The sequence below is a fragment of the Corvus hawaiiensis genome, chromosome 3, assembly GCF_020740725.1.
Source record: "Corvus hawaiiensis isolate bCorHaw1 chromosome 3, bCorHaw1.pri.cur, whole genome shotgun sequence".
Taxonomy (NCBI): domain Eukaryota; kingdom Metazoa; phylum Chordata; class Aves; order Passeriformes; family Corvidae; genus Corvus; species Corvus hawaiiensis.
The window spans coordinates 53,370,329-54,523,761 of NC_063215.1; the positions used below are offsets into that span (position 1 = coordinate 53,370,329).

Genomic DNA, 1,153,433 nt, shown 5'->3' on the forward strand with positions numbered 1-1,153,433 from the left:
AAATTAGGCTCCAAGACTGAAGATATTTTATTCACCTCATAAAATAAATAAAGTAATTTTGTAGGGTTATGATCTATAGAGTATCCCAGCAACAATTCCAAATTCAGGGATTTATTTTTCCTGTTTCTGCTTTAAATAAAACCACTATGAAAAATAGCCTGCTTTAGGATAAGGTTTTTGAAAAATAGCCTGCTTTAGGATAAGGTTTTTTGTCTGGACATCATCCTTGTTCATTCAAACTTAGCCCATCCTTCAAAGGGAATGAGGTGTGATGATACTACTTTTTTTGCATAAGGTGCCAGGCACACATTAATCACCACAAGTATTTAACACTTCACCTAGAAGTGTTCCTTTATTTAGTTTCCATGAATAGCAACAAACTCCCAAGATACATAATTAGGAAGTATATGCAGTCTTAAAAATCCTTACTTTCCTGTGTCCTTTGATATATTTGTGTTTTCCAGAAAGATCCACTTTAAGAAACAAATTGCAAAACACCAAATTGCAAAAAGTAAAAAGAAGTCCCCAGTGACCTTGTCAATAACCTTTTCAGATGCCTACAGATGAGGCTTGAAGAGGTGATGGAGAGGGGGAGGAATGGCATGCAAATAGGCTTTGATTCATTTATGAACCACAGTTTGGGCAAATATGATTGAAATGGGGGACAAATAGTGCTAAATATATGTTTATGCAGCAGAGTATTCCATAATGCAATAAGAAAATACACAGCTCAGAAAAGCACCAAGATTTCTACAAGTTTCTCCCCACAGCTTTATAAGTTCCCCCTATAGTATTTATGTTGATATATTTTGAACTGAGCTATACAGCTCAGTAATCAGCACTCTCATTTTTAGGCACAGGCACAGAACTATGCATGTTTGATGCCTATTATGGGAAACAATGATGGCTGCATCAGCAAGATCTCTCAGGATCTGAGGGACAGACTCAGGACGTCTGGACTGCAGGGGCTCAGGAGCCCATGATATCTTTACAGATATATTCAGCAGTAAGTTTCCAGCTGTATTGGCATTTAAAAGAAATTCCTGCCTGCTCCTTTCTGAAGGTTGGGTGGAGGATGTCTAACCTCCTTTGTCATGTTAAAAGGACCTGTTAATAACTTAGTAATTGAAGTTGTCGATATATTAAACCTGAGCCCAGAACACGTGTGCTGGGGCCGCACTCAACAAAGGACACACTATGGAAACTTGTTCAGGGCTGGCAAACCACTTTTCATTTGCTCTAAAGAAGCTTTTATCAAAGAGAAAAAAGTTTTGGGTCTTCTCTCTTTTTTTTCTCCTCTCCCTACCTCCTTGTAATCCTTTGAAAGGAGCAGCAGGCTGAACATATGTGCTCCATGCAAGGAAAGAGGGGGCAGAGCTGTCGCTAATCTGGCACTAATGTGCCTCTTCTAATTTTCCAGCACAACACCATCAGGAAGACACAGATTACAGGCAGTCTGTGGAGAGGGCCACAGGACTCCAGAGAGGTTGGCTATACAGTTCTGGTCCAGATAACTAAGCTTGTGTAAATGGGGCATGTGTACATTAGGAGTAGAACATACACAGAAGAACAATACATGCACCATGGAATTTGCAGTTTGTGATAATTTAATTTCATCTTTGGAATAAAGAAGTGAGTGAATGAACATAGCTTCTAGGATTTTGAAAATATGTCTAACAATAAGATTACTCCTCCTTTGTTTTAGATGTTTTTGTCATCTTTCAATGCTGCTTGAATTGAGCTCTTTATTCAGTTCTTTCTTTGAAATAGCATAAAATAACTGTAACTTGAAATAGTTATAGACTAAAATCTATACATTGCAGACCATATCTATCTATAGGCTTATAACAGTTATAGAATAAATATTAATTTGACTATATATGGTAGATCTTTTTATTCTGAAGAAGATGCTAAATAAGACTTATCCATAAGTAACTTCTTCCAAATAAAGTTATTTCTAGAAAGGAGGGAAGAAATAAGGTGTGTAAAAAGCACCTGGCAAAACAACTGATGAAAGGAAATTCAACTGAGTTAACCATCTGCACTGACCAAATTAACAAAAAAAAAAAAAAAAGAAAAAAAAAAAAGAAGAAAAAAAAAAGATGAGAGATACAAGAAAGATTCAGACCATCTCTCATGTTGCAGATGGTTGACTGGATGAAGCTCTGGGGTTTTAGCTATCACTTTTACAGAGCACAGAAAGCAAGTTTCACACTCATGTGCTCATAAACCTTACTTTATCCCATTACGTTCACATATTTATGAAATGATTCGTTCAGAATTGCTTAATTGGCCCCTATTAAAGACTTGGCATTCTTCAGGCCTTCTTTGCAAGGTTCTTTTACTCTATTACACAGAGTGGTTTATGATACTGATTTAATTAATTTTGAGAACTCTGAATTTTAATTGGCTCAATATAATCTATTTATGTTCCCACCTCCCTGCCTTTTTAATACTATAAATTCTGTAGAATATTTTAACTAATTAAAGTTTGATTAGTTAAGATTTATAATGAGAAAGACTAGTAATGATTGTTGAAAAATTAGCATCTTCATTATACTTTGTGTGGTTTTAGCAAGTTCTATATTTTATTATGTTCTTACCTTTTTCTTTTAAAGATGTAGGATTCTTTCCTTCCTTTTCTTTAGTGTGCTCTGTAAAAAATAATTTATTAATCTTCAAGCCAGAGTGTTAAATGGTTAACATCTAATGTCTCTAGGATAATGACTGAATGAATAATTGGTGGTTTCTGACACAAGATAGCAATTAAATGTGTAGCACAAAACTCATTTTCAGTTTTAGTATGCTCACAGAGTGAAACCATAAATTTTCTTAAATTTGGTGAAAGGACAAAGATCACTCAAAACTTATTTCACTTTGCAGCTTGTAATAAATGTTAACAAGTGTTCCTAAATTCTGAGTTTATTCGTCTAAGTTTTCATAACAAGGGTTACCAGGGCTCTCTTTGCACTCCTAATTCAGGTAATGACAATTAAGTTTCATAGTAAATTTACTGAAATAGTATTATGGTTATAAATTCCTAACTAAATCATATTTTAAAAAACAAAATGGCAATGCATTCCAAGATTTTTTTTTGATGCACATAGATCTTAGAGTTATATACAAATTTGTCCTGCCATGTTACCTTTATCTTTTGTGGCAGCTGGAGGTTTCAATTCTTTCTCTTTTCCAGGATCTGTAAAAGAATTAGTCACACCAATAAAATGACAGACAGAAACCACAACTGAGTGAAAGGATGAGATTTAACCATAGGGGAGAATGAAGCATATAGATCAAGAGAATAAAACTATATATTGGAAAAAATGGCTAAAAATTGAGTTATTGGGAGATTTGTATAGAATTCACTGGTTTTCATTCAGAAAATTCAGTCCACAAAATGTGTTTAATAGATTTAACTGTGAGACCTATAAAATTTGCAAACTTCAACTTAATACGAGACAAGGACAGTTTTTCAGTGTTCCTAACCAGAAAGGTCAAAACTGATGCTTCGCCAAATTTGACTCGTTGGACCTGACTGTGACCTACTTCTTTCATCTGGGATTGCCCATTCTTGCTGAGCAAGGCCAAGGGTCTTCTTTTTGGATCTATTCTTTTCTAAAGGCCAGATGCTGATCAAAGTGAGTGAGCAACATAGCAGTGACAAATAGGTGGGCAAAGAGTTGCTTTTATTCTGCCTGCAGACATGTAGATAAGATGGCTGGGCCACACCAGCCTTGGTGAATACTCTCAAGGAAGAGTAGTCCCCTGAGAAAGGCATAAGAAGTGAGTTGCACCAGACAGAATACCAGAATTCTATTTCAGACAAAATCATTATTCTGGACTGATGAAAGGTCTCCAAATCTTTCCACCAAAAAAATAAAAAGGCAAGTAAGACTGTCCCAAAACAGTCTATTCAAAAGATCAGAGACTTGGATTTTGACTTCTTACATTTTAAGCAAGTATTTTAGCCATTTGACTGCTGGTTAAACTGTTTTACACGTGTCATCTGAGAAATGCTAAAAATACTAGGTTCTCCATCACACATGAAGAAAAAATTCCTTCTGTTGAAAAACTTGGCAGCAATTCAGAGCCAGAAGATATTAAAACTGTTAGAAGACCCTTTTGGTTTCTACACATAGAATAAGAAGTCAACACTCTTGATGAAGAGTTTGTGTTTAGGAGATGGAAGTTGTGTTTAGGAGATAGATATGAAACTTATATAAGCTACAATGAGTAGTTTTTAGTGATAATTGTTTACTGCCTTAGTGACCCACAGTTAACAACTTCTCTTTCATTATAAAAGCATGGACCATGTCCAATTTATCATGATATCAATAAAGCTTCTTGTTCATGGTTTAGTATTTGTCTCTGACTAAGACAAATTGAGATCCTAGGGAATCTGAATTGAAACAATCCAGAAATAATAATTTTTATTTATGGTAGAAATAGCCATCAAGTGGAAAAACTTAATTTGTGGTTGACATTGAAAGTTGTCTTCTGTTGGGACTGATCTCAAAAGATAAATCTTTCATTATTTTTCTCCTTCTACATTATGTTTCTAAAAAGGTGATAGTAGATACATCCATACAATATAACTTTTAAAGGAGAAGACTTGGAAAAAAAAACTGTTGAACAAGGTCAAAAATGCAATTTTATTCAAATAAAGCTGTCTCTTCTATTACTCACTACACCTCAGACATCTGGTTCAGAAGCTACTCCTGCTCTCCTGCTTTGATCTTCATGTTTTGTACTCACCAATTTATTTTTCAGTCACTTACTTTCAAAGTGAGAAAACACACAATTTACTGCAGATATCTGTGAGGCATATTCAGTGGACATATTCAGACTTATTTGTAGTCCTAATAAGAAATCAATGTCAATTTTTAAATATTAAGTTAATCACAGAAGACTGTGAGGACAGAAATAAAACTCAGTGGGAAGACTGAAAACCTTTTTCTTCTGTGCTTATGAATAATGAAAAATTCCCAAGAAATTTCATGTTCAGTGCAATAGTGTCTACAAAAAAAACAAAGACACTTGAAGACAGAGCTTCAGCCAAAATAAGTCATTTAATGCGTGACATAAAGCCTTTATTTTCAGAAGCCTGCCTGTAAGAAATTATAGCTGTTGTTCACCTCCATTATTAAGAATATAGTTACCCAAACTGTTGTGGAAGATATTAGTTTAATGAGTAAAACTCTAGCTTACTTCCTTGTTTCATCTTTGGTTTATCTGAAGAAAGAGAAGGGGAGGGAAACAAAAGTAAAAAGAGAAAAGAAAAAGAAAATGTTAGAATATGTGTTCACATAGGAAATTATTTTTAATACAATCAACAAATGAAAATTTATTTAAATGCATATTGTCTCTAAGTGCTAAATATATCTTGAACCTCCACTGTTTCTGGACAGGTTATGTGAATAAAGTTCATGGTTCCCACCTATTCCCTTGCATATGTGCAAAAAGAGCATAAAATCCCCTAGTCTGATATGATCTTCTTTAACCGATGGCAAGCCTCCTTTCTTAGTACTATTGGATACCACCAGAAAGAAATTTTACCTTTTTATAATCTCTTTTAAATATTAATTCTCAGAGGCAGGCATTAACTTCCTGGCAACCATCTGACATCTGCTCATGACATTTTTCAAACAAAGACGTCAAAGAGTTAAAGCTATGTGCCTTCTTCCTCACCTTTTAACAGTTAAAAATGTTATCTGTAATTTGGCTTTACAACAATAAAAGATGTTTCTACAACCTTTTAGCCCAGATGTAGGGATATGAGGTCAAAGCTGCAATAATTACTAAAACTTTTGTTTGAAACAATGAAGTTATGTCCTGGTTGCTAAGCAAATCCAGCCTCCAACACCTCAGATTTTCCTGCAAGTCTCATACTGTTTTTCTTAGGTTGTAAATCCCAGTTTTGACCAGGACTGAATCCCTCTACTTTTTGAAATGCATCCTGATGCAAAGTACTCTTTTGTGAGTAATATAAGTACATGGTAATACTCAATAAGCATATTGAAAGTTTTTTTGGCTTGTTTGTCTTTGAGTGATCAATGTGTTCGCAGCAGTTCCATACATATAGGGTGCAGAGACGAGAAGCTGAGGCAATTGCTATGTGAAAGTGTGTGTGCTCACTTCTGTGCATCGGAGGAACTGAGCTGCCAGTGCTGGGAAGTTGCTGCAGAAATAGTTGTGACAGACATTACATGTTTCTCTTATTCCTTTGACTTGGAAAGATTAGATAGTGTTGGCATGGGGGGACAGTGCTGCTGCTGCTGACTGCTGTCATGGGAAACAGTTTGCCCCCCTTTTGGGCTCCTTAGGTATCACAACTTGTGGTTTAGAAAACTCTGCTCCATGCCAACCATGTGAAACCATAGTTTGTACTGCTCAGTCTGTTCTCTTTATGGCACAGTTAAAATGTTTGGCAGATAAAATCCCATCTAATGGTGGTACATTGTAGAAAGGACAGATCTTACAGCAACCACACACCTCATTGCTGTATGAGACAGCCAAGCAGAGGGGAAGCAGCGCAGATGTCTGGAGAAGCACTTATGTGGCAATGGAAAATTATGCGGAGATACCCAGCCGAACAATGACTGAAATCTAGGCCAAGGCCCACCTAATTATAACGTTTTCCATGACAACTACCAAGCAGCTGACAGCTGCTGCAGGGTGTTTGTGCTGGCTTGAGTAATGCTGAGTAAAGCTGAAGCTGAGAAACTCGAGAAAATAAGGGATAATAACTCAACTGACCAAAGCTACCTCAGTAAACGTCTTACACCTTATTCTAAAGGTTACTGGCAAGTTCATCATCAGGGCTCTAACTGACAATTTGAGCATGACTAAATACAAAAATCACCTTGGTAGGCTGCTAGGATGTGTATCATATAAAGAAAGCCTGAGCTGATAAACTTTGGGTATTTAGAACCCCTTTTTTTACTTTGCTTCCTACCATACTAACCTAAAAAAGAATGGATTGCTTTTAACAAGTATAAAAGAAGCAAGTATGCAGGATATAATGCTGAAGTTGTTAATAACAAGAAGAAGAAGAACAAGAAGAGGAAGGAGAAATCTAAATGTATTTAATAGGAAAAAATACATCTTTAGACGGTTTAAGGCATCGACCCTTCTCTTTTTATGTTTGCACAGTGGCTTGAGTTTTGTTTCGACCTTGGTGTAGACTGTCCTTTGGTATTTCTGCTCTGGTTGTCTTGGGATACTGGATGTAGACTTAGTGTCCCTCTGACCTATGTGCCATCAACATGTGGCCCTTGCAGTCTTTCTTCTGGTCTTCCCACTCGGACATTCCCACTCATGCCTTATCCATACCATTCCTAAACTTTTTGCGAAAAATTTCAACAAGGCCTGGTATCAAAGGGTTTTGAGTTTCTCTGCAGTGGACCTTTGTGACTCTTCATGGGGCTGAGGTTTCATCTGGGACAAGAAGGGCATCTCAGCTGACTTCAGGGAGCCTCTGCCCCTTTTCCTGATTGCAAGTTACTCTCAGACTGAGTAGCAAAGGCTGACTCTTGTCCAGGCTAGGGGGGCAGGAAGCCTCATCAGTGGGACACAAAGTTCCAGCATAGAACATTTAAGCTGAAGTGGGCAGCTGTCTACCTGAAGCTTTTTGTCGGGGTGGCAGTTTTGTGGAAGTGGGACAAAGCCAGTTTTATAATGGAAATTCCCTGTTGCTCTGACAAATACAGCAAAGCTCTGAAAAAATACTGGTGAATGAATGGATTTAAAGATTGCTGTCATCTGGCTCTCTGAATCTGAGGTTATTTTTTTCTGTGCCATTGTCTTTTAAGAGAGATAACACCAACATGTTTTGTTTTCTTTTTACCTTGCACTGCTGCCTTCTTTGCTTTTCCTTCTTTTTTTTCCAGTCCTGCTGCAAGTAAAAGATAAGGTTTAAGTAAGACTTCTAGTCAGAAGTGTTTTTACATCAGAAAAAGCTCTTCTTAAGTGCTTACATATTATTTTGAGTCAAAAGATTTCAATTTTGCAACCATGAGATTTCCCCCCCCCCACCAAGATAAGAATACATAATAGTTATTTTTTATTTGTCTGAAAAAAAAGTGTTTTTTTTCTTTCAGAAAATAAATAGTAGATCTGGTCTAGCAGAAGGTGGGGCTGCCCAGTGCAGGGGGCTTGGAACTTGATGATCTTCAGGTCCCTTCTAACCCAAACCATTCAATGATTCTGAGGTGTCAGGTGAAAGAGGGGTTAAACTGCTGCCCATATTTTGTAGGGGGGAAGAGAGCAAAGCAAGCAGGCCTTTACCTTGCCCAGCCATCTGAGGGTTACCCAAGCAAGCATGGTTTTCTGCTTGCACCAGCAGAAACCTCCACTCTGCACCCCTTACACAGCAAAATACTGCCCCATATTCTCAGTTTTAAGCATGTGGTTATTCTCAGTGAGGGTAGCAGGCCACAGATGGACTGTATGTTACGACATCTAATTCAGTCCTTCTGAATAGTGAGATTTCTGCAGTCAAGCGAGAAGTGTGAATTGGACCACTTGTGCAGCAGGGCTGCTTAAACTTTACTGACACCAGGGGAGGCAGCTGTAACAGCCCAGGTCAGGATGCATGGACATATCCAATTACTTATTCACAAAATTTGCAACCACAGCTCCTAAATTCATTTACACATCTTGGGAGACAAGGGCTGGAGATCATTTGTTCAAGGCTCCACATTAAGGATTAAATTATCTACGAAGAGGTGGTGCAGGAAGGGGTACTATTAGATTTTGCTCACATAAATATGGGTATCTTTTATAGTTTATGACAATTTACTCTGCAGGTTTGGTGATTATATCTTTAGGACAACCTTTATATTTCTTATCTAATTGAATTATTTGAGGTTAAATCTTGTAAATCTATAAACGTATATGTTTAGCTGTAAACGACACTTCCAACACTTCACTTCTGTGAAATCAAGCTTTTGTAGCCACATTTTATAACTATTAGGCTAAATAAGAAGCTTTGCTTTAATTTAAAAGGCTATCCTGTTATAGTGTTTGGGACAAAAAATGTGTCATTAAGAAAATCAGCTTCCCTGTCATTGTCTTGTTTGAAAGTAGTGTAAAGAACAATCAGCATAAGTGGCAGGATGTAAAGTGGACAGTGAAAATTAATTTACATCTGGTGTTTATAGAAAATGTCTTTGCAGCTCTTCAGAGTCATTAGCACATATAACAACCTCTCAACTTGTTATTTCAACATGTCATTTTATTACAACAAATCACAGTTGAAAATGAAGAGTTTGGCTTTTAGAGACAAAGTAAATTCTGAGGACCATGTTCTGTTATCATTATTTATGCTGAGAAGGTCAGGGAATTCAAAGGACCTATGAAGTTGCCTCCATGTGTGCTCAGTGCTTTCCTGCTGCCTGGACTGCAACTCTGGTCCCAGGGGCAGCACCAGGACATCCCTTCAAGAGCATTCTGAAGCTACTGGGCACGATGGCTCAAGCAGATCAGCTCAGTTAATAAACTATGGCCCGTCTGCAATGTCTGCTGGTGGGCTGGGGGCTAAAGGAATGATCTTCTGCTCCCAGATTCCCTGAATCTGAGATTCAGTGAAATGTCAGGCATGGATAGATGAACTGCTTCACATTGAGTGGGATGAACCCACTCACAGGCATCAATCACTCCCTTGTGATGTGAGCAGGTGTTTTTGAGCAAGCTCCATGTAAACAGTGAAATATGGCACTTCTGCCCCTCAGTTACCTCAGGGAACTTATTTTATTGAAGATAATCTTCAATTTTCCTGAAAGTCAAGTCTAGGCTGAAAGGATGTCTGATTTGATCCTCAAAGAAAAAAGTGAATATTCCATTTCTATCCAAGTACCTAATTTTTTGTTGGTGTTCATGGACACAGAGAATGTCAAAGAGGGCCAAAGACCCTTAATATTTATTGTAGCCCTCTGCTATTAACGTCCATGTTACCTGGGCCCAGATCAGCTGTACTACTTATACTAACCATGAGCTAGACACAGAAAGCCAAGATTAATCTGAGCACAGAGCCCTGCCACTGAGCAAATCAGTATCATGGTGCTTCTAAAATGCTTACTGAAGTGGGCAATATCTTGAAGAATAAGCTGATTCTAATATGGAAATAAAGATATGAAAAGGGGAACCAGAAACCTGTCCCATATGCATTCCAAAATACATTTTTAGCATGCAAAGCTGCAAAAACAGCTATGACAAGAGTTAAATGAGTTATTGAGAACTATTGTTTTCTCCAAAGAATACTTCTCCTTTTTAGCTAAAATGAAAGCAGTTTTGGTTTGTAAAATTTCTGAAAACCAGAATACTAATGGAATAAAAGTATTTTTTTCTGGATACTGAACTGCAGGCTAGAAGAACAATACTGCTTCCTGAGAAAATCAGGTGTTTATTCATCAAATTTTTGTGGTGGTGGTAGACCACGAATGTGGTTATCACGAAGGAATCATCCATCCTCGAGGAACGTCAAGGCTGCTATAACAGCCATTACTACTAACAGTGTTCTGGCTATCAGTGCATTCAGTAATGACACAACAGTTCCATGAGTGAGTGCTTGTAAAGGAGAAGTTGCTGAGACAGAACAGAGCTTCAGTAACTTTTGGGAACTGCCAAGTAACATCAGCTAGACATGGCAGACGGGTATCTGGAAGGACAAACGGAACAGTCCATTATTCCCTTTGCTTTTTCAGAAGTGAGGCATGAGCTATTTTGGTGATGCTGAAGGTCTTTTATCATCAAGGTAATAGTTGTCACTTTGAAAGTCTGTAGGAATAGGAAGCCCGTCCACCTAGAGTCAGTGTTTGGAATAAGGCTCAGAAGGTTTAGTTGTCTCTGCTTCTGTCAGAACAGAGAGAAGTTTTCTGAGCAGGTCAAGATGTCATTGGGCATTTTCAAAGGTCTTGCCGCTTCTGAATGGCAGCCTGAAAGATGATCTCTTTGTGAAAAATGGTCCTGTTCCAGGTATTCCCTATTTGAAAAGCTCATCTGTCATCCAAGTGACTTAAGTAACATGAGTGTTGTAATGTACTATAATTTTCTCCTCTGCAGAATGGCAGGTGTTAAAAAAAGAAAAAAAAGAAGAAATACAAGCCCCCTTTCCCAAACCAAACCCACAAAAACACCTGCATGAAACAATACAAAATAAAATAAATACACATGAAGTAAAATCATGTATAAAAACCTGTGGATCCCTGATTCATATTTTCAGTTAAATATACTTTCAAAAAATAGATTAAATAAATGAAGTCATACACCCACATATATTTTGTAATTTCTCAGGAAAATTCTTGACAGCTTGGCATAATGTAGACCAAATGTGCAATTTATTTTATAATTGTTTCTCTGATTCCATCATAAGCTCTTAGGAATCAAATGAGAGACAATTCAGCAGATATTGTTTTATGTTGAAAGTGGCCAGGAGAGCAATTCATCAGTCAAATATTTCTGCAGTCTCAATAGTTGTAGGCTACAATCAAATTTGTCAGAATATTTTTATCCCAAAAGAGTCAGGTTGCATAACTAGCATCCACATCAGAAATATGCATTCTAAAATGTCACTGATTTTAAAGCTATTTTGAGTTATTTGCTCAGTGTGATGGAAGAATGAAAGAAATCATTCTCACTGGAAATAAAAAACATTTCACTCATTGAACCCTGAGGTCAGAGGCTCCTCATTGTGACATCAAAAACATTAAGAAATCATTAACCTAAGAAGTGTATGTCATGGTTTAGGAATTCTTCTGTTGTATGGAGAAAAGAAAAATTTTCATGCTGTAGTGACTTGTGAGAAAATGCAAGAAAGCTCCATATGAGTTTGATAGCCCATAAGAAGTACAGGCTAGTGGGAATGGCCCACACCTCCTTCTATGCCAGCAGATTAATATTTTTTTAATTACCAAAGAAGAGACTTTCCTCAAAAGCCTCGTTTTTTTTCAGAACAAAATTGTTTGCCTTCCATGACTATGCTTAAAAAATTTTAAAAATGAGAAAATAAACAAATTTATAGCAACAATGTAGAACAAACAATGGGTTTAAAAGCAATTATTTTCTTCAGACTTAGTGAAAGTTTAAACACTGCTAAACTACTACTATTAAACACTACTAGAATTTGTCTATGTCACAAAAAAATATAGAAGACAGTAACAGCATTCCTTTGTGATTCTTACTAAGTGGCAAAAGGAACAGCTGTAACATTTTAATATAAATATGATTTTTCCCCTGGAGTACAGGCGATGTTTGAGTTTCAAAATTAGCAACATAAAGTTAAATTTAGATGTTTTGCTAACAAGAAATTTTTAAGATATCAACAATTACCCCAGGGCTAAAATCAGCTCATTTTTACTTAATGAAGAATAAAACAAAGATGTCATTTACTTACATACTGGGGGGCAATTTCAGGTTCAATATTAGGTTGATCCTATGGTAAAACTAAAATGGCCGAGGCCAAAACCTTCAGTTGTGAAACTGCTCTTTTGACAACAGAAATAACAGAAATATTCCTGTACCGTATAATGGAAACCCACAGTTTCTATTTATCCTTAATTAACTGAACTTCCCAGATTTTTTTTCCCATTTGCCTGAAAGGGAGTGCTTACAAAAGTATGGTGGCCATCGACATGAATAGTCATGGTCTGAGAGTGAACGGCAGTGTGTAACTTGACATTCCGTTTTCCATTTTTGTTTAGGCTACAACTGAAATCTGTAATGTTCTTGAGGGCAATTTGGAGCTAGTATCTTACATTGTACCTCTGTAAAAACCAGACACTGATGGGAAACAAGTAAATATTTGCTTTATTTGCTCAGCTTGAATTCATGTCCTTGATGTTTCTCACCAGTCCAAATTCCCTGTGCCTTGTGGAAAGGAGAAAACTTTGGAGCAAACATTGATGCTCTCACACCTCCTGCCTTTTGCCATGGACAGTTCATGTATGAAAGGTAGGCAAAATCTGTTTCACTGAACCTCCCTGCAAAATTCCCTCGACTCCTTAAAGAAAACCTGTTCAATCACTGGGTTTGTGCAGCAGTTAGACTGGCAAAAAGATAAATATTACTTTGTGTCATGTCTCTGTAGAAGATTGGCTACTTCTCCTTTCTGACTGTCACACAAGGCTTATGGCTTGAGCTAGGGGTAGAAATTGAATTTCATATGGTTGGGGAATTACAGTTAGTCTATGAAAAATTTGAGGGAAAGACACCTGCTTTGAGATGCTGCAAGGAAGAAGCCGTTATAATTGAAAAGGCTGTTTGTTTTAAATAAGTCATACCTGTTAAAAGCTTTTTTCACAAGAAGCTTTTTTTCATTACAGTAAAGTTAACAGCAGCGTTCTTCCATTTCAGTTTTAAAAACAAATCAAATTACTCACCTTTTGACTTTGGAGTTTCCACAGATGCTGTAAAAGAAAAGAAAACATTCACAGAAATAAACTGCATGAATGACTAAAGAAATTAAAATTAATCCTAACACCTCCTCCTTTGGTAAATATGCTACCTATCTATGCAGAGCAGTTCATTTTTTATGTAGAGAAAAACTGACACACACATATGTTGCTTGTTTAGATAGTCTCATGGCAGACAAGTAATTAACTTGCAGATTAAAAGCAGTGGAGAGCAAGGTCAATAGATAAGTTATATAAGGACCTTCAGTAGCTCTGCTATTTTCTAGTATGAGGACAAGAAAAGGAGTAAAATTGGTTCTAGAATGGGCATATATTAAACATAGGTGGAAGGTAATATAGAAATATTCTTTTAAAAATTTCAGTGATTTTCAGAAGCTAGGAATTTTTTCTCTTTTTTTTTTTTTTTGAGTTTATTGAAACTTCTAGTATTGATGCAGAGGAGGATCCAGTACTAAAAGTCTTCCTTAATATAAGTTTTCTCTTAATTAATCTTTCTTAATTTCTTTACTACTCTTCATAATTGCATTAACTAACTGCAAATTAATTGAACTACCACATTTCTCTTTTTTCATTATTCACACCTTCACTCTGAAGCACTGTGACAGGCTTTTATGCTATAGAAAAGGACAGATTCATTTTTCTATAAAATGACTATCTACTGTAGGTATTTCTTGCTCTGAATTGCTATCTGAGAAAATAGAGTCATCTGATGAATGAGTCATCATGCTTGGCTGTAAAAGGAGAAAATCTTTATACTTTCCCAAATTTGGATAAACTGGGGAAGTGGATACCACTCGAGAATAAGAGCGCCTTGCTACAACAATAAAATGCATGGGTGCTTGGCATAAAAAAAAAATTAAATAGCTTACTTTTTTTCCCTACCCTCCACACTCTGAACCTTGCATTTTGTGTTTGTTTCTCCATCCATTTACCGTAACTTTCTTTGAAAAGACAAACCTTTTAAAAGCTGAAATACAGAATTCTCACTCTCTTGTTCTTCTCAACATTTAATTAGATCTCAGTTCCAGAAGACCGAATGGTTGCTCCACATCCATTCAAGTGCTTAAATAACTTTAATTAAACCAGCAAAATTATATTCATGGCTTTATTTTTTTTATCCCTTTACCTAACCTGTCTCAACTGAGAATCAAATCAGATAAATGAGACTCTAAAACTTACAGTTTTTTGCAGGACTTACCATGTACTTTTGATTCTTTCTTTATTGCTTTGGCTGTAAACACAAAAACAAACAAACAAAAAAAAATCAAATATTGGCTTCAGACATGAATTAATTTAAAATATTAAGATAGCTTAAAAGTAAGATAAAAAGGGCAGAATATTCGCCAGATTCCATTCTTTTTTATTTTTTCTGTGGTTCTGAAAAATTAAAAAAAAAGTAAAATATACATTTCTTTTCTTGTAATGCTTTGTTTGATTTCCTTGGACAATCATTTTTCATGTTACTCTTAGCCACATGTGATGTGGTACATTCCTATGGACTCTCCTCTGCTTTCCAGCATGTCAAAATAAAGCCTTTGTAGTTGCAATCAGTCTCTTCAGTGTTTTTCACACAAGATAAACAGGGTCAGAGTAGCTGTTAATAAGGGAAAGCAAAGGATTTGTCTTTTATAATGAGGTGCTAAAAGGAAACCATAGAAACAGTGTAGGTTAAAATAGCTGCAGTTTTGCTTCAGGGTGGTTTCAGTGGAGGCCTGCAACCCAACCATATGTGCCACAGGACACCTGTGGTCCTTGTCTTTCTTCATTGGAGAGATGGGACAATAAGCAGAGCATCTAGCCCAACCACTGCTTCTCTACAGGCACGGGGAAAGGAAGAGGATCCTGGCCTCTTTTACAGGAGTGTGGAAGAAACGACTGCTCACTGGAGCTCACCACCAGAACAGGATCTGGAACCTGAAGCTGAAAAGCTTCATCCACCTAAACTCTGTACCCTCTAGCAATCCACGGCTGGGATTTACAACTTATTAATGGTAGTTTCTGTAACACTTTCTGTGCTTCAAGAATGTGCTTTAACACCCCCACACAGAAGGAGCAGGGCAGCCTGCAACAGATAGAGACTGAACAACACCTACCAGCCAGTGCTGACATTCAATGTAGCAAAAAAAATAGTTAAGCTTTTTCTGTCTGCAGATGCTTTTAAACAGCATGTGAAAAGGCTGTGCTGTGCAAGTTTGGATCCACACAGGAACATTTCCTAAATTCAAGAGTATCTGAGCTGACTGATCACAAGATATATCATAAAATCATCAAATCATAGAACATCCAGAGTTGGAGGGGATATTATTGAGTTCTAACTTGGGATATTCTATGATTCTGTGATTCACAAGGATCATTGAGTCCAGCTCCTGGCTCTTCACAGAATAACCTCAAGAGTCACACCATGTGCCTGAGAGCATTGTCCACGTGCTTCTTGAACTCTTGTCAGGCTTGGTGCTGTGACCACTTCCCAGGGGAGCCTGTTCCAGTGCCCAATCCCCCCCTGGGTGAAGGACCTTTTCCTTTTTTCTAACTTAAACCTCCCCTGACACAGCTTCAGGCCATTCCCTCAGGTCCTGTCACTGTCACCAGAGAGAAGACATCAGTGTCCACTACTCTGCTTCCCTTCATGAGGATGTTGAAGCTTGCAATGAGGTCTACCCACAGTCTCCTCTTCTCCAGGCAGAACAAACCAAGTAATTCCATCCACTCCTCATATGGCTTCTCCACTAGACACTTCACTACCTTCACAGTCCTCCTCTGGATGCTCCCTAATAACTTCATATCCTTGTACTGTGGTGCTCGAAAATGCGCAGAGGACTCAAGGTGAATATTTTTAAATACATGCTTATTGCTTACCAATATCCGATGACTGTATTTTCTCCAGGCTTATTATAGGCTATATTTGTATTAAAGCTGTGATATAGAGTTGAGCAACATTAATGTTTAAACAGTTTCCACTCTAGAATCAAGATATATTCAAAGTGATTCTGAATGTGGTATCCTCACAAAAAGCAACCTAATTCACAAATGTGACCTATCATTCAACTGAATAAGAAAAAGGAAACAAGAAATGCCAACATAAAATTAAGTATGTTTATCAACAACATTAAAATGAATAATATGTCCATTAAATATTAATTAATAATCAATGCTAATACTGACTGCACAGTGGGCAAATAAAAGATATATACTTCATGCAGAGCTATGAAAATAATTTGTTTTCAAAAGGACCAACTGATCTTAAATATGAAAACCCCACAATTGTTAAGTTTGAAACAAAATATGTCATTATTCCATACTCCCACCTCGAACAAGCTTATATCAAACAATCAGTTTCCATTCTATCTGAAATAAAATACTCCTTTTTGTCTGAGTTTTCACATCTCTCTGAAGAGCCATCTTATATATATTTCAAAGAAAAACATAGTTTTCAAAATACAGCTTTACACCAAGTTCTCAAAACAAAGTTATTTTTCTTTCTTTTTTCCCAAAAATATTTTTGGAATTTTATCATAACTTCAAAAACATATCTTTCAGCCAAAATGTACACTTCAAAGCATCACGATTAATTGGCTGAAATCATGGACCTAGTTTTAATATAGTTATATAAAGCACATTTTAATGTATTGATTATATAACATATATTTAAAACATTGTAGACTCTTTAAAGACACATTGTATATGAGAAATGAAATTTTAGTGGAATTGTTCATGGAGCAGGTTTGTGTCATCAAAAAAATGAGTCATGGTTGTGATCTTCCCAGCAATATGAAAAAGTGATAGAAATAGAGAGCAAGTTGGCATTTATTGCCTGAATAAAAGCATTTTCTTGATGGCATCCTACCTTGGGTTGCAATTCTAGTCCAGGTCAAGGAGGAAAAATATAGCAAAAACTGAGAGGACAAAGTTTGGGACTCAGTGGTTTGGGACTCAGTGGTTTGGGGGAAACATTGGCTGCCTCAATGCTCTTAATCATAACAGCAGCTGCAGCTTTGGTTTTGTGTAGCCCAAGTGCTCTTCAGACTATCCACTTTCATGCAGATATTTTAGGACTCATTCTGGAAATTATGATTTCGATTGGTACTGTGGGGGTTTGTGTTTTACTATTGCTCAGGACATCTTCCTGGAAACTAAAGGAAATGTAATTCTGTCTTCAGTGGTTCTGAGGCAATTATTTTTCTCTCTCATTCTAAGATCTCTCAGCTCTCAGGAGATCAGGAAACAGTATGATTCTAACAACACTCAGCAAATGTTTTGGCAAAGTATAAAATAATCCATTTATTTAGCTTTAATTCACAATTTTTTTTGAAAACTGCAAACATTAGGGAAGGCCTATAGAGCTTCTTTCGTTACAGTTTTATTTCCAGAAGCATATGAAACATGATCCTTCCCATGAGAAAATTTATAAAAATTAATAACATAGAATTTGACATCAAGCATTTCTGGGAAATCTGACATGATATGAGAGTTCAGGTAATTCAAGTCCTGATATTTGAATGGAACAAACTGAAAACTTTCATTGCACAAACTTCAGACCTAGCTCTTTCCTGTTAGCCACAAGTTATCACTGCTTGATCTCAATGTCTTATTCAGTACTTTTTTCTGTAGTTTCAAGTAGTTAGTATGACACATGAAAGGATATTGCCAGCTGTAAACACATTAGACATTTGCAGCGGCATTTGTCATTATTTTTATATTTAACCAGTTTTGCATGTGTATGAGACTGTACAGCATGCTTTTATTCAGGGAAGTTTTGCTGGTAATATATTATTTTTCTACCATGCAAGGAATTGAGATTTGATTTATTTTGACATTTTATCATGTTTATTTGCTCTGATGCTTTAAACAAATGGATTTTCTTTTTTATGAAAACTGGCAAAGTTATGTATAATATGCCCATAAAACCATACAAATGTGTTTTTTGCTTCATTAATAGTGACATACTCCTAGGCAATCCAGAGTAGGTGGGAGACAGAAGAGAACCTGAATCTGCCTCTATAGTTCTTCCCTAAACCATGTCTTTCCCTAAGGTACAAAGGGTTCTGAAAAGCATCTAGGCTGGCAAATTTGTGGTGTATTTTAATCTTTACCACCAGAATAGACAGTCACAAAATGTGACCCTCTGTCATCCAACAAGAGAGAGGAATTAATTTCCTGTTACGATTTTTATAGGTATGTGCACACGTGTATGAGTGTGTGTGTGCACCTGTTATCTCCTAATTCAGATAGAGCATTCATGTCCAAGCATGGTTCAGGAAAATAAAAATTGTGTTGGGAATGACACAGGTTGGAAAAGTTTAAATAAATGGCATTTCAAGTGGATATGCTGTTGTGTGGGATGCACCACATGTTAATTAACCAACACCATTTTGTTTGCACTCAGTGGCTGCATAAAAATGGTGTTTTCTGTATTGCTGTTTATCTTTTACCACAAATATTTCAGTGAAGCCTACTGTTTTCATATTCTATGCAGTGTCTTAAATACTTAAATCCTTAGCAGAAAATTATCTTGGTCTTACAGTTTTGTAATCTTGGTTTTATAAGCTCTATGCCTGTCATTTCCCTTCTCAGAACTTCATATTGTGTTGCTTAATTAAAACCAAATGAGACAGAGTGGTAAAGCTCTCCAAGATATTCTTTCATTAAGAATATTGCGAACATAAGCATTTAGATAAAGAGAAGATCCCTCTAGTCCCTTCTGCTGAAGGGAAATGTTGCAATATGGGTTCAGTCACGCTGTTACACCTGAGATAATCCACATGAGAAAGTCTTGCATCAAACTAGATTTTTCCTGTTCTCCTGCTCCCAAGGAGTATGTGTTTGGCTATATTTCACCACTATTCCTACTTTCTGGATCATTGTAGAGAACCTCACTGCCATTTTACACTTTGATTTATAAAGATAATGAAGTGTAAAAATACATTTCTTTCTGGAATAAGAACACACCAAGGAAACCTCTTACATCGTGAAATCATGCCACACATATGCACTCCTCTATATATGATCATCTTTTGAGGAGGGCAACAAACAGTTTTCCTAATGGATTTTTGTGAAGAAAAGGAAAGCAGGTTACAGTTCTGTGTATCAGTATCTTTGTTTGAAATCTGCTACCCTGTTGGGAAATACCTGAGAAAAATTTTGTGCAATGAAAAGAAAGAATAGCCTGGATGACAGGCAAATGCTTTCAGTTCCATGTATTTAGTCTATGGCTTTTCTACACAGGCAGAAAGCATCAAAAGTGGCAGTGGGATCAAAACTGTACATTGTAAATTTTAGCTGTAATATAATCATATATGTTATAAAAAACTCTAATCCACAGCACTTCTCCCATGAAAATCAAGTGACATTTTCATAATGATCACAATGAACAGGATGGGGCCCATTTATTCCCATTATAGCAAAGTGAACTTGGTACCACTTCCAAAACATTAATGCCTGGAAATGTAACAATATCCATAGTGTATGTGATAGTCTGGATTCAAAAAAGCTTAAGCATGCCCTTGAATGCTTTGCTGACTCAAGATGGAGTTAAAGATATGTTAAATCCTTGTTGAAATTGGGCCCAATTCTAGCCAAAAATGCACTTAAATCACGAAACAAGTTCAGGGCTATGAAAATTTGTCAGCCTCAGAACAAAGCACCTTAAAATGCCTTTTCTGTAAAGAGTGGACACTTCTATAATCCTTTGAGCTCTGATTTTTTAATAGCCCTTAACTTGACCTCTTTTATTTTCATTATTGTTACCTTCATGTGTGAAAAAAACCACTTTTGTAGTTAACTTGCTCCCCCTGCCTTGCTCTTAAAGTAGTGCTGTCTTTGTGTTAGCAATACAAAAGTACTTTCATGTGTAGCGAATATCTGGTAATAAAAAAAGAAACAAGACTGCATTTATGGTACAAGTGTCTTCACAGACACTGTGATTGGAAAGGAAGTATTGGAAATTATTTTAACTCGATATTATCCTGAAACAGAGAATACGCTAAGGAAAGTATAAAGGCAAAATAATGTGCCAAGCTATGAGACTGGACATTTCAACCTCCTAGCAAAAGTAGTAAAAATGTCATGGATTTTAGGCCATTTACTCAAAAACATTTTAAAAAATTGGTGAATAAAAACTGGATTTCAGATTAGAAAACTTAGTGTAAAAATAAGCTATTTCATGCTCTATTTAAATAAATCCGATATGTAAACAATTCATGTCTTTAAAGTAAAATCTTCTAACATCACAAAATTCTTCCCCTTTCAGGACATCATCTATTGTGAAATAAGTCAAGAATTCATTTTTCCTTTCCCATTCAGAGTTAGATAATGACTCATCTTACATAATCCTGTGGACAATTTAAGACATCCTGTTCTGTAATATTTTCTCAGACTTCAACGGGGATGAAAATGTCAGCGGGTTGAAATGAGTTGTGGAATACATCTCCATCCACATAACAGATTCCTGCAGATATTAAGTGGCTGAGTGATGGACTACTGCAACAGCAACAAGGTTTTAGCTGCTGAAGATACAGTGCATTCCTGGCACACCAGGAGCAGAGTCAGGTCTGAGGCTTCAACAAAGCCTAGTGGAAGCACCCTAGGACAAACAGGTGAAGATCAAGAACCAGTTTCTCCTGTCTTTTGGATTTTTGCTGGGGACTGAGATCAGATAATTTCCAGATATTGTGCAAAAACAGGCAAGCGTGGAACCATCCCATTGAAACCAGAAAGAAAATTACTAACTCAGAGAAGATATGATATTTAACTTCCCAAAGAGCTGAGGAGGGACAGAGGAAGAATTATGCTAAGATGGACTGCAAAGAAAACCTTGGTGATTCAGAAGGACTACGGAATGATCCTGGATCTAAATACAAGGACCCTGAGCAGCAGTATTAACACAGGTAGGGCTTCATTATTTTATTTACTGCTGCATAAACACCTGCTTCACCTGAGTGAAGATTTATTTTGTACAAAAATAAACTGCATAGCTTGTCCTTATGCATTCAGTAAGTTACCTCTAACATTTGTCCCCAAAGAGTTAGACTGTAAACTTGGAATATAAGCCCTGAGAATGGCTGTGCTTATGTTCTGAAAAAGTCTGAGGGAGTTAACTTCAGAGAATGGAAAATTGAACTGTCTACTCCAGCTACCAGAACAATTTTCTTGGTAACATATGTATGGCAGAAATACATGCAGAGATGCTCTCACCAGGTTCAGTGGCTGCTTATAAAGAGAAATTTCAGGGCACATAGAGTCACTCAGACATAAGATCCTGAAGAAATTGCAGGATGGCAAACTTTACTATGTCCATACACAGTGAGCAAGAGAGGCTCCTTTTCCTGTTTCCAAAGGTACTTACAGGGGGTGTGTAACATAAACTTCACCTTGAGTTTTGAATTCTCTCCTCTTGGACTGACTACACAAGAAGATATATGACTACACATACCTACACAAGATGAGAATACATAGTTTGATAGATGATGCAGAGGGTGTGAGGCTGTTGATGCCTTGAAGTGGCTACCTGAAAATAGAGACTAGACAAGATTAAGAGAATAAAAGCATGTATTTATTTGAAGGGCCTTCAAAGGTACACCCTGGGCAGTCAAAAGCCTCCAAGGGGCTCCACCCAAGATGGACACTGGGTCACAGGTTTTTCCACACTTTTGTAAGTTTGGTTCATTTGCATATCGGGGTTAATTCTCCAATTATAATTTCAAGTAGTGATGTAATTACCCCAAGTTTGATCCCCCTGTCCAGAGGCTAAATGTACATATTTCAAGGCCTGGGACAAAAAGGTGTCCTTGAGTTCAGGCCCAGAGAGGGTTTGTTGTGTCTAACCAGAATGGGAGAACAGTAGCTAACAGTCTATATGAAGTTTCATACTAGGCAATACAGGATCTGAAAAATATAAAAGCTAAAACCTAAGGTATCACTGTGAGTAAAATACATCCCTGATGTGTGACTTGGGACCTGAGTCTGAGAAACCTGACAAACAATCCATGATAAGTTTGCCTGTTCCACGTGTTGCTAAATCATTCAATAGACATGCTGAATTTTATTCTGTAGCAGGTATATGGTTATAGCTTTCTTTCTATGTACTTGTGTCCTACAGGGGATAATTAAAAGACAACCAACAAGCCAGCTCCTTGATAAACTTTTTCCACCTTTTGAAGTATACCTACTGTCCCATAGACTTTTGGGTTTATTTCCTTTTTATGTAGAGTAAAACTGGTTATACCTTATGGTAATAGCTTTCCTGATGCCATTTTAGTTACAATCATTTATCTTGAACTAAGAATTAAAATAACTTCCCTGCTACGTAAGTACTGCCCATTACCAGTAACACCTGCAGTTCTTCTGCATTAGGCAGAATGATCTGAACCTATACAATCCATCCTCTAACCAAGTTCTTCAGTATAGCCTCCATTCTAATATTCTGTACTTACCCCATGAACCCATTTCTTATATAATTTCCTACATAATGTCTTCTTCCTGCTTCCTACAAACAGTGGAAAGATTGGTGGCATAATAAAGTAATAATAATTCTAGCACCACTGGCAGTCAGTTTGGGAGATTGGATGCAGCTGACATCTGAGCACTTATAAATAGCTATTGTCTGTCATACTTATTTTATTCTTTCTGCATCCAGACTAAATTTTCTTGATTTTCAAGGGGGAAATTGTGCTCAAAAAGAGTTTCTGTTGTGAACCCAAAGCAAGCAATGAATATGATTTTTTTGTTTTTTGCATGTGTGTGGAGAGGAAGATGGGGAAAATTAGGCAATAAAACCCAGTAATTAGGCAGTTAAGTGACAGTACAAAATCCGTTAAACATACTGTAAAATTAAATTAAAAATTTCAAGACCATTCCAGGGAAATTCTAAGTAGCAATTAGGATTTAATTTTTGAAGTGTTGGAAAGAGTTAGGATTGATTTTTAATTCAGAAAAAATATCATAGGAAAGCACTGTCACTGGTACTTAGAGAAGGTGCAGGAGTCTTGCCTATGAAATGAGGCCATCTCCTGAGAGGGACTCACAGATGAGCTGTTCTCATCCCTCTCCCTCACTAAGAGAGTGCATGAGGTCAGTGGCACTGAGGCTCCTTGCTGCCTGCCAGGGAACACAATGACCCTCCTGCTAATTTAGCTGGAAACACTCTCTGCATGGTTTGAGCCTGTGCTCCCTTCCCTGTCCTGCACCGCCACACGCTTGCTTTTCCCACAGTGACAAAACAAACCCAGCAAATTTACTAAACCGAGGTGTGATGACTCTGCCCCACCGAGAGCTGGAATACTCATCCAGCAGAATTACCTACAGCTGCAGGGCATGATAAAGATTGAGGTGTGAGGCTCCAAAGCGATGGGGATGAGATGGAGTTTTCCATGTCAGCTATCTGTCCTGATAAAGGATGTCAGGATGAGGCAGCTGACCACCTACATCCCGGCTCTAAGAAACCCTTCAGAGAGAGCCTGCTGGGCCCAGCACACTTGGGGTGCCTGAGGAATTCCTGTGAAAGAAACCTGTGCCACTCCTCAGGGAAAAAGGACAGACTGATATTTTGTAAGGGTAGGTCACTCTCAGACCCATCCTGCTGACACAGCTGGGGAGACAATGTACTGTGCAGAAAAAAGAGGACATGGCAGCAGGATTTGGGATGGGGACAACATAAAGCAGGGTAACTGAGGAAGACAAGTAACAAAATATCTTCAACTCTGATTTTTCCCTATAGAACAGTATCACTTGCATATAGCTATGAAACTATTCTGCTTTACAGCCAAATACTTGTGGTCTCAAGCCCAGTTTCTGATGACTGTCAGAGAGGTGATTTTTTCCAGTTAGAGAAAACTGGAAATGTTTGAAAATGTCCACTTTCAAAATTAAGTAATGCAAATTTTTTGAGGCTGGTTTCCTAGAGCAGCTGTCAGCTTGCAGATCCAGAAGTTCTCATAGACTTCCAAACTCCACTTTCTTTGCTTTCTCTGTATACACATACATATATGGAGATAAAAATAGTGCATGTGGAATTAGGCAGGGATTTCTTAACCAGTGACATTAAGATCAGGAACATATGTGATGTAGACGCACTGTAAGATGACCAGCTGTGCTCTCAGTCTGCTCAGTCTGTTAAGAGGAGTAAACCTTCAGCTTTAGGCATTCTTGGTACAGGTTGTGATGTAACAAGATATGTGGAAGAAAATTAAATATGAAATTGGGTAATGTATTTAATTTACTGTGCTAATAGGCAACAGTCTACTTATGATGTTGCCAAACAAGCACATTTAATATTTTGTTATGGTGAGTTATTTTGGTGGTAAATTAATTTTCAGAAAACTGAAGGGGAAGTGAAAATGTAGAACTCAAAGCCTACTGCTCTTTATAGTTTTTAAGGCAAACTAGATATTTAGAAAAGTGTCAGAACAGACAAACTTATTTTATTTTTCCATAAGAAGCCATGCCAGTTTTCCCCCTTTCTTTATGTTAAGCAGATGACTGTCATCGTCATTCTTGCCAACAAGGAGACTCATTGGAATATTTTTCAAACATGAACACAAATATTGGATGCAAGCAGGTGGAATGAATTAATTATAAGCATATGGTTCTAACACAACGATTTCTACAGTGTACTGTTGAGACTTCTAAGGGTCTCGCCATACAACACACTTTGGCAACAAAGCTGCTTTAAGAAATTATCAGTGACATGAATATAAATGTGTGTGGAGCCAGACTTACTGAAATGATGGAAACTGAACACCCTGCCACACACACAAACATTCCTAGGACAGCTTTCAGCTGTAAGCCATGGCAATGGTGTGGTTTACACTGTTCCCCCAGTTGTGTTAGCAGGTGTCAGACAAAGACAGCAGGCAGGGATGGGGAGCACTGGTGGGGAAATGGTGCTTCCTAGGCCAGTTTCACACAGTGCATTGTACAGCCACACAATGTGTGTTGTAATAGCCCACATCCACTGTGATTCCAGGCTACAAGTCCTTCTGTGGCAGAGACAACTGAAGGTGTTCCTGGCTTGCCCTGATCCTTGACCAATTCCCAATCACCTCTACTGATGCAAGTTATCATTCCCTTTTTCAGTGGAGGAGCACTCTGAGATAGACTGTTGAAACAGTCTGAATTAGAGAAAGATATCCAGAAAACAATCTTTAAAAAAAAGGAAATAAAAAGATCCCAGATCCATAGAGGGAGATCAGCTGGAGGCAAGAAGCAGCAGAGGAAGTGTGGGCTGGCCAGTCCTGGGATACCAGCACCAGGCACAGGTCAATAGCACATAGTCTGGTGCAGCAGTGGCTATCCTGCTTTAGACTAGAATAATATTATGGTTTTACACTTGCCACATTTTCATATGGGAATTCCTGAGGGGTTTTTCATAGTTAATATAAAATGCAGTCAAACTATAAATATAATGACTATTCAGGTTGTTATTAATTATATTGGGTTTTATTTAATTAAGCAGAAATGAGATGTGGCATTTTTGAAGATGGCTGTGAAGCAGATGAGACCATAAATAAATAAAAGTTTTTAGATTTTTACAACTCAATCTAAATTCAGATAGGAATTTATGCCATTATTTATTTTAAAATGTTTGCTTGTCTTTTCAGTGCATATTTACGATTAGCTAAGACCTTCATTTTGATGACATACTGTGAGAGCAGCACTTTGAAATATCAGATCCCCTTCTCAAAGGGCTCGAATACAACTTCACATGGAAATTAATTTCTGTATATATTGCTTTTAACATCAGTCTTTGCATTCAGATTAATTTTTTTGACCTCAAGCTCCGCAGAATGGCCCAATATGGCACCTCATAGATGCCATGAGAGGACAAGAAGGAAACATAACGTTAGAATTCAGTGCTAAATACTTTTTTCTTAGCAAATATTTCACATACGAATTATCACAATGATTTAGAGCAAAACAGACAAAAAACCACCCCGACAACTAACATAAACCACTGGCTTTTGTGCAATCCAGCAGATGGTGCTATGATGCAATAAACTGGTTCAAAAGAACAAGAAATATACTGCATGCAAACATTTTTCTCCTTTACCTGGTGCTGCTGCTTTTTTGATGGCTGGATTGGCTGCAGGAGCTTTCGCTGGCTCTTAAAAAAAAAAAAAAATTAAACCATTCATTACAAAGCATTATATCTTAAAAACCCCACAGAAATCTGAGAAAAGGCTTCCAGTGAAGAAGCCTGTAACAATTTTTTTAACTGAAGAGTTAAAGAGACTGCCCAAAGGGAGAAGAGCTGAGTTGTCTTCAATAAACTCAAAGGCAACAAGAGAATAACCAGCTGAAGGGCTAGTAAACTATGGTTGTTTGGCACTGAATCACTTCTTTCAGCTTTTTCTGCTTAGTAATTCAGTATCTGTTGGCAAAGCAGAGGAAAGGAGGCATGCAGGGCTTCCAGCATGGCCTTGCCCCTCAGGCAGCAGTTGTGTGCTGGGCGCCTTTACATTTGATCTTGCAGCTATGGGAGAAGCAAGTCCTGAACCAGCTTCTGTTAGGTGTTGAGGATTCAGGCTGGCAAATTTGCTAGTGGTACTTCAGGGGATCCCTCAGCAATTCAGAATGGCATCCTTTCCCCTAATCTGAAACTGGCCCTGGTTAGAAAAGGTGAAATTGGGCTGCTTTTGCAAAGTGCATCCACAGATGTGGCTATACCAGGAATCTCTCTCCATCCTGAAGAATGGAGGACCATGAGGAGAACATCTTCATGTTTGATCCTGCAACCAAAAGAGCAAATGCTGTATTCTCCTAGAGGAGAAACACTCCCTCTTAGGCCATTAACTGTAGGTCTGTTCTTGGTCTTTTCATGAAGCACTTGCATTATACTCTGTTTGTTAGTAGAAGCTGTCCTTGCAGAATGAAGGTCCAAATGATGAATGGTATGTGCATCCCCAAGTGAATTCGGGAAATCTCAGACACAAATAGAAGAACCTAAGTAGCCTACTAGATTTATTTACTCTTTACTAGTATTTACTTAATCTCTTTTATCCGCAGGAACTACCAAAACAGACTGTACTTAAATCACAATAATTTAACAAATATCCATAAGCTAAACTCCACCAATGGTCATAAAGAATTTTTTCTATCAACTAGAAGGCCCTTTAAATTAAAATTCACATTCCATATCTTGAGAGGGAATAACTAATCATTTTAAGCACAAGCTGAATTACAGAATGCCAAAAAATGTTAGTTAATCCTTCACATCTGTCACTGTATTATTACAATGAAAATGAACATGGCTAAATCAGGAATGTAATTTTGAATCCTTCCCCTCCAGTCTTTTGAGAAGTTCATAAAAGATGCATCAGTTTGTCTTGTGAAACAGAATGGAAACAAAATATAGTTTGCATGTGTGGGATTGCTTTATTTCCATCCATTTAAAAGCCCACAGCAGATAATTATATCCTGACTTATTATCGTAGAATTGTAATTATTTGGGGTGCTCGCCCCTCCTTCAGGGAAATTTGTAGAAGACCTTGAAGAAGTATTTACTTAGTATTACTTTTTTGCCTGTTTTTGCAGAAGTAAGAGATCCAACATGCGTGTTCCAGAAGTGTCAAATGGACTTAATACAAAATTGCAGGACTCTTTCATTTATCCCCTTCTGAGCTCTCAGCTAGAGCATGCTTGACAGTGAAACTTTTTTTTACTTTTTTTTCATAACATCTGTGAAAATGAACTGTTAGAATTCTTTTTGTTCTACAAAGATTTTGATTTTAAATATTTAATTTCTGAGCAACTACAATAATTTTGAGAAAAAATAAAATTAAGGATATGTTTGACTAAAAATTTCTGTAATTTCTGTAATTTTTGTATAACTTTTCAGTAGCATTGAAACAAAAGTGCCCAAAGTTTAAGCTGCCTTTTGCAAGAATACTGTTTTCAGTTTGTAATACACAAATTATTTAAGTGCTAATGATTCTGCACCTTAACATGAACTACTTTCACTCTGCAGATTTCACTCTGCAGATTACTCTCATGTGGTGGAGCTGGGAAGTTTTACTGTGACAGCTGCTGGGGAATTCTCCCATGAAAGGAATCATAGAATGGTTTTTGTCGAAGGGGGCCTTAAAGGTCATCTCTTTCCAACCTCCCTGCCAGGCAGGGAAAACTTCCATGAGACTTAAAGTTGCTTAAAGTTCCATCCAGCCTGGTCTTGAACACTTCCAGGGATGGGACATCCACAGTTGTCTGGGCAACCTGTTCCAGTGCCTCACCACCCTCACAGTAAAGAATTTCTTCCTAATATCCAATCTAAACCTACTTTCAATTTAAAGCCATTATCCCTTGTCCTGTCATTGCATACCCTTGTGAGAAATACCTCTCCAGCTCTCCTGTAGGACCACTTTAGGCACTGGAAGGTTGCTCTGAGGAATTAGGTGTCCAAATTAATAGGTCCTTTAAGACATACTTGAAAACGGACACTTATATCACTAGCAGGATATTATTTGTAGAGTAAGTCTATGAAAAAATTTGTTAGATATTTCTGCAAAATTTGCATAAGAACCCAATGTATAAGGTTTTTTTCATTGCCAAAATAAATCTTTTAATAAATTGGTGCAAAACTGAGGATGGCAGAAGATTGTTCTGTCATACAAGTCATGAAAGTTCGTACAGGGAGATGGGAGGAAGTGCACTCTTTAATTGTGAATCTGAATCAGATTTCAAGGCCCCATATTTTTCCTAATTTTTCCTGTATACTGTACTTTCAGAACAGAATGTTGAGCAGATGAAGTCTTATCAAAGAAACTGTCTTACTGTCCTTACTGTGTTGAGGCATTGACACTTGTAAATTTGTAGAAAAGGAAGATGTAGGTGTCCCTTTTTAACCATGCTATGTTCTCAGAGCATTTTTTGGCTATATTTTCAGAAGAGCAAAACTCCCAACTCTCTTCAGCCCCAGAAGTGTCTCTGTTGGAATCAGAGGTACCTAGACAGGCAGAGCCCTTGTTTTGCATTTGTGAAGATAAATTTGGGGTTTCTCAGCATGTTGAACTCTGAGTCTTCCCAACCTTTTTATGAAAATTACTGCCACTGAGATCACATTCAGCTGAGACCTCAATTTGACATTTCCTCCCCTATGAAACCTTTGTTTTTGAAGACAGTGATAGGAAAGAGGAGAAGGAAAAACTGTCAGTCACAAAGAGGAGTGTGCAATTAGAAGTAGGATAAGAATGGATTTAGAAAGTAGGAGGCAGCTGAAGTCTAAACATGTCATTTTTCAATTATAAACGGTGTAGCTACTCTCTTCTTTGTATTTTCAACAACTCAATAACTATTATTTTTGGATTAATGAAATGCACTTTTTGAAACTGTATGGCATATTAAAGAGATAGTAGTTTCTTACTTTTGAGTTCTTTGGACACGGCAGCTTCTTTTTTATCTGTAAGAGAAAAAAACCCAAACACACGTATAAAAAAATAGGAAGGATAAAGGTAGACAGAAAATTTCAGCATGTGCTTTAGAGATGAAACAGCTTATTTGCTGTAAAGTGCATTGGAATGATACAGATTCATTTCACTTCTGTTTGTTTCATGGTACAGTGGAACTAATTTAACCCTAAGTGTAAACACAGGAAAGCCTGTGTGACCCTGAACACTCTTGTTTAATTTTGGTCTGGTAATAGATGAGGTTTGGCGTGTGATTGAGTTACCATGGCTTATATGTAATAGCTGAGCTATGGTTGCTCACCATGTGCACATTGTCAGGCTGCAGAAACACAAGGGAGGATGTGCCAGCAGCCTAAGTACGGGGACGTAATGAAAGCCACCCTCTTCCTGCAATTATTGACAATCATACAGGCCTAGTTTGGTCAATTTTCCACCTAACACCTTTTGAACCTGGAAAAACTCAGTCCTACATATGGTCCATATAGGCAAAATCTGTCCCTGGTTGACTTGAATAAAATTGAAATGACTTAGCTGTATCAACATGCAGCATGGCCAAGCAATCTACCAGGAAGGCTTAACTAGGCTGTTCACTCTCACCTTCACTTAAGGTGAGATTTTTTGCAACTTTTTTGTAGGACTTTTTTTTCTGATGGCTGAGAGATCTGGAATCTTTACTAAGGTGATATAAGTGTGCAGAAATACTCAGGGATGGCTCCTGTCTCCGTTATAATTCTTGGTGCTGTTCTACCTCAGGGCTTTTAACTGGGTACAAAAATCACCCATTTTTAGAAACATATTTGGTGCCTCATATGGCTTTTTCATTAGTCTCACCTGTACAACCAAGAAAATATTCATGGGGATCCTGTGAGACAGGAGCAAATGGATGCATAGAGTAGTGGTAGAAGGTACTCCCCCGGATGGTTATGAGGAAATTAACATCCTCCCTAATAAGCTATAATGTGCCTGTAATACAGGCAGGATAAGGCTTATGTCCACAACATATATGAATGATAAATGAATTGTGCTCTTAAACGCTGATACAAGAAATACTTCAGGGCAGAAGCTGTCAAATTAAGTTGCTTGCAAACCCAAGACTATGCCATTACTGCTTATAATACAAAGGTGCTTCTGTTTCTGTTGCTTTCTAAATTGCTGTGGAGAAGCTGATATAAGGTAATGCAAATGACTGCCAAGTAGTCTAATAAAAAAATCTTGAAAAATTCGGAAGAAAATATATTTCTACTTGGGTGATATGCTGCTCTGAACTGAAGTATTTCTGGGTTAATCCTCTGCTTCCACTAACTCTCTGTGAAAGCATGTTCTGCAGGCATTACTTCAAAGTATGATAATTACCACATTTAGATGAAATTAATCATGAAGCAGCTTGCAGCCATGTTATCTGGCTAAGGAGCCTATTGAAGCCTTCAAGAAGTGCCTATTAGTTGCCAGATATGGAAATTTTTAAAGGTATACATTGCAGCGATATGAATCATTTATCACAATAATCTCCTATTGCTGGAGGTTATAAAAAAAAATAAATTGACAGCATCATTTACAATAACCGACTGGATCTAAATAAAGACCCCAAGTTCTTTATTTCCTTTTTTATATAAGTTGCCATTTATTAGGGCAACATACTTTCATGTATTTTAAACCCATAATTTATTTTGAAAGAATCAATGTGTTTTCCCATCATCTGAAATATATAACATATAGTAAATAGCTGGACAATATTTCCAGTAAGAAAATCTTATAATTTGGGGGATTTTTCTGTATTTTTTTTGTTGTTTTTAAAGTGCAGAAAATATACTAATAATTTATTCCAATAGCACATATTAATATGAAAATAAATAGCTTTAGGATATTCTTTAAAGCCAAGGTGTCTCGCATTGGATTTCTAAAGCCATATTTATCCAGCTGGGCTGGAGTGATTTACAGAAAACTGTCCAGAGGAGGTTGTGTAGGACCTTGAACCATAGAAGTACCTTTGAAAATATGCAGCATTTACATCTACACATTTCAATGAAATAAATTACCTAGTTGCAAAGAAATGAACAACTAGTAGATCTTACAGAAGGAGGGAAAACTGATCAGGACTTCTGAAGTCCCCAAATATGGTTACCTGCTGTAAGGCACAATTAACACATAACTTATCAACTCAAAGGAAAACAACACCAAAAATGAATTGGCCAGTTAATTATGTTAGTGCAATTTGAGACAATGGGAAATTTGTCTCATTCTTTTTTGCTTTGCACAGGTCTAAGGTTTCACTTTTAAACTATGGGAGTGTGTTTGTGAACATAGCCTATATGAAGTCAGGTTTTAATATTCATTATGTCTTTTTCTTAAATACAACAGCAATATGCACTGTTGTTTCTTTGTGGGTATGTTAGTTAAGAAGAGGAATTTCCAAAAAAAATTTCTTCAGAAAGTTTTTAAGACATGTTTGATATCTAGGTCTTCTTAAAGGGCTCCTGTAAACCACCCAAATACTGTGCAATTCAAAGATTTGGGTACTTCTGACAACCCTATCCATCACCTTTTCTTGAAAAAACCTGTAACACACTTTAAAAGGCTAAGCTGATGAAATAATTCATCATTTGTGGAGCACTGTGAAGCACCCTTTTCTTTTTAACAGTTATTCTCCAGAGGTATTTGAAGACAATTGTATTCTGGTCTATATTCTCAAAAGGTAAACATGTTTGTACAAGCTCTCCTCAGGTGAATGAACAGGTTTTTCTTTTATTGACTCTTGTGAAAGACTAAAGTACAGTAATACTTAAAAAATTATTTTAGTAAAAACCACCAAATATTTAAACAAATATGATCTGACTTTGTTCTTATCTCTACAGGCTAGAATGATCAATTTTGAATTCAAACTAGGAATGGGCATTTGGCAGCCAGCACAGCTGTATCTCAGTAGAATAGCAAAGAAATATAGTAGAACAGTATTTTATTTTTTGCCTCTTTTTAGCACATAGCTTGATCTTTTCCTCAGGCCTCCATCAGCATTCTTTTGAAGTAAACTACCAGTACACAGTAACTACAAATGACATCTGAACTACACACGGGGCAAGAAAAAAAAAATCCCTCTAAGCTTATATAGTGCCTTTCATGGCAGTGAGTCCCTAGGAGGTTGGTAATAAGCTATTAGACAAGGATGCCCCAGTGCTCTGGTACAGAGTTTGGTTGTTTGAGTTTAAACAAACTTCCAAAATGGAATATTTCAAACAATGTTCTGAAGTGAATTCCAGATCTGGTGTTCACAAAACTTTTACACCTTTGTAACAATGGATTTATAATACAGTGCACATTGTACATTTCAGAACAGGAGATCTTCAGCAGCTCCATCCAACCTACAATTTTGATAACTAAAAGGAAGTTCTGTGAAAAAAATGGATTTCAAATTGTACTCTCTTGAAAGGCTTCTCTGTGCCTTTTTTCCCAGAAATCTCTCTCTCAAACATACATGAAGGTATTAAAAATTTTTAAAGTATAATTCAGATCAATTAATATTTCAGAAATAGTATATTAATAGCTTGGATAATTATGCAGCATGTTAAAATACCTAGCTAAACCCCCTCTTATTATTAGAAACATTATTGTATATGTCATATCTTAACCTTTCTATCTGGAAGCTTACCAAAGAACATGATGGCAATATCAGATTTGAAAACAGAAACTAATTTCAACATCAGTGGGCAACCACAGTGTCCAACTTGAATAGTAGCTAATATCCTAATCAAACATGGTGTAACCCGACAGATTCCTCTACGGCTGATCTGGACTAAGTACCAGGATCCTGGAGGATTACTAGAGGCCTCTGGAAGATATGATTCACTGAATCAAAAACTAAAGAAAAAACTAAAATGTTAAGCAGTTACTAAAGGAGGAATTCTCACCCGAAACCTCAGCTAACACTTTCTACTTTCTCTGGTTTTACCTGATGATCACATACTAGAATGGATGTAATCAAACCCCTCTGATTGGCTAATGGTCTACACATACCCACAGAAAATAGGTTGTGTGATGAAAATGCCTCACACAACGTGACCATTCTCCAAGCAGAATGTTCCTAATGAGACTCACAGAAAGCTTGCCTCATTTCTTGGTTCTCACTGTTTATTTTGGCATAGCTATTCAATTCATCTTGTGATAAAAAGTGGGAGAATAGAAAGAGAAGAGGGCAGAAAAATGAACAGAAACTTCAAGAATCAGAAAGAACTGTGTAGAAAATACAAATAATATTTTCCAGTGCTTTGAAGTCAGAACTGTGTTGGTTTTTCAGAACTAAAACCAAAAACTCCTGGCTGTTATTACCGACCAAAGCACAATCAGTCGAGTGCATGCTTTGGGAGCTTGGCGCCGGCTTTGCAAGTACAATGCAATAGGAGAGCTTTCACGACACTGCACCTTACAAGTATGACAGGTAAGGTTCCCTTTGCTGCCCTGAACAAGGGCTGACTGGAAATAAAAATGGTAGCAGGTGGCATCTGATGGCTGAGAACTTCCATCATGTGAATAGAAAACACAATTAAAGTCGCCTAGAGACCAGTCTCACTACAGTCTGCTCCCAAGCTAGCAGACATACCAGAACTTTGAAACAATTTATTAAGTGGCACGATTTGCAGCTAATGTGATTTACAGTGGTAAAAGAGGAACACACTCCAGAGAGCTGAGGATTTTTCAAAACGAACTGCTGTTGAGCATATAGTAACTACACAAGGATTTTCAAACTTCCTATTAAAATATACTGTGGTTTAACATTTCTTTTTTTTCATTTACTTGGAGATCTTAAAACTATTTTCTGCAACACAGTATTAATTTCAACCAATATTCCAACAATTCTGAGAAGTGTTCAACCCTGACATGTTTTTAAGAATGTCTTACTCAGTTGCTTTTTAATTTATATTATTTTTGATAATTTTTCACTTATTACATGGCATTATTGAAGTAATTTTTACCTTACTACATATAAAAGCTTTTGGGAGTATGTTTTTATTTTGATTTCGGTCACTTCTGAAACAGCAGGTACCTACATATAGGGGCGTTTTATCAGAATATCTACCCATTCTGTTGTAATGTTTCCATTTTACAATAAAGATTTTTAAAATTCCATACAATATAGAAATAAAGAAATAATATTTCTTCTTCTTAGTGGACTTAAAATCCAGGAAGCCTCTGTCAACACTGCTCATACTAATTAATTAAATTTTTAACATGCCCAAGCCACTAAAATTTGACAGCATAAAAGAGCTGTTTAGAAATATTTCTCCCACATGCAAAGTTCTGTGTTTGGACCAACACTTGATTTTGTTCCCTGTCTTAATCACTGAGCATGGTATTGTCATATGCTTTGTGACAACTACTGACAAAAACTCTTCTTGCCTTTCCGAAACAACATTTCTTGGTGAGCATGAGAAAGGCATCTCACTGCACCAACGAGGCTGAAGTTGTGCACAAGGGAAAGTAAGGTGCAGTGCCACTACCGCTTCACAGCTGTTCCTGACCCATTTCATGACAACTCCCTGACCAGAGTTTAACTATCTTGCTTTGAGAATAATGGGAGTAACAGGGAAATTTATTGGCAGAGGCCAGTAAGCCTTGAATCCCAGACTGCAGGTTTTGCATTTATATGTTTTGCCTGTAGAGATTTCCCCATGCAAAATGAAGGGAAACTGCAGATGATGTTATTATAACTGGGTAAAATGGGTAGATGCAGAGCTTCTGGATCTTAAAACCAAATTTCTTCAAGCACCATGAGACTGAACTATAATATAGAACTTTTAAAATGTACTGATAGCCGATGTGGCATGTAAAGGCGTTTGTATAAGGTAGGGCAATGAAAAAAGAGTTAGGTAACTAACATTTCTCTCTTGTTGATTACAATAGAAAATTGGTGATAGTACTCTTAAATTTAGACAGATCATATTCCAGTGAAGCAGGTAAAACATGCAAACCTTTTCATCCATTCTCTGTGAAGGGTGCCTTCTCACCTCACCATTGTCTCTATTTCCTGTCCACTTCCAGTAGCAGGCTTTTTGATAGTTTATAAATTTCTTTGATGTCTCCAAGTCCCTTCTGATCACCAACCCTTGCAGGTGCTTCCCCTCTGCAGTAAGCGTCTCCTTGAACCATCAGGTCTATCACCATTTGCAAAGCAGCACCATTATTCTGTGCAGCCAGTGAGTGCCTGCAAACCCTGATCACCAGAGCATCAGAAGCAGATAGCAACCTAAAGCTCCCAGAGCTTTCCAGAAAGTGTTTTGGCAATGGACATGGATGAAATACTAAATGTTACCTCAAACAGATTTCCCAAGATCATTAAAAAGGTTCACTCAATAGGGCAAAAACTAAAGCAAGTAGAGGAAGGATGTGAGCAGACAAGTGATTCAATTACAGTAAGAAAAAGCCTATTCTTGGGGAATGGCCTATTTCAAGTGTAATAGTGGTTCATGGTTCCACTAATTGGTGATTTCTCCTTTCTACTTTGTAATTGCTGGAATGGATTCAGTCTCTCCTACTGCAGAGCAGGCAGAAACTTATTAATGTTAAATACATGCTCACGCATGAACAGTATCCTGGTTTGTATCAGAAATCCTGTGGCCAGAGAGACTAGGGCAGTGACCATCTCCCTGTACTCGGCACTGGTGAGGCTGCACCTCAAATTGTCTCACCAGTTTTGGGCCCCTTGCTTCTAAGAAATCATTGAGGGACTGGAGTGAGTCCAAAGAAGGGCAATGGAGTGGGTGATGGGACTGACCCACAAGCCCTATGAGGAGCAGCTGAGGGAGTTGGGGTTGTTTAACCTTGAGAAAAGGAGGCTCTAGGGAGAACTTATGACTCTCTCTACAACTACCTGAAAGGAAGTAGTAGTGAGATGGGGATTGGCCTCTTCTCCCAGGTAACAAGCAGTAGGACAAGAGGAAATGGCCTCAAGTTGTGCCAGAGGATGTTTATATTGGATATTAGGGAAAATTTCTTTGCAGAAAGGGTGCTCAAGCATTGGAAGAGGCTGCCCAGGGAAATGGTTAAGTCATCATCCCTGGAGGTATTTAAAGTGTATGTATGTCACTTGGAGACATGGTTTAGTGGTGGACTTGGCAGCGATGGGTTTAAGCTTGGACTCAATAAGCTTAAAGGTCTTTTACAGCCTAAAAGGTTCTATGCTCCTATATTACCTTCTGTGTTCATCAGGTATGGTTTAAAAAAGCAAATCTCAGGAGCCTGATATGAGATTACAGTCATCCACACACAGGAAACTGTAAGTGCAGCTAATTACAGAAACTGATGTCATTTAGGGAAAAGGTAATGGTATTTTATGTAGCAAATGTGAGTAAAAACATTAGTCCCTAAAACTTAGAAATCAAGTATTTTCCTGGAGTTTTCTGTCATTTGAATTAGTGTAAATATTATGAGAGATGAAAATTTTCTTCAGCATTTTTTATCTTTCTTTGAAACACCTTGGGGATACACTCTAAACTTTTCTTAATAAATCTCAGCACCGATACTTCTTGAATTATTCAGAAGAGAATTTTGGGTTAGAATAGGCTTTGTTAAGTGCATGTAAGCTATGCATCCTTGTGATATCATTTTTTGTACTTTTCAACATATTTGCATTTCTTTCTATCTGTTGGATAGATAGATAGATAGATAGATAGATAGATAGATGTACAGATGGTATCTATAGACATTATCACTAGGAAGAAGATATTTTCATATTTCTGAACACAGATGCAGTCAACATTCTCACTCTGTGAGAAGGGAGATCTTAAGTAATGGAGTGTCCATCTATTCATCTTTATAAGTGACACACTAATTACACTCCTGTAAGTGAGGCAGAATCTATGACAAAGCAACTTCATGCAGAACATACTGCAATCAAGATAAAAATCAATGCTTTTATAACTGCAGTTGTGTATGGCTCTTCCATTAAAGAACATTTGCCTATTCTATTTTCCTAATCATTCAATAATATTTTATCTGACTTAGTCTCTCAGAGTTACATGTAGCAAACCCCAAAATTATCTCTGCTTCTTGAAAAACAGATCAGGAGAACACACAAGGCCATTGGAAACATTTACTGAAAGGTTAAACAATCATAACTAAAAGTGAAGTGTAAAGGATTATATTTTAAGTCAGAAATACCTCTGATCTATGAACCTTTCTAGGGGAAAGACACACAAGAGACTGAAGTATACTTCTAATTCAGTGACATGCATGTCTTTATCTAATATGTGCTCATCAAAACTTAGTAAAAGCTTTTAAAGCTTCATTTGAAAGTCAAGAGAAAAAATACTTTTTCTTTTTAAGTGTAAAGCAAAAGAAAAGAAAGACAATCATCCTGATCTCAGACTCTGAAGAGTCCTCCTGACTTTAACTGTGAGTCAAGCCAAGAACTTGTCTATTTAGCAACAGCAGAAATTAGCACTGCATAGCTATGTCATTTCAACCTGCTGGATGTATCTGTGCATGGACATTTAATATAGAATAATTATCCCAAATATCAGACCTGCTGACTCAGATACACATCTTATTTTGAGGGCATAGAACAGTTTTCCTTCATTAAAGAGATTAATTTTGCATTGTTTGAGGCATAGGCATATTCTAATCCTGTTATTTCTGGGTGTGACTGGAAAAATAAACATTACATTAATCCCCAGACCAGCATAAAGAGGGTTGAAGAAATAAATTAGATTCTTTAATTAAAACTATGCCACCCAGCTGCTTGCACAGCGCAGGTAGTTCTTTCTACATATCTGAAAGTCCAAAGGCAAACTGTTTGTTTAGTTGCCTGTGTGGACTTTAGATTATTTATCACCTTCAAGCTTGATTATTTCTAGTATCACATCTCCCCCAAAAGTTCTTTATTAGATTGACAATACAGTGTCAGAAGATGTTGTCTGTCAGACACAAAATTACTCCTATGTTTCACTCGAGGAAGGTTCTCTTGCCAACTCATCAAAAAGTAAGTGGTAGTGCAAACCCCAGCCTCCTCCCTTTTATCTGTATTTGTTAAAGGGTTGGCATTACTAATTCTTTACCAACAAGATCTTACCAGCATCATTCACCATTTGCCTCTCTCATATCTCTCCCTACTTTGTGCAGTCCAAGATGGAAAAGAACAAACACAAAACACCAGATCTGGACTGAACAATAATCAGCATTGACTTGAAAGCATTCAAGCCCCAATAGTCAGCAAAAGGGCCGCTGAAAGATGGTCTTTAGTCTGCTACTATCATTTCATGGACAGGGCAGGTGCTGCAGACAGTGAATATCACCTTCTTCTGTGCTAGAGATTTCTTTGTACAACACATGGAGGGAGGCATGGGAAGTAAATAAAAAGATTCCCAGTATGGAAATGACAGGGGAAAATACTATTGCAACTCCCCGGATGGAAGGTGGTCAACATACCCGACCTCCCCCACACAATACAGTCTGAGGGGGACTAAACAGATGGTGGAGTGGAGTGGAGACACTGCAGCCAGATTCTATCAAACCCTTGCAGAGGAGGGAACTTGGTTGATAAGCCACACAAGAGCTGAAAACCAAGAGTGATAAAGGAAGAGGACCTTCCGTTGTGTCAGCCACTGTGGTAAAATCACTTTCTTCAGACAGATGCATGTCCCAATCCCAAGATTATCTCAGATGCTATACTGGGATACCCACCACCAAGGTACCACCACCCCTCACTGAGTAAGATGTATGACTAAACTCACTTGAGCTCCACCTGAAAGTAAATAAATAGGACAAAAGTAAATTAAGAATTGGAAGAAGTTAGGGAAGACCATCATAACTTCTGGGATCAGTCGATGGGCTGAACCTCTCTTCTCCCCCGTAGGGATGCCTATTGGGTAAGAGCTGTACTCAATGTATGCTGAATGATTATCTCTTTAGTATATTGCTTTGAATACATTTTTGCAGTCAGACACTATCACTGGAAATCCTTGAACCTTGAACCTGTCACAATTTTATTAATAGAGTGTTATTCTGTGAACTGTTAATGTGAGTCCTTAATGGGTGCTAGCTGTCACTGGCAGAGGTAATAATGTGCATATCCGGGTGGGGGTCTCTCTGTTTGGCGTGTGACCCTGAAAAAGTCAGTCAAAGCACCCTCTGATCTGGCAAAATGTTCAGTAAAGGGTCCCCATAATGGGACACTGACAGACTGATTGGACACAAGGATCTCAGTTTTCCTGGGGCACCAACAGACTAATCAAACATTAAGTGTTTAAGAAAATCTCCCTTTTTCACATGACAGTGGACAAGGATGGGAAAGGAGATGCAGTTTCTTCTAAAGCCGATTCATAATAAAGGAAAGAGGAGATGAGGATTCCACTTCAGAGCCACCACATCAATTGCAATGGAGAGTCATTCTTAGGCTGAGTCAGTTCTTATTCTAAGGTGAAGAACAGAAAAGGGGAGAGCAGGAAAAACTTATTTTTAACTCTTTCTCTCTTTGCATTTCATCTATTTTCTAGCCCTTGAACACTGAAACCTAACCATGTCCTGGAATGGCACAAGTGTTTGCTTGTGAAAAGCTGAAAATCTCTTTCAATAGGTAATATGGCACAGAAACACCATGGTACTTTGCAGCCTCAGTACTTTCTAACAAAAGCAGAGGAGGTGTTTCGGAGCTCAGTTCTCACAGAAAATCAGTGGGAGTTGTGTGCCTGGCCTTCTGTGACGTGTTTGTATATCCACCAGGTGACATGCTGCATCTTTAGGCACGCTTTGAAACCATGTTGTCAATCACTGATGATGACGGAGCGTAGAATTCAAAGTCCACTGAGCACTTTGAAGTTTCAGTGTAGGACATATCTGAACTGCCTTTTGTTGTCTTTCAGGAGCAGACTCCCTTAACAAGTCATATGGAGACCATGGGAATTGCCTTTCTGCTGTGTTTGCATCTCTACTCTGCCAGATTTTTTTGCCTTCTCCCTCACTGTGATCCTGTTTTATTTCTTCTGTTTTTATCTGTTTGGGGAGATACAATTTGATATTTACTAAATAGCCATATCTGTCTTGAGGATTTCTGGAAATGTCAATTAGGAAAGCAGGCTTTTCTATTTTCCATGGAAGACTAAATACTTAGAGGATGACTGCCAGTCATGTGTCCAGCTTAAAAAGGCTTATAAAAGTAATGCAGAAAGGAATTTCTCTTTTTGCAATGAACCTGCAAGGCAGTTGTCTCCAGCTGTATTCCTGCATTGACTCTTCACTACATTCTCTTTTAGCTTATTATGTATCTCTCTGAGGCTATATCACATGATGCTCAAGGCTAGAATGCACCATCAGGCTATCTAGTTTGACATTTTGTTGTCAGAGGCTCCTATATTTCAGCTGGGCACCTTTTCAGCTGATGTGTATTTTTCATTAAGTAAACAATCATCTTCTGCAGACACCAGGGAAAGCAATATCCACCCTGTGCTGTGGTAGTTTATCACTCTTAGTGTTAAGAACATGTACCTCATTTTCAGTCTGGATTCGGTTAGCTTCAGATCCCAGTCATTCATTCTTGTTTATCTGTCCCTACTATGTTAAAGGGAGCTATTGTAGATCTTTTTTTTTTTTTCTGCAAAGGTACTTAGTATCCACAATAACAAAACCACCTCTTACTGAAGAGATAAATAGAATACTTTATTCTTCTATGTAAAAAAAAAAAAAAAAAAAAAAAAATCCTTTCTTTGTAAATAACCTAAGTGACTTTTTTTGGTTCTTTTTCCAGTTTGGACATGCAACTTCCTGTCTCTTCAGTGCCTTACAGACAGATGATGTGTGGCCCTGGTCAGTGTCCCCTGTTACAAGGTTTATAATTTCATGTCTGTATGAAAAAGTATCAACCTCCATTTTCCATTCACCTTGTCAGTTTTAAAGCTACCTTCCAAATGTAAATGTAAGTGGCAATATAACATGAGGCAGTAGGGAATTGAACCCTGAGGTTAGAAAGACTATATTTGGGTGTCACAAGAGAACGTAAATCTGAGTAATGGGATAAAATTAAGCAAGGGAAAATTTAGGCAGACTGGAATGAAATACTTCTTAACTGTGAGATCTATGAGGCTGTAGAATAATCTTCTGTGAGAATTGATGGAGGCCTAGTTACTTCAGACATTTAGAACTAAACTGGTCAAAGCACTCGAAGATATTCTGTAAAGAATTATCCTGCATTGCCAGAAGGAAGGATTAGATGACCTAGTAGGTCATTTCCATCTCCACTTTCTGTGATTTTGTTGTACAAAACCCCACAAACAGGAAATTGTTATCAAAGTCAAGAGATGCTCCTAGACCCTTTTTTTGTAAGAGAAAAAAGAGTAAATTACATCACTTGCCGGTAACTGCAGAAATCCTAATCCAACATTTCTGTGGGTTAGTAAACACTACCAGTGCTGATGGCTACATGCATAGTTTGCGAAAGCAGAAGCATCTACTAATGAAAAAATGCCAGGAAACTGCAAATGAATTATGAAAAGGATCCAGGAGAAGAGCAGTAGAAAAGGAAAAATCAAAATGGGCTCGACATGCATAATAGGGTCATGAGCAAATTATTAGTTAGGAATGGATTGGCCTGTACTAGAGGAGATGAAACCTGAAGCGGCAGTCATCCATCAGGGAAAACTAGGTGGTTTTTATAGGCTTTGGTGTATGGGCATTGATTCATATAATGATATTATCAATTGGAATCATAATTAAAATGAAATCAGAGCCAGGGACTTTGCTAAGAGTTGTACAAACCCACAACAAGCCAAACCTCTGCAGAAATGTATAAGTGGATGAACAGTCTAGCAGAGAAAGCTGCCAAAGGAATATTGGTAAGAAACACCCTAGAGAAGGATCACACAGTTCTAAGGTCCTTAAGCTCCTCCTTTGTTTTATGTGTCTGCTTTAACATGGTTTGTTCCTAAAACTGCTCTCAACTCATAACACACTGTGTTTCCTTAATTATTGCTCTTATACATTCGTCTGCATGAGGAATCACAAAGCAACTCATTGCTTATTATTTCCGTTGCTTAATTTTTACATTTGTTTCTTCTCTTAATCTTTCTAGATCTATCTGCAAATAAACACGACCTATAGGTTCCTGTTCTGGGTTCGGCTGGGACAGAGAAGGTAGTTTTCTTCATAGCAGCCTGTATGATGCTCTGGTTTGGATTTGTTACTCAGACATTGTCAACAAACCAGAGTTTTGGCTATTGCTGAACAGTGCTTGCACAGCTTTAGAGCTTTCTCTTTTTCCCACTCTGTCTACCCCTACTGGCTGCTGGAAAAAGGTTGGGAGAGGACACAGCTGGGACAGCTGAACCAAATCAGCCAGATATGTATTCCGTACCATATAATGCCATGCTTAGCAATAAAAATTGAGAGTAAGGAAGACCAAGGGAAGGGTGTCCTCTGCTTCAACTGGCTGAGCATTTGTCTGCTTGGCAGGATGGTGAGCGATTACATCAGTCGTTTTTCTCCTCTTTATTTTATTTAAGCTTTGTCTCAACCCATGAGTTTTCTCACTTTTGCTCTTGCTGTTCTCCTCCCTGCTGTGTTGATAGGGAGGAATGAATGAGTGGCTGTGTGGGTGTTTAGCAGCTGTCCAGGGCCAACTCAATATAATGGCTTTTCATCATTAAAAAAAAAAAGGTAGAAGACCAGTCAGATGGGGTTCTACCACTCAAAACTCCTACATTCTACTTATTGTAGCGGCCATTCTGAAAACAGGTCTTGTCAATCCAAAATGCATCATAACACTTATATGTGCACTCCAGTTCCTAAGTGATTCAGTTTTTACCTTTTACTCACACTTTGTCTAATAAGCCACAAGAAAATTTGTGAATAAACGTGTTTCATTTTCTGTATGTGACTTACCTCTTTCAAAATACCTTAGGCTCTCTTGTTCTGGATTCACAATTCCATTTTTTCTTGTAAGCAGCCTAAATTGTGACAGCCTCTGCATCTCACTGGCTGTTGCAGATCTTACACTGTGGCCTCCTCCAAAAACACACATCACACATCATCCTTCCGTCTGCTGACATCTGTCGTGTGGTGTCTCTCACATAAGGGAACATGAGACACACCACAGTGTCCAAGCTGGGCTGCTTAAAGCTGTCAGACACTCAGCTGGAAATACACTCCTGGCAGTGGGCAGGGCAGAGTGAGGAGTTTCAAACCCTGCTCTTGAGAGGCAACAGAGGTGTCTTCCTACAAATGTGTGCAAGTACAGCACATTTGCTCATCAGAAAAAAATGAGGATCGACATTTGTATCCTCAATGAAACATTCAATCCATTGCAGTTAGATCAGCCCAAAGCTTTTCAGGCAGTGCAGTATGCATCTTCTTCTCTAGATCAGTGGGTTAGCCAAGAATGTTTTTTTCCTGATTATAACTTATGTCATAAGGTGTATTTTAATTTTTACTTCTCTGTCAGTACTGAAAGTATTTACATTGCAAAATTATTCTGAGAATAGTGTCACATTTAGATGACATTCTAACATATTTTAGACATGAAAGCAATAGGATAAGCAGCATGGGGAGGTAAGTAGTAGGTTCATCATTACTTCAGCAAACTCTTTTTAAATAGGTACATTTGAAATCAAACAACAAAAAACCCTCAGGCATATGGATTGAAAGAAAAAGATAAATTGCCACCAGGTGTCAGTAGTGGTTCTTTTATGGTAATAGAAGGCTTAATATCAAGACTGAAAAGGTAGACGCTGACGCCAAGTCACAAAATTAAATGCATTTTTAAATTGTTGTTCAGACCAGGAATTTAAAAATGATCGAAGGAATTTCTCTTCCTGCCTGTATAGAGGACAATAACAAAAAATATACTATTGGTGTATAAATTTGTCTTTTCCCTTCATTTCCTGTAAAATCATTGTGGGTTTGTTTTCAAATTACAAGGACTGTCCTTTAAAGAAAATATATCTGTGGTCAACCCATGCAAAAAGTTGCTGGGAGCTGGTCAGTCATGTTCGCTCTTGTCTGATCACCTCCACTCTGCTCTACCTACTACTAACATTCTTCCTCCAAGGTATGATTAAAGACAGATTTTCTTGCTGTCTTGATCTCACTGGGTAACGGAGTAGCAAGAAAAACCTGGTTATCCCAGTTCTGTGGCGGTCTTAAGGTACTGTTTTAAACTTTTATATCCAAGATTAACTTTTAGTTTGCTTTTTTCATGACTGCAGAGCGACTTCACGTGGTTGTTACAGTGAGATAATTAAAATGCACCTCAGCGTCTGTAACTTTAAGCCCCCAGAGACTTTTCCTATTCAGGAGACAAAGATTTACTGTGGTATCTAAAGAGAGACATCACCACTCCCCTCTCCTGCTAACACTGCCTGAAACATACGACACGGTATCATGCATCAGAGATATATCGTTGCCATATTAATATGTTTATCAACAATCTGGATGAAAGGATCAAGTACCCCTCAGTCAATTTGTGGACAATACCAAGTTGGGCAGGAGTGTTGATCTGCTGGAGGGCAGGAAAGTTCTGCAGAGGGATTTAGGTAGGCTGGATTGATGGGTGAAGGCCAACTGTATGAAGTTTAACAACACAGAGTGCCAGGCCCTGCACCTGGGTCAAAACAGCCCCATGCAGTGCTACAGGCTGTTGGAAGAGTGGCTGGAAAACTGACTGGCAGAAAAGCATGTGGGGATATTGGTTGACAGCCAGCTGAACATGAGCCAGCAGTGTGGCCAGGGGACTAGGGAAACGATTGTCCCTCTGTACTCGGCATTGCTGAGGCCATACCTTGAAACCTCTGTTCAGCTTTGGGCCCCTCACTTCAAGGAAGTCGTTGAGGTACTGGAGTGTGTCCAGAGAAGAGAGACAGAGCTGGTGAAGGGTCTAGAGCACAAACCTAACGAGGAGTGGCTGAGGGAGCTGGGGTTGTTTAGCTTGGAGAAGAGGAGGCTCAGGGAAGACCTTATTGCGCTCTGCAAGTACCAATAAGGAAATTGCAGTGAGGCAAGTGTTGGTCTCCCAGATATCAGATAATAGGACAGGAGAGAATGGCCTCAAGCTGTGCCAGGGGAGGTTTCGATTGGATATTGTGAAAAATTTCTTCACTGAAAAGGGGGTCAAACCCTGGAGCTGGCTGCCCAGGGAAATGGTTGAGTCGCCAGCTCTGAAGGTATTTAAAAGATATTCAAATGTGTAGGGATATCATTTAGTGGTATGTGCAAGCACTGCAAGCTAATTCCTTTATTTATGGAGCAGCCCCAATGCTCCTTTGTAGGGGCCCGTACGCTCTGTTGGGAACATGCCTATACCAACACGACAGAATGGAAGGGATCGTGCTTCCTGATCTGGGACAAGTAGATCTGCGCACCAGAACGGCTCAAGGAGGTACTTAAGTGTGGTGGTATTAAAACATTTGTCACTGAGGTCAGAACTGAGGGATTCTTGAACACAGGTCCAGCTGATAAGACTTTATGATTTTAGCAGAACTATTTTCTTCCTAGACATCAGCTGCATTGTCTGATGTCTCTGGTTTATCACTAGGGAAATAGTGAAAGTGTACAAAAATTTGGGATCTTTAATCCAGCTAGCATTGGTTTAGCTTTCAGAAGATATGTATAAGCAGAAGATATTTAGCTTTCAGAAGATATGTATAAGCAGAAGATAACTATGTGGACAACTGACCTGGATTACATGTCTCTACCTGAATTTCCCTGTATGGAAAGTGGAGAAAAAGACACTGACTACCTTTCTAAAGCAGTTATAAGATTTGTTATCAAAAAAATCCAGGAATAACAGGAAGATCAATAATGACAGTTGAAACAGAATTTCAGGTAGGAAATAGTGTCATGATCCAGGCTGATATTTTTATTGCTTTATAAACTCATTTTACCTATGTGATTTGTTCTGAGAACCAAAACAAAGTGAGAAAGGAGTTTGCAACAATCAAGGACAAAGTCTGGTGTGAATATCATTTCTAGGAAAGCTGATACAAGAAGGAGCAGAGAAGCTCCAGACTCTGGGAAAGGGATGATCAGGAAAAAAAATCTGCATGCAAATGATGAGTGCCTGAAAGCACCAATCTCTGTGTATTAATTTTCATGGAGGGTTGGACACCAAAGATTTAACAGAGAAGGTCCCTTTTCTCAGTCAGATTGCAGACTGGAGCCCCCTGGGCTGATGCATCCCAAGCACCAGGACAACCTTTGGGAGAGCCTGGCAAAGGCTTATATCTGCTGAGGTGTAGCAAGCCCCTTAATGGGGATTTGGAGATGCAGCTCCTTCTTTATCCAGAGTAGCACTGCCTAGATTGCTGTAAAAGGTTTTGAAGTCTGCCTATACCAGACCCTTGTGTCTGATGATTATGTTTGTTTAAGATAGACCTCTGAATTTGTAACAATGGAATTATCTATTTTTCAGGACAATTAACACAATGCTTTTGTACAAGCTGAAGGTCACAGGATTAATGTGGTTTTATCTACAATGCACTTTTAAAAGCTAATTAAGAATCATTCAGTTTGCTCTGTACTGAAGACTGAGAACATTTCATATTAGATGAGTCTTGATCCTCTGCAGCAGCAGAAAGAGAGGAGGGGAGAGAGAGAGAGAGAAAAATGGAGGGAGAGAGAATTGGAGAAAGAGTGAGCTGGCATGCAAATAAACAGATATATCACAGGGATGCACTTAATGAAGAGCAATAAAAAATCCTCCATTCTGGTAACAGTAGAGATAAAATTGTCTCTTGGACCAAAGGACCAATCTGAAATATTAATCTGCAAATATATTCAGTATTTGCAATTACAAGCATTCCTTGTTAGAGCAAAAAAGATGGAGAGTAATATAGAGATGTGCTTCTCTCAGAACATTATTTTAGAGATGCTTGTACTGCTTAGTGCTTACAGAGCATCTCCTCCTCTCTCAAGTCTGACAGCCTGTACATAACACCATTCCTCTATGGGCAATGCCTGGTTAATGGGCCTCCAGCTGGAGGTGAGTCTATTGGGAGAAAGTATGCAAGGGTGTGGACCAGAGCTGGGGCTTGGGTGCCAGGAGGACCTTGGAGCAGAAGGAGCTGCTCAGTGGTATGGGGATGGTTGTGGGTGGCAGTGAGAAGCCAGCTTGCCCTGAAAACACCCCAGCTTCATGGATTGCAAAGGTCAGGGGAAGCAAAATGAGACAAAATCAGAGACATTCAGAGGTAATGCAAGAGTTTGAAAATCAGGCAAGGAGTTTATTTTCAATGCAGTGGCCTCTGCCTAGCCTTTTAAAGGGAAAAAGTAAGAAAATTAGAAGCTGTTCTTTTCTTTTGGATGCTTATCTAGTCTGCTGATTCAAATGCTCAGAGGTTGATTTTCTGTGTCTGTTCAAATTATGTAAACACTATCAGACATCAAGGTGCCTCATTTCAAAACTGGGCTATGCACTACTATTCTGTTGATCAAATATGGCAATTATTTCAGGGATAACAATAGGTGCTGCCAATCAAAGGTAGAAAGTGCACATGCATTCAAAGAGCAAGCTGAAAGAGGAATAACAGCAATATGTGTAGCTAGAATATACTATGGTTTACCATCCTCTCACACAAAGGCTAGTAAACTCCAAAAATGCAGTAACTTACAGAGCTAATAAAAGGGACAGAAATGTGCAGATATTTCGGTGTGTCTAATTTGTGTCTTTCTAGCATTGGTGGGATGACTCACTGGATTTAGCAACTGCTTGTGAAGATGAACATATTAATAACTTTATACTGCAGCTCTGCCATAAAATGTAATCTTTTACAATTCTGTATTCTCAAGTGAAATACAAGCTTAGAACCAGAATAAAATTACAAAAGATATTTGAAATGTAAGCTTATGTTCTTTTTAAATCTGTGTTTATACATTAAAATAAGCAACTTAACTAGAAAAGAATATTTCCTTTCATCCCCATCCCTTCCCCAGTGTGTACAACTCCCTACTACAAAAGACATATTTAAATATGGGGCTACCAGGATAGTTGTCCGAGGTAATCTGTGTATTTGCATATTTTGGCAAACATAAATTGCCATTTTTCTTCCCATCCTTAAATGCTTGAATAGGAAAGCTTATGCAGACCACATATGATTCAGTGGCAAAGAAACCAGTTGCTTACTGAAATTTGCATCTGTAACCCACAATATTAGTAAACAATGGGATATAGATCCTTTCAGCTTTTGATAACATTCAACAGATTTAAATAATTAGAAAACAGAGCACAAGGTTTGCCTTGAGGACATAGTAAATATAGCCCTGAATATTTACATCCTGTTTTGAACCTTTCTCCGTGGCTTTAGGCATTACACTAATCTACAGAAAGGTTAATCTGAGTACCTGAGGGCTTGTAGAAGGTTATATAGAAAGTGAAAGATAAAGCATCAATTGGAATCAGTGTTTCTAGGTATTCAGATGGTGACCAACCACTAGACTGAGCATTTTGTTTCTCCTTGATTTTATTGAGACAGGCTGTGTTACTTACTGGAGACACTTTTGCATTTCTGCATTAAACATACTTGCAAATATACTTGAAATAATGGGGAAGAAAAATTACAACATTTTTAGTGTAGATAAAACCCAATTGTTAATTTCTAATCTTATTGAAATATTTATAATTTTATGCATGGAACTATCAATTAGGTTTAGGATATTCCCTAACTTTAACTTTTAAAAAAAATCCTTTTCTGGGCATGAATAAAAATTCAGGAAGAAAACCATCTATTTTCTCCCACATTTAGTGATTTGATAAGGTGATGTTTCTATTTATTACTAAAAATGATCTGTATTTGTAAAATAATTAATGGAAAAATATATGCTCTCCACTCAGTCTTTGCCATATAGCCTTTGAAATTAGTTATGCTCTTGATAGATTTAGTGTATGAGTGAAAGCAGTGCTTCTAATGTAAAAGTCCCAAGTTCATAGAACAGAAAATTACACGTATGATATACACAGATATGAATATACAGATATGAATATAATATAATATAATATAATATAATAATATAAAAAATTCCGAGATATAGATCTAGATATAAATATACTGTGATACATCTGTATCTATCTATCGATATCTCCACTTGGATTCTTAAATAATAATGAACTACATGCACCCTTATCTCTAATACTTAAAACTTGAAAGTGCTTACACTAAATAGTGAAATATCACTGCAAAGAAAATCAGAGTTCAATTTCTTACCTGCTTTTTTAATTTCAGGGACAGCTGTCTTCTCATGAGATTTCTCCTTTTTTCCTGTTTTTTCTAAGATTTAATTAAAGAGAGTAATTTGATATGCTGGAACTCTGAATCATACACTCAAATATGCAGTCAACCAAGTCCTGGTGGGCACATACTGAAAAAAATGTGACTTATTTAGGAGTTCAGATTATTCCTTATAGCACTTGCACCCAACTAGCCACAGAGGAATCAGCTGAAAATGAAAATTAATCAGTATGCATCAACTATGGATGATTTGGACCCTTAATAATTCATCAAAAGTTGGGCAAGAATCATCAGTGCATGAATGTGGCACCTTTTAACTTAAGTTCCAGTAGCAATGAGATCATTAAAAAATAATGGATGACTTAAATATTTTGCATGAAGCAACACCTCAGTGGATTTTAGATGCTTTCTGGGAATGAATGATCAAAATATTATTTAGATGGATATGATGACTTTGCAGTTTGGTCACTGTAAGTTTCAATTGTGATTCTATAAAATAAATAGATCTACCCCACCTTCAGAAACTGATATACCATGAATTGAGTGATATCTTCCATGAGTTTTGTGTATTGCAGTATAACTATGTCCTGTTATATATGGACTCCATTAAATTATTTAAAAAGCCCATAGAAGGCCACCAAACAGGACATTTAATTTGTCAGAAAATGAGTTTAGAAAATATTGGATACCGAATACAGTAGACATTAGATACTGAAGAAGTGGAAACATGCAAATAGTGACTAAGCAACTAAGGACAATACAGCTGTAAGCACAGGATTAACCTAACAGAAAACAATGGGAAATGAGCCAGAGTGTGAGTAAAAGCTGAATGAGGCCACTAAGAAATGCTTCCAAACCATACCTTTCATCTTAGTTTCAGTCGTAATCTTCTTTTCATCACTCTTTTTCTTCTCCTCTTTTCTCTCTAAAAATAGAAATTTAAGTTCAGCTGGCTACTTTTACATAGAAACACACAAACAAACATGTATGTAAGTATGTATGTATGTATATATTTGGGGTGGGGAATCCACTATCTGCAATATGTTCAAGATTTGATAGGATGGTCACTTATTACCAGCAGCTCAGAAATACAGCATAGTACTCAGAGAGTGAATGTGGTGCTAAGGATAAAACTGGAACAAGCCTGCACACCAGATTATTACTTAAGTACTCATTCAAGAAATTATGCCTATCAACCTGGTGTAATTAAGAGTTTTTGTGGTGACTCAATAGCCATGCACCATTCTGCTTCTTTTGTAAAACCTGATTGAATGACAGCAATACTTAATGTGGTGCCTTGGAACAAGAGTAGAATGCCATGAAAAGCCTGCAGATACAATATACCTTCATAACACTTTTTATGAATTGAATCTTTGAAGCTGTCATTACAGGACTTCTGTTATTCATGGGGAGTTGTTGTTAAAGCATCAGCTACAAAACAACATGAAATCATTTCAAAAGCATCTGCCTCTATTTTGGCAATTATTTGGGCAATAGCAGAAATAAGGAGAATATTTTTTTCTTTTTTAAAGCAAGCTACAATAATTAAATTACTTATTTAATGAGTGTTTTGAATGAGAAAATTGAGAGTTCAATAGAGGATATGAGAAAGTTGTAATTTTTACTTTTCCTTTTTTTGATGGGGAAGAATACAAGAGTACAAGAATAGCTAATCTAAGCGCTTTTTTAATCGCTCATCCAGGAAAAGCCAAATTTGTTACCTTCAGTTTGTGCTGCATGGCTTTGGGTATTGATATAATTAGTGGAACTATAGTTTTCTTTTTGTGATCTTTTACTGGTACAAATGTGGATAAGAAACCAAGTTTTATTATCTTACAGAAGATAGAACCATAAGCACTTAAGCAAGAGTCTTTTCTTTAACTGAAACATATTTAAGGTATAGGAATATTTTCAAATCCAAGAAGCAAATATACTCCTGTCCCTTGCATAAAACTAACATGAAGATGAAGGAAAAATAAAAAACCCAAACTTACTTTTCCCTTCTCTAGGTACCACAATAGACTTTTCTTCTGCATGGAAAAATAAGTACAAACAGGGGAAAAAAAATTAAAATTCGTACAGCATTTTACCTAAACCAAAAGAAATATGCATGTTTAATTTTTGAAAAATTGAAAAATTGCTGGGTTTTAGAGTACCTGAATTCCATCGTCTGTCCATGTTGATTTCACAAATAGAGTTATTTTGCCTATCATGGAGGCAATGTATTTATCAATATTCAGCATCTCCTCAAATGATACTCCTGCTGATTTTCTGATAATTGGTTTTAGCATTAAGCATAATGTAGATGTACTCCACTTCTTTCTTTTTTTAAACAGATTTGTTCAATATATTTCCCTTGTTATTGTCTTCACTTGCATTCTACAGAATGTTTCTCTCAGAGTTTTGTGTGCTTAATTCTTCCTGCTGAAACCCTGAGCACAGTACACTCCAAGCTACAAATTTCTTTATGTTGTGAGCGTGCTTTGTGATACTCAGGTTTCTTAGGTATATGTAGAGCATCAGAGTAGTGCTCATCCTCCACTAACTTGTTTGGAGTTTAATATTCTTGTATACTTTAAAATTCTTGTTATCCTCTCTCTCTCTCTGATACACTGCTCCAGACACTTTTCTAGGGACTGTGGATGTCTCCTCAAAATGGAAGTCTCTTCAGCTTCAGATTTCACACAGGTGTTCCACAGTTCTACTTTCCAGTGCCACTTATGACTTTCCAGTGGATTATTTCCACATGTAATGTAGATTTCCACTAATTTCTAATATGTGGTTTAATTATTTGCTTACTCTGCCTGAATTAACCAAGACTGTTAAACATACCAAGTGGTCAGTTACTGACAGAAAACAGCTTCCTTCTGTCTTCCTTCCATGAGCCTTTACTTGTAGTAACTAGAAGCTGAAGTGCTGCTGGTACTTCTGTAATATCCATTTCTTTGCTGAGTGCCTCAGTTCCGGTGAGTTAAATTGATTTTTTTGCTTTCTTACATTTCTGGTTCTAGGTGATGTAGAAGAATAATTTTTAAGCCCAAGGTCCTTACAAGATTCTCTTTAATCCTAGAGCATTTCTGCCTTTGAACTTGTAGCATTTTGCATGCCTCTGGGGCTCAGAAAAAACACATGAAATCTGCCTTAAGTTGCATAGCAAGGTTTGGAGCCATATGTGTCTTGAAAGCCACAAGCCGAGGCATGGAGCTTTGAGAAGTGAAGTTTCGTATGAAAGATGTACAGGAAGTAGCAGGAACTTTTACTGCCAATAACCCAAGCAAAGATGATGGCATCCCTGGCTGCAGACTCTTCATTGCCAACTGTGGCCCCTATTTCCCAATTACCCTGCCTAGTGCAAGATAAACCCTCTTGGTCAAGTCTGAGAAAAACAGTCACTGAGCTTCCATTCACATCTCAGCTGCATCTGGCCCAATTGTTGCCCCTCACAGCTACAACTGAGAGAAATTTGTGTAAATGAGAACGATGGGCTTGGTAAAGGGGTATTATGGAAAGAGCAATTTCTGACTTAAGGAAGTAATCCCATTTCTTGAATAAATTTATTTCCTCAATTTGAGCAGCTCACATTTAGAATGTTGCATATTAAATGTATGTTTAACCCCAGCAAAACTTGTAATTTCTGAAGCAGTAAATGTAGTGGGCTTTCTGCAGATATATACACAGCTAAACTAAGAGGCAGAGCAAATAATTAAATAGGAGCTTAAGCAGGTTTTTTTGCACTGTAAAATATGAACCCCATCTGTTAATTGAAAGCACTTATTTTTTTAGTTAGGAACAGTTACAGAACTACAAAAGGCCGTGGATCAACTGCATAAAGAGGCATCATAATATGCACAAATTGTGGGTTACACATGGAAACACAAAGTGCTTTTGATGATTCAGTGTTGACCACAATATGAAAATCAAGCACAATTAACTATTGAACAAGCTATTGTTATTGCTACTCTTTCTTGATAATGTAATTAACAGTATTTTTTCACCAGTAACACTAGTCCTGAGCCACATTTCATGAACAGTGTAAGACATACGAGTACAGAAAACCCCACCTTTTAAATCCCTAAATATATTTACAAGAATGAAATATGGATATATGCAGCTGGAACAGTACATGACAGAATCAGTCAGCAGGGCAAACAATGGACTTTTCATTTAGTCAAGTTTTTTATCTGTAGACTCTATACAGAAGTTGAACTTTATGTAGTGTGAGAAGGAGTCTAGTGAGCATGAGAATTGTGAATTAAAGCAGTGATGTACTACTGAATGGGACATTCAGGTAAAAAACTATTCCTGAGTGAAAAATAAAAAGCAGCAGCATAGAATAATTTTCTTGGGAGGTGGCTGGATTGAAGAGAACAGCCCTTGAAGCAAAGAAACCTCTGAGATGGAATTGTTTTTTAATAAGGGGTGAAGGACTGAGAATGGTGGAAATCCAAGTAAGATTCAACAAAGACCAAGAAAGGGGTGTTTCAATCTGAATTTCCTTTACCCATTTTGACAATGTCTTCATGTTATTCTCATTGGAGGGCAGCTAATTCTTGGACAATGGTGGGAGGGGAGATAACAGAAACATGCTAACAATGCAGCACTTGAAATCAGGCCTGGTAAGACCAGTGTGCTACTCTGCCAGTGCTGAGTGGAATCTAAATTTAGGGATGCACATGAGTTACGGGGCATACTGTCACAGGAATGCTGCACAGGAACTGGAAGAAGAAGGTGCTCTAAGAGTTTCTTTACCATATTGCTCCAGATGGTTCATGTGATTATGGAAAGTCTGATTCTGGAAGGAATTGTCAGCTCAACCCATCCCCTCTGAGAAACTGAGGTAAGCAGGGAAGCAAAAGAGAGCCACAGACTCTTTCTGGTGGAGCGGCATGCATGTAACAAACACTAACTAGTGGGACTGAATGCCAGAAGTTTGGAGATGTTTTGGTTCACATAAGCTTTCTAAAGTTCAAATACTTATACAAGGCTTATCTGCATTTATCTGAAACCCTATTGTCAGGAAATCTCAGGAAGAAAGCTCCTGTGAGAAACTTCAGATGTTGCCTGACTTAATGAAATACTGCAACAGCTTTTCTTGCCTAGAGATTCTTGTCCTGGCAGAACTAAGGAGAGGCAGAGATATGTGTATACCCACTGACACACAAAACAAAACAAAACAAACATTAATCTAGCTTTTCCTGAGAAACCATAATTCAAACTGAACACAGACTTCATTCCAGATAGATCTTCATTTTTCTCCAAGCAGCTCTGCACAACTTATGCTGTCACTGGCATAATTTTAAAAGGCCATTAAAAAAAACCCCCAAACTGTATTTTTAAAATTTTATTTACTTATTAATTTTGAAGGGATTACATTTCATCTTTGTTTTACTTGGTGACTGAAAGCCTTTCCCTGCTGATCTGAGTAAAAATTTTGCTGTTGATTTCAGTGGGAGTTGGATATTCTTTAAAATATTAAAATAATATTTTGCATTTCAGTTTTTGATGATATTGTTTTTCTTTGCCCGTTGCTTAGAGTGAAGCCTGACAAAGACTGGTCAGTTGCACTTTTGATTCTAAACAATTTAGCACCCATTCACAAAATACGGTCCCCTTAGGGTTACAAAGCTTTTGAAGAAATGAAAAAACAATGCAAGGAGATATTTCTGCTTAGTTTAGGATGCCATGGAAACTCATACTTTTAAGATTAAATCTAAATTTCAAGTGAAGATTGACCGTAGCTGTCTCTTTGAAAGAAATCTGTTTCTGCGGTAAGATAGTCCTTGTTGGTCTGGTTATTTTCTCTATGAGAAATAATTCTATCTTGATTCAGCCAAGATACTGAAAGGCCAAGAAAGATCAAAGAAACCCAAATAGTATTAATCTAAAGTTCCAAATGTTCTTAGAATTGCTTCTTTTCACACACAAACACATATACATGCACGCACACATGCACACACATGCTCTCTGCAACTTACAGGTGAATGCTTAGGCCAAAATGAAGTGCATTTTTTTGCAAAGCTCTGTTTAAGTGACACCACCTTTTTCCTTGCAGAATAATGAAATACAATTTGTTTTCATATTGGGCAAGTGAAAGACTATTGGGGCACCTAGATCATTGGAGATATAGCACACCCTGAAGTCCTAGGCAATCTCTCCGGCTCGACTTTACTTTTTGAAATTGGTTTACTGTTTTCAAATCCCAATCTGAAACACTATTTGGAAGCTGTGAAGATTGCTTATGGAGATATTTTTGAGGTCTGCAGAATCTGTGCAATAGAAATATCATGCTTGAAATTCCGAATGCTTTCATGTGACCTACATAAGTGTTTCTTATTTCTTCCTGTAGTGATTGTAGGCTCCTTTTTCATGGCTCTATTGCATCAAGCACCAGAACTCCTTGTTAATAGCATGGGCCATATGTTGCTCTCACTAAACAGCACAGTGCAGAGCAAAGGAATAAAAATACAAGTGCAATGAAGCCAGAGTACACACACCAAGGAGAAAAAGACAGACCAGCTTCCATAACAAGACCAGCAACAGAAACGCCACTGGACAATGGCCAATGGCAAATATGACGCAAATATGATTATGATGAATACTTAAATTCCCAGGGGAGCACTGAGTTCTTATGGTACAACCTTTACTAGTGAGAGCCAAATCAACACAGGTAAGGCAGCTTGACTAGCCTTCTCCCTCCTTGTTACTGGCATTCCTACTAGACAACAGGAATCAACTTCATCACCAATTGTGTTACCAGTGCTGGGAAGGGTTTGGCTGGTGCTTTTTATGAGGCATGCTTTTGAGCAAGAATGTCTGAACTTAAATAATGGGATGATGAGGTTATGCAGGCTATTCTTTGTAAAAGTTTCCTCTTTCTTTCCAAAGAAACATGGAAGCTCTGCCTTTGAAAGCCCAGAGAATCTTAATCCAAGTAAGTATTTTCCATTTGCAGCAACAGTATTTTGCACTTGCAACATAGGCAAAACGTTATTGCTTTTCTGTAATTTTTAAAAAGCACTATGAAAAGTTAAAATAATCTTCAGAGCTATTTGTTTGCGTTTTATTGGGTAGACTTTGGTGAATATTTATTCAAATGCATACTCTCATATTCTAAATTGTATTATTATTATAAATTATGAGAAAATATAATAATATGTCTAATCAAAATATACGTATCTTTATGCATATTTTTTTCTTACACTCTAGTAAGCTTTTCGTTAATGTCTGTTTAACATTTTTGTATTTTATGATAGAATAAAAGTAGCACAGAAGAGCCTCATGTCATTAAGGAAAATGTCAAGGTCTTTCTGAAACAGTGAAGATTTAGGGTTTTTTCATCGTTGCTAAATCATTAGAATTTACTGCTTAAATGTCTAATTTAAATCATTAAATAGCTCACTTTGAAACCCTGTTCATATTATTTCAAAGGTTTTACTGTCTTCAGTACAGACTCATGGAGATATAAGGCCCGTATTTCTCAAAAAACCTTGTCATGTTGTATACAGCAATGCTTTAAAGCTAACTATTAACTAGCTTTTAACTAGGTCTATTAACCTAGATTAAACCCAACCCACTGTATTATGATATTTCTAATAGGAATATTTTTCTTTTTTTCTGCTTTTATTCTCCCTTGGATTAAAATTTATCAGAAAAATGGATTTTCATCCACAATTCATGTCAGTATTATTAAGGAGTTTCTAAATTCGGAGTAAATTTTCAATATTGTGCCTTTTTTAAAGGGTTTCTGTTGTATCTTGAATCATAGTCTCTCACTGGAAGGATTTTTTTAAGGGTAATTGATTCTACAGTATAGAAGAAAAACTGAGGTTTTTTATAGAACAATCTGTGTACAGAAGGGAAGGCAGACATTGACAGACTGTACAGAAGCAGATTGATTTGTACAAGATTTATACACTGCTGTACATCAAGGGAGCTTTGTCAAAACTTGTATTGACTTTAGTAATTTAGATATTCTTGGTTATATCCCCTAATGTTATATTCATGAAGAGATGTATAGACTAGAAATTCTTCTTGAGACAGTCAGATAGTGTACATTCTATATAGAAACATAGATGCAGTTGCCAATTTAGCCTCCGCAGGAGTTTTGGGGGAAGTTAAACACATTTCACAGCAACTCACTTTATTGTATTCTGCAAAATTTGTAATTAGAGGATTCAGTGACCTAGATAAAATACTTTTTTTCCTCATAGATCCTCTGAAGATGTTGTAGAGATTTTTTTTTTCCTCTTTTTTTTTTTGCCTCATTTAATGTCAAAGATACCATCAAGATGGCAAGGACCAGCCAGTATACTTCAGTCAAGGAAGGGGGGTATGTCAGAGCTTGTCACAATTCATCAACAGATCAGAATTGTTATGGTGATGACTCTTCCATGGTAAATGCTCTCCCACTCAAAGATACAGGAACAGATTTCTAGGACAATATAACTTGGAAAATCATATTCAGATGCAAAGCTGTTCAAATGTTTTTGTGATAACAGTACTCTTCAAAGTGGTAAAAAGCCTATGTCTCTTTGAGATCTTATATGACATGCATTAAGATTCCTTCCACCAGGAGAAGGATTTTGATACAGGCTTCTCACAAAGGTGCTGTGTTCTTGTAAGAAGGCAAAGACATGCTATTCTGGAACAATTAACATGAAGCTTAACTGATAACTAGCTAAGCCTCTGATCTTAGTTTTGACACTTGTTTAACTGCAGCGTCTTCCTGAGTTACCCTGACATGTCAGGCAACATGGGAGGACTATTAGAAAGGAAAGACCTTTTCCTGTGAATGTGGAAATGGAGGAAGGTTAAAGCTGTGTGAGCTGAGCAAAAAAATCAAGACCTAAGAGAGAGAATCACAGAGAATCAGTGTACACTGCAGAGAAGTTTTGGGATGTCAGTGAATAACAAAATACAAGAAATTCAGGGTTAAAAGAGGTGTGAAGACTACAACCAAGAAAGAAGAAGGATATTAAAGTCAAAGTTCAGATAGCCATGGAGAACTGATCTGTTCAAATTACTGGCGACAACAGTATCCTGACATGGCAGCTTCAGTGTCAGACAATCTGAGAGCACTGCTTCCAAGTACTTGTGAAAGCTCCAGAAAAAGATAAGATAAAGAATTTAAAATTAGTTCTTTTACTTAGTAGTTTACCAAACAAGGTTTCCAAGTTTGAAATACAAGTAGATGTTTTATATCAATGTCTTTGTCTTCAAAAATTCCTTTATGCTTGTTCACTGTCCTTTTCTTCTTGTTCACTGTTACAGGATCCTATATTTTGTTTTATTATTCTCTTCTGTTGGTGATCTGAAAATTCAAACTCTTCATTGAAGTTTGAAGGTAAGATCTTTGAAAAGAGCCAACCAACCATGAAATAGGAGAGGAATCATCTGTTCTTTTTCTTTCTGACCAGATGAGTACAAAGCATTTTGCTTTTTGACAAGGAGATAGCTGAAAATTTCAACTCATACACACACTTCAATGCAATTTATTGAGTACTATTAGAATATAGTGTACAAATTGGGGCTGTCTTAAATAATCACCCCTTTTCCAACAGATTTACACTGGAGCTGAACAAAGGAAAAATGGCAATGACAATGAAAGAAAGTTTGAGATTTAGTACATAAGAACAATATGCTTGTTTTCTAAGGCCTCAAGAATTCAGCAGAGCATAATTTCTACAGGGCACTGGATAACATCCAGGAAAAGCATTCTATTTGAAGGTATCAAATAATCTAAAAATTTTAGAGATATGTGGCACATACACACCACTCTTTCCACCTTATCAGAAAACAAGAATGGTCCAAGATTACCTAAGGCAGCAGTGGCAAAATAGAATGATACTGAAAACATGTCAATCTAGAAAAAGAGTAAGATCCTTTCAGCCCTCACCAGCTGCATGATTATGTATATAATGTCTGAATATCACTGAGTTGCAAAGCCTAGGGTGTAAGTAAATTGGTTTCATACATTTTCTGCGTGATAAATGTTCTGTTACTTCCTACACTTTTACCATTTTAAAAAAAAGCTAGTTTCTTCTGTCAAAGGTGGAGCCAGTCTTTGATGTTATATAAAGTATATTTTTCAATTTAAAAATGCTTCTATTTGTTCTCTATGCTGACAACTTATGATACTATCTTCAACTATATTTATTAGAAGAATCTTTTGTTTCAATCTGTTCCTTCTCCTGATCAGTGATATTTAGTGATGTACCAGTCATAAAGGTACCTAAACACTAAGAAGTCACATGCAGATGTCTCTTCAGCTATTTCAAAGACTTAAATTTGTCTGCCTACTCCTCTTTTTCCCTTCTGACATTGTGCCAAATATTCTCATAAATTACTTTTTTTCTTTCCCCTATGTCTGAAATAAAGCTTCAGGGTTTACGGTTCCTCAAGGCACTGTGGCATATTTTCTCATATATGGAAAACACAGAATAGCACAACAAAACAGCTTTTCACAGTAATGTTTTACAAGTAATTCTGCCTTCTTAATTTCCTCCAAATCTCTTGTGTGAAAGGTATTGTATCCTAGTGACTGGCCTTGAGCCTTAAAGGGAATTTAGTTATATGGTTCTGAGCAGATAATTTCCCCCCAATTTGTTTGCCAAATGGGTGTCTAATTTACATTCCCAATTACCTGAATTGCATGCATAAATGAGCTAATGAAACACACAAATGTGTAACTGGTCATAAATAGTCATTTCTATGTGCAATTGCAGTAATTGTATGCTCCTCATGATTTTGAAAATCAAGAACTAATGTTAATTTGATGCTAGTTCATCTTGTATAACAGTTATATTTAAAGATTAAGTTTATCACTCAGCAAATGTGGCAGCCTTGTTCTATTATGTCTTTTTTCCATTATGGTTAATTGACGGATAACAGAGTTTAACACTGAAGGGACTTCTTCCTGCTGATAAGCAGGGTTCAAACATTTTCCTAAAATAAGCAGGACTGCAAATCTATTTATGTACTATACTGAGTCACAATAACCACAATTTTATACTCCTTTAAACAATGCATTTAAAAAGAAAAATTCATTTGAGGTAACAAGATTTTGGGGAAAGAGATAATAAGTCACATAACTATTTTTATCCACATGTTCTGATTCACAATAATCACATTACAGAAATATTTAATTAATGTAACACTTTGTTTCAGTCATGGGTCCGGCCAAAACCTGGGTCTCATTTTCTGTTTTCAAATGCAGGAAATCTTGTTACTTATTCTGCTGCCACCCAATCTGTTTTTCTCTTAGACTGCAATTGCTTTCTGGATAACATAAAACTAAGAGCTCTATGAGAGAGATTAACAAGTGCCATGGTGCAACTGAAGGTCTCAAGTATCATATGAGCACTACTACATAATTTTACAAAAGAACTCAGGTGGTTTGTACTATTAAATTGTATGATGCAAAGACCAAGAATGTATATTGCAGTAGTAGTTCTAAGTCATTGGACATAGTTAATTTTAAAATTAAAATGCTTACTTCAACCACTTTACTGTAATGATTAGAATATAAACAATATAATTCAATTTCAGGGATTATGTTTTAATCTTCTGAAGGTAAGATCTGACTTTGTATTTCTCTTTCAGCGGTTTTAACAATAGCAACAGGGTTGATAAATGCAGAGCCAGAAATTATTGCAAATAATGCACAGAAACATTACTGAATAACAATAGGTGAAAGACTAATCCAAAGTATATTAAGAGGATAATGTTGATTATGTTTATAGTTAGATAGCAAGTTATGGCTGAATGCCATTCAAAGCATTTTACAGATTAGGCCTCAATCCTGTAATCTGTTTCACTCAGGAAATCCCCCAAGCCATCTGTGAGACTACTATAAGGAACATTTAGGTCCTGTCATGTGTATGTCAGTGTGTCATTCCTGTCCCAGGCCTAGTAATGTGATCACTTTTTTAATATATATTATATTTACCAAAAAAAACCCCAAAAAATCCATTAGAACAGACAGTCAAGTTAATGAGTAGAAGCCAATAAAGGCGATAAAACTCAAACTTACCTTCAATAGCTGCTGGTTTCTTTCTTGGACTGTGTTCCAGAAGAAGACGAGGTGGTACCAATTCCTTATGTCCTGCACCTAAGTATACAGGTTAAGAAGCATAGAAAACGGATTCACCAACAGGCTGAGCAGTTTCACTGGGAGCCTGAGCTCCCTTCAAAATTTCTCATGTTAAAAATATTACACTGTGCATAAAAGAAAATATCTTTCAGATACCACAAGAAGGAAATATATTTCTCAACAAATAGAGTAATTTATTTTTAAGAGTCACATTTGAAATCAATGAAGTCCAAGTAACTCAAATATATGCTGAAATGCTACAGTTCTCTTTTTCTTCCTTAGACTCAAAAGAGAATAATACTCTGATAATAAGGTTACATATTCATGATGCCTCTTCTACAACAAAGTCTTATTTTCTTCTGTCAAACAAATGATCTTTAGTTGCTCCCTCAAGTCCACTTATTATGAACTCCTGGAAACACCAGTAAAAATTATGATGTTTCTCATCCTTAAGGATTATTCTTAATTAGCCAATACTAACCAGGTCATGCATTGTAAACACTGATGAGGTTCTGATTCCAGCTGCTGACTGAAACACCTCTGCTCTCTCAGTGTGTTCAACTGGGACTTTCTGTACTGTTTTAGCCTATGTGCAGATACCATACTTTGTAAAAAACATTTTTCATTTCATTTCTCCAAAGATTCACAAATATATTTAATGTACTCTTATGTTACTTATGCTTATTTTCTAGTTTATGACATATTTACAGTCTCCTTATTTCCTTTTAAGTTATTTCACTGACATTTAGTCTCAGTAATTATCCTGTCATTGTCATTTGGAAAGTGCAATTTTTTGTGACCTGAGAAATAAAATTAAGTAGTTATGTACACTATTGATTCAGTCCTATGCACCAGCATACATTCACTGCACCAGAGTCCACATGCAAACAGACTGTTAAATCTCAGCTCCAGCTTCACATCAGAAACTCAAAGGCATGCCTCATGCTTGGTGATAGGCTCAGAAGAGAAATTAAGATTTTGTTGGACCTTGGAAACTGCAGCATCTTACTTACCCCTCTCATTTTGCAAAGGTGTGTATACTCATGGGGAATGCATGAGAAAAACATCATCTTGAAGATAGCAGTGGGATTTGAGTATCGTGGTCTTAATGTTATTGCATCTCATCAGCATATGTACAATTGCAGGCACGTAATTTGGAAGCATGTGGTTCAGTTCATCCAATAATTTGTATAAAATATCACACACACAGCTGCTCAAACTTGACGTGTGCCTGAGCCACTGATAAAATATTAACACATTGATAAAACCAATGTATTGAAAGTGCTTTGCAACAAATAGTAATAATTTTACATTTTCCACATATTTCCTGTCTTGGCAATAAACCCAAGTGCATATTTATCAATCTCATCACAGAATAACTATAGCCTTAAAATGAATGTTAGGCAAACTTCAGGAATCAAGATGTTTAGCCATGATTTTCCAAACACTTTATGTCTAAAAAAAAAATAATCTTGAAGTTGAAAACTGAACTAATGAGCTGCTGATTACCTTTGCTGCCAGCCAGAATAGAAAAGTTAAATTCATAACCTCTGTCAACATATGGAAACTTCATAGATTGAATTTCTAGTTCAGAATGAAGCAAAAATCAACATAACAATTGATGAAGAACAGGTATTCTTCTACATTTGATCAAAGTCCTAGACTAAAGATTAGTTATTTATTTTTCCATTTCTTTTTTTTTCTTTCCAAAAGGAAAAAAAAAAGTGATAATTTTTATAACTTGGATTAATTGTTTTGTGTGAAAGAGGATAAAGGGCAGTGGCTCAGAATGTTGAGTAGATGAATAATGAAGAAGGATAGTCAATAATTTGGGCTACAGTGTGGCATCTACAGTATGAGACAATGATCTAACTCCTCTAGGTCAAATTGTAGGCTGCCCCCATTATCTTCCTGTTCTTTGCTGTGGCAGCAGTTTTCTAATGATTGCACCAGTGTGCTCATAATGCCAGTATGATACCACTTATTGCTAATGACTTGTCAAGTTCTATTTTATAGCTTTACAAGTTTTAAGCAAATCATTTATTTCATGCAAATTGACCACATGATCCAATATGAGAGTGTTTTAAGCCAGAAAAGCTTAAGCTTCACAGATCAAAAACTTTCCCTTAGGCCAAAATGCTTGTTCTGAGCAGGTTCCCATGCACTCTGATAAAAGGCTTCTTTAATGTTTCCATGTCTTATTAAACGTCTCTTTATTCACTTTGATGGGAATGCAAAGGACAGTAGATGAATAAATATTTTATCCATTCTTTTGATGAAATATGTTAAAGGGGATATCCTAAGTTAAATTTCTTTTCCTTTTTCTCTCCTCTTTAAATTATAAAGCACAAGTGGTTTTCTGTAGTACAGACAACTGATAAATAGAAATGAGGAATTGGCTTCAACAGATCAGACCATTAGGATTAATGATATCTACTATCTTGACTCTAGCAGTGGCCAGTTGGACACATATACATGATGTAAATGAGAGGAAGGCAGGATGTTTTTAATGCTCCCAGTGGACAATCAGATTAGACCATGAATCACGAGAAGTTATTATCCTGATTACCACTATTATTACTGGACATACACTTATCTCACAGCTTTGAAAGTGCTCTATAAAAAACACTGCATGTTATTTGCTTCTCATTTCAAATGTAGCCTTCATTTTTCTATTATGAGATAAACCACTAAGATTCATTTAAGGTGCTTTTTTTTAAAAAAAATATTATTTGGATTTCTCCAAAAGATGTAATTGCAAGCACAAGAATGTGCATGCATTTCTATGCCAATCTGTCCCTAAAGTTGATCCACAACATTTTCATGTGTAACCTGTCCATGCAGTTGTGCTATAGGTATCTCCTTCATATATATTGTAAACAGCTGACAACAAATTACATCTGACGAAAACTGAAAGAGTGAAATATTTTGGATTTAAGATCATGGGAATGCTCTCACCAGGAGAAAAAGTGTCACATTAAGACATGAGTACCTTCCTCCACTGCCTGAGAGGAAAGAAATAGGCTGCAAGGATGAGTAGAAGGTTTAGGACCCTAACTAGGTACCATGAATTCTTCATTGGAAATCAGGTACAGTCCTCAAGCTCTGGGAAACTTCTGTCATCAGTGTTTATTAAATTGCTTGAGATGTCTTGAAGAAATTAATTCTGACATGGTTTATTGATATTTTAGATTCTTTTATTGCATGATAAGGAATACAAGACAAACTTTAATTACCTTACTTTCCTCAATCTAGGAAATGTCTTTCTATACGTGTCAAAAATGTTCATGTTTGCATATTGTGCATAAATTGATTTCTTATGAGAATATCAAATTATGCGAGTTTTCTTTATTCCCTGATCTTCTGAATTCAATTTGTCTGCAGTGGCCTTAATAAAGTGTCTAAATATATCTTTGTAGACAAAAAGATAAAATACTTGTAAAATTATTATTACTATTATTATTATTATTATTATTCAGGCATTTCAGACTGGTGAATATTCCAATTGGGTATGGAGAGAAATAATGCCATCACAGAGTGCAACATGTGGAAATACCATTCCTGTGACTGTTCATTTCCTCATATCCATATACCAGTTACTTGAACAGCAGGAATCCTATGGTACAACAGCACCAACACTTTGTTAAAGTCTCTCAGTGCAGCAAAATGTCTTCAGATAAATCTCATTCTGCTCAGATGTGACATCATTCTCTAGTGATAGTAAAAATAACTCAAATAAAGTAAGTGGCCTTTCAGAGTAATTTGTTATGAAAAGTAAATTCCAAGCAAATGTTTAATGAATGTTGGAACAAGACATGGATCAGCAGAATGAGGCAAGACTGCCAAATATGCTTTTAGAGGACTGAAAACATAATGGAGTCCAGCCATTTTGCCCAGGCTTCCAGTTTTGATGGTAAGTTTCTACAAGTTAAAGGTGAGTCTCTTCCCAGCTTTCAGTCATTACTCTCCAGACATTAGGCTGTGACCGTTCTGGGGAAGGGTTTCTTTGCTTGCTACGTGTGCATGAAAAACCTTGAGCAAACTGTTTTTCGTTAAGAAAGAACAGCTGAGGATCAAGAGGTGAGATTGTGTAACTGTACTGTACAATGCAAATGCTCTTTTTCTGGGATGCATTACTTAAATAAAATACTGATGCCCCATATAGGTATTCTTTCCTGAGGAACACACTGTGACAACAAGGATTTCATGCACACTGGCAAATAAATGGTTCCTGGGAACATTACTGGGCTCTGGAATTCAGACATACATATTCTGCAACATATTTTTGGATAGCCTCTGACAACTCTGACTTGTGTCAAGCAGCAGTGTTGCAAAAAAATTCATTAGCTCCGTTCAGGAATTGGCAGGGGCCAGTGACCACCCCCAATAGATAGCTGAGATACAGTCAGCCCATTTTGAGCTCGAAGAAGTGTACTGGATGTGGATGTCTCTATGAGAAAAAAAATCACCTTCAGAGAGAGAGCAGATGAGTTGAGTTTGATTTAGTAATCTAGATGTGGCCACAAGTCTTAACAGTGAGAACAAAATTATGTCAGATGGGAAAAAATAGTCTAAACAGGGTTTTAATGACCTATTTGGAACTGAATTTTTGACAGGGGAAGATGGAATTAATGGATAGTAAAATGAGGTTTTTATGAAAGTATATTTTAGTAGCCAACATATATTTAAGTTTTTAAATTGCTCTCAGGATGTGGCTCTTTATTAAATGGTTAATTGCCCAACATAGAGTGAAACTCTGATTTTGCATAAGGTTGATGATATTACTTAAGAAAAACCTATGCTACAATATATGCAGTGATTACCAGTAGCAATGCAATCTTTTAAATTTTAGCATTATGTCACACTGACTGTCAGCCAGTTTCTTTCACGATGCATAAGAAGAAAAGGAGAGATTACAAGGATAATGCCAAATCTATCTATGTTCCACTATATGCATGTATTTAAAATCCATTAACAATATCGCAAATAATTCTGGAACTCTATATAGAGTCTAATTTATGAGTAAAACACATTATTGTGAGATGTTCCCTCAACGCACAGGCAATGAAACCAGGCCTGTACAAATAACTTAACACCCTTGGGAGGCTGTACATTGACTAAGCTGAAAACAAGGACCAGTAGGTTAAAAGTGAGGGTGTAGGAAGGAAGGATGCAGATTGGTATTCTAAATGCTCTTTTGAAAGGGAGTAAGGGGAAGGATTAAATTTCTCATCTCAAGGCACCAAACAAAAAGTAGCAGCAACTTGATAGCCTTCTATTTTTAATACATAGAGGTTTGAATTCACCCTTTGTATTTGATGATAGATTCCTGCATATGTTTTTACGTCGTAATAATATAATACATGCTATATATATGTGCAGGCATGAGCATATAAATATGTATTGATATTTGTTTAGAATGAATCGTAGAAAGGTTAGGGTTGGAAGGGACCTTGAAGATCATTCTAATTGCTGCCACGGTTTAGTGATGTTTCTGAACAGAAAATTCTTGATTTGGTAATTAAACAGGTGTGAGAACCATTGGTACAGACTCCTGGAGGTTGTATGAAAATCAGTTGCTGTTTTTTCACTCAGACACCAAATCCAATTAAAATCACAGCTGGGAATTTGTTTGATATATTTTTTCTTTTCCTGTGGTTTGTATCTCATACAATGTAAGTGTGCATAACAAGTGTACAAATGACGCAGGCAAAAGAGGCGTGGGTAGAGCTATAGGTGTTTTTTTTGTTTGTTTGTTTGGTTTTTTTAACTTAAAGTGGATGCTATGGGTCCAGAAATGCATGCAAAGTATTTTAGCTGCATGGCATGACAGAGCTTGCAGTTTAATCTATTTACAAAAATATATCTGTTGAGAACTCCTTTACAAATATTTTTACCACAAAATCCTTCTTTAGTTCAATCTACATCTGTGAAAACAGATATATTTTTATGTTCAGGAGACTGAAGTCATTAAGGAGTTAAGAGTTAAGTATTAACAGTTTTTTCATTATACATTAAGTAAGAAGTCACACAGCCTTTCCTGACATTAAAATAAAATTGAATTGAAAAAATTGAAAATTGAATTTGCTGCCTCCACTTCCTCCCATTATTTGTCATGGGCAGTTAGCAGGTAAAAAAAAACCTACATGTTATGTTTAGAAATATCGAAAGCTAGATCTCAAAGAATTGAGTACAAGGACAGTGAAAATTATTGGTTATTGTGTGGTAATGAGGGGTTATTATAGTTATTGCTGCATAGTGGAGTACAAAAGGACTGTAAAGGCAGATTATAAAATGGAAAGATATATTCAGTCTTTCTCTCTCTCTCTCCAAATAACTTTTAATAAACTGGAATCATATACAGTGACCCCTAGCATAATTAACATGAATATCAGGAGTTGGTATAGATACTTTTTATTTCACAGTATGAAGTATCCAATTAAAACAGAAGAGAAAACACTGCAACTAAATACTTTCAGCCAACAATTAAACAGAATGGAGGGGACTTATAAGCTTTTATGATGAAAATTAATAGATACTGACTATGCCATGTGAGCACTGCTCAGTAATTTATGTTCTTTGTTTGGTTCTTCTGTACATATCACTGTTTCAACCATCCTTAGTCCAACTACATCTAAGAAACATTCAGTGCTCAGGTCAGAAAAGCTGAAAGTGATTGCTGCAGGGATGCTAATACTTTATATTGTCTTCAAGAAAGAGGGCATATGCCAGTTTTTGCAATTTAAAAACAGCCTAAATGGATAAAAACAAATTACAGATACTATAATGCCTCACAATTACAGATATTTGTGGATAATGAATATGTTTAGTATAGTAATCACTGGAATTCAAACTAAATCCAAGTCTGTTCTCAAGCCTCAAAGTTTTTCATATCTCTGTCTTTTTGCTAGAATGAGAAAAACAAGAAATTAATGATTATGTTACCTGTCTTGTCTATACTTATGTCTCGGTTTTGGAGACAAAATCTCAGGAGGAAACACTCCAGAATGAGTGTCTCCTCCGAAGGGAAAAGGGCCTCCCCTTTTCCTCCATCAATGAGACAAATGGGTCACAAGTGAGAGTGGGAAAAAGAAACCAAACTATTTATTAACACAAACAAAACAGGGTAGAACAGGATAAAAAAACCCCTCAAAATACAACAAATTCCCAGACAGGGAACAGACACTCAGGCTCGGACCAGCCGGGACCACCCCATGGGCTCTCTGGACCAGCAAGGAGGGAAGGGAGGCAGTGAGGCAAGGGCAAGGAAAGGGAAAAGAAGAGCAAGAAAAAGCCAACAGAACCTTTTCCCAGCTAGCTGGAACACAAAGGAAACCCAAAGATCAACACAGCGCTCCCAGCACACTCCCTCTGAGCCCTGCTGAGCCCCCCAGAGCCCCCTTGGGCTGAGCCGTTCAGCCGCCCCCTCGGGTCCCGTGGCCCCGGTCCTGCCCCTGGGTCCATCCTAAAGAAACAGCGTCCTTGGGCATTGAGGGGATGGTTAAGGAATAAAGCGGCTTCATAACATCACCCCAGGACAACCTGACAATCACCTAAGACAGTGAATCCATAGCCATACTTCAGAAGTTAGAATTTCAATAATGCAGTCTGAAGCTAGAGGGAAAAGAACTGAGAGGTTTTATTAGATCAAATATCAGAGTAAGGCCCAAAAGTGCAGAGGTGTTGGCTCCTAACTCCTATTTACTCACTCCCACTGAAATCACTGTGAGCTAAGTGCCATGGCTGCAATTATGAGAAACACTGGAACAAAAAACCTGTAATACTGGAGACAATGGTTATTTTAAACCAATAATGCTTTGGGAACTTCTGATTCTTCTTTCCCTTTAGTTTTGCCAGGGAAGATCCTCTATCCTTTAAAGAGGTTATTTTTAGGACAAAGGGTCCTGGGATTCACTGTCATGAGTTCTAACCCTTGTGCTCAAAGCATCCTCCATGATTTTTGGGGAAATGACTTAACTTACCATGTCTTTCCATCGAATCTATAAATGGATCTAACAGAAATTTAAAATAAATAAAAATTGAAAGTTGTGAGCATACAGCAACTAAAAATTCCAAATCCTAAATTCTATGAAAGTGGACGCTCTAAAGGCTGAGCTTTTGTTGTGATGCTAAAATTGTTTGGGTTTCTTTCGTTTGAATCATTTGGATAGGGAATATCTTCCACATTTATTCAAGAAAATTATTTCCCTCTCCATTTCTTCTTTTCCCCTTTCACTCACTCCCAAAATACTATAGCAATTGGCATTCATTTTTTTCCAGGTGGCACCACAGTTTCCTTGATTGAGTCAACAGCTGCTCCTGATAATATCATTTGAGGTCTCATAGAAAACTTGTCATTTCAAGTCTTCATTTGAACAAAATTCTTGCTTGCACATTTGCAGTATACTTCTTGAATGTCTGTAGGCTCTCTCACTACCAGACATTTAAAAGTTAACTTTCAGACAGTTATGTCTAGATAAGTCACCCGAGGGATCCATTTATAGTCAATGGAGAGAAATTGGTACCTTCAAAGGGTGATTCATCTTTCCTATTTTAGGCGTCTCTCTTAGGATGAAATTGTCCTCTGGAGGCCTCCATTTCATAGCATTGGCTATAAAGACAGCTAAAGGTTAAAGTTGGGCAATTAAATTTTGGGTATCTAAGTGAGGTGCAATGAATTGCAAACATTTTGTTTTGTGGTTCCTCATGAAGATGATGCTTCATGCCATCAAAATATTCCAGGACTAAAAAAAGCCATGCATGATTTTTCACCCTGTAAATACTGTCTTGTAACAGAGTGCTCCTCAAACCCCCAACAATTATATTAGTAAATCTCACATAGAGAAAGGATTTTGTTTTAAAGCCTAACTAAAAAAACCCAACAAAACAAAACAAAACAACAACAACAACAACAAAAAACCCCTGAAAAGCTCCAAAAAACCCAAGAAAACTCAAAACCAAATCCAAAAACCGAAAAAAAAACCCCACTGTTTAGGTATTATGTGTGTGGGCATTGAACACCTTTTGAAATCTATGTTATTTACTTTGTCAGATAATTCTGGATGTATTGAAGGACAAAGTGAAACAATAGGAAGGCAGGTGAATTGTCAGAGGAAGGAATAGAGGTCCCTGATGGAGAAAAAATAAAGTGATCTTGACTCGTTATAGATATATGTCATAAGGTACATATCTTTTTGTCAGAGCAGATACATGCAGAAAGCAAGCTGACATCAAAAGAAAGATGCACCTGAAGAGAGAAAGGTGAAAGGAGTGGATCTGCCACAGCTTATAGTCCCAGTGGCTGTAAATAGGATGCTAAGTAGGTGGGCATAAAACAAGAGAGCGTGTGTTGCTTAGGCCAAAGCTGAACACTCTTCTGTCTGCTGCATTTCATGTTCTCAGAGCAGAAGAGGTGAGTAATTATTGCTAAGCTGAAATGTTTCATGATGGAATGTATCTTGTCAAAGTACCTGTAGATCCTTTCCATACTCTTTTTATCTATGTGATATGGTGAACTGGTACCATTACTGTTGTTAAAAGAGAACCTCATCATTTTCCAGCAGGGACAGCATAGAATTCTATATTGGGATGAGAAGGGTAACTTCTCCTAGTTCCACAATAGAGATATAGGGTTTTTCTTTTTAATGAAAAATTCAGGAGAAAACTGGAAGCCCTTCAGAACATGTTTTTTCCTTCTTCATGTTGTTTCAGTGTATTCAGCATCAGGAGGTGTTTAAAGGCACATTGTATAGATGTCAGCTATTTTCCTTTTCATTAAAGTTGAGAGAGATTCAATATATGGTGATTAACTTCCCTGAGAATTTTCAGAATTATATTCTAAAGGTAACAGATTCATTAGCTCACTTAAAATTTTAGAGTTATATAACGTGGGACTAGAAAACTGACTGAAGGAGAAGGTTGTGGGTTATCATGTCTCATGAAAGACAAATGTTTACTTGCAACCCGCGTAAGACTCCTGCTATACTAAAATGGTTGGCATTTAAGATGCTGGCCATCTTGTTTAGCTTGAGCAACTCTGTGATGGAGCCTTGACTCCAACTTACTCTGACAGCCTCCCTATATTCATTCCAAGTGGCCTGCTTCCACCTCCTGTGTATTTCCTGCTTACACTTGAGTAATGACAAGAGTTCCTTGTTCATCCATGCAAGTCTCTTGCCCTCTCTGATTTCTTGTTCATTGGGGTGCATCATTCCTGAGCCTAGAGGAAGTGATCCTTGAATATCAACCAGCTCTCTTAGACACCTCTTCCCACAGGACCTGTTCCTATGGGATTCTTCCAAGAAGATCCCTAAAGAGGCTAAGTTAGCTGTCCTGAAGTCCATGTTTGCAATCTTACTCACTGCCCTGTTTCTCCTTGCCCAATGCTGCACTCCACAATCTCATGGTCACTGCAGACAAGATGGCCCCCAACCTTCACATCTCTAACAAGGCCTTCCCTGTTTGTCACTATGAGGTCAACCAGCACAACATTCCTTGTGGGATCCTCCACTACCTGTTTGTGCCTTGTTGTTTTACTTCTCCAGCTATCAGGGTAGTTACATTCCCCCACAAGAACCTGTGCCTGTGACTTTGAGGCTGCTTCAAGCTGCCTGTAGAATGCTTCCATTTTTAAACCTACCTGATGTAACATCAATATCTATTGTAATAATTCTATCTATTGTAATGATTCTGGAAATCAATTATGAGTCATTAAATGTAATAACTATTTTACAAAGTCACTTGTTAAACTTGTTTTTACCTTTTAAACAGGAAACAATTTGTTTACTATTAGCTGTTTAGGAGGATTTTTGGCATTTAACTTTTGCCTTTATTTTCTAAATAGCTTACTTTTCAAAACTAAAGTATTTGAGTCTTTTGATGATCCTCCATTGAAATCACCCTTCTTTTTGAAACTTGTTTACTGAACTATGTGAAATGCTTATAATACTAAATAATAGTAATAAAACATAATGCAAGTATGAGAGTAATTTCACTAATCTCTCTGTCTTCACAGCTTAAATTGGTTTGTTTCCATTAAAACCAAAGATTTAGACTAATTTACATCAGCAAAAGTTGTGACTTTCTCTTGTATCACATAATTTTGACCCTCAGAGTGCCTTGCAGTGAACTGTCAAAGAAAGACATACATTCTCTTCTGCAGAAGCAGAATAACACACATTCCCTTTGTAGCTGTTTCCAAGAGAGGGAGTAATTTGAATTTTTTTTGGCAAAGTTACAATAAAGTGCCATAAGAGTGTTGACAGAGGCAGCTTCATGTGCCAGCATCTGGCTCTGACTCACAGTGGGATGATATAAACTGGGAATAATGGATAGTTGTTTTGCCTCTGTGGGATGGTGTCAGGATTGTATACTGATAACATCCCCATTGAGAGATCAATGTCATTTCAGCATTTGACGAAATAGACACAGTTTTTGGGGTGAGAGAGGGGGGTCATAGACAAGAATCTTGTTAAAATTAGATCAGATATCTTCTCATATTTTCTCATAGCTGAATAGAAGTTTAAAGAAGCAATATTTAACTCCAAATGTAGATAATGTTTATTGTAAGAATTGCACAGTAATAAATTAGTTAGAAAATTTCAATAACTAAAACTTAATTTTCAGTTCCTCATACATGTATTTAAAATTACTCTTCATCAATTCTTTCCTTTCAGACTCTGAAAAGTATTCAAAACTGTTCCAGGGTATTACTAGAGAAATACTAGAGAAATATTTCTGTTGTTCAATCATCTCCATTTATGTCATCCACAGAAACAAATGGGTTGGCAAGTGTTTCCTCATGTGAACAGCTTTTTGATGGACAATTAACTGTCAACTCTGAAGAAGAATCCAGATAAATCTTTTCCAATCTTGGGCTACAATATTTCCCTCAGCAGGCAGTAAAAAAGTAAAAAGTTTAAAAAGTAAAACTGGAAAAATCTCAAAGCCTCCCATTATTTTTCTTTAGTATTTCACTTAAAAAAATATCTGGCTTGCTTGTTTTCTACCACTGGGGACAGGGCTACTGAGTAGCTAGCACCAGAAAGCATCTCTCCATAGGAAAAAGATTATATTCTTTAGCATTTTCTCTCAAATGTGAAAGCCTATAACTCAGTTGACAGTTTTTCATGCTGAATTTCTCCAAAGAGCAAGCTATTAATAAGCTACTTTCTTATTTATTATTACTGCTTTTTTTCCTTTTTCTAATTGCACTTCATCAAACATATCCCCAGTGAGACTACACCAAAATTGTCTCCATGTAAATGTAATGTAACAAGCTGAAAAGTTGCTCCCTGCCATTGAGATATCCACAACACATCCTAGTCTTTAATCAAGTAGGAGTGACACTTAAAAATAGTTCAAGAGCCTAAAGCGTTTTGCTATCTGAACAGCCGAGGGCAAGTATTTAGTTCCAGTACTACAGCCCACCCATGGCAAACACAGGCATTTTTACTTTCAAAATTAGATTCTATTGCTCTAGGGGGTTTTTTGCAGCAATATAGTCCCTGATCTTTCAATATTGATGTACCTTTATACCAGTATCTCCTTATTTGTTTGATATTAAATGGCAAGTATCATACTGACAGACTTGATATTCTCTTGCCGTATTGTGTAATAACAATAATCCCTTCTCTTTGACAGAATATTTCTTGACAATGGAGAAGAGATAAGCCTTGGAAGAAAATTGTAGACATGAAGGATTTTCAGTCTACAATTTCCAGGACCAGGCAGTCTGTAAGATTCCCCATGGACACTCATCACAATTTGCCTTAATTTCTTGACTCTTCATGTTTGTCACAGTGTGGTGTTCTTTTGGGGGTTTTTTGGTTTTTTTTCATGAGCATATGTGCAAAAGGTGAGGCTTCAATGACTTTTTAATGAGAAGGTGGGATGACTGTTTTACCCTGTAAGATACTCTCTTGAGATGTACACATGCCAGAAATCCTGGTGAACTTCTCCAAGGCAAATATTTTTTCAACAGTATAAGATAAGCAAAATTGTCTACATCACATTGGATTTGGGACCCTGACATGGAAATACACAATAAACATATAAGGGTACATTGATAAAAGGAACTGATATGGCCACATTCCTTTGCAATCTAGCTGTATTGGAAGTGGTATAAGCTCCATAGGGCAATTGTGTGCTTCAGTGCTAAGGTTTTAGAAAGTCTAAATTGTGAATAATACCACATCTGTGCTCCCACTGTCTTTGTTGCCAATTAGGCAACTGTAAAGACCATCCAGTAGTAAGTCGGGTGTACTGTGAAATGCAAGTGGTTTAACCAAAATCAGAACAGAGTAAATCTATGCATGCAAAATAAACTTCTCAGTGATTAAAAAGAACACAAAATCAGATCATGAGTAGACAACATGCCGGTGAGAAAAAGAAAGGTGCATTTTATGACTAAATACCCAAGACATGCTTATCACTCTTAATTCAGCATGCACAACCCCATGCTGAGGTGCCATAAAGAAAGACAGACAGGCAAGAATCCAATTTCAGTATCTGCGAAACAATAAAGGCATTTCATCAGAACAGCTCCTTGATCTGCCAGAGTAGTGGCTGGCAAGCATAGCAGGGAAAGTAGGGGAACAGTGGGGAAACAGGCTTATGACACAGGGGGAATAAAATAGAGTAGATCCAGTTAACTTAGAGAATCATGTGCTCCATGCTAAAAGAGTGACCAATTAGTGCCCCTGAAATCCATCCACATGGGTGAGGATTTCAAACTCTCTAACATAAAAAAAGTAGTTATGAAAACAAATTTAAACTTTCTACTAAAATAGAACCCTTTCTCCTACCTATAAAAAATAAAACTATGAATAAGAACATTAGAAATACTACTCAGAATAAAATACAGGAATAGCAAACAAATTATCAAATGCATTGAATAAATTATATCCATGAAACTACATAAGTCGGTGGTCTTCTGCATCAAAAATGCTATCTTGGACTTCAGAAATGCCAATAGAAAAATAAGGGTAGCAGTCAGAACTAATGTTCTTAATAAACAAGCTTTCCTCCTTAAGTTTTAATCTTTATAAGGAAAACTTGGAAAATTAATCCTGAAAAAAATGCATATTAATTCTTCATTTACAGGCAGACAAAAGGAGTACAAGGCAATTTGGACAGAGTGATTTGTTAATACTGAGACAGTACTGCCTTGGCTGAGCAACTGTAGTCCAGGGACAAATAAGACCAGAAAATCTATGAAAGGGGGTTCAGCAGCTCCTCTGAGAAATTTTCACTTATCACAAGCATGCAACACAGAAGGTAAAAAATATTTTTAAGGTCCATTTCTCAAGAGATAAAATCATAAAGCAATTTTTTATACTGTATGCAGTAGGCCTCAAGTGCTGCACATATAAATATCTCAGTAGAACCCAAATGGTCACTGTTGCAGTCATGATATTCATGGGAAGGACTACTGGATTAGAAAATATGAGTTTGTGACTAAAATTCCACTATTATCTGTTGTAAAGGGCTGAGAACCTCAAATACTTATCTTTCATAAAAAGTAAAATAGAAGTCTTAGAAGTTATTTGATATTGATACAATTATTGTGACTTACAGGAGAACATGCATCAAATTTGTCAGTATCAAGGACAAATACTAACCAGCGAAACAAAAAAAAAAGCTAATGCTGCATGAAACAGCTTAGCAAAAATTCTTCCTTATATGACTTCCCTGAATTCCCTGTGTACATTTCATTCATTTTTTATAGCTAAGAATGCAGTGTCATGATTAAACTTTGAGCAAGTGAAAAACATTTCAACTTCATTTGTTAAAATCAACACAATAGCGTTAACTGACCTCTAATGGATGGGTGTGACTGAAAAAGTGCATTAATTGATATATTTTAAAAATTATATTTTTTAATGAAAGCTAAGGAACTGAGCTTTACTTTTAATGTTAATTTTTGAGCACTATAAAATGCTATATTAAGTGAGCTACTTTTCTGTAAATTCTTGCTTAAAATTTACAAAAAAATAAAACAATCTAATCTTAGGAGTAATGTACATGATTTTTTTTTATAATAGAAATATTGCAAAAATACTTTGAAAGAAAAAATGCTGAATGATATTATTATTATTAACATTATAAATCCATATATTTTAAGGAATCAGAAATTCATGTTTGATACCATTAGCCATAGAAAATTCCAATATGTCTATGTGAAGGAATTTTCTATGACAAAAAATATTTCTTTTCTCCTTCACAAATGGAATATTGAGATTGATAGAAATTATTCCTTTTTTGAAAGAATTGCAGTGTCAAGGTGAATGTAATTAAATTCCTCAGCTGATTTGCACTCAGAACCCATTGTTTGGACAAAGTTCTTTACCATAAAATATATAGACAGATAAAAGGATAAAATATACCAGATTTTAAAGCTAATTGGATACTAGGGTTATTAAGGGGTGTTTTCCCCACTTTTATCTATTCAGTAAAATGAATTACAGTAATACTTCTGTTCACAAAAGGACAGTGTAAAATGAGCACTGTGCCTGAAAAAGACATTAACAAACTAACTGAGCACTGTTTGGTTGCACTCTCCTCAATGATTTCCATAAATCAAGGCTGATCATACCTGACCTCTACCTTGCTTCTCAGAAACAGTCTGGATGCTTCAGCATTGCCTTTCACAGACAGTGAAAGGCAATGGGTTGGCTAAAAAGACAGTGGGTTGACTAAAGCTTGGGGTTCTTTTTCTCTCCCACAAAAATGTGTCTGGCTTCAGCACAACAACCCTCTGCAGCATTTAACTTCAGGTGTCAACAAGTGACTTGCCAGGTCAAAAAGCAGTTGCTTTACAGGTGGAGCCCCAGGTGGACTTTGAGAGAAGTTAAGGGGCAGTCCTTCTCCATTTCACCAACAGTTTAGATTATTTAAGATGCTTTATGATTTATATCCTCTTTTTGGGGCCTAAACCTGTCACCCTAGTTTTTCATTCACCTGTAAGGCCATCTGATCACCCAATGTACATTTAATGTCCTTCAGCTCTTTAACCTCTGATTTCTTACCACAAGTAAGTACCACATAGCATACTAATATGACACAAGACAAACACTGGAAGGGAAAAGTCATGTCTTTTATCTTCTGAAATTCAAGTTGCTACAGGCTTCCCTCTCTATCTCACTGCTCCCCTTCATGGTTTTCCCAGTTTCCTTGTAGCCGGAAAAGTGAAAACCGATAAAAACCAGATCTTCTCTTCCTACAGCATGTCTGCTCTGCCTCAGGAGAGTGTCAAACAGGCCAGGGAGCCTTTCTCACTGCTGCTTGTAAATGTTGGGAGAACTGTAAAAAAGATCTTGAAGATCTCCATGAAAGTATTTCTCATGTGATTTGTTGATGGTACAGCTGTGTAAATCCAGAAACTAGGTCATTCACATTGGTACAGGGTGTTATTTTCAAAATCAAAACATGACTGAAGGTCTCTGGAAGGTTTGGCTAATCATTTCCCCCTTTGAGCCTAAACCAGTCCCTCTGTTTCTAACTGGCTGTCTTTAAAACCCTAGAGGTGATACAGTATTTTGTTCCCTTTTAATGGAACCCGCTACCTCTCCATGTCACTCTTTGAGAACAAGCCACACAAACCCTCTCCCTTAAGAATCCCAAGTTTGATCATTTTCCCTCCACAAAAATCTGTGTCCTCCATCTCCCCTTTCTTTCTCAGATAGATCCTTAGGATTTCCCAGCTCTGTCTGAACCTGGTCATGTCAAGAGAGGATGTAAGCCACAAGGCAGAGATAATAAAAAACACAACCAATTCAGAGGTGTACCAGTGGAGAGCTTGTTGAGCAAATAACTGAATAAACAAAGCTTGTAAGGCTTAGTGTGTCCTTAAATATTCTCTCCTTGACGCTTGTCATTAATATTGTTGCTTCTCATTCCTAGGATTATGTCCTCTCTACGGTATGTCTAGACTTCAGCAGGAAGAATATTTATTAAATAAGGTCAGGGTAGACTGACTTAATATTATGAGATGATGCTCGGTCATCATCAGTAGCTCTATCTTCCTTTTTTTCATGAGGAATTAAGTGTCTGTGTTAGAACAGATTAGCATGGAGATGTGGGAAGATAGAGGATAAAGCACAGAAGTGATGGATCAGGTAAAGTATTTTATATACCAACAGCAATGGAAGTTCTATTTTTGAAGCATTTTGGAGTTAAGCCTTGATATTTGTGGGGAAAAAAACCCAATAAAACAAATAATAAGCTATTGACAATAAGCTCCTTCCTCTTGCATCTCAGCCAAAAGAAGCACAGAAACTTTTAGCAATTTCTACAGCCTTCCATTAACTCTTCTTTTAACATAACCTTGATTTTAATTCATGCATTGTAGACAGAAAATTAGAAGCTTTATTAAAACAGCCATTAGCTCTTATGCTTTATTAAAACTATTTGCACACTCTTTGTTGCTCTTGTGAGACCTTTCAATAATAAACCCCACACTTTTAATACATAAAGGAGCAAAAACTCTCAGGGAAACAGAAGAATATTAGAACAGAGTTCAATGATATAGGAAAGTACCTGGATAAAAATCCCCTTGCGCAAACATGTCAATCACATAGCGACAGAATGCATATTGATCTAACAGAGCAAAAAGGAAAAGAAGAGCAATGAAGAAAGTAAACTTAGAATGTCATTTGTATTTAACAGTGAAGATAAAGTTTGGCAGTGCAAAGACATCTCAGTAGCCTTTTCATAAGTAGAGTTACTTACTATATATTTGTGTTTTTTCCCTGACCTTCAAGTGATTCACATGTTCAGAAAGTGAAAATTTGTTGTCCAGATCTAATTCAAAACCGCTAGCCACGGACTGCAGATCTTCCAGCATCCCAGAGCTACCAACTCTTTTTCTGGGCCGGCTTTGCTTGACATATATCCTAACCACGTGCACAAGTACTGTGCAAACTGCTGCCTGACCACCGGTCTCATACACTTTTCCTTATCCTTGAAGATCAATTTCACAGACAGCTGATAGAAAATTTTTAAAAAAGGTTTTGTATCACGGTATTTTGTTAAAATGGTTTTAACTGTATAATAAATATATACATTTAGTTAATGGGAATATAAAGAGAACTCTGTACTTACACTCCTATAGCAATGAGATTTTCCACAGAATTTTATTGATTCACTACAGAATTATTTTTCAAACATTAATCTTAACAAATATATACGTATATATTAGATCTGTGTGTATATATATATATATATATATATTTTTTAAAACTACACTATTTAGAAATTAAGGCTTCTGAATCTAAATGAAACTGACTCCAGTAGTCTTGATTATCTATTGATTTCTCCAATACATAAGCAGAGCTGGGGAGCTTAATAAAAATTTCTAACATTAAGAATGGTGAGGAAAACTTACCAGTTGTAACTGAGCACAAAAGAATTTCAGTATTGCTGGACTCTTTAGTTGGTCAGGAAAAAATAGCCCCAGTGGACTCTAAGCTTTAAAAGCTAATGTTGATGTCTAAATGCCAGCTCTGGTTAGCTAAGTCAGTTCTCAATTGTCCTTGAGTGAAACATATTCATCCATCTGTCTGAGATCCTTCTAGCACAGCTCCTACAATGCAGAAGTTACATCTCTTCCTCTCTCCACCTCCTCTGGCATCTCTGTCCTACTCACTTACAAAGCCACTTGCTTTCCCCATTGCCAACTCCAAAATAAAATTATACCGGCTTTGGAATAATTGACGTTTTTAAAATGGCATTGCTGTTACATTTAAATGCAACATGTTATTCCCAAGTATGTAACACTCATTATATCATTTTCTTCCATACAGAGTTCACAGCTGCATCAGTATCAGTCGATGCTGAGGCATTTCTGTGACTGCTGTTCTGTTATGTTGACTGCTACAGCAGTCCTTGGATGGACAACTGCAGCTTTCAAGTCATTATTTCCTATGCAGATGTAGAAATTAGGAAAAGGTTTACCAGCTCAACAAATATCCAAATACATTTTCTAGTTGATAGAAGCCTAGGCAGCTATTTTGTGCCAATGTGATGGCAAGGGTAATACTAGTCAGTATTGTAGAGCTTGGGGCAAAACTTTCAGCATGTACACAGGGCTATGCTTGTAAACATTGCTGTTAAAACCTCTAATGAATATTCATAATAGTTTTTACTTTCATATCTAGGAATTCAAATTTATCACTCTGGCTGACTCCAGCTTTGCATTCCATCCTTAAGGCTACAATATCTGCCCTAAGTCTATATGATAATTCTAAAAAAAAAAAAAGTAACAGCATGTGTGTGAGAAAACATGCAGAGATCTGTACTCTTAAGCCCACCCAAAGCTACTGAAGCCAGCAGAGTGTTTGCAGTGACTTCGAAACAGTTGCAATAGGGCCTTAGTGGGTACTAATAAATCAAATTGAGCAACACCAATTGTTTAGCCCAGAAAGCAAGTTTCAGGGCACAGGTCTTGCCCAAAAAGCTGTTTTTCTGAGTTCTCTTTTGCCAAAACAAGCTGCCTTCATCCTTGCTGCCTGTTGGGAAAATTCCCTGGACCACTTGGGGCATTGTACAGAAGACTGCAGGAGGATATGGGACAAAACTATGGCAGGGGAAGATACACTGTATGGACAATGCCGAGACAGAGCACAAGCCTGTGCTGGTTCTCTTTGAGTTATGATATAGACATAGCCTGAGGTCCTAGAATCACACCATTTCACTGATATTAAAATAATCTATTCTTTAAACATAGTAGTATAGACCAGAAATAAAACAGACTGGGTTGTTGATTTTTTCTTTTTCTGTTGTTGTGGGGTTTTGTTGTGGGTTTATTTTATTTTGTTTTGTGGAAATGAAATTTGAATAAACTTTTGAAAAAAGCCTTGCTCTTGATTGTCTCTGAGAAAGAAGATTTTGTATTAATTTTCTCCTCATAGTGTTTCTTTAGAAATTCAACCCAAAAACCTGGGATTTATAAAACAAATTGAAGGCAGAATGTGAATCTCTGAATAACAAAAATATCATTTCTATATAACATAGCAAGGTGCACTATATCATCCAATTTAAGTTCATAGGAATGCTACCAATCAGTAAAGATTGAAATCTAAGGAATTTTAAATGAATATGATTTTTCAAGTACCTCTTCATGGCTAAAAATCCATTTTAATTTAAACTCTCTTATTGAAAGGAGAATTTCACATTTTAGTTTTCACCTATAACTCTGTAATGGAGGCACAAATATTCATATAAGTACAATAAATCATGTCAAAGTTTGGGACAGATTCTTAATGGTAAAAATACCCATAGATGTTTCTGTTGTTTGGCTTCATGTGATTTACCCAGGGACATGACCTATCTTTTTTAATTTTAATTTCAGTACTAAATGATGAAACAGCAGGGAAATCACAACAACTCCTCTGTCATCACTGCTATATTTTTTACATTGTTTCAGATAAGCTGGCAGAACTACTCCCTTGAGCAAGTAAAAGTAAAGATTGAAGGATCAGGAAATCTCTGCAAAACTGCATTGAAATTATGTTCACCTTGGGTCACAATGGGACTGAAATATAAAAGTGAATTTTTTAGGCTATCTAGCTGGGTAGCAGTGGCTTATGGTGGAAAAAGGAAGCACAAGAGCAGGAAATGCAGCTGTCACTGGATGTGTGTAGCCCTGTCTCCAGTGATAAGGGCAGCTGAAGAGGCTCCTTCCTTTCTCCACTCCAGCTGCTTATTCTCATTTTCACCTGCTGGGATTCTGTGCACAGTCCCTGGGGTCACTCTCTAAAGCAGACTTAGAAAGTGATCTGTTAATATTTGATGTCAAGATGGATCATTTTGATAATATTTATTAGCTAAAGTTGGTGGTGGGAACCCCACAAAAACCAAACCAACAAACAAAAACCACCACTACTCTCTTCAGTCTCGGTAATCTTTGATCCCTACTTAAAATATTTTGTTGTCAGGGATCAAGGTGCCTCATCTGCACACCATTTCTTTTTGAGAGCTTTATCCTCAACAGTATAGAGTGGATCCACTGTGCACTGAAAATCTGCCAGAACAAAAAATTGAAAGAGAATTTCACCTTCCAAGCAAACTGAACAAATTGCTGAACTTTCTCCTTGGTCACAGCAATCAGCGTGATAGATGCTGCTTTGATTCCATGCCTCAAAGGTCCCAATACTTCAAGTAAAAGACAAAATTAACTAGAATACAAATAAACTTTAAAACATACTAGTTCAGCACACTATGCATGTCAGAAAGTGGGCTATGTCTCACAGTTTTCTAGAAAAGCGTAATTTAGGCAACTCCTAAGGGGTCCAGAGTGATGGTTATGAAAGTGAGAGAATCTGCTCAGGCAGACTCAGATATTGAGGCAGAGACAGCTTCTTTGATGTTCAGGCACAACGATTTATCTGTGGTTAACAGTTGAAAGGATCAGATAGGTGCACTATGCAACACTGAGCTGCCTGTGTCAATGTCAGAATAATCCCGTGGCTGCAGTGTGGCAGTTCATACAGAAAGCCAGTCCCTGCTGCCTTCATATCAAATTGTACTTAGTGCCATGGAAATGCCACAGGGAAATCAGGGAACCAGTCTGTGCAACCCAGCAGTAGAAGAGCCCAGGCTTACTCTGACAAAGGAGAGCACATAGTTAACACCTTGTTAACTATATGGTGTTGATGCACATTGATTCTTTGTTTTATCACTTAATTTCTTCCTTTCATGAGAGTAATAACATTTCTTTCCTTTTTAGGAGAAATTTGGAAGCTGTTCACATTAAATTACATCAGCAGGTGTGTCACTACATTGTACAATACCTGACAACCTGACAGTGCCTCATACAATATGATGTTAGATAAATTGTTACATTGCCTTTACTCTGTCACTATTTTCTTTATGGTTACAGAGGAAATATGCAGATGTAGGAACAAACCAAAATTCAGAATAGGTCACTGGACAGTCCGAATTTTCAAAAATAACTATGCTCACAATCTACTACCTTCGATGCCACTGAACAAATCCATGAATTCTCAGACCTATCTGAAGAAAAATTGGTCCTTGGTACAGAAGGATTTAAATTACAATGAATCTTTAGCCATGAAAAACTTCTAGAACCTTCAGATTATATACATTAAAGTTATTTAATTTTCTGTAATCTCATCCTAGCAGTGTGAGGTTCATGTGGAGTTTATTTGCAATCCACTTTTGTTTTTCATGGGTGGACTTTGGTCCTTGACAGATTTAACTCCATTCTCTCTCTTTCTTCCCTACTACCTTTTTAGGATCTTCATCTGTTTCCTCCTCATTTTGTTTACCTTTCTTGTCCGATTTAGTTACAGTCTGAAGAGCTTTCTCCTCCTTAACTTTCGTTTTGGCCTTTATTAGCCCAGTTTCTGTTGGTTTTGTCTCTGCCTGCTTGACCTTCTCTGCCATCTTTGCTTCTCCTTTTCCATCCTTCACTTCCTTTTTAACTTTTGCTTCCACTTTAGTGCTCTTTACTTTCTTCTCCTCTGCAGGTAATAAAGAAAAAGCTGTCAGTGTCATTCCTTCCCCCCCTCATAATACTCAGTGCCATTTATTTTATATTGTGCTATTAATAATGAGCATTTCTTCATTATTAACAGCTTGGTAATGACGAAAACTACAATCCCCTCAAAGCAGGCAGAATTAAACAGAAGTATGAGATCCAAACAGGTTTTATCTTCAGTGCTATACCACGTACTTGGCTGATACTAAATATAATAGAATATGCCAAATAATATTAAGCGTAATGACAATATGATAGTTTTTATGGTATAAACTAGGGAGAAGGATGTTGGTCATTAAGCAAACAAATATGGGAGGTACTTCCAGGTAAAATCTGAGCAAGTTTAGACTTCAGAGACCAGAGTTAAACTCTGTTGTAAGCTGGAAAAATAGTGTGTGGCTAATTTTAAGGATTGCTTTCATGCACTGATTCTAGGTCTCAGTCCAAGATGTTTTGAGTTCTTGAGTCTGACTCTACACCAGTTCTCCCAGCTGAAAGTGTATGAGACCAATTCATGAGATGCCCCTCAGCAGAGTGAGGAGGCTTCCAAGGAGAATTACCAAACTGTAAATATCAGTAGCTGAAGCCACACAGAGCTTGGTGAGACCTGGAGTATTCTTTCTGGTTTTGTGTGTCAGCAACTTTTTCTCACCTGAGCCATGGATGCTGGCAGTACGTGTGTTTCTAGTTGTCTCCAGTGGAAAATCCAATAGTAGTATAAAGTACCACTGCATATGTTTTAAACTAATCTGTTCAGTGTGATGTTCATACTTCTGTTTTCTTCATAGATCTAAACGTCTCCTTCCTTGAGGTAGAACTTGCATGCTATCAAATTTAAGGTTTCTGTAAGGCTCTAGGCTTCAATTTCTATTAAATCACTGAGCTGACTAAACTGATTTTATCAATATGTAAACTGGAATATCTAACTATTGCAAACCAGAATTCAGGTATTTATGTATGAGCTTAACTACTCCCAAACACAGCCATGGTATGGCCAGATATTGCTGGCTAGTGGAGAATTAATTTCCTTAACTAGTTATAGTGAAAATGTATGTCAGATCACTTGCAGGTAAGCTTACTTGTTTTTCATGGAAGTGGTGGTTTGTACTTTCATTCTCGATTTGAAATTTCAACAGATTTTAAAAGGGATTAAGCATAGAATTAACCCCTGGATGTTCTAGAGACATTTTAATTCTGATTAAAGATTACTTTCATTTTAGTTTCATGTAGCTGGTTTTTCATGCACATTTATCTTCTTGAATAAAGTTTATGCATTTCAATATTGACTCAGTTTAAAAAAATGTAGTATAGATAAGTAAATACCTTTGGGAGGAGGTTTCTTTTCAGCTTTTTCATGTCTTTCAGGTACATCTTTTTGACTTACTAGAAATAAGAACAACTGTATATTAGGGAAAAAACTCACAAAGAACAAGAAAATATTGCCAAAACACAACATCATCACTGAAAATTTCACATTTCCTTACAATTCAGGTTTTTCAGTTTTCAAAATTCTTGTTCTCAGGTTCACATAGTGGAATATAAAACTCCTAAATATCTGTTGAGACTCCCTTACCAGAAGACAAGTGAGTCACACAGATCTGAAGCTTTCTAGGGAATATTTTTACTGCATATTCCAGATGTCACAAACTTGCTCATGCCGAGTTCTGAGCAGACACGGACTTGGCCTTGTGCTCCAGACAACAGGAAGCCCTGTGTCTGTGTTTGTCTTACAGAAAGGTGTTTTTCTTAGCTTGGGCTCATTGTCTACAAAAACAGCCATAAGTCTGGAGCTCACTTCAGAGCCCATCTCAAGTGAGCTTATGTCTGCACAAGATACACTGTGTAAACACACACATGACTATGTTCCAGAAAGGCTGTTAAAATTTTATGCAGACCTCTATCTTTGCACCTCCTGGTCACCATCCAGACAGATTGCCAGAACAAACCAGCCTTGAGAGTTAATTACACTTCTTTCAACTGATAACTACAGAATAACAACATCCTCTCTAACTGAATTCCATCCTGGAATTCTTGCCTGTATGAACCATGACTGATATTTAGACATGGTTTTTGTTTTTTTAAATATAGTTGTTTTCAGATGATGTGTTTAAAAACCACTCATATCACTGAGGCTTTCTGGAGCCTTTAACAGAGTGCAGAATTACCTTGAGACTTTGTAATGAGCACAGAGAAGACCTGCTGACTGTATGGGAAGTAGCTAGACAATTTTCAGTATGCCCATTCCCCGAAGCTGACCAGGACCTGAACATTCTCATTTCCTAGGAACTGCAAGTGGTTGAAATAACCCCTCAGCACTGCTGGTAGCTAATCCAGTTTAGAGCAGACCCCTGAGAAAAGAGAGGTGATCCTGGCAATGGAAAGTTCAGCAGCACACTGCTGGCAGAAATGCACCTTTGGACATGCTGAGGACAAGTGCACTGATGCCCTGAGTCCACCCATAGGGACTCATGGTAGGGAAACAACCCAAGAGAGAGCAGCATGGCTGTGTCACACTGCAGCCACAAATCTCTGCAGCTACAGGTGTCCAAATTCTTCATAAAATTTTCCAGCCAGTGACTGGAGCCATGGCTGCTATTAAACACATTAACGCTCTAAGTGATTATTTGGTTAGCTAGCAGAAGATAAATGGGTAAAGAGGCTGGCTGCTTGTTAGGACTATCTCAGTGATTCTTGGAAGTTATTTGCTTTTCAAATCAACACAGACACTGTGGGCATTTATTTTCTCTGGATTACTTCGGCATGATTTCATTTCATGAAAAAAATCCCACAGTTTCAATCTATACACTGAAAGCAGAAAAATATGAACATTATCCCTTTAAAAGAGAGACTGGACAATGGCTACCCTTCAAAGTCTTTAAGGCTATAAGTCTTCATTCTGCTTTCTTTCTTTCTTCACTTCTACTTTCTGTTTTACATTTCTCCTTAGAGTATGGTCAAGTCAAAAAAAGGGTGATTTGTACATTTGCATCTATATTGTCTGAACATATTCAAATTAAATCTAGTTAATTCATGCATCTCAACATCATGAGTTTAATCTCAATACCACAATAAATTGGTACTAAGATACCAATAATATTTCTTCAAGATATAACCGAATAAAATGAAGAGACAAAGACTGAAACTGAACTTCATTACAGAAATATCTGCCATGGAGAAATATCTAACCTCAGATAAAAACATTCAAATGCCAAGTAATAATAAATGTTAGTCTTTAAAAAATGGCATAATAAGGCAAGGTGATTGGATTTTTAAATCTCCCTGTCCAAACCATAACCAAAGATGGAATTATCAGTCAAAAGAATGGTGAAAATCACTCCTTACACACCCATGATATGGCTTCAGAATGTATATGATTATTATTAGATATGTAAATCTTAACCAAAGCCACTTCTGCCATGGAGGACAGTGCAAATCATATACTGAAATTAAAATGTTATTGAAAATAATAAAAGCAACAGAATGAAATCTATTTTTGGATATGATGGAAGACCCAGACTGAGAGACAGTAAACACTCTGGAATTAGTCTGCATCAGGTTGAAAACTAATACACAAGAGAAAACCTTCTTTGCAGGCAAATTACTGAATCCCTTTGCGGAGGACAAGGCATCAAGGAATGTAAATAAAATAGGCATAGGCTTAGTTCTTTAGCTATGTAAGAATGATTTATAATAAACTCCCTGCATCAAAACAAGAGATTAAAGCAAAAAAAAATATGCTGGGCAAGACTTCACTCAGGGGCTAATCAAGACCTGCTCAAGCAAAAGTGACAACACTCAAAAAATGTACAGCATGAACTAGAAGAGCTTTGTACTTTAAATACTTATCTCCACACTCTCCCAAACTATACAAGCACTTAAATTGTACAACTGTTAATGATGATCTGCAGTACCTTTAGATGGAGATTTCTTTTCTTGTTTTTCTGGCTTTTCAGGTTTCTCTTTGGGAATAGCTAAAAATAAAACCAATAATCTTAATGGTCATTACAAAAAAGAGAAATGTTGCATTTAATTGAGAAAAAGGAGAAAAAGGAGAAAAAGGATCAAGAAACACGAGTATGCACCATGGTTATCCATGCAAAGAACAAGGAAGGATGATTCAGCTGCTGCTGTTTGTTGTTGACACCAAAACATGGGGTTGGAACTTTCAAAAACTCATCTGCCATCACTGAGGTCTTTGTCATTGGCTGGAGGAGCACCAGCCTGTCTAGCTCTGCTGTAATCCTATGAAAGAGGGTAATTGAGAACAGTCAAACTTATTTATATTGTTTACTGGTTATTTTTAAAAAATATTTTTATATACTCTAATTTATTGATTTATTTTGGTTTATTGTTTTTTAGCTTTCTTTTTTATTACTTTGGTTAATTTCTGAAGGATTTTCTGAACTCCACAGAACAACTAACAGTTTTTCCAGCTATGAATGATTAAGCACTATAATTAATTACAAATCTAATTGCAATGACATTATAACTAATGCATTTTAGGGCTTTTTGTTTGCTTTTAATTTCCACCTTACAAATTGAAATTAACTACTCTGTAGTTACTAGATTTCTGGCTCAGGTTTCAGAATACACCCGAGTTGTATGAGAGTCGCTGAGTGGGGGGTAGTCCAGAATATTCTCGTGTGTGGGCTCTGATTTGATAATATTTGTGATTAAAGTTTGCACAGTAACTTGTCCACGGATGTGCAGAACTGATATTTCCATGCGCTCATGTGCCCTGAGGTGGCCTGCAGGAACCATGTGTGTGCAAATACTCAGTTCTCTATTTGAGTACGGCATATGAGATTATTCTAGGAACACAAAAATATACGCATGAGCGAGTTGGTGTCTAAAAAGAAAGTAAGAATTGGGGAGGATAAAACATACCTATTTATTGCAAGTAACTATTGAAAAACTAGTCCTGGCCTACTCAGTGGCTCTGCAATGGCCCTATGCAGTACTCTATTTAAAATGGTTTTTTTTTTCTACATGGCCTGTCTGATTACCTATGTTTATAGGCTGTCAGGTGCTTTTTTCTTGGATGACTATAGTCTCTTAGCAACCATACTTATTGCAAGTGTTGGAAATAGTCAATGATGATCATGAGATTATACTAATCCAGAGTATAAAATATATTATCTCCCTTCCTCAGAAAAAAAACCAACAGCAAACATACAGAAGGAATACAAAATGCTGCTTAGTGTGTAAGTCTGCAAACCTTTATATGATCTTATTATTTTTATTCATAACATTTTATAACTCTTTTTCTCCAATCAAGGATATATGTAAATGGAAATTGAGTAGAGAATTATCTTTGGGGTATGGCCCAATATAAAATAAATTCTGACATTAAATAATTACCTGCATGCCTTTCCTTTTTTTCAGGTTTTTCTTGTCTTTCCAGTTTGTCTTTATTTGTCACTAGAAAAGAAGGAAAGCGTTATATATATCCAAAAAAGAAAAAAAAAAAAGTGGAAAAAATTAAGAATCCAAAACAATTTCACTGAGATAAGCCTTAGTATATTAAGTGGCAGAGTGTGTTGCTCCTGAGCTGCCCTGTGCATATTTTTACAGTGTACATCATACTACATGGGTGTGAGCAGCCAACTCTGGCTAACAAGTTACTGCCATGGTAACATGCCTCAGCTGTTTGCTGCATAACATCATCTCTTGCAACTGTCTGTCAATTCCACAAGAGAGATTTTCAGAAAACTGTTGAGCACTAAGACACAGCTCACAGTAAATGCTGCTGCCTGTGATACAAAGAGGACTTCACCTTGGCCACCCCATAGTCTGTCACACACAGGTCGTAAAAACCCTGGAATCAATCTCGGAGCATAAGAGAATCACATGTGCAAATGATACATTTGCCACTTGCCAGCTGGCTTGAAATGGATAACCAGTAATGGATATGGATAGCTAGTAATGGATACAGATAGCTAGTAATGGACACTGGCTGAGATCAGTCCCTGGCAATGACAATCTCAAAACCATAATTGGGTGCCCAGTATGCACAAGGTAAAACTAACATTATGACAGTGGAAACTGCATTATGCTATCCACTCATTCACATTTTCCACTCCCTTTTCTTAAGATTTTACACTACAATTTTCCAGAAAATGAAAAATAAGCATGTGGGTTTTAGAGCACTTCAGAAAACACAGCTGTGAAAATGCAAGCCTAGCTTAAGTCTAAATACTGAGGAGATTTCATCCAAGTTTAGCAAAACTCCTTTTGTCTAACATGAGGAGATAAGGAATTCCTTTTACAGTACCATGAATTCCATATCTAACTGGATGCAAAAGAAGAGTGGTAGAGAATATTCAGACTTCCACATTTTTAAGCAGTATAGTGATGAAATACCTGAGAATATGCCTGACATCCCTGACTGAGACACTGCTAAGTGACTGAGACACTTCCAATTATTCTCTGTGTCATTAAATAACTTTCCTAAACTTCATCCCAGAAGCTGATTATAAATTAGAACAGAATGCTATTTATACCCTCCATTGTCTCAATCTTGAAAAGGGAATGTATTTAACATAGAATATAAACAGTTAAAATACAGGGATGCAGTCTCTGGAGTCTCCCAGTCACACTACAATGAAACAGGCTTTAGAAAGACACACATCCATAGTCATATTTTTGAAATTTAATGTACAGTGTGAAAGTAATGTTTACTAGTACTGTGAATACAGAGAATCTCTATACACAGCAGTGCTTCCGTAGCAGTTTTGGCAATAGTTCACTAAACAAAACCAATAGTGCACTTCAAGAAAAAATACCATTAGGTAGACAGAATATTAATGGGATTTATGGCAAGCTAAGGCAGTATAATAGTGATTTTTTTTCACTGGATATGTGAGTTTGGCTGGGATAATTTTTTTCCAGTTCTAAGAAACTTAATAAAACATTAAATATTGTTCTCCTATGAAATCAAGTTGAAGAGTTCCCCAAGTTTTCCAGGAACAGAAATCTTTAACAGAAGTCTTAAAGACTTAAAGACAATTCTTATTTTAATGTGGGACATTATGGTCTTTGCTCTGCCATTTTTCCAAATCTCAGAAAAAATTTCCCCTGTTATCACAATTCTCTTTTCTACTAAAAAATATTCATTCTAACAGACCCTCAATTTATATGCCTGCCATTAACTTCTAAAATCAGTCTTGTTTTACTCATTTTGAATTACTTGGAAATGGAAAAGCTCCAGAGACCATTAGAAAGGCCTAGTTGAGCACAGCTTTTGAGAGATGCACATTCACTTGCATTCTTGGCCTGAATAAGTTTGCTGTGGCTGAATATTTGGTCTTTCCTTTTCTTTTTTTAGTGATTTATTGTGATCACTGGCCTGTTTGTTCTTCCAGAATGTGTTTCTTCCTGCAGCCCAAGACTTTATTAACCATAATTTAGTGCAAAGGACATGTTCTCAGAGGAATTAAAGTGTTTTGACTAGTAGGTGAGCTGCACCAAAATTCCATTTTGCTAAAATAACCTCACAAAAGGCAAACTAGATGGTGGCTCTTGTAACCCAGAGTTAACTCATGAGTCGTAGGTGGAGACTAAGCAGTATCCTGATTCTGACTCCCACAACAGATCTGTAATTTGTTGCTGGCATCCACCACCAGGATATTGTTAAATTCTCTCTAAACGTCTCCCCAGTGTCTCTGCAATGAATCTGGAGATATTTCTTTTTTTTTTTTAAAGCAGGTTTCCAACACAGAATGTCTACAGGGACCATTTCCAGTATGTTATAATTTACTCATTACATTTTGGTCAGAAGTATTCTCAAGGACAAACAATATGCTTGGATTTATTCAAAAAGAATAAAAAAATCACCCATTTGTGCTCTGGGTGTCTTTTACATAAGTTAATAGTACAGTAAAGACTTATTAATTAATCTTTGAATATAATTTCAGCTTTTCTGTACAGTGATGAATTCAAAATTTTTTTAAATCCTCATTCTCCTTCCAGCTGGCTTTCACAACACTTCCTCCATCCTTAAACATAATTGGGATCTACAAGAACAGTCTAAGTGTCAATAGATTAGACTATTTTGAATCACTGATAAAAAGACAAAGAATATCAAAAGCTGAATACATACCCTTTAGGGGTTCCTTCTTCTCAATTTTTTCTTGTTTTTCAGGTTTGTCTCTGTGAATTGCTACAAATAAACAAATAAATAAACCCCAGCTCACAATAAATATGAAATCTAGATATATTAAGCATACTTATTATCTCATGAAAGTGATCAAGGAAAAGCATTTGTAAACCCAAATAATGGATTTTATCTCTGAGTCACAGGTATGTGATGATGTATAGACCTTCTTAATGTCAATATTTAATTCCAGGTCCAAGAAAAATATTTTCCAAGAATAAGCCTTCAGATATTAGACTATATTTTTTCTGAAAGAAGTGATTATTCAGCAACCTTAATCTAATCTGCCTTATCTCTTCTGGTCCCATTACACAAGCACCCTGACTCTAAGATTTCTGACCGAGGAAATTATTTTCAGCCCTTGACAGCATTGCATTCTATTCTTAACAAAAATCGGCCAGCATATTGCTTTCTATGCTACTTTTTCTTTATTTTTAGCTGTTACTTCCGTCACAGGATGGATTAACAAGAAAATATCTCTTTTAATCAGAGTGTAACCTCAGGAAGAGCAGCTGTTCAAGACACAACCAACTCTACGTCCTGCAAGAGGCAGGCAAACATGACTCCTTATGGGCTCTATTGCCCACCCAGCTCTCAGACCATGTTATGAAGTGGTTCAATCCCACAAAATAATGATTTTAACCTTAGTAAACCTATGCTACTATAAGATTAGCATTTTGTAAATTCAGGGAAAAATTATTTTCTTTTCAGTGCCCAGGTTTCTGGGAACAAGTGAACAAAATTCTGATTAGAAGATGGTGAGCTTTATACACCAGCACATTATGCTTTTGTATCCATTCATTTCACCAGCTTTGCAGCTAATGTCATTTCACAAAAGTACAAGCATTTTTTGTTGGCTGAGTGTTTCCACATTAAAAAGCATGTCGTAGTCATTAAGAAAAAAACATTCAGAACATTCAATATATTCATTATGCCTTATATGTGTTTGCATTATCAAAAATTCATTTTCAGTCATAACAAAAAAATTATTGCTGATAACGAACAGCAGTACAGTCCAAAAAGACTGAAGAGAGATATTTCAAAGTCTTTAAAGACTGTGTATAGCAAATTTTCACTAAAAAAACCTGGGCTGTGAAGAATGCACCAGCACCAGCAATGTATTATTCAATGAATTACAGACTGCAACTCATTCAAATGCTTTAGGGCATGTAGGAGCATACCAAGAAAAAACCATTCTCCAAACTGAGTATTTTTTGCAGAAATTGTAGCATGCTTTTACGTCTTACATTTGTATTAGCAGATGCTGGCTCTTTGCAAAACACTTTTGTCAGTTTTGTCTGGGCTAACAGCACAGTTTTGCAAACAACAGCTCTGTGATGGTCAATGTGAGTGACACATGAGCTTCTGCACATTCAGACAAAAGCTCTTGTAGCCTCTCTGCCAAAGAATACAGCTGAACTATGCAGAACAGACTAGTAATCAGAAAGCTTGTTCTTATCCACAGGACATATTACTTGTGTAAGAGAGACTGTTGTAGGGTTTTAAAAATTTATTGAAGTTTTTCCATAGCATTCCCTTGTTTCATAATTTGGGAGAAAAACCCACACACAACAAAACCCCAACAAACAAATAAACAAAAAACAATAACAAAAAAACCCCAAAATAAAACAAAACAAACAACCTCTCCACACAAACAACAAACCCATAAAATGAGCCTTGAACAAGACTAACTAGACTGAACGTCAACAGGCCTGAAAGTGGACAGAAAAATCTAATTTAAGTTGGTTTCACATCCTCAAAATGGTACAAATAGCAAAAATGCAAAGAAATATTAATATTTGTGTGGACTACAACTTAAAAAATGAAGAAGGGATCAGTTGTCCCCTTCTCGAGAAATAAAAGTAACTTGATGTGTCTGGGCAGAGAGCCTGGAATGTGGATAAGCAGAGACCAGGCTGGCATAAGCATAAGCTATTTTTCTCTTCCCAATTATAGGCTGAAGGTGATCTCTGGCTAAGGCTTTGAGAGCCTTATCCTGTGTGTTGATATCTCCATAGCCTCAGAGGTTGCTAATCTCAGATTGTAATGTTTATCATTACCTCTTATGGGCACTGCCAGAGCTATGGCTTCCCTTACTTGGGAAGGGCAGGTGCTGCCAAAAATTAAAGTGTTCATGTTTCAGGGCTATGATCACTGGCCATTTTTGACTCTTCAATCACAAGACCAACAAAATCCACTGAAGCTTTTGATCTGATAAATTTAAATCTGATATTTCTTAATGTATTAACTCTCCCCTGAATTTTTTTTGTGTTCGATTTCATATGTAGTCATAAAAGCTCTGTCATAGAAAATACATTACTGTCTACAGATCTTTTCCACATTTTGTCACTTGGTTATCATTTTCTTTGTAAAGGGCTTAATACATGATCTTTTTCAAGCCCACAATGCTAGGTACAAGCATTAGGTTTTAGAATTAGCTAGGCTGGACATACTGCCATGTTTCTGTGAAACAAATTAGAGCTGATAGGATTTTCTTTTCCATATTTAAAAAAAACCCACCACCAAAACAACAAGAAAAAAGCACAAGTATATAAAAAAGTTTTTTTAAGGATGCTTACTTACATACTCTTTAACTGAAAAATGCTGAAACTAAAACTGTTCATTCAACTTGAATTCAACCATTTTATTAGCTTTATGACACATTTTGTAATTAAAATATTTCCTCTTTTGTTACTTTTGCTACTAGGATGCTTGTGTCATCCATAAGAAAAAAATAATAACTAGAATTTAATAAACCAAGTAGATGTACAGCAATTGTGGAAGCTAAAATTTTTCCACAAATTAAAATAAATTTTCTTGGACTTCCTTGCAAATACCAAAAAGCCATAAGCTCAAAATGAACTGTTATTAGCATTGGAAAAAAGAATATAGCACCCCAACCTAATTTTCTCTAACCTAGATTTTGGAAATTGCTGAAACATTTTTGCATGTCTTTGAATGAAAATTCAGCCTGAGGCAAAAAGATGAACATGGGAAATCTCATCCTAAGTGACTGGAGTGTGATAAATTTATAAATAATCTAAAATAGAAACTTATAATGGAAAATTTGAAGGTAATTTAACAACACATTCCAAACTTAATATTGCTATCTACTTCACAGAAAAATAAAAACAAGAAGTGTAGCATATATGTGAGAGGATTTTCCAAATTTCAAACATCATAGTAGATTTTATTTGCATCACATTGAGGACATAGTGAAGTGGGATGTGATTTAGGTTTTCTCCGATAAAGTTCTCCAAGGACATTCCACACCCAAAACCAGAAAGTGCAAAAAGAGGAGATGGAGTAAGACACTGCTTCCATACCTAAGAGAAGTAAAAATAGTTTCAAGCTGAGTAAGTCTTAAGTCTGCTGCTTATTATAAAGCCAGGTGATGAGTGCAGTAAGCATGAAGCAAAGATTGCTCGCTCCAGCTAACAGACTAAGTGCTTGTCTACAGAGCAGCACTCTCAGGAAAGTTAAGATAAATGAACTAATACAATGAAGTTAGAGGGCATTAGTCAGAGAGCATTAAATCTCTGTGTCAATGCTTTCATTCAGAAGTAAAGTAACTTTAGATGGCTAAAACTTAATACTTCTTGGAGGAACACTGGAAAAAAAGGGGGTTGTCTGGAGAGGGACATAGACTCCGAGGTCCAAATACATAATTTAAGGAAACGATTGCTGTGTTGCCATCTGTATCGTGTTCTCCAGTTTAAAGTTAATGGAGGCATATTTGTAGCTATACCTTGAGAAATCAGGCTAGACAGTCCCTGTGTCAGAAATTTGCCTTGTAATTTGCTAACTGGGTGAAATTTTGTGGGTTTCTAGCATATTATGGATTTGTATGGTCTAGCTCTATCTATCTATTTAGCTGTCTCAAATACTTTGTCTTCCCACTACAAAAAATTAAATTATGGGAACACATTAAATTTGTCCTTATGATCTCATAATTTATCCATGTGGTAAAATACAGATAGCTTTATTCTGTGGTGTTTAATACCTGCATTATCGGTACAGCCCTGTTAACAAGTTGATATGCTATGCATAGTAAATTAAATAGTTTTGAAGGGCCTGGCCTCTATTTGTCAAATCAGGCTGAATTCAAAGATAGTTTCTGAAAAAATACCTGGAACAGCAAGTGTCAGTTCAGAAGCACACAACTATCTGTCCAAAAATCACTGTGATTTAATATATGTCTGCTGGGGTAAGTAGCATTATATTGTTTTCTTCCATACCTCACTCACTCCAACAGCAATGTATTAGTGAAGCAATTTTAGGGAAAGCCGCACAGTAAAACAACTTCTCCCATTCCTTCTCAATGCCTGTTTTAATTAGAGCTATTTCCCAGAAGCGCAGGACAATTCATTTCACTGGTAAGATCAATTTTCCAGAAAAATCAGAAACTGCCATTGCACCTTCCATTAGACAGAGCTTCTGTACTTACATGTACTTTTATCTCAATACTTTTTATTATTGTTCTTACTTTTTGCCTAAAATAATGTGTAGTTAACTCTTATTGGTAGTAATAGTAATAACAATTATATCACCTATTCCTTAAACAGGCTCCAGCAGCACGTCAGAGTCCTGCACATTCCACACAGTATCACAAAATGACAGAATCTCAGCACAGTTGCCCCAGGCCAAGACAGCCCCATGCCTCATCCTGTCCCAGCCAGACAACTGCTCCAGCCCTGGCCATTGCAGTGGCCCCACACTGAACTTGCCCCAGTTAATGGATGGCTTTCCTGAACTGAGAGGCCCAGAACTCAACACAGTATCAAGATGTGGTCTCAGGAGCGCTGAGTACAAGGGGATAATCAATCCATCATGCCTCTGCTGGCTGATCAAGCTCCTGATCATATAGTCCAGGTGCCACTGCACTTATGAAATGACTAATACCTCAAATACCAAATTGGAAAGACCCTACTCTGTAGTGAATTTGTGCTTATGTGTACACGTTATCATGAAATAATTTGATTTCAGGGCTCTTAAGCATGACCAACGGCTTTGTGAAATTATTTCTCAGAGTATTTCTTCTTTCTGGGATTAAATTGACTACAGTAATTGAAATAGACATTATTGCTAGTAGTTTATCAAAATATTTAATTAAAAGCAAATTTTAGGGCACCAGTTTCCCTGGCTCTCAATACTGTTTGAATCTTTTAATTTCAGCCTCTTCCATCTGGGATTTTTATTCATTATAACTATTCCACATATTTCAGTTCAATCTTTCAAAAATGAGGCTTATGGATTGAACTCCCTTGTAAATTGTGGGACTTGTACTCAGAGGATTTGACTATTCGAAAAAATATAATTAAATTAATTTTAAAACTCTAATGTTCCCGTATGTTTGGGCAGAGGACAGAAATGTTTTTTCCATTGTTTGCTGCTATTAGAGACATTCATTTTACTTTTGGATTTTTCCTATTAAAAATAAAAGACTGTATTTGTACCTATTTACTGAAGGTACTTTAGGAGGTAACAGTAAAATTCCCTAAAGATTCATGCCTTTATCACACTGTAGACTGAGGCCAGAGGAATGTTTTCTTGTAATTGTTCCTCCTATGTACAAGTTGCATTGTTGGGACTAAACATGAAAGCAAAATATAGAAAAAAAATTTGGTTTATGCTTCAGTAATTGATTGTATAGCTGGAGTCTGCTTTAGCAGGCACCTGAATAATGTGACTTAACAAATGACACCTGAACACATTCCTTTTTTTTTTTTTTCTGGCATCTTATAATTTCTTTGTAATAATTTTTGCAATGTTAATATTCTTCTGTATAAAGAAATGCACTTTTGTATAGATGAAATGGTACAAGAGAGGCTATTTTGGTCAAGATTGCAACATCATTTGTGTTTTTAGATTACTTTACTTGAAAAGACCTTAGGTGGGATCCTTGCTAATGGATCTGAGCTCATTATTGCCTGGCTTGCCCATTGGTAGCCTAAAAAATTCATTTTGATGCAACATGATTTATTAAGTAGTCAGGAAACAGTTCTAGGCAGTCCAGATGACCCTGATTAGCACAGAACTGGAGGTGTAAAATAATATAAAAACATTTTATAAAGATATAAAATGCTATAAAAAGACACTAAGAATATATATATAAATTAATACAATTGCATGAGGGAGGGTGTATGTGTATACATACTATTTTAATAAGCTTCCTTCTTGCTTCCTCCTGCCATTATCAAGCCAAGCGCCGGTGCATCAGAGGAATGCTCATCAAGTTTTACGTGGCCTAGCCTTTATGGAGGAGCTCTGTTAGGCAAAAAACCTGCCAATATCACAGGAAACACCTTCGTTTTTATGACCTCTGAAAACCAGTCCAAACCAGTTCCTCTGTGGATTTTTCAAAAATGCCAGTTATAGGAGATTAAACAGCCTGAAAAAGAGTAGGCTCTTAAAATGGAAGTTTTTCTTATCTCTGATACACACCTGGCTCACTCTTAGCTATGACTTCCTAACTTGGATGACACCCACTGGCCTATAAATTTGCTTTCTTCCTTGCCCAACACACTTCATGCCTCTTGCACCAGAGGAAGTTCATCAACACTCAACTTTCTTGTAACTTTGCTAGAAAAAAGATTTCCTGAAAAGTTTGAGCAGGAGAATCTTATTATGAATGTGCATTTTCAGTCTAGCCACACAAGCATAAAATTACATTTGTTGTGTTAATGCTGAGGTATACATGAATTTTTGATCATTTGCAGTCTGTGCCAACTGATCTTTGAATGCTTCTATGATACAACAGCGGTGATATATGTAGTTAACACAGACACTGTATATTACACAAATATATGTAGGCAAACAGACAAAAAAAGAGTTACCCTTCGCTGGTGTTCGTTTTTCAGGTCTCTCCGTCTTCTGTTTCTGAATTTCTGAAAAAAATTGCAATGCAGATTTATCAATATTAAAATAATTTTCACATATAAAACTATCAGATGCATTCTCATAATAAAAAAAAAAAAAAAGTGCTTAAAATATCATGGCAGTGCCATGGCTTTATCACCTGCATATCAGTGTTATCTACAATATAGCTCAATTTTATATGTATACACAGATATATATGGATAAAAATCACAACATTAAGTGTCCTTAATAATTATTCTGTTTTTAATTGAGCCACACAGCTACTTTTAAAGGCAAGAATAGGTTTTGTTAATCTGTAATAGCTATACAGCAGCGTGTGTTGGTCATGAATCAGAAAAACGTACTTTTACTAAACATTTTTTTTGCATGTATCTTGAGTTGTTTTCCAAGACTAGTATTTTATATTTTCCAAATTACCTTTGGAAGGAAAAAATGGGTTTTTTTACTACATTTTCTAAAATTTTTGAAGCTCACATACTGAATTGGTATCTCCAACACACAAAAAAAAGTATGCTCAATGCTCTATACAAACTACAGAGATAGAAGTTCCCAGGTTAGAAATCACTGCCTTGGAGAATGACTCATTTTGACCATGCTGTATACCAAAAACTGAGAACTGCCTTCTTAGAGGAGGAAGTGGTACAGTATTTATCTGCCCTTGTTATGCCATTCCTTTTAAACAAAATTTTTCAGCTGTAATATTGATATTAAATTACTGCTATATACCTCCATATAACTCTTTTTTCTACTGTCCTTATTGTGTCAAAGCCAGGATAATATTGAAAATGCAAAATGTTGAATTTTTTGAAAAAGCAAACCAGAATTAAAGCTTGCATAGCTCTCTTTGCACACAGCTGTAGAAATTTAAAGGGCATTTATTACAAATGCAATATTGACTGTGCAATAAAGTCATTAAGACTTTAAAGAGTGCCTGGTTTATTGTATTGTGCACATATTTCCTGCAGTAGGAAACTGGTCTAAAATACTGGATCAAATTTGTTTTTGACAAAAGCAAATGCAAATCTCACTAGACTCTGTAGGAGCTGTCTCCTTGTATTTCAGTGTTACCTGTAGTCTGCAGGGTCTAAATAACAAGAACACTGACCCCAAAATTAATCCAACTGAGAAAAAGTTATGCATATTACATTTCAACTCTAAGAAGCCACTCTAATGCCTTTGAAGACAACTGAAATATTTCACTTACAACCTTAGTTATTTTCTCAGGTTTTAACAGGATACACATTGCCAAAGAAATCCAGTAGGAGAAGGAATTTTCTCTCCCCAAATATTTGCATAAGTCCTTGAAAATAATGCAGAACATTTTATTGGACAGTATTTCATATTTGAAATAATTTTTATGTGTGGTTTGCAAAAAACATAACTATTCCATGACATCACCCTATGTTGTGTTCAGATAGAGAGAATATTTGTTCTGAGATAAAGAGCAACAAAGGCTAAATTACGTATCACTGTTAGCCACTAATGTATGGAGACATAACTAAGATAATTATATTATGTCATTAAGCTAAAAAGGGTTTTTATTCAGTTTTCATCTTGTTCTGTTCAGCCTGGGTGTGCAGTTCATTTATTGTTCTATAAACCTCAAAGGCTGAGAATAGAAGAAATATACTGTACTGATTTACTGTATTTCAGCTGAGCCTGGATTACTTTTCTTTCAAATATGTGAGGATATTTTATTTCTATCAACTGAGAGAATTCTGTTGCTGGATTTTCAAACTTTACCCACTTGTTTTCCTTAAATGGATGCATGGTCTAGTTTAGGTAGCAAAGTTTAGGTAGTGGTAGGAATGCTGCAAGACAGGAACAGATGGAGGATTGCTCCCTAATTCTGGGCACATCTGAGTAGTTCTCCATGCCAGTGTTCCAGCCTGCCTCCAAACACTGACTCAGGGAACTTAAAGAAAGCTGAGTCACTTCCTCTGCATTGCAACATACAGTGGAGACATTTCTCACTGAATTCAAGAGGTCACCCTACATACAGAGATGAATATGAATAACTCATATTCTTCAGGCAGAGTCATTTACACAGATACATATTCCTTGCTTATTTTAATATGCTTCAGCTGTGCTGTGTTTCTATCATCTATTTCGTGTCTCACAACAGAAAATAGGCCTATTTTTCTTGAAAAAATAAGTATAAAATAAGAATAAACCTTTGTTCTTTCAAAAAAAAAAAAAAAGGCTTTAAAATTACTATTTAGGGAATTTAGTGCTAGTTTGACCACAAATGACTCTAGAGCTGGTTATCTAAACCAGGCTCACACTGTACCAGAACTGTAGTTTGCTTCACACAAATATTACAGTAAGGTGCACAGAAATATACTTTTTAGAGAGCCACGCTGAGAAACTCATCTGAGTTTCTGTTACAGTTAGGATACCACACATTACAAAGAAACATACACAAATTCCTAGAAGTGAAATACATCTTCATAATACACAAGTGTGTGCATATATGCTTTTATATACTGCAAAAGTGTCCCATCATTAGGGTCTCTTCACAAACTCCCCATTACAGTCTGAACCATCATAAAAATTGCAGCCTAGAACACATCAATTCTGTTCAATTACAACCCATATTTTCCCAGTATAAATAAATCTAGTCTCAGTATAAGCTAATCTGGAACAATTTACAAATCAGAAAATAGTAGCTATTTGCAAACTTCAAAGTATTTAAAATCAGGAAACACATTAGATTATTGGAGATTTGTTGTTGTTTTCTGAGAGTTCTGATACTCTCTGCTTCATCTTTTATGACAAATAGCTTTAATTTTCTAGTAATCACATCATATCTTATTGCTGGGTTGAAAAAGTGGTTGTAATATCATAGAAGACTTACATGGCCAGTTTAAGGCATGTAATTTATCTCTATCAATGTGGCACATTGTTAATAAATCCTAAATATTATGAATTCATGTTTAGAAAAATGACAGAATCAAGCAGCAGCAAGGATGATCTTTGTCACCACAGCAACCATTTCGATTCTTTATGAGATGACAGCACGGTTTATAAAATTATTGTAAGGGAGTATTTATTTTAAAAACTGTACTTCATTGTTTATTTCCTTAAAATATTAGGCAGACAAGAAAAATTATCGTTCTCCTTGTGTTGCTTGGGTTTCAAATAGGTAAGTATTTCCTTAAATATGGATACTGCTTGATGCTAATTTCTCTAGACCTCAGGTCTTGTGCAGATATACAGAACATGCAGGGTGATTATTTTAAATAACTCCAAAAAGGAAAGCTAAGAATCTTCTCACTGACCATTTCAAGATGCTGAAAGGAGACACACTCAACTCTATTGCTGTCAGGCTGATATATCTGTGTCCTGTTGACCCAAAGCAGACCTTCACAGTCAGCTGAAGATCAGTATTGCAGGCAGCTTTACTGGAAATCCCTGCTGAACAGCACAGTCTGGGCGGCAGCTTCCCCACCTCTCACCCAGCTAATTTTCATTAACAGCACTTGACAGTATCTAACAACAGCACAGCACTCCAGCTCCAGGAAGATCAAGATGGGAGAAAATAATTACAGTCCCTTGAATCTGTGTGAACTAGTGGGTCAGCACTGCGCAGGTTTACATCAGTGTGAATGAAGAGTACAGCCCTTCATGCTAGGGCATGAGGAGATTCTCCTGGTTCCCTTCTTTGTCTGCCTTTGTGTTTCTGATTTTGATTTTTTGCTATGTCGTTTTTTATAATATAGTAAAATGGATAGCATTATTCTCAGCTATTTTAATTTTATTGTGCTATAATAGCTTTGATCAGCCTCAGCCTACATGAATTACTTTAGGTACCACATGGTTTTATAACACGATATAAATACCCCATCTCCGTAACACAGGAGTTCAAACTTTGAGGGATGCATTTCTTCTCTTACTGGGAAAGCACAGCCTTGCATCTTGCTTCATTAGAGGATAAAATGGTGAGTAGCATTCTGGCACTGTTAAAACACCTGCTACACCTTACCCTCCACTGAGTTTCCATCTTACAGATGAAATATACGTTTAAATAAAATCCCAAAAACTATATTAAAAATGTCAATGATATCAGATACAAAGTAGAAAAAAAAAGGGGTTCTTATTTGGAACACAAATATGCTTTACCTAAGGTAACCCAGAAAATGAGCAAGAGAACTGGGCATTTATCTCTGGACCTGACGTTCGACATTACCCTCCATGCTTAAAGCCATCCTGTTTCCACTTAAATACTGCAGTGAAGATAGAATGTAGTTTTAATATATCTAGTGTTTTAAAGGTATAATTAAGCAGATGGACTTTTGTATGAAATGGGAATCGATTTTTTTCCTAACAAATTTTACCAGTTAGTCATCTTTTTTATAATCTGTTACAGGTAACACAGCAATATACGCCATCAGCGCTTTAACATTCTTTCTCTTACAAATATCTAAGCATGAAAAGGAAAATTAGTCTAATTCAGAGCCAGTGGTTAATAATTTGCTTTTGAGCAGTTAAAACCCTTACAGCTATTGTCAGCAATTTAATGGGGCTATATCCTTGCTAGTTTATCAAGACTACTTGGTAGAAGGAAGCTGATTATCCTGAAGAGTTGGTAGAAATAGATATTGATGGCAAGGCAAGAATGAGTGGTGTAAAGAGCCTTAGAAGATGAGAGAGATGTCATTTCTAATGTGCTTTTAGATGCTGTCTGTGTGAAGAATTGTAGTCAACTCTCTTGCTGTTAGTATCCTCAGGAGAAATTTTCAATTGTGCAGCTGATGTCTATTTTTAATCTAGATAGTACCAGCTGGTGAGGGTAACAGTTATCCTTGCGGGGCTAGGAGGAGAAGAAGGGAAGCTGTGCATTAGAGCAACTTCTATCTAACTACTAATACATCACGTAGCTGTATACTCTACAGGCAAAAAAACCCACAGCAAAACCAAAACCACCTTGTAACAGGGAAAAAAAGAACAGGAACAAAAAAATAGAAAGCAGGAAATATTTAATTGGGCAATTAAATTGGTGTATTGTGCCCATATCTGGGAACCAAAGACAATGTAACAGAAGGCCTTAAATACCAGTGTTGGAAAATTCAGTGTTGGAAAGTGAATTCAGTGTTGGAAAGTCTGAGTGACACGTATGACTTATTCAGGTGACTTCCCTACCAGCTCGCCAGTAGCACAGTCTTATCCCCAGTGTTTTCTTAGATCTCACTCTGTTCTGGGGATTCGTAGCAACTTCAGGCTGGGGTACATAACTTTTCCTGAAGTCTTGTGTCGTGAGATCTTTCCTGAAAATGCAACAGGGCACAAATTGTTCTTATCAATGAAAATACTGAACAGTTTTTGTGCTCATCCACTACATGAGGAAACAGGCCACAGTGCCTGTTAAATATTATTTCAGAATTGTTTATCCACCTCTTTGGAAATTACAAGTTAGAGTGAGAATAAAGGTTTCTTCTTTCTATTCTTTTTTTTTCTTTCATATTTCAAAGGAGAGGAAAGGAAAGGAAAGGTTATGTACCATGTCAAGTTCCATTTGCTTTGTTAAACTGAGGATTTCCTTTCCTTTCCTTTCCTTTCCTTTCCTTTCCTTTCCTTTCCTTTCCTTTCCTTTCCTTTCCTTTCCTTTCCTTTCCTTTCCTTTCCTTTCCTTTCCTTTCCTTTCCTTTCCTTTCCTTTCCTTTCCTTTCCTTTCCTTTCCTTTCCTTTCCTTTCCTTTCCTTTCCTTTCCTTTCCTTTCCTTTCCTTTCCTTTCCTTTCCTTTCCTTTCCTTTCCTTTCCTTTCCTTTCCTTTCCTTTCCTTTCCCTTTATTTGTTCTATTATGATTATTTTGAGTCTTGTTTTCCCCTACTAATGTTTCCATTTGAAACAGAAAAGCAATATCTTATCAGAAAGCTTTTTAGGGAAAGGGAGGTACTTGCAATTATCTGACTAATTGTCCTGTGAGCAGCACTGGCATCCTTCAGGAAGACCATACGCAGACTTTTTTATGGTGGAATTTTAATGACTGGTCTTTTGAAAGAATTAAAAGTGAAAGGTATTAAAAGTTTTCAATGCTAAACATTTTTTACATAAAGTTTTATTCTTAATGTATAAAAATATGTTACATCTGTGTTTTTCATTTCCAGCCAATAGTCCTGTACCTTGGTTCTAAAATCTAAAATGAATGCTACTTGCACTTTGACCAAAATCAAAACCCAAAAGACAGACAACCTCTTTAGTCAAAAATATCATAGATAGAGCCACATGATGAAAACCAGATTTTATTTTCCTTCAGTGGAACATGAAATTGTCTTGACATGCTTCTCCTTATGGATGCCAATCTGCAAAGATGTTACCGGCTCAGTATTAAATGATATTTTTCATAGCAAATTTTATCATTCTGCCTTTAATTAAGTGTAATTTCCTATAGAAAAAAGTGTAGGAAAGGCTTGTAGACATCTTAGAGCAAAATTATATATACAATTATATCTAAAATCTCTAATCTTGACTAACATCAAAGAAATATTTTCCCATACAAATATATTTAATTGTTGTTTGCTTGGAGTTTTTGTTTCTTTGTTTGTTTGTGAAAGGAGTTAAAAATACAGTAAAAAGGAATCACAGACTCAGTTACCTTACCAAGATTTCAAAAACACTAACTCTGCAGATTCTACCTTACTGTATTAGTCTGTAAATAGTCATTCCTTCCCATTCCTTCCATCACCGGGGCACAAATTAAGATTTCCACAAAGATTACATGGATAGCTTCACTTAAGGTTTTCCCTGATGTAAGAGGATAACTTAAACAGCTGCAAACCCCTCCTCCACTTCTGTCCAGGGTCCCTACTAGCCTTGTTGCCCAAAGTTCTCTCTCTCTCTCTTTTAAAATATAGTTGGTAAGTTTGGATTGAAAAGTTTCAGCTCAAGTTGAAACCAAATCACCATTCTGAAAAAGGCTAAAGAACTATAATTGAACATCTCTGTTCCCTGGTGGTATATTATCTTTTTTCATCTGGGTAATATGGAAAATATTTTCTTTCTGTTATAAAATGCTATTTTATGGTGGATATGCTATTACTGTATTGATCAATGTAAGTAAAACCAGATGAAATTGTTAAAAGAACATTAATAACAGAAATGGATGCCACAAAAATGAAAAATGAAAAAAAAAAGCATATCTGGAAAAGCAGTTTAACATCTCAGAATTGAACCAATCAATGATTTCTATCTTTTAACACAGGGTGTACTTTACACAAAGATATGCAAAATGCTTTACGGTAAAGTGCAGCCTGGGGAGACAGCAAAAGCCTTTTAGTGAGATCTTTAATAGCAACTCGGATACAGAGAAGGGAGCATCACCGTACAGCAACATAAAAGCAACTGAATTCAGAAGACAGTATCAGTACAAATAGGTATATACTTTAGGGATGAATGAAACTGCATAATTATTTTTAGGACATATGTATGACAACTAGACTGGTAACGCAGTTTTCAGGTTTCATTTATGGTATTCTGAATTTACTTTCTCTAGTTCATTTCCAATCTGTCTGTAGCCTTGGGTTCACAAGAAATCGTAGATGGATTACAGCCATGCAAACACTGTATCTCTTCACAGGGAAAAATGCTTGGAGTATGGAGAATTCTTTTGGGAAATTATTGCTGTATTTTTAACAGTTCTGATATACTTCCGGAGGTATTCACACTGGTCACTCTAGGGCAGCAATAAGGACTTCTTTCCCATCCACTGGGTGAGCTGGACTTTTTGTCTGATCATACATTCTTAGGTGCTTAAATAGATAAAAACAATCTGACACACGTTATAAATAGTAGGACTAACAAATATTTGTCAGTATGCTTTTCCCTACTTTGCCTGGATACTGAAAACAGTTCTTTTTAGACTTGTACAGGCTATCATATCAAAACTACTTTCAAATCCAAATTAGCAAACCCCCTGCCCTCTCTAAGCAGGTTGTTCCTTCTTGTTCCCTTTCCCAGGAAAAGATGTAGTATATGTTCCTTTGATCACCACATCAAAAAGTGATGTAGGAAATTGTCTGCTCTGAGAACCTTTCCTTTTCAGAGCACCTTGTTTGTGAGCACAGATCAATACTCAGGTCTGAACAAGCCAATAGATTCTGCTGAAAAAATTTTGACAAGCCTAACCTTGGGTTGGAGAAGGAGTTAATAGGAGTGGGTGTGTGGAGTCAGGTGTGGGGCAGCTGCACCTTGGCCAGAGCTGCCGAGGGTGAGTCAGTGTAACTGACCACACCCTCAGAAGCTGACATGTCTTTTAGGACCATGATGTGTCTTCAGCATATTAATAACCAGCCTAATACTCTGGCAATGATATGCTCATTTGAACTGAAGACAGATGGATAAGGTGCTTTGCCAAAAAGTTCATTTGTTTTTCACAAAATTTCTTGTGAACTTTAACAGAAATTCATATTCTGTGTTGGCTTTTTGTCGTAATCCATGCTTTTTTAAATTGCATTTTCCTAAGAAAAAACTCAAAGCCCCATTTTTCTGTCTCAAAGACAGGCTAACTTACAGAAAATTTGAGACCCATCTCTACCAAAAGGAAATGTTTCTTTTGATTGTTGGTAAGAATAATTTTATGCCAATAATAAAACTTCTTGGTAATAGAGAGATGGATAACTGTCATGATGGTGCTTTATTTCTTACTCTGCTTTTTAAGTGAATAGTATTTATTGAAATTAAAATTACTTTCAGTTTAATAATTACCTTTTTAGGCATGGTTGTCAATGCTGAAGTGTCTGCACTTCCTTATTATTTACAGATCTTTATTTCTAATTTTCTGATTTCTCAGCTCTTTTCCAAACTTACAACTGAGTCCAGTAGTGTCCACAAAAAAAAACAACAAACAAACAAAACCCCCCCACTATCTTTTTTATAGCAACCATTTTTAGTAAAAACATACAAGCATACAGTTGTCAAATAATTGAATGTGTGCCTAAAGGTGAAACTAACCCTGAAAAAATGAACAAGATTATCCTTCATAATTGTAGAAAGAAATGAAACCAAAAGCAAATTAAGTCTGAAAAAAAGAATTAAACTTCTCTATGTCTTTTGTGAAAATGCCTTATAGTTTTTTTATGTTGAGAATATGCATTGTTAAAGACTGCAAAGTCCCTTCCAGAACAACCTTTTACTATGTCCACTGAAGAATACTGCTTTTCCAGACAATATTAAATGCTCATTCTTTTCCAATTATTGAAGATAAATATTCATTATAAGACTTGGACTGTCAAAAATAATTGCAATAGAAAAAGGTGCTTGAGAGATATTTTCATATATTCTAAAGAATTCTGAAACTGATATTAATCCCATTGCCTGTGGAAGCCCATTGTCATTACCTGTACTTCTATTACTTTTGCTTTTAATTTACATCTCTAGGAAAGAGACTTTTGCTTTCTTTGGGATTATAATTATGATTAGACTTTTCTTTTTTCATGGCTAGACAACGTCCTTGTCACTCCCCTTCAATTTTTTCCAACATGCAATTGTATTGTGGTACCAGCAATCCTGGTTTTTTCAGTTACTATATTCCATCATAAAGCAAGTTTTGTGCAAACATTTTAGCATTCATGAAAGCTGCTAGCCAGCAAAGCAAAAGAGTGAAGCCTTGTCCATACACTAAAAATAGACATGGAGATTTTTCAAAAATTCTCATTGTCTTCATGAATGCCACAATAACTGTGGGTTAGATCCAATACAAATACTTAAATATCAGACACAGCAACCATAGTGCACATTTCAAGAGTGAAATTTGAGAGAGGTTTTCCATATAAATGTGAAAAATATCAATCTGTTCATCTTCTGGAGACAGCAGTAGTATACTGTACAATCTCACTGGGTGGTTTTTTTCTTGTTTAAAATGTTCAAATGCCGGTGTCTCCTAAAGAAAGATCCTTCATAAAGCTATAGATAAAATTGCTGCTCAGAGTGGAAGGGATTTTGAAGAAGAAATGATCCTCTACAGGTAAGCAGAGAACACTCCATAACCAAAAAATTTAGTTCTAATTTCATGGATCAAACTAAAATTTTGATACCCCAAAATCTCCATATCTAGTTGTATAGATGGTCCTCTTCTGGGTCCAGTCCTAACAGCAGCAATATGGTAAAAATCACCAATGTAGTGTCTTGTTTGGTTTAGAAAGTTTTCTTCTGGAAGTTTTATTTATGGACAGTGTAAATGACAGCACAAAAAAGTTAAGAAAAGCTACTCAGAGAGATCTTCACCTCATGCTCAGGGGAACAGATTGTGATGTTTGTGAGAGTGTTTCCTGCGGGAGCTCACCTGAGCCCTTGGCTCACCTCCCAGGGCTTTGCCTTCTGTGCTCCTGAGCTTTAGCACCAGGAGGGAATTTCACTGTGCCTAAGCAGAAAAGCTGTTCACTAGACTGCACCACAGAGCTCTCAGAAAACTTCTCTTTAGCCTTAGACCCCGGCAATTAAGCTCTTTGATGTTTATACAGTTTTACAAGAAGTCTGTAGAGAGACAGGAAAAGCCCTGAGGGGCTGAGAGATGCCTGTCACTGACACATGCAGTACTCTGCACTGGCATTTCCAAGGGACTGGTGGCTTCAGGCCACATATGTTGTATTTCTGTAGCCCAGTAAAAAAGTGACAAAATCAAGTATAGGAAAGGCCAGATCCTGGCTGCCAGGATGAAATGGAGACCTCCAGTCACCTGGACATGGTAAGTTATTTGAGGATGTTGCTATGTGAAAGCTGATGGCAGTACTCAGAAAGGGGTACTATCTTCAGCAGTTCCAGTCAAGGGACAGTGTTTTGCAGGGAGACAAGGAAGAGAATGTTTATCCTCTAAAGGACAGAGGGAGAATCTTGACCTGAATCCTGAATCCCAAAAGTGAAAAAGCCCACTCAAAATTTTCACCTCTGTGTGGCTGTGTTACCTTGTAAGATACCAGATCTGGAGAAATCACCAGCTCTTTGTCCATTTCCTTCATACCAAAGATAGAAGACCCTCTCAAGATTCATCTCCAGAGCCAGGCTGTGAGCTTTGAATAGTGAGGAAAACATTCCAAGCCAGCAGTTAGATACATCGGCTCCTTGGATGGAGGACTTTTAGATCCAAACAATATCATCACTTCCAACTGCTTATAATTTAAGCAGCTTTCAGCTGCTTCAGCTATATGACTTCTGTGAATTCTATTTCTACAACTTTGTGTCCCAATGCAATGGGTAAGGCCTGTGTCACTGATTTCCAGAGAAGCAGGGATTGCAATTCTGAGCATGCTGCTGTCCATAGTGTTTTTATGGATTGTGCCTTCCTAGCCATGAAGTAGCAACACTTTCAGCCTGGCCCCTACACTGGCCCATGGTGAGAAGACACATTCCACCCACATTCATCCTTGCCAGCAATGTGATACAGCTTCAGATTCTGTGCACCCTCTGTAAAATTAAAAATGCATCTGTCTCTATTGGAAAAGAGACAGGGTGATTCTGAAGGTTTTACAGTTCTTACAGACAAAGTAAAGAGATGGAATTTTTTCGTATACTGTCTGTAAATTTTCCTAACATGAGGAATCATCCATCAGGCTGATCTTCAAGCCTATTAATTCCTTGGATGCCAGATTGAGACTGACAAAATGTTTCATTACTTAGAAGCCTGATCCAGTTCCAGTTAACTTCAGAGAAAACTGGTTTGTAATCTCAGAAGCAACTGGGGTGATAGATTCTTCAATATGGGCATTTACCTCTTGAGAATTTGATGGATACCAAATTCAGTTCACAGAAGGCTGGTTACACATCCTACTATTCTCGAGTTTTGCTCAATATGGAGGAAAAAACCACCCTATTTTTGAAAAGCTTTACATTCTATCACCAGTAACTCCAACCTTCTAATACATTTTCACTTTGATTTAATAGAAGTTGAACTTAAGTATTATGTTTCAGTATAACAATTTCAATATCTATAAAGGTTATAATATAAATCCTATTTCCTTCCCTTGTCTGCTTTAAAAATTCAATGATAACTAAGTAATTTTTTCAGAAGATTACGAAGCAGTCCTTATTTTAGGGTCCTGTGTTGGCTCACAGTAAAATGCTTGACAGTACCTCATCATTATTTCTCACTAAATATACTTTCCATGTTATTATTCCTGAACTTTAATTCTATCCAGACATACATATAACTAATTCCTTGGCATTAACAGGAGTCCTACAAGCATGACAAGGATATAAATAATATTTCTGTTAATTCTATTTTTTAATGAAAAAATTTCAGATTTTCTCAGTAATGGTGGAAGAGTAAAGAATTCTCACAGAGCAGCAAACAGCTCAGTAAGTATTATTACTTGAGTTTTGCATTTAATAAGTTTGTTAGAGCACAACTGATAAGGTTAGTAGACTGCCATGTAACTATTGACAGAATTTATATCACGGGTACACCAGCTAATTCTTAAAATGACTAAAAAATATTTTCCCTCTATAGTTAAGAAACTGACCAACCTTTTTTCAGGGAAGGTTCCATTTCACCTAAACCAAGAGAAAAAAACAGATATCAGAGAAAAGATATCATTAAAAAAAAAAACAAAAACAAACCCACATTTTTTTCATGCTGTCTTCTTTTAATTTCAAAAAATAATTTTTCTTCTTTATATGCTAAATGCCAAGCATCTGTTCTGAGATTTTGGATTTTTCATCAAGAATCTCTCTTGCCATAGAGTTTTGGGTAGATAAATTCAAGATGCAGTAGTAACTAAGGAAACATCCAAATCTCTATTTGTGCTTCTGAATAATAACTTGTGTCTACAATTTACAATTTGCTTTACTTTATGCATGTTTCCATGTTTTAAGAAAAGGCTCACTGGTTTTGTTTTAATTCCAAATGATAAAACAGATATGCAGTTTAGCAAGATTGTAAATCTAGCAATGATTCTAGTGAAACCCAAGGCAAAAAATAATCCATTTCAGTGTAACTACAAGCGCTTGATTGCTACAATATGTTATTCCACCTCCATGTAGGACACAGAATTTGAAGGAGTGAGCCTGAATGACTGGCTAGTGTGAAGCCTCAGCTGCACTGACTACAGCACAGAATGGGCAGGGTGCTCACATGCACTTAGTTTTTATGATATAGTGCAGTAAGATGCCTTACTGCCTATTCACACTTCTGTGAATATTATTATTATTTATTAATTAATAAATAATTAATTATCAATTAATTTATTAATGAAATTCCACTTGGGCCAAAGGCTGTTAGGACTGAGTTTTCCAAACCTGGTGAACATCAGATCTCAAATTTTTGTCTGTCAGGTATTTTATGATTTTCCTACTGCCATTAACACTTACACACTCGAGTGTTTGAAAGTTTGCACGTGCTTTGGGAGCTATGAAATGCTAAAAATGCACACTGATAAAATTTTACCAATCTCTCTGTGTTTCATCTTTTCTGTTTGTCAACCTTATGAGAGACTGGCGTTCTTCTAGTTGTAAATCATATCTCAGAATAGGATGCCCAATTCACGGACTCACATGTAGCAGCCTATCTATTAGCATTCATGTATGGTGCTAATATAAAAAGCTCATGCATATATTAAAAGATAAACATTTGATAATATCTCAAGTTTCTGAACAAATGAGTAGAAGTCAGTTTCAGTACATGTCTCTTTTTAATTATATTCTGGTGTAGCCAAATAGAATATAAAATAAACTACCGTGAAATGAAGATGTCACTCCTACACTCATCGCTTGTCAGAATGACCAATATGATGTGACACGATGATGCACTACTGACTGTGAGCAGTCTCTGCTCATACTGGGGAACTAGGTTTTATTTTTTGCTTTGTTTTGGTTTTTTGTTTAACAGAAGGAGAGTTATTTCCAAAATCAAAATATTAGTAATTTACTTTCATTTATCAGATGATGTCAGATGAAGAATGATATCATAATGGCAGAACCATAATTTCTAGTAAACTGAATTGTTTGCAATATGCCATCCAAAATCCCGTTAGTTCAGTAGAAATGCTATTTTTTTTTTGTTTGTTTCAATATACTGCCCTGTCATCAATATGTCAAATAAAAAAAGTTTTGAGTTTCTTGATGTATCTTTTATATTTTTCAGGGTTCTTTAGATTCTTGCTGATTAAAAGAAAATAGTTATTTCCATTCTCTGAAGCAATATTCTGATGCATACTTTGATTGTGGCTTTGAAATCATATATAAATTAGTGCTCTTTTCTTCAAGATGTCCTAATGGTAATATTTGATTCTGACAGCTTTTCTGTAATAGTACCTTAAACATGAGATGAAAGCTAACAAGGAGGCCAATTTACTGATTGGAATAGCCAGTGGATGCTTTATTAGCAACAATGTTCACTTATCATTTTGTTTGACATTCTTGTCTGTGAGGTTAAAAGCTGAATAAGCCAACCTAATGCGTGTAAAACAGCAGTTAGAGCAGTTACAGAAGTCTTTATGTTACAAATACCTTCATCACTGTCATCATCATCACTCCATACGATGTCAGACAGTAAAGAAAAAAAGCCATAAATCCAATCAGAGGACTCTTCCAGTGTCTCATGAATGATTCTCAGTGGTTCTGTGCTGAGCTTGTGAACAGATCTTCCTGAGTGCAGAGTTTAAAACAAAAGCAGTTTGAAAAAAAACCCAAAACAAACAACTCCTGCAGTAATAGAAGTTAATCTTCATTTTATACAGGACAAATTATACTACCTCTTTTAGCAGAAACAAGGATTGTGAGTGTTAATTTTTATTATTCAATGATTTGAGGACAGCTCTCCTTCCTGTGCAAGACTGGTATAAACTGTATCTTACTGCATTTGCTGTTCATAGAGTGATCAAGGATCCAGTGTATAATTTGGTCTGATGTTGTGTTCCAAGTTCTGCATCTCCTTCTGAGGATGGTTGGGTAAAATATAAGTATAGATTACATTCTAATATTCATCATTTTAGATAATCTCTTCCTTTCAGCCCAGCTTTTAAATCTGATTCAGGTCCCCTAACTCCTGATGCCTCTCTAGGTTTCAGTGCCATCAGTGTCTCATTCATGTCATATCTCCCCCCTGAGCTCCCTCCTTTACACAAGTCCTGGCTGAGGAAATTGCTGAGCTCTGGATTAACTACACAGGCAGGTCATGTCATGGCTATGGAGCACATACATAGGATGGGAAAAAGAAAGCTGTGCCCACTCAGGCCAAAATTAACCTGGGTTCAGAATAAACAGGGATGCAAATCCAGATAGCGGCACACGGACAGCTACTTTCAGACACACACTCCCAAGATTCTGGTTCTTCTCTTATGACTTTTCTAGAGTTTCTTTGACAAACAACATCTGCATACTTAACTTGTTCTGGTCTTACTGCCCCTGTAGGCAAGCAAACTGGAAAACAAGGAAGCTGTGAAGTCCTCCACCTTCCTGGAAACTCTGATGGAAGTAAGGCTTTCGCTCCCCACTGCATCCACACCCAGGCAGTGCAGCCATCAGTGGGTAATACTACTATTCCTTTAAAGGCTTTTCCAGTTGGGATTTCACCAGATTTCTCTGTACCTGGCACACCACTTCAGAGTGACTTTCCAGCCTCTGACAGACTTTTTCTTCTGATGATTCTGCACAGCCATTTTCTATTTTCTTGTACGCTGTACCAGATAGTGCTTAGGAAAGAGGGACAACCTTCATTCAGTCTATGTTACTGCCCACTGTACTTGAAATGGCAGATTGACTCATTGCCTGGTCTGTGTGAAACTTTTCTACAAATATGAGCAACCTATGAAAGTAGACCACAAGTATGATTTGGACTTTTGGCCTAGTCTTGCTCCTAGGAGTTTCAATAGAAATACGTACACTGAATTTAACAGTGTCAAGGTGGGAACCATACCTGTGTTTCACATTTTTCTCTAGGTAAATATTTTAGTAAGAAGCTAAAGACAAGTCTCTTCAGAACTACTTCTGACTGCAGTGTTCTGACTCACAAGCCAAATCTTAGCATTAATCAGAAACAGTCTCACATGGACTTGCAGGCTACAAAGACAGGCAAGGTGCAGGCTTAAAGGAACTTTTTTCAGTGACAGCAGTATGAATATTATTTTCTAAAAGTGTTATAATGAAATTTAGAGATAACTTTATTTGAAGTATAAATGTATGGTTTGTTTTATTTCTAATTAATTATTCTGAAATACAAAAGACCAGGCCGACTTTCTCTTAGTTTACACCTGCTTGTTGATAATGCAGACCAAAGAAATATTGTAGTTAATATTTTATGAGTATTGTATTATATGGGTATATGCTACTGAACAATCAGACACATCAAATAAACTAAAGGTGTGACATGATGCAATGACCTAATTGCAAAGAAATTAATTTAGTGTATTACTGTGCACACTGTTTTATTCAGAAAGATTGAGTAGTAAACCAGCAAATATTTACTTTTTTTAGCATGACAGTTATTTGTTGCACTGTCTTCATGCATTGAGATGTAGAGATTTAATTTTTTTCAAGTGATTTGCCACAAATACTCTTCTCAAACATTAACCAGGAGAATGAATACCTATATTTAGGCTCTTAAAAAGTAAGTCTGTGACCTGACCCCTGATGCCATTTGCCCTTTATTCTAATCTAGAGGTGCTAAGGAGTCGAAGTAGACTAATAGAATGAAAATGGCCAGAGGTGTCTTAGCATAATCAAGGTTTTGATTCACAAGCAGGGATGGTTTAACTTTGGACAGCTGCCTCGACTTTCACTGTGGCTATCCACCCTCATTTTACCCACTGGTTGCTTAGGGAGGGCTCAGTTGCTTTTACAGCCACAGGCTTTTACAGCTGCAGGGGCTACAGCTGTAAGCTAAACAAGAACTGGTATCAATTTATTTTAATACACTGGTCTATCAGCTAGCAGTTCAAGAACTGCTTCTGCTTCACAGGCAGCAGAGCTGTCCCCTCTGGGCAGGCAAAGGAAATGCTCAGAGAAGTGCAAGATCAAGAGCAGAGGAAATTATTCCAACCACCCCAAGGCAAGCCATCTTTGCTGATGAATCAGTCTTCAACATCATATCCTGGTTTTTAATTCATAATATCTTTATACCACACTATGAAAAGCGATTAGAAATTACAAGTGTCCAGAGGCAAAATTCTCCAGTCATGCCTATGCTAACAGGCCCAAGTTGCAAATCCTGTTTAACACAGAAAGCTTAGAAAAATCAGTTTGGTGCTGTGTAGAGGACACTTGCCTGGTATTTGCAAAATGAAGTTTTGTATTCAAACAGGTACTGTGAGCTCACTTAAGGTTTAATGCAAGTGGCACAGACCTGGAAAATTATGTCTTGAGCAGAGATCTTTTGTTTAATTTCTGTTGCATTTCCAACATTTTTTTAAACTAGTGCTAATAGTAATGATGTGTCCTAGAATTCTTAAGAACACCACACCATGTAATGCTGAAGTGACAATTATGACTGATTAAATCCATGTTTTCAGTTCTCCCAACAACTTTGATAACACCAGGTTCTACGAGGTCCCTAGTAGAATGAAATACACTAGAAACAAAGGAAATGACACAATTCTTGTAGTAACAAGTACAGAGAAACTTTCAATTTACCTCACACACATGCAAAGAAAGACAACAATTTCCAGAAGATCTGCATACTCTTGCTTCAAGAGTGAAGCTGAAAGAATGTAGATTTTCATTAAAAAGTTTGAGCTTGATATTTTTTTATTTAGAGATGTCCAGCAATGGAACAGTGTGATAAGATTTTTTACAATCATCTTGTAGTCAATATATTCATCTTCTCAATTCTTAGGCAACCTTAGAACACCAATTATTTTAAAAGTAAGCTCACAATACATTTCTTTTGCTAACATATGGTGTGTAATATAGAATTTGTAACTAATCTACAGCTATAATTAATATTATTATAGATTGATATAATTGATCTAAACTATAATTAATATGTGATATATCACATAAAATCAATTGCTCTGGAAATAGTGGCAGCAGGATCTTGAATTTAAACTGCAAAGAGCCTTTATCAATACCGAGTATTTCTCAGACACAGACTAGTGAACTTCTAACTTTTGCCAAACTTTTAAATAGGGGTTGAACCAATTAGATAAAATAGTAAGCAATTATTAAATGTCTGTTGAAGGAGGGGAAAGGAACTAAATGGTTACTGAGGAGGTTAAATTCAGACATGAACATACAACTAATATTGAAGAATTTTGTTGACACTATGCAACTACATTTAATCACAGCTTAAGTTCAGCTTATCCTGTTTAGGGAAATGTACCTGAAAAGGTACGGAATCCCTGATGGTTTATAAACTCCCTCAAAAGCCAGTCCAGAAAGACATATTGTGACCTTCAGAAGGCAAGTGTCTCGCTTTCCTCTGAAATCTCTTTTAGGGTTACATGAATTAATTTCCAAAGGTGCCCACTCCTTTCCGTTGACTAGAAATGAAGTCTGAAAAGTTAGTGTGGACATGTCACCTTATTTTCATATTATTGAGATATGTGACATGGATCCTGCTTGTGATGCTATTTCAGATTTAAATCCTTCTTGTTATTGTACACTTTGGCTACGCACTTAAATTTGTAACTCTACATCCATAATTAATTCCAGGTCAATACCACTATTCACCTTGATAAATTACTTACATTCCAGAACAGCACTGATTCCACAAAAATGCTTTGCTAGAACATTGTGTTTGTCATAGTCTTTTATTTGGTACAGCATAAGAGATGTTTTTCAGACCAGTAAAAGTTCATCTTTACTTGTGCTGGCATGTTCACTGCTATGAGAATAGTAACAGTTTTGTTGTTTTGTTTTCAGTGGAAACATCAGAACTCCAGAACCTTCTGGAAAATGCTGAAATTTGGAAGAGTTAAAGCTGACAGAGGAAGAATTCCAGTCAAATTGAAGGAATTTGTATACCACCTTTCAAAGAAAACTTGAGGCGAACTCAATTGAATTTGATTGGAGAATGTTTGTTAGCTGTTAGAGATATCTGGAAGCTTGTTTGGATTTTCTGTACTAAACATATGCAAATATCTTTTAAATAATTATTCAAGAAACAGTTTCAGATATGTTGTAGGTATTAAATACTTCTAAAAACTCCCTATGTAATTTGAAGCAGGACATCAAGTGCTACAATTCTTTGCAGCTCTCTAACATTATTGTTACAGAAAGAGTAATTTGATTAAAAATGCGAGAACAAAAATTTTGAACAACTAATTTCTTAATTTCTGAATTCTCCCTGGCTCACAATTTTAATTCCAAATGATTTTAAAATCAAATTTATCACCTTAATGGTAATTAATAACTCACAATTAACACAGCTCCTTGAAACCAGCCAATGACAGTCTTCTCAAATTCTGCAATTGGCATTAGCTATGTTCTTGGGATCGAAGGTAATTTTCGTAAAGCAACAAAGTATTTTTTGAACAAAAAAGCCCTTTTTTTTCATCAGGACTCATAATGGGTACTTTAACAGTAGTTTCTGCAAAAAAGAATTGAGTAATCACATCGTATGATTTGCTGTAGCCTCTCAAGCAAATTTGGTTATGCTTAATAGTCTGTGTCATTTATTCCTGTGAAGTGCACAACAAAAAGTGACTGATTGATTTATCTGTGCAAATAACTTCAGTCATTATTCGAGTCTTAATAACTCTGCCAGAAATGTAGTTTCCAATCAATCTTTTTTGCTTGTCAAATGGTGAGATGTATATTCAGAATCCAACCTATGTTAAGGTGGCTTTTTTTTAATGGATCACAGCAAATTAGTTAATAATTGTTGGATTTTCATCAATTACATATTTTGACTCCAGTGAATTGAATGCAATTAAGTTACAAATGATGGTAATTATCTGGTGCAAAGATTGATCTATGAGATATAAACTACTTCATTGATACTGACAAGGTACAGCTGACGAAGATGGAGAATTTCTGTTGTGTTTGATAAAATACAAAAGCCTAACACTAGCTTGTGGTAATAAAACATATCCTAATCTAGTAAAATATTATATTATGAATATAGAGACCTATATTTTAATTTGAAAGTTTATATATTTGTAAGTTTCTTTCTTTCTTCTCCATGATTCTTTGAAGAGTAGCATCTAAGGTATTAAACTCAATATACACTTCAAGTGTCCTATTATTAACATTCCAGTTTATCAACATAGCTGTCCTTAGGTCTTACCTTTCTGTTTCATAGACTAACGTTTTTATCAAGCTTATAGCTCTAAGCCATAAACAGGTAAAACTCTAGTTGGTATCACTGAATTATTAGTATAAAAATATAAATTTAATTTTTAATTATATTACATATAAAAACGGTCCAAAAAAGTGTAGAGTCAGCTTTCTCAGTAATTTCCATTTTATAAGTATGTATATTGTAAATATGAAGACTTCAGCCTTCATCTGTCTCTTTCTAATATCAGCCTTAGATAATTATATTGAGGTCAAGTTCATAGAGAAAACCCCACCTGAAAGTGGATAAAGAAGCAGTTATAACTAGAATCCACTTGCCAAAATTTAGAAAGAAATTCACAAACTCTCACAAAGTAATCAAATAATTTCAGGTCCATTTGATATAGCCCTACATGTCGACAGGAGTGTATGTTTAGGATGGGCTTTAGTAGTTTATATTACTTGATTTGATATCAGCTGGAACATTTTGATTTGATAGTTCAGACCCTCATTAGGTGGTGTTTTCTGAAACACATAGGCATTTTATCTAAAACAATTTGAAACTTTATTTTTTTCTCATTCTATGGGTTCAGTTTTCTGACTAAGAACACAGATCTTCAGCTTGAAAAGCTGATAAATAAATGTACAACAGCATTTTTAAAGGGCGTTTAAGGCGTAAAATTAGTACCTCAGCTTGACATCAATTCCTGGGAATCTCCTGGCTGGGGGCATCTCTTAGCTGTCAGATCTATCTCAAGCATGATGTGAAAATGAGAAGTAGGCTGTAGCAAGCCCCAGCTAGGCAGAGTTGGGGTTAGCTGAGAAGCAGTGCAGCCGTGTCCTGGCCTCTGCTCATGCCCATGCTTTGTTATCATCCACACACGTATTCAGAACACTGCAGGCAGAAGGTCTTTACCAGGTGGTAAACAGGGATCATCACAATGTTGTGAATAGGTGGCTATACCTGATGGCAACGGAATGAACCCCAGAAAGGCCAGTAAAAAAAAGGAAGAAACACCATTAGCAATAATGAACATTCCCATCTGTCTCTTGGCTAAAGGAAGCACTTAAGGAGTGAAGTGAGGAGTTTAATCTCTGTGGGGCTGCTGTTATGAAGCAGAAATTGGAGTTCATTAAAAAGAGAAACAATATGCTATAGGTGTGAGATAACACAGTATGAATCACAGCAATGTAAAAACGTGGTCAAATAAAGCACAGTATTTTCACAAGTCACAAAAAAATTCTATTGCTGAAAAGGATATATAGGTGATTCTAGTTGAGTTACTTCAATTTCTTCAACAGCAAATAACCAAAGAATTGCATCACTGCAATTGTTACTGAAATGAATTATTGGTTTGATTTGTTTGTTTAAAATTAGAAATTTCACAGGTATCATTATGCACTGGAAATTCGCTTTGTGTTTTGTGTCTCATGAAACACATTTAAGTATGAATTCTCTTCTTAGATCCTTCCCTGTTCATTGAGACAGTTTCTGAAATTTCATATTCTCAACTTCATGACCTCCCAAAGTTTGATCTATCAAAATTTATCATCTTTTATATGCTGGACCTTTGGGGATGAAAGCAGCACTTGCAATACTGCAATAGTTCATAGATTGTCATTCTTTTCAGTATAAACTCATTTTCTAGGAGTTTATAAATCAGATATGAGATCTGCTGCAGATTGAAACATGGGAAACCAGATGTCATCTGAGCAGCCCTTCTTTAAACTGGAATTGGGTTCAAATCCCTTTAATGGATTTTATCATGGAAGAGAGAAAAAATGTTTTGTAGGTTTTAGGTACATTACTTAAAGTTTCATATAATTCAATTAAGAATTTCATTAAGAACTTTGAAATAGATAAGCTGTTTAATCATGCTTTGACTTACCATTTAAAATACAGTAAAAAATGTATTTCAGAAGACTATAACACTGTTTTGATAAATTCCAGGGTAGGAGGTTTTTTTAGGGCTTTGCATGTTTGAAAAAGAGAAAAAATTATTTGTTCCATTAAGTTTGCTGATGGTTTAAACTAATCCAGAAGTTAATTCTTTTTCCTGACTAAATGCAAATGTATTGTCAGTTTTAACACTGGCGGATATATTGTCATAAAACAAAGGAGTAAAAATAAGTACACTCTTCTTTTTGCAGTTCTTAAAACTTTCTAGTGAGCATTAGCCTAACAGGGTGACTACAGTGAGATGACATTGCAGGGGAAAAATGTGTATTTCTTATAATTATTATATACTACCCAAGGCCAGGAAAAATCTATCCATGACTGCATGACAGTAACAGAAATGACCACAAGTTCAGCCAGGGAAATGGTGACTTCAAACTGTGTTATTCAGAAGTTAGTATGGGAGACCCCACAATATTTGGCCAGATGTTTTGGATCAACATAAAAAGATTAAAATAATAATTAAAGAAAGCATCTGACTGGATGAGAGCTCCGTGCCTTCATGTCCTCTTAACTCCCCATTCCTAAAGGCATTACCTCCACAAAGATCCCACTCAAAGAGCCCACTCTTTTTCTCTATTTTTTTCACTTATGAAAACAAAATAGCAAGCTCATTCTGCTAAACATGTCTCTCTGTGTTTTCTATATTTTCACTTATATTATTTTGTAGATAATTTTGTGTTTCATAGATTTGGTGAGGTTTCATTAGGTTTGATTTAGTCTGGCCTTTAAGTGACTGGCTAAATCACTGTCAATTTACTCTGAATATTGAACACTCTGGATCTGAAATTAGGGTGGTGTTAATTAGCTGTAATTGGTCACAGAGATGGCAGGGAATTTTGAACGCTCTATTAGCCCATTAGCAAATATGGATTCCTGGGCAATCAATCTTTAGGACTAAAATAATCTTAAATTATTGAGTTGCATTTACCAATTAAAATATATAATCCAGTTATGTGTACAAGAAATGCATGAAATACATTCATGAATTATGAAGCCAATTAAAAAGGTGTGTTTTCTAACACAAAGGATGGTAGTAATGAACTGTTGCAAAGCAGACATAAAACTGAAATTAATTTTTTCTTCATTTCTGAAAATATTGAAAATACGTGAGATCCTTCAATGTGGCATGCTACTTATTCCATATTCATCCACACTACGTACTGCATGAGATTTATAGTTTCTTCTCTCAAGCTTTTGTAATGCATGTCACCTTCATACCACGTTAGAAATATTTCAGTCATGTTCATAGTTGTACAATATGTTATGATAGGAATGCAAGCTTTCATTTCGTTCCTCAAAGGAATGAGCATAATACACTAAAGCACAACACTGCAAAATTTAATTTCCTCCTTCTGGGTAGATAGAACAGGGGTGAAAGTTTTAGCACTGATCTAATTCTTGTCTCGTGCTTTCCTCGAAATCCACTGCTAAAGCAAAAGCTGATTTGCAGATTCAATCCCTGTTCTAACTTCTGAACAAATTGACACCCAAGAGGCAAAGCTTTACACATGCAACCTGTGACATGGGGTCCTCCTGCTATGATATATTTTATATCATAACCAGCACCTCCTGAGTAATACAGAGTACTTCAGAATTTACAGCCATCATGTCCTGGATGTGTAAAATTACACAAAATTGTATCTTAAATTGTTCTATGAGTGGAGCTTGAGTTCATGTAATCTAACTTCACTTACCTAAACCCTAAGAGTTTTGCTCCCTCAGCCTCCCTCAGTTCTGTAAGCTATAATGCTGAATAAAGAGGGCCAGCAAAAAAGTAATTTACCACATCTGCTTTAGGATGAAACTAAACACTTCTTTTTCATAGTTATTGGGCAAATGTCATCTTATATAAATTGTCAACATTTCACTAACTTGAAGTTTACTTCTAAAAGAATGTGAAACCATAGTAATCAAGAAGCAAAATCCATGGGTTGGCACTCTAATCACAGAAGGTGGTGTGAAGTTCATACTGATAAGTTAAAAGAATACATAGCAGCTAAAATATGTGTACTGATACTTTATGTCTTTTGGAATTATTTGCCTTTCAGATGATAAGAATAAAACCATTAGTTATTGAAAGAAAACAGTTCTCAGGTTCAAGTTTAAAATACTCAGCTCATGTGTAGTGTTTTTACTGAGCTGCATGAATCTCTGTGTACTCTGGGCAGCTCATAACCTAGGGGATTGCACTTCCTGTATTTTCCAGAGGTTAACAGCTCTGTAGTGTAATCAGGGGGAACAAATCCATGTCTATTCCTCAGCCACACAGTTCCCAGGCTGTTTTACTAGGTCAGCCTGCTCCTGCTTTCTGCTGCAGTCACTGCTGCGCAGTGCAGTCACTGCCACAGCTCTGCTATGCAGGCGGTCATTTCTGGCACAGAAACATAGTGAAAGTCCCTGGTGGGTGCCCATAGATCAGAATCCTCTGTCAGCTTTGTAACTGCCCTTCAAAAATCTGCAGGCTGCTCCTCGGTCACCCTCCCGTCTCCTCTAGGCTGAGTTCAGCTCTCTCAGCCCACCTCATTCACATGCTATGCACACTTTCTGAACTTGAACTTCATGGAACTTCAGGTAGAGAAATGGGAAAGAAATTGAATGCACTGGCTTATGAAAGGCAAGTGTTATTTGAGGAAAGATACACCGAATTTTCTGTATTTTATGGATTTAAGAAGTATGCAGCTGAATATAATTTTACTGGCATCTTTCATTTGCATTTGAAAACTAGGAAATTAATTTTAATCATGCTTGCAAAACTAAATTTACAGCCCAGAAAATAACTATTCACTCTTTTTATGCAGGTCTGGTTTTTCAAAGAACAATGTCAAACCCAAGACAAAAAATTACTAGGTTTTAGATTTAAGGAATCACTTAGAAATATGCTCAAAATCCTACTTTCTCTATGAAAAGAAGGCATTACTTTCACTGGAGAAAAAGAGCCAAACTGTCCAAAAGTGAAAATCATTCTTGTATCAGTAATGCCAGCTAGGTGATTTTATGTGAAATCTTCAGCTACTTCCATGGAATTTTTATAGATCAATGGGTTTAACTTGAAAAAATCAGTAGGGAATCAGGAGTTGAAACCCAAGGGTTATGATAACACCTGTGTAAATATTGTTATATTTATGTAAATACAGAAAAAAGTCTAATATACCCTGGTTTAAAGAAGTACAGCAGTTCCTTCTCTTAATGTTTGACCATTGAGACCTCCTTTGAATGCCAGCTCAGTTAATCACTTAGGAACAGGAATATTGCTGGGAAGGAAAAAAAACAAACTCATGGACTCAAAATACTAAAGTACCATCTCTCAGAGACCTCCACAAAATAAAACTCACCCTGCAGATTAAATTTTACATTGTTTTATTTCTATATCCTGGTCTGAAAATGCCAGTTTCCATCAACATTTGCGAGATTTCAGCTCATTTAACCAATACAATATGAACAGAATTCCATCTGCTTAGAAAGTTTCCTTCAGAGTCCAGTGCAAATACAGATTCTTATTGCTTAACATTACCCTGACTTGTTTATTGAGCATGTGTGACCTGACAGCTAGATCAGAAATTTCTTAGTTTAAGAGTTTAGTCTGAATTATGCCCTGGTTCTTGACTGTTCATTGAAAACATGTTAAGAACTTGATTAACTGGTTGATTGATTGATTGATTAATATTTAGTATGGGAAACTAAAGTTGAATATGATAGTTTCTCTTTCTTAGTTTGTATTTTTGTTGTAGCATCAAATGTTTCGTGTCCAAATTAAACCTGATCCATATTTTGAAAGGATCTCTCAAAAATAACTTTATGGTTTCCTGGGACTCCAGTGATGTCCTTCTGAAAACAAAGACAGATGAGAAAAATATTTAAGAAAGTTTTGTGGTACATTTGCTCCACATTTCAAGCTCTGTGACATCTATTGATCCAGGATTGCTTGGTTTCTTTCAAGATCTATATATGTTTCAAAAGCTTTCCAAGTAAATCTTGAATTCAATATTGATATATAGCAGGACAAAAAAAAAAAATCTACGAATTTATCAGTAAACTAATAAAGTCCAGGAAATCTACTCCAAAACATCAGCTCAATTTCTTTTGAATTAAAAGGAGTCCGAATTTCAATTCTTAGTTAATTATTGTGACAGATGCAATAACTTAAGAGATGGAGTTCTCATTTAAGAAAAACAAGGAGCCACAAACAATAATTTGTTTTCTGCTTCACATACATGTTTTACAATAGTTAATGGCTGTTTGCCTCACAAGTTTTACTACTGAAGGCTTGCTGAACACTACATACCCTTTACACAGCAGTTAATTTATTTTTCATTGTATATCATTGCCAGATAAAAGGTATAAATATTCTAGTCCTTCCTATTCCCTGCTCCTTTTTTTTCTGAATCACCGTCTTTGTACCACCCACTTCATCTGTGCCCTCAGTAATCACTATGTTCCCCAAAGCTTGATTTTGTTCATTTATCTAGCCAAGTCTTAAACTAGGCTAGAGTTATTGCCTTATTGAAGACAAGGGTGTGTCTTAGCTAATATTAAGAATCTGGTCCTCTGCACTTAATGGTTTTTGAAGATCAGTTTTAGGGTTAGCATGTTCTTCTGCATTTTTTGGTCATTGAAATGTGTAAACAGATATCAGAATATTCAAGGCAACTATTAATGACTTTATATTTCTGAAAATATGAATTAATACTAATTTTATTTTTCTAGAAAAAAAATTTATATAGAAACTGCAAAACAGAAATCTGACCTTACATGCTCATATACATTTTACGTTACTGTCAACACACTCATTCTGCAGGATGAGGATGGGCTGCAAAATGGAGAGACTTAAATGATAAAGATATATGAAGTGTAAACTAATATGTTCTGACATTTCTCACAGCATCTTTTCTCCTAGTAAACTCAGCAGAGACCCTATACTGTCCCCAGGGAGGTGAGACACAGGCATAATTACATAATAGACACAGCTTAATAATTTTTTAAATTTGAGTATACAAGGTGTCAAACAGAATATGCTGAATTTTACCTGCTAAGGCTTTGTAATCCACCAAGTCAAACATTACAATAGCTACTGCTGACCAGGTAACAATCAGAGCAACAACAAGAAGCCATGCTGCTGGTGAGCTGAACGTAGTCACAAGGTCTTCTGTCACTGATTTCTTGCCCACTTTCATGGATGACGAAGGAACAGATCCGTTCTTACCGTCTATTATTGTCGTGGTTGTAGACATGTGTCCTATACAAACAGACAAAACAGAGGAAAACAGTGTAACAACTTGGAGCTTAGAACCAAGAACATGAATGCTGTTTTGAAATTGTTTTGTAGTCAGTATGTTTAAAATAAATATAAATGTTGTATTACTAAAAAAAGGTTCTTGCACTTTCTGGAAGAAATAGTCACAACCAGCCTTTTTGATTATAATATGACATTTTTTAGTTTGCCACAAATAGCTACAGGCCTAGGAGAGTGATTGATGAAAGCATAAAACATTATTACCCTCCAAAGGATTGTCTTGTTACGGGCCGTAGGCCAGATTCTCAGGTGATGTGATTAAGTGAACTTCCATTGACTTTAATGGAGCTAATGCATCTACGCCACTTGAGGTTTGGCTGGAATTCTGCTGTCAAGGACATGTATCAGTAGCAATAGAAATATATACACTTCATTTCATCTAACAGAAACACAAATGATTTCCATGTTCAGGAACCTTAAAAGTTGTAAATAAGATCGTAGCTGATTTTTAAATACCTTTGTTTGTGGAATTTTTCACTTAATGAAAAAATTGCCTAAGAAACAAGAGTTAAAATGACAAAGCAGACTTGATTCCAGAAAGCATAGGTTTGGTACTAAAAAGCTGGTAGGAAGGTGAGTGCTACTTAGCTAAGTGAGCAGCTGACACACATTAACTGTGTAATGGACAGTAACAATAGTGACTTAACCTGCTTCTTCCTGAGGTATTAAAAATGCTAATTTTGGACACAAACCAAAACAGTGGTAACTGAAACCTAACCATACTTGAAAAGTCTCAAATTAACCTTCTTCATAAAAGACATTTTATAACCTAAACAACCTAGGAAGGTATTTTTTATTTTCCATTATGTACAATAACAATGGTAAAAGTATTCCTAACAGCACAGTTCAAACTATTAGAAGGCCACAGTATCTCCACTTAGTTTACAACATCTACTTGTATGCTACAGTTAAAATATTCAAAGATATATTACATGTGGTTTTGGTCTGGTTGTTGAAACCAACTTTCCTAAATTAATTTCAGTGATTTAAGGGACCCTTACCCACACAGACATCTAAAATTTCAAGGAATCAGGTGACACCTGGTTTGCACAGATCTTTGCTTTTCGCTTATCTTCTGTCACAATTGATACAACCTGTAAAACTGATATTTTCTGTGACAGAGTTGCTCTAAAGTAAGCAGATTTAATTTCACTTTTGACATGGAAAATGACAAATAGACACTCAGAAACTATGGCTGGAGCTAAGGTACAGGCTGTTGAAGACTTTTCAACCTTTGCCATCACATCACGTATTTAGACTCTCTTTGAGAATCACAACATTTATATTCTTAAAGAAATAAAAGAAGAAATTATAAGATCCTTAATATTACCTATACATACATATATTTTTCTGTTCCTATTTTACCCAAACAAATCTTCCAGTCCTTATGCTAATGAATACTAGTTTTGTTCCTTTTTTGTAGAATGTTAACACAATATCCTAGAGTGATACTGAAATGGCCCTTTATGTATCTGACAAAATCGTATAGAATTGAGAATGACAATTTTGGTGGAATATGTTCCCTAATCTTATTCTGTCATATCTGTTGAGTTTTCAAATTCATACCCCAATCTGTTCTAGAATTCTTTTATTTTATTATGAAGTGCATTGTATTAATATGTAGTTGCCTTAGCTTTGCCTTTTAAGTTTGCTTCTGCACAAGGATCCTGGTGCTGATCAGAGCCTTGATTCAAGTCCTGGAAAACTACTCTGTTACACAGCAGTGTTGTAAGAGCAAAACAAGATTGGCATATTATATGGGTTTTGTTACTTATTTGAAATTTAGTATTATTTATAGAATATTTATTCTCCTTATAAATAATGTCTATCCTCTAGGATAGAACATATACAATTTTCAAAAAATGTTATAAAACCATCACTGTTTCCATTTATCCAAACAAAAAAATTTTAGATCAAACATTTCACAGCAGGAAGAAAAATCTGCCAAGTGACAGCTAACAATAAAGATCAGCTTCCTAAGTCAAATTCAAAATCAATAGCATTTTGTTATCCTACTGCATACAGGATACAAGTAATTTGTGCATGTACCAGGTCATAAATGACATATTATGCATTTTTTCCTCTTGGGGATATCAGTCAGAGTTTATGATGTGTAAGACAGAATAGAAAGGTACTGTCTCATCTTGACAAATCTGATTAGTACCACAGCATGTCTTCAAGGACATCCTAGTGGCAGATATTTGCAGTTATAATACAAGCAATTAAAGCTCTATGTGAGTATACAGATACAGACTTATACTTGCCAGTCAAAGGATCATTCCTCTAGGTCTGTTGCTATGTAAAAATAGTTCCTTCCTATTTAGTACACCTAACTTTTCATACTCAGACCACCATGTGTCTTTGGTGAAGGAAATAGTAACCAATGACTTATCAGAGCAATGCAACAGAGACAAAGCTCAAGTATGCAAGGTGATCTATGGCAAGATTTTGGCTGTTGATGTAGTCAAGTCAGATTTCCCCTTAAAAACTCAGGATGTTATACAATAAAATCACTGTCATTGCATTCATTAAAGTGTGAGTGAACAGCTATTGATTCAAATTTGACTGGAAGTCAAGCTAGGAATATACTGTTATACTGCTGGAGGTTCCTGATACAGGTGCTTGCAGTGCAATTCAGGGGCCTAAGAAAGATCTCCAGTGTTGTTTTAAATGCTTTACATTATCAAAGACATCCTCACGGGACTGTCAGGCAAAATCTGCAGGACAGTAATGATGGAACTGCCTAAAAAAAAAACAATCAGGTGGAATGTCCTAAAGCAAATAGAAATTAGATTTTTCTGTCCCTAGATACCTATATTAACAAAATTGGCTGGAGGATTTTATCTGAAGACTCCTGAGAAAGACATTGTTTGCTGCTACATAATCTCATGTAGGGTGGATTGTATATTGATACCACCACCATTTCATGACTTCAAAAAGAAGAGGAAATAAATGATTGCCCTCTCTCTACAAGCATTCTATTGTTGTAGTACCCAAGGTGTTATCCTCATGCTTTTCTCTGCCTGTTTCTTGCTTCAAGATGTCTAGGTGCTCTGTTCATTCTTGTGTATCTCCTACCAGTGCTAACTTTCTCCCCAAACTGTCAGTGATGATATTTACAGAGCTAGACAACAGAGAAAAAGGGGATGTAGGTACCATGTTTCCATCACTTCAGCCAGGAATGATTCTTCTTTTCTCAGAAAAGTGCCAAAGTTAGGCAGAGCTCCTGCCCAAGAGGTCAGTGTGGCTTCAGGTGCCCAGTAGGAGAATGAGAAAGACAGGAATTTTTGTTGTTTTGAAATCACCCAATGGAGCCTATTGAGTTCTACATTTACAATTAGCAGAGGTCATTCAGTAGCAGGTTAAAATCAGATTGCTGAATTTTTCTAGGTATTCTTTCCATGCATATAATAAACATTTTCTCTCTCAAGACAAATTTCAGCGTCCATATTACAGCCAGTCTGAATCCAAGTAAGTTTCCTTTTGATGAGAACTGCAGTAGATCAGGAGATTCATGAGTGGATCAGTTGTCCCTGCTTTGGGAGAGACAACATCCATCACAGGAGTGGAAGTTGCAGCTGAAGGCTGCTACAGTTTCAGCCATCCAATTTTTTTAATCCACTGCCACATGTCTGCTAGAGCCTCTTGGTACTTTGGGTTGTGATTGCTATTGATTTTCAATGAGGATAGGAACTTTAAAAAGTTATATATACATTTCTATAAAAAGATTACTTCAGGGATATATACCTCTGACTGCACATCACAATTTCTCATGCACATGGGACTACCCCGACAGGTCACAAATGTCACCTTTACATCAACAGATTGATTTGCTAAATTCTAAACAGCTAAAACTCTGAGATTCTTACTATTTCTCTGGTTTCAGAGTTGTCACTTAGAATACAGTCTGAAGACCCATAAGGTCTCGTAAGCATAAATAAACCTTGACAATTGGTGACAACTTTGAGGAGAACACCGTGTAACTTTCAGAGTCCAAAGTGAGCTTGTAGTCCTGGCAGCTTCAGTAAAATACTCTTCATATTTGTGGGCTGAGGCATAATCTCCTTAAGGCTTAATAAGCATAGGAGTCCATGGTTAAGGATGGATACTTGATTTTACATTTCATCTGCTATACCTTCTACTACTCTGGTAGAAAAATGAAACAAAACAAAACAAAGCCTCCAAAGCCAATAAATAAACCTATTCCGTTCAGACTCATTCAGGTTTAAAAGAGTAATTTTCTGTATTTATGTTACTTCATAAGTATTTTATGTATAACAACCATATTCTGCCAATAGGACAAAAATATTAGGTAAAATATTTAATGTGCAATGCCTTTTTATGGCTAGGCATATTAAAAGCAGAGGGCTAGTCATGATACTAAAAAAAGGGGTTGTTCACTTTTAAATAATAATATTGTTGCTAGGGCAATGCAGTTGGGATATGAGAAACCTCAGCACAGTCTGCTCTAAATGAGAGAGCTGGCAGATTTTGACTTGTCTGTTCTACTCCCCAGATGAGCACTCCAATAAGTAGGCTATAGAGTATTCTGGATTCAGGTCGTTAATGGCTCCTGTTTGACCTATTCCACTTCACTTGGAATATTTAAATACTAATTAAGGAAGCAGAAAAGAGAAAAAAATGGCTGTGTAAATCGACAGTGTATGTTAAGCACCAGCTCAAGCCTTGGGCTTTAACCTGGTGACCTTATCAATCCACCACTGTTGCAACGAGGCAGGCAGGAGTCTCAGCCTACAGTAAGGAGGGTACCTCAGGGAGAAGAGGACAAGGGATTAGAACCCTTCAGTGAAGAATTGGGCAATGGATATAAGATAATCTGCTGCATGTTTTTCAAGCTCAGCGCATCACCCTTAGTGAGTCCACAGACCCGCAGGCATCACAATAGTAATTCTTTCCCCATGTGGGGAAAATGATTTCTACCAAAAGAAAGGATTACACCTACACCTGTTGTTCAGGTGATACTTATGCCTTACTTATGACATCCTCCTGTTTTAATGTCTGCAAGGGTCTCCCTTGGCTTATACGAACAGAAAGGAAAAGACAGAATTAATTATGTGGTTAATAATTAGTATCTTAGAATAAAATATTATTAATAATATTTTTTCCTGAAGTGACCTAATGACTTTTTTCATGTATTTGTCTTGTTTATATATTTATGTGAAAAAAAATGCTGAAAAGAGAGAAGGACCCTCAGGACCCACCGTATGCACTGAACAGAGAGCCTCTATCATCTTATCCGGCTAGCACCAGGCGCCAAAAATGCAGATACAGGACAACAAGCAACAGAGTGCGGAATATTTCAGAGGAGAAAAAGCAAGATCACTGCAGCTCGTCAAAACCTTTTAGTCTTCTCCAAATACTGCTAAAATGTGCAATTACAGTGGATATAAAACCATTTTCTGTGGAAGAACTGTAGACCTGGTAAACTTCAGTAAGTTAGAAACTTAGCTAGATCCACTACCATGGATCAGGATTTCTATTGGACATACATGGAAACATACAGGCAAGACTCTCTCTAACACAGAGAAGGAGATAGAACAGGGAAAGACAACTTACACAGGCAAATTCAGCTTATCTTTGAAAGCTCGTCTCCCTCACTGTTATCTGCAACAGACTGTGAGTAGGACAAGGATCTACAGTACAGCCCAAAAATATGTGGTGGGCACCTAGTGTAGGTCTTCTACAAGAAGCTTCTGCAAGCTTTTGAGCAGAAATGTGACAATTTTAAGAAAAGCCACTTTATTTAGAGATGCAGCATAAATCTTCTCTTGAGATGACTGACATTCAGCAATTTCTTCTCTTTTGTATCGAATTATATCCCCGTACATATGAATGAATGAATGCCACTGGAATAACTAAATGGAAAAAATAAATAAATGGAGTTTCACAACTGATACCAAAATTTACACACTTTTAAATTCATCACACAATGTACTGAAGTGTTGCTTTACTGTTTATATAATTAAAGTGCAAAGAGAAAAACCTCTCAACACGTATCATGTGTATATTCACAAACTTCTCAGACTTTAAGGTAGTCTTTCTGAAGACTAGAGGCTTAGAAAGCTGTGCCTGGGACTGCATATGAGAGAACATATGCAGTTTTATTGGTGACTGATAGTTATAAAAATGTAATATTCTTTATGAAATGTGGAAAACAGGGCTAGAGATTATGCAGAAACTAATTCTACGTGACAAAAGACATAGAATAGAGACTATGGAATATGGAGCGGATGGTGTATGAAAATTAGCTGAATGATTGGATTCAGAAAAGGCACTTATAATTATTATGGTGGTTGGTGCTGTGTACTTTTTTAATTTCCTTTTCTGTTATTATATCTGTATTGGTTTTATTTTTGATCAATACAGAACATCTGATAATTTAAAGAAGTAGATAGTATTAATCTTTTTATTCATTGTCCAAGAAATTATGTACACCAATCTTTTCGTTTCATCGATTTCAATAAGCAGCTTTTAGAAGAAAAGATACTTTCTATCAAGCCATTTCATTATTAGTCCAAAGAAACTGTGTACTTCATACAGGATTAGTAACTAATACTAATAGCACTACTACTTCTAAATACTACAGGGTGAAATCTAGAAACTATTAATGTTGTATGTTAACATGTTGTAGCTTTGCTAACCCATGACACATGTGATATATATTTTGGAATTGCAATAATTGAGATTTCTTAGGGTACTGTGGTGGGTTGACCCTGGCTGGATGCCAGGTGTTCACCAAAGCTGTATTACTCCTCTCCTTGCCTGGACAGGGGAGAGAATATATAATAAAATGCTTGTGGTTGAGATAAGAACAGGGAGAAATCAGGCACCATTAACCATCATAGGCAAAACAGACCGGACTTAGGGAAATTAGCTGGATCAATCAGAACAGGTAATTAGAAATAGAATCTAAATCTTTCAACCCCTGTCTTAAATTCACTTCAAATTTTTTCTATCTCCTCCCTGGAGCAGTGCAGGGGTACAGGGAATGGGGGTTGCAGTTAGTTCATTACATGCTGTATCTGCCGCATTTTTTCCTCAGGGGGAGGACTCCTCACACTCTTCCCCTGCTCCAGCACAGAGACTCTCCCCTAGGACACAGTCCTCCGTGAACTTATCTAACTAGAGGCCTTCCTGTGGCTGTAGTTCTTCACAAACTGCTCCAATGTGGGTCCCTTCTGTGGGGTGCAGTCCTTCAGGAAAAGGCTGCTCTAGCATTGATTCCCCAGAGAGTCAAATTACTGCCAGGAGCCCCCTCCTGCGTGGGCTTCTCATGGGGTCACAGCCTCCTGTGTGCACTCAACTTCTCTGCTGTGGAGTCCTCCAGGGGCTGCAGGTGAATATTTGCTCCTCTGTAGGACTGAAGGGAGCCAGCCATGGGCTGCACCATAGGCTGCAGGTGTCTGGAGCACCTTCTCCTTCACTGATCTTGAGCTCTGCAGAGCTGTTCCCCTCACTTGCTCTCTCTCCTCTCTCGGGTTGAAGGTTTTTTTATTTCTCCCCTTTCTAAATATTTTATCTCAGATGTGCTACTCTCATCATGATGGAATCAGCCTTTTCCAGTGATGGGTCCATCTTGGGGCCATCAGATATTGCCTCTGTCAAACGGGGGAAGCTTCTGGCAGCTTTGCTCAGGAACCACCCCTGTAGCCTCCCCCACTACCAAAATATTTCCATGCAAACCTAGTACAGATACAATATGGTACTACCATATGCTCTGTGGAAAAAAGGTAAAATATCTCTGAAGAAAGTAGTTTAAGTAATATCAGTTAGAAACTTCCATAGCTGTATGATAAGAAAATTACTTTCCGGTGATGTACGGCCAGGTTGCAGGAGCGACTGGGCAACTACCAGTAAGGAAAAAGACTTTTCAATATGAAGATACAATCTCTGACTCAGGAATTTTCTTTATTTCATATCCCTGAATGCTGAGCAAGTATGTTGGTAGGGTAGAATCTAAGCATTTAATGCTTGAACTTAAAACTTTTTCTTCAACCAGTAGCTGCTGAAAAAGACAAGATACTTTCAAATCTTCATTTTTTCACCTGCTAAAATAATTTGAACACATGTATCTGATTTTTTTTCCTGTGGACAGCTACAAAGATTGCCTTAGAAACGCTTTTGTGTATAGAAAAGATTGGTTGTACCTCATGTAAGAAGTTGGCATACGTGGTTAACTCCTTGCCATGCAGAGTCAAATGATGGATTTGGACCTTTGCTGTACAAAAGGAGTCAGAATCCCCTGAGGGCAACCTGGACTTTGCTTCCCTCCTGATCAAGGAGAGAAATTCAAGCAGTAGCAATTGGGGATGGTTTGTCTAGAAAATCTCAGAGAATGGAATGGGGTAGTAGGGAAGAAAGTCTGGGAAGCACAGCTGGGAAAATCAATTTGCTCTAGCAACCAGTGTAACTGATAAAAAGATCATCAGAAGATTTTGAAAAGGAACAAGTGTATGTAACTGCAAAAAGGTCTCTTTGCTCCAATCAGATTTCCCCTGTGGAAAAGAAAATTACTTTTTCAGGAATGCATCACTGAGACCTGTTGAAGAAATATTAATAATAGCTATTGCTTGTTCTGGAATAGGCCAAGGTATGAAATGTAGAATTAGATAAATTACATATGAAGAATCTACCTATTTGTACAGATGTCTTGAAGCAATCTGAGAACTTCAAGGAGGGGAAGTGAAAACCAGTTTCAGCCAGACCTAAATTACACTGTGCTTTAAAATACAGCCAGCAGTAAAATAAGTTAACTCCCTCTCAGCTGATATACTTCTAACCTTTGGCTTCAGAGGGCCTGGTCAGGTCAGCAGATATCTGAAGGATTTAGGTGCCCACATCCCACTGAAAGTTCATGTGAGATGAACCCCAAATCACTTGAAAAGTTGAACTTCAGAGATTTGGAGCTGAATTTTCATGTTCCCTTACATGTTTGAATTTCATATTCTAGTAGAGCACTGGTTGACACTTCAAATTAAGCAGAAGAAATCTTGTCTCATAACTTAGCAAGGAAGTGTAAAAATGTCTTCACTCCAAAATTGCTTATAAAGAACTCTAGGCTGATATGAACTTTAACCTTCTGCTCTGTGGGATTTTTTTCCTGTGTGCATAAGCAATTCAGCAAGTTTTTACATTATTCTGATTATTTAAATACCTGAGACACAGAAGGCATTAGTAGTAGTTAAAAGATCTTCTGTGCTGTTAGTCTTATATGACTGATTTTACTCTGAACCTATCTGCAATAATTCACACCTGAAATTATTTTAAAAATAATAGTAAGGGATGACCTAAGGACAAGGTTTCAAAGATGACAGGTTTTATTGGGAAATTTTACAGATCATTTTGCTTACAACTATATCACTTTTTGTAGTAATTCCTTGAGAATTTAGCAGACCACAGAAGTGAAGAATAATAAAAATAGGATAAATTATTTTATAAAATCGAAACTGGAGGATGTGCAGTTGATAAGAACATGGGAAATGTCATTTACTGCAGTTTAAACTAGATACTAAGATACGGCAAAGGGACACTGAGTTGCTTTCTTTCCAAAAGGCAGCAGACTTCACCTTTTCATGTTCTGAAAGTTAGAAATTTACATTTTTCTCTTTGAAGTATCTCTTCAGTTTGATATGTTTTTTACATTGTCTTAGAAATATGTTTTTTTAAAAAATCAAACTTTTAATTTCCATCTTCTCAGTATGCAGATGAGATAAGAATGCAACTGAATTCTGAACACTCAATCTTAAACTACCAGCAGCCTGAAAAATCCATTTTTTGTTTGGTTCCACATATGAATTTTTTTATTGATTGTTAGTAATATCTTCCCTTCTTTGGAAATAAATTGGTGCTCTGAAACAGTAAATGGTTTTACCTTCCTGTTCATCTTAGCAATCTGACATTTCAGAAAGAGATGCCAAAGGGATATTTAGACACACTTCTGAGTTGATCTAAGCTGAGAGGTACATCTTATCTTTTAAAATGTCAAAATGAAAGTTGGAGAAAAACAACTGCCATTTATCTCCAAGTAGCAGTGGACCTTCTGAAGCAAGAGCACTGGATGCAGTCCCCTTTTTAATAGTTTTTGAAAACTCAACTCTACACATCCTTGAAATATTCAGAAGGGATTAGAAAAAGACCATTGACTTATTTTTTATTGTAGAAAAAAAAATAATCTGTTCTCATCTGTAAAATGATGATAGTCCTAATAAATATTGAAAGTTACTAGAATAAATTGTAGGTTACACACACACCTATCTTCACTCTGAACAAGTCTACCAGTACAAAGAAACTCTGTAAAGACAATTCCAGATCTGTGCTTCCTCTGATGGAACTACTATTTTCTCACAAATAAGTGTATTGAGGAATGGTTAATAAGATTATTTGCTTGATTTCTTTTATTCCAAGCTAACTTGACCATGAAGGTTGGACCAACTTTATATGTCTTAATGGACTCACATGCACAGACTCTGAAAACCAAAGTAGTTCTAACAATAATTTGCTATACTCTCTGCAGGTTATGGTACAAGCAGTGTCTCCTGTTGCAAGTCTGACAACTCTTCCATATGGAGCCACCCAGGCACTACAGCACTCAAATATGGAGCTCACCACATGCACAGTTTGAACGCATATACTCCTAAGTCACATTGAAGAAATTTGGTCACAGGTGATTTACCAGACACAGAACATGAAGGTATTTTTAGCAAACAGAAATTGCAATACTGAATTATGCAGTACATATATATTTATTGGAAAAATTTTGTTAAAAATTGGAACAAAAAATTCTCATCTGACAGTAGGGGAAAACTAAAATAAGTGCCTGTGGCAAGTTAGTCATCTATGTCACTGTTATATTTCACCTGTAAATGGCAATTTGCAACTACATTATGGGTCATGCTGTGTGTGAGAGAGAAAACTGAAAGCAAGCTGCTAAAGAAAACTGTTATGTGGCTTACAAAATAGTATAACCAATTTCCCAAGAGACAGTAGTTAGCTGTAGCGAACAGATGAACCAAGGTCTATCTTCTGTCAAGAGAGTTATTTTCTAATAAATATGAGAGTACTCCATCTGTATGCTTAAATAATAGCTAAAGGCAAGACCACTTCTATATAGGCACCTAAGATAATAGGGAAATGAGGTTTTCTGAAACCTGCTTCTAAAGTTATGTTCCTATCGAAATGTAAACTCAAAATTCTTTCTGATATGCTCCTTGCATTCAGTGTGTGTTCCAATAAGAAAAGAATTCTAGGAAGCAGTGGCAATCATTATAGAAATGGTTCATCTGAAGGCTTTGGTTTTGGGTTGGGTTATTTTTTTTCTTTTCTTCTGTTTTTGGTGTGAAAGAATCTTTTAGAAAATATCTTTTCAGTTTTAGGTCACAAGAGGGATCTTGAACTGACACGGATGAATAGAATTCAGTGTTTAGATAAAAACCAATGGTGTGTTTCATCATTTTCTTTTTGCAATAACAATCCCTAAAATCATAACTTGAAGTTTAACCTTGATCGACTAAATTAACAATTTCATTCATCTCTAATCTTCATTTGGAAAAAGGCATGATCTCTAAGGGCAGCTGAGACATGTAGGCTATGCTGTCACAGTGAGAACAGTTGATCTTTGTTGAGGGTTCATATTCACAACACACCTGTCATCTAAAATGTACTCTGAAATTATCAAGAGCTGAGAAATCTTTACACTATTTTACAAAGATTTCTTTAATAGAATATTATGCCAGATCATCACATCTTAGAAGAAAACTTTATTTCAAATCAATATTAGGTAATCTGGAAAAATTGGAGGGTTTTGAGACTATTGAGACTCATTCCTGAACCAGCTACCATAATTTAGCCATATCTTAATCCATTTTGCTCAGGATTACACCCTGGCCAAGTTTTGGAATGTGTGAAAACCTTTTCAATCTAAATTTGATGAGAAAAGATCACTACATAGTATTCATGTACAGGTACGGAGCCCTAGGTATCTTTTCTCTTTTACTTGTTATGCAGATATTTTTGTGGAACCTCATGTACACACTGAAAAAAAAAAAAAGAAGATTTAGGATTCTTTGAAGGTTACCTGAGGAAAAAACAAAATTCCCTCAATAACTGTAGCCATTCTCTTCATCCTTCCTCCTGCCAGCCCAAATCAATCAACACCTGTCTGCAGAACAAGGTCATGACTACTTTTCAGAAATTGTGAGCAACACCTGAATTTTACCCACAAACAAATTAACAATAAATGAGCCTATTAATGAGTCTGTCTTGTACCCATACCTAAGTCCAGAGAATATCTAATACTGCTAATTTTCACACTGTTACATTCTGAACAAAAGAAAACCCAGAAAGAGTTCCTTAGAAACATAATGAATAGCCTAAAGATTGGTTTAGGGACTCATGCTTCTGTGACCTGAATATCAGGTCCAAAGTCCTCCTCATTTATTATGAGGGGCTAGAGATAACCAACAATTTAAATCTTCCTAATACACCTCTTCAGATTTCTGCAGAGTAGGTGAGGTGTAATAATAAAGATCTCAACAGACCACACAAATATGAGATTCGGGTCTCTAATTTATCCCAGTGATAAATGCAAGAAGTGAATATCTTGCTACATTATCTAGCTTGAGAAATTGAGCCAATTTTTGTAATAATTTCTAGAAATATTCCTCATTAGGAAGTGAGATATTCATGTGGCATATAAAATAAAACTTGAAATTATGGGCAAATCTGGATTAAAATCTATGCACAAGGAAGTACAGTTCCATACCTCTCCACTACTACTTAGCAAAAGAAACTATGGAATGCAAATTCACCTTTTGAGTATTTGCTATGATGTATATGGAAAATCTGCTGAATTATAAAATTTTAAAAAATAGCTTTTTCTCGATGTCTTTGAAAATGAAAAAATTTATCCATATAAAAGATATAATACCAAGGAAGATGTTTATAATATAGGATTTAGGCCTCAGGAAAGGAAAAAAGAGCTTAGATCCATGGTTTAGTTGTTAAGTGACTCAGAGAAGTGACACCTTAATTCTGAAAAATATTCACATGAAAGTTTTACTTGTAGGCTAACAGTCCTTTAAACATATTCAGTGGCAGATAAAGTAAAAATATTCCCTAAATTAAATGATTCCTAAAGCAGAATATGATTTATTGTAAAAATCTATCTGTATAGATTTTGTCTAAGATATTTCTTTACCCTACTTACATTAAGCTTCTAAACACATAACCCAAACCAGGAAGAATACATTAAGTATAAGCTTATGTCTTTGTAATATATGTGAATTAAAAATTATTCTCTACTGAGAGACATATTTGTAAAATTATCTTAATATAAGTTTCCAAATTCTAGAAAAGAAATTAAAACTACACACTTTTGGGCAGAGCATAGAATCAGAGAATCCTTTAGGTTGGAAAAGACCTTTAAGATCATCCAGAGCCCAATTGTTAACTCCAAGTGCTGCCAGGGCCATCACTAGACCATGTCCCTCACGTTTTAAAGACTTCCAGTGATGGTGACTCCACCATTTCTCTGGGCAACCTGTTCCAGTGCTTAACCACCCTTTTCATGACAAAATGTTTTCCTAATACCCAACCTAAACCTCATCTGGCAGAGCTTGAGGCAGTTTCCTCTTGTCCCATTGCTTATTACTTGGGAGAAGAGACTGAACCCCACCTGGATACAGTCTCCTTTCAGGTGGTTGTAGAGAGCAATAAGGTCTCCCCTGAGCCTCCTTTCTCCAGGCTGAATAATCCCAGTTCCCTCAGCTCCTCATAAGACTCTAAACTCTTTAGCAGCACAGAACGTTGCAAATTTATCATTAATTTTAATTTACTCTCATGGCTTTTTTCTAGTCAGCGTTAGCATAAAAATGAAACAAAATTGTTGAAATGTCCGAGTTGCTCTTTCTGGGGAACTCTCTGCCCTATGTATGGATGGGGAATCCATTTCCTTACATTTTTGGAATGTGAATATTCCTGGACTTCATAGCCTCTCTCATTTCCTGTGTCTGCTTTATAACATTGGACATAAGGTTCAGCATAATTTGGCAGTGGAACATTAATTAACATGTAAGCAGACTTCAGCAGAGCAGACCTCAAAACTCAGTGATGCATCTTAGAACAGATGAAAACCTTTCCACTATTTTAAGGAGATGATCAGTCCCAAAAGCTTTCATAATATTAAAGCTTTGCCTCAGTACCGTTCAAAAGATTTTATTTCAAGTTTAAAAAAAGCCACTATCTTGAGGTGGGCCCTCGATGTTATTATTGCTAACTGGAACAGAAAGTGAGCTACATCAAGGAAAAATTTTGACCTGGTTGGAATGATAGCTTCCTTATTACCTCCCATGGATTCTAAATCAACTAATCTTTGGCATCTGCTGTAAACATGTATAAAGTCATCACAAAACCATTCAGCTATCCTTCACAAGCTGTAACACCTCCCCACATTCTCAGTAGAGCAGATCCATACAGCTCCAATATTCCTAGCCCACAGTAACAGCAGGTGCTGCAAAGTTTCCACCCAGCATGAGCGCCTTGCATGAGCATCAGACACTTGCAGGACCTCTGTAATGTTCCTGGCATCTTGCCTCGACCTTTGTTATTTTGCACTTTGATCTCTGACTGTTGGTGGGATAGGAAAAGACAAGAACAAAGTTGCATACCTATGCTTGAAGTTCAGCCATGAAAAGGATGTTTATGCATGTTTGTCCTAATTTTGTCCCAATGTTTTCCATCCAACAGAAAAACTCTTTTATTTCATATCAACGAAATGGAGATGATAGCTGGCATTGTTTTCCAGACAACCTGTCTGGTGTTCAGAAGTTTTCTAATGATGCTCAAACAGGTCCATATAAACACAATGTTCTCTTATTTATTAAATATTGACATAGTCTCTGGTCACATTCAAAGTGTACAATTGTGTTTTGTGTATTTTTATAGATCTTCAAATCTGGATTTTTTTGCCCCATGTCTTCTAATATATATCCTCCATCTGATGCCTTGATGGGGCTACCTAAAAACAGGGGCTAGACAAAATTAAGAGGATAAGGGTGGGTATATTTATTGAAGGGCCTTCAGATACACTTTGGACAGTCAGAGCCTCAGGGGCTACACCCAAAAACGGATGACCGGTCACGAGTTTTTCATACTTTTATAAGTTTGGTGCATTTGCATAGCAGGGGTTAATCCTCCAATTACAACTTTAGGTAATGAAGTTGTTTACTCTAAGTTTGTTCCCCCCGATCCACTTTTGTTTACATATTTCGGGGCCTGAGACAGTAAGGTATCCTTGAAGTTCAGGCCCAAAGAAGAATTGTTTTGTCTGACCAAAATGGGAGAACAGTAGCTAGCAGTCTATATGGAGTTTTAGAGTTACACACTAAAGCATTGCAGAATTACAAATATATGAAAAATATAAAAACTAAAATCCTAAGGCATCACCTCCAGTTCACACTCTGATGAAGGGCCATTTTATTTTCACTCTGAAGAAAAGAAGCAATGGGAATCTCCTAACTTCTGGCTCACTGCTCCTCTACACTGAACATAATGCAGGCTTCCCATGAGTGTAGTTGTTTGTCTTCAGCCATTTTCTTAGGGTTTTAATACACATTCAGCATATGTATAACATTTCTTGAATATTTCCTTCTTGGATTCTAAGAATACAGACACTACTGCTACTTTTTCATTCCAGGAAACTTTCAAGCAATTGTCTGATATTTCTTTAGTATTAATAGAGCAGTTTCAACTCATAACTTTGCCAGTATAATGAAAAGACATAGAGATGTCCTCTGCAGATGTAGAAGTTGATAGTCCTTTCTAAATTTTTAATAAAGCTTTTGAGAGTTACTTAGTTATCCTGCCTACATGTTTGCAAGATTTTGCTGGCTGTTATATTCTAGTCAAAGGCCTATTCATCATCTAACCTTTCTTTATTAATTTCCTTTTCTATTATATCAATAGAGTGCTGCTTCAGCTGTAATTATGTAAGTGCTAATAAATAAAAAATGCATACTTTCACATCTATTGAAAATGAACACTTACTTTACAGTCAATATTTCATCCTTACAGCTTACATTTACTATATTCTTATGGTCATCTAACTGATAATCTTTCACTCACTAATACAATTTATGGCCCCAAAACTATAATACATTCACAATGCTATTAAACTATTATGGTGGAAGACAAGAACAGACACAAAATATATCTAATATAATTGAATGATTAATAGTGAATAACATTCATAACATTAAGTAGAGGAAGGCCATAAGATATTGTACTACACTTGCTATTTTTGTTTTGTTGGGTTTTTGTTCAGTTTTTTGTTTGTTTGTTTTGGTTGGTTGGTTGGTTAGTTTTTTGGGGGTTTTTTGTCATTTGTTTGTTTAAGGTAGTGCTTTATTTAGACTTTAGGACAAGTGTCATATAGGAATTGTGAAATCAGCTGTATAGGATGATACTCTTAAAGAACGCTACCTACATACTGCACAGCATTCCCTGCACTCCTCAGGACCTGAACAGGAAGGGTACTTCTGACAGGTAAGTGGAGAAAAGCTGAAGTGTCTTTATGATTCTTATATCATTGGAAACTGTGACAAAAGGTTTGTCTGAGACAAGACTTAAATAAGACATCAGTCTGATATACAGCTAGGCCTTACCAACAGTCCAGATCAACAGTTCATTTCTATTCAACTTGCTGATCAGGGCAGGAGGAGTATCAGTTTTTAAGGGACATCCATGAGATATAAGAGAGAGTTGGAACATTTTCCTTGACACCAAATAGGCAGGCTAGTTAGATTTTCTTCATTCCATTTCCAGAAATGTTCAGACCTAGAGCACTACAGGCTGAGAGAGTCACTTTGGTATTTATTCCTCAGAGGGTGCTATTCCCTGGTAATCCACTACACAAATGAACACAGAAGACCACCAGCCATCAAGGGCTTGTTAAAGTCCCATGATCAAGTGTTGAAAATGTTGATAACAAGTCTGTACGAGAAAGTGTAAGATCTATTTGTCATGGAAAAATATTGTCAAGATTTGCATCATGCACTGTGTATTTCTGTCCAAACTGATACTTCAATTCACATCACCTTTAGTTAGGAGCTACTTCTTTTGCAGAAGGAGGTATAGGTTATAAAGAGTTAGAGTGCTGAAGCATTTGCAGATTCATATAGTGGAAATTTTGGCAGGCAGATTTTATACAGAATAAATTCTGATGATACCTTCAGAAGCATACAAGCCATGAAAATAGTATTTGTACAAGACATCCACAGAAAATTAATAGTCTATATGTTTGGATGTTCATATTATTCATATCTATGTCCAGAAAAATTGTTCATTGAATTCTGGTTATAAAATCAATGAAGAATAAAATAATTTATTATTTCTTTATCTTCCCTTTTAAATGCCCTGGCATTCAAGCAAGTTGGAAAGCCAAAACAAAAGTTATGTTTCTTTAAACAAAGTAAATCAGAAAAGTACTGAACATTAACAAAGGACTAGAAAAATGTGCTTTTTCACATAGAATATGTAGTCTTCTTTTTCTGATGAGACACCACTACAGTTCTAGTTCTTTTCAAAACGATTGAAAATACACTCTTCAATGACTGTGAGAATAAAAGGTAACATTTCTATATTTAATGCGGCAGGAAACCTTGATTCTTCCAATAAAATAATGAAAAGCATGAAAGAAGTACAAAGATTGAAAGCAAACATAGATAGTCTTGACTGTGCTTGAAAACAGCTGAATCTTTTCCAAAACCAAATTCAGAGATTTAGCAAATTTCATGCAGACAGCATTCATTAAAGGCCTAAATAAGTGCATCTACTTTTTGAAGACTTAGAATTGTATAATTAGACAAAGTGAAATTATTCTCTACAAAAACCTAAAAGACAACAAGGATTTTGTTGTTAGTAGTAGCAATAATGGCTATTTCAAAGTCATTGACTGGAAATATTCAATGAGTCCACAAATGTAAAAGAGTTTACAGTAAGCACAAAAAGGGGAATAAAAATAGGACTGAGACAGGGAAAATCTTTGAATCTTGTCTTCAAGAATAGGAGTGTAGAGAATGCACTCTGTGAACGCTGAAAATATTAGCTGAATTTTCATTCCCACTGACTTGAACCAGTTCTGTCTATGGGAAGGTGGATCTCACTTGTATATTCCTTAGACACAACTGAAAAAAAAGGTTTTTTCATGATGAAACTAGTGAGACAACTGTTATATTAAAATAGACTTTAAAAATTACACAGAGGTTTCTGAAGTTTACAGTATGCTTCTACAACCTAAACTTTAAGACAGGGTGACATTCTTCTGTGAAGTCCATTTAGCCTGAAGATTTTAATACCTTCATTTCTCTGTCTGCAGAATACACAGCATATTCTGGTTTAAAGTGCATTAATGTTGTAGCTGATGTTTGATTTATACTTACATAAGTAAAGCACACTCTAAAAGAGAAGGTGCTTTGGCACTGCTTGCATTCAAAGATGAGAACAGAGGAGAAAGAGGAACACTGTGTACAACCAGGACTTCACAGGCTTTTGTAAACACTCCATTTTTTTAGCACACTTTATAAATTTTCTTTATTTTGATGCCTACTCTTGTGCAAAAAAAGAAACTTTTTTTTTTTTCTGGTTGGTTGGTTGGTTGGGTTTTTTTGCAGATTGGAGATTGATTTCAGTTACATAGCAAACTACAAGCAGTCCACCAGGTAACTGAGAAAATGAGTAGTTAAGGTGGGAAGAAAATCCAGAGAATTTTTTAAGGACTTACAAGCTTTTATTTCACCATTTCTTTCTAATCTTTAACACAAGGCTGTAATATTATTCATAAATAGTTTTTATGTCCTGTATGCCCACAAGACCAGGAATTCAGGCTTCTGCAGAATTTTTTTGCAGACATTGCAGGACAAGAGGAAAGATCTCCCTTCCTGCTTATTTTCATAAACATAGGAAAATGGGGAGATGTGGAATTGGCTAAAAATTAGATTTCTGGGCTAGAAAACAGACACATAATAGCATTATAAAATGCTTTTTTGTTCTTAGTTTAATAGTTTCACCTGAAGAACAGCTGCTTCCTCCAGTGGGACAAGACTGACACTGGAATTACTCCAATGCAACCGATGCACATCTATTTTCAAAAGAAGATATAATTCATACCTGCCTACCTGGGCATTTTCAGGGGAAGATGGAGCATCTGGAAGTTAAAATTGTATTCACATTTGAGAAATGCCAAGAATATGTAAACAGCTTGATGAAAGAATAGAGAGGAAAGTGGCAGAGTCTGCAGATACAAGGAATCAATGATTACAACTTCATGGTATTTGCAAATAAATATGCTGCATTCACAGCTCAGAGTGCCCCAGTACCATTGAGAGAACAATGGACAGGGTTAGCTGAAATTTTACATAAAGTTTGCAGTATCTCAGACAAATTTCTGCTGTGTTGAAAAATTATTTCTGAACATGAAGAGTTCTGATACTTGAGAATAAACTCAAAAGCACTGTAAGTACAAGAACTAAGAAGTACTGTTGCTGCCTGTTCTGCTTGAAATAGCACTGATTTGAGGCAGCAGAACTAAGAATTTAATAGACAGGATGATTAATGGGAGTACAAAAGGTGGGGAAAGTGAGGCATGAAGGTGTGTTGGAGGGGTGTGTGCCTATTGAGAGTACAGGCTCAGCTGCCCTTTTTGTTGCACCTGGGGACATGGGATCACTGCAGCCATCTAGCACTGGCAGGAGAGACATCCCACTGCAAATGGCTCTGGCAGGGAGTAGTGAGGAATCTCATAGGCCCCGAAGGCCACCAGATGTGGCCATTTCTGGGAGAATGAAGAGTGCAGTAATCACTTTTCTTCTTTGTGTTACTCACGTGAAAAACCCAGTCATCAGACGGAAATGTAAAACATGGCTTATGTATCGGAACAGCACAAGTAAGCACTAAAAATACTCTCCAGAATTTAATTACAAAATCACAGAATCATTTAGTGTTAAGATCTCTGAGATGATCAAGTTCAAACTTTGAGTGATCACCACCTTGCCAGCTAGACCACAGCACTGGGTGCCGTGTCCAGTTGTTTCTTAAACACCTCCAGGGATAGACTCCACCACCTCCCTGGACAGTCCATTCCAATGTATTACAACCATTTCCATGAAGTAATTCTCCTGGTATCCAACCTGTACCTCCCCTGGTGCAGCTGGAGGCTATGTCCTCTTGTCCTGTCACTGGGAGAAGAGGCTGACCCCCATCTCATTACAACCTCCTTTCAGCAATAAGTTCTCCCCAGAGCCCCCTTTTCTCCAGGCAAGTGAGGGTGCTTTTGGACAGTTGTATAGTTTAATATTCACTTTACTAGAACACTGAAGCTTAAAATTATTACCAAAAATACTTTGTTCTCTAAAATATTAAGGAAATCAAAGAATCTTTAAAAGTTTAAATTATTTTAGGGTTCTAGTGTAGAGACTGTTTCCAGCTGCATGAAGCAAAGTCATTAGACCCATGTAGCCCTGACCTAGACACTACCAGAGGGAAAAAAAATAGATCCAGTTCCACTTTATAGCTCTCAGCCATCACAGATGTGGCTTTATTTCTGATCTATACTTAGAAAGACACACTGAAGAGTGGATAGCAACATTGTTGTAAAACTTAGTTTTATGACTGACTTTCCCTTTTGTGAAACTGCCCTTAGCATTCACAGTGCGAAATGTATTCACCTGTCCTGACTGATGAACGAAATGATGGCAAATATATTCATAAAAGGAATTCTCCACTAATTAGTTTTTACTCATCATCGTTTTTTCTGTATAGTTAAAATTATCTTAATTCATTAACTCTGGCAAAATTGCTCATTTCCCTTCCCAATGCACTAATATCTGCATATACACATATTAATTCACATTTAATTTTAAGTGTGTGCTGAAACCTCATCAATACTTTTAGCTAACCTTTCCAATCTTCCCCAAAATTTCATTCTCATATATTTGTAGTTGTTTTCCACAAAATTTCCGAAGTTCCCTTCTTTCCAGAGTAACAGTGACCTAGCAAAGTTTCCTTGTCATCATTCCTACATGACCTCTGTATAAAGAAAACAACAACAAATTACTGGACACTTCTGGTTCAATAGGAACTTTCAGGCAAAATACAGTCAAGTTGTACTACAAAATCTATGGATATCTCCCTTGTGATAAATGAAAGGAATAGGCATAGAGCTGTGTCTTTGGGCAGAGGGACAGACTGCACTTATTTCTGGAAGGGGAAGGAAGAGAGAGAATAAGTTGGGAGAGTTTTCACTGCTACTGATCTGGAAACTCGTCACTTCATCTGGTTTGCTAACAGCAGAGTAGAACATTACATTTTCCAGACCATTTCAGGTGGTTTCTATGTAATCAATACAAAATTACAATGTTAGAACAAGAGATGCATTTTAGGATAAATGTATCTCACACAGACTAATTCTGCTTGAGCATCTGATAATGAGGCTACTCTTGCTGGGAAAAAAAGATGCTTCTATTTAGTTCTAAGTTGACATTCCTCTTACTAAAGTAAAGCAAAAATTTTATGAAACATATTTACAGATTTAAAAAAAAAAGAGAGAAAAAAAGAGAAGGGTTTTTTGCCCTTCCATTTTTGAATCAGCAGGAAACCTTTTGCTCTCAGAACTCACTTTCTTCTGCAAAATAACATCTTCATCAACTTTACAGGTTGCAAGATAAATTTAGAGTAGAATATCAGTGGTTCTGCTCCAACTCATAGGGTACAGTCAGCCATCTAATCACGTAGCTGTTCCATTCAACCTCTACCACAGATCTTTTGAATAATAGTGTTATACTAACACTCCTGGTAAAAAACCAATCAACCAAACAAAAAACAACAAACCAAATCAACAGTAAATATATAAAAGGGTGAGTCTAACTTTGGATGCCTCCCTGCAAAATGATCACATTTTTACTATCATGAATGCAGATACAAAAAAAATTCTAGGAAGAAGAGAGTTCTAATATTTTTCTTAGAAAAAGCAATTGAAATTATACTAAGTTTATGTTTCAATTACAGTTTAAATATTGGGATTATAAAATTATTAAATATATAAATATATAAATATATATTAAGTATATAACCTAAACTGTATCATATACATGGGTTATCACATCTTTGGGGTGTTAAGTTGTATCCTACACCAGTTGTGTTCATGTACTACAGCTGACTTCAGTAAGAGTTGAATGAATAGGTCTGAAGTCAAAATTGAGGTCCTAGCTGCTACAGAGGAAAAGGTCAATGCAAAATAAGGGCCTTAATATTTGAATAGATGTATTAAATTATGCCTCTAAAAACAGTTACCAAAAACTATATTTATGGTAATTGTGTCAATTGTGAATAGCCTCTCAGCAAAGACTGAAACAAGATTTAGCCTTCCTGACATGCATAGAGAACCACAACTTAAATCTACATAATGGAATATAGGAAAAAATTGAGTTCATTTACATACCAAAGGAGGCTACAAAGGCTTAGATTCATTGTGCCTTTGACAAATTGACTCCAGGCAAAGGTACAGAGATACTTTTGAAGTTGTGAGAACATAAGCACATACAGGGAGTAGCAGGTCTTTACTCATTACATATTTGTAAAGGATTTTTTAAAACTATCTTTGAAGAGAGAAAGAGGAGACTTCTCCAGTGAGGAAGTTTTTTTGTGCCTGGTATTTAATACTTTCCTTTCTTATGGTAAATGCCTTTGCATGGCACCAAGCAGAACTTTTAGACCAGATACAGGTTCATACTGTGCTTTTGGACTTATTCTAAAAGAAGGTCAAATCTGCCCCGGGACTCAAGTGAGGCTTATTCAAGACTTAAAGCCACAGCTTTTTCGTTCTGATTTCTAAGGACAAAGCTCAGCACTGACTATGATTTTGAGCAACTGAACTGATTTGAGTGAAAGTATAACACAGGTGAGTTTTAGCATATGGACCGTTTGGGAAAAAAAAAAGGAAAAAAGAAAAAATCAGTACCTCCTACAGTTTTTTTTTTCTATTCAGCCTCCTCTACATTGCATGATCATGTTTTGTTAGCTCATCTCCTTTACTCAAAATATAATGAGTCTAAAGAATAATGTAGCTGCTTATGTCGTGCTTTATCATATTCTTCTCATTAGCTTTTGTGTTTAGAGGAGGTGGATAAAAAAGTATCAGAGGCTACGAAGGAGAGAACGTGGGACAGAACAAGATCTGTCATCAGTGTCATCTGATAGTATTTCTGCTACCTGTTGGTGTCACTATCTCTACTGTTGGTCAAAGATTTGGTAGCCATGTACTTGCTTCGCAATTCCCGAAACAGACTTATATAAATCAACTGTGCTGTAGGCACATATTAGGAAAAAAAGCAGAAGCTAAATCTTGCTGGTCCCTTTTGACCACATACAGCTTAAACACACTTTCACTCAGGAATCTAAAGTCTGAATGGTCTGTTCCAATGCACTAAAGCTAGATATACCATATAAAGGCACAGGGATAAGGCTAAAATATTAAATAATCATATTTTCTGATAAAAATGTTTAAAGCTGACAAAAGAACATGGCAGTGGGATAATAAGGATAAGAAGCACAGCTAGTTGTCCATAGCTTTAAGTTAAGTCTTTAGATGCAGCGACTTTACATCTTACTTATCTTTCTTATCTACTCCATGTACTGTTTTCCCAGTCTGATCTGTCAATGCAAAGCAGCAAGGATATGAAGCCTGCCTGTCTCTGCAAGTTCTCTTTGACCATACCTTTGGTTTGGTTTTAAAGCAATAAAAAACTGTGTTCATCTTTTACACCTCTCTGAAGACATTTCATTATTAAATCTCAACATGTCTCCTTTTTAAGACCCACTAAAATGAGGCTGCAGTGTGGGAGTATAGGCTGGGAATATAATTTTTGATGCTTTTTGAATCTTAAACTAAAGTTTTCTGTAAATGTCATTTAAAAAAACACTCTTTAAAATTAAAAAAGAATTTAGGAAAGCCCTGTGCTAAGGACCACACTTTCACAATACTACAATTTTACATTACTATTTATAGAAATCACATTTCTTTAAACAAAAAAATCTATGATCAATACATTACAGTTGTGAAAAAGGTTAAAGAAATCACTGAATTGTTGAAAACCACTGTCTAAGCAGATGCAATCAAATTAAGGTAGACTTTTTCTGAGAGTATAATCAGTCTGCAAATGCAAAGAATGTGTTCTTAATGTCAATTTATTTTACTATTTGAACTCAATTATGATTTTAATTTGTATCAAGGAGTAATAAGGATTTAAAAAAAAAAAAAATTAGAAAATATGCTTTCTTTCCCTAACTTTTGAATAAACATTGTATGAAAGAAAATGAGTTCTATCAATTATATATTCTTGTAGGATGCAGTCGCCAGGACCTAAATTAGAAATAGTATTATATTTGTTTAATAAACCATTTAACTTATCAAAACAACTTATATTTAAAATTGACTTTTTCTATTTAACCAGTAAGTAAATGTACATATATAAACAATTTTTAAATGCTGTGTTTGTACCATTTTAATTGAATTCCAATTTCCATCTTAAGGAAGCTTGACAGAAACCACAAGTAAAAAAGAAATCGTTATCTAGCAAAAGAGAAATGCACCATTTACCATTCTCTATTATTTAAAACCAAAATATTCCCCCAACATGAAAAGACTAAGAATCTGGATAAATGGCTCCTAAAATATAGAATATGTTATTACACAGATATTTAGGTTATCTTTCTCTCTAAAAGGCACAAATTCAGTGAGAAGGGCTGCATTCTGTTACCATGTTAGGGTCTTTTGGAAAAAAGAATGATAGATGACATATGTAAAAAACTTGAAAATTGATGTTTTGAAATCCAGGTTTCTTGCTTGTTGATTTAAATAATGATTAAAATCAATGACCTAAAAGTCTTTTCAATCATTTTGATTTAAAGCAATTCACTCTCTACTACTGTAATAAGATTTAAGTTGGTAAAATGAGTAGTTTCCACTAGTTCAATCTTTTTAAACAGAGAAGAAACCAGTGAATATCAGCATCAGAAAGAAAGGAAAAAGTTTTTCATTTCCGTAAATGGATGACCCTCTTCAAATAGGGTAACTCTGGTTTGTTTCTCTCTCCTCAGTATGTCCTGAACTGAAACTAGACCTGTATCATGAAACTTTTTAAAGTAAAACGGTTTCTGCTTTCCAGAACCAAGAAGTAAGAGCAGAGTGAATCTGCCTCTTACTCAGTATTTATATTGTAGGCAATGGGTAAAACTACTCAAAATATTTCTAGACTAGATTTTTTTTCAAGGTTTAGGTCCCCGAAGAAGTAGCTTGGGACTTCTGAGAATGTAAGTAGTAGTACAGATTTCACTTTTAAATTAGTGGTAACTGATCTCCCCAATGACTTGAAAACACTAGAAGATTTTAAACACATTTCTTTTTATATAAGTAACCTTAAAATATGTTCTAAATACTTAAGACCTGAAGGTTCTTTAAAAAAAAAGTGAATAAATGTTCAGACCTACAGGCCAGCTGTTTGCCCACAAGTAAACAGGAGATAACTTTATACACACACTTTAACCTGTCATGGACTAACAACAAGACACATTAGCTTAGCCCTCTGGTTTATAGGCTTTAAGTCTTTCTACTGTCCAGACCTAGGACCCTGACTTTCTAAGGGGCTACATAAGGTAATGAATGATATGTAAGAGTTTCCCGTACCAACTGAGTGTGCGTAAATACTGTATCAGCTTTGAGTAGCATTGTCCACAAATTCTTAAACCTGAAAGCCAAGCTAATCAATTTGGCCTCATGCTTGCCTCAACAGGCTATGAGAAAGCACCAAGGCTAAAAGCAAACTAACCAGCACAGTTCTCCAGACCCACAGTAACAGGGGAATACAATTTTTAAGGAATTTTGGTAAGAATTTGGAGCTTCTGTTCCCCACAAAGACTTTTTTGCAGGCAGACCTGGGTTTTCTGACTTTCTTGTCTTTGTGTAATTAAGCTGCTTATTTTACCTGGTTGTTCTGTCCTTAAAAATATAATGCTAAAATTGTTGCATTCTCCTTATCCTGCTGTAATAGGTGTACTATCTTCTTCTTCGTCAACACTGAAGCCAGAAAAAGGAGACATCTTTTCATTTTGAAAATTTGCTAGATGCAAATGGATTCTGTGGAAACCTTCTAATTCCAAGCATAAACAGCAGTCTGGCTGAAGGGTAGGAAACACCTCCTATGCCTTTAGCCATGAAAATGAATCATCTAATCTAATTTATTCATCTAGGCCCCTTTTGGAGTCAGCACAACTGGCACCTCTAGCAGCAACTCATGAATTACCATAAGAAGCAGTTATTTTCCTCTTGCCTCTAGTGTGCCTTCATTAAACTTTTCACCAACTGGATAATACTGTTAGCTTCTGACCACCACACTTGTGAAATAATTGGGATTTAACCCTCTGGCTCTTGTATGTTATTTCTCATATATTAGTAGTTTCTTGTCTGTTAATCTTCAAGCATACAGGCAACATTTTCTTGCCTTTTGAAATGGTTTATACCTTAAAACTTTTCATAGTTATCCAATAGCCTGAGAAAAGGGCTGAAATGCAGAAGCTAATTTTGATTTTGTCACTGACAGGCTGTGTGTAGCCTTGGGGCTAGCCTGTCTCCTTGCAGCCTGCTCCCAGACAGAGGAAATATGTAGTTGCACAGCTCTCAGCAGCAAAATAAGGACCAAACTGTGACTCATTGTCACATTTCTATTTGACTCTTGCTTCTCTCTTGCTCCACTGGGGAAATAAGCTGTGGCAGACAAACAGCTGGCACAGAAACCTTGTCTTTCTCCTCTCCTCGCCTCCCTGGATTAAATCGGTGCAGTCTCCAGAGCACTGCAGCAAGCAGAGATGAGTCTCTGTTCATTCTTCCCTGGATGGGAGGACAAAGTGTCAGGGGATGGCCATCAACCTTGCACTGTGCTCTGCAGGAGAATGGACTAGAAAGGACCAGCTATAGGGCTGGAGCTATTATGCACATACAGATTAAGGTGTACATTGGTAGAAGCCATTTCTCAGAGGTGTCAGACTTTTTCTGTATGTATTTCAGTGGTGGCAGCTCCAACTACATCTGCCCTTGAGTCCAGTCCAATCCCTGTGTTCATAAACACAGGGAAGTATCATAGTTAGAGATACACGGCTTTCTAGACAATGCCTTAAGTAGACCAGAGTAAAGATCCTGGCCACTACAAGAATATTCAGTAACTGCTTGAATGTAATAATAACAAGAACAGTAATTAGTAATCACTGTAATAATACTACTAATATTAATATTAGATCCTCAGAGTATTGCAAAGACAGGGTACTTAGTCTCTGTACTGCGTCTCTGTACTTTTTTTTTATAGAGTTTTAAGGACTTCCACTTTTTAATAGTACATTTCTGTGATCGCAATGACATGCAATCTGAGAATGCTGAAGATAATCCTCTGGAATCTTCTCCTAAATACTTGACAGCTAGAGACATAGGTCCTGCCAGCTTTCTAAGGACATTTATAAATTGCTGTCTTCAGAGATCTCATTTTATCTTTCACACTGTACATTTTACCAGTATTTCTACAACTAACAATTTGTAGCTGTGTAAAAGAATAAGTAGCACTTGTGGGTTTTGGTGTAAGTAGACAGGGCAGGGTCATTGTTCATTTGCTACATTTTAAAGTAACTTAGTCTAATTGTCATTATCATGATGGTGACGTGAAAGAGCCCCCCAATTCCCCTGCTCATCTGAATAGATCATTGTCCTGACACAGGCTGTCAGAAAGAGATACCCTGAGATGTGCACCAGCACACCCTGCCAGGGCTGTGCCATCTCTCTAAATGAGCACCCACACTGGCCATGACAGTGCTGAAGCCTGCATTGCTGCTGTGCCCGGCTCTCTGATGTGTCAGCATGGTACCCCAAAAGGCAAGGAGCCTGAGAGTGTGGCTGTGCGACTAACAGCGGGAAAAAAAGGGTTATGAATACCTATTGCAAGGAGTAAGTGGTTTAGTTCTAACAAAGTCCTGAAGAGCCCAGCAAATCATGGGCTGGGGGGAGTTATATGGAAAAAAAAATTTAAAAAAAATTGTTTGAAGTAACACATGTTCGAATAGTTTTTTGTTTATCCAAACTATATGCTGCTGAAGTTCATATCTAAATTTTCAGATTGTGAGCGCAAGTACTAGCCCCAGAGGAAAATAAACTGCACTGAAACATTAGCTCCAGGCTGAATTCTTACTTTTTTGCCATAAATAAAATTTCCATCTTGTGGATACAGAATTTAAAAATCAGTCAATCAACATAAGTGCATTCCAAGTACATGAAAATAAAATAAAACTAAGCCAAACATAACTAAACAAAACTAATTATATAGTTTATTTCCCTGTCATGTGTAAGGTCAGCTTACTGGGGACCTGATGCCCCTTGTCATCTAAGTCTATGCTTCCCACAAAAAACCCCACAGAAGACACACACTGTTACAGCTAAGGAACTCCCATAAAAACACTATAAAAGCACAATGGAAACATTTTCAGACTCATTGTTTTCTGTCATTCTAGGGTCTTTTATTTTCTTTCTTTAATAAACTAAATGACTGAAAAGTCATTTCCAGACTGATTGAAAATTGCTATTTTTCTATAAATTTTTGATTTAAAATCTCACTAATTTGGTTGTTTCAAAGATTTCCCTGATAACAGCTAGAAAATAACCAATGTTTCCAACAAACCTAGTTAAGAACATCTGAACAAACCAGTGTTAGTGCTTGGGTTAGGGCTGTCAGGCCTTAACCACCTGCTTTGGCAGATCTAAATTATAGATCTGTTCAACTGCTGATTAAAAAATCACATTGCCTCCCTGCTGTGGCTAACCAGACATCAAGCAAGGATCGTACTGCTTGACTTCGTCCTAACATCAACCCTTAAAAAGGAAGGGGATCACTTTCTAATAACACTTAATGCAGATCCTCTTAAAAGTATGGACAATAAAAAATGGAAGATTAAAACTACGTCTTTCATGCACTAAAACACCACATAATCCTGAGAAGCAGAATAAATATAACACTCAGTAGACTGTTTAAAAGCATTTTTTTTGTATTTTTGTAATTATTAAAGTTTTGTGGTTATTAAATTCGGGTAAACACTGGAAAGAAAAAGTTGGAGTGAATTTCAACTAAAATATTCAGTATTAAAGAGAGTTGAATTTTAAATATACCCCCCCTCTGACTTCAGATGATAAAATATTGTTATGCATATAAAATATTATTTAAATATGAATGGTCAGGAAATATTAAAGTACCTGAAACATTCATATTTAGAATATGCATTTATTGGTTAATACAATTGCCTTTCATTCTTGCAGGCCAAGATCTGGCATATTTATTTCAGCACAATTTTCACTCACTCCTTTAGAAATCTACCTGAATAAGGATTGCAGAGGGTTTTTTTACCTTTTGCTCTTCATGTACAGTTCACAAATACTCTGTGCACCCTATGGAAAAATCAGGGCCAACAAATTAAGCTATTCTGACTCTTGCAAATCTCTGATTATAAGGAGCTACCAAAGCTTTTTCTAAGCAAAGTCTTGAGAGTAGAACACCCTGAATTTCCGACATTCTCCTCTTGTATCACTCTAATGGAGCTGCCTAAAAAATGGTGTTCTGCAACTGAAACGAAGGTTATTTTTAGAGGTGTACAGAGAACTTGCTTCAGTAACTGGTAAAAACTCAGGCTACAGGAGTGGAAAAAAAAAAAAAAGAAAAACCAGGAAAGAAAATTAAAAAGGATTCCAGAAAACAAAATTAAATGACCCTGGAGTGAAAACATTTGCTAAGAATAACAAATCATTTTGACATGCCAGTTCAATCATACTGTTAAAGCACATATCATTTTTGGTTAATTATATTTGAAAAGAGTTACTGTACCTTCTGCTGTTATCTCGGCCATGATGATGGTAAGAGATACTCTGTTTAAAAGGTCAAGATTTACTGTGGCAGCTTAGATAGTACTTCTGGGTTGCTGACACTTGCAGGAGCTGCAGAATGAGAAGGAGGGAGGTCCTCTGCTTTGTGTAATTGTGTTCCTTCTTCTTTTGCACCCCCTGAAATGTCTGTTTCCTCTGCAGAATCCTGGCCTCCCAGAGCAACCCAAGGCCTTCCAGAGGCAACACTTAAAGCTCAGTCTAAAGTATCAGCTTCTAACAAAAATAGCCATGCCTCAGAGCGAGCCTTCAGAATGTTTCCTAGTATCCTCAGAACCATGCATACTACAAATAAAAAGTAAAAAGACACAGCTCTAAACAGGACAGGAATGCATGGAAAGGCAACAAAAATCAAAAAACTGGGAAAGAACTGTTCAACGCTCCCACAGCCTTGCTAGCATAATTGCAGTTCTTTGGGGGGTATGTCAGGAAACATGAAATATAGAGTTCAAAGTAACCTTATCCATCCCAGTACAACTTTATTCTTAGCACACTCAGTGCTTAGCACATTCTTCCTGGCCTTATATGGCTTGGGGAGGGTCCTATGAAGCTCACCGCTGACTAAGGGGGAGGGTAAATTTAGGTGATTTTCTCCACTTAGACTCTTAGTCGCAGTTCAGAACCAATTAAGATACTAATTTAAACCTATGAAATTGGTTTGGACATTTTTTGGTCCTCTTCTGATTTGCTGCAATTATCACTCATACCTGTGAAGTTCATTTAAGTATTACAGAACACTGATAAAAATTTAAATAATAATACTCTATATTATCTAGATATCTGAAGGTAATATGCAAAAAAATATTAAGTAGATCAGATTTGTTTTTCTAGGTCTGATTCATGGAAATATTTAAGTAGCTCAAAAACACTATGATTTTTAAAAAGATTTTATAAGACTGAAAAGAAGCAGGTTTTTAAAAGGAATGAAAAGGAGGTAAAATATTAACAATTTAAACAAGAATAATTATTTAAAAACCTGAGTAATCTTTTCATTACACTACTTGCAACTTTGCAGCTATGGAATTATGTATGTGGTCTATAGCTTGAAAATGAAATTAGCAAAAAAGTGCCCTCAAGCCAGCATACCTCTACGTAAATGTCATCGTCACATGAAATCAGAAACCATCTCAAACAGCTCTTGCTAGTGAACCTATAGTCACCTTGTCTCTGCTACGTGAGTTGGCATTTACACTTCTCATCTTCCCCCCAGGAGACATAAGCACCTGGCTCTGTGGCAAAGTGTGGGGAAAGGAATCTATTTATCCAATGCACAAGATGCAGAAGCAAAGGTTCATTGAACAACAAAATCACCACCAGGATTTTTCTCTTCCCTCTACTCTTAACACACTTCAAACCTGCCACATGTATGAAAATGTTAGCTTTTTCCAGCCAAAGCTTGCAATCAGTGCTTGATCCCTGTTCTTCTTTAGCTCTACTGACCAAATCTTTTGCACTGACAAGTTTTGATTACTTGATGCTAAGTACTCAATCCCTTTCTGATCATCCCTCCAGCCCTCTGTTTGCTCCTTTAGCCTGTTCTTCAGTAGATCCTCCTCACCAAGGCTGATAAAGAGATTTTAGATAAAACCTTATTTCTTCAAAAATACTCTTTCATGAATACCAAAATGGTCCAAGGAGTCACATTCACATATCAACAAAACAGCCACCCAGAAAAGGTCAGTGGTTAGTAAAGGATGATAGAAGGAGTGATACTAAGGCAAATCCCTTGTTCTTCTTAATTATTTCTCTTCTGCTGAAGCAGTTCCATTTTACATGAACAGTTAAATATTTGGGGTCACCTATGTTTTGACAGCTTTACTATTTGCTTGAGATGTGAGAGAGATCATCTGAATACCCAAAGCACAGAGCTAATCAATCCTGCAAAGTCAAGATTTCACTTTTATTCCTATTCAAATTGAATAAAAGAGTAAAGTCGTAGTTTGGGAATGTGGGGAGAGAGAAATGGGGAAAAATTCACGTCTGAATATTTTCTTGTTTTATGGAGCAAGATCCTGAGATTGTAGACTATACCCAGACATAGGTTTTTGTACAACTAGCTGCATGTGTATGATTGTCTGTCCCTTGCCACTTTACATTTCAGCTACTACCACATGCCCTCTTTCCTCCATGCCTTATTTCCTTGCTACTATTTATGCTTACCTTCAATCATGGGCTGTTATTCTGAAACCAAAATATAAGAGCAGAAGAGGTGAGAGAATCCAACTGGAAACCAATTTGCCACAACATCAGCCCAGTGGCCAGAAAGAGAAGTGGTTGGTACCCTCTGCATCTCTTGTATGCACAAAATAGTCATTCTGGGAAGCAGGCTAAAGATGTCATACACACCAATATCTTACATCTGTAAGTGTGGCTTTAGGCAACTGTATTGGAAATTACACAGTTGCTCCCTTTAAGGAGGAAAAACTCAAGGGATCTGGGTGTCATATTTACCAGAGACAATCACAGCCTTGGTGAAAATACACAGAAATAAAATAAATCAAGTTATGTGTATGTGCATAAACATTTAATCTGACAAACAAACATTGCCATCTGGAAATTGTAAAGAATGTCATATTAATTCCTTAGGAGTCTAAGCAAGGGAAAATCTGAAAAATTTTTTTAGGGCAAGTTAGAAGTTTTGTCAAAATCTGAAATTCAGCTCCTGACTCAGTTTAGGAGTTTCTTTTAAATTAATCTGTGAAATTCAGTATGCAGCAAGTCAGTGAAAAATCTATACAACTCTTCATGCAACAAAGTTAACATTTTTTCCTGGCCTAGTTCATATGTTGAAAAATGCATTTTATTGGGAGCTTTTCCTGTCTAACCTGACCAGGAATGTTCTTTTGTAAGATGTCCTTTCTCTCTCTTTGCCCCTCAAACAACTAGGATACTGAAAATTCTAGAACTACTTTGGTTCTTGGAAGTGATATCTAAGCTTGGATGTGCACAAGTTTTCCATATTTTCTTCTGATTATGCCTGGGGCACGATGAGAAAATGCTCTTGCTTCAAGTTAACAATAGATATTCCCTTTCTGCTCACAGGGGTTACGTGGTAAATGAACTGTCCTGGGATCAGTTCCCATATTCGGTGTTGATGGAGGGAAGTGTAGAAGCAGCTACACGCTCACACCATATTCCTCAGATACACAAGTCTGTTTCAGACAAAATAAAATGACAGTTCTCTTTGCTCTATAACTGTCTAGATAGGGAAAAAGTACCAATCTTAGGAAGAGAGGAGAAGGACATACTATATGCTGCTACTAATGTCTGCATATTGATCTCAGTTAATGTATATTTCACTGAGAATCCTAACTGATGAAACAAAATAAAGTAATTTTTTGAGCAACATTTTAAGGAAAATGTCAAATGTTTACTATTTGTCAAATTCTAATGCAAACTCCTGCGTATTGGTAAAAAGTTTGGTTGTTCATATAATCAAAGTAGGAATATAGAAATACTTTATGAGCTCATTTCTGGATTGTCTTGATGATATTATTAAAAAGGGAATTGGGAGAGAACAGTTCATATCGAATTATGAGGTAATGAGAGGAGAGACTTTGATGCTGATATAAGGAAGTATTGGAGGAATTGAGTATAACTGTCATTCAACAAGAAAATGAAGAACAACATTTGATTTGTCTGCTAACATATTACTGATGTATTTTCAGAGTTCAGTCCTACTGAGGATCAAACTATGCATGAGAAAAGGGTTTTGTATCCCATTGCATGCTCAGCAGCACAGCAGGCTCAAGAAAAGGAAACTTTAACTCTGATACACCCGATGATGTCCCCGGAGCAGATGGGAATATGTTGTTATCAGAAACACCCAGTAATCAACTGATAAGAACTAAATAGATGATGAAAGCATAATGCCAAGGAGAGGGCGAATGGTACTGAATCTAGTAAACAATAAAGACATATGCAGAAGCAAATATATGATGAGTGAAGTCTGTCGGCTGAGCTTTCATGTGCATATGAAGCCAGTTTCCTCTGAAACAGACTTTTTAGGCTTTTGTTTAGGAATACTGTTACTTATAGATGAGATTTTCATTCAACCCCAGTAGTAATACTGTGTTTTCCAGTATGAATAGGAGCACACATTCTGGTGCCTCTGAAGTCCTGATCAGTCAAAGATGTAGTTGTGACTTTCTATGGACCATTAGACAACTCTCAAGTAATTTTTTTCCATTTGTGATTGATATTCCATAATTAACAGTTGCAAGATTTTTGGAATTGACATGACCAAAATATAGCCATATTCTGGATATTCTAAAGCACACTCAAAATATAAAACTAAGCAAGACCTCAGTATCACATCTGATCTAGGTTAAATCTTGGCATATGTATGTCTAACCATTCTCATAAATCCATCCGCATCATTTTTCAATTACAGAATTGCAGTCATATTGCTTTTAAACAAGTTTTTAGGAGACAGTAGGTTGAAGTCCATAGTAGATCTGTCCTACATTTAATGTGAACTACTGACAGACAGATAAGGAGTTCTGTCCCTGTAGGCAGACTGCTCTGGATGCAAATCAGCCTCTGCCTGGGGATGGCTGACAAGCACACTGGGGTCACATCACCTTGGCACTCTGAGTTCATTAAAGGACATTTCCAAAACTATATGATAGAAACACAGCAGGTATGAAAGAAAATATCTATGATACTGACTATTCTGCTTTACTATGGACAATATCCCTATTAGTCACTGTACCTCAAAACTGTTGAAGTAGCCTCAGTCTGGGTGTGTGAATAACAAACATTTTCTAACATCCAAGAAAGTCAACTGATTATAAAACTACTTCCAGGAAGCAAGAACATCCTACTTATTCTTCTTGCAAGCTGGCCAAATAGACAGTCTGTGGAAGGAAATTAGCCTAAAGCAGCCCCCTTTCTTAAAAGAGTCAGGGGGTTTCAGTGTTCTCAGCTTTAACTCTACTGAGTATAACTATAAGCTAGGTTCAGGGAGGGCATTTATTGCAGCATGCCAAGGTAGACTGCATTTGAATGACCTTTACAGCTCCATGCTGCATGCTTCTCCTTTTCCTTTGATTATTCTTGTTATTCTTAATGACTATTGTTTTAATACCACCTATGTGGCTTTACTTTCACATCTAGAAAATTACTCAGAAGCTATTTCAAAGACGAGTTCTATGTGAAAAAGGAATATCTGGAGCTGGCCCTTTTTAAGAAGCAAGGAGAAAAAGTACACTGTAATTGTCTATTTCTTCAGGACAACCTGTATCCAAGCTTGACCGTGTATGGAACATGGCAAGTTGCCAAACAATTACTGGAGATGGGAATTGGCCCTGTCACAACATTAATTACTCCTGTCAAATACTGATTGAGAACTGTTCAAATATACCAAAGTACTTGGTGTTGGGTCAAAAATGTCCTTTTTGAAGCAAGGTGACTTCTGTTCCCATGACTTTACTTGAGAACAAAAATTTTCTAAAAGAATTCACTGATTTAAAAAAAAAAATATTTGAAACAAAGTTTCTATGCTGCAAGAACAAGACTCAGAAATATATCACAGAAAAATAGGTAGACAAAGAGCAAAACTTTTCCTAAACTTCAAATTTCAAACCCAGCTCCAAATTTCTACTAATACATATTAAATTTGTTTTCAGATCTTAGCCTTATGAAAAGCTCCAATAGAAATCACCATATAATGGTTTGGTTTTTTTCCAGATATGACCATAGTCAAGCACATTGACAAAAACAGATGGAGAGAAAGACTACTTTGAACAAAAGACTGATGTGAAAAGACAAGGCAAATGTATGTTTTCATGCCGAGTACTTGGGGAAAAAATATGGGGTAGAACTAGGTATCACATTACTTCAGTAATGTGAACCCTTTTTGGGATGCTTTAAACTATCTGCTCAGCATGACCTTCACAAACAAGAGGAAATCTCTTCATTTTAATAGCTTATTCTTCTTCTTGGTATGTCACATTATGTACCACATGTTCTTAGACACTCAGGCTAGACTGGACTTCCCCTAGTCACATTACCAAAGGATTTGCCTTGTAAGTAAACCCAGCCAAACTGTCAGGAGGCCCATCTGGATTTTGGCACCTTCACAGCTTTTCTGAGAGCAGACACTCAGTATCTAGGCATAGTGAATTAAAAGCCATTTTCAAGTGAAGCACTTTTTGTCCTGGACATATCTGTGTGTGTGATACAGCTGCAGCTCTAAGAGCAGTTTTCCTGACAGTTTGTGTCTCCTGTGTTTTGTGTTTGTTTGGGGTTTTTTGAACATCAGGGTTTTCTGCTACTCCCAGGTCACTGTTGCCCGGGGACATTAGGACCTGCTTGAGTTGTGCATTTCCACTGATATGACAGATATCAGCTCCTGGCAGAGGATAAATCATTTCATAACTCCTCAAATACAAAAGCCTCTAGATTAATTAACTCTTTATGTACCACAGTCACCCATCCAGCAATACACAAACGTACGACTCAAGCTGCTCAAGAAAAAATCGAATCTGCCATTTGTCACAAATATTCAGAGAGAGATACAGAACAAAGGAGAAAAATATAAAGCAGAAAAGTATTTCAGCAATTATCATCCATAAGAAAGAAATTACATGAAAGAAACCAGATTTATGGAAAAAAAGTCTGTTTCTACAACAGCTATAATTTTTCTTTGTGTTGCCTCTATCTTTCTCCTACATTCTAGTCACAGTCTTGGACAGATCAAAGCTAGAATTGCAGATGAAGAACCCACTTTATTATTATTATTATTATTATCACTATTTAAAAAGAAAATCTAATCTGGGAGCTTTTTCATTGGCAATTTAGCTTCTTTACAGAGTAGAAGACATGAATTAGTAAATTCAACCTTGTCAGTGCTGACAGCTGCAACTGCAGTGAAAAAAGGATGTCTAAAAATTAAAGGATCTTTTAAAAGGAAAAAAATTTGAGCATTATTGTCTTTACAACTCATCATAGCACGTATATATTAATTTTCCTTCAATAGTACATCACCATTTGTCACTGTCAATCAATTTAGATTCCTGTCCAAGCTCCAACATATGTCCATAGTCAACTTCTTAATGCAAACCATAAAGAATATTTCTCTGCAAAGCATTTACTGAAAAGAATTGCTACGCCTTTCTTTCTCCTCTCCAGTCACCCTGAAAGAGCAGAACACAAATAGACCAAGTGTAGAGGACTACAATGATCCTTAAGGGACAGTTATACCTTTGCTTTTTCCAAATTCCCATTTTAAATGAAAATAAAAGTATTACCCCAGAGGCACAAAGTAGAAGATCCTCAGCTGCGTCCCCAGAGCTCAGAAGGCAAGGCAAGGACATTGGGGACTTTTGGAAGCTCCCGGCTGCATTCCCAGGGCCTGAGGAAAGTGTGCAGCGCTGGTACAACTGGCACAAGCCGCAGCTGCCAAGGAGCTGTTGGCAGGTGTTCCCTGTGGGGCCAAGGGGCCGTGCAGCCAGATCCAGCAGGGCAGCACGTCGAGCTGTTGTGCAACCGTAAAACAGTCCAGACTAGGACACAAATGTTTTCTGGAGGATGTGGCCTCTAGTTTAAAGGTTTGTGCTTGTCATCATTTTGTAGGTCTTGGAAGTAATTATAACCACGCTTGTAGTTTTTAAATTCATAGGCAGCCTGTGAAGTGGACATTTGACTATAAAATCCAATTTTATATGTCTTGAACTTAAAGATTTTCCTCTCTGGTCACTCCTACTTCTTGTCCTTTCCTGAGCTACCTGGAAAGTTCAAGTTTTGCTCAAGTTCATGTCAGGAGAAAGGTTTTGTGAAGAAAATGTAGCCTGGATATTTGGATTCTGCTTCACCTAACAATGCTGCCTTATGACGAACAAGGAAAAAACATGTTTCGTGTTACTTAGGTAACAGATAATTGAGAAAGGGGTCTTGATTTTCTTGTTTTGTGGTGTTGTGCATTTTTTTCCCTAAGAGAGGGAAGGTAGCTAGGCTTTTACTCAATCTCTGAGGAAGGCAGGTATAACAATACTTCTATTTGCCACATTTCAGAGTAATGACAAAAAAGTGTTATCTGTTCTACAAATAAGAATCAGAGCATGACAGCTGAGTGGAGAAAACATTTGGTTCAGCTGCAGAAATAACAAAGGCCACACGACATCAGATACACAAACCCAGGACTGAAAGTACAATCAACCAGAACACGCAGTTTTCGCACATCACCAAACTTGACCTAATGTTCAAAATCAAGTTTGTGACTCATATACAGCAAAGAGGTGCCTGACAGAAATGTGGGTTCTGCACAGCCCTGGGGGAGGTCACACAGAGGCAGAAGACTGCAAGTAGTGAGTGGTTCATGCCACAAGCACAGTTATGGTCCCAGCTCCCTCTGCTACCTGACTTGACAAACCTGGTCTGTAAATGATACCATCCCACTTCCTTACACCATTTGTCAAATGAGTCCTTCTTACTCCCATTCTCCCCACCAGTAAATTTCTTTTTTTAGTTAAAAACCACACAAATTTTCATTTGTTACAGTAGTGCCCTGACAGCAACTGGCAAGCACTGCAGGCAGACTAAATCTTAATGGTCTTTTTAAACCACTCAGAGTAATGTTTCTAGTTTTCCATTCCATACTAACACCAGTGGACTTGAATAGAAATTTACTCTTGATCTTTTCCTCCTAAAAAACTGACACATCAGAAAGAGGAAAAAAGCTCTTTTACACTGTCTGAGTATACAATGTCTATCAACCCTTTTACTGGAATCAAAAAGTGTGGAGGATCAAACACTTAAAGCTGGTGGTCCTGAAGTAAATTCATGTCTTTTATTGTCTGGGTGTTTTTTGAGAGGTTAATTTAAACACACCTGTCACTCTTAAGCACAAAGCAGTTGGAGTATATTAATATTCTGCTGAATTATTTAAAAGATATGACTAATGCTTCATGTACCATAAGACTGTTATCTTCAAAAATAACATCTGTGTCAGTCATTGCTGAGCGGTTAAGATTTCATCACCAGCATTTGTCAGTGTTTCTGAGTCCTTAGTGTGAAGGATTCTGCCATGTTTCCTGCCAGCTCTCCTGCGCCTTCAGGTGTAAAACCCAACCTGCAGACTCCTTCATATTGTCTATTTTAATTAGGGATGAATAAGAGTAAAATTTGGAGTCTCTTTCCTGAGCAAAATCTCATAAACTCTGATAAACTAAGGACTGTGGAGTAGATATGTTAGACAGTCTGGTGTGATATAAGTGTTCCTTCAAGAAAGTAGAACTTGATCCTACAATTTTTTTCCTGAGTCCTGAGAAAGAGCAATATTATCGAATGCAATAGCTCAGGGAACTGAACCAAATACGATCTACTAACTAAAAGAGAGTTCTCACAGACCTGTGGCAGTGGTATTGTGTCCTCATACGTATAAAACAGAGTCTTCAGCTGCACACCAGAAATGAATCATCACTGAGAAGAAAAAAGAGCAAGCATTAAAAAGCATGAAAAGGAAATTTTAGTACTTTAATTTATGGCACAAAGTACCTTTCTCCCATGGTATGTGTCTGATATCAGATGAAGAACATTTGGCTGTGCAAGTTATTTCTGATAATTATCTGACTGAAGGAGTTCACAAAGGAGTTTCTGCATTCTGCTGTTTCTAAATTGAACAGCACCAGCACATCAAACTGTGAACACCTTTGAAAGTGTAGCTGTCTCAGTGATCCATCACACAGAAATCGTGTGTGAAGTACAGAAACATTTCTAGGAAAGTTCCTTTGCTGCTACATTGTGGACAGAAGAAGCTTTTTGTTACTTGTTGATCATGCATTTTAGTAGAGGTTCTGGCATCAAAGAACCTCTTTCTCACCCAACTCAATCAATTAAAGGCCAGTATTCAGAGTTTTCAAAGATCTCAGTTAGAGCAAGTAAGAACTGTGGGAAATTCAAAAACGAAATGTGGATTATGTACTTTATTGCTTGTACATTTGCATCGCATACACAATCATTAATTGTAAACATAAGTATTTAATTGAAAGCATGCATATGCTATGATTATACTAAAAGACAAATTTACTAAGTTATTGGAAGTTTTACAGTCACTTGATCAGTTGTCTTTCATCAAAAGTACAGCATACCTGAAAATTTCAGTCACGTTATGGAAGCAATGTGAAAGAATGAATGAAGAATGAATGAATGAATGAATGAATAGCAGCCACACATTTTAAGGGTCTAGTCCTTTATTATTTGCTATTCTCAATGAAGAGGACATACAATATCTGTTACATTTCTTTAGAAACCTTTTGGTCCACTTTTATTTATTTTTAAAATAATCTTGTGATACACTTCACAGAAATGAAACTTTATTTCCATAACTGAGAGTATCAAGATACTGTCTCTCAGATTTTAGTTTGTTTTGTACTTCTTTGGAGTACTACAGATATACTGTACAGAATCCTGTATGACATGAATTGAGTTTTATCTCGTAGTCTCACACAGTAGTAGCAGCTTATCTCATTGTAGTTACAGGTAAACCCCAAGACAAAATACTGGAAACTTTTAGGACTCAAAGGGTTCCAGCAGGGGTCCACATGTAAAGTTATAGAGAGCCCCAGCTTGAACAGTAGCAGTGTTGTGGTACCTGTGTCTAAACATGCTTGAATGCAAGGGTCTACTGCTACAGGAAGGGCTGGGAGAGGCACAGAGAACTGGTTGTCCAGCTTTTTAGACTTGTGCTAACCTTCACAAGAGCAAGCATTCAACATAAATATGCCATTGGGACACTAAAAAGATATGGGTACTTCAAATAATTTACAAACTAAAAGTTCTGATCCAAATGCATACCCATGCCCTGCTCGTGAGAACTGTTTTCTGCCAAATTTTCAAATTGGACAGCAATTTATGTCTACAACTCTAAAGAAAAGGTCAAGTGCCTCATTTGAATGTATCTCTCTCAGTTGCTACAATTTTTGCATTTCCATTAGCATTATTTCAGTTGTGCCACGGGCAACTAAAATGAAACATTAAGACGTGAAATCTAAATGATTATTTAACAAACTTGTGCAAGAATCTGGAACCCAGTGTAACAAGTAAACCCTGTGATTGACTACTGTGTCTGTTGTTCAACATCAAAATAATATAGGGAGTATTCATCTGTCACTATTAAAAAGAAATAAAGCAGAACTATTAAAATGTACACTCAGCATGAGAATTTTAAATACTTTGACACATTTTTGTAAAAAATTCCCACACTTAAATGCTATTTTTCAAATTATTAACATTGATTAATTCACCAGTAAAAAGATTATTTGCATAATTTTTAAGATATATAATTAACAGAGAGATTTGTATGAACACTTTAGTCTTGGAAGTGTTTTTAAAGGGTCTCCTTTCAGGTCAAGCTGCTATTTTTACAGTCACAACCATCAGGGCAAAATTAAATACATACACCTTACTCTTTATACTGTTCATACTTATGTTACACAGAGAATAAGAGTGTGTTTTGAGTGTGTTCAGAAGGAGCCACTGGTGATAGAAGTACTATGCCTCAGCCTTCTGACAGCCACACAATGCAGTGTCATTGAGGTGGAGGGATTCTAGTGGCAATTGCAGTTTTACTCGTTGTTACAGCAGATAATGGCTTCTCACACCTTATGACTTCAGAGACAATTCCCAGCATTTTGTCCCTGTAAAATTCAGAAAAAAAAGAACCAAACTGCATGAAAGGGTATGCTTAGACCGTGTGAATGCCAAAATTCAAAATCAAAAGGACATGATATACCAGTATATGCAAGAGACAAAGAAAATTCAGAATTTGAAGTTTTCTGTGTTATCCACACATCCCCTTTAAGAGAGTCTAGGGTTGTCCCTAGATATCCATTGTGATCCCAGTGGGCCAAAGCAAGCCTGTAACAAGAAAATCCCCTCACTTTTTTTGCTTATCGTGTCTTTGGTTGCTGTGCAATTAATACATTAATTTTGCAAAGAGAGAAGAATTTCCTAACAAAAAAAGGGAGCAAATCTAACACATGAATTCAGCACAGTGTAAAAACATACTGTCTGACCATACCTGCCAAGGAAATACCAAAAAAACAGAAATAAAAAATTGATATTTGATGTGAGCAGACTTGTGGTTTTCTTCTGCTGTTAGAAAAAGAATTCTTCAGCCAAAATGTCAGCTCACTGGTCAGATTGTATCAATACATTGCAGCTATTTTACAGATCAATATCTACTTTACATTCCCTTCTTGGCAAATTTTAAAACCGTCACCACATTTTGGAGAGTCAGAAACTCTACTATCACTGAACTTGATGACTTGTCAGCTGAAGGATTTGCCTTTTTATCGCAAAACCAGGCACACACATACTTGATTGTAAAGAATTCCTTTAAAAGTTATTTATAAAATGACAGCCTTTTTCTCTCTCATTTCCCTCTGGAAAACCTTGCATTCACAAATTTGATCTTCTGTCTTCCAGATTTTCAAACATCTCCTGAATCTTTACAATGTCAGATTGATTCTGTCATTGAGTTTGAGATGAAGTTAGTCCCTTCTTGATAGCCTCATTTCACTATTCCATCTGAAAGTCGTTATTAAAAATCCCTTAAATTTATCATTTATTCCTTTAGTTTTAGAAATCATCTGCCACAAAAGAAGCACTGGAACAAAATATTCCCCTGGTATTTCTCACACATCTACTGTCATTTGACAGTACACTGCCAGGAAACACAGCCATTCTGCCCTACACACCACCCGCTCTGTCTGTTCCCATCAGGTTTTTCCCTTACTCACCTTGGAGCACCAGTCCCACCAGTGACAATCGACCCCAGTGAAGACTATCAGACTGCTGTCATTTTGATCCCCATTGCTCCAGTGAAAGCTCTCTACCACCACAACCATTCCATTCCTTAGCTCTGTGGAAATGAGGTGGATACATGGGCTGATGAATAGCAATGGATTGCTTTGTCTTGCAAGGACCACCAGAAATAAGCTGTACAATTGCCATGTTGTAGTTGCTTAGACTGGAGATGATCACCACAACACAAAATATCTCCAAGTCTATCAGTAGTTAGACTAAGCTAACTTTTTCTTGGAGCAGACAAAATTAATTAGTTTAACGCAGTTCATTCAGTCTCTACCAGCAAAATCCTGCTGTGGCCACTGGCCAGAAAAAGGCAGCACTTGCAACAGGCTTTTTCTCCCCTTGTGAGTCTCCAGGTACTGTTTCTAACCGCGTGGAGCCTTCACCTGTCACTGCAGGCAGGGGGTTTTTGTTACTTTAATACACTGTATCAGGGAACTTAGAAGCAACTACTGACAAACAGCTTCCCTCTGGATGACCCCAGCACCACATAAGGAGCTGACAGCTCCGCCAAAATGTCTTTATAGTTATGGTATCATCACATAGTGCCAGTAGCTTCTTTGGTGACTGCAGAATCTCCAGTAACTGTTGGAGATGTAAGGCTGAATATAAGCACCAGCCAAAACCAAAACCCTCTACATACCTTTTGCCTTGATTTCAAGGTTCGTCTCTTTTTTGCAAAAGAAAATTATGGAGCTGATAATCACATCCATCCTTTGAGACCTTCACTGTCTCTGCACACCTACCTGCTTCCAGCTGACCTGGCAGCTTGCCTAATTTATGAGACAGTTGCATCAGTGTTTCCACTCTTTTCATTTTAGGGATTCCACTCACTCAACTCAGTTCTCCCTGCCAAATCTCCTTAAGGATCAAAATTCAGGTGCAAGATATGGACATCTCTGTATTTCAAATTTGAGCCTAAAGTGGAGACTAAAAACAAAATAAAGGACAAAGTCAGCAATTAAATCAAAATTTACTGAAGAAGGGAAGATTTATTATTCTAAAAGGAGCATTGGAGCACTGATGGTCAGTGGTGGGTAGTAGCAAAAAATTCCATGGAAAAGCTATATTACAACACCACTAATTGGATGTACAAAGCTATGCTGGTTTTCTATGGCAAAAACTTAAATACAGTCTAGTTACAAAATAATATAACAGTGCATATCAGGACCAAAGGGACCTGTGAATCTACTTCTACCCTCACTCTAAGGAGCTGAAATGTACTAGGTTTTAACTTTATTGAGAATGAGCAGTGCTGTTAATTTACCCATGTCACACTTCATTGCAGTCTAACACTGGTTTAGAAAGACAGAAAAAGTTTTCATGAGAATTTTGATAAATAGAAATATTCTCTTCAGAAACAGTCCTGTGATTTTGTCCTTCATTTAAACCTTCTCTCAGGACTAAAGACTCTTACATGTAGTTTACTGCTGATTCAAATTATCTTTGTGGCTCAGAGCATATTTAAGGTGCCTCTAATATTGACAAGGTTCCTTTTTTAAGTTGTATTAATTATTTTGGTAGTTTGTCTATTACTGAAATCACAGAAGATTTCAACTTGACATGCATTTCTTTGCACCAAAATATAATGAGTTCATGAATCAATTTACTTCTGTTGTATTTATTCCTAAAATAATATATAATATCTCTCTCTCTCTCTCTTTGCTTTAAATATGGATGGACCACTTGGCTGAAAACTGTCTTGGGGTATCTGAGAACTGAATAAAAACTAAATCATAGGATTCTCCTCCTACTTACTATCCACATTTATATGATGTATATAGTTCTATGTATTCTTTTTATTGTAACTATTGCTGCAACTAAAACAGAAATTAAAAGTTACATGAAATGACAAGGAAAGTTTGAAAGCAAAGGACTGGTTTTTAGCAGTTTCTTGTCAGGTCTCTATTGAACAGCTCAGACCTAAACACTCTAAAGGGATTTAAAGTTTAGAGACCTTTGTATTGCTCCTAACCTAAATTCAGAAAGACAGTGCTTAGTGTTTCAGTGAAAAGGTGGATTTCAATACCCTGCAACAAAATCCTTATTTCTATATCTGACCTCTCAGGGAATATGAGAGAAGTAGCAGTGGGAACAGACAGTGGAAGCCCGCAGAAAGAAAGCAAATAAATACAATTTCTTAAAAATTATTGAAGTCAGATTGTCATAAAATGAAGTTTTAGAACGCAGTGGGAGACATCAACAGGAAATTTAATAACAGGGAGCAAAGGGAATTAATTTTGGAGGTAAGTTGCTATATCCTCCATCTGCACTGCCATTAGACAAAACCATTTTAAAGTTTTCTACTACAGACAGCCCAGTCCCAGAGGTTCAGTGAACACTGTCTAGGAAAGAGCACTTGACAGGGTCAGTAAAAGGTGAAGGGTTTACAGTGCCTGAAATATAGTAAGAATGTCTGAATGTCACTTCTAAAATCAATCCTTTTGCCTGCTGAATTAGACTGTAGTTTTTATTCCACTGGTGATTTCTTCTGATTTTTTTTCTAGTAGCATATGATAACAGCTTGAGTGAGAAGAAATTAATTTCTCATGTGTTAGTGACAACCAGATGTTCAGTCCTAGACAGGTAGAAGAAAGAAAAGCAATGGCAGATATGAAAAAAGAGATCTCCTTAGAACTTCAAGCACTCTGATTCCTCTTGTTCTGCAAAAGTATACCTATTCCATGTAGACACTTTTATCATGTATCAGGCAAAAAGAATAGGAAATACCTTATGTCACATTCACTAAAATGTATTAGAAATGCATTTGAGCGTGGCGACTTTGAAAGAGTGATTGCTTTTTGAGTAGGCAAGCACAAGAGGTATAAAATACAGAATTCTTGCTATCTGTTTCTTACAAATATTATCAAAATGGCATTTTTTTGCACAGATAATGGTTGATCTATAATTTTTTTTTTATAACTATAGCTTCAATTATATAAGAACTTTGACCTTATAACTCAAAGAAAAGGTCTAAATAAAAGGTAAAACATGAAAACCAAGAATGAGTATTTTGTCATGAATAAGCCAAGTATATCTACTAGGTCTTTTCAGTGCTCCAAACTGAGAATATGTCAGTACTGAACTTTTCTGCCATGATCAAAGTTTTACACATTTTTCATTTGCTGCTCAAGACTAGAATGATGTAGATATGTTGGTATCTTAAGTGTCTGTATTCACTCTCACTAGATAACAGATTGTATTGCTCACTATTTCTTCTCCCTGCCAACCCATTCCACAGTGTGCTGGTACAAAGAGTTTGTTTGTGGAGATGGAGTTTTGCCAAAGTGGTCATTAATGGCCATCATCATCTGCTCACTATCCTATACACAGTCTAGAGAGAGAGAGGAAAGGATTTCCTACCCCCTCTCACAGCTATGCAGCACAGCCAGTGACTAAGCCCTTTTTTAAAAATCAGCCTCTATTAGACATGTTAAAGATTCTCAGTGAATGGGAAATCTGGGAAAAAACAAGAATTAGTCACTCTATTTCTCATTTTTGAGCCATGGTAGGAAAAATTGTAACTTAGAGTGGTAATTCTCAAGTAGAAAGGTCAGTACTATGGAACAATGGGAGGCAGCTTGATACTGAGGGGTCCTTGGCAACCCCATAACAGAAGGAAACTGCTCAGTTTTATAAGATTGGTGTTCCCTGACTTTCCATTTGGAATCAGGATCAGAATCCAGGGAGTGCTACAGGAGCTTCAGAAGGGAAGATTTCTCTCCTCAGCAGTTACTATGCATTGTAAAAGGACTAGTTTATGTAAAGTCTTTCCAAATATGGAATTAATGATTGAATACCCAATTCTGAAGATGACTAAAAATCCATATTGAGATGCCTAGCAAGTCTATTTCCAGTTGCATTCTAATTTGGAGATTTGTAATAGCTAATAATAACACCCTGAATACCTTTGACACTCCTATAAGATACCCCAAAATTGTGCTTTGCCCACTTCCAGTGGACCCCACCATGGGCACTGGGATAGACCAGATCAATCACATGCCTGCCACTCTCCATCTGTCCCTGTCTCCAAAATACCTCAAGACTGCTGCAAAGTATGTAAAAAGCCTTCCTGTTTCTCTTTTCCTCAGTTTCTGAGTCACAGGAATTGTCCTTAGCCTGGACCTGGACTTTTCATAGCCCTTATACATCACTAACCTCAGTCTTTATCTCAAAATTGTGGAATCAAAGTGGAGGTAAGCTCATATCAAATAGCCAAGATTTAATTTTCTTCTCTATAGTTTTTTTTTTTTTTTTTCATTTAATACATAAATGAAATAACATTCACAGAGTGGAATATGTCATTTTTTTCAACACTTCTTATATTTGATTACTATAGAGTTATTTTCTATATATTCGATGATCAATCAGCATTATATAAAGGCAAATAAAATACCAGAGAAAATCAATATAAATCTTGAAAAGATACAAAAATATCTAAATAATAATACATAAAATAAAATGAAAAATAACTTTTAGAAAACTTTGTTTAATTTAAAAAGACAAAAAAAAAGGAAAAAATATTAATCAATCACATGCAACAGGGAGTTTGATTATCACATGATGATAATTCCTCCAGGCCCTTATAGCAGTATTCAATCCAAGCTATAAATAGCATCACAGTAAATGCTAATGGCTGAGTTACACATTCATTTTCCATGTCATCACTGTGGAGATCTTAAGGGATGCATTCTGGACAATGTCCATCGTGCCTGTCTTGCAAAATGAGCAGAATTCCAGATAGGAATCTAAGCAATAGATTTAGAGAGGAAAAACATTCCTAATTTTTTTTACAAACCTTGAAATAGAAAGAGTTATTATGGAAAATCTCACACCTTCTTTCATATACAGAGTATAAAAATATATTTTCACCTCTGAATAATGTCTATGAGAATACCAGAATGCTAATAATAGTCATCAAATTTCCATTAGTGTTTATATTTTGTACCCAAATTACAGATCATTGTGTGGCAGATGGAAAGAATACAGATTAAAAATGTGTTAACAGTAACCCACTACGCTGTCTACAAGCTTTGGGAATTCTTGAATCGAGACAAAATCACAAGCTTTTAATCAAATTATAAAAACTGATAGGAATAGGTAAAGGTTATTAATAGCTGAAGGAAATAGGAAACATTTGCCATCAAATAAGCAGATTTCAGAGAGGGTTCTGTATACAAACTCCATTTTAATAGTTTTCACCAGTGTATATTTTCACCCTCAAATTCAAATTAATTTAAATAACAAGGTAAGGCAGACATAAATACATTCTGGGAAGGCATCATTACAAACTGAAATTCCTTAGAGGCACAGCATACCATGTGTGATCAAACGTGACATATTAATGTAGAGTCTCAGTAGATTTCAGAGGTAATGTTTGACAGGGTCCAGTGGTCCTGTTATAATTTTTCAACTTGCACCTCAGGCATGGAGATGTGAAAGGTAGCCCCACTTAGCTGCTTGAAGTTCCTTCTTTCAGCAAAGATGCCAGAAGAGACTACTTCTTCCTGTTCTAAAATTATAATTAGGTCCAGAATAAAAGTCCACTCAGAACAAAAGTCCACCCAGAAAAAATGCTCCCACATAGCTGTTGCAACTGATGAAGACACCTTTTAGGAGCTGGCCTCTGGTGATCCTTGTAGGTCCCTTCCAACTCAGCATATTCCATGACTTATGATTTTCATAATCCCTGTCAACATATAACACTCAATGTTTATGATTAACAAAAAATACAGTATAGAAAGTATGCAAACTTTGGCCATGATTTATATATCTCTTATAGGTTGTTCTTTCTTTGTGGTTCTCAGAGCTCTGTGTCATGAAATAACATTATTGCTGCTATTTCCAGGCATAAGCAACAAAACCACAGAGAGAAAAATATATTTACCAAGATCATCAATTACTCAACAACATAATTTGCAGTGCAAACCCGGTTTCTTTGGTCTCAAATCTCCACACTGTTTCTAATTATCTTTTTTATTATCTCTATACTCTTCAAGAAACACATAATACGACTACTCTATCATCTATGGCTCAAATTATCCAATAAAAACTACATACATTTGCTGTTTTGCTGTAGTGTAAAGCTTGTCATAGGATCAAATCTGCTAAAAACCATTTCTGTTTCTGTTTTTTATTAAAATACATGCTTATTTTCTGTGGTAAGTTTTACAGAAAAGCAATTCAAAAATATTCAGAAAATAATTTAAAATAATCACAGGGAAAACATAATTTCCTGTTGCAAAGACATCCACTTATCTTCAGATATTCTTTTTCTATTCTTATGCCAGATGTTAATTTGGCTCGCACGCCCTTGCATGCAGCCCTATTGCAACTTTAATCAAGTGATTAAGAGAGCTGTTATTTCATTAGTACATCCTTTTACTGATCATTGTGACACACTAGTTATAGACAAAATGAGTACCAGAGGCTTGTTTCAAAAACTGTATATTGTCATTTCCACTGCCACAACAATTTTTTCGCCTTTCAATCTGCAAGAATGTAATTGTACTAAACAATCTGAACTAGCAACACTTCCATCTCTGTCTAAAAGGTGCTTAATTCCAGAGCAATGAAGTTTTGTTTTGTCTAGAAAGAAAGAAAGAAAGAAAGAAAGAAAGAAAGAAAAAGAAAGAAAGGAGAAAAGTAAAGAGGAAGGACAAAAACATGCAAAGGGGTATTTTATTTTATTTTATTTTTATTTTTAAAGGCCTCTTGACATGAGGGAAATACTTGTTATTAATAATCAGCCAGATGCCTCCTCCACCACTTATGGTAAAATTGATCTAACTACTTTAAAAAAGCCCCATTCTACAGTTTTCATTTTCCTGCATTTGCTGACTACTTTATGCAAATCACTGAAGGTAATAGATATGAGGAACTGAATACTTTTTTGCAATGGATTCCAGTAAGAAATGGATTTCATAATGCAATTGGTGCTATTAATAGTCAGAATTAAAGTATTTTTATTACCAAACACTTTTTTTTGAGCTATGAGTGAAAAATACCAGCTGCTTCCAATAAAACAAAAATTAATTATACAAAACCTAATCCTTTAGCGAATGACATATACCTCCAATTTTTAAAATTCAGAAGTATGTAAAATCCATCTCATCTTCCCAGACACCTTCAGCTTTATACTATACCAACATAGTTCAGTATATAATGATAGAAGCCATTTAGGTATTCACATACAGTCATGATTTTGGCATTTTGGAGCATACTGACCAAGAGTTTGGGTCTCATCAGCCCCACAGGTGACCTTTGTGTCCTCCTCAAGGACCACCTCACAGACAGCGACTCTCAGTTTCCCAGGGTGGATCTGCGATTATTCCACTGCTGTCATCTACAGAAATCAGATTCATGACAATGAAAGGGTGGCCAATATTAATCCTTAAAAGATGTGTTCAAGGAAGAAATTTTAGTAGCTGAAAATAAAAGCTTTTTTTGATTCTCGTACAATCAGCTACACAGCTCAGAGACTGGTGAAAAAAAAGACTGAGTTTTCTGTCCAAAATTGGATATGATCTAATCTAAGGAGTATGTCAAGTTTCTTCAAGAGAGAAGCAGACCTTTTAATTTTGAATCAGCTTGGGGGCCTAAATGAACAGACCAATCTTTCCCCCCAATCTTTCCCCAACTCAAATTTGTAAGATAAATGGATTTGTAAATAGTTGTTCATTACACCAAGAAAAGATAGCTTTCGGGATTGCTATAAAAGAAGCATTTGACATCTACTATTACAGTCTAATTGCTGCACATTCACAATGCCATAAAAGTGTGAAAGGGTATGCTGTTACTTTTTACTGGCAAGTGTGTTGTGATGTAAAATGTGTAGAAGCACAGGGGATGAAAGAGTTATAGTGAAATTCAACAACTGTAGCATTACATGTAAGCTTTGAGGAAAACAGAAACATGCAACTCTGTTACTGACAGGTAATCAAAGTACTGGCTACCTTTCACAATTGCTGTAAAAAGGGATTTTTTATAAAGATTTGGGGTTTTTTAAAGTATAATATGTACTTCTTCTTTAAAGATTACACAAATAACCAGTGAGAAGCCAGAAGAACAAAAAGCATTAACAAAAATCATATTCAGTCTCTTGTTAACCCTCGTGCCTCCAAAAAACTGGAGGATAGCCCTGCATTTTATTATAGGTTTCATCAGTAGATTCAGATCCAGAGCTGTGATTAAGACCTGAAAATCCTAGGCTGAAACTGAAAGATGCACTTCAGTAGCAAATATGTAGCAATTATCATGAAATTAAGTTCATTCCACATTTTAGCTAATCACCATGGAAACCTATATTCATTGGCGCCTAATTGGAAATGTTCCCGACCTGGAAAATACTGTAGGCTTAAGACTGCATAATTTCTTATTTAAGTAATTGTACCATTCTTCTGTGTTTGTGACAGTACACCCTGACAATTTTGGCAATAACCCCAGAGAAAAATATTTTTCTGAGAAGCCTGCTTCTGCAAGTATTTTTCACACTAGTGGGACTTCTGCCCTAGAAGGTTGCTTCATCAAGACGCTTCTACTGTTTGTGACATTAATACCTGAATACCCAGTCACAGGTATTATAGAAGGCTGCCATCCTAGTAACTCCAAACTGAAAAGTTACAAAAATAATGATGAAGGTTGTGTCCTTCTGTCTGAAAGAAAACTGTGGTGTTGCGAAAGCGTTAGGAAAACTCATGCAGAAAAATGTTCTTCAGGGATTATTTAGCCTGCCATAAACAGTACACTACTAGAGAGGAAGGAGTAATTACAGGCTGGAAAAAATACCCTGTGTAAAGGAACTTTTAGCTAAGAGTCATGCCACTAGACTGAACTCAAGACTTTTGCTACATTACAGAGGTACTGGTGTCAGAACTAGATGTTTGTAAATCAGTTCTGGTTCAACTTCAAGCACACTGTTAGATTACCATGCAAATGCTTCCCAAAATGCTGACAAAAGCATTTTATAAATGCATTCCTTTCATCCATTACTATCTTCAAGAAGTAAAAATCTTTGTTAAGCAGTTAAAAAAGGCCACAAAGTATTTCAAATTATTGGAAGTAGTTCCTGTTGTCCTTCGTCCCTGAAACTCACACAAAATACACAAAGAGCAGGGGAATATCCAGATCCACCCTTATATGTATTTATACCATTTTTGCTAAAGAGAACATTTACATGTAAGTTCCATGCAGTCTATTATAACAGTAATTGGTATTAATCTGTACAAACTGATAGCACTAGTTTGTTGGCATGGCATTAACTCCTAGAGTCTAATTTTTCTCAGCGGGGTGCTACTTCTTTCTAAACTCTGTTTTCTGCTAGAAAATTAATTAAATGATGAGTCAGAAAAACATATTCCTCAAAATTACAAAACTGAAATGAACTGTGATTGTGTATAAAAGCCACGATCTTCAGATGGAGCACAATATATTTATCTGTTTTTCAAAAGTGTTCAACTAAATAAATTAAGAAATACACAATTCTTTTTCATTTTCATGGGGCTAAGATTTGGTCTTGCTATTGGCAGGTAGTGTGTGGCAAAGACATTGGTTTGGATTTTCTCTGTGTGCAATCAGCTTTCTGGATTTAACCTCCCCTGTCAGTGGGGGGCAAGGAGAAGTAATGCAATATTTCAGCATTTAGTGAAGGCTTTTTTGGACCAGCTACAACAAAGGTGTGGAAGTGTAAAAAGCTTACCTTTACTCTTTCTATTCTTCAGCTCCTGGTTTGGACTTAGCCTCTGGCTCTCATCACATACATCCTACTCATTGCCTTCTGTATTTCATGTTCATGAGCTGCTGAGTATGTACTCCTATCTTTGCTGTGCACACTGCTTGCCCCAAAGATTCTCAGTATCATCAGGTTATTTGCAGTACGTATTTAATTCTCTCTTTTTCTTACAGTGAAAATTGCCTCAAGTTCATGTTCAGACTTTGGTGGTTTTGCCTACTGGTGTTGCTGCTGCCTCAGGTTAGTTATGGCCAAGTCCTGGGTATCCAAGTCCCTGATATGCAGTGCAGCCTCTTCAGTGCTAAAAGGTGCTGCCCCAAGCTGCTGCCATCCTTTCTTCCTTCCACTAATGACTGCAACATCCTGCTGTCACTCTTAGCCTGCTTTTTTCCCCTATCCCCTTTCTCAAGGAATAATCAGCAAATAATCCCATTTGAATTTTCTGCAGTGACTCTGTGAGCATGAGATGACAAAATGGGGAGCACATTTTCCTATTAGGACCGGGGTTCAGCATTGTCATATGAGAGGTTAATGTTCTTTTTCCAAGAAATGGTCGTTGCAATGCCCATTGCACTGCACTCTCTAGCTTGTCTGCTAAATTTGAGTTTTCATCAGGGTTTGGCTGCCTCAGTAGCTAGAAGACCAAATATTTCTTACTTGTTCTTTCGGACAAGCAGCTTCCTATTGGATGTTAAAAATCTTACATTTAAGATGAGTTTAAGAGATTTAAGTGCTTTATGCATCTGTTACACTGACTTTAAAACCTTCCAGGCCTTTTAAACATGACATCATGGCCTGGCACATTAATTTTTCTGGCATTGAGAAAACCTTTAAATTTTGTTTTAACAATCCCTTAAGTTTGAGTTTTGATACACCTGATAATTGAAGTTTGGGAGCATAAGTCTTCTCTCATGAATAACCAGTCTTCAGAACACTAAATGTATTCATTCACTTCATTAATGTATCTATCTCTGAGTAGAGCTCCTTTTCTCCTGAAAATGTTTGGCAAACTTTGAAGTTTTCTGTTATCCTAACACTTAAGAGCATTCAGAGTGTTGATAGCTTTCTCCCCAAGTCTTCTTATTGTCCTCAAATGAGCCATTTTACTCCTGTAAATACTTATGTGATGAATAAATGCACATTTAATGCAGTTACGTTACAAAATGAGCATTTTATGAGTTCATGGTTTGAATTCTTGTTCTCTATAATCAATTCTCATAAATGGAACTCCAGAAAGTAAATTAGAGCACATATATGTTAATTCTGATTGCTCTCTTAATGTTTACATGACTGTCAGTATCTTCCTCTTTCTATGCTTACCGTGTTGCTCTGTTAAGATGGCAAAGGGATTGCAAAGTGATAGCTGGGAAATAAGGGGTTTTTTGCACTTCAGCTGTGCAGAAAATGAATGCAAGAAATTAAAATTAGAATTCATGAAATCAAAAAGCAAAAAAAATTCACTTCACATAAAAATAAAAATAAATATTTATTATCAGTTATGTTCCTTGTTAACAGCAGGGTGATAGACTTTGTTTTGTTAATTCATATAGAAGACAAGTAAATAAAGGGCTGGTTTTAAAAAGTATTTCTGGTTGTCAACTCTTTCCCAGAAAAGCAATGATTGAGAGCCTCTCCCATGAGGTATGAGAAAGATTTTCAGTGATTTAAACAGTAAAGAGCAGACTGGGATAAACAGGGATAATACAGGAAGTTTTCAATTTTCATGTCCTATGTAATACAACAATTTGCACCAAGTACTTTAATATTCATCTAACTGTGGACAAAATGACCAGATCGCCTCTCTTATTTTAAAAGACATCAGAAATACTCAGGTTACATCATGTACCATCTTGGAATTTCTTTCCCCTTGGAATAAGTTGAGCAAGAACTTGTTTTGGAGACCCTGTTGTTCTGCTGGGAGCAGCTTCTAGAGCTTATCTGCAGATGGGAAGGCTTCGCATTGAAATGTAACTTTTTGAGACTAAATGCACCATTAAAAAAACAGTGAAAGGTTAATTGAGCCACAAATAATACTTATGAAAGGAAACAGTTCCATGTGTTCCACAGTATATCCTTCTTTATGCATTCTTCTGGTGTTTAATCTTTCTGAGTGTTTTGGTTTAGGAATGGTGTTCCCAATTTAGTGTTCCCACTGAAATTTTCCAAACCGTGTGCCATTCTCTCATTACTCCCTCACTCTCTCCCTGAGGCTGCTGGAGAGAAGAATTGAAGGCACAAAAGGTAGAGGTTATGGGTTGAGATAAGAATATTTTACTGGAAACAGTAGTGAAACAATAACCAAGCAGCAACAGCAACAACATTAATGCAAGGGTGTACAAGAAAAGTACAGAATTCTCCTTGCAAATATTCTGCCACTTAATCAATTGTTCAGGGGTGTACTTCCAAAACACTGGAGCAGAATAATCCTTTGAAAACTGGCCCCTTTTCTCCCAACTTTCATGACACTCATGGCTATCCACCCTCAGGGCAGATCTCTGAATTACCTTCCTGGATGTCTCTGTCTTGAATCTAAACATGATGTTGACTGTACTGACTCTAAACCTGGTCCAGACCATATTTAGAATATGTAGCAAACATAGCAACAACAGCATGCTTTCCTTAACATGCAAAGGAAATTCAGAATTCTCAAAAGCTGCTGTAACAGGTCTGAAGAAGAAAAAGGGTGGGAAAAGCTGGGGAAAACCATCTTCCCCTGTTCTCTCCATAGACTGGGTATGGTTATTAATGATCTCCCAAAGGTAGCGACCGAGGTAAGAGTAGGAGAGCAGCACTGAATACACATCCCAAATGATCCTCATTGGCCTTGGTGTTCTCATGTCATGAGCAGATATGACACAGTACAGCAACAAAGCAATCCTGATCCCTCTCCCTGCTCTGAAGAAGAGCACAGCTTTGGACACATGTTGCATATATGGAAATATATACAGGGTTATGTACCACAGCCATGTGACCAATGTCTCTGGTCGTAACACAACAAATGGTTAGATCAAATATTTTTCCAACCCACTCTGGGCACATCTGTTGTTATCTAAACCCTTCATGCCTCACACTGGATGCCAAATGAGGTTGTCATGGTTTAGGACTGGTGTTCCCAACTCAGTGTTCTCACTAAACACTCCAAACCATGCGCAGTTTGCTCACTCCCCCCTCTCCCTCCTTTTCTTCCTGTGTTGGGATGGAGAGGACAATTGAAGGCACAAAAGGTAAAGGTCATGGGCTGAGATAAGAACAATTTACTGGAAACAGCAATGAAATGAGAAAGGAATACTAACAGCAATATTAATGAAAGTGTGTACAAGAAAAGAAAAGTGAATGATTCACGTGCGAAAGAAAGCTCACCACGTGAGAATCTGCAATACCTGAACCACTGCCACACTACCCCCAAAAGAGAGTAATAACATGAGGTGACAATGAATAACTTCTGTGTCCTGGCTACTGCAAAAATTAACCCTGTCTTGTCCAGAACCAGGACACTGAGAATAACTGAGCTTGATTTATATTAGAAACGTGTCTTCAAATAATGAAACTTCCCTAAAATCACCATTTTATCTCCAGAAATCGGTTCTGGAGATAAAAAGTTGATGTGTGAACAAAACACATGTGCATCTAGCTAAGGTAAACACTTTCTTCTATGGTGGACAAAGAAATGCAGACAGAGGGATTGAAATCACTGTATTTTTTTAAAAGAGGAATTAATTTTAAATCTAACAAGGAAGAGATAAGGGAAGAGACATATTAATAGAATTCTGAAAGCAGAGAGGGGATTGCAATTTGAAAATCTTAAAATACCCATTTTATACGGTTAATTTATATCCATCCTGTTATTAAAGTCATTTAATGGCTTTCTATTTTTTTCCTAAAAATGTGTTTAGGAGCTTGGACAGTACAATGAAAAATGTTAATAGAAAACCTAGAAAGATATGGTGGTGCTGCATTAATTCAGATGGAATAGGTTGTCTGGGCTTTACAAAGTTGTTCTTATAACACTTGTTTTATACCATGAACATCTAAGTAAAGTTTAGTATTTGAGTGTCATGATAATAAACACTATCCAAAATCTTTTCAACTTTTATTAAATATACAGAAATAAACAGAGAAAACAGTTAAACTTTATGACATATAAGGGACTAAACAAGGCTCATTTTAAGCAACATTGTTCCTATTACTCTCTTATTTTGCTCTAAAGCTTTTAGAAAGAGACTTCTTATATCATAGCTTCTGGATGTTAATAGCTGTTCATTTGGGATAGAGAAAAAAAAAGAAGAGCAGCTTAAAATGAGGTTGTTGTTGTGGTCTGTGTCCTTCAGAACAAAAGAGGATAAACAGAAACAAAGGGAAGATAAAAAGAGCAGTAAAAAAAAAAGGAAAATGCAGATTTTTTTTCTGAGCTTCACTTTTGAATTATAGACTAGATTTAGATTATAAGTGCTTTTTAACCTATGATGAAGGGCATGTTCTCTTTTTGGCTAATCTCCTTTTGACTATTCCTACTTTGGACTTTTATAATCCAGGGCAAGACTCAAGGCCTGCACTAAGGCTTCCTTTCCCTAGTTGTTTTTGGCAAGGTGTCTGAGGATATGTAAGTTTATTTGCCCATAATGAGAAGAGGTCGTCCAGTGCCCTGGACAGAGGTCATGCAGTTCTAATCCACCCTTCAGAAAGCTGATGTGAACCTTCTGTAATAGGAAGGCTCCTCAAAATCATTAGCACACTTGGATACACAGAGAGCTGAGAGGTTGCCTTAGCTAATCCACAGTGCTCATCCCCCCACCAGAGAGATGTCCTTTTCTGTTCACAGCTGTGCTGCCTGAAGAAGTTCCTTCTGTCAGCCAGACAAGGATGAAGTATTTACTCACTAGACAGCCTCTGTGTGGGGTTGATAAAAACTCCATCAGCAGCAGGATATTTCTTCAGCAGCCTCTATGAGGTGAAGCTGTGGTTGGCAAAACGAGGCTCTTTTTAATATAGAAGACCAAAAGAAAATGGAAGAAAAAAAAAAAGCAGCAGAAGAAAATGGAGATAAAAAAGCATGTGAGGAAAGAGTTGGTAGTATTAGTGCTTTAGCTCGTACTATGAAGTAGCATTTTCACTTAGCTGTCTCCATCTGGCCTGGTATACTCAGGGCACTTTTCACAACTTATTCTGAAAGTTTTGGGTGTTCCAATGGAACCCCAAATAACTTGAGTGTGGGGCCCTGGGGAGCAGATCTCACTTCTTTCAGTAAAGAAACTTGGTATGTTGGTGGGAATATCCTGTCCTCTCAGTTTTTTTAAATCTACTAACTGCAGTAATTTTTTGTCCCACACTCATCAGACCCATGTGTGTCAGACACAAATTTAGCACTGTTCTTTGAGGACAGTTTTGTTTGTACTTTGTTTGTTTCTGGGTTTTGGTTGGGTTTTGTTTGTTTGTTTTGAGGAAAAGAACAGCTTGACACAGTATAATACCGGCTTAATCTCTGTATGAGATGAACTCAGAAAGCCACAGAGTTTGAGTAAACCAATTGTAATAATTGCACTGACAAGTCAAACCCATTATTGAAGAACCTGTGTTGAAGATAATGCCTTTAAATGTAATGAGGTTAAATACTTCTGAGAAGATGAATCCTTTTGTCATATGACATGACTTGGGAAGAAAATGTCAATCCACATTATGTTCCATGGCTGTAACATTATTCTTCACAGACTCAAACATGTGCAAGTGAGCTATTTCAGAAGTTGCATAATAGTGATCTTTTTACCCCTGAGATTATTGCAAATGTCTATCATTAAGGCAGCTACAGCCAGACAGGCAGTGTCAATCAAAGTCTGTGAGGCATTTTACAAATTAGTTCCTACTGATATATAAAGACACATGAATTAAAAGCTGGAGATGGAGTCATTTGTAACTGTAACAGCAAAGTTCCCAATTAGCCTATTTATCTACTTTTATTGTATATGCTATGTGTATGCCATGCATATATTATTACTCAATGCATTTTAATTAAATAACACAAATGCTGGAAGGAGTGACAAAGAGCTAACATTAAATCAGCAGTTTTTAAGTTGTTTAAATCTACTGTAGGTATGGAGGTAGGAGGAGAATAGCATTTCTTACTTTATTCTTAAGTTCATTTTGCCTTAGTCACTTAGTTCACATTTCTTCACACACACACAGAGAGTTAAGTTATAACCAAAGCCTTTCTGATGATACTTTGGGGCTATATTTGGTGATTAAAATAAATTCTTGGACAGAGAAAATCCAGAGCAGAGATATCTATCTCACTCCTGTAGACTAGTTTAAATCTCATGATGATAATTAATTTGCTCCCACATTTTACCAGAGAAGCTGAAATAAGAAGCTGATCCACACTTTTCAAACAGTTCCTTGTGGTTACTGTTGGAGTAAATCTAGCTGAAAGTATACTCTTTTCAGGTGTGTTGGTGTACCCCAAAATGCAAGGTCAATTTCCTCTTCAGGGTATTTGACAGTGGACAATGGAGCTGAAGAGAAGGTGCAATGACATTCTCACAACTGTACTGCAGCATTTCTCTATTCCCTGTCTAGGCATCTCCCAAAGCATAAACAACAACTCAGCAGCTGGCTGATAAGCTGCAAGAACAGAAAAATTGATGCTGTGTCAGGAGCTGCTTTGCTCTAGTTAGATTAGGAGAAACTATTTTAATTGTTCTTTATTTCTCTAGATTTTAAGTAGTGAAGTATCTTAATTTATCGCAATTTCTAAAATGTATCTCTTTCATGTATAATTTCTCTATCAGAACAGTAATCCTATGAAGATTATGGTAGAGTTATTTTCATGTTACATGCTGATTTTTGCATATCAGGTCTTAAGTATTTTAGACATTGATTTGTCATTTGTTTGGCCTCTTGTACTCGGAGAATATGATAGTTCCATTAATTAACTCTTAGATGTTTATTCATTTTAAAGTGACATAATACCACAAGAATAAGATGATTTTTCAAGGAACAAGAATAAAGAAAAATAGAAGGAAATTACACATTTCACATAACTATATCAAGTAGTTACACAAATCTTCTAGAGTATGGAAGAATAATCACAAGTAAAAGAAGGAATTTTTAGAAATATTCTTTTTTAGACGACTTCTATTCCAAAGCTTCTTGCCACATATTGTGTTTCAAATATTTAAAAACAGTCAATGGATTTACACATTAAAGTCCCTCTGGAAGTGCCTTTGAAAGTTCCCCCTAGGAAAAGAGCCTGGAAGGAATTTTGTGCAAGGAGTAATTAGGAGCTACGGTGTACCTGCAAGCTGAGCAAATGCAGAATAACACCATCTGTGTAACGACTCTCATTCTGCATAGGAAAATGTCACCTTTCTTCACTTATTAATCTGATTGCCCTCATTCCACACTTTACCTTCCCCTGTGTATTCTCCATCTACAGAGAGAAAACTTGGATTCAAATGATTGCATTGGTTTTCCTTTTAAAGAAATTCCATTTAACCAGAATTAAGGTATTTACTAACTCTTCATGAACTGACATTACTTTTTTCATTGTAACGTCCTGCTAATGGTTCTTGACATAAAGCTGAATATTATACAAACATGGTGGAACACAGGTGCTATAGCACACAGATTGACCAGAAAAGGTAGAAATAAAGGCAGGTAAGAGAGGAATCACAGAGATTTATAAAGCCATGGGACACTACAGAGCAATAAGTAGAACAAAAAGAGACAAAAGAATCAATATCAGTCAAACTCTCTTGGGAAGGTGCTTTAAAATGTTTTACAGGTGTGATCTACCATCACTCTAGAAACTCTGTACTGTTATTGAAATAAGGGCAAACTTCCTGAAAGACTTTACAGGAGATCTTTCTTTTCCAGATATAAATTAAGAATAAATGCCACTAAAATCAAGAGTCTGAGAAGAGAGTTAATTGTTCTCTCACAGGGTAAATACAAAAAAGGAGTAAAAGTGATTTACAATGAAGGACAGAACCGACGTAAAACAAATGAGTGTACATTGGTGAGGAATTAATTCAGGCTGGAATTTAGAAGCTATCTAGCCACCTTGAGAGCTGGGTTCCAAAAGGCTCAGCATGTGACCCAGAAAAAAAATCCATTTTATGCTGGGATATGAGAAATTTATGATGGCAGTTGCATGGCAGCTTCATATCCTGGGAAGTGATTTGAAAGTGGGAAAAAACAAACCAAACCAAACCCAAACCCCTCCTGTCAACTGTTCGGTTGACCTGCTACATATCATTATATACTTAAACTTTAGGCAGCAATTATCTTCTCACTATACATTTGGACATGGCAAAGGAGAGTCTGAATCAAATACAGCTCACATGGTAGAAATAATAACAGAATAACATTGAGGTTTAAAGAGAGCTATTTAGGGAAAAAATTAGATTATGATAGTGTCTGCCATAGAAAATTTCAGTAAATATATCAGAGCCTCGTGAGTTCAGAATCAGTGAGATAAGGGTCAATTAGGACCACACTTACTAGGTAGAAATGACCCAAGTGTGTAATTTCTGAAATTGGGAAAATTAGGGAAAACATGGGAAGCAGCTTTTTGGAAAAAATGAGAACTTAGAGTTCACTCAAGCCAAACATTTTCTCTCCTTTTTCCTTTTTTTTTTTTTTTCCCCTAAGCAAAATAGTGCAGTTCAACTTCTTTCTTTGCAAGCATCAAATTATCCTAGATGTTGCTCAAGATCAGATTTACATAAAAACATTGGTGCAGCAGAATTTATTAGAGCCAAATAACAAGAACCACATAAAAGAAATATCTCTTTGAAAATTAACACTGTTGTGTGCCTTTACTATTTATTTTATGAATTCAATGCCTTTGATTCATTTAGAAGGAAGAGGTTACTATCCTGTGACTATGTCCTGTTTGATTCGTATTATCTCTTAATTAAATTAATATATGCTGTACCACGGACACTTGAAAAGGAATTGATTGGTAAAGCAGGGCTTTACCATATATCATAGATATAAACATTCCAGTCATCTTGATGTAATTCAGAGATCTTTGCTAAAACTATGAAAGGAAGATTAAAAGGAATACCCTGCAAGTGTAAAGTTTTGGTGGTCCTGTTTCCAGACTCAAATATATGGGCAAAGTTTCCATTTATATAAAGCAAAAATAAGTAAATGAATAAGAACTGCCTCAGAACATGATACCACACATGGTTGGGGACAGTTTCTTCTTTGGAGTCATGAACCTGAATTTTCATAGTGGGCATTTGACTTAAATTCATTGATACCTTTGAAATATTCAGCACCACTGTCTCTGAGATAGATGTACTTGATGAAAACTAATAATAATGTACATTGCTCTTTAACAGCAGACCTTCCAGAACAATGACATGGAGAGTCACTTCTTTGAAAATTTTTATTCCTCTCTTCCCAAGGCATATTTGAGTTGTCTGAAAATCAGTGACAAAACTGTTCAATTACACTGAGAATCTGAGGGAAAACAAGTGTTTTTCTCCATAGGTAGAGGTTTCCCTCAAGAACTGGTAATGTAATATTAAATGAAGAATTGTCATGACATGTTCTTTGACTGGTATTTAAAATTATACTATTGTCCTCAGCATCAACTCAGACTTTTACTATAAGCAATGCTTAGGAATCAAAGTCAGTATTTGAACACTTTTCATTTTCACTGAAGTGGACATTAATCACATGGATTCCTGAGGCATACTTGTCATTTATAAGCTTTTCTGATGTCTTCTACACAGCCTGGATAATAATCTTAACCAGACCCCATATTCAGACCCTTGCAAGACTGGATCTAGAAGCACAACAGAAGACTATTACTGCTAAATTATACTATCAGGTGATATCCTTGTAATGAGAATAAAAACACAGTTTCCTCGTAGACGGGTATTGTGACTTCAGTCATGTTGAAGATACAGAATTTTCTTTTCATATCAACTGTCTTAACATAGCCAAATGTATATTTCTGAAGTTTAAGATTTTACTGAATGGCTCAACTGGCTTTATAGTACCGGAAAAAAAAAATCCATGGAATTACTTATATATTGTGGAATTGTCTCCCAATACAGGAAGAGATTGGTTGATATAGCTGCTGCCTGTGAAAGCAGCTGACTTCTTCAGCATCTGATTACTGTAATATATTAAGTGGCAATATCCAATCACTAGAATTAAAAATAAAAAAAAAAAAAGAAAATTAAAATAAAGAATTAATAGGCAGCATTAAGGAAAGCATTATATGTTTGAATATTCTGTCTCTATATTCCTCTTTTTGTAATTTTTCAGCTACTGGGCTCAGCCAGACATACTTTATAGGACTTGATAGACAAATTGTCCCAGTATTTTAAATTCTATGCTCCTACTTCTGATAAATTCAGGTTGATGCCATGACATTTACTATAATGTGTAAGCAGAAGTAGCATGATTCATTCATATCTATTCCTCTCAGCAGTTACTTTCTTTTTTTACTGTGAAACTGGAAGAAAAAAAGGAAAATTAGGGATTATCTGGATTCAGGGCTACTATATTCTTAATATTGAAACAAATTATTCACTACTGGCATCAACCTCTCTCTTAAGTAACTTTTGCATACTGTCCTAAGACAAGTTTTCTTCATGGATTTCATGGATCAAAGAAGCAACTGCAAACAAAAAAAGAAATAAGTATATAAAAATAAACTTTAATTCAAAATGCACTTAGACAAAGATGATTGTCCCTGTTTTTCCCCCTGTTCCAGAACTAAAACAAACAGAAGATGCTTTGTTTCTTTGGTGCACAAGTCATTATTTATGCTTTTGTGATGTCAACTTGCTCTACTGTTACAAGAATTTTCATGTTCAGCTACAAAGACAGAATCAGTTGTTTTCAAGGCTAAAGCTGCAACTGGAGAAGTTCCAACTCATTATCTACATTTACGTTCTATTCTGTCCGGAAAAGTATTTTAATAAATTTCAGGCTTTGCTGTGTTTCTTTTGAAGTCAAAAAGTTTTTGCAATTGGATTAATTATGAAAAAAGCATCCTTATAGTTTTTTCAGGGATGAGTCAAAGTCACAGGATCGTAGAATCACAGAATAGCCCAGGCTGGAGGGGACCTCAAAGACCATCAGGTCCAGCCTTCCATGGAAAAGGGAGAGGAAGCTCAGCTATGACTCACTGTCTATATTTTACATATTTTATTTTATTTTATTTTATTTTAAAACTAAAATGTCACAACATCCAGAAAAGATCTGCAGTCTTGCAGAGGATGGATGGTTATGGACATAAGAGTGATATTCTCTCAGAGAAATATCTTTTATGCACATGTTCTTCTCAGACTTCTTACATTTGAAGTGCAATCCAGCAGCCAGTAAATGTATGTAGGAGCTCTTTTGTAAGACACAAGGTGAAATTCTGTTTCTCTTAATCATCAGGTATCACCCTTCCGAAGTAAAGAACCTGACTACTAATTCTGCTTTGAAATGGAAAACTTGGAGGGCAGAAGATTTCACCACTTAAAAGAACAAGGTATACTGATATCAGTTATCTTAGAATTCAGATGGCTCTCTTGCTGCAAAGGTTGTACTAAATATAGAAATGGTTTTGAGCTGAGGATGAAAACCAAAAAAAATCTGCAGAAAACTGTGGTCTAGAAAAGGCTTTTTGCTTGTGAAACTTCTCACATATTAGAAATAGATGCTTAATTAAGGCCAAATTCCACTAATTTACAGGAATCCTTGTTAGACCAAAGCCTCGTGATTTAGGAGAACAATAGTTGCCAGATTTGGCTGATTTGTACTGTGAGTCAGAAAGAACAAAAAAAGAAATATTATTCCTTTTTTTCCACTGTCACTCTCACACTATCTTTCCCTCCCAGCTTAAGAGCATTAGCTCAAGAAGCAGAGAAAGAAAAGGAAAGCAAGCATTCATCTAAAACAAATATGATGGTTTTTTTGGCCAAAAAGACAGGTTAATATTTTTGGCAACTTGCATTTTTCCCTCTGCAGCTGGAATTCAGCAGCTCATAGCTGTCTGCCAAAGCAGATGCATAATCTAGGCCACTGCCTCACAACAGCTTTTGTGAGTGTTTTTAAAAGAAGCACTTTCTAGATAAATACTGTGAGAATCTTAGAATTAGAGAGTTTGAATAAAAATGACAGAATTCTCTTGTCCAAGTTGGAGCTGAGGAAACAGCTGGTTGCAGAATTTAGGTATGGAGATAGTTTTTCTCATTTCTAATAAATACACATTATTATTTCCTGCCTAACTACCCATAAAATAAAAATCAGTCTGGTAGTTCTAATGCTGAGGATGCTGTATTGATGAAATCAAGCATTTTTTATAGTATTCTATTAATATGAATGCAATCATCATGTTATCTTGAATATGAGAAAGATTAAATCACCATAAAGTTTTCTTGTTCCCAGTCCTAAGTCTTTTTCAGGTAGAGTATTGGCTTAATAGCTTTCTTTTCAAATAGATTTACAGTGTAGACATGATACTTTCCACTTCCCTTTTTGATTTTCTATTTGTTCCCTCTCTTTCTCTCTCTCCATACGTACACATGCATGCATATATATCTACCTATTGAAGAAAATACTGAGAAATGTCCTTCTATTTTTGAACTGGGTGGAAATGAGTGTTTTGCATTGAGGATTTGGAGACTGTTACTTAGCTGTCTCCTGTGAAAGCACTTACACTAGTATTTCTGGTAAACCAAAAACATTAAACTCGTCAGTTTCAGCAATGTTCTATCAGAATCCAGTAGTTTTACGGAGCTCATAAAGATCTCCTTCAAATCAGGAAAATTTTATGGACTTGTAATCTCTTGCACACAATTAAAACATTTCTGAATTTTGTTCTCCACCTCTGGAGGCCATCTTTTCTCAAAACACGAGCAGCTTTAGAGAAGGCAGTTCAGGGCAAGGTTTCACAGCCTTGCTGGGAAACCCATTCCAGTGTTTGATTGCACTCAGTCTGGTGTTGCTCTTCCTGTTACCTATTGAGAATTTCCCCTGCTGTAACTTGTGGCTGTTGTCCTTTCACTGCTGACTTCCAAGAACATTCTGGCTCCTTTGTTTTCAGCACACCCTCATTAGATGTTGAAAGACTGCAGTAAGAATCCCATTCAGAACACAGATCTCTCAACCCCTCATGTGTCACGTGCTCCAGTCTTTAATCATCACAGTGGTTCTCAGCTGAATTTACTCCAATTAGTCAATGTCGTTTTGCAGCAGTGGCAGTGTTGGAAAACCCATGGTGAAAGAAAGCCCCTGTGGGTGGATGTCACAAGTCTACTGCTTCTTACTCTTCCACAAGCTGTATGCCAGCCATCCTTCTGTGTGTTCCAGCTAATGGGATGTATTTTTAAATAGAAATATTTCAGGTCTAGAAGTAGTCTGCCCTCTGCATAGTGCAGTTCCCAAGCTGATAATTTTTCCTGGCACCAAAACAACTAAGGATGTTGACACAGATAGGTCCAACCAGAACCTTATTAGTCTCAGAGTGTCTGCAAAACAGTGAAGGTGGTTAGAGCTTCCTAATTAGAGCTGGTTTCTTATGGAGTAGCTTTTTTTTTTTTTACTCTATTAATTCCCAGGCTTCTGGAGAAATGGTTACAGAAGTTGTATGAGCTGATCAGTCATGCCAAACATCACTCATTCTCCATTAGGTCAGTTCAGGTGCATTTATACCACAGATGGTGAATCTCTGATTTCTGCACTGTCCAATAGTCATTTTCTGTAGACACGTGGATTCACATACAGTTAATCTAGATGTAAAAAATCCACCAATGCTAAAAGAACTCCTGGTCTAAACCACAGAATTACTTCTTTGCGGCCATTAATGGTGATAAGAAGGACATTAGATGTGAATTAAACATGACCTCTGTACCATCTGATGCAAGGAAGACCTTGGCATCTACTTTGTTGTGCTTTTCATGCTAAATATTTATTCTGTTTAAACATGATGTGTGGAATGACAATGATGTTTTATTCTAAAACAGGCAGTATTGTCTAAAAGCTTCCCTAATTAATCACTATTTTTGACATGAATTGTGGAAAAAGATCAGTATGCTTTAATGCGATATTGTCTCAGAAAAAAAGATAGTTAAACACACATACTCCTACATCATGAATAAAGGCATAAAAAGGAGAGGAGAGGAGAGGAGAGGAGAGGAGAGGAGAGGAGAGGAGAGGAGAGGAGAGGAGAGGAGAGGAGAGGAGAGGAGAGGAGAGGAGAGGAGAGGAGAGGAGAGGAGAGGAGAGGAGAGGAGAGGAGAGGAGAGGAGAGGAGAGGAGAGGAGAGGAGAGGAGAGGAGAGGAGAGGAGAGGAGAGGAGAGGATTTTTGCTCACTAATTTGTAATCACCAAGGTTATCAGGGAAGAAGTCAGAAAGTCTTGAGCATGTATTTGGTAAATCTTAACTATGTATAACAATTTCTTGGCCAAATTCATGGCTGTATTCATCAAGATCCTTTCTCAAGAAGTATTTTAATGAACATACTGTAGTTAACATTGTTTTAAGATGCAAAGAAAAACAAATACAATGAACCAGAGTGGGAAGCGTTTAATGTTTTTATATTCCTGCCATGAAGACAGATGTGCTCCATTTGTACTGCCCGACACATGTATCCCTAAAGCAACAGCCACATGAGGTCACTGTTGCTCATACATGAGTCATAAACTCGAATCCCAAAATTTTTAGTTGACTGAAACCAAAATGTGTGACTGAAAAATAAAGTTGGTTGTATTATACGTTAACAAAAATCTGTGTTTCAAACTCTGCAAAGAGGATTTATTAACATGGGAAATATTAAATACAAAAATTAAATGCATAAAATACAGGATATACATTAATAGTTTCTTTGCATTTGAAAACAGTTAAAAATTTTCCTATAATGGCTGAAAAGAGCATGGGCATTATTCTACTATGTTTTCTGGAGCTTCCTCTGTAGTAGTTATTCAGCTGTGCTGGCATAATAGCATCAAAAGAGTTTCAAGAGACTTAGAACTTCGTAATTATTTAATTACTTATCTTTCATGAGAAATTCGGGCTTTTTTCTGCTTTTACATGTAAAGTTTATCGTCTTCAGAAGCATGGAACTGCAAAAAGTTTCAATATCACAAGCAATGTGAGATGTTCTGGCATTAGACAAGCAAGCTATTAGACAAACATTGTTACAGCAAACCTGTGGACTGAACTGCAGTGCAAAGCCATCCTAGCTCTGAACTTGCTTACAAGTTTTTTGTCAATTCTTAAAATATATTATACCTATTATGCTGATAGACTTTCTCTGAATGATTCATCCATTCATGTGATTATATCAGCATACATTATCATAATAGCTTCTCTTAAAAGATTACATAGCATATATGATGTATTCAGTGTTATGAGATTTCAGAGTACATTTCTTTTTTGTTGAATTCTTGTCATAAAAGAATAAAGTGTCATATTCACCAGTGCTATATAGTCATGAAATTAAAAACCTTATCACGATCAAAATCATCAAGAGAATAGAACAGAAATAGCAATCAAAAATGTCAGCTGAATTTGAAGAACTGCATAATTAAAATCTTACTCCCCAAACTGATTCAAAGTCACATTTGTATGCTGAGATTCTTTCAGGGAGGTGGGTTTTTTATACTGGTGTATTTATCATCATGCATTTAGATGCAAAAGCATGATTTGTTCTACTAATAAAAAAAAGATAACTTTAAAAGTTGATTCGTTTTTGCAACATCTTTTATCAAACTACTATGCATATTAACTTCCACATTTGAGCATTAAAACCCCTCACTACATAATGTAATAAAAGACTGCTTTAATAGAACATTAACACAGTAACAAACCCCCAGATATGTGCTCAACAATTCTTGCATTTATTTCTTCATCCGTAAGCAGGTGAGTAAATAAAATTCCTCATATGCAATTATTTCATACCTTTGGATCCCCATATGGGATTTTAGAGACCACAGAGAAAACTTAGACATTAAAGGTATTCATTTTCAGCAAAAGAACAACAAAATAATGAATCTTAGAGGACAGAGCCTGTATAAAAAAATGGGTGGAAAAGTGGGTCAGTGCAGGACATTAACCCCAGTTTCTATTGTCACTATGTAGCCTTAAAACTGAAAAAAAAAAAAAAAAATTGTTCTCATAATTAAATAACCATTAGCTTAAACTGTACAGCTGATATGACTACACATAATATGACCTCCATGTTTATAGAAACAAAACATAGTATAATTACAAAATATAATTAACTACACTAATTAAGCTATAAAATAACAATAACTCTCAGTAAGCATATGACTACAATTTGCTGCTTAACCAAATTAATTTATGACTGTAAAGGAAGGCTAAAAGAACTAGATGCGGGAGTGAAAGAGTTCATCCAGCCTCAGAAGTCAACTAAATTTTGAAAATCTGTCAGAATAACTGGTGACTAATCCGTAGCAGCAGCATGTGCAGCAGATGGTTGTTCAGCGGTGGAAATGGGTGTGAGCGTGCATGGCTGCAAACACCATTTCCATAGCTGGTGGCCCTTCTGCGATCTGAAAGGACAAGAAGAGTTTTATCTCAAGATTTGTTAGCAGGATCCACAAAACAAATGTTCAGCCAGCACTGCTCTTAAAAAGGAGTGAGATAATTACCCACAGAAATGCTTGATTGATAGGGAAGCAATGACTGGGTGTTTTCACTTGCAGAGAACAATATATAAAATTGCTTGATAGTGCCATCAGGCAGGGAGAGAGAAACCTCTTTCACTCCCTAGACTCAGATCACTATCATAGAACAAACGAATGCTTTTACTTTGGCTCTTATGACCAAATAGATCTTGATACGTTGTACTAAAAATTGTCATAACATATCTGACCTTTTAAACCATACCAGCTGTCTATTGTTGTACAAGATAAATATATGAGAGTTATTTTCACGAACAAGTCATATGACAAAAAATTCAGCTTAATGTTTCTTAGTTGTTTATTGCCTAGTGAGTTCTTTCCTTCTTTTGCTATTTTCTTCTAATAGAGTATTTCTTCCTAAGCAAGCAAATGAAAAGACCTCCTGTTACCTTTCCTTTACTCAGTTATCAAAATCCTTACTGAAATAATTTATCACAGTGTTAGGAGCATATTTTTTGAGTGGAATCCCTTCAAGATATTGGCAACACATCACTGGATTCCCCAGGAAAGAAAAAAATCTTCTTTACTAGAAATATATATTATTGCACCAACTACTATTCCACCTAAAAACTCAACTACCCAGGGGACTACTTTTCATCATTGAGTGTAAGTGCCCAATGTGTCACTCCAGCAGATGATGATGGGGCAGGTGGAGGGCTCTTATCTTCATTTATTTCAAGTGAGTTTTAATTTATTCTCCAGCTATTCTTTCACTTCTCTCCCTTGCCTTTATAACCCACTCCATCAGGGTTTCTGGCAAGTCAGTGAAGAAGAGAGAGGATAACATATTTTTGTGTGAGTCATATGCTGGTAATAGTCTGAGCTATTTTACTGTCTAAAGTAACATTACTCTTTCATCTCACAGGTAGTTTTACTACTGCTGGTTAAAGGTTTAAAGGAACGTATGGCCAGTCTATTTCAGGGGCAGCTGACACACAGTCAGAAAATGCATTGGGGAAATTTTAGATCAGTGAGGTTCTGATATCATTTAGAAGCAGCAAGCAAAAAAATCCTTTCACCACAACCCTGTGACCTCAAATGCAGCTTTTTTTTTAATGTATCTCTATAGCTTGTGACTTATAAGATCAATTTGGTAGCATTCTTCAGAAAATCTTTTCAGATTTCCCCCTTTTATTTGTTCAAGATTACATTTATAAGAAAAAAGTTAGCATAGTTGGTGTAACCCATAACTCCTTTATATGAATCCAATAATTTAAACATATGTATTATATATTTTCCTTCCTTCCAAATTTGTCATCCATCCACAGAGATGTAAAGATCACTGCTGACATACACAAGTCAGAATGTGAAGTCATTCAGAAGTCTATCAGGATGTAATAGTAATAATAACAATAATAATATCATCATAATTATAATCATAATTAAGCTTGTGTACAATATTAATAAGAAGTAAACAGTTTATTCCAACTGTTGCGCAGATTTTTGAAGAGCTTACTCTCTGTGCAGAAGTTTCTTCTTCCAAACCATGGAATCCAAGATTGAGAGCCACAAAAGGTACCACCTCTCTGACCACCAATCATCACCATATCCACGACTTGTACATGTCTTTTCTTGGAGCAAATTTTTTAATCTCCATCTTACCAAAATCCTGGAGATACGTAATATGCGATTACTCATCATCAAGGCATTTTTGTAATCCATTTTTACTTGGGAAATGTGTGTGTGCACACTTTTTATTTTTTGTATGTATAAACAGGGTCACAGAATAATTTAGATTGGGAGAGATTTCTGGAGGTCAGCTTGTCCAGCCTCCCTTGCTCAGGGCAGATATACATTCACTAATTAGTCTGGAAATAGCAAATTATTTATTTATATTAGCATCCGGACAGCTATGAAAAAGAAACACTTTAATGAGAAAATAATCTAGTACCTTGCAATTTTATACATTAACGAACACCACTTCTCAGTTACCTTTATATATACGTTTCTCTTTACACAGATATATATACCCACACACACCCCACATATAAAGATAGAATCATAGAAGTTGGAAAGATAAAGAAAAGAATGTATAAATATGCATAAATATATATATATATAAAAGAAACTGCATTTGTTAAAAAAAAATATGAAACATTCTAAAATAATACTCTTTTCCTCATGAAATTAGGGCAAATCCACAGAGCCTACTAAGAAAGATAAAAAGGGTCAGAAAACTGCTTGTCTTTTACTTAGACCAACCTTTTCAAACAGAAGTATCATATAATGGAGCCTGGATACAAGATGTGACATTTTGAGAACACATCAGTTGCCCCTCAGTGCATTCTGTATGAGTTTAACAAGTCAAGGCTAACCTAGGTGACAACTAATTAAGACACTACTAATGAGGCTGTAAAAATTGGTGTCCTTAGAGATTTCTGATTACTGACCTCTATTGCTCTTTGGTCATTATATGGGGAGAAATGTCCCTGAGTGAAAGCTTGAACCTTTCAAGTAGATTTTCCAGAGCATAGCTTTCTGTGGTAAATAGAAAACAAATGTAGTTAATCATGCAGATATCAGCAAAACATGGTACATTATGTCTCTGTGTTCATGCAGACAGAAAATGTGTCTAATGTAGATGTTTAGATTTACAATAGCTTAATAGAACCAATATTTGGCATATTCAAATACCAAACTACAAATGTGCTGTCACTCTGAAAGCTTTCATATGGTTGCAATTTTCAAATTAGCAAACTGAAAGTTATCTGAAAGGCAACATATTGTTATACTCTAATGGGGCATTATGTCATAACTTATTTAGTTATCTGCTCCAGCTTAAAATCAATTTATCCAGATTTTTGGCTCAGGATCCCCACAGGGTTTTTACAATTTGGCTACGCCTTTCTCAAGAAGTAGACATTTTCTTCTGGGCTATATTACAGGAGCATGTATGCCACAGGACCTGGCAATACATCTGAGGAAATGTGACCTGTATAGGTGTTTTTCTCCTGTACTTATCACCCCCAGTACAACAACAGTGTAATGTAAAGACTCCCTTGTCATAGTATATCCTTGCATACAGGAAAGCAACAAGACTGATCTGAGCCTATTCAGAGAGAAAATATCTGATCTCAGCACACAGGGAGAAGCTGAGTGAGGCCAGATTGCAGCCAATTGACCTGAAAGGAAAACATCCAAACTCCTGTATTAGTTCCATTGACGCTCTACTGACTGAAAGGAATTTACATTCGTGCTAATTTTCCTGTGCTTTTTCTCCAGACATTTTATTTTCCTAGTTTAAAGCAGAGAACATGAAAAAGGTTGCCTTCTTTATCCCATGTTCATAACCCTAACTCAGAAATGTTGTTTTCTCAGATTCAGGCACCTTTCTCAACTTTAATTTCCCACGATGTAAATGTCTATATAGAGAACCATTTTTTTAAAAAAACCCCCAGGCTTTATTGTCAAAGGAAACAAATCTGTGTAGTCAACACAGAGTTTACTTGAGAAGGAAATGCATCTGTTGTTTCTCTTCATTGTTATTACCAAAGCTCTGCTGACTACAGAGATACTGCATGATGATTTTTCAGATGATTTCTAGAATTACTTCAATTTGTTTAATAATAATACCATCGCTCAGTGTAGTCACAGCTGGAAAAAAAATGTTGAAAACATGATCTTGTTCCTTCGACTTATCTCTGAAGGGCTGTTTCTTTTAAGACCTTTTACTCCTACATATCCAAGTGACTTTCAGAATTCATTTTGATCTTCATTTACAAAATCAGAGTATACACAATTGAGGAGGTAAAGTTCTAATCCATGAAATTCAGAGATAACCACAGCTGGAATACTAGACTCAATTTCATTTTTGAGTTTTACACTGAGTCTACTGCTATCTGTTGAAAGATTGGCATCTGTGTGCACACCCACTGGATTAGGTTCCAGATATTTAGATTCTTTTACAATTTTGGGGATAAACAAATGAATTCTGAGTTAAATTGGGCATTTATACCAGTCAGATTTTTCAGTGCTGCTGAATGATTTGGGTGTCCGTGTTTTCTATGTGCTGCGACTTTCCTTGGTGACTTTTTTTCAAAGCTGCTAAAAACTTTAAAAGATTTTCTCAGACCTACCTTAATTTTTTTTTTTTTTTTTGCAATACAGTCATCATATAGAGATGTCTGGGATTAGTCATTTGAAGTAGTGCCAGAAGAGGACTAATTATGTCCCTGTTAACGCATGCCCTTTTACATTTGTCAAGCAAATATTTTTTTCCCTTCAAATTGCAGTGCACTGTCTCCTAGATCATGATTATGCCATTTATTCCCCTTATTCTAAGATTTTATTTTCGAAAGAAAAACAAAAAGATTTATCTCTGATTCACTAAGGGTCGTCTCAGTAACCTTAGCTGTATATAGGTAACCTTTTCCATTCATGTTTATATGACTTTTCTCTTATAAAATCATCATATCATTTTATATCTCTTTCTTTGTTTTAAAAGTAATTATATCATACCTATTAAGAAAAAATAAAACACAACTGTGATTATATTCAAGTTATTTTCATATTTTTTAGGTAGGGTTTGTGGTCCCTAATGTAAAATTGTAGTTGAAATCCAGCACAGTTCTCAGGATAGAGTTGGAGATTTAGACCTCTCTGCTCCCAGGACTGTATATTTAATAATACTAGGATAAAATAAACCAAAAGCATTTGGAGCAGGAACCAGAAGCTTGAAGTATCCCAGCTAAGGACTCTTTTCTTTTCGGTGGTGTGTTATAGCTGGTTTTCCCCTTTCTCCCATATCTTTACCGAATGTCCCATTTTCACCGTGAACATGAGGAACACCTTACTACTGTGGTTTAACTGGTGATTACAAGAGTTTCCTTGACAACAGAGCAGTGTGTATCTGCTTCTCCAGATTAGTCTCACAAGACCTAGTAGCTACCAGCAAAAGTATGAAATTATGTGATTAACAGAGGTGAAAAAGTTTATTTAGCCAGGAATACAAGAGACATGTAATCACATTTTCCTTATTGGCTCACGCTTTATAAGAGAATGATGGCAAACTATGCCTTCCTAAATGAAATTCATAAAAGACTAATTGCAGACGGACATTTTTTGATTGTTTGCTTCCATTTTCATATACCAACTGAAGACTGTGAGGAAATGGCTATTTGCAAGATTTCAGATAATCCACTATTTGTAGTATTTCCTGTTGATTTTTTATTTGTATGAAAGATCTAAGGAACTGCCACTTATGACTATATCATGTGATTTGTACAGAAACTGCCTCTTTCAGATATTTTACTGAGGCTCTTTTTGAAGCTATCAGTGCTCTACTCTTGGAGGTTGGGCACTGAAAATGAAAGACCTTGATTAGTAGCCCAGGTTGTTCCCTCTGGTTACCAACATTAACACAAAACAGACCTGCAAAATCTTCAGATAATAAGATTGAAGCAAGACTTATCAGTGTGCTGTCTCACCTAAACTTGCAACTCCCTAAAGCCATCATAAATACACAGGCATGACTTAATGACTTCTCTGGGGTGCATCTCTGCTGTCTCCTGCTGCACAGCATGTCGAGGCCTGAGGCCTGCAGCATGCTGGTTGGTATTGCTTGGAATGCATCAGAGATCCCATCTGGGAAGTGCACTCATTTCTTTTGCAGAGAAACTGGAGCATGTGTGGAAGTGTGGGGAGGAGAAGAAAAGTTTGGTGAAGAGGCAGTGCATGGCCTTCTCTTGTCCCATCAGGGTAACCTGATGCATCTGTGCTTGGGCTTTGCTTTCTATAAATCAGGACTCCAAGCCTGAGTCATAATGCAGCATTCATGACTCATACCTCATCTTTCATTGCTTTCTGCAAATGGAAGCCCTTAAGCTTTTAAATAGATACTTCAAGATTGACCTGAGAATTAAAATCTTGGAAGGCCCATATGCATCCTTTGTTACATTGGTGTTGTGTATTGTATCATGCTGCTTGCTATTGTTTTCCTTTCCTACATTAAATCTTTTCATCTTATCTAACTGTAAGTATCACACAAAATGCACTTTTATTTACTCTGCCAACAAATAGAATGCAAATATTTCCCAGCTTGGCACACAGAGCATGTGTCACATCCTGTGACCATATAACAGCAGCACACTACATGTAAACAGGAAGATAAAATTCCTTGGCAATGTATCAGTCATCACGTAACACCTCTCTCTCAAGACAGAGTAACATAAAATTGCTTAATAATCACCTTCCAATTAATAAGCCATACTTAAAAGTTCTCTATTAAGATATAATGTAATTCTCCACAATTTTCTCATCATGACTCAAGGAAACATCTGAGAATTTTGTGAAAAGAGGTTTTGGTCTATTTGAACAGGAGTATGTTTCACTAATAGCTCTCAGCATCCACTGATGAAGGAAGTTTACAGAAGCAATCAAAAGAAGATTCCAGTGCCTTTTTGTTGACTTTGACCCAATCTGTTGGAAGCATAAAAATTCCTGTTCAAGACTGCAGTTTTTGGAAAATACAGGCAACTGGGTGTACTATGGGCTAATTTTCTGAGATGTTAGAAGTGTTCACATTGCTTGTGTTAGCATATGAATAGAAGGAACACTTTTAAAGATAAATATAATGTTTATAGACATTTATATGTCAGGTCAAATGGAAAAATTATTCTCTTTTATTGAGAGATAATGATTACTTCTTATGACTAAATTTTATAGTGCTGCATTATTTACAAAGCTTTGAGCAGACATTAAAATAGTCATTACCAAGGCGAGGATTCTCCTTTCATTCTGTCGCTGTTCTTTCACATAAAAGAACATATTGCAAATGTAAACACACTTTGAGCTGAATATTTACAGTATTTTTAACACTCTTTCTGGCATCTTCCTGGCACATGACTAGCTGTGATATAAAAAAAATGTTTTTGCAACAATTGTTTTATGTGCTTTTTAGTGAGATTTTCTTAAGATACATGTGCTGTCAGAATGCACATACACAATATATTTATGCTTTGTTGACCACCCAGATTTAAGATATACGAGCTGGATACAGGAAAATGGATGCAGTCAATCTCAAATGTCTATGCATCTCAGCTCTGCCAACTGAAGAAATCCAGGTAGCTTTCTAATACTTACAGCTTGACTGTTCTGTGTTTCTGTTCTCTCACCTGTATTTATTTACTCCATTTGTATGGACAAGAAGGAAAAAAAGAATTATACAAAGGCTGTTATTACAGGCAGGATTAGGATTTTCAATACAGACAACAAACAGGTGAGGTACACCTTTGAAGCCCAGACATCCCATGAATAGCTCCCAAAGACAGTGTGTTTTCTGAGATGCAATTTTATACTCATTTTTCTCTGCAGCCCTAGAATCCATATGTGGAACAGGCTAACAGCAAATGTTAGCCTATAAAACCAAGAAGGCACTTTTCCCCTCTGCTGGTTGCTCATCTGATCTAATAAAAAAGCCTGTGAACCAAGGAAAACCAGATGCTAGATGCTATCTCCGTGCAGCTGCGGACGGGTTAGCCCAGAAACCGAACTCGTGCCCACCACCAGTGCAGAGTTACTTTCTGCTTCCTGGCACATGAAGGCAAAACTCTTAATCAGAAGTTTCAGTTGGCTGCCATGGTGTTAGAAATTTTGTGGGCCTACATGAAAAGAATAATCAAAACCAAAAAGGTTGAGCTCCACACATCTGTAAAATGTAAAAAAGGCCTTACCCCTTTGCAAAAGACACAGCCCACAGGGGAGCAGATTATTGCTGTGCAATTGATGTACCCATAAGCCAATTGCATGCTGTGTGTGGTGGCTGTACAGAGATATGAGGGAGGGAAGGAGAGCCTATGGTCTTACGGGCTGACTGTGCTTCTGGTGAGGAACAGCTCTTATGTTGACCGAGATGGCAACTGCCATATGTATGCTGTAAAAAGATCACCTTGAGTGAATCATCCAAAAGAAATGCATCAAGGATAGATAAAGCAGACAAATGTGGAGAAAAATAAATTCAACTCATACAGGCTGGTGTTAAAAAAAAAAAAAAAGAAAACTCTGATCATATTCCTTTTTTTGTGATGATTTGCATTATCCCAGTCAGCTCTATCCACTCCTAGAATCTTGTTTGATGAAATGAAAATCGCTTTAGTAATATAGTTTGCAGAGGGCATGGAGAACAAGATTGTTTATTCTTATGTTATAACTTTATTATTCTGCATATTTGCAGGAGAAGTTGCTTACTGCAAGAAGAAAAATGAAGCTTTATAGCTTGGGTATTGACTTCAATATTTGGGGTTTTTTTCACTTACATTTCATTTCCTATCTCATTTTTAGATAATTAAAAAGAAAGCTACAAATAGAATCAAGTTGAATATTCACTTGTAATAGGGAACTTTGGCAATGTCAAAACCTGCATGACTGAAGTATCTTCATTTCTTGATTTTTTTCAATGTTTTTTGATCAAATTGCTATAATCAACAAACAGCAGAAGTGGGAAGAATATCCAGTATCTCTGAGTCTTCCTTTCTTTTACCCTGTAGACAGATGTTGAATGTACAGCTTATGTGATTTTTCCCTCCAGTGCTGTTCAAGACAAAATCAGACTACTGTGACTAATGTTTTGAGAGTAAAGAAAAACAAATAAGTGGGAAAGAAAGCCCCAAGACTAGCCAAAAAAAATCAGTTTGAGAGTTTCCTACTGGAATTATCTGCAAATGAACCTCAGAGTTCTTAAGAAAGCTTGGGATATGGAAGGGATTTTCGCAAGTGAAGAAAGAACTTCAGTGAAGCAAAGAAAGCTTGGTCATGGAAGCAAGACCTACAGGCAGTGAGGCCAAAGAGAAAGTGAGTCAATGTGTAAGCAAGGAACAGTGTCAGGCAGTAAAACAACCAAAGAAAATGTGCTGAAGAAAGAACAAAGAGGAACAGCAATAAAATGTGATTGGAGACTACAGTTTTACTATGGATGATTTATTTATGTGAAATCTTCCTAACATGTACTAAAAGATTACTCCAGGCTGGTTAAACCTTCTTAGGCAAAATAATCCTGAGAAATAGACTGAAGGGGAGATTTATTTTGGCCTTTTACTGAATATAATGGCAGAAACGGTACTGAACTCTTACCCTCAGAAATAAACAGTCTTTTACATTGTTTACCATCTTCTTCACTATCATCTGCTGCTCTATTTCTTCAGGGTCAATGAAAATGAAAAAAGCTTTTGCATTGTTTCCAAAGAACTGTAGGAAAATGCTAGCAAAATTAGTATTTTCTCAGAAGTCTTCAAGCCAAAGTTAGTCTACCTTTGTGTGCTTCTAGAACAGGTGAATGGGTTAGTAATACTCGATAGCTGTCTGGAGGGATGGATAGGAAACACGTGGGAGGTACATATGTATTGTTAGGTGAGGGCATGTATTGAAATGTACCACGTGAACTTCAATACCAAACAAGAAACAAAACGCATATATTTTCCTAAACACAGAAATAGAGATGAGTGTTTTGCATCCACAGTGCAAATAAAATAGGGAGGTTTTGCCCAGAGACGAAGGTAAAGAAACACTCTGGACCATCAGGAAAAGACACATGGAGAAGGAAGCAAAAACAAATCTTAAATAAAAAGATAAAAAACATAGGGAAAAGTATAGGAACAACAACAATAAAACCCTGGATCTGGTGGCTGCAGGAATTGATAAACCCTTCTTATTCAAATCTAACCTCAAGGCAGAACATGAAAAATTTGTAACAGCATTAATTGCAAGAAAACTGAGAGAGCTGACATCTGCCATGGCTAAAGAAAAAACCGAAATTAAATCCCTTTGAAATACTCAATGAGTTTAAGAGCAATTGAAAAATTCTGCAATAAATCTTAACATGATACACAAAATAGGAGCTTAAAGAACACAGTTCTTTAATGGCCTAGCCCATTTAATGTCATTTCTTAAATGCCCAAATGTATTAAACATTTTGTGATACAGTTAAAGGCCCAATCTCTCTCCTGAAGAATTCAATTTATATTTAAAGCACAGCTTAGGGAAGAAAAAGTATTTCATAAAAAGAATTGGAATTGGTAGTTGCAGGCTACACTGTTCAGGTAGTTGCTTGTTAAGCTTACATATGTCTCAGTGGTATGTGAAACCTGTATTTCATGCTGGAAAAAATATATCAGAGATTAATTTTAAATAAAGGTTTAAAGAAGGAGAAGCTAATGAAATGTGTGTGAGAGAACAAAATAAATCCTAAATTTCTAGTAATAATCAGATAATATTACTTCTAAATAATCAGATTGGTGGACACTTCAGGAGCCTGTTAGTAAAAAGAAAAAAAAAAAATAATTAAAACCAAAGCTTAAACTAGCTTCACAAACCTTAACTAGGTCTCTGATAGTTGGGTGATAGCAGGGAAGAAGTTTATTTCACAGTTTTATGATGTGATGATAAGTTTGTTACAGCTTCTTGCACCAAAAGATGTAATTCTTGTCCTGAGGAGGTGTTTGACCTAAACTTCCTTTATTTCACTTTGGCAGAAAAAGAAAATAAATCTGAAAAAGAAACTCAACCCCACAAAAAAAAAAAAAAAAATGAAACCCCCCAAACTAATCTAAAACTGTTTGGGAGTTATTATTACAACTTAACTAACATACATTCAGTGGTCTGAAAGGTTAATAATTTTCCAACATGTATCTCTTTTTAGCACAATAACATCTTGCACTATCATCTCCACATATTACATCTATCTCAAATCTCTGTATCAGCTGTATAGTTGAAGAAAATCACCATTCATGAAAAATAAATGGAAAGGATCATCTTCAAGTAAATATAAACTAGTTTGCTGTTATCTGAGTGCTGAGACACAAAATGTGACACTTCTATTTGATAAATGTTTTAAGCCAGTCAGCAAAACTTTATCCATTAAAGTCCTTTCCCTACTCTTTGTGAGTTGTGTTAATCCCAGAGCTGGAAGCTGTTCCTGTGCTGTTTGTCACAGCTTTCCAGGCACAAGAAAGCAGCATGAGAGAGACCTCTTTGCCTGTCTTCCCCGTCAACAGTGCTGAGGATTTCTGCCTAAGAGCCAGATGGACCTGAAAATTCAGATGGTCACCCCTGCTTTCCCCCAGCACAGAAGGGTCCTGTGTGGAGAAGTAAAGGTATTTCTCCTGCATCTGTGTCTTTGACCAGAGAACTTTCAGCAGCCAACCATGCCACAGCAGGGCTGGGGCAAGGACTACCAGGGACCCAACTCCCACCTGCAAGCTTGCTGTCCAGCAGATTTCCCCAACACCCCAGCCTGCACAGAGGAGGGCTTTTGGAAACCTGAATCTCCTCACAGCTCTGATTTACAGCTAATTCCATGCAGAGTTGTACAGTATCTCTCAGAAGGTGGTCCATCATGGCGGATGCCTTAGTGAGAGGGAAAAACAGGAACTTTTTTCACTGATCTTACTACTAGTAGAAACAAAATGGGAAATTATACCTGAAGCCTTGTAATTGAATGTGAATCATGGCATAAGAAGATGCCTGATTCTGGAGAAATTCATGCTGCCTATCTTTGGCAGCACTCTGCACTTGCTGTTGTAAATTCACTTTCTGCCTCTTGACGTGCATTGCATTGGGGGCTTCCCCTGCACATTCTACCTGGCAGCAAGGCACCAGAGTCCTTTCACAAATGTCTGAAGATGACAAACTAATAACAAGAGGGGATGATGGAGAGATGAGGAGAAGAGAACCATCAAATTTAGCAAAAAATGAAGACAGAGCAAAATTAATCAAAAATCCAAAGGATATGAGGAAGAAAAAAAAATCTTTAATTGCCTATATGGCAAGGCTAGGAGCCTTTTTAGTAAACAAGAGCTGGAATGGCTCATTTATGAGCATGAATTTGTCCTCGTTGGCATTACTGAGACTTGATTGGGTGATCTGCATGACTGGAATACTGAAATCACTGGCTGTAATCTATTTAGGAAAGAGGAAGTTGGGAGAAAGAGTGCAAAAAGACACTTCATGTCAAAAATGGCTCTTTCCAAGTGCTGACAGTGTAGAAGTGACAAATATTGGAAGTTTTGGGGTGGGTATTTAACTGGCAAAGTACAAAGTAGCAGCTGGGAATGACTGCAAGTTACCATATCACAGAAGGAAGCCCTGGGCTCAGGTGAGTATCTGTCTATACTGTAGGAGGACTAAATGGCTGTGTAATCAGAGGGACTTCAGCCTGAGTGACATATGCTGAAGAAATTCTACTGCCAATGTTAACATTCTTCTAGAATCTCAAAGTTATAGGTAAAAATTTCTAACATATTACTGGGAAAAATAATGGTTATATTAATACAAATTCTTAGATTTGCTGTTTGCACAGAAAACAAAGCTCAGTCAGCACTGATCCTGTATTGTTTTCAATGGGTTGATTTCAGTGAGTTGATAGTAATTAAGAACCAAATTAAAAGGAAGGGGGGGAAATAGTATCACAACATAATGAGCATATATTGAAGTAGGAACCAGAGAAAATAGATAAAGGAAACAAAAGTAAAATACACAATCATTTAATAATAGACCTCACCAGATTCAAGTAAATCAAGATTAATCAATTACAAAATTGAAAAGGCAATAAGACCTGCCATGGCTGCTAAGGTCAATAAGAAGAGATATTATTTGGGCTTTTAAAAAGGATATTAAAAGCAAATAAAAGTGAAGAACAATATCGGTTTTGCACTAGCAGATGCAAAATGCAGAATAAAGAATAATAATGCAGACAAACCATATGTGCTCAGTGCATAGCCTCATTCTCTGTTTAGGAGAGGAGAAAGTAGAAATTTTATCATAAGGTAAGGCTGAAGTACTTTCCATTCCAGTGGTCACTCCAGAGAATTAAAAAGCAGTTAATAACAGGACACATTTCCAAATAAAAAGATCCAGGTAATTTTCATGGAGAATTTTTAGAAAAATTTGGTAAAGAAATAGTCTGGACCATTAATGTTGATTCTCAATAAGGATCGGAGCACCAGAAAAGCCCTAGTGAAAAGGAGGAAAGCCAATGTTGTGCCAATATTTTAAAAGGCAATATTTTAAATGAGATGACCTGGACAATTATATACCTGTCAGTCTAACATTGAACTGAAGCAAAATGATGACACAGTTGATATAAAACTCACTTAATAAAGAATTAAAGGAGGATAATTAATGCTGATCAACATGAGTTTATGGAAAATGGATCTTATCAAGCTAACTTGATGGCTTTTATTGATAAGATTACAAGTTTGAATGATGATAGTAGCCATGTTCGTTCAAAAAGTTCAGGCTTTTTGAGCTCATTTTGATGACCATTTAATTAGGAAAACTAGAAGGATGAAAAGTCAACATAGAGCATATTAAGTTAGTAAAAAAGGTAGCTAATGAAACGTCTCAAATTAGAACTTTAAATGGAAAACAACCTCTGAGTATATCAATAGCACCTTGTACTATCTACCATTTAAAATATTTCTACATAAAAGGAAAAACAAAAGAAATTCCTATAATATAGTTTGAAGATGAAAAAATAGTTTCAGTGGCATGTTGTCAAGAGGACTGGTTGTTCTATGGAACTTGGGTAATTTGGCCAGCTGAACATAAAGAAAGATTTATCTGAGCAGGACAGAATGCAAAGTCCCATAGTCAGGAAAAGATAAGGAAATTCAGAGGGAATCCATGGAGGAGCCTATCTCAGGAAACAGAACTAGAGAAGGAGCTCTAGAGGTCATGGGAAATGAACAAGATGGACAGGACATTTCATGAGGATGATGAAAGCAAATCTGATATGAGGCTTTTTACATTTGAAAATGCCACATTCCTTAATAATATATTGTGCTCACTTTCACAGCCCAAATTTCTAGAAAACATTGAACTGCTAGGGAGGATTAAAAAAAAAAAAAAAATCTGTGAAAGTGATTGAAGGATTGAAAAATCTACCTGGTAGTGTAATGCACAGGGAGACCAAAGTCTTTACCTTATCAGAAGGAGGATTATATATTGAAATGGCAACAGTCAAGACAAGTTTATAGAGGGAAGAAAACAACCTTTTTGAGTTCTAAAGGGAACTTTTCAGTGTTGCTGTTAGAGGCTGAGCAAGAAGCAGCTCTTTAAAAATAAGGTTTAGACTAGAAATAAAATGTAAATGTTTAATATTATTTCTTCTACTGGATCTCTAGGATTAATTACAGAATGATTTGTGGATCCCTTGCTTTTGAAAATTCTAAATAATGTCTGGAACAGTATTTCCCAAGTTTAGTTCAGTCAGAAATCAGCCCAGGGAAGACCTATCACCTGTTGCAGAAGGCTAGCCTGGGTAAACAAAGGGACTCCATTTCGCTTAGAAAGCCATTAAAATGTTATAAGGAAACATAACTTGGGTTATTAGAAACATAACTTGGGTTATTCTTCTCTCTGATCTGTTGAATGATTTACAAGGCCACAGTAGAGTTTTCCAAGATCAGAGTCCAGAAGAGATCATTAGACCTGCTGCACGCCTTTTCCTTCCTACGGTTCACTCTTCATGAAGCCCATTAATTCCCTGCGTGGCAAAGCGAGACCGCGTTAGGCACAGCTGCCTCCTGTAGCTTGGTATCCACGCCGGCTTCTTCCGTCCCGCGGCGGCCGGAGAGGGGCGGTGCCGGCGTGGCGGGCAGGGCAAAGCGGGGCAGGCGGGAGCGCTGCGGGCTGGGAATCTGCGCATCCATAAGCATCCGCAAGAGCGGCCGGCGTCGGGTGCCGTGTCTGCGCATGAACGCAGTGCCCTCTTTTGACGGGTCTTAGTTTACAAAGAGCATCAAGGTTCAGCTGCGGCTGAGCGCTACCAGAGCTCTTCCAGCTGCTCAGATCTTTGGACACTGGCAGTACGACGGTTCATTCTACTTCTTCCGTTTGCCTATCAAATCTCCGCCTTGAATACAAGCCGTTTTTTTTATCGCTCTCCCCAATTTTTCTCCATTTCAAAGACCATAGTCACACTTCTGCCTCAGCCTCACCACAGAAGAAAGCATCCTTCTGTTTGTCAAATGTCAGGATTTTAGATTCACTGGCAATCAAAATATTTGCTGAAAACAGAGCCTGTTTATTTTAGAATTAAAATGTGTTAAAATAATTTGTTAAATAGATTACATTCAATACCAGCTTGATAAATGAAGATTAGATTTGACACTGGCTTAAGGACAAGGCAACTTTTCAGAATATTAATAGCAGAATGCTTAAAAATATAAAGTTAATGGATATGCATCCATGATTTCATGACAAGGAAGCAAGTAGAAAAAACAATAGTCACAAAGAATAATTTGACCTCCTCATTGGCCAATTTAAATGTGAGAAGAAATTCCAATGCTACGAAAATGATTTCTCCCTTGTGTTACCTTGCCCTAGGCAAAATGAGAACACATTTATTTTCCAGATGAGGCATATAAGAAGCAGAATGTTTAATCGACTTATTAAAGGTTACACGAGTTTATAGGAGACAGATAAGAAAAATCTACTGTGAGGATGTCAAAAGTATCTAACACATGAAGTGTTTCAAATCTCTGTACTCAGATCTACTGAAATGTAGGATCAATAATATTAAATTACCTATACAATGCTTTAATGTCCACAAGTGAGAAAACATTGACTAAAAATAAACTAGTGATAGCATTATTAGACTCTTTTTTCTCCCCCAGAAAAACTAATAAGAGCACAGAAAATTACAGTGTTAGTTAAAAAAAACATTGTACAAACTGTGTCCACAGAGAGCAATGATAAGCCTTCTGGTTGACAATTTTGTTATCCATGCTCCTTTGTGAAGCAAGACAACATGTCAAGGAATTCCTCCTTTCCTCAGATTCCTATTTTTCCCATTCTCCCACAGAAGGTGGAACAGTCCAAAAAATGCCAAAGCTCTTGCATCCTTAATGTCTCCCCAGCCTGGGTGGAAAACAAACTCAGCAGCAAGGATGCAGTGACAGGACTTGGCTGCCACTGATCTGCCCAGAGCAGGCTTTTTGCTGCTTGTGGTGTGCTGCAGCTGGTGGCCCAGGAAGGCCGGAGACCCTTGGACACTACTCTGCTGATCTCTGGTCATATCCTGTGCTGCAGCCCACGGCAGGAGGTCAGCTGAGCACCTGGGTGCAGCACCTCTCAAGATAGGTTCAGCATTCACCCTCATGTGTAATTCACTATGATTTTTACTAGCATTCGTAATGGCAGGTTATGTGATGGCTGCACAGTCTACAAAGTCAGTATATGACAGAGTGCCAGGGACACATCATTCTCTTCTTCAATCTAACAGCTTGCTAAGCTTCTCCATCCTATCCCCTTCACATTTTGAAAACTGGCTTGTCCTTTGCTCGCACACAAGAAGTGAGATTGCTACTACCATTACTTCATCCACTCATTACCAGTAATGAAATGCCCAGAATATTCCCTTACCGGTTCATGTTGCTAAGTAGAAATGACACATCATATTATTTCCAAAATCTAGTCACTTAGAATCAGTCAAGAAACTGAATACATTAAATGAATGGGTTATCCTTATTACTGTTATTACTTACATCTCATCTAAGGTATGGATATTATTGAATAAGAAAGTAAAATCTTATTCTTTTCTTCACAGCAGTTCCAGTGACCCAGTACTTCTGTGCTTAGGAGAAAGGGAGACTTGGTTTCCAGTAGCCAGAGTGCATGACATGGCCTAAGATCTCCAGTGCAGGTTGGTAAAAATAATGGGTTTTGCAAATAGGAGCGAAGGACTTTTTCATCTTTGTAGCAGCCATGATGTATCACTAGGCTTCCCATTTCTGTTTTTAATTTCATTCATGAAATGATGCCCCTCCTAACTTATCTCACCCTCTGGCTAGTTGTTGTCTGGTGACTTTTACAAGTCTTAAATTCATGCCTGAAAGGGATAACACTGCTCCTCTCATTCAGTTAAAACAAAGACTTACTTAGAAAATGTACACATTTAAATCCACTTAATGTTTCAAATATCATTATTTTCAGTAGAAACTTCTTCTTAGTTAAATGGTTTTCAGGCATCAGACTATTATACGACAGATGATTTTGTCACTATGCAAAATGTGAAACCTGTAATCAACTTGTTATGGCATTTCACAAAAGTATGTGACAGTAAAATAAGTAAACTGTCATTTGGGCAATCAAGTCTTGAAATCCTGCAGGAGGTAAAAAAAAGTACCTGACACTCAATCTTCATGGTAGAGATGATGTTCAAAAAAATCACTTAATACTGCCACAGTCTTAGAGGTTTGAATAGAATTTTTATTGCAGTGTGCTTAAGCCTGTAATAATTTTGTACTATATTTTAATCACTTCTTTTCCCCCCCCAATTGATTTTTTCTGCAGATAATGTACATGCACATCACACAGTAAGGTCTGCTCTGTTAATGAGGTGTTGGTTAAATTGAAACAATATTTTCCCTTTACTATTGATGACAACATTATTAATTACAAAGCATTTTCAGACTAGTTTGATACGAGAATGGAATGCAGTAGGTAGGAGCCCACACTGATTTACTGGCACCTGGGACAGCCTGGGGAGATGGTGCTGGTGGCAGCAAGCTCCTACATGGCTGGAATGCTTGGGATGACGCACCTCTGAGCCCACACTGTGCTGGCTTAACGGATTTCACATAAAAGTTTTATTAAGGGAAAGGGATACAGAAGCTACAGACCATAAGCAGCTCGCGGCCCTTCCTGCTGGTCTGTTTGGCCTGCGGCTTGTTCTTGCAAGTCCTTGTTCTCCCCCGTGGCTGCAGGTTTGATGCAGCAGGCTGGCAGCTGCAGCCCTCCTTGGGCTTCCCTTTTCCCCAGGTGCTCCCCCAGGCCCAGGGAAGGAGCAGGCTAGAGTCAGGCTAAAAACCAATTAATAAGTTCTGTCAAATCACAGGGAAGGCACTCTAGGAGACACAGACTTTCACCATTATGCTGCTGAAAGGCGTGTTCCCCTCTCGTCTCCAAAGAGCAGACATCCTGGGTGTATAGGCACCAGCAACGAGCTCCTATAACTGGAACTGTATAATGAACCTGTAGCCTCCTGTTTCCAGTCATTAGTGACAGTCACAGATTTTGGAACTGATCTCCTCCCAGAAATGAGTTATAGATATAGGAATAAAATTACACTTGATTATGAGAAGAGTGAAGGAAAACGGGGAAACCTATTTTTATCTGAGTTGGTTTTTGTTGTTGTTGTTGTTTTGGGGTTTTTTTTTTTTGCCTTTTTGATTACAAACCAACTGGTGAAACCACTGTAACCCACAAGTTAATGTTTTGCATGGAATAACCTTCAGTGAAGAGCACTGCACAGCCTGCCTTTGAAGAAAATTGGTCTTGTTTTGACAAAGTTATGAACGTTTGGAAATTACTCACTGAGCACACATAACAGGTCTTTTGTTAAGTCTAACTGGGAACCTAAAAACCAGTATTTCTGTGTGTACACAGCTGATTTTGCTGCATGCTAAAGCTGCAGGGCCCCAAGGACAGGCTTAGACTGGACTCAAGAAGACCCTGAGCATTTGACCCAATGAGAGCTCAATCCTGTGGCTCGCTTTGAGTCCTCTTGATAAAAGAGATTAAACAGATAAAAGTGGCATGGAGAAAGGAAGTTTGCATGGACAGATAAGTCACAGAACAGGTGGAACTGGATAACAGTGACAGAAATAGACATATTTATTTTAAAGGTACTTAGAAGGCAAAGAAGTTGAAATTCTTACTACAATGAGAAGCTATAGGAGAAGGTGTTGAAAAGAAAAGGGATCAGGGAATTTTGGGAAGCTGTTGGAGTCCATGAAGATTGTCATTTTGGACTCTGTCACTACTGCCCACATTTTCCTTAAGAAACCTCCCACTGTAATGAACAACCAGATCAGTTAAGGGCACAGGGAGAGAACTACTGTTTGCTTCTTCTCAAGAGTCTACATGAGTACAAGTTGCCCTTTCTGTTAGCTTCTCAGCTCCCAGTCTCAGATAATGAGATACACTGTTCTTGCCACTGCCATGTGCTATAGGATGACCCTGCTTGAGCAGGGAGGTTGGACCAGATGACCCACTGTAGTCCCTCGCAACTCTACCCATTCTGTGATCCTATAAATGTAAGCATGATATGCTGAAGAGGTCAAGAAAGACTGTTTGAGTTCAGAACTATTCTGTGCCACTTGCTGGACATCTCTGCTTTCTGACAGCTGAGCTGAGCTGTCCCACAGCTTTGTTTATTCTCAGGTATAGCTATCCCTAGTAGTTGCCTCCTTAAATCCTGAAGTGAGCATGTTCACTGTGTTTGGTGTTCCTCGTGACCAGTGATTTGACTGGTCCATGCTGTTTCTGACAGCACAGAGGCTGAAAATTAGAAGAACGTACTTATGGAGCAGAGGACAAACACTGTCATCTTTGTGTGTGTTTTGCTTCCCTGTGGAGTGCTCATTACATTATAGGAATTTTAGGAGTCATAACTGATCATTTGACAGTTTGCCAACTATTTTGACAAACTTGCTTATAAAGTGAGAGCAAACTACATGGGGTTCTAAGCTTCCAGAGAGCTTTCAGTTTTACAGGATATTTGTGCTGAAAACAAATATCCCCATGTACTCAGGAAACCCAGCGACATTCCTCCAGTTCGTAACTGTTGATGTCACTGATAAAACTACCTCTGTTAATGGGCAGCTCAGTAAGAGTGACCTGGTCCAAATGCAATGTCAAGGTGGTTGCTGATGACACAGCAATTAACAACCTTTGGAGGCTGACTGACACACCAGATCCTGACACATAATTTCCCATCAACTTGATGTATTCTGAATGCTTTTAACAGCAGAGGAAGGCCGGATCAAGTCACTAAGTGCAAACGTTCCTCATCATAATGGTGGGCAGAACCAGTTCCCTGAAACCAATTAATATTCTTTTCCTGCACTCACCCTCCAGCTCCCAGCCTCTGCCTCGGATCCCTCCCAGTCTTCCGGGTCAGACCCTTCTGATCTGCCTCCGCCTGTGACCTCTGCTCAGGGTGGGAGGGACAGCGGGGCAGTGGACAGGTGGCGGCCGTCGTGTCCCCGGCGGTCCCGGGGAGCTCTCCCCGGTGCCGGCAGCAGCGGAGGCAGCGCGCCTGGGGCGGCTTCCCCTGCACCGCCGCCCGCGGCCCGCCAGGCGGCAGCAGCGCGCACCACCGCGGGGCTGCGGTCGCGCCGGCTCCGCTCCGCGCCCGCGGCCGGGCCCCGCTCCCCTCCCTTCCCCTGCCGTGACCGCAGGCCGGGCCGTGTCCCGCTGCCGCACAGGCACAGTCCCTCTGTCAGGGTGCGGCGGCGGGGCTGCGACGGGCGCCGTGCGGTGCGGGGGAGCCCCGGGCAGGGTGAGCGCGGAGAGGTGTCCCGCCGAGACAAAGGCGCCCAGGAAGGTGCAGCCGCGCTCGCCGCGCCCGCGCAGACAAAGCGGAGGCGCCCCCCGCCGCTGCGCCGCCCCTCCGCGCCCTCCCGCGGCGGAGCCCCCGGGAGAGGTGTTCCACAGCTGGAGCTGCCTGAGCCCTACCGGCAGGAGGAGGACGAAGGCGGGCGGGGGAGCAGCTGTGCCGCGCCGTAGGCAGGAGGGAAGCCGCTCTGCGAGCGTGAACCGAGCTCAGCGCCGCCGCCTGCCTCGCCTCCTCGTCCGTCCGTCCCTCCCTCCCTTCTCCCCTCCTCCCCCCGCCTCCCCCCGCCGCAGACGGCTGCGAGCCCGGATGGTTTGCGAGCGGAGTTGAGGGGGCAAACTTTGAAGCCCAGATGCCTCTGGGGCTGCGCGGCAGAGCGCGGCTGCTCCTGCAGGCACCTGCCGCCGCCCTCCCCCCGGCGCTGCCGCCCTCCGCGGGGGCGGCCAGCCCCGCTGCCCGCGACCGGCGAAGCGGCGGGCGCTGCGGCCGCGGCTGAGGGCGGGCGGGCGGGCGGCGGGCGCGCCCCCATGCGGGTCCCGGGCTGGGGCGCGCCGGTGGCAGGCGGGAGCCGGGCGGCAGCCGGGCGGTGCTCTCCCGCCGCCTGAGTGGGCGCGGCGCGGGACGGCGGCGCGGGGTGCCGGGAGCCATGGGCTATTGCAGCGGCCGGTGCACGCTGGTGGCCGTGTGCGGCGCGCAGCTGGTGAGTGGCGGCGGGGGCGGCCCGCGGAGGAGGGGGGGAAGGAAGGCGGGAGGGAGGGAAGGAGGGGGCGGCGGGGCGGCTCCCCCGCTGCCCGGAGTGGGGGCCCGGGGAGGGGCAGGGTGGGAAGGCAGCGGCTGTGCTTTGGGCGAGGGGGGGACGCGGGGGCCGGGATGGGGGTCCGCGCGAGGCGGCAGGGTGGGAAGGAGGGGCTGTGTTACAGGTAGTTTGGCGGGGGCTCTGCCAGGGAGGCTGCGGTGGGCGCACGGCGGAGTTAATAAACTCGGGGAGTTCTCCCAAGCGTTGAGTCAAGTTGGTACCTGGTTTCCTGTGACTGGCCCTATGTAAGGCAGAGACGCGTGTCAGGGGTGATGCGCAGCTTGCAAACAGTTTGCCATACAGGTGTGTGTCTGTGTGAAGTTGTCAGGCCTGAGCTCTTCTGCAGATGTATTTCTTCCTTTTTTTTTTTTCCTTTCAGACTTGCTGTCCAGTGTATGTTAACACTGTATCATTATGTTGCTACAGAACTCAACCATATATTTATATTTACCTTTGGAGGGGACATGTGGCAGCACTTGTAAGCTCAGCTACCAGCGAAACTAGACTGAGTTTAAAAAGTAGGCGCTGAGATACAATACAAAAGAAGCTGCCTAAAAATAAATATGCTTTAGCAAGATGGTTAGGCTGTGCAATTGTGTTGTGGCACTTTTAAAGAGACTGGGGTTAAAGTTAAGAAACTTACGTCCCTTCTTGTAATGTATATGTAGATTATTTCATTGTTGTGAAATCAGATATGTGCTGTAAGAATTCCTGTGGATTTGGATGCAATGACACACAGATAAAGACCTATCAATGGAATATGCCCCATTTCTTATTCTCATTATATCGAATGTTCGTGTGCTGGCAGAACAGGTGCTGGAAGCACCTTTGTTAAGCAGTTAACCTTATGGCAGAAAGGGAATATTTCATGTTACTCCATCCCTCTAGCTCTTACTGAATAGTTTTGCTGAGAAAGTGTAAGTCAGTCAATAGCAACCAGCATTGTTGCCAATTTCTTTCCTGCAGGCAGGTACTAAGAGAACTACAGAAGAAGAAAAATAATAGATTTCAGGAACCAAATCAGTAAAACAGTACGTAGGAAAGAAAGATGTGCTAGCAGATCAGAAATTTGAAATGCCTGTGATCTTTTTATCGGTTGTCATCAACCCTTAATTGTTTTGTATTCTGGAAAACATTTTATTTGTATATGCTGCTCTCCACCTAAGTTATCTAATTCTTTGTAACTGGATGTATCTTCTCAGACATGATTTATTCATGCATATTGTCTAAAAAAAAAATCTTGAATCGTAGTAACAGTAGTAGTGAATCTTGTGTGGAATGGTAGGAATGTAGCCTTTTCCAGCATATTGGAAACATAAAATTAATGACTGAAGTTCTTCAGATCCATTTAAGTTTCAGAGGCTTACTTTTTTTTTTTTCCTCCAAAGGGAACAAAAAATGGTTTAAATTGTGCCTCTTACAGAGCTGCTTTTTTTTTTTTTTAATGCATTTAACAGCCAGGAGATTATGATGACTATAGAATGTGATAAGATGCTAAATTGTTATTGTTTTGAAAGTCTGTGAAGGAAAACATATTTGCTAACTCATGGTGACAAAAAAATGAATGCAGAACTCATAAAAACATCAACAGAAATGCCCTGTAGGAACGTATCAGCAGGTGGATGAGCAGGTAAGCTATGCAGAACTGTAGCATTACTTTCTGCATTAAGCTTTCTACAAGTGGTTGTAAACTAGAGGCTCAAATGAATATATATTTTAAAAATAAATGCTATTTTCTGGAGTAGCTTAAGGAAACGTTTAACAGAATCATAAACTGAAAGCTAACTTGAAAATTTTTATTGGGCAAGAAAAGGATGTGCTAACAGCAATGCAAACCTCTGAATCACACTTGGCCTATGTAATGACATTTAGATAGGTTAAAAGCAGGAATAATCATTTAAATGAGAGAAATGAGATGGAATGGGAAAAAAATACACATTTTATTAAAATCACGTGTCATATTCCTTCATGTGCCATATACCATCAGATGGGAATAGGTTATGAGTTTTAAGTCAAGGAGATTTAACTCTCCTCAGTGGGCCCATGGGTGATTAATCGATTGTCAGTACTTTTTTAGGTAAAGACTGTGTAAAGGAGCAAATGCTGTCAAGATTCATTCTAGAATTAACAGCCATGTTAATGCAGATGCAAACCAAAACCAAAGGATCTAGTAGTTATCTGGCCTGAGGAGATGGGTGTGGGAAGTGTTTCCACACTGATAACCATACCTTAAAAAAAAAGCCTAAAATTTACAATGTGAAGATTATGTGTTACTGGTACCTGGGATTCCGTTTTAAAATGGTCATATTTGAGTAGAAAGTATACTTTTGTTTCGGGGGAAAAAAGTTGGTAAGAAGAAAGGTTTCTTTCATTTTTTTAATGTAAATATGTTCTTCCATCTCTACAAAGCTAGGGTGTGGTGATCTAATCGGTCTTTGTGGGCACTGCACAACAGTATTGTGGAATACTGCAGTCCATTAGAGAAGCTGTTGCATATTGTAAGTATATAAATGACGTAGATGTCGGAAATGGTTAAAAAAGGTGGTTGTTTCAAATACCAGTGCAGGAGTGGAGCTACATTAGCTTGAGAGACCCTGCACAGAATTATTTTCATGAATGCATTTTAAGTGCTCATAGTTAAGGCAACATACTGTATACCATCAGATTATCAGAAACCTCAAGGAATGCTTCTGCTCTCAAGGGCATACTGATCATTCCTCTCTGCTTATTAACATACATATACCACGCTGTTTGCACTCTCATTTGTGCTATGGAAAACAACCTTTGACAGCTCATTTTCCTCTGCATTTGTAGCCAATGAGAAAAATTAGCAGCAAGTAAGAGCTAATTTTGCTCATGTTAGGAACAAGGCCTTGCCTTCTGTATACAAAATCTGTTATCTCAAAAAAAAATATATGTATATATTTTTTTAAGATACTACTTTTGGTCTCTTTTGTTCTTTTCCCTTCTAAAGAGAACCACGAGCATAGGGACTCTGGTGGTTTTTGTTGTATGGTAACTATCCTTTTTGCAATAAAAGAATTCTCTGCTATTTCATTTTGTCCTTTAAACCTCTTCGGTTTTGGGTGTCTCCTTTTCTATTAATAGCTTGCATCAGTAGCACTAATATCTTGTTGCCTGGCCTTTTTAATAGCAAAAGCAGCAAAGTTGAAACTGCCAAGATTATTGTGCTTTCTGGAAGTCTTCAAGAGCCCCACAGAAACCAGTTTGAAACTTTCTTCCTTCCCACTGTTGCTGCTTGGGAAAACTTGGAGCATGACAAAACAGTCAAAAGTACAACATGTTTTGAACTTAGAAGGTCTCTCCTCCAAGTGCAGTGATGAGAAAGGACAGTATTTCGTAACAAAATTTTAAGTCCCCAGTAATCATTTCCTAATTGTTTCTATCCATCAGACAAGGATTGCCATACTCCCAAGGCTAATTAGATAACAGATAATTCAGCATTTACACTCCCTTCTCTCTGAAATTCATCTGAATTCATTTATATAATTATTTCTGTAAAAATTTGCCATTTCTGCCTGTTCTTTTTCTTTTTTTTTTCTTAAGTAAATTGTACTGCAGTTCAGATATTCCAACCAAGTATTCAAAACTATACAAAATTTGTAAACAAGCCACATATATATATCCAAAGGGTCAGTTAGTGATTCTGGGGTACTCAACCTGATGCTCTAAAGAAGCATGTACTATATTGTACATATCCCTGAATCTCTAAAAACTGGTGTCTTTCACAAACTTCAGTGTATGGTGTTTGTAGTCTCTCCTTTCCCTTGCTGATACCTCACAGTTGGGGCCGTGAGCACACGGATACACAACCTCGTGGTGACTCTTTGTGAACTCATCCTGTTACAGTTCTGGCTGGTGCCACTGTCCAAGTCTGTCATGTTGGCCAAGCAGAACAAAAATGCAGATTTGGTTGCTTTTGCTAAGAGGCCAAATCTTTTGGCTACTGAAAAAAAAATGATCAAAATGCTAATGGTTTGTATAGAATGTCCTCGCTCTGGACTCTTCCACAAATGAATAATGCTAATTAAGGGGAATCCTTTGTTTCAAAAACTGTTTCAACTGAGGTAATTTCTATATGTAACTGTGATACTGGTGTCCATAAACACATATTTAATGGCTTGTCGGACATAAAGATACATATTTGAACTGCAGCAGGTAAAGTGGTGGAACCCAGGAAGTGAATTACATACAAACTAGTATGGGAAGAAGTATTTATCATTTTTATTCTATGACAAGAGATGTCATGAGAGATGCCCATCATCTATATTGCACACTTGATATAAGACTGAAGAGTTTCTTGTACTCTTCCAATTCTCCTTTGCATTATTGAAAATCGGCAGCTGTAACTAAAGAGGACAGAGCGTGGGACTTGGAGAAAAAGTCTGCCTTAGTGATCAGTCCTGTAAAGTTTAAATTTGCCTTATTAAAATATGAATAGCAAACATTCTTATGCTCGTTCAAACACTTCAGAAGTGGTGATCATGACAGGCTCTAGTCTATATCACAAACCTAGCTACAAGGCTTAATACAGTTTAATACCATGAATATCCTTACTTGGGGAAAACCTCATGTTTTAACAGTTTAGAGGTTGAATTGTCTCAGGACTTTCAGAGAGTGAAGTTTGCTGGATTAGCGCTCAGGTCCCACTGAGAGCAAAGCAAAGGCAGTCACAGAGGGTACTCCTTAGAAGTAGCTATCCTGAAGTATTATGCAATAAAGAACTTATTTTTGTTAATATAGGGTCTTACACCATACATAGTGTCAGGTACTTTGCCATAGCACACCAGACTACATAACTAGTGTACATAGCATGTCCTTTTTTTTTCATTTATGTTAAAGGAAAGCGGTAGTGAAATTTTTGGTCTTTGCTTTTAATTGCTGGGTTTTGGGGAAGAGTTGTTTTTCTTTTTGTGTGTGTGTTTTGATTGTGTTTCATTGTCACTGCTGCCAATGGTTTTCTATAGCAGCTTTAGGAGAGAAGCGTCTGTGATGGAAAATTCTGATGACATGTACATGTTCCTACATTTTCTGCTAGCAAAAGGGAAATGAAAAACGTGGGCTTTTCACGTGGAATGGAAAGTGATGTTGTTGCTGTGCTTAGCCTGTGGATCTGTAGTTTTATTAATCTGCAAAGAATAGAAAGAATTGATTTCTGTGTTTTGGATAGTACTTATATATAAGTGCTGCTTTGGAAATTGTGACTATGTCAACAACTTGTGTCTGTCCATTCTTTAAAGTCCTGCTTCTTGCTTTGTTTCAAATTTGATAGGAAAGTGGAAGTTTCATTGTATCCAAAAACATGTGATCCTACTAGCAATGAAAAGGAAACAGTCTGTGAATAGCAGACTTTCAGCAGATGCGTGTTTGAGAGCCATTGTATAACACTAAAGAGTAAATTTTGAGGTGTTGCTGGATATAGATAAACCAGAAACTTGATCATGAATTCAGAGAGCTAACATCTCTTGTCATGAGAAAATATGTAGCAGTGTTTTTAAGTTTGTGAGACCTTGATAGAAAAATTAACACTTTTTTGTTTATTCTGTTTTTGAGATAAAATAGCGATAATTCATAACCAAACTTTTTTTTTCCATATAACTTGAGCTCGAAAAGGGTGATGAATGCAAACAATGGATGTCAGCAGTAACAGTCCACTGTTATATAATTTAATTTTAGTGGCTTGACATTTGCTATGAATGGTACAGTATTATTTTTCATAGACATGTGGATGTATAATAATTGTGAGTAACCTGCCATGCATTTCAAGAAAAGCAAAGTATGTTGTTTTAAGTTACAGGGGTAAAAGATTTAAGACCAGCTGAATAACAGTTTTAATTCACTGCTTTTTGAAGCTGAACTCCTTTAGAGTTTGGTTAGCAGACTCAACATTCCAATACTCTGGTATTTGGTAGAAAGGAAAGGTTTAAACAGATCGAGAGAAGTTGAATAAACTACCTGATTATAGGCACCTAGAATATCTAGCAAAGTTACTCTTCTTGTATAGCCATGGGGAAAATTTGTGACAGTAGGAATTAATTTCATGTTGAAAAAGATTTGAGCTAGCGCCTTGAACAATGAGTGTAGGGTGTTGTGGGGGTTTTTTTTCATTTTTTTTCTGTTGCTTTACAAAAAAGCACTAAGTAAGCATTTTAAAAAATACACCAAAGGTTTTCTCTAGTCAGTCTGCAGTCAATGGAGGGAAGTATCTCATTTTGTAGTTAGCAGAAAGGAACAGGTTCTATGGTTCAAAACAGAAACATAATATTTTGAGTTGGTAGTGACTTTACTGTCCCAGGCTAGGCCACGAGAATGTACATAGTCCAAAGTGCAGCAGATAAGGTGTGAAAACTAGTACTTGGTGAGTTGTTACAGAAAAGAATCTAAATCCATATAGGGTCTTCTCAATGTTTTGGTGCATTTGATGACACAGATGTCAACATCCGGTTTCATTCAGCATGAAGTTTTAGAAGCTCCCCTGGACTTAGGGACTGGTGAGATTCAGTCAGTATTTCCTGTGGAGGCTAGTGTCAGTGAACTATTTGTGTATCCCAATACACTCCAAACTTTGGTTTTGGTCCCGTAGTCCCACTGAGCTCAAAAGATTATCCCAGGTGTAAAATGCCCAAAGAGACAGCTGTTTCCAATAGTGTTTTATAAAAGGTATGCCAGAAGTTTTGAATTTTCACAGAATTTTACTTAAGGTCCTGAATTTCAGTGATATTTCTATGGAGAATAACAATAGTGAGTATTTTCAGATTTGGATGAGGACAAGAGTGTTAATGATCTAACTAAATCAGAATAATTTCTCTAGGCTTCCCTGCGGTCAGAAAAAGGGAGTCCATCAGGGAATAGGTCAGAGTGCCTAATGTTGTTTCTTGGCCTAAACTGACCATTAGAATTGTGCCTTAAGTAAAGTGGTTTTTCAACTAGAGTGGGCTTTTTGGGAGTGGGAGAGAGAAGAAAAATCACAGACCCATTGTATGATGTTAGTAATTCACAGTACTTATTAATTATATTTTCCTTCCATCCTTCTCATGTTATTTTAGTGAGGAATTTTTGATTTTAAGGGCAACTGTGATCTACAGATTGAGAAATGCTGTTTTGGAAAGGTATTTGTGTCTTCATTGACTGTCAGGAGAAACTAAGGAGCCTGCTTTTGCTAGAACAATGTCAGCCTTTGTGCATACTCCCTTATGATCCCCTAAAATATGATGCTACAATCACATGGATAAAACCAATTTATTCTCATTTTGGGGTTTGGATGATTTTCTGTAGCTTCCAACAGGAGTAAAGAAGACAGGGAGCATTGTAAATAATGTGCGATCAAAAAGAATGTGCTGAAAATTCAATAACTTAAAAGAATCAGATAGTTTATTATCATCCAGATTAGTCTTCATTTATTTTTTTTTTATCACAGTGAGTGAAAGTGAGGGGCTTTTGAGTGCTACCTGACTTGTAAAGTAGCATGGGCACAATAGTTGAAATGACATTTTCTTGCCCCTGTGGCAAATAAACATTTCACAGTTCATTATTTTATGTCCTCTCCCCAGTTGTACATGTACCAGCTGGATGGCATCTGAGAATCATTTAAGCATTTTATCATTCTATAACTCTCTGATGGAAATGACATTTAGAAGAAAAATTACTGATTTCTGTGTTCACTAAAAAGTAAACATGCATAGCTAATGGTTCTATTCACCACTGATCATACTTATGCATTTTTAATAAAAACTTGATTTTAATTCATACATAACTTATGAGAAATGTTTATCAGTTTAGAGATCTGCTGATTCCTACTTAAATGTTTACATATATCTGGATACCTTTAAAATATCTTGCATTTGATGCTTGGATTAAGGTGAATCTTTATAGACAAGTTGCTTCTCTGCTGCAATGATGTAAAGTAATGATGTAAAGTATATAGGAAGTGCTGATTATTATACTGATTGCTGAAAATAGTAAAAAATCCCATTTATTTGACAAAAATGAATCTCATATTTTCCTATGCTGTTTGAAATAATAGCTTTCTGATATTGCTGTTTGGAGCACCAGTGTGTGTGTGTGGTGTTCTTCCTTTTTTTTTTTTTTTTTTTTTTTTTTTGTATTTGGGATGTTAGGCAGTATCTCTAGTGGCAAGTCACCAGTTACATGTAACTGGCAAGTTACCAGTTATGTGAATGGGAATGAGAAAAGTCTGTCGTATTCTATATTCATACCATAACAGATTGAGTTCTGGTTTCCTCCTCACCCTTCTTTTCTTATGAAGGAATTCTTATTAGCGGGGCTTTGTACAGAAAGCAGCATGTGAGGTTATTTCTAAGAGGTATGTTGAAATGATGATGCCTGTCATTTTTATACATTACATCACCTTTCAGAAGACAAAAAATGTGGGACCCTTTGGAGATGGTGGGAGAGAGACTCATGCTTCTCATTCAAACATGTAATGAATAGGCTCTGAACCACCTTCTGGAAATGGCTGCCTCTTTTTATCAACTGTATAGGCCACTCTTCTGCATGCACCTTTATTTACTTCATTATATAGTTACCTCTGCTTATTTTTGATGATATCTTTGTATTAAAGACGATTAGATAGACTGTCAAACTCTTTTTTTAGAATTCAAGCAAACATAATTCAGTGATACATAACATTTCTCCTGGATGAATGGAAGTCATGCTAGGGGCCTAGAACAAGGGTCAGAGGGCTGCCCCTGTGCACCTTGAGAAGCATTTACTGTCACTCTGAGTGATGCTGCAGGAGTGAATCAAATTGGTGTACAAGAACAAAATAGTATTAAGAGCTAGAGGGTCTTGAATCTAAGGTACTGATTAATATATGTGTAAGAAAGCTTAACTGTCTTAGGAAATGATGTCATTCCTCTCCAGGTGACTCATAGTATGGGTCAATTTACTAATTAAAAATTCCTTTAAACTTCTTCATAGACAGACTATTAATTGGCCCTCAACAAGTATATAGTTCTTGTTTGAAGATAAAAAGCTTTTGTAAGTAGAGGAAGATAGATGCTGCAATGTCTCTTTAGAACAATGCATGTCTCTTTGAAAAGCCATTCTTCAATAATTAAAAAAAAAAGTAAAGTTTGCTAATTTTTGCCATGACTGACAATGGCTTCGCATTTTTCATTATACTCTGGTCGCAGTCTTTGTGGCAGGGTCTTCTATTACAGAGCACAGAAACAAAAGGAGAAAAAAACCCCTTGTGTGTCATCACTGCCTTCACAAAGCCACAAATACATTAAACTCAAGATACTGTTCATTGTGCTCTCGAGCCACCAGTGACAAAGGTGCTGTGAGTACTACTGAATATGAGGGAGTCATATGTCATTACATCACTGTTCAAATTGGCAGAGCAAATAGCACTAAAACAAGTGAAAACATTAGCAGCTAAAGGAATGCAAAACAGTAAGAGGCTTGCCTTAAAAAAAAAATAGAATTTAGATGTTATTTTGGTCATAAGTTATAAAGCTGATTTTACCTTTTTCCTGTCTTTTTATTTTATTTACTTATAAGTTCTTGTCCATGCCCATTTCATACCCTTGAGACCAGTTAGCTTTTCTTTTCTTTGACAATTGCAGCAGTCATAGGCAGTGACAGCAGCTTGGTAACAAGCCAGATGATGGCACTGGTTGTGTTAAGATATGGGCTTCAATGTATCCTGAAAACAGAGTTCATTGTCTTGGATTTTACCGGACTGGCTTTCCTGAGTGTGGAGCTGGCCGTAAATTTGGTAGTTCTTGAAGGAAATCCACAACAAACTGGAGTTGGATGCAGTATTCAGCAATATTCCTAATAATGCCTATTTCTAATCCTGGCAACCTCTCAGACTATTTAGAGGGCCTTCTGTCTGGTACAATATTTTTTTGGTTTTTCTTTCCTTTTTTTGTAAATGAAAGCCATAACCCAGTGGTGGGGTCATAATGGCAGGGACAGAAGAAAAGCTGTTGGCCTCAGTGACTGGAAGAAATGTCTGTTCTGCATTGTGCTAAACTGTGCTTTTTCAGATGCATAATAAAAGTTATTTATGGACACGATAAAGTGGTATCTGTTGTATAATATCACAGATAGGCATAAGGATGATAACAAAAGGCAGCTGGTTTAGTAAGCTCTATTTGCTGCAGAAATGTGCTGTCCTTTGCGAATTGAAATAAAAAAAGAGAGGAGGATGTTGGGTTTTTTTTCCTGCTTCCTGGCATTTGCAATCATTCTTGCTTTTCAGTGTGCTTATAAAGACAATTACATGGGTCCCATGTCAGTATTATATTTGTCATGACTAGCACCTTATTAGAGGACAGCTGTTCTTCTCTGCCCAGCACATATATGTAACTACCACTGCTGATAACAGAAGTTGTGAGTGTAACCATCCTCTGCTTTTCACCCATGGGGGATGCTGGAGCTCTATGGTTTCAGTTAAATAACTTAGGTATAAAGGCAGGAACGAAATAGTGCCGTCACTATTTCATTCCTGGCTTTATACCTAAGTTATTTATATATCTGGGACTATTCAGTTGCTTGTTCAGAGTTCAGTGCCTGTAAGGAGATTTTGAACTTCCAGGAATTACTAGTTGGCCTGTTTAACAAGGTGAGAAAGGCACTGTCCAAATGCCCAGTGTCTGAGTCTTTCAGTGCATGCTAAGTGTCTTCACTAGAAGGCCAGGTATTCAGAACCCCATCAGCCCAAGAGCAGTCCAAGGAAGCTTGGTGTGGAGATATTTTCAACTTGTAAGCATTTTATGTATCTCCTCTTTAATTCCATCAGGATTAAAAAAAAAAAAAGGAGTAACCAGCAGATTTTTCCAAAGCTACTCAGATGCTCTAATGGTGCTTTGGCTGCTGTCACTTCTGCTGAGAACTGGACTGAATTGGAACAAAAGAGAACATAGAAGTGGCACAGTGCCATCATAATGCTGTTAAGAACTAATGTAAACTCAGCTGGAGAAAACCATTTGCAGTGAACAACAAGGTTTATTGACCATGGCAAGCCCAAGAACATATTCTCAAGAACCACCTCTTGGCATTTTAGCTGTTGTAATGAGCTGCATATGTAAATCTGTAAGCACTTGCTTCTCTCAGCTCCAAGCTGAGAGCAGCCCAGACTGGCCTAGGGAATGTAAACACATGCCTCTATATTCGTGCAAGTTTCTCTTTTGTTTTTTGTTTGCTTTTCAAAATTTGAGTAAATTGGAAATTCTACAGTACTTGAGGTGACTAATTAGATTTCTTGGTGAGCACAAGCCCTGACTTTTTTTGGAAGATGAAAATTATTCATCTTGAAACTACAGCATCTATTCCAGACAGTTTCCTTACTAATTTAAGACAAGATACAAAGCTACAGTGATGAATGGATTGAACAGTTAAAATTTGACATTTCCTTTTATGCTTACGCCATTTAAAAATAGCTGACTTTTGACAAACTGCTAGTATTTTTTTTATGAATTAGAAAACCTAGACTTACAGTAAGTTTGCTGCTACCTCTCAGTTTGAGGTCTCTGGAGAATGGCTGTGCTAAAGGTCCCAGCTGCTTTGATGTTCAGCACAAGCACAACAATACCAAATTGGGAGGAGCTGTTGGCTCCCTCAAAAGCAGAGAGGTCCTGCAGAGAGACCTCGACAAACTAGAGGGCTGGTCAATCACCAACCATATGAAGTTTAACAACTGCAAGTGCCAGATTCTGTGCCTGGGATGGGGCAACCCTGAATGTATGTACGGGGTGGGTAATGGGACACTGAAGAGCAGCCCCGCAGGAAGAGAGCTGGGGCTCCTGGTTGACGGCAAGTTGTACATGAGTCAGCAGTGCCCTGGCAGCCAGGAGGGCCAACCGTGTCCTGGAGTGCATTAGGCACAGCGTCACCAGCCGGGCAAGGGAGGGGATTGTCCCGCTCTGCTCTGCGCTGGTGTGGCCTCACCTTGAACATCATATTTTTGGCACTGCAGTATAAGAAGGATATAAAACTATTAGAGAGAATCCAAAGGAGGCCAACAAAGATGGTGAAGGGCCTTGAGGTATGAGGAGTGGCTGAGGTCACTTGGTCTGTTCAGCCTGGAGAAGAGGAGACTGAGGGAGGACCTCATTGCAGTCTGCAGCTTCCTCATGAGGGGCAGAGAAGGGTCAAGCACTGATCTCTTCTCTGTGGTGACCAGTGACAGGACCCAAGGGAATAGCATGAAGCTGTGTGTCAGCAGTAAACTTTAAAAACTTGATTAACTTATTTTTTTTATAATTATATGACGTATTTTAAATCTCTATAAAAAGTGCAAACTGGTGATACCAACGGTGCCAGAGGAGTACTTCAGAACAGCCTTCTCTGAGGCAGTTCAGAAGTATGTCTCTCATAACGAGATACCAACCTTGTATTTTTGCCTCTATGGATTTCATGAGAACATGATTCTAGTCTCTGCACCCTTGGCCTATCTGCACAATTTAGGACAAGATTTTTTCTGCTCTCACAGATGTCTCCCTGTGTTGGTGTAGTGCCCCCTGGTGAGGATGTACTCAATGTCCTCCATGTAAGCTGTGAATGGTGGCATCCAGGGACCGAGGAATGCTGGCACCCCTCATACCTCAACGCAACAATGGCCACTGAATTGCATTCTTACAGTGTAAAGATATTTCAAAGTGAATTACATCCATTTTGTACCCACATAATCCAGCAGGAAGGTGAAGGAGAAGGTTTGTGCTCATGCAAAGACCTGAGACTCTCGCACTACTATGTCTCTGGTTTTCTTTAGCAGAGTGTTGTAACTTAGAGCTTTTATCCCATTTATCTTGAAGATGTGAACTTTGTTAAGGAGTGTGCTGAGACATGCTTGCTGAGCAAAGGAATGATTAATCTTCCAGGAGTGTTTCCATATAAAGCGTCAAATTACGTTTATGAGGAATCTCTACATCATAGCTGTCCTAGGACTTAAGGTCACTATACAAACACGGCCACCAATATCTCTTTAGAACATCAAATTTGATAGAGATAAAATTTGCTTAGTGAATATTTTTTTTTAAAGGTCAAAAAGTAAAGATCATGTATTTACTTCAATTGAAATTCAGCAGGGCTTAGGTTAAAGTGAGGATAAAGAAAATATATCTCTAGAATGATATACTTGACAGAATATTGATCAATAATTGTCTCAGCAGGAGCCGATGGTGAGCTGAAAATTTGTTTACAGTTTTACATAAATATTTCTGATTGGCTTGTCTTGTACATAGTTGTACATGGCTTTACCCTAGATTTTTGTTCCACACTTTGTCTCTACATTAATATTCTAGGAATATTAGACCATCCTTATTTTTGATTAAAAATGTATAAGAAAATTTTGTCTTTTGGTTAACAGTCTTACAGTGTAAGAAAACAAATGCTTGCTTAGACGTTATTAGCTTACTAATTTCTTGTAGAAGAGTATTTTACATTGCAGTGGTTTTACTGGATACCCCACGGAGTGAGTGAGCCATATGGAAATTGGCCTTGGAAAGGGAAGCATTTTCAAAATGATAGGTAGGAAGTTATATCTATGGAGGCCTTCTAATGAGAGTACTCATACTTGAAAAATGTCATACAGATATTTTCTATCACCTTTCTTCTTGTGTCCACTTTACAGTCTGCCTATGATTGCAGAAGTAATACAAGGTGCTTCCTTCCTCTTAAGGGTGGGTTGTCACAGTCTTTCACTATTCAGCTATTATAATCTTAAAGTAAGTATTTCTAGTGCACCGTACTGGAGATCTGTGCCATTTTCTGTGCCGCTTTCTTTATTTGCTGCCATACTCTCCCATGCATGCAAACACCTGAGAGGAATTCCCTCCAGGTACCTACCTCAGTGCCTAGGCTGCTTATCAGGACGATGGAGGCAGGCAGGGGCCTCTAGGGGGAGAATTCACTACTCTTTGGTAGCATTTAGAAACTTAACTTAGGTGCTTTAAATCATGCTCTGAAAGAACAAGTATCTCCATGAACTTGGCATAGAATATTGAGTGTAAATTAGGTGTCTGGAATACACAGAATACCTGTGCTTTTTCTGCTCCCATGCAGTTCTTATGTATACTTTGTGCTGAATATAAATTAAGTTAAAATGTGGATTTTTTTTTTCTTTTTTTTTTTTCATTTCTCTTTACCCCCTTCTATATTTCACATAATCACACAGTATTTGGGGTTGAAGGGGTCTCTGGAGACAATCTCTCCATCTGCATAGTCTAATCCTCCTGCTAAAGCAGCCTCACCTAGAAGCAGCTTGCACAGGGTCATATTCAGGTGGGATTTCACAACCTCTCTGGGCTGCCTGTTGCAGTGCTCTGACACCCTCAAAGTAAAGAGGGTTTTCTTCATGTTCAGGTGGAACTTCCTGTATTTCAGTTTGTGCCTGTTGCACTTTGTCCTGTCACTGGGCACCACTGAAAAGAGTCAGGCCCCATCTTCTTGACATGCACATGCTCTGCCATAACCAGATTTAAGTTATATTATCTCCTTACAATACATCAAGGAAAAAAACAAAAAAGAGGCTATTTCTTCAGGCTTACTTATGCAATGAGATGGATGTAATTGTAAACAGGAAAACTGTAAAATAGAGTTAAAGTTCATCCCCTCATAATGGTGACTTGAGTCCCTGCTTTCCAAGAGCTGACATGTACTAATGGAGTACATGACTGCAGTTTTCTTCCACACCTTCTTTTTGTCACTTTTCATCTCTTTTCACTACTCAAGTCCTACTTGTTTTATTTCCTTGAAGTGTCTTGGTAGGAAGAAAAGTTACATGGAGCCACTTCTTAGTTGGTTTTTTTATATTAGCTTGCCTTCTGCTGCTGCCATGAGCTATAAGCTAAACTATATGAACAGCAAGGATTGCCTACTAAGTAGCTACTAATAAACATGAAATATTTCTGGATGGAATCACTCTGGTTCTTTCGTGGGTTACTGAGTCTGCGTGAATTTTCTTGGTTGCAGTCAGTGATCTATTTGATGACAAGACAATGTGTAGCCAAATATACCTGCCTGTATTTCTCTGGGCTATCTTCTTTATTCCTATAGGTAACAGTGGTTAAAAATGTGAGGGAATATCAGTTCTGTTGCAGCACGATAGGAGAAAAAGACATAGAGCTGTTTCCCCCAAATACTGCACATCTTGAGGAAATACATCTTTAGTGAAAGAAAATCCATTGATAATAAGTGAATGAAATGACTGTAAGGCTTACTGAGTTCAAGAAGTGCAGGTAGGAAAATAAGAACTGGTCTCTGCTGTAGTAACAGCTACCATGAGATGTGGGGATGAAGGAATGGGGAGAAGAGATAGAGGGAAGAGAAAAGAAAGAAAATACATCTTTGATGGAACTAGTTTTTAATTTTGGGAATTTATTCTCAGAGGGGTTTCTTTCCCCTAGACCAACCTCTTTTTATACTTGTCTGAAATCAAAAAGGACAGCAGTTTTTCAAGGATTCATGGTTCAGATGGGATAAAGAAGTTGAAGGAAGCAAATCAGTTTGAAACATTTATTTGATGTTGTACTAGTTTGAAAACAAACCAGTGGGAGGCACCAAGTCAGAATAACAATTTAATGGAAATTAAAGAAAAGGGGAAAAAAAAGGTAAAAGAAAACACTGTCAAACTGACAGAGTCAAGGTACAACTTGACACCCTGTTAGGCAGGGTGGTGGTAGCAGTCTGGTAGAATGGTGGCTGCAGTCCTCTGAAGTAGTGATCCTGTAGTAAAACAGTCTGCTCTTCCTCAGGAAGTCCAGTGGTGGCTGTGTAGCTCCTGTCCTCTAGAAATCCAGTGGGAAGCCAGTGTCTCTGGTGTTCAGCCTCAGCTTATATCCACGATGGGATGCTTGGTTCCTCCCTCTGGGTGGAGCATCTCACAATGGGGTAACGAGTCATGAGGCCAAGTGTTGATTAGGCTCATTAACAGAAGATAGTCCGGAGGGAGTTATCTCTGAGTCAGGCGGCAGGACAATGATGGGCCATTAACAGAAAGATAGTCTGGGGGGAGGAGGCAAGGAAACACTGTCCCTCCTGGTTTCAACAGCTGATGGGGATGGTAATAGAATACACTGCAACCCAGGACAGATGTATATATATATATATATACAGGAAATGTATGTTTATGTGTTTATCTAACAAGAAAACGTGAATGTCTCAGTGATGTGTGAAGATATCATACTTGACACTGAATTCATGTTTTAAGCAGTGATGTGTCAGGTATTGCAGGTGTACTGCAGTGCATACATGATGATACTGAATGTATCATAGAATTGGGGACTTTCAAAGAAAAACTCACATAACTACAACTTGAGCTGGAAAATTTGGCTTCTGGGGAAAAGCAGATGAAGCTTAGGCACAGGCAGAGTCTTAATATGTTGAATAGAGGCTGCATATAAGCAATGGATTACATATCCATTTTCAGCTCAGTGTTGCAACAAAGAAGACAGCAGCTTAAGAAAATATGCCTGAATGAAGTCACAGCTCTGAATGTGTGTGCTCTGAGTTTTTAAAATAGAATCCTGTTGAATTGAATAGAATCACAATCTCCTACGCTGCATGGGTGGTACTCAAGACTTTAGGGGAATGGATGATAAGTCTGATACTAATGGAAGTCTGTTAGAAAGAGATATGAATTTATCTTGCATGTGTCACAGGTGAATTTGTCTTTAGCAGACCTACGAGTTGAGTAAATGATAAATGTTTTGTATTTATGTCATTGAATTAAATGGGAAAGGTCCTTCATTCAGCCACTTCCTACTATTATTATCAATGCTGGACTGCTAATTTGGGAGAAAAAGGAAGAAGAGCAGAAGAAAAAAAATAACCCAGGTAATGAGTGAAGATGTCAAGACTCTGGGCCATTCTGGGAACACAGAAATATAGAACTGCTCTTCACAAGTGGTATAATATGCAGGAGCAAATGCAGATGGAGGGCGTTTGCTGCCGGATCTTGCTGACCAGGGGTCTCTGGACATTCTTTAGAGGCATTAGGACTGCAGTCCACGGAAAGGAGAGGTTTGTTCATAGAGGGATGGACCAGCTGTTGCATGCCCACAGAGCTGGCTTTATTATGCCAGTAACCAGTATTACTGACAATCAGAAATGATGTTCCTTTTGGTAGAGAAATACCCTGCATTTCTGTTTGTTCCAATCACCCAAGGCTTACCTAACAGAGAAATCAGTTCAGTTTGAGCAGTGGGGTTAAAGAAACCCCCATACTTTTAGTTTATGTGCCCTATCAGCAAGCACACACATTTAAACTTCATTTTGTAAAAAAAACCCTGGAAAGTATTTTTAACCCAGTAGTATAAAAGTTGTGATAAAGTCTATGGGTTATATTGAATATATTTAGAAAGTCTACTAAAATTTAAACTTCAGCTCAGATTTTACAATAAAGGAATCAACATAAATTGGGTACCTTGTGTAATGTCAGTTAGACACTTTATTCAAAAATTGTATAAATGTTGATTTTTAAAGCCTGCACTAACAAGACACATGATAGAGGAAAGAATGCATTACAGTTGGACAACTATGGTATTTTTAAGACTACCCACAGTGAGGGGAGCATTTAGCTAAGACAGGTAATAGTTTGCAGGTTTCTTCTCCTTGTGAAACCTGGTCTTTTTTGCTTTTTCACTCACTTAGCTTACAAAAAACATAAAATAAGTTTCCTTTTCTATTTTTCATTTCACTTTTTGTCAAGCAGTACATACTTTGTAGTTGCTGAATGTATAGTAATTAATGTTATTTTGATTTTGTGGGGGGTTAATTCTGGTTGATACAAGCTTTTAACGTTGCCTTTTCCTAACCTGATCTTTGTACTCCTTTAAATATATCTGTGTTTGTTTCCTGGAGTTCATCAATCACCGCCAAAAAAATCTGATCAGAATTTAAACTAAACTCCCTTGAAGCTTTACTGGTATCAGTATGATACCATTACTGATGTGTCTGGGCTAGATCATTTTCCCGTAATTCTTTTTCCTGTACTTCTCCTTATTTGTTTTAGCTGCTACTCAGGCCCAAAGATTGGATACTACCCTGCTTTAGCTACTTGGTAAGCTAAGAAATAGCATAGTGAAAGCTGTTAGATCAGTTCCATGGATTTGCCTTAGGTCCTAATGTAGGCTGCTTGCTTGGTTTGTCTGCTGTGAACAGGGCATGCAGAGCAGGCAGAAGTACTCCTTGGTCATTTTGAGTGTGTGGAAGGTGTCTCATTCCCCTTCCTGGCTGGGTTTAAGTGACCACCGACATTGGATGCCTAAATGGGGTTAAGATCCACACTTGCAACCTGTGCTTGAGGAACTGAGGTTGCTCTTTCATCCCCAAGATGAGGGTTGGTCCTTTCTGTCACTGTGTCTGGAGAAGGAGTAGTGGTAGCTGTAGCACTGCCCAGTTTTCACATAGTAAGTAACTTGCTAGTTTGTGCACACAAGAAAAAAAGCATCCATTTGTTTACCCTCTTGAGAAGACGGGGGCTGAAGCCTTCATTTCTCAGCCCTTTTCAGAGCAAGTACCCTTGCCAGCAGCACAGGACCAATGGGAACTTCTATCCAGCTCTTACTCAGTCTGGACCAAGAACAAGACAGAGAAAGAAAGAAGGTGCCTGAGCTCTCTCTGTGTAAAATAGAAGAGTTCCTTAAAGAATGTACCTGGACTCAGCTCTTTGGACCACTTTATTCATTTTCTGTGATAGAGTTATGCATAAACAGTATTAAAAGCAGATCTCTACTGGGAATTTGTTTAGTGTGGTATAGAGTCAGGTAGAAATAATCTTAGTCATTCACCCAGAGTCATGACACCAAGAAGTGGGAACTGGATCTGAGTCCTTAACCCTTGATGTTTTCCCTTTCAGGACTGACTTATTTAATTTCTTCTCTGGTAAAGTCATTCAAATATTAGCTACATTGATCATGTCTGTTACCAAAAAAGTAGATTTGGGCTCCAGGACAAAAGCCTCTTTATGAAGCAAAAGGTCTGATTAAAATATTAACTAAAGTCCCTAGAAGATCCCTTATAAAGAATACTGTTACTACAATACCAAGTTGCTTTGTCAGGGAAAGCAAGATTAAGGTAGAAAGATCAAACCTAACTTTTCTTTCTTTTTTTCTTTCCTTACACTGTAAATTATGGTTGTTTCTATCATCAGCAGCAGTTATCTAAAAAAAAGCTGGGGGAAAATATCTTAAGCTTGCTTTCTTCTGCTCCCTTACTGTTCATGGTCTGATTTTATTCAGTGAGACATTAAGTCAGTTTCACAACAATAACAATAAATGAGTATACTTTGAGTTCTGTGTGCCTAGAAGAAATATCGACTAAGTTTGCACATGGACAGGGTGATAATTGTCATAACATTGCTCCTTTCTGTTCATGCCCTTTCTGTTCACAGCTTTGCAGCCCCTGTGCAGGGCAGTGCTGTGAGTGTGTGGCCTACCACAGACTGTGTGAGAGTCCTTCAGATGTGGGATGCCACATGGGAGGGGCCATTGGCAGTACCCAGAGCACCTTCACTCCTTGCCAGATTGTGGTCCTCTTGCCTTTGAGTATCCCTCTATGGCTGTTTTACTTCTCTGAATAGCTCCTTACTGCAATGTCCAGAACTGATGAAAATACTCTGATGTTTGAATTAAGATTTTTATTTTAGAGTCATCTTTCCTGGGTGTTCTTTTAAATGTGGCTAGACAGTGTTTTGCACAGAATGATGCTGACCATTGTCCCATGTTTTACCTGATTCTTGGGGGCTCCTTCCAACCTGAACTATTCTATGATTCTATCCCTGGCGTCCCACAGGCAGAACTGAGCAGTTAATTTCCTAACCCATCCTTCTCTTTAGCTGCACTTTTCTTTAAATCTGGGACGAAAAAGGACGTGGTTTATTTCTTGCCTGTCCGTCTGATTACTTTGTTACAAACTTACTGCTGCGTGTCAGACAAGGGAAAAGCCCAAAACACCACCAACACCACAAGAAAAACTCCAAACCCTTATAGTTAAAATGTATCTCTTTAGGAGCTACAGTCTTCCTAAGCACAGTTCTGCTACTGTCGGATGGGTGTTGTGCTTTCTGGGTTTGTCAATGGTCAGTGATCTTCATGTTTCCTGTGTCTTAAACCAAGCAAGTGTGCTTTCAACAGACCAGTTCTGAGTTTGTGAAAGCAAGACTCAGGTTTTTGAAAGCTGCCTGTGTTTTCAGTCACACAAGGCTGCTAAAATTTAAATATAAAAGGGACATCCAGATGCCTTTCTGACAGCTTTGAAAGTCTTACCTTATGGGGTCTCTGTTGCAATTGCCAGAGTAACAGTCCATGAAGCCTGACAAGTGATTCAAGGAAATTATTGGTAGCCACCATTATGGTTTTGTTTTCATTGACAAAAACATTAGTGTAGTAGCTTTGCTGTCTTGCCTCAGTTTTTCATCCAGATTGCCAGTAATAAAAAGTATGATTACTTCATTGGAAATGTGCTGCTTGCTATAATTCCTGTAATCATATCTGTTTTATTTTCTTTTTCTTGTCTAAGTTTTATTTCTCTCATTATACAGATAAAGATTAATCAGAAGATGATGTTTGGCATTTGTAAAGCTTAGACTGCACCTTATATTTGGCAAACACCTCAATCAGGGATCTTTTCCAGTTTTGATTTTTTTTTTCTTTTACCTCCCATTGCTTGCCTATATTAGCATTTGTCAAAAAATATTGTCAAAAAAAGAAGAAATATAGTAGAAAACAGTTTCCTGACTACTTTTTAATTTCTTCCCTTTTTCTTCCATAGCATCTCCCAATAAAATTTTAAAGCATATATGCCTGACTTCCTTTTCTATATGAAGGGATTAAATATTATGTTAAATGTAATTTGTAGAAACTGGTGGGTAATTATGTGCTAGATAGATGCTATCTTAGTATGCTTATTATGAATAAGGATATTATTTTTATACATTATTATTATTATTATTATTATACATGCATATTGTTCTTATTCATGTACAAGTTATTCTCTCTTTAAGGAACACTTAAGTAATAATATGTGGTGGGTTGACCTTGGATGCCAGTTGCCCACCAAAGTATCTCTAGTATCTCTATCACTCTCCTTCCTTTCCTGGACAGGGAAGAGAGATATAACAAAAGGCTTGTCAGTTGAGATCAGGACAGGATGAGCTCACTCACCAGTTACTGTCATGAGCAAAACAGACTGACTTGAGGAAATTTGTTTAATTTATTAATTTATTAATTATTTAATCAGAGTAGGATAATGAAAAGTAAAAAGCAAATAATAAAAACATTTTTCTCCACCCCTTCCTTCTTCTCAGACTCACAAATTCTCTACTTCCTCTCTCCCTGTTGTGGCACAGCGGGACAGGGAAAAGTGGCTGCATTCAGTTCATCATGTATTGTCTCTGCTGCTCCTTCCTTCCTCTACAGGAGGAGAACTCCTCACACTCCTATCCTGCTCCATTGTGGGGTCGCTCCCATGGGAGACAGTCCTCCACCAACTTCTCCAACATGAATCTTTCCTACAGGTTGCAGTTCTTCACAAGCTGTGCCAGTGGGTCCCTTCTGTGGGGCGCAGTCCTTCAGGACTTCAGGCCCCCCTGCTCCAGTGGGGGTCTCCCGTGTGGTCACAAATCCTTCCAGCAAACCTGCTCTGGCATGGGCTCCTCTCTCCATGGGTCCACAAGTCCTGCCAGGAGCCTGGTCCAGTGAGGGTTTCCACAGGGTCACAGCCTCCTTTGGTCACTGCTGGGGTCCTCCAGGAACTGCACTGCTCTGCTCCCCCATGGACCTCCATGGGCTGCAGGGGCACACCTGCTTCACCGTGGTTTTCACCACAGGCTGCAAGAGGATCTCTGCTCTGGTGCCTGGAGCACCTCCTTCCTCTTCTTCATGGATATTGGGGTCTGCAGAGTTGTTGGTCTCACATGTTCTCTCTCTCTCTCTCTCTCTCCCCCCCTAGTCGAAGTTGCTCAGGTAGTTTTTTTTATTTTCCCCCATCTTAAGTACAGTATCTCAGAGGCACCACCACTGCTGCTGATGGGGCTCAGCCTTGGCCAGAGGCAGGTCTGTCTTGGAGCCAGCTGGCATTGGCTCTCTTGGACCTGGGTGAAGCGTCTGGTAGCTCTTCACAAAGGCACCCCTCCAGCTCTCTGCTACTAAACCCTTGCCACACAAAGCCAATATATACAAGATAATTGCAAGTAGCAAGAATTTGTGTGTGAGGAAAGATTAATTTAAGAAAATATTGAAACTTAATTTTTGTTATATTCAAAGTATATTTTCCTTCTGTTTTTGTAGCACAGGCACAAGAGCAGTTAAGCCGAGTTTCATTTTATGACAAGAAATGTAGACAGTTTTTATCACTGGGTCTAAAGAAAACAAAAATAGTTACGGTAAAAGAACACATGGAATATTTTCAGTATTTGGATACATCTGTCCTCTTAATTCTTATGGCAGTACTGAAATTATACTACAGATGTGTTTTCCTAGTCATCATATAAAAATATCAGAGGACATGGATCCGCATCTGACAAAGCTGACAGAGTGGTTATGACAGTATGCAAGTTGGGGTGAATTATTAATGGTCACAAACTTTCCAGCAGTCCTAGTCACACAGAGGAATCTAGATATAGGCTGGAAGTGGTTAACACTGGAGCTGTTTCCTTAGGTGGGTGTAATTCTGAAAGCTCTTCCAAGAGCTGGTTAGAGAACAAAAGGATCCTTTGCCATTCATGTTGCCTTATCTTTTGCAGCCTAGTGCATGAAAGGTTTATGGCAAGCAATTAAGTATTAAGGAACTGCTTTTATAGATTTGAAAATTTTCTTAAATACTGTGGTTTGCTGCCAGTGATAATGCGTGCTGAGATGGAAGTTCAGATGATAGCAGTCTTGAAAACAGAGTTAGGAAGGTGACTTGGCTTTGAAGTGGTGATCCTTTAACTAAAGGGAGAGGGAACAAGTCACCATGCCTGTTCATTTTAGAAATCTGTTGGCGAGGGCCAGCTTGTTATCTCTAAGCTCTATGATAGTGTAAAATAGCCTTGTTTTACTACCATCTCTGTGATGCTGTAACTGACTGGTAGAGTTTAACCACTCAGGGCCAATCTAGAAAAATGTAAGTTTCTGTTGCTCACAAACACTCTTGCTCTTGTTATACATGTATACTCTTACAGTGCATTGCATCTTCAGACTCTTTTACCATGCTAATCTAACTCGTTACAATATTTAAAGGACAGCAGTCTCTCTGCATTTCATTTGAACTGAAAATCTGAAGTTGCAATGTTGTCATCGATTAAGCTGTAATAAATAATTGTACTGAAGTATGGCATCAACTGATTTCTAAATGCAAACCATTCATTTGAGAAGCTTTTTCTTCAACGTTATTTTCAAGATGAAGGAATAAATTGTTTGAATGATCAAAGTGAGTCACCCATGTTTTCCAATTTAAACAAATATTTGGAAATACTCATTACTGAGCTATATGTGAATTCGGTGTGGTGTATTAATTTTCAAAAAATATACAGGGATGTTTAATCTAGAGCAACAGCCATCAAACCAGTAGCTATTCTGGTAGTGAAACACAGTCTGGGTTAACACTTTTATTTTGGGCTATTCAGTCTATCTATTTCAAGGAATCCCTCAGAGGATAGTGTTCAGATTTTTATTGAGCATAAAAATTGCAATTGGTAGAATGAATTTTAGTATTTATTTTTCTTCATCTAATATGTATGTTTGCTTCACCTAAATGTATGTTTAGCTTCAAATATTTTCAGTATTTCATTTATTCTTTGACCTAGAAATTGTAGCACATACTGTAAAAGTTATAATTGATTAATATTGTATTCTTTTCAATTACAACTATCCTTTAAATACTACTTAAATATTCTTACCAAATTATTATATGCTGTTCTTAAAATATTTACTTTTTCTCAATGGTTGAAGTGATATTCAGGAAAAATTTACATATAAATTACATCTCTGACTTAAAAAATGGCAGAACACACAGGACAAAAATAAGAAGAAAGTGATTCCTCAAGTTTGCTCTTCTATTGAAGGTGTCTTTCAAATTTATTATTAACAAGTGCTCAATTGCAAAAAAATTTAGGTTTTTTATTACTTCATTTTTTCTCTAACAAGATTCTGGCTTGAAAGGGTAGCCAGAGCTTTTGATACACAAGGATACAAGAATAATAGACTTCTGAAATTGAGAATTCTCTCTGATTGTTTTGGCTCTCATTTTTTTTAAATGCAATTTTTTTCTTTTAGTATGTTTTAAATATGTGCTGAGAACTGTGTGCTCATATGATTAAAGACAATATCCTAATGCATATCTTAATGATGTGTCATAAACTCAGAATAAATCTACAGAGGCAGATTTGACAATTTTCTAAAATTTGCATGTGCATTTTCTTCAAACTTTCTTATCAAATTTTTATATTTTTTTAATTATTATTAAGAAGTGCACACTGACCACTGACATGAAATTCCTCCATTTCAACCCCTGTTAGCTGTTTGTGGAGTCTACAGAGTCTCTGATAGCTGTCGTATGCTGTTTGTCCTCCCTCACGTCAGTCATTAGTAGTGTCCAGTGCCTGCAGAGTGCTCTGTGGATGGGTTTCACAGCTGTGTGCTGACAGCTGAGGAGCACTGAAACATGCAAGATATACGGTTCCATTGACTCTGGGTCATGCAGAGATGTCCATCCCAAGCCAAAGGATGCTTCCTGCGAAACATGGAACTTGACTCTGGAGCAGTAAGTCTTCAGCCTTGTCTCCTCTCAAAAGGCAGTTAAGAATGCTTTTGTCAAAATTTCCTACCTCCAGAAACAGTTGCTGAAAACAGTAAGTTCTTGCCACTGATGACATGCTATGTTCATTCTTCTGGCTGTCATATTACCTGCTATTAGTAACCTTATAACGTCTCTTATGAACAGAGGGGTTGAGTGAAAACTTGGGAAAGAAAGGATAGACTTCTTATTAATTATAATTTCAATTTCCTGAGTCTTCAGCATCTTCAGGGTCTAGAACGGTGGTCAGTGTATTGCAAACATGCTGGAGGACAGCAGGACTTCAATACCAGCATCTCCTGTGACGTCATGAGACTTACAGTATCCAGACCATGAATCCTTCCTCATACTGCACCAAATGTCTCCCTCCTTCATCTCTCTGTGCTGTGCAGGGTGTCATTTTTCCCTTCCCACTTCTGTACTAGGTTTGTCCACGTCCCATCTGTTGTATCCTTGCAACCCACCTACTCTTAACTCACTTGCTTTCCTAATTTGGCCCCCTTAAAATAAAAAGGCAAAGAGCTCTGCTCCAGTATGTGGTTCAGTATTAGAAGTGATAAACTATGATGTCACTCTCTCCTAGTATCAATTTAGTCCATCTGGACCACATCATCTGAGCCCTTTTTCATACCTCTCTGTATCTGTTCTTCTTTTTCTACTTTTCCCATTCCCTCCCACCATGGTCCTTCCCATTCTTCCAGGCTTTCTTCTTTATTTCAGTCCTGCCTCATTTTTCTTCCTACAACTTTTTTTGTTCCCTGTTCCTTCTTCTGCTTTGTGGGTGTCAGGCTGCCTCTTCCTTCATTTGGTATCATTTGGCATGACTGAAAGCAAGTTAAAACAACATTTTATTGCATTGACACAGAAAAAACCCCATGTGGATTGAATTCAGGTGGTACTGTTGTCTGTCAGCCTCTTCTGGATATTGCTGTTCTACCTCAGAGACACTTCTGAAGCAGTTCCTGAACTTCATTGTACGTAGGCACATCAGGTGGGGTATATGTTATAAAGATCCTGGTACTGTTTGAAGTGAGGTCTGACATCCTCCCTAGGTAGGTTGCCAGCTCATGTATGGAAGAAAGATGTAGCTAGTGAGGCAGAAGCCATGTCAGGAGTCCAACTTTTCCTCATAAATCAACACCCTTGGAGAGAAGAATGCATAATATCTAACCTGATAATGCTGTCGTAAATGAAGAAGGTTTGACTGGTGTGAGCAATGGTGATTTGGAAGCAAGAGGAGTAATTTCTCATGTGTACTTGTAGTCTCTGGCTTGTGATTTTGTTCAATATATGAGACGTGGTTCTTTAAAATATGAAACAAACATGAACTTAAGCTGTTGAAGTTCTAATTGCATAATTAACTTTTGGAGAAAAATGTGATTGTTGGAATGTATTTTCATCTGGCTTTATAAACTATTAGGTAACCTTCCAGTCCCACATTTTGAAATTAAGATTATTTTGCCACTTTCTAAATAAGATAAATGTAAATTTTGAAAAAGTGTGTAATGAATTCTGGTAGTTCCTGTGTCAGTTATGCTGACAGAGTGATTAGTAAAATCACTATGTGATTTTACATCATACAGACTTGGAAAACATCTTTTGAAAGAGTGCTTCATTCTCACTCGAATTGAAAATACCTCTCTGAGCCTTACTGTCCATCTTATCAGAGAACCTCACACTGTTCTCTGTTTGTTCTATTCATTCTTGACTGCAAAAACCTCTTGTTGCACTAAAGAAATGGGAACAACACTGGATTTTCTAAAATACTGGAAGTCGGGCCAACAGAGCCTCTTAATGGATGGGAGTGATAGACATAGCAAGTATTTGACATGGTCCCTGGGGTTTCCAAGTCAGAGTGGGGAAGTGCTTAAACGCTGCTGAGGCCAAGGGAAGCCACAAGGGGTGTGTCCATAGTGGGGGTGAGGCATGTACTGTGGGGTCCCAGCTGACTGGTGCTTCACTGATACAGGTAGAATTGAGGTTGATTCGTGAAGCACTTACTGAGTTCCTGAGGGTGCTGTTGCTGAAACAGTCCTGACATTGCCTGGGGTACCCGCCCAATAGCATAGCAGATACACAAGGGTAGTTCAGTCTCACTGCTTAAGTGATTGATCTGAATTCTGGGCAAAGAAGATCCTGAGTCCAAAATTTCATCAACAGGCCCAAGGTCTGTAGTCGCAGCCGCTCCATGAGTCACTCAGGGATTTAAGCAGCTATGGAATTACAGAGCAATGGCCACAGGCAATACCACAGCTGTCACTCTGTCTGAATACCATGAATTCATTAATCACTAAGTTTGTTGTAATGTGATTGTCCCTGATCTGGGGATGTGTCGTTGCTAGCAAGATTGTCAGGACTGCACTTTGACTCCCCATGGAAATAGTTTTTATTTACTGTATAATTAATTGCTAAGTTAAACAGCTGAATAATATAAGCCCTGACATTAAGTTTGATGCTGGTTTTCTGGCAGCCCTTCAGGGCAGTGCTCTTCCTCTCAGTGTTCCCAGCATAATTAAATATCATTCATCCTTTGAAGGACTTCCAGGTAGGAAGGAAAGAAAAGAGAACAGTGGGAGCAGGGAGGATGCAGGAGAAACAGAGTGGAGTGATAGTCCTTTAGTGTGGGAGGAAGGGGAAAGTGGGAACAGGATAGGGACAGGTTTTGGGGCAGGTGGTTAACACAGGTCTTTCACAAGTAGCTGAGAGCAACTGAGGATTTCAAGTGATTGAAAAGCACAGCGAGTTATGGTATCAGCTGATGCATTACAGTATACTCTGCATATTTAAAACCACTTCCCTTCGTCGTTCTGGTACCCTTTTTTGGTAGATGTACTTGTAAGCTTAGAAAAATGTTTTAGAAGGGTGCATGACCATGTTTTCAGAAGTGGCCATTGCTTTCAGATAGCTCAGTTTTAAATGTTTAACTTGAAATACACCAGGATATAATTTCACTGGGGTTTATAGCCACAGTTTCTGTTTACTGTACTCTGAATTTTGGATACAACAGTTGATTTTAAACCACAGATTTACTTGGTGGGATCCATGCAGTTGTTGTTCCCTTGCAAAAATACTGGCCTAAAATGAACTTCCAGTCCCCATACAATGGCATTAGGAAAAAAACTTCTAGAAACTGAGTGTAATATGTGCATTTTGTTAAATTCTGAAAGAAAGTAAAAGAAATACTGCAAGAAGAGCATATGATGCTAATTTGCGTCACTGAAAGTTTGTTCTAGTGGAGTTTACAAGTTCTGATTATGGTATTGTAGTTTATAGAAATTAAAAAGCATTTTTTAGCTTATTTATGAAGTAAGTTAAGAATTACAGCTTTGCATTTTTCATTGAGAGTCATTGATGATGAAGAGAGTAGAAATTTACACTTTGCTGAATGTCTATGAGTAATTCAGGCTTTTTTCCCTCTTGGCAGGGATAAAAAGGGAAGGCAATGGGTGGCACGGGATGTATTGAATTAAGAAGTTAAAAATACAGAAGTGAGTGTAGAATGGACCTGAGGGTAACAATCAAAAAGCATTAAAAGAGCAAGTCTATTGATGAGTTTATATCTAAAAGGTACGTATTTGTAGACATAGATGAGGGATCAAGTCCTGGAGCTCACGGATTTATACTAGTTGAGTTTCTAGCACAGGGGGCTTGCCATTCCTTTGGGGGTCTGTTTTTCTACTATTCTCCAATGCTACCTCTGATCAATTACAGTGAATATTATTGGCAACATGTAGCAATCCTGACAAGGATCTGGTGATAATTTTATGGTAATATGCATTTTCTGCAGCTTTGCTGTTGTCATCCTTCATACGTCTGTTTAAAGTACCTGATTTTTGCTGTGAGCTAAGTGCTCAGAGCTAAATTGTGGCTGTCTGCTGCCACTGCTGAGGGCAGGAAGGCCACAGAGCAGAACGTTGCTGCTTTTGACCTGAAGACTTGCCGAGCATGATGATCTCCTCAGGGAGCCGCAGCTAAAGGTGTGTGGTGCCCCGAGCCCAGCAGTGCCCCAGCTCTGGCATACATGTCTCCATGCCTTGCTGGGTGTGATCCAGAGCAGGAGGCAGAAGGACCCTTTACTGCATCTTGCTTTTCTCACTTTGTTACCTTCTTTTTGCTGCTCTGATGGAACATCAGTGAAATGCTGTATCATTTATTTACGATGCTGTATGTATTCATTAGATGTGTGGAATAAAATAGATATACAGTGAGTCTGCAGGGAAAAAAATAATCAGGAAATCAATAGCTGGAGAAACACTGCTATTTAGCTGTCAGCTGTTCTCAGCAGAGTATGGCAAAGCAGTCTTCAGCCAAGTGACCTAGAAAGACGTATGCTTTATCAAGGAGTCAGCCTGCTGCTCAGGCGATAAAGTATCGCAAGTGAATGGTCGGTGGCTGTGTGCTGACCTGTGTGCTTGCCTGCCCTGCTGCAAACAGATTCTGCTCTTGCCCTGCCTCTGCTAAAAAAGCACACACGCTCTTACAGCTCACATGCACAGGAAAGAAGTTATTTCACTGGAACAATTTTTATTTAAGTTGGCCTTTTCCATATCTTTCCATAAAACCATCAAGGCTGTTGCTAGTGTGCCAGCAGATAGGCTGATAGTCTGCTGTGCTGACCAGGGTTATAGCTGTCTGATTCACTGAGGTATCGTGACTGTCTGTACCCTTCTGCTACCTTCCTTACATGCCATATGCTCTTTGCTTCATTCACTATCATATATTGTGTTTTCATTATGCTGAGTCCTGAGATCTGACATGGGTTTTACACACTACAAAAACACCGTTATTACTGTGCTCTCCCTTATATAGGAGTTGATATAATCATCTCTCTGTTTAAAACTAAATTTTCAAAGCAACACTGTAATATTTAATGCTTTGAAATTAGGCTGCTTTCAAAGCTCCTATGTCATACAATCACTAATCCTGAAGCATTGCTAGCACTAAAAATGGGAAGGAAAATATTTCAGGTATCTTTAGCAGGGTATGGATTCTCCTAGCTCATCACTTCTGTTGATTTCCAAGCACAATACCAATTCTTAGATCCTTCAGAAATTCAGACATGGAGCTGATTCCAGCAGGAGAGCACACGTTTCACAGAAGTAATATATTACCAGTCAAAATGCTTTGATGATGTAAGAATTGAAGCCTGCTTTGTCCCCAGCCTATTGCCTGATGCTCTCAGGATCTCAGTGGGACCTGCGGTCTTCTGAACACATGCATTTTTTTTCCAAAATATATGATTGTGTTCAAAAACACACAAGTGCTCTGCCACACTATTTTCTACTGACTGCTCTGAGTAGTAGGCATGGTTTATCTTGAACCTTCTGCTGGAAGGACTATAATGCAAATAATTAACTAAAAGGAATATCATGATGGGTAAAGAACAAGATGATGAATATTCTATGCATGTGCATCTCCTAGCTTCATAACGTGTGCAACCTGAGTATTCATTTAATGTGGGGTTTTTTCTGGGTATTTAATTTTCCCTATTTCTTCACCTGCCTTCAGAAAGCTTATAATTGAGAAACACAATGAGGCCCGCATGTTCATCAATACTACTGAAAGTGCGTAATTTATAGCGGGAGAAAGGTGTTACTCTAAGTGGAGATCAGCTGCTAGTGGTCAGCAGGGTTCTGGAGATACAGCATCAATGGTTCAGAGGGACTCAGAATTCACTTTAATGGTTTTGAGGGGCATGCATAGTAGCACTTGAATAGTAAGAGCACTAACTGGTGAAACATTCTTACTCTGTAAAGAAAGAGTGTAATCAATAGTTTAATGCACACATAGAGATGTGTAGGTGCATAGACACACGTATCTGTGGGCATATGGATCTGGGAAGTTCCAATATCAAAGCAAACCAAAAGGGACAGAATAAATTTTGACGTGAAACCGTTGCACACTTCTTTCTTTGGCGCTGCAGAACCTGGCTTATTATTTCTGCTCTGACTGGTTAGTGATAACTCCTTGCCAGATTGCATATGTCAGACCTTCAACCCAGGCTCTTTGATCAGCTTATGATGAAATTTTCCTCCTCCCCACCTACCCTTACGCTTCTGGATATCAACAAGTCTGTAATATTTTTCTTTAAATTTGACATTTGAGCATTTTCACATTGACAGTTTGTTTTTATGCTGCAAGAATGGATGTTTTTGCCCCCTTTTTGGCTTTTTGGTGTTTTTAATTACCGCCCCTGACTAGCCTAGCCGGCTTGTTTCAAGCAGATTGGTTCCTTATCTGCCAAGAAAGAGGCAATCAAAATTATACAGAACTACTCTGTAAAAACTGGATTATCATTACACCAAGCTCTAGCTTTCTGTTTTATAAAACGTTTCCTTCCATAGCCGATTTACTGCCACAGCCTTTTGCTTCCTTCCCTCCCTCCCCCTGCCTTCCCAATCTCGTCTGTGGGACAGACAGGCTTGCCAGGGAAAAAAAAAAAATAATCCTGTCCTTCATTGCCCTTTTAAATTAATTCTCTGTTGTCTGTGAATGACTGAAGCAAATAGTACTTATATTAAAATCTGTAGCCCAGTGGGTTCTGATGATTTTAGAAATCTGTTCAATGCACAATCCTAGGAAGCCATCGTATCATCCTCCTGGGCATCAACCTTTTACAGATTTGTTTACTGTTTTTCATAGAGTGGAAACTTAAACAAGGATCAAGTGAAATCCTTAGAAAGTTGGTGATCTCTTCATTAATACACTTACAGCCTTTGGGCTGGCCTACAGTTATCTGTTCTACTCATGTGTTCACAATTTCAGAGACATTTTGTGAAATTTCTAAACCAGGAAGCTGATATTGCTAATATGTTTGGGTTTTGTTCAGTTTGGTTTGTTTGTTTATTTGTTTTTCATGGAAGCTTTTAGCTCTGTAGAATGTCACTTGGTTTATTAGCATCTGGTAAATTAACTGCAAATATCTCTGATTTTCAGTCTCTCTTATTCTTTATATGTGCTTCCTTTGATTCCTGAATCCTGTGTGCAAATATTTGATTTTAATGTCTTTTTCAGGTTCTTGTCCTTTTAAATTATTTTAAAACTGTCCATTCACATTGTCTTTTCTGGATATTTATTTAAACACTTACTCAACTAGAATTTCACATTGTCTTACCTGAAGCCAGATAGTATGTTTTGGGGTTGTTGGGAGTTTTTCTTGTTTGTTTGGTTGGTTTTTGGGGCCGGTCTGATTGTTGGCTCTTGTGCTCTTACTAGTGTTTGTGATGATACTCCTATCACTGGACTAAAATAAAATCTTTAAGCAGGCTTACAATGGAAGTGTTTTTGTTGTCGTCTGTCCTCATGTACTACAGACAAGAAGAGATATTATGATTTGCTCTTTTTTCTCTTTGCAAAGAGATACTGGAATGAAGGATTACATTCAGGGTAATATCAATTTCCTGGTTGTTTTGTAACAAAATTAAGGGAAGGGGTGGGGGGAGGCCAATCTACCTACTCCAAATAATGAGTCATATATCTCATACCACCATTACTGGAAAAGAACATAACATGGAGAACAGCGGTTGAGCAGAACAGCAAACTCTGGTGACCGCTATTGTTAGGAAGTTGTTCAATTTTTGGAGAGCTCCCCCATGAAGAAGACCAAAGACAAATGATTTTTCTTATAATATGAACCTTATGGTACAGGAAATTACTCTGCCACTCAGTATTTCATTGATGGAGTATTTCACTTTTATCTTGGTTGTATACCCCGTCAGTGCCACGGCACAGGTTCATGTGACTCTCATGACTTGTGATTTTCAGGGGCTCAGGAGCTGCTCTGTGATGCTGTCCCATGGTCCGGGCCCTTATGTGTGGCCTGGTCACCTGAAAGCAGAGCTGCACAAAGAAGCTGCTTACCCCAGGGTGCCATTTGTGCCTCACAAAGAAGCAGAGATGTGGCAGTGGCGATAAGGATTATCCACATCTTATAAACTATTTCCTTTGGCTTCCTGAGGTATAAGGTCTGACGCTTATCTCCTTTCTTGATAACTATTTTGGTATGAGTCTTGAAGACAGGTGGCTTGGGGCCCCTTCTTAAATGTGTATCATAACCAGCACCATTTGATTCTGTCATTTTCCCCTAACTGCAACTTTTCAAAAGGCATGGCTTTTTGATCAGACCAACCAATTGCCTGAAATAAACCAGATCAACACCTTAGTTATCTGTCCTTAATCAAAATAAAATCCTCAGACCTTGAGTGATTTGAAACATCAAGAACAAAGGAGTCAGAAAAGTTAATTACCAAGAAGGGCATGCTTAGAGTAAGATGGGAGACAGATTGTGTGCGTGTGTATGTATTAGTTTTGGGTTTTGTTTTTTTTTTTTTTTTTTCTCCCTAATAGGGCTAATAAAGAGGCTAAGATGACGTTTAGTAGCAGATAGGATGAGTGAGGAAAAGAGGTAAGTGTGGATTTTGTCACTGACATTTTAAGATTGAGATCTAGGAAAAAGGTAACTGACAAGCTACAAAATGGTAGCATCTCAGTATAATGTGGTTGATAATTTAAACATATTCATTTATAAGTTCGCACAGCATTGCCAGCCAGGCAAGGGAGGGGATTGTCCCACTCTGCTCTGCACTGGGGTGGCCTCACCTTGAATATCATATTTTTGGCACCCCAGTATAAGAAGGATATAAAGCTGTTAGAGAACATCCAAAGGAGGGCAACAAAGGGGAAGCCGTACAAGGAGTGGCTGAGGTCACTTGGTCTGTTCAGCCTGGAGGAATGGAGACTGAGGGGGGACCTCATTGCAGTCTGCAACTTCCTCGTGACGGGCAGAGGAAGGGCAGGCACTGATCTCTTCCCTGTGGTGACCAGTGACAGGACCCAAGGGAATGGTCTGGAGTTGTGTCAGGGAAGGTTTAGACTGGATATTAGAAAAATTTTTTTCGCCCAGAGGGTGGCTGAGCACTGGAAGAGGCTCTCCAGGGAAGTGGTCACAGCAGCATGCCTGACAGAGTTCAAGAAAAGTTTGGACAGCGCTCTGAGGCATATAGTGTGATTATTGGGGATGGTGCTGTGCAGGGCTAAGATCCTTGTGGGTCCCTTCCAACTCAAAATATTCTATGATTCTATGATTCTTTGGTTCTCTGATTCTATGATCAAGAGCACCACCTTATTGACAGTCGAACCACTTTCTGAAATAACTATAATAAATCAAAGTATAAAACCTCTTCTGTGTGTTACTTCTAGCCTTCCTGTGCTGTGAGTGTTGAATTTTATGTGGTTCTTACTTGAAAAGCAATTCTCTGAAAATTACATAACAAGGTTCCATTTTGTATCATCTTTTTGCCTCTCATAAATGCACACTTTTCAAGTGAAGCAGTATTATTTTTTTTAATGCAACTTTAACTATCTACCAGCTATCTGGGACTGAGAACTGAGGTTCTGACCATGGGTTGTTTATATTACTAAAAGGTTTTCCACATGAGTCATGTGTTCAGGACCTTCATATTTGCATCAGATCAGAGTTAGCAAGCTGTTCTGTTGACTCAGGAATGAAAAGCTCCAGTTTGTGCTGTCTCTGTTAGCTTGGGAGCTTTCATGGGACTAAAGTGCAGTTTTCATTTTCATTTTGGTTGACTATGTCCTGCACTAGTGTGTGTGAAATGTAATACTATGCAGCACCCTGGTTCTGCAGTGATATTTCTTTAACAATTCCCAGTGGAAAGCTGTGACCTGCCTTATGGCCAGTTCGCTGCCAAAAAATTGGATGGGATGGTTGCAGCTGATTCCTACCTGAAAAAGGCATCAAGCAGCATGAAGCTATTGGTAGAATGATTGTGCTGGAGGAGTTTAGTAAAGAGACTGCAGAAAATGGTAGGATGATGAGAAAGACAGAGTGAAGACAGATGTCTTTTCAGAATTCATGGGGCTGAACTGTGGTGCAGACTGCAGTTTGTTGCTAGACAGCAGTCATGATGCTGACTACTTAAGCAGAATGGACCTGTTGAGTAAGGACAGCTTTCTCACGGACAATCAGTTTTTCAAGGTATTTCAATGCTGACCTAATACTGATTTCAAGAGTTAAATGCTTAAATAACACACCTCTATTATTTAACACACACTGATTGATATCTTTGCTGTCTTGTCTGCTACTATTATCTGCATAGGCATCTAAATGGTAGGAAGAGCTGTGCAAATAAAGATACACTGAAAGAGAATATCCTCATCCATTATAAAAATGACCTTTGGAAAATACACAATGTATTAAAAAATTTTGCTGTCAAGGTAATATGACCTACTACACCAATACTACTAGGTACCAATTTAAACAGAAATTCTGATTAAATTGCATTTTAATACCAATGTGAATTTTATTCCTACTTCTACTTACTTATCAAGCAGTGATGTACAACTGATGGTACTACTCAATGACAGAGAATTTTGATGTTAAGTGTTGATGTTAAGTTTGATGTTAAGTTGATTTTCCATCAATCTTTGTTTTCAGGTTTTTATAGATTATCCATGGTTGTTACAGGGTTCTGTTATTTAATGATGTGTGGTAGATGTGGCACAATATCTAATGTGATGGTAGACATGTGCATTTGTGTTGTGTGTTAAACATCACTACTGCCTGACATTTTAGGTCTCTCAGCATCTGGAATACAAATGTTGCTATTCAATGTCTTAAATTAATGTGAAGCTATCCTTAGTAGGTGTTCATTTGAATGTCATTACTTTAATTGGTCTGCATAGACTTCTGTCAAAATTATTAAGGCTATTGTAATGTTGCAGAGGAGCAGTAGGTTGAATGCACTGCTTGTAACCTGTGACTGTAAATGTGTTCCCAAGCAATTTCCAGAGTTGTATTGTGTTGGAAGTTTAGGTAGAAGTATACTTTGATCACCAAAGTGCCTGAATTATTGTAATGCCAAATGACCCATAATTTTTACCATTAATTGTTGGGAAGAAAAAAGTGGGGAAATCTTTTTTTTTTTTTACTCATATGAAGATTAAGCTGAATTCTCCCCAGTATATGTGGTAGTATTTACAACTTAAAAGGATGTCTTTGATCCCAAACCACAGTTGTTCTAGGAGCATTTCACTCATGTTTTCTTAAGGATTTTTCTGTGTTCCTATAAAAAATAAAATGTTCTCTTCAGCTTGTAAACAGGCTCTTGTTGTTGTTTTAAGAATATGAAAAATGAAAGTTTAATTAGAATAAAAAATACAGAGAAAGGAACAGAAATACTACTTTAAATTATTCTTAACTGAATAGTCTGTCACTTTTACAGCATGCAGTGTACAAGCATGTATAAGAAGCATTTTGTCTGATGCAAATTGTTTGCAAATGGTTCTTTGAAGGCATGTGAGTGATGAGTATCAACTCTAAATTGCTTCTCTGCCCTTTATGTCTTCGACATGTGAAAAATACATGGTCAGTCCCATTCCTAATGGATGCTGTTCTTTTTTTTACTCTGTGTTTTACCCATGGACCACTGTGTCAAGCTAATACAAATTCAATTTCAGGGCATGTTCCATCTATATGATACAGTCTCCTAAATCCTCAAATTTAAATTTCTACATAAGGCAGGGATTAAGCAGGCTCGTTTTGCAGCCAAAGTTTCTGTTTGACCAAGGTAGAGCAGCTGTAGCTCTGGACATGGAAATGTGCTTCACAGACAGGGAAATGAGTCCAAGACACTGGTCTCCAAGAACACAACTTTTGTTGACTTAGCTAAAAGCATCAAGCTATTTAATTCTTTACCAATTTTTTACCATTTGACACATCTGAAATATGGAATGTATTTAATTTAAAATATTAGACTTTAATATCTAAAATATTCAGGTGACATCTTATTATGTCATGACTGTCTATAAACACAGAATGTAATGGTGATCTTTTCAGTCTGTCTCTTCTGTAGCTAGCAGTCCTTAGTGGCTGTAAAGGAGTTGTAATCATGTAAAAAAATTGATTAAGGATTTTTTCTTGAAAACTGCATGCACTTTTCTTTTAGATTGCCCATAATGGCTCCAGTGTGTAAACATGTAATTATGGAGTTTTCTTAAATGCTTACTATTTACTCAATCGGCCGTGAGGGCTACAGAAGGAGCTCTTTATTGCTTTGCAGATCATTGAACTTATAGACTGCATAATAGCTCCTTTGAAGCCAACATGCGATGTTTTAATGTGGCTGCTCTGTGGAGTCCACATGCCCACAATCCCATTTTAAGGAAAGAATAGTAAAATGATCTTCTCTTAATATAAAAAGCAGTTGTTTCACACTATGGGAGACTTCAAATGTTGTTTTGGAGTACCAAAACCCTTACTGATTTAGGCAGATAAGGTTTAGGTTTTTTTAGGTATTTTATGACTTTTTTTTTAGGCTGTATGACCCGGATGGACATTTTTGCAGCTAAATATGACTAACTGAATACAGAGCTTCATGAAAGAAAAGATTTACATGATTTAACCTTTTGAACATGAATAAAGCCCTGCAGAGAGTCCTCGACAAAGAAGAGAGATGGGCAATCACTAACCATATGAAGTTTAACAAGGGCGAGAGCTGGATTCTGCACTTGGGATGGGGCAACCCTGGTTGTGTGTATAGAGTGGGGAATGAGAGGCTGGAGAGCAGCCCACTAGAAAGGGAGCTGGGGGTCCTGGTCAATGACGAATTGAACATGAGTCAGCAGTGTCCTGGCAGCCAGGAGGGCCAACTGTGTCCTGGGGTGCATCAGGCACAGCATCGCCAGCCGGGTAAGGGAGGGGATTGTCCCGCTCTGCTCTGCACTGGAGCAGCCTCACCTCGGGTGCTGGGGACAGTTTTGGGTGCCACAATATAAAAAAGTGATTAAGCTATTAGAGAGCATCCAAAGGAGGGCCATGAAGCTGGTGAAGGGTCTGGAGGAGAAGCCTTATGAGGAGTGGCTGAGGACACTGTTCAGCTTGGAGAAGAGGAGGCTGAGGGGAGACCTCATTACAGTCTTCAACATTCTCGTGAGGGAAAGCAGAGGGGCAGGTACCGATTTCTTGTCTTGTGACCAGTGACAGGACTTGAGGAAATGGCATGAAGCTGAGTTAGGGGAGGTTTAGGTTGGATATCAGGAAAAGGTTTTTCACCCACAGAGTGGTTGGGCACTGGAACAGGTTCCCCAGGGAAGTGGTCACAGCACCAAGCCTGACAGAGTTCAAGAAGTGTTTTCACAATGCTCTCAGGCCCATGGTGTGACTCTTGGGGTGTCCTGTGCAGGGCCAGGAGCTGGACTTGATCCTTATGGGTCCCTTCAAACTCAGCATATTCTATGATTTTTATGGTAAACTTTAGGAATCTGGTGCTATTAGGCTTTCAAGTGCTGGTAGGGGAAAGATGCTAAGCTGGGGATCAGAAAGGACAGGAATGGTATTGGGATGGAGTCTGTTTTGCCTGCAGTTGCTGGTAATAGTCAATAGTGTTTACCTTCTGTTACGTTCCCTGGACCCGATTACTGAGATGCCTGACATGCAAATCACTGAGGCCATGTTCTTAATAAGCCTCTTTCACCTCTTTCTAGGCCAGAGGGGAACAGAGAGAAGGCAGAACCAACTTTCTGCATTAATGGGGGAGAGAAATGCTGTATAGATATGCAAAAAAAGCAGGGCATCGAGAAGAAGGACCATGTTTGAAGCACTTGCCAAAATGGAGGGTGAATCTAGCTGGCAGTCTGTGGTGGGGAAGAAAAGCATCTGGCAGGTGATGTGGAGACAAGAATGGGAGAAATGAAATGCCTTGATAGTTCTTCAGAAGTCATAGTATGGTTGTTTCTGTGTTTAAAGAAGTTATTTCTGCAGTAAAAAGGGGAGAAAATGCACAATATTATGAAGACCTCAGTAGTGCTCCTGAGCAGTGTGGGAGCAGATCAAAGCTTCCATTTTCATAGTTTCATTTAACTTCTCTTATATTTAATTAGCTACATCCAGATGCACAAGAAATTATGTCTGAAGAGCACAAGTGATAAAAATTCTGCGTCTGACAAGACTAATGAGCTAAAAACCAGAATATATTCTGGTTACTGAGAAGAGGATATTGTTCTGTTCTTTAATAAGAGCTTATGTCTACCAAGTGCCTGAAAGCAAAATCAAACTCCATCACAAAACAAATCTTTTTGCAAGGGAAAAGAGATGGGTCATTTCGGTAAGTGTATTGTAAATACCTGAATTTCATGTGCAAGTTTAAAGAAAAGTGTTTCTCACAAATGAAGAATAGATGAGTTTGGAGAGTAACTGTGCCTAAATAAGAAAGCTAGCATTCAAGTTGGAGAATTTAATTAAGAGTTCTTAAACTGCAACAATCTGTTAAGATATTTGAGATGAGTGTGTTGCAAATGAAGAGTTTGCTGTAATTTCAGTTTTGATGTCAAAGTTGGATACAGCACCATCAATTGGGAATAACAACACTGTCAGACTTTATGTATGTCTTTCATTTTGTTTTTACGATGTAGTGTAATGATGTTTTGTTAGCTGACTAATTTGTTGATGTTCCACTGTATACAAAAGGGCCATTAGATGCACCAACATAAAAACCTTTTCTATCAGTCATTCACAGAAGAGTTTATTAAAAGGCAACATTGTAAATATCTGATTGGTTCCTAATCCATTTTGTAGTTTGTTACTAGTGGCACTAATGGGCATTGACTTGGTAGAGATGAGTAATGTTCTGTCTCAGCCCTTGAACAGGCCTTTCCAGAACCATCAAATCAGCCATAGGCTGCACTGATTCTACCTTTTAGTGAAACTGTTGCACTACATCAGGCCCTTGCAGTCTAGAGCTTTACAGAATTACCCCCTTTAAAAATATGTAATACAATCATCTATGCAAAAAAAAAAAAAAAAAAAAAAAGAAAATAAATAAAAGAAGACAGTTCCTCCTATATTCAGCTTCGGGGTTTTTCCCCCAAAATGAACTGAAAGTCACTGAAAGTAAAAGAGGTAAAAATAATGACATTTTAGTCATCAGAATTCTAAGTCTATATCTCATAGGGACAGGTAGGTAGACAAATTCATATCTTTCAAGATGATACCTCCATTATGAAGAGCATTGTTATAAAGAATTTGTGAAGAGGGAATGGAGAAAAAACCAAAATATCCCTTTCCCTAGGAAGTGCCATGTGAAATAGGGCTACATATTTAAAGATGACCCATCAAAGTAAAACTACTTACAGGTGCAATGGAGGATGAAAAAGCCAATTGTTCTTTGGAAGTGTCTGTCCAGTTCAGACTTCTGTCTTACGTTGAGATGAATTGTCTGCAGGATAAACCTTTTTGTTTCCACTCACTGTAGGCAGCATGGAATTTCTAGTTCAGATGTAACCAAATTATTTATAGAGTTTTGAAGTCAGATGACACAGATTTCACCATGACTTTGTTAACTATGAAAGCCCTTGTGTGTCACTTTCATTCATTGTATATTGAATGTATTGCTCAGAAATCTCCGGAATCTTGTGCAGAGCAACTTGTAGAAGTTAATTCTATAGCTGTTTGTAAGGCAAACAAAGAAAGTCATTGTGTGTTTGGTATGAAGCCTACTGTGTCCATGTAAGCAACATTTCAAAATGCCTCTCAGTAGAATACACATCAGTAGAAAATGCATGGAAAACCTTTCATCCTAGCAATGTACATTTTCCTAATCTGTTGTTTATGCCAACACTGATTCTTCCTACAACTGCATGGCTCAAATCATACTCTGTACCCCATCTCCCAACTCTGTTAAACCCCTATTGTTTTGTAAACACCTTCAATAAAAGATAGAGTTGTATTTCCTGTATCACTTAAATCAATGCCTGTTTAGAATGGCTGTTTGAGGATTCTGTATTAAAAAATACAACAAAAAATAACATGTACAGGAAACTCACATTCAAAGTCCTCAGGCTGCGCCTAGTTTCAAAATACTTTTGTTTGTGTACTCCTGTAGCATGTGAAAACACCAAAACTATCTCTAAATTCTTCACCTATGAAGTTTTGTGTCATTTTACTAAAAGAATATTTTTTTGCAGAGGGAAAAACTTCTCTTAGACATAATCTTTGCTATGTACAGCTTTAGAAGCAGACAGGTGAAACACCCTTTGCAGTGCACTTCTTAAAATAATGTCACAGGGAAGGTTCAGTGATCAGGGAACGCAGGTGGGCTGGAAAGTACCAGGTCATTAGACAGCACCTGAAGGAGAGCTGGGGCTGGAGCTCTCCTTGGAGCAGGTGGTCGTCCTAGGCCACAGGAGACCACAGCAAAATGCTTGAGATACGTAGGTAGAGGTGCACATGTTGGGAGTGAGAGTGATTTAGTCAGATAGACTGACATTGTGGGGAAAAGGACTGTCATTAAGTATGCCAAATGGTCAGAGCTATGTGAGCTGGAGACATCATTGACATTCCTGCTTCCTGTTCGTACTTTTCCCTGCCTCCACCCTGTTTCCTTTCATCCATTCCTCTTCTGCTATAGTCCAGTGGAGAATGGATTGGAAGAAGTAGTTGGGGAGGGTCAGTCAGTTCACAGTGAGTTGACATCCAGCATCACAATGAGTCACTACATTTTATACAAGTGAAGTCTGAAGAATTTTTCTTCTTTCAGCTGTGCACAAAGATTTGCTGAGGTGATTTTGTTTCCATTTCTGCCACATGCCCAAACTTGTGGACTTCCTTATACAGAGTAGTTTATGTTCATTCTTATTTTACTTTAAGAATTACTTATCATTACTTTATTCTTTCTCTGATTCATCCTTGCCTTTCCAGACCTATTGATTTTGAAAATGGCAGCATGCTATTGAGCTCCAGCCATACATCGGATTTGTTTCTCCCTGTTCATGAATTACAATCCTATGACTCACCCAGAGTTGCAAGAAGATAATTGAATGAAGTCACCATTAGCTTCTGGAGTATAATTCTCATCAGCACATATTGGCAGTTTTATGAACTTACTTAAAATGCAAGACAAAGAAATCTGAACCTATTCACAAAATAGTGAGATTAAATCCAGTCCCCAGTAAAAAAAAAAAAAAAAATTAATCAACATCTTCAGGTACTTTGAGAGTCCTCAGGGAAAAGACATAGAGTGTGGATTGGTTAAAAAAGAGAAAGAGCTGGGCTTCCAGTCGCATTTGGAAGGCATTTTGGAATTCCCATTAATGTGTTTCAGGATCACCTGCAAAACTAACAATATGATGTTTTTATACTGGAGAAAAAATACTGATGAAGACATTGTAGAAAGAGCAAATCCCTTCTCTGAGTACTAGGCTAGGAATGAAAAAGGAAAAGGTTTGTAAAATGTTACTTTATAAACCAGACTGCTTGAGTGAATGGTTGTGAATTTCCTGCAATGTGTCCAGCAGCACTGACTAGGTAATGAGTTGTGGCTTGGGAGTATCAGCAATAAATCTGTAGAGACCTTTTCTGTCAAAACGTTTTTTCAGAAAAGAACCCAGTGCTTTGTCAGAATTACATTTTTGGTGAAATTTGTAGAGTGAGCCATATACAAGCACCCACACTGTCTTACCAGGATATGTCTTCCTGGGATACCTTGTGCTGAAACACTTCCATAGGAGATGAAACTCAGGTTAGTGTCTCTGCTATGCTTAATTTAAAGCTTGGTCTCACAGGTGTCGAGAAGGCGTGCAGGTCTCAAGACTATTTTCTGTTCAATATTTTTGCCTTAGTTTATTTTAAGATTTTGGGTTAGTTCCTGTGCTGAATGTAAGAAAATTTTGAAACCTTGATATTTTTGTGAAGTAAAGCTCTGCTTCTCTTTCATTCTATATTTGCCAGCTGGTGTACAGCAGAGTGATCCCAAAGCTGTACATGCAATTTGCCAGTTGAAAAGACAGATTTCAGCAGTCCTTCCCTTGTTCTGTGGCACCTGAAGTCTAGGGACAGCACAGTATCTGCCAACACTGTTGTTAATGCTCTTGAAGAGGCATACCATTTGTTAATTGTGTTTTGGGACTGTATGAGACTGAAAGAAGTTGTAAATAGTACTGAAGTGCAGAAAATGGTTAATAAAAAGAAGAGCAAGGGGTGATGACATCATTCAATTTTACAGGTGAGCAGCAATTTGCTCTCGAGCAGTGTACCTAGAATGGTTGTAACATCTTGGCTCAGGGAGATGACAGCTCAGTTCTATACATGGTGTATTGGGTCATGGGAACATTTGAAAAGGTTGCTTAATTTATTGGTATGCTTTAACTAGCTTGTCAGGAAACTCCAAAGCTTGGAGTGGGAAGAAGTTGCCAAATAGTGAACTTTTGATATAAAAACTTGCACAGTGTTGCTGAGCAGCACACAAAAAACCCTGTCTTCAGATTTTCCACCTGAGAAATTTGTAAATATTTTGGTGCAGCCCCACAGTGTTTTTGTTGAGGTTTGTTTTTTAATTCCTTTCTAAAAGGGATCTGTGAAAACAGGATAGAAAAGTTAAATGTTGTGGCCTTAATCTTCTGCTAGCAATATGTAGAAATGGAACTATTACAATTAACAAACCACATAAATTTACCACTAATGTGCATTCTGGTCTGCATTTTCTTACCAAAATTCCTGTCATTAAACTGGAATGAGTTTTGTCCTTACACTGTTGCAAGTAATACTTGAGTGACTCATAAGCTGTGTAGTGATCCTCTGCAAGATTTGCTTTTGTCTCCAGCAGAGAACAGAGCACAAGTTAGATGGTAGATAGATAGATAGATAGATAGATGACCTAAACTGGAACAAGTGGAAATGCCATTTCGTAAGTTTTGTGCTGGGTTCTTAGTCTCCAGGTTGGCAAAGATGAGATTATCATATGTACAAGACATCTGGGGAAGGAACTATTTGACTTCTGACTGATCATGCCAAAATGTATTTCTTTAAGACTCTTTATTCAGTTTCATCTCGTCTGTTTTCTCTGTCTTCGTTATATCTACAATAGAATTTATGAGGAAGTCAATAACTTTTTACTTCCCCCCCCCCCTTTGTATGTCTGGCACATTCAATCATGAATCTTTTCAAAATAAAAACAAATTATCATATTATTGCGGTGAAAGATGAAAATTTCTATTCTCATTTTCAGTTTTAAAGTTTACATTCTTTTTGCTTTGTGGATCTCTGATCCTTTCAAATATTTCAGAATTTGACAATAAAACCATTTACTTACAAGGAAAGGAATAAACCCAAGCTCCCAAAACTTCAATAGAACTTTACAGAAGTTTCAATTAACATGACCCAAGCTCTCCTTTAATAGGCTGCAGTTAATCCACTCTATCCAAAAGACGTTAGTGTGCCCACTGTCTAGAAACATCATCTTCTGCCTTTGGGAAGGTCGTTGTACCAATCGTTAAGCATTTTCTATTGAAAGAAAAAGATGTTTTAAAATCTCACAGTCTGAACATGCTGCCAGTAGTCATAGTAGGATTTCACTCTCTTCTTCAACTATCCATCTCTGTAATTAGGACTGGGTTTTAAATGAAATGATTAGGTTTGGCATTTGTGTCAAATCACGAGAGCTATAAGGGCAAATAACTTTATCCTGCCAGGAAATATCGTGTCAAAAACAGTAGACAGCCATCTAAGTGCTAGTTAGACTGCTCAAATGGGCATGCAGGTGAAATGCTTGAGCCACATAAAATCACATCTGATGACAGCTGTTCTTAACACTGCTGTGAGAATTACGGCACAAACCTCAGCAAGAAGATCAGATGGGCACTACTACAGCAGCCTCTGGGTCAGAGGTGAAAGATCTGTTAAAGAAGGATCTCTCTGGAACAAATACAGACTTCTGAGAAAACACAGGATTATGTGTCCAAACAGATGATGACTATTACAGAAGACACAGCTGGCACAAAGCCTGTACCTTATTACTGATACTGAATATCGTATAAGAAAATGCTGCTCTGTTAAGAGATAATTAGGAGCAAACACGTTAAACTGCTGTATTACTCAGAGCTAATATGATCTAATGAGATATCGTATATATTATGCAAGGAGTTTAATAAAAATCTCGTAACAATTTGTGTAAATTGGCAAGAGAATTTTTTCAAAATGGAAGGAAACATTATTCTCTAATCATTATTAAAAAAAAAATGGAAATAAACACAGGATATGTTCAGGAACTGTGCAGCGTATCTTAATAGAACATTACAAGGAAGTGGTTATATGTCATATACTTAGAACAGTTACACCTAAGAAAACAAAGGAATGGCTTTCTAGCTCACATTTCAGAGATTTTCATCTGTTCTGGGTAAAACTTGAGTAGTATTTGTGCATTGCTCTAAGCATAAGAGGGACTAATGTCTTTAAACTGAAAGAGAGTGTATTTAGATTGGATATTAGGAAGAAATTCTTGGCTTTGAGGGAGGTGAGGCACTGGAAAAAGTTGCTCAGAGAAACTGTGGATGCCCATCCTGGAAGTGTTCAAGGCCAGGCTGGATGGGACTCTGAGCATCCTGGATGAGTAGAAGGTCTCCCATGGCAGGGGGCTTGAAATTAAACTATCTTTAAAGTCCCTTCTAAACAAAATCTTTCTATGTTTCTATGATTCTATGACTAAGGGTCATTTCTGGGGAATACTAAAACCAGAATGAGATATTAATTTAAAAACAGAACACAAAGACTTTGCACTAGGAAAATAAGATGGTGAAAATTCTCGCCTTGTGAAGATGACAAAGGTGAATTTGACATATAGAGTGAGCTGCTTCTGATTCCCAAAAATAGTGGTCCTTCTCTTAAGAGGTTGTACGCTGCATTTGCAGAGTGATTTTATACCACCAAGGAATTAAAAAAGGGTCAAATCCATGAACCATACAGAGAACACTAAAATGATAATGTTATTCATTGAGACTGTATTTCCTTTTCTCTTTACATATTTCAAATAATTACTTGGAATTTTTTTTAAGAGCTCAACAAATTAAATATAACCCACCTACACCTTAATGACATAAAAGTATAACATAACATGATAGAAATTCATCTTGTTAATGTCTCTCATCATACTGTCTAAACGCAGCAGCAAAGTGAGAGATAAAGTTAGGATGTGTTAAGCATTGAATGGTTCAATGGATATTGCATGCATATGCTAAAGAATGTATATTCTTCACTGTTTGTGATGTATATATTTTAATACATGCTGTTGAAACATTTGTAAAAGTTCCAAAATGCTTTTTTCATATTGAAAACTTTACTGTGTGGACTTTTCACTGGGAATTTTGTTATATTTAAAAAAAAAAAGAATGTCCAGTTGTATTTCAGCAGGAGCTGACGAAACAGGCATAAAGTATCAAGCATAAAACCAAAGGGTTAAAGGGCACCCATGTAGTCAATCACTCTTCCTCCTGTCTTCTTGTCAGGAAAAAATGGCGTAGAAATGCTTATTATTTTTTCCAATTTTGAAGTAATTTTTTTTGTTCAATTATTCTGTCCATTACACTAACACATGGTCTCAGTTATGTTTCTTTGTTAATTACTGCTTCAGAGTGGGCAAGTGGTTAGCATAAAATATATGCTTGATCCAGAGAAGTGATTTAGCAATAAATGTAATTTTTTTCCAGTGACAGAACGATAGGTATCTTTCAAAATCTACTGTGATAAATACTTTCTATGGCCTTTCCAGAAATTCCCCTTTCAAGTTTTGGAAATCTTTTTCAGCACTGATTTAAACACAACTTTAACTACCAAGCAGAACTGGTTCAATTGAAAGCTCCCAGAGCTGTCTGTGAGTCTGTATTTTCTCTGCAAAATACTGTGCTTGAAATCTCTATAGATTCTTTAACTTTTATCCTACTGAAGCAAACAGGAATGATATATTCTGGTTTTCAAGACAAATCAGCAGAGTATCTCTGCAGCTCCCTACAGACACCTGAGATCATCTCATGGTTTTCTAAAACTTATGGCAGGATAGAACTAATTTTTTGGTCAGCATTACACTGGAAGTAGATAAATGCAGATGTAGAAACAGAAGTCACTCCACTGCAGTACACTGTGTAATATATGTAACAAAGCTGCATTTTGCCATGCCCATTTTGACTTTTTTCATAGCTCTCACTGTGTCTTCCTTTTCTTCCCCCCAGTAACTTGCCTTAGATTCATGCACAGACAATCTCTACTGTTAGTGTTCTCTCCACATCTACATTCAACTGTTTGTGCATATATGAATTTGAGAGTTTGACTTCCATAAAATTCTGCTAGTAGTGTGCATTAGCAATCCATTAGCCTTTATCATTTGTTGAGCCCAATATGGGTTTCCATTACACCCTCATGGAAACTAAAATGGAAAAATTATTTGCTCATGAAAGACAGAAAAGGAAGGATTCAGAGAGATGAGTTCTTTCATGATCTGTCCATCTTTCCTATCAGCCAGCTGGAAAAGCATGGTCATTGAAAAAGTTAGGATCACAGACTACCCATGCTATTTTCCCACAGGACTCTGTAGGTGTTTCATTCTTTGATTCCAGAATGATTTTTCATAGATACTCATGACATGAGGACATTATTGGTAACACATCACCACTAGTTTAATTCTTTATATTCTTTCATAGTCAATCACCAAGTAAGTTAGAATGATTGAAGGTGAATCAAATATTTCCTGTAAGACAAGAATTTACCAGTCTTTCAAAGGGCTTGGATATTTTGGCCTTTTCATTCTCAGAGAGTGCTTTTTTCTTTTTATTTCGTAAGTATTTTAAGTTTCTTCTACTGTTATCTTTTTCTGTGCAGGTTATAACTCTCCATGATATTGCAGACTATTTGCAAGGAGAAAGATTGCTGGGCTGTAACATGATATTGTCAAGGATCTACTAGCACTAGTGCTTTCCCCCTCCTTTAAGTCACTGTAAATTTTTCTCTCATTTGTCTTTCATTAATGTTCGTAACATCTCTACTGTAGGCTAGAACTAAGAGTTAAGAAAATTGCCCTGTATGGCTGTTTATGAATCTCTGAGAGAAAGAAATAATTTTTACCCAAATTTAGTTAATTTTGAGATGTGTAAATTAAAGTGCAGAAAAAATCTTTATGTCTTAACTAGTGATTTTCAGACACTTGGTTGAATATATTATTCTCTGTGTAAGAAGGAATGTGTCATGTAAGAAGATGATATTTTACAGAATCCTAAGTAAATACATAATATTAGAAAAAGTCAGGAAATCTAGGCAACTTACTACATGGTTTTATTTATCTCACTTCTCTAATTTTTAATTTTTCCTCTTCAGTGAGGATAGGTTAAGGAAATTGTGGTCAGAGAGAAGTTCTGGTATGGCTTCAAAGAATAATGCCAAACATTTGCATAATACGATAAAAATGTCTGGAAAGGGATTGCTACTTTACTAAAAGAAGTAGGAGTAGATGCTTCTTGGTCATTAGGCTTTAGTTCCAAGGCAGAGAGAACTATGTAGGTAGCAATGACAGAAACTTTGTCATCTATCTGTGGGTTGCTCTGGGTGTGTTTTTTTGTGTTGTGGGTTTGGATATCTTTCCTTCCTTGGGTTTTTTTAATGCATACTTTGTGAAATTAATAGCATAATTTAACATACATCCTTGCCTTTCACTCTATGGGGAAGGTGGAACTCACTGGAAATATTACATAGACAATGCTGAAATAAAGCAGCTGACACTGGCAGAAACAAAAGCAATCTTTTATTATTTTTTTTTTCCCAGGTGAAATTACTGGTACTAAAATAACATTTCAACAACGAAACATAAAAGTGATACACAGTGGGAGATCATTAAAAAGTATCCTGTCACTTGAATCAGACCATGTATTGTAATGCAGATTATATTGATTTGCTGCAAGTTTCACATTAAAACTAGAGTTTCCCTCAGTTGAGCACAAGTACTAAAACTCTTTGAATTACAGTGGCAAGCAGCAGGGTAGTTGGTACAACGTCTCTCTTACCAAAACTTGAGATCATAAGGATGTTAGCAGGAGGTTTTCAGACTTCTTTCTGAAAGCTCGATAAATTATTAACCAAGTCTATTCCTACTATTTGCACTACTGTTGCTGGATAGTTTTCTTAAAAAGAACAGTGAGGTACTGTGCCTTTATTTTTGTTGTAAAGTAGAATGTTATTCATGTTGTTCTTTTCAAAGATTAAGAGATATTATTTCAGGTAGAGGCAAGATACTCTTTCCCAAGTTCTAAATTCAAATCTTCCATGTTACAGTTTCCTGCGATTACCAAGGCTGTAAGAACGTTCCTTTGTCGCTTTTTGAAAATGTCCTAACTTTATCAGCTTTACCTTTGGTAGATACTGAATCCCACGGCCTTGAAGAATATGAGCAAGAATAGGAAAAGCCATAAGAGAAAGCATGTTAGGATTGTAGATGAGGCTGCTGGAAATATTCTCTCAAATCATCCGCTGTGACATTTGAAAGTACCAAATGTGATAATGAACTTTTCAAAGTTAATCTGATTTGTCTGAGTCATGAAAAATTGAGGTTTCCTCCCCTTTAGGTACTGTGATGCCTCATTTTTGAACAGAAGCCCATGGCAGTACAGCCCATGCCTTTTTTCATGATGAGTCAGAAAAGGTTTTGGAAACATGTACAGTAGTTAATGTCCTGCTTTAGGGAGCTGAGGAACAAATAACTAAATAAATCTACTTCTGCAAAAGGCCTGTAGCAAGAAGCCATCATGATTCAGTTGCATTAAGGTTTCTTTAGGTTGCCATACTAGTATAAAGAAACCTGATGGTCACAGAAACAATCTCTGTGTGCAAGAAGTAGCCTTCAGCCAGAGCAGAGTGTAGTACTGTGTGAGTCTGCTTATAGCCCCTACAGTGTGAGATATATCAAAGACTGTGCTTAGGGAAGCAGAGACAATTAAAGAGAGAATGAATTGAGGGCTGTACTGAGCACCACTTTGGCAGCCTTTGGCAAGGAGAGGTCAGTTGTTGAGGACCACAGGAAGCAGAGCTTCAGGCAGAGCAGCCTGAACCCCCACTGATTTTTGCTGCTGAGGACACAATCTCAGCCTGAGAGTGCTGGAGTACAAAGTATTGGTGACTCAATGCTCATCTTGTCTTGTCAGCTCTTCCTCTGTCAAAAAAATCACACATCTGAGAGCTGGGACCAAGAAATGGAATAAGACCAGAATTGCTCAGTAGCTGGTTGTGATACCTTTGAGGATCAACCACCACCACTACAAACTACTGTGCATTTTATCAGTTTTCAAAGAAACTGCGTTTAGTTTCTGCTTTGCCTTGATGTATCATTTCAGATCTGTCAGATTCTGTTTCACATTAGACCTGGCTTTGATAATATTATTTCACCATTATTTTCCCCAACTTTCCAACTAAAGCAAAGGGATATGTTGCGATTTCATATTTTATCTTGATTTAGAGCAGGCTTGCTGTGTATTGTTGTATTCTTGCTGTGACTGAGTTTAACCCTAATAGAAGAACAGCCTTTCAGGCTGCTTGTCCCTGTTGCAGAAAAGATGCAACATGAACAACTGCTTTCCTTCCCTGGCATTACTTTGTCAGCATACTTACCTTCCATCTCAAGGAGCTGTATTTAATCAGGATGAATAGTTCTGTCTCAAAGATTTGTTTCATCTTGGGCAATTTTGCTGTTCCTGTTGTGATGGTACAAAGTTGTAGAGGTGTGATTTTTTTGGTGGTATTTTCTTAATTGGGTTTTGGGCTCAGTTTTGCTATCTTCTGTCAAATAAACTTATGTATAGGGAACATGGTGCAGGCAGTTCAAATCATCCTACAGCCTTAAGTACCAATTTCTGTCAGTTCCTGTCAAAATTCTACCTTTTGTGATTTTGGAAGGATTTCTTATACTAAAAATGTAGCTGAGCTCTACCCCCATATTGCACCAAACCTTCAGCTGAATGTTTATTGCTTTATATTTTCATGGTGATTTTGCATAATTTTGTGGGTTTCTAAAGAGAAGGAGAGGAGATGTCTGACCAGGTGCAAGTCTGAGAGCCTTTCAGCATTGTTAAATTACTGATATTTCAGTACAGGTTACTGAACACTGACTGAAAGACAGTTCAAAAGGATTACAGGAAATGCAAAATCTGAATTGCAGACCTTAAGGTAATAGGTTTGTTCTTTACTGGTGTAGGTTTTTGTGACTATAATGACATCCATGAGGTTACATATTTTATAAATCTTTTCATCTGAATAGCCTTGCCTTTTAGATTATGCAGTTTCCTGCAAACACAAAGAGGAGAGAATTAATACTATTTAAAACCAGAATTTTTGATTTTGACTTGTCTTTTCACATGTGATATTCTGTGTCCCTGTTTGTTTCACATTGGTTTTATTTTCTTTGATGTTCAAAATTGCTAAATAAATGTTGTAGCTCTTGCCTGTTTTTAGTATGTTGGTGTCTTTTCCAAATGTTAGATTTTCAGCACACTGTGGGATCATGCCAAACATAATCATTGCCTTTTTCAGTGTTAAGATCCCAGATTTGAATTAATTACTGTTATTTTTTACTGTCTTTTAGAAGGCTTAGTAATACATTTGTATCATGTCGTAGCACTTCTGGAGTGGAGCTAAATTAATGGCAAACTCGTGGGAGAGAGTTAACTGGCAAGAGATCTACCTGACAGGAGAAACCACCGAAGGTATCATTCTGAGTTACAGCTTAGGGCAGACTATTCAATGTGGAGTTCATACACAGCAGACTTAGATGTTCCAGTGGAACAAATGACATTAGGGGTTTTTTTTCAGTAGTTCTTTGATGATAAAAAAGGGTAACTTGATCTGTACAGTTACAAGTTATAAATTCATTTTTTAATCAATGTAATTTTTGTTTCAAGCTCTCGCCCCTGATAGTGCTGAAGAGAAGCTCATATTTTATATTCAGGTGTTCCTAGAACATATTTCTATCAGCTGGGATCACATTTTCTTCCTTTTCAGACATGTAAGTGGAGACTCTTTTCACCCACCAAGTGCTAAAAGCTAATCATCTCATCCCAAGTGTTTCACTCACTTCTTTTACCCAATGGAGAGAAGCAGCTACATCAAGCAATGGCAAACATCTCACATCCTTATGATGAAGTGAAACACATTTCTTATGTGGCTATTTCTTTCATTGATTATAGAAGATTAACTAGACTAGACCTCAGCTAGTCTTAGCTAACCTATCACTTTAGTTTAGGCAGAATCATTGTATTCTTGATCCCTACTTTCAAGTTCGTAATTTGTCACTGAAGCTTTTCAGAAGAGTTGAACCAAATTGCAGGAATGCTTGTTAAAAAAAATAATAAATACCATTTGACCAGGAATTGAGAAACATTTCCGTAGCTGGGGGTTAGGCAGGCCCACCGTTTGAACTCTTCCTTAAAAATGCATGATTAACTTCTGGAAGGAGTGTTTGACCAACAGTCTTCTTGAAATTGCAAGAACTTCACCATATTACTGTAAGATCATGTTACTAAAGTGAGCGGACTGAAAGGAAGGGTTTAAGGAAAAACCTAAAAACTTAGTGTGAGTTAGCTGTTGGGACACCTTAGATTCAGAAGAGATGTAGGTATCCTGCATAGACTGGAAACACACCCAATAAGGAAGAAGGACAAGAACCATCATGCGTGACATATCTTGCTTATTAATGACCCTTTAATAAAAGACTGGAAGAGATTTTGTAGTTTTTTTATTCTTTCAGGGAGTTAACTGTCAAAGCGTGTGAAGATAGGGAGCTTTGTCAAAAGATTTGGCACTCAGTAGTTTTGCTCATGTGATGGCCTCCAAAATATTTTTAATTGATAAAGTGAAGTATGCAATTTATCAGCTAAAGGTGGAGGCACTAAAGCTGCTTTCTACAGATTAAGCCTATATTGAAAAAGAAATTAAGCGGCTTGTTGTAGACTTGTACATATTTTTGAAAAGGTAGAGGTATGATAAGTGTGAAAGTCACAGTACTTTTCCTAAATTATTCTGACAGTTAAAAATGATGGATCCTAAGAAATGCAGGCTTGCTTATTTGTTCACTAGCTGAGCTTAGGATGTTCCTTTACTTGGGATTCATAAAACAATCTGCACATTGATAAATGGGTAGTGCCTTTTCACGGTTGCTTTCTATAAATAAACAAGCAAAATAGCATTAAAATATGGCAAAAGCAGCACCAAAGTTTTACAGTGACTTATTTTTTCTCATTCCATAGCTCTTTTCTTGCAATAATTGTATATCATGTTGCTTAGTTATATGGAGAGTGAAATCTTTGTTTCTTTTATGTCTTGAGAAGACATCATTGTATTTGGTATTCCACCTGTACTGGAAGGTTGCCTTTCTAGCATTAACCCAAAGAAGGGTTTGTATTTCTGTCATATTGGAGTTAGTTCTTTAGCTTTTTTTTTATGCAAAATATACTTTTAATGTTGCCAGAAACCAACTGCAAAAATGTCCTCACCTTCAATTTAAAAAAAAAGTTTCTTTACTCAAGAAAGAAAATTAAAAAACCCCCGAACCCCAAAACAATCTACACACAAAGAACAAACCTAAAACATCAATTGAGCAAAAACATAGAAAGCCATTGATTTTTAAAAGATTTTCATATTGTAATTTCTGGATTGCTTGTCAAGAGACTGGCATGTTCTACTGGGGATTTCAGTAGGCAGCCACAACCAAAAATTTAATTGACAGCCAAAGAATCAATCTTGTCAACTTCATTTGTGTTTAAGGGGAGTTTGTATAGAAGATCTCTGTGCAAGCTTAGGGAATTCTACAACTTCCCTTGTTTGTTATCTACCGTGCAAATACTTTGTAGTTCATCTTCCTTGTCTTGCCAGTGTTGTAATGTTGGTGTCAGTAGCAAGGTCAACCAGAATTGAAAGTTCAACAGAAAAATATGGGACCAAAAGCCTGAGAATTCCTGCCTAGCAAATTAATCCAGCATAAGCATATTGGCAAACTCGGCATGACATGAGTTGGGATGAAGCTTCATGCAAGGCATGTCTCGTTTGGTGAGTGGCAGTAGTGCTTTATCCTCTCAGTTACTGAAAGAGCTTTGAAGTGCAACTCTAATCATCAAAGCAATGTTAATGTTTTGTGACAAATCTGGAGTTGATTAAATGTTTATTTACTTTACAGGACACACAAAGAGGCTGTGTAAGTGGCTATTATTTATCCCAAAGGTCTCAAAAGGTACAGCAATCACAGGAAAGCAAAAACCAGGAAAATGCTAGATGGAAAAGGTAGAGGCAGTGTCAGCCTTCCTCCAGTATTTACTTCCTTACAGTTCTCTGTTTCTTTCTTTTTTTAACCTCTTTTCAGCTTTTCAGTTATAGCTCTATACTCATACCTGGTAATTTCTAGCAATATTTCCTCATTCTTTTGCTTTCAATATGCTGTTTCAGTACAGACAGTACAGATTGCTTAGTTTTGGGATGGAACTTCAAGCATGACAACTGGCAGAATTTAAACTCTATCTTTGAACTGCCTGCTTTATGAAGAGCATCACCTATAAAAGAGCTAAAGAATATATGAGAGGGTACTGATTATTATTATTATTTATTCACTTGGTTTATTTTTTCATAGGCCCTCTTCTGTGCCATTCAGAAAGCAGCTGTCAGACTACATAAAAATACATGATAAGAAAGCCCTCATCTTTATAATTGATATTAATCTAGTTGCATCCAGCCATAAAATACTCACCATTGATGATATGGCAAATAATGTGACTGCAATTAGTTAGCAATTCAATGTGCCTTTCAGAAAACAGTCTCCAAACCTTCCTGGAAATAACTCTCTTCTGCCAAAATGATTTTTTTTTTGAGACATATGAAACTAGGTTTTAGAGTCTTTTCAGATCTGTGTTCTGACAATTTTTATACTCTTTCCGAAGTTAATACGGAGGCCTTGGTAGGTGAGGCAGGGGATGTTGTTTTCAAAGGGAAATTAATAACAGTGCATATAGATAAATATCCTAGCATATAGAAACTCTTCTGAAAGCATTACTGAGCGGAATGTTTATACCCTTTGTTTTTATCTTTTGCCAGTCTGACAAATGGATTGTCCTGAGGAGTGGTCTGTAGAAATAAGTAACTTTTTCACATTATCTTAATGTTGCCATGATTTAGAGGTAGCCTTCTGTTTGTATTTCAATTTTTTTTTTTTTTTTTAGGATTTTGTGATTAAAAGGAACATTTTATTACAGTTATTCACTAAATTTTAAGCCACAAGTGGTAATTAGACCATTAGTGCACCACATGACATACCTAAGTGATTCTGGAGCATTCCTTGGTAAAGTCTTCTTCTCTGCTTCTGGCTAAAGATGTCAGATTGACTACACAGGTTATTCTTCTGGCACTAGATCCCTTACAGGCAGTATTTAAGTATCCTCAGCCACTGTGCAACCCTACAGAAGTTGTTTGATCTAGATGACCACAGATTATTTGCTGCATGTTTTGCTATATTCAGGAGAAAAAAAAAACCAAACACTTACTAGAATACAGCACAAAAACTAAGATTAAAAGCTACAACTGAGAAGAGCACTGAGGTAAGTGGAGTGTGGCTACCTCTGGTTAGCTTCCTTGTGTTTCCCCTCCAACCCACCTCCTACCTTTCTGTGGTGCAAACAGCCTTGTCATTGCTGTTGACATGATAAGCAACATTTTATAATTTCCAAGCTGGTGCATCTGGACTTAGATTGTTGGATGATTATCATTACCCTTGCTCCTTTTTTTTTTTTTTAACACCTGAGTCACTTTGACTGGTGGGAATCATAGTGAAACATGAAGACAAAACTGTCATTCACCTGTGGTGGTAGCAGATGGGCCCCTCCCAAACTCTTACTGAAGGGTCAAAGGAAATTGTTCCCTTGGGAATTTTTATTTTGCTGTGATTTATGTGCTAGTGGCACATGAGATCATTCCACAAAATGACTCAGACACCCACTTCTCAGTGAATGTGAAGATTATGCCTGTTTTTACAGCTGGTTCCCTATCTCCCATCAGTTTCTAACAGACCAACACCAGGCTGCACGTGGGTAAGAGCTTGATACATTTTAAGCTGGTAGAGGAGCTTGGCTTCTGGTTATCTCATCTCTTTTGTGCATGTCTGAGGTACCTGCCTTGTCCAGTATGCTTCAGGGGCAGTCTGGCCCTTGAAGTAACCCCACTGTTGATATTTTATTGCCTCAGTGTTTGGTGTACTTGAAAGTCTGCTTATTTACTGATTCTAACTTGGCTGAAGACCATATCTTCTCTGCTCTCATAAGGGGGGAATACAATTTGATTATTGCTTAATCTCAGTTAATATACATGGTGTTATTTGACTCTCTGCTGCCACAAGATTTTAAATTTTTACTCAGAAGCTCTTTTTTCATCAATAAGCTTTTGCAGCAGAGTGAATATATTTCATGTTCCCAGCACCCTCTAAGATTTCTTGAGCTGCTGGTTTCTGGTAACTTTAAAATTATGTAATGCTGTTCTGTTGAATCAACTAAACACAGTTTAGTCTATGTATTTCTCCTTAGTTGTCATTAATTCCTTGTGGTTGTAAGAGAAGACGAGACTTCCCTTGATTTGCTTAATTTATCTTTATGGGGAAGTGAATGACCTTTATTAATGTGGTACTATTGCACATTTTTCCTTTTCAAGAAGTTTCTTTGAAAGTAAAGTTACAGGTGTAATATATTACTGTAACTAGGTGTAATGAAATATCACTTTAAGAAAAAATTATTTTTAGTTGTCACCTAATGATCCCTACCTTTAGTTTAAGTACTCTATGGAATAACATGAGAGTATTTTTGCCGGAAGGCTACTTCTGTTAGGTATATGAAAATTATGTGTAATTTATATTAGCTAGCATCTCTCTTTAATAACTATTTTTGCCTATAGGACTTTCAGCACTTTTACGTACTTCTTAAATGTATTGATTCATTTGAAATCCTATGGAAGTCAGAGATAATTAAAAATATTTGAAAGTGTTTGTTTACTGCAACGATCTTTTGAACTGTAGCATGAATACAGTGCTTATGCTAGAAAAAAATCTGATTATGAATCTAATGAGGATTATGTTGCTAAGTGCTTCTAAAAGGCAAGTAATGGATAGCCACAATATGACTTTTTAACACCAATGGATGAGTGTACCCAACAGCTTCATTTATCTGAGTTTTCAGCTGTTGAAAGTAATGAGATGCTCTCCATGTTTTTTGTAATACAGTGTCCTTGGATGGAAAAAAGAAATTATGGAAATAGAGTATTTTCAATCTAAAAGCACGAGCTTTCACTAGGTAGGTGAAAGTTCAACACAAAATTAACCATAGTGACTTCATATAGAGTGCATTTAAGGGCTCAAAAGTGGGAAACCTTACTGCTTTTATTTTTTTCCTTTGAGATGTAAATAAAAGTCATTCACTAATTCATTTGGGTGTTGGTTTTTGTTTAGTTTTGTTTTGAGTTTCTTGAGTATGTTGGGGGAGGCTGGGTGAGTTGGGTTTTTTACCACTGCAGGACTAGGTAATAGATGTAAAAGAGTCTTATTTGTTTTGTAAAGCAGAGCTGCTTCCCTGTCCTGAATGGCCCTTAGTGTCCATTCAGTGACCTATTTTGTGTTCCCTATGTGGACTAAGAATGTGAGGAAAGAAGATACAATGTAAGATTTGCATAAGAATGGTTCCTTTTCTGCTAATTTCCCAAGTTTGCGCAGATGAAAAAACATCACTTTCTCAGGACAAGTGAAAAGACTAGAATGGTGATTTTACTGGAGTAACTGCTCTAGTTGAAGACTAATGTACTTGATTTTTTTTTTTTTTTTGGTGGGTTTTAGTGGTGTGTATTTATTTTAGATTTATTTGACACTTTAAAGAGCACGCATCCAGGGCTGGAAATGGGTTTTTTTGACGTTTATCAAAAATACAACTGTATTCTAAGCAATTCTTGATTTTTTGCCATAATTATAGAGGCTAGGACTCAGCAATGCATCTATAGAACTAAAAACACACACTGAAATGCTCTGATGAATAGGGCAGCTCGGCTACATCATGGCAGTGAGGAAGAATGAAATGGAAAGGTCATAGTCTCTTCTCTGTTTGAATCAATCTGCCTTGGATACATTTTGCTATGTGGATGCAGGGCCAGCAGAGCCAGATTTTACTGAACTTTCTCTCAGAACTTCCCCTGAGAAATGCAAAGAGACACATGCCAGACACACATCAGCCTGCAACACATCCTGGGACACTATGGTATCTGGTGAAAATGAGGGAACAGAAAGATGAAGACCTAATGTGATCTGTGAGAGCTAAGGAGCTGATCCTGAACAGGGAGTGGCAAAGACTATCCTTATCCTTACCTCAAGCATTGCTCAAACAAATGCAGTGTTAGAGTATTCAAAGGTAAGAAAATGTGTACTACTTAAAGATTTTTTTTTTCCTGTTTGATTCATTAGGAAGAGACTGTGCACTCCAGTTAAATTGATGGGTTCTTGAGACCCGTTTACTTCTTCAACAGCCTTTGTTCCAGTAGTCTTACTGAGATGAATGGCCCAATAAAAAAAAGAGGAAGAAAAAAATTCCCAGTGTTAGTCCCTGTAGATCTTGCATTTTCTTAGTGACCTACATATTTTTTTCCACTACTTTATGCTTTTATTATATATATAAACATGGGAATTTAGGCCGCTTTCTAAATAAGAAACAAAAGATTAAATGTACTGTTACAAGTGTCATGTTGCAGCTGTGTGAGGGATTAAAGTGATGTATAGGATAACCTTGAATATAATTTTTAAGGCGAAAACCATAGGTAGCACTGTTTTAACTTGCAGCTTAAAACAGTGACCTGAAGTGCATAAAACTAGCTGCTCTATATTCACTTCAAGCTTTAGATTATGAAAAGCATGTCTGAATTGTCAGTAACAATCACTAAATAAAGCTTGTCATCTGAAAAGTGAGGAATCCACAGACTAATCTCACGCTCATAAGGCAATGGAGCCTTCCAGCTCCATTATTCTGTCCAAACAGGTGTTGGATCCCAGCTCTGACCACTTTTAGTCTAGGGGAGGTCAGGGCTGGAGCAGATGGCTTCTGCTGAATAACTGAGCTGAGCACAGGATGTGTCACAGTGACCCCAAGACTACAGTTAAATATGCATCCATGTGGGAGGCTGACATTTGGTTTGATGTCTCTAACCAGTCTCTATAGAAAAATAAATAGCTTTACAATTAAAGAAGGAAAAAGAAAAAGAGACTATCTATGCTCTCATTTTGCTGAGAAATTTTTAGGTCACAGGATCCTACAGTAGAGCTGTAGTCCTCCTTGACAGGGAGGAACACTTTTCATTTTTGTATCTTTTTTTTGAAGACATGTTATAAAGATGTTATATAGCACCGTAGCTAGATTTGCAAACTTTAGTGTTTTGGAATGAAGCTTTTCTACCTTCATTTTAGAGGACACATTAGACTGGCTTTATCAGAAAGCTCTGCCTCAGGTATTCGTACAATACTTTCATTTGTCAGAAAGCTTAAGGGAACAGGTAACAACTCAAGCAAAGAATCTGAGATGCAGAGAAATAAACACTGTATACCAAGAAACAAATTCTGAAAATGAATTAAAGAGATAAGAATTCTTGTACTAGAAATTTTATATCTCCAGGCTTTTTCAGTTCAATAAATACAGACAGATATAGCTTCAATAGTATTGATATTAATAAATGGAGACAACTGTATTCAAGTACCAAAAACCTGAAAGTCATTCCCCTCCTTAAAGAAGATATTGACAAGAAAGAAGAAAAGCCTGTAGTTTTTGAAATACCTTGGAATACTGAGGAGACTCCAGGCACTGCACTACCATTGTTCATTTAATGAAATAAGCTATTGCCTATTAGAACATAAAATAGAAATAACATCTTAATTGTTATGCAGGGTAGGGACTAAATAGCATAGTAGAAGCTGGAACAGAATGAGAGGTTGACTTAGAAGTTTCACGCTCATGTCAACGCTCATTGCCACATGGGGTATATTAACACAAAACTATTTCTTAGCAGTGTTTCTGCTTGCATTATTTTTGCCCTTTTTCTTCATCTGTTTGGTTTTGTGTTTTTTTCTGACAGTGGTGTAAGTACTCTTTTAAGGCTGCATCACTTTCCTGCTGACATTATCTGTTGTTGTAAGTTCTTATGAGTGGGAATTATGCATGTTTTCAAGGAGTCTCATTGTATAGTGTTTTGATGTAGAAGATGTATGCTAATCCCTCCCTGAAAATGTAGTTCTTTAGGTCCTTAAAATAGTCTGTGTAACAGACAGCTGCAAATCATCCAGAGAGGTACCTAGGTGAAAAAAGAAGAGTAGAATTGTGCCATCCCATTACATAGAATTGACAGTGGCTACTACCCAGTTTTTCACAAGGAGTGTATTTGTGAAAGTTGCAAAATGGCAAAGTAACTGAGCCCAAGCAGAGGAAGAAGTTTATAATGAACAGTCTGAAGTGATACAGGAATTTCCTGTATTTTCTGACAACTTAGTCTCAGTTGATTCTTTCATGGAGATCTGGCCACATCTGTTCTTTCAAATGAACAACCCAAAACCACTAAAGGTGAAAAGATCTTGAAACAGAGAAAATTCAAGACTTACTGGTCAAAATGGATTAAAATAAAGCATTTGGCCACAGAGATCTCTTATCCCTCTCAGCCTACTGTGATTGTTGAGTGAATTCTGTTCTGCTGTGATTCCAGCAACTTTCATCAGCTCTCTGAGGTGCAAAGAATTCTGTGTTGCCTCTTTTGAACCTCTGTGAAAGTACTTTCTTTATCATCAATTCTGAGGTTTGGCTTTGAGCCTGTTCCCTGCTTGTTTTAGGAGCCTCTTAATCACTGTTTTTGCTGGAGGCCCCTAGCTTACTGTGTATTCTGCCTGCTCTGTCCTTCAGTCAAACACATCCACTTCGGGACAAGCATCCACTGTCATCTGAGAGGCAGAGGATTCTCAGCAGAGGATATGCAGTGTACATGCTGCAACTGGAAAATGTATAAATCAGGATGGGTGCCTTTGATCAGCCTCCCATTGGCCACCTCAGCAACGGGTTAACATGACAACGCTGCAGGCAGCTGCACTGTGAATTTGAGAAGCCAGGTGGTACCAGGAGTCGGAGTGGTTCTGAGGAGAACTCTTAAGTGGAATTATAGCCTCCTGCTCAGCTCAGCATTTAAGAAGAGGTGGAAAGACAGAGACAATAATAACAAAAAATGAAGGAGACAGATCTCACCTTATGAAGGTCTGTTTCCCTTTGTAATATATGCATATAATATCAATTGTTTGTTTTAAAGGGGTTTGGCAGTCATCACTATGGATTTATTGAGTATGAGAGGACAAGCCTCCTGTTTCAGGAAATGGTAGATGATGAATGACTGCTTCCGGGTAAAATCTTCAGCCCTCTGATGACTACAGAAAGGACCAGAATGATGTACAGAGTCTGTCACTTGGTGATATGCTTTTATTAAATAAACAGAATAGTTCACCTCTCTTTTGAGCATAACATCTGATAAAATAACTGAAAAGCATCTAAATGTTTCTAAGCTTTGCTCATTAACATTGATAAAAACTTGGGATGAAAAGAAAGAATAAAACACTGAAAAAGAGTAGAGTCAACCATTATAGAATAAAGCAAAGTATGATGAAAAAGAGATTTGGAGTGAACAAATTTACAGTTGACCAAAGCATAGCTGCCACTTGTCCTTCAAATAAAGGAGAATGCAGCTGCTCCATGATGTTACTTTAGACTAATGTACCAGGGACTTCAAGACTAAATGATGACATCTGAATCATTTGGCATATATAAAATAGACATTGAAATAAGTCACTGCCTTGGAGCACATATATGTTTGAAAACAAATGGTTCTGGCTCCGCATTTATTCTTGGTTAGTTCCTTGTGCCCACCTCTGTTCTGTAGTTGCAGTAGCTGCCATGTTCTATGTTATAAAAAGGCATGAGTGTGTGTGCCCCACACATGCTGTGTATGTAAAGCAGAGGCAGGATTCACTAAACAGCAAAGGGACTTAGTGACTTAGTAAAAATCAATATGAAAGTGAATGGGTCACTTTTAGTTATTTGACAGTTTTGACTTTGTAAGTAGGTCACAGCATTGGAATATTATGGTATTACAATGAACTTAATTACATGCCAGAGCAAGATTGTAAGGAAGGGATTTTAACTGTAGCTTCTGGATCTGCACTGAGTTCTCTGAGCAGAGAAAAAACAGATGATTGATTCCCTTTCTTATTTTATTTTGTAAAGGAGCCAAAATCATTTTATCCAAAGCTGTTTTATTTGGATGTATAGACTGCAGATACCATTTTATAATGCTTAATCTTAATGGTTAAGTGGAGGGTGTATCATTGAGTTTATGCATGTGTAGTTGGTCTTGCTTTCTGAAAAGCAAATGGAAGTAGTTTGAGAGAAAGAAGATGTCACAGAGGGAGCCTGACCTGGACTTCACTCAAAACCACAAACCTTGTGGAGAAGATAAAATCTGTGCTTTGAAAGATCTTGCTTTAAAATGCAAAGCTTTCCTCCACACTGATGTCAGCAATGAAGAGCTTATTTCACAGAGGGTTCTGCTTTTAATTGTAGAGCACTGCATCAAATTCCAGAAGATAAATGAACATGGAACAAATTTGTACTGGCTCTGTCAATAACTAACCTGACATCAGCATTTCAGCTCTTGGACAAAGGCAGCTTTGAGATCTGGAGAAGATTACAAAAGGGCCTTTTCTTTGTTTTTAATTTAAATGTTAAATTTCTATCAGTTCAAGCACTGTTATTAATTTAAAAAAAAAAAAAAAAAAAAGGAAAGAAAGAAAGAAGAAAGAAAAGAAGAAAAGAAGCTGATGTTTGCTTCTTTTCCAGAATGTGCACACATGCTGTTTTACTGAGACCTTTACAAGCTGCTGCTGGCTAGCCATACACTCCCCAGGCTGTTTTATTATTGTTCACCATTTCCACAGAAAACAAAATACAGCAACTTATGCCATGACATTTTGTGACATTTCCAGATATGAACATCTGGGAAGTTTAGTGTGACAGTGACAGCAAAGCTGACAATGATTTTCCAGTGCCACATACAGCCTGGGCATCTGCAGTCATTGCCTTTTCATTTTATTTTCCTCTCCCTCCCTCCCTCCCTCTCTCCTTCTCCCACCTAAATGCTCAATGCAGCCTTTCTCTATTTTGGCCTTGAAGATAGAATAATACCCTACATCTATTTCAAAGCTGTACATAGAACATTGTACATCAAGTGCATCACAAATTGGTTCAGAGCAAAAGGGAAGAGCATTCCAGCTAGCAAGAGGAAGCGCAGCTGCACAAGTTGCTCTAATTGCAGACATTGGGTGGATTTGATCATCAGATGTCTACTCTGCATAAATCGAAGTTAAACAGCTAAACATTAATTGCTTCTATTATTGCATTTATATATTGAGATGAAAGGGGGAAAAAACCCAACAACCTACACATCTTGGGTAGTAAGCCAAAGCAAGAGAAGGAGGAAAAAAAAGAAAGAAGAAAAAAAGCTGAATAGTTGTTGCATTTGAAATGTAGAATATCTCATCTGTGTGACAATAGGTGCACTGGAGGAAGCTAACATTTTATAAATGACCCAAACTACAGCACTAATATGGTTAGTTAATAAAATAATGTAAAACAAATAAAGGTACATTGCAACTGTCTAAAGGAATTGCTGTGACCTAATGGTGTGAGGCACAAACACTTAGTCAACATGTTGTTATGTCAACTTCATTTTCAACTTATACTATTTATTTTCTTTTTTTTGGTCTCTTAGACATCTACAGAAATTGTGTTTTCTGAGGGACATTCTCTCTGTATCTTTGAGAGACAATACTGAGTGGCATTAGTAAGAACAAAAATTGCATAATCTGTCTAGTGTGTTGAAGCATTTTCAGCCAGAAGATCCTGTTAAAGCCTCAAAAAATTGTAACAACAAGGCTTTAAAATTATGTAGTGTCTTTTAAAGATAATTTCAAGGACTTATAACTCAAATAACTATCGTAAAAAAATATTTAAATAGATTGTTCAGTATCTACCTAGAGTTTTACACTGTACAAAGCTCTACTTCAGTACAGGTTGACAGCAAAATAATTCATATGTAATTATTGACAGTCACTGTTCCTGACAGTGTTTAAGAAAAGACTGGATGTGGCACTTTGTGCCATGGTCTAGAGGTGTTGGGTCATAGGTTGGACTTGATGATCTCAAAGGTCTTTCCAGCCTAGATGATTCTGCAGTTCCTGTTTGGATTTACTGCAGTCAAACACTGTTCTATGTTTGTCTTTGTTTAGACACAACAACCTTACATTTTTTCTGTAATTAGAAGCCTTGAAGTATTCATAGGGTTGCTTTAACAAAAAGGGCCAAGATGAAGAAAAAGGTAAGATACAAAAAGGAAGGATAATGTTTTTCAGTGAGCATTTTGTTCATATCTTCTAGGAAAATTTATATTCACTCTTCTTCAGAATTGCTTTATTGGAAGAATAGAAACACTGTATCGAGTCCACATCTGTGTCCCAGACTAGACAGTATTCCTAGAAAGAGTATCAGCTTTCTTGGATGGAAAATTATCTTCCTGCTCTTTATTATCAGATATTCCCTAAAACACAAGGTTTTATCTTCCTTGAAAAATACTCTTCTTGTCAAAATCTTCCTAACAAACTAATTTATTAGAGTATTTCTTGAAGGCAAATGCTGAAGGAGTGTGGTAGCAGAGTGCAAAGGCTTGTCAATTGAAAACCAGAGAATTGACATATTGGGTCCACAGAGTAATTGGTTGTAAAGTATTTGAACCTTGATAGTGTGCCCCAGCCAAACCATTTTTAGTTATTTTTACCAGATCCCTCAGACTGGGACCAGGCTGGAATTACCCTCACCAGCTTCACCTGGCCTTTCCACCTTCAGCTGCAGCACATCAGCCCCAAGAGGATTTTTAAGCTCCAGGCTGAAGGTTTGAGGGGGGAAGAAGGGGTGGGATAGGTTTATATTTGTTCTCTGTCCTTTGCTGTCTTGTTGTTTGGATTTCCTGGACTAACTTGGCTGCTGATCACTGGGTGGGTTTTGTTGCTGTCATCATCTTGACTTGGCTTGCCTGGATCTAGAGCCCTCAGGAGTTCATCAAGGACTGAAAGGTAAACTGTGCTAAATTGGGAAAAAAGAAGCTGAAAAACTAAATACCAAGATAGCAAGGAATAGATGGAAAAGGACTGTGCTGCACTGGATTAAAATCAATCATATTATCAGAAAAGTGTGTGTGGAGCTCATGGACAAAATAGAGAGACCAATCAAGCAATGTGTGATCTCCTGCACAGCAGTTGCAAAATGTATATGTACTGTATTATGGATAAGTTGTAAAATGTGTAGGAAGAGTAACATGTGTAAGTAAAGAATGTAAGTAAAATGCATAAGTAAGTGCACTATGTAAGTTATGTATAAGTAGGTAGAATGTATGAGTAAGCAAAGTGTATAAGTAGAGTATGTCAAAGTTGTGAGATGTGTGAATGGAGTGTATTTTAAACAATAAGAAGCTACTGTGTAATCATATTGATTCATTGATCAGAAGGCATGAGTTCCCACAGTAATTCCTTGCTCAGACCAGAGAAGCTGGTGCTCCTGGAGGATGCTGCCATGCTGCTTTCTGTGAGTGTTTGCCTGGCCAAGAGACAGTAATGACTTCCAATGGATAGATGATTTTCTACTTTCCCCTATAAATATATATAACGAGTCAGAGAGACTGTCTGGGTTTTAAAGACTGCCATTAGCAGTTGTCATTTCAGCCTGAGACAATTCTGATTGAAATAAAGTAATTTCCTGAATATATTAAAATAAAGGAGATTGTTAGACTCTTAACAGGAAAATAGTGTGATGATTCAGGTCCACAAAAGGTTTCTTTTTCGCCTCCTCCCAGTGTTCCCCCAGGTTTCTCTTCATTGTAAACTCTCAGACATCTTCCATTTACTTTTCAGGACCTTTGTTTTATTTTGCTTTGCCCTTTTTTATCCTCTGAAAACCTAAGCAAATTGATAGAGCAAAGCACAAATACAGTGCCAACAGCTTACAGAGAGCTTTCCTTAGAAGACAGCAGGCAGCAGACTTGTATTTTCTGCTTCACAGTATGGGGATGCAGCAAATACGACCAGCTGTTCCATGGAGAGTTTTGGCTCAGTGAAACCTTTTTGTACAAAGATGCTCTGGCCTGGCCCCAAACTTTCTTTCTCCAGTGCTCCCTTCTGCAGCATACTGGAGACCTCAGCTGGCCGAGGGATGCAGTGTCCCACTTCTCCCCCCACCCCAGCCTCAGGCATCTTTTCTGTGGGGGAGAAATATTCTTTCTATTGCTTTTGGCCCCTGTGTATCAGTATCAGCAAACACAAGGTTCTTTGTGTTCTCTTCCTTGCCTCATGGTTGGTTCACAGTGTTGCATCATCCAAAACATCTACTCTGCATTTTTGGCTGGGTTGAGTGACCCCCTGTTCACCCTGACCTTTGCTTCCTCCTCTTGAGGCAGGAATAGCAAATTTAGTCCTGTTCACAGCAGCTCTTTTTCCTCCATTCCTAAGCATTTCTCCTGAAATTTTCACCTTTGTGAACTGGCAACTGCTTTGCAACTTCTCTAAAAATCTGTTCATATAATTTTTTTTTTTTTTAATTAAACTCTGAATTAGTTCTCAAATTGTTTCCCAGGTTTTTGTGTGAATGTTGCTACGAAAACTCATCTGTCTTCCATGTCACTCCTGTGCTGTAGTCTGACTGCAGACTAGTTTATGAATGTACGTTGCTGGAAGTTTAAAAAATCCTAATGAATTATTCGTGCACTGAATATTACCATACTTGTGTGGGTATTATTGGTACCCATGGGTGATCAGGTTCTAGTGGCACTGGCACAGGCACTGTTTAAAATCACTCTATTTGCCATGTAAGAAGTTGCCATCCAAGGAAGAACCAGGACTGATGATATACCAGAATTTAATCTGAAAGTAGGAAATATTGTGAAGTAGGAAATACCTCAAGCACTCTGGTGATGGATTCCCAGCTAATCTGTCTCAAATAGACTATGTAGATTTTCGGGGGTAACCAAAATATAAAGGTGAGAGGATATTTTGGCATCCGATGGAGTCTGAAATAGAGAAGGTTCACTTGTCACCTTTTTGCTACCCCTTCAGGATGCTGGGCACAGTATTTTACATGACTTCAACTCTTTAGCTAGTTTCTGTGGCTCACTTTTGAGAGAGACTCCCATAGACTTTTTGATTTACATTGGCTCTCCCTCCCTACCCCAAATAGAACCCTGTATCGGTTTTGGAGACAAAACCTCAGGAGGAATCTCTTCGGAGTGAGTGTCTCCTCTGAAGGGAAAAGGGCCTCCCTTTTTCCTCTGTCAATGAGACAAATGGGTCACAGCAAGTGAAAGTGGAAAAAAACAAACTGTTTATTAATGCACAAACAAAACAGGGTAGAATAAAAAAAAAACCCTCAAAAGACAACAAATCCTCAGAGAGGGAACAGAGACTCGGGCTCGGACCAGCCAGGGCCACCCTGCGGGCTCCCCGGACTGGGGAGGAAGGAAGGGAGGCAGTGAGGCAGGGGAAGGGAAGAAGAACAAGAAAAAAACCAACAGAACCTTTTTCCCGCTAGCTGGAACACAAAAGAAACCCCAAGATCAACACAGCGCTCCCGGCGCACTCCCTCCCGAGCCCTGCCCAGCCCCAGAGCCCCCGAGCTGTTGGGCTGAGCTGTTAAACTGCCCCGCACTCGGTCCCGTGGCCCCGGCCCTGCCCCCCGGGTCCATCCTAAAGGCACAGCGTCCTTGGGCATTGAGGGGATGGTTAAGGAATAAAGCGGCTTCATAACATCACCCCAGGACAAACCCCCACAGAATGGTACTAGAAGTAAGAATTGCATCGTATTGCTTATAAACCTACACAGATCGTGAAGGATATATTAAGATTTGTTAAATAGTGTGAATGTGAGTTTTGCAAACAATTTAAGAAAATACACGATAAGAACAAGGGAATACTACAAAAATCAGGGAAAGTTAAGAAAAATCATCTGTGGTTTTTCAGGCTATAGGACAAGTGACAACATGTTAGTTTGGGTTTGTGTGCCTGATCTGTCAATACAGCTATTAGGGGTTTGAGCTGCAAGCCCCTGCATGGGTCTGCACACATACTGTTACACTCTGATTTTCCCTCTGACATGATGCTAGCTTTCACCCTGAAGCTCGGTATTATTTTGTGCCATGTGTTAATTTCCTGCATGAATGCCTTATTTACCTTCATTTAGAGTATTCTGCAGGTGGAAACAGAACAGTACTTACTGGCAATATTTTTGGTGGCAAAACACTGAAGGACAGCTCAGGGTCTTGCATAGCTCCAGGGTATCACCACTGTGAAAGCAATTTGGAGGTGTGATTTGTCATTAAGGAGGACTGCTTTCTTAAATATTGGTGCTTCATAGGACTAACCACAAATACGAAGTTTTGCAGTCTCTTCAAAGAGAACAGATCTAATAATTTCTGGGCTCCATTCAAAAGCCACTCAAGTCAATGGGAGTCTTTCCTGGAATTTCAGCCAGTATTTGATCTGGCTCTCAGGAACATTTCTTTTTGTTTGAAAGTGGTAAGAAGAACTGAACTCTTGGGGATAAGGTTACAGTTTTATGTAGTAATTGAGCAGGGTTCTTTCACTAAATTGTTATTAGGTATCAGTAGCTGTTACAGCTGTTTTTTTCTTTCCTTGTAAGATACCATAGTTACTGCACATTGCTCTGTTTTATGAGCCTGATACATGTATCTATACAATTCATATTAATTTTCCTATAAATCGGGTGCACTGACCAGTAGTTGTAGTTTTAGTGGGTATTCAACAAGGGCAGATTGATACGCAAATTCATTAAGAGAACTTTACCCAATGCATCAACCTTTGCAGAAGATCCATTCAGTACTGTACCATATAGAGGCATCATTCCTTTGCAGAGTTTCTAGTTGTTTTCCTTTCTTACTTGGGTAGGTTTTCATTTTCAAAGTTGTCTTCTGGGCACTTGCACCGTATATATGATTTTTCGATTGTCTTGGAGGTTTTCTGTTTGCTTTGCTCTGCAGTCATTGGATCCTCTGTTAGTGAGCTTTCAAATAATGGAGCTAGTGTTTTTGGAGTAGTAGGGTCCACATTTCTTCAGATGCATTTAATGACTAAATACATGGCTAAATTCACTAGGCTGTTTGGGCAATGTACATTAAATTTTTTTTATTTTTCCATTTTCTCCTTCACTATTCTCTTCAAGGGCTAATAAAACTGCTTTTCTGTGTTCAAAGCTGTATTCAACAGTGGAGAGGGTTTAATGTTTATGTCCATGTGAGTTTATGCACTTGTGGTATTGGCTGGTTATTAGAAATAAATATTCACATGTACATGAATGTGTGTATACCATAATTGTGAGAGAGTAGAAAAGTGATGTAGCTAGATGTAAAGTATTTGTTCTTAAGTTTTTATGTTATGTGCTTCTCTTCACTTCTCCTTCTAGGACCACAAAAACATGGTTTGTGTTTGCTTTTATGGTATGGGGGCTGCTTAAATTGCAGCCACAAGAACCTCTTATTACCTTTTGCATTTCCAGAGCAAAAGTGCAAGAAAATTAAAAGCAGAAGGAAATACTTTTGAAGCTAAGCTTATACAATAATAGTACAATAATACATTTGAGCAGCCTAGAACTTGCTGCCATAAGATACCATATGAGTCAGAAGTTTAGCACAATTTCTGTGAACACTCAGGCTTCAAGGAACTTTACTTCTAAATTCAGATATAAAAAGCAACTTTACCTATTGAAAGATAATTCCATAATTGCCAATTTCATGGTTTCTTGCCCTTTTCTCTGATGCTGGTCACTGTCAGAAAGAGGATATTGAACTAGATGAATTGGTCTGAATCACTATGACAATGGCTGTTACTGTGAGGAAATTATCATTTCTGCTGGTATCTTACCAATAAGAGCACTTCTAACACATATGCACTAGACTGAGAAAAATTCTGTGAAAACTGACAAACATTGTGTTGATTTTAGAACGCACAACTTTAACATGCAAACTGATCAGCCTGTTTTTTATTGGAGAAAAATTAAATAATGCTTTGTATCTTTTTAAAAGAAACATGATCCAGAGTTCTCCTTAACCTAATGAAAGTTCAATGTTAGTAAATAATGTAGAATATGGGATGGGTGGAGCATTTCAGATGAGCAGTTTATGACCCTTTCAGGAAAACAAACCTGAAATTTCTCCCAAATTTGACATTTTTATCACAATGATTTGAGGTCTATGACTTGGGCTTCTAGGCCATATAGTAATACAAGTAATAAACTGTAATAACACAGGTAAGTATTATATTTTTTCCTGTTGTTTACTCTTTTCCACATAGCTTCAGTAGTAGCAGTAGAACTAACAGTCCTTTTAAAGTAGTGACTAGTGCACCACAGTAGATATGCTTCATGGGAAACTTTCCTGCAGCAGGTTGCACATAGGACTTTGGCTGCTTTTTCTTTTGTATTTTCTTCTTCTTCTGTAAAAACATTCTCCACTAGGTGTCCCAAGTACAAGGAATGTAAGATTAATGTCTTCTAGTTTTAAACTTCGACTATTTTCCCCGAGTCAAGCATTCTTCATACTGCTACATTTCCTTACATTTTAAGGATTTATTGTATTCCTGACTAAGTAGTTCTAGAAAATGGATAGCAAAAGCTAAAACAGACACAACATACTTTAAGTAATCTTCTTCTTGATTTCTGCCTCATATCCATTTAAAATTGATCTCAAGGATATCACCAAGGTGTCTATAAACACCTAGCTGCAGAAAGAATTTTGTTAGGTCTGTCCTTAAGACTTAAGGGGGGAAAAAACCATTCAAACCTTATTTTAGAATACAAGCTGATCTCTCTGGTACATTTGAATACAAGATAATTCTTAAAGTTTCCAGAAACTTGTGGGACAGAAAATCAAATTTTTCAAAATTTTGCATAAGAATATGCATCAAAGCTGTAGATTGTTGAACATACTGCATACTTCTTTGCTGTGGAGAAAAGAGCTTTCATTAATGAGGACTCCTTGGAACCTGTAAAAATATTTGGCGAGGACCTTGAATTGTCATTGCAAATTCAAAGGCAGGAAACAACAAAATATACGTATACTGTGTGCCTTTTGTGGGGACAGAACAGACTGATGCAAACTCCTGCTGAGAGGGAGCCAAGATGATCAGATCTGCTTGGTCATAAAATTTATTCATTGGCAAGCTTGCAGTTTAGAATGTCAAATTAATAGGTCCTTCTGGCATGGTATGATTTTCTTAATTATAATAAGTTTACAGATTTTGTTGATGAGGTCACCACAGGAGCATAGAAAAGAATTTAAATCCCTAATTACTGAGGGACAGTTAGCAGCAAGAGCACCTTTACAAACAGCTCTAGATGCTGCAGTTACCCTGTTACTGTCAATGGAAATCTGTGTGGTAATGAGCCGCTGTCTTCTTGGCTCTGGAGTTCTGAGATCCCAGCAGCAGTGTAGTCATCAGAGGAAGATCTTCTGTTTGGATGATGCAAATTAGTTCTGCATGAAAAAGGGCAATGCCCTTCACACTTTGGAGGATTTATTAGCTAATTTTTTCCTTTCAATGTGTATGTGACTGCATACACATTGAAAAAGAGAAACAGAATTTTCAGAAAAAGAGAACAAAATTTTGTGAGAGCTGGTCCATGGATAGGAAAAAAATAGAGAAATTTCTTCTTTGGGATGGCAGAAGACCCTAGTACCTGATCAAGGTATTTTGAAATACTCAGTTTCTTATTCTTTTAATCTAGTAACAATCCTGACAAGTCTGTTTTGAGTTACCATTTTGCCATTTTTATAGATTTGAGTCACTTTTCCTTGCATTTCGAGATACCTTTTCTCATTCTTGGTATTGAGGTACTCAACAACATAGACTTCAAGGTCAGAGAACATTGTAGGTTGCCTCATACCTGTCCCCAGCTGTTTTATCATCCCCTTAGACTCCACTTTTCCAGAATCTGTCCCCAGCTGTTTTATCATCCTCTTAGACTCCATGTTTCCAGAATCTGTTTCTAGAGGATGTGAATCTTCTCTGTGATCTGCAAGAGGGGAGGAAGTTACTCATGAATAAGGAAGAGTTTCTGTTCACACTGTTTCATGATTTTCCCACACAAAGGAGGGCTTGAGAGCCCTCTCTACCTTCATTACCCTGTTCTAATTCAGAAAGACCTCCAACACTTTGTTATATTCTCAGATGATAGTAAACACTTGACAACACCTACAGATCAATTTGCATTTTTTTGTATGGCAGTTCTCCTAACTGTGTCTATGCTAGATAAGCAACATTACCTGAAAACATCTTACAGACACAATTTAGACATAGAGTTGGCAGTTCTCTTCTTATTTACTTCCAATACAAAGGTCCTGACAAAGACAAAGAAGATACTATTTTTAAAAAGGCCATGATGACCTGTGTGGTTTAGGAGATGTAACCTTCATTATATTGTCTCTTTATATAATTGATATAAAAATGTAATGTCAATAGAAGGACAGACCTAAACTCTAAGTAGCCTGTAATGCTCTTTCCAGCACCTTAACAGCAGTTAAAGACCAGCCATGTAGTCATACTTCCCTAGAATATTCTCAGCCTCCAGGAGCTATCCCTGAGACTACTTCAGTGCTTCAGAGCATGGTGATGATAACACCGAGGTTATGGGCTCGATCCCTGTACAGACCATTCACTTAAGAGTTGGACTTGATGATCCTTGTGAGTCTCTTCCAGCTGAGAATATTCTGTGATCTTAGTTATAAGTCAGAGACAGCTTCTTTATAGTTAATATGTCTACAGGGATTTCTTGAACTGGTGAAGGCTTTCCTGAAATTCCTGGAACTTTTGTCATTCATCCTGTTTTCTTATCCAGGCCTTGAGTTCTTGCTAAGAAATGCATCTCTGTAGATCTCATTTGTTAGCATAATTTCACTAATCATCTGATTAGGGAGACCCTAATCTCAGTGTTCAGATGTTTCAGTCTTTATATGTAAAAATAAAAAAATAAACCCTTCTAGATTTTCTGTCAGACTCCTAATTTGTTTGTTATGAAGTTTATCTAAAGATTACCTAAAACGTTTTCAGAGATTATAAAGCTATGTGTTAAGGTAACTGGGCCAGAGCCTCAGGGTGATACAGTTCCGTCAATTTGGAACAAGAGCTTTTCCCTACCTCTTTGAGAGGCATCTCACTCACTGGCAGATTTAATTAAAGTTGTATGGACTATTAATTAGAGGAGTCTTCCATGATATGTACTCGTTCTGTAAGAGTAGTATTTTGCAGTCTATTTTTAGGGTAGCTCCAAATCCCCACAGTGTTTAGCTGAAGTCTCTGCATTTAAGTCATTAAGCAAAAATTTAAAACTCTTAATGAGAAAGAGAATCTACTTGCTTAAAGAGCACCAGAAGTTCTTGTGCATTTGCTGTCTGTGACTTTATAATAATGCATACCATATTGTGGCTAGCTTTTCTTTCCCTGTATTACAAACCATGATGAAGATTGTGTTCTGCAATGGAGAAAGACCTGAATGTAGCTTTACCTTTCCTCTTACAGGCACAGAAATCACGGTGCACTCTTTGCCAGGTATTGCAGCATATTCCCTTACTGACACTTGGAAACCTGGGAGTACTTCATGGAGGCACAACATCCTTGGAATGAAGAGCAGACATGTCAGGAAGCCGTATTCAGCTTTTCTATTAATCACTAAAGTCTATTTTGCTTTTAGTTCTGGGCACTTCTGTAGTGCTTAGCAGCTCAGCTACTGTTGTGATTCTTTTGAATGTGTTTACACTTTGCTTGACTTTGAGAAAAGTGTAATTGTTTCCTCAGCCCCAGGAATCATTTATAGCTTCACATACAGAGGAGTAAGCAAAACCAACAATATGTAAATTAACTGCTTGTTTTACCCCAAAGAAACCATATTTGGATGAAATATAATTCCAAGTATTCTAATTTTGCTTAATGCTCTGTGGCAGTGGTTGGGAGAATTAAATGGTATAATCTTCAGTACTCATCAGAAGCTCTGGGCAAGGAATGAACATTTTATGGCTTATCAGTCAGTGGCTGCCAAAGACCTTGCAAAGAAAAATGAATTTTCATTGGTTAATGTCTGTATTTCTTGAGAATTGTAACCCTCTGAACATAATATATTGTACTGAACAGGTGAGCAAAATACCAGCTAACACATGAAGACAAATCTGACACTGCACCATCTACATTTTTTGTAGAAAGCATTTACAGCTTTTCTTTCTAAATAGGCTATATAGAACATCTGTATGAAGAATGGCTCTAAAGTACTCCTGTGCAAATATGTGGCCATATCTAGCCTAGGTCCTGTAGGTATGTAGGACTAGCTTTCCCATTATTAATAGCAAAATTTAAATATCTCCTTAAAGCCTATGGATCTGAGGAGGTAACTTTCCAAACTAGCTTCTGCAGCCAGTGCCATTCATGTCAAGACATTGGTGCTTTGGGGTTGGGTTCACTGGTGCTGCCTTCAGTCTCCAAGCAAAGCAAGATTTGGTTTCTCTGGACCCAAACAGGTCTGTCTTAACAGCTTTGTCACTATCATTTATAAGAGTGGAACTACCAAAGTGACAATGTGTGGCCCAGCTGCACCAAGTGTCTGCACGGTGTGGCAGAGAAGGTCACAGTGCTTGTCCTTACAAGCACCAGCATCAGCTGAAGTTAGGGCAGTCAAGTGAATTGTGTCTACAACTGAGGGTGTTGTCCCTTTACTAGGAGGAGTGTCCTGGTTTAGGAATGGTACTTCCCAATTCAGTGCCCTCACATCATTTATTGGAAATAGCAATGAGATAGGAAAACAAACAGTAACAGCAGGAATACTCATGATGGGGTACAAGAAAACAAATGATTTGCATGGGGGAAAAAACCCAATAATAGACAATGATGGGCAACGCAAAAGCTACAAGATAGCTTTCTGCTTGCAGCTCATTTATATGAGAGAGATAATCAACTGGTCAGATTTAGACAATTTCCAATATCTTCACCCCACCAAAATGATAAAAAGTAAGGTTGCAAGAGAGTATTTGATCCCATTGATCAAATCCAATACATCCAATATCTGAACTTATTAAAAAACATTTAATAAAACATTTTTCTAAAGACATGGTCAACATGAGTGTTCTTTAACACAGAATATTTTAGAAGATGAGGCTGGTGATTATAACAGCCATTGTCAAAGTATAAGGAACTCTGACATGGCAGTACACTAGCTGGAATTTTTAAGAAATTAAACTGGTTGTATTGAATTTTAGTATAAAATATCATGTAATAGAGTAAAACCTATTACTCGTTTTCACCTATAAGGTGATTTGCTTTATACAGATTAAGTACCACACTGGAAAAACATTCAGACACTTAAAAGAAATTAATGAGAAATTATGCCTCCCTAAATCATCATGTTCCTGTTTAATTTCATAATTTTCCTATCTTATTCTGATCCATTTCAGAATTTACAGTCATGCCAGGTAAGGTAAGCCAGAGAGGTCACTGGAGACAGAAAACTCTTCTAAGTGTGGACATAGCTAATCAGGAACTCCAGCTCATTCCAGGATTTTCCTTAGGAGTTAAGGATGGTGCAGCTCTGTATCACATTCAGCAGCTGCTATTTTGGAACTGACTGTCCAAGACAAGTGGGATAAAATACCTACTTCCACAGGGATGTGAAGACGCAATCATTTGAAACAAAGATGTATCAACTTTCAAGAGAGGTAAATATTTCAAAAACAAGGGGGGAAAAAAGGCTGTGTTGAGGTAACCTTGTTGAAAATATTTGGAGCAATGAAGTTGTGTTAAAAGCATACGTCTGATCTCTTAAGAAATGTAGAGCCAGATGTATGCACATCTCCACTTTCACAGTTCTGTTGTCTTCGATTGCAGGTATCACTTTCTTCAACTGAAAATGCCTGTTGGTAATTGTAAATCCATATGTGATATTCTAGTGAAGAAAGACAAAGTTGGAAAAACTTAGTGTCATAAATCCACTGACTTGCCTTCAGTCTTATTTTCAGCAACAAAAGGAAATAAGTCTCAAAACTTTACGTAAAGCTCTCCTGCTGTATATTGCTATTGTTCCTGATTCATTAAGCACTTTCTTGCTAAAATCAAACTTGTGGATTTGTGCAATGGTGCTGTTGTATCTGGAGAGATACATTATTCTTTGAGTCAGTAAGTCCATAAATATAAACTGCAACCTCGTAGCTCTTCAGTGAGAAGAACATCTGATTACAACAGACAAAGTAAGTAAGTGATTAGGAGCTTTTCTCCTACTTTGATTTAGGATTAATTTTCCTGGATTAATTTTGGTGTTTCTTCACTCCATTCTAGCCTAAGTAATTTGTAGCCAAATGTGAAGGCTTTAACTGACCTTTGTTCAGTGCCAGCAGAGGTTATAAGGGAGTTATTGTAGGTAGGTGCACTCCTTGTGTGGAGAGTTGTTGCTTGTTATTTTGTACAGCTGTTAGCTCCAGTGTTTTGAGGAAAATCTCTTGACGGCTTAAAGAAGAGCTAGTTCATTCTCCTGAATCTGGAGGGGGAAAAAAAGTGTTGTGGAGAGGTATTCAAACAGTTTCAATCCTTCAGTGATTTAGTTTCATCATCATCACAGAAACTAGACTGGTTACCAATCTCAGTGAAAACAGAATTGAAAGGCTGCGTGATGCTTCCAGATGGACGTGACTAAAAGCTTCAGCACACTCAGGTTAGTGAATTTCGATGGAGGAATGAGAAAGGTGAGATTCAGCATGTATGAAAGGCTAACACTGCAATGGTTATAATTTTATGACTTTATAAAGATGTCTCAGTGGCCAAAGGTCTAAAAAAGTGCAGATAGTTATTCACCTCTGGTAAGGGTGAGTGGTTTGTGTGGGTGGCTGGATTAAATTAATGCCATTGTGAGTTATTCTTCTATCCCTCTTCTGAAGATCTCTCTTATCTCAGGTCTGTTACTCAGAGTGTGTGGGATGGGCTGGAGCAAAATAGCTTTTTTTTTATCTGGATGTAGGAGGTTTACCACTGGATGTGGTTATTTTATGTGACTTTTTTTGTGGTCGAAAGTTGATGCATGAGAACAAAGAGAAGCCTGTTGAATCTTAAGGTAGTTAGAGGTTTAAGGTCTTCAGTAGGTGTTATTGTTCAGTGCCTTCTCCCCTACAGTCTTGTAGGGCTGATTTGCCACAGGGAGACTGTGTTAAATAACGTGGGGTGACAAAACCAGGATGTGAGTGAAAATCCTGAATAGTAATGGTTACTGGGGATTTGTATTGCTATGGAAGTTGTTGTTTTGTTTGTATTACCTCTTAGTGATAAAGACTGGACTAGTGCTCTGATTCCCTGAGTTGGACTAGTACTCTGATCTCTTGATGCATGGAGATATAGCAGCTCATAGCCCACACTGTAGTGGGAAATCCCAAATAATGGTTCTCAGAGTCTCAATTGCAAGAACTTTGATTCTCAGTTGAGTGGTAGGAAACAGATGAATATAGGGCAAGAAGTATCAGTGAAGTATTAGGTCCTAAAGGAAAATTATAAATCTATAAAAATGTGCAAGATTAATGATCTTTTCCTCTTGAAATACAGTCTTTTCATGTCTCTTTCTGTGTATGTATACATATCATAAGGGTCACTTGTTTGTTTATATGGGCCTGTCCCCCCTGAAGCCAAGGGAAGAAGTTTCCCTGAGTAATAGAATTAAACCTTTTGTCATATTGCATGGTCTGTGCACACTCAAATACTTAAGCACTTTTGCATGAAGGTTTCTGTGTGGTTTTTAGTATAGAAGTGACATATTTTGAGGTTTGCTTTCAAATAGTCTGTTGCATATTTAAAATTATACTACATCAATGAATTAAGTTGTCAACTTGTTTTTGCAAGCAGCTTGACTATTTATGGTTAGAGTTTACCTTGAGAGAAGCCAGACCAGGCTTTGGATAACTGTAGACCAGATTTGTTTGGCAACCCAAACAATTTCTGCATATAGAAAAATACATAAGAAATTATAGAATATCCTGAGTTGGAAGGGACCAACTAGGATCATCATAGTCCAACTCCTGGCTCTTCAAAGACAACCCCAAGAGTCACAGCAGGTGCCCTGAGAGTAGTGTCCAAATGCTTCTTGAACTCTGTCAGGCTGGTGTTGTGACCACTTCCCTGGGGAGCCTGTCCCAGTGGTCAACCATCCTCTGGGTGAAGAACTTTCTTTTAATATCCAACCTAAACATCCCGTGACACGACTTCAGGCCATTCCCTCATTCCACCACAGAGAAGAGATCAGTTTCTGTCCCTACGTTTCCCCTCACAAGGAAATTGTGGACAACTGTGAGATCTCCCCTCAGTCTCCTCTTCTCCACTTGAACAAACCAAGTGACCTCAGCCGCTCCTTGTATGGTTTCCCTTCTAGACTCTTAATTTTTGTAGCCCTCTTCTGGATGATCTCTAATAGCTTTACATAATTTTTTATATTGTGGCACCCAAAACTGCACACAGAACTTTGAGGTGAGGCCACCCCAGTGCAGAGCAGAGCGGGACAATCTCCTCCCTTGCCTGGCTGTGCCTGATGCTCCCCAGGACACACTTGGCCCTCCTGGCTGCCAGGGCACTGCTGACTCATGTTCAACTTGCCATGGACCAGGAGCCCAGATCCCTTTCCATGGGGCTGCTCTCTGGTCTTTCGTTCCCCAGTCTGTACCTGCATCCAGGATTGCCCTGTCCCAGGTGCCAAATCTGACACTTGTTTTAACATCTGCTAATTTGAGTGCGCTTTAACAATAACATATGTTTTGTTGATGATTCTACTGTAAAAAAAGATATTGCTTTCAGTGTGAATTTGTGAATATGCTTTACATGATCTTTGTTTTCTGCAAATGAACTGAAGAAGGGCACAGGATCTTAGCTGAATCAGAAGAATTCTTGTTCTCTGTTACTGGTTGGTTATATCTTCAATCTAAGTGAACCACAGGCTAGGTTTAAGTGGCAGGGAAGAGGGGAAACATGTATAGTTAGAACTAAGATTTCACAGTGGGAACAAGAAGAGATCAATATAGAATTCCAGCTAGGGAATTCTAATCTGTGAGGATGTGACCATGATGTTAGTTATTTGATGTAAGATGGTAAGATTTTTCATTCTTAAGAAATTGCTCAAAGGCTAGTATAATAAAAGCTCTTCTTTTAGTAAGGAATCACTGGGTGAAATTCCACGGCCAGTGTTCTGGAGCAGGTAACTCTAGTTAATCACATTTAGGGCCCACAGAACCAAAGACTATCTTTGTTCCTTGGGTCCAAGCTAGTAAAAATATCCTTGCTGAGGATTTAGCAAGGAACAGTTGTGTACAGATTTATTGAAGCTATGCTAGTTTTTACATAGAGCAGAGAAATAGAAGCACTGGACTTTGCATTACTGAATTCTATTGACCTAATACCTTTGTTGCTGGTGGTCTAGAAGGTGATCTAAAGAAATATTCATATAGAAAGCTAAATAAAATAAAAATTTCCAGCTTTATGACAAATCTCTACGTGTTCAGGAGGTTAAAAAAATGCTTCTAATCAGAGTTTTAGAAACAATGGAATTTCTTTGACAGCAGAAGAGGTCAGTTGAAAATTTTCATCCTGTACACTTAGTCCCTGACTTAATGCTCTCAATCAAGAAAAGTGGGTATTTTTTTTTCTCCTGAATTAGCTCATTGATGAAGGGAACATGATGATCTCTCTAAAGTGCAAGGTAACATTAGAAAAAAATAAGTCAGCCACTGAAGAATAGCTGTGGAACAAAGAAAATGAGATCAAGTGTAGTTGGAAAGATGGTCTTGGTTAAGAACTTTATTCTTTCTATCTTGATTAGATTTGTGAAATAGAAGCAGGTCTAAAAATTAGAAATTCACAGCATGATCTATGGTAAAATGTAGAGTACTGCCATTTGAGAACTTATTTTTGTATGCTGGAACACAAAATTAAAATGCTAAAAGCCTTCAATATAAGGTAGCTCATCTGCTGATCAGTCATTCTAATGTAGATCTGCTGAAATCAACTAGTGAAAATCAGTCTTCTGTTAATTTTTCAGATTGGGAGATGACTGGTTTTTTTGGGTCTGTTTTATGTATATTGCACTACTATTGAGAATGTACTGGTTACAGCTGGAGAACATTTTGCAGGACTCTGGAGTCAGTGTTCAATTTAAAAGATGTATTACGCATAAGAAACATTTAAGATTAAAGAGTTTTATTTTGGCCAAGTAAATTACTATAGTGCCATTTCAATCTGTAACAGTGTTTACGATAGAAAAGAAAAATCTTTGGAGTTTTTTGTGTTTCTGGAGACCAAAGCTTCAGGAGGCTTTATAGCAATACACATTCCAAGATAAAATGGTATTTTTATAGCTAAATCCTCAGAGTGGGAGCTGCCTAACTCTCCGAATTAATACTGTAGCTAAAGAACTATAAGAGACAGGAAGAAAAAAGTTCTTGGAAAATGAGGATGATTAACAGAGCTACCCTTCTTTGAGTGTGCATAGTCTTTAATCGGCCTTAGGATACATGCACTTTACAGTGTTATTCAGCCCATAATCATATACATTAGTATTTATAATCTGACAATAATGGAAAACTAGCTGTAACTGAGAACCATTCATTTTAGGTGTGACTCCATTCAAATGGAGGGAAAAGCATCTACCTTTCTGTACTGGACCATGCTAGGTAGCAGTGTGGGCAGTTTCCCTAACACTGTGGATACTGTTTTCCATCTGATTGCTTCATACTGCTCTTTGCTCCAATTTTTGTAATTTACTGTAGTCATAAAGTGATTGCACACACAGAGGAAAACAGGTAACATATTCTTATGAGGTTTTTTTATATTTTTTGCTTCCTGTGTAGGACCTGTTGAATAACTTGTCATCGCTTTGGTGCAGGCTGGGCAGATGTGCTCTCTGATGTCTGAGAAGAGAAAACCCTTGTGCTTTTTAAGGCTGATTGGAAGTGCCAGAAATACCAGAGAACTGATACTCAAATGTATTTAGGAAGCTAAATCCTAGTAAATATAATATATAAATTAATAATAAATATAAAAACATAATTAGTAAATGTAATTAAGCCCTTTTTTAAAATCTCAGCATTGTGATTTGAGACATGTTCTTCTCTCCCAAATACTATGTATGTGTGATGGAAGGAGGAAGCATCCTCCTTGATATGAATGGGGAAATTGGCAGAATGGGAGCCTCTCTGATAACAACATGGTGAATTGAAGAGGCCATCCTTCAACAGATGGAGGTAGAATTAGAGAGGTGAAAGCCAGCAGGAGAGGGGGCAAGAAAGCAAAACTGCAGGCTCTGATACTTGATGCTTGACGCTTGAATTCCAGCATCAGCTGGAATTCTATGCATTGTCTTGTTCCAATTCCCTCCTCTAGTTAATTACTTGAGGGCAAGAGACACCCAAAAGCAAATTAGCTCTCAGGACAAAAAATTCAGACAGTGTAGATTGTTTCATTCAAATAATTGCAAATGTGAAACAAACCAGAAAATTCTGACCGTTTTAGTGCTGCTGTATTTCCCATATTATCTAAATCTTCATACTGTTTCTAGAGTTCCTACTTTAGCTGCCTTTTCAGAGACAGTTGTGAGAAGAACAGGCAGTCAAGATGAAAAATGGGAACATCAGTGTTTGTATGATTAAGGTTTTGGGGAACTTCAGCCATAGTGTTTGTGTTTGCTTGGACTGTTTCTATTTACCAAACAATTAAATCTGTGATTCTCTTGCTGTTTCTGCTTGGAGGGATGCTTGAAAAAGAATGCCTGAATGAGATCCCTCATAAATTTTTGCCCTATTTCCTACTTGGTAGTTAAAACCACAAATATCCCTTTGCCTTTTGCTGCTATCACACTATACTCAGTCTGTTGCCTGGCTATATGGGAATTTTCAGTTGCAGTTTGGAGGAATTTATGGCCCATCGTTGGCACCAACATCATCAAAAAAAACCATTTGAAAGAACTGTGGAAAAAAACTTTGAAGTTTCCTCAAAAACCCTGACATCAATTTTAATTTCTCTTATTTGTTGCCTGTAAGCCTCTTGCTGGCTGAGAAAAAGAGGGTATTGTCTCTCATCAACAGCAGGACTGTTTGCCAGCCCTTTGACTCTACAGGAGAATTTTGAGCTTTTGCAAAATTTGCAGTTGAGCAGATGGACAGCACACAGGAGGCCAAAATGACACAAAGGGAGCCCTTGGTCTGTAGAGCACAGTCTGGATCTGTCTCTAGATTATCAGCTTTGTGCCCTCTGCAAACAAGGCTGATACAAAAAAAAAAAGAGTACAGGACTGAAACTGAAAGAAAGTGCTGTGATGTGTAAGAGCATAAAATGTGGGTCAAGACTTTTAAACATGCTCCCTAGTTCTTCAAGCTGGATAGGGAATGTGAGAATGGGAAGACTTGTACACAAGAAGCTTTGCTGTGCTTTCTTACTCAGTACTTACTTACTGCAGTTAGTAAACACACAGATAGCTTTTTAATTGTTTCCCCCAAAAAATGTCGAGGCACGCCACTGTGACCTTGCAAGACATAGAGTTCCTTTCTAGTACAGCTTCACTTAAGAATTTTAGAGCAGAAAGCACTAGCATGTGGAATCTGGCTCAGACTTCACATGATGACCCTGAAAATATTATTAATGCAAGAGGGTAGCCTTTCCTCTTCAGAATTAGGAATAGAAAAGAAGTTAATTCATGGGAAAGGGAAGGAAAAGAAAAGAAAATTAAGAAGCACACTGAGGCTTAAGGACTCATTTGGTCATCTCCCTCCTCAAAGCCTTCTTCCTTTGTTGGAGGCTCAGCTATTGGCACTTGACCCACAGGACTTTAAAGGAGAAACTCATGACAGATTGTTCCCAAAGGATTTCTTTGATACTGTAGTCAAATAGTCATAAAAATTCCAGAGCTGCTGCTGGAAAAGTGGGGGGGCAGGGTAGGAAATAAGCTGAAAAAGGAGAAAAGCTAATAGTAAAAAGGAGTCTGATTCTTTCACCTTAGGACAAGACATGTAGATAAATTCAGAGGTCCTTGAAGGAAAACTCTGAAATGTCAATGATGTGGCAATGAAAAAAATCCCACCCAACCAAATCCAATGATTTTACTAAAGCATTGCTCTTCTGGTGTAATATATTAGAAATAAATTTAAAAAGTAAGGATTCAATTGACAGTATATTCTGTCTCTCCCTCGCAGTAACTCCCCACTTGATATTCTTCTGGAGATAAGACATTAGCAGTGGCCTTGGCAGTGAAGTATTAACCCTGACCCTCAGTGATCTGGTTTCTGTAGCTCTAGAAAGTCAAGGTCCGTGGGGAAATATATATGTCAAAAGGAAAACAAAAAGCTTCATGTAACAATAAAAGATATCTAAAACATGATATTTTCTTTCTTTCAGCCCAATCGTGTAATGCATAATTACTGAAACACCAGGCAAATATTAGCCCCAAGGGGACAGAGACTGGGAAATTCAGTCATCTTTTTTCCCCCTTTCTGTTTTATGGAGAGGCTCCCCAGGAGGAGAAATTGTCCTGCTTTAAGTCAACACGAAATGTCATTTTTACTCAGCAAAAGGAAAGCATGCCCAAAACTAAAATGAAATTGCCTACATAGAAATTAATGAGCTTTGTTTTAACATGGTATGCAAACTAGACTTTACCAGTGAAATGACTTACTGTTACTGCATCATCAATTGATTTAGATCTGCCAGTAAAATTTCTAGATCACATAGACAGGGCACCTAAGTCTCTCCCCAGAGGACTCAAAATGGGATTAATATCAACTAATTTTAGATATCTACAATGTGGAGATTTTTCTGCAACAGCTTATTATTAAAACTTTAGACAATAAAAATAATTAATTGGAATGCAAGCTGATGTAATTGATTATTGTATTTTTTAATTTGTATTTTATATCTGTATTTTACTTTTAATTGTAATTGGTTGTAATTTGATTAAATGAATTCTTGCCAGATAGTACCTGTTTCTCTCCCTGATCTCAAAAAGAACCGAAACCCCAAAACAGTGAACCAACCCAAAACCTAGGGTGAGCATCTTAATTGTAGTCAACTACAATGACCTACAAAATAGGCTTGTTAAATTGATGTGTTTCTGAGATTGAAGTCAGTTATGTTCCTTACTGATGCAGAGTAAAAGATAGCTGCTCCCAAGTTTTTTTTGAGGAACATAAACTTTCATTTTGGGCATCGCAAGGACGGGCATTCAAGGTTCAGCATGGGTGGAATTCAAAATATGTGCCCTGAAGTACTTGCAGTGTTAGACAGCTGTCCTACCAATGCACACCCAGCTTGGTGGTTTGTGTTGTTGGGATTTAATGGATGTTTTACTTCTTTGGTCAGCAAAACTTTTCTTAAGAGCTTACTTCCCAAGTTGCTTGAGCTGAATCTCCATAAATGTACTGTTACATTTTCTGAGCCTGTTTCATTCTGAGAAATATTCAGTAATGCTTTTGCTGGCTTCTTGGTTTCATGGCCACATGTTTCTCAAGCAGGTGTTTGTATGCTGGAAATACTAATTTAAATTGATTATCAAATCACTTCTCCTTCACAGAATATTGGGTACAAGTGTGTTACTGTAGCAGGAAATTAGTCAACATTTGGGTTGAAGAACCTGAAGTACTGTTTCAACATGTAGTGTTAAATCCTCAGCAGCAGTAATACTGCATTACTTGGCACTTGCAACCTTTGGGTCAGGGCCAATGCCTGATTATGATCTGTACAATACATTCTACATCCTAGAAGTTATAGGAAACAAAGCGACTGCATGGTTTATAATTCTGCCTAAAAGTATTTGTGAAAGGTTAGTAAAGTGCTACAACAATTAAAATAGCCTGTAGGTTTACTAGTTGAAATTAAATTTGTATGAACTAGGGCTCCATTCCAAACTTCTGGTTTGTTGCTCATAAACTTCTGTAATGTTTTCCTCCTTGTTCTGACTTTTCCAGTCATCTTTCTTGCCTAAATGGGGTTCTGGTGGCGTTTTGTTGTGGGCTCTTAGCAACAATAACAGTTCTACCATTTTTTAGTGTATGAAAGGTAAGGGAAAAAGCCTTTCCTCTTCAGTGACTCTTTGGATTTGCGCTTAAACGTTCCTCTAGTCAGTGAGGTGGGAGATAGCTGAAATAGCCCCTACTGTGGAAAAGTGGATTTTTTTTTTTCTGGTGAAAACTGGATTTAGTGTGAGCAAATGAGGAGGAAACTGCAAAAATACACACATGCAGTTTTTATGTACTTTAAATAACCATTCTAATGTGATTTTTATCGCAGAATATGTTCATATAACTGTGGATATTAACCAAGGACTTTGCAATGGAAAAGCTGTCAGTTTTATATCCCAAATAGCACACACAAATACTGAGCAATAGCTTTTTGCTTACAGCCTTTCCATAGCTCTTATTTTATCAGTGTCAAATAGATCACTACATTTTCAATATATAGCTGTTCCACATTAACCTTGAATGTAATCAGGCAACTAAACTTTGTACAAGAGGGAAAGCTAATATCCATGACAACATATCTAATTTTTATGAGTTTACATGTACGTAGTTCTTTTTGTGCTAGAAAACAAACTTTATTTAATTTTTGTAGGCTTCAAATGTTAGATTTGTTAGATTTTTGTTAGATTTTCCCCCAGAAAAATATTGCAGGTTTCACAGCATCTCTAAGTCATAGAGTGGCTTGGGTTGGAAGGGGCCTTGGAGATCATCCAGTTCCATCCCCCTGCCATTGCAGGAACACATTTCACTAGATCAGGTTACTTGGAGCCCCATCCAACCTGGCCTTAAACAATTTCAGGGATGAGGAATCTACAGCTTGTCTGGGCAACCTGTTCCAGTGCGTCACCACCCTCACAGTAAAGAATTTCTTCTTAATACCTAGTCTAAACCTACACTCAGTTTGAACCCATTCACCCTTGTCCTGTCACTAAATGCTCTTGTAAATACTCTCTATCTTTATTGTAGCCTCCCTTCAGGTACTGGAAGGAATTAGGTCACCCCATAGCCTTTTCTTTTCCAGACTGAACAGCCCCACCTCTTTCCTCATGGGAGAGGTGCTCCATCCCTCTGATTGACTTGGTGGCCCTCTTCTGGACTCTCCAACAGGTCCATGTCCTTCCTGTGCTGAAGATCCCAGAGCTGGACATAGCACTCTGGGTTGAGGCTCATGAGAGCAGAGTGGAGGGGCAGAATCACTCCCTCGACCTGCTGGTCATGCTGCTTTTGATGCAGCCCAGGATGATGATGGCAGCAAGGTTGTAGAAATTCTTGTGATTGATGTGAATTGAATCCCTGTACCAGTGTTCTTAAAATTTTAGCTCTTTAGTGTCACAGGAATTGTAGTGGAAAGGTTAGTCAGTTGTGAAAACAAATATAGTGACATTAGAATATACACACTAATGTTTTGGGAGCTGGTGTGTTTTCTTTCCTGCAGTACAGTAATAAAAGATTTATTAGTTATGTACTTAAAAATCTATGTTTTGAAAAGTTAGAATTTCAAAATGAGTTCTGTATAACCATGGTTAATATTCTGTGTTTGAGATTCCTGGTCTGTGATCAATGGTGTGTTTTTGAAACTTAAATATGAAATCTGAATTAGTGAAAGAAGCATTGTTTATCATTTCTCTCCTGGGCTTCTGATTCTGTCCTGGGGTTTCTGATAGCACCTCTGACAGTAACATGATTGGTTCTTTTTAAAATGCAATACATTTCTATAAATCACATTGATAATTGTGTTCAGTGTTAAAAAAACAAACAACTAATGAAGTGGTGAAATACCTTTTTATCTGTTACCTAGATCTTTTAATAATGTTTGTTTGTTTTTCAAGAATGGGAGGAGGCAGGGCAGTGGAAGTAGAAAAGGCCTAAAATGTTCTGTAGAAAGAGATGGGTGTGTCATATGGCAACATCCATCTTTATTGACCTAGAACTGAATACCCCTTGTCTCTCATTAGCTTCAAGGGGAAATTGAAATATTTCCAAATGCCACCAGAAATAAAGAATATGAATTGGTTGATGTAGTATTTTGAAGAATAGAGTGCAAAGCTGTTAATGAGCTGTAGTGGCTGCTTTCTCTAAGAAAGACAAGTTGCTTTAATCAGAAAGGTCATGCATGTCAGATAGCATTATTGTTTCCTGTGTTCACTTGACTCTACTTCGGTCTGGGAGAATTAAGATTTCAATGAACATTATTAATAGTTAAGACACGTCGGGAGATGTGGATGCTTCTGCATTCAGCTCTGCCAAAATTTCACTTTTGATTTATTGGCATTGCTGTTAAGTTCTGCTTAAATACAGCCAGCTTACATGTGTCACTGAAACCCCTAGAGTAATGCAAGTGTTAAATTTATAGCACAGAAAATACCTTAGGGATTGGCGAAGCACAGCTAGTTCCACCTTGGAGTTGAACACTAGGAGCACTTGCATCATCCCCAAGGTTTAGGTCATATATTTCTTAGATATATTGGAAAGAGAATGGAACAGTTGTGATTCAATTAGGTTGAGACTCAATTAATTTGGGAATTATCTATAGATAGTGATTCCCTGCAGGTGGTCAGGCTGTCCTAGAGTGTGTACTTGTTTGGTGATCCAGGGGGTTAGATAGGCACTTGTTTGGAGGAGGTGCTCCAAAGACTGTAAATACAGACTTTGCTCCTTTTTTTCCCCCCTGTTACATTCATCATTTTTGCAGATCTATAAGCTCTATTAGGGCTAGCCAGTATTAGTCACTGCATAAAAAAGTTATTGGAAATATTTGGGAAATTATGAAAATTTAAAAAAAAAAAGAAAAAAATGTTTTGAATGGTAATTCATAACGGGATCTCCCAAATAACAGAAAGCTGCATGTGGAGTAATTCAGGATCATATATTTATTTTTTGTCATATTTGGGAGGCTTTTTTATGACTGTAATTTTATTATCTATGTGCATGCAGAGAAAAAGGATATGTTCATCCATTAGGAGCTCACAAAACTGCTCTTTCCCCCAAAATGGAAAAAAACCTGTGAAGTGAGGGAAAAAACCCCACCACTGTTCATTGATCCTGAAAGTGTTTGGTGAATTGTATCCTGATGAGCATTTCACCAGTACAGGCCGACTATCTTCTTGCAAACTCCTCTAGCTGGAGCAGGAAGACATCTGTCAGGTTCCACAGGAATCCCTGTCCTTGCAGAAACTGTAGTGTTGCTGTCTGAGTTCTCTTGATGTGCAGTAAGTCTAGACTGTGTAAAAAGTCCTTTATCACAGCTTGAGTGGAAAGGAAGGATAGTCATCTTGTGTCTGCTATTTCTATATAGATGCTGGGAAGGAAAAGGAACAGAAAAATGAAGTGGAAATATATTTAGCTCATGGTTACTACTATAAGCCTTTTTATTGGACTGAGGTCAGGATTCTGCTACAAGAAAGGTCGATAAAGGCTAACATGGGAAATGATTGCTTTCAGAAATTACATTTCAATCTTGCCCTATTGTTTCTTTTCATTGTCTGGGAAAGGCTGTACTTTGGGGGGTTTTTTTTTGTTTTTTTCCCCCTTAATATTTACATTGGCAATGTTTTGTGCACTTTGGTTCACTTCAGTGAAAACTGGAGGCTTCTTTGCTTTCTTATATATTTTTTTAATCCTAAGGTTTATTCTGGCCCCCCCCCACCTAAGCCCTTTCTTTAAGTCCAGTGAAAGTTGGTTATTTTTAACTCAACTCTTGAAACCCAGGTTATAGAATCCAGTTTGGTGGTTTAGAAAGTGAGATGAATGTCCAGATACCCAAGTTTAGATCAGGGTCAGTGCAGCTGCATAGGAGGAGTGTATGGATGCACACTGAGAGCTTATTAGGATACATAAAAATTATATAGTCTTTACCTGTGGGAACTATTGTGCCAAAGTGAGCATCTAGAAGTCACTGAACTTCCATTCAACATCACTTTTTAAATAAAAAACCCACATCAATCGGCTCTTTTTTGCTGTAGCTTTTTCCTTGTGTGAACTCTTATCCACATCCATTTTAAGGTATTCTGAAATACATTTGGACATACAGTGAAGATGATTCTCCTCCTTTTAAAATTCTCTTCTTACCTGAGCAGTTTGCAGCTCTAATGAAGGTCTATATTCTCTATACAAATTTTCATCTCTTTTCATCTTCCCCAAGAAGAATGGGGAAGTATCTATGCAGCCACTAATTACTGAGAGATTAAAATAGACTTCATGATAAGGAAGGAACCTCAGTTCCTACTTTTTCAAGACAAAACTGTTAAAGAAGCTAGCAACAAATACTCCTTTCTGGATGGCCAAGAGGTAACACCAAAATTGAATGTGCCACTGTCTCAACACAAGGGCAGCTATAGGATGTGACAACTCTGATTATGTTGAAAAGCCAACAGGGTTTTAGCATCTGCCAGCTCATGTTTGTGATGTGACAAATATCTTCACCAAAGGAAAGCTTGAAATACCTACATTAACAGTACCCAAGTCTCTCTCCCTAATTGATTTTTGATGCTGAAGAAAAGGAGCCATACCAGCAAGGATGCCTATAGGTTAACTTTTGGAAAGTGAAACTTTATATTGTAGTGGCAGAGTGAAAGCTTGAAGTTTGCCAGCATAAATGCTTTAGATCATGAAGGAAAAAGAAAAAATCATAAACTTCTTCCCCATTATATCTTATGCAAGAGTGGCCTGGCTTAAATGCTTAATGAAGGAGAAGACTGAAGCTTAGAAATAGTACAACTTTTCTTCTTTTATTTCATGAAGAGAAAAGAATTAATCATAAACCTCTTCCTCGTGATACCTTATGCAAGAGTGGCCTAGTTTAAATGCTTAATGAAGGAGAAGACTGAAGATAAAAAATAGTAAAACTTTTCTTTTTTTCCTTGTCCTTTACTCACGCTGTTTTTTATAGAGGTATGGTGATTAAATGAGGGCATACTATCCAGTAGCATTTCAAACCTTTTCAAGAGAGGTGCCAAAATGTCACTGTTAAATTTCTGTAGCCTTCTATTGTGGCAAGACAGATAGGAGCAAAAGTAGCATTTTACAAGTTGCCTAAGAACATCCCTCCGGAGACCTGAGGTGCTACAAGTCAAATTAGACTTGTCCCAGAAATCAAAACTCTGAACTTGAATGGGTGTTAGCACAAGTATCAATCTTGTACCTGTAGAACTGAAGAAGGAATGTGATAATTTAAAATATAATTGTGCTCTCATGTCCTCTGTCTTCAGTGCAGCTAATATTAATAATACATAGGTGCTTATTCTATTCAGCTATGATCTGCTAGATTCAAAACTTAAATAGTTACCTTTTTGGATTTCCTCTGATGTCTGTAATTGTATTGTCTGTGTTGTACGAGTTGTACTTTATTACAGTAAAAAAAGTGACAATAATAATAATGACAACAATAATAATTCTGTAAAGAAAATCCTTAATAATATTTCATACCCAATCAGCCTTAAGCTACATTTGCATCCATCTTGTTGCTCATATCCCTCTGACGCGTCCAGAGCAGCCTTAGTGCAGGCGTGGTACCAACGTTGCTGCTGGAGACCTGAGCATTGGGAGCTCTTGGTGTTTTGCTTGCCCTCTAGTGGCATTGGAAGGGCTGGGAGTTACACTGCTGACATCCCTAATCCTGGCGGTGTTCAACCAATGAAGAGGCAAACCCAAGCGGTTTTGTTAGCACAGCATCTTCTTTCTGCCTTGGTTTGAAATTTTAATCTGTCAGGTACAGGATATAGTTTGAATGTAAAGAGCTTTCTTCTCTTGCATGCACCCAAGAAAATTCTTTGACTTCAAGGGGGAAAGCTGTTCTTTCAAATGAAGTTACTGTTTACAGGGATGCTCAACACATTAGAGACAGAAAATTGCAATTGAAAGAGATATGAGCATTGTCTCATTCTTGTGTTGCTAGAAGACTTCTTTAATTTTATAACTGACAAAATTTTTTTGACATTTTTACTTCTGTGATTTCTGTAGAATAATGTCAATTACAATTCATTAGCTGTCTCTTGATTTAAAGATATGATGAAATTGCAGTTTCATCTCAGCAAATTTCCTTAGCTGAGTCACAGAAGAAATAAACATTTGTTGATTTGCCTTGACATAGTATCCTTTTTCTCTAAATCGTATTTTGATACATTTGATAGCTATAAGTATCTTCTGCCACACACAATTAAAACTTTCTGTCTGCAGTGGGATGGTTACACTCCAGTTTCTAGAAAAATGATCAAAATGCCAATTCAGATTGTGATTATGCAGGAAAGTCATCTGCAGAATAATACCTTCCATTCATTGCTCTTTGGCACTAGATGCAATTTATCACTGTTACATATACTGCTAACTATTGCTATACTTCACTTTTTTTTTTTTTTTTTTTTTTTTTTTTTTTTAAGTTCAGTCCTTAGAAAATCAACTATGTGGAGATTGTCCTTCCTCAGACCAGCACAGATTCTGGTCTGTGCGTGTGTAAGACATACTCTTAAGGACCTTTTTTCAAATATGTCTCAATTTAAAGATATTTTCAGCCCATTCTCTCTCTGCAAGTACAAAACCTCTAAGCTGTACCCACTCTTGTAGCCATTCAGGTTGTTTCTTTTCGGATGGGTGCTATGATTGTGTCTATATTCAAAATAATTTCTCGGTCTTTGGAATGAGAACATGTATTTCATTAAAATGCTTACACATTTTCAGGTGCTGCTTTTGCCTGCAACAGCTAGCATTCTCAAATATTTGTTTTTATGTGTATGCAGAGATCATGAGATGAGTGGCTTGGATGAACATTCCCAATGAGCAGTTTGCATACAGTCACCTGTTCAAGTAAGCCAGGAGTTTTCTGGGTAGGTTCCTCTGTGCCAATAATTCCTTGAATGTTTGTACCCAGAGTAGGAAGTGACAGCAGACTGTCTACATTTATCTAGCAAAGAATTGTTGCACCTTTTTTAGTCACCAGCAACAGCTCACGTGGTTCACCTGAAGCTTGAAATCTTCAGTCACTTGTCAGCTTCTGTGTTACCATGAGGCTGTACAGGAGTAGCTCCTTTGGATAACTTGTTCCATCAAGGGGAATTAATTTTTATCATTAGTAAAGGCTGGATTTTTCCTAGTGAATACAGATAAGGCAGGTTTTTTTTAGTTGTTTTCATCAGATCACCTCTCTTTCTGAGTAGGAGGTGATGTTTACCTGTGAAATCAAGTGTTACCACAAACCCAGCTTCTCCTGTAATCTGGGGAATTAATATGGAAATTCAATGGATTTGTATGTTTTGTTTTGTTTTCCAAGGCTGTTGTATGCTTGATTCATGAATAAAAATTCATTTACAAATAAAAGTGTGGAAAAATGCTTTATGGCATTGCATATCTTGAAGCTGTTTTGTCTCAGCAGAATAGTATTCCCTTTTGTCCCTGATTTTCATCTAGTTTGCCTTTTGTTGCGTAAGACATAATGCTGAGTAAGACAATACTGAGAAGAGTGAAGAGATTGGTATGTAGAAACTGAAAAGCCAACTAGAATTCTTTATAATGGCTTTTTTACCACTCCTATCATCATCTGAGGAATATTTTTCCTCAGAAAAAAAGTGTCTTTTTTTCAGCTTAATTAAAGGGAGATGCCTCTTGGAAAGTTTTATTGCCAGCCCAAGCTGTCCTTTTCATTGCTGTACTTGCACCATTGCCAGCATCTGCTTGGCTGCATAGAGTTGGCATTTCTGCATGAGCTGTAACTGCATATTCATGACTGTGTTGAAGTATTCTCAAACAGTCAGATCATTGGAAAATTACTTCTTGTTTTTGAAACTCCCGGTACAGGGACTTCTCTATACTAGGCAAGTGTATGGAAAAGCATGCATTTCCTAATAGTAAAAAATGTATAGCAGAGTCCTAACCCAGTTTACTGCCTTCAAGCAAGTAGTTTTCATAAAATGTTGCTTATGGCATCCTGGCCTGTATCAAAAATTGTGTAGCCGTCAGGACTAGAGGAGTGATTGTCCTCCAGGACTTGGCACTGGTGAGGCTGGATCTTGAGTATTGTGCCCCGTTCTGGGCCTCTCACTATAAGAAAGATTTTGAGGTGCTGGAGTGAGTACAGAGAAGGACAACAGAGCTGGTGAAGAGTCTAGAGAGTGTTTTATGAGGAGCGGCTGAGGGAGTTTGAGTTGTTTAGCCTAGAGAAAAGGAGGCTCAGGGGTGACCTTACTGCTCTCTACAGCTGCCTGTAAGGAGGTTGTAACCAGGTGGGGACCAGTCTCTTCTCCCAGACAACTGGACAACTTGACAGAAAAACAAGAAATGTTCTCAAGGTGTGCCAGGGAAGGTTCAGGCTCAATGCTGTGAAGAATTTCTTCACTGAAAGGGTTGTCAGGCATTGGAATGGGAAGTGGTGAAGTTACCATCCCTGAATGTGTTCAAGAAACAACTGGATGTGGCACTTAGCACTTTTTTGATGTGGTGGTGTTCAGTCAAAGTTTGGACTCAATGGTCTTGGAGTTCTTTTCCAGCCTTAATGATTCTATATAAATTCACTTTACTGGAAGCTTTGAAGTTGGCATGTGATTCTCTGGTATCCATGTATAATTTATGTGGTTTTTTACGTGGTACAAATATCATTCTCTTAGATTTATTCTTCTGCTTAGGAGTTGACCTCTTTAATGTCAGTAGTAGACATCTGAATAAAATCATGGTGATCCTAGGGTATGTACATCTTTTCATAGCAAATCAATTCCAACTGGCTACTGAACCTCCAATCACAATGACAAGAGAAAGGTGGAGATAGACTGAGTCTGCTTAGAATAGATACCTCAGCCATACAAATATACACACGATTCTGGAAACTAATAGCGCTCTGTCAAAGGAGTGCCTTGGAAGGAGGGCATGGATGAGTGTGGAGAGACTGCTTAGAACCAAGTAATGGTTTATGGAGAGACTGCTTAGAATCAAGTAATGGTTTATGGAGAACGTCAAACTGCACTTAGCTGTCAAAGCTCATAATTTTATCCTGCAGTGGAAGGGCTACTAGAGTCTGTACTTGTGGCGGGATAGCAATTCTGCTCTTTCCTTTGAAGAAACATAGGAAAGCATCACATCCAGTGAAAGTGAGCCTTACAGGATGCATATGACTGTCATCCTGGTTATAAATAAAACACGACCTAGAGGATGGTAACCTGTTATTACTCAAATACCAGGAAAAGTTGTGCTGGAGATACTCAGGGGGATGGTCAGAAGGAGTAAGTTCAGCCTACTGAGCTGAATCTCTCTAGATTGCCCATTTGTTGCAATTTATATTAGTAGGCAAAAGGCAGCCTTCTGTGATTATCTTCTGTCTTGTCTGGGAAGCCTTTAACAGATAACACACAGAAACCAAGAGAGGAGATGACTGGTAAACTGCATTAACATGGGCAGCTTCCAGTGCTGCTGCTTGGGCATCAAAACTCTTAGAGGATTTTCAGCCAGGGCTTCTGACAGACAATGGGTAGCAAACACCTTTTCTCTAGAAACAAGTTATTTCTTCATGATGTCCTGGAGCTTCCTTTCATACCTTGCTGGCATTGCCATCATACACTGACACTGCAAAGCAGCAGCTTTGAAGGTAAAAGGGAAAGAAACCTAGTTAAGTTACCAACAAAAAAAACAACAAAAACCACTGCCCCCCCCAAAAAAAAAAACCAAACCAACCACCAAAAAACCGCCAAGGAAGACTGTCACTGTAATACCTACTGAGTAATGTGATTTGGTGGGAGGAAGCTCCTACTTGTGTTTTTTCCAGTACTCAGTGTACAGACATATTGATAGATGGAGAATTTTCTGAGAAGTAAACTACTTATTTAAAATATTTCAAGTGGACCATGAAATTAAATACAGCATACTGTCAGCCCTGTGGGAAATTCTCTTGACCCTTTAGGTAAAACCTAAAGTGTCTGTTATTTCTGTGTCAATTTATATGGCATGGCACCTGACTGCTTTACAAGTTTGAAATAATTTTAACTATTTCTCTGAACAGGTTTCTTTTGATTTTTATTGCTTTGGTCACAGTGTGTGTTCTGAGCACAATGAAATAGAGAACTAGAGAGAATTCTGTTTTCGTAAGTGGTCTCCACAAACTGTTATTAAAAAAAAAGTTTAACAGAATGGCTTTTAATATTTTTTTTTCTTTACAGGAAAAATAGATTTAATTTATGGTTATATATTTACATCACATCTTAAAATCTGCATAGTGAGACAGGTTTCTTGGTTTTGTTTTACTGCTAGGATTGAGAGTTTAGTCACTTTTAAGAATTGAAAGCATTTCAGTTCGTGAGATGTAAATAATGTTAGTGTTTTCACACCGGCTACATTTAAATAGGTTTAACAGCCACACCATCCAAACTCTAGATACGTAATAATGAGGCTTCACATAAGACGAGTTTTTTTCAATTCTCTGATAAAAAATTTTCTTTGTCTATCATCTGATTCTGTATTACCAGGGAAGTCTTGTTTTGTTCCCTGAAGAAAGAGGATGTGGGGTTTGAGCATTTATTTTGATGTGTTAAGCTAAATGCTCCAGTCATCAGAGTTAGTGCAGGACTTGGAACCTCACAGGAGTTATTAACATAAACAGAAGGAGAGAGGTGAAGATGAGTGGTCTTATTTTGATCTTTCTTTTTAAAATAACAAATGGAGCAAGGCTTCAAAGTGGAAAACCAATGCTGAAGTAACTTGAGGCTGGGCTGCTCACAGAAATTGCTAGTTGGTAGTCTGAGCCATTAGCATTTAACCAGATTGAAAATCTGCATCATGTAGAAATCCCATTAGAAGTGCATGAAAAAGCTGGTAGGCACAAAATTTGAAAGGCTGCAAACCATAACAACAACCTCTTCCTGATGGCAGTGGAATTCATGAGGGAAATACATCTACATTTCCTTCACACTTATTTAGAAGGTAGAAGCTTGCTAGTTTTGTTTTTGTCCTTTTATCCATGTTTGGGTAAGATTTGAAGTGTAATTCAGTGTGCTAAAAAAAAAAAAATCAACAACAAATACTTCCTGGAAAATAACAATAGAATTGATGCTGGCATTTGTTGTCCTCCCCAAATGTCAAGATATTCAATAACACACACCCTGAGAAATCAAGAAGTATAAACTGGGGAGAAATAGCAGAACAGACAGTTTCTACAAGGCATTAAGGACAGACCCACAAAAAAGGCCTAACTGAGGTGGGAACATAAACGTCCTCTGAACACAGTATCTGCAATGACTTTAGAGAGCCAGCTAGTATGTCTGAGTTCTAGCAAGCCATTAGCTGAAAGGACAACTGCATGCATTTTTAATGTGCCTCATTTGGATCCTTCACATCCTGACCAGTGTTTGTGACTCCTTGAAAATACTTTGTAAAGCTATTATGGTATTTTGTTTAAGAACATTATTTCTGTTTGGAGAGAAGCCACTGTATAGAATGAGAATGTTGTTCAGACCTTTTTAACATGTTGCAGATAATGGAAGGGGTCCAAACTGGCATCTTCAAAAAGTATGCAGATACCTCTGCATGAACCTTACCTTGATAATAATGTCTTTCATGATGCAGTTTGCAGATGTGTATGTGTATGCAGATACAAACATTCTGGCTTTTTTTGCTGAATGCCTTTGTCATTGACATAATGTGTTTGGAAGAATTTGCAGTGGTGGGGCTGGGTAGGGACATAAGTGCAACCTGTTTTTTACCATCTCTGTACATCTTTAGAAATGAGATAATAGCAGTGTCCAAATATATTTATAGTAGTATGGCAGAATCTCAGTCCTGATGAAGTAAATAGAAATTTATAAAGATTACAGTAGTATCAAGATCTGACTTTCAATTATCAGTACTTACAGTTTGTTCACACAATACTTTCCCTGTATAGATTAGTAATTGCTTGCCACTTCAAAAGTCTTTGTTCAATTATATCTAGGAGAGAAGAGTTCCCTAAAGCAGCTGATATGTGATGAGCTCTTTTAGAGAAGCTGACCAGTGTTGCCAATGATTTCACTTATGCTGCCAGGTCTGATTTTTAAAAGGGATCAGAACCCAGTGTGATAATCTTGTTAATATTTGGTGTTGAAATGGAGCTGAACGTATCTGAGAATCTTGGCCCAGGTTTGAGTTGTAAACTATCTTGTGAATTGTACAGGTGAGAAAACTGCCAAGTGAGAGGAATGATCTTTGGAAACTAATGAAATGAAACATTCAGAAAGAAGCAAAAATATCTCTACTGCCCAATTATAAGGTTTTACTTAAAAATAATCTTTTTCCAACTGAAGTTAATCTTAAGAACATAGAAAAATTCTTCACAAATGAAAATATTTTCTATATCTAGCATTTAGTTTAATAGTATTCTTATTTTCATACAGGCAAGAAATCCCATCCTGATAAAGTGAAAGGCAATCTCTTTAAGGTGTTGTAGGATACTGGGATGTTCTGCTTTCTGTCTTCAGCTTGGGCTTTGTTCAAAAACAGAGAGAGGAGAGTGCTTGGTTTGTTTTTTTTTAATTTTGTTTTGGTTTTTTTTAAAGTATTTATTTCCTGGAACATGTAAGATAAGGAGAAATCAAACTTGTCTGAAAGACAAAATATAAAATTGCTTTTGATCTATTCCAATAACAGCTTTCTTTTTCTTTTCCAGGAAATTGCATGCTCTTGAATGTTGAATTAATGAAACCTAAACATGTATGGATACCTGTATATTCACTCAAATGACTCGAGTGGTTACTCAGGTACTAAATGAAAAGGGGAACATAAAATATTTCAGGCTGGAAGGTTAAAATATTAATGAGTCATGAGTTTCAACATCATGAGAGGTCTAAAAATATCTTTTATATATATTTTATTCAGGTTCTGCTAGCAGGATTTTTGGTAGAAAGTCAATTTCTCTCTAGCCTTTGGTGCTCTCAAAGTAACTATGAACATACATGAAATTATATACCATCATCACAAAGCAGCATCATACTTAAACCAATAAAGAATCTTTGCTTTAAGTTCCTGTTCCAAATATGTGAGTAACTGTGGAAACTTCTACAGTATAAAAGGTACATGGGTGTGATGAGTTGGACATGTAGTGTTGAAACTTTCGTTATTACTTAGGATTTTGTTTTTGCAAGAAGCACAATTGTTGTGAGAGAACAGAGGAATAACACTAAGGATATCTGTTGGAAAGGGTTGACAGCCCCTGCAGTTTTATACTGAATATGAATTCACAAACCCACTGCAGATGAGAAGGTGCATTGAGTTGGATTATAAATAGACTGTAGTTAGCTTTGAAATGCATCCATTTTATTCTGAGCTTCCAGAAAAGTCCTACAGATATGCAGCTACAGTGAGAGCTCTAATGTTGGTAATAAAGAGAAAATGACAGGAGTTTTATTTGGAGTCTTCTGACAGCTGTAGAAGAAAAAGAAATCCAAATGTTGTTGTGGTGCCTTTTTTTTTCCCCCTCTACAAACAGTGAAGGAGTAGATTAAAAAACTTTCCATTCTCAGGAAACAGATCCTTGTTCCCAGAGAAATGCACTTGGTGTGACTGGAAATGTGTATAGTTCTTGAGCCCTTTTCTTCACTCTTCCTTTCTTGTGCTCAGATGCAGCAATCCCATTGTAATCCAGAAGAAGACAGGTGCTGTTCTTTTTTGAGGTCTGAGGGAGGTGGGATGGCAAGACCTACACTTTTCCTTTTGTCAGCAGAGCACTCAAGTACCTCAAGGTGGTACTCGCCTGAACACACTGGTCGATGCAGCATTTTTGTGATGCCAGCAGTAAAGTCAGTGCTATGTACTGCCCAGCCCAAATTAGCGATCTTTGTCTTGTAAGGGATGACTCGGATCCACGGGTTAGCCGAGTCTCTGTTTAGAGTGTGTGTGGAATTGATATCAAAAGACTATTGAACAGTGTAGCCCTGTCCTAGATGGAGCGGAAGTGTATCAAATTAAGGCATGCTACTCTTTGTGTATTAAATAATAATTCTGTGTAATCTCCCCTGACTACCACCTGAGGCAGAAGAACATTTCTTCAGCCTCCTTTCAAATACATATTTTAGTGACTGGATAAAGAGTCTGTTCTTCTAATAAATATCTCAAATGTGGGAAGTTTTGAGTTCAGATGGTCTTTTTTAGCTTTTTACAACGTGGCTGAAACAGTCATCACCAAACACGAGAAATGGTATTGTGTGTGTTTTGCTGCTAAACAAAATCAGCACAGCCCTCTTGATTCCCCAAGTAATTTGATGCATCAGGAGACAGATGGCAATGATAAAGCAGTGGAGAGCCGAGAGTCTTCAGCTTGTGTCAGCAGCATGATGGTCTCCAGTTTTGGACTCTATCTAAATATTTTTAGAGGGAGCATAAGGATGAAAGGCAATGCAATTATTGCCTTTGCATGGAGTGCAGAGGTCTTCAGCACTTGCACAATTTATTTTCTACACAGTATGATGGGTTTCCTCAACATCTGTACGTGAGTGCTTGCACACTCTGGGATTTATCTTTGCACAGTTAAGAGAGAAAATGAACACAATATACAGTTTGGTATTGCAGATAGTTTGCAATGGAACAGAGAAAGGATCAGCTTGCGCAAATCTGGTGGCCAGCCAAGGTCCTCCAGCTGATGTGGAAGACTTTCAGGTAGCAGGTGAGCTGGTGTATTCCTAGCTAGGTATGCCTGATAAACCCTGAATCTTGTGGGCCTTCTGCAGTGCTGATATAATCCCTTAGGCATAAAGTAAAAACAGGCATGTGTCTAATCTGTAAAAAGGAGACACTAGTGCTGTTCCTTCTAAGAATGTACATACTGTTTAACTGATGCCATGAGGGCTATTCACCCCTTGACACGATCCTTTTTATAGCTTCTGTGCTGCTGTGGGCTTACATCATAAAGTAGCTAAATAAACTATTTAATTTGCTGTACATTCTTTTGTGCTCCTATGTTCCTTTATGTTTGTCCAAAGCAAACTGAAAAATTTGCAGTTCTCTGGGTCATAAAACCTCACATCAGTATATGAATCCAATTATTAGCATTGTTAGAAACAAACTAACATGAAACATTACAAAACTAATACCAAACAAAACCTAGCAATAATCATCTGTGTTCTTTTACCTCACACTGCATTCTGAGCAATTCTCTTACTCTTCATCAAGCTACTAGGTACTGTTTTTTTCCAAGAAATGAGATCTCCATTCTTTCTGGGTGTTTATCGCTCTGTTCTGGTGCCTGTCTCTCTGCCTGTCTTGTTCATAACAGATGTCAGTGCTGTGAATTTTTCAAGGCAACTGCAACCGTTGTAATTGATGAAATATTTTGGGGCAATATCAGCCCATACTAAAGCAAGAATATGTTCTTCAGTTTTCTTATCTTTCAACACTGAAAACAAAAACATACTGTTATTGCAAAATATTCTACTCGTCTGTGCAAAAGGTCGTATTAGCTTGAGAGCATGTTTCTTGTGATTATTTCCCCAAATTAACATTTTCTTTTATATACCCATCTTCCAGTGTGACTGTTCTAATCCCATTGTGCCACTGCTGAGTGTAGTGAACGTTTACACAGCAGCCTCCCTTGCTGAGTTTCCTTTGGAAGTTAGACAAAAAAAAAAAAATTACATGTAAATTAAGCACATTTGGTCATTGAGATACAATAAGCATAGACCACAATGATGCCACTTTTATGGCCACATTTCAAAACACTTCATCTCTTTGATCCCTTTGTTCTAATGCTCAAAATAAATGTTAGCCTCTGAATAACATTCTGTAATGCCACATGTAAAGGGTTTGTTTTTTTTTTTTTTTTTAATCAAGGACCTAAGAATCTTGTTCCATTGAACAAACCAGTAACAATTTGACAAGGAGGACTGGAGCTTTAAGATTTTTTTTTTCCCACTGTTGCAATAATTAATTGCAGTGGGGCATCAAAGAATTTATACTGTGGAGTTTGCAAAGAACTCAGTTGTCACTCAAAACAAGTACTGAATCCATGTATTTACATTGCAATAGCTAACATGTCATGATGATACGTATTTTCTCTGTAAAAATGTTTGCTTAGCTTTAGAAAACCTTCTCTCCTTCTAGGAAAAAATCCTCTATTTTGGTGGTCTTTCTTTGATAGCATGCACAGCAAGATATTTGAAAGGAAGTGGATGTCCAGGGTGGGATTGAGAGTTAACAATTCTAGTAGTGGGATATTTTACTTGGGATCTTGGGGCTCATACTAATGAACCTTAGACACTTTCTGTGTTATCCAAACACCACATGGTGCAAAATCCAACTGCTGTGACTACTTGGAGTATTTCTCTTCTCAATGTGTGACTTTTGAAGAATATTTTGTATTTCCTGTAATTTCTCTTCCCTGCATGCATTTCCTTTTTACTTGTACAAGTGAAGCAACAGTTAACTTGACTCCACTCAAGCACTTTTTTTGGCCTTTTCAAGCAAACAATCTCTCATCACATCTGTAGAGAAACTTTGGGAAGGAGTCTGTAAAACAGAGAAAAGGCAAACCAAAACTTAAGTGTGGAGTAACTTGTTTTAATATGCTGCATCAGAAATAGAATTTAAATTAAAGGCTGGCTTACAGATGCGTTGACTCTATTTAGCCTCTGACATGTGCTATTTGTTTATTATGTGTGTATAGATGCATATTTCTTAGGTAGCTCCTATACTTAGTTTTATTTTAGTGGTGTTAATTCTCAAAATACCTCTATTTAAAACTGAAAGACATCTCTTTGAAGAAGTTTCTGTTCTTTATTTTACACCTCTGCTCATGCTTTTCCACCCAGTCCAGCCCCCAACCAAGCAAATCTAACATGCACAAGGCTCGTGAAAGTTTCTCTTAGATCATGGATTCTTTTGTGTCCTGATTCCCGTTTTTTAAAGATGGAAAACTGAGATATGGAGAAAGGTTAAGCTGGTGAGCAGGGAAGAATACAGAGCAATGCTTCACTGCATTTTGCATGGTAATGTTGCATGATTTGACAGTGTTGTTACCTACTAGGTAGTCAAGGAACCATCAACAGCATTTGATAAAAAGGTTTAAATCTGTTGGGTTTTTTTCTATTCTCTCCATACATTGACCCAAACATGCCCTCCTGAATGTTTCTTTGGCTTAGGAAAAGTATAACAGCTTCAGCAGGAAGCTGAAGCCCTCCTGAAGTACCTGTTGATAGCAACTTTTAAGTTTTCATATGCTTATCTACTCCTGAGCATGCTTATCTTAAAACATGTAAGTTGCTTAAAGTGATGTTTCCTTTCAAGAAGGCTATTTCTGTAATTTGTCAATTTTATACTGTTTATTGTATCATCTGTCCTCTGCCTTTGCCTCATAACCTGTTGTGATTCCTATCATTACTATGACTAGCCTGGGAAGGTATGTCTTCCCTGAATATTTTTACATGGTATATGAGTTTGTAAAGATTGAGAGTTTTAACTTCCTTTGCTTGCTTTGTATTTTATCTGATAGAATTTGTGTATGAGGAAAAAGCTAGGTGATCCAATCTGTTCACTGGCTCCTCCTTGTTCTCTGTTATCAGAGGATAGTTTTATGCTGGCTGTATTAATGTACAATTAACCTGACTGTACTTATTCAAAAAACAATTGTGCTATTTTTAACCTATAATGCTTATGTATTGTAATCATTGAGTTACCTGAGACTATGACAGAAATGCCTGATCAAAGCATTAAGGATGTGTTCAGGAATGCTCTTTGTATTTTCAAGTAATAGGAACATTCTTTGTATTTTTAAGTAATATGGATACTTCTGCTAGAAAGAGCCCAGCCAGAACTTCCTTACCCAGAAATGGCTGGTAGTTAGAAGGAGGACTTGATTTATGTTGGGAACCATATTTTGTGTGGAGTCACTAAAGAAGAGTAATGAAAACCCCTTCCCTTTCTCCAACCCCTGCTGTGCTTACTGCGAGGTTAAGAGCAATAAGATATTTTAAAGGTGTCCTCAGACACCCTCATTTGCCTTGGAAAGCTTTTATTGGAAGTGCCTGCTGGCAGATACTGTAGTTTTGCAGGCTGAGTTCACTGTGCCATAGTAGACTGAGCAGCACCCTGCATGTATGATATATCAGCTTGATGCTAGTCAGCCCGTCTCATAAGCTGAAGCGTTTTCCTGGTTGATTTCATAGTTCATTAAAAGACTTGCATTTTCCTGCAACAGCTGAGTGGCAAATAAAAATACCACTAAGTTGCAGAGACTCTGCTGCTAAGTAATTCTAGCCTAACTGGCCATGCCTCTAGTAAGCAGTAAAATTGTTACCGGTGACAGCACCATTATTAGTAACGTCTCATTCATCTTGTATCCACGTTCCTTGAATTGAGCTGCTTTTTTCTTATGCCTATTATTGAACACTATTTTAAATTATTCCCTAAGAAAGAAAAAGGAATGGATTTAATTCATCTCCTTATGAAAAGTTCTGATGCTCTGTCTTCAAACAATTATGTCCTCAAAATTTAGATGGAAAATAAAACCGAATTGTTTACTTATTTCCAAAAGGGATCCTTATGCAAGGCTTGATTTACCTTGATTAACATAGCAATTTACCACACATTTCAAAAAGTGATGCTAGTATTTGCAGCTCAAAATAGAGATACCTTGTAATTCCCAACTGTATTCAACACTGTTCAGGCTGCAAATGCTGTTAAAGTGGAGATGCAATAAGATGTCATTTCAAACAGGTTTTGATAATAAATAACCAGTGAAGTGATTTAGTGTTAAAGCTATGTATAATCTTTCCCTTTTTTACCATCACTTCCTTGGCTAACCCCTTCAAAATGCATTTTTATCCAAGGCTTATGAGGTAAATATAATTTCCTCCTTTTTCCTGGAAATGTTTAGGGTTAAATGGTATAGGCAAAATGTTTGCTTCATGATGTTAAATAAAAGGAGTCAATGCTTTTTCAAAAACCTGAAAACACAAGTAAGGGTCTAAAGCAGGCCATTTAGCTTTGTTTTTCCCTAAGAATAAGGGGGATTTGGTTTTATTTTTTGTTATCTTCCTTGGGGAAAAACCTTCTAAAATGGCTTCCAGAGATCATAAAAACAAGTGTTGCTGGTGTAAATTTATAGAATTAAATACCAGCGATATATTTTTCTTGTTTGTAACAATTCTACTTTTCCATCTAGCACTTACGAAAGATTAAGCAGGCGTGTGGTTACAGTGTTTGCCAGGGACCATGCCTGTAGTAAATGCTCTTTCACTTCAAGGTTTTGAAAATTTCTTCTGCAAATATGAAGTATCTATGTGCCTGTTTTCAAGAACAAGCCATTGACCATCCCTGGAGGTTGTGCAAGGCATGCAAGCTATAATGTGACTCTGAGTCCAGCAAGGTTTGGGTTTTTTACACAAACTACTACGAAAATAGTTTGTTATGTCCTAGGGCTACTCTCCTTTCTGAATGTCTTCGTTTTACACTAAACAAAGTTTGGTGGAGGCAGGTATATGTGAACAGAGTAAAACATTGCTGGCAGGTTAGGACATAATGGCAGAAGATGCAGTGGTAATTCCTCTGCCTTCCTATCTCCTTACTTACCCTCCCATCAACCCCAAAAAGAAAAAACAACAACCTAAAAAAAAACCAAAACAAGAAAAAAAAAAAAACAAAAACAAAAAAACCAACAGAAAAAAAAACCACACCAAAAAACCTCCAACCTGCTAACCAAACAAAAATCCACTTAACAGATAAAAATTAGGATATTCATTTTGAGGTTTAAAAGGAACAGAAGAAAGAAGCAGAGACCCCTGAAGTCTTGTTTCCCATTATTTTCCCTTTTTTTCTTTTTTAAATTTTATTTTGGCTGTAGTTTTGTTTTTGAGAGAGTATAGAAAGATCTTTACTAGAAACACAAGCTATCATGACACTAGGTACATTTTAGTGGGTCGTTCATTTTCAGAGGCACCAGCCCTTCCACTGTGTATGTGGCTGCCATAGACATAAGGTATGCTGCTAAGCTGCCAGGTGCCAGGGAAATTTGATGCAGTAGGGGCTGGGTGAGTTTTAGGACCAAGTACAGTAGTGCTTCACTTGTCTTTGAGTCATATCTGTACATGCATGGACAGCAATAATACTTAGGAGCCAAAAAACCCCACTTGATCTCTTTGCTTTTGCTTCCTTAGCATTGGTTTGGTTAATAATTTATACTCCCCAAACTTTCATAGGGGCAAAAAAGTGAGATTAATACAACCACCCTGCTATCTATGGATAGTAGATTTTGAAATCCAGCCCATTAGAAGGATTAGGGAAATATTGGGCAGTATGCTTTACAACAGGTTAATCTCTGAGTTGTGTATCAGATTTTTCTGGGGAAAACACAGTGGCAACCAATGAAACAATTTCTGCAGGAATTAAAAATTGACTTAAGGTAGGAGTTGAAGCACATTTCCTAACTTAATGTAAAAGCAGGTATGAGACTGAAACATGCATAGTTCTATAGGAGAATGAGTTGTATTAGCAGCAGTGTAACTTTAACCTATTTTTTTTTCCCAATGTTTACAGTGTTATGGACAGATTCTGTGAAAAAAAGCTTTACTGAGTGTGTTGAGGCTGGATACCGAAGTTCCATTTAGATCCTGTAATGTTTTTAAGATTAAACAACTCTTTAAAATGTATGAGACCCAACCTGGCAGGGATTGCAGCTGGGTGCTTGGGGTAGTGGCAAGATCATGGTGCTCTTGTGAGATCTGAAAGGTAAGCCAGAAGGAAGCCAGTGTCCAACCAGAACATCACAGAAGAAAAATAAAATTGCGAACTGCCATAACTTTTATTGCTTAGAAAAGATAGCATAGCAATTCTGTAAGTAATTGGCAGACATGCATGGTTACAATGGTTAAATAGTTAAAAAAAAATGGGCAGTGCACTGTTTCTTAGACATTCTTGGACTGCTTTTTGTTTCTTCCTACTGTTTCTTATAATGAACTTGATTTTTTCAGATTAGATATGAAAATACATTTTTTAAGTATCCAGAAATAGCACTGCCACTGATTCAAAAGCCTAGATAGAATTAGAGATTTTGTGGTCATGTTCATCTTTAAAATGCTGTATTGAGATATGTGGATTTTGTGATAGAGGATGAAACATCTTGTCATAGCACCTTTTCATAGACTGCAGTTGTCTTATGAAATTACTTTTAGCTTCAGCATATGCTGGATCAGGCTCACAGTAATTAAACTTGGAAAAAGACCTATAAAAGCAGACAAACACATCATTTTTATTTTTAATTAAAAAAAAAAACTTTTAAAAAAGCAGATTTTTTTTTTGTTTAAGCTTTGGTTGTTTTGGGTTTTTTTTTTTTAACTTCAGTATTAAACAGGCATTAGCATATATTCCTTTGAATAAAGAACTTAGAAAACAATCCCTCCACAAATTGCTGCCCTGTCCTATTTTTATTCTATATTTTGCTACTTCCACTTTAATTCATCTAATTTTATTACTACATTGAATGTTAAAAGAAAAGTGAGTTTTTATGGTACCATCCTGATTCATTAAACTGCATCTCATAGTTCACTGTCAATATAGAAAACTTAAAGCTGTTCCTCGGGTTATTCTGTCTTTTCATATGCTCTTAGAATAGTCTCTCTGCACTTAAGAGTTTTTCTTCTAGAGCTCAGCTGGAGCCACCTGCCTAGGAGATAAAGTGCATTTCCTTAGGCTCAAAGTCAGCCTCTGATAGACTGTAGCCAGACCTCATTTCTTAGAATTTTTTCAACTTAATTTTTCCTGATGTTTCTCCATATCATGATTTTTCTCATTAACTCCTCTCCTAATGGTACAACACCACCTGAGGTGCTTCAACACTTCATTTCTACTTGGGCTGTGTATTCTGGTTCAGTGATGCAGGTTGATTCCCATTCATCACTAGCACGGTATAATGCCTTCCTGAACAAATCCCCTACTTTCCTAATGTAGCAAATTACTGAAACCAATTTTGGCCGCCTCTTCACATTTCTTAGGCTGATTACTGACTCTTGAAACCTCGTTTTGGCATTATGGAGCAGCAGACCTTCCTGCCTGTCTGATTTTATACAGGCTAACTAAACTGCAAAGGAGCAACCCAGGTGCCTAAGCAGGGGCATCAGAGGAATACACAGCATATAATCTAAAACATCTGGGCAGATAGGCTTTGTGATTAATGGGAGACTCTTCAGGATTAGCAGTTGGAGAGCACTCAGGATTACTTTAAAGCACTAGATACATGTTTTTAGGCTCTCAAATCACTTCCCAGAATTCCTGCTCTGAAAGAAAGTGTTATTGCAGTTAAACTAAACCAAAACCACTCAGTCCAAAATACACATTTGATTATTTTTTTGAAATTCAGTCATTTTTGTTGGTCATAGTTGCAATGCCTTTTCTAATTGCAATGTATAAACTTGACAAAATGTGTCTGTGTGTGGTTAGGTCTTCTGAAAAATCACAAGAAATATTTGAGATAGGGTGAAAGAATTTAAGGCACAGAATGCCAGAAAAGAGCCCACTGGTTGTATTTAACATGGAAGAAAAACTTTTAATCCAGTCATTCTTTCTATATGCTGTGGTCCTGCACTGGAGGAAGGTAAAGTATTATTATTATTAAAATATACACACTCATACACTTTCAGCCTTACTTCTCTTTAAACTCCGTTCAGCCTGAGGAATTAAATAGCACTGTACCATTCTTAGAGAATTTAATTTTCAGGTCTTTGTATTGCTAGACTATTTTAATTTCCTGATAGTACCAAAATATAGACACTTTGAAATTTCAAGTTTCATTTTCTTGAAATTGTGAAAGTATTTTTTGTAGAATCTAGGCTTTCAGAGGATGTCCTTTTTTTTCATAAAAGAAGATCCTAATCTTGAAGGGAGAGGGCTGGAGGAATGAATATTGACTTGTATTAATGTTGGAAACAAAGTAAGGCTGAAGCATAATTTTTTTTTCAGTGAAAGCAATGAAAACGAGAAGAGATGCTTAAAAAATGTTAATGAAGGACTCAATTATGAAGAAACTGCAGAACTCAAAGCACCCAGGAAATTGCCACTTATTCATATTGCAGTGAAACACATTTGGTCCTATTGGGTAATTTTTTTTTTTTTTCCATGAGCCAAAGACATCATTATTTCAACTATTTCATAGCCTTGACTCCCACACACAGCTGCACTGGTATTTGGGGTTGGATGTGCAGGAATAAGCATCACTGTGGCAAATATCTCATCTTTGCCAAGCATGGTTAAAAAGAGGAGAAGAACCTGGTGTATCTCAGGAGTACAAGGAAAATAAGTTGGAAAACTTGGACGCACAGTGCCTTCTGTGCTCAAGGTTTTTCTTAAGAGTGCTGTCTGCCCTTATATGTTGTTTCATCTGCTCTGCTCAATGGAGAGATTACACAAAAAAAAGTGAAGCCTTATGCTCCCTGGAATAAGGTTTTTGTCGGTGAAGTGACATTTCTGTGTTGGAAAAAGCCCAGTAACAATGGCAGTTAACTGATACCTCTATTCTGAGTATTTTCACATCCTAGTTTGAATGAAAACAGCATTGAAAAAGGATGAAACTACTAATGATAACTCGGGGTATGTTCATGGCATATTCTTGATGAAAGCAGGGCTCTTGTCCTTTGTATTGCTAGACAGTTCCAGGCAAAGACATCTGAAGAGATTTGGCTAATTTAGCGGCCGGTGTTACCTCACACTTGTTCCATTTATGGACTGGATGAAGAGCTGTTTGCTAGTGGCTCTATCATTAATGACAAACACAAGCCCACAGAAGGAAGAAACTTCTAAATTATTAACTGCCTGATCAGCAACTCAGTTGGGAATTTCACTTGGTCATGAATGCTGACAGGTTGTTAGGGAAACAGGAATAACTTAACCAGCTGCCTAGGTTGAAAGATGAAATCTTTTTACATAGTTTGGCATCTAATAGCTGAGCTGCATTTGCACATAGAAAACGTAGTAATGCTTTTCATTCAATACAGGCATCTTGAGGAATCACAGAACGATTGGGGTTGGAAGTAACCTCTGGAGACCACCAAGTCCAAACCCCTGCTCAAGCAGGTTCACCTAGAGCAGGTTGCACAGGATCACATCCAGGCAAGTTTTGAATATCTCCTGAGAAAGAGATTCCCCAACCACTCTTTGCAGCCTTAGACAATTTAGGTTTTAATGTAGAATCTTGATCTGTGGGTTTCTGGTGTGATTCATGAGAAATCCTTGGATTTTCATAATTCTCCCCCTCCATCATCTTTTTTCCTGTTCTAACCATTCATTAAAGCCATATATAAATATTCCTTTGATATCTTGGCAATTTTACTTCCCAAGTATGGTGAGCCAAAATTCAAAGTGGTTCAGTGTTACAATTTCTGCTTAGGCTTTTATTTAGTCTGCCTCCTGTGCTAGCCATATGTCCTTCAGGATCAGTAATAGGTACTTCCAATGGCTGAGGCAGTTTCCTTTTGTTCTGGATCATAAAACAACCACCTGGAAAGGCAAGTGGAGAATCATAGGCAGGAAGAAAAAGCTGTGTTTGACTGGGAGTTAAAGTAAGATTCAGTCTTATGATTTGGAGAGATGGGGTTGTGGTTGGCAGGAGGACTTTCCTGCCTGCATTAGCACTTAGGCTGTAGAAAGTTGTGAAATGGATTCTGTGGCTCTCAAACTCTCAAAACTCACAGTGACATGTTCATTAGAATGGTTGCTGGTCCCTAAGGCTTTCCTGTTCTCCTGAGTATTTGCTTATCTGGAAACCATCCTGCTGGAAGAGGGATTAAACAATTGTTACAAAAGAATATTTGTATTTCAAAATTTTATCTGCTAGAATAATTGGTCACTCTTTATCTGTTTGTTTCCTCCTTCTTAGTGTGTGTGCTAGCACTGGTCAGCAAAAGTAGGGAAAGGTTTTTCACTCATTGGATCATAGTAAGGATGCCTGGTTTACTGTAGTGTCACTCATTTGACCTGTGACTGGACATGTAGAGAGTAAGACAGTATATGACCATCAGTGACTATAAATCAGTATTCATCAGATATTAAAGGATCTATTATTTAGCAACCAATCAATTGAAGTTTTTGTACTAAATTAGAGCAGTCATGCCATTGAACATTTATTAATACAGGTATAGTTCTCTAATCTCAGAGTAATCTAGATTTTCTGGGACAGTTTGCAAGAAAGACAACTGATGGGAAGCCTGGAATCAAAGGGTATGCAATAACCTTTGACCAGACAAATATCAAAGATGAGGCTTTAGAGTTTTAGCTGTCTTCAGAATTTCAGATTTAAACATGTTACATTTACACAGTAGGTCTTTATGGCATCTGAAGCCAGGTTTTTGTGAATTGCCATCACTGTAGATAGAATAATTATCAAAGTAGTTTTCCTCTTCTTATTCTTTTACAAAACTTTGTACCAGTCTGATATTTCAGAGCGAATAGATTAAAATACATGGCAAAAGTGTGTCCTTAGTGCTGATCTTTACCATTCAAATGTACAATAGAGAAAAGAATACATTGCTGTTGTGACTATTCCAAGTCACTGCTGCTCTTTTCTCACCCCTTTACATTCTTCCTTTACAGTGCTTGAATGGTTGACCTTACCATCAGCATAATTCTGCTGTATTCCTAGGTCTTAGCGTTGCCCCAACAATGGAGAACAACTTGACTTGTTTCACTCACCTGGTTGTCTAGAGCCACTTTGTATTTACTGGAGGGAAGCAAGCGCAAGGAAGCAGTTTGTTCCACCCCACAATGTAAATACTTGCTTTTGGTGCAAGTCTGCAGACTTCATGGAAATGCACATTTCTTTCTCTCAGCTCAGATAACTGAAGTGTTTAAATCTATGTCTGGGCAGATTAAATGCACCAAAATGACAAAGTATAGGTAAAATTAAAGCTTTTCTTTGGATAGGAAAATAAAACATTTCTCAGTCAGACTCTCTCATATCCTAAAGAATTTTCTTGTGGGTTAGAAAGCTTGAATAAAATTAATATTCCAGGTAGCAATCCACTCTTTTGTGTAACAGAAATTTCCTTTGGTATGTATTGTGATATGTACATTACTGGATCCCCCTTCAGCTGGGTTTCTTTATTGTTTAGTTTTTGGGGTTTTATTCGTTTGCTGGTTTATGTTCTAAACAATTCTAAACAAACTTACTCTGCCCACAGTCACTAGAGAAAATTTCACTTTCTTGCCTAGACTTCTAGAATCATCTTTTTCTAGAAAAAAGTGTACTTCCTCACTTTTCTTTCTTAAATGTAGGAACAACTTCCCTCTTATATTTATTAGAAGATTTAAAAAAAAATCTACAGCTCTTTTTGCTTTTATTTTTGTTTGCTTCTTTTACAAGCAAGTCTTTTTCAAATGTAATGCAAATAAAATAAACTCTCTACATTGCCTGGTAGTAAAATGGGGAAGCAAAACTATACCCCGTAGTATTCAGGATCATCAAATCCATTTTTTTCTCTATTTCAAAGTAGTGGTTTTTAACTGCTAATGAAAGCATTATAAAGATTGGCTTCTGAAGGGGGGAATAAAGCTTTCATTTTTTTTGCTCTCATATTCTCTCTGCCATCAGTTTATGGTTCAGAAACACAACCATTTTGCTCTTCAGGACTAAATTAATTTGATGCGCTATCACAGTGTATTCAAATGATCAAAGTTTCATTCTTGCCCTAAAATATGGTATTGAAGTGAGAATACTGATTTGCTTGCCTTTCATGGATAGCTTGAAAATACTGAGCTACAAAACTGCAGATGAAATTACTCTGTTTCTTCTTGTAGGTGATTATCTTTTTTTCCCTTCCTACCATGTATTAAAGCATTATTTCCCTGTAGGTTGATTGTTTTCCCTCTTGCTATCTAGTCAAAACCTTCAATTTGTTACTCTATAGTGATCACTTAAACTGAGGGCACTGGAGCTTTCACAACTGAAGAACTGCTTTAATATCATAAACAGTTAGAGGAAGCTACAAAAGCCTTGCCTACAATGGGGTCTCAAAGAAGAATGCAAATATGTTTATTAGTGAATATAAGTGGGACCTCATTTGGTAAATGAAGATCAGATTATCAGATGAACTTTGATTTTTTTTTTTTTTCTTTTTTCAAAGTTACTATCACTGAAATATAACACATGCCATTCATACCACCCCATAGCTCTGGTAACCTTCACGATAAAATTGTGGATTAAAGTGGAGCTAGACTATATATGTATGTGAGAACAATGGGGTCATCAACTTCTGATGTTTTTCTGAAATCTTTGTGATTGCCTACTCCCTCAAATTTTCCATGCTCTGCAGAGGTATTCTTCAGCACCTAGTGTGACTCAGGAGGTAACCTAGTGTAACTGAGTAACAATAACAATGAGTTATTTTAATACACACACAGTATCATTTGAAACTTCAGCTTGCCTCCAGTAGTGTCTACATGGTGAAATGCTTTTGCTCTATGTAAAATAATGACTTGCATGACTTCAGTGCCCTTCATATTTTGTTTCTAGTACTCAATTTCTGTTACTGAAGAACAACACCTTATTGGAAAGAACAGAACTCAGTATCTAATTAGGATTAGTGATTTTCAAAGCAGATAAACACAGGAACTACAGAGGTCTTCAGGTAACTTAATACCATTAATATACTCACATATACTCAGTCAAGTATAACTGCTCTTGTGTCAATTGCTAATGTCTCTGAGCGCGTGTCTCTGAACCTCTTGGTGGTTTTGGTTGGTTGGGATGTGTGCCCAATATGAATGCTATTTTCTGTCAAAAAAGGTTAAAGTGGTTTATTGTCCATCAGTGGTGGTTTATATCCCTTTGCAAAGTATTTTTTGTGGTGTCAACTGATAACGACTACTCAAGAGTAACTTAAGTGATAGAAAAACTTGCCAATAGAAAAGAATCGTTAAATAAAGGAAATCTTCAAATAGTAAATTAAAGAGTCATTTTATACGCCTTATTAGACCTTCATGGATGAAGCCTAGGGAAGAATTTTCACATTTGTTTCTGTTTAGACATTTGCTGCAAAAGAAAGAAAATACTGTGAAGTACAAATTGATGATTGTAGGTCTTGCAAGGTCTGCATGAAAAGCATGACGTGTAATTAGCACAAGAATGCTCTTCATAAAGCACAAAGATCAAATGCTATGTCTGAATTTTGTGTGGCAAAGACCAAGACATTTCACAGATGAAGAGGGATAACATGAGAAAGGAATGTTTTCTGTACAAGCATTTAATAGTTGCTAGTGCTTACAATCCAACAAACTTTTTAAGAACAGGCAGTATCGCTTTTCTAATACTGAAAAAGGGAATGGTGCTATTAGTTCATAGCTCAAAAGCTGACTCATCAGCAGCTGGAAGATTTCAAGGGAAAGCAGTGGTATCTGGCAAATATTTGGATTAGAGGGACCATTGGTGCCTTGATCCATGTGTGCTTACTTCAAAAAAGGCTCCCAAGAGCTTTTTTTTCCTTATAAAACTGCTGAAAGTACTTTTATTTCTGTTTCATACTACTTAGGCAAAACAGAGAAATAGGAATTTTACCAGTTTTATGAGTTATAATTTCCATATTTATAGATTAAACTCAATAATTATGTATTGATATCATCATCAGTAATTAATTTTTGTCTGCCTAGCATAGTAAAATATTCAAGCTTGGCATGTTTAATATCTTTTTCTTATGACTAATTATCAAAGTGACAATGTTCACTTATTTCAGTTTTATGCAGGGAAGTGGCATTATGGCAAAATGGTCATTTATCATTAATATGGGTAGTTGAGGAAGCTGTTTCTTCATTTTATAATCCTTTCAAATTACATATTGCATCATATTAATAACATGTGACACTGCTATTCTTACAGCTACTTTTGGGCAGTCAGAAGATATCCCAGTTTGCAGTCCATATACTGTTTGATCCTTGGCACCCACTGAATGACTGCTTCTCTTCCTGGGACTAATTTGGAGGGTTAAAGGGATCAGGATCTTTTCCATTTTGTTTTACTATATTAAGGGATACGTAAGTGAATAAAATTGTGTTCTGGTAGTTTTCAATTCAGACATCTATGAATGTGACATGTTCCTTGCTCCTGTCAAACTTTTAGAGTTCCTTAGCTGCAATATACATCTTGGCCAATAGTAGGAAGTTTTTGGACTGTGGCCTGTAACAAAATCTGCTGATTCTTTTCCACTTTGGGTTTTTATCACTTTCTTATATAGAAAATACTGTTGTGTATTTGTTCAAGACTTTATTAAAAATGTTTGACTTCCAGTGAGAATAAGGATTTTTACTTTTGACTAAAGTGGCATTTCCTGGTGCTGTGTGAATATTTTTTTTTTTTTTTTTTAATTTTCTCTTTGAAGTTCTGAGAGAGCTCAGCAACTATCATAAACTGAGGATGTATCCTACTGGGCAATTGTACTTGCTTTTAAATTCACATAGCTGAAGGGGTTTTAGTTTGTTTATTTGTTTGCTTTTTCCCCTAGGGGGTGACACTCATAGTTACATTCTGCTGTCTCTAGAAAAGCTTCAGTTGGCCTTCAATATGGCTCTAGTGCATACAGCCAAGCTCTTTAGCATCTGAGACGGACAGTCTTAGGGTATCTGAGAATACCTCTGTAGGATATAGTTTTCCTCCTAATCTCCCTTTTCCTCTATAGACGCCCTTTCAGGAAGCTTCTTATATCTGTAATTAACAAAAAAATGACAAAGCGGAGTAAAAAATTAGCATACTTGATTTGCTATGCCATACAAAATGAAAATACTCTTTTAGGGCCTAGGGTTGTATTCCATGGACACACATGAAATGGCAAGGCACTGGCCCATGGGCTTTCTCTGTTCAACAGAAAGCCAGGCCTGGTTCATGGTGGTGGTTGGTAGCAGAGTGATATGGGCTCATGGAAATATACTACAGTGCTAATGGCTTATTGCCATCTTTCAGAAAGATTAAATAATACTGGCAATGACATTCATACTTTGGGTTGTGTCTGTTTGGATGAAATGAATCAGTTTCTACTTTTTGTTATCATACATGTTTGTTCTTGTCTCAACTACTGCAAACCTCAAGCACAAAAGTGTAATTCTTTACTGACAGAAAATAGGCATGGTAATCTAGTAACTTTTGTCTCATTCAGAGGCTTAAAAATGAGGCTAAGTGGTTCTTTTATGGTGGTAGTGATTATAGTGTTTCAGCTTACTCTTCTTATATTGCATTTAATTCACTTTTAAGAACTCAGAATTGATACAATACAACTTTCAAAATAACTAAACCAAGATCAGGGTTGCTACACAAATTACTTTCCTTTTTTGCCTGTTTCTCCCCACCCAATATGTAAATAGCATGTAAAACATGTTGGCATTGTAGCGGGGGTGGGTCCCTGGAGCAGGGGAATCCAGCCAGAGTCACAACACGAACACCGATACGATTTTACGATTTGAGCATCGTGCTCCCGTCTTATTATTCAGTACACCAAGTTATACTTTTCCCAAAGTTCACGCCCCTTTCCCATGAGAAAGCCTCTAAGCAGCGGGAGAGCTGACCAGTGTATACCTTTTCCCAAGGCTGTTCAAGGCTGCCAGCTAGCAGGTGCCTTGCAAGCCTGTTTTCAGCCTGAGGCCCCATCAGGGGTACTTCTGCAACATCCCTGGGATGCCCAAGCTCTCCTGGGGTATCCTATATTCCACAAGGAATCCCTCTACAGGCATTGTCATGAAAACCCAGTGTGTGCCTGTGTTCTGTTTATCTCATTGCAAATGCAATAGAAGACAACATTTAGCCAGCGAGGGCTCTCCTTTCTATAGATATCTAGATACACACAAGGAATATGGAACAATATTATTGTTAATTCCTCCAACAGCTGGCAGTACTGGCAGATGGCTCCCTCTGCCAGGCCCACTCAGCCAGAGGGAACTGCTTCTCTCCACACCTGACAATGATGGGAGGTGGGATAAAATAACGTCCAAGCCATGCACCCTCCTGGCTGCTGCAAAAATGAACCCTGTCCTGGCCAGAACCAGGACACAGATAAACCAAAGAATCATTGCATAAATACAAGGAAATAACTTTTTTTAAAGCACATTTTGGCCGGTCATTCATTATCTATCTTATTTAGATATGGTGAAAGGCTAATTCTCCACACCTTCCTGCCCTGATCTGTTAGTTACATTAGAAATGCTACTTTTGTAGTGTGTAAAGCACCATAAGATTAATAGATTTTCATTACAGTATAATTCTAAAAGTGTTTAGAGAACTCTAAGGAAACTTTATTGCATGGTCAAAATAATAACTCTAATTTATATGTGTGCCTGTAAACTTGCTGGGAAAAGTCTCTGCTTATAGGTAAATAACTTGCCTTTCTAGGCTTGGATGAATAATAGAAGGTGCCGTGACTGTGAATAAAATTAAACAAAGATGTTCATTAACACATGGAAGATAGGGAGCAAAAGTAATTCATCTAGGTCATAAAGGAGATAACCATATGTGGAGAACAGTAAGAATGCTAAGACCAGTAGCCTGATTTTACTTGTGAGACAAGTAGTGTCATAAAAACTAGCAGAGCATTTAGTGCATGGACACGAGAAATATTCAGTTTAAAGCAGTGTGAGGTGCTTCATTTATGGAGGGAACAAACCCTTAAAAATCTACTCACGTTTTTCTCCTACTAGAGCAAGACTGTGAAATCTTGATGAAAAAGTACTTTGGTAAAATAATCCAACACTGAACCATGGTCATGTGAATTACTACAAGACTGACGTAGTGATGTAACAGTAGCTCTAAAAGAGAGAGATTTAAATTTTTTCTTCTAGATATTATACAAAGCTAGTAAATTTTCCAGTAACTGTAGATTTTACTGATATTATCCACATTTTGCTTATTGGTTTGATGATAGCCCAGACAACAGTAAAGGAAAATAGATGATGCCTATTAGGCAGCCTTTGTGTCCTTAAAAATGAAACAAAGACAAACAAAAAACACCACACCAAAACCACAAACAAACAAATCTAAAACCCTCTAAAATTATCGTTTTGAGGGGTTTTTTACTAGAAATTAGTATCTTATCATTCTTCAATACAAATTAGACATATCACTTCACTGTAGATTGAATGTCATTCTGGGCAGTAAAAATACTTCTGAATGAAGACTAACTATAAAATTTTAATAAGTGAACCAGTAGCCTTACTTTCCAGGTCCTGCAGAGCTCTGAGTCCAAAACAGGTTCTGGTAAATAGCTGGGAAATGCGCACACTTTAATAGTTTTGGTAGGGGTTGAGCTTTTAAATATATTTTTAATGATTCCGTAGTACTGGCCATGCATTTGTGAATTTACTAATTCTTAGAAATTTGGGACAATGGCAGCGATTAATATGTTTGTGCAATTGTAATTTCTGTTTGGGTCTAGGAAAAGAGAGCCTACAGTGTCTCTTTTTGAGACATACCTCTTCTGAGTATGTGAGATTATTTTTAAGAAGGAATCTTAAATGTTAGTCATCAAGAGGACAACACAGAAGAAGTGTTTTCTGTCAAAGGTGTTAAAAGGTCTTTTTTTTTTGGTCATATTTGAATTGTGTTCAGATGACATGATGCTGGTTAGTTTTATGAAAGTTCTAAAGCATAGAGACTTTATTTTGGCATGTATCTGTAGTGAAACTTCAGGTTTTACTTTCTACTAATACATTGAAACTACTGGATGAAATGGAAATTAAGCAATGACTTCCAGGTCATTAAGTAGAGAATATTAGATGTATTGACAAGTATATGCTATTCTGTCCTCATTTTCCAAGCAGATCACTCTTTAGTGGTATCACCTTGACTGTTCCACAAGCATAGCTGCCATCAGTCTTTGGGCTCTGTACATTTGTGGTATTCAGGTGACAATGAACAACCAAAGATTTTTTTATTCTACACAATGAGTGTGGTAAAGGAGGTTTGTATGCATATACAAAACAGCTGCTGAGGTGGGCTTCTTAGGTATTAACACAGATAAACAAAGTTAAATATGACTCATCTAGTGGAGGTGTAGGACCCCTGACTGAGTGTGACCCCTGACAAAGCAACAGGGCACTGAGATCAGAAATAGAAAGAGGTAATTTCATACATTTTTTTAAAAACTGAAATACAGAATATTTCATTCCACTTGCAAATTTCTATAAACGCCACAGGTGAAAGAATCTTTGTAAGGGATAGATGTCAATAGTAATAGCAACACCAGCAACATAGGTGTAACTCTGTGCCTGTAGGGAAATTCTCTGAAACAGCAAGCTGATACATGACCGTACTTCATTCAGTATTTCCACAGACTTTAGTGGTTTCTGGATGCAGCCCTCTATACCTGCTTTAAGCTCTGCATTGAATTAATTTCCAATTTTTCTAATTATCTTAACTTTCTTCATTTCAGAAGGGCAGTTCACCTTGGACTTCATGAAGCAATGGTTTTGTTATGGATCAAATTAACATTTCCTGTCACATAGCTCACTTGCTGAAAAAGGAAAAGATCTTCTAGGATGAATAAGATCAAGTGTCCATCTAACCAAATTTATGGTCAGAAATCTCCTATCCTCAGGCGCACTGAAGCTCTTACAATATTTCTGGACCTTAATTATTTCCCTTTGCATGGGTATGGTATATTTAAGCAACATGCCTTTAGTATTTCTCAGCTTACAGTTCATGTGCTAGATAGAAATTGACATTTAAATACTGAAAACTTTGCATAGCCTCTCTCACATGAAGTTCAGCTGGGTAGTCAGCAGATCCATATGGATTCCTATAAGGAACACTGATCATACTTCATATTATGGAGTAAGCTCAGTTTGTTGTGCATTCAGAAAATGTATTTGGGTGAAAAGGTAGACTGTAAATGTATAATAAGCCATTTGTGCATGTCAGCAATCCATACAGAAAATATATGTGGTCACTCTCTCAGACAGCTTTTGCTCCCAGGATCTCGTGGCTTTTTGCATTGCATGAGACTTGTTCCACCCCACGGTCAGGGCTCGGTGACAACACTGCTGACACCCCAGAAAAGCACAGTTTAGTTCTGTTGCCTTTATCTGAGGGTACCTGTCTTCTCCAGGTTGTGTACAGTTAGGATCTGTCCCTCTGTGTGTATTGGGGTGAAAGAAAGATCAGAAAATCCTGCTGCTTGCAAAATTTTAATCCATTAAAGACATAATACAGAATTCTTTTTCTTTCAGCTCAGAATGTGCTGTGTCTAACACAGGCAAATAATAACTGTGTATCATTAATCATTAATAGGCCAGTAGCAAAATACAGAATCAACTTAATCCTTTTGGACATTGATAAGTGCACGCTGCCACTTTAAATAATGGCATAAAAGGCATCATTGCTACCCAATATGGATTTACCATAGTAAATGAGTTTGAGTTACTGTATATATTTTGTACTCCATACCCTGTTATCAATAATAGTCCTCACGCTTCACAAAGGGCAACATGAGCAGGAAAAGAATAATTGCCATTCTGCATGGAGGCAGTTTATTGATGAGGTGGACAGAAGTAATATTTTTAGCCTGCTGGGTGTCCATCTGTAAGCAGTTTCCTGGAGCTGCCACTTCTCTTTTCTCTGGAAACTGTTACGGCTTTTTCTGTCCAATGAAAATAATGAGATCCATCTATCAAAAAGAGAACAAACAATAAACTCTATACCTTCCAATTAATTTGTTTTTCACCTCTGTTTACCAATGTGCATGCAGTTAACTATCCATCGTATTATATGCATGTGAAGAATACATTTCTCAAAAGGTTGAATCTATTAACCCTTTTGCTAGCAAAATATATCTGCATGCCCTCCAGCTAAACAGGAGACTTGGAAAAAAAAAAAATCAATCCTTTTGAAGTGCCAGAACATAACAACATAGTGTGCTATAAAATCATACCATCCAATCTAAAGTCTGTATCATCTGTTATGTTCATAACTTATAGTCCATAAAAAACCTTTTCTTGGCAAAAAAAATAAGGTATTTCAGTCAAAATATGCAGTAGTGAGTCATTTGAGGATATAGTATGTTTACATTAAATGTAGAGATTCCTCAAAAATGCATGGAGCTGGTACTTGAAGCTGGAGTGGCTTCTCATGACATTATAGTACTTTATTTTGTCCTAGCTATATGTCCCTCTCTTAGATGGTTTTCCACTGTTTTTGCACAGGGATTTTCAAAGACTGTGGGATTGGCTTTACCACATGATGACCAAGCTGTATACTCCTTTTGGCCACTGATGTGGTAATTGTGTTGTTTTTGTTGGTGTGTTGTTTGGTTTTGGGTTTATTTTCAGAACATTGCTCTGTTATGAGGCTTTACTCTTGTCTACAGCATTTCCATTTGTATCATTAAGAAGCACTTGAATCTGGGTGTTATTCATCTCCTTGAACAGGTTTGTGTGCTATTTCTGTGTCTAAAACATGTGAGTTCAGTTTATCAGGACACAGATGGCACATCAAAAAGACCTAAGAAGCCAACCAGACAGAAACACTGGTTTGTCTACCACCACACAAGCGTACACACTCACACACAAAACAACTGAGGAAATCAGCTCCAAGGTGCCAATTTGTTCGCGCCTAAAAGCCTTGAACAATGAAGATGACTCAGAACACTACAGTCATCCTTCTGAGACTGTGTCTGAGGAAATTCTTAGTGCTAGAAAAGCTAGAAAAGGAGTCATCTTTAGATCTTGGGAACCTGGCTGGCTGACTACAAATAATGTTCTGTGAATGGCTTAAGTACTGTATTATTGCCATTAGCCATTCTGAAATACAGTAAAATTCCACTGGGGAAGAACCTGCTTGCTTTTTAAAAGGGAGAGGAATCTTTTGTGAAGGAAAGGGTTAACAGGCTTCAAATTTTTTGTGGCAAGAGGAAAACAAGATGAGAAAGAAATAAAGCCAAGAAGAAAATGTCTTTCTATGTATTTCTCTATAATCAAATCAATTTCTAGCTGCCCTAAGTTAAACAATTGGTAGATGACATTTTATGCAGATGAATCAATGTGTTCCCGATTATAGTTGTATATACAATATCTAACACACAGTCAGCATTTTAAATAGTATTTTTTGTTGAGCTGCTCTGAGCTCATCCACAAATATGTCATAGAGAGAAGTTTGTATTTTCTGGGTAAATGGGAAGATAGAAAGTAGAGAGGCACATGTATAACCTGGAAAAACATGTAGATTCATCTTTCTTAAAAATGGATGCATTCAGCATTGGCTATGCTGATCAAGATTGTTCTTTGCACCACAAGCCATCATCAGCCTGATAATAATTCAGAAATGAGCTCAGGTTCACTAAGAGATCATGTGTCTAACTGGTCCTGGCCTCACCTGTTGGAATTGGTGCATCTTGAAGGAAGGAATGTCTGATCTGGTGCTCTTCTGTTATTTCTTTCTTGATATTGGGCAGCCACATATACTCAGCTAGTATAAACTGGCACAGCTCCATTCAATTTAATGCTTTTTTAATGATATACATTTAAAAAAAAAAACTACAAGCAAAAAAAAGAAAATAAAAGAAACCAACCAAATGGAAAAAAACAACGCTCTACAGCACAGAACATGTATTAGTCATGAATATGTTATTGAACATCTGATTTATGAAAAGTTCTCCTGCACTTCCTTGCATTATTGGCTTTTTTTTCTCTTGTCTGGTTGTATGGCTGTGGTTTTAACTTCTATAATTTACTAATGGATTGGTAACTACTGTCACTATGCCTTTTTCTCTGAGCAACATAAAGCTGCTACAACAGTCCTGGACCCCAATGTAGTTCATTCAGTCTGAATTTCAGCACAGTTCCTTTAAAAGGAAAAATCCATATAAAATCCTTTCCAGTAGGATCACACTTATTTCAGTAGGGCTGGAATTGTTTGATGATGTTGATGTGTACGTACCACTTCACTGTGCTGTCTCCCATACATTGCAATGTAGGTAATGTACCACAGAGGATTTTAACTATTGCTGTTGTTTTTGTAATATCTGCCTGGGTAAAGGTTGCTGGTAACACAAAGTACATGAATACTCTAGACTGACAAAAGGCTATTAAGCTCACTAAGACTGCCGTGGAAAGATGTATTTTCAAGGAATAGGTTTGGAGGTTCCAAGTACTCGAGTCCAAGCATTTCATTGTCAAATGTGGGGATGTAATTTACTGAATTTGCTTGTATAAATTTTATATAACATGTGAGTTCTCATAAAATGAAACCTAGAAAGTAAATGTTGATGGGACTCTTTTGCTCATATAAAAGACTATGGCTGAATTAGATAAATCTTGTTAAAAATCTTGTTCAAAGGAAAAGGATTTTAAGACCCAGTTGTTATCTGGAATAACTCTGAAGAGCTTTACTGAAGGCTGCAGAAGATACATGAATTTATACTTTCCTGGAGTATGGACTACCTTTTATAAAGGCTCAGAATATAACCTGGTGAAATAAGAATTTGGCTAAAAGACATTTCTAGAAGATCAATATATTTCATATGGTCAGCCTCTTTAAAGACAAATTTGATTGTTTAACAATTTGATTATCTTAGTATTTATAGTTCACTTCAGACCATGGGCCACCAAGACAGGAATTTTTTCTTGAGTTACTCTGAACTGACTATGGTCGCCAAGATATTAAAGGGTTTATGGAACTTGGTGACATGATTTTACTCATGATTTTAAAATGGTGTTTTATATCCACTACTCCAGAGTCTGACTAAACTTGCATGCATCTACTGTTGAGATGTAAAATTGTGAGTACTAGATATATGCTGCCACAAAGAAAAGAATATTTAGCGTGATTTGGTTGTTTGGTTTTTTTAAATTCAAAATAATTTAAACAAATAGTGATTAATAGGGCAGAAGTGCTTCACTGCTGCCTAGAGACAATATGTAAAAGCACAGTATTTGTGTAAGGGATCTCTGAGGGGAGAAATGCATTAGTTTGAGGAACTGATGATTGTTTCTGCAAGATTATTATGGTAAAGGCTTTGCAGAGAATTTTAATATGTGTCACATGCTTTCCAAAAGGAGGCAAACTCTGATAAACAGGAATAGCTTGGTGTCTCCAGGTAATATTATGCTATGGTTTTTTGTTTGCTTTTTTCCCCCAAGTGCTTCAAATATTTCATAATTGAATAATACAGCTGATAATCTTCAGCAAGTAAATGTGTAAAAGGAAGGTTTTCAAACAGGATGCAGACCCTTCAAGCTGTGCAGGTGATAAGCTGCCCGGACACAGTCCACTAAGGCACTTACGGATGCTGCTTTATACACCTAGCAGTTCCCTCACCTCATGTTTTAGGTACGAAATCACTTGCATCAGGAGGACTACTTGGGTACTTAACTTTATTAACAAGCTTAAGTTGTTTGCTAGATTGGGATAAGTTTAAGGAACCAAGCCCAAAAAAGTGCTTTGTTTAGGGAGAGTGTTCTCCACTTCCAGAGGGTTATGACCACGTATTGATCATTTGTCTTTAAAATGAAGTAGAAATTTTCTGTGGATGCTACAGCAAGAATTTCTGTAGGAAAAACAGATCAAATGTTAAAAAATGGATGTATGGATGTGCCTGCTGTTTTTATTTTAGTTTGGTCCTTTTATATTTTTGATTAGTTGCTCCAAAGGATACCTTAAAAATGTGTTATGAACAATCCTTAAGCAATATCTGTCCACTGTTGCATGATGAATACATTTCTAAGCTAGAAGATTAGATGTGGTATTCAATGTGTGATGAACTGTGAATTGTCGAGAGAGACTTTTAATATTAAAAATGCAAAAAAGAGCATAATTTTGATATGAATAATATTCAGATCTGTTTCACATAATATCATACCCCACAACACATGGTATATTAAGAAAAAAATGGAAGTATAACCATCTTCAGTGACTTTCTTTCTTTTCAAGTTTGTTTCTTAGAAATGGAAGATAGTAATCTATTGGAGAAGTGCTTTCATTGAAAAAACAGATTCTTCTATGAACATGGAATCTGATTCTTATCTCCCTTTTAGTGATGGTAATTGTAAAATGCTTTACCCAAGTGTGGACTGTGAAGAGACACTGGAGAGCCATGGTCCACAGCATATTGGCAGGAAACTGAGGAAGTCTAGTGAAAAACACAATAATTAGATAAAATGTTTTGCTTAGTGGAGAAAAGCTTTTAACATTTTGTAAAAATATGTAGATATGTTTAAAGTACAAATTTTAGGAGATGGGAAAAAGTTCAGACATCAGGTAAGATGGTAACAAGATAGGCATTGCATGATGGAAGAAAATCCGCCATGTTTTTGTAGTGTTTTGTAGTGCTTTGTGTTTCCATGGAGGTTGATATGTCTGGGAAACAAAATCCAAAGTAGAGAGTACTTGTAAAGAAAAAAAAGTACTTTAAACCTTTTACTAACCCTGGTACTATGTATATGACTTAAGAAACCAGGTCAGTAATGGAATTAAGCATTATTACACACCTACATACCTCTACTTCTGGGTTTACATACTAAATCTCTATTCAAACCACATAAAAAATCATAAAGTGCAAGTGCTCACAAAAGGATATGTGAGCATATGTAAGTATAGAACCTGAAATTCACACTTTGCTGATACAACTTTTTGTCAGGTAGACAAGCCCTGCCTAACTTTGTAGTAGATGTTAAAATGACATGGTGGGACAAGATTTGTAGCTGTAATTTCATCACAATTTAAGCAATAGAGGTTATTTCCAAATCAGTCCAAGCTGATACAGAATGGTTAGCTCATTCTAAGAAAAAGTCACAGGAAAAATGACGATGCTTAGCGGACAAGTGGGAAGTAAGAGGTCATAAATGCACAGACAAAGGAACATGTATTTTGTTAAGGACATTAGAAGCAGGAGGGCAAGGAGGAATGCTGCTTAAAAGCTCTGCAGGGTCCTTACTTTTTGTACTTCATTTTTACATTTTGGAGTAGCCAAGGCTGCATGTTACTGGTGATCATTCACAAGTATGTCTAAAGAAGTTGGTCACAAGGAATTAAGAAAGTAAAGTGCTGTAAAAATCAGTCCCTAGTGACAGTTTCCTGCCTTACTTAAATGGTCAGAAGGTGCTACATGTTGCACATCTTTTAAATTTTTTCTTAGACATTAACAGTTAACCTAGGAATTAGGTTGTTTTGAAGTTTCCTTCTGTATTTTTGAAAGTGTTAGGGAAAAAAAAGGCCAAAACATGATTTTAATAAGAGGAGAGCTTAGTTCTTGAGTAATGGAACTACAATGTATAAAAATTACCCTGTTCAGATTAATTTAAGGCAAGTGTATTTATCCAAAGTACACTTAAAAAGAAATCATGATGTGCATATGACCAATAGTCGCTGCAATAATTTCTGTCAAGGAGAGCAGAACCAAAACAATTCTGTACTTAAAGTTGAAAACACAAGTGCATAACTTCCTGTGAGGGAGATCAGGTCTAGTTTCTGCAGCAGTTGTCCACAGATGTTAAAATAAACAGAGCTTGGTGTACATGCATAACATTTGTATTCTTGAAAGAACATATAAATCAAATTTTTCCTTTGGAGGTGTTGAACTTGGCTGCTTGGTTAACAAAAGTGAATTCCCCTGCTATTCCCACCTGGGCTCAGGCTCCTGCTAGTCGCCTCTTAAAGTAATTAGAGTAATTTCTCACATTTTCAACTGAGACCTCATCTGAGATGAATTTCTCCTTGCAACATCCCTGTTGAGATCTGGTGATCCAGACCTGAGTTGACACCCAAATCATTTTAAATGTTGTTGATCTGCAGGAGCCCTGAGAGACTAATCCTCTCTTCCTGCATAGAGGACTCACACTGCTTTTCTTGCCTGTTAGGTTTTATGCATGAGAAATAGGGCGAATTTTACCCATAGGGTTTGCCTTTTTACATTTCAGAAAAGATGAAAACTTGTTACTGAGCATATTTTAAAGTCATTCTTGTATCCTTTTTCTAAGGTAGGTTTTTCCTGTACAAAGCAAGGGGTAATAAAAATTTTATTTTGAAAGAATGAATGCTATAGATGTGAAACAGTGCCAATAATGTCAGTGTGGTGTTATAGGGTTTTGAAAAATGAAATAACATACTCAAAGCAATTAACAAACATCAGATTTTCATTCTAGATGCTGAATGTGATTAGAAACTGTAAATGAATAATTCTTCATTCCAGCTGTTCTGGGAGCAGGTTTTCATGCACCATAGCCATACTAAGCATAACTTTACTGCTATTTGTTTGCACAGCCCATCAAAACAGCATTTTGATTAATAGGCTTTACTCTGCTAGAGAATCACACAGTTATAAACCATGGGTCTCTTTATTAAAACAGAGAAGTCTAAGTCTAATGTATGGTAACAGCTCTAGTGATTCTGTTTGAACCAAAAAAAGTCTTTGGACAAAATTCTTATTAAGGCTCTATTTAGCAATAATGTTTCAAGGTGCATTTTGGTACTTTGTTTCATGGAATAGACAGGTTTTATGTGTATTGTTTGCAGTGGTAATTGCAACAGGTGCTAAAGTTTATTGCCTTCCGATTCTCTAGCGTAGTGTGTTTTCACTCATTTAAAAGTGGTTTGTTTATTGTTTGGGGTTTTTTGTTTTCTTTTCTTTTATATCAGTTTCATACCCCACTAAAAGAAAAAAGAAAATCTTCTGGCATGTTTTTTTTTCATGGTGGAGAGTCTCTGCTGATAGTACACTGAAGAAACTGTTTTTATTAGGAAAGTGAGGAATTTAGCAGTCTTACAAAAAAAAAAAAAAAAGAGAATCATGGACAAGCTCTTGGCATTGCCTGAGATATTTCAGGTTTTAGTGCTAATCTACTGGGAACCCTTTTCAATTAATCACTAGTCACAGCCAAGTGATAAAGTCATGGTAGTTTTTTGCGCTGTTTTCCTTTCTATTGATTATGTGATCCTTAAACTACCAAAAACTATATTCCCATTTAAAGTAATGCTGTCAGTTTGGAGATGGGAATTAAAGGTTTTACACAGAATTTTTTCTCCGTGTACTTTTTCTTCATGTTAACTGTATAAAAGAGTTTTTGTGTGAATGTGCTTCTAGGGCTTTAATCATTCATGTGCTTGCTTGGAAGCAGCAGCCTCTCACTTGATCATGTATTATCCAAGTGACATTAAGTAATTTCCATATTAACTTTCCCATTTGCTTACGATAATATTATGAATTACTGTTGTGTTGATTCTTCCCTATTCCTTCTTTCCCTTCTCCCAACCCTTCTTTTCTTTATGCACAGAGGTTAGCTGAGAGCCTGCCTCCTAACACACTTGTGCTCCTCCTAGAAAGCTAGGGCTTCCCTTGTCATGGAAGCGAAAGTTTTATGCCATTAACTGTTTCTGCTCATTGATAGATGCAAGGAGTAGAGAGTTGCAAATGTGTTGGGATATCTGCATCCCTTTGTGCTTTGTACTAGGTCTTTATTCTTTGTTGTTTCCTTTGTCATCTGTTGCATCACTGCAAATAGAAAAGATGTACCATACAAATGGAAAAAGTCTTCTTTAGATGTGTAAAGTCATAGAAAAAGGGGTGATTGATGCTCATCTAGTCAATCATTCTGTCCCTGGAAATCATCATATCTTCATCTGTCTCACTTGCAGGATCTTGAAAGCCTCTGATGTCAGAGACCATGTAACATTTCCAGGCAATCTGTTGCAGTACTTCAGTGTGTTTGTCAGTAGGACATACACACATGTATCTATATACATATGAGTATGACCATACATCCAGGCAACTTAAAACTCCTTCACAGCATTTGAAGGCCTCCTTGCTACTTGTCTGCAGTGGATTAAGAAAGCAGTTAATTCTCCTGATTGATGCAGCCTTTTTACATATTTAAATCTGTTATACCTTCAATTGACATCTTATGTACCGGCCAGCCCCTCTCCTTCATATAATTTTATCACAAAGATGGAAACACCAGGGCGTATTAGGTTTCAAACTGTGAGGTTTGTTTTTGTTTTAATTACTATTATCACAAAGCGGGGAGGAGTCACCAGTCCCCCAGAGGGCTATGCAGGCCTTCAGGAGGACCTTGACAGGTTGGAGAGATGAGCAGAGAGGAACTGTTTGAAGTTCAGTAAAGGCAAATATGGGGTCCTGCACCTTAGGATGAATAATCCCAGGCACCAGTACAGGCTGGAGCTGACCTCCTGGAAAGCAACTCTGGTGAGAAGGACCTGGGGATCCTGTGACAACAAGCTGTCCATGAGCCAGCAGTGTGTCCTTGTGGCCAAGAAGGTCAATGGTATCCTGGGGTGCACTGAAAGAGCATTCCCAGCAGGTTGAGGGGGGTGATCCTGCCGCCCTACTCAGCCCTGGAAGAGCTTGCCCTAAGAGGTTGTGGAGTCTCTATCTCCACAACTGGAGATATTCAGAACTGCCTGAACACAATCCCGTGCAATGAGCTCTAGAATGACCCTGCCTGGGCAGGGAGATTGGACCAAATGACCCACTGTGGTGGTTGCTTCCAACCTGACCCATTCTGTGACTATATTAGTACTCATTCTCTAAAAGCAGTTCAATGTTATAATAATTTGGTTATTATTAAAGTATTGACAAGCTGTTTGTAAAATTTGACTTCAGAAGTAACAATATAAAGGTTAATCTCATTGACCAACAATCTTGGGGTTTCTTTAAGAGATTCTGCTTGACTTGGTTATTGTAATTATAATTGCAAAAATTAGAATTTTAGCACAGAGAATAATGATGTGTTTCCTGGCATTTATTTATGCATGCACACATACATACAATGTGGTGTATATTGCTTCATTTTCATATTGAGTTGGACAATTAGTGAGTCTGAAAAGAGAGAAGTATAATCTATGTGCTCTCCTTTCTCCAAAAGTAGATTATGTTATTAAATGCTGGCTCCTTGTTCCAGTGGTGTCTTGAGTGAGTGCAGCAGATGAGGCACCAGGCACTTCATGGACGTGGGGTTTCTGAGCTCATTTACAGCACCTGGTTTCCTTATCAGGCCCCTGCTTCTACTGAACTTCCTGGCTGCCCTGTGTCTGAAAGCCAACAGCACCATTCAAAGGGAGGGGCTGTCAGTGGTGCTGAGGAACCATGTCTGGGAGATGGAGAAACATAGCACAGGCACATCAGTGCTGTGTTTGTACACCTCAGCACCCACCTTCCCCAGATGACATCCTCTCACTGTACGAAGAATTATTCTTTAGAGGCTTGCCTTTCTTATGCTAATCAACAGAGCTGATGTTATATTCTCCCCTTTTTGCTTTTATCATCATCCACTTAGCTTATTTTCCTCTAGCATCAAACTCTCTCCAGCTTTAATTCTTCTCTCACACAGATGAATCGAAAGCTGCAATTATTTACCGTGTGAGAGGAGGAGGGAGGAAGCACATTAATTTATAAATCATTTTAAATTTACTATTCGTTAAAGGTGGAGTATGAAGAGCTCTGGCCTCCATCCACTCAGCATGGCCAGAAAACAACAGACCTGTTTAGTCAGCAGTGCCAACTATTCCAATCTCTTACAGCAGCCTTGTTCTGCAGGGACTACCTGAAAGATGAGGTCTGCCTTTCCCTGACCCTGCACACTTTGTGGCTTTGCTGCTGGAAAAGTCAATATCCATTCTAGTTCTTACACTGAGGCTTTTTTCTATCTAGGGGCCTGGGTTGTGACTGTCACTGTGTTTTGCCTAGATCAGAGAATCCTCTCAGTGTTGCTTTTGGGAATGATAGTCTGGGGAGTGGTGGCCAGGAGGCACATTAGAATATTTTTTATAGGGTATTGAGACTGCCAGTGGGGTTGTTCAGTGGAACTGGGAGGTGGGGGGAAGAAATTAGCACATGTTCTTAAACTATATGCCATCAAATTATAGAAGACCAGATGAGCAATTTTCTGAGATAAGCAATGTGTAATGAACATGTGTGGAAGGGAGAACATGTGAGTACTAGCAAGGCTGTGATTAAGATATGAACCAAGGAGCACAGTGGTAGGAATGGTTACTGAAAATATTTGTTAATAGCAGATGGAAGAATTACTTCAAAATTAAAAGTGGGCAAATTTCCTTGTGTTGGGTTTGTGTGGCAAGGTTTTAGTAGTGGGAGGGCTACAGGGTTGGATTCTGTGAGAAGCTGCCAGAAGCTTCTCCTGTGATTGACAGAGACAATACCAAGCTCCAAGGTGGACCCACTGCTGGTCAAGACTCAGCAACAGCTAGAGTTCTTCAGGGTCAGGGAAGAAGGAGGGCGAGGAGGTGCTCCAGACACCAGAGCAGGGATTGCCCTGCTGGCTGTGGTGCAAACCATGGTGAGTCACCTGTTCCCCTGCAGCCATGGAGGTCCATGGAGGAGCAGAGATCCACCTGCAGCCCATGGAGGACCCCACCCCAGATCAAGTGGATGCTCAAAGATACTGTGACCCAGTAGAAGTCCATGGGTCAGGATCTGTGGGCCCATGGAGAGAGGACTCCACACTGGAGCAGGTTTGCTGGCAGGACTTGTGACCCCAAGAAGAACCTACGCTGGAGCAGTTTGTGACAAACTGCAGCCTGTGGAAATGACTCACACTGAAGAAGCTGGTGGAGGACTAGCTCATCTATTAAGGACCCCGTGCTGGAGTGAGAGAAGCATGTGAGGAGTCCTCCCACTGAAGAGGAAGGAGCACCAGAGACAACATGTGATAAACTGACTGCAGCCCCCATTCCCATCCCTCTGCATGACTGGTGGGGAGGAGGTATTGAATCAGCAGTGAGGTTGAGCCTAGGAAGAAAGAAGGGGTGGAGGCAAGGTGTTTTATGATTTAGTTTTTATTTTTCATTTTCCTACTCAGGTTTGATTTGTAATAAATTAATTTCCCCTAGCTGAGTCTGTTTTGCCCATGATGGTAACTGTTGAGTGATCTTCCCCTGTTCTTATCTTGCCCCATGAACCTTTCTTTTTACTTTCCTCTCCCTTGTCCAGCTGAGGAGGGCAGTGATAAGCAGCTTTGGTGTTCACCTGGCATCCAGCTGGGGTAAACCTACCACAGTCCTGTAACATATGGAATAAAATTAGGAGTATATAGTTTGCATGTGTAAGGAGCATAGGTGGATTAAGTGAACAGCTATTTTCCACCTGGATTTCACATAAATCCCAGAAGACATTAAGAAAGACATAGCAGAAGTAATCATCAGCCTTGGCATATGCAGTATATTTATATCTAGATAGTGTTGTGGGCTTGTACAAAAGATTGAAGACGTGCATGCCACTTTGAGAGAAAATGCCAGGAACCTGTGCCCTTTTGGCAGCTTTCTTAGAATGGGTCCTTGTTCTGGCAGCAGCTGGTGGCAGCGGCAGGGAGATGTCTGCCAGCCCCGCACCCCTGTGTGAGCACATGCTGTGTAGTCAAATTGCAACCTTGAAACATGAAAATGCATGATAACAGCTCTGGTGTTGCTCATGCTGGTGATCACTGTGACACTCTGGTTCCTTCTTCCCACCTTTAGGTCTGTGCCAAAAGGAGTTTTAATTATTGTATTTGCTTTGGGGTAGTCTCTTCAATGGCAATATGCCAGAATCTAGGCTACCAATGCCTATCCAGTTTTCCAGGCCTTTTCTTAAATGATTCTTCTCTGTCCCAGCCTTTCATGTAGGTGATGGTGAGGGATGGCCACGGCCATGCTCTGTGGCAGTTAAAGCTAATTTTTAAATTACTTGGATTTGCAACATTTCATCTCTAAAGAAGCTTAGAAATTAATACAGGGACAGGTGCAGTCTTCCAAATTCAGCTGTGTTCACTGCAGACAATACCTCTGAACTGCTGGTTGATGCTGAGTGCCTTTTACCACCCTTGGAGCTCTACAGTTTAAAATTAGTTGTGCTGGTTCATTTGTGTCTGCTGATAAAGTAAATGAGGAGTGCTGGTGAGATTTCTCCCTGCAGAGTTGTGAGCTGCATAAAGGACCTCTAGAGAGAAGATAAACATGAAAGAACACCTTCTCCCTCTTAAGTCCACATGCACTTATGGTCTCCCACTCAGACGTGGCTCTTGGTAAGCAGGGAGTTCTTGAATAACAGAGGGATGTTACACATTTGTGCCATGTGGTTCTGAAACTGGTCCTTTTTGTACTGCCTAGAAGGTGTGTAGAAGCCTTTGGGAAAAGCAGTGTAAAATGGAGATCATCTCAATGCTGAGACATAGTGAATCAGTTCTATGAAAATGAATTTCTGTGGTATATTCATTACAAGAGCCTACTTTGCAACTATACTTTAATAACTGTTCTGCTCTCTCCCCATCAACAAGAACAAAATATGTAAATAATGCTCTGGAAAATGCAGCAGTGGATTCTGTGGGAGTTTTAAGCCTAGATATCGAGTGCAGGAAGAGAGCTTTGCAACTCAAACAGTGCACCACGCTTTTCTAGATGGGTCCCTGTAGTGTCATAATAGGAAAAGAATGACCTGCAGTGGACAGCAGGGGTTTTCCGTGAGGTTTAAGTACTGCAACCTGTAACTACTGGTATTTTTAGAATACTGTTGACCTCGGTGAGAACATTTGTACGCTTGAAGTACAGAATACTCTTAAATATTTTGCAAGAGAAAAAGGGTAGTATGCTCAGCATTCAGTAATTTCAAATCTTGGATCAGTACTAATATTACACAAATCCTTTTGTTTGGTTTGAGTATTTTGAGTTCCAGACTATTTCTTTGAGGATATGAACAGAAAATAGTTTTCAGCCTATATTTTGGGAATTGTGCATTTGTTTTAGTAACATGAATACTGAGGTGCAAAAGCAGTCATTTAGAAATAAGTGAGTAGACTTTTGGGGGAAGTCAGAGTATTTTCTTAATTAAAGTGAAGTTTTATGGTGCAAACATGTAGTTAATAAACAGCTAATTCTGAGCTGACAAGATGAAAATTTCTATAGAAAAATGTGCATTAGAGGGTATATTAGACTGTAGCTTTGCAGCATCTTATTTTAAAACTAAATTTTTTATGCTGGTCGTCTTATAAATGCTGTTGGAGAATTGGTGTCGAAGTATTATTATTACTATTTTTTTCTTTTAGATGTTAGGTAATCTAAATACAACAAATTATCAGCCATAGTCCCCATTAGAGGCAGTAAAAGTGGGGGAGGTAACTAATTTCATGTACTGAGTGGGCTTTAAAAGTTACTATATTAGTTCTCATTTTAGCTAGTTCATTTAGACCTGGAACTTATTTATGCCAACACACATAATTGATCTTATAAGTATGTAGTGCCTCTGGACCAAAAGCTGGAATGTTCTTTTCCATTGTGAGGAAAGGACTTCTTATTGTTTTATATAAAATTTGAAAATCTGATAAGATGACAAATGTGAATATTTTGTATTTTATAACTAATTTTACTGGAAACATCAGTTGTATGGAAGTATACTGACAGAAATCACTGTCTGTGCTGATAGAAAACAAATTATAAATGTTTTAAATGTCATGAAATTCAAAGCAGAAATCTAATTGACAGCCAACAGCAGAAACTTCAGTTTTAAAACATTGAACTATAAACTCTGAAGAAAATTAATTTATATGGAAACAAAATTGTTTACTACAGGAACTAATACAGAGAGTGTGTCTTACAAGATTTGCCCATTACTGCCAGTTTTTTATCAGTTCTACATTCAATTTCCACAAACTGACCATAGATAAGTGCAAATAGTAAATTTTCACCATCCAAAACTACCCAAGTTTTAAAAGAAATCATTAGAAAGAAACTATGTTTTTAAAGGTGGTATTTTAATAATGTTCTCTAAAGGTTTTGTTAAATCAGGACTTTTAACTTACCATTTTGCTTATGCAGGCAAAACCAACAAATCTCTTCCAGAGTGGATGTTAGCCACTAAAACTGATTTAATATAACAGTTCAAGACTACTTAAGGGGCAGGTGAAGCTTCTGTCTCCCACTGCCTCAATCTTATACCTTGTGGACTTCCCCTTGTTTGCTCTGGAACTTATCTTTGGCTTTACTGGGTGCAATTCAGCTCACTAACTTTTTTCAGTTTTTCTGATCAATATAATTACTAGATGATCTTTAAAGTTTTGTTTCAATGCAAACCATTCTGTGATCCTACGAAATTCTGAATTTTAAGAAGCTGTATTTTGGGGTCTTGCCTTTACTTGTTCCCTCTGCCTTTCTTTATTCTTTTACCCTTTCTTTGCTACTCCTGTACAGGTCCCTAACTGTAAGTGCTGCTGTCTGCAGTACAACTCCTTGGTCTTCTGAAGCATCTCAGAATTTGAGGCACCAACCTATATTCCTTCTGTAGGCTTCCTTGACCTACTGTTGCTGTTGTGTCCCTTGAGCTGCTGTGTTTTAATCTGATGAGCATAAATAGCATTTGGAAGAGCACCTCTGAATTTTGAGACTCATTCCTGAGGAACATAAACTTCGTGTAATACCCCTTTTCATTGAGGGGTTTCATGAAACACTGATCTGGCACTAGCTCACATGTTGCTCAGCTGATTGAATGACTGGCTGCCAACAGAAGAAAGAAATTTCTCTTCCCAGTCTTGTCTGAGCTGTCCTACCCAGTGGGCTGCGCAGGTCCCAAAGGAAAAGCAGCAGAAATTCGCCCGAGGATATGTGGCAAATTTTGAGGGTAGATGGATACATAGAATTCAAGCACTTTATTAAAAAATAATAGATAAAAGCAAGTCTCAGTAAACAACAAAATCTGTTGAGGTATAAGGGTATAAGGAGTAGAGTGGGGACAAAAAGGCAGGTGAAAACCAGTCACGGAAGGTTTCCATGATGTAGAGCCATTAGCTCAACTTCAGGAGACACTACAGCTGAAGAGAATCTCTGTGCTCTTGCATCTCCAAAGCAGCATTTTGCAAGGTAGAGTGCTCACTATAGCAGGAGGCAAAGAGATCCAAGAAATAGCAAAAAAAGAAAATCCTGCAAATTAAATCTTTCCTCTATGTTTACTACTCTGACGCATTCATAGTAATATTTTTTTCAGTGTTTGCAGATACTCACTCTCCAGTCTTCCTATTCATGCATCATGTGCCCTGTCTGTACAATGCTCTCTGTGTAGAACTTGTACTTCAAGTACTAAAAAGATATTCCTTTTGGTTATTATCTTTTCTGAATATCTCACTAGCTATGGGGACTTATTTTAGTAAAAGTATGAAGAAATAGCTGGGAGTATTTGTGCGCTCATTTTATATTCCTCTTAACTCTCTATATTTCCTCTTTAAAAAAAAAAAATATGATGATCATCTACTGCTTTAAGCTCATTCACATAGCCAAGATTTACATGGATTGTGCTGTCCCACTGTTAATATTTTTCTTACTTGAAAATGTAACCATTCTGGTGAATCATGTCCACTTTTCTGTCTTGGGAGACAATGGAGCACAAGATATTTTGAAATTTGGGGAATGAAATAATGGCAACAGAGACCCTTGAAATCGAGGCAAAATTCAGAAATAAAAACAGAGTTGGCAATTTTATTTTATATGCATATACATACATTTCTGTGTGTATGTACATGTGTGTTTACACGTATACACAAATTTTTAAAAGTTATAGACACGAGCACCATACATGTAGACACAGGACTGCTAATTTGTGACAAACCTTAATGACCTGACGTGGTCAGCAGCTCTGAATGTTATCTCCAAATCACATGTGCTTACTTTCTGACCTTGATCTTCAAGTAAAACAAAGAAGAGCATGTTTAGAATAGAAGGCTACTATTTTCAAAGGAGCTTTGGATGAGCAGTACCTCTGAAATTTAGAGACTGGAATAATTTATGCTTTTCTAATTATAGATTTGAATTAGTTTAGGTATTTGAATTGGAATATTTGTCTTAGTGTTCCTTTATCTCTTCAAGATATATGCTAGCACATTTTTCAATTAAAAAGAAGGACTCTTGGGCTGAATTGCTAAATTTCAGTGTAAATTTTTATTCTGAAATTTTAAGCCCCCAAAAATAGCAAGGGGAAAGATTATAACTATCTGACACTACCTTATCTGTATAGCTGAGAACAGCATCACTACAATAAAAGAAGATAGCAATGTCTCCCATTGATTGTTGTTTGATGAATGTAAAGCAATTTACTGGAATGCAATTAGCATTTGCAATCGCATTACCGTGGGGAATTTTTTTTATGCTGGCTCTGAATTGAAAAATCTATACATTTTCTGTCCATGAGTCACTTTTTAGGAAGCTTGCTTTCTTGTTTCTTTTTTTTTCTTTGGGTTTTTCATTTTTTTTCCCCCATGTTTCAGAGCTATAATTTGTGAAATGCCGAAAGGAAGTAAACCTAGAATTGTTATGTTTAAAATATGCCAAAGGACAAATTGTACAGTATATCTACTGCAGTAGATGATTTGGATTAAAATTTGTAAGGCTGTGCATTGCTGTGGAATTAGTTTTTCAAGGGTCTTATAGGAAGAAATGCATCTCTTGGAAAACAAATGGCTTCTGAATAGGAATATCTTAGCAACCTTGAAGTAATTTTATAAACGTATGAATTAAGAAGCTTGAAGTACAAAGATTAAATAAGCAAAGCGGTGTGCTGAATCAATAAGACCTGTGTATGATGATAGAGTAACAATAGTGCTAAAAGTAACGATGCTACCTTTTAACAAACATTCAGATTGCCAACAAGAAATGTGTGCATGCAGGTGCTCAGTTAGACACAGTGTTCTGTCTGCACTTTAAATGGGTGTAAATTTAATTATTTTTACATCACACAAAGCGTATAGAGATTTTAGAAAAAAACCCACACAAATGTGTTGGTTTGCAGTTTGGGTTTTCTGTGGACGTATAAGTGAATGGTTGTCAGTGCTACGGGAGAAATCAATCCCGGCTGATATGGAGAGGGTATCAATGAAAAATGTATGTGTGCTGAAAGGGGTAGTCAACATCCTGCTGATGTTGACACATGCATACAATAGCAAATATGGTCTGTATGGTGCTTTTTGATGATTTCTGTGTGTTATGGACCAAGTGCTGCCATCCTAACTTAAAGACAGCCATAAGGAATTATTTCTATAGAGATCTAGCTGGGAATATCTGTTGCTTTAAAAACGCAATTTTTAACACTATCAGCTAAAGTCGCCTTCCTAAGAGTGTACCTTAAGCACTTCAGGAGAAGCTTCTCTCTTATGTGTTTGACCTTAGAGGTCTTACAAGGTTTCATTGTCTATTGCATCTTGTATACCTTAATCTCTGTGAGGCCTAGGAGGAATTGCCCCTGAATTCCTGGAGACTATATTAGCTTTACCAGTGGGACATTATCTTATGAGCTTTCTAAGAATTTTTATTCATTTTTAAATGAAAACCTTGAAAGAAAGCAGAAACTTCTTTGTTCCTATTCCTTTTATGTCTTTATACCTATAATAAAATGCTAGACCCTGTCAGTTCTTTCTTTCTGCTGAAAACTTCCTTCAATTTTAATGGGTACATTGGTGTTTTTAAATGAGGTTGGCATTAATATTTTAGTGGAGTTGGAATTGTTTGTGTGCCCTGTCGCTACTTGGTTTAGGAAAAAAGAGCTGTTATCCCCATTTATCCACATTCACTGCTGTGATCAGATTGTGCACTGGCATGTCTGCCATCCTAAGGAGAGGCTGGAGGTTTTGGGACACATCTTGTGCTTGTAATAAGCAAAGCACTGCATTTCCATGCTTCACTGGGGAGGCAATGCAGTGCCCACTTCCTTCAGATTTAACTCTGCTGCACTTTCATTTAGCTTCAATAATCAGTTAATTACTTCATATTTTCACATTTTGTCCTTGAGGAAAAAGACTAGATACTTTTGCCATGTTGACACTACCTCAAGTTTTCTGTTATTTTTATGAAGACCTAAATCAACCAGTATGAAGTGCAAGATGCAAGGAACGAGATAAAATTTTGACTGTATAAACAGAAGTCTTAATCATTTTCTAAAAATAATTTTAAAATAGATTTTCTGTTTCTCTGGCTGAAATACCAGAGACTTTGTGTTGCTGAATTTCGAGGCTGGATATGTTCTTAAGATAATTATTAGTTTTCCTGAGGAGGGAGATTTGTATTCTTTATATATTAACTTCTGAAGTTAACCTCTTTATGCCTCTCCTCTTCTGTATTGCAGTCTTCAGATTGCATTGCTGTACCCTTGATTGGCTATCCAAAGAGCTAAGGCTAAAAGCAGGTAGTGGCTTTGTCCAATATGGGGCAAAATGTTGTTCTTAAGTGTTGTTTTGCATTTGTAAGACTGGTCTGGCACCTTCGAATGTATTCATCTAACTTCTGCCAGTATTCACGTGCCATTCTTCTGGAACACAAATATTTCCTGGGCTTTAGCAGAGTTCAGTGTTTGATCAAGAAACTGCTGAGACTGCACTGTGTGTAATCCTGGTAATTTAGTGCTGCGTGGTATCTACCCAGTTTCCAGACTGGGGAAGATGCTATGCCACTGTTTTTGCTATTCTATAAGCGGTGACACATCATGACAAGAGTGTTCCAGGCAGCTCTTGAAGTTGAAGCTCCTGTGGGATCAATGCCTCCTGTCTCCTAATAACTTTGACTTAAAAGGAACCAGTGCACCACAGGAGATAGGAGCCACTGTTTGTTGTGATATTGATTATTTGATAACTGTTGTCTCTGTAAAAGCAGCAATTCCTGTTCCATGAAATTATGGGACTTGTGGCTTCACACAGAGCCTTCTCACTGTGGCTGGTCTCTCGCACGGTACGCAAGTTCACTGACATTTTGGGAGCCCCTGGCTGTCTTGAAGGAAGTCATTTATCAGTGGAAGCCCAGAGCCATTGTTTCACATGGAGGCAAGAGTATAAATATCATATGGGAGGGAATATGACAGGCAATTGCTCCTATGCATGCAGGAGGAAGGAGATCCTTCATGGTAGAATTTTGGTGACTCCAGGAGCTCATAAAATGTCTTCCCTCTTCCATGCAAGGCAGGCATCCTAACTTAAAAGGTTTAGTGCCACTTTCCTTCCACCCATCCCATGCTCTTGATTCATTGTGTACGAGGATCCTTTTGACTTTTTTGGTTTTAAATCTTTTTAAGGACCTTTGCTAGAGGTTAAAGCGTGACAGCTTGCAGTGCCTTTGTAAGAAAGAAAGTGGGCTGAGACAAGGCAAGCTCTGTGCAGTGTTTTGATTTAATTTTGACTCTGGTTTTAAAATCGTTGGAAATTACTCAGAGGAAGGAATGGATTTTGGAGATCTTACCCTCTCTACCAATTACGGCATCCTGTTCAAGACAGGGAAGACTATTATACAAGCAGTTACCTGACCAGAGGTATTTCATGTGTAAGCTGGAAGACTTTCATTCAGGCAAAGTGATAAGTGCTCAAAACAGGTCAGTGAGTTTGGGTGTTTTAAGAAAAGATTGCAGCTAGCGACGTTGGATTTGATAAAATATGCAAGCAAGACATTTAAAATATAGTTGGAAAATTATGAATTGTTTACCTTTCTGGGGTTAAAAGACCAAGTTTTATGTGTTTTCACGTGCAAATAGTAGTAGACAGGAAGAATAATCATAATAGGTTGCAGCTCCTTAGAAATTGTAAACTAAAACCATTTCAACTTGTTTTTAAAGCAGATTCTGAAAAAAAGGAGGTAGCCCAGCCCCTCTAAAAGCTTTTTATTATCTCTGTGGAAACTGGGATTTATTTATAAAAATAAATAAACAAACTGCTGCACAGATTGCCATTACCCATCAGGAGGACAGAGCAAACATTAGCAGTTCAACTCGTTGAATCAAATGTGCAATTTGAAAAAGGGACACTGAGAAAGAGATCATGGAAACTTCAGTCACAGCATTTTGTTCATAATTGAGTCTTGGGAGTAACTTGGAAGGGAAATCTGAGCTCCATCTGTGAAAAGTCATGCATAACTTGAGGTCTTATTTGTCTTTTTTCCTAATAATGAACTTTACAGCTATCAAGAACATGAGGCCAAAGAACCACCTCAGGATTTATTAATTAAAAGTCCTGAATGGGAGCAGTAAGTGCAGTTTGTTTCAGAACTACATTCACACCTTGTGTGTGCTTCCTCTTTTTCTGTCAACTGTTTTCTTTAGTGCTATTGGAATTACAAAAATATAGTGTTAATTCACAGATGAAACATGATTTTAGAAACTTGGTGTTAACACATTTGAAAGATACAAAGCAGAATAATAACATAAGATGGAGAACAAAGTGGAGGCAGGAAAGTGGTGTCCTTTAAAATCAGTGTGTGCTAAAGTCACATCAGAAACTGAAGCAGCAGGAGTTTTTCTCAAGGGGAGAAGTGTCTTAAAGTGTCTTTTATGAATGAGGTGAATGAAATAATGGCCACAGTTGAAGAAATTAGGCCATGAATGCAGAAATTAACATATTCAAGTTAGTTATCCAAACACGTGAGGAGAAATCTGGAAACAAGAAACTGGACTTTTTAAGGAGATGCTGATGAAACACATTCAGAGTTGGAGAAAAAAGACCAGGCCTGCTGTTACTGTGGAAAGAGGACCTCGAAAGAACTGTTCTGAAGGGGAATGCCAATCCCTCAGAATCTGAGTCATGTTGAGTGCCTTGCAAAGAAAATTGCTAGGTAGAGGGACATATCTGACATTTAAGTTATAAGGAATAGTATGTACTTAGCTGTTGAATAAGAAGTAAATTATAGATAGGCAAGATCTCAAATGATTGATAAAATGGTAGTTTCCTGTTGATTTTTTGAGAATTCTTATTAGAGCACATATTCTTCATAAAGGATGGACTGAAGTCATCTTTCGTTTAGAAACAATGACAGTGTGACCATTTCTGTGGTACACATTAAAGGAAGTTAGATGGTTAGATATCCAAAGCTGCCTTAAGGACAGGGAAGTTAGGAGTGGCCCTCTGGGAAGACTGGTCTTCCTAATCTGCTTTATGTTCCCCAAATTCACATCTCCATTGCATCATTTTATATTCCATCTAAAGAGCCTGCTGCAGTGTGAACAAGGTGAAAAACAGCTGCTCACTTGGTACTGGTAATACTAGTAATTTTTACAGTGTTTCCCAGCTGTGGTTTTTCTTCTGTGCTTCCTTTTTGCTGCTTTTGGAAAAATACATAAAGCATATCTGACAATTTGTCAGAGAATGAACTGCAGCTAAAAAGTACTAACAGTTTGATTTTGGAAGGCTGAATTTCTGTGCCTAAGTTACACTGACAGATGTCACTCCTAACTCCACAGTTCTTCACCATTTACGGCGACAATAACCTGCTAACCTATGTTTTCACTTAACGCGAGGTTGAATGTTATAGCATCCTAGTGGGTAGAAGAGTTACTTTATCTGCAACTTTGATAGTATATTTGGTTTGCATAGCCAGGCTTTGGTAGCCGGGGGGCTACAAGGGTGGCTTCTGTTAGAATCTCCTAGAAGCTTCTCTGTCTGACACAGCCAATGCCAGCTGGCTTCAAGGTGCACCTGCCAATGCCAACCTCAACATCCATCTGAGGAGGTTGTGCCTCAGGGGAAAAACATTACAGAGGGGGGAAGAGTTACTGTATGGCAGCATGGGCAGTTGGAGAGAGGACTGACAATACGTGGGAGGAACAACTCCTCAGATCCTTCATTCAGTGAAAAAGGACGAGAAGTAAGTGCACCAGGTGCAGGAGCTGAGATTCCCCTGCAGGCCCTGGTGCAGACCATGGTGAGGCAGCTGTGCCCCTGCAGCCCATGGAGGTCCATGGGGGAGCAGAGATCCACCAGCAGCCCCTGGAGGACCCACGGCAGAGCAGGTGGGTGCCCATAGGAGGCCCTGCCCCTGTGGGAAGCCTGCACTGGAACGGGCTCCTGGCAGGATCTGTGGACCTGTGGAGAGAGGAGCCCACACCAGAGCAGGTTTGCTGGCAGGACTTGTGACCCCGTGGGGGACACCCGCTGGAGCAGGCTGTTCCTGAAGGACTGCGGCCCAAGGAAGGGACCCAACCTGGAGCAGTTTGTGAATGGCTGCAGCCCATGGGAAGGACTCACACTGAAGAAGTTGGTGAGGGATTGTCTTCTGTGGGAGGGAACCCATGCAGGAGCAGGGAAAGCATGTGGAGTGTCCTCCCTCTGTGGAGGAAGGAGCAGCAAAGATAATGCACGATGAACTGGCCACGACCCTCATTACCCAAAAGAGAAGGATACATGCCTGAATTGTCATCTCCTAAAGGATCGTGGAACAGGTGGAAATCTGTCAATGAATGTCAAAGTAAGCAGAAATGCTAGAACAATATTGCACAGACACGAAGGGGAGGAAGGGGCATAGCAGAGTGCTGCAACTGTATTTAGTCTTTACACAGTAGGTGTCTGCAGAGGGACATGGAAGGAGACTCGAGGTGTGCTCCAAGAAATTAAGGTATTTTTTTAGGAAATGAGTTGCACCACTGAGACTTCCTTGAATTCTTGTATTTGGTTATAAAACCAATGAAATCAGTAGTAGCCCCTCCTTCTCTGAAAAAAGCTGCATGTTTGCTAGATATTTCTAATGAATTATCTGTAAGCATGGAAAGATGCACTAGTACGAACATAAATAAAGGCTCTTGAAAGGAATATAGTTTCAGAGGTTTTAAGATTGAAGATCAGCAATACTAAAGGATGACTGAGATCATATTTGATGTAGTACTGGTTTTCTGATGGTTTCCAGGGTAAAAGGTCCCAATAAAAATAAAGTAGTGAAAAGACCAATATAATCAGTTGGTCGTAGTTGAACTTGAAAATATGCTTAATTCTCAGCTTGTGTTGGGTTTGGTTTCTTGTTTGTTTTTGCTGGGTTTTTTTTATATATCAAAAGCTTTTCACAGCTTCAAAGGTTTTAGGATTTAATTTTGTTTATTGTAAGGGTTACTGCTTTAATTCCAGTTTGAGCTGTATTTCATATTTAATGGCTGAAAAGACATGTGCCTTAGTTGTCCTTGGTCTGAGTAATATGAATCATATGAATATGTAATATGAATATCATATGAATTTCAGTAATAAGAAAATATACATATCATTATCCAATATGTAATAAGATTGATCACTGTGTAGCAAAGAAATGCAAAACGTGCTTTAGTGTCCAGGTTCTTGAGCTTCTAGATAGCTTAAAAAAATAATTTCTACCTTGATTACAAAGTAGAAAATTCTGGTTCCTTTGGGGTTTTATACTTCATTAAATGTAATCTACTGCTACAAGAGTATAAGGTCACACCACTTGAATTGTGTTTGAGTCTTGGTTTTGTTTGGGGTTTTTTTCTGTAGTATTAAAATTGTGTTTCAGTGTTCTGGGGTTGTTTTGAGGGTTTTTAAATTTTTTTAAATTTTGTTTCCTGTTTGTTGTTGTTGTTTTGGGGTTTTTTTGTTGTTGGTTATATTTAGAAAAAAAAAAATCTTTGTTCCCAGGAGAAAAATACATGGGCTTTTAAAGAAAATATTTAACATGTGGAAACTTTTCTGCATGCAAAAGGTGCTATAAAGCTATTTAGTGATTTGGAATGTAAAAATATCTCTCATGGGAATGAGTGAATGAATGAGGAGTTGATTTTATCAGGCAGGTTGGAGACAAAAATTGTACAGATGTGGTTAATTATTCTAAATGCACCCATATTCTCAAGCATCTACTATCTTATTATTGCCTCTTCTTGTGAATTTGCACTCTATTGTGTAAGAACATCTACATATATTACTGAACATCCCTTCTTCCGTAAGAGCAGTTTGAGAAGCATTCAGTCTGTCAGTATACGGGAAACAGCTGTTAAGAACTTAAATTTTATTATCTTCCTTTTGGAAAAAGAGTAGGAAGTGATCAGATTTTTCAGCAAGCTGCTTTGCATTAAACATCAAATTCAGGAGTTCCCAGGGGTGCTGTTAGATGTGCTATGATAATGGCTGCTGTACTATTAGAAATAGCAGTTGGTGAAGCTGCAGCATGTATGCAGCAGTGTGAATGTTCCTGTTTGTGTGAGCTGCTGCACATTCATACCCATGTATGAGCATTTGTTAAATCGCTGTTCGTCCTTTGATCAGATCACTTTCACGGGTCGTTTGTGAACCACGCAAGATCATTTGTAGGAGCTGGAAAGGCTTAGTTTAGAAAACACAAAAGAAAAAGGAACACCATCACCTGTGCCACTCTGACCTGCCCTGTTGGGGTCCCGCCCCCAAAAAAATCAAAACCAACCACAAACCAAAACAAAAACATAATGAAACAAGTAAACGTTTAGCTAATTAAGTAAGCAAAGATGTTTGCATGAATAAGTCATTGTTCTGTCTGTCTGTTCAACTGATTGACAGAGGAAATAAAAGTGATGCACTAGAGTTGCAGCATTCCTCCTACCTCTGGTGTCTTACAGTACTCTGGTGTCTTACAGCCTTGCATTAGATCATGATGGCTTGTAATACTGTCTTTGCAAACTCTGTAGCTCTTTGCAAGGTTTCCCAGGCTGGACTTAAACAAATTAGGATACAGAAAGTGATAAGCAACTTTGTAGCCACACCTGCCTGTTTATTCAATTAAAAAAAAAAAAAATCCTGATGGCTCGGCAAACAGCTCGTGCTAGTCTACATTCACAGCTAGTTTTTTAATGGAAAGTTACTTTATGCTAATTGTCCTGGTATAAGAGAGGCCAAGCCAGTTGTTTATTTTACTGCAGAACATACTGCTGTTCCTTTTTCTATGAGCTTATGTGTATGGTGTATGTTTTCTCTGTCGTTCATGATTGCACCATTGAATCAAGAAGAATGTCCCACCAGTGATACATTTGCTCAGCTTTTTTTTTTTTTTTTTTTTTTTTTTTTTTTCTTTTTTAGTTTCTAGACTGTAGCAAAATTAACAGGTACTTAAGATCCATAAGAACACTTTTCCTAAGCATCATGGGGATACTTTCTGACATGGACAGAGATTAAATGTTCATCTTCAGATGCATCCTTGAAGATGGGAGAAAATCGAGAAGAAAGTATAAGTGCAAAGCACAGTTCCCTTGGCCTAGACAAAGGACAGTTTTCCTACCCAATTTCTACTGCATGTATATTTTTTGAGGTTCTGTAAATCCTTTCAGTGAAGGAAAAACATGTGAGCTTTTAATAAGTGGATACTGACCAGCAGTGTATGACGTTTATCAAAGGCTTTTATGACAATCAAACATAAACTTTCATGCTTGTTAAATATAAAATGAAAGGGCATCAATCCATTTAAATCTGACAGATGATTGTCTAAGTATTCTGAGTGTTTAGAAAGACAAAGGTGCTTCTAGACAACTTTATCCTGTCTTATTTCAAGACAACTTTGCCTAGGTATAAAGAATTCTTTTGGATTCTGCAAAATATTCTTGAGTTGGCTACAGGCTGGGAATGGAAGCACCTGGCTTGGTTTCACGGAAAGCAAGCTGAAAGACACCAAAACTCTCCCAAGTCTTCAAAATTGTTCCGTCAAAGAGAAATAAACTTGTAGCTAGATCATAAGTCATTCAATGTACTGGCTTGCTGTGTGCTAATTGAGATCTATTGAAAACAAAGCCTTACCCATCCTTTTTGCTTCCAGCTCATTTTCCAGTTGATCCAGGCTCCCTTGCTTTCTGTCCATTCTCAGCACCAGCTCACTGCTGCAGGAAACCTTTTACTCCTCAGAGCAGTGTTCCAGCTGTGACAACACAGCAGGTTGCCTGCCTCCTTTTCCCTTCTTATCAACAGCCCCATCAGCTGTCCAGAAGTTTCTCCCAGTCAGACATGCTCAGTTTCCTTCAGAAAAGAGGTGTTTTCTCTCTCCCACTGGGAATGTCGGTCTAGCAAGGAGAGATGAGAACAAGGTAAAAAGATGGCTGCACTGTCTTGTTGCATTGTTTTAAACACTATATAGCCAATCAAGCACTTGTAAATTTTGAACTGGAAATGAAACAAATTTATCTTGTACCAAATTTGAGCTAGGTGCAGTGAACATGTTATTGTTTCTTACGTGGCCATCTTTATCACACATCTGCTGTTCTTGGTGGTGATGTTCAAAATCCATTGACACCTCCTTTGGCCTACTGTGTTCTGAGAATAGCACGTTTTACAGTGGTAGCATGATCTTGTTCCTTTTTCTGTGTCATGCATATCTACATCAAATAGAGGCCATCACAATCATTACAGTGTACTATGTGGTGCAGAGTTTCTGGAAAGAGTCAGTGGTTTTAGCCTTACTTCCTATTTCATGCCCATTTTATATGCCACCTAATTTGTCGTTTTTGTTTTCCCATCTGCAGTTGAATTTTTTTACCTTCATACACTTTGCAAACGTGTCATTATCTTATTGTAATAATTGTTTGAATAGTTAACCTATAACTGATCTGTTCTTCAAAGTATCTGAGGTTTTCATGCTAGTTTCTTCTAGATATAATCAGAGAATCACAGAATGGTTTGGGTTGAAAGAGACCTTAAAGATCATCTAATTCCAGCCTTCCACTAGAACAGTTTGCTCTAAGCCAATTGGCCTTGAATATTTCCAGGCATGGGACATCCACAACTGGAAAAGAAAGTTTATGTATTTCTTAAAAAAGGAGATGAACATGGTGCTTCTTCTCTTAATCTGCACAAGCTGCAGATGAGATGTGGTATCACTCCATAATCCATCCTCTCAGTTGTGCTGATTTGGCATTCTCTCTCACCATATTGGGATCGCACCAGCAGTGGCTGTAGAGTCTGCAAGCAGCAGGCAAACCTAGTCTCTGTGCTGATAACTCCAGTTCCAGCATATATATTCTGTGCTGCACATCTTAGTCTCGCTCATGTTTTCTTGGTATGGCAACTGTCTGATTAGTATAATTGGTGAGTCGAATTTGAAATTATAAACACTGTATCATTGAAGGGAGTTTTCATTTTCAGGTAACGGGGTTACCTTTGAGGTGTCTGTGGTGGTTGAAGTGGCTGTAACAACCCCTGACAGCCTGCCTTGCTCAGTTCTTTCCCTGGAGCAACAGCTATGCTGCTGCTGTCATTCTCAATGAGGGGGCAGGTTTTTTGTGCTGATTGAAGATCTGTTTTTGCAAAGCAAATGCACTAAAAATCTGAAAGCTGTTTGTCTCTCTTCTGCACCTGGTGTTTCAGACTTCCACTGAGTAAATTGCAACCTTTTTTTGCTATGTCATTTTTTTTTTCCTCCAAAGGCTTAGCCTTTTGAATTTGAATAATAAAAATCACAGAACCAATTTGTCAGTGTCAGAAAAAAATTGTACACTCTACAGAATATCTGTATTCCCTATAAGTCACCTGTAATTGTATAAATTAAAATGAGCATTACTACTGGTAGTTATACTAGTAAAACAGTCATTTTGCTATCGTTAAATTACTATTTTGAATATTTGAGAGTTGTGTTGTCTTTCAAGTTAACTCTGGAGGATATTAATACTTTAATATTGATCTATATTTAAAGAGTAGTACCTATAATAATTACTATAGATTCATAGCCAGATTCTCTGCAGTTTCAGAGATTAGAAGAAGGCATCACTGTACTTTGACAAGTTTCAGTGAAAAACCCATGCTCCTCCTGTTTCAACAAGGAACAAAAATAATCTAAGGGACTCCAATCCTATACTTAATCTTTACATTATCCTTGAAGATTACAGTAAAAGGTTAGTTTTCATCTGGCCTACACAATTTTTCTCAGATATCCTACATCCTTCATAAGTAATACAAAAACACTCTCTGATTTCTGTGTAGAGTTGCTCCCTGCCTGTGACAGTTGTGCTTTGGTTTTGTTTTTTTGATAACACAAACCTGTGATCCTAGCAAAGTAACAGAGATGCAGTGAAAGCTGTGAGCAACTGGAAATTCTGAGTGAGTTCATTTGTACTTTTCAGAAACTACTTTTACAACTAGTGCTTTTGTCACTTATTTAAATTATGGTCCATAAGTTTATTTGGGGAATGTTTTAGTGACGAGAAAGCTTTTCTACCTGCTCCGGAGATGGTACTGCACTAATATGATTTCATGGAGCCTCCAATTGGATAAAGAAAATGCAATCATGTAATTACACCAACAGAATTTCAGCTGTGATGAAGTTTTGAGAAAAGGGAAAAAAAGCCTCTTTCACCCTAGGCATTCAAGTGGTTGAAAATGTTGGCATAAATAATTGCTAGAGTATGAAAAGCATGATATACTAGAGCCATCAAAGAATGGACATCTGAACAGATGAGGAGAAAGAGTAAATGTCACTGAAATAGAGCAGATAATGGCTTTTTGCTGCCACATAAATGCTGAGGACATGAGGTGAACCAGAAGAAATTTCAAAACAGGCATCATTGATCCTGTGATAACAGTCCCATTACCATGATTTCATTTCTATGACATTGCTTGATTGATACAGATGCAATCATTTAATTTCCCATTTGCTGGTGCAACAGAAGGGTATTTCCTTATTGTGTGCACAGTACCCCTTTCCTTGCACAGTCAAAGCTCCCACTCCTATCTCTGCACCAAGGATAACACAGCAGGACACGGCCTGATGAAAGAATTCATCTGTATTTTGCTTTGAGGCAACCATGTGTAACTGTGTGTTGTGGTTTTATTGCATATTTTTGTGGCCAACCTAGATGCTTCCTGAAGTTTCATAATCCTTAAGTTGCACTATTAGTAAATTATGGATGTGCATCTACCACTATGATAAGTCATAAATACTGAAACTGCTAACAAATATAAAGCAGTCATTTTGTCAAAGCCAAACTGAAAAAGGAATGAAGAAACAGTTTTCAAATGGAGGAAGCTGGTTAAAATGAGAGAATTCACACCAAGCTATTATACTTCATAAAAAAAAATGTGTTTGGGGGATATTTTATTTTTATATTTTATCTTAAGAAGTCCAAAAGAAAGTATTTTCTTTCTAAGAAATGTTATTGTTCATCATGAAAGCAATAATTAAACATCTGACTAACATTTTAAGGAAACGTGGATTGTGGATGCGTTAATGTTTTTTTATGGAGTGAATAATGACTGTATAGCTGTGATTCTTTAATGATGTAAGTAGGGAAATGCCTGTATGGAATCTGTATTTTATTAGAGCAGCTGATATAGCTGGAGGAGGGAATCAGACAAGATTCCCGGCATACAAACCCTTTTTCCTGCATATGTTTCTTCTGTCATTCAGAAGTGTGGTTCAGAGACTAAAAAATATGCCAAAGTGTTTATAGTTTTTCTTTAAATTTTATTTTTCTAGATTTTAAAAATATTTCAACTTCTGAAGACATTCGAAGTATGAAGTCTTAAAAGACTTTATTTCATATTTTGACTTATCAAAATGACTAGTCACTATTAGAAAAAAAATACTGCACTTGTGCAATTATTTTGAAGCTCCTGTTCATGTAGTAGTATTTCTTGAATATGTTTCTCCAGATACTCTTGCTGGTACTGCACTGGAACAGGAATAAGAGCTCATCTTTTTTGCTTTAGTATAACTCAGATATAATTCTTATGTCCCTGGATGGCATCTTAGGACCAATGAAATCATTACCCAAGAGACTCAAGACCTGGCTTGATAGGTACAAAATCAGAATAAATAATGAAAGAGTGCGAACCACTAACTTACAGGTGATGTTAAGTGTACCTAGTTGTCCACACTTCCTTTATTACAAATAAAGAAAGGCACTGGACAATTAGACCTCTATATTTTTTCTCTTTTTTTCTCTTGCAGTGGGGAAATACTAAACTGCTGCATCAAAGGTATTGTCTGGATTAATTAGTTAGTGATTATTCAGTGCTATAAAGAGTATTATTGATAGTAATCAAGCGTGGGATTGAAGTTTTTTATCGTTTCTGTTCACTAGAACATTTACAGAGAGAATTTATTGTGCACACATATGTTCACTTTGGGTTAGTTCTCATTCATTCTGGACAAACCAATCAATGAATGGAAGATTTAGGCATTTGACATGTCAGAAATTTTGTTGATGCTTTCACACAGGAAAGTTGAATCTAAATCACAGTCTGGATTTTGATGTCCACCTGTTCTGGTGGGCATCTCAAGGACTATCTACGTCTCAGTATATTACTGGAATTCTTATAATAGAGAAGGCATTTTTGCTGTTTAAGAAATGCTTACATCATGGTTTTAAATTCATGTGAGGCCTCTCTTGCTCTTGTCCTTTTGCATATCCTTCTTTGATACCTAAACTTTACTTCTTTTTTATTATAAATGCCAATCTGACCTCAAAATAAATATGATATCTTGAAGGTAGTCCGCATTACTTTCTCACCTACTAGGCCATCCCTGTTTACTTTATACAGATTTATATAAACCACTGACCAAACGCTAAATTGCAACGTCGTTGAATGTAGACCTTTGTGCCACCATCTTCCCTCCTTGCTTTTTTCTCTTTTTTTTTTTCCTGTTCTCCACTACGTTTTCGTAGCTTATTAGAAAGAACATTTTCTTTTATTCTACCTCCCTCAAATCCTTTCCTTCCTTGAATAAGACTCCTTCCATCAATACAGATCCTCTAATAATTAGGGGGCATGTACAGTTGCCCAAACCAAAGCAACAAGGGTGGGGTTTTTTCCACAAGTTGTTCTGGCTGCCCTCAATTCTTCCAAATTTTATCTTTTCCCTCCATCTGTGTCTAGTGCCCTAATCCCATTCAAGACTGTGTATAGTCACTGAAATGTTACTCCCATTTAATTATCACCTTCCACAGTCTCATTAGTGACAGTGTGAGTGAAGTGGGGACAAATCTTGCAGCCTTGAAGCTCTGCCCATTGCTTATGGTCACTTGCATGGAAGAGCATTTGAGGTTTGGCCCTATCTGAAATAGCTGAATTAGATACACCGGCTGAAATTATTGGTTGTGAAGTTTGTTTTTCTCCCAGACATTTTACTTAAAAGTTGGTTAAGATTTGCTATATAATTACTATGTATTAAAGAAAGACACTAACAAGAAAATGAAATTAAAATAAGGCATCTCTTTTTGCTTCCTATCATAATCAAAAAGCTGGTTTTCTTTAGTTGAGCTGAAGATTATTATGGCATTCTACAGTAAGCATGCTACCTACAAAAAACCTGTTCCAGATTCACTTTTCATTGAAACTGACTTTGTAGTGTTTTGTTGTAGTTACACTTTTGGAATTCAGTTTAGTAACAACCTCAAAACAAATTCACTGTAGATTGTGGGAGGGAAAAATCTGAAATACTTTAGCTGAATCTACCACAACAAATCAATTAAAAAGGCATGTAGCATCCTGCAATTTGCATCTTTTAAAAGACATAGTCAAACAATTAAAATTCACGTTCTCAGTTTTTCTTCTGGTGGAATCCTGAATTTATCCTTCATCTAACTGAAATTTTGAATAGGTTCTGAAGCATGCTTCTCAAGACCGCCATGTCCTAAAATGGTCTCTGCACCATTGTTGCTATGGCATTTCAGGGGCTGACATTAAGTCATTTTGCAGAAGTTACTAGAGCACATTTATAAAAGGCACTTTATACAGTTAAGAACAGTGTATAGTGTTGAATTGGGTACACATTTTCAAAAACATTGTTCCTGTTTTCTAGAAATAAAAGGTAATATTAGTTATTTGCAGCATACTCTTAGGAAAATCACTGAATTCACAGATACTGTTCTAGAAAATTCCTATCACCATTTTCATAGAAACACAGAAGTCATGTACCTGTTGCTTTAAAATTTGCATAAAATATGTGATTATTTTCACTAATATTAATGGCAATTATAAAGAGCAAACACCTACATTACTTGGAGATAAGCCTCTAAACATAATGCATGACCTGCAGGCTTAGAGTTAATGAAGTATGTACATCTGTATGGTGCACTACATAAACTGAATGTGATAAAGAACTTTCTGAGGTTTTATCTAATCAACAGAAGTAGTTTTGGAAGGAGATGAAGCTTTGAACTAATATCAGAGTGTGTTCTGCATGCTTTACTAAAGATGGTTAAAAAGAACATGAAAAGAAAACGTTTCTGAGGTATAATAAACCAAAGGTATTTCTGGTTTTAATATCTTCCAGTATATTTTCAGCCTGATTTTTAAGACTGATGTTGTGTTTTAGCAGATGACAAGCAAAACAGATATTTTGCAGAGCATGGTTGCTTATTACAGAAAAGAATGAAAAATGTGTTGCCAGGACTGCTATTATTTGAGATAACTCTCCTATATGAGATTTGAATTTTCCCCTGACCCTAGCCTCATATGCTGCTCAAATACATAATAAATAGAATGAAGGAAAAATCACCAAATTTATGGTATCTCAGTAGCAAAGCTGTTTCAACTTCTAGGCCATTGTTTCATGAAAACAAATACAGTGGGGAAATAGGCAATAATTTTCTCATAACTGGAATATTTCAGAGAACTGGTAATGCCTAATTTTTTTTGCCTGTTTATGACAGTCTGAGGACAAAGAAGTCACAGTCGAACTAGTAGAGAAATCAGTCTTAAGGTAGCCATCGTGGCAAGACTGCACATGGATGCTAAGGGTGAAGGTCATTGGAATGAAACCTGCACCTCCTCAATCTCACTGTGTTTTATTTGCAGTAGTCTCTGAGAAGAATTTTTAATACTGTTTTGTAGTTTTAGTAGTAGTAGTAATGAAATCTTAAAAATAATTAACTCGTTTAAGTAAAGGATTAAACTTTTCAACAGTGCAAGTAATTTTTCCCACTAGTGATCATAGTACTGTATTTAACAAGGATATATAAAATAATTTTTATGCTGAATGTGTTGTACTAGGCCTTGATTAGGATGTTATACAAGATCCCAGTTCTGCAGATATTTTTCCTTTTAAAATGTGGCCTGTTCCACTGGTTAAGAGCTCAGGTTGACACGTTCCTTTATTTTTTTGATGATACCAGGTTTTTAAGTTAGTATTTATATGGGTTGTGCTAAATGGGTGTAAATGCAAATCCAAATAACTAACGAGGCATGCATATATTCTTCTTTATAATCTATATTTAAGGTCTCCTTCATGGAGGCAGGTTGCTGTATTGCTATTTATAGTGGGGTTGAAAACCTATAAATATTCATAACATTTAATATGTCTGATATCTGATTATTGTGAAAGAAGTGCAGTTCCCATAAATAAATATTTAAATAAGCAGATGAACAGCAATAGAAATAAAATGCATATCAGTGTTCTCTAAATAGCAGTGAAGCAGGCACTTCTAGTGAAGTATAAACCTCTGAACAAAACAACTTTTGTTTTTACACATCTTTTATTTTCTGAAAAGGAAAGGAATACATCATATAGAGATGACTGTGACCTGTCTAATTGAAAGGTGAACATAGAAAAGTAGTCTAGAATCACATAAATAGAAAGAACACGGGTATTTCCTGAAAAGCCCTAAACTTGTTTTGTTAAAAATCTGTATTCATCATAATCTCTATTCTGCTTCAAGTTGTGTCATAGTTTATATCATAAAGAGGAGTTACATAAATTTTGTGTACCTTAATAGGTCCTAAATGCAAAAATTCAAGACTGAGTGAGAGATGATCTCTGGGACCATAAATTGAAAGTAGATGAATGTTTTGAAGTCACAAATAAAAATAAAAGGAACTACGTATATGGTTCTCCCATTCCAATTGAAAAGAAAAATGGATCTCGAAAAGCTGAATAAAGCAATTACGTTCTGGTGGGTGTTCTGACTTCTTAGGGTTCTAGTAGTGCACTGCAAATGCAGCTTAAATATAGTTCCTATAAATGCTTTCAGATCATACAAACCTGAACTAATGGAAACTGCAAGTTATTTTCAAAATCCTTTTGGTAATAACTGTGCACACCACACTTAAAATACAGAAATTTTTCTCCTTCTTGGTACTTACTTGAAAGGAGTGTTTGGAAAAGTCATGGTTTGATTTTTTTCTTCCAGTGAACTAAGCAGAGTTACATTCCTGTTTGCTCTAATGACTGCAGAATGAAGCAGCTGCAGCAACTCTAAGTGTTTGGGGTGTGGGGTTTTTTTGTTTGTTTTTTTTGTTTTTTTAAGGGAAGGAGATCATTTTTTTAGCTATGTTTCTTACCCATTACATCTGGTGAATGAGATTAGCACCAGGGATGCCCATGTCTGAATTCTCACAAATACTTTACTGAGGAGGAGCAATTTTGTAGTTATCTGTATTGAGTTTGTGCTGTAATACTCCTGAAATAACAATCTGTTGCACATTTCTGCTGAAGGTGATAAGAGGAAACTAGACAGTCTGGGGATAGATACCCACCCAACCGCTGCCTTGACAGCTCCTGTGGTCACTGCACTCTTCCAACATCTCTTTCCTGCTGGGAAGCAAAGTGCTTCTTTCTCGACTTGGGGAGTTAGAGTACTTGTAGGACAATTGCTAAGAGTCCTCCTGTCTCTGTCTTATTTGACCCAGCACTTTGTGAGCCTCAAGCAGACACCATCTCTGCAACTACCAGTTCAGAGTGCTTAGTGCACATTCTGAGCAAAAGCTGTAGATATGTACAAAAATAAATTGAACGAGTTAGTTTTTGGAAAAATCCTTGCTACTGCTGGCTAGATTGGGCTATTGGCTGATGTGACATCTACTTGAATCTTCTTTTACTGTTAGCTTGACACAATTTACCTAGCATCAATTTAAATACTTCTGCCAAGTATAATAAAAAAAAAAAAAAATCAAAAAACTGTATAGTGGGATCCTATTTCAGGAAAACAATATTTTTTTTTTTATATTCAGAGTAGCTAAAGGACTTGTTTGTTAATTTGAGAGGCAATAATTTTCAATACAAGTTTCAGGCAGGTTTTATGAGAAAAGTATTCTGCAATGGAAGAAGTCATCACTGAACTTGTGATGCCAATAAAAGGATTAGTTTCTTCGTTCATCTCTCCTGCTCTATTGCTGCTCTCTGGCTTTGTTTTGTTAATGTTCAAGTCTAGGTCCTTGATTTCTTCAAGGAAATTCAGCAAATATATTTCAGGATCATATGAAACAACACACTGCCTTGTGTCTTCTCTGAAAATGTTCCAGATAGGATTCACTTATCTGACCTTTAAAAAGAACCCCAACCTAGTCCTAGGCAGCAACTTATTGTCAAGAAAACCAGAGCTTACACAGGGCAGTTCAACTTCATGTTTCAGACATCAGTTATTTGGATTGAATTGATTTCCCCATAGGGATTCCTGTTTCTCCCGTTTGGCTACAGAGGGAGTACAGAGGTCAGGATTAGAAGAGATGCCTCTCCAGGAGAGCTGAATTTAAGATCAATCTCTTATTTTTATTCAGTATTCTCTCTTTCCTGATGAATCTCACTTGTAGTGTAAAATACTGACATGTAGGGGTTAAGGGCAGTTTATTTTAATAATGGAGGTGCTCTTAGGAATCAGGCTTCTATCCTATATTTCAGCTCTCAGTAAGGCAACTGTTTGAAGAACCCCATCCTTACCTGTAGACTGTGTCTTTCACACCTGTATTTTTATTGTTAACAGCAGAAATCTAATTGTTCTTTTAGCTGTGGTCCCCAAGTGCCACTACTGCTGTAGTATCACTCCAGTTACTTTTTAACATTTAGTTGTTAGTTACTTACCTCTCTTACTGCGTGGCTCTCTTTTCTCACCACAACTTGCCTTTTCTGTTCCCTGTTTGCTTCCATCTGTTTCAAAACATAGCCACAGTATTTTGTCGTTTTTTTTTTTTCTTTTTTAATGCACTTGCATATAATTCCCAGTAGTCTTAAAGGGTCTTAAACATCAATGTTAAAAAAAAAAAAAAAGGAAAAGAAACCAGTTAGAATATCTTTCTTCTTTTTCTTAGGATTTTTTTTCTTTTTTACCACTTGATTCTGTGGTTCTTTTAATGTATTATTTTCTTCTTGCTTTTTAAAGATAAATGCATCTGTCTAATACACTATGTTGGCTTCTCTTAGTACTTTAATTGGTATTATACCTCCTTGACCCAGAAGAACAAGGGCACTTTTTCTAAAGCAAGCAAATTATATACTTCAGGTTGTGTAGCAACATGGTGCTGATGAGCAGCTCCTTTAAAGCAGTTCTGCAGAAAGCACTCTGAAATTAAAATATACTGGACTAATAAAATCTACATTTTTTCAGCATGTTATTCTTACGTCGCTGTTAACAAAGCAAATCTAGTCCCATTCTTAAAGTCAATATAGTACAATTTTCTATTCTTAAAGTTAGATCTAAAACATTTCAAATAATTTCCAAAACACTGTAATAAAATTAATTATTATTAATCTATTGTTTCCATTATTTAAAATCTTTGGGTATATTAAGAAAGTGTGAGATAAAACAAAGTAATAATAATAATTTAAAAAGACAAGTATAGGGACAAAGAGTGCTGCATAGTACAGTTTATAGAAATTATCAAGCAAAAGCTCTAAACATGTGTAATTAGGAGTGGAAATTAATGTAAACCTATTCTTCTTATTTATGGAACAAAACCAATGTTGGTTAATGCTAAAATTTTGAGATGGCTTTGCAGCAGCGTGAGAGTTCAAACCATCTCTTAAATTCTGTGGGGATCAGGGTAGTAATTAAAGCCCCCTTCCATCCCTCCGAGGTGTAACCATTAATTCCTCTTTCATTCTAGCAAAGGCAAGATTCTCCTTCATGTTGCTCATAGCCAAAGATTAGCAGAGCTTATGGTCTCTGTAACCAGGGACTGGATGTAGGAAAACAAGGGCTTTGGGAAAGGGAATAAATTGCCTCCCAGCATGGGACTGTAATTGAAGCACAAAGCTAGACAAAGCTCACCTTCCCTCTGCCCAGCAGAGAGTCATTTGCAATGCTCTGTGTCAACTAGCATAGGCGTGGAAGAAGATGTCAGCTTCACCTTTTTTAATTAGGTGCTGAAGGCTAAAAATATTTTCCTTGTATGCGATGGAAAGACAAGATAACATGCACATGCTGACTCCCACATGCTGCAAAACTAGTAAGGTTGCATTTGCTGAATGGCAATTGGGTTAAAACTGGGAAAATGTAGCTTCAATGCAAGCTTCAGAAAGGAAAGCCAGAAAGAGCCGTACATTTTACTTGCATACGGAAAATTTCACCTCCCACACAATGAGCTCTAATAGCAGCAGCATGTCCTGGTCCAAACCTACAGACATGCACGGGGTCATAGGGTTCTCTTTAGCTCTCTCCAACTGCAAGCCATTGAGAGAGCTGAATAATACCACAAAGGAAAGAGAGCTATAGTTCTGTTAGCAAAGACTTTCTGTCACCTTTTGAAACTATGTCTTCTTGCAGCAATTCAGAGACACTTGAAGCTGGGAAATGGTATATGTATTTTGGAAGGAATTAAACTTTCTAAAGATGTATAGCATTAGGCAGCTAGAAAAAAAACCCCATATTTCAGATTTAAAAAAAAAAGACCAAAATAATTGTGCCATGGAAAGTCACTTGGCAGAAACACATTTAGCACTTTCTATTCGTGCTGATTTTTGTCTAAAACCATCTCAGCTACTCTGTATTGAAAAGCACTACTATGGTTTAAACTTGAATGTTGCTTTATTTGCATTCTATTCAAAAACTGCCTAAATTAAAAACAGTGGGAAAAATACTGAACAGAGCAATTAAAAAAAAAAAAAAAACAACAACCAAGCCTCCTTCTCCACCCTCCTCAACTTATTGATTCCTGTGGGAGATTTAAGAAAAGTTATGAAAAATTTAATGTGTTGATGGTGATCTTTTCCCTTTTCTAACACTAGCCGTCTGGTTACATCAGTCTAACTACTCTGTCAGAAGGATGCTGAAGTGTGTGATCTTTCAGGTCAGCTTTCTGGCAGATAAGTGATAACATTAGCTTCACATGATCCTTTTCTTTAATGTTATAAAACTTTAATATTTTATTTACACAAAAACATCAGTGTTTGACCAGAGCTAGTCCATTAGGATGCAAGGCAACAGTGTCATCTAATACACCCACATTATGTTAAATAGTCATGGACACTAAAGCTAATAATAAATTCTGGTATATCTCTTCCATGAAGGACAACCTATAACCCAGCTAAAAACCAGCACATGCTTTACTTCAAGGAGGAAACCACTAACCTATCAAGCACATCAAACTAATTATCTTCATGTGGTGTCACATCCTGGATCATATGTTACAGTCCAGTGTCTACCAGTTGTGGTTCTCATCGGGATGGCTGGTATATTCAATCCCTGATGGATTTTCTACCTTTAACACTTAGTAAAGAAAAATCTCCTGAGAGAAATATGCTTCTCAAGCACAGAAGCCAAAGAGTTATTTAAAACTCAGTTTATGCTGATCCTGATGTTAGTTTTGTTTTGAAAGGCTTTTTTTTCAGAGGTGTGGTAGTGTCCAGAGTTGGATGGATTAGCACAGGAAGTTCCAAAGTTTACAGCTGAATAGGAAATGAAAAGCAAATGTAATCAGATATCAAAGGTTTCAGAGTAGAGAAAAACCTCTCTCTCAGGGTTCAGCATTGGTTTATTCATGTGAATTGCTGTTTCTGTCTGTTTTCATTAACATCTTTAGTGACTTCAAAAAAAATCTCTTATCTTGTCCATGTACTTAACTAAACAGATTGGGTTTTTTCCTACATCACTGAAAGTTCAAACTGTAAGGTACCTGAATCTACCTGTGGTGACAAGTTCTAAATATGTTCTAAAACCTTGTCTGATATTGATAGTTCCACCTGCTCTGAATAAAGATTGCATTTGAAATGCATCTTTAGCTGATTTTGTAAAGTCAGTGATGGTCACCCATATATATGACAGTACGATTAAGGCCTTCAAAGTGCCTGTACAAGGTTTTCCTGATGGTTTGTAACTCTCAGCATGCTTTAGAGTTATAACCAGTTGCACAGTCAACATTTTTTTGTTACCTCACCTGTATGTCCTTGTGTCATGGAGTCCTTCAACCATAATAATTAAATCCTTTTCTTGCTGCTAATCTAAATACTTGTTCTCTTTCCACTCAGACCTTCTTTGACTACATGATTTTTACAACAAAAATAAGAATGTATTTAAAATTTTAAAAGAGATGCATAGTTATAAGGAATAAAACAGCATTTAAAAAAATAAGTAAAAAAAGACCATGTTTTATCCAGAAGATTTCTTTATATTCAGGTTAATAAAAGTACTTAGGGTTTAAAATGAGTCCTTCAAGAACCAGAGAAACTTAGTTTACGTTATCTAAGAAGTGGAAGCAATATTAATAAAGGGGTTGCTGTCAGTAAAAGGGTAAAGTGAGGATGCACAATACTACCTAATTTATTCAACACAGAGAGAGAAATGAAAAAGGTGCTGGAAAGATATAGAGATCTTTCAAGATGAACAGTAGATTTTCCAGTAGTTTGAGCTACATGAATTATAAAAAATTCATATTCTTCATAAGATAATGAATGAAGGACTGTAGTTGAAGAAAAGGTTGCATATCACAAGAAAATACTATAGATTTGCACTTAATTGCCAAAACAAAGCAGGTGAAAAAAAAGGAGCAGGAATCTGATGGAGAGGGAGAGTGTTCTATTTAGGTTGAAAGTTTGGCATATAGGCTAGGTTATTACCCAAGGAGAGTAAAGAAAGCCCTGGCGGGTTTATCAAGGAGTGTTCAACTTTAAAGTAAAATCTACCTTTTGGAGGCAGAGTGCAGCACCACCAGATTTTTTAAAATTTCAATTTATTTTTTTAATAGGCACTTGAAACTAGGTCTTACAAAGAATTGTTTAGAGTTGTATGGCCTCTGAGAAAGTCTACTGGCTGGGTCTGTTTCATAAAGAGAATTGTGTGACAGAAAATCGTATCAACTAGAAATCAAGTCAGTAAACTGGGATTTGTGATGAGATGAGAAAGACAATCAGTCAAGGATACCTGGATGAAGAAGAGTACAAGTGCAAATGAGGAGGAGTTAATGAAATCGATCACCTGTCACTCGGAAAGAGTAGTGATAATTAAACCATTTTCATGAGATCTGATTTATCACAGCACCAAATCTCAGAGCAGTTAGGTTTAGTGATCAAAATAATAGTTAACAAAAGTAATGTTTACCTTTAGGAAATTATTGCCATAAATTATGTAATGTCCCTCTTGCTGCTTGATGCAGCCCTGCATGCCAGCATCTTTACGTTGTGTCTCTAATAGTGGCTGGCACAGCCTGAAGCAAAAAGGACAATGTCGATTTATCATGTTCTGATGCTGTTCTGGAAGCATATATCTGTATTTTCTGTTTTCTGGCAATGAACATGATGCTAGTTGCTAGTCTTAGATACAGAAGATGAATCTGTATCCAGCAGATGACACAAAGTAGATTTTATACAGCCCTCCAGATGACTGTCCCCATTGCACTTGCTGTTACTAAATGAAATTCATGCATGTGGATTGAGTACACTGCTGGAAAACCTCTGAGAGGATGTGTTTTTCTCCTGAGAAAGGCATCATCTTGTGTCCTAGCATGTGGGAGGCTCTCTGCCCTGGCATATTACCTCAGCCTTGGTTCCACCTCAGGAAAAAGCATTTTGAGTGCATTTCAAGATGCAATTAAGCCCATAGCACAGGACTGAAATCCAGATACAATGCAATGCATTTCTGTCACTGAGCAAGTGAACAGGATGGTTCCATTGCACTAAGTGGGATATGTAGAGGCACCCTGTGCATCCCTCCTGCACCACCAATTTGTCTTTTTGCCAGTCCTGCCAGACAGATTAAGCTCTGGTTAAATTTTGGGTTAGAAAATAATATGATTGCTTACAGAATGCAAGTTTTCTTATTTTTCTGATAGGCCAATTCCCAGTTTTGCATAGTTTATCTGTAATATGCTGTATTCCACTTTTTCTACATTTTACCATAAAAGTCCATCCAGTGAAGTGTCAACACAAGGTGAAGGACAGATTTATTCTTGTTACACTAAACCAGATTGTATCTACAGAGATATGTGGATAAGGAGTGGATTCTCTTTGGCACATACAATATTTAGAGCAGGATAGCTATGAATGGCAACTTGAGCATATAAACATCTTATCTATGACCATTTCCATCTATGGCATGACACAGTTTTCAAAAAAAGCAGTACGTATTACCAAAGATCTAAGTATGTAACTATCCTCATTCATTTCTTGGATGAAATCTTTTAAAGTACGTGTATTTATGGTGACTGTTCCACCTTTTCCAGGGCATAATTCACATTTTGAAAGTAGCATTGGGCAGAGGCAAAATCTTGTAGGCATATACATATTTAACCTGGGGAGCAAGTTCATTTGTATCAGGTTTATTTTTCCCCACGGTGTCTATCCAACATCAGTGAGTTGTTTAATGAATGCATTTTAGCTGTTCTTTCAAATCTCACAGGATTAGAGTTCTTAAATATTTTAATGTCATTAGCTACCACTGGAAATCTCAGTGTAATTCTGAATAAGATAGTTGTACCAAGTGTTCTTTTCAGTCATGTATATTTTTCCTGAATATGAATTTTAAAGGGAGTTCTACTTGTCCTATGTACACATTAGAAGTTAATGGCTTTCTCCTCAACTGAGTAATCTTCCTTAAGACAAAAGATAGTAAATGCTGGTTGCAATTGCCCCTCGATGGATTATGCTTTATTCATGTGTCCTATCTGTCAGAGTTTTTGGGGTGTTTTGCTCTGTGGGTTTTTTAGAATTTATTATTGATCTGATATTTTATGGTTTTTAATGTAAAGATTTTTAATTTTTTTTTTATACATAGGCCTTTGCAACATTTTTCTTCAACAGTACAACATAACACTGCCCATGATATTCCTGTGTTTGGCAGCACATAGCATCATGAGATGATTTGTTTCATTGAAGGATTCCAGTCAGTGTCTTTGAGGACATTTAAGAGTATCCACACCAAGGAGATGTCTCTGACAGGAAGAGATACTTGTACTGACATCTGTGCCAGTTGATATAGTTGATCATCTTCCCAGAGCCTTTATTTTCCAATTCTACTGGGTTCAAAATAGTGGTCTTTCTTCAAATAAGTAGAATAAGAGGCTGAAAACAGCTGTAGTTGCAAGAAGCAGGAATAATGTCTCAATTAATAAATCTTTAACCATGGGGATAATATTTCTTTTTACTTGAGGGGCTGAACCTGTCCAGGGGATGATTTTTTGAGCTTCACATCTGTCCTGGTGGGAAACCTTGGGTTTTTGGTCCTTTTTTTTTCTTAATTGATTCAGAAAGGATTTGTGGAGAAACAGGGTTCGCTTTTCTTGACCTTTAAATACCAGATAAGTTTATATGGCAAGTTGTGCTCCTTTGACTTAAGAGACTGGATATCCTGGTGGAAGTACTCTTGATGTTCTTTCCTGTATCATGGTGTAAGTTCTTCTGAGCTGTAAAGACTAGAAATCCCTCTTCTAACTTAAATGTTTAAGTTGTGGGAGGTATGTTTTCTGAGCCAGCACTGGAAAGCATTCATAAATAGATGTGCAAGTAGATGCTTCATTGCTTCATTGTCTGTCTGATTCTACTCGTGACAAAGTACTTGAACTGTATGTCAATGCTGAGTGGTGTTCTAATACAGGAAGCTTTTTTTACTCTGCTCCACACCTGTAATTCAGATGTACCTAATTTGTCTGGTATCAGATTCTGTCCACAAATTTCCTTTAGAAGAGGTTTTCTTTAATAGGGCATTCTGTTTTGTCCTGGTAGACAGAGGTTCATATATCTCCGAAAAATTACAGAACCACAATGAGTTGAGGTAATTCACACCAGGAAGTAGACCAGGGAGAAAAAAAAAAATCAGTATAATTAAAAAAAAAGTGTTAGCTATGCACAATTCTGTAAAAAACATTTGACAGTTACCTGTAAACATAGTACTTGACTGTATCATTCTTTCTCTCTCTCTCTGTCTCTCAATTTCTTATAGATACCAAAAGTAGGAGTAACTTTCAGTTTGACTTTTGTGAGAATGATTGATCAGGACTGAATGCAATATTCATAGTTTAGTCCAGCCAGTGCCTTGTAGACTGCCTTTAATATTTCCTTTACCAGAGCTAGAGTTTAATTTCCAATCTTAGAGCCCACATTACATTGATCACTTATAATTCACTAATCCACCTAATTTTTTCATCTTCTATTTTAGATTTTGGATTTGTTGTAGAAATTTTATTAGTCATTAGTTGATCTTATGTTCATTGTCATTTCTATTACTTCTGCTTTTGGTTCAAATAATTTGTCTCTTATGATACTCAAATTCTCCTCTGAATGTTGTTCCTGTTGTAATTTTTACCAAAATTGGAGTTCTGGGAGGAGGAACACAAAAAAAGAAAACAAGTGACCCCAGATATTCTCTGTCCTTTCTTCTCCAAGTTGGTATCTATATTTTGGTGAAAAGGGTTTGAGGGATGGTCTCTGCCATCTAGAGAACTCTTTCAATGGTGCACAATCTAATATATGGTAGTTTCTTAAAGTGCTAAATAGTTTTCTTGCTATAAGGCAAAAGCAAATCAAGAGTGAAGAGAAAATCCTTACTGTAGTCTTCTGAATTCTAATTTTAAAATTCTAGTTGCAAATTGATATGATTTTTGAAACCGATCATGTTGTTGATAATGAAAATTACTTGGCATCTGACAAAGTCGATCCACTTGTATGCACCTAATGTTTCATTTATGGATTAATTTGTTTTATTTAATTAGCTGGGCTCTTGTATTCATTCCCCTGAAACAGTATAATGTAATGTTTATGGAAGTACATGTGACCTTGGAGATACACTTCTAGCCATTGCCTTGTCTTCTGAGAATACAAAATCCATATGGTGCCATCCAAAAAGGAAAGTGTTTATGTTGCATTAATGTCAAATTAGTTGTCATTACATTTGAATAAAAGGTGAACAGTTTGAGGCAAAACTAATTATAATCTATTGCTGCTTATATTATTTGTGCAAATTGGACATTTACATTTTTGAATAAAAATGAAGAAGATCAAAGTACATCTTTGTTAATTTTGCTTAGTATTGCCATCTATGCTGGTGTTGTAAACTCTGCCACTGACAGACTGATGGAAAGAATAGCTAGAGAGCTAATTGCATGAAATAGGTTTCATGAAACTTATTCGGTGGTGTTGTAGTTATCACATATGAAAACATGAAGAGAATGCTGTATTGGAGCACTTTGTTTCTACTGAAAACTTCGTTTCTTTTGAAGAATAAACACAACCTGACTGAAACTATTTACAAATTTTTAATCCAAATGAATTCATTGAGATAGTGGATAGCTTACATGTAATAAAGGAAACATTTTCAAAATGCACTTTTAAAATGATCAACATAATTCTCAAAAATCTATTTCTAAACTGAATACAATGTTCAATTCCCAAGTAGGCAAGTTTTGTTTGATACAAACTGGTTTCTTGAACAAGCAAAATTATTTCAAATTTATGTAAAAGATTTCCTCCTCCCTTTAAACCTACTAATCAAAACAATATCAATAGAATAGAATTATATTTCATAGGCTATGGTGTTCATGGAAGAAATGTTAACATTTAAGAATGCATTTGAACAATAGTTGTAAAATTAATATGAAAATTGGTAGGAACAGAAGGCCATAGGTGATTGCTAAGTAGGTCTTTACATTCAGTACTGTGGAAAAGCAGACAAGCATCAAGCAGCTACAGGGATCATGGTGGCCTACAAAACATCTGCCCCGTACAAAAATGGTCACAAAGCATTTTCCAGTATCTTACATCAATTTCAACACTTAAGGGATTGAAGATCTAAATAAACCAAAACCAAAACCAAATCACACAAAAAGCCCTACCCAAACAAACAAACAAAAAACCCCAACTAGTGTGCCACAGAGGTAAAGAGGAGAACAAAGGCACTGCCAGTGCCATAATTGCCTCCATGTGTGCCTGCAGTTGTGCTGTCCTCATCATGCTATTGAAAGCTGGACTTTGGAGACAGCCTCTGACATGACCAATTCCATCCAATCCTCAAATCTGGAGATCAAAGGCTCTAATCAAGTGATCTATACATTGACCAGATAGCTCTAAGAGCTGAAATCATGTGCTCTCTATTTTATATATCTGGTTGACTGACAATTTCTGGAGTGCTTGATGCAATCTCCAATCACACAGTGTGTGACTGAAACAAAAAAATCCCAGATTGTGAGGATCCTTCCTGGTCATGCTGGTAGTCTTAAATATTTGGGAGAAGCAAAAGGATACAGTGGAGTTTAGTGTACTTCAAGATTCAAACAGGTATTTGTGAAAATACTTTCTGTTCTTGACTCTGCTCTGGCCGAAAGAAGATTATTTTCATTGACATTTGAAATGATGCATTCAAAAGAGTTCAGCACCACATTTATAGGTTCTCAATGCCCATTTGTGGGCCACAGAGACTGAAAAAATTAAATTCATGTTTTCAGTTTATCAAAAGTATGGCCCATGGCAACACTGATGACCAAGTTTTTTTCAGGGGTCAGCAGCTGACATGCTGATTTTCCCTTGAAGATCCTCTCTTGACTGTGGCAGTCTGAAAATGCTGGTGATGGTGCATTCCACAGGATGTATGTGCTGAAGCTTCCAAGTAGAATTCAGTTTGAATGTTTTTTTACTTATAACTAGGCTCTGTCAGAAGATTTCTAGAGTGTATTGTGATCACAGATGGTTTCATCAACAGCTACATTAGTGATGAGTAGACTTGATAACCTGTTTGTGTGTGCTTTAGCTTTAGGACAACATATTTCTGGAGATGAGTATGGCTGGATCTCAGTGTTTTCAAGGAGCTAAGAAAATTTTCAAGCCGATCATGTTTTGCATGAACGTCAAATAGTCAGCTGCCAAGTAATGACACTTTAGCTTGTAAAACATAAATAAGTTTGCAAATAAAAACAGAATATTCTTGGTAATATTAGATAGCTACTATCTTGCTTGAGCTCCTGAAAGTCACATTAATATATTTTACTTGTAAAAAATGTGATTGGATTCATTATTAATATCTCAAATACAACCTTGTAATTTAAATGGATTTTTTAATGTGTATTAATTTTAATGAATGACTGGGAGGTTTATTGGAGGGAGGTAAAGTAGTGTCTCTGAAGTCTCACTGGTTAATCAAATTGCTATAAATAACCTTTGATAGTCTAAGGCTCTATTCCTAGTTGATTTCTCTCATCATTATCCAAGATGTTAAAGAACTGACACCTGCAGAGGTTTGCTTTCAGATGCTGGGAAAGGTCATGAATGTAAATCCTCCCCCTTAGCCCCCAACAAATTCCTCTCAGCAGAGGTTGTAACTAGTGTGTAGTATGTCAAATCTTTGCTCTGTGTGCATTTGGCAGTGACAAGTCATCTTATTTAGATTGGCATTCATGGTCCCACTTAAGTATCTATTGGTCATGGAAGGAAGACTGAGGGAAAAAAGTGTGTGACCTTACTCAGAGGCCTGCTTTGTGATTTCTCCATGAGCAAAAATAGAGAAACTTTAATACAATTATCACAGAGATTCAAATGGAGTGAAACAAAAGGTGTGATATTTCAAAAGCAAATCAGAGGTATGTGGACTAGGAGACTTTCACATGAATGTTGCCAGTAATGATTATAAGCCCCTCTACTTCAACCCCAAACTCTTTTCTTCTTTAAAATTTATCAGTACTATAGTTCAGTTTTTCAGAAAAAAACCTAGATAAATGCTAATACAAACCCCTGCAGTTATAGTTTCCATTTTGAAAGCATGAGTTTAATACCAAGAAGTTAATTCAGTTGTCCAAAATAATGAAAAAAAAAAAAACCAACCCCAAAAAAACCAGCATGAAAGCTGTCTAGGAGCAGGAATCATTCAATCCTAGGTCCTACACATTCTAAACAACCATCTAAATAATTTCACTGCTAGTTTCTATATTTTTTATCTTGGATCATTCTGACAGACTGCAGCTTGGTCCTGTTAGATTATGCATTGTTCTTGTCACTTTTGTGGCAGTCCATGACTTACTCCCATGAGTTTTGACTGGGGAACTAGTTTAAAGGCATCCTAGGTACTGTCGAGCTGTAGGGACGATAGATTCCAATTATATTTTGCACTGTTGTTTTGTTACTGTTCTATGCACTTTTAAGTTACTAAGAGTTACAACCCAGCTTTAAAGAACAAAAAATAGGGAATTGTTGCTGCCTGTTCTGAGCTTCCCCTCCCCCTCCCAAAGACACGTGCTCCTGCCCATGTGCTCCGAGCTCCTTTGTTCCAAGCGCGGGCAAAACCAAATGTAACTCAGACTCTTTAGCAGTGTCTCATTGGCCGGTCACCCCGGGTCTGCCCCCAGTCCTCCCCTTTCCCCTTCTCCTAATAAAAGATGGTCGAGGGGAGGCTCCGCTCTCTCTCAGCTCAGCTATCTTCCTGTGAACATCTCTTGTCGTCTATCTCACTTGAAAGCTTCTAACTGCAGGGAATTGAGCGAGCAGGGAGCTATATTTCTCCCTCTTTGCTTCTGCTGATGGTATTTGCTTTGCAGCTGATTCAGGTACCGATTTTAGAGCTACTAAAGTGCTAGATCGCCCGTGCTACCTCTCAAGACTGCTCGAGGCTTTCTAAGGCATTGAAATACAAGCGCTAGTTGGTATAAAGCTGAAAAGATACCTTCCACATTACTCCTACTTTGTGTTATCTGTATGTTCATGCTTTCTTGAAAATCTAAGTAAGCATGTTAAATATGTGTGTGTATTTATACGTGCATGTGTGTACATTCACATTTCTGTGCAAGTACGGACTATTGGGAACTTTGGAGGGATCTCAGCAGGTTCAGAGTAAGTCAAATTAAGCTGATCTTTTGTATTAGTATGACATTAGGGTATTTGATCTTTCGAATTTTGCTAGTTCAGGTCCAGAGTCACAAAACTCACTCTCATTTTGCACCTTTTATTGCTTGTAGTCTTGGCTGAAAAATTACGTATCAAGTGGGATACAGAACAGAAATGACCTGTGCCTACTAGAAATATCAATTTAAAATTCGAGATATTTTATACTGGTGAACAAATGTGAGCTGATTGGTAGCAACAAGGCATGTAAAGGCTGTTGTGCAGTTTGCACACCATCTTAGCATAAATTGAGGTCTTAATGGTCCACACCTGAAGTTAGGAAACAGTGTCGTATTTAGACGGTTGTATCTGTCTGAATGAGAGAAGGAAAATGCAAACCTGTTTTGTAGTTGTCTTTGTGACAGCCTTGGGGTTGAAATTTTGAAATTGAAATCCGCAGTTCCCTTTGGTCAATATGGACACTACATTTCCAAAAAAAAAGGTTTCAGGAGTAGGTTTTCCCTGGTGCACCTAGTTAAATACCTTCCTTCTCGTCTTGCTTTGTTGTGCTCTGGGCTGCACACCAAATTGGCTGTATTTCAGTGCCACCAAATGTGTACAGTTTGATAAGCATGTTGTAGCAAATCTTCAGGACGAAAGTCACTGTATAAACGTCAAATTATTTACCCATTTTAAAGCATTTTATCCTCCAGAGCTGTAAATCCAGCACCATTTGCTAACACAAAATTAGCTTTTTAATGCTGTAGGACCCTCTAACACTAACACATATAACAACATCCACATTCTTGCTAGGGGGGAGGAGGGAAAAGCAAAGGTTGATGTGTATAGGTGAAGCTTCAGCAATTCAAGTGCTTTATTCACACTGGATTTAGAATCAGATTAACAGGCCATCCTAGGTCTCAGTTCAGCAATTCTGTCATCCTGTCTTCTCTTATGAGCAGCATGGACAAAATATTCTCACATGCATATACTCACCACTCACAGAAACCAGCAGGAGCAGTAAGCATGCAAGCAAGGGAAGAATGGGGCGTACATTGTTTGTGTGTATTACTATATTTGCTTCATAAAAGATTTATGACTTCTTTTTTTGGCAATTAGTTGTGGTCACCTGAAAACTTGAAAAAATAGTGGAAAGCCTCCTTGTTTATTTCCAGACTGGTGATGTATTACGCACCTTGTGTTTTCACTTTTTTGGTGTTCCACTGTGAATTTTTTTTTTTTTTTTTGGGTCAGACTATCTCCTTCAGCTTTCTGTTGCCTAAATTTGTCTTACTAGTTTCACATCCTTTTCTTAGAAGAAACAATTGATAAGAAGTGCTTTTAGCACTGGCACAGCACACTGGTTTACTGCCGTGTAGGTGCTGGTGGTGCCAACACTGCTGACCTATATATTGAGATTTTGGTTAAGCAGCAGATATCATGTGGTGTTCCTTTAATTCATGTCTTTATGTTACCTGGACATGTTTGGAGCTTGGCTTTGTTAATACATGTTTGCTTTAGGTTCTGAAAGAAGACCTAAGACAGAATTGTGTTAACCATTTTTCAAATGCTTCTCAAAGACCGTTTTTTCATATATAAATTTCTATTAACAATATAATGCTGAAAAAAAGGGAACAGAGAAATATCAAGTATAAAAATACATCCTTTCTTTAATGGATTTTTACTTTTATTGACAGTGAGGTAGGGTATTACTGCATGTTCCTCATTTTAGACCTGTAAATATACTTCATATTTTAGGACAGGGTCCATTTCCCATTCAAGCCAATATGCATGAGACTTAAAATTGTGAGGTGGAAGTTCCAGAAAGAACTCAGTATGAATTCAGAACTGCCCACAAGTCATAGTCAAAAATGCATCCTTGCTTGTCTATAGCCCTAATATTCCTACCCCAGATTAAGTGCAGTTTGGCAGAAAAGAATGAGAGCCACAGTCACATTGGGTGAGATAAGGGAAGTTTCTGTCTCAGTTGGAAGACCTCAGCTTTCTTTAGCCCTCATGGGCTTGAATTCTTGCCCCAGCTCTCAAGGTAGCCGTGAAGTTGTAGGCAGGACAGGAATGGGGTCCACCCCTCTCTGGAATTGGTAACCATGCAGCTGGGACTGTAAGGGGGAAAGGGCAAGAAAGGGAGGAGCAGTGGGGAGCCTGGCTTCAGCAGTCTGCAAAGAATCTGGCATGAGTGGGATCCTAGGCCAGTTTCTGACCACAGCTGTATACTTTGCATAGCACTCACTGTGAATGATACAATGAACAAAATACTGTCTCCTTGCATCTTATTAGTTGCTTCTCCACAGCACAATTAGACAGATTCTTGGCTTCCTTAGAGACACCCAAGAGGACTTCAGAGAGAGGAAAAAAGTCTGAACTAATGTGATACTTAATATCTGATTTTAATTTGGTTTGTTTGTTAATCTAATCATGGCTTTCATTACCTGCCTTGAGAAACATTTAGGAATGTGGACAGCAGATGGAAGGTAAGGGCAGCCTGTTAAGCATTGAAACTCAAAGAGCCAGACTGCGTTTTCCTGTTGTGGTGAGAATCTCATCTTTTCTCTACTTAGTTCATTCTCTACTATTACACCTTTTTATTTTCTTCCTTCTGTATAATTATAGCAGCAAAATGTCTTTTGTCTTCCTTTAGAATTGTAATGTCGAGTGAAATTAGGAGATGTCAGTCTCCAGATGGTTTGAGATTTTCGTAGGCCTACGTTAAGTTGTAAGAGAAAGAAATTGTAAAAAATATTGTCGTAGAAACACAAAACAGAGTGTAGTGCTACTACACCAGATAGAATTTTTGCTTTGTAAGGAAGATGTAGCTTGTCACAAAGCTGTGAGAAAAAGCCTCACAAATTCTAGAGCCTTCATGCTCAATCTTTTTAATTGCTGAAGTTCCCTAGGATTGATGTCTGCAGAGGCAAACAGTAGAACTGAAGACGCTGAATGGTAACTGGGGGGTTTCAGGGAGGTTCCATGATGAAAGCTACGCTCTCTTTCTGGAACAAAATATATGACAGTAATTCAATGGCTACCTGGAAAAATGTAAAAATGTAGTAAAAATGGCTACCTGAAGTCCTCTTTTAAATACCTTTCATAATGAGTGTGAAGTCATTTGGGAGATTTTTTTTTAATTTACTTAGCATTATCATTTTGCCTTTTTTCTTCCCACCTAATGAAGATAACTTGACTTTAGACATTTTAGTAAGTGCTTTCTATGCAGATGTATGGGGATACAAAGAATTTGAAGGCATAAGAGAAAGCTACACTAATGAAATGCCTAATACAGATAAATATAAAAAGCAGTGTTTTGCATTTTGCCTGCTTATTTATTGTTTACAGAGACAAGTAAAGGTCATCTTTTGCTACAGCTTTATAACCTTGATGTCTTGGTATCAAAATGTTAAATATTGTAAAGAAATGTTTATGTGTGAGGAGGATTTTAATTAAAATAAATCTTTATGTTTCCATTCTAGCACTGGTCCATTTTCTTTCTATGCTGAACTTCTCAGTAATTTATTCATGACCTTTAACTGCTTTTAAGAAGCATAGATTGGGAATTATTGCTTTCCTTGCCATTGGAAGTGCCAAGGCAGAAATGCCTTGAGAAGCTTCACAAGATTTTATTAATGAGATACTCATCTCACATTATAATAAAACATCTGAAGCTGCTGGGTTTGCTCATCTTGGTGTTATGTGGAGGATCAGTATTTAAAGTCTCTTGGAGACTTTTGATCTAAGATAAACAAGTGATCAGACCACATAAAGGTATGCAATTTATGATGAATAATCTGGTTTGTTTAGGATTAATTTTTAGCCTTGTGATTCTGATTCCCTCCCCCTAAAAGGTGAGTTAGTAAAAAGAACAGCTGAGTTCAAAGCCTGAGTAAAAGAAGGAAAAATTCTGCACGTCTGACTGTATAGGTAGGAGTATAAAGCATATCTACCCTTGTATATGTAATGTATCTTCAGAAACACAGATTTTAAATGTATTTCTTCCCAAAGTACCTTTGTCATAGCACCCTAACACTGCAGACACAAACTTCAAAGAAAGATTTAGAAAGTTGATACTTAAGAACTGTTAAGACTTCTACATAATTAATTTTATTACTATGCAAAGTTGGGCAACCTGAATGGAAAAAGCTGGCCTGACTTGAATGGAAAGATCGGGAACCCTGTCTCCTTTATGTTTTTATTGCTTCCCATACCATGATCTACTCTGGCTAGCTCCTCGATCCTCCAATGGAGCAGACTTGGAGACAAGGGAAAAAAAGGGGCAGGGAGGGAGATTGATGCCCACTGTCTATGTGAAGATATAGGCTGTGAGAGGAGGAAGGAAGACTGGGAAGCAGGTATTCAGTTTATGGGCCAAGACTAGAGGAACAAGCATTCAAGTCTTCAGAAACGTGGATTTGCAATGTCAGATTCTTTGGCATTTGATAGGTGTTGAGAGCACCTTCACAAAAATCCACAACAGCTGTGTACTCCCTACCATCTGCAGCTCTCTCCATGTGCAGGAGTGCAAGGGGCTCAGGAACTGAAACACTGGGATTCACATCCCTTAGTGTTCTCTTCAAGCTTTCAGACGGCATACATCAGGAAACAACTTTAGCAGGATATTGCAGGATATACCGGATTGTGGTTATAAACCTGTTTTGAAGTAATGAATTCAGATTAGGGAGACTAAGTTTACATCTGAGCTTGTGACTCCGGGAATGGCAATGGGAGTCGGACTGAGATTTCAAAGTTAGGGTCCCAGAGAAGGGTGCTGGAATAAAAAGTGAGAAAGAGATCAGGAAGAGTTAAGCACATGCTATCTCAAACCCTTTATGTTTGCAAATAACTGTGAAATATTGACAGTGTGCACATTTCTCAGAGAGAAGGGTAGAAGATGGCAACCTCTTGGTTTACTTTGTTCCAGCAGAGCATTCTCTTGTGGATGTGTACTAGCTAACCACTTTGATGACCTGTACCTCATATGGATTATTTGAGTTTGCGAAGTTAATATTTTATCTTTGGAGATCATAGCATCATTTAGGTTAGAAAAGACCTGGAGGAAAGATCATCAAGTTAAACTGTTAACCCATCTCTGACAACTCCACCACTAAACCATGTCCCCAAGTGCCACATCTAAACATCTTAAATACCTGCAGGGATGGTGACACAACCAATTCCCTGAGCAGATGGAAGGAAGACATGATTTTAATTAATGCCAAATACAGGTTCAGATCTCTAGTGTTTAACGCATTCTAGAACTGGTAACCCTATTTAATATACTTAATTCAATAATAAATGATTTTTAACATCATTTTGTTTCTGATTTAAATTTTGTACAGACAAATGCAGCTAACCTGCCTTTTAAATTTATTCTATTTACTCTTATTCTCTACCTACTTTGCAGTAAAGTAAAATAATGTTTCAGAAGCCTCTTCAAGTCCCTTCAAATTTTGTACAAAAATTTACTTAGCTCCTAAATATAATTTACCACTGAAAGAATAATGTCCTTTTAGGAAGGATTATGTTAGACTTACGATAAACTCAGTTGTAACTTTTTTTAGGGGAATGGCAATTATTGGCATGTTGTGTTAGAGGTCATGAGAAATTCATGTCTTATTTCTTTTCTAATGGCTAAGGGATATGTTCCTTGCAAGCAGTAGAAATGTATTTTCAGTATAGTGTCTTGTGGCTCAAGTAGAGTTTTATTATTTTTTTAATGTCAGGTGTGATACAATGGCACTGAAGCATAGGATTTTGATCTCAGCAGTATAAATTAATAAATGTACTGTAGAAAGTTATTTACTGTAATGTGCTTTATTCCCTTAATATTTGTATGGCTTTTCTACACTCATGGAATCTTTTAACAGCAGGGTTACCTGTGCATCTTTGTTATTGATAAGAAATATTTCAGCTCACCCTAGAAAATCCTTAATATTGTAACAAGTTCTTGAACAGCACAAAGCCAATGTGATGCATGATATCACTGAATTTTAGATGTAGTTGCAAAATTTAGCTTGAACTTCCAGATTGTAACACTTGCCAGGTGTGCCCAAATCCAAACGTACATTTCTGAATTGTTTTAACACAATCACTTCTTACTGTACCATGACCAGTAAGCATTTACCATTAGATGCCTGGCACTTTGCCTTAGAAGATCTGATGACTAGTTATTCTGCATACATGTCCTATTCAGGTTTAAATTTTACATATTAGACCTTCCTCAAAGAAAAGTTCATAAGAAATTAATTGAACTTGACCCCTACCTGTCTACAGTCTCCTTGCAGGTAGTTGTAGAGAATTCAGCTGCTGTCAACCAACATCCCCAGGTCTTTTTCCTCTGGGCTGCTTTCCAACCACTCTGGACCCAGGCTGTAGCACTGAAGGGGGTTATTGTGGCCAAAGTGCCACGTCACTTGTTCTTGTTGAACCTCATGTCGTTGGTCTCAGCCCATCAATCCAGCCTGTCCAGGTCACTCTGCAGAGGTCTCCTACCCTCCAGCAGACCAACACTCTCACCTAGCTTGGTGAGAGTCTTCAAGTTTACCAAGACTACACTCAATCCCTCATCCAGATTATCAGTAAAAGTATTGAACAGCACTGTCCCAACACTGATGCCTGAGGGACACCACTACTGACAGACACCAAGTGAATGCAGCACCATTCACCACCTTTGTCTGGGCCCAGCTGTCTAGCCAGTCCTTAACCCTGTGAACAGTGCACCTGTCCAAGCTGTGGGCTGACAACTTTTTCAGGAGCTGGAGAAGAACTGAGTGTAAAAAGAAGGGAGGAAAGATCAGGTCTGTGAAGATCAGGCAAAAGAGTCTGTTCCCCCGATGGTCAGTGCCTTGGGATGGCCTACAGAGTTACTGAACACAGTCGTACTGGTAGCTGTAAATGTTTCTAAAAATCTGCAGCAGATTCTGGACTGATGTTTCAGTGATGGTGACCAACAGTCACCTGTCCACTACTGTTCCCACTTGCTCTGCTACCTTAAGTAGAAAAACTATGTGGGAGATCTAAAAGTTCCCCAAATAGCTGATACTGGAACACAAATTTGAATAAAACATCAGGAAGTGGGGTTTTGGTTTGCACGCTGCTTTTAAGAGCAAACTAGACAACTGAGAAATCAGTTGCAGAAATGATGTGATGAAAGCACAGATTAACATTTAGAAATTACAGTGCTCTGGATGCTTCTGCAAATTCAGTGCCCTCCCCTTCTAACACACTTGCAGGGTTTTTTCTTGTTCACACTTCAGGCAAAGAGAAGGAAGGGCCTAATGTGGGAATTCGTCAATACTGAGTAAAGAAACCAAAGTGTATTTTTTTAAACTGACTTCTGCATCACTTACTGCAAAAGTTGGAAAGCATATGCTAAGTGGACAGAGGAATGCTGGAGAATGGGGTTCATTTCAGGATAGAAGGAGAGGGCATTCACTCTGAGAAATTGTATTCTAAGCATGCCACTAACACCAAGTTCCCATCTTAAGCCTGACAAGAGATTAAAGCAGACTGTTCTTAGATGTGATTGTATGTTCCTCATTTTAAGATTCCTAACCTAAGATGCAGATTTACAGATGTGGAAAATGGACTTCAATGTATGAAATGCTGTGTGTCCTGAGACCTTGGAAATCAAGTCTTAAGTATCTCATCCTGACCCTCAGAAAATAATTGAAGCCTTGACCTTGATCTCTCTGTGCTACATTTGCAGTAGCCAGTAGAGTAAAGGCTATTGTGAAAATAAATTAGTACACTTTTAGAAAAATTGTATGTGGAACAAAGCACCAGAAAAAATAGCTATGAGAAAATTAATAACTCTTAGAGAAATTAATAACTATGTCTTTAGAGCAGGATGTGAATAGTATGTTGTAGGTAATGAATGAAGGACACATGCTGAACACCAAAAAGAACACAAAACATTGAATTATTACTTATTCAGGTGTGTACTGTCCATCAGGAATCCCAAATAAAGTGGAGATTATGCAGAAAAAAACAGCATGGAGTCAAAGACATAATCATATTGTATATGCAGAAGGATCTATGGAAAATTCAGCCTCTGGAATTGCCTTACATTTGAGTACTCAACCTTGCAACTATTTTAATGTCCTTTGATTAGAATTTTGTTTCGTAAAAACTCATGTGCACATAAATCTGTGTTTATTTCTGCACAAATGTTTATTACACAGATTCTAATTGGGTGATTACATTCTGTTTCAGTAGCAAACTCGATTTTTTCCTATTCAAGCTTTAGTTTTAGTAGACCCTTGGGGCTTAATCCAGGCTTGAATTTTACTAGTCAAGCATGATTATGACAGTCTTTTCACCACAAGTGTTAATACTGCTATGAATTATTTGGGACTAACTTTCAATATATTTTGTACTAAGTTTCTTAATGAACTAAGTTGGCTTTCTTTTAGTGTTTTGACTGTTAAAGTTTTGTCCTGCAGCTGGAGATAACATCATGTATGCCAGATGACCTTTTCTGGACATTCTGAAGTCTCTAGTTTTCAGGTTACTATTATTATTCCCCCCTTCAACATATACAAGTTAAAAAAAATGAGCTGTGAATTGTCAAGGTAGATGTAGATTCAATACTATTGCCATGTTTATCTGTGGATTCTGCCAAAAAAGCAATTCACATGAAGTGCTGAATGATTTTAAAAGCCACACTAAAAGCTCACACAGGATTTGAATATAGATTGTCTTGCAGCTCTCTGTGGTTTGAAATCGTGTCAAACAAAGGAAACTGAAATTCTCTGAGGCGTTTGTCTTTTCTAACTGCAGTAGAGCATAATTTGTGCAGGTGATGCAGAAGAAGGTTTGGGCACCACTGTTAGAAAAAGTAATTCAGAGCTGGAAAAAAAGAAATTTTTAAATGGCTGCTACTGGAGGAGGGCTTTGCCAGAAGAAGGGCACATCCTGCCGTTACTTTGAAAACATTGCAATCCCATCTCTTGCCAAGTAGTCATAACTGCCAGTTATTGCAGAGCCTGCCAGAAATGCATGAAGGCTCTTCATCTAAGTCAGAGAAAGGTTAGCAATCGGTATTTCCATCCATTTTTATTCCCAGTGTAAGAGGACTCCCAACCAGTACATCTTGTAAAAAATGCATAATAGCAGTACAATGTCTTGATGTTTAGAAACTGTCAAGATTGCTTGCAGTGACTGCAATCTCCTCTTGAAACAGATACTGAAGAACCTGAAAATCTACTCTGACTAGGATTGTAACGAACTAAAATTTCTGTTTTGCACAGTATTCTGCAAAGTTCAAATTGGCAAGCCTCAAAGGCAGAAAATTGAAATTAAAATTGTGATTAAAAATTCAAAACATAATTAACCTTAAAAAGGACACTTTGCTGTAACATGGGAATATGCTTCTGAAACAGGAAGCTTACGGTGAACTTAAAAATAGGTGTTCCATTCCCAAAATGAAATTTGATATGAAAGTGTACACTGGTGTAATAAGTTTCATTATTGATACTGTGCCTTTCTATGTAGCTTTTTCACAGTCCAGTTTATTTTCCGGTGGGAAATTTTTCTGTCAAAATTTTTCTAATCTGTTCAAGTTGTACCAGCCTTTTATCAAGGTCATAGAATAAAAGTATTTCTTTGATATAGAAGTTAATTTCTAACAAGGAATAGGAAGTCTCTTTCTGAGCATATAAGTTTCATCAAAAGTTATGCAGGTTTAGCAGTTGTGCATGGTGATGTATTTGGGCACAGTTTTCTCAGCCCTGTCAAATTGTATGACAAGATTATAAGATAAAAATATATAGGAAGTCCTGTTTTCATAAAAAAACATTCAATTTTCTTGTAAAATGAATGGACTGAAGTAGAAATGTAAAGATTTTGGGTTTTAAAGATAGCGTTCATTCTGATACGGAATGAAGTATTAAAAAAAAAAAAAAATCTGGATGCCTGAGAGCAGGATTATGCATTTCAGATTCACAGGGAGAGTGGGAGACAGGGAGAATGCAGAAGTGGTGACTTCCACACAGGCTTGAAGTCTTGAGCTTGTTTGAAAGCATGTACCCAGAGCTTCTGCATTCACCAAAACTCATCCTTGAATTTTACCTAGACTATAGGATAAGTTAGAGCTTTTGAGACAGCTGTTAGTATCTCAGCTCTTGTTTTCATTTCTGCCTAGTACAGTGTAAGGCCTGGAAGCTCAAGATATTCAGATGAATATCAGAAGCTGGCAAGTGGACTTGGAAAACATGGGTGTTCCTGTAAATGGGCAGAAACTGAATAATCTCCATGAAACTATTTCAGTAAACCAGTATTCTTCTACAGGAGAACACAGACTGTAGAACCTCTTCTGTGGCACAGATATTTTGACAAAGCTGTCTCCTGAAGCCCTTTTACAGCAGGTGACTTGCCAAATGTCTCAGTGCTCTAGCTGTATCTCCTTGGCTCTCTCAGATGTGGCTGACTAAGGAAAAATAGGACCAATTTTATAACTCATAAGATTGCAAACCAGTGGTGGCTGTAAAGGACTATGGAGAGGCATGTCAGTGCCAGTTGAGTGATTAGCTCAGTGACATCCTTATAGTTGACAAGTGAAAGTTACGGCTCATTCAGAGGCATAATTTGAGCTAACCATACACTGAGCAATGAGGACTTGATGTTGTCAAAGATTGTTCAATGACTGCAGGAAGAAGTGGAAAAGCAAACAGAGCATTGGAATGTTTAAACAGTGAGATGGAAAATAGTGCTATGTTACACGTAAATCAATTCTAACCACTCAGCTGGAATAAGACAGTTCTGGTCAAAGAAGATAATTCAGAAAAGAGAGTAGGCATATAATAGAATCATAGAACGGCTTGGGTTGGAAGGGACATTAAAGACCATCTAGTTCCAACCCCTCTGCCGTGGGCATGGACACCTTCCACTGGACCATCTCGCTCAGAGCCCCATTCAACCTGGCCTTGAACACTTCCAGGGATGGGGCATCCACACTCCTCTGGGCAACCTGTTTCAGTGTCTTACCATCCTCACAGTAAAGAATTTTTTTCTAAATACCTAGTCTAAACCTACTCTCAGTTTGAATCCATTCCCTCTTATCTGTCACATGCTCTTGTAAATAACTTCTCTCCATCTTTCTTGTAGGCTCCCTTCAGGTACTGTAAGGCCACAATTAGGTCACACTGAAGCCTTCTCTTTTCCAGGTTGAACATTTTCAGTTCTCTCAGCCTTTCCTCATAGCGGAGTTGCTCCATCCCTCTAATCATCTTGGTGTCCCTCCTCTGGACTCCCTTCAACCGATCAATGTCCTTCCTGTGCTGGTGACCCCAAAACTGAATGCAGTACTCTAGATGGGTTGTCACCAGAGCAGAGTAAAGGGGAAGAATCACCTCCTTCAACCCGCTGGCCATTCTTCTTTTGATGCATTCTGGGATACTGTTGGTTTTCTGAGCTGCAAACACACATTGCCAGCTCATGCTCAGCGTCTCCTCCACCAGCACCCCCAAGTTCTTCTCAGCAGGGCTGTTCTCCATGTGTTTAAACCCTAGCCTGTGTTGATACCAGGGTTGCCCTGACCCAGGTGCAGCACTTTGCTCCTGGTCTTGTGAAACCACATAAGATTCCCATGGGCCCACTTCTTGAGCTTGCCTAGGTCCCTCTGGATGGCATTCTGTCCTTCAGGTGTGTCAAGAGCACACACTCCACTTGTTGTCATCTGCAGATTTGCTGAGTGCACTGATCCCTTCACTGATGTTATTAATGAAGATAGTAAACAACACTGGTCCCAATACAGACCCCTGAGGGACATCACTTGTCACTGATGTCCATCGTGACTCTGAGCCATTGACCACTACTCTGGATGCAACCATCCAACTGCTTTCTTATCCATCTAACAGTCCATCAATTGAGCCCATTTCTCTCCAATTTAGAGAGGAAGATGTTGTTGCCCTTCCCTTGTCTGCTGGTGTAGTCACTTCATTATAGAAGGCTGGTTTATATGAGAAAGGCCACTAGGTTGGTTTTTGGATGGAGGCTGAGTATAAAGACCTCCATACAAAGACTCGACATATTATTTTAATTTAGAAAGCATTAAAGAGAAGAAATGATATAATGTAGATACACACAGGGAAGATAAAGTACTAAATTTGTTATGATATGAAAAGAATGGATAAGTAAAAGAAAATAAAAAATAAAAATGTACTTTTCTAAAATACAAATTTTGTAAGCACAAACTATGTGTAAATCTCATTTTCACAGGCAGAGTAGAATTGAGGCCAAGATCTTAATACATTTTTTAAATGAATTAGACATTTGCATGCTTTTTTTGACTTTATATTATATCAAATGAAGATTTTGCAAGCAATATGATTTTCAGGCTTAAGAGTTAAGAAGAAGCACTCCCAATAGGCAGATTATTCTATAGCTGTTCATTACTTTCCCTAAGGCATATTGTTATGCTTTCTATTTGAGACAGGCTACTGGAATTAGCCAGCGTTACAATTTTTAATAAAAGTACACTGTGCAGTATTTTGAATGAAGCATTTTTTAATGATATTAGGCCTGTCTGTGTTAAAGCACTTTTTTTCAGACACTCTAACTTAAGCTTTGAGACACATACAGGCATGCCTGTAAATTCTTGCCATGCCTCCTATCAAAGATGGAGTTCTGCTCTAGTTCACTTGCTCTATATCAGTGATACAGATAACCGAGAATAGAGACAAGAAGCAATACAGAAAGCAAGAACATGTTTAACACCCAAAGGAAATACAACTCAATATACAATAAAATGACTGGCTTGACTATATAGTCCTTCTCATTTTTGAATCTTCTTCGACTCAAATTAATTTTGAATTCAAAAAGAGGCTCTCAAATGTTTCATAAGTGAAAGGTCATTTTTAAAATGTGGTTGTTTAAGCACTTCTTTTTCTTTAAAATTCAGCTGGGAAAATAAAATATTATTCACCTGAAACATCTAGACAACAAAAACATTCAAAAACATAGTGCAGCATTTAAGATACTTATGATTAATTAGCCAATCTATTGATGAGAGACTGAAGCGCAGTCAGAAATATTTGAAGTGTGCTTAATTAATAGTTTTTTATGATCCCTTGTTTCTTCAGTGTTGTTCACCATTTCAGAATTTGAAATCAAAGATTTACAAACTTGTTGCATTTCACTCATTGAATTCTGCCACTGTTCATGTGGGCAGCTACACGAGAGTAGAAACTGTGGTGGTCTGTGGCCCTTATAGCAATAATTTTTCGTGTTACTTCTGTACTCAGGAAAATAAGGTCTCAACTTTGTTCATGCTCCAATACTAGATATAACATATAAAATTTGGAGGGTTATCCTGCCTTCCTGATTTCAGTTGAGTGTCAGTTTTTTTGATCACTTTTATGGAATCAAGATCAAAAAAGAGGTACTTCAATTTATTAGACTCCAGCCTTTAGTGGTTATCAAATGTAAATGGATATTAGAGTCAGAATACACTGGTCAAAACAGTTCTTCAGAATAATATCAGCCATTATGTTTAAGGGGCTACCTTTCTATTTGTTAGATCTGAAAGTTCTTTCTCCCTTAACTTGTGCAGTCTCCCTTTATATTCATCTATTTATCATCTATATACTTCTGAAGAAGTATTTCCATGGCCTAACGACACATTTCATCAGAATTTCCCTTGGCTTGCTACCTCCTAGGTTTCATTTGATACACCCTAGTTCCTTCATTTGAAAGGAGGGTGAATGACATAATGCTTCCTGGGATGGTGAGACATAAAGGAAATTAAACACCTCACTCTTATTTTTTCTGACAGTAGGGGTAGTTCTCAAAGGAAAGATGCAAGTTATTTCACTAGCTTTAATCTGAAATTATCACTGCAACAGAGAATTTTGTCATAGTATTGGTGATGGGATAGGACCTTGTAACTTCCTTTTATTTAAAATAATATCTCTTAAAGTCTCCAAAGAATTCAAAATTATAATGCAGAGCTTTTCTTTAGGGAGAACTGATAAAATGAAAAGTACATTTATTGAACTGCATTGAGCCTGGGCAGAAGTTCTGCTGCACCCTTAGCACTTGTTACTGGTTTACTGTGGGTAGCTCCTCTGTCCTACTGGTTCTTCCTGATTACTTACCTGGAAGCCTCCAATTTTCCTTAAGTTTCACAAATGCCAAAGAGGCAGCTAATGCTGTCTTTAACATTTCATTTGGGTGGACAAGGGAATAAATTTAAGTATTGAAGCGCTTTAGATCAGCACCTTTAATGTCAAGGTGATTGTAGTCAGTTGATACCTTTCACTGGTGTAATCAGATCACCAGCTGTGGAACCATGGCAGAGGGTGGTGGGACAGTGGAGGAGGGACAGGTCAGGGACAAAATGAAACTGCCCTGAAAGCTCTTCAGTGTGTGAGAAATAGCTAAAGGTGCAATGCCATAATATTATGGCTGACCGGTAAGAATGGGATACAGACCTCTAGCCATGCATAATTCACAATGTCATGTGGGGTTTAAGACTTTGATGTTGTCTGTTGAAATTGAGTGGGAGTCCTACCATCAACTCTAATGAGAAGTAAATGAGATTGCTCCTCAGCAAGTAGTTAAGAACAAGCCTAGTTTTCAGGCACGAGTAGTTGATTTCAGAGGGGCCTTGTACACGTGTAAGTACCTTAGAGAATTGAGATTATATTGAAAGATGCACTGTCAGAACTAACTAGCATGCAAAGACCATAAAATCTAATCAAAACAGCAATGTGAAAGCAGGAGACATTAGTTTCATTACATTTTTTACTAACATGCTGCATTTAATATCACCATTTCCATTTAGCCAATCTTCCTTAGAACTGTTTTCTAGTATTCAAATGTATTATGAAAAAGTTAATATTATTTTGACAGAATTAAATATTCTCTAAGAAGTTCAAGATGAAGCATGTTTCAAAACCAAAATACAAATGATACAGAACCCAGTCTTTACTTCCCCAAAAAAGTATATGCTGGATTTTATGTCAGGTTGATTTTGACCTGGTAAGAAATGTAAGAGGAGATAAGCTTTGTAAAAACTAAGCGGGGGGAGGTGTTGGGTGTTGTTCAGTGCCTGTTTTTGTGCTGCCTTCATTCATCTCTGTTGTGACTAAACAATGGAATACAGTGTCTGTAATTATTCAAATAGGCACATTTGCAGTTGTAATGTATTCTTTCACAAGCAAAACTATTATTTAAATATTAAAGGGAAGAAATTAGCTCTTTATGGCTTTAAATTAAAGATATCAGATAATATGATAGAGCAATTTATAATTGTCAGAAAATTAAAGGTTTTTCTTTGATTTTGCTTGTCATAAGTTGATCCAAAAGTATCAACCAACTAGCAGCAGCTTAATTTGAGACAGTTATGGTGATCCTGTTATTCTGTCTTTTTTTTTTTTTTTTAATAAGTTTTTTTTAATTGAAATTACTTCTGCTAATTGATTTAAAATGTTGGGACAAGATGTCTATGTCTTACTGTGTTCAACTCTTACTGGTCAGAGCTTTTAGACATTTTGCCATATCTATGAAGCCTTCAGCTAACAGAATTGTACAATTTCTATTCCATCTTTTTTTTTCTGTCTGTCAGGGCATGCCGGTATACTAGTTTAAATGTTCTGGTTGAGCTTTTACTTGATTCTGTATTAGAGAAGCTCCAAAGCTCCTCTAAAATGCATAACCTCAAACTGTTAGAGAAATTAAAATGCTAGAAGCTTAATAGTTTCTAGTTTTACAAGGGTATAATTTTATGCAGTGACAGCAACGTAAAACTTGAAGAACACAGCAGTGGTTCAAGCCCTCCTCATTATTAAATTTGCAAGACATAGATGCTGAGTAAACAGGAGTTCATACATTGTTTATTCAGTTTAAAGTAAAAATTTCCATTGACTTTAACTTTCCATAGGTAGTTATTAACTGTGGCTGGTATCAATTTCTAGAGTGATTTTACAAAAAGCCTGAAATGGACACATTCATTGCTAGGTCCTGTTTAATTACAGTTTTATATTGTTTACTAACCATCTGGGCATCTGATTAAATGCTATAACCATCATTTGGTTTGAGCTTCTTTACTTGCACTAACTGCTAGTTATAAAAGATAATGACTTGGAAGTGAAAATATGCTGCTCACATGGGTAGCACAAGCAATTGTTTTAGCTAGGCTTGCTGTTCTTTTTATTCTGGTCCTTTGTGTTCAGGAGAGGAATAAATCCTCAAAGTCTCATACCCCACAAAGAACTTGGTGTACATTGTGTGAAGGTTTACTGGGCTTTGTGCACTCTTTATGGACAAATATGCAAGAGGAAAACAAAGATAAAAGCTTTATTTTCTCCTGAGTATTTTGTGTTCATAGAGACTAATAGCCAATTAAGATAAAAGAAAATATTTGATGGCTAAAATCCAGTAATATTATCTGTCCCAGGTCAATTTGACATTTAATATGTTGTTTCCTCTTCAGCAATTTTGCTGCAAGGGACAATTCAAGCATTTAAACAGAAGAAGGACTGATCTGTTCTATCTTGCATAGTTGTTTTGGTTTTTTTTTCCTAGGTGAGGCTTTATCATTAAGCACTGACAGTTATGTACATAGACACTTCATAAAAAAGATTCATCTGTGTAGTAAGGGTTTTATTATTAAGATTGATAATGACCTCCTAAAGAATTATTATTATTTTAAATAATTTAACACTATTGCATTGTTGGGTTCTTCTTTCCAGAACTATCATTAAAAAAAGAGGGCAAAGAAGTTATATTTTTTTGTATGTGCATATATTTTGGTAGTTTAATGCAGGATTATTGAATAGCTTTGTAAATTAAGTAAGAATACCTAAGAAATGTATCTAATTTTCAGCACCAGTAATGATGTAGACTCATGAACAATCAATAAGTGCTCAAAACTTTGATTTTTACTTAAATAGTTTCTCTAAAGCAATGCCAATACTTGCATGGTCGGTAGTCACAAGTATTTTCTTGATGGACACATGTACTAAAAAGGAAAAATAAATGTTAGTAATTAATGATATTTTCTTCTTTTGAATTGATAAATAGAGAGTAAATGCAAAACTGACTCGAGGTATTTATCGTGAACTTTTGCCAGCCGAAACAGTGAATGTGCCTCTTTAAGTACTTCCATATAACAAGCCACTGTCATTTAAGGCATTCATTAGATTGTGATAAATAACTGGTCTTATCTGGTGGGTATGTAAAATTGCTGCTTTTAAAATCTTTTTATAGCTGACCAAAAAATTGTTTGTATCATGTATTTTGGGTGCATAATAGTTGAGAGAAGACGATAACACGGTTTGGTTTTTTCTTTTTTTTTTTTTTTTTTTTTTTTTTTTTAGTTTTTTTTGCTAGCAGACTTTTCTTGGTTTCAAAAAGCACTTGCAAGTTATCATGGTGAAGAAGAATTATAATCACAGTTCCTGTGTCTTGCATTGCATGTCAAGTTCCCTGGTTTAATAGTTCAGGTCTCATTTACAAAGGCACCTCTGGTGTTTCCTATTACAGACCAAAAAAGAAAATGTATTCAGATATTTTTTTGTAAATTTAATAATTAAGTAATTCATATATATAATCTATGAGTTGGAAACTCTGGCTTCTGTCCTATAAATACAGATGTCATTTCAGATGCATGCCTTTTGTTTGTTATGCTTCAATGATTGCATTCCTGTTGCAAAATTTTTCTTTATCCTGGGACAATGAAAGACTCAGTGCTTCTGTCTAATTTTCTAGCCAGTATAAATTAATTATTTTGGGCATATTCTTTCAATTCTATCACTTGTGCTTATTAATACTGACTTATGAGAGCAGAGCCTGCAAATAAGGCATTTGCAACATCCCTGTCTTTCAGGGATCCCACCTGTTACAAAGGGATTTTTGCACATTGCCTTCTAAGTCACTTCTTTTGATAAAGCAGGACAGACAAATATTTTGTTTCTCTTTTGATTTTGAAGGACAGATCCTCATGCAAACTTAGCGTTACTCTATGTCAGAATGACCATGGTAGTTTTTCCCTCCTGTACTAAGGAAATTCCTTGCCACAGTGGCAGTGGGGTGAACACATTCAGTTTGGTGCCAGAGGGCTCTTGTGGGTCCTGGTTAGCGACTCTTGAGGCAAGGAAAGGGTATTAATGCACCAGTGGTTAAGTCCTCTGCATTTTCTGTGGGCCTGCTGATAGTGAGTTCTGTAAGCCCTACCTGAGAAAAATTCGTCTCTTCTTCCCAATTTTATACAGAATATAACCACAGCTTAATGCAAAGCCCACAGCCCCCAGAGAACAGTGACATTTTACAGCCAGACTTGCTTTCATTCCCTCTGCGGTGCTGAACATTTTGCTTTAATTAGAAAACAGGAGCTTAACTCAAAACAACATCACTTTTTATTTATGCATATTTTTATTTTTAATAAATGTTCTGTATTTTATCAAACTTGCATTCTCACTCATGCATCAGAATCCCATTGCAGCAGGTAGTATATAAACATAGCATGGAAATGTCATTCTTGCTCAGATAGGTTTATAAGACGAGAGATGGCAGGTTGGTGCAGACAGTGGGCAAGGGTGTTGAAACAACGAGGTGGACCTGCTTAGATGGAGGGTGGCATTACCAGCCCGCCAGCAACTTTATCCCTGTCTGGCCCCAGCAAGTTTCAAGGAGGAGCTTAAGTAAGGTTAAAGAGGAGTCTTTGTGGATGCTTACAGTGAAATCCTATTAGACATTAGAGAAAATTTTGAAGACTTCGTATGTTTGAAAATACAGCTAGTAGCAATACCAGTGCCGTAATTTGGTCAGGGGTGGAAAGCGTGACAAATGAAAACACTATATAGGAAAGGAATTGTATATATAGTGCTTTGAAAATTGAATGAAGAGAAGTCAAATAGAGTTCATGCTTGAATGGGCTGTCTAGTGATCAACCCAGCAATGATCAATGCAGTGCCCTGGGAAAATGATCATTGCAAAACCAGTAGATACTTGAAGGACACAATTGGCTTTGTTCAAGCAAGCCTTTAGTTCCTTGCTGGATAGCTCTTCATTGTTGTGAAAAGGGTCTCTGATAAATCATGTGTGAAATGTAGGAAAAAATCTGCCTACCATTTTTTATTAAAAGTACCGTTCAAATAATTGTTCTTATTTCTGTTTTCTTTCAAATCAAACACCAGTTATTTTCCTGTGTGACTTAAAAACATCAAATTAATGTATTTATATTTTCCTCTCACAATAGTACTCCATTATGACTAAGGCTATAACAGAGACATTCTTATCATTCAGCTGTTCCTCCAAGATCAGCATGAATACCTTCATAAAGCTCCTTTTGACATACTTTATAGGAGAAGTGCATTTCTGGCATACCACTTTCTGTTGAGGCATGGTGCTCTCTTTCATTGAGGTAAACAATTTGTATTTAATTTAACAAATCTGTTTAACAGGATTTGAAAAAATGAAAACATAAAAGCTGCTCTAAATCTCTTGAACAAGCTATTCCCATTTTTCATCTCAAAATACTTTTTTTTTAAGTAAGTCATTATTTCTGAAGTTTTCGACAACAAGAAGTGAGTTTCAGATTAAATCAAAATGTTTTCTTGACCTTTTCTTTTAATTCTATATTTACATTGCATGCGGAATTGCTATGTCTATTGTCTAGATTCCTACTGTATCAAATAACTTGGGATACTACAGATTAAGGAAGATGAGTATAATGCTTCTCTAATGTTCATATGCTCTTTTAATTTAAGTTTTATGTATGTACTGCATTTTGGGTGACCTAGAAGTTGTATAAAGCAAAGAAAAGCACTTGTATGTCAACTACTTATTTTTATCTTCTTGTCTTTCTGTCATGAGAATTCTTTTGCTACTCCCAACAGTGAGAGTGCTTCATAATTTTTAAACTTCATTCACCACCATATGGGATATATATTAGCTGAAACTGTCCATGGAAAAAGTGTTAATTTATTACAGGACTGCTTTTGTAAGCATGAAATGTATTTAAGAATGTCTGGCAAGGATCCACAAATCTATTTTTATAGAACTAAGGGATTTTATAAATGGTATGAAAAATTTTAAGCAGTGTAGACCTGAGTACTATTTCTCACGTTGTAGCCCACACGCTCCTAATAACTATGTAAAAAATTATTCACTCATGGTAAAAGTCCACCTCAGAGCTCTGCAACAAGAAAATAAGAACTGTTCTCTTTGTTTTTAAAGCATCCGCATTAATTCCAAGTTGTTCTCTTGTGCCAAATACTGTATTGCTGCAAAAGCTCTTTGAAGTAGCAGCATTGCCTTCTTTGCTATTTTTTGCTGTCTGTGAAGATAGTTCTGCTTCTTCTAGGCAGTGCACATGTGTAGAGTTGATGTAGTGGGAATAAGGAATGCCATGTCTGATTCATTAGTTGCAATTACTTATCATTATTCATTATTTATTTTGATTTATAATGGATAAAAAGAACCTACCCAGGGCCATTTTAACATGAATGGTAAATGGAGTCTCGTAAAATGATTAAACTGGCAACTGCTGCTTGTCTCTTAAGTGGACAATAATTGATGTAAGATTGAGAAATTCCAACCAACCCTTGCTTCAGTCTTTTTTTCATACAATTCTAATTATAAAAGCTGGCTGATCTTCCCCAGAGCCAGAAAACCTTTTGGAAACTTTTAGCAAATGATGAAAATGCAAGTTCTGGCCTCATGTAAAATCAGTCACTTTTCTCAACACAAGCAATAAAACCTATTCTTGATGACCAGCGGTAAATTCAGTTCAGAGTCTGTAGGAGACTAAAGAAGTGTCAGGGAAAGATTTGAGAGAAAAACACTTTTGTTCTTGTTCAGAATATTGGTCAGAAGATCTAGAACTTCTTCAAAAAGCTGAAAATCATCCTTCATGATATTAATGTAGTACAGCTACTCTTGAGTAATTAAAATTCCCCATGAAGAACAGGAAAATACACCAGCCGTTAGGAAGTCGGGGCATTGTTAAATACAATAATATGGTATACCAATCATTTCAGTGTTGCAAAAGCAGTTACATTGGAAAGAAAAAAAATATATATATATATATATACACACACAGGCTAGTATTTTTCAACAGTTTTTATCAAATTTATACTGTAAAGGGACAGCATGTCCATAGTACTTATACTTTGACTGATTCCCTTGCTGTCTACCTACTAATGCAATTGACTTTGCTGTCCTTTGTAAAAGGAAACCTCAGTGCCTAGGAAAGCCTTGCAAATATAAACATAAGTGAACATAATTAGTCTTGCAGTTACCAAGAAAGCAATTCTAAATATTCCAAGATAAAATGTTGAATTTACCTATCATTATGCAAGTATTCTGTCTCTTTTAGGAACAAGGAGAATTTATTGAAAAGGGTTGCCCACCTGTCTCATGGCAAGCATGTCCTTATGACATGCCTGAAGGAACTGTTTATTGTTTGTCGCAGTGATTTGGGAGCACAGCAGTACTCTGTGTTGTGACTCTCAGTGTATCTAAATGTGAAGCAGGAGTTATCCATGGCAGACAGCCTCCAGTCTAGGTTTCAGTATGTTGTGTGATTTTAAGAGCTGTAGATCTTCATATTTGTGCCTTGAAGAGAAATTAAATTTAGTGACCAGTCATCATTCCTTTAGTAAGATCTGCACCATGGGGTCAGTAGAGTTGGAGGTAACAGGAGTATGGGTATCATTGTTTAGTAAATCTTGAAAGGGACAACAAAGCCCCTTGTGCTTCTTTGAGTCTTTTCTGTTGCCTGATGTGGTCTTCAGATGAGAACTGTAGGAATACCCCTCAGTTTGGGGGAAGCCCATGCATCCTTCTTCTATGGCAGCCACACAACAAAAAAATGCTGTCTTCTTGATGAAGATTATCTGTCAATGTACACACATCACTTATGACAGGCCATTAAAAGGTTTCTACTCAGACACCTAGGAAGGTGTCACAACTTAAGCATGCTACTGAATATGTGTGAGTGTTCTTACTAGTTGTTCTATCATCTGTAGAGCTAATGAGAGTGCCTGGTTTCCTACTGACTTTTGTCCTTTAATCTCTCAGATCTGTCTTCCATGGAAATAACATCTGTTCCTTCCTGAATCTGTCTGTGACACCCCTGCAGATAAAGCACTTTGTCATTAGTCTGCAACCAGATATGTCCAGATTGCCTGGCCCAGCTGCCTTCAAATGGGGTGTGTAGCTGTTACATTCCGCCTACCTTCCTCTCCGGAAATTGTATCTCAGGAGGTATCTGTGTCCACAGTTATCTGTCTACCTCCCCATTTTCTAGTTTTCAAATTTATAACATCTTTTAGAAAGTCAAATTCTCTTTGAGCCTTTACCCATTTGCTAAATCTACCTACAACTGGCCCACTCAAGATTTATTTGAGGGATGACAGGGAAGGAAAAGTAATAAGCATAAACCTTCTGTCTTGAGACATTTTAAAATGAAAACTATTTCTTAAAAGTCTAACTTCACATACGTAACTGAAATATCTTAAACTTATTTGATAAAATGTGGTAATATTTCTCTAAAGGATAAAAGGAAACTTAATGGTATTCAGTACATTCACAAATATATATAGAATTCGTTGTATATTATTTAGTCTGCAATCTTCATCATATTAATCACATAAGTAAATTTGTGAAGCTCACTGTCTCAAAAGAAGTAGCACAATATTTGAATTTTTTCTTAAGCAGTGTTTTGGATATTTTTACTACCATTTATTGACCAAAACCCAGGATTTTGATTAATATACACTATGACAGGATTTGCACAGATATTATGTAAAAGCGAGAGCAAGTGTGATGAATAGTGTCCTAGAATCATTTTAGACTAGACACTCAGACCTCTGCATTTTTTATAGCTTCTTGCAATGTTTTCACACTTTGCATACTCTAGGACACCTCTGTGCAAAGGCTGGTGTTGTAGACTTCTCAGTCACCGATTTTGCTTGGTTTCTATTACACATACCTAACAGCATAGATAATAGAGGGGGTAAAAACACTAATGCACATGAGAAAAATTGGCTGTATTTACGCTTTTCTCCCTTCCGAATTGGGTTGAATTATGCATAGACAACATTAAAGATTATTCCCCTCTGTGCCCTGATACTTCATCACTTAATGGATAGATAGGTGGAACTTCAGAAATGAATTATTACCATTAAAAAAAAAATCAAGTATATGAACTTGATTACCACTGCAAGACTTGTCCTAATATTAAGTCTGCTGCGTGTGCTGCACACAAATGCCAGGTTTATGTGGTAAAGGGCAAGATGGGCAGCTCTGTGACCATGTGCTTGCTAATTAACTACCACTGAAAATAGCCTTGTCATGAGAGAGCAGTCATCTCCTGTACAACTAGGAAGCGAATGATTTTGCTGCTTAGCCCAGAAGATGAATACGGAAGCAGACTAGATGCCTCTGGAACAAAAGGAAAGCAATTCACAGAAGACTGTTAGGTACTGAAGATGCTTTTTCATCCCATACTGAGGACTTGCACACTATAAAATCACTAGACTTACAGTTTTTTACTAGTAGCCCTAAACTGAATGGACAATGAAAAAGTGAAGCAGAAAAAAAAGAGGTTACCCAGACAGTGCTGCCAAGGTTCATTAGCTTTATTCTGTATAATCAATTTTCTGCTATTCTTCCAGCACCTTATTTAATGCTTCCAACACTTGCAATAACTTTTGTTTCTGCTTTCTCTTAAAAGGCATGTATTTATATGCAACAGTGAAAATAAGTTAGGGAATTGCTAGAAAATTGGGGGCTTGTGATTGGTTGTGATAGTTCTCTCTTGTTTTATTTTATGAGAACATCCTTAGCTGAAAATCAGACAAATTTAATACAATTCTCTCAGACAGTCTCATTTTCTTTTCTGGCGCTAACAACACATTTGTGTGTGAACACCTGTTTTTAATAAATAATTGAAGCTGCTGAACTTATGCTTTTCAGAAGTGTCACACTAAGGTAATTGATATTGGAAGTGTACTGCAAAGCAACCCTTAGATTTTAAAAACCCAGCTATTATAATAACTTAATAAGAATCATAGAAGTTAAAGGAAATTAGCTATCTATTGTTGGTGGCATTCATTTGGAAGTGCTGCCGTTCTCTCTATTAGGAGTCTCACTACATACAACTCTATTTCTCACTGTTTCTATCTCAACCAGCTGATAAGGCTTAATAATTGAAAATGAAATAATACAATACATTTCTACTTGTGGAAGATATAAATAATTATTCTGTTTTGAACATTACAAGGTATTAGAAATTAAAATAATTTAACCTCATGAGGATGCAGATTGTAATGATAATTTCTAGAATAACTGTTGTTTTTCTTGTAAAGATATGGATGCCTCAAGCAATAAAATAAATAATATTTATTGTTTCTGAGTTTTTTCATGACAGAAAAAACAAGTCTTTTTAGACCAGAATTATAGTTCAGCTATTGACAGTGTAATGCCTGGGCCACCCAGTCAGAAACTCATAGTTCCTTACAGAACGAGTATACCACATGAAGCTCTGCTCATGTTAGGGCGATCTTAACTAACACTGGGATGTACTGTCAGGCAGCTCCTTAGTGGGTTTGATTCAGGTGAATTTTTGCACAGTTTTCAATGAACACTTAAAAAGAGTCTTTGATAAATGTGTAATATTTTGATCTTAATAGGGAAAGGATAAATGTGCTCAGGTCTAGGATGATAGTTATTTTTATTTGTGTAGCAGTATGGGGAAAATTTTTGGCAGTAGGAAAATTAGTGTAAAGTAGCATATGCTCTTCCTATGAACTCTCTCTTTGCTGTCACAATTAAATATCACAATCTTTTATCCTTTACAATGGGTTTCAGTGCTTGGTGTGTTGGTATTTACTCCTGAGTTATTCCTGTTTTACCGTGCCCTGGCTTTGTACAGCTGGTATAAGAGTTAGTAAAGCTGTGTGTCCACAGCCAAAAGGTCTGTGTAAGGTGTCCTTCCTGTAACTTGACTTCCAGCAAGGTGGGATCAACATGAGTAACAGCCACAGATTTCAAAGACAGAAAATTTAGGTTGATCAGCCATAGAGGAGCCATGATGTAGTTTACAGCTCCAACAATTAAGAGACCGGAAGAGGGAATCAGTTTCAGAGCATACATCTGAATCTTTAGATAAAGCCTTGAAGAATTTTGGCCTGTTGCTGTTGTTATATTCATTACCTTTTAAAATACTTCTCTGCTCAAAACAAACATGATAGAATGGCCATAGACGCTAACGTTAGTCAGTGATTAAAATTCTCCAGCAATTAACAGTGGAAGCTCAATGACTCCATTATTATCTTTGAGTAAAGTTTATAATTGTTATGGGATTTCTAGCTAGCTAAGCTATGGAATGGTAAGCACAGAAGTGTTGCAGGTGCAGGTTACGTGTCATATAAATAGTTTAACTCCTGAGAAACAGCCAAGAGAAGAAGGGAAAAAATTACCCACATAAGAACCCTATGAGTTGAATGGTAAAAATATTTCTACTTCTGAAGACGTGTAGTCCATACAGTTCAGGCAACAAGAAGAGGCAGTCCAATCGTTTTTAAGTCAGATGCTTATCTCAGGTATAGAGAGACAATATTCAGTGTTTGGTTCATGTTTCCTTTAGCTTTATTTTTCAGAACCTTCTACTGTGAATGTGCACCCAATGGGGTGTGGTACTACCTTACTGGTGCTACTTCTGACCTCCTTCACTGTCTGGCAAGAGAAGCCCCGCATGTCCGGAATAGCAGCCTGGGCTCTTGGCACTATTCATTTCAAGAAAGATTGAACTCATGATCTTATGTCCTAATCCCTATTCTGAATGAAGATCTGCTTCTGTCTCCACATTATGCCACAGGGAGTTAGAAGTGCAGAAGCCATGACTGATAGCTCATTGGAGAGGGGAGATTCTCTCCATACGACCACAGACGCTACTGGGTTCCAGGTCAGTCCCATGAGCAGGAACATTCTCTACTTAGGAATGCTTTAGACAAAGAAATAGTACCGCAGCAGCATCCAGGAGCCAATTCAGTGCCAAACACTTTGCTAGAATTATGTTTTTTCTTGATACTTCTGATCTTCTGGCTCTTGACTTCTGGCTACCCACAGTCTGGCTCAGAGAGGAAGTGGAAAACACATTCACCCTGAGTTAGAAAATGGAGTATATTGGTGTTGACCTAGATGAATCTGAGGTACTTAAATAGCAATTTAGATAGGCGGATCTGGTTTGTTAAATGAGCATGTGATGATGACTTCTCTCCTACACCTGGAAAAGCATCTCCCTGAATGGGATTACAGCAAGTAGATGCTGCCCACCCTCTCTCCCATCGTTGTCAGTGATAAGGAATTCTTTAGTCCTGAGCGGATGGTCTAATACCTTGATGAATTGCTGAATTAATATTTACCTGAATATTTACCTGCTTTTTAAACTTCACCAATGTTTTATATTATGTCCTATATTAGAAAAACAAAATAAACATATTGGCACGTTAATATTAGGTTAGTTAAAAAAGGATTTGTTTATAGAAATTTATCAGGAATTTATAGTAGCTATAAGATACAATGAACACTTCTAGTGATAGGACTCTGAAAAAAATCTTTATATGAAGGAAACCAGAAAACAATAGTTAGGGAAAATTTAATGCATGGATAGGTTTTGCATCTCTTTTTAATTATTTATATATATGAAACAACCTTTGTGTCATGGAAGACACATAGTAAAGCGTGTAAATTTCAAATATACTTTTATGTACGTTCCTCCAATTTAATGCATTCTAGATAAATATTGCACAAGTTTTTTGGTTTTGTTTCCTTAAATAGTTCCCAGGATAACATAATAGGGAATCAAACATGTGGCTTCCTGTGTGCCAGACAAAGCCATTGGTAGCTAAAACCCGTCCAGTTTCTTTGACATTCTTAAATTTGCAGCAAATAATATTAGCATTAGACTTTCATCATTGTTTCTAGAAATCTGAAAATTGTGTCTCCTCAGTGTATGTCTGATGGTTACAACTGAAAGGAAAATCTGGATGAACTGACAACTCAGTGAGTGTGCTTGGGTACTGTAGTGAAGCGTCACACCTATTGAAAGAGATTGTTTACAAATCCATTTGTTATACTATTCCCTGTGATTATCTTGAAAAGATAAACACATGAACAACCTTCTCTTTAAATTAATTGGGATTTTTTGTTTGAAAATTATGCTAAATTCCTTTCCTTTGAGCCTGTATGAGAGCTCCAGAAGATAAGAAAAATATACAGCAAAATCCCTTGTAACACACAGGTTAAATTGCTTAGTACAAAGCTGTGAGTAAAGGTGCTTACTAATTATGGTGAAAGTTATCCTAGAAGAATTACAGATTGGTGCAAAATAGAACAGAGACACCTGACAGAAATGAGCACTACTGACTGAGAAAAGTCATTCTATTGGATTCTTTTTCATAGGTTAGCCTGATAGTTACAGCAAATATTTTTCATATTTTTCAAGCTAAAATTATGTGAAGTTTATTTTTAGAGTGTTCATGTTTTATTTAGAATTAAGACCCATAATTTCCAGCAGCTGTCATTCTTAGTATAAGGATGCCCATGCTTTTGCCCAAGTGGCAGTCTCATTAACAAATGCTCTGTTAATTTGCATATCAGCATAAATATACTATAAATCATCTTTTGCTGTAGTCTAGATAATATTTTTAAAAGACTGCTGCTATCTTGGGTGGAGGAAAAAATTCTTAAGGAATAGTCTGTAGGGACCTGTAACCATGGTAACTAGAAAGCCGACTTGCTATAATTTGTTGTAATTTAAAAGATCTAACACTGATTTACTTTTTACTTCACAAAACATAATGGACTCTCCAATAAAGACTCCATACAAAAAATGTGTTCTGCTTCTATGTACTGTTGAAATTCACTAAAAACCTATTTTGGGAAAATAATCTTCAATTGACAAAAGTTTTTGTTTTCATTTGCAAGTCAAAAGATTGTATCATGTTGATAATACCTACAAAGTTAAGTTACAGTATATAGATATTTGTCCTTCCGTATGAGTACCTATGAAATATTTGTGTAGGGCACTTTTAATAATGCTCTAATGACAGTTCTGGGTGTATGCGCTTGTATGTTCTCCTTCCACCGTTGTCAGTTCCATGTTGTCGGTGTATTTCCACTTTGGGTAGTTGTTTTGCACCAGTACCTGAAACCTCCATCCAAGACAGCTAGAAAGGGTAAAAACTAAATCTAACACTCATGTAACCCTTCCTCCCTAAGCACTGTTTGAGGAGCTAAATGGGAGGGAGGGATCCCTGCAAATCAAGTCTCTTTAGGAAGCAAGGAAAGAAAGGAAACAGAAATGTTAAGTCAACTCTTCCCAGGCTGGAAGAATTAGTTGCTCCATATAATTACATTTTAGGTTTGGGAGTCTTTGAAGTCAAGGATTAGCAACCTTCCTGCTTTGAGATTAAAATAAAATAGCTAATTAGCCCCTAAGAGAGAAAAGAAGTCCCACAAAGTTGAGCTTTTGGCTTTGTTTTATGTTTCTGTGACCTCTGAGGATTATCAAGCTTTTGTTTTGGAAGTAAAGGACTGTTTTGTGGGAAACTGTAACTCAAGGGGATTCCTGCATGAGCTGATTAGGACCTGTGATGTCTTTGTAAAGAGGTTGTCCAAGTGCATATTTCTAAGAATTAAGGTCCAGATACCGAAAGAAAATTACTTCTGTCAAATGCTTTGGCTCTCAGTGCTTTCTGAACAAAACATATATTTTCCATATACCTTTCAGTTACAGTAATTGCATTGCTTAAGTAGAGATATTTTTATATTTTGCTTGTAATTCCAAGGCAAGGATGACGTTTACTGTTAATTCGAGGGAAAAACAAATTACAATCTCTTCTTATACTGTCCATTTCTTTGACATTCTTTGTAAGATCTCTCATCTACTACAGTTGTGAAACAATAGCCTGTTTTGGTATCTAAAGTTCAGGTGGGTTTAGACAGCATGTACACATCCCGAAATCTGAATATTTTCAAATTTAGCAGAAAAAGCTTTTAAATATGCTGAGTTAAAAAAAGGGTGAACTTCATATCACTATTTATCATGTCTGCACCAGTAATTGATGGCCGTTTCAGAAGCCACCATTAACTTAGAATATCACAAATGAAATGGAGTTTGCAATATCAATCAAAATTTGAATATAGAAATAGATTAAATATTTTCTATGTTGAAGCCTATCCATTTGAAGAATCACCCAAAAGGCAAGCTGTCTTTTTATAGAATTTATGTGCTTTGAAGCATCTTTCTTTCTATCAAGAGTGAATATATGATCTAAACTCATGAAGATCAGTTTCTATAAAATTCATCTAGATTTTATGGAAGAGTCATAATGGAAGAAAACAAAGTGATGCAATTAGTGCAAATCAATCAGCCTGAAGCAAGAAGAGCTAAGAATATCTTCTACCCATATTTCTACTCTTCAAAATTTAGCACTTTCTCCAACACAGTTTCATTTGGGATCTCCTTACAAATGATCTTTGAAGTGTAGCTTAATCTCATATATGACATTTTGTCAATAAGTATCTTTGAAAATCAGTATGTTTTTGAGAGAAAATGCCAGCAGGCTTTCTCCTGCAGGTGTATATCTACCATTCTACTAAGTATTAGCTCTTCTTGGGAGTTCCACTTGGAGTTTCTGTTTTATTTTTTCTAGGGAAAAGGCTTTCTTCTGTGGGAATTATAATATTGAGACAGCTCAAAATATTGAATTGGTTTAAAAATAACAATTCCTTAATAAAGAGAGACCTGAGTCAAAGGGTAGTATATCATTATGTAATTAAAAGGTACATAAAATATTCATACACTCAAGAGATAAGACTTCAGAAGTTCAAATTTAACTTTTGAATCTCTGATTTTTGATGAAGGAAAATTAATTTTGCATGAGCGTAGTCTCTTACTTAAACTTTAAAAAGGAAGAAAAATAATCTCCATTGTCTTTCTTACAAAAATAGCTGAAGTTCCAGGTTTGGGGTGTTCTGGGGGCTTTTTGGGTGGTTTTATGGGGTTTTTTTTGTTATTTGTTTGTTTGTTTATTTTATTTTAACCAACTTATTCTACTTTTATGCTATTCTTATTTCCTCTCTGACTGCATAGTTAAATTGCTAAATTTAAAGTCAAAACACCCTGCTTTTCTCTATTATGATACAGCCTCTTTGTCTCATGTAAGCTTTCCCTGGAAGAAAGCTTTTATATTACTGAGTGTGAATGGTGGGTCTGGATTCATACAAATACATAATTTGAAACAGCAACAACCAGAAGCTTCATACACTGCTGAAAGTAGTGATTTTTCTACTGCTAAAGAGGGGAAACATCTTTTCTATAAATAGTGCTCAAAGTATTTATTTTGTCTGCTGGTCTTACCTAGAACATGACTTGGTCCTGACAGTATTGCATCTGAAACAAAATACAATTGAAGAATAAGAGTTTTTACCATAATTAGTTTCATGAATGATTATCAATTTAATGTTCTGTCAGCCAATTATCATTTTTTCTCAAAGTCTGCACAAGTATATTCAGTTTGAAAAGCTAATTGTATCTCCACGGGGTGCTGTCTTTGCTCCTGTGTATTTGAACGAAACCACCATACTCTCTCCCTTCCCAATTCCCTCCCTTCTTTTCTCCCTCTCTTCATCCCTCCCTCCCTCCCAGTTTTCAGGTGCCAATACCCACACAAAAATCTAAGATATGTTATCATAGGGTAAGTATCAGAAATAATTCAGGTGAAATAAATATGGATAGTATGAAAGGAAGGTTTTATGGCAATGCTGTTTTTTGTAGTGGTGGAGAAGGTATATGGGAAAGGAAAGGCCAGATAGCATGGAGCATGTGAACTTGACAAGAAGAGTGGTGTCAGGAGAAATGTAGATTCCAGAGGACACAGGAAGAAGGCATGAAGCCAAAGGTAAAAAAACCAAACAAACAAAAAAAAAAAAGCCAAAAAACAATCAGCAGCAGCAGGAGTGATTGGATGTTCATCAAATCTACAGATGTCTCTACATTGGGAAGAATAGTTGAAATGATGGAGGAAAGGTCTGCCGTACAGGAGAACCTCAACAAATTAGAGGCATGGATTCTTCTCTGAATCTCACTGAAGCTCAACAAAAATAAATGTAAATACTTGCTTCTGAGATAGAATAACCCATGAAGCAGCATTGTCTGGAGACTGATTGGATAGGAGCAGCTCTGAAGAAAAGGAACTGGGGGTTCTGGTGAACCAAACTGAGCATGGTTTAGCAGTGTGACTTTGTGGTAATGAAAACTAACACCACGTTAGTAGTCCCATCCAGTAACAGTCTATATTAGCAAGGGTGGAGCACGCTGGTTAAGGAATGTGATTATTCTTTCAACAAAGAATAACAGATAGATGATAGAATTGCATCTTGAGTACTGGTTCATGTTTTGGGACTCTCAGTACAGTAGAAACATTAATAAAGTTGAGAGAGTCTGAAGGAGGATCACTAAGGTTGTCAGGTAACTGCAGCACAGGACACACAGAAAGAGCTGAAGGAGCTGTGGCAGTTCAGTTTAGCCTGAAGAGGAGAAGAGATGGGGATGGGGAATATAACTCCACTCTTTTATTCCCCAATGCAGACTGCAGACAGAAACAGGCTCTTTATCACTGCAGAAAAAGAACAGTTGCAGGTTGCATTAATGGAAACTATGCTGAGTTATGAGAAAAATGGTCTTACTGAGAGTGGTTTGACAGTGGAGAAAATGTTCAGAGAAGCTGCAGAATCTTCACCCTTAGAGATTTCCAAAACATCCGAAGAGCCTACTCTGTGCAACTCATGTAACTTTGAAGTTACCCAGTCATGAGTAGGAATTTAGACTAGAGGACATTCAGTGATTGCAAATTCCTATGTTTCTGCCTTTCTGTCTAAAAAAAAAAAAAAAAAAAAGAGAGAGAGAGTTCGTTTTATCAATCATGATTGCAAGCTGTAACTCCATACCTATAAGAATTCCATAGCTGTCAAGTCAGGTGTTAAGACTTCAGTCTCTTTAGTCTGTGTGCCTTTGCACATGCTAAAAAGCAGTAATTGGAAAACCTGCTTTATTTTAGAAAGCTGTTTTAGAAAAGCTGAAACTACGTTTCTGTGATAGTGTGTTTTAGTACTTCTTGCTTGAAGTATTTAACTGTTGAAATTATAGTTTACCAAGCACACAATGGCTATGCATAATAAATGTTTTACTGTCCTGCTACTTGGCTGCAATTGGTGATCTGGTATTCCAACACTGCACAGGTGGCACTGTGTTTCAGAGAGTTATATCATGGACATCTCAAACTTTTGACCTACAAGAAATTTTCTTTAAAAAGTATTCACTTATGTCTCTACTTTATAACATACCACACAAAAATATTTATAGAAATGAACTTTCACCGAGTAAATAATGAATGTGCATCTGATTCTCAGGTTGCAGTAAGATACACATATCGCTCACTCTGACAGCCAGGCAAGCTGATATCAGTGAGTTTGTTCATATTGTGGACTATCTACAGTAAAATTATGACTTTACTTAAAGCAAACCGTTTCAGAATTTTGTTTAATTTTTTTAATACATGCTAAATTGCTGCTCATTTGGTACTGTGCAAGTACTTCTGATTTACTCACATTCTCAGTATGTACCGTATTTGTTCTCTTTACTGAACCAAGCCATTACCTCATTGGAGCAGGAGGTCATGCATAGAATCCTAGAATCATAGAATTTTTGTGGTTAGAAGGGGCCTGAAAGATCATCTAGTTTCAATCCTGCATGGGCAGGGACACCTTTCACTAGGCCAGGTTTGCTTATAGCTCCATCCAGCCTGGCCTTGAACGTCTGCAGGGATGGGACATCCACAATTTCTTCAGGCAACCTGTTCCAGTGCCTCACCAACCTGACAGTAAAAAATTTCTTCCTAATATCTAAGATATTCCCTAGGCTTTGGTAGTCTGTTGTCCTACAATGATGCCATTCAAATAGGAGCTATTAAGGTTCTATTATTTCTGGTCTAGGAGACCCATGCCATTGCCTTGATATCATATACTCTAAGCCATTTAATGATGCAGCAACTTCATACCATCAATTAGAATTCTTCTTGAATATAGACAGATTCTCTGAATTGTTATATCCTCATATCACATCTCCTGTGTTATGTAAATGAAGTGTAAAAATGGCTTACAGCTCCTGCAAGATGCACTGCTGTACAACTACTCATAAAATTACTAGATAAAATGAATGGATTAAGAACATTCATGCTGTTACTTTCAGTGGATTAAATATCCATGCTTTTTATTTCAAGTTAATCAGTCCTTTGTACTGCAGGACAGAAAAAAACCCGAAAGCCCAACCCTGTCCGGTAAGCCTCAGCAGCAAGAATCATTATAAAAACCTTCATTGCCATGAAGGAACTGCTGAACTTTTAGAGATCCCAAATTGCACTTCCTAAGTATGTACCGTGCCAGTTCTTTTTAAACTGAACATGGAGGTTTATTAAAGGATGTATTCAAAAAGTTGAGAGTTGAAAAACTTCCACAAATATTGCAAGCCATGTTATTCATTCTGTCTAAATTGTAGCATGCGCTCTGTATAATACACCTTAAAATACTCCCACATGATACTAATTTTTGCTGAAGGTAACTGGATGACATAATGTGTATCCTTTTCATATTGCATGTCTTAATAAAGAGATTTTGCCATTGACTTATTGAATGCACAAAAATCCCATACTAGTTTGTGATTTACCCCAGACCAGTTAAGCAAGACATAGTTTTCATAAAGACAAAACACACACAAATGTGAACCCATAATAGAAATCCTTGTGTGATATGAATTCGGACATTCTATATGAAGTGCCTCTCATGACTCTTATATCTTATACAATTATAAATTTTCAATTGTAATCTGTATTGATGAAGTGTAGGCAGTTTTTTGAAAAAATAGATACCTGCTAGTTCTTCCTCACAGAAGGAAATATAACATTGATGGTGCCCTTTTTAAGAAAGCATAATAAATGTCAATAATTTTCTCAAATAAAGGCTCACAGATGTGCCACATCAATATCAAAATGTAAGAATTATAAATAGATGATGAATAGATGATTCTAAGCAAATATCATGTGTCTAATACCAGTGGTAATAAAGTTTGCAGAACTTTTCAGGGTATTGCTTATTTTGTGAGATTAATTTTAAAAAAAAGGGATGGGCCTTTTATGAGTTTTAAGCCACATATTTTTATGGCAGCTAACATATTATGGAATTGCTGTGGGAGTTGGCATCATTTCTGCCTCACCAATGTGCCATATTCCCCTTCTCACCTCATTCTTCTAGAAGTAGTTTCCCTTGTCAAACATCTTGAGGCTAAATCCCTGTTTGGGCACCCAAACAGGTCATGTTTCTGCTGTCGGTCTGTACCTTAAGCCACAACATGAAAGAGAGCAGGAAATTCTACAGCTTTTCTCCTCATCATGCATAAGTAGTTATTTCAAATTACCTCGAGCAAAGTTTTGAGGAAATTCAACAATCCCAAAACTCTCATTCAGCTATTACTAGTTGTTTTTCCCAGGTGAGTCTTTCCTGTTTGCTCCCTAAAGTGAAATATTGCTTATCAAAATGAGCAGTTACCATCATTGCTTGTGTAGAGCTAAACTAACTTTTTTTTTACAGTTTCTAACATATTATATTTTATTTAGAATATTTCCTTAGCTTGAAAAATAACCTAGGCTGCAAAAATTAATTTTTAAAAACTCTATGAATATGAAATACTTTGTGTATAATCCAAAGAAAACGATATACAGGTCCATAATTAAGTTCTTGAGATTTTTGTCTTCATCTGTGTTTGAGGTAGCATTCTGTTAAACATTTCCATTTCGGATAGAAAATAAGGGTCAATTTTTTTACTTTTATTTTATTTTATTCAAAATATTGTTCCTCTATTGTTCTTTCCCTAGCACATCTCAAAGGATACAAGTATAGCCGATTTTACAGGGTGAATTTTTGTCTATTGGATTTTAACTTGTCTTTTTGAGTTTGAGATGTATCAGTACAACTGTTGTTAACGTCACGACAGAAAGGATACATTATATTACTAAATCTGTGGAAGGTCAAAACTGCCCTGGAATTCTTTATCACCCTATCACAAGTGAGAGCATCAACCTCACTGAAAGGTGTTAAGTCAAAAAGTCTGTCCTGATTTTAGCAGCTGTATCTGGATGTGGGATAATTCTTGACCCTACATCTCTCTGCTTTCCAGCAGCTTGCATGCTTTTATATCTGACAGCATAACAACATAGGTTGTTGCTCTCTAACCCATTTCTATCAAGAAGAGACAGCATTAACACCAAGTCCACACTGAACTGGGCCATTCTGGCCAATTTAAGAACAATGACTTACAAACTTAGATCCACAAATCCATGCTGTGCTGTGTTTGTGACAAGGGGCATTTGGTCTTGTGTCCCTTTAACCCAGTTCAGCTCTAGGCAGCATGTAACATCCTCGCACAGCTTGATGATCATAGCGTTTCTTTGCATGTGTGCTGGTTTTGGCTGGGGTAGAATTGATTTCCTTCACAGTGGCTGGTATGGGGCTGTGTTTGGCTTTGTGCTGAACACAGAGTTGATAATGTAGAGATGTTTTTGTTATTGCTGAGCAGGGCTTGCACAGAGCCAAGGCCTTTTCTGCTTTTCATACTGCCAAGGCTGGCAAGGGAAGTTGGAGGTGCACTGGAGGCTGGGAGGAGACACAGCCAGGACAGGTGACCCTAACTGGCCAAAGGGATATTCCAGACCACATGACATCATGCTGAGTATATTAAGTGGGGGGAAAAGGAGAAAGGGGGGTTGGGGGGGGTGCATTTGTAGTGATGGCATTTGTCTTCCATGTAACCATTACAGGTGATGGGGCCCTGCTCTCCTGGAGAGGGATGAAGCACTACCTACCCATGGGAAGCACAGAATTAAATCCTTGTTTTGCTTCAGTTGTGTGTGCAGCTTTTGCTTTCCCTATTAAACTACCTTTATCTCAGTGCACTTTTTTTTTTTTTTTTTACCCTTCTGATTGTATTCCCAATCCCACTGGTGGGGGATTGAGTGAGTGAGTGACTGTGTGGACTTTGGTTCCTGGGTGGAGTTAAACCATGTGTGCTTAAAAGGTGACCTTGTACTTATGTATTACAGCAGGCCAAGCAATTCTTGATTGTATTGCTTTTGCATCAGTTCTTCAGTCACTTGATAGATCTGATGGTTCTTTACCAAAATACCCAAACTTCTCTGTATTTGAGAACAGGAGCTCTAGGACATCATCTAAAAGCCATTAAGTCATGGAAGATCCTGTTTAATTCAGGCTTGAATAGGTCTCTAATAGGACATGTCATTTTAGTGCCATGGTGTTGATGAGGCAGGGAAAGAAGCTGAACTGTTGCAGATTAGTCAGGGCAGCTTATGGCCCTTTATGCTTCAAAGCATGTGTGCAGTTGCCAAGTCAACAGGACAACTCTCGTTTTTTGGGGGTTTTTTTGCTAATGGCCAAGCTGCCAGAAACAAATAGTGATGTAAGTTGAGAATGAGAAAGTAGTTACCACAAATACTTTGAGGAATGAGCTAATATCCATCTTTAAAAGAAAAAAAATATTCATTAAAAAATGATTTTCTGATATGTAATATCAAAAAACCAAACACTTGGTTAGTCTTTGCAATAAATCTTTCCTTTTTAGTGCTAAGTACCTGAGTGACTGCTTACTCTAATAAACATTGGACGAATAGCAGCACAAATAACCTCAAGCAGATACCATTTAAACCGCATCCTTATTAGTCAGAAAGTGGCAATACTTTCTTCCTGACTTGGGACCTTTTCATATTGCTTATAGCTAAATGGACATTTTATTTAAATTATTTGGTAAAAAAGACTTCCCAGATGATAAAGAAATTCCTTGAAATGTATTGTCTTGAACATGGTTGCTTTGTTTTAAACTGTTCTTTTGCATGCCACCCAGCAGAATTAGCACCTTGCATTCATCCAGCCTGTTTCCCATGCTTTGCTGTTAAGAGTTCCTCATGTGGCAGGAACTGATCAACCCATGTGCTCCTTTCCCTCTGCTGAACTCAGCAAATGCTCTGTGGAGAACTCCAGCAGATGGACCTATTATCTTCTGACGACACATGTTCTCTTACGGACCATTTTATTGCTTGTGCTTGTTCAGTTTGTACTTTAATAGATACACTAATAAAGAGATTATCCATGCAGTTCAGCTCTTCACTTCAAAAAGGTGAAAGGTATCATGAAAAATAAATAACTAAAAAGAAGATGAGGACAAATGCCTTGATTTCAGTGAGACCATGAGACATTTTTGCCTGCTGATCTATACCCTTTGTCTATAGTAACCCCAAATAAAGAATGGTATGTATTCTTTTAAAAATAAAGAACACTGTTTGTTTTATATTCTATTCAAATATGTTTTCTTGGTATGACTTACAGTCCTAAGCTGTAGTCAAATCTCTGTCTTGGATATACTGAATTCCATTTTGACAATCCTTTTCTGAGGAGCCTCTGAGATGGGGATTAAGCTCACTGTGACACAAAGATCTTAATAATTAATAAAAGCAAGCAAGTGTTACTTAAAAAACACTATAAGATTTAGTCAGGATGGGATTTAAACTGTAGTTGGCATGCTTGCTTCTGTGGTCAAACGTAAGTGCACTTTGCAAGGAAAGGATGACAATGCTAGGGAAATATGTACAGTAGATCTAAACCAAAAATATTTGGAAGATAGTAGTAGCTAATAAAGAATAGAACAGGAATATAAGAGAAAAGCATGCAGGCATGAGCTTTAGAGAATCTTGCCTCAGATATGTCAAGCAAACAAGATTATTCAACTTTGCATGTCTCTCTGTCACTCAGAATATTTTGAAGTATTTAAAGCAATCTTCCCCTGTTTGAAAACAGAAGAAACCCAATGTGAATAAGTTCCTGAACAATCCAAAGCCTATTGTTTGAAATAATATCTTTGAGAACTCGGCAAAAAAAAGATTAGACATCTCTTAATTAAAGAAAACTTTGGGTGAAATTATGTTTTGACTCTGGCTTTTGTGATAGTGGGGCTGCTGGCCAGGATAAAGGTTTGGGAGCCTAGTACTTCTGACAGCTCTCTAGTAGCTACTGTAAGCTCTGATTCATTCTACTTTGCTAGTAGGGATGTACTTTTATCACTTGATTTTAAAAAAGTAGCCCTATAATTGGCAGCATCAGTTGTGTGGGGACTGAGAGGGAGGAATTTTAAATACATTTCTTCAGGCTAAAAGGATATTCTATGTTTATTCAGTTTTAACAGAAATACACTTACAGGCGCCTTTATTCTAATGTTGTGGAAGATTCACCATTATTTTTATATGCTTTTTTTTGAAGATTCAGAATGTCCAAGCTATGAGCTAAAAGCTTACATCCTTGATTGCCATCAGGTATTCTGCTTCTGTGGGGTGTGGGAATTTACGAGGCTGAGACTTGCAAGTGTGTCTCTTGATTTCAAAGAAGGTAATAATTTTGCTCATATTTAACACCTAGAGTTGTGCAGTCTGGTGTCCTCACTTCCAGGGAGTGGAAGGACACACAGAGGGAAAAGCCTTTGGGTTTTTCAGAAAAGCCCCCTGAATACCGTGCTGTTGAGAGAAACAGCATTTATTGTAAAGCAGCTTCTCGAGTGCTCCTCATTGTGTGTGGCTGCAGCAGCAGTAGGAGAGAGGACCTGGCATCCTCTCCCTTTCTTCCAACTGTCAAAATCCTCCTACATCCTGATGTTTACACCAGAACTCTCTACCATATACTCACCCATCACTCGGCCTCTGCAGCATATGTCCTTCTGTGAATTATGGAGTTTTCTTGGCTTACAAGGCCTTTTCATGTTTGAAGCAGGAGTACCAACTTTTCTACCTTTCTAGAACAATTTTGACATCTGTAAAATTCTATTGACTGCAAGAATACAAAATACAATCTGACACGAATCAGTGAGAATCCCTGTGTGTCCAGAGAAAGAAAAAATAGGCCTGTTTAAATATCAAAATCTTTGCTAAAATGATGTGAAGAGGCAGTTTGAATGAGAAAAAAAAAGGTTAAATAATATAAAGCAGAAAATTTTCTGTATTTCAGATGACAGTATGGCTGTAGCTCTGTAATTCAAGAACCAGGTGATTTAGTCAGAAATGTAGTAACTGATCTTTCAATTATTTCAATTTCTTCTTTTTATGCTCAAAGAAAAATAAAGAAATAAGGACACATGAAGAAAAAGATTTCAAATCAAGAAGGCTGCACATATTATTGTTAGATTATTTTTTGCTCTCTCATGATGAATTTGATTCTGTATTTCGTCTAAATTTAAAATTATAAGAAATTGGATGAAATGCATCTACTTATATTAGCTATGAAAAAGATTAGAAATTGTTAGAAGACTGTTCATCTAGAGGAGGTTCTTACGTCCTTCTTTTTGACAGGTAAAAAATCCTAGGGGCCCTCTTTCCCAGAAACTGCAACTGACTTTACATTGAAACTCAGTACTGGTCAAATAGGGAGATAAAGATAACAAGAGAGTAAGAAATGTCAACAATGGTGATTGTTGGATTACTAGATTCCCTTGTACACCCCGTGGATAGGGATGTTTGCATTATGCTCTTCAGAACACTACATCAAATAACCAGTAAGGAGTTGGTCTTCTTATCATGGTTTATTGACTAAGCTTCAGTGTGCCCATAATGAAAGGGGGCAGAAAAGATCCAAAGGCAGAAAAGCTGACAGAAGGACTCAGAAAATCTTCTGTTGGCTTCATTAGTCCTAGAACACATCTCTGTAGCTGAAAAAGGTCGGTGTTTGAGACCATTATATTGTATGAATTTGAACCAAATGTAATTTGAATGGGTTATTTGGGGGTAAATAGCAATCTCTTGGACCCAGTGTTGCCAGTTATTCGTCCAGGAGTTGCACAGGTATTTATCTTTTCAAGATACCCAGATATGAATCACTGGCTGCATTGAAATTTATCTTGCTTATCTATCACTGGCTTAGTTAAATGCACCATGCAAAACTTAGTGTTTTAAGTACCATGTGTTTATTGTGATAGCTGTATAATCAGTTCCTTCAACAATTTCCTAGTGAAATTTGGACTGTAGATTTTGCATCATAGCAGTCAATGCCATGAAACTTAAAATTTGTCAAGTTGCAATAGGCTACAGGGTTTTTCCATTGTTTCACCCCAAACTTGCACTCTCTAAAGGTAAAAAAGGCTACTCACAGAAATGCCATGAAAAATATTCGCAATGAGAAGGTTCACACGGTGAGGGCAGAATTTCTGGCAAATTATCTACAGAAGCATTACTGTTTATCAGTTTGTGAGGAATTCCAAACTCAACTCATCTGTTCTATAGTTTTATTTGGCTGCCAGGCATTCTGACACTCATTATATGCTGCAGAATATCATCCTTCACATCACTTACAAGATCTTCTCCTGTTCACAGTGCCTCCAGTATTTGCTATTTGCAGTCCATGATTACCATGCTAAGTCATACGAAAATTTTCTGTAATTTGGATTTTTATGAAAGCAAAGGATTGTACACAGTATCTATTCACTGGAAAAAAAATATATAGCAATGATTCTTATTGGCTGGAATAGGGCTACACTTAGGCTGGTTAACAACTAGCTATAACACTTAAAAATATAATGGCAATAAAAATCAGGATGGAAGAAACTCTTAGGGTTTCTTTTGTATGTGTGAGTGTGTCTATTTTGATGGGTTTATTTGTTTATTGTTTTCAGTATTTTGTAGAAAACTCAATCATGTCTTAGGTCTCTATATGTCAGGAAACTGCCCCATCAGAGATGAAAGAGGAGGCAAAGATGATGAGTATGATAGGTAGCCTGTTAACAATCTAATTTTGTGATGGCTTCAAGACAAAGAAAAAAAATTATAAAAGGGCATGAAGTAGAATAATGAGGTAGTTCTGCTTGTGTTTGCAAGGAAATCTTCCAAAATCTGAAAAGCAAAACAGGGAGAAGAGAAACAGATTTCTTTAAACATAGTAACTGGATGAAGGCTTGGATCATGAGCTAGTCAGTGTCAGAATTCAGTCTTTGTGGCTGATGAGAGAGAAATGGTCTTGATAATTGAGACTGGTACTTGAGTCAACAGTGAAGGAAAAAAGTAGGATGAAGTAAAATGGATGCCACTCATCTTCTCACTGGATACTGTAATTGAAACTTCAGATGACAGAGACTTTTAAGCTTTTTATATATGAATGTGCAGGGGAAAAGGCACAAAATATGTAAGATATTATGCAGTGAGAATCTGCAAGGCTAAAACTAAATAAGTACTTAGGTTTTTGCAGGGTACTCTCTGCTTTAACATCTTACTTAATGATTTCAAAGAACTAAATGACATGTAAATAGAATTCATAGATAACTGAAATTGACAGGAAATGAAAACATATTTAGCAGAGAGAAGGCATCCAAAAACTGGAAGAACTGGTCAGTGAGAAAATATATAAATGCAAATGTACTATAGCAGGACTATTTACAGAGTGATGGGGTAATAGAAAACAGGCCGGTGATCATTAAAAATTGAATATCTGTAGGTCAAGATACGTGACAGAAGTGTAGAAAAGACTCAGAGGTCTAATTTGAGAGTTGTTACAGATTTTGCCAATGTTAGATTGTGAAGGGTTTGGTGCAATATTGTTAGTATTACAGGAATAAATTTCCTTTGGGATATTTAAAGTTGCCTGATTAAAGAACAGCTGCTGTAAATTATAGTAGGTTTTATGTATTTTTACACCACATAATCAATTTACCAACAAAAGAGTATTTTATATCTCACATTGACCAATCATTATATAAAATCTATTGCTTTAAAAGAACATCAACCCTGCATGTGAGTGTTCCTAAAATGGATCAATTTGCTGGATTATGTTAAGAATATATACAGTGTATTTAATTTTAGAAGAGGAAATGTAAATAATTATGTAGACTGTCTAGTAAAACTAAGTGGACTAAACAGTTCCAGAATTTAAAAATTAAAAAGAGTTAGAATTTCCTTAAGCATGAATGCAAAAGATACTTAAGGGAAAATATTTCATTAGGAATAGTTTAAGTTCACAACACATAAATAAAGAGCTCTTCCTTTTTTTTTTTTAAATGCTCGTAAGCAGACAGGGTTTTTTTGGTTTTTTTTTTTTAACTTTGCAATATGAAAGCTACATATTAGAACTTGGCACACACTAGGAGTGTGATAATTGCCAAATATCAAGCCAAGCTACAGCATACAGAAAATAATAAAAACAAAAGATCTTTAGCCCTGCAAAATTAAGAATAAGAAAGGAAGAAAAAGGGTTTTTATTCTGGGATTATACAGATGTTTAAAATGGCTCTTTTTGCCCCAATTTCTGAATTAAAATCTTGTCAAAGCTTTCCATAAAGGCAAAGGTGTTTAATATGGAGAAAATTATGAAAATGAGGACATGGAAATGTGAGTTACTGTTTCACATAGGAAAAAAAGCTTAAAAAATTCCATGTGATCCAGATGGGGCAGATTAGAAAGTCTTCATTCCAGAATTTCGAAAAAAATGTTTGAAATAAGCGATATATGCAATTAACCTATCCTTAGTCAACCTTTCCCAGCAGATACCATATACTCAGAGAACAATGCTAAAGCCTACACTTTAAATTTAGCGGGAGTTTTACATTGAATTGAGGGATTTGGGATAGTGGATTCATCTGGCCCTTATACAAAGTTTTAGAACTAATTTCAATGGTAATTATAATGAAATGTATGAAGGCAATTAGAAATAGGACAAAACACGACACGTTTTTAACTGCAATTTCTCTTTGATAAATAATTTTCTAGGCAAATGACATGCAATAAAACTCATCTATTTAGACTTCAGTTAAATATTTGATTCAGTGCCAAAGAGTAAATTAAAAATAGGATTGTTACAAGAATTTTAATGCCTTACAAGGAAATGACTAAAGGGGAGAAAATCATGTGTGATATTAAAACAGATAAGATACATGGAAGGGGGGCTTATTGCAGGTGATTTTTGGCATTTTTGTTATGGTCTCATTTAATATTTTCCTTGATGACCTTGGTCTAAAAGGTAGAAGTATGTCACTGGTTTTGTCTATGGTACATATGGTAAATTTAAAAAAAAACAAACCTGCCATAGGAAAAAGAAATAATTTTTAAAAATTGAAGACTTAAATAATGAAAATGGGAACATGGAATTAAATTCATTAGTGCAATGAATAGTAATATATTTAGGGACTGTTATAAATTTTTACAGTGAACTAGGAGATACTCAGTAGGTAAAGGGGGAAAGCAACTGGGTGTATTCGATGACTGAATAATCAAAATCATTCAGATGAGGAGAAAGCAAATTCAGTTGAGGGTTGGTTCTGAAAATGAAAAAATGCTAATGTCATTGTATAAGGAAGTATTAAGGCCTCTTCTGAAAAGCTTTGTAAAACTGAGGTTACTAAATCTAAGAAAAAATGAATTCACAGTGGAACTGATGAATGAAAGAATCCTGAAAGAATCCATCAGGGGAAAAAGGTACCAAAGTAAAAGATACTAAGAAGCTGATAAAAACCTAAAGGTAAAAGTAAACATCATGGTTTCCTATAAATCCACAAAAAAGATCAATACAGGAAATGTGAAAATCATGAAGTTAGAAATTAGTTTTACCAAGAGAATTAGTTGAATACAAACTGTCAGTTAATTATTTCAACCTGGAAATTAATAGATTTCTAACTGTGACAGGTTTGTTTTTAAAGCTTCCTATCAGAAATAGAAAAGTAAGAAACTAATCACTTTGAAGATATTATATATTTACTTCACAAAATAAATTACCTGAACTAGCACTATATTGAACTCAGTGAGCCATAAATTCTTCCAATTTTCCTTTCATAACCAAAGGGAAACATGGTATAAGTATCTGAAAGATTTCATTTTTCTTTTCCATTATTGTTTTTAATGTGGTCCATAGTGATAACATTACTGTAAGAGCACTGGTATACAATATCAAAAAGGATAAAATTTATCACTTCCTTTTGACTTAGAGATAGCTCTTTAGAAAAAAGGTGGTAGCCTCATCTCCTGGGACCTTTAAAACCAGATTCAACATGCTACTGAAGAAAAATACTGTAGGGAACAAACTGACAGTGAAAGGATGGGACTTAATAAGCAGTTTTTCCCCTCCCTGCTTCCTGGAGTGCCAGCCCTTCTGCTGTTCTTCACTCTGGTATAGCATCTCTAGGTCTGCACACAGTGTGGCTGCCCTTCTGAATGCATAGATTAGTAAAGTAGCTAGTGCAAATGTTCAGTAGCTATTTTCAGATTTAAGTCACTTTCTATTTCCCTTTTTTTCTTTTAATTACAGAAACTGCTCACCCGTAAATTGTGCATACCCTTTGATTGTTAATGGGAGATTTAATTTTCTGGTTGAATATTCTGTTGAATATTCATTCTGATTGAATATTTGACTCAAAGAAACTAGCAGTTTCTGGAAATTAGTAGCATATATCCAAGAACTATTGAGAAAAATATAGAGCTAGAGAAGTATTTTCTTTCTTTTAAAAAAGAAATAGAAACAAACTTGTCTGTGAAAAATAAGTATAGTCAATTTTCTGTGAGAAACTTTACTTGCAAATAAAAGCAAAGCATCTTCTAAGACTTCTCTGAATGTACAGAGTCAGTGTTGCTTTGGGAGTAGAGCAGAAAGATCTCCTGAATGTCACATCAGAAATATGTGTTTTTGCTCTCACAGAGAAATCGGTATTTAAACAATAAAATATACCAGGACTGTAGACTTTCAGATTTATTGTCTTTTAGGTAGATTTTTGCAAGAGACGACTTACAAGCAGACCATTCAACATTCACAGAACCTTTTAGACTTAACAGTGTTTCACAGGAGCACAGCACTCCATATGTATATGTTAGCTTTCAGAAACATTTATACTGTTGGGAGAAATTCTGCATTGGGATGGAAAAGCAAGTAAATGGTAACCTAATATTATTTCTTATCAGCAGACATTTTTTCTGCATTCGCACAAAACCTTTGGCTCAAGGTTTTACAATTGCTATTTATATATAAATGTGTTTGTATAGATTAACCAAGTTAACAGTTTGCACTTGGATGATTAAATTCTCACTTTGAAGGCCCAGTTTTGAAAGAAGAAATAAGTTAATTGTGAACTTTTGCTAATACTAGTAGGGAGAAGAAGAAAATTTTGCTTCCTGGGTTCAGCACCAAACCACTGAAATTGCCTAGTTTAATTCTCCAGATGCCTTTGTGAATTACTAATCTGGCACAAAATTAAAGCAAAAACTAACTCTTGCTCTTACTGCACCGGTTGCAAAGGCAATATTCCTTCCTAGCTTGAGAAGAGTGTTGCAGTTTTAAGACAACGCTTACTCTAGCCTTGTGTTTAAAGTCTATGCTTTTCTTTAGAGAAGTGCAGTAGCACAATGCTAAGTTTTATGTTCTTTACTGAGCACTGAGGGGTTCATTGAGGTCAACAGGAAATAGAGCTGCTGTTATTTAGTGGCACCATTTTCAGTTAACACCGAGTTGCTAGGCAAAGTATTGTTAGGTGTACTATAAATTTAACAATAACGTGTTATTACATGTGTAAATTGGCCAGAAATTCTCCATTTAATAAGTACATCTTGTTAGTTGACACACAATTATGTTAATGCAATGGAATTGGAGAGTAATTTAAATGTAATTATCATTTTAGGGCTTAAAAGATAAATCGTACAGAACATGGGACTTGTTCTCATAGAGTACGTCTGAAATACCGTCTCGCTGTTGTACCTTTGAAATTCATTTGTCTCAAATGGAATAGAATAAGAGCAATTTGTAAATCAAAATACAATTGTGCTGCTTAGTGGTTTGGTTCCAAGTTTAGACTTGCACAATTAAGACAATCAGAAAACACATCCTTAACTGAGGTTCTGTATAATCATATATGTTATCATGGCTTCCGTTTTTCTGTTTTATTAATGTATAGTCTAATGAAAAATTAAAAATAATTTATGTGCATTTGTAACATTACAATAAATTTCTTATCAAGCTTTTTTCTATATTTAACTGTCTGTCTATGTATGCATAAATGTCCTATTTTAGAAATAACCTAAGATTCATTTTCTGCCATCAATATGTGATGGCATCATTTTAGGAAAAAATAAAAAATAATAATTGTGTGTTAATTTACTGATTTCACTAGATACTTATTTTTCAATGTTAGTATTTAGAATTTTTTAATGGATTTAATTATTATAAGATACATTTTTATTTTTTATATTTCATGTCTTGGTTTGTATTTAAAATTCCTCTGTTCCCTATTAAAATATCCTAATAATCTTTTCTATTTTTCCATATGCATTTTTATCAGATACAGTGTGGCTAAGCTTAAGGTGCTGTAAGTCTTAATTTTTTTTTCTTTTTTTATAAAGATAACTGCCTAAATTCTCAACTCTAGCACCATATGAGTCTTAGTTATTTTATCACAGAAATAGTTAATTATGGTCATTCTTCAAAAGCCATTTGTATTCCATTTGGTAACAATGCTAGTAGTTCACTAGAGAAGGGTTTGAATAGTTGTTGAACATTTACAAATTTTTTTGTCATGCCTGTTTTCCTTGAGGAACCCATTTCTTTTCCACAGTATTCTTGTTATTGGAAGACATTATTTTATGTTCTGCTTAAGTTTTTCTTTCATAACAGTGGGCTATTACTCCTCCTTCCTGTGTTCACATACTTGTATTCTTATATTGTTAGCTTGAATGTATTTATAGACTGCAATCATGATTTTTCTTTTTGTGGATTGCAAATTTAAGCTTTTCACCCTTAGCTAATTTTTCTTGTTCTCTTCACTCCATAATTTTTTTTTCCTGTTTCTCTTCATATTTTCTCATGTTTTTCTATGTCTTCTTTACACCAAAGAGCCAAGAATATAAGATTTATGAAGGGAGAGCGAAAAGGAAAAATACACACAAAATTATAGTTATGAAGACAAACCCTCTGTCAGTGACGACCTAAAACTTTTATCTTTTTATGGAAGCCATGTGATTATCTACCTGCTCTATATTAGACATCAAATCCTCTGCATGGATGGGATAGAGGCATGTTCTCTCCACCTTTTCTGTCTCGTCACCAGCTGTCCCATCTCCTGGATTCGTGATTAACAGTCATTGGGCTGTTATATCTTGAGGTGAAGTCTGCCTCCAAATCCAGTTATTTTATCATTCCTGCCATTTTTTTTTACTGTAAGTGGCTGAAATGCTGTCGTTTGTACACCCTGAACTCTCACACAGAACGCACACACCTCATGGAATTTGGGCACCTGGTTTGGAAGTCTGAAAAGGACTAGGTAAAGGGAGACGCATGGAATTGCTCACCTCTGCAAAGGTTATTATGGGACTCATTATACATCACAGTGGAAATTCAGCTGTCTGGGCAATTTCATTCAAGAAAGACACTTTTAAGCCTTTTTTTTTAAAAAAAAAAAAAACTTTTCTTTTCTTTTCTTTTCTTTTCTTTTCTTTTCTTTTCTTTTCTTTTCTTTTCTTTTCTTTTCTTTTTTTCTCTTCTCTTCTCTTCTCTTCTCTTCTCTTCTCTTCTCTTCTCTTCTCTTCTCTTCTCTTTTTCTGTATTTTGACTTGGAGGAAAACCTAATCTAGTCTTTTAGAAGCCCAATATTAACTTCCCTCATACGTCAAAATTTTTTCTGTCTTGAGTGTCAGTAGAGTCTAAAGCTGACCAGCATCTCTAGCTGCCAGACTGACTACCTAAATTCCTTAAAAAGCAGGTGGCAACAGGCCTCTGAAGACCTTCAGTGTTGGTATGGATGCTTTAGCTGGCCTAATGTGAGTGTTTTGGTTATGCACCTGACAAGGAATTCTTACATGGCCCTGCTCCACGTAACACACTATTGGAGAACACCAGAGGTTGCGGGCAGCTTAGAATGAATGCTGGCTGCTTCCTGGATCAGTGCTTAACCCCTAGGCTGTTAAACAGGCGATAAGCTCCATTTTAATGGAATTTAAATACTGTCTGCTGGCTTGATTCTAGACTGTAATGGAGCCTTTGGTATGAAATGTCATCTTCCATGCCTTTGGAGGCAATTTTGAGCATGCACAGATGAATAAACAGGGTAAGCCAACCTGGTTACTTTAACCACCTTCAGAATTAGTCTGCTGGAAAAAAGAATTGCTGGAATTTGGTTTGGGGACCACATTTGGGTTTAGGCAAAATAATCTAGCCTTTGCTGCCAAGACAGCAAAGTGTCATCCTAAACATTTTTCCTGAAAACTCCTCAAACATCTCTGAATCCACAGGTTTTGCTTTCTCCTACTACACACTGAGAAAGTAAAAGAGCAATGCGAGGATCACCCCACAGTTTTGAGAAAGCTGCATTGGCTCCTGCAGTCTTCAAACAACTGTGAAAACACAGTAAAAAAATATCAATTTTATTGTTCTGAAATCCTTGGAATATTAAGCAAAGTCTTCTTAATTTAGAAAAAAAACTGTAATTGTGTGAAGGTGTACAGCGACAAATGTTTCAAAAATCTAGAAACTTTGGTCAATATTCTCAGCCCGATGTTAAGGGTGCTCTGCTCTATTTTCTTTCAGAAAACCATTTGCATCACATGTTGTTTGGCAAATGGAGATATTGTTTTATGTGTTGCATTCTTGTACAGTTTTTTGAGCAGTAAGGATCTCTGGATGTCAGAATGGTCTATAAGCATAAGTGCTCTTCACTAAAGGCACTGGCATCATTCCAGCCATCTGTTCTAGAATAAATTCCATCCAGTATGAGTTTTTAAAATCAGTATGCTTTTTGCTGTTTTGGTTATGTTTGACTGAATATTTTATTGAAAAGTGTACATCACTAAGTATTGGTCAAACAACACAAGATTTGCCATTCTTCTCAGCAAAGTTTGGCTTGATTCAGGTTTCATGTTGGAGTAGATGTAAAATGAAGTTTAAGACTGAACTTTTACAGAATCAGAAATGTGTTCTGAATTTGTTACCGAGGAAGTAAGAGGAGGGAAAGAGCAAAACAAGAAATCCGAAAGCAATTTAATAATCCCAATGGTTTAGGACAAGCTTATTCAAATGACAGAGCATCTTTTCAAGGATATAAATTTACACTGTACATGAAATTTTGAATTCTGTTTGAGGTGCATATTTTGTCTTGATCTGCTAAGTATTGCTTCCTGAAGCATAAAGCTGTCTACATAAAGTGTTCTTGAAAAGTCACTTAGAGAAATTTACCATCTTAACAAGAAAACATACGGGAGAAAGAAAATTATAAAAAGAAGAAGACAACTTCACAATGGAAAATAAGGCTGATGGAAGGAAAAGAGATGGGCTCAGGGATAGTTTATATAGAGTGGGAACATGAGGAGGAATGAAATTGGAGCAATATAGCTTTGCAAATGATTGTCCCTCCTGGACTCTGAACAAGAGGTATTTGCCCCTAGAAGAGAGGTTTAAAAAGCCTGCTGGACATACTTTAATATTTTTTAAAACGTTGTCATCCTTCCTTGCACAACAGTTACATTCTCAAAAAGAGACTGAAATTACCGACTCAAAAAGAGAAGAAAACTTGTGCATATGGCAATTTCAGTTTTCTAATGGGATTTCTGTGAGTAGATTACACGTATAAAATAAAGTGCAATGTATCAGATTTGGTCAATGCTACCTAAAACTAACATTTACTTCATATATGTATTTCCCATATTTCTTAATTGCTTACATTATTTTTCCTATTACATTATTGTCCGTAAAATAATACTCTAAGTATGCAAAGTAAGTGATGGCTAGGTAAAGAGGAAAGACACTGAATTAGTGGCATCATTGAAGGCAAGTCTGCAAGACTGCAAGGGAATTTAATAGCTCTTGATTATTCTCTGACCCTCTTGGTGGTCACAGTGTACCTTCATATGCACCTTTCAGGGCAGATATGACTCAGAACCACCACAGTGTAACCTTGTCTTTTCCTCAGGTCATTGCTGGGAGCCCTGGGAAGGGAGATGCACAGTGTTTTTGAAGACTGTGGGTTGACATTTATATCTGGACTTATTGCTGGACAGTCCAGAAGGTCATAACGGACAGAACAAGGATCAAGGCTATTGTGACAGTGGTGGTTTAAGGACAATGATTTAAATGGCCTGCCCATCACTCCAGTTGATCAGATTTAATGTCTACATATCAATCCTTTTGCTTCAGGTCAGAGAAGTCATATTGAAACCGAGATAGTAATGTGTCACAAAGAGATCTGTGCTGTAAATGTCAATGCAGCAGTGGTTTCAAGGATGTTTCAATTAATCTTCTGTGCTTGCTAAAGAAGTGGGTTAGGCCTGCTTTAGAAAACTCTGAGATAGGCATGTTTTAGTTGCCCTTTTTCAACCCTATGAAGTAAAAAAAAAAAAAAAAAAAGGAGAGAGATATTTTATGTATTGAGAGACAATTTCTGATATGCTTGGCTGAGGGCTTACCAAAGGTTCATTGACAGCAAAGTACAATTTCACAATGAACTTATTTCAACGAAGATTATTTAAAAGTTGTCATTTTTAGTCATTTTTACATAATACAAAGTGTATATAAGAGAAAAACACAATCCTGTATATGCTGATCTTAGGAAGAATTCAGAATTGAAAACTGTTTTCATGATGTGTCACTGCAAGCTATTAATACTTTTTTCACTGTGAGGTGTTTTCTTTTGCAGTGAAGGGAAAAAAAGTTACAAAATCTCGTCTTCACAAGAAAAGCAAGACAACAGGCTTTTTTCTGTTCCTGTTTCAGATGTTAGGTCAATTTTGTTGATCCATTTTCAGGAAGAGAAGAGACAATAATATCCACTGTATGAGAATTACAATTATCCTCAGTCTCGCAGTTCTGTAAGTTGTTAGAGTGATCTGTATCCAGAGAAGTAATCTATAAAACCCATTCAGAAAATCTTTTTCTAAAAGAACTACTTCAAACCCAGAAACTTTAGTCTGTCAAGAAAAGCACCGCAAAATTTTCTTGTTGTTATGCCACAGATGTCTTTTTATCTAAGTTCTTTCATCAGTTTGTGAGTTTGCTTTTTTTTTGTTTTGTAAAGTAACATTTTCAATCTCTTCTTGTCTTTTCTCCTTGAAGAATTATACTCATCTACAGTTTGACCTTTTGCCAAAGAGCTTTGTAGTCCATAAACCCTTTTCTGTCCTTGCTACTTTCTCCAGAGACATAGCTCTCTGGGAAATGTATTGCTTCCTTCCCAGGCTATCAGGACTAATCCAGTCAGGGACCCCTACTCCTTACTAGGACATAGGGAAGGTGCTGCAGGCATTTAAATGGGAACGTGATTCACCCTATTCACAGTTTCTTGGTTCGACATGTGGGAATGATCATTGATTTATCTCAAAGTTCTGCCTCTGGCAGTGGCTTATAACACACAGTGCCAAGAAAGACATCATACATATGGCACCTGAACAATTGGGTTATTCTGAGTGAGGTAGGATAAACTGATTCTTTCAACTTGATTGTGAATATTTTTTTAAATTATTTTTGTAACTGCTGCACCTGTGACTGCAGCATGTCTGAGAGCCTGTTGTCTGGATTTCCTTTGTCTGAGGTAAAAAAGATAAAGAGCTGGTGTTATGTGGTAACATAGGGTATAGTGGAGAATGCCATATACAAGATGAGGGATAGATTCAAGCAGAACCGTTCCTCCATGCAAGGTGCAGGGAGTGCAGCACCCTTGAGACAGTACTTTGCAACCACAGCAGTGGCATGAAAAGCACTTTTGGCCAAGTACATTGGAAAGATCTAGTGTGTTGACATTAGTAACAGTAGGGAAGTTTAAAGAGTGCATCCAGATTCTTCTTTCTTTATGTTTAAAGATACAGGGCTTTCTCTATAATAAAATATCTGACCAGAACAAAAATGCTATTAGCTGTCTGTATTTGAAAACATTTCATGATTTCATACAGCTGCATTTAAAAATATATCCAGAACCAGGCTAATAATTTGTGAGCATCAAAAAGAGTAATCACTTACGGATTTTTCTGATTGCAAATTGAAGGTTTTATGTTTACATACATATCAGGTTTTGATTTGAGCTTTTTTTTCATTATTTAGTCTTGTCATTTGGGGCATTTAGGAAATAACATGGCATCATGTTCCCAAATGTCAAAGCCGGAGGTACTTTATTTTAGCTGGAGATTTTTGTTTTGTTTTGTTTTTTCTGGGGGTGGGGAGAGATGGGCTTAGGACTTAACTAATTAAAAGTGATTTGTTTTCATGATCTGGATGAAGTATTTTTGCCAGATGCCTAAGATACCTCTGAGATTCAGGCAGAAATTTGTCGCATCAACCAGGAAATCCTTATCAAAACACAGCTTGGATCTTTGGCGGCACTGAGTGTATCGTTTGATAAGTGAGTCCTACTTTCTTGCCTGCACACCAGTCCTTTGCAGCAAAGGGCATTTATTAAAGAAACAGATGGGGAAACATCAGTTATCTTTTGTGCCTTCTGTTTTCTATAAATGCCAGCAAGAGAGGGCAAGCTCAACCAAAATAATTGAAGGCTTCACAGAATAAGTCAGGTAAGTCAGGGTAGAATAGATTCACTACAGCTCCAGTAGCACTATAGTGTCTGATTAAACAAAAGTGTTTTTCATGTAGGTTAGTAAAACAGCTCAAATTTTGAAAAGCCACAGAACTTATCATTCAAAGAAATTTTGATCAATTAAATTATTTTTACTAATACGAGCTGTTGTGCTTTGTATACATGTAACTGGTATAAACCAGTCCTGAACTAAGATTTTTTTTAAAAATTGACAGCCCCAGAGGTGCTGAACCACCAGCTGCAGGTTTTATGGACTTCTGCAGAAATGGTCAATCATTATAAAAATCCTAAGAAGGTTATCTTTAATCAGAATCATAATCATTAAGAGCAGTATTTTTTGTCCTGCTTTTGAGTTTTTCACAGCCATGTGGTGGGCTGACCTTGGCCAGCTGCCATACACTCACCCTGTTCTTCCCACTACCTTTTCTCAACAGAACAGGGACAAGAAATTAGACAAAAAAGCTAGTGGGCCAAGATAAAGACAGGGAGATCACTCACCAGTTATTGTCAAAGAGAAAACAGAGGCAATTTGGGAAAAAAAAATTACCTGAATTTATTTCCAATTAAAGTGGATTTGGATGGTGGAAAACAAAAACTAAACACTTTACCCTCCCCCTGGCTTTTATTCCCAGCCTCAACTTCACTCTTTCATATCCGACTCCTCTATCTCCCTGCCCTGACTGGTGTAAGGGGATGGGGAAATAGGGAGTTAGGGTCAGCCCATGACAGATCATCTCCCCACTCATGCTGTTTCCCTGCTCCAGCCTGGCCTCTCTAGGAACTGCAGGGAACTCTGTCCAGGCACACGGAGTACCTTCTCCTCCCCACCTCCATCCTGGGGCTTGCAGGGCTGTTTCTCACACTTTTTTCCCCTCACTCGTTTCTCATGGGCAGTGTCTGCCCATCCTTACACACGCTTTCCCTGAGGCACTGCCATCGTGTCGGGGGGGCTCAGCCATACCCTACAATGGGTGAGTTGGAGCTCCCAGAACCGGCCGTGTCTGACAGAGGGCAGGTCCCCCACTGCCTGAGCACCCAGCACAGGTTTACAAGTAAAATGTGAGTTAATTAAATGTACTAGAATGAAAACAATATGATTGATAGACAATTTCGTTCATCTGAGCTTTTTTCATGGCTGGGCTTCATGCTTCTCATAACTACAAGGCTTTTAATTTTGTTCACAAATGATATGTCTTAATTTATAGTGTTAAGGTAAATAAATAAAAAGGTAATCACCAAAACCTGAGGGGATTTCTCATAAAAATTCTCCTGCAGAAAGTATATAGAAAGTGAATAGTACCAGTTTAATATGATTTCTACTTTATGCAGCAATATCTGCTATACACATGCATGGGATTACAATAGTTTAATCAGATTTAGTGATGAAATGCTGCCCTAGCAGTATTGCAGAGTCACACAAATTTGTGTTAGGCAATATCCCATAAAGCACACTCTAGAAGGACAGACAGCATGGGGTTCCTCAACTCTGCATAGTTCCACCAGTGAAAGACAGAATGAGGAGCACAGTGACGTGAAGGAACTGCGCAACACAGTTTCAGAAAATGAAAAATACCACATTAACATATACCATAAGATCATAAATCTCTCTGTGTCTTAACACTATCTCAAGTATTCATGTAAAAAAAAAGTACTAATTTTTTTTTCCAGGGTATAGTGTATTGTTTCATATTATTTTGATTATGTTGAGATGTCCGATGATGTTATCCCTCAGACAATATTAATAACTTGCCTGTTATAGTAGTCATAATATCTAGATACAAGTAGAATTATATTTCACATTGCCTAGATTAATGAAACAAATTGGTAAAAAAACCACAGTGATAAGCATGGATTTGTAAGCCCATGTTACATATGTACATAAGTACCCTTTTTTGCAAATGCTGAGTGTCATCCTGGTTCGCTTAAATCCATGTTTGCTGCCTTTAAATAGCAGGAAGAGAAGGTTGATTCCCTACCTTAGTACTTTCTGTGTCGAGATCTGTGTTCTTTTTAATCATTACCTGTTTGCCATTGATATCACTGCTGCTTTCCAAGGCAATTAAATTGTCGTATCATGGCCACAATAATGCAGTTTTCCTATAGACTTCTGATACCAACTGTGTCTTCTGTTATCTCTAGTTACTTCCCTTTGTGGATTCACATCAGGAAGAAAGTGCTGTAACTGTGATTTGGAGGTCTCTTAAAAAGAACCTTTTTTATTTTAATGTTTTTGTTCTTCTAAGAAGATATGTATTGTGTAGCATAATGTAATTTTACAAGGTCAAGGAGACTAGAACTCACAGGTACCTGCATCTCAAGGAAACTGTGCAAAGTCCTAGGAAACTCCCTTATTCAACCTAAGTTCATGTTTATTCATGTTCTCTGGCCCACAGCAAATGGCTTGCTAGTTTAGGTATGAAAAGCTTCAAGTTTAAGATTAGTTGTGTAGAATGACTTAAAAGGATGGTTATCTGCAAGTCTTGTGTGCCTTGCCACCCACTCATTATTTCAGTTGTCTGCCCTTTTCAAAGCAGAACTTGAATTTCTTGTGTTTAGAGACAACTATTCATCAGTAACCAAAATTGCTGCACTTTTCCACTAGTGATAAATTCACCTTGCCTTTTATAACTTAATAAGGTGTAGCTTTTTTACTGTCCAACATTCAGTGGTTGGCAGGGGGCTCATGAAGCATGCAGTGGAGTCTTCCATCTGCCGTTCTTTTCTTCCTATCCAGATTTCCTAGAGTATATATTTTCTCTTCAAACATGACACTTTAAGCTTGCAAAATACTTTTTCTGTCTTGTGCTCCAGCTTGCATGATGTGGCACTAATCTGTCATATCTGAGTGATATTTTTTCATTTGAAAATACACTTATTGGTTTGTTCTTATTACAGTGACAGTATTGAGTGGGGGTGTATCCTGTAGCAGCTACCAGATGTGTCATCTCTTGGTGCACGTTAGCTATGCTCATATGAAGGGGCTAATTAAAATAAGGATTTGTTCATATTTTGCATGCTTTTAAAAGCTTCAGGAACACCATTAATTTATTGTCAATGTACCTGACAGTCTTATATTTTTTCATGGCATACATTGTTAGAATCAGTTAATAATATAAGAAACGGATAGATGGCTCTCTTCAGGTTCTTGACCACAAAAGGAAAGTGCCACCTAACAGTTGTCTTCAGTGCAAGCAGAGGCTGTGTACTTCACTGTCAGCTCCATGCTGGTGTATTCAGCTGGGTGAATTTTGGTAGATCTCTTATCCTACTTGTTCTTCAAGCCCTTACTTTTAAAATTAAGATAGTGGTGTTTCATATCCTTTCACAAGAGTCTTTGCATAGAAGGCAAGTAACAGAATTCCAAATTTATTTGGTTATTTATGTAGGCTTTCTAATGACCACAGAGGATCTGAACAATTGAAGAGGAATAGCTGAGTAGGATCTGCACTGCAATACCTATCCCAGGATAGACAAAATTTACCAATTTGGATTAATAAATCCAAACTTGAGGTAGATTTCTTGTAGTCTCATTTTATCTACAAATAAAATGAGTTGTGCCTCAGCTTTGCCCTCCCTCTTTGCCCCCTGTATCTTGATGTGTAAGTAAATGAAACCTTTTACAGTATTATTCAAAAGTTTTGAATTAGTGCTGTTGAACGTCATGGTTATGTATGTGCAATAAGCTGAAAATGAAAACAAATGGAGAAGGACTTCTAAATAAAGGAAGTGAATTCATTTTATACTCTCCTAATTCTTGGTCTTTCCCATTAGCCACTAGAGAGCAGCTTTCTACAGGACCTGAGAGAGATTACTGTCCTGCAGAGTTCCTGAAATGTAAACAGGGGATGTCTCCTAAATGATCATGTTTAAAAGTCATTTTATAAATAAGTTCAGGCAATATGATATTAGATCATATTGGTTTTGTTCCTGACCCAATTTAAATCTTAACACTTCAGATTTCATGTGTCTGAAGGCATAATGTTCTGTGACTTAAGTGTAAGGACACATATTCTCATGTGCCATCAATGGGCATATTTTTAATAAGGTTTGTGATTTTGCAGTTATATCATTGCAATTCAAATTGGAAAAAAAAAACCACACAAAAAATCCAACCAAACCCAAACCTGTAAGCTGTTTCAAATGGAAGATAAAAAAGCCATTTTAGATGAGAACAAAAGCTCACCTAAGCACAGAAATTTGCCTCAAGCAGCAGCCAGTTGCAGTTGCCTAGTGAACAGTGCAGGACCCTGTAGACTGTGGTCATTCCTTCAATTTACCCTCTCAGCTTTCAGCAATTGGTAATTATGAGACTTCTTAAACCAAGGCTGTGGCAAGACCATCATTTTTATCTGCTATGAATGGACTAATTTTCCATGAAATTATCTGAATTTTTTCTGTCTAAAACACAAAAGCCTGCGGAAATATATTTCCCAGTTTCATTATTAATCCTGTGAAAATGTATTTCATTTTTTTCTTTTCAGTTTTTCTCCTTTCATTGCAGCCAGCTGCCTCTATGGCTAGTTCTATGGCTAGAAAAAGTAATAAAACTTGTTCCTTACCTATTTACTTTATGTAATCCTCGATTATAAAGAGTTTTTCATATTCCCCTGCAGCTCTCTCTTTACTGACTTTGAGAGTTCTAATTGGTTTAGTCTGTCTTCAGTAGAAATCTTCCACTGTTTGGATAATCCCTGTAACATTTCTTTGTCATTTTCCAGCTTTACTGTGTCTACTGTTTCAAGTGTGGTGCTCTCTTCGATAGTGCAGTTTTCTGTTTCATTGCCCACTCTTTCCTAATGATTTCTAAAATTTGGGGTTGGTTTATCATCAAGCTGACATTTTATGCTAATTTTCTTGAATAATTTTATAATTTCCTGAGTAGTGATTGTTAATTTAGAATCATCCACTATGTATGGTAAATATTCTTTCCCATGGAGGTACATATTTTTGCATTTATCAGGATTTTATTTCATCTGTCATTTTGATGCCTAGTCATTCACTGTTGTAATATCCTTTGCAACAATATTCTGGCAATTTTAATATTGTCTACCTTGCAAATTTGGATAGACATAAAATTTCAGCACTTTCCCACATAACTTCCTCTTATAACATGCATCCTTCAAGTGTTCAGTATTGCTGAAGCTTTATGAAAGAAGTTATACTGGGAAGGTTCAGTCACTGATTTGTAACATCTTTTAGCAAAAATAGTGTTAATTCTCCCATAACAAATTGCATTCATCTTTTTTTTTTTCCCAATCTAGCCTCATTGTAATCTTTCCTACAGGAAGAGAAGAAACTGATTGAATAGCATTTGAGCAAATTTATACTCCATCACACTGACTGTTGTCAAGACATTTGTTGGTGTCACCTCTGTCTCCTGGTATACTTTTACAAGAGTGGAAGAGAAAGTCCAGTGTATATAATGCTGAAAGTTAATACTTGCCTTTAAATAGTTTTCACCTTACAGATTAAACAAAACAAAGTAGTCACAATTACTTAACTAAGCTAGGAACTTAATAATTAGCGAAAGTCAATGAAATCTACACTTCCACATGACTTTGTTTTGAGATCAGGATTTAAATACTGCCTAGCTGAGTTACCTTGAAACTAAAAGGTTTTGTCTGAATCCCATAGGGAATCTGTGGCAGTCCCTGGAACAGCATAGAGCCCAGTAGTCCATTTCTGGACTATCACATGTATCGATTCATTTAGCAATAATTGTGGCTCTTTTAGATTAAATGGATGGATCAGATTCAGTTTGTCTCACTTAGGTACCTGCACTTAGTCAGAATGGATCTGCCTCTGGTGGCCTACAGTGACACACACTTTGATTCAGTATACCAGAAACTTGGTAGATAGAAGTTAGAGTCCTACATTAGGTAGATTGGACCTCACCTCTGCTTTCTAAATAGAAGTTATGACTGGGATGGGCCAGTGTCTTCTTTTCTAGTATACTATGCTTACAAGTGGAAGGTCCATTTGCTTAGTTTAAAGGGTTTTACAGCCATGTATGAGGTGAAACCTGCTAGGCAGAGGATGAAGGAAGAGACTTGCAGTTTAGCAGCACTTGCCACAGCAGAGAAGATAGTTCCATCTAGAGGAGGGCAGCTGGGCAGGAAGGAATGGTTCCTACCTGAGTTTCTCACAAAGCGTGGACATGAGCATCCCTTTAAAAATATTAATAATGCTGACAACCATTGTCAGCTCTCAACAGAAATCTAAGAAATCTGGGGGCACTTTGATTAGTTTCCCAGAGTACAAAGCTGTCTTTAGGATAAAGTTTTATTTTTTGCCATGATTTACTTTGTGTAGTGAGATACATTACAGGAAAGTTTGATGACTCCTGTTTTTTCCTCCTATATTCTCAGATGTGCACAAGCTTCATTCCTTCTTCTCTTCAATGTAGAATTACCTGTCAATAGCAGGGCATCTTGAATGGGCATTGGTCATTTCTTTCCTTGGCTGAGGTAACAGAGCCACAGGGGTGAAAGAGATTGACTCTGCTTTGGTTACTTTTTCCTACTTAGAAAGAGGGCAGTTCCCAGTAACCTAAATTCCTTTTTCACCTAACTGCATTGTTTGCCAGGGACAGCAGTTTTCCGAATCTCCATTGTAAATGGAGTTCCTATCAGTATGTCATCAGGATAGAAGCAAACCACAGGGTAAACCATTACCTCAGTCAAAGCAGTGCCTTGGAGCACAAAGCAGGAACCAGCAGGTGCTGCATTCATTGCGTAAAGGAGGCTGTTGCCTTAGCAGAGAAGCAGCAAGCACAATATTATCAGATTATCTTTTCCTTGAGTTAAAAATACTCCCTCTAGAGAGGTCACCTATACCACTAAGAAACGCTCAGGAATTTGGTGTTATGTAAATGTTATTTTTTCCTATTTTTTCATTAATAATAGGAGTTTTCTTGGGAAAAGATGTTGTCGTTATCCTCAAACAATTGTATTAAAAGCTGCTGTCTAGCAGGGATTAGAAAGTCATAGACATGCATCATTTAAAACATTAACTAATACATTTCTGGGAAGAAAGGTTAACTGTTAGATTTTTTACAATTTTGTGTAAGGTATCATGCAATATGAAATTAAAGTGAACACTGTTAGCCTTCCCCTCTTAGTGTAATACACAAAATTGGTCAAAACCAATTATAAACACCTCTTTTTTTGACAGGTCATGATTGGATAGAAGATTCATTTTTTGTAAATTCAAGGAGGTAATTTACTGACAAGACAAAGCATTTAAAATGCTAGATTTAACCAGCTAACCTAACATTGTCAGGTGGTTTTTTTGTTCGGTTTTGGTTCTGGGATTTGTTTTTGTAGTTTTGATTTTGCTTTTTTTTTTTTTTTTTTTTGCTAGGCACTGTAGAAGGCTCTGGCTCCAGCAATGTAATTTGCCTTTCATAGTCTATCACAAGGCTCATGATTATTTCTTACAACAAAATATTCAGCACAACAAATTAGTAGATTCTGCTATGTTGGTTGGGCTGCATTCCAGTTCCTGCCTTAGTGATGCTGGCTGCCTTCAGCACTGCCAGCACAATAATTATTGCTGCGTTTTCTAGACCTCATGAAACCAGCAAGGTGATCACCCCCTTGGAACAGCTGGGGATATGAGGTATGAAAAAGTGGAAAGAAATTGCTGCAACTCTGTGCTATCTTGCCAGCAAGTGCCACTTGAATGATGACAGCTATTGGCAGGGATAGGCCTCTGCTGGAGGAGAGCTTGCAGCAGTCCTAGATTATAGCTTTTGCTGCTTCCAAGAGGACTTGCTGTGGGCACTGAATTAAAGAAAGCAAATTGGAAGGTGGGGAAAAGAAAGATTCAAAAGCAAATGCAGAAGGGTGGAGGATAAATTCTGACAAGGAAGGAATTTTTGGTTTACTGTATGTGATTGGCTCTCCTTATAAAGAAAAAACCTTCTGCAAACACCATCATGTCACCCATACAGCCCTCTCCAGCCTTCCTTACAAAGTTAATGTACCAACTGGTGCCAGCTAATGGATGTTATTCCAATACAGAGAGGTATAACACTTTTTATCAGTGTTTTACCGTATGAAGAAGGAAAGTTTAAAAAGTCTTATTTTAGGTATTTAACAATATATGAAAATACCTTCTGAGAATGTGCTGCTGTGCTTGAGTACACAGTTTGGATAAACAAATGGGTTTAATCCAGGACACAACACTAGCCTTCAATACACCAAATAAACACCCAATAAAAATCTGACTTTAGTCTCAAATTAGTTGATGTAAATTATTCTCAGATAAATATTTTTGACTGCAATAAAAATTTATGCCAATAAGCAGGCCAATTATATCCATCTTCAGTATCTCTGCTTCTTTTCCAGTACCTCCCTTTCCTTTAATTTTAATCCAAATATATTTTTTCTGGACAATGTACTTGCATGAAAGTGTACATTTTTACACCATTCTCATCACTGCTAGCACCTATTAGCTTTATAAAATATAGCAAGCATTCATCTCGTGTGTTTAGTCTTTTTTCAGAGCCTTGCATCTATTCTTTTCCTTGTCCTTCGCATTTTAACTTTTCAGTATAACAGACTGGGAGGAGAGCTTTGTGAACTTTTTTATAGTTGTCCATTTTTCTGTATTTGTTAGTTTGTAAGTTGATAAAGCTTGGATACAAATAGATAATATTTCAGAAAAAATGTAATAAGAGAAGGAGCTATTTGTATCCACGCATGAATCGGCTACTAAAAAGAGTCAGCACACCTTATTAGTACATTACTCATTACAGAGTAGCTTTATATTCATTACATTTTTCATAGGCTAGGGGAAAAGGAATTATCAGACTGCTTCTTAATTTTATTGAAGTTTTAATGTTGGAAAAGGCTAGAGAATTAGACTGTAATATGTGCTGCTTACTTATTTACAGAGGCTGTGCTTTTCAAGGGCAGGTGATAGGTTTTGTATTTTTTCAAAACAGAAGGATTAGTCTCCCATTCATTTAAACATGTTGTTTCATAAAATCAAGGAAAAAAAACCAAAAACCCTTAGTGTTTTCTTTGGATGTTTAATGGGGGAAGTATCTGGCTGACTCACTCTAGCCATCCCTGGGGATTGGAATGACCTAGAGTTTTCCTCTAATGACTATGACAGCTCAGAGTGCTTCATATTCTGCCTTTTTTTTTTTTTTCTTATAATCATGTTCCAAAGCAGATTGAATGGTGAAATACTGAACATCAATGCAAATTAACTGGTTCTAATCAACAATTCTTGAGTTGAACCAAGTCTTGAACTAGCCTATGAGAATATCACATTTTCTTAAAAAAAAAAAAAAAGGCTTGTCACTTTGGATAGAAATGTATGTTTGTAGAGCTGTGTTGTAGACAACAATCAGTGTTCCCCAGCTGCCATTGCATTTAAAGATGCTGGACCTGAGAACTGGGAACACTGGACATCTGGAAGAAGAGATCTGAGACCTTGTGCTTGTCTCTTGGGCTCTGGTGTAGAGACCAGATGACAAGTCTGACTCTAAGGTAGCCATGTTGCAGAGAAGATCCATTGATTCCTTCCACAGTACTTGGATTTCCCTAAGGATGGGTGGCTTTATACACAGGTAATAGGCAAAGTTCAGCAGGTAGAAACTTTTCTGTCTGTAACTGATGACAATTATCTTTCTCTCATAAAGTGATCTGCAATAGTTTGAATATCAGTTTTCAGGTTATGCCAAGGCATGAAAATGTAGCAGGTGCTTCAAATACTCTGTGTAGTAATAATGATTATTTTGGCAGAAGCATCTTAAGAGGGAGATTAAGGTCAGACAAAGCCAGCTTTCTGTTTATCCAGGTTTAGTTGTGGAATGAGAGACTGCAGAGGAGCCCTCTGTGCCTTACAGTTCTGACATGGACTACTTGTCATTCTCTCCCCATGTCATTCTCTCTCTCGCTTTGTGGACATTCTTGTATGCCTGAGTACAAATAAAACCACCAGGACACAACAACTAGTGACTCTAGACCGGCTATTTTCACTTGATGTAGTCCTCTGATACTAAAGGCCTGGTTCTTATTATTATGAGACTTAGTACTGATGAGATAATGTGTGATCCCTGCCAATTCCACTCAAAATAATTTGGCTAATGAGGTTTCTTACAGGTGTGCCTTTCATGCTGAGAACTAGAGACTAATTTTTTGCTGTTGTTATGTGGCAATTTTTCTTTCAGGCATTAAGCCAGAGTTTGTTCTGGACTGAGAGTGATACACAGAAGATTGTTTCACTACCTGAAGATAACTGAGATACTTGCTTTTGTAAATTCCATGACAGCATTATCACATCTTTCTTGAGTTTACAAATGTAATATAGTATAGTTTGAACCAGTGCGTAGAAACTAGTTGTATCTTTTTGAATGAAACCAAGACCTGTTTTATTGTTAAATATCTCCATAAAGACAGAAACAATTTGGAACTATTTGATAAGGCTAATCTTTCTGAATGATCTCAGAATGCTTGGTTTTGCTTTCTGGCTTTACTGCAGGCAAATTCAGATTATTCAATTATAAATTATTATTAAATCGTAATTGAAAAGCATTTTTACATTAAGAATTGGTTCAAGCTCTCTCAGCAGTGTCAGTAAAATTGAACTTTGCCACCCTTGCAAGAAGGATGTGAATGGGGAAGAGAGAGAGATTAAGAGAGAAAGATGGAGGGAGAAATAAGGGTCAGCCAAAGAGATGGAAGGGAATTCCTATGCTGGCAGTGTTTAAACTGATTCCCACTGGTGGTCACTAACCCATCTGTCATGATCCCTCCTTTGGCCACAGTCACAGCTAGTCTTCTTGTTGCACTCCCTTGCTGGCACCTGGCAGCTGAATATTTTGTGCTATAACATTGTCTTGCTTTTAAGGTAAAAAGGAACCTCATAACTTGACCCAGTTTATCAGTTTGAGAGCAAACCTCTTTTATGCACCTCTCCCTGGATTTGGTGGAGTGCAAATATGTCTTATTAAAATAATGCACAAATTGTTATTACAAGTGTTCTTGAACAGGAAATAAAATACTTTACAGGGATTAAAACTTTTAGCACCTATTGCTAAAGTTCATCCTGTAGCTGAACTACTAACTTCTTGATAGTCTCATGGGTAGAACAGTTTACATGAGATTGATTTTTTAAGTTTTCTTTCAGACACACAAAAGGATGTGTTCTGACACATCTCTAAGTCTTGCTACTGGTGGCCAGCTAGAAATAAGAAACTCTGTTGTCTTAAAGTGTACACATATGCACACACACACAAAATTTGCTGTACCCTGATGATAAGATTTGTTATCTAAATTGTGGCATGAACTTAAGGCTCTAACCCATCTAAGCAAGTCTTTGGGATGGAGTGTGCAATTGTATACAAAACTTTACTCTGAAAACAAATAAATGAACTGAAGTGCTCTGCTGGTTTCAAGAGTGTTGAAATCTAGTATACCTTCACAAATTCTGGATTTTTGTTGTTGTTTTAAATATTAGCAAAAGTGAATTTGGTCTTGTACAGTAAATACTATAACCATCTGAGGCACAGTTATCTCTACAATGCTATGTAGATATGCTTCTCACTACTAAATAGCAGAAAATCTGCCGTAGAAAACTTGTATTTGCCATTTTTTTTTATTGCCATGTTCAGTTAGGGAAGGCAGCAGCTGAGAATAAGAATGCACTCTGTACCTGTGGAGAGCCTTGTTGTCCTTTGTAGGTCACAGCGGAAATCCACTTATACACAATATGATGCAGGAATGTGGTCCTACATAGGATTTTTAAAAACTATGATTACCTTCTTATCAAGTGTGGTGAAGGCCTATTCCTTCTCTCAGCAGCATCAAACAGATTAAGGATGGGGGCTTAGTATTATATATGTGATTCCTTTGAGGAACAAATGGACAAGTGAAAACGAATTCCTTTTTGATTTTAACTTGAATTACCTGTGCTTGCTATGGTTTTGATGGTTTTTATTAGATATGCCAAGAACACCATTGTGTCCACAGCTCTTCACAGAACTTCATTTTAGTGTTGCCTTTCTTCTTACGAAAAAAAATCAAGTTGTTTTTATTTGCCCTGCTGTCTTGCAGTAAAGGACTTGACTCACATGCGCATGCACGCTTTCAGATGTGCATGTGTATTTTGTATAGATTTGACTTTCAAAATATTAATCTGTTTCTCTGCTGGATGACTGTGGAGAATTTTTTGAGTAACTGGGCCCTCTATCTCAGGATACAATCTAAAATTTTGATGAAATATTAAATGAACCTCTCTAAGGAATGGCACAAATAAATGCATTCTGCCTCAAAATGATGGAAGTGCTGGAGGAGTGTTGGCTGGGGATATTGTAGTCATGCAGGCAGGCTTTAGCATTAGGAAACATTCATAAGCCAAAGGCCCAAAACCACTTGTATTTATTTGACTCTTTTTTAATTTTCTAAGCCATAGACCAAGAACTGAAGGTCATTTAAAAACTTAAAAGCTAACGTAAAAGCAGGAGTGAATCATTAGATGCTGTGGGCATCTGATAAACACAGTTTTTCTGGGAAGACTTAATGAGTTAGTGATTAGAGCTTAATTTCTTTAGTGCATTCTTAGCTTGCACCAGTCAGTAATATAAACCATGCTCTTTTAATTCTTCTATACTGTAATTTAAGCTAATACTCTTCTTCCTTTGGAGTTAGCTGAGAGCCTGTTACCACCACTCAGCTGCTTGTGTGACCCTGCCCCAGCCCTGGTGTGCTGAGTGCCTGTGTGCTGTGTTTGCTGTCCAAGGACCTTGGCTGGCAGGAGCTGTCTGTGCACATCCTCTTCTGTGTGTGTGACTGTGTGCACTTAATTTATATCAGTGCAAAGTTTAGATTCTGTATCATTGTAAAGTAGTCGTGGTTGAGTTTTTTCTCAAGGAGCTTTCTGAGCAAAGGCACTTAGTCATTTTCCATTTTGGAGTTTATGTTATAAATCATCTTTTGACTGGTTTCTCCTTTGTGGCTCCTGTCTGAAATTCTAGTCCAATCATATACTTTAAGAATCATCTCCAAATGTTTTTCATTTTCCTCTGGAAATTCAATTCTTAGATCCCTCAAGGTCAGTAACACTATTAATCTATTAACAACAAGCCTCTGACAAGAATCTGGAAATAGTTTTTGAGCTATGCCAATTTGACAGTATATGGGTTCATTTTATTTTGTATTTATTTTTACAGCATTTAAAGGAAGTCTGAAAAAAAATAATGCCTTAGTAAAATGGTTCCCTTCAAATAAAGTCTTCTGTAATTTTATCAGTGAATACATCAAATAATCTGCCTAAGAAGATAATGTGGTGGGTGTTTATTTTCTAATATTAGGACCTGACTGTCCATAACTCTACATTCTGAGTTCGCTGCATTATTATAGCAGAGTTGAATTAAAACATACTTTTCTTTTCTAACCATACTATACTTTTTCATCCAAAGCATCAATTCTTCCTTTTTGCTTTTCTCATTTTAAACTCTTTTCCAGAATCATAGAATGGTTTAGGTTGGAAGGGACCTTTAAGATTATCTAGTTCCAGCACCCCTATCATGGGCAGGGACATTTTGCACTACACCATGTTTCTCAAAGCCCCATCCAGCCTGGCCTTGAACACCTCCAGGGATGAGTAGTCCACAGCTGTTCTGGGCACCCTGTTCCGGTACCTCACCACCCTCACAAGAAAGAATTTCTTCCTAATATCTAATCTAAACCTACCATCTTTCAGCTTAAAGCCATTCCTCCTTGTCATGTCATTACATGCCCTTGTTAAAAAATCCCTCTCCAGGCTTCTTGTAAGCCCTCCTTGGTACTGGGAGGCTGCTATAAGGCCTCCCTGAAGCCTTCTCTTCTCCAGGCTGAGGAGTCCCAGCTCTCTCAGCCTGTCTTCATAGGAGAGATGTTCCAGCCTTGTGACCACCTTAGTGGCCTTAGCGGACTTGTTCCAGCCAGTCGACGTCCTTCTTGTACTGAGGACCCTAGAGCTGGATGCAGCACTCCAGGTGGGGTCTCAGCAAAGCAGAATAGAAGGACAGAATCCTCTCCCTCGCCCTATAGGCCATGCTGGTTTTGATGCAGCCCAGGATGTGGTTGGCTTTCTGGGCTGCAAGTGCACATTGCCAGCTCATGTTTTGCTTCTTGTCCACAAACAACTCCAAGTATGTCTACCCTGGGCTGCTCTCAATTTGTTCTCTGCTCAGCCTGTGTTTGGGTTTGGGATTGCCCGAATCCAGGTGGAGGACCTTGCACTTGGCCTTGTTGAACTTTGTGAGGTTCACACAAATGGACCTCTCAAGCCTGTCAAGATCCATCAGGATGATGTTCCTTCCCTCCAACATGCCAACTGCACCACACAGGTTGGTGTTGTCAGCAAACTTGCTGAAGGTGCACGAAATCCCACTGTCCGTGTCAATAACAAAGACGTTAAAAAGTGCCAATACCAATACCGACCCCTGACAAAGAAAAAAGAGAATTCCTTGAATTTAAAGTTTAATAATTCTTTGTTAGTTCTTGCCTTTCTCTGTGTAATGTCCTTGAAACATCATTAAACATTTGAAGGTAGTAGGTATGATTTGAAGAAGTGCAGTTGTTTAACGAGAAATTTTGAAGTAAAGGAATAAAATGCTTTTAAAATCAGATCTATATTTTCCTATGTAAGAAAATTCCTTATGATTCTGACATCTGTGGAAGAGGAGGAAGCTACATAATACTATTTTTAATAGTTTTTGTCACTACTTTGTCCTACTTTCCACTTTTCTCCTTTTAGAAACACAGACTAAATGATATATTTTTTTAAAGTAACTCATGTAGGAAGTCTATATTATATTTATGTTTGTGGATTAGTTTTATTTTCTCTCCACCTTCATCTCTTTGGGAAGTGGGAATAAAGATCTAGTTCTGTCCTGTAATTTGCATTTGATAAATCCACCATGCACCTTGCCATGTTACTCTGATCTTCTAAGGAAGAGCTACATTTCCACAGCATATCATCTGTGCATACCCTACCAGAATGCTGCCATTTCGCATATCCAGCAGTCCCCACACGCAGCTGACTCCTTGAAGTGATGTGAGAAAATCTAATAGCAAGTCTGCTGTGGCAAATGAGAGACAGATATACAGGGACAGAAGGGGTGCACCCTTGTCAGTGTTTACCACTGCCTTGCATTCCCTGCTTTCTGGTAGATGTACTCACCAGAAGTTCAATGTGACCACAAAATCTGAGGGAGGGGTTGCTTGGTACTGGAGAAATTGCTAGTAATGGGAAAAAATGAAAAAGTACATTGGTGTGTGTGAAAAGGAAAGGTTCTCGCAGAATAACCATTTATCCAATGCACCATAAACAGGTTTTGATGGAACTGTATCTTTCACCAAGACAAGCAAAACAAAACATGTAGATGCATGACAGTTTCCTTTTAGACTAAAAGTTGTGGCAGGGATATGGGGTTTTCTACTTTTTATACAATTGACTAGCATGCTGCAATTTTCCTCTGTAATTGGCATACTTAACTGGATGACCTCCTGCTGTTTGAATGATTTGCATCTTCCCAAGTATTGTTTTTTGCTTGCTGAATCTCTGCTGTTACTAAACTAGAAGCATGTACAGTCTAGACTCTTTTTGCAACTGCTTTGCTATCCTCATTTACTCTTTGTTTATCTGATGAAAATAAGAGCTCTGTGCTCAGAGTGAGCATTTTCCATTTGTTACCTTTTTAACAGCATTTAAAGTGTAACAGGTTTTTTTGCTGATACACCTAATAGACTTCACACTGACCTACATAATACTGCTTCATGCCACATGTTGGCCTTTTTTTTTAATATAGATGTCTGTGTCTGTGGTCAAGGAAATATTTCTTAATGCTAAACTTAGAAGCACAGGCAATCTGAATTTTCATGAAGTTCCTAATACAGCTTCCTTTTATTTCTTCATCCTATTGTCACCATTAGACATGTCTTGGGATTCTGGGAACTCTTCTGTGGTGTTCCTATGCTAGAGAGAGTTGTAGGATAGCACAGATCAGTTCAGAAGGATTTTGGATAATGTAGGAACAGAATCTCTTTCAATAAATATGTAAAATAAAATGGTAGTCAAAATACTAACGCTGGTTATAAGTAGGATGCATTGTGTGAAAGAGGTCTTTGTTGAAGAAAGAAATTCAATGTTTGACATGAAACCTGAACACTCAAATTTGAAATTACATGGCTGACAAAATTTCCCAGGATTATTTTGACAGTCTCCATCTCAGAGTCCAACAAGTATCAGTACGTAGCATATAATTAACAGCCTTTTTACATTTGCAATGCTGATGTAAATGTAGGCTGTCTTTTAATGAAAAGTTTTCTTACTTAATTTCAAAAAGAAAGTTTTGGTGTGATAGTGGACTGTGGCATGAAAATTGAAAAATTCTCCCACAGCTATATCATGCAAGAACAGTAGTTAATTACTCATTTAGTACTTGATCTCAAAAAGTGTTATTTTTTAAATGAACAGAGTGGTGGCACACCAACCTAATTTAGTTCATCCACAGCATAACATAAACTCAATAAATAATCACCTGTTATTTAATTAAACTTAATCAAGAAACAACCTGCTCTTTTTCTCTTTCTCTTCCTTTCTTTCTGTTTCTTTTCTTTTCTTTTCTTTTCTTTTCTTTTCTTTTCTTTTCTTTTCTTTTTTTTCTTTCTGTGTCTGGTGTTCATGTTGCTGTTATTTTAAGTATTATTAATAACAATTATAATTATTTTTTATTTTTATTTTATTTTTATTATTCACATTTTCATGAAGTTCATCAATTCACCATTCCAGTTAGTGAAATTGTTGAAATGCTGTCAGAGAAGCTCCTTGATCTGCCTAAATTCACTTCACCATTACATTGCCTTCTAATAGTAACGTAATATTTTTGTCAAAATATGCTATTATACCTATGGGTCAGGCTACAGTACTGTATTTTTACATAATGTCCAAACACCAGTTAAGGGACACCTGCTATTGGAATTATGAAATTATTTCTACTGATACTGTTAGAAAGGTGGTTTTTCTAACATCTGATCTATCTGTTTGGAATGGTATTGCTTATAAACAGTAATAATCAGCCTGGGATTGTTCCTCAACTGATTTTTAAAATTATTTATCTAGAGTCTTGGGGGAGCTTATATTTCAGCTGATGTTTGTGACAATGAAAGAAGGTAAACTATAGTCATTATCAGTAGAACCAAGTCAAAGAGTTGCCTGCATTTGGTTACAGGTAAAAGTCCACTGACAGAATAGCTGGGATAGAGAGAAGAGATAAAAATCAAAGTGCAGGGAAATAGTGGAAGTAAAGAGACAGGACTAGGCTAGATAGTATTGTGAATGGAAACAATGTAGCTGAGAAAATGTCATAAGCCTATCACATATTTTCAGCATTGATGCCCTAAAACATTATAGCATTTGCTGCTGTATATAACAAAGTGATTTGTCTTTCTTCTCCTGCAAACATACCATTCTAGTGAACACTTTTGTATCTTGGTAGAATATAACTCAGTAACCAATGAGAAGTGCAGCTTTCATTAAAACAAGAAGTTGAAACATTTCAAACTCATCTCATTGTACTGCTGACAAGTGGTTTTTTAACTCAGAGCAATTGCCTTGGGTATGGGAAGGGGAAATACCCTCATATGTGTTTTCTGGTTTGTTCTAATCTATTTATGCTTTTGCTTTTTAATCATAGGTTTCTGTGCTCGAGAGGCAGATATTTGACTTCCTTGGTTATCAGTGGGCACCCATCCTCGCAAATTTTATACACATTATTATAGTCATACTTGGCTTATTTGGAACCATCCAGTATAGACCTCGTTACATAACAGGAGTGAGTATTTAATTTTTTGCTTATTTCAATGTGCATGTGAGAAATAAACAAACTGAAAAGAGCTCCAAACTGCATTGCTTATAAAGCCAATAGAAATCTTGGTTTAATTTTCTTCTGTAACATTTTACATTTACTTACTGTGCTTTTGGGACACCTGCAATAATCAACTGGTAACAGTCTACAAAAGTTAAGTCAATATGATCATTAACTGCATGACAATATGAACTTTCAAGTGGAGTCAGGTTAAGGAATTACAATGTCCTCGGTATACGGGGAATTTAGAGCTAGACTAAATGTTACCCATAACTTTCCTAGATACATTGGGCCCCCCCAACAGAGGCATGATTCATTATAGTTACTCATTATTGATAATAACTACTGTTAATAGATAGAGTGCCTATCTGTTATGTATATGCCTCCTAGAAGTTAAAGTCCAACCCGAACGTGAGGTATGATGATATGGTAAGAAATAATGGACTGAGGGCTCCAAAATGAAAATAAGTATTTGAACCTTAATATTTTTAATCCATTTCTTGTCTTATTCATCTACCCCTCATATACAGAATTAGTGTCTGTGCTCTCTGGCACAATGCAGTATTAATTAAATCCTCATTTCATACTCTGGGTTTGTGGAGTTTTTTGCCATTTGTACTTCTACAAAGAAAGAATAACAGCAACTCTGACAGCCATCATTCAGAACACCTCTTTTTGGATTTTCATAACAATATTACTGTCAAAATTGACTATTAACTCACTTAAAGCTTGTATACATTTCAGAGACAGGAATTGAAAAATTTGCCCTATTCATGTAAGATGAAAACAAGGGAATCTTAAAATGATAGGATGGTTTACACTGGAAGTAAGCTTAAAGATCACCTGATTCCAGCCAGATAGGGGCATCTTCCAGTAGACCAGATTGCTTTAAGCCCCATTCCAACCTGGTCTTGAACCCTTCCAGAGATGGGATATCCACAGCTTCTCTGGACTATGTGTCCTAGTGTCTCATGAGCCTCACAGTGAAGAAGTTTTCCTAATATCTAATCTAAAACTACCCTCAGTTTACTCTTTCATTTTAAAACCATTACCCCTTGTCTCTGATAACCCCACTGAATCTGTACCCTCTTCTGCAAAGTCTCTCTCTTAACTGTTCCTTCATATGCCAGCAGTCATTCAGAATACAGACAGATTTTGCTTTTGCCCCCGTGCTACCATCCATATTGCATTACTGTAATGCTAGGAGAAATACATTAACATTTCTGTCTGTGTTTCTATATCTGTGATCTCCTATACACAGAAAATTTGTATCCACATGCGCAATGCCTTTATGCATGCACACAGTTTAATATATTCCAAACCATTTACTATGAACATTGAAAAATATGTTACAAACCTTAAATATTTAGTTTTCCTTCAAGTTACAATGCTGGAGTCATGTGAATGGAGTTTCCTTCTGTTTCTGGTACTTTAACCAGTACAAAGGACTTGAAAATAAAAACTCAAAATTCGGACATCAGTTAAAGAAAAAGGGTTAAATGTTCCATCCCAAGACTATTCTGTGGCATAAAACCAAGCATGAGCATAAAATGCATAGCTGAACTAAACAAAAAGTTAGATTTAAATGATAAGTGCATTGTGAATGGGGAGGAACACCACCCTTATAAATTGAGACCACTCAGATAGGTTTCTGAATTATATGGTTTGTGCAACACTGTTCTAACTAATTTTCACATACATCTTTCTTAAAGCTCACCCCAACTGTGTAGTCCATCTGGCTTTGTGAGTTTGCCTCTCTGCATCCTCTCATTGATTTGAATAGAGCCAATCTAAGATCGAACTGTCTTGCTCAGAGTTTATAAAAGACACCTGGATGTGCCAGTTATCACAGACTACTTGAATAAGAAAACAGTGATAAAAATGTCATCCTTTATTTAGTTGGATCAACAGAGGAGTTCTGTGGCCCAAGGTACAAGAAAGACATGGACCTGTTAGAGCAGGTTCAGAGGAGGGCCATGAAAACAGTCAATGGGGAACATCTGTCTGGAGATAGGCTGAGAGAGCTGGACTTTTTAGCCTGGAGAAGAGAAAGCTCTGGGCAAACCTTATTGTAGCCTTTCAATATATAAAGGGGTCTCCTAAGAAAGATAGAGAAGGTCTTTTTACCAGGGCCTGTAGTGACAGAACAAGGAACAATAGGTTTAAACTGAAAGAAGGTAGGGTTAGATTGAACTTAAGGAAGAAAATATTTACAGTGGGGATAGCATGACACTGAAACAGATCAGCCAGAGAATTTGTGTATGCCCCATTCTTGGAAGTGTTCAAGGCCATGCTGGATAAGACTTTGAGAAACCTAATCTAGAGAAAAATATCCCTGCCCATGGCAGGAGACTAAATGATGTTTAAAGGTCCCTTCCAACCTTATACCTGGTCACATTAAGTCTGGGAGAAAAATATAGATTATTACTAGTACATTACTTAACATGTAATTGCTGATACGCATGTAAGAAAAACAAAGAGAAAAAAGCAATTACCTTATGTCTGAGCTTCTTGCAGCATCATCAGTCTGCCAAACCATTAGGCCCCAGAGAGTACAGCTGAGTTAATCTGTCTTTTTAAAGACTAGACATGGTCAATCGCTCAACACACCTAATGGAATCTACTTAATGCCTTATATGACAAGTAGCCCTGACTCTACCAATTTGGGTTTAGAGTATTTCTATTGTAAACTGAAATTTATTATCTTCCTTTTTTTTTTCCAAATGTTTAAAGTAGTGTATGAAAATGTGCAGCAGTTCATCTGTCATATGTACATACCAGGCTACTATCAAACATGGAATCATGCCATGGGAAATTGTAAAGCCTCTGAGCTACCTTTCTGAATTTTAAAGACAGTAAGACAGTTTCCGTATAGTGAATGATTTGGCCAGAATTTTTGGTGAGAAAACATTTCAGAAGACTGTTTTGCTAAATCTTGTTAAGAGAACTAATTTTCAGATAAAACAGTTATTTATAATAAAAGGATTCTTATGCTTATTATGTTTTAATAAGTGAGTTCTGGCATTAATTCACCTTATTGACATAATTCAGTTTATCTTCCAGATAATGGTTTTATTTAAAATAAGAAAGTGTGTGTACTCAAGCTCAGTACAGAAATTTTTAAAAAAATAAATTTTCACAGAATCACAGAATGGGGTAGGTTAGAAGGGACCACATTGGACCATCTTGTCCAACCTCCTTGCTCAAGCAGGGTCATCCTAGAGCACACGGCATAGGATTGCATCCAGATGGTTCTTGAATATCTCCAGTGGTAGCGACTCTGCAACCTCTCTGGGCAACTTGTTCAAGTGCTCATTCACCTGACCAATAAAGAAGTTCTTTCTCATATTTTACTTCTGCTTTCTTTGTATCTCTTGGGAAAAAAAAATATATATGTAAATCCATTTAATAAAAAGGATGATGAAATTAAATAGAATGGTCATTGTGCAGTCTTGTCAGCCTGCAGGACACAAATTTTTGAGGTCTGTGAAGTGAAAATCCTACCTGAATTTGCTCTCTGTAAAAGGTTTTCTTAGGAAGTACTTTTCCATTCTGAGACAAACCATTCAGTGCTTCAGCTTAATTGTATTTGTGTGATGATTTACTGTGTTGTAACTGAAATGTAGACATTTATTTATAGAAGGAGGCACACAGTCACACAAGTTACTTCTCTGCTCTCACAACTTTCCAGAGAAAATGATAATTTGGGAACATAATCAATATTTTTCTGCATAATAATTTTGAGCTAATGCCCAATAATACTTACAATTAAGTAAATGACCTTGAACATTTTATTAGGGGCTCTGTCTGGTGGCTGTCACAGGAGGCTGTGAATCAAGATACTGGTTCTGTTTCAAACTGTGCCATTGGAAAGACGTTTTGTTGGTTCAAGTTTGTTCAAGCACGCTTAATATTCTTCAGTTTCTTCTTTGATGCAGTAGTTTGTCACTGATAATAATGAATGGGAATGTTTTTTCTGTAGTTCATAGAATCAGAGAATGTGCTGAGTTGGAAGAAACTCATCAGCAACTCATTGAGTTCAACTCCTGGCCCTGCACAAGACACCCCAAAAGTCATATTCTGTGGCTGAGAGCATTGTCCAAACACTTCCTGAACTCAGAGAGAGGCTTGGTGCTGTGACCACTTCACTGGGGAGTCTGTTCCAGTGCCCAACCACCCTGTGGGTGAAAAACCTTTTCCTGATATCCAACCTAAACTTCCAGACCCTTTCCCATCCCCATGTCATTCATTTGGATGTTCTTAATAGCTCAATGTCTCTTTTATCCTGGGGTGCCCAAAACTGTCCCCAGCACCTGAGGTGAGGCCACCCCAGTGCAGAGCAGAGCGGGACAATCCCCTCCCTTGCCCAGCTGGCGATGCTGTGCCTGATGCACCCCAGGACACAGGTGGCCCTCCTGGCTGCCAGGACACTGCTGATTCAGGTTCAACTTGCCATCAACCAGGACCCCCACGTCACTTTCTACAGTGCTGGTCTCCAGCATCTCATTTCCCAGTCTGTACACATATCCAAGGCTGTGCCATCATAGGTGCAGAATCTTGCCCTTGTTAAACTTCATTTGGTTGGTGATTGCCCATCTCTCTAATTTGTCGAGGTCTCTCTGCAGGGCTGTTTTCCATGCCATCAATAGCAACATGAGTTCTCCTTAGCATTTTCCATGATAAGCATTCAATATTGTTAAAATTCTTTTCATTACAGAATTTATACTTAATATTTTGGTTGAGGAATGCTTGCTGTTTGTCAAAGCTCATCTTCTTAAAAAATATTCTTTATTCTGGTCACCATTTCAGTAGTCCTTTCTCAGATCTTGTCAGTGTTTTCTGAAACGTTTCCCTCTTCATAAATACCTGGAACAAGAGGATGTTATTGCAACTTTTTCCCTTAAAAATTCTCGTAAAAGATTACTGACACAATTTGGATGCCAAGGAAGAGTAGAGTTTGGGATTCTTTTTATAGTCTGTCCTTTTGCTACTGACGCTACCTCTTACGAATGACCTTTGTAAACTTGGCTAACTGCTATTTTATTGGAGGATTTTGCTCACTTCTGGGAGATGCTGTGAAAAATCAGTAGGGATGTAAGTAGAAGACTGCCCTTTGGACTTTGAACAACATGTGCTGAAAGGGATTTTGATTCACAGGGAGGTATGCTGTTTAATAGAGTGCTTTTGCTGCTGTTGTGTTAAAAGATTAGACTTTAGTGTGTTGTGTGGATTCGAATGTACTTTAATTTATATTTAAAAGGACAGGCTCAGCATTTTACTTCTGTGAGTGAATCTAGCCTGCTTTAGGGCAGGGATGGGAAAGTTTGTGAACAGCCAGCTGGTCAGTGTCATAGCACTAATCCACATTTTGAGTCTGATGCCTAACATACATACAGAACTTGATCAAACAAAAGCTTAAGTATTCCAGTGTTCAAAAAGTAATTATTTCTTTATGCTTATCCATTAGTTTTTTTGGTGGAGTATTAAATACAACATTAAAACAAATGGTCTTGTTTTTTACCTGATAATCGATTCAGAAAGTTAGTCTAGGATATGATGACCCTGGGCTTTTGACCTCTCCTTTTAGATATATTTTGATAACTTGCAAGAGATCTCAATGGATTTCAAATTCTTAAACCCTGGGTATTCAGCTAAGCCTTATGTAAATATGTTCAAGAATCACTTCCAGCCCAATATTATACAGAGTGCATCTGTCTTGCCTGTATGGAAATAGATGAAAGAAGATAGTCCACACTAAATTTCTCTGCATTTTCTGCCCTTTTTTGGCTCTTGATTTTAAAATTTTCAAATTATTTAGGATAGAGTATTTTTTTTCCCTGTAAATTGTCTGATTGAAATTTGACTACTTTCGTCTGCTCTCTTCACTGGGACTTATTTAGGTGTGAGGCATTGAGATACAAATAGTTAATCTAAAGGAAATTATGAAAAGGATGGTTCTTTAAAAAGTGTAAAATATTCTTTCAAGATTAAAGAGTACCCAGACAGTTAACCTGCCAGCCCTAGGAATGAACAATGGAAAAAACCCCACAAAACCCCTGCTGACCAGAGAACTATCAAGACATAAAAAGGAAGTGATCCCAGATAAGAGATCCTTATTCTCTGATTCCTCTAAGTTTTGTGTAGGACATTACTTTCTCAAAAGTTCCATGCTGTCAGTTCTAAAGAGCAAAACAGAAACTGCCAGACACCAAGAGGCTTTTTAAAAAGCAGATATTTTAAAAACACAATAGACTCTTCTCACTTATTTGAGCATGAAATCTATTAGGTTTGTAGAGCCACTGATTTCTGAAAATTAATTTGATATATTTTCAGAAAATATGGTGAAAGACGCTCTGGAAAAGACTGCAGGACAGGACTTACTTCAACAGTTCTGCATGGAGTTCTGTTTTCTTTCAGACTGAGGTGTATTTTTATTACTTTTCAGAGTGTTTTTTAAGTTTTCCATTATAAAAAAAAGTCCTTTTAAAGACACTTAGCTAATACTGTTTTTTAAAGTGATTAAAATGTTGATTATTAGAAGATGAAAGGTTATAATTTGCATCATATAATTAAGTGCAGCTTTGGTTCCCAGGAAATTTTATGCAGAACCTGTTCAGTGCAGGAAAATGACTGATACTTTTAATTTAAATCCACACTTATTAGTCTCATGACAGATTTGACTGGTGTAGAATTCAGCTACATTCATCCTTTGCTGGTGCTTTTATACACTTTCAATGAATTGTATTCACATTTTAAAAGTAGCCATTCAAAATGGCTCTCCCTCTCCCATTCCACAGAAAAGGAACATACATGGTCTTTCAGGGAGTCACCACTGAGGATTACAGTTCCATGTAGAACTGAAAATAACGTATAATGAATATTGTATTTTATTTGTATTCAAACCAGAGAGCTCACCCTGGAAAGTTGAAAACATGAAATTCCTCTACATTTCATTTGTTTATTTAGAATAGATCCTCTGTTTTGTCACTATAATAATGAGTGGGTTTTATTCTACAGTGGGGTTTGTGCTTTGGTTTTTTGTTTGGTTGTTTTTTCTCTTTATAGGATCTAGCAACTCTTTCTGTTACAATAATGTCTAATTGGCACTTTGTAGTTGAAATACTATAAAGAGCATGGAGAATGAATGACTTAGCTGATGAAGTCTTTAAACAGATACATAGAGGAAGAGATTAGAGATAAAATCTGTGGGGTTTTCTACCACTACCTAAACTGCAGTGGAAAGCATTAAAATTCTTTTAAGCACCCAATAGCCCTGGCCAGCTAGAGATAATTAAAAATCAAGCAAGGATAAGGTAATGTTTCCACTGCTCTGGGATGACATCTGTAGTTCAGTGCTAAGTATTTCTCTTTATCTAGCATAATCAGGCTTCTTTGTATTTCCCAGAATTACTCCTATACTTGTTACTGTGGATTTTCACATTGTTTATTTAGTACTTTTTTCTAGCTGGTATATAAAAAATATGCTGACATTTGCTTGTCTAAGAGGTTATAGCTCTATCTTTTTATCTTGTATGTGTTTTTAGCAGGCGTTTATGGAGTTCTCTGTCCACCTCAGAGCTTTTAATGTTTCTGTCCTTGTGTCATGCTACTGGAGTAGGGAAGTATTCCCCCACAATGCTTTAAAATGTGGGAACTGAAACACTGAAAGTCTGGGATATTTTCTCAGAGGAAAGGCTGTGACAGATCATCATGTGAATCCTTTTTTCTCAAGTTACAAGGCATTGTTTTATCCAATGCATCCAGCAAACATAGGGATGCTGCAAACTGTCTATAAAGCCTAGGAATAAAGACTGGAATCACAGCTATCTAACAGTGTGGAATACTTCTGTAAGAAAAAAATAATAAAAGTCTTTGGACAGTATCTCTCTGTCTCAGCTGTCAGCCGTGCCCATACAGCCACTCACTCACTCACTCCCCTCTGCTGGGATGGGGCAGAGAATTGAAGGGGTAGAATTGAGAAAACTCACAGGATGTGATAAAGACAGTTTAATAGATAAAACAAAATCTGCACATGCAAGCAAAGTAAAGCAATTAATTCATTTGCTGCTTCCCATGGACAGGCAGGAGCTCAGCCATTCCCAGGAAAGCAAGGCTCCATCATGCCTAACAATTATTTGGGAAGACAAACGCCATCACTCCAAACATCCCCCTCTTCCTCTCTCTTCCCCCACTTTATATACTGAGCATGATGTCAGATGGTATGGAATATTCCAGGGGTCAGTTGGGGTCAGGTGTCCTGACCATGTCCCCTCCCAACTTCTTGTACACCCCCAGCCTTCCTGCTGGTGGGATGGGGTCAGAAACAGAAAAGGCCTTGACGGGCTGCAAGCACTGCTCAGCAACACCAAAAACATCTTTATATTATGAGCACTGTTTTCAGCACCAACCCAAAACATAGCTCCATACCAGCTGCTCTGAAGAACACTCTGTCCCTGACAAAGCTGGTGCATTCTTTTAATAAGGGAAAGATTTGCTGATGCCTGAATGTGGCTTTGTGATAACTCTTTTGTCAGACCCAGTGACTGTTGCAATGGCATCCATTGTTGCGCTCCTTCCAAGAGATTAATGTATTTTAATTAACAGCTTATAGCACAATGAAATCTACGTTAGAAAAGAACAGGAAACATTGACTTGAGTCCAAATTACCTGTTCAAATCTTGCACTCCTCTGTCGCACTTCTCTCCTTTGCAACTGTCTACTGGCTCAGGGCTTGTTGTGGAGCACCATCCCAGAACAACATCTCTGCTGCTGCTCCTCTTTCTATTCCAGTTCCTTTTGTACTTCTGTCTATGTCTCCCTCTATTCTCTTCACCTTGATTCAGTTGCTAATCTCTGCATGTATGTTTGAAATGGCATTGTACTGCGTGGAACTAAAATGAAGTTGTAGCTTTAAATTAAATAAAGTCTGAGCAGCACTACTTACTTGTACTGAAACCAAATTCTTCTTCTTGCTAACTGATTAAGATTTATGCAATCTTAGTAATTTGAGGGAAGCTGACTTTAGTCATAGTTGTCTTACATCTCTGCACAGGATGATCTGACAGTACCTGGAGTCCATCCTCATATTTTTTTCAAGAGGTCTTTTTCTAGGAAATGTGGCTGATTCTTTTTTGTGAGCTTCATTGTCACCCTGAGGTTATGCTACAAGAAAAGTGCATTGAGAATCACACAAAGCTATACTACCCTATTCATTTACAAATCCTCGTTTCCAATTCTGAGAGATGATGGAGATGCTTTTCTTCAGTTATATTCCAAATGTGGCCTTCTTTTTTTTTCCAACCTGAACAAGAACCTACATAAAAATCATTTGTAAATCTTGTCACAAATCTCCATTTCAGAACTTCAGAGAGATGTTTTTCTCTTCCCACCTATACTTACCTTTTAAAAATTTTAGTGTTTTCATTATGGTTTTCAACCCCCAAAGCTCCACAAGAAACAGGGCATGGTACTTCTTTCAAGCTTTGCCTGTTGTTGTGAGAACATTACCAATAGGGATACATTTTCTGAATGACACTGAAACGCAAGATAAACAATGAGTAGTGTTGTAAAATGCACTATTAAACATGTTCCAAAATTTCTAATGCTCCCTACTTCTATAATTTGGCTGTCAAGGGCACTATTTATTTGCAGTTTGTTTTAAGGGTTATTATGTATATTAGGCATAGATGTTAATGTTCATGTTAATACGTTCATGTTGGTTAGATCATAGTGAAGCAGCATTTTATGTGCTATGAACTCAGCAGGTAAGATCTGAATTATAAATGCCTCTTAGGACAGAATTTTGCATATCAATATAAATTTTACTTCTAAACAAGTCTAGTAAAGTAACATTTTAGTTCTACAATTAAATGGTATGATTCTCCCTATACCAGTTTGAGCCACCAATAGTGATGCTGCTCAGTTTGGTTCCTAGCTGTAATTTCTTAACTATTTCATATCATCCTGTTGCTAGATTTCTATTTATTTATTTATTATATTAAGCTCTGCAGCTGTTTTCATTGATTTCAGTATCAATTTTGGGTGAATGAGACATAAATAATTTTGGGTTTCATGCTGTTTTTATCAGCTAGTAGGCCACTTAAAGATTCTGTGCTGATTGTGCTCTGAAACCAATGAGTGTTTTTGCTTTCATTTATGACTCACAGAAAAATTTAACATTTAGCTGGTGGGTTTACTGTCCAACTGGAAAAATGCAGAACTCATAAATATCTACAGAAGTTTTCAAGTTTATTAAATCACCACTTTTTGGAAGTGCATATATGTTGTTCCTTGGATAAAAATTTTGTTAAAGGATAGCATTATATAAATAATGCATAAACAAGCAAAATCATCGTAGCCATGTGTCCTTTGTTAAATAGTTTGAATAGGTGATAAATTTGAAAATAAAATAATGAATTTTAAATTGGCATAATTTATTTTATCAGCTCACTGTTAATCAGTTTGGCTTTTCTAGTCTAGGTCTAAAGTAATCTTCAAAACATTTCTGTTGTGAGTAAAAACCAGAAGGTTATTCATAGCCTATGGCACTGAGCACTCTACATATTTAATTTTGCATTTGCCTGAAGACCAAATTCCTGTTTGAAATTCAGTATTGAAACAAGCCTGTCACTGATTTTGTTTATGAGTTTTGTTTTACCTACTTACTACTTCTACTTTCTGTGAAACAAAAAACACTCTTCTGTCTTTAGTCTTGTTGAAATATCTATTCATAGATTAGAAATATTTTTAGTGACATAGATGATACAAAGGTTTTCGGTCCTACACCTCTTAGTTGGCTAGTTAAGCAAAATTTTTATTTCATATTGATGGTCTGAATTCTGTAACAAAATTAGATCCTATTTCTGTCTTGAGAGACTTACCCTTGTAATAAATTTAATTACTACCAGTATCAATGGGTTTGTCTGCATGTCTTAGGGTGATTGACAGTGCTTTTCCCTCATAAAGATGTCATTGTTAAATTCACACAGGTATAGACACGGTGTGAATAAGCAGCCTTTTGTGATACGTGTCTGTTTCTAAAATACGTTGCTGTTTCTGTGTGAGAAGTGTCTTTGACTACTTTATTGATACAGACTTTTTACCATTTGATATTTGAATTCTAGGATAACAGATTCTAAAAATGGCCAGTTTTATTTATGGTCACAAAAGGTCTGAAAAGGGGCACTGACCATGAAATGAGGTAAAAAAGTCTTGATCCTTATGTGCTGTGAGTTGCAGCCAATTGCACTTTAAAAGATGTGCATAGTGGGAGGATTCCTGTGCAAACCACGTCCTCAAGAGTCTGTAGAAACTAAAAATGTCTGGTTAAGTCAGGGAAGTGTTGTGTATGTTCATGCATGACAATGACTGGAAATTTTAAATACAATGTTGCCTTTCTCATAAGACTTCATTCCACTGGTAGGAGAGATGATGCAACTCTCAGATTTATCCCTTTCTGTCATCTGGGAAACAGAACTTCCAAGTAAGTGCTAGCACTGAAAATCATGAGGACTGAAACACATTGAAATAAGTGAGGATTTTTTTTATTTTTTATAACTTTAAAGGAGTGTGTATCACCAGAGTAATCCTGAGAGTAAAATTTTCTTGTCTTGAAATCAAACAAATAGAATATGGACTTAATCACACTGTATTACTCTTGGCCTTGTTTCTCTATAGAAAACCATCATTTAGTAGTTACAAAACTTAATGAATGTTCTCTCCTCACATTTTAATAACTTAGGTTCCTGTATTTGTTCTTGTGCTCCTTAACTTAGGTAATAGTGAGATACTCTGCCATCTCTGGTCTCCTGGACTTTGCTGTGGTGCAAATTCTCCGCTCAGTTCCCATTCTCAAAATGGAGTCTGCACAGTTCTGCTACCTATGGACCCATGCTGTAGTTAACCTATCCATAAAAATTATCCCTTCAAGGTTCAGTTCTGTGAAGTATTTTTGTCTTCAGTTTTTCCATTTCTTTTTAATCCTCTTATCAGTCTTCATGTCTCTGTTGGACTTTCTTACTGGATATATCAAACAAAACAAGTTTCTGTGATAAAGCACATTAGTTTTTCATCATCTCTCAGCATCTGTTGTATTTTGGAAATTGAAGTTTTCATTCCTATCTCTACAAACAAAATGGGATAGCAAATTTGTTTGTTTGACTGCCTCCTTGGCATAATTACTACTTCCTAGGGCTGGGTTATTCCCTGCTAATTTCCTCCAAGTCCTGTGAAAATAGGATGGGTACATGTTGAACTTAACTGACTTCATTTCCACATCTGAATTTTGACTTATACATATATATTCCAGACAACTGTTAGACTCCTTAAGTTTCACATTTCTTTATTCCTCAGGTCATTAAAACTATGCTGATGAGATGAGCTGCAAAATATTGTGTCATGATCAGAAATCTGGAGTGCTCCAGTCACATACTTCCAGGGAGTTTGGGGTCCATTAGAGAGCAGTATGTTGGACAGACAGTATTTTTTAATTAATTGCCTAATCAGACATAAGTATTTTGCCATTATTTGGATGGCGAAATATTTCAGTATGTTTACGTGCTTTCAAAACACTAACTCAGATGTCCCATATCAGCTTTGACATCTAGCAACGATACAGATTTAGCCTGACAAATTTTGCAATTTGCTTTTACTACCAGTAGTGTACATTTTCAAAGAAACTGTCATTTATTGATGTTAATGATTAGGATTTGCTTTCATCAGTCTCTCTATGAAATCTGAGTGGCGATAGGAATGCTTCAAGCTGCATTTGTTTGCTAATTGAACCATGAGTTTACCTCATGACAGAAGCAAATTAGCTCACATTCACTAGTATTTTTCATTTGGTTTTGTTATTGCTAGAAGCCCAATTTTGTTACAATTTAAATTTGACATGGTAACATATTGGTTATGGTGACATATTTGTTTTGACAGTGAATTACTTTCTACCAAGATAATTCAAATCTAGATCTGTGGGGAGGCTAGTAGGTGAAAGGAGAGTTACTCAGTACAATAATGACTCTTCAGCTGAGATATGACGGAAAAAGATCTAAGGGTCTATAGGCTCTGAATTGCTCCTACACATCCTGGGTTGGTGCTGTATTATAAGGCCAGTTTCTTGACAACTTCTGTTTAGTTATCTTTTTACATGTTTTGGGTTTAGTTGGGTTGTTTTTTTTCTTCAATACATCTTGAAAACAAACCTCAAATGTGAAATCTCATTTTGCCTAGTAGGAAAGGGGTTTTTTGGGGGGCAGCTTTGTTGTTAAGTATCCTGTGGGGGATTGTTTGCCGGTTCGAGTTTGGATTTTTGAGTGAGGTTTTAGCCTAGGTAACTGTAACATTTGTTGCTTCCTATTTCATATAAATCTCTCAAAGTGGTCACAGTCAGATCCTGCCATTAGTTGAATGGGAGGACAGTTTCCATTTCTTTACAGTGTAACCTTTATCCTGAGGGAGTACAGAAATCAGAGAAATGTTAGCCCTCTCCCTGGTAGCGCTTGACTCTCAATGAATAATCTATCATCTGTCTCTCCATCGTTTTCATGTAATCTATTTGAAGCTCCATGGTGAGTGCTGAGTGCTGAATGTCAATGTAACTGTGTTAAGACAGCCAGGAATATTCATTAATATGGTTGTGCATAGTTTGCAATTTCATTTCACTGATACTTGGAACTATTTCTACTCACTTATTAGGAAACATTTACACTTACCAATGTTTTTTTTTTTGAGAACTTACGTATGGAAATTAACCCCTTAGTAGACTATATTTATTTATATTCTTCAAAGATCTGCTATCCATTAGGACTAGTTAGCTGATCAGTGTAACATAGACAGGGAATCATGTTACTTGTTTTTGATCTTTGATACCAAAAGTAAAAAACCTTTTCAAATTATTCAGATTAGTTCATGTGAAAAGAAGGTTACTCCCATAGCTTTAAGGACAGGATTATGGCAGGATGGGTAAAGATCTTGATAAGATCTGGATAAGAGATTTGCCAAGAAGGCCAATGACATCCTGGGTTGTATCAAGAACAGTGTGGCCAGCAGGACCAGGGAAGTGATTGATTCTCTGTACTCGGTACTGGTGAGGCCACACCTCAAGTTCTGTGTCCAGTTCTGGGCCCCTCCCTACAAGAAGGACATTGAGGCGCTGGAGCATGTCCAGAAAAGGGCAATGAAGCTGGTGAAAGGTCTGGAACACAAGTCTTATGAGGAGTAGCTGGGGGAGCTGAGATTGTTCAGCCTGGAGAAGAGGAAGCTCAGAGGTGACCTTATTGTTCCCTATAGCTCATGGAAAGGAGGTTGTAGCAAGGGGGGGGTCGATCTTTTCTTCCAGGCAATTAGTGACATGACAAGAGGACATGGCCTCAAGCTGCACCAGGGGAGGTTCAGGTTGGATGTCAGGAGGAATTTCTTCACTGAAAGGGTTGTTAAACATTGGAATAGACTGCCGAGGGAGGTCGTGGAGTCACTGTCCCTGGAGGCATTCAAGAAACAACTGGAAGTGGTACTTAGTACCATGGTCTAGTTGACAAGATGATGATCAGTCAAAGGTTGTACTCAATGATCTCGGAGATTTTTCCAGCCTAAATGATTCTGTACATCTGTGGTAAGAGAGCCATGCTGAGTTCTGTCTTAAGATGTCTCCCTTTGAAGCTAGACTGCCCTGTTTTCAGTTATACTTCTAATTACCAAAACCAAGAAAACCACATGACATTTAGAAAACCAAGGCATATAATGAGTGTGCTGTGCTGCAGTGAAAACTGATTCTCACCTGTCTAAGGCTTCCCTTCTGTAAAGCTTCTGTGAGAAGAATCATGGTAAGAGAATGGAGAATGACATCATTACAGTTTAACTATTTGAAGTCTTCCTGAGCTATAGATAAAATATTTATATCTACCAGAAGGAAAAATGCTATTAATCCATTCCTCATGAAAGGCTTTTAGTCAATAGTTCTGTGTGTGAAAATGGAAAGCTTTTAATATACATAGCAGATAACAGTTGTAATTGAAATTCTATTTCTTTCCTTTCACTAATCCAGGGAATAAACAGCATCTTAAACAATAAATAGCTGCAGTTTGGCTAGCTACTTATTTTAAAATGCTCCTCCAGTTGTAAATTTTCTCTCTATATAATTCTATATGCCCTTCCAGAATAAACACCTACCCAAAAAATTTGCCTCTGCTTTTGCCAAATGAGGAGCGTTTTGCTGTAACTAAATAATATGTGACTTCAATTTGATTCTAGTAAACATTGCAGCCCACAAAATGCCAGGCATAACTTGAATATTAATTTCTACCTTTTTCTTTAAAAGCTTAAGGGCCCTTTTGGAAGAATAAAATGGGTGCAGAATATCACTATTTTACTGGTTTCCACAGTCTTTAGCAAGTATCACAAGTATTGTGACAAGCTACTAAGAGTGTTAAAGGTAAAAAAAGGTTAATGTTGATGCTAACACAAGATCTGATTAGAAGTTTTTCATTTCATTTATTAATGTAGTTGAACTATCTGTTCATTGATTTTCTATGAATAGAGAGCTCTGTGGAGTCATGAGATGCTTGCTGAAATGAACAAAGATATTCAGACAACTAAGTAATCAATTTTACATTTTAACTTTTTATTTATCAGCAAAACACTGAACTTAGCAGGACTACTTAGGTATAAATGTAAGCATGACCACATTTGGGGAATTGTGGTTATAAATTCTGATCCACAATATGATTGACTGAAAAGAGAATTTCTGCTGGAATTTAATATAGAACTAACACAGAATAGAAAAAACAACTTCTCTTTTTAAATTAAATCAAATTTAAATGCAAATCTACAATGTGAAAGGATTTTTTGCCTACTGAGCTTTCTAACCCTCATAAACAGAATGATGACTTTGCATTTCAGATCTATGGAGGATGTGCACATGCAGAAAGAATTTTGAAGATATCTTACCAAACCAATATACCTGGTCAACCTTTCAAAAACACTTTTTGATAATATTTATGCAACACATCAAAGAATTTGCATTGCTCTATGTCTTCCCTTCCTGGGAGTATTCTCATAAATGGCCTTCAGAAGCATGAAACTTCAAGGCTGAGAGACAAACCAATCCCATTATTATAATCCTGTACATTTGAATATTAGTTGAAGTTGAAAGCAAATCCTTCATTCATGTGGAGTATTCTTACTTGGCTGTATTGATTGTTCACATAAGTAAAGCAGCTGTGCCTTCATGTGAGTTCTGAAACAGCCTGAATAACAGAAATAGGTACTATCTTCACCAAAACTAAACAGAGGATCAAAGTGTTACTGTTAAGTTTGGTATCTAGTAGGCAACACATCAAGAAATTGTCTTGTATGATGTTGGAGTCAAACTTTGAGTATGTACAATAAATTTACAAAAATACCTTTTGATTGTGAAGTAAAAAGGTCCAGTTTACAAAATTTTGTTTCTATGCATTTGCAATTTTGAAAAGGCATTTCTGAGCATTATCACCTAGTTATGCAAGTAATAAATTATATGTTCTATGGAAAATTGCAGACTAATTTCACACCTTTTAGTTTAACTAAGCTTTCTTGTCAGAATGCTGGGATTTGAATTATCACACAGTAAAATGCATGGTCTGTAAAGTTGCTCCTGTTAATGTCATTATTAATCACTTTTGTTGCAGTGAATTCTAGGAGCTAACCAAGAAGGTGCTCTGTGATTGCTAAACAGTGTACAAATACAGCAATGGTGGGATAAGGTAGTAACTTGGAGAGAGAAATTAGAAGTGAGAGAACGTAGCAATCACAAAAGCAGGAGCAAACCCGAATGAGGAGAGACTTGTGTTTTATGGCAGGCATGTACCATGCTGCCATTTTGCAAGGGATCCCCCATTTAGATCAAACACCTAATGACCATGCACTGGGTGAGACTGGACTTTTGTTGTGGTTTCCTGTGACTGTCAAACTCCCTAAAGACTCTGGAAATGGGAGCATCACCCCGTGCACACTCTCAGCATGCTGAAAGACACTGCCGGAATGGAAAAGCATTGACATGCAGAGGCTCAGCACAGGGGATTCTAGTCATAACTGCAGAAAGGTCTCAGAGTCAGATGTTCACTGTCTGGCTTCTGTCTGTGATTGTAAAGGCAGAAGAATCCCTCTGAAGTTTTACCTCATTTTCCTGGGGAACAGAGAGCGATCACTGTGACTCTGTCCGGTGTCTGTTGTTTTAAGCCTGCTGGGGTACAATTATTATGGAAGAGTTTATTGATTATCTTAAAAATAAGAGCTTGCAGATAAGCGTCTTTACAGCTTTGTCTCCTTTTCTAACAAGATGACACGTTAGATGCCATACACGTTATTAAATGTCTAGCCTGTATCAGATACAGGATGTCACAAAGAGATGACACAGTTATCACATGCCAGCAGACATAAGCATTTAAAATCCTCGTCTGGATTATAGCCCTGGTGTAAATGCATGGGGAGCTATTGCTTTTAGTGGAACTTAACTGAATGTACTAGCTAAGAATTTGTTAAGGGCTAAAAGTAGCACCAATAAATGTTTTTCTTTCCCCATGGTAAATGTAAAGAAATAACAGCAACACCACCAAATTAGCAGCATAACTGTGGGAGTACTTGTATTAGAGCCTGAAAATAACCAGTATCTATTTTGTCAACACCTTCCTCCCTTTCAAAAAATATATTGCAGGTGCAGAATTTAGTTCAGGACTTGCTTTTTATTTTTCTCACATGAATTTAATTATCACTGGAAGAGGCAAGTTGATAGCATTAAGAATTAAGTCATGTTTTTTTTATCCTCTGAACAGCCACAAGCATACTGTAATTGACATCTGTGTTAGCATCTGCATTATAACCTGACAGGTAGCTCATCCTAGGCCAATAGGTGAGAGAGTGGGTTAGTTCCGATAGTAATGTATGTAAATTTTCCATGACAGAATATTTCAAACTCTGGCCTGTCTGCCACATATAATCTAATCAAAATAGGTATTTTTATAGCACTCAGTACTGTAGTTTCAAAGTACTTCACAAATATTTGACATTATCAGCATTTTAAAACTGAGAAAATTAGGCCATATTTCTAAAAAAGAAATATATTGATATAAGCATAACATCTTTCTTGCAGCATAATCTGCTGCTTTAGGAAGGTTTTTAATATATATTTTTTCTTTGTTTTTTTTTTTTCTTTTCTGTTTGCTTCTTCTTACTCTATTGCATTTATAGCGGAGGTTTCATAACATCATTGCAAGCACTGGTAAGGGAATTAAGTTTTGATATGTACTGTCTGTTAGACAGCCACTGACTTTAATAAAACCAAAACCCAAAGTTCATTCTTTGATAGTATAACATTTAACATTGCATTTTGTTCAGCCAGCTGTGTCTCATGCTTAGCAAGTACTTAAGTTGCAATGGTTCCCATGGACTTTGCTTGAAGTTAATAATTTTTATTTACACGTGCTTTCAAATGAGGATTAATCATGCTAGTTTAAAGCATTAGATAACAAGTGCAGAAGATCTTTGCTCATGCAGTAGATGTTACCTGATGATGACTCCAGAATTCCTTCATGTATTGCTGTTAACTCAAGCTGATTGATCCTGTCACAGAAGAGAAATGGTTAAGAAATCTTTGATTTGTCTCTTGAAATCTTCGTAGGTTTGGACCTACATTTACGATCCAGTGTGAAATTCCTGAGTGTGCTGAGTAAATGGTTTCAGTGCCAGCTTAATACTTTTCCACATTACTTATCAGATAGAAAAATGCATTGTTAAATTTTGCACCGTGTGGAGCTTGCTAGAGGGGAGACAAATGGACATGCAGGAGCGACGTATGGCATGCACAGAGAGAGAGTGTAAACATTAGTAAACAGGTTCCACAGCAACTCCAGCATGGGTCATTAAGAAATGAGACCTTTGCAGAGAAGTCATGATAAATTGCCGCATTGTGTCTCTGATTTTTGGTTCTTGAAACCAGTGAACTATGAGTCAGGTTTAATCATTAACACATTTGGGTGGCAAAAGGGAAAATACTGGGCGACAAGAAATTAAACAAAACAAGTGAATGCTTGTGTGGGTGGTGAGAAACAGCGAGGGTTCTGGTATGAAGGTAGAAACCGTCGTCATAGATACAGAGAGAGCAGGTTGTGGAGCTAGTTACAATGTCCATGGAAAGTTAGCTAATATGTGACAATATTGCTTAAATTGAAAGGAAAACGGATAAAAGTGCTGGGAAAAAATCCCCAACATGGCAGACTTCACAGGCTACAGCTATCCAGTTTTGCTTTCAAGGGTAAATATAAGAGTTATTGCATCGACTGATTTCCATGGATTTGTGAAGTCATGATTTTGCTTACAGCTGTATACTCTAGGAACAGAACATATGGCTCAGGACCTGAGCAAGTGTTGCAGTTGAAATAACTGCAAACATTTCTCTGCTGTTCAAAAATTCTTTCAGATCAATAACTATTGCTGTCTTTAGAAAAGGCTTGAAAAATTTCTGCCAGGAATCATGATAAGATGATGCTGAGGTTGTTGTTTGGTTGCTTGCTTTTTTTCTTTTTTTAATTTATGGAGTTTCTTCAAAAATACTGCAATTTTTTTTTCTGATTCTTGTGCTTGAAAATGAGTCAATAAAGCCATCAAAGCTTCTCTCATACTTTCTCACAAAGAAACAGAAGTCTAAAGATAAAACTGGAGGCTTTTGGGGGAGGCAGTTGTTGGGGTTTTTTTGGTAAGGAAATTACAAGAAGAAAATAAGAAGACATCATTATGGGAATAAAAAAAATTAAAAAGGAAAATAAGTAGTTACTAAGCCAGGGAAAACATTGAAGACTGCTTACCTGATCTTTCTTAGGATAGCAACACAAAGCAGGAAATCTCACACTGCTGGGAAATCTCTAAATATGCCAGAAGCAACTGACAAGTGTAGAACTATTCTTGGAACACAGCAAAGCTACAAACAAGCTAAAAAATATTTCAACAGCATTCCTGACAACAAAATAAAAAAATTAAAGACCAGTTGTAAAGTTAGTGTAGGAAAAAAAATGGTGTTAGGCTGATAGTTGAATTTTACTGTCTGCACAGGTGATGTTTGGAGTACTTGCTGTTTATATTTGCACAGTTTTCATCATATCATTCAAAATGAAACTGAACTAAGCCAAACTAAGCCAAAAATATCCTTATAAATAACAGTGGACTAGAATATATATGTATATGTATGTATAATCTTTTTAATAATCTTTTTTCTTTTTTTCAAATCACATTAACTGGAAAGGAGTATAGCATCATAATGAAGCAGCATTTATATTTAGGATTTAACATCAGTATCTAAATGTAGTTAGAGATATTTTCTGAAATATATGGAATGGATATCATCGCTATTTCCAAATCAAGACTGGTTTTCTTAAAACTGTTCTTTAATAAATGTTTGTCTATGGAAATGCCACAACACTTGTGTTAAATGGTTCAAGCTATAGCTATGTGACTAATAGCCTTGGTGCCTTCCAGTTGTTAAATTGAATGAACCCAAGTCTTGTCTTCTGCTTAGAATTATTATAAAATGAGAAAATTAGCCATAATTGTATACTTTACCTATCCAGTTTAGCAACCATTTCTTAATTGATTTCTAACATGTAGAAAACAAAGGTAGCAAACTAATCATATAAAAATTTTTGAATTAGCTGGACAATACATTGTCTCTTTCCATGGAATTCCTGCATTTTCTTTATTGCTACATTTAATCCACAAGGCTGGGTGTCAAAAACGTATGGAAAAGAGTTTGCCACACCAAGCAAGATATTCTCACTTGATCTGTCGTATCAGTGATTTATACATGCTGGCTACATATCATTTTGAGGAAGAATTCTTAACACTGCAATTCATGCCAGAACCAAGAATTTACAGGACTAACAAGTTTCTTTAAGACAAAGATTCAGAACTTTCCTCTGTTTAGGTAGATGTTCCCATATCATTCTTTCATCAATAAAAATGTTGCACTGGAGGCTTTTTAAGGCCTAATTTCTGCAGGTTTATATATACAGCGGTCTTTTATTTTCCACAGCAGGATAAGGTATTAAGACAGAAATCCCTGCTGAATCAAAACAATTGTACAGACCAGTCCTCTCTTCACTGAAAGTTAGGGGATCACATCTGCAATCTGCGCTTGATACCTTTTCTAAGACTTGCCTTCTATTAGTTTGAATGTTCTGCAAGTATATCCCATGGGATAACTAGAAAAAGATCCACTTCATTGCTTCCTAATACATGTTCAGCAGGCAAAAGCTTCAACACACTTAGGGCAGAGCTGAGGAAAATGGGGAATGTGAGCTAGAATTTGAGGCTGCACAGCAGCCTCTTATGCTGCTTCATCTGCTTTCTGCAGCATTTTGTTCAAAAATGAGTGCCATGAGAATGTCCCCACGGCAGTAGGTTCTCGCTTAAACTGGAGCAGACAAGGTGGCCACAAAATCAATTCAGCCAATTCAGCCAAAGACGCTGCAAGTGTGAGAGCTGGGCAGAGTACCAGGGTGCACTAACTATCCTTTTCTCCCCATTCATGCACCTCCAGGCAAATGCGGTCTGACGCTGGGTGAGACAAGAAAGTGTTGAGTAATGGGAAAGAGAGATTTCTAAGTATTTTCCTCTTTCTATGTCTGCATCTGCTAAAAACCCAGTTAACACAATGAGCATTTACAGAAGTCCCCAGATGAATTCATATTTATACTGCCCAGCCAAGACTTTCTGATTCCTTTGGACCAATTCTGTCTGGTAGGGGAGAGTTTTCTATTTTTTTAACTAGATGTATGTGACAAGTCTATGGGTGTTCTAGATTTCCATCTTTTCATTGTAATGCCAAACTGCTTTGCAGTTGATTCCACTGCTTTTCTATCGGAGTTGTGGTCCTGCAGCTGTGATTGCAAACATAAGCTAATTGTTCTTTTATCTTTCTTGCCATTTCATTAGTGTTCTGAGACAGAATCAAACTGCCATGGAAGTTTTCTTAGTCCTTCAGGTGTAATTTCTTGCTGATCACTACTGAACTGATAATGGTACTCTGACTTTTTTTTTTCCCCTTGCTTTTTACCCCTTGGAGTTTTGGAGTTTTATACTTACCTTTCTGGCTTTTGTTCCCAAGTGCTTATGTGAGACACAGATCCTTTCTACATTTTAGAATTATCTCTTTCTTCTGACAATAAAATTACACTTTCTATGCTTTTGTTTTTTAAAGATGTGACCATATTCTCCAATAACCTCTTGTGGCTTATATATTCGAACATTATCTTATTTACTTAACCTTTCACTTGCTTCTTTCTGTTTTGAAACTTTATATCTCTTGGTATTAATACTTCTATCTTCCTTACCCTCTTTGCTTTGAAAATTCTCCTGTTTGTTCTCTGTATTACTAATACTGTGAGATATATTTAAAGTCGAAATGAGGGCAAAGGAATATTTAACAATGAGGAGAGGTGAACAGAAAAGGGCAGCAAGATTTGGGCAGCTTATTGAAATTTCTTGTAGAAAAAGGACAGCCGATCTTTTCTGTGTGACTGTTTCTCTTTAAGTGTTATCAAAGAATGGGGACATATGTGCTGAAAATTATTGAAGTCCCAACAGTGCATTTGCTCAACATGTGAAGTTCTAAACCAGGATGGTGAAAAAGAAATTACTGGATCTATTTAATGATTTCCAGAGTGATAGCCAGGTTTGTCAATAAGTGTTTATATGTAAAGTTGTGCAGCATTTTCCATTACAGAACCTTGATATTTAACCACTTTTATGAAAAGGCTACATTTAAACCCTTCAAATTAAAATTTTGCCCAAATCTATTTATTATTTTACAGTTAAAGTGACTCAGCCTTTCTGGTCATCTAGATCAATGGAACTAAAAACAAGCAAAAAACCAAGGTTTTTTGAGTTTTGACAGCCATTACACAAATATGTTCTAATAATTCTTTTTTGCAAAGTAAATGTGACATTTGACATAGAAAGAAAGAGGGAAGAGATGCCACAGGACATCATTTCAGGCTGTCATTTGTTCCCATTGCAAAGTCATCCAGCTTTGTTAGAATGGGCAGTGATTTCAAATCAGGGGATGGCAACAAAGTATAGGCAAGAGAGCCAAAATGCAGCCAGCCACCCTGCAACTGAGCCACAGTGCTGAGGGAGCAGGCTCTGCTCCTGCTGAACAAAGGGATGAACCCTGGTGGCTGCTCAGGCCCTTACTTAGCCCATGTGTCTCCTGTCTCTGGCAACTGGCGCCTTTGTGGGGAGGAGAACAAAGACCATTTTTCTCCACACCAGTGGCGAAGGGGAGAGGAAGGAAGCCATCACTCAGTGTGGGGAAAGAGGGGAAGGCAGAGCACAGAAGTCTCTAGTCCATATAATTGTGGGTGGTGGGGTGTTGCCTTTTCTTTCATTGCCTTGATTGGCACAGTTTTGTTTTGAGAGGCTGAGTCTCTAATGGCTCACATGTTGATCAACATCTCTGTGTAATAAATAGTGGTTTTGGCTTTCTTTTTGTTTTCAAGTGTCCCTTAATATAGAAGTATTTATACCTATGTGTTAACAGAAGACTCATCTGGGAGCTGTTACCAGCTCATGTGGAAGACACTGCTCATCACACGTTATTAACTGTGGCTACTTGACTGCATAACACCCACTATCCACAGTACAAGTGCAGTTGTGAAAATGCTTACCCACACGCTTTTACCTGCACTGGAACAAGAGTCTATCAAAGCTGAAAATGGGCCATCCGAGAGCAAGAAACTTCCAGAATTGAGGCTGCCTCTCTGACCTTTATTAGCCACCTGTGTTTTTGAATTGTGCTACAGTCTTTAATTGTGTGATCAAAGTGAGCACAACATGGTTTTCTGGCACTGGCAATGAATAATGTGATTGCCTTCAGCACCCCAGACTCATTTGTGGCAGAAATTTGTCGTCTCTAGCATGGGACTAATAACTATTATCCTGCCCAGACAGTGCTTTAGGAAGGTAATCCATGCTTAAGATGCACTCAGGAGCTACAGTAAGTAGCTACCCTAAGAAAATCCAACAAACAGGTGAATTTGTGTGATATTCAATAAATAAAGCCCGTGATGACTGGGTGATGAAGGCAAAAGGAAATGTTGAACAGCAACATCCAGTGAACATCTGCTGTGATACATGAAAAAAAATTGGATGTTGATATGAATTATCATGGGTAACTTTTTATTCTTTTCTAAGTTTTCCAGTACTTTACTTAAACTTGCCTTTGGATGCTTGGAAACATCTGGGAACATCTTTCTTTTTATTTTTTCTGGATTTTTTGTATTTTTTTTCCTTTTCCTTTTTTTTTATCTTTGCATGGAATATATTTTTGTGCTTGGACAGAAATGCACTGTTAAATATTCAAGCAATCAGGCCAGCAGCATATTCTAATTTAATTCAAGCATGAAATATAAGCCTGAACTTTAGCTTGCATGGATACAAGATTTTTCAATGGTCACAAAATTATCTTGTTGATTTTGAGGCAGCAGCTATTAAAAAATTACATTATTTTCCTACTGGCTGTTCCAGTACTTATTTCCATGTACCCAGAGGAATGTGCACTCTTTCTGGCACTTTGAAATGAAATTGGAGAGCAGGAGAAACCCGTTCAATTTTCATTATACCTTCCAGAATTTGGAATAATTCAGTCTGGTCTCTTAAAAAACCCAATGCTTTTCCAAGCACATTTATCAGTTTGTCATGCTGTTGTCTCCTGTCATAAAACTGTCATCACAGTCTCTCTGATGTGGCAGTGCTGGGGGCACTGGCGAAGCTTCTTGGCTCAGCCGTGCTCAGATTTTGCATGGCAAGTTGGGCTGCTCCAGTGAAAGTCACATGGCTCTCCTGCCACAATGTGGAAGCTACCATGCCTTTCATTGCTAATGTCGTCGAATGCCATCTTGACATCTGGATATATTGCCACCCCATTTGAAGTATCAGCTGTTTATTCCTTCACTGTTGACCTTTCTTACTTTCTTATGGTTTGTCGAGCTCTCATCCTTTCGATGACCTGCTATTTTTATTTTTTCTGAAAAGTGCTGGGAAAGGATCTGTGTAGCACTGAGTGATTATCAAAATAATGTGTATGCTTTTCCATCTGAGTTGTACATAGGTCATAATGCCAAGAAAGATCTGTAAGCATCAAAGAATTGGAAGAAAAGCTGGGTTGGGAAAAACTCCTGAAAATCATTTTACCAAACATGCCTCTAAAAGTGAAGCAAAGTTCTTTAATCTGATGTTTCAAGGCAGCTTTTGGACCCATAGTCACATCGTTGGTTTTCTTGACTATATTTGCTGTATCTCCTAATGTTCTTACATTGGAAATTATACTCCAATTGATTATGTTTATGATACATGACAAGTTCATATGCATCTTGTATACTGAAAGCCAGTTTAATTCCCTCATTGTGTATTTCTCAAGAATTTTTTTAAAGACTCATTTAATTTAAAGCTTAAATAATCTCCTTAGATTCCAGTTTGCTGAGTTAGGATTGTTATAAAAAGAATATGAGATCTAGCCTTAGCTTGAAATAATACCTACTCTGAACAATGGTCCTGAAAACAAAACCAACAAATGATGTTTAAATTTCTGTCAGAATTGTGTACCATCTCTTTAGGACAAACTAGAGTTATTTAGACTATCTCAGCTCTATGTTTTCATATAATAATTTGTTTACTTTCCTCTCAATATAATCCAATTCCTTCATTTGCAAAGCTTTCCTTTTCAAATTTTGTAAAAGGAGTTGAGTATGAATTTTTGCCTTTTTTTTTCCTTTGAATTAGTGGCATATGGTGCACGATACTTAAGCTATACTCCTAACCTGCCCTACTCTCATTTTATCTCATAGAGGCTTTGTTCATCAGTGTTTTATCTGCTTTCTTTCTGTTTCACTCCCAGTACCATATTTTTCTTTGTAAAAGAGATGCAAAAATGGTGATGGCAAGACCCATCTTCAGCGAGTGAAAAAAAAAGAAAAAGCACAAAGACAGAGTCTATTAGTGTCTCAGCTATAGCATTTCTTCCTACAAAAGAAATGGCACTTTTGTGGCTATACAGGCTGCCCATGCAAAACCTTTTTTTGGCACCTCTGTGTACTGAAACCATCCAAGTAGCTGATAAGCAGGCACCATGCCACCGAAGCAGATGGGCATAGCTGTAGAGAGCCAAAAGACAATGTATGTGCATCAAGTGTGGATGTTGGTGGCAGGCTTCCCAGTCAGTGATGTCTTAACGATTAAATGTCTTGAGTTTTTTGCACCTGTAGTTACAGAGGTGCCAGCCTTACTGCTGAATGGTGTTTGAAATTTTCTCCAGGTTTGTTTATAAATTACAGGGAATTTTCAGTGAATGCTTGACCTAGAAGAGACTTGGAACACGAAGGCTGGCAGTAAAGGAAATAGTAGCAATAACTTTTCCCAGTCCTAAACAGGTACATGTTCTCACCCAAAACTAACCAAACAAAAGTTCCAGAGAGGAAAGCATTTTTTAGGGTATTTCAGACATGCAGAAGAGAGAAGCAACAGGTACTTTAAGAGAAAGAAAATCAAATACAATCAGAGATATACATTTACCATAATATTGCCAAAAAAAGGATTTCGAGGTGACGCTGTGAAAGAAAGACCCTCAAAGGAATGAATAAAGAACATTATGCTGTTCTTTGATCGCATCACATTTAGGGAAATAGAATTTGACCACTCTATGTATATTAAGAAGGCTGGACCACAACATTATCTGATTTAATCTCTAGTTTCTTCTCAGAACTGCAAAAACCTAGGGCATGGAATATTTTTAGCTAATGTTTTTTGATGCAAGTTGCAAGACAAGGGAAAGGCACTTCCCTAATATTGTCTAAGAGAATGACTTTCTTTGTTTCCTGGGTAATACAGAGCAAACTTGCACACAGAGTCAGGAATAAACCTCCTTGAGGAAGGCCCTAATTCATCCAATGACCAAAGAAAGTGTAATATGTTTTGGTGATTTGAGAAAAATCAGAGATTAATTAATTGATTGATTGATAAAGAAAAAGCTTTTAAAACAGTATTTCCTTTGAGTATATGCAGTCTGGTTTCAGCACAAAATGAATTTTTTTTTAGACAAACACAGTTTAAATCTTAATCTCCCTGAAGAAATTAGAAAATTAAGTCCATTTTGCATTTTATCCTCTTTCTGAAAGTGTTGTTTGTGTTTCTACATTTATTGTTACAGTTTCAGGTTTCTCTTTTTTTTTAATTCAATACTTTCAGTGTTGAAAAAGACCAAAAAAACCCCATGTTGCATTAAAACATACTGATCTTGCCAAATCAGGCAGTCTTACCCATCGGATTTACTAGAAGGGAATAAGGGAATTGGAAGAGTGTTCTTTGTCTTCTTCTCTCCCTTTGCTGTGGCTCCTTAGACTCACTCAGGGTCAGTCCCACAGAAGTGGGCGCAGTGACACTCTCGCACGTATGCACCCCCTACACAAGGAAAATGCATCTAACCCTGTACTCCCCACACGCTTCCTTTGGTGTGTGCACAAAACACACTTGGTTTTGTGCCTCTAGAATTTGGCTCCATCCCCTCCAGCTATCTTAGCCTCCTGAACAAAATTCAGTCTGGCTCCATAGTATGGCTGGCTCTAAAAACTCTGCGTGTGTTTAGGTCCAATTTCTGTGTGTTATCTCCAAAGAATGGGAAATGACCTTTGCCATTGACTGATATTTTCAAAGCAGCTACTAACCTCCTGAAACAGAACTGCCAGCCAGTGACTCTGAAGGTCTGTGTGCTCCATTCTGCAACTCTGAAACACAAACTCTGCTAGTATCTTAGTCACATCCCTATTTTTGTTCCCAAATTTTGGAGTGGTCTTAGGAATTTTTTAGAAATTGTGCTATAAAAAACAGCTTGGAGAGAGGCAAGAAAGAATTTTATGGTCCTCATTTATTTTTCCTATGGCAAATACATCTTTAGTTTAAAGTATATCGCCTTTGGAATATGAACATTAAAGACCACACTCATTAAGGACTTAAGTCGAGTCTGTGAACTCAAGCACTAGGCTCCTGATGACTTTGGCTGCTAAGACATTAAGCCAAGGAAAACTGAAGGAAGAAAACAGTACCTGAGAAGCTGAATACAAAACATCTCAATTTATCAAAAAGGTCTTATTATAAATGGCTTAGTTTTAGCAGGAATTTTGGTATATTCTCTGAGGGAGATGGATTCCCTTTATAAATAGTTTTAGTTGGCACTCAGATACTGAGGCATCAATAAAAGAATCTAAATAAATGTCAGTAGACTTCTGTTCCTAGCTATTGATTTTATTTTTTGCACTCTGTAAAAAATGAACATTGAAAGAATTCTGATTGTCCTGATTTGTATTTTTAATAGAGAATTCAAATGGAACAGCTGCTAAACATTCCATTAAAATAAGCTGTTCAATGACTGAATTATAATCAAGATTTTTCTTTTTGGGTGTTTCTGAAAAACCCAGAGACACCAAGGAAACAGTCAATACATGTCTAGCTCCATCAATTGCTAATGTCTGAAGCAAATTACAGCTTTCCACTTTTCCAGTGAGAAGCCCTTCTCATTACATTACAGTGAGGATATGTGCCTTATGTTTATTTTAGCTGAAAAGAACACCGTTTCTTCCTCACTGCACATTGTCCAGTTCAATCTGGAGGAAGTGACAGTATTCCTACTGAGGGCTGGCCACTCAGTGGAATAGTCAGATTCTGGCTAGGATTGCCACCTATCACTTTCATGCTAAAGTTGTGGAAATTTTTTTTTTTTTTTTGCAATGTCATAATTCCACATGATATTCACGCTTAGGTGAAGCCTTGGAGAAAGCAGTTTATAGTATCCAATGATCTTGTTCATGTTTCTTTTTCATTGGTAATTAATTGATGAAATGTTCTGGGGAGCCACAAGTTACAGTGGAATTTTACCACAACAATTCTGCAATTTTCCCCTAAGATTTGTTACTAAAAAAATATTCACAGGAGGCAGTTTGGATTCCTGTGAATGCAATTTCTGCACTGATAACTAAGTATTAACTCTGAGGAAATCCAAGGCTTGAAATACTTAGTATTTTTGGAGTGTTCTAGAAGGCAGGGTTTGAAAAAATTGTTTCAGAATATTTCTAGCCCTGTAACTGAAGGACCAAATGACCTCTAAAATCACATAAGTTTGATTTCTATATTTTTTTTTTACTATGCCAACTTTAGTATGAATTAAACAGCTGATTAGAACTGGTCTAAAAAAAATGTCATTTCAAAGCTGTCATTTCAAAGCTGTTATTTCAAGTTTTTATATCTTGAACAGCATTGATTTCTACTGCTAGTAGCTCTTGAGGTAGATCCTGGTAGATTAATGTTGGAATTGAAGCAGAAAGCTTAAAAAAGGTTCAAAACAGCACTATTTTAAGGTTGACTATTGTGTAGCTAAGCTCAAGTTATGTCTTGAAATATAGAGATATAACAAGAATTCTGTTCTAAAGAAAGCATTTTGAATTCTATTTAAATGAGAACTATCATTTTCCTGTTACTGACATTTAATTAGTAATTTCTATTTTGAGAGACTTTATAATCTGTTCTACAAACAGAAGAAAGAATACTGAAAAAGTATGGAAGTAACATAAGAGGAAAAATATCAGTCCATCTGTGAATGTATGTGTGTATATTCATGTGTCTGCTGCTGGTTGGGTATGTACTGTGTTGCAGTATACTGAGTATTCAGATATTTGAAGTTACTTCCTGCTGATGAATGTTTCACAGCAGAGATATGATCAAAAGATACACAGGAATTGAATGATGAGTGAAGCCAAACCAATTAAATTTCTACTGCCATGTCAAAAGATAAGATAAATATGTCCTGTTAAAATTTCTACCTTACCTTACTTTCTTTAGTACATAAAGTACACTTTTGTTAAAAAGGTTAAAAACTATAACATATTGATGCACAAGAATCCTAAATCCACCCCCAAACCATCCCCCAAACAAAAAAACACCAAAAAAACCCCAAAACCAACCAAACAAAAAAGACAAAACCAAAACCAAACAAATAAACAAACAAACAAAACCACACAAAGAAATAAACAAACACAAAACAAAACCAAAACCAACAACAAAACAAGACAAGAAGAAAAAGATTGAGATGAAAGGAAGAAAATTTCGTTGCTCCCCATTTGGAAGAAGAATGGCAGAAATACTGAGTTTTTAAAGAAAACTCTTTTAAAAAGTAACTCCTCAGTTCCAGAATACTTTCATTTGAGGATCTAGACTATTTGCAACTCCCTATTGTAACATAGTAGGTTGACTGAACTGTGCTACAGTGCTACAACGTAAATTAAGTATTTGTGTGCTCTTACTTCTACCTTTTGGCCATTCACCCTTTTAGCATCATATTGAAAGAAATTAGTTGTAGTCGTAGTAAGAATAGAGTAAGAACACTGAGAAAATGTTATGTATATTCCTTAGGGAAGCTGTATGAATGGGCTGATATATCTCCAGAGTTGTTTATGGTTTCTTGGAATGGAAGTTTGTCATTTAGTGTTGTGGGTAATATCTTCAGTGGTATAGTTGGACACTAATTTAGAAGCTGAAGAACAAATGAAATTGATGCAGTAGCAAAAACGCTTTTCTCAGTCTTTTACACTAAAATATAAAGAGCTGCAAATCCAAGAAACAGGAAATGAACAAATGAAAGATTTAAGCTTAAGCATTAATGGACCATCAGTAAGTGTAGGATATAAGAGACAGTAGTTCTTAGAACATGTCTCTTCAGCAGTACATCAGTGATATTTTACCCTGGTGATGTTTAAATTAGGTTGTTATTTTTTGTTTATGTGGGGAAAAAAAGGAGTGTATATCTGCACAGTGAAGCATTACTATCTTATTTTTTATGTCACCAGTACAAGATTTTTAATGGGCTCTGTGACATTGGGAATTTTGCCTTTGAGAAGTTTAGCGTTCCAAACAGCAAGGGTAGAGTGATCTGTGTCAGACACTAGGAAATGAACCGATCCCTGAAAGTGCCTTTCCTCTGAATTGAGTGTAGTGGGAATCTAGATGCTGCTCAGAGCAGGACATCTGCATTACAGACATCTAAATGTGGGCAGATGGATACTACTCCGACAGTAATGTGCTCTGTAGAAATTCAACTTATTTTTTGCAAAAGGAGTTGGAGCCATGTCTTCAGAAGAAAAGGCAAATCTCTGCTGTGCTTTCTGCTCCCAGCATAATTCTGGCACAAAGAAGAGGGAACAAAACAGAAGCAGCCAAAAGAAAGAAGAGGCCCAGTGAGCCCCACTCAAGCTAGAACTCCCTGGCTGTGAGTAGATTGAGGGCTGACTGCACATCTTCTCAATGTACTGGGCTCTGGGCTGTGCCTTTATCCATTTATGACCTGACCAGACATGCCTCAACTTTGTTCCTGCTTTTTATTCTTATGAATCCTTCTCACACAAATCAAAGCGAAAATACAGTTAATAAACTCCTATATAAAATCATGGCTTATAACTGAGTTCAAGGAGCTTGAAAGTTTATACATAGCCATGGGATGTATGGAAGCCTCTGGAAAGAAATTTTAAGCAGCATTTGTTCTATATCTGTAAGGACTGATTGCTCAAGAGAAAAAAATGCTCCAAAACAATTTTCTGTTTGGTAGTGACCAGTTCTGATGCCCATGACAGTTCAGCATCTTTCAGTCAGTCTTGGCAGAGGACACTAATTATTAAAGTGTAATTACAAGGAAATAAAATATCAGATTTTATTAACTGAGGCAAAAAAGGGAAGGAGAAAAAAAATACATAAATATGTGACTGATGAAAGACTGAAGAGTCAAGGAATCACAATGCCAATGTGTTAAAAAATTCCCTGATAAACAAAAGCAGTGAACTAGACTGTCATTGCAATTTGAGATGGAAAACCACAGCAACTCAAAATGGATGCTACAAAATTGATTAAGATCTGCTTAGAAACAGATGCTCACGAGGATGGACAGTGCTCTGATGCTATAGCCATGATTAAAGATAAATGAAAAAAATAAAACCTAGCAAGAAATGTCTAAGTCTTAATGACAGGAAGAATTCAGCCAAGAAAACTAGTACAAGCTGCATGCTGTGACAATCAACGAGCAATGAAAAAAGTCCAGAGGATTATGTCATTCTGCAAGAGCTTCCCAGTACATTCAGGAAACTCAGTGAACATTTATTGAAGTTGAACTGGTTGCACAAAGTCCTCTGCTGCCAGTAATATTATTTGTTGTCAAGTCTACTGGTTTTGGCCCTGAGCTCTCTTCCAATGAGGCCTGTAGATAACTGATGGGCAGGGAAGACTTTCATCTGAATTATTAAAAGCAGAACACAGTTGCTCTTTGTGTTAGGTTGCTGAGGGCAGCAGTTCTGCTTAAAACATCTGGTCGTCATGCATTCAATCACTGAGTCTCTGCTTGGTGAGAATTTGACTTCAGATTCCTCTTCGGAATGAGGCTGTGGTTTCTGATCCTGCCCTGCGCTGGAAGCTTCCCACTGGTGTGTGGCTCCTGCTGGATTCTAGAACTGGACTCTCCACCATGCTGTGCTGCCCACATCCTCATCAGCTCTCCAGGAAAAGCCTCAGGCAATGGAAATAGGAAGGAAACAGCAAAATGTGCAGAGGAGAGGTAATTGGAGATGGTGCCTACTAAGCAGCCACATGAAGTCACACTGTGGACTGATGTCCTTTCTGCTTTCAATGGGCTTCTCACACAGGAATCCAGGTGATTCTACCAGTTCCAGGAAGATGGAAACAAGAGGCAGAGACAGTATATTGATGCCAAGTATTCAGAATTTCACTTTTATTCTATTTGATGGGGAAAAGATAGGTTTGAAAATTGTATTTCTGAGTGATATATCTTCATAGGCTGAGGAAATCAGGGGAAAATAACTTTAGAAACAAAGATTATTATTTTGTTATTATAATATAAAAATTATGTTGTGGACAGTTCTTACTGCATTACTGGAAAGATATGCTCTTCCCAGACATGCTGGACTGAAGGTAATCTTTGAACAAGTACTGTTGCCCAGATAGCATAATTAATCACATATTTAATTACTATGGTAAATGTAGTAACTATAGGTATAGTAATTCCTTTAGTTACTTTGTCCTGAATGTAGCCCAGAAGGGTCTTGGGGAATAATATTTTCAGATTTGGAAGAATCTGAAACTAAAATAGTGTTCATTTCTAAAATAAGAAATAAACAGCAAATCATTCATGGCAAGAACAATTCAATTGCTTTGAATTGCACAATGCGGGTCTGGGCCCTTTTATCCCTCAGACAAATGTGTTTCTAACTGACTCACATATCAGAAAAGAATTTGGAAGCAAGAGAAATGCCATGTACAGTTCTGGGGGAAAAAAAATAATGCTTTATTTTAAAACACTCATAGCTATCAGAGTTCCTCACTATTTATGCTTGAAAGGTATGTGACATATTTCTCCTTCAGGCAAAGCGTGACAAGAGTATTAGATGTGAGCTCTGGTGACCATGTTTATATCAAAGGCAGTAGTGGCCTATCTGAACCTTTGGTTCTTGTGCCCTTGTCATCATATTTCCATTTGGCTTAGGAATTAAGTGAAGTGATTTAATTTCTTTGACCTCCAGTTTCCCTTTTAGTAAATTGGAGATAATGTGACTCAGCCAAATTTGAGAGAAGTGTGAAGAGAAATGTATAAGTTCTCAGTACTGGTACAAGTATTTTAATATCTCAGTTTTCCATTCCCCAAGAAAAAAGACATCCTATATTCATTAGTGATGATTCATAGTGAATGTAACTACACAGTATCAATTAATCATAAAATACCTAATTCTTCTCAAAATTCTTTGCAGAGGGTTATAAATTCATGTTTACTTCAAGAATGGTAAGCATGTGAGAGCTGCATTTATAGAATTTATTTTTAAAATAAAAGTAACTTTTATTGATTGGCTAAAGAGTTTCCATATAATAAGTATTCAAGTCTTTAGTCTTAACCTTCTACTTATACCTCTTTGCAGTGTGGATCTCCATAAAAATAATAAGCTGCATTGTCATTGCTGTGCCCCTTGTCAGTATCTCCTGCTTGGTCAAGTGTGTATTCATCAAAGTTCTTGTCTTGCTATTGTGTGACTCTGTAGCATTGTGGTGGCTTCTGTCAGATAATGCAGCTGTCTTGAACTCCCACATATGCCAAAAAAATACAGCTATAGCCCTTTGAAGAACTCTTATAAAATGTGCTTCAAATTAGATACATGTAATAGAGAGTGTCAGAGGGATTTGTTCACTGTCACAGACCTTCAGTGCTGAATTTCTTCAACAATTTGCTGAAGCACATTGAAAACAAGAGGCATTTATGACTGCACATGATGCAGAGATGAGAGATGTGCTACATCTGAAGCATCTGAAATAAGAAGCAGTGGGAAGCAGAAACATCCTTGTATTTCAAGACAACTAAACTCAGTGTTTATCTACAGAATTCAGGCAACAAGCACTTAAAATAACATTTCAAAAGGAAGAAGTTTAAAACATACTTTTAAAAGAAATTTTTAGCCTTATCTGTAATCCAATAACAAGAGATGCTTGTTAAAAGAGTGTATCTAAATGGCAGATATATTTGTCAGTTTTTTGGTGATAAACTTGACAGTGAAAGAAAAGTTTTGCTTCTTCATGTAACAAGGCTCTCTGCTGGCACAAGCAGATCCAAGGTTCTTTGGAGTGTTCTGTTGAATGTGCTGTGCATGTTGAGCTTTTTAATCAGCTGTTGGTTATGTGCAATGGGACAAGCTGTGCTATGAACAGCCAACCTAATGAAACCTAGTTTCCAGTGTCTCTCTCCCACATTTTTTCATCTTCATATTGACTGATAAATTATGATCTTGTAAGTCTTTCTCTATATAAGGACTTAATAGTGTCTATTCCCATTTGTAGGCCTATTTTCCTGAGACCTTTGTACATAAAATATCTTTAGATCTTCTTGTATTCTTTTTTCCAGTTTGCTTAAATTGTTCTGGAACACAAAAGATCCTTCAAGGGAACAGACATTGCACATGGATATTACTGCTTTGGTATTTTTTCTTTGAGAAACGAGTCTAAATGCAGTATTGAGAATTTTCACTATAGGAAACCCAGTTATCTTCATGTATCAGAAGGAATGCTTTTATTAAATACATCAGAATATATAACATAATAGTATTACAATAATTGGCAAAACCCAACAAGTTAAAATGCTGCAAAGTTGGTTGACAAAGCCAAATTAAGGTTATTGAATCTAAATTAATGTTTCCTTCTCTTGATTTGTAGTTATAAAGCTTCATGCTACATGTGAAGAGGGGTGTACTGTGAGAAAGCTACAGGAAAATGAAATGCTCAATGTGTTTAATGCCTCAAACTTTTGTTTAAAAAAAATTGAGTTTGTTAAGACTATCCAGCTGGACTATGTTCCTATGTTCCAAGGTTTTATTAGTAGCCTGCATTCAAAGTGTACATGTGGATTAGCTGGGCTATCTCTGGAGATATTCTGACCTCAGCAGGATAAATCCCTGCAAAACTTGGTCCATGCTGTTTGTGCTTTGAGCAGAGATTGGACCAGGTGACCTCCAGAGAGTTCTCCTGACCCAAATAAATCTGTCATCTGTGACCAGAAAGAGCTGACCTATAAAGTGTATGTAATCTGTATGCTTTAAATTACCTGAAATTACTTCTGTGTAAAGAAATTCAAGCATTTATAGCTGTGTTAGCATCCATTAAATCAAAACTATTTTCATCTTAACTTTTTAAAATATGAACAAGGTCCAATTAATAGCTAGGCTGGCTGGAAATTATTTTGTTATCTATAAAAATAAAAAACTAGAACAAGTATAAATTTTGGTCATATTAGATATAGTCTCACTTTAGATCTTGGGAAATGGCAGAATTGTTTTATTTTCACAGTATCTAGAAGGTTAGGTGGAAAATGGCGTGTTGAATAATAGACAATATGATACAGAACAGCACTTGCAAGAGAAATGCAAGAAGAACCTGCACAGGTTGTTACTGAATGAAGAGAAAGAGATTGTCACTTATGGCGAATAATAGTTTGTCATATATCTTTTGTGTGGAATGGATAGTATACAGTCAAAAATATTGTCTGCTTATTCAGAATGTAAACACGTGGAGGTGTGCAGAAAATAGTGGTTCCTGATTTGGAAAATGAGCTATCAAAATTTAATCAGTATGGTTTGGAGAAAAGGCTACACAACATGAAGAGTAAGTCTGTAAATACTTGTGAGAAGTGGGTATAAAAGGAGAAAGCAGCTCTCAACTATAACAGGTAGGGAATGGTGTCCTATTGCTGTCATATTTCACATGTATGCAAGGCCTTGTGGAATGAAATTAGCAAACATGCAGAATTGAATTGTGAACTAGAGGATGGCTACAACAGCCGTTAGAAAAGCATTTGAAGATCCTGAAGTTTATTAGATGATGGAATAATTTGTCAAGGGAAGTTCTTAAATAAAAATATTAGATAAGAGTAGCAACAGCAGGTCAAACATTATTATACAAGATCCTCCAGCATTAGAGCAGGGGAATACAGTTTCCAGTCCTAGCACATGAAGTCTTATGAATACAAAACAAAAGCAGAATAGTGGACAGAAGGAGAGAAAACTTGTATTCCATTACTCACATCAAATACGTGAATAAGACGTTTGGCAACTACCAATGAACTGATATTGCTTAAACATTAATGCTTCTCCTGTACACTCTAAGACAAAACAAAAAAAAAGGAAAATAAAATTTAAAAACCTCAAAGAAACTGGCAGTTTAAAATGAAGTCTGCCTCTTGAAGGTGCTGAATAATTGTGCTGTACCTTGGAAGGTCACAAAATAAATTGATAGAGGCAGCTGTCATGAACAAATCTCCCCATATTTTGTAGAAATACTGCAAAATGATAGATAGATAGATAGATAGATAGACAGACAAATTTTCTTCAGGTTATATATTTGTTTGGTTTCTTGAGACAAGTATTGAAGAATCCTGTGTTAGTTCAATTAGGCTGTCATTTACTAAGTTATATTTGAATGATCAGCTCTGCACTTCTAATATATAATTGATATTACATGCCTCTCTATTGCAGTATTACCCATTTGAACAAAAAGAGAGAGATATAGATTAGTCTCGAATTTAAATGTCAGATTTATCAACTGTTTCCTGAAATGCAGATATTCTGGTATGACTGAGTACTCACTAGGTCACTCGACACTGTGTCAGAGAATGGGAAGAATTTATTTGTGATCCTCTCTTATGTGTAACATTTTTATTCATAGGCACCATACTTGTAATCTGGTTTTGTCTTGGACTGAACTAATGAACTAAGTTTAACTCAGCTGAGAGTGGAATTGTTAATTCTGTGTTTCTCTCTTCATCCCTACAGTATGCTGTCTGGCTGGTCCTTTGGGTTACATGGAATGTATTTGTTATCTGCTTCTATTTGGAGGCTGGAGACCTTTCAAAGGTAATTTGCCACTGGATAGATTTAAGCCATCAACTCTTTGTTAACATGCCACAGGCTGTGCTCTGTTTTACTCATTCTTTTAGTGTTACCAGAATGAACATTAAAGTATGATGGAAATTTGGAGTATTCTGGGTATGCTAGAAACTTTTAAACCAGACAGTAATGAGCATATACATTCTGATGCCCACAACAATAATTGTATATATGTTTTAAAAGAAAATTACCTCTTTTTGTCCCCGTCAGTAGTCCTGCAATGCAAATTTCACCAGTGTGAGAGGCATTAATTAATGATTTAATGAATAAAAAACATTGCCATCTCAGGGGCAAACAAATATTTTTTGTACCATTTAGCTTGCTGTTACTTAGCTGTATTCCTTTCAGGGGTCTTATAGATAGTATAATAATTGTAAAAGAAGGGGTCTTTCAGTAAATTAGGATGTAAACTGAGGTGTCAGAAGAGATTGCCATTTGGCTTCATCAGTATTTCTTAAGTTTGTGCTTCTGGTAGGATTGTTATACAATACTTATACACAGTAAAATACTTATACACAGTAAAAATCCATAGGAAAAATATATTTTCCTAAAAATGACATATTTATAGAGTTTTATTGACAGTGTGACAACGCATAAAGTGGCAGTTGGTAATGGCCTCAAACCAACATTTCAAACCAAAACTCCTACTTTCTAAGGTGCTCCCAGAAAGGTGGCAGTTTGTGGGATAAAAGATTAGCAGTGGCCACAAATTTTTTGTTAGGGTAATATGCTTCAATTAAGTCTAGATATTGCTGAATTATGCTCACAGTGCTGTCTGTGAACTGACCATCAAGGAGAATCCCTCGTGTCAAACACATCACATTCTCTTCTTGACTCAGATTTTAATTTTTGTTCTTGATTATCAGGAGTTTAGCCCAACTGTAAATTACAGATATAATCCTCTGATCCTTTGTGAGTTACTGATATCTTATTATGCAGAAGGTTAAACACAATTACAGGAAGAATAAATGAGGCAGAGATACTTCCTTACCCGTTGTTTTTTTCAAATCACCCCCAAAGTACAAAATCTACTAGAGACAAGGTATATCATCCCCATGTATTCTGTTTCTTCAAAAGATGCTGACTTCAAAAAGATCAGAATTTCATTTCCTGAGGGTGTAAACTAATTTTCTGCAGGTAAAACATTACACTTTCCTAGTTTTATACTTTCAGACAGGCCCAGTCTCATTAAAAGCTTGGCAAAAACATAGCAAATAAAAGAATTGCATATGTTATCTTTTATTTGGTCAAAAGCCTTTCTTTGTTGCCAGAACTAGTATATATAACAAACCCAACACCTGTTGTACAATTAAACTCAACCCAATCCACCCTCTTTCCACCTGCTTGTTTCAGCCACCTGCATTCCTAAACTTGTAAATGTTGGGATGCTTATCTTGCCTGGGGAAGCGAATGGAGGTGGGAAAAAATGGAGAAAGGAGAAGTAGCTGTTTGAGCACTGGATATAAAAGCAGCGTAAGAATGCCAGTAAGTGCTAGTTGGAATAAAAATGGGCCACAAACACTATATAAACCTTGAAATTATTTTTTTCTGAAGTCCAGAAATCATCATCTAGAGTGTTTCCCAGTCAACCATCGGGTTTAAGTCTATATTTGAGAACAGTTTAATTTTTTATTTGGTCTTTAGAGGTATTATTTGTTCCAATGATATGATCTGCCTTGAAATACCCAGTAGAGTATATTCCTTCCACTTCAATTGGCTTTCAGAGCACTAGAATTGGTAAAGACAAGGAGAAAAGGAAAAGATCCCAGAAAATGGATTTGAATAGAACCTTGAGAAAAGCTCTGGGTCTGAAATGGTTCTAAATAAAGGATAAAAAACAACCTTTAGGCAAGTACCAGAGGGATGCCTCTGAGGTTATAAACCATGAAGAGAGGATTCTGTGCAGCATGGCTTTAAGAATTGATAGGGTAAAATTACAGCCTAATAGTAGTTCAGATGGGTATAGTTTATTTTTATATGTATCACTTATAGCTTGCTATCAAATAAAATTAAAATAAGGCACTTTTTTTTCCAAAGTTTTGAGAAAGCTTTTATTCTATGTGTACGTACAATTTTTTCATCATCATCTGCTGAGACAATGGAGAGGACATATTTCAATTGTTAATATACTTATTTTAGTTGTGGGGGTGGAGGTCATGACATTTTTACAGCTTCTCCTTATTATACTAAAATAGGCCTGTAAAGACTCAAAATTTTTTAGAAAAATGAGATAATCATCTCTGAAGACAATGGGCAGATTTAAGGACTATTGGTGGACATCCATGGAAATCTGTTTGCATTATACACCTTTACAGTCATAGCTATCTTGTGGAAAATGTCATCACACTAAGTATTTTCTGTCCTTGAGGCACAGTTATCTTTGCTGAAGCTCTTTCACAGCAACCTGGAATATTTAGGGCTTTGTACAGAAGGTTTGTAACAAAGAGGATGTACAATCACTTGTTCTTAACCTTGATTTTTATGTGGATCCCTGAATGAATGCTTAGAAAATCCACTTCTCAGGCTTACTTTTCAGTACTATTCTTCAAAAATATTTCATTAGTCTGGGTGTTGTTTTGCTTGCTAGTGGGTGCCATACTCACTATAAGTAGGACTTCAAGGTTTCAGGACTGGTAATATTTGTTTTGGCCTGTGGCTAAGCAAATGTAGCAAATGAAAAGCATAACCTCTGATCTTGAATGAGGCACATCTGAAGTACACTAGTGAAACAAAAAAAAGAAAACATAATAGAAAGCATTTCTGAGAAAGTGTAATATTTCTGTGATTTTTTAAACCCAGGAAAGGACACAAGGAGATAGATTCAGCTATCTCAGAAGAGCAAAAAAATGGTCATGTGATTAAGAACAGCACTCTTGATTCAAGGCATTTGAGAGCTTCCCCGAATGATGTCTAATGATTCCACAATATAAGAAAATAAGCAGAAAATAAGCAGAATAAGAACTGTCATACTCCCATTTTTAGTTTTGAAATGAGTAAACATTTTTTCACTGAAGGAAACCCTTTCCTGAGGTTGCCCTGGTCCCATCACAAGCATGGGAGTGGAGACGCTGTCAGTTACTGGAACTCAAGGCAGAGGCTGGGTATGAGGTGCTGAACAAGGGGGACCAGCTGGGGCTCAGGGTCCAAAGCAGCCCTTGCTGCACAGGGTCCCATCCTTTAGTCAGTCCTTCTGGTTCTCTTTGTGTGCAATCCTATTTGTGTGACCAGATCCTAGAGCTCTCCTCTCACTGTTGCCTGGCTGAGCTCCATAATCGCTTCACTGTAGTCCCCAGAGTACTATGTGAATATGACCAAGAGTACACTTCTGAAAAGCTCATTTTAAGTGTCAAAATTTACTTAGTTTCTATTTGTGTGACATTCTTGACATCTTCCTTATTTAAACCTAATAAGATGCAAAAGTTACATTAAACTTTTAATTTAAATCATGAGGTTGTACTTTTATTTTTTTTTACTTTCAAACGTCTAATTTGTGTCGAACACTCCAGTGTCAAGAAATGCCAGAATTAAAATTGCTTGACTAAGCATTATTTAGCTCTCTTGTACATTCATTTTAATATAGCTTTTAATTATGAAATCACAACTGTATATTTTTCTTTAAACTCTGTACCATAGGCTAATACCACATAGGCTACTTCAGAGACAAAGTTTTGGTAGTTGAGTGAGGATGCCATACTGGGTCTTACTCCATATACTACAGCAGTCAGAAAAAGCTTAATAACAAATACAAATGTAAATCCTGTACTTCAGTTCTGATCTGGAAACATATAGAATAAGAGTATGAAAAGTAAGGTACAGAACTCTGGCACCTAAGATGTCTAAGCACAGAGGTGATATTGTGTAAATAGATCACTAGGTGTAGTCAAACTGTGGTTCCTCATTATTCATTCTACAGGTCTGAGCAACTGTTCTTAATAAAAATAAAAAGGAGTTTCTATTTGCATTCAAATCATGTTACTTCCTTTCCTATATTGCCCTGTACTGCAACAGGGGGAACATGAAAGAATAAGAAAGATTAAAAAATGCACCTATTGAAATTGAAATTGTTAAATATGATACAAAGAACTGAATGTGCTGTAGTTAAAATGTCAACTAAAGGAAAATATGTCATCAGGTTGTTTTCTGCCAGAAGTTTTAAGGGAAATCAAATGTTTCTGAACACTTTCTCTCCTACCCACTGCAAATAACTGGAAATAGAAGATAACTTAGACTTACAAAATCACAGACTTATTCATGCTGGAAGAGCCCTCTCAAGGTCACTTAATCCAGTCTCCTGCCCAGAGCAGCACCAATTTAGAAGTTCTATCATGTTGCCCAGAGTTTTAGCCAGTCAAGTTTTAGAAGTATTCAAGGATGGAATTTTCACAACTTCTCTGTTTCTTAACCATTCTCATAGTGAAAAATTTTCTCCTGATCTGCTGCTGAAATTTCCTGTGCTACAGCCTGTGACATTGCCTCTTGTTCTTTCACTGCGTGCCTCTGAGAAGAGTCATGCTCCACCTTTTCTAACATTCTCTTTATACATTTATGTGAAATTGAGTTCTTCAGCTTTCTATTTGTTTTTTCTGTAGTTGAATTCCTGTTTCCAACCACAGATAGTTTGTTGCACCTCACAAGAAGAAAGCTAAATATCTTGTAATAAATAATCAGTTCACTTTTCAGACTTTTGCTTTGCTATGGGAGAAAAATGAAGGGTCTTCACATATATGTAAAGCTATATAGTATCTTATGGAAAATGTGGAAATCTATTGGCTGTCCATGTTTGGAAGTAGTAACACATTCAGAAAGAATTAGAATCCTTTGGTTCAAAGACAATTCTATTTATGCTAATATTTAAGTTTCCTGATATTGTATTTAACCAACTACTGAAAATCTTGCATATAAACCTTGCAGTCCAGTCAAATGCTGCAAATGTGTAATTCTTCCTGATGAGGTAAGTGAATGAGGACAGTTAACCAAAACTTGGTGAAGGCTCCCAAGTAACTGCTAGGGAGCAGTAGGAAGACAATATAATGACATTGTTGGGGAATACCGCTGGGGAGAGAGTCAGCTCTGCAAAGCTGGAAAAATGAAGATTTCAGGAGAGAGTTTGCTGCTGTTTTGTTATCTGCAAGTATTGCCCACTCTGTAGATGAGCTGCAAGTTAGTCTGTTTTCCACATCATTAAATCAGAGGAATAAAGACAAATGTAAGAAATCATTTCCAACTGCCAATGTGCATTCTGTTTAAAGTCAGTGTTTACATACTCATGGTCATGGTCCATAGTAAAGTAAAGCCAGAAGGGACTTCAGGATACAGCCGTCAATTCTCCTGCCTCCAGCCAGGCCCAGCCACAAACCAGTACTATGTGAGAGCATCTCATGCAAATGATCTCAAGGAGGAAATGAGCAGTTTAGAAATCCACCTACAAATGATGCTCACGTATTAGCAACTTTTCATCACTGAGAAATTCTCCTTTCCCTTGTTGATCCGAGATGTTAGTCCAGGATTAGCCAGATATGGGTGACATTTGTTGGCTGTAGGGCAGCCCACCCTTTCTCTTTTCCTTTTTCATTGGGTGACTCTAATGAGAGGAGGAAGAGGCAGCAATGGTCATAGCACCTCTTGGCAACAAATTAGCACTAGTCCTGCATTGCTGGTGGAAGAAAATGGAAGGGGTGGGAGGAAATGCAGAGCCTATTTTTCCTCCCACTGTTCCCACTTGTCCCTACTATCTTATTCCACAAAATTATAAGGACCAACGAGAAACAGGCACCTTGTCGTAAGTAGTATTTTTCCATTTGAATATCCCAACCTTGGCAAGCACACATCCACCTATGTGTCTGACTTTCATATACCGCTGCTTGGATTGATATCTAGTTGTTCTGAAATCCAGTTTATATCCGTATGCAATTTAACTGCAATAATGCAAATTACTTCAGGATATGATTTGCATAGCTTGTCACTCATGCTGCTTAAAAAACATGATGGCTCTGAGTGCTGAACACTTTATGCAGCTAACACGTTCTGATTTTAAAGGGAGGGCTTGATACATAGGTGAAGCTGAGGAAAGAAGGAAACAAAAGAAATGAGTAATTCATCTTCAGCATAACTCAGTTGTAACAAAGCAATGAACTTGGCGACAAGATTGAACTTATACCAGTTATGTATTCATTCTACATTACTTTTTGTCCATTAGTATAATTGTTATACTGCTTTGATTCCACATTTACTAATTATTTTTGTAAGGCAGTGGTCATTAGCAGTTAAATATCAATGTCATACATACTCTAATAAAACAACCTGCAGGATGGTTAATTTTGAACATATTACCTTCCTTGGATGTTGTTTTAACAGATGTCCTGTTAAGATAACAGAGAAATTAAATTAGTTTTCAACTCAGAGCATCTGGTTAACTTTGTAGGTAAATGCCTTTGAGCAGTAAATCTGACCAGGGTTTTCAGATAAATAGCTATCAGAATATTTTAAGTAAATGACTTTATTTTTTCACTTCTATTACTTAGGGCACATTTGACATGCTTGAACATATATCTAACAGATGAAAATTGAAAATAGTGCTGGCAACCAGCAGTGTTAGGTTATTCAGGGGGTAGTTTCATGGGTAGATACTATTAAGCATGCTTATGGTTTTAGAAAATTTAGTTCTGCAGCAATTTTTAAACCTCAAGATCTTTACCAGCTGGAAGATAACTGATTATAAAATTTAATCTGTTTAATACTGTAGACATAGCATATGGTGGAATACATTTAGATAAAAGTGGAATTTTTCATCTTTTTAATGGTGAAATAAATTGTGACAGGAAATCATTCAAAGTATAGAAAAATATGAAATATGACTGTATATATTTTGCCAATTGTAACAATTTTATCTTTTTAAATCCTGGGACATATTTTATGTTGAGTTTATGAATAAACATACATTTTCATGTTGATTTATATATGCTCACTTTTTCCATAATTTAATAGCTTTGCACGGAATACAGGAACACATGAAAATAAATAAGTGTAGTGACAGGTTAGATGAAAATTCCATATGACGATTCACATATGTGTGTGAGTATTTTATAAATATCATATATGTTTTTACATATATATTGAGTGCCTCAATTATACTGTTAAGATTGGTAAGCACACATTTTAGCATGTACCTTAAAGCTGCTTTTATTATAGTTTCATGGAGGCTTTCCTATATATCTAAAGGCAGTGTCATGGATATTTCTGCAAGTGTTTCAAATGTTACAGCCAAGACATTGCAGAAAAATATACAAATATATATTTATGAGATTACTCTTTAAAATTTATTAATTATATTGCAGTACCATCTAGTGGCCCCATTTTGATATCAGGGTGCCATTACACTATGAGCCCTAGACACACACATAATGCAAGTAAACCTTATCCTAAATGGTGCATAGCATAGCACCTAAATGGTGCTCAGCATGTGATTCTGTGAGAATTAGAGGTGGAAACCAAAAAATAGTAAACTGCTGTGAGAATCCAAAACAGTGTTATGTCTTCGGAATTCTTCATGAAGTCTGGATTTTCACAACTTTCTTGTCCTATTTTCCCCATGTTACTCGTTTCTGTGAGGATTGATAGTCAAGTGACACAAAGCCCTACTTTTGCAGCATTTTGTGGTCCGTTTTGGTAAGGAAAACACTTCTGTATGCTGTAGTGCACCACTGATAGCATTCACCAGTTGTTTAAGGCACTGGGAGAAAAACTGTAGATTTTGCTTAAGATGAAAGATCAGAAGCTAAATTTATTTCTAGTCAGGCAGATGCTCAGAAGATCAGAGCTACAGAATGCACGTTTGCTATGACAGCTCGTCTGGGGGTTGTCTATGCCTCTCATATACAGTACCTTTGCCATGGCTGTATGAAACAGCTATGGACAAGGGCTGAAGGGGATTTACCATAGTTGAAAGTAGGGTAGTCTGCCAGAGCAACCACCCATCTTTTGTGGAAGTATAAAAGCATACAAAAATATGCTCTGCTTTTTAATTTTCACTGTCTCGTGGTGTCAGCCTTGTGTTTTATTATTTATTCTTTTAGGGTACAGATGCAATACTTTAACATTGTCCCTAGCAATTTTTTGTCCTAAATATGGATGCAGTGGCTAGAATATACTTTCCCCATGTTCTACTTTTCCTCTAAATATAAGTATATAATTGATCTTCTAATTAGAATCTATCAAATAAACTCCATCTTATGAAACAGGGGTCTAAGAGAAATGTCAAGGTGGCGCTAAACCCATACATTTTCTGAGGAGCTTTGTATTACTTGGAATTTCTGAAGGAAGCCATTCTGATCCTTATGTCACTTAAAATTATGCCAGTGGTAATCCAGTAGGTAATAGAAATTCTGTATTGCCTTCAGCATCTTTTTATGTATGAATAAGCATTTATTGAACCTGGGAAAGCAATGTGAGCTGTGAAGTACTCTCCTTTTTTGATCCTGTTTAATATTGAAACCCCATACGCCTGTCTCACCACTGCAATGGTAGCAATGGGCTCACAGGCTGTGCACTGAAAATGGCTGTGATGACTGATCACCTCTTACAGTGGTTCATCATCTTATAGCACTCCATATTTGCAGTTTCCCTTCTGCTGGAAGCTCCCACTCCCATGGTCTGCCACATGAACACTCATAATCTATCTCTGGGCTAAAATACACAGGTGTGTCTTAAGGCACTTTGAGCAGCCACATAAAATATGTTCTTACACAGACACAGCTTTGCAGTGAAGCAGGTGAGTAGCACTAATAGAAAGCTAAGGAGACAGTAATGTGTTTAAACTGTCACAAATATTTCAAAGTGAATGTCTGCCCTAGTCAGAGAGTCATGCTATGCTTTCTGCACTGCAGGAGAATTTGCACTCACTAGATAAATTTCCTTAAACATTTAAACAGGTATTTCAAGAAGCATGTTGCAATGTAACTATTCAAGACAAAACAGAAATTAATTTTTCCTCCTGTAAAACTGCTAACTCAAAACTGTAGAATTATTTTAAATATTAGTAATTTTTTTCATGTAATTTTCTTCCTTTGTCATTCCAATGGAAAGAATGTTTCCAAAACTGGTACTGAAAGGCAGGATCTGTGGTATATGGATAAACGAATTAACTAACGTCAGCTTCAATAACAGTGTAGGACTAGATGATGATTTTTCATTAATTGTCCATAATAAACAGAAAAAATACTCTCTCTCATTGACTTCAGTGTTGTCACATTGCATTTGACAGCACACTCACAGCTGGTTTTATTTTGTTGATTCTGTATGCTCAGAATGAAGCACTAGCTATGAAAAATACTTGATGTCCTTTTCTAATAACCCATTAAACTCAATGATTACCTCAGTGAATTTATCCCCAGAGGATAAGTTTACTCTAGTGTTGTTTTCAAAACTTGCTGCTGCTACTTCAATGATAGTAATTTTAAAGGGCATCCTATCTATTCAGTATGTAGTATGGTTCCACATCCCACTTACCAGACTACCACAAATACCTGTTTGTTAGAAATTGGATTCCGTGCTTTGGGGGTAGGATTTGATTGATTGAGTAACCTTATGAATTGAACTAAAGTGTGTTTTATTGTGGGTTTCACGCTAAAAGCCTGTTCTTCAGCAGGCCACAGTGTAACTCAGGCTATTTTTCTTCCACTCTACAACAGTTGGGTAATTCAGCAATAATGAGGTGATCAGTAATGTGCTGTGTCTAAGTATCTCACTGGTATCTTTAAGCTGCCAATGAATCCTTTTATAGAAAAACTGTTGTTTGCAGTGCAGAGGGAGAATAAGATCAGAGTGTTTGAATCTCCTCTACGGATAATTTGAGATATACCTTGCTACTCAAATGGAAAAATAAAAGGGGTTAGATTTGTCAACCTTTTGACCATATCTTAAAAGTGAAGGGCTCTCCTTTCATAGGGGAGCCTCATAGAAGGGGCCCTTCTGTGACTTCCAATCAGATGCACAAAGCAATTCCTCTCTTTCTCTCTTTTGTTGGCAATTTTATACTTGTCACTCCTCTCTTTTCCTCCCTCAGCTTATTAAAGCTGAACACTTTTTTTAATCTTGGCTTTGCTCATCTCTGGCACATTGCTTTGGTGCTTAGCACATCCAAAGGTATTCTAGCTTGATTTGGCTAAACCAGCCAGGGGTGTTTTTATTTGGGAGCACAGGGAAACACTGTGTTTGCATGCATGTTCATTTATGTATTTCTCTTTAATCGTCATTTACAAAGTACACTAATTGTTGTTGTTCTTGACAGCCCATTGTAACCAAATGCACTTGATTCACTGTGTCCCACTAATGCTCTTAAATCACAAGACATTTGTCCTGCAGCTGCAGTGATGGAGATTGATTTGCATTAGGTGGAGAAGTTAAGCAGTTGGAACATACTTATCTTAAAGTTTGACTTAAAGACATCTTTTTTCCTCATTGGAATGCCAATATGAAGTCTATATAGGCATATTTGTTCTTTCATACACTGTGTATGATATAATATAAATTGTAGCAAAGCATTGTTAAATATATTGCTGTATAAGCTAAGTAAAATACAGCATAAAAACTACTTGCACAAGTATTCACGAAAGAATGATGCAAAAATTGATACTGAGGGTTGTGTAAATATTATCTGTGAGTATCATCATCTACCCGGTTGCACTTAATCCTAGGTGTTCAAAGGGCCATGTAAGAAACACTGCCAAGGGCAATACTGAAAGAGATTCCTCCACTGGAAAAGCTTTTCCTTAAGCCTAGGGAACTAACCACTCGCTTTATTGAAAAACAGACCTGTACATGTATACATACATACATACATATTTCCACTGCCGTTAACGTATTTCAATCACAAAACTAGTTCCAACTCAGCACAAGGATATACAACATAGCGTAATGTGCATAGAATCAGAAATCTTTGGTCCTTCTAATTGTGCATTTCTCATGGTTGACAAACAATGATGGGGTAAAAAGCATGAGATGTATCCTAAAACTACAACTGCTGGCTGTTTTGTTCTGAATTCTATGGTTTTAATTTTTAATAAAGGAAAAAGTCAGAAGCTCAGGCAGCTGTTTGGAAGAAGAGGCTACAGGAGGGCTTAGTAACAACAGACTATGATACTATATAATTATGTTTTTTTCTCTTCATTAGCATATACAACCTGCTACAGGAATGAGAATATAATGATAATTGCCAGACTCCTGGGTTTTCACACTTGGAAATAGTGTGAAGTACAAATCTAAAGTAATAGGGATTCCTTCAAGAAATGTCTCTGTCTGCATAGTGAAAGCAAGAGGTTTTAGCAGTCTGTGGAGATTTAATTTTGATGTTAAATTTCTGGCAAAACTTCTCTAGTAGACAATAGCATTTATTCTCATTCTGGTCTCAAATTAAAGATGAGTGTAGCACTCGTTCTGTAACTTGCCACTAAAGGATGTTTGTCTGTGTCACAGCATGTAGCATTAATGATAGATTCTGCAGAGAAGAGTTCGTCTATATGAAAAGTCACTGAAGACTAAAGTTTATTGAAATAGCTTACATGGAAAATTTCTTTGATTCCTGTTCACATTCTGTTTAGCTTTAGGCAATATTTTCATTTTTTCACAAGCACAGTAATGTCTTTGTTACAAAGAATTTATAAAAAATAATATCTTTTTTTTTACACTGATGTCACTGTGTGCTGTATAAGACAGTTCTCCTTTGTTTCCTTTCATAAAGAATCACCGTTTCAAAGTTGGTAAGTGTCAAGTAACATCTCATAGAGGCAGTGCAAAATACTAGAAGAGTAGGTGGCAAACTTCTAATAAATAGAGTGTTTTGTCACATATAACTTAGGTCTTTGGTAATCCTAATCCTAAGAATTATTTTCAAATAGTCAAATAATCTTCCTTCTCAGCAGGACATGTCCTGGTGTGCTGCTGTCCTCCCATGCCCATACGACATGCCCCTTTCCCATGTGTAATTCTTCAGTCTCTCTTACTCCTTTTTGCACTTCCCCTGTTTTCCTGGACACCTGCCTGATGCAGGTGGTGCTGGGCTGAAACATTCTTTGGAGATCCCTGCCTAGACTGCCAGCATAGCTCAGAGGAGATACCTGTCTTCCAGTCATCTGAAGTTAAATGAGCTGAATCCAACCCTAAGTGCTTATCACCCACTGAATTCATGGTACTTAGGCACTAACGGGACACCTTCCTTTAACTCTGAGCTCCTAATATATTTAAAAATCTGGTGGCATGGAGCCTAAATTGCATTTAAATAGGAATTTGAGTGTTTAGTCTGTAAGTAATTTCTGAAAATGAGGTTTGAGTTCTAACAAAACATCCTCATCCTTTCTTGAAAATCCTGCATTAATTGATTTGTCTTCAAGAAAAGGAGAAAGAATGGCAACGGTGAGTTTTCATTTATAGACCTACTGAAAAACTGCTTCTTGTTTTCAATTTAAGTTACATAGTTTATTTTATTCTCCTCCTTCATTGATTATAATTTTGTTTCAGAGTAAGGCAGTGATGCTGCATGTGAAATAAATTAAAGACCTGCCTACCGTGTCTATGAAACAATGGGAATCAGCTTTGAAAACCTAATAGAAAACATCATACTGACATGCAAATGAACAATAAGCTTTCAGTTCAGAACATGGAATAGCTGAATTTCAAAAACTGAAATCCTTAAAAAGGCAAATGAAGTAAACTGCATGCTTCAAAGCAAAGAGCAATGTCAAGAATTTGCAGCTCTGTATTGATTGGTACTATAGAAGACACTTATAACAAGAAAAATGGAAAGACTGCATGAAAAATTCAAAGCAAAAGATCTGATATGAAGATTTCCAATACTGAGGAAGGGATATATATTCAGCCTACTGAAAAATTTAAGGCTAAACTTTTATTAATGGCTATTTCTTTTCTATAGTATTTCCTTTGTGGTGGGCTACATGGTACATGTTACATCAGGTAACATGGAGAAAGAGGCAAACTTCTGAATATGTAAGTCCTTGAGTGGATAAATATTTTACTTTTTTAGAATTAAATATCAAACTGCAGGAATGTGGAACTTCTGTATTTTTATACAGGGAAAGTCACATGGAACTATGTTAAGTATAAACTCCTTTGGGATTATTTAGTTTACCATTAGAATGAAAAAAAAAAAAACCAACAAACAGATAACTAAATGGCATATTCATGTGTTGTTGATATGTTTAGAAAAAACACCTATGAGCCCACAGTGTCCTGTCTCTTTTTCTCCTCCATTAAGGTGATATTAAAGTGCCCAAAATAGAATTATAGAAACATGAAGATGGAAGACATCTGCTTATAATATCTGTAATATTTCTTGAATGTGGAAATGTATAATGATATTTAACCTTTCTTTAACATTTTGTTAACTAAGTGTTTTCTTATAAACTAATAAAATTAACTGTGTATCTTTACTAAGTAACCTGGTTTTGCATGCATGTAGTCCTTCCTAGTATCCAACCAAAATGATTTTACTGACTATCTTGGACTTTTCCAGAATAAGCAGAACAAACATTCCCTTTATTTCACCATCTATATGTTAAAAGATATTTATCATGCCGATTCTTCATTTTTCTTCTCTTCTCTTGACAAGGTCGATATTTTTCTTTCACATTTTCTTATTGCTCATATTTTCTACGTCTTTTATTCTTACTGTAGTCCTCTGGATTCTTCCCATATACTCTGCAGTCTTTTTAGTATGAAGTATTAAAAAAAAAAAAAAAAAGACTATTTCAGTTACTACTTCACCAGCACCAAGTAAAGCTGACCTATAGGACCTTTAGGATTTTATTATAAAACTGCCATTAAGCCTTACTGAATGAGATTTTTCTGGGTTTTGCCCAATGCTACAGTGCTGGTTTTCATTTCTGAGTCACTATTACAATCTCCTGCAGTTCTCTTTGCCATATTTTACTACCTTTCAAAATGTTACCTACTCTCATTCTGTCTGATTCCTCCTGCCTACAGGAAGCACTTTGCTCTTTCCTTTATTTAATTCACCTTGTTGTTCTTCAGTTTGCCGAGATTATTTGGATTGCAAATCTGCCCTCTGCAGTGCTTGCTAGTCTTTTTCTGCACAATATAGTGTTAAATTCTATCACCCAAATCATTAATGAAAATAGTAATTGAGTTGAATATGGAGTAGACACCCACCTTCCCCTTCAAACCTTTTCTCAGTTTGACACCCAAACACTGGTGAATACTTTTGTTGTGAACAGTTTTTAAACCAGCTATGGAAGTTGTTCTGGTGATTTACATGCACTATGCACTTTCTTGGTATATAAGGGACATCACACATCAATGTCATAAACTGGAATAAATTATGTCCTGTCTACTGTTCTGCCTATCCAAAGCCACCACAGCCAACTTGTCACAGAAGGACATGATTTTAGTATGAATTGCACTCAAAAATGCATATTTATTTTTATTTTTTTAATAGTAAAATAAATATTTTCGTATTTATTTTACTATTTCATAGGTGCACAGGGATTGATGGATTAACAATTTTGTTACAGAACCTCAGGATCAATTACCAATTCACTATTCTAAAACAGTAAAAACAATGACTGTCTTTCTGATACTCTGCAATTGCTCAATTAGCTTTTTCTTTTTTTTAATTAGTTCTGCTTTTTTTTTCTTTTTTTTTTTTTTTTTTAATTTAGTCAGAAACTTCAGGTGAGATCATGTCCCTATTGAAGTCAATACATGGGGATTTTTTTATTCTCTTTACTACAATGAGGCCAGGAACTGACATAGACCTTCAAGGGCTTCTCAAAGTGTCAAGTTTCATCCCTAAAAAGCATGCAGATGTCTTGAGAGTTCTGCACATCAAAAACAATTTCGTAATAGAAGAGTTTATTTTCATTGATATGGAAATCATGTTATGGAGCATGCATCATGAAAGCATTCAGTGTCTAAACTGACACCATGTAAGGCATGCATAGATAATTTCCATCCTCACCAAAATGTTGCTAATTTAGATTTAGTGAAAAAGATGTACTTATCATCACAAAACACAGATAGACATATGAGTAATAGTGTGAGTTCTGTTTTGGTTTTTTGCTTTCATATTTCAATGCAATTGGAATATAAAAGATGTGCAAATCTTAGGGGATCTGAATATGTACATGAAGAAGTAAACATTTATTAATCTATTAAATATCATCTGCTCACCAAATAAGCCAGTTATTTAACTGTGGAACAGGAACATGACTTGTAGTTCAAATCACTTTACTGAACCTTGGGAGATTTAAGTCCACCTTTCAGCTCTGACTCAGATTTCTTGCAAATCACAGCTTTTACCTCAGATTTTGCTGTCAGTTCTTGCGACTGTAAAACAAAGATGCTTGCAGCTACCTGCACGAGAAGGACATCACCATAGAGAGGTTAAATTAGTATTCCTCAAGTGCTTCACAGTATTAGTGGAGACATCCCACTCTGCTGGTACACCACATCTAGTCCTGTTCGCATTGTGGAATTACTTGAAGCCTGGGTCATAAAAACATGTCCCATTAAATTTTCTCCTGTATGAATTTTTCCCTTCCTCAGTACATCTTCAGCCTACTGCTCATGAAACAGCTAGCCAACAATACAGTTAGTATTTCTTGTCCTAATGAAAAGATAACTTTGATTATCATACTTGCATATTCAAATTATTTATTGAACTTTATGGGAAAAAATCTTTTTTTAGAAACTGTTCACCAAATGACTGACAGTATGGTCCAATTTCTTTTTTTTTTTTATTGATTTGATTATTATAACTGGATCAGGTGAGTCTATTTGGCATATTGGGTTTACAAGCATGACAGTCACGAAACAATATTGGCAGTAAATATGTGGCAGGGTCCTTGTAATGGTTTTTAATCTTTTGCCTGGGAAATTTTTGCCTGGGCAAAACTTTTGAGTGATCAGATCTGGAAAACAGACTCAGAGAACAGACCAACATATCAGTGTGTTTTGTATTAAGTACACGCAGGTGTAACAGTACCATTTTTTCTTGTTACACTTCTGTTTGATGTTATAGAAGTGATATGAACAATATTTTTTTGGAAACAGTATGCTTATCCACTTAAGTAAAGATAAAAACTGGTTCACAATGCAGTCTTCTGGGTTAAATGAATCTTTATATCTATGTTTCATTTCTTTTTCTGTGGCACAAAGAAAATGGGAAAAAAAGAGGATGATAAACTGAACAAGATTCTTTTAGAATTTCATTGACAATTGCATAAAGGCATTAAATTATATTTACTTTAGGGATTATGCAAGCTAAACATTTTTACAATATTCTAAGTTCCTAAAACAAATATTCTGTCTTAAATCATGAAGATCAACAGCAATCAATTCAAATGAATACTGATTCACTGAAAGTTTCTGTTTGTTATTTTTTAAGGTGTCATATTTTCCTGTGGAAAAGGTGATTTTCCCTGATAAATACTATGGAAAATCATTTTGAGTAAAGAAAGTTTAGCAGTCATTTCTATGGTGGGAAGTGAAGTACAGCTGATTTTTTTTTTATAAGAATCTCAGGGGGAAAAAATTCTGAGTTATATTTAGGCATAACTTTGTATTTTGAAGTATTGGAAATAAATTTGTAAAAAACCGATATAGAAATTGCATCATCTGTAGCTGAACCATAGCAGTAACTGAAGGCAGAGGTACGAACAATCATTTTTAGATTAAAGAAGAAGTGAGGTATCATCAGAAAAAGAATTTAGATATGCAGAAATGTTTAAATCCTCCTGGGCATCTACCTTAATACAGAGGCCAATGCCTCTCTACAAAAACATGATGGGACCTTTAGCAATCACAAACTCTTAAGTGTTAGACAATTCATCAGAACTATCAGTAGAGGGAAATCTATCCGAAAATTGATTATTTTTCAGCCCAGTGTGGCCTCCACCCACAGCTACTCCTCTAGGAGACCTGGGGGTTTTTCATGGGAAAAAACACATAGGGAGTAATGTCATTTCAGTGGTGCAAGTGATATAGACAGAAAGCCAGAGATTTTGCTGTAATGTTCTCCAAGTAAAATTTTCCTTATTTCCTTTTTTACTTATTTCTTAAATTCAAGTGTTATTTGATAATCAATAAGCAGATAGGATACAAAAAATAGGAAACAGAGAGAATTTCCACAAGGGAAGAACTGGCCAATGTATCCTAGCAAGATTTGTGCTAACCTTTTCTCCAGCAGAATATTCAGCACTGGTTAAGCAAAAATGATGACTAAAATAAGGTGACAGAAATACTTGAGTATATAAAGAACTTCAGGCCTGCCAAAGTTAAGAGTCTAGGTAGAATTGCAGAACAATCTCACAGTCCTTATATTTTGCAAAGTTGCTGATAGGACAAGTTGGCCCTGATGATAAATACCTCTAAATTACCTGTTACCATTTATGAAGTAGATCTATCATGTGACTAGTTCTTTGAAATCATCAATTCAACACTGAAAAAACAATGTTAAAACTTGCTAGGAAAGGAACAGACCACCAGGCAAGTAATGCCATACTGCTGACTTAAACCACAGCAAACTGCAGTATTACCTAATGATATGAGTTCTGTTCATTTGTAACAGAAATAATGTATGAAATTAAGAAGGAATGAGGATGCTAGATTGGTTTAATGATGGATGAATAACTGTCACAACTTCTTGGAGTAAGGAATATTTTCCTGGAGTATCTTTTTTACACTTACAATGTCAGGGCTATAGTTTCAGCTTCGGCTATGGTTCCCATTTGTTTTGATTTTCAGGAAATAGGATGTGTTTTGATTTGTTGATTGTAAATATTGTCCTCTTAAAATAGCAATAAAAAAATCCATCATAAAAAAATGTAGGGATAAAGACAACTGGACCAAATTATTTAGGAATTTTCTAGTAATTGGATTTTTGTTTGTAGCTGATGAATCACACTGACTGCCTACCCTCCCTCTCCTCTTCTGCTCCAGTAAAGCAGAGAGAAAGACAGTGGTGATAATTCTTCTGGACTGAAATATTTTACACTTGTTCGGTAGGTGATAAATGCTTCATTCCAAGGGGATTAGCACAGTGGAGCTTCACTAAAGGAGTGAGCATTTCACTAAAGGAGTTAGCATGCACGCGAAACAGTTGTTGAATGAACAGTAATAACACTTTTTCTGTAGGAACAGCTAATACAGGAGCAACAACCACATGAAGTTAATTCTTTTCTTTTTTTTAAATTTTTTTATTATGGTGCAGCTACTCTGTTGTGAACTTGTTTAATTATTGTGGGGATTTTTCTTTCACTAGTTCACACTGATCTTTTCAGTTAAATCTTAACAGATTTAGTAACAAGCATTGCATTTTCTCAGGAAAGGAAGGCAATTTTAGGCAACTTAATGTTTTAATCCAGATGAAGCATTTGTAATGATCAGCATTACAGCCACCATAAAATGTTAATAAATGCATATCCTAATACATGCAAAGGGTATAATATTCCAAGTGAAACATATCTATTTTTTGTGCATTCCTATCATTTCTTTAAACATTACAGTTTCATTAAAACCTGTCATTGAAAGAACATCTTTTATTTTCAAGAAAGGCAACTGTAAAAGCATTCTGCATTTCGTACCCAAATCTATGCACATTCAAAAATACTGTTGAGAGCATTCAGATTTTTTCTTACCTTAATTAAAATAACGTAATAAGAACTGCATGCTTAAAATGAGAAACTGATTTGATGATTATAAGGTGTTTAAACGCCCTTCTTCCAGATATGTCAAATTTATGCTTAAAAAATTCTGTTGCTTGGAATTTCTTCAGTCTACATAGAATAAAAAGGCAAATAACCTATCCTAACATTGAATCCAAACAATATGAGATTTAAAGTATGATATTAAAAGAGTAAAGTGAAATTGTTTTCTGATTTCTTGTTTTTTAAGCACAGAATGTAATCAAAATTCTTATGAACAATGTTAATTTATGGACTTCTATATTTTACTTTGTTTTTCCTGTTCTGTCATGTACTATCCATACTTATGTCCCAATGCGCAATCAGAAGGCTGCAGTGGAACACCAGGAAAAAAAAAGAACACATTAACCCATCTAATGCTAGATATTTCTACTACCAGATGGTATCACGTGGACGATTTTAAATTGTGAGCTTTATGCTAGAGCTGAGTGCTCCATCTGTGACAGATTAGCTCCCCAAGCTGGAAATACTGCTTCCAGTCCATTTCCCTACTAGAGACTGAATGCATTACCTTTAAAAGAGCTTTGTGCTTTGAGCACAATTATGTTTACTTTAGAGAACCATTGTAAGATAGTGTCCAGTGAGTTGATGTCAACAGATTGAGCCATGCTTGTCTCATTTGAAGATTGTTTGTCTTGGTAGTTGTTATACAGGTTATTGCCATTCACGATATCAGTATTGAAAGTGCTGGGGGGAGGGGGGATTTGCACAATTGTATTTTATTTCCCTTCCTTTTAAAATGTGGTTTATGCAGCTCTGCCTTCAACGACATAGGATTGCAGGCTAAGAAAATGGAGCCACCTTGCTGATATGTGATGCAGGAGAGAAGATGAAGGAATGATAGGCCAGAGTGATAGAGAGCATCAGTTTGGATGTGAAATGATTGCTGGGAGTCTTGATATATTTTCCCTTCAATATTGAAATACCTTCCCTTCACCAGTTCCTTTTGCAGGTTTTGTCTCTAATGGCTTACAGTGTACAAAGCACTGAGACTATATATACACTGTAGGCTGGTTTAGGAGGAATCTCAATTTATTTTTATGATTTCATGGAAATGTTAAAAAAAAACCCAAAACTAGTGAAGGTAGAATTCTGAAAACATTGACTTGAGTCTTTTCTGTCTTCAGTACCTTGACATTAATTGCACAGCTTAAATGATATGCAATGTGTTTAAAATAAGTACTAAGCTAAGAGAAGAAAATACTAATAAGTCACAGTATTATATTTTCTGAAGAACATGTCATTTTTACTATTTGAAAAAAAATACCAGTGTTGACTAATTAGTTCTTGAATTTTATGGTAAAATACTGTAATTTTTTTTAAGCCATCATGTATAAAAAGCCATCGAAAACTGCATTTACAGTGCTTGGTTTATAATAGGTCATTTCATGGCTTTGTTTAGACTTTCCAATATGCAATACATTATGTTGGCAGAAGATAAAACCATGCCTCCTCTGCTGATTTAGGCTATAACATTTAAATGCTGCAGTAACTGCAAAAACTGTCTGCTTCTTAGTGGTAATTGTTAGTAATTTGTTGGACTGCTAAAAATCTTTTTGACGTATGCAAAATAGAAGAATAAAATTATTGTACACTAATGGTGCAACACTAAAAATATCTAAATATTGTCAGAGAACTGATTTGGTGGTTAACACCAAAATTTTTCTTTTTCATGGAATGTAAGGTCTTAGCACTTTAGACATAAATAACACTTGTGGCAATAAAAATGCTCAGTATTGGAAAGTCCATTGAATATATTTTCATGTAGATGAAATATTATGTGAATTCTTACTTTCAGATTTCTGCTTCTAAAATTGCAATAAATTTTTTAAATGTAGGATGATATCTCACAGCCAAAAGTAGAACTTAATCATCAGCCTCAAGAGTGGGGGAAATGTCTGGTGGAATTAGTCAAAGTCTTCTTAAACAAGTCATGTAATAAAGATGTTTACACATTTTATGTCTTTGCTTAAGACACATTTCTAAGTAGTTCAAATAATTGATATAGGATTCTGGATATGGGTTGGTTGTTTGTGTGAGAATGATGAGGGTTGTGCATGGGGTCACTTGTGCAGTTCACATACTAGCACAGGAAGAATGTAGGGGGCAGGCTGAAGATAATAAAAACTGGTGTATAAAATATTCTGTGCAGAAAAACAAAAATAAAAATAATATTTTTCTTTAACAGGTCTGATACTTTGGGGTATTCCTGTTTTATTGACAAAATTGGGGTATGTTCTTTTGTTGTTGCCTCATTACACTGTTGGTACAAATAGAGGAACAGGTAGAGGGGGTTTAAGTATTTTCTTTGTCTAATCATTGGCATTATTTAGTGAATTATACTTTTAAAATTCTGGGAACATTATTAGACACCAGTCTGGAGACACATTTACTGGCAATTGGGACCTGTAAAGAACATAAATTACCTCAACAAATCTTTGCCTGGGTAGTGGCATGATAAAAGAAGGCACTATTTCTCTTCAGATTCTGTACTGAATTTTGTGCTCCTTTATTCTTTTATATAGAAAAAAATTAGAAAAATTGAAATTGGAGCCATGTATTCAGTCTTTTGTAGTTCTAGGATTGCATCTTGAGAGTTGTCATAGATATGTACAGATCTGTTGTAGCACATCTTTTTGTTGAAATACTTTAGTGTTCTCTTTTTACCTTGAGGACCATAGAAAACAGTGAAGCTTGTGTAAGAATATGAGGTAAAGGTTTTACTGATGAGGACAAAGTTGTGATTATTAAGAAAGTTCATTAAAAACCACTTTTTTCTTCTTATACTTTTCAAAGGTTGCAGGCTTAAATTTGAATTGAGAATATTCTCAGTAATTATAATGTAATAAGTGTAACAATACTGCAAGCAGTCACCTGCTTTTGAAAATTTTAATATGTGAAAAGAAAGGAAGTTAAGGAAAAAAGAGAGTTGAAAAGTATTACAAGATATCTTGGATGCTGCATAATAAGAGCTATAAAATTATTTTAAATGGGAGGGAAATAGATTTTTATTGTTACTGTGAAGATAATATATTTAAGTAACCCAGTTTAAAAATAATGTGACTTGTCTTAACAAAAATATTATATTTATGGATTTGTGGTGCTTTTTTAATGGGCAAATCTTTTCATTTGGCCCTGCTTTGCATCATCAGAAATATTGTCTGTCAGAAAAAGTCATTGGAATGGTAACTCCTACTGAGAAAGAAAATAGACCCATATTTTGTGGAGAAATAGTAAAAGAGTCAAACGTATTTCTTGAAATGTTGGGGAAATTTTGCTTTTACACTTGCTATGTACTCTTCTGTTTAAAATTACATACTTGTAAGCAGAGATGTAAGTAATCCATTTTAAGACTGTGAGAGCCTGTTATGATCCTCTAGTTTGATCTTTTGAATAACACAGTGCTTTGAATTTCACTGAGTAATTTTTCACATTCTGATGGAACTTCCCTTATCTTATAAAAAGAAACTCATTGTAGTCTAAAAAGATTTAAAGTGATGGAAAATCCATTGTTCTCTGTTTTACTGAGTAGGTATCTCTGGGGTTAAAACAGTGCTCCTATCTCATCTGAATTTATTTAGCTTCTACTTTCATCCTGTGCATCTTGTTATACCTTTGTCTGCTAAACTCAGTGTCTTGTCAGAAATTTTCTGTTCATATTAATATTGTCTTCCTCCTTGTACCACTTGTCCTGTATCATCTTTACCAAGTTTCAGCTATAAAATTACTGCTATTAAACCACCAAGCTAAGTTATATAGATAAAAATACTTAAATTTCTCATGGTAATTCAGACTTCCCTGATCCAGAATAAATTTTTAAGCTCTTCACAGAACTCTTTTTGGTTTTTTCCATTTCCAGTTGAAAGTGAGACTTGAGAGCTGTTTCCCCATGACGGTCTCAGCAATGTAAAGAACAGGGTAAATAAAAATTCGAGTTCAAACATACACATCCTACATATATGCTCAGGGATTTCTATTCTCTTCTTCATGATCTGATTCTGGGAATTCTAGTTCATTGACCTCAAGGTCTTTCCTGAGAATGATTTTCCTTCTCTCTGTATTGGAGAAAGATGGATTCCGTGGATGGACTGTTAGACGGATAAGAAAATGGGTGGATGTTGCATCTGGAGGGTAGTGATCAATGGCTCAGATTCCAAATGGACATCACTGACAAGTGGTGTCCCTCAGGGGCCTATATTGGGACCAGTGCTAATTAATATCTTTATCAAGGACATAGATGAAGGGATTGACTGCAACCTCAACAAATTTCCAGATGACACCAGCAGAGCAGTGTTGTTGACACACCTGAAGGACAGGATGCCATCCAGAGGGACCTGGACACTCTCAAGAAGTGGGTCCTTGGGAATCTCATTGTTTAACAAGACCAAGTGCAAGGTGCTGCACCTGGGTTGAGGCAACCCTGGGTATCAACACAGGCTGGGGGACGAGCAGATGGAGAGCAACCCTGCTGAGAAGTACTTGGGGATACTGATGGATGAGAAGCTAGACATGACCTGGCTATGTGTGCTCTCAGCCCAGAAAACCAGTGCTGTCCTGGGCTGCATCCAAAGCAGCATGGCCAGCAGGATGAGGAAGGGGTTTCTGCCCTTCTGCTCTGGTGAGACTCCACCTGCAGTGCTGCATCCAGCTCTGGGGTCCCAGCACAGGAAGAACATGGACCTGTTGGAGCGAGTTCACAGTAGGGACACCAAGTTGATTAGAGGGATGGAGCACCTCTCCTATGAGGAGAAGCTGAGTGAATTGTGTTTGTTCAGCCTGGAAAAGAGATGGCTTTCGTGTGACTATATAGCAGCCATCCAGTTCCTGAGGGGAGCCTACAAGAAAGATAGGACAGACTATTTACAAGAGCATGTAGTGACAGGAAAACGGGGAATGGTTTCAAACTGAAAGAGCACAGGTTAAATTCAATTTTAGGAAGAAATTATTTTCTGTGAGGGTGATGAGACACTGAAACATGGGTCCTAGAGAGGTTGTGGATGCCTCGTCCAGGGAAGTGTTCAAGGTCAGGGTGGATGGAGATCTGAGCAATCTGTGGAAGCAGTCTAGAAGAAGGTGTCACTGCCCATGGGAGAGTTACTGGAACTGGGTGATCTTTAAGGTCCCTTCCAACTCCAACCATTCGATGACTTATGATTCTATGGTTCCAAAATTCAGGCATCCATCAGAAAATCTGTGATGTGTGTTCCTTCTTCCTCATTCTAAGATATTAAAATGTATTATTTTGAAAATCAGCTTTACTCTGTAATGCAGATATATGTGTAACAATGTCTACTCCTTCTGAGGATTCATCATTCCACCATTTTTTTTATCACTGCGAATTTTTGCTAACATGAATGTGAAAATTCTGGAATAATAAACATTATATAGATCAAGATCTTTGTGCAAGCCCCACTAAAAATTTCTTTTTACATCATGGTTCCCAAGTAACAGCTGTTTTCTGAGATTAGCCAGGGAACAAGTTTTTCAAAGGATTATTATGTGCTACAGGGAATTTTGTGTAGTGCTAATTTTTAATCTGAGTGTTGTGCAGACAACTGCCCTTATAGAAGTCATATTATGTCAACACACTTTCCTCTATGAACTGAACTTGTCGCCTCATCACAAGTTCTGATGAGATCTGTTTTCCATAAAGCCATGCTGATTGGCACTAATTATTCCCCCATCCTTTATTTCTTTAGTACTTTTATGTTGCATCAGCTTTTCTGCGACTTTCTTGAGAACAGAAGTTCATCTAAGCAGACTATAATTATTTGGGTCATCTCATCTACCCTTTACAAAATATACTACAATAGACAATTATGGCTCTTTTTCCTTTCCATTATGTTTTACAAATATAGCCTAAGATCTCCATACAGAATGGAAAGTACAGTTTTGTGTAGTATGTCCTTAAAAAGGACTGGGATTGCAGGCCATGGAACAGCCTGTCCAACACAGGGCAGAACACCTGCAATATATATGCAAAGGCTGAATATCACTTACTTTCCTCATGGCAGAGTGCATACTGATGATGCTACTGGAAAGGTTACAGCCCCCTTAAACTCTTCTCTGCTCCATTAAGTTGTTCCATATCTCAGATAGTCTCTTTCAGTGGTATGTTTGCAAAGCCTTTGTCATAGTTCAGTATCACTGCCTTGTCTGCTATGCCAGGATATCACAGAATGCATGTCCCAGAGACACCATGAAGATGGATCAAAATGACTACACAGCATGTGTTGCTTTCAATGATGATGGTTCAGACAGATTTATTTGTATTTAGAAAATAGAATATTTATCAATTATGGATCTATAGTTCTCAATTTCATGATCTTTATGTAGTTATAATCTCAGGGCCAGATGCTCAACCAGGCTAAAGCAGTGTCAAGAGGGAATGCTCTTTTAAATGCTGTGATGTCACTGTGATTTCTACAGCAGCTGAGCTGTAGACATCTTTATTCTGCAATGGCATTAACACAGTATGTTGCTTTTACTTCTGTAGAATAGTTACAAGAGTGGCATGGCATAACCAAAAACCTTTCTGATGTCTTTAAGTATTTAGTACGAATTTGGACTGTTTCCAGCTTTTTCAGATTAATACATCAAAAGTGTCTGAAGTCATACCAAAGAATAAAACCCAGAAAAGTAGCACAATCAGAAAAAGAACACTTTGGAAAAAAAAAATCTAATATTTTCAAGCCTGCTCTTGCCCTTTCAGAGGTGCACTTTTAGGAAAAAAAGCTTAATTTTTCCACTTTAAAAACCCAGTCTTCTCTTGTGCAATAAATGAGGTTGGCATATACAAAGGAAGTAGCTATGATTTGTAGTGTTATTTTACTAGCTAATCAGACACACATTTTGTTGCCATTTCGATCTTGGAAAATAATTGGAGGACTGAGTGTTTTTGAAGTGTGCCAGCAAAAACTAGTATGTTGGAAGTCCTTTTATTTTGAGGTGGCACTGCAATCCATCAAGCATCAGCAAAATTCTAGAGGGATTGAAAATACAGTAAAATAACCCTGGTTGCTGTGTGGAAGAAAAAAAATGTAAACAAAATCTATTTGATTATACATATTTACAAAAAGTGTATTAAAATGTATAAGAAGCATAAATAAATTTTGGAGAAAGTAAAATATGATCTGCATACTATGCCACAGTTGAGGATTCATAGCAGATGTCACCTTGAGCAGCTGCTAACAAATGTTCATGCACATGTACATGTACAAAGCCTAATCAAGATATTTTTGCAGACAAAAACACTGCCAATTAAAACTTTTCTTTGCAGTTATATGAAATAAGATGGAATAGCTTGTATTTTCTTGTGTAGTTCACATTACACTGCAAGGAGTCTATGAAACATTTCTGATCCAGAATTCTCTGAAGGAGGTTTTATCTTAGCAAATTTCTGATGCCTATTGCTATTAGGAATCGAGCAGATTACTTTCTTTTGATGTTTATGTAAGATTGCTTCCAAGAAGCAAAAAAAAAAGAAATTAAAAAACCTCCCATTTATTCTGGAGGCAATATATCTGGGTTTGATTCCATGACCTGGGAAAGGCTCAGATATTGTGCTTTCAAAAATGGTACTGCAATTGGTTTGCAAATTCCTCAAAATAGGGTTGAGGTCTTTTTTTAAAGTGATTTCACTAAATATTAATTTAGTATTTTTTCTACTTACCAGTCATATTTTTTTATATGAATATAATTGTCTCGTGTTGAACAGCATTGATTCATGTGTGATTATCTGTGATCTGTAAAGAACATAGGTATTATCTGTGTATTATATTAGTATCTGTGAAAAGCATATCTGTTATCTATGATCTGAGCCAAAGTAACTTGAAGATTAATTAAGACTGTAATGACTCTCCTTCCAAGGTATTAAAATTTGTGATTAAAGAATCCTGCTCAGTTTCCTGAATCTGAGACACAAATTTTCTTTAGCCTATTCATTATAAAACATGAACAACAACGTGGTGGAGAAAAACAACACACGTGGTGGAGAAATTCAGTTTCTAAATTATAAAATGCCTAAAAGTCCTTGAATTTCAATGTTTTTTAAAAGTAAGTGTATTATACTGGTCAGTCTTTAGAGAAGTTCTAATTAACTCCCACCTTTAGCTGAGACCTACTTGCAGTTACTCTGTTTATAGGTTATGTTTTCCTACTTCCATCTAGTATTAGTCTGTACTTAATAGTGCTTATTTGTGGCCAGAGGCTGTTGTGAATCCTTAGTAGTAGACCTCAATGTGGTGTCTGACTTCCTGTAAGTGTGCTTTGCATTTCAATGGACAGTTTCATGTTTTGAAGACTACTATTTAACCTGGAAAGGCAAACACAGTCTCATCCTGGATTCATCACCTGAAACTGTACCTCTCCTTTCTCCATGGAAACCGCATGCCATAAAAATCTGCTTTTATATCAGTACTATTAACATATTATCTTTTAATTATAATATTATGAAGATGATAGAGATTTGTCTGCAAATAGCATAAAAGAACCATGTGTTCATATGGTGATGAGGTGATTTATGAATTTTGGGAGGCTTTTTTTTTTTACCTTAGTTTTACTCAGCTTTCTTTTTCTATTTTTTCATTTGATTGTGCTGCAAACTTTGGGGGTTATTTTCCTCATGTTGGCTAGGATAGAGCTAATCTTCTTCTTAACAGCTGGCACAGTCTGTAGTTTGGATTTAACATGAGAATAATGTTAGTAACACACTGGTGTTGTGGTTGTTGCTGTGTAGCCCTTACTCTAAATTGAAGACTTTTCAGTTTCCTAGTGAATAACCAGGGCAGCTGACCCAGGCTGTCCAAAGAGTTATTCTACATCATGGAATGTCATTTCCAGGATATAAAAGAGGGTAGGGCAGGTAGGACTGTCATGGCTTAACCCCAGCAGGCAGCTAAGTACCATGCAGCCACTTACTCACTCTCCCCAGCAGAATGAGGAGGAGAATCAAAAAAAAAAAAGGTAAAATTAATTGGCTGGGGTAAAGACAGTTTAATAATTGAAACAAAACTGTGCTACTACCATTACTACTACTACTACTAATGGTAATAATAATGATAATGATGATGATGAAAATGAGAGAGGAAGAGAACAATAAACCCCCCAAAACACAAGTGATGCACAAAGCAATTTCTCACCACCCACTGACTGATGCCCAGCCCAGCCCCAAGCAATCAGTCCCTCCCAATCAACTTCCCCCAGCGCAACAGAAAATTCAACATGGGTTAAGTATTGTATGTCAATGCAGAGAAGAGACAGAAGGCTCTTGTATATTTTCCATTGTTTTCTGTAAGACTAGTTTCACTTAAGTAGACTAGGTTTTCTTAAGTCTCATTTATTTTCATTAGTGGTGGTTGGAAAAACTGATAAAAAGCTTCATTAACAAAACTAATGGTATAAAAATTGCCCACAAAAGATTAAAAAGAAGGCCTATAAGTGGAGTAATTTCCATAAACTACCATACTAATATATTTTAAAATAATTAGTCCAGTTTTTATAGTTATAGTTTTTGAAGAGAAAAAAGATTTGTATGTTTGCTTTTTTATTGATAAAAATTAGGAGTGCTTTTCCTCCCTATTTTCCTTTCTGTAGAAGTCCAGTGTTTAGAAGGTATTTTAAAGATTTGACAGCACTATGACATAATAGGTGTGGAGGAATTGAAACCTAATTAGTTAATACAACATGGTTTTTTTCCTTATTCAGATTTCAGTAATATCTGCTTAACAATTTCAGAGGAAAGGCGAAGACTAATCATGCCCCTTGATTTCATATCTAAGGATAGGAAAATATATTAGACAGTTTTGAGGGAAGAGGAGAGTAAAAACATTATGAAATAAAAAAAGGGCAGATTGCAAATTGTTGGGGAAAATGGTAGATGAACAAGCAGTTTTGTCACTGATACAAATTTAAGGAATTTTTCCCTTTTATTCTTTCCCACATTTTATTATTTGGGATCAGTTTCTAGCTGTTGGAATGTGCTTTATCATAGTTCCTTATATTTTTTGTCATAGATTCAATTATTTTCACTTTTGGGAGTTAAAAAGGGGATGTGCAGGGAAAGCAGGAGAAACACCCTCAGTGTTCATTTTCAGTGAGAGGTCTTTATTCCTGAGCTCATCTGGGATTCAGTTTCTGAAGAAAATTTACAGGGATGGATGGAGACTTGTTACTTTTACTCAGTCTTGTGTAGAATTGAGAGGACTTCAGCTGCCTTTGGTTTTTTATGTTCACTGGAAAGCAGGGGCAAGGAGAAGGGACAGTCGTGTCAGGGCAAGACTCCTCTTTTACGGGGTGTCTTCCCATTTTTCAGCTTTTGAAATGTAATTGCTTAAATATGAAATTACATGATACATATGCAACTTAATGACTTGAAAATGTTATAGTTCCAAATAGTTGTGGTACTGAGGAAAGTGTAATTTTTTTCTCTGCCTTTTTTTCTTTGATTTTAATAAGATGACAAACATTAATTTTTATTTCTTTTTCTGAGCGACAAGAATAATGCTATTTTTAACAAACAAGAAAAAATGGAAGGATTAGAATGAGCTTCTTGAGGAACAGTCACAAACCTCAGCAACTCTTTCTACAATGATATTTCTCACTTTGTTCTTTCTTAATATAAATACAGAGCAACACCTATTTTGAGGAAATGCACATTTAACAATAATTTTCAAGTATAACAGCAATAATACTGCCAAAAAATGATACACCACTGCAGATTTATCTCTCATTTTTCTCTGCCTTAGGTCAAGGTGATTAGAGAAACACATGGGGTAGCTGTTAGTTGCATGGCTTAGAGTATACTCAACATAAGAATCAAAAAGTATGGAAAGGCTAAAATTATGTTTAATTTACTTCCCCCCGAATAAATATTTCTATAATACATGCATGTGATTTTCTCTCAAGAAAATGAAATCCAAAGAAATGGTGGACTTATGAGGCTAATGATAATTCATGTCTTAAATACCTGTCTTTTCTAAGGGTCACCTTTTCATACAGAAAACATGTACTCTTCGTTTTCAGTTTGTCCATAAGAGTTGTGCTCACTGTGCTGCTATCAAGTAAATGGTCTACTAAATGTCAAATCCAGGATAAATTATAATCTACAATTTCATTCAAAATTTTCAATTCCACATAGGTTTGTGTAGATCTCCAGAAAAAAAAAAAAAGGCCAACCCTACGGTATTGCAATTCATGTTATTGAGTTATGAAGACTACTATTCAGACATTTGGAAAGGGAAGCCATTATTTATTGTCCTTTTGTGAAGGTAGTGCTACACAGAATATGATTAAATGGTTATCCGCAACTTTTACATCAGGACCGTTGTTACATTAAGTGCACTTTGCAGTCTAAAACAGAACCATGTTATTTCTGTTTGTGACATAACTTATTTGTTACACATTTTGCACTGGATATGCATTTGATATGCATTTGCATATTACACACGTGACATTGGAATGGGCTGACCAAGGGAGGTGTTGGAGTCACCATTCCCAGAAGTTTCCCAAGAAATGACTGGGCATGGTGTTGTGGCTTGGTTGGCATGGGGGTGCATGCTGCCAGTCAAAGGTTAGATTCAATGATCTTGGAGATTTTTCCAACCTAACTGATTCTGTGGTTTTCCAGTCTCTGCATAAAGTAATAACAATGTCCTCTTGAAGGCTGCATTTATAAACACAAAATTTTCTTGTCATGTAGAAATATGAATATTTCTTTTCTTATCAAAGGGCAGAATAGTCAGCCATTTGATAAGAAATGTATAGTGCTTAGCCATAATAAGGACACCTTTTTTTTCCCTAATAAACTTTTATTTGCAAGCAACATAGTAACTATTAATTAAAGCTCATTGTATCTCAGAAACTAATGTATGCAAAGGTACCCACTGAAACATCACATGCGTAGGCTAAAAACAGTTATGCAAACTGCATCCTGATAAGGCAGTCCAGTTTTCTTTGCAAATGGTTTGCCACAGGCACAGTATTAACAGAACAGGAAGACAAATCAGGCATTTCAGCTCCCTGGCTACTCCTTGATCTGATGGGAGCTGTTCCTTTTATCTAAATTACTTATTTTAAGGGTGCCTAATAATCCAATTACACTACATCTAAAAACTCTGGCCTATCTTTCTAGGAAGAATGCCAGCAGTAGTAACTAGGAACTAATGCCAACAATAGTCCAGAGTAGTTTTCATTAACTGTCCCCAGATATTTCATGGAAGTTTATGTGTTAGTATTGTTCATTCAGTGCTCTAAAACAGATTTTGCAATGGCATGTACCAAATCCTCCTAGCCAGTTTAGTGGTTTACTGCACAAGCAAATCTTTGGTTTATATCCAAACATGCTATTTTTTCTGCTCATATTGCAAGAAATACCCTAGATATTTTCTAATTGCAAGTCTTGTCTGCACTGATTGTGTCTCCCCTGGAAGCTGGCACACTGAGTTACCAAATGGCTTCTCAATATTATGCTGAGACAGTGGTCTGCTACTGAACAGAGGAAAGTGTGCCAAATATTGAATCATCAGTGCTACTTTCCTTGGCACCTGGGATTTTCTTTGGTTGGTTTCCAACCAATTATTATGCAGGCCAGAATCTGCTTACCTTATGAGATCTGACGAGATCACAACCTGAAGAGACACAGATGGTGAGGCATTCCCATCATTACCAGCACCCACAAGCAAATGAACTACATTTTGTTTAGATCTGCTTCCAAGAAAACTTAATATTTGATAGATATAATTAGGTTAAGTAAGCCCAAATCCAGGACTAGATATGGAACTGTATTTGCAGTGCATAGGCAATATATCTCAGTTATGGACACATGACAGTTCTAATATCTAAAATTTGTGTACACGGCAGAGGGATGTATAAGAACGCTGTAACTCATCATTTGGTAGGCCATTGATTATAGGGAAAAAAAAGATCAAACCAGCTAAAGGAAAAAAAAAACCCACAGTCCTACCAAATGAAAATAAAAACCCAAAACAACTTTGTTTGTGGAAGAATTTCCATACCTTTCAGAGAATATGGAAAGAGCACATATATATATATATATATGCAAATGTCTGCATATTAAATATATTAAATCAAAGGCTGCAGACCTGAAAGAGTCATGGGAGAGATACAGGTCTCAATATCAGAAAAAAAACCCTTAAGTCTCCCCTCTGAAACAACTGAACAGTGAACCCCATAGGAGGGATTCTACTCAGAAGGCAGAGAGATAAGAATAGATACACCTTAGAGTAACATGGGAAGCCTAATAGTAGGGTCATAGCAGTTATTCCCACTTTGTGACTCTGTGAATACCTTATCATTTTACAAACTCGAATAGCTCCCAAATGGAATAGTTTCTAACTATGAACTTACAAGGAGGTACTGCTATTAGATCCACCTGAAATTTCAGCCATCAAGGCTGAGACACCTGTGTTTCAACACACATTAAAGCTGATGAGAGATTCTACTTATCTGAGTGATGGGACAGTCTAAAACAGGTCAAGGGGATTTCACATTAATTTTAAATCTTCTAATCATTATACTATCAAATACAGAAAAAGTGGCAAAAAAAAAATCTCTTCAATTTTGCATGTGATATATCATAAGAGAACACTTTGTTAGGCAATGCTGGAGTCAGTTGTTTAAACATGCTTCTCATTTGGTGTCCCGCAAATACAGATTCTTGGATTCTGCAGCAAAGATAAAATGCAACAAAAAAAAAGAATTAGCAAAACTGAAGAAATAAGATATGCTACAAGTGAAATGTTACTGTCCAAATTGCACATACATAAAGACAAGGATTTGTACCATCTGCCTCCTCTGGTTTTTTGAGCTCCAGAAATTCCCATCTTTTCTGACAGTTGCTGCTTTGCAGTCTTTTAATCTATCCAAAATCTCTCTTGGTTTTTTCTTTTTTTTGAAAGATGTATTTTTTCTTTCACAGAAGTCATTTTGTGATTCTTGTCTCCCTCCATATCAGAATGCCTTTCTCATATAGTTGAATTGCAGTGCTTTGGCTCAGAAATGTTACAATCATTTTCATTGATCACAACCCACAGCCCTCATGGAACACCTGCAATTCATCTACAGCAACAAAAATGAGTCTGCCTTAATACCATTTACCTGCCTCCTTTTTTCAGTAGCTTTGTTGTGTTTCAGGGCTATCATTTCAGCAGCAGTGAAGCTTTGCTTAGAATAGACATATTTCTATCTGGAATGTAGATGAAAGGAAAATCAGGCTGATTAACATGCTAAGAAATGTTATCTTTGTGACTCACTTTAGGGTGGGAGCAGACAAGTGTCTGAAGAAAGATGTTTTTTGTTTCTCTTGTGTATTCCCCAATCCATAAATAAATACAGAAAGGAGTATAAGCTACCCAAAGGAAGAAAACACTCCCATAAAATGCTAAGACAGACTTGCTTGTATACCATTGTGTGATAGCCAGCATCTCAATCCTCTCTGCAATTATGATAACATTTTGCTTTACAAAACTGCTCCAATTAACATATTTAAACATAGTAATTTCAAAGTGTGCTGTTCAGTTCAAATTTATCAGAATTTTCATTGCATAAAATTTTGTCTTAATAATCCATGAAGGTCAAGCTATTAGCAAGGCACACACAAGCTCCCAAAAGCATGCCTGAAGCACAGTGGAAAATTCATGACACTTAAGTGACTTGGCTATAATTCCTTTTCATCTCAACAGCCTTTAAAACTCTCCACATGAAAACAGCAATAGCCTTATGACATTTGCAGGGCAGTGTGTTTTCTGAACATTTACTTACTTGACTTTTTTTAACCTAAGGGTAATGTGCAATGTCAGCATATTTGCAGAAGTTAAAGGCAGAAACAGAATTCAAAACTGTAGTAACTTTTCATAAGAGCCTTACAATATTTTTTAAAAAGGTACACCTGCGTAAATGCACTAAATTTGCATTTGCACAGTATTTTCTGTGGATAGCCTGGATTTTTATGACCAGAGAAGAAAATCCATTTCAGGCTGTAAGTCCTTTTTTATGACCCACAATATTGTTTCTTATAAATATTTGTTCTGTTAGCTTCCTGAAATTGTTTCTGTGAAGTCTGCATGAGGCTCTGAACTTTATACATTAATTTATCTAAGAGGAGAAAGATTATTATTAATTCTATCAGGATTATTTTGACAATTTGCACTTCAATAATAAGATCAGAAAATTAAAGCATTTGACCAACTGGGTTCCCTGTGTTTTGATTTTCTCAATGTAAAACAAGCAAACAACACTCCCCCCCCAACCCCGCCCCTCCAAACACTCAACACTTTTATAGATGCTCTTCTTCTTCTCCTACAAATACAACCATTGAGGATCCAATTGTATTCAAATGTCACCCACTCTTGGTTTAGGTTCATGTCATGGATCGAAATTGCCTTCTCAATGCCTTTGGCATTGGATTAAATAAGAAACTTTTGAAACATATCATGATGTTCTATTTATGGCCCTAATTTTGATCTCCCAGGGATCTCCATTTTTTTTTTTTCAGTTTACATTTAATTCAGATTAATCTCAGATGTTTTGCTGAATACTGTGTGCACATTTTTCCTGCCTTACTGATCCATCAGCTGTGCAAAATTCCATGTCATTAGCAGAGTTAATGGGGCAAGCAAGTGTCCATTGTCTAATGATAGATGCAAGCTGATACAAAAGCATATGAAATAACATTAAGTAGAGTTTAGTAAAGAAAGGTGGGGGAGGCTTCTGCTGCACAAGTGAGTGTTAAGAATGACAGTAGTCAGTGCTAAGGGAGTAGAAAACAGGCAGCTGATGTCAATATTTAACCATTTATAATAATTAAGACACATGCTCATTACTTGCTGTGTTACAATTTTCATAGAACCATAGAATCATTTGGGTCAGAAAAGACCCCTAAAATCATTGAGTCCAACCATTAACCTGACACTGACAAGTCCATCAAATTCAAGTACCTTTTCCCTTGCAACTTACTGATATTAACATGCCTTCTAAGGGGAATGGATTGGTGTTGCATAAAGTTTTTTCTCTTGTTGAACCAATTTTAACCTCATCTTAGGAATGCATTACACTGTGGCCTAAACATTAACAAATTATTTCAGTTTTGAGCTGTGTCCTTTACTGTGGTGACTTCAGTTTGTTATTTGATGTAACATGCATTCTACTGTGAATTTTTCCACAGTAAGTGTAGCTGGCAAGCAGGAAGAGCTGCATTTTGACAAAATAAATACAGTGAACAGGGAACATGTTAGATCACACATTTTCATCATATCACCCACCTGTAGAAGTTATTACCTCCTGTCCTGTCACTTCCATAGAACAGCTTACTGTCTTGACTACCTACCCACAGGGATCAAGAAAATAAAATTTTATTTATTACTTCTAAAGCTAAAGATAATCAGTTGGAGGAATTAATTCTTCCTAGAGCCCAAAAGAAACCAAAATTCAGCTATTTCAGCTTAGGTCATCATCTGCTCTACTTCCAGGGTTGCAAGGAAACAAGTTTTAGTTTAACGTAATCAAACAAAAAAATCTGACTCCAAATAATTACTCTTGTTCCTAGAGATGATTTATGATTATGATTTGTGTTCCTTTGGTCATCAAATCCCCAAGTTTCCTTGAAGTTACAGTGACCAAAGTCATAAGTCATTGTATTTTATATGCTTATATATGTTTCTAAGTGTCTTTGTCCTTTGTTGCTTCATTTAGAGGGTCTGCAGGCCTAGCTTGGTGTCTGTTACCTTTTCAAGAGAGATGGCTATTTGCTTAAATACAGCAAGTTCTTTAGTGCTAGAATTAATGAATAATATTTTTATTCATAATATAAACTCACAGAGGATTTTTGAAAGAAGAGAAATTATTAACTTAAATGAATTTATTGTGCTAATATCTTTGACTTTATGTAATTCTTATCCATGGTGTTTGTCTTTCATTTTTTCTAAATAGCAAATTCCTAAAAAAAGTTTCCAGATTAGAGCAGCAATCTACATTTACCTTTAGTATACCCATCCTATTCTATTCTGTACCTTACTAAGAATGAAAGCAAACAAGAAGAGAAGGTTTCTTTTCCAGTGAAGTAGTATTGTGTAGAGAAGGATTTTATTATTTTGTTGGTTAGGGAATATATTAGAAGACTTACAAGTCAAAATGAGGAATTAACTTACCAAGAACTGAAAGTGATTGTAAATTTTAAGTTCACATCAGTCATAAGCTTAGATTATTTGCCCAGCAGAAGTGAGCCTGATTAGCTTTTCCTCTCTGTCACATGTCATGTGTACTCATGAGTCTGGTTAGTGGAAGTCAAATTGCAATTTTTCATGGGAATGTTAAACCTTGCAAGATGCAGTGCCCTCCAACAACAAGATCGATTGTAAGTCTTATTTCTACCACCAGCCTCTATGACTTCATATAAAGCTCCAGAATTCTGATAAACTGTCATGGGGAAAAATGATAAAGTGATTTATACTTAATTTCGCTGGAAGGGAGAAATTCAGAGGCTGTCAGTCTAGGTCTTCAGAACAAATGAGTTACAGTTCATGAGGCAGCTCAATAAGGCTATCATTTCCCATCAACTCCTATCACTGACAGCCACAGATTTACTGGATGGGGAAAGAGAAAATGGCTGAGTTTTTGTGCCAGGCTAGTCGATGCTATTACTCCATCAACCAGACTTGTGTAGACAAGAGGCTACCATGAATATTTGATAGTAGCTTCTTCCCATAAGTGCCTGTAGAAAGTAGTAAAGCTGTTCTTTCATTTGTATAAAAAAAGCTCTCCATCTCTCTGTTTGGATCCAGTTGAAAATGTCCATTTGTAAGCCACTAAGGTTTTTGTGATTTATTTTGTGAGTGTGCATTTGTTTCATTCAGCAGTCTGTTTTGTGCCACATGCCTTATTTATAGCCCTTGCCTAATAAAACAAAAGAAATCCTCAGTCTTCTGGGATTTCGTATACAATGCATTTGTCACTATCCATCTCACAAGACTGCAATATAAACAGAGCCTCAGAGCCACCTGTGCATGCCCAGAGGAAAGAGGACTTTCATCTGCCACAATTACAAATTGTTAGAAATATCTATGTTCCAGTTCCAGGCAGAAAAAGATTCAGGTCAGAGCTGAAGTACTTGCTCTGTATGTGCTCATGTTAAAATAGAGCAGCATAAATGACTTCTATATTATCCTGGGTATCTCTTGCACTGAAATTTCCTGGCAATTGTTGGTGTTTGTACAAAAAGCTACTATAGATGCTACCTGCATTTTTTATGAGGATGTTTGCACAGCCAGATTTCTTAATAGAAATCCAGATTTTCTTTACTGATGCATGCTAAAATATTAGATCTTCTTTAATCATTATTATTAGTAATGGATTTGGTCCCCAGATGTCAGCATTAAGCATTCTCTTATGCTGGACTGTTGTGCTACAAGAGTGAGATAATAGAATTATAGAATCATAGAATAGCCTGAATTGGAAGGGACCAGTCAGGATCATTGAATCCAACTCTTAGCTCTGCACAGCACCATCCCCAAGAGTCACACCATCTGCTTGAGAGCATTGTCCAAATATTTCTTGAACTCTGTCAGGCTTGGTGCTGTGACAATTCCCCTGGGGAGCCTGTTCCAGTGCCCAACCACCCCCAGGGTGAAGAACCTTTTCCTGATATCCAATCTAAACCTTCTCTGACACAACTCCAGGCCATTCCCTCGGGTCCTGTCACTGGACACCAGACAGAAGAGATCAGTGCCTGCCCTTCCTCTTCCCCTCACGAGGAAGTTGTAACTGCAATGAGGTCTCCCCTCAGTCACCTCTTCTTCAGGCTGAACAGACCAAGTGACCTCAGCCACTCCTCATACGGCTTCCACTCCAGACTCTTACCCGTCCTAGTGGCTCTCTTTTGGATGCTCTCTAATTTCTTCTCTTGTATTGTGGTGCCCAAAACTTACAGATGTTATTGCCAGGCTGCTTTTTAAGATAGAGATATACTCCCAAAGGAGAATTTAATATGATAGTTAGAAACAAGGTTATGTTCTCACTCTCACTGATGTCTTGTTTATCTGATGCTATGTGCAAGTCTATGTTTTGAATCAATCACTACTACACCTGTATCAGTCAACAGAACTATATCTCTATGTTTTAGTTTTCTACAGATAACTCTAAGTCTTTGCTTGTGTCCATAGCTTAGACAAAATATTGTTTAAATATCTGTTCAGTTAAAGAAACTCCTTCCATAATATGCCCACTGAAAATAAAAGTTGAAGAGTTCACAGACACACAAAAGACCAATTCAAATTATTATCAAATATGTCTTTCATTATGTATTGGGTCTGGCTGAGATGGTGTTTCATTTTACAATCTAAGAAGGCCAAGGCTATCCAAGCATTGCAGGTATGACTAACCTAGTGCCAAAAGAGTTAATGATGGCAGACTATATTTGATTTCTTTTTATCTTGCTATGAAGATCTAGAATAGCACTAAACCTTTCTACATTCATGGAAAAGTACAGATAAGACAAATATTGCTAATATTAAAATCATGGTTTCTTACCTGAATTTTTCAACCACTGTTTTGTTTTGCCTAGGTTATTTTCCCATGTGCTTGAGCCATTCCTGTCATTACTAATAGGTACCATTTCTTTTTTCAAATACTACTCTGCTTTCATTTGCTTAAATGACTGAAAGCTGTGTACCAGTTCTATCTTTAATCTTTTTCTCTTAAGCTTTGAGAATCTCAGTAAATACACTTTTGAAAATAGAAAAAAAAATTCAAATTCAGATCAGATTAACTGGTTTGTCATTTCATAGACCATTTTTCATCTAGGAATAATAAATACAAAGAAACATTTTCTGATTTGTATTCCTCTCTCCTGGAGCTGGAGAGGGCTGAAAGGCAAAGTGTGTCATAAACAGATCAAACTCTCTGTAGACAGAGTAAGGAAAGTACAGGACAATTACAGTCGTAGGGTCCTCATGTTTCATATCAGTCATCTGTCCTCTTAAACTCTAGAGAACACAGTGAAATACGCATTAATCTAGTCTTGAGGAATCCTAACAAACATATTGCCACATGTTTTTCCACTCCTTTTGTTTCTTCATTTAGCTGAACGCAGGAGATAGTGATCCTATGGCAGAGCCTTAAAATGCTCTATGCAAGGAGCAGGAACTCATAGTGATCCCTGCATCACTTCAGGTTTTGTCTTCTTCATGTTCACATAACTGACCATAAAAAGGGATAGCAAACTAGGATACCAAGGCTTCATGAGTATTATCTCACTGCAACTGTTCCCTGCTCTCTCCAGTGACTGAAGCAGAGAGCATGAACTGGAAGAACTGCATTTTTTCAGAATATCAGATAATTTTCCACATCCTGGAGCATCCTGGATCTCTGTGTGTGAATATTATGGCTGAAAGGCAAGGCAAGGAAATGGAGAAGGGGATAAGGAAAGAAGGCAAAAATGGAAAAAGCAGGAGGAAAGAACAGGAAGGGGAAAGGTGGAAAGAGAAGACAAAATGGAAAGAGAAAACCATACATGTCAGTTTTCTCAGCTAGCAGACAGTCCAGGAAGAATCTTTAGTTACAACTTGAGTTGAGGTTATTGTTCAGGAGTGATTTCTCTTTGAATTTCATTCAAATTTCAAATTGATTTGTGCTTCTCATAGCCTCAGCTATGAAGCATGAACTACAAATCATAGATTTATGAAGATTTCCAAAATTTGAGGTGGCATAAATTTCTCATTTGAGCCAAGATTTTGTCTAAATTTATCCTGTTCTCCACTTCCGTAAAGAAGTGTCCATCTTCACTGAGAGTGCTAGTGAAGTATTTTCCCATCTTGCCTAACTATAACTATCAGACAAATCTGATACATTATTCTGAAATGGTCTGAATCAGCATTTGAATTTGAAGAATAGTCTGAAATACTCTTTAAAAAGCTCTGATTGTAGCTGGCACACTTTTAATTTTTGTCATATTTCTCAAATAAACTGTATCCTTTTTGAGACTCTGGATCTCAAATGAGATTTGGGATCTGCAGTGCAAGATGAAATGAATTTTCAGTTTTAGTCCACAGTTCACATTTGAAAGATATTTGTGTCACAGAACCGCTATGAAAGCTGCCAAGACTAACAGCAGAAGAAAACCAGAACTGAGATAATCAAGCAGGATGAAAGTATAGCTGAAGAGTATCACATGGGCATTTCCAAATTGCCTGCTTGAGTGCCTGCCCACAATTTCTGGCACTGGTTCCAGTATTTTTTTTTAACATCCTGTTGTATGAGAGTCTTATTCTTTGCCTCTGATTTCATACTCTCAAGGACAAAAAACCCCAAATATGTGGTATTTTAACCAAAGTCTGTGGAGAACCAAAGGATTTGAAGGCAGTGCAATACCCTTCCTTCGGTACTTTAATCATTCCTTCTGTACAAATATTACATATTAAAGTTATCATCAGGAAGAAAATATCTTGTGATTTGCTCAGTTACAGTATTTCAGGTGAATATGTGCATGATTACATGGCATTATCTCCATTTTATTTTCTAGTAAAACTTTAAGAGCTGTTACAGGTAGAGACCCTGTGGAAAAAAAGAACTTACTAGAAGGTATTAATTGCTGTCACAGTTATTCATGGATTAATTATATAAGTTCTGCTGTAAAACTTGGCTTGTAAGAATTCAGCTGCTGAGCCATTTTCAATCTCTATGCAGTTGTACTGCTAGTGATAGGTGAATCTGTCATCAGATTGCATCACTCCACTTTTCTCACATAGACTAACATGGAAGTCCTTTACAGGGTGAGAAAGAGCAAGCGTCTGGCTCAGGGATCAAATAATTTACTTTCTAGTAGTTGAATCACTTCTCAGATTTCTCTATTGTATTCTCTGTTTTCTAGTAATAGAGTGCTCTTTTTTTTCAAGGTATAACATGTCAACTTCTCCATTTCTTGAAGTAAAATCATAATGGATAATATATAAAGAAGAAAATTGGACCCAATACATGGTCCAGCTAGATAAAGAACCACAGTAGGTATGCTGATGCTCTATTTATTTGAGCCTTAATAGTCTAGATTTTTCAATAGTGTTCAAGAATTAGAATAGAATCAACAGTGAGGAAAGACTGAAGTGTTTATAATAAAGTTGGGGAAGTCCTTAGAGAGTACCATCCTGGTTCCAGCAGAAGCCTTGAATGTTAACTATCTAATGATACTGTGTTTATTCTCTTAAATTAAAAGAAGCCTATGAAAGTTACTTTCTTTTAATACATAAGAAAATTAAAAAAAAAAAAATGAGGCCACAACAACAGGTAAACATTTAATGCAAAGGCATGTCTTGACATGGTTGATTTCTGTAAGGGTGCCATCATGCTTATCGCAGAGAAAATTCCAGAGAAAGGATAACTTTTGTCCTGTCTTTTCCATATCACCTGACAAACAAACAGTTAGGAAATTACACAGAGCTAGATTTATTGAATTTATATTATATGAGATCTAGTTATACATATACACCACTCCTCTGACACAATTCTGGCAATAACTGGATGGTGCAAACCACTATGAAATACCTATCTGTGAGGTGTCATTCACTTGAATATTGCAATGCCATACACACTACAAAACCTAATAAATAAGTGTCAGGGCCCAAAGTGGAGTCCATATCTCTCAGCTACACTTGCTGCTAAGGTTAACATATTTCTGGAGATAAAATAAAGGATGCTGATCATCAGCAGGAGGCAAGGGACAATTCCAGCTATTCCAGTTTGTTTTAGCTAGTTTCAGAGATGCAGGTATAATAGGTGCAGATGTAACAGCATTGCCTCCATCCCCTCCTGTCTCCAAACCCATAGTCCACAGTACCCTGTGGGCTTTGTCCCCACTGTCCCCATTGCATGGCTTCCCCATGTCTTCTTTCTTGTCCACAAGACATTGCTCATTCAAACATTCAGGTGGACTCAATGTACATCAATAGTCTGCTTGGGGTAAAGATGTGAAATGCCTGGCAGTCCTATGCAACTCCTGTCAGTAGGCTTCTCAGAGCATGATCCAGACACCATCAAGGGGAGAAGCAAAGAGGATAACTGCTGTAATACTGATGTTGTACAGGAGGGAAGGCAACATGTCACTACAGCCTTGGTGTCATCTGCTGATATGAAGCATGTGCCACCCTGGGCAGTTCTCACCAGTTCAGGCAGAGAGCCAGTCCGCGGGAACATTGGCTGTTCATTCAGCACAGTAGCACTGGGGTTACAGGGTGATATGGCAGTCATTTGCCATGGGGGATATGGCAGGTTTTCCTTCTGTCTTGGGAAAGTCAACCCTAAACCTCCAGCTATACTAGAAAGTGATTTGGCAACAATATTCTCTTTTGAAATAGTAATACTCTATCCTTCAGCATAACCTGTTATAAGCCATAGAATTCTTGATCATTTAGACTTAGGAGATTGAAGGTATGGCCCTATAATTCAGAATGTGGGAACCAAGAGTGGATGCCCACAGGGATCTGAGGAGCACTGTCTCTTTCCCTATATTCAAAAGTCTTAGTAGAAATTGGCAGTTTTGTATGAAATATCTTAATTTCTTCAATTTGATGTTTGCCAATGGCAAACATTTCATTTGGTGAATTTGCATCCAGCTCCCTTTTGCAAGATGTTGAGAAAAATCTGACAAGAGACCAAATTCATGTCAAACTTCTTTTGTAAATGGAAATTTGTCACTTCTGTTGGCAACAAGAACTAATAGTTTGATTGTCACATAGAATTTGTAACAACCCAGTTCCAACAAGCTAGAAAATTCACTGACATGCAAGAATTCTTTGTCTGCCTAAACATACAGATATATCCAGAAATCACTGATGCACATTATATACCATTATTTTGGTTTGGCCAAAATAGACGTTTAAAAATAAAGAGGGATTGAGGGTCCCCCTTGTTCCTCAAAATGACAGGTGCTGGCCACATCTTGTAATTCTTCACTGACTGGTTGGTATTTAGCATGACTGATTTCCTTCCCACTTGTATCTAGAAATAAGTCTTTAACCCTAACCAAACTACTCTTTTGAGAATCATTTTTAGGCTGTCTTAATCACTTTGATTTCAACAGTACCATAGTGCTTCTGCACATGCTTGGCCATACTAATATAAACTATCAAGTCTATTGAAGGTCTTACCTGAAAGACTCTTGTTTGTAGCTTTCACCTATTTAAAAAAAACCCTTTTGGTTTTTGTCAATGGGGTCATGTGTTCTTTAGTAGGTATGTCTATTCTTTCTTAGAAATCTTGCTGTGCATAGTGTCTATTACCAGAGCTGTGAAGGATAAAGATTTTCACTTCTTTCATAAATACTACATTATTAATAGTTTGTTTATCTGAAAATAAAATAAGAGCACTAAGAATCTTTTTTTTCAGTTGAAAATTTTGTTTCCTAATTCAACTTTTACCTTTCGTGTTCATGATTTATACTAGAAAACATCAGCTGCATTTCAAATCAACTAAAAGTAAAGATATTTTTATTTCTGTCTAAAGCAAGCTTTCCTAAGTCTGCCAATGCTTCTCATGGAGCATTTTTATCATAGCAAATGAGTATATTTATAACATAAAATGTTTCCAAAATCATGGTATATTTTTAATTGCCTTTGTGTATTTCTGGCTGTGTTATGGCATTTTGTGAAGTTCCTCCACCTTTCTCTGAGCTTTTGATGATCTCTTTATATTCTGTTTAGACTTTATTATGCTACATTGTGAAGAAATGAGTAAGGTAGAATTACACTCTTACTTACGCTGAGTTAATTCTGTGCACTTTCTACTGATATTTATTTGCTGACTTTGCAGCAGATAATTTGTGTCATTATACTAAACTTATGTAGTTTCTTTGTGAGATGTCTTTTGCTTTTGTATTTTTATTTTCATAGTGGCTTTACTATGCTTTACTACCTTTACTAGTTTCTCTAGCTTTGCTTTTCTATCTTGAATCATCATACTTTTAGAAAGAATTGTACATATCTTTTATGGTAAGTCATTCATTCATTTTCTTTAACTTTATGATTATTATTCTAGATGTTTCACTTTTCCTAATTCATGACACCTTCCTCATTAAAGGATAAAACTTGACTACTAATACTTGACAAGACAATTAATTCAGTGCTTTTTGGGAAGATAAACTCTGCTTGTTTAATATGCTTGGCTTGTAGTAGTTGGAATTTTATTTCTCTGATTACATTGGCAGTGGAAAAAACTGAGTATTAAATCTTCAGTGAAATGTCGGATTTTACTTATCTTTTTATGATCTGTATCTTGCTCTGTCCCTTATATAAGAAAAAAACAAACCTCAGTGAAGTGCATGTTATTGGACTGTGTTAAATTTTGAGCGTTTAGGCTTTTTCCTTTTAGAGTGATTTAAGCTCTCAGCGTAGGTGGTCTATTTGCTCAGCTTACTATTCTCTGACTCACATAGCAGGTGATTGACTGAAATGTTATGAATTTTCATCCCAGTACTTATAGACTATTTCAACAGTGGTGTAAAAAGGCTTGTCTGCTCAGAGGAGACCCAAGAGTTATTTTTTCCCACACAAGAAGCTCAAATAAAGCTCGTCCTTTTTTATTTTCTTGATTCATGTTACTTTCTTCCCAATGGGCTGGAATAATTAATTTTGTTCTTTTCTTTAAGGGAGAAAATTGTTTTGATTTCCCAATTGGAAATTAAGACCTCCATGAATGCCCAAGCTTGTGTGGGGCTGTGAATCTCGTTCTGAGAAACCTATTTCCCTGTTTTGATTTGACTTCAGGGAAAGGCATCAGAATTCCAAGATTTTCTTCAGTGCCCTTGAAATCAGAATGTGGATCATCCTGTTTTTTAGAACTGGGTGACTTCAACTCATAGAACCACAGTATCTCGGAAGACGTGAAACTGGGAGGGAACTCTGGAAGTCATCTAGTGCACACATCCCACACTCCACACTCACCCTCCCCATTCAGGCAGGGTCAGCTGTAGCAGGATGTCCAGGATGATGCTGTTCCCAAGGCATCCCAGGGCACAGTTGGCCCTCCTGGCTGCCAGGACACTGCTGACTCATATTCAACTTTACATCAACCAGGACCCCCAGGTCCCTTTGTGTGGCACTGCTTTCCAGCATCTCACCCCCCAGTCTGTCCATACATCCAGGGTTGCCCCATCTCAGGTACAGAATCTGTGACTTCCCGTTGTTGAACATTGTAATTCAGGTCCATTGCCTCTTCATCTTTCACTTGATCCTACAGAAGACTCTGGCTCTCTCATCTTCATTCCTTTCCATAGGTAATTTCCTTTCCTTGCTTGGTTGATGAGAAGTCTTTTCCTCCCTCATTTCTTAGGACTGCTGTGGAGAGGATGGGTCTCCACAAGTGCCTAAGCTCATCTGGCACCATGAATCAGATTTTAGACAATGGTTAACACATTGTGGGTAATTAAGAAGCACCAGTCTCATAACAAAGACAGTGCCTTTTGGAAAGAAACTGGAAAGAAAAAGGTAACACATGAATCCTTTTATCTGAAATATAAGCCGGTTATAAATATTCTTACTGTGCCATTGCTCTGTAACTCAGAAATTATAAACATTAGTAGAAAGTAGATTTAAAGAAACTGTGATAGCATCTGCTTGTACTTGACTCATTCTAAACCACTAGTATTATGTTCCTGTTCTTTAAATTTAGTTTCAAATCACAAACTCAAAAACATGCCCTGAGCTTAAGAGACTGGAACTTCTCTTAAAAGTAGGTCACAGAAAAAAGGATCTGAATCATTAAATTATGCTATCCATATCAGAAGAGGAAAATCAGAATGTTATTATATACTGTTCCAGACTTTTAAGCGCTGAAACCTGAAGCTGAATTTTAGTTAACTGAAAATACCTTTTAAATTTGAAGTAAACAAAAAGAAAAAATCTGACAGCAAAAATATGAATCTTTGATAAACTCATCTCTCAATCCCAATTATATTCCACACTCAATGTATACATAATCTTATAAGACTTTCACACAAATATTAAGGGAATAATAGAAATATAAATTTATTTTATGTCACTGAGTCTAATACTGCAAATGCTGAATATTCTGATGCATATTTAGGGTAAAGCATTTTATCAGAAAATATTCATCTGGGTGGTAAAATAAGCTGAGAGATATATTGGTAGAGACAGAACATGGGTTTTGTGATGCAAAATGCTTTGGAGAAAACATTGGAGGTTTGTTAACAAATAAGAAGGGAATGGGGAATGCATAGCAGAATGAAGAAATAATTGTTCAGAGACATTAAAAGTTGTTTTTATAGAACAGATTGTTAGAGAAAATTTATTTATTTATGCTATTTATTTGGGATCACTGTACTTCTTAAATGGCCTTATGGTGTTTGAGAACTTCAGGTGTATATGTTTCAAATTGCTTAAGGGTTGGAAAGCTGCCATTTAGGAGCACAGTGTAGGAGTTTGTAGTGATGCATGAAAAATAGATATAGCCCAGCTGTGAAGCAATAGAGAAGGCCTTTAAAATATGTCAGCAAAACCCTCAGTGATAAAGCCAGTTAAAATCATAACCTCAATGCAACCTGAATTGTTCCATGTAGTAGTTTTATTGGGATTTTTCAAGTTCCCTCTACATATGCAAAGTCATTGAAATATGATCCAGTTATGTTCAAAATTAGAACACTTTCGTTTAGAGTTTTCCTCAGATTATCAATACAATAATGTATCTTCCTTTATGTAGACAAATTATTTTCATTAATGCATATGCAATTTAAGGGAACAAAGGTCTCTATTCTTTTTACCATTTTGCTGCTGCTTGACTTTGGGAAAACCAGTTAACACTTTGGATGAAAATTTTGAAGAAAAGGTCTCTGAAGTTTTGTTCCTACATATTAGAGTGCTGGTGACATGTTTTTGGAGCTACTGAATACCTGGTTATTGTAGTATCATTTTTATCTCAATGGATAATTTTGACATAGACAATCTATTTTCTAAAATTCACAGAGGCATTTTCATCTTCACAGTGAAAGACTGCAAATATGGCTCTTAGAAACACTGGTTTGTGTTGAAAATTGGGAAATATTTCCAAAGAATAATTTTATGGGTACATTTAATGTATATGTTTGCCTAAAGGAAATTATTTTTTCCAATTAGAAGGGTTTGGGGCATTTTTTTGCCATTGTCTGTACTTTGATCAGTCCAGGAATGATTGGTCTTTCTTGGCTAGGTTCTTCTCTCATATGGAGGAAAGTTTATACTTGGATGTTTTCAAAATTCTTCCATATTTCAGAATGCTGTTTGCTACAGGGTCTGTCTTAAGGTAAGAAAAGGAGGACGTAATGCAGAGATGAAAGAGCATTTCCTACCTCTCCGTGTTTTTTAGGATAGATTCAGATAGAGTTCAAATGTAAATAGAGCTCAAATGAAAACTCAAATGAGAGCTCACAATGCAGTAGAAAGTCTAGTCAGCCATACTTATGGCAAATAATGTCTAACACTGTGCCAAAATTAATTGTGTATGTAATGAGAATACTGCAATAATGGTCTAGGTGATGGAGCAATGGCATGTCACATCTATGGTCATTTAAATCTAACCTGAGGTTTTAACCACAATTAGAAGAGTGGTTTAGGGTTATTACCTGTTAGGCAGTAGTCCCCCATTATCCTTAATAAAGAGAACATAATTTATCACAATCAGGCTTAATTGGCAATTCTCAGTCTGTGTTCAGCAGAGTATCAGGACTAAGACAGGATGGACAATCACTTTATTCCCTTCATCCTCAAAGGTGATGTGCCTCAGCTCAGTGATAAACAACATGAGGATCTCATGTTAAAAAATAAAAATTATAAATTCGGAATCAGTATCTGTCACATATTTCATTCTTCAAGTCAGGGATTCTATGCAGTTCAGTTACGAGACGTGACACTTTGAAGATATCTCAAAGTGTATTACATTAGATATGTCGAGAAGTTATCATTTCTTCTTGGGGTTAAACACAGTATTCACTTGCAGGTGCTGTTCTCACCAACAATCCATTTCCATTACACCAGGATCACCCCTTTCAGCCTCTGTAAGAACACTTGTTAAACATCAGAAGCTTATATTCAATCCGTAAGAAAAGTAAAAATAGACACAGATGTGCTGAATGTAGCCACATATTTTGATAAGCATTGTTTATGCCAGATTGTACTGTTTTGTAAATTTATGGAATGAGAAAGGAATAATCTCCCTCAAGGCACATAAATGCAACATAGTGCAGTAGCTGAAGAAAGTTATGTAATGAAGAATCCATATTTTACTCTTTCACTGGTGACATAAGATCTGTGTCTCAAAATGTGCTGGTTTTGACCTATGAGCAATGGAGAATTTAAACAGTCTCTTCAGTGCAGTAACAATGCAATGCATTTATACAGCATCTTCCCTGAAAGAGTCGCAAGGGGCCTATCTGTGATCTTTCAACATGTCAAGCATACTGGATCTGACTAATTTCTTATGTGCTGAAAGGAAAAATGAATGTTGTTTAGGTCTCCTAGACAACAGACTATGCTTCAATAACAAACTATGCAATAGGTATTTCGCTGATTCAAATCTGAAATTCAATTTAGGAGTGAAATAACATGAGCATCTGAGATTGCTTTACTGGGCTGCTTCAGATGGACAAATAAAACTCAGCCAGGCTTCAGTACTATTCAGTTCAAATAGTATTTTTTTAAGAGATATCTAGGCAGAAATATCTCTCCTCCGTTTTCCTTATAGAAAAAATAATTCCATTAATTTTAGTGTATTGGTCGTTTTTATAACAGTGATTTTGCTTTGTGTAAATTATATTTTCCAAATGGGCAAAAGCTTACCATAAACCAACAACTAGTAATGTATTTATCTGTGGCTCTTTAAATATTATTTTCTAAAAAAATATATTATTCCTCTTTTAGACCCTTACAAATAGTTTTACTTTGCCAATAAATATCTGCTGTCCTCAATTGCCAACTCAGGTAGCAGAGTAAAATTAATTAGACTGAAACTTTTGTAACTGGCTACAGAAATGGAAATATTATTCACAGAAATTAAAAAAGAAGTAATTAAATCATCAGTGCTTTCCTATATACTGCTGATGACATCTTTAAAATCACAATTATGAAAAACCCTCCGTGTGATTTCTAGCATATATGTTATCATATATAAATATTGTTCTGCGGTGTTGATTTGAGTAAAACCACATGGATTAAGTAACTGAATGAACTGATTTTCAGCCACATCAGATATCAGGTGAAAATCCAGTTAGTGGAGGCAAATTTAGCTTTTTTCCAGGACTACTTCTTGAGGAAAGAGGGGGGAAAAAAAAGAATGAAAATGCTCCGAATTATAAACAATGTGGTCAATTCTGTAATAGTATTTTATCCTAAAGAAATCAATTTTCTATGTGAGTTGTTGAATTTTGGCATTGGAAACTCATTCAGAGGCTCCATTCTGACTATTACATAATGCTAAAGTAACGTTAAAAAAATTGGTTTCTCTGAAAATTAGTATTTGAGGTCCCCCAGATTAAGAAAAACATTTTATAATTTGCCTCCCAAGTAATATTGCTTCTTGTCTATCAAGAAAAATAACGAGTTTGCTTCTTAATTCATTAATTGCTTTTAAAATTTGTCATAGCCACAACCTCTAAAGTTTAAAAATATTCATTCAAGAATCCATAAAATTTAAATTATACCTTTATAAAATTAGATGGACTTGACAAGTAATCTTTAATTTAAAACACTATATGTGAATATATAAGTAGATATGCTGTTTTGTAAATTAAAACGTAACACAGATGGGCATTTTAGCAAGTAATCTGAATAGAAAACAGACCTCTTTTTACTGCCAGTTCTTATTTTCAGAAGCACATAGTTGCTATATTTACGCGTCTGAGACAATACTGATAAAAAATAATTAGATAATTGTAATTAAAAGGTATCTTTTTTCTCTCATTAAAAGCCTTGACATATCTTTCTAGAGCAGCTGTTTGGCTGTCAAAATTGGCCATGTAGCTTTTTCCTGTTAAGAAGTGTTTGCAAGAATCTTTTTACTGCTGAAATTAGTTTGAAATTTTTTTCAGCTGTTTCATCTCAATGTTAACTGCACTGCAGTTATCCATAGGAATTAAATGTAAATTATCTGGTTTATATCATTTTAATTGAAAAGTATGTGCACTTTAAAATGAGAAATGGAAGATAAAGTCAGAATAAGAGATAAAATTTAAGCCAAGTAATCTTGCAACTATAAATTGTTAGTAACTTTTTAGATGAGATTGCTTTGAGATATACATATAAAAATGGACATTTTTTCTTCCCTCATACTGATTTTCATAGTAGTGTAATTCTGTGGTATTTGAAGGATTTTTTATAAAAGCATATCTCAAGCTTCTGTGCCATAAACCCCTGACAAGATGAAAAGTAAATGCATATAGCTTCAGTGGGACTCTCTCGTGGTATTTTGATATGGGACTGCATTTGTGTGGGAAGGGGTGGGGAAGGATAGGATGTGGGATCAGTGTCTAAGTAAGGAGACCCCAGTGAGTTAAGGATTGCAAAGGATGACAGACTGTCAAGTCACTGACAGTTGCCCCCACCTGTTATGATCCGATTATTAAAAGACGCCTCTACCCGAATTAAGGTGCAGGCAAGATCATATGCTGAATTCAATAGTATGGATTTTATTTAACAGCAAATGTGAGGTAGAGTGAAAGAAATAGGAAAAAAAATGGGGGCCAGAGGGGTGCGGGAGGGAGGGAGAGAGAGAGAGAGATGGAGAGATCAGGCAGAAGATAGTTACCTCCCATGGATCCCGTGGCATTTTCACCCTGGTCTTCTCAGTGGTGGGAGTCCCAGAGTTGTTCTTCTAGTGGTACTATATCTATACAGTTCAAGTTCTGGGTATCCACGGGGTGCTTGCAGATGTTCCTACAACATGGGCTCACATGGGCGTAAGCACTTGTTTCCTCTCTGAGTCTGCACACTGGTTATTTTTGTCTGGTGCGCTAACCAAATCTTCACCTCCATTAGGGCAGGAATTAGAACCTTCCTGATGTTGCCATCTGTGCTTATCTCAAGTTTCTGCTGTGGTGGCTTATCTTATAGCTCCTTCTGTGACCTTGACAGTGGTTTGAGACAGGCAACTGCATGCTTTAAATCCTTACACCATCCCATGGGAGAGCTGTTGCTTGACCTGGACTGTAAAAATGCTCTGCATTCTTATGCAGTTTCTGTGTTCACAGCTGTGTCAGAGGCTCTTGATGCACAAGAGCAGATCAGTCTGTAACCTACTAAGTGTTGAAAGCTGGAAGAATGCACCAGAGAATGACTGGATACCTGTGTGCACATGTTCTCTTCTGAAGCTTCTGAAGCTGCTCTATGTCATAAAAAGAGACACCGGAGGCTCTTACTGTTGAGTGTGGTATGGATGGAAAGAATTTGTTTGCACTCTCTGGAAACTGAGACCTCAGAGCCATAATGTATATTTAGTTGCCCAAATGCTATTAAAGGCTTTTTCAAGGTAGAAGGCTTTTGCAGTAGCACAGTCTTCATCTCATATTGGCATGACTTAAATTGTGTCAGGTTATACTTAATGACAGACTGTTAGAAGAACTTCAGAGTACACATGGTTTAAGTACTGACATTTGGCCACAGATGCCACTGCGAGATCCCAAATTGCCATTGCAAATATCTAGAGTATTAATGGGGAATTAAATCTCTATACCAGTAAAAGATGGACCCTGTGAACTGCTTCTCTTTTATAACAGCTGCATTTCTGCCAACTGCCTCTTCTTTCCAGCAAGGAGCTATAAAAGCGAACTGTCCTTGCCATTTGGAGAAGATGTCGACTGGAGGTAGATGCAGCGATCCCTGCATATTTATGGCATCAATTCTTTCCCATCAGATCACACATGAATAAGTGACTAACTGCCAAATGCCATTCTCCAGAATGGAGATATTTAGACAGTGCTGGAGAGTCTAGTCTGGATCCCTAAAACAGCAAAACTCAGTGTGTCATCTCTGCATAAGAATGAGCTTAAATAGTATTAAACCCAAGTTTATTACTGAACAAAGTAAATGGGCTTAAATAAGGTGTTAAAATTAATGTTTACACTTTACAGGTGAACTTCTATCATAGGTCTTCCTGTCCCTAAGTAAAACAGATGTGTAGACCTGATAAATACCATCTACCAAGTGAAAGCTGTGTTTTCTCAGTGCTAAATCTGGGTGTGAGATGTGTATGTAGCTGTAATGCTTGGCACACCAAGCAGGTGGCCAAACAAAGCTCTGCAGGTGTCAGTATATGAAATTTACAATGGTGGTCGCTCTAAACAGCTGAGAACTCCTGCAACACCCAGGCAGTGAAGCAGCACCTGAGTTCTTCAGGCCATTGTACTTTAAATGCTGTAGTTTGTTTTCAGATTAATAATAAACAGTTTTGCATGAATGAGAGTAATGTGAATGATAATAGCTGAAAAGCTGTATTGCAAGGTAGGTACAGTTTCCATGGAAGTCCTTGATGCTAGCATGCTAGTTACTAGGAGTTATTACATAGCATGTGCCAGACAGTGCCATGTAGCCATTAGGCACTTCAAATGACACTGCAGAGACAGCTATTGGAGAGAAAAAATGGCAGTATCCTTAGGCTGCACAAAGTGAAATGGTGGTTGTCCACTGGAAGCAAGGTCACGCTCCTTACAGGAATTTATGTAGCTTCTCTTTTGGTGTACAGCATTGCAAAGTGTAAAAGCTAAAGCTCCTCCCTGATCTCACTTTCTGTGTAGCCTGTGTTGCCTCTTAAACAACTGTAACTTTTCAGTGAAGAGAGAAACAACTCCTTAGAAGAAGAGTTTTAGAAATAAAAATGGCAAACATTTCACACTGTGTAGAGGTGTGATATGCTACAAGTAATCTTGGAAGAAATGCAGTAGTGGGCAGAGTGCAGGTGGAGTGTTCAGAGCTGTATGTGTAATTCACACTTAGTGTGGTGGGTGCTATAAAAAAAGATCAACACATAAACTGGAAGGCAGATGGAATTCATCACATATCTCTGCCATTTGTCACCTGAATATCACCAGGATGTATAGAATGCATCTGTATAACTTAATCTTATTTTCCTTCTAAAAACACACATGCTAAATGCATATTAATTTCTATACACAGAACTAGAAGTGTTTTGTGTAAAATATGCTGGGAAGTTTTAACTGGAGATAACATGCACAGTGCCAGAACAAAATGCATCTTTTCCAGGATCACGTTGACTCCTCATCGAGAGATCTGTCATATCAGTGCTTCATTTTGGGTAGCTCATTCTGTTGAAATGTACAATAATGACCTAACCTGTAATAAAAAAAAATACAAGACAACAAAACAATTAATAGTAGCAATCATCATCACATCCTTGTTAAATATATTATGCTTCCTTTCCATAGCCAGGCCAAATGCTGATTTCTGACAAGTAAATATTCTGGTTTTGCAATTTGATTGACATCTGCAGTGGAGTCCTAAAAGGATGAGGAATGATTATGGTATCTATGTATGTTCTTGCTATGGTAAATAAAAAGTGGCCTTCAGGCCTTTGATATGATATTGAAAAATGACCTATTAAAGGGGAACAGTAGGAATTTGAATTGCAGGATAAAATTTTCAGTTTTCTGAGAGGCACCTTTCTGCTAGTTTAAATTGTAAACATCTGAAAATCCAGTGGAAATTGATGTTATATTTACTGTGTAGCAGTCACTTTAATATGCTTGCCTTGAAGCCTCCAAAGCAAAATCCTGTGTATTAATCCTATGGCTTCAGAAAAGCAGGGAGAAAAATAACCATTGATGCTTATAAATATGAAGCCTGCAAAGTAAAAGAAATTTATAAAGAAAACCTTGAACAATTCCTACTGCAACATCAGCCCAATTTCATTCTGAGCTGTTGAGCCAGAAATGTGAGAAAATGAAGTGACTGAAGCCTGTCAGAAAGGAAAAACAGCTAGTGGAGTGATGATATGAATCCACTATCTTCACTGCATTGGTTAAAACTGTTACTATTCAGGTGAATTGAAACCTTCACAGAAGCCATAGTGGAGAGGAGCACAATAAAAAGTTGTTTATCATTTGTAATTCAGTAGGACTCTGAAGTAAGGAACTGATCTCTTCTCTTTTTTTGCTTCAACTGGTTTATATTAGATGGCTTATAGGAAGAAATACATATCATGTACTTTTCTGCCAATAAATGCCTTGGTTTATAGAACACATTAGCAATCAGATTAGGCAAAATCTACAACAAGGCTAAACTTTCCAAATACAGCTCTGCCTTATTGGTATATCATATATCTTGAGTTCATCCAGTTTGAGCAAAAGAGTGCATCACATTTAGCCTCGTTTGAAGATGAAGCTGAACCTCGAAAATACCACAGGTTTCAACACACTCTGGTCTCTCCCGGTCCAAATTGATACTGATATTTCATCCCAATTGTGACAGAAAACAGTCCTTTTTCATGTTAAAAAAAAAAAAAAATTAAAAATTTGTTCAGGATTTTAAACTCTTTGTTTTTGTTGGTGTTCAGGCTTTTTTATTTGTTTTTTTACAGTTCTTTGGGGTTTGTTTTTTGGTTTTGTGGTTTTTTTGTGAGAAGACAGCAATTTTTAATAAACCTTCATTTTTATAGCATTTCACAGCCTGTGGACAGATTAACTGATCACCCCTGGGATGCTCCTGAGGTGCAGATGACTGCTGGGGGGAGGCATTTACATGGAGCTTTTTTCCTGACTCAGAGCTGAGTACTTAATCTGAGTCTCCCACATTTCAGTCACACCTCCTACAGACACAGTCACTTGGTGCTTGTGAGTAGGTCTTCCCAGCAACTTGAGTAGGAACTTCTCCATTTCAAATAGATAATTCAGGGAAGTTATTTCAAAAGTTAGATTTTTCCTGGTCTGCCTTCATTACAATGAAGATAGTATTGCCATAAAAATCTTGTTGTAATAACATTATTAAATGTATTATTTATGGCAGGCCAGGACCTGTAAATATCAGGCATGTGGAAAATGCTCAAACAGACTAAAAGAATTATCCAAAATTGGAGGCTTGTCAGGAATCTGACACACATTTAAGTGAGATTCAACAAAACGCTATAATAAATCTTTCTGCTCCCTTAATATGAAGTAAGGCCTGTAGTTTACAAAATTCCACAAAGAATGATTTGGATATACTCTCAGGAACAGAGAAAACCCCTGCTCTGCCACTCATGTATGCATAGTAGCAGATTCACTGAAGCTTAAGTGTAAAATAATGATTTCTTCCAACAGTTCTTAAATTCAGTTGACACTATTTCAAATTCATGAAGTTAAATTAATTCAGAATCCTTTCTGTCTCTCAATCAGTTATAAAACAAAATATAAATTTTATTCCTGATGCCTCAAAAAATATGAAAGTGAACAAAAACTGCCTTCTAATTTATATGAAACTGATTTGAAATGTGACTTGTAGTAGTAGCATTTGTCAAAGTATCCTCAGCCTGAGAAAATCAACAAAACCACTATATTCTGGTATGTTACTGTCTTGTTTCTACTGAAAAGCTTTCAAAAATTGGGGGAGAAATCCCCGGTGATTTTTCGAGATAACATCCCTTTAGCAGTAGAGAACTCAGCTTTTTCTATATGTTTTAGCTTCTCTGACATCATTGCAGAGGAGACATGAAAATTTCAGGAGATATTTATTAAATTATTAGAATACGAACTGTGTTTTGAGTTTGCAATACGATGTTAAAAAAGTCAGTAACTCTTCAGGGCTTTGGATGAAAGGAGATTTTATTTCAAATGGCATCAATTAACAGTACCATGTGATTTCAGTACATAATCTTTATGGAATAAGATTGTGAGTAACACAGCATTCTCTGATATACATTTATTTAATTAAATATGATTATTTAGAATTTCTTAACTTATGATTAAGAAAGGTCTCTCTAGCATTTTTTAGGTTGTTGATAGTTTCTTTTACTGCTTAAAATTGTTTGTGTCATTGCAGTTAACTCTATCCATCCTTACGCAAAGCTTTTCAAGAATAGCAGAGAAATATCAGTCCTACTAATGCAAATTCATATATCAGACCTAAAGCCAAAACAAACTGGCTGTTGCACATTTGTAGTTTATATCTGCTGCACCTGAATGTAATTAAATGCAAATTGTTAGTTAAAACCAAAGTACTGATAAAAGAATACCCCTTCGAAGTAGTTTCCTTAGTCACAAAATTTAGCAGGTTTTTGCAAGACCTTAAAGATAAAAAATAGCCAAAAAGAAAGCCTGATCAGGAACTTGAATCCTGTTGATTCTTTTCTCATCAGCTGACCTTACTTCAGTAATTTAAGAAACTCATTACCACAATGAGTTATTCCCATGTTAGCAGCAGGTAACAAAAACTGTATTGCTCTCCTTCACAGACTCTGGAATGTTAGTCATATACTTCAGTGGTGCTGCTTCTTTTCCAACAAATACTGGTTAACCTTAGGGGAAGTTCAAGATGTTTGTACATAGCCCTAACTGTTCATCATCTCATTTCCTGCAAGACAGCTTTTCAGTCTCTGCATTGCCATGTTTCCTGTGGTTAATTACCTGTCCCGTGGCTCGTGAGGTGGAAGTAACGTGCTATTCATACTGCTCACCTTGTGTTTCTGGAATTGATCCTCCATGGATAAGTGTGACTACTTTTAGAACCTGACATAAGATGTGAGCCATGTCAAGTTTTTACTCTATATCCCTTACCATTTAGATTCCTGATTTTTTTTTTTTTTTTCAATATTTTGATCCTTCCAGGAGGTAGGGCTTGCTGCAAGGGATCTCACAATAAAGTATTCCCTATCATAGAAAAAAAAAGCCTGTTGTAATTTTCCTGATGGTTAAATCCTTTAAAGATCCCAGATCATGTAATGGGAGTTTTATAAATATGGATTTTAATAATTAAAATTAAAATTATTTAGAATCCGTGCTGCGGTATAAGTTTAGCATGAAAATTCTTAGTGCATGCGAAGCAAGAAGAAAGAACGAGTCAGTCACAACAGAGATCATGGGAAAAATGGAAGTTTCATTCAGAGAAACATCAATATTTGATTTGATCTGAAGCAGTTGCTAGTGGCCTTTTGAGAGAAATGCTTCTTATTATTAAGCCTGCCCCAACCACTTGTACCAGTGCAGGTGATACCTTCCAATAGATCAAGTGGATTAGAGTTGAGTGGGAAGAGCAAATCTTCCAAATCTGGGTTTCTTATCACCTATATTTAGAGATGGTATTCATCTTCTTTATATTTATCTACCTCATGTAAGATATAAGAATGAAAAAAATCTCTGCAAATGCACATTTTGTCTGTGTCTGTGGTTAGGCAGTGCCTGTTACAGCAGAACAAGCAGACTTATTTCTCCCTGTGTATCCTCATGGATTCAGCTAATTGCTCTTTTAAGAACAGTCTGAACAAGAATTTGCTTCCATTCTATTTTGTTTGGTTGCCTATAATAAACATTTCTTCCGTAAGTTTCTGTGGTGGCTTTTCTAGTCCATTGAAAATTCTGGCATTCAAAGAACCTAGTAGCAATGAATTCCACAGATTAAATGCATGGAGTAAAAAGAAAGTACTTAATTTTTGTTTTGTTTTGTTTCGTTTTGTTTCAAATTCATTTAGGAATCCTAGTAGGAGATATAAGGAAAAAAATAATTTGCTATTCTCTTCTTCATCCTATCTCTCACTGTGTACAACTTTCTAGGCCCATTTTCTCCAGGCTGTAGAGTCACAGCCTATCAACTTTTCCTGCCACAGTTATAGCTTCTTCTCTTATGGAAGCCATTCCAATTGTTTGATTAGCCTTATCCCATTTTCTGCATTTTTTCAAGGTCTTCTTTCAGCTTCATATACTTGAAGATCAGCTAAGTAGAGCTGTGCATATTTAAGGCTATGGCTTTAAAGTGAAATTGTGACATTTTGGGTTGTTGTCTATTCTAATACATTCTAGCACTTCATTTTGTCTTTTAAGCACCTCTGAGTGCTGAGATTTGAAAAACTATCCCCCAAGTCCTCTTTCTAGACCAGAAGAACTAGAAATACATAGCTTAAAAGCTACTGTCAGGTTTTATCAACACTGAATTTAATCTGTCATTTCATTGATCAGTTATTCAGCATTGCAGTGTCTTGCAACTCTGTTGCCTGTCTCTGTTCCAGTTCTGACTGTCCTGATTTTTTTTTCTAGTGTAGAAATTAGGAAAAGTTTAGAAGTGTCAAATATTCACATATACTACTTGTGCTCATTCTTCAGCGAATGTAATAAAGTTCAGGTGAGTTGTTTCTAGTATATCATGTACGGATTTACTTTATCACTTTATTCTAAAATCTATTCTATTGGCTTTCCAGTCTGACATTTTATAGTCATACCCAAAAGAGAAAAAAAAGGAAAAAAAGGAAAGAAAAAAAATCCTTGTAGTAATCATCGTTAGAAAGAAAAGATTAGTCTTGTTTTTCTGCTGTGATCTTGTCTTCTCTTAGTGCTCATACAACACACTGACATCTATAGGCACTGAAGGTATTTGTCTGGTTCAGCTCTTCTAATGAATCTGAACAAAAGGGTTTTTTTCAGAGTTTAATGCATTTACAAAATACACTCTCTTTGGCCTGTGTTGTCATCCTTTTGCAATTAAATTCCCAGTTATTATACCAGTTATTATATTCTTTCTGTTCTTCTAGTCTGGACATGAATTACAATTTCTTAATGATATCTTTTGCTGCAGATAACAACTTCTACTTTTTTTTTTTTTGGTTCTGTTTAAAATCTTAATGATGAGTGTTCTTGCAATAATACTCTTAGGGGGCCATACAAAGTCACTCAAATTCATGCACAGCAGAGAGCAAGCCAAGAATAAATCACACCACAGGTCCTGGATTAATGCACCACACCGTTACCTAATGGCTAATGTAGACATACTCATTGTTTACTTTGAATCTCCTTCCTGTGATTTGAACACTTCCCATGAAAACAGCAAGCATTTTGTGTCTTAAGTTTTACCTTTTCATTTGCTTTTATAAAACATCCTTACTTTCTCTTTTAGAAATTTTTACCCTGTAGGTTTTATGTTTTTAATGTGTTCCTTCAAGGATGCAGATAATGAATATTTTACCATGACTATTATAAGATAGCTCTTATAGCCGTTATGCCTTAAATCAGATTCTTCACAGCTGTACCATTTACCACAAAAAGCTAAATAGAGTGTATATATGTATGTATATCTCTCTATCTATATATGTATAGATGTATAGATATAAAATAAAAATTTAATTAGTTGAAAAAAATAATTTACCTAGCAATGGAATAGATCAAAGACTGAGGATTCCACATTAAAAATTAGGTATAAAGTCTGCTAAAATGGTAGAACATCTTCAAAGGAAAAAATAATTTAATAAAAGCAGTTACACATTCATCTACTACAGGAAAAATCCTAAATCCATCATAAATATAACTGCTATTATTATATGATGGAACAGTGAAAAGCAGATGGACCTTATTTGCAATAATGTAGCTGGGCTGAAGTTATTTTTCTGCCTCTCTTCCTGCATTAATAATGACAGGTGGTGTTGAAGATAATTTTAACCAGATTAGGATGAGCTGTAGTTCAAATTCAAAGACTTTTTCCCAGCTTCTCATACTTGGTATACGACTGAACATTACTTTTAAATGCAATTCTTCAAAAACAGCATTTGAAGATTTGTGTGTGTGGGAGCTGATGAGGTGCTTGCTTTTTCTGAAAAGAATTCTTTGAAAAACTTAAAAAGGACATATTTCAAAAAAAGGTTCTTCTGACTTTCATGTGAAGATATCTATTTTGATATGAAAGTGCTTGTAAATGGAATTTCCAAATAGCAGAGTTCCTCTTTCTGAAAAAAGGATCACAAACTAGGTGGAGAACAAAAAAGAACCCTGTGCTTAGTTTAGACCTTGCAAGCTGACAAGGTAGTGTATTAATTGCAATCTGCTTGCAAGGCAGTGTTTCTTCTTTTTAAGAAAAAAAGTATATACATTTATGTGGTACTTGGTTTACCTCACAGCTCAGTGAGTTACCTTCAAAGCTACCACAGCCCTTGAAGAGAATTTCAGTTTCTTACTCACATTCTTTGAGTTTCACCTTCTGCATTATGTGTATTTATGCATATGAATGTATGCAGATATATGCAAATGAGTGCATATGTTCAAACTTTCTGTAGTTGTTTAACTGTATGTAGTGGGAAAAAAAGTACTATGGTGCTCAGTTTATAACTTAAGTAGGTAAAGAAATGCTTTGTGAAAGAGTTTACTCATAGCAGCCCTATTCAGCTGAATGAAAATATATATTAGTGAAATATTAGAGAATTTGTGCTTTCTGTCATTTCTGTGTGAGGAAAAGTTTCATTTTATGAAAAGCGGTGTGTTTTCAAACTGCAGATATAAATAAAACCAAAAAAATGCATTGAGTCCAGTCACAAATTTTTTTTTGAATGATGTCTGAATTACCAGGCTTCAGTAGTTGAAAAAATGGTAGCTACTAATGGTAGGTATTTATTTGATCATTTCAAAAGATTGCTTGGGAAAAACAGTACAAAGAACTGTGGCAATAGACCATGTATCCACTCACAGAGTCTGAATAATTATAACTTCCGTGAATGTTTATTTATTCTGCCTGTTTAAACTAAGATTTGATGCAGTTTGATTCTGGCATCTGATGTACCTCTGCAAAAGTTTATATCTCTGCAAATACATTAGAGTAACAACAAGGTGCTGCCTCAGCATGTACTTGAATTCATTTTCGTCATCAAGAACCTGAGGGAAAGTTGGTGGCAGATTCCACTGGAGCCCAGGTTCCAGGGAGCCCAAAGCTGAAGATAAGGTCAAAGGCTCCTCATTTCTCCTGTTTGTAATCAGCTGACTCTCTTTGCTAACTGTTTTGCTCAGCCGAATTCTCATCCATACTTTCAGCAAGCTTTCAGACTGGTTAAAAATGCAGTTTAAGCAACGAGTCACATCATTAGTGAGTTTTTATCACCTGGGCTAGGGTTATACATGCCCATGACTTTAGAAAATCCTTAGAAGACTCATAGTAATGCTCCCCCTTTTCAATGGGAGCTCACTGAGACCAATGAAAAATGATTTAGAAAACAAAGATGTTTCTCCCAAATCAATTCCTTGTCATAAAAAGGATCTGCATAAGACTTAGTTCTTTATTTAAAACACCTCATAGCATTTGAGGATTGCTCAAATCCAGTATTTCAACTTGTTATGAAGAATTTGGTAGATCTTTGTAACATGCTGTTAGGTCTCCTGTGCACAGTGCAATTGCTTTGCACAGTAACCATTTTCAGACTTGGGCTTTATTAGTTACTGCCCAAGGTAGCAAGATAATTAGCAATACTGTTAGATATCTGCTGCTGAAACTGAAATGTTTGTCAGATGACATGCTGCATGTTAGCTTAAAATTTCATCCTTGATTCTATGACACTGTTATCTTGGTTCAATCAAATGCGATAAATCCAACTAATTTAACTAAACCACTGAATGAAGTTGTGCAGCTAATTTTATTGCAGTTTAAATGAGGCATTTTTCAATGTAGCATAAATTGACATCTGTTTAAGCTAAACTGAAACAAACTGCTTTTAAACTGAGTTATGCATACACGATGGACTTTAACTAATTCACTTTATGAAAAAACCTTAAATTAATAACCCACAAATATCTTGTGTGAACAAAACTTTATTCTTCCTATAGAAGACTGATAAAAGATTATTAAATATGGTTTACACATCTTAATAGAAGAATGCAAAAGAAGTAACATTTTACACATGGTAATCCGAGCACATATGTACTTCACTGAAATATATCAGATAGAAAGTAAAGGGATAAAATAAACATTTGGTTTTGCTAGAATAAAATAGTAAGTGTAAACACTAGAAAAATATTTTGTGAGAAAACATAAATAAACTAATCAGCTCTCTGAAAAGTGATTCTATCATCAGGGAGAGGTAAGAATAAAATGTACAAAATATCTTGGTTCAGGTGATAGATTCTTCACTATAATGAAGATGTTGGAAGTGCAATGACTTATTTATATTATCTAATGATCTACCTTCTTCTAACATCCTAGTTAAGTGTGATTTCTTTCAAACACAAACCTGAATACAGACTAACAAAGTTTTTAAGACAAACATTAAAAATAAACTGTTAATATTCTCCAAGCATGTGCCTCACTTCTATCAAACTCCTGAGTAAAGAGAGACTTAAGCACATACTTATGGACTTCTTCCAACTGGGACTCTACACCACTACTATCTTTAACTACGTAACTACAGGTTCTCCTGTGTTGTAATGCAGTATGACTGAAAAATGAAATTGCTTTTGACTTCAGAATAACAGAGTACCTGGAAATATTTTTGTTACAGCAACCTGAGGCCTCTTTGTGGACAAGAGGCATTTGGAGTAGTATAGCTCTACTGCAAAAGAAGAACGTTTTCTACTGGTATAGATACCATTCATGGATCATACTTACAGGGAAATTGCATTGAAGATCACTTTCATCAGGCTCTTTTATATATATATATTTTTTTTTTTTTATATTTTCCTTCACTGTACTCTTGCCCAGCAAACATCAAACACATTTATTCTAGGCAGCTCCACAGCACTCTCACATGTGCCAAATGCAGCAAAGTGGATATCCTCATTGTGAGGAAAGAATAAAGAGATGCTTCACAAAAAAATCACAAACGCTTCATGTCTAGGGCCATGGAGTTGTTCAGACACAATTCATGACTTAGATTTATCTTGAAGCCTTCACTAGAGAAGCCCTGTCCTTGATATTGTCTTGCCAAGCAATCCAGATCTTCTGGAGTTGTTTACATGAGAAAAGTCTGAAGAAAGTGATGGACAGCTTCTCAGCAAGACGAGAGTCTCCCCTCCTAAAAGAGGAGCCTGCCCTTGAAGAAGCATGGATCTGGAGATTATACCAAGGCAGGTAAAGGCAGGACTGTAGCTGTATGTTATGATTGCCCTGTAAGACTATATCAGACATTAGGGATGAAAGGGCCTGAGGCCGTAAGTCAGATCACCAAGAAATTTTAGTTGATTAGTGATGAGAAAACATTAAAAAAAAAAGTCAAGATCCATCTTAAGTATTTACTGTGTTTTCATTGCAGAGGGCTGACATGGGATGTCTAACTCTTTTTTAACTGTGTGTTTTATTCAGGATAAAATGTTGCCAGAATTCAGTTATTTAAAAATAAATAAGCAGCAGCTTGAATGCAGATAAAGGTACCCAACTCAATTAGGAAGGATTTTTTTCCTCCAAGTCTGAAAGCAGGCATTATCCTTCTTTGATAGAAAAACACAGCTGTGCAATGCTGAGATACTAATGCGTTCTGCATTCAGCAGATTGTAGGGAAAACAGATATTTTTATTTTGGATACAATTCAAACTTTTTGCAGTGTCTTCCAGCTTCTGAGGTCATTTGCATCACTTCATTACAATCCACACACATTGTTCATACCTTGTTATATGCCAATTGAGTATAAGTAAGTATTTGCATATTATTGCTCCACAGCTTATTGAGAGGCATTTCATTTCAGCATTTTTAAATATTTAGTGACCAGGTGTTTAACTGCAAAATAAAAATAATCACGTCTGCTTCTTATGAGGAAAAAGTCCAACCAATCTGGTGAGATATTCTCAGTACCAAGCCAGTGAAGTGTGTAAAAATGTAGTGAGCTAAATTCTTTTCTCATTTAAAACAGCATAAATGTGCAATTATTCCTCTGAAGGAAAATGTACACCACCAGATATATTTGATTTTAATTAAAATTAGAATGTGGACTCTAGCAATCAGTATGTTAGTGATAGTTTATGTTAAAACACAAATACAATGGATGAAATCACTAGTTGTGCAAAGAATAAAGAAAACAGAAGAGAAAACATACTTAAAGCTTCTTCTCCATTTTTACTTTAATCTTTTTCCAATTATTCACATTTCATATTTTTTTCTGCATTGTTTTCAGTGGGTTTTGTTTGTTTGTTTGTTTGTTTTTAATTGATGGCTGACTGTTAGACTCTTTAACATGTACCTAAATGAAAATAGATTGATTTTCAAAGTCATAAAGCATCTTCTGCACTCCTTGATTCAGTAGCTTTCATTATTTGACCATGGAATGACTATTAAGAAAAATGTAATGGGATCATAAAAAAGACAGATGTTGCACTGGGTTATGTCAGGTAAGGTTTTTCGACTAGAAGTAGGGAGGTATTAAAGCTGTTTTATAAGGCATGCCTGAATTTTCATACAAAATACTGGATATAGTCCCAGTGTTTGCATCCAAGGACCAAATATTCAGAAATAAAAGATGTAAACAGACTCTTCTGGGATGATCAGAGGTTTGGAGAGCTTGCAAGAAATGACTGTAAAATTCAAATTATTCAGTTGAATACAGAAAAAATGTAAGAAAGAGGGTGAGAGGAGGGTGTTATTTTCCTGATATCTCTTCATGCCTCTGTGACTTATGGTATTAGAAACTTCCTGAGCTATAGAAAGCTATTCCATACTACCAGCCATCCTTGTCACTTTATGTGTACTGTGAATAGTGTCATAACCTCATGTCTGAGATAAGTGGCCTGACGAGTGCACACAGTAATTGAGATCTGCATGCATTATGTATTTGTACAGTGGCATCATTATCTTTTCTAATTTGTCCTCTTTTGTTTGGTTTCCTACTTTGTATAATAGAGAATAATTCAAATTTGCTGTCTGTCTTTCCATTGTTACTGACTTTTTTACGTCTGCAATCATTCCAAAGTCTCTTTTCTGACTAGTAACATCTAATTCAGTCATCAATGAGTTTATATAAGTTGAGATTTATTTTTTTCTTTATGTGCTTTACTTTGCAGCAGTGAGTACTGAGTTTCTTTCACATATTACTTATTCAAAGATGTAACTAGTTCTGGTCCTGGTATGCAGCCCACATCTATATTACTAGACCTAAAAGAACTCAGACAGGGACTGAATCACTGGCTCAAGTCCATATCCTGTCATTGTTTAGCCAGGTCCCTGACATATTTTTGTCCTGTGCCATCAAATCATTGCCTAGACAATTGACAAGCACCATTTTGGCCCCCAAAACAGGGCTTTTCAAATGCAACTATACCGTAGGAAATAATGTAAACAAGCTTATTTTCCAATTCATGACTGCATAGGTTAATTTTACAGTTAAAAGGTATTTATTATATTAAAGGAAAATCTTCTTTAATTTGCTGGGTTTGCCCTATTTTTACATAGAGGCAATAGACCAATTGCTTAGCAGCAATTTTTGCTATGCCCCCACTCATGTTTGCCTTTATGTTGCTGAAAGTCTTGAACTTTCTCCTCAAATTTTCATGATTGCAGCTCTTCATCTCTGCTCTGTCATGGGCATCTCTGCCAGCCCACGACTTTTTGGGGAACTGTTGCTTAGAACAACTGCTTACAATGCACCAGTTGTGTCATTCCCAGTTCTGGAACGAGAAAAGGATTGCCTTGCATGTCCTACAGAAACGCTTTTTGTTTCTTCATATGGTATTTGCTACTTCTACAACTGTGTAAGGAAAATCTTTTCTATTGGTCTCATGGTTCTGAGACCTCCAGCAAAAGTAACGTGTTTTGTTTGCTTCCTTTAAATATCCCAACCATTTAAAAGATATTTTCTGGGTACCAAGACTATCATTTATTTTAAATATCTTATCAGATGCCAATATTTCATTGCAGTGTATAGATACTCCTTCTTTATTCATGGACTTTGAAAGAGAATGATTGATGAATGGAGTTACTCCATCAGAGGTAATGATTAAAGCTTCGGCTTTTAATACTTACTCTGGATTATTTCTTTTACTATTTTAAGTTAAAGCACTGAATTCATAAATGTTTCATTAGACAAGTTTAGAGTCTTCAAATTAGGAAAGTATTCTGTTAGGTCAGATGACAGATAAAAGTTTGAAAAATTTCTGGCGGGAGTGCTGAGGGCAGGTTTATGATCCTTTTGCATCATGATACCTTATTTTGGGCCCATTTTTCAGCTAAATTTTAAAAAGAGGATTTTAGTCTGAGAGAATTCTATACATTTTCTTTCCTTTTCTCTAAATCATTGAGGAAAATAGAGAGGAGCGTGTGTCCATAAAGGAGGAATTGAGTTCTCTGTAAAATAATCAACCCCTCTACAAATTCACAGTCTAATAAAAATGACCCCTAATGTTCTCCTAAATCTTCCAAAAATAGGTGAGTAGATATTTTGTTATTATTGAAATAACTTTTCTACAGTGTTTTAATCTGTCTTTTCTGCATTTGGTGTTCTCCTGCTTGAAAAAATATGTTTAAATCTTCATCTGCTGACAAGCCAAGACCTGGTTTGATATATAGGCTCTAGCCTGTATAGAGAGGATTATCAGATGTTTCTTGTTGGTGTATTTATATCTTTTTGGGGTTTTTTTATTATCACTGTCATATTTAGAACTCTAAGTGTTCTGTGCTTTCTCATATCTGCAGTGTCAAAACATTTTAACACTTTTAATTTTTTTTTTTTTTTAATTTAGAATTAATCTTAAGGGTTAACATCTTGATCTTTGTTTAAGAGCAAAACAAACCTAAAACAGTCTAGCTACAGGCAATTAAAATTAGATTTTAAGATAAGCTTGATAAAGGATCCATAAGAAAGGCTGTAAAGCTATTTGAGCACTAAGGTGCTATAACTAAACACATACTGAGAATTACTATTTTCAACATTTTTCCTGAGTTTCCTGTAGAAAGTAATTGCTTTTCTAAATTTTGCTTGTCTAATCTTCTTTATTTTTCAAATGCACAGTAAAATATTCTAAAAATGGATGGGACTGGATTCATCCTCACATGTCCTGTTTTCCATACATTTAGAAACTTGTCATGTGTATACTGTTACACACAGCACAGAGAGAGCAGCTCACTGGCCAAAGGCAGTTTATTTGAACTTCCAAAAAGTTTTTGCCTCTTCTATAACAAATTGTTCAGAAATTCAAATTAAAACGCTGCCTAAAGCTTTCTTCTTACCTTTTAAATTTAAAATTCCAGGATCCCAGCATTCTTTGGCCTCACAGGCAAAATTGAGGTTCCCTTTTAAACTAAAACTATTAGGATGCAGTGTTGTAAATATCAGACTGTCAAAAGCATGATTATTTCCATGCTAAGCCTTTAACTGGTCTTGATTAAAATTATAACTTCTATAAAATTATAATTTCTGTATATTCTGTTATTGTATCTAAACTATTGTAATCTTTAAAATTATAATTTCTGTATATTCTGTTATTGTATCTAAACTACTGTATAGTATCCCATCTTCCAGCAGAGTTTGATAAAAGTGCTCAGAAAGTTTTCCTGTGGCAACAGATACTGCTCTTACATGTTGGATTTAACACGAGTCCTGCTTTGATATATTTGAAGTTTGATGGCCAGCAACCCCTCATGTCCACAGACTGTTAGAATATTGATTTGAAGAAACAGAAATAGATGTTCACATTATCTATTTTTTTCTCTCTCTCTACAAGGGAAAAAATACAAAGGAAAATAGAAATGTCAGCAGGTATGCCTGGGCCTCTGGCAATTCATTTGTCATGTTGTGCTATTATTTATGTCTATTTGATTGCCAAAATAAAGAGGATGCCCAAGTTAGGCTATGCTTTATTTTTATTTTATTAACTCCAGCCTTGGTCTCTTATTCCCTTTTTCTTGCTTAGTGCCATTACAGACATGTCATTTATGAGTACTATCAGCAGTTATGAAAGAGCAATAAAAATGATTGAGGGTTGGGAAGGGACTGATTTATGAGGAAAGGAGAAGAGCTAAATATGGAGTGCCTGTCTAAATAATGATTCATGAATGGCATGCTAAATATCTGTAAGTGTTTTAAGAGGGCAAATGAGAGAGGAATCAGGTATGGTGACTCAAAGAGAAGTTACCAGGAGTGAGTGAATGGAAGTAAAGGAAGGATTTAGGCACATTTTCTTTTATAGCCATATTTTTCTACCAGTAAAACTGCATGCAACAAGAAAAAATCTCCCAGGGGTTCTTAAAGCAGCGCTGCCACTTGACTGGATCAAGTGCACCATCAGGATGCTTTAGAAAAACAGTCTTTGAATCAGTCATAGTTATAAGAGTTGCTTTTTAATATGTATTTCAAGGTGTTCTGCAGCTAGTACTTAATATCTTGGGACACCTTTTGGGTCAGGTGATGAGCGTTAAGGAGCAAAATCAATGTAGACACAGATGCTTACAAATTATGACATAAATCACACCTTTAATCTTAAATGCTTTAGTTTGAATCACAAAATTGAGAAGAAAGAAATGCTTTGTCTCAGTCTAATTACAGGGATCAGGAAGTCTCAGTCCCTGGTTCCATTCTCTCCTTTATTTATGGGTATTTGATACTGTGTCCGTTATCTCCTAAAGGAAGACCTAGTCATCCACATTTAGAAGTAATGACTATGACATTTTTGAGGTGCATGATTCCATTTTCAGCTAATTAAGCTATCATGCTTCTTAGAAAATTCTTCTGCATGAACTGCAGAAAAGCACTGAGAATGATTCTGTAGCATGACAGCCCTGGCAGTCCTTTGGAAGTTGGCTTACGTGTGGACTTATAGTTGGACTTGTGTCAAGTTCCCCTGAGCAGAGCAGGAAGGGAAACTTCCAAAACCTGGTAAGTCATCTGATACTGGCCATTCTTGTCATATTACATGGATATTCTTAAGTTGTGTAAAAGGAGCCAAGAGAAATAAAAAGTTTCATTCCTTCCCAAAGACATTAAATTTCTGTTTTGCACATAAAATTTTATTAATTTTCAATTTCATTTTTTAAGTTTGTCAGCTCAGCTCCCAAAGAAAGATCTGACTAATAGCTGCCAATCATGTGAAAAACTGCTTCCATTAATTTTAAGTCCCAATTATCCACCTGCCTGCAAAGCTGGATGCCTTAGAAACATTCACAGCACTAAGGTTAGGGAGAGAAAGCCAATCACCAAATATCTCACAAGAATAATTGTGACACAAGCGGGAGAGGGGGACTTTGAATTCTAGGGAAGTTGCTCTCCTCTTTCTAGAAGATCCAGCATTCTCTTGTTATTACTATGTAGAGTTAGAAAGACAAGGCTCAGTGACTGTATTTTCCCTACTCTGACATTTTAAAACCTTATTTCTCTATTAGAACTTCCTGCTGGATTTGTAATGATCAAAAAATGTAGTTCTGTTTCAGCTCCTTCGTAAGATGCATTCCTTAGGAGGTGAGGGAATGGTACAGGATGGTGCCTCTGTAAAAGGATATGAAACAGAATTGCAGAAACACAGAGGAGCTAAGGTTGAAAGAGGACTCTAAAGGTCGTCTGATCTACCCACCCTGCTCAAGCAGGTTCACCCACAGCCAATTGCCCAGGACTCTGTCTAGACAGCTTAAGAATATCTCCAGGGATGGAGACTCCACAACATCCCTGCACAACCTGTACCAGTGCTTGGTCACCCTCTTAGTGAAAAAGTGTTTCCTAATGCTCAGAAGGAAGCTCTTCTGTTCTGGTGTGGGCCCATTGCCTCTGGTCCTGTCACTGAGCACCACTGAAAAGACCCTGACTTTTTGCACCCCCCCTTCAAGTACTTATATACATTGGTAAGATCGTCCAGAGCCTTCTCTTCCCTAGGCTGAAGAGTCACAGTTTCTCAGCCTCTCCTAATTTGATAGCTCACTCCTGATCACATTTGTGGCCCTTCTCTGGAATCTCTCCAGTATGTCCACTTTTGCCTTGTACAGGGAAACTGAAAACTGGACTCCACACCCCAGGAGTGACCTCACCAGTGCTGAGCAAAGGGGAAGGATCATCTCACTTCACCTGCTGACAGTGCTCTTCCTAATGTAGCCTAATACTGTTACCTAATACTGTCTGCCATCTTTGCCATGAGGGTGTAGTGCTGGTTCATATTCAGCTTGATGTCCACCATGGTCCCTCTTTTCTTGAAAGAAGCCTTCCAGATAGTCATCCTCCTGCATATGCACTGGTGCCTGGAGTTATTCTTCCCCAGGTTCAGGAGCTTACACCTTGTTTAACTGTGAAGAGGTCAGAGTAACTATGCTCAATTTTTAAAGGACAGATACTTTTTCTTCCCCATAATTTCTTTTTACAGACATCCTCTCCTCAGTTTGCACTTTAGGTTAGGTCCTGCACTATTAACAAGGAAGTTATCTTTTCACAATTGGCCTCCTAACATACACCCGTTCAAATCAAACTCAAATGGATCCTGCCAATTTGGACTAGAAAAGACCCAGTCAAGATCTGTGAGCCAATCAGGAATCACTTCATTTGATTTGATTTTTAATTTTTTCAGAGAAAGCTGATAACTAAAGGTGTTTGAATTCTTAGCCTGCAAAGACTGTTAACTTTCTTTATGACTGCTAATTTTTTGTCTTGCAGCAAAGACTCCATTAGCTGTCATATTCTTCTTCTTCTACATTATACTTGTTACAAGAACTAGAGGAATTGTTATTACCATAATAAATTATGTCTATCAGTATCCATGAAACAGCTTTGAGGAGAAGAATTTTTTTTTTTTTTTATCATCCAATCCTGAATCCTGAAAGCTATTTTGGACTTATATGGGTTTATGTACTAGTGTTAATTACAGAACCAAGTAATATATTAATGTTTTCTTTCTAGAATACAGCGGTAGGTGTAGAAGTTGCACCATATATAATCTGTGTTCATAGATAAGTGTGACTAATGAAGTGTACATCAAAAAGAAATCTGTCCTAAGGCACTATGCATGAGTCACAGAAACCATAGTATTATATTCAGAGTAATAACCAGACAAGAAATAACAGACTCCTAAAATTTAATAAGATCATTTAGTTAAAAAGTGTATTCTTAGTTTGTATTAAGCTACAGACAGGTGCTATATGTCCTTGGTTCTTTTTCTTTAAGTTCTATTAAACCACCACATGCAATGGAGCTATAGATTACCATAACATTAGTCCATAACCTCAGTGAGGTAATAGGAGGTGTCTGCAATTTTTGTTTTGTAGTCATGTTGCCTGCATAATATAGGAATCATTGTGGTGAAAATAAACATCTCTGTAACAGACTGCCTGCCTTATACGTGAATAATCCTTATTGTCTCACTGTAGGTGATAGAGACAACCTGGAAAACAAAAAAAAAACCACTGCTTCAAAGATGGCCAAGCCCAGATACTCAAATACAAACAGGTAGGAGATTTTAAGAAAGGTCAGGAGTCAGCAAACCTGCATCACTCCTTTCTTCTGTTTGTTAAGGAAGGGATAATACAGGAACTGCTGTCATAGGTTCCTCACAAATCACAGGGGTTTCTTTTTCCTTTTCTTTCTGGAGTGGCATAGCTTCTGAAGAAAGGGTGTTTTGAATTAGCTGCTTCTTTTTCATGCTGTTCCTTATATATCTCTGAAAAATATACCTATTTTTCCTTTTTTTTTTTTTTTTGCTTTTTCTTTTTTCCTAAAGTGGTGGACTGCCAATAAATGAATACAATTTTTTACTATAAACTGCAGTGACGTGTTCTTTCAGTTTGGTTTGTACCTACCTCTGCTGTGCAGGAAAAGCAACTACTGCAAAATCCGGATATTTTGAAGTACTAGTGAAATTTTATATGGGGAGGAAGTCTAGGTTTATTCAAGAACACGCTTGCTCAAACAAAAATAATCCACTATAAAATTTAAGGATGTCTAAAAGTTAATGCCATTATTCCTTTATACATCCCATAAACTTGAGAACTGTCAGGCAAGAGTCTCTCCTACCCAAAGATAAAGATATTTCAACATGGATTTTGAAGTAATAACGGGGAATCTTTTTCCACTTGTCCATTTGTGTCTTGCTTTTTGTTTTTCTGAGATCTCTTTCATCTATTAATAGCATAACCATACACACAGGGCAACATAAATTAGCGATCTTAATATTTCAGTTGCAAACTATGTTCTTCACTAATCCAGTCCCAGAGCCAGCAGCCAGTCCTGAGTTGGTTGACATTGTTGGCTATTATTGACACTACAGAGATGGACAAATTGCTTTAAAAACAAACCAGCAAGTTAAGCAAAACAAACATCCCATAAGTTTAAAAAAAAAAAAAAAAAGAAAAAAAAAGAGGAAGAGTCTTTGTCTAGAAAGGTTTTATATTTAGGCCATTAATTAGCTCATAAAATAAATCTTAAGAAGTCACCTTTGTGATGTGGTGTTTGGCCATCCTTGACACTGGAGATGCGAAACAGGAGGTTAATTTGAAGACATTTTGTATGGGATGCTCTATACTTTGCACAGTATACTAGAAACACAGAATCTGATTTTATTCTGTGGCAGAAAATAAAATGCATTAACATTAACAAAGTACTTTGTTGATACTTATTGAAGAAGAGGACTTCAGACTGATGCCAGCAGGTTTGGTAATTAACTGTGGTCAAAAACCACAATGCTGTCAAAGACTCAGCTTCTTTATAATGCTGGTGTCTTTTTATACCCCACAGAGATAATGACTGGGTTGCTAGGAAACTTACTTGAGTTTAACAAAGGGTAATGTAGGCATCTCTTCTGTGGAAATGATGCATGAGCCGAAAGCTGTGTTGCTTAAGGAGCTACTTTCCATAAATTGCTTTTATTTTGTTTTACAATGAGTGGACAGGTGCACTTGTCTCTTCACAGAAACATTTTAATGTATTTTACTGTTGTTAGAGTATATAAATGTACTTTAATCAAACTCCAAAGAGGATATTTCCCTAAGACTTGATGGGATCAGTCTATTATCAGAAACACACAAGTGTTCAAACTGTAAGTATCAGTGGAAGAGCCAAGGGACCTTACCTCTCTTGCCTGAGTCTGTCTCTAACAAAGTAATTCTGCAAATCTAACATCATGTAAGCAGGAAGTTGGAGGAGGAGAGTTATTCTTTGGTTTTGTCTTTAAGAAGAAGAGTCTTAGTTCTGAACCCCTTTCCCTGAAGACTAGACTGCTTTTGTGAGTTTTTTGGTACTGTCCCTTCACCTCTACAGCTTGAAAATAGAATAGGCAGCTTCAAAAATGTTCTCATGCCTTTCGTCTCTGAACCACTGCAATGCCCAGGATCATTCAGACAGCTCCAGGGGTAGGTGGCTCACCTCAGTGATGGGGTCTCTTAGATGCTGCCCCAATTTCAGCACCAGCGTTACACAGGGTTCAGAAAGAGTTTCTGTGCAGGGATTAACCTATACAAAGGCAGTGAAGACAATGATATGCCTTTTTTCTTATTTTAGGGACATTTCCCACCAGGCCACAACTTTACTCTTATTCATATCTATTGCCCACAAATTTAGGCAGACAGAGTCAAGGTTATAATCTGACTTTGCAACATTTTTGTAAAAATATTCTAAATAGACATTCTATGTCTTGGTTGAATGCTATTGGTTTTATCATTTTTGAATTGTATTAAAATTTGCTGTGAGCTTTCTCGGAGTAACCATGGCAGCATAATTACCTTACCTCCTTACCTGCTATTTCCTTCTTCCCCCATTATCAATATTTTTTCTAGGGGATCATAAGTATATATAAACACAAACCCCCACATTGCAATAATATTAGGAGGCTTTGCTGACATTTTTACCCTGACAGTTTTATGACCACTAAGAGTGGAATTGCTTTTGTCATTGGGAGTATGGCAGCCATCACTTGCACTGTGCAGGCTACTTTAACATTGTTGAGATCATAGAAATAGCATCAAAACTGATGTCTGATGCTCTTCAGCAGAACAATTTGTATCTATTTCTTTCTGTCAAAAGAAAAATGATATAAATTTAAAATAACAAGTCAAAGAGAAAATGAAAAAAGATCTTACGGACTTCAACCTCTAATCAGGATTCCTTATTACAGTCAATATCTGAAATCATAGATATTCAGAATAGTGAGCATGGGTTCCAAGTTTACTGGTGAATATAATTTTTTAGTTTAAAGTATCATCTCAGAGGCAAAATTATTGCTTTAAATGTCAGTCAAAATGTCTCATTTTACCTATCAAAAAGATTATCCTAAAGACTCTGGAAATTCCTCCGTAGAACTCAAATCACATGCTTGTTTCTGGTTGGTTTTGTGTGTGTGTGTGTGTAATTGCTGGCATTAAACCTATGTTTAAGTCAGGAATATCTTCTTTAGAAAAAAATATTTATATTGTGAGCAAGATTAATGTAAAACACTTGTAGGAAAGAAGTATTCCAGTCTTTGGGAGTCCCAGAAAAGGTAAATATAAGATTTAATCAGTTTTTAATCTCTATAAAAAATTCACCAATTAAAACTATGAAAGTAATGAGTAGCATTTTTATTGTTATGAAAGCAATTGCAGAACTCGGATTTGATTAAGAAAATGAATGTAACTGTCCTGACTATAAGAGAAGAAAATGAAAAGGTGAGAGAGGGGTGACATGTGAAATTTTGGGGAAATAAATCCTGTGAACTCAGAAAGGCCATCTGAAAAATGAGCAGTTTATATCACACCACCTGTCTGTATATAATGTATGCTATACTATTATTCAGATTTTATATCTAGGTATGTAACAGTTCTAACTGTAAAAGCAATAATCAATATTGTAAATGTGATTATCATAAAAATTAATTTGTTAATTTATTCAATTCTGCATTACTGAGTTTGAAAGAAGGAGAAAGAATTAAGGGATTGTTTTGAAAGAGAACTGAACTAAGAAACACTGATCCTCTTGAGACTGACTGAATTTGTGTTAAACTCAAAAAGCCCAGAAAATAGGTTTCTTCAAATTCTGCAAGATCTAATGTTCCACTTACTGAAATTTTGTCCAGTGATGAGCAGAAAATTGATGAGTCTGATGATCCTGCAAGTCGCTTTTATTTCATTGTCTCTGTTGAAACATAGTCACATCTTAATTAATGTTTCTTCTCAGAGCTTTCAGCAACATTTTAACATCTGCTGTGTTCAGTAGTAGTTTTTATTCATTTCCTGCATCCAAAACACTGCAGAGATCAATCTGTGCTGTATGACATAAAAACTACTAGAAGGCAAAAGCTTCAACTTGATCAAAAAGTTAAAACTTCCTTTTATATCAATGAAATTGCCTTCAACTGAACAAAATCAACATTAAAAATAGTGACTGGAAAGCTTGCATTTACACATTTGCTAACAGATTTGGCAAACAGAAAAAACATAGGCAGCAATAAAGGAAGAACTGAAGCTTAGGTCTTGTGAAGGCTGTGATTATCTACAACATGTATTGAGCAACAAAAGTACAAATTATGGCTTTAAACAAAATAATTATTATTCAGGTTCATCTGAGCACGAAGGTATCATCAGACACATCGCTGACTTAAAACTCTTTAGTGCTCAGTGACCCTGCACATGTCCAGAACTGCTGTTATTTGAGGATCCTGTTTCCCACCTAAGCTCTATGATTTATTCTGTATTCTCCAAAGAGCCTAATCTCTAACTTAATATAAACTGAATACTTTACTGTTGGCAGCCTGGTGTCTAGATTACTTGTATAGAAAGTAGGTCATGTGGATTCAGTTCTTTTCTTCCTGTAATAGCATTCAAAACCAAAGTCTCTAGAGGGTACCTTAGTCAACAAGCTAGAAAATCTCCACCATTTTAAAGGAGTGATTCTGCAGTGAAGAACTCGAGAAGGAACACGTAGAGGAGGGAGAATGAGCTACAGCTTTGCAAATTATGCATTCCTTTTATAAGAAAAATATACTAATTCTGTTCTGTTTGTGCATTTTGTGTTTCAAAGCCACTCACTAAAATATTAAATAACATCCTGTAGAAAACATATCCAGACCCTGATCTCTTGTCTCCTGATGATTGTCTTATTACTGAACGTCCCAAAGCCCTGTGGATTCATACCCTTTCTCGCAGTGACACAACTTCAGAAAGATAGAAGGAACTTGTCTCTAGCATGAATAGCAAATAGCATAACACCTGGTGCTTTTTATGGAAATGCAAATTTTAGGTTGGACTCCCTCTCGCTTTTACATTCAAGACCTGACGGAAAGAGGTGGATATCAAAGAGAAAGAAGTGCTTAACATAGGAGTGAATATAAGATTAACATAAGGTGGTTTTTATATACCGCCTTTTTTTTTCCTACATATGACCTAACTGTGTTTGTTCATTGTGTGAGATTTTTAGGTTACAGTTCTACTACTTAACCCGGTAAGTCCAACTTTCATTTGTGATCAACATGTTTAAAATTGAAACTTTCCAATACCTAGCTTGTAGTCAGCCACGTTGTTCATTAGAGTTATAACTACATAACTCAACAACTAAAGTAATGCCAGATGGTTAATCAGGCATGACATCTGATCTAAAAATCCATACTATGATCCATAGAGTTAGTTGTTCTCACTCCTAAAATACCCCATGCAGAGCTCTGTATTCAAGTTTCCTAGGACATATTTTGTAAACACAGGGGCAGCAAAATGAGCTCAGTGCTAATTTGGCACTACAACTCCATTAGCCACAAGTGCAGCCCAGTAGGAGATTTTCAGAGCAAAGCTTTTGGTGCTGAGGACCTGACTCGCACAGTATGGAAGGTTCAGGGTCAGACCCCATGGTTTTAATGCCTGCAGCAGTGAGATGTCATTGGAATGCTTCTGGAGTACATCTGGGGTTTTTTGCCCAAGAGGGCTTCCTTGCAATATTTCTGGGGCTGCTCTGCAGTATGAACTGAGGCCAAAAATGAGGTGACCTACAGTCCTGTTCCAAAACAAATCACTAAATTAGTCTCACCCTTGTGATGTGAAAAACATGGAAAATTGAAGGATTTCAAGTTGAAATCCAAAAGGATTCTTGGATCTTGAGCAAGCTACATGAAATCATGTGGCCCTAGAAATGCCCTGTGGTATCTGGTTACCCTGTGCTGGCTGGGCAGCTCTGACACCGGCTGTGAGAGGAGCACTCCGCAGCAACAGCTGCACACAGGCAGCACAGCCCCAGCTGGGTCATGGAAACCCTACTACCCTCTGGACAAGGCCTTTAATTCAATATTATGGTACCAGAATTTAGGCACCTTCTATAGGGAGGCATCTTGTGTGCCATGTTATGCAACTATGCTGTTGTTGTTAACAGTGTGGAGCCCACCGTGGGATCAGAGCAAGGCTTTTCCTCCAGAAGCAGTTATCAATCATCTGGTCATCTAAATCACTCCTTAGGCTCCATTGACTGTGTGTCCATTGACTGTAGCAGAGCCTTATAGGCCCATATAGTGGGAAGGTAGAGAGTTATCGCACAAGCAGACACCTACATGAGAGACAAAATTAAGTGTCTTAATATTGCACTGTATTTGTTTCTTGAAATCAAAACCTGGCCATGATGAATATCCCAAAGGGCTTTATAAGCATCAGCAGAGTATTCTTGTTCAAATCATTCACATCAGGGTTATTCAGATTAAGGTAAACTTTCATAAACTGATCTTTTAAGAGGGAGTATATTTTGAAAGGGCAAGTAACTTCAGCAAGTCAATGTCTGTGTCTCAGAATACATTCAAAAAGCTGGCTTCCCTTTGCAGGGAAACAGATTACCTCATGCTGTATGTTACTTGCAGAATGGCAAGTTTTCCACTTACAATGAATTTATTTTTGGTTTTGGAATAAATATGCTTATGGAGTAAATTTAGGATTTTGAGTTCTACAGGATCTCAGTAAGATAGTAAATTTTAGAAATTATCAATTTTCAGGGAAATCTTGCAGGCAATGAATAATTCTTCCTCTCTTTGGCTGTTGTTATTAATTCCTCTCTTGCAGAAGAGCAGTAACTCATTTCTCCATGTGCTTGAGGGATAGATTTTTCCTCTTCTCATGCACAGACACAGACAGTGCCTCACAGCTGAGGGGCTCAGGTCATCTTGCTATACTTAAATCACTTCTGTTAGCTTTACAGTTCTCATTTTACTTCATCCACTTCCTTTTTCCTCCTTCTGTATCACTTATCATGGAAAGTGAAGGACAAGATCTACCTGCTTTACAGAGACAAGAATCCCTCTGTAAGAGGCAAAGAAAAAATTTAAAGCTACAGATGGGAAAAGGCAGAAAGGCTGGAAGATCATAAGCAGGCACATCTGTGTTTTAAGAGAGAAGTGAAATGTAGGAGAATTGAAGGTCAACATGAATGAACCCAGCCCTCTGAGCCAGAAGGCAGGGATGGGGGCCAGAATGAATAATCCCATAATCCAAGGGAAAATGGTCAGTGACCTGCTACACCACTTAGACACACACACACAAGTCTGTGGGGCTGGATGGGATTCATCCAAGGGTACAGAGGGATCTAGCAGAAGTGCTCACTGAACCACTTTCAAACCAGGACAGAACAAATTTTGAAGCATAAATTTTACCTGAATTACTACCTTAACACTTGAAGAAAGGTTGAATGACTTTCAAAAGTTTTGGTTGCCCTCAAGCCCTGATATAATTCTATGATCTGATACTCAGAAATCATTTCTAATTTGTATGGAAAATCTGTATTGCTAGAATGAGGAGAATTCATTGCAGTGCCATTGGGGTCTTTGCATTTTTAACCAAAGAGTAATTTTGCAACTGAAAAGTGGACTTGTCTTTTTTTTTCTCTGCTGTTTTTATGAATTATGCAAACCATAACCCATGGCAGGTCACTGCACAGGATTTAGAGAGAAAGGGCCTTCTCTGTTTTCCATTCCTGATGATCCAGACTTTGATTTCTAGCAAATTTAAAACTAGAAACATCTGAGATAACTTCATGTTCAAATTGTTTTGATAACTGAACTAAATTAACTTTAGTACTGAGATTGTAGCTGACTAATTTGGTGCCTTTTCATTAATTCATATAAATTTGTGAAAAACTGCATTCCATGGTCCAAACATATTAAAAGCTGGAGCAAAATAAGCAAATTATTTTCATCAAATCATCATTTTTGGAGTAATATTTTTAGGTAATTTTTTTACTTTTTGATTTGAAAAAAAGATTCCGAAGTATGTTTTTAGAAGTTTTAATCAACCTTTCAATATGAAACAAATGGTTTTGATTTGAATCACATTAGTAAGTATAATAATAACTAAGGTTGATTGTTAATTCAATCTTTGTAGATTAAAATCAGATAAATTACTTTTGTACAATTTCAACTAGTTTTACATAATCCCTGGATGTAAATGTTTTGCCACTGATTTGAGAAGTGCTTTTCAACTTATTTTTCAAACTAGTATCCATGTAGAAAATCTGCATCTATATTTTTATGAATAAATATAGATAAAATATAGTAGAGTGGTTCCATTGGAAAAGAATAAAAGTTTCTTTTTCTTTTCCACTGATTTGAGAAGTGCTTTTCAACTTATTTTTCAAACTAGTATCCACGTAGAAAATCTGCATCTCTATTTTTATGAATAAATATAGATAAAATATAGTAGAGTGGTTTCATTGGAAAAGAATAAAAGTTTCCTTTCCAGAGTGCAATTACTTCAAGGTATCATTGTTGCACTTTGCATATATAATAGGAATGGCTAATACCATTCTTGCTTTCAAACACTTCATCTGTGCTTGACATGGAGAAAATGTCATTCATTACGTGGTTGCTAACACAGTTGCTGTTCATTGACCCCAATTATATGAGCTATCACTTCTCAGGCTTAAGAAAGCACTTAGGCACACACTTGAGTTCCATTAAGGGGACTTGTTGAATGAGGAAAGGCAGACACAGGCTTGAGTGCCTGGTTGAACGGGGCCCATCTTACGCAGTGGCCCTGCCAGCATCGATGTCTCACAGGACAACAGTAATCCCATTGATTCCAGCAGGGCAGCTCGTGCAAATAAAAGCTCAAACTTAAGTATGCGTCTGAATCTTTGTAGTTAACTACAGATAACTGCAAGCAAGCCTCGTCCACAGTGTGAACTGGCCTCATACACACTGTCTCAAATCCTCAGTGTCGTGTCAAACCTGGAAGGATACTGTTAGACTATTCCTTGAGCAGCCACTGTGGCTGCTACTGTGGGCCATCATACACCATTGCACAACTGTGATGGTCATCACAGATTTGGGGTTGGGATGCAGGATGGAGAGAAGCCCTGGCAACAGAGGTGTCCAAGCCTCTGCATTAAGCAGCTGTATCTCAGTCACAGTCTATGAAGAAAACAAAGCAGTTAAAAACATCCTTCACAACTGCATAGTTCGCATAAAGCTGTCAGAGCTAAGACATTGGAAACACCTCCTCAGCTCACACAGTGGGCAGCCTTTGCCCAGTTTCCCTCACGGAACACTCACTGACAGGAGGGGCCAGGGACAGCAAGGTGCTTTCTTACGAAACAGAGAAACTGTGTCCAGGAGTGATTCGGGAAATTAAAAAATTTTATTGACTTTTTTTTCTTCCAGAGGAGGAAAGCTAAGAGTGAGCATGTATAGTAAAAGAAAACCAGCTTGTGACTGCACAGAGCACATAATTTTCAAATGGACGAGGGATTTATAGGGAGATAGTATCTGTGATTCTAGATCAAACCATAAGCCAAATTTACAGTATGTCACTCACTTCACTTTGATTATTCTATGTTTTTTTTTGCTGAAGTGGTTTTTACTCTCATATGACAGTCCATTGAATTTAACAGAAACATCCAACTCCTTTCATTCTTGACAGACTTACATGTCTTTGTAGATCAGATTATGCAAAACAACCTTTCTGTCTATTATGTCACTAAGAAATCAATGCACTGATGCTTCAGGTGCATAACTTCTTGTTATAAATGCAGCCTGCCAACAAGGAAACAAATGTATAAATTACCTTTGGGCCAGCCATCATATGTAATTTTTTCCTAAACTGTATTACCTCCTAGGCACTTGCTGCTACACTCTCATATCAGAACAGACAATACAACATCATGATTTTTCAGGAAGAAAGGAATTGTAATGAAAACTCCACTTTTAATAAGAAAGCTCAATAATATTCAGTCTTGGTTGTTCCAGCTGATATATTAATGTCTTGCACTTCTTTCTGAAATTCAATAACTGAGCGAAAAAGGTAGAGATTGGGGGGTTTAAAAAATACTTGGCTGTGCTAAGCATATAAGGTCACTGGAATTATTGGTTGAACTGATCTAATACCAGTTGCTCTTTAAACATTTTTTGTATGATTTTTCAAGTCAACTGGAAGGGAACTCCTTACCTGCCTAAAGCAAAAAAATGATAACTCAGTTTTTCTGCAAGATAGAAGCTGTATCACATAGAGACCAAAAGCACTCTGAAATATTTGGAGTGAAATACCTTTGTACGACCATTACCTCTACACAGGCCCAGTGACTGAATGCAACTGCACCTCAAAGTCATGGACTAGAACTGGGGAGTCAGACATTGAAAAAAGCAGGTTTTACATTCAACAGCTGTTTTCTGCTTTAATATGCTCTATTTGGCCTAAAAAACACTGGAGAGAGAGAACTGCTGTCTTCAGACCTGTTCTGTGGAGTTGTGTGCCTAACGTAAAAAACACAATTAGAAACATTCACTTTCATGAGACTGTCCTCTGCATAAAATTGAGTGCTTTGATACTCCAGGAGATGAAATCCATCATTGTCATATATGTGTGATCAATAGAGATATTTCAGTTAGAGATTTGGGCAGGAATTAGGAGAGCCTCAGGTGAGGATGATGCTTCAGATGAAAGGAACTGACTCCTTTTCACTACTTTCTCCTCAGTCTAAAACTGCTGAAGTAAGATTGCTGCATAAGTAGCAAATCCTCACATATCAGAAAGAAACTATGGGGAGCAGCTGAAAGGTTTTTTGATAAAAATTGTAATATGTAGCCTTGCTAAATTTCTTTATTTTTCCACTGAAGTCATGGTATTTTTGGTTTCTTTTGTTTTTTTGGCTTTTAATGACAGTTTCAGACTACTTGGAAGACCAATGTTTTGTTTATTTCATTTTTTTCCTCTTTAACTCTTATTGTGGCATGCATTTTAATACTTAAATGAAGAAAAGAAAAAAGAAAAAAAAGAATAAAGGAAAAGAAATGTTGACTGAAACATTTAATCCCAAGACATTTTGTATTTCAGCAGAAGACAAAATTACAGCACTGCTATTTCTCATATATCACTTTGTTTACAGAAATGTATCAGTTTAAAAACAAGTCTTAAATTTTAAAGTGTATGTTTTATGTTTTGAGAATGAAAACCTCAAGTTTTTTCTTTTGATTTTTTTTTTTAATTATACTCTTCAATTCTAAAAGAAAAATTAAACAAACAATACAAGGAAGCCTGAATGTTTCAAGTAAATTTTAATGCAAAGTAATGTGTTTTTTCCTAAGGCCAACTTATACCAAAAATCATGGTAGGAAGTAAAAAAAGAAGTCTGATGGAATGTAAGTTTCTAATTAAGGCCCAAAAAATTTATTCAAGCTAAAGTGTACAGAAATTTAGGTAAATGCCCAACAGACCTTCATTCATTTTAAAAAGTCAGCTGCTGGAAAAGGATATTTGGGTAATGATGATAGTCCTTATCTTTTACAAATAGTGTAATAATGAAAATATTTTCCTAGTTGAATCTGAGTAAAAGGTCTCTAATCAGATTTCAGGGTTTAAAATCCTCATCTGCTGCTTTAATGGAAAATTTATCTAGTAGATTGGGCACTGAACAGCTGGGAAATAAATGGATAAACCAAGGCTGGGACATAGAGCAGCAAAGTATACAAGATTTACGAGTCAAAAAAGGAACACAAAAGCACCAGACTCCTTAGTCAAAAGGTTAGCTTACTCCCCTTGAGAGGGGAACACCCAATTCAAGTCCCTGTTTCCAGGCTCTTTTATGTATTATTTGCTAGAGAATTATCGCATGGAGAAAAAAAATATGGTGCATAAATCACTGCGAGAAATATAAGGTACTTTGAAAAAAAACCTGCTATGTTCAGTTTTGCTTCATTTTGGGTTTTTTGGGGTTTTTTTAAGGAAGGGAGAATATGTGATTGTTCATTAGATTGGCGTTGCAGGATCGCATGACGTCAATATTGGCGACGCACTTATCTCCACTCATACTGTATTTCAAAGACAGTTATCCTTTGGAAAGCCATTGTTTGGGCTTTATCAAAAGTTACATAAACAGAAGGTTTGAATGGCCTAAGCACAGAATAACTTCGTCTGAAAGTGACCTTTTGGAAGTCATCTAGTTCATTCCCCTGGCTTAAAGTAGAATCAGCTATAGCACATTTCCCAGAATCATGCCTAATGGGTTTTAAATATCTCCAAGGATGGAGGTTCTACAAACTGTCTGGATGGTCAGTTGTAGGTTACGGGGGTTCTGGAGTCCTGTCGGGACGGCCGGACGTAGACGGTGACGGATGGAGACGAGAGATCTCTATAGGCAGGTCTCGGGACACAGTCGGTTTATTGTAAAAGGCGTGGGTATTGGGGCACTGCTCAGAGCTGGTAGACTCAGCTCTGAGCAGGCCCAAGAGAGCAAGAGAGTGAACGGGTGAGAGAGAGAGAGAGAGAGAGTAGGAGCAAGAGTAGAAGTGGAAGAGAGGAATGAATAGAAGAGAGAATGAATAGAAGTGAGAATGAGAATGAGAATGTCTGAAGTCCTGGTTACTGTTGGGGTCTCCTCCCCTGCCGTGTAGCCCTGGGAGAGGGGCCCTGAGGGCACAGACACGGGGCTTCCCTGTCCCTGCTCAGCCTCGTTCCCATTGGTTGGTTTGTGTTCCCTGCGCGGGCAGAAGGACCCTCGGGTCCGGTGACTGGAACAGTTCCTGGGCAGAGCTCCGGCCATGCGGCTGGAGAAATAAACATCTCTGAAACAGCTAGCAAGAATCTGTCTGTCCATATATATTTCCTTTCCACGGGACTCCTGGTTTGATATATGCGTGTTGCAGTATCCCCACTGCAACAAATGGTGGAGATTTGTGAGCAGAACGATCCCCGATCCCTAAGCGACTGATTTGTGTGAGTAAACCCTGGAAACTTTGGATTCCTCTTCTTGGTTTTGCTTTGCTATTCCATATCTAAACTATGGAGGAACCGTGGGAAGACTCTTGGCTCTCAGAGCCGCATATGGACATTTATCTTAAACTTAAAATGATTCTTGAACAACGATTTGTAAATTTTAGCTTGATTCAAGCTCAAAAAGAACTGAAACACTTCCTGGCATGGTTGTTTAAGAACTTTTTCTATGTTTCTTGGGATTTAATTCTTACCAAGGGCTTTTGGAAAACCGTTTGGACACAGTTAATACTGGAGTCAAAATATATGCCGATGGAAGAATATTTTCGTGAATATTATTTAGTTACCGAGACTGTTGAGCAATGTCAGCTGTGTCCTGGTGAAGGGAAGCGTGGCGCAGGGACCATGCGGCCCAGGCCACGTGCACCGAGCGCTCTGAGAGCAGCAGCGAGGCAGTTCCCGTGTGCGGGCGGAGCCACGCGAGCCGCAGTGTCGGTGGCGGAGCGGGGAGCGGCGGGACCCGGCGGTGTCCGAATGGCCCCGTGCAGCGCATGGTGGAGCGAGCCCCGTGAACGCCCGACCGAGAGGGGCGGCACGCGGGCGGCGGCGGGCGGCGGTGGCGGTGGAGCGGAGCCGCGCCCAGCCGAGACACGCGCTGGAGCAGGGCGCGGGGGAGTCATCGCTCGGGGGCCCGGCCGAGACGTGGGTGCAGCGCCCGGCAGCGGCAGCGAAGCTGCGACCAGAGGAGGCGACGCACGGAGAACGGAGCGGCGTGGCCCGGCCCGGCCCGCGCAGCCCCGAACGCGACCCCGGGAAGAGCGCGCAGGCACCAGCAGCCCCGAGAATTCCAACACGGGAGCGACCGAAGGAGAGAGCAAAGACGCAGCGAGACAGAAAACAGCAGCCACTCGGAAAAAGGAAAAGATCATAGCAACTAAGACCTTAGGGATAGTAAAATGGTATAATGTTAAGCAAAATTATGGTTTTATAACAAGGTGTGACAACCAGCAAGACATATTCGTGCATAGAACTGCTATTAAAAAGAATAACCCTGAAAAATGCATCCCAAGCTTGGGAGATGGAGAGGTGGTGGAATTTAATATTGTACTAGGGAGAAAAGGGTTACAAGCATCGCAGGTCACTGGGCCTGATGGTGTTCCTGTAAAAGGCAGTATATATGCAAAAAATCGTAGTCATGTTAGACAGTATCTCCATTGTAAGCCCTCCTTACAGTTTCCCTTTCCTAATCCCACCTTTCCCTTTTACCCTATGTCCTATTACCCCCAGTGTATTCCCAATCCGTTTTTTCACCCATGGTTTCCCTCACAAAACCATGCTTTTGCCAATTGTTTCCCCAAAAATCCCTTTCCAATGCCGAGTGGGGGATGAAAAGGGGGAGGGAAGAAGTTAAACCCTCTCCTGCCTCAGTTTCCCCACAAAGCATGCTCAGAGTTCTGTCTCCCTTCTGTCAGCCCTAAGATGTTCCAGAGAATCTGTTTGGACATTTAAAGACTCAGGAGGGTGGCTTGTTTTGTTTTGAAACTGTTCTTGTTATGTTTATCCAGTTGTTTTCATTCTCCTTTTATTAAAATAAAACGGGTGAGGTGTTGGGGTCTCCTCCCCTGCCGTGTAGCCCTGGGAGAGGGGCCCTGAGGGCACAGACACGGGGCTTCCCTGTCCCTGCTCAGCCTCGTTCCCATTGGTTGGTTTGTGTTCCCTGCGCGGGCAGAAGGACCCTCGGGTCCGGTGACTGGAACAGTTCCTGGGCAGAGCTCCGGCCATGCGGCTGGAGAAATAAACATCTCTGAAACAGCTAGCAAGAATCTGTCTGTCCATATATATTTCCTTTCCACGGGACTCCTGGTTTGATATATGCGTGTTGCAGTATCCCCACTGCAACAGGTTACAATACAATAAATCATCTTCTGCACTGAATATTCTAATTGTCACTAACCAATCTAATACAAGATACAAATCCTATAGCATTTACATACAGCCTATAAGAGTTCTTATATTACCATAGAGTGTTACATCTTAACTTCTAAAAACTACTCTTTGGACCCCTTCTGCTGAGCTAGTAGGGTCTGCTCTGACCCTTGGACCTGTTTGCAAGCAGAGGGTATTGTTCCATCAAGAGGGGATTACTTCAGTGGCCATACCATTGTTTTCTAGTTGTTCAGTAACTAAGACCTGGTATTTCAAAAGTGGCTTTCATTTCGATGTTGCCTGTAGTTTTCATATTCCCAAAATCTTTTGTCAGGCAATCATATTTCCAAGGCTTTCCTGTTTCATCTTCCCCAACATCTCCCCCTTTTCGATGGACAATTAAGATATTAGACATAGTCTTACTCGTCATTTTTTGCACACACTGAAGTATACAAGGTACTGCTACTAAAACTATAATTATTACTACTAGAATAATCAAGCCTATTTTACAGAGTTCCCTTAGCCAGAGTGCAAAGCTCCAACCATCAAACAAACTGTCTAGCCAAGACGAGTTATCTGTTGTAATTTGGTTAGCTAGGTCCCTTAGGTTTTGTAACTGTTTGTGAATGGAAACAGAATGATCGGATAAGTTCATACAGCATAATCCTTCAAAATCTTCACAGCCATGCCCATGTGCTAATAAAAGATAATCAATGGCAGCTCTATTTTGTAAAGTGGCATGTCTGACTGCCTCTTCATCAGTTAACAAATCACTGATCATAGTAGAGGTGGCATTTACCTCTTTGCTGAGCCAACATCCCAACTTGTTTAACTGTTTTAGTGCAATTGAGGAACTTAACTGAGGAAGAAAAATGCTCGCAACAATTGATTTTTCAGAGTTCCAAGGATGAAAGTCACTATCACAGTCGCTCTGATACTGATGTCCCCAGGAAGATCTAATTTTTCTGTTTTTCTTTTTGATTACTTCTTTGACACTGGGAGCAATAATTGTAAGTTGTCCCAGAGCACAAGGGCCACCATCTATTTTTGAAGGTATACCTTGCCAGGCTCTGTCTCCACAGATGAGCCAAATTCCTCTAGGGAATCGAATAGGAAGTTTGTTAAAACGATCTGCATGAAGTTCGTCATATATAAGAAGCTTAGCTTGGTTGCACCAAGAAGTTACATTGCTATAAGCTGGGTGATATGGGGTAACATTTAAATGAGGACCGTTTTCTCCTAGAAAGTGAAAGAAATAGCAGGTATCCATAGTTAACGAGCCTAGGATTTCTAGCTCTTGAAGGTCAGATTTATCAATTTTAGAGTTATCAATATAAGTTTGGTGTTTATGGCTGGTAGTTGGAGAAATGTGATCATCGTATGGCCAGTACTTATCAAGAGTAACATTATCAAAACCTTCTGGTAAAGGTATTCCAACTAAACAGGTTGAAAAAGGTTTGTCAGGGCTTGTGTCAGATAGACAGATGGTATCGGAGCCTGCAGATTTGGCTAAAGCAACCCAGACATTTGTCTTTGGTTGATTTACAGGTAAAGCTTCGCTACAAAAACTAAAACATAAGAATAAAAGCAACATGCACGCGCGCAGATGAGAAAGCTCCATTATTTTCTTGAGCTGTTTTTGGCAGATCGCTTTCTTCTGGTGATTCTGCGTACTTTAGGTTTGGGTGCTTGCTTCCTGGCTTCCACTTGCAGGGTCACTGGCTGGTGTGGAGGCGTCGGCAGGTTTTGATGTGTGGTATGGCTTCACGTTTTTTGCTGGAACCCACTTGAGCTCTCCACCTGTGGAAACACATGCAAACCCCTTCCCCCACATTATAAGATCATAAGGTCTTTCTATTTTTCCTGATGCTAAATTCTTAATTAAAACTGGAGGGTGCTCTTTCAGTTTTGCTTTTTTGTTGTTTAGGAAATGTCTATAGATGGGGGGTTCAGGCTCTTCTGCAGAGCTGTTCAAGAAATTAAAAACATACAAGGCTTTATTCAACCTTCTTTGAGGTGTAGCCTGGGCTTTTCCCCTTTTCTGTTGATTTAAAATGCGTTTTAAAGTTTGATGTGTTCCTTTTAGGGTACTTTTTGGCAGTTGTTTAAGATACGGTGAGCAAATGCCACTGTATCTTACAGCACTTTTTAGTTCTTTAATTTGGAGAGTGGAGATGGGAGCCTACATTTTAGGACTGTCAGGCTGTTGGCTAGCTATCACAGGCTTAGTTAATAGACTAAGACTTTCATCTTTATAGATTTGGGGTCTTATTTCATGGCAATCTGTTAATTTAGAATAATCTGAGCACTTTGGAGGATTTTTTGATTCAGAAGGTAGCGCTGACAAACTTTCAGAACTCGTTTTCTCTTTCTGGGTTGCAAGATCCCCGCCGCTTGCCGGCGGGACTCTGGGGCTTATTGCAAACAAATCTGGCTGCTTTTCAGAGTTTACTTGTGTTAGATTTAAAGCATCAGCTCCGGCAGAGGGGCTCTCCGTCTCCCCTGCCACTGGAGCTGCATTATTGCTCTCGGTTCCCCCCCTGCTCGCGGCTTCTGAGGCGAGGCTGCGCTGCGCGGAGGGATACGGCTGTACGGTGTCGGGGGACCCCGGCGGGGGCGGCTGCGGTGTGGGGATGGGACCCGGCGGGGGTGATGATGGCATGGCAGAGTTCGGAAGTGGTGCAGCCGATCTCGGTGGCGGCGGGCGAGGAGGCGGGGTGGAGCTGCGTGGCGGAGTCGCGGGAGGATGCGCGGCTGGTCCCGGGAGCGGTGCTGAGGTTGGAGAAGTCTGAGCGGACTGATACCACTGGTCCGGGAGTTGCAGCAATGGCGCATGCGTATGTTGCAACGATTGCGCATGCGCGTGTTGCGTCATCAGGTCCGCGCGGTAGGCTGTAAGGGCAGCAGTCCGTGTGGCGGGCGGTTCGGGAAGAGCGGGAGATGGCAGGACTGCAGAACCAGGGGCTGGGGCTGCGGTCGCGGGAGGCAGGAGGGCTGGTGGCTGGATCGCGGCGTGCTGCTGCTGGAAGCTTGTAGGCTGGGCTGGGGTGGGTGGTGGCGGGGCGGCGGTGCCGGGAGGCGTAGCTGGAGCAGGGGCAGGTACGGGGGAGACTGCAGACCTCCGTGCAGGCAGCGCGGCACCGGCATCAAGTGGCTCGCGGAGCTGGGGCGCTCCCAGCGCAAGCGATGGTGTGCGGGGATCGGGGAACAGCACAGAAACGGCAGGAGAGACGGGAGTAGACACAGGCGGCTGCTGCGCCGCCACGGGGCCGGGGGACCGCTCGGGGCGTGCTGTGTGCGCTTGAACGGCAAGGTGGGGGGGTAGGGTTCCTGCGGTAACGTGCACAGGGGGTGCCGGAGACAGCAGGACAGCCGTGGCCGGCGCTGTGGGCACCAGTGTTTCGGGAGCGGCAGGGGACTGTGAAGACGCAGCAGCGGCGGACGGGGATGGAACAATGGCTATCATCGGCGCCGTGGGGGGGGGGGGGACCTGGGGGGCTGGAAGAAGGGTCGCCGCTTGGCTTTGGGGGGGGCCGGCTATAATGGCAGCCATGGCCATAACCGGCGCGGCTGGGGGAGGGGTAACACCCGTAGGTAGCAGGGGGGTAGGCGCTGGCCTCGCCGGGGTACCGCCGGGGGGCGGGGCCACCATGATGCCAGCAGCGGGGGGTGGGGTAGCAATGACGGCAGCAGGGGGGGGTGGAGCCGCGGTGACGGAACCGGGGGGGGGGCACGGAGGGGCAGGGGCAAGGGGCGGGGCCGCGGAGACGCTGGCACTGAAGGCGGGGGCCGCGGGGGATGGGGCAGCGGGGGCCACGGGGGATGGGGCAGCGGGGAGGAATGGGATGGCGGGAGGGGCCGTAGGGTCCGGTGGGGTGGCTGGGGCCGGGGGTAACGGGCGCGGGGGCCGCGAGCGCGGGGGGCGGGGCGGCGCGCGTCAGCCGGACCGCGGGTATCGGAGCCACAGGGTCCGGCGGAGGGGCGGGGGCCGTGCTCCGCTGCAGGCTCGCGACGGCAAGGGGCGGACTAGCAGCCGGAGCTGGGCTCGGCGGGGTGACTGCTGCGGGCGGCGCCACCGCAGCAAACAGCTCTACCAGCGCTCTGCAAGCTGGGAGCAGCTGTGCGGCTGCCATATCTCGGTAGGAGATATTATTAAAGAGCTTAACTCCAACTGTGTCCCAAAAGTCTCTTGTAAAGACGGCTGAACGGTCAGCATTTGGGAAATTAAGTCAGGTCCATTCTAAAAGATTTTTTAGCTCGTGTTTAGGCAACTGACTTGGACCAGAGCTTATAAGTAAAAGCTTAAGTTGCTTATAGAGATCTCTGTCATGGGCAGAGTGGGTTTGTCCCATTTTTTAGACCAGTATGATACTCACTTAGGTGATGTCGCAGGAGCAGCGTCCTTACTCAGATGTCTGTCGTGGGGGGCTGGCCAGGCACTCCACTCAGCACTCAGGACGCCGCTTTTCGGTCCTTTCCCAGAGCTCCGGTTTCAGGCGTCGCTTGGCAACAGTTTTCCGTGCTCAGGACCTCACGGGTGGGTCCGCACTGAGCTCCAGTGCGGGCGGTGCTCAGCACTACTCGCCTGTGCTCGGGGCGTGCGGCAGATTTCCCTCCGCAGAGCTCCGGTCAGTACTGCTTAGCAGCGTGTCCGTGCTCGAGGGGTGATACGGCAGACCTCCTCAAAGAGCTCCAGGGGGCCGCTGCGCAGCAGTGGCGGCCCGTGCTCGAGGGCTGCCAGGCAATTGCCTCCAAGAGCTCCAGGTAAACCCCGTGCTCGAAGGCTGCCTCAGCAGAATTACAGAGCTCCAGCTATTACGATGCGCAGCATCGGTATGCCGTGCTCACGACAAGTTCTAGGTGGCTATAACTGGTCTTTTAGTTACCGTCCATGGAGAAAAGTCCTACAGATGGAGAAAGCTGAACCGGGCGTTCAGTCACGTTGTGCGCCAGACTGCAGGTGCTGGGTGTGGGTTCGGCAATCACGTTGGGCGCCAGACTGTAGGTTACGGGGGTTCTGGGGATCCAGTCGGGACGGCCGGACGTAGACGGTGACGGATGGAGACGAGAGATCTCTATAGGCAGGTCTTGGGACACAGCCGGTTTATTGTAAAGGGCGTGGGTATTGGGGCACTGCTCAGAGCTGGTAGACTCAGCTCTGAGCAGGCCCAAGAGAGCAAGAGAGTGAACGGGTGAGAGAGAGAGAGAGAGAGTAGGAGCAAGAGTAGAAGTGGAAGAGAGGAATGAATAGAAGAGAGAATGAATAGAAGTGAGAATGAGAATGTCTGAAGTCCTGGTTACAATACAATAAATCATCTTCTGCACTGAATATTCTAATTGTCACTAACCAATCTAATACAAGATACAAATCCTATAGCATTTACATACAGCCTATAAGAGTTCTTATATTACCATAGAGTGTTACATCTTAACTTCTAAAAACTACTCTTTGGACCCCTTCTGCTGAGCTAGTAGGGTCTGCTCTGACCCTTGGACCTGTTTGCAAGCAGAGGGTATTGTTCCATCAAGAGGGGATTACTTCAGTGGCCATACCATTGTTTTCTAGTTGTTCAGTAACTAAGACCTGGTATTTCAAAAGTGGCTTTCATTTCGATGTTGCCTGTAGTTTTCATATTCCCAAAATCTTTTGTCAGGCAATCATATTTCCAAGGCTTTCCTGTTTCATCTTCCCCAACAGTCAGTGCCAGTATTCAGTAACCAACACAGTAAAAAGTGTTTCTTGATGTCCAGAGGGAACCTCAACGTTTCAGCTTGTACTCATTGCCTCTGCTCTTGTAACTAAGCACCACTGAATAAAGCCTGTCTCAGTCCTATTGCATATTCCCTGCAGATATTTGTGCACCCTTTTCCCCCAAGCCTGTTCTTATCCAGCCTGACCCCTATCCCAGGGGCTCTCTCAATCTCTGCTTATATGATAGATGCTCCAATCCCTTCATCATCATAGTGACTGTATGTCCATGCCTCTCTTGCATAAGGGAGCCCAAAACTGGGCCCAGAACTCCAGGTGTGGCTCCACAATTGCTGAGTAGATGGGAAAGGATCACCTTCCTTGAATGGCTGGGAAAGGATCACCTTCCTTGAATGGCTGCCAGTGCCATGCCTAATGCAGCCCAGGATTCCATTGGCCTTCTTTGCTATGAAAGTGTTTTCATGGCAGGGCCTCAGATCATCTTCTGGAAAGATTCCTTCCCCATAGTCATCGTCCAGCTTGCAGTGGTGCTTTGGTTTGTTCTTCCAGAGGTGCGGGACTTTGCCTTTCACCTTGTTGAACTTCATCAGGTTTCTGGTCATCCCTTTTCTTAACCATATATACAAAATATAATTACTCTCAAGTTACAGCTCTCAATCTGATGTGATTGCAACTTTCCAAGTGTTTGAAATAGCAAGTTCTATGGTGAATACCAGTGAACCCTTACTGAAAAGTAAAAACTAGTGTTTATTTTTCTTATTCTGATCTCAAATGTCTCAAAATAGAGAAAATAGAACCACTGAACTGTTTTGAGCTTTTCAAGTACAGTATAGTGTTATGGATGTCTCCTGTTGGCTGATTTAGAATTCATATAAACAAGGAATATCTGCTGCTGCTTTTTTTTTTATCATTTTTTAACTCTCTGTTTTATCAAATGCAATAATAAATTGACTTGTCTGTACCATTGAAAATCAAGGATCAAACTGGAGTTCTTGTAATGATGACGAACAGGGTAGTCATTGAAGCAGAAATGTTCCTGTGCCCCTATGGAATTGTTTGTACCTAAATAGCACTGTCACCCTCCTCGGGGTTTCATATTCTAGTGCAAGTAGTGATCCAGCTGTGGTGGCTTAATCAATCCCATTTTGACATCAGTCTAGTTTTATGAGCTCCAATAAATGTATTTCAAAAATGGATTCCTCAGCTGTAAGATTCCTCGGCTTGTTATTCCCAACATCTAGGCCAGTGTCAGAAGTGTACATGAGAAGTATGCTTGAAATTTGTGTGGAGAAACACTAACTGCAAAAAAGAAAGAGGTTTGGAAAAAGAGGCAGGACAGCAGTCTGTGTGCACCGGGCTGGAATTCTTATCTAATTCTACCACTTTTGTAAATAGCTCTTATAAATAAAGAAACAATTCAGACTTAAAAAGAACAGGTCCTCTAATGTAATTACATAGTGCACAATGCATGAAGAAAAGTAAAAGCTCTCACAGCAAGGAAGAGAGGGTGATTAATAGGAAAAGAAAGCAACATATTGGAACAGAGCAGGAGGCATCCAGGAAAGACTCCGACTACCTGTAATCCTTATTTCCAGGAAAATAAAGCCATCTTGCATAAACAGGAAAGTGGTGGTAACAAGAATTAAGTCTGTGTTTGTAGTGATTATGGGGGATGAGGATAAAAAATGAGAATATGAAGATGAAGTTCATTACTACCCCTTTTAAAGGACAGATTAGGAAGTCAGTGAGACAGTGTGGCTAGAGATAACTTTCTAACTATCAAATTGCTGGCAAAAACGGGAGCATTGCCTCACAGGAGAGAATAAATTGGATGTGAGCTGTCTTTTAGGGAAAATTGATCTGCTGTCAATATTGGGTGCCCAGTCTAAAGGTAAACCCCTGCAGACTCCCTCTGCAGTGACTAGAGAGAAATAAAACTTCTTTCCAGAAGAAATTCATCCCATAATAAAAAAAAGTCAAAGATTATTTATCTCTTATAGAAATCTTCAGTTAGTTCAGTGTTAGTGAAACTAAAAGGTTGGGTTGAAGAGATTTCATCAATATCAGATGAAGTGATAACATTTAAAAAAAAAATTGGCTTACTTTTGAACCAGAAATGGGTCTCAGCAAGTTATTTTTCCCTACAGCTGCCACAAGGCTGTACCTATGGAATTTCTAACATGTTCGTCAAAGCTGTTTCTTAGTTTTTCAAGTACCTGAATAGCTCTAGATATTTTATCCTAATACTCATTACCTTAAATGCAAAGAAATTGTTATGATGAGGAATAAATTCTGTAAAGATTATTGAACACATATAATCTACTGTGCTGTAAGAGTATTTTAGGAATTAAAGACAATATGCTTGCCCCTTCTTATCTGCCTCCCAAGGCAACTGATTCTGGCCATTGACAGAGACAGGACCCAAATCCAGATGCATTTTTTGTCTGACTCATTATAGCCATTCTATCTTTCTAATGTTGCTGCTTAATATTCTTTTCTTAGTAAGGATGCACTGCACCAGTCACTTCAGAAGAATAAAAAAATTTCAAAAAGTCAAAATCAGATGTAAGATTTGTAACACAAATTTTGAGGAGGCATTATTTCAGAGAAACCAGTTTAGCTATACTAAAGTGACTCCCAAACAAGAGTGACCAAGCTACCAAGGGTGAAAGTTAAAAGGTGAAGATTCCTGTTGGAGAACAAGAGCTTCTGGCTAAGCTTCAAGAGCTCTAGCAGCAGGACAGAAACTCTGAGTGTTTAGTCCTACAATGTCCACTACAGATGTCATTAAGATCAGTGTGACTGGAAGGAAAACATTCACTTGCTATCCAGTGGTGGGAAGAGAGTGAGAAATAATCCTAGACATCCCTTCAAGGCTTCTTGTATTCTGATTATCCCAGCAGGGCTGTGTGAGACCAGTACCAACAGCAGTCCTCCTTCTCAGCCAGTGTCAAAGTCGGCTAGGGATGGCCAGGCTTTTAGACCACAGTGTATTTTTTTTCAGAATGAAAGAAGAGAGGAAATAGATCACAGAGCAATAAGCAGCTTACAGTCACACATTGCCTTCCTAGCACTGCCTATTGCACTGCCTATTTTCTTTAGTCTGCATTTTTTTTTGTTCTGATTTAATGTCCCCTATCCTACCAAAGCAATATGTATTATGCTAATCTCTATGGAAGTTATGGCTATAGGAACAGGTAACACCCATGTGCTGTAATACACATACCTGCACAGAAATACATATAACTCTTGTAGTACACTGATGCAATAGTTTTTGAATATTTCATCATGTGCCCTAGCATTTATGTCAATAGAATATTTATTATTGCATTCTTCCAAAACATCTCATCTGTTACAAAGGATAACATCCTTTCAACTGCTGCGTTTTGCAGCTATGCTACTAGATCAGTGAAAAATTGCATTCCAGCTGATTTTTGGAGGCAGATGCATTGCAACCCCTGCCACACTGAAAAGCAGAATATCATGCAGAAGGAGCATGACCAAGTCATAGTGGATTGGAATAAGAAAATATTATGAGGCCAGTGGCAATATGCAGTAATTTGATAAGAAATTCCTGAGAAAGTCAAGGGTTATAGATGTTTGCAAACATCAGTGGCACCAAGTGCTGGGGAGCTGGATAGAGAAATCCATTTATTTAATTTCAGTGCGGCACCAAAATATTGTCAAACTGAGACAGTTATATGGGGCTTGTACAGCTTGCAAATAGAAAAGCATAGTGCTAGGAAATAACCACTGAGACAGTAAGAAAAATATGAAATAGATCCCACAGTGCAGCACAAGAGACTACAATATGCAGTGCTTTATTGATTTTAATGCACCTCAGAGGGAAGAAAATGGCAAATCAGTGAAGAAAAGGCAATGCTGGCCATGTTGGAACTTCTACAACCTTCTAGGAAACAGTAAAGGACTCACATAAAGTGGGGTTCTGCACTGCACATAAACAGTTTCTCAAAATGTGCAGAAGATATCAATGTGAGTCTGGTGATCCTGTTCACACCTGTCAGGCCATTCAGGAGAAAGGGGTTTCTGTATGTGAACAAACAAGCTTAGCTGGGTAGGTAGAGTGCTCCAAGAAGGAGGAGAGTGCCCCATAAACACATAAAGAGGAATATGGGAAAAGTTTGACAATGGATGTCAGGAATGACCAAAAGGGCAAAACATTTTCTCTTGGCAAACAGTATTATGCAATTTCCATTAGAGGAATCACAAACACTGCAAAGAAGCTGTTGAGATAATGTTAGGCTAAGTAGGCACCCTTTCATAACAAAGGAGCTGAGGTTTTGAGACCTAAGAATCCTGATTGGTTCAGTCACACTTGAGCTAAAACGAGTGAAAGACAACAGGCTGAGCCTCAAAGCCCTCTGATTATGTTATACCACCACATATTAAAGCATTAAAATAGGGAAAACTGTCCTAGATTGGGAGCAGTCTCTCCTTAGTGGCAATAACATAAGAAAAAGAATATTATTTTGGTCATCAGAGCTGAAGAATGGTCTTGGTTATTAAAGGAAAAAAGGTTGAGAATGAAAATCATTTTGCTAACTTTCTTCTTTAGTTGTATATCTAGTACTAGCAAGTTAATTCAGAAGTTTCAGAGCAGAACTCAATTTCAGGAGGGAAGAGAAGCAGAAGGTAGGAAAAAGGATTGAAAACAGACTACATGTGTAAACAGCTGTAATGGCAGGCAACTGCAGTATCCTTGTAGACAGGTTTTATTTTATGAAACTTGTTATTTATTCTTGTACATTCTTGTACAATGCAAGCAAGAAACATAAAGATGAAGCTGAAAGCTTTCAAAACATGAAAATAGAAAACATTCAGAACTTCTGTCAGTCCATGCCTTTCCCTTAGGCAGGCTGTGCTGTCCAAACTGTCATCTGGTACAGGCTGGAAAAGAGAGTAGCAAAAGCGGGGCTGCCCTGGCATGGGAGGATGAGCTGAGGGGATCTGGCTGACCACAATACAAGCAGTGCCCTCATGGATCTGGGCACAGCTCCAAGAAAGATCCACATGGCACCAGTGAGAGGTCTTGTTGGCAGACAAGAGGTAATGGGTCATGTCCAAGGTCCCTCCAGGTGAACAGCAGAACATGGCCAGAGTCAGGGTTGAGGGCGAGGATATCCAGTTCATAATCCTGCAAGCCAAAGGTTTAGATGTGGTCTGCCCCGCTCCCATGTGTGGATCCAGTTTCTTGCACCTTAAGGTGTTTTGCAATAGGACTGTATTCATTACTCCAGAAATGTGTAGTTAAATACTAGCAGTGCTTGGTTTTCTAAATGTACAGGACCACACATTTCAGATTTGAGCTAGTGGCAGATGGTTCCACCATGCTTTACTGAATTTCTTGAACTGATGAGGATACATTATTTAGAAAAATGTAGTCAATAATTTATCACAAGTCATATGGTATTAAAAGGCCAGTGTTTCAATAGTGCACCAGAAAGCTTTGCTTTCCCTGGGTTAAAGTACATGAAAAGTTGTTTTATCAATATTTAGGGACTGTTTTGGAACTGGCTAGACTGAGCTCTTATTTGTAAAGTGTAACATCAGACATATGGGGTAAGGGTCCTCAATGTATTCTGCAGTTTGTAATGTTAAAACAATGGCTTTTCAACTCTGTGAGACTTCAATACAAAATATGAACTTAAATAATTTGAAAACTGTATAAAAGCACAGGGGTTTTTAGGTTTTTTATGGTTGGTACAGATTAGGAAAGTGAAAATCAGAGAGGTTTCCACTTCATAAACTCATTCTTTTGTGTAGGCAGAAAACACAGCCTAAGAGGCCTCCTGGGGGTGTGTGGAGCTTCTGTTGAGTCAGTGGAAACCTCAGACTTTCCAAGAAGAGGGAAGGATTGTGGCATTGGGTGGTACACTTGTCATTCCTGGAATGAGAATAGGAAACTGAGTGTTATGCAAAAATGGATGCAAGGATTTGCCTCTGTACAGCTTCACATTTATCACACAAAACCTTATTTCTATCTTGTTTTATAGCAGCCCTGTAAGCTATATAGCGAACCCTTTACATTTGGCTACAAAAATATTGTATCAAAATAACCATTTTTCTGATGCAAACTGGAGCAGCATACTTCCTTATCACAGTTTACACAGAACCTGTAACATCTTCTTAAGATTTTTATTTCTTCACATTCTGAATTGTGCATGAAGGCTGTATTTAACATCTCATTGAAAATTAAGAACACCTAGCAGCAATTTCTGACTTTGAAAGGAAGATTCTCTATCTGGATTAAACTCTTTTCAACAGGAATTACCATCGATTGTATTAATTACTCTAGATGAAGTATACTTGCAGTCACTAAAAATAAGAATAGGTTCTATTAATGCACCTTAGCATCCCAGTGGGACTTAAAAATGGAATACAAAATTAACTGAAGCACCAAGATGGTCATTTGTTAAAGAATAATTTGATTTCTTACCTGACTGAGCCTCACCTGCCTTCTCTTCACCACTAGAAATGTTTTTTTCTCTTCTCTTACCTCCCCTTCCAGCTGAAAGAAGAATTATACTTATGCGCTTAGAAGTTGAAACCACCATGTGCTGCAGCACTAGGGAACACATTTATGATGTTAAAATATTTATAAAGCTGGATTCAGTGAGGTGCAGCATCTCCTTTTAAGTTAACAAGCTTGTCAGCTGCTAGTTAGAAAAAAATATAAAAGATAAGTTTAGAGACAAAACCCCCTCAGACAATTTTTGTCACAATCTTAGGAACCATGTAATTCACAACATCATTTAAAACACTGTGCAGTGCCACATCCCAAATACAGACCAGGATATGCATACAAATGCATGTAGAATACACATATAATATTCTTAAGTATCTGTGCTTGGAAAGATTTTACTTTAATTCTAACTCTGGGAAGAAAAAACATTTCCAACAGAACAGGAAAATTGGGTCCTTGTCAGGGTGAAACCAAAATCACCCATTTGTTTCTCTTTATATTCTATCTGGTAAGATTGGAGAAAGCATTTTCCTCATAGTAGCAGTCAGAGCTGGATTGCTTTGATATGTCTTAGATAAAGCTGTTATCCCAGGAGTAAATTAAAGGTTAATATACAGTATTTATTCCAGTCAGTCATATCATTATTTTTGAACTGACAATAACATCTGAAATTACTGATTTCAAATCTCTAAGTTAGAACACAGAAAAAAAATCTATATGCATGACCGTGTTACTGCATAATATTGCTGGCACATTTCAGCACACACAGAGTGGCAGCTCACACAGAGAAACTGGAAAACATGATCACTGGAAGCCAGCAAACCCCCTCATGATGCGTGCCTGTCTGTCAGACAGGTGCATATACATAAATCTCATGGTCTGGGGAACTTAATTTCCTGTTTGAGCAGCTGAGAGGAGACAGCCTTTCTGGACAGACCCCAGGCAAGCCACTGTCCCACTCTGGTTTCGCAGCAGCCAGTGTTCGTGTCCCCTTCCATCTCTGCCCTCTGTAAGGCAGAGTCTAAACATCATAGTCTCTGCCTGATCCTTGCTGCAAGCGCCTGGAAATACCTCATGCCCCAAGTTAGTTTCCTAAAAAGAATTAGCACAAGATTCTCAAGATCAGCTTTTCATTTTTAACTCCATTGTGTGGTTCTGGCAGTGGGGTCTGGACAGTGTTTAGTGCCCATGAATTTTTTTGCAGGGAAGTTTACCTATTCCACAGACAGCCAAGGCCAAGTACTTATGCAAGCTTTCTTCTCTGTGGTTTTGGACATTGCTTCCTATTTTAGATGCTGAAAGGCTGTATAAATTTTGACTTTGGGATTTAGATATGATTTCATAAAAATGTAATTTTGTTAAACTGTCCCTGAAGTTAATAAAGCAACTATTTCAATATTTTAAAATTTTAACGATAACAAATAGGTGTACATTCAAGAAAATTACAGTCCTGGCAGTTTTCCTTCAAACAAAGGTATGAAAAAATGACTGTTTTATTTAAAAGCCATGAGGGGTGACTTGTGGGATCAATGCCCTAGAGAAGACCTTCCAGTTCCTTGTATAATTTGGGCACAAGTTGGGATCTGATCAGGACTGAAACCAAATTATAAGCAAGCAAATAAAATTCCCAGAGTCAAGTCAGCTTTATGGATTAATCTGGATTGCTTGGTGAAGTAGACTCATCTGAAAAATGCAAACACAAAATCCAAGGTCATGCATCCAAGAAAAAAAGATATACGTTGTTCCTATGAGATGAGAGAATATTTTGGATTACATTAATGTTAGACAAAATTTGGAGGCACAAGAGATTAAGGAAAGTCTCAGTTAGATACTATAGCTCTGAGGATAAAGATAAACTATGGGTATAGAACACTACAGCTGTAAATGGCTGTTGGTCTCTTGGATGCAGTTTTGCTGTTGACATTTTTAGAAGGGTAGCGAACAACAAGAGAGCAGTGGGAAAAGAGTGATTAATAAAACATAGCAAGAAGTATAGGAAACTCAATTTATTCAGTATGTTCACTCCAGTATAATGACCAGAAAAATCCTAGCAGATAATTTTTTTAAGAGAAACTAAAGTTGCAGTAAAAATTATAATTGAAAATTTTAGGTAGATAAATTCAAAGGGCTTGTTAATGAAATAGAGGTAATTAACCTTCCCTAAAGAGCTAGAGGAGCCCTCATCACTTGAAGTGCTTAAACCAAAGTTGTATGCTATCTTGAATTCTGTACAGAATGTCACTGGGCAGTATCTTTGTACTTGGTTGTGAAGTTCTCTGTTCTGTTATGCAGAAAATCCCATTAACACTCCCCTCTGACTTTAAAAACTACATTTCTGGTGTTTCTGGTACATTAAGGTTTGTCTTCAAGGAGCAAAACACTCTGCAACTTCCTGAAATCCTGGTGGCATTTAGCATCTCCTATTTCCCTTATATTCTGGTGCCTAGTGAATAGAACAGTAACCAAGTTCCAAAGGAGAAACCTTGATTGTATGTACATTCATAAGGGGACTTTTCTATGGACGTGTATGACAAATGATGTACAGCTGTTTTGGTATCTTACTTAAACCCCTGAATCATTGTTCACTCTGCATATTGAGGTTTGGTCTGCAGCTCTCTGCATTCAGACAGGAAATAATTACATTTACATATGCAAACAAAATCATCTTCAGTAACCTACTTCTTGGAAGCAAGGTCATTGTATTAAACTGATTACTTTTATCAAACTATCCTTAGGAAAAGAAAAGAGAGAGAGAGAGAGAGAGAGAGCAGACATATACAGACTTATCTGGGCTTCCACATCCCTTCAATAAGTGCTATATTTAGAAGCAGGGATCAAAAAGTTTGAGTGTGTTTTACATGCTTGCTTGTGGTGTCTGATTCTAATTGCTTTTACTATCTTTGGGGGTTATTTTCATGAAGTGAGGCATCACTCATCACAAATAATAGTGTCACAATTAAGCCTTTCAACATCAGAGTCAGCAAGGAGAATTACCCATAGCCCACAGTGAATAAAACTGCTTTTTTAAAACAACTATATTGACCAAAAAAAATCCTGAATTTCAGGCAAAAATTTTGATCATAAAAGGGTTTTTTGCCAGATTTTACTATGATTCAGGAGCAAAAAGAAAAAGAACAAAATTTACTCAAATTTAAAAAACTTGACAGATTAGCAAGATTTGTTTATTTATTTGAATATGAAAAAAATTTAACAGGCTTTCTTTGATATTCTTGAACACAGAGGCCCTTGACTTTGCATCCTTAACTAAGACATTGAGCACAGCAGTGGTCTCAGGCATGTGACATTTTAACTTGTGTTCATTTGAACAAAGTATCAGACTTCAAAAATGTAACTCTTCAGACATGTTAATAACTGATTTAATGTTAATGAAATGTTACAGTTTTCATGTCCTCTTTATAAAGTTATAACATCCTGTCGTGCTGTCCTCTGTGCATAAGAAGTTCAGAACTGAAAGCCACACATACATTAAGCAGTCTGGCTCACAGCAAGGTGTTCAACTTGACATTTTGAAGAGCATGGATATTTCTATGCCCTGTTTTTTTCAGCTTAATGCATGATAATTATGCATCTTAAAGCATTTTTTTTCTATTTTATTGCTCTATTTCCAAGCAGTATTCCTCTTGAGTCTCACAGAGCATATATTTCATGACAAGTATAATATTTTTTCAAACTGATTCTTTGTGTGCATTCTGCTGCCCCCACTGGTATTTCTCAGAATTTAATGCAGGTAATTTAAAAAAAAAAAAAATACCCCTCAGATTCTTGTTTATCTCTTGCTTTATGCAGACAATAGGAACAGAAATCTGTTCTACTGTAACAATTAGTATCATACATGGCATATATTTTTCAAATGCAATGTGTACTGCAAGATATTCACACTGTGTGCTTATGAACAATGCAGGGCTGGGCTTCCTGTGTAACTTGAGCTCTGAAAAATTCAGATTCTGTCTGTGTTCAAGGACTATGCCATGGTTCTGCTTCTCTAATTTTAGGAACTTGAGTTTGTCTAAAATAGCCAGCAGGATTAAGCTCCCACTGTATTTGAATTGGAGGTGCACCAAGTAACAAGATATTTGCCTGTGTTCTGTTACTATATCTGCTGATTTATTTCTATCACACTCACAGGGTTTTTATTCACAAACATTTGTACAAGGAAGACCTTATTCATGTGAATAATCCAAGAAAGGGAATGAATCGTGAATACTAGAAAGAATAGATTTATAGAGTATTCACTGTTAGTGAAAAGCATCATAGCCCTTTATTAAAACCTCTTTTTTGCCTTTATCGCAAGAGCCATCAAAAACAGTGGATATTCATGTATAATTCATTAACAAACAAGGCAATTTTCCTGTTTATAATGCATAGGTCAATCATTCTTGGAGCAGAAATAATACCATCTGATTTTGGTGATTAATCAAAGTGCACAGTGTAAATGGAAAATAATCATACTGACCAGTTATAAAAAAATTCTACAGGAGGTTAAAAATTGTGCATATAAACTACTAAAAATACAGAGATTTAATTAACAGCCTGCTCAGGGATGGTTTGCAGAATGACTGTATTCGCTGAGAAAAGTTGTTCTCCATAGCTTATAAACACAATAAATATTCACATTTTACTGCATTTCTTCGACAAGCAAAATATGTTCATACACTCAGTCCTCCATGAAGCTGGGAAAGCTTTGTTTTATACTAAAAAGGGGAATGGGTTAGTTTGACTGTTTAGAATATAATATTAGATGTAGAAAAACAATGTGCAAATGCAGAATCCAAAAAGGATGGAATATAAATGAGTTATATATATGCATTATATAATGCATATATAACATATAATATATAATATATATCACATATCATATGATATATAATATATAATATATATATTATATTATATATAATGCAAAAGAAGTTATTGCATAGGCAGAGTAATTAATAAGATTTGGCTTCCTGTGATTTTGGTTCCTTTACAGTTGTTGTTGTGCCTGCTCTCTGCCCAAAGGACTTATTTTTCCACAATACTCTCATTTTTTCCTTCAGTGGCCTCCAGGAATAACTCTCATGTCTTCCCGAAATCATCCCTACCCTCACTTCTCAATGGCAATAATACCTCATTTGCCCACAAAAACCAACCAAACTAATAAAACAACAACAAAACCCCAAAAGAAAAGCACTTACACAATGCTTAGCACCTTGTCACGTTTGTTACCTACCTGTCTAGGCAAGAAAAGCTGGTTGTGCTGAGTTGCAAGCTCTGTTTATGCTGCTTGTCTGGTCCAGGTACATGTGCTGCCTGGTGGACCACCAAGCCAGACCACAGAAAAAGCTTTAGACACATTTTAACCTTCCCTCTGTGGATGTAGTAATAGGTTGTTTTCTCCTCCTCCCTGTTTTCTCTCTTCATGAAATTTGTATGATTTTAATATCTAGATGTCTCTGTTAAATTTGATTAAAATCTGCCAGCAGGCTCAAAAATTACATAGGAGAAGGAAAGAAGGAGTTATACAGAAAGAGAATATATCAGGCAGTAGAATGCTGCAAGCCTTTTTTTTCCCTTATAAAACTCATCTAAAGTTCCTGTAATACATAGTTAAGTACAAAGCATTAAATATTTATTTACTCTAATTAATACACAAAATATGGGGTTGAGAACACCCTCACAGTTTCTGTGAAACACTAGCTGTAATTTAAAACAGCAGTTTTTCAAAGACAGATAATGCAGTGTAGGATTGTGGCAGGTCACAGCAGGCAGGTGGTTAGTATAAAGCATGAAAAGCCTGCAGAAAAGTTAGTAGTAGTGGCCTAAGAAACTCATGTAATCTTCAGACTGGCGGGAACTCAAAGGGAATGGCACATTTAGCTCTGGTGGTTTTTCATTGCTTGGCAGCCAAGAAGCCCAGGAGAGACGTGAGCAGCCCTGGCTACTGAAAGCAAATGTGGACACAATAAATCTATCAGGTTCTCCACCTCTGTGCTAAGGCATCCTTTGTACCAGTCAGTGAGGTGCCTGCCTGTCTCTCCATTATAAATTTCTGTGAATTTCCTGAAGTTAAAAAAAAATGCCAGTGCCAAAAACCAAAAAAACCACCCCACTATATTCTATTACTGGAATTGCAAGTAAACTGTTATGGTTCTTAAAAGAAATCACCTTCTGACTGATAGAAATGCCTCCCAGTGTTCACACTTAGCATGCTGAGAACTCGGAGATTTTTCTTCCACCTGTGATAACACTTTTCAAGTTTCTTACTATTAGAAGAACAAAAATACAAAACAAGTTCCTCTTTGGTTCCCTCCAAAATACCCAAGAACTCCAGCTCTTATGAATAATAAGGTAGCCAGATGCTTTCTTATTAATGACCCCTCTTCCTTGTGGAAGCAGATTGCCTAGGAGTATCAGCCATTGGCCAAGTCTTTCTCTGCCAAGTGCTCTACAAACTTATGACAAAAAGAGAGTCCCAAGCAAAAGTGTTCACAATTTCAAGTATAAGACAAAAACACCCCAAAGGCTATGGAACATAACATAAATGTTACAGGTGTGTAGTATTAACTTTATTTAGGATACTTTACAATTCTGTGCTACCTGTTTATTGCATATTTCACTTTGGCTGGCTGCTTTTGTCTATTTCACTAGTGTTTGTTGGTTTAAGACCCATACTGCATTTGATTCCACTTGCTTTATAGGTATGTATTTGCTATCATGCTCAATTTTAAAGACAAGTAGAGAGACAGAAGTGGCCCAGAAATAGTATTTCCTTCTGGTTTCTGACTTATATTTCTTACCCACTCCCAGCCCAAGACCATTTTCTTCTCAGACAATAATCCTTAATATCTCCCAGGCAAAAATACTGCACACCTGCAAGAGAACAACATATCTAAGAATTAATTTCCTGCACACAGGATTTAGTATAAACCCTCTTTACCTTCTTATATTGTGCCTTGAAAGTACAGAAGCCCATTAACTTCAGATTTTGATTTTGTTGCCTTTTTTGCCCCAGCAAGCACTACAGCAATCACAGCACTACTAAAGCTTGTAGATTGATTTTACTCGCCCCAACTTTAGATTTCCATACTTGTGTCTTATCCACTAGTTTCTCTACAACATACAAAGTGTTAATAACTCTTTGTGTGTTCCAGTTTTTCTACAGAGGTGGATGAAAGGGTGGATGCAGTTTAATTGTCATACTGTATATTCTGCATTTGGTTCCCAGTGCAAGCAGTTACATTTGCTGATAACAGAATGCATTTATCTTCAGTGACATTTTAGATAGCTCCACAACCTGCTGCGTATTCTAATGAAACCTGTATCACTACCAATTAGACACCTGCAGAAGAAGTGGGCTATGCAAATGCCTTGCCCCCCAAATGCTATTTTCCCTCTCTCATTAAGCTTTCAAACTAAATTATATCACGGCTAATGGCTAAAGACTTTCCCCTCAAATTTTAGTGTTGCATGGAATTTAGCCAAATATCTCATACGGACTTTTAGTTGTGTGACTGCAAGTCTTTCAAAATGTACTTTCATTCTTCCCATATGCTTAACCTAACTCTGCACTTGTCCACCTTCCTTTTCTTTCACTGACACACAAGCAGAAATGTACTCCCTCCCACCCTCCATCACTGTGACAGAGTATTCTGGTGGGCTTGGAAAGCTGTAGATTATTGCTTTGTTTTTCCACTCTGGAGGTCCTTGAGTTCAAATGTGACTAGATGTAAGTCAGGCTTGCTGTAAACAAATATTTGTTGATTATATATACAAGATAGAGATTAAATAGAGGGTATCTTGCTTATGAGGTTGTATTTCCATCGAGGGTTTTCAATGACATCATAAACCATGATAGAAAAGCAAACATGGTTTACAGAGTTGCCACAAATCCCAAAATAGAACTGTATCTTGGTGATTCACACGTACCAGTTTGTTTCATGCCAATCTCTGGACCCGTTCTAGGCCCTGCCGGGGATACAGTCCCCATCTTGTTCCCACGAATGTTGCATTAACCTTTCATCTGCTCTGGGCTCCTTCTGTTGCTGCCCCATATTCCAATTTGTCTGGCTCCTGCTCTGGTGGCTTTCATCTCATTCTCCAGGGTGCTCTCTGCTGAATGCTTTGGCAGGAGCTGTAAGCATTACCCCATATCTATTAATTACACATGCAAGCACATTTCTGAAAGCATGCTGTGCCTTCATAAGTCAAAATTGGATTATGAGATGCCTAAACTGTTTGTGCCCACAAGTGAGTAAAAATATGTGATCATCTCTGAAAATGTGGACTGCACAGATTTGGTAGTAGGCTTTAGATTTCCCATTTGAAATTTTGGCCATAGCATTTCTAGAAGAAAAATGTGTCAAGAACAGCTACACAGAAACTTTAAAATCTTAAAAGACAGAAGGAGGGTAGTGATTAAGTATTTTATTGAATCTTGACATACTATCACTTAAACAGGATCCTCTACAGGTCAGTTATTGTAACGTGCCACAGAAAAGCCGTCAGTACTCTGCAGAAAGAAAATGTATGTCTTTCCAAGTTGGACTATCCCAGCCACAAAAGTGAGGGTTACTTCATTTTTGCCTATCTGCAGTTATCATAAATATTGAATATGCATATGACTTACACTTTTTTATTGGGCAATTTCAGTGAGACTCATTGTAAGAATACCCTTGGTTTGTGTAAATCACAATGGAAATTAAGGTCATTCTATCTTCATGCACATTCTTGTGTTCTAAAACCAGAAGGTAGAGAACAAGCTGGATCTGGTGTTGAGCTTCACATCACATGAACTTTATATTTTAAGTAATAGCCAAAGCTGGAATGAATTTAAGGCATTATACCTCACTTTGGCTGACCATAAAACAATTACGTTGTGGATTAACCCCGGTGGGCAGCTCAGGTCCACACAGACACTTGCTCACCTCCTCTTCCCAGGGTCATGGAGAAGATGATTGAGATTAAAAGTGAGACAAGTCCTGGGATATGGACAATTTAATAGATAAAGCAAAAGCTTTGTCTTCAAGAAAAGCAAAATCAGCAAAAAATGAAGAAAAATAATTTAAAAATTTCCAGTTCTAGTAGCTTTGAAAGATATAGGCAGAAGTGTGGACACAAGTCTTATTCTGATAGAAACATCAGCAGCATTGTCTTTCTAGTGAGCTCAAAACCAGCAAGAAATTTGCACAGTAATGTTAACTACAAATATTGCCTTTAGCACAGTTCAATATAGCTGGCTATAAAGTAGCATTTACAATGTGAGCTTATTCTTATCACAGAGATCTTTGCTCAAGGGGCAAACTGCGAAAAGGGATGTCAAATGACTATTTAGTGAGCAAGGCTTGTGTTTATTCTCTGGATGGTTTTTTTGGTATTTCTTTTGTTAGCTTACAGTAACACCTGTCTAGGTGATAGAAAACATTTGAGTTTTCTTTGTTCACTATTGCTCACAAAACCTCAGGGAACAGAAGTGTGCAATTATCCTGAGTCTCAAGAAATTGAAAATTATAGATATTGCAAGACACCCCATTGCTAACCTACTTACCTGAAATATTTTTGTGACAGCACACAAGAATTTCTTGAATCACAGACACTCTTTTCTGTCTCAGAATTAAACACTAATTCGTTTTGGTCAAAATATGTTTCTGTTGTTAATTCCTTGTTGAGGAAGATATATTCCTTTTATTTTCTATGTAGTGTGCATAAGAAGGTGAGAGAAATTCAAGACATTAGTCTGAGTGCACTGTTTTTCTGTCACAGTCCTGGCCAAAACCAAAGGGCAGTGACTGGAAAGATTGACTGAGATAGGGTAAGGGAGTTCAGCACCCAGAACCCACTGAAAGAAGTAAACTGTGCTGCTTCATAGCAATAGCTTCAGTCTCTTTCAAATATTGGTGTACAGTTGCTCAAATTCCTAAAAACTGCAAAAACTTTATTTTAGCAGTTATCTCTGTAATATTTTATGTTTTGCTTGAATTCCTGTTCCTGTAGACAAGATTCATCATGCAAATATCCTTCTATCATAGGAAAATCCTAATGAAGGATCTAAAAAATATTAAGTAAAAATGTTTTAGTTACAACCCTTACATTCATTAAAAAACATTTGAAGTCTTGGCACAACAGTACCCGAAATGTTCAGAAACCAACAAAGGGAAACAATTCTTTTTAAATGCTCAAGTTTTTAAACTTAATCTCAGGATTCCGAGAGACAGGTTTAAGATTTTTATATGTTTGAGGTTGTAAACCAACCCAGATATATGGGGAGAAATTTGGACTGAACTCCTTCTCTCGTAATTATTCTGTATTAGAGTGCATCAGTGGAAGGGGTCCCTAACAAGTCTTTCCATCTCTCTCCACAAAGTACCTACTCATACACAGGTTAATAGCTGTCAGGGTCCTTTTGAGCTATCTGGTGTACTATGAGCTGGTGACAACCATCAAAACACTGACTTCTATAGTTATTGAGGAGATATTGGTATCTATCACCAACCTGAAAGGAGGCTGTAGTGAGGTGGGGTCAGTCTTTTCTGCCACGTCTCAAGTGAAAGGATGGGAGGAAATGGCCTTAAGTTGCACCAGAGGAGATTTAGACTGGATATTAGAAAACAAATTTTTCACTGAAAGACTGGTTAGGCGTTGGAATAAGTTCCCCAGGGAGGGGACGGAGTCACCTGTCTGAAAATGCTCAAGATGCACCTGGATCTGGCACTTGGGCATGTGTCTCAGGGTGATTACAGTGGTGCTGGGTTGATGTTTGGACTTGATGGCCTTGAAGGTCTCTTCCAACCTTGATGATTCTGTGACTTTGTGGTCTGCAGAAGGTTATTCATTTTATCTTGCCATCTGGATAAGAAGGGAGTTTAGATGATAGACTGAAATCTGTCCTTTGGATGACTAAAATTAGGTGGATTACACTCCAGTCTTTGTTGGTAACATTACATAATGATTGCATAATTAAGAAGCATTTGGTGCTATTTCTGTACAGCAAATACTGCTTTATCATTTTTTCTTTTGTTATATAGAACAACTAAAGGGTAGTTTTGACAATATGTTATTGATCTGGAAGAATCACAATCAATAAGTATTATAGCTACTCAGTGACTAGATTATTAGAAAAATAAATTAGGAACCATCCTGCTTGCAAATAACCATTATTTCACATGATGGGTAGAAAAAAATTGTACACATGTCATGGCATATTGTTCATTTGCAAACACAGAGAGACCTTTTCTAATCCTGTAAATTTCATTTATTGATCAGAGATCATGATAAAGTGGTTTCTTTTGGAGTGCTCTTTGTCTAATTCCTCTCTTTTAAATTAAGAATCTATTTTACATTACCACAACCCAACATAAAAGCTATGTGCCTGTGTGTGTAAAAGCAAGTAACTTCTTTCTCTTGTGTAAAAGCAACTAACTTCTTTCTCTTCTGTTTCAACAAAACTGTTATAAACTTATTAAGAAAAAAAAATCAGTTTTCATCTTTCTCCAGCTGATCTTTGTGTTCAGGTGTAGCAAATATGCTGCTTCCTATTGCAGCTTATGCTACAGGTGAATCTGACATTTTCATTTGTACATCATGTGCATTTTGAAATAAAGAAGTGATGGCTGATCTCCATGTTGAAAGCATTATGTTGCTATTTCTCTATAGTTTGTTGGTTTGCTTTGTTGTGCTTTGCTTTTTTTCCTCTAGAAGGCCTCACAATCTGCTGTGAAATAGTTTTGTGTTAAGAAGGAAAAAAGAAGTATACATCTCACAGAGGTTGGTGCAGAGCAAAATTGTCACAAAGCACCAGACCAGAGATTCAAGCCTTTGTGTCCTCAACAATAAAAATACACCGAGGTAGCCACAGATTCCCTGTGTGGGAATTTTCTCCTTCCAAGCACACTTTGCACTTAGGGTTGACTGAGGAATGACAAGGTCTGCAAATACACCTGCTTGTCCTTCAGCAAAGTAGAAAGGGACTGTGGTGGAGAAATACACAGAATTCACTATACAGAAAGAGGTTTCCAAACTGTGATATGCACAGCTCTGGTCTCCTTTGTAAATAGCAATAATCAAAAGCATCTGGCTGCCTATGTATATGCCTTTGCCTTGTTTGGTAAATGCCAGCTCACAGATAGTCACATGAAAACAGCTGGGAGAATTGAAAGAAGGAGGATAGAGGCAGAAAAAAAAGGATGAGTTTGTGGAAAGTGGAGAAAGCACAGAGGCTGCCACTGTGGTACAAAGGAGAGAGATGATAGGAAAAAGACTTTAAAGACAAAATAATCCTTATGCTGATATCTTCATGAGGCCATTTTTAATGCAAAACTGTCTAAAAGATTCAATTTCTATAAGGTGAATTTTGGATGCCAAATTAATGCAAATTATTGCTGCTCAGGTCTGTCTCAGATTTTCACTGTATGATGAGTTGAAAAGTATCAGCTGCCTAAACATATTTACAGGGAAATGCCAGGGCAGAGAATTAATTGATAAATGACCATAAAACTTAAGAGAAAAAGGGTTAAAAATATTGGGCTAATCAATCCCAAAACTTACAATAGTGCAGCCTTAAAAGTCAAATGGTACATGTGTAGTACAGAAAGGGGTTGAGGACAAAACAGGGGTATGGGGAAGCACGGGGCCTGTCCTGTTGTCAGCCTGCATAGCTCAAGCCCTTCATCCTGTGTTAAGCACAGAAGCAGTGCTGGCAGCATGTACAGCACTGACCAGTCCTGCCTGGAAGTGGAACAGATGGAGCACAAGTGCTGCAATGTGCTGACAGGAGACCCTTTTATTTCCTTTCCCTCACAGTGGGTGCAGCTGACCCTTGATATTACACGTCCCACCAACTAAAAAGCATGATATCTCAAAATCTGATCGTTGTCTATATCATCTGTATACGTTGCCTTCCTTCTCTTGTCCAACCCCTTCCACATCTGGGAGAAGAGTGCTTCATAAGAGCCAGGTTGCTCTTGGTCTTCTTAAGTGAATAAGACAAACTTTTTGCTTTGAGAGGTGCGCTAGGCTTTTAGTTCCCCTTTTCGGCTTGCTCATGTCTAGCCAGATTTTTGCAAACCACCAGTTCCTGCACCTCTAGTAGGAAACTGTGGAGAAATGAGAAATTATTCTGCATCCAGCAACAAATGGTCCTCATTACAACTTTAATATATGCTCTCACACTTTATGGGCTGTTGCTCCTGCTATGTTAATTACTTTTTGGTAACATGGGAGAAATTTTCTTCCAATTTCTAAGTATGCATTTATTTTTTCTGAGAACCCAGTGCCCTGATAGGAAGGTTCAGTTATCTTACACACTCTTTTTTGTTTTTCCTCCATTTGGAGAATTGTCACGTACCAGCGCCTGGAGAAAGTTTGTGAAGCACTAAGTTCATTAGTGCCTTCCATAGACATTTGCAGATACGCTTTGAGGTAACAGAGATGACCCTGAGGCACTGAGAAAACCACACTGTTGCATGGTCCCAGTGATCCATCCTAGGGTGAGCCAGGGGAGCTGTATTATCGGGGGCCTGAGGACAGCATTCACACAGAACAAGAGCAAGCGTGCTGCAGAGGTTGACAGCAGTGAGCTCATGACACCATGTTCAAAACACCACAAAAGATTTGCTCTTTCTTTGGATGGTTTTCATTGCATAAATGCTATGGATTTGCTATTTTTCTCTCTTTATTACCTTAAATCCTAATGTATTAGTCTGTGGCACTAATGCATGTTGCAAAATGTGCAGTATGGCTGATGTAATAATCACATTAGCAATTGATTGATGATTTTTGAATCCTTAACTCCAGAAATTTAATGCTACATTAGGTCTTATTTTTGCATGTAAAAGATAAGACCTTGTTGCACAGTATTTTACTTGAAAATAATTGAATGTTTGGCTCTTGCAGTGGAATCAATGCCACATTGTAATTTTTTTTTAGGTTTGCCTACTGTATCATTCTTTTTGAATTAAAGTGAGTGCAGCACTCAGAAAATGTTCCATGTTTCTAATCTACAGAATATTGCAGGTAGTATCTCTTCTCCAGTCTAAAAATTTCCTCCTCTGTGTTTTATGAAGGTACAGATTCTGGAGACCAGGGAAGTAATTCATTCCTCGTACTGATCCAGTCTCTGACCTTGCATCAGATGTTTAAAGCACAAAATATTTCTTCCTTCCTCTTATCTCTGATAGATTCCATAAAATAAGTCTGTGGGTAGTGGTAAAAAACATTCATAAGGGACTCAAGAAAGAAATCATCTTCCTTTCTGTAACAAATGTAAGCAAAGAATGAAGCACCATAATAGGAAAACATAAGGATTTTTGAGAAATGCTGTTCTCTACTGCAGAAATGTATATGATGTCCTGTACTTAAATAGTACTTTGAGATTTTCAACGTATGTGTCTAAAAAATGTGCACAGATCAAGAATTGAGAAACAAGCAAATGTGTTTTCCTGGAAATCTGAATTTTAGGGTGTAGCAATAGAAATGGCACATGCCAATGACTAGATGTCCAAATTACCACCTTCCCATCTCACTCTAATAGTCTTATCTTAAAAAAAAACCCAACAAAATCCCAACAACCAGACCTTCCGGAAGATAACATTTGCCTTCTAGAAAATTTTCCTTCTTTTAGAAATAAGATTTGCAGGTACTTTACATCAGCACAAAATTAATTTATCTTCTGTTCCTGTGTTTATTCATACATTTCCCACTACTCCCTGAAGGAGGAGAGGTCAGGAAATTATTCCTCCTACCTACCTGCAGCCTTCTCTCTGGAACACTGCATCCTTAAAAACAAACTTTATCTTTCCTATGTTGCTGTGAAATAGATGAATATATGAAATATCTCCTGTTTAGGAAGTGCAAGAAAGAGAACTGGTTTGGTGGTTTTTTTCCCCAATTATTAATGTACTTTTTCCAAATCTTGGAAATCTGCACAGAACCTTTGGATCTTGGTGCCAGTGCTCCTGTTAACCATGTACTAAAATCCAAGTAATGTAATGTTTTCTTGCTTAATTCTTCTTTCTTCCTCACAGTCCAGTAAAGGAGAATATACTCTTGAGAAAATTTAAAACAATGTGAATACCCTTGCCTAATGACTATTACAGAGACCATCAACAGTGAGAATATGCCAAGAGGAAACATGTCAGATGTTGTACAAAACACTAAATAAAGACACATCCAAAAGTGTATTGGATAAAGCTGGTTTTATAAATGAAATACTCTGCCAGAAGGTTTAAGCCAAGTCACCTTTTGTCTGTTGAGATGGCTGCCTCAAGAATCCCGTGAAAATTTCTTTAAATTTCCCCAAAAAGCAGATCTTGCCAACTGAACACATGGACTACAGTTCTGCAATATTTATTTATAGCAGCAGAACTCAGTCTATAAACAAGCACTACACCACCCCATGTCATTTGTTATGTTATCTGTATTTTACTGTGATTAGAACAAACAGCCAGATCAGTCCTACTTCTTGTACTTACAAAGTAGCCTGATAGACAGTCAATACGGCACTTTTCTGTGAGGGATGAGAACAAACTGTGCAAAGCAGGCTTCTCCCAGCCCCTTTTCTCTTTTTGATCATTACTCCCTTCTTTAATGTTGTTTTCTGCCCAAAAAAGCACCATATGACCTTTGAGAAATGTCAGGAAAGCATTATTTTCTCTGTGCCACTCCAGTTTGCCGACACCGGGTACATCCTTACTCCAAGCCCAGCTCAGAGTAGTCTCTGAGACAAGTTGTGCTAAAATGCCTCTCACTGCACTCTTGGGGGTGCCACGCAGCCCTCCTGACCTTCTCTGACTGCTAAATGTGGCTGTGGGAGTCTCACTAATGAACAGCACTGCACCATCTGTTTGGCTCCCACTGCTGGACCTCCTTAGGGTGAGGGAGGAGCAGCAAGCAAATGCCAGTCCAATGCTTCCGTCTGACTCACAAAGCAATACAGCTGCTGCTTCTGTGCTTTCTGCTCTTTTTTTTCCTTTCCAGAATGACTCAGACACGTTATTTTTCAGAAATAATTCAAAAGTGTAGAAAACTTAAATGCGTAGAATAGAAATAAATTCATCACAGTATCTGTGATAGAAATAAACAAAGGAAAATTCAAACAGGTAAAAATTGTATCTGTTCTGCATGCATGACTGTGTGTACAGGTGTCTTTGACTTAAGAATATAAATTTCAAACTGGATAAAAAGTTATATGTGAATAGTTACAGAAGTACATGTTTTGTGTTTTGACAGTTGAATCTAAAAAAAAAATCATGGACATAAATTTTGTATCAGGGCTTTTACATTGCACTCATTCGATTAAAAAAAAAAAAAAAAGGAGATATAGTCCTTTATTTAAATTGCACTTCCCTCCTTTTAAAATCCTTGGGACAAATTCCCTCTTCTTTCTTTTCTGTATAGTTTCCATTACCTTTTTTTTTACACAACTGTGTAATATAGATTTTACACTGTATGATAGAAGGACAGATAATGCTTTACTATGATATGTAGACTAGTGTACTCAGGCTTTATGTACACTAAATAAGATATTGTCTTTCTGAAACTATTTTAGTTGGTCCTTAGGCAAGTGAAGGAAAATGCTTCTTTTGCATCTCTTTCAAAGGGAAGAAGTCTAGCAGAGGACTGGGCTGAGTATCCTGTCCTTTCTGATGGACAGCAGAGTGTTGCTGCACTCCTGGTTAAGGAGCCTGGAGGCGATGTGATCACACACTCAGACTGGATTGGCTGATATAAGACACAACCTTTGTGGTTACAGCAAATCTCCAGACCTGGATTAGGGCAGTCTTGTTTGAAACTCCTGCCTCTCCTACACAGTTTCCTTGTTTACTGTCAGCAACACCTGTGTTGGTTCCGTGTTGTATTTATGCAAAATCACACTGGGCTTGGGTCGAAGAAGACCCGCGTTGCTGCCAGTCCTGAAGTCATGATGGACAAAGCTCCCTCTCTTCTCCACTGGTCAGGGCAAGTCCTGGGCCCATCCTCTGCTGACATCCAAGTCCTTCACCCGGCTGCCCCTCTCTTGCCTTCACCCTGGGAGCCCACAGAGTGTCCTACTGCAGCTTGTAGTCTTGCCCTGTCAGTTTGGATGCTCTTCCTGTATCACAGTCTCTGAGAAAAAAGAGCTGAGTTTTGGCCCTCCTCAAAGCAGCATGACTGCTCCTACAGAGCAGCATGGTGCAAAGAGACATGAGGAAGATCAGGCAAAAATAAAAGTCTTTCTCATCCCAGCCTCTTCATGTCCCTTCTGTTCACAGTATACAGAAAAATGCAAAATAGCAGCTATGTGGAGAGGTTTTCCCGGCTCTCTGGGGAAAAGCAGTAATGAGGAAGCAATTTTTTGCCTTTCTAGTAGGACCAGAGTCTGAACTGGATTAGATGGTAGGAATATATTTTTCTTTGGTTTCTGCAGGTGTGTGCAATTTAAAACCAGCAGAGCCATGGCCGCAGTAAAAGAAAATACAAAATGGAAACAAACCACAGTACTAAAACCAAATAAAAATCGTGTCATTGTTGTGACAGATACAGTCAGAAACATAAAAGAGATGTTAATTAGTTACATGTTCCTTGCTTTCTGAGGCTGTTTGCTCCCTGTTCTGCATTTTGCAGCTCCTTATAAGGTTGAGTGTTGTGCAACAGAGTGGGAGCAGATGCTATGCTTCTTTTGTGAGCACCTATGCCAGTGACAGGATTTGAGCTTATCAAGCATATGTTTTATTCACTGAGGCTAAGAAGCCATTTTCTGTAAAGTTGAATATTGAATGATGAAAGAGGTATCTTGCGTTAATTTTATACTTTTTTTGGGGGGGTGCCAAAAAAAAGATCAAATATGTTTGGCACATGAGATATGAGAACAGCTGCATTTTGATAATAGTGCAGAGAAATAGATGACCTTATTAAATTGTATCTCCCCAAGTCTTCCAAAGCAAGAAGCACAATTACATTAGAACCCTCCGGAAACTCAGTAGATTTCCCTGGAATTTTATTCAGTCATGTACTGTCCAACTATTAAAACCCTGTCCAATGAACATGGTATTGCATGATATACTTCAAAGCCCAGGCTTTAGGTACTATCATAAAATTATTTACTTGGGAAAACAGTAAAGGTAAAACAGCATTTGCAGACTGCCCACATGAAAACTCCTACACACATGTCTTTGGGCTTGAATAGAGATCCATGAAAAACCTGTTATATTGTTCAGGCCTTGTGTGAAGAGAAATGACTATAGGGAGGAGCAAAGCAGGAGGAATAGATAAAATTAACAATTAAAAAAAGAAATTTACTCACTGCTTTTAGACCAAGTCTGCATTTCATATAAAAAGGCAAAAATGTTTCATTTGTGGCCAATACTGGCATTTACCAGATTTTTGTGGCTTAATTTTTTGAATTAATTAAAAACTGTGTAGTATTTTTGGTATTTCTGTATTTCCCGGGGGGAAAAAAAAAAGTATATGGTTTTGGCACTTACTGCACACAGGACAGGTAATTTAATCAATCCCCCTGTCACATGTATTTGTCTATCTACAGGGAAAAACACAGTGATACCATCAGCAATTTGAAATAGCTGTCATTGAAGTATGAGTATGATTCACCAAGGGCAAACCAGGCTTGACAAACCTGATCGCCCTCTATGACAAAGTAATGTGCTCGGTTCATGTAGGGTGAGTGGTGGTCATTGTCTACCTGGATTTCTCCAAAGCTTTCAACACAGTTTCCCACAGCCTCCTCCTGGAGAAACTGCTGTGTTATGGTCTAGGCAAGAGGTCTGTGCAGTGCCTGGGGAAGCAGCTGACCAGCTCACCCAGAACACCAGACATGCTGGTAAATTACTCCATTCCAAACTGGCAACTGCCACAAGTGGGGATCCCCAGGGATCACTGTTGGGCTCAACACTACTTCCTGCATTCATTAATGAAGTGGGAGGTAGGATCAAGTGTACCCTCATAACATTTGCCAGTGAGACCAGACTGAGTGGGAAAATGAAGACTTTGGAAGGGAGAGTCACCCTGCAGGAAAATCTGGACAGGCTGAAAGAGTGGGATAAGAAGAACCTTATCAAGTTCAACAAGACCTTGCACCTGGGAAAATGTAGTCCAGGAATGTAGCACAGGCTGGGATCTATCTACCCAGATGGATCCATCTACCCTTTCTCTGTGGAAAGAGAACTGCGGGAATTGGAATCATCACCCCAGGGAAGTGATGGATTCCCAAACACTGAGCAATTTTGAAGTTCAGCTGTATAGGATGCTGAGCCATTTTGACTAGACTGTGCTTTCACCAAGAAATGTTGGACAAGATGATCCTTAAGGTTCCCTTCCAACCTGGTATTCTATGATTCTGAGATGAAAATCCATTTTATTGATTATGGGTGCCTAATGTCTTACTGTTGCATTGACAGCAGCCTTAAATTTTGTTGTTGTTGCTTGGATTAAAAGATGGAGCTGGAGCAGATCCCAGGATTCAGTATGCCCTCTTCCTCTCTGCCTGCCTCCTACCTGCCTGCCTCTTGCTTCCCCAGCACATGAATCAGTGGCCTCAGGCAGAAGACACCACTGCATCTTTCTCACTATGACACCTAAAAGACCTGATCTATAGGGCAGCTTTTTAAACTGCTGTGGTAAAATCCTATTTAGGGTTTCCAACTTTAATAAAAAATCCAAGAATTTTGGTCCTGCAGTGGGGAGCTGAGTAGCACCCAAGATGAAGCACAAGCTTTCTCACTGGGGTGGGATTTACTGTGTGACCAGTCACTCAACAGCAAGCTCTTTAAATACCGCTTTTTGCTCAAACATGGTTTCTGAACATGTTATGGTGCGGTATTAATAGGAGAGGAGACCAAAAAAGTTATTTAAATGGATATATAGATTTATGTAGCAAACAAGATGTACTAAATTCTCTTAGCTGCGTAAAGACTTTTTTAAAAAAGTTCTTTATATGGCAAATAAGATACGGAGCCAAAAATTACATTAAATCTTTATAAATTGTGGAGTCTTGTTTAAATAAAATGATTTATGCAGGTAATTCTATTAATGGTATTGATAGCTATCTGCATAAATCCCAGCCTTTCTAACAGAAAAATATGTTTTTACATTCAAAATGCATCTGGACATCAAATAATGTAGCACTGTAATCCTTGCTCTCAGTTAGGAAGACAAGGATGGTGTTCTGTATGTAATTATCATATACATTAAGGAATAATGCAACAAGATATTTTCAAGGGATTTTTTAATAAAGTGAAAAATAAGATGTTTGGTTATCTTTCAGAAAGACAGAGCAAATATGGCCTATGAGGTCTCATTTATTTTCTGTTCAAATCATCTGTAACACTTGGAAATTTAAAAATCTTTTTGCAATGAGTTAATTTATTTTTATCAAACAGGAACAAGTTTGTGTAGAAGAGGTATTAAAAAATTTCCAGATACATTTCTTAAAGCACCCAACAGCTGAAATTAGTGTGTGGACTTTGATAATTCCTGATGAGTGTACTAGAGCTCTGGCCAAATAGTCAGTAGAGAATAGGATCAAATGCTAATATTTGATTAAGTTCCTCTAGAAGTTTTCCTTTAGATTAGGTCGGAATCCTACCCAGCTAGACCTGGATAAGGAACATGTTTTCAGAAAATTTATGGGGTGGGTGGGAGGTGGCAGGGGAAGGAATATTCATTATTTTGACCAAATATCCTACCAAAAAAAAATGGTTTGTGATTTGCAAGTTGTGGATCTGAACTCAAATTTAGAAGGAGTGTGTGGGTCTTCATCAACCTTATTCTGACTCTTGTAATTTAAACAATATTTTTACTTCCAGAAAAAAAGGATGAATGTATCCATAGCAGCACAGCTGTACTGGGAGGCTGTATGACTCTCCCACAGCCTCATTTGGCTAAATTACCCCCTCTCAGTGTTATGATGCTGCAGCTCAGTGGTTAACCAAGCTAGCTGAGACCTGCTTAAATCTTTGCAGGCACTGCAGTTGCCTCTCTGATGCAGCCTCAGAGGGCCTAGCAGTCCATCCAATAGCACTGCATCCCATGGCAAATCTTCAGGTGATTGTGGAGACACTCATGCCCACCCAGACTACTTTTGTCTTGGTGTCCCATGCTTGTTTCCTGCATGGATGGCATTTTGCCTTTTACACTGAAACTGTAAAATGCTTGTGTTTGATGGTCAGCTGCTGTCAGGAGGTCTAGAGATGCACTCCTCAGCATCTCAGGGGTGGATGTCAGGTGTGTGCTGGGCAGCAGAGCAGGAAGCAGGAGCAGCAAGTCCATCCACTGAGGAGCCAAGCACTGGCTAATGCTCTTGGTGTTGACATGGAACCCAGTGTCCCAGGTAATGCAATAGGCCACAGAGCTCCTCACTGTCTGGATGTACCTGCTTGGGTGGGCATTTACATATATGTTGCTGTGTAGGGGGTTTTTGCCTAGAGAAAAACTGCCTTTTAACTTCCAATCACCTAGATAAGGTCTCTTCAATACTCCTACATGTACTTAGCCAGAGATTTACAGCATCGTTTCAAGGGATATTTGAATCTTATTTCTGCTACATTTACTAATTTAATATCTTGTGTTATGTCTTCAAATAATATTTATTATGTTCAGTGTGACCAGAACAATTTTATTGCCCTCTGTTCTATGTTAACTTGGAGAAAGTAATCCAACAGTGCTGCAAATTACTCTTTTTTGGGGGAGTGGAAACATGCTAACACCCAGAAACTCTGGCTGTCTGCTGGTAGAGGTAGGACAAAGAAGCCTATAGGTACAATATTCAGGACAAAGCATTCTGGAAAGGGTTATAGGCACACTGAGCATCTTCTGGAAAGAGTGAAAGGATTGAGCTGAAAGAGAACAAGCAGAAGGAAAAAAAAAGATGATGCTTTTATTGTTTATCTCTTATGACTGACAGGAGAGATCTTTAAAAAGTACTCTTTGAAGAGGGTTGTCTAGTTCTGATTATTTTATTGCAAGTCCATGCCACTGCTGTGTGTTTTGATATATGTTCCTTCTCTTAAATAGTTCAACCTGTTCCAAAGTAATCAATGCATCTGTTTCTGTATTCCTCAGCCTTACATACACTGTGCAATCATTAGTGAAGTCTGTGGCTGATATTTTATGCTTCTCCACACCCAAAAGTAATGAGAAACTATTTTATAGCCAGACATATCTTCTGACTGCTTACTTTACAAAAAGAAAATTTTCAGAGATGACAAAATCAGAAAAAGTACCGAAACTACTGTTAAGATTCATATTTTTTTCCCCTAGGATTATTTTTCAATGGTCATTTATTTCTAAGAAAATTTTTAAGTAATATGAAGACTCTAAACAGAAGAGAAATGCTGAAAGAAAAAACATGCTTATCTGAAGTAGCAAAGGATTTTCAAGACTACCTGTAAGACATCTGTCTTATTTCCCACTGAGGACATTGTTCACTTCTTCTGAAGAAATTGTGCACCTTCATCAGTAAGACCAATCTGTAGAGACATAACAGGAAAAAAGGATTCTGAAGTCCAGATGCTGGATTTCCAGGGATTCAATCATGACAGCTCTGATTTGTTGTTTTCAGAATGGATGGAATTCACTCCTTCAGGCAGCCTGTATACAAAAGTCACTCTCCAGTCTATTCCAATCTACTTTAAGCTCCTAAATATAGACTGTTACTGATATTCTAAGTAACATGCAGGGAGAAATTTTGTTTCATTTACATGCAATTGGTTGCCTTTACAATTCTCTGAGGAGGACTTTTGGTAAGGTGAACTATCAGACACAACCTTCAGAGGATGAAAACAAACATGGTACCCTACCTCCCATGCAGAGCACTTGCAAAGTAACATCTGTGCTGAACTGCACCCACTGCTGAGCAAACACATTTCAAAGCCTCACTTTCTGCACTCAGAATTACTTTGGGATTGTTTGTTTTTCAATTGTTTTGCACTCCAAAATTACAGTAGGATACATGAAAGCCAACCCCATTGAAGTCTTTGTATCAAATTTCACATCAGGGTTTTATCTTATATTGCAACAAAGGGAATCATTTCTGATGTGCTTTAATATATGCTGCTGTACCTGCTCAGAAAATGAGGTAGTTAGTATGAAATTTCACACAAAAATTATATATAATTATCTCCCCTCTACAAGGGAATGTACTAGGCCGAATAGTTGTAAGGAGTATTTAATGCTATTTTAGAAGATAAAAATGTAGGCAGACAGATTTACATTTAAATCATATTTCAATCAACCTTAAAGGTTCAGTTTACACAGTGAGGGTATAAAATGTTAGCTCATTAAGTATGCACAATGTTTTGCATTGCATGAAGGATATGGATTGTACTTTCGGTTTCCAAGCAAATTAAACCTGCTGTCAGTAAGTACACTGTAGCAGGATACAGTGGGCTCTGTGGAAACCAACTTAAACAATTTATGCTACTGGGTATCAGTTGGGTGAATTGGATTTCAGATAAATCCTCAGTGACAAGCTTAGGTTCTTCTTGCAAGACTAGGAAGAATCCGCATCTCTTTTTCTGATCACATCTTTAGGACAATACTTTTACACTCTATGCAAAGGAGTTGAAAGAGTTGTGGTGGGAGATCCTGCACAGAAGGCACAAAAAAAAATTATTATGCAGTGAGAGACAGTCTCTATGACTTAGCAGTAGCTGCCTATGTCTTGCCACGTACACATTAGGGATTGATCCGGGAACATGTGTGTAGCTGGAGACCAGCCCACCCATCCCTAGCCCTCTTCCATGTGAATGTAGTCAGTGACCCCAGGGTATCCTTCTTTCTCATTTCACTCAAAGATGCTTTTTTTCAGCCCTTTGAAGTCTGCATAAGGAGCCAGATTGTGCGTTAATTCATTCCAGTCAATCTACCCCATCATATGGTTTTCCTTAATCACTGTGTTATAAAAAAGAGGTGGGAAAATCCTGCCTATCCAGTACCTCATGGTTAATGGGTTTTTTTGCATAAGATGTAATTAGTAAACTACACTTGAAATCGAGTTTTCAAACACCACCTTTCCACTCCTTCAAAGTGCTCTAATGAACAGCCAGGGAGACATCATCATACATAACTTCTTATGGTATTCACTGTGCTTAAAAAAGATATTCTAAGAACTTTCCAAACATTGATTCATCATCCAGCTGAGAATTCTGAGAATTCATCTGTTGAGAAAAATGTTTATGATAAAGATGAGACCATGAAGTAACTTCCTGCATTTAATTAAAAAGTATTTCAAATAACTGTATGTGCAACATAAACAAAACCAAAACAAATTTGAAGATAACCAAATGTCTAAGGCAAGATAATTTTATTGAACACGTACAATTTCTTAGTAATAATGCATTCACATCTTTAGTCTAGAGGGTTCTAAAGCCCTTTACAGACTGCATGCACTGTTTTCAGTGTATTCATAAAAATAGACAAAAATTTCTAGGTGGTGCTCTTCAAAATTAAATGATTCAGCAAAGTCCTTTTGTGATCCTTTCTCAAAAAGACTCTGTGAGGCTTTATATTGTCATTATATCCTCCCAGTCAAAATATTGTCCCAATATGCTGCGACTCCTGAAGAAATTGGTTTCTATTTGTACAACACCCAACCATATTTTCAGCCATCTTATGTCTGGACAATGATCACAGCAAGTCCAATTTCCAACCATAAAGTCTGTTTTTCCAAAAGTGGCATCCATCTCCCAAAAGATTTCCATCAGACACTTCTGTGAGCATCTTTCAAGTTTCCTCTGGATGAATCTGTCATGCAATTAGGTTATGGATGGGCTGCTGTGACAAATAGGTTGCCGTTTGCCTTTTGATGTACTTTCGATTTTGATGTTTTCAGTATTTCCTTCTTTTAGATGCTGTCTTCTGGGAGCTGTACCCACACTATTTTATGTTTCGGATACAATACTTGCAGCAGCATCTTTTCTTTGTGAATCCAAAGAGCACATTATAATGTGTCATATTTTTCCCAGGAGTGAATATTATTTTGAATACTTACTGTATTGTGAAATAGCATGCAGACTAAAGAGTGCATTTAGTTACTGGTTTACGTGGCCTGAGAAATCTTTCAGTTGGTAAAATAAATCATAGAATCATAAAATGGCTTGGTTTAGAAGGTACCTTAAAGGTCATCTAGTTCCAGGCCCTCTGTCATGGGCAAGGACACCTCCCATTACTCCAGGTTGCTCAGAGCCCCATCCAACCTGGCCTTGAACCCTTCCAGGGATGGGGCATCCACAGCTTCTGTGGGCAATCTATGCCAGTGCCTCACCACCCTCATAGAAAAGAATTTCTTCATTCTTCCAAAATATTTAAGTCTTAATGTTTTCTGTGAAGCCTTCATTTGGCTCTCTTGCCTGTGGCTTATGATACCATCTTTAATTATATTATGATTTAGTATTTTTCCTCAAGATCTCTGCCTTTGTTCATTGCACAGTGGACTGGATCTGCAGATAAATCACATCTAAGGAATGAAAGAGACTGCTGTCTGAGGAAATTCCTTTGCTGACGTTGGAATTGTGAGGCAGGAATCTGAAAGAGAGAGAAAAGCTAAGATAGCTATTGCTGCTTTGGAGGAATAGGTTCTACTCCTCTCTTTACTGCCTGAGTTTCTGACTGGCATTACTGTCCACTTCTAGAATAACTTTTTTCTAATTGTTTTTTTCTTGTTCTCTTTTTTGCATTAATTAAATTTGCACTGAGATATCTTTCTAAGAAAAAAACAAATTGAATACTATTGTAAAAATTTAAAAGGTGGGAGATCAAATTTATCTTTTTATTATTTAAGTAATTCTATAGTTAAATCCAGCAGCTAGTCCATACTGCTTTGTTCCCAACTTCTCACTGATACAATTTTCTAATTTATTCATGTCTTATTTTTGCCTGGCTTTCCCTACACCAATATGGACTATTTCAGGTCAAAGAGACTTAATTCGTTGTTAAAATTATTTATTTAAATTCCAATCAGCATGAACTTTTAAAAAAATAGCTTCAAAACTTTCTGCAGTCCTGCTTTTCATTACTGCATTTAATGAAGAAATTATGAAGGCAGATTTTAATGTCATCAATGTGAGGATATTGCTTTTGAATTTTGCAGCACATCTAGGGGCAAAAAAATAAAATGTCCCTTTGAAAGCAATGTTTTGTACTGCAGGTAGTTAGGCAACTCCTTAGTTCCTCTGCACATGAGCAGTGACTAATCCTATGTTTCATTTATGCAAATGAATCACACAATTCAGAATCTGCCCCTAAACCAGGCAACTGATCTGCAAATAAATTTGAGTTAGGTCATGAAGAATATTGTTGTCTGAGGGCTCCAAATCCAATTTTATTGTATTTTTTTCTTTTAGCTGTCTAATGTCCTTGTAGCTTAAAAAACCAAATTGCCTTGGTGTTAATGAAGCGTAATTACTTCCACTTTCTGAACACTAAATATTCTCTTTCTTTTTTCAAAGTTTCTAGGTCAAAACACTAGCACTTAGGAACAGTCTACATTCATACTCTTCATTTGGGCTGTTAAAGGATGGGTTTTCTCAAAGCAATTAAGCAATTTAGGAAGGTATGTGGTACTACTTTTATGCACTGCTCAGCATAAGGTAGAATAAATGATTTAGAGCTCTTGATACACTAGATGTCAAGTGTATCAGAAGATGTCTATGGTCTAAAAACACTTTCTCAATATCCAGGTTATAAAATAAGAAGAGATAAAGGACTGGAAGTAAAAAAAACCAAGCAAACAAAATAAGCCCCATAAAATAAAATTAAAATTGAAAACTTTATCCAGGTCAGCCTATATTCCAAATTCCTACTACAAGTCTTTCTTAAGTATCTACTTCATTTTTATGCTGCCATCCTTCTATTGCAGGTAAGTAATTAACTCTCCAAAAGATGAGTTTAACTTAGAATGGGAAATACTTTAATTTAGGGGAGAAGACCCCTAAATTCTTCATCCAAAAAATCAACTTCCCCATAAACTTGCCTCTAACACTGAAACTGCTGCCTATTTCATCATAAAGTTTCAATGTCTTCTGCTCAGTTTATATCGTCATAATAGTATTACTTTTATGAGATAAGGAGGCATAGGTAATTATGCTATATACTACATAAAATTTTTTTTCAGCTAAAAGTAGTTGCAGGCTTTGTGCATTAAGGATGTTACCTTTGTACTGCATGCTAAGGAAAAGTAGTAGAAATTATACTAACTAGAAATATAACTACTTCTTCAAATATTAATATACTCCCCATAGTCATTATAACTAAAAGGGAAAAATTGCTTTTGAGCATTTCACATTCATCAATAGTTCATGAAAATACGTAACAAGTTATGACACATCTAATAAAGATGAAAGGGATGAAAATCCTTGTGAATTTTTAATATGGATAATAAAGGGCATTAATACAGCTTAATTATATTAATAAATAATTTAAATTACTTTTTAAAATATGTTTTATTTTTATTTGAAATAATTTTATGTGGTATTCTTGGAGGAATTATATACATGGCATTATACTGCCAGCCACTCTACAAGGGGAAGTAAAAGTTGTTGTACTGATGATCTGAGTAAATATGGCCACTTAAAACATTCTTAGAACATTTCAGCCAAAATGCTGTATCTTTTAAAATACCCTTTTAAATCCAAAGTTTAGATAACTATTAAATAACAGTAAAAAACACTCAAAGGTCTTTCCTGAGGTTAGATGTCTGATTGGTCTGCCCTCTTAAGGGAAATCAATTTCTGTACACATTATCATACAAAGGAGTTATGTTGCTGGCTTTGCAGGGGACACATTTCATTTTCAGTCAGCTCAGGTATAGCTAAGTTAAAAGAAATGTTGGTATTTCACTTTAAACCAGGGGCTTAAACCAAAGTTCAAGACTAAGTCCCTAGCTTTACCTCAGTGAAATATTGTAACTTTATTTTCTCAGCAAACTAAGCTAATATTGCATCAGAGCTTTAACTACTTAGCAATTCAAGGTTGACACACTTTTAGCAAGATCCATGTGCCCAGATTGAAATTTGTCTTTTTCACCTTTGCTGCATTTTCACAGGGGAGTGTACCAGTGTACCTCCCTTTCTCTCTTTCTTCATCTCTGTCTGTGTTCCCTGGCTGCAGCCTGCTGACACTTACCTAGAATCACAGAATTATAGAATATCTTAAATTCTAGGGGATCCATACGAATCACCAAGTCCAACTCCCTTCTTCCCACAGGACTACCTAAAACTAAACCATATGACTACAAGTATTGTCCAGACATTCCTTGAACTCAGTCAGGTTTGATGCCATGACCACTTCCTTACAGAGCCTGTTCCAGTGACCAGCTACCCTCTCAGTGAAGAAGCTTTTTCCTAATGTCCAATCAGAACTTACCCAAACACAGCTTAATTCCATTCATTTCCTCATGTCCTATCACTGGTTACCAGAGAGAGATCAGCACCTCCCCCTCCTCTGCATCCCTTGGGAAAGCAAGGAGGACAAACCCTCAGCCTTCTCCAAGCTCAGCAAACCAAATGACTTCAGCCTTTCCTTGTAAATCTTGTCTTTGAGTCCTTTCACCATCTTCTCACTCTCCCCTGCATACACTGTAATAATTTTATAGCCTCCTTACATTGCGGCCCCCAAAACTGCCCCCAGCACTTGAGATGAGGCCGCCCCAGCGCAGAGCAGAGCAGGACAATCCCCTCCCTTGCCCGGCTGGCGATGCTGTGCCTGATGCACACCAGGATTTGGTTGGCCCTCCTGGATGCCACACTGGGAAGACACACTGGACACACTACAGGGCACACCATTCAACTTTCCATCCACCCAAGCACCCAGATCTCTTTCCACAGGGCCTCTCTCCAGCCTCTTGTCCCACAATTTGGCTATATAACCTGTAAAACTTGCTGTAGTAAACTGGTTTGGTCTTACCATCTACCTGAGTTTTTCTCCTTCTGGCACTGAGAGCCAGGGAAACAGTTATCACAGCCACCTGAATCAGCCAGGGCAGCAAATTTATACCAGGAAATATGTATTTTATTTTTTTAGGAAGATGTATTGCTTGCAGTGCTCTCACCTGAGGACAGGTGCCCCCAGAGGTCCAAAGGAATTTTGTGTCTGAAACTCAAGTGTGTCTGATTTCTGCCTTACACACCTGAAAAGTTCCATGAAAATCTGTCAAGGCTGTTTCTTAACAGCTCTAGAGACCTTTAGTCCTTCTCTTCAAATTACATTTCTGGTCTTAAGTGGGGATAAGTCCAAAGACCCAGAGTTACTAGTTGTGTGCTGTCCTGTGTATCCTGTGCACAAACAAGTTGCAAGTGTTCACTGTCAGGTGACTTTATTGTTCTATCTCCATCCTCTTGTTTAAAAGATCCCTACAGAAAAATACTTAAACCCCAACACAATGCCAATAAGCAAGCCAACATCTATATTAATAAAGCATTAAAATCTCTGCATGTTTATCACAACCTCCACATAGTTAACTTCTGAAATATTTATAAATTCTGTAATCTTTTGTGGAATTATCTGCATTTTATATTTAAAAAATAAAATTAAAAAAATTATCTGTCCTGTCCAAACAGTGGATGCTAACAGAATTTTTGGTAGGAGCCAAATTGCATCTTTGCAACAGCTGAGCAAATCACCTGCTTTCCAGAGATAGAGTGTGACTGGTGCACTTCTTACACCCAGGGAAACACCACCTCCATGGCCTCCATAGCAGAGTAAAATCAAGATTTTTTTTTTCCTCTCAGTCTACTTAAAGCTAAGGGTAATTGAATGGGTCACAGAGATGATAGAGAAGGAAAATGTCTCACTGTCCAATAATATTACAAGTCCTAAAAAAATCAAAGAGAAAAAAAAAAGCCCAAACCACCATTCAGTTGCCTAGAGAATAACAGCTTCATAGATATCTATAAACTACCCTCTCATGTAAATATTCAAAGAAATTATTTAGTCATGCATTAGAATAAAATAACCCACTAGAGCTGAGGTAAAACATTTAGGAGCAAAGTTCAGTGATTTTATTTCACAAAATATTTATAAGTTTAAAAAAATGGTTGCATTCCAATTAAAAGGAAAAACATACAAAAATTTCCCTCGGAATCATGCAAGAAGAGAAGTGGAGCAAAACCTGCCCTAGCTTTTAGAAAATTGAAATCTTTCATCCAGAAAACACTCAAATTTGAAAGGAAGAAAGGTGACAGAGTGTGTCCACTTCAGTGAAAGAAGACCATGCTATATCAGGTTCCCTGCTGTCTGCTTTTGCAGCAGATGACATCCAGAGGTCCCTTGACAGGATGTGTCTCCTTGCACAAGGACACCTCTTGCCCATCATTGGAAACCAAGATGCCCCATGGGCCAGACCACCTGCAGATCTGGACCTAGGGACATGGCTCATAAACCCCTCATAAAACAAGGTGTGTGTCTGTGGTGTACTTCATCAGCATCCAGCTTGTATCCCATTTGGGCTGAGAGCGAGCCCAGGACTGCCTAAAACCTTGTGTCAAAACATTTTGATGTTGCTAACATTCCATCTTAACATGACATTTATCTCCAATTCAAAAGACTTCATAATTTTCCCACTGTCTTCAGTATTTAAATAAAAAATAAATTCTCTCTTTTGATTAATGTCATCAGAACATAACTACACAGTCATCACAACAGGGCATCTCCATCTAAGGTATGTTTGGGGTTTTCTCATGCACTTGGACACCTGCTAAAGAATTCAGCTAGATGACAGTAATGCTACTGCTTATGGGAGAACCTCAAAATGACAGCAGTATATGAAGGGATACTGCCAAAGCAATAGAGGAAACCAATGTCAATAAAGTTATATAAAGTCAGGACTGAAATTACATTTTTGTTCTTCAGTAATGATATTCAGCACTACCACACCTTAAAGAAAAATATGTTTCTTGGTGCACTAAAATTGAATCCTGTTCTTTAGCAAAAAATGATTGATCTTATAAAGACCTACATAGAAGAGTATTAAAATACATCTGTTGACATAGTAACCTTTGTTATCTCTCCTTTCTTCTTCTGTATTATTTTGCTCTTTTGAGCCTGTCTGTAAGAACTGCATATCAGACCATAGATAAAACAAAGCATTTTTTGGGTTGTTCTCAATAATTTAGTACATTACAGAGAACAAGTTTTGAAAGAATTGGAAATTCTTTACTTCCTTTTGCTGGATTTTAGGCTGAAGTATGGGTACCTAAAACTCTGGGAGAAGGATGTCTTTACAAAATAAAAATCTCACAAGGGGCATTTAGGTAACTTCTTCAGACTATTCAGACATGCCAGTGATTAGATGTATGTCAGCTAAAATCTGTGCTTCTGAAAACAATGAGCAACTCTGTTATATGTAGATTTGAAACATCTAATAATAAAAACCCATTGCAAAATATAAAAACCTTGCCTTCTTCTGCTCAAGATTACTAAAGCTGTGAGAACACTGCACAGGTGACCCAGGGTCAGAACTCCAGGCTCTCACCTGCCAAGTCAGCTGTCATGGTCAATTCGTGTCCATAGTTTTGTTCCCAGCTTGGTCTTGCCATTCAAGCAGCGCAATTTAGGGCCAATTCCACTCAACAACTTGGTGCTGTTATGGGATTTTGCAGAGTGCAAGCATGCTTGTTGTGAAAAGGGAGCTTGTTTTTCAAAAGGAAAAGAGGAGTTCAAGGTGAAGGCTCAGTTGTTTACCTTGCTACTGGTGCTGCTTGGTCAGATGTGAACTTTGGGGGAGGATCAACATTACTGATTGCATTCACTATTCCTATCACTTAATGGTAGTAGGCTAAAGTTTTACTTCACTACGGTCTTAATACAGTCTATTGCTATTGTTTACCTGTTTAAATAATATTTGTGGAATAACATCCTATTTGGTTTTGAACTCTGGTTTACTTTTCGTGTAACAGAATTTTCATATGTGCAGTTTGACATCCTGGGATCTGAGGGATTTTTCAGCCATTCTTTAAGTTGAATAGTTTAAAGTGAGAATAGTCCAATGAAGTACACCTAAACTCATTGGGTACATAGTCAAATTAAGTAAATTCATAAACTCCAACTGACCTACTTATGCAACACATGCCCATGAAATCAAATCTAGGCTTTTATATCCAACCTAAACAGTCTAAATTATACATGTGCAAAGAGGCAAAATTTTGAAACCTTCACATCATGAAAAAAAATTGAGCATATTTAGTGTGCAGTTGCTGGAAGGTATTGGTTGAATGTGAAGGTCTTGATGGGACAGACAAACCATTTTGAGTAGTGCCTTATGCAATGCAATTACACTCCCTAAGAGAAATTTTGAGAAGTTGTGGTTTAGATTCTGGTAAAAATGAAACATTTCATCTGTGGCAGACATACTTTGACATAACTCTGACTAGACAAATGGTTATAGTTCAAAGCCTTTGTAATATTGTTTTGCATGTCAAGGATGTGACTTCCTCTTCCCCGTTTGTTCAATAAATGTAGGCAAGAAGAAAATCAAAACTACCTTTTGGACAATTTGTGAGGAAAGGTTTCAATTTAAACTAAGAGAAGAAACACGAAATAGAGTTGATGAGCAGTTAGATTCACCAGCAGAGTGTCTTTTTCTAATATAGAAAATAAAAAGCATGTGGGATCTGAAAGTGAGAAAAGTAGTAGTATTCTGGAACCCTGAAGAAAAATTAAGGAAAATTCTCAGTTAAAAAAAAAAAAAATATAAAGACCTGGGATTAGCTACAATTAGAAATTAGCATTGTCGCGGGTTCGGTTTAAACCGGGCGGAAACACCAATTTAGTGTAGTGGTTTGGTCCAAAATACTCATTACTGTTTATCTGCTGTGAGATAAGAATTAGGAGAAATGCAAAACAGGCACCAAACTTGAAAGAATATAAAGAAGTTTATTAACAGACCTAAAAGAAGGAAAAAAAAATTATACCACCTTCAGAACTCTCCTCCTCCCCCCACCTTCCTCCCTTCTCCCACTGACAATGTTCAAAGACAGCCCTTAAGATGTTCAGTCTGTTTACCACTTCCATAATAACCTTGTTCAGTCCATTTAGAAAGAGAAGTCTCTTCTTGCTCATGCTATGAAAACATTATCACAACGAGACAGCCGCCCACTTCCAAATATTGTTCAGTCCATTTAGGAAGAGGAGTCTCTCTGCCTGCGTGTGAGTCCTTTCCCCCGACTTGCAGCTTTTCCCGCAACTGCTTTCGAGGGTCCACTCTTGAAGTCTTTTGGGGTACAATTTTAAGGTTGAGCCGTTCAGAAACAAAAACAGAGGCCCTTCTCCTTCCCTGGGAGCAAAGGGTCTTCATCATCTTCATCGTTAGGACTATCTCTGGGAGCCTCTCTAGGAACTGAGGTTTTCTCCTTTCCCATTTGGAGCAAAAGTCCTCATCTGGTTCATCTCTCCCTGTCCAAACTTCTCATGAAATTACAGCTGCGTCAGCATCTGCCTATCTCGGCGCAGGTGCTTTTGCTCACCCGTTGAACACTCCACCCCCCATATCTTCATGAAATTACAACGGGATACTCTGATATATCATAGCTTCACAACAGAATTTCAGCTTTAAGCATCTCCTCTGTCTCTTCCCTCAGGTTTTCAGCTCTTCACAGCAATAAAAAGGGTTAATCTCACCTCGGCCTTGCAGCTTTGCAGCTGGAATGTTGAATTTTTCTTATCACAGTGGAGAGGGGGGAGAGTCGAGCCGCTCCGGCTGCCCACGGCAAGGCAGTGGGGGGGGTTCCACGGCTGGAACAGGTCCATTGGCTCCAGGATGGCCGTGGCCCGGCCCGGCCTGGCCCAAGCAGGGCCTGGCCGGGCCCGCTGGCCCCCACACGGGGCCCGCAGCCACCTGTCCCAGCGCCGGAAACGAGAGAGAGCTTGGAGGGGGAGTTTGCCTATTCTTAAATGTGGATAACAGAGGTGATCACAACTTTAAGTGGCTTAGAGAATTGTCCATATTCAAACTGGCCAGCTGATAGGTTCTATCAGTTCCCAGAGGAAACTGTAAGCACCCCTTAGCAAGGACGTCCCTTCCAGGACTATGCTTGCTAACCTATGACAGCATACATGAAATCATAAACTTTATATAATTCAGACCTTTGCAAGGCAGATTGGTTTTTCTCAGTAAAATATAAAAATCTCTGTTCAAGTCTTTCAAACACCTTCTGTGACCAGGGGAAAAAATCTGAATTTTGAACCTCCATGGTATCTGGGAGATTTTAAAATTAAAAGAGATTTCAGTTCTAAACACTGTCAGCTATTTTCCAAATATGAATTGGATTCATGGGCCTGACTTATACTTTCCTTGAAGTTTTTAGGCTCAGCCTACTGCAGCTTCATGAATGAGCACTGTATCTGTGTGGTTGGGTATGTGTGTTTAAAATAAGTAACTGAAACCCACAAGGAAGGGAGTGCATCTTACAGTAAGGTATCTCAACTTGTAATGATTGCCTCTATTTACTGCTGTTACTATCTGCTTAAATTTTTAATATTTCCTTTTGTGAAAATTAAAATTGGAGTTTAAATTTCATTATTTCTTGAGTGTATTTGTTTCTGTTCACCATGATGTTCCCTTCTTTGTGAGAAAAGCTTAACCTAAGAGAAATGTGTTAGAATATTCTACTTCTGTAATTTTACTGAAGATAGAGTAGCAAAGTTTACAGAAAATCCAGGAATTTATTAGATGAAATGGAAAAGATGCTGTCAGGATTAAAGCAGCAAAATAATCAGAACTGCTAGCTTCTCTTTCCTCTACCTGTATCAGTTTAGGTGTTTTTCTAAGCCTCAGAGCCCTTTTTCAAAAGGAATATCAGTGTCCTTTTTATTATTTATTTTTTCTTTTGAGGACTCTGTAATCACTTTTAAAATATTGCACTCCCAAATCCCTTTCTGGCACACCTTCTTCTCTGTAGTTCTTGAGAGTTAAGCCTTTTTCCTCTCCTCACATGTATTATTTATGTGAGTAGGCAGAAGAGCTGAAAAGAATAAACTGGTAGATCCACCATTGCACACCACTCAGTAGAAAGGTTAGGGAGCACAGCACAACAAAAAATGTGCCATAACTTTCCAGATTTCATTGAACACTTTGAAACATTATACCTATTGGGCAAGATATACCTCTGCCAATAGAACTGGAAATTGATCATGGCAACAAATACTTGTAAAACTTGTACCTACAAGAAATGAACCCAAACAATAGTAATAATGAACCCAAACAACAGAAATAAGTCAAATCTCACAAGATTCTCCTTTACTACTTTTAAATAAGTCTAGTAAAGAAAATGCAAAGGTAGACTGTTTATCAATTAAGATATTTTATGGAGGTTTTTAATTTCTTATGTCTTTCCTATGAAGAATTTTCTGTCTAGCCACTATGCAGAAAGAAAACGAGAATACCTATTTCGGGAGCTTTGCCTACACCTGTTAACTTGGTGACAGGAACAGTGGAAACAGTAAACTTCTGCAAATGTAGGCCAGTAGTAAGCTGCCAGGTTCTGCAGATAAAAATGAGAATATTAGTATAATCTCTTCTGTGGGATGTTCCTGGCGAAAAAGAGCACCATAGTATCTGCTGGAATAGGCATTCCCACATCTCTAAAGAGTTGTTTAAGAAACACATTCAATTATAGCAGTACCAAAAAACTTCCTGGACTTAGTCTAACCCTAGGCAAGTGAGCCTAGAACCCAGTGTGATATGCAGCAAGGCAGAAAGAAAGGCTTCTCTGAGCTGAACTACCTCAAGGTGCAACAGGTTGATATGTTTCAACTGTGAAGTCCCTGAGTCAAGGCACAGAGTGGCTGTTACCTGAAAGAAGCATCCTGAAATGTAACAGTCATTGAAAATATAAAATTCAAATGAAATTATAATTTCTTAAGAAGTGTAAACCTCTGAATGATGTTTCTAAGAGGAATCATGCACGCACAGGTACGCTGTGGGAACCATAGCTCTTTACAAGTGTTTATGGTATCTTTCACTGTGTTTTTATACTTAAGACTTACTGATAAGAGAACAATACAACACTGAAATTTTATGAAGAAGAAAGCTTTATTTACCCCAGATGAACATTTAAAACCAGAAAGTTAGAAGATATATGAGGAAACTTCTCCTATGAGCCTCTCCATTAAAGAGTTTCTCATCTTTAGTGATTGTCTTCTATACTCATAGTCTACTTCAGAGATTTGCATGCCATTTAATTCAAGACTACTTCTGCTAGACTGTTGTTTGGTGATAATCCTTTACTGCTATTCATGTCCCGAGTGTTGTAGTAATATCCTATCAATCTCTATCAACATGAAGGCTGCATTTTTCTTATGTGCTTTACAAATACACATAAAATGCAAATACACACAAATATATATTACTTTATCTCTCTGCTTAAAATAAAACAAACACTTAAAAAATGTTTTATTTTTAATTATAGTTTTTGTCACTGTGAGCTTCCCACATTTTTCCTTAGAGTCTATTCAAATATTTTCAAGTAATAAATTAGAAAGGACAAAACCCTAGAATATAATGCTTATGCTCTGGTAGATAAACAAAACTGCGCAGTATATCTTAGCTAAGGTTTTTTCTCTAGTCTTTTTCCTTCTGAAGGTGAGGACACAGTAAAACCAGGGAATGGAAATTCATGTTTTTATGCCATACTACATACTCTAGAAAAGAAGTTTTCTGGATTACTGAATGAAGACAACTGAAATGGAGATAAGATGACATTATGATTTTTTACTGCTGTGCCTAAAGCTATTTGTGATGGAGCAAATTACAAAGTGAGGTTACAATTCAAATTCCCTTTTCACAACATGCAGTTCCTGTTTACTGATTTAATGAGTCTATAGAGCTTAAATTTAAAGAGTTGCCATTAATTTTAAAAGTCCTGGTCTTGTAACTCTTTGCAAACTACTTGTGTAAGGGATGAAGGATTGTGCACTATTTTTTTCTACTGATTTTGGACTTCCGCAGCCTGCAATGTCTTTTTTTCTCTGCACAATCAGTTATTCATTTGACTTTATCTGTTACCAGTTTGCTGTTACTTTTCCTGCAAATTCTAGCTGGATGTAGGAGAAAGAGTTGCTGACCAGTGCAAGAAGCTCACCAGATTTAGCAGGGTGTGCCAGGTCAAGTTGTATGCCTGTAGCAGAGGAGTCAAGAGAAGGTTCCTGGCCAGGCACAAGAAAAAGGTCTCAGTGATTGTGTGGATGATTATGATTAGCTTTATTCCTAATACAGTATCTAAATATTGCCAGTGCAATATCTATACAACTCATCGTCTGCTACAATGGATCTTAGTATAATCCAGTCATGGTCCCTCCTGTTGAGTCATGAGCTTTAGTGAGACCTGCTTGCTTCCTACACTTCTCAGAGAAGTCTAGGTGTGGCTCAGTCCACTGACTTTCAGATTTAGCCAACAGTCTATGTCTAAAGGGTTATAATATAAGCCAGTTCAGCTACAAATTCTGCAAAGCAGAAGGTTTACAGTCTTTAGCTTTGCAGAATTCACAATTACACAGCAACAAAGCACCTAGGTAGCCACCTGATTTTATGTCTGTATTTGACTGGACCTTAATGCTTTATACTCACCCATCCAAAAGTGTTTCCCATCTTCAAGCTGGACATAGGGAGGGGATCTGCATGGAAGCTGCCTGAAACCTTGGTAGACCAGATCCCCAGTCTCCAGCAGCATTTTGCACCCTTTTTCAGGTTGATGTGCATCAAAGTCAGTCACAAACATCTCAGCTCCCCCATTTCTGGAATGCATTGCTTATGTGAACATCCAGATAGTTCTTTCAGAAATACCAGCCTGGTGTTCTTAGGACAAACCCGTCAGAAAACTGGAAAAGGAAAGAGGTTGTGGGGGGAGGACACCCTTTGGTCACTAACATAGTGCCATGTTTGATCACTACAATTAGAATTTTCCTGACCTGAAAAAACTTTGCTAACTGCACGTACTTTCTCATTTTTACATGGAATGAGAAAATGTTATGGTCCTCCACTCAATCTGTGGAGACAGAAAAATCTGCATGAGAGGAGAAGACAAATAAAGGACAAATAAAGCAAAAGTGAAGTGTGTTGCTTCTCAGTTACCACATGCTGAAACATTCATCTTCCCTCTGACCCAATTATCCAGACTACGACTTTAAGTAAATGTAGAAAAAGGTACCACTGGAGTATGATACCCTATATTATACAGGAAAGAGACATATATATATATATATATATATATATATATATATATGTATGCATGTATAAAGGAACAACATTTTTTTACTTCTACAAGAGACTGTTTCCCTTTGATTGTAAAGGGATTCTACACACCTTGCTTAGCTTGTCTTTGCTAGTCCATTATTACATTTTAGATGTTTAAAACTAGGTACTACAAATACCTCCCTGCATGCCCAGAAAAGAGATCAAAGCAAACCTGCCCCTTACTTCAGTCCCAGTTACTACATTGAGTAAATAAAGCCTTCTTATACAAGACTCAGGTGGGATTCAACAGGTGGCAATGCATAACTCTGTGTTTAAATCAGTCAGCTTTCTCTCCTTTGACAGTTAGCAGAATTATATTTAACAGAGTTAATATGCTCTAGGATGCAATTCATCTCATAAAAAAATAATCATCTAATAATACAGGACATATAAATCACAGTTTTAAAGTGGATGCTTGCCTTCCCTGGCTGTAAAATGGAAGCCTATAATGTGGTGATGGAGAAGCCTGGCGCCAGGATGAGAGCAACAGGCTTGTAAAAGCCTGGCTCCCAGAGTGCAGTTCACAGCTTTTGCTTACAGACCAAAGCTACACCTTAAGGTCAAGCACTAAATAGCCTAGAAAAGTTATTTTTCCTGATGCCTTCTGTTGTCTTCACCCTCATTCATTCATTTAAGCTAAGTTATACTCTCTCATAATTAATTGGACTAAAAACATGCTCCTGGATACTTGTAGCTGCTCAGCTGACAGGAGGCAGCTTGTTAAGTCACTGCAATTCAATTGTGTTTGATTGTACTGCTGTAACCTGAAGCTTTGGCTTTCCTCTTCTGTGGGTTTAAATCACAAGTAACTTGCCTGAAGACATTAGATTTATTTCACAGAATAAAACCAACATGAGAAAAGAATCAGGGCCTTAGGCCACCCAGCTTATACAACAATAAAAGGGAGAAGGGGAATTTATGGATGACGTCATCAAAGTGGGTCATAAAATCAAACTTACAGCTTGAAAGTGCTATACTAATTAAGAAAGTGTATTGCCAAAGTTGGACACTCTAATGTAGATCATAAAATTGTACAAAAACGTAAAGATTTTTTTTTAATAGAAAAATAACTGCTGAACAATAGCTAAAACCTACCCAAGTCTTGAATCATGAGTGCTTTAACTTGATCAGAGGCAGAGGAGTTATCTACTGCACAATGGAAATTTACAGCTTAGACAAACCATTGAAGTGAATATGAATCTTTAGATACTCAGAGTGAGTATTTCCTGTCATATTGCAGGTATCTGAGGCATGAAGTTTATTTGATTATTCAGTTAAATACATTAAAAAGCAGAAGCAAAACCAACACACCATACAATTCAACATTATAAAATAATTATTCTCTTCAGTCAGTGCTTTAAAAACAAACCCATTCCAGAACAGCTGGAAGCCTGCAAGTGACATTTATAACAATTGCAAGTGGTAGTTAACATAATGTAGCATAAGAAAAGCTTGACTCTTTTGGTCTTTTTTTTTCACATATTTTATTTCTAAATTTACATTTGGTTTATGATTTTCATGTAATATCTTGCCTACTCTTATATCTCTCCTGAAAATTTCTAATTAGCAATTCTCACTGGCTTTGGTGCACCTGTCACTAGAATCCCTCCTAGTGCATTTTAACATGCCCAAAGCCTGCTCCAGAGTGTTTTTATACCACTATGTATATTTTGCTTGTTTGTGTGTTTCAAATTCAGATACATCCCTGTAAGTGCAGGTTTATCTGCCAAAATGAATAGTGCCAGGTATGTTAGTATAATGGTACTAATAGCTTATGAGTTGCTTCTAAGTGTGGTAGAAATAAAGAGGCATTTTTATGTGGTTTTTTTAATCCTGACCATGGGTTTGTGTCATTTAGGGCAGATATCAATAGAAAGCAAGGTAAACCACACTAAAGAGATACTCTGCAATGACTCATTCCTGAAGAAGAAGAAAATTAACTGGGAGCAGAATGTAAATGCTCAATTTGAAAGGCACTAGCCTGTTCTTATTATCTCAGTGGAGATGAATCACTACACTGACTAATACCAAGGCAGATCTATTCAGACTCAGATTCCCAAATCCAGAAATGACCCACTGAACTGGATTTATTGTGCTAATACAGCGAGTCATGATGCTGCCAATGAATGACTACGTTAGTAGTGTGAGAGTATGAATGGATATTCCACTTAAATGACTGGCATGGTTTGACACTGGCCCAGCGCCAGGCACCCACGAGAGTCACTGACTCACCCTCCCCTGCCAGAGCTGGGCAGAGAAAGAAAAAAGTTAACAAAGGCTTCATGACTTGAGATAAGGGCCGGGAGGAAACACTTCAAGGGCAGAACAGGCTTAACTTAAAGTTACAAATTTACAAAGCAAGTTATAGACACTGCTACCAATTCAGATTTTACTGTAGCCTAAACCTTGTCTAAGATTGTTCATCCAGAGCACAATTTCGTCTTATGACAGCTTCTGAATCGGTGTAACCTGGGTTTTATTTCAGACATTTTGGGATGTAAATCTCTCACACCTCACTGAATCTTATCAAAATTAGTGTTGATATCTGTAGTATTCAGAAAATGAAAGAAAGGTCAATACCATTAATTCAACTTCAACTGAGGTCATGCCAACCTCCAAGACAGATTCTCATGTAAGATATGATGGCTCATCTCCTTGAAGAAACCTGCAGCATGGTTCATTTCTTGGTTATTATAGAAAAATGTATTTAGTCTTCAAGGTCTGCTGCTGGCGAAGAAAGGAAAATAAAGACTTGTCTAGCTCTCAACTTAGGAAAAAAACCTGGTTTATTTCTTTATCATCAGGCATCTGTATACCTGTCTGGCCACAAAGCAAGTGTTGTTTATTTGGGTCTTACTGAACGCAAAAACATTGTGCATTTTATAAGTATAGTCTTGTTCAGAGACAGTGCTGTATACAATAAAATCAGGGAGGAGTACACAACCCCTCACCAACACAGTCTATAATCTGAAAGATAATAAACATCCAGAGAATGCAACAGTGAAAAAGAAGGGAAAAATTCAATACAACTTTTTCATTTGGTATAATGCCTTCTTTTCCATTTTATCTTTCAATCTTTTAGTAAAAGCTTCTGGGCAAAGCTGCTGACTGCAGAAGCTATGACCCAGAGCATACAAAGCACATGTTCACAGAGAACAACCTGTACAGCAGTCCCCTTCAGAGAATGAAAAGCCTGAAAGCTGTGGGAAGGAAGGAAATGTCTGAAGGAAGCTTCAAATTTTAGGAATCAAAAGATCTGCTTTCAGAAAATGTCTGAAAAAGTTTCAGAGTTGCTGTTGATTATCTGGTGTGCCTATAGTTAAGTAAGCCAGTATGTCCCTTTATTCCAGGTTCTGTACAGATTTAAGGAAAAATCTTTTCTTTTTGACTGAATTTGCAGGGCAGACTCAGATACTTAATACGAAAAACATATATTTTAATGTAACAGTGCAATGTGTAAGAGTACTAAATACTGTTTGAGTTCTAGACCTCTATACCATAGTGAATTAATTATATTTAAAACTGAAGTGGAAACAATTTCCTACCAATAAAATGAAAGTTTATTGAGGGCAAGTAAGGTCTAATAATTTAATATGATTGGATTGTGTTTAAACAACACAATAAGGCATTAGAAGCCTGGAAAGTAAGGCAAGGCACTTAGATACTGAAATTGGTGAGGAAGCAGCAGCGGAGTACTGAGGAAACTTGCTGGTCATTTGATGGCTGGTATTGTAACATTTACCAACTGTCTTTTGTTCACAGTCTGGAAAGAGTGCTCCTAAAATTTTTCCCTGTTTGAGTTTTCTGATCATTCTGGAAGGATGAGGGTGAGGCAGCAGGGACAGGGGAACTGGTCGCAATATTGGCAGTAGGATCCCCAGACTGAGTCAGATCACTTGGGGCACATCAAAATGTGCCTGCTTCTACAGGTGGCAAGGATGGAAATCTCCTGTTTCCTTGTAACATCTGTCTTTGGGCTTTCCCAAATGTGTAATTATTGCCTAAAATCCATATAATCTCATCTTCTATTGCAGTCTAAAGGTATGAAATCCTGGCATTACTTTGAGTAGGAGTGGCCAGCTGAAGCTGTCTGACAGTGAGTTGTCTAAAGCGAAGATAATCACCTTGAGGTATTCATCTGGGTAGGTGGGATGATTCATCCACTGGAGGTGGCAGTCACTCCTTAATCCTGACAAAGGAGGCCAAACAGCTAACTTGGTCTAGAAACTTGACTAAGTTTGATTAGTCAGCCAAAGATAGGTAAGATGAATCTTAACCTCTGCACATAAAATTCTTCCTATCTATTACGAAGTTGTCCTTAGTCGCAGAGTGCCTTAAGATGACAGATGCCAGCAAGTACCTTTTACTGAAGTAGATGCAAGAGTATTTCAAAGCAAGAGTGGTTCAAAGTGGTGCCAGGGGACAGTTGGACTTGGACATTAAGGAAGCATTTCTTTACTAAGAGGGTGGTTGACCACTGGAATAGTCTTCCTAGAGAGGTAGTTGATGCTCCGAGCCTGTTGGTGTTTAAGACATTTGGACAAGACCTTTAACATTATGCTTTAATTTTTGGTCAGCCCTGAACTGGTCAGGCAGCAGGAATAGTATGTTCCTTCAAATATGTCCCTTCCATCCAAAGTACTCCATTCTATTCTATTCTATTCTATTCTATTTTCATTATCTTTCTGTGGGGTATTTTGGTATTTTACTGCTGAAGATCAGCAAGTTCAGGGTCTTGTTAGATGAGCATTTTTACAGTCTTTAAATTGGATTATCCTTAAAAGAGTTATAAATGATGCTCTTAACAAATTTTTCCCACAAGTTGCTCCTCTTCTTCTGGTTTGGGGGAAAGTCCTTGCGCAGATTGCAGATTGTTCTAGGGAGCCCAGACAAAGTTTTTAAATCCATAAATTTTTGTCCTTTGAGCATTGATCTTAAAATCGAGATACATAGTAGTGATTTCTCTGCTCAATTTTGTACATAATATCCCTCCAGCAATGAAAAATAAATATATGCATGCCAGATAGGTTTTTTTAATCTGTCATCAGCCCTTGAAACCAGTTCTGCCCTACTTCATTGCTCTGGAATTTTGCCTCAGATGTGTCACACACCCTGTTGAACAATTATCAGCAAAATTAAGTTGAGCTTTTATCCTGCTCTGTCCCACTGTATGGACTACATTGCCTGGCAAGATTTGTAGCAAAAGTTGAGCTCTGCCATTAATTAGAGTGTGTTGATAAGAGTAAATTCCATTTGTATCATTTGCCTTGGAAGTGCAGGTGAATAAATTAACTGGTGTAAATGTCCAGGGTTCGTGGGTAGTTTTACATTTTAAATAGACTTTTCTCAAATGATCACTAGGAAAAATATTGGCCTTGGACACAAATCTGAAATAGAATCCCCTAAGATTTTCAATCTATTTTCATTGCACTCCTTTTCCTCACTTGCTGTCCAGAGGCAAAAAGGATGTGAAACCATGAAGCAAATTGTAAAATCAATTCTATAATTCCTTCTATTAAACTCAAGTTTGTTTTCAAGCAGGTGTAGAAAGATTACATTTTTTAATTAAGTAGCTAGTATAAAAGTGAATATTTTAAAATTTGAAATTATTTTGGATTGTTTTTAATTAATACTGATGTTTTGTGGCTTTTCTATATCAGTCAAATGGTAAGAATTGTCAATGGCGAAAATTGCAGATGAAGGAGTACATATGCGATTAGCAAAACAAGTTGATGTTCTTGCTATTGGTAGTTGATAAATTTTTCTGTCTGTTCTTAACCAAGAATCTGTTCATGTGATTTCTTTTCCACAAACTTAGAAGTCTGCTGTGAATGCAGGCAAGTCAGAACAACAGTCTCTTTTATTTTTTATGTGATTATATGGGTTGCACAATTCAACTATGTTTCAGTATTTGCAATACTGCCACTCCAAGGTTAAAAACGGTTGATTTTCAGAACAAAGAGAAGCATTATTAATTTCCAGAAAGTGTTAATTTCTCTTGGTATATTGGGCAGCACCTAGAAGAAAATAAGTTTTCCCTTTATAGAGGATTTTGTCTTTTATGGTTGTCAGTATCTACATGTACTGTGAAATTTCTGTGAATACTGAAGGTGTCTGTGTGGGAAAGGGTAAGAAGAAGCAGTGGAGTGGAGCTGAACTCTCAGCTTAAAGAAACCTTTTATGTCTTTCTACCTTGATTTGTAGAGCTGCAGAGCACTGCTTAGCTTCCACTGAGGTATCCAGAAAGAGCTTCTTTATTACACCTCAAGGCAATTGAATGCAATTCAGCCTGTTTTCTTTTGGAGCGTGAACTCTCCTGTACTTGAAGTTGTGAGAAAATATTGCAGCAGGAATAGTCAAATCTGCTTATATATGAAGAAGCTATATATGTAATAGAGCTTTGTCATTTACCTCAGTTTCTTAAAGAATATGCCACCTATATTAGCTACCAGATAGAGCTACAGGTAAAACCTATTTTCAAAGATCAACTTATTGGTCTTTTGAAAGTTACCAAGGCCATTAAATCTAGACCTGATGTTAGAAATGTGAACTTGGAGATAAACAGGGATCCTCCCAGTCTGGAATTGTGTTTGAGCTCTCTGATTCTATTACATGCATCACAGACTCAGTGGTGTAGCCTTGCAGAAATCTGTTATGCAGTGAGCCTTAAGGACCACGAAGAGATTGATCATTTATATCAAATAATGTTCTTTTTCTGGTTTATTCTGTTTGTGCAACCATTGGAAAAACATTTCATTTCTTGACAAAAGTATTGTTCACCATCCAACCACACTTATGAAGCTAAAAGAAATAATTTATTTTGCACCAGTACATAGAATTCTTATTAAATACTTTGCCATTGTGTTGAGCAATGTTCTACATGCCTTTTGACTTCTTCTTTTTGTTTTTTTTTTTTACAAAAGTATAGTAATTGTACCTTTCTTTTCTGTATTTTGGATACAACTTGATAGGAGGATTTATAAAAACTGATTCTTTTGAATTCTATTGAACAGGGTTTGACCACTTAAATTTACCAAAAAAAAAAAAAAGTGAAAAAAGACAGAATTTCAGATGACTTCTGAAATATGTAAGACCTTTGAGAAAACCTCAACAACATCTAAGTACAAGGAAAATTGCATCCTGTACCACCTCATCCTCCTAGCTGTTGCTTTTGCTTTTGTCTGCAATTTCAGAAACAAAAATATCACACTGGGAAAAAAAGATCAATGTGTTTCAAAAAAGAAAAAAGTGTAGAATGTCATTCTTCTGAGACTTATTCAGTGGGATGTTTAGGCTTGTGCCTAGCTTTTGTCATGTAAAAGCATTAGGCTACAGGCCAGGTGGAGGTTGGAGTCCTGAGTACCTTGCTTATCTGAGCCTCTGAACAGAAGATGTTTTTGTAACATAATAGTTTTTATAATGGAGTTCAAGCTTAAGGTAAGCCAGGTCCTCATTTATGGTTCTGCTCTTCTTCATTGTTGTGGAATCACCACCGAGCATCTGCAAAGATGCTGGAGAAAGTTGCCAGAGAGTTCCTTAAAACGTTTGATATGTCAGCAAAATCACTAACAAATTAGTACTGTTTTTCTGATGCAGCTAATCCTGTTTTCTCCAGTGACACAGTTCCTTTTGATCTTTAGGTGAAACATTTGCACAGTCACAAACAAAAACGTAGCAGAGTGAATTTCTGCAGATAGCAGATGTGATATGCACTATACTTTCTCTCATGGGTGATAATATTCTCACAAAGACACTCTCTAACTCTTTAATAATTTGAATTTAAAAAATAATCTTATCATATTACAAGGCAAAGCTGAAGTTGACTGCAAGTCCAATAAACAAAGTAATGTCATTTTTTCCTGTCATAACTCTGATGCTATCATGAGAAAGGATATCTTGACTCTAGAAAGGTCATTTCTCTTAAGCTGTAGGAGGACTAACAAGCTAATTATAAATCCAGCTGAAGGGAAGACTTATGGACTCCATCCATAATTATGTCTGGAATTGGTTTATTCTGAAAGTATGGTGAACTCAGTGGAATCTGCTGGGATTTCAGGCACTGTGCATAGACCATAAAAATAAATCCTTAACACTGTTCTGATTTATTTTTTTCTATATAGACCAAGTTATTCTTCATGTAGAGGTTTTGTTTTAATTTTTTCATTGTATCAAACAATCATACAGTTTTGTAATACAATGTATTCTAAGGGTTATATATATTTCAATATATAAATGTATACAAAATTTGACCTACATTTAAGAGAGGACGTGAGGCTATTTTGAGCCCAATAGGAAAAAAGGATGTGTTCAGCTATTTCCTGGACTAGGGCCCTAGTTGCAGCATAAATGAAGAATAATGGGAGTTGCGAGGGGGAATATTTCTCCCGTACTGCCAAGTGACTGGGAAAATTAAAGGAGAAAAAAAAAATGAAATCTGAGAGGTTTTTATAACAAACCTTAGGAGCAACATGAGAGATGGATGTGAAAGACTGTATTTTTTAAATTGTTTTACAAGTTCAAAAAATAATCGCTTTTCTCTCTTCATTTTAAAGAAAATTTTAACATCAGATGAATGACCTTTTTATGTACAATCAATAGTCCTGAATATGTAAATTATACATTGTAATCAATATATAGGAATAAACACTAAGGCAGAAATATTATCACTGACAAAAACATCCTCATATAGCTGAGAAAAAGAGGAGATGAAAATTTATTCTTCTAAATATAACCTCATAGCAATTTTTTTCCCCTCAGTGTGAATTAGTGGTTGGTACTGAAGGACAAACAAAAAAATAGATTTGAGATATATAGTTATAATACTCATACTAAAATTAATATCAATATCAATATGAAAGGTACTAAAATAAACTGAAAAAAACCACTTCTTTTGAATCCCTCAGCTGCAGTTCAAGAAACCTGCCATATTTATTGATTGGTATGGGATTACTACAGCAAAAGCTTTAAAGAATGAAAACTTCCTGAGCAATATTCTGTCATTGCCAGTAAAGAGTTTAATGTTATTACTTCATCCTGAACAATGCTACCTTTTGAAAGAAATTTGTGCAACGTGATCCATTTGTCAAGCTGATCAAAACTGAGCTCTCCATTAACATATGATAAAAAAAGAACTCATAAAGAATCAGACATGTTGACAAAAGTGGGTGAAAATGTGCTTTATTATGTTAACTGAATACGTAGAAATATCAAACAAAAAAACAGAATTTGATATAATTTTTAATTGTCCCCAAATGTTGTAATAAATGTAAATGTGAGAGAAAGCTTTGAGATAGTATTGAAATTCTCAACTCTGATTATTTTAAAAAGTCTAAAATTCCCATTCAAGAGCTTTTTTCCAAAGGCAATTTCCCTAGATAATCAAGAAAAAGCTTTGCCTTTGCTCGCCCAGCTATGGAATGCACTTTCAGTTTGTAGACTGACAAATGCATTCAGAAACGAACATTACATTTGTTCTATTTTCTCTGACCAAGCAGAAAAGTTCAGAGGGTTTGTGATTAAAATGCATGTCTGACCTTGGATTATTAAGTAGGAAAAAAAAATGAGCATATATTAAAAAAGGTTTATTTTGATAGTCTTTCTGTTCTTCAGCCTGTCATCCAATAAAGCTGAACATTTAAGTCTTACTATCAAGCAGCTTTAACTATTCTGTCAAGCGTGACTTTTTAAACCTGTCAAGCAGTCATTCCTTTTCTGCTGCAAAACATCTAACTGCAAGCTTCCTAGTCTTCCTCCTAAACAAAAGTTTCAGACTAAACCCCTACTTTATAAAAGCCTTTTTATAACCTTACTTACCGACAAATTCTGAAAGATGCTCCAACGTCCACTTCCGATCAGAAGCTAAGTTAACTGATGTTTCTGCACTGAGGTCAGAGCAACTTCTATAAACAATAGTTAAGTCAGGAACGCTGTGAAGCAGCTAATATTTTTGCCCATTGGTTGCCACCTGAATAATAGTGCTATGGTATTTTGTTATCAAACTGTCAACATTAGATTAAAAGTTGTATTTTTCAGTTGTAGCACAGGTTGTGTAATTAAAATGGTGTCTTTACATTCTTCTACCTCAGCAGGAAATTCTAATAAAAAAATCTGTATCATTAATAAGCTACTGAAAGTAAATGAAAGTGTCTTTCTCTGGCACTGGATAGTCTTAGAAATCTGTATTTGAGACTCCCTAATAATGCATTCCACTAAGACATCCCAGTTTTCAGTAGCTTAGGTCTTTGCCTTAGGTCAACTTTTCATGCTGAAATTGTCCATACTTGCTCCATACTTCAGATTTTTCTTTTTCTTTTAGGGAGATGGGTGTTAAATTTCAGCACAGGTTCAAGTACTTCAAAGAATGAGAGTAGATAGTAGTTTTACCAAAATGAATTCTCAGGTATTTGATGCACTCTAGACCATTTATACTTTAGAACAGCATTTTGGCAATAGTAGTAAAGACTACTGTTGGAGATACACATCTCTTCCCCATATGAAAGTCAGATTTGGCCAAATTAACAGAGTCTTAAAATTTCCTGGTGCACCTGTTCAGTCAGTGCTGCCAGGATTTGCCACAGATGCCCTGTGCTTAAGCCAGGCACCTTACTCCTGCTCTGGTCTCACAGTGTGCCGGCTGCACTGAGCCCACTAGGGCTCCCCCAGGAACAGAGCACACATGCCAGAAGCAGAGAGGCTTAGGATCAGCAAATCCTTCCCATGTGGCCTGGGTAAAGAATGAGTTGTGAGACAGAATTCACATTTGAATGATAATATAGTTTTTCCAGGAATTGAATATAGATCAATAGCTTCAAAACTCTTCACAATTTTATAAGAGTTTCTGTCAACTACTACGTTGTAGGTGGACAGCAAACATTGCTTCTATATCTCACCAAAAACCCCTGAAAAATTTCACAAACTCTGTTCTGGGTGATCTGAAGCTGTGACTGCACCATCCCATGGCAAATTTTCTCTCTGCTTAGCCAGTGAAGTGTAAGAAAAAGTGAACCCTTTTAAGATCCTTTCAAGAAAAAAGCTACTAAGTCTTAACTGAGAATGCTCTGCTTTTTGAAGATCAAAGGGCTAAGTAAATATTAGCCAAGAGTCTTTATATACATTTGAGTGTCACGAGAAGTTGGTATCATCCAGATGTGATCCCAGCTGGGGCTGGTTCCAGGCTGGGGTGTTGGAGGGATTGCCTGCTGTTCTCCTTCAGAAGTAGAGTACTGAACTGTTGAAACTTCTTTTCACATATAGATAATGGGAGTTATTCACTTCTGGAGGTTCTTTGTTGCCCAGCAGTCTTTTCCAGTGCCCCTGACCCAATGTTTTCTCTCCTCTGACAAAAAACCACCACCAAAAAGAGCTTCCCTCTCCCCCGACTATGCAGTTGTACTAACAAGCTTAGCAACATAAAGAAATTGGTAAAATGTTTTTACTACTTAAAAAGTCTTAGGACAACAGAGACCAAAATTTTCTTCATGCTGGATCCTGTGCTTTGTTATAGTTCCCTCTGAGAAGGTTCTAGGAAATCCAAGGCATAAACAAAAAGCCCAAGCCAAAGATCATTTTCCTCCTGACTCAGCCTCTCTGAACAATGTTTCTGACCCCTGAATCACCTTCAAAAGACCCAAACCCTCTAGCCTAAAACTACATTGTTATACACTTTGTTTCAGGGCACCATGACAACTAAAGTGAGAAATCACATAGAATGTGCAAACTGAGCTAAAATTATGCAACCATTTTTTTCACAACTTGAATTATGATAGTGGAAAAGAAGGGCAAACAGCTCTCTTGAAAATTGGGTTCACCTTCACACTTTACATCCAAGATCTTGCTTTTGGGGACTTGACAAAGCACAGCAGTATATGGAATGTCATACCTGGTTTTAGTGATTTCTGATTTGTGGACAACTTCACATCCAAGATAGAATGAGGCACTCTATTCCTCATATCAACTGAGTACTCAAAAAAAGTTTCTCACTATACAGAGTTTTTCTACATTACCATAATGGCAACTATTCCCACTGTCTTACAAAAATGAGTCATGAAATCAACCTATACTGTGTTTTCTAGGCAGCATGGTGAGACCTCAACTGAGTTTGTGGCCACCTTTGCGCGAGTAATTGAAGAGGATAGGTAGTGACTTGTGACCGATACTTGAAATCAGATTGACACCGCCACGTCTGAAGTTTCTCTATTTAATTGCAATAAACATATTTTAATAGGCAAAAGGCCCCTGGAGACTTTAGTCCTCAAAGTAAAGACTTGAACTGGCTTATTGAAACAAGTTCACACCATCTCCTTGTAATTTTCCACAATGTTTCTAGTCCTTTTTGAAGAGTGTACTGTGCGGGGGCAGAGGCAATATTAACAACATTTTTCTAAAGTATAATAAACTCTTCTTAGAAACTCAGTAGCATACTGCATTTTGAATGTGTTCTGTACTAGCCTAAATTATTGAGAAACTCCCCACATTTTAGTAAAACCACCATTCTCAGGGAAACAAGCAGAATATCAGCAATAACATGTATAAATTCAAGTGTGCTTTAAAAAGTATATGCCTGTAATTTCAAAACTGCTGACAGTGAGTTAGAGTTTTCTGCATCCACTATAGAACTGGGCAAAGCCTTCTGCTTTGTCCTGTTTGTCCATAACATTTTTTTGAGGGCTGTTTTTAGCAGAGTTACTCTGAGTAATTAATGGAGCAGGATTGTCACCATTGCACAGAACAGAACCTAGGAAAGAATGGCAGGTCATTTCAAAATGTGTCAAAGCAGGACTGTTTTCTCTTGGAAAAAGCAATATAGCAAGTTGTAAATCCCAAGGTCAAAGCAGTTTTACAGCTTCAGTCAGGCATCCTAAAACCAGTAAACACACAGCATTTCATACAATATGCAATTAAAATGATTTATATACACAAATAGAGATCAAAAACTTACTTTGCACCCACCCTTTCCCCCTCCAAACAATAGGAAAGGAAACAAACAACATATCACAGACATGCGTCATTTTGTTTTAGTCAGTATTGGAAAACAGCCAGAGATTATAATGATGAGATCAGTATAAGGCTGCTATATTGAATGAAATGGAATTGCTTAGTGACAGCAGAGAGGCTGATTTTGTGACAGCAGTTCTGGACCACAGAGCAAGGTAGAACAAAATGGTCATAAAAACACCCACAGTCGTGTTTTAGCTCCATAGCTGATATCAGTAGCAAATGGCTTTGCTTTGTTTTGAGTTAAACACATCATGATTCTTAAAAACTTCATGAAGCTGGATGAAAGCATCAATCTATAAATGGAGGACTTAGCAGGCACACAAACATAAAAGCAAAGCTCCTGATTTTAGAAAATGAAAACATCTTTTTACTCTGTACTGAAATGCAAGACACAGATTTTCTAATGTTATAGAAAGTGTTACGGAGAGAAAAAAGAAGCTGTCAAAGCACCAAGACAGTCTCACCAAGTCTCCTGGGCTAGTATGAAATTATTTACTGGCTATACAATGCTTCATAGATTTTCATTCACAGTGAATGTCTGAATTTGCATATAATGGTTAATTCTTTGAATTCCCTTTGCTGCTTGTTATTATTCTCTAATCCTTTACTTTTCTAAAAAATTACAGTGGTCTTTGGTAAACCATTTCCATGAGACAGTTGCCTTTGCAGATATCTAGACTTTGCAGATTGGTGCCTATTACTAGACTCATACAGAATCGAGCATCTCCAAAGTGATAAAAAGACTATAGTAAACCATGTGCCTAGAATATATTCCTACTGGGTTTCAGACCACTTCTGTGTAGGATAGTATTAAGACCTTTCTGAAAAATTCATATTATTCACTAAGCTAAGCACACAGTGCCATTGAAATTTATGTGGTTCATTCTTTTCATTTCTGCGTGGGGCAAAGTCAAGAATATCACAGAATTATACTCAGAGAACAGATACATATGAAATATGTAGCAAATGTTATAATTAATTGCTGAGAAGACAATGTCCAGTTCATTACTTTTAAAGACATTCTGATAGCATCACTTATGAAGTATTCTGATATCAAATGATAAAATGGTACATTTTATATTTGTTCTTGGGTAGAGAAAAGGAGCCCTGTGAATGGAAAAACACCTCACTATGCAAGATCTTGTACTAATAAGGAAAAAAATTTAATACTGAAAATTTTAAGATTCAGGATGCTTTATCCTGGAATGGAAAAAGTTAACATTGCATTCAGGTTAATTTAGAGGCAGATTGTATACTAAAGGATTGACCTAATTAATTTTGAATTTACACTAACAAGCTGAAGCTGTAAAAAGTGGTTTATAATCTTGCGGTACAATGTGTCTTTAGGCAGTTCTCTGAATAACTGTCACACATTTTGGTGAAGGTTCTGTATTACTGTATCTTATCAATACATTGATGTACTTCATGAACATACCCGGTTTCTGGGATCTGAAAAATGTTATTCATTTTTGATATATAAAAAAAAGCAAAGAACTTTTGGATTCTTTTTGGGTTTTGGTAAACTCAAAAAAAAATTAAGAGGTAGATTTGAAAATAAGTCATTTTTCAAATGCAGTGACTAAAGAGTAAAATAAGGTTACATTCTAGGCATTTTCTTGGAAGTAATCAATACTGTGTGACAAATTTTCAAGTTACAAATCCTGGGGAGCATTTTTTTCCCCTCAACTCACTTGTGCATGCATTTTCCCTAGCTTTAAGCAACAATTCATATGCTTTTAAAATTTTTCAGTAGTACTCAGAGTCTTAACTTCATCCTTATTTCCCCACTACTATTAAATCTCTGCAAATCTCTCCTAAGTAAGGAGAGAGGCTTCTTAAACTATGTAGTAGTGCTACTTCCTTTTTCACAGAAGGATGATATGTGGGTTTTTTATTATTTCATTACTACAGTCTTTTTTGCTTTTATCCCCATAGAAGGCATATAATTAAACTTGATATAATGGCAGAGTTTTGTTCCTTATTAAAGTATTGGCATCGAATGAGTTACGCAATGGAAAAAATTACAGAGACATAATCAGTAAAAAATTTTAATAATATAACCCTGTAATTGTTGTGGGTTTTTTCAAGGAGTGGTATGACAGAAGAGCAATTAATTTCAGCTCTCTAAAGAATAATGCAGAAAGTATGTTAATGAGCATAATAATTTTTGTCTGTATTTAGTGTGCTTATGCCAACATGCTGTTCATCCTCATAGTAAGGGTTCAGACGACCCTTAGTTCAGAATGTTTGGAATCTTGAACCCCTTGCAAAATAGACTGTGATGGCTGACTCTATTATCTGAATGCATGCAACTGTGTTGACAAAAAAACAAGTATGAGAAAAGCAAAACTTACAAAATTAGAACTAAGGGACCGCTGGGTCACTTAAACATAATTGTTACATCAGACCAGCTACAAAGGTGCCGTGAAGCATTTTATTGCACCTCACATCCTAGTTCTGCCTGTGAGGTTTGTGCAGAAAGCACCGTTCCAGCAGGTTTTGTCACGCAAGTGTGCTTTTGTGTCAGTAATTTGCTAATGCTGTCACCTTGCAGAATGAAGCAGCATTAATCTTAGGAGTAGCACAGTAACATTCCCCAAATGATCACAGAAGTTGGAGCACCTGCATCTGGTCTCTGCCTGCTGCTAGTGCTAAACCCTTGTCTCACAAAGATGATCTGCCTTTTTATTATCTTAGTTTTGGTCTGAGAAAGAGAGAATTTCTCAGTTGCAGGGTGACTCCAGCACAAGGGTTGTGGCTGCAACAGACCAAAACCTCCTAACTGAACAAGACACAATTATAAATCCTTAAAATGTCAGACCTACTGTGTCCTTACAAATGCACTTATGCCCCGTGTTTTGTAATAGATATTGACACTTGTGGAAGCCTAAAGAGCTGTACTTTTACTTAACAGGAGGGAATGTCATTAGCTCCAGCAGATTTCATGAATATACCCATCAGCTGCAAAGTCTTTGTTCCCATCCACATCCTGGGCTATATACAACTCTGGTAAACACTTATTTAAAATCTGGTTCTTAAAGATCTCTAATCAATCCTCAAGAGAATCTAAGACCTATAGAAAATGTTTTATAGTCCCTTTCATATAGAGGTGCAAAACTCTATATCTAAACATATTTTTATTCTTAGGCAGGGTTGCCAGATGTTCCTCTTTGGTAGGTAGAAGGTCAGTTAGAATGGAAAGAAACATTCAAAAAAAGCTTTTTTCTAAAGTTTGCAAGAGTGAGTTCATATGTTTTGCTTGTATTATACAAATGATGATGTGCCTCACTGCCATAGAGCAGAAGTCTGGACTCCACGAGGATGTTCCAGACAGCGCTGAGACCGGCAAGGGGGTCAGCACACCTCATAGTACCATGGAAGGAAGCAAACTGTGCCTGGGTGGGAAACAACTTCCTGGATCAGGCAACACAAGTGCTCCTCACTTTCTGGAAATTCTAGAGAAGATAACATCTAACCATGATTCCATGAATCCCTTCCTAAATCTGGGATTTTATAGCAAACCAAAAAAATCTACAGAACAGATAAACAAAACCAGATTTCTGGCACATCACAGAACACATCCTGTAAATATCAAGACAAAAACATCCAGCTTTATGAATTTAGAACTTTTCTCTTAGATTTCCTGAATATACCTCTGTAACTTGGAAAGACTATGAAAGTTTTCAGAAGCTTCATTTCATTTAATTTTTTATCTTTTTATATTTGTCACTAAAATTCTTATAATTCTGAAAAATGCAGAAGATTTTTTAGCAGATGAAAATTCAGCAGCAGATGTCTGGCAATATCTATGCATACCAAAAAAAGAATTGTGAGGTGTGTTTCCATCAAAAAAAAAAAGAAAAATTCCATGTCTATGTAGGGAATTATCTAATATTAGAAGAGAGTAAAAAAAAAAAAAAACGAAATTACAGTTGGAATTCCTTTTGAACCCTTCGTGTGAAGTTTGCATTGGTGGTATTAAACAATTTTTAGGTTGCTGTGGTGGTGTGCAATTGAGAAAACTGTGTGCCACAAGGAGGTTACTGTAGTAGTTTACATCTTGTGGGTTGTTAAATTTGCCTTGTAAATATAGCTAGTAATTGATCCAGAACGGGAAAACATTGTTTATTCTCATTTCCTCCATAGCAAGAGTTTTCATACATCCAGTTAGAACCAGGAACAAGCACAATTCATTTGGTATTCAGTGCTATAGATGGAGCTGAACTGCCCATCAGGAAGGAGGGGTGGAAATTGCTTCTGCTGGTGATGCTACCACCAGAGGAGGAAGTTTTTATAAGCTCTGAGTATCTATCTCTTTGCAGTATTCAGTGTTGTGGTTTACTTGGAGGAAGATGAATTTGGGGTCTAGAAGCCTGTGGGCTGGCAATTGGCATTCATAGCCACAGATTGATGATATATTAAATTGATTATAAGCAACATGGAGTATAAAATAGTCTTGATCTAGCAAACTTTTCTTCTTCTGAGCTGAGTTCTCTTGAAGGAATATCCTTCTGCATATTGTACAGAAGAGTTTACAAAAGCTATGTAACTTGCAATGATATGTTTTTCAAGTAATTTGACTGCTTAAAATGTATTGTGGTTGTCAGACATGGATCTAAATGGGGTAACTCACTATAAAAGATAGTACATTAGGCTGGGGTTTGAGGTTTTGTGGGATTTTCTTAAGAAAGAGTTTTCTTTAGAAAATATTTTGTCCAAAAATATTGTAATAAATTCAAACTGTATTTTCCCTTTTGCAACAAAGCTAATTCCTCTATGATTAGCAGAGACAACAATTTATTTACTTTTATGCCTATCTCCTCATTAGCGAAAATTACCTAGAAATGTTCAATATTAAATAGTTATGCATTCACTGAAATCCTCAGAGGTGAGAATTTAAAAATAGGTCAAAACATCCTGTACAAAACGTACTTTTCTAAAAGTATTGCACTTAACAGCACCATAAAAAGTGATCGAAATTGCATTAAGACTTTAATTCCCAACTCAATCAGACACATGCAAAAAAAAGGCTTCTAATTGCCTAAAATACATTTTGAATCTGTTCCTTTTTGTATTGTTAATATATGAAATGGATAAGTTATTCTCATCTTTATCTTCTGAAAGGAACTTCTAGACTACTGTTAACTAAAGCAAATTCTAATCTTGAATCCTCATTAAGCAAAATAAGGAAGATAGGATTTGGTCTAATGGCCCAAAAAACAAAGTTGGAAAAGAATAACTCTCAGGTCCCAATTTGTCAAAATCAAGTCACTTTCCTGTCTGGTTTTCTCCACCTATCATGATTTTATTACTCCCACTATATACGCCATGCTATTCATTAATTCTAAGTTCTTTTAAAACATAAGGAGTCAAATGTTGTTATTAAATCAATGAACAAAATAATTAAACTGTCTAAACAGCATTGCAAAGAATAATTAGCAATTAAACAGGATGCTATTATCTGTGCAGTGTGATGATGAGAGCAAAACTAAGACAATCAGAACCTATCTGAATATAGAAGAAATAAGCAACAGTGAAAATTTATTTAAGTTTCAATTCATTAAAATGCACCTAAATGACTGCCAAATATTTTAGTCTATTAAACGATCAGATCTAAGACTTTGAAAATAATTTTCCCTTCTATTTACAAATTAATTTTGTTACTTAACTTCAGCTCTACACAACCTAGCAGAAACTCCTTTCTGAAAGTATCAATGAAATGCAAGCCTCCAGCAATTTCATCAGTGTCAACTATAGCTAGTATCAAAAATATAGGTAGTACCACATTCACAACATATTCTTATTCTGTGTGTTCTTAAACCCAAATATTCCCTTTAGCTACATGTGTTCAGATCTCAGTGGAAGTCACTGGTAATTGTATCTGGCATCTCTGGGCATAACATGATTTTATTTTAGAAATATGTGCTTTGAAACTCTATAAGTGGCAGGTAGATTGTCAAAGACCATGTCATTGCTATGGTTATATTGGCAGAAGAAAAAAAAAAAACAAACCCAACGATATGACCTGCACTCTGAAAGAAAACCCAGCAACTTTCTTAGTTATTATTCCATTAAAATGAAAAAACTAATTCTCTCTCAATAAACAATGTGATTTTATGCACAGGTGTGGCGACCTATTTAAATCTAAAGGTAGAAATAAAGCATAACATATAAATTTGTAGAATATGAGGTTATTAGGAAGTCCTGTTTGGGAGTGAAACCCATCAAATGTTTCAATCAGCAACCTGGATTCTGGGAGATTCAGATCCATTCTTTGTCACAAACTTAATCATTCAAAGTCTCTTAGATACAGATTTTTCAAAGGATTTAAATATCCATCAAAATGGACATAGGCTTTTATATGCCATGGAAATCCAGCACAGTTCTCACTTCCCCACAAAGGAAAAATATGAAAATAATATTATTCTACTGAAGCAGGAGACCATGAACATAAGTACAATTATCTTGATTTATTCAGACAAACAGCACTATCTAACGTAGGTGGTGGCAGAAACACATGCTCTTCTCTGCAGTAAATGTGAAAACACCACTATTTCTTGTGCTGCCCCAAACAATAGACATATCAGAGAGCTACAGTGTCAATAAAGAAATGCAAATACTACATCATTTGCATATAGAATCAGGCCACAGGAAATTCAAATTAGCCACTTTATACAGGCACCAATCTGCTGACTTCTCACGAAATATTAGGAAAGTGGAGGAGGCATTCAATTCTCAAGGTGTTTTCCTTCTTAGAAGGTTTTCCAGATTATTGTGTCATCATTAAACATGTGAAAACAATCAACAGAAAAAATGTTTCTTCCTATGAGTACAGTGGAGAATGGAAGCAATAAACAAGGAACTCTACAGGCCATATTTTCATATAGGGCATCTTTAAAAATATTGAAAAGAAAAATATTTGGTGAATAATCACCAAATGTGATTGATAACCAACATGAGATTAAAATATTGTACAAAAAAAAATTTGATGTCATTTTTAAAGCACAGCATTTTGATTTATCTTAGTTGCCATCATAGGAATAACCAGGTGCAGGCCTGTAAAAAAATGGGGTAATTTCACAAAAACACTTGTGTGATCTGCTGACAAGAGTCTCATGTTTTTTTCACAAGTTGTGTAAATACTCTAAAGACTTTATCTGAGATGCTCTAATAAAAGTATTCTTGATGATTTAATTAAACATCCCACAGAATCTAAGAGAAGATTGAAAGAATATTTAGATGTCAGCACAAATGTGCTAATTACCCATAAATCCCAGAAAACAAACAAGGAATGTTAGTGGTTTTTAATCAGAAAAGCACCTGATTTAATAAGAAATCTAAGCTGAATAACTGTCATATGAAGTGTCAATTTTGAGCAATTCACTAGTTACTCTAGAGACTAGGGGAAAACACATACAGGTGAGTTCCCTCACTCTTTTAGAGTGTATAATCACACTGTGCAGACATCAGATGGTACCAGCTTGGGTAGAGAGGACCAGTGAGCACAGCAGTGAAGTGACGAGGCGGAGATCTCCAGACAATGGAGCAAATCTCAACACACTGCCCAAGGGAGATAATCAAAAGTAGGTGCAGGGCAGGCCTAAAACTGTAAATGCTAGGCTGCCATCCAGGTTACAGGGTAGGACAGCAGACCTGTGAAGAGCTGGGATTTGAGATATATCTAGGGGGAAGGCATGCAGTCCTGAGAGGGTAGCACAGGGAAAAAGCAAGAACTGGGAGTAGGAATAGACTGTTGGAAGCCACCATAAAAACCTTGCAATGATCAGTAAGACGCAACAAATGAACATGCTGAATAAACTCAGTGGTGAAGCCAGGCCTCTAGGAAACTGACTGACACTGCTAGTTGATAGGAGCTGGTAACTGGTCGCAGCACTCTAGACATGCTTATTTCCTGTACAAATCAAAAGACAGATACTGGTCAAGACTGCATCCTTTTTTTATTTGACTGCCAGGCTTAATGATGTTGACCAGCTTTGCTTAACCATACTTTTCAGACATGATTATACCACTTACATCTCAGCTGCCCAAATATGTTCCATCATCCAAACATCTGCCAATATTTATTATATCCTCATGAAGCACTTCATCTCTTTGTTGTTTAAGAGAGGCAGATAAGTTTAAATAATGTAACTAGTTGTTCTTTGTTCAAAGTTACCAATTTCTTGGATGTGTCATTTAATCAAAACCAATGCTACCACTATCAGTCAGTCTAATACACTGTGGAAGTGATCAGGTCTTCATCTAGCACAAATACAGTGGAGAAAAGGTGTTTCTGAAGCCTACCTTTCTTCTTATTTATTTCGTTATTAGATTTGATATAACTGACTGAATTCAATTGATTGAATTCTATGATATTTTTAAGGTTTTTAGATACATGAAGATAAGCATTTTCAATTTTCATCTGTAAAAAACAAAAATAAAAAAGAACAAACCAAAACCCAAAAACAACCCCACCTCAAAAGAAAAGGTCTTAATGCAAGTAGTATTAAAATTCTTTATTAAGCTTCCCTCTTGAAAGGCAAATCCTGAAAAACGTTAGGACAAAGTACAGTACAGCTTCAAGAAGCCAAATGACATCAAGAAAACTAAAAAGCTACACAAATGAATGATCAAACATACTGGCTGAAAGCATAAAGTCATAGTAACCCATGCCTGCTCAGTCCTCTCGCACTGCATCATTCTGTCTGGACTGCACACACTCTATGAAATACAAAAGGATGGGCAGAAAGAAAAGAATTCATTTTGTCCCATTTATTAGTCACCTCCTGGTTTTCTGGATACTGTTAAATAATAAGGGAATATTCTCACCTACTATTGTGAGTTACACTATCTCAGATTAATTTCACATGTTTCATAGAATTGTGCCCGAAGAAAGAACTATTAAATGAAATTCTGAACTGAATATTGATGTGGTGTTAACAGCCTTTACCAATAAAGCTTAGGGGTTTAGATGATAAAGTAAGCAAGGTCAGAACTCTGCAAACTAAGCCTTTTAGCATGTGTATGTTCAAGTCAAATTTATTATTATCTAATGAAAAATATGGCTCAAGAGCTTGGAGGGTTTTCTAGCGAGTAAAACTAAATGAACACAGCATCTAAAGCCAGAAAGATCTAGTTTAAATCCCATAAAAGAACACTAGAAACAATCTTCCAGAGGGATCAAAAAATGTTTAAAAATAACAATGACAATAGCAATGCATTTTAAGATCTTGATATACCAGAGGAGACCATTTTGGAATCCGTACCTGTAAAGCAATGGGGAAAAAAAATAGTTGGCCTGTGTGAAACTGTGCAAAGACTTTTCTGCAACATTATCTGTAGCATCCCTTTTATACCTATAGTTGACAAACAACCAAGAAAGTCTAGGAAATGTTTGCAGAAGTTTATATGGTAAACACATAAGGCTATTCACAACCTATATCCATTGCAAAAATACTTGGAAAGTTGTGTCGCATCCTTGAAAACCCTAAAATCAGAGTTCTTACTCAACAGCAATTCATGCCTTGTTGTACGTCAGCATTGTCATGACACAGTTCTCATGTAATTTTCACATCCTACTATTTTCTGCAAAGATATTTCTTGCATCTATGTACATACATACTACAACGTGTTAACTTAGTGTTCACCTCTTTCTTTTTTCTCTTCCCTCTTTGTTCACTGGGTAATGAGGCTACTTTATGCTGTTCAAATTCTGCTACTTCTGCCTCAGTGGATGGCTATCAAAAAGAAGGACAATGAAAGAGAAATGACGAAACATGAGGCCTTTTGTTTCCTCCTTGCCAAGCATACTGGCTCAAATATATAAAACTGTTTCAGATGCCCTTTCTACCAGGAAAAGGGTAGTATTATACTACACACCAGAGCAAAGGAAGTGGAAAATGAAATATGACCTTAAAATATCATTTTAATTGCAGTAACCTGTGAGATGGCATTTTATGTAATTTTATGTAGTCAGAACCATGACAGCTTTATTTATTTTTTTTTTTAGGTTAAATCTAGATAACCATATAGTCACAGCAATGTGGATCTTATTGCCCAAAGCTTAGCCAGAGTCTCCAAGCAAGTGGCTGAATATCTTCTCAATTAATATTACTAAGTAAAATTAGTTAAATTAAAGCTAACCAAGACATACACATCTAAGCTGCAAACTCACACTGAATTTCAATGTCACAAGACCAATTTTTCCTCTTTGGGTAGTTCAGTTAATATGAGCCAACATGCTGGAATAACTCACATGTCAGTTTGTAACATAATTATCATACTGACTAGAAGATAGATGGAATTTCAGTAGAGATTATAAAACTAAATATTCATTAGAGCAATTTCAGTGTGGTTATCTAGGAAAGTTCAGGGTCTGGACCACTTAAAATAGAATTAAAATTTACTTATTTTTTAATATACAATTTCCTGATTATAGAGGAATCTGTAAGTTGTACTCTAGATTTCTGAAGAAATATTCCATACACAGTATGGTGCTAACTGTGTTGAAATGAGGGTTGAATGGTAAAGATTCTGCTCTGAATTTAGATGTGCTACAGGCGACTTTCTATACCAGTGTTGATTTGGTTTTTTATATAGAGGTGACTGGTCCTTCTACTCTTTGTTATCAGTGTACATATTGCATATGCAACATACATATCCATATGATCTGTAATCTTCCTCTTCTTTGAGTTGTGACAGCTCAGTTGTTTAAAACATGGTGCTAATAATGTCAAGGTCAAGGGTTCGATCCTTGGGCCCATTCCTTTAAGAGCTGGACTCAATGATCCTTGTGGATCCCTTCCACCTCAGAACACTCTGTGACTGCAAAGTTTGCCAAGTGTCAGATCGCAGAGTTATTTTACCAGAGCTTTAGTTTACAGGCCAGCATATACTCCTATACTCAAATGTTACTAAAGTAAATGAAGCAAAATCAGAAATCCCATTTTAAATAGATTTCCCATTAAATTATAGTTTTCTGTTTAGTGATCCAATTGTGATGATTTGAACACATTAACAATCAGGAAGTTTGCTAATAAGTATTTTCAATAAGTTTTATACTCTTTCTGCATACTAAACTAAGGAAAGAGGTTCATTATCTTGATAGATTAATTAAAAATAGATTTCTAACTCTGAGATCAGATAAATAAAGATAGCTTTAACTATGGTCTACCAACAATAACACAGTAAGAAAAACTTTTCACAGATTCCATACTGTTCTTATTTTTCTATCCATTTTTTAAAAAACCTTGATACAATGAATGAAAATGTTTCAGATATGCTCTTGATGAAAGAAAATATGATTAAGTTTTTATTTAAGGCAAATGAATATACATTGCTCTGTAATAATGTGCCTGTTTGGGCAAATTTGGAAATATATCCTCTGAGAGAAGACAGGTCACAACCATCCCCCCACCAGGTTCAGGAAAAAATGAATTGTCCTTGAAGGAAAGTGAAAGAGATAAAAACTATTTATTTAACAAACACACAGGAAAAGGATAATGATGCTAAATAATAGAACCTGTCGCTGTGGAGAGAAAAACCTGGGAAAATTTCAGAGCCCTTCCATAGATCTCTCTCTCCCTCCTTGGAGCTGGGACAGGGTGGTGGGCCCACCTCCAGGGCCAAGGCCTCGGTGGAAATTCCTCCCGATGTGTTCTGATGTTGAAACTGTCCAGCAGAGAGAAAAGAGAAAAAACAAAGTCTCAGGAAAACGAAAGTTCAACTCTCCATCTTTCTCCAGAGAAAGAAAAAGGAGCTGAAAAACTGGCCGAAAGCAAGCAGGGTGCTTTCCCCACTCTCGCTCTGCTGCTGTAGCTGAACACAGAGAGCCGTCTCTATCTCTGTGTCCTTGAAAACATGAGAATAAACTGGTTAGAAAGTTCCCTCGGTTTTGTCTCTCCCCCCTCTCAGGCTCAGTTTAAAGGCATAGAAAGGTATATATACTAATTTCTGGGCATAGTGCAGCGATAGGGAGTACAACATCAAGTCACCCCAAGACAATTAATCAGAGGAATAATACACCTCTAAGAAAGTAACAGCTGAATTTCACTAGAAAATACAAGGTATGATTGTTCAATTCATCATTCAGTGGTAATATCAGAAACTCCATTACACAGAATTACATCCAGAGATCCAGTGAAAATGTTCATGACTATTGAGCAAACACTGCCACTAATGACTGATTTAGAGAGTTGCAGAACATGACCCTTGCACACAGAACAGTAATCATAAACTTTAATCAGCTTGTATTGTATGTTAGTCTGATGATTAATGTCTAATTTGAAGTGAGAAATAGCTGATATTTCAAAAGCATATGAACTCTGTGCAGGGATCAAGAACCACTGGATCTAAACCAATCACAGGTATATTACATGAAAACAGCTTGGTAGTTACAGCTGGTAGCAAAGGAAGTTGACACTGGACTTATTCAGAATAAAGGTGACAACTGGTATGATGGCAGATAAAAAGTTGAATAATACTGAGTAGGAAATCAGGACTTAACAGTTATGGAAATTGTCATCTGAAATTTGAAAATAGAAAAATAACTTTCAGATTTGTACAAAGAAAGCTGAACTTCCACACATGGTTACCTGTCTCACTTAGCACAGACTAAATTAACTACAGGTTAGCTCACCTTTGCAAAATCTAGCCTGTATCAAGGACCATTTCATTTGTAAGCAGATGTAAATTTAAAGATCCTAAATCAAGTGAGATCATATTTTAATATTCTGAATAATATGTGAAACAAATATCCTCCATGATAGTACAAGCTATTTCTGACTCCAGCACTTTTCATTTGTGTTGCTTTTTTTCTGTATCTGAGACTTTTAATAACTGATAATTCATGACTTCACTTTCTTTGTGGCAATTTAACATTTGTGTTCAAGATAATGCTGTCAAAAAAGAAAACCCAACAAAAATCAGGTGTATTAAATGTCATTGTTGTTTCCTTTTATTGCATCTGTAGTTTCAGTTGCAAATCAATTCCTCTCTACAGAATTAGGTAAAAGTTAGCTGCCTGTAATTTTTTCTTTTTTTTGGTTACTTTATCAACTCAGTGGTGCCAAAAAATAACTCTGTAGAAGTTTTTGATATTATTATGCCCACAGTATCTCTTGTCTTCTTTCCAGCCTTGGGGTGGGATATAAGGTATCTATCAGATAACATGGTGTTCCAATGGGGAAGTTTTGAAGTTTGGAATTTTAATCCAGAGCGGTACATTCATGGCAAAATGATGGCAGAATGGTGGGAACTTCCTACAGCACTGTCACAGTTCCTGGAGGTCACATACACCCATAAATCAACTATTTAGTTGATTAATTCGGAAATCAATTTTCCAGTATTGCATACACCCAGGAACCTTGTATAGGAATCCTCAAATTTTTCATGCTGCATGAGTTCATAGCTGGTTAAGGCCAAGTTTCCAAAAAGCTTCAGAAGTTTTGGAATCATATGTATGTGTCAAAGTGAATAGTCTTCTTAATTTTCAAGTAGGACTTCAGTATTCTTCCAAAGGAAATGCCACATTATATATTTAACTAAAAAGAAATTTTTTTTTCAATTCATGAGGGAATTTCCAGCTTATCAAATATTTGCTCTAATACCACATATTAATACTATTTCTAGTTGAAGTACCTTCATATCACATCTATCTGCAGAAAACATGCAGTTTGCTCACAGGTTATATATATAGATATATAGATATATATACATTTATAATTATTTATTTTTAATCTGATTTCTATTTATTCATCTATATTTCTGGGTTTATTTGTTAAGCATATGGAGTTGAAGATATGTACATTTGGATTAGTATCTCAAGCTGCTCTAAAGCCAAAGGACCGCAAGGCATTGTTCACCTCATTCTGAAGAAAATTTCCACACCTTTTGAGATCACTCATACCCGAAAAGTACCTTTCCAGCTCCATTGGTCCATAGGCAACTAGCTCAGAAGTAGACAGCCAAAGCTAGGGAAATGCATTCCAGCTTTTACAGGTCATACTCTATTTCAAGAGTTCACTGCATAGACTGTGCAATATTATAGGAATTATCCTAGCAGAAGCGGGGAACATAAGAAAGGAGAAAAATTTTATAGAGAGTCATTCCCTTAAAATTACTTCTATAAACAAGGTTCCTTTTTCTTGCATTAAAACTGCTCATATCTCTTAGAAAGCTCTAGGGATAGGTCTTATATTTAAATTCAGTTGTGTTTATGCTTTACATGTTGGGTACTTCCAATTATTATATTAAATATATCAAATCTCAGTGGGATGACTGGTGATAAGTGTTACATATTTATAAATATTATGTATTCCCAGATTGTGCTTTGGGTTATTAGAATCATAGATACACATTGATCAATGGCTCAGTAGGTCAATTAGTCCATGTCAGCAGCCTAAATATGTATGAAAATGTGACAGAACGTACTCTATTTTGTTCTTAAATGCCAGTAACAGTAGATCAAGCAGACTCCCCAGTCAGGTCTCTCCAGTGTTTTCCTCTCCTTTGGCTTCAGAAACTTTTTCCCACAAGATCTAATTTCTATCTTCTTTGCAATTTCTTTGCAATGCAGTCGAGTTCCGGGGCCAGTGACGCGGTACCTCCATTATAGCCAGGGAAAGAGGTTACTCAGTTCACTTCAACACCCAGTCATGCTCCCAGGCTTCTGAGCCAGGAAACCCCAATTTCTTCTATCATTCTTCACATGTTGTTTTCAGACATCTGCTCATTCTAGTCCACAGTTTTTCTTGAAGATTTTTGAGTTGAAACCCTGCCAATATTAGAGAGAGTTTGTGAACTGTGATAACTTTCCCTTTCCTTGTGAAAGAGCAACGTCCAGGAGTTTGTTACCCATATGGTGTTTGTATATGTAGTTATTTCAACACAAATGTACTTTCCAACTTGTCCTTGCTGAATAGCACTTTACAGGACAAATCTAAGGTTTCTCAAGATGATTTTAAATGCCAGTCCTTTCCTAAAATGTTCTTGCAATCTCCCAGTATCATATATTAACAAGCCTTTCCTCTTTTCTGTCATTCACATAATTAATTAAAATATATCAGTATTGGACCCAGAACAGATCACAACATAACATCATTTCATATTTCTTTCCAATATGAATGTTATCTAGTGAAATTTCCCTCTGGATACAGTTTCCTTTTTTCGCAGAATGTTTAACGGGTAGGTCAGAACAAAAATTGTTTTGACAACATTAAACTTAGTCTCATATGACATTCATTTTAGTGTGGTAAGGAATCACAGTATATTTATCAAACTCAGCAGGAAAACATACCCAGAATATAAAAATACCCATATTACCATCAATAAGGAAAGATATATTAATGGATCCAGATATATGTAAGACATAGTAATGACTTGGAAAGTGTTTATCTGAATATGTGGTCTCAATGTAATAAATTTAATCTCACAAATGCTGTGAAAGGTCCATTAATTTAATGGAATTATTTCCAGTACCAGAAAAAAAAAAATAAAAGAAAGAAATTCTGAAGTTATCTTGGATTAAGCTGTAAGTCTCTACAGGTTAAAAGACTGAAAATTACATGAGGGCAGCTTAATGATGAAGTTGTACAGGATGCTGTGCGCTCAGCCCAGGCAATAAAAAATGGTGTGTAATTAATACTCTATTGTAGTGCTGAGGTACACTAAGGCAGAACCAAGGAGTTTGTCATTTCCTAGTCTTTGAGGACTTAACCATGTAATCTTTATTTTCAGTCTTAACTCTGCCATTCATTTTTGAGATTAGATCCTTTTATTTATTTAAGAGATGTATGCCTTTAACGTTATAATACTTTATAGATTCATCTTTCACGTTAAACTAAAGCATTTATTTTAGATTGGAAACATATAAGGCTTTAATGCTGCCTTCTCTGGGCAAATTCAACTCTCAGTGAAGTCAGAATTGCACTAATGCACATTGTAGAAAACTGCTTTGGTCCTGGGAATTCAGAGAAACTTTAATACTTCCAATGCTTTTCTTCAGGAAAGAAAAAAATCAACGATGCTGATATAAAAGTTATGTGTCTTTATGTAAACAAAAGATCCCTCTCATAAGTATTTTATGAGAGTTTTACTCCAAAGAAAAAGACAAAGCACATGTGGTATATTGCTGGCATTTCAGAGTGAAGTGATTCTATAGATTCTGAAAAAATGAATTATTTATTGAAATGTATATGTTCTTCCATTGGGCAGATATACAGTTGCTTGAAAATATTTTTACCCAGTCTAAATTTATTAAATCAGATATGCTATGTTTATTCTTTGAGAAAAAAAAAATGAACTCTGCTTCTTTGAATTCACAGCATTTTGCAATATTCCTAAGCACCAGGAAATCAAAGAGCTCTTTGTATCATTCTTCTCCCTGTGACTGTTCTGTTGTGTGTACCAGCTTTCCAATTCCAAGTAATAAAAGCATCAATCTTCTAACATCTTGACAGTGGAGTTCGTATAATTCTGCATTAGCACTAAACACAAACAAAAAATTTAGTATAAGCAGCCCCAAGAGACACTTCAACCAGATAGCTCCATTTCCCTGGGCTAAATCAGCTCCTCAAAACTCAGTTTAAGAAACTGACACAGACACTACAGTTAGAATGGTAAATCTACTCCCCATCAGTTTCTTAAATAAAGGTCTCAATCACTGATTTGGTCTACAGAGACAGAGCTCTGTTCTAGGTACTCCTCTCAAGCTATGCTCATTAAAGATCATTGCTCCTAGTGTTTCATCTTAATCCTGACTGGAGATTGGAGGGTCTTTGAGTACAGAGCTGGATACTGAAGAGATTTTCTTAAGTAAATTTTAGCTAGCCGGTAGGAAATGCTTGCAAGTAAAATATGAACGCTGAAATACTGTGATATGATTCAAAAGGAATGAAGGCAAGAGACAGAAAATATCTTGAAATAAACTTCCTGAATTTTTGCACATTTTCATTTTTTTCTTCCCAAGTAATGTGCTTTCACTACTACCATGGCCCCCAGTATGTTACAGTAGGATTTCGAGGGATAGCTCATAGATATTCCTGCTTCAGGAAGACAATCCCTTCTGTAACTGGGGGGGGTTGGGATTTTTTCTTGATTTGCGTGGTTGGTTGGTTCGTTGATTGGCTGGGATTTTGTTTTTTGAAGGACTGCAACAACCTTCTAAATCTTCAAGGAAAGACACATTAATTCGCAAAATTATTTAGGTTGGAAGGTCACCTTGTGTAACTCTCTTCTCAAAGGAGGGCCAATTAAATAGCATTGTTCGGGTGCTTTTTTTGGTCAAATTTTGGATATTACCAAGTATGGAGTTTTTACCTCATTTCTGGGCACCCATTCTAGCATTTGGAAATTCTCATGGTTTAAAAAGATATTAAAATATAAGTAGAATTCTCTGTGTTCCAACTCATGTTTGTTGTCTCCTGTCATTCTGCTGTGGACCTCTGAGAGGAGGCTGCCTCTGCATTCCCTAAACTCTCACTTTCAGTGGTTACGGGCAGTAGTAGTAGTAGCATCCTCACAATCCTTGTGCTATTAACGCTGAACTGGCCCCACTCCCTCCACCTCTCCTCGAATGTCCTGTGCTCTAGTCCACAACCACCTTAGAAGCCTTTACTGGATTGGCTCCACTCTGTGCGTGTCTCTCATACTGGGAAGCCCAGAACTGGACCAGCCCTCCAGGTGGTTTCTCACCAACCCTGAGCAGAGACAAAGAATCACGTTCCTCAACCTGCTGGTGACACTCCACCTAACACAGCCCAGTTTTTACCCACCAGCATTCCCAGGTTCCTTTCTGCAGAGCTGCTCCCCTGCCAGTCAGTGTTCAGCCACAGAGAGAGCTCCGTTCTCATTGGAAAGGGAGCAAACTACTGATGGTCCTGTCTGAAAGCAGAGTCAGAGACCCCTCACATTCATTCAAACACTCATGGGAACACTCAATGTAAATTTTAAAAAGCCAATCTTCCCTTTTCCACAGCCCTGAGAGATGCAGCAAAGCATCCAAACAGAAGCAAAGCGTCCAAGCAAAGCGTTCAGCAACAGTGAAGTTGACAGCTGATGTGAACTGTCAGTGAACTGTCATTAAAACATAGGTGATCTAGGAATTAATTTTTAAGGATGCCTGCCAGGTACTACATCCTACTCTTCAATTAGCAGGGTTTGCTGTGCTGTATTTTATAAAATATCTCTTACACATTTGTTTAACACATGAAGTAAAGCAGTTTGATTAGATTTTAATCAGTCTGTATTATTTCTCTTTAAAGAAATTTTAATTTGTCTCTTAAAAACAGAATAAAGTTTCTGCAAGACTATCCTTGGAAAATACAAGACAAATAGCATTTGTTTCATCATTAAATAACATAGTTATTTGTTAGCCACTCTATCTTCTACAAAATACCAGATGGAAATATTCGAGTGTAAGAGAAAAGAGTAATCATGGGGAAAAAAAGCTGTTGTAAAAAGTTTTAGAAAGAAAGAGCATGATATCTGGGAAATTACTTTTTACCACCTAATAGCACCCTCAGTTCAAAACCATAATGCCACACACTGAATCTGCATATTTTTTCTGCATCTTATGTATATCATACAGGCTGGTGTATTTGTTGTACAAACTGGTGCTAATTATAAGCTTAGCAAAATAATGGATCTTTTTGTTGAGCTGATTTTGCCATCTTAATGTAGGTGTTCTTTCATTATATATAAGAACACATATATTCTTATAAATCCATTATGCTTTACAGCTTTATATGCCACACAGACAACATGCAAAAGAGGGACAGTCTATTCATCTGTGGATTAGACCTAACTGATTTAAATTGCTGCAGTTTCTTTTGCAGTACATGAGATGCTTTCCTTCATACTAGCTAAAAAAACCCTAGCATGGTATCGTAAGATTATTCCTCAGGGGGTGCTTTTGAAAATGTAATAAAACCCATTCATTTATCCAAAGTTATGCACTGAGTCTTTTTAAATGCTTTGAATTGTCCTTAGGAGGCTGTGGTTTACTACAGTGGTGGAATTTTCAGGTCGTAGCAGTACCTTACAAGAGGAAAGGACACCCACTTGGAAAGTTTTCTAATGTCAGCTTGTTGAAGATTATAGTTTGTTTGTTAATGTAGGTGATGAAGTTTCTTTTTATCAGTTTCCATGAGACTCGAAATGTCAGAATAGAAGTTGATGAATTGCTTACTTTTCATCTCTGATTCAAGGATTTGAACCCATATTCTCTCCACTGAATATGAGGGACTGCTAACATTTTTCAGTTTACAAATGCAGCCTAGGCACCTCAAGTTTGGAAAACTTTAACATTTTCCTAGGAAAATGTTGAAACACATGTTCCACAGTGTAGCTCATTTTTTGGTTCTTTTCATTTTGAAAGCAAAAACTAGCTAAAGAATGGATTTTCTCCATAGTAGTCTCAGTATTCAAAATTCTTTCTGAGGTACATATAAAAAAAAAAGAAAAGAGAGAAGAAAAAGAAAAAGAAAAAAGAAAAAGAGAGAAGAAAAAGAAAAAGAAAAAAGAAAAAGAAAAAGAAAAAGAAAAAGAAAAAGAAAAAGAAAAAGAAAAAGAAAAAGAAAAAGAAAAAGAAAAAGAAAAAGAAAAAAGAGAAAGAGAAAGAAAGAAAAAGAAAAAGAAAAAGAAAAAAGAAAAAGAAAAAAGAAAAAAGAAAAAGAAAAAGAAAAGAAAAGAAAAAGAAAAGAAAAGAAAAGAAAAGAAAAGAAAAGAAAAGAAAAGAAAAGAAAAGAAAAGAGAAAAGAAAAGAAAAGAAAAGAAAAGAAAAGAAAAGAAAAGAAAAGAAAAGAAGAGAAAAGAGAAAAGAAAAGAAAAGAAGAGAAAAGGAAAGAAAAGAAGAGAAAAGAAAAAAGAAAAAGAAAAGAAAAGAAAAGAAAAGAAAAGAAAAGAAAAGAAAAGAAAAGAAAAGAAAAGAAAAGAAAAGAAAAGAAAAGAAAAGAAAAGAAAAGAAAAGAAAAGAAAAGAAAAGAAAAGAAAAAAAGAAAAGAAAAGAAAAGAAAAGAAAAGAAAAGAAAAGAAAAGAAAAGAAAAGAAAAGAAAAGAAAAGAAAAGAAAAGAAAAGAAAAGAAAAGAAAAGAAAAGAAAAGAAAAGAAAAGAAAAGAAAAGAAAAGAAGAGAAAAGAAAAGAAAAAAAGAAAAGAAAAGAAAAGAAAAGAAAAGAAAAGAAAAGAAAAGAAAAGAAAAGAAAAGAAAAAAGAAAAGAAAAGAAAAGAAAAGAAAAGAAAAGAAAAGAAAAAAGAAAAGAAAAAAGAGACAAAATTATCAGCTTGAGAACAGGAGAAACTGTATACCTTTTTTCTTAAAAACAGTTAAAATAATTTTCAAACACAGGAAACAGCCAATGCACAAAACATCCATAATTCACTCTGTGTTCAAGATCAGTTAGACCTTATTATTTCTGGGCTTAGATGACAGTATTGGATAATTGTATTAGTTTTAATAAAACTAATCTGTGGTCCATGTTGAGTGACGTGATATCACACCACAAAGAGAGCAGTTTCACCTACTGCTAAATTAATTAGTTCATGTAAAGTGAAAAGAGTTTGATTTATCAAATCTGATATAGCCTTAGGTATTCTGATAATAGCCATCATCACCTTCAAGGACATGAATAAACACTTTATGAACTAAAGTTTATCAGAGTCATGTTCAACATAACATGTTCTTGTGACAGACGTCTTTTCGTTTAAAAAAATGAATAGGATTTTTAAGACAGGAACTGAAGGTGGTTTTTAAAATCTGTAGGGTAAGTAAAGCTCAAGCAAAAGTAGCTCTTGCCACACATAAGCATTGAGAACTGTGACACAGGTTTTACTATGTCACTTGATGGATTACAGCTGTACAATCCCATAAAATTGGTAAAAGTCATATTGAGGAGTAAAATGTGTTAAACTAATGGTCAGAAACCTTAGATATTCAGCAGGGTTGCAATAAAGTCTGCTACATGCAGGCTTTGTGCACATCATGCTGGGCATGTATCAATGTTTCTTCAGAGATCTGACTTTTCTTTTACTGGCCCAAATTTGCAAGGTACATGAATGTTGTACAGCTTCAGATCTGAATCTAATACTGTGGATGATGACAGCTATCAGCCTGGTCAGTAGTGGAATAAGTTACAGGGAAAGACCCTGAAGTAGATGATGCAGTACAGTTATTCCATACCATTTCTTGAACAGGGCTCAAGGGCTACGCGGAGAGAGCCCTCACTAACCCTTCTGTGCTTCCTGATAATCAGTCTGTGGCTGGTGTGCTGCTCAACATCTTATCTAGGTTTCAAAACAAGCTTTTCAGAATCCTTCAGGAATATTTATCACGCTGTTTCAATTGGGTCCTTTCTACTGACTTCAGAGGAATTCAAACCATTTAAATCTGGATATTTTATTTTGCACTGGGAGTGCAAGTGGGTTGTGAGAACTAGCTATGCTTTTTAAATTGATGCTTTAGCTCATTGCAACCTCCCCACAGAAGTAAATCCTTTTGAAAATATTCACTTTGGAATAGATATGAATTAAACTGAGAAAGATGACTCCACATTCTTTTTTTAGTAATTTTCTCACTTATCTAGGCTTCATTTTAATTATTATGAGATCTTAATGCTTATAAAATCACCACTGCCTAGAAATGCTTAGTCTATAGAGCACAATGTACACAAACGATTTTCTCCTCAGCCTGGTATTTCAGGAAGCCCTCTTGTTTTACAATGATCTCACTTTTCCTAAGACTGCTTTGGGGACAGCAATGCCATTTTTGTGATCTTAGAACTCCATTAAAGTCTTCTGACTGTTTCCTGCACACACTATAGGCATTAGATAATTATTTAGATTTTAAAAGATAAGAAACAGAAAACATAAATGTATCACTGTACACATGCTTTTTTGGTTTTACAGTACCTAAGTAGTAACCAACAGCAGGGGACACTGAACAAACTGCATCAGCTGGAATGTCCTTCTGCCTACACTCTGATGTTTAAGCTCTACGTCATACTCTTCTGCATCCTTCTTTACTAAATGTTGGACCATACTAAAATTTTTCCTTGGACAGAGATGATCAAGCAAAGTATTTTTGAGGTGGTTTGGTAACTTGGTACACCATTTGTTCTAGAAAAGGAATGAATTTTAAGTATATTAATTTCATGCTGCAATTTTAATCAAGGCCTAGACCTTTCTGTTTGCAGCCTTCAGAATGGTGATGCCAGCTAACTGGAAGCTCTCCATCATCTTTTGGATATAATCCAAGTATAAGATGTCCTTGTGGTGCCTAAAGATTTTTGCTATTTGTATATTTTTCATGTACTCAAAGAATTGTAGACTGTTTATACATAGTTATATAGCTTCTAGTACTTTCCTGCCCTTTCTCTCACATTTTAGAACAATAAACTAACCCCTTCTAACACATTCCTGAAATTCTATTTAGTCTTATTCTCAAGAAAAGGAATTCTAACAAGGACACTCTGTTTTGCACTAGAACTTAGAAGACATAACAAGAAATAGGGCAAAGAAGCCCCTGGAACAACTCCAAGGGGCAGACCCAAGGGTGGGTTGCTGGGGTAACTGTTATCTTTTTGGATGTACCTGCTCGATATACTAATTATTAACCTTTTAAAATTTGTAGTAAATCAATCGTACGCGTGCGCAGAGCCATACTTGTGCACCTGAAAGCTTTCATTAAAGATCTGGTTTTTAATACTGTTTTGAAAGTTTTTGTCTTTGATTCTGGGCAAAACTTGTGCTTAGAGGGATTTTATTCAGAATTAAGAGGTTATGTATATTTTTGTCTGAAAATTCTAAGCACTATTGATCTGTGTATTAGCCTGGGTAAACCAAGACAGGAGACATACTTCCTTTACTGTTTAAAAATAAGGGGAAATAAACAGTCTCGAGAGAATAATGAACTAAACATCTTTAAAAGCGTTATGCCTTGCCCATAAAAAACTGGTAGTAATATATTGGGAAAGCAGTATAATCATGCATTTTCTGCTCAGTATCACTAACCAGGGTTTGGAAAGCAATCAGAACATTCACTTCACTTCAGAAAGAGATCTGGAACCACACTGAGTTTAGCTCAATCATAAAATTCCTTGCTAGTTTTGTTTCATGGGACACAGATTTGGTGTGGGAGTAGAGACCATGTGCCACAACCCTGTGGAAATCACTTAAAATACTGGGTCAATGCCCTAAATCAGGCAATTCAGTCCACCTCACAGCAGAAAGTTCAAGGTATCCTGGAGATCATAATTTTCTAGTTACACAAGTAAATAAGGTTTTGTACCTTCAGGTTTAATCCAACAATTAGAATAGACTTGTCTTTTGCTGGAGGGAAAAAAAAAAAAAAAGCTAGTTTTCATAAGTTTTAATGAGATTTGGAGATTTGGTAATCCCAGGGACAGAACAATCTAGATCACCTGGAAACACTCAGAGCTTGGAGATAAGATGTCTTTGTCAGAGAATGGCAATTTGTCAAAACAAGGTATTATATTTAACTCAATTTCCTTAAACAAATTTTCTCAATTCCAGAATGATATCCTTGATTACTGCACAGTGAGAAATAAATAACATTCCACAGAATTAGCTACTACTGTGGGATGTGAGTGCCTCTAGTCAGCTTTCCATTTCAGTATATTTTATCACAAGCTTACATCCTCCAGAAAGTAATTTTCCAAGAAATTACAAAAATTATAGTTCTCAGGATCTTCATTAAATATGTGCAATAGCTAAATTAAAATTTCTATTTGACTGTAATTCTCAGTCCTTGTGATAAATGACATTGGGCTACTGTGAAGGGCTAAATTCTCATGTTCTCATGTTCTGCACAAGAGAAATTTCAATGGATCTTAGTCCAGAACACTCTAAAAATATTCAGTTTAAATATGAAAAAATATTCACAGAAGAGTAATATTCATGCAGTAGTAATAATTACGGTAACCTTGCAATATAAACTGAAAGTTTCTACTCCCCTTTTATGATATTTTAATTGAAGAACTAAATAGATAGAAACTTTTTGAAGAAAGATGTTAATAAAATATGTTGATGCCACTGAACTAATTAATATGCTGGAGCTTAGCAGGTATCTTTTTTTTAATGAGTAGAAACAGAGCAGATTAAAATTTTTAGGTTTGTCAATGTATGTATTTAATTACTAGAAAAATATGAAGATCTAAATTAATGTAACATTAATTGTAGCTTTAATAACTTCAGAAGATAATTGACAGGTGTCGTAGAATATTAATTGACAATGTCAGTCTTTGTATAGCAGGGCCTATGCTTTTTGAGGATTGTTTATAGTATTTTATTAATATAGCATCCTAGTTTCATTTTAGAGAAGAAAATCAGGACATCTGAGTCATCTCTATCATGCTGGTAACTTTATAACTAATTCATTGAATCTTTCGGAAATACGCTGGCACACTGGAAATCGCTTAAAATATATTAGTAGCTTTTATAACAGAATACTGAGAAAAGCTATCAGTGGGACAGTTTTTGCCAGTTTTCATTGATGAACTTCAAAAGTATATCAGTTGTAGATTCAAACTGGTTAAACCTTATCTGATTAATGACACATATCAGATTCTGTAACCAATTTTCAATTATTCTGGTACAAAATTATTTTATAAGAGGAAATTGAAGAGAATTCCAGGTTACTGAAAAAAATTCAAATGAAAGGGAAACCATCACACACATACAAAAATTGGGGAGGCAAAAAACACAATTCAGATGCAACAAAATAGAAAAAAAAATCTTTAAATATCCATTTCCCCTGCATAACTGTACAGTAATTATTTTCTGCATGTCAACTTTGAGCTAATAAAAACCAAAAACAAACAAACAGAAAAAAACCCCAAACAAACAACAACAACAAAAAAAAAACCCCATAGCTGATAGGTTCTATTTTGGTTCTTCAGTGAGGAGAGATTTTTTCTTTAGACAGGAAAAAGTCTGCTTGCATGAGAAAATGGTACTGCCTGGTGGGAGTTAGTTTTAGTGGAAAAGTGAGATAACAGAAGAAAAAAAAAGCCTGTAGAGACCTCTGTGCATCCTAGGCATCCAGTACTACAAATGCTTTCAGACCATGATCTTTTATCACTGAAACCTTATGTGATCATTCACTCTCCAAGCAGCCCATTCTTGCTAGCTGGAGTTTGATAAATGAAACAAGTGGTTACATGGTTGTATTCAACAAAAGTTGTACAGAAGCTTGACACAAGTTTGCACAGATTTCAGCAATTCCTAATTAGAGAAATAGAAGAAACTTATTTCCCGAGACACAGCAAGCCACAACCACTGAAGTCAGTACAATTCACCTTCCCTGAGTCTGCGAGATCTCCTGGACTTTCAAGGAGAATCACCCTGAACAACTCCTGCCTCTTTTTTCTCATGGCACTCTTTGGAGTCAGCTTCTCTAAGGTGAAACCAACAAAAATCATTCAAACACTAATATATTGTGATTTCTGCTAAGAGATAGTGCGCTTACTAATATGTACTAGTACTAATACAACACACAAAGAGCTGCCTTCCTTTCAAGCACTGCTGTCCTCCTGCTGTGTCTGATTGCAAAGAAGCTTGTATTCTTTTTCTGGCAGCTTTTACAAAGCTTTCTGTTGCCATATGCTGTCATCAGCTGTCCTCCACCAGAAAATACTATGTACGGGGCAGCTGACCCCAGAAAATGTTGCTATCTAAGGTATTAAACATAGGCACAAAACCATCAGAGCTCAAAATTCTTTGCCAACTAAGCTGAAATGAAATTACAGACATAATTTGAAGATGTCTCATATACTAACCTCAGAAATCTGAGCCTCTAAGACTTCCAAACTCCAAGATTTGTCTAATCTCATAGTACTTTTCCTGACCACTACAAATACCAGCACATTTTCAGAATATCAGCAAAGACATCCTACAAAGTATTTTCCTTTGGTTTTTTTTCTCCTTTATGAGTATGAAAATCTACTTTAATGCACCAATTTTTCCTAACAAGCTTTACAAATACCAGCAGAATTTACAAAAGCTGCACAGTGATCAGCAGTAAAACCCTTACAGATGAATTTCTATGTCCACGAAGGAAGCAGCTGTTTGTTGAATTTAGGATAATGAAATCTTCCTTGACATACAGACTTTGAACAACAACATATTGGCTTGCCCAATGTGTATCAACAATTCTTGTTAGTTTTCATAGCTTCAAGGCTTATCAGACCATTTCTCTGCATTTCCCTGAACAAAGTTTGAGCCACAGATGTTGAAAAGAAAACAGACGGCAAATACACCAGAGAGTATAATAAATCCCCAGCTTCCAGTGTAGACTTTGTCTATGTCCACTAGAACTGTATTCAAACAGGGAACAAAGTAAATAGCAAGCAGAGTTTGTCCAAAAATAGCTCTAAATGCTGTCAGTAGAACAGTTGTTAATGATAGATACATCATCCCCTTCTTGGCTTCCACAGTCCTACAAGGAGACTCAAGTCCTTAAGTGTTTTCTCACTAAGGGAAACTTTTTCATAAGCTGGGTGACCTTCACTAATGAGCAACAGGAACTGCTCTGCTGATATGGTTGCGTGTAAGGGGACATGGCTTGAAGGTTATAGGCAAGTTCAAAGCGCATGGCAATTTATACCTGAGATTTAACTCTGCAGCAGCTTTGTAGTTAATAGGCCCCTTCTATGCTTATTCTGATCCCACATATTTTGGGGATAGAAATTTACAAGGTGTGACTTACATGTTGACTTCTCAAGATTTTATTTCATCGTCATTCTCAATCCATCCAAGTTGGACCTGAGCTGTGAATGGTGTCAAATCTTACCAGAACCAGATTTCATATCTTATTGTTTTGCTTTCTGAAGCTGACCTTCTTTCCTTAACTGGCTCAGTATGTAACAACTGCTTCTTGAAAGCCTTCTCAACCACATGATTCAAAGTTCTTTAAGATTTGAAGCTGGGCTTTAGTAGGATTTTTTTTTTTTTTAATTATAAAGACTTAAGGAATATAACATTTCTATGCCAGTTATCAGGTCTATTTTATGACCAAAGGAAACAGAATAGCATTTTACTGATTATTCAGAGAAAGAAATAGAATATAGCTCTGATAAAGATCTATATTATTTTTTTACTGGTAAGCACTCAAAGACTGTTCCTGAACAAAACAAGACCTAATCACAGCATTTAACTGAACTGCAAAAGATGATTTGAAGGCAAGGGAATTTTGAAAATATTTCAAAAAATCATCTGGGGATAAATTCAGGCATGGAAGAAAGCTAGATTTTGAAAAGTTTTATTTACATATGTAATTATAAATATTTTAGTGTGTAATTATATTTCCCACGTAACTTGGAAATTTACTTGTGCTTTTAACTAGTAAAGTTTTTTGATTATTGCACCCTTTGTAAGCAAAAATAGCTGCCTTTAGAGAAATTATATTCTACCCACAGAGCCCAGTTTTGATTTTTATGTTTAGCTTCTCCTGATCTATTATCACTTCATCTGGCAGATGCATAACAAATATTCACTTCCTGCAAGACAGTTTATCCATTTCTTTTTCAAGGAATACATTTTTCATCCCTCGTCCGCACTTTGTAAAATATATTCAGTCCATCATGATTCTTCTCAAGGTATTGCAAATGCTAAAATAGAGATAGATGATGAGTCCTATTCATTTGTGCTGCATCTCTGATAAGAAATTAGAGGTTTAGAATTTTCTGTGGTAACTAAAATGGCTGAAAGTTCTTTTGACAATAGCATGATGGATTCCAGTTTTATTCATTGAGGAATAAATCTGTTACTTTAAGCAAAGTTACTCCAAAGATGTCAATTTTTCAACTTCTTACACCAAGTGAGAAGACCAGTGTTTTACTCGAGGGGTTGTAACAGCCCTGCCTTCAGAAAGAAAAATAACCTTCTGGCTTGGGTGAAAGGTAAAAATTCCCATTTCCAAGAAATACATGGCAGACACTTTCCAGTGTGGCTTTAGTAGGGAAGGATCCACATTGAGGAAATGAAAGGAGAGGTTTGTTAAGGATGAAGACTTGTAACCATACATCAACATATATATGTGGGCAAAATTCACATTGTTTATAGAAATAGTTGCTGTTGCTTTGATCACCTTCAAATGCTTGAAGTTAGTTGCATGATTAAATTCATATGAAGCATTTTAAATTTCCTCATACAGCTCATTATTTGCTGGATTTGACTGTTGTGAGAATGAAGGGTAATTTTTCATTGCAAGCATATTTAAGGTCCTTCCTGCCATCTGATAGCTGTGTGTGCTTATGCAGGGTAGCAATTGATTTTTTTTTTTTTTTTTTTTTTAATGTACCAAATTTCTATGCTTTTGGTCAAGAACTGCAACTTAGAGGAAAACATTAAGCTACACTGCAGTGTCAAGTGCAGTCACAGATGGATTGACATGTGATATTATCAAAAACCTGTCCGGATGGAGTTACCTTTTCATGAGTTAGTGAAAAAAGGGGAAATAAGTGGGACTGAAAAAACGACTGTTTTGAAGGGAGGGAAATGTGGCTACAACTTATCTGCTACAGAATAGCATTCTATTCTTTTTGGCGCAGTAAGCCTAATTAAATAGTTACATTTTAAAATCTTTATGAGAATCTTAATTATTAATGACACCAACAGGCTGAAAAAAAATGTAGGTTAGGTGTGGGGAGAATTTGGTTCTGCAAAGACATTACTTAAAGGAAAATTTTTTTGCATGACTGAGCACATGTGCACACAGACTAGATAGTTACATTTTACAATGAGGTTACAGTTATAAATTATTTATAATGTGTTGGGTAAACACTGTAGGCTATTACAGAATCCACAGAGTCCATAGTTTTGTTATAGCTATGTGTAACACCCTCAAGTAATATGCAATCACATATAATTTATGAAAGCAATATCTGTAGTATTGTTTATGATGTATATTAATAATTTATTAATCCTTTATGAACTATTTATAAATGCAATCCTAATGGAAAGCATGGCTGACTTGTTCCTCCATCGCACTAGCTGTATGGGAGTTAAAGGTTGCACACCCCTGCCCCACCTTTTCAACTAGCCAAACAGTCTTTAGACAAGGCAACACTCACTATTTCCTTACAGGCTCCTAGGAAATTAGAAATCAGAGAGAGACACTGTAAAGAGATTTGCCTGCAAGTAAATGCACAGGATCTTTTTCTTCAATCTTCTCCAATATTTCAGTAGAGCTACCATAGGTCTCTTTCACTGGGTCCATGAGACAAAACTTGCAGATATACAGATGTCTGTCTATTAAAGTCTATGAAGTCTTGATTCCAGGGGATTCTTGTCTAGTTTGGTACATCAGACCAACAAAACATGGGCCATCAATCCTTATGGTATCCACTGGAAAATGGGCCATCAACAGAAATGAGTGCTATAGTCTAGGCTGCCATGATGTCTAGGAACAGATCCTGGCTTGCAGGATTATTTTTCTGCTCCAAAACATTTCCGCCTGACAAGGTACAGCTACTTCTCCTTGCAGCGGGCAAGCTCCACTAACTTTCATGTGACAGTGCAGTTTTATTGCAGCTCTTTGCTTCTTTGTGCGTGCTGTGAAATCTCTTGCTGAGGCACTGGATACCAGAGTACCATCCCCATGCATTAATTCTTCTCATGTTTTTCTGCAGGAAACAGATCTCATTCTGACCTTTAACATCTCAATGCACCGTTCTTGGTGGATGGAGAATGGGCCGGGCTGCACCGTGACCTCAGTAACCCCAGCACCAGACTGGGCACCAGAGGATCATCGTTATATCACTGTCTCGGGGTGTTTGCTTGAATATCAGTACATAGAAGTGGCTCACAGTTCTCTTCAGATCTTCCTTGCAGTAAGTGTTTACAAATAACTTAATTCTACCACCTTTTCTGGATTTCTTCTTTTCATTACTGGAATAGTGGATGATTGTGGCATTCATTCACAAACCCTGGCTTTATGTGTTAGTTTAGCTGTGAAACTCAGTTGTCATTCAGTCAGTTCAAGATACCTGCATGCAAAAAGTTTCAACATACATATTTATTATTGTGCTAAGAACTACTGACATGACACACTCTGTTTTTCTGATACTATAATATATAAGCTGTGATATAACAGCAAGTTACACCTATTGTTGTGAAAGGCAAATTAAATATGAAATTGAATACAAAAGACAAACCAACAGTGAAAATAGATTCAGTGATCAGTTGACAGGACTCAAATGTCATCAATTTGTCTTCAACCATATTAATTAAGAGACACTAGACTACAATGGGAGAGGTTTTCCCTGCTCCCCCTCCCCCCCCCCCCGAAAAAGTTATACTTATATGAAAATCAAAACCAGAGATCTTAAATCCTTTTTAGAAGTAAAAGAATCCACTGTTGTACTGCAGAAAATTTATAAGAAATGAAAACTGTTTGCTTGGGGGAAAAAATGTATAATGGAGCTCACAGCTATCCAAATAGTGGTCAGCTTTCCATCTGTCTATTCCCCATCGCTTTTTATTATTCAAGCTTGACTCATGGAATTACAGCTTCATAGAATCATTTTGGTTGGAAAAGACCTCTAGGATCATCAAGCCCAACCCTCAAGCACTGCCAAGTCCAACACTAAAGCCTGTACCTAAGTGCCACATCTACACATCTTTTAAATACCTCCAGGGAAGGCGACTCCACCGTTGCCCTGGGCAGCCTGTTCAAGTGCTTGACAAACCTTTTGGTGAAGAAACTTTTCCTGATATCCAACATGAAGTTTCCCTGGTGCAAGCTTGATTTCCCTTCATGCAGGCCAGGATGCCATTGGTCTTCTTGGCCACATGGCCACGTCGGCTCGCATTCAGCTACTGTTGACCAGCACCCTCAGGTCCTTTTCCAACAGGCAGCTTTCCAGCCCCTCTTCCCCCAGCATGTGGCACTGCCTGGGGTTGTTGTGACCCAAGTGCAGGACCTGGCACTTGGCCTTTTTGAACCTCATACAACTGGCCTTGGCCCATCGATCCAGCCTGCTCAGATCCCTCTGCAGAGCTGTCATACCTTCAAGCCTTCAAAAACAGATAACCAGGCTATTTTTCTGCCTTTTTTTAAAATATTATTTTAATGAATGATGAACAAGAAACACAAGGTATATGTAGTTCAAGCTCAATTCTGTTCCTGGTGCAACAAATTTTTTTCTGTGTGTTGAAATAGAGCTGTGTTTTCAGATAAGCTCATTCTTTTCAAGTCAGAGTAATGGTTCAAAATAACAAACTGTTAGTTATCTGCTAGCTGTAACTAACTACATCTGTGTTATATTTCCATTCACATTACTCTAAATGTGAGTATCACAGGTAAAGAGCTGCACAGTGTAAGTATGGGTCAATTTTCCAAACCTAGTGCTTGACTACTGTTTACATCACTTTCACATTTCCCACTGAGGCCATTTTTCTAACAGAAATGCTAGTGTAAATTCACTCCCATATTAAATGGGATTAAACGGAAAACAGGAATTAACTGGTACAGCTCAGTGACATATAACACAAAGTAAGAAGAGCAGATACTGCTTGGTTTTCAGCAAACTAGCTTTAACAAAACCAAGCGTTAGATCAGATTTATCTCCAGTTATTAGAAAGAAATTAATCTTTCCCTTCAATTTTCCTCTATGGGCACTTAAACAGATCTTGTACTTTATCTGCAAAACTGTAAATAGCAACCTACAAATTGGTTACTTGTTTTCTTTTTGCATTTCTGTGTGTTCATGACAATGATCATGCTAATGCTTTTCTTGGCTTTTTCATGGACTGGTGGCACTGTAGCACATTTTTAAGGATGCTTTCTACTGCCTACAGATAAAAGGTAGACATCCAGCTTCATTGAGGACCACTTTTGTCAGCCTTTGGAAATATTATACTGAGTGTATTTTGTACAGCTTGCCAGTAAGCTCACAAGGATTGGAACTACCCAAGGTTAGGCTCACATAGATGTGATATTTGCTTGGAAAGTGGAAAGAGCATGACAGCCAAGATACAAACTATAAAACTAAGATAAAACTACACGCCCCTCCCTCCCCCCCTCTTGTAAAAAACAAGTCTTACGGTAGGCTGTAAAATATTTCAAGGATGGGAGACAGATGTTCTGCTGATGAGGTGCAGAATATTTACATCTCCAAGAGAACTTTTCTCCATGGAGGAATGTGTCCTAGAAGCAAACAGCACCCGATTGTCCACCATACAAATGCTGCTGCTAATTTTGTGTAAGTCAACACAGATTTTAGATTTTTAAGAGTGAAAAATTTTGGAGAATTTTCATTTCTCCTACTGCTTAAACAAAATAGCAATTAAAACAACCAGAAGGTTACATAATCCTGAAAGTCAGGGGAATTCCCAATGTGCATAGTGGTGGTGTTCATTGTGTGATACCATAGAAAAGAGAGATAGATGTGATGATGCACAGATATTTTGCCACTTTCTGCTGAGGCATATATTTTGCTCAGGATTAATAATTGGACAAAATTGCTAGTTTAGCTCACACTGAAGTAACATAAAATTCAGTTTGGTAGTCTCTATACTTCAACCAGCAGAATGCTCACAGTTTAGAAAAACTTCAAAACAGGCAAAAATTATTTGAGAACAAATGTATAGAAGAAAATGCTTTGATAAATAAAGGACTGTCCCAGTTTGTGTATTTAGCTTGTTTGTATGCAAAGCACAGCTGGAATAAACAACAGTGATAATAAAGAACACTTAGCAGCCACAACCATTCCTTGGTCCCGTGTCACAGAGCACTCACTGCATTGCGTGATGGTGGTAGAAGACTAAAGCCTCTGTAGAGCCTATCAGTAAATCAATCCTTGTATCACAGATGTAAAAAAAAGACCACATAATGCATATTTATGTCTGTCCTCTAGCCATTCCCATGTCAGCACATTACATCTTGCTAAGTCGCTGTCTGATATTTTTCATGCTTATGGAAATTTATTTTGAAAATCTTACACTGATTTTTTACTCATTTATTGTGGTAGTTGCCTCTCTGAAGTGGTACACCACCAAAATCTCAGTGCCACACACCATGTTAAGTCAGTTTTTACTCTATTCTCCATATCCGTACCTCCCGCTTGTCTCTTTTGAGGCTGTGCCTCATTGCTAGCAATTTATCTCTACATATTACTTACCAACAAGTTAAAAAGAGAGAGGAGTCAAAGTGAAAAGCAGAGAACTCAAGGGAGGGGAATCTCATTCATAGGTTCAGCTTTGCGGGCTTGCAGTGCTACAAAATAAAACATATTTTGTGGGCATGCCCTGCAGAATGCAGCTGTATGAAGTTGAACAGAACTCCTAAGGGTGGCATTTGTTCTGCTTTCTGTGAAATCTGGGGTCTGGAATACATATAAGTATCTCAGAGGGGTGTGCCAAGAGGATGTTGCTAGACTCTTCTCAGTGGTGCCCAGCGACAGGACAAGGACCAATAGCCATAAACTAAAACACAAGAAATTCCACCTCAACATTGAGGAAGAACTTCTTCACATTGAGGGTGGCAGAGCACTGGAACAGGCTGCCCAAGGGAGGTCGTGGATTCTCCCTCTCTGGGGACATGAAAAACCCACCTGGATGTGTTCCTGTGTAGCCTGCTCTAGGTGACCTTGCATTGGCAGTGGAGTTGGACTAGGTGATCTCCAGAGGTCCCTTTCTACCCTAACAATTCTGTGAATCTGTGATTCTGTATATCCACAGAACAGCTCCTTCATTTCCTGCCCTCCCCATTTCTTGATCAATATCATAGCTGAATCTGGAAAGGTGAGATCTTAGCTTCATTACATTTTGACAGCAACAGCTATTTAAGGGTTTGCTGATACATGCAGAAAAAATGCATCATTTTGGCCATAGCTAATTCAATATTTTTGTTGGACAAAACTAACCCTTAACGTAGCCTGTACTACTCTCCACTCAATTCTTCTCTCCCAGGGAAGTCTCATTTACAGAACTCCAATGTCTTGAGCATCTGGCCCATCCAACCTGTTCTGCAAGGACCACAACTCTGCCTGTCCTTGTGTCTACAAATTATCAAAATGAACTGGTCTAGTGATGGCATGACTCATATACCCATACACTTCAGACAATAAAGTGTCCTTACATGTTTAAAGGTTATTGATTCTTGTTGCTTGCATTAGAGAAGCTATTTCATTTTCAGGCCTACTGGGTTATCAAGGATAGATATACTTAAATGACTGGTCTCTGGAGACAATTGTTCCAGGTAAAGAATGAGGTCAGTGGTACTAATGGGGCTTTGATTTGCAGCTGCAAATCAAAATTTGAGCTGCATTCTGTATAGGATTTACAGAGTGGAGGCTGAATGAAAGTTGCCACCTCTAAAAAATAGGAGGTATAGCTGCCACTTGACCATGGGGAGGACAGTGCTTGGGAGGTGCATTTATACACCATTGCTAATCTTGGCATGTGCTGTCAGGGCTTAAGGTAGTCATTGGCTCTGTGCATAAATAGCATGTGCATCCCAGCCTTTTGGTCATATAAGCTGGCAGTTTCTCAAGCACCCACACACATCAATGTCTAATTCTACCTACAGAGCCTACATACAATTTTCTTCATTTCCACTTTTTATTGAACTCTTGTCTTATAAGAGAAGGTGAAAATCTTTTCAGTTCAGGCCCTGAGCCGTGGTTCAGGTCAGAAGGTTCTGCTTCCAAGTCTGTCACAATTTTCTTTTGAAAGACATTTCATCTCTCTGCACCTCTTCCCAAATGCTGAAGAGAGAGAAAAGCATGCCTAAATTTTTCATGTTCAGTTCATAAGACTCTGTACCATTTGCATAGATAGAGATCTCTTGGATCTTTCAAAAAGCCCCTAAATGTGGGGGACACCCAGTACAGTAAGGCCTTTGTGTGGTACAAGGAAATTATAATGGTAATTGCATTTCATACAGAAATTGAGCTCAGATTCTCTGCATCGTCCTTCTGTCTTTGTTTTAGTCTTTGATTATGCATGACCTGCCCTCACTCCCACAAGTCTGTTCTTGCAAAAGTCAACAAATTAAAACCCATTTGTAGATCAAAATTCTGAAAATATGCAAATTAAAGATCAGCCTTGAAGATAAGTGTAACAGAATCACATATCTATTTGCCAACACAGGATTAAAAGTATTTAGTATGCTCGTCTTTTACTTCTCACACTCAAAAATCTATTGATTTTAGTGGAGATAAGTGCCCGAGTTATGGGAATAAGACTAATGTGAAGGCATCACCTTAGCCAGTTTGGGTTTTAGTTATATAGCCCTCGAAGAGATGAGCTGTGTAATATTATTCCAGTAAAACAAATGGAGAAAAAGCATTTCTTATGTACTGTATCTGCATTATTGATGGTAATTTACATACCAGATAAATAAAACCATAAGTAAACAGTCGCATAAAAATATTGACCATTTTCAAAGTGATCCTGTCCACTGACTTTTATGTGCTGTATATTAGTCTTAATTTCTTTTTGTTCCTTCCTGTATTTGTACTTGAGTATATGCTTCATGCAATCATTAAAATTATTATTTCATGCTTTAAAATTTGCAATATGTAATTACCCATCCAAAGTATTTACAGTAAATGTATACTGTTTGGATTTCTGCAAAGTCTGCATCATGCACAATACCTTTCAAGCCCTGATGCTGTCAGATTGATTTAAAACATCATGAAGCATAACTGTGCTACTAAGAAGCAATAATACAGCTATGAAGTTAGGGCGCCAGCATCAAAATCTCTGCTCTGTTGCAGACTTACCATAAGGCCTTTGGCAGGGTGCTTAATTCATGCCAATTATTGTCTGTACTATACAAACAGGGGTTCTTAAATATTTCAGAAAGATGCTGCCAGGCTAATTCCATTAAACATCGCAGGTAATCCAATATTATGGAAAGATGGTCTGTGTATGTATTTAAGAACTTAAAACAGTAGAATAGCATTAATGTTCCCTTCTTCTCTTAAGGATTAATAATTAGAATAGGATGGTCTTAAAATCCTTAATGTTAGCATAACACAGGTGGCATTAAATACTCTCATGCCCTGGTGGAGAGATAGGAGTACTCAGTAAAAGTCTACTTTTACAAGAATATATTTACTGAACTGTCTACCTGTGTTTTAGACCTCCATGCTCAAATATGTTACTCACAGTCTACCACTTAAAGGCCCTCAACATTGCTGAGGAAATATGATTGGGAAGAAAAGCAGTGGTTCCTATTCAAAAGAACTAACCTTCAAAGTATAAAACAAGCCAGCCAGTCCATATGGAAAGGAAAGGAGGAAAAGACAGGAAAACAGAGAGGGAATACTAGTTTGAAGTTCCATTGCATCTCCTCTTTGACCATTGTCAGCTTTCTTGTAGGCATGATAAAAAAGTCCTATGATTCAGAATGAGTAAACTTCTAATAAACTTTATCTGCTGGAAAATTGTCCTAAAAGTCATCAAAAGACAGAAGTGTGTGAAAGTTTGAAATTTAGGAAGTAACTGAGGAGAAGCTGGTGTCTCATCAGCAGTGCACTCTCATGCTGACAGGAGGGGACAAGCCAGGTGGGACAGGTCACAGAGAGTTTTGCAAGAGAAAGAAGTAGTTGAATTTCACTGGAAGAAACTAAGGAGAAGAAATGGAGGGTTTAAAGCAAGATGTGGAAAATAATCTCAGCAGTAGGCTTTGTCGGGAACAAGGAGAAGGCAAGGCACAGAAGGAGAGGCAGGATGCTCCTCAGAAGCTGAGACTCACGGAGTGAGAGACCAGGAGGGTATAAGCAGGACAGCAAAGGGTAAAGAAACAGAGAGCTTGTAAAGTTCCTGCATTTAGAGCAGGAAAGGGAAACAAGTCTTCTGCAAGGGAAGTATATTTGATCTCTTTTTTTTTCCCTTGTGGTTTTAATTTTATTTTTGTTTGGGAAGATATGGATAAGACCTGAGCAGAGGAAAATGCCAGAAGTTCCTCCAGATACACCAGAAAATCATAGAGCAAGACTGAAAGAATTGGGCAGTGGGTACATCAGCAGGATGGACTGCATGATAGGAGGAGAGGCAAAACAGCAAAGGCAGGGGAGATCAGGGACAGAGTCACAGGAATGCATGGAAAACAAAGACTGCCTAACTAATAATGTCATTAGGATGAGGCAAACAGTAAGAGTGTTTCTGTGGGTCCCAAAATATTCATGAGTGGAATCAAGCAAAACATAAGTTGGCCCTGGCTAATCCACATTTAAATGCTAAAATTAAACAGGCAAGTCCTTTTGACAGAGCTGCAAAGGAACAATCTGAGAGCTTGTACTGTAGTGAAGGTCTTCACTGTGCTCAGATGGATAACACTCATCTTTTAGGAAGAGTCACCTATTGATGTAGCCCTTGGGTTCTGCTATAAACCAGCACATTCCATTCCTGTGCTGAAAATACATACAATGTGATGTGCTGGGAAAAAAACAAAATGCAGCAAAGCTCTTGCAAAACATCAAATTCAGCAGTAAGCCTAATGCTGTGTTCTTCATTTTCCAGTCCTTTTTACCCAACATAAAGGTCTTCACTTGTGCAGGAAGCACATCTTGCACATGAAAGCCCTTTCTCAGATTTTTCCTTGCTAATTTTGTTCCCACACCTCCCTTCTGACAGCAGCCTCTACGCCTTATACTTGCTTACACTCGTGCATATACCTTGCACATCAGCTGTCTCTTCCTGTGCTTGTAGAGTGGTGAGAATGTTTATATGTGAGAAATGAGACAAGAGCTCATGTAATTAAGTTTTGACTCTTTGAACCTAATGGAGAAAAATAACATTATTTCATTAAGGCAAAGTTCTTTTCTAGGGCAATACAATGGTTGAAAGAAAATTGATTCTTAATGATACAGATTGGTACTTTAGAAAGACTGTTTTTTCACTATGGTGATGCCATGAAGATTTTTTGCCTTTTCTTTTATACCCCTGTTATACCTTTTTTGCAACTTCTGTATTCTTAGTGCTTTTTGCCTACATTCTTGGACTTGTTTGTCAAGCTGAGAGACTAAACATTTTAGAAGCTTCGTTGTTAGGGATCAGTGTGCCCCAGACCCCAAGGTCCTCTCCAGAACACATTCTGTAAACCAAGATAGAACCATCCAGGGGAAGGTTCCTTGGAGAGGGGGGCTCACTAGAGCCTCTCATTGGGGAATCTTTGATAGATATGCTAATTAGTAAAACCTATAATGTTATACCAGATCTTTTGGGGTGTGCATTTTGCGGGGTGCATTTCAGTGCATGTGACCTGGACGTGTGCACCTAAGGATCCTTAAAATAAATACCAAGTAAAATCCCTTTTCCCCTTCTAACCATGTATGACTCTTGATTTTAAGACCAAGAAAAGGCATCAGTGGGATGGGGCAAAATCAGCACAATTTGAAGAGGGTATGAATCATTGCAAAGTGTTAATTTAATAACACTCTCTTGCCATGTTAGCAGAGAGGCATCAGGTTCAGGCATCTTTGACATTGGCTCAGAGCACAGTATATTGCTGTTTCTCTGTTTGACAGTAATGCTAAAGCATATGTCATTAGTATTTTGAAGGATTTATATGAGATTTTTTTATGTCTATACGTATTATCTGTTATTGCTTCTATCAAATTTTACCTGCATTTCTTCACTACTTCTTGCAGAAAACTGAATTATACACATCAAAGAATAAACGTTTTTCATAATGAGTAGGGAGCTTTGTCAATAGAATTGTACTCATTCATTTCCCTAAAAACTTCCCTTCTTAATGAACTGTGTTGGTACAAAGCTAAGCTATGTAATTGTCTGAAAACAAGTTTTCTCCAACTCCGAAAAGAGAAGTCAGCTTTAAACAGTCTTACCTGACCAAGGCACACAAGATTTTCTCTGGAAGGTTTATTTCCCTGATGGAGAGAAAGACAATAGCACCAGCATGAGCTGAGACTAGAAGAAGCAGTTCTGCTTCTCACAGATGTTCTTGCACTAGCAAAGGCAAATAGTGATTTTTTTGAGCAAGGTTGGAATTATGAAAACAAAGAGCTGAACATTGTACTCATTACTTTGAGGCCCGAGGGAAGTTTCCTGAGAATTTGTTTTGACCATCTCATATGTATCCCTCCACACAGGGGACTCTGATTCTGGCTGACAGTGATATGACACAGCAATGAGGTTTTGGATCCCCCAGTTCAGTGCCTCATGGCTGTCCTGGGGCTATGTGATGCTGGTGGTGCTGTGCTGACTGGTGATGCTTGCTTGCTGACTTGCTTCCTCCTTAAGTTATTCCTCAGTTCTGGTATTGGCATAGTCCTGTTTTTATGACACTCATAGCATGAGGGCTTCATATGAACATGTTCCATCTATATGCAGGTCGGATTACTTGGACTGGGGCCTATTTACCCAGTCTTGGTGAGCCTCTCTCTTTGAAGAGATTCTGGATAAAAAGCCAGATTTGATTTTTCTGTCTATACAAATTTTTTTCTGTCTATACAAAAGAATTTATAAAAAGTGGAGAAAGCTTAATACATTTGTTTTAGATGTAAGAATAGTACTAAGAAGAACAGCAATAACAGTAAGTAGCACAAGCTTCTGTAATCATAAGTATTCCTTTACAACATGTAGTTAAACAAAAAGCAATACCTCTTCACACTGAAAACTCATAGTCAAGTGCCAGGTTCACCAACCCCATTCCTGAGCTGACTCTAAAAGTACAACAAAAATGAGGGCTGGTCCTTGGAAATATTAAAAATCCCATCCACTTGTGTGGATGTTGATAAGCTTTTGTCACCATGTTCAGTATTCTTGTCGATATTACAGTGCTGCCTTGTTCTGCCCTGTACAAAAGTGACATTTGCCATTTTGCCATTTTGCCACATAACCCAGAAAAAAAAACTCTAGTTCTGGAAGTACAAAGACTCAGTTCATGAGCAAAGGTAATTTTTTTCCTGAATATAATAAGTGCTTCATGTTTCATTTTTGTGTGCTTTTAGCACAGCTTCCTGAGCAAAAGACAAACTGAGCACATAAAAGTATAGTGTTATGAAAAGATAGAATGAGCTGTTTTGCAGCTTTAGTCATGACTATTCTGGTCACAATACCATGGTTCTGAAAGTCTGGTCTGTAAAATTTACCAAAGATAGACAATGTCAGCAACTGTAACTGAACCCATACGAAGTGAAGTATTGACTAGTGAAGGCACTGATCAATGATAGATTCCTGAAATTCTATAAAACAACCTGAGTGCTTCTGGTAGAGCTAACTACCCCACTAAAAAAAATAACCATGTCTAAGGAAAATAAAAATCTAGGAAGTATTTAGATGTCCCTGATCTTTGGAGTGTGTACAATAAAAATAATTATATGACATTATGAATTCTGCAATTTTTTTCCCCCATTTTCTAGCATGGACAGCATAACAAGGCTTTTGCCTTCCAGAAAAAAAAAAATACCTTGCTTTCATGCAATTGTGTACCCTAGAAGCTTTGGAATAAGTGTCTGATCCAGGCCAAGGTAATGGGGTCAGAAAACTGATCCTAGTATTTTTGATAAGTTTCTCTTGCAATCTCAGAATCAGAGCTGATCAGGAATTTTCTGAAGGAACATGATTCTTTTGAAAAATGCATCAGCCCTGAAATGTTTTGTCTTAACAGTGTCATGAACTTCATTTAAAGCATAGGCAAGTGGTCTTTAACATAGTACCTGATTTTCTAGTAGATTTTTTGGCTCGTTGCTTGGGCTCTGGACTTTTGTAGTACATTTATACTTGGACAGGGCTCATCCTAAAAACTGCAGCATGATTATTCATAATGTTTGACTTTTGCTACAGTCTCTGTCACGCATTCAGCCCAGACTAGTATCACTGTCCCAGACACTGTCGGGTCATGGGTACAGAGGTAGCACAAACCAGGCAGCATCTGTGACAGCCAGTTTGGATCTGCTCATCTTCTTCTGAGGCAGAAAAAGATCTTATTTGTGTGAACATAAGCTGTGCTATTCCATTTGGCCTCTAGGTCAGAAGACGGCCTGTAGGTTATTTCAGTTGATACTATGTCTATATACACTTCTGTGCATTCCCAATGTCATGAACATTTAGAGTCCATGTTCCCTGGACAATTAAGAATACCAATGACAGCTGGATCTCCAGTTAGTGTTTGGGCCCTCAGCTGGGAGTTCAGGTAGGAAGCAAGAATTGTAAGTAGTACTGGGAGAGGAAAGTTTATCATATGTAGGAAATATATTAATTTTTAGTGCTTATGTAGCATGCAAAACAATGCGTGCAATAAAGATCCTCTGTAGACATGCCCTAAAGATTCTTGGCTCTCTGACTTCTGAAGCGCTGCAATTCTAAGGAGAATGGAGTCAGAGAAAACTTTTTGTTGTAAATTTTCTGAAATTTCCACCTGAAGCCTAGATTTTAAGTGACAGGTAATATTCATTAGTGAAAAAGTCGTTGCTCCATCCAACTGAAGAAAATTGCGTTCCTTTGAAATCAGAGGTTATCTGTTCTTTGCTCGTATTCTCAGTAGACATCAGCCAATTCTCACCACATCTTTAATAAATGTTATGTTCAGCACTGGTTGGGCAGGTAGAGAGCACATACATGTACCTCTGATGTGTTTGGGGGGCTTTCAGGGCGTGCCCCTGAGAAGCACCATTCACCTAATCTGCATCGCTATTGAGACATCAGTTTTGCAGTACCCAACTGCTTGAAACTGACTGGCATAAAGTGATTCATGTTTTCAAAACCATTAGAGCAGGTTTTTTTCCCAGCAGGCAGCACGCTTTTAACTCTACCTTTAAGCTCTGTCAACCTCCATTCTGGTCTGAGCGCAGTAAAGGAAATAGCTATTTCTTAATGTATAAAATTTAATAACTAAATGTTGTGACTTTTCCTCTGCTTTATTTTACGTCTGTATGTCCATGTTTTCTGCAAACAGATCGTGCCTAATCACAACTGGAGGAAAAAAAGCATCTACAAAGCCACAGGAGCATTTGTCTTCTGGTAACAGTTGTTGCCATAGATGGGAATTCAACATTGCCATGACAGAATTTATTTTTCCTTGTATGTTCACAACAATCAAGTAGTGACATCTGGAATCTACCCCAGAGGTTCAAATCAATAAAATATTAATAGCTGCCATTTCCAGCAAGGAGGTTGTAACAAGAACACGACAGAGGAATCTCTGGCATTTTTGCACTATTGTTTTGCACTTAATTAGTTAACTGTTTCATCTTCCACGTACTCTTAAATATTAGGAACAATAAATCTGGGACTAGGATGCAATTCCCTACCTTCCATTTAGGTAAACTGGTGTTCAGATGGCCCTGCTTTTTGTGAGTGCTCTCTTGGGAAGGGGCTACTGACAAGGGGCTGGATCCTCAGCTCCTCCTCCTCACTCCCACTGAAGAGCAGCTCCGAGAGGACTGACTGCACATCTGATTCACAATTAAAACCAGGCACAGAAATCAAAGCAATGCTGGGCAGCCTCATCCAAAGCACTCACATTTTACCAAGAGATTATCAAGGCTTTCCTTAGTAATTCAATTCAGTGTATTCAGTCACGGCAAGCAGAGAGAGCTGAAGGAAGAGAAGCACTGTCAAACCTTGCTTTAGACAACTCCATTCTTCCCATTCCTCCCATTCAGTGAGTAAGTATTAACAGTCACTTATGCATAAGAAAAAAATAATGAGGTTTAATGAATCTCCAAAGATCAGCTGCTTCATAAAAGCAAATGCCATGCTTTTATCAGTAAAAGTCCTCCAAGTCCAACATCAGCAGCAGAGGGAATTTCTATTTTAAAGCAAATTGCACCCAGTTTCAGTAAATTATCATAGAATGATTACTCAGCTTTTATCCAGTCAATGTTATGCCTCCCTAGTGAACTGGTTTATTTCAGTATGTCTGTTTCAAAACATGTCTTCCCTGGAAAGCACTCCTTCATTTAGCTTCTGCCGCTGGAAGCAGGCAACAGCTTGAAGCTAGCAGCTGCTCTCGAACAAAAAAGGTAGAGAGGCAGAAAAGCTGCTGAATCCATAACAATAAGCACATCATGACATAATTACAGTAAATCTCCAGAATGGTCTGTACACACAAAATGCCTTATGTTTTGGACAGAGGAAGTGTGAATTAGCAAAACCATAGTATAACAAAAGCATTTTCCAACAGAAGTCCTGTTAGCTTGCAATGGATTTTTTAATCTTGAAAATTATCATTGACAGAGCAGAAGATATTTGAATGGTCAGTTAGGTAGCCTGAAGGGGATATAATTAACCTGAAGGGCAAGAGCAGGTGGTACAAAGGTTTGAGGGGATTTTACAGTTGTAACTGTGCATAATCCAGTACTGGTGCATCCACTTAACCTTTCTTTGATATGCTCCTCTTTCACCACTGCATGTAACAGCAGTTCTGTTTTCTAAATATCTTCATTTGACTTTGAACAGGTTAATAGGATTTATTGCTTCTGCAGCCTGCCTACACAAAACAGATTGTCAATATGGGCAATACTTTGTGGTCTGCCCGGGAATAATAGACTGCTTTCTCCATCCCTGCTTTTAGGAAGTGATTTAGCTTCCTGAAGATTTAGGTACAAAAGGGAGAAGGGGGGGCAGGTAGTTTTTCTGTGTGAGTCTATCATGAGCTGGCACTGCTAAATAGCCACTTGTCATTTGCTGTATCAGCTGGTGGTGCTTGCCTCCTTTTCAGATGGCAGCCTCCTGATTCTCCATCAGAGGTGCCTGCTGAAAATTTGCTGTGGCTAGGTAGCAATGGTAAAAAATACATAACCCAGACACATTTCAAAGATTGCAGTGGACTTTTGCAAACATTTTCTGTTACAAACTGCATGAACTGATCTCATCTTCAAAAGCGTTAATCTGCCAGATCATTGTTCTGTACTCTGTCTGAACCTACATTCTAGGTTTCAGTGGTTTTGTGTTTTGTAAAGATCATTCTGAAATCACTGTGTATCATAAAAAAAGGATTTTTCCCCAGGCTGTTAGCTCTTTTTTGCCATGATTATTGCTTCCTGCTGCAACCATCATAATATAACGGTGCAGCAAATTTTACAGAAATGTGAATTACATGAACTAAACAAATTGTCATTTTTAAAGTATCAGATCTTTCCAAATGTCTTCTGACTATTTACACCTTCATGTGTTATGAAGCTCTGACTGAGTGGAAGAGGTTAGTCACATTAAAAATGATTATACTAATTATATGTAAAACCTGTGTTTTACATATGTTAGCAATACATGCTACATTTCCAGTCTCCTTTTGATCCTGGAAATAATACTGCTATGAGAAGTTCATGATGAAGATCCTAAAAATTACCGGAAGTAGTAGTCATTTAAATTTAATCCTATGATTTTTAAATATGGGCATGAACCAAATCCCATCACAGTACATTGTATTCTCTATCCTGAAATACTCCTTTTGTGTAGCTGTTTAGCTTCCTTAAACTTTCTGATTTATTTTAATTAAAACAGTCAAAAAGAACATGAGAAAGAAAAAGGAATGAGGGTTTTTTTGTTGTTTCTTGGTCATGTAATTTTACATAAGCAAAAAAAACCAACAGAAACCAAACAACAACAGCAAAACTAATAAACAAATAAACAACAAACAAACAAACCCAAAAACACAAACAAAAAAATCCAACAGGTTTGTTTCCAAAGTCATATGAAGGTATTATACTTTTGTGCACTTACTGGGAATTTCCTTGGATGATGAGATCCATATCAACTCAGATACTAACAAGAATTCATGAACTTCCATAAAAACAAAATTAATCCCACCTATTTCCAGACAAGGGACTTCTAGACAAGGGCAGCTACAGATGACAGCTGACTTCAGTGGACTGAACAAGCACCATGCACTTTGGCAAGGTTTGATCTGGGGAGTTTGATCTCAGAACAGGTCTCAGCTTGGAGCTGAACTTTGCAAAGTTGTCTTCCTCAGCTCTAACACACTTAGGAGTAACAGGTTCCATTTGATCCACAGCTCCTTAGAGAGCTCAACTCAGTGCATGAAACTTTGAACAAGTCTCAGGGGGAATTTTGAAGGCAATGTGAAAATCTTTTAGGCCATTAGCTGCCTCATAGAGGGGTTTGGTGGCATTTTGGAGTCAGCATATGCAGCTGTATACATCATTCAGGAGGTTTATAATTCTTCCTCTAATTTCAGGTGTTTAAACAAAACTTCACTGAAATTAAAAAGTAACATTCTTCTGAAAGACTGTTAAAAGGTTTTTTCTCTCTCAAACAGACTGCCATCTGGAAAAGTACAAGCAATTTTAAACTGCTGAGAGATTACAGATTAACTCCTGGTATGTGCACATAAAAACAGAAGTGAATTTATCATCACTTCTGGAAAGCTAGCTCTTTTTTAAATTTTATTTTTAGTATCCTAAGGAGGTGTACAAGAACCTGCCATTCTTTTCCGATATCTACAATTACCTACAAAAACCATTCTTCTGATGAACTTCAGAACAGCTTCTAAGAGTCTCTTTGATTATATATGAAGAATTTTTTTTATATGAATCCTAGAATCTAGTATTTTTCTATAGAAAACAGTTAACAAATCATAGACTCACATGGTGAGTCATATTCAAATTTTTTCGAAATAATGTCTGAGAGACTGAAGTTTTACATGAAAAAGGCCTGGTAGCTGGAAATGGTGAACATCTGAATTGTTAAACTATTCAACATTCCTCCCTATAGATTGCCTACTGAAATTTGAAAATATGCCCTTAGTTCAGGTAGTATTTTCTTATTCTAAATTAAAAGTTACTACTTGTGTTGTTTGTTGCAGTTGTTATTGCTTCATTGTTGATGCTGTTGTTATTGTAATTTGATTTTATCATGTAGAATTCTTGTCACTCAGTTTGATCATTTAGGCTACCAAACATCATTCAGGGTGAAATCAAAAACTAAGTATATTGTCATGTCAGACTGTTTTTTCCAGAATTGTCATAGTATTCTACAAATTGATGTTTGTTTACCAAAGCTACCTTAGAGTTCCAGATACGTGACATGGCATCTATTGAGCATTACGGAGTTTACATGAGTTGTTAGAATACAGCACATTTGTTTGGGGGTTTTTTTTCCCTTCATTTAACATAAATGGCACTTGTCAAAATTGCAACCTGCTAACTTAAATTTGGGCATCATTCAGCCAGCCTCCACACACAAAGGTACTTTGGCTTTACTTCATGCAATCTGGGACCTTTGTTTGCTCTCCTTCTTGACAAATGGCCACACTAAAGCTACAGAGACAGACAGACTGACATGGAAGAGCATACAGAAATTTGGAACACGCATGGCTTGGATTTTTTTCATTGCCATCTCAATAATAGTACACCAGTGACTAAAGCAGGTGATTGGAAGTGGAGCGGATGCATACAGACAGATGGATTAAGACAGCAGTAATTGTGCTTTCACTTGATTATAATATTAACAGGCTCCAGGTGATTTCTATTTTTCACAGCATCACTCATCTCAACAAATCCCAGCAGGCTTGGAAGCAGGGTAGAGACACATCCTGCTTTTCACACAAACCTGTTTCCAGCATGAGCACTTAAGAGAGTTCTTCTGTCAAAAAGCAATTAGCTTCTGCAGTCTAGGGTGCCACTTAGAATATCCAGGCTCATGTGTTTCATTATAAAATTGACCTTTTTAATTTTTTATGCATGAGATTCCCCACTAAAAGAGTAAGCATTAAAAAATACAACCCCAGAGAAAATACTGAAGGCACATGTAGAATTTATTAAAGGATGTCTGGCCCAGAAGTGCTGCAGATAGGAACTCTATCTGAATATAATAAATATGAAGTATGCATTATTGTGTGCTTAATTTTTAAATAATTGGTGTCATTATGTAGCATAATTATACCAATTACATAAAAAGCATAGGAAAGCAATACGTGCTACATTTACAGACTCACATTTTTAATAATTGCTTTTCCATACAAATAGTGTCTGATTGCTGATACCTTTGAATTACTATGCACAAATTATCCTGCTGTTTTAGAGTTTGTTCTGCTTTTTTAGTACCAGTGCCTGTCTTGGTAATACACTTTTTGACAAAATTTTGTGCCATTTTCATGTAACAGAGACTTTCAATTGGCATTGACATTCAGGATAGGCAAAGAAATACCTCTTTTGCTCAGGCAACTTGACTAAAACTATTGCCAGCAACAGTAACGTCTTCCCTCCAACTCTGGGATCTATCAAGTAGGAGAGTTTCAGTAGTACTGAAGATTTAAAGTACTCAAGAGTACTCAAGATTTAAAGTACAAATAGGTGTTAAGCTTTAGTAATATCTGGCAGAAGCTGGCATAGTTTCAGAACAGTACTGCAGTATTTTGCTCTCAAATTTAGTAGCAAGTTTCACTCACATCTCTACTGTTCAGACAGCAAGAGGACATGACAGCACCTTTAGTCCTGCTTGGAAGTGGCATGAGATCAGCTGAGATTCTTGAAGCTGACATCTATTCCTACCTATGACCTAATACACACTATCCCTACAAGAATGATCCTCTCTTGTAGCAAGGTAGAGACAGTGCAGAGAAGAGCAAATGTAGGAAGTAGGAATATGCATCTATACAACATACATACACATCTGTGTGTGTGTGTGTATGAAATGAATGAAGCAGAACTCACTGCAGTCTGTATAGAGCAGATCTTTAGCCAATGTGCTGTAGAACATTAATATAATGTGTAAAGAAATTGTCAAGATTTATGCCTTGTGTCACTCATTTGTCTGCATTCAGCTTCTGACCAGGTCCACTTTGAAAATCCGGTCTCTGCTGTCTGGATAATAAGTTGTACAAAATCAGCAAAGACATTGTTGTATAGACATGATATAGACATCAGAATAACTCAGGGGTCCAGCAGCTTCAAAACCCAATCTCTGACACTGCCAATGAAAAATGTGTCAGAATAAGCTGGAAGTTAACTCAGTTCCCTAATGAATTTATTGGGTCAAGTCTGAACTCTGGTTTGAATGAAGACACATGAGAAATCATTTTTGCTAGAGGATGGGCCATCCTTTCAAAAAGCATCAAATTGATTAATTTTCCAGGAGAAAGAAAACAAAACAAAACTAAGCAAAACAATTAAAAGCCGCAAGAAAATCCACCCATCCTGTGCCTTTTAATCACTTGAAAGTCCTCTTCTCACCTCTGAAACTTTTCCATGCACACTAGGCTGCTTCTCCTTTTCCCTTTGCTCACTGGGGATGCTCTAGCTCATTAAACTGTATTTCCTCTTTCTATCATTTCCCAGGAGTTCAGTTTTGCAATTCCAAAACTTTATTTTTTTCGCCTTTCTCTTGTCTTCTTTGTTCTTTATGCAAAATGGTGCTGTTTCTCTTTCATCTTTTACCATCTTTGCCAAATCACCCTAAAACCTTATGTTTTGTCTTAAAGCTTTTGAAAAATTCAAATTTATATAAAGGATTCTGACTACAATCACCTTAATCTTTTTCCTTGTCATACAACTTCCATTTGTTTTCTAACTGTTCCACTCCATTTAGAAACTACTCCCTGTTCCAAAATCCGCTTTGAAACTCTCTGTTGTCTCATTCTTATGGCAAATATTTCTTCTCAGCTTTTGCTCCATGCTGTCTTTACTGTGCATGTTTGTCTTGTTATTTAGATGCTGAGTCCATTGGGGTACATGATGTCAGTTTATTTATGTTTGTGATTCTCAGTGTAATATTATTGCCCTCTGTAAAGCAATAGAGAAGGCACATTAAGACTAAGTCAATTTCAAGGAAAACATCCAATGATTAATGAACTTGTCATATCAACCAGGACACCTGCTAATCATTTTTGAGGTACTGACAAATGTAACAGCTGTTAATTATACCAGCTGTGGCCTGCTTAGTGCTCAGGCAGTTTTATTATCATTAAAATAGTAAGAATTTTCTGAAAGCTACTTTGTCATTGTTTTCTTCCTTCACAATACCTGCTGGAATAAGAAATATAGTGTATTTTGCTTGTTAATGAGTTATTTAGGTTTAAGCTCCCACAAGCTGCACTGTGAGGAGAAGGAGCACAGGCAGACACAGAGGGCTGAAGCAGTCAACAGAAGAAAGCACTGTACTTAGGAAACTAATTTTCCTCTAAGTATGGTAGATTGCAGCTCTCTGAAGCAGAGTCTTTGCTTTCAAAAAACCAATTTCTGGCAGATTGCAGAGGTTATTCCCCTTTGGTTTTCCAGCATCAGACAGGAGATGGGAATGGTGGACCCTCTCTCAGGGGGCTGGCAGCTTCACAAAGAAACCCAGATGGGACCTGACAGGCTATTTCCAAGAGATGGAGTCTCTGAAGCAGGAAGCAGGGATGCCTGAACCACTGTGGGGAAAGCTCCTGCTTTTAAACTGGGTGAATCAAGGACTCTTTTGACAGGAGGCAGCATCCTTTCACAGGCTACCAACTGTCGCCTTTGTTATGTGACAGTCTTACCAGTCAAAGGTTGTGCTATGAATTGAGAATTATTTGGCTAGGGTAATGTTTGACCTGTGCAACACAAGCTGTCTCTACTTGATTTTGACAAGAACCATTTGTTTTGCCTTGTCAGTGGGTGTCCCTCCCTCAGTCTCCAGCCCCACCTCACCAATCACATCATAACCTCCTTGTCCTGAGCTGACATTTAAGTTTCACCCACAAAGGACTTGAAGCATCCCACTTTTTTCTTATTTCCTACAAATCCTTTAAACTAAAAAGAAATCATTTTCTGAAAATACTTTAAATTTAAACAGTTGGAGGTTTAGTTGTGAGAACCTTTGAAATTCAAATTTCTCATCTTGAAAATGTAATTGAGTGTTTGCAGAAGATGCACATTACATCTGTCAGAAAAATGCTGTCCCTGAGGAGCTAGCTCTCTGCTTTCAGGCATGCAAGCAGGTACTTCTCTTCACCAGCTGCAGGAAAGTGTGCCAGCTTTTTAGCAACTGATGAGAATAAGCTCATCAAAAAAAAAAAGAAAAACAAAAAAAAAACAAGAAAGCTGGACGAAAAGGGCAGATATGGAGGTCCTGATCTAGTTTGCTGAACAATGCCATTAAGCCTGTAGTTATTGGAGAAAGGTAAAAAGATGGATACTCCAGACAGCCACTCAGCTCTTAGATACTCCTTCTTAAAACAGAAATGTACTGAACATGCAGATATAGGTTTGGGCTATGGTTTGTGTGCAAGACAGTGTGTTTGGACTCTTTCTCAGTGCAGGAAAGGACCTGCAGAGATTGAGGTCTTGTTTACAAGGCGGGTGTGAAAGTCCGCATTGGAACTGGTGGTCATTTCAAGCAATTGTCTTGGAGCAGGTGCTTTCCATCCTTGAAAAAAGGGAGATGGGATTAAAACCTCACCAACACAGGTGGATCTAAATATGGCTTGATCCCAAGAGGTGAAAGTTATAGTGGAGCCCATGAAGTGATCCTGCAGCTTTAAGTGTCCTCCTGTCTTCCTGCTCCTGGGCTGTGGCCGGGTCAGATGTGACCCCCATGGAATCACAGCTGATGCCATGGATGCCTCTGAGAGCTGGTTTACGGGTGCAGCACTTGCAACCCTGTGCCACACCCTCTCTTGAGGATTCTTAGAAAGCAACTTTATCATTGTGTCTTGCAAAGCTATTCCTGACACAACCAAAAGTCATAATTAGGGTCAGACAGCTTTATATCTTGTCAGACTAAATTATATCTTGTACAGAATTTCAATATGTTTTTAAGCAGCTTTCTGTCTTCCAGGAAAGGCACTTCACCCTAATATAGTTAATAGAGTTATTGCTTGTTGCAATATTAGGAGCAGATTTCTAATATCTCCTGTCATCATTAACATGTATTTAAGTGGATTTCAAATATGTAGGAAATTAAACCCAGTGTAATGTAAACATTATGTCAAGTTGAATTTTTGATGCAAATCAATGTATTTGTAGCTGTGTACCCATTCACACGAGGGTATGCATTTGTTCATTGAGTTTTAATTAATAGAATCCGTGCCAATTCCTCTTTAGACCTTTATTATCCCTTTCTTTTAATGCACTTCATTCATCACTTTTAAAAATTAGACCAATTTAGTTGCATAATTTGAATCCATAATTGAATCTGCTAGCTACTCTCAGACTTTACAAGTTAATCAAATGGCATGGTTTTAAACACATTTTCAGTGCATGGGAAAAACTATGTCAGTGACCAACCAGCCCATTTAAAATCGGGAAGTCTCCTTCTAAGCCAGGCTCTGTGCTGATTAAACTTCATCTCCAGACTAAATTTTTCCAATCCCTGATAAAAATTAATAACATAAGACTCTGTGGAAGGATGAATCTAGTGTAATTCTAGTTAAGAATGGGAAATGACAAATGAAAAATACTATCTGAGGTGGAAAAGAGATGTGTAATTGAACAGCACTAGAACCATATGTCAAATGCCTTCACAGAAAGAGGCAGGAAAGGAAAATCCCAACAGTATCTCAGTGAAAAGAGCAGCACAACTCTTTCTCCTTACTAGAGTGCTGTGGACTCACCAGGGATATCTTACCTGGTCTAGCATTTGACAAGTCCCTGTTTATGTGTGTGCTGTCACCCAGAAAATACTTTTTCCCCCATTCTCTCTCTCTCTCTCGGGCTAAAAGAGCTATGCATAAACTACCAGAAGGAACCCAAGTAAATTAGGCGGGACTGACAGCTATCAGAACTAGTGACTATATAAGAAAGTTGCTTTGTTTTAAGCCCTGATATGTTTGAACTGTACCTTCCATCAGATTTTCATGGATTTGCATTAGAAATTATTCGAAAAATATGACAAGCAAATAATGTTTCATCTATATAGATGAAACATTTCCAAGGATAGGTGGTATGTGAAATAGGAGAAAAGAATATGTGGATTTTCTTGGAAAATAAGGATTTGAAAATTCATGGAATGCCATTATGAATGTCCATAGTATTACTTTATTTTCCTGCCTCCTGCTGTATAACTTTACCAGCAAAAATGTAGATGTTTATGTTATTATATTAAAATAATAGAGTAGTGAAAATGACTTAAACTGTAGCAGCAGAAAATTAGTTTTGTCAATATATTCTACATCTCTTTTAGAAACCTTTGCTTGTGTGGCTGTATTGATTCTCAGTGCAGATATATACTTCCATTTTAATATTATACCTCTGCTTTTTCCTTACTTTGTTGGCTTGTGGGCGAAAATGTTGAGTAAATGCTTCAGTGCAAGTAACATAATCCTTTGCGTTTCCACTGAAAAAAAGAAACATTATTTTTAGAGCATAAAATAAATAAATTTTTGCAGCAATAGAATGTCTTCCAAATTACATGTTGTGGCTTCATTGATATAATTACTATTAACTCTCTGAAGTCCTTTCTTAGCAGCTCTTCTCGACAGCCAATAAAGCCATCCAGCTAATGACCTGTAGACAGCAGGGTGTTACTTGAGACAATAGGCAGTGAGCCCTAGATGTCAGGAAAAAAAGAACTGGAAAAGGAAAGGTTAGGTGCTGGCAGTGAAATGAGCAAGATTTCTTTCCACTGCTCTTAGTTTTCTTTCTTTGTTTTATTCCATTGCTGTTAGCATCACCCAAATCCTGTCACTTCCTCTTCACTTTCCTCCTATTGCCAATTTAACAAAAGAAAACAACAGCTGCCTAACACATGTGCAGTCAAATATTCACTCCATTTATGTGAGAAAATGTTCAACCTTTCATCAACTTCAGAGCTGTAAGATTACCTCCCAGATCATGAGCTTCTCTCAGGTCTCCAATATACATTTGATTCTGGAGTGCATCACCTGTATTGTATTGATAAACAATTGCTGGCCAAGGCTCTCTCCTCTGGGCTTGTGGTTGTGTTTGTGGGCTACCTCACCTGACTCGGCATTGTCATGAACTCAGGAATTCTGATGCTGCTTCGGCTGCAGAAAAGAAATAATTTCATTACAATATTACAGCATCATTGCAGTGATGCTATACATCCCATTTCAATGCTTCTTTCCTTTGGTAAAAGCCTAGAATAGTTCCAAATCATTGTACTGTTAATTTAACTGTTTATGTATATTTTTATCCTAAATAGAATATACAATGAGTATATTAGATATAATGAAGGGTCTGACAGAATTTGGTTGTTCTAAAAAAGACTACTTCTTTCTTAGAGTTTCAATTAATATTTGGCTAAAAACCAAAGAAAAAATAACAAAGATCTAAAATATATTTCTCAGATTGATTTTTTTTCTGATAGATTTATAATTTTAAAAGGAAATTCTACTAGATTCTAAGTCCCCACAGCCTGGGCTCATTTCCAAATTTAAGCTTGAAGATTTACTGCATTTCCACCCTCTATTCTGCTTCCCAGCCACTATCTGCTTTTGGCAATTAATACAAATGTTACGGGGTTTGATTTGCTTCACTGCAGCAGTGAACTCAATTTCTCTTCATTTGTAGCTTTGAAATAGCATGAGCCTCTTTGTGACAGTCTTTCACATTGCACTGGTGCTGCTTACTGAGCTGTGGGCGTACACCATCACAGTCAGCTGTACAGAATGCATCCCTTTTGTTTTAGTGAGGATACACTCACTTCGTGCCATGCCAAGGCAGGAATTTAGACAGACAAGTGTTACAGCTGGGTTGGAAATGGGTTTATCAGCCATCTGATTAATGACACATGTAGCTTTACATGGGCTATAAGGGAAGTGGAGGGAGCCCCACAGATAAACTACACAACCACACCAGAGGTTAGAGCTTCACTTATTTTTATTATGCAGGATGACATGTCTCATATCTCAGGTTGCTCCCACATTCATTTGCCCACACACCCTCACTAAAAGAGTAGAGTGCTAGTCCTGACTAACGTGTCCAAACAATCCAAACTTTATAATGAACATCTCCAACCAAACTTCCACAGGTGTCCACTGCCACTGCAAATCCTCTGGGAAATAGCTGGTATCTTTAACTGTGGCTGGAGCAGATACCAGCATCAAATTTGAGCTGGTATCAGTAAACCTTGTAGAGATACATTTTAAATTTGTTCCTGTGTCAGAATTTCTGCTCGGGAAGAAAAGCATTCATTGGGCACAGAAAAGAAAAATAACTTATCAAATGCATTTGAGATTAAAGTTATCCCATGTACACAAGTATCAGTGTAACTCATGTGGTCCAGAACCAGACTGTTCCCAGCTGTAACTAAGAGCAGACTGGAGAGCGTGGCCACCAATGTAGCTGCAGCAACAACTGAGCACAGCGTCAGCTGGCCATCCCACAACTGAAGGATGAATCCTCCTGGATGGGCTGATAGGGCTTGACAGCCATTCTACCCTGCTCCAGCAGTCCGAATACATGCACCAGATATGAAAAAATTAATAGTGCACCCATTGTCCTTAAAATCATTCTTTCATTCTTCTCCGTGACACTTTTGAGGGGGAGGGATGGGGCAGGCACTGATCTCTGCTCTGGGGTAACCAGTGACAGGACCCAAGGGAATGGCCTGCAGTTGTATCAGAGGAGGTTTAGGTTGGATATCAGGAAGAGATTCTTTACCCAGAGGGTGGCTGGGCACTGGAACAGGCTCCCCAGGGAAGTGGTCGCAGCATCAGCCTGACAGAGTTGAAAAAGTGTCCGAACAATGGTCTCAGGCTCATGGTGTATCTTTTGGGGTTGGTCCTGCACAAGGCCAGGAGCTGGACTCAATGATCCTTGAGGATCCCTTCTAACTCAGCTTATTCTGTGATTCTGACTCCTGTTGTATCGCAGCCTCCATTGAGAATTTGGAAGATGACAATGATTCTTCCTTCATCATCAGAGTGTTTCTTATTTTTAGTGAACCTCACAAGACTTTTTAACAGGGTGAACAAAAAACAACTAATGATGCTTAAGTTAGATTAATGTACCTGCATCTCTTTTTATTCTCCCTTATAGTAATACAGTGGTCATCAGTCCAGTGTTAACGGAGCTTTCTGTAAGAAGGAAATGAGGAAATTTAGAGAAAAAGTACATCTACCTCACACAAGAGAACCCACCCACAAATACCCAGAAAATACCCTGAGCAGCCTAATTTATAAGCTAGAAACACTGTGCTCTGTCTGAATTTATCTGCCTGTGAGACAATCTTTTTTTTTTTTTTTGCCCAGTTACGGTGCACTTTAAATTGCACAGTTGTCAAACTCAAAGTGTTACATGCTTGATATGTGCAGCTATGAATTTACTGAGACCAATTAAAGATTTAACAATCCTATCAAAACACAACAATTATTATTAGTCAAATTACAGTGATACTAATTGTCTAGTTTATCCAATTATTAGGAAGGTCTGAATAACCATGCAGTTAAAATTTCTATGCAAAAACTTTCCAGTATGTGCCTCTTTCTCTGGCGTTACATTCATCCTTTCAGTCTTCTTCTGGGCTTAAGGCTGTGATGTCAGTTTTACTTGTGTGGTATCACAGTCTGAAAGATAGGTAACTGAAATTCAGCATGCCTTCTCCTAGGCTATCCTGCTGTTGAAGAGACAGGCTTTATAATTAAATACCTTGGAAATACTGAAAGATGATAGAAATAGTTATGCTTATTCCCAATATACTGGAGTTTTTTTTCAGAGATACCCATTTCTCGCAGTCTTTTTCACAGCCTACTAGAGGGAAAAAGATTTCCTCTTACCCTATTTTCCTCTGAAGAATGAAAAGATAGAAAATGCAAGAATGAAGAAAGCTGAGGAAAAAAGCTCAAGAGTAAAATACGTTATTTATGTGATAATAGAGATGAAGAAAATTAGACATTCTTTAAAATTAAACAAAGATGTTTGCCCTCCCATTCATCTCTACCATCAACAAATACAGATCTGGTACTGGGACAGACATCTGAAAATGTAAACTGTATCAGAACTCGGTAACTCAAATATCAGAGAAAGTTATCAAAGATGTAGGTTGTTCACATATCTAATCTCCCCTTAGATTTGTTTGCACTAAAACCTCTGCATTACAAGCTTCTTCTCAGTGCTCTACTCTGGCTGTCCTCACTGACACCACCTGAGAGCTAATGAGTGCACATCTTCACATCATGGAAAAGGTTTTTGCACTCACCTCAGCGAGTGTTGCTGCTTACAAGTCTTGCCCCCACACTGCAGGTCTGGGAGCTCCTTTGAACATACCATTTTCAAACCATCACACACCTTCTAGTCAGAAAATATGCCACCTGGTTTGCTTGTTGAATAAGTAAACACCTGCAGACTCAAAGGCTGTAAGCATCACTGCAAGTGTGGGTGTGAGGTGTGGAGCCAGAAAACAGGTCTTGTCCATGGAAGAGCCAGTACTGAAACTTGAGCTACAAGATACTTACATACTAATCTCCACTAAAAAAAAAAAAACAAAAAAACCACAACAACCTGGTGTTTATGTTCATTGAGCTGTACAGGCAGCATCTAAATGAAATTTCTATAGAAGCAATGTAAATATGCACTCTTCAGGACTGCAAAATTGATCTGCTCATGTCTAAACCCGGATGAGTAAGACCTACTGAGAAGACACAGATTCTCTCATCTCTGTACATCTTTTAGAATACTCAGGCTGCTAGAAAAATGAGTCTTAATGTCCAAGAAAGTGTGAGTAGGAGACCTGGTGTGAAAATTTTGTTATTGTAGGTTGGAACTGACATTTATAACACAAGTAAACCAATTGTTGGAGCTTAATAGCATGATGCATTCTTGATTACTCCTGTGTACACATGTCATCCAAGATAGCCTCCTCTATCAGCTGGCATCATCCAATCTAGGTTAGCAGTCAAGAGACAATGATGTGTCATCTTGTCATGGTTAAAAACAATTCTGTGAAACTTAGAGTATCACACAGTTTGGGAAGTATACTTAATTGAGCTAAAGCAGCTCAGCCGCTGATCAAATCCTTATGGTATCACAGTGACATAATAGGCTACAACACATGACAGTATGAATTATGGAGAGTCCTAAACGATAGGTAAATAATTGGAATTACAAGAATGGAAGTGCTTCAGGGGATGCTGGGAGTGCTACAATCAGCCCTACATGCAATGCTCTGATAAGGATCACATCTACTTCCATTCTTGATGTTCACAGTTCTTTTATGCACTGATGAGGTATACATAGAAATACAGTTCCAAATGAGCCAATTTGCTTTGTTGTTTGAAAATCTGAATTCACACTGGTGTGATTTCTCTCTGATGCCAATTTTCACTTTACCATAGGTAATTTAATGTCTTATTTCTATATTTTCTTTTTAACAAGACATATACCACACAGTGGTAAACTGTGTATTGGCATTGTTTTCCATGTTTCATTCAGTTTTTGGAAAATATTCTGGTCTGATTTGCCATGACTTGCTTTAGTATTGCCTCTGTTCACTCATTCTCCATAGGGATGACTGGAATATTATAACTTGTCACATCCTGCAATCCAGGAGGTTCTTCCTGGGTTGCATCTACTCTGAAAGGCACTTGCAAGACAAGACCAGAAAATAGGTGCCATGCATGTGAGTTGATTCTTTTCTGTAAGTTAGGAAGGAAAAGACAAGGAGTCTGAAAAATTGTACTGAAATCCATATGAGTACAAAGGATGCAAGGCACACATCTGGTGGGAGCAAACATTTCCTAAACTAATTTTATTATTGGCTTATGCAATTTGTGGTAAGCTACTATTCATTTATTTCAAGTCAAAGTCATTCATTTTTTGGCAACTTAGTCCAGCCCATGCATGGAGACACATTACCTGGTGTCTGGCAAATGTCATTAGTATCTGCATATCCAGTCATATGGTCTGGGTATTTAAATCCTCAAGGAAGCTAGAGACTCTTCCTAATGTGCTGATAAACCAAGGCCCTTGGCAAAGCAGCCTCAAGAAGATGAAAGTTGTGGGTTTTGCCTCCCTGGATTTAAAATGCTTTTCTAACCATGGGAAAGTGAGTCTTGAAAAATTATACTCTTTTAGGAGGACTGTCTTTTGGAGCACAGATAAATAATATAGGAAATTTTCCTATTCCAAATGCCTGCTCTTATTTCAAGAAAACAAATTGTGGCTAATGAGTTCTCAGCTTATGTCTATGTAAATATGCTACCTTTCAGTGATATTAAGGACAAACAAAGTTACATCTGCTCTTCCAGTTGCCAATAAAGCAGTATTAGTTGCTCCCATTTCACCCACAATGTAAAAAAAAAAAAACAAAAAACTGAAGTTTCTGTGTTATATCAAAGAGTTTCTCAAAGAGATGATAAATCATCTGGGCACTCTATAAGAGCCTTCTGTTGGAGGCCTTGTAATTCCTCATCATCTTCAAAAAAAGGTTTTTTTCCTTTCATTTACTCTTAGTTTACGAAGCACAAAACTGAAATCTTATTTTCTGGTGTAAGAAGAGATTTTTAATAGCACACACACACCATAGGTTGTGATTCTCTCTACTTCTGTAGCTGGGCTCAGTTTAAAGTAGTAGTTCTTTTGATCTTTGAACAAGCTATCCTCCTGGAACAGCTGCATTTTTCTGTTTCTAGACTATCAAGTAGAATCAGGATGTACATCAATTGCACTTATTCCCAGGTTAGCTGTCCTCTAGCATAAGTCAAAAAAAAAAAAAAAAAGGAAAAAGGAATCCGAGTAAGTAGCTTAAAGGTAAGAGGATTTTTCTGCTTGTGTTTTATCTTGAGTGTGCATATAGTCACCTTCTGTGATGAGTGGAAAAAAAAAAGAATATTTATCTGGTCCATCATCTGGCCTCATGACAGCATCGTTTGTACTTTTCATTTGTTTTCCCCTAAGAAAGGCTTTTCTGACATGAATAAATTTCTTAGCATTCAACAGCTTAGAAATCCAACAGCTTTGTGAGATTCTCTTTATTGTTTCTCTATCATTTGCACTTTGCTTTGATTTTCATTAACCCATAAGGAAATTTATCTGCAAATTGAAAAATAATTGCAGGAAAGTTTGAGTGCTATCCCTGATTTTGTTCTAGTTCTTGCGTTTTTAAATATAGTATGATTACCATGGCTAAAAATATTCCTTCTGTCACTTTCTCTTATAGGCTTGCAGTAGTGGCGCCTACCACAATTTTCCATTTACAGCTTGCAAATATAACACCCAGAAAAATCACTGTCAGACTTCACTCCTCTTTCTTCAGTGTCTTAGAATGGCACAGTCTTAGAGATAAATGAATATGAATTATGTTGATAAATTATTATTTTTGTCATTACAAGCAAAAAGGTCTAAGGCACTCTAGACTCTCTCTCAACAGAAATTCAGAGAGGAAATAATCTGCAATAAAAAATTGTGAACAGCTGTTGATCAAGGAAACAAGTCATCATATCAGCACTTAAATCAGTGATAGCTGGTTTATAGTGGCAGAAAACAAGGAAAGACATACCAAATATCAGGGACAGAAAGACATATGTTGCCTTTGTAAAATCTTGTGTTCACAAGGGTACTTAAGTACTCTTTAAATGTAGTCCAACATCTTAGACAATACTGTAGGATGATATCAATATCTGCTACATTTTTCTATTCACATTCAGTTTCTTCCCTCTGAACTTAACTTTGTATCTTCATCCTCAGTTGCTTAACAATTTCATTTTCATCTGTTTGTCAGGTATAGCTGAAAACAGAAAAAAGGCATAGCCACAATCTAACTACAGATATAAAGAAAAAAATAGATTATTATTTGCAAAATGTATATAAGAAAAAATAAAAAAGTTGAAATCAAAGACAGTAAATTTCAGTTGAGTTCAGTGCCATTCAAGGCTAAATGAAGTCTTTTGTTTACTTCCCAGAGACAGGACAACTGCCTCTCACAATTAATTTAAATTTTCAACACATTCAAGAAAAGTTAAGGACCAGAACATTGATTTGAGCCTTAACCAAATTACAACTGCTGAAGCATATCAGGATGATTGCAGGCTCACTCATCGACAGTTTAATTGACACCAGTTCTTGGGCACCAGTGACAAGCAACAAAAAAGCCAAAAAAAAAGAAAGGAAGAATTGCGTGTTCTCAAGCCACATATTAGAGAATACTGTTTATCAGTAAACAGATTCAAATGCTGATATTCTGTCTGTGCCAGGCTCAAATCCTGATGTAAAGGTAATGCTGTACATATTTTGCTGTGCTGGGGGACAGTATGCATTAGAAATGAAGCATTTCAATAAGTCTATAAAAACCTCTAAACCAATCAGTTTTCTTTTTGCCTAACAGAGTAGATTTGTAGTTGCCATCAGCAAGTCTGATAAATTACAACAATCAGCTACTCAATGAATTATTATGCAATTTATTCCACTAAACCATTTTGAAGTACAAATATGAATTCTGCAGTCAACAAGAAGCAAACAACAACAAAAAGAAACATGAATTTCTGTTATTGCTGCTTTCGCTATTACTGCTGTTTTCATAGGACCAGCTCCGGCAGTTAGATCTACAAAGAGCCTAATCATCTAAAAGAGGGCTCTGGCAGAGTAGGGCTATTCATGTTTGATTAGTGAGATTCAGACTATGTCAAATGAAATGTAAAATCCTTTTTACAGTGTAAAGAAGGCTCAGAGGTGATTCAGAGCATCAGTCAGATGTCCATTGCTAGACAGCACGATTAACTATTTGCTGCCTTTGTTCAGCTGAGGTGCAAAGACATCTCACCCTGTGCGTGCCTGAAGCCTACATTTGATTGAGCTTTCACCAGTACACTTCCTTTAACATCTAATGTTTTGGGTTGGCTCAGAAGTATCAGTCTTCCTTGTCACTGAGCATTAGGTAATTGTATGTAGTCTGTGCCCCCGGTCTCTGATTTTGCAGTTGCTCTGATTTTACAGTTAACTGCAGGTGATGCCTGGATGTGAAACATGGCTCTGATGATCTACTGACCCCACAGTGCCCATCCTGGGCACCTAAGAGCCACACAGCTGAGAAACACATAGAAAGGCTGAAGACTGATCCTGCAAAGAGAAAATGGTGATGTGTCTGTTTCTGACTTCACAATTTTAGTGCTTGGTAAAGCTGGAGGCAAGAAGGCTGCAACAAGCTTGACAGCAGTCATGCTAGAGCCTGAGGGTGTGAACCCAGATCCAATGAGAGCCCAGGACCAGACCCTGCATTAGGGCCCTTGAAAGCAGCTGCTTTCAGATCAAGGACCAGAAGCCAGGACTCTTCCCTCTCCCACCTGCTTAGAAAATTCTTGTTTCAGAAATGAACACTAGGAAGGAAAATGGGAATAAACATCTCATCGTCTAGTCTAGGGCAGCAAACCTTGGGTTTAAATTGCAATGAGGAAAATACAGCAGCAGCATAGTTCTGCGCTGAGCATAGAAGTAGGGAGTTATTGACATCAATCAACTGGGCTAATCAAAGATTTTTTCCCAGAAGGGGTTTCTAAGGCATTTTTCACTCATCCAGCAAAACATCTGTCAGGAACAGTATAGGTAGAGCTAACTCTGCCTTGAAGTTGGAAAAGTCAGTAGATGTGCTTTCCTCCTTTCTTTTATATGGTCCCAAGTGTTCTTTAAAAATAGATTATAAACCTGAGAGGCGTGATCCAGGAAGTAATTCTGCACACACACACCCCCACGTGAAAGAGAAGGAAATTTATATGATTAGACAAGGAAAAATCTTATAACACCCATCAGAGGGGACAGAGAAGGGTTTAATACAGTGGTTTCCCTCCTTTTTGTAAGACTGGTCCTGAGCTATTATTGCTTCACTGGACACTTTCCCCAAGCTTATGATGTTGGGTTTCCCTTCCACAGCATCTTTGGACACAGCACGTTACCTTCAGGATAGCCAGCACTGGGATCTGGGCAGTGAATAGGTGAAGACACACAATGGGGCATAAGCATTCTGAGTCTTTTTTTGCCTGGTTTCTCTCTCCCATTAATTCACTATTGATCAGGGGCTGGGGTGTGGGATAGCAGACCAAGGGAGACCAAGACAACAAAGGGGATTCACTGGGTGGGTTTGGAGAGAGGCTGCCTGAAGACAGATTGTGCACCATGACTGTACTCATTTTATAAAGAGAATCTTCCTTGAGTTGGAGATACAGAAGTAGAATTGAAGGGCTACTGAATGGAGCAAAATCCACTTTGCAGCATTCCCCTTTGACCTGCAGTGTTGACTTGCATTAAAGAAAGCATAAAGAAAATCATTGGCTGTCATAAAAGAGACAGATTTGCTACTAACACCTCTTCATACTTCCATGTTGCCAAACCTCACAAGTTGACAAACCTGTTCTAGAAAAAAAAATACTGCCTTTCTGCTGAGGACAATGTAGAGCAAGGAGAAGAAGTGTTTAGAGCTGTTAAGGGAAAATGAGACAAGTATCTAGGCTGGAACTAAAGAAGGGAAGAGGAGTTCTCACCTTTCAATGGAATATGATTTCATTCACCAGGATCTTCACAGAGCAGCCTGCCTATTACCACGGGGAGGGAGTAGTCCTTGCATATATTAATAGGGGGGCTGATGCTCCCTAAAATTTAAATTGCACTGAAGTAATCTAGAGCAAATCCTACATGAAGTAGTGCCTGTGGTGAAAAGCCTAGGATCCTAGACTCTTGCTGCATGCCCCAACCACCAGCTCCAGTCCTGACAAGCCCCAAAACAGCTAAAAGGAAGTAAGGCACGACATCTTTCTGTCCTTTCTGTCTTCATGGCTAGTGAGCCCTCACCTGAGAGCTAGAAAACATATGAGAATAATTGTATGGTTATATTCTGGCATAAATTAGTTATTACTGTGTTAGGGGTACTTTCTGAAGGGAAAAATTTCACCTTTCCTGTTATTCAAAATTAGGGGCTTGAAAGGAAAGATATGCTTGCTGTGATGCCTTTGAAGGAGGTTCTAGAAAAAGCTTTCAAGAGCATGGATGTAGGACACGTCCCATGCTGAAGAGAAGATATGGTGGTGCTGCAGTGTAGCTAGAAAAGGAAATGGCATTTTGGCAATTGGTTTCAGTGCATAGCATATGCACTTAAAGACGTCATGACCTTCTTCCTCCGTGTTCACACATACACACAAGAACTGCAACATGGCCCATTTATTTTAAAACACTGCTGCAGTTGACACTGATTCCAACTGCAGTGAAGCAATGTTAAGTAATACAGATTTGGTTGTAATGTACTACACAGAAAATATGTCCATGGGATTTATGTATATAACTCCTCTGTACTCCTTTAAATACTCTTCTCTAAAGGCTCTTATTCACTAAACTGTTTCTTTGGGGTTTGTGCAACACAAACATTCAAAAAAACCCAACACTGCTAACATGTTTATCAAGTAGGGTGGCCAGATGTTCAAAAACACCATCAAAGACTAAGGTTAAATACTTCCCTCAGGGGTTGCTCTTCTGACAATATTTTATGACTGTAAGTTATTCTGAAAAGTATTGAATTGCCTTTTTCTGTTACCTTCCCACAGCATCACATAGAGCATAGAGGAAACAGGCAGAATGACAAACACAGAAACTAAAATATCAAGAAAGTGCAGTTCTTTACATTTCAGAAACACCATATCATTTCTACTAATATAAAAGACTAGAATCTGAAACAGAAGATAAAGATTTGTTTAACACACACTATTGAATTATAATGTAAACTGTCTCTTAAGCTCGATGCCTCAGTTATGAGGTTCAGCTTAATGAGGTTTAGCCTACATTAAAAAAAAGATCAAGACAGCTAATGTGAATAAACACAAATTATTTCAGATGTCCTGTTACAAATTCAGAAAAAAAAATCCAGTAGATTTTTGAAGAATTAGAAGGGGGGTTTTTTTAGTTTTGGAGACTTTTTGGTAGTTTGGTGGCTAGTTATGCATTTTCTGTCTTCATATGTGTCCCTTATGTAAATTATTACTGTCTCTTTCTCTGTGATTATTTACATGATTATTTACATTTCATAGTCAGACATAGGGTGATTGTTTTGGAGTGGCATAAACTTTCTGGCTGAAAGCAGTTTTAGCCATGGTGAAACAGCCATCCCTTAGGAAACTTCCTTCCCAGTGTTTTACCTCTAAAATATTTCCAAAATTATTTTACTGGTAAAGAGGTTAGTGTCTTTTTCATTATTATTTTTTATTTTAACTCCTGTGCTTTGGTGTTTTTTCCAAGAAAGTATTTGCTGTCATAATTAAGAAATATGTTAAACCTTCTGTCAATTAGCCTAACTGATGTAAAACCCTGATTGGGTCCTGAGAGAGATGAATTTTTCCAGCTGAACCTTATCAAAAAACAGCTTAGCACAAAATAAGGAAGAAACCAAAACATGAAAGACTGCCAAGAAAAAACTTGCGATGCTTTGAGACACGGTGAAAGAAAAATTTAGGTGTTACAGCAGGCTGCTGTGTAGGTGTTATGAAAATAGGCCAAGTGTTTTCAAAATGCTTTCCTTTTAGTGCATAGATCTAATGTAGAACCTTTAAAAGTAAGAGTAGAAATGAGGAAGAGATGCCTGTGAGATAAAAGATTTATCAGGAAATGATATCAGCACGTGGAAACGATATGGAGTGTAAAATGCAGTGGTTAACAGAATACAGTGAGCACAGAGACACAGGAGGTGTGATGGCAGAGGGCTCTGCCATATGATGCTATCAGCAGAACTGGGTGTTAGAGGGTAAAAACACAGGTGGGGGTGAGCACACGAAGCTCAAACCTGAACGAGGAAAAGCTCTATGTGCACAAGTGCAGTGGAAAACTTGGCCAACGAATGGGATCAACTGCCAAATTATTTCTAAAATATTCCAAGTTTTCCCTAAGAAAACATTGTTTTCCTTCAGATGTGATGAATTAAATATTGGCCAGGAGCCAAGTACTAAGGAATTCAAATTCTTCTTGTAGAGAAGCTTTATCTGCACCTGAAGTTGCACAGAAATTCAGCCTCTGAGTTAGGATTGGAGCCTGTGTTCTTAAATTCTGCTCATAGTATAAATATACAGTGACCTCCTGGTAAACCATTTCATTGTTATCTCCTATTCTGCACTTGAAAACAGAGGTATTAAGTTGCCTGCTATTTTGCTATAACCTTGTAAATTCCTTGGCTTATCTGAAGGGGGGAAATAGAACTTCATTGGAATTACTTATTTTTGTTGGCTTTAAGGTGTATGTGGAAAAGACTGTTCAGATTCATCAATTCTGGTGACGAGATGGACAAGTGGTGCTACATGCAGAAAGCTTGTGCTGGACAGGTTTTACTGTATTTAATCTAAATCTCAAAAATGGCTCAAGAAGCTGCAGTATTATTTTGAGTGTTCTGATTTCTGCTAGTGCACTCTTTTGCTGCCATAAAATACTATGTCTCATACATTTTTCTCATAGTAAGGACAGAAAGATTAAGCAGACATGGCAGAAAACATTATTTTTTATGCTAGTGTCAACTCTGAGCTTTCCTTGACGCTGTGCTTTAATATTTACTTAAGCAGTTACTAAACTAAAGCTGGACTCAAAGCCTAGATGACATTAATGCTCAGTGTTGGTGTGCCATGATATCAAAGCCTTTGAAGAGTGATTTTGAGAGGCTGCCAGACTGTGTTTCACATAACATCTTTTTCACTTTGGTTAGTCTGAGGAGTAAAATACCTTCCCTGCATGTAGAAACTCATAAACTGTAAGAAGTAGCTAGAATAGAGCAACAAGTACAGCCTGTCCCTTTGCACCAAAATCTCTCCTCCCTCTCTGTCGTGCATGTCCTCATATGCATGTGCTCACACAGGAACATGCACATACCCATTGCAGAAAAGTATTTTAAACCAGCTAGTGTCTAGCAAGTACTTTCATCATTTTCACATCTTTTATTAAAAGGTGGTAGAGGGGAGGAAGTCATGTCTCAAAGCAAATCTAAGCATCTCGGGAAAAAAAAAACAAAGACAACATTACAATTAATAAGATGCACCATTTTATGCACTGTACAGATAAGCAGACTGCTCACAGAGTAAGGTGAATGCAAATGCTGGAGACCTAACTTCCACCTGAGAGAGGTGGTACATCCCCACACAGATACAAGGAAGATCCTAAATGTGGTCTGTGGAAAAATGTGAAGGGAAACTCGATTCTTATTCAGTCTGACTGGTTCCAGTTGTGAAGCTATTACTTGCACTAGTTTGCATTAATTTTCAGGAGATCATTAATCTCAGCAAGGCTGTCTGAGGGACCTAAATACTACTGTAGCTGTGGAGATTTACAGAATAATAGTAATCACACTAATAATATGTGTTTCAAGTATTTTGGCAACCCTTTGGATCGTAGATGTTGAAATGCATAAAACGTGAGTGTCCTCAAAGGGAACATCTGTGTTGGTAATGACAGAGGGCCAGAGAGAGACAACTCAAGCACTGGACTCGTGATAAATGACATTACTTATTTTTCAGCTTACACCCTGCCTCTGTTTTGAGTACTCCCATGAACATTTTCTATGTCACTACATGAATACATGAGATTGCTCCTTTCAAAGAATTCTCCCAGAAGGCAGGATGGATAAGACAGGACCATCCTTTGTTCCGCCAAGCTTACACAGTTTCCTGGTGTTATCCCAGATGTCTTTTGAAATCCCAAGCACCCCCACATACCCTCCTGTTACATCCAAGAGGCATGGCACAATCCTCAGTTTTGCATCCAGGAGTAGTTTACAGAGTTAAAGACAAGACAAAATCGAAGAACTATCTCAATGCAGACATCAATATCAAACAAGAATATTTTCTGCTCTTTCTCCTCTGCATTGCTGCTTTCACTATGAGAAAAATTTGGATGGACTGATATGACATAGCCATTTTACGGTACAGCAACAGTAAACTAAGTGCAAAACCTTGCTCTGTTGGGCTGTGACACTGTCCTCATTGTTTCAGACATATTGAATGGAAAAAAACCACCTCAGAGAAGATGGCATTGCCTCAGATCTGTAAGTCATTACCCCACTGGACTCAGAGGAATCTCAGTTAAGTGCTGTGCAGTTTGTGCATGGCCCGTGTGCTTTAGCTGGAGCTGCACCAAAGCAGTGCTGTAAAAAGCCAGTCTACAAAATCTGACCTTGAAGCCAGAGATTGGCCCTTGGCCCTTTCCTATTTAACAGCATAGCCATATCCAGAGTATCTTTCCCTGCATCATTAATTGCCCAGATCCCAGGAATGTACTCTGCTTTATTAAGATAAAATATTTCCAGTTCTGCAGTGTCTCTGCACCTTGAGTGTGTCCCTATTCCATAAGACGATTTATGCAACTGTACTGCTTCCTGTCATTGCTGGCTCTGCATTCACTTCTTTTAATATGTTTCATGAAGGCTACTTGCTGACGAGGGTGGGCTCTACCAGCCATGTGCTGCCCCAGTGTTCTCATAGCCTTGAAGTTTCTGTACCTGATTATTTCATAAGAGGAAATGTCTGGCACTGTGGTTATGTGGTGATCAGCAGAGAGGAGCTCTGTTGGCCTCAGGCAACCTCCTGCCAGCAGTACAATGTCTATTTTGAAATTGTGTCCCTCTGCACATTTCATATTAATCCACAGCCCTCTGTAGAATAGACAAGTCAGAAATAATATGCTCCATAAAAAATGAAAGATTAAAAAAAGGGAAGTGAAAGAGTGAGTCGAGGTGACGTGTTTCCTCAGTTTTCTCTTTGGCGTATTCCCAAGTGCTCCTTACCTTCTTTAAATTCTCTGTATTTTGTTTTGGATGGATATTTTAATATATTACTTTCTTCCTTTCTGAAAACTCACATGCAGTTCCAGACATGAGGGTTGAAGCTTTTGAGGTGTGCCTTCTTTCCCCATATTTCCATATTGAATATTAAGCTGAGATCTAGAACAAGCTGGTTACCCCTCTCCTGAGATTCTGTGGATTTAATTCAGCACTTATATAAATAGCAATGCAAATCTAATGAATTAGATGTTGTAATAATGGTGTAATATGGACTGTGCTATGTATTACTGCATCTGAAAATTGAAGTTAATTTACTCAAGAAGAAAAAAGTAAAAGAAATCATATTACAGTTGAGGGTAATTGCACTCCACTGTACCATAGCAAACCAGATACTAATTACAAATATTTTACTATCACTACAAGTTTCTCTGTTATTCTTCCACTAAAGCAGTGCTAATTTTTCCCAATTTTCAGAATTAATTTCTTTTACAAATACTCCTATACACTAAAATCCTTACATATCAATATTGTATACACCATAGTATAGTAGAAAACCATGAAGACAGAGGAAAATGCTGCAATTATCTAGTTTGACTGCCTATGTAACATGGGGCATAGAGATTCCCGAATTAATTCCTGTCTTTAGTTAAAAAACATTTAATGTTGATCTGAAAGTGCCCCACAATAGAAAGCTCACCATAATTCTTGTTAAAATTTACCTTTAACTTGTCTAAATATCTAGCTTTCAGTCCAGATGCTTACAATGCAGTCATCTGAAAAAGTACATCATCCTGTCATCAGCAATATTTCACTAGCTGTTTTTTATGATGACAGTTAATTTCCTTTGCTAAGCCAAACTGCTTTGTCTCCTCCCCCTAGCCCTCTAATCAGTCACACAGCTTTTTGCTGAACCTTCTCCATTGTTTCCAAATCTTTCCTGGAGTGTGTACATAGAAGAATAATTTGAAAACTAGCATCAATGGTACCACTGTTAAGTACAGAAAAAATATAGCATCCTGGTTTAGACTCAGAGTTCCCTTTTAAATAACCACAGAGCACACAATCTGTTTAGCCACTTTGTTAAGGGAACATCCCTGTCTATCCAGGAGCCACTCTGTGGTCTCAGACTCTGGCCCAGCAGAGCTCAACATGCAGCTTACACTGCAGGTCCACACCAAGATAAAAGCACTAAATGTATTCCTTAACAGCTGTGTTAAACTGGGAATCCGCATTCTAGTTCTAGTGCTAATTATACACTATGAACCATAGGTCTGGAGTCACTACTCCACAGACAACCCATCTGTGAGACAGGCTTTTCTGCCTCCGTGTGTTCAAACACTTTATTTGCTTGTACTTGCAGTATCAAGATGTCCAGATTGCTCTGAAGGAGTGTCAGTCCTCCAGTCTACATTTACTAAATTCAGTCGATTTTTAAGATTGTTGTAGGCATATGGAAACTGAACCTCTTACTCTGTTCTGCTAAAATAGGCTTAAGTCAAATCATCAGGCTTCAGTCTTCAAAAAGCTGGTATCTAGCTGAAGCTAGACAGCAGTGAGGTTTCTTTCCCAGACATGAAACAAAACAGGCACCCCTGGAGAGATTCATCCAAACCTACTTTGGATAATTTAGATGCCTGAAATAGGTGGGAAGTTTTGTTCATTCTATAGCTGGCTCTCTCCAGTGACTACAAAGGAAAGCTAGTTAGCATTTGTTTTCTCATTTACGGGGGAAAAGGAAGATAATTTTAATTGTCACCAAGTACGTCTGTGACTCTTGCGGTGAAAACTTCAGTAGCTTCTGGGCAAGTAAAACATGAAGGTAAAACACTAGGCCTGACATTTTTATCACGGACACTACCCTATGTCACAAAGAGTGAAGCACCAAGCAAGAATATGTGGCTCTTAGAAGAAATATTGATATTCCACTAATCTCTCACTAAGCGCAGGGATTGCCTTGATATTACCTTGTTCATTTTGGAAAAGTGAATAATTCATAATATGGACTGAGTGGAAAGTATTTCAGAGGTGATATGCATACCACAGTCATTACATTCAAGCAATGTTACTCTAACGTTAGATGTAAATGCTGCTGCTAATTCAACATTACAGTGTACTTGTGACACCTTTCCATCTTCATTTGTATACCCGCATACAAGTATACTTGTTTGCATCTTTTCATGATAGAGTGGCTGACTAGGGGAAAAACAGAGTTGGTGGAAATAGCACAAGAAGTCAGTAGATGGTTAATAGAAACTATATGGCCACAATTTCTGTTTCTTGACAGCAGGAAACAGACTAGTTGACAGATGGAAGACAAAAGACATTTTATTAGAATATAGGATCTCCCCACGACACACACAGTATCAGTGTGAAGAAGCCATAAATAATGAAAGCATGCAAAAGGGTGCATGTGAAAGATGCAAAAGATGACTCTAAATTGATTGAAAAAATATTGTTATCAGTAATGAAAGTCTGCCTGACTGGGACAGCAGCAAGGACAATGAAGACAACTGCAGTACTTAGTGGGCTCAGTAAGAGCTCAAGATCAAGTAAATCGATATAAGAATGATGAAAGAAAATATGCCATCATCAGGACCTTTATATTTGGTACAGAAATGTAATGACCTAAAAAGAATTTGGAAGGATCTTTCCAAAAGAACACAGAAGAGTTTTAGGATGACTCTGCCAGATTCAAGTCAGGTGGATAAGGAATCATTATCTAGATTTTGTGTTGAAGTTGAATCGGATGGCTTGGCCGAATGATCAGCGTGAGACGCAAAAGGATCCCAAGGCAGGCTTTTGTGCTACATGCCATCCTCCAGATAAAATAGATATCTTCATGAATTATGCAACTAACATGTCTCTGAATACCAGTAGGGCTGCACATCTGTTTGCTGCCCACTTCTATAAAGTCTTCCTTCATGTCTACATTGCTGCATGCTGAAGATCACCATGAAATTCAGAGGCAAGCACCTACTAATTAGGCACATATTAAGCATGAAGTTTAACACCTTGTTGTGGAATTGTGTCTTCGCTGACAATTTTGCAGAGTTTTCATGAGAAACTTGTGAGCACACAGACTTTCTGGGCACATAAGCAGCCACCTGCCTCTGCAAATCCCATTTCCATTGCAGAGGAACAGCAGGCCTCTGAAAATCTGAACAAAAGACCACGAAGGTTGTAAAAGAAAGATCTCCACTCTCACAAGCCAAAACTGAGCTCAGACCTCAGCACACACTTATCTCCTCCTTCCTGATACCTAAGTTTCCACACAAAAAAAAGAAATGTGGATACAAGTGCTAAGCAGGAGCTGTGCTTGTTCCAACCAGGCCCCCAGTAATTCAAGAGAAGGGACCAAGACCATCAGATTAGAGCTCTTTAGCTAAACTGGTCATTTAGACACTACTTGCAACACTTTTGGAAATTGAATGCTTCTGCCCTAATGAATTCTGTATGTGAAGTCTGCTGGCATTTTCAATTTAATTTTAACCTATTTGTTTAGTGTTATTAATGTATTTGATACCCTTCAGTTTTTTGGGAAACAGAGACCTGCTTATTGGACCTGTATCTGCTCTGGTTCATGGACAACCAAGCAAAGGATCTGTTTTATTTGGGTAGCACATTCATATGTCAAAACTTTCAAATATTTTATCTTTAATAATGCCTCCTTCCCTTCCAATTCCTGTTCACTGAATTTTTGGCTGCTTTCTCTTTTGTCTTGGCATAAAATATTTGGGTTTTTTTCAGACTCTCTTTTTCCTCCATTTTCAGTAACTCTGAATTTGTTCTGCAATGTCTCTGGCCTTCCACTGGGCTTGCACACCTGATGTGTTATACATGTACATTTCTGTACTGATGCTGCAATCTTATGTTCCTACAGATTCATGATTTCTTGCCCACTAATGCTGTTATTCATTTTCCAAGAATTTTCAAGTATCTTCTTGAGTATTCAAAAGATAGTGTTAGTGTTTTATTGCCCTAAATGTGAAAAACCAAATAAATCTGAGTTCATGAAATATAGGTCACCTGAAATAAGAACCTTGAAAAAGGTATGGTGGTTTTAAATCTTAAATCAAACAATATATTAATGTACATCTTCAGAATTTCAATAAAATTTCATCTTAGTGATGTGCATAGCATTTAACAAATTAATAAAGCATAATAGGGGAATGGATCTAGTGAAAAACAGTTTTTTGCCTCCACAGTGAAATGTGCCAGGGTTTATTTACCTATTAGATAGGTTTATCAATAAATGTTATTGATAACTGTTATTGTTAATTGAAATATTCTTAAGTATTTTTGTGTGGACAAAATACAACTCTCACTTTTCATTTACTGCTACCAAGTAGGATAAAAAACTTGCCTAATATGATGCTTATAAAAATTTTATCAAAAGCTCTCAGATCCACTTTCAAAAATCATTTACATACTTCTCCTAAAGGTCATCACTGAGCTCCTAGGTCCCTTGGTCAATTGAAAAATGAGGTTTCTATATCAGATTTACTTTATGTAAATTATTTCTCCACTTTGCCCAAAAGAATGCCAAGAGTAAATAGTCAGTGAAGATACTTAGTTTTGTCTATTCTATAAAGCAGGATGGTTTCACAAATTAATATCCTAGCTAAATAATGGTGTAATTCCCTAGCTGTTGACCTGATAATCACATAATCTCTCTAAACAAGTAACTTCCTAACCCACGAGTTTTGATGAAGTAGGATGTTTTCATGCACTAGCAAACTACATAGCTAAAGAGGGGCAAACTGAGCGTCTCTTGCGTGTCAGTAGATGGTTTAAGGTGTCCATGATTCCATGAGATGAAGCCACGAGCCACTAGACAGTGTGGACAGATCTCCTAATTCCCAGTATTCTCTTGCTCACATTGGCCAATATACTCTATCATTAGGGCACCAGTCAAAAATGAAGGGCACATCATGCCTGTGTGCATTTGAGTACCTGGTCCCTTTTTCCAGAGTGCTGGCACTCTTCTTTCCCCTCTGACAGCACACTCCAAGCCGTTCTCCAGTGCATTGTACTGCAAATAATGTTTTTCTTCTTCCTTTGGAACATTCTCCTGATGTTTCCTAGTAGATACAACTTTGCTGTTGAATAGCATCATGTATCTTGATATTTGAAGATAGGCTAGATCATAGAAAACATTTGAGATTAAAGCTCTTGAATTGGAAACGTGACTAGAACTGACCTGTGACAACAGAATTTTTTTCCTTCTTTTGAGAAGTCTAACTCAGCTCTATGCACACTTTCCCTAAAACTCTTTCATTAACTTCTAAAGATTTCAATAGAACTTTTTCCACTTATTTTGGACGTATAAGAAACTAGGGGGAAAAAAAGCTGTCACTAAAAATGACATTTTGTCTTTACCCTATGTTTATTGCTGCTATGAAGCTATGCATCTCAGCTGTCTTCAAAGATGGCTGTGCAAGTTGCATCTCATTGCACAGTGCTGTGTTCTCTCATGTCTCTTCAATTATATTATCCTTCTACTCTTTATTCTGCCAAGTCAATACAACCAGATGAAATATTTCTCAATTCTGTCAATGGACTGGTGATGTAGAGGAACCAAACATCTAAAAATAATCTCTTCTCTAACCCTCAGTAGGAAACAATATTGTCTTTCATTTTTCAAAGACTTGGTGAATCTGTTCAAGTCAACATAAAATTTCTATCTACTAAATATATATTTTTGATAGAGAATTACACAAGTGACACTATAAAGAGTTGGAATACACAAGTTAAATACAAAAAATATTAAAAATAAAGCATTAACACTTTGCTGATATTCTGAACAGAGTATTATAATAGATTAATAACAGTGTAGAATAGCATATGTAGCTGTAGCATTTTTCATGCCTTCCATGCAAAAACTGAAGCCAAAAGTCATAATATTTACTGAAACCTTGCAGTGCCCTGGCAAAACAGGCACCTTTATGTCAATATTACAGACTTTGTGAGGAAAAAAAAAGAATAAGATGTGACTGGATTGCATTGTTTTGATATTCGTGTTAGGGATCTGCATCACAGAAGTGGGACTTTCTGGAGGCAAGAAAAGCAGAGCATTTTCAGGGACAAATAAGGAACACAGCTGCTATACCAGCATGGTGGCTACTTTTGTGCAGTTGTCAGAGCAGAAGGAAAAGGTCTATGGCTTTTGCTCTCACTTCATGCAGTCCATTGCCAGTGTGCAGGCTGAATGGAGGCTGGCCTTCTCTGCTAGTGCAGAAGCTTTCCCTCACCTTTCCTTCTGGGGCCAAGGCAGCCTAATCTGCCACTAGATAGGTTGCCCTGAGTGACGTGTGCCTGGAACAGGTGACAGAGCTGCAGCCTTCACCACATGTGGGTTCAAGAAAACACAAACCTCATATTTTTCATAAAGGCTAACATGTCAAAGTACTGCTGTCACTTGTGTTCTTCCTACCAGAGCAGCTTCTGCATCAGCATGTTAAATAGCCTGTTACTGAGACCTAGGGAAGAGATGTGTGCTGTGTTACTGAGAGCCACACAGGGCTTCAGAGCTTCATGCTGGTAATCATTGCTTTAGAGAGAAATGTGCCCAGTTCAGATGAAACATTTATTTTTAAATGGGCATCTGATGCCTGTCAATGGCAGAGGTCTAATTCAGACTTCCTTGATCACCATGGCTGGCACACTCCCAGGTACTGCATTATATTAACAAGGTTCATAAACTGTCAGAGATATAACTCATCCACTTAACTCTCTGCAATGAGGCACAGACTCTGAGGACATGGCCTTTCCGAGAATGTTCTCTTTGTAATTCGTCATTCCCCTGAAATGCCTCATGTGATATGTTACTGAAATCTCTGGCTAAAAGTTCCGATTTTTCTTTTGGTCACATATCTTGCAGAATTCATTCATATGTATTCTGCCACCCCAGGTGGTGACTGGGATCTCTGCCTTCAAACTATTTCCACTCGGCACAAGGCGATCACTATTTTTCATGCTGAATGAACAAGAGAGTGATCCCCTGCCCTTCAGCAGAAGGTCTATAAGGGGAAAGGTGCCTTTGACCATGGAATTCAAACTGTCGTTCTGCTTGGAGCCTCTAGAGCGTACTCTCTCTTTGTACCAGCCTAGCCTGCATGGTGCGATATTCATCTAAACTCTCCAGTGGTTTTCCTTTTGCAGGAAAGGTTTTCACAAAGCACTTTGGCATTTGCTTTTTGAACCCTGCTTAGCTGATTTTGCTGAGTGGAAAAGGTAGCCCTGAAACATATCTTTTATTACAGTTTAAAAAGGTGAAAAAAGCCTGCAGTAGCCTAATGCTGAGAGGAAAAATAGCATTGAAACATTAGCTGAGTTCAGTTACTTTAAACATTAGACGCCACAGGAAGAGGTTTTAGAGGTTTTATTGACCTTGAAACCCCCCTGACACTTGATGCTGTTACATTGTACTCCTGGAGCAAAATGTTTGTTCTAAGCAATGCATTTGCTAGGTGTATGGATCCTAAGGAGATGGAATGATGTGGAGCACCCTATGCACGCTGCTTTGTACTTTCACTGAGATACCTCTCTTTCTTTACTCCAGAGCATGAGGTTTAAGGGAGTCATTTGGTTAAGATAAGTTCATTCTTCCTCATCTTTCTTACATGCATTGCCAGAGACAGAGGCTGTCCTGTCAAGTATCTCACCTTTCCATATTGTGCACAGGCATGTGCAGCCAGAGGGCTCAGGCAGAGCCTCCACCTGACAGTCACCTTCCTGGCAGCTCTGCTTCTGATGGCACTGTCAAAGAGATCTGTCAGTTCCTCTGCTGTTACTCCACAATTCCCACTGAGCTTCTGAATAACTATTATTTTATTTTGATAATCCATCAGCATTCAGGTTTCATAAGTTCAAGCCCTATTCAGCTTGATCACACTCTCTAGAGCTGTTCTTGTGAATGCCTTATTTGTTTTTCTTTCTGTTTGTTAAAGTAATGAGCCTGAGTATTCAGGCTGGTGAAGGGCTGCTTCAGCTGAGCTGGGCACTTTGCATACCGTGCATCCATCTGCCTTGTCAGCACCACCATCACCAGCTGGTGTAGGAACACTTTGATCAGAGTGTTATTAGGCTGTTACAACATGACCACCACCAGGAAGTCAGCGCAGTGCAAAAGCTGTCGCGTTCCATGAAGTTTCCTGACCCTGTGACAGTCATCAGAGCCTTCAAAAAAACAGCAATTCATCACAGGGAAAATAAATATTGTCACAGAGAAAGAGTCAGCTGCTACTGAAAAGTATCTTACCTCTGATGAAAAGTTCTGGCTTTTGTAATTTATGTGACAGCAATGATCTAATTTAATCTAACTTGATGATGAGAAGAGCAAATTACCTATGCTTTCTTTCTGAACTCTTATTTCATACGGTGTTTGTAGTTGGCCACAGTCCCGAGAAACTGGCAGACACAACACATTATTCTCTTTCTCATGTTCTACTCACTCTCTTCTGAATATTTCCGTTTCCCAGATACAAGGGCCCAGTGTTCATACTCAAAGCATTGAGCTTTATTTGCCATATGGATACCCCAACAGGGAGGGGTGAATTTGCATTGAACAGAAACACTCATATGTGTTTGTTTATCAGAAATTCAGAGCTCTCTTGTACCATCAAAATATTTTCCTCTATACAATCTGCACAAATTTCAAATATTTTTTTTTCCTGCTGCTCCTCAAAAGAGTGAGTAGCACTGATAATCAACTGTTTCTTCTAACAGAGTTCAATTTAAAATGCTAGGCATTCATTTGGTGGGCTGCGAGGAGTCTGTGGCTTTGTTAGATCTGCAGTATAAAGAACCAATTTTTCTTATCCTAATCCTATGGCTGTCTGGAAAAGGTGACACACAGTTACACATAATGATAAGAAAAGCTACTGCTGCCAAAGGCAGTAAGATACCAAAGCCAGATGATTAAACCATTCCAAAGCTTTCCCAGAAGACAAGAGGAGGCAAAGGTCCAAAGTTTTTTTCATGGAAGTTATCATGCTATAAAGCCTTCAGAGCAAAGCCCACATACAGACACGTCATACACTTTCGCTTTAATAACCCATTCCTAGAATTTACAGAAAAAATGGGGTGATATGTATTTTAAAGCCTTTCACTTTAGTTTTTTGTTTGTTTAAGCTTCATTCTTTGTTGTTGTTTTCTGTTGCCAAGTGGACAGAGGCAGTTTACCTTGTTTAAAAATAAATGGGATTGTTCTTCACAATCTACACAGCTCTAATAGCTAAATAATTTTTGAGAATAGCAGGCACCACACACTGTTGACCCCTGTACAGTCAAAACTCTGTTCTAACAATGACAAGTTGGGCTACAGAGCTACACCATGAGAGGAAGCAGAGCAATAGACTTTTCCATCTTCAGGACTTTCCACACACTTGGATTGGATGGAATTAACAAAATTATGTAACCAAATATCTCCTCTGACCCTAATGAAGTCAGAAAATGTAAAGTGGAGACAATTCCACAAAAGCAGAAAATAGAAAATTAAAATTACTCCAGGTTTAACATTTTTTTGGCATCACTAATGCCTTTAGCCTCCACTGAGCAATGCACACTAGAGCTGCATCCAGTACCTGCTGAACACAGCTGGTGGAGAATTTGTTCCTGGTGTCTCAGCCCTATCCTTGCTCTAAGCTGTCATCTTGGGATCTGCACAGGTCAGCCTACTGTCGCCTCCCCTCTGTCCAGTGAGACATGCCTGCCTCAGCTTCCTGAGGGAATCCAGCAGAGCCCTGGCTGGAGCATTTCAGCTGTGGGAGCAGGAATGTGAAGGTCAGTGCTAAGTCTGAATCTACAAGATGCTCCCCAGTTCAGTTAACACAGAGGTCAGCGGTAAGTGATCCCCAGTTCTACCTCATGGAGGCTGGTAGCTACTGTATTTTAGGTTGCCTTTCAAGTCTGAGGCAGGAAAAAAGGACATGCTACTCTTTAGCCGTGAGATAAAATCATGGAAAAGTGCCAAATATCATATGGTTATCAAAAGCATAAATCACTCCGAAATACCTAGGAAGAGTGAAGATTTGTAGAAAGTTTTAGGTCAAAATTGCAGAAAACTCTCACTAAAGTTTAAACTTTCTGGAAATTTGGGTCGAGCCAACTGTAATACAACTACAAAACAGGTAAGTATCTCTTGCTTTCTCCTGTTGTTAAAGGTTTGCACCGCTCTTTTCTGACAAGCCACAGTGCTGTGATTTTCCATGCTCCTGTAGTCTCTTCAATTCCTCAGGTGGAGATACTTGCCAGGGAAGATGCTCAGGGAGCCCTGAACAAGACAGAATTTCAAACAAAAGCTTTCTAGCAGGTCTTCAAGGGGATCTTCAAATGCTTATACAAAAAGGAAATCTCCAGAAAATTGAAGAGTCCACTGAGAAATAAGGAAAGATTTTATGCTAAACACCTTCTAGACAGCTGATATAAAAAGATTATGATGCACTAGTTGAAATAAATGCAATTTTCATCACACTTCTCTTTTCCAATGTGCCTAGACTTATCTGTGTTTGTGATTCATGGTTTTACTGTGTCTGCCAAAAAAAAAACCACAAAACCTTTGGGGAAGTTTTCAGCTCAAGAAAGGAAAGAAAAATAACTTGATGACTATATAGGCTAAGAAATTATCATTTTTGCTTGCTTTTAAATTTCATAATTGCCCACTAGATATTATTGTGGACATGTCAACTTGATATTTACTCTTTTAAGTAATTATTTTATTGCACAAAATAAAGCTACTTGACCATAATAATGAAATATTCTTTCCAGACAGCACATAGATAGTTAATTCTGTAAAAGAATGACAGCAAGGCCACACAGTCTACCTTCCCTATCAGGAATCTGTCCTTATACCAATAGTTTTCCTATTTGCTCCTCTTATGATGAAAAATAGTTAAACTTGGAGGAATGACAGGGTTCTCATAATGTTAAATGTAAGCACAAATAAAAGCATACCTCAACAGAGTAGTTTCCATGGAACGTAGCTTGAGTTTTATATTAAACTCCAGCAATGATGTTCACTCACTGATGCAACACTGCTGAAGGCAGTGAAATCATTCTTGAAAGGGTTTTTGCAGGGGGCAGCTTTAGAACCCCCATGACACTGAATTAAATCTATAGATAGCGAGAGAAAGGTCTCTGCCTCACCTTTCCTGCTAAATAATGAGTATGATTCTTCTGAGAATCAATACACTGGAAGCTTTCTAGACAGTAATTCTCCATTTCTTCAGTTGCTCATAATGTGTGTGTGTATATATATATGTAGCAATATATCTCCAGACTCCAAAAATCCATTTTAAAGAAACATTGTCCCTTAAACATACACCATTACAAAGGTTTTTTGTGTGCAGACCACTGTAAGCTTAAGTAATACAATTAATTTGCACATGGCTGGACATGTAACATCGCAGCTTTGCAATACAGCGTTCCCAGAGCCAGAATGATCCCCGTGCATTTCTGCCACATTATTGCTTGAACTAGACCATATTTTGGTTAGTTCTTAAAAGCAGAGTGTTTATAGAAACCTGTGAAAATTTAATAATGAAAAGTAAAGGCACAAGCCTCAGCTGTTTCAGAAGATACTGAAACATTTGTCCGTAGGAAAACCCAATAGGTTTGTGGTTTTTAAGTCTAAGGTTCATTCCTCTAGACCAAGTACAGTTATAGAATAAAATATATTCATTCAATGAAACCAAGACTATGTATTATTTCCACAACCCTTAACTCATTAATCCTCATCTCAAGCCTTCTCCTCACCACCTTATCCCAATTAGATCTTACCCACTTTTAGTTTTTGTTTCCTCCTTGCTGTTACTCTTTTGTTTCAAGTTCCCAGCTTAATAAACATAGCTTGTAGTAATTACCTATACATATATTGCTTTAGAAAAGGGCAGTGTGGGGGCCTTGACCAGCATTTATGGTTTTTTTATATGATAGCTTTTTTCCCAAATCTGGTGCTATTTGCAGTGATAAAAACATTCATCTCCATAAAAGAAATGAGAAAAAATAGCAAGACAGGATTTTGATCAATACTGATTCTGATTAAGTTTGATCACAGCACTTGACATTTTGAGCAAGTCTGGAAGTATACTCACAGAAACTCAGGATCTGCTAAGAGTCTTTAGCAGTGTAACAGGACATTGTTGACTTAGGTGGGAAATATTCTATCTACTTTTTTGTTTGCCTTATATGTCCAGAATAAGGTAAAATACATTAACTTCATTTTGTAATTAATCTTATTACCAAAGCTTCAGTAGTGCTGTTTTATTGGTGATTTATTTTAGGCTTTGCCTGTCTCCTTTTTTTTTCTTGACAGAAGGAAAGATGGCTTTATCAACATGCTTATAGATTAAAAAAAATCCAAAACCAAATAAAATTATTAAATGCTTGAGATCATTGTTTATAAAATTAAGGTCATCAGATGCCATCAAAGTACATGCAGGGTGCTGGTGCAGGCATGGATAATGTGTCACTTTTAGAAAGAGCAGTATTCATTTACACTCTCGTATGGACATATCAGGGAAAGATATAAAGAGCAGATTTTTTCAAGCTGCAGAAAATGAGGTTCATAAAAATGTGCATTCACTAATCACTATATGTATAAATGAGCAGGGATGTTGTTAATGGTTCCTTCTCCTCTAGAGGCCCATACTACAGCATTAAAATGTGAATGGGACAGATGTAGACACCTAATCTTCATGGGTCTGGGATCCAGAAAGGATCTTCTGCTTATTGCACCTATTTCTTTTTATCACTTTATAAATAACATAGTTCAGTTAATTAAGAAAAAAAATAGGTAGGGATGCAAAGCAACAAGATTTTTCAAGCTAACTTTCCTAGTTTTAAACTGATTTTCTGAGACAGTCAGGTCCCTTCTCTTCTTTATCCCTGAGGACTCATTTCCTTCCTTCTCATATAAGACAAAAATCTTTTAGAGATGCTGAATCAGAAAGACTCTGCTCTGTGTAATTCTCATACTGCACTGAGCACTCAAACACTGCTGTGTTTGAGGATTTCTCATGAATTTATTAGTGATGTGACTAACTCCTATCATTTGCTTTGGTTTGGTTCCTTCTCTCATATTCTTCTCCAGGGTGAGGAGTGTATTCAATGTTTTGTTTGGATTTGTTGGGGTTTTTTGGATACCTTTTGTGATACAAAGGTACATTGTGGTGTGTTTTTCTCAGAGAGGAAAGGTCAAAGAAGTGCATCTTGCACTATAACAAAGGTGGAAAATTTTGGGAGACCCCTCCATCCATGTGGGAATTCATTAACAATTTTAGTTGTCTTAAGTGCCCAGGAAGTCTCTGCTATGTGCGTAGACAAGCTGTACCTTTCTTTTGGAAGTCCTAGTCCACAGGGGAGGAAACATTTTCCTTATCTCTATCCCAGAGACCTCTGCAGCCACCACGGGCTCAGGTCCTTGAGCATCATCAAAGAGAAAACTGCCACTTTTTAGTTCTGAGCCTCAGCTCGCAGCATGTGCCCACTGCTGCTGATGCAATTAGAAGATAAATCTTAAATGGCTGCCACTGTATCAGAACTGATAAATTGCTTGGCTAAAAAAAAAAGAGAAAGAAGAAAAAACTAATGTGAGATTCAAATAAAAACAAAATAATTTTGTTTACCAAGCAAAGGGTTGGATAAATGTGGGAGAAGGGGAGGCTTCTTTTGTGAACTCTGATTATCTCATGGGAAAAAAACCCCTGACATTCATACTTAGATCAGAACCATTTGAGTTTTAAGGCATTCTTTTAATCAACAAGCTCATCTGATGAAATGCTGTAGGATTTGCTTATATATCAAAGGAGTTCCCTGGAGATTTAAGCGATGTAACTGAATACAATTAAAAGATCAGTTATAAACACCATTTGTGATACAGTTTGTTTGCTCTGCTTTGTAAGATAAGTTCAGTTGATACACATGAACTTGTGGTGGTTTGGAAGATAGTAAAGTATTGAACAGTAGTACAAGAAAAGGATTACCATAGAAGCCTGCTAGAGATGTAACCATTCAGCTATCTTGGATCTGATGGTCTGTAAAAAGAGAACAGAGAAACTATTAAGCCAAGGTTCACATCCAAGAATGGAATCATTTATGAGCAACCTTTCTGGGCCTAATTCGTTGCTGAATTAAACCTCAAGTAATGTCATTGAAGTCAATGGGGTTATGCAGGGCATAAGTCAGTGGAGCAAATTAGCCCTCTGTCTTGAAGCCAAGAAATGAAAGGGAAGAGTGGTCCAATAAAGGAGAGATGAAATGCTGATATTAGCTGATGCCACTTCTTGGTACAGTACATTCTTTGTGTCCAGCAGTGAATATTTCATCCTTCCCAGGTGTAAAATCTTCCCAGCAGCACTATAAGGCAGATTTATAATAAATGACAAAATAATGGTTTAGTTCCGTTGTAATGCAGCTTCTGGGCTCCCAACAGGAATTTCAGCAGATAGTAGGCAACACTTATGCTGGCTTCAGTGTGATCTCCAAATCAGGTCTTGTTGTCTTCACGAAACCCTTGAGTCTGACCTTTTTTTTTCCCCTTTTGCCATCTCTTACCCATACAGATGTTAGAAGATAGCATTTGTGCGTGTGGGTAGATTTCTACATAGGAAACTGACAGAAAATCCAGGAATATTAGTGTAAGAGCTGGAATAAACTAGGCATAGTCACTGCCTCAGGTATGAAGGTACTAGGAAATAGAATGGATTTTTTTGCATTTAGTTTATATATGGGTAATATTTATATATGGGTAAGAACCCACAGTATTGAAGTGATTGTACATGTGCCTTGGATTAATGAAAAAAAATCCATTTTCACTTACCAGCATTCATAATACATGGTCTCTCAAGTTTCACTTTTTCTGCTGTCCAACCCACTGATTACTCAAACAGAAGTTAAGATCTTCATCTCCCTCAGCCGGAGATTATGGGTTTTGCACCATTCACAAAGAGCTCAGTGCTGGCTGAAGCCTCTAGGCATTTTTACTAACTGTATAAAGAACAAATTCTCAAAGTGTACAGATGGGTTCGCAGCTCATGAAAATATCTCTGTGGGGTGAACTGTGCAGAGTAACACATTTCGGCAACACGGCTCACTTTCACTACACAGAGATCAAACAAATGGAATTCTTTTGACATCCTACCATGCAAATTTCAGTGACGAGCTAAAAGAAGAAAAATGGTTTATTGTGATTTAGTAGAAAAAACTCTCCAGACCTACATGTAAGGGAAGTTGTGTAAAGCACGCAGCATGTGACACGTGCTGCTGCTCCGGTATTTGTTCTGTTACTTCTGGTGTAACTTCTTAGCAACAACAGATCTCGTTGGAGGGACCAGCAGCTGACTGACATGATACTTGGCCTGTTTCATGTGTGATATTGGCCATTTATTCCTTTTTTTATTATCATTTTTTTCAGGAGGTACTTCAATAACCACTCCAGATTTTCATTTTCTTTACATCCCATTGCTTCTGTTTACAATTCAATTCTGGGCATGCTCTGCAGAGAGGATTGAAGGGAGCAAGATACAAATTTGCCAGCTGCTGTGTATGATGCTGATGTAAACACATCCAGGACGATCCAAACTGATATGTCATGAGGCTTGGGGACTATTGCAGATATGGGAACAAGTTCCATTAATTCATAGCCCTAATTTCAACTGATAAAATATCATTATAAAGCTGGTTTACAAGTGCACTGAATTTGTCCTTGGTTTAGTTGGCACAGTTCTGATTTTTAAAAAAGTTCTGCTAGAGGGCCAGGTTCTGTTGGATAGAAAATCTGATTTTGACAGAAATATTTACATTTTCAGTGGCTAAAATCTCATCCATCCAAACACACATTCACTTTTCTATTTTTTCAATAATCAAAAAGAAGTCAACTAGGTATTGGAAAGATTTTGATCATTTTTTGGACGTTTTATTGAAGGATGTGTTTTTCAAGAAAGATGTAGAATTGCCCTGACTATTTCTAATTAAAATTATTAAACTATTGTGGAGAATTATCTTTACCTTATCAAATAAAGTCTGTTGAATTTTGTTATTTCTGTTTCTGTTGTGCTCTTCTAAAGCCATCTCTTGTTTCTCTATGGTATCCATCTTACAGCTAACACTATTATATTTTGTTTCAGCTGGCAGGCTTCATCTATGCCTGTTATGTTGTGAAGTGTATTACCGAAGAAGAGGACAGCTGTAAGTACTAAAGCTTTATTTCATACAAAATTAATTCTTTATTTTTTCTAAATCACCTCTCCACTATGCTGGTTCTTGCTGACTTCAACCTAAATGCCTTATTATACCATAAATAGATCATGTTTTCCATGCATCCTTCTTGGTCTAAAATTTGGAAATATCTGAGAGACAAAGGAGTAATGAAATTCTGGTTAAAAATTACATATGCCTTTCTTCTGGAAAGATCATTGCAATTCTTTATCTCATGGCTTAGCTTTAAAAAAAAAAACAACAAAAATCCCAATTAGTAAATACGAGCTTTTTTTTCCTTACTCCAGACTGTTATTAACTGTCTTCAGAATAATTGGTTACCACTGAGGTTATAGCTCTTTTGTGTTGGCATGTATGTTGGCTTGTAAAAGCACTTCTGGCAAAAAAATAGCTTTAGATCATTGCAGGACCTTCCTTTACGAGAGGTGAAACAGTGGAGCTCCTCTCTGTTCCTGCTGCTCCCAGGGTAGAATTACGTGGAGTGAAATGATTTCATATAGATGTATGTTTGTGTTTCTTCTGCTTATTTATATTAATAGAAGCCTGTTGAGCAGAATTTTCTCTTATTGCATGCTGTAGAGTCAAGCATTCTCACTTTTTTCTCTCCTCTAACCTTGATTTTTTTTAAAAAGGGCCACTGCAGCATTTCAGTACAGCTTGGGATTTATACTAAAGCACTTTAGAAACAAGTATCAGAACTGCATGTAACTTTGATAAAATATACATGAATCCTAGAGAGAGCTCTGCAACAGGAAGCTAAAGGGTTTTTATTTGATTGAGAGCACTGCTAGGGCTGGCGGGGGTTCCTTTGTGTGTTCTCCTGTGTGGAAAATAGCTACAACCCTATAATCTATTGGCAATACAGTGTCACTGTGAACCATCAAGGGGAGATTTAATGCTGAAATCAAACCACCACACTTTGGAGGTCGTTTTAACTATGCTTATTTCAGTTGTCTTTGTGTTTCTGTGGAGGTGAGGAAGGTATAAAGAGTACAAAGGGTTTGGGACAGCTGTGTGGAGCAGGGATGTGTCACAAATAGACCTGTCTGCTCAGGGACATACCCAGTCATATGTACTTTCTCCTGCTTTGCCGTTAAGTGCATTCACAATCCACAGGGCTGGAGGAGAGCTATTCCTTGTCCCCCAAAATGAAATCCCATTTAATACTGTTCTGTCCTCTCTTCTAAGGGCTTAAATCTTTTTTTCACTATTCTGTAATGCTTTAGAGCATGATAAAAGTAAAAACGAGGAAGGATTTGAGACTTGGCTGACCAACCAAGTGCAGAAGTCAGAGCACGTTTGAGAGATTTCTCTCATGGTCCATAAGGCGGCATTCCTGGCAGCAAAGTGCCATGGCCAATATGGTATTGTTTTCCTCTCACTGCAGCAGGAGCTCCCTGTTGTTCAGAAGCCACAAATTGTCATGTTTCTTTGAACATTTTCTTGCCATCACCTTGACTATTTTGTCATTGCTTTTGTCATTTACATTTTGTTATTACTTTGTTCATACAGCCCAGCCAGGTCTCCTCATCCAGTCAAAGAGCATCTCACCCATCTGCAAGCACCTCTCTGAGGTACTAGGGTGAATCCCCTCCCAGTGCAATACAGCCAGCACAAGCTCAGGTGCTGCAGCTTCCCCTCTGGTGAGGTTTGGAAGCTTGACTGGCAAAAAAGGAAAAGGGAAATTCTGTGGCTGAGTTGTGCCAACAGTGTAATAATGCTCAGATTGGATTTGGCCCCTCAAAGTATCATAAAATTAAAACAGCTTTAGTTTCTACTGAGAGGCCTCATGAAGCAGCAAGTAAGAATGATTCTAGTTCTCTCTCTGCTCAGACATCCACTCTGCCATGTACCAAGTGTTCATTGTGACAGCCAGGGCCTGCAGTCTGTACAAATACCCCCTGCTCAGGTTTAATTTAAAATTATTTCATTTTCTTAGATACATTTTCTCACCTTTTCCATCCCTTTTGGCAACTCATCCATCTATTGTGTTCTTCTGAGAAGTGTATGGGTTATGGCTGTCACGTTATTTAGTATTTGTACTCCAGAGGAAGATGCCTAAGCCTGACTTTCTCCATATATTCACAGGTGGGGTCATCTCATGCAGACCAAGTGAATGCTAAGGAGAAAGGCTTTCAGGAAAAGTGGAATATGTCCCAGATTCATTGCTAGAGCTTCTTGCATAGAGTCTTTGATCTGAGATAGCTCCAGATCCCCTAGATGTGTTTCTCTTTCCATAGGCTCTTCTTCCACTTTTCCAGATCCTCACTCCTGCCTGTTGCTATGGAGCAAACTCTGTGACACAGGGATGAAAGTCCCTCTCCTATTCACAGTGTATTCCCTCCTCCAAAGCTGCTGGGCATCTAGCATAGGAGAAAAAAGCTTTACTGTGCTACCCCCAACCCCTGTTTAGCATCCACACCTGATAAGGAGTGAGGCCAGTCTTGTGTTTCCATAAAATTTGGCAGCTGGTGTTCACTCTGTGTGCTAGCAATGTGTCAACTGCAAAAGATCCTCTGGTAAAAACAGTCACCAGAAAGCAACAACCACACTGCCCTGCTTTCCCAGCACCAAAGTGGTCTATGAAGAACTATAGAAGGACATTGTCATCTTCTTACCCACATCCGTATTCACAGACATCACAGGAGAAATCTAGATCTCTGGCTTTCAGGATCACTCATGCCTATAAAAAAATGGGATGCCTAACAGACAAATAGAGAGAGCCATAAGGATAAACACATTGGATCATACCAAAGTGTCATTTAGCCACAAGTCCTTTCTGATGAGACAGAACCAACAGAAACAGTCTTTTGTTTCTCACGATGGACACAATGAACACCCATAAACTCAATTTATTTTCTTCTGCTGTGCTAATGGGCCGTGGGAACAACAGCAGTCCAAAAGAGGAGCAAAAGAGGCAGAAACACTGAACCTGGCAGTACTGAGCAGCAAGACTGGAGAAAAAGCCATGCAATGTCCAAGAGCCAAACATGGGCATGTTCCAGATTTTAAACAGAGGAAGATATTGACACTGCTCTGGAGTATAGAAGGTGTCTCATCTTCTGCTGGTGCAGAGCCTCAGCTGTAGAAACACAGTCAAGTTGCTCTTAAGCTGCTTCAGCTGAATTAGCTTTGCTCTCAGAGTAATTGGAACAAGCTGAAAGAATTACTATTTCTCCATTCTTTATGCAGATTTTATTAAGAGAACAAATGAGCTAGGGTAGAATTAAAGCAAACATTTCACTAAGATTAACCTGCTCTAACCTCACTAAAGGATTAGGAATGGAACAATACAGTGATCAAATCATGGTCATAACTAGGACTGAATCAGCAAGTCTAGAGGTTTTAATTACTCACACACCAAATAAATCCAGCTGCAGGCCCCCTAAATCGAAGCGCAAGTCTGTGGTACCTTTCATGAGAACAATCTGCTTTGGGTTAATTCTGCACCGAGGATTAAAGAGGAAGTTGCTTTCCCTCCTGCTACAGTCCCAGAAGTGCTCTAACACTGGGTGCATCAGAGTCAAACTGCGGCACCCATGTCCAAGGGGCAGACAAGAGTGGCTTTTCCATGGCTGCTTCTCTCAGTGGAGGTTTCCCACTCCCAAATGCTCATTCTGCATCATTTTCCCTATGGCTGTATAAGAAGGAGGAGCTCTGAGGGTCGGAGTGCCTCAAGTCTTTTTCTGGGAACGATGAGGGAGGATGGGTGGCCAGCAGCGCTGTTGCCAACTCCACGCCCTCCTCTTCACCACTGCCATTGGAATGCCTAAGCCATTGCCATTCTTACCTCATTAGCATTATTAGCTGCAGCAATTAAAAATAAAACATGAAAATGTCAGCAACAGCCATTACTTGGAGGCATTCAATGGCTGTGAACTTATTGGAGCTCCTCATTTGTCTTCCAAAATCATATTAGGCCTGCATTTTTCAAAGGCTGCACATTATTTTTAATAACATCAAAATGTTCATTTAATGTGCATTTGCTCACTAGCAATTTGGCTCCCTGCTATAAGCTGCTACTGCCTTAAAGAAAATTCAGTGTATTTTTGAACACTTTATTAACTATATAGACATTTTGTGGAAAATACTGGAATGTAAGCAGTCAAACAGCATCCTCCCAGGGCTTTTTGTCTCCAAGCAATTAAGAAGGAAACCTGGGTTACTGAAACGGGAATTCTGCACTCACCTTGTAGGTTCTGTTGAGGGTAAGGAGACTGGTTTGTTATTAGAGCGACAGTTTTGACTGGGAATGAAGTCCAGCTAAGAGAAAATCTCTAGTCTGTGTCCCACAGTAAAATCCTAACCTAGAACCCTCTCTTGCTGACCCAGAGAGGGAGCAGAAATAGCTTTACCTACTATTACACAATGGCAAAGCAATCAGGGAACAAATACAGCCTCTCTGACTGTTCCTTTGAGTACCGTGAGGTACAACCTTTGCACCATCTAATGCTAGCAGGGATCTGACTTGCACATACACTCTCTTCTTTTCTTCTGGCATTGTTTCCAGTTAAACTGCAAAGCAAAAGAAATTGCAACTGTATCCAGATTTTTGCTGCATATTCCCTGGAACCTTGCTATTGGGGATGTCTGGCACAGAAGTAAAGCTCTATATAACCCTTTAAAATTATTTCACTCCTCCCCCTCCAATAAAAATTTGAATTCAAGATCCCATTTGAATTACTGAAAAGGTTCAGGAAGACAGTACCCCAGACAGGAAATATCTTCTCGTGAGTAATACAGTATTATGTGCAGTAATGTGCCAATAAACTTGGTGCTAAACAATAATCTTTTCTGGGATCCTAGGCCTGACCTGGGAAATACAAAGGTGATGACAAAGATTTTCTTTTAAAAGACAATATTAAATTCATTTTATGTGAGAGATGTGAAATTTTGACACGCATATGGAATAGATAGAAAAAAAACTTTGTTTTATCTCTGTCACAGGCAGCCTTTCACCTTTGGGCAGGTTATTTAACCTCTCCATACTTCTATTTCCCATATTTAAAATGAGAAATAATGACAGGGGACAAACCCACAGGCATGTTGCTTCATAACTCTGAGCTTCTGGGATGAAAGGCACTATTGAAGTGCAGAATATGCTCAGGTATCGCTTTATTTCTGTGCCAAATGCTTTTCACAATCTGCTTAGCGAGACATTACAGAGAAATAATACCTCAGCTTCCATTCCTGCTTAAAACGTCTCTAAAACAAAGAGAAAGAGAAACTGGTAGCAAACATTCGAGTATTAATTCTGCTTCTTTGTTTCCCATCCCAAGTTTGTGGTTCCCAGAAATTCTTGACAGTAATTTGCTGTTCATGGACTTCCTTAACCACAGGAGGTCTTGCTGTATTTAGTTTCCCACAGTGGTCTTTTCTTCCTGAAAGTGTCCAGCTATGTGTGAACCAAGAAAGGTTTTATAAAACAGCCTCCTGAGAAAAGGAGATCAATACCTCAGCTATACACTTTGTTAGCTTTGCACCTACCATTTGTGTAGCGTGTCCTGAGTCTTTCTCTGGAGAACACCAGTGATTCCATCTTCACCTTTTCCATGCTGTCACAGGTGGCATCCATCTCACACTCCTACAGCCACATGTAAGTAGGCCTGCAGCTTAAACTAACAATCAAGATTTCCACCACAGTTAGTGGAGGCAGGGATGTAACTCCAAAGAGCAATCTGCCCTGTGGCAAACATCTCTCTCACAGCAGAGTGAATCACTGGTCTAACTTGTTTGGTTAGGGCTAGGGACAGCCTAGGCTGTCTGCAGTGGCAGCACAGCAACAAATTATAATAGGAACAAAAAAAAGACAATATTCAAAACACAGTTGTTCTCCAAACTGTTGAACAGGTCATTGTGAATGGGAATGCAATGAACACGCTACAGATTTGAAGCTTCAGCTTGTTTTTGCTCAGCTGCGCTCTCCAATTTACAGCCTGCAGCTCAATTAGAAGCTTTTTCCACTTACTTGTTTCATTTAGTGTGGTGACTGCTACATGAAGTAAACCAGGGGGAGGAAAATGGGATGCTTTTGACTGTCAGGATGCTGATAGAAGTGTGGAGGAAGAGAAGCCTTTGAAATCCCATGGTGCTACTTCATGTTTGTCATCCTAAGGAGAGCTGCCTTGGAGAGCCACTGTGCCACCAGGAACATTTAGGAAATTCCCTGAGATGCCTGTACAGCATCAATCTTTCACACAAATCAATAGCTGGTTCCTGTGTTATTATTTCCAGTCATGTCCTGTCCTGGAGGGGGCCCCTCACAGAGCAGAAGGCTGGTGTTGAGCATCTTATTCTCCTCGGCACAGAGCACAGGCAATCTTCATCCCCTAAGGTGTGCTCGCTGCTTCCAAGGCACAGGCTGAAAATGTGTGAGCTGCAGAGTGAGAGGCTGAAGCACAGGGGAACAAGTTTATGGCAGGAAGATAAGACAAGTGAAACCAGCTGCATTTGAGATGCAAATGGACCTAAGCAGTCCAAGGTGTCAGAGGGCTTGGCAGATATTACACAGCCTGCTCTGTGATCATTTGGCACAGCACTGCAAAGAGAAACAAACTTAAAAGCTCTGAGGAGGTGCAGTTTGTTTAAATAATAGCAAGTAATTAGTCTGAAGACAAAATCAGTGATGGCATTTTATAATTACAATTAATTTAAAGGTTAATTTCCTTTGGTGCTAAAATCTTATTTAAAACATTTACCAGGAAGGGAAATTAGGATGTTACTATCTAGGTGCATAGAATGCTTCTGGGAATCCATGCCTATTATCACTAGAAAATTAGGTTAGACTCAAAGTGGGAATTTCAATTCATTTTAGTGTATAATAGATGGTGGTCAGGGCCTTGAGTCAGAAGGGTTGCTTAGGGTAGACTGTATGATTTGCATTTTCTTTGTTTGTGGGATTAATTGCAAATGTTTCCAACAAAAAGGCTGGGTTTATACATGAACAAGCTTGACATGAAAAGAAAATTGGTTATGGATTGCTGCCTTCGTAACTAATGAAGCTGATGTTCAAGGTATCCCTAGGAGACAGGCTTGTGGTGTGAGACAAATATATAAATAAAATCACACAAGGGAAAATGGTGGCATTGCTGGCTTCATCTATGCTAATTTCTTTTCTCCCTCACTTGTCTTCCCTGCCACTCCCCTTGCATCCATCACCACCTCCGGTGGGGATTGTCAGGCCCAAGTTTAAAAATGTCTAAATAATATAATGTAAAGCTTGAAGGAGGTAACATTTCCTTTCCAGCAGCTCATCACAAATCAATACTGCTTAATAAAATCAATGCATTGTAACAGCCAGGGAAATATACTTACCTTACATAACTTTTTTTAACTATAGACTACACAATTTGTATCTCTTCAAGAATGACATTGCATAAGTGTTGAAAAAGATCTGCACATGTCAAAAAGGAATGAACCACTAACATCTGGTTTTTTGAAGAAAGATATGTTTCATACCGAACCATCATGAAAATATTACTCGTCACGAATTATTTGTTTCAGGAGAGGAACACAAAGGCATTCAGACCATGAAACAATGTCCCAGGCAGTTGTGTCAAGCCAGTAGCAGACATGAGGTAGTAACTACTCATGGTTCTGACAAAAAAAAGCTACAGATCATTTGAAGAGATGGTCAGGTTGTTGATGTAGCTGAATAGGGCGTGGTTTTCCTGGACATGGAAATGTTTTGACATTGAAAAATAGACAAAGCTCATATTCAAAATCAGAAAAAAAATAGCAAAATCTGAAACTCCCCACAAGCTGAAAATTGCATGAAAATACTTTCAGGAATGTTTTGTTCTGGTGCTGGTGAAAGATTCCATTTCAACATCAGTCCTTTCCTGCTACTTTGCACTGAACATGGAGGGATGGCTTTGAAAGGAGGTCCTCCAATGGGGAGCATCTCCTCCTTCATCCCCCAAAGGAGAGGCAGCTTGGATCCCACAGAGGAACAGCCTGCAGGTGGCCACGTGGGGCTGCCGGCCCCCTTCCCCACCCTGGTGTTCCACCCTTCAAGGGCAGCTGGCTGCTCCTTAGGGTTTCAGCCAAAATGGGTTGGTGGAGCATGGCAGGTTCTGGCCATCCAAGCTCACTCCAGGCTGACAGATAGCAGAGTCTTCGAGAGGAATGGTGACGAGCTGCTGCAGGTGGACCAGACTAATTATTTCCAGTGGCCCTGAGAAGGACACCTGCCCACAGCCTTAGTGTCCTTCCTGCTGAGATAGTCAGTGTGAGCTCCTTGCAGTTTCCTCCATGCCATAAACATAGCTTTGTACTAAATTATTTTTATCAGCATGACTCCTGTTAAAGTTTTCCTTATTACTTTTCCTTTCAAATATCTAGATAGATCTTCATTAGCTTTGGATTGTTAACTTTCATAGATTTGGGCCTTAATTCTCCACTTTGTTGCACCTACTAATGACTCTTTTTCTAATTTATTAGTGTGGCAGTCACACTTGGAGGCCACTGCCCCAGGCATTTTCTTTTTCCTCCTTTTTTTCTTTTTCTTCTCTTTATTGCTTGCCCCTAGAAGTGTTCTGGCTAAGAACAATTTTTCCTAATGACTCATTTGATAACTTCTACAATAATTCAGTCTACCACACATTTAATTCTTAGAATAATTTGTCAGTCAAAAACTATATTGCAGGGCTGTATTTTTTTGCTCAGCACTTGGGATGAAAATTTGAAAGCAAATGGCTATTATCCAGCAATGTTCAGGTCTGTCCAGTTTAGAAAAATTATATATTGTTCAGACTATTATTGTTCTCTTACCTTGTTACTGTTCTCTTGTTCTCTTAGCTGAGCGAAGGTCTTTTACGGGCTTTTCTTTACTGAGCATCAGACAAGCCTCTTTGCAAGTTTGGAGACAAACCTTGCAAAGCCTTGCAGAGGTCAGGCAGCAACCCTATTTCCAGGTGCACAGGCTGACAGGTGGCTTGCTGTATATTTGTCAGGTATAAAAAGGAGTGCTGGCCATTTCATTCCAGTATTTCTCATCACTGCAGCTATGCTCCAGCTGTTTCCTCCTGGCCTCTGGTCCTTGTTCCTGCCTGCTTTATCCCTGGTCCCAGTTCCTGCCTTCAACTACTGAAGACTTGCTCATGCCTCCCAGCCCTTGCTTGGTTATTCCTGGCTGCTTTCATCCTGGCTCCTTTCTGCTCAGCAAGGACCTTGATTCCCATCCTCTCAACGTGGTTCCCACTGTTGGCTAGCCCTGCCTTGCAGAGGCCTTGCTCCAGAGCATGGTATTCCTTATGTCATGCTCCAAGGGTCCGCTACTGACCAGATACCTTCTCCACCTCAGGATCCAAGACAAATTGTGACTTGTCTAATTTCTGGACCCACAGTACCATTTACCTTGGTATTTTCTGCTGGGTACAACCATGAGCTGGATTCACCTGGAATGCAGTATCTGCATGCCTGCTTGGTCCTAATTATAGAGAGCAACAGGCAGAAATCCTTGCCCATATTTCTGTGAGGGCAGAAACACCAGGTGATGTTTATTAGACTTCACAAACCTGAGTGCCTTCCCAGTCCTATATCTTCTCAGAAGGGCTGATCAAAGACTCAGCCAGGAGATCAGCAGAAACAGAGACAGAAGAAGATGCTGCCTTATACCAACAAGAAACACAATAAGAGAAGAAAGTGGAGGACAAGACCCTGTGAAGCAAAAAATTACTGAGTAATTTTGATTATTATACAAGTAAACAGCATGAAAATACTGGCAGTGGGGCATAATCTGAGCTGAGAAGCTCCATCAAAATTTATGTAAGGGTTTCCCTTTGCAGCTCCAGTGGCCATTGTAGAGCTCAAAAAAGCCATGAGGTTACAGCTTAAAATCTGAGATTTTATATTCACCTTGCAAATGGCTGAGCTGAGAGCACTCACAGGTCCTTCATTACTGGCTGTTTGGCAGAAATGCTGCTCATTGCACTGCAAGAACTGGACCTCATGTCCAAGTCCTTATGCCATTTCTGCATCCTCCTGTGACAGCACAAAGGGCACAGCCTCATGTGCTGGCAGATGTCTCCTTCCCCATGCTTCCCTGGTGTTTGGCTGTGTTGTGGTTTGAGAGCCTAAATCACTGTGTACTCAGCACAAAGACCAATAATGTTTGATTAGCATTGTAAACAAACTTTATGGAGATCATATTCAAGCAAACCTCCTCCTGTGTGCTATATTGTGGAACAGCCACCAGGCCATGCTCACAGCATAAAAAGGCAGCAGAACTGAATTATTTGGACGTGTCTTCACCAAACAGAGAGCTGGGTAGCAGGATACTGGCAAAGCTGCAAGAGCAAAGGTGTCCCCATATGTTCTTTTATCGTTTTGCCCCATATGTCATTTCCAAAATCCTTAAAATCAAACTTAATTTTACTGCCTTCCATTTATTTGTTTTTTCTCAATCTGGCCTGTTTTTAGCTACCACTATTTGTGCACAGCTCTCTCTTGCCTCACAGACTCACTTCTGTACCAGCAGTGCTTTCAGTGATGTTATTAGCTGTAGTTTGTTTGCCATTTCTCCTTCCTTCCAGCTACACCTGCAGTGAAGTGCCTTGCTGTGGCAGTGAAGCTTAATTCCAGCACTTCAAAAGCCTGACTACAGGGAACCAAGTCTTTGGCCTCTGGAGAGAGTTCATATAAATTTAAGACCTCACAGGTCAGGTGTAGCATACGAACACCATGTGTTGTCTCTCTGCTATACCACACAGGAAATATGTCCAGTCATGGCATGTACATACAAGGAGCATCCATGAGCACATGCACATACACTTCCCTGGTCATTAGCTCTTTTCTTTTAAAAGGTATCATCTTTGTCATGGGTAATTCTAATTTTTTTGTATTATTTTAGTGCCTTAGGTTCATGAATATATTTAAGGACTACCATAATGCCAAGCACTGTACAAATGTGAACACCAGACCAATTTCTTGGAGCTAGCAATTTGCATGTTAGACAACAGGCAACTGATGGGTACAGGCAGAAAGTGAGCACAAAGAAACTATGAGCAAATATTATTCATTGAAGTAGACAGGAGTGTAAGGGCACAGGCAACCTAATTATTGTCAACAGAGCAAAGAAGAATTTTAGGGAAAAGAACGAGAGAACTGTTTGTAAAGACATTCTCACAAGGAGAGACGAGTTTGGAAATCTGACAGGCATGGAGGTCAAGCTGGTGGCATGAGAGCAGAATTTAGCTTTTAGCCCTGAAAGGAGGAGAGATTGATGTCAAGTCTCTACAAAAGGTTTTAAATGTAAGAAAATTTAGTTCATACTAGATGTAATATAGAAGGTTAAATCAGTAGAAGGATGCAGAGAAGAGTAACCTAAACAAAAAGGTGAGTCCTGCAGCTTAACTCCACATTTGGTGAGTTCAAGAATAAAAAAGGAACAATTGTCATGTCTAACGCTGGGAGCCCTGAGTAAATGTTACAGCTGTGTCAACAGGCAGAAGAGTCTTCTTCTTCACTCATGCAAAAATAATCTTCAGAAATTAAATCCTGCACAGCCCACAACAAAGTTGACATCAAACTTATATCCTCAAGTATAAGACAGACTTGAGGACACAAGTTCATTCTGAGAGACAGCAGAGAAGGTTAGGGAGGAGCAGCTGAGAGTTCTGGTTTTAGCCAGGCAGAACTGGAACTGATGTTTAATTATCCATGAGTAAATATCACAGAGAGAAGCTCGGATTTAAATTTGTATAGGAGGAGCAGAGTGAGCCTGAGCCAGGTAATCTGTGACACCTCAGAGAGCTGATGACAGCAGAATTTGTGTTTGTGAGTGCAATTAGCCAGACCAGGAGTGGGAGAAAAGTAAAATGCAGAGGTTACTGCTCACTGGACTCCAGGAGCATGACGGAAAGAGAACCTCAAAGAAAGGAGATGAATGATGACAGGAGGAAGGTGAGCACAAGCAGAAGAGACAAAGGAGCCCAGCAAGGCAAGTTTCTGGAAAAAGAGAGCAGCAAATGCATGAAAGGTGGCTGGATGGCCACAGAGAGGACTCTATGGGCCTAAATTTGAATGAGAAGAGGTGATCGGACTGCAGTTCCAGCTGCATGCAAAGGACAGAATACAAGATGGAAGAAAAATTCCTAAAGAAGAGGAGAAAAGTAGCTCCAGAAACTGCCTGAAATCATTGAGAGGGGTTGGAGGGGGAAGGCTGGGACAAGCAGGGATAAGGATGGAGTCAATTTTTAAATTATTTTTATAAAAAGAATTTGCATGTATTTTTATTGGGAAGGAAATGCAAAAAAAAAAAAAAAGAGAGAGAGATCAAGAGTGTGTCACTGGGACAAGCAGAAGTTTTATGGAACAAAATTCTTGTGACTGTAGTAAGAGAGAAGGGGAAACAAATAGTATGTGAAAAAGGAGTGAAAAAGGCTGTCAAGCTGAAGAAAGGAGTGCTACTTTATCATTTTGTTTGCACAAAAAATTGAACAGTTATGTGCAGAGCAGTGACTGAAGATGGGGGCAGTGAAGCAAATGAGGAGATGGTTGGGTGTCTCTGGGATAGAACTAATAGAACTGGAGGAGACAAACTACTTCATACGGGAGATGAAGTGAAAGAAAAGAGAGGAGTCAGTAGAGAAGTCACCCTTAATACAGAATTACTACCAAAGGCATTTTCACTTTTAAAGAAGGAGCCACGGGCAGGAAATGGATGTGATGATGAAGACAGGGTTGAGTGCTGGCAGTAGATTCACCACAGTGAGAGGCAGATCCTCGTGCATCAAGGTTAGGGATGAGATAATCAGCAAAACAAACAGTAGTAGCAAATTAACAAAGAAGAGGGTTTGAAACCAGTCAGGTTGTCATCCATACTGCAAGTTCCAGGTTGGCCAATTGGGAATTTTCCAATCTTTCATTTTGTTTGCAGATAAAGCAATTCATCCCCTTCCCCATTCCTAAACTCTGTATCTTTTCATATCTAGTCTGCATTGATTTTTGCATGCCTACTAAAATGTAAGGAAATTCATAGTGTCAGTCACATTTCTATAAACATATGCCCTAAGCAATTCTTTGGGTTGGATCCTAAGCTAATGTAAACTACCATTCCTTCATAGAAGTCACTGGAGTTATCAACATATTTATTAGAGGACCTGAATCTTTGTGCTTCTGTATTTATATCTTACAGAGAAAAATTTCTATAAGTAGAATAGTGTCTAGTTTTCTGGTTTCTTTTAAGAATCTTTCTTTTTGCTTTCTACAGGAAGATGTTGGTTTTTTTCCATACTCAATCCTTTCTCTTTGTCCATCTGTTGATTTCAACAGCTTTAATTTTTCTCACTGTGAACTTTCTAAAAAGAAATTTCTTCCATATCAAATCCATGATAATGGGGTCTTTTTTTGTGCATCACATTTTAATGGTTCTTCTATGTACCTCAGACTTCCAGAAATGAAAAATGAGAAATCCATTTATGCCTCTTATCCTGTCCTGATGTACACCAGAAACAGTGGGTACTCTGACCATGAGCAGAGGCTGAAATTTTGCATCCCTGTGGGTGCTTATTGATAAAAAATATGTCCCTATTTTGAGCCATATGTCCTGTCTGTGTTACACTTGTAACAACAGTCATATGTCTGACAAGACCCTTAGCCCAGGCAAAAGAAGAAAATAATATGAATTTTTTATAACACATTTTACAGATAAGTAGTACTGCTATTATCCTATTCAAGTCCAGCTAGGAAAATAAAAATTTCAGGATAAAATATTTCAAAGGTGCCTTTGCATGGCCAGGTTTTGAAGGGGCTACAGGGGTGGCTTCTGTGAGGAGCTGCTAGAAGATTCTCCTGTGTCCGATGAAGCCAATGCCAGACAGCTCCAAGATGGACCCACTGCCCTCAGAGGCTGAGCCCATCAGCTATGGTGGTAGTGCCTCTGGGATAACAGATTTAAGAAGGGGAAAAGGTTACTGTGCAACTGCAACTGTGAGAGAGGAATGACTGAGAGCAACTCTGCAGACACCAAGGTCAGCAAAGAAGGAGGAGGAGGTGCTCCATGCACCAGAGCAGAGATTCCCCTGCAGGCCCTGGTGCAGACCATGGTGAGGCAGCTGTGCCCCTGCAGCCCATGGAGGTCCATGGGGGAGCAGAGATCCACCAGCAGCCCCTGGAGGACCCACGGCAGAGCAGGTGGGTGCCCAAAGGAGGCCCTGCCCCTCTGTCAGCCTGTGCTGGAACAGGCTCCTGGCAGGATCTGTGGACCCATGGAGAGAGGAGCCCACACCAGAGCAGGTTTGCTGGCAGGACTTGTGACCCCGTGGGGGACACCCGCTGGAGCAGGCTGTTCCTGAAGGACTGCGGCCCAAGGAAGGGACCCACTGGAGCAGCTCATGAAGAATTGTAGCCCGTGGGAAGGATTCAGATTGGAGAAGTTTACGGAGGACTGTCTCCCATAAGAGGGACCCCACACTGGAGCAGAGGAAACATGTGAGGAGTCCTCCCCCTGAGGAGGAAGGAGCAGCAGAGAAGTGTGATGAACTGACCACAACACCCATTCCTCATTCCCTTATGTCACTGGGGTGGAGGAAGCAGAGAATCAGGAGTTAAGTTACACCTGGGACAAAGGTTTAATATTTGGTTCTATTCTCATTATACTGTTCTTCTTTGGTAATAATTCAAAGCTATTTTTCCTGTGATGGTAATTGCTGAATGATCTCTCCCTGTGTCTATCTGGACCCATGAACATTTTGTTATATTTTCTCTCTCCTGTTCAGCTGAGGAGGGGAGCAACAGAGTGGCTTTGGTGGGCAACAGATGTTCATCCAGGGTCAACTCACCACAAAAGGAATGGGATTCTGTTTGTTTATATGTTCACATGTATGTTTACTAAAGTGAAACATGATATGAGCCACTTGTGATAACAGTGACATGTAAGATGAATGTAAAACAGAATGGTCAAAAAAGTGTTTGATGTGTGAGGCTAAGGATGGAAGCCTCTGTACTGATTCAGCTAATGAGCCTTGTTTTATTCATCTGATGTGTAGCGGGTTGAGTTTGAAACCGGGCGGAAACACCAATTAAATGTAGTGGTTTTGATTCAAAATATTCATTATTTACTTATTTTCCTTCTGTGAGATAAGAATTAGGAGAAAAGCAAAGCAGGCACAAACCTTAAACAGTTGCAGTACAATGAAAGAGCTTTATTACTAACAGAATTAAAAGTAAAGAGAAAACAACAAAACAAAATTAAAGTAAATTCCACCCCCCCCCCTCTTTCCAGCACTTCTCTCCTTTTACCCAGCTCACACAAGGGATAACAGAACATGGGATGTTAGTCAGTGTTGCAGTTCCTGAAAAGTCTCTCTCTTATGCTTAAGGAAAAAAGGGTTTTCCTCCAGTTGCACGTGGTTCCCAAACTGCCACCAATAGCAGACCCGCCCGGAAACAAACAGTCTGCTATGGGTAGAACATCTCTCCCATGAAGAATTTCACAGTTCTTTCACACTACAGAACATGGGCCATCACATGGGGTTATTCATCTTTTTAAGGATAAGTTATTTTGGCCTGCACACAGAGGCTTTTCTTCGCCACAAGTCTCTAACAGCCTCTTACTACTTCTATATAGCCTGGCATAGGCACTCTTCACAAACTTCATAGGCACACGTTGATTCTCCACCCCCCTCCCCCCCATGTTCTTCAAATGGATTAAAGAGACAAACAGTTTGTGGTATTAGTTTCTTACCACGGCATGCAAGAAGGTTTCTTTTAAGCTGCGCGCCAGAATCGCGGCACCGCCCTCTTTTCTCCTGTCGCCATGCTCAGCTCCGTCCCACGGGACTCACTTCTCTTTCTCTCTGACTCTGACGCCGCCATGTTGAAGGGTGTTCTTGTTCGGGCTTTACGGTGGGGAAAGCCTCGCTCCCTCTGTGCTGCTGGCTGCGTGGTGTCCTCTTCAGTTCAGCACGGAGTGTGCTGGCTGCAGACAGGAGGCTCTGCCGGCTCCCGCTGGCTCCGCCGGCTCCGCATGGAGAGGAGAGGGACCCGCCTGTCCCCAGAAGCCGCGCTGGATGGGTTTAGCTGTGAGCAGTCCATGGCTGGTTTTAGCTGCCTGCGGCTCTGGGACAGTCCCCCTCAGTGACCCAGGGTCCGTGCCGCAGCGATGGGAAAGGGGGAAAGGGGCAGTGGCCCCGGCCCAGCGGGGCCGGGAGGCTCGGAGCCCCCCCACCTTCCAGCAGGCGAGCTCCGACCAAAAAGGGGAAGTCCCGCCTTTCCGTGCGGTTTAAATATGTAAATTGTGAGAAGCGTAATTGGTCTTAAAGACTGTCCATCAACTCAGGGTCAACCCAACACATGATGTTATGGCTGCCAGGAACGTATCAGTTGTATGACACTTTCAGTGACCTTTAAGGCACAGCCAGGACAAAATGCCTGCAGAAAGGGCAGCCTGGTGCATGCTTCAAGAAACTGGTTCAGAGTCCACAGGGAGATTTTAGCATAGTCCAGACACCACAGGGCTTGCAGTGCTGAGAAGCAGCCGCCATGAAGAAACCTTGCTACAAAGAAATTGATGAAATCCTTTTGTACTGGAGTTCACTTTCTATTACCTCCCTTCACCTCCCTTACGAAGCTTGTTGTTGCCTGTAAGAAGCCATTGTTGGTCTATAGTGAGGCCATGGTAGTAATCTCTGCCCTGCCATCATTTGGTTATACACACGGGAACTTCTACAGTGAGCTGAACACAGAAATGTCTCTACAACCTTGCTTTGTTTGTCACTTGACAATCTGGCTTGTTAACACTCTGTCCTTGCTCTGTGCAACAGGGCAAAGCCACAATGCACGAAGAGACATTCAGCGCACATCTTTCCCTCGTGCCCACACAAAATCATTTTGCTCAAAGAAATCTTTTTCTTAACACATTGGTTTAGCTTTCTGAAAACAACCCTGAAGACCTTTTGCCCCACATCTGCAAAGTAGAGTGTCTATGCCTACAGCCTACTAATAATGATTTAAAGATTGCTTGAAGGCTCTAGGAAAGTACAGAAGAAATGCTAAGCTGCACAAATGAGTATAGGCAATATCCCTAAAGCAACATGGGTTGACAACAGTGAGATACTCAATCCAACACAGGTATTTTCTGACTTGTGTTGTCAGGGATCAAGAGTAACAAAAGGAAAAGAAAACTGGGCAAGCAAACAACAAGCCATACCCACAGCAAACATATGCCCATTCTTTCTTCTGCAATCTTTGTATTTGAATAGAGGGGGAGGTTTCCTCCCAGCCTAGCACTTCAATAAACAATATCCTTCATTCTGTGCCTGTAAATTTAGTATGCCCCCAAAGACATGATCACATTTTGATAAAGGTATTCTGATGCTTACAGACAGTGATTAAGTAGAAAGCAACACACGGTATTTATCTTGATTTTAGCAAGATTTTGACACTATAAAAGGTTTGTAAGAAGGGCAGGGAAGTACTGTCCGGATGCATAGGTTGAGTGCAGAATTGTTTCAATCTGCATTTGAAATGTAGCTATAAAGCAGATGGGACATTTCAGATGAGATCCCACTGGTACCTCAGCTAGGGAAATAGTTCTCTTCATTATTTTGGTTAAGAAAAATGAGGATAGAAGAGAGAACGTTTGTAAAAATCTAAGATTAAACCAGACTGGGAAGGGTACAAGCACTTGTGAAGATACAATTAGAAGTCAAAATAATCTTGAGAAGTGGCTTGAAATCAAGAAGGTGAAATTCAGTACAGGCAAGTGCAAAAGAGCTCCTGTGGGGAAGAATCAATCATCTTCAAATAAAATATGGACTACTTGGCTAGGCTACACTTAGTGTCAAAACACAAAAATAAAGATCTGATTATTAGGCATTTTTATGATGCTGTTGAAAAAAGAAATTGAAAACCAAACCCAAATGACACAAAACAAGAACAACAAAAACAAGATGAAAAAAACAAACCAAACATACAAAACTCCAAATCCTACTGAGTTATTTCAGGTAATGCACAGAAGACTATATGGCAGTTGTCCCAGTTAGTCCTGATTTGTGCACTCCACTGTAAGAAAAGCATAAGTAAACTGAGGAAGGATCTTCAGGCTTTGAAATGTAGAGGCTTGGAAAACATGAGCTGTGAGAAAAATTTGAAATAACTAGGTTTGCTTAAACCTGAAAACAATGGATAGCATGAAATAATTTTTTAAAAGGCTTAAAAGCAGCTATAAGAGAAAAAAATGGCTCATTTTTCTTCATATCCATAGAGAGAACAGGCCAAAATGTAGATAAGTAGTTAATTTGCAGGAAATTACATTTAAATTAGACATTGGGAAATTAGGCACAGGGAAAAGCAACGCAGAGAGGCTATAGAACCTCCTTCATTAGAGATGTCAGGGATTAATTCAGTAACACATCTTTCTGGGAGAGGAGTATACATAATGCTGCCACAGTGCACAGAGCTGACTAAATTATTTCTGCAGGGGCCATTCTTGCCAGCAAAGAATGACTTGATGACAGATTCAGCATGTGTGCAGTTGTAATGGAGACATACTGTACCCAGCCAATTTAGTGTTTTGGTGGCTCTTTGCTTGCAGAGTAAATGGTGGATAGAGGGGTACAAGAATTTAATTTTTTGTAACATGTCTGGAATGGGTGAAACTGCATTGATAAGTGTGACTAAGTGTGGCACATATTGAGGGGTACCTTAGTACTAAAACAACCTTATAAATACAAGTGTTAAGGAGTCCAACCACTGTGGAAGTTCTCAAACCATGTAAACTTACTTTTTTTGTTTGTTTGTGACTGTTACTGCATTTTGGAGCCACAAAAAATTGTTGTCTATAACCTTTTTTTTTTTTTTTTCTTTTAATGTACACAGAGCCAGTCTGTCAGTAGCAGTACCCAGATGTGTGAAAAATGCACTTCTATACCTGAACTCTTTGGCCCTTTTCTATCAAAGTAAAGTCAAGTTCACTTCTGTGATGTAAGAGACAATATTTCAGGGACAAGAACTGCCCCCAAATAACCCCTATAAGCCAATAGTTAAGTCTCCTGGGACAAAGGCAGCAAAGGGTACCCTTTTACCTGTGCAAAGAAAGTGTTATAGCAGAGAAATAGGGTTTTGGTCTCAGATGAGATTGAATTTTCCTGGAAATTGTTTAAAACAAACATGAGAAGGCCATCAGGAATACCCTACAACCTTCCTGCAGACCTTCAGCATCTTGAGAGAAATGCAGGTTTCCTTACATCTGTGAAGTTTCATCTCTGAAGCTCAGATAAATTGTTCCAACTCTCTGTTCATGCATTTCAACCCAAATGTCAAAGCAGGGAATCAGAGAAACTTCTGCCTCTCAGACAGAGTTGGATCAATGTACTCCCTCCTCTACATCCTCTACTGAGCCATGACAGCAAGCCAGACACAGTAATCACAGTCAGAAGCAATGCATTCATGCCAATAAATAAATGGTTTTCAGCATTTGTAATGTCCGAGTAGCATATTGTTTTGTATTAGTGAGGTGGTCTACTTGAAAAAGAGGGATGTGTGCTTATTCCTGGTGGACAGATGGCTGTTATAAATCCTTTACTGTTTTTATGTGGTTTTAAAATTGAATTGATTTTAAAAGTAAAGAAAAAAAAAAGAAGGTACTTTGCCTTTCCGTACTTTTTAACTGTTTTTCTGTATCTTCCCAATTAGCTGGTCTAATTTTAACAGATTATTAGGGGACCTGTCAAAAATAATCTGTGTGCTGGGTGGTTCTTAATGATAGTGCCTATCAGTTCTAAAAGGATGTTGCTAATGTGAGCAATTTGTCCCCTTTCAGTTGATTTCATAGGTGGATTTGACTCTTACGGCTATCAAGGTCCACAGAAGACATCTCATTTACAGCTACAGCCCATGTATATGTAAGTACTTAACTTCTAGGATATTGGGCAGAGTGGCAGCCTGATATTAAAGGTTCATTAAGCTGAAAGATGGCATGACTTAAAAATTCACAATAGGCAGAAGCCTTTTTTGATGGACTGAATTCAAGCTACACTTAAGCAGCAACATTACTCTTGTGTTGAATTATAATGATTTCATAGGGCAAGATATCATGTGTCACAGTTGTTCAAACAGCATCCAGCTCTCACCTGATTTTTCCCTATTTTCATTCAAGCAGGTTTCACTCAGAGACAGTGACAATTCAGTGCATAAAAAACACTGTCCAGATATGACAAGTCTTGGTTGCGAAAAAGTGGATTTTTATTAAGTTTTATCAAAAGTTCGTAAACTTGCTAATTTAGTGGATGCATTTAGCATTTGTCTTACCAGAGCATCTGTTCACCAAGCCACCTCTGTACCTCATTTCCAGTTTCCACGTTTAAAAATGCCAAAGCAAACAACATACGGCTTTTAAAATTAGTTTGAATAGAAGACAGTATTTTACCTAACCAGTGTAACTGATTAGGTAAAATGTCAACTGTGACATTTTAGTGACAACTCCATCTTAGAGTGCAGTCTGATATTTTTGGGAATTAAATGGGGAATCAAATCTCAGCTCATACACACAACTGGAGTATATTCACACTAGAGCTGACATACAACCATAGACCAGTCCAGGAATAATCGTTCTCCAAATATTTCTTGTACTGATGCCAACTGAAATTCAGAACAGTCCTGACTGCCCAGATAAATCTTACCTCACTGCTGCAGGCTTTTGGAATATTTTTTATTTGCCATCAATGGCCTGCACACTAAAAGCACAGCACCAAACAGCTCATAAAGAGGCAACATTTACTTTTTTCCTTTGTTTCTCTTCTGAACATCTTTTTTGAGGAGAAGAACTAAATTCAAGCACACAATAGCCATCCCAACACACAATTCCATTCACCTTCAAATGCAATTTCATTTCTTCTGATTAGTGGAAGCAAGTCTGCTGATAGATTAGTGTATTTTTGCACGGAGCTCGCACTTACTCCTTTATCAGTGGTACAATCTGTTCTGTGGTAGTGTTTAGAACTGGGCCCTTCAGGAGTTTTGCTAGGAGCTTTTTAATAATCTCAAATTACAATAGTGCATATCTCCAATGTCGTCTTAACTTCAGCTTCCCATCTGTCTGTGCTCAAGTACAGGTTTTTCACCTGCACTTTTGGCACAGTACTATGCATTTAGAAAACGTTATTTCCTTTGTGGTATTATATGAGGTACATAGGTACTTAGAACAATGCTAATCCTATCTCTTTCTCAGTATACCTTGTCATCAACATATGGAGCCCTTTAGCTATTATCCCATTCTCTTTATGCTCTCGGTGTTTCCTCTAGAACTGCAGATTGCATTTACTGTGCATCATCACACTGACTGGAAAGAAAGCTAGATCTGTGGGGGGAAAAAAAAAGAAGGCAATATTTTTAATCTTGTAGCTGAGATGAAGAGATAGATGATTAATCCATGTAAACAGTGTTCTGTCTTATTTCAATGCTTCATTCTCACTGGAGTAGAGGTGATTTTGTTGTCTTAACTGAGAGACAGAAATCAGAATGTGAGTTGACATTTTGTCCAATCAACCCACAAAAGTATTGCTATGTCCCAGCCACAGTCAAACAAAGACACTTCATGTTTCCCTCTGACTGTATAGTATTTGACAGATTTCTCTAGGGTTGCTACAATCTGTCCTTAAGAAGCTTTTACAGCATTTAGTAATACCTTTCTTTATTTACAGCTGCGGCACACCAGGAACACATGCATATGTATTCACACTGCAGTTCCTCTGTAAATGTAGGCAGTCCATTAGGTAGCGGAGTGACAAATTCGAATGTCAAGTTAATCAAGTCAAGGTTTGATCTGCTTGTAGCACTATTTACAGCAATATTATGTATTAGAAATCAAAACATGCTGATATGGTAACAGCAGGCCATACTTGATATTTTAAAGCTTTATTGGTTGGGAGGAAAGGTTTGGTTCCCTGCGGAGCTTGCTCGCCAAAGATCATCAATGTAAGCCTTCACAGTATTCAAGAAAAGAAAAAAACAGAACAAACAGGGCTTTATGTTATTCTCTGGCTAGTATCACCTCCAGTTTACAATGCTCAGCACCTCCGGAGTATGTGTAATAGACAAGAATTATTCAATTTAGGAGGAGAGGAGAGGAGAGGAGAGGAGAGGAGAGGAGAGGAGAGGAGAGGAGAGGAGAGGAGAGGAGAGGAGAGGAGAGGAGAGGAGAGGAGAGGAGAGGAGAGGAGAGGAGAGGAGAGGAGAGGAGAGGAGAGGAGAGGAGAGGAGAGGAGAGGAGAGGAGAGGAGAGGAGAGGAGAGGAGAGGAGAGGAGAGGAGAGGAGAGGAGAGGAGAGGAGAGGAGAGGAGAGGAGAGGAGAGGAGAGGAGAGGAGAGGAGAGGAGAGGAGAGGAGAGGAGAGGAGAGGAGAGGAGAGGAGAGGAGAGGAGAGGAGAGGAGAGGACTTTCTGCTTTACAGAGTCCATTGCCATGCTCTTACCACTATAATCATGTCCCTCCAGGATACAACTATACCCATTTATGTTCATATATCTGTATTGAAATAACTATTTCCACAACTTTATAAATTGCTACAAAATGTCTTTGAATCCGTAGGCAGCAGAAGATACATTAAGCATCATTCCATCTATTAAGCATGAATATACAAGCATTCCATATATTAAGCATCAATTCCTGAAAAAGATCAAGAAAATACAGAGATCGCTTGTTGCCGCCACTGCGTCCTCTCCTATTCAGACTCACACTGGGCACATCTCATATGGAGCTCTGGATTTATGAGAGAAATTGGAGACAGTTGCCTTTAAATCATCTGATTGCTAACTGTATGCAGAGGCACAACAGCAATTCATTCTCCATGCTGTGGTGTGCTGGGCATGATGCAAAAGGGAAGGAGAACATATGGCCTCCTCTTTGAAGAGCTCACCAAAACAATATCAGCTTCTAATAGTTGTTCAGATTCTTTCAAAATACAAATTCCAACATGTAGTTCAGTAATAGAGAACACAAAAGCCCTTATATATTTACCAGATCGATTCATATACAGAATTCATATACAAATCTTAAAGACACACAGAATTTTGTGTTAGGCCTCAGTCATTATCCACGTACTGCTTGCTGATGTGAGTTGATTTAGTGAATTGCAATGACAGAAGTCCATCAACAGAAACTTTTATTTCTTTGGAAGTCAGACGGTTTTGCATCCAAGCGATTTAAATCAATTTTAACTCCTTTATACATGCACTATTTAATTATTATCCTGAAGGAATACTGGATTTAGTAATTGCTAACTGTTAAGACATACTGTTTTGTAACCAGTTTCCTCCTGTGTGCTAAAGTTAGTACTTCATTTTGTTAATGTGGAGGTTATATTGAACCTACACCAACTTACACATGCAAATAATTATACTGATTTATTCAGGCTTCTCATATTTACATTTCTATTGTGTCAGGACTATTTTATCTGAAGATTTATTACTTTTTATTTGTGATATCAATCAAGCTCTACTTTTAAGAACATTCTAATTCAGCTTAAACACACAGAGTTGCTTTGTGTGGTGTTTCATCAGTTATGCAAAAGTACTCTAAATGAACAGGATACCTAAGGAGAATAAAAATCTTGGTTTCTGAAAAAGAAATATTATGTCTGGGTAGTTAACTGAAGTTACTATCTCTGGTTGTTGCTACCTTTAATATTCTAGAATTATTAGATTCAGGCTCACTTCGGTGTTTTTTTCTCTATGCTTTAGGCTTTGAATTCCAGACACAGTTTTCTTATCACCTTTTCCAATTTCATATTTCATTTAAGTCAGTTTACTTTTTGAAGTGAAAATTATACTCAATTTAAAAATATGTTTTAGATAAAACACTGGTGTTTTGGGGAAGAATTCTTATGGTGACATTTATCTACCTGTTATAAATGGGATTTTTTTATTATTTAAGTGCCAACAGTGTGCTCTATGCTGTACAAGCCAAGAAGCCTAGACAATCCCTTCAAAACGAATACGCTTTTTGAACAGAACGGGACAGAACCGATGCTCATGTACCTCCTTGCAGTGTGGCCACAGCTGATGTACTCAAAAGCAGCTTCCTGGCATTCTGTGCCGGAGATGCCAGTGCTCATTTCCAGACCATGGGAGAAGGACACAATAAGATGGCGGAAATCAATTGTCAAGACAAAATTCTCCTCTTGGGAGGTGACCAAGGAAGGTGACTAAACACTCCCTGACACTGATTCTGCTGCACATGAAAAAACACAGTCGTAGTTGTGGAACGAGACTGCACTGCATGATCACTGTTCTAAAAACAGTAGGAAGGAGGGAGGGGAGAGAGATCTTTCTTTATGTTCTTCACAGTAAACTTGTTTGCTCGAGAAAAGAAGAAGTGAAGCAAAAAAAAAAAAAGCATGCATGTCTGATGCTGATGCCTAATGCACTGGAGAAATTGCTCAAAAGCAGTGCAGCCCTGAAGTGAAGCATGTTTTCCTCCTATTGTGAAGCCCAAGAATATTTGCAGTATCTATACTCCTGTGTGCTCACATGCACAAATAGGCATTTGTCTAGATAATTGCACATACTGAAAGTGCTACCTACTTCACCATTCACTTAAAATATAAATGAAACGCAAAAAAAGACAGTAAAACCAGCAACTTGAGTATAACCGCCACAACACTCAGCAAATTCATGCAGTACAAATCTTCTGTGTAATTATCTCCTCATGTTTTGGGATTCAGACACATTTAAATAAACTACCACCTAAGCTCTCACTATCAACAAACAACATCTTGTCCATTTTAGACTGAAAGCTTTAGTTACAAAACATGGGTTTGGGACAACACTGCTAAGGTGTCCAGACTGTGGCACTTGCACAGGCTCTCTGCTTTGTGAGTGAGCCGTGGGCAGCTTTTCCCTGCACCTGTAATTCAGCCCTTCTGTCCTCATACAGGGACACTACATGGTTTTACAAAGACAGCTACATATCTGATGGATTATATAAGACAGATCATATTCCAGTTGACCCTTGGATATACAGTTAAGATTATAATTAAATATAACTCCTGCCTAGGATTGTTTAGAAAACCTGTGCTGACTTCTCTGAAAATGTTCCAGAGAGACCCAAGCAGTTACTTGAGCAAACACTTTGTCTTTCTGTCCTCTTCATCCCGTGTGCATCTGAACTGTTACTGGTTTGTGGATGACACTTGCTTGCAAAAGGGCACCAGAGCAGCAGGGCAGGGATCATACAATTATATCATGGATTATAAGCATTGTCCTTTCTCTGTCTTTCTTCTAGGTCAAAGTAAACATGGGGACTACTCAAGGTGGGCTGGAAGACCTGTCAAAAAATCTGTTTCAGGATGGCCTCCTGGTTCTTCAAAGAGAAAAGAAATCAAATTTTTGTGCTAAAAATAATATATAAAAGCTGATTGAACAGTGAGACAGAAAACAACAGAGACCTTCAGCCTCTCTTTCTAACAGGTACTAAAGGAGATGTCCCAGACCCCCTTCTTGGACCTCCTGCTTCCCAGCACCAAAGGGACAGAGCAGAAGCATTGGTGCCACCTTTTGTCCCTTTCTTTCTCCGGCCACCGCCAGCATGGTTCATCTGGATTAACACATGAACCCAGCCCACTCAGTGCTTTGGGAGCCTCCTCCACACTCCGGGCCGCATTGAGTCTCCTTAGTCAACACAACACTGAAATACCAGGATGACCTTGCAGCAGAAGTCAATAGACAGCGCATTGTTTGCCCTGAAGGCTGTACAGTTCATACTTGCCTTAACCCAACTGCGTTGCACATTAGAGAAACTACGTGCAAGCTTTCTGAAGTTAACATGCTGCTGTTAATTCTGAACAATTTCTAAGTCAGTGGTTTTCTTCTGTTTGGTTTTGCTTTGTTTTCATGTCAGGGAATAAGGCTCTGTTGCTCCATGGCTCCAGAGCAACCAAGTAGAAAACTGCCAGCTGTCTGATAAGTGCTTTACTTTTGGGGCTCCACAGTGGTCAAGAAACAGTTTATAATGATTAGAAAGAAAAATAAATAAATAAATAAATGAGACCTTTTAGGGGTCAGGGTGGGGAAAGGGGTAACAGAAACTAATAATTGAACCTACTGGAAATAAGCAGCAGAATCAGTGCTTCTTAATCCCGCTGGTTTTATTTATCGCACTGTAGGTGCTTTTATAGCTATCTCTAAACATCTTTTACTAACTACAGAGACATCTGCAGATTTCTATCAACAAATGCCAACTGAATATGTACTAGCTACGTTTACTCTTTTATATCTGATTTCAACTAAAAATTCTCTGTAAGTGAGCTTTTTTTTTCTAAGTGCACCATAAGGGATCCACATCTTTTATTTTTCGATTTTGGTTGGAGAGGGCGGGGAGGGACTAGTTGAGTTGAAGACATACTGAAGACCTTTTTGTGGTATATTTGAGGGATCTGTTGTGTGTTAGAACGTGTATTTTATCTTCCTGTATTATTGTGGCTGAAAAAACCCCCTGTGCTGTTACGTAGTTGGCAACAAGATGCCTTTGGGAATTTTGCTAGTAGGTCAATGTGTATATGAAATACTCTGAACTCCTAGGAACATATGTTTTATTCTACATCTGATCTGTATTTTCAAGAACGTAGATGGCTTTCACTAGGAAAACCCAATATTTTGCTCAGGTTTTTCAGAAACTTGGATTGTCATTGTTTCTTTGCTCAGACCTTGCACAGACAAACGCACGCACCTACCACACCTGAGGTGACCACGTAGCTTTTGAGGGCAAGAGGGAAGGTCAGCACTTGGAAAGGCTCAAGGTACCCCTGAGCAACTCCCTTTTCCCTGCTGGCCAAGCCCTTGCTCCAAAGGCCTGTGCACTCACACCACATACCCATCCCTGTACAAGCCAGTGCCCTTTGCTGTGTCTGCATGGATGTACAGTGTCACAAGCAGCAACTCTGGACAATGACAGAGGAACAGGCATTCACCAGTGAAAACAAGATCCAGGACATGTTCAGGAGCTATACTTACATCAATTCAGTGAGATTTATATAGATATAGATATATATATATGTAAGTGTGTGAATGTGTGTGTATGTCTATATATATAAAATACACAGGACTAACTATTGTTGGGAGCTGCATCACCCAGGAAGATTCTGATGCAGTGGACCAAGGGCTCCTGTCTCAGATACTGCTGGGAATTTCAGGCATGAAACAGGCACTTTCCCTAGGCCTGATCCTGTAAAGCATTCATTGCTGATTTGGATCTCAAATTTAAATTTTCATACTTGGGTACCTGAAAATCTGAGTTCCTACTGGATGGAGCTGCTTTTCACCCCCCTGAAAACCCCATGCGACTTCTAAGTGCCAGGCTGAAATTTCCCATAACTGGAAAAATTTTAAAAGTTTCTACTTTTATGTAGTATTAAATATAACAGATGTATAGCATTAAACACAATGAAGACGTTTAAATGGGATGAAAATGTCATAACAGGTTATTTTATCTTTCCCTTTATACCAGTTAATCGAAATGATATTTCTATAAAAATCATTTTTTAACGTGAAAAGAAACCAGTTTAGGCACCTAAGCAGCAATCCAATTTTCAGAAGATAATTTTTCATACCTTTCAGTGATTTCCCATGGAACAGCGGCTACTGGTAGTTAGCAATTTTAGAAGTCAGACAATTTAATGAAGTGTCTACATGTAGCTTATAGGCCTGATTTTAATTTAGAAAATTTTGGCCTTAATTTCTCTGTGTCTTAGTCTTCCCATCTATAATACGGGAATAATATGTGCCTCACAGGCTTTTTGTGAGGTCTGAATTGTTAATGTTTGTAAAATGCTTAGGAAATAGGAAGCACATCTAACTACTACAGATTGCAATATAAATGTGTATTCATATATTACATATAGAGTAGATACACACAGTCACATACACACAGTATACATATATATATACACATACATACCTATATGAAGTTGGTTTTCATAACCCTGCTTAAGTTGCAGTTAGAGAACCACCATTTAAAAAATTAGGACTGTTGACTACTCAACTAAATGATTAGTGGACAGATCTCTTCTGGAAGCAGTTTAGAGCACAGTAATGTGAGACTATCTGGATGGCATTTTTGATTTGTACAGCTGTATCCTCCTCAAAATCCAGTAAAGAATGTTATTTTTCTAGGCTGGGCTTTTGTTATAAACTAAAATATTCAGAAGGCAAGAGATACAATCCAAATGTGTCTTTTTTTTTCTTTTCTTTTTGACATTTGTTAATTCTGAATGTATTTTTAACTGAAGTGATTTTTTTGACTTACTAGTGTAATTTGCATTTTAAAAAAATAAATGGAAAAAATATAGGTTTCCAAGCTATTCATGGCCCCCTGCTGCTATTCAGAATTTACAGGAAACTCAGAATTACTATTCCCAGCTGAGCAACAATGCAGGATAAATAATCCTATTACATTTACATGATGACAATCCCGATCTGTGCAGTGCATGGATGTGACAGCACTGAATAGAAATTGCCGGGTCATGACACCATTTTAACGCTGTCATATGTACCAGGTATTTTCATTACCACTGACACTAAAAGGTTTCTTTTACAAGACTGACTGCAACAGACTCTTTACTTAGAAAACAGGGCTGGTTTTGCCCACTCATCAGGAATTTTAAGCCTGTGATAAGTATAGAGTTGCCAACAGTGTTAAGTATTGCAAAAGTAATCCTTGTTAAGAAGGAGCTATGTAACATGGATATTTGCTCTGCATTCATATTCTTTTATATGCTGTTTATTGTCCCTACACTGAAATGATGAAATCCTGTCTTAGGCAAAATGTTTATAGAGATCACATATATTGACAGTTTGCCTGAGGTCATTAAATAAAGGTGGAGCAGAATTATGCACATTTTGAGATACTCGGTCATGCTCTCTTAGGATGATTCCTTAGGAAGAGAGTTCTTTCATTAGGATTTTTTAGGTCTTCATAATCATGCAAGTGATACTTTTCAGTCAGGTAGGAGAAATGGTTTGTGCTCCACTTGCTTAATTTAAGTCCTGTTTACAATACTCCACTGCTGTACAGCATTTTGACATAGTCTGGCACAGTTACGTATTGATCCCTGGATGTCTCCAGATAGGAATGGCTATTAACTCAGCGTCTGAAGGCTTTGGTCACTTGCATGATTACCTTCCATTTGAGCACATTGATAGTAGCCAAAGCAAAACTCCATACACCACGAATCACTCCAGCTTGTAATATTTTCATTTCCTGTCCTCTGTTTTATTTTTAAATGCAAACACTAAGAGGAGGAGGAGTTTTCTCACAAAGATGGAAAGCCCCATGAATAGTCTATGTGTATGTATTGCTTGCTGACTGTCTACTAATGAGTAGCTGAGATGAAATTGATGGACTTCTTGAGTTTGTTTTCTAGCTGTTCTGAATCTGGCTTCTTCCCAGTACATGTGGATTGACAGCAAACACTAAAGGTAAGCCAGGTTTTATTGAAGAACCAATGCACAGCAATGCTGCAGACAACACCGTGTCCACTGCTCCTTGGAGAAAGATGAAGACAGTTGTTATGCTAATTGGTCTTCTTCAAGCTATGTGCAATATTAAATGCAATCACCATGCATAAAAGAAACTGCCCTTTATCCTGCAATTACTCATTCACACACACAAGTGGCACAGCACAGAATCATTCAGTAAAAGAGATTTTCTTCCTGTAGTCACCAATATGCTTCATCTCCTGACATGGCTTGGAGAAATCAGCTCTGTTTGATTTCATGTCCTGACAAATTCCTCTGTTCAGATCTTCACCAAGAGAATCAATTGCAGCAAGTTAGATTTGAGACCTTGGCATAGCTGAGTGGTTAAGGAAGATATTGCACCAAATGTGAAGTTTTAAGAAGCATCATATATACATTTGTTGCACATCTCTCTTCACCTGTACAAAAGAAGGGTCTTTTAAAATGCACTTTTCCTTTATATCTCAAAAACCAATTGAGTCAGATTACGTCTTTTACAAGTGTCTTCCAAATCCTGCCAAGATCACAAAAGAGATTTTTAAATAAAAAATCCAATAAAAACACCACCTTTTCTGCTCTCTGTCGAGTAGACAGCTTAGCTCTTGGGACTTCAAAATGCCTTGAGATTATTATTTTGGATAGATAAGTGCACTGTGAAACCTGAGAATTAAAAAAAAATAATGTTTGTGTTCATGTCTGATTCAAAATTAAATCTATACAAAAGCTATATTTCTGCATCCACCAGTGGGAAAGGGTCTTTACTGCCATCTGGCACCTTATCACTTTCCCAGCTTTGCCTTTGTCCTGCTGGGAAATAGGTTATGGGGAGCTTAAGGTGAAGAAGCATCTTCATATTCAGCATGTGCTCTTCAACAGTCTCCAGTTCTGCCACACAGAATGGTGTTTCGTACCTAGTTAATTTCTTTCTCTCTCTTTCACCATCTTCTTGTCCCATTGTCACTGTCTCTCTTCCTGAACACAACCCCAAATACCCTCCCAAAATTACATACTTTGTCACATACATTGTTTCCAACTCACATAAAGGTGGTGATGGCTGTCATGGAGGACAGTGTCACTGAGGATGCGTGCAAAACAACAAGAGGAAGCACAAGGGTTACGTACATCCTCTAAAGATCCCAGACAGAGAGACATTTAAGAGAAAGGTAAAGGATGGCAGCACTACAGAAGCCATGAGACATAGCAAGGCCTGGTAGGAATCATTTTCACATGTGCAATTACATTTGCTAAAGCTATAGATCACTGAGTACACAGAAATTCATGAATACCCAGAGCCACAAAAGGCACAGGTGAATTAGAAGAAAATTCATAAAAAATGTCTGTGAACACATTTACTGGATCAGATTCACGTTTCATTTTCTTCAAAATTGTCTCAGGAGTGTGTTTTTTCCCCTTGCAAACATTCAGATAGTTGGTGTCTATGCACGCAGGTGAATATTTTGTTCCTAGAAGAGCATGTAAGTATGTGCAATTGCTTTAATTTACATGGGGTTCTCAGTATTGATGCATCTGTGTGCATTTGTGCTAAATGTTGGCTCAGTTCACTCAGTCACACATACACACACCTGTTATGTGACTATATTTATGGTGGAGATACATAACCACACACAGTTTCTCTCCTTTCCTGCTTTTTCCTATCCCTCCTCTCAAGACATTCAAAGTCCCAAGTGCCTATTTTCTAGAAAGGCATTTGATACACAAAAATTATTATTTCTGATAATTACTGGATGTACAAGCACTGTGCAATCCATGAACAGAGTAAGACAGTCCTTTCTGCAAAGAGTTTATGTGATAAATAAAGTAAGCTAATGAGAATATTTCAATTAAAGAAAAAAAAAGAAAAATATGGTCTCACATTCTCACACTGCTGTTAAATTTTAGTTAATCAAAGAAGTGGATGACAAAAAAAATTCAGAAAAAGGAAAGGAGCAGGGAAACAAGAACTTGGAGTACAGTTAAAAGGTGATATGGTTATTTACAGCATTACATATAAGAATTAAGTAAAAGCATCAGCCAATTATATGTTATTAGGGTATCCAATTAATCTACAATAGCTCCATATAGATATATTATATCCTATCTTATATTTTAAAGGCATTTAAAGCAGTAGCTATGGAAGAAGAACAACATCAAAGGGACTGCATATTGATGTAATCACAAAAGGTTGATGGATTGATTCAATTAATCAGTGACTCATTTCTAAGAGTTCTGCAGGGATTTATTTACCAAATACTTTCATTGTTTATTTTGCTCTCTGGAGGGTTTGTATATTGTCATTTTTCTTCATCATTCTTCTTGTTTCACTCCTCAATTTCTGATAAATGTTTTCATGCTGATACGTGGCATGTTAGGCATGTAAATTGTCCACATTTACTGATTTAAAGCAGTACACTCCAAACTTTCAGTAGCTGAGAACTTTTGTTTATTTCCCTCAGGTCCTGAGAAACACTAGCCATCTATAATTAATATAAAGATGTGTTTTCCATTTAATCTTTGCTTTCAGTGTCTGCTCAACATGACAAAGATGTAAGTTCTTGTCTAGCATAACCTGCTTAAACTTTAGACAGAAACTTACTATGAAAAACATTTTGAACACTGTTGATGCTAAATAGATTAACTGTTCTTCCTTCTTTGGTTTTTCCTTATATTTTGTAGTTAAAATCCAGGAAAATAATGCAAGAATGTTTTAAGAAGGTCAGCAGTTTCACCATGTTTTCTGTAGGTTTAGACAAGTTTTTACAAGGGCAAGTAGTGATAGGACAAGGGGGAATGGCTTTAAAACTCAAAGAGGGCAGTTTAGATAAGATATTGGGAAGAAATGCTTTCCTTTGAGGGTGGTGAGGCACTGGAACAAGTTGTCTGGAGAAGTGATGGATTCCTTATTCCTGGAAGTGTTCAAGACCAGGTTGGATGTTGAGTGAATTGACACATACAGGTAACCAAAGGCAACCATCAAACCACAGCCAAAATGCAAAGAGTGCATTTATTTCATTACCTTGCTAACAACACTGGGCAGCAGAGACACACAGGGACACAGGCTCCATCCTGCTTAGTTCATCCCAGCAGGTAGCTGCAGTCTGGTCTGGTGGAAGGTCTCCCTATCCATGGCAGGGGTTTTGGAACTAGATGATCTTTAAGGTCCCTTGCAACTTAAACCATTCCATGATTCTATGATTTTCTATTTTAATACTGTCACAGTGTGTTCTTCAAAGTCACTACAAAGAAATGGCCAAATTAGGTCCAGTCACAGATTACAAAATGGCAAACACTGGGCACAACAGAGATCTGTGAAAGATGAAGTACTGAAACCAAAAGGAAACCATTCTTTGAAAGTGCTGGGTCTCATTTGGGCAAATATTTTTATTTTAAACTATCAGGAACACTGAACCTCTAAATAACTTTTTTTTAATAAACAGATTCATTGCATACATACATGCAGCATGGGTGTGATTTTCAGGCATCTTCAGCAGTGGTCAAATTCTTACTTCACTTTTAGGTGGTTAGTAGTGACTTCTCAGGAAAAGTAAAAGATCACAGACCCAGTGACAAGAGCTCTGGCAGCCTGCATCATGTGACAGCCTTCCCTAGTGGATTTAGAAAACTCCACCCTACCTATTAAACCTATTATAACAGAAAGATGGAGACAGCTCTCAGTGATACCCAGTGACACACACTGAAACACAGGAGGCTCCCTCTGAATATCAGGAAACACTTTTGTACTGTCAGTCACCGAACACTGGCACAGATTGCCCAGGGAGGTTATGGGGTCTACATCCTTGGAGACAGTCAAACCTTGACTGGACATGGTCCTGGGCAGCATTCTGTAGGTGGCCCTGCATGAGTAGTGTTGTTGGACTCAATGATTACCAGATGCACCTTCCAGCCCCAACCATTCTCTGATTCTGTGATTCGCCTCTCATTCAAGCTACATTTTTTTTCCCTACTGGGAATACTCCTATCTCAAGAGAATGCAGAATTCTTTCTTGTTGGTCCAAGGGAGTCTCAGAGTTAGCCTTTGGAATGAAAATAAGAGGTCTGCGTAATGAGAGAGAAAAAAGGCCCATCAGTTTCTAAAATGTATTGGTTATTATTTTTCCCTTATTTGAATCTCCTATAGTTGGCTGCCTGGATGAAATCCCAGCTCCATTAAGGCCAGTGGGAATCTTGCTGTTTGTTTCAAGGAGATTTCAAGATCTCATACTTTGCAATTAAGATGCCTGAATATTTGCTTTGCTTGAAAAAAAACCCCACAGCCATTATCGTCAATAATTTTTAAATGCTCTACAAAAATTGATATTTTTTTTCCTTTTTCACGCTCAGCATTTGCGAAATACATGGTTTGGTGATATAAAAATTTTATCTGTACTCCTCTGTGCTGACCCATATAACTTGCTCATTGCCACATTTGTGCCAGTAAAATCTTTCTATCATTCCCACTCCTCTGTGTATTTCATTTCATGTGAATGAATACCACCCAGGGGATTAACACCCTGGAAGACTTTCTGCAAAACATGAGTATTAAGGAGAAATCAAAAGACATTTGCATAGCTATTTGGGCCCTGTGATAGTAGGAGTCTGCTACATAACCTCTTTTCCCTTTGTAAATACATGTTAAATATTAGTTGTAACCCAGAATTCTCGGTGTAAGCATTTCACATCCTTCTAGCTTCTTGCTCAATTGCACAGAGCTCTTCCGACTTGATAAGATTTCCACTGAGCAAACTAATTCAGCAGCAGGGAAATTTTTGCACATAAACAGAAAGATAAAGAACCACCTCAAAAGACAGGCTAATAATATCCAGTACTTCTGGAAATCCAATACTTTTGCCAAAGGCATTTCTCAGTCTGGAGTTTCTCCTGTGCAACAATGCTTCTAGTTCATTAATTTACAGCCTGAAATGTAGCTCCTGACAAAACTCTGTCTGGGTGAGACTCCGACCCTGACAGTCACTGATGTGTACAACCCATATTCTGCTCTGTGAAAGGATGTAGATGAGAAACTAGCACTGCTCCTTCAGGCCTGTTCCCTTCAGCTTGTCCTTCTCACACCTGAACACTTAACACTGTTGCCCCCTGAGAGTCTCAGTTCTCATGGGCACATTGATTTATTGAACTGAACCACTGGTGAGCGCCAATTAAAATAAAGTAGGGTCTTCTACATCCCTAGTGGAAAAGCATCCAATGTGCCAGTGGTGCTGTGTCACCTGAGCAGGGACAGATCTAGGCACAAATGGAGTAGAGAATCCTCCAATCAGGGGAAACCAGGAAGGGCAGCAACATCTACGTCCCTGCTCCCAGCTTCTGCCAGAACCCCAAACACTCCCACTCCCCATGCTGGCTCCACCACCAGTAGCACCCAGAGCTGACCAATGGTACCATCCAAGAGGTCACATCCTCCTGGCACCAGCAAGTAAAACAAGTCTGCATCTGAAGGAATCACTTCCAAAGTCTCTGTTTTAACTCAGATCATGTCTTTCTTGTAAGAGAAGTCAGACTTTTGACTGGCTACAGCTTTTTACATTTGAGGTGGCAAAGCCTCGCTTCACTTCGCTTTGCACTTACTAAAGAGCAAGTTCAATTAGAGGAGGTAGTTTTGGCAAGCAGGGACAACACTCCAATTTTTTTGCATTAGGAAAATTGTTGTTTCAGGTATACTTCTGAAAAATAAACTATATGTGAAAAAGATAATCCACTGTTTGAACCTGAACATATTCAAGCCTCCTTTATGGATGTAAAGACATCCTGAGTCACACGCATGCTTATTTAGTGTCATTACTTTTATTAATGTTTATTGATGTAAATACTTACTTTACTTATAATTTTAAAATTCCTTGTATCAGTGGGGAACCTTTTACATCTAAAAGTACATATTACATTTAGAAAAATCAAAGGAAATAGCAGGGAAAATTGACATGAAAGTATTCTACAACATCCACATACTGTTAAGTTAACCATCAGGATCAATCTCAAAAACTGTCCTCAAGCTCAGGCCTATAAACCACTTACACTACAAAAAAAGCTCCTCAGTCCTGCAAGTCATACAGCTATGACCAGAAGCTCTGTTGATCTCAGGTTGTTAAAGTCTACTTAAACGGCTGAATGGTTCCTGTCTGAGATCATCTCCCTTTGCTGTCATTTGCACTCCTAAGGGCCCCAGGTTTGTGAAAAGGAAGTTCATCATTCAATTTTTGTCCCTGAATTATCTTCTTTTCATCTGTATAGTCCAGAACAGAACCTAAAGAGACCAGGCAAATTCCTAGAAGGACCTGCAGGCATGTATAACAAAGGGACTTTCCAAGGAAATACTGATGGTGAAGGGCCCCTCAGGCTGGGCCTTCTCAAACATTATGGAGCTGCTTGCAGTTGCAAAGAACTGGACTCAGCAGCCCAAGCCATTCCTTCAGCCACTTCATTGATGTCTGTGAGGAGAGCTACCCTCAAATCAGACTGGTTTCACTGAAAGTCAGCAGATCTAAAACTCTTCTTGGGTATTTAGCTTCTTGGGCCTTTTTGAATGTTCCACTAATGTTTTGGGGTTTTTTTTCAAATTCCTCTGAAGCGGAACAAAAGGACCTTTGAAAATCAGTCTCTTGTGATTAGACCCTGTGGACAGGTGGACTTTGCTCGTCAGGCTAGGTTAATTCAGCCATTTGATTCAGCCCTTGAGTCTCAGGTCTCCACATGTTTTGCACTCTGCTAATTTCCCTGTGTTTTTGCACAGCTTTTATGAACAGAGAAATAGAAACTTCGTCCACATCTGCCCTGATACTGTTTGAGTTCCTGATATAACAGATGCATGTCAGTAATAACAAAAATAGCTGACTTGTGACAGCCCACGCTCTGTGACAGTTTGTACAATAATTTTTTACCCTCAAACTCCATCACTTCAGAATCCCTTCCTCTCCCATCTGTCCTAAACAAGTGGGAGAGGCTTTTTGCTAGAAATGTACTTTTTTAAGTACCTCTCTGGAGGAGAGCATAACAACTCTGCCTTAAGAAAAATGCTGTTAGCCCTTCCCATGTGTCAGAATGGAAGCTGCTACTAATTATAACTAAGATCCTGTCAGTTATGTGAATTCACTGGCAATTCTCATAAGATCCTGAAGAAAGTGAGTAAACACATTAACAGGAATGTGCCAGCAGCAAGTCACCACAATTCCCTTCCCAGCTCTCTAAAACCTACTGCGGGCTTACAGCAGCAGCAGCAGCTTTGTGCTGCAGCCCACGGAACACCTGGGGCCAGTGCAGGCAGCCTGACCCAGGCTAGCAGCTGTCTCCAGACAGCCACATCCATAGAATGTGAGCAGTGCAATAGCTGGCAATCTTCTTGGCAGATCCAGAGTATACTGGAGATTTGGACAACAGTGAGGGAAATCTGTCACTCAGGCTCCTTTAGGTGAGGAGATAAGGGGGAAGAAAACCCCTTAAGTAAAAAAGGGTGTGCATTAAAATATGGCACCAGCCTCCCTGGAGGTTTGTGTATACTGGGTTATGCCATGTTCTTTGTTGAATCCAAAAGGACAGAAATCTTTCTGCTGAGACACAAGACACAGTTAATATTTCCATAGAGCTAAGCCTTCCCTAGGGACCATTCCTGCAAGCCTGGGCACACAGGACATGTGTGCAAACCAGAAAAGACTGCTTCTCATGAAATAATAACCATCTTTGCTACTGGGACCCGCTTGTACCTCTCTGGAAGTGTAAATAGGCCTTCATGGGAGCGACAGTGTAAAACACACCCATCTGAAGACTCCTGCACTTGCTAAAGAACAAAAAGGCGGCTTAGGAAAAACAAGAACCTGATCCAATTCTCAGCAGGAGAGCACGTTAAGTACCTTCCTTCTTCAGAGCTTTTCATTATTATTCATAAATAACAACAGGTGCAGTAGCTGATTTATTTTTTTCCAAAATACATAGCAATGCCTTTTTGGAGAGGGTTTGAAAGACGGGGTATTTCAAGCCAAATGCAACCGTGCGACCACACTGCTGGGTGACAGAGCACAGCAGCTCCCTTACCATTGCCGGGGTTTGATACAATTCACATTCCCCTCACAGAGGGCAAGAGAAGAGGAGGAGAGGGAGAAGAGTAGCAGAGATTAACAGACATTGAAGAATGCAGTATATTCAGTAAAACCTTAATGAGATAATCCCATGGTAACCATCAGGCTTTGGCTTTTGTGCACAGCTATCTGCAGAAATGCTACCAGCATAAGGTTGGTTTGCTGCTGACACTTTCTGTTAGAGAGGGGAAAATCTGTGAGGAGGTCTGGATCACCCACAGGCTTGGCAATGGGACCTAAATCTAGGGGCATGGGGTGTGCATAGTACATGTACTCTGGTGGCCTGGAGAAGATGGTTGCAAGGTATCTGGTAGTATGGACAGCAGCTGTAGTGTGGTACAGGGAGGTAAAACGGAAGATAGGGAGCCTAAACTGCTTTACTACAATAGGATTTTTTTTCTTTCTCAAAGAAGACCTGACAGCTTTTGCAGAGTCAAAATTTAAATAAGCAACTTGAGAATGCTTCAACCTTTTTTTACTGCATATACAGTATTTTTTTTTCCCAAGTAGCAGGTACCATTAAATATCAGGTACCAAGTAATTTAATAGTTATCTGAGTGAAAAGTCCAGAGTCTTTTCTCTCTTTTTTTTCATTTTGAACAGCCTAACTTCACCTTAACTTCCATCCAGATTAGTGTCAGGCTTTGGTCTTAACTGCTCTGAATAGAATGGAAATCAACAGTGTTGCATAGGAACAAATTACTAACCCATGCAATGACAGGCTCAGAACAAAGGTCTTCTTCCAATTTCCCTTGTCTGTGACAGCTGACAATGCTGTCCTACTGCACTGGCTTCTGGAATGACTGATCTAGGATCAGATTAGCTTGAAAGAAGTGCAACAGGATTTCCAATTAGTGAAAACTTTAAAAACTTTCTTTTGCTAGGAATTCAGGCTTGGCACACGCTGATAGTGACCAAGAAGCATTACTTAAGGGCTGCTTACAATTCTTCTCTTGAAAAAGTGGTGTCACAGATATGTAATGTCTGGCATTGCTGCAATACAACTGCATTCTGTCACATGAGATCTGCAGATTCCAGCCCTCACATTGCTGTAGATGAACCCCAGTGCTACATACTAGGTGGGGAGTTAGAGAGTCTTAATGCAGCACCTGGGAGTATGGGGCATTCTCTCCCTGAGGATTTTGCAGTCTTTGCACATCCATGATGGGTTTGCAGGTCTGAGTCACACCAGTGAGTCATGCTGCCAGCTAGCAGTGAAGTATCAGAGTCAGTACAGCACTTAGCTTCCAGGCCATCTATGCCTGTCCCCACTGCTTGATCCCTGTGTTTGGCTGAGAGCAGAGGATATTTCTAGCCACCAGCTTGGTAGCCCCTGTTACCTGTTCTTTTTGGTCAGTAGAGAAGTGCCCTAGATAGAACCAGCATCTTACAGGGACCTTTGAAAACCTGAAGAGGAAAATGTTTAATATTTATGAGGCCAGCCTGAAATAGCTTCTGAAATGAAATAAAATTTAAAGAGGAGACATTTTCTCTAAAAAAGACAGAAAAAATCAGGGAACTATTTACTGGCTTTGGGACTCAGTACAAAGAAATGAAATGGCAGCACAGCTTAAAACTGCTTCATGTGCTGGCTGAGTCTGGGCTCTGTTGTTGGATTTGCTCAGCTGGCAAAGCTGACATGACAGTTCCACATTCATCAGAATTAGGGCCTAATTCTTAAGGCAGATCACATCTCTTGGGCGTTGTCTTTCCAAAGACTGTAAGCTGGTGTAAAAAAATCTGCTACCATGACCCTTGAACTGGAAGTGCATCATTCTTTCATCCCATCATTTGCAATTTTGGTACTTAATTGAAAACAGTGATGCCAGCCCTGAAGTTTCTTGTCAGTGAGAGGCTGTCTCAATGTCAACCTCTGATATGTAAAGGGATTTCAGAAACCAAATGAGAAACAGCCCTGGGCAACCTGCTCAGTGTCCCTTCTCAGCCACAGGTTGGAGTAGCCCATCTCCAGAGGTGCCTTCCTACCTCAGCCATTCTGTGACTCAGGCAAATGTGGCTTCTTGCTGAGCTGCAGCAGCCATCCTTGTTGGCCAGTAAACAGAACTTTTCACACAAGGCAAGCATGTGCCTTACAAACTCAGTGCCTATATACTTCTTTGTTACATAAGATTAAGCATAAAAAATTGAAAAACATACTGTTGCAGAATCACAGCTTGTAGAATACTTAAATCAGCATGCAGCTCAGTATCTATCTTGAATGCATAAATGGCAATGGGAAACAATGCAAGATGTAAGACAGTAAGGTGCCTGGAATAGAGAGTACCTCAAATGCTGCCTGTGAGATTTGGCAGACCTTATCACAGTGAATTGCTAGATCTCGAGCTCCTGTGTAGGATGAATTCTCCTAGACATCCTGAGGAGGTGACTGGCGCTGTTCTACTTCTTTCTTATGAAGGATATCACAAGTTCGTCAACAGCTAAAAAAGGAAGGCAAGTACTAGAAAGGAGACGTGTGCATGGTAGAGGAAGAGCCCTAGAGAGTGAAGGAGTTTTAGATCAGGTGGAGACACAGGCAAGAATATTTCATACCGAGAGAGATCCTGGTCAGTTTTTACAAGATCAAACCACGAGTTAGCTCCCCCACTTCTTACCCAGATGCAGGTGGACACAGCCTTCATTTGAGTCTGTGTGACAATTAAGTTCACTCTTTCCATGGGGAATACAAGCCCAGGCACAGGACATTGCATTTAGGAAGCTTGCTGTGTAGAGTAAATGTCCCATTTTGTGAGTGAATCCATCTCTAGGGTCTCTGACCAGAAGCTCTGTATACATGTTTTCATAGGGAAGATGAAGCTCATGGAAACCACAGGATCTGAATCAGGATAAGTATGCTAGGAATTAATATGGTTAAGCCAGAGGGGAGACACCTCAGCAGATACTGTAAAAGTCCCCTAATTTTTAAGTTTGGATTTTCTCCCACACCTCTATCATGGTGTGTTCTGCACATTCTTATGTACTGTCCTAGGTTAAACAAGGCTGTGAGCTGTGTTGCTTGTTTTCTTGCAGAGGTAGATGGCTTGATGGGAATCACCTTCCACACATAACAGAGCCTGCGTGGTCAACAGCTCCCGTACTCATACAGATACACGCGGGTCTCAAGCATCTGTAATTTCAGACAGAGAGGAGCCCCTCCTTTGGCTCAGAAACACCCAGCCCGGGGTGTTCAGTTATCTCACTGGAGTGGCACTGTTTTTTTAATCCTCTTTTGGAAGGAATTTTGAATACTGGCACTTTTATCACAAGTAGTATTTCTACTTTTTTTCCCCTCTGTTCACTCAGCTGTTTTATTTCACCCTGGTTGAGATTTTGGGAAGGAAAACACAGTCTTTTCACAGGGGTTACAGCTTTGCATTTTCTGCTTGCCTGTGAAGATGAAATGTTTGACTCCAGAAGTGTGTTTTAGCAGCTTAATAAAACAAAGAGGTAGCACTCTTGACCACCTTGAACAGTATAGGAATCTGCTGGCGGAGTTGTGTGCCCTTCACCCAGCCCCAGGGACAGTGAGCAGAGCCAGTGGCTCTACCCCTGTTGGTCTGTGTGTGCCTGCACATAAACCAAACACTAATTCTTGGAAATTTTTCAAATATGCCCTGTGGTTCATTGTGTGAAGTGAGGTCTTTATTGCTGCTTTAGCTCATTAACATCGCCTTTGTGTCACCCAGTCCAGAGATCATCAGTGCATTGTCTATTGGAGCTGCCTCAAACATATTTTTGTAATAATAATCAGGCTAAGGATATCCTCTAGATCAGTTATCCATTGCTCCTGGGCTCTCTAAAGTACATCATCTGTTAGTATAAGGGCCTCTGCTTCTGCCTCTAGCAGTTTTCATAATGGAAGTATCCATTAATTCACTAATGCAGATCAAGTTATTCAAATGCTTCAGATGCTGTTATACACATATTATTGCCATATAAAAAAAAAAATTTAAAAGATACAAATCATCAGCATATCCTAACCATGTCTTGTCTTTCATGCACATTTGAAACTGGTGAAGTATGTTTGATCCTCAGACTTCCCATAACATCATTGTCAGATCCATAAATCTTGGCAGATGCCTGGAAGGACTTTTCTTCAGTGTCACTGCTTTCTTTACATTCATTTTCAAGATTAACTTTGTTTTTTCACACTCCTGAGGTCCTGACAGGACAGAAGAACTTGGTTTTGGACAAGCCATCCTGACCTTTTCCTTTAACAGATTCATCATATTAATGCTCTCTATTTTTCTTTAGAATTTCTGCAGCTTTTTTTTTGCAGGCACCAGTTCATGTTGCTACAGGAATTTCTCTTCTGGGCTTGTATTTCACTTTACAGTCATGCCTTTGTAGGTTTATGATCATGTGCAAAGTCTAGATGGTGCAGAAGCTTAAGATTTGTCAAAAAATATCCCCTAAGGTTTGTAATCTATTTCAGCTATACCGCACAGTATGTACTGACATCCAGTGACAGTGGTAAATTCTTCTCTATTTGAGTATAATTTTCCTGTGATAGTTCTACACACTCAATCCTTATGCCCCCAAAGTGTCTCCGGTAAAATACTGCTTCGTCCACTATTTACGGCTTATCTACCTTTTCAGTGTTGTGACCTGAATTTCTAGGAACATACCCTGGAACACATCTAGTGAGTTTGTTGTTGCCATTTATTATGGTTTAAAAATGATACAGCCCTTGTACTCTCAAAGTTCTCACCAAAATTTCCCAATAAGATGTGCTTTTTATTTTGGGCTTCCTAATAAGGATCTGTATAAATCTATTAATAAGTAAACCATCATGTTTATTATGGATTCTGATTTTTCCACAAAGAAGTCAGAGATTTGAGAATGCTTTATTGTCTTCACTTTGTTTGAAGAGGTTCAGAGGTATTTCTTTCTAAGATCTGGCCAAAGTAACTCACACAACACCTACTTTTATTTTGCTGTGATTCAGTTTTAGATGGCACTCCATCTTATGAGTTGTGCAATTAGGTTTTTGTTGAGTGTCTCTATACACTAGATTGTCAACAGCAAGGACTTCTATTCCACCTAATATTTCACTGTACCCTTTCTGGACTTGTGCTATATAAGAGAAGGTATATTCTGGGAGAATTGTCTTCTAGACAGACAAAAGAGCGTACTTCAATTCCTTCCTCTTCAGATTGTCCAATCTGACATGGCGTCCCAAAGCAGACTTTAATTGCTGAAGCGTGCCTGTAAGTAATGTCCTTTAGGCTGGTTAGACTGTAGCTGGGCTGTAGGGAGGAACAAAAGAGAAGTGAGACATTTGCCCCAAGGATGAGGTCCTGTGTGATCACATAATCTAGCAGAAACAGGGAGAAGACTGGGTGCTGCACAGTAGCTCAGGCTCAGCAGAGACCCTTAGTTCTGATACTTGATATTGGTAGCTACAGAAGGCCCATACTCACCTATCTCACACTAGTGTTGGTAATCCCAACTGCTGAGGCTTCCCTTTTTTCACTTATGCTCAGCGATGTGCCACTGCTGTCCCCTGTCACACTGCATTTAGATGAATCTGTATCCTTGGAGTCTGGGAGACATCAGGCCCTTAAACACATCAAGAAAAGCTTTGTCAGTCTTTTCTGCTGGAAGGCAAGTTCTAAGGCACTATAAAATTGTTATCATCCTTCCTGAAGCTAAGACAAACACTCTTAGAAATGGCTCTGTTGTCACACAGGCATCAAGACTTGTCCAAATGCTTACAACTAAACCTGCATTTCCCCACTAGGCCTTCATGACATTATCAGCCTTGCTGGCAAAAACTATATGGATGCTGGGGCTTAGATTCAACATTCTGCCTGTTCTGGCAGGGCAGTTCAGGTAACATAATCATGAGGCCTACATACATTTTCTCATACTGCATTGCAGCAAAAATGAAAGTGGCTGCACTGTTGCTAAATCTTCCATCCTTCCCACAAGGACCTGAACTGCATTTTTCTCTCTGCCTATTCTGTGCAGAACCCTTTGCCCTTACACATTTCATTAATATCCTTATCCAACAACACTGGCACAGATTTCCTCCTCTATTGACTTTTCCACCTTCCAGAAAAAGATGAGTTCAGGCTAGCAGATATCTTGAAATCATAGAAAAATGGTCACTGCCCTCCCACTTAACGCGGTGCAGTGGTCAGTGGAGAGGTTGCTGCTTCTTCCTAAAAGCATCCCTGGCAAGGGATCGCTCCAGCAGTGCCACCTACCACGCTAGCAGGCTGACTTTCACACCCATGCTGATGGAGGCAGGAAAGCACACACTCACACTCAAGCTGGATAGATCATGCGTTACCAGAGGCAAAGAGTCAGGAGGGGTTCTTCGTTATAGACTTCCGGAGGGTTTATTGTAAATCCAAAATGAAGGGGTCCATGAACAAAGAACAGAGAACAATGCAGGGTCCAGGGTTATATAGAGGAGCAGAGAGCGCACATCAGAGACCAATGATCTGATGGTACAGGGGCAAAGAGAAGGCAGGATAATATAACAACAACCAGTGGGGAGGAGGCAGGGGCAGAGTGGGGAACCAGGAACCAATGAGGCAAAGGGGAAGGGAAAACTTACTGGATTACAACCTTTTAAGGGATAAAAGGGGCGTATGGCCAACAGGCCAACCAGACAGACCAAATCTGCATAGAACCACCAAAGCCTGATGCCTTGAAAGAGGCTTTCTTTCTCACCCTGAGTCAGGGGGTGATCTTAAACTTTGGAGCTGGCCCACCAACAGGCCTCTCCTGCTCCAGAGCTCTTTGGCCCCTCAGCCTCCACCACCGCTGCCTCAGCCGCCGCAACACCCACTGAGTAGCTTTCTCTCCCTTCAAGAAAGTCCAAGATAACAGAAGTGCATTAAACCCACTGGGCACGTGCTGTCCGACCAACCTGCACGTGCACTGCGAATCTGGGCAACCAGTGCAGGCACAGCCACAGCACAACACATACACAATGTGTCAGACACTTGCTGTTGATCTATGCATTTACATGCCTTTTACCTGGGCATGAAAAAAATGTGAGGCTTCTAACCAAGAGCAAATTTATCTGGTCTTAGAACATGAACTGTTTGGCAAGAAGTCCTGCTTGGGGCATTTTCCTTTGAATAATGTGGTCTAGCAGACACTGCATGCTTCCTGTGACTGTGCTCTGCCACATGCTTTCCTTCAACTGCTTTTTGTACCTTGGTGTTGCCTCCATACTTTCCTTTTTTTTTTTCCTTTTTTTTTTTTTTCATTTATTTCTGGCTATATGGCTTTCCATCACATATATATCATAAATGATTCTTCTGACTCAGGAAGCAATTTTTGGCTCCTTTCCTGTCTTTGTTCACCCTTATTGTGTCCTCCGCTGTCTGAAATTGCTCATTTTTCTCTTAGAGAGGTTTCATCTGACTACTGCTGCTGCTGTCATTTTGTTCCTTCTATACATATTTCTTGATTTAATTTCATCTGATGTCCAAGAACCCTTTATTTTGCATATCTTTGTCTCTGTCTCTAAAATTGTTCCGTGAAGTCCCTTTGCATCACTTTCAGATTGTTTCCTATTTCCTATAGAAAATATCACCTTGCCTGTGCCTGAGAAACAATTTGTCTCTTTTCCCATGGTTCAATTCCGCTCGTCTTGATGAACTCTAATTAGACTTTTCTCCCAGTAGCACCTTTCTACTTTCTTCCATACTAACCTCCAAGCTTTGCATGGACAGCTGCAAACTTAGCATCAAGTAATTTATTTTCTTCTACCAAATCCTGAAATACTTTTGTCCTAATCCTGAAGGTCTAGTCATGCATTACTAATTAGTTTCTTCTTCCTTTTTTAAGGAAAAGAATTCTCCTTGACTGTACTGCCTATCATTTGTGCCAAGTTTAGCGTCTGCGCTCTTTCAAAACATTCCTATAAGGAAGCAGTATGGTTTGAATTGGCGAATTATGAAAAAATCAGAACAACCTGCTTGTGTGCCCATGACATTTACAAAAGAACACAATTTAGTGAAATGAAGATTTAGTTTAAGCAGCATTAGACAAAGTCAGTTGTCTTTGAACAGGACTCTTGCTTCCTTAAAAATTTCAGTTCTTAAAATCAGTGTAAGAGCAGCTCAAACTTAATCTCAGAACCAGTTGTCCTCAGTAAACTTATCACAGCTACACTGACAATCTATCACTAGTTCAAACAGTGATTAAGGAGCAGCTTTTTTTCCAGAGAGATGGATGAGACAAATTCCAAATTCTCTCAAAGCAACTTATTTAGGAAACATGAAAGTGTGAGCTGAGCAACTTGACTCTGGAGTATGCTGCTTGCTGTTAAGATGATTTAATGGCAGGAAAACAGCTCAGATTTCCCGTAGCTGTAGCCATACAGTCTGTACAGATGATTTCCAGGTTGTCAACTTTAATGAAGTTGAAAACATGCTGACAATTCAGTAATGTTTTCTTTTCAGCTGTGCAAATGCTGTAGCAACAGATTACAGCAGGATTTTAAGTACTTAATGAGAGCATTACAAAAAGAAAATAATAATTGGGATGAGAGATGAAAAGAGAAAAAAACATGGAAATAAATTAATTTAATGAAAAAGTCATTTTCATTACTCTGAGATTTATAAGTACAATAGCAGAAAAACTAGCCCATGAAGTATTCCCCTTAGTGTTTTATGTACCAGCTTTAAAGCTGTCTTTCTGCATTTTTTTCATTAGGAAAAAAAAAGAAGCAAACAAATGAAGTTCTGCTGATTGTAACTGTTGAACAGAATGACATACCAAACATTTCACTGAATGCTTTTTGGTTAAGGGTTGTCATTATTCTGAGTTCCACTGTAGCCCATAGTAGGCTAATTTTGTCAGAGAGATGTATGCTTTGGAGATGTACAAGTCTGTCTTGAGGTCAGAAATTATCATCATCCAAGCACAAACCACAGCTCTGATTTGCAGTAGAAATTTTAAAGCAAAATTTAGTTAAATCTATTTCTGGTTTCATGGAGGTATTTTCATCTCAGAAGGCTGAATAAGGAAGTTCTGTGCAGGATACAAAGAACAGCATCTAGACAAAAAGATTTTGGAAATAGCAGCAGAAATTGAGTGAATATGTGTCTGTTTGTGCATGTGTATGCATGTTGTAGGAGAAAGAGGTAATTCATAAAGGATTGTAGATGACCCATCTATCAAGAGTACAATTCATCTCTCATTCCAGTGCTGTCCAATACCCACTCAAGTGTACACATATTTTGAAAGGTTGGCAAAATGAAAAAACTTATCCTGAGCATGGAACAGGACATAGATCCAATGTCTCTCTTCTAGCTCCTGGGTTACTAAGTAAAGTAGATTTTGTCTATAGGAAAGCTTAGGATACCTCACCCAGTTTCTCCACCCCTGCTTTCCTGGTCCCTTGGTGATGCCACTGACCAGGAAGCAGGGACAGATACCTTCTCTTGGACCTTCCTAGACCACTTCTACCATTGCTGACCTGATTTGAGGATAGAAAGCGTTCTTGGAAATAGCTAAGTAGTTCTACAAAGAATATGTGGCATTATTTTCCATGTGCAGAAGACATCTTTTATTCCGATAGGTGAAATAAATGGCCAATGAAAAATTACTTTTGCCTTTTTTGTCTAAACTACTCAAAAGAGCTGCCACCCTGTGCATAAGCAGTTTCTATAAGGACACAAAAAACCTCAGAGCAGCTGTCCAGCCACATATGCATCACATTAGCAGGTTTAATCAGGTTCTACATCAACTGTATAATGGCCAGTAGAGCAGAATCCTCTGTTCATTTCTAGGCAGTTACAGTGCCATGAATAATGGTTGTATAGATTTCAAAGTGTCCCAGATGCCTATCAACGTCATCAACATGGAATTCAAACCACAACCATTTAAAAAAAATAGGGAAGATGTTGTAACAGAAAATGTTTTCTAAGATGAAAAGAATGGTCAGTTTGGAACATAAGTGCAAGGAGAATACAATACAGAAGGCTCTTGATTAATGGTGTTTATATAAATGTTAACAGAGCTTGCTATGCTGCATTTCCCATTTTCTGTTTTAGGAGTGCTAATCATAAAATACATGTACAGCAGAAAGCTAAATATTCTCCTTCCATCCAACCAAGCTAGTAGGCAAGTGACCATGCAAGAAGAGTTTAAAATTCTGGCATGCTGCCATTTCCTATGAATCATACACAGCCTTACTATCTGACGCCCAGTAAACAATTATTCTAGAAACAACATCAGCAGTAAATACATTTAATGCCCAGAAGACCTACTACAATTACTTTGCTTAATGTCAAGGAGTTTGATTTGCAAAGGAAACAGTTGATACTTATCTGTAAATCTATTTAGCAGGAGAAGGCAGGCCACCATTTCAAGACTTGTTCAACAGTTTGATATCAGATTTATTTAACCACTTGGGATATTGTGGCACGGAGAAGAGGGCTTTCTTGGGCTTTTCTGAATCATCCATCTGTACAGCAAGCACAGGTGAATGTGGGACATGTTGGCTCAGTGCCACCACACCACCAGCCTCTGAGGAGCAGCTCCCATAATCTCTGCACTGGTGGCAGCAGCCCATGGCCTGGAGCTCAGCTCCGGTGAGGAACAGCTACAGCCTCCACTGTGCCCAGTGTCACCTCACAACCATCCTTAATCACCAGTCTCCCCTCTGCTCTTGGCTAAAGAGAATATACTTTGGGCAAGACTACAGAGGCAAGTTCAGACTTAGTCTGCTGGGTTTACAGTGCAATGCTACATTTGCTTTGGCCTGTGTATCTGCAAGTTGCAAAATAATTGTTCAAAAATAATTGTTCTTTTAGGACTAATCTAAGAGCCTGCTTACAAATGCATCATGTTAAGACATTCTGAAATTAGTATCTCCTAATATTCTGTCCTTTAACACATTTTCAAGCAATGGCTCCTCCACTATTTTATACAAGATTATTCTACAGTTCATAGAGCCTTTGGAGAACTCAATTTTTAAAGGGCTTAGGCATATATCAGTAGGAAAGAGCTGCCATGTTTTGTTGCAGCTCAGGTTAAGTAACACCAGTCAGGTGTCTGACCAAACAGATATCTGTCATACTGCTTGGCTCTGCATGAGTTCTGAATTTTCAGTGCATTTTGAAGGCATTTGTAAACAAACTCTGTCCATGCTGCAAACCAAACAAAGTCTACATAGATGTGATCTACTTGTAGTTCTGCCTTCTCACCTCAGAAAAAAGGGTTTACACAATTCTACGTTTAAGTTAAAACTTCTGAATTTGTTTGAAATAAACTGGCCAGAGGGGAGGAGATCACAGTTCTTCTCAATTCCTATAAGGGTGAGGTTTGGGTGGGAGGCATTTCTAGATAGACAGATGAGTAGGCTTGAAAAGAAATTGAGGGAGTGGCTAATATCACCCTTCAGTGTGGCATGTGCAGTGAAGACAGACACTAAAACCAGCTTTCATCATTGCTCAGAGAGCAACTCCTTGGGACTCTGAGACACAAGACATTATGTGGTGCCTGAAAGACACAGCTGGAGACTGTATCTGTGGCAGACCTCTGTATCTGGAGACTGTATTTTGATAAGCACAAGAGTGGTGAGCACATGTTGCAAAGCATATTATGTAAGTTCTTTTATTCTTCCAAAGTTTTCGTTTGCATATTTATTTCAATAAAATATAATTGAGGACATTGTTTCCCAGTGATGATTTGATTCTTCACAGCAGTAGCATGACAAGATGCTTATAGAAGCCCTCAGATAAGCACAGGTTTGCTGTTTGCCATCATCCATTGCTCCCTTTCAGCTGTAGTGCTTCTACATATCGTTGTCCTACTGAACGTTCTTTTTAAATTGCACCCACGCACTTGTCTTACTCTGAACTGTATTTTGTGGTTTTCCTAACCTGATCCAATCAAAGGATATAACAAAAAAAGAAAAAGAAAAAACCTAAACAAACGCACATATTCCCCATGAGTATCTCCTTTATTTTTCTGACATTTGAGGTCAGGTTCTTACTAATGTTTGCCTTTTTCCCTTTATCTTCCTGGGTGTTTCCATTTATTCCCAGTACCTACATTTCTCAATAGTATTTATACTATTGATGTTACCTGTTGCTGCATGGAAAATAAAAAACTCCCCTGGTACTTCAATTTGCAGAGCACATAAGTTGTTTTCCAGCCCAAATCAACATTTCAGGCTTGTATCAACCTCATGTTTTAGAGACTCTGTTCCAGTCCTGAGTTTCAGCCAAGAGACGATGACAACCTTTGCTTCTCACTGTAGATTATTCACTAAGTTGTTAAACTGTATCAGTCCACAGAATCACCATGAGCCTTTGGGTCTGAATGAGATACATCCATATTTACTATCACCTTTTGATTATGGCATTGCAGTCAGCTTTCAATCTGCATGAAAAATTTCCCTTTCCAACTCAATTTGAATTAATTTTGAGATTACAATTTTGTGCGACACCGTAATTAAAGGTGTGAGTGCAATCCAAACACAGACATCTACAGATTTTCCTTTTCTCATGAATGTTGCAATTCTATTTTTAAAAGCAGTTAATGATCGTGGCAGAGTGTATTCCTTCCAAGCTAAGGTTGCTTGTTGCTCCTCTCTCTTTTATACAAGAAGAAGGGAGGAGCCAGACCCAGCGAGTATAAGCAAAAGAAGACATTAAGAGTGCCCTGCAAAATAGTCTAATCAGCCCTTTGTACCCTGTGTACTGGACACAAATAGAAGGATCTGCTCCCTTTGGTCTTCTTGTACCTTCTTTTGGGGGTTTGATATACTTTATCTTGATTCCATCAAAAACTCTTAATCCTGGTCCATAATTTTTTTTTTTTTTTTTACAAGAGCTAAAAGTACCTTATCAGCTCTCCCCTTGCTTTTCTCTAACAATCACACAGTTACAAAGGGAATGAGACATGCAGCAGAGGGATTAGCTGCTTTGACCTGAGGGAAAAAGCTGTAGCATTACAAGTGAGATTGTAATACCTGTCTCTTCTCAAAAGAGATATCATGTCTGCTCACCCTCCTGATTGCATGTGATAGATTCACATTATTCATGGGATCAGTAAATCCTGGGATTCTCCCACTGCCACCTTTTCCTTTCCCCATCTCATTCTTCATGAGGTATTTTCCCACATACACTATTAACCTAGAAAATTTATCCTGTCAATAGTGTCAAGATGTCCTTTTCAGCTCAGAATAGTGCTAAAGAGCTTGATCTGAAACTATGGCTATAAACAAAACTAAGGTAAATCAAGATTGGATCAGAGTTTTCACAGAGAAAACTGACATTGCAGGCCATATTTATGAGTTTAATTAAAGAATCTTAATGCCTGCTATTACTGAGGCTTTTTGTCAGATCTGCCAGCTTCTTGTTATATCATTCATTCTTTATAACTAAGAAAATTTTGAAAGAGTGGTAGAATCTGTGAAAATGTGATCTTAAGACATGAAAAGTGCATAGCACTGAGTACAGAAACAGTCTACTTACTGAGCAAAAATGCCACAAATAGCCGTGGCTCTTGCTGACTGCCGAGTGCCATCTACTGCTGAGAGAGTAGAAGCTGAAGGCATTTCTTGCAAAATGTACACTTGCAACGACCCTCAGCTAGCCAGCACAGGAGAGGGGAACCACTGCAGAGCCTCTGTGGTACTTCTGCTGAGCCTGGGCTTTATGCCTGTTCCTCTTCCCAGACTCTGAAGATTTCTCAGGAGCTGCAAGAGGCAGGAGCTGTCCTTGTGCTCACCGTATGCCTTTGTTTAGGCTCATTATCCACTTGATTCTGGGTAGCAGTTCTCCCTTGTACGCAGTGACAATAGGGAATGGAGGGCACAGTACTCCCCCAGGATCCACTTCAGATGGTAGGAGCCTTTCCCCACCACACACTGGAAAGACCTGTAACCATCTAGCTGTGCCTAATTTCTCACCAAGTATTCTCATAGCCAGGAAAGCCACTTACAGATATGAATCTGTTCCTGAAAACAGGAAGCCTATTTAAACCTTGGCATGTGAGCTGGCTTTCTGTGGAATTTAAGGGTTCAGTACTTTTGCTGAAACACTCAAGCACGAGAGTCAAGGAATACACCCAGAAGTATCCCACTGGCCTCCAGTTGTTCTTCCAGAACAGCTGAATCAAGGCACTAGACAATATCATGCATGGAGTTTTTGGCTGACTTTTTTCCCCAAACAAGACACCTGTGTTTGTTCCGTTCAATGACATCCAAAATAATTCTGATAGCAATGAAAGTCTTGTCACCAAGCTATGTGACACTGAATTTAGATGCCTCTGTTGGGAGCTGAGCCTGAGCTTGTGTCTGAATACCATCCAGAATACCATACTCAATGCAATGCCACTTGTTCAACACCTCCATTTAATTCTTTCCTTGACACCTCGATGTGATTGCTGCCCTGTCTCTGATCAGAAACAATGAATACCTTCATGAAATTGTTAAAGCTTCCCATCTGAAATGTTTTATTTACCTACTAACAAGAGGGAAAATAAAAGGTTTGAAAAATAAAAATAAAGGATGTGGGATTTCTGGTTTACATTTGTAAAACAGTGTCAGGAGCTATTCAATTCACAGCTCTTCCATTCTGTCTCCATTGTCCTGGCATTACAGGACCAGTTTACTGTTGCTGGAGGTAGTCATTGGCATCAGAAGGCTATAGACAGGTAAGCAGTCATGCTTTTATCTAAATGAAGAGATCAAGGAACTGATCTGGATTTTAAATTATAAATTCCAGAACAAAGAGACAGTTTTGCCATGACAGAAGGCAGCATTCAGGAACTCAAGGCTTTGGGAAGTGTAAGTTTTAAACTAGGAGTGAATATGCATGATTCTGTTGCTTTAAGGTCTGTGCTTTTGTGCAGTAACTTTTCTTTCTGAAGCAAAGCTATTGCTCCCAGAGTGTTGGAGGCATGTCAAATAAGTTAGACCTCTCAGGTAACCACAGAGGCACAGGAGGCAGCAGCCCGGGGCAGGATCTGAGAGAGCAGTGCAAGTCTCCTGTGAGAGAAGGATAGTGACAGACATTGAACTGGGAATGCAGTCTGAGAGACCAAGAAAGATCAGAAGAACAGCTTAACCTTCCCACTGCAGTATCTAAATCCATGTAGAAAATCAGCATGGAGGCAGGGGAAACAAGTCAAGGGCACAGTCAGCTAAAACTCTGCAATAGCTACACCAAGCATCCTCAGAGCAGGAAGAGTGTAGCAGATGAGCTCTCCTCGTACTTCAGTAACCCAAGCAATAAAAAAAAGCCTGGTCAGATTGTGTTGCTGCCAAAACATGCTGTCTCTGAACCTTTTCTCTCACATAGTTAGACCCTTTCTGCTAACTGAAAACCGTAATCTATTCATGGCTATTCTTCCCACACAATCTGATTGTGTGCAGTGATAAAATACAACTGATATTTCTATTCTGAGCTTTTAACCCTGCTCCTGTCTTTGAATCACATTAGAGACTCTCAGCAGGTATGAGAGTCCCGTTGAGCTAGACACCCCACTGGGACCATACATAACAAAATTCTGTCTCCAAGGTATAGTGATGTGCTGCACACAACATTATATATTTTCAGACCAGGGTCAAAATGAGCAGTTACCAAAGCAGAATTATTCTTGTTAATGAGGCTTTCATTCCAGGAAAATAAGTGAAAATTATTCCTCATATCCCTCTTTCCATATAATAGCTACTTCCATGTAATGATCAGAGTAGGGTAAAATATTGTTAGTGATTCAGAAGAACAAAGGGCTTGAGTAGCTTGGAGGGAAGAGAATGCATTGAACTTTGAAAAATACTTAATGCATCCATAAATAAGCTAAAAGAATATGTAGAGTCATGTAGAGTCTCATAAGGAGCACTAAGAAAAAGAGAGTAATGACTCATAAGAAAATAAAAAACAAGAAGGATAAAAATCCATATTTTCTCTACCCTGCCCCCTCATCCCCAACCTCATAAATATCAGGAGGAGGTACTAAAATTTTTGCCCTCCACAAAAACCCTGCAGTACTTATTTGGCAAATGAAATAGTCTTTAAGATGTTCCTAATGCTACATTTCATTGCCATACACTTTTTTAATATGATGATTTTTAATGAATTCCATTAAATACATAATGTGTAATGTATAGAAATATCGGTTTCTTTATATACCTGAATTACTAGTTAAACTGGTTAGAAACATTTAAATGATACCGCAATTTTTGAGTTTACAATGTTTTTTCTCCCAAGCAGTGATTTTTAGAAGCAGTATTTGAACAATTCCAGCCTCCCAAAATCCTGTGCCTTTGCTAAAACTGAAATTTGTCTCCTATCTACTTTTTCTTCAGTTACAGCATAGAAAACAAGAAGAAGGCACTGGGGAGAGAGGGGAAGGAAAACCAGAAGAAATATGATAGGGATTGATATTGACAGAGGAACCCCTGACTTCCTATCCTTCCTCTGAGCCATCTCTATTCATGTAATTCATGCCTGTATGTTACAGAGTATGAAGTCAGTGAGCAGCCCTTGGAGCCAAGAAGGGAAAACATAGGGTTATCCCAGCTATTCAGCTACAACAGTGCTTTCTTTGTCTTCTGATTCTTGTGAAGCACTTTTTATTTCATGGGAAACAGAGTAACTTCAGCAGGAGGTATTTAGATTGTTATCACTGGTACACTGCCACTCCACAACCTGGGCCAGATGTTGATAGATGAGATGGGAAATGAAAAACTCCATTCCAGGAAACTCAAGAGTTCATGCCAAGATTTTGCTCAAAACCTATTGATTTAAATCACATTCTCCAAAACAGTTTTTTCTCCAATACTAACCAGAACATCTCTGAGCTCCAGACAGGATTCTCAGGGTGCATGGTACAGAAGAGGGCTGGGTCCTGGGGGGGAGCAGCAGGATGATCCCCTGTCTGGGAGCCTTGAGGCTGGCAGTCTGGCCAGTTATTAAGCAAAAGTTTGTTTGCGGATCCTTCCACTGTGGCAAGTGGGCAGCAGAAGTATCAGGTCACCTATCACAGCAACAGCTTCCAGTCACAGCAGCTTGCTCCTGGCTGCCAGCACTGGCTGTTTGGATCAAATCATCTTTCATTTCAAATCAACCACGTGATTTGAGTGTCCCCATTGGCGTTTGGGACAATGTGTGGGTCAGCAGCAGTGATAAGCCAGTTACCAACAACAGCCAGTAAATCACAGCTTTTTCATGACCTCTACATTGGTGCTTCCTGAAATGTCCTTTTGCAGCTTTCCATATAGATCCACATGTACTAATGGTGGAGTCACTGCTGGGGTGTCCTGCACTCAGGTTTGACGTAGGTCAAGACTTCCCTCATTCAAAGCATGACATTTTCTTCTTTGCAGTTGCATGTGATGCTGCAGCCTCAGTAGAATGGCACTGCTCTACTCCAGCAACAGAAAACAAGAAGGGAAACCATGACAGCAGGGGCAGACAAGGGGGTTTCTTCTGGTTCTGGCTGGAGTTAATTTTCTTCATAGTAGCTACTATGGGGCTATGATTTGGACTTGTGCTGGAAGCAGTGTTCATAACACGTGATGTTCTAGCTACTGCTGAGCAGTACTTTCACAGAGTCTAGGCCTTTTCTGCTTCTCACCCCACCCCACCAGCAAGAAGGAGGGGAACAAGCTGGGAAGAGACACAGCCAGGACAGCTGGCCCCAGATGACCAAAGGGATATTCCAGACCATCTGGAATCTTGCTCAGCAAAAAGCTATTGGGAAGGTTGGGTAGGGGGTCTCTCCCTTGGGACTCGCTGGGCATTGGTTGGTTGGTGGTGAGAAATTCTTTTTGTTTGCACCACTTGACTTTCTTGGGTTTTATTTTACTTTCCTTTTCATTATTATTATTATTATTATTATTATTTTCCCATTATTATAGTTCTTTTATCTCGATTTATGGATTTTCTCCCTTTTACCTGTTTCTTTTCCCTCCATCTTGCTGCGGGCTGGGGCAGGGAAGTGAATGAGCAGCTGTGTGGTGTTTAGTTGGTGGCTGAGATTAAACCACGACAGTTCTTTTTGGTGCCCAATGTGAGGCTCAAAGAGTTTGAGATAATAGCAGATTACCAGAGTGTATTAAAAGGATTTTTATCTATTAACAATTGCAGGTCACAACACTGATTCATATGCTTTCAGTATTAGTTTATCAGATCTGTGCCATGCAATCTTTTTCTGCAGATGTTAAAGGTTGGTGTTGGCTTTTTCAGTTTGCTGTGCTCTGTAGTGAGTAGTGATGTTTTGACTGGGAGATTTTTTTATTAAAATACTGACCTTGAACTTAATCTGGTATTTGGGCCCTGTACTGAACTCATTACTATACTTTGGGTACCATCTCCTGGAGACAATTAACAACTATATTTTTCCTCTGACAGGCTTTTGTGAAGAAAATACAGAGTGGCACTTTCCCTACTTTGTGATGTTTTCTCCTTCATTACAACGAATCGCCAATGTCTTGAACATCACTGGGTAGTTAAAATAGTTCTATTGGTATTTCTTGGAAATATTACTTTGGTTTTGCCCGAGATTAATGGGCAATTTAGGAGTATGACTCAGTCTCCATGCGAGTATGGTCATGGGGTGCATAGCATGTGGAAGAATATGGGCAGGTATCTAGAGAACTTCTCCCCTCCAATGGTCTGGAACTTTACCCCTAGACAACTACAGGATGATGATGAAGTGATAGAATTTTGAAAAACAAACGTTGCAGCTATTCCATAGTGGCACAATTGACCACACTGTGCTGGGCCCTGGCCAGGATCTGCCAAACTCTGCTTGATATTATGCAGCATTCTCAGGAAGAAGAAAGGGAAAACAAACAAACAAACAAACACTATAGCTAAACTATATAAGTCCCTCCTATAATTAAAAAGAAACAGTGAAAACAGAAATAATCTCATTTATTAAGGGATGATGAAGCATCTTCTAAGAGGGAGCAGGAGAAAGAATCAGAAGAGGCAGCCTGTTCTGCAGCAAAGCAGACAAAAGAACAGGAGGAGGAAGAGATTGAAATAATAAATGAGACAAAAGCCACCTGGTCCCTATCCCTAAATGAGCTGCAAGATATACAGAAAATTTTATCCATCAACCCGGTGAGTTAATTCTCACCTAGTTACTCTAATGCTGGTATACTGGAGCCAGTAGTCAGAAATTTGAGGGTAAGGGAGTCCAGCAGCTGGGATCCTTTGCTAAGGATAAGGCCATTGACAAAGGAATTAAAAAAAGGCAGGAGTCTTTGGTGGCAGCTCTTGTAATCTGTGAAGGACAGGTATCTCTTCAAGAACAATCTTGCAGATTCTCAAAGGAAATGGACCAACGTTGAGGGAGGTGTCCAGTATCTGAGGAAATTAGTTATGTTGGAGGTGATCTGTAGCAAACTGGATAACATCCAGACATTGAAAGCCACAGATGGAATCCACACGCAGTCCGTGTGGCAAAAGCTTGTACTAAATGCACTGATGTCATACATTCACACCCTGGAGACCATGAGCTGGGCAGACACAGAGGCACCAGCTAAAGATCAACAGGCCAGGCAACTCCAAGAATACAAAGACAACCTGGCTTCCTCCAAGTGGGCCTCTGTCTCGGCTGTGGACAGACTGACACAATAAATGTCTGACCAAGTTGAGAAGGATAGGTCTTCCTCACACACTCCAACCAAAGCCTCAGTTATTAAGTCAGTGTGGTGCTTAGGTGGCAGCTGGTGTTAAGCCATGACAGCTTAAATGGTATATTACAAGGAAAAACCATATTTAGGAGTGCAGATGTTCCCGTCTATTTTAATCTGTGGTACAGTCAGAATCCAAATTCCTTATGGGCAAGTGCTGAAACTCTAATCTTCAACAGTGCTTCTACCACTAATGGTGCATAAATGCTATGTTTCCTTTTGTTCCCAACTCCTAGGTTGACTATTCTTCAAAGGTGACTTCTTTTTCAAAAACTGTGTCCCACAGATATAGTGTTTTGCACAAGAATAGTTTAGAAAGGCAAGATTATTTGAATTGCAAAATGTATAACATGATTTCTTAGATATAATCTTGTTTTAGACTAGAATAGATATGTCCAATAAAGTATGTTATTCTGCAGAAAATGACAGTAAGACACTCCAGTCTGCTTGATCAATAGGTACAAAATGTACCCTCCTTATCAGTAGGGGAGTACATGGGTGAAGCTCTGTTGATATAGTTTGTTGGTTTGTGAAGCCAGACAAGCAGTTGGTAGTGACAATTTGTTTATGGGTATTAAAAATGTCTTTATAATTATTGAGACAGTATAATGATGCTTACAGCTCAGGTGAAGACAGGTCCTAACATAGTATCTTTAATAATTTGTGTGAAAAAGTCCTCCAAACTTGGTCAAACTATAAGACCATCACAAACCCACAAGCACAGCAAAGACTGTCTTCAGCCAAATAATTTGGATATTCTACCTGCAGCAGGTATGTCACATCTTCTTGTGCCTTTTCCCTACTTACCAGACTTGATATGCCATGTCCTCAGAATGGAAAACCTTTTTTTTTTTCATTTTGGGCTATGTCAACTGAATTATATTTTCTCTGCAGTATCTTTGCAGTCCCTCTGCAAAGATTTTGTGATGTGTAAGAAAAGATAAAAGATGTTATTTCACCTCTGTTTTCCATATATTTTCTTCTACATTTGTTCTTCTTCCAATCTTTGGTTTCCTCAGAGTTCAGTGTAAGGGACAGTGCTGTGAAGGGTAGTGGCATCCTTACTATAAGGAGCATATGTAACAATAGGTTAGAAGTCTATCAGTTTGTTTTGGGCTGAGTAGTACTGAACAGTGCTAAGCAATGCTGGTGCTACCAAGCCAAAGGTAGTGTTGTAGTAGTAGCATATATTGTTAGTTCTAATAGTTGTCCGCAAGCTGAGACAGCTCCAGACCTGAGAAGGCACATGGCACCAGCTCTGTTGCATGTATCTGTATGTCACACAAATATCTCATAAAAACAACGGGAGAATCAGTAATGTAGTACTTTGGGATGAAATGTGCACATAAAAGCTTCATCCAGGGAACAGAAGGCTCCACTGGTTATTGGCTGGCCAGGAGTTTGCCATGGTTGTGCTGCCTGTTGCACTGCCTGGGTGAAGGAAGCCACAGTGACCTTCACAGTATGTGACAGAGAGGGCAGAGTTCCTGGAAGAGGTGGCTTTTGAGGAAGAGTCATCAGTAAAGTAAATGCAACCATAAAATTAGCTTTAGTTTTTACATATAGCTTTATGATTAAATCCCTGGTTTAATCTCTAGTTCTACTAGGAAAGTTCTGATTGACCTTGGAGTGACACTGAGAAATTAAATCCTGATCTCAACTATTTTAACATTGCCAGCACAGCCTAGACATTCAGCTCTTCTCCAGCAGACTTTCAAAGGTGTTTAGAAGCCCCAGGGTGAAGGCTGGCATTTGGTAGACAGACAAATAAGCATAAACAGGTTCTAATAAACTCCCTTTGAAAATGAAATACTTAGCTTGCTCAGGCATTTCTGAATAACCCAGCAGGTGATGATCTATATAAGTATTTCAATAAATATAGCCACTTCTGTCTCCATTTTAGATGCTCTCCTTAATAGTACTCCCCAAGCACACTGAAGTGTGATGACTATAAATTCACTCCTTACTATGAACTGTTCAAACCTGAAGTACTGAGGAAACTTTTAAGTCCCTACATAAGTAGGCAAGAAACAAATGCTACAGAGCTGACCAAATTGCTGAATTTCTTGCACTGATGATAAATGCACAGGAGAGGGGGCTGTAGGACTAGACTGATTTTCACTAAAGGAGCCTTGCAAAGCTGAACGCAGAACGATGGTTAAAGGATTATAGGAATAATGAGAAAGTTGCTTGAACTTTAATGTCAGCGATTTTTTTTTAATTTTTTAGATAGTTTTGTGTTATAGCTAGCCCTACAGACCTCTAACATTAATGGATGCTCTTAATCTTACCTGTATATTCCAACTGCAGAAATATGTCTTACAAAGATTCTTGACTGCTTTGTGTGACTTAAACACCTTCTAGGATTATGAGATCAGCGTGGCATAAGTGTTAGTTCATGCAGAAGAGGAAGCCAGGTGGAAAACAGGCTCCTGGAACTGCTGAGATAGGTCAGCTTGAAATATGGGAATAGGAGAGCAATCAGGATAATTCTACATTTGTTCAGTAGAGGCATGGAGTTTAGAGATAAAAAAGAAAAGTAAATTTCCTGCCTTAATACGTCCTTGTCCCTTTATTGTGTGCACAAGGTCTGTTCCAGGTTGCTTCTCCTTAGACTTTTTACAACTTTATTTGCAAATGGTGTAGCAGTAATGGTTGCGTCCCCTAGAAGTTATCACTTTTTTAATATTATCCCCTGTCTGATTACAGTGACTCAAGCACGGCACCATGAGATAACTTTCTGAAAGGTATTCTAAAAACTCAACCACAAATATTAATTCAGTAGATTTAAACACAGGAATCCACTATAAAGGCTTCCTCAAGTATAAAAAAAGCTCCCAACAACATTTACCAGGAGTACTTACCATGTCTTTACAAATCATCTGAGCTGTTGTCCAAAACTGTAATATAAGTGCTGATGTTTTGCTTCCCACATGCTGGGTACTTCATCTAGCTCAGACAGTTTGTTTTCTTAAACTAAACTTTGGGAGCCTATGCCTTCTGCAGTGCACAACTTAGAGACTAATGCAGCTATGGCAGAGCATTTCAGATGTCTCTGATGCCATTATCAGAGTTAAAACACATACTACAGATCTCTTTTGTCAATATTTATGATGCAGTTGGACCAGCACACTCCAAGCAAAGACACTCTGTCTTTTGAATTAGAAGACAGAATCATATATGTCTCTTTCTGCAGAAAACCAATCCCACGGAATTGTAATTTTTTTTGCAGGTTTTATCCCTTTATCTTATATGGTAATGAGAAACTGGTGCTTTAGATTGAAGCAGCTGGCCAACAACTAATCCATGGAAGTGTATTAGATTTTTGTTCTACCTCAGAGGGAACACTTGATGGCTGTTACCTTTTTTCTTAGAGAACAGTAATGACTTATGGTTGCTTTTTAGAGGATCATTCCATTTTTCAGCCTGTGCATACTTATATCACACAATGCTTAATTGTGAGACCATGTGAATAATAGATATTTAGCACAAGTGAAATTCTGTGCACAGCAAGGTAAACCTGAACTTACTGTAGAGACCCACAGAAGTGAAGAAGAAAAGTGGCCGCCTCCTACTCCATCCCTAAAAATGGACTTAGATGAGAGGGAATGACTTGCCTTCCTATTGTAAGGTACTTTCTCCATTGCTTGAAAGAAGGTCAGAACCAGAGCAGATGCCTCCCTTTTAGCTGACCAATGCCAGATGAAATTAAACTCCTGGTTAAGGCTAAATCAATCCTTGTTTGGATTGAAAAATTCTGTACATATTGTTTCAGTAACCTAGGTACATTTTGGCTCTTATTTTCTTTCCAGGCCCTATTATGAGATGAGACAAGCTATGTCCCTGAAAGCTTGACTAAAGCAGATGCCATGGTTATTTTCATTAAAAAATACAGTAGGAGGAGGAACTACATCCAGGTTTTACACAGCAGGTGACTTATTAGATAGCTCACTCAAGATGTGGGAGATCCACATCAAAGCAATTCAGTAGAAAAGCAGACAGCCAAAGCTGCCACCCCTGACAGTGTGATGACTATGAGTACAGCTCTCTTGTGCTGCAGTTTGAATGAGGCCCAGTGATCACAGAGCATGGTTGAGACAATTGACCACACTACAACAGGATACACACACAAAGATACAGATCTTTTATAATTATTTGGTCTTGGACATAACTGAGGACTTTGGTGCCATAATGAGCTGTGACTTGCCTTTCTACATCAGGGTAAGCAAATCCCTTAATTCTTCCCTGCCTGCATTCTTCAGTGTGCAAAGTGGTTTTGCAAATATGGCACCATCCTAGCTACATATACATATACACCACTTGAAAGAGCAAACTTCAGACATCTGAAGATATGACAAGCTGTGGCTCTTGCCCACGTCTCATACCATGTCCCCACTTCCCAAGACATCCAGCAATATTGCTCATCCCAGGGGGCTCCTAAAGGCATGTGCTAGCTGTCCTGAACCTGAGCTGGACAGGTCTCTGTCTGAAGGGAAGCCTTCATAATCTATGACTGTCTACTGTATATAAATGCTGGTGGTTTTGTTGCCAATTACTCATCTTGAGTTCCCTACTCTTTATTTTAATGAAGTCCCTATCATAAAGTCCCAATGTAAACTGTGTACAGAAGATGTTTGCAAAAAAACCTAAATCGCCTTGCAGTATCCAAAATGGTGCAGAAATCTCTGGCACCTTATTTGTGAGATGCCTAACAGACACCAGCAAGTTAAGTGAGGCATGAGCTCCTGTATTTGGCCAGCTGGTAGTGTTACAGAAAACAAGCCAGCACAGAAGCCTTTCTTCCCATCTCAGAGGAAAGCTCCTGATTCAGCGTAAAGAAAGGCCTGTGTGTCCCAGGCAGAGGCATCCGTCCGAGCCCGGGGGAAGGGTGCTGTGCCCAAGGCCACAGCGCCTGTGCACCAGCACTGCCTGATGGCTTTTGCTGATGTGTCAGCTAGCCTAACAAAAGCTATTATTTCTTCTTCAAATATTGCTGCATCTACGTCCTTAGACTATCACAATTACATCAGTGTTTCCATTTGTATACAATAAAACCTTAAATCATTCCACTAACAGGGAGCAATTTGTTCTCTCTTTTGGTAATCTTTTGTCTTTCAATGAAGGTAACTCTGTCCCTTGCCTGTGTCTGCATCCAGTGGATGCTAAGGGAGCATCATGAGAAATTAGAAAGGTTCCTTTTGGAAACACCTGGGTTTGTTTTCCCCCCTCCTGCCAACAGCAGCTGCTGAAAATTTTAGAGGTCTGTTCAACCATCAGCATTTTTACATAATTCCTGCATTAGGGAGAGGAGGATAGTAGGGAGGTAGGAAGACAGGAAGGAACACTAAGCACTATTGCTACACATGCTCATGGTTTATTTTGTATAATGCATATGAGTCCATCTAGCCCATTGTGCTCTTGCCAAAAGTAGCCATAAAAAATTGCTCAAGGAAGAGTAAGACCAGGACAAGTATATGCAATGCATACATTTTAAGCTCTTCCAGACATCAATTATTTCCCGCTTGGGGACTTTCAGGGATAGATATAGCTTCCTTGCAAGTAGTACATCTTCTATCAACTTGTTCCAGTTCCTCTTTTAACATTTACCACCTTTGGTTGAAAAGTTGGATTCATGTCTCACAGTGGAAAGAATCACCTTCTTATTGGGGGCCATGTAGGCATACCTACATTGAATTTCATCTGCCTTTTTGCTGCCTGCTCAGTCAGTCTTATGAATTCTTCCTGCAACCCACAATTAGCCTTACTTCCTTAAACAAATTAAGGTCATCTTCAATCTTTGACATTGTCTTAATTATGGTTGTTTATGAATATGTTAAACAGAACAGATATCTGAAACAGAACAGATGGATCTGAACTACATTGGTAAAATCTTCTTGCCTTCAAAGACTGACGGTTTCTTCAAATTATGTTTCCTATTCCTAAACAAGGTTTTTACATTTTCAGTTCTATGCTAGCTGCCTAATTACTGCACTTCAGATGTTTGGTCTGCTGCTAAACCAGAATATATATGGTTGTCAAAGTAAAAGCAAATAGTATACAACCAAGTTTGGAAGCATGGGAGCAAGGTGAGATGACAAGGTTAATATGATTTCCTAGGCTGTCTCTCCCACTGCTTTCAAGAGTAACTTCTGCAACTTCTGAGTGCATCTAACCAGAGTCAGAGAAAGAACATTCTGCCTTGATTATTGGGGGGGAAAAAACCCATGGGGCACCTAGATCTCTACCTACTGAGGTGGTCTACACACTCTCTAGGCTTAAGGAGACATAGAAGCCCAGGTCTGTTGCAGGATCCACAAAGCAGCACAGCCTGGCCAGCACTCACACTGCTCACACTTGTGCTGAGCTGCTGACACTCTTGGTGCACCCAACAGAGTCCCAGTTCCCTGCCACAGGCGGCTGCAAGAGAGCAGCTGTGCAGAGATGTCCTGCTGAGCCAACATGCTCTTCTCACCAGGGATGGGCTATGGCCAGAATCAAAAGTTGCCTCTCCCACACCACCCTGGCAGAGACCTTCCTGGGTAGCGTAGTTGCAATGGCTGGACTCTCCCATGGCTTCTTGTATCATAAGTACAGCATCTCCCCTCCATTCTCCATCCAGAGCTCTTCTCTGTTTCTGGTGATTATCAGCTGACAAAATCCCTCACGCAGCCAGTTTCAGCAGAACTGGAAAAGCTCTAGATAATAACATTGTGCCTCACTGGCTGGCATCCCACAAGTGTGTGACTGACTCTAATTTTGTTCCCAGGCAGCTCCTTGTTTTCCTTTCCTTCCCACCCCCAGTCTGAAAGAAAACAAAAGACATTGAAGCTTATGCTAGTCCAGCTGGTCACTGTAAACAGACACCAGCTCTGCTCATAGCCCAGATGCATGAATACTTACACAGGGACAAGCCTAACATCCTTGTATTTTATCTGGATAGAAAATGCTATTGGTATCTGCAACCAGGGTTAAGTGCCACCTACTATCAAATGCTCTCTCTTCATCCTCACCACGTTCCTCTTCCTCCACCAGCCTTTGGCATGGATCCTAGTCATGGTAAAGTCCTCTTCTTCTGGGCCAACTATTAGAATGGAGAAGGGAGTCCTCTCAGGAAATCTTCTGGAGTGCAAGGACATAAAAAAGATATGTAGAGAATACAGGGGTTGCAGGGGAGCATTTGGAATATGCTCAGTTGGAGGGGGCCTATCAGGATCACCAAGTCCAACTCCTGGCCCTACACAGGACAGTCCCAAGAATCACACCATGTGCCTGAGAGCATTGTCCAAATGCTGCTTGAGCTCTGCAGGCTTGATGATACCACCACTTCCCTGGGGAGTCTGTTCCAGTGCCCAACCACCCCCAGGGTGAAGAATCTTTTCCTGATAGCCAGCCTAAACCTCCCCTAACTCCGCTTCATGCCATTACCTCAAGTCCTGTCACTGGTCACAAGAGTGAAGAGATTGGCACCTACCCCTCCTCTTCCCCTCACGAGGAAGTTGTAACTGCAATGAGGTCTCCCCTCAGTCTCCTCTTCTTCAGGCTGAACAGACCAAGTGACCTCAGCTGCTCCTCATATGGCTTCCCCTCAAGGCTGTTCGCCATCTTTGTTGCCCTCCTTTGGACACTCTCTAAATATTTAATCTCTTTTTTTATATTGTGGCACCCAAAACTGTCCCCAGCACCCAAGGTGAGGCCACCCCAGTGCAGAGCAGAGTGGGACAATCCCCTCCCTTACCCGGCTGGCGATGCTGTGCCTGATGCCCCCTGGGACACACTTGGCCCTCCTGGCTGCCAGGGCACTGCTGACTCAGGTTCAACTTTCTATTGACCAGGACCCCCAGGTTGCTTTCCATGGGGCTGTTCTCCAGCTTCTCATTCCACAGTCTGTACACACAACCAGGGTTGCCCCATCCCAAGTGCAGAATCCAGCACTCGCCCTTGTTAAACTTCATATGGTTGGTGACCGTCTGTCTCTCTAATATGTTGAGATCTCTCTGCAGGGCCTCTCTGCCCTTGAGAGGGTCAACAGTTCCAATTCCAAACTGTGTCATCAGCAGACTTACTTAGAATTTTTTTTTTTGCTTCTATGAACACTGCTGAAACAGAGAGCAGAACCCTTGCCTTGGTATCCCTCTAAACATTTTGTGCAACTGAAGGTTTAAAACTACTGCACCAGAATAAAAGACACAGTGGGTTGAGGAGGTCTTTAAGGAGGGGTAACAGGTGCTGGTTTTCTTAGGAGACCCTGTGGTGCTGTTGGAGGCAGCTGGGGGGGGTGGATGCCAGGGCGGAGCTCAGCCACAGCTCCTGGGGTCTGGCTGGGTGAGTTGGAGCAGAGGATCACCCTGTCCGTGCAGCTGAATGAGGCTTCTTCGGGGGCCCAAACCTGGAAGCAGTGCTAAGCCTATGGCCTGCTCTATTTTCTTATGAAATGACCTGCTTCAGGCTATTCTAGTTACTCAGGAACTCTTTTGTCAAAAGCAGGTGCTGTGACTTCTGCACTGCCTTGGGGCACAGAGCCTGCAGGGAGGCTCCTCTCTGCTGCATCGGGGACATCTTCTTCACCTCAGCCTCTGTGGGAGAAAAGAACAAATTTATTTTGGGAACTGAATAACAACAACAGGGAGCTAGTGAGCGGCTGTGTAGTGCTTAGTTGCTGGCTGGGGTTAAACCGCGACAGTCTCTTGCCAGAAATAGTGTGCAGCATTTGTCCCCTGGCTTCTTGAGGAGAGGACTCGTGCTCAGAGTCGCAGCCATCCTACGCTTACCCTGCCCATAAACCCAAGGGAGGTGTTCACAGCCATGTTCCTGGCTCTGGTCAGCTCTGCTGGTCCAGGATTGGGTATACTTTTAAGTGTGGTACAAGGTGGGGTCCCTGGGAAACAAGAGAGGGACACCACAGTTCTCTGGTCCCTGGACTTTGATAGGGGCACCTAGGTGTGCAAAGCAAGCACTCACCATGTGGGAGCACAAAGAAGTCCTGAGAAAAACTCCTGAGACCCCAGGTTTCTACTACCAGTGCCAAGAAAGGCTGGTACCAACAGACGACAAGCAGAGCCAGTTCTGTAAGTGGCACATTCAAGTATGTGCTGTTGACAGTGCAGACAAGTGTCTCTCTGTGCCAACAGCAATATTTTGAACCAGGTTGAGAGGAACATCTGGTAGCCACGGCAGCCCTGTGATACCAACCGGACATTTTAATGCAGCACAAAGATTGTAGGACAGACATGGATGCTTGTGCCCAGGTAGACATGGGACATGGATGACTACATTTACCTCAGTTCATAAAACAATTTGGGATTTATTGAGAGCTATTACATTCAAAGTCTTGGCAAAACTTTGAATTACAAAGCCATTTGCTACTAATTTCTAAACAAAATAACAGCACATCTTAGCAAAATTACTCGGGCCATTGGAGCTAGTGTCCTTCAGATATCTGTACTACTGGTACAAACTGAAGTATGGCATAACTCTGACTCTTGGACTCAGTTAGTAAGTTAAGCTCTTTCAAATGCTTAAGTAACATAACAATTAAGAGCTGCACTATTATATCTCTTCCTTTCCAGGTTTTAAGATAACAAATCCAGACATATCTACTGTCTAGCAAAGGAAAAATGAAATTAAACTATATTCTTTCCTTCCAGTGATGTAGTGATAAATTAATTTTTAATTTAAAAGGTACACCAGTTATTTGGTAAATAAAACTTAGGCAAACATGCCTGTTTGATGGGTCTCAAGAAAGAAATCCTTTCTTCATTGTTCTACCGAGAAGCAGACAAAATCCATTTACCCGTGTTTCTCCTTGACTACCCCATGGGTCTCCATCTTGGCCTTACAATTGAAATAGTCAGGCATATTTACTATTAACCTACTTATTTTTCTTATTCTGTGGGTGGAAATACACCATGCTTGAGTTTAAGGGCTCTACTGAATTTCAAAGGGAATGGAAAAACTGACAGAAAACTCAGATTATTCACTGCTAAGTCTCTTCCAAATAATTTTGCAAAAGTGTTCAACATTTCTGTCACCAAACAAACATACAGAAGCCAAATGTTTTGAAGTTTCAGTCACTAGGGGCCTCCAGTGATGTTAATGTTCCTGGAAAGTCATTTGACTAGCTCTGTTAAATTGGTTGTTTTCTTTGTCCCTGAATGGAGTTTCTCTTTTGAAAAAAATAGTAAACAATAATCATCATTATGGTTCTTTATAAAATCTTCTAAAATGAAATATTAAGATTTTACTCCCTTGTGTACTTTTGGGAATGTTTTGCTTGATGTATGAAGTGGAAAATCCCCTACAGAGCAGAAAATACATCAGGGCTAAAGGGTTCCTGAGGACAAATGACTGAAAATCATCTATCCTAACTGATACTTCATCATAAATGCACTTATACCAGAAAAATAAAATGGAAACCCCTCTTTCCAAACCTGTAGAAACTCAGGGAAAACCCTCTTTAATTGTATCTGCAGCAGGAAAAACAAGGTGCAGTACTTGTTGCCTGTGTCACATGAGCAGGAATTCAGAAGTGAATTTACCAGGGAGGCTTCAGACTGTCCACTATACAGGCACACAGGAGAGCCTGTGGTGCCCATAGTGTATCTCCCACTACAGAATAAAGGGAGCTGGGAGAGCCTTATCCTGCTTCCCATTTATGTCCTGTCTCTCCCTGCCCCTCCCTGTACCTGGGAGGCTGGTGCCTGCCACAGAGGAATGACCTAGAAGCTGACGCTGCAAAGTAGGAAGATGGGAAAGTCCCCAATTAAGAAAAATATTAAAGGAAATTTAGAGTTGAAGAAAATGTTGAAGTTCCATCGAAAGCAAAAGGAAAGGAATGAAGAACATTTTTAAACCCCATTAGCTTCAATAAGAGTTAAATATGTGATTAAAGGTAAGTGCATACTTTTATGAATAAGAATTCTTTAATGACCCTTAAATCTACAGCTGTCTCATCAACATTACCTAGAGTGGAACCAGAAATTGCTTCCAGTAATCTGAGGCTAAACTACTTGAAAATTAAATTTTATGATGAGCAAGGAACAACGATTCGTGTTAGAAATCTAAGTTCTCTCTCTTTCTGTCAGTCAAAACTAAGTTTAAATCTTCACCTCACACACAAAATCCTTAAGGGTTTTTATTATTGCTAAACCACTTGAAAATTGAACTTTATGGTGAACAAAGGACAATGATTAATCTTAGAAATCTCCAGTTCCCTTTCTTCCTGTCAGTTAAATTCAAACCTAAATCTTCACCTTGCAAACACAAAATCCTTATGGGTTTTTATTATTGCCCATCTTTATTGTTTTATTTGTCATTTTTATTTTCTTCTTAAAACTAGACAGAAGCTACCTAAAAACTATGTTTGCCCAGATCAAGACTTCATAAAACCCTCTTAAAAATTGATGGCCTCATAAAGTGGCAGTCAAACATGCTGAAGTTGCATTTTTCATAGCTTAACTGAGCAAATCTGTACAAGAAAACCTATGTCACTTCAAAACATCAGCAGCACACGCTGCCAGCTTTCATCCCACTACATGTAAGTGTTGTATCCTGCAGTGTCCCATCCCCAGAGCAGGGCCAGCGCAGACACTGCTGTCCCACAGCATTGCTGAGCAAGCTGAGGGCCACACGTGGGGCAGGTGCCACACAGACATTGCAGCTGCAGAGCCCTGGTCCCATGTCCCAGAGGCATGTGGAAAACCTTCCCAAGTCACAGACCCAATAGCCAAGGTCCCGTCTTTATGAGAGCCGTGGTGAACTTTTCCATAGTACCACCTTCTCATTCAACTCAGGCCTTTTACGGGTGGTCACCATTCCTTACACACTTGTTGAAAATAAATTGCAAGAGGGAAAAACCTGATCCTATAAACATCGGAACTTGATATTCCATAATTATACAGGATTTTTTCCCCCTTAAAAATTCTAAGAATTTATGCACTAGAACTGTATCTCTTGTCTTTTTTAATTATCTCCTCATCTCCCAGAGACCTCCACCTTCTGAGCTATAGAGATCTGTTAATACGAAATTGCAAAAGGAATTTCAATTTATTGAGTGCTTTGTTAGGGTTTTTTCCAATAAAATAGGGAATGCCTAAAGAATATTTATACATTTATTATTTCTTGTCTTTTTCCTTGTACTCCACTTCTACATTGTTTTTACATTGCACTCTGAAGAAGAGAGGGGAAAGATCTGGACTTCAGAATGTGAGGTCTTTATATTTTTGCTCTTCCTAATCTGAAAAGTGCATTGGTTTTATTATTTTTATGGAAAATATTGCTTTTTTTCCTAAAATATTTATTATATTCTACAGCTTTTTATTCCAAGAGTTGTACACTTCTATACTGCGGAAGTCTGACTTGGTTGTTGCCCAACAGTACTGTTCTAGTAGTTCTTCCCTTAAACACAAGATGTCAGGTTTTCAGCCCAAACATCTCTAAGCAAGTAAAAAATGTTCTTGGCATTGGATAAATTCCAGTATTTCTGGAAAGAGAAAATCACTAAAAAAATAAGCAATGGTTGCACAGTCTCTTTGACTGGTATGACAAGACTTTGACCATTAGTTCATTGTGTTTCTAAATTACTGCCATGCTGGAGATGCCAGACTAGGAAATTGGATCTCATACTCCATATCCTCAGACTGGCAAAAGGCAAAACATAGCACCATCATTTGATCTTGATTGATCATCGATCTCTAAATTTTATTTGATCACTGAAGGCCTACTGTATCTCTTCTATGTCCTTCTGACAGATGGGAGACAGACCAAAATACGTATGCAGAATTATGGGGTTGGACTAAAACATAAAAATCTTTCTGTTCAGAAAAACTCCCCTCTGAAATCAGATTTTTTTTTAAATAGTCTGTGGTCTGTTGTACAAAAGTAGCAGTGGTTTTGAGGCATGAAGCAGGATCTGGACCCAAATGTTCCCAAAGCTTAAAGCTTTTAATGGACAGCACTGTGGATCAAAAGTAATGCTACCATGGGAAAGTGTTTTTGTTCTTAATCTCTGATCAGGTCCAGCACACACATATGACCTGGCTGCCAGCTGAAGGCACAGTTAGCCCTTGAAGGAGCATGTTCCTGGTCTGAAATGGCAGAATGACACTCACATCCATGGTGCTCTCTTAACAATCACTCTTTAGCTTTTAGTGCCTCATGCATTTAATAAAATTGCTTTTTTGCATAAGCTCCATGTTGATTTTACACCAGGTTCTACATTCATGAAAGGTTTCTTTTCCAGTCAACTGATGCATTTCACTGGTTATTTTGATTACGGATCTCAGTGTCAGTAGGAAAGGGAATTTAGCCTTGGTGAATTAAGCCTAGGTGAAGGAAAGCTCTCACACCGAGTTTTCATATACTATTTATAATACAATCTAGAAAATATTAACTATAGAACTCCATATGTACTCAGTGCATTTTAAAACAAAAACCCTTAATGTTTGGTTTTCTCTAGGATACCGCCAAAGCCATTTGAATGCTTTAGGATTTGAAATTACAATACTCTCCTGTGTGTAGTGAAGGCTTTTTCCCTGTAGACCAGAAGAGACCAGAATTAAAGCATTTATAGTGGTTCCTTACTTTGTGCAGAGTTTAAGAGATAATCAGTGGAGGAACAATAAAAATACAAGTACTAAAAACAAAATCTGCAAAGCAAAAATCCACAGCAGATAACACCACAATCACTTAATATATGGCAAGATATCAGGCAGGAGAACAATGTCCTGGAAACTTCCATGTACAAAAACGGAGAAAGCAAACTGAGAAACAAAGAGATTTGTACTGATAAAGTCACCGAAGTGGCTTTTCAGGAAGCAAACCTGTAGAGGAGTGGAGGCAGGACTTCCAAAAAAAAAAAAAAAGCAGAACTGGCAACCTACTTGTTTCTCCTCCTGAATTCTCTGCAACAGGATTTCCTCATCACATCATGCGGAGCCATGTAAATATGCCCCCTTTGGCTACGTGACAGGAATCATTTCCTCCACCCTGCTTGCAGGGAAGGAAAGCAAAAAAGAAAGGTCAGGATCTTGGGAATTTGTATTAGCAGATAGCACTTAGTCAGGAAAAGGATAAAGATTACAGGGGAAGTGGTGCTATTCATCTGTAATCCTTTTCTGTCACACATATTTTATACATTAACAATAAAAACTATGTGGAAAAAATTAAGCTTTACTATTCTTCACTTTCAATTTCTCACTGGAACTTAATGAAGGTATAAAGATTTCAAAATGTCCTAGAAGAAACTCACAAGCTGAAATTTTGCGAGCATCCACAAATGTGAAAGTAAAAATTTTTCAGTACAACTCCCAGGGAAAAAATTGCACTGCAAGCAAAGTTATTAACCAGGAAAAAGCTTCCTTAATGGTCTGTTTGCAGGAATTGCTGTGATTCTTCCGAATAAGACTTCTGTGTGTTCCAGTGCTCCAGCAGAGCTGGGACCCGAACTCATGCTTAGCACAGAAAAAGCCCAGACTCCTGCAGCAGCACTATGCCTAAACACTCAGGTGACAATGAACAACTGCTTTTATCAGCTCTGATCAATGTACTGGAGTTTTGCTGTTAACAAACAGACTCACAAAGACCAAGCAAAAAGGACTTTTCTAGTAGATTTTAATCTCATTTTCTACTTATTCATTATATACAAAGTACACTTACTGTATCTTTGATGGAAAGATATTTTCTAGAAAAGCATCTATTCTTGAAGACTTTAGGCACTACAAATCTGTTACAAACTAGATTCGTATGTTGAAATATACTAATTTATTTTTTAATATATTAAGATATTCTACTGAAACAAGACTAACACAGTCAAGTTAAACTCCTCTGTAAAACTCTGCTGGATTTTTATTTACTGTTACTCACTAGCTTTCAGTCACCCTGTATATTTTCACCCCACTCATGAAATTATTAAGCAATGCCAGGACTTGCATGAATCGCCATTGAACTCTACTGGAAACAGCCCCACCTGATGATCCTTCCCTACTGATAGTTACCTCTTGAATTCATTTACCAGGTTTTCACCTATTTTACATGTATACTACTTCTGTTGCAATGTAATGTGTTTTAAACAATAATGGCATGCAACATTAAGATAAATGCTTTACCCATTTTTCAATATGTGCATAGTTAGTCAATTTTAGACATTTTAGACCAATTTCTTGTACTGTTGATGTGACTAAAGAAGCTGAGAAGGTGCTATCTAGAAGTATATTATGTTAACTGATTTATTTAAATAAACAAAATCTTGTTTTGGACATTTTTTCATTGGCATTTGTGCAAGCTATACCACTTTACCCTCACTAGCTCTGAATTGCATCAATTTAATTTCACTGATCCAAAATCATGCTGTTAGTGCTGTGTTCAGATCAATTCTTAGTGGAAAAAAATATTCCATTTACTTTATAGTTGTGTCCCGAAGGAACCACAGATAAATTATTTCACTGGAAAATAAGAAGTACTCAATAAATGCAATTCATTAGTATCCTCAGAATAAAGCAAGCCTACAGCTGTTTCACATATTAATTACTTAACCGGTAGTCTTCTAGCATTAGACTTGCTCACATGCCAAAATATTTATAGGCAACAAAAACTTAAAAGACAAATCTGATTGCACCTACACAGTTGCCTTCCTCTTTATTTTTATACTCTCTTTATAAGCAGATCAAATCGCTCCAAGTAGCAGGTGAGATCACCCTAAGTCAAGCAATCATAAGTAGCCAGATACCTCCTGATCTAATTAATAGAAAGAACACTGTTGCACTTATATTTACTATTTCTTTCTAAAATCTGCCACTGTTCATGTAAAAGTGAAACTTATGACTGGTACTGAAGAACACGATGGTGAGAATTTCCTCCACTAATCTATTTCAAGTTTGTCTGAGATTTAAAGTGAAACCAGTGCTTTTTATCTAGGTGCTCTGCTGCTGCATCAAATGAGTTAGGCTTGGTTCTTGCCCTCATGAACAGAGATTCATGGAACAAGGACCCATCACAACAGCTGATTTCCCACCAGACAGCCATGTGAGTGGCTCCTTGGGAAGGCTCCTGTGATAGCTTGGCATTTCTGACATTTTTTTTTTTAATGTTGCTGATAAGCATACCAGAATCACAAAACAAAGTGCAAGGCTTTCGCCGCAGCTTTGGCTTGCTGGCAGTCTCAGATTCCACTCTGACAGCCTAAAGATTTTTTTTTCTGCCCAGACAGTATCTTCAAATGTTAAATTTTTCCCCAAAGTCATGCTTATCTAGGATAAGAAGTTTACTGATGCCCTTTTATTACACCAGGGAATGTTCTGACTTTTCCATCCAGGACTTAATCTGCAAACCACGCAGCTAACCTTGTTGTTAGGGCACGATGTACTAATGTGTCTAAAATGGCTACTAAGAAACAACTTCTGAAGGGAGAGTGCAAATAACTTTTCACCTATATTTTTCAGGTTCTAGCTGAACTTTTCTTTCAAAACAGCTTTCCATTGCAGTCTGTGGACTGTCCTAGCTGGCCTGCACTTTCTAATAGTATCATTTGGGCCTGTTTTAAAACAAGACATAAAACAAGATAAGAGAGGATAGGAAAACACTTTTAGGAACAGTTTTTTCAAGGTTGCTGAGCACTATGTGCAAAAAGACTCGTGATGTTTATGTAGACTGATTACTTGTGTATGTACAAGAGTGTAGTTTTCAGCTGTACACAGCAATTCCTAAGGTAAAATACATGCCATTTACCAACAACTTCTTTTTCAATGTATGCAATGAAGTCTTTAAGAATCAACCTTTAGATTAAGTATGGAGAAGCAAAGAATGCTCCACAAAAACAAACAGTCCATAGCAAAAATATTGAAATTACCTTTCAAGGAAATAGTTTAACTGATTCCCTGTTAATTTCTGTGTTTTAGCAGCCCTTCAGAAAAGACGGGGCTCCTCACACTGTTTTGTGTCACATACTGGATCTGCGTAGCAGCAAGTTCAGTATTAAGTTTGGTTAAGGCAATTTGCTGTCTTGCCTGTTTCCATTTTTGATGCTTCTCAATCCCCACTGCAGTCAAGCTATCTATAGAATAATCAATTCAGGGTATAATCGATATATCACCATTTTAATTTTGCAGAGTCATAATTCAGACTTCTTTGTTCCATCCAGCTGAGAAGATTTTATCATGGCACCTCCACAGTGAAGCCAGCTTTACAAGCTGGAAAGCACAGAGGCTTGCAAATTAGGGACAAAGCCATAAAATGAACCTGTATTTTGACCTGTGATGGTATGGAACCAGCATCATCTCACTCTGCAGAATGACTTACTGACTGTAGTCAGGCATTACTTCTTGTGGCAGTAATAAAAATAAAACTGTGGAGAGAAATTACAGTATTTTCATCCTGCCAGTGAATTATATTTTATTCTGGCATTTCTTTCCTTGGTGTAATTGTCATGCATGCCCTACTAAATACCTGCTTTGGTATACTAGGTAAAATCCCACTGGGAACCTGGACGCATGATATGAGCAAGGGAAAACGTTTAGATCCTTGTGCTCTTACACAAAGAAAGCATGAGTTTGAAGGTGGGTTAAGCTCCTGGTGTTAGCTTATGCAAGTAAAACCCTCACAGCACACAGTGCTATTCAGTAAGGACTACAGCCCAGCAGAAAAATTCTTGTGAATGTGGTGTTCCCCAGTCAAACGAATTAAAAACAGGGAGAAGAATCTGAACATATGTCATTTTACTTTTAACTATAAAATGTACTATTACTGAGCTAATTTCACGTGGCACTCTGGTTGAGGAAATGACTGTGTTTTGTCTGTGATATGGTAGTACCTCGAGCATCAGCCAAGACTAGGGGATTCACTGGGTCAGAGTGCTGCAGCTGCCAACACTCCTTGTCACACAAGGCTTACAGTCTAAACAATGGAGACAGGCAAAGGGTAAAAGGGGAAACAGAGATACAGGAGTATCTCATCCAAAGTCACACCACTGGTCAGTAACAGAGCTGAGATTAGAAAAAGGGCCCCCCAAATCCCCACTCCAGTGCCCTCACCACAAGACCACACTGCCCATCCCTGCTTGGCTGGTGAAAGCAGCTCTGCTTGTTACAGCAGCTTCCTGTGCAGATGTGGTAAGTCTCTATGGAGTCACAAAGCGTGCAATGGGTGTCTCTGCTGATAACAGCGGGGGTTGTTGAATTACAGAGATGAACTTAAGGAAGTCTTCAAAAGCATTCTGAAACTTGGCTTTAAGAAGCAAAGCAGCATAATTAAAAAATAGCTAATTTGAATAGTTCTATGTATCCCCAATGTCTGATCAGGTTAATTACTTAATTTCATTTTTTTCTGAAATCCTTTTAAATTATTAGCATTGCAAAAAAACCCTCTAGTACAAAATGAGAAAAGCACAATTTGATAATCCAGTAATAAGGGTAGACAATTGTTTTAACAAATGTTCAACTGCTTTTCAGGCCTGAAGCTAAGAAGGAAAAGATAGCAATTTGCACATCAGAGAATGACTCACAATATTTTCAAAAACGTAGCTGCTAAGTCTTTATTTTACAAAACAGTCTATTTATGTGTCATTCTGCATAGTTAATTAAAGCAACAATAGCTATAAAATATACTTGCCCTTCAGCAGAATTTATTCTCCCTGTGGTGTTGTCAGGTAATCCTGTGGCCAACTATTACTACAAAATTAAATTCAAAGAAATATTAATAAAAATAATGGAGTAAAATGAAGGATTCTTTCTTTGGGAGAGTCTAAAAATGCTGATGTAATTTGGAATGCTCTCATGGCTGTACTGCTGCTGATGGCGGTAAATAACTCCAGCTTCCCCACAATGACTGCATTGCACCCAGGCTGTGCATCGAGGCATTTCATCCAGATTAACACTGATAAATGATTTGGGTGTTGCCTGTTGCTAAGGAGAAAAACGGTGATTGTGGGATACATGGAGTGTAGCTTGTGTCAGCTGTGGTTCTGGGACTAACAGTGAATAAATTCACCTGGGGAAGCAAGCCATGGTCATGAGATTCCTAGTTCAGTTTCTCAGTTTTAACCTCAAGAACTTAAAAATATATACTCATGTTCTATGAAAAGTAAGTTTCCTGCTTCACTCAAGTGGTTCTTTGCATTTGCTGAAGATGAAAGCGATCCCTGATTTATGAATCCAGGCGACATAAGGGACAATAACGTGGTAAGAAAGTCTAGGAAGAATAGAAGATTTGAGTGATGAGGAGAGGAAGTAATTTCCATCAGCTTAAGCTGCTGGTTGGTCTAGCTCTCAGTGGGATTATTATCCAGATAGCACTGGATTCAGCAATATCCAGAACACAAAGACAGGCATGAGTCTCTCTACAAAGCTGTAGGCAAGTACAGATTTTTGTGACAATTTTAGGAAGAGAAGATGCGATAGAAAAAAAAGATAAACTTACTAAAAAATTAGTGATGCAGGCAGAAAAACAAGAAAATAAAAACAGTGCTGCAGGTGTAAAGAAGGACTTTGAAGAAGTGTGTAGAATAAATAACTGCAAAACAAGAGAAGCAAATAAGGAGGATGCATCAAGGTTCTAAATGCCCTTTAAAATATGACTTGAGACATTGATAAGATCTGTTTGGAAAGATCCATAAATCCTAGAAAAGCATTTTCTCTCCTTAGCCCAGACATGGACAGTAAGTACATAGGTAGTACAAAGGGTTTGATCTGTTTAGGCAACGTGTAAGATACACAGTTATGTTTTGAAGGTTGTTTCCATAGTGCTAGATAAAAATAATGGCACAGACTGTTTTCAAAATAAATTCAGTAACAATTAAACTAGGCACACAGTCATTCTTCCTGATCTAATTAGGATGTTCATATGAAATTATTCTAGTCCATGACTTTTTCTAACCTACACTTTCTGCAAAACATACATGAATCTTTCACCTCACAAGATGAACAGAAGCCCAAGAATCCCCCTCAAAAAGTAAGTTCTGCACCCAATGACCCAGTACCATGCTGCCAGTTACTTACTTAGTAAATAGAAAAAGAAGTCTTCAAATTTCCTCAGAGGTTATCAGCATAAACCCAGAAGAATGAATGTTAATTAATTATCCTAAAAATATTAATTATTTTTAGTAGAAGTAATTTTCAAGAAGTCTCAGGAATTACAGCCTTGGGAAATTAAGTCTTCCTTTCATATGTAAGTATACACATAGATATATGACACAAACAGCACAGACTGCTTTAGCTCTGCTGAATTTCTGAAAGCATCTAATCAGTTTTGTAATTCATTATAGAACTGCTTCAGTGACTGTGTGTAGCAATGAGTTCTGCAGTTTGCCTATATGCTGCATAGCCCAGTACTTTCTATTGCTGAAGTTTTATGTAAGCTAGCACTCTTTGATTAAAGGAAAGAAAGGAAGGTAGGAAAGAAGGAACTGAGAGGAAACAAGGATGGAAATTCTCAGGCAATATTTGGAAAATTTTACAGATTTGGACAAATGTACTTAATTGACGCAATAGCCATCACAACTTCTTTGTTCAGTGTGAATAATTTATAACAACAATTAAAAAAAAAAATCCCAAATTTGGGCATTACCAGAACTGTGACAGTCAATTACACCCATTGTTTGAAAATACAAGTGTCTACCCTGGTTCTAACCTGTGGAACTTTAAAATCAGTCATGAGTAAAAGGACCAGCCATAAACATACCCATTCAAACCGAACCCTGCAATAATTTTAACAGAGAAGAAATTAATTATTGAATTTGCTGCATTCCCAAAGATAAGCAAATCCAGGTCCTGGTGGACAACATTGGATAGAGCTTTCCAAAACTGGAGATCTCTCACAGATAATTAATGCCCTGGCAGCTGCTTCTTCATACTTCATTTGCAGAGTTCAAATGTGTGAATCTCTGTGGAGTTTGACTTGGCAGTACATCACAGGGAGAAAAGCGACTTTTCAAGCAACTAGGCTCCATTCTACACAATTGTGCTCAAACACAATGAAGTTCTTGTAAACCAAACAGTTTGGTGATAAAAAGGTTTATCTCTGTAGGATAATTTATTTTAATCTGTTATCTTATGCAAATCCAGCAGTGCTGCTATCTTTTTAATATCTTCCATAAGGCTAGACATGCTCTGGAGAGAGTATAAAATGTGTGGATCTAAAATCACATTTTAAACCAAGAAGGTTTTAGCAACAGACTCATTCTGGATGAAAAACTGACTCATGGTTTCTTAAAACCTGGGGCAACAGCCAGCCTAAGACACATCATGCAGCCTGTCAGTCAGCAGCAGTGCAGCCTCTGGGATCCATGTGTTCATCCCTGCATGGACTCCTGCTTCGTGCACCCAGGCACTCATCAGCAGTGCATGGATCAACTGAACCAGCATCCCTCACTGACCGCTCCTTCTCTCACCAGCCCTCTTGCAGAATAAGCAAGGGCCATGCAACAGAATCTTATTTTGTCAGATTGTTGGGGGCTGGTAGGGGGCTAGGGTGGTTTTTTTGTGAAAATCCTCCCTTAAGGTCATTCAGATATGGGTCTGGGTAAAGGCAGAGTGGGAAAGACCATCAGTACCTATTAGTAGGTAATGTTATGTTTACCACAAGCCTTTCTGTCTACTACAATATCATTTCATACTTTTTCAATATGCCTGAGACAATATGTACAGAATATGGCAAAGACTTGTTGCAAAGACTTGGCTGATATGTTTGTCAAAAGAGTGAAAGAGTCCCCTTGGGGGCTGCTAGGCAAGACCTCACCAGCCAGGGCCAATCGCACCATTCCAGACAGAATGAGGGGCACTGGGGGCAGCTGGGCTGGCACATCTGCTCACTCTTCACATCCAGGACCAGCAGGGCCCATGGCTGGGCACAGGCCACTGAACTACCTGTTCTTAGTCCATAGGCTGTTAGGGCACAGGCAATTCTGTAGCTCCTATTTGTTTCATGCTTTCTGTCAGCTAAGTATTATTATCATTGCCATCCTGAATTCCTGAAGGACCATATTCCCCTGCTGTGCTTTAGCACACAAATTTCTGAATTAACAGTGGAGCAACATTCTTATTCTTGCAATGACGCTTTCTAGTTTTTTCTTTAAGCTCCAAGCTCTTAAGTGGTAGGGCTGTAGGAAAATCTGATGTTTATTCAATCATTAGAAGTTTTACACTTCATATTTTCAAAGTAAGCTTCGGGATCATAATCGCTAAAGGCTCAAATAAGAAAAGGTAAAACATATTGTTTAAAAGAAATAATTCCCCTACATTGTTTTCCTGGAGGGGTAACTAGAATCTGACATTGCACAAATTCATACACACTGACTTTCACATCTAATTGGGTCTGGAAGAAATACAGCATTTTCAAGGCGAAGAGCCCCCCAGGCCAGCAGATGCTGCCAATTGCTACACAGAGCCTGCGGTGCCTCCGCTGCCAGCCTTCAGCAGGACAGGGCAGGCTCCCCGTGCGGCTTTCTGGGAAGTGCAGCTCCTTCCCAGAGTGCACATATATTTCAGTGCCACACAGGAACCTCGAAAGCTGGACAGGTCGCATACAGTGTCCTCAATGCCCTGTGCTCTGGGATACTGCAGCTGAGCAGCTGGGCTGCTAAGCTCAAACATGGAGCCAGGCAAACACATGCAGCTGCTCCCTGCATGATCCTGAGATCATGAGCTCACTGGGGTTGAGGGTACAACATGCAGACAGCCATGATGTCCCCGACTGTCATCTCCCCACTTGCAAACCTCCTCTTCTCACTCTAGTTAAGCCCAACACCATGTCCTCTCAAGCAGAGCAACTAATTAACTTCTGAGTAACACCAAGTTCAGGATGGAAACTGCACAGTCCACGTAAAGGTTCTCAGTTGCTGCAGCATCAGTTCCATGACATCTGCCCTACGTTATGATGTAAATGATGATGTCAAGGCCTGGAGGTACCATCTTCAAGCAGAGGCATTGTCATAGTGGCCAACTCTTGGAGCAGAATGTGCATATATCCCCCGAATCCCCTTAATTTTGAGTACCTGAACAAGCAAATACTGTTTAGAACCTCTACGGATGCTCCTGTTATTAACAGTTTCAATTATTATTGTGAATGTCACTCTATTGCCTCGATGTTAGTGTGCGGCTCTCACAGTGGCACTGATGATACTCACTACAATTATTTTTTTCTTCGGGGATGATTTTTAATCGGACGCTCACAATTTGCTCAGAGGACATTACTCTGCGACCGGGCCGCAGGTACCGGCACACGGCGGAGGAAACCTGGGTCCCGGGACAACACCTCGAGGTGCCGGTGCCGGACGCCAGCGCGCAGGCAGCCACGGCGTGTTTACGGCTGAATGAAGGGTGCAGCGGAGGAGCTGCGTCAGTGAGGACGGGGGCGGGACGGGGCGGGGAAGGCGGGTGCGCCCGGCGGGGCGGCCGCCGCGGGCGGGGGGCGGTGACGCGCGGGGCGGGCCGGGGCGGCTGCGGGGCGCGGCCGGGCGCGCTGCCCCGCGGCACCAGGGGAGGCTGCCCGCGTCCTCCCCGACATGGGGGTCGGGCTCGGACCGGTACCCCGCGGGCGGCGCTGACCGGAACGACACCCGCCGCTGCCGCCGCTCCCTCCCCCGCGCCCGCAACCCCTCGGCGGGGAGGCCGGGCGGCGGCGGCCGGCGCCCGCGGGCGGGCGGGCGGGCAGGCGGCGCGGGTTTCGGCGCAGCGGGGCTCGGGACCCGGAAGCAGAAGCGGGGCCGGGAGGCGGCTGGATGGGAAGGAGCGGCGGCGAGCGGCGATGGGGGAGCAGCAGAGCTCGCTGAGCGCCCCGCGGGCGGCCGCCGCTCCACCGAGCCCGGCCGGGGGCCCGCGGGAGCCCGGCCCGGACGAGACGCCTTTGCCGCGAGAGGCGGTCCCGGGCGGCGGGGCGGCTGGGCCGGGGCGAGGCGGGGAGCAGCTGCTGCCGGCCGCCGCCGGCCCCGAGCGGCGAGGGGCCGAAGAGGAGGCGGAGGCGGCGGCCGGGCCGGAACAGCCGCCGGGCTCGGGGGAGCCGGCGGCCCCGGCGGAGGAGGGGCTGGAGGGAGGCAGCGGCCGCCGCCGCCCCCCCCGGCGGCACGTGTACTGCACCGTCTACTGCGTGGAGAACGACCGGCCGCCGGCGGCCGCCGGCTCCCCCCGCGGCGGCCCGGGCGTGGGGCAGCCCCCGGCGCGGCGCGAGGTGGTGTCGGGCGACGACCCGCTGTCGTCGGGCGGCAGCATCGAGGTGGTGGACTTGTACCTGCTGCCCGAGCCCTTCTCCGGGCTGATCGCGGGCGAGTTCGGGCCGCTGCTGGTGCTGAGCTGCCGCGTGTGCCTGGAGGAGAAGCCCATCAAGCCCCTGTCCTGCTGCAAGAAGGCGGTGTGCGAGGAGTGCCTCCGGCGGTACCTCAGCTCCCAGGTACTTCCCAGCGGTCGCTGCCGGGGTGTGTTGGGGGGGCTGTGGCCGCGTGCTCGGGCAGCCCGGCGGGGCTGAGTGCTGCGCCGGGCCCGGCGAGCCAGCCCGGGCCGTGGGGTGCGGAGCGGGAGGGAGCTTTTCCCGTCCCGTGTTGAACGCGGTCGGCCGCCACCTGCGTGCGACCTGCGGATTCAGCGACTTCCCGTTCCTGAAGTGCTGGTCCGCGCGTTCGTACGCAGCTGGTCGGGCTGGTCACTTCTGTGTTTTCAGGCTCTTCCCATCTTTACAAGGATTTTCGCTTTGAAATCTGAAAGTCTTGCTGTTACCTGGCTGGGAGCACCAGCTTTCTTTTAAGAGGAGGCCAAGGAGTGATAAGGAGTGGAGTTTGGTAGCGTTGGCAGCCGCCTCCGAAGTGGCTCCTGGAGCCGGGGGTTTTGCCCGCCGCCGCTCGGGCTTGCTGATGTTCGGGCTCTTGGCGCAGCCGCTCGGCCTGGTCCTCACAGGACACATCGCGTTTGGTGTTAGGCCAATTGTGCGAGGTTCAAATAGTGTGTGTGTGACTGCTGGTGAACAATTGCCGTTAACAAGAGTAAACAATAACTTATTTGAGGAAAAAATTTGAAAACACAACTTTTCCATCCTGGGCAGATAGGGTGCTTACATGTTTATCACTGTTCTGTCAGTCAGAACTGCTGTTTCAAATCAAAATCAGCACTTGATAACTAAGCTCTGTCTTCACTAATGTTTTCAGTAGCTAGTTTAGCACCGCAGAATACTTGTGTGTTTCTGCTGTTGATGTAGTTATACCCTAAACACGAAGAACAATGGGAGAAGTATGGTGTGTGGGGGAAAAACAAAACCAACTAAACCCTTTGTTTACCACCTTTATGCTTTTATTTAGCAGAAATTTTTAGGCCGTGCTTGGTGGAGATGTTCTAGTTTGGTGTTGGAATGAATTTTACACCTGTTGGGGCTTGGTGCTGTACTGGGGCAGTTTGTGCTCCTGCTGGGCTGTGCGTGTAGGGAAGGGATGGATGGTTGGTTACACCTACCCCTGCACTATATAAGTAGTTGACAGGCCTCTTCTGACCAGAGTACATTTCACTGCTTGGAAATTGCACGTGCTGGCAGAAGTCAAGTACTTGCTCCTCTCTGGGCCCTGGTAGCCTGTGTAGCATTTGCTGGTGCTGGTAGTATTTGTTCTGGCTAACAGTAAACTCACTAGGATTTTTATGATCCAGTTTGGATATGTTTAGATAACAGCAAAGAGCTTAACTTGGGAACTGATGGATTGGCTGGTCAGAGTTACGTTTTGTGTGTTTCCTTTAACACTGAAACTCGGGAACACTTAATAAGCCTTTTTGAGTCTTCGTGCACAGAGACCAGAATGATTTGATTTGTAGATAAGTGGTAGACTGGAAATTCTCATTAGGTTTTTAGATTATATTGTCAGTGCATATTTGTGCCACTTTGATATCTGCCACTGAGATCACGTGTCAGAATATTGACTTTCATTGAAGCTGGAAATTGCCGAGTGTTGTGATGTCAGGATGGTCTTCCCTATCTTCTGCAGGTGCCTGTAGTTTACAGTGATGTAATGGAAGTTACATGATCTGGTATTTAAAGCCGTGCTGAAGAACTCTTATGCCTGGTTTAGGCTGGACTCTTGGAGAATGAAGCAGTAGCTTGGTGGCTGGAATAGCTGACTGGCCTAGGAGCCAAGTATATGTGCTATGAAGTGGGTTTAACATTGTCCAGGTGTTGGATGTGTATGCAGGGATGCCCCCTTCAGGGAAGCCACTACTATTGCTAAGCACCCGCAAAGCTGATCCCAGGAGCTGTTGGAAGGTACCCGTATGGCACACAGCCATATGGGTGCTTACTCCTGTGCATTAAAGGTGGGGCAAGGGATGCTGATCTTGAGGATTGAGATTCACAGAGCACTTCTGTGGACATGTTGTTACAGATGCTTTCATGACCAGGCAGAATTTTAGTTGCTTGATAAATTTGTTAGGGAAAAATGAAACAAAATATTACAAGAAACAGTTCAACGTGTTCTTCCCTTATCTTCCTTTTTGAAAAGGACGAGAAAGTGATATTTCTTCAGGAAGAACAAGAAGTGATCTGTTTTTCCTTTGTGCTGTGAAAGGACCCTGTGAGTCATCCTGGGGAGACAGAAAGGCTTCTCCATGTCAGTTATATTAGAAGAGTTTCTGGGAAGGATGAGTGAAAAGCCAGTATAGGTTAGAAATCGTTACCTTTCGAGACTTTGCACTTTTTGTAGCAAATTAAAAAGAAAATTTATTAGAAAATCAAAAGAAATAAATGCTGAAAAGCTGTTTTGTTTGAAAATTTTAAAAGATCATACTTTTGGATATGATCAGCCTGATTTAAGAATGTACCTGAAATTGAAAACAAACAAAAAACAACTGAAAAACAAAACTCCAAGCAGCATTGTGCATAGTTTAGATTTGGTTTCCTTGTCAGAGAAATAGTAATCTGTGCACTGGCTGACTCTATATCTCTGGAGGAGTGGTCTCTTCATGCTGAAGATGTGGAATATGTTGGCAGAAGTAAGTATAGCACTTAAAATAATTTGTGTTGCCTTTGATGTCTGTGTGTGTTCTCTCACTGAAGAAAGCTGTATTCTTCATGATGGCTTCATTGTGATTCCTGAAATGATGTTTAATGAAGTAGCAAAGGAAAAACTCTGTTAATGCACTCTGCTTTCTTCTATGCAAATACATAAGAACATCAGAACTTCTGCCTTGGAGCCTTTTATAGATCAGAAAATCAACTGAAGTTTTAGGCATTCTTAAAAGGAATGCCAGATGAAAATACTCCAACTGCAGAGTTTGTTCATCATGTTACCAGCATGCTGGAAAATGAGGGTAACATCTGAAGGTCCTTAGAGGTCAAGTCCAGTCTTTCTTGTCACTGGCACCTTGCTGCATAATCCCCTTCAAAGATTTAGTGGCTGGAGCAGAAGCTTAGCAGGCGAGCCTGGAATGCCCAGGCTGATCTGGAGCCTGACTTTGGAAAATTTCGTAACTTTACCTCTGCCTCAATTTAGCTATTCTGTCTCACATCCTGATAGTCACAGAGCCCTCGGGGCTCTTCAGGGTCTGACTGTGACCAGTTGATCTACCATTCACAAAAAAATTTTGTGGCTATTTGTTTGGACTCAAAGACATTGATGATGTGGTAATTGATAGGTATGGGTGATGGGTTATCATGGAAGAGGTTGTGGCTTTTACCCCTCAGGATGTGGTGTGGTGGCTTTCACAGCTCAGGATCTGGTGTGGATCCCACAGAGCCTGAGTCAGGTCCCAGCAAACTCTGCCTCCAGGAGTTGAGGCAGCCCAGAGCTGTTGTTTGTTATGCTTAATGGATGAGGTTGAAGAGTGTAATTTTCTGAAAGGCCAGTGTTCTCCCTCCATGGACTCTCAGGTATGTGTGGAGTGAGGTTGGGGTCAAAAGTGTGGAAGAGCCATTTCCCATTCAGCTGGGAGCTGTGGGTTTTTGCACTCTTTCATCCAGCATACAAACTTGGGACAGGGAAGGAACAGCCAGGACACTTAATCTCAGAGGTATAATATTATGTCCATATCTCCTTCACCTCCTTCCTTTCCCATCTTTCTCTCCATTAAACATGGCACCAAACCTAGGTTATTTCAGAAACTGTGCATACAGAGGTTTGCTAAAAGAGTGATTCACTTCCTAACCTCTCTGAGCTGCTTGTATATTTAAGTCACAGGGAGCATTTCACTTTTCCTATAAAACGGCTGCAAAAGTTTTATAGAAACCTTGGTGCTTGCTCTTTCTACATGCAAATCGGGAAACTTGATAATCCAGTTTTGATCCTGTGCTCATTAGTGATACTTTATTTTGTAAATCTTGTAACTCTGTTGAAGTAGTCATTTTTATATTAAAAGACTTCAGGTGAGTTAATTTAAACAGGATACTGTATTCTTCATCAGATTTTATAGTACTTTAATTATAGGAACTGTAATGAGATTAGTAGCCATGAGTAAATCAAAAGGGATTGTTGGGGGTGGGGAGGGACTGCATCTGACGTTTTGTGCATGGTTAGCTTTGGTGGGACAAGAATCCTGCTCTCTTCCGGGCATGAAATGTGGAGATCATCCTCCCTCTGCTCAGGACCTCTTACCAGTCTTTCTCTGTCTGTGACCAGAGATCTTGTTTTTGACCCCTTTCTTTTCTGTGCATGATTTCTTTCTGAAAGAGCTGGAGAAAAAAAGCTGCTGACTGTTACAGTCAGGATTTTTGGGAATGTGATTATAAAGCTGCATAGCAAAGAGGAAAATTTAGGAGCAATCTGTATCACATAAAGCTAGTACTGGCTTAGAGCTGGAGGGTCTTGACACCTGTGTCTCGTCAGGTGCCTGATGGTATCATAAAAATGATACATCTTCAAAGCTGTAGTCTGCTGATGAAAACCAGCCAGCAGAAATGTAGGCACCAAGTGCTGAATCATCTGATGGTTAATGAGCTGCTTTTGCCCTGAGTCAAACCAGAGCTCAGAAGGGCCACTGTCATTCAGTGCAGAAGCAGCTCTGTGTTTGCAAGGGTAATTAATCTAAAACCATGCTCTAACACCAGCTACCGAGTTGCTGGGATGGCTGCAAACTGCCTACCAGGAGGTGATGGCAGGGTGAGCAACCACCCCTCCAGCTGACATTGCAAGAACACAGAAGTTTCCAAAGGAGGAAGAGAGGTGCAGGAGGAGAAAAGAGCCTGCTGGTTTACAGGCTTTCTAAACCAAATCAGCAACCTCAGTCACTGTAAGCTGGCTGTGTTCCTTGAGGAGGAGGAGGAGAAGGCAGACAGACTTGGTCCATCAGATATGAGCAGCCTGTAAGCTGCAGGGGCACCTAAACTTCTCTGTCATACTCAGCAAACAGCTTCTGAAAGTCTGTTGTGTTCTCCTGATGTGTTGTATGCAGTGCCAGTGCCAAAATGCTGTTGCATAGCCAGATGTCACAGTTCAGGATGATACCCAAGTACCTCTAAGATTGTAAGAGTTAGTCTTTCAAGTTGACAAGATATATGGCAGACTTTTAGTCCATCTTGAATGCTTCTTGGTGAATCCAGTTTGTGCCAAAACTTAAGTTTGGAACAGTTTACAAAATCCAGCATTCATGAAAATGCTTTGAAATTAGTTTTAAAGAAAACTAGTTTTGAGCAATGTTCTTGAATGATAATACTGCCTAGTTATCCTAGTGTGTGTAGGCCTAGGTGCTCTGTCAGCATGTGCGCACTGCATGTGGTATGTTCGTTCCCTGTGCAGAACTAGCTTCGAGCTTATTCTGCATGGCTAGCTATGACTTCCTCTTGTTTGGATAAGTCTTTGCCAGATGTAGAGCTGGAATTGTGGCTGTCCTTTCTTAGCCATGCTGTTATGAAGTGAAGGGTAAGAGAGTGGCTGTTCTTACAGCTAAGAACATTTTCGGTAAAACTCTGGGATCCAATATACTGAGAGTAGAAAAGATGGTGTCACCTTTGAACAGTTGAAGGAAGGGCTTTGCTAATGGAGAAATGCCCAAGTTCCTGAGGGGAGGATATTATGAAATTGTTGATGTTGATAGTGAGGGATGGGGGTAAATGGTGGGTGCTACGGCAATACCATGAGTTCACTGGTGTTTATAGTGAAGTTGATTTTGAAGTGTAAAGTCTTCCTGTGAATGGCAAATTGCAGTGGGAGATAGGGAACCAGTTTTGTTTTAGCTGGGGTTGAAACCTAATTTGAAAGTGTGTAATTTCTGTGAAGCAGAAGCCCTCCTTGTCAGCTGTCTCTCACAGGCAGTGTGTTGCACCTCACTGGTCTGTGGGTGGTGTTGGCATTGGGGACCACAGACAAGCTGAGCCATCAGGAGATCATCTGCTGCATGCCTTCCCTCCCACTGCTCCCACCAGCTGTTCACAGGAGCTACCAGGCACAGGTATGGAATCAGTCCAGGGAATGTAAAATTAAATGAGTTGAAAACTGAGTTGTTTGGGTTTAATTGCCCAAACAAAAAGAAATGAAGGAGTTAAATGAGGGTTGGGAAGAACTTCAGCTCACCTCTGCCCCATTCCTGCTTCTCCACCCAGAACAACTGTTCTTCCAACTGCTCTGGGGCCTCTTGGCCCTTCATTCCTCTTTTCTTCTTGTACAAATATCTTGCTTCCTGCTGTCTTAACCAGCCAGGCTCGAGGAAAGTATGTATTTTAAATGGCCAGGATGTCAGTACATTGTCAAAATGATAAAGGGTTATAAGGGATGTAATTTCTTTAAAAGAATTCTAACTGGAGGCATCCCCTTGAAGAAGGGCATTACTTACCCACCCAGGTTTATCTATCTTTCTGTATGCTTTATCTGCTTGTGCTTATGTTTCTCTTGCTCTTTTTTATTTTAAGTACTTTCTTGGTGAATTGTCTTTTTAAAGTAAAAAAGTCATTGTCTACAGGATATTATTAGCCAAATACTTACTACTTTTTCTACACTAGAAAAAGTGACAAATCTGCCTAGTGGTGAAGAGCCTATTTAATTTTTAAGTCCATTTTTAAGTACTTGAAAAATTTTTTGTAGGGCAAAGAAATGAATTTTACTTGGAAGTTAAAAATTAGGATGAAAAACAAATTCAAGACTTTACTAAGAGAGAAAAAAATGTGTGGATTTCAGTGCTGAAGGTCAGAAGTTTAACAGTAGTTTAGGCCAGATTTGGAATTAAATTTGAAATGTCTTAGATTCTACATTTAAGTCCACATTTACCTTAGATGCTACCTCGCTGCTTCAGTTTGAGATTTATGTATATTTTCATTGACAGCCTTATTGGGATGCGCTGTTGCTCTCGTTTACTTCCTTGTGAGAAAGGCTGTGCACTTTCTGGATTAGAATTCCATGAAAAGGTAAAGGAATTTCTAAGTTATCACATTTCCATTTCCTTTCGAGCTTGCTAGTAGACTGTAGAGCACTCATTTTCCCCAGTGATGTTTTTATTAAGTACAGCAGAAACTATATAAGATTTTGTACTGGAAAACAGAAGGGGCAAAGTTTCATTTTTTCAAGCTTAGTCATCCTGATGCCACTGTGTATTGTTTTCTACCACTAACATGATACGAATGGCAGCAGGGGCAAGCACCTCTCTAGTTTACTTTGTTTGGCATCCTGATCTCGTAGGAATGGTTGTGTATCAGCTTGGGTGGTGTAGAACGGGGATCTGAATGACTCTGTCCCTTTAGCTTGTAGGAAAGGGAAGTCCTATCCAAACTGTTTCAGCTGTGACGTGGCTCTGTGGGGGTTGCTCACACAATACAAGGAAGGAAGAAAAGGGAGAAGAAGATTGCTGGGATGGGAAGGGCACAATGGTCATGTAGGAATTGGTTTGCTCCAGAAGGTGGACTTGCTGAGGGTAAGTGTTCATAAAACAAAAGGGAATTGTGAAGACTGGTGGCCTCCATGTAGGCTGGATCTTTGGCCTCTATTTAAAGCTGCAGCTGATTACTGGCCAGTTATTCTTGTAAATTGTGGCCAGAAAGTGAGATGGGACTAGCTCTTTTTCTGGTTTCCTATTGGATGGAGGCAGGCAGGAAATAAATCTAGCCTTAAAAAGAAAAAAAAAAAAAAGTAAGGATTCTAAACACACTTTAAAGTACAGAACTTCCAGGAAAATAATGGGTTAGTGTTTTACTGAGCTGCTGGAAGACTTTTATATCCCACTGGCGGCAGGGTGGGTGGAGTAGGTAGGTGAAGCATCCCATCTGTGACACGATTACAGAGTGCCTGTGAGAGGTGCCAATTTCCTGCAGAAGCAAAAGGAAGTCCTTCACTATAGTCAGTACTATTGCTGCTGTATGGGGGCAAAGAAATGATGGGCAAGGGCTTCTTAACCTTTCAGCTATTTTAATGTTGCTCGCTGTGAGAGTGTTAACTGGGGAGAGGACACCTTATGCCTTTCCATTCCAGTGCACCTGTGCAGTGTCAGGTAAAATTTGTCTGCTTAGAAGCCTCACAGGAGGAAGTATAGAAATTGCTCAGTGCTTTTTCACATGCATGTGCAGTTCAGTTGTGCAATAGCTTGGAAACTCTGTTTAGTTAACTTTATGGCATTAGCATGCAGCTTAAAAGTGGGAAAGAATGTGCAACTTCAGAGTTTTTCAGAATGGATGGATCTGCAAAAGAGCAAACATGGCCCATAGTATTAAGATGCCTAGTGTTGCATACCAACTGCAAAACGTACATCTTAGGGCTCCAGACAGAATTATGGTGATAATATGTTTTATTGTGATGAACGAATTCATATGGAGGTTAGGGCAGAAAATGAGTTGTGAAACACTGAAGTTCAGTCTAAGTGTTGTTGCTGTTAGACACTTATGCATATTGACATATACAGGTCCACCTAGACCTCAAAGCGGCCAAAGTGAAATACAGTATTAAAATCTGGATATTTCAAAGTATGCACGTATTTGGTGGTGCCCATTTGCCCTACATAAGGGCAGTGGAAATCAAGCAGACTCAGAAATTTTCACTCATTTGTGTAATGGAAAGTAAATTCAGCCTTATTTGTGTTGTATTTCTCAGTAACACTTAAAGAGTAATTTTCAAACTTCTGAAGATGTCCATTCTTTCAAGACATTATTTGGAGTTCTAACTTGATTTTAAATTACTAGCATCTTCCCAGTCAGTAAGATATAAATCTTCCTTGCAGTGAGTTGCAGCTGTTACTGATGGACATCGCTGAGTGCTTTTGTCACAGCAAAGTAGGTATTTCATGTCAAGGCTTGATTTGTTGTTCTTTCAGTGAAAGTAACTCATCGAATCCTACTTGAATTATTGCAGAGTGTAATGCTTCATGAGAACCTCACCCAGGCCATGACAGGTAGTCAGACAAGGCCAGGTTATCACTTCTGGTAAATTAAGGTTCTAAAATGAGTTCTGAATCTCATTCTGTTTTTTATCCATGTCAAGAAAAGGTGACTTGTCTAAAGCTGATGGTATACAGTGATTTTAGCTAGCAATGCTGCTCACCCCAGTCTGCTACTTGTTCCCTACTATTTGTGCATCACTTGATCCATCATCAGAAAAAAAGATCTGGTTTAAAAACTAACCTCTTACAGTCATTTTTTGCTTCTTTTATTCTTATCCAGTTTCTAATTGTTATGCACAATATGCAAATGTTTATTTCACCACAAGGTGGTACTGGATAGAGTGCTAAGCCAAGCCATTTATTTTGGCAGCTGTGGCAGCCTGTCAGACCAAAACCTTTGAAAATGGCATATTCATGAAGGTGACAGGTGGGGGTTTTCATTGGAGCTTGATGAAATCAGAACTGCAATTCGGTCCTGTTGCTGCATCATTTCCTCTTTCACAAGCCAGATGGAAGTCACAGTTTATCCAGCGCCTGAAGGTGCATCTGCACCCACAGCTCTTGGACAGGCAGGGTCCTGGGAGTTACTCTGAGCTGCTCACAGCACTGAGGTGCCCAGTCAAGCCCAGGCTGGTACCCACTGCTCCTGTCTCTGCCACATGTGGCATCATTAAATAGGAGCTTTCAACTAGCTGAATTCTAAAGCATCCTCATGTGTTTTGTAACATAGATTATTCCTAAGATAGTCTTACAAATGAAGTTTTTCATGTGAGTATTGTTGCAGGTGAGGAACCTCTCTTTTGATCTTGCTTGTTTCAACAGATTTAGTTTGCTGCAGCCAGGCAATGCCAAGTATGATCATTATTTTCTTGGGAGAAATTTTTTTCTGCACCACAGAGCTCTCAAAGGAAGTTTCTTGTTGTTCCTAATCTGTTTGAATAACAAGTGAAAAGACGCAGAACTTAAAATTATAGAAGAGTTTTGGGGTTTTACTGTGTGGGTTATGTTGTGTTTTGTTAGGGTTTTTTTGGTGGGTGGGTGATAGGCGTGTTAGGTTTTTTGGTGTTTTGTTTGGGTTTTTTCTTCTGCAAAGACACAAAATGCACATCGGTATTGAATATGACATTCAAAAACATACAACAGAGCAAGGTACAGCACTGTCATGGAAGAGCTGGTATGCATAATTAGATTTTGATAGTGAAGGTTCTTTTGACCTTGGTCATACATTCTCTTGGTATAAGTAAAAACTGAAAAATTTCTACTGAAGAAGACAACTAAAATAATGACTATTTCAGCATATTTTTTGCCAGTCTAATTGATTTTTTATGTTTCCATAGGTGTACTGCTTTTGACCCATAAAAATTTTAAGCCTGTTCTTAAAATTAACCTAGATTTTAAGAAAAGTTCTAGGATGTGCATTGGGCTATAACTACAGTTTTCACAGGCTAGAAGCATGTTTTCTCGTGAGAAGCTGTGAGATGTTTGGGGAAAGGAGAAGAGAGCAGGAGAAGGGTCCCGTTTCATTGCCTCAGTAATAAACTGTCACCAGATGATAAGTTTTCTGATACTAGCTTATCATTTTGCTTCTCTATCAAGTTTCCATGTAGGAGAATTTTATCTATCTTTATGGTGAAAAGAAGGAGCAAGGAAGAGGTTTTTCATTATTTTTATTTTTCAAGTATGAACTTGTCCAACTGTTGGAATGTTAGTAGGAGACAGCAGATCTGGGTGAATGATAGCAGATGATGCTGATAATGATGAAACCACTAAAAAACCTGAATGCAATTTGAGGCTCTAGTACAGAGAGGAGAGGAATGAGACACTTGCATCTGGTGAGGCTTTGTTTGGAATCTCGGGTGTAGTTGTCTGATACTGGCCAGATGCCAGACACCCACCAAAGCCTCTCTCTCACTCCCCTCTGCAGCTGAACAGGAGAGAGAAGATACAATGAGGGGTTTATGGGTTGAGATAAGGACAGAGAGAGATCACTCACCATATACCATCATGGGCAAAACAGAATCGGGTTAGAGATACTAATTGAATTTATTGCTAACAAAATCAGAGCAGGATAATGAGAAGTAAAATAAACCCTTAAAAACACATCTCCCCACCACTCCCCCCCCTTCCCAGCTCCACGTCCTACCCCAGGGTACTAGGAGGCAGGGAAGGGGTTATGGTCAGTTCATCACATCAGGAGTTTCTCCCACTGCTCAGGGAGAAGAGTGCTTCCCCTGCTGCACGGTGGGGTCCCTCCAACAGGAGACAGTTCTCCAGGAACATCTCCAGTGTGAGTCCATCTCACGGTCAACAGTCCTCCCCAAACTGCTGCAGCATGGGTCACACTTCCCCAGGGTGCCGTCCCCCAAGGACAGGCTGCTGCAGCATGGGCCCTTCTCTCCACGAGTCTCCCACAGGGTCACAGCCTCTTAGGAGGCTCTCAGGCATCCACCTGCTCCAACATGGGTCTCCCCCAGGGGCTGCAGGTGGATCTCTGCATCCCTGTGGAACTCCATGGGCTGCAGGGGCATGAGCACCGCAGGCTGCAGAAAAATCCCAGCTCTGGTGCCTGGAGCACCTCCTGCCCCTCCTTTTGCACTGACCTTGGTTTGCAGGGCTGTTCCTCTCACATACTCTCACCCTGCTCTTCTCTGGCCACAATTACCACTGCGCAGTAACTTTTTTTTCTCTTGTTAAATCTGTTATCCCAGAAGTGTTACCATCATTTCTAATTGGCCCAGCCTTGGCCAGTGGCACGTCCATCTTTGGAGCCGCCAGGGATTGGCTCTGCCAGACATGGAGGAAGCTTCTGGCAGCTTCTCACAGAGGCCACCCCTGTAATCCCTCTCCCCCCACTAGTCCCCCAAAACCAGGCCATGCAAACCCATTAAATCAGGTTTGAGAAAAATGGCATGAGCCAGAAGGACTGCAAGGAGAAAAGAGCTGCTACGCAGATGCAGAACTGCTTACTTGAGCACAAGGAGAACTGGGAGAAGAAATGACTGTTCTGTCTAAATGCAGGAGGGGGTAATTTGGGTAGGCACTTGTAAAGAATTTTTGGCACAACACAGACTCTAAAAATTGAAAGGAATTAAGTTAGTCTAGAAACCAGTATGAGCCTCTGTCAGAGGGAGGGATTTGGGAGAGTCTTTCCAGTATCTGAAATTGGGAACAAAAGTGCAGTATCAGAGCAGTTCTCAAAGCCAGCACCTTCAGTACTCCCAAAAAAGGCTTTCCATGTGGCACCAGTGTGTGCTGAATTTGGCCCATCTGGATGGTAAGGCTGCCTGTGCGTCTCAGTGTACTCTGTTGATAAGCTGCAGTCCAGTGAGGAAACGGTAGAAGAGTTTTATTTTCTGGCATTACTTTTTTCTTGGCCACTGAAAACTGTAAAATACTTTTTAATGCCCAATGTGTACCTACAAGCAGCACACTTCAAGCAGTGCTCTGTAGCTGGCATTGTTTTGACCGTATGGGAGGTAAAGTCAAGTGTCTCACTCTGGTTTTAGGAGAAATAGCTCTCAAATAAATTCTGAAACTGAATTTTTGAGAATTTCTGGTTAGACTGATCTGGCTGGATCAGAGCAATTTCCAAGCGATTCCTTCCCTCTACTGGCAGAGGAGAGACTGCATTGCTGTTACCCGAGTTGACCTAGGCTATAGAGGATGCCTTTGTGAAAAAACTCTCCGAGGGAATTCATGCAGGCTGTTTTATAAAGAAACTTAGGAGAGAGAACATTTAGCAAAGACCAGTGATTGTTTTCGTTTCCACTGATTGCTTTTACATTAAAACAATGAACAGAACAGATGGTTAAGGTGGAAGAGCTATGTAACATTGAAAAACAATCTCTGAAATCATGTGGTTTGGGTGTGGGGTCTGTTTTGAAAAAGATTTTTTTTTTTTTTGTGAAACTAACTGTTACCACCTGGGCAAGTTTGCTGTAAATTTCTGGAAGGAAGTAGCTGGTTGTTGAATGTCCTTGTCTTTCTGTTAGTCTGTAGTTTAGCTGTGTGTTTCAGTTGACAGGCTGCAGCATTGTCATTTTGGCTTTATCTCCTGATATCTCATTCTAAGTTTTTTGTTTCCTTCCAGTTTTTAATACCAATATCTGACAAGTTTTGTAGAAGGATTTTAGCATTCTTAGAGTACTTAACGTTGGCTGCCAGGTAGTGCTTCGGAAGCTCAGGGTGGTTGCAAGGTGGTTTATTGGGGATTATGGTGAAATCCATCCTGGCTCTGTGCCTGGCTTGGTGTACATAGGGAGGGCTTTGCTGATGAGATGCAATAAACGTTGAGTTTCTGTACTCAATTTCTGTACGAAATACATCTGCAAACTGTCTAGATGAACCTGTTGAAGCTGTTGTGCTCTTTATAGCTGCTTTTTGTAGAAGCTAGATCCACAGGGAAAATCAATAAATCTTGCATAGAGGTAGAGGCTCGGTAGCCATGCACACATGCTGTATGTTTTTAATTTTCTGTATATGTTTGCACCTTTGAAAACTGCAGCATGAAAGAATTTTTTTTTAATTCAGTTCTTGTTAAATTAGATTTATACCAGATTAAACTGGTCTCCTGTAAGGTTATATCACTTTGTGTCTCTGAGTTCACTAGTGAAGTCAGTCTGGAAAGACAGATTTTAATGGAGGCACTGATAGATGCAAATTTTGGTTCTGAAATCAATATGAGGCACAAGTTGAATCACAACAAGCCTACTTCTGGGTTTAAACAAACCTTGCACAAACATGAGAACTGATATATGCTGACACCAATAGGCATTGAAACATTGAAAATATTTCTAAAAGTTGTATGGTTTTAATGGATTTCTTCATATATAAGCCATGGTGGAAAAACTGATGAGAACTGTATCTGGAATATATCAGATAATGGTATGTCTTGTGTACTGGTCTATTGAAACACCTGAAAAATGCAATGCTACTGTCCAAGTAATAAGATGGATTAAATGAAGTAAATGGCTGGCTGATACATATTTTGAGTGGGTTATAAAACCTTTATTTATGGCAGGAAGTTGAGCTTCTTCAAAAGGTACATTGCTTATCTAGTGAGTGCTGTAAAGTTCCTGGAGAGTGACCTCTGTTCTCACCAGCTTCCAAATTGTGCTTTCTTCTTCCCTTTCCTGGGTAAGCTTCCTTTCCGCTGTCAGGAGCTTTTTAAAATGCAGTTTCCTTTTCACAGTGATCCTTTTGCATAGGGTGTTTGTAGTGGCACTCAGAAAAGGTTTATAGAATTGAAGGCAAACTTGGTCACACTGTAGATTGTTCATCAGTGGAATTCAAGTGAAAATTACTCATTTGTGGACTTTGTGCTTATTTCTGTTGTCTTGAAGTGTTTGTCTTGTTTTTCTTCCTGGCAATGTTTAATTGGCCAGGAGAGAGGCTTCCTTGCAGGAGGATCTTTGTAATTAGATGTCACCACCTTTTGTTTGATGAAGTGCTTTAGAGCGAGTAGTAAATTTCCCTGAGAGCTGTCCATGCTTTGCACTGGTGGTGTCACTCTGTTGTGTTCAGTGAAGACACTTAAGCCAAGGCCGAACTTCCATGACACATCATTTACAGCTGGCTTCTCTGCTCCTTGCTGATCTGTACACTGCTAGAGAGGGGACTGACCTATGTTCAAAGCAGTGAATGGTCATGGGAAGCGTTGTTACTTGTGGCTTGCAGAAGTTCTGGGCTAGCCTATGTTACTCTGGTACTCAACTGTGATTCCAGCACACTGGTTTTGAAGATAGAGCTCGATAGCCGTGTGCTTCTATTGTATGGATAGTTTTGGTTGCAAAGTAGAACGGTTGTGAAAATTGGAAGTACAAAAGCATGCGGTAGTTATCTTACTGTTGCATTGGTTTTTACAAAAGATTTTGGAAGACACCCTCCCATCTCCTTGAAGTAGCAGAAGAGATAGATTTTATTCTCCCTTTTCTTACCTGTCAAGCTCTATAAGTAAGAAGAAAATGGAATAACCATGAGATTAAGACTTCATTTATCTGCTTTTCCTTTCTTTTTTTCCTCCTCCTCTCTTTCTCTTTGAGCAGAATTTGGTTTGTGGTGGGAGGGCATTGGGAATGAGATCTAATCTTTCTGAAGCAGTGGAGTTCCTGTGTGTGATGGCACAGGGGACAGGTTTACTCCAACTGCAGCTTTAATGTTTCAGTTAAACCTGTGTACTGTGTTGGATGGAATAAGAGGTGTTTTTATGCCATGTAGGTGTTCAAATGCTTGTGCAGGAAGTGACTGATACAGCTGGGCAGGTAGGGCTGCACTAATGAGAGGAAAACCATGTGAGTTCAGCAAGTGTATTTTTAATATACTAAATTTTTTTTTTTTTTTGCATCACAGGTGCAAATTATTGTCTGCTGTTAGGATTGAAGAATCCTAACCCAGACTTCTAGATTTTCTTGGTTTCTTCCAAACGCAAGTGTTCCATCTTCCTTGAATCTATGGGGGAAATTCCAGTGTATGGTTAGTTTGAAGAACTCCGAGAGTAAACTTTGGAGAAACCCACTTACTTGGTTGTTCCTGCAGTTTAAAAAACAAAAAAAAACCCCACCCCAACAAATCACATTTGGATTATTTCACTAAAAATATTTAGTGTTTCAGTGAGGAACTCAGTAATTCAGGATTTCTGTCTTCATGTTTACAAATGCTGTACACAGGAAATGAAGTATTTAACTGCAGTTTTTCATCATGTATTATCTGCAGATTTTTTCATTAGGTGGCTTAACTCACTAATTCTTATAACATTGAGGTGTTCCAGTCCTGTGGGACTTAAACTAGGTGCACATTTTGTCCATGTTGGCAATTTTAGACCCCCGTAATATGCTGTGGTGGATTAAATTGCATGAGACGGGGCACCTTGTTTCTGGATGCTGTGCCGCAGCATGGTCTCTGAAGGCAGCCTGCTTTCCAGGGGACATCCAGTAAGGCTTCTGATGCGGAGATGGAAGGCTGACTGTCCTGCTTGGTGAGGAATAAGGCCAGAGTGGTGTGTGGGAAATCCTGGTGCAGAGAGACCAGAAGAATTGCAGGGAGCAGAGGCAGCAGGGCATAAGAGAGGCTGGGTCCTTGCAGGCTGCAGGGCTCTGCTTGCTCCCTTCATGTGCTCTGCCTGGGCTGTGATTTCTCCTGGCACATATCTCCCTAGCAGCTGATCAGCGTAAGGTAACTGTCTGCTACTGCTGGTAGCTATTCCCTTTGATCTAGAGTTACCTTTTTTCCCCTCTGTGTGTGATGGATGGATCGATTTCCACCTTGCTGACAAAAGTGTGTAGAAGCTGATACTCTCCCACAGAAATGTTTTTGAGGAGTAGAGGATTATTACAACTTTCATGAGTCCAGGAGCCATGAGATGAGAATAATGTAATAGTGAAAGTAGAAGACTGTGTTGTCAGTTTTTCCCCTTCCTGGTACTATTAGAGCCCCCTCCAGGGTGATCCCAGCCAAGTCCCTGGGGACTTCTTGCAGATGACTACTGCAGCGACTCAGTTTGTTAACTCACCTTTGGTACTCAAAATCACTAAGAGCTGTGCTTTGAGGTAAATTAAGCTGGTATTAGGAAAAAGACATTCTTACTTGTAAGACATTTATATTCTATAATGAAAAATTAATAATTTTCTTTAGAGATTTGGTGTGCAGAAATTGCTGAAGGGGCACATTAAAAAATGCTTTCATGATCGGTTTCATCATTCTTTCTGTGTAGTCTGTAGTCTGCTAGTCTGTTCTTTCTTACTGATTACAGTTTTGCAAATGAGAAATCAAATTGAACTGTAATTTGCACTTTAAGCATAACCGTTTGTACTTTAGAGACACAAAATGTGCGAGTGTATGAACATTAGCACTAGTATGGGGTTTCGTATTTTTTCCTAATTTTAATAATGTTTATTGCTTTCTTGATTTATATAGTTTTGTCAGACTTTCTCATATGTATTAAGTTGTTCATTGTGCAAAACTTGCATAATTATTCTGCATATGAAAACATGAGATGTAAGTGATCATTTGGGGGAATCATTGATCAGTTGAGAGACTCAGGCACTTTTCTATTCCACTTGAACTATATGTGAGTCTTTTCTTCGGTCTTCTATAATTCTTTCCATAATTACATTAAAATATTTTACTAGACAGGTATCTCAGTAGAGGTTGAAAGTAGACTCCAAAGACCTCATTGTTAAAAATGGCTTTATAATTAGGTTAGCCTATGCGTAGCAATACAGCTAATTATTACTTTCACCTTTAATAAAAAATATTTCATTAAATATAAATTATTTAATAAAATATTCTTAAACTTTCTCTTGATAATGCCTTACCATTGCTTAACAGCAAATGACTTGTGGATTTAACTATAAACATCCTTTAGCTTTTTCATATTTGTCATTTTTACCTGAGTGATGCAGTTTTGAAAGGTTATATTTTTACAGACTCATAGAATGGTTTGGATTGGAAAAGACATTAAATATAATCTAGTTCCAGCCTCCCTGCCATAGGCAGGGATGCCACCCTCTGCATCAGGTTGCCTAGGGCCCCATCTAGTCTGACCTTGAACACTTCTAGGGATGGGGCATCCACAGCTTCTCTAGCAACTTGTTGCAGTGCCTCACCACACCATTGATATTTTCATATAAATTCTAACAGATTTATTTAGTTACTTTTTTTTTCTTGCTGTTTGAGTGAATTAGCCTGTTCTCAAATGAAGTTTGACCAAAAAAAAAATTAGTCTTTTTTATGCTCTTCAAGCTGTTTCAACTAGGTCACCTTCAGTTTATGTAGGAAATACATGGAGTGTGTGAGGAAAGAAAGTCAGAGTGGCTTTCATTCAGTTAACCCACTGAATTTCAGATGTGCCATCCTAATGTTAATATTGTAAGTTACTTGGTACTAAAAGTGTAGTAAGCCTCTGTATTTGTAGGAAGTTATGGAGCCGCACAGGCACACAGTGGGACAGCAGGTGTGAACATAAAGGGCGTGGGGGAGTGCCAGGGACTAGCTCTGGAGGGATGCTTCTACCATCCCTCCCTATCCAGTTGTGAATATGGGGGTGGGGAGGTCACTGAACCCGGTCTCTTGCCACGAAGGAAAGTTCTGAGACTTGTTTTAACAAGTACTAGAAATCCTAGTGGTTGGGGAAAGTCCATTTTTGGGAACCATCAAGCTGGTTTTCTGTCCTACTGTGTTGCCAGAAGTTCTCAGCTTTTATGATTCTTCTTCTATAGGTTCAAAAACCTATAGTGTATTGGGGTGGTGGGGAAGAGTCAGAAGTAGACACACATGAGCAGAAATTCTAAAATTGCCGAGTTTATTAGGAAGCTAACATGAGTTTATTAGGAAACTAACTCAGCCATGTTTGTTCTCAGGCAGCGATGTTTTGATTCTTAGAAATGTGAGTACAACTCAAAACTTAGTTCTGCAGCAGGATGCCACCCATTTTCCTTGTTGCAGGGAGCATTGTGAAAAGTATATAAAACTTATCTTGGTTTTTGAGCATTCTCTCAAAGCCACAAAAGTCACAAATACAAATATTCCTGCCTTTCTCTTGCACAGAAGGTCAGTGTGCTTTGGGACAGCAGTTTCCTGCATAGCAACGACAGCAGCTTTTAGTGGCAGCTCCTGCTGTTTGTGCAGGTTAAAAAAAGGCTTTACAAGTAAGTCAGGAAAATTAGGTGGATTCAGAAAATTTTGAAGACTAGACTTTTTTCCACGTATATGTCAGGCAAGAGGATGTTCTTTTCTGGGGCAAAACTGCAGGAGAGAAAAGACGCGAATTATGGGAAAGGCAGGACTTCCTAGGAAAGGCTGATATGGGTGTCTCTTCTTTCTTTTTCCTGAATTTTCTGTTCTTGTCTTCTTCCTGTCCCCAAACATGCTAACACAGCTGTGACGTCTTTCCCCTTTGTGAGATGAATGACTGCAGCTACCCAGGCCTCTATAGAGGCTTGTTTTGGTGGAAAATGGTGGTCAATGATTACTTAAACATAGGGAATAATCACAGTGTGCAGATCTGGAAGAACTGTTGGGTTATTTTTCTAAAGAACAATAGTTCTTATACCATTAAAAATCTGAAACAAAACTAGTATTTCAAGAGGGGCCATATTTGACTAGACAGGTTAGTGTTTGATATCATGTGGGGTGTTTCCATTTCAATGAAAATACTAACAAAATGCTGAATCAAATACTTTCAAAAAGTTTTCTCCTCCTTGCTAACAATCATTCTGTTTATCTGTTTGTCTCTTTGTCACAAAATCTGTTGACCCTTTGGTTTTTGGTCTGTCAGAATCTGGAGTTGAAGAGACGTATGTCCTTGTGTACAAACCCTCTTGTGTTCTCTGTTATCATGCTTTGTAACAATTCCTTTCTACTCCTGCGCTGCTTCCGTTCCTAGTTGGTAGCATCTCTCCCACTGAGGACTTTATACATTCTTTGGAAATAATTAATGAAACTAGGATTTCCTCAACTGGTATTGAATTCAATTACTACTAGAGTCCATGGCTTCAGAAGTGGAGATGGATATAGCTGACTTGATACCTCCTTTGCCTCACTTCACCTGCCCACCTCCTGGTCCCCAGGCTGCAGTCCTTTCTGGTGGTGGTTTGAAAACTCTGATACCTACTGGTACTGCAAAAATGCTTCTATAAAAATTCAGTGTGACAAACCAGTTTCTGGAGCCCTACAAAAGTTTAATACTGGCAGAAGTGAACTATCTAGGTGTCTAACAACCTGTTCATCATTTTTCAAACCCTTGTCATCAATAATCCTTGATTTTTCTGTTTTTGGGGTTTTTTGTGTATTGCAGGGGATGATGTTGAGACAAGTTTGAGTTATTTTTTATAAAGAGGTAGGCAGTGCCTACAGAAATGAAAAAGCAGTGGTTTCTTCTGATTGTAAGCGGCTTTTCCTACTACAACCATTTTTAACTTGGTGTCTCCAGAGGTAATATCTTTACTCTTAGAATAGAAACATGAAACATACTTAGTAGAAACTTCTTGCAGTGTATGTCAAGTTAATGAGGTGTCCTGTTCACAGTATATCTTTTAATAATCATTGTTTTATTCTTTTGGTCAGCTGCTTCAGAATGTTTTGTAGCATATTTGACAGTTGTTGGTAGAGTTCCTCTCTGCTTCTTGGTCCAAAGTTGCTGAGGTTACGTATTAACTTAGTTGTTTCATTACAAGTAATTTATTTCTTCATCTTAAAAAACTTACTTCATAACTATTCCTCTTGCTCTAGCTTTACAGATAAGACTCTTGTATCCTTCAGGGAGACAGCTGAGAGGAGGGCAGGAATTGTGTCAACAGAAGTGGTAAGCCTGAAGACCATCTGAAGGGCTGTGAGGTGGGTGTTAGGGCAAATGCTGGGCTGAGACCCGAAGCTCAGTGAAGGATTTTTGTGCATGTTACTGAGCATTTTAAGTACTTGTGCAAAATGGGGAAATATACATTAGTACTCATAAACCTAATAATCATGTAGCTATGCTAAAATACAGGCTGCTTTCTGAAGAACAGAAATTCTGCCACCTGTGCAGGAAACACTGCTGCTTAGACTCTCACATGGAGGCAGTGATCAAGTGCACCCCTACAACCCTGGTGCTGTAGTTGCCATTAAGTTGTTTTTTTTTTTTTTTTTTTTACTGAGAGGAGCTGCTGAGCATATTTTGGGCTTGTAGCTTCCTAAAAGTAAACACAGTTAACATGAGGTGTGCTTGGTACTTGATCTGAAGGTGTAGGTTGACATGACAAGTAAGACAACTGGCGGCCTGCTACCTCTGCAAGAGTCTCTGTGTCTGTGCGCTTCCCAGTTATCTCTTGGGTTGTGAACTAGTGATCATGTGTCACAGGGGGAATTAATTCAGCTGCTTCATCAATTGGAAAACTAATTTAAAAACACTTCAGTCTCCTGTGTTAGCTAACTGAAACTTCTCTCTTTGCAGCCTTGCAGTTGCTCTCTAAAGGAGAAAGGAAGAAGAGAGAGCTGCATTGACTTCCATAAATTTTTAGCTATTAGTCAGGGTGCAGTCTGAGATAATGTCAGTCTTGGCTGACCTGATGGAGTGGCTGAAGGGGTCTGAGACCAGGGGAGGGATACTGGGAACAGCTGGTATGTGAGAGGTCTGGCTGGACCTGCACCCCAAACCTTTCAGGTCTATGTAGATGTTTGATCACTTAACTGGAGACACTGGGTTAAACTGGTGATATGGGGTAAACCTGGCATACCGTCCAGAAAGAGAAGTCTGTGTAGGTAGGAGTTATCTTTTTCCTTTCTATTCCAGGCCAGTCTCTATAACCAGCCAAAAAGGATGATGGCAGGGATCTGAATTCAGTGATGACAACAGTTATTCCCACCTTTCCACATTCATACACTGTCTGGGACTGCTGTTATTTTCAAAGTGATTAAAGACCCCTAAAGCAGGGAAAGGAAACCTTATTTTATCTTGTGGTGTTTTAGTTGTTTTGTTTTTGTTGGTTTTTTTTCTCCTACACGCAAGTATTTCCATAGCCTTATCTGATCACAATGGTACTTTTGCACAAATCAGATCTCTTCCTCACTGTTAACACTGAGATTTTAGCCAGGAGTCTAACCTGGGACACTTGACTTATTCTACCTTTGTTGTTCATTTTTGCCTCATCACAAAAGCAGGCTGTTGGAGCACAATGCTACCTTGCAACAGCTTTGTCATATCCATATCAATGTTTTGAAGTAATAAAAGGTTCGTTGTAAAGGTCTTGTTATGTTATACTTTTGATAGACATAGATTTACATATATAAACAGCAAATGAGATAATTAGTAGTGGGTTTGCTTTGTTTCATCTTTATAAAGAGAATTTGTAAAAAATGGGAAGTTGTAATTTCTTCTCTTGTTGTAAACCTGATGTGAAAATGAGTATATTAATAGCCTAGTCAGCTGATAGAACTGCCTCTAGGAATTTAAATGAACTTGTTTCATGTTTTCTCTGCTTTAGGGGAAAGTGGAATATATTGTTCTAAACAGTTACAGTTTGATTGTCCTGGTATACACCACCTGTGTTGTCTGCTTTCCCCCTTGTTTTGCTGTTTCTAATGGTTTCATGATATAAAGATTCTAGCTGCTTTTGACAAACAAGGTCTGCAGCAATCAATACACAAACTGTCCCTTAATCAAGGGGACAATCAAGCTTCAGTGAGAACCCTATTTGGCAGATTCTTGGGTAGACTGACCTGACACAGTAACAACCCCAGAATTACAGACAGAGTTTGATCTTCAGGACAATTAACTCTGATAGCTTGGCTGTTTAATAAGCCGTTTAGAAATGACTGTGCACTAGATGACTGCAGCACTCTACAGGATTAGATCAATTATGGGACAGAATTGTACTTTCAACTTTCATGAGATGATTTTTTTCTTCTGTGCTGCGGGTTTCTACTGAGGTATCTTAGGTAACAGTTTAACTCTTTGGTGGTGGGTTATTTGGTCCCATCTAGGGTGACACTTCAGTTCTGCTTCTCCAAGTATGGATCGGAATCACTGTTTAAGCTTTTGCCTCAGCTCCCTGGAGAATGCTGTGCTGTTTACACTTGTTTATCTTGTTTGTTTGCTCCCTGTTGTGGCTGTATCCGTCATTGCATTAAATGTGAATCGAAATGTGATTTCAACTTTCAATGCACTGTGAGAAATAACTTGATGAAGTAATGTGAAATTTGAGCTATAGCACAGCATCTAGGGTTTGTCCAAGTGATGGCATGTGGGGAGAAGCTTGAAAGTTTGTTCTGCATTAGCCTTTCCAAGGTTTATTCCTGAATACAGGTCAGCATGCACATCCATCACTGAAGCCGTGTAAAAGTTACCAATTTCAGTCACTTCATGGTATTTTTTATTAGCATATATTTTCACCAAAACGAGCTGTGTTGTGGGTTGGTACTGGTCCAATGAGATGGGCTTCTTTGAAAAAAGGCAGAGCAAAATAATTATTTATAAATCAAATCTTAGCTATTTTGTAACAACTTGATCACATAAAGAAGTTTCTTCAAGTGACTTTGTTTGTAGGGGAAGACAAGTGATAGGATTTTAACCTCATACATTATACCTTGAATCTAAGAAATGTCTACTGTTACTCCTGACAATGACCTGCCTGTTAGAAAATACTTTTCAGGCTTTCTTCTGGTTTTGCTTGTACCTATGCAACTCTGCTCTTTCTTTATTAAATTCATCAAGTAGAGAGGACACAATTTGGTTTCATGTCTGATAGTCAAGCATGAAAATACTGATTATTAATACATGCATGAGAAAACTCACAACCTCAAAACTAGCAAAGGCATGGAAAATAGTTGTAGGTATCCTTCTGAAGGAAAGCAGGACAATTTAGGAACAGCTATAAAATGCCTGTCCTTTTTTCTGTGGGCTGGGGAATGTAGATGATCAGGTTGGTGAAGAGAATAGTTGAGACGTTTGTGTTAAAAGTTCTCGCTATTTTTAAGTATTCACCCACAGCCGTGCCAACTCTGTTAGGTTTTGTAGCCATCTTCTGGGATGTAATAGTGAGATAAGGAAGAGTGTACTTCTCTTCTCCTACCTCCTTTGCTTGATTATGAGAGCTTTATTTTATGCTAAGTACCACTTTCTGCTGGAAGACTATGCAGCATCATGAAGTATTTCTGTAGGTACAGCAGTAAAACATAGCAGCTGTTGCTGGAGAAACCAAGGGTTGATTAACTATTGCTGATAGTATCAGTTGGGCTTATCTGTATTAGAGGTTCAGTAATACAGATTAGTGAATAGGTTGTGCAAATATACAGTGATTTGCCTTATTTTATTTGAAATAAATAAAATGCTGCTTGGCTAATGGGAGCTCAGGAGCCTATTCCAGGTTTCATGTCTGGTGGGGAACCTGACTACTACATAGTAGAATAGTAGAAGAATGAACTCTTGATCTTGTCTTCCGCATAAATAATTGTAGGATAAATTTTCACTGTTTATGGATTTTTCTTGGCTCCACCTGAAGACCAAAGTGGTGATTCCAAGTGAAGATTGGGACCATGTTTTTTCACAGTTCTGTAACAGTTTATCATGGAATGGTTTGGATTGAAAGGGACACTAAAGATCATCCAGTTCCAACCCCCCTGCTGTGAGCAGGGATGCCACCCACTAGACCAGCTGGCCCAGGACCTGATCCAACTTGGCCTTGAACACTTCCTGGGATGGAGCATCAACAACTTCTCTGGGCAACCTGTGCTAGTGTTTCCCCATCATCTAGAATTTCCTCCTAACATCTATTCTAAACCTACCTTCTTTCTGTTTTAAGGCCATTACCTCTTGTCCTGTAACCCCATGCAGTTGTAAGTAATCTCCAGCTCTCTTATAGGCCCTTTTTAGGTATCAGAAGGCTGCCCTAAGGTCTCCCTGGAGCCTTCTTTTCTCCAGGCTGAACAGCTCCAACTTCTTCAGCCTGTCTTTATCAGAGAGGTGCTCCGGCCTTCTGATCATCATACGGATGTTAACTTAATGTCCATCTTTAAGAAAGGCATGGGAAAGGTTTTGATTGTGATACTAATTATTGTTAATAGTTAACAGTATTATTCCATTGGAATAGATTTGAACCTGGGTTAGTCCAGCCTGAACCTGGTGGAGGTTGGAGTTTGACTGTAGATGATTTCCTGTTGTAAGCAAGACAAGGAAACCGCTTTTTAAGCATTGTTCCTGTGGGAGAGCGTCATATACATAAAAATTACCTGTTGAAGTAACTGAGCACACTTTGGTTTAATCTCCTTAATTGGGAGAATAGGATTTTGATTTTTGGGGAGTTAGGGTTTTTTGTTTTCTTTCTTAGTTGTCTTCTGAGGTAAGTATTTAAATGAATTACAGTGAACACATCATGACTTCTATGCTTTTGGGAGGTCAGGCATGCTGAAAGTGAGGGTTGCTGCCCAGTGGCAGGGGGAAAGTGAGTGGTCAGTGGCTGCTGCTGTGTCTGTATCGCATCGTGTTCAACCTGTTCCCTCCTCACCTTCCCATTGTATAAGCATGGGCTCTTGCAGTTTGTGCCTTAACACAGAACTCAGATGAGCAGGATATACCTGGGTTAGGTTTGGCTGGTAGCAAATTCAAACACAAATGACAATTTCTACAAGTCTTACGCTGGCTGTAGGAGAACAGGCTGTCCCCCTCTGAATTTGACTGTTAATTAAAGAGGTAACTGATAGCTTTTTATCTTACTTTACAAGAATCAGCTGGGAGAGTTGGCTTGTTCTGGTTCTGTTACTTGGCTGTGATGTTTTTATACCCATGCTGAAAGCCTAACAAACATTACCATTACAAAGAAGGTGTTGCTTCTTTGCTACTTTTGTGTCCTAATGCTACTGAAACCCTTCAAGCAGGGTTCGCTCCTGAGATTCCCAGGTTATTTAAATGTATCATGGGATGTGAGTCTCCTGGCCCTTGCTTCTTTTCTGAAATCCCTTCTTGTACCTGCTCAGTTTTGATATGGGGTCTTTTGGTCTCACTCCTAGGCAGGAGCAACTGCCTCTATTTTCCAGCTGAGAAAGGGCAGGTATCTGGCTTGTTCTGCTGTCCTCAAAGCTCTTCTTTCATGAGCATCTTTGGATCTTTTACTAAAGTGAATGTGTCTTCTAAGAAATAGAAAAATCAGCATAAGCATTGTTAATATGCACACCTGGACAAAATCAGAAACCTCTTGTACTTTTCCTTCTTCCCCTTAATGAATGCTTAGAGGGCTGTGGGTTTGGGTCAGATTCCTCCAAGGTTTGCAGTTTCTGCCATTATTCTTCCCAGGTTAACTTCCTCCACTGGAATTTCCCCCTCCCTCTGCCCCCACACACGTATGGGGAGGAGAGATGAAAGATAGCTTTTGTAACCTCTGGGAGCCCTGGAGAGTGCAAGATAAAGCATTCTGCTGGTCAGTCTCGTGGTCTAACTCTGGCATGCCTCTTTGCCAGAGAGTGACCCAGCTCAATGGGCAGCTGTCCGGGCATCCCAGCCCTGGTTTTGTCCATGAATGGGTCTAAGCTTTACCTCTGCTGTGGGTTTCAACTCACTGTGGATTCCAGAACACCAGAACATAAAGCACATAACCTCCATGCTTGCTGGTGATGTGCACTAGGTTTGATGAGTAGTAGCAGGCAGAGGCATGATTTAATGCGGTGCAGTTTTTCTAAATGCATTACTGAGATAAAATTGTTTCCTTTTTCAATTCACTCACTGAAGTAACAGGAGATGAAAAGGCAAAAAGGGAGAGCTCTCCATGTTGATAATTGTTCACTTCTTGCAAAGGAGAATTTCAGTATTCATTTTTTTTTTCTACAAGTTATTTTCTATAAGTCCTATCCCTATGTGGTCAGGACAAGTAAAATCTGAATGTTTCTATTGATATCAGATCCCTGTGAGCAGTTCTGTGGAAGAAAAAAGAAAAGGAGTAGAACTTCATGTCACCATGTCATCAAATGAGAAAGCAAGTTAAGAGGCATTTAAGAAAAAGGTTTGGTTGAGCTCAGGTGCATTCTGAAGAATATCTTTCTAGTTTATCCTCAGCTTTTTTAGGAGAGTCTTAGATGTGACTGTGGAGTGAAAAGTTTGTCCGGGAAACAAACAAAATGGTGTGAGGTTTTGCTCCAGGCAGCCAAGGCCATTTTTGCCAGTTAAGGTTTTGGGTTGTTTCTGGGGCTAAAGCCACTCTGGTCTCTTCCCACACAGGTGATGTTGGCTGTGACCCTCGCTGGTGTGTAGCTGCACCATTCCACAGTGCTCCTGGGGACATGGATGTGTGTAAGTGTGCTCCTGACAGTGGTCCTCAGAGTTATGAATGAAGCTGGAGTCTCAGCCTCTGGCTGAAGTTGTAAAAACGAGATGATCTTTGAGAATTTAAGTTGATGCTGTGTTTAAATATGCTTTGTATAGCATTCAGAAGACTTGCTTCTGGAGCAGAAAGGTTAAACCTTTGATGTGCTAGTGATGGTTGGATTGCAGTTATGTACACTTAGATTCCCTCCCAGCTTCTTGCTTTTGCTTGCCTTTCACCTGAAGGATGAGGGACTAGCAAGTATGTCAAAGGCCATGAGACTTTGCTTCCTTTTGTGTCTTTTTTAGTGTTGACAGTGTGGTAATTAATGCAAAAGTAATTGACAAGAAATTGTTGTCAAAACTAGAAGAGATGGTGCCTGCTCAAGCCTTCAGTGTTCGCGCCTTAGTGACTCTCTCTCTGAGTGTCATGTGGAGCAGGAACCACCATGCCATTGTCATGGCTTCATCCACAAGTGTGGTACTTGTGAAAGGAGAACAAAGACTCTACTTAGAGGACATGTGAAGGGGAACCTCCTCATGAGCCCTTTCAGGGTTGGTCTCTGTGAGCTGGTGACACAATAGAAGAGACTCTGGTTCAACTTTTATTAATAATAAATGGCCTTTAGATGATCTTAATGACAGCTCAAATAGACTGTTTTGAGCACCTTCTGGATCCTTTTGAAGACAGTGATATGTGCCCTGATAAAGACTAGTGAAGCCCTTCCCTCCTGAGGAGTGATGTTACAGACGGTTGTCAGAGAAGATGGTGGAGCAACTGAATGAGACAGGCATTCAGGAAGTAATTTATTGCAAGTCTTTTGAGAAATGAATTAAAGAGGGAGTAGAAGTGAAACACCCCATCAGTATGGTTTGTGAAGTAATGAACAGCAGGCAAAAAGTTGTGTGAAAATGTTCTGTGGAGGAGATGGCGCACACAAAACAGAGGATGTTTTCGCTATTTGGTAGTGATACAACTTAAGTAACTCCTAATCTAATTACTCTAAGTTCTAGCTGTTGATTCTTGCTTGTCTTGCAGCAGCACTGGGGATTTGTACCATTTGACAGCAAGGAGGGAGGATGAATGAACTGAAAAAGAGAATGTATTTCACAGGTTTTTGGGGTTTTTTTAAAAGAACTTTGGTGGCGAATGCCAGGATATCACTGGCACAAATCAGGAATCCAGACTGACTCAAAACACAGAAATGCCTTAAAGACCGGTGCAGAATGCTTAGTAAAAGTTCGAACTGTCTTTGGTTGGCACTTCTTGAATCATGTCTACTTGGATTTCGTTTGGTTAGCACCTACCACTGTGGAGTTCTGAGCCATGGTGAGTCCTTCAAGTATTTTCCACAAATTATTACTGGTTTTTCGAAGAAAATAAGTTCAAAATTACACACTTTCCAAATGAACAAGACAAGTAATTTGTCACTGGTTTGTAACTTGCCAATGAAAATGAAAGAACTGTTTCCAGTGAACTAGAAAGGAATAGGATTTTGCTTATAAATAAAGGGAATTTTAATCCAACTGTTTCTTTACCTGTAGAGTATGAAAGTCCTCTACACTAGACTGTCCCTCCACTTGCATCTGTGCATTTCCAGAATATTTTTTTAAAATGCATAACTTCCTTGGTAATTTACAGGGGATAATGTGGTTCACTGGTAGAAATTAAATTTCTCCACAGAAGTATATATTTGGCATGGCCATTTTCACTTTCAGCATTAAGAAGTAAGAGCAATTAAGCATGTGCATCTCTGAACTAAGAGTAAAGTTTCAGTTAGAAAATGCTTGTTTGTAGATATATGTTATAAAGTAGAATGGCCCCTTCTGTAAGGAGCAATACAGCAATTCACGTACAGCCTGCAAATGTTACATTACATCCAGCCTGGGGCAGGCCAAATGACAGGTATAAATCAGTGCTTTTCTGGTCTAGTTTGAACTTTGCTTTCTGTGTAGTTAACAATGATTTCCTTTAAAAGAAGGCTTAGAGTATGGAAATGATTTTCTGATTTAAAGTATCATGCCATCTGTTTCTGTTTTCTGTTGGTGGTATCATTGCTTTCTTGGGCAGTAAGTAAATCAGTGTAGAGTCTGTGTGTGTGTTCTGTCGCTGTTCACCCCTGCCCTTTCTCTTCCCTACCCTCCACCAAAAAAAAGCGCTTTTAAAATAAAATGTCAGGGGGAGGTACATACTGCTCTCCCAGTAATTTAAATGTTACCTTTCTGTAGTATGAAAGGAGCTAGAGCCTGCTTTCTCCTTCCAAATTGTAAGCAGAGTAGCCCCTCCTGAGATGCTTTACAGAAGTGAAGCACAACTGAGTGTTAAGAGCTGGATGCTGCCTGACATTTAACACTACTGTGCTCAGCTGCTCTTAGACATATGAGTCTTTCCTCATGCTGTGAAAATACACCATGCTGTTCTGTATACTGAGGATTCTGAAGTTCTTAATACACAGTGGTGTTCTTAAAACCTGGGGGGTTGACATTGTGAGAAGCTGATATTGAAGGGATAAGGCTCTTCAAAACAAAAAGAAAATGAAGGGAGATAATAAAACTAGTTATTTGTACCAATGTCATAAGAGATTGTTTTATTTTGTTTTTCCTTTCTCATTCTGTAGCATGTCCTGGGTCTGTGGCAGCAGGTAGCCTGACAGGCTACCTCTAAACCTATACTTCCATCAATTCCTGATGCTAGTGCACAAAGATGGACTGTTTTGGTAGGACAAGGCTCCATTGAAGTTACTGCTAATAAGCAAGCCAGCTCTGTTCACTTCAGTCCCATTCAAAACACAGGAAAAGGCTCAGTCTTTGCCAAACTTGAAAAGCTGAAACTATGACAGAGGTTAAAAATTATTTATTTCAAGTGGGTGTAAAATATATTTTCAAAATAAACACTGAAACCACACCTGACTCTTACCACATATATTAATCATATTCTGCGTGGGCATGAAGTACAGAAAATGTTGAGCTTTGTATTCCTTGGTTTTATAAATGCAGGTCTGTTCTAACTAGCATTTAATATAAGCAATGCTTAAGTACTGTCAGATACAATGCACCTTCTCATTATGTAATGCTATTCCATTGTAGCTTAGTTTACTCCTAGCAAAAAGATAGGGCTTTTTTAATACCTCCCTAATGCTTTAAAAGAATTTTTAAAAATGAAGTAGTCATAGGTGGGATTGATTTGACTATTTAGTTTTAAAGTATACCTATACTTCTCTAAACAAAAGCTGATGGTAATCCTAGTGCAGTAGCATTTTGTGTTTCTGTAGCAAATTGTTCTCTAGTTCATTGTGCTTGTGTTCTGTAGTGCTGTACTGATTGCCATCTGCTTTTTAAGTACAGCTCCTTGATGCACTGGGTGATTCTTCTCAGAGCAGTCCAGTGGTCCACATGCTTGGTTTCAATTTTACATGCTGCTACACGTGAATCAGTGTTCTACAGGTATAAAATGTTGGCACTCCCCAGCATGTAGTATGTGGGGTTTGGGGGATTTTTTTGTTGTTTCTATTAATGCCTTTGAGTACATACTCCTCCTGTACTTGCACTCGTCCATGTAAAAGCCAAACTGAACCTGGCGTTGTTTGCATGTGGCAGAGCTCTGCCCACCTTTTAGATCTGGAAATGAAATGTGGGGAATTTCCCTCCTCAGAGAGAGTGTATTGCTGGGGAGCTGCCTCTCCTCCATACTGCAGACAGATTTGCCTCCATCCTGACCCGCCTGCGCCTTCAGCCAAGGCTGCTCAGGGCACCACAGCAGTGATGGCTTGCTGAGGTGTTCTTCACCATGCTCTGGTCTGAGACTCTCTGCCACCATCCATACCCTGCATTTCAATCTCTAACATATACCTAAACTCTTTGCTCTCCTGAGTTTTAGCTACATTGCTGAGAAAACAGAGGTACTGCAGTAGGGTTTTTTTGAAATCAGTATAAACCTTGGGTTTGATACCATGTTGTTATAACTCTTCTAATCCTCTGGCTCCTGACTGAATTATCATTCAGTTAGAGTCCATGTAGCTCACTTGCTGAAGCAACAATGACAGGGTTGTGTTGTGTTGCTTTTTAGGGTTTTGCCCTCTGTTTTTTAATACTTAAATGCTTAAATACTGCATTAGTGGAGTCTGTCTTCTGGTACCACTATGCAGCAACCAGATCTGCATTCAAATCCGCGGTGTTTCTTTCTTATTTAGTGTATTGTTTGGCAGGTTTCTCTAACTGAGCATGTTAAAGAATAAGCAGTCTAGGGAAATCAAACTTGCCACCCTTCAACCAGTAATTCCTGGAAAGAGATGCTGGTTGCACCCTTTCTCTCTTCATGGTGATACTCAATAAGGAAGGAGTTGAACTGGTGGTCAGCTGCACTTGTGCAGTCAAAACTCAGTCATTCAAGATTATGTGGGGCAGACACAAACATACTCTAGCTGGGTTCTAGCAGACTCTCAAGTCAGCAGGGTTTTATTAACTTGGGCTCACTGCCAAGCAAATGCAACTCTGGTGCTCCCAGACCAAGTAGGATCTGCTGTTTTGGCGTGGAGTCCGAGCAGTTAAAGCCTGCCGAGTGTGAAGGTTGCAGATCTGGGTCCAGCACAGTTCTTGGATCCAGGAGCTCTGGAAAGACGCTGCCGATATCTGAACATATGGATTAGCTTGGGACCATCAGGACTCATTAGATCAGCAACAGTTTCTGCCCTGTTAACCTCAAGCTTGTTTGTTTGTCTGGTTTTAGTTTGGTTTTTATTAAGGTTTTTTTAATGTTGTTGTTGTTGGGATGTGTGTTTTTTAAAACTTTTAAGTCTTCAGTTCTGGGGAAATTAATTAGCTTGATCATCCCCAAGCTCAGCTAAAACTCTGCATGTGCAGTATGGCATGTAAGGAGCTTCTTGGAAGCAGGCTGCAGAGGCACTGAGTGTGCTGAGCAGGAACCAGCTCAGGGTTCCTGAGTCAGAGCTGCTGATCCTAAACTGACTTTTAATTTCTCTGTGCTCTTATTCCCAGGTCGTTTTGCAGTGAAACAGTATGTAAATATTTGATTGTCTGCATTCTCACAGCCTTTATGAGCCATGGTAGTGGTGCACTGACCATTACACCTGAAGTATGGGGTACTGGGTGGACATTGTTAGTTAGGGCTTGTATTTGGTTTTGTGGCGTATGTAGCCGTCGTACATACACTGAGAGAATATGTTTAATAACTTGTCAGGGTAATTAGCTTTTCTGTTTGGATTTGAAAATGCTCTCTGGAAGAATTAACAGTGAGCTTGGTGTAACTCAAATAATTTAAAGATGGTATGCTAGATAGTCTCTGGATTGTTAGAGTATTTGAAATGAATTTTCCCCGTAAAATTTACCAATGCTTGCTTAACTTTTCCAAGCAAAAGGTCATACATCTCTTTTTTCATTCATATGCAGGTGCAGCTGGGACAAGTGGATATAAAATGCCCCATCACAGAGTGCAGCGAACACCTGGATGAAACAACTGTCATCTATAACCTGCCCCATGACGACATCATCAAGTATAAATACTTCCTGGAACTCAGCCGTATTGACTCCAGCACCAAGCCATGCCCTCAGTGCAAGCACTTTACAACCTTCCGGAGGAGAGGCCACATTCCTACCCCTGCCAAATTGGAGAACAAATACAAAGTGAGCATGCTTGCCGGGGCTGTGGGTTAGATGGCACTGCAAAAGTAGGACAGCATTTGGTGAGCATTAAATGAACTTTCTTGTTTCACTGGAGCTGTATGCAAGCTGTGATTAGGAATATGAACCTGTAGTACATCATTGATTAAGTACTTAGTTGACTTCTGAGAGTTCAAGCAGTTGAACTCTTCAGTCTGTATTTTTTTCGATAGGTGGCATAATTTTGTCCTGACACATTTTAATTTAAACAGTGTTTTCTTTCCGACATGCAAACAATATGGTCACAGTCAGAGGAGACTGGGAAAGGGGAGTTACCACTATAACCGGTAATTTTAGACTTACAACTTTTTAAGTTTCCCCTGAAACTCTGGGTAAGTGAGTTCTTGGCATTTGTGATGTTAGGCTGTTGTCTTTGCTTCTTCCTTAGTGATAGAGCTGCTGTCTGTCCTGCTTGTTGACTTTTATTTCTTCACTCCCTTAGCAGAGGTTATGCATTACTGTAGTCTCATCATTCACAATGCAAAACTTGGAGAAATAGAGGGGAAAAAAACCACTTCTACAGTATTTCTTTTCGTAGAAGAGTTACTTATACTGTGATTTTAATCAAAGATAAAAAGCAAGAACTTAGAAGAAGCTTTGAGCTGCTAAAAGTCCATCTAAATTCCAGAAGACAACAGTTGTCTGCAGCACCATGTTCTGTGTTAGTTTTCCATCCGGTTATTAGATTTGTTGTGGTTAATTTCATGATCGAGCTAGCCTTTCCTGGACAAACCAGTTCTCCTCAGTAGGAGTTTAGATGACTGTTCAGATAGCCCTAATTGCACAGCATAAGATTCAGCCTAGTATGAAGATTAAAAGGTGGAAGGTTGTGTATTCATTGGAGTTGAAAAGTTGGTAAAGCTAATTCTGAGTTATGAGCTATTTGTGCATATTTATGTAGGGCATGAATTACATGCTACACTGTCTCAGTGTTTTCAGATTTTTGTCATTTTACATTGAGGTGGAAAAAATTTGAAACTGCAAGTAAAATTCCTTCTGCCCACAGCTATTCTCCTTCATGCATCTGCTTCATCATCACCACTCATCAGTTGTAATCCAGGGTAGATCAGATATTGTAATGCTTTGGCAGCCGCCTCTCTTAAGGTGTCAGAGGCTGTTAGTGTGCCACAAGCGTGGGTCATAGGTGGTGCAGCTGTTGTATCATGGGCCTGCCAGATCTGAGAACATTCCTCAGGGCATAACCAGTGCTCTTTTATGAGTTAAAATGGTACAGTTAAAATGTTCCCAACAACTTCCCTACAAACCACAATCAGAAGGAATGGGAGACTGGGATGCATAGTGCAAGCCAGAAGCAGTTCACTGGTTATGTGGTGATGCAGTGTGTGTAGCTGTGATCTGCAGAGCTTAAATCTCGGGGGAACAGACTGGCAAAATGTATTCTTTGAGCTGAACCCATGTGTTGTGTGCAAGAATGTCTAGTTCATGCTAGTCAGAAATAGAATTGGGAAGATGCTAGCAAGCAGTATGGATGATCATAGTCCACAGGGCTTCAGCATACTCCCTGAACCTCAACTGTTTTCTGGTGTAGGTACAGTTTTAGTGATTTATTTTAAGCTTAGCACAAGGAGAAGTTTTGTTGCAGGGAGAAGGTTTAAAAAGATGACTAATATGACATAGAGTATATGTGAGTAATTTACATATACGTATCTGTGGACCAATATTATCTGTTTTCTTAGGTTTGTACAGATTGTGTCTTGAATTGCAGGCTCTTTGGAAGTGAAGACTCTTTTTCTTTTGTGTATTGCATAGGAGACACCTGACTGGAGGCTTTTGAGGCTGCCCTATTCACGTGCAAGCCATACAAACAGTAGTTGCACCACATAAATTGTGCACCAGCAATTGCAAGTATTGCCTTCAAGAGAACTGAGTCGTGTGTGGGAACATGTATGCACAAGCCTGCACAGCCAGTACACTTACTCTTTTATACACTGCAACAGGAAAGCACTCCAAAATCCAAGACTTCATTTGAACAGATACTTTAAAAATGTTAATGTCATTTCTAAAATTTGGTACAGTATTTAAAATTACAAATAACATGGAAATTTAAAGAGGCAGCAAAGGTATAAATTAATTTTTCTTATTATAGCTGGATTGTGTCAGCTAAGCTGGTCTAGGTCCAGCAGTTCAATTGGCTGAGATTCAAGTCCTGGTGTAGTAAGCCTAGAAAGTTAACATGTATGTTGAGGAAGAAGGAGGGGAAGAAAAGGAGAACTTGCTATCCAAACCTTTCTTCTACCATTAGTGCCACTTAGGGCCACACAGAGCAGCAAGGGAACTATTTAATTTTCTATATAAAAGTTTTTATCACAAATGGATCCAGCATTAACTAAGAAAATTTCCTTGTCCCCTCTCATATGTCCTGAATTGAGAGTGTAATGTGGTTGCAGACAAGACCCTAACAAACCTTTGGTCAGAGCTGTTATGCAAAAGTGCAGTGGAAATAGGCAAAAATTGAAAAATTGCTGGTTGAGTTCCTGTGCATGGAACAGGTGAAGGTTCCACAAGAGTAAGTAAGAAGACTTGTTCTGTGAGGAAGCTCTGGATTTTGCCTGTTAGTTTTTGAACTGCCACTTGCCATGGAGAAGCAATACTCTGCTCTGTGAGATTGATAATGAAGTTTTCTTGTTCACTTCTATCAAGAGATGCATGTCACATAAAAGGAGGACTTGAGTGCTTGGCTTTGCAAATATAAGTATTTTTTCAATGCAGTTGCTATACAAACTATCTTTTGTTTGAACTACTAAAGAGTTTCTGGAAGTTGTTGTTCTGGAACTAGCAGGAATTTGTACCAGCAGAGATGCTGTGATAGAGTTGATCTGTGCAATTCAACTATATCAATTAGCTCCCCACTTTTGGATCAGATTTTAACCTTTAGTGGCAGATAGCTTCGTGGCTCTACATCGCTTCAATCTACCTTGAGCTTCAGCTGCTGCGGATGTGGTGATTTTGTCATGCTCTCCCTCCTTGCTCTCAGTTTTCATTCCTGCCAGCCTGCTTTTGCTTATGTTGATGTTTTGGTGTCACACTGGGAGCTGGATCAAAGATCAGCCCTAATGGGATACAAAATTTGTTTGTTTTGTTGTTGCTTATTTTCAGCTGTTTCAAGAGAGGGGATGGGTTGATGATGAGGAGAAGGAAGCTGTTTTGGCTGCAGCCCATATTTATTTTCAAATAGTGACAATATCTGCAGCTAGAGACTGTAATTCATGTAATCAGTTAATTGCAGAATTAATTTGGCCATCCTGTTATATAGCTACTGTTCCACCAAGCTGCAGAAAATTTCACTAAGCTTTTTGTACCTTCAGGTTCTAGGAATATTTTTTCATGTGCTGTCAGTTTTGCTATCATCAGGTGACACTGAGTGGTGTTTTGTGTTGAAATTATCTATCAGTTTTGAAAAGTCTTTTCCTGTGAGGTGAGGAAACTGATAGATAAAGTAGCTTGCAGTAAAGAGGCTTGCTAAGAAAATGGAAAATACTAGCCTCAAAGGTCAGTGTTTCAGAAAGCTGAGAACCAAGAGAGCAAGAGAGTTAGAACACAAAGTTGTGTAATCTTTTCTATTTCAATGGAGGCTGATGTCCAGATGACATAGAAGTTTGTGTATATATCCATCCTTTCAATTCCAATCAACAGAAATAGAAATCATAAAATAAGTGGGAAAATGTTTGTGTGAGGAATAACGTATTTGACAAAACACAAGGTTAATGTTTTGGGTTTTGCAGATATAGTTTGTCTGCTTTGCTGGACTATAATATATTTTACTGGTTTAAATCGTATGTTGATCTCATTTGTGTCCTTGCTGTGGTGGTTTCATGCACAACTACTGAACCATGAATCAAATCATATTTGACTTTTCTTTCAGAAAAGCAGAGAAAAAGTGGAATAAGAATGTGAAAGAACAGAATTGCCCTGTTCTGCTTCTGTTTCTTAAGCACAGAGGCATCACACTGCATCCAAGTCTGAATGGTTTTAGGAGTTTGTTTTGCAGCCACTAGTTCCAAGAAAAATAACTACTTAAAGGACATAGTTTTCTTTGCTTCTGTAAGTTATGCTCAGGCAGCATTGAACCACAGAGAAGTGAAGTGGCCCATTCAAAATATAAAAACTATTTACTAGTTCAGTTTTGAGGAAGGTGCTGTCAGGGTGACAGGTGGAAAAGGAAACTGGTAATGAAACATAGAGTTCTCACTAGTTCAGTTAGGGCCATTTGTGGTAGGAAATGTTATTTTGAGTTCCTGTGGTTATAGCCTCATCCTGTATTTCAGTACTTTCTGATTAATGTGTGTGGAAACCTCTGATGTCTGTGTGTGTGTGTCTTGGTTTGAGACTTAAACTTACACACTAAGTTTAAATATATATCCTGGTAGCTGCTGCATTGTTTTCATTTGTGTACATGCTATAATAGAAAGATAGAGTCTGCAATTAATTTCAGATATTCACCAAAAAACAAACCCAACAAAAAACAAACCCACAGAACTGTGTTTTAAATTAGGTTGCCCTTTTTTTAAAAAAAAGAAGCTTTAATTTGCAGCTTCCTGACCTGTTGATTTGGGTTTGTATTTTTTAACATCCATCTTCTATCTCAAATGTCTGAATACTGCAACGGATAAAAGTCTTCAGGTTGTAGAATGCTTACTTGTGGCTACAAGCTCCATCTTTGGCAGAGGCATAACAAGTACTGAGCACTACAATATGATGCTTGCTATAATCTGTCATCCCAGCAGTAGGACACTGTGACATGTTGTTGAAAGACAAATTCAATGCTGGGAGAGAGGGCGGTAGAAAAAGGAAAAAAGAAAGATATGGAGATATGGGGTTGGCTAGGTTAGATGACTCTTGTGCATATTGGTTTTTAAAGTGTTGTGGAAACGTTGATCAGTGCTCTGTGTTAATTTGGTTAGTAGCAGTATATATATATCATTCTTTAGGTTCCTCAGAGCAGGAAATTTCCTTTCTGTTATACTGGTTTTATTAGGAGAATTCATCTGTGAAGCAGTGATGCAAGGTAGTATGTTTCCATTGTTTCAGCTTCTTGGCCACTGGCTCATTAAATCTGAGAAAGGGTACCAGTTATATTTTGTATTACTTTTGTTTTGTACTTTATCATGGCCTTGGACAAGTTTTCAGGTAAAAAATAGTAAGTTTGTAATCCACATGTTTCAGTCCTAATGTGTTGTTTTCCTTTAAACAAGATGTAGTCATTGCATATATAAATAATTTTGGCTACCCCTAGCAAAATATAAGATCAGAGCACCTACTTTGGACTCTTAATTGTAGTCAAGGAAGCATAACACCAGTTGTCATGACTCAGCAGGAGGGTACAGCAGCTTGTGGGAGTGAGAACTTGAGAAATGTTTTGAGGGCTTCACACATGACTGCCCTCTAGATTTAGTTTCCTGAGAAGCACCCCCGCACTATGCATGGTCAGCGCAGATGTGTCCATGGTTTGATGGTGAGCCATGTCTGGACAGAGATATAACCAAAAACCCTTGGTTTGGCTGGTTGAATTCCTCAGTCCCATCCATCAGCTGGGTACAAAGCCAGGGCAGTGCCAGACATGGACTGTACCTGGAGATGGTGAACAGTGCTCAGCAGTCACTTGAGAGGCTGAGATGTTGTCATCTTTCAGGCTGAGATGTTTTGCGGCCAAACAGCAGAAGTGAACATTCTGCAGGAGCCTGGATGTGCCTGAGTCTAGTGTGGCTTCTAGTTCTTGCTTTCCTTAGTCATGATCCAGGTTGGAGGCCTGTCTTTTGTTAGATAAGCAGCTGCAATATGCCTCTATTTATTACTCCTACAAACACAGCAGCTGCCTTAGCTTTTCATTAAAAAAATAAGCAGGCTGTGGAAGATGATGTGATGATGATGGTACCTGTTTGACACAATGATTTAAAACCTAGGGAGTGGAAAGAATAGATCCTTTCTCAATTTGAATATGGCTTGTGGGTTTTGCCATTAGGTGTTGGCACAGCCTCAGCTTGCCTTGACGCAATCAAGAGCAAAAGGAGGTGCCTGACTTCCCGATGGTACTTGTAGCTCTTGGATGAGATCCTTGCTCATGGCCCTTTTTCCCAGGACCATTCCTAATATAAGCTTCATAACCCATGCTGAGTTCTGTAGAGCTCCTTCAGAAAACCAAGTACTGTCTGTAATAGCTTTGGGCAGTGAAGGTTATTATTCCTAGAAAAAGATAGATCCACTATACTGAAAACTGTAAGCTAATTTTTAGGTGTTCTCACAAATGTATTGAAGGCAGCTGAATAAGCTTTCTGGATTCTGCCTTTTGTCAGGTGAACCACACAATCAATTTTGAAGTAGTACCTGTGATTAAACCAAGCTACTTGTGCTTCATTTGATTGAGGCCTTTCCCGGCTTTAGCAATTACTTCTGTATTTTCTCTCATTTAAAAAGGAAAAGAACAAGCTAGCTCCCACAACTTCTTGTGTTTTTAAAACAGATCCTTCAAAAGATGTTAGATCTTTGCTGGGCAGCTGCCCTCTTAATTGAAGAGCAGTGGTTTTAAAACAGGCTTTCTAGTTGTATCAGCACCCAGCTTGCAAATATGTGGTGTTTTCTCATTTGTACAGATCCAGTGTCCATCTTGCCAATTTGTCTGGTGTTTCAAGTGCCACTCTCCCTGGCATGAAGGCGTTAACTGCAAAGAATACAAGAAGGGAGACAAGCTGTTACGTCACTGGGCCAACGAAATCGAACACGGGCAGAGGAATGCCCAGAAGTGTCCAAAATGCAAGGTGAGCTGCTCTCCCTTGGCTTGCAGGTAGTGGCTTCAAACTATTCAAATACACATTTAAAATAAATATTTGTAGCTTCTGCTCAGCATTGGAAATGAAATTCACACTTGCTGTGCAGTTTCTTGTCAATGACCCATTGAGAAAAAAGGTCAGATGCTTTTCTTGCTGGTTCCTGCACTGATTCTGCAGAATGTCTGCATGTAAAAGAAACATTATGGAAATCATAAGAGGGGGCTTTGATGTATGCTTAGAATCATAGAATAATAGAAATATTTGGGTTAATTAATTGCAGAATAAATTAATCCTAAAATAAAGTTTTAAAGAAATGGAAAGCTTTAGGGAAATACAGTGCCCTTTGTCAGGTTTTCCAGAGAGTTTGAGTGTATTCAGTGTCTGAGTAAGGCTGGAAATACTCTGTCAACAAGTTAACTAAGGGAAATTAAGACTTGGCAAAACTGTAAATTTTGTAGGATTGAATGTTAGTTCTTCACAAGTTGCGTCTCAAGGTGGCACTTCACAGGCCACACTTCGAGTGCTGTGTCCAGTTCTGGGCCCTTCACTTCAAGGACGACATTGAGGTGTTGGAGTGAGTCCGGAGAAGAACAACAGAGCTGCTGAAGGGTCTGGAGCACAAATCCTATGAGGAGTGGCTGAGGGGGCTGAGACCCCCCCCTGAGCCTCCTTTTTAGCCTGGAGAAAAGGAGGCTCGGGGGGGAACCTTTTCATTCTCTACAACTGCCTGAAAGGGTGTAGCCAGGTGGGGGTTGGCCTCTTCTCCCAGGCAGCCAGTGACAGGACAAGAGGGCATAGCCTCAAGCTGCACCTGAGGAGGTTCAGGCTGGACATCAGGAGGAATTTCCTTGCAGAAAGGGTTATTAAACATTGAAATGGACTGCCAGGGAGGTGATGGAGTCACCAGCCCTGGAGGTGTTAAAGAAATGCCTGGATGTGACAGTGCCATGGTCAGGTGACAAGGTGGTGACCAAAGGTTGGAGTTGATGATCTCAGAGGTCTTTTCCAACCTAGATGATTCTCGGAAGTCTTTCTCATTATTCATTTTCAATGCTGAAATGCAGTTCCACACCCTAAAAATGTCATCAGTCCCTTCCGAGATGAGAAGTATTTTGCACTATTCAAATGAGATGCAACAGCCCTGCACACCCCTGCCCCAGTTGTCCTTAATGAAGGCTGCTGTTAAATTTGTTCACTGTTTTTTTCACAGCTACCAACAGAGTAGTAAGTCAAAGCTGGAATGTTTTATAGAAAATGAATATTGAATGGGAAGATTTACTTATAAACATAGAAAGTGTACGTTACACTTTGAGCAAATAAGAAAATGTTCAGTTTACTAAGTATCGTATTTTGGTCTTTGAGAAAGAAATGCCTGTGATGCCATAGCTTGAAATTGAAAGATTTCAGAACACTGAGCAAAACTGGAAAGCTTTGAAATCAGCAGCTGGTTGTTTACCCATCCTGCTGAACACATGTGACCTTTTATAACAGAGTTTTTTACAGCTTGTTTTTTGGTAAAAGTTGATAGGTTTGAGCCAGTTCTAAAAAAGTTCACTTTCTGGGAAGTCTTAAAGTAAAATACTTTGTTCCTTCTAGAGTGGGAAGAAGTATGTGTTTTGATTTTAATTGTTTGACTTGTGTCCAGATTCAGATTTTATGACAGTGTGAATGATGTTACTTAAAATAAATTTCAAAAAAATTAAGAAAGTGGACCAAGCAAAAAAATATGAATGTAGAAAAACAGGGGTGCTAAGAAGGCTGGTAGCTGGAAAGAGAAAGGAACAAAAACTGCTAAGTCTAACATTTAGCCTGAATAAGTTAAAATTTAAAATGCCACATTTAAATATTCAACTCTTTTCACCATCTTTAAAAGAAAAGGCTGGATGCCTGAAACTTACATAGCTTGTTACTAATTCTGAAGCATGAAGTTGCATGAATTTGGCTGCTAATTTAAAAAATACTTTAGGTTTCTTTTCTTAATCAAAGGAAAATAAAACCTACTTGGTGGGAGGCAGTATGGAAACTTATGAAACTAGAACAGAAAAAGAACCTCTGTTAAGTCCTTCCTGGTAATGCGGCATTGTAAGTCAATATTGAAGAGGGGATTCTACCTTTTTATAAGCTGTTGCTACCCCAACTCTTGATACTTTTTTCTTCAGAGATGAAAAAAGTTCTTCCTGCCTACAATCTCCAAAATGTTTCTCTCAACACACAGTTTATTTTTAGATCAGATCTATCACCTGCAGGTAACCAAAAGTACCACTTAGCCAGCAGTTAGTTTAAAAAATACATCTTTGAGTAGTTCAAAAAAATACATCTTAAGCGGTATTCTTCATCAAATTTTTCGTAGGTGTTTGAGCATGTGGGGATAAGCATTCTGACATTTAAAAATTTGAAGTCAGGAGGATTAGATCTAATAGTTCTCTGCCTCTCTCTCCCATCCATCCCTCCCTCCAAAACCTGTATATAAAATAACATTGAATCAGATGATAGTCATATTTCCAAATAAAATAAAGAGTGTCAGAGAAAATAATTTGTAATGTACTACTTGATTTATCCATGTTCTCTGTCCACAGAAGCAATGTTTCAGGTGAAAACATACTTTATTTTTAACCTCTTTCATATTTTGGTTGAAGATTTGCAGCAGCCAAAATTTACAAACAGATTGAGGGAAAGTCAAGACTAAATTGTGTCTAAAGGTTTAATCTTTACACTAAAACTGAAATGAATGGAAATTAAAGGTAGAAACTTAAGTAGAGGTACAATTTCTTTACTGAAGTAGTTTGTAAAATTACTGTTAATTTCCAAAGTGTGATACTGATTACAGCGTAAACTGTGACCATATTTTACAGATACCTTCTGGAGATAATTATTTATACACACAGATACATACACACACAGACTCTTTTTAGCTGTACCACGGAGAAGTCGAATACATTATCTTGTCTGGGCATGCAGGTGAGAAAATCAGACCACACTTACGGGGTATGTGTACACAGAGGCAGATCCTCAGGTAAATATTCATGAGTATTTCAGTGGTTTGGGTAAGTGATTTGAAAGAACATAATCCTTTGTAATATGAATATAGCAGGGACTGTTCGATAAGCTTAAACTTGATTACTTTTTCATGTAGTCGGATACAGCTTTAGCACATCTAATAGGAATAGCTTATATTTACCTGGCCTCCCTAAGATGTGTTTACATAAGATAATAAAAATGTTACATGCTGTCCAAATACTTAATTGTAGATTCATGTTGTGACTGTGTGTCAGTATGGAAATATGGAAAAATGCTACTTTTTTAAACTGTATCTTAAATTAATTTCAACCTATTTTTTTTTAATAGACCCTTTTCCAAATTTACTATACACTGTTTTGAGAGTCAATATAGACCTTTTTTCTCAACAAGGAAAAAAAAAAAGTGTCCAAGAAGTGCTGGTCTTGTTCTAGAGTAAGTTGGCTAATAAGTGCAAATTTGCTACCTGTTACTGGATGTTATTTGCCAGAATCTGTAGCGTTATTTGTCTTTCCCCACTACTGTTTTAGGGGGTTATTTTTTACAATTTATTGGTATTTTTGCAACAAAATGCTTTTGTTTCCACAAGTGTTTTTACAGTACAGCAAACCAAGGAAATACTCCATGTTGGTGTTATCTTACCACAGATTTCAAGAGCAACACTATCTGAAGAAACACCATATAGCAGCTCTATCTTAGAAAGCTTTGAACAGCAACAGAAATTTAAGTAAACAAGCATGTCAATGCAAATAAAGGACTGTGCACTTATCTGATTCATAGAAGCGTTATTTGATAATGCAGGGCATAGTTTTTGGAGGTGGTCTGCAAATTAATTCTCATCTTTTGGAGGGAGGAGAGTCCTTATTTATATACAGAGGGATAAAGGTGTGCAGATTTTCTTCAGTGGTGGAGGAGACGTGGCCACTCATCCTCAGAGCTCTTGGCAATGATTCCTGTAGAAGATTTCTATGAGAGCACATGTAACATGCAGAGGGGGCGGAGTGAGGGTCTGAAATAGCTACTGTGCTACTTCAGTTGTTACTTAAGACTCTGAACTGGGTGTTTGCCCTTGGTGTGTAGTTTTCACCCCTGTTGTTCTGGGAGCCATGCTTGGATTTCTGAATGGCTAAACCTTCGCCTGTAAGGTGAGCATACATCTTTGATTTTGAACAGGCCCTAGGTGCAGGATGAAGTCTGCTTTGGCTGAATGCATGGGGGCAGAAACTGGGCTTGCAGTGGCCGTGCTGTCACAGTGGCCCCTCTACCCTGGCTGTGCTGCAGGAGAGCCTGCAGTCACACAGGGCACTGGGCCCTACACAGCCACAGCTTCCCACAGCCAGCGGCATTCCTGGTCCTACACATTCCCCCAGCTGCCTCTTGGGCACTGTGGTGCTGTCAGTGGAGCAGGAACACTCACGGTATCTGAGCCATCAGCGATTGCCTTCTCAACCTATAGATTTGTAATCCATCTCTGTCAGTGGATTATCTGGAGGGCAGGGAGGCATGTCCATGTGAACTGGAGCTGAAGTTGATCTGGTGGCATGTCATGTCTTAGGCTTGAAAGCAGCCTGACCAAATGATACAAAGTTCACCTGGCATAGTCAGTCTGCAAAGCATGTGATAGGGAGTCCAAGCCCTGCATCTAAGGTTTGTGGGGTTTTTTACTTCATTTTTTAATCAATTGTTTCCTCACTGGAAAAAAGGAAAGGTTTTGCAATAAAAAGGTATAGGCAAGTACAACCGGTTGTTCGAGTCATAGCATTTGAAGATAGTTATATGTGCAGATGAGTATTGACTAAAATATTTTTATGGTTTGCTTTTTGAAGAAGCAAACATGAAGTGCGTGTAGTTGCAGTATTTGTAAGAAAATAAATCCTTATCAGCTTCTTTCATATTTCAAGAGGACAGTATGTCTGGAGAACTAGAGCAGAAACAAGCAGATTGACAAATGGTTCAGGAGTGGTGCATGACTAACTGGAACTGGGAGGCTTCTAGGGAAGCATGGGTAGAAGGATGGCAGGCAGTTTCTAAGAGGTGCATATTTCTGAAACGTATGAATGGTAGAACATAAAATGCTATTGGTAGCATCTCCTTGAAGTTCTTACTACCAATAAAAATTAACTTATTTTTGAAATGTGCAGTAGTTTTGGTTTGCATCTAGGGTTTTTATAGGTTCCAGGATTCTACAGAATTCCAGTGGGGATGGATGGTAACTTAATTGGGTTGGTAAATTAGAGAAGTGAGAGGAGAATTCAACAGCCTTGATTCAAAAAGAAAACAAAGCAACCAGTTAATTCTCATTAGTGTCACAAGATCTAGTTCCCTCATTTACATTTTTAAGATAGAATCAGCAGATAAGGAAAGTCACCTTTTAAATTACAAAAGTCTGTATAGTTGCTGAGTTTGTCACCTGAAAAATTAGTTTGCATTAAATTTTAAAGTTAATTTGTCAAAATACATTAAGTCACTATTAAAATTCCTTTATTTCAGTTCAAGTTAACCTGAGGAATTACACTAAATAAACTATGGCTCCATAAGTGGGGTCAACAGTTTTTTTCACATGTAACCTGAGAAGTGAGAAGTCGAATTGACAATGTAATGTCCCTTTTGGAAAAAAAACCCGTATCTTCTTAAGTTATGCTTAAGTTGGTATAATACTGGGTAGACCTCTCTTTCCACTTTGCCTGCTGTCAGTGCTTAACTGAAAGTTTTGAGGTCAAGTGGCTTATGAAGCTCATCAGCAATGGTGTTTTTTCAGGTGCTTCTGGAAAACAGGACACCTGTGATACAGGAGAATTCCTTGGGGTAGAGGGGGATGTTTTGCTTGGTCAGACAAATTTTAAGTCTACTAGAATACTTACTAGAAAGCTTTTTTTTTAATAGCCCAGTTCTCTCTTTTGTGAATGTTTTTCCCCTCTTTTGTATAAAAACAACATTTGAAAGCATAGAATTGCAAATTCTGACATCATTACTGTGGCACAAGGATGCTGGCAGGTGTAGCTGGAACTACTGTTACCTTTGTAACTCTTTTACCACCAGTGTTGCCGGTGGAAGGCATCACTTTGTTACATGTATAAAGTGCCAGTTTCAGTAGATGTTTGGGCGAGCAAGGTAAGATCCCAGATCACCCCTGATCAGCACCAAAGGACAAATGCATTTGACCCTCTCAGGAATGTCAGATAACCCAGGAGTCACGAGGTTCTCTTGAGCTCACTGAACTTTCAGTGTCTCTGGTGCTTGCAGGGCCACTGAGTGGTTATGCCATGTCTTTGCCTGTACCTTCCTGCAAAATAAATACGTGTAGGTAAGTATAGGAGTTTCAGGAGGCATCAGTTTATCTGTTGCAGGTTTCAACAGAGGAAATTCAAACTGGATGTAATGGAAAAAAGTATTCCTGGGGAGAATGGTGAAGCATGGTACAGATTGCTTGAAGAGGCTGTGACATACCTATGCTTGGAAATTTTTTAAATCGAGTGGGATGAGACCTGGAGCAATTTGATCTGGCTGCAGTTAGCTCAGCTTGGAGTTAGGGGTTAAAATAGATGACCCTCGAGCATCACTTTCAACGTCAGTTATTAGGCTATCTACCATTCCACTGAAGAGTGTAGTCTAGGAATGCAGGATGGGGAACTATTTATGCAGGCAATCAGTAGAAAGATGGCTGTAGAACCGGGGCAGCCCTGCTTCATGCTGTGGTGTGGGAATCAGGAAATTGTAATTTTTTGTAATTTTTTATTCCACATATAGTTTGTGGAATCTTTTTTTTTTTTTTTAAAGAAGAAAAAAAATCTCTATTTCTCAAATCATGCACTGTGACAGCAGTGTCTTTCTGGTGTTTATTACAAAATGCCAAATCAATTTGTGATGGAAAAGGGAGTGGAGCCACAGGTGGCCTAAGAAGGGAAACCCATGTGTGGAGGGGTCAAACAGAGTTCATAACTATATTTATTATATATCATAACTGTGTTGCTTTTATTTTTAATAAAGTTTGGTGCTAATATATCTACTTCAGTAATAAAAACAAAATGTCAGTAAGGGCAAGAATTCTCATCTGATATGAAGAGTGTTTAAACAAAAAAGTAGGATTATGTAAGAAATGGGAATCTGGAAGCAATAGAACTCATATTTAATGCTCTGAAACATGCCTCAGAAAAACATTATTGTCTTAAGCCAGCTGCAGTATTAATTAATTCAAATACTGACTTAGCAGGGGGTTGCTTGCAGCTTCTTTTCATCTGGCACGTGAACTGCCCCAGGTGGTGCCCACTTTCCTGTGCTTAGGAAGGGGGGCAAAATAATATTTCTTTTTTCCTTCTGCTCATACAGATCCACATCCAGAGAACTGAAGGGTGTGACCACATGACCTGTTCACAGTGTAACACTAATTTCTGTTACCGTTGTGGGGAGAGATACCGCCAGCTCCGCTTCTTTGGAGATCACACGTCAAACCTCAGTATCTTTGGATGCAAATACCGCTACCTCCCCGAGAGACCACATTTAAGGAGATTAGTGCGAGGCTCTGTCTGTGGTGAGTGGATTAATGTACCTTGTGGTACATGAAGTGATTAGGGGGATAGGGCAATTAGAGTTAAAACTAGTGGTTTAAAATATTGGATGGGCACTTTGTTTTTCAGTTATTCAATAGGTGGCTTATTAAGTGTATTTAAATATATGGCATTTGCCCTCCCTTTTTAGATGGACTGTGTACAACTAAGTATTATGTCCTCTGCAGATAGCTTGTTTCTTAATTTTTTTAGTAATATGTAAGCAAACTGGAGAAGTGCTGTCAATATGCATGTTGCTGGCTGTGTTCATTATTCTTAAGGTATATTGGAGAAATGGATCAGAGGAGGAACCTTATTTAAATTAACCTCGGTGTAAGACTGTCTGAATAAAGTGCTCTTTGGATTTGAACCTGATCTGAGTGGAAAAACTCAGGTTTTCCCATATAAATAGGAGGACACTGTTGTAACTGTTAGCTTTAGTTCAGATAAAATCCAGCTTGAAACAAAATACAACTTATATACATTAATTTTGCTCACAAAAGTATGATGCCAAAAATGTATTTTTATTAAACAAAAAGGCACTCATAATTTGCTTTTGAGCCAGATACATAGATGTCTCAACCTATAGAAGCACAAGATATTAAAGTAGACTATTACATTGTGTGGTGTCTTACATATATGTCAAGCTCAGTCATTGTAGCGAGTTTACAGCATGTAAGGTGGCCTATAATGTTACAGGAAATGGATGTATTAACTGCCAAAAACTGGGAACCTATTAAGGAAAATAGAACTTTTTGTACTTTGAATTAAGGCATAAAAATTGGAAATGACTTGTAGCTCACCTAGGATGAGGAAATGCTCTGAGCTTGATCATAGAGGTAAAGGCAAGAGATGGAACATGTGGGAAAAAGCAGACCTGAGGTGAAAAAATTAATCCTGAGCCAGACACGTTCCAGTAAGGAAACTAGGTGGTTTCCAGAGTAACATAAGAATTGACACACAAACTCAAAACTTGTTAATAAAAATGCCAACCTTGCTGCGCTGCAAAGATGTGGGAGATACGCAAACCTGGACTGCTTGTTCAGCAAGCGACAATGTGTCATCCAAGCCCATTAGTTTGACCTCAGGAGTTTGCAAGGCTTTGTTAACAAACTTTGAGAGAGGTGATTTAAAGATACAGAAATAACTAGAAAGGGGATGAAAATTGAAAATGATACATACTCTGATACATTTTGTAGAGAGAAATTCCAACACACGAGAAGATCTAGTCTAGATTAAAGACAATGATGTCATTAGGGCACATGAATATAAGCGTTCATTAATAAATTTAGGCTTAAACTTCAAGAACTGTTTCAAAGCACTAAGTAAGATTTCAGAAGAGTTTTTAGTAATAGCCATAATGGCAAACAATGTAAGCTGTGTTTAAATAGATCTTGTTATATTTGGTGTAGTTAGTCTCTGCTGTAGCACCAGATTGTACTCTGAGACATTACCAAGTCATTGCTGCTCAGATGCAGAATCATGGGTAACCTTATTAGAATCATAGAATAGGGACCTTTAAAAGCCACCTGCAATGAGCAGGGACATCTTCAACTAAATCAGGTTACTCTGAGCTCTGTTCAGCCTGGCCTTGGATATTAAAGCTTCATGGTAAATATGTTTATGCTCATATTTACAAGATCACACATGGAGAAGGTATAAGATATTTTTATTTTCATCTCCTATTTGCAAGTGTACTTGTGGTTTGCATTGATTAATAAACCAAGAAGGATTAGCAAAGCTCAAAGCCTCAGATTGCAGTTCTCATAGGGTTTTCTGTTATTGATCCTGATACACTTTATGAATAACTACCAAAATACTCCAGAGACCTAACAGAACTCACGTGTGAAAATAAAAAATTTAAATCTTCAAAAATTTGCATCAGATTTGAATTTGGGAATTGAGCTCACAGCTCTTCTTCCATTACAGTAGATTTTGGCTATGACTTGCATGTGTGAGCCAGTCTAGGTTTTTGTACTTTTTTCCACACAAGTATACCTGTGGGTTTTCACATCTGTTTTTAAAAAGGCATCATACTGCTGTAAGATTGTACCTCCTGACTTTTTTCCTGACCTTTTGAAGATGATATAATCCTATACTGACACAGTTTAAGTTTTTGGATTTTGCCATTTTCAGTGCTGGAAATTTGCTAGGATCATCTGTCTTTGTAAAACAGAATTCAACAGAATTGGTCTGTGGCTGTTAATTGGGCTTGTATAAAGATCAGCCTAGAGAGTCTGTCCCCAGCAATGGTCAGTTAGAAATAATTGACTCCCTGTTTGTTTCCAGTAATCATTGCTTCAGACGCTTCCTTAGTTAAGGTTCGGATCTGAACCTTTGCTTTTTAACTATCAGTGGATGGACCCTTCACTAGTTTTAACAGTTTTTAAATTTCAGCTTGCACAACATTTCTGGTAGAGGCTCTAGGATTTCACTGTGTGTCATGTGGAGAAAATCCTGGTGTTTTTTTATTGATTCCTGATAATTTCATTGGCTACTTCTGTTATCATGAAATTGAGTAAATAATAATAGCTTGCTGACCTTTTCATATCTTTCTTTTATGGACCCTCCATCAGATTCTACTTTGTCATATTTGATATTATTTTGTGTTTTATGTGTTAAGCCAAAGCTTACTAGTCTTAATCATTTAAGATCAAATTTAAAACCCAGAAAAGTTGAATTCCAGTTAGGGATCACAGCCAGGCTCAGGGAGGTCCCAGTAGCTAGAACTGTAAATGTAAATCTGTAAATACTTCATCAGGCAAGAGAGGAGCACTATCATCAGTAGGTGATACTGTACAAGCCTGGGTTTTGATTCAGTTCTGAAAGTCAGCAGAAGAAGAGATGGTAGCAGAGAGGCCATTAAAAGCATAGCCTCTGCATTTTAGTAACATGTAGTAAGAAGCAAAGGTTGGATTTCCTGTAGAAAAGTGCCTCTGCTAGTTAGCTAAGTAGTGGAAATTAAAGAAATGTTATCTTGGCTATCTGTGGGAGACTGGTGAGGTGTTGCTAGATATGTGCAGGTTTTCTATGACTTCTTCTACTTTATTGCTATGGAGAAGGAATACTTAAGTAAATATGATTCTGTAACTATGTGCAGTTGAGGGGTTTTTGGGTTGTTTCTAAAATCTGGCTAGGTGGAGTGTGTAGAAAGAACACAGTGTGGCAGGCTGGCATGCTGGCATGGTTTCTGTTGAGAAGCAAGTGCATACAGTCACAAACTGCTCTGCAGTAAAAATAAGGGAAAAGTATTTATGGCAGCATAAATTTAAATGTACTTTTCTTCATAAACCAACTGTTATGTAAAGGTGATAGTAATCATGGGAAGGAGAAAATCTGAGAGCAGAAGTGATCTCTGACATTTCTCTCCCTTCTTTAGCCAGCATGGTTCTTAGAGAAATTGTCCTGAGACCAGTACAGTCAAGTGAAATTGTTTTTATTCTTCCATCCCAGCAGACTTAGAGATGTCATTCTCATTATAATTGGCTAAATTGTTGAAGGCAGAATGTTTCGTTATATCTGGAGTCAGTGATGAGTTATACAGGAAGGAAAAGGGCGTTCAGCTGTCTGAAGTGTACTTAAGATGCCACTGGAATACCACCTGGATTCAGTTGATGAATTGTATTCAAAATCAGTTGCTAGGTACTTCATAGATCTGTAACAAGATACTACATGTAATGAAACTATTAAAGCAAATGAATTTTTTTTGCATGGTAACCACCATTTCAGATAGGATTCTGAAAGCAGGATGTTGTCAGATCTGACTGACATGTACTCCTGTCCCAAACAGAGCACAAGGTTCACTTCATGTAAGCATGGCTTTGAGCCTCGCAGAAGGCAGCATGCAATTTTGTGATCCAACCTTCGTTAGCAACTTCATATTTTAGTTGGTCTGACTTGTAAGAAGTTGTCTCTATACCCTTGATAAGACTCTTTAAAAACAAATGCAGACTTTTATTAGAACTTAATGTCTACATAGATACTGCTGTTTTGATTTGTAAGTAGATGCTTTTATTGTCTCTGCTTAAACAATAATGATATTTAGACTTAAAAGACAAAATTTAATATTTCTCATATGCTAGTGATTAAATTTGTTTTCTAAAACTAGTTTATTAATTTTTTACGTGGCAAAGAATTCTCTAAGGGTATATCGGGGTTTGTATATATTACCCTAAAACCTGTAACTAAGCCCAAAGTTATGCAAGGGAAAAGTACTCCCTCATGTTTCCTGAAATACTTCGTTATTTTGCAGAAAAACATGATTCTCTGTTCCACAAATAAGGCAACCCCTCGGAGACACCTGCAAATAGAGTTATTATACTACCACAAATGTCTACATCTTCATGCTGTGCCACTCGGTAGAGAAACTGTTTACCATTTATTTGAGTGCAATTGTAAAAAGGTTCTGTTTCAATCCCTTCTTGTTAAGTTACTCTTAAAAACTAGCTTTGGACAACAGCAAACTGGCTGTCATAAGCTACTGCTGAGATCACCACATGGGCTAATGACCCAAAATTTTATTCAGCTCTGAGGCAGGTGTTACATTTGCTCTCTGTGCTATCAGTCTCAGAGCTAGTGCCTGCAGCAAACATCCTTAGTCTCAGTGACATTTCTTGGTGTGTCATGATTTCCTCTATGATTAAGAGCCTCATGATCCTTCGCACTATGACAAACGATGTTTGTCAAACTGGAATTGGATATAAAGTAGTTTGTAATTCTGAGATGTAAAATTGAGCCTTTTGTAATTGTTTCATACAATGCTGATAAAAATTATTGGAGCAAATATCAGCATACCTGCTGCTTTGCTAGTGATTGCTGCTGTTTGTACTCTTCCTGATGGCAACATTTGCAAGCCTTGTTCACCTTGTGTTGTTTAATTGTAGTTTACAAAGGTAAAGAAATATTAAGGATTTAAATGTAATAGATATGTAAGGAGAAAAAGTATTTTGTTTTGAAATTTAGTCTTTAGAAATAATGCATTGATAACCAAAAGAAGATATGGTCTTATGGTGATGAAAAGTCATTTTATTCTATAAAATCTTGGAACTACACAATACTCATAACTCATATTCACAGGCAGAAGGAAAGACACTACTCATGCTTTATTTCAGCTCTGAGTTTGTCAAATGTAAGTGAACGAGTTTTCGAATTAGCTTAGGGACTGTTCTTTGTGTCTCAAAAGAAGTTATTCCAATCAAAGGCTAGCTTAGCCCTTTCCATAGACTCTGTTTCTGCATATTCAGTCACTAGCTCAGTGATTCAAGTTCTTAATAATTTTGGTACCAAACATCATAATTTTCTAGCCTTCTAATTACATGGCTATTAATGAAGTAAGGAGTTCATACCTTAAACCTTAAATCTTTTATGAGCTTTACTTGAAATTGTTGAAGGCTCTGGTAATGTTTTAAAATGGTTTTCATTTCTTATTTTTGGACCTTTCTTGAGGTTTTCCATCACTTTACATTCATTCTTCTGTCTACACTTGAATAATGTATTTGACAAGTTCTGTGTGTGTAGAACACAGTGCAGTGGAGTCCCAAGAAGGTATGCCATTAGGATGCCTAGCAACTAGAGTAATACAAATATTAGCCAGGTTTTTTTCTTCTAGGAATTAGTGTTTTCCACCCACAACACTCCTATGAAATTTAAAAGCTATCAAAACAGAGCAAGAAAAGGGCCAGTTCATTTAACTGCTGTAAATATTTCCAAAATATCTCATTTTTCCTTCAGTGCTCAAATTAGTGTTTCAGGTTATGGAAAAGTATACATCATTATTGAATGAAGTAATCCATTTACTGCAATCTGATATGAGTGACTTGAGAGAGGGAAGGGCAGGGAAAAGAGAGGTAACAAACTCAGTTTTTCTCCCATTCTTCAGGTGATCTTTCAAACACATAGAGAACTTTCAACTTAGAGAATTGCAAAATTTCAAGTCCCTGATAAGACTGCTGGTATATCAGTAAAAATGCTTGCCCTCCTGCATTTTTCAAACAGCTCAGATAAGTGATGTCTTTGACCCAACTGCTCAGCCTGCAGAGCCAGGGAGATTCTTCCGTTGAAAGTGCGCAATGCAAGGAAGATAAGTTGGGTTCTGGTTCAGTTTCAAATTCACTGTTTCAGCAAGACCCCTGCCTTCACTCTGCAAATTTTTACAGATGAACTCACCAGAAATAAAGAATATGAGCATGCTTTATTTGTTCTTGGTCTTATACTCTAGCCAGTATGCTGCTCAACATCGCTGTCCTACTCATGTTAAGAGCCACAACATATCCTTATAAACGTAGATCCAAAATAGACTTGGCTGTGGTTTGACTTAGACCTTAATCACAGCTGTACATGAGCACTTCCCTGTAGCCTTTTAAAGCGAGCAGAAGCGTATTTAGAGGCGATGGTCTCATCGCCTTGAGCTAACCTAAACTTTCCAAGATGCTAGTTTGCTTGGCATCTTTCCAGGCTGGTTGCTGTGCAGTAGGATTCCAGAGAAGCCAAATTACAGTAGCTTTATAGCTCTCACGTTCCTGTCGATGCTTGAGAGATTTCAGAATGGAAACAGAAATAAATGCAAGCTGTTAATGTATGAAATAAGCTGTGCTCAGAGAGTTGTGGTAGGTGAAGAGGGCAGAGAGAACTGTGTGCAGGGAGCTGACTCTGTGGTGATAGCTCCTGGCTGAATATGTAGGATGAAATTACAAATAGGAATCCTATTTGTAGAGGTAAATGATTTTAAAAATAATAGATAAAAATATTTTTCTGATATTGTTGGAAAGGAAAAAATAAAAATTCCTTCTTTGAACTGTTTCATGAATTTTGCATTTCAGCTGGAAAACTACTCATTACACCCCTAATATTGGTTCTGGGACTGGCACTGGGAGCTGTAGCTGTTGTAATAGGTAAGAGTTACATATGTGAATGAATCTAATCCTGATTATGCAGTGACTTTCTCTGACATCTCAATATTTTCATTTCAGACATAGAGACAGAGTACAGATTTCACAGATACATTTTTAGTATTTTATACATGACTTTTTTCTAAAAAACTTGTCTCTGGGATCTTCTTTTTTTCTTTTTATGCTTATTAGCTTTATTTTTGTTTCCATATTTTTTTTTTCCAAACCAGCATCTTTAACTGGTGTAAATAAACTAGTAAAACCTCCAGAGTAACTTAAATGTAATCCTGGGGGCTGACTAACTTGGACCCAGCCTTTAATCACCCCCTTGAATCACAATTTTAAGATCTTGGCCATGTGTATGACAAGATTTTTGGGGAACTAAGGCCTAGTCTCAAGAGCTCACCAGCTTGAAGATGCAACATCAACAAAGCAGCAAATTGAGATGAGTCAGTCTCAAAATATGATCCAGTGCAAAGGCTGCCAAATGGTATTCCATCCCAAAAACTGGTACTGTGAACTCATTTGATTACAGTATCAAAGCCCTGTTAATGTGGTTGTATTAACGTGGGGACAGATATTTTAGCAAAGCTGCTCTTTGCCTGGCTTAGTTGAGTTTTCCCCGCAGAAAGGAGATTAGTTGTGACAATAAGGTATAATTTTGCTCATGTGAGTGCATATCCACTCTTCATGTTGGCAGCAATATGTCATTCAGGGATCATGCTGCTTCACAGCTCTTCATCAAACTGCTCACTCCACTGAAAATTTGCAGTGTGTGCCCAGCCCTGAGGTATATTGGGATGTGGCTCCTTTATTTTCATGTAATAAAGCCAAAATACACTAGGATAGTTATGTTAATAAGGTTGCAAATAACCAATCAACCTATACCTAAAATACTATTACAGCTTTTCTAGACTACATCTGGCCAAATAAGGAATATTACTGTTAATTTCTGTATTTAGACCAACTATCTTCGCTGAAGAGAGTGAGTGATGTCTATCTTAAATATTTATTCAATAGCATTTTTATGCCAAAATTATAAACAATAAAGATTCCTTAATGCCAGTAAAGCTTATTTTGGTCTGCAGTCTGGTATAATCTATGGTGGGGAAAAAAACACTTTTTTTTTTATATGCTAAAAATTAAGAGGGTTTTGCAGTAATACAGTAACAATATTTACAGTAATAATCAGAATGCCATTGAAGTCCCGTCCTAGGCTTGGCTGGATAAGATACAATCAATGGCAGCAGTATGAGCAGTTCCAAAAACACTGATTATTGATAGAAAAGGTTTGGTTTTGAGGTAATTACAGCAATATTTGCTGCCAACCACTATTAAAGTTATCTCAGTTACATAGCTGAAAACTATACTGCACCATTGACAAGGCTATTGAGCAAAGCAAGAACCCTGTGATTGTAGTAGTCTTTTGTTCTATGTTGTTACTGTAGTGGTGTCTGAAAAGAAAAATCTTTGGCCATTTCAGTCAGCTGGTGGCAAGACAAAGGGGAAGATGCTTCTCATTTGGGTTTGAGAGACTACAAACTATTTTTCACCTGAATAAATGTGATATATTTATTTTTGTTTTTACAGCTTTCTTTCTCTCAAGAGTTGTAAGAATAAATAGTTCCCTGTCCAAGCAAGGATAAACACTTGGTATTATTCAAGTATAAACATTTGGTATTCCTTCACAGTAGATGAGGACGTTTGTAAAAATAAATAAAATGTAAAACTATAATGTGCTGTCTCTATTGCATGTGAATCTAATTGAAAACTAGTTTAGTTACATCAGCTTTGAATTTAGATCTAAGAATTTCCAGAGTGCTTTGAAAAGTTTTATGTTTGTACCTTACACCAGACAGCATGGTTCAGAAATTAATTTGTCAGAGATGAGTGTAGGGTTAGCAGGAATTTGTTGTAAAGGGAAGAATAAGTGTAGCTTAACTCATTATCAAAGACACTGTTTGTTGCAGGCTAGTATTTTTTTCTGCTTGTCCAAATGCCTGGTCTAAAGTCTCCTGAGATGTGAAAAGCTCCATCTGGATAGGTATATCGAAAGAACACAATACATGCACAAAGGATTGCATTTAATTATGTTTCTTTTCATGTTTCCTTCTTTTGGCAGGTTTATTTGTGTTTCCTATCTATTGCCTTTGTAAAAAGCAGAGGAAAAGGTCACGGACAGGTATGCCCTGGTGAGGATGGACATTACTCGCCTGAACTGAGCTGGTCCTGCAAGGGCTATCCGTGTTTTGTGCAACAGAGCAATACCTTGCTGGTTACAGCATCAAAGCCACCGCCCTGGAAGAAGAATGGGGGCTCTCCTGCCATCTTCCCTCAGCTGAAAACACTACTGCAGACCAGAAAGCCTCTTTGCTCTGGTGCACTCTCAACAAGATGGGCCCCCTGACTGCTGCTTTTTAAATGTTTTTGGTTTTGTTTTTTTTTAGTTATTACTTTGGAGGGGTTTTTTTGAGTCTAAGTTTCTGAACCAGACAATCCAAGTCTGTATTGTAGCCACAATTCTACTACCGATTTGGCCTGTGAAGAAAGAATTTAACTGCTAACATGTGCTCGTTTAACTTCAGTGTCAGCCTTTAAGGGGGAAATGCTTAGAAGTGTTTGGACTCTTACTGTATACTGAGCATACTACTTTTGGTATTAAAAACTACTTCTGTAAATAACTTCCATCACACAGCATTCTGTTCAGCATACCAAAACCCCATCACATGCCAGAGCACGACAGCTGGTTATCTTCTGAGTCCTCCTGCTAGTGGAGCGCACATTGCCACCGCCAGACTGCAGTGCCTCAGAGGGAAATACCCTTAGTACTGAAGCGCCGTGATATTTAAGAATGTGGTGATTGGTTTCACTTCAGTAAATTATTTATGGCAGTCTATTAATATTAATGGCAGGGGGTGTGACAAGATTTGTTACAACAGGACTTCATTTTTAAATTCTCGCAGTACAGAAAAGATTTGAGGGGTTTAGATAACAAGATGTGTCAGTGGCCTAATCTGTCCCAAGATGTCCCTGAAGTGTGTTTGCAGGGAAGCTGGAAGCCTGCTCTTTTATTCTGACTTGGAATATGATACACATGCTACACACTACCTGTGTGAAGATTGACTTGATGAAATTTTATAACCTAAATAGCACATTTTGTTTGTTTGTTCCTTTGAGTAGGCTACTACTATGTAAGTCTTGGAGTAGCCACTGATGTCTCATGAGGAAAATCTGTGAATCCCGGGTAAGGGGAGTAATCATAAATTCTTAGGAGACCACTTCATTCTTACTTTCTGCTTCCAGTGTTGCTCTTCCTGGCGCATGACAGTTCTGAAGAGAATAGCTCTCTTTGCTCTTTTTTTCTTAAGTTCCACTGTTTGCTACCAAACCTCTTTCTCAGTGCATCACCACAACAGCAATGTAATTCAGCAAAAGGAATCAGCTACTGAGAATTTTTACACCTTTAATTTTAATCCAAATTTATCATACAAATATAACTCTAAAAACTAGAATAAATTTTGTTTAGGCAGAACACTGAAACAATAAAGAAAGGAACTGAATAAGAAAAATATCTACTTTATACTGTAAAAATACAAGCTAATCTTAAAAAAGATTGGATTTGTACTGTGAAGGTACTCTTTTTCAGTGTGTGTGTGTTTGAAGACATATTTATATATGTTTGTGTATGTATGGGGAAAGGGGGAAGCAGGAAGATGGGAAACGTCCTTAAAGTCTACAGACTTCAAAATTTAGGCTTGCAAATAATGTATCATTAAGAGGATGTACTTTGTACCACTTTCTTTGAAAATTGTTGTTAAATTTGAATCTAGTTGTAATTTTTAAGCAAATAGTATTCTGCCCCACCAACATAATACTGTTATAAGATACTCACTTTGACTTCGAAGCCTCAGTGGAAGAAGCTGATGACTTCTATTTACCTGGAAACACAAATATCAGCTTACCATAGCTGGCTAGTATGCTTGTTTCCTGTCAGCTTCTGGTTTTGTTTTCTTGCATTTTTCTTTTTGAAAGTGTGTACAACCACACCATAGTAGTCAATAACTATTTAATAATTTCCATTTGAATTTAAGGGCAGGTTGACCCTGTTATCCTAACAGTAAAAATAGTACTTTTCAAAGATTTGCAAATTAAGAAGGGAAGCAATGACATTTAGAAATAAAATTCAAAGCCTATTGTCAATGCAAATCTGCCTGTTAATTAGACTTACTTTCTTCTGAGACACCAGTTTTCTATTTGTGTTCTGTCTGAAGTTGGAAGCTGCCTTAAAATTGGTCTTGGTTTTGAGTGTGTTTTCTGAGGCTATACATATCAGTTGTCTTTGGCTTACTCAGGGATTTTTATTCCTCTCTTTAAATGTCAAATAATGAAGATATTTTTGTATTATTTAGAAAAACCTTCAGACCTCAGAGAGCAAGATATATATATAGATAGATTTGGGTTTGCAACGCAGTCTATAACATGGTGTCAAATTATTCCACTTGAGAATATTTTAGTACTTGAGATTATCTGTAATTAACTACACAGTAGATTAATTTCCTTTCTTTTCCTGGTTCTGTATAAATGTGTGAGATATTCTTACAGTCTTTGTAGCTGTTTTCACTCTTCCATGTTTGCCGTTTTCAGTTTTTAACTAGAGTTCAGTAAGATCTGAAACTAAGATACTAGAATAAAGAGCATAAAAAGGAAGATAATAGATCTGCACTTACTTAATATTCAGAAAGCATGTCCTTGTGGATGGAGAAAAGGAAAATACAGCTCAGCTCATACGTTATCATTTAAGCTAGGCCATTTTGATTTTATCGGAACAGATGAAATCAAAGGGAAATGGTTTTTCATTTTCTATACAGAGCAAAAAGAGACATCTTTGACCTTGTAAAGATGAGTGAGTCTGATTGTGCTTTTTCTGTAGGCAAAAAAAAAAGGAATTACAATAATCTTTGCTTTTCTACAGAAGAGGATAAACCTTCAAGAGCCAGGCAGAATAGGGATATGGAAGTCTTTTTCCATCAGTATAAAAATATTCCCACTTGAAAAGTACATAAATACATTTTTTATCAATATTATATAACATAACCTACTAAAGCATGAGAAGTAGCTCAGTACAAAGCTTCATTTGGTTAAACATTAGCCTTTAAACAACTCATCACAGCAAATCTTATAGATATCAAAGCAATGTCATTTGTTTTAAAAGCATGTCATTTAATTTATTCATTTGAAAGAAATGGAATGAACTTTATAAGGAAATTCAAGGATGTTTTTATTACGTGTGTTGTTTTTCGTAACTACTCTAAAGAAACCATCAGGCTGTTCTACTCCATCTTTATTAGCAGAAAACTACATCAGGCAGCTAGATTAACCTGCTAAGGCAGATTTCACACTACTGTATGCTGATCATCACTGGTCATTGTGTTTGCTTTCACCACAGTTAATATTTAAAATTATTTATCCTTGTGCAAAGTTGTTGCTCATCAGTACCTGTGTTCAGACTAGGAATTTTTTGAGTCTATTCTACACTAGCCTTCTTTTTCAAGCTTGCCTGGGGTGGATTTGCCCAAGCTCAGCCCTGCTTGCAGGCGTGCAGTCAGAGCTGGGGCCCTGCCTGTGGTACCATGGCTTTGTGCGCCCATCCTGCTCCTGCTGGGAGGGCTGGCTGGACACGCCACCCCGCAGGGGCCACTCTCCCTTTCTCCACTATGCAGAATTTAGTTGTGTTTCATTAATGGGGTTGAGTTCCAGGGCTACTCAGCCGTGTCAGCAGCAGGATCATGCTGAGTCCTGTGGGACTGTTAGGTATATGTGCAGAATATATCCAGGAGCTTGTGACTGGAAAATAATTGTGCTTTTCCTTGTGTCAGTCTATTAGCTAGTGAGAGTAATAAGCTGAGTGGAAATACAAGCAAGAGGCAGAAAAGCAATTCTCCTAGTAGCCTTGTGCTGAGCTTGACCCATCAGGTTTAGTTCTGTACAAAAAAGTCAGTGAGTCTTCATTTCCCACCACCTCTGTAATAAACAGCATATTCATACCTGTTCAGTGTCTTTAAAGTACAGTGCACTTCGAGTGATCTGTTATCTTCCTTTGAGGCAGTGCAAATGTGTAAGGGAAGATTTTGTTTGGTTTTGATGTTACTAATGCTGACTTCATAACTCTTCCTGGTGTGTTAGGGGTTTTTGTAATTTACACCTATTTATTCATTATAAAAGTTTTACTTTATTAAAAAATATTAATTTGCAGGGTCTATTGCCAATTTTAACTAGAAAGCATTTTGGATCACCATCAGGTATTCTTTTTAGCCAAGAGGCTTTTTGCTCTTCCAAAGACTGTCGCAGCTTGTGTGATGTTAAATGGTATGTAGGTGGGGCAGTAATTCTCCCAGAGGATACAAATTCACTGGTGATGGAATGGTTTCTAATGCCAGTTAGATCTGAGAAACTGTTTAATATTCAATGGCCAAATAGTTTGCTGTGCAGACTCTTGGTTGGTTTGCTAGCGCTTTTAATTTAGTTGTGGTATTTTGTTTCTTGAGCAAACCTTACATCATAATTTTTGGTATGCTAATTGTGCAGGTTCAAGTTGTGGATAAGAACCATGGATTGCTGTTACTGTTATAATCTATATTAGATCACTGCTGATGGAAAGAATCCTACATGAGGAAAATATTGGATAATTTTTTACTTTCTTTTCATTTTTAAACCTAATAGTTGCAGTAAGTCAGCTTCATTTCTGACATCAGTCACAGCCCAATTAAACCAGAGAAAACTATTTTTATGTCAGTGTGGAATTTGGTCACAAATACTTTGATGAAAACATCTGGAAGCGTGTTGATAGCCATTGAAAACCTGGTTCACTTCCTAAGAAGTGCAAACTACTATGGAGCCACTCTTCCCATTCACACAATGATGCCAATGTGTTTAGTAAGTGCAGGAGAGGGAAGGAGTTGGGAAGATTTTCCAAACAGTGTTCTCATTAGAGCAGATTGTCAGGAGAAGGGATACTAGCTTTTAATATAATAAAGAAACCTTAATGTTTTGAAGTCAGTAATAAAATTAGAAGCAACACCCAAAGACAGGGTTAAATAACATTTCTTCAAATCCTGCTTTCTTCAGTGTAACAAATAGCAGCACACTGTAAGAATTGGAATTGCAGCTGCTCAGTATTCTTAGGACTTAACACATAAACTTGAGGATACACAACATCTAAAAAGTTATGTTGCTGATCTGTTTGGTAGTTTAGCTTGCTGCTGTTTCATGAAAAAGCAGCTGAGCCTTGATTTGATTGAACACAAGCGGTGTTTTCACTGGTGTTACAGCTTGAGCGGTACCCCAAAACATTTTTGTAATAAAACTAACAAATGCAGTTGCTTGCAGACTGAATCTTCCTAGCTGATTCTTCGTCACCTTTCTGTGCATAAGAGTTCAGGATCCATATGTTCTCTCTGCAGTAAGGAATAGACTGTACACATTAGGCAATTAGTCACTGATGCTTCTCTTCTCTTGGCCTAATAGTGAATTGCCATAAGGTAGGGAAATGAAAACTGATCTTAGAGTGCATGCTCTGATTTCAAAGATAAAAATGTGTAATAAGATTCATTTACTCCATAGCAAAATAATAAATACATACATTTTGAAACACAATTCCAGCTGTTTATTTATAAAACTGTCTGTTTAAAACAATAGTTACAGTAGTGATGCATTTATTAAAATATGCATATTGTGCAAAAGAAGACTTTTTTTGGTGCTTATTTGGCTTATCAAAGCATGAAAAATTAATCTGAACTGTTTTGGATGGATCAAAGTGAGAAGAGAAGCTTATTGTGTAAAAATATTTGTTTAGCATAAACATGAATTTTGCACATATCTTAAACACAGTTGCATGCCAACCCCATTCAGTGTTCACCTTGTTGAAAATTTGTCAGACTGAAAACAGTATTTTTGAAATTTTTAACTTACTGTTACTGAGCATGATGTTACTAACACAACGCCACGTTTACCTCATTTTTAGAAGGAAATATAGTTACAGAATCCAGAGAAGCTGTTCAGGTATTTTAAACCTGTCCTGTAAAACTTCTGATGCAGTCAGAAAACATCTTGCTTTATGCAAGCTCTGGATGAGCAGATGGATTCAGTCTTTAGTCATGGACCATGTTTTTGCATAAAAAAATGCACTCTTAAGAGTTTTTCATATCAATTTGCATCCTGCTGCTTTGTGTCCAGAAATCGCAAGGACAGGGGTAGATTTACATTTCACTGTTTACCATCTCATAATAAAATGTTTACCATGTTTCCATTCTTACACACTTTGTTTGCAATGCTCTCCTTTTCCTTCTAAATTTCATAATTTGAAACTGACTTGTGAAAATGGCTGAAGATCAAATTGGACCTGTAAAATGTGATCTCATAAGTTGCTTCATTAATGCTTTGCTGAGCTATAAGCAAAAGATTAATTTTGTTGTATTTACATTATTTAAAAGCAAGGTGCTGAAATCTATTTTTCTTCAGGGCTTTTAATTTTGCATTTTTTAAAATGTACTTAAACAGCACAGTCATCTTTGTTACATAACTAACCATCTGAGTACAAAATAACATTTTAGGCTATTTGTTAATTCTTGTCACTATGGTAGAAATGAGAATAGTGCTGAAAAAAAGAAATAATTATCTCCGAGGAGCACGTCCAAGCTGAGCTTAATTCCATTACAGTTCAGTGAGAAGTCTTCCCTTGCCCCCATCGCTTCTTTTGTATATTTTAGGGTGAAGAGTTCCCTTTAAAATAGGTTTAATTGGAACGGCAAGGGGTGAGGGTAGTGAGACAATAGATCACATCCTTTTTAGTGTACAGGCTTCTGGCACAGCTGGGGTGCTGGCCAAAACACTGTGGATTCATTAAGAAAGCAATTTCTAGTTCTGCATTTGGGTAACAGACAAGCTAGATGCATCAGCGATTGGAACTTCTTGTAGTATATTTATGGGATGAACTAAGAAGCTATAAAAACTGGAGGAAGGCAGTGCCCATGAAATCAACACTTGAATTCCAGTATTTAATGTGTTTTGTATAATGAGGAATTTTAAATGTGTAAGTGCCTTATTGTGTGAAACAAATGGAAGGTGTTCATATCCCTCAATAGAGCAATATGGGAATTCCTGTTCTGTGGACTCCTACAGTCACATTAAGCCAAAGTAATGAGTATTGGTTTGCTCAGAAAGTTGACAAATGTTACGTTAGTGAAGAGGTTAGCCTATTATAAAAGTAATCTAGCATGCTTATTTTAATTCTGATGATCTCATTTCTTAGGTTTCTTTAACTTGCTCTTTGCCCCCATCCCTCTCCTGACTCCTGTCTTCCTTCAGACTTCTGCAGAAATGCATCTTAAGTTGTTAGAGTAAGTTGGCTCCTCCAACATAAGAAGTCATGAGTTTTCAGCCACTGAAAGAAATGCAAGCTTTTGGAGAAGAGAATTCAGCCAAAGTTCAGTTCGACCACAGCCTGTTGTGGGTGTGCCTGCCAACTTGGGGGCTCACACGTGCCTTGTTCACACTAATTCCTGGAGATGGAGGCACCAAGGAATATGGCACATGGAGGTGCACTGTAACTAGGCTGGGACTAAAAACAGGTTGAGAGCGTTTCAGTGTTATCCAGCTGGAACTAACATATTCTGTTCATACAAGTTGGTAACTCCTCTGGGGTGGTATCTGGGTGGACTAAACCATCAATCGAGACGATGGCGCAGCTCTGGGATCTCTGCCCAGCCCTTCACTGCAGGGTGGGAAGTGTGATTTGAAAAAGTATTACTCATGTTGCCGTCTTCTGATAGCTTCAAAATGGGTGTTGTGGGATTTATTTCTCCTTACTTCCTTTTCCAGAAAACAGTGGAGTTTTGCCCTTTATCTTCTAGATTTACTAAAGGACCTGTTTGTTCTTACTAACATTGATACGACTATTGTCACTCTATAATTGAAGTCAGGATTAAGCTACTTTTCTAAAATTACCTTGAATTTCATGAGCTTATGGTAGCAGTTATCTGTCAAAAAACAATGAAGTATAAAAGGTAATTATCAGAAGGAAATTGAGTTAATGGGGGGTAAGAAGAAAAATGGTGCTTAGAAGGTCTATTTATTATAGATTCATTATCATAAAATGCTTTTACTATGTTCAATTTCCTCCACTGAGAATTTGTAAAGGAAAGAAGGAGAAATGAAGATAAGAAGAGTATTCCTTTGAACCTTTTCCTGAGATTCTTGATTTTTTCAGAACTGTGGGAGGGGCTTTTTTTCCCCACCCTGCAGTTATGAATTGGTAATATAGCTGTCACAGTGTTACTGTTAACACTACTGTGACTGTTTAGTCAGGATTCAGCTTGCATATTTGAAGGTTTTTGGTGGTAGGGAATTTGATTTAGAGCCATACTGCAATAAAATTGTAAGTGAATTATCACTCTTACATACCTTAATGATTTCTATTTCAGCATTATCTCAAATTTTTAGGCATTAAACATTTGGTCCTTCTATAATCCATTGAATAGAAGATGCCATCAAAAGACTCCTTCAACCTTATGAGTTACTGTTTATTTTTACAAGTTATTTCTTTAAATGCATTTTTTCTCTCCTAGAACCAGCAGACACAACCAAAATGCTGATAAAATTTCCCCATTGTCTTTGTCTTGCATTTAGCTGATTCTGTATTTTCTGTTGCATAGTATTGCAACAATGGTCTTCATGCTGTAATAACTTGATGAAAATATTAAGTAGTCTTAGGCAATATTTTACAAATAATTCATCTTTCAAGTTGGTATTTTAAATGTATATCAGTAATCACTGTTGAGTGTGCTACCCATGTGGCTGCTTTAGTTCATGTCAATGTTTTGTAAGGATTATTTCTTGCTACCCTCTTCAGAGTGCCTTTTCATTTAGGAGGTCTAGAAGATGGTTCATTGAAGTCTTCTGTTGAATCTACCATAATAATGTCTGATCTTTAAACTTGTCCTGATGAATGTATAACTAAAATCTTGTTCTTTAAAAAGCTATAGTAGACACAGGTTGTATATGCACATGTACATGCATGGATACAAGGGAAGGCGTTCTGCCAATGTTTGTCCTGCTGGACAGGACCTTTCAAAAGTAAGTGAATTTTTTAACAATTTTATTTTCAAAATGTTACCTCACTAGTATTCAGTAGTAGGTATGTCTCTGTATTGCTTCACTTTGCTAAATACAATCACGGTAGGCAGTTTAATTTTTAAAAGACTCTGCGATGAATCTGGTGTTCATATGCGACTGAATTTCATAAGACAAAACTTATGGTACTTTGTTCCCTTTAAAGGCATTCCTTTCACTTACACTGACATCCCAAGCCCCTGTAGCAACAGACTGAAAAAGTGCTTCCCCATGACAAAATGGAAGAATGTAAAGTAGCATTTGAATGGACTCCACCCATCTTAGAATCAATATTCAGAAATGGGGGCGGGGGCAGTGGATTTGATTAATTGTGGGGAGACATACATTGTAGAGTTCGTTCACTAGCACACAAGGGGTTTGACAATGTCATCTAGTAATGTCTACCTAATAAAGTTTTGAAAAAGAAAAATGAAATTGCCTGAATGTTTAACTCTTTCTTTAAGCAATTCTATGCATGAAGGATAGCTGACAATCTCCAAGGAGTCTTGCTTAAATCTGTAATACTTTTTATGATATTTATATAATCTCTAAAAAAAATCACACCAAATAATTTAAACTTCAAAATCTTGCTGTATTACAGTCACTTCAGTCTTTAACTGCTTTAACACTGAAAATGAAAGCAGAGGTAAAAAGAATGTTTACTGTGGTGAATATTTTAATGTAAAATACTCCCTGTCATGTGGTGTTATCTCTGGCTACTGGTTTCACTTTTAAAAGCATCTTAATATGCAACACAGAATTGTACCTTCTCGTGAAATGTTAAAATGTTAGCTTAAAATAACCAAGCACAATGAGGAGAAAATTGCTGGAATCCAAATTTCCCATTCCCTTGTTACGACTACTTCCTAAAGCTCTATTACTTTGATAGGGTTTTAGATAAAGCAGTCTGTAGCTGTAAACTTGAAATAGGTAATCCATTAATTGAAGCAGGTGCCTCTTTTCTCTGGAAAGGAACTGTGTTCAGTTTCCTTACTTGGTGAGCTGTCAATATTGATGGAATGTGTTGTCTGATGTGTTGGGGGTTTTTAAACACCATACCTAATTATGAAGTTGCACTTGCACATTCATGTACAGGCAGACAAGGTATCACCATTGCCTACATTTCATTTCTGTGGGAAATAAAGCTGAAGAAAAATTCCCTGCCGAGAAACACACAGCAAAATCTGGAGGCCTGTGCTTGGTCCATCTGGCGGAGGACAAACCTTTCAGCCCTCTCCCCAGCCCCCTCCAAAACAGTCAAGATTTGCAACAAAATGTCAAGGACATCATACCAGAAGTTCCTTATCTGCAGGAATCTAGCCTGCAGTGTGCAGCAATGGAGGGATAGTCAGCAGGCCAAGGAAATCGATAGCCCTAGAGCTGAGACTGAAGTTAAAGGCTAACTTCTCACTTGCAATCTCAAACTGTTTGACAAAAGACAGCAGAGTTTGATTATAAACATGGTATTTCCCCAGGTAAATAGGACTAATGTGCTCCACAGAGATTACAGATACAGAATTGTAATCTTTACATGCTCCCCTTCAGCTGATTGGCATGTGCTTTTGAGGGTTCTCATGATTTGCTTAGTAGTTTGGCTTGAGCAGTGAAATGAAGCTCTGTGGGGAATGTGAAATACTGAAATAGAATTATCAACCGTGTAAAGCTCTTACGCTTTTAGAAAGTCAATACAGCTTTTATGAAGGACTCTTATCAACCACAAAGCTTGTTGGCAGGTCAGCAAGTTCTGTAATTCTGTAATTCCTTGCAATAGCCTCAAATTAAACCTAGACATGGGCTAAGAAGGAGGATCTTGCGTGGACAAGGTGGGCATAGTATCAGAACATACAGATCAATTGGAGTAAATAGCTTTTGCCATGAATGCAGGATGCTGGTTGAATTCTGCAGAGATCTGTGTTTGGGCTTTGCTCTTGAATGTATTTGCAAATTATGTAAAGAAAAAGGTGAGCAGTGGGGTAATAAACAATCTTGATTTACCCAGGACTGTGGAAATGAGAGCTAGTTACACTGATCAAATAAATGGGTTTTGGGCAACAACAAAATAGAGGTAGGTTCTTTGCATGGAACGATATGACTGATGGGTATTGGTTATCGTGTTTGTACCAAAGGTCTCTGAGTGATACAGGAAAGACAAAATAGTGACTAGATGGGATATGTACCAAAACAAAAGGTGAATCTTGATAAAACAATGAAAGACTAGTGAAGTCTCCTGCCAAAGGATATTGTAAGTGCTGAAGGCTGACATGAGTACTGGAGCAGTTACAGGAAAGAAAGTGATGGCAGGTCACTTAATGTATAGAATAACCTGTTTGGTTCAGCCTTTTGAGTCAAAAGTGTTTGGAAGCCTCAAGAGTAGTAGATAGTAGTATTTGTTCACAGTGTTTTGCATCCTCCCCCAGATACCTGGTTTTACTTACTGTCAGAGGAGATTTTGGTCTCCCTGAAGCATTGCTCTGTCCCAGTATTTTTAGGTCATTTTAATTCTTGCACTGGAGTTCCCTAGGTAGGGATAATGTCGTAGTGGATCCCAGCAGTGATCCAATGAGGATGGGAGGGATATGGCCTCTTCCTTCCTACTTGACCATACAAAACACTCTCCCATGGATGAGATGCTGATAAGTAAGATAGAGGGTTGCAAAGTTGTGGTGTGTATCTGTTTCCTTTGTAGTGTACCGTTCTCACCATCAGCTAATTTTTTTCCACCTGATCTAAGCAAGGTTCTCAACCTAATTTCCACCTAGCTTTTCCTCTTACTCTCTCTTGGATGCTTTCATGATCATCACAGCCTTTCCCAGGCTGTTGTCATCTTCCTTAATACTTCCCTGACTGGAATACTGTAATAATCTGAAGCTAAGCTTTGTTTTCATGATCCTGTAAGAGTGTTGTATGCATTCAAATCCATGTTCTATGCTGGCCCAGACCTCGCCTCCTTGATCAACTTGGACATAAATAAAACACTTCTCTAGAAACATTTCTTTCTAAATGAAATGCCATTTTAGGGGCCCCTTGCCCACTTTTGTCTGCCTTCTATTTCATCAGTCCCATTTTATTTTGTAAATTATTGTTTCTCTTTTGTTCTCTTTTATGCTAAAGAAATGTGGGACAGTCTCTTAAAACTCCCAGTAGGTAGGAGGAAAAGTGCAGTAATTCAAAATTAAATTACAATGCCAGTTAAGCCTGAAAAGCAGCACTGTATGATTAAACAGGACTCAGTAGAGATTCCCCTGCTGAGAATTGTATGCTTGTACACTCCTCATTTTGAGTTTTGTTTAGCGTGTGCATGACACATCTAAGAAGTTACCTGTTAGCCTGTTTGGGGTGCTGGGTTGTGGTGTGGGGTTTTTTTTCCATGGGGTTGTTTTGGGGGTGGGGGGACCATGGGGCTAGGGTGGGTTTTTGTTTGGTTTTTGTGAAGGGATCAGTATGCACCTGCTGGCTGGTGAGGGATGGCCCTGAGGCTGAAGCCTGAGGCTGAAGCCAGCTGAGAGAGGGTTTTGATGACCCTCGTGATGCTGGCTTCCCAAGTCACGCTCCCAACAGCACAGCATGGTCTGATGGATAGAGCATCATTCCAGTGCTCAGGCCTGGCACCCAGGGCATTGCTGCCTCCATCCACTGAGGGAAGAGCATGGCCGGTTCTCCTCCCCAGCTGTCCATCCCCTTCCTGCCTAGGAACTGCCTTGTAGATTCTCTTCTTTTAGCTCATACCTTGTCAAAAAACAGTAATGGCAGGTTCCAGTCATTGGTGCATCACCCCAAAACACTTCACGGAGCGGAAAATGGTGTCTGGGAGAAGGAGTGGTGGGAAGGACTCATGTCTGCAGGGGCAGTATGGTGTGGCACCAGTCTCCCTCTGCCCCAGCCTGCTCCAGGCATCTCTCCATAGCTCTCCCCTCTTCTTAATTTTAACTTTTTTATTTTCAAACAATGTCTATTTTAGCCTTTAGTTTGACCATATGTTTATTATTTATTAAAAAATACTTTCAAAAACATGGCCTTGTTTTAATTTCATCTGACTTTTATGAGGTGATGGACAAGTCAGAGCTAATAATAAATGGCTCAGTGACAAACCTTTGCCAAATCAAACAAACTTTAATTCAGCAGAGCTTTCCAATAACACCTTCAATGTTTCAGACCTTTGGTGTCTGCTGTTGCCTTTTTCTCAAATTCCTTTACAACAAGCATTCTATGTCACCACTCTCCTTTTGATGCTATTTTTAACAAACAGATTACTTAGATTTCAGGCACCATTGAGCCTCCATTTAGCTATCATTTATTTATGTATTGTAATCTTGAGTTAGCTGTTTTATGGCTTTGAACCTTAGAAATGATTGTAGCATGTTATCTCTTCTTAGCAGTAAAAAGAGACAAGATAGAGAAAGGCTGACTTTTCCTCTCCCACAAAGGAGCATTCAAGGACTAAACATGGCTGTCAGAATTGTACTTCATAAAAATCAACCTTTGTGGGGACCCCTTGTCAGCCTGATGGTGGATAAGTGGAGCAGCTGTCTCTGCCAGATCTATTCATTCACCTGACAGCCTGTCAGATGAGGAGTTCTCAGAAAAAAGTGGCTGAATGTGAGCTGTGGTCATTGCTTTGGTGGCAGCCTGTCCTGAGCTGTCACTTTGTCCAGATGTTTTTGAGGTAAGTGTGGGGTGTGTGCATGGGCACTTCAGCAGGTCCCAGCACCTTGAACTTGGTGTGTAGGGTGCTGGCTTCCCCTGAGCCGTAGATCCAGCCAAGTCATAGCAGAGCTCTGCACATCCCAGTCTTGCTACTGGAAAAAGTTATGGGACCCAGTCCTGTCAATCTGCATAAAGGTAACATATTGCTAAGTATAATTATTTTGGCTATCATCTTTTCATAGACCTATCAAGATATGAAAAAAGTGCATCCTTTGGCATAGAGTTTCTCAGCCTACAGTGAATTCAGCCAACAAATATTTCCTAAGTTAAGACACAGAATTTAGAAAAATACATTTACGTGATTCAGTTTATTATATGTATGCATGATCATATTACTATGGTGTGAAAGCTTTTGCTCTCTTTTTTTTTTAAGTATATATATAATATGTAACAATTTATGTTGTAATAATGTATAAAATTATATATGTATATGTGTGTATATATATATATTTTAATCATCTGAAATTCAACAAAGGCAAATGCAGGGTCCTGTACCTGGGAAGGAATAACTCCAGACACCAGTACAGGCTGGGGGTTGACCTGATGGAAATGAGCTCTGTGGAGAAGGACCTGGATGTCCTGGTGGACAACAAGCTGTCCATGAGCCAGCAGTGTGCCCTTGTGGCCAAGAAGGCCAATGGTATCCTGGGGTGCATCAGGAAGAGCATTGCCAGCAGGTTGAGGGAGGTGGTCCTGCCCCTCTACTCAGCCCTGGTGAGGCCTGACCTGGAGTGCTGTGTCCAGTTCTGGATTCCTCAGTAGAAGAGAGACATAGGGCTCCTGGAGCTGGTCCAGTGGAGGGCTACAAAGGTGATTAAGGTACTGGAGCATCTCTCTTGAGGAAAGGCTGAGGGAGTTGGGCCTGTTCAGCCTTGAGAAGCAACAACTGAAAGGGACCTCATCAATGTCAGTGTCTGAAGGGAGGGCACCAAGAGAATGGAACCAGGTTCTTGGTGGTGCCAAGCAATGGGACAGGAGGTAACCAGCAAAAACAGACTCGTAGGAACTTCCACTTGAATATGAGGAAGAATTTCTTCACTGTGCAAGTGGCCATGCACTGGAACAGGTCGCCCAGAGAGGTTGTAGAATCTCCCCCACAGGGAATATTCAAGAACCATCTGGACACAATCCTATGCCATGAGCTCTAGGATAACCCTGCTTGAGCAGGGAGGTTGGACCAGATGATCCGTTGTGGTCCCTTCCAATCTGACCCATTCTGTTATTCTGTGATATCTTCTCATCTATAGGTAGATAACAGCAAGCCAATAGCATTATTCATTCCTGGCTGGTTTGTCATGCTGCAGAACAAAAGAACTGCAGTGAAATAATTTAACTGCTGCTTGTTTTATTGTCCATGTACACCTCTAGGGCTTTTTTATTATTACTCCTTCACTAATTTGCTTATCTCAATGGCATTCTTTGGCACTGAATTATCTGCATTCCAATGTGCAAATGTATTTCTTTGCTTTAGTAATTGCCTTTTTATATAATGATTGTCTACCTCCTTTAAGATAAGAACAAGGACCTGGAAGATGGTTGTTGGTTTGAATTTATGTATATTAAAAAGTGAAACGAGAACTAAAAATAGGTTTTTAAGTTATAAAGATGATAGCAAAATAGGATTACCAGATAAAGGAAAACTGCTGTCATAAAGGCACATCTGATGAGAAATGTATGTTGTGTAGGTTAGAAACTGACCACATTAGACTGATGTACCCAAAAAACTTATACAACTCAGTAATTGTTTCTGGTTGCTGGTTTCTGAGCTTGTTAGGCATACCATATTTAAAATTAGCTGTTCATGAACAGAAAAGCAAAAAAGTCTGCTTTCTTGTGAATTTGTTTTCTGTGTCCCTCCATTATAACCTGTCTTCATCTGGTACAGCCTATATGAATTTACTTCTCCCTCTTAAATGTCTCTGGTTCTGCCGTGTGTTCCCTAAATTCTCGTAAAGTGCCTTCTCCCCATCTCTAGCTAAGCAAGAATTATCACATGCTCTACCTTTTCCCAAAGCACATAGGTGCCAGTTGATCATCTACTAGGGCTGTGATGGTTGCCAGACCAATTTTCAGGAGCTGGCAGGCAGGCTGGCTGCCCACCAGGAAGTGGTGATTGGGTGCTTCACTCTTTCTCCCGACTGAAGCACTCCTGCTTCAGTTGCTTTTGTCCAAGTACTGATTTTCAAAAATCCTATTTGAGCATGGTTACTCTAGGCCATCACCATACAATGTAGTGTCCTAAACCTCATTTCTTTAGAATCCCAGGATAAAATGGATATTTTCATATGCACATATGTAAGTTTTTCCCTTTAATTTCATTGTGAGGTTTCATTTTTTGAACATTTGTATTAAAGCACAGCAATGGTAATTAGATCATGGAAAGTGAGCCAGCTCTATGTTGGATAATGCTACTTGCAGCATGTATGAAAAAATATAAAGATGAGAAGAGGTACATGGACAAACACAGAACAAATTCTGGAGCTAGGAATAGAAATTAAAAAGTACTGACAGCTTTGACCAGATATTTCCTAGCTATGGAGACTATTTCTTCAAGCTTTAAGTCTGAATATGCATGAATCTCCAGCAAAAATTTCCTGTAACTTGAATTTTCTATTCCCTTTCTGGTGCTGTGTGTGCCACCAACCAAACAATTGCTAGGGAAGGATATCAAAAAAGTGCTAATAAAAATAAATAATATTGGCTTTCATTTTTTATTAAATGAAATACATTTTCTTTATTTTTATATTTTTAAAAATGTGGCATTTATATAACAAGTCAAAAATTACTTGGCAAACTTAACTTTAAATCATCACAGTTGTGCAGAATAAAAAAGCCATGGATCTACTCATTTGTTGTAAATAACTTGATTAGATTTATTCTGTAAATGGTCTAGCCTAAAATATTTCACAGTTGTCATGTTTGGGGTATTTTTTAATAGTAAAAAAGCTGTTTTAAAAGGATGTCAAATTCTAAGAACTTGTTAAAATAGTTTCAAGTTACTGCACTTCTGCTAAGCTTAACTGTGTGTTTTTATCATTCAATTTATCATTTCGTTTAGGCCACGCAGTTCACTGAAGTCTGTCATCCTAGATAGATGCTAAAACCAGTAAGGTAAGAGTTCACTTTCTAAGCCCTTTTTCTGTATATAGGTACATTATTATATATATTCTATATAAATCTATTATTACTATATATTCCATATATAGTTTAATTTAACCAAACGTGGAAAAAGCTTTCTTACTCAGTCTGGTTGTATTAGCAAATATATGAAGCCTTAGGACACAAAGCACTTCATTTTGCTAAATCTCTCACATTCCTACCTGCTTATTTTATTGACAGCCCACCATGCCAGAAAATGGACATGATCAACTGGGTTAAGAGACGTGGCATTACATTTATTGTGTGTTAGTGGTTTACATCACGTTTAAGTAATATTGTAGGACATGCTCTTCTGTGACCAGGAATTTAATGAATTTGTGCAGGAGTTAACGAAAGCTAAAAATCACCTTGGAGAAGAACAGCACACCAGGCATATTTATTATTATAAATCAAATTAAGGCATTTTTATGAGACACGTTTCCTGTAATGAAAAGGAAAAAATGCAGCGATTTCACTGAATAAGAATATTGTGCTCTTTTTTCATGAACAGAAAACTAAACTGGACTACACATAATCACTAGAGTGCTGTTCAGAAAGGCACTGAAATGGGGTAGGGTCACTATATGACTGACCTCAGTGGATTTGATGGATGTGAGGTATTTTTGAAAAGATGCCATGTACTTGGGAGCCTAGTATCAGCCTTATGTGTTTGAGGAATGCTGCCCAAACTCCTATATTAAAGGGCAAGGAACTGCTTGAAAACCAGGTGGTAAAAGCACACATCTTTGAAAGATTTTTGTAAAATAATGGGCTATAATTACATTTTCAAAATAGAGTTTAGCCTGATGCATACTCTCCATTTTATTGTGCATGAGTTCAAAGGTAGCTGAACCTCCCTTTAGCATTACCTCCTTTTTTTTGTATGAAACTGCACAAGAAAGATGTGTTCACCCACCACATGATCCTGCTGATGCACCAGAAACTTTTATCAGAGGCAACATGCCATGTCTCACACAGTCCTCAATAGGTCACTGCCTCAGCAGAGAGGTTCTGGGTCTCTGCAGATTTGCCCTAGTCCATCACAAACAGAAGGTTTTGCCTGCTTCCTCTTGGTTGGCCTCTTAACCTGTGTCTAAGCCAGAGATCCACAGCATCATCTTGATACAGTGCCTTGAGAAGCCTCAGACATCCATCCATTGATGTGCCTTGATACAAAGAAAGTCGTAGTTTGGAATGTAAATTACTCCAGTTCCGATTCATGCTGAATAATCAGGATCTTTCTAGAGGGACTTGTAGGCACCAGGAAAGGTTTTTAGATAGGAACTGTGTAGCACCAACTAGGAATAAATAAGCATAAGAGTCAAGGCCAGCTGAAAATGGCACAGCATTTTTAAAAGGTGAGAAAGAAAATTACGTAGCATTCCATTATTATTCTACAAATTGTCTTGGTAGACAGTATTTTTTAGACTGATATGTTCGGATGTTATGCCTAAAATTATATTTTTAGGTAAATGATAGTACTCACAAACAGCAACCTTTGTGTGTCACGCTTTATCAATCTAACTTGTTAGAACTAAATTAGTTGAAACATTACTGTAGGTATTACAGAGGCTGAGACCAATGTTACATATTCATAGTTCAAAGTTTTAGCATGTCTGGACATACTGCTTTCAGCAAGAAGGTGACAGCAGTTTTATGTTGACTTTGTAGAATGCTATCAGACACCAAGCATGCAAATTTCTATCTGAATGCATTTTTAATATGGACTTTTATTTCAATTTTAAGATTATTACTAGATTGACCTGAGAGACAATAAGGCAGATGGCTGACTACTTGCATGGAAACATTCACTTAATGAGGTGAATGAAACTTTCACCATAAAACACTAAATATTTTCTTCTAGGCATTAAGATCTCAAGCTGGTAACTTCCATTTGGCACTAAAGTAAAAGGAGTGTGGTTTTCAGCAGAAAAAGTATTCAGCAGAAAAAAAATAGCCAGACTGAGATTGTAGATGATAAATACTTTTTTCAGTCTCACAAATGCATTTTTTCATTATCTGTCCCTCCCACACCCACAATTTGGCAGACCACTCACATTTTAGTGAACTGATCATAAGTATCCTCTGTTTTGCTACCAGAGGGCAACATATTTGCTTCCAATTCTTGGTCACTCACATGTCATTTTTCTAACAGATTTTCAGTCCCTTTCTACCTTCTGATTGGAAATGTCAAATATTTCACACCAGATTCTGGATGTTCAGACAGCACAGAGAGAACAGTCTGGGAACAGCCAATCTGAGGCAGATTTCTGATCCCCCAGACACCGTAGTGTTCTCCTAGTAGCTCACAACAGTGTTCCTGAATCAGTACCTGGTCCTTGGGAGCTTGTGACAGCAGCTGTGCTGGATCAGAGTCTGGTAGCACACAACTTGAGCAGTGTCAGAACTTGTTAAGCGCTCTTGGAGACTCTGCAGGGTCTACTGGGGAAGAAGGGGTATTTTTGTGTTTTGTTCACCTTACAGGTATTTTTAAATTAAATTTCCCAATAACTTCCAAAAAAATGCAAATTTTCATTAATCACAATATCCCACTGCAAGGGAGGTGCAAAGTTAGCACACACTACCTCCTGAGTCAGTATTTTTTTGAATTTGGAATTGCCACTAGAATCCATATGCACTGCATAGGAAGACACAGTGAACTGTCAGCCCCTGCCCACTTGCCTCCATGTTGTGAGACTTGTGTGTCCCTGCTCTATATAACATTATGTAAAATTCTCCCTGTTCTCCTTCACCCAGCATGTCTTTTCCAAGCTAAAGAGCCTTAGCCTGTGAGCTGCTCACACAGCAGAAATTCTTCCCATACTTTGACTGTTCTTATTGCTGTTCTCTGGTCCTTTTCCAGTTCTACTTTTGTAGATACAGTACAGACCATAGATGAGATACACACAAAGTCCTGAATATCTGGGAAAATATGGAATTTTATAATGGCTTTATCATTTTTCATGCATGACTGACTTTTTTGACTGCTAGTGAGTAAGGAAGTGAAAGTTCTTTGAAAGTCCCACTCAAACACTGAGGTCTCATTCCTGAACCCTAGTTAGTCTGTACTGAAGTGAGATCTGGGTAGGTTGCTAGACAGGGTGAAGAGACTCTAAAATCTAGGAGATTGTTTCAATTTCTTCCTGCTTAACTTTTTTCTTCCTTCTGGAAATAAAATTATTTCTGACACTTCTTTTTTTTTTTTTTTTTTTTTTTTTTTTTTGTTATTATTTGTTGCTCCATGTTTCCTCAAATATAGATTTTTGTTTCACTTTATATAAGCCTATATATAGATATGTCCTGTCTCCTCAATACAATAATTGGAGGAATAGATTTAATTATAGCAGTTACTCTTTCTATTTTAGTCTACCATCTCCAGCAGTGAAAAGCCCTCTTGATTATTGCTTCCAAAACAGTTGCAAGAAACTATGCACCAGGCAGAAGCTAAATATTCTGACAAGAAAAAAGAATCTTCCTTCTAAATACCTATAAGTAAACTGCTGATATATGCCCAGCTGGGAAAGGGCTTGGGTTCTTCCCAGGCCTTTTCCACAGTTCTGGTATTCTCCATTCAATCCGTTTTCAAACCCCACTTATTAAATGACTTAAAATGTTCCACTTTCACCCATCCACCGACTTCTTATGCACCTTGAGAACTAAAGGGCAGACTTTTTTCCAGAAGGAAAAATCCTTGCTTGTGATTTTCTCCACCCACACTAGTAAGTTAACTCATCAGAAAAAAATTCAGCCTGCATGTTGACATTGTAGACATATATGTATACCCAGACTTTTGGACTGAGTGATTTGTTTTGCTTTGATGGTTATGTGAAACAAAAAAATAATCAAATAGTGTATTTCTTATACGCAGGTTATTTTTCCCTCTAGCTTATATATATATATATATATACACACACATATGCATTATTATAAGTTGCAGTACTAGTTATACCATTAAAGGATATGTTGCTATGTACATTTTATATACGTATGTGTGTAATTTGAATCCTGTTAAGTACTAGCAATTTTTTAATCATGTCCATCTGATTGCAGTAGGCTCATACATTAACTCTCACACACTTTTAAGCAGCAGCATTGGCAACAATGCTGTATTGAACTGTATGTGCAACTGTGGTGAGGCAATGTATGCTAATAAATCCTTCCCACCGCAGGTGACCTAAGATTAGGACAGCTCTGTTTATTAGCTGGGAATGCAAGTTTACATGTCAGGGCGTGTCAGAAGCGCTAGGCTGAAACCAGGAGCCCATCCCAGCTAAACAGGTGGGTGCTAAAAGTGAGAATTAGATAGAAGAGCAGTAACAGTTGAGGTCTTGCCACAGAATAGACAGAAACATTCTTTCAACAGAATAGTGTAAATTGAACTTTTAATTACAATGTGCTCTTTTCAGCACAACTGATGAAAAACTGGAACTGAGCAGCTGGAAGCAGGAACTGTTTTCCAGGAAAAACCTGCCTTGAAAAGTGCTTTGTGAGCATGTTGGAGTTGGGGAGGCAGCTGTGTGATTTCACAATTTGATTCTAATTGTGCTCTAACAGGCTTGTGTATTCAAGTTCTTGGGTTAGAGCACTGGCTGAGGACAGGTGCTGTTTAATAGGATTCAATTAGACTTTTGTGAATCGGTTTAAAAATACAGAAGTAGCAGATAGATGCCATGCATAATAGAAATGAGATTATGATGCAAACACATTCTGCAAATACTCTAAAAATTGTGTAAGTTGTTGGCATTTTTGAACATAATTTCTGACACCAACATCCCACTCTGATCAGAAGCTAACCAGATAAGAAATTAAGCAGGAGTGAAGATGATTGCAGAGACATGGCTGAGACACTTCCACCATAGCACAGATGTCAGAAAGTGTAGCTAAATCCCTTTCCTCAACTGCACTAAGTCACAAGGCATCTTTCACAGGACAGAACTGGTGGTTATTTGCCCGAGTGCACGGAATGGTGCCCACTCAGCACCTTGGCTTGCACCTCAGTGTAACTCTATTGCAACTAAACAGCTTCCTAACATCTTCAAGGCGTCCTTGAGACAGGTGTCTTCTGCAGTTTCTCTCCTTACATTTTTTTCATTCTGCACTTACTGCAATTTTCAGTTTCCCTTTGCAAATCTACCTTGATGCAAAATTTTCTCCCTCTTCTATACTCTCAGAAGGTACCCACAGACTTGTTAAGTATACAGCCCACAAACTCCCTGTGGGCTGTAAAAGAGATCTACACAGAATGCTTACTGCAACTTCATAAGAGCCCTTAGGGAAATGAGTATTCAAGAGGAGTTTGTAAATGTACAGCATGTTGTTCATGTTCATCCTGGAGCAGAGCAAGCCAGTTGAGATCTTTCCTCTGTGCTCCAAAAAATGCTATTTGCAAAAGGTTAGGAGTAGCAGCACCTGGGCAGTCTCCTTCCTGTAATTTCTCCAAAGTCAGCCACACTGCACCAAAATGTCAACTTACCTGTAAATTCTGCCTTTAGCCTCCTTAACAAGTACATACAAGTGCCTCCTCTCACCCCACTGTCTTTCACTACACCCAAGTCCTAAGGAACAAGCGCAGCTCTCCACCCACATCCTTTCTAATTATTGTTCCTCTTCTGATGCTAAGCCCTAGCATAGCTCACTGTCCTAAATATCAAATCATTCCTACCTAAATTCTCTGTGTTAACTGAAGCTAAGAGCCCCCTGAACAATCTTGTGCTTGCTCTTGCCAAATTCTGCTCATGGTGATGCTACGCCAAGGGCTATGAGTCAGTCGCATTTCACTGCTGAGTCAACCTGCTCAGCTCAGCTAATTTTATCCTGGACTCAAATATAAATGAGTGTGATGCAAATGGTGAGGACATGATGCTGATTTGGGAAAGGAGATGTCTGTGGAGCAGACACACTGTCAGGGATGTGTATGGGAAAAAGGAGCATGCTGGAGATCTGTACATGCCTAGTTGTCCTCACCTAGAGGGTGTAAACACCAAGTAGCTCAGCATCAAAGAGGGGGAGGCCAGAGGAATCACTGGAAGATTGTGCTGATATTTAAGATATCTACACACACACATATAAAAGATACACACAAGATACACACATTTAAAACATTTTTCAGTGCTGAAGTTACAGTAAGTGAATGATAATGCCTAATCTTCAAATATCTCTGATATCAAATGACAAATGTATGTTTCCCATGAAAATTAAATACAATTTAAGCTTCAACTTAAACTCTTTTTCAAAAGATGACCTGGTTTTATACCGTTTTTAGCTTTGATTGTGTAAAACATTTGGCACCATCAAGTGGTAAAACGGTGGACTGCTCCTTTGTAGCCATCTCAATAATAAAAAAGGGAACAAGGATCTAATTGTGTATTAGAAAAAAGCCTAAAGAAACTTCTGAATATATTTTACCAAAGTGGTTTGAAAAAGTTTCTGAGTCTTTCTCAGGAAAAGTACTGGATGAAATGTTTTTGTTTCCAGCAAATCTAACTTGGATCAGTCATTGTTTCGGTTTGAATATATCATTGCAATCAGTGTTGGTATTTTTCAGTCTAAAGTACTGAAGTTGAGTGTATTTACATGCGATCAACACAGAAATAATGTTCACTTTAGGATAAAAGCTAGTATGAACTCTTCTATTGTTCTCCTTGGTGAGAAAATAATAGTTCTGTAGAACAGGAGCAGAAGTAGTAACCTGCATTGTTATGGGGCTTGCTTAACTTTTCCTAGCTGGCCTTTGAATAGGCTTGAATGGGACAGCCAGTGGTGAAGGCAGTCTGCAAAAGAGACAACTGTAGGCAGATAAAATGAGTAGAAATTAAATACAGAATTTAAAAGAGCACAATTAATTTGGTTCTAAAATAATAACAACAACAAAGGCCTTTGCTAGGCCAAACCCAATTCTGAAATCTGAAGAGATTTTAAATTATGCAGTAATCATGCATCATTTCAATTAGTACCAGCTTTGGTACAGATAACACTTAATATATGCATAACTTGATTAAAGAAATAATAGACCTACCTGTGGGATAAAATTATCTGTAATTATCCTGGTTGATTGTTACATAAATGTTTTTAATTTTGCCAGTGTGTGCTTATCAAATAAGGATTAAAAAATACCTCTTTCTTCTAAAAAAAAAAACCAAATCAAACCAAACCAAACAAAAAAAACCTAACCAATGAACCAAGGAACCAACCAAAAACCCAAACCTGCTCCTGTTAAAATAAACTTTTTTGTTACTTAAAAATTTATTTTAATGAGAAGCAAACTCTAATGGATGAGATCACGCCACAGAAGAGAAAGAAGAGACAGGCAGATGGGCTGATCTCTGAGAAGGAAAAACAGGTAATTTGTGCCAGGCAGCAAACAACCTGAATAACAGTGAACAGAAAATCCTTGTGTTACAGTCAAAGGTATTTTTCCTGATATCACTGAAAAACACAAAGCATTTATTTGGTTTGAATCCTGAGGAGAAATATCTGATGGAGAAGATATTTCTCCATTTTGCTATGGCTACAGAAGATAGATTTCAGCTTATCAGAAAAGAAAATTATTAATGTCATTTTAAATTATTTTAATCTGCTCTTCAGACACATAAGCTCAATATTTTAGTAACAGGTGAAGACTTCATTCTCTATTGTTCATTTGAAATGAGTTTTAACTGAGCCTGGGATTCTCATAATGGGAAGGGGAGAGCATTTGCCGACTGCAGCAGGCTCCTTGAAAATCAGGATGCCCAGCATCTTCCTGCATCCATAGCTTGTAACATTATGCTTTTCATATATGCCATGGACTTTCAAAAACTGGGCAGGGAAATTTGAAGTGGTTTTTGTGAGATCTTGACCAAATTTTAGGAAGTTAGGTGCAGAAGAAGTCTTCCAATTTGTCTTTTTTTTTTTTTTTTAAGTACTGGATGCACTTGATTGTAGTAGCTTGTCCAGCGTCAGGAAATAATGTGCTCAGAAAGACATGGACCAGTGATTCCAGCAGCAAGCAGAAGTGCACAAAACCCTCTCACAGTTTGTCCCAGTGTTAGATCCTAAAATCCCAAGTACAAATGCAGAGAAATGTGTGGTAGTTAATAAAATGTTACTCCTTAATGATTAATCAGGACCAAAAATATATGGGTGCTGTGTTAAAGTATCATAGAAGAAAAAAGACAGACATTTATGAGGGAAGAGTGGGGAGAGGGACAAGGGAGATGCACTGAGTTTCATAAAGCCTTCAACAATTATTTGGTATAATTCCCCTGTACAAGCCTCAGCCACTGCTCATAAGAGAGTGATTGATAGCAGCACTCTGCTGTCATCCTCCCAAACCCCGCACTTGGCGGGGAACAGGAAGGGTTGCTGCAGGCTTTGTTGTCAGCAGGAAAGATGATCTGGGGAATGGCAGTGCTGCTCTGCTGGCAGCGGTGTCTCAGCTCCACCCGAACGCCAGCCAGCTCCCAAACAGGAGCCACGGATCCGCACACTGGCACAGCCCTGAATCCAAGTTGATGTACTTTGCCTCCAGCTCAGCTTTTTGGCTGGGGCTCAGTGCAGGGCTGGCTCGTGTCCCTTGGAGCTGGAGCACTGGCGGGCTGCACTGAAATCTGCTTTTCATGTAAGCCTCGGGAAGCTTTTGTAGGCATAGTCTGAGTAACAGGGTGTTTCATTTCACACCTTTGAGAGGAATCTGTTCTATAGATCACATGTCCTTCAGCTTGATCCTCATGTCATCTTGACTCTCCCTGAATTTAGAATTTGCCAAATCAAAAGAGCATGCAGGGATGCCACTTTATTACACAGATAAAACCATGCCTTAACAAGTGCTTTAAAAAAATCCCTGCAAAGTACAAAGACATGTCAAAAAAGAATATGCAGTCTGTGATTTACTTGTATTCATAAGTTAAGTAAAAAATTAGGAACTATTCAATATTTGCTCTGTTTCTCACCACTCATTACTAAGCAAAAAATGAAATCAGAATGTGTGGCAGGTTTTCAATAAGCAAGCTATCTCTTATCCCAGAACACTGGCATCCCAAATTAGTTGTATAGCTTACAGGTAAGCTGGAAGTTAACCAAAATTTGAATCCTTGTGTTGAGTTGTTCTGCTTTCTTCTATGTATGTTTTTACCAAGCTAAAGCAAAGTGCAGAACAACAAACAGCTGTAGAGCATCCAGTTTCTAAAAAGAGGAGAGAGATTCTGAAATTGCAAATGGCTGTACCTGACGCGGAGGAGGAAATATTTTTTTAAATAGTGATGGCACAACAGTACATAACATGCAATATCAAGTGATTTGGCTTATGGTAGTTGGGATTTTGAAGGCACGGGACTTAATTTTAGATGCATTCTATTTTTGGGAATCAGTTGTCTTCTTAGTGAGGTTGAAGTCACTCTAACTGGGCATCCGGTTCTCTGAATACACTCTGCTCATTGTGATGGATTGCTGGCAGTTCTTTCTTATTCACTTTTTTTTTTAAGAGAAAAGATAATGAAACTTTATTCTGATGTTTGCTGATTCTGTGACTGATTCTGAAAAGGCATCCTTTCTACTGTGAACTCCTTTTAAAAAAATCTTAGGAGTTTTTCAATTTTTTAGAAGGATCCATCTCAAGAGTTTTGCATAAATTGGAAATTTTTTTAAAATCTAACCTTTCAGTGAAGTGTGATTCATATCTTTGCATCATGGTGCTAAATGAATACCTATCTAAGGACATTACTATGGAGTACTTATCTGTTTATTTCTGCTGTTGAAAGATGTTTGTTAAAGAGTTACATTTTTCTCTTGGTGATATAGATAATAGTCAGGAATGTTGCCAGACTGGTTTAGTCACTTCCAGTCACATAGCAGGATGCACTCCCACTTTAGTCTGGAGATGTAGGATTTAAACCCCAGGAATGGGCATTGCATCCAGCAATGCAGCAATAATTCCATGTGCTAGGCCTTTCATCAGTATCAATAGCACTACAAAGAAGAATCTCCTTTAAGAAGTTGAATTAAATGCTTTTCAGCAATAGCTTTTGTACCAGATTCCCAATGCACATATATGGAGGCAAATGCTTTCTAAACCTATAAAGAAAGCTACTTCTGAGCTACATGTGAAACATAATTCTATCCATGCTTTTAGAATGGCTTCTTACCTCTTGGGTATAAAGGAAACATTCTTAGAAGACAGAAGAAACCACATCAGTTCTGCTCAGTTAAAACTAAATCACATTGGATCTATCATGATTATTTTACCTGTATCAAAGATTGATTGATGTAATGGGTTAGCATAGTTCCGGAAGTGATTTTCTTGCAAAGAGGTGCTTACAGCTTCCTCTATGACCTAACAGAACCTATCAACTGGCTAGTTTGAATATTGACAATTTTTTAAGCCACTTAAAATTTTGACCGCCTCTGTGGTCCACATTTAAGAATGGACAAACCCCGGGAGAGCTCTCTCTTGCTTCCGGCCTCGGGACAGGTAACTGGGGGGAGACCCGTGCAGGGCCCAGTGGCCAGGCCGGGCCCCGCTCAGCCCGGGCTGGGCCGGGCCACATCCATCCTGGAGCCGTGCGGCCCTGTTCCACCCGCGGGCCCTGTTCCACCCGCGGGCCCTGTTCCACCCGCGGGCCCTGTTCCACCCGCGGGCCCTGTTCCACCCATGGCCCCGGTTCCACCCCCAGGCCCTGTTCCACCCATGGCCCCTGTTCCACCCGCGGGCCCTGTTCCACCCATGGCCCCTGTTCCACCCCCAGGCCCTGTTCCACCCGCAGGCCCTGTTCCACCCGCGGGCCCTGTTCCACCCGCGGGCCCTGTTCCACCCGCGGGCCCTGTTCCACCCGCGGGCCCTGTTCCACCCATGGCCCCTGTTCCACCCGCGGGCCCTGTTCCACCCGCGGGCCCTGTTCCACCCGCGGCCCCTGTTCCACCCGCGGGCCCTGTTCCACCCCTGGGCCCTGTTCCACCCGCGGCCCCTGTTCCACCCGCGGGCCCTGTTCCACCCGCGGCCCCTGTTCCACCCGCGGCCCCTGTTCCACCCGCGGGCCCTGTTCCACCCGCGGGCCCTGTTCCACCCCCAGGCCCTGTTCCACCCCTGGCCCCTGTTCCACCTGCGGGCCCTGTTCCACCCCCGGCCCCTGTTCCACCCGCGGCCCCTGTTCCACCCGCGGGCCCTGTTCCACCCGCGGGCCCTGTTCCACCCCCAGGCCCTGTTCCACCCCCGGCCCCTGTTCCACCCCTGGGCCCTGTTCCACCCCTGGGCCCTGTTCCACCCCCGGCCCCTGTTCCACCCCCGGGCCCTGTTCCACCCATGGCCCCGGTTCCACCCCCAGGCCCTGTTCCACCCATGGCCCCTGTTCCACCCCCAGGCCCTGTTCCACCCGCGGCCCCTGTTCCACCCGCGGCCCCTGTTCCACCCGCGGGCCCTGTTCCACCCGCGGCCCCTGTTCCACCCGCGGGCCCTGTTCCACCTGCGGGCCCTGTTCCACCCCCAGGCCCTGTTCCACCCGCGGCCCCTGTTCCACCCGCGGGCCCTGTTCCACCCATGGCCCCTGTTCCACCCCCGGGCCCTGTTCCACCCGCAGGCCCTGTTCCACCCGCGGCCCCTGTTCCACCCGCGGCCCCTGTTCCACCCGCGGGCCCTGTTCCACCCGCGGCCCCTGTTCCACCCGCGGGCCCTGTTCCACCCGCGGGCCCTGTTCCACCCGCGGGCCCTGTTCCACCCCTGGGCCCTGTTCCACCCCTGGCCCCTGTTCCACCCGCGGGCCCTGTTCCACCCGCGGGCCCTGTTCCACCCGCGGGCCCTGTTCCACCCGCGGGCCCTGTTCCACCCCTGGGCCCTGTTCCACCCCTGGGCCCTGTTCCACCCGCGGGCCCTGTTCCACCTGCGGGCCCTGTTCCACCCGCGGGCCCTGTTCCACCCGCAGGCCCTGTTCCACCCCTGGCCCCTGTTCCACCTGCGGGCCCTGTTCCACCCGCGGGCCCTGTTCCACCCGCGGCCCCTGTTCCACCCGCGGGCCCTGTTCCACCCGCGGGCCCTGTTCCACCCCCAGGCCCTGTTCCACCCCCGGCCCCTGTTCCACCCGCGGGCCCTGTTCCACCCGCGGGCCCTGTTCCACCCGCGGCCCCTGTTCCACCCGCAGCCCCTGTTCCACCCGCGGGCCCTGTTCCACCCGCGGGCCCTGTTCTACTCACGGCCCCTGTTCCACCCACGGGCCCTGTTCCACCCCTGGGCCCTGTTCCACCTGCGGCCCCCCCACAGCCCTGTTACGTGCAGATGGCACAGCCCGGCTCCCCCCCACCCCCGTCCAGTGCGGCCGAAGATTCAGCCGAAGCTGCCCCGCTGTCCAGCAAAGATCATGTGACCAACAGCGATAAGCGAATTCCAGCTGCGGGGCCCCGGTGAGATTAATCCTATTAGTGCTGTAAGTTTCCTCCAGAACAGATGAAGCCTGCAGACATTAAGAAAGAAGAGCTGAAACCCTGAGGGAGGAGAAAGAGGAGATGCTTAAAAGCTGAAATTCTGTTGTAAAGCTATGGTGGTGATGGGCTATGATATATCAGAGTACCCGTTGTAATTTCATGAAAGCACGGGGAGTGGAGCGTTCAAACTGTACTTGTGAGCAAAAGCACCTGTGCTGGAATAAGCAAATGCTGAAGCAGCTGTAATTTGATGAGAAGTTTGAACAGGGAGAGATGGAAGTGATGAGGACTCTTGCTCCAAATCGGGAGGAGAAGACCTCTGTTCCTAGAGATGCTCCCAGAGATAGTCCTAGAGATGAAGATGATGAGGACCCTTTTTCTCCCAGGGAAGGGGGAGGGCCTCTATTTCTAGAGATGAAGATGCTCCCAGAGATAGGTGAAGAGAACCTTTGTTTCTGAACAGCTCAACCTTAAAATGGTACCCCAGTAGCTCAAGATTGGACCCTCAAAAGCAGTTGTGAGGAAAGCTGCAAGTTGGGGGAAGGGACTCTCACATGCAAGCAGAGAACCCACCTGGGTGGCTGTCTCACTGTGATACTGAAGCCATGAGAGAACTTCTTGTGGAGATGTCTCCATAGCATGAGCAAGAGAGACTCCTCTCCCTAAGTGAACTGAACAAGGTTATTATGGAAGTGGTAAACAGACTGGACATCTCAAGGGTTGTCTTTTTACATTGTCAGTGGGAGAAGGGAGAAAGGTGGGGGGAGAAGAAGTGTTCTGAAGTTGTGGTCTGATTTTTTTTCTCTTTTAGGTCTGTTAATAAACTTCTTTATATTCTTTTAAGTTTTGCACGGGCTTTGCTTTCTCCTAATTCTTATCTCACAGAAGATAAGTAAGTAAGTAATGAGTATTTTGGACCAAACCACTACAGGCCCATTAAAAATTCAGTTGTCGTAGTATAGATTCACCAAGTCAACTTTCTTAATATAGCATCATTTTGCAGTATTTGCCAAACCTGAAAGTTTATTGCACAGTTTATTGTACAGCAGGATTGGCACATTTCTAAATCAATGGACAGAGAGGTGGATTGAATTACTGACTGAATGGCTGAGTTCAAAGAGCTGTGATCAGTAGCCCAAGCCCAGCTGGCAGCCAGTTACTTGGTCTACAAGAGGCAGAGTGGTGCCAGCAAGCCAAGAGGGTTGATCCTTCCCCCTGCTCAGCAATGGTGAGGTCATGCAGTGAGTGCTGGGTCCAGTTCTGGGCCAACATGTGTGGAGGGCTATGAGCCCTTGGGGCAGGAGCCCTCTGCACTCCCTTGGAAGAGAGAGACCTGAGGCCCAAAAGACTCTCCCCAGAGATAATCAACCTTCATCAAGCCATGGTGACAAAAAGAGCTGCTTGCAACATGCCTTGCTTCTTTATGGTAATAGCCTGTACCCCATTGGCTAATTGGTTTCTACCCCACCCCCTGCCTTCCCCATATAACCTCTGCCCCAACCCCTGATAAGGGGGAGTTTTCATCTCTGGCCTTCCCTTCACCGGGGCTGCTGGACAGTAAAAGCTGCCTCCATGGAACTGCCAAACGAGGCTCCTGTCTCTCTATCCCCGAGTTTGCCTTGGGTGATTTCACAAAGAGCTGAATCACAAGAGCTGATATCACTTGTAGCTGAGAAGTTGCTACACTTGCTGAAATCACCTGTCACTCAGGGAAGTTGCTAAAGCCTCTGGAAAAGCCTTTCCCTGGCGGGACGCTTTCTCTAGGAAGGTCGCAACACACCGGGTTGTCCAGCACCGGACCCTGAAAGCGATAAACATGGACATACTGGAACAAGTGCAGCAATGGACGATGAAGATGATTGCGAGATTGTTATTTGAGGAAAGGCTGAGAAGGCTGGGACTGTTCCACTTGAAGGCTCAGGAGGATTCTCGTCACTGGGTATAAATACTTGATGCTTGCACTGGGGCAGCTCCTGTGCTTTGTGTTGTGCTGTGGGACAGAGGCAGCGCTGTCTGCAAAAATGAAAAACCTGAACAAAATGTCACCAAAGAACATGTGCAGGATTCCAAAAAGGATTCCAAAACCAGACCATATGAACCAGAAGAATCAGCTGATGGGCCTCTGAATCAGAAATTGCACTTTTAAGTTTCACAGAGGTTGACTGGGGGAAGGCGCTCTCTCTGCCACAGCCATGGGGGCACTTACAGCTGCCTGTGAGTCTATTACAGGGTGCAGGCAGGGGCAATGTGTGTTTCCCTGTCCTCAGGTTAATGGCTTTGCACAAAGTTTTCATCTGCATGAGTTAAACTTACTGCCCAGCATTTAGTTTCTGACATGTGTAGTAGCAATGCCCATGCCCTACTTCTGAAGGAAATATATTGGCTATGTTCTTGGGGAGGTGGAAAGCTTTGGGAGTATAAAACCACTGTTTTACACTCCATACACCACCACTGAAGCTGTTAAACATTAATGGCTGATCTGAACAAAAGCCTAGTGGCAACCTGACCTACAAACCAGGATATTTAGAGCTGACATAAAGTGACAAGGATGTTCTTTAAAAGGAATGAGGTGATGGTGGCAGTGGTGGATGCACATTGTCAGGCAGACTTGCTGAACATGCAACAATTCTGCAAACACAACATGACATTAAGAACATCTTAACAAGGACTCCATCTACAGACATTTAGCCCACACCTGGTTGCACAAAGCAGTTTAGTTTCAGATTTATGAAAAGCAGGGTCTACCTTGTCACTTCAGGTATCACAAGGAGCCTCACCTGGTCTGGAGATGCTTCTGCTCCAGAGCAGTGCATGCTTCACACTGGGGCTGTGCTGTACCTCTCTGCTCTCTCAAGGCATCTCAGACTCCCCAGGAACCCCCAAGTCGTGTTGGATGTTTGTCTGGATGTAACTGAGTGCCTTCTGTACTGAGTATTTCATGTTCTTAACATTAATATCTGCTAGTATTTTAGAAGTCCTAGGGTATCCTGCCTGTCCCAATATGACATTTCACAGAACTCCCACAGACCTTGTGTGATACGTGCCAGCTCATGTGGGTATCTCAGGTCTTTTGGGACATCTGAAATGGTTCTATGAATGTATGTTTAGACATTTAATTGCCTTCTTCATTCAGGCAGCTAAGTTTAGTTGTGTGCCATCTGGTGTTGAAAGATAGCATGAGAGAGCTCAACTCTAAGCTCTCACGGTTGCAGTTCATCTGAATCACTCGAAAGCTCTGTGTCAAGGTGGCATGAACCCACACCTAGAAATGCTGGGTTTCTTTTCTATTTTAACATGAGAGATGAGCCTTTATTTCAACAAATAGAGTATTTTATTTCACAAGTTATATGAATGAATGCTGAATTTTTTATGGCAGTATATATATCTTTTAGAAAGTCCTGAAAGTTTAACAACAACACATGTTCACACTGTGGTATCCACAAGCCCCAGAATGTGTGTCAGCAGTTTGCAATCACTTCATGTATAAATTCTAGTCTGATCCAACCTTCTTTTTCAGTCTTATCTCTCTCTCTCTGTTTTACTGGATTGTGGTGAACCGTTTGATGTGCCTTCCCACTTGCTCATCCTCCACTGTTCACCTCACATTATCCCTTTTCATCCCAGGCAAACCAGAAAAAACGTTTGAGAGAGAGGGGAAGAGATACTTAATTGATAGGACAGTCAGAAATCTGCTGAGTAATGAGGGAAAAAAGTATTTCACTTCTCAAAAATATTCTAAATGACCTCTGTGAGTAGTAAAAACACAGAGTAATAGTGTCTCTGGCAGTCCTGTTATATATTTATCAAAGACTACTGCAGTGGGTAATCAGAAGTTTATTATTATAATACAGATATTGGCATCAGAAAAGGATCTTAATTCAGATTCTCTGAGATTAGGAGCATAGTGATCAATGCTGGATAGCTGATACGAAGTTCAGTTCCACTGATCAGTTCCACTGATCCCAGTTATGAGAAGTCAGGATGTTTGAAGGAAAACAGAGATGTAGAAGAATCAGGCAGATATTTTTAATTCATATCAATAATAAAAAAAAAAATTCTGCTCATGATTCCATCACAGAGCATGTTTCATACGAAGTTAAACACACTCAGAAATAGCACACAAGGTTTGTATCTTCATTCTTACATTCTGTTAACTACAGCTGGAGAAAAAAACATTTCATGGTAGGAAAAGAAAAAAAGAAACTACTTTATCATTAGACCATTAAGATAATTTGGAAAGTAGTTTCAGAACCATTAGGACAATCACGAAAATCTGCTGATAAAAATGTAAATTTAAGATTTCAAATTCAGATTAAATCACTAAAGAGCAACCTCTTCGGACTTTTTTTTTGAAGAGTTGTCTTCTGCTGCAGGCCTGGCATGACATCCAGTTAGAGTTACTATGACATACACGAAGGTAAAAGAAATACATGCTTAGATTGTATTCCACATAATTCTGCATGCTCCTAATATATGCATCCTTACAGCCTGTAAGAAAATTTAAGAACATCTCCTAAACCAATATCAAAATTCTGTTTTGCAGAACTGTCATCTCTTAATACAATCTTATGGATCAGATACACGTGAAAAGGCAAATACTGTCCCATGGTAGATACATACATGTGATAAAAATAGTATAATTTCCATTATGTGTGCAGACGCAGCCCTGTCCTCTGCTACACATTATTTTTTTAGCAAGGTTTACCAAAGAAGGTAAAGGAGATTTTAGAAGAGATTTCAGGAGAGGTTTCATCTTGACATAAGAAAGACATCTTTTACAATGAGAGTAATTAATCACTGGAACAATCTCCTGAGGAATGTGGTAGAGTCCCCATCATAGTTCACCTTCATGAGCTTATAGGATGCTTAGGCAGTCACACATTCCCTTTCACTCTAGCACCAGTGGAAAATGGAGTTAAATTATTACTTATTGTTAAGAGGTAAGGTCTAGCGTGTGTAATATTGTTCTCTAATAATGTATTTGTGTCATTTAGCTCAGTGTTATTTTTTATACTGTTTTTAGTATCTCTCTAGTATTGTTCTAGTACCTTTTGACCCATGGAGCCAGAACCCCACCGTATGAAACTGCAGGCTAAACTGCAATCCCTGTCTGTAAAATATACAATGCAAGTAGCATCTTCTCACTGTTGTATGCTGTAGTAACACTGACATTTCACACTTCATGTTCTAAATTGCAACATTGACCTAGACATTAAGTATACAAAGAATAAGAGATGAAAATCAAAATAACTTACTAAAGGTTAAAGAAAAACTCTGAAAGAAGATTGAGCGTATTCTATTTTAATTTTCAATACTTTTCAAATATCAGAACCCACAATATTCTGAGAATTGAACATTTAGCATAGAGCATTTGGCAAAGAACTCAACGACATCTGAATGGAAGGAAGTAAATTGTGATGTCAGTACACATGACAGTGTGGTTTTTGAACCTGTACAAGAAGACACAGAGTATATCCTTGGCTTCTCCATTCATGGCACATTACTACAGATTTAACCTGCTGCTGGAGATCTAACTTTGTATCACAACTGGAAAGTTGTGCTCACTGCAGCCTGCCATTTTTCCTCCAAAGTGCGTGTATGCACATGCCATAGTTCATCCTGCAAAACAATCATTTGGCCTTAAGGACCAACAGATTCCACTGGTATTTCACAGTTTTTAGATGGTTTGCACTTCTCTGAATTATTCAGTACAGTTTTTTCCCATTATTTTCCATGGAAAATCAGTAAGAGTTTAGGATACCCGTTATCATGCAGAATTCTGCCTTAATCCCAATCTGCAAAATGCATGTAGTTACTCCCTCCAGGCAGAGAGACATCCACTTTTGTGGCATCCACTTGTCACTTTTGTGTTAGAGGACAAAAACCAGTCAGTGCAATGACATAAACATAATATATTTATTTGAAGCCTACTGCTGTTTTGTTGTGAAAATGGTGTAATCTGAAGTGTGTGATAATGCATAAGTGTTTCAAAAACAAAATAATCTGGCTTTTGTTTTATTGTCTGACCTCTTAAAAACCAAACAAAACCCAACTGTTTTTAATTTCAGCATGATGGGAGAGACAATGACCTTTCTCAAGCAACAACTAAGCTCCTACAACTTGATTGAGCCCTTCCAAGACAGAAAACAAAGTCTGAATTATGTCAGTCCTTCAGACATAGAAGTGAAACAAAATCTCTTGCAAGGCAAATTTGATGAGGGATCTCACTAAATCAGTGATATATGTGGGACAATATGAAAATGCATCCTGTTGTACTGTAGGTAGAAAATGAATCAGCTATTTTACAATTAAATTGCATGATTTCAATGGGATATTAATTTTCTAATAAAATCCACCTTTAAAATGCTGATTTCCTCGTTGCATGTTGCAGGAGGATATTGTAAGTGACTAGTTTCTTTTTCCTGTCAAACATGCCACGAGATGGACATGTTACTGTGGAACTCAAGGCTTATATCTTTGTTTTCCTATTTAGGGCTCTCTTAAATGTAGAACTAGTTTTGTTGCTTGCCAGTACTTGTTAGGTAAAACACTGGCTGGATTTTCTTTACAGTAGAGGGCATTCCTGGTGTGGAAAAAGAAGTAATGCATCTAAATATAAAGAATAAATCAAACTCAGCATGTAAACATCTGGTAAAATTTCCTGTTGTTCAGTAATTTGAACAGCACATGCTGCTTTAAGATTTTTAATTAGGCTTGTATATAGACAGTGTTGTTAATATTGTCATACTCTTGTAAGTAGATTAGGTGCTGAGTTTTCATCACGCTTCATAGGAATTGCTTAGGCTGCTTTAGAAAGCCCTGCCTGTATTTGCAGAAAAGTACATTTTCTAATTATACTGATAGTTTCACATGGTGAGAGAAATTTCTCAGCTGTTTCATGCATTTGTGGCTGGACTTAGCTTTGTGGTTTTTTCATGTAAAAAGTTGATAGCATTTCTGAGCTCAAATCTTGTCACAGTAGGATGTCTCTGCATTTGAAATTACATGAGTGCAGGAATTTATGCTTCTGACAACCTCTGTTCTGCTTTTGTCAGTGGTAAATTCCAGCTCAAGGAGATGTCAAATCACAATGAAGAGAGGTTTGCCTAGGAAAAAATAATGATAATTCACACCTTACAGTAATTCAAATTCAAACCCACAAACATGTGTGTTAAAGCAAAACCTCATTATATATATACAAATTAAAGCTGCTGTGGCCTTAGTTTTCTATTTTTTTGTAAAAGCAAAGTTGAGAAATAAGTAATTCTGATGCTTTGCTACAAAATTTTAAGGAAAAAAAAAACCTCTTGTTTTCTAGCTATAAATATTCTTTTTTCTTTGAGCAAACCACATAATCATTTTCTTTTGGATATTTTGCTTCAATCAATACCCATTTGTATAATTTACAAACAAATGCTCAATACGCATTTCATCTGCCTTTACTGTCTTGCTTTGTTATTTTTAGTAGTACAGGCCTTGAGAAGCTATGCATCCTCAGTGTGTCCTGTATCATTCAGTGGTATCATATACTCAAATTAGATACAGTGTCCGACTGATAAATACACGGATAATGAGCCATGGAGAAGGCAGCCTTGCTAAAACAAGTATTCTGGACCCATCCATGAGTGAAGTTAATGTGGACTGGTAACAAAGTGTGGAAGTTACGCTGGCATGAGCAAACCTAGAGTAAATCTGTGCTGCAGTGTGAACCGTGTATGGTCACTCCACACAGTAACAGCAGGGTAAAGACCTATGTGCTGGGAAAAAATGTAATTTTTACTTAAGCTGATAAGTACACATGACAGCATACACTCTGTCATTCCTCTGGATGTATTCCCACGCTCCTGCAATAGGAGGGAGTAGAACTTGGCATCCACAGGTGCTCGGATAAGCCATGAACTCCGTCATTTCAGGCACCTGCCACTTCACTGTGTCGCTGATACACCAGGTACGCCTTTGCTCATGTGGCGAGCCTGTTCCGCCGGTGCCTTGCGGCTCCTTGCTTCCCCTCAGCGGGGGACAGCCGTGACAGCCTGCGGTGTAATGCGGGGCAGACGGCGAAGAGCAGCTGTGCAGCTGAGGAAGCCTCGGCGCTGAGGGGCTGGCCCGGGGCAGGGCCCGCGCACCGGGAGAGCGGGCACAGGGCTCGGCCGTGGGGCGGCCCGGGCTGAGCGGCGCCGCCCGGACCTGGCCGCAAGGGGGCGCCGCGCGGCGGCGGCGGCGCGGGGCGGGGGCGGGAGCGGCGGGGGGCGGTGGCGCGGCCCGGCCCCGGCTGTCAGCGCCGCCCGAGCCGGGCTGCGAGCGGGCTCCGCGCCGCACGGACGGCTGAGCCCCGCGCTGCCATGGAGCCGCAGGCACGCGGTGAGTCTCGGCGGGAACAGAGCCCTCCGGAGCGGCGCGGGGGTCCCGTCCCTGCCGCCGGGGGCTGCGCTCACCCCTCGGGGAGGGCCGAGCCGGCGCGGGGACAGCGGGAATTGGGGCGGGGGGTGCCCGGGCGGGGAGAGCCCGAGGGGAGCCGCGGCCCGGGGCACGGGCCGGTGAGAGGAGCGCGGTGAGCGGTGCCCGTGAACGGCTCCCCGTGGGCGCTGCCCGGCGCCCGCCGCCTGTGGCGGCCCCGGCTCAGCTCGGGGAGAGCGGCATGACCCGACCCGGCCCGGCCCGCGGGGTATCCTCGCCCTGCCCCCTGTCCTCCATCCCGAGCCGGGATCCCGTTGGCTTTCCTTATGGCTGTGATGTTGGCGGCCGCTTTCTCGTCCTGCTGGCTTTAGACATTTCGCGGTCAGGTAGCTGGCTGACAACTCTGTGTTAAGTTAGTCCCATAGGGGTTTGTTGGTTGGTTGAGGTATTTTTGTGTGTCCTGCCCCGCTGGCCGTCCCCCACCCCGGCCGGGCTCCAGCCGCTGCCTCCCGGGGACAAGCGGGACGGTGCGAGCCGGAGCCGTCATCGCGACCCCCGTCCTGGAGGTTGCCGGAGTGTGGGAGCTGCCTCCAGCAGCAGGGACCCTGGCACTCGGCTTCCAGCAGAGCTCTGGATCCATCGAGAGCCGCTTAAAATTGGATCCGCTAAAATATTTCTGCAGCTTTGCAAACGCGGCATTCATTCACTTAAAGTGAGCATTTTCTATTGCACCAGTTATGGCTTACTTAGTTGTTCATACCTCTCTCTGGATAAAATTAATTGGCCTCCAAAGAACAGAAGAAACTTTTCACGCGAGTTATAAATGATGTTTGGGTCAACTGAAGAGATTTAGCATAGACAGGTCTTGCTCACTTTTATAATCTTGCTCTTGTTTTCTAAAGAACCTCATGGCTTCGTCACACAGGACTAAGCACGTGGTACAAACATTTCTGCAAAATCAGAATGTTTACAAAGCATTTTATGTCATCTATAAAACAGGGAGATGAAATAAGCAAGAGACATATGCTCATAGAAACTAACTGAATAAACAGGCTTCCAGGATAGTTAAAATCTGCCTTAAACAAATACACTTAAAAAAGGCAATGCTGCCTGCAAATACGTTTGTATGTAAAGGAATACAGTGGGAAATTTGAGTTCATGATGCTTGTGAATGAGAGCCTTTCTGGCAGGTGTTGTGTATGTGCTGTCGCAATGGATGCATGGCTGAAGCCTGGCAAAATAATTTAAAAAAAAAAAATTTAAATAATTAAAAAAAAAATTAAAAAAACACAAGAACTGATCTGTGGCTCAGTTCTCGGGGTATTTTTAAAGTTAGTATTAAGACTACAGCATCAGGCTGTTATTTAAACTCTACTTTTTGGAATACATCTGTATGGGTACTATGATGGGAGCTCCTGTTCTTTAAACAGGAACTTTACATGATACAGAATTTTGATAATTTCCTGCTTTGTAGAACTGATGGAAAACAGTATTGGATTCTGATTAGCTGGATAGTGGTATATGTACATGTGAATCTTGTACCTTCTCTGACTAGTAAGGTGAGTAAATACATTCTCAGTATGTGTTAAAAATTTAGGTCAATAAATGTGTTTTGCTAATGTGTATTTGGATCAGGAACTCTGTTACTTCCCCAGGTCTTGAATAAATTCTTCTTCTGGATGAGTATCTATTGGCTATTGAGAGCATGTAAAATTTTACCTGTACTCAATTCTTTAGTTGCTTTTTTCTTCAGTTTTTCACCTGTGTGTTTTATTTCTACAGTCTCTCAGAACAGTGTCACATTACTAAAAATAATAAAAAAAAAGTATTGCTTTGATAAATTAGCAGTACAATCCAGGATTTTTGTGGAAGGTATTTGCATGCCAGCACACCTTTGTTTTTACCCTCCCTTTCCTTCTAGACTTCATTTAGTGCATGCTACTGCAGTTATGGAGCCTTGCTGGCAAAAAGAATTCAACCTGTATGTGTCTAATGCTGTCAAATTCAATTAAGCACATCCAAGCACTGGCCAGAAATCTGAAGTTTTCAATCTCACTTACACGTTTTGCAGAGCACAGTTACAGCAGAGTTTACTAACAAAACAGTAACAATTTTCTTGAAAGACTGCTCTACTTCCAATATCTCCTTAAGCAGCAGGAGAAATGTATATACATTTGAATGAATTTATTAATTGCTTCTAAAAAACTTTCAGATGCCCACAGAGAAAGGAATCCTGAATGGTATGTTCCAGTGTGCTCTGCTGGGATATTGTATTCCAGCTGAAAAGACGGAGTAAAAGCTATGCATTTAAAAGCGCTGTTGAATTTCTCATGTTGAACACTTTAAAAGATTTTCTTCAAAAAGACTTTTCTACATAATTGTGTTTGTGCCATTTTATATTGTCCTTAAGGCATGCTATGCCTGAGTAGTACAATTTCATGTTCAAGAAATACATGCAAGTATAAAGCACAGATTTCTTCAGAGCAGGAAAATAATTTTATTTTTTACACAGCAGCATGAGTCAACTCTATAAATCTTAATGCAATTGTGGACAAAAGAAAAATATTATGTGTAAATGTATCAAGGTACTGGGTAGAGGTCACAGCTAAACACCACGAGTTTCTGGGTGGTTCAAGACACAATATAATATCTGTCCATGCCCCAAAGACTGTGAAAATTAAATGCTCTGATATTTACTTTAAAGAAGTAGAGAGAGTTCATGGACTGAAAAGGAATTACCATTATACTTAAACATTTGAATATATCTGGCAGCATTCATGTGAATGAACTAGATGAGAGAGTCAAGCAGACAGAGGGTAATAGTAATTAATGTTAAAATTATTTTCTAAAGAAATAACCATATGTTCCATGTAAACAAATCCATATGTGTAATAAAAGTAATAAATTTTACTTTACATAAATTTTATCTTTAAGCCTGTGAGTGCTTTTCTCTTTGATTACTTTTTGCTCTTAACGGAAGAGCTGATCCAGGAACACACCAGCTATACTTGTACGAGGTGCTGAAAATTTCATAAGAGCATATTTCTTTTCCTTCCTATGGCTGTCAGTCATTTCTCAAGTGAAAAGTTTGGAAATCTGAAGAACAGTGTCTCTCTTTGAAAGAGAGGAAGATCAGAACTGTGTATTTGCCTCTCATCATACTCATTCTACTCCAGTTCCAGATTAAGTGACTATCCTGTGTAGTCCTGCTTTTCAGTTTAAAACTGTGAATGTCCTGTAATAATGACAGATGGATGTCTTACTCTTGTCTCTCATCTGAGAATGCCATGTGACTTTTTAACACTGGAACTTTGCTCAAAATGCATTTCTCTCCTTTTGCAGTAATTCTTCATTTCTTCATGCATCCAGATATAATTGTACCTTCTTTCCCTGTCACATCCTCTCTTGATTCTTACTCTGATAAAAAGCTTTGATGTGCAGCTTTCTGCTCCCTTTTACCTACACAGGTAGCTCAACCAGCTGCTTGCACTCCTGGCCTCCAAAAGGGTTTTTGAGGCATTTCCCTGTCCTAGAAATTCTTAGAGCTGTTGCTGATGTTCTGCATCCTCAGCCAGTTGTTCATTGTAGCCATAATAGCTTGTGGTAGCTACACTCACCCCGGTCAGGTATTGTGGTGAGAGCTGTGGTTAGTTCAGATGTTGGATGACTCCTTCTCGAGGCCTGTGTCTCACAGGCTTGCAGAACCTCACTTCCTCCTTCTGCTGCGTGCAGCTGGCACGCTCCTTCTGGGATCCTCAAGCCAGCTGCATCTGCCCTGTGATGTTACAGAGCAGAGAGGCAGCACCTTGGCATGTGCCATTAGACTGGAGCTTGCGATCAGAGGAATATTGTTGGAAGTCAGAACATTAGCCCAGTGCCCTCTCCCTGCCACGGTGGCACCTTCTATCTCAGAGTCAGGTGGTCTGAGGTCTCCATGGTGAGAGGCAGTGGTGAGGAAGACTTATGTTACCTGTGATATGGTGTACAAGACTTGCCAAAATGGCATTGGCAGCTCGGACAACATTCTCTGTCCTTGCTAGCTACCCATGTGGTTACTAATCCAGACAGGAATCTGGATAGAATCAATCTTGCAGTGGGAAGGTGGGGATGGAGAACACATGGTAATGTTACCTCACTGCAGCAGCAGTGCTGTGGCCATCACACCAAAGCAGTGTCTTGCTGGAGAGGTCAGCATCTTCCTTACCTTTGTGTTTGAGGCTGGTGCTCTACCAAGGAGCACTGACTGTTTTGTTCTATGTTCACCTTTTCCCTAAAGACAGAGTAAAGCTGCTGGTTTGGAGCTGATAAAGTGTAATTGTTTTATGAGAAGCGCCCGTCCACATGTGCTTTATGAGGCATCAGGATTCACTCTAGTTATCCAGGGGTTTGTGCTGTTTCTGTACCGCCTTCCAGAGCTCACCATTGCCCTGCTATGGAAAGCAGGAGAGAGGACTTTGCAAAGGGTCAGGAGGATATTGCAGTAATTGAACCAGCCAGTGATAACCTGCTTATTTCACTGCACGATGGAAGTTTCAGCTGCTGTGTTAATAAGAGCACATGAAGAGGAGGTCAAGTGAAAAAGGCAGGGTTGTAATTTATAATAGGATTCTTAAATATTTAACAAGTGCACAAAGCTCGAAATAATAGCTCTTTCATGCTTTTTATACTACAAGGAGAGAAAATGCATGCGTGGAATGAGTTATTTGGTATATCAGATTTAAGCAAGTAAATGTCTGAAATCAAAAGTAGTGCTTCTCTTTCACGCTTTTGAACCTATACTGTTTTCAGCTTCATGACTCTTGTCACAGGTTGAAATTCAGTTTGCTGAGGCTGAGAAAATTTGAGTGGTGTCATGCTACACCTGAGAACTGAAAATAGCATACTGTGGGACTTGGAAATGAGATACAAAAGAGAGACCTCCTCTAAAATCTAGGGCCAGTCTTGCAAGGCTTTTTAACATCGACAGTTTTGCAGCCATGAGGATATAAAATGCAGAACATGCTAAAATGAAGACATCTAACCGCAAATCATGTTTTTAAATTCTTGCTCTGTTTTTTTCTCCTGTATCTTCTTATTTTGACAGGGCTGGTGGTATGAGTCCTACAAAGCAGTACAAGTATAATCTGAGTCTGCTCTCTGTTTCAAAAGTGCCCTAGTGGAAAGATGAGTTTGCTGATGCTGTCCTGATGTGCCCTCACGGACTAGTACAATACAGAAATGTGTGGAACTTTGAGGTGCTTTGCTTAGGCCATGTGCTGCTTGAAGGATGTGACACAACCTTGGCCAAAGATTGCAGGAGGTTTGAAGGAATGTTGCCATATTTAGAAGTTTATGTATCAATTAGTAGCTTGTTTCAGTGCAATCCTGGAATTTGTATTTAGAAAGAATGTACTCAGCCTTTGATTCAGAAAGTGTTTTCAGGGTAAAATTAATTCTTTCTTTCTAATTAGAAAATACCTCTTGAGGTAATAGATAAATATGAGATCTCGGCAGGCTAGTTTTATCTGATTTTATTTGTATGTCGTAGAAATGCACAGTTGCAATGGCAAATTTTATATATTTAGCATGCTGCAGTCATATCAGTGCTGTCTAAACTGGGCCTTTTGGCTGCTCCATGCTTTTAACCCATCTTGTGTGAGAAATGGTGAGAGAGGACTGACAAATACGGATTTTAGTATCAGATGTCACAGTGACCTTCTTCAAAACCCAGAGCATATTGGTGGATTTGTTTGATTCTTTATGACAGAGGTAATTACTTGGCCATCTTTGAGGTCCGTGGACTAAAATCATACCTAACTAGGCTATCATCATTCCACTTCTACATCCATGATGTGGTTCAGTGTTGCAGGTGAGTAACTGTAAAAGACATATTTAGCGTGCTTGTATTGTACTTTAACAGTGAATCTCCCTTTTCTTTCTCTTGTGCTGTCTCTCATTCCCTTTTTCACTTCATACAAAGAAACAGAACAGCATCAGTGAGGATCTCGTTGCAAATGTTCTTATCAGAAAGTGTACAACAAGTGCAAGAATGCCACAATTATGAAGTGGTACTTCCTGAAGTGCCATCCTACCATGATGATAAAGGTCTTACAGTGTCTCCAATTTTCCCTCTCCCGCTTGGGTAAATTTTACCTTTTCTGTGCTGGTAGGATTTAAAATCTCTAGATAATAAAAAGGGCTTCTAAAATGGCTGCTCTTGCTAATTAATGACTTCTGTGTAAGATTTCTTGAACTTTTTGATTCTTTGTTACTTATTCCAGCAAAATGTTATTGTGTTTATATTAATGTCATGGGTTAACAGCATGATAAAGTGAAGGATCCACTACTGGATCCCCAAGCAGACAAGAAAGACTCCACTGCAAATAGCTTTAGAAAGTACTAGGAATTTCTTGTATTCTCTTCAAATTATCTGTCATGTTTTCTTATGTAAGCTGGTTGTTCAAAGATATCTCATGCTTGTAGCTAAAATTCCAGGCTTTTACAGCAGCCAAATAATAATACAACAGTAAAATTTATAAAGATAGGTTTACAGAGAAAAGGAAAAGTCAAGGTTATGTGTGCGTATCTGATGGCCAGATAAAATAGCTTCTCCCATTTAGTCTGCTGTCCAACTAATGGGCTTTCAGATACTTAGGAGCTGTGTAGTCAGGGATCCAGTTCTTGGATAATTATTTTACATCTTTGCATTTCTAGTCACTGAAGGAGAATCCAGGGAGCTCAGAGAAGCAGGTTGGGGATATAAAGAACTGAAGGAAGTCTAATGCCTTGTGTCATTTCCAGAAATGGAAGGCAATGCTATGTCTTGAGCAGTCAGTTCCTTCTGAAGCAAGGAGGGCTGTCAGGAAGAATGCTTACTTCTGGGTTTTTTTGTTGGTCTTCTGGGGTCTGGTTTATGTAAAGTTGTCCTGCTATCCCCACTGATATACTCTAGCCTGCAATTATCCTTGCTGTCCACCAAGAACATAACAAAAGTGCACAGGAGCTCTAGTGGTGCTGTAGGCAGAGACCTAAAGCTACACTCGGAAAACATTTTTGATATTCATACAAGTGTGAAGTGCCTACAGATATGGTGTTGATTTTCCCAGTGAAACGTGTTTGCACAAAATGTTTACGTAGCAGGCAGCACAGTTTATTTTCATGTGCTTTCTTGCTGAAAGGGCTACTTTTGTTTGTTGATCAATGAAGTTGTTAGGACCAGATCCTCTCCAATCTATTTCTTTCTCTATTTTGAACTATTCTTTCTGTTTTTTCTTTGCATTTATACAGTCTGATTTCTCTCTGGGTTTTGCATTAACTTGTGAAACACCCTTCCTCTTTAGCCATCCAAATACATAAGTTGTCTCTCTTTAGTACCTGTGCCACGCTTTCAAATTTTATTTAGTAATTGCCCAATAATTAAAGTTACTAACATATAAATTGTAAGTAAAGCATGGAAAGCATATTTTAAAACTACATATGGTATGAATTTAAAAGGTTGCATGATTTATATTCTGTAAATATTTATAAATGGTAGCTGAAGGGAGGTAATGCTTTCTATGTTTGCTTCTTCAGTAAGGAGTTAGATTTTTCTGTGTTTACTTGTTTGTTCAATTGTCTTTTCACTAGTTTCCTCACCAGGAAATTGCCTTGCCACCTGGGTGGGACTAAGGTGATGCAGGTTTGTGGTTACAAAAAGCTTGCTCATAACCCTGTACAAGTTTTTAAATACTTCTGCATGGTTTCCTTGGAATAACTGTTTTCATTGTGCTTTTGGTGGATTTAGTAGTAACTTGTCAAGCTGGTGTTATCTTAGGCATTTTAGGTGCTTATCTAATTCCTCTTTCTATATTTCTCACTGAATTAAAATATTCTTAAATGCACAGAGTAGATTTCAGGTCACACTAAGACAGATTTTTAGAGGATGATGTGGAGCAAATGTGTCTAGTTAGAAGATCTTCTGAAGGCCTTAGATGCTTTATATTCTTCCTCTGGTGCATGTTGGGCTGGTGCATGCTAAATTTTCATTAAAAAGTGATCAGAGATAGTAGTATTTAAACACATCCAGATTTTTCTTAGAGACTAGTAAAATGTATGTACATTACAGAGCTAGAGGGGCAATTATGCCAGGAACAGAAGATTATCTTGTGCTCAAAGTATTTTAGGTAGATAACAGCTATTAACTTATTATTGTGGGAGGAAGGAATCAAAGTCATAATCAGAGAGAATGATGTTTGCCATGTAATTATCTAACCAGTGCTGTGCACTATTATGTGCATATGATGAACCAGTTACGCCATGTGCTCTTGCAAAAGAAAATCCTTCAGTCATGTAGTGGGACAGGTGGTTCAGAAGCTTTGATAGCAAAGAAAAGATGACGGTGAAGAAGGAGCAATTACTTGAATAGCCTGACTGACTTAAAAAAAAAAAAAAAGCTGCTGAATTATGTCATTCATACATTCTTATAAAGTGAATCACAGTGCAGACTTGAAGACTTAAGTAAGGTCTTTGCACAGCTAAATAACAGATATTATCAGGAAACTGGAAGTCAAATACTACAGATGGAGGAAAAATGCGTTCTCTTGGTTTTAAATTGCTTCAAAAACCAGAGAAGCACAGGTAATCAGCAATATAGATGAAGCCTGCAGTAAGCACAAGGAATAAAGAAGAGTATGTAATGATAATAGCTTGTACCCATTTGGGAGAGGCTCAAAGATGGGAACCAGATTTAGACCTAGAGCCAGAATTAGAAGGTTTCTCAGTTGTGCCCAGTTCTGCACAGAAATATGAAGCATGGGCATGTCCTGAAAAGGGAGCTGCAGTATTTTGGTCATAGTTATGTGCTGCATGTGAGATGGGGGATGGGTAAGAAGGATGGGGAGGGTAAAAAGAGAGAGGGATTTTAACGATTAAGTTGAGTAGGGATGAAGGTGTGAACGGAAGTTTTTAGCAGAGATGCAAGCATTCAAATTCTGGTTTATTTCAGAAAAGTACATTGTGTTATGTCCATCTTGCAACAAGTTCCTCAATAAAATATTCTAACTTAAGGTAGTGGAAGAGTGAAGAGAAGACAAAGACTGTCTCGTGCTCATTTTCTAGACCTTCTTAAGGTACTGAGTTAAAATAGGCATTATTTCACACTGGGTGATCTGTAAAGTTTCTAGGTTGGAGCTTTGAATTATATTCTTGCCACTTGAATGTGGTCTAATGCAACCTCAGGGGCATAGCAACTCATGCCATGTGCTTAGCTAATCCCCTTCCTTCTCTTAGGCATTGGCCTGCCACTGCCTGTGCCCACAACAGCTGTCATGGAAGCTCACCCTCTTTGGTTCAGGGCTTATCTTCCCAGCTGATCTTCAAGGGGAAAAAAGCCCACACTCTGCCTGTGGCAGCTACCATTTTGTGCTGGTATTTGAGGGTGAATCAGGGACCTCAAAGATTGAGACTGTATGGTGTAGCTGGAAGTGCCAGTCTCTGTCTCCTGGTCCAATAAATAGCCTCTCTTCCTGAAGCATGGTCTTTGTGTCACTAGGATGGCTGCATGGGGCGTGCCACCTGTTTCTACAGGAAATACACAGATAGCCAGGGCCCTAAACCCCAGGTGCCCCCACTCAGAGCCCCACTAAACAAACACATTTCTTTGTAATGGCATTTTACACAACACTGAGTGGGCAAAGCCATGAAGTTAATGATGCCAAAAATTCTGAAGGCCTTAACATGGAGCTTAACATTAGGAGCAGAATAGTAAGTGCTTCATTTCACAGCTCAGGATGCTGGCAAAAAAGCTTGTTGGAAAAACAAATGAAACTTGGAGCTAGACAGGCCCAGATAGATGGTGCTGTTCTAACTGAGAAGCATTTTGTGTGGCCTGTGTGCAGAGAATTACTGTCACACTAATTCCAAATTCCAGGTTCGTCAGAGCAACCCACAGCAGCAATACTTCCTGGCTGTAAGGCAGTGCATTCGCAGGAAGTGAAGTGGCACTCAGGTGAGCTGTTTGTCAATATATTTGAAGTATATATTAAAGGAAATACCTATTCTTCAAAATATATTTGCAGTATAGATATATTTCCTTTAAAAAATAGTATTTTTTTTCATCTTGAATATCAGGCCAGTGCAACAGAATACATGGCCATTGTCTCTATTAAAATGCATTGTTTTCAAACAATATTCATATAAATGAACTTTATTTTTATTGCTTTTAAATAGGAATACCATTGTGTTGCAGGTAGATGCATCCAGGAGTAGGTCATGTTTATTTAGGGAAGACTAGTGAAGTTTCCAGTGTCATATGACACACAATTCCTGCCCCCCGCCGGAAGGCAAAAGTGCACTGGTGCAAAGTAGCTAGTCTAAATTATGAAAGGATTAAAGGGGTGAAGCAGGTGGTGGTTAAAAAATGGGGGGCTGGGAAGGAGGAAGACACAACACGTAAAACATGTCTGCTCTGAGAAGTGTGTTGATTCACTGCCTCATCTTGGCGGCCATGAGCTTTTACATCATGTAACATAAAAAATTAAGAAAAACTCTGGGCAAAGGATCTGTACCTTTCTCCCAGCTTAGGGAGTGATGTCAGCTCTGGGGCCTCCAACTTAAGAAAGACAGGGAGGGACACACAGATAATGAGAGATCTGGATCCTCTCCTATGAAAACAGTTTGAGAGATTTGTTGTTCAGCTTGGAGAAGAAAAGGCTTTGAAGAGACCTTACAGCACCCTCCAGTACCTGAAGGGGTCTACAAGAGAACTGGAGAGGGACTTGTCACAAGGGCATGTGACACTGTTGGGGCTGCCCGAGGCAGCACAGCGTCCAGCTGCAGACGTCCTTGGCTTCTGCTGCTGCAGGCAGGAGTCAGCTGCAGCAAGGAGGGAAAGCTGCCAGCTGCAGCTTGCAGGGAAAGCTGGCTCCTTCGAAAGGAGCGAGCCCCAAACAAAGGTGGTGTAAAAGCGTCGGCAGAGGCAAAGGATGAGAGAGGGGTCCCTGTGTAGGTTCCAGCTGGTTTACTGCCGGTGGAGGGTCCAGGGACAAAGACAAAGGAGTAAAAGAGAACAGACTATTTTATATGGAGGTGGAACAAAGGGGAAACAACCAATGGGGATCGACTGAGGAGGAGGAGATAACAGAGGAATATCCAATAGGGATAACTTAAGGGAGGGAATTATATGAGTAGACCAATGGGGCGTCGAGAAGGGAGAACTTTCCAGAACTAATGCATAAGTAACTAGGGGAAAAACATAAATATGAGTTATACATAAAACTGGGTGGAGAATTCCTGAACCAATAAACTTAAAACATGTAAACTAAGAACTACTAGGAACGTGAGAACTCGCCATAACGAAGGGGTGGGAATCAGACCTCTGTGTTCTGGAGGCCTCTGCACTGGTTGTCTGAATGCTCTGCTGCAGTGGCCACTGCCACATGCACTGCAACAGGCATGTAGTGGCAGGACAAGGGGAAATGGCTTCAAACTGACAAAGAGTAGGTTTAGATCAAATACTGGGAAGAAACCATTTACAGTGAGGGTGCTGAGACAAAGGAACATGTTGCCCAGAGAAGTTGTGGATGCCCCATCCTTGGAAGTGCTTAAGGCCAGCTTGGATGAGGCTTTGAGCAACCTGGTCTAATGGAAGGTGTCCCTGCCCATGGCAGGGTGGTTGGAACTAGGTGATCTTTTAAGTCCTTTGCAAGTCAAACTATTCTGTGATTTATTGTTGCTAATTTATAATTATGCTGCCTACAAAGCTTAGTCACAGATTATGGATATTTTGTGCCAAACAGTATTCAAAAAGGCAGTCCTGCTCCTTTAAAACTGTGATCTTTACTCTCCCAGTATGAGAGACTGATCATAGAGGAGAAAGATAATTTGTCCCTTTTCTCCCAGCATTCCCGAACGTGTACTTCAGTATATGTAACAATGTAGAGACATTTATTCTGTATTAAAGCAATGGGAGTAATGAATTTGAACCTGAAGAGAATAAAGAATCTATCATGTACCCATTTATAATTGTTTCCTGTGTGTTTTCCCTAGTACATTTACAGGACCAAAGGTGACACATTTGCCTTACATGGTGAAATAGCTGAATGGCAGTGTGGGGAAAGCAAGCAACCTGCTGGCTGCAGCAGGCTTTTGCTCATTTTTAAATTACACTTTTAAAGATCTTGTTAGTTATGTGTTTTCTAATCTGAAGGACACATGAAGAATTTATTTTATAATTAAAAATATATAATTTTATTACTTCTTACAGTGCAGCTACATTGTTGGAAGTTAATTGAGGAGGCTTGTGAGTTTAATTATACTGCAGTTAGATTGCTATCTAATTATATTCTTTTGCACCTGGCTTTAGAAAAGTACAATAAACTGATTCATTCTTAGGAGAGAAAGGTTATTAAATCCTGCCATTAAGTTTCAGTGATTTTGATTCAGTGAAGCAGATGCGTGATCTTAATTATACAATTCACGGGATTGCCGTCACTTCTACCAGCTGAGGATGGGACCCCAGGTGCCTCTCTATTGAGAGATGAGAAAAATGTACTTTCATGTATTTTTATTATGAAAGGGTGGGTTTAAGAAATGTGACTGACAACTTCCGCCTCTGACTGCCAGCATTTCCATGTCATAGCTCTTATCTTACCCTACACTGCTTTTTCTCTAGTTTGATTATATATGCATTATTCCTTCATTTGTTCTATGCTGTGTGTTACAGTTTCTGGAGTACCTTGTTTGTAGAGAACAAGCCCCTTTTGTGATGTAGTGTCATCTGCTTTCTCATTCCCTATTTTTCCATTGTGACTTCATCTTTTTCCTTTTTTCCCCTGTTCTTCCTAAAGAAAGAGAAAGAGATGACAACTCCTCGACTTGAGGCTTTTTTTCTTACCACTAACCTCACAGAAAGCTGTGCAGCATGATCAATAGAAAGCACAGAAAGTGGTACAGTGCTGTCATTACTTTCAGTTTAACATAATAGAAGGAACCTTCTACTGTGTTTAAGCTGTTACATTTCACAGCAATTGCTTTGTTTTTCCATAGCTACAGCTTGAAAATGTTACCCTTGTCTTATCCAGGCATTCAGGATTATTATTCTATGCAAAGAGAGCTTGCTATTGGGTAAAATGTGTAAGATCATCCCTGCATTCCTGGACATTTCAGATAATTATTTTGCTTGGAAGATCAGGTTGAAATCTTAGGTTGAAGTAAGTAATATGTATTTTGGGGTTTTTTTACTGTTATTGCTATTCTCACTTTTATCCATTGTGTTTCCATCTTTGGGATGGTTATCAAACTCTTTGTCAATGTGTATGGCTTCTTGGTGCAGCAGTCAAGTTGGGTCTCTTTTCTGCCAGTTTTTTGTGTGTAGATTGTCTCTTTTCACTGGTATAGATTGGCAGTTGTGTCAGGGTTTCTGGGGGAAAAATAAGGTAGAGATATCCTCAAGGTATGATTAATTTCTTCTTACTATACTAAAACAGAGAAAAGAATCACAGTATGACTGGCTGTTTATCCAGGAGCTTCAAATGAAAGCATTCCTTTGTTTGGAAACCTGCCAATCTATCTCATAACTATGGATAGATTTTTTTAGCACTTGGTTTGCAAGGGTTAAGAGATGGAAGGGAAAGCCTTAATAAAGTCAGTAATAAGCTGCTCCAGGATGACCAGTAGGGACACCTACTCCGAGATTTTAGACTACATCCTAGAGCTCTTGAACACTCAAAAGCTGTATTCCCTCCCTTTCCTTGACACTACCCCCAACAAAGCTCAGTAGAGAGAGGGAATGAAGACACTTGCCCATCCATCTCTCTCTTCCAAGGAGCATACTCAGAGCAAGAAGACTGAGCCCACATGGTTGCAGAAAGTAGAACCTACATTTTTCTGTAGTGCTTACATTTTTGATCTACATCACCTGTGCATCTTGAATTTTTCCTTCTCTGAACCAAGGTGAAACCAGCCTGTGAGTTTGTTTTTCAATCATAACTTCAAAATCAACCTTATATTCTGAGTCCTGTAGGAGAATGTCAGGCTGTAAAGTGATTGTTAGGCTCAAGCCTAAGCAAGTTCAAGACAAGTTTAGACTTGTCCACAGTTAGAACCAGACACAGAAGGGAAGATCTTCCTTCAGTAGTTTGTTTTCTAGGTGGATTAAATGGTAACATTTTCCTATTTTGATCTTCCCATAATAACTTTGTAGTGGAAAAAATGGTATGGAAATCCTTGCAACTTCTGATAGCTTTTTCTGATCAATTTAGTTACTTAGTACATGCTCCTAGTCTCCCTTCTCCCCCCCTAATCTCTATATCTGGCATTAAGACTACATTATAAAGAAGATCAAAGACACTAATGCAGTGTCTGGACAGTTCCTTTGTTCTACTTACCATGTCATCCCTTTGAAGATTTAATTGCAATTTAAATTTGTAAACAAGTGTTTTCCAGATTTAAATAAGGAACTCTAATGACAAGGCAAAGGAAGTTGTAACAAGTCATTTTGCATACTAGAAGGGTTATGTAATTTGTTTTCTCACTATTTGATGTGAATGCTAGATAATAAGGTAGATATGGTATTTTTAATTGGTTGGAAAACAAAAAAGCAGAGCTGTAAAAGCACTTCAATTCTTAAATGTTTTGTTAAACAAAGGATCATCTATATATTTCCCTGAATGAATATTAGAAAATATACACAAACAGAAATTTGATGTTCTTGAATTTTGCTGTCATTAGGGTTAATATAGTGTGAGCTTTTCATTCATGTTGTTTGTCTTCTGGGGGTTTTGGAGTTGCTTTCCTTTTTTAAACAGTCAATATACAAAAATAGTCTGATACATACTACTCTAGAAGATGGGTCTGAGATAAATACAGAGCAAATACATTAAAAAGCACTAATTGAAACATCTTTGTGTAGTTAATCTTTAGATACTTGAATAAGTCTAAAAATCTGTCATGGATTTTATCATTGTATTATTTGGTTATTTTAAAATTGCAGAATAGTTACAGATCCTCTAGATTCTAAGTGGCTTATTTAATTTGTCATCCCTACAATTCTACTGGCAAACATATGCACAGGTATTGATCAATGCTGAAACAGTCGCATTAAATCAGATTTAACAGCAGACTGTAGAATTAGGGTCACCAGTATTAGCCACAACTACCATGAACTTTGGGAGGAAACTCAAAAATGCCCATTTCAGCACACTGGAACTCCTTTTATGGTTGTTGTATTATCTTGTTGTATGAATCTTTCAGAACACAATAAATGTGTTCTCCCAGCTATCCACCTCCTACTTCTTTCTATATAAATCTCCTAATACAAAGAGTTTTCTGCTTATTTGTTTCAACTTGAATCCTTCTGTATGACTTGCAGTTCCTAATTACTGATAATCCCATATTTTTAATGTTTCATTCATATTTTATCTAATTATATGTGACAGTAAGTACTAAAACTTTCTTTAAAGCAGAAGCCAAACTGCTTTTTGCACTGATTCAAACCTAGTATATTATTTCCCACACTTTATGGGGGCAGGGTTTTTTTTGTTATTTTGAAGTAACATATGTCTAGAGAATTACTAGTTTGCCTGTTTGTGGAGGATAAATGAGTTACACATGAGTATATTATTAGTGTAATTTCCTGTAGCAACAGGAGGTTGTATGAGACCACAGGACCTGCAGTCTTGTCTTCAGCAATCCCACACCACAAGAAGAGGGGCTGTCTGGAAGAGATAATGAGGGAGGTGGGCTGGGTGTTGCATCTGTCTCTGGGCAGTCCTGTGACAGCCTATCCCAGAGCTAACTGTTGATTGATTGCTTAAGCTCTGGATTGAGGGTCATTGCAAATGGAAGAAGTGGTGAGATGGGGATAGGTAATGTGGACTCCTTAGCTGACCATGGAGGAGGAAGGAGGGGAAGTTCAAGGAACAGGTTCTAAGACAGCTTCTGCTCCATTGATGCCTCTTGTGTGGTTTTTTTGTGGGTTTTTTTTTTAGTGTAATAGAATTTCTGGGCAGGCAAGCAACTGAAATTAAATTCAGGAGAAACAGAATTAACTTAATCTGTGTAAGGCACAGCAGGAGAAGAAAACAGATGTTAATAAGTGGTAGTGTCCAGGCTCTATCCTCATGCCTTACCTGTTAGTGGCCTGCTTAAATGAAACTTGGAAAGCCTGTGCTTTAGATGAATATGTGGAGGTCCTGTACTGCTGTTCCTGCATCCATGAAAAAAGAGACTGCTTTCAAGACTGTGCAGACTAAGTTTAGCTTGAGTCCCATAGCAACGCAATTAATCCTCAAACAAATACCAAATAACAATTGTGTTTAGAGATGTAGGGGTGTTAATAAAGGTGATTTGGGAGTGTTCCTACTGAATAAATATGCTTTTCTTTTGTTGTGAATTCAGCAATCTAGGTTTTCCTGGCAAGCTGCTTTTTGGGTAATAGCTAAGATATCAACTACTTCTATATGCTTTCATGTTTTTAAAAGGTTTTGTGCTTGAGGGTGGTGATCTATTTCTGCATGTGGTACCAGGCAGGGCTTCAGCACCTGTGTTGCTGCTTTTTGTCTTCCTACTCAGGGAAGATTGTAATTAACAAGGCTGAGTTCACTCCATTGTATTCTGCAGTGAAGTTGATGGGATGAATCAAATCAGTTCTGTTCTGTTAAATAGAAGGAATTCCAGGTACACTGGGGGACTCTAGGTGAAGGAAATGGCAGAAGGCTGGAGGGAATTTAGTTTTCTGCATGAAAATGTAAAGTACTTAATTTCAACAGACTTGTTCCTTGTAACCTCTATTCTTTAATGCTGAAACTTAACTAAGTTGTATTTTAATCTCTGTATAATAGAGTATACAGGCCTCTGTGGAGCTAGGAAAGAAATTGTTTCTTTCCATATTAAGCAGTGTACGGGTGTCAGGAGTCAGCAGAGATGGCTGATTACCCTGCTAGGCAACTGAAATAAAGGGAAAAGTGCTCTCCCAGGTGTAACCTGGAGGAGATTTTTCTTCCACAACAGAAGGAGATCTAGAATTTTAAAACGAGTTCCAAAGTAACAATAATGTTTTCTGTTCCCTCATGGTTTGCATTGTCTTGAGAGGCTTTTAGTGGCCAGAGCCCCAGCAATCTTCTCTTCACTGAATTACTGGGATAGGAAATATTTTGTTTCATCAGTACCTATTATGCCAGGCAGGCCCAGGTCTTGCAAACATTTATGTATGCACTTATCTTGCCTATTACACATACTCACCCTCGTTTTGGGCATGCAGAAGAAAGTAACTGGAGGTCCAGTGTATTTGTCCCCTCTTCACAGGTTTAGATTGAGCAATCAAGGAATGCTTCTCACTAACATTCAGAAAATTTGAACAATAGGTGTGGCATTTGCTTCTGCAAACTGTGTGCGTCTGTAAGTTTTCAAATTGCTGCAATTGGAGGTACTTTTAGAGAAAACTTGGTTCAGTAATATACTTCCTTTATTATTCAGTGTACTATTGCTACTCTTCATATCAGTAATCCACATTAGTTAGCTTTCTTATTTAGAAGAAAAAGCTTTTTTTCTTCTGTATTGTTAGAAGGAAGAAAATGCCTTATCAGGGATTAGTAGGGTCCAAGGTGATTGATTTCTGGGAATGAGTGGTGCTTACACATATTAAACTGCTTCTGTGCAGACATTATCCTCTGATACTTCCAATGGCTTTTCAGAAGCAAAGAGGAGCAGAATGCAAATGATTGTAGAAGGAAAAGGTTGTTTTTTCTTGATTTTTTTCTTTTCCTAGTGGGTGAATATTACATCATTCTTAGATTTTAGGGGAGGCCAGTACCATAACTGAAATAATTAATAATGGTTGTCTTGACCTTTTAACTTTTTAAGGCCTGTTGGAAACTCAGTCACTGCATGAAGCAGATGAAGATGTGGTCACTGATGTTGATTTCAGCAATATGATTTCTGAAGAAGAAAAAGAAGAGTTAAAGATTGAGCTAGCCAAGGTAATGAATTTGAATTTCTGTGAGTGTTACTGTTTCTACTTCAGTAAACTGGAAGCTATTAATTGTAGGATGAAGTATACATCATAAAGGTATGCCCTTCCTTTTTTGGTAAAACTATTCTAGGCTACAATCATGTAAAGAAATTCATTTTCTTGTATCTATATTTCAAAGGTTAAATATCTTCTACTTGATGGTTGTACAGTGAAAGTCAAATGCATCTTCCCATCTTAGTCAAGACATGTCTTTATTTATAAATGTTCCTTGAAAAAGAGTGAAAGGTGTTCTCATTAGATCTGTGGTATTGTTGTTACAGTGGTTGTGCCACCTGATAGAAAAGATTCTTTTTGTGGTGGTCAGAGGAAAAGGTAGTGATGATGGTTACAGAGGAGACTGATGACAACAAGCACAGTAATTTTATCCCATTTTTGTTTCCTTTGATATGTTTTGAGAAGGTAATATTTTTTCAGGAGTTTGGAACTCAGGACACTGTGAAGAGGCTTAAAAATAATAAGGAGATGGGAGGACAAAGGTGTGAACCATGTGATCTCTTTATTAGAAAGATTAAAGAGATTGTCTAGATTTGGTCTACAATCTAGACAATAGTTTTAATTACTGGTGCTGAATACCGCAGAAAAAGAAGTGAAATTCTGAAATGGAAAATGAGAGAATGGGGAAAACTGTGGGTTTACTTATTTTTAATATGAGTCAAATAGCAAATCACGGCTGTATGAAGTTGAAGAGTTGGTTTTGCCTTAATTGGAATACTTAAATTGATATTAAGTTGTAGTACAATGTAGTCTTAAGAAGTAACATTTTTAATGACTCTCAAGTTACTTACCTGCAGTGTGATTTACGATTTTCAAGTGAAACAGAAGACTGTTTCTTCACTTTAGTATTTTATCAGTCCTTGTGTTTCTGAGTTACTGGTTAATTTTTACTTCTTTGTTGATCCTGTCACATCTGTAAACAATCAGGAGGAAGCTGAAAGCTTACATGTTTGGTTTATCACATCAGTTAGGAGTTGGCATATTCATCACTGGCTTTTCATCAGGACTGGGCACACACTGAAACACAGAAGGTTCCCCCTGAACATAAGGAAGCATGTTCTTAATGTGTGTGTGACTGAGCACTGTACTCCAAGACATTTTGGAGTCTCCATCCTTAGGTAGGGCTTGAACCAGATGTCCTTCAGTGGTCCCCCTTCCAGCCTCAGGCATTCTGTGATTCTCTTCTCTGGTGAAGGGGACTTGACAGGCAGATAGAGACAAGGAAGGAAAAAAGCCAGAACTTCCTGTAATCATCTGAGAATGATATGCCTCTCTCAGCAGAATCAATCTCAGATGTTTCTGGGTGTCCTTTCTGCTTACTGATTGCCACAGCAGAAAGAGTTCTCAGTCGCTCATGCTGTGGACATGCTTTAATTAATGTACTAACATTCAAGTGAGAGATTGCCTGTCAAATATTATGATTTTGACTGACGTAGGAATTATTTTCTGACTTCCTCACAGCAGTTTACTGGCATACAGCTGATGCCTAAAAACAAAATAAAATTGATAATTATACTAAGAAATGTTTGGAAAACTTGAATTTAGAGTGAAAAATGTCTAAACTTAAATGAGGCTTATCTTAGAAAAGTCTGCAAAAAATGTGTGACCTTGCCTCCTTCAGAAAGAAAAATTTGATAATGTGGTAACTGGGTAATGTTTCCTTTTGAAAAGCTGTTAGTCTTTACTTACAAGCCCTTTCTGCTCCACCAATGATAGTTTTGTTTTCTTCCATGTCCTTATGTGCTACGTAATACCTGTTTGAGCCTGTAGGAACAAGCATCTCTTTTATTGTTGTGAGAGGTAAAAATCATCCTTAATTCTGCTATCAGTAGTTGATATAATGGGGATCTCTTTGTGAGCACCTGTTATGCATTTATTTAAGCAGAAAATGTATGTTTCATCTCTGTGTGGTGTGTCTAATGTATATATTCTTTGTTTTCTTCCACCTTCCCACTCTGACATTAGGAGAGGAACAAGCACTGCTGTTTTTCTGGCAGAATTTTTTTGTATCCTCTATTCCTATTCTCCTGCTAGTAATCTCTTTTTACTGGAAGCTTCTCAGAGCATGAACTTAACTCTGTTCTTGTAGCCTAGCTAACACAGCAGGGCTCTGACTGCAATCAAGCCTTAGGATTTGTACAATGCAACTAAAATGAGTAACTCTTACAGAAACTTCTAACAGTCATTTGAATTTACAGAGGTCAGTCTGACTTTTCAGAATAATAGGAGAAAATTGTAACCCAGAAGCTTTACATAAAGCCAGAAGATTGTTAGCAGAACAGATTCCCTTTTCCTCTGCCCTGCCACCTCCCTCACTGTGAGGAGCATTTTACAGTGACTCTTGAGTCATCCTGGGGGCTGAGATTTTGAGCTACCTTGCTCGCTGCTCTCAGTTGTCCTTCCATTACACTCATGAAAGTAGTCATTTACTCCTTGGTGTCTTCCCCCTCCCACACCTTCACAGAAGCAGCTATCTGGTTTGATCTAGCTGATGCACAGGTTCAGCAGTGTGTGTTACTGTTCATTGCCAGTTTGAGGAAAGATGCTAATACCTTTTGCTGCAAATTTACGGGAGCAGGGAACTTTGTCCCTGTATGATGTATCTATATTCTTCTGACTCTGTTGCACTTTAAAAGAAGGGAAGCATGAGAACTAGAAGCTTGTATTTCTGCTGACTTAAGCTCTAGCTTTATAATGGAGTCTACATTTATAAAAGTGGACTTTTAAAAAATGCCTAAGCGGGTGATGCCTGACTTCCATGAGAGTTAGCTATGTTACGTGCTTAAATGCTTTTCAAGACTGTAAGTCCCCAATCTTTTCTACCTGCTTCAGAGTCTTCAGTCAGTGATATTTGAGTACTTGAGGGCGGCTTTGTATCTGTCATTATTTCAAAATGATGGAAGTTGAGGAGGATTTTGTCAATTCAAAACTGATTGCTATGTTATAAATAATAAATTACTTTTCTTTAGTCAAAAACGTTGCTCATACTTATGCCATTGAGCACATGGCTAATGCCTGCTTAGGCCTTCACAGCTTTAGATGTCTATTCAGTGGAACAGATGGAAAGTAATTTTATTAGAAGCCCTGAAATGGTTATGTATCCAACTACCTAGTGATCAGCCTAGTGCTGGCCCATAAGTGTCCTGGCATCAGTTTAAGTTAACTTCTTGAGCAGTGTTGAACAGGCAGTTGTGCACTAAGGGGTTTGCTGTTGGTGGGAAACAACTAAAAGGAGCTCTGAACTACTGCCTGAGGAATGCTGACTTTTGTGTTTTCTTTCTATAAGCATTTAACCAGTTATCCTCTCGGAAGACAGACTCTTGACAGCTGCCTCTTGACAGTATTCCATGTGCAGGTTAGGAATATAATGGAGCATAAAGGACATGGGGAGGAGTAAAGCCATTTGGATTGTTGTGTATTTTACTGGTGAAGTGTTGGCATCACAGGCATTGGTGAATACTGATACCTGCTTCACTCAGGTCATGGCTTTCCTTTGTCTTCGTAGTCTTGCTGCTTAATTCCTGAGTTGCTTGAATATTTAAATAGCAGGTAGTAAGAAAAGAAACTGATAGCTGGGGGATTCAAAGATGAAACTTTTTCAAGAACAATGAGCTTGCAGCCAGTTTTACAGTGAATCAGAATGCATGAATGTGTAAAATAAAAATAATGCTGGTACTGATGTCCTAAATATAGCCTTAGAGGTCAGCATTGCTTCAGCTGGTTCTTGCATCATTCCCTGCAGCCTATGGAGTTAAATCACAGGGAGACTGGGGTTCCAGGGAACTTAACATATGGTAATCAGATAAGTTGCCATATGTTATCCTACTAACATATGGAGGAAGGAATACAGTTGGTAAGGGAATTTGTAAACCTGAAGTGAAAGGCAGCTGCTCTGGTGTCACTTGCCCTTGTTAGCTTCAGTATCTCTATGTGCTGCTTGTGTAGATTGGCTTGGGAGGCTTCCAGGTGAAGAATGCAAACCCGTGCTCACTTGCAGGAGTGCTGCCCAAGGAGCAGGATTCTGAGCCAATGGCAGGACAATTCTGCAGTCCCTCTTCTCACAGACTTCTTACAGTCCTGTCTTCTGGTTCTTGCCTTGGTAAAACACTGTCTTTGTTTAAATGTTTCAAAGAAATGTCTTCTGCAGGGAGAATTGCATTCCTCTGTTTGGGTTGGATGGCATCTTTACAGCTTGAAATCACAGAATTTTGTTAAATACTAGGATGTCTGGAAAGACTAATCTGCTCTGTCTTCTGACTGCTTTTATGCTTTTGGTGCTGATTGCTCATGTTAATAGTCCATCTATAAATTTTTATGTTACAATTTTGAAATATGTAGGGCCTAAAATACATAAATAAAACTCATATGACAAGGATATAATATTTGACTCTCAAGTCATATATTATCATGCAATTTTTCTAATTTTTTTTAACCTGCTCCTAGGAGTTTGCATCTGTTTTTTTCAGGACCAGAGACTAAAAATCTGCAAATGTGACATTAAAAGCCTGTGCATTCAAAGACAGATATTTGCTTGAATTTTCCAGTATTCTCTTGTCCTGTCCATTCCCATTTTACTATTGAATGAAAAGTTGGTGTTTGAGACTCCTAATGCCCTAAGGCAGATTTGGGTGAAGTTGCTTCCTTACTGGATAATTCTCTCTCTTATCAAATGCATGTGTGTGATGGTGCACATAGGTGACACAGTTTGAGGCGTTAATTTAATGTAGTGTCAGCTCTGTTCTGGGCATGCCTTTGTGATCTCCACAAGCACTTGACTCTGTTTCTCTAGTTACCTACGAAAAGCACAAGTTCGTGAGATTCATTTAGCCTTTTAACATTGTATGTGGTTATCATTCTGTGGGAACAGGCTAATACTTTTCTCCTTTCTCCTTGTTTCCCTCAGCTAGAGGATGAAATTTCAACTTTGCGGCAAGTGCTAGCAGCCAAAGAGAAGCACCTGGTTGAAATTAAACAAAAACTTGGCGTAAGTCTGATGAATGAACTGAAGCAGAACTTTAGCAAAAGCTGGCATGATATGCAGACAACTTCTGCGTGAGTACTGATCTTTATACTTACACATATGAACATACCATGTTTTTCTAAAACTTTTTGGGCTGAATTAATAGCAACATTGGTAGAAAGAACCACCCACCTTTCATCAAGTGCTGTCTGAAAAGTCATTTGCTTTTTATTTCCCTCTTCATTTGACAACTGAATTTGACACTTAAGGAGAAGTAAAAGTGATCTTCTCCACAACTGAGCTGAGCTGGGAGTTGACAGCAAGGAATGCAGGGGGGCAGTGGCATCAGCCATGAAGGAGAAGTCCCACAATACGTGAACAAAGAGAGCAGACCAGGTCCAATGACAGCAAAGAGGGTCAAGCCAAGAGTTCAGATCTGCAGGTGCGTCTCTACTGATGAGCCAGGTTCTAGGTCAAGCCAGGGAGTCAAATCTGTGAGTTCAAGATCTATGAGGTACCTGGCCAGACACAGGCATACCAGTAATATGACTTGGTCTTAAATTCAGTCTAGGCTTTAGTATAGCTCCCAAGTGAAGGGAAAAGGTGCTTAACAAGGGTTGTCCCAACTCTTGCACAACACTTTCATCGCAGTCTTACCCAAGGTTTCACAGCTGTGCAGTGCCAGAACTCACCCTGAACGGCCAAACTCGGGGGAGTTGGGGGAAAAGCATTAGCAGTTCCTCTCAGTGCATTCAAGGTGCTGACAGAGACTTGGTAAAGTATGTTAAAATGTATATTTTTACATGAAAAGAACTATTATTTGTATTTTCATGAGAAGTCAAATAAGGAATAAACCCCTTAATAAAAAATACAATTTGTAAGTCTCCTGTCTCTCACTGTTGGACAGTTTCTCATCTAGGTCCTGTTTCTCATGAGATGTCATTAGCAGGGGTATCAGTGTTGCCTTGGTGAGGATGTCTGGTATCTGCTAGGAGAGAATAGTTTAGAGACACTGAGCTTTAGAAGAGAGGAGGGGTACAAGACATCTGAACTAGAATTACTGGGAGAGACTAGCAAAATTTTGAAACAAAAACTTTCATTTTTACTTGAAATTTGGTAGCAAGTTCCCAGATAGGTCTTACTTTTTCCTTCACATATTTTCCACAAAGATAGAGAGACTTAGGAGACTTTTTCAGTGTGGTAGTTGCTACTTTTTATTTAAGATGCGTTTCAGAAACTACAGTTCATTAGGTGATAAGTGTCCAGAAATAGTTACATGGAACTGAGAAGCAGGAGTCCCATTTGTGCACCTAAAAATCTTAATGTTTATGGTCCAACTGCTGTATAATTCTGCTAGACACTCATGCCAGAACACCAGTGCTGGTACAAGTCATGGTAATCCAGCATTCTTAAGAATGGTTGTGTTGAGTAATAGAGATGATTCATTGTTGCTGTACCAAAATAGCAGTGGGATAGCATTATTCACCAAGATTCTCTGATTTAGGAAGGATGAAAAGCCTGTTTTAAAATAAAAAGTTCAAAATATTTACATGCCTGTACTTTAGGTTTCTAAATCCACAATTACTCATTTTAAATTTTAAAATGACCTGGTTTTAAGAGGACAAATTTTGTTTCACTTAGCTGCTGTGCTTTCCTGTAAGTTAAAATGACTTTTCTTTAACAGGGAATTTTTCAAAGCCACAGAGCACCAAAGTTTTTGTCCACTTATTGTTATTCTTTTTAAGCTCTCCATTTAGGGATGCATTCTTGTGGTTAGAATGGACTTAAAGGAAGAGGGGTTGACTTTTCTCAGAAACAGTCCTGTGAAGTGTGTTTGACCACTAGTTAAGAGTCATGACCTAACTTACAGGATGCATGCCACCTCTACTGACTACATTTAAACTTGGGATTTTGACAATTTTAAAGCATTTACATTTTAAATGGTTGGCCACAAGTTCCTTATTAATTTCCTGTACTGTTCAGTGCACTGATGTTTAGTATAATCTATGTGTTGGGGAATACAAAGGATTCTGCTATAGAGGACATCAGCAACTAGAGAGCAAATGATTGCCTTGAGTTTGGTTTGGTTTCTTGGTGGTAAGGCATTCAACTGGAATGACTTCCCCCACACACCTTTTTAATGATTGGGTTTTCAGTGAACAGAGGTGGGTGGATATTCAACTTCTAGCAATGCAGGTTTTTTATATTTTAAAAATAGATAATTCATTCTTATTTAGATGCTAGAAGCAGGGTCATGTTGGTGAAGTTTGAGGTTATTTATTTTAGCTTAAGAAATCATTACAAGTGTCTTTACATGGATATTTTTAAAGACCATAATTGAGCTTTTCTAATTAACGTTTTGCTACAAAGGAAAGGTTTTACATAACCTGAAGGAATTGTATTTAGTTGAAGCTTCTTGGTGGTGCTTCTGTAAAGTTCCCACAGGTCTCCTTACCTTCCATACTTCAGATTTTCACCGTATAGTGGATTAAGGTAGAAGATAGTATTTATGAAGATTGACCTGGTTTTATACAGAATCACAGAATATTTGAGGTGTTGACAGCAAACAATATCAGGAGACTCTCTAGTCCAACTGCCTCTTTCAGGCAGGACCAGCTAAAGCAGAGTGCTCAGGACTGTGTTTAGTCAGGTTTTGAATATCTTCAAGTATGGAGATTCTACAGCCTCTCTGGGCAACCTGTTCCATGTTCAGTTGCCCTTGCTGTGAAAAACATTTTTATTTTTCTTAAATATTAAAATATTAATATATTTTAATATTTCTTGCATTTAATTTGTGCTGGTTGCCTCTTGCACCTTCACTAGATACCAACTGAAAAGGGCTTGCCTCTATCTTCTTTCCTCCTTTCATTAGGTTGTTTATACACATTGATGAGATCCTTCCATGAGCCTTCTCCAAGGTGACCAGTCCCAGCTTTCCCAGCCTCCTCATATGAGAGGTGCTCCAGTCCTTTACCATCTTTATGGACCTTTGCTGGACTTGTTCCACTTTGTCCATGTCTGCCTTGTACTGAGAAGCCCAGAGCAGGACCCAGCACTCCAGGTGTGGCCATAACCAGGGCTGACAGGGGAAGTGTCACTTCACTCACCCTGTAATCACTTTTCCTAATGCACCCCAGGATACTGTTAGCCACCTTTGCTGCCAAGGCACTGACTCATGTCCAATCTGTTCTCTACCAGGATTCCAGGTCTTTTTCTACAAGGCTGCTTTCCAGCTGGTTGATCCCCAGCCTCTGCTGGGTTATTAATCCCAAGTTGCAGGACTCTGCATTGCTCTTTGCTGAGCTTACTGAGACTCCTGTTGCTTCATTTTTTTTCAGACGAAGTCCCAAGTAATTGTATTCTTCAATGCAATTATAGAATTGCATTTCATTATATATGGAGAAGGTTACAAGGATTACTTTATTCTTTCACTAGTCCCTCATATTAAGCACTAAAGACATAGATTCACAAGAGATCTTGCCCTTTGCTGAGCATATATATTGTAACCATGCTCAGCTTTGTCCCTCAGCTTTTCATTTGGTGCTCTTCTGTAGTTCTTTGGAAAAAAACCATAAGACATCATAGTCCTGTCCTCTTGGGATCTATTTCAGTACTACTGAGATTCTAAGGGGTAGTCGTACCTGTAAAATTACACACCAATAAATTCACTCCAGCCTAATAGTTCCCACAAACTCCTTTGTTATCCTTTCTTGAAATGTTATCAACTCTTATAAGACATGAACCTCCTCTGTTTTAAATGGTTAACCTTTCAACCCATGGATGGAATAATAACTATGGTGAGAGCTTCGGAGATGAAAATGCTTGGTTTGCTACTAAACCTTTCCAGAAGAGAAATACTCCAGACATTCAAACCACTGTAAGCAGCAGTACACGGCAAATAAATTATTAGAATAACTAAAAAATTAAAGGAAACTCTTTATATCTTCAAGGGCTGTAGTAATGAAATGATGTGAAATCAAAGCCCATATGTTTAGTGATTCTGGCTGGGGGCCTGGGAAGCCTTTGATGTGATGGAAAGTGGATCCACGCAAGACTGACATTTAGGATAGGAATCTGACAGAGTTGTTTTCAAAATGGCTTTTCATCTTTTGCCCTCAGACAAAAATTTTTACTTGCAGAAAGAGAAAAGCTCATGAATTAGAGAGCCAAATCAAGAGAACTGTATGTGCTGGCTCCAAACAGCATGTTTCCTAGACAGGGCCCTGGGCTGTTTTTTAAGTTGTAGCTGTCTTTTCAAGCCTTTTTAGGAAGGTTTCAGTGTTGCTCTGTTCTTGCATGTGATATTTAATTAAGATTTGGGACAAGAACATTCAACATGGACTTGGTCTTTTCCTCCAGAGATAGAATAAAGATCTATTCATTGACTATTGTGGAACTATGTGAGCAAGCTTAGTCCTGATAGGAAACCTGAGGACAGTTGCATAGGTTTCAACAGCTATTGGGAACTTAATGTTTTATAGTTCAAATTTCTGCCAGGTGATAAGAAAATAGAAAGTAACGGTTGCGCTGCATGTGTTTTAGGCTTACAATCTGTGGTACAGGCAGTCTTTGTTCATACAACTTTAAATATATAGTAATGTGTTCCAAAGTTTCAGAAGTTTTTTCAGTAAGTCGGATATAATTCGTGGACAGCCACAGTCCTACTGTGACTTCTAGGAATTAAGTAAACTGTGTTCCCACACACATACTTCTTATGAGTGGTAGTAAAAGAAATGTGGGTGTTTCTGTTCATTGCTATGTGTAATCACCTTTTGACATTTTCTTCTCTAAATTTGCAAGTAAATGTAACAGTTGTGTAAGTGAAGAAATTGTGTTGGCTTTAGCAAGTACATTACCTGTGTGTGAGTCTGTGCTATATGGAAGTAAAAGGAGCCTCTCCCTTCCACTGACTTTGCTTTCTTGGCGTCAGATCAGGCAATCTTCATGCTGTCTTCAAATATAATTACTTTGCTGATTTTCTGCATGTGTCTCTGGCCTTGAATTTGGAAGGGTGGAGTAATAAGGAGAAAGGGCTTAAAGAAGTTAACTTAATCTGTTCTCTTTGTTCCTTGTCCAAAAGGTGTATGTCCATTTGTTTCCACCAGAACCTTCAGCTAATGGAAACTCCACAGTAAGCTCAGGTGATCTGTTCCAGTGTTCATTTCTCAGGAAAAAACCCACTGTAATTATCATGGGGCACCAGAAAATATATACATGTGTATTATAGTTATCTGTATGTGTGTGTATGGAATTGTAAGGATGGGAAGGGAGACCCGAATGTCAGTTAAAATCTCTGAAATGACAAGGATTAAAAATAACCAGTAAAGCGTCAGTGTAAAAATGGGAAGGGAAAAGGGAAAGGGAAGGGAAAAGGTAAAAGAAAGGGAGAAATGGAAGGAAAAAGAAAAAAAAAGCATGAAAAGGAAAGAGGAGGAAAACTACATGAAAAGGAAGAAAAGGAGAAAGGGAGGGGAAGAAAGGAAAAGAGAGGCTGGGATATGTTTAATCTGCATAATTTTGTTAACCTAGTGTACAGTACAGAGCCCACAGACAGTGTTACTGATACAGTCTAAGGTATGATGAACTGTCAGGTTTTGGCCTGTAATGTCTTAAGATCCTCTGTGCTTCAGCAAACATGTTTTGACTTTTCTACTTGGAGAGTAACTGTAGCACACTTTCCTCCCCGCCCCCCCCCCCCCTCCCCCCCCCATGCTGCATTGCACAAATAATGTGTTTCAAACAACTGTATCGCAGATTTTTTCCAAGTGCTTGAAGATTACAGGGCAAGATATCCCAGAACATCTGGCACCTTTGTCTGGCACCTTTCCTGACCTGTGACTCTCTCCAGCCTATTGAACAGTCACCTTCCATGTGCTGCCCACAGATTTCTGGCTGCAGCCTGCAGAGGTTCAGTTCCCTCAGTTCTCTCTGTGGGAGAGGAACTACCTGGGGCATACTTCCTTAGATTTAGGCATATGTACCCATCCAAATGCCGGCAGTTTCTGTTAATTCTTAACACCCCTGGCAATGGGAAGGATGACAAAAAAAAAAAAAAGGTCTGTTGTTTGGTTTTGAAGTTGGAATGAATTTCAGGAGAGTACTAAAAAAAACCCACCAAAACAAACTACAAAAAAACATACAACAGCTTAGAGTTCATTTGTGGCAAAAATGACAACTAAGAATGCTCTTAGAGAATGTTTTATGTACATTTTCTCTGTCATTCATATATGCATTTATTTCATTTGAGTATTAGCATAATTTAGTTAATGCTGAGCCCTGTTTCTCCCAGAAAGTCAACAGAAAAATAGTTTTCTAGCTGAGAGTTTCTCAGGGATCCAGATGCTTTAGATCGATTGGAGAAAAGTCATTCTTAAGCTGACTAATGGTTTGAAAACTGAAAAGAAGAAAGCTCCATAGGGCATGGCTTGTGCTACCAGGCTCAGCTCTACTGTATGGTTTTGTTGTTAATTGTTTGCATTCTGTTACATCTTCTGTGAGCCTTATCACAGGCGAGGGTTTCTCAAATGGATTCGTTTTCCCAGCAAGCATTGATGGAGAGGCACAATGCTGAATGAAGATGTACTAATTATAATGCAATTGTACTAATTTTACAGAAGCTGAATTAAAACTCCTTATAATTCACTGCAGTAGATCAAACGTGCAGCTTGACATGCAAAATATAAATATTATATGTGTAGCCTACTTCTGTCAGCAGGCCATGTATTGCACCTGTGAAGGAAGGTTACATTTAACTCTGCCATGTGAAGGGCAATTCTGTACTGAGATGAGATGGGTATGATTGTCCTGTCTTGTCCTGCAGATGATGTTGGCCATTTAAATGTCTAGTTCTCTCTAAAAGGCTGCTGCTCGGCTGTTCTCTCTATGAAGCACTCTTTCCTTCACGTGTTGTGTTTTATGAAACAGTATGTCCTTGTGTTTCCTTTCACTGTCTGTAAAAATCACCTAGTGAGATCTGGTTGTCACAGGATAGCATAACCTAAATGTAGTATATGAAACTGTCAAGTGAAAATGCAGTCAAAATATGCTGCAAATCTACTTTGTCTAAATAGTATGTTATAGCGCTGGAGACATGAGTTATCTTTAAAGCTGCCTTTAATTGTGTTGGGCATGTTATCAGAATATAACTGCAATATCAGCGTGTTTTGTGATAACCTCTGATAATCAGTTTTATAAATAATTGCTTCTGTTAAAGAAATACCCTATTTTGAAAACAGAATTATAATCAGAAGCTGATGGATGAAATTCTTAGGTTAATGTCATATATAAAGATAATGTTCAAGTGTTCACAGGTGAGTGTTATTTACAAGTTTACAATTGAGACAGTGGTTGATATAACTTATTTGTTTAATCCCTGTTGTCTATGAAATACATTATAAATATTTACTGTTAAGTGCTAAGTGAAAGCACAGAATATGATCCTTGTTAACCATTACCAGCAATTCTTCTGTGCTACAGAGTATTTTCAGATGCCACAAAATCAGAGCAGGCATTCCTACTCTAACTAAATAAATCAAGTAGCCTGTTTCTACTTTTGCTAATGCTATTGGGTACCTGGTGTAATGCTGATGGTGCCTTTGTATGAGTGTAATGATGTATTTGTGTAAAAATGCACACCATGGCTTGGATGGAAGGTGCTATTTCTTGAATCTCTGTATCCTAAATTATCTGAGTTTGTTTTTGCTGGAGCATTTCCACCTATAAGTTTTGGGGTCACTGGTCTAATCTGAGCTGCTGGCTGACTGACTGCTGAGGTGCTGTCACCTGTCTCAATGAGCTGGTGGTCAGCACTCACCTAAGGATTGCTAGCAGTGGCTGCTCAAAGGATGAGAGTGCACAGGTGTTGTAGATGACTTAGCATGCAGAGCACTTGGTGGTGTAAGGAGGACTGTGTCTGTAGTTCTTACCTGGAATATCCGACTTTATTTCTGGTGGTAAAGGTTTCTGAAAATGAGGTAGGCTGTTCAGTGAATAAAAACAAAAGTACAAACTGCTCTGAGTTACATGAGATGATGCAAACTGCTTGGTCAGATGATTAATGCGAAATACAGCTGAGCAGATTCCCAGGTGACAGAGAGAATGTGTTGAAGAGATCATTATTACCAGAGTGCTTGGCAAGATATCAAATGGATGCTGAAAATATGACATAACTACAAGGATAAAAATATCTGAGCCAAAATACTGTGCATCGTATATCAAAATACCAACACAGAGCATATCTAAGTACAGTGAGGCAATGTGCTCTGTGGACAGATTATTTATGAAGAAGGCATAGTGATACACATAATGGTGGAGAGGTGGGAATGGGCAGGGGGTTGATTTTTAAGCTATCAGTGAGCTCAGATGTTATTGATTAATAACATCATAGTAATATTGATGAAATTAATGTTTCTTGTCTCTGCTGACAGGTATTGTATGTTGTGCTCAATTTTCACCTTTGTTATTTTGTTATTCCTTAAAGCTTGTCTTCAGCGTTGCTGAAGGGAGGAGGGGTCATGTCATAGGTCATTTTTGCTGAAGTTGGTGCTGAAAAAAGACTGGTTGTGTAACAGTTTTAGCTGGATTTACACTCTTACGTAATGCCAAAAGTATTAGGAACACAAATGCAGTCACCATGTCTTTCTTGCTAGTGTACATACTGGAGGATGTTGCATTTATGTGATTTACAGAGAAAACATAATATTGTTGGAATGTCAAAATCAGTGTCATATCAGCCAGTTTCCAGAAGATGTGTTCTAACCAATGTAATGTTCAGAAATATGTAGGGGACTCTAATGTTTCTCAGTGAAATTTAGGTCTGTCTGCTGTATGGGACATTTAGGACTGTTCTCTTAATCATTTTACATGGTGTGAAGAACATGATAAGACATGGAGACATTTTGTCATAAAGTTAAATATGTGAATAAAATTAACTCCAAGGTGTCATTTCAAAAAACCAGTTCAATCTGAAAAGTATTTTACTATGTACATTCAACCTGTACATAAATGGGTTGTGCTACAAAGGACCTTTTAGACTTCGAAGTCAAGTCTTGGCCTTCATTTTGTCATCAGCAAAATTCCGCTTGTGCTGAATGGTTTAGGAAGCTTCTCTGTTAGCAGACACTTTAAGACTTGTATGCCACAGGCAACAGAATATTTGGTTTTCTTCTTTTTCATAGGCAACTCTTACCAAAAAACTACGTGCTCATCGTTTGACTGTAGCATCCTTATTTTAGGGTCTCATCGCATTCTAGTTTATGAGAGTACATCTACTCTCAGCAAGTGAATGACAGAGCTATTAAACTAGTAAAGCTAGAGGACGAGGCCTCAGTGAAATGGGTATTGCATTTTTCTATGTCCAAGGACAGACTGGCTAAGGAGAAAGGAGATCTGGTAAAAACCAATCTTCTCCATCTTCTCTGTGTTGTACTACAATAAATAAAACAGGCATGACCTTCATCCTTTCTAAGTATAATTTGTGTTCCTTCTGCCAGCATTGCAATGCTTTAGTCCTTGTTGTCATTCAACATTGTGCATGTGCTTGGTTCAGCTTATCTAACTGGAGACTCCTAGAGATTTGGTACCCTAGTCTTCAGTTACTCCCTGTGGATTGCCTTGTTAGTCAGTGAAAACAGAGACAAGCACCTTCATAGAAGGAGCCCATTCACTGGTAGTTTAAGAACTTGTTTGGTCAGTAGGATTCTGGGGTTTAGGAACATAAAATCAAAATATATTGTCTGAAAGAACAGAGCATTATATGGCATCTGCTGTCAAACCAGTGGTTTGTAAAACACAATCCAGAAGAGAGGACTTTCAGCAATAGGTACTGCTGGGGCTAAAAGGATGTGACATAAAATGTGATGTGCCATACTGCAAATGTTAATCTTATTTCCCCTCCTTCCTCCACAAAGTTATTGCTTTCATATACATACTAATAAGGAGAAAATACTCTGTTGTAAGGACTTAGGCAGTGGGATTCTCTTTTATCAGTCACCAGTGTATTTTGGTACATGCTTGCAATCCTACAGTTCTTGTTCTAAGGAGAATGAGAATCAGTGGAATTTTATTTCTGAATTTTTCATGATCATTTCTTCAGTTCTTGTCTGCCAACGCACACCACAGGATACAAGACTGATTATAGTGTGCTCTCCTTTTGTTACTAGGTCAGTACTTCTAATTCTGAGCTTGTCTGCGTCACTGGGAGTATCAGATAAGTTACTCAGAAGGAAGCCTCTGACATGCTCAGAATTAGTTTAGTCAGCAGAAAATCATCTGTGCAGAAAAGCTTATTGATTACTCTGAGAATGCAAGTTTACTGAAGGGTCTGTATGGGTCAGAATGTGTATTCTGGATCAGTAAATTAAGATTATTCTGTTTGAATCTGCATGCTATAAGTGAAATTAGTGACATCTTTTAAAATAATTCAGTCCTACTGAGAATATGCGTTCACTATCTAGGTTTCTTCATCTTTCTTTCTCTGTCCTTCCCCAAGCCTTCTTTCTTTAAAGAAATTTTAAAAAGTGAGGAAAAAAAGGAAAATTGTGGCATATGGAGACAGATTTGATAATTTTTTTCTATTTTCAATATCACAGAATCATTTTGTATCTGTTAAATTTACCTAATATATATATGCTTGAAAGAGCAGAGGTGTATTTGTTGTGATTCTTCTCGTGCTTCAGACAGCAGATTTTGCCACAAGGTCAGTGTCTGCTGGAAGAATACATACTTGATGTAAATATGATTTTCTGTAAACAGAAGTTGTATCAAACAGGTATTCAACAAATCACTGCATTCTTCTTTTAACCAGTGTGAATGGACCCATCTGGGGGATGTTATCTGCAAGGAGGAAAGAGAGGATGGCTTAGTGAAGGATTGCTCTCTGGAGAGCCCTGCACTTTGTAAGCTGTGCAGAAATGGGCATCCTCACCTTTTGTTTTGAGCTATGTTTCTTAACATTTCAGTGGTTGGGACTTTGAGGGAAATTAATTGCAGGGATTCTAGTCTCTCTTTTTTAATACTTAACACTATTTCTGTTCTGTTTTTTGTTTCCAGTTACAAGAAAACACACGAGACCCTGAGCCATGCGGGGCAAAAAGCAACAGCAGCTATCAGCAATGTAGGAACAGCTATCAGCAAGAAGTTTGGAGATATGAGGTATTGGCATCTGCTGCTTCTCTGGTCTTGTTTAGAGGACAAAATGTATAAATCATTTGTCAGCTCTTCTTTTCCTTCTATATTAGTGTTTTAAAGGCTCAAGTAGTTCGTAGTGAGAGTATTTACTAACATTCATATTTTAACTGAAAAGAAGGCATAATGATGACCAAAGATATAATTTATATGAGTTGTGTTTTTTTTTTAAAAAAGTACAGTCAGAAATCCTTTCGGAATAACTTTGCAAACTCAAAGAAACGTACAAGTAAAATGGAACAAAAAATTGCTGTTAGATCATTATTAACCCAATTTTATTCATATGTGGATGCTGGAGAAAAATACCATCTGAAGAAAAGAAGCCTATCTAGGACCTGCTTGTGACAAGACAGAAAATATTTCAGGCTATTTTTAATCCCTTTTTTCAAGATGTACTGCAAAGTTTTGTTCTGCAGTTGTATAAAAATAGATATGATGGAAGTAACAGGAGTTGGGGTCAGTAGAGCTGTCACTTAAAGGAAACTTCAGTGTCAGGCTTTATATGTTGATGTATCTTTTAAAGTGTTGGTCTTACAGTTCCTCAGTATGAGAACAGAAATTGTATACTGTAAACCAGCATTCCAGTTTTCATTAGGTAGTAGGATTACAGAACTTCTTGAGTGTTTGAAGGAGTTGATTTTTTGTGATGAAATAAATGGACATGGGTAACTCTACAATATACTGTTTGACCTGTGGAGTTACAGTCTCATTTATTAATACTGCATATTATCCCACTGGTATGTATTCCCTTTTTTGTTTTTTTGTAATGTATGAGGTAACCATATCCTAAGAGCTGTGTGTGCTGCAAATGGCTGAAGCTTAATTCATGGCAGCTAAAACTTTTTTCCACTTTTTATTTTTATTCTGGATCTTAAATCTTTCGAATCCCCCCTTAATACCTACTTTTTACATACAGCTTAATAAATCCTCTATAGAAGTACTAATGTTTCTCTAGGTGAAACTAAAGAAGGAAAATCTTCATTACTGTGTCATCTGCTTTACAGTGTCTTTTTCCATACTGCAGTTCAAAATGGAAATTTAGTGAGTGACTTGCAACCGGGCTATAAACATAACTAAGAATTTTTGACTTTATACAGTTAAACATTCTTGAGTAGTATATGCCTATCAAAGGATAGAAGAATAAGCAGGCGTGCAATTATATTTTCCTAGTATATTTTTTTTTAGCATTCAGAAATATGAGAGCTGAGAACTTTCTAAAACAGAAATTTGAGCCTTCATTTAGATGTTTCTTGAGGGTTTTTCTTCATGAATTTATCTTTTTCAGAATTGATTTTAACTTATATGAGATTTTGAAATTCATAACACCTCATGTCTCCCCAGATGAATAGGAATTTATGTGGTAAAGTCTGTTGCTCATTCATTCATTCCGTATTTGGAGTCTCCCTGGTCTTTCCTTTGGTGCCTTCTGGCTCTTCCATTATGAGAAACAGTGAGTGAGTTCTTCTGACCTTCATTTCACTCATTATTTCTTATGGTTTTATTGTATTTCACTTCCGTTCCCTCTTTACAGGCTCCAGCTGGATGAGTCACTTTCACAAGTCTTTTTGCTACCTTTGTTAATTCTTTCTGCCTTCCCTGCATTTATAGTTATATTCTGTATTTTTGAGGGATTAAAAAAGATGTGTGTGATGCATGTGGCACCACATATTCTGTTTCATTTTATGTTCTTTCCTAACACTTCCTCTTGTGAAAAAGATGAGCCCACAGCTCAGCAAACAGGTCCTGTTGCTGTTTCCACCTTTTAGATCCCACAGCAGCGACAAAGAGTTTCTGTGTGAATACCTTGAGCGCTGGCTCTGGATCATAGAGGGAAGGATGACTTAGCAGTTCAGGATTTCTCAGGTCCTATTACTTGTGCTTTGCACATGGTGTGACATTAACTGCAAAGGCAGAAATGTCTTCACTGATCTAGAGTGCGGCTCGTGGAGCCGCACCCAGCTGAAATGCGCGCTGAAGCAATAGAGCATGTTTATCATTTAATATTTCTCTTAATTAATCTCTTACCAAATGCCTTTGTCTTACCTGTCAGTATCAGCCCTCATGCCATGGCAGTCATGCTTCTGACATGGCAGATGGGCGATATTTATCCCATTAGCCCTTTAGCCAAGGGCTCAGAGCAGAGGCTGAGTCCATTTTGATTAATCAAAAATCTGGTTTCTAGTAGCTTTCTTTGATTGATATTATTATCTTGAATCTGGTTGGGAATTTTTCAGGAAAATATGAACTACCAGTGCTGCCTTTTTTGTGGGTACTTGCTGTTTTCATTTAAGTTCTCAGTTAGGAGAGTTTTCTTGATGCTTAATGATGAAGCAGCAAGCAGTCTAGCCAGGCTCCCATAGTTATAGAGAGCGTGGTGTGACTTGGGCCTTCTGCATCTGCTGCACATCCTAAATCTGCAGTGATGGTCAATATGCTTCCCTGAGCAACAAAGCTGGCCTAAGTTCTTGGCTCAGCTTGGGCAGGTGCAGTTCTGTGTGGGGTCACATTACAAACCTTATCACTTAAATAACCAGGTTTTAAAAATCTTCCCCCTCCCTTTCCAATCCCAGTTGTGTTTGGGGAAGTAAACTGTAAAGAGGCAAGAATTTTCTGTGTCATTGTTGGCTTGGCTTTTTTGCTAATCCAAATAATTTTATTTCAGTGATCTAGTGTATGGATTATCACCACCCCCTACCCATAATGCCCTTTTAAACAAACATTAGACTCTAGCTTAATTCTCTTGGTTAGGCATTAAGGTTTATAGTCACCAATGACATCCAGATGCAAATCCCTGTTCTGCTTTCATTCAGAGCAGAAACTTGAAGCTGATTTCTAAAATCCAGATGTCATCATAATTCCCAGTATGTTCAGCAGCCTTACTGCCTGCCTGTGGTGATGGTGATTTTGAAAGGGTTTGTAGTCAGACTGACTAAATACTGAAGGCTGCCTTCTTCATGAAACAAAATTCTGTTTTCTACTTTGCCTGTTATGTCCACTGTACAGAGCACTATGTGCAACACGTTTTTCTGTTCTGAAGTTGCTGGGTCTTAATTTTCATCTTGTTTTATCTCTAAAAATATTACTAAAATATCATATAACAACAATAGGCCAGATAGACTCCCCCAAATGTGCTATTTTGCTGTGTTAGCATTCAAGAAGATAAAATCTATAAGAAAGAAAAATGACAAAATTCTGCATGTTTGAAAGAACAGAGGTGCCACCCTTTGGGGACCAAGTGCTTTTCGTGCAGCTGCTATGCTTCTCTTTCATCCCCACCCCATCCTCCCAGTGTCACAACTCTCTAATTCATTTTGTGCATGAATAATCAATAGCATTTTACATTTTCTGCATTTTGTATTAATTAATAGTGCCTGTAAGGTCTCTTTACAGTCATAATGCATCCTATTTAATATCGTGTTTCTAGAAATACCAGAAATGCATATAAAACCAGTGTACAGATACTTTTGCTTTAGAATACAAACCAGACACTAGCAGTATAGCTAAGATAATAGATTCTTCATTAATAGGTCTTGTGATTAATTATATGCCAGCAAGATTTTTTTTTTTTGCTCCTACATCTCCAGCTCATATTGTCTCCTTTAATATTTCTCTGGTATGGAAGGTGAAGGGGAAGGGGATAGTCCCAGGTCACTCACAGGGCAGTGATCAGAGGCTCAGATCTCTCAGTATAAGATATTGCACTGACATTTTAACCTGGCTCTTGCTAAGAAGAGCACAGAAGGGATAAAGTTGAGGATCTTTATCCCTTTTTCCTTTGCTTTCTGCTAAAGTTTGGATCTTTTCATGCTCATGCTATAGTGCTGGACTATTCTTTAGCTACCTATATGGATCTGTTTCATCCCTGCTTCTGCAGCTGTCTGTATGGATCTATGTTTCATCCCTGCTGATGACCTTTTTAGAAACAAGTTGTGATACCAAGTGAGAGACTTTCTGGGTTTTGGATTGCTTAAAAATAAAAAAAAGAGGAAAGAAAGAAAAAGTAAACTACTTACACTACACTCTATATGCATGCTACCACATACATTGCTGCTACTGAAGTAAAGGTATTTAAAGATTAAGCTAACAAAGGCATGCATGCAAATTAGGATGTCAGCAGTTACATTTTGTATAGCTCCTTCATTCAGCTGTCTGGTACGTTTTCTTTAATTACATGATCACACAGACCCCTTTCAAATTCAGTGCTTGGGATGAGCCAGCTCTCAAGATGAATGAAGGTAATATAATGCCTCATTCCTGCCAGGGATTGGAAGGCACACGTGGAAAGACACAAAAGACGGCAGCAAGAGAGAGCCTGGGGGCATGAGTGTGGCAGTTGAATGTGCCCCTCAGAGATCAGCACAGAAGGTATAGAGGAGGCACCAGAGGGGTGGAGAAAGGCAAAGTTCATCTGTCCCCAGAGGGGCAAGAGAAGTTCTGGGAACTACAAAGCAGATACTGGAGGAATGCATTAACCTGTTATTTTCTAAGCTTCTAGAAGATGGCATGATGGCAAAAACATAAAAGGGTTTGTCAAGAACAATTATCTTGAACTGACAGCACCTGTCATAGAGGATAGATGGGAGGTAGATGTGATAGAGCTTGACTTTGATAAGGCTGTCTGTACTCTTTCTGCAGAACTGGAGAAATACAGCTTAGGTGTTATATTTTAGCAGGAAGAGAGCATAAGGAACTGAAAATTATATCCAAAGAATAGGTCTCAGTAGCTGACCATAATGCAGGATTTTGCAGGCATCTGTCCTGAGTCTGTTACTCATCAGCATTTTCATTGCTGGGTTAGATGAAGGTGTCAGGATGGTATCACTTTGAATTCCCATATGACTACAGTGGCAGGGTATGTAATCACTTTAGGCACCAAGATTAGAATTCCACATTATTTTAAATTATAAAATTCAGTGTAGGAAAGTGTAATACGCTTTACTGACAAATGAAAAAAAAATTCAAAAGCAGAGATGGGGGGCACTGGCCAGGCAGCTTTGCAGAGAAGGGCTAGCAAGTCTAGCCTGGTGGCTTATGGGTGCAGCTGAACAAGGGTTATATCTGAAGGCTATGAAATCTCTCTTATTTAAAGTTTCTAGAAGCAGGTTGAGCCAAAATCTTTTGGGGGATGGTTCAGGTATGATTAATCTGCTTTACCACTTTGGGAGTTGATTTTTGGTGTGCCTTTATTGTTGTGTGTTTTGGTTTTTTGTCATTGTTTTTTGTGGTGATGATGGAGTTTTTGCACAGCCTTTTAGGATTTCTGTGATCTAGGGATGTTCTGGGCACTCAGAACTGTTGTTGGATCTGAATTCCTTCAGATGCTGTAGGTGTCATGCCTGAAACTACCCTTCTCAAACCCTTCTGTCTTTTGATACCCCTATCAAGAACATAGCAATACTACCTTGCTTCAGAACGTAATTTCATAACCATTTCTTTTGCTGATGGATGAGGCAGTTGTTGCCTCTTACTTCCACAGACATTCACCCCTTCATTTGTGCTGGTTTTTAGAGGTCTGCAGTAAGAGATTTCTTTATCATATGTCTGTGCAAGTATCTGTATTGGCATGGAGAAGGGGATGGCTGTTACTGGGAGCCAGCAGGCAGTAAAAGGAGGGCAACAGTATCACTTAAACGGGTCTAAGCAGAAATGTGTTGTGAAGATAAACCCATGAATGTTTGAGAAGCACCTATATACATGATGATGTCTGTAACCCTGTAAATAAACCTGAAGAAATCAATGCTTTTCTTTGGAGCAAAGTTTGAACACTGCACAGTAAATAATGCATCACCCCACACATTGAGAAAGGATGTGAAAAATAAGTATTTGAAGAGATGTTCATTAAGTGTGCACCATCTATCTGGCTCGCTGCATGAGGCAGGTGTTCCCTTGAAGTGGTCTGTAATTAAAGACTACATCAGTAACACAGATGAAGGAGAGGCTTGTCTGCCTCATCATTTCTCGACTTTGGAACATTAATGACATCCTTTGAATATTGTATATTAGTGTGTCTCTCCCAGTTCTGCCTTAATTAAGTTTCTTGTGAGCTCCAACACAGTGTCAAAGTGTTTCAAGTATTGTTTTCAACAAGGAACAGGTATTTTAGAAAATGTCATTTTAGGAATTAAAAACTCCTTATTTTTTCCATACCTTTCTTTACTGAGAGATGATTAAGGAATTCAGAGGGGAAAACAGGACATTTGCTCTTATGTACCTGCACAATTCCAGTTCACCTATACTTTTTTTTAATGATACCAAGGGAGGCTATGAGGGAAGGAAACCAGTTAGCATTGTTTAAATCTGATCTAATGAAGAGAACACAAAATTTAGTAGACAGAACTTCTGTGCTTCTATGCGTACAGTATAGGTAACTGCATAGAGAAGGACTGCGTGAAAATTTTTGCTTTGGAGGGATATGAATTCATCCACATTCTACTGTGAATTCCAGCATCAAGATTTAAATGCAAATTGTTTTATTTTTCTCCTTGGGTAGTTTGACATGCTACAGATATATATGTCTAATTTTATTGCTTTTGCCTAATACTTTTAATTCTTGCTTTTCTTTCCTTGTGCATCCACCACAGATCACATTCAATTGGGTAAGACACATTACTCTCCTTGAATACTGCCTCTGTGTTTGACAGGATTTGTTTTATGGGCTGTAAAGCAGTAACCTCTTCTCTTTCAGCATCATTATATAGAATAAAAGCATATGGTACTTGAACTGTTATGCCTCATTTTTACAGCATGGTGAGTGTAGAAAGAGAAGGATTGGACTAAGTGTTTGCCTTGAGTAGATTAGTCTCAAATTCAAATAATGAATGCATTCAAAAGACATTGGTCTTGGGAAAACCTACTGATATGTAATCCCATTCTCTCAACCATATTTTTTGTCAGAGGGTTGAACATGAGCAACAAAGAGTAAAAATTCTATTCAGCTGAGTTTTGTAAAGATTATATGAAGTATTTAATTACCTCCTCTTCAATTGAGCAAAAGTATCTTGGTCATGATTTTTTAAAAGCCTTGAATCCTGGGGAAATTTCCAAGTTCTGAAGATGATAAAAGAGTTCTTTATACTTAGAGTTTATTAATTCTGTAAAGCAGTTGAATATATGATGAATTAGAAAACAATTTTATATGTACTCAAAGATTCCATAAGCGGTCTGGCTTTACATCAGTTCACCCTGAAGAGAGGCTGAACAGCCCTGAATGCCCTGCCAGTCCCTCTGGCCTTGTATCTTCAGTGCATGGAAAAGTTCAAGAGCATTTTTTCCATTCAGCTAAGTTATGCTAACAAGGACTCTTACTTCATTGAGTAAACTTCAAAGTACAGCACAGGCTGACCTTCTTAACTCACTCTGACATGAAACTAAAATGTAATATTTACCCACCTCTGTCATGAAGGATCTCTTCTCTGCAGTGATCACCATCACAGACATGTATGTCTTTTTTTTGGGCTTGTACTAACAGAAGATATTTGCACTGTTTCTATAACTTGCATTCTTACCTCTTTAGAGAAATTAAAATAGGAACTCAAAAAATGTGCACTTAATATTTGGATTGTCTGTCATGTGCCATCTCTCAGCTGTGTGAATTTAATCTTCTGACTTAAACCTCTATATTTGGAATGTTTTGCTATTAGAAGAGGAGCAGTCTATGCTGAAATACTTCCAAACTCTATGTTTGCCTATTTGTTGTGTGCTACAAGACTAAAATGGCAAGGATGCTTGCTTAATTTAATAAGCATTGTTAAAGATTTGCTGCACTTGTGAAATGTTTGGGCTAATCTTTCATAAGTCTTAAAAATTATGTGAAAACTCGAACATGAAATATTTGCATTGTCTGCTGTCAGTTCTTGTCTATCTGATCTTAGCAGAAGCCTTAAAATATACACAACAGGAAACAGTTTGTATTAGAATTCATGTTCCACCTGCTTGCCAAATAGCTCTTCTATCCCTTCCCCACCCCATTTCTGAATCTTTAATCTGGGGAAAAAAAATCTGTATATAGACTCAGTGCTGCTCTGATTTTGTATAGTTTAAAACAAACACACGTGCTGTTTGTATGAGAGCTTTATTTTTTTAATGCTATAATCATGCTTTGCTTGCAGCCAAGTGTTGGTGACCCTTATAGTAAAGCTCTCCCTGTTCTCAGTCAGACCAGGCTGCAGCTGTCAGTCAACACTGAAAGTAGCAGTGCAGGGATTTTTGGAAAAAGACGCACTCTTGCAGCACACACTTTACTTAAAGCGCTCAGATCTAAACGTGCTTATGGAAAGTTCTTAAACTTCAAATGAAGGTTCTTATTTGGATCAGGTTTGATGCTTCCCAGGAGCGGGGAACAGGTGATGCTCTGAAAGCAGAGTTGGTGGCTCAGGTGGGAAAATTTGGCTCATGTAAGTCAAGCAGTCAGAGTGGGTGGCATCGGTAGGGCTAAAGGTGTGCAGCGTGATTTGGGGATCTTTGAGTAATGCAGAGGCGCCATCCTCTGCTTGCAACCTTCCAGTACTTCTGCTGCTGGGAAGTCTGAGGAGGGAAGTGTCACAAGGAGAGCTGGGCGAGAGCTATGGAAAATAGCTCCCTACGTTTGGGAAAGTTGAGGAGTGAAGGAGGAGGTGAAATGTCCTGGAGAGGTGTGGATAAGTGAGTGCTGCCTTTCTGGTTAAAGAAACCTCTTGTTTACGTAGCCAGTTGTGCAGGAGCTGTTTGAGATTGGGAGTCAGCTGAACCAGCTCTGCTGATGTGCACAAACCTGAAATATCCCTCCTGCTTAACACAGAGCTCATCCTGTGTCGCTGCGGGACAGAGAGGTGGCTCTCTGTGCCCCTCTCACGTGTCTCTGTTGATAACAGGGGGCTGTACCATTTAAATAGATTTTGTCAGAAGCTGTTTTGCATCATTCTTTTGAGCCCTATTGCAGGTCAGTTGACCTGAGAATGTGGTAGTAAGATCTTTAGTACTGAGAGTAAGCTGGAGTTTGACATCCCTTGCCATCAGGAGAGGAAGAACACCAACAATCTGGAAAATATGTGTATGTATATTTAAAGCTAAGTTTAAAAAATACACTATAATCATATTGGAAATTGGATTTTACAGCTTTTTTTTCTTATGTTTTGCTTTCATCCCACAGCTACTCTATTCGCCATTCCATAAGCATGCCTGCAATGAGGTAATGTGCTACCCACATTCTATGTGCTATGGTGATGTTCAACCGAGTAATGAGGGAGGATTTGCATACTTTGATCCTGATCCTGCAGTTTTTAGTTGGATGTGTAGTCTCACTTCAATCAATTAAGGTTATTCATGTAGATGAGGGCTGCAGGACAGGCTAGCTGTGGGTTTTTTCCATTTTAATTGTATTAACTGTTTAATCTCTTGTACAAGCCTTTGAGGAAATGAAGCAGTTCTGAGATGTATTTGGATAGCTGATTGTTATCAGGTTTGTATGACTGAAGCTGAAATTCAGTTGTTTTGCTGTCTCTAGAACATCATCCAAAGCCCATTAACGTCAGAGATGCTTTCCACTCCAACAGGCTTTGGATCACGCTCCTACAGAGGGATTTTACATGAGTGCTTTCATATTTTTAATGGCTATAATCACGCTTTACTTGACTGCAGCCAAATATTGATGTCTGTTCAAGTAAAGCTCTGACTGTTTTCAATAAAATTAGTATCCAGCTTTCTTTTTACTCCCTTGGCCTCTAAATACATCCCCACGCTGTGCCAAGCATGTGGGCAAAACAAACTCCCAGCTATATGATGGATGCTAATTAATTCAAATTCAGCAGGTGGGTAGTTTAAGGCAAGCATTCACCGATGTGACCTATGGGTCAAATATAAGTTATAAAACTCAGTTTCTCTCTCCTTTTGACCCTTCTTGCCCTGTGAAAAAATTTGTCATCTAAATAACAGAAACTAAATTTGCATTATTTTCCCAACTGGCTTCTGTTTGCCCTTCCCTTAAATTTGGGTAATTTTAACGGAGGAAAAATTTAATTTTAATTTAGCCTGATGAGGGATATGATATAAATGTATTTGCAGAACCAGGAACTGTGCTGGACAACAGTGCCTGAGCTTCAGAGTCTGTGCTAATTACGAAGCACAATGTATGCTGTAAATGAGCTCTCAGGTGTCAAGCAAGGAGCAAAGAACCAGAAGAAGGTCCCCTTTACCCACTGTAGACTTGTCTAAGTCTCCTTTGTGATGGGTGAACACAGAGAAAAGCTTAGCTTAGTCAGAGAGCACCTTAGGAACACAGTCTATCTAAAGTCTTTATCTTTAAAAGCAGCAGTCACAAAATCACAGAATAGGGGGTCAGGATTCCTCAAAGGCATTTGGGACCCACTTCCCATGTAGTTCTAATCTCCTTCTTCCCAGCCTTAGGACATTAAACTTGACATCTTTTTAATAATGTAGGTTATGAACTTGCTTATCAGCTGAAAAAAATGTTTATTTTTTTACAGCAACAATACAAATGGATAAAGCCATAGAAAAGCAGCATTACAGGCAGCATTGTCTGGTTGTTCTTCTGAGAACATGACAAATGTATCATAGATTAGGCAGGCCAGTTATCATTTGGTTTCAATTACTAGGCAGGTTCTGCTTTTGAAAATTTGTAGCTAAAAAATACTCATCCGATTACCATAATTGGATTTGACTGACAGAGCACAAGTGAGTGTTCATAGCCCTGTGCTGCCAGCCAGCCTTCATTCTGCCCTGGCAGTGCTGCCTGGTAAGAACTGATCAAACAGTGGCATTATCCCATGATGTTGGCAACTGACCTGTTTTTCTCCCTTCACCTTTTTCTTTTCTCCTAGGAATTCTCCAACTTTCAAATCGTTTGAGGAGAAGGTTGAAACCACTGTCACAAGCCTTAAGGTAAAGGTTAGGGACAGACTTGCATGGCTGTGTGTGTTGAAGTGTGACAGCTTAGTTGTCCCTATCATTTGTACAGGAGACTGATTGAATTTGTTCTATCAAGAATTTCATGGTAGTGCAAGAGCTCTAATGGAAAATGAAGGCAATATGCAAAGAAATTGTCTTTCTTTGCTTTGTTGCTACGAAATTATTTCTGCTGCCTGCCAAAGTTAGCAAGTGGTCTCAGAAATACCAAAAATAGTGGTGGTAAGGAGTGTCTGTTCCCACTCACCTCAATATGTCATTCAGAAATAGAAAAAGGTAATTCGAACTGCACAGCTCTGAAGACCATTTCCTCTCAGTGATCTGCTTGAGGAGCCTGATCTTATTTTGTTGATTAAGCAAAGGTGTTCTAGAGGAGAGTATTTGTCATGCCAGCTCAGCCTGTTGTGTTCAGAGTGCTCTTAGATCATCCTTTAAGAAATCTGTAATTAAGCAGGACAATAGAGTAAGTTTTGAGTCTGAAATAATCCTCCACCTCTCATGAAACCTTCAGTGTCCATCTTTATTGGCAAACTCACTGACATTTTCTGAAACATTTTCTTTTTGTATTCTCTTTCTTTCATTTTCTTGTGCGAACGGAGTCATGGATCCAGTGTAGACTGTGGACAAACGGGAATGTCTCAGCATTGCTCCTCTTTTTCCCTGCCTCTGTTCAAAGGCTTCCAAGATTAGGAAGACCAGGGGATGGGGGGAGAAATCATGGAGTTACCCTTCAATTCTAGGATTTTGTTGTGGTCTCAAAACATGGAGAACTACCCAGAGAGGCCCCTGAAAAAAGAACAGCAGTAGTCTTATCATCTTCCTCCCAGCCCCCATATTAGCTACAAATCTTCAGTGATCCTACAATGTTCTGCAGTCAGCCAAAACCAATGTTCAGATTTCATAACATTTAGATTTTATTTGCTCTTGGAGTTTGAACTTTAGTTGCAGCTTTCTTGGGAGAGTATACTAGTTCATTTTCCCCTGGAAATCAAACAGGACCAGGGTGCCTCATTCTTTTCAACTTTTCTGAAAATCTGAACTCTGATGAATTAAATGTTTTATTGAACTTTCAAGCTAGGTAAGCTGCTGTGCTAGCTAAAGAAACAGGATTACATAGGATTAACCCTTTGGAAACTTAAAACACAAAGTTCATTTAATTAAAATAATCTTCCTAAGCATTCAGTGGCTGAAAGGCTGAAAAAATGTCAGCTTGAGTTCTGCTGCAATTCTAGGATGGAGTAAAAAGTTTTGTCCTATTTTCAGGCTTGAATCAACTTGGAGTGGACATATCAGCAAGCAGAGCCACAAAAGAATGTTCTCTTACGAAGACAGCCTAATCACGACAGCTTTGTCTCTTCGTCACTTAGTCTTGGTCATTTCCAAATCTTTAGATGCAGCTCCATCTTGGTTAGGAAAATTCTTTTTCAGAGATTTAGTCTTACTGATTTTTATTTTTAATACTTATTACAAATTCAGTGACCTGAAGCATTCTGGAAGTAGATGTGCAAGCACACTGGATATATTTCAGTAATGTATTTTGGTATCTATTCCTTGCCTTCCCCCATGAAAATGCTGCTGGCAGTTTTATATACCAGTATCTAGGTAGCTACAAATGCCTGAAGGGATTCAAGCTGCTGGGTTTGTCCTTTGGTTACTACATTCCTTCTGCTGTCCAAAATCCCAGTATGGTTTATGTATTTTGCGAGCAGCTGTGTTGCCATTGCTGGCATGTAGGCCACTTTACTCTGCAAATTAACCAGTTCATTTTAATATCCATCTCTAATCCAGCCTGCCTAGAACTGGAAAAAACAGTGAAACCAATGTGAGCTACTCAGGTAAACAACCACATTGGGTTTACTGCTAGGGTCTAGGATCCTACCTGGCATCTACTTAGGGACTGGTTCCTTTAAGCATATGAGACATGCCACTGGCAGATTCTGTGATGGCAGCCTAGTTTAGAAATTGTGGAGTAAAGAAGCTGCTTTATTTGACTGGTTTTAGAGCTGCTGTTCTTAGGAAAAACCCATCCCTATGTGTTCTCTGCCTGAACAGTTCCCTGCCCTCCATGGCCATGGGGTGGAATGGAAATGGGACTTGCTTCAATGTGAGCAGAGGAACTTTCTGTTGTGTCTTTGCCTTTTTTCAGACCAAGGTTGGTGGGACAAGCAACACAGGAGGCAGTTTCGAAGAAGTTCTCAGCTCTACAGCCCATGCCAGCGCTCAGAGCTCCCTTGCTGGCACCCGACTTCCTGAAAGTGAAGAAGAGCTTCAGTGTTAAAAAGCAGCCCCTCCTGAGCCCCACATGCCTCTCTTCAGAGACTTGCCCAGACAGTGATTTTCAGCTCTCCCTCACCACACAACTTGTGCAACAAGGTTTTGTCAGCTTTGGAAAATTGCTATCCTGTCCTTGTGTTGGAGAAATGTTTCCTCTCCCTATTTCTATTTTAGATGGGCCATTTTATCACCAGGTACTTTGTACATCATCAAAACCACATGCAAGTCACTGGCTATAATGCACTAAATTCTGTGTTAAGTGACTAAAATAGTTTTCAGCTACATATGACTTCCCTCCTAACAATCTCCCAGTCTCCGTTTCTTATTTATTTTGGTTTACTCTTTTCTATCCATTGGTTTCTGGCTTCCCTCTCAGTGCCACATCAGACAGATGGACCTAGAGCTGTGCAAAGCATTCAACTGCCAGCAGTAGCCCATACACCAGCTGTCTACCATCCATACCAGGTGCCCCTTGCTCAGGAGTGTTGGTACATGATCTATTTCCTAACAGAATTAAAATCACTTACTGTCACAAGAAGTTGTTTCTCCTTCACTGATACAGTCTGGCATTGCCCTATGCCCATTAGGCAGCAGAGTTAAGGAGGGCAGGAAGAGCCACCTGGTTATTCATACAGAAACTGAACCTATCACAGCTGCTGATTTCATATGGTCATTTTGGCTGGAAAACTTTGAGTTTCAAAATGTGCACCATTGCTTGCTCTCTCGGGCGTGGTAAGACGCAGCAATGAAATTAATTACAAAATCAAGTGGAGTGGAGGGAATGTCTAGTTTTCTTGCCTCCCTATCTTCCCCTCAAAACCAAGGGAAGATGTATTTGTGAGCCTCAGTCAACATACAGCCTTAAGTGAAAGAATACAAACCCAGCATTTGGCTTCAGATGTGCCATAGGTTAGAGAGCTCATGCCTTCAGAGCTGCTAGCGTAGACCCTGTTACCTGAGAATACGCAGGATAAGAACTCCACTTTTGGTGTCAAATGTTGTTGTGCTTCGCTCCAGGATGCAGTTCCACCAACCGCATTGTATCTGCTCAATTGCCAAGAGCCAGATGTCTCTCAGCTTTGGTTCAGCATGTTTTCGGAATTGCATTCCTTTAACATTTTTTCCAAGGAAAGCATGGCACGTTTGTGACACTATCTCGCTGTGCAGTGAGCACGTGTCGGTCCGCATGGTGCGTTGCTCAGCTCACCAGACACTGAGGTGGGCGCAATGTTATCAGTAAACAGGATGGAAAAGAGCCTGGCTACTTTGAAAATGGATGCATTTTTTGAGCATACGCCAAAGCTTCAAATCAGTGTTAGTGAGTTTGACATTACCAACTGCTTAAATTTTTGTGAGAAAACGTGGCTTTAAGTGATTTTCCTTTTCTCTTGTGTGGCTTTTGTTAGTTTTTATGAAGTTGGAAGTCCTTTTGTAATGTTCTATTGGACATAAGTTAACTTTGGACATTTATATCACATGCCTCTTTAGTGTGATTTCTAGCATGGAAGCAAATCTAATTGTTTTTCTAGTATTCTTGTGACAATTTTCTAGCTTATTTTACGTGGTTTGGTGCATAAATGTGAATTTATTTAAAATGGAAGATATTAATGGACAACTTAGTTTGTGTAAATGAAGTTCTTGATATTAAAAATAAATCTCTTACTCTTTTACCCTTTGTTATGTTTTAATTCTGTGTTTACCAGTAGTACTAAGCAGCCTGGTCTAGTGGAAGGTCCCTGTCACTGCCAAGAGAGTTAGAACTAAATGATCTTTAAGGTCCCTTCTAACTCAAACCACCCTATGATTACTGTGCATGGGGTTCCACACTCTGTCCCCTCGATCCCCTGCAGAATGGGGAAGCCTCTTGTTGCGCTGCAGGAATAGCCTGTTCCTGCTTAGGGCAGTATTTGTGCTGGGTGTGATTCTACCAAACATCTCTTCAAGGCCACTTTTCTCGTTTGTCAAGAATGTTCTCGGTTCTGCCCTTCGATGCATCTGTAGCTCTTTCACACTCATCACTCAGTGCAAGCTAATGGAGACTATGATTTGAGTGCATCTAGGTGGAATAAAAATGCTGATGAAAGCTCAGTGGGCCCCACTCCATCCCTCTTTGCAGTGTGGCAATCTTTTGCCAAGAACCACTAATCAGCTCAGCAAAGTCCAACCTGTTCTTCCAGGGTTTGCACAGGGCTCAAGTGCTGCCTTGGGCGTTTCCTGAGCAGAGTGGGCATCTCACATCTCCTCTGAACCAGACCAATACACCGCAGATTTTGTGCACTGTGCCAGCCATTGAGGCAAGAAGCTCCCAGCATCTCTGCACAGCACTCTGTGCTCTAGGAAAGGCACCAGCTGCAGAGCGCTTTGTGAGCTTCAGTCAAAGCATCTCCTGAGTCACGGTGCCTGAAAAGGTGTGTTCAGCTACATTACCTACCTTTAAAGGGTATGACAATTGAATTTCGTTTTATGCTGCTTCATTTGACATGAGGCAGAAGACAGAGAACTCCAGGTCTCTACCACGTAACTTTTCCACGTGCAGATTTTGCTTATTTGGTAATCATGGCATTGCCCTTATCTCCAGCTGTGCACAACTCAACAGTTGGGTGTGCAGACACTGGCCCCACTGTGCCATTCAGCACCACCACAGTGTTACTTCACTATCATTCTGTACTTCTACATTAGCGTTACTACCTCTGCTAGAAACTCATTTACAGCAGAACTGGTACCAGTGTGTGACAGCTTGAAGAAGGGAGAAAGCTTTATGTGACTGTACAGGCTTCTGCATTAGATTGCACAAACTCCAAAGGTCCCTTTCAACCTCAGGGATTCTGTGATTATCAATTGCCTGTGAAGGTGAGGGGGAGTGAGGAATACAGACCTTATGGAAATACTGGCACCATTCCCTGATACAACACATGAACAGGGGAAAAGCTGTATGAAACAAGGAAGATACAGAGAAAATATAATTAATGGGATTACCGGTTTTATCCACCATCACTTAAGGCTTATGCACTCCAAAGAAATCTCATCTCTAAGCTTAGTCGAGAGCTTCTACAGACACCTGTTCACTGGTCTCGCTTCTGTGTAGCACTGAGTGGATATTAACCCATTTTGAAGGTACTTAAGTCCATACATATTTAGAAATCACGGAACAAGACCACCTGCCCCACACAGTGCATTACATGAACAGATTAGATTGCAATCAACTGATTTTTAAATGTACCTGAATTTCCCCAGTGGAGAATCTATTTGTAACTGAGACTGCATTAATCAGAGGCTGATTAAAAAGAACGAAAAACCCAAATATACTAATTAATTCTAAGTATTTGTTCCCTGACACAACCGCTGATCTGGGAGGCAGCTACACTACCTGCTCCTCTCTAAGTGGTCCTGGGATTCTCACAGTGAATGCACAGGAAAAAAAATCTGCCAGCAGAATCAGTGACATTATAGGAGGAAAAATAATGACCAGAATATAAACCAAAGTATTTATTATGGCTACAGCATTTAGGAACACCTCAGGAATGTGGATGAGATGTGGCAGCTATTCTTTTTTTCCTTTCTGTATTAATCAGAGATACAAGCTGGAGTATTTCTGGGTGAACAAACTTTCCTGCAAAACAAAAGAAAGGGAAGGTTAATGAAAAATGCTCTCATTTTGCCACGTGTGAAAGGCTGGCATTGGAACGAAAGCAGCAGTGTCACTTTAGGCTCAGAATAAATGTCAAATTATTCTTTTAAGAAAGTGAATGCTCTCAGTTCAATCTAACTATGGAATAAGAGTAGTTACATCCCTTCTCCCCAAAAAACTTGTATTTTGTGCTCTATTAAGACACTTAAGAGCTGAAAAAGGGATGCACCCTGACCAAGATAATCTGATATTACACATTGTGCTACAGGAAACCATTCCTATTACAGGTGCAGTTAGGGTATATGCTGTAGAATCTACTCAAGACACCAGCTCAATTTAAGTTGTTGAGTTCTGGTAGGGGAGCAAAGATGTCAGTTAGAAAATAAAGCAGCCCACCTTTGTCATGTTGTCCTTTTTTTCCTTCACTAATCAAAGTATTAAATTTTCCACAGAGATTATTATTCCCCTGAGGAGTTACCAAAGTATAAACGGGACTTGTCAGAGACTCTGTTTGGTGACTGCTGGTCCTCTTATCCCTAGAATTTGTCCATCCCTAGTTTTTTTACCAGGACAGGATGAGTTAGTTACGGTCCTCCTCTGGTGTTCAACTCCCTTGCCAAAATTATAAAGATGATTATTTTACCTATCTCTGCTTTCAACTACCAGTTTATTTTGCAAAGGATGAAAAGCAGTGGATGGAATAAAAAGTAACACAGTTGCACCTTAACCATTTCACTGAGGTGGTTCTCACAGGAACCCTGGGCTGGTCACACAGCTCATGTGGGGATAACAAATTCTACTTCACTGGTCCCTGAAACATTGATAGAGTAGGAACAAGCTGCTGTCAGAGCATCGGTGAACACTGAAGACTCCTTTATGAACCAACCCTCTGATGTTTCAGGGAGATCCTTATACACATGCAAGTGTAATGAAAGCTGAGCCTCTCTCTAGGTAAAAAGTGACGTAAAAGGAATTTGGCATAAATGAAATTCATGTTTAATACCTACGGATAAATGTCAGGTATGTTCACACTCCATTAAGTTTCCCCAGAAATATTAGGGGACTTGAGCAATGAGTAAAATAACTAGTTGCTCTGAATGTCTGTCAGAAAAAAAAAATCAATTTATATATTTCATTTATGAAAGAGGAAAAAAAGATGTCCAAATGTCATACCAGCAGTTGAATCAAAAAAATCCTGCAGTCTGCCAGGTGTGTTTTCCAACTCTTCGTACTCAAATGCTTGCAGTACCATCTCACACTGATCCAACTCCTTTACAAACCTGGCCTCTGCAGTAGACTGGTTTTCATATTCCTGAAAAGACGTGCAGTTGTAAGAAAATAATTTTGCTACTCTGAAACAGAACATTAAAATCTCTTTTTAGATCTAGAATTTTCTTCAGTAGTACAAGCCACTCCAGAAATATTCAGCGCAGTTACGTCTTTGACTTTGTTTTTACAAACACACTGGTCAGCAAAACCCTTGAAGTATGTGCCAATTTTATATTAAATGCAGTGGGACTAAGAACACAATTCTTTTGCATAATCTAACTCTAAACATACCAATTGTTTCAGCTGAATCAGGGATGATATGGAGGCAACTCTGCATGACACACAAGTTAAATAACAGGTTCCACTTAAAAATATTTTACATATAAAGATTATTTCAGGCCTGGCTAAGGCTATGAATTACCACAGTGTGTGCTTACGCATTGTCACCACCTATTTTTAAGACCTATTTTACACTTTTCTCACCACTTGCTGTTTCTATATGCAGTTGTTCTTTATATTTCTCCTGTGATTCCTGCCTAATCTTTTTGGTCTAATCTGTCTGAGCTGCTTATGTCCTTATGTCTCTCCTAGGAGATAGGAAGGGGAGTGGTTAAAGGGTGTCCTCCCCTTCAGACTTTCAGTCCTTATCTCTCTGCTATCTTTTCCCTCTCTACAGTATCTATTAATCATTGGTATATATTTATGAGTGATTCACATTTCTAGTCAACTTGAACAATTTTGCTGTCATTTGCTTCCATTGATGTCTGCAGACAGGTTTGGCATTTCATTTTCTCTTTTCCAAATCTATTGCACTGTATGTGATGTCTCATCAGCAAGTCTTCCTGACTACTGACTTCCAAAACCAACCCCATAAAGATGTTTTTTTTCTGTGCAGATTACCATCACCTTGATACCATTGGCAGGTCTGACCCCATTCATCATCATCACCACCACCATTAATCACACCAAAGTCTTAAGTACACACTGGGCCCATCTGTGCTCCCAGATCCACAGAATCTGTGGACCATAGCACTTCTGCAGAGAAGAGCAGCACAAGAAGAGATTTTCCTACTGACCACAGAACATGGCATTCCTTTCTGCATCTTAAGACAGCAACTGTGGTGTGAGCGTCATTCACAGTAGTAATATCCTGGCTTTGTAATTCCAGCACAGTGACGCTCAGATAAACGTGACAGTCATTTCCTTGTCTTCCATACTATTAGGAGCTTGTTCTTAGGCTTATTACTTTACCTTTGAAGTCAAAAATCCAGATTTCGATAGCCATGTTGATTCATTTACTATTCTACTGGGATTTCAATGTACTTTGAATTTTCAGTTACATTTTCATAATTATTTTAGTAATAAATTTCATTTCAGTGTTTTCATCTTATTTTTCTCTTTTCAACCTGAGCTTTGTCTCATTTTTAAATTGCTTAAATTCTACATATTTTCTTAAGTCTATTTATTTCTACTCTATTTTTTTATAATCTATTTTGCCGGGTGGAAGAGTCCACCAAAGACAACAAACTCTTGGCAGCACAAAGGAGAACTTCAGGAAAAGAAGTAGGGCTGTTCACCTGTAAAAGTAGGTCCCACCTCCAACAATTAAGTAGGAGTACCAATCTGTTGCCAACCTCTTTGTGCTATACAACCCACCAGATGTTATTCACACCTCAGCTCACATTGCCCTTAAGAAACATCAGCTATTACATGTGCAACTGTGCACAGTGCTGAAACAACCACTGTTTCCTCTCCACAGGTGGTTAAGGCTCTGAAATAACACTATACTTTGGAAAAACACTAGCTGGTCTCTCCAACACCACAGGCCATCTTTTAAAAATCATTCCCATGCTTTTGCACTTGAGAATAAAAAAAGCAGGACAGAGCTGAAATGTGCTGACTCATTTACTTTAATGTTTTTTCAGAAGTATTTGGGATTAAGTTACAAAGTGAAAATGTATCTGAGGGATCTTCCTGCTGCCTCTCTCCCCTACACAACACTGTCCAAAGCAGCAGTCCTTGTAAAGCTGAAAGGCAAAGAGAGACAGAGACACAGGCAGAGCAGTGCAGGAAGGACTTGCTAAGAGTGTCAAGAGATCAGCACTATTCAGCTCTGGTCCATAAGCACCTTCACTCACAAAATCATAGGGAAATGCTTCTGGCTAGCTGAGAGCAGAGTAGCACACCAAGTTATCACAAGCTTCTCATTTTCCATAGCTCTTTTCTCCTTAAGAAACAACTAGTTGTTCCATGTTGGAACCCTGGATTCAGAAAATTTAGGTTTATGGGATACGGTAATATACATGTAACAAGATGGAGTTCTTCTTCTTTCTTCCTTCTTCTTCACAAGCCTGGGTGATCTAGTATTGGTTCAAAAAACCCGCAGTGCAGAACATGAATGATTAGTTACTGGATTTTAAGTAAAAATAAATTAGCTGGCATTCCATAATTGGGTAGTATGGGCTTTAAAAGGCCTTGGAAGGTAGAACTCGGGGGCCATTTCCACCTTGTTAACTTAGAGGCACATTCTGTGCAGCTGTGCCATAGATAAGAAACAATAAACATCTGAGTCAGAAGAAAAGCTCAGCATCTCCTGTGTTTTAATCCAAACTCTGAGTAAAAGAACTTGTAAAGCAAAGGCAAAGAAAAAAGGAACAGAAATGGAAAATTTAATAGTTCCACTTCAAACAACACTAGAGGAATTCCATGTGAATGGTAGATTTTTAGGTTACCCCCTCTGCTATGTGGGTTGCACTCATGCTAATGTATTGCAGACTCAGTGCCAATAAATAATCCTGAAGGTAGAAACAAAGACCAAATTATCAAAAGTGTGCATGTATTAAATTATGGTTACTGAGAATGATGAAAAGCTAACATGCTGAAGAACTGACTCCATACTGAACCAGCTCTTACACAGTCACAGGAGAAGACTGAGACCAGCAAAGAAAAAAAAGTAGTTATACAGCACTAACCTTATCTATCAAAACCTCATTTTCCTCAATTATAACAGTTTCTCAAGGGAGAAGGAACCAGTGCTCCCTAAAAAAATGCACATACATTAATTGCCAGATCTGATGATGTTGATTTACCCTCTTTACCTTAAAATATAGCTCTGAAAGACCATTCCCACTGCCTGTTTCACCACACAACAACAACAGGAAAAAACAAACAAACCGCTAAACCCAAAACAAAACCACAAACAGGGTGTTGCAGCAAAAGGCAGAAATTGGATGCAAATATCTGGAATTTAAATACACTCTAAATGGAAAACAATATGAATACAATATACAGAGTCAGGTCACGGAGTCCAAGAAACATAGAATCCATTGTTTGCAGCAGTATGTGAACGAGAGGTTGTGGATACACTTCCCCTCATGCGACCGTATGTCAGGAGGAGATAAAGCACAGTAATTATAATCTCTAATTGTTTAGAAATAATCTAATCATCCCTCATTTGCAATTATAAAAGTTCTTATCAGTTAACATCATGGGTTCACAGAAAAATGGTTAAATCACCTTCAAACACAAAAGATACTTCCTAATACAAACTTTTAAGGAACCCAAGACCAGAAATCTCTGGTGTTTGTAGAAAAGCGCTGGTTTCTGTCACATTTAAGTTTAAACTTTAGTTAACTTAATCATTTTAATTTACAACTAAGTATCTTGGTCTAATGGGCTTCATTATAAAGAAATGAAAGACACAGAAATTACTTGCATAAAAAGCAGAAAATAATCCACAGCACCCTCACCTCCCATTATTTTTTTTCCTGTATTAAAAACTGCAAATGGCCAGATATGAACAAAAGTGATAATGTAATAAAAAAACCAGATTTATATCCAGAGTAGAGGATAAACCCTTCCTTCAGATGTACAAACCAAGCCCTGGACAGGTTCATCTGGAACTCTGAGAGGCCAGGGCAGAAGCTGGTTATATGGTCCAGGGTTTCTGTTTGAAAAGGATCCTGAAATGACCGTGACTCATACTGGTTATCTTCTAAGCAAGTAAATCGCACTTTCTTGAGGTCAAAATAAGAGATGGCACAGTTTCACAGGTACATGGGAAGAAGAGAATGGGACACCCTGAATTTTAACATGGGATTAAAAAAATGCAAGCTTACTTCCCAGAGTTCATAGATTTCTTTTCCGAGGTCCTCAGATAGAAGCTGGGTCAGTTGTTGCATAGCTGTCTGAAAAAAAAAAAAAAAAGCCATTTACATTTATCTATTTTCTGGGCAACATTTTTATCATTATCTTTTCTGAATAATTATCTAATTGTTACCAAGTTAGCAGAAACATCTACTACACAACATATTATTGTATTGTTTAGGCATGGCAGGAGATGGCTACAGCACTGGCCAACGCCAAGGTGGTGGCACCTCTGGGATAACATATTTAAGGACGGGAAAATCCCTGTGCAACTGCACCCAGAGGGAGAAGCGAGAAGTGAAAGGAAGATCTCTGCAGATAGCAGGGTTAGTGAAGAAGGAGAAGGTGCTTCAGATACCAGAGCAGAGATTCTCCTGCACCCCGTGAGGAAGAGCCCCTGCAGCCCTACAGAGGAGCAGAGATCCACCTGCAGCCCCTGGAGGTCCATGGTGGAGCAGACATCCACCTGGAGCCCATGGAGGATTTGAAGCAGGGGGATGCCCAAAGGAGGCTGTGACCCTGTAGGAAGCCTGCACTGGAGCAGGCTCCTGGCAGAACTTGTGACTCCAGAAATTGTTATGCACATTCTTTGTGTTCTCCCAGCTGATCAGTGTCATTTCTGTGCCATCTCTACTGTTCTCCCAGTAACAGGAAGGGCTGCTTCTGAAACAACCAACATCACAGGCGAGACAAAGATTTTGTGCCATGATTGTTTCACCACTTCAAATTCAGGATGATAGAGTGTCACAATATGATTCCCCATTGCTTGCTACCACTGAAGCATCAAGGTCTCATTCCTTACACCTCTTTCCAGCTCTGGCACTCCTCAGATTTCAAGGTTAGGTGGCTAAAATGACTTACCTGGCAAAAACCTCTACTCCAAACAACACCCTACCTCCTCCAAAAAAAAATCTGAAACTTTTTTTAATCAGGTTTATTTTCTGCTGCCGTAGTGTTGGTGAGACTCACTGGTTAAAGTTACTGCACAAGCAGCAAACTTCAGAGCCAGCCCAACGTCAGCTGTAGAGCAAACAGAAAAAGGGAGAACTCTGCAGTGCAAGCAGAGTGTTGATAACTCACCTCAAGCCACCTCCTGAAGTGGCTACCCATAGTCTATTTTTACTATGAAGTATTTCAGAGTCATCCCAAATGTTTAATGCTTTACTCTCCTTCCCACAAAGTCAACAGCGAAGTCCTCACTGACTGAAATGGGAGCAGAAGGAGCTGCAAATACTTAAGAAAGCTTCTTAAACATATCTAGACATCAAAATATCTTTTTCCTTGCCTAAATTAAAGTAAGAATTCTCTCTAGACTGAAGCTGAAGGCTGATCCTCAGTGACACAACCACCTTTAGAGGCTCCCAGGAAAGAGTTTTCTTCTGTTCAGTGTTTTGAACCTCTTTGAAGAGGGTAACAAAACACTTCAGTGATTATTCCCCTGCCTTTTATGCTTATCTGTTTAAAACTAGGGGCTGGGGGGCCATAACTAAGTCTAGGAGTAAGCTGTTAGCTAAGAAACTGGAAATTAAAGATCTAAGGTGCATTTGGCATTCTTGAAGTACTATCTTTACTGTCTGTAATTTTGGTGTTTTTTTCAATATACTTCCTAGTGTGTTCTTACACTGAACAAAAAAAGCCTCTGAAGAGTTTCTGAGGCATGACATTGCCCTCTAGCTGTGGCTACAGAAGTGGTTTATATTTTCTTCAAATGATGCCACAAACCAAAAACACCAACTGAACAGTTTGGATAAGTGCAAGACCAAAAATAAAGTGTCTCTAGGCATGTGGCACTCAAAGAATCACAACAACAACGAAGACACCTGCATCTGGGGTTCTGTGCAAAAGGTTTAAATAAAGTCTCTGTCAACCTCATGATGTGGCACCACACAAACGATCTGACATGAACTGTCATCCATCCTACTCAGTGCACCTACTCCCTGCTCCTCGCCTCTTGGTAAGGCTGCTGAACATGACTAATTCAGGCTACCAAAACTGCAGCTAGCTGGGGAATAAATGGCCAAGGTGAAGATTACTTCAAAGATTCTTCCATAACCTTGTACTTGGTGACGTTACAGATGCAAAAACCACAATGAGACGGGAAGTCTACTTGGTTGTGGCAGGCTTGTCCAATGCCAATGGCAGTATTAGTATTGCCTAAAGTGTTCCTTCACCACCACCAGAACATGAAAACACATAGAATGCTCTGCAGCTGTGGCTTCACACCTTATGTTCATACCTCTTCTCGCCTGTGTTTCTCCTCTTTTGGGATATTATCTGCAGGAGCAATATCTCCAACAATGCATTCAGCCATATCATGAACCAAAGCTAATCGTATGCATCTGACAAGAAACAGAGACAGAGTAATTAGTTTTTCAGCATTCTAAGTCTAAAACTTATTCAAAATGCTAAGAGACTGCAGAATTTATCCCCCTTCATATACTCTAAAGGTTGGTTGGAGCTTTTCTTAAACTTAATGTAACATTTTTCACTTTTTTGTTAGGGTTGTAGTTTCCACCTAGACATGATTTTGATTTCTGATTTCTAGTCCCTACTGCTTGTAAATGTAGATTTAAGTATAAATACACTGTGTACCAGAGCATAACATTCAAAAGTAATGTACTTAGGTCTTGTACACTTGGCTTTTGGAGATGTTGTGGTAATTAACTACATTATACGCTTCATGTTCTTCCTGCAACAGGTAGAAGGTAATCTGATTGGAGCCATCCCAAATTCAGTATACAATTTGTCACTCACAGCTCTGTAGCTATACCAGTCTATGGCAGAATACTCAGAAAGCCTTCCTTGAGCTTTCTCTGCTATGCCAGAGGAGTTCTGTGGCTCCTTACTGTTGCTGAGTGCTCATTCCGTCTGTCAAAATTCACATGGTCTATCGCTCTGACGTGGCTGTCTATTGCTTCACACTGTTTTTTAACAAGGGTCTTCAGGTTGTTTATTTACTGCCTGAAAGAAGAGCAGCTTCGACCCACTGCACTAAGGACTTGCCTCAGCACTCTCAGTTTAGCAATTAAAGTTTTTAGCCCCTTTCAGTTCTCCAGGTAAACAGGACCCTGCCCACAGGATGCAGGGAAGAGGCAAAAGGCTTTCAAATTCCTTCAGTGTGATTTAAAAGCTCTTACTCGGGACGACAGCTTCTTTTAGCATTTTGTTTGCAGCTCTCCCACAATATTAACCCATGGTTGTGATAACCAGAGGCAGTCTCACCTGTCCTTGTTAAGGTTTTTATCTTCAGTCACCAAAGCCATCATCGCCATCCTGTACATATGATCGGAGACGCTCTCTGGGTTTGCCACGTTCCTGTACACCCATCCTGTCCGCGGTACTCTCTGTGCCAGTGTCACAGAACCACACAATCAATTAGGTCGGAAAAAGCCGCAGAGATCATCAGGTCCAACCTCTGACCGGATACCACCGTATCCACCAGACGATGGCACTGGAAAGGTTAAACCCCCTGCTTTTGCAGGCCCTCCTTTCAGAGACACCGGTGGAAATTCCGCCGCACCGTGACCTCCACGCTCCGGAGAGCTTTGATGCTCCCGGCGAGCCCCTGCCCCGAGGCCCAGCCCGGGCCCCCCAAGGCAGGAGCACGGCCCAGCCGCAGCCCCGGCCCCGCCGGCCGCGCTGCGCTGGCACAACCGAGCGGAAGCCGCGGCTGACGCCGGCCTCTGCCCGCCGCGGCCACGCTGCCAGCCCGGGGACAGCGGGGGAACCCGGCCCAGCGCCCCGGCCCGGCCCCAGCCCCCGCGGCCGCCCCGCCGCGCCGGGCCCTTGCCCCGCGCCCACCTTGAGCTGGCCCAGCAGCCGCAGGAAGGGCAGCAGCCCGGCCCCGCCGCCCGCCGCCATCGGCCGCCGGCAGCACGGCTTCCGCCGCGGCTCCTCCTCCCCCGGCCGGGGCGGGAGGCGGCGGTTCCCACCCCGTGCCCGCGGGAACCCGTCCGCAGCCAGGCCCTGGTGCTGGGCGGGGAAAGTGGCAGTGCGGGGCGGGACCGCGTCCCCAAAGCTCTGGCTCTCGGAGGATTCCTTACCCGCGAAAAAGAGCAGCAGAGACTGTGACTGCAACGAGAAAAGCAGCAAAGAAGCCGGGCTGCTCACGGGCATGAGCGCTGTGGAGTAGAGAGGGGAAGGAAAAGTGGCAAGCGTGTCCTCTGCTCTCTTCCGGGGGGTTCAGCAGGGAGGAGGCAAAAGCAGCCTCGAAGGCAGGAATAGTTCATACTGCAGTCAAAACTGAGCATCTCGGTGACCTTACCATGCCAAGAAAACCCCAGTGCAAACTCATGTTACTGCTCAGAGAGGAGCGGATAGTTATCAGGGTTGCTGATGAGTTTTAAATTATTCTGTGGAGCCTCCCAGCATCTTGCTACAAACACATCCATCACTTGTATGAGTTGAATAAATAACACAAGTGACATACCTGGCAACTGGTGGATTTTCAAAATACATTGCATTTCTTTGCTACTTCTATGTTGCCAACTGAAATAGTGGGTAATGGTTTAAATGTGGCGATGGAATAGTCTGTTTTCAGGAGAGAATATCTGCAGTTTTGCCAGCTATCAACAGATGGCAGAGTATTTTCATTTATTTTTGTGCATATATTTAAGCTCCTAAATTAATAATGAAGCCTAGACAACATTTTAGTGACCATTTTAAGGCTGTCTTCTCACAATAAACAAGAATCCTAGACCAGGAAAGTCATCACCTTTACACCTGTGTACACAGTCATAAACGCACTGGCTGTTGCAGTACAGCTTTCCTGGTTGAAGTGAATCACATCTGTTGCAGATTGTCTTGACAGCTCTTGAAAACATCCACAATAAAAATTTCATACTTTGTCCAGGCTGCCTGCCTTCCACATAAATAGTCTGTTTCCTAATGTCCTCTTTGGACCTCCTTGTGCCCATAGTTTCATGTTGTATTGTGTGCCACGACCACAGGAAATTGAGCTCTGCCAGATTTGTAATCCCCCTTAGAGCAGCTGCAGGGTGCTGTTTTATGGGCCCTTGTGCTCGTCAACAGGCAGGGCAGGCCTGGCATACCTCAACACCTCCTTCAAGGTGATGTGGTTTAAATCCCATTTGTCTTGGTAGCCTTCACTGGAGGTACCCTGTCTTGGTCTGAGAAAGCACCAAAGTGGGCCCTGTGTCCAGCCAGCGCCTCACCAACACTAAGCAAAGGGGGATAGGAACTTTCCTCAGCATGCTGGCTGTACTCCTGATGTAGGCTACTGTGTGATTTCCCCCTCTTTGGGATGAGAGCACACTTTGTGCTTATGTTGGACTTGGCTTTCACATAACCCCAGGTCCTTTCTGACAAAGCTGCTAGACAGCCTGTTTCTTAACAGCCTGTTTCTTCGCAGTTGGTACTAACCCTTTTTAGATCCAGAACTGAGCATTTATCCTTGTGGTTCTCTGTGTTAAACATGTTGAAATTTCTGCCAGCCCAGTCCAGAAGCTTCCTAAAGTCCCTTACAGCTTAAGCTCTACCATTTAGTGTGTCAGCCATCCCTTCTAACTTAGTGTTACCTTAAAATAGCCCAAGAGTGCATCCTGTCCCATGGTCCAGGTTTTTAATAAGACAATGCTCCATATGGACTCTAGTATCAAACCCTAGAGTACTCAACTTGTTTTGGGCCTTCAGACGCATAGCCAAGCCACCAGTGCCACCCACTGAGCCTGTCAGCCTTGGCAGTTTTCAATGCACCTATTAGACAGCTTGTTCATGCCATAGTTCATCAGTTTTTGAGTGAAAGTGCTGCAGGAAATAATTTCAACCACTGTAATGAAGTGAAGATTGTGTCCTCTGCTCCATCCTTGTCCACGGTAGCAATCAGATTGGCCAAGTGTGATTTGTTCTTCATAAATCAGTGCCAGCTGTTCTTGACTGCCTTCTTGTCCTTTACAGGTCTCTTTCTAATAGAGCTTCATCCACGTTTTTTGTGTATCTTGCAGCCTCTTTCTGGTTTCCTGAATGGTTGAGAAAAAAGCCTTCAGAACGCAATCATAGTGGAGTAATTTAATAATTTGCATTTTAAATTAGATGCTGTATCCAGTTCAGAAATGCTATTCTTAAGGCTAGATGATAATAGATACATTGTCTTTTAACCCTTCCTGAATGTATCTATTCAATGCACATGTTTAGTATTTATAACACTTTAAATCCAGTAATCGATTTGCTCTTGCAAATCCATTAATAATTCGTTAATATGGGTAAGTCGTATACACACCACATGTATGGAGGAGGTATGATTTTTCAATTTTATTGTCTGACAAATTCTTTGCCACTGATGTCCTTAAGGTATGTTTTTAGAACGAACTCTTGAATGATATTAATGAGCCTGGACTCACAGGCACTGGTGTCAGTGTAATTTTTGTAATATTTGTCAAATTTGTAGCATTTATATGTATATAATTCTTCTGCATGCACTTGGTGTGCTGTTTTTGCATATTGCTTATTTACACTGGTTTTCACCCAGTCATTCTGTGACAGTATTTAGAGGTATCATTTATGTGCTTTTCCAAGTACCTATCAAATGCATCATGTGTAGTATTAAATGCATGGACTCTCTGTAGCCTGGAGGATCCTAACATAGTACAAATATTAGCTCTGTCATGATTTTATTCTTGAGTAAGTAGACTGAAAACAGAAACAAATTTGGGATGCTCATCTCCATGCAATTTTAAGCAGCTTTTTTTATGTAATTCAGAAACTTCAGCAAGGATTATCAGAGTCTCCCTACAGGATATTAAGGTAGTGCTAAGGCTTAAGTCTCAATCTTTCATCAGTCTCAGCTGGCTTTTTTCTCCATCTTTTGCCAGAACAGTTGGCAATTCCAAAAAAGAAATCCAAGTAAGCTAGTTACCGCAGGGTAATTATGATTTGGTAGCTGGAGATGGCGCTCTCTGCCCACAGATTTTTGCTTCCACCGCATTTGCTGCTGCCCAATGCCAGACTGGAGTTGTGCTTCCATTTCTTTAAGAAATAGCGCTGGGGGAGAGGGGATGCTGTGCACACTCGGTGCAGTAATGTGAAAATCATCTCCCCAGATGCCAGGTGGCTGGGAGCAGACCCGGTAACTACTCCTAGAGTGGACCATAATCAGTCTGTGGTTTATATAATGCAGCACCAATGATAACACATCAGGTTTTGAAAACCCTTATGTGTTCTGCCAGCATGGGCATAGTAAACCTTGTATTGGCAAAATATCTTCAGGAAAAGTAACTAATTGTTGGGATTCATTTGTTATCATCTGGCAGGAAAAGAAAAACAAAATAAAGAGTTGCATAGTTCAGTGGACATGGCAAAATGATTGTGTATCACAGACCCATCAGCAGCCTTGATGCCCTCCTTAATAGCAAAAAGATTGATGAGCACCTGCCAGACACTGTAAATGGTCATTTTAGTTTTCCAGACTATAATATCTTCCTTTGTCTGAGGCAATCTTAGCAACTATGTAGAGTTAGCTAGTGCAACTCTCTTGCAAGAATTCTTCAGTAAGGGTCCCGAAGAGCAAACCTTTGGAGTGACAGGTACACATGTGCCGTGTGGCTCCCTTCACTCTGCCATGCAATTCGCAGTGCTGGACTGTATGTTCTTGTGCCCAGGGAGCCCACACTGCCCTACGTGGGCTGTCAAAGCAGGGGAGAGGCACCTGAGAGAGGCACTGTGCACTGATGTCTGTGCCGAGGGCTGGACATCTTCTGCTGAGACTTCAGAGTCACAGAATGGTTTGGGTTGGAAAAGACCTTAAAGATCATCTAGTTCCACCTCTCCACAACAAGCAGGGACACCTTCCATTAGACCAGGTTGCTCAAAGCCCCATCCAACCTGGCCTTGCACACTTTCAGGGATAGGGCATCTACAACTTCTCTGGGCAATCTGTACCAGTGTCTCACCACACCCACAGGAAAGCATTTTTTTCCTAATACCTAATCTAAACCTACTCTCTTCCACTTTAAAGCCATTCCATCTTGTCCTGTCACTACATGCCCTCATGTATTTTCTAATATGCCCTCCATATTAGAAAGCTGAGGAGAATGTACACTTATGGTAGCCTTCCAGTAGTCAGCAATAACTGTCCAGAGTGTCCCTGTCTTGTGTAACTAACCTGTGGCATCACTACTGGAAAGAAAAATGTTCTTCTTGCTGCTGTTGCATAACATCTTGGGCTTTCTGTGATTAACAAGGTATTTTCTATCAGAATCGTTAGGATTAACCTATCTAAACATTCAAAATGAAGAAAAAGTGGGTTTCCCTTATATGTGTAACACATCTGCAGAGCCAAGAGTAGACGTTAGAATAGCACATTTGGGGGGAAAAAAAAGTCAATTTAAGAGCAAATCAATCTTACATGAGCAGAACATTTCTAATGTAAAAAGGCAGCTGAATTAGAGGATTAGGTCACACTGCCTGATTAACATCATTTGATCTTCTGCTATTGAAAAGCCACTGGCCTGCTCAGAGAATGGAAGCATTCAAACTTTCAATGATACCACAAGCCTGGCTTAGAAAAAAACCTGCTAAACTGAAAACAACTTGCCTTGCTTCAGTAATTGTTGGTTTGTCTCTGCTGTAGGGGGATGCATCCAAATCAGGATTTAGAAATCCCTCACATTTTGCTATAACAAAGACGGACTGCAAAACTGAATGGGGACATCTTGGGCACTGTGTGGGAGAGGCTTACAGCATGCGAATCTTGCCTTGCTTTGCCATATCATATTTATGTCTTGTTAAATGGTGGAAGGCAGATACTCAAATATCTGTTTGATGTTTGGTTTTGCCTTTTAAACTTTTGCAGGGTAGAAGGTAACAAAAAAAGAAAAAAAACCCCTCACCTTGGACCACAGAGCCCATTCAGGATCTGAGACATAACCACTGATGATATTTGATAAGAGAGCAAGAGAGGGAGTTCTAGTAACAGTTTTGTTTTGGTTTGGGTTTTTTTTTTTAACTGAATTTATTTTAACTAAGGAGCATGTTTAAGCAAAGAAACTTTTCTTAAAATTTTAACTCTTGCTTGTGAGCCTCAAAGTAAAATTGTAACAGATCAGCCTTGGTTTTCTGAAATTTTCTAAGGGAAAGCGAGAATGAGAATGAACCATTCTATGACATAATTAAGTCTTCTGTCACTGGAAACACCAAGAACAAGAATAAATCCCATGTTAAAAAATCCTCTGGCTACCTCTTGTATCTTTTCTTTTAAAAATCTTGTACTGTTTTCACTTAATTGTACTTAAATGAATTTTGAAGGGATTTTAAGTCCCCTGACACCATCAGCACTTAGTAAAGTAAATAGCAAGCAGACAGAAATCAAAGAATTTATTTCCTACCTCTAATGATCTGATGATCAGTTTGCTCAAAGGATTTTTCTGTGCTTTTTGTAAAGTACTAACCAGCATTCACAAGCAGTCCTTTTTATTATTTAAAAAAATGCTCATTTAATATTCATGACATTATTTTCAGTCATAGTGTTATTTCAGTTGCTAGAGATGGAGAAAAGCAGAATTTTAAGATATCGAAAAGCTGTGAATATTCTTGTCATTCCCCCAGTCACGCTTTTAGGCACTGCACATTCATATAATGAGCACACAGATCTTGCTCAGACTCCTGCTTTTCAGCAGTCTCCCAAATGTCAGCCAAGTCAGACCCTGCTTAGCTTCCAAAATCAGATGTGATCGGGCATGTAACAATGTAAAGAAAAATAAACCCTGAAAGGCATTCTGAATTATAATGTACATTTTTTTACGTGACATGCAAGAAAGAACAGAATGGAAGTTTTATCACAACTCTGCTTCCTTTTGGGTGCCCCCACCCACCCTTATTACTGTGAGCAATGTTTTCTCAAAATAAAGGCGCGCTGATTTGTTTGTTATTTTAGGCTCTGAGAAGCAGGTCAGACTGGAACCCTGTCCAAATATATGCCTCTAGTCGCATTAAGGACCTATAAACGTACTTATCTCCATCCGTTGCAAAGCAGTGCATTGTCTTGCAGAGAGAGCTCCTGATACTACGTAACTCTGTCTATCACTTTATGGCTGTACGTGCTCTTGCATCCTGGCGGGATCTGAAGCTGCGTCGCTCCTGTCGGTTCTCACACAGGGAGAGATGCACGTAATTAGCTGCATTAGCCCCCTGCCCCCCCAGTGCTCGGCTATTATTTTGACGGCTGGTGACAGGGCTCTGGAGCCTCCCTTCCCCTCTGTCACCCTGCCTGGCAGCCGCAGCTGGGCGGCCTGATTTGTGCCCTGGCAGCCTCGGAGCGAGGGGGAAGCAGGGGGGAACACCCTGAGGCCACAGCGCTTCACTGCAGGGGCTTTAAGGGGTCTCCTAAGGGCAGGGTCGCTGGCCACAGCTGGGGGCTTCACTCCCTCCTCTCTCATGCGGCCGATACGGCTCCTACACCAATAAAAAAATTCTGCTTTGCTATTTTTGTCCAAATATTTGAGCCCTTCAGACATCCCTGAACAAAACACACCAGCCATAGGCATGCTCTTTGCTAATCCAAGGGAACCTTTTGCATGGGCCTGTGCTTTCTAACCTGAGATTGACTTTAATTATCCATTATTTTGCCTTCCTCCCTGGGAGCCTCTTGCTGAATGCAATGTGCCACCCAGCACATTAGTCAATCAGCGCAGCTTACAGAGCACTATACTTTACATCTTGGCTTCGGTGTCATTCATGTGCACTGAGTGCAGACAGCAACCACTTTTAAGACGCTGGGTAGATTTAAGCATGCTAGGGCCTGTCTGTCCCTATAGTAAATAGCTTTGCTGACATTTAAGCTGCACATGGCTTGATGTTAGGTCAAACAAAAATGTCACACTATAATCACTTTTTAAATAGCTGTTTCCGGCTCAGTTAGTACTGTATAGTTCCAGAAGAGAAAGCACTTACAAGCTGACAGACAGAAAGGGGAACCGTCTGTGTAGGATGTTTGCCTAATCCCATCCCTGCCCTTGCCTGTCAGGCTTGGAGGCTTTGTTTGTTTGAAAAAAAGTAATTGCACATACAATTTAATGCCACTGTACTTTTCAGCTGGGCAGACTCTAAAGAAAACTCACAAATAAGTTCTGGGGAGAACTCACAGCTTTGATGTAGCTGTGAGGGGGTTGGGTGGCCCAGGGGGCACCCAGCCCTCAGCAGTTTTTGGGGGTGATACTGTGTCTTGAGGCACCATGCTGCTGAGATGCTATTGCTGCAAGTAGGCTTGTTGGTAAAATCCTAATGAGCTCTGACAGCAGAAAATGTGAGGGTTTTCGTATTCCCTGACACCACTCCTTAAATTTGTCCCTGCCTCTGAACCAGCCTGTGAAGGACGTGGCGCATGGGGAAGCCATGCCAGATTTGCTTCCTCTCTCAGATGGCTCAGTTTGTGTTTGACTGTCTCCATATAGAATCACAGAATCATTTGGGTTGGAAAAGACCTTGATATGGTTTCACTGAGGCTCTGGCATCCTGCCCTACCCTAAGGAGGAACTAGCTTCCCCATGGGGCACAGCAATGGCTTGCCAGAGAGCACAGCAGTATTCCCCAGGTCCTGGTCCCCCATTTACACGGACAGGCGGTGGATCAGAGTGCCCTGTGATGAGGCTAAAGTGTGTGTGTCTTTACTCTCCACCCCAAATATGGATGAAGGGAATACTTGCATCCCAGCACTCAGACCCACCTTCCCAAAATTTGCTATGTGTGCAATGCTGCCCACTTGCAGTTTTGTCTTTGCCCCACAAGCTCTCCTGGGGATTATCAGCAGTTTCTTTTGTGGCAAGAGACAGCTGTAATCAGAAAGTGGATCGGTGGATCATGAAGGACTTGTAGAAGGCAACACATGAGAGATCTACAAAGACGAATGAGAGTGCATGATCTTTTGTTGAGAAAGAACAGAAACCCGTGAGGGAATAAAGCAGTTTGTCATCAGCAGTTTAGCAGGAAGGAGGAAACCAGCCTTTCTTGGCTTCCACTGTAACCTTTTTCATCCTAATTTGATCTCTGGCTCTATTATTTCTAACAAGCTGGCAGTCTGAGAAGGTGCTATAGATGTGACTAAATGCCACCATGAGACCTGAGCCCAAGCCTTGAACACCCCTGGCTGCTAATTCACAGAGGCTGCTGACCCCTGCTTGTAGGTCTGTTGTAAGTCATTTCCTTTTCTGATTAGATCAGAACAGTGGCACCAACCTGAGTGTGTCAACACGGGGATTTTCTTCTATGTTGATTTTCCTCTATCCCAAAGCAAGCTGTATGCTACACTTTTTAAGTTGAAAAGCAAATTTATTCCTGTAGGAGATACATTTCCAAGCTGCATTTAGACAACAAGCAGTAAATCTTCACACATTCCTCATTTCACATCATAGTTACAGCAGGTGGTCTCTACGGTCTAATCCCATAATAATGAACATAATAAACAAATCTCTTCCACATTCAGACTGTGGAAGATAAGCTTTTGCCAAATACAGTTGCAAACTACGGGCGCTATGAAGGGGGTAAAATATTACAGTCACCAAGAGGTAGGACAAGTTAACCTTTTATTTACAGCCACCCAACATTTCTTAACCCAGAAGCGCCTCTTGTTACACCTCAAATTTGTATCAGCAACCCTTTTCCTTTTAGGCACAGTTTGCTGGGAATGACTGTGCCTTTGCTCAACCACTGATGTGAAGGTGAGTGGTTGCCATTGCATACAAGCTGTGGGGAGCCACTTTGGGGCTGTTGGAGAGAACCAACCTCTTGGCCAGGAGATGGGCAAGGAAGAAACAGAGGGATGGAGTATATAGAGTGCACAGTAAATTTGGTGAGAATGACCATGCATTCGAAACCCTGCCACTTCTCCCTGCTTTATGCTCTTTGCCAGTACAAAGAATGTAACTGGACTAGAGGAGCAAAGACTGGATGAGCATTCTTGAGGAAGCACAAAAAAAGGCATGCACTGAAAAAGAAATGCTGTGGTTTTGATCTTACACAGATTCACTAGCCAGGAAAAAGGAAAGGCCCCATTGATGATTGAGATAGAAACTTTCTAAAGACAAGTTCACTTCCTTTTGTTGTGGATTCCTTCCTCGTAAAACGCACAGAGAAGAGTAGGGGTGAGCAGTGGCTGTTTTGTTGCCTTTTACATGTGAGATCATGTATGCCATGATGGACCATCAATTTGTTTTGTCTACTCGTCATCAAATAAAGACTTAGAGAACTTAGGCAAGAAAAAATTTTCTTTAGTCTTACAGCATTTAAAATACATTCAGGCCTTCAACTGAAAGACACTTCTTAGGAAATCAGAATTTAATAAGTAAGTATTGCTTAAACTATCCCAGTTATCTCTTTGGGGATGTGGGGGGGGGAGGTTCTTGTTAAAAATACTTAGCTTCCTTTTTATTGCACATCACATGCACAATATTCAGTTGTAAGTGATTAGTAGCACATTCTTGCAACATCACATATCATTCTTGTTAGTGAAGATCACGGAATCACAGAATGGCTGAGGTTGGAAGGGACCTCTGGAGATCATCTGGTCTGACTGCCCGGCCCAAGCAGGGTCAGAGAGGACAGGTGATCCAGGACCATGTCTATACTATCTCCAAGGATGAAGACTCTGCAACCCTTAAAAGGAGAGGAACTTCCCATTAGCAGCTGTTTAAGTGAAAAAAAAAAAAGGATACACTAAAATGAGGATGTTAACATTTCCAGTTTTTGCTTTGCTGACTCCACATTCTTCAGTTATATGTAAAAATTTACACAAGGATTCTACTAAGTGATCCTTTACACCCACAACTTTACTGTTTCTTTGCAAGTGGATCATAAATCCCCAAAAATTTTTAAAGCTAAAACCTGCAGCCATGTACCATTGAAGTTCTCAGGAATTTTTCAGTATTACAAATTGTCTTCTGAGGTACCACAGCTTTTCATATCCTGTATTTTTCATATGGGAAATCTAATACTGCAATATCAACCTGAATTTCTTCTGTGCAGAAAAATACTGATTTTAACTTACCTGCCTTACCTGCCTTTTAAACCATGGTTCTTTAGATGAGGCAAACATTTAGAGAGTTTCTGGGTTTTTTTGGTTTTTTTTTTAAGAAAGACTTAATTTGGACACTTGATCTTGAATATATTTTATGTTTTAATGCAAGTTTTTAATGAATTTGTGGGTTGTGTGAGCATATCTAAACAGAAGACACACTTTTTAATGAAGTGTGTATCTCAGTTTGGCTTTTTGGCCAAGAGCATTGGCAGACGTCATCCATATATGCCTTCCCAGGTGGAGTTGTGTATCTGCTCTGTGAGAATTATGTATTTAGTTTTTAATTGTTTTGCTAAGTGTAAAATTACTGAATGTTTTCACAAGCAGAGGAGTGGGATCCCTGCCAGAGAGCTCTCTGTGTGTGAAAGCAGCACAGCACAGCACACATATGAAGACTGAAGAAAGCAATTCATTATTGCTGGAAGTTGCAATTACCCCTGTGCAAGGCACCCTGACAGACTGCTGTGCAAAAGTGTTCCAGTGCAGGGCACTGACAGGTAGGTCAGTGCAGTGACTTTAGGAGGATGACAGTGATGCTGGCACGATGATTCCACATGAAAAATATTCACTGCTTTTTGACTGTTAGGAGGGTCATTCAAATTAATTACGCAAAAGAAGCATGTAATAAAATCATTGGGGCGAAATCTGTGATTGTCTTGGATAACGTAGCTGGGTGGCCTTTGTAAACTGGTAAACCTGTAAACTGAGCAATCCACAATTCACAACAAAAGCTACCCCAATAAAACGTTTGTCTACTGGCTTCTTTGTCTAGATGCTTTTTTTTTTTTTTGTTAGAAGGTTTGATTTTTACGAAGTTTGTCAGTAAGATTCTTGATCTCTCACAGTTCTGTATTTTCTTTTTCTGTGTGAGCATTTCAATCAAACCAAATATGACAACTTAAAGACATGCAGATGGCTTTTGAGCTAGAGAGAACTGGTTGTCTAAACTAACTGGTAGAAAGGGGAGTCTTCTACTTGGTTGACTGAAATTTGGCTCTGTTAATTTAGTAACAACTTTTTCCTCAGCCTTTGTTCACAGCTGGAAGCTTTTTACCTTGCCTGATATGGATGATGACTCTAGTAATGGCGAGTTTTGGGTATTTTTTGAAAGTCCAAGGGATAAATATAAATCCCCCCCCAATACTCAATTTCATAAATATTTTGGGTTTTTTTTTACACTGGAGTATGTCCATTATTCATTAGCGTTACTTGACTTTCTCTTGTGAACATTTTGATATAAAAATTTTAAAAATAATAAGCATGTGCAGAAAGATGAAAGAGAAATTATTCCTTTGTCAAAAAGCCAGAAAGCTTATTTCCCATGATCGAATATTTATTTGAATTTTTTTTTTATTTCAGTTTTCTTTTTTCTTCAATTTTTTTTTCTTTTCAATTTTTTTTTTTTTTCAATTTCCTGTTCCCTCATAACTTAACTCCTGGCAGCTATGTTATAAGGTAAGTGGTCTAAGTAGATATTAATCTGAAATTAAAAAAGTGTTTTGCTCAACAAAAGCTGCAAAACTCAGTTTGTTGGCAAAGGAAAAAGTGTTGGTCTCGCCCTTCCCTGTTCTTACTAAGGAATGTTTTAATGTCCAAATTAGAAGACTAAAGTACTACCAAGCAATAATATTTCAGGTAATTGAATTTGGGTTTTGGGGGGGGGGTTTTGTGGTCATTGCTTGGTAATTAAGGGCTGCTCTCTTGGATTTTAACTTTTCATTTTTGAAATATGAGCTCTTTTTTTTTTAGACAGATTAGTTGGACGTTTGATGGCTGATGGCCAAGATGCTCAATTACAGGTTTAGCTATAAAATTACAGCTCCATTTTGTGCAACTTTTTGCTTTGAATTTGTGACTTACCACATGCACATTAAAAGGGGAGACCAACACTGAGCAGCTGCCATCTGATCCTGTATTTCACTTGTGACCAGTGAAGTGCTTGTGCGGCACTGTGCATCATCCCTGCGGGGAGCCCATTCCTGTGCAGGGAGTCCTTGGACCCAGCAAAATGTTTTCTTCCCTGCTGAATGCAGCTGTGAGCAACAGGCTGTACTGTACCAAATACAGTTTGTTGGCATCGGCTTGCACTTTATTCTGCTGGGGTTTTTTTCTCTTTTCTGCATGTAAACACTTCAGCAAAGCTTTCTGTTGGCTTCTTGGCTGCAGTATCCCTGGAAAAAAAAAAAAAAGGATCTTTTGTGACCTACAAAACATGGAAATGGGAGTTTCAATGAAGGGTTGGAAATGGTGTCTCCAAAATCTTGTTTACAGGTGTTTTTTGGCCACCCAGCAGAGCACAGAAAATGCCACAGTCACTGTCTGTGAGGAACACAGCTGAGACAGGCTGGACAACACTCAAACTTTGTCTTAAACAGGCTCCTGGACAAAAATTATTCTGCTAAAGCAGTCATGAGTAATTTTTAATACTAAATATTTTCATGACTTGAACTTCTCACAACAAGAAAATACAAATGTGCCACTTTTAAAATACACTCTTTGGAAATAATTTTCAATTAAGCGAACTTGTCAAAAATAGCCTACTAAAATAATTATGAAAAGCACTTTTATTAAGGAAATGATATTCACTGCTCCAGTATCAGATAGTCTCAAAAACACATTGTAAAAAAAGGATCCCATGTCAAAATCTTCAGGATGCTTCCAATACCACTGGAATTGTGTGAGTTTAATTCAGTGCTGTTCTATTATCATAATCAAAGTATTTTTGACAAGTGAAATAAAATAGTTAAATATTTTATCCAAAGCATTTTGATAAATAGGTAAATTCTTTATCCAAAGCATTTTCATGCATTTTTGTTTGCTCATAGGATGCCTCTGTTTAAATTTCTCCTTTATTTGGTCTTTAAAAGCTTTTTATGTTCAGGAGAGGATGGACACTGAGAGCATGTGCTATCAATCACAGTTATACTGAGTGTGAGAACTGGAAAAAAATACTCTTCAAATCAACAGAGTAATCTGGACAAATCAGTCTTTTGTTTTCATTTTTAAAATTAAAATAGGAATACCAGGTCACAAACTATCATTCAAAATTTAAATAAATCTTTCTGAAAATATTTTCTTCTCAATTTTAGTTCTATTTTTTCATCCAAAACTCTTTCCAAATTTGACATAAATTCTTGCATAGTTTCAACCTGTGTCTCCTTCTACTGACAGATAAACTACATAGGTAAAAAATAATTACTTGCTCCAAAGGTACCACTTGCATATTGGATATATATCTGTTGCTTAAACAATAGCAATGATTAAAATTACAATAAATTTATCATCCCATCCTATGAGACAAAACCACATTATTTTTTTAAAGAAGAATATGTATGTACATGTTCTGCTGTTTGCTTTTGAATCACCCATTGCTGCTGCTTGATCACAAATTTGAGTTATGGAGACAATCTTCCAGGCCCTGCTGGTAATTAATCGCTGTAACTTGTGTGTGCCTTTGTGAATCCCACAGTGTGCCTGCAGATAAACAACTAATTAGCACTTTTATACAAGTGAAATAGATTTCCAATTACTGCTATTTCCCCCCTCCCCCCTCTTCTTCACATGCATTTTTCTTAGGCATTAGGGATGCCTCACAGCTTACCAAACAAGATAGTCTTGTCTTTCTCTCTTTCTCTCTACACCATTCAGCAAGGGTTTAATCCAAGCCAGGCTGCTGAGCTCCTGTTCCTGCCCTCATGCTGCTGTGCTGGTGGAAGAAGCCTTTCGAAGAAAATAATTAACTTTTTAGGTGAAACAAGAAAATGTAAAAAGTATTTGGGCAAGAACTGTGGTAATAGTTTATAATCTGATGTAGCACTGCCAGAGAGCTGTATACTGGGAAGAGGCTCTAGAATTATCCCAGGTCCCTAGATTAGCTCAGGACTAAAGAAAAAAAAACTGTGACCAGCAGTATGTAGCATATATGGGCACAAACTAGGAAATCCAGAGGAATCTGTAACATGGTGTATTACAAGCAGCATAGAGGTGCGAACTAGTCCTGTGACCTGCTTATCTGCAGAAAGCTGGGACTGGATCCAGCTACTTTGATCCTCCGAGAAAGGAGGGAATGCAGCATCATGTACAGCTAATTTGGTAGAGTTCAGCTGGAGTACAGCTCCAGCCCTAACAGGGGCCAGATGGCGTGACCCCGTGCTGTGCTGCCCGCCTGCCCACAGCACAGCACTTCCCTTTGGCACACAGCTGCCTTTCCACCATGTGGGATTTCTGTCTTCAGAGCTGCTTTAAGAAAAAAATAAATGCCTTGCACTTCTTTTGCTCCAAAGAGGGACCCACCTCTTGAGCACAGTAGTCCTCTATTTCCACCAATGTGTTTGGAAACCTTTACAGCATTCCACCAGAGCCAATGCAACTTTGATGCTTTATTTCTCAGAGGCAGAGAAAGTATGGAATATATTACCTTGCTGGGAAAATTCTGACTTGGATTACTGCTTTGGCACTTTCCAAGTGGCCTTCTCACTGTATCCCAAAGTGTCTCACAGGGTACTAAATTACATTATCCACAACCAGTATGACTGCAGTAAGATCCACCTATGGCCAAGAATAGCTCCACATTACTGTCAGTTAATTAGTGGTGTCATTCATCAATTGAGGAAGTGAGAGCCAGGAAGCAACCCTTTACCCATTATGGCTGGTGCGACAGCATGGCACAAAAGCCATCTAACCAGTCACCATCAGCTGGCTGAAGGGAGGTTAGATACCGACAAGGAGTTTGTTCCTGTGGCCCATGGGAGAGGCGTGGCACACACAGAGTCACCCTTCCGTGCACACACACCCTTGCATGCATGGTCACATTTGGGGTTGTCATCTCACCTTCCTTCAAACAAGGCCTGAGCTGCTATTGCCTTAAGCTGTGCACTGCTCTGACCTTAAACCTTAATCCTGTCTAATCTGATGGGGATGGTTTCCCAATCCTGCAGACTGGCACCCTCTAAATTCAGGGTAAAATTTGTTCCTCTGATGTACAGAGGCTGGTGTATCTCATCACACCCAGCACACTGATATAGCATATGGGGAACCCAGTTAGGCTGCTTGCTGCTTCTCTGTGGCCATCCAGGGAGCCTTTCTAGGAATAAGGATCAGAGAGCCCATATTTTGATGTGGAGTGAAAAAGGCATCTCTATTTCTGCACCCTGATGTGGTTAGTGCCCAGCTTGTATTCTTGCAAGCCCAAGTGTTAAACTGAGGCACAAGCCAATGGAGAGCTGGAGGAGCAGAATGCAGCTTCCTGTGCTCCAGAGGCAAAAGTCCACACTGCCCACACTGGTGTGGATGCTGCTGGCAGCATGCAGAGAGGCTGATGCTGCTCACAGTCCCTGACAAGGGCACAAACAGTGCCCAGCCCTGCCCTTCTAACTGAAGCATTTTTCCCTTGCAAACAGAGCTGGAGGTGAGGCATTAGGAGGATTTTGATCCATGTGAAAGGCAGGCAGAGAGCACTGCAGAGATGTGTATGAGCCTGAATGCATCTGTAGTCTCAAGATCTCACAGATATGCAGATGTGCTATGATGGGCTTCTCCCTGGATGCTGGCATTCTTGGTTATTCTGCTCCTTAACAGACACCTCTCTGACAGCCTACAGGGCTCTTTGGTATCACTCCTTATTCCATTCAGAGTTTATCTACCTCTCTTAACCCCCTTTACTCTGTCAGCAACCTTCCTCACCCTCCCACAGACAGCAGACACCCAGCTCCCCACCAGAGCTTTTTTTTTAACATATGAAAAATGCCTTCTTGCTTTTCCCTCTCCTTCCCTGCTTTGCTCCACACCACATATTCTGGAAGTCACCTTCAGACCACACTGGAGTGTTACCTCTATTGCCCAGGGCTAGGATCATGTTACAGCTTTCCTCTTCTCACTAAAGATGTGTGCTCTGATTTGAACTTCACTAAAGTTCAGGGATGTTTGGAATCTGGACTTCTGGCTTGGACCCCTCTCAGTGCCTCGTGTCAGCATCTAGGAGTTGACAGAAGTTGTTTGCAGCTGAGGCAGCCAGGTCTGCAAGATGCAAGTGACCAGGAATAAAAGAAAGAAACCCTAGCCCTCAAATTAAAACTGGCCCCGTGAGGAATTGCCTGGCCTCTGGAGACATACCAACATATCTTTCTTCCCACACAAGCCACAGGTCAGGCAGTGCTCACCTGGCCACTGGAAATCTCAACAAGCAAGGAGATTCCAGGAGTCTAGGGTCACACACCCTGGCCTGGATGGCACACATCATCATATTCCTGGTTTCCCTTCAAGGGACTGGGCTAGAAGAAGGTGATGGAGAAGATTCTTGCAGATAGATAACTCTGTTTGGCACATGGCTGCTTTCCCTTTGCAATGGCTTTGGAGGAGAAGAGGTGATGGGCAGAACAAGTGTTTGTTGCTTTTTATTTATTTTACTGGAGTAGGCTTGACCAGCTTAGCTTTGCCTCCATAACAGGACTCAGTGCGCAAAGGGTGGTGGGTGGAAGATGAGACTTGTTTCAAAGCCCTTATCAAGGTGCAGGCTGTGTTCCTCTCCTGGCACCTCATCTCAGCAGCGTGGCACCCGTGGGGTTATGCCTGCTGCTGCTGGGGGATGTGAGAGAGGCATTCCAAGCCTGTGCTCTCCACATGCCCTCAGCCTGCCCCTCAGGGAGGGGATCTTCCAGCACTGGCCAGGTGTCTGTGCAAGCCCAGAGGAGCCTGTCCACTGTCAAAACAAACAGGGCTGTCATTTTCTCTTCTTCTGCCTACAAGAACTGAAAATTTCCTTCCTGCCCTTTCCTCCTGGCAGAAAATAGGCAGCTGAGAGACAGGCCAGAGAGGCCAGGGAGGACCAGTGGCCCCCACACTCCCGGGATAGGAGGGAGCTGTTGCAGCCCAGGCTATTTTTAACCTGTTTTTGTTGCACGCTGGCAGTCGTGTCTCTCATTGCTTTCTTCCTTCTCTGTGTCTCTGTGTGTCTTTGCGGCTCCTTCCTGCTACCGTGAGATGTGTGAACTATATATGGCCTGGGAAATCTGCACCAGGCAGTATTTTTAAACCAGGCCTCCTCTTTGCAGGCTGCTGTGATGCAGTTCATCCGACTTTGCGAGTTTCTCATGGGAATGCAGGGTGCCCAGTGGCAGCCTGCGATACTTGGCTGTTTAGTTTTCGGCCTGCATGAGGCAACCCTTGGGGCCCAGGCTAACAAGCCTTCCCAAGAGCTGGGAGGCAGCAGACCTTGTGTGTGTGCAGGGGAGGGCTCGAGCCTGGCTGTCACCACAGTGCAGCTTTCTGGATGTCAGCTGCAGGTCTCTGAAGTGAGGTGACTTTTCCAGCTGGCCAAGTGTTGCCATCGAATCTAGGGGCGTGGGCACAGAGATGATCTCCCTAGGTACCTGCCGTCCTGCAGAGCACGTGTCTCTCTTCAAAGTCCCTGCTCGTACTCTCTGTGGAAATGGTATGGATTTTGTAATATTTGGAACAGGTTTACAGTAATGAAACCCTGGAAAATAGACATCCAGTGTAGAAAAGACTGAATAAAAATACATGAAGAAATATTTGGGAGCAAATCATTTGACCTGCTTCACATGCCCAATAAACCTTTGTTCTTGCCTCTTCTTCCACAGCTAAAATTCTGAGTGAAAAGGTGCTGCTGAGGACAAAAAGTTTCCTTATGAGGTTTTTTTTTTCTCATTGCTACTTTTAATTTCTGTTTTATATTCAACAGAGGAAAAGTAAAAAGTTAGTTTGAAGCTCTGTGCTGGAAACATTCTGTCCAAAAACATTCTTTCAGTGTTTTTACTGTGAGAAAAGGCAGGAGCCATTTGTATTGTCTACAGCATGAACACCCATTTTTCTCATGGTGCTAATTTTTTACTGAAAATCTTGCAGAAGATAAAAAATATATTTTAGTCACTCAGAACCTTGTAGATTAAAGATTTGCTTAATCAGATTTTCTTCCATGAGAAAGTGGTTTGTTTCTTCTTTTTTAATATTTATGATGCATATAGACTTACATTAAATAACCACTATCTGAAGATTCTTGTATGTGACTCTACTGCTGTTGAAGAATGAATCATAGACCTCTATTGGTTGTAAAAGATCTTTGAGATCATTGAGTCCAACCCTTAACCCAGCACTGCCAAGTCCACCACTAAATCATGTCCCTAAGTGCCACATCTACACATCTTTAAAATACCTCCTGGAATGGTGACTCCACCTTTCCCTGGGCAGCCTGTCCCAATGCTTGACAACTCCTTTGATGGAGAAATTTCTTCTCATATCCAATATAAACCTCCCCTGGTGCAACTTGAGGCCATTTCGTCTTGTTGTATTGCTCATTACCTGGGAGAAGAGGCTGACCCCTACCTGGCTACAGCCTCCTTTCAGGCAGTGGTAGAGAGTGGTAAGGTCTCCCCTGAGCCTCCTTTTCTCCAGACTAAACACCCCCAGCTCCCTTAGCCACTCCTCACAGGACTTGTGCTCCAGACCCTTCACCAGCTTCATTGCCCTTCTCTGGACTCACTTCAGTGCCTCAATGTCTTTCTAGTAATGATGGGTTGAAAACTGAACACAGGATTCAAGGTGCAGCCTCACCAGAGCTGAGGAGCAGGGGTCACTGCCCTGGTCCTTCTGGCCACAGGATTTCTGATCCAAGACAACCTTTCCTGCATCAGCTAACTGGGCTGCTTTGTCATAGAAGGAGATCAGGTTGGTCAAGTAGTCCGTACTGACTGGGCCTGATCCCCTAGCTGGCTTGCACATGCCACAGGAGGGCACTCAATCTGATCTGCTCCACGAACTTCCCTGGCACTCAGTTCAGGCTGACAGACCTGTAGTTCCCCAGATCTTCCTTCTGGCGGTTCTTAGAGATGGGCATCATTGATGAACTTGCCTGCAAGTGTACAAGATATTTGCAAATATATTTGTGTTCCTATATAAATACATACTTTTATCTACTGTTGTTGTTTATATTCTTTTTCCGCAGTAAGAATCTGAACTCTAGCAGTGAGGAAGTTATGTCTTTGAGATGCAGTTGACTTTTATAGATTTCACTGTGCTTTGGACCACACCCATGTAATTTTTTTTTAAATGCTTGATTCTAGGTACATGAAAATACCTGTAATTTGTGAAGATTATCCTTTCAGACTTTAAGGATTTACACAATTTAGGAAATGCTGATCAGTGTTTATACAGTAATAATTTGACCTCTGCACCACTCTATTCAATTTATTTTAACTGCTAATAAGGCACAGTATTTCAGTTTGCCAAAAAGTGAATGATCGCAGATAGTATCAGAAAACCACAGGGTTTGGTACCATGACACTAGGCAGTATTATGGAGAAGACTAATTTCTCAGGCCCAACTGGACCAGTGTTCCAGTTCCTCTGTGCCAGGAAACTGTTTTTCATGCATTGTTAACTTTTTGGATTTATAAAAATTTAGGTAGAACAACACCGATGATGTGAGTTTAGCAGGATTAAAAGAAAGCATGAGATATGTTTATCACTAATAGGTAAGGCAAAGGAGACAGATAAATCCTCATTACTCCACTGGTGATAACCATCCCCAGGAATGATTTAGGAGCCCAGTGGTATTTGTAAAGATGCGCTCCCATTTCGTAAAGAAAATCTGGGATAAAATTCTGACAATGTGGAATATTAAATTAGGTGAAACAAGGACTTTATCTTGCTTCATGAGCTTTATTTTCCAAGTAGACGATTGCTTATGAAAACAGGGTTTATCTTAACATGCTATCATATCAAAACTTGGCTTTAATTGTCTTCTTTCTATCAGAAAAGGTCTTAGTTTAAGCACACACATTATTTTGGGATCAAAATGTTTTTATCATTCCAGAGATGTTTTCCAAAATGTTCCCATGACATGAAGTGGTCAGTGGACTTTTAGTTCTGCAGATGCCAATTAGAATTCAAGGTCTAAGAGGAAGTTCATTTCTGGGCAGTGAGAGCACATTGTGGGTGGCCATAGACGCCACAAAGCCTATGACTTCAGCCACCTGAGAAATTAAATAATGAACCCTGACTGAGGAAGCTTGCGGGCATTACATCATTTACACATAAAAACAAGAAATAGATTTATAGGGCACATGGGTGGCTGTGAGCCACTCTAGAAGTCTCAGCTATATCCAACAGACTAATGCCCTATAACCATTCTTTGTAGAACGGGATCCCACAAACCTACTCCTCTACTTTGGGTTTCTGTTTCTCAGCTGTTGCTACAGATTGACTGTGACTCTCAGATGTGTTGCCTAAGCTGCAGCTGTACAGGGTGTGCTTTGCACTGAAGGAATAGGATGTGTGCCAGGTGTTTTTCCAAACCCGTGTAGCCATGGAGAGATGAACTGCAATTTTAATGGGGATTGGGAATCAATTTAAGGGGTTTCTAGAAATCTGATGTGTTTGAAATATTTTATTATGGTGCTACTGACTACTCAGAAGTGGGAATATGGTTATTATCCTAAAGGGTTACTAACTGTCTGAAAAACAGTGATTTGGGAAAAAAAAATTATTGCCTAATACAAAAGCTGGAAAACTAATAGGTTACAGTAGTAGCTGAGCAGCAACAGAGCTGCAGCCAGTGGTGTCAGACGGCATAGCTCTGGTGGTCTTTGTTGGGAATGAAGAGATGAGGTCCTAAGAGTGGCTTTAAAGGAAGGAGAAACCAGAGGAAGGATTGAATGACTTTGCAAAGGGAAGGGCAGTGAGGCTGATCAGCCATGAGAATAGCTGCTGGCAAAATGAGAAGGTACGCAGGAGGCAATGGTAATTCCTTGGAGTCTGGGCCTCCATGTACACAAAGGCAACTATAGGGTCTTTCTGAGTGTCATCAATCCCTATTGCTTGAGGCTCTGAAACTCCTCCCTCACCCCAAAACACACCCGTCACCTCAGGGAGCGAGTTGGACCGCAACCAGCTCACATCCCTGAAAAAGCACCCTCTGTACACTGACCCTGGGCAGTCTTGCTGAAAGCATCTCTGAGATTTCTTTAATTAAAACTTTGATTCATGCTCAAGCAAGAGAAAACAAACATTGTCCAGTTCCAGCATTCAGATTCCTCAATGGAAGCCAGATGTCACAGCTGGTTCCTACAACTGCTCTCGGCGTGGCAGTGTGACCTCCTGCTGCATGCCACACAAGGGCAGCAGGCAGGGACGAGCCCAGTAGCTGCCCCAAGGTGTCTTGCTTTCATATTTAGTCTCAAAATATGTGTCCTGCACTTTATGTGCTCACTTTTCTCTCTCCTTTCTTTTCTCTTTTCTCCTCGTTCTTCCCTGCCACCTGGAGGCTTGGCACACAGGGCACTATCTGAGTAGCAAAATTAAAGAAAAAGAAGAAAGAAAAAGAAAGGAGGAAAGAACACAGGCCTACGTCTCTTTGTTCGTTTCTAAGGCAACAGGTAGGAGCTGCAGAGCACTGGCACTCTCCCAGCTGCACGCCCGCGGTCACAGGGCTGCTCAGTGCCCCACAGGGACTGGTTGGAGGCTGTCTGTCTGTCTGTCTGTCAGCACGGGCGCTGGGGAAATGGTGCGAAACAAACAAGCCTCGGTTGTGCTCCCACGTCAGCTCTTCGTGCAGGGCCGCCGCTGTGGCTGCCCCGTCCTCGGCTCCTCTTGCCAGGTGACTGGAGACCGATGAGCACGCAGGCAGGTGAAAAACATGATCTCAGGTGGCCTCAGATGACAGCCTAAAAGCTGAGACACATTTAAAACAACAGGGCTAGAAATAAATTGCTTCCTCCTCCCAGGGTTACGGCCAGGTCATACGGGAAGGAGGACAGGATTATCACTTCAGGAAAGACAAGATGCATTTGGCAGTTACAAATTTTACTGAAATAGATAAAAGGGAAGGCTTTTTCATCTGTTTTCTTTCATTTGGTCTCTGGACTTCCTTCACCTGCCTCCATCCATCGTAAGCAATCATCATGGGACGACACATGAAGCTGGGGTCACAGTCCAGAAAGGGCAGGAGGACACTCAGGTCAAAATGAGTCGAAGATGAGCAATGCTGAACCCAGCTGAGCTGTGTGGGCACTGCTGAAAGCCATCCTGGAGACCCTCCAGAGCCTTGTGGGTGCGGTTAGGGACATGGGCTAAAGCAGAAGGAGTCTTGTGGAGCGGTGGGATGATAGCAGCCTGCAGGAGTAACATGGACAAAAAATCAGTGGCTAGCAGTAATGCTTTTCCTGCCTTTGCACCAGGTTAGGGCTAGGAAGCATTTTCATACCGATTGGTTACTTTGAGCTAGACTACTGGAAAATACAGAAACATGGCAGAGGAAGACAGAAGTTGTGATCAAAATGTGACAGGTGTGTTTTGAAGCAAGAGGAGATTTACCAGAGGCAGGCTATGAGGGCTTGGCTCCTTCCCCGTCTTTCCTTCTTTTTCTGGTGGGGGGACATGCTCCTGCACCATGTGATGTGGGCACCAGCCCTATAGACTGAGGATGGCGTTGTGGTCTGTCTCACTGCCTACGACTTTGAAGCTCCAACCCTGAGTTTCCCTGAATGTTTTTGAAGGTTACATTTAACTTACTTGGAAATGTTTCATTGAGCTGACATGTCTCCACTTGCTCAAAAATATCAAGCATTCAAGTTTCCATTGCCTTCGAAACTAAGAAGACTTGCAGAAAGCTCTGCAGAATTTATTTCTGAGGTTTTCTGAAATATCTAGCAGCTGACCTGTCTTTTTAGCTGTTGCACTAAATTTCATAAAAAACCCAGGGAGTATTCTGGATACTTTTTAACAATAAATTTAACTTCATCTGACTTCAGTTAATGTTAGCTGAACCACTGGTGCCTAAAAAACCCCTGTGTTGTTTGTAGGATCCACAGAGAGTGAAGGAATAATATGCCCAGCAATAAATAGTTGCAATTGCTGGGTGATCTATGACAAAAGAAATTATGCCAGAGTTCAAGATGCCAGTCTCTGTACTTTCACAAGTGACAATAGGAGTTTCTCTGCAGGCAGGTATGTTGCAAAGCTAAAATTGTTGTCAGAGAAATCCAGAGTAACCCTGTTGAAAAGAATGACAGTATTTCTTTCCTAGATTACAATGATTAAATTTTAATATGGGGGTAATAAATCAACTCTTGCTCAGTCTAGTTGAGCCTTCCATATGTAGTAATGGCTTTTCCAGGCAAAATGCATTGGGCATTGGCAATGAACAGTGGGCTGTACATTCCCTACATCTGTATCTGTGTGTGGCTATGGCTGTGTGTCTGGAAGGTGTGAAGCATGTGTGTGAATGCAGCAGAGGGTGTTCAGTGAAAGCAGTGGCCATAGCAGCAAGAAACAGAAATTGCTTCTCTGAGTTGGTGGCAGAGATCCACCAGCGTAGCTGCATGTACCTCCTGTTCTAAGAATTGTCTGTCATGGACATCACATCCAGCCAAGACTAAAAAGATGGCCTTGCAGCTGTATACCCAAATAACCTCAAGTGAATAGACAAAACCCCCAGGATTTCTCACTACACCTACTTACCATTTTTGATTCCTGTAGGATGGAATAAGTAATTTTTGGAGCAGTAAAATTTTGCTTGCTTTAGAAAATTTTTCTTGTCTTAGAAAATAATGCCTCTGTTTCTAAATTAACACTAAAAAGACATGCTTAAAAAGGCATTTTGAAGCCCTCTTAGTTACCTGGATTAAAAAATTCCAAGCAAGTACACAGAGTGACTTAATTTGAGCTCCAGGCAGAGTTTAGGAAGCATCTTGAAAAAAATCAGTCTAGAACTTCCATTTATTGGTATGCTAACATAAAATGTTTTGAATTGGGTTTTTTGTGGTTGTTTCTTTTTAACATTTGGACGTTAATGTGTCCCAGATCTGTTGTACCTCATTTTTATTTATATCCAAGTCTTTTTTTTCTGTGCATCTTTTGTATTGTGGCTCCTTTTGAAAGAAGAATGATAAAAGGGAAAATTGAATCATACCAAAACGTGTCTTTCAGCTTGTCAGAGGTAAAGAACTGTAGCTTTTCTTTTACTATAGAGAGAATGATTACCTCAAAAACTACTTTATTTTACAACACCAAGCTTTCTTATATTCTTTATCTCTCTGTTTTTCGCTGTTATAGAATTTTTTCAAGATTTCCCATTCTATAAAAAACCTGCAGATTGCAGACATGAAACTGCCTGCTAATGAAAAAGATATCAAGATTATATTTTCACTTACAAATATTTTTGGGACAGATGTGATGAGTTATTATAGCATCGTAACAGTGGGGAGATGTGATGTTTCACATGGTAAGAGATAACCAAAACCATGCTATTTGCCCTAAACAATGCACACTAATGACACATGGAGAATCCGTGTGATTACAGCTCACTTACAGTTCAGGCAAAGAGGAATTCAGATCTGTGCCATCCCACACATGAGAGACTCCAGCCTGACCTGAGCAGCATGGAGTTTGTATTTTCCGTGGCAGGAGGGGATGTAGTAACAGCCTGTATGACACCAAACTCAGGAAAATGATGAAACGTGTCCCAGCTGAAGCACTTGAATAATCACATTGCATGTCAAACGTTCATATGGAACTGGCTGGATCATAAGAATTGGTGTTTGGCCAAATGCATAAATTAAAAATAACTTCTCCTGGCTCTCCTAAAGGCACCAGGACTTTTCTATCAAAGGAAATATCATTTGTATATCACATAGGCTTTGATTGCCCAAAAGGCCTGTACCCAGGCATGCTGGTTAAAAATGCAGCTTCTTTTTCACAAACATGGAGATAACTGGAGAGCTGCTTATGCATTTACTGTGCAAGCACCACTGCATTTAGGTCAGTGCCTTCACAATGATTGTAATGGAAAAGGACTATTCCCCAAGGTTTGGGGAGAACAATTGCTTTCTAACACAATTCCCCTGCAAAGGCAGTTGGAGTGAAAACCTGTCTGCTGGTCTTTTTACACCAGCTAGGGGTGCTCAAAATTCTGCAAGAGCAGCCCAGGAGGGGTTTGCAGCATCTGCTGCTTTGAGGGTTGGCATCAGGGTTAGCGATGAGGACCTTTTGGCAATACACAGCTTAAGCACCATTACTGATAGTGCTAATTGTGATTCTGTGGAGACCCTATGGTCAACATGAAGGTTACGCCCCTAGGGATCCTTCAGCTAAGGCAGGGAGCCCTGAGCAAACATGCCCAGAGGACTAATTCTTTTTTTCCTAGAGAAGACGAGGCCTCAGAGGCACAGTGCAGGCTAGCACATGGTGAAATGCACCCCAAGAACATAATTCACCTGAAAACTGAGTGGCCTTTAGAGCAAAATGAGTGCCTCTGACAGGAAACTCACTGGCAAGTGCCTGAACAAGCAGTCTGCTCCCATGCCAGTTGCTGGCAGAAGGACAGCCCTTTCCTCCTGCCCCCTGCACGTCCTGCTTTACATAAAATAACTGTAGACATTAAACTCTTGTAAGAGTTAAAAAAAATTCCAGATCCTGAAAGATGTGTCATTATCTGATGCTGGCACCACAGAATTGTAACTATGACTAATGCAGCAGCAGTATTTCCTTTTTTCCTCTTTCTTGCCCTTGGGGTTCCACCTGAAATGAAGGGAGCACCTCTGTGAACTAAAGCCCACTTCTGTTTATTACCAGCTGAGCTTTCTCTGAAGAGACAGGAGGAAGGCAAAACGTCAGCTAGAATTGTACTCGTTACAGGGATTTTCAGAAACTTGAATGGCAGTTGCTTGATTTATAAACTACATCCCATTGCCAGCTTATAAATTATCAAAATTATTGCACCTCTCCTTTCAACATTGCCCATACTCTTTGCCTACTGAAGAAGAAGACAGAAAAATAGGGGGAGGCACAAACACCACTTTCCAGGATCGGTTCTTATGTTCTTAGGATTTTGTGCCCAATAGCTTTCTAGTCAGTGAGGCATTGATATGCTGAGCTTTCAAGCCGGTAAATGGCAAAAATAATCTGCTGGTCCCCTCAGCATGGAAAGAAATCTGTTCAGCTGGACTGTTTCTACATATGGTGTCAGGCAGAGAAAGATGTCCACCGATTGTCACCTCCTCAATTGGCTTCTGAGGTGACTCCACATAATTCACTGAGTGTGCATGGATGTTGCTGGCACGCACAGCAGCGCGGGCAGCGGGGAAGAAGGCAGCCACTACCAGAGGAACCAGAGCATAAGGAGAGCACAGTTTAGCACCCTCCCACATATGTGTATGCACACACACATATACACTCACATCGTGAAATATGAGAAAGAAGGGAAAAACTGGGGAGCAGTGAAGTGTAGCGGGTGTCCAGGGAGAAGGGGCTCGATTGTTGTGGCTTCTTTTCAACCACAAGGATTTAATGCAACATTAATCTCTGGTGGTCTTGACATCCCTGATCACAGTCTTCTGATTTCATCGGAGTTGGCATTTCCAGCACAAATGTCTATTTTTTGTGGGAGCCTTGATTCCACGGGAAAAAAGGGACCCTACATCTCAGCTGGATACTGATTTTTATTCTCCAATTAATTAAAATAGAAAACTCTTTCCACCCTTGAATGATGTGAAAGCAAAGAAGCTCAGGGATGGCTGAGGTTGTTTTTAATTCACTTAATTTCTAGCATTTAAGGGGAAACATGAAAGTCACCAACTTTAGTATATTTGAAAAGAGACATTATTTGAAAACAACTCAAAGATTTCAAGTGAATTATCAACCAAGTGCCTGAGAATCAAATTCTTTGCTATTGATACCAGTGGCGAAGCTAATTTGGCTCAACAGCAGTGGGCAGCAGTCTCTGCACACGGCTATAACCTGATGCCTGGCACTGTGATTACATCTCATTCCCCCAGTTTACCCTGAGCTGAATAGAGCCAACCTTTAACAAAAACCACCGGTGACCCCTTGGGCTCCCCTTTCGCCTTGCCACAGAGCCTGTCTCCACCAGCAGTCAGCTCGAGCTGTCAGGAGTGTGTGTCAATGGAATTTGCACAAAGCATAAGAGCTCCAACTTCAGAAGAGAAATTGGGACACTTCTATGCTTGAAAACCTGGGACAACTGTGGCAGCATCTTTGCAGTTGCAAGGACACCAACCCAAAGTGTGACCAAAAAAGAGGCTTTTTGAATTGTTCTCCAAAGCAACAGTGTAGTTCTGTAAGGTTGTCATTGCCATTGAAATAAACAGATCACTGGGGTCTAGTTTAGGAGTGGGCAATGTGTGGATATGCTGAGCTCCCAGAGGAAGTGAGGGAGAATTGACCATTGTGATTTTGTCTACCCACAACAGTTTTATCTGATGACTTTTCAGATGGCTGTAAGGCAAGGGGGGCTGAGCTCATGGAAATGATTTTGGAGCTCTCATCTTTACCAAGGGATATAATGGTCTTCTACCCTGTTGTTTTGGGATTTTTTTCATGTGACATGACTGCATACTCTTCTGCAACCAAATATTTCTGCTGCATATGAGAACTAATGAGCAAAGTGACGCTTCTTGTCATCTCTGATCAAAAATACCAATCAGGGGGAAAATTATTTGGAATATTATATGCTAATAGCAAAATACTTCTGCTCGTCTAAACTGTAATGTCCTTCTTTTGTCCAAAACCTGTCAAATAAAGATAGTCCATCTGTCAATATGCTTGTCATGCATGGTTGACTGTGGGATTCCAACTGGTGGAAAATGTGCTCTGTGCATGCTAAGTAGCAGCTCTGTATATGGTGAAAGTTTAGCTAAAAAGAGTCGGGAAAAAAAATGCCCAAATACATATTTATTATCCAAAAAACTGTATTTACTGTACAGCTTAAAGTCATTTTGGCATGGCTCTGTGAATGGGGTTCAAATCCACATGGAAAAAAGTTCAAGCAAGACAGAAAATAGTGACTTTAGAGAATACATTTGGAGTGTAAAGTCATTATTCCTCCCTTCAAGCTGTGGTTTCTCATGGCCTTCTGGAGCAAACTAGTAACCTGAAAGCTGAAAAAAAATAATACGCATACTTGAAACATGTATCTGAACACTTGGGGTAAGTTGTCCTTTGTGCCAAGATTTTTTTTTTCACATGTGCTGTATGAGAATTGATTGCCTTTGTGATTTTTATCCTAGCTGAAACAAATGCACATGTTGTTCTTATTTGTATGAATAGCTAATCCATTTTAATATGCTGTTTTGACACATGTACATGACTTTTGCAAGTTAACAGAGGTGATTCACATCTGTCATGCCTTCCCTTCTGTACATTTTCTTCTATACTGGCTTATATTAAATATGATGGGGAAATACATCCTTGTGCAAATGATATTGACATGAATTATTTTAAGGCCTGATAGGCATCAACTTGGTACAGTACCAGTAACCCCAACCAGCTTCCCTTTTGGAATGACCCTCTACAAAATCACCAGTGTATGAAATTCCTTTAGGTATTTTGTCTCTCTTCCTCAGCTTGCCCCAAAATGCCTTCTTGCTGGAACACTGTGTAGGGGTTAGGATGAGGACAACCTTTTGGTACAAGGAATAGTTAGGGAGATTTGTGGTGGCTCCTTGGTATTTTTTCTTGCCAAAAGGCAGGGGTCAATCCGGCATAAAGTAGCAATGAGGAACAGTACTTTCCTGCTTTATTTGTACATGTCTAAACCATTTATCTGGATATTAACTGCTATCTCTGAAAACAAACAGATGCCTCAGCAAATCTCTCATAAGTTGGCCCATTAGTCATCAGAAAGAACCAAAGGAAAGAATTCATTTGGCCTCACCTTACACACCTAATTTTGGTGTCATTGCCAGATTCTAAGTAGGAGTCTGAAGTGGCAGCTGTGAATCATTGGCTGGAGGAGCAACTTTCATTCCACTGATTGCAAGGGGAAGTCTATGGAGAGTCACTTTGGGCAAGACATGGGTTTCCTCTCTAAAGAAGTCACCAGTTCTATTGAATTTAAACCCAAACTCCAAAACTTGTAATCAAGGTGTTCTTAGGAGAAGAGCATAATCTTTTGCTTTAACATATTGGAGAACATCAAAATAAGAGTAATCAAACTCCAAGCTTTGAGGAAGAAAAGTAAATCTCCTATGGAAACTGAATATTTTCCTGATTATTTCCATCTGCACTACACCCTGGCTATCCCATGAGATTTTAACCGATTAGCAGGGAGGAAGAAAATAATTTTCCAGAAATATTTTGCTGCACTCATGCAATAAGTACATTCCAGTTCACAATCATTTGTATGTAAGAGCCAGGTCCTTTTACAGTATGTGTACGAAAAGAATTAGCTAAACAGGGGCTGTGTACATTGTAGCTGCCAAGGTGCTGACCACATGAATACCTTGTGACATAGATTTGGCAAGAATGAGATTAACCTTGTTAACTTGGCCAAATTCCAGAATAAGTAAAGAAAGTTGGATAACCTCATTTTCTCTCAATTTTAGCAGGAGATACTGAGTGTGATGCTGCTGCTTTGTATTTTAGGTGGTTGTTCTCTTTATACGGGGGGGATATAGACTTGCCTTCTTGACATCACGCTTACCCTGGCACTCCAGAAGTAGAAATGATAATTAATCATACCAGGCAATCACACCTTTACTTGGCTCTTCTAACTCTTTCCTGGTGCTGCTTAATAGCTGCTTCCCCTCAGTCAGATGAGGGGAATATCCCCATACTCTCAGCAGGTTTCAATCTGTATTACTTTCTTTTTACTTCAGTGAATTGTCTGCTGAAAGGGTCTCAGGAAAAGTTTGTCCCAGGACCATTAAGTCAGAGAAGTAAAGTGGAGTGTACTGAAACTCACAATTTTATAATACACACTACTCAGTCAGGGGTCTCTGTTTAAATTTTCCTTGGTTCTGTTGGGAAGCACATGGCATCCTATCTTCTCATGGCAAGGTGAGACCTGAAGCAAAGAAATAATGTCATAAAGAGCTAAGTAGCTGTGACTGACAATAAGGGACTGCTATCGTCATGGTAGAAAGCCCTAGATGTCCACGAGAGAGATCTGGGGTCCTTTAGGCAAAACGTCTGTTCCCAATGTACGCCCTACCCATGGCCTTTGTGCAGGCAAAGACTTCATGCTAACAGCACATGCTACTGACACTGTTAGCTGCTTTAAGAGAGCTGCTGGATAAAGGGCACTGGGCGTGAACAAGGGAGACTCTGCGTTGGTCTCTGATTAGAATCAGTGCTTGAGACAATGCTGGTCTTGCAGAGAAGGCATTGGCATGGAGTTAGGATTCCTGGGAGATGGAAATGACTTTTGCTCCCAGGGCTAACACTCCCATTAACTGGAGACATGAGACCCCCCCACCCCCCGCTTGCTACAAATTTAACTTGGTATCAGACTCTTTACTCAAGTTTTCTTCATTCAGGCAGTGCGACAGGCAGCAGAACACTGGCCAAACATCAAGCAGTGGGTATAGCACCCTGCAGCTAAGATCCAGAACTCGCTAGTCAATGTCTCTATACAAAAATACTTCTAAGATATAGTATCATGTGTTTGCTGAAAAGCTATGTAAATGCCTGTACACGTTTTAGATGTGTATGTAGTAACCACTACGCTGCAAAAATAGCTGACTACCAAAAAATCCCTGTCATTGCTGTTGAAGCTCTTCCTGCTTGCAGGCATTTCCAGGTAAAGCTACAGGTCTCTTTGGGCTAGCTAGGTTGTAGACCACTTGCTTTCGTTGACCTGTCAACATCGACAGTACTTACATTATTCAGCATCTTTGCTTAATCCAGTGTTGATAGCAGCTGTTGGGTTCCCTGCTGGAAGCCATGTACCATTTTCCTGAGCAGGAAAGCCCCATGTTATGTCCCAACTGGCGTTGTAATGAGCTGGGGGTTGTGTGTAAACAAACCCTAGATTAAAACCCAAGTTGCCATTTCATGCAGAGTTAGAGCATAGGACGGGGACAGCCTCATGGTGCCTGGCATCGGCTGCTGCTCTCTGTAGATCCCTCTGCCCTGGGGGAAGTGCACTCATCTCGGCGCAGATCAGCAGTGGTTCTGCTGCCTCCTCCTGCTAAACCCTCCCGAAGAGAAGCGCCGTGCTCCCGCCAAGCCTCCCACACAAACCTTGCACCCGAACCTGCGCACGCTGGCGGTGAGCCCGCACCTGAAGGGAGCTCTACAGCACGGCTGCTTTGTGCTGATGGATGCTCTGGGATCAGCAACTGGGAAAGCTGGGGAAAACTCAGTAAGCTGGAATCATGCAAGAGTCACTGCTCTGAATGTTTCAGTTAAGCTTCACATTGACAGGGAACTTTTTTTAATATTATGACTAAGAAGTACAGTGGTACAAGTTTACATAACAAAGTCAAAGAAGAAAAAGGGGATCAGTTTTAGCATTAATGGTGATGCGTCACAATTTAGCATGAAACTTTCCTAAACTCCCTCTGACATGAAACTAGGTATTGCAATATAATCTCTATTTTAAATGTAGGTTTTAAAAACTTGGAAATGTCTCTAAACCAGTATGTTATAGAGTATGTTATAGGCTTGCAGTAAAAAGCTTCTGGCATTACTGTAGGCATTTATTAATATTACTTCAGTCTACAATCAGTCAAGGCTTTCATTGATATCAGTGGGAATTTTCCTGAAAAATAATTTTGCAAAGCTTGTAAAGGCTGTTTTATGTGATTCATTTTTAATTATACCCTCCCCCAAAAAATCTGTTAATTTCATCTTTGCTTCCATAAACCCTTAGTACTTCTCAATGCTGCTTGAACAGGGATCTAGATGAAAGTGCTTTGTGGAATATGGCTTTTGTTAGAGTTATTTGAGCTGTTAAAATTCCATTCTTTCAGTTTTAAAAATGACATTTCTTTGCAGGCTAATACAAAGTACCAATACACTCATGCAAGTGCATGGGAAAAAAAAATGAAACAAAGCCCCAAAACTCAAACCAAAACACAAGGCAGATTTGAAAAATGGGATTTTTCAGGATTTCAGGATTACAGATTTGAAAAATGCCATAGAAGCCTGTCAGTTAATGTCCATTTAATTTCCCATCTATTTCCATTCATGTATTTTATTTGTTGTTCAGGCTCTATCCACTTATTCTATTTAATTAAATAGAATATTTTCTTCCAAAATCTTCCATGTGCTAAAAACTAATGAAAGCCAAAGTTTTCTCAGCTATGGACAAAAAGACCCCACTTTCAATAGAACAAGTTCACCTTCTGCTGGAAAGCCATTATAGCAGACTTCCAGTACTTAAGGGGAGCCTACAGGAAAGATGGGAAGAGACTCTTTAGCAGGGTGTGTAGTGGTGAGACGAGGGGCAGTGTCTTTAATCTGAAGGAGGATAGATTTAGATTAGATATTAGGAAGAAATTCCTTCCTGTGAGGGTGGTGAGACACTGGCATAGGGTGCCCAGAGAAGCTGTGGTTGCCCCATCCCTGAAGGGTTCAAGGCCAGGTTGGTCATGGGGCTTTGAACAACCTGGTCTGATGGAAGGAGTCTGTGCCCGTGGCAGGAGAGGTGGAACATGATGATCTTTCAAGCCAAACCATTCTATGATTCCTTTAAATTGCACTGCACATAAATGGTGTGCTGCATTTATTGATGAAACAAATACCACACTTTCCCCAGATTTAGATACTCACTTTGTTACTCTTCAGTTCACACAATTCTTGCAGCCATTGAAAAACTCAGCAGACTGCTGTGATGTATCTGCTGCCTTATTTTCTTCTTAACTATGAAATTATGTTCATTTTTAATGCATAGTTTCTTGATGTGAAAAGGCAACTCCAAGTGTTGAGGATCCCACTGAGGCTTCTCCTCTTAACGCTGAGCTGTCAAACTTCCCTCAGCCTCTCTTCCAAAGTCCTATACTACAGCCCATGGCCAGTTTGGTGCCCTTTGCTGGACCAGCTGCAGGATGTTCCTGTCTTTCACGTAGAGGGGAGCCTGGAACTGGACCCAGCACTCATCAGTGCTGAGCAGAGGTGAAGGATCACCTCCCTTGACCTGCTGGTGATGCTGCCAAAAGCAGTTCTGCATGAGGACAATACCCACATGGGCAAATATAGGAGGCAAAGAATCTTTTGTATTGTTTGCAACACAGGTGAAATAACTCAGGAAGGGCAGAAAAGATAAAGATGAAAGATGACTTCAACAAGACAGGACAGGATTTCTGGAAAAAGATGCAAAAATGAATTTTCATAAAAAATGCATGTGGAATCCAGCCACTTCAGAAAAAGAGTAGTGATATATAAGAGGGATGCTGTGACAAGACTGAGGCATACTGATTTTATTCTGATTCAACATGATATTACTAGGAAATGGAGGAGTGATACTGTAAGAAAACTGAGATCACAGTCACTACAGCTGCAAAATTTGCCAATGTTTACATGGAAAATAAAGGCCAGTGTCTGAGGGAGCAAATTCAAAGCAATAGCGTATAAGGCAAACCTGACAAATCAAGAAACAAGAAATATATATTTTCTACATGCAAACAAGAAACATGCACATCTTTCCTTGTGAATTTTACATGGATGTATCAGAATTTTTTTCTGCTTCTTTCTTGCTTTCAGATAAAAACATCTTCTGGGTCATCCCATTCAACTATTTATGGAGTGATTACACTAAATAGATGTTCATAATAATTAAATAGACACAGTTAATTAAAATAATCTTTCTCAAACTGCTGAGACTTTACTTAGAGAAACCTTACAATATTTATCCTCCATTCATGCAGGAGAATCTTCAAATCTTCAGGAATAAAAATATAGTAATGTGAAAAATGGGCATATGCAAGCAAATGTATTTAACAAACATTTTAATGTTGACTTATTTTCTCTCTTTGCCTCAGGCTACACAGAGTAAAAGAAGATGAAAAACCTCTTCATCTCACTACACACTTCCACAGCTATTTCTCTGATGTCCTCCAAAAGAAGGCCAGATCCTGTTTAGGCTTACCTAAGTGCAAATCAATTAGAAGTGTATTGGAGTTATTGAAATTGCTGGTAGAATCACCACACAAATTACAGAAGCTGAGAGTCTTCCTAGCTTGCCTACTTTCCATGAGATTTAACACTTTAACCCACTGTCCATGTCCATTATTTGCCATTGCACCAGTATAAAAGCCTGTGGGAACACTGTGCATGTGTAAGGCCACTGAGAGAAGTAAGGGTACAAATTTTATAGCAAATGTCCCTTATGAGGACAAAGCTTCTGTAAAGGGAAGTGACTTGCCTGGGGTTAGGTAAAAAAAAATGGGCAGCCCAGCTTCACTGCTTCAGCCCAGCTTCACAGGTTGGGCCTCAGACACATATTTCTTGCTGAAGCAGCTCCTCAGCATTGGTCTAGAGACTCTCTCAGACTTTCTGATTCAACCAGTATGGTTACCCATAACAATTTCATTAAACTATTTCTGTACAGTGTTTTGCTTGTTAGTCTTTCCCCTGGTAGAAGTCTGTATGTTCTGTGCTCCACTCCTAAAACAAACAACATGCAGATAAATATGGTGCAAAGCACTTACCACAACTGAAAAATAAACTTCTAACCACAGTGAGGGAGAGGAAAAGAGCTGGGTATTTTGTGGTCCCTGAAGGAAATTGAAATCTGCTTTTTGGTGGAGACATGCTTCAAAAGATGAAACCAACCAAATGGGGAAAATGTCTCTTTTTCTCGGGTATGTGCACAGCACATATTAATGGTTGCCAAAAGTTAAATGGGAAGCATTATTGATATTATTGTCTGTTTGTTGTTAAATAAAAATCATTCAAGCTTTGTTCTCTTCTCCAGTGCATTAAAGAAAGACATCACCCGGAATCAAATCTGATCAAGTTTCCTTTTAGCATAACATGCCTTGCTGCAATACGCTTCAGACAGTGGCTGCTGCAAAACATTTTGTTTAGTGCTTTGTTTATTATTGTTTTTCTAGTAGAAAAAGGGTCCCAAACATATTTTTTCCTAAAATTCCAATGGTCTCCTATACTTTAAAAGAAAACAGATGATAAAAGCTTCCTTTAAAATTTTATGTCTTCTTTAAATGACTTTGTAAGTAAATTGAAATTATTCTTTAAAAGGAAAGAAAGACAGAAGACAGGAGGAAAGAGAGAAATAGAGAAAGAATGAGCAAATGAAAGAATGACAGAATGACAGAATGTGAGAAAGGGGGAAGGGAAGGGAAGGGAAGGGAAGGGAAGGGAAGGGAAGGGAAGGGAAGGGAAGGGAAGGGAAGGGAAGGGAAGGGAAGGGAAGGGAAGGGAAGGGAAGGGAAGGGAAGGGAAGGGAAGGGAAGGGAAGGGAAGGGAAGGGAAGGGAAGGGAAGACTTATGAATAGTTTGTGTAGTTAATAAGTTTATTTTTTAAATAAAAATGACTAGTATTTTCTAGTCTAGTATTTGTATAAACATTCAGAAAGTCACAGAATCACTGAATATGCTGAGTTGGAACGCACAAGGATCATCAGGTCCAAATCCTGGCCCTGCTTGTGCATCCCCAGAAGCATTCTAAGAAAATAATTTATATATGTTATTGAACCAGACATTTTCATGTCTCCACAGACTCTGGAATGATTCATGTCCTTTCCTAATGACAATAATACAGTAGGCTTTTGACCACTAGTGAGCAGAGCTGGCTTGAGCTGGTGACCTGGAGATGAAATGTTTACTGCCAGTCTCCCGGGCAACCACCTCCCCCTACAGGCACCTTTCAATAAATCTGCCCTTCCTTATTTTCAAAAGACACATTGGAAACATGCCATTTGAATCTATTGAGAATACTTCCAAAAATCCTTTTGTTTAAGGCTTGTTTTTTTAAGTGTTTTGTGTAACAGGCAAACTTTTCTTTCCTTAAATTTTAAGCAACTTGCAGATTTTACATGGTTTTATTCCTTTCATTTCTCAATGTCTTATGCTGTAGCCTGTGGCATGGCACTTTGCTGGCAAGCATTCCTGTATTAGACACTGCTTAGGCACACAAATCCCAGCTGTCATCTCTGCTCCTGGGAGGAACCAAAAACTCTACATGCTCCCTTCCAGCTTCCTCTCCCACATTGCCTTACACGCCCCAGGTACCTCCACCTCTGCAAACTCCTTATTAAAACTGAATTCTAAAGTAAAAAATATGGGTCCATATCTAAACTACTAAGTACCATTTTAGATAAGGGAGTATGAGACTAAATTACTCCACCATAGCCCAGCACACATATGCAGTATTACATGTGAAAACAGAAAATAGTACCTGACACATAGCTGTGTTCTTGGAGATCAGCTTAAAATCTCCATGTTAAATATTCCCAGAAGGCAATGCTTGTTATTCCCATTAGTTTCATTCAAAGATGTATCCATCTGTTTGCAAAACTATCATATAAAAACAATGGTTCCCATTCTCTATGCCTTACTCAGGCCTTTGTGAAACCAGTTACTGGAATTTTTATCTGGGTCAAGGAATTCAAAACAGAGAAAAATAAATTCAAATTTTATATGATGAAACACTCAGAATGGAAGTTAATCTAGGGGGTTTTTCATTATTTTTGTTAATTTAAGTGCTAATAGGATATGCCCACCACACTGGTAAATGCTGTATTGTAACCCTCACAGTGGACAGTTTCTCTGTTTACATTTCCATATGTGCAGAGTAAATTATGTCACTTTGCCATCAGATTTTACTAGTTTGCATCTTTTAAAGGCATGGATAAAATACTTAACTGGGCTGCAGACTCAGATACCTTGTGTTTTGAATTTCAGCTACAATTTTAGTAAGTTTGTATTCTGTAGCAAATGTAACAAATTTATTTTATATGAGTGATCCACTCATAGCTTTGTCTCTTGAATCTTCTGTTCCACAGATGTCTAAAACAGACCACTGTAACTCAGCGTGTCTATGCCGACAGCAGCAATGCTGCTTCTGCCATGTGCAATGAGCTCATTCCTTGGTGAGGGCGAGAAGACACTTCCCCATTATGCTACAAACTTTGACTCCCATTGCATTTCCTTTGCCAATTCAGGACCTGTGGTCTGGTCTCATCATATCTCTGCATCAGACTTACCCACAGACACATCTCTGTATCGTAGTCAAGCTTGTCTGGGCCAATGCAGCTCATCAGCCACTCGTACATGCCAGCTCCACACTTAGAGGATTTGGGCTTGGCTGATGCCTGAAAATCCAAAAAATTTGTTTGATTTTCATTGCTAACAAACACCAGAATGGGCTGTACAACCCTCCTCTCTGAGGAAGGTAGTGTCTCATTCTACTAGAGGGAAAGGAGAGAAAAGATCTCACTTTTCCCTCACATTCCTGATGAGATGGATGCAGCCTCCCATGGGGGAGAGCAGAGAGGTTCTGTTCTCCTAAGCATCTTGGTAACCTGGTGCTCCTTCCTTGCAGCTGGAGGCAAAAATTGCTACCCAAGGACAACCAAACTCAATGATTTACCAACCAAAGTTGTGAGCATTGTTGCTGTAACAGGCAAGGGTTTGTACCCCATGGTGAGTTAGGAACTCAGAGGGACCAAGGAGCAAGGGAACCAGGATGACTGAGGAGAAGGGAAAGGATGAGCTAGAGCAAATGGTACTTGTTTTGTTGCCAGCAAGCAGAAACCAGGGAGAGCATTTGGTAAATGGGAAGTAATTCTGATGATCTGATCTTCCTGGAAAACTCCATTTCCCTCTTTAGAAAGTGAGCAGTGATCTCCACCAGCATTATTATATGCCAAGAACACATGGTATGATAGCTACCTTTGTGGCTTCTTTCTGGCTCTCTTTGTGACTTTCTTCCCCTGTAAGGGAAGCCATCAGCACAATAGGGGATCTACTACAATTTGGGTGCTGCACTTGAGAGGTTACAAGAGCCAGCAGTGCTCTGGAGCAGGTGCTTCTTAGAATATGAATTGGATTTTTTGTTTTTGGAATAAGCAAATTTGTGTGTTGAGTACCTAAGGCCTTTGATAATAAAGAATATTGAAATGGAGATGTGTGGAATACAAGCAAACAAAAATAGATAATAATTTTTATCATTAACTGCATAAGGATCATTTCCATAGTTCCAGGTGACCAATTAATGAGCCAGCTGCAACTCTTGGTCAAGGTCCCATTTTGAATGAGATGTGTCAAACTTGGAGAAGAGGACTTTTGCTGATACAGTAAACCGTGAATGCTGCTAAAGGAGAGAGTAGGGGACAGAGCACAAGGAGGCAACGAAGAGCCCTGAACAGTGCTAAAGTGAAGAAGATTTACAAGTTGTTGATCAAAAAGAGTAATATGGGAAGAAACTTCCATAGGGAAAGTGTACAGAAATCTGAAACACTAAAGATGAATGGGTGGATTACAGGCAGTTTTTCAGCTTGACATGCCCATTTTCATATATGGCAACACACCCTGAGGAAAAAAAGCAAAGAAATAAAATCAAGGAGAACATGACTTGCAGTTACTGGAAGCAATTTTTTAGCTACAGTGAGATGGCAGTAAAACAGCAACACAATAAGGATTTTTAAAAATGAAATGTCTTAAGCATAGCATGCCATGACAAAGAGCAGCAAAATGTGCTGGGATGCCAGCCTTGAAGAAAAGCAGTGAATTTTGCATTTGAGAGGAGAAGCAGGTATTTCATGGAACTGCCTTTGTATATCATGGTCGGATGAGGAGTTGTGCAACGTAAAGAACTTGCTCCAAGCCAGATTTAAGAGGCTGGGGCAATGGCTGTTGTCTGGGGTTGTTAGAAATCACCTACTTGATTGCTCAACAATGCAGTTGTAATTAGAAGAGTAAAGACAACTCAATGGAACAAGAAAAAATTAAAGAGTTTTATTCTCCCCAATGGGATGGTGAAAACTGATGAAGCAGAGCTTGCATTCCTTCTCACAGGGCATTCATATATGTTCTGTTACTGTGTGGGACCGCTGAGACTTTTGAGGCATCCTCACACACCCACCTGTGGTGTGTCTCAAAGATGGTGATGGAAAGGGGGGAGATGATTTAATTTTGAATAAGAGAGTTGAAATCAGTCATACTCACAAGGAATATTAGGAACTCCTCTGATCAGGCAACTCAGCAGGGATGTCTAAGCATGGAAGGCAGCTGAAGGATTTTAAGTGAGCTGCACTAGTGACAAACCATTTCTTTTCCACTTTTGCCTTTCTCTCTTTGAGCAGCATTACAATTGCTTCAGACTTTTCTAAGTACAGAACAGGTCTGATTTGCAAGGCTATTAGAAGAAATGAACTCCTAGCAAGAAAACGCACAATTTTTAAGAACTGTCTTTGTGTTCAACCCTCAGAATTTAATAGACAATTTCCTTGGCTCCCAATTTAGTTGTTTCTAGCTGTGCAGTAAGAAGAGACACATAAGATTCCTCCTTTATACAGGGTACTTTTGATATTTTTTGGCAATAAGACAAAGGATTGATAAGACAGAAGAAAATAGAATCTGTAAGTTTAGGCAGAAGCTTGGGGAAAAAATGGCAGGTAAATCTTTCTGTCCTAGATGGACAAATCTGGTCAGGACCTCAAGAGTAATTGCTAAGAATATTTCCAAACAGGAGGAATAACTTTGTTCTTACCTTGTGTCCAGCCATGACCTTTGTATATTAAAACTATACATATATATATATATTTATATATATAAAACTATATATATATTAAACTGGCTGATTGTCTTGCTCTTCTATCCCCAAGCATTCTATAAGATGTCTGTAGATTTTTGTATGTAGCCTTTTGTGGGTGTTTGAACATAAGACAATACCAGGCTCTTCCAGGGTGAAGTAGAGTCTACTGGTTACCTATTAGCACTTTCTCTCTGCAACCAGTAGATACAGCAAGGTTCTGGGGGGTGGCCAAGATGGAAAAGGATCTTTGATCCAGCACCGCACGTGCCACGTGTTTGCCAGAGAGGTGAGAAGGCTGCTGAGCAGCTTTGGAAAGAGCAGGCTGCTTCTAGAAACTTTACGTGTTTCCAGAAATGGATCCTAGAATCACAGAAGTATAACTCTGCAAAGTACCACAGGGGATCATCTATGCCCTCCTTTTACTCAGAGGAAGGATGACATTTGCCAAGATAGTCTGAATGGGAGGTTTATCTTACCTTCTTTCAAAAATCTCCAGTGAAGGAAGACTTCTACTCACCCTAGGCTGCCTGTACCCCTGTTTCAATGTTTCTTTAATAAGAATTGTTTTTTCCTAATACATAATTTAAATGCCCTTTACTTAATCTGATTATTTCTTGTCCTAGGACTAGTGAACATAATGAACAATAAATTAATCTTTTCTATAACTGTTTACATATTAGAAAACTGCCACCATGTCCTCCCTCATTTTCATCCCTTCCAGACTAAACAAACTCACTTCCTCTGACCCTTCTCATCGGTCAAATTTCCCTACCCTCAGCTCCTTCTTCCTTCTATTCTCCTTAGTACATTCTTCACATGGGGTAGTGTCCTGGGGTCCCAAGGTCACTTAATTTCCCTAGGTAAGGTTTGGACTACTTCTCTTCAGAGGAAGAGGAGACAATAACCTCCTACATTTTACAAATGAAAGTTCTGAAGCTGCACTCCAGATGTCTTCCTTTTTTTCTGTTACACTGTTCATCTACAAGAACTAAAAATAAAATGTAGGTGGGAATTCCAAGGTCCTCCTTCACTTTGCTGGTGGATGTAAGGATCTTGGTGAACTCTCCTCAAATCGGGCTGTAACTTCATAATATATTAGTCAAATTAATTTTTTTATGACTAATCTTCAGTTTTGGTTGAGGAACAGAACTGTACTGTAAAAGTATTTTTGCCTCCAGATGGGACTAGATGGTAGAGTGACAGAGATAGACTTGTAATACTTTGACAAAGTCAGTCAATCTTGTACCACTTAGAATCATAGAATCATTAAGATTGGAAAAGATCTCCAAGATCATCAGATCTAATCTTTGAACAAATACCACCATGCCCGCTGAACCGTATCGCAAAGTGCCACATCTCTTGGTTTTTTAACACGTCCTGAGAAGCTGACTCCACCACTTCTAGGGAAGCCTGTTTCCATGCCTATTATGATACTGTCCTGTTCTGTACACCACCGTTATAAACATACTGCCTGGATTTGCAGTGATTTTGATTTTTTTCGTATTCTTTCCAACACTAAATTTAACAAAGGAAAATACAATCTGTCTATCAATTAAGACAGGAATGACATGCAGTGTGGACTTTAATTTTCAGAAAGCTCGTGTGTCAAAGAGTAAGAAATGGCCACTGATCTTTCAGAGTAACTAAGTAGCACCATAAAAAAAGAAAACATATTTCCACAAAGAAAAGCCCATACAAAGTTTGTTGTCTTTATGAAGTTCACCAGGCTACTTTTACAGGACTTATTTTTTGTTAAAGGTTTCTCTATTGGAAAAATTCAGGCAATTATACTCTACCACAGGAAGCAAGTTCAAGATACAGCTACACAGAAAGACCCGCAATGAATATTTTTCAGAACATCATCAGGCAGTCTTATATTGATTACATGGCTGTCTCAGCGGGGTATTTTGTGCATTCAGAATAAAAGCATTCCCTGTAAGTGCAGGGATAATAATGACAGACATTTTTAAGGCAAACTGTTTACCAGAAACAGCCTATGAGAAAAGCACATAATAGACAAAACTGCCCCTCAGGCAGTTGCTGTGGATTGAAAGACACTCAGAAGTTTTGGGTGGGTTATTTTTGTACTATTCTGTTCCTTTATTATCCAGGATGAAACTTAGAGAGCCAAGACAGAAGTTGTAAATTTTGGACTTTTTCAGACCTCACAGGACACCTTGTCTTCCCATTTAATGAAAGATATTTTTGCCAAGTAATTTGTTTCAGATCATCATAAATATTACAGAAGTTATCTTGCCTGTGGCCATGCTGTTAGAGTTCAAGTTGGTTGTTCAGATATTGGCTGTCAAAGTCTAGCAAAATGACAACTCTGAAGTGGTTGGTAGACACAGAAGCAGAGGAAGAGAGAAGAAAGTCTTTTTAAGTCTTGGTGTAAAAACAGGAAGTGTTTGACATTCTGCCCTGGCATCTGTGTAGTGTCCATATCCGTTAGTTTAATTTTGGACATTTTGCTTCAATGAATATGAAAAAGAGGGAGGGAGAGGAGAGAAATACTCAAAGCAGATTATCTTAAAGTAGTAGCAAAGTACCCCAGAAATGCCAGGAAAACCTGTTTCCAAAGCAACATATTCAAATCCAGAGGATGATGCCCACTTACTGCAGTCAGTACTGGGTCTTGGCCTGAGAACACAGATACAGGTGTGACCTACAAAACTTCAAACAACATGAACTAACTAACCCCAGCAATACATTGATGGAGGAAGAGGGGGTTTTATCTGTTGTTCATTATTAGCTGCTTTGAGAACCTTCGGTAATTTTTGGTTTAAGTCTACAGCATTGAAACCAGTAACAGTTTTGTCATTGCCATCAGTAATAAGAGAGGGGGAGAATGATTATTCCATCATTCTGAACTTGGGCAAAGCCGATGTGTAACAGGTACATTAAACAGGAAAGAGGATGATCTGAAAGCCGTAAATTATTGAGTGCTATCTAATCCTTCACAATTGCTTTTTATTAGAAGCACTTCCTGGAAACTCGGGCATTTGTGACCTACTACATAAAGGCCTCCATTTAAAAGACATGAGGGTTAAGAGACTAAAGATGAGGCATTCAAAGGAGGTTGTATAGTTTTGTCTTCTGTATAAGTTGCTCTGGGAAAGCAAATCTCACACAGTGTCATGAGCTGAGTCTTCATTTCAAAGTTGAAGATCTGAAAAATGTGTATTTCCCATATTTTTCTATGTTAGCCTTTTATGTGTGTTATCATGATGTTTCTCATAAATGTCATTTATTAGTATACAAGTTGCCTCCTGATGTTCTCCTAAAGAGGCCAGCACACTCAGTAGGAGCCCAGTAACTGAAAGTCAGCTGCTTTTTGCTAGAACCCCACATGTACATCATCACTGTCTTATCAGAAATTCACATTTGCGTGTAGAATAGCAAAGGTGTGAACCTGAGTTTCAATGCTATGCTCAGGTTTCCTTTCACACTCATTAAATCTGCACTCAGGAAACACTGGTGTTCAGACTTAGACAATTCTGCTTTAGCCACAGACTAAGATTCAGGGTAATGTTATTGAGAGATATTTAACACCAACTGATTTAAAATAGGGTATGAAGGGACTACTAGGGTTTCATGCATTTTTAAGATGCAGTTCTTAATCTTTTCTCTATGAAGAAACACAGTGAAAATATAAATTATTCCCCCAGGGAGAGATATAAACAAAGAAATTGGAGTAGAGTATTAATTGCAATGGTAACATTAAAAGATAATTAGTGTTTATAAATCAAGTGTGAGGTTTCACTGCCTTAGCCCAGTCTGTGAGCAAACCTGTGCCAAAGCCATGATCCCTCCATCACTACCTTCTATTGGGCTGTTCTGGGCCTGTTCAGCCTGGAGAAGGTTGCATGGAGACCTCATAGCAACATTCCAGTATCTGAAGGGGGCCTACAGGGAAGGCAGATGGTGACTCTTCATTGGGAACTGTAGAGATAGGACAAGGAGTAATGCATACAAACTGAAAGAGGGGAAATTTAAGTTAGAAATTAGGAAGAAATTTTTTACTGTGAGGATGGTGATGCACTGGAACAGATTGTCGAGGGAGGTTGTGGGTGCCCCAAATGTCGCAGTGTTCAAAGACAGGTTGGATAAGGCCTTGAGGAACCTGGTCTAGCGGGAAGTGTCCCTGCCCAGGGCAAGGGGGCTGGGTCTTGATGAGCTTTAAGGTCCATTCCAACACATTAACTTTCTATGATTCTATGAAATCCCTTTGGGGCAGCCAATCTTCTTCATGTATCATGATTCTAATGTGCTTATACTGGATGTCTTTCAGAACATTAAGATCATAAAATCCAAAACAGTATGTTTGGCTTCCAAAGGATAACTGTGGGTTTCTGGGTTTTTTGGTTTTTTTGGTTTTTTTTGGTTTTTTTTTTTTTTTTTTTTTTTTGGTGTTTTTTAAGGAAATTTGGAGTTTTTCGATCAATTTGTTGGTTTTGTGGCTTTGATTTTAGGTGCTGGTTTGGTTTTTTTTAAAGAAACTTGTTGAAAAAAAGCCAGAAAATGCTGCTAACAATGTGATAGAGGTAATAGTGCAGAACTGGGTGCTGAAATCTTGCTCTTTGTTCCTTATTTGTCATCTGTTAGGTAAGCCTTGAAAAAGGTTAAAGGGAAGCTGATGTGATTAAATAGCAAAATTGGGCTCTTTATTATAGACACAAGATATTCTTCCAAAAAGATGAAGTTGTATCCAGGCAGGGAACATACACTGTAATACGCATTTTAGCAAATCGAATACAAAAATATAAGTAAGTCAAAAGAGCAACAAGAAGCAAATGCTGAAGAACTCAAAACCAATTATTCTAGCCCATCAGGAAGGCACAACATGCCCTCTAGACAGTCCAGAAGCTAAATGCTGTATCAGTGTGTGATGTACTGGTCTCCTTCTTTTGAAAGTGCAATAAAGATGAGAATGATGTGAAACATCTTCTCCAAGAGGAACAGCTGAGTAGCAGTAGTAGCCTTCAGTAGCCTCAACTTGGGTGAGATATGATAGTTGTCTACAAAATCATGAGTGGTCTAAAGGAGGATTTAACTTTTAATTGTCTACTCCCATATATGAGGTAGGAACCATCATACAAAGGCTGTAAAGATCCAGGACTGGAGTAAACAAGAGGGAATGGTTCTTCATGGGAAAAAGATCTACAGCTGTTCTTGTCCAAGGAAAGAGTTCATATGGGCACAAAGACAGACTAGAGAAGTAATAGGAGCAAGGATTCATTGAAGGCTGTTGAACAAACAAACTGCATCAGGTCCCCAAATATTCTACTCACTCAACAAAAGTTGGACATGGCAGAGGACTTAAAGAGAGAAGAATCATACATTCTTGTCCTGTCCTTATTTACCCTTTATCATCCACTTATGGACACTTATGGAGAAGGAAGACCAGGTAAAAGGGACATTTGCTCGCAACTAGTACAGGCATTCCTGTGGCCACTCCTGCATCCCATGCTGATAAAATCAGCTGAAAGTACTCCAGATAGACAAAGAATTTTTATTCAACTAAACTAGGTAAAGTGAAGCCCTCTTCTTGGATATGTAAGATGCAGAGACCTGCTTATCATTTATCTTGTGATTCTTTCTTGAAAAATGAGTTGACCCTTCTTCCATTTTCAAGCAGTTCACAGAGTCACAGGGTCTTGGACAAATACTAGTCCCTAGTTCTTCCTAAGTATTTTCCTCATGTTTTCTTGTCAGGCTTTTGGGGAGGGATTTGGGTGGGGGGTTGGGTGTGTTGCATTGTTTTTGGATTTCTCAGGAGAACAATTTTCTGTTTCCAAATTTTCCACTTCCAATTGACAAATGATATTTCATCCAGTCATTTTAACACATAAGCCAGTCTACTGCTGTTAGTTTCCCAGCAGTTAAGCCCTAAATATTCTAACAGCATAGTTCAAGAGGTGTACTTACTTGTTTGAATGTGTTCTTCCTCTGAATGAGGGTTTGAGTGTGTGCACACATGGCTGCATAGCTCCTCAGGAAAATATACACATCAGCTTTTGCAGTAGCAGCTGGTTAATTCAGAACCATCTGTACAAAATGTCAAGGTTCTAGATTGTAAGATAGCTCTTTGCCATTATATATTTTTAAAATAATTTATACTCAAAATTCTTTATATTAAAGACACTTTTTTCCCAGATTGTCTGAACAGAAAATACCAGCTACTCAAGCAGTGTCAGTCAGGACACATGTTTTTTAGGCTAGATTTGTCAACAACTCATAAAATCTAATCCCTAACCCTGATGAACTATACCATGGAAAAGCACCGATGAGTTATCCTTGTACACATGTGTAGGCAGATTACTGTCAGTGTACTTTAGGGAACACTGCAGATGCATCATGAAGAATACAACATGACTATAGTGGCAAACAAACGAAAAGGGCTTTTTAGACATTTAAAAAGAATTCCAACTTCACATAATGGTTCAGGTGTTTTTCTTTCACTTTCTCTTGTGTGTGTGCATGTATGCATATTTTATCAGTGCTGGAGGAATTATTTTCGAAAATAGAAGACTGTAAGTCCTCAATAAAAGAACATATATTCTCCAGGAAAAGGGAAAATATGTAAAGCATTAAATTAGGATGTCCTGCCTTTTCTAGCCCTAAACCCCTCCACCTTGCTAAGAATGTCAGAGTTTTGCTACTGAGTCAATGACACTATAAACTAGGTAGAGTCAGTAAAAGCCTATTTATGCAGTTAGTTGACATCAGCAAGAGGTATCATGCTCAAAATATGTACAAATAACATGTGTAAGATTGCATAGACATCTGGTAGAGAGAAAATTTTTACTTAAATCCAGTACTGAGACAGACACTAAGATTGCTGTCTTCAGAGCTATAAAAATGAATTCATATGGTTATGCTGAGCATGTGGTTGCTCAAGGAAGATGTTTCTCAAAGACTGTCAGGAAAGGGAAAACACAACCAGGCCTGCTTTCGTATTTCCATGTTTAGTGGTTTACATCAGTGGGATTCAAGGCCTGTGATCTATTATAATGGGAGGGAGTATGTAAGTCATGGCATCATCTGGTTTAAAGGCCCATAGCTGTTGTTCTTTTCCATCTAGGATCAGACAAAGCGGCATGAGGCTCCACATAATTAAGAGCAACTATCCCACAGCGGCAAGGAAAGCAGAAAAGATTTCATTGGGAAGGAGGACTGACTACAGTACTTTAAAGACATGATTATAAACAGAAGAAGCAAACCAGAGAATGTTTAACAGGAAAATAGCACCCTGACCCTCCCTGGATTAAATGCTATCAATCAAGTTTAAATTTAGCTCCTACACGGTCCCACGTGAAAAGAAGGCAGTAGGGGCAAGGAAAGCTTAACGCCTGAGAATATTTGTATTGCATGGCAAGGAAAACAAGCCTAAAGTCAACAAAGGGCAGCCTGTAAAAACTAATAGTCCTGATGAGAACAGCACTGCCACCCAAAAGCTCATTAGCAGCCAGAAACAGAAGAACTCTGCTCTTTCTTTGCTGACTGCCCCCAGTGCAGTGCTACCGCAGTACTTCTGACTCAGCTGCTGCCTCCCTCCTGGCGTAACCTCTGAGCACTTGCCAGCACCCACACAATGCATGCCCTCAGCATGAAGAGTGTTTCCCCAGGGTGGGCTGGGCTGGTCTATGGTGGGAGGCAGGAGTGGAAAAAGAGCAGGAAATATCTGAGATTTTTTTCAAATAATAGTAATGTATACATACACGTATAGCAATTGTCTTAATCTGTTCTAAGATAAACCAGCAGAGGGGAATTTTGGGTGTAAAACGATGAGAAGAAATGCTGCCATGCCCACCAGCAAGCACATGGGATTTCAGAAATCGTGTGAATTCCAAACCCAACGTCCCATCTGTCATCGCCTATTCACTGCTGGTGGAGTCACAGCTGTAGGGCAATGAGACGCTCCATTTCCTCCTGGTGCATGGGAAAACACAGCCATGCTTTTGGACAGAGCTGAGATGTCTGGTGATCTGTAAGGAACACCAAATGCATTTTTTGTCCTTGAGAGCCAAGATGTCATTTTCACAAACTTGCATTTAGGTACCTGAAAAAGAGCAGTTGGATAATGTCAGAGCCAATTTAAACAGCACTTCCAGATTTTTGTGCCTGTAGGTTTTACACTGGTCACAAGATTCAGTTCTGTAGATCAAGTTATCTTAATATGTGGCAGAATTTAAGGTCTCCAAGGAGACAAAGTTATATCTGCAAGCATTATAAAGGATGTTCAATATTGGGATTTTATTTGCAAGTGCACTTTTTCCCTTTTCTGTTCTCTGTTCAGACCACCAAACTGCAGATAAATGGACAGAAAGGAAAAAACCTTAAGGAAGTTCCTCAAATGTAGCAAGTTGAAAGAGAACATCTGTTCTGCACAACAATCTGAGTACTTTCCTGCATCACTGTAGCACCTTTCATCTTCCCCATCCTACTGCACTACTTGACTCCTTTCCTCTTCCAAACCTGCAGATGCACATCAAGCAGCCAACACCTAGGCAGTGCCCTGGTGCCCTGACTACTGGTACATATTTGTGTACCTAAATATAAGACCATATACAACCACACACAGTCTGTTTATGAGCTTTATGGGTTTGTCTGTCTTCTTGTTGGTTTTGTATTTGTCCGTATATTAGTGGTAACTGAAGTTAGTAGATGCACTGCCTACATCAAATGCATTAGCCTAGCCACCATCTCTTCCGCCATGATGGAAACCACTGGGTTGTGTATAACTTGCAATATGTGGCAGAGCTAGACCCTGTGCAGTGGAGGGTTCAGACATGTCACTTGCAAAATCAATGTCAAAGTTCCAGTCAATTCAGCAGAGAAATCCTGGCTCGAAGGCTGACTCTTCAGACCTGTTACCATTCTCTCAGGGTGCAGTGGGAAGATGAAGCTCAAGACTACAAATACTACATTTAAAGTACCTGTATTTGTATAACACACTAATACACAGCTTGTCTGTATCATTTTTTGTCCAATTACAGGCATGCAAAGTAGAAAGGATATCCATCAAAGTAGAGGACCCATTCACCATATACATGAATTTAGAAAAAAATTTAAACATCAATATAAGAAAAAAGCAGCTCAGAGTAGAATCTAACCTCTTGGAAAACTCATTTAGAATGAAATAGCAAGAACATGCATCAGTCTTCTATATGCAGTTTTCATTTTTAAAAAGACATTGAGCTACAGCAGTAAAATTAAAATTATGCAGGTGAAGTATCTAGCGTTTCTGACAAAAAATAAGAATGATTTTCAAGAATTTTCAATTATAGTCATTAATCTATCACTTCAGGTCTTCGATTTCATAAATCTGTCATCTCAAACTGGATTTTCTTAAGAGTAACTTTACCCTATAGATTTTTCAGTTAAACAAGTTTCATCCTCACTCTTTTTATGTTCTTTTTGGGTTTTGGTATTGCCCTCCCTTGCAATCGGAACTGTAACAGAATTGCATTTTCTTTTGCAAATAGAATGGGGAAATTAAAAAACTGGGAAAGGTACCTATTATGTTGCTTATATTGAGATGACTTTTAATACATAAGAAATACCTAAATCTACAATATTAATTTGTTCATAAAACAACCTGCCTCAGAATATTTTCATGCTCTTGCATCTGGTTTGGAACAACATTTCTGTGAAAATGAGTTTGAGACTCTTCCACTAGAAAATGTTCAGATAATAAACATAAAATATGAAACTAACAGGGAAGAAAGGCTGAAATTTCCCTATGTTGCTGTGAAGAATGTGGGAAAATCATGGACACTTTTAGACTGACATATTATTTTCCAGAGGTATTTAAAATAAAGTTCCCTTTGAATCCCATGAGAAACACCCTTGTCCTTGTATGTCTAGTTGAAAGAATTCTGGCAAAAGTCTTTGAAAAGTCGCACAAGTGGTAAAATGTCCATAGGTAAAAAAATTAAGTGAGTCTATACCCTCCTTTCCAGCTCTATGGCATGACAGGTATTTACCTTCAGGAAAGTATTCTTCTGACTTGGCAAATATGATCATGAGGAGGAAAGAAAAAAAATTCCAGCTTTTGGTTGAGTTTACTTCAGCTTCTGCTGAATCCTTGATTGCTCAACAGAGAATGTGAACAAATGTGCTGGCTCATCTCAATGCTGGTGGCAAAAAAGGTGACAAATGCAGAAAAACATCTCCATTTTTTCAGGGCGGTAACCAATCTCTGACTGTCCCGGTTTGGTAGCAGGCACTGTAAGATATGGTATGGAACTGCAGGAAGCATCCCCCATGTCTCTGGTTGCATGACATTGCAGGGGCCCCAAGACAGCTTTACTTGCCTCTCTGCCTGAAGACCGGAATGGGAATGGAGAAAAAAAAAGGGGCAGAAATCGCAGAAAACTGGTGGCAGGCATTCAGGATCTCACACAGTTTTACTGATGTTAACCAGCCTTCAGACAGGCCTGCCAATAGAAGCGTTTGAAGATCTGTTTGGGTGGAGGTATGCTTCCATGGGGAGCCTGAGACCAGCTGCAGGAGCTGAGCTGGTGGGTCTTGGCCTCCCTCTCCATCCTTCTCCCAGGGGCCTGACCAAGGCTGCCTGACTGCCCTCAGGAGCTGGGTGTCTTCGGGAGTGTTTCTTGTATTAAACCCTCGTCACAGGTCAGTTGCTTCCCCCAGTTGGACTTCCTCTAAAAATACCCGTGTCTTGTGGCTTCTGTAGTCACATAACTTCATGTCTCCCTTACTCCTTCCCCAGAGGAATGAAGAATGTTGAGCTGCTGGCAGCTAAACTGTATTTAAAGACATTTTTATTTTCTGAATCATATTCAGTGTGATGCTTGATTTAATTATATTTTATGCCAAGTGCTGTAAGATGCATGCGTGAAAGCCTGTCCATAAATAAACGTGTCTTTAAAAGTCCTTACTTATTTTTCTTGAGTCAATTCCTGCTCCTTTGCTGAGGTGCACAAAAGCTGGGATATATGGTCTCCAAAGCCCAGCCACAAAACCCAGACACCACACGATGCCAAAGAGCCTCTTTGCACCACTGCTGTGTGGGCTCGCCTGTGCTGTGGCACCGGGGGGACACCTGCCTCCCTGATGGCCACTCTGGGGGCCCAAAATGGCCAAGATTGCCTGAGGAAATCAGCTACTGTGCCTCCTGGAGGGGCAGGCATTCTCCAAAAGCCTTTCTTAGGGCAGTTGTGGGGTGAAAGACGAAAGACTCGCCAGGTGAACATATTGTGAACACCAGGCAAGCACCCACAAGCTGCTCCTGTGCGGGAGGCAGGGCTCAGCCCTGAGCACAGGTCCCAGTGGAGGTGCTGTGACCTGGCTGTGCCCTTTCTCGGGGCTCAGGCCCCCTCAGGGCACCTGTGGGAGGAGAGAATGTCACCTGCCACTGATGGCATGACCCCCAGCAGCGGGGGATCAAACAGAGATAGCAGGCGTGGGCCTGCCCATCAAAGGAGTCCTTTGAGGCCAATAAAAAAGGGATTCACGTTCTGTTCCTGGCTGGATTCTGTGGACGAAGCAAGGCTGAGAACAGGCCTGTGAACAGCGTGGGTTGGAGGGCGGCCAGGGGAGTCTGTCCCGCCAGCTTTCACAGGACCTCTCGCTGCCGCCGGTCACCCACACGTGGCCTCAAGCGCAGCTCCTGCTGCCTGGCCATGGCAGCCCTCCCCAGCCCCGCACCCCAGCTCTGCCTGCAGAGCCAGCCCTTGCTCGGCTCTGCCAAACCAGCTGTCTCCTGACAGGAGAAAATAACCTGGGATGAAGGACAGGAAACTGAATCCGCAGGCGAGATGAAAAACTCATGTTTTGCGGCCACCCCCCTCAAACTGCTCCACCTCCCTCTTCCACCTTCAAGCAATGAGAAATGGAAATAAAAGGAATGGAATAAAGCAGGTACACCTCACTTTATTTTTTTTAACCTTTGTGTGGAAAAGAAAAGAAGAGAAAGGAAAGCATCTGGCTGCTTTTTTTTTCTGGTGTCAGCTTGTTCTCCTGCTCCCATTCCCATGACAGCTCTTGTGCCCTCACCACAGACACGAGACTGTTCAGATACCTAGGGTTTTATGGAGAGGTGTGCCTTCTGGAAGGCCACTGGCAAAGGCCAAGGAGGGTAGGGCAGCAGCCCTTTATGTCTGCAAGCCCCAGCCACTGTCTGCCTCTTGCTCCTGCCCCTTGCACATCTGTGTTTCAACACCGCTGTGATCCCTCACACTGCTGCTGCAGCCTGCACTGCCTGGAAATGTTTCAAGTGACTGAATGTGTTACTTAGAAGAAGAAAATGGCCTTTGATATGTTTCTCGAAAAGAGGTAATTAAAGAAAAGAAGCCCACAAGCCTTCTGAACTGGCTGTCCAGCTGGAAAGCAGCTTCCACTCAGCCCTGCACAGAGCAGTGGCCAGCTGCCGGGAATGAGTGCAACCATCTGGTTCTGCTGCCCTCTGTCCCTATTGCCCTCGGGGGGTGTTTAACAGGGATGTGTTTGCTACACCAGCACCATTGCCTTAGCAACACAACCAAAGTGTTTGTCAACATGAGAGCAACATGAATGATGGCACCTTGTCCAAAGAGTCTGGGTTGCATGTGTGGTTCTTCACAAAAGCCAGTTTCACCACTCGCCTCACAAAAGAGCCTGAGCGGGAAACTGGGAGCTGGGAGGGAAACTTTCCTGGGAGTTAAAAGCATATTTTTCTTCTAATTGTGTAGGAACTGCCTTGGCCTTTTGGAATCAGTGGCGTCTAAACTAATAAATAGTACCAGTCTAAAGTTGATGAGAAATAGCTACATTTTTACAAGTGTCTGCTATTTTTAAGTAGTAACAGATCTTCTGTAGAAGTGCTGGAAGCCCGCTATGACCTGCCACCAGACTGCATCAGCCCTCTGAGGGCCTTTCTACTTCCTTAAACCTTTCCTGAATTAGGTCTAAGGAAGCTGCTTATATCTCCCTATTGTCTTGCTGTCACTAGGTTTAAATGGAAAACTATTCACTGAAATCCTTTTTCTCATCAACCATTTTTTTTCCCAGATCGGATCAGATGTCAATACAGTCTTGACTGGGAAGGAGCAGGGTCATGCCTGAACAACGTTGTGTTCTTTAATGAACAACACAGCTTACTTTTCATGCCCTCATGTTCTCAGAAACATAAAATCAAAAAATCAAATTCCTTAGTGCTAACCCTTATGATACTTTCTTCTTCTTCTCTCCTTTTCATGCTCGGGCTCATGTAGAAGCACGTGTTTTCCCATGACCAATTCCTCTTGATTCACGTCTCTGTCAACTAACAGAACAGTTTCTCTCCATAAAAAAGATTGCAGCAAAGCTCTTCATAAAAAAAGCACAAATACCATAAAACCTTTCCATTACCTGGAAGAAAAATGGCACAATGGATGAACTTTGTGAGAATTCATTCCTTCTGCAAGGCATATCCCAGTCCTTCCTCATTCCATGAACAAATCTAAAGTGAGCAGATCTAGAGGAAGAAAACAGAAGTTGAGAGAAGACTGATCAACTAGGTGGAAAGATAAAATCCTAAAAGTCCTTTTCCATTTTCAACCTCATCCAGGTGGCACCTAAATTTATAGAAACTTTATATCCTAAAAACAGGCAGCCAAGTTCCAATTGACTTCTAAGAGTGATCAAGGTCTAAACAAGTGTCTTTCCTTCATTTAGGTCCTCAGAGATGCTTAATCAAAAAGTGTTCTTGGAGCAGTCTCAAATATCTGCTGTGAATGAGCTTTAAGACTTTAAGACAGCATCACTGATTTTTGGGGTTTGTTTGCCTTGGTTTGGTTTTTATCAGTCCCTTTAAATAATAACTTCACAATTAGATTATGCAGCTAGACTGTGGAGGACCTGAGCTTGGCTTTTTCCTTTCTAATCCCCACATCCTATGAGGCTGTGCTGAGTGCCAGACTATATCTTAGTGTGAAAGGGATTCGCTCTGCCTTTTATGTCGATGCTGGGTTCAGAAGGCAGGAACAAAACAACAAGCAATTGGGGAACAGCTGCTTGTTGCTGCTTCAAAAATTATGTTTTGTGGAATGGATTTTCCAAGGCAGAGAGCATGCTCTCTCTCCTCTAGTTGTAGTGCAGGCAAGGTTAGCATGTTAACTTTAGGTTGATCCTTGCTTTGGGTGCCATAGCGTGGGGAAGCCAAGGTGCTACTCAAAAGTGTCTTGCACTAAGGCTAATGCTGAGATAAGACTTAATCTACAGTACACGGAGTCTGAGGGGCCACACAGAGATTCTGAGATTCCTCTGTGGGGTAGGAAATATAGGCATTGTGAGGCTCAGATTTTTATGTACATAAGGACAGGACTTGGTTACAATGACCTAACCCCAAGGGCAGTTTAATATCTCCTGTGAGGATGGGTGACCCACCAGCCTTGTCTGGTGTACTCTGTGGTTGTATCACTCATCCACAGAGCCTTCTTCCCCCACCTTCCAGATTCATACAGCCCTGTGGCTCCCAGTGAAGCCACTGAGAGCCAGGAATTATGTGCATAAACACCTCCTTGTCTGCAAAGAGCCCTGAGTCTCTGTGGGTCCTCTAAACACTCCTCCAGAAGTTTCTATTGTCCCTGTAATGTATACTGTAAACTCCCTGCAGTGCAGCAGAGATCTGAGCTGAATGCAGAGGGAGAGACACCAGGAGAAGAGACTCTCAGTAGTATTTCTCAGTAGTCATCAGAGAGCAACATGAGATGTTCCCCATACTGTCCACACTAACAGCTGTATACATGAAACAGAAAGAGTTGTAGCTGCAGAGGGAGCATGTTTTATGTGGTGTACTTCTGTTTGGAGTATGCTGTTCTGGATGACTTCAGTGCATTTTCACAAGTAAACGATGCTCTTGTGTTTGTATTAAAATGCTAATTCTTCTTTTTTAAGTTTTAAGCCACAGTTTTAAAGATGTATGAGAAAGACCTTGCCCCCTGCAGATGTGTATCAATCTACAAAAGATGTAATATGACTTGCAATGCCAGTAGGGCTGGTGTAGGTTCTTTGATGCTTAAGCATGGGAATTTATGAAGTGTAATTAGTGTTCTCCCATGTCATCTGGTAGAAATAATGTCAAAAGAGGGATTGAAAATGGGATTTCGGTAAACATGAGTAAGAAAGGAGAGTCAGGTTTTTAGGACCACCAAATTATATAAACACATCTCAAAAACAGGGACCTGCTACAGTCAGAAAGTACTGTAGAAATTTTGAAGGGAACTGTTGAAGGAAGGAAGAGCTGTGTATCATGAAGTGATGAGATTGACACAGGATGAAACAAGAAGAGTAACACAAAGTCTTTTGATGTGTCCAATTTATTTAGGCTGAAAAATAAAGTGTTGTCAAGGTGTGGAGAAAGAGTACAGTTTTTAAAATATTTTACCCTTCATATGAGTGGGCAATCTAGAGGTGATTGAGCAACTGGAAATTTTCCATCATTATCTTTAAATTGAAAACTAGAATTATAAATACATAATTGCATGTAATAATTGTATTATCCTAAAAATGTGGACATTTTGTAAAACAAAACTGAGGAAAAAACCACAAGCATTGTTATGGTTGGGACAAAAATATTTGCTAATCAATACTTCAATACTTTTAGGACAAAAGTGCTATTTCAGAGAAAGAATATTTTCTTTAAATTTTAAAGTTTTAAAATTTGGTGAATGTACTGCAAAGCTGCCACTAGATTTTATTAGACCTTGTATAAAATTCTAGGCTGTATAGAAGGAAAATGCCATCATGTTCTATTTGTCAGCCTTGCTTTTAGTGGTATTTGTCAGTAGTGTGTGTAAACTGAGTACATCTGCATTTCTTGCTTTGTCCCAAGGTTTTTCCACAGACAAGGTGCAACTGAAAATCATACGTTCGGGTGAGTTGCCATGTGTTTTAGGAGTTTGCTTCTGTGAGTTAAGCACTGTAAGAAAAGAACCAGATGATTAAATTTTCTTTTCTGTGTGCAAAGGAAGACTGGGGCTGACACTGGCCATGACTCACCATGAGGAAGATAAAGAAGCACCTTGCATACTCAAGGTAAAGACAAGGAGAAGTAAAGCCTTAACTAGGAATGCAGGTGCTGCTAGAGAGATATGAGTCAAACCAAGAACGAGATGTTCTCACTGTGTGCTCAAGAAATGAATTTATTATGAGTGCTCATGAACAACAGCTGAAGATCCCTCTTTGATCAGAGAAGTACTTCTCCGCTACCTCCATTCTCTACTTTTTTTTGCCCAGATTTTCAGCTTCTCTGTGTACTATATTTTTCTGAATGAAGCTATTTTCTCAGTGAAATGTTCCATCACTGAGGCACCAATTCTACTCTCTGTATCTCAAATTTTAACTTCTGAAACTACAAATATGTGATTATTTTTTGACTAAAAAAAAAAATTCTTATCTGAATTTCTGCTACTTTTTCTGAAATGTTACCAGGTTCCATCTCTGTAAAAATCCTTCTTGGTCACACCATAATTATTTCCTGCATCAGCTACTGTTATTCTCATTTTAATGGACTCCTGAAGCCATATTCACTGGACTTCAAAGTGCCTAGAAAACTGCAGTCAGACCACATTTTATTTGCTAAGGAGCTTTCTCTCTCTTAACGTTACTCACTTATTATCCCTCTGCCCACAAAATTCAAATCGACTGCTAATTTTTTTAATTCACTTTTGCCTCACTCTGTATTCAGCCCTTGGCCTAAGTATAATTTAGTTCTTCTCTCCCAAATTATGCCTTTATTATCATTCACACAGATCAATTTGCATGGAATACCTACAAGCTAAAATTAGGAAAGTGGAATTTTCAAGAGTTTTCTGTGAATTTTCCCAGCCAAACAGGAAGAAGACACTGTTTAGCCTTTGAAGAAAGATTTCCATTTTGAAAAGGAGGCTATCAAAATAATCTACCTTTTTAAATTCTCTCCTGAATTTTCTGTAAGTCCCAGGAGTAGAAAAAAAATCAAATAAACATATCTGTTTGGACTCAAACACTCCTATGCCTATGTCCTTCCCTTCCTTTTACTGGGCTAGTAGCCTGTAGAATTATAGGACTTAGATCTTATTTCCATCTTCCTTTTATTTTAACACTCCCAAGCTTCTTAGACATCAGTGTGCCTAGTTCAGGGCTGTCCTCAAAAGTGCTGTTCACTTTTTTCTTCTTCCAGGAGCAAGTCCTATCTTAACAAAATTTTATTTCTGTTTTTCCAGGTGGTAGCAAACCTGTATACAATAAAATTTGTCTTTTGTATTTCCATATGCTCTTTTAACTCTCTCCTTTGTACCATACCTATTCTTGCACAATAATTACTATGTCAGCTTCTAATCTATGGCATAATGAAGGCTGCTGTAATCAATCAGATCATATTCTTTTTAACTCGTAAACATCTATAATCATGAGATTGATTTCTGGGTGAACCAGTTAACAGTGGGCTCTCACGTCTGCTAATGTTCATGAAATTATAGCGCTAAATTCTTATTCTTGGTTTCATTGCTCCAGCACATCAACCATATGCGGTTGGAAAACTTTAAAATTAAACATCAGAAGAGTAGGGGAAAGAAAGTTTCCTTTTGCCTCTCAAAAAAACCCATTGTTAAGTCATTCAAATACAAATGGAATGCACATACTAAGCCACTAGGATGTGCTTAATTTCTTAAAGATGTTTTTTCATGTGATGAAGTATCATCTGACCCAATAAACCAACTCTAGCCTGGGTTTGTAGGTTCGCAAAACACAAGCATTGCCCAGCAAACTTCCCACTTCCTTTTCTTTTGGTTTTGTCTATGAAAGAATCCCTTTTAGGGGAAATGTTAGAATGATATTTTCAGATATCCAGAAGATATAGGACCAGACCACAGAATTAAAGTATTTTATTTGTCTTAAGATAGCTTTCTCCTCTAAGTATGAATAAATGTTTGGACCAGATCAATTGTTTCCTTTGAATTATAGTAAAAGAGAATTAAGTGGTTAAGCATACAGTTTACTGGTATTATTTTAAGAGACAAACGTTTTCATCTGATCACTTTTTAAGTTTCACTTTGATTAAAACATATTCTAAAAATTACTGCTTATAAGGAAGGCTGCAATGTGCTTGGAGTTTTATGTAAAATGTCAAGTGAACTAATGAAATGTCCTTTTATGTAGGCAGTGCAAATGCTGTAATTTAAAAAAAACCCCTAAAGTTACACATTGCCTTAGATTTTATGTAGAAAACAGAAAATCCTTCAAGTGACAAGAAGAAAAGGTTAAAAGACACTTCTCACTACTCTCTCCTGGCTGGTTCCACTCTCTCAGCTGCAGTTAGGGATAGCTGTGATTTGAAACAAAAACATGTACATTTTAATGTACTGGGACTAGACAAACAGTGCTTTCCTAATAGTGTGGGCAAGTTAAATTGCTTTGCTGCTTCCATTGTCATGGAGCCTTTGTGTTATCGACCATGGAAATAATGAATGCTCAAATGCATCTCACCACTTGTGTAGATTTTTTTTAGTAGGAAAAAGATGCATCACTGAGGAAAATGCCCAGGAGGTACTGGCTTTGGGAGACAAAAAGGATCCCAAAATTTTTGAATTTTTTATTTATAGAAAAACTTATTTAATATAACTCACTCTCAAAATACAGGCCCTAATTTCTAATATCATCACACTTGTGTTTCAATGAGTCTGTGCCTGATTTAAGTAGATAACAAGAAGGCAAGTGAGTCCCCCAAATCAAGGTAACTGAACTAAACAAATATTTTTGACATCTAAATGCTGAGGCAACCTTTCAAACTAATTTGTGCTACTCTACATCATCAAACCAATGTGTCCTCTTGTGTACATCAAACATGATTTTATGTTGCCATCAACTTAAAAATCATATAATGTTAAAAATTACCTACAGAACTATATATTAGATCTCATTACTTATTAATCATGACCCATATTGCTAAGTTTTCTATTAAAAAATAAACTGCTAGTGCCTAACTTTTAACATAAGGAGCTTGGCCTCTGCCTGGAAGCCTGTCTTTGAGCATGGTACTATGCAAAACCCCACAAAAAATATAAGAACCACCCCAGTGACAGGAACTGGGGTTACTTTTCTTCTTATCACAGTACTCCATACCCAAGAAAATATGGGGCTTTCAATAAAGCAGGAACTCCAGAACAAGGACAAATCTTCTACTTCTGTGCCTTGGCGGACCAAAAAAGGATCAAAAAAATCTCAATGCAGCCAGAGTTTGGGGGAATTTAGCCTTTATTTCACCTCCTTCCTCACCAGCCCTGGGAAGGAGAGGTCTGTCGCTGGGTGGCACCCCCAAATATCTCTCCTCCTCCCATCCTTACCCATGCAAGTAAAAAAGACAGCTTGAATGGACAGAAGCATAATGGCTACAGTTGCATTCCCTCAGGAAAAGCTTTCTGTCGTCTTCTGCCTCTCTGCCTATGCCTGGTTTGTTTTTCCTCTGGAGGCAGAAATAAAGGAGATGAACCATATGAAAGGGCTCTTCTTGGCCATCTTAGAACTCTTTGAGGTCTAAATTGAGAGCAAGTCACCTCACTTCCTCTGGAAAAATGGTAAAACTTGCACCAGTGTGCATGGGGTTGTGGCAAAAGCTTCCATATGAGTAAGAGGTGCCTACTCCAGCAGGGCTGACTGGGTCACATGCTATTGGTTTTCTGTGTTCATGAGGACCAAATGTTGCTTTAAAAGTGGCAGAGGAACGAACAGCCTTTAAAACAAGCCAATTTAAAGCCTGGGCTTTTGCTGAGCTTTTATAATCTGCCATTTACTGAAAATATCTCTGTGTGTGAGATCTTTTCCCCTAAGAACATATGTCCTTCCTGCTTGTTCAGACTCTGATCCTAATCTCAATTGTTTGATGTCATAATCTGTAGTATGGGAATGCAGAGAAATGCCTTCAAAAAAACCCCACTGCTAATTGGGAGAAGGTGCCTTCTGGGGGTTTTCTGTGTGCAATAGTTTCAGGAATGATTGGAAGAAAGCATATTAATCAATTTTGCAGATGATTTGCAGTGGGAAAAGATCATAAACCACTTAAAGGCTGGGGATAATACAGAACACAGTTTTCACAAAACAAAGGAAGAATCTAACATCACTTGGAGCATACTGGACATTCAGATCACTTCCCACAGCTATTCAGCAAACATTTTTGAAAACATTTTGAAAACCAGTATAGATGGGAGAGTGAATCAATGACAATGTAAGAATGTAAGAAATACATTCATGCCTTAACCTTCGGAAGTACCAGGAAGAAATAGAAGTGTTTTCTGTATCCAATCTTACTCTCTTAAACTGCAGAAAAGATAATATTAGTCTTTAGCAAAATTAGTGCTGTAGTACTGTGTTGTTATTCTAGCAAATAGGATGAGACAATAGCAATCTTATATCCTGTTCAAGTGCATTGTATTGTAAGTGCCATTTTCTTTATGCCGATGGTAACAATGAACATCTGTAGAGCGCCTTTTGAAATTCAACCCCATAGCAAGATTTCGTTTTCACCCTCAGAGAAGATGATTTTTTTCTAATGAACTCAAACCAGTTTTTCCTTATATTCTCTAGCAATTCCAGCCATGTATACACATCTCTGTGTGACTGCAGAAATGCAATTGCCCTGTGTATGTTGCAAAGGTCAGTAATTTGAAGCTTCCAGCAAGTTACATCAAACATCATGGATTTGCATCAACATGACAATGTTAAATACACTTGCTAATTTTGCTTGTAATCTGTTAATTGCTTTGGATATTATTAGCACCATTTTGTCAGGATGCTCAGAGTTGGAAGAGTCCAGGTTTCAGTAAGCACAGCAACAGGATTGGTAAAATATGCTTTGAGAAACCATCTCAGGCCCTCAGACAAATCCATATGTTTTCACATTGCCTTTTATTTACAAAATATGTGATCTTTAATATAACTTTTTCAGACTTTTAAAATATTTTTATACCATTATCTCATTATCTTATGTTTTTTCTGATAGCTCACATTTCAGAAATTCATAAAGAATGACCCCTGTAATTGCTGTGATTTGACTGTGGAAAATAGAAAATGTGCATTATATAGTATGCTTTAGACAGGTCTTCTGATTAGTAGTCTTTTATCATCTGGGGGAAGAATGAGATTGAAGTGGGCTCATCCTATTATGGGGTCCCTCATCCAGCTATTTTACATTTTTTCTTTAGTGTCCTGATTTGTAAAAAGAGAATTAAAAATGCCTTAAACAGATATTATATGGGAGTTAATTGTTAATGTCTGCACACTGCCTTGAACACCTAAAGAACAACATGTGAATGGTAAGTGCTGCTTTCTCTTTCATTTTTTAGTCTATGTCTCACACTCAGTTTGAATCTCTCTTCTCTAAAATCTACCTACAGTAATTTTGTATTTCTAATATTGATTAATCCAAATTCAGCTTCTTGATCCAGTCTTACTGAACCTGGAAAAGTTCTTCTCTGGGACAATGTTGCTTTTTTATTTTATATTCCTTGTGTTATACTGACTGTCCTTTGTTAATTTTATATTTCTTCACTTTTTAAAAGTCAGATAAAACTTTTGCCTTATAACACTTATTCCCTTTTCTCCAGATTTCTTCTCTTTTCTCTGAATCGCTTATTCTTATTTCTTTTCTGACTGTACATATGCAAGAGTTTTCTGAATATACAGTATGTGGGACCATTCAAAATAATCCAGTCAGTTCTAGCTTATGCATTTACAAGACTCAGTGAATTTGGTATTCCTAATGTGTAAGATGATTTTCTCACAACTTAATTATGGTAAACAAGAAGGATCATGCCAAATGAAGAAAGACGGAATGTTTTGTTTTCTAATGAATTTCACACAGACGTAGCAGTTGCTCTCGTGCTGGCTTAAAACAAGGAGCATGCAAGTGGTATGAACAACACTGTCAGCAGCAACCTCATTTGCTTAACCTCAGTGCATAAAAAAAAGAGATGAAGTTTTTTGGAATGCAAATATTATTGTGAAATGGGGCAGGGAAAGAGGAAAGGAAAAAATATAGGTTACACATGGCTGCTTTTAATGGAAATAGTATGATGTTGTTTCTCCCTTTCTTCATGGTTTGAAGTCAGCAATCCCCAGAGAGAAAAATTCTGAAGTTGTAATGAAAAGGGATCATTTCAGAACACATAACAGGCAGTTCCCTCTTCTTTTATGTTCTAGGGAGAGAGAATGTTTCCATTGTATGTGGCTTTTTGATATATGACTTTGAAAAGAATACTCAATCCTTCCATGAAAAGGTTGAATATTCTTCTTTGCTTAGTTCTCATTCCTGAATTACAGTGAAATCCCACTCCCTGGTTATTCATAACTTGCTAAAGTTTCCCTGTGAGGCTTAAAATTCTAGCAGTCTAGTCTAGTGAAGACATTTTAAAAAGAAATACCAAGCTAAAATAAATAATGCATTGCAGAATAAACAATATCTGAGACATAGCACAAGGAGAATCAACACCATCCTTCCCTTTTTCTTTCCCTCATGATGACTACAGAAAAATTTATGCCAGTAAAAGGTTTTGCTTACATTAAATTGTGAGGCCATTTATTGATGCAATGCATTCAAGCTCAGAAAATACTGGAAGGCTGAACTTGAGACATTAGCACTATGTAATAATTGCTCTGCTTAACAATTAAATCTTAAGCAGTTCTGTTACTGGATTACTCTTTTGAAGCCTGGCTTGAAAACCAACCAGTAGTCCTATAGCAGTGTCTAAAAGAAAACTGGAGCTTCAAGAAATATGTTGACGATTTTTCACTGTTGCTCTTCCTGAGCTGCCAGAGCAGTTTAACGTTCCACAGTGTGAAGAGTTTCTGAGAGCAATTGGATTACAAATAGATCTCAAACAACATGAGGTGAAGCAAGCAGAGGTGTATGTGGGTAGAAGTAGGGCAATATGGTAACATCTGTAAATATCAGCTGAAATTTTTAATCCTCTGTATTAATTAGACAGCTTAGAAATAATTTCACATGTTAAAACTGGAAGTAAGGAGTTGGACATGGTACTGCTGCACAATTTCCAGCAGACTGATTAGATGTCTGCTTTGCAAGTGCTGTGTTCTACTAACCTGAAGAGTGTTCTGTTCATCTTCCCTGATGTTAGACCAACCAAAATTGTATTAACCTAAATACGTACCCTCATATCCTTTGTAGAAAAGGCTTGCCAGTTGTTTATGTGCCTTTTTCAGGATAAGATGACTCTCCCTCTGAATTTTTCTTTCTGTTGACCTGGAAAGTAAGTTAGGTGATCAGTCCAGACATACCTACTATTTCAATGTTAATTCATGGAAGAATTGTATCTCATCAGATCTCATGGGACTTTGAATACTGCTTAAAAAGTATTCTAAAGTATTGTTGAAGGAGTACAGACCTCACAAAAAAATCTGGTTATGGTGTGAACTCAGTGTTTCATGGCAGGGATATGCATTTCATTCAACAGCACCAGAGAGCACAAGGAGTCACTGCTGACAAAAGTTCTAGTCCACAGGCTAGATTACTTTCATGAGTACACATCTTTTTTAATGGATCTTATAGTTTTGTGAGATTTAGCTTGTCTTTTAAATAAAGTATGCAGGATTTAAAGTTTTAACTGACATGCCCAGGCAACGTACATCTGCATTAATTATTTTGGGATTTTCCAGCAGTGTCTTGTGGTATTCATTTTTCATTTCTGTAATAAAAAAAGGCAGTGACTTTTACTAAGTAAGGCACATAGGTTTAACACAGCCAGTAGGACTTCAGTCAGGGTGACTTCCTAACTTTTTATTGTATGTGTTGAAAATATTTATCTCATAGTAAATAGTTTTCCAAATTCCTGCTTAGAAATGCAACCCTCTCCTGTCCAACACACTCTGTAAGAGCTTCTGCTCTTTTGTGCAGGATTCAGCTGACTTAACTCAAGATATAAAAGATTAGCACCTTGCCTAAGTTAAGTCTGTACAACTTCTAGAGACACAGATAATCCCATCTTAAAGCAGATGTTTCAGATAGGTGTACTGAATTACTTTCCTCAGGTGTGGGTATCCTCCCTTCCAAAGGAGCAGAGACGGTGAATGTGGACAAGACACCAAACTTGAAGAGAGATCAAATGAATTCCAATACAATGAAGTCTGTATTCTATATTTTCTTGGAACAGAATCTTGTTCAAAGAAGTTTCATGGAAGATGGTAACTAATGCTAGGCTTTTTTGAGAAGAGCCCTTTCTACTGGAACAACAGTGTTTCACAGAATAGAGATGATCTTTTCCCTTTACTCTTCATTTTGTTTCCATCATATAAACCCCTCTGAATGCATTCTGATGGTTTCCAAAGCACCCAAAAGAGTTGAGGAAGGGTGATATAGGCCCAGACAGCCTGAGCAGAGGGAGTAGCTCAGAGAGAAGAGACTGGGATTCAGGTGAGGCTCACATGCTGTTGTGCAGCAAGGGCAACAGTGGGATGATGGCATTTCACAACTGAGACTGACTGGGCCACCAGAATGACACTGAGTCATGGAGAGTGACAAGACCATAGTGGGAACAGCTTGGATTATCAGCTTAGAGGGAAAGGACTTGTGTAGCTACTGTTTCCCTATATCCCTTTACACTTTGGCCACAAACACATGAAATTCACCAATAGCACAGGTTTAGCTCAACCCCAGACAGTAAAATGGGATATTTTGGCAAGATTTCACTTAGCCTCACATATTTCAGGGCTAGATTTGTACTTTACATAATGTATTTCTTTGCATGGTTTCTACAACCAGTTCATTTTGGTCACTGTGGTTTGAGGATAGACTTGACCAAATCCAAATCTGTGTCACAGCCATTTTAATCACAGTGTAATTATAGATTACAGCATTTTAAAATGGTCCACATTCATGACTAAAATCCAAAAGGCCCACACATGAAAATCTGCAGCAATTAAGTGCTTAAGCACCATTCAACAAATTCAGCTTGCAGTTGGGTAGTGAAAATTTGAATCAACACGCTCTGGTAACCAGTAACCATACATTGTATGCCAGCTGAATATTTAAACTGAAAATGCAAAGCAGAAGAGCACAACAACTCGATTACCAACTTCCTTTCTATAAAGTAAATATTGTTTTAAGTGAGCTGTTCTAATGATCAAGTATACCACAGGAATGTGTCAGCAATTACAGCACTCAACACAGCACGCTTTTTTCAACTTCTCCTTATCTAGCATCTCCTAAACACTAAGGAGAGATATGTCTTTTGGCCCCAGACTATACGCACAAAAAAATGCTGGAAGCCAACTTTAAATAATTAGTCTTTGAGGAATGCATGTACTCACTGTGTGATCTCCCATCTCGAGCAATACTCGGTTATGAAAGGATGGTGAACTAAGGGACAGTGCTATCTGCTGAGGAAGATGCAGAGAGAACTGAAATAAATCATACTTTTTGAGCTAAAACTTGAAGCTCATGACTAAGTAACAAGAATCAGTTCAAAACTCACCTGTAATGTAGGCAAAATTGATGTCTGCTTCCCCAAACATGAGAGCTTGTGCTAAGCAGGGTCTGATTATTCCACCCGTGGTCAGAGATAGAACGGAGCTGCAGGAAGAAACCAGGAGGAGCAAGACAGGTACAGCTTCCAGAGAATGTTAGAAGTGAAAGCAGAAGCTGCCTTGCTCTTCAGCACCATCTTCCATCCTGGCTTTCCAAGGCTTTGACACTGGCAAGGTTTTGCTGCCCTGTTGCAAGCAAGGTTTGTGTCAACTATTTTAAGGTGTGTGGTGGAGCTGGGTTTAGCAGGGTGATGTGGAGAGAGAAGAAAGGAAAGGGGAAGAAGCGCAGTGCCTGATAAATGGTGCAACTTTGTGCCAGGCTAAATACTGAGCACCTGCACATCCTGGAGGTGGTTCACTTTTGTAAGCCCAGTTGGAGTGCTAGAGAACATCACTGTTCTAAGTCCAGTGACGGCACCTTCAGCAGCTGCAGAGCAGAAATTGCCATCGATAGCAATTATTTAGTGCATTTATGACACATTGAATTGGAAATTTAGAATGATTCACTTGCAACCTAGTTAGGCTTGGAAGCCAGTCTCAGTCTGGGGTTCTTGTGTCATCTACCATATCTATTCTATGCAATCACTTATGTATTTTCACAGCACGTCTGTCTTCATAATTTACTGAATAGCCTAGCACCGACCATGCTCCTGAATTCTTATAATATAACACAACTTTAACATAAGATTGCCCAGCTATCAAAAGTCTGTGACACTTTAAAATGATAATCAGGATACTTGAACAGCACTGACTTCAGATTCAATAATTTTTCCCTGAAGATGGAGATACAAAAGCAAATACTTGAACTCCACCTAAGGCAACAAGAAAATCCTAGTGCAAATGCTGTTATATAAGTAGGTTGCTATTATTTGTGTCTCACGTTTCATGCCTTTATGAAGCTTAACAGTGTGCATGATTTTAGACATGAGAGAATTTTAATATGTGAACAGGCTTGCAGGTGAGAGAACAAACAGATGGCAGGTATGCCATTGTAGCAACTGTGAACTGTGGGTATTTCAGATTTTTACCACAACACTGCTGGAGTGCTGGGAGATTGTTGTGGTGTATTTCCCACTGATTCATTTATTAAATGCCACATTGTTTCCCCCCCCCCGCCCCCCCACTTTCCCCTGCCCCTAGTCCTGGCCACTCCCTTGAGTTCTCCCTCTTGGTTCCTGTACCCCAACTCCGCCCACGTACCGCCCCTGAGCCCCCGAGAAAACCCCCCTGCACCCGGATCATGAGGTCTCTCTGCCTCTGGGGATCGCTGGGACAAGATGTAACTATTAAAAGTCCTCTTAAACTCTCATGGGGAGACCCTTCTTGCCTCCTTTGTGTTGTAACGCTGATAGCTAGCTGGAGCAAAATTGCGGAGCCGTCCGATATGGACTACAGGAGGGCAAAAATGGTCGCACTGCCCTAAGCAGCTCCGCTGAGCTCTCAGGGAAAGCTGCAGCTTGCTAAACTAAACCTAGCACGACAACAGGAGATGTTCCTAATTACCTCACTGGCTCATCACAATTACATTTTTAAAAAGTTGGGGAACATGACATGAGCCTGGGGCAGTAGGCAAGAAAGAGGGGAAAGAGACAGATGGGAAGGGGGCGTGGAGACAGCAGGAGAGAGACTGAAAGAAAGAAAGAAAAAGAAAGAAGCCTCAGAACTGTTCTTTCAATGTTCAGACGTTTTTCAAAAAGTATCAAGATATATTGAGCCCTAAGGCAACAGCGTAAAAGCTCATCTAAGTTGTACGTGGAGAAAACAGAAATAATACCACAGGTTTCAACCATGATTTACAATAACAAGAATGAAAGCTGATTCTGGCAGAGCTCCATCTACTTAATGAAAAACTTGTTGAAGAGGAAAAAAAATGTCTAAAAAAAAGACTGATAGAAGCTTAGCAAGAACTAGCATGAACATGATTACAGCATTTGTATATCTATCATTGAACACCATCTGATTAGTAACAAATATTTTGTATCCAGTTTTTTAAATTGCACTATTCCCATTTTGAATCTGCAAAGCCATGATTATCTGCCAGTTCCTTGTAGATGTCACAGCACATAAAAGGCTTGAACATGGATTCAAAAACTTCCAGTGTTTTTCAAGGAAAGCATCTGTGCATAGTGGTGTAGCAGAAAATATGGAGGTGGCAATATGGAAAGCAGACCCAAAGGCACACCAATAAACACTTTGCTTCTCAGCTCCTTGTAACTCTATCAGTGTTTGCCTCTAGCCCAGCATCTCACCTTTGAACACTTCTTGAATACAAAGAAAGCATGCAAGGAAATCAGTTATTTGATTATCTCCTCTTTTGTATCATTCCTTCTGAGGCTCAGGCCTCTGCATAAAAAGGCAAACAGCAACACTATATCCTCAAAGGCATAGAAATAAGAGCTGAAAAGCCATCTCTTACATCACTTAACAGACTCTGCCAAGAGGAATTGCTCCCTACAGTACATTCAGAAGTGTTTCCTACTATGCAGCTCTAAATGACTGAAGTGATCGGGCTTCCGTTGTGTCCCTGGGGAGGTTTCACCACAGCCTACTCAGGCACACTGTTTGGAGAGCAAGAGACAGTGATTTCATTGTGTATCACATCTTGGGGTTTCTACAGAGACGTTGGCTCCATGCTGCACCTGGAGCAATCTGAAACATTCTGATGACGCAGTGGTGAAATTTCCTGTTCACTTGTCATCATGAGCCTGATGGGCAACACCACCATCAGCCAAAGTGCAAGTGAGCCAAATTCCTAGTCAGCTCAGCTTGAAATAGATTCCATGCTAGGATATGACCCTCAAGTGAAAACATCTTGCAACTCTCCTTGGCTTCAACTCATGTCCCTTGGAAGTCCATGGACAAGGCACAAAGCTCTCTAGGTAAGCTCTTTGGGACAGTGACTAGCAGACCGTGTTTGCTGATTATCATAAGCAAATAACAACAACAACAAAAGTTTTCAGAAGTCAATCAGTGCAGTTCTTCCAATAAATCGACATGATATATATCTGAGGCTAGGGCCAGGAAATGCCTATGCCCCTGATTATGAAAGAGATGGAATTACAGTACTAATTATTTTCAAGAAATGAATGAATTACATTTTGGGATAAAAGGCCTGACTCTGATCTAACTCTTCTCATCTGCTGGGGTAACTCATCTGGCTCCTGTGGGGCTCTTCTTGACTAACATCAGTGCAGTGAAGCAAGAGTACCTTAATTTGTAAGCTGTGAATATTTGGTAGCATATACAGTGCCTGTAGCATTCCTTTCTGAGAAACAGCACAGATGTTTGTAGGATGCTGGCACCAGAAATTACCACAGTGGTATAAAATATTTGAAACCACTAAGTAGCTCATCTTTCTTCCATCGGATTAAATATGGTCTAAAAAATTCTGTTTGTAATTTATTTAAGCTGCTACTTTTTCCCAGGAAGATAAAAAGTATCTTAGATTAATAATATATTTTGTTATCATATTGGGATTTTTTCGAGAAGTACCTTTAAGGAACATGACACAGGGAAAAGACATTATTTAGAGGTTATTTATTTGCCTTTTTTCTGGAATCAACCTCCCTGAACTCCTGATAATGGTTTCTAAAACATTGCTGTAGTTCCAAGGATGAAATGCTTAGCGTTTTCAGATGCTGCTTCCTAGTGCTGAAGAAACACTGGAGTCAAATTAGCTGCAGCCTTCTGCATTTGTTAGAAGTACATATTTTCAGAAGAGCTTAGTGTTAACATGATTCTGTTTCCTGTGATGTAAATGAAGATTTCATTCAAACTTCTACAGCAGCAGATAGAGGAAAACACTGAGCACAAAGTCTCACCCTTGGTGACTTGCCCCTACTGCGGCTAACTTTTAGGAAAGCCAACATCATAACATGTGTATTGGCTATTTTTAAGCTACTTTTCTCCTTTCATTTGTACATAAGATCTATAAATAAATTCAGGCATTTTTGTTCCAATAAGCTCTATTCATAATGACATTATCCTTAAATAGCAGGAATTCACTATAGTAATACAATGAATTCTTTTCTGTGTTTTGTTTGCAAGTTGATTAAGTGCAATCACAGTGGCTTAGTTCAGAATTTTTCCTTTATGGAATACATTTAAAAATAAAACAAAACACGGTCACCCATGAAGGACTTCATAAAATGTCCAGGCTGTGAACAGCAGTCAGCAATCTGTGCAAGTCACGTTCAAAACCTTTGTTTGACAAACTTTCCCAGAAGACTGGCAAAATGTTAAATAGCAACTGTACATGGAATTAGAAAATGAACAGAATCAGCTGACCTGAGAAAGATCTGAACTTGTAGTTCTTCCCACAGCCAACTGTATCATACAATTTTTTTCAGAAACATTATGCCTGATAAAATCTCCCAGGCTCTGAATATTTACTGCTCAGTCATTTATTGTCCTTTTTAATAAACAGGTCAGGAGAGGTATTTGTGAACATGGCATATTTTTTTCCAAAATCATCAGGCAGCCAATATTTTTCAGTACAATAGCCTACTTGTCTTGGGCAACTTTTTCGTTCTGAACAAGGGCATGAATGTTTCAAGATTAGCAGGACAAATGACTTATTTATGTTTATCCCTCTTTTTGTTGTACCATTTCTTTAAATACTCTTTCATTCCATTCAGCTATCCTTACCTTCACTGGCTGGATAGTCTGGTTTGTGCATGAATTATTTTAGTTTCGTTAAAGAATATTAGACTCTGAGGGTCCCACTACAGTAATAAGACCACCTTAATGAACAGCTGTTGCATCTCTTTGAAGGGTAATGCAGTGCAAAGACATGGATACAGTCCCTTGGGTGATACATTCAAAGCTGCCTACAAATTAGCTACTTACATCAGTCAAGACCCTCATAGGTATTTGGACTTCTTTAGCGTTAGTTCAAACACGAGCTCAATATTTCTATACTCATCAAAGTCTGCCTGTTTCAAGCCTTGAAATTTCATTGACTTTTCTAAGCAAATTAGCAATATTTTTGTCCCCTTGTCATTTGCATTACTTTTGGCAATGCTCAGTGTGCCTGCCCTTCCTCTGTCCCCCATACGATACCCATATGACCCCGTGATCCACCAGAATGCAGCGGTGCCTGTGATGGAGGTGGAAATGAGAATGCCAGAACAGGAAACATGGCTGTGGCAGGACACTGCAAACACTCCTGGGTGCATTGGCTAATGTTGTGCTGGGATGGGACGTCAGAGTTAAGCATTTAGTTATTCTTAATTACTTCCTCCCAGAGCAAGGACTCAGGGAACCTCAGATGGAATGATCAGCGCTTTACTTTGCCCTGAGCAACACTGGACTTGATTCATAAATGCTGTTGTAGAACAGGCACTCCATAACAAGGACCAAATTAGGTCCTTGGCTCACATCCAACATCCTAGCAGAACCAATAAAACCACTCGATATCTGTGCCATTGTGCCTAATTTCAAAAGGTAATCATGTAAAAATGTGTTTAAAAACATGTAGGGTTACATAAAGAAGGAAAACTCCAACTTTTGAAGAGTAAAGTCTTTGCAGATGGCATGCAGATAATTCAAAGATAGTTGTCCTGGTTTTGGCTGGGATAGAGTTGATTTTCTCCCTAATAGCTGGTACAGTGCTGTGTTTTGGATTTAGGATGACAATAATGTTGATAACACACTGATGTTTTAGTTGTAGCTGAGCAGTGCTTACACAGAGTCAAGGAAATTTCAGCTTCTCATACTGACAGTGAGGAGCCTGGAGTTGCACAAGAAGCTAGGAGGGGACACAAAAAGGACAGCTGACCCTTACTGGCCGAAGGGCCACATATTCCATACTGTCTGGAATCATGCTCAGCATATAGAGCTTGGGGGTGCTGGCCAGGGAGTGCCTGCTCCTGCTCGGGGACCAGCTGGGCATCAATCAGCTGGTGAACAGCAATAGTGTTGTGCAACTTTGCACTTGTTCTGCATATTGTTCTACCATTGTTTTCCATTCCTTTTCTGTCATATTAAACTGTCTTTATGTCAACCCATGAGTTTTACGTTTTTTTCCAATTCTGTTCCCCACCCCACTGGAGGGAGTGAGTGAATGGCTGTGTGGTTCCTAGCTGCCTGCTGGGTTATACCACAATAACTGTGTATTGAAGCACAGAGCAAATACATGCCACATCCTTAAAAAAATCATAAAAGATCAGAAGAAAGCGGGTATGATGGCAACTGATTGAGGAAGATCTCAAAGATCAGAAGATCTCTGTAAGAAAAGATCATTAGATCTGGAAGGTTAAACAGAATTTACCCAAAGGCAGGAATTTTGAGAAATTGCTTGCAAAAGACACGGACCTGCACAAAAAATCATTTTTCGAACATATTAGGAAGAGGCATCTTGTCAGAGAATCTGTAGGGCAAGAGAGTATCTGGTCATAAGGGCCAAACAACATCCTCTTTAAGAAGACAAGTGCAAAATTACATTTCCACTGCAGCCGCTTGGGATCCTTCTTTGCACAGGATGCAGCACATGATTTGCTTCAAATTGGTACTAAAAATTATGTGAAACTTCAGGAAGACCTTGTCACAGTAACTGGCAGGTGGAATTCAACACAGACCAATGAGAACTCCATTCCTTACACCTACTAGGATAGGTTCCAAGTTGCTGCTAACACTGAGGGATAAAGTATTTGTCTTGTAGTAAATAGATATGTGAAATGACCATCTTGGTGCTCAGTACTGTTCTGCTGAGGCCTTTTTCTTTGTTCCGGCCTTTTTATTATCAGAAAAGACACAGAGGGGAGGAACAAAGATGATTAGCAGTGCAGAGTGGTTTCAACACAAGACCCAAATAGTCTAGAAGCAGTCTCATACCTGAAAAAAGAATGAGTGATGGCCTTAAAACAGACATCGCAAAGGACACAGAGCTCACGATGATGGTTGGAAAGGCTCTTCCACTGCAGGAACTGGAAGGTGTCAAGTAAAGTCAGATCTTCCAAAACAAAAAAAAAGGAATATTGTTCCACATTCCACATAGCTGAGCTTTGGCTTTCCTTGACACAGGATGCTGTGGGCAGTCGAAGTTTATATAGGTTCAAAAACAATAAGGTAAAGTTAAGAAAATTCTCCCAGGTTTATTATTCTCCTTTGAGAATAACAAATCCCTGGAAGCTAGGAGAACATCAGGGGATGTAACACTACATACTTATTTTGCTCTTATACTTTTTCTACATACCTTCTACTGATGGCTGTCAAAGGCAAGACCCTGGGCAAGGCAAGCCTTTGATTTGGCTTTATTTGATTTGATCCTTACTTTCTTAGTGCTTTTTGAGACAGTCTGTGTGCATAGGACATCTACGGCTGTTATACTAAACCAAAACATCAGACCCGTTTTAAAATACCAGAACGAAATGTTGGAAGCATCCAGACTCTCCTTGCAAGCCCCAGGAATCAGAAGGTGGAAAGCAGAGTCTGTGCACAAGCATAAGCCCTTGCTCTCCTGGGGGGTCCTGAGGTCAGCTCCTGACACAGACACCCCTGTGCCAGAACCTGGGCTAGGGAAAGCATGAGGGAAGAAAGTGCTACAAGTTTGTGCAATCTGTCAGGTCAGAGAGGCAAGACACAGAGAAAGGATGACCTTGAGTAGAGTGGCCAGATGCAAATTTCTAACCAAACAAAGAATGTCTTTATTTGTATTGCTTTTCTCACAAAGATGGTATTTTTACTTACAGCTGTAAAAGAGATCTGCCACAGGTGGGGACCTCTGGAAACCTGTCTGAACTGGTGCATGCATGGACAGGAGGGTGGATAGAAGAAACCCACTGTGGGAAAACCTCCAATGACTGATGTATTTCCTAACAGTCAGCAGGCTTGAATCAGGTAGGAAATACTGAATGTAGATACGTGATCACATCACAGCTGTCTAAACCACATAGCCAACAAAACAACTGTCCACAACTAAAGAGCAGAGAAAAAGGGCAGTTTTCTGCTGTGTTTTGTGCACTAACATCCCACAGACCAAATGGTAGGCTGACATTATGGATTATTGTATAAAATTTGTAATCTTTTCTTCTATTCCTTCTGCAACGTGTACCTTTCAATTACTGTGTCTCACCTCTATTCAAGGCTAAACTCCTTTTACCAGATTACTGGTACTTGAGTGCAGATTTTTTGTTACATGCATATACATCTTCTGCATTGTGAGGTCTGTTCATGAAGGAAACAGCAGCACAAATAATAATACAACTATAGGTAGAAAAATTAATTATAAAATACTTTGCTAATGAAATAAGTTTCTCAATGCATTCTGTAGTGATGAATGTGATTTTATGAGAAAATGCTATCTTGGAAATACAGTACTGTATGTTAAATGAGGTAATGATAGTAAGGGACTGTGATGCAAAGAGACTGAATATCTTATATTGAACACTTACAGGGCCTGATTCCAGACTTGAAAAGTAATTGCCTGTTAGAAGGAAAATACCTACTACGTTTTCATTCAAGGAATTCACAAGAGGGATAGGCAGCCAGTGAAGGCATTTCAACATGAATAGAGTGTTTACAGGAAAAAGTAATATTCCCTTACGTGATTTGCAAATACCCTCACTTAAAATTCTCTGACATTCGGTGTTAACAGATTGGCCTTGATCACAGTAATCAGCTCAGTTAGAAAAGGCTTCTGCTATATGTAACATCCATGGTACAGAAGGTGCTGTTCTCAGCAGGCAAACATAAAACCAGATTAAACAAGAATCATACAGAAGTACAGCTTGGATGATCACAGCTAATAATGGAAGCATTTGACTTCAACCAAAGTTTTAAGGGAAGAAACTTTCTACTAGTACAGGGAGCAGTGATGCAGGTGGACCATACCCAATAGTTCTAACTGCAGAAAATTATTTCCGTGCATCCATGCACACCTGCCAGTTTGGAAATGGAAATTCTTAGATATATGTGTGAGAAACAGAGCATGGTTCCTCTGCAGCAATACAGTGAAATAAACACAGATCAGACTTGAGACCTGCTTAGGTCTAAAGCAAGTAGGAAGCTGATTCTGTGATGGAGAAAGCACTTCCATTTACAAACCTTTTCCTTTTTCGATAATTTGTAGTGAGCACTATAGAGCACACTGAGCATGCATGTTGACAGCATGGTAGCACTGGAACAGACAAACACAACCCAAATTATTTCATTTGCCTTGGCTCTGCCACTGTGTGCACCCAGAGCTCTGCAAGAAGCAAGGCTTTCTGCTGCATTGACAAATATCAGCTTTACTGAAGTTCTCATGCTGTCAAAAGAGTACCAGCTAAGGCTTTGGGGATAGATTTCTCTCTTCTTTTGAGGGGAGCTTGGGGACATAACATATTGAACAGGCTTAAAAATGAAAATAAAGTGTTGCAAACATTTTCCATGGCATGTCAGTGGAAGGTTGCTGAGCTGGTTTTAATCTGCAAAAATTATTCTGATTTTTCTAAAAGAAGGAGAAAAGCGTGTTCCTATTGAGGAGAGCTGTGACTGTTTTACAGCATACCTTCAAAGGCCTATCTACTCATTTACAGTGCAGGCCAGGTCACCTCCTACACATCATGGGAGAACAGACAAGTATTTATTCTTCTTGCACTTGCTTAAAATAGAGGAAATGGTACAATTTCATAAGCCTTTTTTTTTTAATATGTATCAGATCAAAAAATAGACCCAGATCTTACTTTAAGTGGGTTTGTGTGTCAGCTTCTAACTTCCAGCAGTGACGTTACTGGCAAAGCAGATCAGAAAATTGAAAAAGCAGTAGGTGAACAGAAGTTCATACAAAGAAGGATGGAAAACATCCTGGCAAGCAGCACCAGCAAGAGAGTTTATAATTCAATTAAATTATGAAAAGAGTAAAGGGTCAAGTGATGAAAACAACAATACAGCCTTTCAAGGCAATAAGGATTAGGAAGCCATCTTCCAACTCACAAAAAATCAGTCCTTCATTCCAGTAACACAAGCGCAATTGTAAATTCTGTTGATTAAGTTTGCATGCAGTGAGATGTTAGATTTGCTCTAAGCTCTGCAATGCCTACTTTAGCAACTGTGCCACTAGTGCACAGTGAATATTCTGAATAATTTTATGGCCATAGAATGCCTATGGACCGCAAGTGTGAGTTGAGGTCATCATACAAAAAATGAGTTATGAAAATGTTAGGATTGTCCAAAAGTTTCATTTTTGTTGATCTTTTTGCAGCATTAAGATACACTGTCAAATTTAACACAGAGGCAAATATTTTGCAATAGAAGTAAAACCATCCCTGATTTCTAATGGCATCTCAGACTGAGCCCATTCTGTGGCTCTTTCTTCCTTGCCTCTTACCTTGTTTTCCCCTTCATTCCCCACGAGCAGAAGGATCCAGCTCCTGATAGTCCCATACAGAGTTTTAGGAGTACATTTTCCTTCAGTACTCAAAATATTTTTCCTTTTTCCTTAAACGTTGCTTTATATCTGTTGTTTGATTTGCCTTATACAGCTAAATTTCTTCACATCATGACATCTTTGGAGAAAGTATGCAAGAAGAAACATGTGAACGTTTAGTATACATGCAAGAGCGTTGCCTGATCTGAGGTTTTAAACTGGCTTAAGTGTCATAGCCCTCTTCTGATGCCTTTTTAAAAAGCTGCCAGCAGTCCAGAGATTATTGGAGCTTTGTAATATCATACTGCTCATAGTAATGATCCTATTACTGCAATTTATGATTAATAGAATTACTCAGATATTTAGTCAATAAGCCTTTAGTCACTTACTTTGCCTCTTAGCAAGATGGAGTTGACTGTCCAGATCCCCAAGCTATTTGTGTTGCTTCTTGTTTCATTTCTTCATCTCTTTGGCACCACTTGCTTTTCTCAGGAGTTCAAAATCACTCATAAAACATAAGCAATTGCCAGTAGTTTGTATATGGGTAGTAATAGTAATACTGTAGAACGGGGATTTTGAGCTTGGAAACTATTTTTATTTTATTTTTAGAAGAAAGCAGCAGGATAGATATAATTAGACTGTGCCAAAGAGGAAAGTGATAGAGATACTAACAGCAAATATCTTCTCCTAGACCACACTGACATGAAATCTGGAATGCAATTAAGGAAACCAACACGCCATTGAATGAAGCAAATGAACCTCCAACAGAAAACGAACTGATTTAGTGTGTAACAGTTATGGGAGATGTTTTGTCCTTTGTCCACATGGTGATCCTGGACCAAAAGCATTCTTAAACCTCCTTTGGGTTTTCAGTGCTATTGCAGAGATATGATAAAGGATCTTTCTGTGCACTGATCTTACAACTGCAACTCTATAAGCTTTGTGGCTGTCTTTGGCAGCCCTTGATTAGTGACTACTTCACTGGTGATGAAAAGACTTGGGAGAATAGTTGTCTAGCCACCTAATCAAACCATCTTATTTAGATCTACAGCTAAAATATAATAATAATAATAATAAATCAGCAGTAGTGGTTTAATTTATATAATTATTTTGTTACATTTTAGCTACAGACCAAAATAGGGTATTTTGTTCATGTAACACAAGAGGCTGCATTATGCTCTTCCAGTGTTGTAATAAGCTGAATTGTTAAAATCCTTCACATTTTTTCCTATATCTGGACTGCAGCGGTTGATAGAGAAAGCTGCTAAGGCAGAAGAACAAGACATTCCCACATGAAAAAATATGAACAACAAGTAGCAGAGGACTGTGTTTGATGCATGAAAGAGCTACAAATACTGAACAGATAAAGTGAGGCTAATTATCTCTTACCTCGTGCTTCAGGAGTTTGAATATGCTAAGAGACTCAAGAGTTGAAGTGCTGTTGCAGGAGTAATCTGGAGAGCAAGAAACATTGCTTAAGTGCCAGGACTGCCAGGCTGTCACATTCCTACCTGGGCTGGCTCTCAGACAGAAGCGTGGCCGGAGGTCTGCAAGTGTCTTGAATGCTGTGCATACCACTAACAAACTCTGAAATGTTAACACTCCAAGGGTTGGGATTTTTTATTTTTTTCCAGTCATTATAGTTAATATTCAAGGTTTAGGATGGCTTCTTTTGCCTGTAATTATAAGATATCCAGGCTGGGAATGTATTACTTGAGGAATGGGGGTTGGGCAGGGTATCTGTTTTTTCCTCTAAATTCTTAATCAAGTTTCCTGTTGCTTAGCGCTAAATACTGAGCAAGGTGGGAGTCAGTATCATCTGTAGTTTGAGAACAAGTAACTTTTCTCATGGTAAGAGTCTCCACAGCTTTCCCATGAAAGCAAGCAAGCTTCTTCCTGTGGGTAAATGGGTGCAGTTCCTCTCAAGTCAATGAAAATCTGGCTTTAAGAAATTATTTAGCAACTCTTTCTTGTTTTGAGTATTTTCCTTTTTTAGACCATTTGTCACTACTGGTCAGTCAAACACTTCCAGCAAGCCAGGAACACTCTGTTACGGAGCCACTGATACAAATACCCTTGTCCCAGCTAATGCAGTATTAAATGCAAAAGAACTTTACAGTTCTGTGATATGTTTTCGAGTCTGAAAGAAGCTCATTTTTGTTAAGGAACATGACAGGGGTCTGGAAACTGTTGTCATATGAGACTTAAAAATATGTTGTATAACAAAGATCTTGACTTTTCAGAGTTTGGGATGTTTTGGAGAGTGGCCTGGTACGTTTCTGGTTTTATGTTTTGGGATCAACTACCCTTTGTTTGGTGGGCTGTCTTTCATTTCTAAAGCTACTTCCAGTTCCATAATTTTTTCTTCAAACATTCCCACTTTTCTAAGACCCCAAGATACATTATGTACTTCTGACTAAATTCAGGATATATGTGTGGAGCCAAGCCTGTTCTCTTACATGTTGCTGTAAAAAAGGTCAGCTTTTTGTCATTCACTTATCCTCTTACTTTTCTATTTCTACATTAATCACTTCATTGGCAGGCTATAATTTATAGTTTCCTCCCTGTAATATAAGTGCAAATGGTTAATTTTACTGACATAAATTATATGCAAAGGACATGCTTAAAGTTGATCAGGCTTAAGAGCCTGCTCTTACAGCTTTAATTTGTACCTTATACAAGAAGAAAAATAATACATGAAAAAAAGAATGGCATAAGGGAGTGTGACAATTAAAATAGGTGGGAAGAGAGGAGGGAGATCTTTTCATTGGAAACATTCTCCTTGGCAACTTAATTAACTCTAGATGAATCCCACAAAAAATTAAATAATTTGCAATTTTTCTCTGAGTGTGTTAACTCTATATTTTTTGTGAAATAAAAGAGAAATAAGTATATAGCTCTTAATAATTATATAACCACCCTTCTGGACATGAAATTAAAGAAGAGAAAAGAAAACAAATCAAAAGACTCTAAACAACAAGAAGTGAAGTTGAAATCTGGGATAGGGATGCAGCAGCAGTGCAGCAACATGTCTGGATAAAGCAGGAAACCCCAAACCCAGTGAGATGCTTTGTAATTTAAGATGCTGATCTCAGTGCCTGTAACACTAGTAATGTGTCATTTCTGGAAGCTAGGATGACACAAAACCTGTGTGGGAAGGAGTGAAAGCAACCTGCAATGTGGGATTGTTTGCCTTTTAATGAAGGATAGCTGAGAAGTTAATTGTACCTACGGGTTTTTTAATGAATGCAGGTAATCTGATCCTGTGAAATCTATGGACGAAGTTCACTCTTCATCTTCCTGTGGAGCTTGGTATGGGGGCTGCTATTGTGCACAGAATCACATGAGACACCGGTGCCTGGGAGGCAGCAGTCAGCCCTTGTTTGCTTTCATCAGTCAGCTCCAGAGCTGTGATTAGGGTTCTCTCCAGATCATTCATGCTTTCCCTAGGAATAACCAGCATCAGCATATGATACATCTTTCTGTTAGTAGAGGAGCTACTGCAAAAATTGAAATTCAATCCTCTTATTTTAGGTATTGCTTGGAAGCTTCAACTCACGTGCTTTAAGGAAAAGCAGCCACTGCATTCCCCTACCAAATTGAATGTACTGGTGTTAGATTTTACCATCTTCTTCAGTGCCAATGTAAGTAACATCAGTCCTGTTAGGGCAAGGATCTTGGAGATCTGTGTGAGAATCATCACAGAGGGAAATTAAAATCCTCACACTAGGAAACATAATTTGCTTCACAACATCATCTGGATTTTTTTTAACCCAGTTGAATCCTTAATTAACTTAAAAATACCTTTGGCAACTCCTTCCCAGGTATTTTAAAATAGCAGGGAGAAAAATATAAATTGTCTTGCGTGGTATGCTTTCAAAACACCAAATTAGAAAGTGGTGGGTCATTTAACAAATAACCACCCTGACAATAAGAAAGAAATCAGTGCTAATTATAAGCATTCTATACACTAATTTTCTCTGAAATAATGCCCCCAAATATCTACTGGAAATCTAGCAGACATAATGGACTCCATTTGCTCCCTGGTGCTCATACCCTTCTGTTCAGGTTGGTGGCCATGAGATTTATGATATGAACGTACTCTGGCTTTTCCCATTATACCTCAGAACTAGGAAACTGCAGCAATGGAGAATATATTCAAAAATGCACCCACTTAAGAGCCTGCCTGCTTAGTTGCCAGTCAGAAAAACACTGCCAAGGTAGACAGGCCATCAGTTAGCACAGCATGTCTTGCAGCAGCCTGCATTTGAAAGACTCCTATTAAGCAGAGGAATCTGAAGAAGTTGACTTAAAGCTGTGGAAAACAAATAAAGTCCTCTTCTGCTCTTCAAGAATATTCCTGTTGGACTGCAGAAGCCAAATGGTGCTGCTTGTGAGAAGTTCCCTCACCACAAGTGACCCCAACCTGCTGGTTGCACCTGTTTTGCCCTAGAGCATGATGATGAGCCACAGTTTCTCTTTTCTGAAGAAACTCATAAAAATCCCTCCTACTAATGCTATTTAAACATGAAAACTGGACAGTTATTTTTCTGCAATTTCTAAAATTTCACAGTCCCAGCAACAGGCTCAACACATCCAGATTTCCAAAGGCTGACATTGGTGTGTTGCATCTATAAAGTAGAGATATAACTCTTGCTTAAAGGAGTAACTACTATAATAGTAGGAATCTTCATCTGGTAATATCAGCAGTATAATGCTTTCCTTCACTTTTACTTCTCCAGCATGAATGAAGAAATTCCTGCAAATTACTGATCTGTTTCAGAGCCACTTTAGACAGAACATCACAGTCCTGGGTGAAATCTTGGACAGAAGCCAGGCAGTGGAAAAACTCCCAAGACAACACGATATTTAGTTTAAGATCCTAGTTTCTATAATCTTATGAGCTCACTCTAGGTGAGAGATTGGTGATGTAGCTCTGAACCCTTTCCTTCCTTTTGGACTTTTGTTAACATGGATCAAAGACAATCTTTACACAAGTAAGGTTTTTTTATTATCACTCATTGACAATAATGTTGTGCTGTGGAGGCAAAGTCAAAAGGGAAAAGAGGAATAACTTCCAATCACTTATACTGGAAATTAATTCAGAATCTCCTTTGTGACTCAGTCAGATATACTGCTAAAATTCACACCGAACTTATTTTTATTTTTTTTTCAGGTCATTCTAAAAAGAGCAGCTTAAAATGGCTTTAAAAATTACCTGCCAACAACCATGTTCAAAGCATTGTTTTTGCTTGATATAATATTTTTAAAGGAAATTGAGATCTTTCCTTTACAAAAATTTGAAGACAGTTTAATCAGGCTGAAACATGAATCCAGATTGAAGCTAACTGAACAAAACCGATAAACTTTATAGAATCAGAGAGGGAGGATTCATACTGAAACAAGATGACAACATAAATAATAATTCATCGAAGATTTTGGTTGACCTGAATGCACTTTTCTTTTAATCAGAGATCATTGTCCACTTCCATACGGATGGTTGTTACAGATAGTAGTCTCTGTGGACAACTCCAAAAACAGTATTGGTTTTTGGACAAGAGTAGAATAGCTGAGTGCAATCCTCTCTTGTTTTACCTGGAGCCACAACAGTGATGTTGGATTAAGTTAACTTGGAAATTTAGCCTATTTAGTGGTGGTCAGCTCTGTGCATTTCTCAGCTCTACTAAACTATTCGTGATTCAGAGGAAATGTAAACCTCTGATTCAGTTGTATGCAATTAAAAGATTAAGTTTCATCCTTCCTTCCACTGAACAGGAATAAAGTCAGTTTTTATTAGCAGTGCAATCATATCCTTTGCATTTTACCAAATACCAAGTATTTTCAGTCAGCCTTTAATGTTCTTGCAGTTATAACTGCTACAAGCTATCTCGTTCAACCAGTCAAAAATATAATCCAAATAATGCTATTTGCCTTCTCCAGTTAGTTCAGGTACTCGGTCTCATTATGGTGGGATATTACGTGCAGCTACACCTACCTTTGTCACTTCTTAACAGGGCCAGAGTAGTAGCCAGGAACACAGGACAGGAAAGGACATTCCAGGTAAAGTTTGTCCCACTGCTCTCCTTGGTGCCATGTCATACAACCTCTTCCATTAACTTGTCAAGCTCCATCTTTACAAAAGCTGACCTGGGTATGAAGTCAGCCTGAGAATGCCAGCCAGTGCTGGCTGCTAAAGCACAGCCAGAAATCCACCATGCCTGGTCCCAGATTCCCACCAGACCACATCTAAATCCACTTATATATGAAAACAATTCTTCATGCCAACGATCCAGTACTTGCAGCATGGGAAAGGCCACACAAATAGTGCTGAGAGCTCTAGGCTGAAAACCTTCTCTTGAAAGTGAGGTGCTGGTGCTTGTCCTGGTGCTTGTGAAAAGAAACCATAGGAAGGAAAGGAAGTCCCTCTAGGCTTGTGTGCTTTTGCAAATTCCCCCCATGATTCCCATGGCTTTCCTTCCATTCACACCACACTTTTAAGGTGAGAAAACATCTTCCAGGTGTACCTCACATTAAAGTTAAGATTTAACAGTTTAAAGAGAATAGGTAGGGCTGAGACCTGGACTTTGATTTTGATTTAATGTCTAGTATGATCTTATCCAAAGAACAAAAATTACCTGCCTCTGATAGATTGCAATGTTATGAAACTATCAAAAGTACTTGTTTATCTGAACCTACACCAAGCCAGACTCATCCCACCACTGAAGTGGTGTCACATCCAAGAGCAAAAATCCCAGGGTATATAAGGAAACTTTCTACTGACTTCATCCTGTGCTGGCCTGAGCCCTTATTTGGCAATTTTCCTAAATGATAGAAAAGGAGAAAACAGCATGTGTCTTCTCCTGGGAGACAGAATGCATCTTGTCTGCCTCTCATTCAAGCTTTCAAATAATAATTCTTCTTTATAACTATGTAATGTTTCTGGCAATAATTATGGATATAAAGCCAGATAAGTTTGGTGTAAATTAGCAGCACTCTGTGAAGTCACTGGAGCTGTGCCAGTATATACCAGTTGAAGAAAGGGCACATAATGTGGTGTTCTGGAGCTGTGCCAATATATACCAGCTAAAGGCATGGCCCATAATTCTGTACATCAGCATCTTTGTGCTGCACTTCTTTATCAACAGCTGCTACATATTCTAAAAACAGAAAGAGAGTCCTGTCTTTCAAGGTCTGCAGAGAACAGGCGGTTTTCTCACTACAACTATTTTACAGGGTCTTTGAGAAACATACACCATATGTGATTAAGGTTTCTGGGCCCTTTACCAGTGCAAATAAAAAATAGTAATTGCATTAGATCCATGCAGTGTTTTTGCATGTCAAAGGTGGTTTGGTGCAAGTGATCTGGTATCCTTCTAAACTCTAAAAGATGCAGAGAACTGCTCCCTTCAGCTCCTCATACACAGGCATTTGGTATACAGGAGGTTCTGACCATTGTGCTGCACACAAAAGGCACAAACAACTCCTACCTACATCTGAGCTGCACTAGAAGACAAGTGGTCAGGCATAGGGCATGTTTATATTTATTCAGTTATTAATATAATTTCATATGTGAATATTTGATGAATTTGAGTGTATATGTATTAAGTGGATTGAATTTTGTTTTCTTGCTTAAAGGTAAACCACCAAATTTTAAGCTCTGGAAGGTATAATTATTAATATTTGTACTCTGCAGTTATGGTGTTCTGCCCTGTATTCTAACACAGGACATGAGTTTTGCTCCAAGGTATTTACAACTTAATATTGCCACAAGTAGTAAAATTTCTTTTATTTTCTTTGCCTCATCTAATTTATTCTAGAGTCAGCTATATAGCTAAAGCCTGTAGCTGCCACCCCCATACTAATACTTGAGCTAGACCACCTAAAAGCACTTCTCTTACACAAATACAAATGAGGACAATTGCTAAGGATCCATGTTTCCCAGCAGACAATACAACCTTTGTTCACTTGATACGTGCTTGGGTTTTGTTGGGTGTTTTTTTTCCTCTGAAAGAGTGGTAGCAAAAATACAGCCTTCCCATTTTGCCTTGGAGCCTGGGATCAGTAGACTGTGGAGAGTGATTTCTTGCCTTATCTAAACCTCTCAGTGATGGTCACTCGGGAGCAGACAGGCAATGCCACAGTCGTTCCCAGACAGGAAAAAGTGGCCCCAGAGGAAAAGATTGAGCAGGTCTCTGCTTAAATGGATCTGACAGCTTTGCTTAGGGAAAGATGTTTGTCCCTGTTTATGGACGTGTCCTTTTCCCCCCTTGCAATTCCCAGGACCAGCGTTACTTTTTATTGTGTGTCTGACTGTCTGGTTAGGGAGCCGGAGGTCATGTGTCCCACAGGCAGTGGGGATGGGTGAGAAACAAATCCACCAAGGCTGCTATTCGCAAGGGGGTTGAGTCTTTTCCATAACATTTCCATTATCCTATTTAAAGCTTAATACCCCAGTGACGGAAGTCTCTCCATTTATATCAATGGAAGTAGGGTCAGCATCTGTCCTAACCTGCACATGCACATGTATTTTCACATGAATCCTCCTCAGGCTGGAAGAACAAAAATGTCAAAACCATTTTACTGGTATTTAAGTTACAAAGTGAAATCAATTGGTAATTAACTGCTTGTACCGATTCACAAATCTGTTTTTCCAAGCTGTGCTTTATATTTTTACCTGTCAAGATAGAGGCTATTATTTTTAAACAAAAATATTCTGTAGACTTTTTTTTTGCTGTCAGTATTTGCTTTTTGACAACCTCTAGCAAAAGTAAGAGAATCTTCAGCCACAGTTTAATTTTAGAAAGGAAATATGGTATCATGCTTGGAGATTTTCTTAATCAGTCAGATTTGTCCCGACTTTCAACTTCAGATAAGAAAATAGACCATTTTATCACAAGGTTTTAGTGTGTGTGAGGTTTAGTGCCAACCAAAAATGGCTCCCAGTATCTTAGTTATTAAAGTCACATTATAGCTATTTCCTGCATAAAATGAAGTTTCCACAAATACTTAATAAGTCAAAAGAAGTCAAATAAATGACATGCCTCTGGAAATATGAAATAAACTAATATTTTTCTGAGACTTGAGTATCCCATTCACTGGGTTAAACGTACGCAGGAACTTATATTTACTCCTGATAATGTCTAAAACATCCTGCATCTAATAAAGCTTCCCCAAATCATTGTTTCTATCTTCCAAGATGTTGAACCTCTCTCTGTGCTCTCTTCTCTTTGGTGTAGAGGAGCCAAACACTCTCCACCACTAGACAGAGTTAGAAAATAGCTTTCTGCTGTGATCTCAATATATGAACTCTAACCTCTCTTTAAAATCCCAGAGACTTCTACAATATTTTCAGTTACTTTAGTCAGTAGTTTTGCTGAGATTTTTCCTATAAACCTTGAGGTATATCTATATATCTATAGATCTATAGATCTATATATATCTAATAGGTAAGTTTTTTCTAAATGGTTATCTAAAAAGTACTATATTTAATAATGCCACTGTTAATCAGAGAAATATGGTTATTGTAAAATTATTGATATTGAATTCAGTCCACCTGTTGTAGGAATAATCTTTTAAAAGTGCATTGGGCTAGTCAGGGATAAAAGGAACTTTAAAAAATGACAAGACAAAACAATTCAAAACAATGCAAAAAGCTGTTCCAATGCTTTTTCTTTTCTTTCCCACAATCTTGTGTTTCTGAAATAAGTGCTCGAAGGGCTTGATTCAAACCTCTGAAGATGAAGGGAAAATGTGCTGTGGAGCTTTTGTCTGAGCCCTGTAGGTGCTCCTGGTGCTCCAGGTTTAGCAGCCCACCATGGCTGCCCATGTGGAGTCGCTACACTTGGTGTTTGCAAGACATGGATTAACACAGTGAATTGGATCCTGACAGTCCTGCACATGTTGTGTTAAATTTTTTTCATAAGGACAAAGGGGGTGTCTTTCCCCTGACTTCAGTGAATGTGAGTAAAGTCAAATATAAGAGTATTTTGGAATGGCCATAATGGCTGCCAAAGAAGACACAAAATCTAATAAGACCTGGCACTATTGCAGTCCACAGAACAAATGACAGAGAATGGAAGGAAAGCTTGAAGTCCACAGTCAAAAAAATAAAAGCCTAATCCTTGATGCAGGCAGAAACAATTATTTGCCTGCAGCAGTTCACTGGAAAGAACCACAAACTTGTGAACACAGATAGCTCATGATCTATTTGATTGTTAGTGGACACACCCCACAAAATAATGGCAGGGTGATAATTATACTGAACCATACACTAAGGTTCTGGAAAACTGTCGTGAAATTAATCAAAGGTAGAAACTGAAGGACTTGGCCTATTGCAGCTTACAAGCAGGCATCTACCATGTAATTGTCTGGCCAAATGGGTTTGGGCAGCTGAATATTAGAGTTTTGTTCTCCTTGATGAAAATCTCATTAAAAATCCCAGAGATACAAATTATTTGGAAAAGGTACCATAATCAAGTCCCTTAGTGTCCACCTGATTCATCTTTCACATCTGAAAAGTCTTTCTTCTCAATTCAACCAAGCTTTCAGCAAATGCTGCTGTACACAGCTGAGTTTGGCCATTACTCCCAGGAGCACAGCTAAACTGGACATTGTCCTGTCATTGCATGACATGCTTGCCTTGAATATCAATAGAAGGAATATAAAATTTCTCTGTGTTTGCCCCCAACTTCCAGCATCTTCACAGCCTGCTCTCCCGCCCCCATATAGTATCTTCATATCATAGGTATCACTGCTTCTTGTTGACTGGAAGAAGACAATTCCAGATGGATTTCTGCACCAGGTTGCTCTCTACAGAGAACTCAGGGGTTGAGGGGGGCTCCTAAAGAGGACAGGAAGGACCCATAGTCCTTCGGCTACAGATAACTTTGCAGCTGACCCTCTATAATTTGTCAAAAAACATAGACCTACTAAATTTTTCCCCTGCCATTTCTTCCAGCAAAGAAAGCGAAGGTAGTTTGTCATTGTCTCATGTTCACTTCTGGTGAAGTAGAACTCCCACATTTCTAAAATGCCTTGTACAACTGCAAACATCCCTATGTGCAATGGTGTGCTTCAGCTCTGAAAATGGGAATGAGGCAACTAACTTCAGCTGCTCTCCCCTCTCCTCAGTGCAAGCCTTTGGACTGTTGGGAAGGTAGGAGACCTTGAAGACTTCTGACACTGTGATACTTATTCAGTTTCCCTCCTCGTTTGCCAGGGACTCACATACTTTGAAGTTTCTGAACAGCTTCCCGTTGGCTTGAGTGGGTGTTGGATTGGGCTTGCAGGTACAACTCCAAGTCTATTCCCAGTGAGGCAGTGTTTCTGGCCCGTGTAAATTGCTAATTTGGGATTCCCTGCTTTTTTCCAAACCTAAGGGCTCCAGCTATGGCATATAAAGTGCTTGATCCATGCCAAGAAGCCAACTAGAATAATTTTCTGCGTAAGTACAAATTGGGTTAAATTGGGTGCTCTGCTCTGAGGGATTCAATCACAGAGGCGAGTGCGAGAGAAGGAGCCTGGCTGGTTTGGCATGAGCATCAGTGAGGGCTGTGATTGTGAGAAACCTGGGGCTGGCAAGCAGTCTTCACATGATGTCACCTTTCCTGGACTTGTGAAAAGGTTGCAAGGACCTGCAGCAATCCTCCCAGAAAGGCTCGGTCTTGTTGCTCCTGGATGCAGAATATATGGCTGCCTGGACACACACTACATTAGGGAGATATGTGTAAGGCAAACAAACCCCACTCCAAGAGTGTTTATCTCATGGCACAGAACGCCGCATGCCCCCGGATCAAAGCTGGTGGGAACAGATGCTGTTAGCAGAGCAGCAGCTGCACTCAGATCCTGTCCACACCCTTCCTGTTTGCAGTGGCCTACCCGGGGGCTATTATGTTCCCAACAGGGCGATGATTGCCCCTCCTTCCCACCCCTGCTGCCACTCTCCAGGGAGGGTGTACCGGCGCTTGCCTTGCTGTCTGCCTTCGGGTTCTCATTGTTTCTTTCGGAAGGTGCAGATAGTGGGCTAGACACTCCTTGGCTGGTGCTCTGATAAGGGTCTGGAAATTGTTCTCATGTGTTACACAGAAGCCTGCTTGAAAGAAGGAACTCTACCCAAAATAACAAAACTGACCTCAGGGCTCATTATTTTCTTTCAAGTAAGGATCATGAGCCTGTCCAGACTGGAAAAAATAAAAGGTCAGTGTGGCCAGACTGTATCTTTTACTGGACTGGAGTAAGGTGGCATTGCAACTAGTGATCTTACCATGCTTTCTTGCAAGTGCTCTGGAGGTTGCATTCCAGCTCTGCATCCAAGGAAAACTCTTTTCCTCACTGTCCTGCAATGACGTGACTGTTGTCCAAGTCATTTACATCAAGTTTGGCTTAACCAAAATAACCCTAACTGTGGCAACAGTAGCATAATCTTTCTTCGGCGGGGGGAGAGAACTGCCCTCACAGCAAAAGGAGGTGACTGGGAAGGCAGATGGTCAACAAGAGGACCTGGGCAAGAAGGAAGCATGTCCCTTTTCATCCTAGCTGTTCAATAACCTTTGATCAGTCCATCAGTTTATGATTGGGTCAACCTGTAAAACACAGCAGATTGATTCTGATTTTCACTTACGAAAATCAGAAATACTTGCCAAAGGTACCACTGGGGGTAATCAATGGAATTTGGATTTTAGAATGCCTTCTGTAGCAAAGACAAAAATCCGTTGGCAGCTTTGGTCTGGCGTTGTCAAGCAGTAACACAAACATTCCTACAGGTAAAACATTTCCTACCTTGCTTCCAGCGTGAAGCCTAATTAGTTCAGAAGAGTCATCATCTTCAAAATACCATTTTAAATACACTGCTAGAAGGTATTGTTTGTGGTTTATTTTTCCTTGATGTTTGCGAGTTCAACAGCAAAACTGATATAACTGGATATAATCTAAAGTTATTTCTCTCAGAACAAATATGATCCTTCCCCTCTACTGGGCTGTAGGGAGGCCACATCTGGAGTATTGAGTTAGATTCTGGTCTCCACAGTTCAAGAAAGACAAGGAGCTACTGGATCCAATGGAGGGCCACAAAACAGAGGTCCACAAAGATGATGTGGAGCTTCTCTCTCACAAGGAGATACTGAGGGAGCTGGGCCTGTATAGTCTGAGAAGACTGGGAGGGGATCTTATCAATGCATATATTTATCTCAAAGGCAGGTACCAGGATGATGATGCCAGACTCTTCAGTGGTGCACAGCAACAGGTTGAGGAGTAATGGCCATAAACTAAAACACAAGAAGTTCCACCTCAACACGAGGAAGAACTACTTTGCACTGAGGGTGGCAGAGCACTGGAGCAGGCTGCTCAGGGCAGTCATGGAGTCTTCCTATCTGGAGAAATTCAAAGCCCGCCTGGACACACTCCTGTGTAACTTGCTCTAGGTAAAGCTGCCTTGGCAGGGGTGTTGGACTAGATGATTTCCACAGGCCCCTTCCAACTCTGACTATTCTGTAATTCTGCGATTATATCAAAATTCTTAGATTTGATTGCCCACTAACTTACAGACATCGTTGTTTGCTGTCTTACTATCTCATAGAGGTGAAAAAAAAGCAGCAACTGCACTGATGGCAAAAAAGTCAATTGCATTACCTCACATCAAAGGGAATCATAGGATGCTCCAAGTGACCAAGACAGTGAGTGAACAGAAAAAAAAAAAAAATACTGATAAATATTAAATATGTTTTGTATTAAAAACATGATTTGTAAGTTAACTCATTCAGAATTACAGCAGCAAGTGACAGACACTTGGGATTGTGTTGGTCCATGGGTCACCTATTCTCTTATATGCCTGTCCAACCTCCCCTCAAAGTTCTGGTCCTTGCCCACTCTTCAGTAAAGGATGCTGGATCACAGAGAGAGCTTTTGCCATTTCCAATGTCCCCAATATCTTTGCATCATACTTTTCCCAATTCAACTTCTGTCCTTACAACCCACCATCAAACCCTCTAGATGATGCTTTCAATGGGAGTGCAAAATGCTCTGGCATCCACAGCTGTATCTGTGATGATAAAACCTGCTGAGATCTGGGAACATGTTCTCAGTCATGAACATTTTTAACTTTCTGCAAGGTCCTTGGCACAGTTTAGTCATGCCAGTTAGCAATTCACCCAAGGTGTTCCTGGCCACAGCTCATATGGGGCCTGTTCCCAATAGGCAACCTACCCATGGACACTCTGGAGGTTAAGGGAGTTCAATAGCTACAGATGTGGCCAGGCTGTAGCTCCAACTTTGGAGCCAGACAAAAGGCTTTAGCACTGTTTAGTTTACTGATACAGATGCAGCCAATGGCTTTTTAAAAGCCTCTGAGTGTTTTCCTGATTAACCTTTCCCTGAAATAATACTGCAGAGGGAAACTCCCTGCTTACAAATCCTAGATCAGGCTGTCTCTTTCCTGGGTGTTTTCTCTCTAATAATTTGTTATTTACCCTGACAGCTTATTTGTTTTCCCAGTTGTGCCTTCCTATCTGCCAGCTTGTACAAGCTGCAGTGTCCTTTCCTATTTCCTCTGTCTCTGGTGTTTCCTCTCTGACCATCATTTTACACTGTGGCATCTGTGGGAGGGGCTTTCCTTTCTCCTCATCCCAGTCCGTAAGCGCTGACTGCAGCCCCGCCAGTGGGAATGGGGAGGAAAGAAGGCAGCTCTGCCTGGTGTTTGGTGTTGGTCCTCCTCCTGTGCAGGGACTGTCCCATGCTGCTGCCACACTTAAGCTGGTATGGTTTTTGATCTCTACTGTCAGCATTATTTTGGCTTTCAGTTTTTTCATCCAAAGTCTCTGTAAGGCAAGAAACAGGTCTCTGTCCTTCCTTGCATTGTTTGCTCCTCTGCACATTCACCACATCAGCAGGATAGTACAAAATATTCCCCAGACACAAACACAACAGGCTGCCAGGATAGCATGTCCAGTTTCAAATGCCTTAAATCCCTTCCCACTGTGGAATGAGTGCCCTGGTTTCTTTTCTCTGAGAAATCTGAGTAAGAGGATCATTTAAGCAAAAGAACTGTCAGATGTAATGTAGCAGTAGCGACAACGTGCCCAGTTCATTTTGGTCATAGGAAATGTCCCACACAGGGACAGGTTGTCTCTCCTCTCTGGAGGAAGACAACGTCTTTGCAACCCTAACCCTGTCTCTGAGATCTGGAGCTGGACAGGATTTCCAGTGCAATTCTGCATGTTTTTTTTCCTATTACCTGACCATAGATGGCTTTCTGGTCAGGCTACTCAGCACACTTTGCTAAAGCAATAGAGAGCTCTGACCTTCACATTCTGGGGGGCCAAGCACACAGTTTGTAGTTGTGTTGTCTTTTTCTTGGATCTAGCTCCAAACAGCTACCAACTGTACACAATTCAGGGAGCTAAAAGTCGCAGAAGGAAAGCGACAACACAGATATTAATGGAATTGCTGCCTTGACCTGTCTCCACAGCTAGCCCAGGTCAAGAAACCAACAGGAGAGAAACTGTGTTTATAATACAGCACAATTGAGCAGTAACACAAAGATATTTTGGCAGACAGGTCACCATTGTGTGCATGGCTGAACGTGTATGCACAAGTGGGAGGTACAGGCACTAGAACACACACACGCACTGCAGAAGGCATGAGGTGTCAGAACACTGTAAAACCTAATTGCAGAGAAGTGATGTTTGGGTGTGTTTTCTACTTAACAATTTTTTAAAGTGTATTATTATTACTGTTATTATTACTATTATTATTGTTATTATTATTATTATTTTCTTAAACATCATTCAGGATCCCAGCATAAGCCAAGAGCCATGGCTGTGTGTTTCATCTTCCAGAAGGCTGTTCCTGGCAGAATGGCAGAGAATAGCACGGAGTACAAGAGCTCCATGTCTCTCTCTTATTTTTTTTAACAGTAAATAATTGTTTCTGAATAACGTACAATACTGATGAAATTAAATTTCATCCTGGTTGATGGCTATGCTGGGATCAATCTCTCAAAGATTTCCTAAGAACCACTGATGCTTAGTCCATAGATTCCAGGTAGGTTCTGCACCCAAAGAATGAAAAGTTTGATATAAAAAACCACCTGTTTTTACCAAGAGTCATAGTATTACTGTCATGGGAACTGATGTTGAGAAACTCCAAGACTGAGCTGATATTTGAAGATATTTCTGTGCTGCTAGAAGTTGAAATAACAAGAAAAGTGGGCTACAAGCCTCTCCTCATGAAAAGAGAGCTGGATGCTCCTGGAGCTCACCTTCTGCTTATCTGCAGCCTTGACCCCTGCCTGTGCCATTTGATCTGCATGCCTACGACTGCTGGAGACTTATCTCTTGCAGGAGGAATTTGCCTGTGCCTCATGCACCCATCTTACAGCCCACTTACAAAGTGGATTATGGGACTAACACTTCAACGCTCACAAGTGGGAAACCTGAGAGCAAGTCATGGTCTCCATCACAGGAGAGGTGTAACAGAGTCAAGTGGGAGGTCAAGCAGAACTAACTGGGTGAAGCTCAGCATGTTTCATGACTCTTCCCAGCCACAGAGACTCTAGGTGTTATCAGTGTAAAAGGATCACCAAAAGCATATATAGTAGCTAAATAATTACTTATTTAATTGAATGTAAGTAATTTTTTCTTCCTGTTCTCCTTCCCAAAGTTGATCTTTCCAAAATAATTTTAGACTGGAATACTCACCTTCCCAGGGCATCCTGCAGCCAGAAAGACTGCTTGGGCTAGGGAAACCAGGAAGAAAAGCCTTCTCCAAAAACACTGACAAGCTGCAGAAAAGGAGGGAAGGGACATACTGTAAAATTGTAAGTCACATGAGAGGAGACTTGTCTTCCATCCTGAGACGAAATATGAGCTAGATGACAATTTTTTCTTTTTTGTCCAATACATTACATTTTGGTCCAAAATTATTTCCCCTTCTTCCTTTCCCACACTGGTATATTAGTAATTTTCCATATATTCTAAATGTGGCAGTAAAGTTTGGTGCTTTGGATACACTTATTTTTCAGGACTCTTTTGTTGTACTTAAATATATTGATTCTTCCCGCTGCCCCACTACCCATTATGCCATTATTCTAAGGGAAAGCTGACAGTTTACTTTTGGTTATGACCTTCTGGGCTTTTTATGGAGCACACTATTTCTTAAGGCTTGTGCTGGGGCAGTTATGTCTTCCATCCTCTTGGCTAACTGGAAGACAGCAAACAACACTTCTTAAAAATGGAGAACTTTCCTGAGGAACTTCTCTAGCAACTTCTTGAGTCGTTAACTGCTAAAGGGGAGAGAGGAGCGGGCAGAGGCAGGAGGCTGTGATCACTGCGAGCAAGCATTCGGTTTTGCCTGATGACACATGGCTTTCCAAATTAGAGGGCTCTGAATAAAATAAAAAATATCAAAGCCATGTGTCTGCTTGTGGGTGCCACATTCCTTAGGATCACAGTGGCCGTCCTTCTGCACGAATGTCACAGAAACAGCTCAGTTTCATCCCACTTGAATGATGTGGCAATATTGTGAAACAGGGTGGAAAAGCATCCCAAAAACCGTCAAGCGAAGAAACCTCTGGAGAGCTGGAAAGCGGCTGTAGAGACCCAAGTGCTGCCACTTTAAAAGGGTGATCGGCCTCTGCGCCTTTGAAATAATTTATCACAGAAGCCGTAACATCTGCCACCATCTTGGATTCATTCGAGAAGTGCGTCTCAGTAGCCATTTTAAATATGTTTGTTTTCAATTCAAAACACATAATTAAGTACAGGCTGGGGTAGAGTATATGCCTTGAGCTGCTTTCTCTCACCCTGGTTCAGAGCATGGCTTTTTCACAACTATGTTCTTTGAATTGAAAGCTTTTCTTGATTTTTTTTTCCTGCAGGGCCTGTTGTTTCTCAAGAATCAATTGAAAGTAAGGCTGCAAATTTAAAGGAGCCCATCTGATAGGAGTCTGAGCATCCTGAGGCCAGAGGGGCTGCCCAGCCTCCTGGGGCACTGAGCAGCTCCTTCCTCCAGCATGGATGGAGCTTGGCCCTCACAAACTGCGGCTGAAGTGTTGCTGTCAGAAGACTAAGCTATACCTTGTGTTTAATTTAGCCATGTCCCACTTCTTAGACAAGAGACGCTCAGGTGATTTGTTGTCATGGAAGGAATGGGCAAGCTTGTTACAAGTTTCCAGAGAGGCTACAAAAAAGGTAGTTATGTCCTTAACACACTGTCCTTAGTAAACTATTCACATCCTTTTTCCAGACTTTCTAGGAGGCACTTCAGAGGGACAGCGTGAAGACAGTACTTGGCTGTTTACAATGCCTTCAGTTCAGCTGACTTTTATCACCATCCCGGACATGTTGCAAACAAGCCTGGGGAAAAGACAAGCAAATGCTCAGGAGTGAGCCACTCCAGACCAACAGAGGATGGGTTGGACCTGCTGTTCTAAAGTTACCTCCTAAAGAGACAGGAGGAAAAGCAAGTCGCTAATACAGGAATGAGTCAGAAGCATAGGTAGTGCAATTCTCTGTCCACTCTCCCAAAGAAGAAGAGGTTTTTCTGTGAGGCTGAGACAAATCCATCTATCTGAAACTTGAAGACACACAAGTTTTCTGAATGAACAAGGTGCTCAGATGCTGGGGCTACATGTGTGCTGGTGCACCACCCCCTTTTCTCAATTCAGGCAGGCAAAAGAGAATAGGTGGGTACTTGGGGGTGCTTAATAGAGACCTGCTCCCCACCCCTCTGGGTACTGTGGTTCCTGTGCTGAGGAAAATCAGGTCTACAAAGGGGCCAGGATGTGCATCATGCTTTAACCACCAAATTTCAAACTGAGATGGTTTCTGAACGATAGGTGAAGTAGGGCTTAGTGAACAGGTATGTGCAGCTCATGCTAATGAAATACAGAAATAGATTATCTCCGATTTCAATGACTCGGTGCTTTTAAACATGACACCTTAATTTTAAAACACAGTGTATGTGAGGCACTTTTTCTTTCCTGAAGTTGCCTGTCAACACCTGAATTCAGAACTATACAAACAGAGAAGACCCTGTCATATGTCTGCTGTGAAATGAAGAAGCAGAGAGCTTTTCCATAATTTATGCTCCAGGTTTCTATAAGAGATACCTACAACAAATATGTCCCTCTGATGTTGAAATATATTCACTATTCTGTCAGTGTTTTGATTGAAAGAGAGAAAAAATGGAGGAAAAAAGAGGAAACTAATGATAGGGTCCCTGCAAGAGACTTCTGTCTGTGGTCACAGTCTTGTACAAAGGAGATGGGATGCATCTGTATTGAAAGTAAAAGTATCTGCTTGGTATGCGTGCTCCTAGTGCGTGTTTGGGAACAGATTGTAAATCTGATGTGGGGAATCTGAGAGCAGAAAAAGCAAGATACCTGCTGCTACTTGAGCTAGTGCTTCCAAAAGACAAAGCTAAAGCATGCTTTTAATTTTCTACTACACCCATCTTTCTGAAGTGTCTCATAGCCATACAAGGGGGGGTGTTGCTAAAGATTTCAAGGAGGAGGGGATTTGCTTTCTTTTTTCTTACGAATCTGTTTCCTATGGGCTTTCTTCTTGATGCACACATTCCAGCATTAAAGATGAGTGCTGAAATTACAGGGGTGAGAATTCAGCCAGGAATGAGTAACATGCAGCCATACGCACGAAACAGAAAACATCCTCTTTGACTAGGTGATAATTAGAAAGGCTGCAACATTGCTGTGTGCGCAAACAAAGCGCATCCCCTTTGGGAATGTATTTTCTTTCCTCTGGTGTGAATTTTTTTTTTTTTTTTTTTTTTTTTTTGTGGAGGACAGTTTTTTACTGCTCACTGATGTACTTTTAAACATAACTTCTTGTTCCAGCAGCTGCTTCCACATATAGGCATATGGCAACAACCTAAATGGGTATAGCTGGTATGTTGGAGAGGAGAACTAGTGTCTGGTTAGAAAGGGCTGATAAGTTATCAGTGCTCTGTGCTACCATAATAAAACCAATTAAAGGTGTCTTGGAAATAAATTTTTATCTCCTCATCTTCAGCAAAAACACAGACTGATAACCCTGTAGCCGCAGCTGGTGAATGACAAGCTGAGCCAACTATGAGCAGCTGACTTTTTCTTCCACAAAAAGGCTCATCTTCTCCTAATCCGCTTCCCTTGTATTCAATCCAGAATGCAGGGGCTTTCCTCCGGATCTGACCCATCCTCTGCATTTCCTCACCATGGTCTGGCTGCAACTCCAGCAGCCTAGAACAACCTTCCCAGAAAAGCCGTATCTCCCCATGCAGGCTATAAAGGAATAATTTCTGAGTAGTTAAAAGATGCAAATATGAAGTATTTGGATTAAAGGGATGACAGGCTGAGACAGCACATGGTGGGATAGCTTGCAGTGACACACATCCCTGAAGTCTTAGGGAAAGGAAGGAATATACTTTATCTGAAAGGGAGGGAGGGAGGGAGGGAGGATGGAAGGCAGGAAGGCAGGAAGGCAGGAAGGAAGGAAGGAAGGAGAAAATACTTTTTGATATACTATCCTTCCAGTGTGCATTGTCTGATTGAAGAGCTGTAATCACATTCAGAACCAACCTCTCTTGCCAGAGTGCCGCACAGGAAGGCTGATGGTGTTGACCCTCTCCAGTTAAGTTTTTCTGGTCTACATGGAGGCAAAAATAAGACAACAGCACTTTAAGTGCCAGGGAAATCATATGTAAATTAAGCTGAGACGTGTGAATAGTTGCAGTTCTGGTGGATAATTATTTCAAGTTCTGTGTGATCTCCAGGAAAAAAGAGCCATGTGAATTCAAAGAGTAACTCATTAACTGGTTACAAACCTTCATGAAGTGAGGAGGATATTAAGGTCAAAGCTGAAACTTGATTTAGGTTTTTATTAAGACTTACTAGACATTCTGCCTTGCATTCTACAGAGAAAAGGACAGAGCCTCATAAAAGTTAACAAGTCTTCTTAAGTTTGCTATTAACAGCAAGGGAAGAAGTGGCAAGATATCATTTGCTTTAAAAGAACATAATTTTCCATATTTGGATGTGATTTTGTATTCAACCAAAACAAAAAGTAAAGATCGTTTGATGAAAAGGTTCAACAGAATTTAAATGCAAATTGTGTAAGAAAACAAAATGTTTTCTCCCTTCTGTATACAGTGGTAGCAGCAGGCCAATACCGATGCATTTAAATGTATTCAAAACATATAATTTACATTTTTCTTCAAAATTTTAGGATATATGCACACAGTTTTCAAAAGGGGCTTTTGAACTAAGATTTAAGTAGGATTCAAAAAACCCACTCCTAAATGAGCACAATTGAACAACTAAAAAATTTTGTGCACAGATTTCCAAACAACTGTCTGTAAGGCTCTAAATGCCATTATAGTCTAATGCCATTGCATGTAAAAATACTCATGTAGGAAGCAGGTGGTGCCTTTCAGGATTTAACAAGATGAAGTAGAGGTCAGGTTTGCGACAGTTTTTATACTTTTCAATGCACATATATGGTATATGCAACAGCATTTCGTATTTCTGCAGTGAGTCACATTTCAGCACAATCAGGTTGTGATTCAAAAAAATCTATGATAACATACCCAGATGTTGGTATCTAGCAGAACCCACCAATGCAAGTGTCCCAGAGTCACCTCAGGACAGCAAGTCAACCTTCAGTCCCACCACACTCAGTAAGTCTCTACCACGCATTTAGAGTCAAGCTCAGGCTAAGGTGATGTATTCAGGACCAGAGCCACCTTTCCTTACCCTGTATGGCTGGGGTTATAACCACGTCCCTGCCTGACCCAGCTCTGCTGGCTGATGGTAGCCCTGTGGCAAAGGAGTGGGACCTCCTTTGGCTGACCATGGAAGGCAGTCAGGAGCACAGGGCAGCCCATGCCCTCCACAGAGGCTGGCTGGGGCCATGGGGCAGCAAAGCAGGGGAGGTTGTCCTGCCCCTGACGTGACCCTACCAGCTCAGAGCCAGCTGCAATTGGCTTTAAAGGGCTGCAGGAGAGCAGGGTTTTCCACAGATCTACAGGAAAAAAGGAAACAAGGCATATGGCTTCATCTTAATCAGAACAAAAATATACAACAAAGAGCTTTTTCTTCTTAAAGGTGTGTAAGCAATTCTTGGCTAACATCTGTGTGTGAAGTAGAGTTCTTCCCATAGTAATGTCCCACCGTGGTAGTTTTAAGTCATAGAGAATCCAAGGGCTTTCTAAAGTTTAAAAAAAAAATCAAACAACAAAATAGAGGCAAAGCTGTGTCACTGGGTTGAAATTCCTTTGACAGATGCAAAGGTCTCGATGACAGTTATTTTCCAGGTCTGCAGCTCAGCAATCCTGTCCCTGAATGGTGTCCCACATGAGGCGTTTGAAGAAGCGGTCGACGTGTGACTGATCTCCAAGGCCTACTGCCTGGTCTTCCTTAAGGATGGGGCAGGGGCAGAAGGAAAGGTGATGCTGATAAGGGAATCTGAACCAAATGTCGTCACATTCTAGAGGTGATTAGATGCCCTTGCTGTGACTTATTACACAGCCTGAAAGTGGAAAGGGAAAACCTGGGGTGAAATGCGGCCACAAGAGGGGGAGATGCTTTTTCAGCAAAGAGCAAAAGCCAAGAGAGAAATTGTTGTAGATGCCTAAAACAGGTCAGATATCAGAGCTTTTTCTCTGCTGTGAGATAGACATGATGCTGCAGCAAATTTCCCCCAATCAGACCTACTGTGATTTGCATTTATACCTTCACAAGCTGCTGATTGTATAAAAAAAGGCTTGTATTTAATAAAGAACAGGACAATGCTAAAGGCCATTATTGATCAGTCTGGGTTATGTTAGGTGTTGCTTTTTCCTTGCACACTTGAATGAATTAAAGCTTTTCAGAGTATGAGGAAGGATTTGATCTAAACTGAATTTTATGTCCTGTTGATACCTATCTGCTCTGGTTGCCCATGTTCAAAACAGGCCTGATACAACACAAGTCTGCTATGCCTTGTGAGGCACCTCTCTGCCCCCAAAGTTGAAGGGTAATCTGAAGAACAGCCCAGGGCCACAAAGACCTTGCTGGGGACACCAGCTGAGCAGAGGCAGCAGCTCTGCTGTGACAGTCTCAGCATCCTATTGTCTTTTCCTGATGTGGCTGAATAGCCATTTTAAATGCTGGCCTTTATCAGGCCTGCAGTGACCTAAGTAATGTCCCGTGGTGACTATAATGAACAGAAGAAGATCCATAGTCTGGGAAAGATTAAAGTACGTGCTCTCCCTTTTACCTCACTTTTGTAGCTAAAGAGGAACTGTGATGAGACTGAGGTTTTACCACAATGTAAATTATTGGTTTTGGCGTCCCAAAAAATGCATGTCTGGAGGCAGCCAGGTGGTGAGCACTGCTTTACAAGCAGCTGCAGGAGTGCTCTGTGGAGTTGAGATCAGCAGGAATTTGGGTTGGGAGTGTGGCTGTGAAAGAGAGGATCTGTGGCTCAAAGTTTCCCATCCCTCTGCCACATATCGTGACTCACTGTGTCAAGCAAGAGGTTGTAGGAAGGAAAAGGGCAACAAAAGGACAAAGAGAAAAAGAAATCCTTTCCCCTTGGTTCCTATCTTCCCCAATGTTATACCTTAGAAGTTTGAGAAATGTATCTTTTTTATCTCCTTCCTCAAGTCTGTGAAATTTTAAAGGCTGTCCATGCACTACCTTCATACCTTCTTTTACTCTTCTATTTCCCTTCATCACAAGCACTTGCCCTTAAACAACTCTGGGCACATTTGTGTTGCAGGCACAGACGAGGACAGCTGCCTTCAGCATACCCTCATTTCACCCCAATTCTGCCCTTCACCACCTCTTTGAGGTGCCTGACCCCACCTCTTTGCTGACAATCTCACAGGGGTCTGAGTGGCTCATCCCTGAACTTGGGCCAAAATACACCAGGGACACAATGAAGGGTGCTGCCTCTTGTTTATTTTCTGTTCCACCAGTAAGCAGGAAGCTTTACAATATAGTGTTGCAGCACAGATACTTAGTTTGCAAACTCCTGCCACATGTTCATAGAGTGTCTGCCGACCAGGAGGTCCAGCCCATAATGATAACCATACCAAAGCCTGTATGGGCTTTTTTAAATACCTCTGCATGCAGAATGAGAGCACTGGACCTGCAGAAAATGTTACATTGCTTCAACAGATGAGCTGGGCTGCTTGCTTAGCTCTTTGTGTGCTGAGCAGAGTGAAGTCCCTGTCCAGATGTCAGGAGGGCCTGGCTGAAGTCTGAGCTCAGCAAGAAGCTAAGAAGGACACAGCAACATGTGACAGCAGGGTGCTGCAAAAGCTCTGCTCATAAATGCACACCAAGTGGGGTTTACCCTCCTTCTCACAGCTGCCAGCTCGTTTAGGTATATGGCGTCATCCTGCTTTATTAAATCAAGGCTTCGATCTTGCTTTTGCCAGGAAGACTAGCTCAGCTCTGTTTTTTCCTCAGACCTGCTATCCAGTTGTCTTTCTGGTTACTCAACATAGTCTCACCTCCACAGTCACTCTGTTTAGCAAGGAAGTTTCAATCCCATTTTACAGGTGTGAATGTGAGGCACAGAGTGCAAAGAGCTTTTTTCTGTTTCACCAGCTCTCTTCAATCTGTTAGTTTGTTCATCCTAAAAGCCAGAGGGAGTGCTAAACTTCAGAGACAGTGGGCACAGGAGGGAGGAAGTAGAGAGGAGGAAAAAAAGAGGCTCTGGCATTGACTGGATGCTGATTGCTTGCCATGCTTTGCTGTATCTAAGCTTTTATTTAGAAGGAGCTACTGCAGGTCCCAGTCCAAGCTGTCAGAAAGTGATGGAAAAGAGTGCATGATAATTTACAGGGGAAAAAAACTCAGTCAGAAGGTCACTGGTGAAATCACCCCAAGTGAACCCATATGGTCCACTCCATATCCCTCACAATTCGTACAATAAACGGGTGCAAGAGAAATTTTCCCGTACACATCCCTTCAGCAGAGATGGTGGACAGGGGCAGGAGGGACTCATTTGCCTCTCCCTGTCTCTTGCAGCCTTCCTCTCCCTTTTTATGCAACTAGGTACACATTGCTAAAGGGTTAGAGCCTGCTCTGACCTTCCAACTGCTGGTTCAACCCTCTCTTTTAAGGTCACCTTGTGCTGTAGCCTGGTCAACCTATGGATTTTCCTCCAGTAGGGAGTATTTTTACTGCCAAGCTTGCAAAAGGCATACACAGTGAGAGTGTCAGCAGCTCCTCTGATTGCTGCTGAAAGATGAGCTACATGGCCCCACAGATGCCAAGGCTGGGGAGGAGCTGGGAGAGATGAAAGATGAAAAAGTGGGAGGGAAGACTTGCTGTTTCTGAGGAAACTAGGACTTTACTCAAATTCAGGTTTTTACATCCCTGACCCCAAGGTGACCTGCTGACCTCTCCTCCCTGCCTGGTTCCAGCCCAGCTGTTTCTCCTCAAGGAAAGAGGCCAGACTCACCTCCTGCACTCTGCTTGACAGCGTGTCCAGGCAGACTGCTTCCTGCCAGAGTAAACACAATTACAGAGCGTCATGCACAAGGTTTGGGCCACCTAACACCAAAGAGGTCAACAGGTTAGGTGCCCCAGAAAGCCCCAAAGTGACAGTGCCATCATAACAAGTAAATAACTGCACATGTGCTACTCTTCTGAGTTTGTTGATTGCATAGGTAAGAATTGTTGGATGTTGCTTGTTCTGCACATATATGTAAAAAACTGTAAAATATAGGTCTGAAGCAACCCATGAGGTCATTCATCCAGCTTGCAAAAGATGTTCACTAATCACTTTCCTAGTCAAAAGACCCTAATAAAAAAAGCTGTGGTAGTATGAAGCATGAGGGCTAAACCCTCATGGACTTGTAAAGGAGCAAGAGATGTATGGCTAGCTCCTGACAGAAAAATTATGTGAGAGGAAGAAGCAATACTTAAAAAGTAGTCAAGAAATAATCTAGTCCATAGCCAGGACAAAGCAACTACAATTATGTGTGCTCATAATAGGAAGGAGCAGTGATTCCATCACTAAACTCCTTCCTCAGGCAAGAGATCAAAGGAAATTACACCCGTAAGAAGAATTTCTACAATGCCTCACTAATTAAACAGAAGTTATTTCATGTAATATTGAAATCAAAAACCATGTAAACAAACCTTGAGACAGGTTTGAATATTTTCCATTCAGATATGACCCTGAACAAACTCCATCTTGCGCTGTTCCTTAATTTTGGAGAAGTTTGAATCTAGAGATGGATGGATTCAATTTTTGTGCTCTGGACTCATCTTCACTTAGTATTAACAGAAGTCAAATCCTTAGCAAGTAATATACAGTAGCTTGAAAGAAAATGCACAACACAGTGAATGACTGATAAGAAAATGCCAAATGAATCCAACTTCAGTGATGTTTCAAAACTAAAATGAGCCTGATAAGTCACGTACTTGGATTCAAGTAAGACATTTAGTAACTTTTAAGTAGTTAAGAAAAGGAAAGAGCATTACAGTAGCACAACTAATAGCACCACCTTCCAGTATGAGTGAGAAGGTTCCCAGGCTAGTGGCAAGGCAGCAACAAAGACCAGTAGCATTCTCCTTTCACACTTCCCTCTGAATGAATTTACCTCCCAGAAAGTTTACGAGTGCTGCAATGTAGGTGCTGCTGAGCTGGTCAGAACGGCACAGAACAATAACTAGAGTTCACCATAGCTTGTTTATACCAAAGTCTATGAACCCTGTCTCTGTAACGCCTACAAATCTCTTCCAACAGAAGTGTTTTGAAGGGGCCATATCTGCAACCACGTCTAGGCACCCAAATGAAAAAGCTGATACTTAAAATCAGGCCGCTGTGGTTTGATTGGCTCTTTTCCTTTTCATTACCATTTTCTTCTCATTGATTTAAGACTTATCTGCAATGCTTCTGTCCATTAGAGATCTTACTGGGAATACTGTGATTGTTTCTCCCCTTCATGACAGAGATCTCTCTTTTTCCAAACTAGCTCCTGCATTCCAGTTTTGCTCTGGCTGTGCCCACTCCAATGAATTCAGCAAGACAAGGGAAAAGGCTTAAGCACCAGCCCATGACTGCCTCTGACATTTGGCTGTCAGCAGGCTCCTGGGAGCTGTGCCGACGGCTGCCTCTGAGCCTGTGTGCATTGCTTGGGCATGGCTAGCAAATGCCAAGAACCATTTTCTCACACTAGAGGTAGCCCTGTAACCTCCCATCCCTCTCAGTCACTGCACCTTCCCCATATTCAAGAACCTCCCCACCTCATTCGTGATTACTTTCATGTTAACGCAGCTCTGTACATATTCACACAGTGTAATGCCACAGTCCACTGCTATTCCTGTTTTTCCCTTTGAATCATAACCCTGGAGCTCTGCAGCTCTACGCAGCCAAGTTTCTTTCAGAAAGAAGATTTACAAAATGAGAATTTCCTTCTCAAATCTCATCTGCTTAGTCCCCACCTGCACTCCTAATCCTACCAGTGACATCAGAGGGAATGGGCAGACATTTGAATTTTCAGTAAAAGGCAAAAGTGAGTGGTCTCATATTTAGTGTCTCCACCCACGCCCATCTATTTTCAAAAAAAGCAATAAAAGAAGTTTTAAAAATAAGAGAATGAGTAGAAACAGTAACAAAAAAAACCCTGCGCACATAGAAATATGACAGAATCTAAAAGCAAGCACCTCTGAGTTTCCTGTAACAACAGACTGGATTCACAGTTCCAGTACCCTTTGGATGTGGTAACCAGGAGCTGGAGCAAGCAGCCAAATGCTCAGCGCGGATGTGGCCTCTCGCCAAGGGCAGGGTAGGAGATTCACAAGAGCCACTCTTTCTCTCTCTGAAGGCAGAGCACCAGGAAAGCACATCTCCCGCCCTGGGAGCCAGGGTGGCCACAGAGCTGGCCCAGGTTCATAGACAGCCTCAAAAATCCTCCCATCCTTTATGTTTCCACAGAAAAGGATATTCCTTTCCCAGCTCACCTGTGCCAAGTGCTTCCCTCTCGGGGCAGCTCAGAGCTCTGCTGCCTACCACAGACATCTGCAGAAGCTCCTCTGCACACAGCTACTTCCAAACAGCTTAACCCACACAGATTTTTGCTTTGCTGGAAAAGAACATCGCGCTTAACTACACGTTTGAAAAGTCCTTGCAAACACACATGTACACTCACACACACATTCACAAATGCTGGGGTTAACAGCTGTTGCCTGGGGACCAGTATATTCAACACTGGCTTAAAGTGTAACTCCGCTGCATCCCCTCATTTGATGAAAAAACTTAGCAGTAAAATGTCTCAGGAGAAGAAGCCACAGGGCTGTTATAGCTTTAACAGACCCCGAGTGCTTATCTCAAGCTGAGAGAGTGATTTCATGGCAATAATTTGTTTAAAGTGTTGCTGATTGCTTCCTATTTCTTCCCAGCAAATGACTTTTACACCTTTCTACTGTTGCTTTTATATGAGCTGCTATGGCAATTACTCTGCGGGAGGTTGTGTAAACATCACACAGACCCTTTTATCTCCCTATCAAAGGCCATAGAAGACACTCCTGAGACCAGATAAAAAGTATTTTCATACCTTTTCTCCTTCATTGAAAAAAAATACTGTTATTAAGTTGCTAACAGAGTTTTCTCTTATTCTTACAGAAGGCATTCAAATGTACTTCCAACAGAGACTGCCTGATCCCTGTGTGTAGCCCTTTTGAAGGGAACTTAAATAAAGTAATAAATAAAATTACTGAGAGTTCCAGGGGGCAAGGAATCACCTCTTCTCTGCTAAAAGAAGAATATCTCTGATAAAATTATTGCAAATTGAGTTGACTCTTTCAGAACTGAGGGTATGCAGGGAATGGCGCATCCTCTTATTCTCCAGTGCCAGTGCTAGGTGTTAGCTGTCTGTTTCTCCCATCCCTGCAAGGAACAGGTCCATGCAATGACTTTTGGAGTCTGGCCAAGGCACTTTGCATGTCTGACTGGGGCTCCAGCCCAAGGATTTGGTTTGGTCCATGAAAATTTTCTTGTCAATCCAAAGTTTCTGCATTCTCTGGTCAGCGGCTCTCAGAGATATGTGCCCCATCAGATCACCCGTGAAGCCCAAGCTCCATCCCCATCTCTGTCAGATTACCCAGAGCACACCTCAGAGTCTGTGCCAGTTTTAGGCCTTTTTCTGGCAGTTTTATTCTGACTTCAAGAGGAGTTAAAATAGCTGAACCAGCACAAAGTTAAAGCAGCACAGGAAGATAACACAAGATGTGGCATAAATCCTCCTGGTGCAAAGTTGGGTTGTCAATGGGTTTTGGCACGCTTGTGCTGATGATGTGAATTTCTTCCTAACCAGTGTTTTGTGTCATGTGACCACAGTGGCAGGTTTTTTTCTTGTCAAGAAAATCCTTATATTATTCGTGAAGAGTGAGAAAGACACTCTGATAGCAATTAGTAGAAAGAGAATGACAGAGCCTTAAACCTTACCGGGTGATTAACTCAATAATTCACTATTGTATCTAGGATTGTGATACAAGCTCCATTTTAATGCTTGATTTTCAGTTGTGTGGGGGATTTGATAGTTTCACTGCAACTTATATAAAAAGAATTATTGAAGTTCTACGTGCTTAGCAAGATTATCTTCCTTTCTATGACTTAATGCAACATAGTCTAATATGATATTTCTTTTTCTGATATTCCATTTGAGTGAGATGTTTCAAATGTCTTATGAATGATGTCCCAAAATGCAAAAGGAAAACTTCTAACACTTTTATCTGTAGGCAAAATGGGGAAATCTCTGTGGTGTTATCATGGATCCTTTAATCACCTTTTTCAATTTTGTATACAATTTGTATTATTATTCCATTTCACAATCTCTGAGCTCATATTTACTTTGAGGCAAGGTAAATTTGAAAGCTTTAATTTTACTTCCAAAAGCTGCCACTGTCATTGTCTCAGGGATGAAGAGCACACGTACAATGTTGCGAGGGGGGCACTCTTAGATTCATGTTCTTTACCTTTTCTGAATTACGGGTCATATTGGTCTTCCAGAGAATTCACTGCCCTGTTGGTCCCTCTGCTGTTCCTCCACCCCTACTGATACACCATAAATAATGTGCAATGGCAGCTTCTTATATTAGCCTCCCACAGTAAGTTTTGGGTGGAGTTTTTCCAGTGTTTAAAATGTGTCATCGATATTATCAGAGAACAGGACTCCAGTATTCACATTCAATAATGGGAATAAAGGATATTATTACCTACACACCTTACCTACACAGAGTTCTCTCCTCATCTCTGTTTGCACTTCTGGGAGGCAGAATAACTACCCAGCTTTAAGAACAATGCAGGTACTCATCAATAGTCTCTACAACATCTGTTGAAAGACATGCTGTGTGCAGCATGATGTCGAACAGGGGACCACGAGCTCGTTAGGACGTTATGAAAGGAGTTTCGCTGTTCCTTGGATTGAAATCCCATTGCTGTCTCCAGGTGGTAAAAACATTAAAATAAGACCAACTGTGCAACTCTGCTTATTTCACACAAGCATGAGTTGGTCTGGTACAAGAACTGTCTGTCAAGTGAATGAAATGAGATAAGCAGGACTAACACAGTATTATGCTCTTGGCATAACAGTTACTCCTGTAACATTATCTAGGTGGCTCTATAAATCACTCTTAAGTACACCACGTGTTTTTACAGGCATTTTCTTTACAAACAGGCTTGGTTACATTGTTCTTCCCAACCTTTGCGCACCCCTGTACTCTCTCCTTCAGCTCTCAGAAAGGACAACTGTAACTGTGTGAAACAAAAGCTGAAATAATTGAAGCAAAATCTTCTGAGGTCTATTTGCTGTATGTGCCCATGGGTACATGAAAATTCAATGCAACACTGCCCCCTATTAAGTGAATATTCCTTTGCCTAACATGGAAAATCCTGGCTCAAGTCCCAAGATGTCTGCAAGAATACCACTTAGACCAAACAAAAAGGAAACTGCTGTACAGTATCTGATGATCATTTACAAGCCAACACAGAGCTAACTAATTCATCACTGTTCCTTAATACTATCGAATTCAGTCCTAAAGCCTCACTTGGTGTGAATGGTGGCACTATTTCACCACAAAAACTGGATTCAAATTAAAAAATATACACTGCCTGTTTCTAGTCAAAGTTGCTTCCCAAATACCACCCCCTTCAAGCCATTTTATACGAATGAGACTATTTCTAACCTAAGTGGAAGAGGCGCAGTACTCAGAAAAACTCCTGCTTTCCCAGCTACCTTTAGCAATTCAACTGGTGTGGTTACAGAGCTCTGGGAGAGGTGCAAGGCCCCCAGGCTGCCTTTTCCACCCTGGATGTAAGGGACCCTAGGGAGAAGAAGATCCTTGTGAGGGGTACCCCAGGCTGCCTTCCCACAGACTCAGAGAGATGTTGGAGCCCCCAGGACACTGAAGACAGAGTGGGAGGCAGGTGGGACCTGTGTTCTCTGGACCAGGAGTGTGAGTAGCCTGGGTGTCACTGAACATCAGTGCCCACGAAGGAGGTCCCAGGGGAAGCCTGGGGACAGCACAGGCAGGAACAAGAGGAAATGGCATCAAGTTGGGCCAGGGGAAGTTTCAACTGAATATCAGGAAAAATTTCTTCACCAAAAAGTTTGCCAAGTACTGGAACAGGCTCCCCAGAGAGGTGGTTAAGTCATTAGCTTCAAGGGCTGAAAGCAACCTCTGGTCCGTTTTATTCACTGGTGTAGGTGTAACCCTGGGCTTCCATTATGACATTTCTTGAAGAATTTCACAGTCTACCCAAAGGGAGTGAAATAATAGATACCAAATTGTGTCTTACTTTAATACATTAATGTAATTACAGCTTGCTATAAAATAAATATCCAGATGTCAATTTTCCAGCCTTCCTTAATCATATCGGAATAATCACAAATCTCTCCTTAAAACAGAAAAAAAAAAAGGCAATAAAAGAGCACATACAGAGAATTCAAATTTGTCTAACATTTCTGTCTAAACTATTTCTATCACTTCTCTGAGATGCTTAGGATTTTCTGTTGTTTGCTTGTTCCTCTCTAACAGTCCTTTCAGAAGCTCTGGGAATTTGTGAGATGATAACCCCTAAGAGGTTATTGTCCTCAGGGATCTCCCCACCTCTGCACTCAGGCTCACCTGCCATCTGCCTCACAGCCTAAACCAGTTTGAGTAACAGGGTTGGCTGGGAGCAGCTGAAGAGTGGATATTTCATCTGTCCTCGCATCCCTGAAAGAAGTGAAGTCGCTTGCTGCTTCTCACCCAAGGGTGGCCACAGGGAATGTTCATGGGACTTGGGCCCCTAAATCATTACTGTGAAAGCCTGAACCCAAATCTGGAGCAAAATGTGTAGCCACTCACTGCAATGTGAGGAGACTTGGATCTCTCTGTTCTTAGTGGTTTGACTGTGGTTCCTTGCTAAAACAAACATTTTAACAAGTTTGTCTCTGGAAGCCTTTGAATTTATTATCCTTGCAATGTTTGTTCTTAGAATGGCCTGTTGCAGGAAACACTTAATATTTCACATTCTTTTTGTATCTGGTAACACACAAACTTCAGGCCTGTAATCCTATTCTTTAGAGTAATTGTAAATCATTACATCTTCTTTCACACTTCCACGTCTCTATTACTGCTTGGATAGCAGTTGTTATAACCCACAATTTGTGAGATAGATGGTGATGTGCAGATGACAACAGCAGAGTCAGCAACATTGTTCCTCATGTGTCCTTCTAGTCTATCCTCCTCTTCCATTTGGAAAAAAGAAGCTGGTTTGGGTTTTTTTATATATAGGTTATTTTGTTATCTGTGCTCGAATGATGCAGAGGCTGCCTAGAGTCTTTCCTTTGAGTACTTTCCTCTGAGACCCCATGGACCATATGGTCTCCAAATAAATTATTCTAGGAGATATTTGCCTTATTTTCTACTTCTCCAGGAAACTACAAACCTGAGAATGGAAGAGGCAATAATAAACTATTTTCTTGTTTTCCTACTACCAAGAAAAATAAAAGCAAATTCTCCAGTGTAGCAAATTCTCCAACCAAAAAGCAACCACTGTAACATTTTATATCACTTTCTACTAGGGTACTTTTCAATTACTAGCTTCAATGTCAGGCTTTGTTTTCAGTTTAATAATAGAAATTTGCCACGTAAATTTATTTCCTATTGTGTAAGAATTTTTATAACAAAAGTTTATTGCCACAGGATCATAGAATCATTTAAGCTGGAAAAGACCTTTAAGATCATGAACCCAGCATTGCCAGGTCCACCACTGAACTCTGAACCTAAATGCTTCATCTACACATCTTTTAGATACCTCCAAGGTTGGCAACCCAAACACTTCCCTGAGCAACCTGTCCCAACGCTTGAACACCCTTTCCATGAAGAAATATTTCCTAATACTCAATCAAAACTTCCCTTGGCACAACTTGAGGTTGTTTCCTTTTGACCTATTGATAGTTACGTGGGGAAAGAGAACAACACCTTTAGTGTAGCCATCTTTCTCCCGAGCAATTCTTGAGACTACATATTTCTGGTCCTTGTAGGCAAACTTATTAATTCTCTGTCATCTTTAGTCACCTGATTTTTCACCACATATATGTTCAGCACAGCGGTCAAAATAGGAGCATTTTCTGTATTTCTATATTTACTTACATTCTCTTGTCCCAGTTTTCTCAGGAATATAATATCATGCTGTAAATCTTTATCTATTCAGTATTTCAAAGTCATCACATGCTTTTAAACAGGATCACAGGCAAATGAAAAGTATGTGTTGCACAGACTGGCCGAGTTAATGGCATTTCTTGGAGGAATGATGCCTCATTTTAGTTTAGGAAAAGAAAATACGGGAAATGATTCGATCTACTTGTCAACAAATATGATAACAAAATTCTTACCTTTATGTAAATGAATAAAATCCCTAATTTTATATTTAATGCTGTTACTCTCTGCAGATTGGAAGTGCATGTCTGTTGAGAAAAATGTTTTCTTTCAAAGGCACAAGCTGTAGAGGACTCAGACAATTTGGCAGTATGTCTGGCAGCAGACAACATAACACCTATTGTTCTTAAACCTCTTTGAAATATGAATGAAATCCAGTGGAGAGTTAGCAACTTGACTGACTTCACTCATCATGAGTGGTATCATATAACCAAGCAACAGTCAAAGTCTGAATCCCACTCCTGGAAGGAAGTGGCAGTTACCTTGAGGCAATTCCATTCCTGGGAAAATACAAAGCTCCCCCCGTTGCAATGATACAAGGTCACAGTGAGTGACACTACGGAGAGCAGACAAAGACATTAGATCTTAACTGAAAGAAATGAGGCGGGAATAGAGAAACAAAGACCAAGTGAAGGTTTCTCTGTTATGAGGGGAAGCTACACAGGTGCCTTAGCTGCTGTTTTCCATGGAAAAGAAGAGGTGGGGCTGAGCTGGGAGTGTTGGAAACCGCATGTTAACAATAAATGGATTTTTGCCTGGAGTGTAGACAGCTTTGGCCAACACTTGACCAATAGAGTGATACTTATGCTATTGTTCTATCAGATCAGATTGACTCTTGGCTGCTTTAAATGACATCAGAAGCTGGAGTCTGTAGGCTTAGGGAAGCAGTAAGTTTCTGCAAAGCATCCTGCCTCCATGTTTTTTCTTTACCTCTTCAGGAATCCAGCTCAATTTATAGGAGCATTTTTGTTTGCTTCGGCATGTTCTGACATACTCTGACTCCTACTCCTTTGGCATGTTCAAGCAGGAGATCACAGTTATCACAGCTGCATGTGTCATTTTGGGATGGAATCCATGTTCACAGACCTTGACAATTATATTATAGGCCCTCATCTGTTCAGAGTTCAATTTACAAAATATATTTCAAATGCAGAGACGTATTACGTGACTCATTCCACATGATACAGCAACTTTAGCACCCTACAGTAAATGCTCCTCAGAGATGGTCCATGACATATTGCCCAGAACATTAACTAAATATTTATAATTTGTATTTTATCACTATCTCGCTTTCTTTTTCATCTTTCCCTTTCTGTGTCTTAAATTTTTGGTAACCTAGGCCAGTAACATAATACTGAACCTTACATGCAGAGGAGCCTTCAGAATCCTGTCCCTAAATTTGGACAGGAGCAGAACTGATTGACAAAACAGTCCAGTTACCCTGCCTCTGTGTTGTGCAGCTGGGGAAAAACAGGGAAGTTACTCTAGCAGGATAACTCTGAGTAAACTCTTTGCTGGAGTTTACCAGAGACATCAGCTTTTAGAGTGTAAGAGTCAATCTCTCACAGAAATAGATGCTTTCCATATTATTTATATGCTAGTATGGCATTTTCAAATGGGTTAATAGCAAGTTACTTCTGGCAGGACCTTCACCGTAAGCTTTCTCTAGGTTTCTGATTGCACAGCTCTGTTAATCAATTTTACACCACTAATGTTCCTGATCTACTACCCAAACGTGCCCTCGAGAGTTCAAATGATCTGCTGTAAGTCTGATAGTATATTTTTTAAATTAGTTTGCCGTAGAGGGGAAAAGATTAAGGCCCTCTAGACCCTTGACTACCTACTTTTAGGTCTTTGCCAGAAGATGTATCTCTTTTATCTCTCTTCCAGAGAAAATTTCTCTCATTTTGTGACACTGGAAGTAATACTTCAAAGCCACCCACTGTAAATTGAAGGACAGAAACCTGAATACCATTAGCTCATGGAAGCCCTGTTACTGGCTCCAGGGGGGAGAACAAATTCTGATATGATCATGGGGCAGCTTTTCTTTGCACTAAATCTGGGTCCACCTCAGAGAATGTTATTTAGTTACTTCCCCTGTTACTACTTCTGGCATAATATGCAACAGGTTTCATATCCCAGAATGCTTAGTGCTTTATCTCTGCCTTGAATTTTCAGTTTGCATGGACATGCAAAATGCAAACGGTCACAGATATTTTCTATGGTCAATAAGTTAGAGAGAGCTCACCATGTATTGTGGTGCTTTCTGGAACTGATTTTCTCCTGCAGGATACCCCCAGTATTGTAAAGAAACATTTCACTGAAGTTACATTAGCATAAACAGATGCAAAAGAAAAATGAGAATTTGAGGGTATTTGTGCATAAAGGTCCTCATTGTCTGTTTCTCTTGCAGCTTAATACCTAAGTTCTCTGCAGAACAGCAAGTATTTGTAATGCAATTTATTGTACTGCTCTATTTTTTTTTCATAGAGTTCTGCTAAAATTCTCTGCTGCAGTCTTATTCGTGTAAATCTCCATACAGGCCCTTCAGAGAAAACAATGTGCCCCACACAAATCAAAACAAAACCAAAGTACAGACCAAGGACTGTTTTGTCTGTCCCTATGACTTGAAAAGCAGAAGAATTTATCTCAAATATGAAGTCAAAGCTACATCTATAGCGTCAATTAAGCAGTTATGCCATGCTGTTTACAAATTTACTGACTGTGGAAGCTGCAAACATACAATGTGGAAATAAATAAAATGCATTTTAAACCATATTTACAACTACCACAGAGTAAGAAAACAACATAGCTTTTGAAGGTTCATACGTAGTTCTGTACTATTCATTTTAGATGTCTATATATTTCTGGTTTTAGGGTTTTTTTAAGATGGGAATTTACCATTTGTGATTCACATCAGAATTTCATTTCTTCCACCAGGATGCCCCTCACTTTCAGCAAATCTGTTGGAAAGCTGACTTACCATGATTTGAACAACTCAAGTGACAAACCAAGAGTCTATCCTGGTAATGGACAGCCTATAAGGTACACTCATTACATGCCCCCAGATTGTCAAGTAGTGAGGCAGCACCCTGCAATTATTAGTGGGAACATTACCATTATTGCCCTGCTAACAACTTGGGACCCTGGGAAAGTGAGGCCAGAATTCTGTCTATGATATCTGGCATCCCCTTCTTCCTGTAGTTGTCTTTCTTCATATCCTGTCATGAAAGAATGCTCAGCTTGCAAGAATTAATACTATTAAATATTAACCCCAAGCATTTAATGAAGCTTTCCAAGAAAGAGATTACATATTCCACACTCCATCTTATATTCCTTTGATAACTATTTTTTCTGGTTTTGATATTTAATATCTATTATTATGAAGGAATTCCAAATTTCATCAATACATTTATTATTCCAAAATATATTTCTTATTTCCCAGGAAAACACTGGATTTATTGCATAAATTTTGCTGCACAAAACACTGGTAAGATATTAGAAAGCCTTTTGGAATTTTTTTTTTCTCAAAACTGTCCTGTGCCATCCTGGATGTGACACCTGAAGGGAGTAAGCCTTGTTCTGCTACCAGTATGCCACAGTGACCTGAGAGTATTGCAAAAGTGACCCAAAGTCCTCACTTCTGGGTTTGCCACAGGGGTAGCTGGGAGGGACTTCAGGACAACACTGCAGCCAAAATAGTTTTATTCAGGGCTGTTGTAGACTGGAAAAAAAGTGAGTTTATAAACTAAACCAGAACACTTTACTTACCGATCTGTTTATATTTAAACTGTTTCTGTTCACATTTAAACTGTTTCTGTTCATGAGTAGCAGTCAAAAGAAATTATGTCCTTCTACTTTTGATGTTTAGATTGTATTTTCACTACAAATTTGAGTTTAATGCTCATGTTTAGTATCAAGAGCTAAACAAAAATCAGTATGTTCAAGATCATATGAGATTAGATGAAGCAAGAAAATGCTCCCAGGCTTAAGAGTTATTATTTATTCTCAAATAATACCTTGTTTCTTTCACATGTTTGCCTTATATATATACAAAATAGCTATTGCTCTTCAATATTTTTCTAATCCTATACTTCTTTGTTGGCATACAGCTTTTTGTCCAGAATTAGATGAGGGTTTCTGGCATGCAGTTGCATGGTACGTACAACTGTAGATGCAGTTCTGTCTATTGAGACCACAGACTCACTGAGATCAGTAGGAAAGTACAGCACAGCTCCACAGAAGTGTCTTTCCAATGAAAGTTTAGATACCAGGTTTTAGACTAGGGAAACAATTCCAAGACCTTTTTGAATGGTAGGCTGAACCAGTATAGGAAAGCTGGCCTGAGATTTTGATATTCACCATTGATATATGAGTGCTTGGGAGTGGTATTCATTAGCAGATATTTATTAGTCAGGACTGAGTCATTCACTGCCTTACATGAGCCTAACAAATACGTAGATGAATAGGAGTTGTCTACCTTGTGCTTCTCAGGGAATAGAAACCACAGCCTATGTCTTCTCATGATATCTCTATACTGCATGCTTACAAAATAAAGAAAAGCTCATAAGCAAATGCCCAGCCCACTTCCAAACTCTTTTAGTGATCTCTCCCAAACACATCTCTCTGCCCTCTTCTGCCCAGTGCTGCTAGATCCTGACCAGGAATTTCACCTAGAGAGAAACACAAAGCACTACACTCTGCTTTTTAAGCTATTAATGTTTACTCAAACCTGTCTCAAAAGTCAACGGCATTTACAGAGCTATCAAGAGAACAGCTGGGGCTGGGGCCAGCACCATTCCATACATCTGTCCCTCACTCTGCAGGATGAGGGTCCATCCTTTGCCAGACAGCACTGGCTCAAGAGCACTTTGATTCTCCTTTACCAACTCCCTGTCTCCAGCTTACCTACTCAGTTCTCCTGGTCACCACGAAGTAGAAAGGAAGGAGAAAAACTGTTTACTGTTTTTCTCTCTTCATTACAGTCATGGCGAACTGTTGTTTCTGTGTCATCTGTAGTGCTCCAATGATCTACCAGGTTTTGAGGTGTAGAGGTTGCAGCAGGACAGTGTATTAAAGACATGGTGAGCAAAGATCCTTCTCACTGTTGTCCCTGTGCTTACCAAGGCAGGGGACAGAGCAGGCTTTTTCATTCCTTCCTGAAAGCTGTGTACTGGTGGGAGAAACAGGAGAGGGAGGGAAGATTAAACGGAAAGGGGGGAGGAGAAGAGAGATAAATAGCAAGAGATAAAACATGGAAGGGAGAGAAGGGCCTTGCATAACCTCTGGACTTGCTGCAGCCAAGTCACACTTTTTTCAGTTGCAAGCTTCGACAGCTTGCTAGACCACTCAGAAAGTGCTCCCACAAGAAAGGGATTTATACTTCTAAAAAACTTCTTCTTTTTACTGTTGTTATATACTGATAATTTCCAGGATTTCAGAAAACATGCCACTTTTCAGGGAGACATAGAAATCCACATAAGAAATTATTAAAACAAGAAGCACACATAATAAATTAATAAAAAACTTGCTCTTTTGCCTCTTGTTTCCTTTGATAAAGGAGGCCATTAGCATCTTTCAGCTAAACTGTTTCCACCCAGTTCCTGTGTACGAGGGCACACATCAGCAGCGTGTCTACATGAGACTCATGTATTCCTCAAAACTCCCAAAACATGCACAGTGCACCATTGGCTGGTACTGCAGACCTCCAAGACTGCAAAGTTCATTTTACCTAGTGAACAGTAAACACACAATACAATACTGTCTGTTATATCAATTAAATGGAAAAGCCCTGATCTTTTTCTAAAAAAGAGAAGTCTACTCCTTTCCCATGCATAAAACACTATGTAAAGAAAGACGTGAGTCATGGATTAAAATACTTCTTCACTGTTTATGATTTGAGGACCTGTAGCCCACAGAAAGCCACTAACAGGCAGAAAAAATGCTAATACCTCAACGCTCGTATGGCACAGACTCTCAAAATCAACCTCTGTCCTTCCTCTCTGGCATTTATTTTTTCGTATAGAAATAAAAGCAAAGCCATGCTGGATTGTCTTTCCTATTCCATCCCCCTCCCCACCTTTCTTGTTTTCAATTATGGGTTAAAACATTAAAGAAGAAAGTTTCATATCTCTTGATCCAGAGCTTTAAGCTGAAAGAGAGTGAAGCAGAAGGGAAGTGAAGAAGCGAGTGGGAAGCCCCAGTGAGCACAGATCTTCTTCTGCAGTCTGTGAGTTTGAAGAAAGAAGAGAAGCTGGAGCCTAAGTACACTATGTCGTGTTCTCCCTGTTTGCTCTAGAATATTCCCAATTTACTGACTGCACAAAGCAGTACCGTATTGTTTATAATGTCATTTCTCAAGAATGCAATGTCCCACCCTCTCCCACTCTCAGCTTTAAACTCGTTTGATGAACACAGTTTTCCAGTAAAGACAACATGATATTTGGCCAGAGTGGTGGAATAAGAAACATGATTCTTTTCATGTTGGACACTTGCATAATGTTTCTCAACATCCAAAGCTGGGTTTATGCAGGATTACAGCAATCCTTTTATTATTTATGAAAGATGACAGCATGCCGTGTGATAATGTTTAGGTTAGTCATCATGCAACCCTATGTGGAGGGAAATATGAAATTTTAGTTGGTAAAATGAAGACTTTAATTAATTTCATCTGTCCAACACTCTTTTTTTTTTTTTTTTTTAATTCAAGCAGTAAATATTTTCCAAAAGATTCACAGAGCAGAGACTTCTCTTACAGCACCAGCTAAGAAAAGTGCTTATTAATGCCCTGAGCCTGCCATGTATGACACAGACAGGTTTGTCATGCTGTGGATCTCAGATCGGCCTGAGAAAAAAAGATTGCACACAACCCTTTGCAGCTATTCCAGGCCTATGAAGGCTTGCATGCCCTCCTCTGGAGAACAGCATTCCTCAGTGGAAGAGGAAAGGAGACAACCCTCAGCCCATCACCACCACCACCTCATGTATGCATTGCTACTACCTCCACCAGAGCAGGGGAGACATAGAGACATCCTTCCAGGGAAAGACAAGGGAAAAGCAGGGAAAAGCACATATTGAGACATATTGAGATTAACTTTTCCAAAAAGCCTCCATCCGATCCTCTGGGTGCTATCAGTAATGTTAATCATAGATGGTCTTCTAAAGGCAGCAATATGAGGCATGGACAGGCTTTATTGCAGTACAGCCATAAATAATTAAATACAATGTAATAAATGAACCTCTCAGAACCAGCTGGCATAAGGTGAGACTGATTAATCTGATCTGACTGCCAAAATCAGCACACAAGAAAATCTCCATCTGTGAGTTGAATCCCCAAGGTGCTCAGGGGGCATGTTGTGCATGCCCATCTCAGCTACCCAGAGCAAAGATGATGCTCAGAGGTGCCCCGTGGTGGCAGGTGGGTGTCCCATAGGACAGAGGAATGTGAAGGACAGTACTTAATTGCTACTGCATGTCACCATGTGTCATATATACAGCCTAGCACTGGATTTTTATTCTTTTCTCAATAGAATAAAACACTTCAGGGAAAGCTGACCCTCCAGTAAAAGTTTCTTCTTGCATGTGCACACAACACTTTTTACCTACATGAACTGTATTAATAAAATGTCTCTAGTTGTGTGAAGATTTACTAAGAGCCAAGAAGTTAAAACTACACCCTTAACTCAGAGGCTTGAGCATTTTTAAAATGTGACTTTTCTCCTCCTTTCATTGTGCTAAAAAAAAAAAAAATTAATGAAAAGGAAATTAATCTGCAGCTGACCAAAACACACAAAAATACTTCATAAAAAACTGGCATTTTTGGAAGATGACTGTTGGCCACACATTGGTGATGTTATTGGAGTTTTTCCTTTAAGCTCAGACATTTAATCTAAGTATTACTAACACTTAAATAATTTGCCAATTTTTTTCCCTTACTAAGCTTTCTTTTTAAAACAGTTATTGGTTTGTTTCCTTTGAAACTGTGTTTCAAGTATGATTTTTAATGAAACTTCAATAATAATATCCCTTTAAAAAGTCAAATACATTTTTGGGAAATGAGAAATGGCTTAGAACAGAAATCTTGCAATTTCAAATTTCTCAATACTTTCTATGCTGCACTCTCTTATTTATGGCTGACTGTCTACTTCATTGAAGCTAAAAAGTCAGACAGTAAGATGTTTTTGCTGTGTCTGCACACATATATACATGTAAAACCAGACACAAATACACACACATGTATTCTATTTGTCCAAGGCCAATTTGGATAAACAGAAGGTTAGACACACCTGAAAACAGTGATCTCTGGTGGAATAACTGTGCAGATGCACAATAGGCATCAGTGTTACCAAGAGTTTGCTTTCTCCATCTAATTGCAATCAACATTCTAGCAGGGCCTAGAGATGTTGTTGTAATTGTAATAGATTGAGACAATGATTTCTTGATAGCCTCTTCCTTCTGTTGGGGCAAACATTCACTTTTTTAGTGAATTTATTTATTTATTTATTTATTTGCAGTTGGATGTATTTTTGAGAGGATCCTCCACCCCATAACAAGACCAGAGCTAAAGCCAATGGCAAGTATTTCAGTGCTTGAAATTTTTTTGTTGATGCTTACATGACCTTGTCTGCATCTCTCTCTCTTTTACATTAGGACAATAAAGAGAAAGGCAATATTATCCTTGCACGTACTGATACAACATAAATATTTTGAAGTTACTTGCATAGATAAGCAAAAGTATTCGTGTTTCTACCTCCCTTTTTGCATCACATTTTGCCAACAGCTGCTTCATTTAGCTACTGTCAGGCATGATGCATAAAAAAATGCGTATGCTCTGAGGGGAGTGTATGCTTGAGTGACGTTAGAGTCAGAGCAGAAGATGGACACATCGGATGTGGGTACAGCTAAGGCAGCTGTGAAACTCTGTCACCCAATGCGTGTCAAGGATCTTCGCACTTGCCATCTAATCTTGGTTGCAGGACATGCACCGCCAGAAAGGCCTCCACCTTTGACTTTAAACATGTCGTGAGACAGGTCCCAGCACAACAATTCCTGCTTTTCTCCCGCTCCCGCCGGCGGTGGGTGCCCGCAGGGCTGTGGTGCGTGCAGGGCAGGGCATCCCTGCACAGCAGCCACGTCTCCCCGCGTCCCGGCGCTCCTAAGTACACCAATAAATCTGCCGCTCACTCACGCAGGACCGCGGGCTGGCACCCGCCTCCTCCCTGCCCGCTTTACGCGCTCCTAATCAGTCTTCCTGCAGGAGCGGCAATGCCGGGGCAGACGGCGGCACATTTTTGTGCTGGGTACCTGCCTTAGTGGAGGAGGCCTTTTCTTTGGAATTGCAGCCCACAGCCAGCTGGACAGAGCGGCAAAGGAGCTGTCGGGGCTCGGTAAGGAAGTCTGGGAGGAAGGCAGCCCCGTGCGGAGAATGGCAGGAAAGCCGCTCCGCTTCCCGGTGGCTCTGTCTGCTGGGAGGCAGCGCGGCGCTTGGAGCTTGCCTGCCCTTCAGGCGCGTCCCGGGATTTCCGAGTCGCAGCCACAGCTCTTGCTAACAGCCAAATATTTCACTCTAGAGACATGCTACACTTCCTGATATAGGATGCACTTGCATGTCTGCTGGTGACCTCAGACACTAATAAAGGAGTCATAATACGATCTAGACAGGCCTTGAGAGCCAGCCGGCACACGGGTGGCTGAAAGGGAGGTTCAACGGGTGGGAGCGCTTGTCTGCTCTTTGTTCGGCAGCTTTCGTGTCGTGTTCCTTCCCTTTTGATTATGCAGAGGAAGAGATTCTAAAATACATTTGTGTTGCCCTTTTGCCAACAGCAGAAATTAGTCCAATGTGCTGGGAGAGGAAAAGCTCTGTGCGCTGGCGGCTGGGGCTGACCGGCATGTCCCAGCAGCTTGCATCTGACCAAGGAAACCCCCGGCTCTTGCTCCCCACAACAAGGAAAAGGGCGACACAGTGAGAACTCTGATCCTCCTACAGATCCTACTTGCTTATTTCCACTGCCTGGGCAGGCAAGAAGCTGTTGTGCCTATGTATCACGGACATTTTAAGACTGCCTTGCAGTTGTAAACTCAGAGAGAAATCCAGCTCCTACCCAAATCACAGGCTGAAGGAATGGTGAGGTTCTTGATGCTGTTGGGCCAGAATTTCTTCTGGTTACCACAGACTTACCTGCGCTCCAAAGAGTGGAGGACTGAGCCCCTTCAGTGTAAGGAAATACAGAGGCTATTACATGCTGCCTCCTGCCACATGTGGCGTTTGTACTGCCTCGGCCTTACAGTTAAGCAAAAATAAGCAGAAAGAGGTTAATTTTGGATCATGCTGGCAATCCAGCTATCAACCATAAAATGTGCTCAGACTTGCAAAGTAATGAGTGAATGATGACTTTGTTACCAGCAAAATGGTACAGTGTCACAGTGTTAGAGATCAAATGCAAGCAGAGGAGAAACAAGAGACCACCAGGATAAGAGGCAGACTTTCTCATCAGCAGAGAAAACTATTTTACTCTTTTAATAGCTCTAAAAATACTCTATTTGACCATGAACCTATGTTATTTAGATCTGTATATTTGTAAAAGGAAGGATAACACTCTGTCTTCAACTCTATATTGCATAAGATCAGCTGACATTTGCTATGATATCATAGACCAACAAAATGAAATAACTCACAAAGAAAATATTGACTTTCTTTGTCTGAAATTAAGCCAGCAGACAGAAGAGAGATGAATATAAAATAAGAAAAAATATTAGAGCAGTGATATCCAAACTAAATTTAGATACAAGTGATGCATATCCTAATTTAGGAAAGCGCAAGAAAAAATCTGAAGCATTATTATCTCCAATATAAAAGCTTTAAGTTGCAGAAACCAATCCTCAGCTAAGAAACAATGCATTGAGACAATTCTTACAAGTAATGAACAGTAACTTGCACCATGATATCATCTGCCAACAGTTTCTCAGAATTCTCACTGATTTTGACAGGAGCTATGCACATATTTTGGAGGGAGGCCTTCAGCTGCACAGAGGAACAGGAGGCAGAACCTGTACACATGGCAATTCTTAATTCTCATTTTCACTACACAGCCCAGCAACTCAAAACACTTTAAGTCTGCTCTCAGCTAAGACACTAATCAAATAACCTCACATCTGACATGCCCTTAGAGTATCAGTCTGCCTTCAAGACTCTTTCCCAGGATCTGACTGACAAGGGCAATTAATCAGGGCTGGGTCCACTGTAGCCAACAGTGTGACGTCAGTGCAAAGTTGGTGAGAAGTCCACACCAGAGCTCTTTTTCTGCATGAACTTTGTTCTTAACATAGTGTTGTTGCTCACTTACACCTCAGTTTTTGAAAATAAATACACATTTTTGAAGCTTCTGGTAGAATACATTTCTCAACTTAATTCAGTAAACTTTAACAGCAATTTTGACAAAATCCTATTCACTCACATTCTACTTTTTGCCAAGAGGAAAGAAGCAATCATGACTGTCTGAAAATTTCTGTCACAAAGACTTTTCTAACATTTCTTCTATACATTCAGAACAGTCTCCTGCATAAGTCTTCTAGGGTCTGATATGCTCGCTTGGTTTTTTTAATTCACCATCATGTGTATGGAAAATATTCTCCTGACCTTTTCCAAATTCTTCTGTTTCAATCCAATGCATCTAAATAACAACTCTATCTCCCTCCAGTACTAGGCTTGGAGGGGAAGAAATGCTGTCTGCTGTGTGCCCTAGGGTTTTTGGGGTGGCAGAAGCTTTGAATGCGAATCTTTCTTTAATATTTATAGGAATTGATTCATTACACTACACCCTCAATACCGAGTTTACACTTGTGTTCATAAATCACGTCCAGAGCAGTATTGAGGACCTGATCCATTCAGCATCTGGCCTCTATGTAGCAAAATCAGATTTAGAAGACTTTGGAGACCTTACCACTTCTTAGAGAATCCTGGATTTTTGCATTATTTCTGTTTGCTTATAGCACCTTGTTAAGCAATACTTCTGTCTCCTATAACCCCTTACTAATTCTATGCAAGCAGGATTGTTAGCATCCCCCTGCAATGCTCCAGGCCTCTCCGCCTCTTTCCTTCTTCCTACTGGCCTTTTGTCTGCTGTTTCTGTTGAGTATTTCGGCACAGCATTTCAGTTTCTTTAAAGGCAACCCTATTGGTGCCTCAGCTGATCTCAATTTGTATGTTACACAAGAAAGAAAAAACAAATAAAACCAGTCTGAAATACCATTTGCTTTTTACTGCGTAAAATACACCATAAGTTCACCTCATGCCATGTGCGTGTTTCCATTCTCCTCCACATCAGTTTTTCCATGGAAACTTGCTCCGTTGTCATACAGGACAGGAGTGCCCCACACCTGGGCTTCCCCTTCATGAGAGGAGGAGGGCGCTGCTGGGAAGGTGAGTGTGGCTGACAGACAAATGGCCTGAGGCTTTTTGGCACACGTGTTTCTCAAGCTCCAGTTGTGAGTTGACATGTTTACATTTCAAACCACTCACAGATTGCAGTGGGTGCAAACAGGCATCTTCAATTATTCGTGTGGCCTCTTCCCCATAAATAAAATATTAAGAAAGAAAGAAAGCTGTCTGCTAGCCTGTTTGCTGCCAGGATTTCTCCCATCTTGTGGCACTCAAGCAGAGTGACAGGGACAGACTCCTTGGCTGTTGTGGAAACAAGAAATTATGACAAATGAGCCCAGACAATGGTCAGGTGAAGGCACTCCCTCTGGGGCCATGATGGGACGGCCCTGCAGCGAGGCAGAGGTCAGGACCCTGGCTGACATGCAGGCACACTTCAGCACATCATCCCAGACTTGCTGTCACCCCACAACAGGGGTGTTGGTCACTTCAGTCCTCCTTGCCCTGGAGGTGGAAATAGCCCTTTCAGCCTCCCCTGCTGCTGCCAGCGCTCCCACCAGAGTGACGTAACAGTTTAACCAAGGTGGCATCTCTGTCATGTCCAGTCCCTATGTACCTCAGCAAGACACCAAATCAATGCCAAGGGAGCTTCTTTTTGGGCCATAATGCATGTTCACATGTTCAGTCAGACTTTTTTCCAACATGGTAACCTGGCACAAATAAAACCACAGGCAGATATGATGTCCCATGTGAATCTCATGTAGACATAGATAATGTACCTAGCTGTGGTCTAGGTATATTTCAAATGGCATTTCTTTTTCCAAAGAACCTATTTGAGTCATAATCTAAACACCATTTTTTGAAATGACCTTAGGGCCTGCCTCCCTCCAGCTCTTGGTCAGGCTGAAAACTTCTCCAAGCTGGCAATTAGATCAGGTCACATGTGGCTGGACTTCGCACTTCTTGATCCATAGATATCACTCCTGTTCGGCATATGGCAATGGAGACAGGAACACGCGGTCACCAGCCTCATGCAGGGCACTACATGAGTCCTACGTCACTGCCTGGCACACAGGAGAAAATAAGCAATTCAGTTCATGCTGGGCACATTAGCAAAGACTGCAGGGACCAGTTTTGCCAGTACTCTTAAAATTTTGATCTTTTATAACTAATGAAAAATAAATATATAAACAAATAAATTAATCAAAGCAGAGAAAAGACACACTTTTTGGAAGACCATTCTCCAGCAACAATCTGTGAATAGTGTGGTTCAACAATGCTTGGTTTCTTTTCCACAATTTCCTAGGAGTTGTATTCATCCTGCCTTCAAGGATTGGTGCCCCTGCTTAATCAGATTTATAATAAGCCTAATATTTAGGTTCTCAAGAACAATTTGAGATTTCCTTCCAGTCAACATTAGAAAATGATACTGTGATTAGCCATGATATCTCTCTGACTGGGACTGTTAAACAAAACAAGCAGTTGGCACAACTATTTGATTTGGGAAGAAAGAGAAGCAAGAGTAATGACAGCCAGTTTCCAGGTTTTTAACAGAGGAAATGTTTTTGATACAGAAGTCCCATCCCAGCTCTATTTAAGTTCACATACTAAGTAACACAAGTTGTTTTTCAAACAAGGAAAAGTTCAGGAAAGCTGATTAAAATTGTTTCTTACAGGCCTCTATTCACCCTTTTCTTTATGCAGCCCCTGAAAATTGAAAGGGTTATGACATGTAAGATAACCAAAGGGTCAATTCTGCCCAAAAATGTATTAGTCAGTTAAGACAAGAGCAGATTTTTGCCCAGCTTTGCCTTTGGACCATAAGGACTTTGTTAGCATAAAAAGAGACATTATTTTTCAGAGAAATATGATGTCAGTATAGCTCTTGAAGAATAAACAAAATCTTTTCCTTCATTGTGCATTACAATTTTAGAAAAATAGTGAACTGACTTTCTTCTCACATTTTTGACCATGAGTGATGCACAAGGCAGAAGAAAAAATTTCTGACTAGATTATGAAATTTCAAGCTGAACCTAAAAAACTTGGAAAAAAGTTTTAGATTTAACCACTGTGACACTGAAACAAGTGACAGAACAGAACTATGCAACTTTACATTTTTGTTTTCCATGATTCAGTCTAATCCCTTCTAAAACCAGAAGGCTATGCAAGGCATTAACTAGAGAACTGTTTCTTTTTCTTCAAATTTCAAAGTGCTTTTTTCCCTCATCTGAAAATGTCTTAAAAGTAAACATCTGTCTTTCATCTGCTGGATGGCAATTTAAGAACATCTACCATTAACCCCCCAGGTAGCTCTGCAGATTCAAGGTCCCTTGTAGCAAGAGATACTTGAGGGTCCTCGGCTTCAGAGTAACCTAGAGCATCTATATCTCTGAGAGAATATATCTATATTATCTTTCTGTGAAGAAGAGAACACAGCACCAGGGATCCCTTTCTGCAGTGCACCTGGGGCATATGAAAAAAAGTTATAAAAGGATCCTAAAACAAAACCTCACTTACAGTATTTGTCTGTTCCTGCATGTGTTCCCAATAGTCTTGAAGATAGACCTGCTTTTTTTTAAAAAAAAGAAAAAGAAAGATTAGCACCTATTACAACTGAACAAAAAAATATTCTCTATGGTATTTTTATGACTAAAAACACAGTCTTTCCTGTCATTTGCCTTCTCTCATCTTTATCACCCAAGTCTATCTACTGCTCTCTTCTGGACCAGCTTTACGGGTTCACCTCCTATCAAATACTTGAGCACACTCAAGGTGCAGGCACTTGACACTCTGGAATATGTCTAATCTGTTAAATGGGAAGAAAATTCTTTGCCTTCTTTGTTTGATGTGCCGCCTAATATTTTTCAGGGAATATGAAATCAGATTGAGCCTGAAATGCCATGCCTCACCCAGTGACTCCTAAGTGGCATTTCCATGTGCTTGGGATAAGCACTGGATACCGTTTCTCCATAGAACAAACTGAGCTTTATCCCATCCCAAGCTGGCTACCCCAGGACTTGGAACAGGCCCCACGAAATTTAAACTATTGTCTGCCAAATGACTGCTTCGCCAGTAGAGCAGTGCTAGTCCATTCTGGCACTCCTCAGCCTGGACATCAAGACCTCTCTGACCAGGGAGTAAGACAAAAAGCGATGGTGGCTGGGCTGGGGGAGACCCAGCTGCTGTGACACGCTGCTAGAACCTTGCGTGTGTTGCCTCCAGCATTTAACACAAAGCATAAGTGTTCAAGGGACTAATGCCTAAATATCTTTCAGCCTATTCTGTTTTGTTTTATGGGGATTACTGTGCCTTGCAATTTACCACGGCATCTGAGCAGCGTGTTTCCAGTGGTACACACAAGGCAGCCTACCACTAGACCTGTTTTTAAAAAATGAGATTTCAGTTCACAAGTCAGCTAGGCACTTTTGAAAATATTACTCCTAGTCAGACTAAGCTCTTTGGGCTTCCCCTCAGAGAAGCTGCTGGGATGCCTGGGACTTACCAGCACAGAAGCAGTTAATTTCTATGAAGACTCTGAGAAAAAAAAAAAACAGCCTAAGAACAGCCCTGTGTTGGGAGGAGAGCTAGAAAACGAGGCTGTTGCTGTTGTTTTCATTGTGTGCACTCTAATCAGAGAGAGTAAGAACAATAATGCATGTAATGCTGATTTTGGACCGTTTCCATGCAGCTTTTCCCAGGCTAGGCAGCCTTGGGAACCACTGATAGTGTGGCACACCAGGGGCACAGCCTCAATCACCAAGCACAGGGCAGGGCAGCCTTTTCTGCGGATAAAATATGTGAGGGATGACAAGAATCTTCCCAGCATGGGAAGTGGCAACAACAAAAAAAAATATACAAGGGGCTGAAGCTGAATGCAACATCCACTGCAGAGCGTGCCTGCAGGCAACACTCAGATTTGAAAGGTAGACTGCTATTTCTCATTTCCTCCCCCGTTTTGTGCTTGTTTGTTTGTTTGTTTGTTTTCCCTTCTTTCATTAGATGCCCCCCTCCTCCTCTCAGCACCACTTTGAAGCCAAGATGAAAGAATTGCTGTGGCTGCTGGCACAGAGCACACACAGGGAGACTGACTGAAGTGTGCTTTAGTTTAAGATGGCATGGCTTTTTTTTTTTTCCCCCCTAAGTAGGGGAGGGACCGGGGGAGGGGAGGAGAAGAAAGTTATTCAGCGAAAAACAATATATTACACTTCATTGAAAAGCATATTGTACAGCTTGGATTGAAACATGGTCCTAATTTTTCAAAGCTTTGCTCTTCAAGGACAGAGGGTTTTGGGTAGCTAAGATGTGGCATCCTCCCAGACAGCAACTGCCCATATTTTATTCATAAAACCTGCCACATCAGTATATTATGAGAATTGACACAACAAGCTCTAGCTTCGTGACCTGTTTTGAATAAGTCGGTCAAATCAATGATGTTTGTCCCTTAGTAGCAGAAATTTATGTAGCCACTGAGGGATGGAAAAAAGTCACTTGCTACCATTTTTGTTTCTAAAACAAAGAGATGCTTTTGAACAGTAACAATAAAAGGATCAACTTGTTTTCTTTTCTTTTTTCTAGCAATTGATTTCTTCTGACATCCACTTAAAAAAAAAAGAAAAATTTGGCAGAAGAAGGGATAGAATTTACACACTTCTTCCTTGACACTGGAAGATGTGATTATCTTTGAGCGGCTGAAATATTCAATTATTTGGGGAAATCCTGGTGTCAGTGATATCAGCAAGGGATTGTCAATGACTTCAGCAGATCAACAAGTTCCAATCCCACCAAGTTCATCATATGCTGTCCAAGCCTGCAAGGACAGGGCCCTTCCACCAACCCAGACTTGTCCCAATGATGGGAAAGTTGTGCAAAGACTGTAAAATCCAGAGAAAAAGGAAGGTCACCATGGATGGTTGCAATATTTTCTCCTGCCTTCAGCTCCCAGCCCTTGCCCCTATAAAAGTGTCATTCACCACTAGAATTTCATGCTTATTTAATATCTGTTAGTCACTGTTAAACTGCCAACAGCTAGCTAGATTCACACTAATGTTCTTTGAAATATGCAGCAGTCCTACCATTTCCAATCATTATGGAATTAAACTGTAGAATTAAACTCTCAGGTCAAATACCTTAACATATATCTAAAACAGCATTAATTAGCATGTCCAAGGATTTTTTGGAAGCCCTTGAAGAGAGCAATTACAGCAATTGGTGAATATCCTTTGAAGGGTGGATTGCATGCAACTTAGCAAGTTAGAACTTCTGACTATTAATTTGTTTTGAACTAATTCTGACCCTGCTTCTGTCTGCTAACTGCAAGCCAACTTTCAAAGGCCAAATATACTGGTGTACAAAGTAAGCCAAGTTTTCTGGAGAATAGAGAGCAGCAAGCCAGCTCTCAGAGGGATGGGGCTGGTTCTGTATCAAAGATTAATAGAGAAACAAAAGAATCACAAAATAAGTGTTACCATGACCTGTTACACAGAAAAATAATTTTATAGCGATATGTTTTTTATATGGAATAATCCAGGGCCCGTGTTAGGAAACAGCACAGCCATTGTAAGAATTTCTTGTTGCACCAGTAACAGAGGGGACTTGTTTCAAACTAAAGAGTTTCCAAGCAAGTAGCAAACAGGATTTTGTGAGGCATCACAAGAGAATCATGAGCAGACCTTTAAACAGCAGACAGACTATAGGACTTGAAAAGGTTTTCTGACTTGGCTCCAAGGATGGACCAGTTATGCCTTAACTTTTCCAGGCATGCTTATGGAATCTTGTCTTTAAGATCTCAAATGATGGAGATTCCTCAGTTTCCCCAGGTAACATAATTTGGTGCGTAGCTGACTGCATATTAAAAATCATTCCTAAGATCTACCCCAATCTCCTTTATTACTGTTTGGTATGCATGCATCACATTCTTGTGGAAGGCAAAATGCATTACACTTCAGCGTTTTCATCTGCCTTTATCCTTATCATGAATGTGTCCAGCCAGGTCCATCTTCCCTCCTAATGGCTCCAGGATGGTGAGATTAAAGCTGGAATATGCTCCGTTATTTGCAGCATTTTGTCTAGCCAAATTCTAATTGTAGGACTCCCTTTTGTGAGTGCTGTGATACACTTCCTATCACTATTGTTCTAAAAACACTGGCCCTTTCAGAAGCGTAAGTAGGAGGGGGTCAGGAAAGGAAACGTCCAACATTTAAATCAATTGCAGTAACCGGGTGCCAAGACATTGGGCAATGAACTTTGCATATCAGACAACCACATGGATCTCTCAGTCTGAATTGACAGATCAATAATACTCAAAAAAAGTCATTTTAACTGAAAGATAAAAAGAATCAAATAGAACAATTCTGCATGTGGTTATTCTCCTGGTACTACACAAAATCCAGCTACAAATTAAAACCAGCAGAGTGAGGAAAAATCTAGGATCCATAAAGAGTTGTTTTTTAGTGTGCCGATGTTAAAAATGTTCTACAAAATAGTCTCTTCTCAAATCAGTGGATTTGATGCTTCCTTGAGATAATTGCAAAGTAGTGACACAAGAAAGGCACAACAAATTGTAATTCTTACCTAGAATCCAAGAAATGCACCACTTATTTTAGCAACCAGAAAGAAGATTCAGGTAAATTTTGGAGAGCTTCAGTAGAAGTATCTGTTTGATGTGCCTCAGAGACAGAAAATCCAAATTGTTAGTGCTGTGAAAAAGAGATTGGACAACTATGTGAAGAATAAAAGTATAAGAGATAATGCTGAAAAAAAAAAACCAAAGGAGACATGAAACCCTTTACCTTAAGATTTAGATGGCTTTGAATATTGGTGGTAAGGAGTAAACCTGAAGAGGGGGAACACAAATCTGTCTGCCTGTGTAAGGCAAGGTTTTTTCACCAAGTGTCTAGTGCTGACTGTGTTTTTTAAGGTAGAATATATAACAGGATGAGCTGCATACTGGTCCACTATGAGAATTACCATATTCCTAAAAGCAAGAGATATCAGAATAATTCTAAAATCAACCTAAAGGTAGCATCTTTTCCCTTTTCACCATCATATCTGGCACAAAAGTATTTATGAGGGCTGGTCACTAACCTCATTCACTGACTTATTCTTTTTACCAATTGAGCTGCAACACTTCAGCACTACATTTCTGGCTTTAGCTTTTTCATTACAGTATCCAACTCCCACTACACCTGTGTGCTCCCCAACCATAAGCACTTCCTGACCATGCCTCTGACCCCATGAGGCTCTCTGTGCAGAATCCCATAGAAAAAAAAGCAGTACCCCTGCCTTTAACACTTCTAGTGTAAGCTGCTACACTGTCCTACAGTTACAGCAACCACAATTTCCCTGATTCCTTGGGGTTTTTTTAGTTTATATGGCCTAAAACGCCATTCATTCTGTCGGTGAACTGTGAGCTACATTTAGTATCCAGCAAATGGTTTTGTGAAGTCAGCCATTGTCTCTGCTCCATAACCAAGTCAAGAGCCAAACACGGCCTGCACACTTGTTCTGTGGGGATCACTCTTATTAATGAATACACAGTGGAGTGTCTAACAGGAAAATATCAGTTGAAGAGGTTTTTTGCATTAAATAGTTAAATGTTTTTCATTAAATGACACTGAGATACTAAGCTGATTTTTCAATCCTTATGAATGCCTTTGACAGGCAGCACATCTATGTGAGTTACTGACTCCTTCAGGGCATGGCAGAGCCTTTTTGAGAGGTTACAGGAGAATCCTGGTACTGGTTAACAAATTCATCCTCTCCCGTGTGTGACTGGTATAATCAAGGGGAAATGTGTCATGGAATACTTGAAAGAAAAAGAGTAGATGTGTTTTAAAGCACAAATAAATCTCTACCTTTGCAGTCTCTCAGCAGATCACAGCAGGCAGATTAAGGTTTTGTGTCTCTACTGGTCGGCTGTTTGTAACAGGCTTGAAAACTTACTACCCTCACATTAGTCCCAAACTAAGGCTTATTAGCCAGACCAAAAGCAGCTGTGTTGCCATGACCCACAGCTTTTAAGGAAACAAAACAATTAGTATAGTTATAAATAACTGCTTTTGAAGAGTGTAAGTCATACATTTCTGGTTTTCTTTTGTGTTTCCTATAAACAAACTAGCCCTTAAAATAATTGTGTTAAGAGCAAAGACATACGAGACATACGACTGTGACAAGTAATAGCCTCTTACAAAAATATGGGAATTTGGAGTTTTTACACTCCTAGAGTAATAAAGAAGATCATAGGAGGTTTTTTTCAGGAGTGTAATAACATCTGAGAGAAGAGCATTAATTGCCACTGACATTTGAATCTCTCAGTCAATTATGCGCAGACATATTTCAAAGTAATGGCTACACTATCTTCTTCTGGTTCTGCCAAGAGCAGAGAGAGCTTGGAAAGCAGGGCAGCTCAGGCCCTGGCCCCCTGAAGTCAGGGATTGCACCTCCAGCACAGCAGGAACCACAGCAAGCAGGGGCAGGGAGCAATGTGGAACTGATCAGAAGGAAAAAAGACAGTGCCACCGATTTGGTCAAGAGGTCAGATCCTTGCTGTCTTTCCCAACTGCTCTTACTCACTGAAACTTTTCTCTTCTTGTTCTTTTCTTGTGTTGTTTAGTTAGACCTGCTATGTCAGCTGGAGTGCTTATCTAAATGATGGCTGTAAAGCTTTCTGTCACACTACTCTTCTTTTTCTGAAGGTCCCACTAAAATCACCATGTTGTTTTGGGGAAAGTAGGGAGATCTAATAAAGGGAATAAATATATGAAGGCAATAATATCACATCTGAACTCAATAATATCACATCTGAACAGATACTTGTAGCAAAGGAGTGCAGATTCAAAACTTAAATAAGGTAGCAAGTGACCTCTTCTCTTGCCACCTTGGTCACAACACGGGTGTCATAGAGGTGGAACTGTGGTGCAAGAGACCAGAGCATGCCCTTTTCCAGCAGCAATAACAGCATGGATGTTGAAAGGTTTCTTGAAACTGGAATCAAAGAGTTCCCTACATGTGTCCCAGCATTACTGAGAAGGGAACTGAGCAACACCAGGTTTCTAGATGATGGAAAATTTTCTTTTGGCTCTTTGGACTTGTTGACTGAGGGAATGTGAGACTCCTGAGCAGGTACTAGAAGACTGCCACAGTACTTTCCAACATGACCTTGTAACAAAACGTTGAATCTCACCTTACGTGTAGATGAAAACGCTGCTGTGGAAGAGCCCCAGCCATAATCCAAGAAAGAAATATTTATAACATTTTTCTTTCTTCACTGGGCAACAGCTACGGATTCCAGCATGGTGTGAGGCAGGGATTTTTTTGTGGGTCCCAGAAGGTGATAAATCCAAAGTGCAAGGCAAAATGTGTAACATTCCTGCTGCTTGAAAGCCACCAGGGCAGAGATGTTAATTTTTAAAATCTGTCACAGATGTTACAGATTGCTAAACTAGGGACTTGGCTATGAAGTTTATTTTTCAGCTCATGGAAATAATTTAGTTATCTAGTCTAGCACTAACCAGCCTACTGCTCCTGTCCTCTGGAAAAATGCATAACTGGGGTGTAGCCTTGAACATGGGGAGATCAAACTGAAAATTATAACCATTTTCAGCACTGCCAGAGATTTCTGCTCTGAATTTGAACAGAGCATTTGGGTGTGTGTCAGAATGACAGGATAGTAAATATCTCGGCCCTCCAGCCCAAGGCTGGTCATGAGATCAGTGACAAAAACATTTGGGTCCAACACACTGCTCAAACCTGGGTTTCCCAGTAGCAGCACATTCCCATTTCAAGGCAGCTGCTAAACCACTTGCAAAAATGGCTGGCAGCCCCTGGGAGGACTCAGCCAGGCTGGAGCCCTCTCTGCAAAGCCAGAGGTGCCTTCTGTTGCTCAAGGGGCTATTGAGACAACCCTAGGCTGCTGTCAAACTGATCATCCCCCATGGCCCTTCATGTGGGAGGTGACAGGTTCTACAGCAGCACAGGAACATCCTGGCAGCAGCATGATGGGCTGCTCTGCTTGGACCCTGTAATCTGTCTCTCCTATGCTCTTCCCCAGACTCACATGGAAGCTGCAATTATAGCAGGGACAGTGACAGATCCTGCTTGGCTCGCTGTTGGTCTGAGAGCAGAAAAATCTTGTATATTTTTATTACACCCTTTTGCCAGAGCAGATCATGGAACACAGGTGTGGAGTAACTGCTGGAAATCATCCTGAAACTATACTGGCTATTGCCTTGCATAAGAGAGCTCTTTTACTGCCTTTATCTTCAGTGTAGATAGTCTCAACAGCAGGGGAGCATCCTCCTGTGCTGGTGTGCTGGTGTGTGTTTAAATCTGTCTCCCTGGCATTCTTGCTGTGAGCAAGAGAGATGGTGTAGCAGAGAGACTGTGGTTCAAAGGAGAAGAGACTTTCTGATTGTGTCTCTGCCTTTGTCGGTTATCACACAGTGATTGAGTTACAGCAGTGCAAAGGAGGCTGTGGGAACATCTCCATCCACTGGCAGAAACAGAGAGGCCCCTCTGACCAGAGCTACAGAGGTGATATATGTCAGCAAAGGAGCCCTCTGCCTTTATAAGCCCAAGTAGGCTCTGCAGCAGCTCTTATACATGACGTACCATGCCATTAGTCCTGGCCTTCTTGCCTTTGTGACACTACCCCAGCAGACGAAAGTTTTGTCTTCTCTTCCTAATCTGGTTTCCCACATATCACTTCTTCATGTGGCATGGTTTCAAGTGGTTCTGAGTTTGCTAGTGCATATGTTAAAATATATTAAAGCAGCATGATTTTCAAAGAGGTTTTACTGAGGCCTGTCACTAGTGATGTTCCTTAAGGTTCAATACTGGGCCCAGTATTGTTTAATTTATTCATCAGTGACTTGGATGAAGGGGCAGATCCCTCCTCAGCAAGTTCACTGATGACTGGGAGTGGCTGATACCCCAGAGGGCTGTGCAGCCCTTCAGATGGACTGCAACAGGTCGGAGAGATGAGCAGAGAGGAACTGCCTGAAATTCAACAAAGCTAAATGCGGTGTCCTGCCCCTTACGATGAATAATCTGGGCTCCAGCATAGGCTGGGGTCTGACCTGCTGGATAACAGCTCTGCAGAGAAGGACCTGGGGCTCCTGGGGGACAACAACCTGCCATGAGTCAGCAGTGTGCCCTTGTGGCCAAGAAGGTCAATGGTATCCTGGGGTGCACTGAAAGAGCATTGCCAGCAGGTTGAGGGAGTTGATCCTGTCCCTCTACTCAGCCCTGGAACAGGTTGCCCAGAGAGGTTGTGGAGTCTCCCTCACTGAGATATTCAAGAACTGTCTGGATGCAATCCTGTGCAATGAGCTCTAGGATGACTCTGCTTGAGCTGGGCGGTTGGACCAGCTGACCCACTGTGGTCCCTTCCAGCCTGACCCATTCTGTGATTTTGTGATTTGCAAACTACATACATTAATTGCTTTTACATTTGTACTCACTGCGTCAGGAGACAGTAAAAGAGGCTAGTCTGGAAAAAGAGTGTGCTGCAAACTCATAGGACCACTTCAGCAGAGTGTCACCACTCTGAATTCCATTACGGTCACAACATCAGAGGCATGTCTTCTGGATTCTATAATGGTCATGTAGCGGAAACAGAATATGAGCCTGAGGGCTGTAGGTTCAGCAGCACAATGTCCACCAGTGCTGAAAGAAGAGAAAGACTGTATCTGATCCAGCCTCGGTGGTGCCTTGTGCTGGGCAAGTAGTGTAGTGCCAGAACACGGTCAATTTCTAGGGGTAGACTGCAAGAATACTGCAAAAGCTTTGGTATCTGGTAGTTCTACAATCAAAATACTACTAATTCACTGGTTTTACATGGAGGTCCTATAAAAAACCCCAAAGATCAAACTAAAAAAAAAAAGAAACAGTTCTATAAAAACACAAACAACTTACAAACACACTGCTATTTTTCTTTAGTTCTCCTGTGATGAAAGGTCTGTTGATCTGCAACCTGGCATAATTTGCCTCTTGGCAGCACTTACCCCTCTCACTTAGCTGCTCTGAATTCCTCCTACTTCTTCAGTGTATGTGCTCTCCATTGGCTCCGTCATGGAGTCTTCACCATCTGTATCACATCAGCCTAACCTGAGATTTTCAGTTGCAGCACTGCAGCCTTACAATCTAGAGAAAAGGCCTTGCTCTCAGCCTATAACTTCCTTACCCATTGCTAGGATTGCTCTTTTAAGGCTCTCTCAGGAAGACAAGAAAATAAAAGGGAAAAAAGAAGAGAAGATATGAGAGGAGGGGAGAGAAATAAGAGAGAAGAGCAAAAGGGAAACAAGTCCTTAAAGTATACCCCATGAAACATATCTTCTGAGATCTGCTTATCTGTACATGTTGCCAAGGGAAATTTCTCTCAGTGAACTTTGATGTATTGAAAACAAGGAAAAAAGAAAAGAGGAAAAGGAATAGAAAAAACCCCGTGACATAATCCCCATGAGAAGACCATGTCCAAGAGTGACATTCCTGAGGCTAATCTTCCCATATGTCCTCTCTAACAAGCACGGTAAGAAATAATTGCAACCATTCCTGCTCAAGTTGCATATGCTGGCAAAAATGATTTCACTGAAAGAGCATTCTTTTGTACAACTCCCTGAGCGCCTGCGCGAGGCTACAAGGCTCTTTCTCTCTCTCTCTCTCTCTCTCTGTTTCGCCAACATTCCTGTTGTCGAGAGCATGGCATTCAAGTATGGAGCGGGTTGAGCTTTTGGGTATAGTGACTAAAGGTGACTCTCACTGTTACTGTAAATTAACCTGTCAACACCAGCCTGAGAGCTGTGGCCAATAAAAATAATGGGCTTGCGAGTGAAGAGCTGTTGACACAGCATTTCAGAAAGACAAGTTCAGCACTTGGGGCTGCAAGGGCACCAAACATTTTTGTTTTGGTTTTCTTTTTTTTCCCCAAGTTTGCTTGGAAAATACAGAAAAGCTTTCAACATTGTTTCCAGACTGCTAGTGTACAGGGATGTTGTGGATAGCCTGAGGATTTTCAGCCCTGGAGGCCACCTGAGATTGTATACTTAGCTTGGATATCTATATTGCATGAGAAAATCAGTAGCCAGGGGGATAAATGTGTTACTAAATCATTTTCAGCCATGGTGCTGCTTAAAGTGGGCTGATAATTGAAAACTGAACCCTCAGTGTTCTCAGCCTTTGCAAAATCATCACACATATTCATGCTGTCTCCTTTAGGAGAGGCATTCATGTATCTTTATATGGAAAGCACTGACATCTTCCTTTTCTCTTAAAACTCCCCTTTGTTGCAGATCAGAAGTACAGGTAGACTTGAATGGGGCAGAGCAAAGGCAGTTCTTTGTTCAGAGTGGTTTTTAAGTAGGCATTGGTCTTCAAAGCTGTTTGCATTCCAACAAGTTGAGTTACAACTACTGTGAAGTGATTTTTGTAAGTATTGTTTCCAGTACTCAGGAACAATTCATGCTGTGCTCCTCACCATTTTCAATGACACCAGTACATGCGGAGCTTGTCCCGCCAGCCTGATCAGGGCAGTGCCTTAACCAAAGGGAGCAAGTACAAAGGAGACTGTAAGCAAGCTGTGTGGTGGAGTGTGGGAGGGAGAGGAACAATCCCCTCTGCCCTGGTGGCTGGGACAGAAATTGCCTGTGGAGCAACTTGTCATTCAGTCATTCTTGCTGCTCTGGTGTTCCTCTGAGTCTTCCTGACACATGGCTGCAGGTCAGAGCACTGATGCCCAGGTGCTTTAAACTCAGTCCCTGCCTCAGCTAGAGGCTAAGTGAAGTGCCGGGTGAGACAAGAAATCTAACGTGAGAGGAATGAAACTGCCCAGCATCTGTGCTTCTGTGTGTCATAGCTGTGCATCCCCAGGCCTGTAGTGCCTCTCTCCCTATGTTTATGCAGTGCCTTCCACAGGGACACCAATGTCTCCGACGGCTGTATGGGAGTCCAAAAAATAACCGGATAGATGCCCACATACAACTTACAATTTTTATCTTTTAACAATAACTGCTACTGAGCCCAGCATTATCACTCCGTATTGCCATCCTCTCTGGCCAACTGCTTGCTATGAGACAGTGATCTCCTGCTTCTTTTTGTTGCCTTTGGTTTCCTCCACAGGAGTTTGGCAGACTCACCATCACAGGCAGAAGTACAGCTTTTTCCGTGGGCCAGAAACATCCTCCACAACTCATTAATGTTTTACAACCGTTTTACTGCAAAAGAGTTACCCAGCACTCACACAGAGCTCTACACCAGTGAGGTACTATCTGTTGCAGACAGAAATGCAATAACAGAATTTTCATCTCCAAGAACCTGCTAGCTCACCCTCATAACAGAGCCCTTGCCTCTGTTAACCTGTAATACAGTTTTCTTAGAAATTATTTTAAATTCAATGTTTGACTCAGAGCTATTTTGACTTTTTTTTTTTCCCAGAACCATTATTTGATTTTTAAGGACTTTAACATAAAGAAATTAGGAAATTTAAGTCTGGATTTACCAAACTACTTTAAAAATCTTGAGAACATGTTGTTGCCTGAGCCTATATCCTTAATCAGCAAAGTTTGCCTGTTGCAGTATTTACCAAGGAGAAAAAAATTCAACACCCCTGCTTGTGACTACCGCAGAGAGCAACTTGCTTGAATTTGGGCACTTTACCTCTTAGGAGTTTGTCTCAACACTCAGAAAAGATGAATTGGAGTGCAGCTCACCCAGTATTTCTAACTGAAACTTCATACCAAATTATAGAAAGTAATTAATTACCCACTCAGAGAAGTGCTGTAAACACCAAAATATAAGATTGGGTTGCAAGGGAAGGATGTGCAACCACCTCCCTCTTCTCTGCATTGTGAAAGTTGCTAAGTTGCCCCAAGGATCAACCCTTCCAAAATTCAATGTTTCCTTCTGAAAATGTTGAAATGAACCAATTGGGCATTTCCAGAACTTTGTTAGTTTTTGCTTCAGCCAAATTTAGTTGTCCTGCTTGACCCAGTGTAACAAGCCTGAACTTTTTGGGCAAATGCTTGATTTATTGGGGAAAAGAGAACAATGGCAAAGTCCTGGTCTGTGGCACTTCCTTCTAAGCCAGGTCTAACAGCTGGGGAGCAGAGCCTGTGCTCCGTCCCGCCTGGGCATGGTGGGCAGCCTCTGACCGGCTGCAGGAGGTTAGCTACTTGTGTGGCAACATGTGGCATTTCTTTTTAATAAAAAAAGAAATCACCAAAGCAAAAACAGATGATAGAGAGTAGCCGTTGCTGAGATGCTACAAATAAGTAAACAATCCTTGGGCTTTGTGCTGTTATTTTTCTTTAATGAGGACTGTGGGTGGGAGGCCCTGGCGCCTCTTCAGTGCACCCAGCCTAGAAAAAGAGCTCTCTCCTACCCTGATTGACTTGACAATGCAACAGGAGAGGTACCTCCTGAGCAACTCAGCCCACAGCTGGGGAGCAGTCCTACACTTTGAAGGTTTCTGTTGCTGACATCAGAGTAAAATATGAAAACCCTGTCTCTTCCCCTAGATCAAATTGTGCAGTTCTGCTCCCACAAGAAGAAGCTGCTGTCAGAGACTTGGCAGGCTTCCCAAAGCTCAGCGGTTGAGTGACAAGGAACAGAGAAGGGCACTGTACCAGGGCTAGTTATGATTTTTTAGCCTATTATTAGGTATTAAAAACCATAGAGAAGATGTCCTCAGAGGCACAAATCATCTAAATTGTAAGCTGATGGCAGAGTGCATAAAATCTCATTTTGAGGACAAACTAAGCTATACCACACCAGTCAAAGATTTTTCAGTCACACTTGCAAAATATTTTCCTGCACTCCTCAAACGTTATGTTTGTCCATTATGAGACATATTCAACAAAATATAAAGGTACCAGTGGGAATGAGGTACAGGAGTTGTCCCTGGACACATCTTCAGCCTTCAACTTCTATATTCAAGTATTCTCCTACTTCAAGAAGACTCATTCCAATTTTTTTTGCCAACTGCAATTGCACTTACACATGGGTTTAACAATTCTTTTCTCTCTGGATGTCTATGTCTACTTTTTTGCAACAAAACTGGCCCCATTACTGGAAAAGAAAAATGAGATGGTTATTTGAGATTCCAGCTGGACACCGGATGGATTGTTCTTCTCCGTGATACAAGGCCAGCCTCATGGGAGACCACAAAAAAAGAGGGCAGCATTTCTTTTTCATTCCTCCTGTACACCGGGGAACTGCTGCTTGTTGTGTATCTTTCTGCATGTATTGTTGTGATGTCTTATGGATTTTTTTTTAAACTATCAATAATGCTGCTTACCGTCCTGTGGTGAGGGGACAGAGAATTTTGTGCCCACTTCAGAAGAGGAACTGCACTGTGTAAGAGCTGCTTTCCTTGTCAAGCACGAGTTTGAATGTGAAGGTCTGTAGCTGGTCCTTTGACATCATACATTGTTCACATAGATTCCTTCCTCTTCCTGGTAGCTCAGTAAAACCTGTTGCTGTTACTGCCACTTCTTCCTTTCCTAACAAGTAAATGTACAAAAAGCAAACATTAATGAATGTACCTTTATGTTCGAGGGAAAAGCAAGAACAATGTGGGCTGACCAGACCAGTCGGCTGCTCCCAGTCAGCTGCTGCCAAACCAGGGGCAAGGGGAGAAAACTGAAGTGTCCACCAAATGCGTCACTCCAGGTACCAGCTCAAAGGGCACGTGGTTTCCCACAGAATTGTGTTTCAAAGCCAGTGTCCAGAGAGGAGTAAAGTTTCTTCTTTGGAAAACTCTGTCTCCAGTGGATTCTCCAGTGTCTCCTAGAGTTGTGTTCCCCTCAACAGCATTTCTCTCAGCTGGTGTTATACAACAGGCTTGTGTGATTGCATGAAACTTGCAGGAATATTATCGTTAACACCTCGTGATTCCTACCAACTCTAGCTGGCCAATTGCCAGCTGGTTTGAAAATTATCAAGGGGTGTGAATATGAAAAAACACATGCATGCCACACTGTGTGGTATGGTGGGAACCTTATTTCCTAGAAAACCCAGCTAGTAAATGAAGCAAAATCACAAGTAATGTTGTTGGCAGTAGTGTCAGCAGCCCCCTTACCTGTCATGGTGCCAAGGGCACCCACAGGCCTTACTGTTCCCAACCAGCCTCTCTCAGGACTACCCCTACCCTGCACACAGCCCAGGACCCCATTTCAGTTCAGTCTGGGGGGGTCAGTCCCCTCTCCAGGGTGCCACAGCAATGCTGACTTCCAGCCCTATCTCCTGAAAGGACCAGACCTATGCCATAAATAGCCTGTCTCCTGGATGCGCATGGCAGCTTGTCTCCAGTCCTGTCTCTGGGTCTGGATGGACTTTGGAGCCATGCATTAGGTTAGTTCCATCTCCTCTTGCTTCTGACAGAAGCACCTGGATGGTCCCTGGCCTTGTTTTGTCACTTGCCATGTCAGGGTCTGTTGATGGGCGCTGTCACAGTCTCCAGACCTGCCCACCATGATCAGACACTGTGGGACAGCACCCATTGGTGAGGACATGACCCACACTGGGGTCCCCTTCACCTCTCAGCTCATCCACCTTCAGGAGCCGACTCTCTGCACACTAATGTCACCCACCAAGCAAAAGAGCACATGGTGGAGCTCTGAAAGTTATTGAAAGACTCTCATTAAATAGGCACTATGAAACATGCCTAAGAGACATACCTCAAGACACTGAGGTGTACAGGAGTCTCATCAAGACCATCAAGATGATAAAATTACGGTACATGTTTTTTTTATAAGAGATATGGAAACTGGACCATCTCTGGCCAGGAGAAAGAGCTCCATCCATTCTGTCAAAGGAGACTTCTAAGGAGCCAGATGGCACCTTTTCATGTCTAATGAGGAGTATTTAGCCACTTAGAGGTAGATCTGTAAATATCACCTCTTGGAAGTGTAAAACCTTATGGGGTACATATATACAAGGTTTCAGTAGAAAATTAGGGGCTTACAGATTTGAGACTAATGTCACAAGCTTTGGGTGGAGGAGATAAAGGGCAAAAATGGACAAGGATATCTCTGCTTGTAAAGAATTTGCCACTTCATGTGTTCAGAAAGTACAAATACTTGATATGACCTTATACAACAAGCTGATATTCCTTGGGTCGTCTTCCCTGGGGAGGAACTACTGAAATCGATTTATGTGGTGGGTGGGAGCTTTTAACACTAAGATCTCCTATGAAAAAGGATAAATAGTTTACATGCAAAGTCACAATGCTATTTATACAAGTATTATCAAATTAATTCATAAACAATGAGGGTTTTAGAAGAAAAGTTTTAAATAATAAGAACATTGTGGCATATGTTAGCAAAATAATTACAATATTAAATAACTCCTACAAGGCTTAAGGCCATGTAATAATCACTGGTAGCTTGTTCAGCTTCTCTGAAATGGAGGCATTGCAAATATGTTCCTCCTGCTGCAAACAAGATCACAAATCTTGGAGTATTCCCAAGAGTTTGTTTATGGTTAGCTATCTACGTGATCCTTTAGCTTGGCTATTTGGAGCTGTGAAGAAAAAGAAGAAAAGCTGAAGTCTATAGCTGACAGCAAAGAAAATGAGAGGGTAAAATCACAGAACTGGTCTCAAAAGAATTGAGGGTGGAAGGTGAAAGGTGGCAAAGGATGGCAGGAAGAAGTGTCAAATACCAGTGGGGGGGTATTTGTTATCTCAGCCCTGTTAAGAGAAAATATGCAGAAGGACAAGTTGGAGCTCCAGTAGCAGTGTGCTTGGAACTACAGTAGGAACATAAGCTAAGGCTGCCACTACCCTGAGAAACCAGAGCAAGAGCTTTCAAAAGGGTAACATGGTATTCTTTGTGTGGTCAGAAGCCAAAACATGGGATCCTGCAGTGTGCTTATTCTCCAGTAAAGTGACAAAGATCATATTCTACTTTGTTAAGCACAATCAGTGAGTTAGTGTTTGGTTTTCTTAATCGTTGTGCAAACATTTGACTGAATGTCCTCAGTAGTGCTATTGTCATATTTTACTGTCTGTTGTTTGACACTTCACAGGCACATCCTTCAACAGCCCCTAGGTTTTGTCCTCTGTGTCAAAACCCTCTGTAAGACCTATCAAAGTCACCTGTGGGCCAAGCTAGAGGACAGCAGCTTCTTACGGCACCTTCTTTCCTGGGGACAGTGGAGCTGTCAAGATCCACCAGTTCAAGCCTTGAATCTGTCTGACAGCATTCTGCAACAGCCAGGCTTCAGCTGCAGCACGTGCTTGTCAGTGACTGCAGGATGACTCAGACATCAACATTCACACCTTTTGAGAAGAAAATGTAGAAACATAGTGAACCCTTAATCTTCCAGCCACTCAGACCTCAGAATTAAAAATACAAGACAAAATTTCTCTCAAAAAAATGGAGAAGGGGAAAGATGCCGAAATCTCCTTCTGTTCTTGGGGGATTTTTTTAAAATTGGTGAGCTCTTCAAAACAGGAGATGAATAGCACAGAAAAAGAAGCCAGGAAATGACTGTCAGGTTATTTTCACAAAAACACAACCAAATCCTACCTTTCGTTTTGAAAAACAATTTCTGCTGTCATTAGCTATAGATGATGAAGAATCTGCTCCTCTGCAAACCTCTGAAAAAAGGTTAAGAAAAGTGTCATATTCCTTACTTAATGTAATAGAGAAAATAATAAAAGGATAAATTGAAGCATGCAGCTTGCACTTACAAACATTTTTATCCAACCAGCCAGATAGTTCGGAGTACATATCTTGTTGGATCTAGTCCTTTATTTAGCTTTTCTTTTAGTGATCTCACGCTGTAAAAGTTCAACGATCTCCTTCATGCAGCAGGACTATAATGGAGCCCCAACATTGTAATGAACAGGCAACTGAAACCAGTGCCTGATGTGCGAGCACACTGCTCTCTTCCCTCCTGGTGTAGTGTTGAATGACGAGTCTAAAGTACCTCTGGTTTATGCTGCAAAAATATTACTACCATTGCTCAGCCCAAATCAGTGCTTTATTGTGAATGTTTTTTTCTCTTTTTCTACCCAGAGCAAACTAGTGATGGCTTAAACCAGGCTCTCTGTCATGTAGAGTGCGGTGTGTCCTTTCAAACCGGCATGTCAGGAACATTAATTTGTGAAACCTTCCACTCCAGTGTTTCTTCAGTTGTTTTTTATGTGTGTAACTACTGTCTGTGTAACATACAAGCATCGTATCTTTCAGTACTGCTTTGAGCAACCCATAGCCTTGAGACTGGGACTCTGTAGATACAACTACATACAGACAGCAGTTCCCAGTTCAGGTCTGAGACCCAATACTAAAGGAGGAGGGAATACGATGACTGCTTTCAAATGTATGTACTCAAACAAACACCCAGAGTAGCCAAACATAAACGCTTCAGCTTTCATGCTTTGCAGGCTTAAAGACCTCGGATCAGGAAAACATCTATGGATGTGTTTAATTGGAAACACATGCTAAAAACACGGACATCAATTACACTAACTTCATTGCAACTTAATTGAAAATGTGCTTAAATATTTCCTGTTTGAGGCCTAAAAGAACAAGTACACAGTTCTTCAAAATATAGGACATTTCATTGTGTGGAATTTTAAAGGACTTTATGTGCTGCATATGCTGGCAGTATTTACCCTGAAAAGCGTCTGCTTCTGAGGTGGAACATTTTGTGTGCTATGAGAACAAACAGCGACACTGCAACAGCTACAGACGATGATCATATCACACCCAAATAAAGCCAGTGCAGCAAAACAGACATCCAGAGCATAATTTCTCAGTTTGAAATTTAGAGACAAGCTAAGTGTTACAAAAAGCTGTACTGAAGCTCCCACAATAAGCATGGAGGTCTGGAACCCTGAGGTTCATGCCAGGACACTGATTCATTCCTCACTTGCAAGGAAGAATGATCTCTTCCTTAATGAACTACCAGGAGAGTGTTACTCCTTGTACAGCATTTCATCTCCCTGCAGTGTGTCCCATGCCAAAAGCCATGCTTAGCTTGCAAGAGTGTCACAGGCTGGCTATCACAGACATAGGGAAAAGGCTGCCTAGCAGTTACAAAATGTCATACAAAGTTTTGCCACTGTTTTTTACTCCTGTTATTGCCTTCCACTTAGCACACTTAATCCTTTGCATTTATTTTTAAAAACCATTCTGTGCCATCACTTCTTCAACAATGCTTAAAAATTGATAGCACAATACGTTTCACAGCTATGTGCTTAGCCTCACACATAGCATCTGTCTCATTTGCTTTCAGCAGCACACACAGCAGCTGTACAGAAATACAGCCCAATGCACGTGAGAGGTTTCTGGAAATGCAAGGGGCACCAACAGGACAAAGGGCATGCACTGCCTTCATGCACACACAAGCTGCAGTACTTAAGCTGTTGTAGTATGGTAAAACCTCCAGATACGGCTCCATTAGCCAGAGAAGTATTTTTGGCAGAAGAACTCTTTCCTACACGGCTAGGATATAATGATGTCAGTTGCCTTTATACTGCTTAGATATATACACAGTAGATCCTGTACAGGACCATTCATGTTATTTCTTTAAATTCATTTTGTTAACTAGCACCATATTGCAGTCAAAAAAGTTACTTGTCTGAGATCTTTGGCTCAAAACAACCTGCCTGCATGACCACAATGCAAATTTGTTCTGGAACATATATGCCAAACAGTGTCAGTCTAGAAATATGGGAAAAAATCTGTTAACACCATTTAATGTTAAGAAGAACCCCATTTCTTCTCAGTTTTGTCTCAGTTGTTTTTCTTCTTCTATTGCTTGATGCCCTCTTTGATGAGCGATATAAAAGACTTTTTAAAAGGACATTGGCAGCAGATTAGTTTATGATGTGAATTAATCCCACTCTGTGTTCTTAAAACATTCGTCATGTCGAATTTACCAAGCAGCTATGCTGTAATCCTACAAAAGATATTACTACATGGCTGAAATTACAATTCTACAGCCTGCACACACCAACAGACATAAAGAAAACAAAAAACCATACTCCAATTACATTAATAGTAAGAAGACAGAAAAAGAGCTGGACCACCATGTTGTGTAGAAGGAATTACACCACTTGACCACACAAAAGCAAAATATTGAATCTTTGCATCAGCCTTCAATACAAATATTGGGTGCAATCAGGCAACTAACGAAACCCATATCAGAACTCAGTTCTCAGGCTGAGGACAGCTTTACGCAGGGTAAAGAACATTTAGAAAAGTTAGCTGTTTAGCTGTGTTGTTTTCCAAATCAACTTCCTAATTAATTTTATCCTCTGATATTTAAAGAATTAGCTGAAACTACCTTGAACATTCACAAGACTCAGATGGACAAACATAGAATGGACATTCATGCCACCCAGTGAGGATCATCTGAAAGTCACACATCATTAACAACCTACATTGCGCAGTCATTGGAGACAAGCGTCTTCTCCGGAATGTAATTTCCTCATCCTAAAATGGTTCCTGAAATGAGTCACTTGAGGCACCCATCTCTCCCATAACTACAGAGGAATCCTTGACAACTATTTTAAGCTGGACATTTTTAAATTGGACAGCATCTAGTGCTCCAACATCTCACATCATGTAACCTGAACTGCCTTTACACCTTCAGGAAATGGAGAAGTTATGGCATTGTAGGAAAATCATGTTATCTTCAATGCAGGAAAACCACTAGAATGAAGAATCAAGTAAACTATTTGTGAGTCACTGCTGGGAAATGAGGAAAGGCACACAGTCAATTTGGATTTCAAACCTTCGCAGAGAGTACTGTGGCTGCTGGGAACAGGCTGCTGTGGGACAGGTTTTCTCAGTCCATCCTGGTATTTCACGTTGCATCTCTAGTAAGTGGCTAAGAATGATTATTTCCCACATGCTCTAACCAAGGAGCCATTTGTGAAGGGGTAGGCGTGGCAGCTGGATGTGCAGGCAGCTGGATGTGCAGGCAGCCCTTTTGGTACCCCCTGGTGCCTGCTAGAGCAGTCTCCTCTGTCACTAGCGCCACACATCAGAGCTGTGGGGAAGAGGGAGCAGCAACCAGCTGGAAGGAGGACAGTGCTGATGCTGCTGCTGTAACACTTCCTCTCAAACAGCCACACAGATTAGGCAGCCAGCTCTATTTCACCCCTCCCTGCGTTTTGGCTACAGAGACTTATCTTGCTGTTTGGCAGCATGAGAAACAGCTCAGGCACAGCAGTGGATGGGGCAAGGACCCTGAGAGCTGACACAAAGAGAGAAAAAGGAGTGATGTTTCTGCCAGGGAAGAGTATGAGTGGTGTCACTGGAAAAAGTTTTTTATACAGCAACCATACTGTCTCTTATTCAGACCTTCCCTGAGCAGCAGCTGTATTAAATGCCCATGATTGTTCTCTTTTTCTTAATGTTTTGCTGTAGTACCTATGTAAGCCACCTAGTACTGTCATGGCTGTGTTAAAATTGCTGTGATAGTAGATTAAATTAGTGTCTGGCTTTGTTTGACACTCTTTTTTTCCAGCATTAACTTTGGAATTCAAATCACTTTTCTGTTCCTTTTGCCTGTGCTTTCCAGTTTCTTTTATTTTCATACTTTGGCCAGGCATGCTGCTGTGCAGTTTGCAAGGTGCCAGAAGAAAACACTCCAAGTACAGCAGAAGCAACCTGCTTCCAGCCTGTTGTGTGTTTTAATTTCGTTTTTTAGATTTTCTGTAAACCACATAATTTTCCCACAAGGTGAAACAGATGTAATAAATTTTCAGCACTTGCCTTTATGAAGGGATTTCACTCTCATAAATTTTGTTCAGTGCCAGGTCAAATATTCCCTAGAGAAAACAGGGCATAGATTACATTTAAAGCTATTAATGACACATGCTGACTTAGATATATACCTCCAGCATTCATTTTGAATGTACAACACCTTGAACTTCAAAGAATAGATCATTACAACAGATACAAGAATGTACAGGGTAGAGGGCAGTGAAATACAGCATTCACCTTTCCAGTTTTTAGGTACAGAGCCATCAGTGTTTCCCCACATGATTATAGAAACAAGGAAGTTTTTGTACACTTACAGGTGGTGGAGAATGTCTCATTATACTGAGGAATGGGAAAGATAGCTTTATCTGTTAGCTGTGAGTTTTCTTCTACTAGAAACTGAGCTTTTCCTTTTCTTTCACAAGAAGTGGTCAAGTTAAAAAATAAATAGATGAGGAAATACAGATGTGGGAATAATTTTATATAAAAGATCAATATAATATATATATAAATATATTTTATATATAGTTTATGTATGAAGTTCTACTTTAGTACCTTGCCATCATTGGAGAGGTACTCTGTACTTTTGTATTCCATCTAAACCATCCCAACATTCTCTCCTGTATTTTGAAGGAGAAAGCCAGAGCTTACAGAGATAATGCATGTTTGTATCCCACAAGCTGTGTTTCCTGCCCATTTGAACCTTCGGTGAAAGCTTCTCATCTAAAATTACTAGATCTTGTCAGTTCACTAGTTTCTCCCATTCTTGAACGTACTGCAGAACCTCTTGGGTTTAAAGAGAGAGTAATAATACTTTTAAAATATTTTTTCACAGTTCCAGTTGGGAGGTAGCAGTGTGATTGGATTGTTGGCACAGGACTTCAGAAATAAAATGCTGTAAAGATAGCCCAAAAGTGGCAAGTAAAACCGACATAATGTGATCGGCACCAGGGATACAGGACATTGCACCAGTGAGACAAAAGATCCCTTAGAAGGGTACTTTAAGCCTCTAAGGTCGATTTAACAGAGACAAAGTTTACTGTGGCACAGAGAGCATTCTCACTCCACGGAGGCAGCAGAAAGCAGTTGTCGGGTCCCATCCAAGCTGCTGGTAGGAGTGGAGAGGAAAAAACCCAGAATCAGTATATTTCCTGAAATTCTGTCTCTTTGCACTTCTGTCTTTAGTTAGTTTGTGAAGTTTCACCCCAAAAGAGGACAATGATTTAGAAGGGCTGCACTAATCCTGGTGTCGCCAGTCCCTGAGATAAGCCCTGGGAAGCTGCCCAGAGATCATGCCACACTGAACAGCCTGGGAGGGGAAAGAGCTGCCTGAGCATCCCCCAGCTGCACTGCTACCAGTCTGCAGCTGGCCACCCTCAGGCTCCCATGAGCCCTTTAGACATTAGCATCCATGGGGGTTTCTCCTGACAAATTGTAGGATTGGGTCAAGACTAATTCATAAATCTTGGGAAATTCAATGTTCCTCCCCTAGGACTATTCCCCACATCAATTCTCACATTCCAATACACAAAGACTTAGAAACAAAGTCCTCAGAAGATGATGGGAAATACAGTCATGAACTCAGGCCAAAAAAACCAACAAACACCCTACTGAAACACAGAAAGTAAGGTTAAAAAAAGTACTGCTCTCATACCTTTTTTACCTTTCTAATGCCCTTGGTAAAGATTTCCCTGACTCCCTTTTCCCTTGAGGTGAAGATTGTCCCACAGCTGTACCAGGTCCACCACCTCTCACAGACCACATCAAGGCAGAGCAGTAGCCCAGGTTTCTCCTGGCAAGTCTGTCTCTAGTCCTTGGAAGACCATCTTGCTTAAATTACTTTGTGAGCATTACTCCCTTACTCAGTGTCCCAGCTTCCCTGAGCAGCAGAAGAGGTGAGGAAGGTACCACAACCCTGTGTGCCACATCCCACTGCAATGTGGTTCTTACCATCACCCACCCATAGTTCAGTCCATAGCAAGAGAGATCCCAGAAATAGGGAGCTCTGCAGCAACCTTGAGCAGAAAGTTTTGGTGCATAGAAATTAAGTCTTTGCTACAAGAATATACTTCTGTTAAATTCCAAACACATATACAACCATGAGCAGTTACCTCTCAAATTTCTCTTCTGCAAATGAAGTTGTGCATGACAGCACTTTGCCCTTTTCAAAATAGAGGGAATAGACATCTTCTTCCTCCCTAGAACCTCTGGCCATGGGGTCATAGTTCGTTTACTGACAGTCACATTATAACAATCCCTAACACCACAATATAAAGATAGATTCTGACATGTCAATCAAAGCCAAAATTGTCTTATGTTGTGTATCTTGGCAATACTTTCATTCCTGGCTTGACCGTAAGCTGTACCATTACAATGATCACAAGGATCACAAAGCCAGAGGTAACACTTGTGGAGGGAATCCAGTGTCCATAAAAGCTGTCATTTTTGCTCAGCCCTTCACAGCATAGCTCATGGAGCATGACATAATTTCTTCATTTTGACAGCAACGATATTTAAAAGCACTTGGTAGCTCTTTTGTCATCCTGTAGAAAGAAGTACTACTTTAGTTTCCATCAACTCTTTATGTTTCCAGAGAAAAGGAAAACTTTGTTCTTGCCTTCATTGATTAGAACTATGCAGCATCCTGAATTCAGTCATACTAAGGTGGAGCTCTGCTAAAGAAGAATGTGATGAGCCACATGCCGCAGCTGTACAGACACATTCAAGCATCACTAGAAGACTCTTGGGTGTTTCTCATCATGAAAAATCTATGATTTACATAGAAATCTATGTCAAACCAATGAGTAGATCCTGAAGCCAGGCAGCCATGGATCACTGCCAGCCTGCAGACAATCAGGAACCACTGTCATCAACTTCTTAATTCAAAACCTCATACTGGTGAGACAGTTCCATAGGCCAGCTCCAGACAACAAGTAGTCACACTTGGTTTGTAAATCAGTGGAATAAGAAAAATGTTAGCCTTCTCAGTATTCTTAGCTTTTGCATTCTTTATTTTTTAATCCAGAGTTTTGAAGACAGAAACTCTGTGGGACTATCCTCATTAAACAAAACCACCAGCAGGTCTCCCCATGCAGCCAAAAGAGTGGAGTTCAGAAGAGATTCCATCCTTAATTACAGTTCTGCACATACTTATCTGTGAGACAAAGAAACAGATCTGCATTCCTCCAAAAAAATGGATATTTCAATGCCTTGCTGCTTACGTACAAATGCAGCTATAAACTTATGCTTTTATACTTCTTCTTATCTGTTGCATTTGTTTTAATTTCCTAAGCATTGAAAATAAAATCCTTTGGTCACAATTTGTTGTCTTTATTGCAGCCAAATACTGTTTGAAATATGAGAGATCTGAAACCCATCCAAACTTCTGACATTGTTTTTCCAAGCATGCCCAAACTTTGCCATGACTCAAGTGAAGTTTAAGACATACTAGTGCTGAACAAAAAATAAGGCATCACCCAAGATTTGCATAATGTGACTATACATGAGCTAGATATGAAATTAGATAGTGCAGGGATTGATAAAAAAGATACAACCATAACCAAAGTTTCAAGGAACTGACAAAGACCTTCAGAGTTTTGCAATGGAGAATAGTCATGTGGTTTTCGGTGGTGTCAGAGATGAAAGAAATTATGATGATTTTCAGCTGTCAGTAGTGGAAGCCATTTCACAAACTCATTTCAGCCCAGGAAAGGACACAAACATGTGCCAAATGATTCCAAGCTTCCTATGTAGTCTGTACATTTATACGTGTCTACCGGAAGCACAACGTCAGATCACCAGACAGACGGTAATTGCCTTTGCCACGGAATATCAGACTCCCTAAATGTTCTCTGTGTGTTTGGCTCCCCCAGCCGAAGATAAGACTTTATTCTGAAGATTTTTTTCCATCATAGACAGTAAACAAATCTGATGACCTCCAGCTTGGAGATGGGAATGGGAGGGGTAAGCTCAAAGCAAAAAGTAAAGTTTGATACAAACTTCAAAGTGTTAAAAAAATTTCCCTAAATATGGGAGGGGAAAATGCTAAAGTTACATGTCAAATCAAGTCTTTGCATACAAATATGATTCTTATTAATACATGTTGTTAATGGTTTCTTAAACATGCCCTTATTTTCTTCCCTAAAGCTCAGTAGAACTATTACATACTGGTGTTTTCTTTGTCTTGATAGTCCCAAAATGACTCCATCTCTGCAGCAAGCCTTTCCAACTCTACATTACCCACTGTTAGTAGCAATCCAAACAACTCCTAGACTTCAAATATTTCTGAAAAATTGGAAGAGTATTCACAGCTCCATTCTGCAGTGGGAAGAACCGTGGCACAGAGAGATAAAATCATCGGTCCTTGGCAGGAAGCCACCTACAGAATACTTGCTTTTTGTTCATTTTTTTCTCCTGCCTTTATAATCCAGATACTTCTTAGACATTTTTGTTGTCTTTCTCTCACTAGTATTCCGTTTGATTTTCTTTTTGTTAATGCTCACCTTGTTTATTGACGTGCCTGTATTTTTAATTACTTCTTCCTACAGGCTATTTTGTAAGAGAAAACCTCCCCTTGGTTGCATAAAGTCTCTACTGAAACATCCAGCAGGACCAGGACTAAGCATACTTTTCTCTACTTTTGTCCCACTTTTCTCTGTCCCTTGGATCCATTTATCCCTAGTTCTTTCCATTTTGTACTGAACTTCTAACTCTCCCCCGCATTCCCCGCTGCCGCCTTCCTATTTTCTTTCTGTCTTTCTCTCCTCTTTTCCCACCAGCTGGACATAAAGGGACCAGGATTTGAAATACCAAACAATAGCTTTTCAGATCCTGGTATGTTTCCTAAGGACTTCACAGGACTGAAGTCTATGGGAGGGGGAGTAGCCTTTAAAAAAATGAGTAGATGTTCCTAATCATTGCCAGGAGATGCACTAAGGGGAGCCTAAAAGGACTCAGTCACAAAAAGGGAGTGGTATTTTCCTTGCCATGAGCCCAGTATTGCGCTAGCCAGCACTCTGAGTCACTGGGGGGAGCTTTGTTGGGAGAAGTCATGCAGGAAGTTCAATCCAAGAAATCAATCTTAGAACAGCCATTACCCTATTTCGGAGAATATCAAGTATCAACACAGAGTTTCAGGAAGGTTGTTCAAAGTAATGTTCTCATTATGGCAGGAAAGCGTCAGCTATGCCAAAGCAGAACAGTCTTCCTTTACAGTATCTCTCTGGTGTCCCTCTGATGGTCATTGTGACCCAGGGTCATCTGCTCACTACTGATTGGTGGCACATGTCCAAAATGTCCATAAATTCCTATAAATAATTCAAAAAATATTTTCCTAATCTCTGTGTATTTTGGAGATACCAAGTTAAGACTGTTCCTTCCACACCTTTCCCAGCTCAGAACAGTTGCTTTTATTTGTATCATCAGCATAGTTTATCCATTTCCACTTAAATTACCTAACAACAATCAGTTGAACACTACCAGGTATCTTTTTACATCCTGCAGCCTGCAGTAGTGACATAGTTGGAAGCTTGGGGAAAAAAAATCTTGTTCTCAGAATGCTCCCTTCCACAGAGGCAGAAAAGAAGAGGATTATAGAAAATGTTGGGAGGGCTTTTAGCAAACTGGCACAAAAACTAAGAAACAAACGAGGGATGTTTTCTAGTTTCAGATGTCTATAATGGATTTCAAATCAAGCATCAACCATGGTGTATTTGTGTTGGAATAGATGTCCCACAGACATTTGAGACAGGTCCTTTGTTGCAAGAAATGCGGAAAATAAGAGGCAGCTTCCAAAAGACCTCTTTGATCTATATTTGGATATCTTGTGTGGAAAATGGAATAATTTGGTACAGAGTCACCATTTGTCACTTTGTCATTTAAAGTGTGATGTGCAAAGAAATTCACAGAAGAGTGATGTAACATTGACCATGGGCCAACTTGTTACCTATTGCTTTACATAGGTACTCTTCCTCACAAGCCCCACTGAAACATCACCTTAGCTAATCTATGTGATATAATGGGAAACAGGACAATAACCAGGGGCATTTTCCATATGCCTCTCTAATCATGGTAAGCCCTTCAGCTTCTGAAACCCACGTGTGGGTTTTCATCTTGTGGCATGCAATGTACAAAAATGAAGAGCGAGGAGATTGTATGCTTGGTCATACAAAGGGAAAAAATACGGAAAAAAATCTCAACATCAAATGTGATGTTGATGAGTTCATTGCTTATCTGACTTTAATTCTAGATCTGGGGATAAGGTTTTCTTAAGTCTGTCAGCAGACTTGCCACAGCTTTGGGCAAAACAGGTGTTTTCTCCGTGTTTCTGATGCTCCTCCCTTAAAATGAACTGTACAAACCTAAGCTACCACAAGATGAACTGATATTACTCACAGGAGAGAGCCTACATAGCACCAGGCTATGCTATTTGACCAATTCCCCAGTACCAGCTCCATGCTTGAGGCAAGCTCAAAATCCTCACTCTGACTGTGGGGGCAGCCAAAACAAGACTGAGAAGTGTAGCCTCCCTTCCTCCCCCATGCCCTAAGTCCCAAGGGTAGGAAAGGCACATGTATTTGCAGAAGACATCTCCAGCATTTTCCAACAGATCCCATGTTTAGTGAACTAACACACCAGGACAGAAAGGGAAGGGAGATCACTCTTTACACAGGCTTCCCTCTTTTTGATGGTAATTTAAAACAAACCCCAAAACCAGCCCTACAATCACATGGAAAAAAAAAAGCTTTGTAATTTCTTGAAATTTAGGTTCTTGGGGAGCTTGAATACTTTCCAAGCAATTCATACAGATGTGCCCAGGTGTGTCTTAAACTACAGGCATATAAGATTAATGCAGTTTTCTCAGAATGTTAATAGAAGGACCAGTGAACAACCAAGCTGATCTAACAAAATGTAGATGTACCAGATCATATGGCCCTGGACAGAAAACAGGAAGGCATTTGGAAACCTTCTGTTTAGGGAGCGTTGTGTCCTTTTGAAATATCTGAAAGACAGCCTTGTGCAGGCTTCACAATGAGTGAGGGAAAAAGAGGATTGTGGAAAAAAAAAAAAGAGAAATTAAGGAAATGGAAGGAGAACACGAAGAGCATTTTAAGAGGTTGAAGGCAAACCCCTCGCCACAGACAGTGTGCAAAAAGGGATCTAAAAATAGGCAGCATGAGACAGGGTTCTCCAAAAGAGAGCGGGAAGGACACTGTGTTCTGGAAACTAGTGTTACCAACCACAAACAAATGTGCCAAGACTCTTGTACATTTTGTTGGCATTTTGCTCAAGGCTGGCACGTAATCCATACCAGGAAAGGTATCACCAAGTAGTCAGTGCCCTTCTCTGGGGCATGCTTTGCCCGTACAAACTCCTGAGAGATCCGAGGCAAATGGCTCATCAGCCTGTGACAGAAAACGATAAAATGAAGACCTTCTTGAACTCTCCCTTATCACCAGAGGAATTGACAGAAGCAAATTTTTATACATTTATCTAACTCCATGAAAAAAAAGTTTGGCTTTTTTTTGCTACCAACTTACAGTAAGTTTATAGCCATTTGTTCTTATGCTTACATTGGTATTTAGTGTCTTTCTAAATTACCTTTACTTAGCTTATCTTCTCCTCCCCTCTGTTTACAGAGAGTAATCATATCCCCCCCACTAAGCTAATACACCAACCTCTGCTATTTTCTTATTGTATTCAAGATCTTCAATTTTGTGGTCACTCTCCTTTTACACTTCTGCATCTACTCTGGTCTAATCTAGTTTCTCTTGAAGTGAGGTAAACAGAATGAGAATGAAACTTCAAATACAAGCTCGCAAGCTCCTTGGAAAATAATACCTCTCTACCTCCACTGGAGTTGCCAGACCTGATAAAACCTCTGAGGGTAAGCCTTTTTCACTCCCAAATCACACTGATATTCCTATTACCTCTTACAGAGATCCAGCTTACGACAGAGGTTTCAATGACCTCCTAAATGCAAAGATTGTCTATTTGTACTATTAAATTCTATCCCATTTCTCCTCAAGTCATCTACAAAGTAGTCTTCAAAGTCATCTTTATGCAATGGTCTGATTTTCATCTGTATTGACATGCTTTTTTATTTATCACTGGCAGTTTCATCAACTTATTCCTGTTTTTTATTTCAAACCTATGAAGCAAACATATTGAATGACACCAGTGCCAAGACAGGGTCTCAAGACACCTTCTTGCAGCCTGACAGGTTTCTTTTCAGCACAGCATGTTGTCCCATCCCTTTTATGTGCAACTCAGGTTTCTCATATTAATCTCCATTGTCTCCAATCTGACAGTTTCTCAGCTGGTACAATATAAAATATTTCAGTACAGACCAGGTATATTCAAACCGTCTACTCAGGAAAGTTTTGGGAGTCACCAGCCCTGGAGGTATTTAAAAGATGTGGCACATGGGAATGTGATTTAGTGGTGGACTTGGCAGCACAGGGTTAACAATGGACTTAGTGATTTGAGGGTCTTCTCCAACCAAAATGATTCTATGATTTCACTATATTTTCTTCAGTTAGAAAATCACTTATTTATCTCAAAGAGAAATTTTGCAATGCTTTATTCAACCAAGGTAATGTTTTACCATGTTTTCTATTTATCTCCATTTGCTTAATTATTCTGTATGTCAGCAGTAAGCTGTGCTAAAAATCCTTGCTGCTAGTACTAACACTTCTCCAGCTGGTCTCATGGGTGAAGATTTTCCAGTGCCTTAACTGGAGTACATGGAGAGGCTTTGGACACCACATGTTCCTCACTGTCTCTTCCAATCCAAGGAGCAGGAGACACATTCAAAACAAACACAAGAAAGTTGTACTTCAATCAAGCTGCAGGTAACCTCTGGAATTTCTTGTCCTGAGATGTTGTGAATGGTTAAAGATAAAAACAGATGAGGGGGTCCATGAACAAGTAAATGAAAGAGGAAACAACTGAAGGACAGCACCTACAACCCTCCCCATGTTTACGCTGGGTACGTGAGTCCCTGGGCCCCAAACTGCTGGAGGCTTGGAAACTAATACTGCACTGGGAAGCATGGTGAGATGGATTTTCAAACAAACCCAGTCAGTTGACTCATATATTTATGTAATCTACTATATCTTATTTGACTATCATATCTGGGTCTTTTTTCCACCACACGCATTCTAAGATAACTACTCCCATTCACTTTCCCACTTTTTACCTCATGGCCAATATCATCACTATTGAAAGCTGAGACAAAGTGTTTGTTTGGCTTTTACATGATATACAGATTATCTTTAAACCTGTAATATCCTTAGAGCACATTAGAGAAACATTCTCCTTTTTTTTGCTTTACATTTCTTGCTTTAGCAAGAATTTGTAATTTCTTCTGTTAAGAGCTTGACTTCTGGAAATTCTCACTTTGTCCCTATGTTTTCTAAGATCCAGGAAAAGGTCTATTTCATGGTAAGTCTTTTTTCCATTCCTTTTTGCCCTCAAGTTTCATTCATAATTTCTTTTTTGACACAACAAATCATTAGGCCACAACTGGGCTCCTTTCTGCAAGTTCTCCCTTGCCAAAGATGAACTAGGTTTTACATGTTTGAGGTAGATTATACATGCTTTACACATAGAGATAAATATTACATCTTTGAATTGAGGAATTCCAGCCCTCTGCTGCCTCTCAGTTCTTCAAGTTCTCTGAGCAATGAAAGTAAGGACAATAGCTCAGGAGAGAACGGAATGTAGATTTTGTCATCTGAAGCCCCTTTCAAGCACCTAAGGTACTTACCTTCAACAATTGCAGCCATCTAGTGGACAAATACCAGAAACAGTCCCCAGTCAGTAAAAATGTGGTCTTCCCTTGTTTGCAATTGTTCGCTGAGTGGACTGGTAGTTGGTATTTCATGGCTAAAACAGGCAATATGAAATAAATGTCCCAAAATCACTTTAGCATGAGCTTGCCTTACAGCGCAGTTGTCCTGGCCACTCTGCTATGACCTTAAGAGTGAGCACTCCTTGCTACCACAGAACATGATACTCCACAGCATCACTTGGGCATGCATATTTATTCTCTTGCATTTCCAACACCTCAAAAAAGTTATGACTTTACTAATGGTGCCATACACTGACAGTGATTATGAATATATAACCAGAATGGTTTCTACAATGAGACACACCACCGACTCTCTTGGACGCTTGACAAATGAGTGTGGAGGCAGAGTTATGTGTGCAAAGGCCTTACCCCACAGCAGTGATTCCCAGCCTGTGCTACACCTGCCTGACTGACGTATTGATCACTCTGCCAAGGGGAATCAGCAGCTGCTGATTATCCCCAGTGTAAATGTTTGCCATCACAGAAGGAAACGACATAGACAATTACCACATTTGCAAGCTCAATTAGCTCAGTCAGCTAGGTAATGGCAATCCAACAGCATTTGCCTTTTGAAGTGTGGGAGTTATGAAAGGTAAATAGGTCAGCTGGCATTTAATGGAGGAGAGGGTGGAAAGTTGCAGGAAAAGAAAGAAAGGAATGTAGAAATCTCTTGAACTGTCAAGAGCCAACTCTGAAGACAGAAATTGTTGCTACTGCTGCTCTAACTGTTATTTACCTCTTTTAGCATCAGTTGTGGTGGTATCTACTACATGGTGGTACTCTGTGACCACCACAACTGCTTTGCTAAAGATTTTTTTATGCAGATGTATCAGTCAAAATTTGTACATCATATGAAATAAGGTGCTCCCTTAAGTGTGACCTTCATTATTTTTTCAAATGATCATGTTAACATAGAGTGCATAACACACAAAAAAATGCTTGTGTCACAAAAATGTGCACTTGGCAACATGATTATGATGTCCTTCTTTCCTTGCCATCAGACCCAGCCAGAATGGATTTAGGAGGGTGAGGTCCTGTCTGACCAAACTGATCTCCTTTCATGACCAGGTGACCAGCCTACTGGATACGGGGAATGTTGTGGATGTTGTGTACCTGGGCTTCACTTTGACAGTGTCTCCCATAGCACACTCCTGCAAATGCTGGCAGCCCATGGCTTGGAGAGGTGCACCCTTCACTGGGTTAAGAGCTGGCTGGAGAGCCGGGCCCAGAGAGAGATGGAGAACAGTGCTGCATCCAGTTGGCAGCCAGTCACTAGTGGCATCCCCCGGGGATCAGGGATGGGCCCAGTCCTGCTCATTATCTTTACTGATAATCTGGATGAGGGGATGGAGTCCACCATCCGCAAATTTGCAGATGATGGCAAGCAGGGTGGGAGTGTTGATCTGTTGGAGGGTAGGAGAGCTCTGCAGAGGAACTTGGCCAGGCTGGATCAACAGGCTGAGAGCAATGGCATGAGGTTCAACAAGACCAAGAGCCAGGTCCTGCACTTTGGCCATAACAACCTGCTGCAGTGATACAGGCTGGGAGCGGAGGGACTGACCAGCAGTCAGGCAGAAAGGGGCCTGGGGGTGCTGATTGATAGCAGACTGAACAAGAGCCAGCAGTGTGGCCACATGGCCAAGAAGGCCAATGGCATCCTGGCCTATATCAGGAACAGTGTGGCCAGCAGGACCAGTGATTCTTTCCCTGTACTCAGCACTGTTTAGGCTGCACCTTCAGTCCTGTGTCCATTTCTGGGCCCCCCAATTTAGGAAGGATGTTGAGATGCTGGCAACATCCAGAGAAGGACAACAAGGCTGGTGAAGGGTCGGAAATGCAACTCCTATGAGGAGTGGTTGAGGGGGTGTTTAGCCTGGAGAAAAGGAGGTTCAGGAGAGACCTTACTGCTCCCTACAACTGCCTGAAAGGAGGCTATAGCCAGGGAGGAGTCGGTCTCTTCTCCCAGGCAATGAGCGACAGGACAGGAGGATACAGTCTTAAGCTGCACCACCGGAGGTTTAGGTTGGACATTAGGAAGAATTTTTTTGCAGGAGGGGAGACTGGGCATTGAAATGGAGTGCCCAGGGAAGTGGTGGAGTCACCATCCCTGGAGGTGTTTAAGGAAAGTCTGGATGTGGCACTTGGTGCCATGGTCTGGTTGATAAGGTAGTATTGAGTCATAGGCTGGACTTGATGACCTCAAAGGTCTTTTCCAACCTAGCTGATTCTCTGATTCTGTGAAAAGTCATCTTTTAGAATGCTGATACTTTAGTGCAAGGCATGACTATTCCATTTTGTTCACTAGCAACTCATCAAAATCTTGATGATGTACCACTGATACATGTGTCTAAATACCCTAAAGGAATCACTTGTTGGAAGCCTAGTCATTTCAGATTTTTTTTAAAGTATTGCCACAAAACTTATTTGAACCCAGCCATTATTACCAAGATAAAAGACACACACCCATAAAGGAATCTGCCAAAAATGGAACTCTGAGGATCTAACCAATATATGAAGGAGATACAATACAAAACCCTAGTTTTTCCACACTCTGCACACATGCTATGGGTGTTTCCAGGCGTCATCATTGTCATTGGATGTCCGCAGTATTCCTGGCTGTTAGGAATAAAAAACTGTAAACAGAGTTTTTCTAGTGACATTCAGTTAATGCTCTTCCTTGAGATCACTGTAATAAAGCAGCATACAAAGGGAATAGACAAGATAGGAGAGGATCAGACTAGAGGAAATGCCATACTCTACCCAGACTTCCACTGTTTTTAGCAGAGTTTTTGAAGATCCTGGAGCCAAACACCATTTAGACGCTACTGTAACTATCTGGCTGATTCAGCACCAGAGTTAAACAAATTGTTTGTAGCCAACATTAAAAATCCAGCCATTTTTCCTATTCATAAATTATGCTTAAGTTCTGCAATGTTTCAATTTTTTTTCACTTGCAAGAAATTTGCTGCAACACTTTATTGAGGAATGTGCTATTTGTTTTATACCTAAGTCACAGGATATTATTTCTACAACCAGAAACTGAAACCTTTCATCAACAGACAGTGGAACTGAAGGACTCATTACTAATTGCATCTCTGAGCAAAGACAGACTTACTTACACATACAAAGAATGGCAGCCAATTGTGTGCAAGGCCTGGGACAGCAGTTTTCAGTACTGACACTCAATGGTACATGAGAGGTAGGAAAACAGATGTGCCATGAAGTTCCCAGCATGAGCAGAGCATCCTCAGCTACACACTCTAGTGATCAATTCACCCCAAGGGGCTGACATCAAACTGGTGTTAGATTTATTTTACATTCCAGAACAGCAGCAATAATCCTAAATTACGTAGATCTACACTGGACTTCAGCGCCTGACAGTCATTTGTCAGCTGCAGTCTTGCTCTGCATGTACTCAGTCCCTGCAATATTTTAGCATGTTGCCTTTTGGAAGGATTAGGGTACTGGTTGTCCCCTGAGAAAGCCACAGGAAATACATAATGGTCTTGTGGTTAATTTAACAAAGTTCTTGATGTCATTATCATATAGTGGAAATGTAGTCAAACACTTACTAAGCAGCCAAAATTTAAATAAATTCCCATGTTCCTAAGTGGTCATTTGAGTGTTTGATATAAAATGTACATCTCTGTTTAAGACATGGCATACAGACATGAACTTGCACATCAGTGTGGGTTTTAACATGCTGAAACAATTTGCAACTCTGCTTTAAAGTTATTGGCTTCCAAAACCAATGATGATAAGTAAAATGAGATCTGGAACAAACTAATATATTTTCCAATAACCTGTGGGTTTCTTCAGGACTGCTCATAGTACTTAATCAGCAGCCAAGAGCTTCCCACAACAACAAAATGTAAAAGAAGAAAAAACATTATGAGTATTGATAAGGTGCAAAGTCAGACACTAAAATTTAGGAAGCATAAAACTCTGATTCCCCACACAATGTTAATTTGAGATCCTCATCTATATTTATTCTGATACAAACCTGATATTCAACTTTTTTCCACAGGATTTCCCTGTGACTGGGGCAGACTGGGAAACCAGGAAGCAGAAGCAAAGTGCTGCTTTCCAAGTAGGACAGCTGGCTGTCAGCAAACACCATGACAATGCCAGCTTCTCTGCCAGAGAAACGGAGGAGTCCAGAAAAAAATATAACCACCTGACCAGGGTGCTTGTGCTTGTGCAGAGGCACTGGGTGGGCAGGAAACAAGCTATATCCTCTACTTCTCACCTCTTCAGGAGGCAGTTAGGAGCATATATAACCCAGCTGGGTTGCCCAGGAGAAGCAGTTTCACCCTGCTGCCTCCTTCTCTTCCCTCTAACCCCACAGCTGGGTTTGTCACCCGAATTGGGGAATAGACAGACCCATGCCTGAAGCTAGCAGTTCCTCAAAAACAGAGGCTAATCAGGAACAGATGGCCAGAACTGTTCCAGGAGTGCATACATTTCCTTGCCCATCATCTTCCTAGCCCAGGGATACGTGGGGAAGTGCCAAGTTGACTGGGCTGGTTCTGCCCCCAGCTGCAGAAGTGTGATGGGAAAGGAGCTGTGCTCAGCTGGGCACTTCCCAGGAGCCGGGGTACAGCCACAGGAAACAGGTATCCCAAGGCATAGGACTGGTAACAGCCTGCAGAAATCCTCAAATCACTTATAAATGAGCTACTGCAGAGAGGGAGATTTGATCCTGCAGGGGAGGTTTAGACTGGATATTAGGAAAAATTTCTTCATGGAAAGGGTTGTCAGGCACTGGAACAGGCTGCCCAGGAAAGTGTTTGAGTCACCATCCCTGGAGGTATTTAAAAGACATACCATATTTAAATATGGCGCTTGGGGACATGGTTTAGTGATGGATTTGGCAGTGCTGGGTAAATGGCTTGACTCGAAGATCTTAGAGGTCTTTTCCAACCTAATTAATTCTATGATCCTATGATTAATGCCATACTGCACCCAACCTAATGAGCTCTGCTTCTTAACCTTACAATTCCTTCCCCCTCCGTGTTTTTCTCCATGTGGCTGTTATATATTGGCCTTTTTTATTACACTAATTTAAAATGGAAAGAAAAGGCTTTACAATTTGCACCCATTTTATTCTCATTTTTTTCTTCTTTACAGACAAAAAAAAACCAACCCAAAACCACCCAAACAAAAATACCAAACAAAAACAAACAAAAAACCCCAAACAACAACAATAAAACAAACCAAAAAAACCCAAACAACAACAAAAACAATAAAACAAACAAAAAAACCCAAAAACCAAAAAACCAAAGCCCAGCTCTGCCATTCAGCTTGTCCAGTTTTGTACTTGGCACTACAATGGTTCACATTAACAGCTGTAATATTTTTTATAGGAGGTAACTGGAAGTTCAGAGACACTGAGTGACCTCTCCATGCAGGAATAAACAAACCTGTGTTTCCAGCTTCCTATTCTAACAGCAAAGCTGCTCTCTCACATTCCCTATAGTTTACCAAAAATTGTCCCTTCTCTTTGAAATGTTTACTCCAAAATATTACAGTGTGTCTTGGATTCCCACAAAGCTCAGAGCAGCAACACAACAGATCCCAAATCTGTCAACACAGCTTCACCTCAGCATTGTTGCTGCAGTCGAGATTTGGATTAAGGCACCTCAAGACTGAGGCACCACCTATATGGAGCACCCAGACTACTTGTGAAGGAGGCAACAGTGAGCTACAGGTGACAAACTGGCATATGGATTTGGGGACATACAAGGGCTAAACTTTAAAATGGCAGTGAAGAGTGAAGAGTAAAAAAAACTTTTAAATACCCCATACCTAAAATGTCAGAGTATTTCTTTCAAAGTAAGACACAGTCTCACGCAAACAATACAGTTGCTTATGACTCAAATTTTCCACAGTCTCCACATTCCTAAGTACTCATCTGACTTTAGTATTTTTTAATGTAAAGCCAGATCAAGGTTTCTCAGCAGTGTAGGCAAGAAGCAGTTTTGGAAATGATGATAGAACAGGTCCAGGACAGGGAGGACAAAAAATGAGGGGCTTTGATATATCCTGAAGAACCAGAACAACTTTTATTGCCCTGTGAGAAGTGTGGTTCAAGTACTTTGAGTCTGCTCAGAGCCTGATTTCAGGAAAGCATTTTTTTAAATCTTCCAGTTGCTAAAGAGGAAAGAGGAGATTTCTGCCTCTTGGAAGGGTGTACTTAAAAAAGTGCAAAGAGTGGTTCTCCATCTTGAAAAGGGTATTTGCCTGGGTGGGACTGCAGAGCACAGATTACAATCCCTCACTATGTTGAATTTCCTGGCCTTTTGCTAAAAGTGGCATCCAAGTAGCTGTGGCACACAGCATCCCAGTGCAGGGACAGTGGTGCCAGTGCTCAGGCTTCTCAGGGGTGACACAGAGGAGGCTCAGTCACTCCTAAGTAGGCAATGGGGGGCTCTGCCTCTTGAGGAAATGGCTCACCGGGGCCAAATCTGCAAAACCAGCAATGCCATAGAGTGCTCCTGATCACTGCATTTTGGTCAGAATTTTGGCTTTGGGCTGTGGAGGGATTTTTGTCATTTACAACCAAAGTTTTACAGCTCAAATGAAATTAGTTGATTCTCTTCATGAAAACTGCAAACTCAAGCAATATTTGCTTGTTGTGGATATGCCTTGCCATAGTGCCCCATCACTCAATGTCCTTCAAAGCATCATGTGGGAAAGTAGGAAGGAACTTAGACTCAAAGGTTGACTTCTAGACCCTCTGCTGACACCCTAAGGGAGATTGTGGTGTCCCCCGGTTGGCAGAAAAAGCAAAGTTAGTTCATTTCCTTCGTTAAATGTCTCAGTAGTTCCTCTGCTGCCCCAGGAAACTCAGGCTTCCAGGATCACTAGAAAATGCTCAATGAATCATCACATATCCACCAATCCATAGCTGCTTCTTAATAAAGGTGCCCTTCATGCATCGTGGGCATGGGGTACTTCTCCTCAAGAGGCTTGTGCAAGACTCCAAGTCCTTTGCTCATGTCACAGAGTTTTCATGCGGTTAAAAATCAGGTTTTGCATAGCACTAATATGAGCAAATATTTATCATTCTGAGCTGAACTAATATGTTACTGTGCCTGCCCCAGTTCAACAAGGATTTTAACCTGCTGCCCGCTTAAAGTGAGTGATGGGTTTAAGCAGCTTGCTGAATAAAAGCCAAAAGGAAGATAGATTTAAAGATTAGGCAGTCATATATGATTGCATAAAATTTTCAAGCAGATTTTAAGGGTTTTTTTCCCCCTTTAATTCTGATGTTTTATTGGGATTGCTTTCCCAGTAGAATTTTAGTGCAGTTCTCATGTTTGAAATAGCAAAGAAAGAAAATTAAAGCGAAATTATATTTTCCCATTTAACTGAGGACCAGTTTTTAATGGGTGGAGTCAGGTCGAAACACAGAATTTCTCAGACAGACTCTGAATTTTTTATTTAATTTTCCAAAACCCTTGAACTGTTCTGAAAATGTTTTATCTTGTAGTAATTAAATAAAAATCAATCACTTCAATATAATTTCAAATGATACATGGAGCATACGGGGGTATTGTAAACACAGCAAAACATTACAACATCTGTTATTGTTAATGCTCTTCACTTTCTGCCAAGTTTATCCATGGTCCTGTCGAGTGAGGAAATCCTTCCTTGCTGACACAGGAATCAGATGATCAGAGTTAGGCTCACCATGGAAGAGGAGAGATGAAGATTTTTGATGCATTTCAGACAAGAAGAGTATTTTTACTGTGTTGAATACCTGAAAGTGACAGAAACCAAGCAGGTAATCATAGTAATGGTGTAAGATGAGACTGACAAGCCATTTGCATGTCAGTATACAGAAAGCAGGGCTTTAGCATGCCATGAAAACATCTGCAGGAATGAATTGCAAGGTTTGAACCTCATGTTTCTGAAGGTTCAAATATGTTTTCCGTAACATTGATAAAGATTAGGAGGAAAAAAAAATTGTCACTGAAATCTCCAGGAAAAAAATACATTCAATACACACACACACACACACACACAGAGACAAAATTCCCACAATCTAAATCAGTTCAAACCTATCCCAGAGGGAGCTCCTCATCCTTTCTGCCTATTTCCACCCCATTTGTTTTATGCCATCTCTTTCTAATACAACCAGGGAAACTGATCAAACACATTCTATACATACCACCCAGCCCACAGTCTCAGCATCCCAGCTGTATTCCTAACCTCACAAATCCACAGTGAAACCATCTCCAGGGTTTCAAAAGCATAGCAGCTTTCATGAAGGGAGGCAGTGGGAGCTCTCTTAATTAGCTCAGCTTCTTTGTGCATTTCTAGACATGTCTCTCTCTTTGTTCACCTTTAAGAGTTTAATGTCAGGGTAGAAATAGAAGATTTGTCCTCCATAAAGTAGCATCACATTCTTCAGGATCTTCTTTTTTTCCTAGTAAAAGTTCTGACATTCAGAAAAACAGTCAACATGGGGCCAAACAGCTAAATGGAAAGAGGTGAATTTTAACCAGACTGTGCATTTAATGGGGACTAACACAGGAAAAGCTGGAAACCCAGACAGTTAGGTGAACATTTCATTAATAAAAAGTCCTCCACATATTGTCCCTACAACTCTGTAAAGGAAAATTCAAACATGAAACCATCATTATTGTAATTCAATCCTTTCTGGAAGGACAAAGAAATTAAATTCAGTATTGATAGCTTAATTCTTTTAATATTTCCACTGAATACATAACTTACCAACCTTAATATCATTTCTAGAATGCAAGGAAGGCAGCAGAACTGTGAATTTTCTCACCAGTACTTTAAAGCACAAGTTTATCCAGAGAAGAGAGTTGAGGACAAAGCCATGGAAAGATGGGTTCCAGCTTTACTATTTTCCTGATTTCATTATTCAAGATTTGCAACAAGGAAATCACATGATCCCCTAGAACATTCAGCCTGGGCTGAGAGGCTCTTAGACAACAAATCACTCAAGAATGTGTCTAAACTACACGCAGCGAGTTTTTCCAAGGAGATTCCACATAGATAAATTTAGATAGTAATTTAAATCATTATTACCATTCCTCTCTGGCTACTTGCAAAGAAGTTTGAAAAGTGAGATTCCGCTTTAAAATCTGCATGAATTACAAAATCTGAATTAGTACACAGCTTGATAAGAGGTAGCAGTCAATTAAATTTGTGTCTTCTGAGAATTTTTTTGTCTTACATACTGCAATATTTCTATTACTAGGGGACTGAAATAAAAAGGTTAAATTCTGGGTATCATGATGGCTTAAAAGAAAGATGAAAACATCAAAGAAATTGAGAATTTTTAAGAACCCAAAAAATGCATCTCCTCCTGAAGGTAAGGCAGTTACAAACATCAATTTGTCTCCGGAAGTTTACTCGCTGCTATGAAGAGGCTGTCATTCCTACTAAGTAGGCTATAATGAAAGTATTTTGTACAAAACCACTTCAATAAAAAGAAAAATAAACCAATTCTGGTCTCAGAATAAATAAAAGAATAAAAAATAAATAACGAAAAATAAACTAATTCTACCTCAGTTCTACCTCTCCTTCAAACCTCCCTGGACTAGTACTGGCAGAATATTCTGTTCCACCTAACCAATATCCTCACCAATTTCCCCTCTGAAGCTCTTGCAGGTGTCTCCTGGTGCTTAAAACACTCATTTTCTGCAAGAGAGGAGACAATTATCTTATTAAGGACTACTTACCTTTTCAGTGCATGCACATGTGTACATTGTACATGTGCACACTGTACCTCTTACTGCATGTGTATCCTCTGCTTTTCAGTGTAGCCTATCTCCTTTCTCAGAGATAGCAAAGTTTAAGGGGGGAGGGGGGTGCTACCAAAAATTACATTAGAAATTACATCTGCATTACTTTAAAACCAATATTAATAAACTACTTCAATGTCTGGAACAACTGTATAATGCTCACTGCAAAGCCTTTGGTATTTTATTTTTCCCATGTAAAATAAAGTCTTAGCTTTATACAAAAACTTTGAACAAGAGTTACACTTAAGTGTAACTTAATTTGCATACTGTACACAGTCCTACTGGTTTATAATTCTGCCATTTCAAAAGAGACATTTTGGCTATTTGGAGCTTTAATGTCAGCAAACCACCTTAACAACTCCAAATACATATAGTTAATGCACAAAGTGAAGCATGTATAACATATTCACACTCCTTGAGCCCAAGGGCTCTGCTCATCCTCAATATCAATTTTTACAAATCAGCACCTTCATCCACATTTTAAATTAATTGTAGTAAATATTTAGCTGTTAGAATGTTGCTGCATGGAACAGGATGAGAAAAGCTTCACAGGAATGCATCCACAGTCAAGTTTCGGCAACTAATCACATCTGCTCAGCCTGAATTCTGCCATTCATGGTAACTTAACACAGTCCCAAACTTCATCTCTCAGTCATTCTGTTGAGCAAAGGTCACAGACCTTGCATTCACCATGGAAAAAATAGGCTTAACTGACTATGCTGGACAGCTATTCATCCTTGTTTTTTTTCCATGTAACATCTAACATGTTGATATATTTAACAAAAATTGAATTCATTAACACATTAGTCAATATACCAATATTGTTTGTTGATAAAGTTCTTGGGATTTTTTTTTCAGGCATAAAGTGATCAAACTAAGCCTCAGATTTTTTTCCATTGCTTTACTTTCTCAGCTGTCTTTTTAGCTATAATTTTCTGTAGGCAATAGGGTAAAAGGAAAGGCTTCTGTCATTGCTATTTTTTTGGATGGTCTCTTTTATGTATTCTTACTAGAGCATTTCTGCTGTTTGAAGAGACTGTAACCATCCCTTCTTTTGAAGGGCTATACTCAAAGAAAACAATGAAAGACACAATTCTACAACCACCATGTATGGACTTCTCTTTATTTGTCTCAATAGGGCTTGGTCTGCAGGATCCTGGAGGGTAATTTTATGACTTTTTGGACATAGCCTCACTGTCCTGCCTAGGCACAGCAGACTGTGGGGCACAGCTCAGTTACATCTGTGCTAGCAGACAATGGCTCTGCTCCTGCTTCTAATGTAGTCACTGAGAATTTTGCCATGAACTCATATTACTGTAATTCAGATGTGCTACTGAAATAAATGTGATGTATATTTTCCATGATATGATTACTGGATTCAGTTCTGGTCAATTAAAGCAGCCTGCCCAGGGCTATCAACAGGGTAATGATTAATGTCAATAAGCAACCCTTGCTCACATCTGGTGGCTGCCTATAAAAAAAAAACCCAAAACAAACAAACCAACATTAAAAATGGGCAGCGACATTAATTTTCTGCCTTCAGCCACACTTAGACTAAGAATACCCAGCTGCATGGAGCTGAAGTATTGTGTCCATAAAGAAACTGGCAGAGGGAACAAGTATTGCTAGGAATGTGTCAGACCTGAATGACACTCTGAATGAGGCCCTGGTTCAAGGCAGAGAGTTTAGCTGCAGCACTGCCCACATCACCTGTGAAAGGCCATGCAGCAGCACTCTGCCACTTCACAAGACAGACAAACTAGATCAAAGCCTCACAGCAAAGCAAGAACAGCCACAAAATGTAACAGAGAAAAAAGTTTCTGTGTGTGAGTACTTGAATGAGCACAATTACAGCAAAACACCCCCAGCACCACCCAGGACTTTGGGGTGTGTGCAGCGGGCCCTTAGTACCAGCCCTGCAGAGGACAGCATAAGAGCAGCTGGGCTTGGTCCCTGCTATGGAGGGAGAAATTCAGAATAGGGAAGCTGCTGGTGAACTTCTTGTGGGTCCCTGGCTCCCTCCGCTCTCCTTCCAGCCAGCTCCTGATACACCCACACTGACCTTCAATGCCCCAGCAAGCATGAGATCTTCTCTGTTCCCATCCTAGCTGGGCTTTCATCCAGTGGGTTGCATCTCTGAAAAAAAGACACATCCTCACACTCCAGCTCCTCTCCTAGTTTGTTCTCCCATGGTTTTGATGCCACCCTAGGGACTGGGCTAAGCAGTTCGGGGAGCAAAGATGGGCATCTCTCATGCTCCATTGTTTTGAAGCAGGAAATGGCTGCAGAAAAGCCTCTTCTCAGTGCACACAGGCTGATGACATGGGACTGGTGGGATCCCTTCTGGTCAGAATGTAACCCTCACTGGAACAATCAGCAATTTGGACATCCGAAAATTATTTCATTAAACAACAGTTGTTAATCAGTAGGAGGTCTTTTTCCACAGCCATTCTTTAAAGACGAAACATTTCCATGTTTCCTGTAATACTTGTGCTTAGTCACACATTGACAAATACAAGGAAAAAAACCTCAGATCTGTATGACAGATTTTTGGAACTGCCAAAATAATCTCTTCAAATTCTGCAGCCACATGACAGCAGGAGTCCAGGAGGAGAGTGTTGAAAGCAAAAACTTGTATTTATTCACTGAAGTTTTATTGCATTTTTCTCACTGAACAGGATACCTATCATATTCTGCTAAAAATACATTATCAAATGAACAGTCCACAGATCCTGTTAAAGTTTAAAAGTTTCCAGGTCCACTTTTTGCTACCCAGCTTGTAACCCTGACAGAGAGAAAAGGGATTGTCCTTAACATTTCAGTGAGAATTTAACACACTCAGCCAAAGGCTCTGCCAGAGCCTTTTCTGGGATGCAGAACATCCCACCATCTCGTAACTTGCACATTCACATGTGCAAAAAGTCTCTGGCTGAGTCTGGTCTCCCCTGCTGTAATACATCACAAGAAAAGAGATCCCTAGGTCAAAAATCCCTAAAATGTAAACACTTGAGGAGTATTAAGTACTCTAATAAAGAGTTATGAATATTACTTTCTAAATGCTTAGAGCAGAAGGATTGTGCTGGTCGGGCCCAAGGTTACGTGTCACTAAGGCATGAAACTTCCCTCCTCCATGCCAGGCTGGCAGCAGGTCTTGTCCAGAGTGCTGTCCATGCAAAGAGCAGGTCTGCTTATTTGTTTTTTATGGTCATCCCAAAAGGCCATGACTTCACTGGAAGTGAAAGTGAATATCCTCTCCCACATCCATAAATTTTGGAGCATGAAAGGAACAAGCACTTCATCTCTAAGTAGATTTGTAGAGAAAGAGATAAGCCTGGCTGTTTTCCAAAGGACAGGCTGTAGCACAGGGCTGGGACTGGTTGTAAGCAGCTGAGGAGGGCCATGGCCTGCAGAGGATGGCAGCCCTGTGATCTGCTCTGCTGGTGGCATGGGCCTGAGAAGCTGGGTTTGCTTCTTTGCCTTGCATGACCAGCACCTGCTGCTGGGGTCCTTGCTCCTTACACCAGGCATCCACCCCTGAGCACGAGGAGCAGGCTGGGCTCTCCCCCAGCTCTCTGCCTCTTATTTGCACTTTCCTTCTCCCTCATCTCTTTCCAGGGAAAGCCCAATCTCTCCTCAGACCAGGCTGGCTGTGTTGTTGAAAGCTTCGAGCATGGGATGCTTTGGGGTCGACCTTGAGGAGAGAGCTTCAGTATGTGTCCCACAGCAGCCCAGCATCAGCACCAGAGATCCAGGAAAGGCCTGGAGCTTGGATATACCCATGGTGTGTCCTACTAGCCTTCTAAGAAACATGCACACATCATTTACATCCACTACACATGACACTACACATCCCAGAGTGTGACTGCTGTTCAGAGGAACTGTGCTCTGCCCATAACACACCTGCAGGTCCTTGGGAGCCCAACTCAAAGACATGGGCTTTCCAGCCAATGCTGAGAGTCAAAACTTCAGTGTCCTATTGTGAATCTATTGCTTAGGCCAACCCGTGCCCAGCTGTGTCATACAAATAACATTTTTTCACCAGAGAAAACATTTCTGCAGCTTGTAGGCATACTGTAAATAAAAAACACATAAAAATCCTTAATGTGCTTAACTCTTTGTGTCTTTGGGGTCATTTTGTTATGAGGGTTATAGGTGCTATACAGAAATGGGGTTCCCCGCTGATCACCTTCACACTGTACTCTGAGGTGGCCTTCATAAATGAAATTAAAAGCAAGACTTTCCAACAAATACAGACTGAGAATTGAGACTTCATAAAATCACAAAGGTTCCCTAACAATAAAGACAGTGTTGATGGTAAAAACTGTGTTTTAAATAAATTTTAACCAGGTGAACATAGTGCTGGCTGTGAAGGAGTAAAGCCATGGAAAGAAGTCTCCTGGAGAAGTAAATAACTAAATGTGCATGATGGGTGCAGCTGGGCACCACCAAGCTTTCATGGTGACCTCAGCAGGATGAGTAAGTTCATCCAGCATTTTCCATGCAGCAGAGAACAATATTTTTCACTTTGTAGCTTTCTTCTGAGGCTCCCAAGAGGGCAGTTCCTTTTTCCAGACTGCTTGCAACTGCCATAGAGCTTCCCCCTAAAACCCTGTAATTCCTGCTTTATCAATACAAAAAAAGGAAGGAAACATAAAGTGTACAGAGGGACACGTTCAACTGTTTTTCTTCCTAACTAAAAATGTGGGAAATCTGTGGTGGTGGTAGTAGAAAGGGGTGAAAACACATCAGTGTGGCAAGGTGATGTGTCTTTGCAAGCCTCCTGCATTTCACTTCCCTTCCAGGGTCACAACCAGCCATTAACATGGATGCAACAGCAGCAGCTGTTGCAGGTTCCCCAGCTTGCCCCATTATGTCTCCTGGTGGTTCCTCTTGATGCAGACCCCTTTGATCAGCCATACAGGGAAGATTAGATCTGAGCTGATAAACAGCTCATTGTGGGACAAGGCACATGTGGCTGCTGCCAGTCAGTGTTGTGATGTGCCATGGCCATGGGGCTACTGCACATACATAGGAGTGGCCATGCTAAGCTCCCATGATGCACAAACTCATGTGCTGAATTCTCCCTCTTTGCCTCCAGCCATCCCTGTTCTGCTTCTTGCTAAGTCAATTAATATCTACCACACTAGCAGTAAAGGGCCCTTGGGAAAAAGGAAACCAGGGAGTAGGCGGGTTGTTCCTGATCTAGGCTTGCTCTCTGCCAATATAGCATATTTTCTAGAGTGTTTTTTACAATTCAGTTTCAATGATTCAGCTAAGGGGTTTTGTATAACTTCTGGCCACAGCCTAACAGTTCTCACAGGAGGTAATATTTCCTAGTGTTTGGCATGAGCTTTCCTCCTTTTCATCTGAGCACTTGTGCTCCTTCAGCAATCCTCACCCACTTCTTTCCTTTCTGCATGCTTACAGGCTACAACTTTGTAAGTGGTTACTGGATCCCTCAGCTTCCACTAAGCCCTTCAACATGGAGCGCTGTATATCACATTCATGATTGTTATGACAGTATCTAGACATTAGTATCTAGGCTTTATCTAGCTGTCCTAATCTTTCCCATAAAACAGTCCTTAAAGTCCAGCAGTGGATTGAGTTATTTTATGTGAATTCCCTCCAGTTTGTCAACATCAATCTGCAATGTTCTGATCTTTGAATTACTGGATTGTTGCAGTGCTGACAAGGTGTGACCATTTTGTTTTTTGTAAGTAAGCAACTAGTCATTTGTTGCATGTTACTAATTGCGCTTAATTTTACCTCTCATTTTTACCCAGTTCCATTATACGCTCCATATTATCAATCCATGTTGTGGTAAGCAGCACCAGACACAATTGGATTCCTTAGTCTGTCAGCAGCAAAGATAATTGACATAAATATTTAAAACACAGCAAACTGTGATATATGAAACAATTAAAACCCTTTCAGAAACATCCTCTCTCTGACCAAGTCTGGTAAACTGAATTTAAGTGGCTGCAAAGCAACCAAACCAAAACATTGCCTTTCATTTCTGTCAATACGAAATATTCCCCCTCTCTGCTCTACATTCTTGCTCCTCACAGAGTGAGTAGATATTTGATTAGGTGCAGATTTAAACACAAAAAGATTTTCCAAGCCTTGGATCCAGTTCCAAGCAATTACACATTGGCTGGGTGTAACTCAATGAAGGATCACCCGACTGGAGAGCAGAACAGAGAAGGCCCTTTACAAAGAGAAAAAAAGTTATTCCAAGTGTTCCACCTCACACAGAATTATTGAGAAATGTGCTTCTCCCCAGAGACCTGGGGTTGTTTGTCTCATTCGAGGGCTGAGTATTTAACTGTCGCTAGGAGACTGGCAAAGAGATAGAGGGTTTAAGCTGCAGTGTGAATGAAAAGCTGTCCTGAGCTGACACCAGATTTTCATGGGAGCTCCTGAAGGCTGCACCTGTGCCACCTAATAGTGCTGTCTACTGGACACTGGACCCTCGTGTTTCATCTCAGCAGTATGTACTCATCTGTCTGCTCTCCAGCAGCACTGGCAGCAAAATATCTTTGCAATCAGGGCAAAAAGTCTCAGTCGTGTGCCTTGGTCTGCCCCCAAAGCAGTCTATCTAAGAGGGAATACGGTTGCTAAGACTGGTAGTCTTCTGTTGACACTGCAATGCTGTCTCTGAGGAGCTCACCTGGAGAGAATAAGAACTGGTATCAGTCCTCTGGTCTCAGATAATCAAGATTAAGTGTGACTTTTTTAACACTAAAACCAAGTCTAGAACAAGAAACTAACTAGCTCTGAGTAGATGACACCAAGTGGTCACAGCAAAATTTACGTTTATTATTACTGGAACATTTTGCAAAATTTTCACCCTTTGAACTGGAGTTTTGCAGCATTGCCATTTGAACAATTTTAATTTTTATGTAGGAGTCACTAAGTCTGGATATTTTGAGTCTAGGAAGAGTACTCAATCTGTTAAAAAGTACAAGGGAAATAGTTCAACATGAATTGCTACCCTACTGAGAAGCTGACTTACTGTATATTAACAAGATGCAGATTTTAAAGCACTAGTTATTCAGTTAATTAATGGCTGACGAAGTGGTTAATAACTAGGCTATGTGATGGGGCTAATACAGAAATCAATGAAAATGTTCCTATTACCAAAATACCAGAGGTCTTTTTATAAGGCATTGTGTGGTCTACTCAAACCTACTGAAGTATAAAATACCAGCAGATCAGTTACACCATTATTTCAGAACAAGGTTTATCATGCCCTGTGCTCTAAGGCTCACAATATCTCTCACAAGAGGTATTTGAACATGTCTTTACTGAAAACACACTTATTGATGTAGGAAAAGAGATGGTGGTGGTGTATTTTCTCACCCATTACAATTTCGTGTGTGATGTACCGGCTATATGAGCAAGTATCAAAACGTATTTTTAAAAGTTAGTCATCTGCTGGAATGTGTTCTGTTAGGATGTTTTCTTTTCTTCCTTAGATGACTGTGAAATACTTGCCTAGTCACTTTGCCAGCAACCATGAAACCCCAGCAAAACATCGCAAGTCCAGCCAACCCAAGACTGACAAACTGGCTACACTGAAAATTAACTCAACAGGTTCTCCCATTGTGTTTGAAGGGCTTTGATTTTTCCCAGCTAAAGAGTCTTAACCCGTGCAGGCACATATGGAAAAGGAGAGGGTGTGATAAGAAAGCAGATGCTATCTATGCCCACAGGGAAGGGGAAGGTGAGAAACAGCTGTGTGGACAAAGCTGTGGACCCTTGCAATGAAATTCTGTTGTCCTTCTACATAAAGTTATCATCCCTCTAAATATTTCCTTTATTGACTCTGATCCCTGCACAAGGCATGTCCTGAATTGAAAAAGTGTGACTTGAACAAGAAGGCAAGGACAGCATGAAACACAAAAGGGAGGGTAACCTGTGCCATCCCCTTTCTTCCTGAGCCTTCTGAGTGAGCTAAATGGCCTGTCTCTGTCTCTGACATGACAGCATCTGGCTGCACCATGGGAATTTATTCCCCTATGCAGACCTGCTCCATAAGTGCACAGCCATTTCACCCGCTGAGCTACAGTGGTTACTTTATAGACTTGCTATGCTAAAAATATTCTGTGCCCTCCTGTTCACTGGGATGCACCCCTGTTTCTCACAATTCACCTTGCTTAGGCTGTGTTTCCTGAGTCCCTCAGGTTGCTTTCTCTCATGCTCATGCCCTTCCTGCTGTTGTCAAATATTCTAAATTTTAAATAAATTTACATGCTCTATTTAGCATCAGTCTAGTCTCCTTACTTCCCCTTTAAGATCAATACAGAAGAAATCAATGGACTAAACAACAATTCCCTCAGACACTTCTCTCTAGACCATAATCCATTGCTGGCACCTTCTCTTTGTAGCTGGTCTGTTAGCTGTCTTTCTCTCCTTATTGCAATGTTTTTACCTGAGATTATTTTAATTAGAAGAAAGTTAAAATTCCTGGAGAAACTCTGCATGAAAGAGTGGTCCTGGAAATCTAGATATGTATTACTTGTGCTATGTTATGTTTCATGGTATGAAACAAATGGGAGGCCGTTTTGTTAATAACACACATGATGGACTTCAGATGATTCCACGGACTTGTAGAGCACAAGGACTCTGGCCTTTCTGTAACCACAGCAAAAATTCACTCTGTATGAAACTGTGCTCTGAGCCCCTGAACTCTGCAGGGTACCTGGTTTCAAAAACAGAGCATACGAGTGACACAAGTGACACACACCCATTGTGTGGGTACTAACCAAATTCGAACAGGCAGGTGCTTGGTAGCTGCCTCCAGCAGGCCAGTTGCTCTACATGACAATTCCCTCTCCTTACTCAATACAAGCAAGAATACTTTGCCTTGTTCTCCTTACTGTCAGACTCCCTCTCACAGCAGGAAGGTTTGTCCCCTCTGGCATCTGAGGAAGGGCAACAGCAGGGAGGTTTCTGTAGCTCATCCCTCTCACCTCTCTCTTCCCTGACAGAGCCAGTGGGCTGCTGTGCCAGCTTGGAATTCCCCTATCAGGGAAGAAAGATCCCCCCTGATTGCAGGAACCCAAACCTCCCACAGAGATGGATGGGTGATGGAATTTAAGTGCCACTGCTCTGACATGTCACCTCACAAAAAAAACCTTCATGTATGCTGAAGTACTTCAGTGTGGGGCTTCCAGACAGCAGGAGCTCCAAGGCTGAGGGGAACATTTTGACATCTTAGGGACATGGATATACTTAGTAATCCTGGGGGCACTCTGGGTTTACAGCACCTATGCTTAGGTCCAGAAACAAATTAAAGGTAATACAGGAGATAAACTAGCAGTGCTATTGTAATATAACTTGGAAAATACTGGAGCTAGTCTGCACTGGTAAGCACCTGGTGGAGCCTGGAAAATCAGTATGGTGAATCTGAGCAGATGTCACAGACAAGCACCACAGCCCTCATGTTGTGAGCCCTGCACAACCACTGCTAATCCTAAGAGTGTCTGGAAGATCCACCAAAGAGCTTCAGAGACCCTGGACACATGAAATGGGGAAGGCAGGTAAGTCTGGGTAGAGGACACTCCCAGAAGAAGGGAAGAGAGAATATGGTAAGAGAAAAGGCAGGGATGAGGGAGGGTTCGGGAAGGGCAAAGATGGTGATAATGGGGTATTTCAGGCAGAGAAGGAAAGAGTGGTCCAGAGGGAGTGATAGGAGCAGTGTGACCAGAGCTATTACCCAGGAGGATGAACTGAACAGCTTTTCTAAAAGCCCAGAAACACAGAAAGGAGATGTGCTTGGGAAGCCAGGCAGGAGCCTGAACAAAGTTTAGTCTGCCTAGCAGAAAAGTCAGATTATCCTCTGCTTTTGTGGGAAGATCTGATAGCTGCACTTGGAGAAAACTTTCACATCTAAGCAAACAAGAGGGCAAAGAAGGCGCCAGCATTATAAGCCTTTTACTCCAAGACTGACAGAACTGACATCCTCAGCCTTGTTCAAGGAAGCAGAGAAGGCAAGAGCTTCAAGAAGAAAGATCAGTGTTGGCTGTGCAAAGGACAAAGATGGGAGAAGGACATATGAAGAGGGAGAGTCTGTCAAAAGAGACATGTAAAAGCCATTCTGTGACTGGGAAGCCATTGCTAGAAAGTTCTGTGAGCTGCAGTCCATAAGACATCATCAGGTTGTTCCCAGAGAAGGAGCTGGCAAAAAAGGAAGGGAGAATGTCTCATGAAGATCAGTAGAAAATAAAGTAACAGTCAGAAAGAAAGCTAAGGAGAAAGACTTGCAGAAGGCCAGGGCAGCTTTCCAAGTAGGAGCAACAGCCCCAAAGTCGAGAAAAAGTTTCAGAGAAAGTCTCAGAGAAGAGAAAGTTTCAGAGACCTGAGATTTGGCTCAGAAAATGAAGCTAAAATATTCAGTCAAAAATGTGTTTCATGGTCAAAAACAATACAAGAGTGGCTAAGTTGGGGGCTGGAGGGAGGAAACATGAAATAGCAGTCTCTGGTTTATCCTTTACACCAGGATAAAAACACTTGGGCGCCTACCTCATGGTGTTTTGGCAGGGGGAGTGTCCATGTGCTGTAATTCCAGAAGGGTTACAAAACCACAGAAAGAATAAGGTCAGAAGGGACCACTGCATGTCATCTATTCCAACCCCCTGGCACGGGCAGGGTCCCCTGGGGCACATTACTTAGGATTGTGTCCAGACAGCTTTTGAATATATCCGGGGAAGGAGACTCCCAGGCTGAAGGCCTGAGGAAGTGCTGCCAGCCCTGCAATGGAGCTTGAAAAAGGAATAGCATGAGTCTGAAAATGGCACCTCTGCTCTTTGCAAAGGTGAGCACCAGCACCCACACAGGACCGGCAAGCACCAAAAGCAAACTGCTCTCACAGCAATTCTAAGTGTGCTTTGGTTAACATCTGCCATAAAAAATGAAACACAAGAAAATAACCTACCAAGCAAAGGAAAACAATTAGCATTTTGGAAAGCCTTCAGTCTGCACAGAATTTTTCACCTCTTTTACCAGAAAGAACAGTGAACACTTTTAAGTCACTGACAATCAGTCTGACACATCCTCAGAGCTGCAGAGCTTTCCTCTCAAAGTCTGATCTATCTTTGCTGTAATATGATGTATTTATTTTCAACCACATGTAACAAAAAATATACACAGAATAAAATTAATTAGAAAGATGTTAAAATAAAATACTACCAAAATAATATAATTTTGAAGGAGAGAAAAAAGTTTATCACTATAAATCAAAAATACCTTCACAAAATTGTTTTCTTTTAGAAGTAAGAAGAAAATTGGAATTAGGCCCAGTTCCTGCAGAGACAGCTTTTCAATTTCCTTCTTGAAGCAAAAGTCATATCCAGTCATCACAGGTTTTCCTGACTAGGTTCAGTGGGATCAAACACAATATTAACTAAAGAATCACAGAATTACTCATTTAAGAGCAGGCAGTCGTAAGACACAAGCCTGATCAGAATGGAACAGAGACAACTTCTCTCCCTTGGATAGCAGTTGACAAAAGGGAACTTCTGGTAGTTTAGATGAACTGTTCTCTGCATTGACATACATTCATGGCAGTATGTAAAACTTCCAGTTCAAGGGAAAAACAGTTTCTCTTTGGCAGAAAATCCTGATCCAACCTCTTCTGTGGTGTAAGACCCTGGCTCTTGATTGAATTTATGCCTGTTTAATTTGCATACAAATTTTACCAGTTGAGTATTCATGTTGACCTTACATGTTTTACTTCAGAGACTTGGAAGATGCTTTCATTAACAATTTTTTATTCCCAGAGACAATAACTTCTTCTACTGACAAGCAGATGTTTAGTGTGTCCTTTTATTTACCTAGCTTTGCAGGATCTGTAGTTTCAAAGTCCCTTCCAGGTGCCAATAAGGACTACTGTTACTGGGGAAGTTTGCTAAAATACCATGGATCTATCCAGGATATCTGGGGTTGTTTATTTCTGTCACATGCACAGTCTATATAAAGGAGTATTTTTAGAGCATTAGGTGAAGTGCTTTGTTGTAACGACTAGGTTTGAAGCCTGGAAATGATACACTACTTTCTTTCATAAATAAATCTTGGCTAAAACCTTAGCACTCCCTTAAAATTGGTTCCTTCCTAACTCCCTGGAAAGCAAGGGGGTTTTTTATCTTAAAGGAGGAACCAACAATAAAACTCAAATAATGACAATTCTCCAGTTTTTGGCATCCAAAAAGCACAAAAAAATGTCCATTTAGTGTGAAAAACATAAAAGAAATAAAGGAAAATGCTGTAAAAAGCTGACAATTAAGAAGGAACTGGAAAAAAAAAAAAAAGAAAAGAAAAGATAGAATTCCCTTGGTTCGAAATCCACCAAGGTTTTATTACAAAAATTCAAGAAGGTCCCCATTTCTGACCCAGAATGTGTTTATCTAGACTTGCCACAGTTACTAGTGAATTAAACCATGCTTTACCACTGTGAAAATTTATTTCAAGAGAAATGAGTTTCAGTGAGGAAGCTGTGATTATGTGCTCATTTTTACAAGTACTCCATTTCCATTATAATAGGATAGTTTTATTCTTGATACAGATCTATGGATTTTAATAGCACTACCTCTAAAATAGATTAAAGTTCATAATTCATGCTGTGCAAAAAACTATGAGATTAGGTTCTGTATATTTTTGAGAGGTAATTAGGTGGCCTGATTTCCACTAGTAAAGGAAGTGCCCTAGTTCCCTTTAACACCATTGAGGCTGTTCATTAAGACAACTGAAGTTAGAGAGTTCTTAAATCTTGGCCCATAATCTTTGAAGAAAACAGAGAGCCAAATCCAAGGATGTGTTGGGTGGAAGTCTAAAATCCACAATGATGCCCTAATTCTCCACTGCTGCATGTCTCCCCTGGTCATGTACAGCTGGGTACAGTCGTTGTAAAACATTACCAGGCAAGAACTTTGCACATGTATAGAAAATCAAGACCTGACTTTTGCAGGACATATATGCTGAGTATCAGGCAAAATGCTGTCATTACCAAGATCCTTCACACAATGACTTTAAAGTTTAGCAGGCAATTACTATCTCAATTTTACTGATAGGAGCCTAAAATAGAGGCACGAAGCAAACTAGCCTAGATGAAACTGTCCAGGAAAATCAACAGAATTAATATTTAGAGTGGATTAGTCAAACCACAAACAATTCTATGTAGACATCCATTCAAAATTAAAGCTGCTTTTATTCTATTCAATGTTATTTTATTCTGAAAGTGAATTAATTTAAATCAAATTGCAGCCAGTTCTGTTGTGAATAAGAGCATGCAAACTGAGTTTCAATACAGTTCACAGACACTTTTAATTAACACCTTTTGTTAATTTGATTAATTGTCCTGAGTGCCTGAGCTCACATAGGAAGTGTGCCAAGGTGCAAAGAGTTAAGGATGAGGTTCTCAACTGCAGGGTTTGTCTTCTCCAGCTGCCCTTCCTTGGGGTGCTGTTCAATCACCCTCCTTATCACCAGACAGTGGGAGCCAGAGGAGGTGCTACTGTCTTTCCGTGTCACCTACGATGTAGTGACAGCTCTTAGGGAGAGCATTTCTTGCTTTGAATGGGAGGACTGGGAAAACATGCAGCACCTATTGACTAGAGGCCAGAGGAAGCACTCGACCCGGGAGGGTGCATTCATTGACCTCTGTAGGCACCACAAGCAGAGTAGTGTGACACACTACAGGAGATGCAGACTTAGTTTTCTGTGGTCAGCCTAAAAACCCAATAGTCAACTTCACTACTTAACCAAGATCAGATCTGTGGAGGTGTAGCTCAGTAATAAACATTAAAAGTTGTTACTTAGAAAGGTCTATAAATACCCACTGCATCTTCCTTCCTACTGTTTTTCCCCCATCACTTTCAGCTTGAAATTTAAGTTTATTGTGGCAAGTCTTTGTGCATTTTTTAATCCTTCCCAAAACTGAAGTGATCTACTGGAGGGATTGCTTCCATCTCAGGACATTGCAATTTTATCAGTGTCTGTGGGGTTATTGTACTACCTCAGGAATCACCTGTGGATCAGGCCCTACTGTGATCCGTTGGCAAAAATCCTACAACCCAGCTAATAGTCAAATACTCCTCCACAATTCAAACTTGCATGGAATGTCATGCATCTACTTCCACCCGTGTGTAGCCACTGTCTAGGCAAAGCCACACGTTTTAAAGTTTCTCCTTTTTATTTTGACTTTAGCTCAGTCACACATCGTTTCCTCAGTTCTCTGCTCTTTCTTCAGTCTGTCCATCCCACCTTGATATGAATGTGGCCAGAAGTCATTTTAACCATCTACTTACAATCACATCAGAGGAAAAAAAAAATCAAGAAGGCTTTTTCTCTTGTTTTCCTGGCATTTAGTGACGAGTTCATCAAGAAAAAGAAAAAAAAAAAAAATACAGCGTCATCATCGTCCACAGTCCATGAACGGGAATTGTGTTTCTCTCCTGTCCTTAAGAGTTTCCTAATAGGAGAAAGTAACTTAAAAGTAATAGAACAGCTATCTCTAAGAGGCTGCTTACTGAGTGAAGGATATGGGATGCAAATGGTTTTTTTTAAGAAGGAGGGAGTAAAGTGTAAAAAAAAAAAAAAAATTCTCTGAGACTTAGAGTCTGAGTGCCTCCCTTGTTCCGAAAAGAAACTCGGGACGATCTTGAATCCCCTTGAACAGAGCTGCTGAGCAGAACTTCATCTCCAGAAGGCCACGCACATTTTTAAAACAGTCTTTAAACCCCCTAACTATGTAATCCTAAACGGTTCACAGCGACGTGTAAAAGTGGCGATCCTGAAATCTCGGAGGATAAGAAATTTCATTTGCGGGGATGGAGCAGACGAGAGTCGCTTCTGTATGGGAGCCGGCTCTCTAGATGTAGCAAGAATTGTCCTTCTTTGTTTATTTGGCAAGCCGGCTCTCTATATGTAGCAAGAATTGTCCTTCTTTACTTATTTGGCAAGCCGGTTCTGGAAGCGTCCCCACAGCTCGGCCACTGTCGCGGGGCAGCAGCGGCACCGCGCCCCGGGGCGCCGGGCTGGCCCCGTGTGACCCACCAGGCCCCGCAGCCACAGCGAGCACCACGTTTGCCGAGAGCAAAAATAAACAAACAACAAACCCCAAACAACAAACTCACAAGAAACCAGAAAGGCGGGAGGGAGAGGGAGCTGCCTGACCTCCCACCGACGCCCTCCGGCCGGGATAGGAAGCCTGCGGGCCGGGGAGCCTCCGCGGAGCTGCCACCCGCCCGCCGGCCGGGGCTGCCTCTCCCGGGAAAAAGCTGCTCGGGGGACTCCGGGGAGCGAGGGTCGCCACGCAACTCTCCCTGCCGGCGGTGGGTGAGGGCGGGGGCTGTCCCGACGCCTCCAGACTGGCGGGAAGCGGCGAGACCGCCCGGCTTTTTCCCTTTAGAGAGAAAAGCAACGGGGAACGGAGAAAGATGCATTTCTCTGGGCTTCGACTTCGTTGCTCTCAGCGCTGCGTGCTGCCCAGCTGAGCGGGCAATCCCGCCGCAGCAAGTGCTCCGGGGATCCACGCTTTATGGGGCCACTGGAGAAAGAGACACGGGAGCCATACAGCCAGGGCCAAAGCACAAGAAGAGGCTTGGCCCGTGGGTCGCGGTGCTGGTGCTGCCCCACGGAGCCCCTGCCTGTCGCAGCGCACCTGTCGCAGAGGCGAGCCCGAGACCTGGCAGAGGTGCAAGGGCTTGTCTTTCTCGGTGCGTCCCGGGAAAGCCCGTAATTTCTCACCCAAGGAGAAGGTAGATCTCTCAAAAAATAATTTAAAACAACAACAAAAAAAACCCTAATCTGACCAAAATGAAAACAGAAGTTTCCCGGAGGAGGGACTTCAGCGAGGCTGCCAGGAGGATTTAGTAGCCGGATCCACGACAAACGACGCTGACATAAGCTCTATTCGGGGAGGTAACCATAGGATAGCTCAGGTTTCCGTAGGAAAACAGCATGCGGGACTTGTGCCCCAAGGGAAAAAAATACCATAAAGCACAAAGAGCTATTTCCAGAGTGAGCAGAAATTACAAATCCTGCGGCACCGACGCGTGACATGAAAGATTTCTGTGCAAAACCCCGTGACAGCTCGGAAACGCACCAACATCCGCGGGTGATTCGCGTGCTTTAGCAGGGATTCGGACACCCACGCTCGAGTCTGTGCCCCCCCGTGTTTGCAGGCGCCTCTCGAGCAGCTGCAACCCAGGCCGGGTAACACGGACTTCAATTCAGACCCACCAAACCTCGCCCCGTTCTGAAAGGCGATGTCTGAGTCAGGGCAGCGTTTCCCGGCCGCTCCCGAGGCCCCTAGCACGAGGGTCCCGGGCGGGAGCAGGCCCGGCTATCTCAGGTCTCCCCGTGTCGTTACAGCACAGACAACGAAAGAGAATTTGTGGTGGGTTTTTTTTGTTTATTGGGGTTTTTAAAATATTCTAGAAACCCCCACGTAGAGCACTAAAACTGCTGAGTCTAATCCCATATTTCTAAAGCGTTTGTGCTTCAAATTGCAGTCGGGCGCCACAGGCTGCTCCTGCTAGTCCACTTCTCCCGAGAGATCCCAATACTTTTTTGGGTTGTTTGCTCGTGGGGATTTTTTGGTGGGTTTTTGCTTTGGGTTTTGTATGGTGGTTTATTTTTAATTTTTTGTGTGGTTTCTTTGTATTTTGCTTTGGTTTGTTTTTCTGTTCAGATCCCATCAAAGGGGCCATTGTGGGGAGTGCGTCCCAAGTTCCCTGGAGCTGTCTTCGCCATTCCCGCGACTGCTCACTTCTGTTGTGTCTGAGCAGCCGCGGAGCTTTTAGTAACTCTGCAAACACGGGCATGAAAAGGATGTCCCTGTAGGGCAATGAGGCATGAAATCCCGCTGTTCCTTTACATAGTAGCAACATCCACATGAAAGGGCGAGCACCCGACGTGTCCCCAAATATAATTGCAGAGATGGCGGATGTCGGCGTACAAAAGAGCTGGCGCCGGTTTCTCTTTCGCCACGGTCCTCTGCCGCACGCACATCCGCGAATGAACCAAACCACCTGTACCTTCCACGGGATTTAACCGAGTGGAAAACTGAGTCATTGGTACCGCCGGCTGCTAAATATAAAGCAGCCGGGGCAAACTCCGCCCGCAGGCAGAAGCGGCACCGGCGCTGCCAAGGGCTCCCTCCGGCCCGTCGAGCTCGCAGCCTGCCCCGAAAGGAAAGCCGGAGTCATCGGCCCCTCCGGCCCTTCTTGCCTCCCTCCCCGACCCGCCGGGCCTCCCTCCCTCTGTCCGGAGCAGCATCGTGCTGTCGCCGCCTGGAAACCCGGAGAGGCGAGAGCAGGGCGGCCCTGGTGCCACGATGAGGGCCGCGGGGCCACGCCGCGCTGAAGGGGAGACTTATCGCCGCTCTGTCGTTTTGCGGCGATGCCGGCAACCGCTCCCCGCGTCTCTCTCCGGCAAGTGCTGCTCCCCGGAGCCTGGGCCGGGCAGCCGCAGCCCCGGGCGGCCAGGGGGGCCGGCGAGGGGGCTGCCCCTGTCCCGACAAGGCACCGAGTCGTGGCAAGGGCAGCCCCCTCGCCGCTAGCCTGCAAGTGCTCCGGAATGCCGAGCGACCGCGGCTCCGTGTGTCGCCGAGAGTCAGGATAATGCGGCGGTATCCAAGCTGGTGCCGAACCCTCCCCGCCCCGGCCCCTCTCGGCCAGCGTCCGGCAGCAGGGGCGGGAGAAAAATGTTCCTAGGAAGGTGGCAAAGACGATGGAGGGGGGAACAGGCAGACAGGGACAGTCACCAAAGATGAAAGATCAAATTTCTGCGGAGAACACACCACTCCGAATGTATTTTGTCGGGAATCCGGAATTTGAAAACACAAACAAACGGGGTGGGGGAATCCCAAACAAAAGCAAAATAAAACCCGCCTGCTACAGATCCTCCGGTAAGCAAGACGCTAAACTTCCTCCCAAGTCGTTCCCAGCAGGGATTATCGCCGTGCTTGGCTCCCGGCCCGGCAAGCGCCCGCTAGCCCTCGGCGCGCCCGTGGAGCCCAGCGGGACGGGGCGGCCGGGGACGCGCACCCGGCCGGGAGGGATTTATACATTTCCCGGGATTTACACAACTCTCCAACGCGCGCTCGTGTGCCCGATAACACAACTCGTGGCACCGCAAGAGAGGATACCGGGGCTGCTGCCACCGCCCGGGGCTCTGGACCACTGGGCAGGGGGCTGATCCGGCTCATGTCTTATGTGCGAGGGGGAGCAAGATCTTCCCAAATGCCCGGTGAGCCACGGACAGTGGGGCCACCCCGGCCACTCCGCTTCCTCCGGCGGCATCGGAGGGCTGGGAGCCCGGTGCCGCTTCTTCTCCCCGGAGGCCGAGCTTTGAGGATGCTCGGAACCTCGCGCCCCTCCCTTCCCGGCCCGTGCCGGCTCCGCTCCCCGCCTGCCGTGAGCCGAGGGCGGCCAGGCCCCCGTCGAGCGGCCGCCCGCTCCTCCGCACGGCTCCGCGCCCCGCCGGTGGGCGGCCCCCGCCCGTCACCCTCGGCAGGGCGGGCCTTGCCGGGGGCGGGCCGTCGGGCTTGAGGCTGTGCCGCGGCGTGGGAAAGCGCCTCAGAGAGGGTTTGCTCTGCTGGCGGTGCGGAGCCGTGCCGTGCCGCGCCGTGCCGTGCCGAGCCGAGCCGAGCCGAGCCCCGAGCCCCTCCGGATTTATTTATCTCTGCTCCCGCGCCGTGCACACGATGAAGCGACCTTGCGAGGAAACTACCTCAGACAGCGATATGGACGAAACTATAGACGTGGGGAGCGAGAACAACTACTCGGGGTAAGTGGGGCAGCCCCGGGGCCGCCGTCTTTGTCGGTGGCGCGGGCAGGGGTACGCCGCGAGCTAGGGCAGGGCGAGGAGGACACACGGACACCCCCTCGGGATGGGGGGGCGGCAGCCCCCCGAGGGCAGAGCTGTTACCTTCCCCTCCAGGTCAGCTGGCAGCTCGCTCATAGCCCACCAAAAATTAGCCCCGTGCTTGGGCTGCCCGAGCCTCGAAATTACGCGGAGCACTCCAGTAGCTTTGCGAGCCACCGGGCTGCGGTTCATTAGCTCCGCTTAATTTGCCATTTGCAATCAGACCTTTTGCAAAATCGCTCCTGATCAGGCCGAACAACCTAAGGGAACCGGCGCCAGTGGGAAATGAGCCGTGGAAAGTAAGCAGGGATCCGCAGCAGTTGAACTTCAGCAAACCCCGCGTGCGAGCCGGGGGCGAGCAGTGCTGTTTGCCCAGGGAGGGCCGGGCTGGGCGCGCTGCGGGGACACCGAGGGCTGCTCCTGCCAATTTAGAGGCCCGTGCACCAGAGCCCCATCTCGTCCTCAACAGTGGCTAAATTAATATTAAAAGCTACTTGAAATTTTTTTTGCTCACTCATGATGAAATAAAAGCCACTTTGTACTCCCGGGCAGTATAGTATTAAAAGCAGATTTTGAATTCTGCTCCTGCCACTGGACAATGCGACAGACCCAGCCTGGGCACCTGGCATTGTACTTGAGCATCTACCGACTCTGTAGCAATGGGCAGCAACGTCAAAACCCAGCAGGCTTGGCTGAGGTTGTGTCATCAGGTATGTGCACTTACCACTGCTGTTGCCATATAGAGATAGTTCATGCAGATTTGGGCCTGGTTCTTCAGCCTGTACTTGGTAGGCAGGGCTACATATGCAAAGAAAATTATATCTGCTGTGCTGGACAGTAAACTGTCTCCAGAAAAGGACTTTATTTCCAACAGAGTGTTCTGTCAGTTCAAAATGCATGCTGGGGCAGTCAGAACTGAAATGTATCTCAGTCTTCAAAAACAATGTGCAAGGCAAAGCACATCTTAAAAGCATTGAAAATGGCATGAGAGGGACTATGCATACGTAATATGGTGACCTAAGGTATCTTCAAAGAGCGGTGTCAAGTTGGGCAACACCTGATGTACTTTTATTGTTTCGCAGGCAAAGTAATAGTTCTGTCATTCGATCAAATTCCCCAACAACGACATCTCAGATAATGGCCAGAAAGAAAAGAAGAGGGGTATGTTTCATTTAATTATTTTTGCATTTGACAGTTTGCATATGTGCTGTGATTTTGCCCTTCATTTTTTATAAACTTAATGTGTTTTGTTTTTTTGGGAATAGATTATAGAGAAAAGGCGCCGTGATCGTATAAATAACAGTTTATCAGAGCTGAGGCGGCTTGTGCCAACTGCTTTTGAAAAACAAGTAAGCTTTTTTTTTTTTTTAAATAAATTCTGTATCTCATCTGGCAATGCTAGTTCTCTTGTAAATCTCATTAAAATAATACTGTATGTGTCCTGATCTGGCACAAAGCAGGCACTTCAATAAAATGCTTTGTTGTGGCAAAACTATTAGAAACATAATTCATTATAAGGCTGAAAAACATTTCCATTCTTTGGTTTGTTTTTCCCTTAAGGGTAACTGTGTTCATGTTGCCTCTGTTCTTTCGATGAATTCCAGTAGTGGTTTTGTTAAAAATGTGCTTTACTCTGTATTAAATTAAAAAAAAAAAATACACAAACCCAGCACAACTCCCCCAAACCTGTATGTGAATTAGCCTTCTGTGTAAAGCTTTAAATACAATCTACTTTGCCGCTACTTTAAGAGACCTTTATTTTCAAATCTATACTTTCCATTGCAAACTAATCAATCCAGTTTCCTGAAAAGGGAGCAGACAGTCTGGATTATTCATGTTTTAAGATGACTCTTTAGAACCAGTGCACTAGGAGGTGGAATAGGCCCATGCTGTGTGAGCTAGTGAAGTCAGTGATATATTCAGACTTTCAGTGAGAAAGTATTTAGTAGGAGGTCTGGAAGGATCCAGTTAATGTTGGTTCAGCTCCTTGGTCATGAAATTACAGACCTAAAGCTTAGGATACAATGTTTTGTAAAAAAAAAAAAAAGGATTTTGGTTTTTCCATTCAAATTATGTTTTTTCCATATCTTGAATTTTATTTTTTGGGCTTTGATTCAGTATTTAAACTTGTTCCTGTTTCGCTGGAAGTGTCTAAAGATCTATGGGTATGTGCAACTGACACTATGTTTCAATAAAAATGAAACATCTGAAAGCAAATAACATTACTTCCTTGTAATAGTAAATAAAGAACCCCAGAAAGTAAAGTCTGAGAGCAGGATTGAGAGATGCTGAATGTAAGTGGTAACTACGTGGCAAACACCGCACTGTATTCGGCCTGTTTCATCCCTGGCCTGAGCAAAAGCTGGCTAGAAAAAAAAGTTGAGGTATTGGTTGAGACCATCACTTGTGTCACCTGCAATATGGTTTTAGTAACTGGTAGTTGTCACTGTGCCCTTGCGTTGGTTCTGGCAAAACAGTGTCAGGGATATTTGCAGCTAGATAAACAGGGGCAAGAGACAACAGTTGTTTGTCCCATTTTATTGTTTATTTCGTGAAAACCACAAACATTATAAAACAAGTCCTGCAGAGCCCTTGGAAATTACCCAGCGCCATGCAGTTTTTAGCTATTAGTCACTCTCACTGAGACGGCTTGTACTGTGTCTATGGAAAAGATGAAGTCTGAGAAAACTACAGGATGTAGTTGCATGTAAAACAGGGAATTCTGACCAAAAATTCACATGCGCACCAACCTCTGTACGAGGAAAGCATTGAAAGCAATAAGCAGATTGAAAAAAATGCGCTGCCTTAAAAATGAGCATGTGCTGTATTGGAATCAGAAAGTCCCACCATTTTCCTGCAATATGCCAAGGACAAAGTCATCAGTCCTCTCCCAGCTCCTTGACATTCAGCTCACTGGAGTTTCCAAGCTGGAGTTTTAGTTTCGCTTCCGCCTCCCTCCCTGCCCAAGCCACCGTGCTGCTCCTGAGTGTGGCAGAGATGCGTGCTCTGAAGCAGGGCTGCAGAGCACGGTGTAAGCTTTGCCCAACTCACACATGTGCAACCTGGGTGAAGCCTGCCGAGACAGAGAGGTGGCCCAGATGATAACTAAGAGAAAAAAAATTGGCTTGCAGGATGCGATCCATTGCTGGCTGCAGCTTGCACAGCCCTGATTTTAACTGATGCCAAGGGATGATCTCTTGCACTGGAATAACATTTGTGTTGTCTGGGTGTGCTCCAGATATTGAAGGGAATGCTACCAAGCAAAATAGTTTTATTTATATACTGATATACTGTCTTTTGAGTTGTATTTTGTACTTTTCCAGTATCTATTGTAGCTCTGTGAGCTACTCTGTGTCAGAAAAGATTTTTACTGACAGAAGAGCTACACTCTTTCATAGTATTTAGTCCTTGCAAAGTAGGCCTCTCACTAACTTAAAATACTGTGGATTGTGTGGCAGCTTTTTCAGTCAAAAATTGAGAATGGAATATTCAGCAGCCATATGACGTGTTGAAAATGAACAGGCCATTAAGAGAGGGGCAGTGCTGGGTGTGTGTCCGCAGGGACACCTACCGGTAATAGCACAAAAAATAATGTTGCAGCAGGGTTAATCGATGGCCACACAGACCCCTCCTGCCAGCTCTCCACTTGTGTTTGCTGTTAAAAAGGAAGTCCAGAAAGTTACATATTTCTCTCATTTCATGAAGATGTCATCTCTGCACTACATTCAAGGCCAGAGCTGTGCTGAGCTATAGCCCTAATAAAGGGAAATTGTGCTGCTGCTTCTTGTTTCAGTAGATAGGAGACGGTATTAGTCCTTAGACAAAGTCTGGGAAGCAGATGCTCACGAAAGAATTAAGCTGAGAATGTCCTAATGATAGGGGAAATTGAAACCATAAGGCTGAGCTCAGTGGAAAGTATATCAAATTAAAGTTTCTAGTACTCGTAAGCCTTTATTATTTATATATGTCTCTTATCTCAAAGGGATCTGCCAAATTAGAAAAAGCGGAAATACTGCAAATGACAGTGGATCATCTGAAGATGCTGCAGGCAACAGGAGGTAAAGGTAAGGAGCCAACGATTTTTTTTTTCTAATATTTGGGGAAATCTTGGCCAAAAAAGTGCTTTGAGGAGCTGTGATAGGCGTTTCCAGATTAAAGGAGTGGAAATCAATGCTAATGGCAGGATTGAACTCGTGGGAAAGAACTACTGGGACAAAAGAAGCACTTGACCCTGGGCTTGTGTTTGCTTTCATAACACTGTGGGAGTAAAGGCTTCATTCACAGGCAGCCCAGTCAGAGATTTGTTTGGGGTTTCCAAAGAGCACTGAAATCTGCACAGGGAGACAAAACAAATACACAAACACCAAACATAAACAGGAGGTTTGTGGCAACAATTGTGTAGCAAAAAACCTGATGCTAAACCTCATTATTGAGCAGCTATACCAAAGGAAGTGAACGGAGAAGAATTTTAATTTACGTTTAAATGTTTTCTTTGTTCTGGAAAGACTTTTCAATTGCAGGTTAGACCATCTCATTCACCAGAACAAAACCCAGTCTTGCTCTGTGCAGCTCCAGGTGTCTGATAAAGCAGATGGGCAGGCAATGCTCTCTGCACTCATACTTCTATGCTATATTTGTGTGTCGGAGGCCCGCGTAGCTGCCTGTTAATGGGTGCTGGCATGACACGGTGCCTGCACTGTCTGACCCACTAGATCAGCCAAGCGCCGGGAGTCGGGTGTACCTCGCTTGTGCAAGCTGACAGTCCCAAGGCTGGAGGCCAAATGGTTTCAGCCACCCACGAGGTGTTCTGTGTAGTCATGATTTTGGAACTTATTTGGAGCAAAAAATTTGCTGGCATTCCGTAAGCATGGTCCCACATCCCGTGCCATCAACTATGATCATGCTTTGAATTGTTGTAATGGAGACCATCTGATTCTTCTCTCACCCACTATGCCATATAGGTAAAGGCTAGAAAAGAAACTGCTGCTCTCTCTCTCTCTTACTTTTTTTTGATCAAAGTTTTCAGCACGACTGTATTATGCTCCTGTCCATACCTTGCCGCAATTGGAAAACTCAGCTTAGAATCAATGCATGCCTAACAACAGATGGCTATAGGAAAGCATGTTGAAGGCTGGTGTTCTGTTATTTGTGAAAATTAACACCAAGCTGACATACCTTTTTTCTAGGTGTTAAGGAGTTTTTCCTAGGAGTCCATTTAAACTCAAAATTTATGGGTAACTTGTTTGATAAGAGATGAAAGGAACTTTATTGCCCATCAGGTAACAGACGTGCCTCTTGTTTCCTTAGAAAATGTGCAAAATTTAAAAAGAAAGTTATTGTATATCTGTAAAAAATCCTTGAGAAAGCACTCTAGTTGCTAAAGCTACACTCTTGGAAGTTATGAAACGCCAGAATTGATCGTGGTCATGCAGTCTGGATTCAGGTGATTCGGATCCTCTGTGTGTCTGAGTGATGGTGCTGTCTCTAATTGTGTGGTTGCGTGCTGGTGTTCCACAAGCTCTGTCTCCCTCGGTGCATGGAGCACACGGCACTCGGCTGCTGAGGGAAGTGGTGGCAGTTTCTCTTCATCCTCCCCACGCGACGTGTGGCTCAGCTATCCCGGCCAGACCCCCACTTCCCGCTTCACATTGTTCCTCTGAGGAGCTGCAGCAGCTCCCACCCCTCCGATGTCTGCCCCAACAGCAGGATGGCCAGGAGGTGAACCCAAATGGAGACCTAATTTATCAGGAAGCTTCCTTCCCCTGCTTCTCCGCCCAAAAAAAGTATGCAGGGGATTTCTTTATAAATGGGTCAGGTCAGGTGGCCTAGTGGAGCAAGGGACAAAGTGCCTGGGATGGGAGCTGTGGGGCAGAGAGAGGTCTTGGTGGAGCCCAGCCTCTGGCTGCAGCTGGACAAGCTGGATGTTGTTAGCAGTCCCAGGTCTCGTAGTCTGCGCTCTTCCTTGATTGGTCTCTGCTGCCATGTCTCTCCTGCCCCAGTTGACACTGGCATGGCTGTGGCAGTGCGGGGAAGGATGAAGTTTTGTGGCGGGGGGAGAAGTGATGCAGGCTTATTTCCACAGCTGCCTTTCACACCATGACCCACAGTGGGTGGCCCATCAAAATAATAACCGATCGCTTCACAAATACTACAACTTTATCTGCTCCTTCTGTCCTAGAGATAAGAGTAATCTCACTGCACAGATTAAGAAACTAAGAAAAAGAGGTTTGAGAATTTGTACTGGGCAAAGTTGAAGCCTGCATTTCCTGCTCACTTAATGTTTTACTTTGCAATCTAACTAACAGTTTTAAATATAATTTTTTAGAGTATTTTTAAAGTAGATGTTTGTTTTATTTGCAAGTATAGTTATTCTCACTTTGTAATTCATCTTGTGAGCCAGAAGGGGTTTTTTTTGTATCAGCAAAAAAATTAGTTTCATCATTTTTCCCAGGAGCAAAAACTTACTACTGCAGGAAGGAGAAATGGGTCCTGATTACCCATATGCTCCCTTGCATTGAGGGCTGTCCTCCTCCTCACACAGAAAGGAGGACATCCATGATGGGGAATGCACGGGGCTCGGCAGGTTGGGATGGGGCTGGGCATTGCTCAACACACTGATCCCGAGGCGGGCACAGCAGAAAACCCAAGATGGCTTCTGCCCCTTCTCTGCTTTTCAGAGCTGCCTGGGCAGGCAGGCAGATGCCTCTGAGGTACTGTGCAGACTCCGTGTTTCCACCACCCTGACGCAGGTGTGGACAGTGGTCTCCTGTTCACGTTGAGTTATTATTTTGGCCTAAGGCCAGGGCTTTTTGCTGATGGTGCAAGCAAGCACAGGGGAGGAGTGATTTGTCAACAGTGAGTTGCTTGCTGAGAACTCAGTGTGGTTTTATTGCAGCTTCGCTGCAAATTTATCTTGAGTGGGTGACACCTGGGTCAGTGCATGGGTTCATGTAGCTCAAGTGACCGGTGGCCTGTGTGCAGCGCAGGTGGGTTACCAGGACAGATGAAGTAAAACCAAGACTTCCCATTCACTACAAAATGCTGGTGTGTGCACATGGTGGAGGATTTTCTTGGGTTGGGAAGGAAATGAGAAACAGCATTTTTAAGTCTCTCTCAGAAGGGGGAAGCCAGTGAAGGGGAAACCGGGAAAAGATAACCATCAAAATATAGTGGAGCCTGGGAGTCCCAGCTCTCATCTACCCTCTGTTTTCATGTCTCGGCCACCATAGGAGACTGAAAGGGAGCCAGGATCACCAGGGCTTTGGGATAGCTTGTCACAGAGCCAGCAGCCCAGACTCAGGGGAAGCTGGTGACCACATCCCCCACATCTCCTGCAGTCTGGAGGGAGGGAGGTTGGGAAGCCGTGGCTTGAGCCTAGTGCTCTCAGGACTCCCAGGCTGGCTGACTTGTGGCCAGAGCTGGGAAGTGGTTTTGGCTGTGCATCAGCCCCTCTGAAGCTGCTGGAGGTCCTGGAGCCTCCTGTGCAGAAGCAGTCCCCATGCCAGGCTGACTGGCACCCGAGGAGGTACCCTGCTATCTCATCACTGCTGGCACGCCTGGCCTTTGTTTCTCAGGAGCTCACTCAAACCATTGGTCGCTGTGGACCTGGCAGGAAGAAAGCTGTGAGGAGTCAGCGCTTGCTGTCAGGAGTCCTCAACCCCTCATGTTCGCTCATCTGCTGCTGAGCCACAGTTTCTCTCAGGTTCAGATGAGCAAGTAGGCCTGCAGCAAAAGTGCCGTCGTGATTTGGCAAGATGGAGTGTATAGTGGGCAGGGGATTTGGGGCAACATCGATACATGTGTCCAGGTTAATTCTATAATGCAGGCATGCAGCGACAGAAGCACTTGTCTCTAGCTTGAAAATTGATTCAAGTGAAAAAAACCATCTAAAGTGCTAGCATTTTTCAGAAAGGCAGAGATATAGTCATGACAGAGTACAAGGCATTGCTGCCACATTTCACCATAATAGGGGCACTTGATCTGTATATGCTGACACACATCACAGTCATGCATACCTAAAAATTTTCATTGCAAGTGAGAGGAAAAACACCATGCCAACTTGGGAGCAGATAGGATATTATTCCCCCAAGGAGACAACATTTAAACTAAAATAGGAAAATTCCAAAAACTGGAATAGGTTTTTGTGGTTCAAGAGCTGCAACTTAAAAACAAGATTTTATGCTCGACCCTTTTAGAAAGGGAGTATCTTTTCATGTGCATTTAATAAGACTTTTTTTTCAAATGCTTTTTTGTCCCAAGCCTGTGGAGCTCCAGTTGCTGTTTGTTGAAATACCTCATGGGCCATATGACTGTCAGTCTTCCATCTCCAAATTAGCAATGGCATTACATAAAACGTTTTCTCAGTAAAGCTTTTTATTGTGTGTGTGCAGAGTCATCACAAGATGTTTTTCGTTTGTAGTTAAGCAACACCGTATGTCATATTGTCTTAATGACTCTGTGAAGTAGATGGGACCCTGGCAGCAGCTACAACTATCTCTCAACGTCAAGAAATAGTTTGAAAGCGTTAGGATGAATGCCAGTGTAGGGAAGAAAAGGCAGGGTAGTACATGCAAGCTCTCTGATCTCCAGCCTGTTTCTTTGTGTGGATAAGCATCTCATTCACACATACAGGATCAACACTGCACTGCAGCAGCTTGCTGAGGAATTTCAGGAGAGGCATCGTGTATCTTTTTAAGTGTCTTATGGACTTAATTCTTTTAATTTGTATATTGTCTGCATAAACAACTGCAGCCTATTGCATTACAGGGGTGGTCACAGAGATCATTTACAGCTCAGAGAACAAACTTCTCCTGTTGCACATCTTAACCCTTAAATGGCAAACGGGAAATGCGGTGGCTGAGCCAGTACTGGGTTGGCCAGCTCCACACTCAACACATCTTTTGCCCTCCCCTTGCAGGTTATTTTGATGCTCATTCCCTGGCCATGGATTTCATGAGCATCGGCTTCCGGGAGTGCTTGACAGAAGTTGCGAGGTACCTGACTTCGGTGGAAGGTCTCGACACGTCCGACCCCCTGCGTGTTAGACTCGTGTCTCACCTGAGCACCTGTGCCTCTCAGAGGGAAGCTGCTGCCATGACGTCCTCCATGGCCCGCCACCACCACCCCTTGCACCCTCACCACTGGGCAGCCGCCTTCCACCACCTCCCGGCC

At 38.8% G+C, this 1,153,433-nt stretch overlaps 6 protein-coding genes across 11 annotated transcripts in view; 4 read left to right on the top strand and 2 right to left on the bottom strand.

The window, feature by feature from the left end:
* Positions 1-2,285: 2,285 nt before the first annotated feature.
* On the bottom strand, positions 2,286-157,448 carry TRDN (triadin). The gene is made up of 25 exons (XM_048295999.1): positions 156,990-157,448; positions 126,748-126,957; positions 120,681-120,728; positions 114,059-114,196; positions 112,079-112,105; positions 99,579-99,629; positions 92,689-92,748; positions 89,949-90,008; positions 88,499-88,558; positions 85,911-85,970; positions 84,376-84,570; positions 79,625-79,684; positions 62,027-62,104; positions 51,990-52,025; positions 50,858-50,920; positions 49,972-50,034; positions 29,761-29,796; positions 26,452-26,505; positions 14,608-14,640; positions 13,377-13,403; positions 7,847-7,894; positions 5,209-5,232; positions 3,146-3,196; positions 2,630-2,654; positions 2,286-2,346 (listed from the first exon to the last, which is right to left on the bottom strand). Exons 1-25 carry the CDS (start codon positions 157,009-157,011, stop codon positions 2,286-2,288), a joined length of 1,590 nt encoding a protein of 529 aa, XP_048151956.1. The 5' UTR covers positions 157,012-157,448.
* A 59,671-nt stretch (positions 157,449-217,119) lies between these two features.
* NKAIN2 (sodium/potassium transporting ATPase interacting 2) lies at positions 217,120-759,343 on the top strand. Of its 3 annotated transcripts, none has more exons than XR_007202130.1 (8): positions 217,120-217,276; positions 454,983-455,120; positions 492,578-492,658; positions 671,329-671,529; positions 725,347-725,407; positions 745,203-745,284; positions 749,311-749,577; positions 750,661-759,343. XR_007202130.1 is itself a non-coding variant. In XM_048296515.1 (7 exons), exons 1-7 carry the CDS (start codon positions 217,223-217,225, stop codon positions 750,668-750,670), a joined length of 627 nt encoding a protein of 208 aa, XP_048152472.1. In that variant the 5' UTR covers positions 217,120-217,222; the 3' UTR covers positions 750,671-759,343. The 3 variants fall into 3 exon arrangements, 1 of the variants encoding a protein (XP_048152472.1); XR_007202131.1 differs by lacking the exon at positions 217,120-217,276 and adding an exon at positions 314,807-314,842; XM_048296515.1 differs by lacking the exon at positions 749,311-749,577.
* A 46,889-nt stretch (positions 759,344-806,232) lies between these two features.
* Positions 806,233-871,525, top strand: RNF217 (ring finger protein 217). Of its 2 annotated transcripts, none has more exons than XR_007202294.1 (6): positions 806,233-806,963; positions 838,998-839,231; positions 845,876-846,040; positions 853,394-853,595; positions 857,864-857,969; positions 860,430-860,501. XR_007202294.1 is itself a non-coding variant. In XM_048297330.1 (6 exons), exons 1-6 carry the CDS (start codon positions 806,325-806,327, stop codon positions 862,692-862,694), a joined length of 1,386 nt encoding a protein of 461 aa, XP_048153287.1. In that variant the 5' UTR covers positions 806,236-806,324; the 3' UTR covers positions 862,695-871,525. The 2 variants fall into 2 exon arrangements, 1 of the variants encoding a protein (XP_048153287.1); XM_048297330.1 differs by lacking the exon at positions 857,864-857,969 and adding an exon at positions 862,621-871,525 and having other exon boundaries at positions 806,236-806,963.
* A 28,623-nt stretch (positions 871,526-900,148) lies between these two features.
* TPD52L1 (TPD52 like 1) lies at positions 900,149-949,257 on the top strand. 3 transcript variants are annotated; one of them, XM_048296775.1, is made up of 8 exons: positions 900,149-900,254; positions 918,108-918,223; positions 923,174-923,322; positions 934,280-934,381; positions 940,996-941,010; positions 943,542-943,580; positions 945,229-945,289; positions 947,460-949,257. In XM_048296775.1, exons 1-8 carry the CDS (start codon positions 900,236-900,238, stop codon positions 947,589-947,591), a joined length of 633 nt encoding a protein of 210 aa, XP_048152732.1. In that variant the 5' UTR covers positions 900,149-900,235; the 3' UTR covers positions 947,592-949,257. The 3 variants fall into 3 exon arrangements, with proteins under 3 accessions (XP_048152732.1, XP_048152734.1, XP_048152733.1); XM_048296777.1 differs by lacking the exons at positions 900,149-900,254; positions 947,460-949,257 and adding an exon at positions 946,577-947,453; XM_048296776.1 differs by lacking the exons at positions 900,149-900,254; positions 940,996-941,010.
* Positions 949,258-951,060: 1,803 nt separating this feature from the next.
* Positions 951,061-960,539, bottom strand: HDDC2 (HD domain containing 2). The gene is made up of 6 exons (XM_048296778.1): positions 960,432-960,539; positions 959,853-959,974; positions 958,867-958,969; positions 956,603-956,671; positions 952,389-952,527; positions 951,061-951,197 (listed from the first exon to the last, which is right to left on the bottom strand). Exons 1-6 carry the CDS (start codon positions 960,489-960,491, stop codon positions 951,103-951,105), a joined length of 588 nt encoding a protein of 195 aa, XP_048152735.1. The 5' UTR covers positions 960,492-960,539; the 3' UTR covers positions 951,061-951,102.
* A 183,432-nt stretch (positions 960,540-1,143,971) lies between these two features.
* Positions 1,143,972-1,153,433, top strand: part of HEY2 (hes related family bHLH transcription factor with YRPW motif 2) — an 11,428-nt gene continuing 1,966 nt past the window's right edge. Inside the window, exons 1-5 of the mRNA XM_048299172.1 lie at positions 1,143,972-1,144,184; positions 1,145,345-1,145,423; positions 1,145,528-1,145,611; positions 1,148,245-1,148,326; positions 1,153,180-1,153,433. The exon at positions 1,153,180-1,153,433 is cut by the window's right edge and continues 1,966 nt beyond it. Of these exons, the coding sequence (XP_048155129.1) occupies positions 1,144,102-1,144,184; positions 1,145,345-1,145,423; positions 1,145,528-1,145,611; positions 1,148,245-1,148,326; positions 1,153,180-1,153,433 (582 nt within the window). The 5' untranslated portion in view covers positions 1,143,972-1,144,101. The remainder of the gene's footprint in view (positions 1,144,185-1,145,344; positions 1,145,424-1,145,527; positions 1,145,612-1,148,244; positions 1,148,327-1,153,179) is intronic.

Coding starts and splice junctions, on each gene's coding strand:
- TRDN (XM_048295999.1), bottom strand. CDS start 157,011: ATGGCCGAGATAACAGCAGAAG. Junction 126,958..156,989: donor GGCCGAGATAACAGCAGAAG/GTACAGTAACTC, acceptor CTGTTTGTATAG/GACACATGTCTACAACCACG. Junction 90,009..92,688: donor GAAGAAGGAACCCCTAAAGG/GTATGTATTCAG, acceptor CTTCTTTTCTAG/TGACAAATAAAGACAAACTG.
- NKAIN2 (XM_048296515.1), top strand. CDS start 217,223: ATGGGCTATTGCAGCGGCCGGTGCACGCTGGTGGCCGTGTGCGGCGCG. Junction 455,121..492,577: donor GACCTCGTTACATAACAGGA/GTGAGTATTTAA, acceptor TCATCCCTACAG/TATGCTGTCTGGCTGGTCCT. Junction 725,408..745,202: donor TACCGAAGAAGAGGACAGCT/GTAAGTACTAAA, acceptor GTCCCCTTTCAG/TTGATTTCATAGGTGGATTT.
- RNF217 (XM_048297330.1), top strand. CDS start 806,325: ATGGGGGAGCAGCAGAGCTCGCTGAGCGCCCCGCGGGCGGCCGCCGCT. Junction 846,041..853,393: donor AGAAGTGTCCAAAATGCAAG/GTGAGCTGCTCT, acceptor CTGCTCATACAG/ATCCACATCCAGAGAACTGA. Junction 860,502..862,620: donor AGCTGTAGCTGTTGTAATAG/GTAAGAGTTACA, acceptor TTCTTTTGGCAG/GTTTATTTGTGTTTCCTATC.
- TPD52L1 (XM_048296775.1), top strand. Junction 918,224..923,173: donor TAAAGATTGAGCTAGCCAAG/GTAATGAATTTG, acceptor TGTTTCCCTCAG/CTAGAGGATGAAATTTCAAC. Junction 943,581..945,228: donor ATAAGCATGCCTGCAATGAG/GTAATGTGCTAC, acceptor CTTTTCTCCTAG/GAATTCTCCAACTTTCAAAT.
- HDDC2 (XM_048296778.1), bottom strand. CDS start 960,491: ATGGCGGCGGGCGGCGGGGCCGGGCTGCTGCCCTTCCTGCGGCTGCTG. Junction 958,970..959,852: donor AAAAACCTTAACAAGGACAG/GTGAGACTGCCT, acceptor GTTTCTTGTCAG/ATGCATACGATTAGCTTTGG. Junction 951,198..952,388: donor TTTTTTTGATTCAACTGCTG/GTATGACATTTG, acceptor TTTGTTTTGCAG/GAAAGTTTGTTCACCCAGAA.